At 44.4% G+C, this 1148914-nt stretch overlaps 12 protein-coding genes, 1 non-coding gene and 2 pseudogenes across 29 annotated transcripts; 7 read left to right on the top strand and 8 right to left on the bottom strand.

Moving 5' to 3' along the window:
- Positions 1–189427: 189427 nt before the first annotated feature.
- LOC101525657 (cytochrome P450 26B1) lies at positions 189428–205551 on the bottom strand. Of its 5 annotated transcripts, XM_058667957.1 has the most exons (8): positions 205471–205551; positions 205013–205093; positions 203620–204719; positions 199932–200156; positions 192002–192277; positions 191692–191847; positions 190401–190685; positions 189428–190105 (listed from the first exon to the last, which is right to left on the bottom strand). In XM_058667957.1, exons 3-8 carry the CDS (start codon positions 203821–203823, stop codon positions 189713–189715), a joined length of 1539 nt encoding a protein of 512 aa, XP_058523940.1. In that variant the 5' UTR covers positions 203824–204719; positions 205013–205093; positions 205471–205551; the 3' UTR covers positions 189428–189712. The 5 variants fall into 5 exon arrangements, with proteins under 5 accessions (XP_058523940.1, XP_058523941.1, XP_058523945.1 ...); XM_058667958.1 differs by lacking the exon at positions 205471–205551 and having other exon boundaries at positions 205013–205243; XM_058667962.1 differs by lacking the exons at positions 203620–204719; positions 205013–205093; positions 205471–205551 and adding an exon at positions 203263–203500.
- Positions 205552–227833: 22282 nt separating this feature from the next.
- On the bottom strand, positions 227834–812642 carry EXOC6B (exocyst complex component 6B). Of its 6 annotated transcripts, none has more exons than XM_058667964.1 (22): positions 812474–812642; positions 702421–702586; positions 699080–699127; positions 697487–697577; positions 697333–697378; positions 681639–681843; positions 558724–558900; positions 544371–544439; positions 499028–499111; positions 498655–498701; positions 496942–497062; positions 488700–488771; positions 487652–487749; positions 485631–485736; positions 484594–484703; positions 480554–480665; positions 470306–470440; positions 465455–465634; positions 421779–421920; positions 382382–382455; positions 232675–232787; positions 227834–229438 (listed from the first exon to the last, which is right to left on the bottom strand). In XM_058667964.1, exons 2-22 carry the CDS (start codon positions 702550–702552, stop codon positions 229312–229314), a joined length of 2289 nt encoding a protein of 762 aa, XP_058523947.1. In that variant the 5' UTR covers positions 702553–702586; positions 812474–812642; the 3' UTR covers positions 227834–229311. The 6 variants fall into 6 exon arrangements, with proteins under 6 accessions (XP_058523947.1, XP_058523948.1, XP_004582862.1 ...); XM_058667965.1 differs by lacking the exon at positions 812474–812642 and adding an exon at positions 779668–779760; XM_004582805.4 differs by lacking the exon at positions 812474–812642 and adding an exon at positions 776640–776860.
- On the top strand, positions 390834–392804 carry LOC105941678 (calcyclin-binding protein-like; annotated as a pseudogene).
- Positions 812643–813111: 469 nt separating the features above from the next.
- Positions 813112–816779, top strand: SPR (sepiapterin reductase). Its single transcript, XM_004582912.4, has 3 exons — positions 813112–813494; positions 813957–814247; positions 816045–816779. The coding sequence occupies exons 1-3, from the start codon at positions 813179–813181 to the stop codon at positions 816233–816235; spliced, it is 798 nt and encodes a 265-aa protein (XP_004582969.2). The 5' UTR covers positions 813112–813178; the 3' UTR covers positions 816236–816779.
- A 21480-nt stretch (positions 816780–838259) lies between these two features.
- EMX1 (empty spiracles homeobox 1) lies at positions 838260–854186 on the top strand. Of its 2 annotated transcripts, XM_004582803.3 has the most exons (3): positions 838260–839106; positions 844366–844550; positions 853494–854186. In XM_004582803.3, exons 1-3 carry the CDS (start codon positions 838599–838601, stop codon positions 853659–853661), a joined length of 861 nt encoding a protein of 286 aa, XP_004582860.2. In that variant the 5' UTR covers positions 838260–838598; the 3' UTR covers positions 853662–854186. The 2 variants fall into 2 exon arrangements, 1 of the variants encoding a protein (XP_004582860.2); XR_009245895.1 differs by lacking the exons at positions 838260–839106; positions 844366–844550 and adding an exon at positions 853043–853336 and having other exon boundaries at positions 853494–853603.
- Positions 854187–862518: 8332 nt separating this feature from the next.
- SFXN5 (sideroflexin 5) lies at positions 862519–957950 on the bottom strand. 3 transcript variants are annotated; one of them, XM_004582802.2, is made up of 14 exons: positions 957721–957950; positions 942449–942517; positions 940581–940658; positions 923277–923303; positions 922700–922754; positions 921775–921800; positions 908932–908985; positions 907968–908024; positions 906628–906693; positions 897072–897162; positions 884819–884934; positions 883363–883448; positions 877039–877156; positions 862519–862878 (listed from the first exon to the last, which is right to left on the bottom strand). In XM_004582802.2, exons 1-14 carry the CDS (start codon positions 957823–957825, stop codon positions 862801–862803), a joined length of 1026 nt encoding a protein of 341 aa, XP_004582859.2. In that variant the 5' UTR covers positions 957826–957950; the 3' UTR covers positions 862519–862800. The 3 variants fall into 3 exon arrangements, with proteins under 3 accessions (XP_004582859.2, XP_036352582.2, XP_058523952.1); XM_036496689.2 differs by lacking the exons at positions 877039–877156; positions 884819–884934 and having other exon boundaries at positions 957721–957876; XM_058667969.1 differs by lacking the exons at positions 921775–921800; positions 922700–922754 and having other exon boundaries at positions 957721–957872.
- A 1861-nt stretch (positions 957951–959811) lies between these two features.
- Positions 959812–988880, bottom strand: RAB11FIP5 (RAB11 family interacting protein 5). Of its 3 annotated transcripts, none has more exons than XM_036497787.2 (6): positions 987993–988880; positions 972456–972892; positions 971658–972354; positions 965161–967107; positions 962193–962382; positions 959812–961989 (listed from the first exon to the last, which is right to left on the bottom strand). In XM_036497787.2, the coding sequence occupies exons 1-6, from the start codon at positions 988421–988423 to the stop codon at positions 961786–961788; spliced, it is 3906 nt and encodes a 1301-aa protein (XP_036353680.2). In that variant the 5' UTR covers positions 988424–988880; the 3' UTR covers positions 959812–961785. The 3 variants fall into 3 exon arrangements, with proteins under 3 accessions (XP_036353680.2, XP_058523953.1, XP_004582858.2); XM_058667970.1 differs by having other exon boundaries at positions 965161–966798; positions 987993–988879; XM_004582801.2 differs by lacking the exon at positions 965161–967107 and having other exon boundaries at positions 987993–988870.
- Positions 988422–1051163, top strand: NOTO (notochord homeobox). The gene is made up of 3 exons (XM_058667356.1): positions 988422–989091; positions 1048926–1049098; positions 1051020–1051163. The coding sequence occupies exons 1-3, from the start codon at positions 988422–988424 to the stop codon at positions 1051161–1051163; spliced, it is 987 nt and encodes a 328-aa protein (XP_058523339.1).
- Positions 1051164–1053019: 1856 nt separating this feature from the next.
- Positions 1053020–1065958, top strand: SMYD5 (SMYD family member 5). 2 transcript variants are annotated; one of them, XM_058667973.1, is made up of 13 exons: positions 1053020–1053378; positions 1057542–1057650; positions 1059314–1059501; positions 1059931–1060052; positions 1061509–1061578; positions 1062124–1062228; positions 1063019–1063081; positions 1063257–1063327; positions 1063615–1063721; positions 1064119–1064175; positions 1064765–1064859; positions 1065463–1065533; positions 1065631–1065958. In XM_058667973.1, the coding sequence occupies exons 1-13, from the start codon at positions 1053283–1053285 to the stop codon at positions 1065782–1065784; spliced, it is 1308 nt and encodes a 435-aa protein (XP_058523956.1). In that variant the 5' UTR covers positions 1053020–1053282; the 3' UTR covers positions 1065785–1065958. The 2 variants fall into 2 exon arrangements, with proteins under 2 accessions (XP_058523956.1, XP_004582857.2); XM_004582800.3 differs by having other exon boundaries at positions 1053028–1053378; positions 1059362–1059501.
- Positions 1064551–1064742, top strand: LOC118760800 (U2 spliceosomal RNA). Its single transcript, XR_004996997.1, has one exon. It is a non-coding gene; the product is annotated as a U2 spliceosomal RNA (small nuclear RNA).
- Positions 1065959–1067391: 1433 nt separating the features above from the next.
- Positions 1067392–1071973, bottom strand: PRADC1 (protease associated domain containing 1). Its single transcript, XM_004582798.2, has 5 exons — positions 1071572–1071973; positions 1069121–1069221; positions 1068557–1068666; positions 1068171–1068338; positions 1067392–1067950 (listed from the first exon to the last, which is right to left on the bottom strand). Exons 1-5 carry the CDS (start codon positions 1071876–1071878, stop codon positions 1067830–1067832), a joined length of 807 nt encoding a protein of 268 aa, XP_004582855.2. The 5' UTR covers positions 1071879–1071973; the 3' UTR covers positions 1067392–1067829.
- Positions 1071974–1072042: 69 nt separating this feature from the next.
- On the top strand, positions 1072043–1094821 carry CCT7 (chaperonin containing TCP1 subunit 7). Its single transcript, XM_058667972.1, has 12 exons — positions 1072043–1072667; positions 1081812–1081965; positions 1082516–1082622; positions 1086194–1086319; positions 1087433–1087485; positions 1087835–1088006; positions 1091498–1091662; positions 1092202–1092390; positions 1092907–1093004; positions 1093321–1093453; positions 1093853–1094059; positions 1094473–1094821. The coding sequence occupies exons 1-12, from the start codon at positions 1072662–1072664 to the stop codon at positions 1094686–1094688; spliced, it is 1626 nt and encodes a 541-aa protein (XP_058523955.1). The 5' UTR covers positions 1072043–1072661; the 3' UTR covers positions 1094689–1094821.
- Positions 1079466–1080118, bottom strand: LOC131481040 (large ribosomal subunit protein eL42-like; annotated as a pseudogene).
- Positions 1094822–1099568: 4747 nt separating the features above from the next.
- On the bottom strand, positions 1099569–1120915 carry FBXO41 (F-box protein 41). Its single transcript, XM_004582793.2, has 13 exons — positions 1120711–1120915; positions 1107492–1108555; positions 1105456–1105669; positions 1104917–1104990; positions 1104315–1104685; positions 1102847–1103088; positions 1102561–1102676; positions 1102285–1102437; positions 1102017–1102112; positions 1101218–1101336; positions 1100876–1101034; positions 1099965–1100080; positions 1099569–1099869 (listed from the first exon to the last, which is right to left on the bottom strand). Exons 2-13 carry the CDS (start codon positions 1108397–1108399, stop codon positions 1099807–1099809), a joined length of 2631 nt encoding a protein of 876 aa, XP_004582850.1. The 5' UTR covers positions 1108400–1108555; positions 1120711–1120915; the 3' UTR covers positions 1099569–1099806.
- A 10817-nt stretch (positions 1120916–1131732) lies between these two features.
- EGR4 (early growth response 4) lies at positions 1131733–1134546 on the bottom strand. 2 transcript variants are annotated; one of them, XM_004582792.2, is made up of 2 exons: positions 1134001–1134546; positions 1131733–1133619 (listed from the first exon to the last, which is right to left on the bottom strand). In XM_004582792.2, the coding sequence occupies exons 1-2, from the start codon at positions 1134443–1134445 to the stop codon at positions 1132301–1132303; spliced, it is 1764 nt and encodes a 587-aa protein (XP_004582849.2). In that variant the 5' UTR covers positions 1134446–1134546; the 3' UTR covers positions 1131733–1132300. The 2 variants fall into 2 exon arrangements, with proteins under 2 accessions (XP_004582849.2, XP_004582848.2); XM_004582791.2 differs by having other exon boundaries at positions 1131733–1133622.
- Positions 1134547–1148914: the final 14368 nt, after the last annotated feature.

Genomic DNA, 1148914 nt, shown 5'->3' on the forward strand with positions numbered 1-1148914 from the left:
CACAAGCAGGGAGCTGGATGGGAAGTGGAGCTGCCGGGATTAGAACCGGTGCCCATATGGGATCCCGGGGCGTTCAGGGCGAGAACTTTAGCCGCTAGGCCATGCCACCGGGCCCGCGTCTTATTTCAATACCAGTTTCTTCATTTGCTACCCAGAAGGAAGCCAATTGGAAACTGAAACCTTCTTTTAAGGGTTTCCTACTTACACATTGATCTTGATTTAGATTTTGAGGGGTGATGGTGTAATTATGCTTTTGAATCTCAAGCATCCTCTAGGATAAACAATATTAACCCCTTTTGTCACATATGTGGCAAATATTTTTCATTATGCCATTGTAATCCATAGAAAATTCTGTAATGCATGTCTATATTCTAACGAATGGCCTGGCCTTACAAAATAAAAAAACTTGATTTGTCTTAGATTTTTTTTTAATGCATCAGATGTTTCTATTATAACTGATGTCTTTTCTGTTCTTCTCCATAAATTCAATCTGCTTTCTTTATCTCAAAATCTAATTCACTAGCCTATTTTTGGTACATGATTCTCATACATGTTTAATAGCACCACTAACATGTGCGTCCATGAGTGATATAAATGGTAATGTTTTGCATGCTTTCCGCTTTGGAACTTCTCATAAATGGAATTGTACTGTAAGTGTCTTTCTTTAATTTACTTTTGCTCAGACTTATGTTTTCAAAAGATAAAGCCATTAAAATATAAAACAGTTAATCACTTTTATTCTTTCAAACATTTCTTTATTTTTAATTGAAAGGCAGATTTATGGAGAGAAGGAAAGACAGAGGGAGAGAAAGAGAGAGAGATGCCATTCACTGGTTTACTGCCCAAATGGCTGTAGTGGCTGGAGCTGAGCTGATCTGAAGCCAGGAATCAGGAGCTTCTTGTGGGTCACCCATGTGGATGCAGACTCCCAAGGACCTGGGCTGTCCTCTGCTGCCTTCCCAGGCCATAAGCAGAGAGTTGGATGGAAAGTGGAGCAGCCAGGACATGAACTGATTCCCATATGGGATGCTGGTGCTTGCAGATGGAGGATTAGCCCATTGAGCCATGTTGCCGGTCCAAGTTATTCACTTTTTAAAAGATTTGCTTTATAAGGACCTGGGAAAGCAGCAGAATATAGCTCAAGTGTTTGGACCCCTGCTACATGTATGAGAGACCCAGATGAACCTCCTGGCTTCAACTTGGCCTATGCCTGGCCAATGCAGCCTTTTGAGAAGTGGACCCATAGATGGAGGATTTGTCTTTCTGTTTCTCTCCATCTCTCTGTCACTCTTTCAGATAAATTAAAAATCTGTTCTTAAAAAGTATTTATATATTTATTTATTTGAAAGAATGGCACAGAGGGAGGGAGAAAGAGACAGAGAGCACGTCTTTCATTTGCTGTTTACCCCCTAAAAAGTGGCAATGGCCAGGGCATAGCCACACAGAAGCCAGGAACTGAGGATACACGTTCCCAAGCACATTAGCAAGGAGCTGAACCAAAAGCGTGGCAGCCGGGACATAAATCAGGCATTGAAATATAGTATGCCAGCACCACAAATGCTGGGTTGATTTACTGTGCTGTGATGCCAGCACCTCGTTATTCATTGGTTTTAATTAGGGGATATTATTCTATTTTATAATGCACCACTCTATCCAGTTCCTTGTGGTTGGTCACTGAAGGTTTTTTCTTCTGGATTTTATTACCAGAACAATGTTGTGATGAACATTGACATCCAGGACTCTCCCTGTGTGCTTCTGCAGGTATGTGCTGGGATGTAAGACTGGGAAAACAGGTGCCTGTTTCCACACTTACAGATTGTGTCAAAGCCTTCTTCAGAGCGGTTGGAGCACTGCACCCCCTCTTGGGTACCACTTCTCTCCTCTGAGTCAAGGTGTCTCACCATTTACTTTTTTGCATTTCTCTCCTTCCAAATTACTTTGGTTGCTTGCTCATACACTTTGTGGCCATTGGAGTTCCCACTCCTGTAAATCTGTACATGCTTTGTCCATTCTTTCTTTGTCTTTCCATTGAGATCTCAAATTCTTTTGTGCTGTGTTTTGAAAGTCAAATGGACTCTCCCCTGACAAAGACCTCTGTGTAAAAGGATGGGTTCCCCAGGGTGGCTGTGTTGGGAGGTGGTAGGACTTTGGGGCCTACTGGAAGGTCCATCGGTCACTAGTGCATGTCCTCAAGAGGGCATTCTTTTTTTTTTAATATATATTTTTATTATACTATTTATGTATCTGAGGTGAAGGGGGATATTGAGGGAGAATCCCCACCCAGTCTCCCACCCGCCCAAAGTCCCGGATGTGGGGCATGCTCTGAGATACTTGCTCAAGTGGTCTTAATAGTCCTCCAGTTATGGATCGCTGCCAGTCACATCACTCCCAGCTCGATTAGGTCATTGAAGAATCCACTGATTGTCACAGTCCATCACAGAGTCTTCATTTGCCCAGTATTTCGCTGCCCAACGTTTAGCTGAGGTGGTTGATTGACCTGTTCCATCCTCCATCCTCTCCTAGCCAGGGCTCTGAGTCCAGCAGTTCGATTGGGGAGATCACCAAAGAAACTTTGAGGTATTCCCAGATCAGATTCCCGCATGTTCCAGCAAGCACTGGGCCCGGCACAGTCCATCGCCACGATCAGTTGGTGGTTGCAATCGCTGGGCTGGCTCCGCTCTCAGTCCCGACTTGCACTGGAACCAAGGGTGTTGCAGTCCAGCCTGGTTCTGCCCAGCACGCATTCGACTCTTTCATCAACCAGTGGGGGCTGCAGCCCAGTCGGGGCGACCCACAATAACCCCCACCAGGCCCACCCCCCACCCTGGCCTGCCAGTATGCATAGCAGACTAGTCCAGTCTGTCCCGCTTCCCATTTGGCTCCAGTACCTGTCAATGGGCATTGAAGCTTAGTTCCCTCAAGAGGGCATTCTTGAGTTGGGACCTGGGTGGTCTCTGTGTGCTGGCTCACCTTCTGGGCCTTCCTTCACCTGCTCTCCACCACGGACTGAGAGGCCTTCACCAGTGTCTTCATCACACTGCTCAGACTTCTGATTTCCAAAACTATGAGCTAAACAGACCTCTCTTTTCTTTAAGAAGTGATGATGCCTTAGATAGTCATTATAGTAACAATATGCTGACCAGAACAGTGTTGTCAATTGTTCTACAACCTGGTTTGATTTACTTCAGTGTATTCTCACTCCGTTTTTCTTTTCAGTGTGTGGGCTGTGTGTTTGTGTTTTCAAAATGTCTTCCCATACCCAAAGATCATACCTTCTTTTCTACTGCAAGTTAAAATATTTGCTTTTCTTATTTAGCTCTTTCACACTTAGATTTATTTTTTTTTACGTGATATAAACAGCAAATTTTGTTTTTCCTCTTGCATGAGTAACTTGCCATCCCTGCGCCATTCATTAAGTAGTTCACTAAGTAGTTCATCCTTTGGCTACTGCTTTTGTCTCACCCTTTGTATCCTTTCTATTTTATGTGGGTGAAGGAGTCTGCCCTGTACCCTCTGCCATGTTCTGTGATCTACAACCCTTGTACCAACAAGACATTGTCATTCAGCCCTGTCTTGATACATAACCAACAAAATTCCTGTAGCAAGTTTTTTCAAAGTTGTGTTTTTAAATGTAATCAGCGATAACTACCCATACCCTATATTTCCACTTAGTTTTCAGTTTGGAAACATACATCCTTACCATGATAACATAAATGTCAGAGTGGTAATGTCTAGTTGATAGCTTCCCAACCCTCTTCCATGCCAAAGGACATGCTACACTTGTGTGCTTAGACTACTGTTTTTTTTTTTAAGTGTTTGAATCATTGCTGGAAAGAGCTGAAAAATCAGGAGATAGAAGAGAGACAGGACACTTTGGCGTAGGAAAGAGAAATGACTCTTGTCACATAAAGCGGTATATAGGAAAAAAAGGAATGGGGTGAGGTTGAATTGTGAATTCTTTGCTTCAGAATCAGTTTTGGTTGGAAGAATGAAACATGGACAGAATTCTGAACTAGCCTGCTCTCATGTCTGTGGAGGTGTGGAGAATGGCAAGGATGGGGAGAACTTTTGAAATATTTCTGAGTTGAGAGGGTACTGTTCTTATACATGCATGCACTGATAGCTCATAGGTGCTTATTGAAGTGAAGATTTAAACTTTCGTCCGTTATATTTTCCAATATCAGTTCTGCTCCACTGTTTCTTCAAGTTAAGATTGGTCCATCGAGCTGTTTGTATTTTACTTAGAGACATAAATATTCACCTGCCTGTTTTCTAGTTATTCAGTAATTCAATTTGCAATTTGCTTTAATAGGCAACATGTGTGCATGGTACAAAACAGATGATGTTCCTGGTCTCTGATTTATCTTCTTCAGAGGCGAATGGTATGACCAGTTTCGTAGGTAACCTCCAAGGGACACTTGGGGCATAAATCATACACAGACATCATGTTCTCCCCACCTCTTTTAGTTGTATAGAGTCACACCACATCGTATAAAGAGTTCTTCGTTTTTGTTCCCACTGAGCGCTTTATTTGGAGAGTACTCCATATTAGGGCATAAAGATCTTCCTTATTATTTTTAACTACAGCATAATCTTTTATTGTGTGGACCCAACCACACATTTATTCAGTCCTTTTCAGTGGCCCTTGAGAATTTTCCAGTACTTTACTGCCATCACCGGCATGTTGAACAACACACAGCTCTTGAGATCATCAAATCAGAACTTTATTGTTTTCTTCCATCAAGTTTTTTTTAACAAGTCTTTCTTTAGGATAACACTTTCTGCCTTTGTTTGAAAACAATGTTTATTCTAGTATGTTTTCCTTTATGGTGAAACAGATGCACAATCTTCACAATCTTGAATGCAGAAGTTGTCATTACTATTCCTTTGTAATAAATGCAAATGTTGAACTTGGAGTCCTATTTTCTTCCTTGCTCTAGCAAGACACTTGTGATGCGAAAGGGCCCAAGTGCCTGCCCAGTGTCTCCTTCCCTGCCCTGGTGTCTCCCATTAGTGGCTATTTCATGGCCCCTGGGAGTCTGGGAGTGGAGAGTGTGAACTGATCAAGGGCTGTGATGGTCAAGAGCTGTTAGCATTTGCTGGGGGGATTTGGAGTTCTCTGCGCCTGGCTGATGGCTGATCCTGCTTCTTCCTCTAGGGGAGCTTTGTGGGATTTGGGGGGAATTGCCTAGAGAGACACTCCTCCATGCAGTTCTCCTGACCGGTTCTGATGGTCCCTTGGCATGAATGTGAGGAGGGATTGCTAGGGTGTCCTACCAGTTTCATCTTGACACTCTGAGAAAATCTGCTGAGCCAGACTAGAGGAAATGCAGACAGGTCCTTTCTATCAGGCACATGGCCCTTGTCTGTCCTGGAACCTACTCATGCCTGCCTTATCCTAACGACCCAGGACTATAGGGTCCTCAGGGTAACCCTGCTCTGTCTCCTGGATCTCACAGGAGAGTCAGCCTCCCTATACCCATGCCAGCTCAGCACCAGCAGGCCTGGGGCAAGCACCCTTCTTCTGCATCTGTTGCTGCTGGGAATGCCCCTCAACCTTTTCTGAGAGGTTCCTTGAAACCCCTTTTTCAGTTCCCGTAGCAGCTTCTCCTACCACTCCCCTGACGGAGAGGTGAGAACGCAGCAAGGCAGCAGCCCTCCCCAAATAGCCCAGCCCTGCCATCTCTGACCTCCTTTTCCTCCTTGATCTAATCCAAGAAATTACTGAACAGATTCGAGGCCAAATTCCTTTGTGAGTTTGCGGCGAGGGAGGGGTCTATGGCACATTCGCTTTGCTATCCTGAGCCAAGCAGAGTTCTTTTCTAATATTTTGTTATGTTGTCATAAATAATGTTGCCATGAATATCCTTGTCCAAGGATATTTATTTGTGCACATGGACCAGTATAGCCACATGAATTACCAGAGGAATTAACACAAGAAAAATTGTGGAGCCAAGTGTATGGGCACCCTTTTATTTGAACAGATAGTGCCAAATTTTCCTCCAGGGTTAGACAAATTTGCTCCTCACAAAAAAATATATGCTTCATTCCCACCCCCCTCATTGGCTTCATAGTTTGCATTTATAGGGATTTATTCTGATATAAGTCTTGTTTAATTCCTCATGTATCCCATACTCCCAAATAGATTAGAAGTCAATTCAACTTTACTTACTGAATAAATTCATCCTTTCCTCACTGATCTGAAGTGCCATTTCATCCTGTAATATATTCTTGAATATATTTGGACTTTTCCTGGGTTTGTCTTTTGTTCCAATTGATCTGTTTTGTCTATTTTTACCCTAGCTCCATACGATGATTACTGTAACTTTATTATGCATTTTAATATCTGGTAGGGAAACCCCATTACATTATTGTCTTTTTTCAAAAATGTCCTGGATCTTATCAAACTTTATTCTTTCAGTGATTATTTGTTAGTATGTTTTCCTAGTTCTAAAAAACCCCACATCAATTTTGATGAGGATTAGAAATAATTTATAGTTAGTTTGTAGGAAATGGACAAGTTCCCAGTATTAAATGTTCTCAAATGGGAACATAATATTCTTACCAGTTGTCTTGAAAACCCTGTCCTTTAAGTAAACTTTGTAACTTTACTCATATATTTTTGTGAATTGCCATTAACCTAGATAAATAAATATATGACATTGCATATATTTCTTGTCATTATATTGAAGATAGTTTCTCATTATAGTTTAGTTTGGTATATACAGATCTCCTTTTCGAAAAACATGATTATTTCCAGCCGTTTTTTGCTTTGTTTCTTGGGATTTCTAAACAGATGGCAGTAGCATCTGTAAGTGTTGATAGCAACACTAACTCCATTTCAAGATGTATCCTTCTTATTTTAATTTTGTTCAATTCCCAATGCTTCAACATTCACCATAAACTTAAATGAGTAAAACCTCTATCTGTGAGCATCATCAACTATGAGCAAAAGCTGTGATGACACTGGGCCACATATTAACGGTGATACTTTTCTTGCTATGACATACTTATTTTGAGTGTTTATAGTAAACATCATAAAATCAGCAAAACTGATTTCCATAGCTTCTTTGAGTCTATGAGTATCAATTGTTACCAAACCAATAATTTAAAAAAGAGTATGTACTACTCTGCTTGTAGTAATGATGGGGTTTATCCTCCAACCTTCAATAATCAGACATTAGAAGAAAATGACCAAATAGTTGTCAGGTACTACACGATAAGCAGATCAGCATTGTGATCTTGGAGAAAAGGAAGATGATTGAGGACACGCTGTGACAGCTCTGGGCGTGGGGGTGACCTGTGGACTACAGAGCAGGGAGTGGGGAACCCATGAGTGCCCAGCAGTCTCTGAGCTGAGAAAATGAAATTGAGGTCCCCAGGGCTGCTGGTAGAATGTGGAGTTGACTCTTTATCCAGAGATCTGGAAAGATAGCTCTAAGAGTCCTTTGGTGTCTTTGATGAATACCAAGGTATTAAAAGGATGAGTGGATCTCCTTGCGACTGGGAAAGAATCATCAGTGAGCTATACACTGAACGATTCTGAGACTAAACAGGACTGGGAGAGTCCATTTTGAATATGCAGAGAATTTCACAGGCATGCTAGAAGAATCACACCTTAGTAGCAGGATTACTTTACCCGTCTAATACTGGCCTGCCAGAAGAATGCTTAAAATAACCTGAAGAGGAGAAAACGAAACCACTAATAACTTAACATTCTAGAATAACAAACCCCAGTGCTATTGAAAGGAAACAACAAAATCCAAACAGCGTATCACTGACACTATCCCACCTCTCAAATCCAAAAATTCTGGGCATGTTAAGAGGTCAGTTGACTCATGAGCAGAAAATAAATCACTCAGTAGAAAGGCATTTGCATGATATAAGTGAGGGACTCATCAAAGCATGTTGAAACAGCAATTTTGAGTAAGAATTTAAAGGAGACATGATGCATATAGTGGAGAAACAGAAGTTGCACACATCTGTAGTAGTGAAAATGTAGTGAACAGGAATAGTCACATACCATAAAAGAAAGCCGGAGCACATGCGGATACACGAGTAACACTGGAGGCTGTACAGGTGGAGCATAGAAAGAAACAAGGGATTAGAGAGAAAAAGCATATTGCAAGATTTTACATAATACAAACACAATTCAGAAGGTATGACGAGTGGGATTATAAGATTATTTTAGTACAATTCTTTCACAATACTTGCATGTCATTATAATTTCCATCTTATGAAAGCTCAAGCTGTTATTTTAATTCCAGTTTCCATAAAAGTTTGAAGTGTCTTTGTGCCTGAAACAGTATAATACTATTTGAAGTAATTTTGATTAATTAGGAGACACATAATAAATACTAGAGCAATCTCCAAAACTAAGGAAAGATAGGTAATTTGCCAGTACTGAAGACACACTGGAATCATTTAAAATATAAATGATTAATTCAAAAGAAGATAAAATAGGGACTTTATAAATGGAACAGAAACTAAATAGTAAGATGATAGACTTACTTATAGCCATATTTATGAAAGTACATTCATAATAACATTTCAGCAGATGATGGACCTTACACATCGTGGTGGTCCTGCAAGGTTACAAATGAGCTGTAAAATTCCCATCACTTTGTATGTTTACTGTACTGTTTCAGTATCTAAAAATGTGGACATGCACATACTTGTAATTATGCTGCAATTACTTGTCGTATTCAGTGTAATAGCATGCTGTCCAGGTGTAGCTTGGAAGCAATAGGTTGCAGAACTTAACCTAAATGTATGGCAGCCTTTACCATGTAGATTTGTGCAAGTACATTCAGTGATTTCACACGACTAACTTTCCTAACAGGGCACTTCTTGTAAAGCATCTCTGTCACTACAGGACACATACTGTATATCACATTTGCTGTAACTGGTCTCAAGCTAGCAAACTTTTCCTGTAAAGGCACAGATAGTAAATACTTTAGGATTTGCAGGCAATATATCCTTTGTCAGAGCTACTCAGCCCCTATACAAAGTCAGGCTTGATATTGCATAAGTGAATGGTGTGGCCATATTTTTTTCTGTAGGATATATGTGGCTTGCTGGCTCTTGGTCTAAATACTTCAAGTAAAAGGCAAAGATTGTCAGTCTAGGTGAAAAGCAAATCCAAACTATGTGCTGTGAGTCACTTGGAAAGGAAAGAATGGAAAAAGGTAAATGCTGTGACAACACGAACTATAAGAAAGTTGGAAGAGTGATTTTTAATATCGAAGTTAACTGAAGAACACGTGGAATCAGACATGAAGAAGGGCATTTCATGGTGACAAAAGGGAAAATTTATCAATAAGACAGAACAATCCTAAATGTGCCTGCACCCAGCAACATAACTTCAAAATACTTGCAGATAACACAAAAACTGACAGAAAAACTGAAAACTTTGTGACTACAATTACAATTTGTAATACACCTTTCTCAGAAATTAAGAGAACAAGGAGACAGAATTTGTCTAAGTTTGTAGGAAACTTGAATGACAACAACAAACAATGTGACTGTCATGGACCAAATGCTTGGGTCACCCGTCCCAATTCCTGTGTTGAAGCCTTAACCTCCAATGTGATGGTATTTGAAGGAGGTGGTCTTTGGAAAAGGCTCAGGCTTAGATGTGGTGGAACCTTCACAACAGAGTGGGTGTCCTTCATGAAAAGCAAATGGCTGTGGCTACCTAATGAGGATGCAGCAAGGCCATAAGTGGGAGCAGACCTCGGTAGCAGCTGCCTGCAATGGTTGCTCCTTCATCAGGGGCTTCTCAGCCTCCAGAACGAGGAGAAAGCAGTGTGTTGTTTATGCCACCCCATCTGTGGCATTTGATACAGGCACCCAAGCTGACTAAGAGAATGAGCTCAAGGGAGTTATTAGAATACGTGCACCTTATCAAAATATAGATAAGTGTGTTTTGTATGTCAGAATATACATGTGTATATACATATAGATTGTAATATCAAAGTTAACTCAAGAACACGTGGAATCAGACATAAAGAAGGGCATTTCATGATGACAAAAAGGCAAATTTATCAAAAAGTTAGAACAATCCTAAATGTGCCTGCACTCAGTAACATAGCTTCAAAATACTTGCAAATGATGCAAAATACTTGCAGATGATGTATACACATATACACATACATATTCTGACATATACAACAGGGACCAGATAGATCATAGGCTGAGCAATTTTTTAAAAATATAAGTGAATTGGGGAAAAGATAAACTCTTTTAGAATATCATATCTGAAAGCAATTAAACCAGAAACCAGTAAAAAAAGAAATTTAGAAGACACAAAAATGAAAATTAAACAAGACATTTCTAAATGACCAAGTGATTAAAGCACATGAAATTAAAAAATGTTTTGAGATGAATGAAAATAAGAATGCTTTGTCAACACTAATCAAATTCATGACCACAACTAAAGCAGTCCTTACAGATAAAATTCAAATTTGTCAATTTAATACTAAAATTAATAACACTTAGCCAATCTAAAAAGTTGCAAAAAATAGAATCAGATTAGGCCCAAAGGAAGTACAGAAAGAAAAATTAATAAAGATATCTGACATTAATTATTGAAAAAGGAAACAGAAGAATAAGGGAAAAATCAAATGAGATCAAAAACTAGATATTTGAGAGAAATTTTTGGAATCACAAATCTCCAGCTAGAATTATCAAGTAAAAGAAAGGAAAGATTAGCACCAGAAGGAATGAAAGAGGGGAAGCTAACTCAGCTGTTATAATCTATTAAGCAGTAATAAAATAATACTAGGATTTCATTTGTGAAAATGAATTTAACAAGCTAGAGGAAATTCATTTCTTCAAATAATTACAAAATAAATTGCCTTTAAAATCCAATTTGTGGGCTGGTGCTGTGGCATAGTGGGTAAAGCCACTGACTCTGAGGTCAGAAACCCACACGGGAGCTGGTTTGAGTCCCAGCTACTCCGTTTCTGACCCAGTTGTCCTGCTAATGACTTGGGAAAGCAACAGAAGCTGCCCAAATACTTGGGCCCCTACCACCTACATGGGAGACTCAGAAGAAGCTTCTGGCTTTGGCCTAGCCTTGCTCCAAGTGATTGTTGTAGCAGCTAGGAAGTGAACCAGTTAATGAAAGCTCTCTCTCTTCTCTCCATCTCTCTCTATAACACTTTCAATTTAATCTTTCAAAAATTGAATTTGTAACTGAAAGTTACCATCCCACAAATAAAACACCATGCTCAAAAAGCTTGTACTATCAAATATTTGAGAAGAGTGTTATCAGTTTGATGAAAATTCTTTCATCAAAGTGGAGGAGGCCATAATCACCTTGATACCAAATGAGATGTAGATGCTGCAAAAAGAGAAAGCAAAGCATCAGGCCCAAATCTCCCAGGAACATGAACACAAAACTCCTTAACAAGTCACACAATCTTGACCAAACAAGGTTTTATTTTTCCCAGGATTGCAAGGTCAGTTTAATATTGACAAGCTATTCAATATATTTCAGCATATTTTAAATAAAAGTGCAAAATAATATGATCATTTGGAATTTTCAAAAAGTATTTCTTATTTTAAAAATTTTAACATACATAAAAACTGTACCTGTTTGTTGGGTACGACACGATGATTTGTAAGATACACACTTATGTCATGTACAATCAGGGTACATGTATTTATCTGTTCAAATATTTAACATTTCTTTATAGTGAAAACATACAAAAATCCTATCTCCTAGGTTTTTTTTTAATAGAGAAATACACAGCACTGTCTTACTTTTACCTCACTGTGCAACCCTAGAACTTGAAATAACCTAGTAACTGTCGATCAACATTTCCCAATGCCTCCCTCTCCACTCCCCTGCTCAGCCTCCAGGAGCAACAATTATATTTTTAACTTCCATGAGATCACTTACTTGTGATATTTGCCTTCCTGTGCTTGGCTTATTTGACTTAACATAACAACCTCCAAGGCCATCCACGCTGTTGCAAATGCAAGATTGTGTCCTTTTTAAAACTGTTCACTGTATCTTGACAATAGGATGCTGGACTCTCTGCTACTGTCCATGCCCACAGTGATGGACCTAAGACTGTGTATGAAGAACTATATTATAGTAATGATATAGGGAACTCAGTGAGGGGGGAGGGAATTGGGGAAGGGATAAGGGAAATCCCAGGGCCTATAGAACTATATCATAAAATGATGAAGATGATGATGATGATGATGATAAAGCTCGTGGGAAAAATTAATTTTTAAATTTATTACAAAGGTGAGGGGATTACAGACCCGTGTGAGTCCCGAATTGGGGTAGCATGAATTGGGGTGGGGTGAGGAGAAAAGGGGGTGAGAGAAGCTTCTGACTTTCCTACTGTGTGTGCAGGGTGTAAGATGGAGGGGACTGGCACATCACTTCCTGTCGCACTGCACCTGTGCCAGGAAACGGGAATAGTCCCATGATGCCTCCTCCAGGACCCCAGTGTGGGGGGAGAATTTCCTGAGGTGTTGTATGAGTGAGACTGACATAGGACCCAGGAGGTGTGACTTCCGACCCCAACCCTGTGTAGTAGTCCTCATTCTATTTCTCATCTTGCTAGCTGGAGACTTTCCATTCAGTGGCTGTCATGTGTCCCCTGCATCATCTTGATTGCTCTGAGAAGTTGCTGATTTCACTGGATGAGAGACTCCATCTGTTCCACACTGGCTCTCCATTGTTCTCTCTGTATGAGTTCTAGGGCCTATTGTGTGTCTCTGGCTCCCTACAAGTGTTCGGAGACCCGGGTGCCTGCTGCAGAACTTGGCCTGAAAAGTTGTTGAACTTGCTTATCTCTCCATCCTTGGAAGAGGTACTTGAAGTCTTCTGCTAGATCACAGGAACAGCCTGTCTTCTCTCATGTCCACCTGTTCTTTGCCCTTGGAAGGAGTCAGCAATGGAGGTGGCCCAATTGTGCTGCATGGTCTCTGAGTTCAGACCACACATCTATGGATTCCATTCCCCAAGGCCAGAGATCCTGTCTGTCTGAGGTCTTTAAGAGATTCAGGCGGCCCACTCCTGGCCAGGCCCCACCCATGCACATTGTCCCCAAACTCTGGCTCATGCTTTTTCCGGTGGGTGCAGTGGCCTGGCCCAGGAAGATCAGCTTCCTCTTTCTTATGACTGAGCAATACGCCACCGTGTCTATGTACCACACTTTCTTTACGCATTCATCACCTGTTGGGCTGTTAGGTTGTCTCCACTTTCTGGCTATTGTGAATAATGCTTTAAGGAGCATGACAGTGGAGATGTCAGAAGTAAAAGTGAAAAATAGTTTAATTTTGATTTATCAAGAAACACACTTCGTGTAAGTTGACTTCTGTTTTATGATAAAATAAAAAGTCTCAACAAACTAGAAATCAAAAGTAACTTGTCAGCCAAATAAAAACATATCTATGAAAAACACATATCTCATATAATTATAACATCAAACAATATTTCCTCCAAGTGGGAGACAGGCAAAATACCTCCTCTCAGCTCTCACTCAGAATTTTACTGAGTAATTTTACTGACAATATTAGCAACTACAATAAAGCAGGAAAAATAAGCAAAATAAATGCAGTTAGGTAATTACTGGCAAAACTCTCTATTTAGAAATAACATGATCAGTTATATAAACAACATCATAAGGAGGGGCCCAGTATTATAGAGTAGTGGGTAAAACCAACACCTGTAACATCAGCATCCCACGTGGAAGCCATTCATGCCCCAAGTGCCCCAAGTGCTCCACTTCCAATTCAGCTCCCTGCTAATTAGGGATAGCTAAAACAGTTTTTAAAGCAACAAGGTTAGGAGTCAGAGTAATACTTGACTTTAACGGTTACTATATTATACTGAACAAAGAAGCTAGATACACAAAAACAGTGCACGCCAAACAATTCCACTTACATTAAACTCTGGGAAACCTAATCTAGAGAGATAGAAAACAAATGTACAGCTTCCTGAGGTCAGAGGTGAGAGTGGAGGGCAGAGGCTAAGGGCCATTTAAATGTTCCATATCTTGATTTCAGTGACAGCTACCTGATTGATATATTTGTCAAATCTCATTAGCCCACACGCTCCAAATGTGTGCATTTTAGTACAGCAAATAATACCCCCCCAAAAAACAAATTTAAATAAATTGTCTGCTGGTGCATCCCTATAAAAAATAAAAGAACTGATATATGCTTCTGTCAAACTTCCCTCAAATTCCTCCTCTCAATTTTTGTCAAAGTGATTGAATTTTCTGGCCCCTGATATATCTTGGTCAGTCATTCTAGCTTCTCCATCATTATCTTTTTTTAAAAGATTTATTTTTATTGGACAGCAGATATACAAAGAGGAGGAGAGAAAGAGAGGAAGATCTTCCGTCTGATGATTCACTCCCCAAGCAGCCGCAGCAGCTGGAGCTGAGCCAATCTGAAGCCAGGAGCTTCTTCCGGGTCTCCCACTCGGGTGCAGGATCCCAAAGCTTTGGGTTGTCCTTGACTGCTTTCCTAGGCCACAAGCAGGGAGCTCGATGGGAAACAGGGCTGCTGGGATTAGAACCAGTGCCCATATGGGATCCCAGTGCATGCAAGACAGGGACTTTAGCTGCTAGGCTACCGCGTCAGGCCCCATCATTATCTTTTAAGAACAAGGTTAAGAAAGAAGGCTACTTTAAAAAAAAATTAGGGTGACAATATTTCATGCTTAGCTCTGTAATTAAGTTCCTTCGATAATCATGAGTTTCTATTACACCAACAGCCTCCACATTGGTGCATTCTGTTTTACCTCCTAGCTGGCTGAATTGTAGTGTAAATAAAGAAAATATGTTTCTCCTGAATATATATTTCCCTGAATATATATATGTACCTAAGGACTCTTTTATATTGTCCTAATACACAAAACGGCATCTCAGCTGGCATGTGAAACTTTCCCTTTCACAATTCGAAAGGTTTCTTGTTTCCCCTGTTATCTATGGTTGCAGAGATGGTATCCCATTTTGGTTACTTTCAGTCTTGCAAAATCTCTCTTTCTTGGGTCGTCTTTGCTCCCACAGCCTCCTGATTTCCTCCCATATCTCCGAATGTTCCTCTTCCTGTTCCTATGACATTTCGGCCTGTGCTCTCCGATGCTGACTCACCTTGAGGTGCTATCTCAGAGCTCTTTTCTTCTCATGCTATGCCAAGGAACGCAAACTCAGCCAAGTCGAAAACTGTTTTTTTAAAATGTAACTTGCCACAGTGAATTTAAGAAGGCTGGAAGGAACTGAGAAGTTTGGTACAGAACAACTTCCAGAAATGGTACAACAATTGATTTACCAATCAAATGTTCATGGAATTGAGGTTCACAATTAGAGAACACAGTTGGTTTTGCAAGCCTTGATTAATCATGATGCAGACCCCCAGAGCTGTATGTTACAAAATAAAATACAACCATTTACTAATGCTAAAAACTGAAATCCAGGACTAGAGTAAAAGAATAATACAACACAGGGCACTAGGCACTAATATAAAAGAAAAACATATTGTAAATAAGGCTTCACCAGAAAATCATTAATATAGTTCATTATCTCTTAGGTCAGAGGAGAAAACCGTCTATAACCATTTAGGTAGGTGTGCAAAAGAAAAAAAAGTCTCTTTCTGAATATGGAAAAATCATAAGGGGATAGTGTTTCCTCCTATAGTCTTGCTAAAAAGTGCAGATAAATACGAAATTATAACTTCCTGAGCCATCAGGGGACTGATCCCACAGAGCTGTGAGATAAACCGGGTTTCAAAAACTGAAAAGTTCCTTTGAGGAGAGATGATACGCAGTGTTTTCTTTTGACAAGGCCTAGAACAAAGAGGTGACTGTGTAAGGTGACAGCAGCCACCTGCTGCTTTAGAATTTGCTGGTTGTGGTACAGTGAAGACAACTGAGCAAAACTAGAAATCAAACCATTCAGCAGTTAGGTTAATCTCCCTGTCCCTCACCCACACACCACACTAGTGGCCTCACAGAAATAAGAAGTATAGTCATTTCAAGGTTAAGGTGCAATACATCTCTGTCTCTGCTGTTTATGAACACATCATGTCCGGTAACAAATAGGAAATGATAATATCTTTAAGAAATTTTTTCATTGGAATGGAATAGTAAATAGAAATAGATCTGGAGATGACCTAAATGTTGGAAGGATTAAATAGGTGCATAAAATAACTGGGATCAACATGTAAAGGGCTCCAATGGAAAAAGTAGGCAACGTGCTTAATGATGGAGAATTCCAGCATGGAGATAGCAATTATCAAATAGTCAATTGCAGGGGCTGAAGTCATAGCACAACTAATTAGAACACTGCTTGTGTTGCCAACTTCTCAGATCAGAGCACTGGTTCCTGTTATAGCTGCTTGGCTTCCAACCCAGTTCCTGGCTAATGCACCTCAGAAAGTAGCTAAAGATGACCAAAGTACTTGGGTCCTAGCCACTTTCATGGGAGACCCAAATGGAGTTCTGGACTCCTTGTTTAGGCCTGGACCAGCCCAGCATTGCAACCACTTGGGGAGTGAACCAACAGATGGAGGATTTCTATGCATCTCTCTCTCCTTCACTCCTTGTCTCTCATTTATGAAGAAGAGAAAGAAGAAGAAGAAGAAGAAGAAGAAGAAGAAGAAGAAGAAAACTAGCCAAATGAATAATTATTTGCGTTCTTCTTTTGTAACTTGGGCTTTGCAGCATGGCTCCTACAAAGAAAACTGATCAGAATAACGACCAACCTGTCTTCAAGGAAGTGGTGGCGCAAGAGTCCACCATCAACAGTCACAAGTGCATCCATGGGGTGGGCTTCAAAATGAACATCACCTGGGCTCTCAAAGACATCTGGATGCTTGCTGTGAAGGAAATAGAGTTACAGATGTGTTCGCTGACAAGAGGCTCAACAAAGGCATCAGGACCAAAAGAGTAAGAAATGTCCCATGCTGCATCCTAGTGTGAGATTTCCAGAAGATGGAATGAGGATGGAATGAAGATGCATCAAGCAGTCTCCACACTTGGGTTACCCATGCAGCTGTCACCACTTCTGAAAATCTACAGGTAGTCAATGTAAGTGAGAACTAACTGCTGATTTAAGTTTTAAAGCACACATGCACAAAAAGGCCAAGTGGAAATGCTGGGGGAAAAACATGATGTCAGAGAAGAGAATTCCTTGGACAAGTTCAATGAGCAAATGTGACGCAAAAAGAATCATGGAACTTGAAGATGAAATTAATAGACATTTTCCAAACTAAAGGACAGAGAGAAAAACATGCTTTAAGTTCAAGCAGCTGCAAAAAGATGATATTAAGTTGGGGTCCCGGGGAAAGAGAGGAAAAACTTAGAAAAAAAATTAAAGAGAGATTGGCTGAAAACATCTCCAAAATGACTGAAGGGTGACAAATCATAGGTCCAGAAAACTTAGAGAAAAAAGAAACAGAATGAAAGCTAGACCTATGAAACAGCTAAGACCACCAAGATTCTCCCACATAATCCAGTAGTTTCGATAAAATCTCAACAAAAATCCAGTGGCTTTTGTAGGATAAAATATGACATACTAATGCCCAAATGTAGGTGAAAAAGCAAAGGAAGGCTAATAACCCAAATAAAGCAAAGTTGCAAGACACACACTACCTGGTTTTAACACTTGTTATAGAGCTACAGTAATCAAGACTATGAACTGTTGAAAAGATAGCTATTGCACTTAAATAAATGGAGCAGAATGGAGTTCAAAAATAGATTCTCACACATTTAATTTAATTAATTTTTAACAATATATCAAAGATAATTTGTTAGAAAAAGAATGACCTTTTCAGCAAATAAGGCTGAAACAATTGGGCATCAACTTGTGAAAAATGAACTTTAATGTATCCTTTGTATGCTATAAAAACTAACTCAGAATATACCATTACTTAAATATAAATTCTAAAACTGTAAAACCTACAGGAAAATAGCTTGGAGAAAATGTTTTTGACTTCATGTTCGGCAATTTCCTTTTTAGCTGTAATTCAACCAGCACAATCTATAAAAACTTATTAAGTTAGAGAATTCATCAAAATTTAATGAACTTAGATCCTTGCCAAATACAGAATCAACTCGGGATTATTCAAAGACCTACATTTAAGACCCAAAACTGTGAGGTTGCTAGAAGATAATACGAGATGGGGCTGGAGTTTGGAGGGACGGCGCGCAATGTCTCAGTGGTTAAGTACTAGCCTTGCATGCACTGGGATCACATATGAACATCAGTTCCTGTCCCACCTGCTCCATTTCCCACCCAGCTCCCTGTTTGTGGCCTGGGAAAGCAGTAGAGGATGGCCGAGGGCCTTGGTACTCTGCACCTGCGTGGGAGACCCAAAAAAAGCTCCTTGCTCCTGGCTTTGGATCGGATCAGCTCAACTCTGGCCATTGTGGCCACTTGGGGAATGAAGCAGCAGGCAGAGGGTTTTTCTCTCTGTCTCTCCTTCTCTCCGTAAATCTGCCTTTCCAATAGAAATAAATAAATCTTTTTTTAAAAAGAAGAAAATGTAGGGGAAACATTTCAAGACAGTAGTGTAGGTTATGACTTCTTGGATAAAATCTCCAAAGCACAGGCAACAAAAGCAAAAGTGGACACGTATTAAATCAAACTCAGACACATTTTTACATCAGAGGATGCAATGGAATGGGAAAAGTATTTGCAAGCTTTGACAAAGGATTAATATTCAGAATACATCAACAACTCAAATATCTCAACAACTAAACAACCAATCCAATCAAGAAACGGGCAAAGGACATCCACAGGCAGTCCTCAAATGTAGAAATATAAACTGCCAGCACAAATATGAAAAAATGCCCAATGTTATTAGCCATCAGAGAAGTGCAAGTCAAAACCACAATGAGATATCACCTCACCCCTATCAGAAAGGCTACTCTGTAAAAGAGGTGCTGGCGAGGACTGGCGGAAAAGGAACTTCTAGACACAGTTGAAGGGAACGTGAACTAGGGAAACCACTGTGGACAGTGTGTGGTGCTTTCTTTAAAAAAAAAAAAAACTAGAAATAAAGTTGCCATATGAATGCATCATATCAGACATAGCTGCATCCCCATGTTTGTAGCTGCACTGTTCACTGAAATCAAAATGTACAATTACTTAAGGTATCTATTATCAGATGAATGGATAATTCTGTTGTTCTAAAGACACAGTAAAGAAAATGAATAGACAAGACATGGTTGAGAGGAAATATTTATACAGTACAGGCAATTAAAAAGTTATATCCAGAATGTGCAAGAAACTCTTCAGACTCATTACAAGGCAATTAACCCAGTTTAGAAATATACAACTAATCCAAACATTTAGTGAAAGAAGATATATGGATAGCAAATGACACAGGAAAGGATGCTTAGCATCACTAATCATTAGGAAAATATCAATTGAAACCACAAGATGATATCACTACACCCTATTAAAATGCCCAAAGATTGAGGTTACTGTGGTGCAGGTCAGGCTAATCCTCTTCTCTGTAGCGCGGGCATTTCATATAGTTGATGTCCAAACTGCCCTACTTCCCATCCAGCTCCCTGTTTATGGCCTGGGAAAGCAGCAGAGGATGGCCCTGTACCCATGTGGGAAACCCAGAGGGAGCTCTTGGCTCCTGGATCAGCTCTGGTTGTAACCATTTAGGGAGTAAACCAATGGGTGGAAGATGTTCTCTCTATCTTTCCTTCTGTCTTTTTTGTAAACAAACAAAAAACTGCTTTTCAAATAAAAATAATTTTTTAAAAAAAATAGAGAAGAGATACAAAAAGATCTTCCGTCCATTGGTTCACCCCCCAAGTAGCCACAATGGCCAAAACTGAGCCAATCTGAAGCTAAGAGCCTCTTCAGGGTCTCCCACATGGGTACAGGATCCCCAGGCTTTGGGCCATCCTTGACTGTTTTCCCAATCCATAAGCAGGGAACTGCATGAGAAGTGGAGCAGCCGGGACACAAATTGGTACCCATTTGGGATCCTGGCACATTCAAGGTGAGGGTTTAGCCACTAGGCTATTACACCGGGTCCCAAAATCTTTCAAGGCAAAACAATGTGGTCAGGGAGGAAATAATTTTCTCTCTTAAAAAAAAAAAAAGTTGATAAAAACAGAAACCTTGATAATTCTAAATTCTACTGAGGAATGAAATTATTTGAAATTTTCAAATCCTGAAAGTGCTAAACAGGAGAGCCACTTAGGAAAGTAGTTTGGCAGTTTCTCACAGAGTGAAACATCTACAGCCCTGTGTCTTTTTACAGTGGGGATTCATTCTGAGAAATGCGTCACCAGGAAATCTCATTGTCGTGTGAACTGAATGAACCTCAATGACTGACTTCCATAAAGCTTGTCGGTGCAGGTCAGTGGATGTGACCTGTTGATGCAATCGAGAGATGTAAACACAGGCTGAGTGCAGTCACTGATGGTGTAACATGCCAGACTGTTTTACGGTAAACTTCTATATGTGGAATGTGGGCATTTTCTAAAACAGTTCATGGAAACTGTAGTTACTTACAGTCACCAATTTCCCCACGTGCGTGCACCATTCAGCTTTATAATTATATGTGTTATACTTTAATAAGGCTGGCAGTGCAGTGGGTTAGTTTACACTAGGGTTAACATGCATTGCCCTGTGGACATTTATCTCTGCTGCAAAGGCACTAGGCAATAGGAACATTCGAGATCTCTGATAATCTTACAGGCTGTCATTCATTTGGTCATCCAGTGCTGACCGAAGCGCTGCTGTGTGCATCTTGCTGTATTTACTATCTATTCATGGTTTGGTAATCCCACTCCTGGGAATTCACCCAAGAAAAACATCTGTCCACCCAATGACCAGTATACAAACTTTTAGGAGTTTTATTCCTAAATTAGAAATAACTCAAAAAATGTATCAACTAGTAAAATGATAAGCAAATTATAAGATATTCATGTGATAGACTACCACAGCAACCAAAAGGAATGCACTTTTGATACCTGCAACAATATGGTTAAATCTTCGAAGCATTATACAGAATGGAAGGGCCGGACATGAAATGCTACATACTTTTTGAATTCATATATTTGGCATTCTGAAGAAGGCATTGCAGTAGTGATAGAATTCCCTTCATCCTCTCCTGAGTGCGTAGGCATACCTCTTCTCCAAGTTGATTCTCTCCATGCAAACTTGCCCAAAAACAAATGTGTGTGGGGAAAAAATATCAAGACTCAGACTTGCGTTGCATTTCCGTACCACAATGTTAGTTACAATAGGTATTTAAGGTAAAGGGTGAGATGAATAAGCTGTGATAAGCAAGCAGCCACTCACTCATGTTTTAGAGAATATTCATGGTATAAGGAGATGTTTACATTATATATAACATCTTTATTCATATGGGAAAGACAGGATATGAAATGGAAACATGAATGACACTCTACTAAATGCTTAATATGTGTGATCTGATTCAATCCTGGAATTATAGTATTACCCTGATTCTGAGATGAAGGACTTGGGTTCGAGACATTGATGTGACTGTCAGCAAGTGCTGAAGTCGGGCTTGAAATCACACTGTCTCAATCTTACGTGACTTTAAATCTGTAGTTTTGGGAATTTAAAAAAAAAAGATTTGTTTATTGGGGAAGTAGAATGACAGGGATTAGATGGTAGACAGAGAGAAAGAGATCTTCCATCTGCTGTTTCACTCTCCAGATGCCTGCATCAGTCTGTAGATTCTGAGCCAGGCTGGAGGCAAGGACCAGGATCTCCATTGAGTCTCCCACATGGGTGGTGGGGACTCATGTACTTGAGCCAATGTCTGCTGACTTCCTAAGCACATTAGCAGGAAGCTGGATCAGAAGAAAAGAAGCCAGAACTTAAGCCAGGCACTCTGTTGTGGTTTGTGGATATCCTGAGCAATGGCGTAATCTATGTCACAATGCCCATCCCAGAATCTCTATTTAACACACACACACACACACACACACACACACACCCCATTAGCCTGCATGCAACTTACCACAATGCTAACAAAGTTAACTCTGGGTGGAATTTATAGGTAGTTTTAATTTTATACTATTTCTCTGTACTTTTAAGATTTGTCCAAGAGAGAAAAAGAGCATGGTGTTTATAATGAATAAAGCAATGCATGTCTCTTGAAGAGTGGGACATGGGGTGCTTGTCTGAAAGGTGGCTCCCACTGGAGACCCTGTGCTGTAAGACCAGAGTCTAGTGTGTTGCCCCCAGAGGGGGCCTGGCACCATCCCTGACCACACCTCCTCCTCCCGTGTGCCCCAACCTCAGAGGTCTAAGATGAACAGAGGCACTGTCTCCAGAGAGAATCCTCCTAGCTGCTTCTGCCAGGCATCCTGGACAGCAGCCGAACGGAGTCTAGCAGCGTCCAGCTCCCCCTGAGTCTGACGCCACCAGGCCTGGCCCTGGGTTCTCAGCTTGATACAGACGACAATGACAAGACCCAGATCTCCCAGCCTCAGGGATGGGAGTGAAGGGATGTGATGGGGAGGGGGCTCTGGGGCGGTGGTGGCCAAGTTACCAGGAAAGGAGAGGACCTGTTTGAGCCACGTCTTGCCTTCCCAGAGTCCGTCTTTTCTCCCTGGGCTGTATTCAAACCCCACTGCATTTGGAGGGAAATCCAACCCATGTGTTTCTGATTCATTTACACTTAACTCATCAAAATCCTGTTTTGAAAGAAGCCATTGGATGGTCTACAAAGTCTGAGCACAGCTGCCCGCCGCCGCGGGCTGGTTGTGCTCTAACCAAACAGAGCCTGTAGTCCATAGGGCCTGCGGGGAAGGCTCCGGCTCCACACCATGGTGCAGGCAGACTGGAAGGCTGTGCTTACCTCCCACCCCGCAGAGCCCTTCCCCAACGCCACCCGCCTCTTTGGGAGCTCCCAGGATGCCTGCTAGGCAACCCACATAACCCCCACAGGAGAGCACCAAGGCTGCCACACTTCCCTGGGACAGGTTAGGTTTCCCATGAGCTTGGTGAGAGGCTAAACACAGGAAAGCAAGCTACAATACAGGAGACCTCAGGCATGTGGGTGGGCAAGTACTTTGGGGCCAAGAGGCCTGTGGGCCCTCATCCAAGTGGGGGACTATGCTCCACTCTGGAATAAGTGATGGGATGGACATATCACACAACTTGTAGCACAAGCTGATGGCTCCCCACCTGTCCTCCACCTCACCACCATACCCAGGCTCTGTATCTGGACCATTTCTCAGCCTCAAACCTTCTTGGACTGGATTTGAACCAAGCACTAGTCTTCCATCAGCTAGAACAGAGCCCTAGTTCCCATGTGGGGTCCCACAGGCTATTATGGGTCAGGGTGGGCTGGTGGTTTGTGTCAGCTACTGGTCTCAAGTCAGGGAGACATTTGGAAGTCATTAAGTAAAAGTACAGTTGACTCAGATGCAAAGCACACCAGGACCAGAAAAGCCCTTCAAGAACCTCATGGCCCAAGCCCCACATTCACAGACCTGGCCCGGCTCCACAAGAGCCTCTCCAGAAGCATTTGGGGTTGGCCAGAACCTCCCCTTCCCCCAATGTACTGCTTTGGGAGGCAGGATAGGGATCCCTGCGGGCAAGGCAAGATGAAACACGTGGATGCAAGGACGGATTGAGAACACGAGGGTCTGACCCTTTGAATGACTTTTGCAAAAACACCCTTTACTACAGTGTTCCCACTTCCTCTCAGTGCTCCCACGGAGGTGACAGGTTATTCCATCCCTGCCAAGAGAGTGCGCACACAGTGCCCTGTGGGGCACCAGAAGCTGACTGAGACAAGGCCAAGGGATGACAAATAGGAACAGGACCCTTCAGTTGCGATGCTCAGAGAGATATGGCAACTCACCCCTTGTCACACAGCTACTGAATGTTGACACCAGAGTCCAAAATCGCATTTTCCTGGCCTTAAAATCCTAGCAACCCAAGGAATTGTTGAGTGCATAGAAGATGGAAGGACAAAGGGTAAAGGGTAGCGATGCCTCACTGGTGTTCAGGGTTGACGCTCAAGAAAATAAATGTACACAGAGTCAAAAATGAGAGGCGCACCAGGGCCTGTTGTGGAGGGTAGCGTGGTCCAAATGGTGTGACCTGGTGAAAGCCAGGAGGGACCCAACTGCCCTGGGTACTAATAGAATGTGGTGCTTACACCTGAAATCTACCAGCAGGTGGCAGTATTTCAGAACAAGAGGAAACTCAAGTAGGCTAGGACAAGGACGGAAGAGATACTGAGCTTTTATGGGCTAGACATTGCTGTTACATTTTATACCTTGAAAATACTGAGCCTTCAAAACAACCCCGTGAGATAGGCACAGTGACTGGTTTCACTCAATACATGAGAAGGCCTTAGTGACTCACTCAAGGCCACAGACAGGAATTGCAGGAACCACGACTTTTACCTGGCAGCCTATTCCAGACCCAGACTCTCTGTTGATGTAAACTCATAACTCAACCGTAAACATACGCTGAATTCCCACCAAGTGTCAAACATCAGGTTGGCTGCTATACACCCAACAGCGGCGTCAACAAGCTCAGCTGGCTGATTGGGTTGTCCACATGATTGATGCTAATGCTCTATAATGGTGGCAGTAGGGACACACAGGACAGCAGGCAGCAGGGCTGAGCGCTGACCATAGTCCTCAGACCCAGGCTCCAGTCCTGGCTGCCAGACCCACTGGCTGGGTGGCCTTGGGGATGTTAACTGAGGTCTCTAGGATTCAGTTTTTTTTTTCATCCGTCTATAATTGGTTCTAATATCGACCTCATGAGGATGCAATGAAAGAACACATGTAGAGAATTAGACATGGAGTTAGTCCTGTGCTCTGCTGAAATGACAGCAAATGCCACATTCAAAAGGCAATGGGAACCCAGAGGCATGGTAGTAGGAGTTTCCAGGGCTGAACAGCCTGACTGCCAGAGGGGGCTGAGGATTCCAGGATGGGAGAGAAACACGGACGAGGCAAGGACACTTGACAGCCCAGGACACTCAAGAAGTCATGAGTGGCAGAGCACAAGGGCTCAGCAAGCACCCTGTGATACAGGAGAAGCAGGGCTCTGCCTGCCAGGGAGCAGGATTTGAGCAAGAAAGTGTAAGACTTGGAGCACTCCAATCAGTGTTCCGTCCTTCGCCACGCAGCCGTGGGCCTACTGAGTGCTGAGCCCTAATCTTGGCTTTGCTTCCTGCCACGCTGGAGGAGGTGGCCTTGCAGCTGCTAAGACCAATCTTGCCTTTGACCCCAACCCTACAGGGTCACCTCCCAGCTCTACTCAAGCATGTGGTGCAGCTGTGGGGTAGCTTCCTCCTGATGCATTCTACCTGGGATGCCACCACAGGTACACCCTGGGAGAAGAAGGGCCATTCCATCAGGGCAGGAGTTGGCAAGCAGTCTCTGCCCACTGGCATGCTGCAGTCATTCAGAAAGGATGCCTGTCTGCCCTGGTGCATTGTGAGGGCCAAGGGAGAGCACCTCTATCTGGGGGTCCACCCAGAATACTTGGAGCTGGAAACGATGGAGAGGTGCAGGGACCCCTGTCTCCTCCCCTCCATCTTTACCTCCTCTCGTCCACCTCTTCCAAAGCAGCAGCTAAGACATCCTCCCACTCCACTCCAACAGCCCCATCCTGTGCTGCTGCAGGCCTCCCCCACCGCTGGCCTTCCTTCTCCAGATATGACAGGAACAAAGGCCTGTGGCTCCCTGGGGTGGCTGGGGGAGGATGGGAGGTGCGTCTGGTGCTGGTGCTATCTGCACAGAGGTGCATTCCTTCCCTCCACACCTCCGAAACAGCATCATCATTATTCCATCACGCGCACAGCTGGGGCCTGGGGGAGGCCATGACAGGTGGGCCAGCAGGGGAGGCAGGGATGAGGCAGTGAGGTCTTCACCGCACCCCATCCCCCAAACAAGACAGATATGTCCCCTCTGAACATGCTGGGGGAGATTATTTTAACAAGCACTTTTGTACCAGGAAATCAGTGTGTTTAACCTAACAAGCAAAGAACAGCCCAGCGGGACCCATAAATCTAGTTCCCACCTATTAATTTTACGGCCTACATAAAGCAGTGTTGAAGTCCAAAGTATATGTGACCTAAAAAGGCATTGCTCATTCTGACACATATACGACGTGGCCAGGACTCGAACCCTGACCCTGACCCTCACTCCAGGGAGCTGGTTCCCAAGCCTCACAGGGTGCAGAAACTGGCCCAGCCTCCTTCCGGAAGAACGGGACAGCTGGGGGATGTGGGCCTTGCTGAGGCTGGGTCAGCGAGGACTCCTGCCCAGTGACCCCAACTGTCCCCAGGGCTGCTGTGTGGAGATGTTGCAGGTTGGGCACTGATCAAACACTGGCATCCAGCCTGTCCTTTACTTGCCATACATGTCCCCCTGCCCACTGCGGAAGGGGGAGATAGCTTCAAAAAGAATCCACACAAAGATACTATATGGGCTGACAATAGCACTTGCAGATTCCTTGGATAAATCCTGACCCCTGCTCTGACTGCTTTGAATGTGGATCCCCAAATGCAGTGACCCACGATGCCCACCCACCACCAAGGAAATCTGTTATAACTGCTACCGGCCACCATCACCCACATGCTGATCCCTCTATTTCCAAGTATGTTCACTGTCTCATCCATCATGCGGGGACAGTAACCAGGTCCCCCAGGGCCAGCCTCATGGGCAACCACATGTTGATATCCATGCAGTCTGCAAGACAGGGACCACCCCAGTACATCAGAGCCCTGCTGCTAGGTCACTTCAGACTCCACACTCATAGAGCCAAGGAACCTAAATCCCATGAGAACACCTGTCGCACCCCTGGCCACGTGCCTGCCACCCAGGCCCCAGTGCACTGCTTACCACTGTGCCATAGCCTCCTGATGCCTGCTCCACCCTGTCTGAGCCCCACACACTGCCCTCCAGGGACTGCCCCATGTCTTTCCCACTCTCTGACTTCCATCTGGGATTCCTAAATTCATGCACGGAGGGAGGGCCTCCCATCCCTCTGCCAGCAGCACACGGTCTCAAGGCAGGTTTGTGCTTTATCTGGAGAAGTCCTGAGGAATTCCTGCCCCATAATATATCTTTGTTAGCTTTATTATAAAAATGTTTCTCTTAGGTGGGGCTCCCCAGAAGCAGACCCGAGACAAGGATGTGAGGCCAAGTCCGTTTACTTGGGCCGCGATCCCAGGAAGCACCATAGGGGAGTGGAAATCTGAGACTAGAGTGGAGAAGAGAAGGAAGCCCACACGGTGGCTATGCATGAGCAAGAGGCAACTGTGGCAAAGGGCTCAGTCCTGCTAAGGACCCCAAGCTGGGCAAGTCATCCACTCTGCCCATCCTGAGGATTGGGCTGACTCTGGGGACACTTAACCCTAGGTTTCACTGGCCTGCTCCTGCAGCCAGACAGCACGCTCCAACAGGGCAGATGTGGCCCTAGAAGATGACCCTCAGATGTGTATAAGGAGCTGTGAATACCGAAGCAGCATTTGTCATGGTGATTTTGTCCAAATATTCAAGTAAGCTTGACCCCCAAATCCCTCCCTGGCTTCTGCCTCATCTAAGAAGCACAGTTTGGGAAGTCTGCACTCAGAGCTCTGCACACCGAACAAGACTCCCCAAATACTCCCTTTGCTCCAGCTCCTACACCCTGTCCTGCCCCTCATGACCACACATGTATCTCTCAATCCCACAGAACATGAAAACCATTGTCCAAGTGGCCAGCTGACCCTGGCTCAGCCTCCAGATATCTGGTTCTGAAGCTCTCTTCCTGGGGAGCCTTCTCTGAGAGGTGGCTCATTTACTCTCACTCCCAACTTCATTCATACCCTGATTCCAATTGACTCATTGGCACACACACATTGACTACCCTAAATCTGGCTCTCAAGCTTAGCACAATAAGCAGGCACCCACACGTTATAAGCCCAACTGTAGTTTGACTCCTCTTGCATGGGTGACCCCAAATCACACTGCTCCCTACTTCTAACCACACATGGTTGCTTCAGTTGCCCACTGACCCAAAACACAATCATACTGTAATGTTTAGCTCAGTAATGTGTTTATCTCTGAACTCAGTCACACATGGCGATGCCCCAGCGCCTAGCTTATACCAGCTCCCCAGTTCCAAGCAGCACACATGCTAACCCCCTTGACTCAACCAGATACTGATCCAGCATACCCCACAGAGTATCCGCTGCCAGCTTTCCAACCACATACCGAGTCCAATCCCCATCACCGTCTGTCATTCCCAACTCAAGGCTCCGACTCTCATAACCCAATTAGAGCCCCTGGCATGGACAGCCTGAGCTAAACACTCACTGACTCCATGAACCTCAACCAAACCATGACCTCAATCCCAAATACCCAAGACAGTTACTCTGAGCCCTGAACAAGCCTACCCTTTTAACCCCACAACTTCACCTTGCCATCTGCTCTACCTAGTCAAAGGCTGACCAGCCAACTTGACTGAAAGTGACCCTGTCTCAAAGTATACACTGATCTGCAAATCTTAGCTACCCTTATACAGCCCAAGTCTATCCAACAAAGACATGCTGACCAGAGGGCCAAATGCCACATTAATGCCCACCATGGCTATGAGCTGAAATACCCCAGGCCAACCCTCACTGTCCCTGCACTTAGAGACAGGACACAGATGGCAGCCCCAAGCTCATTCAACTGCTCATGGATTCCTCTAACCACATGGAACCTTCATCTACCCTAGACCTTCAAACCCTGTATACATACCAATCCACCACAAAGCATTCCCATCCCAACCACCCTCTGCCCCCTTCAACCTCACCCACACCTGAAGGGACAGACAATCCTGTTCTCACAGAAACCACCCAAGATCAATGGCACCCTTATTCCCTTCCTCAACCTCACCCATCCCAGGAGCCTGGTCACTCATGCAAGCCTGCACACACAAGTATAGTATTTAGTGGAGAAAGCCTTAGTCTCAGGTACGCAGCAGAGCCTACCCCTGGGTCCTGACACCCTCCTGAGTCCTATATCCACACTCAGGCAGAGGCTCCAGGAGCCCTTACCCAGCAACATGGGACCATCCAGTGAAGCTCTTCCTTTTGTTTGTAACTCTGTCTTGATTATCCAGTTCCCCTCTAACATACAGACCTCTTCCACAGGATGTACTTCCCATATGCCAAGTTCAGGTCTCCAGGAAATCCTGCTACTGGTCACACTGATTTGGGCCATACCAGTCTGTACAGCCTACACGCCAGTGGCCTTTACCATGTCCTGCTCAGAGGTTTGCAGGCTGCATGCTTTGGCTGGGTGCTTTGACACTCTGGGATTCACCTGATTCTATGCACAACCTGTTTCAGTAAGCTGCAGGTCCAACCTGGCCATGTTTCCTCATTTCCTTACTGCCTAGGGCTGTCCCTATGCTATAGTGGCAGAGGTGAGCGAGCTGTTCTGAAAGAAAATGCCCAAAACTGAAAAAAGTCCCTAGCTAGCCTTTACAGAGAAAGCTGGCCTGTCTCTTCTGTGCCCCCTATCTTCTGCTCAGAGTGATCCGCCACATCTGGAGGCTATGCAGACGCAGATACTCCATACTGGTGTCTCCCTCCCTTCCTCGGGCTTCTCCAAGTAGATACTCCTTAATGATGTGTTGACTGCTCATCACAATGATAATGAAACCTGTAGTTGCCTGCTCCCCCAGCCCGTGGAGGAAGGGCTGAAGGAAGATCCCAAGGCCAAAGACAAGGCCTGAGGGCTCAGGGAGCAACACTGGGACTCCCCAGTCTGTTTATTGTGCAGGCTCTGCCAACGTTATTGCTTTTGTTTATTGAAATCCAACCCCCATGGCGCTCACCATCCTTGGCCATGAGCCCAGGCCTGCCCAGGCCTCCTCAGCCTGCCAGTCTCAGCCAAGAAGAAAGGAGGGGGTGGAGAGAGCACCGGCCAGGCCCCACGCCAGAGTCCGGCTTGCCTACAGCCTAAGGCAGCCCCCGCCCTCCCCTTCTTAACGTCTTGCTTACAAGACAGCATTTGGAGACAATTTCTCATCAGACCTTCTTGTAAACATCCTCCTGGATGAAGCGCGCCCCAAGGAGCCCTTATTAGAAACACCTGTGCCAGACGGCCGGCCTGGTGAGTGACAGCTTGCAGAGCCACGGCTGGTTGCCTTGCCAGTCCTGGGGCTGGTGCATGGGTGAGAGAGCAGATAGGATGAGAGCCTGGGTGGGGATCTGTCCCCCACCCTCCTCCCAGAGCCTGCACAGGGCCCTCTCCATTGTAACATGGGGCACTCCAGGATATCAGGAAGGCCTTGTGCACAATGACTGTTAGGATGCCCCAGAGTCCCTCCACCAGCCACCTCTTGGAGTTAGACCTACCCTGTTCTAGTTCTGTAAATAAAGTTCTGGATGCTCTTCCTCTTTCTTACAGAGACACTCGTGAGAGTGTCAAGATAAAGAAGTTTCTTCCCATTTTCATAGAATAAATATTGCAGGCTTTCAATGCTGCCCCACATACAGGGCCACTCTTGGAGAGGGACAGACTTAAGACTCCCTATCTGGAATGTTCAGGCTGGGAGTAACCTTGACATGCCAACAAAGTCAGAGGAAAGCTTAGCCACAGGCTCCAAAGGCCACATCTTCCCCACAAAGAGCACCCCAAACTCTCTACCCTCCCCCTGCCAAACACTGAAGCTAGAGCCCTGCCAAACCCCCATTTTCTGAGAGCAAGCAATGCTAGGAATGGATCAAGAGTTAAGCAGAAACCTGGAATCCTAGGACATCCATCTTATACCATGCCCTCTGAGCCACTGGTCTTTGATGGAAAACTTCTAGAACTCTCTGCATTCCTTCCATGCCCACTTGGAACTCCAGGCTCAAGCACTGGAATTCCTTCCTGCAACCCTGTTTACAGCATCTTCCTGCTGGCTTGTCCCAGGGCCAGGCCCAGCTCTGGGTCACCCTGTGTCCCTCCCTGGTTTGGAGGGAAGAGGAGGTACAGTGAGGTGGTTCTAGCAAGGGACGCCTCCTGGTTCTGATGCTCGGCCTCCTCTTCAGGGTCTTTCCTAGGATGGACTGGGCAGCAGTGTAGGGAACAGAAGCAGAGCTCAGGTCTCTTAGGGCTGGACAGTGACAAGTTCTGTTCACTCCCCAACCTCCTCGCAGGGCATGTGGGCCCAAGTGGAACCAAGAGGGGTGAGGGGGACCCATAGAAGGAATCTCATCTTTCCTGTGTTGGGCAAAAAGAGGAGGCACAAGCCTCTATGAAATAAATTAGTGAAATCTCAATTCCAATAAATCCAGTTTCTTTAAAAAAAAAAAGAAAGAAAAAGAAAGAAAGAAAACAAGCAAGCAAGCAACTGGTAGAGAAAGAAAATGTAATTTATGCCCATTGAAAGGAGGCCAGGTTTAAATTGATGAAGTCTCCTGTTTATGTAATAAATCCATTTCCATTCATGTCACCAATATATTTATCCACACATCCTGGTCCAAGTCAAATCTTCATTATTTTATTATTCAACAGGGGGCAGAGGGGAGAGCAGGAGAGCAGAGTTCTGTGTCGAATTAATAAAGTCTCACTCTCTCCCCCAGATCCCTCCTCACACAGGGACAATTTATTCCTAAGAAAGAGGCAGAAGAACTGGATGCAATTTATGTGCTTTGAAAGAGACCCAAACGTAATTAGGCAAAGTCTCAAGTTCACCGAGAAATAAATCCCAGAGAAAGTAGCCGGGGGTGAAATTTACGTTCCCTGAAAGTCTGAAAGCCTCCCTCCCACCAGTTCCACCCCTCCCCCAGGCCACCATGCTTGGTTGCTGAGCCTGCTGAAGCTGGGGGCTCTCTCCAGCACCCCTACCTCCAAGGTCCCCAGGAGTCTGTGTGGCACTCCTGCCTACAGGTGCCCTGGGACCGGCATGTGGCGGGGGATATTGGCCCTGCCTCTCCATTTCACTCCTGTACACCCCCCACAGTGCATGAGCGCGCGCACACACACACACACACACACACACACAAACCAAGTGCTGAAGAGGAGATCTGGCTGCTCCACAGATTCACAGGAGCTGAGAGCAGTGGCTCAGCTACAGGACTTCTGATCACACAGGACACGTGGTTGCCCAGAGCACTGTGGCCCATCTAACCTGCCACAGGGTTTGCCTGAGCATGGCAGTTTTCCCAAGATAAACCAGCTTCTCCATGAGGCTGTTTTCCCATATAGGAGTACCTGGGTTCAAGGTCTCAATTCCAGCTTCCTGCTAAGGAGCATCCTAGGAGGCATTTGTGATGGCTGAAGTAAGTGCTCGGGGTCCCTGCCACTCTTGTGGGAGACCCAGTTTGAGTTCCTGGCTCCTGGATTGGCCTGGCCTGGTACTGGCCATTGTGTGTTTAGGGAGTGAAGTAGTAGATGGAAGGCTTCTCTCTGTCTTGGTGTCTCTCTCTTTCAAATAACCCTAAGTACAAGGGAGCTGTGCCCTGAGCACCCCTGAAGTGGCGGCAGGGCAGTGCTTCCTGGTCCTCCCTGCAGGGAAGCACATGGCTCACCAGCTCTGAGCACTGACCAGACAAGAGCCTCAGAAGGTAGCCATGGAGCTGAAGGGACCATGGAGTGTGTTTGCTGGAGGCTTCTCAGCACAGCACACACAGCAGGCATTGCGTGAGTGAAGGGTCACCACCCTCAAGACCACTGGGGTTTGCCATGCTTTGGGCCACTCTGTCCCTCAGCGAGCAGGCACCTGCTCCCACCCAAGCAGGAGCCAAAGCACTCCCGAAGTGCCTGCATAGAATGATGAGGGCCTGGCTCCAGAGAGAAAGGGCAGACATGAACAGTGGCACATAGGACCTGGTATGGGGAAAGAGTGGAAATGAGGATGCATCTGAGGGACCACATGGCCATGGGATATATTGGGCAGTGTTGGGTGGTCCAGGAGCCAGGTGAGGTCCGAAGATAGGAGAAGCTTGGAGGAGCAGTAGGGGTCGGACAGGTTCAGTGGTGGGCAAGGGAACCACACTCAGAGAAGGGGTCCAGGGAGGACACGACTGGTGCTCCAAGAGAGCGTGGTGCCTACGGGTTGTTGGTGCAGGAATGGAGCCTCTGCCAGGCCGTGGAGTGGATGTCCAGAACATGTGCAATGAAGAGAGGGGACTAAGTCTAGCCAAGAGCACAGCCAGGGGTGCAAGGAACAGCAAAAAAGGAAGAACCCAACAACAGCATCCAGGGCTACCAGAGGACAGTCACTGAGGACAGAAAGGGAGTTCATGGAGAGCCCTCCTGGTGGAGTGAGGGGACAGAGCAGAGGCCCCAGTCACAGGAGGAGGCTCCCAGGAAGGCAAGGGCAACTGCAGTGAAGACCAACAGAAAGCAGGGCTTTGAGCCTGGGAAAGATTCTGGAGCATATTTGCAGGTTCAGGAGTCACTGGCATGGAGGGAAGCATGCTATGGCGGGCCAGGGCCTTGGAGAGGCCCTGAAGGCTGACCAGAGCCACTGTGGAAAACAGGTGAAGAAGCCCCAGTCAGGAGAGGGAGGAGCGTGGTGAGCTGGGGCAGCACAGGGAAGGAGGGCTACAGCACTCTGAGAATGTGGGGGAGCTGCAAGTGGTGACCCAGGCCCCCTGCCTGTCCCCACACTGCTTGTTTGTAAGGCACTAGATGTGGGACTATTGCTGGCTGCTGGCTGACCAGGTGTTGTGTCAGAAGCTGCAGGGAAGGGCAGCCTGCTAAGTGCCCCGGGCAGGACTCCATTTAGGGTCTCTGTTCCTTTGCCATGGCTGAAAGAGGCTCCCCTGGGCAGACTCCCTGCTAGGGAGCCTTCTAAGCTTCCTGATTCCTGCCTGGCCCCGGGCATTGTCCAGATCCAGAGTGCCATCCATTGGCATGCTGTCCTTGGAGGAAGGCTTCCCACGGCCAGGTCATGGTGACTGTAGGGGACCACATCCCATTTTCCTTGCTCCTTGTCACCCAGTGGCAGCCCAAAGCATGCACTGCATGTGCAGTGGGACTTGCAGCTCAGCCAGAGGACCAATATTTTTGATGACACACCAATTGCCAATGTGGACCATCTAAGGGGTTGCTGAAGGGTGTCCTTCTGCTCCCCCCACCTCTTCTGTGAATGAGCAGCTAGGGCTGACTGGGTGCCCTGGTGCAGGCTGGCCCAATGAATTGTGGGGAAGAGAGGGGAAGGGGTGAGGACTACTTCCTCTGGCCTGGGGGTGGATGCAGTGTGGTTGTCACTGCCTCTCCAGGGGTGCTTCCCCTGTGGTCATTCAGCAACTCAGGGCCCGCTCTCAGTCTGACTTCCCTGATGTGGGTGGCAGAGACTGGCTATAAAATGTTTGTTTTATGAGGTTCCTTGGGAAACCAACGCTGCCCTGGCAGACTGATGGGGGCAAGCTGTGGAGGAAGCACTTTTGCCAGCAAGTGCTATATCTCAATGCATCGGCAAGCAACTCAGTTTTCAGAAGCCCAAGCACCTGGTTGGCTGACACAGTCATCAGAGTTGGTCCCTGACTCCCTCTCCAAGGGCCAACGGTGAATAGAAACCCTAGAAGCCTACTGCCCAGCCCCAGCCAAAGTGAGAGGAGTGTGTGGGGTGGGTGCAATTTGGGTGCAAGCCCAGATTTTCTCCTCCTCCTCCCTGCTGCATCAGCCTCCAGAAAGCACCTTAAGTGGATCTGTCATCTCTTGGGACCATGAGGAGAGGACTTAGGAGCCAGTGGTTCATCAGAGAAATGCTCCCTGAAGAGGCCTGTAGAGTGAGGGAGGAGGAAGCCAAGGCTGTGCCAAGTGATAGCTCAGCCTCTGGCCCCCCAGGAAGCTCTGCAATACCCTACCAGGAGGATAGACGTTATCGGTGCCACCAGGTCTCTGCCAACAGCCTGGGGGAAATGCTTCAGAACCACGAACAGCCTGCTAAATGGCAGACTCTCCTGGGCAGGGTGCTCAAGCCTGGTGGACAGTGTCCAGGTGGAGCCCAGTAGCATCCTTTACACCCTGGGATGTCATTTGCTAAAGATGGCCTCCTATAGCAGAGAGAAGTTACTGGGGTTGAGGGAAGGGGAGGGACTTGGCCCCAAGAACTGTGAAACTTCTACTGTAAGTGGTAGGCCAGGACCCCTGCAAACTGATAGGTGGTCCTGGGTGGGTCCTTGCAGGTTGGGCCCAAAGTACAGCCTCTGGTGCCCCCAAAAGAAGTACTTCTCCTGTTCTACAAGCATTGGGCACACGAGCCTGCCACTGTCATGTCCACAAGAAGTGGCAGCTTCCTGTTCTTTGCACTTTAAATCTGGGATGACACTGATGCCTTAGTGGTCCCTGTCACATGACACCACTCTATAGAGGCAGCTGCCCAAACCATCCACCTGTCCTCTTCCCAGTAGGGACCTCATAGTTCTGGCCTGTGTTTCCCAGGAAGGAAGCTACTCTGGGCCAGTTGTGTGACATCAGTGTGATTCAGCTATGTGCTGGGAACCTGGATGATCACTCACATCACTGTGGATGTCACATCCCACAAAGTCACTTTTGAGTATGGGATAGAGGAGGGCTGCTTTCCAGTCTCTTCCTACTTCCTAGCAACTTGAAGCATTTGGTTTAGCCATGTGGCTTTTGTCGGGACCTCAGAAGAAGTGTTCACTCCTAACATCAGTCATGAACCACCCAGCTGTGCCAAATCTGAACCTTTCAGAACTAAAGTCAGTGAACTCTGATCTTGAACCTGAACTCTCATAGCTAAGTGGGGTAAGAGAGAAGTCCATATGATCATTGGCCATGTTCCTTTTGGTTGCAAGGAAGTGCCTATGAGTATGTGATTAGAAGGTAGCCATGCCTTGCATCTGTGTGCATTTCTTGCCATAATTTCCCCTAGTTTACTCTCTTGACACACCCGAGATTAGTGTGCCATCTAGGCAGACACTGATCCTGTTGAGGAAGGCTTTGTTCCTGTGGAAAATCAGCAGCTCTCTTGCGGATGAAATCAGTGGAACTCAGGCCATGCCTTAAATCAACAGCAGAGGATATTTTCACTCCAGTTGCTTGCCTAGTGTTGTAACCTGAACTCCCTTCTCCTCAGTTCTCTTCAAAAACTTTGTAGAAATAATCGTCACGGGGAGCAGCGGGCGGGGTGGGGGGAATGTCCCCGGGTGATATTAAAAATCTTATCCCTGAATCAATTCAGACCATCCGAAGTCATTAGAGAGATCTTATTTGGACCACATGGCTTTGAGCTCTCCCGTAATTGCTGTTACTCAAGTGCCTCTTGGTCTTCAGCTTGCGTTTCATCCCTATAATCAATAGGAAGCTTTGTCTAACTGTATCTGTGGTTTGGAACATAGCAAGTTGTATGACATTTGCTATTTATGGTAGACATATTGCCCAAGATTCATGTCTATTAAAGCACTGTTTGCTCCAGAGAATCATCCACAGGAAGAAAAATCCACTCTGACCTTATGGCCAAAAAAACCAGAGCCAGTTGTCTACCTGTTAATTGTGTGAGTGTTGGAATCCTGGCAAGACTCATCTGCTTTCTTTGCTACAGCAGCCAGGAAGTTCATGGTCAAATCAGCACCTCATCTCTAGTAGTTGTGTCCTAAAGAAAAACTGGCTGGAGGGAATGCTTCCATTGCAGTAGATGTTATGAAAATTGGTGCCCAAGGAGTTTGTAGAAATTTATACTTCTATCCAGTGATCTTCATGTTATCAAAAAGGCTAGATATCATCACAACTAGTGTTGGCTATGCTAAGGGACTAAAGCTGGCAATCTCGTTGTTTCTTAGCTAATTTCCTTAATTGCTCAGGGATATTTTCTCACTCACTGATTGGCCTTAAAGTTAACTACCCAGAGCCTTTGTCCCTCTTTTTCAACTGCAGTGCTATTCTTTCTCCTGTTGATTTCTGGGTGATTTATAACACCTCTTGTCTACTTCAAATTACCCTGATTCCATCTTACCTCCTGTTTTGTCCAATCTTGATTTCTTCCACCATTCATTTTTATAGTCTTGCTCTGGGCATCTGCATAAACTGGAGCTCCTGGGATTATAAGAATCAAACAGGCTAGCTGTGGGGATCAACAGCCACCACAATGGAATGGCTTCACACAGGTAAAAATTTCTTTTGCTATCTAATAGCATTCGAAGGCAGGTATTGCTGACAGGACATCTCTCTTCCTGGCATGGTTCTGTGTTCCAGCATCTGTGATTCCAGCAACTTAGCAAGTTCCTACTCTATATAAGTTTGTACTCACTTTTCAATAAGTGGACATCCCCACCAGTTTGTCCCCACTGGTTCTTGCGGCGGAAGAACACTTGCCTCACCGCTTGGTGTCCTCAGGGCTTGCTGGCAGGAAATACCCCTGAGACTCCTCCTCCTCAGCACCTTTGCTTTGATGTGGCTTACCAGTGGTTTTCTGTCTGTTTGGGAACCAACAGAGAGGCCAAGGCTCTAAGATAGACCCATTTGAGCAGAGGAAGAGGCACTTCTTTCTAACAGGCTCAAAGGTGTTGTGAGAGCCAGTGGAAACCTCATTCTACCATGGATCAAGGACAGGACTAGGCAAGGGCTCAATCTTCCTTGCTGAACAACGCATGAGGGACAGGGCAAGCATTTTCTGTCTGTCTTCCCTCCTGGGCTCTTTACGCGGCTCCTCATTCACTCAGAGTTAGGAGAGGTACACCTGTTGAACACAGAACTATAGAAAGGTCTCCTGTGTTCCTCTTTCAGGGACTGTTGCACACTCATGCCCAAACTCCAGGGAACTTCTAAGAAGGAGTTTGCCAAGAGAAGCTAGATGCCTGGTTGCAGTCCCCTCTGTAGCCACCAGGCCATGCTACTCCCCTGGGCTGGACCTGGCTACACTGCTTCCTGTAGGGGGTTGAACAGAATGCCAAGCTCGCCTCTATGGAAGGAGAGGAAAAGAAGGGAAGGGGAAGTGAGGAGGAAGAGGAGAGGGAGGCTGCAGAAAGCAACGAGCTATGTGAGCCCCAGGGACCCTGGCCAGTGGAGCAGATGTGGATTGAATGAAGATATGCTGCCAGGGATGATTGGAAATTGAAAGCTATCATTCTCTGAGATGTGTTTGCTGCTAAGGAGTGGGCCCCAGAAAAAGCAGGCATGGCGAAAAGGAAAAGCAAGAGCAATCTTCCCTGGATTCCACCTCAAGAAGTCATCATTTTCTGCTCTCCCTCCACCTGTTGCTGCTGTGACCTGGGTGGAGAGAAGGCATTCTTCCTGGCAGCAAGAGCCACCAGTCCCTCAAGAGCCCAGCCTCTGCCCCCTCCATGTCCACCCAACCTCTGCTGGCAGGGCTTAGCTGGCTACTCCTGGAGCCGGAGGAGTGTCTATCGGGACCCTGGTCTCCATCAGGAACCTGGCTCTACCATCTGAGGCTGCGAGGGATGAGCAAGACAGTTCAGGCCCCCTGTACCATTAGCCTTTCAGAGCTCACACATCCTCTGGCCGGTGCCCTAGGCAGAAAATGGCCATGGCCAGTAACGTGGCCCACTTCAAGGCCAGGGCACTCTTTAGGTGAGTACAAGGCAACTCCAACACGGCAGGCACCTACAGTCCTTGGGTCCAGCCTCCTCATTTTTTTGAAGGGACCATGGAAGCCCAGCAGCATACTTCCAGGCCAAGAGGCCCAGTGATGCCTGTGGAGGAAACCCAGGTCCTCTGCTCTGGAGGAAGATGAGATGGAGTAGGTTGAATGCTCTTTGTCATCCAATCCATTTGAAAACCATGACTGGAGCTGAGGGCTGCTTCAGAGAAGGCAGAGGAAAGCCAGTCATGGATTAGTTTCAACCAAATAAACTTTTATGTGCCTTACACATATGAAGTCACCCTGGACAGCCATTAACAAAGCCTGGTCAAGGGAAGGAACTGGCTGCTTCAGGGATGAGGTCAGAGTTCACTGGCAATTGTCACACTAACTGCTCCCGTGTGCCTGGGTGTGGCTCAAGGGCTCTGCAACACTCCCTCTGCCATCTGGAAGGCAGCGCGTGCCCAGAGGCTGGTAGCTCCTGTTATTATTATCTTGTTCCCACTAGGAGTTTGTTCTGTATATGTTCTCATCAGCAGAGTCCAATTCCTCTCTGGCCTTGTAAAAGCATCACAAATTCTAAATTAGAGGTGTCGGAGCTAACCAGAGCCTCTGCCTCCGCGTCTTAAGTTTCTTCCATTGTGTGCTTCGCATCCGCCCTCCCCACCCCACCTCTCCCAGCAAAACCTTAATTCTGAGGAAATGGGGACCATGACTTCTGTTTCATCCATTCAGGCAGTAGCAATAGACTATCTGCTATGGGTTGTGCCAGGTGCTGTTGGGGAATATAAAGCAGGGAAAGCCACAATCAGTGACAGCTCTGCTAGCTCAGCGCCACCTGACTCTGTGTAGCCATTAGTATTTTTTAAGGCATTCTAGCCACTGCTTCCTTTGATAGCCACAGTGGTCCAAAGAGGAAGGAAGACCTAGTATTTTTTCCATTTCCTGGATGAGTAAACTGAGGCCCATTTGATCTCCCCCAGAGCCACACAGTCTGTTGGTAATAGAGCTTGAGCTGGCAGCCCTGGCTCTGTTTCTGCAGACAGTGGGCACATGCTCTCACACACACACACAGCCGCCTCTTCCAGCTTGCCCACAGGGGTAGCTTGCCCCTTCTCTCTGCTCCTGCCCCCCATAACACCACACATCCCATCTTTATCCCAGCCTGTATGGGGCTCAGCAAACCCAGCCTCATGCAAGGAGAGTCTGCACTGGCTCTTGGGAATGAAAACAAGAAGATGATATAAGCAATGAAAAACAAAACAAAACAAAATAAAAACACCTTGTCACTTAGCCAAATGCTGGAAGGAGGGGTGGGGCCTGACAGGCAGGAGGCAACCCCAGCCCACTCAGAGCCTCCCACAGGGTTCTGCCAAGCACTCTGTGAGGTGGGTAGTCACTCAATGGGCGGATCTCGCTTACAGCTTTAAAGAAAACAGACGCTTGGCTATAAGGTTGTCCTATGAGCTCCCTGGGGGCAATTAAGTGGTTCCCTCCCAGGAAGTGCCAACAGACACCTGGTTTTCTATGTAAAGCACATACCAGCTTTTACCTGTCAACAAAAGGCACCAAATGGGAACATGTCCACGGCTGGGTATAAGGGATCCTGGAGCATAAATGGAAGCCAAAGGAGCCAAACTGGGGCGGCGGGGGTGGGGGGACCTTCCCACCCATTCTTTTGCCTAAAGCCAGCCTAGTGTTCTCCATCAACAAATCTGGGTCCCCTGAGAACAGACTAAGCTGAGGGTGGGATGGGAGGCAAGAGGAGGCAGATGCTGCCACCTGGGCCCCGGGGGAAGTGGGCAATAAACTTAGAGAGCCCAAGAGTCCATCTGGGCGGAAATGCTTTCTGAGGAGGAGGCAGGGTTAGGGCCTGGGGGGTGGGGGGCACCTAGGATCTGCCTCCCAAGGAAGCAGCAATAAAGAAATATGTCGTGGTCTCTCAGGTCTTTGAACTTGAGTGTGTACCAGAATCCCCCGGAGAAATTTTGAAAGCAGATGTCAGGGCTTCATCCCCTGAGTGTTTGATTCAGAGATTCTGGACTCAGGCCCAAGAATGTGCATTTGTATCACATTTCTAAATGCTGCTGGTGTTGGCCTGGGGTCCATCCCTCAGAAAAGACCACTGGGGTTTTCCAGAAAGACAAGTTCACCTGCTGTATGGGGAGATTCAGAAGAGGCCGGCTTCAGAGGCTTGACTCTCTGATGCTGGGCTGACTGACTAGGCGACATGAAATTCTGCACCTGGTGAGACATAGAGCCCAGGTAAGGGGGTTGGGAGTGATGCAGTGGGGCCCCAGGAAGCCTGTGAAGGGAGAGGGCGAGCTGGCCTCTCCTTGCGTGAGTGCATTAGAACTGCTGGCAGTCCTCCAGGTCCCTCAAGTTGACCTCAAGTAAATGTCCACAGCTTTCCAACACACTGTTCTCAAAGTCATTTCCCAGGGATTCTTCTCCCTCACTTTTCCACTCAGCTCATATCCACGCCAAGCCAAGGCCCCTCCCCGCCTCCCCTCACCCCACCCAAACTCCAGCACGTCTTTCCTGATTGCTGACACCCTTTTCTGCCTGCTGGCTCCCCTGACTCTTCTGGAGCTCCCCAAATACCATCTCCTGCTGAGTCCATGGTGGTCTTCACGTGGCTGGGCCATGGTAGGAGCTGAGGGAAGGAGATAGAGCTGAGTTTGATTTAGAGCAGAGCTGAGTGAACCAAGAGTGGGAGGCGAGGGAAGGCGAGGCCACAGGCTCCCAACTGCTGAGCTAAAAGCAGCAAGCATGATCACAGCCACGGAGGCTTGGCCTTCTTCCTTCTCTCACCATCTGCTCTGCAAAGAAGGGAGCAGAGAGAGGCCACGGCACACTCTTCACTTGCTGACATCCTGGGTTGAGTAACATAGACTACAGTTGGGGGGCAGGATGGTTAGGCAAGGAGGCTGGCCTTCCTGTCTCACTAAATGTCACCTCCAGACACCAAGCCTATCCTGGCCCCAAGGGAGGAATTCTCAACCCCGGACCTGTTGTGATCACCCCTCCTGAAACGACCCTCTAAGGTGAGCTCACTGCAGCTCTTTCCAGCCAGAGCAATGTTTCAGATGGATCAACTAGGTCCTCAATTACTCAGAGAACGGAGCCCAGACTCCTTGCCACACCCTTCCAGAGCTTTCCTGAGCTGGCTCCTGCTCCTGCCTCCATTTCCCAGCTCTGTGGCTACCTACCTTCTGCCCCTGGTGAATTTTGGAACTCTGCCTCTCTGGCCTTTCTTCTATCAGGAAGACACAAAATGGCTGGGACACCTGCCAGCCCAGCCTGCTCTCCAAGGCATCAGCCTCCACCATCAGACCCAATGACATTGATCCAGAGAGGATGAGAGAGGAAGAACTCCCAGCCCCATGATTGGCCAGAGGTGGGCAGACCCCTCTTAGGAGGCACAGGCCCTTCTTCTGTGGTGCCCTGCGGCCAATGTGGGCACTGGGAAATGTTGGGGGCCACTGCTCTACCTGCAGTCACAGTGCAGAGATGATGATCCCCCGTGTGGTGCCATGTGCAGTCTCTGCAGCCCCGTGTAGCACCCAGGGAAGACACCACTTGTTTATTTCTCAGGAGGAGTAGGTCTGGGAAAGAGAGGACTGGTGCCTTTTCCTGAGGTGAAGCAGCTGTGGACAAGCTGCTGCTGGAGGAATGACAGGCAAGGCTCAGGGTAAGAGAAAGACCACTGGCCTTCAGCATCCCAAGACACCTGCCAGGCCCTTAAAGTTCAGCTTCATCTCCTGCTCAGGCTGCTGCAAGGGTGTCCGGTTGCGATGCAAACTCCTGAACAGCCCTAAGAGGCATTGTGATGGTTTCAGACGCCAGTTTGTCCTGCCCCACCTCCTTCCCTGAGTGCATCCTGTCCTAGGAAAGCAGAGTGGCAGACCAAGTCCTCTGTTAGTGCTGGTCACAAGCCCTAATGATGGTGCAGGGACAAGAGTGGGGGTTTTGGAACAATGAAGACTTCCTGGCACCCCCTAAAGAGAAGGACTTGGAAGACAAGTCAGAAAAAGGAAACATGAGTCTGATTTGGAGCCAACTCAGCAGGGTGAGTGGAGCTGACCTTTTAGCCTGGGGCGGGGGCACTGGCAACCCGCAAGGGCAACGGTTCATGTCTAGGCTGTTCCACTTCTGCCTCTGTTTCTCCGCTGTGCACAGAAGGGCTGCAGGGAGAGCACCCCAGGCCATCTCCCGCCCAACGCTGCACAGTCTGGGATTCTATTTAAGAGCCAAGACCCATCTGGTTCCCATTGAGGAGGCTGCGTTTTCTCAAGTGCCGCCTCCCCTCCCCCGCAGCCCACAGATTCCCACCACGTGACCATGCCTCCTCCCAGTGGCGCTCTGTTTGACGGCTCGTTGTTCTGTGTGCGTGATCTGAGTTTGGGGACTTTTTCTATCCCCTGTGCGCTGATTCCCCTGCTTCTTTCAGCAAACGTGCAGCCTGAACTTTCAGCAGCCTGTTGCTCCAGGTGGGGGATTATGATGGGGCAGAGGGCAGGTGGGGTTGGATATCTCTCCACGGCTAGAAATTTGGCGTCTTGTCAGTCTGAAGAACTGGTCTTGATGCCCTTCACATGAATCAGTGAGAGCCCAGGGTAGAGAGGAGACTGGGCAGAAAGAATAGGTCAGGTTCAGTAGTTCAGCCAGCTGTTTACTGGGCCACCCGCGCCTGTGAGTGCTGGAGGGGCAGAGAGGAGATGCTGCGCTCAGGGCGGAAGGAGGCCATGCAGCGATGGAGACAGGCTCAGATGCACTCTGACGCATTGAGGCCAGCTCTGGCTGAGCGTTCGCCTTGGGGGAACCGGGAGCACCATAGCAGAGAAGACTCAAGAAGGCTTGTTGGAAGTTGTCAGCCAGTTGTTTTGTTCATTCAGTTCATCCCCAGTGGTGAAATAGGCCCTTGTACATCCCAGACCCTGCACTCACCGCAGGCTTACATTCTGGAAGAAGAGGAAAACATCAAACAAGTGATAGCAGCCCCACCACCATATACATACACATTGATGGTTGTAGTTACAACCTGTGAAAATGCTAGGAGCCATGCTAAGAAGGTGTCAGTACATTAAGCAATCCTCCAGAAAGTGACACGAGAGTAAGGGTGAAAGAAAGAGTAGGAGTCAGGAGAGAAAGAGTGTGCCTTGTGGAATTGGGGAAGGGGACTTCATGCAGGGTACTGGTGCCTCAGAACGCCTGACGCCTCCATCACTTGAATGAAAGGCAAGGCAAAGGGACCGAACCGAAGGGTGACAGGGAGAGGAGGCTGGGTGACATGTAAGCAGCCAGGAGAGAGAGGTATGAGCCAGACCATAGGCCCTCGATGAGCCCCACAGTCAGCCTGAAGACAAAATCAAGGATCATTCGGAGGCCAACTTTAGGAGTTGATCTGAAGTTGGGCTCGATGCTTGGGCCAAAGTGAGAGGCTGAGTTCAGGCTGCAGCCAGGGCTAAACCTATGATGCCAGAATCAGGGCTTGGCCTGTGGCCAGGGTCAGAGTCATTCTGAGAGCAAGCTTAAGGGTCAGCCTGAGGACAGGGCTAGGATCAGTCAGTCATTATCTATTCATTGAGTGTATCCCTGGCTGACTCCCCAGGAAGACAATGACAGTCCTTGGCAGCATCCTTGGCCTCCCCAGAACCCTAGAGCTGAATAAGAAAGATAATCCTTAAACAAGGGATTCATGAGTAGTCCATCTCCTACCCTGGTGGTGCCTGTCATGGAGAAAGCAGCAGGTGCTGTGACAGTTTGCAGTGAAGTGACTGGCTGCATAGCCAATGGCCCCACACAGGGAAAGCTTACAGCAGTCGTCTGCTCTGCTTCCAGGCTTCACAATGCTGAGAGCTGAGAGTTGCTTAAGACAAGACAGGACTGGCTTCTCCAAGCCATCCATTGCTTCAGCTAAAGGGACCCTGAAACTGCAGCTGGTGGTGGGGTCGTCTGAAGGCTCTTCTACCAAACCTGGCTCCTGGGACCAAGATCAGTGACTTCTCTATGTGCCTTGGTTCCCTGGAAGTCTGGCAATCACAAGACAGCTGAAACCTTGAAATCAGAAGAGGGGGAGTAGACTCCACTCTGCTGAAGGGAGCATGTCATAGTCACACTGTTGAAGGATCTGTGGAAACCTTTGGAGACATCGTCTTCCATGGATGCCAATTATAGGGCAAGCCTGTTTGGGCTTTGGTAAGGGGGGCATCCTGGAAGAGGGAGAGTTTGCTTCTGTCATGGACTCTGGCCCCTTGCACAATGGAGCGAATCCCTGAGCAGGGTGTGCTGAAGCACAGAACTTGTTACGGGGAAGGTTGGGAGTATTCAGGCCTGAAGAGGCTCTGGGCTGATTCTGTTCCCCATGCTTCTGGCTCTGGGCACTGCAAAGAGTTGACAACTTCAGTATCAGTTTTTCCATTATAAAAAAGGAAGCTAAATTCTCCCAGATGGGAGGCTGATGGAATACAAATGGATTTGGGGTTTCTTACTTCTTGAGAGACCAATAGGCAGACCTAACTTTGTGAGTGGGCACCACATTTTTAAAACCCTTTGATGGCTTACAAAATGGTAGTTACTAGCATGATTTTATAGAGGAAAATAGGAAGTTTTGGAAACCACATTACCATGAAACACCAGGGATCTATTTGTCTTCTTGAAATCATATTGTGAAGTCTTTTCTACAATGAAGAAGAGTTAGAGAAGTTAAGATCTCCTTCTGCTTGGGGGCAGACACTGTGGCATGGTGAGCTAATCTTCCATCCATGGCACTGGCAACTTGTACGTGCAACAGTTCATGTCCAGGCTGTTCCACTTCTGATCCAGCTCCTTGATTATGGCCTAGGAAAGCAACAGAGGATGACCCAAAGCCTTGGGAACCTGTATCCATGTGGGAGACCCAGAAGAATCTCTTGGATCAACTAAGCTCTGGTTGCTGGTGGCCATTTGGGGAGTGAACCAGCAGATAGATTCTCTCTCTCTCTCTTTCTTCTTCTTCTTCTTCTTCTTCTCCTTCTTCTCTTCTTCTTGTGTCTGTAACTCTGATTTTCAAATAAAAATAAAATAATAATAATAAAAGATATCCTGCTGCTCTTGGCTTTCTGGAACTGGAGTGTGTGTTGAATTGCCTTGCGGCAGGTAGAAATTCCTCTCCGGGCTTCAGGCTCAAATAACACCTTTCCTTTGACTACATTGATGGATTTCTCTCTACTACCTGGAGCTTTATCTTCCTATGGGAGATTGGGTATGTAGGCTGGGGAGACAAGGGAGGGGGAAGAGGGAATGAAAGGGAAAGAAATGGGTTGTAGCACCAGCAGGGAATTGATCAGAAGTGCACAGAACCTGAGTAGTGTGGGTCCCTAGGGAAATTAACACTCATGAGACCAGGTACCAGCTGGGAGAACTGTGAGGATAGCTGGGGCAATGCTAGCTCAGGAATCCCTTTGGGTTGGAAACAGAAAGAACCTTGGACTGAGGTGTTGGCCCAGCTCTCTCAGGGACCTCTCTCTGTGCCTTGTTTTCCTTCCTTATTCAGCCACCTCTGGGTCCACTCCATGGATCCTGACCCCCAAAACACCCTCATCTACCTCCACCTTCTGGATGGCAGCTGGAGTTCTGCAGCATCCCAGGGCATGACCCTTTCCCACTGGCCCCAGGAAAATCCCTGAGCTTGGCCCCAGGGTCAGGGTCAGGGTCAGGCAGGAAGTATGGCCTAGATGACTTCATGCTGGGTTCTTGCCCTACCATTCATCCTTCAGCAGCTGGTGACTCATGAGGGGGCAGAGCCAAGGCCATTTGCAAACTGAAAGTCCATGGGGTCCTTCCCTTCCAAGGGCTCCAGCTTTGGCAGCTCTTAGCTCTTCCCTTTCCAGGGACCCAGAATGAAAGCCTGCATATTGTCAATTAGGGTCAGATTCACCCTGAGGCACAGGTGGGACAGCTTCTCTTTCTCATGTTACCTCTCAGAGCCAGAATCTCAGGACTCTAGACCCTGCCTGGCTGGGTGGTAGTGCCAAGGCTACTTGGCTTCTCAAACCTTAGCATGTCTCAGTTCTGCTCTCTGGGCTATCTCGGTCTGGCCACATCCTCCTCTCCAGCAAAACATCTCATGTGCCACCCCCACCATCCCAGAATCTTTTGCATCTTCACCTTTGGAGGGTTTGGCTGCTTTAGAAGGGTTCCATGCCAAAGCATTCCTTGTTCTTTGAGTCTTCAGGGTCACCCCCTGTGTGGATTTGTGAGCCAGTTCTGATTAATGATGAATTTTGGCTGAGCAGAGAAAAGCAAGCAAGAATTCCCCTTGCCCTGCGTTCTCTTGACACCTGGGAGAACTCATATTACAGATCTGAAGTGGCAGCAGACACCCATATGCGACAATTTAAATCAATTAAAAATAAATGTAGGGAGGAGTGGGGTGATTCCCAGTCCCAACGAAACTGTATCACATAATACAATGTAATCAATGAATAAAAAAAAAATAAATGTAGTTTAAAATCTCTTTGCTTAGTCACATCAGCCATATTTCAACTTCCCAAGAGCTTTGTGTGACTAATAATGCTCATGGAGCACAATATATACTTAGAACATTTCCTTCCTTGCAGCCCTGCTCTGGATGGCAGAGCTACAAGATACTGGGTCACTATCAGCCTGAGTCCTCAAGCAGGTGTAGAGAGCAGAGCCAGCTGTGTACCTGCAGGGGCTACAGAGCTTGAGCAAAACATTAACTTATACTGTGTCAAACCACTGGGCTTTCAGAGTGGAGTCACTTTTCTGCAGAGCCCAGCTTATCCTGATTAAAATAGTCTACCTGCACAAAATAAACAGAACAACAAAAGCAAGCAGAAAGGGGCAACCATCAAATGCGATCCAAACAGTCAGTGCCAAGGCTGGCCTTGTGGGGAAACTGATTGAAACATACTCACAGGAGAGCTCCTGGAAGAGCTGATTCTAGACTGGGCAATGGGTAGGGTTCACATAGACACATGGTTTTCAACTTGCAATCATTTTTAGCCGCCTGCTTGGGGATGCCGAGACGGGCCAAGGAGAAAGGTAGGCCTTCAGCAGGTGTGAACAAGATGAGCAAAACACATGAGCTAAGTGTTGGTGAGAATAGAAGAGAACTGGGCCATAGAATTATCTTTCAGGAAAGCTGAGGAGGTATGTTAGATGGATGCTGAGAGGAGTAGCTCCGTATGTTTACACTTAGGGTTGGCCAAGAGTAGGGAGTAGAGTGTATAGAATAAAAGATGAACTAAGATTTTCACTGATAGTCAAGAAAGGGATTGAACTCAGGAATTTCTTAATCACTGGGATTGTAGAGTTTAACTTGAAAGTGAAGGAATCCATAGGCAGTGTTTTGCTACACGATGATTAGTAAATTGGTGGTTAATTCATACCACAAGCTAGTTAACCTCAAAGTTCTTTCCTTCTCCTCACTGTCCTCCTCGTCCTCTGAGAGGTGGACCTGGCTTAGTACACTCGGCCCAGAGCGCTGCTCTTCCTCCTCCTCATTGTCTTCCTCCTCTGATACCTCATACCCACCGATGCTGCTGAAGCTTGTGTCTTGGGTGTTCGACTTGGGGTCAGGCTCTTCATAGCTCCCATAACTGATGTTGCTATCCTCCAAACCATGGGAAGCCTCCCCACCGTCTCCCTCATAGGACATCATGCTTTCTTCATTTTCCACGCCCATTCTTGTGTTCTCCTGAAGCACACGGGGCTGTTTAGGTCTTACACCACCAGATCCCACATCAGAGTCACTTCCACTCTCACTCAGCTGGATAGCAGGGAAAGGATTATCTCCTTCCTCATCACTTCCAGCATCTTCCTCATCATCTTCTCCTTCAGACATAAGCAAATCCTCATATAGGACACTGGCTTGAAGTATATTATCAAGAGTTTTGTAATTGATGCTTGAATATGAATTTTATATAATGGAAAACGAACCCAAGAGGACTGATAATCAGATTTGTTGTGAATTTTCTGTATATTGAATGAATGAAGATAAAAATTGAAGATTAATATGTACATTTACATGATTTCATCTTTGTAAAAGGCAAAAGTGCATTTATGTGTGTTTATATATACTTGTATATACAAAGGAAAATGTTTCAAAGGATATACTTTAACTTGTTCACAGTGATAACCTCTGGGGAATGGGATTAGAGGGAAGGGGATTTATGTGGCTGTCTGTATACTGGGTGGGATATTGTGCTTTTATTTCTGTATTTGAATTTTTAATAAATATGTATTATTTATTAAAAAAAAAGTTCCTTCCTTCTGATTTCTAGGCTCAACCTTTCAACATTCTACTTGGCTTCTGAGCTGAGTGAACTCTCAATACTTCAGCTTCAGCCATTCAAAGTGAGCTCTACATCAAACCCTTCCTTTATAGCCTGGCAATCCAAGCACATGGTCATGGCCTTAGAATCTTCTGAACTCACCTCCTCCCCCACCCCCACCCACACAAACAGTAAGTTGTGCTAGGGCTTCTTCCAGCAATGTCCCACCCGCCTCTTGCCCCAGCCTCTCTTTGGCATCCCCACAATCACACCTGACTTCCTCCCAGTTCCCAGCAGCCTCTGGACTGCTGGTGCTACCTGCACCATAGCCACTCCCTCCAGCCCTTTCTGCATTTTAGCACCAAGCAAGATTCCCAGTGTTTGCCTGGGTCATGCTTCTGCTCCACAGCTTTCAGGGGATCTCCAGAGAAATCAAATGTTCTCCGTCAGGCCTTCCAAATCTGCCTGCTCATTCCAACACGTGATCAAACTGACCACTCCCTTGCAAAAAAAAAAAAAAAAAATCCCACTTCTTCCAAATGAATTTACTTGTTGCTACCTCCATCCCCTCATCCTGTCAGACTTCTGATGCTCCCTCATGCCCTCTTGGATGGCTTTTTTTATCATGTTGTCCCACCTTTCTTAGAGCGTCACTGTGAAGAATGGTCAGATTTGGGGCCAGAAGCCTGGAGCCAGCTTCTTCACTTTCTGGCTGTGTGTTCTTACAGGAGTCGTGTAGTCACTCTCAATCCCCATTTAGCCTCTTGAGTGTGGACAGTATGCACATCATAGAATAGCTAAAGTGGAAAATCACTTTGTGAACCTTCAAAGGAATACACAGATGGCAGGAGTCACGATTCATTTCTGGTCCTCATGTTTTTAAACTGTCTTTAGAGATGTTTAACCCACCCCAAAACAAGAGAAAAGCACAGAAATTTCTTCTTTTCCAATCTTTACACTCTTTACTTCCCTTTCTTATTACGTTAGTTAGGACATCTAGTACAGTATTGAAGAGTAGTGATGAGAGGTTCCTTCTTATTTGTTCCTGGCGTTAGTGAGAGGGCTTTAAGTTCTTCACCATTAAGTGGCTTGCAAATATTCTTTATAAAATAGAGGAAGTGCTCCTCAATTTCTGTTTTGGGTTTATTGAAAGATTTTATCATGAAAAGATGTTGAATCATTCAAAGCTTTCTGAATATATTAATAGAATTATATGACTCCTCTTTTCTGGCCCATTAGTATAATGGTTGGTACTAATTGTCTTTCCTTTTTAAGTTTTTAATGTTAGCTCCTACATGGAAGTCAGACAACATGGTGTTTGCTTTGAGTATCTGGCTTATCCCACTTAACCTGATGTCTTCCTTTTCCATCTATTTTGCGATGAATTGCAGGATTTTTTTTCATAGCTGAATAGTAATCCATCATTCATACACACCCCATTTTCTTTACATAGTTATCTAATATTGGACATCTTGGTTGATTTCATGCTTTGGTTATTCTAAACAGTGCTACTATGAATTTTGTGGAGCAGGCATCTCTTTGATACAGCAAATGCATATCTATTTTGTATCTTTTGGGTGTATGCAGTTCTGGGATTATTGACTCAAATGGCAGTTCTACTACTAGTCTTACAGAAATCTCCATACAGTTGTCCACAGTGGCTGCACTAATTGGTATTTTCACCAATGGGCTTTCCTTTTCTCCACATGCTTTCGGCATTTGTTGCTTCTGTCTTTTGCGTAATAACCATTCTGATAGGGAAAGAAGTGATATCTCATTATGTTTTTTCATTTGCATTTCCCTGATGAGTAGTGATATTGAACATTTTTTATTTGTTGGACATCTGTATTTCCTCTTTTGAGACCATATATTGAGGTCCTTTGCTTATTTCTTACCTGGATTGGTTGTTGTTTTTTAAGTTACTGATATATTCTGGATATTAATCAACTTTTGGTTTACCAAATATAGCCTTTAAAATTTTGAGGTATATTTCCTTCTGCATTAATTTAGTGAAGGTTTAATAATGAAAGGAGATATTGTCTGCATCAAATGAAATAACCATATGACTTTTACTCTTCATTTTGTTGATATGATTTGTGATGTTTATTGATTTTTTTTTAATGTTCCACACTTGCATCTCTAGGATAAATCCGACCTGATCATGATGTACGACCTTTTTGATGTAGTTTATACTCAGTCTATTAATGTTTTTGCTGAGAATATTTGCATCAGGATATTGGGGTTCATCAGCATATTGGGGTCTTGTCTTTTTGTGTTATGTCTTTGGTTGGTTTCATTATCAGAGTGATGCTGACCTCGTAAAAAGAGTTTGACAGAATTCCATTTAGAATATCTTGGAATAGTTTGAAAAGTACTGGAATTAATTTCTTTTAGAATGCTTTGAAGAATTCAGTAGCAAAGCTGCGAAATCCTGGACTTTTCTTTCATGGGAGACTTTGCAATCTCGTTGCTTTTTATGTGTCTGTTTGGCTTTAAGTGCCTGTTTAGCTTCTTCTAGGTCTCCCACATGAGTACAGTGGCTCTAGCACCTGGTCCATCTTCCACTGCTTTTCCAGTTACATTATCCAGGGGCTGGATTGGAAGTGGAGCAGCCAGGAATTGAACCACCACATATGGATGCTGGTGTCAAAGGCAGCGGCTTAGGTGCCCATCAGTTTAGATTTTCTGTCTTCTTGATTTAATCTTTTATGTGTGTTTAAATGTCTAGGAATTTATTCATTTCTTCAATGTCTTACAATTTATAACATGGATAGTTATTCATAATAGATTTTTTTAAACTGATCCTTTATACTTCTGTAGTATTGGTTGTAATGTTTCCTTCTCTGATTTTATTTGATTTTCTCCTTTGTTTTATTAGTCTGGCTAAATGTTTGTCAAAATTGTTAATGTTCTCAAACCGCCAACATTTTGTTTTGTTGAGCTTCTGTACTTTTTCCACTTCTTTTCTTTCCTGACACTTATCATTTCTCAGTTTCTTTTTTTGTTTTGTTTTTTGTTTCTTGAGGTTTGATTTACTCTTGGATTTCTAGGTCCTTGAGATGCATCACTTGATTGATTATCTGAGATGTTTCTATTTTTTTTAATGCAAACATTTATCACCTAAATTTCTCTCTTAATTTATTTTGTTGTTGTTGTGTCCACAGGTTTTGATACAGATTGTTTTCATTTTCATTTGTTTCAAGAAAGGGTTTTTTAATTTCTTCAATAATCCATTTGTCATCTCGGAGCTTGTTGTTTAGTAACATATTTGTAAATTGTATAAATTTCATGAATTATTTACATTTTATATTGTTATTATTATTGATTTTAAGTTTTATTCTTTTGTGGTCTGATAAGATACATGGAATGATTGCAATATTTTTTAATTTACTGAGACTTGCTTTGTCTAGTACATAGTCTTTTCTAGAAACTATTCCATGTGCTGGTAAGAATATGTATATGTACCTGTTACGGGAAATTATCTGTAAATGTCTATTAGGTCCGTTTGCTTAATAATATGCTCATAGTACAATTCAACTCTGACACATCTTGGTTGATTGAAGAATGTGTCCAGTGACGACAGTGGGATGTTGAAGTCTGTCACTATTGCTGTATTGGAGCCTACCTTTCCATTTAGCTTTTATAATATTTGTTGAATGTCAGTGTTGGGTGTATATATGTTTATGATTATAATATTTTCTTGTTGAATGGATCATTTCATCAGTATATAATATCCTTCTTTGTTTCATGTTATCCAAACTACATGTTTTGACTGGGTCATTTAATATGCTTGCATTCAAGGTAAATATTAAAAAGTAGAAACTAATTCCTGTCACTTTTTGATTGGTTACTTACTGTATCTGCTCTTTTAGTAAATTTGGTACTGTCAAGTGTGTTCATAATATTTTCTTCTGATATAGGGTTCACTTCTGAATTTCTTGTAAGACTGGTCTGGTGGCAACTAATTCTTTCAGTTGTTTCTTGTCTTGGAAACTTTATTTCTCCTAAGTTCTAAAAGGTAATTTTTCTGGATACAATTTTTTTTTTCTTTTGAGACTTTGAAGATATCTCTCTACTCTCTTCTGGGCTGTAGGACTTCTGCTACGTCTGCTGTTAGTAAGTTGACATTTTCCTCTGACTGCCTTCAGGATTCTCTCCTTGTCTTTAACTTTTAACATATCATGATAATACACATCAAAAATATCTTTGTTGGTTGAGTCTAGTTGGATTCCTTTGAGTTTCTTGTATCTGGATATCCGTGTCTTCTCAAGATTTTGGAATAATTTCCAACTATTATTTCATTCAGTAGTGCCTTTTTCTTTCTCTTTCCATGCAGGCATCCTATAAAACAAATAGTTGTTTCTTTACTAATATCTCTTACGTCACATAGGATTTCTTCATTCGCTTAAGTTTTTTGGTCGCTTTTTGTCTGGGCTATTTAAAAAGTCTCATCCTGCAAACCAGAAATTATTTGCCCTGATTTGGTGTAGTCTGTTGCTGAGGCTCTCGGGTACACTTTGTATTTCATTGATGGAAGTTTTCAGCTCCAAGTTTTGTTTTGTTATTTTAATGATTTATTTTATTTATATAAAGGACAGCATGACACAAAAAGACAGGGAGAGAGAGAGAGAGAGAGAGAGAGAGAGAGAGAGAATCTTCTATGCACTGATTCACTTCCTAAACGGTAACAATACCTGGAGTTGGGACTAAAGCTGGGAGCCAGAAGCTACATCCATGTGTACCATGTATGTAGTACTTGGGTCATCTTCTGATGATTTCCCAGATGTATTAGCAAGGATGTGAACTTGAAGGGGAGAAGGTGGAACCTGAAGAGCAGCATCAATGCAGGATTCTAGAATTACAAGTGGTAGCTTAACTTGTCACACCACAACACTGCCATCTGGTTCCTTTTTAATAATTTCTACTTCTTTATTGTTATTGTATTCATGCCATTTGTAGTTTCAAGTTTTATTTATTTTTATTTGAAATATACAGTTTCAGCAAGAAGGAGAAACAGGAGAGAGAGAGAGAGATTTCTCCACTACTAATTCATTCCCTAGATGACTACAATGGCTAGAGCTAAGCTAATGCAAAACCAGGAACCAGGAGCTTCTTTTGAGGTCTTCCACATGGGTGCAGGGTCCCAAGGGCTTGAGCTATTCTCTGCTGCTTTCCCAGGCCACAGAGAGCTGGATTTGAAGTGAAGCAGCTGGGACATGAACCAACACCCGTAGGGATACCAGTGCAGCATGTAGAGGATTAGCCTATTATGCCACAACATTGGCCCCTGTCATATATTGTTTTCCTTGCTTCTTTAAACGCTCTCTCTCTCTCTGTATTTCCTTGTATGTCATTGAATTTCTTTAGTGTCATAATTTTGCATTCTTTTCAATGCATTTCATTCTGGAGAACTATTCTGTTCTTTTGAAGGTGTCACATTTCCTCACTTCTTCATGTTTCCTGAATTGCTACATTGATGTTTATACATCTGGCATAATAGTTCCTTTTCATTTTCATGGAGTATGTTTCATTGGAAAAACTGGCTGTTTAACTTAGATAACAGAATGATGGACTTGTGACTGTTACTGAAAGACTATACTATTGTAATAAAATGAGGGAAAACAGTGGGGAAGAAGGAGGTAAGTGGAAGGGGAAATCCCTGAGCCTATGGAACTGTATCGTGAAAAATTTTAAAAAATTAAAAATGTGGCTGTTTTAGACAGAGTGTGTCATATCATTTGGCATATCAATTTGGCATTAATTCTAGGTAAGCCCAGAAACGTACAGTGAGTGATTTCCTCGTTGTCAGCAGTGTCTGGAAAGGCCATAGTTGTCTAGTCTGCAGCAGTTGTTGGTGGAAGCATGGCTTTAAAGTGGATCTCAGTTTCCAAAGGTCTATGCCTTTGATCCAAGAAGTGAGTGTTAACACGAGGGCTTATGATGGCTGCAGCCATGTTCCTAGTGCTGGGGAACACAAAGGGGTGGTCCCCTCATACTGCTGTGCAAGCTTAAGCAGTGCTGAAGCTCCTGACAACAAAAACTAAGGCTCTCAAATGCAGCTAACACCCCCGCCCTCCCCCCAGGTTCTGCTGTGTGAATGTGCCTAATGCTGAGACTTTTAGCATCAGCAGCTCACCAAAGTCCTAGCACCTGAGACATTAAGGATCTTGTCCTAGTCCCTCCAGAGTATGTTCTACTGTCTCTATTCATGGCAAGGTGTCACCAGCAGGGAATTTGGGGAAGCATAGTAATTGTTTTTCAAATATTGAACCAATCTTACATACCTGGTATAAATCACAGTTGACCATGGTATACACATACTTCTATATATTGTGGAATTTTTTGCTAATCTTTTTTTTTCCTGGTGGATTTCTTCTTTTGCTCTACAGTGTTCTCTTGTAATGTCTTGGTGTTATTGATATCAGGACACCTTGCTATTAGGATCAGTCCTTGAGGTAGGAAGTAATACTCTATTTCTACCTTCTGAAAGAGATTGCCGAGATTTGGCATAATGTCATCTCACATGTTATGTGAAAGTCACCAGCAAACTCATGTGTGTCTGGTGTATTCTGTTTTGGAAAGTTACTAATTATTCATTATCTTTAATTAGTGATTGTCTTTTCAGATTGCCTATTTTGTGTGAGTTTTAATAGACTGTATTTCAAGGAATTGGTCTGGGGCAGGCATTTGGCACAGCAGTTAAGATGCTGTTTGGGATGGCTCACATCCCATATCATAGTGCCTGGATTTGAGTTCCAGTTCTGTTCCAAACCCAGATTCCTACTAATGCACACCCTGGGAGCATTGAGTGATGGCCCAATTACTCGAGTCTCTGAAACTTTCATGGGAGACCTGGGTTGGGTTTTAAACTTTTGATTTTGGCCTGGTAAAGATCCAATTGTTACAAGTGTGTGGGCGTGAACTAACAGATAAAAGATCTGGTTCTTACATCTCTTCATGAAAATAAATAGCAAGATGATAGATAAATAAATAAGCAGTGATATTTTTAAAAAGGAACAGATCCCGGGTCAGTGTTATTGTAAAACAGATTGTGCTTCTGCCTGTAATGCTAGGATCTCTAATGCGCCCTTGGTCCTGTTTAGCTACACCACTTCTGATCCCTGCCAATGGAAAACAGTAGGAGATGACTCAAGTGTTTAGGCTCCTGCTACCTACATGAGAAACTTGGATGAAGCTCCTGACTCCTGGTCTTGGGCTGGTCCAGCGTAAGCCATTAAAACTATCTGGAAGGTGAACCAGTGGGTAAATCTCTCTCTCCCCCCAACCCCCTCTTTTTTTGCTCTCTCTCTCTCTCTCTGTAACTCTTTCAAAATAAATTAGTAAATATGTTTTAAAAATAGAAACTGAATATATTTCATCTAGATTATTAAATTAGCTGGCATAGAATTATTAATACTATTGTTATAGTATCATTTGGCTGTTTCTGAGATCTGTAGTGATGTCTCCTTTGCCAATTTAATTTTAATCCTCTATTTTTTTTCTTAGCCTGACTAGAGACTGATCAATTTTCTTTGAGTTTTCAAAAAACTCTCTTAATTTCTTGTTTTCAAATTCACTGATGTCTTCTATAATTTTTATTGTTTCTCTTCTTTTGCATACCCTGGATTTAATTTGCTCTTTTATTTATGATTTCAAAAGGTGAAAATTTATGTAGTTAAATATAGAACTTTCCCAATTTCTAATATTTCCTCCAATGCTATAAATTTTTCTGTAGCATTACTTTTGCATTTCTAATGATCATTTAAAGTATTTTAACATTTCTTCTGAGACTTTTTTTTCAATGTTCTACTTAAAAATAAGCTGATATTCTCCAAGTGTTAGGGGATTTTCCAGTTATCTGTCATTGATTGCTAGCTTAACTCCATTGTGTATGAGAGTAAATATGCATGATTTCTGTTCCCTTAAATGTATTAGTATGTGTCTTATGGCCTATAATATAATCTGTTGCTGTTGTTTTTGAACAAGCTTAATTATGCATATGTCAATTAAAAGAAAAATAAATGCTTCTATTTTACTTGTACTATTTTCCTTTTCTCTAAAGAACTTCTTCCAACATGTCTTGTAAGGGAGAAAATTCTCCAAATCTTTGTTTCAGAAGGTCTTTACTTTGCCTACTGTTTGAAGGATAATTTTGGGGGGTACAGGATTATTCTGGGTATTAGAGTCTTCCCTCAGGACACTAAGCCACAGCATCTAAGGGGCCAGGACAAGTGAGGGGCTCTGTCAAGCTGAGTCAGAGCAACCACTGGCCTGCATGTGATCTAAGGCTGGGAATAGGCCCAGTAGGGGAGCTAAGGGGACACCCTAGCTGGGTTAAGTTTCCTGCCAAGGAGTGTGTGGGCTGGAATTGGGGCTGCATTCTGATCAGGATACAATTATAATCTCACTTGGCACAAGTGCGGACTGGGACTGGAACTGGAAGCACCAAGCCAGGCCAAACTCCAACACCATTTGGTGCTCTGGAGGACCAGGGTAGATGTGTGGCAGACTAGGCTAGTTCTCAGCCCTTACTGAACCGTGTGTGAGCTGTATGGGGGTATGGAAGAGCCGAGGCTGGGTTGAAACATCCAACAGTAAGAACCACATTGGGTTGAAGGCCAGTCAGGAAAAGCCACTGTTCCTGTTAGGACAGGAGGTGAACTGAGTAGGGCTGGCTCATGGACCCACTGGTACGCGTGAAATCTGGCACTGGGAGAGTTTCTATGGAGGAACCTGGACAACTTCTCTGGCAGGACACAGTCCCTGCAGGTAAGTGCAAGAAGCACAACAGGAAACAGCCCAGAACAGGCAATGGAAATTATCCCACTGGCATACACATGGCATGGGCTGGGGGCAGACCAGGCTAAACCTGTTCACATCAACCGCTGGCGAATCCGAGCACCAGAACAGAGTGTGGGTCGAGCCAGGTTTGGTTGCGACACATACCAGTACACATTACGGAATGCCAAGGTGAGATGAGCCGTACCAGATGTGGTTGCAGCGCCCTAACAGCACATGTGATAATCAGGGGGAGGAGGCAAAGCCGGCAGGGGAATGTGGGCTCCCCTGATGGACAACTACTTCCATTGGAAAGCCAGAGTCGGGATGGGGGCAGATCAGACTAGGCAGGGCTATAACACCTGTGGGCCTCATGTGAGCTAGATAAGGGAAGGGCCACTGTGGGCTGACTGTTCCGACTGGTGCAAGCAAAAATTAGAGTGGGTGAGGGTTGGTTGAGCTTTGCTGTAGCAGTATTAGCTGGCAGTGGCTGGCACTGGGAGCTAATTCTGTCAAGTCAAATGCCAGAACCACCTGGAGAGTGCACAATCTGGGAGTGGGTGTGGCCTAGAAGGGAAATAGTGGGCACCTCCCTCTTGGGTTACCACGCTCACTGGACAGCACGAAAACCAGGACGGGGCATTGACATGTGCGAGAGCTAAATGGGATGTGGGACAGACTGGACAAGCCTGGAGCACATACTGGCAAGCATGGGAACCAGGGTAGGGGGCAGAACTGGTAGGGGTTATGGGGAGTCGCCCCAACTAGGCTGCAGCTCCAACTGGTTTGCGTGAGGACCGAGTATAAAGTGGGTAGGATTGAGCTGGACTATAACACCCATTGGTTCACGAGGCAGACAGGGCTGGAAACAGAACAGACCCAGCAATCGCAACGACCAGCATGTGCATAAGCTGATTGGTGTGACGGATGGTGTTGGACTCTGTACTAGCAAACTCATGCAAGTTTGTTTTCCAGTTGAGCCACTGGAAGTAAAACTCCCAGAAGTATGGCATCCCCTTCATGACAGGGTCCCCTTGGAGTTTTTAATTCTGCCCCTTCCTCTCCCCTCATTCCCCACGCAATCAACCTGGGACAGTTAGAGTTTCCTGTGCCACTGACCCTCCACTTGTGTTATTTTAGCTAGGCACGAAGAAGCTCCACTTCCTGAGCACCCGGGCTATCTCTTTGCTCTTGGGGCTGTGCTGTGTTCCGGGGTTCTCCCTCTTATCTATGAAGAGCTGTTGAAGCTTCAGCCTATTCAGCCATTTCCTTTTTATTCAAAGTGGTCACTTTCGGGCTCTTTATAGGTGGACCTTACGGCCAGAAGTCCTGATTTTCTTTTGTATACACATTTTGCCAACTTTTTTCTCCCGGCACCTACTTCACAGCAAGGACTCATCAGAGATGTTGGGATATAGGAGGTGTAGGAGGAAGGAAGTGGGAGGATGGTCTGCATTTGAAGCTTCTGGCATCCAGAATGTTCTGTGGGAGCTGAGGCACTGGTGTCTCCTTCCCTCCTCAGCCTGTATGTCTGTAAAACAGGAGGATTGGACCAGGAGGTGTGTGAGAAGCCTTCCCTTCTAATGACCACAACGGTGAGCTCTGGGCAGTGAGTGTGCCAAGGTTGCCGGGAAACCAACAGCAAGAAGGAAAAAGGGCTTCCATCCTGATTTTAGCTGTTTCTGGGGAAGGGTTCCTAAGCAGAGGGCAATCCAGTAGCCAGGAGGTTAAGAGTGGGCCACTGAATGACTGTCTCCATCTTCTGGAGGACGCAGGAGGTGTACCATGGCCAGGAGGTCACCTCACTCAAGAGAGCCCTGGGCTTCCTGTTTGCACCAAAACCCAAACTGGTTCCTGCCACAAAAAGACCCTTGTGAGATGGCCCTGCCCAGTAGCCCGCCCCTGACTCCATCCCACCTTTGCTGTCTAGTTGTGTCTCTCCTGGTCTCCTCCTCCCAGCCTCCTCTCCTCACACGAAGAGACCTTCCCTATGCTATTCCCTCAGATTGGAAACCTTCCCACCCAGGTCCCAGCTCACAGGAGGCATCCCCAGGACCCAGCAACCACCGCACCCCACCCCAGTGCCAGAGCTCTGGGTCTCAGAGTTCACTGAGCCTTCCCTCTTTGGGTCTCTCAGTCAATAATTACACCTCAGCTCACTTAGTTGCTTTAGTTCTGTTTCCTCTGTCTGAAGGCAAGGTCCACAGACTGTGGCCATGGCTCTATCCCTCACTATTTACTCCCAGCAATAAGTCTAGGATATAGCAGGTGTTCAATAAAGATTTGGAAATGGGTGCATGCGCAGCTGAGTGGAAATGCCAGGTCAAGGCTTAATTTGGTAGAAGAGCCTTAGCATCCCTGAGCTGGTCTCCCTGCAGGTTCATCTCCCCATAATCACCTCTACACCCCTATCCCCACCACCCCCTATCCTCTGCCCACATCCTGCTTGGTGTAAAGAGGCATGAGGGATCAGCCAGGACACATGGCTTCTGCTAGCCTGGACCTTACTGGAGGCCTATGGGGAGTAAATGTTCCTAACCCAGGCAAGCCCTGCTTCGTTCCAGAGTTGGTCTGAGGCACAGACTTCCATGGATCAGGTTGCCCCAGACCTCAGCTTCTCCCGGAGCTGTTGGCTCTCTTCCACTGGAGCCTCTGGACAGGAGCCAGAACTCTGCCACCCTCGGGGTCTTTCACCTCCCACGGTTCCCAGCCTCCCCCCACCCCAGCTCATAATCTGTCCTCCAAGATGTAAAAATATGTTTCAAGGCACTGACTAGGGAGGTCATTACTTCAAAGACCCTCTTGGCAAATTCCTTTATTGGCCCCAGTTTAAAAAGCCAAGGTCTTCTTATAAAAAGGGCTTCTTAAAGCAGGGCCCACCTGTGCAAATACTACCCTCTTTAGGGATTGAGCCGGGCAGGGAAGGGCAGGCTCCAGGCCCCCTCAGCTGCTCCCCCAGGGAAGAGTAGGGAGGGGCTTCTGAAGAGCTTAAGAACCCCATCTGTTCCTAAAGAGAGGGGAACTCCTCCTGGTGGAACGCTCCAGAAGGGAATTAACACTTTCAGGGCCTCCTGGAGACAGGAAGAGGAATTTCACAGGCTGGGACTGGCATGGTTATGCCTCCACTGTGCAGCCCACTGAGCAGATGGCCTCATGCTTCCCCGGGCGGGCAGTGACTGTTGAGGAACAACCCTGAATCCACTGCCCCCATGCTCAAGCTCCCTAGGCCTCACCCATCCAGACCTCAGACCCTGGCCTCTGGTTGACAAGGGTGAGGGAGAAGGAACGGTCCCCTGGGCACCTCCTCCTCAGGGATGCCCTGCTTGTACCCAGCTCCCCTGCCCCAGTCACAGTCTCTTTGCTTGCTCTTCCCATCAGCACTGCTGGCAGCCCTAGTTGGCTTCTCCCACTCACAGCCAACTGCTTGTAAATATTCACACTGTTGGGGTGGCCTTCCACACATCTTTCCTCTTAGTGGAGCTGCTGTGCCCTTGGCTTTCTTGAAATGCTCTTTCCATGGACCTCAAGGACCCCTCCTTAGTGCTAAGTTCAATTTCAGAAGCACAGGGACCCACTGTCCACCTTACCCTCCTCAGCACAGCACACCCAGCCGCACCCTCTAGCTTCGTGGTCTCCCTCTCAGGTATGGACCTTCTTTGGAATTCTCTGGAATTCTCCTCCTCTTTTCCTAATTGCTCTGAATTTCCCCAAGTGGGCTCACCTGTTTCCATGGCATCCGTGACTCCATCTGCAGCCCACATCTCCCTTCTGAGCTTCTTAAGCTCTGCCTTCATTCCCTCACTCACCATATTGCACACTTATCAACCATGCATTGCCCTCAGGGACCAAATACACCACATATTTACTCTTGGGAGTTGAATAATGTAGTGAAGGAGCCAGCACCATGGTGCTGTGGATGAAGCAGCTGTTTGCAGCGCCACTTGCTCAGTTTCCTATCTATCTCCCTGATCATGCACTGGGGAAGGTCACGGATTGTGGCTTAAGTATTTGGGCCCCTTCCATTCCACATGGAAGACCCGGATAGAATTGCCGGATCCTGGCTTCAGCTTGGCCCAGCCCAGGCTATTGCAGTCATTTGAGCAAAAAACAATTGAGACAGACTTCAGAAAAAAACGAGGATCATTCCATGTAGGAGAAGAGCAGCAGGGTGCTGGGCCAGTGTGAGTGGGGACCATGGAGGCTACACCAGTCAACGACATCAGAGGGCAGAGACGGATGAGTATTAAGAATGAAGGAATATGTGGCAGGAACAAGAAGTCTCACAGTGGAGGGGGCAGAGGGGTAAACCTCAATGGGAGAGTGAGGGGAATCAGAGGAAAAACACCAACCAGCTCCACTGGAGCCAGATATGCCTGCCTGGAAGGTGACCCAAGGAGAGTCCTCAAGGCTGCATCCTACCCACTCCAGTCAGTCCCCTGCAGTGCAACCTGGGCCTTCTTCTAACTGGATCTAACTATGTTGCTCCCTTTCCACTCCTACTGGCTTTGCTCTGCACCAGGTCTGGGTGCCACCCTGACTTCCCTCTTACTTCATTTTTTCTCAGTGCCAGCCCCAGCCCATGTCATCCCTCCAGATCCGCCTTGCATTTTTCCAGCCAGACACAAGCGACTCTGTTTCCCTTGCTTTCTGCTGCTGGCCAACTCTTACACTGGAGCAGGCCTGCTCTCTGCCTCAGCACAAATTTTCCAGGACACATCTGTGACACCTGCCCCCCACACAACTGGGCCTTCCTTGCACATGATCCTCACACTGCAAACCTCCCCTTCCTGTTTCTTATGAGAGAGAGAGAGAGAGAGAGAGAGAGAGAGAGAGAGAGAATTAGAGAGAATTTATTGGAAAGGCAGAGAGATTTACAGAGAGACAAAAAGATATTCCATCTGTTGGTTCACTCCCCAAATGGCCACAGCTGGATCTAAGCTGATCCAAAACCAGGAGCTTCTTCCAGGTCTCCCACGTGGGTACAGGGTCCCAAGGCTTTGGGCCATCCTCCACTGATTTCATAGGCCACAGGCAGGGAGCTGGATGGGAAGTGGAGTAGCCAGGATTTGCACTGATGCCCACATGCAATCCTGGTGCTTGCAACATGAGGATTAAGCCAGTGAGCCATTGTGCTGGGCCCTCCTATCCCAGGCAAGGTAAGGAGCTCATGCCTGAGGTAATGCAGGTGCCAGGTAAGTTATTGTTGAATTAACAACAGCTTGCAAGAGCTGTGCAATAAATACAAACATGATTTTTCTGTAATGTCCATGGAAAACTGAGAATGCAAAGTTTTGTTGAATAAGACTGTGATTTATAAATAAATAAATGTATACACAGTAAATAAGAGAGGGTTGAAGCACTTGATCTAATTGTTAGTAAAGTTTATACCCGGTTTCTGGAACTGTATGTAACTTTTCTTCTTTCTACATTTCAATTGTTCTTTAAAGTTAAATTCATCATTCATCATTTTGCAGAAGCAGTAAATTGCTCTCTTACCACCCAATCCTATTTTTACATCTCCATTCCTCCCTAACCACATTTGTTTTATCTTCCAAGAATGAAGATCTCTTAGAGAAAGCCACATTTTCCTTTTCAGTGGGAGTTGAGTGACCTGTCTTCTCTCTGTCATCTGTCCTCAGATACCATCTGTCAGAAAATGTGTTCCCATTCCTTGCTTCCTCTTCTTTCTTTGGATAACAAAAAGTAATGGATGAGGGGAGGAGGTTTGAGTTCTAGCATAACGGCATCCTTCATGGATATTTACAGATATAAATGGTGCAGCAGTGTGCTCCCAAATCATGCTTTCACAAGACCAATCTGTCCCAGACTTCTCCAAGAACAAAAGACAAAGTAAGTCCAAGGACTCCCTGCTTCCCAGCTGTGGGACTTTGCCCCAAACCCCAGAGTAGCATGGAACCAGGTCTCCCTTTGCCCAGCTGGGCGACCTTCACTGTTTGGATTGAGCCCTGGAGTGTTTGCTGTGTGAGGAAGGGTAGTTCCAAGTACCCCAGGGAAGAAGAGAAGGGTACACAGTCAAGAAAGTACTACTCTTAAAGCCCAGAGCTATTGTGAACTCAGAGGCCATGCTGGAAATGGCAACACTGCTATGAGATTCAGCTCACCTGCCAGTGCACTGGGAGTGAATCAGCACCTGGAGGTTGGGAATAGCAGGAAATAGACTTCACCTTTAGCACCAGGGAGCAAGCTGGGCCTGAGCATCTTCAGAATGGGAGGAGGAAGGGGAGAGGAAAGAACAAGACAGGAGCCTTGGGCCCGGCGGCGTGGTCTAGCGGCTAAAGTCCTCGCCTTGAAAGCCCCGGGATCCCATATGGGCGCCGGTTCTAATCCCGGCAGCTCCACTTCCCATCCAGCTCCCTGCTTGTGGCCTGGGAAAGCAGTCGAGGACAGCCCAATGCTTTGGGACACTGCACCCGCGTGGGAGACCCGGAAGAGGTTCCAGGTTCCCGCATCGGATTGGCACAGCACCGGCCCGTTGCGGCTCACTTGGGGAGTGAATCATCGGACGGAAGATCTTCCTCTCTGTCTCTCCTCCTCTCTGTATATCTGGCTGTAATAAAATGAATAAAATCTTAAAAAAAAAAAAAAAAAAAGACAGGAGCCTTGTCCACCCACTAGAAACCAATTCTTATTTTGGCTTTTTGCATTTTTTCTGAGCCTGAGTTCATTCTAAAGCAAGGTTTTCTTTACATGCTCCATTTTCTCTTCTCATGTCTTTGGATCTTTACTCATTAGATTCGCTTGGAAGCCTTCTATGTGGCTGTTTGGAATAACTTCTGAACACCTCCTACCCCTCTTAGAATGCCTTCCTTTTATCACTTTTATTGCTTTAGGACATGTTAAGACATTTGTGTTTTCTTAAGCCTATTTGTTTTTATTTATTTGAAAGGGAGAGTAACAGAGAGACAGAGATATCTTCCATCTGTTGGTTCACTCCCCAAATGCCCACAACAGCTGGGGCTGGTCTAGGTCGAAGCCAGGAGCCAGGAACTCCATCTGGCTTCTCACACATGGCTGGCAAGGACCCAAGTACTTGAAACATTACTTGCTGCTTTGCAGGGTGCACATGAGAAGGAAGTTGGAATTGGGATTGAAGCCAGGCCTCACCCAGTTGTCTTAACCAACACGTAAACCACTAAACCAAACTCCCTTCCACCAACCTCTCATGTTTTAAATTAGTCTGAAATGAATTTCTATTACAGCAAACCAAATGCTGTAATCATTTCAGACCTCTCAGAGGCATCATGATTTAATGTCACAATAGTCCTTTATACTCAACTCTGCTTATCCATCTGCATGTTGTTTCATGGCCACTTCTTTGCAAGGGACACAAATTCAGGGCTAGGACTTGAGAGACTTGAGTGTTACAGCTGGTTCTGCTGGCCAAGGCTGTGTAAAGCCAAGAAGAGCCTTAAGCTGTCTGTGTCTCCATTTACTCATCTTTGAAAGGGAGTATTGGATTAGATGGGGTCAGAAATTCCTTCCAGCTTTAACATAAATTTGGCTTTGTGACTCCAAATTCTACACCCAGGCTGATTTTGCTAGAGTTCTCATCCTGTATCTCCTTGCTTAGAATTTCCACTTATACATAAAATTGATGTAAGCAAGGGTCACTACCATGTCCCTGCAGCTCCACCTGCAAAGCCCACCGACCCCTGTGCTCCATGCCAACAGGAAACCATCACTTAGAACCAGCACTGACCAAAACCAGCTAGCACAGCTATCAACTGCATCTGCCTTCCCTGATGACCTTTTAATAATCATTATGATAAAACTGCTATATCTGACATTACTACTTCCTTTATGTACCTGATACCATGACACTTCCAAGATTGCCAAAAAAGGGAAAGGAAATGCAAGACTAGTCCAGCCCTATCATAAATTTCTCTCCTTAGGCATATTCAGTTAAACCCCATATAATAAGCCTCCAAAGCATATGGAAGACTAGTCCTGCGCCTTGTTGAGTGTAGCCTACTCTCAAACGTGCTAGCACTCCCTGTTGAGTGTGTGATTTGCTTTGCATGCAAATAAATCTTACTTCTCTGCTTGCTCACATCTCATCCCAAGATTATTGTTATTAAAGATTTATTTTTTTTAGTGCTTGCTTCGGCAGCACATATACTAAGATTTATTTATTTTTATTGGAAAAGTAGATACACAGAGAGAAGGAAATGCAAAAAGAAAGATCCTCCATCCACTTGCCCAAGTGGCCGCAATGGCTGAGCTGTGGTTCAATCCAAAGCCAGGAGCCCCTCCCTCTGGGTCTCCCACAGGGGTCCAGGGTCCCAAGGCCTCAGGCTGTCTTCCACTGCCTTCCCAGACCACAGGCAGGGAGCTGGACAGGAGGTGAAGTAGCCAGGACATGAGCTGGCTCCCACATGGGATCCTGGCATATGTAAGGCGAGGACTTTACCCACTAAGCTACCTACTTCACTGGACCCTGATGATGATGATGGGGATGTTTACATCAGAGACAAGAATTGGACACAACCACTCCGTAATACAGGCATGATCTCAAACTCAGCAACTCTGAAAGCAGTTGCTCTGAAAGCATCTCCCCAGAGCCTAATCTTCTGTGCTTCTATCAATGGGAATTTTGTTCTTCCAGATACCAATAATCAAATATTTGAGCTTGTTAACACCTTGCCTGCTTTTTTCACATCTACTTAAGTGGTCACCAATTACTATTATTTGCCTTTTGAAAAAATTATAGTAGTCATCCTAGTTTGGGATTTTTTTTATTATTTGAGGTACATCTAAATATCTCTCTCTCTCTCTCTCTCTCTCTCTCTCTCTCTCTCTCTCTCTCTCACACACACACACACACACACACACATATCATGTAAACATAAGAATGTCTTCAAAAAGTTCCCAGCTCCCAATTTCAGCTGGCCAAGCCCAGGCCACTGGGTATTTGGGTGAGTCAAGCAGCAGATGGAACTACTCTGTCTCTCTCCCGCAAATAAATCAATTAATAATTTTTAGATACATTAAAGGGGAAATCCATTGACTAATGCAATCAACTGGGGCTGATCTCGGGGTCAGCTAGATCAAGGAAACAAATCCCATCTGGGCTATTTTCTTCATGCATCTGTCTTAGCTTATGTGAGCTTGGCTGCCTCAAACTGGCTTCACACATGACAGGAGACGCTCTTCTTCTAGGCCAGCCGGTGAAGGACTTTATGTGGCCTGCTGGCATTGTATCTTAATACCTGACCAATCCTTTTATCCAAAAGACATCTCACGCCTGTGACCAAGCAATCATTTCTTTCTGACAGTGAGCAGGTGTTGGGCAGAAAGTAACAAGAGCCATTCTAATGCACCCAATGAAAACTCTGAACCCAGACCAAAAGACCTAAACATCAAGGGCCAGCAATGTGAGAGCTGAAGAAGGGAAGCTCAGGGCACAAGTGAAGCGATTTTTAAGGAAAGAAATTTTCTAATTGCAGAAGATGACCAGGAAGAGAGGACTACAATCAAGAAAGGATTAGATGAGCAGACTTGGAGATAAATCGGACAATCAACACATCAGGTACCATGTGAATCACAGTTCATGCTAAATCCAGGAGCTATGCCTACAGAAGAACAAGAAGGATTTACTGTTCCCCAAAGGATAGGACAATAAGGACAGGGGACCGCGCCTGGCTAGATGGCTAGTCAGAAATTCTGGGTAAGCCAGAAAGGAGACCTCCTTGGATTCACTTCTCTAGGGAATAGCATTCATCATGCTGCCACCTTGCTCCTGAACTTCTCGGCTTCTAGCACTGTGAGTGGACAAGTTTCTGGTTTTTAAAATTCCCAGGCTCTCTGCTACAGCAGTACACAATGGACTCAGAGACACTAGGCTAGTAATTAGGAGCATGAAGAGAAATATGAAAGTGCAAAAGAAAAACATGCATTTTTTTTGCAAAATTTGAATCCTTTTAAGCATGTTCTTTTATAATTTGCCCTTTGATTTAACAAAGTATTTAAACATCTGTTCATTCCAGTGCTTATATTTCTACAACAATATTTTTGTTGTTCATGCATAGTTTTATTGTATGCATGTATCATCATTTATTTAAGCAATCCCATTTGGGGGCCTTTTGGGAAATATCAATTTCTTGTCACTTTCTATAGCTAAGTTTTTGTACATAACCCTTAACTTAGGACTTCAAAAAAAATTCCTTCACACGCAATTTCTTGGCAAGAATGAACTTCAAAAAGATTGTAAAATTGGAATTAAAATGCATTGTGTCTATTTCTGTGTTCATTTGCTAGCAGTATTCCTTCCTCTCCAGCTACTCCTGTTGAAAAAAAAACAGTATGTTGCCTGGTATAGGGAGTATGTCATAAGGGATCCTTTTCAAATATTTGTGCACCAGATGAGGAGTAAAAGAGAAAGTATAGTTTTATTGGGTTCTCTCTTTTTATTCTTTGTAGGGTTTTATTGGGTTCCTTTTTTTTTTTTTTCTCATCAATGGGTTCTAAGACGTCTTTCCATATCCTGGTTGCAAGTCCTTTGTCAAATACATGTACTGCAAATATTTTCCCTCCAGGCATTGCAGGCAATACCATATTTTAGTGGTATTTTTAGAAGAACAGAAGTTTTTCATTTTGATGTTTAATTTTTTTCAATTTTGTCTGTATGATTCATGCTTTTTGTATCCAAACTAAGAAATGTTTGCTTACCCCAAAGTCATGAAAATTATCTCCTGTGATTTCTTCCAGAAGTTTTACAGTGTTAACTTGTGCAGTGAGGTTCTGGACTGATTTTGAGTCATGGTTTTTGTGTAGTGTGAAAGCAGGGTTGAGGTCCATTTGTCTTTCTCATGGATAGCCAGTTGATCCAGCACCAATTGCTGAGAAGACTGCATTATATTACCCTCCTGTGTTGTAAATCAGTGGCTTGTATGTATGGGTCTTTTACAGACTTCTTTATTCTCTCCCTGGATCTGTAAATCTACCCATATGCCAATTACCACAGTATCTTAATTACTATTACTTTATAATAAGTGTTAAAATCACCACCTGTGCATCTTTTACCTTATGAGCTAATATCTTTAAATTTTTCCTTGCTTATCAGCAAAAGGATTTAGGAATCCAGATTTGCATCTGCTTAGAGCTTTTGAGGCATCTCTGTGGTACAGGATGAACTTACACTATCAGACATTAAAACATACTTTAAAATTAAGATGATTCAGCTTACATTAATGTCAGAAAAAGATATCTTAGTATTACCAACAAAATTAGGAAACAATAGAAGAAACGTAATGACAGAATAATGACTGTGATAAAGTTCTACCACCTGCTGCATCGCCTCTCAGGCATTCCTGAGGATCTGAGGCATGCTCCCATAAACCTGTTACACACAGTGACCTCTACTGCATGGCACCCTGTGGTCCCACCAGGTGACCCCAGGGTGCAGCAACAAGACATAATGCTCAACTGCTCACTATTGCTCCAAGCTTCCCTCTCTGTGGTCCCAGCAGTTCCCTGGAGCTTTCCAACCCTCCTCTTACTGTCTTCACTTTCCCTACATGCTTTACCTGACTATCTCTTTGGCAACTAACATGCTCAGCCCAAACTGTACTGAGGTAGCTAGCTACCTTTCCAGTGTGAGAAGAATGCCATCTTTTAAGACAACCATGGTCCCATGAAATACGTTTCATCTGCTTCCATTTTCCTGGCACACAGTCCCTGGAACCCTCAGGATCTCCAGGTGGTGAGAGCAGCTGTGGAATGCTGAGGAGCTGGCTCACAGTCACACACCATCCCCAGAGCTTCCGAGTGGCATCTGGTCACCAGAAAGATGGGGTATGAGGCTTGAGACATTCAGCCCCAGTCCCCAGTTTCTGGGGAGGAGAAAGAAAGGCTGAAGGTTGAGCCATAGTCAATGATGTTATACATCACACCTGGGTAAGGAAGATTGGCCCCCTACCTGCTCCCCGCCCCGCCACCGCAACCTCCAAAACATAAAAGGCTAGGATTTAGACAGCTTCTGAACAGCCACAGAGTTAGAGGGAGCTCCTGCAGGAGACAGCAAAGAGAGGACAGAGAGCCCTCAGCCACTCCCGCACACATGCCCTGGGCATCTTTTCCACTTGACATTTCGCTTGTTTCCTTCCTAATATCCTTTGTAATAAATGGGTAAGTGAAAGTTGAGTAGGTCTCTGTGTTTTGTGAGCTACTCTAGTCAATGAACCCAACTCAAGAAGCAGCCATGGAACCCTTTTTGCAGTAGGTGAGTTAGACACAGCAGCCGAGTTAGATTCAGCAGCCACTCCCTGGGACTTAGGACTGGCAACTGATGTGGGAGCAACCTTGTGGGACTGAGTCCTCAGATTATGGAGTCTGATGATATCCCTGGGTAGCCAAGGTTAGAATTTGAATGAGAGAACACCTATCCGGTGTCTGGTATGGGGAGAAAGGTCACATGTCTGGTGTCAAGAGTGTTGTCTTGAATGATAAAGAGAAAAATTGATTTGCTTTGGATTTTTATTTTCTTTCAAAATGGTGCACTGGTATGGAGGATTGGAGAGCGGAAAGGGTAATGTCTCGGGGTCTTGAACCACCTCACAGCTCAGCAAAAATAACTTCCTTCTTAGGTAGTTTGAGACTTTCTGAATTTGCTATAAAAGTGATATAAAAGAATGTACTCAGTATAGAACATTCTGAACACTCAGAAAAGTAGAGACAAAAGTACCTGCCATTTCATTATACATATGAACACAATTAATATTGTTCTATTTACATCTTTACTTAAATTTAAATTCAACTTTTCCTAACATCTTGTATTCTGTTATGAAAACCTAATATTATTTGTTATGTTAACCTAGTATTATTTAAAGAATTTGTCTCATTTCATTTTTTTATCTCTCTATATAAAAATGTAATCGTATTTATTATACATTCAACTTTATGTAAACATGTTACATTCATACTTTTACACTGTAATGTCATATTGATACAAAAGAATAACGATCTCTAACATTTCCAGTTGACTAAAAATCTTCAGTTCGATCTATTTGTTACCTCAACCATCCAAATTAGTGCCTGGCCAATGTCAAAAAAGAGGCAATCATACAATGACTTGCACGATCAGTATCATTCGCCCTTTCTAAAATTGCACTAGATTTTCATGAAATGCTTTATTTTCTTTTTTTTAATTATTTATTATTTAACTTCATTAATTACATTGTATTATGTGACACAGTTACATAGGTACTTGGGTTCTCCCCACCCCTCCCCAAACCCTCCCACCATGGTGGATTCCTCCATCTTGTTGCATAACCACAGCTCAAGTTCAGTTGAGATTCCCCCATTGCAAGCGTATACCAAACCTAGAGTCCAGCATCTTATTGTCCAGTCAAGTTCAATGGCTTCTTAGGTATACCCTCTCTGATCTGAAGACAGAGCCAGCAGAGTATCATCCCAGTCAGTTGAAAGCTCCAACATACCATCAGCAAAAATTTACATCATCATTTCATTTTTTAAAAAACCTTACATTGATGTATGTGCATTTTCATTGATATGCCATGGTAGTTGTAACCATCAACTACTAATGATTATCTAGGCTTTTCCCCTTTATTATTATAAGTAGTATGTAGTGAAGCTGATGTTGTACAGTGAATCAAACCGTTGCCTATGCTGCTGGCATCCCATATGGCATCCGGACATGTCCTGGTTGCTTCACTTTTGATCCAACTTGCTGCTAATGTGCCTGGGAAAGCAGCAGAAGATGGCCTGGGCCTTTAGGCCCCTACAACCATATGGGAGATCCAGATGAACCCTCTGGCTCCTGGGTTCAGCCTGGACCAGCCCCAGCCTAGGCAGCCATTTGTGGAGTGGATCTATGGATGGAAGATTCTCTCTCTCTTTCTTTGTTTCTCCCTTTCTCTGTAGTTTTGTCTCCCAAATAATATCAATGATTGTTTTAATAAATAACTTGTACTAGTCATTCATAAACATATTATATTATTTACAATTTATTTATAATAAATCTCTAGAAGTAGAATTACCAGTTATCAAGAGTAGAAATTTTTAGAAGATTCTTGGTATATAGAGGACAAATTTCTTTCCAGAAATTTTTGTCAGTTCATATTCTCATCAGCCATGATATTACACATATATTTTGTGATGTCACAGAACATTCTTGCAAGAACTATTTTTAAATATTAATTTAATTCATTTACCTGAAAGGTGAAACAGCAGTAGCAGAGGGAGAGAGAGAAGTTGATTGTCTATCATCTTGTTTACTCCTCAAAAGGCTGTAATTGTCAGGGGCTGGGCCATGCTGAACCCAGGAGCAGGAGTTCCTTCTGGGACTTCTACTTGGGTGACAGGGGCTCAAGTACTTGGGCCATCCTCTGCTGCCTTCCCAGGCGCATTAGCAGAAAATCATATTGGAAGCAAAGTAGCCAGACTTGCACTCCAATATGCAATACTGGTGATTTCATCTGTTGTGCTACAATACTGGCCCCAAGAATTATTTTTTTTCAATGTAGATTCTTTATTAATTCCACCAATGTATTAGTAGATCTGGAAATAATAAATGGTACCTTCACATTCTCTTAACGAAAAATATACCAAATATTTACACTCAGTAAAAATAGAAAAATTAGGACGTGGCGTGATAGCCCAGTGGCTAAATCCTCACTTTACATGTGTCAGGATCCCATATGGGCACTGGTTCTAATCCCGGCAGCCCCGCTTCCCATCCAGCTCCCTGCTTGTGGCCTGGGAAAGCAGTTGAGGATGACCCAAAGCCTTGGGACCCTACACCCCTGTGGGAGACCTGGAAGAGGCTCCTGGCTCTTGGCTTCAGATTGGCTCAGCTGTGGCTGTTGCAACCAGTGGATGGAAGATCTTTCTCTCTCTCTCTCTCTCTCTCTCTCTCTCTCTCTCTCTCTCTCTCTCCTTCTGTCTGTGAATCTGTCTTTCCAATAAAATAAATAAAAACTTAAAAAAATACAAAGAGCACACAGAGGCACTGTCTCTCTAAAAGATATAACTTTGAGAGGTATCAAAGATAGGAGACAATATTGTGTGTTACAAGATGACTTACGATCATTGAATTGTGCAGTAGAGTTGTTTCTTGAATATTACAACTGTGAAATTTTGTGTTTTAATCGTTCTTCAGTGCTGGGTAAATAAAATAACTTATTATTGCACTAATTTACATATTTTACATTATACCAGATGCAAACATTTCTAAGTGTCTTGTTTTCTATAGAATTCTCTGATAATTTTGACTCACTTTGCATGTGCCGGGATCCTATGTGGATGCTGATTTGTGTCCTTGATGCTCTGTTCCCCTTCCAGCTCCCTGCTTGTGGCCTGGGAAGGCAGTAGAGGATGGTCCAAAACCTTGGGACCCTGTACCCATGTGGGAGACACAGGGGAAGCTCTGGGCTCCTAGCTTCGGATCTGCTTGGCTCCACCCATTGTGGCCACTTGGTGAAGGGTTTTTCTCTCTGCCTCTCTTTCTCTTTGTAAATCTGAATTTCCAATAAAAATAAATAAATCATTTTTAAAATCTCAAGAGATTTTGTTTTTACAAATCCCTTCCTAGATGGCTGATGAGTCATTCTCTGTGCTGTCTGATGCTATGGATTTGGTAGCACTAAGCATTTGTTGGACCTTGTGAGGAAATAACCTAAATCTATATTAACCACATTCCACAAATTTTTAGATTGTAGTTTCATGTTTTAATTTCAAAATAATTTTTAATATCCCTTGAGACTTTTTGACTCATGTATTATTTACTGGTGTGTTGTTCATAAGCAACATTTGGAAATTTTTCTAGTTAACTTGATATTGCCAGAAATGTATTTTGTATGATTTCAACTCTTTAAATTTTTAAAGATTTATTATATGACCAAGGCTAGATCTTCTACCATAGTCCGTGGTCCATGAGTACTAGAAAAGAATATGATTTCTACTGCCACAGGAGGAAGCATTCTGTTGATATTACTTAAATGCAGTCAGTTAATAGAGCTCTTCAGTTCTCCCTGGTTTTCCAGCAAATAGTTCTATAAATAATTTTTGTTTCACCTACCTTGATTCACTGTTGTTAAGTGTAAATACATATAGGATTGGCATTATTTCCTTATTAATTCACCATTTACTCATTATATAATAGCACTCTTAATCCCTGATAACTTTCTTTGTTTTATTTCTAGTCTACTTATTCAGATACTACTAAAGCCATTTCAGCTATCTTTTGGTGGGTGTTTGAATGATAGATCTCATTTTATCTTAATACTTTAACACAGCTATATTATTATATTTGAAGTGAATATTTTAGAGAGCAAATAATTTTAAACCAATTTTATAACCATTGTGTTTTCATGGATAAGTTTAGACCACTTACATTTAATGTAATTATGGATGTATTGGAATTTAACATCTTTTTTGTTTTATCATATTTTTCTTCTTCAGATTTCCTTTTCTACTTTTTTTAAAGTACATGAACTTTTAAAACTATTCTACTCTAATGTTCCCATTGTGCTTTGGATATACTTTTGGTGATGTTTCTTTAGCGGTTATTATAGAGTTACAATAAACATGCTTAACATTTTACAGTGTTCTTAAAATCAACACTTTACCATGTCAGTTCAATACAGAAACATTACTGTCACATAGGTCTCTTTAACCTTCTCCTTCATATTTTAGTTATCTTATTACATCTATATGCATTTAAAATCCTGCTAAATGGTAAAACTCAATAGCTATGTTTACAAGTAGATTGAGCCAAGCTGAAAAGAGGATTAGTATGCTGAAAGATATATGAACTAAAAAATCTGGATTAAATCATAGAGAAAAAAGAGGATAGAAATTACTAAAAAGAACACAGAGTACATATGGAACCCAGTGAGAAGATAGAGCAAATGTGTAATTCAAGATCCAAAAGGAGAAGACAAAGAGATGGAGCAGAAGCAGTATTTGAAGAAAATGGATGAAAGAAAGAACCAAGAATCACTATGAATTCCAAGAATGGTAACTACAAAGAAAAAATATGTTCATGCAGTTCATCATAAAACTGCTAAAAATGAAAGTCAAAGAAAAAAATCTTCAAAGCTCCAGAGTAGAAAGATACATTACCTTCAAGAAAGATGATCTGGAGGCTAATCCATGTGAATATTCACTGCATATAACAATGGCAGTAAAGTTTTGAGGGTATAAAACATATGTGAAATTAAAGCACCTGGGAACAATAAGACAATGCCAGAAGCAGAAGTCTTTAGAGCACTTACATTGCTGAAATACATCAATAATATACATGGTTATCTCTGGTGCTAATGCAATGCGATCATTTGTATATCTTTGCTGATTCCATATTAAAAGAATAGTAAAGGAGTGTATATGAAATAAGCCAATAAAGAAGAAATAGAATTAAAAACATTTCTCTATCGCAAAAGAAGGAAATTAAGTTGAGTAAATAAGAGGAAAGCAGGGCTCAGCACAGTGGCCTAGTGGCTAAAGTCCTCACCTTGAACACCCTGGGATCCCATATGGGCACCGGTTCTAATCCCGGCAGCTTCACTTCCCATCCAGCTCCCTGCCTGTGGCCTAGGAAAGCAGTTGAAGACGACCCAAAGCTTTGGGACCCTGCACCCACATGAGACCCCAAAGAAGCTCCTGGCTCCTGGCTTCAGATCAGCTCAGCTCTGGCTGCTGCAGCTGCAGGTGCTTGCGGAGTGAATCATTCGACAGAAGATCTTCCTCTCTGTCTCTCCTCTCCTCCCCTCTGTACATTTGACTTTGCAATAAAAATAAATAAGTCTTTAAGAATAAATAGTCTTTTAAAAATAAATAAAATAGAATAAATAAGTTTTTTTAAAAATAGTAACATCTTCATACAATACCCTACTATAGTAATTAGATTAAATGGAGATAAACTAAAACCTTCATCAAAAGTTGAAGATTGTGAAAGTACTACAAAAAGTTGTGAAAATGTGGAGGAAAAGCTTATTTTGTCACAAAAATTTAAAATTGATACATCCATTCATTTTTTGAACATTTTGAAGACTTCTCGCATAAATGAGTTTTGAAACTTTTGAAAAAGAATCAATAGTATCTGCATTTCAGGCCTCCACTGCGAGTTCCGGAATGCCCCCCGTTGATAAGTGGAGGCCACTGTACCAGACAGGGGGCCCTGGTTCAGCCATCCTGCCCTCCCGTCAAACTCTGCTTAGAAAACATGGCCGAGCTTCTTTATCTTGCCAGCCTTCTCACAAACATTCTCAACAGAAGGGATATTTCCCCCAGCAGGAGATAACAAATCATGTTCCTGTTTTGCACAAATCCAAAATACACATATGGTACGTAAACAGGTGTACAGTGTGCACCAATAGGCAGCATTAAAAGTTTCATAGAAAATAAGAGGGGAAGGGGGGGAATCCCAGAGCCTATGAAACTGTCACGTAATGCAAAATAATTATTTAAAAAAAAATGAAAAAAAAAAAAAAAAGAAAAGAAGAGGGGAAGTGTTAGGGAAAAAAAGTCACCCGAGTCGCCTTTAGAAGTGATAGTTCAGGCATCTGTTGCTGCACAGCAGTATTACTGACACGCTTGGCAGTTTAAAGCAATAGTTCTGCTATGTCACCATTTCCCTGGAACAGGAACTTGGCTGGGTGTCAACCAGGGCCAGGTCATGTGAAAAGTTGATTACGGAAGGAGCCACTTGGAAGGGCACATGATTATTGGCATCACCCAGATACTTGCAGACTCTGAAACTGAGAGCTTCAATTTCTTGCTATCAACCCTGGTTCCTTCCACAGGGAAGCGCATCCTATGGGCCGCTGCTATTTCAGAACAGAAACAAGCATGATGACAACTACAATCTTAGGTAATATTATGATGGAAGTGACAGTCCATCACCCTTGCTGCATTCTGTAGGTGGAAGCAAGCCCAAGGTCCTTCCCACGTTCAAGGGGAAAGAGATGAAGATAAGGGGGCCACCTTAGAGTCTGTCCATTGCAGGTGATAATGAACAAAAAAGGACTCAGAGGCATTGTTCTAGAGGAAGCCCAAGAGACTATATTCGTGACTTTAAGGAAGGCCAAGATTTCCTAAACAATACACCAGAAACACTTAAGCACAAGGAAGAAAAGTGACTCAGACTACATGAACAATAAGAATATCTATTCATCAAAAGAAAAACATCATCGAGAGGAAGAAAAGACAAGTCATAAAGTGAGAGAAACATGAAAGCCACACGTATTTGACAGAAGGTAAGGAAAAGCCTGAAGCCATACTGTAAATAGAACTGTCATAAATCATGAAACGATGGCTGGCCCATGAGAGAAGCAGGCAAGAGACTTGGATAAGCACATCATAGACAGGGCTTCTAAAAGGCCAGTAAACATCACAGAGGAGCTCCTTATCAGCAGCCATTAGGGAAACACAAATTCAGGACCTACCCGACAGGGTCACTAAAACCATTAAAACAAACGAACAACAACAAAAAAAAAAAAAGAAAAAAAAAACATGCAGAGCCACTGGGACTCTAACTTGTGGTTAGAGTCACACAAACAGGTAAACTTCACTGTGGGCAGTTGCTTCTGGATGGCTTCACCGAAAACGAATACATAAACACCCTGTGAGCCAGTGACCTCACCGCTACATGAATACTCAATAGAACATTGACCAGAATGCTCAGAGCAGCGCTGTTCTGGAGTCAAAATTTGAAACGAACCCAATGCTCATCAGCAGTTGAACACAAATTACCAATCTGTACAGCAAAGAACAGAAAAGGCTGACGAATCCACAGAATAATACTGAGTGAAAGGTTACAGAATTTGTCATTTTACTTACATAAAATTCAAAAGTAGGCAAAACTAACCTAGATAGAAAATACTGGTTCTCTTGGTGGGGATTGGAGATAGTGGCTGTTGGGGTCATGTAAAGACTTCTGGGACCTGTGGACTCGTGTTCTTTGCTTCTTGCCCGTTGTAGTTCTATAAGAACTTTAAAATTATATCCATGGAGTTACTAAAAATTCAAAATCACGATCTAAATCATGAGTAGCCAGAGCAATACAGATTAAAGTAATAGTAAAACGTCCCTTCATTCAAAAACACCTACCCCTAGAGGAGACATGAAGGAAAATAATTCTAACAAATTATTAGTGCCAAGTGTGAATGTGCAAATACTCATAGAATTATTATATAAATACAAATATGCATAAGCCAATAATTTCACTGCAGAGGATCTGGCTATGACACTAAGAATATTGGTACCTGAGGATATATATTCAAGAACATTCATTACAGCATTGTTATTCTCGGGGAAAAAAATGCCCTGAAAATCAAATGCATGCCTATAAATATTGGGCTTGCCGAATAAAATACAGTTGTGCCACACCAAGGAATATTATGCAGCTATTTTTGAAAAATAGGACCAAAAAATGCACTGTTTTGTTCTAGAGGTATTTGCATGAGGTTTTGTTGAGCAAGATGCATGAAGGAGTAAATAATGAGAGAATACATGTACATGTCATGTAAGGTTCACATAGGCATGGAGAAAAACATGGATTACACACTAGTTCACCAACATGGGTTGAGGGGCTGTTAGAAGCAAAGGGCGCAAAAATGCCAAACAAAACAGGAACACAAAAACAACACTTATGTAAACTGAGCTGTGTGTTCATAAAGACATTGAAAGCTTTAGAAGCTGAAAACCAAATGCACACTTGTAGTCATTTTATGAAATAATTTAGCTCTCTAGCCACTTCCATCTTTCTGACTACTTAAAATATCTCAAAATTTTAACCCAATACTTTAAATCCAATTATTTGCTTCTAGAACGATAATTGAGCTGTTTCCTTCTTTTTTTCTTTTAATCCAATAATTACAGCATTTTTACTCAACATTTATCTCTTGTAAACGTCTGTAAAAGCCTTGGAGCACTAATTCAGGCTTGCCCTCCCCTCCCCTGCTGTATTTTGTTCCTAACACACTCTGCCAAGTGCAGTCGTACCATCTGTGCCTTTACCTCCTGTCCGCGCCACGGGGGCGCGCATGCGCTGAGGCAGTCACACCCCGGGATGTTGTTTACCACTGTGTTTCAGGTGCTTGGAGAGGTGTTTGGCAGACAGTAGGTGCTCTGTCAATACCTTTCCTACGCGGACTTGTCTGCACTTGGGGTCTTTTCGCCTGTTTATGTGATTATTTAACACATGTTCAGAGAATACTTGCTAGAATGAATAGCTAGAAAGAGAAATAAACGAAGGAGACAAAGTCTACCCTCCCAAACCAGACCAGGAAGTTGGTGCTGATGGAGAGCAGGATGATCCAGGAAGCATCACGTATAAATGGAGCACTCAGGAGAGGTGTTTGACCTCTAACCCAATGTCTCTAAGGGTCAGCAGTAGCCCTACCTGGAAAGCCACCAAAGGTGCCCAGGGAGTGGCTGTGGAGCAGTGAACAGAGCTGCGCGGCCAGAGTCAGGGTGCCCAGCAAATCTTATCAACAGCCTGAGGAGAAGGAGCCGAAACGGGGCAAGTGAGGAAGAGCTGGGATACACTTCCAGGTGAACATGGCAACAAGGCACCAGGCACAAACTTCTGTTGTTTCTGAAGAACGGGCCGAGAGCCCCTGGCACGGACTCTGTGGTAGCCAGGGCTGAAGAAGTCTGCCGGCTTAGTCCTTTAGCTTGAACCATTGTTGGGCCTCTGTGCAAAGATTCTGCCAAGCACCATGGCTCTGCTCAAAGCAAGGGAGACATCAGGCCTCGGGCTGCTGGTGCGGGACTTGGTTCTGAGGGTTTGCGGAGGAAGAGGCCGTCTGAGAGATTCCAGTGGGGTTGTTTTCTCATCTCTGAGTCAGTGATGAGCTAAGAACCCCCTCTTCTTTATCCATCAGCCCCATCTATGCACCTTGTGTGAATTGTCCCTGCAATTAGTGGTAAGGGTTTTTGCGTAGTGCACTAATTCCCCTTTCCCAGCACTCCTCGGATTAGTAATGATAATATCAACAGTCGCTCTGTATAAGGTTATTACCATGGCTCATTTAGGCTTCCCAAGAGTCCTGTGAGTTACTCCCTATTTTTATCCCCTTTTCCCAGATGGAGAAACTGAGACTTTGGAGGAAATGTTTCTGGCAGGCAAGAAGGTGACAATTACGCACTCCACCATCCCAAACTGGACCGGCTTAGGAGCCTTCACTTGCCTTTAATCCCTGGATCCCAGAAGCCGGGCTCCTGTCCCTTGCCAGCTCTGCCTAGACTTCCTGGGGATCCTGGCATGGTCACCAAATGCCTCTAGCTTTCTTCCCACCCAGGGATGCCATCTGGCTCTGGGCTGCACTTGCTTCGCTCAGTATCGTCTTAGCTCTTCCCACTCTCCCTGTATCAGCTCTTCCCTGAGTGAGGGACTGCTGGGATGCAGAACCTGACACAAGCTGCAAACTGGCTGAACGTAGGCTGCAACAAGCCGGTCGACACACCACGGGGTTTACCCTGAGCATCACTGATGGCTGTCCTCAGGACCCACAAGCCCAGCCTCTTCATAAGGACTCACTTTTGCCCACCTCTTCCTGGACCTAGCTTCCGTGTCTTGCTCCAGTCTGCTAATTGTCACTTAGGTCCACCCCCAAAGGAAGTGTTCTTGAGTGTGACAGCCCAGTGCAGGAGACAACTGAGTCATATCCCAAGGCCTAAAAGCAGGAAGCTGCTCAAACTGACATAATTCTACAACCTCCTGTTCAAGTCCTTATTTTCCAGGCCTGTGAGTAACTTTTCGCAAGCATGACTGACAACACAAAAATTAGCTTCCCTTAAGAAAACCCCAGCCTCTCCCACAGGAACAGTCTTGCCCTTCAGCTCTTAGAAGATATCTGAGCCCAAAGAGACAATCAGGACTCCAACTTATATCACTGTGAAAAAAATGTCACTTGTGACCTATGGACAGTACAGTTCAAGCCAAAGCCATTCCCATTTCATTTTTCCTCCAAGAAGCTGTTGAGCCGATCTGCCAGCTGGGGGACATTTTCTGTCATCCCCAGGGTATCCTGCAGGGTCTATTACCAAATGCTTAAAGAATAACACAGAACAGCTCCCAATAAGCAGCACTGTTAAGCCAAGAAGGAAGGCCCAGTGCAATAGTTGTGAAAGCAGTGTTTTGTTCAGAGGAAGTAAGTGTTTCTGTCCAGATGGCTCTGTATTCCCTCCTTACCTGTGTCAGTCACTCAAGACAACCTGTTAGCATCATTTGTTGATGTGACTTAGCACTTGGGAAATCCATTGTCCTTGCTTTGTTTGATTAAAAGGGCTATTGAGCAAGAATGAATCCAAAACCCTACCTTCAGCAACAGAAGAAATCATTTGAAGCTTGATATCACAGTTTTCTCCCAGCTTCAGCCTTCCTCATCAGGGTGATAGAAACCCCAGGACCAACGTTTGGTTTTAGAGCCAGGCTCAAAATGCTGATCTTATTTTCCATCCACATCCCTAGACAGGTTGTTCCCAAAGCTGGTAGCTCAGGAGATACAGTAGCCAATAATGTATTAAACACCCATTCCATCTTGTTTTCCAACAGGGAGAGCAAAACTCAGAGAAATAAGTGGTTTTTCACCAAGGTTCCAAAGCTAGTAACTTGGAGAGCCATTGGTGAACCCAATCAGTGTGGCTCCATTCCTCTTAAACATGGCCTACTTTGATTTCCAGGCAGTGGGAGTGACCTACAGAAGATCATGGGGACTGTGACATTCTCTGTGCACACTAGGGAGTCAATGTCCCTGCCTTGTGCACACAGGAGGCAGTTTGTGTATAGATTGGGATGAGATTCAAACTTGATCAGCCTCAACCTATGAAAACCCTCCCCAGCCTTTATTTCAACTTGATATGAGAATGCAGCTCTGTGACGTGGTCCCTTTCTCTCTACCATCAAGAAGAACCATCAGTGTGGTTTGCTCCACCCTCTTGACATTATGATTTCTGCTAGTGCCAGCTCCTCTCCAGAGCTGCCACCTACATCATGTGCTCATTTCTGATAACTCCATGGCTGGGTTGCAATAGTAGGCCACTTACCTGTGATTCTGTATCAACAAAGTCTCCCTGAGCAGAGGGTGGAGGAGTAGATTAGGAGAATGCAGTGGTCAGAGGAGAGAAAACAATGGAACAAGACCCCAAGTCAGTGGAGGTTTCTAATGTAACTTGTTTCATTCAACGTATTTTTTTCTCAATAGAGTCCCTTTTTGTGCTCATGGGGTTCTCCAAGGATTCTCTTTCTCCCTTAGTTTCCCAAGCATTCTGGCTGTTTGTTTTGGAGGCAGAGGTAGAGCTGACAACCCTTCATGCTATTTCCTAATTCAACCCCATCAGCACTCCTTTGCATCTCTGGTATTTTGTTGAGCAAGTACTGACATAGACCTCTGTTTAGATTCTTACACAAGTGGCTTTAAATGAACTTGGATTGATTACTTGGTAGAACCTGCACACCTTTATAAATATGGTTACAGAACCGTTATTGACAATATTTGGGATGTTACAGAGAACTAGAAATGAGCCACAAAACAGATCAACAAATGATGCATGTTTTTCACATAGGTCAGCTAAATGGCACATAGAAATGGAGGAACATGTCTTACCCACAAGACCCTGGAGTGGACTAGCAGACAGTTCCTGCATTGAAAGTCACCACACAAAAACATGGGCTCTCAAGGAATGGCTCACACTGCAGGATCCTATATGTTGTCAGTTGGGTGGTTGATTGATGGATCAGGAAACTCTATGGGCGGTGCCTCATGGTTGTAGTGAAACATCTGACAAAACTACTCCTGAAGTCTTAGTAGATAAGCACTTGTAACTGGCTGAACAACTATACCTAAAGGATGTTGACACACTATTTTTAAATTAGCATCTGAGATGAAAGTGTTTATGGCATTCTTATCAGATTTATAAATGATGCCAAACTACCAGGGATAACTAATCATTTGTATGACAAAATTGGGATTCCAAAGTTTGTGATAGAGAACTGGCTCAAACTAATAATGATAAAGAGAATTAAAATAGCATGTGTCGCTGTCCCGCAGCGATGGACTTGGTGCACGGAGCCGATAGTAACACACGTGGACCCTGACTGTTGGTCAAAAGCCGTAGTTTATTAGTGGCATCAAACTTTATACACTGAGGGTCATACAGGATTAGGGTAGAGATACTTAGTTCATCAACAAAACCATCAACTGTTTCTATGCCTTTGTTTGGAAGTCCTTTTCTCTTGCATATTACTTTCCACTCAACTGTTCTTATACAAATGATATCTCATCAGGTATACAAAAGGTAGCCATTTGGTTATTCCCCTCTAAATATCCAAACAACTATAATCCTGTGCTCACTGACCTTCTAGGGTCACAATGTCCTCCTACAAGCATGAATATTTCAACCAAATATTTTTTTCTTAAAAAAACGGAATAGCATGGGCATGGGGAAGCTAGATGTAAATTAGTAGTGATTCTTGGCATTAAATGAAAATTGTTTTGGTGGCAAGTAACAAAAATGTCTGATTCAAGATGGGTAAGGCCGTTTATCAACTTCTATAGCCAGAAACAGAGGGAAAGCAGTTGCAGGGATGAGAGCTTCACTTTGCTGGGGTATTCCAGGCTGCTGTTTCTCATCAGGGGCAATTGTGTCCTCATGATATCTGGCAATGTCTGAGAACAGTGGTGGTTGTCACAACTGGTGAAATATGGGGCTTTTACAATTGAGGTAGATGGGGTAGGGAGAGGCCAGGAATGCTGCTAAAAATCCTACACTTTGTGAATAGCGTCTACAAAAAAGAATGAAATAGCCCCATATGTCAATAGTTTGATATTGAGAAACTGAACAAGAGCAATCCATCCAGATCTCCTCCAGGAAGAGTAAAGGATTGCCTTCCTCAAGGTCACAGGTGGCCATCAAGCAATCTTTGGATTTGTTAGGAAAAAAGAAGACTAGGAAGCATACAGAAAATCCACCTTAACTGTAGTACATTCATATTGGAATTGTCTACTGCTTGTGATGACTTTAAGCCAAGGTCACCCTAGCCCATACGTCTTGCATGAATTAAAAAAGTCACCCCCTTCTTCAGACATCTTACTGCCATCTGCTGGAGCACTGTTGAAAGAGATATATAAGTTTACACCATGTAAACAGAGCCCCCTAGAGTTGTGCGACACATAAGCTCACACCTTACTCCATCCCTTCTGTGAATTGACTAAGATCCAGCTATGTAAAGTGGTTTTCAAAGAAGTAGCTTAGGAGGCAGGCATCTGGTTTAGTGATCAAGATGCTGCTTGGGATGACTAAATCCTGTACTGGAGTGTTTGGGTTTCACTTCCAGCTCTAGTTCCAATTTCGTCTTCCTGTTAATGTATACCCTGGGAGGCAGCAGGTAATAGCTCAAGGTGTTGGGTCTCTCCACCCATGTGAGAGACCTGGATTGACTCCCCAGTTCCTGGCTTTGGCCTGGCCCAGCCTTAGCTGTTAAGAGCATTTGGGGTGTGAGCCAGTGGATGTAAGCTTTCCCTGTCTCTCTGCCTGTGTGTATAGGGGGGCAGGGGGGTATGTGCGTGTGTGTTTGCCTTTCAAATAAAGCAAATAAACATTTTTAAAGTAGCTTTGAAGTTTACAAGCAAGAACCATATATTCTACATTATTCAAATCACAGATGGAATTCTTGGCTCCATAGTTTAAGATAGAAATAAAAAAAAGCAACACAATAACAGCAACAGCAAAAACCTGATGAAGGTGGCCTCCAAAAGAAGCATCAAGAAGCTGTAATATAGGAAAGAAGGAGACGCTATCAGTGAGCAGAAAGTTCTCCCTAAATGGCTCATGGGTGTAAAGAGAGAAGTAAGACTCAATCTGTGTTTGTCCAAAGGAAATAGGTGGACCCAATGAGTAGATTGTGGGATCTGTTCTTGCAAGTGACTCTGGGGAGCCATCATTCATTCCTTCTGCAGTACTTCCCAGTAGTCAGCCAGTCAGTGCACCTGTGAAGAGAAAGTCCCATCCATCTTCAAATGACCCTGGAGTGTTTTACATTATCCTGAACTCTGTCTCCTCTTTCATCCCTCTTCCCCACCTCTGGTTGCTTTCTTAAGAGGAGTCGGTTTCGGAGTCAGGTTTGCTCTACCTAAGAAGAAAGATTTGCAACTAAGGCTTTCTACTGAAGGACTTCAAGCAGAAGATGGACAGTCTTTGGTCGAGAATGAAAGCCCTGAGGCTCTCCAGTTTCTATCCTGCTGTCCAGTGAAATATGACCCCTGGGCTGTAAACCGAGGAGCGTGCTATTGCTGCCAGGATTTTCCTTTTAGTTCTTCACTTGTACACATTTGCACAATTGAGTGCTTGGAATTGCCATAATTAATCAATCCTCAATTCACAAACAACAACGAAAAAGATTGCTTACATTCTGTCACTATTACAAGCCATGATGCAATAAACATGCTCACATATCACTTGGAATTAACTGAATGTTCCTATAGGTGAAAGGGGATCCTTCTTAGTGGTTTGCATCAATTCATACTTGCATGTGTACCAATACTGAATAATTGTGTTCTTATTTGTGTCAAATTGATAGATTTGCATCTGGATTTACATTTCTTTCATTAATACTGCTTGTTCATTTCTGAGTTGCTTCTCATAATTTTGCCCATTTTTTATTAGTAATTATTAGTTTGTAAAAACTCTTTATATGTTATAGATATTATGTCTCACTCACTTGTACTTACATATGTATTGCCTCCAGTTCTTCATCCATCTTTTCAGATCTTAGGGTTTTTAATAAACAAAAGCCATTAATAAAATACTGTCTCATAAGATCTCACAATGTTATATTTATCAGTTTTATATCTTCAGTTGTTTGGGAAAGCTGGCTATAATAGAATTGTGATTTACGTATTCTCCAATACTTTCACGGTAAGCTATTTAATGTTTAATTATTTAGTCTGGAACACTTTTGTATGTGATGTCAGGTATTTATTTATTTTTTTTAAAGATTTATTCATTTTATTACAGCCAGATATACAGAGAGGAGGAGAGACAGAGAGGAAGATCTTCCGTCCGATGATTCACTCCCCAAGTGAGCACAACGGCCGGTGCTGTGCCGATCCGAAGCCGGGAACCAGGAACTTCTTTCTGAGTTTCCCACACATGGGTGCAGGGTCCCAAAGCTTTGGGCCGTCCTCAACTGCTTTCCCAGGCCTCAAGCAGGGAGCTGGATGGGAAGTGGAGCTGCCGGGATTAGAACCGGCGCCCATATGGGATCCTGGGGCTTTCAAGGCGAGGACTTTAGCCGCTAGGCCACTGTGCCGGGCCCGATGTCAGGTATTTATATACACTATTTTTTAAAAAGATTTATTTATTTTTATTGCAAAGTCAAACATATAGAGAGGAGGAAAGACAGAGAGGAAGATCTTCCATCCGATGATTCACTTCCCAAGTGTCCATAATGGCTGGAGCTGAGCCGATCTGAAGTCAGGAGCCCAGACCCTCTTCTGGGTCTTCCACGCATGTGTAGGATCCCATGGCTTTGGGCTGTCCTTGACTGCTTTCCCAGGCCACAAGCAGAGAGCTGGATGGGAAGTGGGACCTCTAGGATTAGAACCAGAACCCATAAGGGATCTTGGCACATTCAAGACAAGAACCTTAGCTGCTAGGTTACCACACTTAGCCCTATATGCACTATTTTCAAAGTTTATATAGACACTTTTTAAAGTAAATGTCAAAGTCTTATGACCTCATTTATTTAAAAAAAGAAAATCTTCTCTATAAATATGATTTCACTTTTTATGTACTTGGTTTCTCTATGTATGTATGTACACCCATTTTCATACTCCATTGTTCCTTATTAATGAACATTTTTTGTTATCATATAAGCTTCATTATTATAGATTTATAGCACATTTTGATAGCTGATAGAACAAATTCCTTCTCTATTGTTCTTAGATGATTATTTATACTATTCTTACAAGATTAGAGTTGATTTTCTGTGTTCAACTGTTAAGATCCCATTGGGCTTTTTATTGGCATGAAATGATTTCATAGAGCAATTTGGAAAGAACTATACAATTAAACCTACCTATTTGAATATTGTTGTGTCTCTCCATTTATTAATCCAAACATTATTATTATGTAATCTTTAAGGAAATCATATAACTTTTACACATGCATTAAACATTCCTTACTAAGTTCGTTACTAGTTATTTTATAGTTGAGCATGTTTTTGAGTGACTCTACGAAATGTTCTGCTATCAGATTATTGTTGGTATGCAGTCTGCAGATTCACTGGGGAGGTGAATTTTATGTAAATTCAATCTGGCTGCTTCCCAGAGCTCACTTGTTTATAGTCTTGGTGGTTGATTCTCTTAGACGCTTCAGTTACGAACATCATCCACAATAATGACAATTTCACCCTTTTTATTCATTCTATGTCATTTTTTATCTGGTTTTCTCATTGTCTCAACCAGAACCTTCAGAACAGTGACAAATAACGGAGTGATGGGAGTATCTTGGTACTGTCCTTGATGTTAAGTGCTGTTTTCTAGTGTTTCAGCATTAGGGATGATGGTTCAGTTGTTTTGTGATAAATAATTTTACCAAGTTAATAAACTCTGCTTATTTTTGGCTTGGTTGGGCTTTTTGTCAAGGACAGAGCTTGAATTTTGCCAAATAGTATTTTGGCACCTGTTGAGATGATTTGTCTTTTTTCTGTTAACCTATTACTATAAACTCATGAATCTTAATGTTCAATTGGTCTTGAACTCCTGGAATCTTTAGTTATGGTATTTTTTAAATCTTTTATTGCATTACTACAGGAATATTTCCATCTATTTAGGCTTTTTACATTTCCACAGATTAATTTGTATTTTGATGTTATCTTTGTTAGACGTCAATATCAAAGCTAAATGGGTCTCATAAAATTATTCAGAAGGGACTTTATCTCTAAGTATAGATAAGAAGTATTTGCCCTTTGGAGATATGATAGACCTCACTTATAAAGTCATCTAGCCTGAGGTCTTTGGGGTGTTAAGTATTTTATTACTTTTGCCTTTTCTTCCGTGGTTATTGATCTATGCAGGTCTTCTGTCTGCCCTTGATCCATTTATATTTACCCTAAAAGGGGCATTTTCCATCTATAACTTCAAATGTACCCACAAAAATCTATACAGAAGATCAAAATTTTAAAAAAATGCCCCTCTAATTCAGAATACTTCAAAAAGTTCATGGAAACAGAAGTAAAAGATAAATTTACTTGGGTGAAAAAAATCTTTTTTCAGAACATGCATTTGTATGGACTTTTTATCTTTTTTGTTTATTATTATTATTATCATTTTATGATACAGTTCCATAGGCTCCTGGCATTTCCCTTATCCCCTCCTCAATTCTACCCCCACCGAAATTCCCTATATCATTACTAAAGTATAGTTCTTCATATACAGTCCATCATAGCAGGCATGGACAATGGCAGAGAGTCCAGCATCCTATTGTCAAGATAGAGTAAACAGTTTATTGGGAGTCCATCTTTGTCTGGAAGTGGAGATGCATACTACATTGTATCCTCACCTCTGGATATGTTAGTCTCCATTTCACAGTTACTGTACATCCCCTTAAATGAAAAGTCACAATACAAAATCAACAATAAGAAGAAAAATAGAAATTTACAATGCCTTAAAGTTAAATAACATGTTACTAGATTTGACAGTCTCCATTACATAGCTACTATACATCCCCTTAAATGAAAAGCCACAAAACAAAATCAACAATGGGAAGAAAAAAGAAATTAACAACACCATGAACTTAAATAGCATGCTACTGAATGACTAATGTGTCACTGAAAAAATGAAAAAAATCAAGAACCTTCTTGAAAAAAATGATGCCACTGTATGATTTATGAGTCATTGGATAATCAGAAGAAACTGTTTTGTGTTTTTTTAATATATATGTATTTTTTATTAATTACATTGCATTATGTAACACAGTTTCATAGGCTCTGGGGTTCCCCCAACCCCTCCCATACCCCCCCATGGTGGATTCCTCCACCTTGTTGCTGTACTACATTTCAAATTCAGTCAATATTCTTTCATTGCAGGAGTATACCAAGCACAGAGTCCAGCATCTTATTGTCCAGGTAAATTCAACAGTTAGAAGAATCTGTTTTGAAGAGATGAAACTGACAAAAACGAAAGCGTCAAAATCCATGAGATACAGTTTCTGCTGATTTTTGTTGGTGAATTGTGTCTCTTCTAGACAACAAATAGATGGATTTTGTTTTATAATTTTAATGAGTTTTGTTTTTTAAAAGACTCTGTCAAATGTAATTCCAAAATGTTTTGCACTAAAATAAATGTAATCTTTAATTCTATTTTCCACAAATTTAAAAATACCCCCATAATAAATATATCTTTCTTATTTACAAATTGTTGTGTTCTTTTGTTTCTTGCCAGTCTGAAGAGGTGTGCAGGTGCAAGGATGCCAGCTCTTCTGTTTGGCTCTGCATCCTTCACGATTTTTTGCAGTAGCTGGACACGGAGTAGGCACAGTCACTATTGAAGGGGCAAATGTTAGCACCTTCTTTGGATTTTCTGCACTAATTCTATGTTTTTCTTTCTGAAGCTTTAATGTTTTTCTCTTGCTTTCTTTTGGTGCTTTATTGATTTTTTTCCAGTCTGAAATAACACTGGCAGCATATTTTTTTCAATGTGAACTTTGCTCTGAATGCAGCTTTGGTTTCGCCCCTTAAGCTTTAATATATTCTGTCTTATTTGTTATTAATCTTTAGGTAAATCTTTAAAATAGTTTCCAAGCAAATGGATGTTGTGGCACATCAGGCTAAGTTGCTACTTTCAATGCTGATATACCAGACTGTAGTGCTGGGTGAATCCCAGCCATTCCACTTGTTTCTGAACCTGGAAAGCAGCAAACTGATGGCTTGGGTATTTCAGTCCCTGCCACCCAAGTGGGAAACCTGGATGGAGCTTCTGGCTTCTGGCGTTGGCTTGACTTAGCCCTGACTACTGCACGCATTTGGAAAGTAAAACAGCTAATGAACAATCTGTGTGTGTGTGTGTGTGTGTGTGTGTGTGTGTGTGTGAGAGAGAGAGAGAGAGAGAGAGAGAGAGAGAGAGAGAACTCCCTTGCAAATAAACAAATAAGTACATAAATAAATAAATATGTTTTAAACTGTTGAGTTTCGTGCTGTAGCACAGTGGATTAGGCCAGTGGCCTATGATGACAGTATCCCATATTGGAGTCCCAGTTTGAGTCTGCTTCAATGTCCAACCCAGCCTCCTGCTAGTGTACCTAGGAAAGCAGCAGAAAATGACCCAAATCTTTGGACCCCTGCCACCCACATGGAAGTCCCAGATGGGCTTCCTGATTCCTGGCTTCTCCCTGGTCTAGCTCCAAAGTGGAGGCCATTTGAAGCATGAACCAACAGATGAAAGATCTCTTTCTCTGACTCTTACTTGTGGGATGCCACCTAGCTTTCAAATAAAATAAATCTTCAAAAAATGTTAAAGATTGTTTCTAAATGATTTCATTCTAGATGATTTACTCTTCCAGTGTTATTGCACTGTGGTAAGACCAGGAAATTTGAAGAAAAACCATACTTGTGCCCAGTTTCTCTAAAAAACTCACAGGTTTTTGAAAAGACCCTGCTGCTTTGTATTGGATATGAAGTCCTATCTATACATTAAATCATGTTTAATCAGTGTGTCAGCTAAATCCTTTTGAGAATCCAGTTCTGAGGCAGATATGTTTAAAAAAAATCCCACTATTATCATGGTTTCAGTAAGTTTTTGCATTTGTGACCATTTCTACTTTTCCATGCATTGTTTAATTAGCACTAGGTATTTGTTATAACATTTATAAAAATAAATTATTCCATTGGAATCTGATTTTACCTTGTGTTCTACTAATTTGGAAAGCACTGTTGCCTTTCCTGCTTCAGTTTTGCCCTCACTCTCTTCATCACCATCTGTTTCATGTTTGCATTTCCCAATACTCATTCTCATTGTCCAAATCACTGTTTTCCAGTTTGACGTGGGTGTTTTGTTATACACAGTACAACACTGGATTTGACCTTTCTGTGTAGTCTCAGATACTTTCACTTCCAAAAGAGAAGTTAATTTAGTCCCACTTGTTTCTGTGAGACCTTCTCCCTGATATTTTGTACTCTTGCATTTTTTTAAGATTCTCTATTTTCCCTTTCTTAGTTCCCTCCTCTGTCTCTCCAAATTTTTACACTTATTTTTTTTTCTTTGTTATAACCCTTCCACAATGCTTGCATCCAATTCCAGACTGTCATTTTAAAACATGTACTGGGATTGAATGACTCCTTATGTCTTGGCTCTTCCCTCAAAGTGGGTTGATTTGTCTGGTTAGCATCTTTCTGAGTCCTCAATAGTCCCTTTCAGAAAGAGGGTACAGGTGCTGTGACTTCTGTGTTCTAAAAGTGTCCCCTTGATCTCCTATTTGAGCACCAGTTGGGCAGGGTCGATTTCTAAGGAAGCTAAGGAATGACTTGCCAAGCCAAAAAGTGGGATCAATCTGGGACACGGACCAGACTGGAACACTGCGGGTGCTTCCTTTCAGGGCGGGGAGGCTGGACAGAGCTCTTACCAGAAGGTGGTTGGGCAGGCTGGTGGCCATGTCCTCGGCTGCTGAGGGCCCGGGGTTTCACCACGTAGAGATTCTTTCCATTCACCACATCTGAGGGGCTCTCAGCATTAGCTGGGGCACCACCCCAGTCACTAGATTCTTTAATCCATGCTAAGATTGTACAAGGAACACACACTAAACAAATCCTCCACCCTCACAGGTTCCAGTTTCCATTTCTTCCATTTGCTGAGAAGATCCCACCACACACTCTCCTTAACCTATGCTACTGCTGTCAGCATTGGGTTCTTTGAGATTGTGTAGGAAAGGCCCCTGGCTTTGTCTTCAAGAAAATTCTCATTTGCATGGTATGCTCACTCATGTACTCATCAGCTGTCTCTTCACCCAGACCCTATCCACTTCACTCCTTCTAGAAAGTTCTATACCCCTTCTTTGTTTATGACTGCCTCCTCTCCCTGCCAGTGCCCCTAGTGAGCCTTTCCTAGCACTGTTGCTCTCCATCATTTTGGTGGGTCCTGGAGAGGTGGAAGAGTCTGGCCTCTTGAGATTGCACATGAAGACCCAGAAGGGAAACTAGGGGGTGGGCATGTGACTGCGAGATCAGAGGCTAGTGCTTGGAAGATGCGTGGCCTATTGGGGCACAGACAGGATAGAGAGACACTCAGTAGACAGGGACCCCATTGTGAAGAATCAGTAGGCAAAGACATAGAGTTTGAACTTTGTTCTGCTTCATCAGGGAGTCATAGAAACAGGAGTGAAGTAACAGGGCTTTGTGCTTTAGAAATTTCACTGTGTTGACAGGGTGGGGGAGCAAGCATCAGGGCTGGAAAAACAGAGGTGGGAGTGGACCCTTGCATCAGAGGAAGTAGGAGCTCAAAGCCCCTGAATTCAGACAGCAGCCTGGAGATTCCAGAGATAACAGGGAGTTACAGTCCCTTGTACCTGGGGACCTATTAGATACAGAGGGGTAAGGCAGAAGGAACAGTCAGGGATGACTCAGAGGTTTCTGGTTTGGGCAATACAGAGGATTAGGTTGCTGTTAGTCAAGATAGGGAATGCAGGAGGAGGAGCAGGTTTGGGGGAAGATAATGAGTCCAGTCTTGAACTTTCAAGTTGCCTGTAAGAAGGACACCAAGTGGTGATGTTAGCAGGTTGGTCCAACCATTGGACCTGGGATTCACAGAAGGTGCACCTGGGTATCAACTGCATGTGTGGCCCATATAGTCCCTAAGTCAAGGTGGCTGATGTTGTCCTGGGAGCACATAGAGTGGGCAAGTCTCCCTAGCCACATGACCACACAGGGCCCCATGTTTAGTTTCATGTTTTGCCATGGTCACCTTGAGTCTCTCCATAGTTTTGAACTGGAGGGACTACACCTGTGCCTTGCACTGGCCCTGGAAATTACCTAATGGTCTGTGAGCATGAGGACGTGACAGATCAGAGGCACCAAGCCACAGTGGGCAGGCAGCTCAAGAGAAGCCTGGTAAGATCTTTATGCCAAGTGAAAAGAGACGCTGGAGAAAGAGATGAAGGACCCATGAGCACCGGGTTGTGCAGAGGAGTTCTGACAACCCGGAAGAGACGAGGGTAGCAGCCAAGAGGCACCATTTGAGCTGTGAGAAGGATAGGGATGTGATGATAAGCACAAACAAAATAGACTTCTGTGTGGGTGCTCCAGAAAGATCCACATTCCAACCACGACTTTCCCCTGCTGTTGCCACCTTTGCAGCGTGGACCCTGCCCCGTGCTTGCCTGCATGGTGGCAGTGCCCCCAGCTCCCTGCTTCATCCTTGCCACCTGGTGGGCACCATGGCTGTGAGGAAACTGAAGACAGCGTATGTTGCCCATTTTACCCGAAGTCCAGGAAAGCCTTTGCATTCCAGAAATGCAAAGTTACTGTAGCCTAAGAGGCCCCAGTCTGTCCGATTGCTTCTTCACTCCCTCAGCTGCAGCTATCCCAGGCTTTCCCAGCTCTTCCCTGGCTCAGCTCCCTTCCAAGATGCTCTTCTACCTCAGGGCCTCCCCCCCCCCCACTCCCTCCTCGTTTCCTTGGGTTCTGCTCAGCCACCTTCTCCCTGAGCTCCTCCCAGGCCATACTGGCTAAGCCTCCTCTTCCATACTCTGTTCCCCTTTCATCACAGCCCTTCACACCACCTGAACTATTTTGTTTGCTTTTTGTCTTCCCACCCCTTGGCGAGTAGACTCTTGGCTTTGTCCACAGTTTATCTGTTTGGTTGGTCTTGTAGAACAGCAGCCCTGGGGGGACATCAGGAGCAGCACGGACCTTCCTTCCCAAACCAAAATACAATGATGTGCTGTCTGGTAATGAGACAGAATATTCATTTGTTTGATTGTCTGTTTGCATATACACCTCTTTGTTTCAAAAAAGGATTTAAGGCAGCTTACGAAGATGCTTTAAATTCAGCAAGATGACATAAATTAGAAGCAGGTGAGAAAGGAAAGAAAGACACAAAAGCAAGGGGAAAGTCATAAAATGGAGCCAAGGATGGGACTAACACAAAATAAACATATTGTAAACTTTGATCCGTGTGCTGGGGCAGGCCACAAATTTGGCTCCAATGTTTCTCACAGCCTGAGCCAATATGAAACGTGATCAGCTACACAAATCCCAGGAGCTGGGAGGTTGAAGCCATCTGCTGGCTCTGGGGACACACAAGCCTTTCTGGTCACCCAGGGAAGAGAAACGCAAGTCTCCCCTAACCCTCCCCAGAACAGTGGATCACACAAGGCGCTATGTGCACAGAGGCATTGTGCCACCGGCACAGCCATTAACCCTTGTTTCCCACGCTTCACAACCAGATTGATGGGCATCCCTCAATCATGAGACTTGGGGATGTGCAGGGTGAGCAACAAGCCCAGCTCCACAAAATGTTGGAGCCAAGGCAGGAGGGCATAACTTGCAGAACCCTCCAAGGCTGTTTTCTAAGAAGAGCTTGTCCAGGCCGGGCTATATGCAGATGTCGGGAGACCCCTTCACCAGGCAAATGAGAGCTATTCTAGGTGACAGCACATATGTGTGAGGTCCAGTGAGCTGCCAACCAGCTCACTGGGCGAAGGCTGCACAGCCTTTTGCCAGCCATCAGAGTCTATCAGAAGGTTGTCCCCTATGTCAAGTTGACCAGACGCCCAAGTTTCCTCCCACAAAACAGTGATGGACCCAGAGAGGCAGAGGGTGAAGGACTTGAGTCTGAGAACACTAGCAGATTCAGTTCAACACCTACCCATTCTTTTTTTTTTTTTCAAGTGTTAGTAAAGTCTCTTTCCTGTTGTGCCTTCCAAGATAAACCATTTGTTGAAATGTACGCCAAGTGAACAGTGAGGAGACATGTGTGGGATGATTAACTGTCGTTAAAAGCCCAGCGACAGCTCCCAAAAAGAATGACTTTGCTGATAGAGTATTTGATCTGAAGTCTCTCTCTCTCTCTCTTTCTCTCTCTCTGGCAATAATTAGCTGTGTCCTGTGACTGAAGCTTCAGATCCAGTTGCCCCAGAAAATCCAGACTTCAGGCCAGGGGGACACAGAGCACGGCCCCTCCCCAGCCCTGTCCCCACCCCTGATAAGAATCCCAGCCGCCTCCCACCTCCCTGCGGTGTTGAAAGTCTCCAAGATAACAAAGTGCCCCTCCTCTGAGCTCCTGGGAAGGAAGGTGCAAGACAAATAGAAAACAGAGTCTGGGCAAAGAACACCTGGATGATCTGCATGGCAAGACCGCTTGAGACCCTGGCTGCTCTTCTGCCACCCCCAGGGCCCTGGCTCCTGAACGGAGCATCTCAGATGTGTGAAAGTCCAAGAAATGGGTTGGTAACCCTTCTCAGCATCCTCCATAAATTCCTCTTCACACAGATCAGAACCTTCTGTCAAATCCACAAACACTGAGCCCATCAGCCACCAAGGACAGGACTTCTGAGCCCCCTAAGCCCACACCTGCCTCCCTTCTCGTGGCCTCGAGGCTGCATTGCCCTGCACAGCCACCTCTTGACCTCCTGGTGCCCTGTGCCGGAGCTGGGTCCCACCCCTGTCTGTGACGTTCCCCCAGCCTTTTCAGTTCTCACCCTCTGCTTCTTCTTTGGGGTTAGTCATAATAACCCCTCACTGTTAGCAGTAACAGCAGATCACCTAAGATCTGACCCACAACCACAAGGAGGTGGGTGGCTGGAGGCTAATTATTATCTCACCTGGAAAAATGAGGAAACAGGCTCAGAATGGTCACCTGGTTTCCCAGAACCATGAGATAGCAAGTGTCCACAAGGAGCCTGGAACCTACCACTCCAACCCCCATTCCCAGATCAGTCCCTGGATCCAGAGGAAGCCCTCCTGCCCAAAGGTCAATCGAAGGGCCCAGCATGCAGGAGAGAGGAGTGTGTGAGGGAGGCTCAAGGTGGGAGGGCATGGGATGAGGGGAAATGGAGCATAGGGCTCTGCAACATTGTCACCTCCATGTTGCTGGCTTCATCAATCTGGGCAGCCTGAGTTTCCTCATGGTAAAGCTGAACTTTCCGTAAGAGGAAATCGCAACCCCACTCCATGGTTGGAGGTGAACATCTCGCATTGGTCAGGTTCCTACTGAGGCACACATGTCCTTAACATATCTCCCCTTGTGCAAGTCGTGGCCACAAAATCTTCCAGAGAGAACATGGATTGGGCACCAGCAACTCTTCCGTGCTGCCCCCAGCCGGCAGCTGACTATCTGGGGGACCTTGGGCCTGCCTTTCAACCTTGGAAGACTTTACCACAAAGAGGTTGCCTGAAAGAGCTGCTAGGTCTTTCTGGTCTCATTATTCACTGTAGGATCCTAGGACTTCCCTCATGAACCCAATACTCCTTTCAAGAGGGAAACCATGGTTAGGCCAGGGCAGCAGGGACGATGGGCAGAACTGTTGGGCTGAGGGTTGGATTGCGGTTGGAGGTAGAAGCAGGAAAGCTTCCTTGGAGAAGGTGGGAGGAGGCAAGGCCCAGAGGAGAAGGAGGAAGAGCTGGTAGCCCCAAGCCAGGGAGAAGGCCCTAAGCAGGCTGAAGCCCACTCGTGGATACAGCAGGCTGCAGCTCAGCCCAGAGCCCTGGAGTCCTAGAATGTCTAATCCTGTTTTCTTCCAGAGGCAAAAACCAAAACCTCCCTGTGCCACCTTGACCTTGAATCAATCTTGAATGCCTACTGTTGGACCACCCTAAGGACCTCGCTGCTCCTCTAGGACCTCCCTGTGCCATCAGGATTGATATGCCCATTTTTCAGACAGGAAAGCTGCAACATGACAAGTGAGATCCAGGCAGAACTGTGGTAGAAGCCGCACATGGATTGTGAGACCTGGACCAGTGCTTCCTCCCCTGGGAAGCCCTTGTTCCCACACACCACTCATGTCCACCACATACTGTATCTCGGAGTAGATGAACACGGATACTTAGGAACCCAAGACTGCCCTGGGCAGGGAGTCGGAAGCTTCCTGTCCCAAACACCACCACGTTGATTTCACTAACAAGCTTGCAAATCATACTCCTTCCACTCAAACACTTACACTGAGTTCTTTTGGTCTGCCAAGGCATGGTGCCACGCCAGAGTTTACAATGTTTTTAGGGTTCAGGAGGAAACATGTTCTGGCATGTTATTACTATGATGCACTTGAGCATTGCTGACTGTTTTGGGGGGCGTTCTCTATCCCAACCCCTAAAGCCCTCTGGAAGAGTCATATCTTCTCCCTAGCTCTGGTTGAGGAATGGGGACTGTGGGAGTCGAGGAGGAGGAAGGAGAGAGAGAGAGAGAGAGCTGTAAAAGCGAGGAGGTAATCGTTGGAGAAGTGCCGCTCCATCATTAAAGAGGATCTTAATTAAGGTCCCCGAAATAGACATTCAAAACAAGCAGCCGCTGTGGGAACCAGATCTGGCGGGGATAGCACTGCCGCCCAGAGGTGCTGGGTGTTCGCTGGCCGGCTCCTCACCTGTCATTAGGGAGTGGGAAATCGCTCCACATCAAAGGCAGCCAGGAAGGAATGTGACAAATGCCATTCACCTTTAGAACAGTGATGAAAATAAATGCCAAAGTCTGCCAACCATTGTGTGCGAAAACTCCTGGGGCAGAAGGACAATCCCCAGAGAGGCAAGGTGTGTCTGTTCAGGAAGCAGAGGCAAGGTGCCTGCATCTGGGAACCAGTCCATCCTCCACCTCCGCCATGGCCTTGGGGACCTGGACACGCCCCTCCTGACCTTTGACCCCTAGCTTCTTAAGACTGAGGCCCCTCCATTGCTTTCCATCAGGCAGATCACTTTTTGATCCTCTGTCCTACCAGCCAGGCCCTGTTCCCTGACTTGGGGCCCGACACTCCCCAAGGCCTGGGTGAGTCAGAGCTGTGGTGACAGGGAGGGGGTCCCAGGACACACACAGGGGTCTCTGCTGCCCTAAAGAAGAGCTCAGCCTTTCCCTGTCTCATGATGCTCCCCTCCTGGGAGACAATTATTTTCTATCTTGGTGACATAGATAATCCCAAGCCAAGCCTCACCAGGTGTTGGGGTGCTTGCTTATAGCACAACCCAGACTGTGGGCAAACAGTAGCGAACAGTAACAAGTTGTCCACTCAAGGTCAGTTTATAGATGACATTGACCACAGCTGGCTAGTGATGACCTCCTGGAAGACAAAAACTGAAAGTCGAGTGAGCAACTTGTCACCTTAGCCTTGTGTTGACATGGCCTTGCCCTAGTCATGGAGCCAAGGCAACAGACCTCTCTTCCATGGTAGTCCCTGCCCACTGTGCCTGCAGTAGGAAGACTGCTCAGCTGGCCCTTTGGCAGTCTTCCTTCAGTAAAAAGCAGAGGAATAGTGTGATGTAGAGACCAAAGACACAAACAAGGGCCAAGAGATTCAAAAGGAGTTGGGAGACAATCTGCAGAGTAGTCTTCAGTGAAGCACTAGTGTCTCCCCGTGATTTCTCTTGGCACTTGACCTCCAAATCTACCACTTAGAGAGGGCAACCTATCTTCTCTTGTCCCAGCCTATAACTTTGAAGCTGTGCGCCTTCGTGGCAAGCTCCATGAGTCTTCCCATCTGGCCAGAAGCAGATATGATCAAGTCTCCATCCCAGGGGAGACCTTCAACTTACAAAGAGCAGCGATGCAGGTCTTTGCTCAGCATTTGAGGAGTCTTCAAAGCACATAATCTCTACACCCTGGCCAGAGTTCAGCCATCCTGGAGGAGCAGACCCTCCTCCACCTGCAGCCTACTTTGTTTTCACAAAATGGACCAAGGGGATTCAGAGTGTGTAGGTCAAAGGGGTTGGAGAAGATTTCCAGGAGGTGATAGGCAGGAGACAACAGGGCAACAAGGAGCCCTTTTACAGTGGCTCAAGCGGGGGCCGTGGGCTGACAGTGGAGGTGCCGAGCTTGAATGTCCCAACCAAAACTTATGTTGAAATTTAATCCCCATTGTCAAGCATCGAAAGGTGGGACCAGGTGGAGCCCTGGAGAGGTGATTAGGTCATGTGGGATCTGCCCTAAAGAATGGATTATCCCTTCACGGATGAGTGGGTTAAGGGGTTATCTTGAGAATGGGTCTGTTACAAATACCAGTTTGGCTATATCTCTGGGGTGTACTCCTCTTACTGTGTGAAGCATAGTACATTTCTCCCTAGGCACCGTGCAGGTACCCTAGTCTTGGGCCTCCATTATTTATCAGTATTTCATTAGAGCAACAGAAAATGAGCCAAGATACGCATACATAGAGTCCTTAAGTAATAAGTGATAGGGTGAACACCAAATCAGAGAAATATCTGAGTGGTCCTTGATGTCTCAGACTGCCCTGGGCTGGGACAGATACAGTGAAGATTCTGGGCACTCTAATCAGGCTTTGACAGGTTATCAGATCCTAGAAACCCAACTTTGGGGCTGTAAGACAGGCATGCCCAGAGTCTGCCCTGGCAATGCCCCCAATCTTCTGAACTCTAGTCAGTAGGACACTTTGTAGCCTGGAGAACCAGGCCATCCTCCTCCAATAAAGCATCAGGGTGGCATGGAGATGCGATTTGGGCTTACAGCATGTAAGCTAGAAATCTAACACAAGGAAGAACTTTCTAGCAGGGAAAGTTTGCAGCACTCATGAAAGTTCCGAATGGTCTTAGAACCCACTGCTCCGAAGGCTTTTAACTGGATCCTTGTCTGCTGGGATGTGGCTTCCAGGGAACCTGAACCTGCTGCTTTCATGACAAAAAAACATGGAGGTCATTACTGCAGCAGCTACATTCCAGGCACTCTTTGGTGGCTCATTTCATTCTCACACAATCTCTATGAGTCCTATTGTCCCCACTCTACTGGTGAAAAACCCATGAAGCAAAGGCAAATAACTTGCGCCAAATCCCACAGCAAGGCCTTGGTAGGGACAGCCACCTTCCTAGGCTGCCCACATTCTCTCCCGGGTTCAGATGTCCTATGGCTTCAGCAACATTCCCTGGGGGCTCTTTCAGTGTCAAGGCTACAGTGACCTCCCAAACATCTGAGGTGCTACAAGGCATCCATGCACATAACCAAGTTTGTCATGGAATAAAATCAAGGGACCATTTTCTGCATCCTAAATCTGGGTTCAATGTCTGATGTAGAGTTGAACATTGAACACTAAGATTTCTAGGAAAGTGGAGGCCATGTGGTTCTTATCAGGCTCCTATGGAAGAACACAGGGGCTCACCAAGGGCAATGACCTCAGAACTATTCCAGAAATGCCATTGTGGAAAAAGATGAGGAGGGGGCTTGGTAGGCCTGAGGACTAGGAAGATCCTAAATGGAAGCCAGTAGAATCAAGCAAGGGTGACAGCAGGAACAAGGCAGGGGCAATCACAATTGCCCAACATTCAAGAGGTCCTGAATGCGGCCACCACCTCTGTGCAAGAATCAACTAGGCAAGGGGGCAGAGTGCTGGGATGCACTATGGGACCACAACCTCTATTGTCACAACAGCCCGTGTTGTTGTGACCATGCTATCTCAGGTGGCATACAAGCAAGGCATGATCTGGACAACACCTGCAAAGCTGCTGTTGGCACCCTGATCTTCAGCCTACCCTTGGGCTACTGGCCTTGTTAGGTAAATCAGAGGTGTGTCCATCTTGTCACCCCAAACACTGTCAACTAGTCAAATGTAAACACCGTTGAAGAGTAAGATAAATCAGCCATGCATTTTTGTGGTCACTCATGCAGCAAATGAAGCATTAGCAATACTTCATACTCTATATCTGTGTGTGTGTGTGTGTGTGTGTGTGTGTGTGTGTGCGTGTGTGTGGCGGGGCAGGGGGAGGGGCAGAGTGGAAACTGAGCCCATGCACCAGGGCAGGCATCTTGGCTGAAGATTCCCAAACCAACCTGACAAGTGGCATTTCCATTCCCCTCCTGGGAGAATGGCACACAGAGGTGTGATTAGCTCACCTGTTTTAACAATCCTACATTTCCCCAGCCCAGAAATCACAGCTGGGCAGATCCCCAGCTGGGTGAGTGTGGGCCAGAGGCTGCTTGTGGTGGGTGGAGGCCCCATCCTTTCTCTGGTGGAGAAAACCATTTATGACCTCACGGGATGAAAGGACCAACCCAGGCATGCTGAGCTGTTATTATGACAATTATCAGGACCTATCACCTCCCTTTGGGAAATGTTCCCTTTCAAGTTGCAGTGCCCTGGTGTACCCTGGCTCACAGTGGCACACGATCATTACCAAGTGCCCAGGGCAGCTGATTAATGCTTACTTTCCATAGTAGAAGGATGGGATCCTGTCGAAGGGCTGTAGTTGGGTGAGGGGTTTGCTGACATCACCACAAGGTGGGGGCAAGGTGGCCGGTGTACCTGGGTGTGAGTGCTCTCATGGCTGCACCCTTACCCCCAGGCTGCCCGTGTGATGGAAGCTGCCCATGTCAGAAGGGGTGGATGGTCTTGCTTCTGCTCAACTTCTCAGCACACAATCTGGAGGACAAAGGGAATGCTTTTTGTTGTGGGGCGTCCCTTGGGCTGGGGGCTCCAGGGAATGTACAGACCCTATTTCCTCCCAGAAGCTGGTTGAAGACCACAGTTCTTTCATCTGGGCCTCCAGCAGTAGTAGTCTCTCCTTCCCCGACCACAGCCACTGCTTCTGTCCCCATGTCTGCAGGCCTGTGGGGAAACACAGCAGCAGTGGATTCCAGAACAAGCAAGGCCAAAGTTGCAGGAAGCTTAGAGATGATTACAGCATCTTCAAGTTCTTGGCTCTAGGAAGGGGTTGCTAAGGTTCAGTCGAGCAGCTGCCTGACCCAAGGGCACACAGCCAGCTAGAGCAGAATCCAGCCCACTCAGCACACCATCCCAATGCTCCAGATGACACTCGCAGCCCATGCAGCATCTTAGGAGGTCTCATGTACTTCCTCTAGAAATGTGCCTGAAATGGGACACCTTTTAGAATGTCCTAATGTAAAACAAATTTTATTGATTTGTCTTTTATCTGAAAGGCAGAGAGATAAGACTCAGGGACTCCTTGTGTCATCTGGTTCACTCTCAAATGTCCAGGCCTGCAGGCTGGGCCAGACCAAAGCCAAGAGTCAGGACCTCCATCCATGCCTCTCATGTGGGTGGCAGGGACCCTCCCAGAGTATGCTTTGGCAGGAAACCGAATCTGAGTGGAGGAACTAGGAATTAAATTTGCCCCTCTGCTATGGGATATGGATGGCCCAAGTGGTAACTCAACCACTGTGCCACACAACTGTCCCACAGGTAGATCATGTGTATTCCAATTTCAAAGTGTCCATGGGAGGCTGAAGTGATTAAGTCTCAAGGGACTCAGATCTTTGCTTTAAAACAGGACATTTCTGGGAGTATAGTATTGGCACAGAGATGAAATGGCTGCTTAGTATGTTGCAGACATTTGGGGAGTGAACCAGGAGATGCAAGCCCTCTCTCTTGCTCCATTTCACAGTAAATGATAATAAATAAATTAAAATTAGTAAATTACCCCCATTTTAAAAAATAAGAAAGTCAAGCCCCAGAGAGTCATGTTTACCCAGTTGCACAGCTAAAAACTGGTAGAGCTAGAACCCAAACTCAGGAAGTCAAGGCCCTCTCCTACACTTGACACTCAGCTCCCAATTCTTTATTTCAGGGCCCCTTTTCTGCCTCAACTTGTGCACTCTAGCTCATTCACACACCATCTAGACCCAATGACCTTGGGCTTTTTTTGAAAGGTCAGTTCTATCCTTCAAGAATGGAAGGAAAGGAGATTAATCATTTGACCCTCTAGTGCTCTAACCACTCACCCACCTGGCTTGGGGCCTCGGCTTCCAACATGTGGAGTCTGGTAGCTTCTGTGTTCTCCCTGCATCCTGTCCATGAGCTCAGGTGCAGCACAGGAACATGTGGTGGGGGAGAGAAAGAGAGGGAGGAAGAGCAGGATGCAAGGTGTGCACACCAGTACTTCGGCTGGCAGCAGAATGGAAGAGGGGAGAGGAGGAAAGATGCCAGGGAGAGAACACGGGATAAGGAAGCCCATGAAGTCCCCTGGACGAGGTGATGTACAAGGAGGCCACTGGCTTGATGACCCCTGGCACTATCAGTTATCCTCGCAGCTGCCTCTGAGCCAGGCCACTGACATGGAGATGGGGAAGTGACCCTCATGGTGAGTTAGCCATGGGGGCATAGGAGAAGCATGGAGAGGCCTCCTTCTGGGCTTGGTTCTGGGAAGCCTGCATTTCCCCAGCCTGACCACACCTCCCTCCAGCATCAGGCTGGAACCTCAGGGAGTCCCTGGTGGACACAGACTCTCCTGTCACCACCCAGGAGGGAGAGACAGAGGGAGGGGGGGTGTGTGCAAGGCGCCAAGCAAGCCTAGCACCCTGCTCCCATGGCAGTGCTGCCCCAGCAACTTCCTGGGAGTGGGGGTGGGGCGCCTTGATTGTCTAAGTGCCCTTGGCAAAAGAGAGAGGCAAGGATTCTTGCACCCATGTTACAGATGAGAGCACTGAGACTCCAGAGGCTAGTCTCATGGGTGACAGTGGCAAAGCAAGGCCAGGGCATGCAGCCAGGGCTCAGGAAATGCGAACTCTGGTTGTTAGTTCCTGCTGGGGCACCTCTGCCTCATTGGCACCACTCCCAAAGAGTGCTGCCTCCATACATCCCTGGACCTAGGATCTGGCTTGGAAATGGTGCCCAAGACAACCTTCCCCCACCATGGAACTAGACTGGCCAGGTAGACAGCAACATGCTTAGGCACAGCCTGCTCCTATGGGCTCTCATGCCAGGCTTCATAGGGTCTGTCTGAACTTGGGTGAGTGACTTAACTTATCTTAGTCTTAGTTTGACCATCTGTAAAATGGAAGCGATTGAGGAGAAAACTGCATTGCAACACCAGATACTGTGTTCATTCAACAAACATTACTTCCTTCCACATCCCAGGGGCCTTCCTTTGACCAGTTGTGCCCGTGTCAGTGGTATCTTGAGAGACTGAGTCTAGAGCCAGCCAACATGCAGGATGCCCAACAAGCACTGTAGTACCACATGGCACTGCTACTAGCCATAAGGTTGACTTTGGCCTGGTCCATGGTGTCAACCAGGCACAAGGACATTGGCCATCAAGTCCACCAGGTAACCCAAAGAGTGGGATATGGGTGAGGGCTCAACAGAGCTGTCTGTTTCCCCTCTGTCCCCATCACCTGGCATAAGCTGGAGCCAAGGAGGTCATCATAGAAATCCCATGGGTTAGGGTGGATGTGCAGGAGTCTAAGCACAGGCCTCCCTTGAAACGCAAGTTGTGAAACACCAACACAATTATGAAAATGCTAACACGGGAATATTTGTTTATGGGAACTAATGGTTTTTAATGAAGGTAATCAACTTAGTTAAATTATTAACTTTGACAATAGATGTGTAAACAGCAACTTAATGAGTTTCTTGATTGCTCTGACCTGCTCAAAAGACATTGCAGTTGTCAGTCTAGCTGCATACACACACATATGGACTCCCCTCCTCTGGCTGAGCACCACCGCCACTGCTGCCCACCACACACACACACACACACACACATATATATTAGGAGGCCTCCCCCACCAAGGCATAGAAGGTATCACCCCCATCAGCTCAAACCATCCCAGAGGGCGGGGCTCTTTTTTCACTTGCTGTGTTTTTGTCTTTTCTTCTAATCCATTCTATCTCAGGCTGCTGTCCAGGAGACCAACATTGGGGAAGACCAGACAGGGCACAGAGGTCATGAAAAAGAAGAAAGAAGCCTAAGAGGCTGGTCTGCTCTGTCCCAGCAGGCTGGCACGCGTGCCCTCATTGAATGTGACAAGGCCACTCCGTACAATTATTCCCATTTCACAGCTTAGTACTGTAGTGGCACAGTGGTCGTGACAGTTTACACAATTAATGGTAAAGGTCAAGCCAGCCGACAGTCAACTCGTGAGTCTGGTGCCACTTTCCCTACTTCTCTCTCTCTCTTTCTCTCTCTAAGATGTAGTTATTTTTATTTGAAAGACAGAATTCCAGAGAGAGAAGGAGAGATGGAAAGATCTTCCATCCACTGGCTCACTCCAAATGACCACAACAGCCAGAATGGGGCCAATCTGAAGCCAGAAGCCAGGAGCTTCTTCTGGATTTTCTACATGAGTGCAAGTGCCCAATGCCTCAGGCCATCCTCTACTGCTTTCCTGTGCCGCAGGCAGGGAGCTAGATTGGAACTGGAGCAGCTGAGACATGAACCAGCACCCATATGGTACTGCTGGTACTGCAGGCAGAACTTTAGCTTGCTATGTCATCAAACCAGCCCTGCTGCTGTTCTCTTGTCATAGGAAAGACCTGGAGGGGGGAAGAGGCCCTTGTCACCTGGAGAGGGAGAAGCAAAATCACCTAGATTTCAGAGGTAGAAGTCTTTAGAGCAGAATAAGGTGCAGTGGGAAGGTCAGGAGTGAGGAACCAGACCGGGAGGCCCATCACCTGGGTTGTTACTGAGCCATAATGGAACCAGCACTCCCTCTCTGGAGATATCCCACCAGAGGAGTGTCCTCCAGACTTCCATTTAGGAGCCTGTTGGAGGAACCCTGTGAGTCAGGGCTGTGGGGGTGGCGTGCCGCTGCCTGCGACACCAGTGGTCCCTGGGAGCACCGGTTCCAGTCCTTGCTGATTTGTTTCTGAGCCAGTCCCCTGCTAATACATTCAGGAATCCTTGGGCCTCTTCCACCCATATAGGAGGTCAGGATGGAGTTCCAGGCTCCTAGTTTGAGCCCGACCCAGCCCCAGCTGTTGCAGCCTTTTGGGAAGTGAGCAAGCAGATGGAAGATCTCTTTGTCTCTCTCTCTGCCTCTCTTTAGCACTCTGCCTTTCAAATATATGAAAACAAAAGAGTGAGCACTGAGAGGGACCCTCCCCACAACACTGAAACATGCTCGCTCGCTCTCTCTCTCTCTCTCTCACACACACACACACACACACACATACACACATCACACACATCACACACAGTTGGACAGATGTCTGCCACAGTGTTGGGAGAGGGGTGCTGGCCTCATGGTCCCATGAACCATATGATGAGCCCAGACAAGGGCTGGGGTGGGGGCTGAGGTAAACAACAGGCAGACACTCCTGGGAGACAGCTCACCCACACCTGAGATACCATCAGGCAGTTACACCGCAAGTCGTTGGTCCGGGCAGCAGCGGCAGCCACTGTTGGCTCAGCCCTGGGGCTTGCCTGTGGAATACTAGTCAGACAGACAGGGGCTGAGAGAGAGTGCTGAATCACCTGGGGCCAAAGTAGGTCTTCAGGCAAACAGGCCAGCATGAGAGGATCTCTGGACTTCTGCTCCAGAGGGTCAGGCCTTGGGAGATGCCACCATAGTCATCCCCACCATGGAGCAGCTTGGCAGAGCCTGGTCTTCTGAGGTCTTCTGCGCTCTGACTCTTGCAGCTTATCAGGTAGAGGGGCAGAATATTCCCCGATAGGCCATCTGACATTGACAGCCATTTCTAAGAGATATATACCAAAGGCCAAGAGGTGAGATGGGGGAGTGGGTCTGGCATAGGAAGGAACAAAAGGGGCTACTGGCACCTATCCCTAGGGAATAGCAATGACTTCAATCTGGGCACAATTGTGTTGTGTCCCTGTGTCCTGTCAACCCAAGAAGATCAGGTGCCTGCAACTTCAACCTCTGTGTCTCCCCAAGGCATTCTTCATATGGAAGAGAGCTATCTCCAGAAAACTTGTCCATGATCGCAGGGTGCCATAAGGGGTGGTGATGCAATTTAGTAACTCCAGAATTTCTTCCCAGACTGAACAGTTGTCTTCTCAAGTTTGAACTTGGTGACGTACAAAGAAGAACCTGAGTGCCTGGCCTTCCCCTGTACGCAACTGTAAGATAGTGGTTGCCATGATGGTGGATGAGTTAGAAACGGGGAAGAAAGAGAGGAGCCTGCTTTCCAGTCTCTGGGTGAAACCATAAATGGCTCCACCCTCTGCAGAATTCTCATCACATAGTGTACATTCCTCTGTTAGCACAGCATGGAGTAATTAAATGTGAACCTCCTGCACTAGATAATATGCTGCTCTGGTGTGGGACTGGTATGTGCCTGACTCAGAGTTGGGTGGTCACTATTTGTTGTGGTGATGGACAAATGAACATGTGAATAAGCAGATGGATAGATAAGGGTGGATGAGTGGATGAATCCCACATCCACCAGCATCACTAGTGGCCATCATGTGATTTCCCTTCTTGCACTGGCATTTTACCATAGTCTTTCTCTATTTTAGTTCCATGCAATTGCTCCAACAGTTCACACAGGTCTTCTTATCCGGCATGACTTTCTAAGACTTCCTTCTGAGAAGTGACCTGGAGGTCACGGTCACTTCCTTATCTTCTAAAACTCCCTCCAGAGTTGTCGTGGCATCAGAGAGTTCCCACAGCTCTACCTACAGAGTCTGAACCAGTGGGAGAATGAAAAAGTTCCCAAAGGAATGGGGGCAGAGCCATGGCTTTTGTTCATCCCCAGCCTGGTGTCCAGGAAGAGAGTGAGGTGAGTCTATCCCCAGGAAGGGTAGTCCTAGTCCTTGCACCCCCAGAGCCCTTCCTGTCCATCATAGCGCAAAGGCTCTGGTAGTGCACGGAGTTCTGAACTGGAATTGCCCTTACCCTGCACTTAACCCAGGTCCCAATTCTTGGCCTAACCTCAGTCACATTGGACTGGCAAACACATGGCAATTATCATATGTCAGGCACTGGGCCACTTTTTGCTTATACCAACTGATTTAAACCTCACAAGAACCCTTTGAAGCAAGGATTCTTATTATTTCCTTTCACAAGTGAGGAAAATAAGACAGAGAGGAATTGCATAACTTTTTTAAGGTCAACAGCTAGTTAGTAGAAGTTTGATTTGAACCTAGCAGTCCTGCATCCCAAGTCTTCCTTATGTGTTATGGATTATTCTGCCAAATGCAGCCAGTTCTTTCCCTGAATTCAACCCCATGCAATGCAACTCTAATTCCATCCTCCACTCTCAGCATCCCTCAATTAATCTGCTGTACCTTGATCTCACCAGCAATAGAATCTTCAAACGTTAAGTTCCAATGCCAGAAAATACACAGAATAAAGTAAATATTAGATGGATGGAAAAAGTCAAATCCAGAAGGTAAGGCATTATACAGGGCACATGCCCTGGTTTCTTCAACGCTATTAATTAGTGTAAAAAAATTAAAAGGGGAGAAAGAATAGCTGTAGATTAAACAGCTTAAAGAGCTGGTACATTGGCTTAAGTGGCTTAATCCTTTACCTCCAAACACAGCATACAATATAGATGCTGGTTCATGTCCTGACTGCTCCACTCCCCTTCAAGCTTCCTGCTTATGGCCTGAGAAGGCAATAGAGAATGGCTCAAAGCCTTGGAACCTGAAGAAGTTTCTGGCTTTTGGCTTTGGATAAGTTCAACTCCAGCCATTGCAGCCATTTGGGGGAGAAAACCTGCCTATAAATCTGCCTTTTCAATAAAATAAAAAAAAATCTTTTAAAAGATAAATGTAAAATCAAAATAACTAAATATGAATGATGGCTCTTGTTGGACACCAGCCTGGTATGAATAAAATAGTATCTAAAAGACCAGAGATTGGACAGTTTTGAGAGTATGCCTAGTATTAGATGATACCAAGGAATTAGTGTTGCTTTATTTATTTATTTTTAAAGAGTTACTCTATTTCTATTGGAAAGGCAAATTTACAAAGAGAAGGAGAAACAGAGAAAAAGATCTTCCATCTACTGGTTTACTCTCCAAGCAACTGTACAGCCAGAGCTAAGCCAATATGATGCCAGGAACCCAAGGACCACGCAGATGCATAGTGCAAGGCTTTGGGCCATCCTTCACTGCTCTCCCAGGCCAGTAGGGAGCTGGATGGAAAGTGGAGCAGCCCAGACATGAACCAGCACCCATACATGATCCCTGAGTATGCAATGTAAGGATTTAGCCATTGAGCCACTGTGCCAGGCCCCCATGAGTGTTACTTTATAAGGCATGAAAAAAGGCATGGTGGTCCCATTGGGAAGTGTGTTTAGCACTGAAGTTTGGGCGTTTCTTGCCATTTGCAGTAGCCACAGGACACAGATTTATTAAAACACTATATTGATGAATACTCAGTCATTTTTCCCAGGGTAAACACAATCAGTATATAAGGTTGGCTTCATGTATTTCTGCTCAAGGACACACTTATTTTTTAAAGGATATATTAATTTATTTAAAAGGCAGCATTAGAGAGAGAAAAAAAGAGAGATCTTCTATTTTATAGTTCACTCCCCAAAGCCGGAGTTGGTCCAGGCCAAAGCTGGGAGCCGGAAACCCCATCTGGGTTTCCCGTGTGGGTGCAGGGGTCCAAGAATTGGGATCATGTTTCTCTGTTTTCCCAGGTGCATTAGCAAGGAACTGCATTGGAAGTGGAACAGCTGGAATTCCAACAGGCACTTATATGGGATGCACATTTCCCAGGCGGTGGCTTCAGCCACTGTGTCATAATGCCAGTCCTAAAGGGTACCATCTTTCATGAATGTTGTTGATTTATTAGCCTTGAGTCCACAGGCAGCAACAGTGAGGGAAGCTTTTCTAATTTGCATCTGTCCATGCAGGCCACATTGCTGCCCTCCTGCATTTAGGAGCACAGGATAGCGTTTGGGGGCATTTGGCCTAACACCAGCAAAAAGGACAGCAACATGGGAAATGTGGCTCTCCCCAGGCCATGAAAGGACACTTGTTTCAGAGTGAAAGCTGAGACAAGAAGGCAGGACACCACCTTGTTTAACCTCTACCGGAGTCTGTATACCCGGAGACTCAAAATTTCATCATTCTGCACATGTCCGTGAATGGCTGAGAAAGCACTGTATGTTGGTTTTGGCATTCCAAATAAATTTTAAAAGCAGGCAAATTTGCAAATATGGAATCCATGAATAATGAGGATCAACAAGTCTTTAAGAATATAATAGTACCGGTGTCTGGAATTGAAGTTATTTCAGTGGTGAAAGGTTTTTAAAAGGGGGGTGGGAGATGTGAAACTAAGGAGATGTCGGAAAATCTTACTAATTGTTCACTGTGGATAACAGGTCCACGGGATATGGAGTCTGTGAGTCCAGGTCCTCTAAGAAGCAGGCACCAAGACAGGATTAAAGGTTTTATTTTATTAGGGGAAATGCCTGTGAGAAAGGAAATAGAGAAGGTGCCAGAAAGAGTGAGAGAGCCAGCTCTCATTCTGTAAGTTTGACCCTGAGACAAGGAGAGTGGGGATGGCTGGGCTGCAGGGAAGTGCGGAGAATCTCAGGACAGCTGGGCAGGGCACGGGCATCCTGCAGCTGGAGTGGCCAGCAGAGGGTCCCACCTGTGTGTCCCTGCCACCCTGACCCTAGGGAGGTGTGGCCTAGCACCATCAGGGGAGGAGTCCTCTCCCAGCAGGGCCGAACCCACAGGAGAACAGCAGAGGGTGCCTCCTAGCCTCTGGGTCTCTGCATGGAGACTTGTTAAACTCTTCTGTTACTGAAAGTGTTTGAGATATTTCCCAATGAAGACTGAACAGAGAAAGCAGCCTAGTGAGAGCCTGCCGAAAAAGCAGTTGGAACTGAGAGACCAGAGTAACGGCTGTGGGGACATAGCAGACTGGAGCAGAGCAGGCAGCTGGAGCACCATCCATCTAGCATGAACACTGCAAGTCTAACTCAAAGTGCCACTATTGCCACGTCACTTCCACTCCCCCACCTCTGAATCCTCGCTCTTATGTTAAGAGCTTTGGGCAAATGGATGCCTCTCTCTGAGCACCCAGGCCTCCCTGGGACTGCGAGAGTTGTCCAAGGTCACTCAGTGGAACAGGGGGCAGCACCAGTTGGGCACCAGGTCTCCAGAAGGCACTGCCCAAGTCTCCCTCTCCAGACACTAAGACTCAGCTCCCTGCTGCCCACCTGGCTGTGCCCAGTCTCCTTTGGGAAAAACAAGCCTGTTTGATAGGCTAATGCATAGGGTCAAAGGTCAGTGTGGGGCAGGACTTAGAGCTGTGCGGGAGATCAGGGTCAAGGATGAGTTTGAGACTAGAGCAAGATCATCCTGAGGTCACAATAGAGTAGGGAGCCCCAGTCCCACAGCGCAGCACTGGCCGTGGAGAGCAGGGGCAAGCCTTCCATGTGGCCCAGCCTGTACCACCTCTTCAACCCTCTGTGCCCGTAGTCAGGAGGGTGGCCACATCCCCCGCCACACCCCTCACAGAGGTGTCCTGCATTTGTCCTTGCAGTCCAATTTGCATCTGGCCCAGCGCTCCTTTTCTCAGGAACATTTTGCAATCTGCAGGCCTAGGCTGAAGCTCATTGACAGTAAGAACCACTTTGGGGACAAGATCTGTCCGATACCCCACCCATTGCTACAGACTTAATTACAGAGCCCTGGCCACAGCAAGTGGCCACCTTCCACACCCACAAGGGACAGAGAAGGGGGCCGGGGTGCTCCCCAGCAGGTATCAGCAAGAGGAATCAATGGGTGTTTCCCAAGAGCACAGCCTGGGAGTGAGAGCCATCTCTGGACGAAACTGCCCAGCTGCTACACTCAGGTCTGCCTTTGCTTCTACTCCTGCCCCAGTTCCCAGCCTAGCCTGCCATCCTGTCACTCCAAAAGGAGAGATCTGAAGAGGGTATGAGAGGGGGAAGCCCCACAGTGGCAGCAAAGGTAGAGACCGATCTGCCCAAGCGTCTTCTTGGTGTCCTGCAGAATCCAAGCTCAGCGTCTGTGGGCTGCCCCAAGGCATCCCAGTGCCCCCTGCCTCCCTCAGTCCATCAAGCTGTCTAATGAAAATGAGTGCCTAGGGCACTACAGACTTAGGAGTCCTGACAGTGATTTGGGGGACAGGGGGCAGAAGGGCAGTTCATGGCCACCTCCCCATGCCACCTCCAGGCGCAGCCCCTAGCCCACACCTAACTGCTGGTTCAGAAGAGCCCACCCTGTCTGAACACCCTGGCCCTCATCATTCTCCTGGACCACAGCACCGACTTTCTGCCTCTTCTCCACGGCCCAAGTGACTCAGGGGTGTTTCTGGAACTTGCCCCACACAGCTCTGCCCTAGGACAGCCAAGGACCAAATAGCCTGGGAGAGGCCTACAGGCCGAGCCCAGCCTTTATCTAAGGTTTTAGCAGCAGGTGCATGTCTGCATAGGGAGTCACAGTAGGGACCTTCAACATGCAACCCCATTTCAGGAAATCACACCCCTCCAGAATCCCTGTGTGCATGTTAGGAGACCTATACTACCTTTAAAAACTCGTTCACCATTATCGCTCTATCTTAGATTTTATAACCATAGCATGTTTTCTCTCTTGTGTTGGAAGTGTTCATCTCATCCTCCTGGTTTTCAACGTCTGAAATGCTCATTATTTGACCATTTACCAGGAAAGTCTGTGGCCCGACCTAAATCCTCCACTGAGCATGCAGGTCTCTTTAAGGGGCAGCATTCTTTCCTGCTTCGACCCCCCAGCCAAATTCAACCAGATTCTAGGGTTCACATCCACGCCCTTGACATTTTATATGGTTGGTGCCTCAGGTTTCCCTATCTGAAATGGGATCAGGGTAGAAGACCAAGCTAGTACGCCATCGTGAGGATGGGAGAGTGCATATTGGTGAAGCCCTGAGGGCAAAGTCTAAGTCTACAAGCACCAAATGAAACGTCTCCCAGTCCAGGGCAGCCTGAGCATACCTCAGAAAGTCCAGCTCTCTCCCCTTTTCACTGGATTCCTATCAGAGGGTCTCATCTCTGGCGCAGGACTCCTGTTTCGTTCCTGGGATCCCCACCAGCTCCTGGAGAATAGCAGCACTGTTGCCTTATTTCCCAGGGGGCCGCAAAGCAGAGTGGGAAATGAAGATGCACACAAAGCCCAGAGAATTGAGGCTCAGCAACTAGAGCAGGGGAGAGCTGTCACAGCTTAAAAGTGAATGGTACAGTTGTGAAGGGAACTATTTTCAATTCCATTGCTTAGAATTTAAGTTTTGTATATGTTGAAAAAAAGGAAAAATAGGGCCCAGCGTGATGGCTCAGTGGCTACAGCTCGCTTTGCAAACATCAGGATCCCATATGGGCACCAGTTTGTGTCCCAGCTGTTCCACTTCCCTTCCAGCTCCCTGCTTGTGATCTGGGAAAGTAGTAGAAAATGACCCAAAGCATCGGGACCCTGTACCCATGTGGGAGACCTGGAAGAAGCTCCTGGTTCCTAGCTTCAGATCGGCTTAGCTCTGGTTGTGTGGACACATGGAAAAGGAACCAGTGGGCAGCAGATCTTTCTTTCTGCATCTTCTTCACTCTGTAAATTTGCCTTTCCAATAAAAATAAATAAATCCTTTTTAAAGTAAATGATAATAATAATTAATAATAATAATAATAATAAAAGCAATGGGCTGGCATGGTGGAATATCGAACTAGTCCTCTGCCTGCAGTGATGGCATCCCTACGGGTGCCAATTTGTGTCCTGGCTGCTCCACTTCTGATCCAGCTCATTACTGATATGCTTAGGGAAGCCATGTAAGATGGCTCCAGTGCTGAGGCCCCTGCACCCATGTGGGATACTGAAAAGAAAGAAGCTCTGGGCTCCTGGCTTCAGATCAGCCAATCTCCAGTCATTGTGACCATTCACGGAGTGAATCAGCAGATGGAAGTTTCTCTCTCTCTTCTCTCTTTTTCTTCTCTTCTCTGCCCTCTCACTTGCTGTCTCTTCTTTCTCTAAAATGTTGCCTTTCAAATAAAAATGTATAAATCATTGTTTAAAAAAATAATTTAAGAGTCTTGAAGGAAGACTTTATGTTTTTAAAAATATTTAAAACCAAACAGGAACCATAGAAACAATGGCCAATAGAAGGAGAATTAGCACCCTTAAAATGCGAAGAGTTCTTACAAATCAGTATGAAGAAATCCTAAGGCCAAAATGGACAGCAAAAGGCTGAAATGTAAAAAGTAGAAATACAAATGGCTAAGAAACTGGTAATTATTAATCTGTAAATCCAAATGAAAAGAGCAATAAAAGAAGCAATAAAGAGTTTAAAAATAAGAGTGTCTAGGCTTGACAAGAGAACAAGAAAATGAGCATGGCTGGTGGCAATATGAATTGATCATTTCCGTGAATTTGGTGATTTGAATCAAAAACAGTTTTAAAAAAAGTTTTACCCTTTGACCCAGCATTGTGGCTTCTGGGAATTCAATCCAAACAAATCATTTGATAGGTGTATAAGGACTTTTTGCATAACATTGTAAAGACAACGAATACAGCTTACACCTCCAATCATAGGGGATTGGCTTCATAAATTATGATCCGCCCACATGACAATGAATTATGCAATGATTTAAAATGCTGCTTACAGCGAGTGCTTCACGGCATGAAATACAAAATCGTCCTGTTCAATTGCAAGAACAGTTTTGTAGGTGCTTGGAAATAGCAGAAGGAAATGCCGGTTACACTCCTCCTTCCTGGATGGGCTGGGAGCTGAGCCTCCATTGGAGAATGCTGCATGCCTGAGACAGGTCATGTACGTCTCTACTCGCCGCTGTGCCTTGATCCAGTGTACTCTGTGCTTTGTCCTAGACATTGTCTTCATTTGTGAATGTGAGTGTGGAAGCGCCTCACATTCACTAAGAGCAGGATATCCTCTGAGATGCCTTACACACAAGTACTTCTGTTTCAGCAAGTAGTCTGCCTACCTTGATCTTAAGGGTGCCAGTAACTGAGGCCCCCATAAAAAAAAGTGCCCAGAACATTCAGTCCCCAACTGGCCCTTGTCAAGGGCACTGACCCAATGCTTGCTGGGAGACAGGAAAACATTAGGGGATCATGACTAGAGTAGCTTGGAACCTGCCAGGCCTGAATGCAGGTGGATTTAGAAATCTCTATGGACTTGCTGGAGGCTGCAATGGCTTTTCGTGGCCCTGCAAAGTCAAACTCTGTGGGCCAAGGACTGACTCTTGATTAACCCTGACCTTGTCTAAGCACTGCCCACATGTGGGCCTCTCAGATGGCTGAGCTGCTTTGACCCCTCCCAGCCTGATGCAGCCTTTGGCACTCATCCTTCTGATCCTTGCTCTTCTACCCCAGGAAGGGGCTGTGCACTGTGGTGATTTTCCACTAAGGAGTGTCTCTATGATTGCCATCTCCCCAGAGCCAAGCTAGCCCCACCTACTGTCCTGGTTGGTGATAAAGTGGGCCCCACCTGCTGCCCCCGCCCCAGAACAGGTGGCATCAGGCTGCTGGGGGTGTGTCAGGATCCTATCTGAAGCACCCAGCCCAGAATAAGGGGTGTGGGATTCCCCAAACACCCTAGCACCTCTTCTAGCACCATCTGATCAGGAACTGAACCCTGACATCCCACATCTTGCCTGTCTCCTGCTCTTAGAGCCCAGCCTCTTCCAGTCAGGTCAATTTGTCCATCCCTCTACCTCCAAGTTTGGCTGATACTCAACCGATGCATGCTTGTTGAGCACCCACTTGGTCTCCTGGGAGCTAGGCACAAGGCCTTATGTCACCAACAGCCCTGCTGCAAGATGATTGAACCAGTTAGTGGGGAAATCCCACAAAACCCAGATGTGGCTTGCAAACCCTCCTGAGGTGGGAGGTAAGTGGAAGGCATGGGAGGCTGCAGGTGTTTGGAGAGAGTCCTCACATTCCATCAGCAGCAACTGCTGCATCTGCTGCTAGCCATTGGGCACTGATACCATACTTGCATCCTGGAAGCTTACGGTCTAAGCAAAGAAAGGTGATACTTAAAGAAGCGCAAACATGCACCTTCAACCAAAGTATCATTGTATCCTAGGAGCCACTCTGGTAGTGTCCGCTCTGCAACACATAGGGAGGGAATCTGCTTCTTTCCCCACCACAGCACTGGGTCAGTGACACCCCAGGTCCTCCAAAGGTCTGAGATCAGCATGAGCCTGGAGCAAGGGTCCCCCTGGGAACAGGGTGTGCACCAGACTCCCACCACAGCACAAGCCCCTTCACAGCAGCACCCAGCACAGTGAACAATGGCATTCATGTTCTAGTGGGCCATCTTTGAGCCCCTAAATCCCAGAGCTGGACCTGTCCTGCATCCCCCAACTAAGAGCAGGGACAGTTTCTGGAGAAAGTCCTGTCTGCATGAGAACTGAGGGTTTACAGAGCCAAGCAGGGAACATCTCTGGCACAGGAATGGCAAGAGGACAAGCATCTAGCACAAACCAGGAAGAACAAGTGACAAAGTTGGTGTTGAGGGGACCAGGGGAAGATGAAGTTGGCAAGGAAACAGCTAAATCAGCCATTGGGGGCCCAAATCTGCCTCTTATTCCTAACTTAGAACAATGAGCAGCCATTGAAAGATTTGCAGCAGAGGATGACATAATGACCTTGATGTGTTCATGTCCCTCTGGATATGTAGTCACTGGATATGTAGTCAGCCAGAAGCTGACAGAGTGGAAAGTAGGGGGCAGGACACAAGCAAGACAGGGCACTATCAAGGGGTCTGAGAGATAGGCACCCCCATCTTCCCCTTGGGCAGTTCAGCCTCTGTACCTCATATACCAGGAATCTGCTCTGGGGCTAGGCTAACCATGGAGCCTCCAAGGCCACCTGAGCTGGGCTTCACCCCTTGAACACCCATAGAATGTAGAGGGTTTGGGAATTGAATGACACCCTTATTTTCACTAACCACTAACCATTTCCCTTGAATTACCCATGCCTGTGACACGCTACCACAATTCAGAGAGATCAGACCTCTTCATGTCACTTCATCTAGAATGATATCTTGAAACATCAGAAATGCTTATCAGCAGAAATCACAGTAATTATGAGACCTGCGGCCAGCTCTTGTGGCTGGAAGCACAAAGAAGCATCCTGTGATGTCACCCAGCCTTGGAGCTGTATCTTTCCCACCCCACAGCCTTTATTGTCCCTCTGAGTGGCCACTGCCCACCAGCCACTCCCATCAGGGAAGAACAGGGAACTGGTCACTCCAGGACTCTAGGAGCCTGGGGGTTCCTGGAAACCATTAGGATCATTCTGTTCTGGAGCTGATGCTGTGGCACAGTACGTGAAGCGATGTCATATGACGCCAGCAGCCCACATGAACACTGATTCTAGTCCCAGCTGCTCTACTTCCAATCCAGCTCCCTGCTAATGCATCTGGAAAAGCAGAGGAAGATGGCCCACATGGGAGACCCAGATGGAATTCCAGGCCCCTGTCTTTGACCTGGGCCACCCTTGGTCATTATGGACATTTGGGGAGTGAACCAGCAGATGGAAGACTTCTCTGTCTTATTTCTTCTCTTTCATCATCAGTTTGCCTTTCAAGTAAATAGAAAAATCTTTCAAAAATATTATTCTGCTAGCTTTTATTGAAACTAAATTTTATTGAGATTTATTGAACAGAATAGAAATGAAGAAAAGCAGAGTTTCAAATAAAATAAATCCACATACTTTTAAATGTTCAGAATAAGGAGGCAACCACTGGTAATAAATGTAATACATTTTGCTTTACTAAACTAATCTTCATAATGTCTCCATTTGTTGTTGGCGATCATTTTTAGCCATGCGTTCCATCCTACACACATGCAGTTACCAAGGTTCATTTACAATATGTTAAAGCTTTCTTATATGTAAAGCTATATTCACAAATTAAAGTTATTTTATTCTAGTTCATGGTTCCCTGCTTCTTACTTCTTAGAGAGACATCGAAGACATCAAACTTTATGTCGCACAACCAATCACTCTTCCCTAGTCGGCAGCGCCACGAACATGGGGCTTTGTTTGTTGGCAACATTTCAGGTGATTGCAGCCTTGACTCGATGCCAGGCGAGAGGCGTGGCAAGTGATCGTGCCAGCAGTGTGTGCATGCTCACGGCAGGCACATGCAATTGAGCTAGGCTCGTGCTGTCTAGAGAGCGGGCGCTGTGTGTTTCAGTGCAATGGAACCAACTGCCATTTTCTCAGTGATGGGTGGGGTCAAGCGTGGAGGCGTGGGAGAGGTAGTATCCTATTTCCAGCTGGAATCTTCCATTCCCTCCACAGACTGGTTATCTAGCAGCCATCAGATTGGCGTTCCCTGAATTAGGGCCTTTCTGCTAATGGAAACTGGCACCCGAGACCTCCCATTCATGATCTCCCCTCTAAACCGGCCCCAGGCAGCTCAGTACCCACCAGGAGGTTCAGTGTGAAGAAGGCAGGTTTGATTTGGTTGTTGGGGTCTGGGTAAAATGTGAGGAGGGATGACTGTGAAGGCCTCAAGTTCACACAGCACCTCCTATGGGCAGGGTAGCCTACTCTCTCCTCTCAGGCCACCTCCCCTCTCCTGCCCCCTCCCCTGGGGAAGAAAGTCTTGGATGATGGCATTGGCAGTGATGGGTGCAGTGATACTGCTCCCCAGAAAACCTATGGCAAGGACCGGTGCCCCAGTTGGAACATCTGAGTCACCTTGGCTGGCTTCCAGGTGCTTCGGCCTCCAGGCAGGGACTTGGTGGAGGAAAGACGCCTGCACAGCCCACCTGCCTGTGGGGGCAGCCCTGCTCCTGAGCACTCACCTTCCTTGGGTAAACCTCTGGGCTCCCTGGCATTCCCCCAACCTCCATCTGCTGAGCAGACATGCTGGGAGCACCCTAGGCAACAAGGCATGACCCAGGATGTCCTCCAAGTTCATTCTGAAGCATAAGCTGCACCAGGGGAGGGGAGTTGGCCAGGGCTGAGGGGCCAGAGGATGTGCCTTGGAAGGTTGCCCAGGAGAAGAAACAGCAGCTTGTCCCTGGAACATGCTTCAGATCTTCAGGTACTTCTGCAAACCCTGTTCCCCTGCCATCTACACACCCTGAGTTCCGAGCCTCACACCTTGCTTCTCTCATATTCCTTGGAAGGCTTCCATGGAGCTGAAGCCGAGGACTGACTACCTGAGATTCCTCCAGCATCTGCTGCCATCATCCACAAAAGATATTCCCCCTGTCCCCTGTCTCCGCTCCTGCCTTTGCCCAGGTGGCCAGAGGAATGGAATCCCCTCCAAGCTCACAGCTGCCTTCCCTGGAGCACAAAATGAAAGCACAAAGCACTGGGAGATGGCAGCAGGGCGTAAGGACAGTGCTGACCACAGGTGGGAGAGCTGGCATCATACAAGCCTGAGGCTGCATCCCAAACCCTCGGTTTTCCCTTCTGCAGAACAGGACTGTTGGAAAGTGGCGTGTAAATTGCACCGCCCACGGGAAGATGGCTCCTGAGTAATTGCTCAGAGGATGGGTGGACTGACAAGTGAGTGGACTCAAGGACAGGGCAGGGATTTGGGGCAGGTGTGGGTGGCTGCCTGCCTCACCTGTGCCCAGGACCTGCCCTGGGCAGGAGCTTCTCTATTCCTTCTCACAGAATCCCAGGATTTGCCAATATCAGCAACTCTCACCTGGAAAGAAAGTGACTCAGGCTCCAGGAGAGGAGGAATGAATCAGGAAGGCAGGGACAAACTGTAGGGCTCCCACCCAGGGACCTGGTACTCTCCCAGCAGGAAGCACAGGAACCTGCCCCAGCCATAAGAGACCAACCCCGTCAGAACGTGCCCCTGGCCAGCTGGCCGGCTGGTGGGGCCCAGCAGGCATTCCCACCTCACTGGCACATCCCAGACCGGTCAGGGCACTTCCCCAGTGTTGTGAATGTTCCCTGAGCCCCAAGCCAGGAGCAGGGTTCTGGTTGGGGGAACTTGTCCTCCACAGTGGACTTTGTAGGCCTTCGCTCCGTGGCTGTGGTGGAAGCAGCGGGTGCTGGTGAAAGGACCACCCGGGGCTCCAGGTCAGGCCTGCCCTTTCCCGGCTGTGTGGCCAGACCTAGCCTTTCCCATGGCAGTTGGGACCCTGGAGTTGAGCTGTCAGCCAGGGTCTGCAGACCACACATCCCCATAGGCGGCCACAACAGGAGTTCAGAGGATCATTCAAAGCCTGCAAGGGCCTGCTCCACCCCATGCCCCGGGGAACGGGCCCCCAGGCCGTCTAGGAGCTCAGGTCATATACTTTCCCTCTCCCTGCCTGCTCTCCAACCCAGTAAATGCTCTGGCACTGCCTCCAAGACGTTTCTGGATCCACGTCTCTCCCAGACTTCTCCTCCCTGACTGGCCAGCACACTCACCCCCAGACTACCAGAGGAACCTCCCCATGGGTCCCTGGGCCCTGTGCTAACTTGGTGCCTAAAGCTCTGCCGAGGCTGCCTTGAGCCAGGGTGAAAGCCAAACCACAATGGGGCAGTAGCCTTTATTACAGTACAACCAGCTCAGTTTTAGAGAAAATTCCAAAAGCCTGACAATGACCTACACCACCCTACATTGTCTGTCCTCCCCTCTGCTCCAGCCCTACTCACCCCTGCTGCATTTGGCCAGGCCAGGCTCACTGCTTCTCCCAGACAGACACTTGGTCCCTCCCTCCCTTTCCTTGGCCGCCCCAAATAAACCGCAACACCCTCCCCCACATCACACACCAACACACAGCATCCCTGATCCACTTCACTTTGCTTTGCTTCCTGTGCCTTCTACACATCCTCCAAATGACTGCCTCTCCTTCAAGGTAGGATCCTGATGATCTGGCATGGAGTCTGCGCTCAGCTAGTGCTCGAGGAATGAAGGGTGTCAGAATAAGGAATGAAGTGTGTCTACAGGGTGTCAGGATAAGGAGGACTTGGACAACCTGACATTTCCTCACTGCAGAACCTAACTGCTTTGGGTCTCCATTTCTTGGTTCACTGAGGCCAATGGTGGCATCTGCTTTGTGGGGGTTGTTGTGTAGGATGTGAGGCACTCAGCCCAGGTAAAAGTGTCATCTCCAGGAGACATGGATGCGGATCATCCCCCTGCACCTGACATCTGGAAGATCCTGGAGGGATGGTTGAAACTGACAGAAACAGACAGCTGCCTCTGTCTCCCACAGGGCAGTGCCTGGGTTCATGGCCTGCTTCAACCAAGTGACCTGCGCACAGCCCCAGAAAACTATGCTCTGGTTTCCTCTGTCTCTGCACAGAGGTCAAGCCCAGGGCATACCCTGGGACACTTGCACTTGCTCTTCTCTCTCCTTGGCAGTGATCTGTGGACAGGGACCCTCTCACGCCCACAGGAAGTGTGCCCCCAGCTTATGGCTGGCTTTGGCACCTGTTCTGTGCCCTTAATAAGGCCACACTCAGGAGAAAGCATCAAGCGGTCAGGTGTAGTGATTCAAGGGGACTTGGTTGGTTTAACTCACTGAAAAGAGCAGAAAAGCAGCCAAGTCCTGCTGAAAGCTGTTTGGGCACAGATTCAGGTCATGAGTGTTGGGGAGAAATGCATGGCGGCCTCTGGGTTAGCGGTTAAGTCCCAGCCCACCCCCAGGGTTTGGGGCAGAGATCAGGCTCAGCCCGGGATCCCCAGCATCCAGGGATCATGGGCGGGCCCCCACAGCAGAGGCTCAGCTCTGGCTTTGGTGCCAATCTTACAGAGCCAGGCCCTAGCCAACAGATGTCAGCTCAGCACAGAATGCCTCCTAGCGGGAGGTGGACTGGGTCAGGCAACCAGGGAAGGATGGGTGCGTGCGGAGAGGAAGGTGCAGGGCGTGGAGGCTGAGCCCCACCCTGCAGGCGCAGAGACCTGAAGAAGACATCTGGCTCCTTTCCAAGGAGAACAGCCTTATGCTCCCCACAGTATCCCTGATAGCTGGGCTTCCATGACCCGGGGTCTCTGCCAAGCACAGCTGAGGGCTAGACACACTGTCCTCAGGACTTCTCCTGGCGCTATCCCCTTAATTCTTACCTTTCTGTGAGGTACATGATGCCCTAGGACCCATTTAGCAGAGGAGAAAATGGAGTTCAAAGAGGTTAGGAGAGAGTCAAGCAGGAAGGCAAGGCATGAATCCATGCTTGCTCAACCCCAGCATGCCAACTGCTCTCATGTGCCCTGAAGACCCTTCCAGGTGGCAGAGACACAGGGAACCCCACTCCATTCTATTCTTAGGACACCTTCCCCACTGGGGAGCTCTGGGGTTCCTCTGAGGAGGCTCCCAGGCTAAGGGTTATGGGTGGGGTATGGATTGGCCCCTTCTGTTAGTGAGCTACAGCAAGATTGGGCAGCGGATGGGTGCTGCTTGGGGAGCAACACAGGGACACTGGCCCAAGGGCTGAAGCCAGCAGAATCTATTGGCCTTATCTCTAAGGCCATGCCCCTCTCTGTGTGGCCCACTCTGACCAAGACAGACCAGGTAGGTGGAACACTCCAACCTGGCGCAGGAGGAGGTGATGGGAAGGAGAGATGGGGTGCAGAGAAGGGCACCAGCTTGGAGACTCCTGTGAGATGGGTCCATCCACAGTAAGGCTGGAGCTCAGTTCAAGGTCAGAGCGAGGGCTCTCTGAACCAGAGTTAGTCCATGGCCATATGAGTCAAAGGTCAGGGTGACATGTCAGTCAGAGCCAGCCTGCAGGGGAAGTCAGGATGCAGCTGAGATGGAGGCTTGGCTCGACGTGTGAGCAGTGGGCTGCAGAAAGGGGAGTCCACCAGAAGTCAGCTGAGTGACCCCTGGAACCCTGTGGGTCACCTACCAGGGAGCGGGTGCGAGGCAGGGCCGGGAAGGCCTCAGGGGTAAGCAGGGGCCTGCACCCAGCCCTGTAGCTTCCGCGCCCCTCATTCCTCCCAGCTGAGGTCATTCCCTGGGCCCAGCCACCCCAGGCCTGGGAGAGGAGGCAGGCATTCCAAGGCGGCTCCCCCAGAGTGTCCATGAGTCATGATGCCAGGACTGCAGCTACAGGGCCCAGTAGAACATGGGGTGTCCCCGACACGCGCTTCCAGCTCCAGAGCCTCACCCATCAGCAGCAAGGAACCAGCAAGAGGCTAAAGACACTGAATCTCAGCTTCCTGCCAGTCATGGTTCTAAGGCTTTAGATACACTATTCCTATTAACCCATTTTATAGAATAGAAAACTGAGATACATAGTGGCTCAACATACAACTCTGACACCTAAATCCAAGCCCAATTTGAAGCCCAGGAGAAGGGCCTCTTTCTTGACCATTATCCAAGAGTTAGGCTGAGATAAGTCTCACTAACAGCCCACCCATGCAGGCTTGGCATTGCCAAAGGCATGCCCACTTGCCCATCTCCTCCTCCTTCCTGGAAGCAACTTAGAGCCAGAGATCCAAATTCCTGGAGAGGAGAGCCCAGGCTGCTCTTCAAAGTAGGGTGGGCTACGAGATCCAACATTCCCTCTGCTTTCCTCGGTCCCTGGCATCCCCTGTCATCTGCCTGGGCTTCTTTGCCATTGGACTTCAGGTGGTGATTTACCTGGAAGCCGCAGGGAACAATAAAACACACTGGACAGTGTGGTAAGAAATATCACAGTTTGGGATTTGGGGTATCTTGGTAACTGCATTTCTGTTTGATGTTATCAGCGATCCTGAACACAGGCGAAATACAGGATGGTCTGGGTGTGGTCTCTGGGGTAGAAACAGGGATATGTAAAGACAGTCCTGGGGACATGGCACTGGGTCAGGAATCTGCCCATTCCAGGCACTTTCACGGTTGCTTTCAATGGAGTCCCGCAAGGAAAGAGGTGCCCAAAGCTGAGAGTATCAACCTATTTCACGGATGAGCAAACAGAAGCCGCGATGGGCCAAGTGAAGCGGTGGTGGCTCCCTGAAGACATGTGCTCCACTCCCTTCTCTACTGTTAAGTTCATCATGCCAGGGATGTACTCTACCAGCAGACGTCAACAACTCTCGACCCTTCCTCTACACTTAACCTGAAAATGAAATCCACAGGTAATGAGCGTTAAGGAAAAAACATTCCGCCACACCTCAATATGAAGGAGGAACACAAGAACCCCATCTAATGAGACAGATGCATTTTCAGATAGATAGTCAAGGGGAGCCATGCCAAAGGCTGCACTGCTACGGTGGCAGGGACACCCTGCCTGCTAGGTAGCTCAAGCCCCAGGAGTTCCATTGCCGAGGTATCACCACTGTCAGAAGCTCCAGGGAAAACCACAGGAGGATTTTCCCTCAATTTACCTGGTCAGTCTCGGGCGAGAACTCATCTATAAAACCAAGTCAGGCTTGGATAATAAAAAGCAGGTTTTCCACCTCTGAGTGACTGGCTTGATGCTAGACATCACGGAGGAGACAAATCATTTCGTACCCTATAGGATACTCAAACTCCTTCCTCCTAGCCACCTCCAGGAGCCTGTCCCCTACCATCACCAGGACAACTCTAGCATGCCCAAGGATTTCTCTCTGACAGCCCAAGGGGTAAGCAGAAAAGAATTTCCTACCTCTGGCTTGAGCCGGTCTGAGAGCCTTGGCTGCTGGAGTCTGAGCAGAGCGGAAGATGGCCTCATAGTCGAGGCCAGGGAACTGCCTCTCTGCCCCCAAGATGGCCTAAGTTTTGTCTTCACTGTGAGGAAGACATTGCCCATGTATGGCTGTCTTGGGCACAAGAAGGATGGAGGGCCATGCCTTTGGAGGACAAGGGTTGCTGGCACTCTTATTGAGCAAGGCAATAAGCCTCTAGCTGCCTGCATTGGGGCAAGCACTTGTCCACACCTCTCAGTCCCTCTGGAAATGGGAGCCCAGGTCCCCTAACTTCTGAGGGCTGGGAGACAGAGACCACCAGGTAAGGTCACTGCTCCCGGGAACTCCCCAGATGTGAAGTTCTGCTATCTCTCTGAGGGCAGAGACCCCACCCCCGACGCCCAGGCCAATCTCCTGGGACTGGTCCAGGAGCTCCAGGGAACAGGGGACTGCCCCCTCCCGAGAGCTCCTCTTCTGACTCAGGAGACACTGGGATTAGCAACTGCATTCCTCACCAGTGTCATCCTTTATGCAGCTAAGTGCTTTACAGGCACCAATTAGCTGCCAAGCGCCCCACCCCAAGGTGTCTGCCCATCAACTGTGGGGGTCAAACGACCACACCTCATCCACAGTGGCCATGGAAGGCCTTCCTGGGGAGGTGCCTTACCCTCCACGAGTGGGCCACTGTGGGCTGCATGACAGCATGTGGCAAAGACCCTGGAGTAGGGTCAGCTGTTCAGGCCTTGCAGACCTGAATGCACGGTCTAAGTTCTATCTCAGGCACAGGAGGCATGGCTGAAGGGCTTAGGGACAGGCTGACAGTGTACTTCATCTGTGAAGGTCTCCCCACCGCAGCCAGACACTGTGGTCTTGAGTTTGGCCCTGAGTAGAAGCCGAATCACACAGTTGCCCTTGTGGACATGGGACTTTCCCTGCCCAATGTTGGGGAAGAGGTCCCCGGTGGCTTCCTGATACATCATGTGCAATTCACTGCTCCCAAGCTCAGAAGGCTACCTTGGCTCCCAAGTGCCAGGTAGCTCAAGTCCAGGTCCACTGCCTGCATTCAGATGGCCCCCTTTGTTCACAAGCACCAGCACCACACCCAGCAGCCCAGCCTGCTGAGTCCTGGATGGCCCAACCTCCACATCTGCCACACCATTGCCCGTTAGTTCCCCAGCCATCAGGAAGGCCACCCCACTCCCAGAGGCATCCACTTTCTACAAACCCCACCCATCTCTCAACAGCTGACTCTCTACTCACAGGCTCTCTCTCAACTCTGAATGACTCCTTAGACCTCAACACAGCAGGGGAGATTGGGCTACACATCCCCTTGATCTCCAGCCATCACTTTGGCTGATCTTGTCATTCATCTTGTCAGCATTTGCATTCTAGTTTCCCTTTCCAACCTCAACACTCATGTGTGTGCATACACACAAAGACCTATCTTCTCACACCTACCTCGCAGAAGCTCAAAGAATGTTCTGTGGGTTTATGAACTGCCTTAGCTCCCAAGAGTGACTCAATGATGAAATGTCTCATTTGGGGTAATGGAGTAGAGGGAGTTGGAGGAAAGGGTCCCCATCTCAGATGATTGTTGTCACCAACAGGGATCTGTTGCATGTCTCCAACATGAAATAATTGGCTGGTAAGGAGATGTGATGATGGAGACATCTTTGCAAGTAAGAGATGCAAACCAAAAAAGAGAAGCAACCAGACAGGATAGAGGTGGGGCAGAGATATGGTGAGGGAGTGGGATACTGATGGAGACAGGAAGAGACAAAGAGGGACAGGAGCAAGGGAGGCAGGCAGGCACTCAGCTAGATGAGCAGAGGACAGGCAAAAAAAAAGCTGAGGGAGGCAGGAGGACACATGTGGAGCAGGCTCCTCCCTCCCCGGCTGCCTCGGAGCCAAGCTGAGCTCTGTATTCTCCAAGCCGCTCCTGAAACTCCTGCATGCCATAACATGAAGGACAGCAGGAAAGCAACCAATCTGGAAGGCAGCCGAGGGCCAGCTGCTGGGGAAGCATTTGTCCAGAAAGAGAGCACTGGAGAGGCTCCCCTGGTCCACTGCTCCCCTCCATCGGTCACATGTACGCAAGCTGACCTAGCCATGGGGTGGCTCCTGCAGACAGCTGGCCAAGGAGGACTGGATGAGCAGTCCTTCTCCAAGGCTTGACTCAGGTGCCTGCTGGGAACAGGGAAAGGGTGTGGCCCAACTGAGACCATAGCAGCTGGGGGGGAATCAGGAACGAAAGGAAAGCTGGGATTAAAGTTTCAGTAACCTGCCTCGAAAGTGCCCAGGCTTTGTGTAGGCCAGCATTTCTGGATGCTGAGTCAGGCACACATCCTAACTTGGATGAGGAGAGCAAAATCAATGGCCACTGGGATGAGGGAGGCTTGTGGGGGACCATGACTTACTTATCCCGTCCTCCTACCATGCTGCCCTCTCCTCATTGCCCAGCCAGGCATCCAGCACCTGAGGGCTCAGACGCAACCTATTAAGAATGGAATGAGGACATTCATTGGGACTTAGGGAAGGCTGGGCCTGGGTAGGTCAGGGAAGGAGCCCAGTGTGCATGGTGTGGGAAGATTGGGAGAAGACGCTAAGAAAGCTAAAGGGCTTTGGAGACTAGTTGACCAACCTATGCTATTCCTTCCTGTACTTGAGCAACATTTATTGACCCAGAAATGAAGTGCAATCCAATCAGAAATCAAACAAACCCTAGCCCTGATCGCAGACTGAACCTAAACCTGGCCTCAGACTGAACCTTAACCTTAGCCATAGACTCACTGCTAAACCTGTCTTTAGACCCACCCCTAATCTCAACTACTCCAGCCAAGGTGAGCCTAATCTTGGCCATTGGCCATCTTAAAGCAGTGTGTTTCTTTCTCCAAAAGTACAGGAAAAGACCATGTAGATGCTTTTGGAAAGCCCCACAGCCATGGCCACAATGCACACAGCTGACAGACTTGGTAGAATGGGGACATTTTACCTGGACACAGGAAATGCTGGTGAAGCCATAGAAAGCCCTTGCTTTCTTCAGCATAGCCGTAAGGCCCCACCACCCTTCTGCCTGCCTGCCAGGCAAATCTGCTCACCCTTGCCCCACTCCAGCCTCCTTCCCCTTTTCAGGGCCTTTCCAGACTCTCAGCTTCAGAGCCCAGGGCTGAGCAGCCAAGCCAAGCGTTTCCTTCTTCCCTAGCCAAACTCAATCAGAGCTTCTGTGTGCCCTCTGAACTCCTGCAGCAATGTGAGTTAACAATCCCTTTGGCCACTACCCCATGAACATTCCATTATCTTAAACTGTTATTTTCATTTACAGAATGACTGCATGTACAATATACACTCAAATTACCTCCCTAAGCAGATGGTGGTTTTCCCACTGTCATAAGTCATGCTGCAGTAGACATCCTTACAATGTATCTTCATGTCCTTGTATACATTGACAGCATTCCTTCAACATGAAAACACTCTAAATATAGTAAAAAAAAAAAAATCAAAAACTCATGATGCTAACCAGCAGTGCCCAGCTCCCTTGTCCTGCTCCTCCAGACCCTGGCAAGTTCTAGAATGACTTTCCTGGTGCTTTACAGCATGTATCTTATTTATATTCTGCTTTCTGGAGTCATTAGATTTAAACAGCTTCTCTTGACTTCCTACTAAGGGAGGTACAAAGGGAGTGTTCTTATCCTGCTACGGATACCTTTCCCCTCCGTCTTGAATTCTCATTGAGTTGAATCACAACAGTTTCCAGCCTGAGCCAGGTAGGACACTATGCTTGCATTTCCTTTCCTGGATAACTTTTACTTCTTCCTGAAGTTAGCAACTGCCTTGTTTTTTTATTTACCCAAGTTCCTCAATACTTACTGATAGTTCTTCCCAATTCCCAATATTATCATAGTGATATAAAAGCAAAGAAATAAATCCAAAAACTCAACTTAAAAAAAAAAACAGAAATAAGGAGATAAAGGAAAACATGGGTTTCAACCATCAATAATAACCAGAGTGACACAGACTAAATGCACTTTATGTATGAGGGACAGGGTCAGATGAGACAGCCTCAGTCTGTGTGCTATTGTAAAATGACACATGTAAGTGAAGACAGAGAATCATTAAGAGTGAAAGGATGAGTGAAAATATCATAACCAAATACTTCGGAAGAAAAAGACAGCTGGAAAGCCACATCAATGCAAGAGACAACAAGCCCAAAGATGTCAGAAGCACTATTAAGAATGAAAAGTCACTACATAATGACAAAATGCTTCATGAGCTGGGAAGATACAGTAAGTACAAGCTTGTCTGCAGCTATTAGATGATAGATTCCAGGGGAGATAGACAAGTCCACGTTCCTAGTCAACAATTTTCAACACAACCTACTTAACGACTTATGCCCAGAAGAAAATAGAAGTCAATAAAGATGAAAAAGATTTGAGCAACACACAGAAGAAGCCTGATTTAGCATTCATTTCCAGAGCTCAGCACTTGACAATCAGAAAATTCAAACATTTCTTAGACATATGTGAATGATTTACAAAAACTGACTCCATACCAGAACACAGAGTAAGCCGTAACACAATTCAAAGGAGTTCTACCGTTTCAAACTGCAGTCTGTAATCATAACATGGTTAGAATTCAGTAGGGAAAAAAAGATTATTATAGAAACACATTTCTAAATAATGGTTCAAAAAAAGAAATCATACTAGAAACTTTAAAATGACGAGAGCAGAATTCAGCTTCTAACAACATAAAGGAGCAATCACAAGATTTATCTTTGCACAATTTAAAAACCAGAGAAACAGATAAAACAATGCTCTTCAGACATTGGATAATAAGTAGCCCAAGAGTTTAATAACCTAGAGGAGGAAAACAAATAAAATGAGTGCTACTGTTTTACCAGCTTGCCGGCTTCTGGTCTGAAGCTTTATAAGACAGAAGGGTTGGGCCAGGCATTTGGTGCAGCGGTTAAGTTGTGCTGGGAACACCTATATCCTGTGTCAGGGTGCCTGCTAGGAGTCTCGGCTCCTCCCTTCTCATCCTGCTTCCTGCCAGCACACACCTTAGGGGCAGGTGATGATGGGTCAAGGATTTGGGTCCCTGCCACTCACATGGGAGACCTGAATGGAACTCCAGGCTCCTGGCTGTTGTGAGCAGAAGGTGAATCAGCAAATCTCTTTCTTTCTTTCTGCTTTTCAATAAAATGAAAACAAACCTAAATCCTAGTTTGTTAAAAGATGGTAACAAAGGAGAAATTATACTAAATGAACAACAACAACAACAAAAATCCATTGGCTTAGAATTTTTGAACCAAACAAAATAGTTCTTTTTCAAAATTCAAAATAAAGAAGGTTTTTAGATCAAAGTTGAGACACTTCATGGCCAGCAGATCTATGCTGTAAGAAAATAAAGGAAGATTATAAGACACATAGACATGGTATCGAGGGCCCAGAGCAATAGCCTAGTGGCTAGATCCTTGCCCTACTTATGCCAGATCCCATATGAGTGTTGATTCGCATCCAAGTTGCCCCACTTCCCTTCCAGCTCTTTGCTTGTGGCCTGGGAAGGCAGTAGAGGATGGCCCAGAGCCTTGGGACCTTGCACCTGCATGGGAAACTCAGAGGAAGCTCCTGGATGCTAACTTCAGAGAAGCTCAGCTCCGCACATTTGCAGCCACTTGGGGAGTGAGCCAAAACAGAGGATCTTTCTCTCTGTATCTCTTTTATCTGTATATTTGCCTTTTCCATAAAAATAAATAAATCTTTAAGAAAAATAGTATCTAGTAAGAAAATGGCATTTTGGATCAGCTGATTAAGATGTCACCTGTAACAATGGCATTCCTTACAAATAACTGCCTCCCAAATAAATAAAGGCTTTTTAAAATGCAAATTAAACCTAAAAGAATGTAAAGAAAACAGTAAAGAGCAGAAATCAATTTTAAAAAGAAAACAAAAAATTGGCCACTGGCATGTACCAGCTCCAGGGGAAGGCAGCAAGGGGCCTGAGGATACTGGCTTGGGTTGGGGGAATGTTAGGGGCATAACACCAGTGGGCATGTGGGGACCTGGGAGCTCACCTCTAGGCAGGTGGTGCAAACCTGGGGATTTCCTCATGTGCTTGGTCCCGGGTGAGGTGAGGAGAGCAGAGGGGAGAGCCCCAGGTCAGCACACTGCTCTGGTATGCTGGTGGACCAGGTCTGGAGACTTCAGTGGGCTTGGATCTTGGATGTGTAGAGGGGTAAGGCACCAGGCCAGCACATGTGCCAGGAGCTTAGGACCCTGGTGGGTGGCAGAACACCTGACCAGCACACTACCCACTGGGCTTCTGAAGGCTGGGCTGGGCACCAGGATTGTGGATTGATTAGGGAAAGGGGCAAGGGGATATGAGGTAGGGAGACCATCCTGGGAGTATCTTGCAGGTAAGGAACAACTCTTGAGGGACTCCCAACAACAAGACCACTGTACTTGCAGGTAAGTGAGGGGACTGAGACCTAGTGGTTTGGAGGGAAGAGACAGAAGACTTTTATGGGTCAGACCAACACCCTAGCCCACATGGGAGACCAGAGCTGGGCTTGTTAGCATGGAACATTGCTGACCACCACACACCAGCCCACACATAAACTAGGGCTGGGGGCCTGTCTGGCCAGCCATATCCCAGCACCTGTCAGTGAGTGTCAGATCAAGAGATAGGTCACATTAGGCTGGACCATGACACTAACCAGCATGCAAGAGAACCATGTCCAGGATAGATTCTGTGGGGGATATATGGGCCCAACCCTATGGAATTACAATTCCCACTGGTTAGCTTAACAATTGGGATGGTAATGGGCTGAGCTAGGCATGACCATGGAACTCATCGACGCTCACGGGCACTGGGGCTGGGAACAAGAGGGGCAGGTCCAGGCTGCAGCAGCCACATGACCACCCTAAAACAGAGTGTGGGATGGCCTGGGCTGCAACATCCACCAGTTCATACCAAGGCCAGGATGGATGGGCAGGCCATGCTGGGAAAGGGCCTAGCACTCACTGGCATGTGTGAGATCTGGGTCTGGGAGGGGCTGGAGTGTGGGAACTTGGGAAACTCCCCTAGTGGGTCATAGCTCCCACTGGTGAGCATGCGGTCCAGGCCAGGGTATTGGGCAGGCTGGGCAAGATAGCTCCAGTTGTTGGCAAGTGTGTGAGTTGATTTTGGAAAGGGGGGGAATGGGCAGAGCCAGACAAACCACAGCCCACTGGCAAGTGCAGAAAATAGGATGGAGTGAGGTCATGCTGGGCTAGGCTGTCACACCTACTGGTTTGCATGAGCCATGGATGGGAGCAGACTGAACAGGGCCAGGTTGCAGCACCCTCCAACATTAGTTAGGACTAGGGGTCAGCTGGTCTAGGCCATGCTGCAGTATCCAAAGGCAAAGGCCAAGACAGGCAAGGGGCTATGCCAAGCTGGGTCAGAGCAACCGCTGGCACACGTGAGAACTATAGCTGGAAACAGGCCTAGTTGGGGAAACAAGGGGATGCCCTGGCTGGGTTGTGAGTTCAGGGGCCAGAGTGGGGCCTGCAGTCTGATCTGGACATGGCTACATGGCACAAGAGTAGACTGGGTCTGGGATGTGCCAGACTGGGATAGACTCCAGTACCCAATAGTACTCATGAGAACCAGTGTGGGTATAGGATGGGCTGGGCTAGGTCTCTGCCCCTGCTGAGCCATGTGTGAGCTGTGCCTGGGTATGAATTAGGCTTGGGCTGTAGCACCCAACAGTAAGAACCAGAATGGGTGAGGGCCAGTCAGGTAAGGCTACCGTTCCTACTAGGACAGGAGGTGAACTAAGTAGGGCTGGCCCATGGACCCACCGGTGTGCACAAGATCTGGCATTGGGAGAGGTTCTGATGAAGGAGCTTGGGGAACTCCCCTGTTTGGACACAGTCCCTTCAGGTGAATGCCAGAAACAAGAAAGGGAGCAGCCCAGACTAGGCCAGGTTTTGATATCCACAGGCTTACCTTTGGCTCAGGTTGGAGGCAAACCAGGCTGGGCCCAGTTCCTATCACCCACTGGCAAATCTGAGAACCAGAATGGAGTGTGGATCATGCCAGGTTGGACCACAATACCAGCCAGTTCACATTAGGGCTGGGACTGTGGGTTAGCTGGGCTGACTAGGCTGTAGTCCCCACCAGCATTAGTTGGAACTGGGGATGAGCCAGGCCAGACCAGGCTACAGCACCCACTGGAAAATGCTGAGGTGAGGTGAGTCACACCAGACTGAGCCACAGCACCCAAAAAGCACACATGAGACCCGGGGGAGAGCAGGCGAACCTGGAGGGGGGCACTATTCCCACAGGTGAGTGTGGGAACTAGGATTGGGGGCAGACCAGGCCAGGCAGGGCTACAACATCTGTTGGCCTGCATGTAAGCTGGAACAGGAGAAAGTCAGGCTGTGAAGACTGTACCTGCTGGTATATACATAGGCCAGAGTGGGTGTGGTTTGGTTGGGCTTTGCCACAGCATCAAGTAGTAGATACTGGTATGGGGAGCAAACTCTGTCAAGCTTAACTGCAGTACCACCTAGGGAGTGCAAAATCCTGGAGTGCGAGTGAGCCCATTAGGGAAATAGTGGGCATCTCTCTGATGGGCTGCAACTTCCACTGGTGATCATGGAAACCAGGACTAGGGGCAGGCATGGCTACACAGAGAGTGGAATCCACTGGCACTAGCATGTATTGGATAGTGAGGTTGGTTGGGTTGAACTTGGCGTCAAAGCCCATTGACATGTATGAGAGTGGAATGAGATGTGGGAAGGTCTGCTGTTCATGCTGGCAAGCACACAAACCAGGGCAGGGGGCAGGCCTGGTGGGGATTATTGCAGGTTTCTCTAACTAGGCTGCAGCTCCCACTGATTTGTGTGAGGGCCAAGTGTGTGGTGGGCAGGATCAGACTGGACTCCAGCACCCATTAGTTTGCATAAAAGACAGGGCTAGAGACAGAACTGACCCAGCAATTGCAACTACCCATCTATGCGTAGGCTGATTTGGGTGATAGTCTGTGCTGGACCCTATACTGGCACGCGCACAGAAGAATCAGGTCTGGGATCACCTCAGATGAGGTTCCTTTGGGAATCCCCCCAGTTGAACCCCTGTACTCAGAACTCCAAACATGGAGAGAATTGCAGATTCCATGGTCTGACCATGGAGTGCATGTGTTAGAGCTGTATGGAGTGACTTAGATGGAGCAGTGGACAGCATCTCCAGATGCATATGGAGGATATTTCTGTACACTGGAGCTTGTAGAAGATACCTAGTACCGTAATAGTGGATGGAGAACAGAACAAATTGATCAGCTACCGAAGTCAGGAGTTGGCAATGAATAAATACCTGGGCAAACGGAGACTCTAAAGTGGACTATGTCAGCCAGTGGATTCTGGAGAGATTTCATCGTGATTGGAGTGGTGAGATTGGCAGCAACACAGAACTTCTGAACTATCATGACATTAGATCTAGACTGTCCCACATCTCATCATCAGCAATTTGCAATTTGACAGCTGAGATGTGGGACAGTCTAGGTTGCAGCTCCCACTGGTTTGTTACTGTACGATGCTTGTCCAGGAGCTGTCAACAAAGGTTCAGCTGGGGTTTCAGACATCAGCCTGGACCATCACAAGGGTGGGCAAAGAGCTGTCCCAATACAGTTAGGTTGGAGTCTTAGTTACCTATCTTCCCGTAACACTTGTGGTAACATAGGATTATTACCCACAGAATCTAGTTTAACCCACTTATATCAAAATCCGTAATTTAATCTCACCTGCAAGGATTCTTTTTCTAGGAAATTCACGTAAATTTATAAGTTCCAAGGATAAAAGTATGAATATCTTTTTGGGGTTTCATTTTGTAGCCTTACTTTAATTCTGCTGCAGTAACAGAACTTGGCAGTTAGCCTACCATATATACTAAACTAATTTAGTTGATATCAAGCAAATCTTACATCCCTGTGATAAAATCAATTTGATTATGCTCATTACCATTTTTTATTACATTCATTATACTAATTAAAACAATTTTTCGATCTAATGTCATGAATATCACGAAGAACATGGAGACATTGTTTTGAAATCTGCTTTGGTTATGTCAGTTTTTCATGTATTTTGAAAAAATAGTTTTTGGTTTCATTGATTTTCTCTCTTATTTTTTTTTGTTTTCTTTTTACTTCATTTTTACACAATTTTTACACATTTGATTAGGGTACTAAGGGTCAAGGGCTAGAGGAAAGTGGGTGAGACCATTGTTTTCACATTCTCTCTCTCTCTCTCTTTTTTTTTTCCTGTATCTGGGGGGAGAGGAGAGATAAGGGCAGAAGCCACATCCAGCCACCTGATGCCATCTTCTGGGTCCCCGATGTAGGGCATGCTCTGAGGGTCCTGCTCAAGTGGTTTTGATAGTTCAACAGTTCTGTATTGCAAGTCCTCAATGGCCAAGAGTGTTTGGCAACTGCTAGGATAAGGGAGAGACAGACACTGAAAGCATAGATTGGGAAAAAGGGCTTAGAGGTCTATTCTCTTAGAAGCAATCCTTTCAATGTTAAACATACGTTCTTTCCCTTACCTCCTTGTAGGGGTACAGGAGTCTTCAGAAGATGGGTTCTCAGATTGAGATTCAGATTCAACAAACTGTCACTCATCTGTTAGCTTTCCAGCTTACAGAACGATGTTGCTGCTTTTTCTTCTCCCATTCTCCGCACCTTTGTGAGTTCAGACCTTTAAAATGATCTCTTTACAGCAGCTGTGGTGGGATTTTGGAATAAAGCAAAATTAAATGCATGTGTTCACTGTGCCATTCTCTGCTCTCACACTCGTTCTTCAGCTTCCTAAACTGTGTTGACAACTCTATTCCATCATCATCTTCTTGTTCCTTGACACATCTCATCTGTTGTATGCCAGTCTGGCAGAGTTTGAGAGGGTGGAGAGAAATCCAAGCAGCCTATCCACCCCATTTAACTCAGACCTTTCCAGTTATTTGCACTGCATGCATCCCTTCCTGAAAGAGAAATTCTTGGGTCAAAGAACTTACACCATTTTGAGACTTTTAATCAAAATGGGCCAAAATCTCTTTAAGGGGATAGAGCCAATTGATTCCCCATTTCTCTATACCTCACCAAGCTTGCCCATAGTATTTATTTTCATCTTTGCCAACTGTTTTAGAGGAGAAAAATACCCCATTTTGGCCACTTAGTATCATTCTATTCAATACATTTTTTGGATTTTAGTTTTATGAATTCCGTTTGTAATCTGCCATTTTTTTCAATCAGGCTATTTAGTTTCTTTCTGATATTTTTAGAGGATTTTATATACAGAATATTGACTCATTTTATTCTTTACTGCAAAAACCTCCTAGTTTGACATCTTTCTCTTTCAATTTTTCTTTATCACCATGAATCTCATATTATGAATTCATATTTTTTATATAGTTAAGTCTGTCAGCAATTCATTTTGTTGCTTCTGTTGCAGTGTCAAGGATAACATACCCAGCAAAGATTTCCTTTGTCTTTGAAAATGAAATAAAATTCTTCCACAGTAAAGGAAAGTTAAAAGAATATGCCTCATCCAAACCTGTCCTACAAATGATATTTCAAGATGTTCTCTTGTTAGAGAAAAGGAATAGTACCTACCAAAACCAAAGGCAAATGTGAAGAACATCCCAGTAAAATGACAACAGAAGACTAAATCAATGAACAACCCATTCCTAAAATGACAGGACCAAATCACGACCCATTCATATCAACCCTGAATGTAAATGGCTTACACTCATCAATAAAACATCGTAGATTAGTAGACTGGATTTAAAAAACTAAATCCATCTATTTGTTGCCTACAGCAGATATATCTCACCCACAAAGATCAGCAGAAACTGTATCACATGGATTTTGATTTTTTTTTTAGTTTCATCTCTTCAAAACTTTCTCATTAAATTCTTCACTGACTCATAGATCATACAGTAGCATCATTTTCTTTAAGAAGGTTCTTGGTTGTCTTTTTCATTTCTTAAGCAATACATTAGTCATTCAGTAGCATGTCATTTAACTTTGAGGCATTGTGAATTTCTGCTTCTCTTCCTGTTGTTGATTTTGTATTGTGACTTTTCATTTTTAAGAGAGACTATCATATCCAGACGTGAGGATACAATGCAGTGTGCATCTCTACTTCCAGATCAAAGATGGACTCCCAATGAAACTGTTAAATATATCTTGACAATAGAATGCTGGGCTCTGCCATTGTCCATGCCCGCAATGATGGACATATGACTGTGTATGAAGAACTATACTATAGTAATAACACAGGGGAACTCAGTGAGGTGGGGAGGGGACTTAAGAAAAAGGGTAATGGAAATCCCAGGGCCTATGAAACTGTATCATAGAATGATAATAGTAAGAAGAAGAAGAAAAAAATGACTCCCTGAGCTGAGACAGTAAAAATAATAGTCTATGTCCTCTTTTATGTCTTGATAACTTAATTTTTATAATTTAAATAACAAAATTTTAGTAATTCTGATAGCCTAATTTTCCATTTAAATATAGAATCAATATGATAATTTTATAAGTAATAAACAATCTAATCATATATTTTTCTTAGAAAGAGTTCTTTTATACAAATACCATTTCTTAGCTTACCCATTACCTACTAATATAAAGATGTCATGTTTATACTAAGTCCTAATAAACAGTGTTTGGACTTCCCATTGCTTTTCTTTTTCTTTTACATTTGTGTATTCTGATGATGATATTGTACTATTTTCATTTATTATAGTTTTATAACATGTTGTTATTTGGTGGAACATCTCATTACTACTCTTTTACATGATTTAACTGACGGTCCTTTCACAATGAAATCTTACAAGAAATTCAGAAGAATTCTACAGGTTGAAAAAAATTTGAATGTGGAAGAAGTTATATTCAATCAATAGATTAATCTAGATGAACAATTTATTTTTAATACAGCTTTCCCATGTAGAAATTAAATATGCTTTTTAAAAAAGAAATTAGATATGCCAACACAATAGCTCAAATGACTAATCCTCCACCTGCAAGCACCAGAATCCAATATGGGTGCCTGTTCGTGTCCCAGCTTTTCCACTTCTCATCCAGCTCTCTGCTTGTGGCCTGGGAAAGCAGTAGAGGATGGTCCAAAGTTTTTAAGACTTTGCATCTGTGTGGGGCACCCAGAAGAAAATTCTGGCTCCTGGCTTCGGATTTGCTCAGGTCTGGCTGATGCAGCCATTTGGGAACTGAATCAGTGGGTGAAACAGTAAAAGTTTTGTGTCTTGCTTAAGAAATCATTTTCTATTGTAAGTTTCAAATTTGGAATATTAATGCTTTTTCCATCTTGGCTTGTTTTTTATATTTGGTACAAAAGTGACAGTCTAGATTTATCTTCTTTCATACAGGTAACAGATTAACACTATCTGCAATCTCACAATTATTGGTGACAAAAATCACCCCAAAATCTACTTATTTGATCAAAGTTCCAATTGTAATTTACTTTTGTTAGCCATCGTCATCATGTTCAACATTCGAATTCTAGACATGATTATCTTACAAATGCTGTAATCTACTCATATCTTCATTGTGGATGATGTTTGTTCAAGCCAAATGCATGTGCAGATCTTTTTAAGCACTGTTGGATTCTGTTGGACACTGACTAACATGTTCTTATTTATGATCTTGCATCCACACCCTTGGATGAAAAGGGCCTGTAGCCTTTCTTGACTTCCTTCTTCTTTTTCTTTCCTTTTTCCTTTCTTCCCAAAGATTTTTTTTACTGGAATTGATAATAGGATAGTACAGATTGCATTACATCCCCTTTCCCCTCTTTTCCTGTTTTTGAAGGAATTTTATAAAATGAGATAAGAGTAGCCATTTGACCCAGCACTTGGGGCAACAGTTGCGACTCACATTCCATACTGGAGTACCAAGGTTCAGGTCCCTGCTCTATTCTCTGTTTCAGCTGCTTGCTGATATGCTCCCTGGAAGGCAGCAGGTGATTGCTGAAGTACCTGGGGCCTTGCCAACCACACAAGAGACCTCCATTAAGTCCCTTAGCTCCTGGCTTCAGCCCAGCTTGGTCATTGGGGACCAGTGGATAGGCGCTCTCTCTGTCTTTCACTCTGACTGTTCCCCTCTGCCTCTTAAATTAATAAATAAATCGCCTAAATGAGATGATGAGGCCTTTGAGACTGCTACAGATATCTGCTGTGCCAAGTGGCTGGGCCTGAACTTTGTTTATGTGAAGATTTGGAGCCACTGTTTGAATTCTTCCTGGGGCAGTGCTTGCAGTCTTCCAGGCAGCGGCCTGTTCATGTTCACATTTTCAAAATTATTGGCACTTTGTCGCTGATAGCGCTGTCTATCATCAAATCTCCACGTAAGGCCACTCCCACTTTCCATTCACATGTGCCTCTGCTCATCTGGGCTTCTTCTGTTTAGTCTTAGCAGAGTTTGGCTTATTCAAAGAACCAACTTTGAGTTTTGTTGATATTCTCTAGTGTGTCTTTTCATCCTATCTCATGATGTTCGTTTTGAATCAGCATCTGTTTTCTTTTTGCTGTTGTGATTCCATTTTTCTTTTCCTGCCTTCTCAAGCTACACTCAGCTCATTAACTTGGATGCTGTGTTAGTTTCTCATTCACTTATTTTTATTACTTTTGTGGAAGTATATTTAGTGCTTTTGTTACCATTTAGATCTAGGTTGTTTGGTTTGTTTATTTTGAGAGACAGAGAAGTGGATTTATGCACAAATTAGCTGTATGTTTTTGAAGTTTCCAAATACACTAGATTTCTTATTTATCAACTTTAGTTAACATGGTCTGTGTTATATCTCATTTGAAACTATAGGGCCTGGTACAGTGGCTCAATGGCTATATCCTCACCTTGCAAGCGCCAGGATCCCATATGAGTACAAGTTCATGCCCCAGTTACTGCACTTCCCATCCAGCTCCATCCCTGCTTATGGCCTGGAAAAGTAGTAGTGGGTGGTTCAAAGCCTTGGGACCCTGCATGTGCATGAAAGACCCAGAAGAATCTCCTGGCTCCTGACTCCTGGCTTTGGTTCAGCTCAGCTCTGACCCTTGCTGAACCAGTGAATGGAAGAACTTTCTGTCTCTCCTTCTTGCCATAAATCTGATCTGCCTTTCCAACACAGCTAAATAAATCTTGAAACTGTAAATATGGCTGGTATATTGATTAAGATATATGCTAGTGTTTGAGTATAAAACTTTGTACATGCCCACTAAATAAAATTTGTACTTTGTGCTATTCAGATCTTTTGCATGCTTGCTGATGTGATTGAGAAAGATGGGAACATCACTGCAAGGGTGGATTATTTCATCCAAGCTAGCCATGTCTGCTTTTTATATTTCAGGGTTCTCTTATTAGATTCACACATGTTTACCTCCACAGTAAAATAAGCCTTTCATCATGATATGATGTAATGCCTTATCCATCCCTAGTCATGCCCTTTGCCTTCATATAAATTTCATTTGATAGTAATACATTCATTATTATTTGTGTCTTGGTTAATATTTCTAATATATAATTTTTTCTTCCTTTCACCTTTTTTTTTTTACTTGAAAGGCAAAGCTACAAAGAAAGAAGAGGAGAAACAGAAAAAGAGATTTTTTTCCACCTGATGGTTCACTCCCAAAATGGCCCCAACAACAAAGGCTGGGCCAGGTCGAAGCCAGGAGCCAGGATTCAAATGGCTGTCCCATGAGGGTTCAGGGGCTCAAGGAGCTGGACCAGGCACATTGGTAGGGGTTGGATCAGAAGTGGAGCATACAGGACTCAAATCAGTGCCCTTGTGGGATGCCAGAGCTGAAGGCAGAGATCTGTCAGTGCCACAGTGCTGGCTCTTTTCCTTTTATTTTTAATATACACTTGTATATCATGTTAAGTAAGTCTTGTAAATAACATACATTTAGGCTTCTATATCTAACCAATCTATCATTGCTGTTTACATTGTGAGGTAAGTATGATCAGCTTAATTATGTGTGCATACACATTCACACACACACATAAGTATATATAGAGAGAATGACTAGCTTCTACTTGTTAATTTTTCAAAGGCCCAGCTTTTTTTTAATGTTTCTTTTTTTATCATTTCCCCCTAGTTTGACAGGAATTATAGCACACTCCCACGTTCTGGTAATCTTCTCCCCATTCCAGTCCAGTCATGCTATACTGCCGATACCACAACTATTGAGACTCTCATGAAGCATCCAGGGTACTTGTTGAAAGGCACGATACTTGGTCCCGGGTAGCCTAGTGGCTAAATCCTTGCCGTATATCTGCCAGGATCCCATATGGGTGCCTGTTATTGTCCCAGCAGCTCCACTTCCCATCTAGCTCCCTACTTGTGGCCTGGGAAAGCAGTTGAAGACAGCCCAAAGCCTTGGGACCCTGCATCCATGTGGGAGACCTGGAGGAAGCTCCTGGCTCCTGACTTTGGGGTGGCTCACCTCTGGCTATTATGGCCACTTTGTGAGAGAACCAACAGGTAGATCTTTCTCTCTCTCTCTCTCTCTGTAAATCTGCCTTCCTAATAAAAATAAATAAATCTTAAAAAAAGAAAAGGTGGATACTGTGGGCCAGCATGGTGGCATTACAGACTGATCTTTCACCTCAGAGCTGGCATCCCATATGCCCACTGGTTTGAGTCCTGAAAGCTGTAGTTCCAATCCAACTCCTTGCTAATAGCATGGGAAAGCAGTGGAGCATGATCCAAGCCCTTGGGCCCCTGCACCTTTGTGGGAGATACAGAAAACGATCCTGACTTTGAAGGGGCCAGCTCCAGCCATTGTGGCCATTTGAGGAGTGAACCAGAGGATGGAAAATCTCTTTCTCTCTCTCTCTGTAACTCTGTCAAGCAAAAATAAATATATATTATAAATAAATAAATAAATAAATAAATAAACAAACAAAGCAGATACTGGTGTTGCAAGTTTAGGGTGGGGCCTGAGATGTTGTGTTTCTAGCAAGCCCCTGGGGATTGGAGGTATTTGTGCTCATTCAAACACTGCAACTTGAGCTTGATCACAAAGGATTCAAACTTAAACACACTAGGCCATGTTGAACTTGCATCATTTCTTCCTCTCATTCCTCACCCAAAACAGCTTTCTGTGTAGATCTTGTGTCATACCTTCTGAAGTTTTCAGAATACTTTGTCATGCCCTAACAGTTAAACAATATTATGTCTAGATATGAAATTCTAGAGTCTGTTCCTTTCAACATTTTGAAATTTTTTCTGGTTCATCCCCAAATGCCCACAGTAGCTGGATCTGGACCTAGCTGAAGCCAGGAACACAGAGCTCCATCTTGACCTCCTACACTGGTGACATGGGTCCAAGCACTTGGCTCATCTTCTGCTACTTTCCCAGGAGCGTTAGCAGGGAGCTGAGCCTGAAGCAGAGCAGCAAAGACTGGAACTGAACTTGAATTGGCACTCCAATATGCGATGCCTGTATTGCAGGCAATGGCCTGACCCATTGAGGCACAGCACTGGCCCCCTTAGACCTCTGACTATCTGATATTAGCACTTCAACTTTTATCTTTGAGTCTTGGCTTTTCCTTTCGTATTTTCTATTTGTTTGTCCTTTTCTTTCTGCAAGGGAACTGTCTCAACCTGATTTTCATAATCACCAACATCCCTGCTCTTTATTCCAACTATTCTATTCCTTATTTTAACAACTTTAATTTTCAGATCTAATAGTTTTACTTAATCTTTATGGAGTTTTTGTTGTTGTTGTTCTAACACAAAAAATAATGTTAATATCGTCTCATTACATTTAGCTTATGACTCTAATTTAAAATCGTTGGTTAATATTTCCCCTTTAGAAGGAATCTGTCTCCTGATTGCAGGTTGTTCTTTGTTTGAAAGAGTTCAGATTCTAAACTTCCTTATTTGGGCTAGAACTAATTTTTCCGTGGGGATATTGTCTTCTCTGTGAGTTGGTGCAACTGGGAGAAGGTCAGACTTCTGTCTGTGTGAGTCCCAGGAAGCTGAGCAGATGAGGGAGGAGGAGTCTAAGGGTGGAGAAGCTAGGAGGAGAAACCATTACTCACCCACAAAACACCTCTGAGGGACCGGGCTTCATTCATCCTTTGTACCCAGGAAGAAGCAGCACCATGAGGAGACACACACATATACACATACACACCCAATATAACTCACCTGCCCTGGGGACTTGAGAAGGGAGGGGTGGTGAAGCACATAGCCAAAGCTGTCCAGTCTTTACCTGCTGTTCTGAGCTCCTCCAATTCATTTTGTGTCTCTGGGATGAGCCCTATTGGAGAGGACACATACTGATGCACTTGCTAATGTTTTACTGATGGTTTGTTCATAAGAACACAACTCAGTAGATTTCCGTTTGGAGGTGTTTCATCAAATTTTGTTGTGGTTGTTTTAAATAATTTAATTAAATAAAATGCAAACCTTTCCTTCTTTATGCATTAAAACAGTTTAAGCTGTCTAGAAATTTTCTCAAGCTTAAATCACATGCAAACTGATCTATTTTCTGTTCTGGGACATAAGTTTAGAGACGATGGGGAATGCTTACACTTCCCAAATGTCTGCATGTGTTCTGAATTTGTTGCTTGGTTCAGACTTTCTATTTCTTTCTGGCTCTACTGTTGTTCCATTTCTTTTAAAAACAATCAATTCACCTTGATTTTCAAATGTCTTGACTTCCCAGGTTTTCCTTTTTAAGTCCAGTTTTACTGAAATACAATTATGATCAAGAATTCTTCTATTTTATGTGTTCAGTTCAATGGATTTTGATCATTTATCGCCTTCCTGTAATCTTAACCGCCCCCCCCAAAAGACTATTTTTTGCTATTTAGAATCATGTCAGGAAGAGCTCTTGTGCCCCACACCTTTACCTCTGCCCCCAGGAAACAACTGGTTTGCCTTCTTTCACTTTGGTTGTGGCGCTCCTTAAATTCTGTAAGGGAAAAGGCATTTATCCCAGTGGTTGGTACAGCCAAAGCCTGTAGTAGATGTAGTTCCTGATTCCAGATCCCTGCTACATCACACATTTGAGAGGCAGTAGTTGACAGCTCAAATAGCTGGGTCCCTCATATTCATGTGGGATCCTGGATTGCCTTCCTAGTTTCTGGTTTAGCCTCAGCCACTACAAGCAGCTGGGAAGTAAAACAAAAAAATTGGAGCGCTCTCTCCTCCCCTTGTTCCTCTCTGCTTCTGAAATAAATAATGATAATAATAATAATAATAATAATAATAAAGTGAAATCCTGTGTGACTGGAATGAGATAGAATTTATCTTTTGTATTTGGAATCTTCTGTATAACGTATTATGTTTAACATTCATTCTTGCAAGTACCAGTAGCTGTTTCTGTTACTTAGTGGTAGCTATTGTTTGTACTATATTATATTTGTTTATTGACTCATTCATTGATTGATGAACATTTTAATTATTTCTAGTTTGAGACTACGGTAGCCTAGAAAACTGCTACCAACATTACCTCCTGCTAATTCCTGGAACCTATAAATATTATTTTATATAGAAAAGCACCATCACAGACATAATTAAATCAAAGGTCTCTAAATGGGGAGATTATGCAAGACTGTCAGAGCAGGCCCTGACAATAATTATGGAGTCTTAGTAGGACAAAGGCAGAGGGAGAGTGGCAACCCTGCGGAGAAGATCAAACAGACAGAAATTTGAAGGTGCTGTAGTGACGCAGCCTCAAACCAAAGAAAGCCAGCCACAAGGAAGCTGCTGTTTTCCGGAGCTTCCCAAAGGAGCGCAGCCCTTCCCATACCTGGATGGCAGCCTACTTTGCCAGTTTGGGACTTTGGGCCTCCACAATGTGAAAGAGTAAATCTGTTGTTCTAAGCTAGCAAATCTGTGGTCATTTGTTACAGGAGCCTCAGAAACTAAAACAGAAGCCATTGCAAATAAAACTACTATTAACACCCTGTATACAAGGCTACACGTGGACATATTGTTCATTTATCTTAGATAAATAGTAATATAATTGCTGCTATATATGCTTAAAGTGTGAAGAACTTGGTTTCTAAAATAAGTACAACATTTTACATTTCTATCAGCAATGTATAAGATCTGCAGTTGTTCCATATTCTTTGTAATAATTGATAAGATTGGTCTTTTGTTAACCATTCTACTATGTGCATAGTAATATCTCATTATGACTTTAATTTGCATATTCCTAGTGCCTAATGATGTTGAACACCAAGGCTCGCCTTTTTGTATATGGATGTTTAATTGTTACAGTTCTATGTGTTGAAAAGAGAATTTAATTACGCCATTGAGTTATATTGACACCTTTATGAGAAGTCAACTCACCACATATGAATATATTCCATTGATCTGTGTGTCCATACTCTCATCAGAAGCACAAGTAATGTCTTGATTATAGCTTTACAATTATAAAATCAAATATTTTCAGTCCTCTCACTTCAACCTTTTTTCTTTTCTTTTTACAAAACTGTTTTGGGCATTCTGGGTCCTTTGTTGTAAATTTTAGAATCAGTTTGACAATTTCCACCTCATCCTTCCCTCTCGGAAGGAGGGAAGGAAGGAAAGAAGAAAGGAAGGAAAGAAGGAAGGAAGGAAAGAAGGAAGGAAGGAAAGAAGGAAGGAAGGAAGGAAGGAAGGAAGGAAGGAAGGAAGGAAGGAGGGAAGGAAGAAAAAAAGGGAGAGTCTCTGCTGGGATTTAAGTTTGAATTTTTTTGAACCAATAGATTATTTGGAAGACAGTTAAAATCATGAATTCATGAACATGGTATATCTTTCTTTTTATTCCAGTTGTATTTAACTTCTCTCACCAGTATTTTCTAATTTTCAGTGTGCATGTCTGGTGTATAATTTGTTATACTTTTAATTATTTTAAGATTGTTATACCCATGAAATTAATGTTTTTAATTTAGATTTTCAATTTTTAATGGTCTTTTTCTTTAGAAATCTCTCTGGAGCCAACATTGTGGCACAGCCTCTTAGTGATTGGCATCCCATATAGGGGCCATTTTGAATCCTGTCTACTCTACTTCTAATTCAGCTCCCAGCTAATGCACCGGGGAAAGCAGAAGAAGATAGTTCAAGTCCTTGGGCCCTGTGTGGGAGACACAGGGCTTTGCATCTGTGTGGGAGACCCAGAAGAAGTTCCCGGCTCCTGGCTTCAGCCTGAACCAGCTCTAGCTTTTGGAGCCACTTGGAGAATGAACCAATGGATAGAAGATTCTTTCTTTCTCTCCCCTCCTCTCTTTGTAACTCTGACTTTCAAGTAAATCTTAAAAAGAAAGAAGAAAGAAAGAAAGAGAGAGAGAGAAAGAAAGAAAGGAAAAGAAAGAAAAAGAAAGAAAGAAAGAAAGAAAGAAAGAAAGAAAGAAAGAAAGAAAGAAAGAAAGAAAGAAAGAAAGAAAGAAATCTGTCCAGGATTTTATACTATTTCTCATTCATAGTATTTTGCTGTCTTATGTTTTTATTAATGTTGCTAAGGTTTATTTATTATGTTAGCCTTTATACTAGTAATATTTTAATTTCTTTAGCACATTTATCAAGTTCATTTCCTTATTCATAAGTTTTTACTTTTGTCTTTAATACTATTTTTCCATTTACTTTCATTCAGTTTGCTGTATTACTCTTCCCTAATTTTTTTAGTTAATTGTTGAATTAACTTTCTTTCATTCCCTCTTATTTAATTATTGTGATGGCCTTGTACTATAACCACTTTGTTAAACTGGAAGAACTTTGGTTCCACAGAGTTCCCTTCCTTATAATGGTTATGGGATAGAATTTGCCCCAAGAGACATTTACATAGGATTTGGAAGACAAGAGTAAAGGAACAGTCACTTGTTTAAACCAAAGGTCAGCACTGGGCCAGGTGAGATTGTAGCGACAAGCTGTCTAGCACAGACTGGATGACTTGATTCTCCTCCTGCTTCTCAGAATTCTGGGCTGTTGCATGTGAAGCTAGTGCCAGCTCACTAATGGCAGTGAGAAGAATGTGTCTTCCCCTCGATTCAGGAGGGGTCCCAGTTCTTCTTACTCTCCCCTACTTCACATCCTGTTCTCTTCCTGATTTGACCTAACCTGATCATTTTCCCTGCAATAGCCTTTGAGTTATTAGTACTTTAAAAAAAAAAAAAGAAAGAAACTTTGGTCTAGGGATTCAACTTCACATGACTGCAGCCATTCCGTATGTAACTACCATCTTGCCCTCTAGGTAACCCTAGAGGTCATCCCAAGCCTTATGGTGGGGTAAGTGGAGTCATTAAGATAACCTGCTGGGCTTATCTTGCAGGCTGGACCCTGGAATGTCCCTTATCTAACCCATGGAATGTTAATGTTTCTGGAGAAAGTCCAGGTGCACTTAGGTTAACCCAGGCCACCTTTGTGTAGCTTAACATATCAACCCCTTACTATTGACTGGGTGTGCTGAGAACCATTGTCTGGCAGCCAAAACAAGACAGTAAACTCCCCCAATAAATTATTCCTTGGGTAATCCTGAATTTGCCCTCCTCCTTCTTTGGTCTCTTAGCCCTTTCTGGCTTTGGCAGGTGAGTCTCATCTACTTGGTTTTTCTGAAATGTTTCATTTTCTAATGAATTTGTTCTCTCCTTTTACTAGACTTCTGTGTTATGTAGCAACAATAATCATATGTATACTACACATTTTATTGTTTTCTTTCCTGTCATTGTTTCTTTTATAGTGTACTTTCCATATTGGGATTCTTGATTCTTGATTTGATTTGATTTGATTTGACCTACTTTCTAAATCCTGACATACGTAAGAATGTTTCTGTGTTGCCTTCCACATGAATAACAACTGTTTTGGACAAATGCAGTTTTCTGTTATTGGGTTATGCTTTATTTTGTTTGCTGGCCCAGCATCCATCTCTTCCTATTAGGAACTACCCTAATCTCAATCTCTACTCACATGAGCCACCTGGAGATGATAGCTTCCCCAGAACCCAAGAGTAGACAGATATGTGGCAATGAATGCCTGGCCATCTCTTGGCATGTGACTCAGTGAAGGGCATTGACCAATGCCAGGCTAATGAAACTAACTTTTGCTGAACTACTAGAAAAGGAAAATTATGGAGCACTTAAAAGCCAACTGGTCATCCTATGGGCACCTCACTCAAAGTAATTCAACCAACTCTAACACAGAGCTGAGAGCTCACAGAAGAAAAAGAAAACCTGTTTACTCATGATTTTAAAATCCCAACACTTAGATTCAGTTGCTCCTGGAACCTTATTTCAGATTATTTCTCCTTCATCTCACTGGAAGGATGAAAGTAAGAACAGTTTTTCTTAAAATTAGATTTAAAGGAGAAAATATGTTTCCTAGGAGGGATATAGTTTTCCTCTGAGTAGGGCCCTTGTTTGGAGCTTCTGAATTAATCTGTGTCTGGTGACTTTGAATTTCCCATGTTAAGGATGTGCATATTTCTCCAGGAACAATATTGATAATACTCTGTCCATAATCACTGCTGTGTTGGCTCCTACTTGAGCAGGTTAGTCCCAGATAAAATAGGCATTTTATATGCTTTTTTCTAGATTTGAATGGAGGATGGCTTCCAGATGCCCAGAGGCTGAGATGGGCTAAAGTCAAGAGATCTATGCTGATATTTCTAGGTCTATGGTTGTGTTGCGAGGTGTGAGTGAGATCACACCAGACAAGTCCAGGGTGTATTGAGGAGTCTTTATTAACCAAGCTTGCTGATAACAGGGTCCACTAGAAATAGAAAATCACAAGTTCATGTAATAAAAACCCCAAGGGAAACAAATGGTCATTATCCTGAAGTCCATCCGTTAAACTGAAGACCTATGTCCCAGCTTCCCCAGCAATATAAGTTATCCTAAGAGATATACAGTAAACAACCTGGGTACACTTACGAAACCGCAGACATTCACCTTTCCCTAGGTTCTCTGCCCACATTTCATTTCTGTTAGGCCTCAACTCTCCTTGAACTTTTGAAAGTACATACATTAGAAATACAAAGCATCTTAGCATTAACATCTTTACTGTTGCACCCAAGCATTGAACAGATGGTGAGAAATACAGACAAACAGGGGCCATGGTCAGAGGCTACCTGTCCTTGGTGGGGCAATGACAGCGAAAGGACTGCTCAGTATTCTTGAATTCATGCCACATAAAAAGTAAAATTCAACAGGATCTTTTTGACTGAGATGTGCAGATGATGGAGTGAAAACTTGCAAGGGCAGAGGTATTGAGAAACATACTCTAGCTCTATTCAGTAGTCCCCTGGTTGACTAATGGCTTCTTCCCCATGTTTTAACGCTGCTTTATAATGGGTGAGTGATGGATGGATGAACACAAGTCTTCTGGAGAAAAAAAGTATTTCAATAATACAAGTATGGTTTGAGCTACCTTGCTGGCAAGGGTAGCACTCCATTAGAAAGATAATTTCCGGGCCCAGCGGCATGGCCTAGCGGCTAAAGTCCTCACCTTGAACGCCCCGGGATCCCATATGGGCGTCAGTTCTAATACCGGCAGCCCCACTTCCCATCCAGCTCCCTGCTTGTGGCCTGGGAAAGCAGTCGAGGACGGCCCAATGCTTTGGGACCCTGCACCCGTGTGGGAGACCCGGAAGAGGTTCCTGGTTCCCGGCTTCGGATTGGCACAGCACCGGCCGTTGCGGCTCACTTGGGGAGTGAATCATTGGACGGAAGATGTTCCTCTCTGTCTCTCCTCCTCTCTGTATATCTGACTTTGTAATAAACTAAATAAATCTTTAAAAAAAAAGATAATTTCCATGCTGGGTTAATAATATCTTGACGGTTGTAGCAGAAACCATTAGCTGGCCACCAAAACATCATTCCCCTTTCCTCCATATGGTTAGCTCTATCTGGGATGCAGCCAGCATGAATCAGCAGTCTGAGTCAGTCCTTCTCAGATTCTTCTACCCAAGGCAGCGCTGTGTAACCCATCTCACAACACAAGGCGAGCAGCAGTGATGTGAACTCCTATCTGACTGCCCGAGGCCCCTGTCCAGTCACCCTCTCCTTCCCTCCAGCTAACAGAGATGACGAGGGAGAACAGGAACAAGTGGTAGAACTTCCATCAGCCTGATTTCCTGACTGGCTGTAGTCAAGTGCCTCACTAACTTCCTCTCTAAGAGATAAATTGTTTTCATGTACATGACTTTGAAGTCTTGTTTTCTCCAAAAGTTTACCCTAATGCAATGGGAAACTCGGCGAGTCAAAAGCAATTATTCCATTCCTATCTTCTTAACTATTTCCATGGTATGGGGAGAGCGGAGAAAAAAGAGCTCTGCAACACACACACCATTACCACCAACAACAGCAAGTGCCTGTGAGAGAAACTTTGGGTTTTCACAAGCAGCTCTGAAGATGGAGAATGAGACCACCCCGAACGTGGAGAGGTGACCAGAGCTTAGATTCCCAGTGGTGGGACTGAGTATCAAAATATCTCATGTTCAGTGTGAAGTAGCTTATAATCTGTCACATCCTTGAATCTTCCGGAAATCCTGCTGCAGAAAGCTATCAGCAATGTTTGTTGGGGGAATAACTGCAGTGTGAAACAAACAAATGTATTGAAGAACAGCACAAGATTCAGAACCGGACCTGGGTCCAGTTCCTTTCACTGAAGTGTCTCTGCAGAGCTCACACCCTGAAACCTTCGGTGTCCTTGTCATGAAAGGACTGAATCATTTCCCTTGGAATTTCCAGTTAAATATGGCTAATTAAGCCACTGCCCCAGAGGTGCCACCAAAGTAAAAGAGAGTGACTTTTTTTCTTTTAAGGCATAAACCACAAGGGCAAAGAGAATAGAGTACACAGGAACAGTCGCAAAACATCAGAAACTGCAAAGGGGTAAGCAGACAGTGAGGTGTCACCTAAGAGCACAGGGAAAAGCTGAACCTAGCAAGGGGTGTTGGGGAAGAACAAACACAGGTAAACTGAGCTTCACAGACCCAGAAATAGTAGGAAATAGAAGTACCAGGTGTCTCCTGAAAGCAAGCATGCAAGCAGGTCTGAAAACAGGAGGACCTCTAGTGCCTTCTCCCACCCTGGTGAAAGCCTAGAATTTCCTCTTTGAAGAGATGGAAACATACCCTTGGAATTCAGCAGCACTGGGAGCAACCAAGCAAGACTTCTAGACCACAAAAACTAGGTGAATGGAGAATGCAGTTCCTTCTTCCAGTTCAGCTCCCATATTCCTGAAATAAGATTTAGGCACCTTCTCCACCTCTCGGTAGTATATTGTTAATCTTATTCTAATCAAACCAATCAGCTCCAAGAGAAAAGATCTGCAGTTTCTGACATTCAGTAGCAGCCCAGAAAATCCAAGGAGATTGCACTCTAATGTCACTCACAGCCAGCAAGCTTCACCAGCAAAGATAATTTCCATACAATTTTCAGTGCCTCTTGCTTAAATATGCACAGACAAGCAGATTGCCAACATATGATGAAGAATGTTGACAAGAATAAAGTGGAGTTGATAGATTGTCAAGATTAATTGCAATGTATTTGAACATGTTAAGTGGAGTTTTCACTTCCTTTAGTGAGTTAGCAGATTAACTAGCTAATGAGTTAACTAGTGAGTTAGAGAAAACTGAAAGTGGACAATTACTAACTCCAGGGAGGAAGGTGGACATTGCGCAAAGATAAACTATGAGATAATATTACGCTACATGGCTCCACCGCCAAAACCGGATCATACAGTCAGATACCAAGACCAACCATATGTCTAACCAGAAAAGATGACACAATTCAATTGGAAGGATTGAAGGGGGGTAAGTGCAGCCATCATGCTGGGGGAGGGTTGGTGGCAAAAATTTTTCCGTAGTGAAAAACAAACAATAAGGTCTAAGTCTACCAATGAAAGGCTGCATCAGCATGAGGTTGCAAAATATTTGTAAAATATGAAGGCTAACATCACAGAAAGATTTCCAAGTGGCTGTCTTTGGGAAGTGGGACTCAGAAGTGGGTTGAGGAGTAGGAACTCTAAGCAGTTTTAATCACGCCAGATTAAATACATGTGGAATAAAGTACTTAAGTGTGCAAAGAAGGCCTTTTGTAAACTGACTTGGACTCCACTCACGCGAGTTGTCATGAGGTCTTTGTACATTTCATTGGTGTATCTCTCTGCAGCTATTCATCTTATAGAACATTTTCTTTTTTCCTTTTCTTTCCCTCCTTTTTCTCCTGGCTTGGATCTAGTGGCTGGGGACAATACTGACAGTGATGACAGGTGCCAATCTTCATTATCTTATCTAATCCTTCTATGGCATGATGGGATAGGTGCTACTTTCTGTTCTGATTTAAACCACTTGCCTTTCAGGCCAATTCTGCAGCTCATGCAGGTTGCACAACATTTAAGTGCAGCGTCAAGAGGCTGACCATGGGAACTGGGACCCGAGAGCCTGAACATGGACACTTCTACGAAAGGAGCTGAGAGATGAGAAGTTGTAGCCTGATTGTTTTGCTGACTTCAAACCTGGAGCAGGCAAAGGTCATGAATCAGTACCACCACCATAGCCAAAATGGCCTGCATCTTGGCCACTCTGACCCTGTGCTGTGACCTTACCTGCCTGGGCCCCACATCCCTAACCCCTGGCAAGACCTCTGACCCTGGGGTTGGATCTGGTGTCTTGAGAGCAGCTTGCAGATATCCTGGGCCAAGGGCACATCTGGGTTGAGGGGAGAGGCTGTGTTGCATTCAGAGCTCTCAGCTCTCCCAGGACACCCAGGAGGACACAAAATCAAGCTTTCAGACAGACAGGAACCTGGCCAGGGCCACAAGGTTCATGAATGAAGCTGGGACCCCAGGGCTCTTGGATTCCCACTGCGGCTCCCCTCCCCTCCCCTAGTGGCACCTGAGTGGCCACCTCTCAGGAGGTGGGGTGTGTGCACATGCCCACTCAAAACTGGCTTTCACTCAGGGTCATGCCCACTATTTTCCATCTTCACAACGTAACCCACTTATCACCTCACACCAGCACACCACACTTTACACACAGAGGTGTGAGGTTGAAAGGTGGTGCCAATCACATGACATCTTCCTCTCTGGGAGAAATATAACATCTGTAGAACTTTCCAGAAACATGCAGGCATCAAGATACCACCAATGGGACTCTACATACAAATCTCTGTTCTGCATTCACAAACAATGCTGACAAAGCACAGAAAGGAAGAAGCGTGGGATCAATTCATGCCGGCTACCTCCCCCATAGCATCCACTAGTGCATGGGTCCTGCACACAATGGGGATGTAACAAAGGATATCTAGCTCTATCCCTTCACCCCAGAGAGGGCATGACTCTCAGACCGTGGGCACGGGCACACTAGCGCCCACAAGGCAGCGCATGGCCTCCTGCCCTCTGAACTTTGTGGGGTTTTTTCCTCTCCTGAAAACCCAAGTGACTCAGAGTTGTGGGGTTTCCAGATCCTCTTCCCTGGAGCTCAGATGACAGCTGAGTAATCAGAGGGGTTGCAAGTGTCACAACACCCATTTCCCAACCCTTGGGCCACTCTCTGGAGCACAGTAGAGAGCCTGGTCCTAACGGTCACTTGTCCTCTGAGCTCCAAGGTCACCAAGCCCAACTCAGGCCCCATAGGAAGCACCCCAGGTCTACCCCTCCAATCCTCTCAGTCTCCATCTTGGCCAGCTGGCCCCCATCACCATGACCCCCTCCCGTTAGAATTCTGGGAAAGGCAAGGAGAGGAATGGAACAATGGCCTAAAATTAGAACCCACAACAGAAGCATGGAACTCTGACTCATGCATTGTTCTTTCTCTGCTGCTCCAAATGCTGCCGGCAACCGTGCTGGTTCTGACCTTGATGAGTGCTGACAACAGGATCTGAGCGTGCCAGGCCACTGGATAGAGGGCCTGAAACAGTGGGAGCCCATGAGACCTGAACTCTCAGAGGTTAGAAGTTGACAGGAGGCCAGAAAGTCAGTCCTGGGGAGACAAGAGACCATGCAGGGCACCTCTACCTGTTATGCCTTCAACCTGTCTTACAACCAGCAGCCTCCCTTTAGCACCTCTGGGTAGCATGCAAATGTGACTGTGCAACATTACTCATTCACAGAACGAATCAACCCAGTCATGATTACTCCAGGAATCACTGGGGGGCTGGGGCCTTCCGCTGAAGTCACACACTGTTGCCTTCTCAGAAAATAAATGATTCATGGGTGTGCCCTCCAGTTTGCAGCTCTCTGGAAGGGGACCGTGCCCTTTTCCCATGGGATTCTTCCCTTGGCAAGGGTGGCACCCGCCTGCACAGGAGCTCTCCCCCCAAACTTCTGTCCATCTTCTCACCACCCTATAGACTTCACGATGGAAGCAAATCAGCATTTTGAGATTCCCTGCAGCCCCTGGGAAGGGAGCACGGTACTTTGTTGAAGAAGTGAATCTGGGGGGGAACAGTCACACACACACACACACACACACACACACACACAAGCTCCTCTGTATACCCCCAGCACTTTTCGAAAACCTGCAAACAAGAATCATCTGCAAACATCCAGTTACAGATCCAAATCCCCTTTCTGGGAGGATCTGAGGCTCTGCTTTTCTCTGCAGCTGGTAGTAGAGAAGCCACATCCAGCCCATAGGCTGTGGCCTGCACATCAGCAGCCCAGCTCCAGCATAGAACACACAGGGGCCACTAGAGGATGCACACTGCCTTAGGCAGGGTGGTGGGACACCAGCCACTGGAAATAGAAGTCAAAATTACAAAGAGTATGAAGTCCTTTGAATACTGCCACAGGACCCAGTTTTTCCTCCTGGGAATGTGGAAACGGGCTTGTGGTGAGAGCTCCCACGGGAGCAGAGGGAGGGGAGTAATGAAGGAAGGCTGGGAAGCAGAAAAGAAGCTCTGGGGCATGGGCACTGGTCCAAATGTTCCTCGGGTACAGGACCACGACTCCACTGTCCATGTATGCCCAGGTCCTGCCTGCATCTCAGGGGCATCCCACAGAGGCAGGCAAACCAAAGGGACCCGTGGACTAGAAGGCTCCGAGCAACCCCACAGAGGCCAGAAGCAAGGGAGGAAGGGCAATAATGGGGCAGCACAGCATGTAAGGGCAGGGTGGTGAGGCCATGGATATGGAGGTAAGCAGAGGTGACACACAGGCTGGCCTGGCCACAGCCGCAGGGCAAAGGCCGGAGACATACATAGGAGCCTGAGCCAGGTAGGGAAGAAGTGAAAGTGAGAGTATTGCTTGTCTGGGGTGACCTCTGGCCCCAAGACCGACCCAGGGAGCAAAAGCAGGGTGGGGTGTGGGCACCCTTACCCTCACTGTGGAGTTACACACACACACACACACACACACACACACACACACACACACACGTGCATGGTCCATTCACCCTCGGCCCCAAGGCTCTCACACCCAACTCACAGACACATGAGTTTCCAATTTGGTGGGGGGGTGCATGACTGCTAAGCCTGGCTCTCCCAAGGGCCAAGGCACACACTGTCTGCCCTCACAGCCAGTTGGCTGTGGCAAAGGAAGCCAGTCACTGGCAGCTGGAGAGTGCCCGGCACGTGGCCGGGCTGTGAGAGAGGGAGCTGCAGTCTCCCTCCAGCATTCGAGCGTGGAGAGGAGTCACATCTGGGGGTGGGGGCTGGGGCAGGGGTCTGTTTAGATTCATCAGAAACCCAGAGTTTCAGTTCCAGCTCAGACAGGCTCACTGGTTTGTTCTCTTTTTTAAGACGCTGTCTTTGTTTATAAAGAGTATTTGTATTTGTTTCCATTTGGGATTCGGCAGATGAGTGAATTCCAGGGTCGGCTTCACGGATCAACTCTGCCTGAACACAGGCACATTCCACCAGCAGCCTGGGGGGAGTCCAGGGTTGTGCTGTCTCCTGTCCGTCTGCTCCCCAGAAAGCCCCCAAAAGGGAGGGTGCCCCCAAACACCCCCATCTCCACCCACCCGCTACATCCTCCAGGATGCTCTCATTCAAACCTTTCTAATAAACACATGCAGTGAGTAGTATTGTTATCCCTGCTTTGCAGATAGAAGCAGACCCTTAGAGAGTCTTAAACGCACACCTATGCTCGCCCTGCTACCACATCTGCCCAGACCACCAGACCACCCAGACCAGGTAGTATTCTCTCTGCATCAGGGACTACCACCTCCATGAACGGTGTGCTCCCAAGGCTTTCCTCCCCATGCGCCCACCATATTCTAAGAGAATGTGGGTGAGAGAGACAGAGGGGGCTTACAACCCCAGAACTAACTGGAGATGGTTGGCCCTAGGGGTTGTCCCATAAGGCTGTCTCCAGGCAAAGAGAGGGAGTGCGTTCCAGAGAGGATGGAACATTTGGGGGTCTGGAAAATCATGCTCTTGCCTCCCAGAGCAGGCCAGCTGCAAAAACCTGGGGCTCAGCCAAACCTTGGGCTGAAGAAATAGAAATCAGGACTGAGTGCCCACCGTGCTAGAAGCTCATCTCATCTGCCGACAGACCCCTTCTGGAGACCTCACTCTCACCATCAGAAGTCTTAAAGTAGAAGTCATATTTCCTCCTCGTTTGTCTCTTTTGATTACAGAGGATTGATTGATTGACCGATCAATTGATTGACTGATTAATTTACTGGATATTCTAAGCTGCAAAGGAGGCTAGCAAAGGCTGACCCCCAGGATTCTCAAAAACTTCCCTCAGGATAAAGGCACAGTCCTTGGAGAGGCATGTAACACATTGCACTATGTGAGCACAACTTCCCTTCTTGCCATTACCTAATCTCCATCCAGCTCAATCACCCTACTGTCCCCTTAAACTAGGGTGTCCCCTCCTCCATTCCTGCTCAAGAGGTTTGACAAAACTAGACTTCTACTGATTCCTCCAGACACAAGATTCCCTAAAAGATAGTTTTTGGCTTTTCCATCCTCTTGCTAGGCCAGATACCTGTCATGGTGCCAGACCACAGGTGTCAGCTAAGTATTTGATGAAGGGAAGGAGTGAGAGAGGACAGTTCAGGAAGGGAGGCTTGGAATGACTGTTTGGACACCATCTTCTCCCATTCTTCCCATGGAAAACCCCACGCACTGCTAGAGGAGCCCTGTGGTCCCATACTATTGATGAAAGCTGAACTGGAACATATATCCTCATCATTACAGGATTCAAGCACAGTCATAGTAACAACGGGCCACATCCACAAGGGTGGTCGCATACACTAACACTGCCTGATCCCAGCCTAGCCACCTCCATCTGTGTAAGTGCACTTTGTGGTGTCTGCCTAGTGAAATCGCTCAGAACACACTCCCACAGCAAGGTGATGCTCCGCTGTGTTTTGGCCTTTTCCCTTTGAAGCAACTCCTTTGCCCTTATGGGCTATTTTTCTGTGTTGATGAAGACAAACTAAGTACTATCCCATTGAATTCCGCTCCTCTGTCTAGTCCCATGAGGCTTCTTTGACCTTGTATCCTAATATCCAATCACTGCCCATCTCGGGGATAGGTCCCACCCTCATTGGATAAACCTGTCCTGATTCTTTGTCTCCTAGCAACTAGAACCAGTAAACAGATTCTAAAGAAATCCCCTGTCTTTGACCTCACTCTACCCGCATCAACACCCTCTGGATGTGGCCCTCTACCCCTGGGGAGCTAGCTGGATAGAAAAATCCTGCCCCAGCAGGGGCTCAGCCAGGCCTGTGAGAGAGGAAGGGGGGGCCAGGCTGACACCCAGAAAGGCCCCACAGGGCTAAAAGCTGTGTCTCCCCCCATCTCAGTAGTCCCCTCTCCTGTCCCTTCATCTGCCTCACTTTTCACTTTTCCCTGTTATCACACCTCTAAACTTTCCCAAGGCAGAAGATCCATTTGGGCCAGCAGGTCACCATCCAACATGTAGCACACCCATTGGGCAAAGTCCTACCATCCGGGTACCCCCAAAGCAGCTCCTCCCCCAGCTTACTTCCTTGGACACAAGGCCTGACTCCTGGGCCAACAAAGGTGGCCAGAGGAGCAGGGTCCAGAACCCAGCATTCATTTGAAAGAACTTCCAAAACTACTTCCTGCAGAATGGGGGTGGAGAGAGTGATAGGACCATGGAGTCCCTCACAGATGTCTTTCCCTCACCCAGGCTATGGGATCAGGAGCACCAGGCTTATGGGCTGTGAGGGGTGGGGGTGATCTGGGACCAGATGTGACTGTAGCACAGCTGCTTGCTAGGAAGCATGGTGAGCTGTTGCTCTGGCCAAGAAGTGTAATTGGACCTGAAGAAAGACAAAATGGCAGTAGTAACTACCTAAGCAGGCCTGGTGGTCAGGCACAGCCCAGTGCAGCAGGGAGTTGATTGATGGCATTGAGTCGGGAAGAACACGGAACAGACTAACACTTGTATGGACTGGAGTTCCTCAAAAGACCCTGACAAAGATACAGGCCCAGAAACAGGACAAGACACCATGTTAGACTGAGTTCAAGGCTAGTCCCTGTTTCCAGGCCTGATACTAGGTCACAAGAAAGCTATGAACAAGAGCTCCCATCACTGACCTATCTAATTACAGAACAAGCTTCTTATATCTCCCAATGTCAGGTTGGGATTTAGTCTCAATCAACCTTCAGGATAGATGGATATCACCTCCATCCCTGCCTCAGCTACAGAAGGGTCAGAGAGATGGGGTTTGCCCCCTAATTCAGAGCCCACTGAAAAGACCCAGGAAGGAACTTCACAGAGCCTTTCTGTGCCTGGTGGCAACCATCTTCCCTTCTGTAGGCTCATAAGCTGTTATTTCTGTCTGCCCCGTTAAGGAGCTAGTTGGGTTGAGACTTTCTGTCATCACCCATGACTTCCATAGTGTAGAATTCAGAAGGCCATTGGCCCAGAGTATCTGAGACTCCCCTGGTCTCCAGCATGGCTGGTGTTGTGTAGTCCCTTAGGTCTCTGTGGTATTTGCCGATGGGATATCAGAGCAGTAATTGATTACCCTGGAGCAGTGGCTGAGTACTGTCTGAGTAATCAGGTTCAAAAGGGCAGAGATGGAGTTCAACATCCGCATGGTTCTGGGTCATGCAGCCAACGGGAGGGAAAATTCAGGCCAGGGGCAGCTGGATGAGCCTGGTTGGCCTTGTCCAAGAGGAAGGGTTCCTGGGGGTGGCTGGCGGATGAGCCAGCTCCTGGCTCATTCTGTGAGATCAAGTCCAAACTCTTCTGCCTCCTCTGAGGAAATGACTCGCCACTGCAGGCAGCCTCATCTGAGCATACTGCCACTGTGTGTTTTGAAACACAAGCCTGCAATGGGAATGATAAGGTACCATACAAGCATTTCACATGAAAGGTGAGAGGAGGCCTTGGGCATCGGAGTGGCTGCTGACATTCATGGGAAAGGGCTTGCTCACTAGCTGGTCTCGGCAACTTTTTCCCTGTCAACGTGCTAGAAAGTGCAGGTGCCCCGAAGCTGGAACCCTTATTGATGCTAGGGGGACTGGGAGCTGACAACCAGACACCTCATTCTCCCGGTCCTGTAGCTTCTTCCATCCACTAACCCTTAGCCTCAGTGGGAAAGATCCAACTGTCTCAATAAAGCAAAGTGACCTGACCAATAAGGAAACGGTTAAATATATGGGAAGACGGTTCACGAATGTTCAATTTACACTTATTTAATATATTACTAAATTGGAGCCAGAGCTGCAGCTCAACAAGTTATCCTCAAGTGACTACATCCCATTTGGGTGCTGGCTGCTCCACTTCCCATCCAGCTCCCTGTTTATGGCCTGGGACAGCAGTGAAGGATGGCCCAAAGCCTTAGGACCTTGTACCCACTGTGGGAGACGCTGAAGAAGAAGTTCCTGAGTCCTAGCTTCAGATTGGCTCAGCTGAAGCCATGATGGTCATATGGGGAGTGAACCAGCAGATGGAAGATTTTTCTCTCTGTCTCTCCTTCTCTCTGTAAATCTGCCTTTCCAATAAAAAGAAATAAATACTTTAAAATATGTATTACCTTTGGTGTCAAACAGTATGATTCTTATCATACTATTAAAATCAAATTTTTTTAAGATTTATTTATTTTAGTACAGTCAGATATACAGAGAGGAGGAGAGACAGAGAGGAAGATCTTCCATCCGATGATTCACTCCCCAAGTGAGCCGCCATGGCCGGTGCGCGCCGATCCAAAGCAGGGAAGCTGGAACCTCCTCCGGGTCTCCCGTGCGGGTGCAGGGTCCCAGTGCTCTGGGCCGTCCTCGACTGCTTTCCCAGGCCACAAGTAGGGAGCTGGATGGGAAGTGGAGCTGCCAGGATTAGAACTGACGCCCATATGGGATCCCGGGGTGTTCAAGGTGAGGACTTTAGCCGCTAGGCCACGCCACCGGGCCCTGAAATCAAATTCTTAAGTGCTTAAAGTAAAAAAGTGTCAACAATACCAAACAAAAGCCAAGAATTTGGGTCTTAAAATATTCTGTTTTTTTTTTTTTAAAGATTTGTTTATTTGAAAGAGTGATAGAAACTGGGAGCAAGGAGAGAATAAAGGAAAGAGAGAAAAACAGACTCACTTTCTATATGTTGGTTCACTCCCTAAATGACCATAATAGCTGGGCTGTGGCGAGGCTGAAGCCAGGAACATGCAGTTGTACCCAAGCCTTGTAAGTTGGTGTCAGATATGCATTTACTCAGGCCCCCTGCTACTTTCCCAGGTACATTAGCAGGGAGCTGGATTGGAAGCAGAGCAGCAGGGACTGCAACCAGCTGCCAGATACAGAATGTGGGTGGGCTAATTTAGGATTTTAAATGTTTATATTAACCTGCATTATTTTGTTAAGCATTCAGTGATGGTCCTTTATTGTCTCATTGCCTCGTTCATTGTTCACTTTTCTGGTTGTTTGGTTTTAGTTTTAACAGAAGTAGCTATCAGGTTTCCCTGAATCTTTCTTCTTTCCCTTCCCCTCCTCTGGTCACCCTCACTCACCCCCACTCTGCATCCCAGCCGAGCCTCTCCTGGAGGAGTCTGGACCTTCTGGTTCTATCTGCCCCACTCCCACGCCCTCCCCAGGGTTTTGCAATCTGACTTCCGCCCTATCTGTCCAGGGAAACAGTCCTCCAAGGTCGTCAGCAGCCTGCAGGTGCTAAATTCAATAGACGTCTTTCAGGGCTCCTCCAGGGGCCTCCTGGCAGTGTCTGACACTCAGCAGCTCCCAGCTTCACTCCCACATTTCCACATCTCCGGTTTTCCTCCCAGCACCTCCTACCCCTACCCGGCATGTGCCAGTCAGTCTTCCCTGGTCTTGCCCTGGGAGCTTGGTGTATTTGCCAGCTTGTCTCACTTTAGGGAGGGAAGCTTCTTGGGAAGGAAAAAGGCTGATTTCTGCTTACAATTCAGAGGCTCAGGGATGAAGAAATACAGCTCCCAGAGTTGCGATATTCGGGCACCCCCGGTCAGCCGGGATGCATGGAGAGAAGCTGGGCATAACAAAGCATAAATGACCAAGCTTTTGAGCACCATCATCCCCCATTTCCCATCAGGCCCACCTTGCGTCCCCACGACTAGAGCAAGTCCCTATCTGATCCACCAGCCACTGGCATGAATCCATCAGCTGTTGTTCCTGGAAAGCTTTGTGGGGCAGGGGAGGGTATCAGCAACTGCATGAGTGTGGGGAGCCAAGTGCTACTTCATGTCTAACAGCTACTTATCTCCCTAGTGCCCTTGTCTTTGCTGCTACACACAGCCTCTGCACCCTCATCTTCATTTCCATTTGTTAGAAGATGATTTCCTTGAACTCCACCAGCCCCTCAATCCCAACAGCTCAAAGCACAGCTTTCCCCACAAGTTCCCCCAGTCACCTGCCCTGCCATAAGTCATCTCTGCTGCTCACTGCACTGTCCAACCAGCCATGTGCTCCGAATGGCGGGAGCTACTCTTGGCCCTTGCTTTCCCTGCCCTCCCTCAGCTAAATTATCCTCGAGTCTTGTAGCTACCACCCCTGAAGGGCTCTCCAGCTCACACCTTCCTCTCCACCTCCTTCTTAGCCTCCAGTGTCTTCTCACCTCTGCAGGACACTGCGTGGCCTTCTCGCAGTCCCATTGACCACCCCCATCCCCTGCCCACTCCTGTCTCCACCCTCATTCCAATGGATCCTTCACACAAGGTTGATGTGTATAAAGTGCTGATCTGCTGCTGTCACTCCTCGTCTAAAACATTTTCCAGGGATCCTATTCCATTGGAAGAAAGCACGAGGCAGGCCTGTCTGCAAGTGGCAACTTCCAAAGCTGCCTATTTCTGCACCTGCTGCCTGAGCCTCATCTCACCCCCAGTCAGTCCTCCTCCCATCCTCCAATTTTCCATAGTCACACCACTGCCCAATGCATGTCAGCCCCTCCAGGCAGAGGTGACACAACATGATGTCGTAACAATAGTCTCAGTTACTTTATGTCCTGCAACAATTTGAAAACTGATAGTCTCTTCTCTCAGTATTTCCCAAAGAGTGTCTCACTGACATCCACCTCCAAGTCCAAATGTGGTCTGCTGGGTCCTTGTCCAGGACAGTGTCACCGTCCCACTTTACCCTGGCCTCTTGCGCAGCATCCAGAGCAACTGGCTGTCATGAGCAAGTTTCTCAACCACAACACCCTTGTCCTTTCGGACCAGATGGAGGTGAGGCTGTCCTGTACGCTGTGTGATGCTTAACAACTTCACTGACCTTTATCCATAGATGCCTGTCACACTCCTACGTGCTGGTGACAAAACCTCTCCATACATTGCCACACACCACTGGGGAGGAAATTGCCCCTGGCTAAGAGCCATTGTCCTAGGCCAACTTTCTAATACCACCACCTTCTCCAGTCACTGCAGGCTGGAATAGATGACCCAAAGTGGTCAGGGTCAAATGAGGTGAGAGTTGTGTTCAGTGTTGTGGTTTTGCCTGCTTGGTGTGGCAACCTGGGACTGGAGGCAGCTGCCTTGCAAGCAGAGAGGAAGCCAGGTGGAGGCTGACACCATGGAAACAAAACAAAGAGAATAAAAGAAATCAGGGCTTGAGTGACTTCCTTGGGCCTATGGATCAAACTGCCTTAAGCTCTTGGCATGGCCGGACCTTTCTATAGACTAAGCCTATCGATTCTTCCCATTGTTGCTATTGCTTCCAGTCTTGCTACTTACAACTGAAACCATCATTGCTACATCCTTGGTTTGGGCTGGCTCCACAGCCTCGCACAGGCCTCGGCACGACCACTGATGACTACCACAGCTTCCCTCTGAGTTACCATTTCTGCCCTGAGGAGCCCTGGAGAGGCTATCACAGTTCGTTGCTATGATCACACATTACTCATATTTCCAATGAAATGGATATTGTATATTATCTCTGTCTCCCCCAAGGAACAAAATATGCATTCATGGACACGACCAAGGACATCTTCACATAGTAGATATCCTCCCCCTTGAATCAGACTTTCTCAGATTCTCCCAGACCAACAGAGCACACATCTCAGGTTGCACTCTTTCCAGGGGCCACCTTGGTCCCTCCCCAGGCAGTCTCATGTATTAGACCCATATTGATGCATCAATCACTTTGGGCTAGTCGAGGCTGCTGAGACAAGCAACTCCACAATCTTACAACCCCAAAGCTTCTTCCATTGTCATTACCATATTTCTAATACAAAAGTGATGGTTCTAGATACAAATTGATTCCAAGTATATCCCCTTTGACATAATGGTTTCTCCATTTCAGAACTCCTTATTTAGAATCACCTCTTGATTAATTGGATTCTGTCACCAGGTCATTTTTAAAGAAATTCCTATGGGTGCAGCAGTCACGACATACTTTCCTATTTATGAATGACTTAGCTTTATGCTTGAGTGACAGTTTGGCTGGGAGAAAGCTTGTTGGGTCACACTTCTGTCAGAAGTCTGCAGACAGCTCTCCTCGACTTGCTGCTGCTCAGGGTGAATGGGGCCGTGCCTCAGGCCAGCTAATACTGTTTTTTCCCTTGTGAGTGACTTGTTTTTGGCCCGGATGCCCTCATGAGTCTTTAACTTTGCACTGAATTATTTCACAGGGATATATTCTTTCTGGAACATAATGCACCCTTTCAAATTGTACATTCAAGTCTTTATAGGAAGAGCTTTATTTTTAATTTTTCTCTATTGCATTTATTCTGTCTTCTATTAGAACAAAAAATTGCATTTATGCTAGATTTCTTTTGTCTTGAACATCTCCCTATTCTCCCATCTTTGTTCTCCATTTCATTTGATGAGATTTCTGTCAGATTCGACCTCTATGCATCTGACTTGGCTTTCAAAAATCGCTTCCATTTTTTTCCTGTGATTGCTGCTAAGTTTTTTTTTTTTTTTTTTTTTGTCTTCCTAATACATTTATTATTATCTCACATTTTCCATGGTTTGAACTTTGTCAGCTCACTTTTCATTTCTACCCATTTTCCCACTGTTGTTTCTCTAAGCTGTTATATGAGAGAACCACAAAAAGTTTATGGAAAATGTATCAAAAGATAAGGTTTTTGGTACAAATTAGTTTGAAATCCAGGCATAACTTTTTCATAATACATATTTTCAGATCTCTTCTCTGAGTTTTTCCTCGCCCCCCTCCTGTCCCCAGGGGTTCATGTCCCCATGATTTCTTTACAAGGATGCACAGGGTGTTTTTCTGAAATGTTCCTCTGTTCCCTGAAGTAGTTCTTTGCTGTGCTTTCTTCATTTGCTTTGTGCCTGCTGGGTGTCTATTCTCCTCTCTCTGTTGCAATGGTTTTTCTGATGGATCCTTGCTTTATATTACTCAGCTTTGCCTGAGGAAAGCCTGTCAAGGATAGCATTTTCTCCTAAGAATCGTATTGGGAGCACCTGGAGAATGGCCAGAGCAGCCGAGGACATCCATGGAGATGCCGCATGAAGACCCTGCCTTTTCTGTTTGGGATACAATGACTGCCCGGCGTCGGGTGAGCCCCCCCATATCTTGGATTTGGGGGATGAGCAAGACATTTCTTTAGACTTTTTGTTTGTTTGAACATCCTTCCTGTTACAAATACTATTAAACTTTGCTTTCCTTCACTTAAAAATGCAGCTTTATTGAAGTATAGTTTGTACACACTAAGATGGACTCATTTTAAGTGTGGGGTGTGGTGTGAAGTTTAGCAATGTGTACGGTAACAAGATCACTCTCACAATCCGGACTTTACCAGCATTCCCAGCCCTGTGCCCCCTCTTGCTGTCACCAAGTTCACCTTTTCTAGAATTTCATATAAATGGAATCACATCATATATAACCCTTTATGTTTTGTGTCTTTCAATTAACATATTGCATATAAGATCCATGCATACTTCTTTATGTATCAATATTTTTGTTTCTCTTACAGAGTAACTTTGCGTGGATATCTACCATTGCTTATTTATGTGCAGTTAATGGGCATTTGGGCTGATTCCTGTTTGGGCCATTTATGAATAAAGCTGCTACAATTCAACTATAAATATCTGAGTGAGCTAATGTTTTCTTTCCTTGGGTGGTATTGCTGGGTCTGCCATGTAGGGGCCGGAGCCCAAGAACCTGGGTCATCTTCTGATGCTTTCCCAGAAACATTCAGCAGGGAACTGGATTCAAAGTGAAGCAGTCAGGTCTCAAATGAGAACCTATATGGGATGCTGGCATCACAGGCTGCAGCTTTATCCTCTATGCTACGACACTTGCCCCTAAATAAAGATTTTTAAGAAGATATATGTTTATTAAAAGACATCTGAAGTACACTATTGGCAGAAACCCAAAATGAAAACAACCCAAATTTATATCCACGATGAACGGACCAAGAAAACGTGAAATATTACTCAGTCATAAAAATGGTTGAAATCTTGCAATGACAGAAATGCAACAAGAGGTCAGTATGTTAAGTGAAATAAGCCAGGCACAGAAAGACAAATAACACATAAAACTGTACATATAGGGTTTCTTTTAATAGGTGATCTCCTAGAAGTTAAAAATGCAATTCATACTTGTTGCCAGAGACTGGGGAGGACAATACAGAGGGTAGGATGAGAAAGGTTAATGGATGGGCACTAGATTTGAAGTATAAATTTCTGGGGTTCTATTGCAAAGACTATGGGCAATGTATTGTTTATTTCTCTATTCTTTTTTTAAAAGATTTATCTTATTTTTATTGGAAAGTCATATATACAGAGAGGAGGAGAGACTTCCTGTATCTGATCACACAGGCAGCTCTGATGAGATTGTTTGTCAGGGGTAAGAACAGAAGCAAGAACTCTACCCATAAAGCAAACCAAAGTCCAAATGGGATGTCCTGGAGTGGTGACAGTGGGGACAATGAGAAGCTTTGGAAAACGGAAGTTTTTTTTAATTGTGAAGCTGACAGAATTGGCTATGGATCAATAATGGCATGTAATTTAAACGAAAAAAAAAAGAAAAAAGAAAACTCAAGGACTACTCCAGAAGGAACTGTTGGCCTGAGCAATTGGAAGGATAGACTGACTAGTCATAGAACAGCAAGCTGGGAAGGGAGAAGACGTGCAAAGGTGCACTGTGAGCATCCAAGTGGAGCTACTAGGGGGCAGCTGAACACGGGACTCCACAACAAAGATCCAGGCTGGAGGGTAGAGCCCCTGCTTCTGATGTTGGCATCCCCTATGGGCAATATGAGTGCCAGTTTGAGTCCCAGCTGCTCCACTTCCAATCCAGCTCCATAACAATGTACCTGGGAAAGTAATGAAAGATGGCCCAAGCGCCCATGGGCCCCTGCACCGATTTGGGAGACCCAGAAGAAGTTCCTGGTTCTTGGCTTCCACCTGACTCAGCTGGGGAAGAAACTAGCAGATTCTCTCTCTCTCTCTTTCTCTCAACTCTGCCTTTCAAATAACTAATTTTAAATTATAAATTTATCAATAAAAATAAATTTTTTAAAGTTATTTTAAGGGCAATTTCAGAGAGGGAGAAAAAGAGAGAGAGAGATCTTCCATCCACTGTTTTGCTCCCCAAATGGCCACAACAGCCAGAGCTGGGCTGATCCAAAGCTGAGACCCAGGAACTTCTTCCAGGTCTCCCACGTGGGTGCATGGACCCAAAGGCCTGAGCCAAACTTGACTGCTTTCTCAGGCCATAAGCAGGGTGCTGGACTGGAAGTTGAGCAGCGAGGGCACCAACTGGTACCCACTTGGGATCCTGGTGCTAGCAGTCAGAGGATGTGTGCCACATCACTGTGCCAGGAGCAAAATAAATAAACAAAGCTTTAAAAAGAAGAAAGAAAAGGCCCGGCGGCATGACCTAGCGGCTAAAGTCCTCACCTTGAAAGCCCCGGGATCCCATATGGGCGCCTGTTCTTATCCCGGCGGTTCCACTTCCCATCCAGCTCCCTGCTTGTGGCCTGGGAAAGCAGTCGAGGACGGCCCAGAGCACTGAGACCCTGCACCCGTGTGGGAGACCCAGAAGAGGTTCCAGCTTCCCTGCTTTGGATCGGCGCGCACCGGCCATGGCGGCTCACTTGGGGAGTGAATCATTGGATGGAGGATCTTCCTCTCTGTCTCTCCTCCTCTCTGTATATCTGACTGCAATAAAATAAATAAATCTTTAAAAAAGAAAAAAAGAAAGAAAACAGAAAATAACCATGTATACCTCCTAAGTGCATTTATACTCATGATTAATTTATGCAAAAATGGGTGACAGGCTATTCACACAGCCCCCTACAGATACTGCATTAAGCACAAAAGCATTAGGAGCAATTTCCCAACAGAGAGGACTGGCTTAGCTGAATAATGGGAGGTAACATCACTAGGATTTCTCCTGTGCCCTTGAAGTGGTGCACCAAGGACACGGCACAGCTTACTCCAAATTCCTGTGCAAATGCAGCACCTGATTCTAATTATAAAGAAATATAGACAAACACCAGTTGAAAGAGATTCTTCAAAACAACTGACCTGTATGTTTTACAAATGTCAGTGACAAGGGAGACAAAGATTGCAGAAGCATTCCATAAAGGGAACTAAAGACAGGATGGCCTGGGCAGGCATCTGGCCAAACGGTACATCCCCTATGGGAAAGCCTGTGTTCCAGCCGCAGCTTGAGCCTCATCCTGCCTTGCCACTGCTGCATATGTGGGAGGCAGCAGGGGAAGGCTCAGGTAGTTGGGTCTCTCACCCACATGGAAGACTTGGATGGAGTTCTCATATCTGGCATTGACCTGGTATCAGTGTTGCAGACATTTGAAGAATGGCCCAGTGAATAGATCTCTCTCCACCTCTCTCTGCCTTTAAAATAAACAGAAGACACAATGAAGGATCCTAGAATGGATCCCAGATTAGAGAGGGGAGAGGCTTTCACTTCATGGCCTAGTAAATTTCTATTTTTCTTTCTGTTGTTGATTTTGTATTGTGACTTTTCATTTAAGGGGATGTATAGTAACTATGTCATGGAGAATATCTAATCCAGATGTGAGGGTACAATACAGTATGCATCTCTACTTCCAGACAAAGATGGACTCCCAATGAAACTGTTTACTGTATCTTGATAATAGGATGCTGGACTCTGCCATTGTCCATGCCCGCAATGATGGACATATGACTGTTTATGAGGAACTACACTACAGTAATAATATAGGGGAACTCAGTGGTGGGAGAAAGGGACTTGGGAAGGGAGTGAGGGAAATCCCAGGGCCTATGGAACTGTGTCATAAAATGATAATAGCAATAATAATAATTTTAAAAGGTAGTTGGAAAAAGAAAAGAAAAAAAGATACTTTGGAAGAGTTGGTGCTGTAGCACACTGTGTAAAGCCCCTGCCTGTAGTGCCAACATCCCGCACGAGAGTCCCTGAGGAAGCTCCTGGCTCCTGTCATTGGGCCAGCTCAGCTCTGGCCTTTGCGGCTACTTGGGGAGTGAGCCAGCAGGTGCAAGATCTTTCTGTATGCTCTTCTCTTTGTATAATTGCCTTACTTTAAACATAATAATAATAAAAAAAAAACCCTCACTGAAATGTTCATTTGAATGTGGTCTTTATGGATGAGTTGGGACCCTGGACTGTTACATTCTTGACGCTGCCCAGAAAAGACCCCTTGCTGCTCCTTCTGACTGTGTCTCATTCTGGGTTTCTGTATAAAAATGTTTTAATTTTGTTGCATAAATATTGCACATTTCTTGCACACTGAAGTCCCATGAATTTCATCATGGTAGTAAATGCAATATATTTTCATGCTGTGTTCTCACGGCCTGATAATTATCATTGGGAAGATCGGGGCTTGTACAGCTCTATTGCTATATTTTGTGACTGCTACATCACTACTATTTGACATTTTCAGTTGGTTTTTTTGAGATGTTCAAACAATAAAACCACATCCTCTGAAAATGATGGCAGATAATTTTTGTCCTTGGGAATATTAATGACCTTTGTGTTATCTCCTGTAATGCCTTTGCTAGAACTTTGAGACTGTGAATAAGTAATGTTGTGAAGATGCAGGCAACCTTATCTTGTTCCTAAACTTACTTGACATGTCACTAATGCTTTCCCAATCAAGGATGATGCTGCTTTGGTTTAAGAAGGATTGTCTTTGAAATGTGAAGGAAATGTTCTTAGTTCTTTTATTTACAAAAACAACACTGGGAATGGATGACAATGTCTTCAAGTTGTTCAAACACTTCCATTCACTAAATTGTGATTCTGTGGCCAGCTCTGTACAAAGAATTTGTACATTCATTGCCGTATCTGCTGATACAGAGTATTTTAGACATTATTTTCCAAATTTTAGGATTAGAAAACTGACCAAGGATTCACAAATGGGAAGCAAAGACAAGATTTATATTTAGGATCTCTGATTTCAAAACCAAAGCTTTTAGACCTCTGTGACAATGATCAAGTAACCTATGAATAGAATTGATCACATTAAGACAGTCCCTGATACTGAACGACATTTGTGTGGCTAAAGTTAGCCCTGTTTGTGCATAGTGTGTTGTTATCTGAAGCATATGGTTATATTCAGTTGTCTAATATTTTGAGTCTGTGTTTGTGAGATTGGGCTACAGTTTCTCTTGGCCCATCTGGCTGGTTGAATTTTATGTCTGGGCAATGGCTTTAGTGAAATGATGCGGGAAGCTGCCTGTCTCATTGTAAGCATTCACTGAACCAACAGCCCAAAAATGACCCCCGTTCCTTAAAGGGTTGCAAAAACTGGTCTCTGAAATGCTTCGGCTTTAATATTTTAGGAAAACAGCCTTCTCAGTTTTGTTTGGGATTATTATTCAGGCTTTCTAGCATTTCTTCAGTAAAAAAAAAAAAAAGAAAACAGAAAAACAACAGCTACCCACCTCATTGAGATTTTCAAGTTTATTAGCGTCAAGTGATAAAACCTATTTCTTGGACTTTTTCATTTGCTGTGTATCATTTCTCATTTCCACGCTCCTATTTTCTCTTTTCTTGCGATAGGGCTTGCCGATAGTTTCTCAAATTCATTGGTCTTTTGAAAAAGCCAGTCCGTGGGTTTATTTATCCATTTACGCTTTCCATTTTCTAATCCATTAATTTCTGGGTTTTTGTTACTAGCAGCTCCTTGCTTCCTTCAGCTGCACTGGTGGTGGTGACAGCTCTCTTTCTCTGTCCTGGCATCTGGAAACGGCTGGTTGGCTCATTTGCTTCCCTGTCCTGTCGCTATTATCATTACATGCTGTACAGCCTGCCACTGACATCTGTATTCCCTCTCAAACCCCAGAGTTGTGTAGAAGAGTGGTTGTTAATTTCCCCAGTGTGTCAGCGTGTTTGGTCTTGGGTTGTCCCTTGGTTTTCATTTTAGTTTCCTCGCTTTCTGATCAGAAGATGTGACCTGTACAACTTGCACATTTTGGAGATTACTGATTACTGTTGCATGACGCAGGATAAACCTAGCTCTCAACAGTGAGTGGAAGAATGAGTCCCTAGCGGTAGAGCTCTCTCAGTGACCCGTGAGCAGGTGGAGAGACGAACAGCATCTTTAAGCCTGGCTCTCTCAACAGCAGGGAGAGGAAGGCAAAGAGGCTGACGCATAGGGTTCCTGGACATAAGAAGCCCTTGGAGAACTAAGCAGGCTGAGGTGCAGTCCTTCTGCCCTGTCTTAAGATAGGACCGAGGTGGCCTGGAAGGTCTCCCTCCCACTGGAGACCATGCTAGGGCCCCTCTGGGGGCATCACTTGATGGTTCAGGGTCCCGATTCTGGCTGCCCAATGAACAGGAAAAGGCAGGGGAAATGCACAAACGAGCAGCCAAGGGCTGCTGGGATCATCCAGTGTCGGGATGCTCATGATGTACTCCTGGCAGTCAATAAAGAATGCTCAGGGAACACAGGTGACCTGGATCCAGGGTGAGCTAGCAGAGAAGACCTCATCACGAAGAGTCATGGAAGGTCCCTTGGAGGAGGAATACAAAGATGAGGTGAACACGGGGCAAGAGCGGAGGGAAGATCGTTTCAAGAGGAGGAAGGGCTGGTGCAATAGCCCTGAGGGAGAGTGTCTGGGCTCTAGGCTGAGGACATACTCTACACTCCCTTCTGCATTATTATTATGACATGTTTTCATTGCATCATTTCTTTCGAACAGCAAAAAAAAATAAAGCTCTCTTATTTGCATAGTTCCTTGAATTCCACTTTATACAACTAATGTTGTAGTATATGTAACAATGCTTTCTTTTCACTGACATTTTTAATTGTAATATTTTCTGATCTCCTTATTTTCACATTTGTACTTTATCATATATTTCTAGAAAACAGTATATATTTTGGTATTTTTGTAAATTCATGTTACCTGAAAGTCCGAGTTACAGAGAGGCGGGGGAGAGACGCAGAATAAGAGAGCAACCCTCCATCTGCTAGTGCCCCCAGCCCCCTAACAATGGCCCAGAACAGAGCTGGGATTATCTGCAGCTGGGAGGGAGGAGCCTCTTCTGGGTTTCTCACATGGGTGCAGGTGCTCAAGGCCTTAGCCATCCTCTGCTGCTCTTCCAGGCCGTTAGCAGGGAGCTGGATCAGGAGTCAAACAGCCAGGTCTCCAACCTGCACGCATAAGGGATGCCAGTAGATGAGGTGGAGGGCTAGCCTGATACGCCATTGTGCTGGCCCTATTTTGGTATTTCTTACACAGTCTGAAAACTTTCGCCTTTTCAGAATAGAATTTTCTATGTTTATATTTGCTATAAAACTTGTAGGGTTGCTATTTTTTCTTTAATATTTGTATTTGCTTTGACTTATGTTTTAATGGTTTTTTTCTGGATTTAATTGGTCCATTTTTTTCTTGGTGCCCTTTTCTATAATAATTGTAAAGGCATACACCTGTTGAATAAAAAAATACTTAAAGAGAAAAGTATTCTACCACAATTTATTAATATCTATAAATATGCTAAAGTAAGATAAGAAGCTTTTTGAAGATTTATTTATTTTACTTGAAAGAATTACAGGGAGAGAGGGAGAGAAAGAGAGGAAGAGATCTATTCACTGGTTGATTCCCCAAATGACCACAATAGCTAAAGCTGGGCTGATCCGAAGCTGAGGACCAAGGATTTAGACCATCCTCTGCTGCTTTCCCAGACCATAAGCAAGGAGCTAGATCAGAAGTGGAGCATCCAGAACATGAGCAGGTGCTCAGACAGGATTCCAGTGCTGCGGAAGGAGGATTAGTGTACTATGCCACCACTTCAGCTCCAAGATAAGAAATTTAGGACATTTTTATTTCTTTCTTCACTGTTCCTTTACCGTAAATTTTTGTTAGGGTGAGTACGGACTCGTGTTCTGGCAAACAAGCTGAATCACTGCTTGGGACACCCATATTGTATCAGACTGCTTATTCAAGGGCCAGCTACTCTACTTCAAATCCAGCTTCCTGTTCATGCACCTGGGAGGCAGCAGATAATGGCCCAAGTGCCTGGGTCCCTCCAGCCATCTGGGAGACCAGGATGGACACCCTAGCTCCTTGGATTCAGCATGGACCAACCCTAGGTATTGTGGGCATTTGCAGATGGAAGAATTTTCTTGTCCATTAGTCTCGCTCTGTCATTTTGCCTTTCAAATAACTACATAAATGAATCTTTACAACTTTTCTTTTGGTTGCAGATGAACAGTGTGACATATGTATTGAACCACCACCTGGGTGCCCACATCCCATATTGGAATGTCTTGGGACTTGCATTCTGCTCTCACTTATGTCCCAACTTCCTGATAATGGACCTGGCAGGCAGCAGGTGATGGTTGAAGCACTTGGGTTCTTGCCACCCATGCAGGAGACCCAGATGAAGTTACTGGCTTCTAGTTTCAATCTCTCTCTCTCTCTCTCTCTCTCTCTCTCTCTCTGAACCATTCTCTCTCCATCACTCTGTCTTTCACACAAATAAACAAATCTCTTAAAAATAGTCAAAATAATTATATGTTTGGGATTTCCATTTCTTTTCCTTCAAGAATTATTTATGATGTTTGCATTTGGTTTCACAGGCATGTTCCAAACAATGATTTAGACATTAACTATTCTTTATGGGCTTAATTACTCATGGTTGTTTCTTTTGAGCCGTGTCTTCCATTCTTGGATCCTTGGTTTTGACTCATTTCTTGGTTGACTGGTAGACCTTTGAGGTCATTGTTTTCCATGCAGATTACATAAATCCTTACATGTCTGAGAATGTCCCTGTCTTGACCTATATGTGAATGATATCATAGCTATGTAGAGAATATTCCAGAATCCTGTTGACCCTCAAAACTCCATAGACATTGCTTCACTATCTTCTCTAATTTAGACATGCATAAATGAAATCTGGGACAAACTGATTGCTGCCCTATCTTGTTACTGAAAAGTTTTTGGGTTGGTTTTTTTTTTTTTTTTTGCTTTATTCTTGAAACATGAGATTTTTTTTAAGTTTTTTTTTTTTTTTTTTTAAATCAGATTCACAAGACAGACCTTACTTCTAATGCCTCACTCCCCGAGTGGCCGCAATGGCCAGACCTGAGCTGATCCAAAGCCAGGAGCTTCTTCTGGGTCTCCGTGTGGGTGCAGAGTCCCAATGCTTTGGGCCATCTTCTGCTGCTTTCCCAGGTCACAGGCAGGGAGCTCGAAGGGAAGTGGGGCAGCAGGGATTAGAATCGGCCCCCATATGGGATCCTGGGGATGCTTGCAAGGCATCTAGGCTACTGTGCTGTGTCCATAAATGTTCTTTAAATCCTTTGATACAAGAAAGTGTTTTTTTTTTTAATGATTATCTGGGACTGGCATCATGGCATATTAGGCTAAGCCTTTTATCTGGGGCACCAGTATGCCATATGGCTACCAACTGAAGTCCCAGTGGCTCCACTTCGGATCCAACTCCCTGCTAATGACCTGGGAAGATAAGAGAGGATGATTTGGGCCCCCACACCCACGTCGGAGACCTAGAGGAAGTTCTTGGTTTTGGATCAGCAAAGCTCCAACCATTGCAGCCACTAGCAAATGGGCGATCTCTGTCTCTCCTTTTCTCTCTAGTTCTACCTTTCAAATAAAAATATATAAATCCTATAAAAGTGAACTAAAGATTTCAAGTAGAAACTTGAAGCGAGTAGATAAAAGCTACATTAGTGGTTAGCTGATAATAAGGGCAATAAAGACTTGGATGCTATAATACAGTGGCACCCCGATCCCTATCTGAGTCCCAGTTTGAGTCTTAACTTCTGTACCTCTGACCAGCTGCTTGCTAACGCTCTCCCAGGGAAAGTAGCTAGGCTGGCCCAGGTACTTTGATTCCTGTGCCTGTGTGGGAGATGCGGATGGAGTTCCTGACTCCTGACTGTTGTGACTATTGAGGGAACAAACCAGTGGATGGGAGATGCCTTGTGCTCTCTCTCTCCCTGTCACCCAGGTTTTCAAATAAATAAAATTTTTTTAGAAGTAAGGTCAGTAAACATTTTATGAATGACAGGAAGGCAAATCCCCCCCCACACACACCCTTTCCTTTGTTCTCTTCATCCACATCCACCCATGGTCTTTTTGTTTTCCCTCATCACTTCCACCTTCTCCTCTGCACCTCTTAAAATCATTCAGGTTAGTCTTCTGATTTCATCTGGTTTTGTGCTGCTCATGGCTTACATTTTTTAAACCTTACAATAGGGGGTTTTCCTATAAAAGGAATCTTTGTCTTTTTGATGGTTTCTGCTTGTTTTTAAAGATTTATTTATTTTAATTGGAAAGGCGGATATACAGAGAGGAGGAGAGACAGAGAGGAAAATCTTCCATCCGATGATTCACTTCCCAAGTGGCCACAACAGCTGGAGCTGAGCCAATCCGAAGGCCATATGGGATCCCGGGCGTGCGAGGCAAGGACTTTAATCACTATGCTATAGCGCCAGGCCCGATGATTTCTGCTGGTAAGCACAATGAATCTCATAGAAGCTACAGAGATATAAATGTTTTTTTCATTTTGTTTTGTCATCTCTCATTTCTGGCAGTCCCTTGTTCCCACATGGCTCCATTTCCTTGCATCAGTTCCTACTGTCGCCAGCCTCTGCCATCCCTGCCTGTGGGGGCTGACCTTGTCATGATGCACTAGTTACTGCGCCAGGGTTCCGGAGCTTGGCTGAAACTTGAAGAGGATGGTAACTTCCTCCTTGGGGTCCTCAATATTTGGCCCCAACGGAAGTCTTTGTCAGGTGGACAAGAGAACACTCAACAGCCCCATGGGAGAATCCACTTTGGGAGGAAATAGTCCCCTGGCCTGGCCACACCCACCTAACTGTGTGTGGGAGCCTGCAGAAGGGGCATGCTGGACCTATCGCCCCAGTGATGGCTAGAAGACAGCAGCCTCACCCCATCCATCCTCCGCCCAAGGTCCTGACACACCAGAACTGTGAGTGACCGCGGTGTTTACTGCTGTTTTCGGCCACCACATTTTGAGGTCCTGTGAGTCAGCCACAGTCACTCACCCCATCTTCCTCTTGCAAAGAGTAACTTTCACTGGACCTGGACATATTGCAGGTCCTGAACCTTTCTCTGCAGCTCTCAGTCCTAAGGGGAGGGAGAAGGGTTCCAGCTGCAAGTGGCCACTGGCCTGTCCAGGTGTCTACTGCGGGTGAGCAGAAGCTTGTGCGGAAGGGTTCCCCTGAGGTGGGGTCATGTGAAGGGCGGCAGGGGTCCAGGAGCCTGTTCCTGCTCCTGTCCAGAGGTCAGCAGGCTCCTCTGCCCTGTCTCTGCCAGCCTCCAGGCCGCAGTGTTGAGCTTTTCTTTTAGCCACAGGTCTTGCTGGAACAGACATCGAATTTCTTAGGTGCTGTCGCTGGCTCCATCCTTTTACTGTTTCTGGGTATGTAAGAGTTAGACTCACTCTTTTTCAACCATCAGTCTTATCAATTGGGCTCTCCAGCCAGTTTAGGTGACACCTTTAAGTGAAGTGTCAGGAGCTCTCACAGAGGAACAAACTATAGGAAATGGTTTGACACCATCGTGTGTAGTCAAAGGCTCAGGCTCACAGATCCTTCAGCTGATTTCCTAAGAAGGTCTCAACATGTTCTTTGAAAGACCAAAAGAAACAAAAATAAGCAAACAAACAAAAAACCTCACAGCAGCGCTGTTAATGGTAGGAAACAACTGGAAACCATCAAGTCCATCAACCATGGAATGGATAAATAGCCACGTGTTTATTATATAGAGAGGATCATTACACAGTAGTGAAAAAAAATAAACCACAGCCCCACACATCAACACAGAGAGCCTCAAAATTCATCCTGTGGGATGAAGGAAGAATGATCCCATCTTTGAGCTGCAGGCAATGGGTAGAAGGCACTTGTTTGGGCCACATTCCCTCATGGGATGCCACTGCGACAAGTTTTGCAGGAATGGGTGCAAGGCCTGGGAGAGTTCATTTCTCATCCCGACTCATGGCCCTACAAATTTACTTGACTGTTATCCTCTAACCTGTACGCATACTTTTGAGATACAATTTGATCTGCAAGGGAAGAAAATATCACAGCGTAGTGAATCACAAAGGAAAGCTTCCAGCTAGCTTCAGGACTCTTCACAACCAAAGTGTCCTTTGACCTGATGTGGGTTCTGCCTCTCCAGGCTCCGACTCGCCATGCAGCCCTCTCCCACTCAGGAAACCCCACAGAATGGATCCTCCCAGGATTGCCAATCTCCAGAAACCCTGCATCTGGGGTGGATCCAGACTGACATCTCCGCCAGGTCCTCCCTGGACCACCTTGAACATGACGCGGCAGCTTCTTCCTGTGCATATAACAGTGTGAGTGCGACTAGAAGTCCCTCATCACACACAGGGTCCTGTGTGTTGAATGCTGCTGCTCCGAAGACACAGGGCCCATTCTGGTGCACCTGGGAGGGTGTAAGGGTTTTATTGATGTCCTTCAAGCATCTGGTTTCAGAGTAAGGCATATTGGCTGTTTCAGGGTTTGGAGTGGCATGAGCCCATGGACAGAAACCTGCTTCAAGTCCTACAATAAGTTCTGGTTCCCACCAGCAGCTTCCAGCTAAAATGGTGACAATGGTGTCTTTTTTTAATGCTGCTTTTTTTAAAAAAAATTTTTGTTTGAAAGGCAGAGACAAGGAGAGACAAAGAGAGAATGAGATCTTCCATCCACTGGTTCACTCTCCAAACGGCTCCAGTGACCACAGGTGGGCCAGTCAATGGCCAGGAGCTTCTTCTGTGTCTGCCACACAGGTTCAGGGGCCCAAGGCCTTGTTTTCAGGCCCTTGGCTGAAAGACAGATCAAAAGTAGAGCAACCAGGATTTGAACCATAGCCCATATGGGGTTCTGGGGCTGCAAGTGGAGGCTTAACTTGCTATGCTAGGACACCGCCCCTGGTGAAAATCACTTTTGTTCCTTGGGGCACAGCTGCTGCTTCTGTTCAGTTGAAAGTTTGGAGCAAACAAAGCACAGGCTTCCTGGTCCCTAGTTTCCAATGACATTAAAGTGTGAAGTCACGCAGAGTGTGAAGAGGTGTGGGCTGCTTGAGAACACAGGACACAGACAGCACAGGATCAGAAAACCTCACAAGGGGCTCCATTCGCACACCTGATAGGCTCCCTGCGCAAACACAGTGTGTACAGGCACTGAGAAAAAGTCCCCCAGGGAGGCTGGACTTGAGAGCAGGAATGGATTGGACTGCGGAGTAGGAGCCACGTAGTCCTGTAAGCTCAAAGAAGTCTTTCCTGGCCCATATGTCCCATCTGCCTGGAAGACCCATCTGGAAGCCAGGGTGAGTGGAGGGAGGGGAAATTCAGGAGTTCAGGCACGGAGCAGCATGTGCAGACTGGGTCCAACAGAGTTGAGGATGCTGAGTAGCTTGGAGGCAGAGGGGTTTGAGATGCATGCCTGCTTTCTATAGGTGGGAAGAGGGCACCATACCCATTCCCCAGTGCAAGGTCTATCTACTGGATATAGGATTAAGCGTCACCCTCAGGCCTTCCTCAGGCAGTTGGATGCCCCATCTGTGGAGCAAGCTCAGAACAACACTAGCCTCCCCTCCCTGCAGCACCGTTGTTGGATTTAATCCCAGTCGGGGGCTGAATGGGGTCCTGCACAGGGAGCCCTGACCAATATGTGCCATCTGCTCCTCTCCCCACTCACAACTGGAGAGGAGGTGGCCAAATGGTTGGTGCAGGATTGGGTAGTTTGTGGCTGAGCCCACGGAGGAGGTGGGAGGAAGGGGCTGGCTCATTCAAAACAGAGCCCCTGTTGACCTTCTGCAAGATTCCCCCAAACTATCCTTAGCCCAGGACAGGTTCAGAGAGATAATTGGGATGTGGGGAGGAAGAGAGAGCCGTGGCTGAGCACAAAGAACATTTCATGACCAGCCTCGGGAGGAGGGAGCTGATCAGGTGCTACGGGTAGCCAGGGAGCCTTGTCCACCCCCTATTCCCTTTGCCATCATTTTCGCTGCTTCCTGTCTATCCATCAGCAAGGCTGAGGCAGATAGGTCCTGGCACTGGGGCTGCCTGCCAGAGGCTTGACTCATGGAGAGCCGTGGCTGACGGGCCTCGCCGCGGCTCTTGCCATGACACGCAGTGGGGCCCAGGGCTGCAGCAGCGCTCGGGCAGTGCGCCAAGCTGGCCCCTCCCAGAGCGAAGGCCCCTGGGCTTCTGTCCTGGACAGGCAACCACACTGTTCCTGGGGCCTAAACCTCAACGGGACACTGCTCTGTGGACATCCCAACCTATATGCACTGTGGACATGGTTGGCCCCCGGGTGAGGACTGCGGTCTCGTTCTTTCCACAAGGTTGGAGACGTGATATAAATCTTCCCAGCCAAAGAGGCATTCTCTTTTTCTCTATTTGCGTATTTCCATTTTATTCAAAAGGGAGGATGAGAGACAGAGACATCTTCCATGGGCTGGTTCAATTCCCAAGGCTGGACCACAGCAAAGTCAGGAGCCAGGAGCCAGAGCTTTGTGCTTGTCTCCCACATGAGTGGCAGGGACCTCAGGCCTTGAACCATCACCCACAGCCTCCCAGCAGCAGCTTAAGAGCTAAATTTCATATGGGATACAGGCGCCCCAGGTGGGGATTTAACTGCCGTGCAAGCTGCCTGCCCTCAAAGAGGCATTTTCTAACTCACAGTCTGTGGGCTGTTGTGATCCAACTCTCACTCAAGCAAGGGATAACAGCAACTTCCCAAACCTGGGGCTAACAGGAGCTAACAGGAGCTAAGGCCTGGATCTGATGGTCAGAAGGACCAGCCCCGCCCCCACCCCACCTCACTGTTGGGTGAGCCTCCACCCCCAACCCCACCAAACTGTGGGGTGAGCCTTCCCGGTGAGGGTGGGGTCAATGTTGCGGAAAGTTCCTTTCCTGGCCTCCCACCCTCCCACACTGTGTCTCGAGCCCCACCCCACTGCCCATCCTTTCCAAGCACAGCTCTCAGCCCTGACCCCCAGGTCATTTTCTTAGGCTTTGTGTGCCTCATCAGCTTCCCCCACCCTATATGATGCTGCTGGGTTGGCCCCTGGGGACACACCTCACACTGTTTTCTCCAGTCTGAGCCCACACATGCCCTGACTCTCCTCTCTGCTCACCTTGCTCCACCCAGCCTTCCGGGCACAGGTCCCAACCTGGCACTGCCAGGAAGCCCCCTCCCCATTCCAGGCTCACTCCCAGCCATAGGACTTCCTGAAAGCCAAGAGAAGGGGCTGCTGTGCTGCCTTCAGCCGGTGCAGAGCCGGAAGGGACCTGCTTGTCCTCCAGTCAGCTCCTTCTCTGTCTACCCTAAGGGAGAGAAATGAGGAAGCCTCGTCTGACCGCTTCCAACCCAGCCTGGAGCTGCTGCACGGGTGCCCTGGGCAGCCGTCCAGCTCCAGCCTCCGCTGTGTGCGTGAGGAGCCAGGAGAGGCCTAGGCCTTGCTGCGAGCCTTAGGCTGACCCCTTCCCAGCTCCTCCATGCCTGGCAGAGAACCCCTTTGTGGCTGGGGGACATCAGCCAAGTTACTCAGCCCTCACAGCCTCAGTTTCCATGTCTAGAAAGGGAGACTCAGGCCTGGAGCTTAGCAGGAAGGATGAGAAACAAGCTAGCACTCATTGTTTAGTCATTGATCTAGATGTGGAGCACTGGTTCTTGACCTCTGTGGAACTCCAGATACTTCTGGAACCTATGAACTCTCACCTCCAAGAATGCAGGGATACAAGGCCTTCAAGCACAGTGCTGAAACATAAAGGCCCATTCAAGACAGCCATGGATCCCATGTTAAAACTTGCTCTTCCTGGAGGCAGGTTCTGTGGCACAGCAGGTAAGCTCTCCTCAGGATGCCAAATCCCATATTGGAGGGTGTGGGATCAAGCCCTCTCTCCATGTCCTATCCACCTGTCTGCTTGTGCACACTTTGGGAAATACTGATGATGGTTCAAGTGCTTGGATCCCTGTCACCCACATGGGAGACCCAGATGGAGTTCCTGTCTTCTGGCTTCAGCTTGGTCCAGCTCTGGCTGATCCAGGGTATTGAAGGAAAGAGCCCACAGATAGAAAATCTGTGTGTGTGTGTGTGAGAGAGAGAGAGAGAGAGAGAGAGAGAGAGAGAGAGAGAGAGAGAGAGAGTTTTTCCTTTCTACTCAAAGCAAAAGGTTTATTCTACAAATGAAGTCAAGGGGTTAGGCTCAGGGCCCAAGACTGAGTCGAAAACCTGCTTTCATGGTCACACTTGGCCTGCTATGTTTCTGTTCCACTATTTGCTCCATGGTTTGTACCAGGGATGGAGCGTTCATATCCCACAAGGCTTTGGTCTTAATACTAATGAAGGCTCAGATCACAGAAGCTCCTGGCAAAGCTAAGGATCTTTGGGGCATGTGCTGTTCCCCTTCCCCAACTCTCACAGTCCAGCGTCTCCTCCAGGTCTCCTGCGGGCCCCAGCATGCTGCGTGGACGTCCTCAGAGGGACATGGCCTGCACTTTGCTCCCTATTTCCCTTACAAGTCATCCCTGAGACAAATCCCTGTCCTTTTTCCTTTTGCAAGCTGAGTGGGTATGAAATACAACAGACCTATGAATATCCAGCATGAAAACATTGACAGAGAGTCTTAACAGTAAGTTGAGACACAACACAATTTTAACAATTTTGTTTCTGCAAACAACAATTCATGAATCATCACGAGCAGCAGCAACAAATCAGAAATGATTCTTGAGTTCCACCAAGGGAATAAATGAGGAGGTTTTTGTTTTTGTTTTTGTTTTGTTTGTTTGTTTTTTTAGAAAGGACACAGGAGTAGAGTGAGGCAAACAGTGGATTGGTTACAAACACACACCCCTTATTTAATTTACCCCTTTGAAAAGCACCAAGTCTTTTCATTATAAATTTGTTGGCTGTATTTGATGAGTTGAGCTTCGGTTTTATTTTTCTTTTCCACAGGCTTCTACAAGAAATTGTTCAAATTAAGTTTTACTTCTACTTGCACATCCAGCAAACTTTAAGTTACTAATGAGGCCTACCTGCTTTTGTCTGTTCAGGAATTCTGCAAATCTGGTCTCTGCTTGAATTACTTTAAATTTTTTTCAATGTATTTATGAGAGACAAAGATATATGTAGAGATCTTCCCACTTCACTTCCCAAAACCTACAAGTTCTGGAGCTGGGCAGTTGGAGAACTCAGTGCAGGTCTTTCACGTGAGTGGCAAGGGCCCAGTTCCTTGAGTCCTCATCTCTGCCTCCCAGGGTCTGCATAAGCAGAGAGCTGGAGTCAGGAACTGGAGCTGGGAATGGAGCCCACTCTGATGTGTGACATGGGCAACCTAGTGGGCATCTTCGCAGCTGTGCCAGGCACCTGTCCCATCACTTTAATGGGGCAAACAGGAGGGTAATCACCCTCCAGCATCATCAGGATCACTCTGAGGAGCCACATGGGAAGTGTGGTATTGCTTGTTTTGCACACCTGTGTGTGCATGTGTATATCACTATCTATCTATCTGCGTTTGAATTTTATCTGACTTCTTGGGTCAAACTTTTACTGTGAGATTCGTACACTCTATGGAGCTTGCAGTTTATTCATCAGCATTGCTATGTGGTGGTATAGAGAATTCTAAACTGGCCCAAAAGATTCCTAGTACCTAGAATGTTCACTCCAGATAGACCACCCCTTGGGTATGAATGGGACCCATGAATATCATGATTGAACTCTTTGTCATCTGGCAAAAGTTGTGGAATTCTGTATCTGCAACTAGGCTTCCTGAGCAATTGACTTTAAGTTCATCAGAGGGAGATGATCCTGGGTGGGCTTGACTTTATCAGAAGTTGGAAGGTCTGAGAAGCAGCACAGATACCTCCTATTGGTTGAGGAAGCAAATTGCTACAAGATTGCAAGGCCATGCAGCAGGAGCAGCAGGTGGCTTGTTGGAGCCAAGGCTCTGCTCTGCACCCAAAGGGATCTGCTGAGCTTGGACGAACACCCAAGCTCTTTATGAAGACATAGACCAGTGAGACCCTGGGTAGAAAACCCAGCTAAGTCACGCCCAGGCCCCTGATCAATGCCCGTGACCCATGTAATCTGTAAAAGAATAAGTGAATGAAATAAAAATAAAATAAAATAAAAAATCTTTAAAAAAACAGAGTAAATGAATGTTTCTTTAAGACACTCAGTTTTTAAGCATGAGTTATGCAGTAAGGGGGGAAAACCTATTCAGTGGCATTCCACTGAAGGAACTAGCCACAACTTCTAAATCCATTTTCTGTGAATGGCTGTCTGTGCTCTTCCAGTTTGGGCCCCTGTGAGTAGTCTTATACCTGTCTCCAGAGTACATCAAAACCCCAACATCTTTTATTTTCTTTCGCAGAAATAAGACAAATCTACGTTAAAGTACCCATGACAATCCAAGGACTGTAAACAGCCAAAGCAATCTTGAGAGAAAAATGAAGTTGGAGGTCTCACATTTTCTGATTTCAAGCATTACTGCAAAGCTACAGTAGTCAAAACAGTGTGATACTCACACACAGACATATACACCAACAAAATAAACAGACAGTCTGGAAATAAACCAACATATATAGCCCCATGATTCTCTACAAGGTGACTATGACCATTCAGTAGAGAAAGAATTGTCCTTTCAGTAAATCAAAATTGATGTCCACATCCAACAGAATGAAATTGGACCCACATTCTATATCATATAAAAGTCAACCCAAACTAGAGGGCCCAAACTCCCAGACAGGTGATGTTTTGAGTCCTGGCTGCCCCATTTCTAATCCAGATCCTTGATAATGTACCTGGGGAAGTAGCAAAAGATGACCCAAATGCTTAAGCCCCTGCATCGATGTGGATCACCCAGAAGAAGCTTCTGGCTCTTGGCTTCAGATCGGCTCAGCCTCAGCCTTTGTGTTTACTTGGGGAGTAAATCAATGGATAGAAGATCTCTCTCTCTCTCTCTCTCTCTCTCTCTCTCTCTCTCTCTTCCTTCTCTCTCTCTTTGTAACTCTGCCTTTCACACAAATAAAACTTCAAAGAAATTAAGTCTATTATTTATTTATTTGAAAAATAGACAGTGAAATACAGGAATGTTCCATCACAAATTGATTTTCCAAAAGTGTCACAACTGGGACTGGGTCAAGAACTCAATCAAATTTTCCACATGGGTGGTAGGGTCCCAAAGACTTAGGCCTTGATGCTTTCCTAGGTCATACACAGAGAGCTGGTCAGAAGTAAAATAGCCAGGACATGAACAAATGCCCATATGGGATGCTGGTGTCATGGGGTAGAAGGTTAGCCTATTGAGCCATGATGCTACCCCACCCCGCACAAGTGGCTTAACTGCTAGGCCAAATGCTACCCCAAAGTCTATTGATTAAACACACATACACACATGCAACATTTACAATTACCCCATAGGATGTAAAATATTCAGTATATATTTAACAGAACATGCAAAAGATCTGTACGTTGAAAACTGCAAAAAGCTAAATAACTGGAGAAATACCATATACATGGATTGAAAGATGCAAAATAGTAAAAGTATTGGTAGCTTTTTGGTTGATTTAAAGGTTTGATAAAATTCCTATAAAATTCTGGTAAAGTTTTTATCAACATAGACAAATTTATTCTAAAATATGTAAAAAGACATAGACCCTAGACCAGCTGTGTCACAGACTCATCTGTGAAACATAAAATTATAACACTTGTAGAAAAGAATAGGAGAATATCTTGGGACCTAGAACAGGCATGGTTCTTACACTTGACATCAAAAACGTCATTAAAAGGAAAAAATGATTAAAACTACGAACTTGTGCTCTGTGAAATTTGCAAATCACACAGCAACAATGGACTGGTTTCTAGAATAAAGAACTTGCAGAGTTCAATAATTTTTTAAAACTTCAATAAGAAAATGAGCCTAAATGCTTTAATCATTTAAGAGGATTTACAGATAACTCAGGTGATGTTCAACATGACTATCCAGGAGAGAAACGCACATTAAAACCACAATAAGATGTGACGATGAACATTGCAGAGGAGCTAAATTTAAAACAGTGGCAATACCAAATGCTGCTGGTGTGAATGGGAAAGGCGACAGGCATTCTGAAAAACAATTTGACAGTTTCTTATAAAACTAAACATATAACTACCATATTGCACTCCTAGACATGTTCCCCAAAGAAATAAAAACATATCCAAAAACCTGTACACAAATGTCTATAACAGCTCTATTTATAACAACCCAAAGCTAGAAACAATCCAGACATTCCTCGATGCGTGAATGGTTGCGCAAACTATAGCCCATCCATGCCATGGAATCCCACCGAGTAGTGATTTATGGATAAAGTCAACCTCAAATCATGAATAATATTATCAACACATGGCCTTCTTCAAATCATGAAACTGTGTCTATGAAGAGCAGATTAGTGATTGCCAAGGGATAGGGAGAGGGCAGGGATAGGGGAAAGGGGAATGAGATATAAAGAGGTAGCAGGAACGAGGTCTTTGCGGAGCTGGACCAGCTCTGCCTCTTGACTGTGGTGACTCCATGCATCTGCAGGTGCGATAAAAGATGGCATCCAGATGTGCATACGAGTTGTATCGAAATCAGTTTCATCGTTTAGACTTTGTACTCTATGTAGGAAATCTAATTATTTCACAACAGGAAATTAACTATTTCACAATAAAAGTACAGAGAGAGACTCACAGTCAGGCAGAGCCCTTGGAAGCTTGGCCAACTTTGTTTTGATGGAGAAGTGGATGGCACTGAGAAGCAGCAGGAGCATCCATGGGGAGCTTCTCCACTCTCCTTTCTGCACCTGCCGCTCAGACCTCAGCAGCCTTGGTCTCCTCCACCCCAGCTGTACTCTGACGCACCTTCCAGTTCCACCCTCTCCACCTACACTGCCGTCCCATATCTACCTTGAATTGTCAATCATGTACCACCTTCCAACCCTACTTAAGTCAATCAATCAAAGGAAGCCATTCTGGCCACAGATTAACTTGGGACTTAAGTTAGACCAATCAGAGTCCTTGCGGGGAGTTGCTGTGGGGCCCCTGCTCAGGGCGAGGCCTTGGAAGCTTGCTGGTGGGAAGGGAAGGGCACTGCTTGCCAGGCGTCCTGTGTAACAGGCTTAGAGGTTGTCTGAGCCCAAATGGGACAACAAATCAAAGGTCACCTCGGTCCCCTGCGCAGTGGGTGCAGACCAGCTAGGAACTGGACCACAGCTAATGTGTGTATACTGCTCAAGCACAGCTGCTTCCAAGTCACCCACATTCCCTTCCAGAGTCATATGGTCAGGGACACTCTGGGTGGGGCCAAGGCTGAAGCGGCTGGAACAAGGGCCTCCTGGCAAGCCAGACACACATTCTCTCTCTCTCTCTCTCTCCTCTCTTGTCTCTCTCTGTGTCTTCCTTCTCCTCTCTCCTCCTCTTTCTCCTCTTTCCTTCTCACGTTCTCTCTCCACCTTCTCCTCTCTGTCTCTTCTCCAGGACAAATCAACCATAACAGAACTGGCAGAGTGCTGACTCTGTCCTCCCCACCTCACCCCCGACCGGTCACTTCGTCCTACTGGCCCCCAGGCCCTTCTCTTGCCTTCCCTGTCCCCTGGCTCCCAGCCCCCTGACACCCTGGGCAGTCAGGCTGTTTTGGAAAAATGCTGGGAGGTGGCAGAATGTGCGGTCTCTGAGTTCCCTCCAAGCTGGCGCCCGGATCCCTAGACAAACAGCAGCCGTGTTTGCCCATCACAGTGGCTTGTGTTAGCCTTCCAGGCTGGGAGATCCCAGGGACCGCCAGGCACTCAGGCGTCACTGAGCAGTTCTGCCCCTGGGTTGGAGAAACAGAGCTGTCCCTTGCCCCTCTGTGCCTGCCCACTGGCCCAGGACTGGGTGGTCAGCCCAGGGCAGCCTGGGACCATACTTCCTTCAACTCTGCTGCCACACAGGACATGCCACCAGGAGAGATGGAATTTGTACTCTGAAAAGCTAGTACCTCCCCTGGCCTGCTTCCCAGCGGGCGCTGGGACCTCTGTGAAGCAGAGGGGAGGCAGGGTAGATCCACTGGGGACCATTTGTGGGGTGGAGCCGATCACACATAGTGCTGCCGCATGCTTCTGTAGGGCCTTGGGAGACCCAGTCCCTCTGCGACCCTGCTAGTCTACAGAAATCTCCCTGCTCTGCCTCCAACCCCTGGGCAGGCAATAGAGGGATGGTGGTTAAAATTTAGGAGCAATGGGGTGGAGGGAAGCAAAAAGAGGAAGCCAGTGGGAAGGCAGTCCAGATGGTCTGACACCCTGTGACCCACACAGTGCCAGGCCCTGTGTTCACACTGGGTGCCTGGGCCAGGGTGCTCCGAGACCAAGCTGGGCATCATTGACTGTATGGAAAAGAAACACTAAGGGACCAGCATTCTGGCATAGCGTGTAAAACTGTCTGTATCAGCAACAGCCCATATGTGTGCTGGTTCAAGTCTCTGCTGCTCCACTTCCAATCTAGCTCCCTGCTAACATGCTTAGGAAAGCAGTGGAAGATGGTTCAAGTGCTTGGGTCCCTGCACCCACATGGAAGACATGGATGAAATTCCTGGCCCCTGGCTTTAGACCAGCCCAGCTCCAGTTGTTGCAGCCATTTGAGGAGCAAACTAGCAGATGGATGATCTTGCTCTCTAACTCTGATTTTCAAATTAAAAATGAATCTTTAAAACAAAGAAAAAGAAACACTGCAGACACAGAACAGCTAGCTAGGAGTGGGGACATAGCCAGGCTATGGGGCAGACACCCCGGGCACAGCACAGGCCAGACCCTGCCCACGGACACTGAGCCACTGTAGCCTGGGCCCCAGTTTGAGGGGCCTCACCTAGGTCCTCATCTTTGACAAGCCAGCTCTGTGTGGGCTGTTCCCAGAATGTGATCAGCTCCTCCCTGGATATCCGCCCTTCCTGCGTCATCACCAGCCTCCGAGTGGCTGCACCTATTCTCCCTCCCCTGTGTGCCCCTCAGGCTACACATCCTGGGGCGTCCTGCCGCACAACAACCTGGCTGAACTTGTGGAACCATTTCCCAGCCTTATTAGATCACAGAATCAATTGGCTCCAGCTAGAGGTATGAGTCAGGTGTTGGGAAGCGCTGGCATGGGGCACTGCAAAGCCGGAAGCCTGCTCCCCCTGGCTGAGGGCTATGCGCATCAACAGCCCCCCAGAGCTACAGGCCGCTCTGTCCAGGGCTGGGACACTGGGCACAGCCAGTGGGTTATGGCCAGGCCAGGAGCGGTAGCCACTCCCCAGGGGCACCGACTGCTCCTTCTCCCGACCCTGGGCTTTGCCATGACCTCTCTGTGCCTTCACACATCTGGGCTGGCTTCCCAGGCAGTCACTTTAGGGAAGAACTTCCTGACAGGTTGGGTGGAGCAGGCAAAGGGAGCAGAGAAGCAAGCAAGACAAGGGTGAGTCCCCACGGTTTATTATGGAAGCCTATAAAAGAGCCACATCAAATATTTCCAAAATCACAAAATGCACAACATTCATTTTTTTTAATATGCAACATGGAATATTATATACAGATTAAAACCACACGACAGCAAACACACTCACACGGCACCAGTCTCGTATCAAAACAAAACACACAAGTGCTTTTTCAATATTAAAACAACTGTGATAAAAACATATTAATATTTTGAACCATGTTTACAATAGAGAAAAATTCATATTTACTAAATAACAAATATTTAACAGCAAAAACTTTATACTAAATATCTATTTTGAATTATAACAAAAATAGTACTTATAATAGTTTATAAAGACAGACACAAAATTATAACATTTATGAAAAAAAAAAGTTTTGTGTATAAAATAACATTATAGCGATCTGGGCAGGGTTGTGGGGGTGGTGCCCAGGACACAAAACGCCAGCGCCCAACATCGAAAGTGCTTTAATCTGCAAGCCCATGGCAGGAAGGGGTGTGTGGGGTTTTGTCTTTTTAATGTCAAGTTACAATAGTTAGGAATGGTAAGTGAGAAAACATCACCCATCTAATGCTACGTCTATAGAACACACACTGGACACAAGGACAGGGACATCCCACAATGTAGCCACAGGGAGAGAGGGAGGGAAGGAGGGGCCAAAACCACTGATCCTGCCGCAGCTTCCTCCAGCCCTCCCCTGCTGCCTTTGAGACCCAGCGAGGCAAATCATTCTCCTGTCCTCCCTCACGGGGATCCCCCCCAGCTTTTTCTTCTCTGCTGCCTTCCAGCCTGGCCACCCCAAGGATGGCCACGGAGACCTCCCAGAGCCCCTCAAGGCCTCTGGCCTCACCAGAGCAAGACCCAGGATGGGTTTCCTGTCTGAAGCTTCGCTTACTGCGCTCCCAGCCAGTCAGTCCAGAACCATTTGTTTGAGGCAAGCGGGATCAGCCCAAAGGTAAAAGGACCTTTCAAAAACTGGGCTTTCTCCAAAGAAAAGTCTTTACAATATTTTTTCCCCAGAAATGGAACAAGATTGAGGAGAAATATCGTTTTTAAAAAATTTAGAAACACCTTTGCCAATAATGTCTGTCCTGTGCAGCTTTTGAAGCCATGAGAGAGTAGGAAGTGTGGGAGCCGGAGGACGCCAGTCCTGCACGGTGTCCCACAGAGCGAGGGCCGATGGGAGAGGGGCCTGTGAGTGGCTCGGGGCCACTGGACATGCAGGAGGGGCCCCAGGGCAGTCAGAGGCTCATCACTTGCCTCCTCCCCACTCTGCATTCTCTTATCAAGAAAACTCATCACTGTTACCACACCAAAGCCTAGTAAGCATGGAAAGCCAAGGATACTCTGAAAACAGGCAAAACAGCTTTGACCCTCACCAAAGGTCCCCGAGCCACCCCGGGAGGCATACTACAAGCAGAGCTGCTCCTCTCCCCAGCTTGTCCAATCACTTCCCACAAGTCACACGTACCCGCCCTCCTTGGCCCCTGCTGTGGCCACCACCGCTGGCTCAGCACCCAGGGAGGACTCTCTATGACACCTCCTGGCCTTCACCTTAGCCTGCAACCTTAAGCTGACAGTGGCCAGAGGCAAGAGGAACCTTCAGGACACCAGGCCCAGGGCCACATGCAAAGGATGAGGGTAATGGGAAGGTAGAGGAAGAACAAACCCGTATCCTTCCCTAGATGCACTGATGGGGTGGGGATACTGGGTGAATGGTGGCAGCCTCCAACCTCCAACTTTACATGATGAAGCTGAAGGCCACAGGGTTATTGGCCATCTCCACCAGGGGACACCAGGCAGAGGGGATGGGTTTTGGCCAGGCTCTGACATTAAACCCACAGAAGGTCTGGAGCCTGGGAGGCTGATCAACTCTCAGCCAGGCCAGCTGGGATCTGACCAGAGCCCCTTTCTAGTTAACCGTAGAAGTTGTGCCAGCCAGACTCAATGTCCCCAAGATGCTCTCTCAGGGATAACTACTGTGTGTGTGGTGCTATGGGGTAGGGGTGGCCAGCCTGTGAGCCAAGGGCCCCTGCCGTGAAGCAAAGCTGTGTCTGTGAGGAGTGGGGATGTCAGTGTACCTGTCCCAGGGCTGTAGGGGGAGGGTGCTGGAGGGGGGCAGGGCCCCAGAGTCAGAGGAGGGAGAAAGTAGCAGCAACAGGTAATATGGAATGTCCAAGCCAGCAGGAGGTGGGACAGGGGTGCCTTCATTGCCCTGGGTGCTGTGGGGTGGGAGAGGAGCAGGTGCTGAGGTGGGGGTCAGGGGGCAGACCTCCAACTGAAAGGAGACGGGAGGGCAGGTCACAAACACACACGGCAGCGCGAGTGGACAACATGGAACACTGTCACAGGCATGCAGAGAGCGGGCCCGGCCCTTCCGGGAGCTGAGCCGGGAGGAAGTGGGGAGACACTGGAGAGAAGCGGGAGGCAGGAGGGGGACTCGGGCCCTCCCACCACAGCCCCTCCCCCACACAGGTTTCAACCTCCCTTTACTACCCACCCTCCAGACCCACAGCAAGGCTGGGCTGGGCTCGGGGTAGTGGGCAAGGTGGCATGGTTAGACCGTGGCGCTCAGCATGGCCTCCGTCTCAGGCAAGATCTTGTTCTGGTTGGAGTCCAAGCCAAAGAACTTGACACTGAGGCCGTCCACGGGGTGCAGGACAGGCACCAGGGTGATGCGGGGGAAGGTCCGCGTGGCCAGCTCAAAGCGGCTGGTGCTGGCCAGCTCCACAGCCAGCACCTTCAGGAACAGCTTGGCCAGGTGCTTGCCCAGGCAGGTCCGGACGCCGCCGCCGAATGGGAGGTAATGGAAGCGGCCATCCTTGTCCTCGCTGCGGGCCTGGCTGAAGCGGTCTGGGTCGAACACGTTCACGTCTTTGAACACAGGTGCTGTGTCGTGGGTGTCACGGATGCTGTACATGACGCTCCAGCCTTTGGGAATCTGGAAACCCTGGACAGAGGGGGAGAAGGGAGGCAGGGTGGTGAGGACAGGGAAAGCCAGCAGCGGGTGTGGGGGGGTCCTTGCCCTGTCCCACCCGATGCCTGGGGAACCACAGGCCTCGCTCGCCTCCCTGCTCAGTCATGACTATCCCCACCAAAGCAGGCACTGACTCCCCAGCAATCTGTGGTACCCAAGGGGGAGGTTGGCCTTTCCTACCAATCAGGAGGCACTCACCTCACCCCATCCCATGGCACAGCCCCCTGTGAGCACCCACACCCCCTGCCACCCCATAGCCTGGCCTCACATCAAGCTCAAAGGTCTGCAGCACGGTGCGGTAGCCGCCAGAGATGGGAGTGAAGAGGCGCATGACTTCCTTGATGACGCAGTCCAGGTAGCGCAGGCCGCTGAGAGTGTCAAGGCGCAGGGTGCCCTCGCAAGGGCAGCCGCCACTGTGCAGGATGCCCTGGGCTCGCAGTTCCTCCCGTAGCTTCTCCAGCACGGCTGGGTGCTTCAGCAGCTGCATGATGAGCGAAGTGCTGGCGCTGGCTGTGGTGGCGTAGGCTGCAAAGATCAGCTCCAGGGTCCCGTCCTGCAGAAAGCGGCACATGGAGCAGGGGCATGGGTACTCTGTGGCTCCACACCCTGCCTGTTCCCTCTAAGTCCCATGTCGCCTGGGTGTTCAAAGATCATGAAGCCGGGGCCCTGGCTGGACAAAAGACATGGCTGGTGCTAGTCAGGGCATGGCACTTTGCAGGGCCAGTCACTCTCTGTGGGTTTCCTGGCTCAGTCCCACAGCAGACCCACAGGATGCCATTAGGCCCTCAGAAGAGAAAGAAGAAAAAAAAAAAAACCAGGGATCCAGGCACTGTGGGGATGAGCATAAATAGGGAGGGACATGGGATCTAAATTTCTACTCTTCCCGCCCCTATCTCCTCACCCCTAGCCCCAGGGGAGGGGCACTGGACCAGGCATCAAGTGAACTGACAGGGTCTGGAGGCAGCCACAACAGGGGAACCTGGGTTGAGGACGCTGTGGTGTAACAGCTGTGGGGTGGTGGCCTATCCAGGGTTCTCAGGAGCCATGAGTGGTAAGGGCGGGACAACACTTTGGAAAGGGAAAGTCCTTCTGGCCTCTTGCTGGCTGTCCCAGTGCAAGAACAAGAGCTAACACAGGAATAGGTGCAGATTGTGGGCCAAGGTGTCTCTGGTGAGTGTCTGTGGGCACCAGGCAAGAAGGTGGGTGGCTGAACATCCACTCACACTGGTGGTCAGGAAGCCCTGTTCCAGACCCAGGGTGGGCCTGGCTGGTGCTGGGCAGATGGGGGAGAGTGGCAAGTACTACCAGCTAGAAACAGCGGGTTAAGGGGAACTTAGCGGGGGACAAGAGGGGTGAGCTGTGTCTGCCTCTCCTCTCCAGGAGGTTCGGCTTGGAGACTCAAGCAAGCAGGAATTCCACCTCTTCTGACTGAAGCCCCTGTGGGGTCAGGTGCAGTGACTGCCCCCACCACCAAGCAGAAAGCACGGTCAAAGCCAGACAGAGATGAGCGGAAATGGCCCGGCCCCTGTCCCAGCCCGGGGACGGGGGGTGGGGCTCACCTTCAGCTCCTGCATGGTCATCTCCTTGCCGTGCTCCTTGCTGCTCTCAATGAGGATGTCCAGGGCATCCGAGTAGTCTTTGCCCTGGGTACACTGCAGCTTCTCCCGGATTGCCTTCTCCAGCCCCTTCTGCAGGATCTGCCGAGCCTGAATGCCCTGAGGGAGGCGAGATAGGGTCTCAGCCAGTAGCCCCATAAAGGGCTCCCCCCAGAGCGAGCTTCAAGACCCTAGGAAGAGGCTCCAGCCTGCGCACCTGCCCTCTGTCCTGGTACCCAATACCTGTGTCAGTCGGGACACCCTGGGCACTCACCCGCCGGTAGCCGCTGAAGGGCAGGTCCACAGGTAGGGAGAAGACATTCTCCACGAACTGCTGGTAGACTTCGAACAGGTGCCCCAGGTCCTCCTCGGGGATGCTGAAGCCAAGCAGCACCCGGATGGCCATCCGGAAGGTAAGCTTCTGTGCCTCCTGGTACACATTGATGGCCTCGGGGTGGCTACTCCAGGCACGCAGCGTGTCCTGGATCACCAGCTGTATCTTGGGCAGGTAGCTCTCCAGGGCCTCGTGGCTGAAGATCTTGGAAAAGATCTGGAAGGCACAGAGCAGGCCAGGTCAGCACAGCCCACCAGGAGGACAGGAGAAGGGCCAGTAAGGCCCCTGTTTTGCCGCAGGCAAGCCACACCCCGCAACTACAGCCAGAGACAACTTCAGTCCCCACTTCCTCTGGCAAGGGCTCTAGCCAGAGGGTAGACCTGGGCGGTGGCGGAGTCTCTATTCTGAACCCCCTCCCTACATCCTGGAGGGGAGGCAGGGAATGACAGGATTAAACCCAGTCCACAAGCATTCAGGGTTCACAGTGGGGACCATCCCTGGAGCTGTGACCCCACTGTTGAGCCACAGAAGGGTGTGCGTCCCCACCAGAGTTAAGCCTTGGGAACCTAGCAGAGCAGCCCGATCTAGAGTGGGAGGAATTGTCCCTGCTGTGGGGAGCAACCAAGAGGGAGAACAGGCCTGGAGTCAAAAGGCTGCCTGCTTGGCCACAGCAGGGTCCACCCCCAGTCCCAGCACACAGAATGCATGCAGGACACGGAAGAGCTTGCTACCCAAGGAAGGAGCAGGAGAGCAGCAGGTGGGTCAAGGTTAGACTGCCAGTAGGACTTCCTGGGAAGCAAACCTGTTCTCACTCCCTGCAAAATACCTACTGGGTGAAGCTTGGTAACAGCTTTGTTAAGTATGTGCCTTTTGGTGTTCCCAGGCCTGCAGGCAGGGGTGATGGATGGGACCAATGGCTTCAACCCCCAGGAGACCACAAACAGAAACCCTTTTGACCCTCTGCATCCTCCAGGACCATCTTGCAGAGCCAAGGAGTGGTCATGTCCACCTCCCCTGGCATGTACTCTCTGGAATGGCTCAGTCAGGCCACTGGCCCCTCCTCACTCAGATGCCTCTGCGCGTGTTTCTCATGCTGCTGCCCACGGTGTGTGGCAGAAGGGAGGATGTAAGTTTATTTACTGACAGCTTGTGGCTCTCACCACCCCCTAGAAACCGTGGCAGAAGGCGGGCACCCTGCACCGGCACCACCAGAAAGATCAGCCTGGAAAGTGAAGGGGGAGGGGCCTGCAGAAGAAGGAGCCCTCCCCTCCCCCTGCTTTGTGCAAACCACACACACGCGCCTGCCCTCCCCCTCCGCCCCCCAAACACAACCACCACACAAACTGTAAATGTGAGAATTTCCCCTGTAGTCAGCTCCAGGAGGAAAAGGTAACATTTTCCTGGCCTGGGCCCTGCATGGCTAATGGGAGGGCTGGTTTGTAGAAATAACAGTGCTGGCCCTTCAGTGGCCCAGCCAGGCGCTCACAATAGCACTTTCATTCCGAAATTCCCGGGGCACGAAGCAAGGGAGGGAGGGAGTGAGAGGGGTCCAGGGAGGGCTGCACCAGCTGCAAAGGGCCAACTGGAAGGTGGCAGGGTGGTGGGAGGTGGCCTAGGTCAGCCCTGGCCTGCACAGGTCATCTGTACCTGGCCAGTTTCTAGGATCCCCAGAGAAGCTACAGGGGGACTTGTGCTGCCAGCTTTTGGCAAAGGATCACGGATGAAGGTAATACTATCTACCTCTGCCCTGCCCTGCCCCCAACCTTGGGAGTTCTTAGGATTCCTCCTTCAACCCCTGATCCAAGTGTCTTTAAGGAGCAGGGCGGCAACCCTTCCCCCAGAACCCAATACCCGGCCCATCCAGAACATAGTAGGGACCAGCTCAGAACAAACCACAGTGCTGGAGCTGAGCAGGTACCAGCCAGGGAGGCAATTCAGTGACTGCCAGGCCTCCACAGCAAGGCTGGACCCAGTGTGACAGGGAGCAGGCCACCACACTGGCTCAGGGCCAGCTGGCCTGGGGCTGCCTAGGAACACTGTCATGAAGAGACAGGGTAGGAGGCGGCCAGGGTCCGTAGCACACAGGAGACCTGGACCCAAAGATGAGCCCCTAGAGAGTGACAGTGTGGATGGAGACCACAGCCATTGGGAGCAGCCAAAGTGAGAGCTAGCTGGGCTGGAAGGGTGATAGGAGAAAACAACTGGGCACCCAGACACCCTGAGTTTTAGCCACAGATCATCCTGAATTGGCTGTTGAGACCAAGGTCAAGTCACTCCCCACTTCGGGGCCTCTGGGCTATTTCAGGGCTCCCCTCCAGTCCACCATAACGTGACAGGCACCAGCCCCCTAGCAGATGCCAACATCTCCAAGCAGCCCAGGACTTGACTGACAATTCTGGAATCACCAGAGGACTCCCTGCTGAGTACCCACTCACAAGGGGCACGCAGGCTAGAGTAGCACCAAGGGGGACGTCCAGGGCTTCCCAACACACCCCAGAGAGTGACCAGACAAATCCCACTGAGGAACCCTGCTTGCCCCATAGATTACATTCCCTGCGCCCTCTAGCGCTGGCCTACTGAATTGCTCCTTTTCAGCTCTTGGGGACCCAGGAGGGCAGGTACCAAGGGGTCCTCCGGGGAAGAGGGTCCACCCCTGCTTCAAGACGGGAAGGGGTCCTGAACCAGACTGGCAGCTGCAATGAGCTCCCCAGAAATCCTACTCCCTGCTGCCCCAGCAACTGCAGAACATAAAAAGAGAACTAAGCCATGCCCAGGGCTCTTGTGTGGACCAGCTTTTGCCCTGCCTACTCTAGCAGGCAGATTGCTGCCTCCTGAGGCCCAGATGGATGTCCTGAGTCCCTCTGTACCTGGCTGTCCCACCACCGTCCTCAGAGCCTGAGCTGCAGCCCTCCCCCACCAACCGCAGGGGAGAAACTATCCTTATGAGCAGCCAAGGCAGGGGGCAGCACTCCAACCCCAAGGGACTCACTTCAGAGGCCATCAGGCGCACGCCCCTGTCCCCTGGCCAGCTGCTCCCAAGTCATTAGGGCCTCCCAGGCACTGGGAAGACTCCAGGGCCGTGTCCCTGGGTCCATGCCCGGGGTTAAAAAACGCGGGCACTTCCTGAAGCCAGGGCAGCCCAGAAACCACGGCCCACCGCAAAGGACAGGCGGAGGTGGAGATGCCGGCCAGGGCAGAAGGAGGCCCGGGCCACGTCTGGGCGGGCTGGGTGTGAGGCAGCCGCCTGCTGGGGTCAGGACCCGGACACAGGGGAAGGTGCCCAGTGGGGAGTGGCACTTTGAAGACAGGAGGGTTCCCGGCCCCAGCCCTGAGAGCCTGCTGCCCTGACCACAGCCATCATGGGGGCCAGGCTGCTGGGTTGTCCTCTGGGGCTTTCCCTGGAATCCCCAAAAACCAGCCAAGAACGCAAGACAAAGGTCAGCAAGAAGCAGTCCAGGCGCAGGCAGGGCCCTGCACAGGGAGCGAGTGGCAGGTGCCTACTTCCCATGGGGGTCGTGCCGCTGTGGGGTGGGACAGAGGTTCCAGGGAGCACTGAGCCTGTGAGAGCCACAAACCAGGAAGCCCTGAGCTCAGGAGCCTGTACCCCTGCTCCTCTCCTTACCTCCAGAATGACAGCACATTCTCTGGGGTCTGGGCCTCACCCCGGCTGAGGGTGGGGTTGTTAAGGTTCAAATTCCCCATCCTGGTTCCCACGTTCGCCTCTGTCCCAGCCAGGCTGCCTGCAGCCCTCCCACCTCCCTCCAGTGTTCCTGGGCAGGGGGGACTCTCTTGGAATCACCAGGGCCTCCCATGCTAAGTCAGATAACCTCCCTGTGGTTTGTGGTGGCTGAGGACCGATGGCCAAGCCGAAGGGCAGCCGCGAGAGCGGGAAGAGACAGAGAGGGGGAACCCTCCGCTGGGCCAGTGACTCAGCCCAGGAGGAATGGAAGCGGCTTCCCAGGAGGGGTGGGCCCCCCCGCCGGCAGGCCACTGGGCCAAGCCACCGGAGCCGAGGCCTGCGGAGTGGAAAGAATAACAGGCCAGGCAGCCGTTGTGGCAGCCGTGCGCACAGCGCTGACGCCAAGGTGTGTACTTCAAGCTCAGAGAAGGGGGCGGGCGGAGGAGGGGGAGAGGAGAGGACGTCATCTTCCCAACTGCCTGGCATTTCCACAGGCCTGGGCTTCACTGCGAGCATGTCCTATTGAGCTCCCCCTTGCTGGGTGGGGCTGGCCCAGAGCACCCTGACCTGCCTGTCTCCCAGATGGCTCTAGCCCTAAGCAAAGCAAATGTAGGGACAGGAAGGAAGCACTTGGCAAAAACCTGCTGAGACAGGGCATCTGAAAAGGGATGCCCACCTGCTAAGTCCTCCTCCCCCCGCCCACCCCCTGTCACCACAGCTCACCGTGAAAGGCACAGTGGGCCATGTTTCCTACTGCTTCCCACCATTCTTCTTCCATGGCCCAAGTTTAATGGTCAGCTAACTGTCCTGGCTGCCTTGCCCTCAGGAGCTCCATCCCTGAGGTCTGGGGAATCCAGGACGGATGCAGAGGCTGGGCCTGGGAGTTCAGAGCCAGAGCAGACCCCAGCCAAGCCTCCCTCCTCCTGGCCAAGGTCATATGTTCGCCTTCCAAGGTTGGAAGAGCAAGCAAAGACAGCAATGCAGCCTTGGACCCCTCCCCGCCCTTTGGACACAAAAAGGAGGGAAGTAGGGACCTAGTGGCTCCCACACCCTGCCCACCCAACTGCCTGTTGCCCAGCACAAGGGCATGCAGGGGGAGGTGCCTACTCCCAGGCACCCTGGAGGCTACCCACAGGCCTCCCCACCCCCACCCCCCACCCGGCTGGCCTTCACAGAGATCTGTTCATGCCACCCACCCACTGACACTACAGTAACTTTTGTGTGAATGGACTTCTGGCAGAACAAAGGCTCTGTCCTATGCCAGGGCACTGGGGCAGAGCGCCCAGTAGCAGGGCTGCCTGGCTGGGCCATGTGTGCTCTCATCCACTCAGGTGGCAGCTTGTGCCCGCAGAATCCCTGTGGATTCCAAGGTCTCACCGAGCCAGGCAGGGACTGGCTGTACTCAGGATCCTGCACCTGTTGAAGCATCTGGCCCTGCCCTCCTCACCTCTCTATCCCAACAAAAAGCCCAGGACACCACGGGCTTTCTGAGAGGCACCTGGTGACCATGACCCTCATCCAACATTGGAAACCCTCAATCCTGTTGCTTGGGGTTACGTAGCAGAAGCTTCCAGAACTCCAACCCCCAACTCTTCATGCCTCTGACAACACTCCAATCCCCACTCTGCCATCTACCCTTCTAGAAGGGCCATACCCCAGCCTTTCTATGCAAGAAAATGGATGGGGTTCCTCTCCCATTGACACTCAGTGCCCCCCCCAGGCTGAGCAAAATCTGCTGTTAGCCCCCTGCCCCTGACACCGGACCACCAGTGTGGCCAGGACAAGCACATGGAGCACGGCAGTGGTAACGAGCAGCCCTTCCTTGCACATCTGGTCAGATTTCCCACAGAAGGGGGAGACCACCAGCCTACATGGAAACAGCGAAGCTTCTAGCTCCTGGCCAGCAGGGCCCCAGCACACCTGCACAGGGTGTGTGGGGGGGGCATCCAAACCTGTGTCCCTAGGCTCTGTGTAGCAGTCCCCTCTGGAAGCCAGGCCTGTGGCCCTCCAGCCATGGCCTCAGCATGCCGGCATGCTGGAAAAGGCTGTGTGAAGGCACCCTGTCACACCTAGCCCACTGGGCCTTGGGTGCAGCAGATTGGCAGACAACTCCCCCACGACAACACAGATGTTCAGCCAGTGCTCCCCAGTATGTACCTCCTAATTCTGGAACAAGACTACTTCTGGCGGGCAAAGATCAAGTTCACCACTTCCAGGTAGCCAACCTTAGGCCTTCTTGGTCACTCTGTAAGGTTACAGTCATGAACACCAACAGGGAGATTTGGAGAAAGGTTTCTGCAGCACAGCTGACCACCTGCTGACCAGGGAACCGCCACATATACCAGGAGCACAAAGAGAGGGCCCCTGCATTTGACCTTGGTTTTGGTCCAAATCAACTGGCTTCTGGCTGCCTACTCCCAGACAGCTTAGAATCAGCGGCTCCAAAGAGGAAGCCCATGACTTCTTTGGTCCTAGCTGCCCGTAAGGGACCACGCAGCACCAAACCTTAGGACCTTCCAGGATGCCTCCCCCTTACCTGGAGGACCACGGGTATAAATGGCTGGAACCCCAAAGAGCAGCCTCACCCACAGCCCTCTGCATACTGCTGCTCTGGTCCTGGCCATGGCATCTCACAGCTGACCGTCCTCTTCCCACCCAGCTTTGGGCAGCCCCATAGGGCAGAATTCCTCTTGGTGACCCAGAAATCACACTTCCCACGCACTCTATCCCGCCTTTGCTTGCCCACCTGCTTTGGGTCTCCTCCAAGGGCACAAGAATAGGTTTCTAAGCAAAAGCTCTATGGAGATGAGGAAGCAGCCTGGGGCGAAGTCTCCCAGACCAGGAATTATCTCCTAGCCCTTGGGGAAACCTTCATTCTTACGCCAGAGGGCAGGAGGGAAGCCTGTAAAGGTCCTTAACTGGTCCCGGAATTCAAAGCTGCAACTCGGGGTTCCAGGAGGATAAGCACTCCCCGAACTTCCCTCCACTGGCTGGCTTTACTTCTTTCGGAGAATCGCCCTCCCCAGGCAGTTTCTAGGGAACACCAAGTCAGGCTGGGTGCCTGGTGGCAGGGTCGCTCAAGTCCGTGCATCCTCGGAGACCTCAGCACGCCAGGCCTGCCAGTGGAGGAGGCGGCCAGAGTCGTGCCTGCGCCCCCCAGTCCATCCCCCACCACCCGCCTCCACTGCTTCCCTCCAGGTTTCAAACCTGGGGGAATCCTCTCTGACTCAGTGGAAAATGCGGAGTGGGGGGAGGTCGGTCGTGTAGTTTTCTCCCCTGCGGCCGCAGGCCCGAGCCCCGCCCGCGGGCTCAGCTTTCGGGTTACTGCAGTTCAAACAGCACGTGCCGCCCGTGCTCCGCGGCGCGCCCGGGGAGGGGGCGGGGAGGCCCGCGGCGTGCGCGCCGGCTCCAGTCGCTCGGGAAATCCACGGGATAAACACCCACTTTCCCTTCCTCTTCCAGGGGGTGTGTGTGAGCTTTGATCCCCCGCCGGCGCCTCGGCTTCTCCTACGCTCGCTCTTACTCTACTGTCTAGGCCGCTGAGAGGGGAGGTGTAAAGTTCACCATACCAGACCAGGTCCTGGCACCTTCACCCCATCAGGTGCTCCTTGGCACTGGCGTCCGCCCGCGTCATCCTCAAAGCTATTTGTGGTGGGGGCCGCGGCGAGGTGTGTGCGCGCGTGTGGTGTGTGTTTGTGTGTGTGTGTGAGTGTCAAGGGAGATGAAGGTTTGATTGTAAAGGTGCCTGTCTCGGGATTCCTAGGGAGAAATGTGGCAAAAAGAGGAGTGCTAGCTAACGGCCCCGCCTCCTTCCTTTTCAGTTCTAGGGAGTACAGCCAGGACCCGCGTCGCTTCAGAGACATTGGTCCCCTGCAACGTTCCAGCTCTGTCCATCCCACCCCCAAACAGCCCCCTCCCAACCCCAACCCCACCCCGCCTGGAGCTGGAGGCTGGAGGGACCCCACGGGGCAGTTAGCCAGCAGGAGGTGCACCGGGAGAAGCGTCTGTCTGCAGGCCCTGAAGTCGTCTAGACAGGGAACAGCGGGGTCCTCAGGGTGAAGAGGGGAAGGCATCCCGTCCCACCCTTCTCCCCCACCATTCCTGAAGTTGCGAACTTCCTACCCTGAGGCGGGGGTACGATGAGGTGGGGTAGGATGGAAGGTGCACTGAGAAGGGTGTCAGGGCTCTAACCTTGCGCTTGTTGCGGTGGATGTCGCCGATGGAGTTGGCCACGGTGTTAGGGCCCAGCAGCATGCGCGTGCTGCGCGGCCACTCGGTGCTCACGAGGTGGTGCTCTCCCATGAGGATCTTGCGCACGTTCTCCGCGCCCGTCACGCGGATCAGCGGGCGCCCCAGCAAGTGCGTCTTGAACACGTTGCCATACTTCTCCCTCCTCGAAGACTGGAAGCCGGAACCCTAGGGGAACCATGCAATAGAGACCTCTCTCAGGGTGCACAGAGAGCCCGAGAGGGAGGAGCGGCGGACCCCACACGCACACACACACACACTCCGCAACATCAGCCACCTGCCCTCCCCCAACACGCACATACACACACACACACACACACACACACACACACACGAGCGCCCGTGCAGGTTTTATTTTTCATAGCGTGCACAAGAACTGGGATGTAAGGCCCAGAGGCTCATAAATAACGCCGAGAGGCAGGAGGCCTAGGAGCACCCCCGGCAGGCCGTTTTGTAGCAACGACTTTCGGGAGGAAAAAAGTATCTGACGGCTGGACCTGAAGCTCCAGCCGCCGACCCCCACCCAGCGCTCGGCAGCCTCTCGGAATAAATATTTCCAGGCTCCCGGCCTCGGGCTGGCAGACCCCGCGGGGTGGCTGCAGGCCAAAGATTATTTATAGCGGCCAGCGGTTCGTGCCCCAGGCAGTCACTAGGGATGGGGGTTGAAAGTTTCTCCGGTCTCCGGAGTGGCCGGTGCACAAACGCGGCGGTCCTCCGAGGACAGTGCCCGGCGGGGCCGCGGGCTGCGATTCTTCTAAAGCATTTTGCCCTGGAAATAACTAAGACGGACTTTTGCCGCCGCCGTTGCCCTGGAGTTTGGAACCCGAGCGCGACAGAAGGCGCTTCCCGCCGGGCGGGGGTGGGACCGCACCGGGTGGGGAGACCCGCGCAGGTAACCGGATCCCCGGCGGCTGCGACGCGAGCCGAGGATGGTGGGGCCCCGGCCCGAGCTAACGCTCCGGTGAGCCCGGGGAGCCGGCCCGGCGCGGGTACCGGAAACCGAGGGGACCTCGGAGGGGCGGGGGCAGGGGCGTCTCGCTCACCTTTGACGTCGCTACTTAGCCACCCCACCCCACGTTAACCCTTCTCCTGCCGGGCCGGAGCCGGCTGAGCCCGGGGATGGGATAGGGAGGGCACCCACCTGTGCCCGGGGACGCACAGACGGCCTCGGGCTGGCGCAGCCTCCGGGGTCATGCAGCCCGGAGCACAAAGCTCGCTGCCACCTCTAGACCCCCCGCCCCATTCCCAGGGTTGGTCCCCCTCTCCTCCGCCCAAAGCTGTTCTCCAGCTAGATGTGTGCACACCCCCAGCGTGGCCGAAAAGTGACTCTGCAGAACCCGGTCCCTAATCACTTTTCCACATGCGCCTCCAGCCCCGGCGCGCGACAGGGAGCGAGCCGAGAGCTCCCGCGCTGCCAAGAGGGGGCCGGGCCGCAGGGACGCCGTCTCTCTCCGGGGCTGGAGGTGTGTCTACGCCTTTAAGAAAAGCGGAGGCGGAGGTGGGGTGCGAGCGCGCCGAGGAGCGGGGTTCCCTCCCTCCGTCTGCTGCGCTGGGCTCCCTCGCTCCGTCTGACTCCATCTCTCCTCTTCTCCTTTTCCTCTGTTTTTCTTTTCTTTCGACACAAAAGTTGGGTTGTGAATTTTCCGAGGTCGCCGCCGCCTCACCCCTACACCCCCGCCTCTGATCTGCCTAACTATAATTAAAGTGCGTTTTTTGTGGCATTAATAAAGAGTTATTTGTCCGCCGTTTCCACGGCCCTCACAAAGAGGACTTTCATCGGGGCGGCTGCTCGGGCCGCGAGTCCAATTTATACAAAAATGTTGTATTTTTAGCCCTGGGCTCTGTTTAGATGGCGCTCGGTGGAAACGGAGAGCCCTCGGAGGTCCCCCGTAAAATCTGATAAATGACTCCGAAAAAATAACGCCAGGCCTGGTAGGGCTCGCGTTAACCCCTTCCGCGCGCCTCGGCGCGTACCCCTACTTCTCTACAGCAGCTGCGCGCCAGGGCGAGGCGCGAGTCCCCACCGCTCCAACTTCTGCGGGAGTTGTGCCGCGTCCCCCTACCGCCCCCAGAGGTCCTTGTGGGACTCCGAGAGAACGTGGTGGGGGGGGGGACACGAAGGGCAAGGAGAGGTCAGGACACGGGTGTGGGAGCGAGCCGTGGCGTGCGCGGGCGGTGACAGACCGCGGATTCCGCAGATGGGCTCTGGCTAAGGCGGGAGCCGTGACCCATGTGAGTAATTTTCTAAATTCTCGGCCAAACGCCTAGACCACCGCCGCAGATTAACCATTTTAGTATGATGGAAAGGCAGCGGCTTTGGGGGAACTTCTTTGCGGGAGGGGGCGGCTTGATACAGCGAATCCCACTCCTTGACAACCCCCCAGGAGAGACGTGGTGGACTTCGGGACCTGCAAAGACTGCCGGGTAGAGGAACCTGGCACCCCGTTGGCTCGTTCCCACACCCCCGCCAGCCCCCTCCACGCTCTCTCCACTGTCACTGGGCCCTAGCGCGCAAATTGCACGCGTCTGTTAATTTCAAGCCAAGCTTCTGCGCTCCAAGCCGTCCGGTCCCAGCGCTCACCTCTAGCTTCACCTCTCCCGTACCTGCCAGGGTTGCGTGTCTCAGGTCATCCAAGTCGCTGCTCATCCGCAAGAGCACGCACCGCGCAGATACAGGCACACACAAACACACCTCTCACGGTTACCCCAGGGGCGCCCCCCCCAAAAGCCTGGTGTGTATCAAGTTGCAAAAGCGATTGTCTAGCGTTTGACGAGGTTAACTCCAGGTTAATCTCTCCATTACCTACCTGGGTCTGGTCCCCAGCGCGCCCCACCCCCAATATCACTAGCACTGCCAGGTCGTGCGGCGTCCTACAGCAAACACGGGCACGTTCTGTTTTCTCTTTCTATGGATTTCTCTCTCTCTCTCTCTCTCTCTCTCACACACACACACACACATCCCTCCCAAGTTTTCCTCTCCTGTAAACTTTCCCCACCCAGTAGGCAAATAGACCCTTTTCCCCGAAAGCTCGGGTCTCCGACTTCTCATTTCCCGTGGGTTACCGTTTTCCTCGCCTACCCACAAAACACACACATTTGCGCACACCGCGGGCCACGGCAGCTGTACCTGGCGCAGCCGATCGCGCGGCGGGAATACCCTTCGGGTCTTAAAGCGGCCATTCATGCCACTCCCCGGCTGCCCCTGCCTCCTGCCACCCGCCACGACCAAAGCCCGAGCGTGGCGGCGCGCTGGGGAGGCGAAATCGGCTCAGACCTCGGACTCTCCCTCGGACTCTGGCCGTGCGGTGAGTCCCCCGGGGCTCTCCACACGCCGCTATTGGGTTACCCGCGACCGCGGCCAAGTCAGTCTGGGGAGTCCTGCCGGGCCCGGGAGCTCCCTCCTCGCAGTCTCCCTCTGAGCCAGCGCGCGCGCAGCGCGGGAGTCTCGGGACCTCGCCGCCGGCGGGCAGGGGAAGCCCGGGCGGCGCGGGCTGAGGGCAGGGCAGGGGCGGGGCGGGGACCAGTGCCTCCAGGCTCCCGGCGCCCCCTGGCCGGCGGGCGCGCGGCCCGCTCGGCCCTGCGCTCAGCAGTTAGCGGGCCCCGGAGAGCAGCGGAGCGAGCGCGCCCTTACCTGCAGCAGCCAGTGGCCGGTCTCTCCGATGAGCGGGAAGCCCATGGAGCCCTTGGGGATGGGCAGCTTGCAGCTCTTGTCGCGGGTGGCAGCCCAGCGCAGCTGCCACAACTGCTGCGACACGGCCAGCAGCAGCGTCACGGACACCAGGCACGCGGCGAGGGTGGCCAGCGCCGACACCAGCTCCAAGCCCTCAAAGAGCATGTTGGCGGCCGCTCGGGGGATTGGCTGTGCCGGCCGCGGCGGGGGGAGGGGAGGGCCGGACCCAAGTGGCGGCGGGGGAGGGGAGGCTGTGGCCGAGGGTCCTGGCACCTCCAGCTGCCGCAGGGGAAGAAGGGTCCGAGGGAAGGGGAGTGGAGGCTGCGAGGGGAGAAGAGAGAGGGGTGGGAGAAAATTGCCTGGAAGAAGAGAGAGAGGAAACTCAAGGAGACTCCAGGTGTAACTTTGTTTGCTTGTTTGTTTGTTTGTTCCTTTTTGGCGGGCTCGGGGCTGCTCTAGGGGTGGTGAGATGAAGCCCTGAATCTAACTGGTGGACTCGGAAAACTTTGCAAAACTTTGTCCAGCAAGAGCCTGCCTCTTTCTCTTCTCCCCCCTTACCCTGCTTTTAAAAGAGAGAGACAGGAGAGCCAGGGGAGAGAAAGTGCAATCGATTTGTCAAAAGTAATCCCCCCAAATTCCTAGGTGGGGGAGAGAGGGGGAAATGCTGAACCCAAAATTCCAACGAACCCAGAAACTTTGGGGGCGAGGGAGGATGCTCCCCAGCGGAGGCGAGTGGTGAGGCCCGAGCCCAGCGTCCCTAGGCTGCCCCGGAGCCGCCGTGAAACCCCGCGGCGGGCAAGGCGGCGAGGTTGGCGCGGCGCGGCCGAAGCACGAGTGCGGAGCCGGCGGGCCGCGGCCGGGACGGGACGCAGCCGGCGACAGAGCCCCGGGCGGGCGCTTGGGGAGGCGACAGCAGCAGCGACGGCGGCAGCGGCGGCGGCGGGCGGGAGGGGTGAGGCGGGGTGGGGTTGGGGGAGGAGGTGGAGAACCCGAGCTGGGCTATTGTATCAATTAAAAGGCGGTCCGTCCCGGGACGCGGTCTCTCTGCTCTGGAGTTGCTGCTGGGAGAAGAAAGGAGGGAAAAAGAAAGGCTAGCGAGAGGAATGAAAGAAGGGAAAGCAGGAGGCAGGATTTCAGGGCTGATGGTTTTAAAAGCGTCTCTCAATGTGAATTCAAGTCAATGCGAGCCGATGCGTGTGTTTATATAGAGGCGGGAGGCTGCGCCGTGGACGCGCACAAAGCGGGAGGCGTGGTGAGAGGCCGGGCCCGCGGCCGGAGCGTGTGAGCGCGGCCGCCCCCCGCCCCGCCCCGCCCGCCGCAGCCGCCCGCCGCCGCCGCCGCGCCCGGGACCCACTTGTGGCCACTGCAGGATCAAACTCAGTTCACCTCTTGCCTCCTCCGCTTCTTCTCTCCGGCGGCTCGCTGGACCCGACACCTGGAGAAGGACGAGATGAGACACACGCGCGCGCACACAAACGCGGTGCGCCCTTGCCGGGTGCCCGCTTGGCGGCTGGGCTCCTTTCCTCTGTCTTCTGCTCCCTCTCGGGTCCCCGGCCAGCTGCGGGCAGTCTCTCTGGGGTCGCAACCGCCGGCCACGCAGGTCAAAGCCAGACAGCCCGATTGATTCCGGGGCGCCCAACGCCCCTGAAACTCGGTGTAGGACCTTGAGCTCCCATCTTGCGGGACCCACCGCCTCCTGCCTCCTGGGGCTGCTCATTTACTGCTCTCAGTCTCACTCATCCTGGTTCCCCATCCTCTGTCCCTTCATCACCAAGCCTCGAATGTTAAGTGCCACCCCCCCATGTCATTTACCCTCCAGGACCCCGAGGTCACTTTATCCAGTTCGCATCCCCGGGGCTGCCCACACGGCAGCCCCTTCTCTGATACTTCGGGATAGTCCCCCTTCCCGTGTTGTGGTCCCCGTAGGCGCTTGGTGCCGCTGAGCGTCCCGCGCCGGGAACAAATTCGTCGGTGGTCCCCGGAGACGGCAGGAGTCGGGCACAGACGTTCTTTGATACAAATGAGTAAATAAACAAGCCTGCGAGCGAGGCCACCTTCTCTGAGCCCGGCCGCAGAGGGCACTGCGCGTGCCTGTGCGCGCTGTGTGTGTGGCCCGGGGCCGCACCTGTGTGCGTGCGCGCATATGTCCTGCGGCGGCCCGACGCCCGAGGAGCGAAGTGGGGCGTGTGCAGCTGTGTAGGTCTGTGCGTCGGTGCATCTGTCTGTCACCTGTGTTGACGTGGAGCTGGGCGCACCCATGCCGACATCTGGTTAGCCAAAGGCTGGCGCGCTCTCTCTGTGCGCCGTGATTTTCTCCACACACCCCAGTGCTCTGCCGTTCACTCGCTCACTCCCGCGGCAGGACTAGCTGACCTCGTCTTCAGCTTGGGATGGGGTGTGTGTGTGTGTGCGCGCGCGCGGGGGGGGGGGTGCGCAAAAGAAACCTGACTCCCCATTGAATGCCTCGCCTGCAGCCAGTACGAGTTCCGCTTTGAAAGTCACTAGCGGAAAATGTGCCTGAATGTCTAGGATGTGCGCCCCAGAGTGGTCCCTTCCTGTGGGAGCGCTTCGGAGGTTGAGGTGGACTGCGGAGATCTCCAAGCCAGACTTCCTCTGGGCGCCTGGTCTCTTTGGCCCTCACTCTCTGCCCTGGAACTCCACCTGGTGGACAGTTAAAGCACTACAGGCTCTGGAGACGCGAGTCCCTTGACCTCTTTCCCCAGGCGCCTGGACTCCTGGGGATGGCTCCAAGGGGCCTGCTCTGGGCTCCCGGCTCCGTGCCCTTTACTCTTCCACCCAGACCAGTCGCTCCGGAGGTCCCTATCAGAACCCCAGAAATAGAGAGCTGGGTGGGGGAGCAGCTGGGAGATTAACAAAATAATCTGAATTGAACGTCCCCCATCCCCTTCCCCAGTGGTAAGGCCAGTACCACCGCACTCCCCAACTGACGGTGAAGCTGGCGTAAATGAGGGGTCTGATGGGGAAGTTACTGGAGAGCCCCGAGCATTTAGCCTTCCTGCCCCCAACACATGTAGCAGGGGTGATTAAAAGGTTTGGTCTTGGGGGTGAAACTCTTCTGTGAGGTGATGCCCCCTCCCATAAAGAATGGCGGCATACACCTCAGGGAGGCGCCAGCAGAGGAATCCACTGGACACATGCGCAGGGCACCAACACCTGCCTCCCGGCCACTGTCCACAGTGGGCATGGCTGCTCCGGAAGCACCCCTGCACCCCCGCTGCCTTTTCCCCAGGCCTCCCTCGTTTGTCCCTCTCCCTGCTTTTCTGAGCTTCTATCCCTCCATGCTCAGCGCTGCCCTCTGCTGCTCAGGTGTACAGTGGGGATTCCAGGTAAGGAAGGAGATGCGCTAGAGAAGAAATTCCAAGTCCTTCCTTTTGCCCAACTGCCAGTTGTGGGGACGGGTCTAGACTGTGGTCACAAGGACTGCCCGGAGTTGCTGGTTTGCCCAGTTGGAGTCCCACAGAGTACTGGAGGTGGGAGATGGGAAGAAAAGCCATGGTACTGCACTTCTGCCAGCCTCCCCAGGGCGTGTTGTGGAGAGGAGGAGCGGGTGCTGGGGCTGCCGGGAGCCCGGCGTGGAGAAAGGTCTGCCCAATCCAGACATCAGTCACATTCAAATCCTACACCTGAACCTCACATGGCAGGTTGACCCCCAATCCTGGCCACGGGCCTGTGACCCCAGGGCTGAATTCCAGTACCACCTGGCATCACCCAGCCCCATCTCTGTCCTCTGGCCTTAGAGCCAGGCAGAGTGCTAAAACCGTATGCTTTTTTCTCATTTTGTTTTTGGATCTGCCACTACACCCTGCCCCAGGGCTTCAGCTCTGGCCTGCGACGCTGTGAAGCCTTGGTGTCCGGCTTGCTCTCCTGTCCCTGTGGTTCTCTGGCACTTTGCAGTCAGCCAGAGAAGACTCGGAGATCACCCCGAAGTCCTGGTTCCAGGCAGGCTCGGCCTGGACACCGCCGCAGTGTTTAGCAGAAGGGGCTGGTCAAGCCTGGGATCGCCAGCAAGGCCTGGCAGCTGCTCAGAAGTTATTCGTGCACCTGGGCAGGTTCCCTTAAGTCCTGCTGCTGACCAGGGCCCAAGACTGCCCAGGGGCACCATCAGTCCTAGCTTTTCTGGACCCAAAGGAAGGAAGACCCTGCCCCTCCTGAGTCGCTTGCAAGCATGCAGCAATGCTGGGAGTCCACAGCCATCCTCCATAGCTATCATGGCATTTCAGCTGCCCAACAGCACCATGCGATAGCACAGTTTTAAATATTAGGTGGACACTGATGAAAAGGCTGAATCCCAGAGTTCCCACCCTACCTCTTCATGCTGTGTTGTCCTGTTTTGTCCCCCACCAAAGCAGCAACCCCCTCCCCAACTCGCCCCATCCAGGAGACCCTGCCCCACATGGCTACAGCCCCTTTGTTCCCTGTGCCTGCTTCTAACAACTAAAGCCGACAACAGAGGGACTTGTCAATTTTACACTATGGTTTGTGAGGCTTTGAGTGCTTTCAATGGATACATCCTTACTTTCGTTTTTCTGAAACCCAGCTCTGATGCCTCCAAGGCAGAGGCACAGAAAGAATCAGGGGAAGGCTGGGATAAAGAGAAGGTGACCCCCTTGACCTCAGTGACCAGAGCATAGCGAGACCCCGAGGCCATGGAGGCCTGGGGGTGGGGAGGTGGAGTAGTTCCCGATCTGCTCTGAGCCCTGTCCTGCAGTCACTGGCAAACACAGCTCTAGTCGCAAGCGTGGAATTGCCAGGCCTGTAGGGGAAGAGACCCACCGAGGGCCACCACTGGCTGAGCCTGTTTCTCTGTAGACACTGCCACCCCAGTGGGGCACCACCCATGCTCCGCTGGCCCTGATGCTCCCCTTCCCCAGCGCTGTGTCCTCCCTTTAGCATAGGCATCCTCAAGGACAGTTTAGAGGTCACCCCCCTGACAGTGCCCTGGCTGTACCCAGGGGCGCCAGGCCCCCTGCCGTCCTGGTGGGCTTTGGCAGGTGGGGGTTGCAGCTCAGCTTTGGAGTTAGCACACACACAGGGCCGGGCTTCTGCCCATGTGGAGCAGGTAGGGGCTGCACCCTCTTCTCCCAAGCCCTGCGGCTTCAGGGGTCCTGGGACTGTTTGGAGAATTTGCTAACGCCTTCCAGGAGCTGGCTACCTGCCTGCTGTGCAGGAAGCCACAGGAGCAGAGGGTGCTTTCACTCTTCAGAGACTTTCCCCGCCTCCTCCTTTGTCCCTTAGGGTGACTTCTGCCCGCTGCACGCAGGGGGTGTCCTCACATGATTTTAGCAGACAGGGACCCTATCTACCCATCTCTAGCTGGCAGCGCCAGGGGCAGGCACAGCCTGGTCCTCACCACAGGCTCTCAGAAAAGACCCACACTAGGCGACAGCCCCCACAGCCCTTGCAGCCCAACCTCTGAGGAGTGGCCCAAGCCTCACCCACCCCTCATCTCAGCAATCCCAGCTTCCCTCATGTCCCCCCACACTTGCTTCCAAGGCAGTTTTTTTTTTTTCAAGAAGTGGTGAGGCCCCTCTGTTAGATGCAGTCCGTCCGCATCTGCCCCACACCCAACCCAGCCCCCAAAACAATCCAAAAAGGGACTTGCCAATGGGAGAACAAGTGGGTACGAGGAACGTGGCTGGCAGCCGTGTCGGAATCAGCACTGCCTGGAGAAGAGTAGACTGTCGGTGGTGGTGAGACACCAGCAGGACCCCACGCTGGCCGTAGCTGGCAGGGATACTGCAGAGATGGCGTCCCCTCAGGCCTGGGGAGCCAAGAGCCCTTTATAGCCTGAACCTGCCCTGGCACCGCCCACTGGGAGGCTGCAACCAGGGCCTGTGACTAGTCGCTAGGCGCTGGGAGGGCATCCGTCCCGGGCCCCCAGGGCCAGGCCCCCCAGGCCCAGGAATCCAGGCTTGGGTGCCCTCCTACTGCAGGCCAGCCCACGTCCATGCTGGGGTGTGCAGGAGATGTGTGTGTGTGTGTGTGTGTGTGTGTATTCGTGTTTCCAGGTCCATTCAGAGCCCTCAGACCCCTGGCCCTCATCCCCTTTCTCTGGCAGTAACAGTTTTTGAAAGCATGGGGAGAGCAGTGTGTTTCTGCTCAGTTTATCAAATTACACTCTGTGACAAAGGACTGAAGTGCATTTTCTTGAAGGCTTGACAATCGGGATCCAGGAAGAAGAAAGCGAGGCGTGACAGCGAGCCCGGAGCTTTTGTAGCAGGTAAAACACCACTATGAAAGGCAGGCGACTGGACTGGGCGGCTCTCAGCGATTTCACCTACGTGTGGCTTGGCGTTCAAAACTGCTTCCCCACCCTGCACCCGAGCTACACAAATCCCAAAGTCTGCCCAAACAGCGAGATGGTGAATGCCTCAGGGAAATGGTTTGTTTTTGCCCAGGCTTTACTGGACAGAGCTAGAACATGGCTCCTCCCTCCCGGATTCCTGGAGCTTCAGGCCCCATCCCCAGGCCACTGTGCCAGGGGAGACCCTGGGCAAGACCACCCCCATCCCGTCTCTGCCTGTCCCTCCTACTTGGGATGGAATTGGGCTAAGCTTCCCCCTGCCAATCAAAGTTTCATCTTTCACCTATACTCCATGGCCCGCTGGATGGAGAAGGATGAGTGGCAGGGTTTAGGTCTGAGGAAGTGGGTCCCTGGGGGTCACTGGAAGGTTCTGGTCTTCATGGGCAGAAGGCACGGGGGCAACTCAGTCCCTAGCCTCAGCTGCAGAGACACAAGGCCGCTCTGCCATCCCAGCCCCCACTGGCTCCTGTGGGAGTCCTCTAGCGGGTGAGCTGACTTCAGCTTCAGAGAGCAGAGCTGACCTGAACACCCGGTGGTGGTTGAACTGCCACCCCCAAGTCCAGATCCTTACCAAGTCACTTTCTCTTGCCCGAGACAGTGAGTTCTGCTGAGGCTGCTCAAAAGGAGGGCCCAGCACAGTAGCTTAGTGGCTTAAGTTCTCCCCCTGCAAGCTGCGGGATCTCATATGGGTACCCATTCGTGTCCTGGGTGCCCCACTTCCCATCCAGCTCCCTGCTTGTGGCCTGGGAAAGCAGTTGAGGATGGCCCAAAGCCTTGGGATCCTGCACCCATGTGGGAGACACAGAAGAAACTCCAGGCTCCTGGCTTCAGATTGGCTCAGCTCTGGCTGTTGCAGCCATGTGGGGAGTGAACCAGCAGAATGAAGATCTTTCTCTCTCTCTCCTCTCTGTATGTCTGACTTCCCAATAAAAACAAGTCTCAGAGAAAAAAAAGGAGACGGGGCAAGGTCAGGAGGCCATATGGTTGCCCTTCAACCCCACACACACATACACTCCTGCCTAAGCTCTAGCTTATCTGCTCCCCAATCCTGCAGCTTAGTTTCTCCCAGACACCAAGGATCATGGCCATACACAAAAGGAACAAGGGTCCTCAGTGAAACCCTCCAGTGCCCCCAGCTGCTCTCCTGGCTGACATCCTTCTGGCACATGCCTTCTGGATTCCCACTAGAATTCGCCCCAGTTTCTACTGCCTGGGCCTGACCACTCTGCAGAAGTGCTGCCCCTGCTCTGGAATCTCCCCAAGTCACGCTACCTCTTTCCCCCATCACCATCCCCACCAAAACTTCAGATTCTGCTTTGGACCAGTTGCCGTGCCAATGCCCTGCTGCTCCACCTCTGAAATTCATGGTGTAGGGAAACTCGGGAGCAACTCTGTCTGAAGCATCCCTCCGCCGCCTCCATGCTTTCCTCATTGTCCCCTCCCCCCGTTTCACTTCTTATTTGCAGTCGGGTAACACAGCTGTCTGTGACAGCAAAGGCCCTGCGGCCCAGGGGGCCCTGGAAATCTGGTAGTTGAGAGATTCCCAGTTTGTTTTGCTGTTAACTGCGCCACCTGTCTGACCTCAGGAGCTTCTCTCTGGTGTAAAAATGGATGAGGAGACAGAGAAAGTTATGAGTGGCAACCCGACTGATGGCAACAGCGATCGCACAAACACAGCCATGCTGGCTAACGCTTGCACCTCACCTGCCTGTGTGCCAGACATGGGATCCTGCACTTCCCATGTGGTATTTCATCTGGATGCCCCCAGCAACCCCGGGAGGCAGGTACTGCTTTCCAAGGTGCCAAGCTGTTAACACTTTACCCAAATGAACCAACTGCACATTCAGACTTGAACTTGCTCTCCTCTAGAATTCAAACCCCAGGGATCTGGATTAGACTTCAGCACACGGGAGACTAAGCCCAGACGGTCGCAGTGTGGATGAAGAAATGTGTGCAAATCTTACAAGTATTCACTACAGTTAGGCTTCAAAGACTTACAGTGGTGTGAGGGGGAGCCAGGTATTGTTCCAGGATGGAGCCCTGGGTGTTTGGAGATGATGGGTACTGAGCCAGGGAACCCAAATCCAGGAGGAGGCTTACTGGACAAGATGTGAATTTGGTATGGGCCCTGGTGAGTTGCTGGAGTGAGAGGAGTATTCTAACAGCCATGCAGTGGCTGTTGGAGTATGGAAGACAGCTCTGGGCTGGAGAGGGAGAGAGGGAGAGAAAGAGAGAGAATTTGGCATCATCTATGTTCAGATGGTAATCAAGGACTCAGAGCATCAGAAGTCTATCCAGAAAGAGAAGTGGGCTTCTCACTGACTCTTGGAATGCCAACATTTCAGTTAAACCGGAGGGAGAGGGGTCTGGATAAGGGGCACGTCTTTCCTTTGCTCCAAATACACATCCTCGTGAACCTCATTTGGGCATTTTTTTTCCTCTTCTGTTTGTTTCCCCTTTGTATTTAGGACTCAAGTGTATCCTGGAGCTTAGAAGTTGGTGTTTTCAGCCCCTATCCAACCTGCAGCACCCTACACACATGCTCACACATCATGTATGTGCATGCAGACAGCAATCAGATGCTTTGTCCAAATGCCTTCCTCGGGGTTCCCTCCAACATCCCATCTTTGTGCTTAAAAATGTGTGTGTCTCTGAGGCTTCCGCTGGGTCGTGCAGTGGCACAAGCACGTTGAGAGGCAGCTCCTCTGGGGCTCATCGGCTCCTGGAATCCAGGCAGCATTTCTCCCATCAGGGAGGAGTTTTCCCACTGGGCTGCGTCACCCAGCAGCCCCCTGCCCAATGCTCAGTGCCCCCAGGAGTGTGTCTCTGGGGGCGTTGGGAGTGTGGGGAGCTAGGGAGGTCAAAAGGAAGACCAGAATCTAACAGATGGAGCCACCACCCACAAACTTCCCATGGCCCTGGGAATGGAGAAAGCCAGGAGAGGAAAGCAGAGGGCAGCAGAGCGCCCCTCCCAGCACACCCACTCCGCAAGAGCCCCTGATCTGGGGAGAGTAGGTTAGATGCAGGGGACTCATTTACCTGGAGGGGTGCACGTGTGGAGGAGAGCAGAGAGATAAGGCAGGAGAAGATGAGAGAGGAGGAAGAGGAAGGGGAGGAAGATGAAGGCACTCAGCAAGAGGTCTGAATGACAAGGCCAGTTACAAAACTTCAGCTCAGATAGTCCCAGGGCTGCTCGCTGACAAAGCAGTGCTGTCTGGGCAAGTTCCAGCCATGGGGACGAGACCTGGGAGAGCGCAGGGGAAGTCTGTGCTGGTCTCTCCACCCGGTGGAGGCAAACGTGCTAGTGCTGGCAATGACTCGCACACCTGCTTGCAGGGATGCGCTTACTCTGTGTCCATACCCAGCATCCCGCCCCAACCCCTGTCCTCCACCAGCTGGCTCTGGCTGAGCTTTGCCCTGCAGGAAGAGAAGCCTCCCCGCCTTGCTGGCCCCTGATGAGCAGCGACTGGCTCGGCTGCAGTGTGAGCAAGGAGACTGGGAGGGCTGCTCGGGTTGGGGTGGCACAGGGATTCCCAAGAAGTCTCCATTTCCATGGGGGACCCTGCCTGGCCCCCAGCTGTTGGCTTCCTCCTCTACCCCAGATCTGAGCTCCTTCCTGGACCCAGGTCAGAGGAGGCCAGGGGCAATTTGTGGGAGGCCAGATGAAGACAGAGATCCCTTATGCAAAAGCTTGTAGAAAATGGAATTTAAAGAGTGCATTTTTGGTGCACACATGTTTTGAATGCCACATGGAGTTTTTCCTAGCACACATCTTTCTTGAACATTTTGAAGAAACCTCATGGTGTGGGGCAAGGTAGCCCCAGGCTTGACGCCCCCACTGCTGCCCTCTGTGGCTCCATGTGACCAAGGTTTCTTCCATCCTGTCTGTCCCTGAGGGTGGCCGCAGTGCTGGCTCTAGAGCAATGGAGGATAGAGAGAAGATTCGCTGCCCACAATCTAAGGCCATCTGGAGAGGAGACATGTTTGAAACAGAACCAGGCAACTTAGGCTAAGGAGTGCAGGCCAGGGACTCAGGTGCACTCAGTTCCAATCCTGCTGTGTTCGCACCGTTAGCTGAATGATCTTGGCCAAACCTTTTGATTTTCATGAGGTTTAATTTCCTTATTTAAAAACAATGTGGAGACTTAGCTTTTCTCCACTGGGTTTTGAATAAGATACTGCATATATAGCACGCAGTGCCATGTCAGGCACGCAGCAGGGGCAGTGGCTTAGGGAAGCCCAGGAGGTCCAGGCTCCAGGGCCCCTCACTGGCCTGGGAGGAGCCCCTGAAACTCAGAAGTTCCCACTGAAAAGAGGGGCCTTTAGATCATGCAAGCTTGGGGTTCCACAAATCCTGGGACCTAAAAGGTGGTGCTTTCTGTCCCAGGGAAGTCTCACCCATGCTCAGGCCCCTCTGAGTCTCTTGCAGACTTGTCCAGCCTGGTCAGATAGCGCTGAGTCTCCCATCCCAAGGCTTCTGCCCCAGTGCAGGGCCTGGGTGAAGCCATCCTCCCAGGGAAAGTTACCTTAGGACTGTCCTCCCTCCCCACCGCCTTGCCACGCACTGCTCCCAGCCCAGCCCAGCCATGAACCCAACCCCGGAGCCGATTACACAGAAGCTGGGACATGGTGGCTGACTGAACATGGTATCCAGATCCTGGCAGGGGCTTGGGTTCTGCAGCTGTGCCAGGTACCCAGGGGGGCTCAGGAAGAAGCCTCTTTGAGAACAAAGGCAGCTGGGCAGGCTTCTCCAGGAGCCCTTGGAGGGAGTGGGGACACAGGGCTCCCTCCTCAGTGTCTGGGAGATGGATGGGGCTGATTTTGTCCACGATTCCTCCCCATAAATCTGATTTGGCCCCTCATCTGTCTAGGCCCGTCGCCATGGAGGTGTGTGGCGGTGATGAATGGGCTGCCTGACTAATGTGACGGGGGTGGCAGGGACCTGGGGAGGGGCTCCTCTCTGATGGATGGTCCTCATGAGGGCTGATTGCATTAGACACCCATAATGCAATCAGCACGGCCATTACCATACCAATTTGTTGCTCCTCCTCTCCGGGGGTGGGAGGGGGGAGTGCAGCAGGAAGATGAAGGAGGGTGTCAGGACTTTTGAGCACTTGGGGGGCTTAGGGAAGGGCAATATTTTCCTGTTGGGGGGCCATGACTAGGGAAATGTAGTAAGATGGAGTAAAGAAAAAAAAAGTACAAGGTAGCAAGGCAAGAAAGAGAAAAGTGAGGTCCTCTGGAGAAGGTGTGACTTGTCCAAGGTCACCTCTGGAACCAGAGCTGAACTGGAGTAAGAACTTGAGTGTCTTGTTTTCTGGGCCCACAAAGCCCAGGGTGGAAAGAGAGGGCAGGGTGAGGATGGAGAGAACTCTGTGGTGGCCTCCATGTCACGGAGGCCTTCACAGTCCCCCAGAGATGCCATGCGACGGGCTGTGTAAGTGATGGCATCTATTCCACGCTGGCCTTCGGTGGCACCTGTTCTGGTGCTCCCGCGCTCTCTAGCAATGTCAAAGTTTTCTGATTTCTCTTGCAATGTTAAAGTTGCCTGAACCCCACACTGTGCCAGTCTTTCCTTATTCTGCAGTTTAGCAGAGAGACATCTTTGATGACAGAGTTCTTTCCTGCTTGGAAGCCAGTAGTAGTGCCTCAGAATCAGAGATAGCGCTGTAGGTTGACACTCTGTACACAGCATCTCCTAGCCTCAGCTCCTCAGCTTCTGGAGTTCACATGGTTGCTTCTGTAGGGCAATCATTCACTTTGGGCTTCTAGGTTATTTATCTAGAGCTCAGGGGCAGGAAAGCTATCATCACACTCCTATCATGGTGATGTCAGTACCAATAGGCTCCTCTCTGCCCCAGGCCCTGCACTCCATGTGCAGGTGCAAATGTTCTGGTCCGGGCACGGATCTCAGGGAAGTGTGCTACCTCCTGCAGGCATACCTGTGTAGCTTACATACAGCCATCTTGCTCTTCACAACTCATTGTTTGGTTTTTTAAAAAGGCAAACACTTGACACTTTTTGCAATCTGTTCAGACACTTCTCTAGTCTGCAACTTCCGAATGCTACAAACACGGGCCTACCACATTTTACCCTGGTAACCGACTCTAAGATTGCCTCCAACTCCCTGAGGTGTCAGGGTGCTAGGAGGGTGTTTCTGGGGGTAGTATCTGCTGAGCAACTCTCAAGGCACTTCACTAAGTCCATGCACATCAGCACTGGGCAAGCGTGCCAGCTCCTTCACGCTCAGCCTGTGTTATTCTGCATTCTGCTGCTCAGACAGGTACCATGGTCTCAAGTATCTCTCTTTTTAGCGTTCTCTTTGCTATCCTCCTGCTGCAGGCCTCTGTCTGGGAAGCTTCCCATAGCCTTCAAGCTCTAATTCCATGATCATATTCTTTGTGATGTCTTTCTATTTGTCATTCCTTGATGCTCTAGAGTATTTTGCACAGACCATCCTGCTACTTTCATTGCTGCAATCCTTTCTTTGTCTCTCATTCCAATGCCTCTATCTGCCTTGGCAGAGGAAGGCTTCCTTCTTCCTGGCACAAAGCAGGAGAGGGAGGGAGCAGGTGAGGAAGGAAGGGGTGAGCCGTGCAGCTGAGAGCTGGCACATCAGGCAATTTGGGATTGTCTCTATATATTTGAACATATATATACATACATATTCAATTTTGGTTATACATGCTTAAATAAATATATACATACACATACATTTCCGCCCTGGAAACAGCATCGTTTTTTCTTTGGGTTTATTGACTTATTTCCAAAAGTTATGAAGTATCCTCAACATTGCTTATATGTAAGTGTTTCCCAGGTTCTGTCTACTCCGCCCCTCCAATCCAGCCACCTTCCTGCTCATCTGCTTAGGAGGCAGCGGATGGCTCAAGCATTTAGGCCTCTGCTTCTTCCACAGAAGATGCAGACTTCCTGGTTGCAGGCTCAGCCTGGTCAAGCCCAGCTGGTGCTGTCATCTGGGGGATGAACTGGGAATGGAAGCTCTCTCTGTGTATCTCCTTCTCTCCCTGTCATTTCCATTTTCTGCTAATACTGCTTCAGAATCTGACATGTTTGTGCTTTGTTTTTCCTTGTTAGGTTTGCTTCGTAGCTTGTCTGTTTCATCCTCTTACCAAGCACCACCTCTTTGATTTAGAGGAATGGGAAGTTGTTAGCTTCAGCTGTTAGAACTGTCTACAATAGAATTTTCCAGTGAATCATCTGAAAACTTATTAGATGCAATAGATACATAGCGGTGGTTTGCACACATGACAAACTTAATCAATAGCTTTCTTATATGTTGCAATAATAAATTTGAAAATGTGATTTAAATATATAATTAACAATGTGAATATTCATGCAAATTCTTGTGAGTCATGAATAATATGAGTTCATGAATAATGCAAGACTTGTGGGAAGAAAACATAAAACTTTATGAAAGACATAAAAGAAGACCTAGACTTGCCACAGTGGGATGTCCATTTCTTTCAAATTGAATAAATTCAATGTAATTCCAATCAAAATCCCTAAGGGATTTTAAAAATGAAACTTCAGGAGTTAATTTTAAAGCTCCTTTGCGAGACTAAACAAGCAAAGAGAGCCAAGAAATTCTTGAAAAAAGATCAATGCTGGGACACTCTCCCTACAACATGTCAGAATACATTTAAAAATTTTAAAGATTTATTTATTTTACTTGGATAGTCACAGAGAGAGGGAGATATAGAGGTCTTCTATCCACTGGTTCACTCCCCAAGTGGCTGCAACAGAGCTGGGCCGGTCTGAAACTGGGAACCTGGACTTTCATCTGGGTCTCCCAGGTGGATGCAGGGGTCCAAGGACTTAGACCTTCTTCCATCATTTTCCCAGGCCATAAACAGGGAGCTTGGGATCTGAAAGTGGAGCAGGTAGTACATGAACTGGCACTCATATGGGATGTTGGCATTGTCAGCGGAGGATCAGCCTATCACATCACTGTGCTGGCCTCATCAGAACACATTTTAAGATTATTTAAAAAATGGTTTCAGGGACAGCACTGTGGCTTAACGTATTAAGCCACTGCCTGTCTTGCTGGCATCTAGTGTAGGTGCCAGTTACTGCTCCTGCGACTCCATTCCTGATCCAGCTTCCTGCTAACAGCCTAGGAAAAGCAGCAGAAGATGGCCGTTAGTACTGGGGCCTTGTCATCCATGTAGGAGACCCAGATGAAGTTTCTAGCTTCAGCCTGGTGCAACCCAGTGTTTGCAGGCATCTGGGGAATTAGCCAGTAGATGGAAGATCTCTTTCTCTCTGTCTTTCCCTCTCTCTTTCTGATAGATAAATAAATATTAAATTGAATAATTTTGAGAATATATGATTTTAAGAAAGCAAATTTGTTAACATAAAGACAGCAATCATGAGCTTCCAGAAAGGGATAGATTCAGCCTGAACTGCCCTGTCTTTCTTTGCTTTTCCTTCCACCTTATGTCTGGAAAATGGATGCAATGTCTAGCAGCAAAGCAACTGTCGCAGACCTATGAAATGGTCAGTGTGCTGTGGATGACAGACAAGAAGCACAGCATTGCCTGGCTCCTTGCTGCTCTGCCGTTCCAGCTGAGTGCTACTGCCTGTGCTTAAGTCTGCAGAGTTCTTCTTACATCAACAAACAAAAAAGTTCCCAAACCCCAAACTTAAGAACAACCTGAAAACCCATATTCTATTCTTTAATACACTCATAATCCATTTTTAATTATTTGTAGCCAAACACATGCTGTTATCTATCATTCTTCAACTTCCTAAAATTCTCTGACTTCTTTAAGATTGAGTCATGTTGACACATGTAGCTGCAGCTCTTTCCGAGCTGCTAAATAGTATTCTATTAGATAATCTATCCTGAGCTACCTTTTCCCCCATGGATGGGCATGTGGGTACTTTATAATGTTTCAACCTTTAAGCAATGTTCTAAGAAGCCTTCTCATACCAGCTGGCTTCTGCCCAGGTGAAGAGAGGTCTCCAGGGCCTCTTAGGGGGTGGATCTCAGGACATGCCTCTGTTTCCCTTAACCAGGTTTAGCTCCACAACATGTTGTTCAAAACCCCTGGGACCCGATGTGTTTCACAGTGAAAATTTTTGGGATTTTGTAAGGGGAACCCTTCAGGTATATGCCCTATATAAAACCCTCAGGAGACTTGGGAAAACGCTTACAAAAAGTTGCATCATTTTTTCTGTGCTAAAACATATAAAATCCATATTAAGTGGGATAAATAAAGATAATGAATAGCTTCAATCTGGTCAGGCATTGTCACCAAAATGACTTTCAGAGATTTCTGGAATTTTGCACCCTCAAACTGTTCTCTCCCATAGCTGTACTACATACTGTCTTCCCGTCGACATGAGTCCTGTTTGCTCACAGCCTCACCAGTAACTGGTAACACAAGACTTGAAGAGTTCGGTCCATCTGTACATAGTATTTTTTCAATTAAAACAAAAAAGAAAACGTTAGGCATGGAAAACTCTTGGGTATCAGTAATTTAAAAAACAGAATGTTCACTATTGTACTAAATAAGTGTAACAAACATACATGCAGATAATATGAACTATCCGAGGAATATGACTGGGATGCACGGATGAACAGGACTTTCTCATCACTGCATAGGTTGGTTGCATGTTGCAAAGATAACATTTACCTGCCAAGTGTTTTATATGCTCAACACAACTCCACACAAATTCACAACACAACTTTTAAACTTGGGAACAAACTGTAAAATCACTCTGGAAGAAGAAATATCCAAATATCCAGAAACATCCGGAAGGGGATAAGTATGAGGTAGGAAGGGACTACTAGATATTAAAACAAATTAGATAGTCATTAAAGCATGCACAGGAGCAGCTGAAATCCGAGTAAGCAGGGGTCGTGAACAAAGTCCAGAAACAGATCCACGGATCTATGACAATTAAATATACGGTGAGGATGCTATTTTAAAATGATTCCATGAGTGTGTGAGCCAACTGTTTAGCAACTCAAAGCAGCAAGAGAGCTGGGTCCTCGTCACACTCTTCACCCCAAAGTAAATTTCCAACTAATAAAAAGTTAAAATATTGAAAGTGAAGCATCAGAAGACCCTATGGGCCAAATACATTTATAATTTAGAAGTGAGGAGACCTGAGTATGACATGAAATCTAAACTTCACCAAGGAAGAGTCTGATCAACTGATATAAACCCTTCCAGATGGCAGGAAACACCACACAGGGCAGAACGTGGTCATATTCTCAACACCCCTTCCGCCCGTGCGTGGCAGCCATGCAGCTTGCATGGGGGGTGGCATCGGCACCTCCTTCCTCCAGATGGCAGGGGCAAGACCTGATTGTTTAACATACCGAGGTAATCTTGTTGCCTTCGCCACAGTGATTGGTTCAGGTAAGCCTGGTCAAAGCAGTAAACCCTTGCTATGCTCTCAATCAAAAAGAAGGACATGTAATCCAATTTAGGGCTTTAAATATTGGAGGCTTATGTGGCAGACAGTCCCTTGCTTTGCTGGGGGGGGCATTGGAAGGCTGTTGCTAGAGTGAGGATGTGAATTCTGGACTGACAGCAGCCAGTTGGCTCCTGCAGGGAAGTGAGACCTAGGTTGCCTCTTAACCAGGAAAAGGCCCCACAGAGCCAAGAAAAGAAAACAGGACCTTGAAGATTTAATTAATTAGTAATAATTAATTACTTTTAGAAACTGAATCAAACCTTGAAATATCCTCGGACTTGCAGTCAATATGTCTTTACTGAGTTGGATTCTTTATAATTGATACGAACCATGAACAAGCTCAAAGATAAACTGGAAGAATATTCATAATGCAATTAATGAAGAATTAAAATCCCTAAATAAATTGCTACACACCCATTGAAAAGAAAATTACATATTTTTCCCAAGGTAGAATATCAGGATAATCAGCTCACAGGAGAGGGACTATGAATGATCAAAATCCAATTCAGGGTCTGCCACAATGGCTTAATTGGCTAATCCTTACCCTTCAAGCACCAGGATCCCATATGGACATTAGTTCATGTCCTGGCTGCTCCAGTTCTGATCCAGCTCCTTGCTTATGACCTGGGAAAGCAGTAGAGGACGGCCCAAGGCCTTGGGACCCTGCCCACACATGGTAGACTCAGAGGAAGCTCCTGGCTTTGGATCAGATCAGCTCTGGTCATTGCAGCTACTGGGGGAGAGAACCAGTGGATGAAAGGTCTTTCTGTTTCTCCTTTTTTTCTGTAAATTTGCCTTTCCAATAAAAATAAATCTTTAAAAAAATCCAATACAAGCAGATGCTTAAATTGATTACAAATTACAGAAATAATTATGAGAGGGAAATTATTTTTTTCACTTTTAAGATGGGCAAGAATAAAAACATTGATATGACTTAGGGCTGAAGATACATAAACACTTTTTCTTATCCCGTTAGAAAGTAGAAGTTGGTAGTTGTCACCAAAAATTCCTAACACTAAATATGTGTGTAACTTTTAACCAACCAACCAATTGAATTCTTGAAATTGATTCTGTAGACACAACTATGCAAGTGGGTAAAGGCATCTATAAGGAGCCTGAAATACTATTTATAGCAATGAAATACTGAAGGCATTCCAAGTGTTCATTAATTATAAGTTGGTTAATAAACCCCTGGTACGTGCAATGGGAATGGTTTGCAGACTTCATAAAGGATCAAGAAATTCCCTATGTTATTGTGGAAGATACTTAAGATATATCAAGTGAAAAATTAAAACTGTGATTGCAATTTCTTCTGAGAGAGTGGATAAAAAATTATCTGAAAGATGATCACCTTGTAGTTAACAGGGATGAGACACGGAAAATGGGGAAGGCATAAATGCATACAGACCACACACACACACACACTTGCACTAATGCTTTCACAACCACCACAGAACTAAATCTACTCGCCAGGTACTAAACTGCTACTATGGGTTCTTCTGTGTCTGGTTTCCAACCTGTTGCCTTCAGGCTGGGAAAATGAGTAGGCTGACACATGCATCCACAGAAAACAGAGGACAGTTGGTTTGCTTTTGATTTACCATCATAATGCCAGTGCCAACCTATCCCACCCAGAAGTGCTGCTCCCTTTGGCCTCTTTACTTGGTATATTGCCGTCCTTGCTCTAGAGGTGACTCAGGTGTGGGGCTGGGTGCTGCAGCAGGTTCACACAGCAGGAGGACATGGTACCTGCCTTGGCCAAGCTTGCCCTGCAGCAGAAGCATCAGACAAGGCCCCGGTAACCAGAAATCGCCAGACCTTCAGGGGCTTACCTGCGTGCCCAACCTCCAGTGTCAGTCTCTTGCCTGGCTACCCTTGTATAGGTCCTGTTCTCCTCCCTCTGACATGCTTTGTGACTGAAGCCTGTTTCTTTTCAGCTTGCTTAAAAAGTAAAAATTCAGGGCCTGGCACAGTAGCCTAGTGGCTAAAGATCTTGCCTAGAAAGTGCTGGGATCCCATATGGGCACCGGTTCTAATCCCAGCAGCTGCACCACTTCCCATCCAGCTCCCTGCTTGTGGCCTGGGAAACCAGTCAAGAATGGCCCAAAGCCTTGGGACCCTGCACCTGTGTGGGAGACCAAGAAGAGGCTCCAGGCTCCTGGCTTTGGATTGGCTCAGCTCCGGCCATTGTGACCACTTGGAGAGTGAACCATCAGACAGAAGATCTTTGTCTCTCCTTTCTGTATATCTGACGTTGCAATACAAGTAAATAAATCTTTTTTAAAAAAGTAAAAATTCAAATAAGTGGCTTTTTGATCTGAGTCTTTCCCATTTCCTTCTTTGCATCGCTGCATTTCCAGTGTCTACATCCCACATAACTGTCCACTCTGTTCCTGGGAGTGTTGTCTGAAACTCTTTTCCCTGAACATTGGAGAATTACCCGAGAGGAGGAAGAAGTGAGTTGGTGGCTTGGGAGGGCTGGTGAAGTCCCGAGCCCTTTCAACACCGCGGAAGTGGTGTGGCCCAGCAGGGCCCCCCTGGAGAAGGGGCCCACCAGGGAGGGCAGGCTCGTTCTCCATCAGCTTTAAAAAGCGCCCTGTGGAATAGAAAGAAAGAAAAGCATCCACCCAGCTTAACCTGAGCCTTGTAACAGAGAGGGGAGTGTGTGGGGAGAACAAGAGGGAGACCCAATTAATTACTCTTAGAAGCAAAGGTAAAAGTTGAAGATTAAGAGACCCATTTACAGGAGGAAATAGACCCATCATTGAGCCTAGAGAATGGGAGGATTGTTTGGGGCCAGAAAAGCGTCTCAATGTTCAGATTCCATTCCTTTTCTGGAGCGTTGGAGAGAGGAAGGGCATAACTCGGGCTGGGAAGGGACACTCCGCAGTGGGTTGAGGTTGGGAGCTGGGTGGGGGGAGCCGTTGTCTTGGGTCCAATTCTAGCCCCCCACCCTGAGGGACACACAGATGCATCCAGCTCCTGTGGGAACTGGTGTGTGCTGGCCAAGGAAGGGGTGCCCCCTGTGAGAGAGCCCTGTCTATTACCATCACAAGGGCTGATGTCACAGACCCCACAAAGCAGCTGAGGCCCCGAATGCAGGGTAACCCTAGCCCCCTCAGCGATGGAAACAGATAGAGGGGCAGCTCTCCCACACAATGGCCGGCCCTCACTTCTCTCCTGCTCCTGCTTCATGCACTTCCTCAACAGCCTTTGTATTGTGGTCCCCTGGGCTGGAGGCTCTCTCATTCCCTGCAAATGCTGCCCATTAAATTCAAAAGAGGCCTCTGGGGGACTGGGTCTGGCTCCCCTCCCTCTCTCCCTCCTCTTATCTCCCAGGGCTCTTCCCCACCCTCATCTGCCCTGGGAGCAGAGAAGAAGCCCAGCTGTGAGAACAGGAACAGGCTGGGGGCTGCTTTCCAGCCTCCTTCTGCCCCCTCACCCTGCTCCCAAGAACACTCCACAAGGGCTGCTGGCCCCTCTCTGGATGGAGCAAGTAGTTTCGGGCCAGGCAGGAGAATGTGACCACCAGGGAATGTGGGGAATGTTCTGGGTGGGCTAGGTCCACTTTAGCTGAAGTGGCTCCGATGGCCTCTGTGTTGAGCCTTTGTGTTCTTTCCCAGCATCTGGAGGCTTCCATATTCTCAACTCAAGAGTCCTCCTGTTCCCCTCGCAGCATCCCAACCTGGGGTGGGGAAGACTGGGAGCAGAGGCTCCGATGGCCTCTGGCTTGTAACCCTGGGCTCAGGTGGGGGGTGCCTGGACAAGGCCGATTGGCAGGTCTTGAACTACCTGTCACAGCTCTGTAGGAGCAGGGAGAAGAGGGATCTGCTCAGAGCTTCCTGCTTCCCCTCATGGGAACAGCCACATTCCCAAAGGGATTGGCTATTATTACTCGGTGTTCTAACCATAAATCTTTCTTTAAGCAGAGGCTATTATGTATCAGGTTTAGGTTTGAGTCATGCTTAGGAAACCTGTGATTTAGCCACTTAACAGAGTAGTATGAACTACTTTATTATTTTTTAAAAGATTTTAATTTATTTTTATTGGAAAGTCAGACACAGAGAGGAGGAGAGACAGAGAGGAAGATCTTCCATCCGATGGTTCACTCCCCAAGCAGCCGCAATGGCTGCAGCTGCCCTAATCCGAAGCCAGGAGCCCGGGGCCTTCTCTGCATCCACCATGTGGGTGCAGGGTCCCAAGGCTTTGGACCATTCTCGACTGCTTTCAGAGGTCACAAGCAGGGAGCTGAATGGGAAGCAGGGCCACTGGGATTAGAACTGGCACCCATATGGGATCCCGGCACGTTCAAGGCAAGGTCTTTAGCCACTAGGCTACTATGCTGGGCCCCTTAAATCTTTCTAAAACCTCAATGAACCATGAACCTTCTTTCCAGAAAGAAAGTAGGTGGATTCAAGCCTGTATGCTTGTTTGTCTCTGTCTATTGGATCCCTGGTTAAGAACTGGACGTAGCTATAAGCTTTGGATCCAGTGAAGGCCAGAAGAAATTCCAGGTGGTGTTGGGTGGCAGATTTTATCGGAAGAATTGGGTCTTTGAGCCGGGTGGCCAGCTGGCTAATTCGAAAGGCTGTCTATTTTTCCTTCTCCAACAGGTGCTTGAGGAGCACTGCTGCCAAGAAGCCTGCACTGGATTTGGGGACAGGAGGCCAGGGGGCAGAGCAGCTCCAGACACTTTTATTCCATGCCCCATTAGGACATGTGTAGTGGAGGGTGAGGCCAGGGAGAGAGGGATTTTGAATGGTGTGTGAGCTGTGGTCCTACTGGTAGGTCTTCTGGCCCTCCATAGCCCATTTACACTATACAGCAACCCTCCAAGTAAGGGATTACCACCCTGCTCTTGCCCATAAGGATGAGGAGATGCAAGGAGTTAGTTACGTCAGTTGAAGGCAACGGAGGCCCAGATCTTGCCAGCAGCAAAGCCCCACTGCCCATCATCAAGCTAGTGATGGTGAGTGTGGCATTTTCTTGGTTTCTGTGCTGGCCAGAGGGGCAAGCAGGCTGGGTGCTGCCACACTGACAGTTCTGGTCTTACTGAGCATGGTTCCTCCATATGTGTTCCTCAGGTCCTTCACTATTCCACCAGCATACACCTGGCTCGAGCCAACTTTGCCCTCTGACGCAGCATGCACCTCAGCTACTGCTATGGCATCACAGTCTAAACGGAGCTGCTTCAAGGACCAGACCTTTCCTACATAGGTTGCCTGTAATTCCCAGACTGGGCTCTCACACAGGCTCCCTCTCTACATCTCCCCTAGATGATCCCCCCACACTTCAACTGGACTGGGAGCCTGCCCTCACAGCGGGGCTGGTGTTCAAAAGCCATTGAGCCCTAAGTCACCTAGCTCAGACCTATACCTAGAGCAGGTAATCGCCCCTCTTGATGCTGCCCCCTTAGAGTTAGTTGCATAGGCAAGAAAATCTAACCCCAATGTCAGGAGCATGTCCAAGGCCACAACATAGCTCCATGTTCTTTGTAACAAGCAGCAACTCCCGTTCCCCATCCCTGGCTCTTCCCTCCTCTTGTCCTCCGGTGAGTTGAGCGCCACCCAGCTCTCCAACCCCAGCTGTGCTGTGCGAAAAGGCACAGAAGAACAAAAGACCAGTGAGACAACACCATGGCTTTTGAACAGGTATGTAGGCGCTCTTGTTTAATAGCAGGTAAAAGAAGAAATGTACAAGAGGAATAGACATGCTCTTCCCATGGAGGAACTGTCCCCTACTCAAGCGGCCCGCCCGCATCAGCAGCTTTCCTAGTGAGCTGCAGGGAAAAACGTTCCCTTTCAAAATGGGCTTCACTAAACTTTCCCGATCCATGTACGACTATGTGTATAAAAATTAAAAGGCCGCTTCCAACACATTAGTGAAAAGTAATTGTGAATGCAGGCACCAAAAACCAAAATGTGTGTGTGTGTGTGTGTGTGTGTGTGTGTTGCAATGGAAGGAGTCTTAAGCGCTGGAAGAAGGGAGCATAAGGGTATGGCCTCCTGCAGGCCTGGAGCTTGAGGCCTGAGGGGGAAGGTCACGGTCAACACCAAGCTTGCAGGATAAAGGGTCACCTGTCACTGTGCAATGAAGCTGAGACCACAAGCCTTGGTACGCAATGAAAACACAGCACGCATACCCTGGAAAACGGACACTCCTTTTGTCAACAGGGCTTCTCAGCTGGTTCTAATTTCCAGGCCCCACTTCTCCCACCTGCAATAGCTTCACATACAGCCTGGTTCTCCCATCATCATTACAGTTCTGCAGACATGTAGGGTCACAGTTCCACTAGCCTGTCCCTCCAGAACGTGGACTTGGCTTCTCCAAGATCTTGACCAAAAGTTCACAGTGACCAGAGGGCAGATGGGGCATACGAGTCTGCATTTGCCCTTTTGCCGAGGCCCTCCAAGGCATGTTAATATCTGTAGGCACATGTGGCCAGAGCTGAGGAGCAGGGGGGCTGTCAGGCACACATGTTTTGCACAGGTCCTCTCCAGGGATGGTCCAACTCTACATCTACAGACAGAGTGAAAATCAGATCAAATAATCATCCCACTTCACCACTTTAAGCAGCTGTGATGTTGCTGCTCCTGGTTTTGCCCTTCCGGGACCCACTCAGAGTCCATCTCCATGTCCAACTCGGGAGTGCTGCATTGCCTTTTGTTAAGGAGGAGTGGAGACAGGCTGAGAGGGGAGCGGAGACACATCCAGGGCCAGCCATGTGAGATGTGAGCTGGCACAAGCTTTCCCTTTAGGGGCATCCCATGCTGCAGGGGCAAAGTCACTCCTCAGGCTCCACCCTCTTCGCCTTTTTCTCGGCTTGCAATCAGACCAGTAACGGTGATCCCTTCAAAGTGAAAGCACTGCTACCTGTTCCAGTTGCTCTCCATTGCACTTCAGACTCCCAGAACTCCTCGAAGCAGGGATCCTGCTGCAAACTGAGTATGAGGAATGAGGAATGAGGGTGTCCAGGCCCATCTCTAGGACCAGATCTTCACGTTCCCATCCTCTGGCTCGTTCTGCTCAGCAAGCCCAGTACTTGTAGATGCTGTCCTGGGTTTCCTTTCTATGGGCTCCTACTCTCCCTCAGTTTGTCAAGTTCTGGGAAACAGTGTTATCCTTTACCTTCATCCATAAAACCCTGGTCAAATGCCAGAACTTCTGGGGGAGCCTCCGCAAGTGCCTGCTCTCTCCATCTTGGAGGAAGGATCCACCAACGTGTGCACGACCTCTTGCCCAGGGTTTCTAAACTGTGAGATGATGTGGTGAGGGTGAGGAGTGAGCAATGAAAAAGGAAATACGGCTCTCTCTAGAAGCAACTCAGTAGCTGAGAAAAGCTGAGAAAGCTGTGCGGTGAGTCTCTCCTCCAGACAATCCAACCTAGAAATGCCTGTGTGACTTATTTGTCATTGTTTGTTGATGCACAATTATACTCTTGCCAACAGCCATTGGTACCATCGTTCTGGAGTGTCATAAAGTGCAGGTTCTGCTGATTGGCCTCAATGCAAAATTCTTACTTATATTAAGTCTTAGAACAATGTTTGGAACAATGGACACAGCTCCTAAGCTAAGCTGGTTCAGGCCCCAGTTTCTAGGGGACGTATTTAAAGGCAATCTTTCTCAGGATAGGCCAAAAGATAGCCAGGAGGGGCTCAAAAGAGGACAAAAGCCTTGGGCTTGAGCAAGACGAGCTTCCTATGTAACATAACTAGGCAGGGGTCAGCTGCATTAGAGGCAAAAAGCCAAGAGCCATGGTTTGGCCTGTTACTTCATGGTGACAGTGGCTCTGGCTCTAGAAGTATCTAGTCTGACCATAGCTGTCACCACAGTGCATTGCTGATGACAGATTTTTGAAAGACAGTGACCAGAAAACTGGATTTAAAGCACAGAGGAACAATCTCAAGTAATCCTCAGGTTTCATCTGAAGATAAAGGAGGAGTATTTGCAGGCCCCTGAGAGCTGACCCTGCTCAGTGGCACTTCTCTCAGTGGCTGCAGGAGGTCAAGTCTGGGGCTCTCAGTGCACACATGCAGGTCCCACTGCTGAGCTCTGCCCTGGGCCCTGCACTCTGGCTGTGAAAGACAGGGATGAGATGAATGGGAAAGGAGACTGGGGCTCTGATTCCATTCAAATTGGCTTTCAAGATATAGGAAAACTCCCAGGGCTGAGGCCCAGCATTCCAGTAACCATGAAACTCACCCCTGATGCTGGCCCATTCAACTTCACCCAGAAGAATAACAGCCTTGAGACAGATCTACTAAAACTGCCCTCCCCGGGTGGTAGTGGATCCTCTGGCCTAGTGGAGTGAAGCTGTGTTCTGGCTACAAGCTGTGCTCGCTCCCTGGCCCAGGGAAGTCAGCAGACTTGGGAGATGAACCTCTAGCACGGTGTGCTGGCCTTCAGTGTGTGACACAGTAATCTGTGAGGCCCGTTGTGGAGTCAGGCAGCAGCAGCTTTATCTGTGTGGTACACGGGGTGCCCACAGGTGAACAGGACACACTTTCCTCTCCTTGGCTTACTGACTTTACCTCTCAGTGCCAAGCACCCAGTTTGCATAGTTCCTGAGCCCAGATCTAAGCATTACGGGTAACAGGCAGTTCAGCACCCAGGGATTAATGACCCTGCCCCATCTCCAGAATAATAATACAGAGAGCACAGTAATAATTTCCCCTGAGTCCCAGTCTAGCACATGTCTCACGTACTTGCTTATTCTTGTGCCTCTTACTATAGGGAAAGGTTATGTGAATACTGTACAGGAGTTAATAAAAAAATACATATGCTCTCTTTGAGGAAGAATGCACAAATGCAGGTCAGCCAGGCTGAAGCCCAGACTGTGGGGCTGCAGCAAGCGGCCCGGGCAGGCTCCAGGCCGGCCTTCACGAGTGGTGGCTGCTAATGAGTCCTCGGAGCTGCTTGGCCACGGTGTCGATCAGTTTCTGCTTGTCACGCTCATTTTTTCGAAACTGTGCAAACATGTTGTTCTTGCGACTGGTATCCTTCATCCTAAATAGGGAAAGAAAAGGCAAAGTGTTGGAGAAGGCAGCGTAGGAGAAGGTGCAGGAGGGAGGATGGCAACGATGTGTTTTAACCACTACCCAGATAGAACCTGGGGTATTGTGCTAACGGGTTCCTGTGGACCTACTGCTCAGGAAGCAGCTGTCCTTCTGAGTCCCAGGCTCTGCCCAGCCTCTGTCACCCTTGGGAAGTAGTCCCAAGCCAATTTGGAAGGGCCGACTCCTCAACACGTAGACTCCTAGGCCACGACTGGAGTCTGAGAGAATTCAGACTCCCTGGGGGAGGGGCAGGCTGCCTTCACCACCCTGGGAGCTGGGCCAGCACCAAGGCAGGAGAGAAGAAGGTAAGAAAGGGACCTGGCCCCAGGACATAAATTACCCTATACACTCCCCAGGGGCCTCCGGCCAATCCTGGATCTTTGTTTATTCCTGCAGGAGGCCCTTTGCTGAGGGCTAGATTAGAGACCAGCAAGTCAAAAGGCCAGCTATCCCACAAGGGCACTTAAATATAGTACACTTGAGAAGAAAATACATATCCCCCAAGGGCACCCTCTGGGGTGAGGCTGACAGTGACAGTTACAAGGGAACAGGGACATTCCTTCCTGCTCTAAGCCCAGGGACCTTCAGCTGGGTTTACCCAACAGGCAAATTCAGAACATGGAATGTTCTGAGGTACAGCAACCCACACGTGGGGCAAGGAGCAGTGAGGGCTTGACAAGGAAGAAAGCCCCGGGGTAGTCTCAGCCCTGAGGGCTACTGCATCTGGCCGCTTTCACACAAGGGAGTTGTGTGTGTGTGTGTGTGTGTGTGTGTGTGTACCTGGCCTGGTGTTCGAGTATCAGGGAGGATTTCCTTCCCTCTGTGGAGGATCACTCTAAAGCCACAATCCAAAACAGACAAAAAGGAAAAGAAACGAATGAAAATGAATTCTTCCTATATTCACAGGATAGGAGTTTAACAGCCTTATGTAACCACTGACTGCGTGACTGTCCGAAGCAGCCCACACACGCGGCAGAACGGGAAAGAGAGGGCAGTCTCAGAGCCCTAGATGTTTGGGCTTCCTGGCTGTGAACGCCTGGCGATGGGAATAGGCTGGTTTACATCCAGGGACACTCTAAAACCAGAAGAGTGTCTCTCCCATCTCCCATTCCATTTTATAGGCCAGGGATCCTGATCTACCCCAGCTTTGGCCTCCTCTCAGGGACACAGGGGGGACTCATCTTTCTTCCCCAAATGTCTTCAGAAGGTCTTTGGGTCTCTCCATGTTCCCCGCAAGGGCCTGGTTAAAAAGGACACATCGTCAAGCTCTTGTGGTACAGCTGGTTGTGGGGAAGCAGGATTGGATCAGGTAAAGGGATTGGTTCCTATGAGGCTGGAAGATGTGGACTTTAGGGAGCTAGGGCTGTGAGGGGACTTTGCCTGACTGTGCTTGGAAGGCAGCTTTTAAACCCTAGGTGATTGCTAGAACTAAGCAGCAAGTTTTGTAACCCGAGAGGCCTCTAGAGTAGCAGAGAGGCTGATTATCTTAGCCTATTTTTGATCCACAGGAATTGGTGGAGCCCATTCCTCCTGGATCCAGAGTCTCACGGACAGAGCAGTGAAGGGCTGCTGAGAGTTACTGATCCAGAGTAACTTTGGATATATACACAGTACACACAACCATTGAAGCAACAATTCAGAGGTCATCCTTTCATCCCATTTCAGCTGGGTTCTGAGAACTCTGGGATCAGACTTTGATTTAACTGAAGAACCCTTCCCGGGAGGCACAGGTTCCAGTTCTTAAAGCTATGGAGTCTTACCACCAGGACCTAGAGGGACCTGCTGAGGAGCCCCCTTCTGTCAGGACTGCATTTCAGGCCCTGGACTTGCATGACTTCCTGAGTGCAGTAGGAAAGTGAGGAGTCACCTTTCACCTGACACCAACGGGGGAAAAATCCCTGCTGCCACTCCCAGCCCCAAAGGAACTGGTCAGCCAAGGGTCCCCCTGAGGATCCAGGCTAGAGGAGGCGGCCAGCCAGTTGGCCCAGGCTGGTTTAGTAGATTAGTATTGTCAGGGTGGGGACAACTCACAGGGTAGGCATTTAGTATAGTCATTAGTGTCAATGAGGAAACCAGCAGGACTTGCCTCAAAATGAAGGAAAGAGCCCAAGTGAATATATACTTACTCTCTAGATATCCTAGGGAGGAAGGTCATTGGGAGAGAGAACCATGGGAAACAAAGTTAAAATGGTTACATCAATCCCTGACATGGTCAGGAGAAAACTGTTGAGTGTTCTGTCTCTCAGTTCTAAACACATGCCCCTGCAACAGACTGTTACCTGCCCTCCGCGTCTTCCCTTTCTCTTGTCATATTCCACAGAAGGAAACATACAACCTGGCTTATCCTTTGCCCGGCTTCTCTGACCTCTCATGCTCTAGGACCTGAGTCATATGTGATTCCTCATCTTATACACAGACTTTCTACTGTGCCTGAATACACAGCATCCCTGACCTGCTGTTCTGACTGCAGGAATAAGCTGCCATTTTGAATAGGTCTGGGTCTCTGGCCTGCCAGCTCTCAACTAGGTTAGCAATTGCCAGGCTGCAGTCTATGGCAGACCCCAGCTTCTGAGTGACATGTGGTTAGTCCTGCAATGTTCTGGAGCTGCCCAACTCAAAGGCAGCACCTCTGCTGTGGAGGGGCCAACTGCTCTGCAGTAGGGCAGACTTGGCTGGCTAGTGATGGTGAGGCTCAGACACCTTCTTGGGGCAGTTACCCCAGGGAAGTTTAGGCTGGCAGGGGTGGGAGTTGGAGGTAGCTGAAAATTGCACTAATTCCTGGGGTTTGTCTGCTGGGAATAAGAGAATCCATCTATTCCATGGGGCTTCTCTATCCATCATCACAGCTCAGATGACTGGGGTCACACTCACTGGTCATCAGACTTGTTGGAGCCCCAAACTAGGCCATCTTTCTTTCTTCTCTAGTCATACATGGCTAAAAACACTTTACCCCATTACACTATAGGCAATATCAAAGTCCAGTTCTGTCTGATAGCTGCTTGTTGGGCTCAGGAATTCAGCCATAAGAGAAAGACTGGCCTGCCAAGGCAAATGGCTGAGACCACTGTTAGCAACTAAGGCAAGGATGTCATTCATGGGAAGATTATCTTTCATACTAACCCTTTCAGCCCTCATTCTTACCGCCCCCACCCCACTGTAACACAGACCACTGGACTAAGTACTCACTTCTCAAGCAGTGTTAGAGCGGTCACTGGGTTTACCCGGAGGTATTTGCAGTTGGGTTGACCATAGTCTGCAAGATAGGTTGACCAATCCCACTGGATGAACAGATCCAGAAGCTGTAAAACATCCAAACCCCACACAGGGATTAATCAGACAGACAGGAGGCGTACCAGGATCCCAGAAACCCCATCATCCTTCACAACCAGCTAACTGATTGGAAAAACAGAAATAAAAATTAAAAAAGCAGTGAAAGAATGGCTACAGATTATATTGCAGCTAAGAATATAAATCGATCAGTATTAGGAGTCATATCTGCCATAAGTATAGCAACAGCGCTGATTCTGGCAGGGGCCAAGCCTGCAAAGGAACAAATGCTGGACTGAATCAGAGCACAAGACTATTGTAATAATCACAATAAGTACTCATCAAATGCCTTTCATGTGCCAACCACCATTCTAGAAGTTAACTAGTCAACAGTGAATAAAGGTGGACATAGTCCACAGTCACACATATAACTGGATGAACTTTGAGGTTAAAAGGTCAGAGTTCATGTACAGTTTCATGGCTTACTGTATTGACTTTGTCCCAGTTACTAAGTTAACACAGACATGCAGACACATGCCTAGATATAATTAGGATACAAAGGCACAGAGAAAGGTTTAGAAAAGGCATAATGAATCTTGTAGCATTTATACATGGCAATACACATTGCAACTATGTGGACACAGTGTGAAGAGATGGAACCTAAGCCCATGTTAAGTCAGGACTGAGAAAAAGATTCAGTTCTTAATTGAGGATATAGTTTACAATAGAGAGTATGAGTGTTACAGAGACTGGATGCACTGAGCAAGGCTGAGTTCTGGAGATTTTGACATGGAGAAACCAAATTATGTTTGGTCAGGGTCTCCCCATCCAGCCAATTTTAGTTTCAGGCATCATTCTTGCAAATATTTCAAAACTATACTGAGTAAACCACCTCACATAAAAAGAGGGTTAATAAACCCTCCCTTTTCCTCTAGAAGCTTTTAGGGGAGGCACAGTCCCAGCCTCATATCTCAACATGGAAGGAGAGCCCTCTTATTCCTGTAATTCCTAACTCAACACATATCCCTGCTTCTCCCTTCCCAAGAGATACTAGATGCGGAGACAAGAAGAGAACCACCTCTCTGTAGAACACCTTCCTCCCCTGTCTGTCTTCACTATACAGCTGGGAAAACAGGCAGTGTGGACCTCACCCCACTTGGCCAAGCCTCCAGTTCCATCCATTCTCTTAGAATCTAACGGTAAGGGGCCTGCTGTGATAGCCTAGTGGCTAAATCCCTGCCTTGCACGTGCCAAGATCCCATATGGGTGTCAGTTTGTGTCCTGACTGTTCCACTTCCCATCCAGCTCCCTGCTTGTGGCCTGGAAAAGTAACAAAGGATGGCTCAAAGTCTTGGGACCCTGCATCTGTATAGGAGGCCCAGAAGCTTCTAGCTCCTGGCTTTGGATTGGTTCAGCTCCGGCCGTTGTGACCATTTGGGGAGTGAATAAGTGGATGGAAGAGCTTTCTGTCTGTCCTTTTTCCTGTAAATTTGCCTTTACAATAACAATAAATCTTTATGTTTTTAAAGAACCCAATTGTAGGTAACTCTGTAAGCTGGAGAGAAGTAAGCAAAAGTCCCAAACCTAAAGCTGAGAAAGGTTTCTACACCTCAGCCAAGAAAAGGATGTTCAAGATGACAGGAGGAGGAAAGCGATTATTGGAAAGGCTGGTTGGTCTGGGCCAGCAAGCTCCAAGGGGCTGTCTCAGGCCTCATTTAGCTCATTGTCCATTTTAGTTGGTGAGTGAGATAGTGTCCATCATTTCTTCTACCAATTCAAAGTCCAGAGAATTCTCCTTTTCCTTTAAAATTTATTTTAGGTAGAGTTATGTAGGAGAAGGGAGGCAGGGAGAGAGATCTTCCAGCCACTGGTTCATTCTTCAGAGAGTTACAGTGGCGAGTGCTGAGTCAGGTGGAATGACAAGTTACCTAATTTATTTTATTCTAGGAAGCTGTACAACTTTCCACAATTGTACAACAATTCTGGGTCTGCATTACTTTCTATAGTCTTTCAGGGTGGCCTAAAGCCAGATCTCATGGCCTCCTCTGAGAGAGAGAGAGGGACATGGGGTGGAGGGGAACTTAACTAAGCTTAACTGCAGGGAAGTTTTATTGGATTCCACAGAACAGTGTGAGAATAAGGGACCAAGAAAACCCAGCAGGCCAATTTATCAGTATGATACTTTGATTTTCAGACTGATTTTCCAGACTGGGTCAGTTCTCCTGGTCTGATTCTCCACACACAAAAAACTTGTTAAATCTTCATAGATGCTCTCCCAAGGTCATCACTGGTCATGACTGATAATGCTTTATCTTTTAACCTTTCATTTGGAAGTAATTTCAGACCTACCAAAAAGTTGCAAGAATAAGCGCAGTATAAAGGACACACACAGTATTCTTTGTATCAGAACTATCCATAGCTCATAAGCTCCATCATGTGTATGTATTCCATTGTCCCTCCCTCTCTCATTCAGACACATGCTATTTCTTTTCTGAGCTACCTGAGAGTAAACTCATATTTCATAGCTCTTCATCCCCAAACACTTCAGTGTTTCTAAGAATCATGGATATGATTTTGAATAATGACATTACAAATTTCAATTGCAGTTTGATATTGTTATATATATTCCAATTTTATAAATCAACCCACGTGATGCTCTTTGCAGCCTGTTTGTTATTGTGTCCCTATCCGATGCAGTTTAGGATTAGGTATTGCATTTGGTTGTCTTGTCTATTTAACCTCCTTTACCATGAATTTTATCCACAGCCTTTCTTTTTCTTACATGACATTGACATTATTGAACATCTCAGATGGTCTGCCTTCTCCCTCCCAAATTTGGTTTTCTCTTTTTTTTTTTGCTTGCTTTCTATAAATAAATATTTCATTTATTTATTTGAAAGGTACAGTTACAGAGAGTAAGAGAAGGAGAGACTAAGAAAAAGATCTTTCATCTACTGGTTCACTTCCCAAAGGGTCACAAAAGCTGGGGGTCTGCCAGCTCAAAGCCAGGAGCATGGTTTTCTGGGTATTCCACAGGGGTGTAGGAGCCCAAGAACATGGGCATCTTCTTCTGCTTTTCCAGGTGCATTAGTAAGGTGCTCAATTGGAAGTGGAGCAGCTGGGACTAAAACCTGTGACTATATGGGGATGCCAGCACTACAGGCAGCAGCTTAATCCACTGAGCACAGCAACTCCTGTCTGAAGCTTTCTTATATGGTTTAAGACATGCATGCATTCCTAAAAAAAAATACTATGCTATCTGATCTAGAGACACACAATATTTATTTATCCCTCACTGGTGAAATCAATTTTGAATACTTGGTTGGGTTTTCTGATTTTCCTGTGGTTTAGCTACTATATCTTCCTTTGTAACCATTAAGCCACTGGGGAGCAAATATATTGTTCTTGATTAAATCCCTCCCTCTTATGTTTCACATCCACATATATTTTCACATTTGAAAAATATTTATTTATTTATTTGAAAGGAATAGTGTGAGAGGGAGACAGAAAAATCTCCTACCAATCTAGTTTACTTCTGAAATGGCCACAAGCCAGAAGTCTGGAACATCATCTGGGTTCCCCATGTGGATGATGGGGGTCCAAGTACTTGGCCTATCTTGCACTGGGTTCTCAGCACCATTAGCAAGGAGCTGGATAGACACAGGGCAGCCAGGAATCAAACCAGCACTCCAATACGGGATACTGGAGTTGCAGCTGGTAGCTTAACCAATGGGGATGCTTGTTTCATCCTACTTTTCTTAGGATGGTTGCCAACTGATAACATTTTACCATCATCCCTTCCTCTAGTTATCAGTTATTATACAGTCTACTGTAGGTAAATACTCTTCCTGTTTCTGCAATTAATATATCCGTCAATTTGTTATTGTCATGGATTCATGGGTTCCCATTTGTCAGTGGCTTATACTTATCACTAGGCTTACTGTTTTGGCACTTGAGTTGTTCCACTCAGAAGTGAGAACCCCTTCAGGCTGGAACTGTGTCATTGTAACCTATCACCATCAATTTTTTGAGCACTACCTACTTTCTGGTATAATAAGATATGGGGAACTTGACTTGTAGCTACTCTGCCCCAACTCTTCAGATGTTTCTTTCACTAGGAAAGTTCCTGGAGATGAAGATTTGAGGGTGATGTGTGCTCACTGCTGCTGGAGCGTCTACATTGACGGCTACCAGGAAGAAGTCTTTAGTGGGCTGAGCCCTTTTGGCAGATGGAGCTGGGAATAACTTTCGAATGATATGCACATGCATATTTCAGACATCACGAGTCCACACCAGTACCCACAATTCTAATTCATACTCACAGGGTTCTTTTTTGCCTTCCCCAGTGAGAACCTTGGCTCTCAACGTTATAATCAAATTCCTGAACCCTATAATACATTTAAAATGGTTTCAAAATTGTCTGTGTATATCACTAAAACACAAAAGGCAAGGTTACTAAAAAAAGAGTTAAAGATTTGTTTGTAATTCTCCCTCTCAACCAGACTGTTTAGAAATACTGTGTTGACAAGTCACTTGGATTCGTTATTTTTTCCACTTCAGTGTAGTTATGTAGTTATTCAGCTAAATGCAATTGGTTTCTGCCCCCTGCCCCTGACATTTGCCCTTAGTCCTAGGTTCTTTTCTCTCATCTTCGTTAATTTAATTTTTGATTATATAGGACATTAATATGGTTGTAAAAGTTAAAACTGTACAAAAAAGATTAACCTGAGGAGAATCAAGATGGCGGAATAGGGTAAGGACATGTTCAAACGGACGGAGAAACATTTAATCAGGATGAAGCTGACAGGACACATTCCAGGAAATAGGAGAGGACAGAACAACAGTAGAGGGGTACCTGGAGACTGACAGACACAGAAAAGCAACAAAAACAATGGTGTGGTGTTGCAGCGGCTGATAATCCCGCGAATTCAGCTAATGGTGATCTGAACTCCACCAGCAGCCAGAACTCCAATAGCAACCAGGTGGGAAGGGACTTTCACTGGGAACTTAGGAGGTGAACCCAGACAAAAAACTGTCCATCCTGCTGGTCTGTTTCATTTGACCAGGAGCAGAGACAGAGCAGTCACAACTAAGTTAGCCCCCTAGAGCCAAATTGGGCACCATTTTGCCTAAGGTGGCAAAGGCAAGGGAGAAGACTGAGCATGTGCTGAGCTGGGAGTGAACTCATTTCTGACTCAGTGAACTGCACCAATGGAATATTCTACAGGTTCCACCCAAGACAGGACTGGGTAGCCCTCAGACCTAACGGACAGCAGATCAAGAACTTTAGTAGAGGCACGTCAGGCACCATTTTGTACACTGCGGCAATAGCTTTAGGACTGCAGAGGACAACAGTGAACTGCGCATGTGCTGAGCTCACTAGAATTCACTGAGTTCAGTGAATTGCACTGGTCCCACAGGAAAATAATACCAACTATGGCATCATACAGGTAAAAATAGGTCCGTGTGGCACCCAGACCTAACGTCCAACAAGTTCAGGCAAGATTAGCACCATCAACAATCCAGCTATATAGGCAACCTGGTGTCTCCCTAATCCTGGCATCTGCTCCAACCGGAAGTGGAAAAAAGGTTGTACAGACAACGGTGCAACCTCAGCACAGTGTCACAGGAGGTGGAGAGTGGTGCAACCATAGTGGAAATCTAACACAAGAACCCAGCCCTGGAACTCGCTGGAGGGAGTGGCACAATTGGCTGCAAGTAAAGAGCCGTGTACCAAAATCGAACTGTAGACCTGTGGGTGGCACAGCTTAGAAAACTGCCCCAAGGAGAAGAATATGACAACCTGAAGTACAATGATCAAGAGCAAAAGAAGACACAAAGGCAAAATGAATCTTACTGAAGACTCCCCTGCAAAGGAGCAAAACCCTATGCCAACCTCAGAGTTTACTGAGGAAGACATTGAGAAAATGGGGGATACAGCATTCAGAAAACTCATTATAAAGCTTCTTATCAACAATGAGAAGCACATACAAGAGTTCAAAGAATTTAAGGAGCATTTTACACAAGCAATAGCAGCAACAAAGCACATCAAGGCTGATATATCAGAAATTAAGAACACAGCTGAGCAAATTAAAAATACAGTGGAAAGTCTCCAAAATAGAATGAAGGAGGCAGAAGAAAGAATCTCAAAATTAGAAGATATTTCCTGTCACCAGGGGGAAGCAAACAAAAAGCTGGAAGCAGAGCTGGATCAGGTCAAAAAAAGTATTCAAGAATTGAAAGACACTATCAAAAGACCAAATATAAGAGTTATGGGTGTCCCAGAAGGTGCAGAAAGAGAAACTGGGTTTATAAAGGTATTTAATGAAGTAATAAGAGAAAATTTCCCTAATCTAGAGAAAGAATTGGGAAACAAGATCCAGGAGGGGCACAGAACTCCCAACAGGCTTGACCAAAAGCAATCATCACCATGACACATGATCATCAAGCTCTCTTCAATCGAACATAAGGAAAAGATCCTTAAATGTGCGCATGAAAAAAATCAACTGACATATAAAGAAATACCAATTAAACTCACAGGAGACCTCTCACAGGAAACTCTACAGGCCAGAAGAGAATGGAATGACATATTCCAGATTCTAAAAGAAAAAAATTGTTGGTCCAGGATAACGTAACCAGCAAAGCTTTCTTTTGTCTTTGAAAATGAAATAAAATTCTTTCACAGTAAAGAAAAGTTACAAGAATTTGCCTCTTCCAAACCTGCCCTACACATGATACTTCAAGATGGTCTCTTGACAGAGAAGAGGAATAGCACCCACCAAAACCAAAGGTAAATGTGAAGCACATCCCAGTAAAATGACAACAGAAGACTAAATCAATGAACAAGCCATTCCTAAAATGACAGGACCAAATTACCACCCATTCATATTAACCCTGAAAGTAATCGGCTTAAGCTCAAACGTCACAGATTAGTAGACTGGATTTAAAAACAAAACCCATCTATTTGTTGTCTAGAAGAGACATATTTCACCAACAAAAATCAGCGGAAACTATATGTCATGGATTTTGATTTATTTTTGTTAGTTTCACCTCTTTAAAACACTTTCTTCTGATTAAATTCTTCACTGACTCATAGATCATACAGTAGCATCATTTTCTTCAAGAAGGTTCTTGATTTTTTTCATTTTTTCAGCGACATTTGACTTCATAGTGTGGTTAATTTCTTTTTCCTTCCTTTTGTTGACATTGTTTGTGGTTTTTCATTTAAGGGGATGTATAATAGCTGTGTAATGGAGACTGTCATATCTGGTCATGTTATTCAACTTTATGGCATTGTAAATTTCTATTTTTATTCCTATTGTTGATTTTGTACTGTGACTTTTCATTTAAGGGGAAGTACACTAACTGTGAAATGGAGACTAACATATCCAGATGTGAGGTTACAATGTAGTATGCATCTCTATTTCCAGACAAAGATGGACTTAAATGAAACTGTTTACTATATCTTGACAATAGGATGCTGGACTCTCTGCCATTGTCCATGCCTGCAATGATGAACATATGACTTTTTTTTATTATTATTATTAATTACGTTGCATTATGTGACACAGTTACATAGGCTCTGGGATTCCCCCAACCCCTCCCCGTGCCAACTTGTTGCAGTATTACAGTTCAAATTAAGTCAAGATTCTTTCATTGCAAACATATACCAAGCATAGAGTCCAGCATCTTATTGTCCAGATAAGTGCAACAGTTTCTTGGGGAGACCATCTCTGGTCTGAAGGTAGCTGGCAGAATATCACCCCGATCAATTAGAAGGCCCAGCACAACATCAACAACAATTTACAACATGATGGAATTAATTGACGCGGTATTGAGTAATCAATACGTTAAAACAATGCAAGTTCTTAACCACATCCTATGACTACTTCATTGACACTTCAATTTTTGTTTGTACATAGAACCGGCTGCTATACACCTTAAAGTGGCTATAGGGCACAAACATATGACTTTGTATGAAAAACTATACTTGAGTAATGATATAGGGGAACTCGGGGGGTTGGGGGAGGGGATAAGGGAAATCTCAGGAGGCTATGGAACTGTATCATAAAATAACAATAAAATACTTTTTAAAAAGAAAAAAAGATTAACCTGAGAAGTGTCACTCCTTTGTTATATTTCTTTTGCCCAAATTCCTCTTATGTTTTATGTGTAACCAACCACCATTGATTTCTCTTTCCTGTGTTTCTATTTGTAAAGATAAAACATATGTAAGTGTGTTTTCTCCTGTTTGTTTTACAGAGTGTAGTACAGTGTATCTGTACTCCAAATCATCTTAGTTTTTGAAATGATCTGTAAGAGTGGATGCAGAAGAAAGGTACAGAGTTGGCAGACTGTACAAAGATCACTATTTCCTCAACTTCATTATTTGCGCATCCCCTTTACAAATTTTACCACACTTTCATGTTATGTGTATTAAATTAATATTTTTTTTATATTGACTCCTGTTTTGGTTGTAAGACAATTTAGAAAAGTTTATATCAGTTTAGTGAATGGAAAACCACTATTACTTGTTATAAAACAGAAGATAACTCAAGCACTAGTACCACAACAAAAATTTTTCCTTGTTGTCAACATTACAATGGAATAGCCTCTTTGCAACATGATTTGGTGTCGGTGCATCTGGGTACTGCAGAAACCTGTTTTGTGGCTTTCTGCAGCTTCTATATTCCATTCAACCCATGTTTTAGGATTAGTTTGTGACTTCAACTGAGAATTGAGGGATGTCTGTGTGCATGGGATAGAATTAAGTGATTTATGTGAACAAAAATAATTTAGAATAGAAGTTCTAGTCACGTATCAGCCTTATGAGAGGAAACAGGTGCACACATGGGTCCTCTGTTCCTGGGCTATACAGGAAGCTCTATAGCCAAGGGTCTGGCTTGGTCAGTGAGCCTGAGCAGGTCATACAACTTGCTAGCACAGTCCCAAGTATAGTTCATCAAAGGAAAACTAACTGGTCTATATCCTCGTTTTCCCCATTCCTAGTAGTTAGTTTCCCTTGAACTTGACTTTTGATGAGGTCTTACTGCTATTATTTTTGGTGCTGCATGTGATGACTTCTGACAGAATTTATACAATCATATTATATGTCTGTAATATGTTCCTCTTATTTGTATTTGTTAAGTTTCATTAAATTGAACCTGGATTTCTTTTTTGTAAGATTTATTTTTATTGGAAACTTAGATACACGGAAAGGAGGAGAGACAGAGGAAGATCTTCCGCCCATTGATTCACTTCCCAAGTGGCTACAACAGCCAGAGCTGTGCCGATCCAAAATCAGGAGTCCAGAGCCTCTTCTGGGTCTTCTACACAGGTGCAGGGTCCCAAGGCTTTGGGTCGTCCTCGACTGCCTTCCCAGGTCACAAACAGAGAGCTAGATGGGAAGCGGGGTCTCCGGGATTAGATGCCCATATGGGATCCTGGCGCTTGCAAGGCAAGGACTTTAGCTGCTAGGCTACCGTGCAGGGCCCAGGTTTTACGTTTACAAAAATGTTGAAATAGCAAGTCTAAATTGTGGTGCACACAGTCTTAGTGGACTTGAAATATGTTCTGGTTATCAGATAATGGTTTAAAGATGATGGCAATCATCTCAGAAATACTGAACATACCTAACATGCTTGTGCCTTTGGATTTCAATATAAAGTTCTGCCTGCCTTTTATTAATATCAGTAGTAGATTTTACTTTCCTAAACATTTTTCTTCATTTTGAAATAATTTAAACTTACAAAAAAGCTGCAACAAGATTTTACATGGTTTCTCTATACACTCTGCTCAGCTTTTTAAATGTTCACATCTTATATCACCATGATACTTATGCCGGACCAGGAAATTACCACTGTACATCACTATTAACTAAACTGAAACTTAATCCCAGTTTTACCAGATCTTCCACCAATGTCTTGCTTCTGGTCTCAGGATTCAACCACTGCTTCACACTGCGGTGGTCCTCATGCATCTGCAGTCTCTTTCAACCAGTTACAGTTCTTGGGTTTTATCTTTCAAGACCTTGACATTTATAAAGAATTTATTGGGGGTCATTTATCTAGTATATTATCCCTCAGTTTGTCTCATGATTCAATTGGAGCAAGAGTTCTCAAACAGGGAGATTCTTTGTCCCTTGGGGGAACATTTAGCAATATTTGCAAGGTGATGATGGTACTATTGATATCTGATGGGTAGAGAACAGCAATTTTGTAAAACAGCTTATCATGCTAAGGAAAGCCTCCAAGATAAAGAACTAGCCAGTCCAAATTACCAAAAGGGCCAAAGCTAAGAGTTCCTGGCCTGAGGCTCTGCAATTTTTCCTTTTATTGTAAAAATACAAAAAAAGTAATTATGAATTATGTCAGGGGGTGAGTAGATGTCTATTACTGGTGAGTATTAATCCTTATTGATTACTTAAGGTAGTGGGTAATGGTAGTTATTTTTCTCCTTGTAAGTAATACCTTTCTTGGTGGAGATATTGAGACTGCAAATATCCTGTTTCCCATCAAATCTTCCGCCATTTTTAGTGTCTGCTGTGGACCCTGCCTACAACATAGTTACTCATGGAAATCTTCTGTTTCCCTCACTCCTCTGTATTTATTAATTCAAATTCTTCTATAAGAGAACAAATGTTCCTACTCTTCCATACATTTATTTACCTAGTTATTTATATCAGTATAACTTTGCACATATTTATTTTATTTTATGGGTTATAATCCAATGCAATCATTATTCCAGCTGGTCCAGATTTGGTCTTTAAGAACTCCTTAAGATGGGCTCTCCTTTGCATTTCTGACCCGGCCATATACCTTATTAATACTTCCTTACTTTGTGGCATTATAAAATGCTTCAAGCTCATCTTGTATCTTTCCTTGCCCCAAGCTCAATCATTTCTTCAAGGAATCCTGATTCCTTTTATTGAGGAATGGTATTTAGATACCAAGTTTTGAGTCCTTTACATGCTAATTTCTCCTAAGGCTTTAATGTAGCTAAGCCCTCTAGCATGTACATACTAACGTGTACACACATCTCTATTTAGTCCTATATATATATATATATAGTTTGAAATCATGGTATTTCATTGGTAGACTGGCATAATAGGAAAGTGTTGACAGTTATGGGACAGAACACACTGATAAATGCCACAGATAATCTTGTCAAAGCAAACTCAATCATTAATGATGCTTTGATCTGAAACAATTATTTGTTGATGGTATGATCAGAAATAGAAATTAAAGTACTATAACAGCTGATATGACACTTCATAAACTTCACATGTTACTTATAACCATAAATTGTGTTATTATTTTGTTATTAAAAACAAATATGTACAAGGAGGAATGCGTACCACAAGGGAGGACGTTTTGAATAAAGTTATGCTAAGCAAGTTACTACATAAAATATTCTTTCTGGTCTCTGTATGACTCTCATTGACATGATTTTTTGCTAGAACTTTGGCAAACTTCCAAAGCTGCTTCTGCCATATTTATTACATCAGAACATACTTGGGGTTTGCATTGTGGTGTAATGGCTAAAGCCTCTACCAGCAATACCAACATCACTTATGAATACAGACCCAGGCCTCATCATTGCAACCATTTTGGAAATGAACAAGTAAATGGAAGATTTCTCTGTCTCTCCCCATCTCTCTGTAACTCTCATTCGCAAACAAACAAATAAATCTTAGAAGAGTGGGAAGATCTAGAATGGCTGAGCAACTTGCAGAAAATCACCAGGTAGACGGATGGTAGAGATGGCTCATTTGTTTATAGTCTCTCAGATGCCATGGCTGCTTGGTTTTAAACTCTTTACTGATTCTGTCTCTGAATTAGGTTAGGCCAAACCTTTAAACACTTTCTTTTTAGCAACAGTTGCTGAAAAAGACTAGAAAAATCCAAAAGAGTCAGAGTGATAACTAGTACAAGGCCACACAATGAGCTGACCAGTCAGGGAACAGACAATATATTATTAGCAGAACACATGCAAAGTTTCAGAAAAGACCTTTGAAATGAGATATTAGTAAGATGAGGTGGAACTCTGGTGTTTCTTGATAGTGCATATCAATATACACACATCTCCGGAAGAAAATAATTCAGATGGACTAGTTGCTCATAGCTAGAGGAAGAGGAAACCTTCAAGTAAAATATATAGGTTACTATTCAAGCAAGTACCCTGTGGGTGACCCTGAAATTCCTTAGGCAAAAAGGAGTACTGAAAGAGTACTACTGGACAGCATGCCTATTCACATGTGACAAGAATTGCTACACATTTTCTGCCTGATGGCTAATTCTTGGGAGGAAAGCCTCTCTCTTTTCCACAGTTGACTGGGAGCTCCCTTGGATGGGAATTAAGTTTCCTCCTTATGATTCCTCTGTAACATGGATTCGCATAGATTTCTAGCTCAGAGTGAGTAAAGACAACGTAAATGGAATTTAAGCAAGCAAATTGACAGTTTGTAACAACAATACTAGCTAGATGATGGGACATAATCACGATTTGATTTCTTACAACAAATTTTCCAAAAATAAAGTTTTTCTGACCAGCACTAGAAGACACACTTGTAGATGAAGAAGGAAGCATTGAACCTATAGTAGGTGAGTAGGGCCTTGGTAGATGTTTGCTGGCTTTGAGGGGACAACTTGGAGCCTACCTCATGTTAGGGAAAGCCTCCTCTTCACAGAATGCCTGAAACAATTCCATGGGGAGAGCACAGAATCATGGGAGCTTAAGGCACACAGACAGATATGGATGTAAGAACACACTGACAGCAGCCACATTCCACTTTCCCTAAAGATGACTTTCTTTTTGCGTTTTCTCCTGAGCAGAAACAATGAGTCCTGTAGAGAACTGTGCTCCCCCAAAACAGGTGTGTCCTTAAAATAAACCTGACAGAGGAAAATCTGTTTATTTTGTTATACATACATTCCAGAAGATTTCTTCACATTAAACAGGATAGACTAGAAAATGACTTCAAATAACATACCTCTTTAGGTCACTTAACATACAATCCAACAAAAATCCTAAACACGCTATTTCTTCAGACTGGAGAAAGTACAGTGTACTTAAGAGAATAGCAACAGAGTGCTAAGGCAAGAGAATTGTCTTCAGTCCAATTCCTGCTTTCAATGGGAAGAAAGAAATCATGCCACTGTACACCATTTCTTATAACCACAGATCCATCTATTTTAGGAGGCCGCAGAGCACAGCCAATAGGTCTGCAGGCTCAGAGTCCTTTGACAGTGTGTCAGTTACATTGCTTCATCTGTTTTTTCAGTTCAAATAAGGGACTGCAACAGCTCTCACCAGCAGTTGGAGGCAGAATAAGAATGATTACAAATCAAATATAGACTACCAATGAAACTGTTGAATGTATCTTGACAATAGGATGCTGTACTCTCTACCATTGTCCATACCTACAATGTCAGGATACACTTAAATAGCAGAGTGCTAGACTTATGACTGATTGAGGACTATACTATTGTAATGACATGGGGGAAATTAGTGCGGGGGCGGGGTGGATTTGGTGAGGGACAAGGGAAATCCTGTAGTCTGTGGAATAATAAAATGAATAAATCTTTTAAAACCACCATTGTGATGTCATAAGTTGATATTATGATGTCATAAGCCTATTTTTGTAAAGTCGAGAATGAGTTATTTTGTTGTCACAATTCATTGTGATATGAGGAAACACCATTGCGATTTCATAATCAGTTATAAGAACATAAACACAACTGGGATAGCATCAGCAACCTTTATCACAGCATAATCAGTCATGAACTGATAAAGCTATTGTGATGTCAAATCAATTTTGATGCCATAAAAACAAAACGAAACAAAAAATAATGATTACAAAAAATCCACTAAAAGGAATAAAATTTAGTGATAATCCTTTGTGCTTATTTCCCAAGATTTTCCCCACCTATTCATCGCTGTGCTGGGTTGCTATAGTTCAAAGCAGGGCATTTACCTGCCTCCTGCATATCCTCAGAAATCTGGGTCAATGCAAGTCTGGGGATTAACAACATGTCTTGCACTCCTGTAGGCACTGCGTGTGATGTTAAGAGAGTTTCTCCAAGCTTGAAAAACTGGGTCTGGTAAATAGACAGATGATGTGACCACTCTCAGAGGCACTCTAGCAGAGACGAAGAAAGTTCAAAAGAAGGGCAAGCTTATTTGAGCCAGGTGGGTGGGGATTGGCAGCGGTGCACTGGAAGTGGCAGGCAAGGAATCCAACATGGCTGGATCTCTCAGGAGTACTTTGGGAATAACTAGAACAAATGAGGCAAGTGATAAATGGCCTCATATGCAAAGCCAAGAGACTAAATTTTACCTAAGGGCTCGCTGCTTGCTTCCAATGAGGCTGCTACCTGCTTGTGTCTAGATCACAGGACAGAAAACTACAGTTAGCACTGATTTCTCTAAGTAAACTTTCTTTGGGACACAGTCATTTTCATCAAATGGCATGTTACCTAGAGCTGCTTCTGTGCTAAAATACTTGAGGTAAGTAGTTGCTTCAGAGCCCACAAAGTTTTTGGAAGTCCTCAGAGTCACTAGTCAGCCTTACTTAGTAGAAAAAGTATGCTTCTAGATGCAGGGCAGGGGAGGCAGTGTGCTCTGAAATTCTCTCTGATGCAAAATGTCTAATAGCTCTTAAGAAAGGAAGAGGAAACATGACTTTGGGGAGACCTATCTAATTGTAATCAGATGGGAAAAAAGCCCCCATGATTTTAATAGTTGGCATCTGAATTCCTCTAGGGGAGAGAAATGTGCTTGGGAAAGCTCTTGCTTGGCAAACACCCCTAGGTTCCCATTATTATGTAGGACAGGGGGAAAGGATTTCTTTTCTTTTTTATTTTCAAGATTTATTTATTTTTATTGGAAAGTCAGATATATACAGAGAGGAGAGACAGAGAAAAATATCTTCTGTCCAATGATTCACTTCCCAAGTGACCACAACTGCCGGTGCTGTGCCGATCCTAAGCCAGCCCAGATCCTCTTCTGGGTCTCCCACGCCGGTGCAGGGTCCCAAGGCTTTGGGCCATCCTCCACTGCTTTCCCAGGCCACAAGCAGGGAGCTGGATGGGAAGCGGGGCTGCTGGGTTTAGAACCGGTGCCCATATGGGATCCCGGTGTATTCAAGGCGAGGACTTTAGCTGCTAGGCCATGGCACCAGGCCCGGGAAAGGATTTCTTACCCTGGTTCTTGACAGGCAGAATGTGAAGAGAGGCAATTTAACATGTGTGTAAGGAAGGCTGAAAAGGAAACTTTTTTTCCCTAAAAAAAGATTTATTTCTTGTTTATTGGAAGATTTATTTATTTATTTATTTATTTTTTTTTTTTTTGAAAGACAGACTTACAGAGAGGAGAAACAGAAAGATTTTCCATTCACTGAGCTCATTGGAAGCCAGGAGCTTCCTCCAGGTTCTCTCACATGGGCACAGGGTCCCAAGGCTTTATGTCATCCTCCACTGCTTTCCCAGGGCACAAACAGGGAAATTGGATGGGAAATGGAACAGCCAGGACATGAACCAGCATCCACATGGGATTCCAGTGCATTTAGGGTGAGGATTTTAACCACGAGGCTATTGTGCCGGGCCCAGAAAAGTAAAGCTTTAAAGTTATTATAGCTCTAGACACAATTGGAGACTGGGGGTATCTAAGGAGTAACTTTGGCAAGGTTGCTTGTTCTGCAGTATGTGATGTAATTTCCCCTAAAATTCTACCCATCCCCAATTTCAACGTTAAACAAATACATTTTGCTTCCAATATCTTGGGCACATGATCCATGAGTGTATGTTTTTATGTGTGCAGATGTCTGTGTGTGTGTGTGTGTGTGTGTGTTGTGTGCATATACATGTAGCTCAGAGAAAATAGCTTCACACCTAGAATGCTGCTAAACTGCCCTGTGGAAATTGGAGCCCAGGGAGCAAGAAGGCTTGGGGTATTTGGGGATTCAAGGGAACTCTGGAGGAGGCCCTTGGATGTTCTGCAGGCTGCAAGCCTGGAGTAGGAAGAGGTTCCAAGTCTCTCTGGATCTCTATGAGTTAGAAGAATCTAGCTTATGCCTGGCTTTGCAGCATAGACAGCCACTGCACAGGCTGTACCTCCCAAGAAGCTCTTTCCCCTGGTTGGATGAAGGCAGAGAAGAGGTCAGGGAAGAGTCAGGTAGTGGCTGCACGCTCCCTGCTTTCCCTACAGCCCAATTCCTGGAGAGCGGAAGCTTCAATTCACTCTTTCAGTGACCAACTACACATCAGCAGCTTCCTTTGAAAGGGAATATCTCTAAAAAATGGCATTTGCCTCATAAATGTGGGATAACAAGTTTCCTTTTCACCCCTAAGACTGCCTTACTAAAGAGAAAAAGACAAAAAGACATCTCTCCCACTGTCACCAGCTGGTTCCTAGGGGAAGGGGTCCAAATGAAAACCTGCTTTTGAGTTAGACTGTCTTACGAAGCCATTTCTCACTGAGGGCAGCATCTATCCTGCTGCAGGAGGAAGAAGGAAGACCTATCATCACTCTAGCTGACAATAACCATACTCTACATTCATGTGTATTCAAGAGGAGGATGCAAGAGCCTTACCTTGGACTGAATGAAGTGTCCCTTGTTGGGGTGGAGTGGGAAGATACCAGTTCTGGGTGGAACTGCTACCATGGATGTGGTAGGAGAAGGAGGAAGGAGCCCACAGTTCAATTTTTATTTTAGTATAACATGATGTATTAACAATTCCTTAGTGAGTAGATTAGGGACTAGATTACTGAGTTAACTAAACTACTCCCATCCTTCACCCAAAACGATTGACTTAAAAACATTCCTTCAACAAGCCTCTGGATTAAAGAGAATAAAGTGTAAGTATAGGCAAATATCAAGAAGATGGCAGAGCTCAAAAATCTACTAATGGTTCTTCATCATTCACATTATAAAGTAAGAACAGTGACAAGGCAAACTAATCAGATTTGATAAGTCAGTCCTCCAAATTTGAAACAATTAAAAAAAAGCTGTCTAAAATATGCTTTACATTTCACTATGGTGAATAATGAACTTGATTTACCATAAGTAAACATTGTACACGTAAGTTAACCTTCAAAGGAACCACTACGTTCTATCACAATGCAGTGGGGAGGAGAGAATATGTGCGAATATCCTCAGAATTCTAATATTAAAGCTGGAAACTAAACCAAAACAAATAGACTGAAAAATTGTTAGATATTAAGTGGATATTAAGGGACTCTTTTTGTGTATTTTCCTCCATAAACTCTAAATTTTAAAAGGGTTCTGCCACCGAAAGGTTATGTTATGCAAACATCAGTTTCCTAGGAAGGCTATAGTCGGTCCCATTGGAATCGACTGATTTACCTCTTCCTTATCCATTACATTCCTTTCTTCCTTTCAATTCTGTTTTACATATCACTTTTTATTTCTTATTTTTCATTTTACAATTTTGCAGGTATAAACCTCCCTCCCCTACTTTCCCCCTCATTCCTTCCACCCTTTTCTTCCTTCCCATTGTCCCCTATATTTTACAACAATATAGTCCTTTAGCTATAGTCTTGACTTTGTTAGAGAGTCTAGTATTTTGTTGTCAAAGTGCTTTTAACAGTTTTATTCTAACAGTTTTTACTCCCTACTTTCATTAGGGAGTAAAGATACATACTGCAGTTCTTTGATTCCTAGTACTCCTGTCACCATTACATCATATATTTATGAGATTACAAGTATATGCTTGTCTATATACAGGTGGCAAGTTGTCTTACATCAGCAGGAACATATGATATTTGTCCTTTCTGGATTGGTTTATTTCACTAACCATTTATACATCATTTTTAATGAGTCATGAAAAGCCCTTTGTGGAAAACTTAAAACAAATTTGATAAGAAGTGCTAACGAGCATAGCATTTGCCCTTGAGAGTGAAAGGAGGATTCCAGCAATGAATACAGTGTTCACAGTAAGAAAAAATTGGAGAGGCCTGAAAGATGGATATAATTTAGATGATCAGAGAGGAAAGCTTAAGCAAAAGAGACTAGTGGAGGCCAAGGAGCAGAAATAGGAGTAGCTGAAACAAGGATGGAAGGAATAGGACAATTCTTTTTTCTTTTTACATTTATTTTATTTTTATTGGAATGTCAGATATACAGAGAGGAGCAGAGAGAGAGATGAAGATCTTCCAATGGCCGGAGCTGCGCTGATCTGAAACCAGAGGCCTGGAGCCTGTCCCAGGTCTCCCACGCAGGTGCAAGGTCCCAAGGCTTTGTGCCATCCTCGACTGCTTTCCCAGGCCACAAGCAGGGAGCTGGATGGGAAGCGGGGCGGCCATTAGGATTAGAAACGGTGCCCATATGGGATCCTGGTGCTAGCAAGTTGAGGACTTTAGGCACTGAATTGGGTCCTTTTGTTCTATTTTTACGTATTGTTTTGAAAGGAAGGGGGGGGGGGAGGAGAGAGAGAGAGAGAGAGAGAGAGAATATCTTCTATCTTCTTGTTCATTCCCCAGATGATCAAAATGGCTGGGGCTGGGCCAGGCTGCAGCCAAGATCTGGAATTCCATCTGGGTCTCCCACATGAGTGTGAGGGACTCCAGTACTGGGGTCATCTTTCAACTGCTTTTCCAGATGCATCATCAGGGAGATGAAATGGAAATGCAGAAACTAGAACCCAAACTAGTACCCATATGGGAGGCTGGCATCACAGGGGGCCACTTACTCAGCTGTGCAAAACACTGGCCCCAAGAGGACAGTTCTTGAATCCTTACGGTAAGACAGATCTTGGAGCAGGTGTTTGGGCCACCTATTTCATCTAATCCTTAAGAAAATCAACACTGTGGAAGCTCCATTATGTGGATGAAGAAATGGACTCAGGTATCTCCATTTTGCAAGAGAAATGATCAAAAGAAAAGGTCAAAAGGAGTGTCTGTTGAGCAACAGTGTCAGGACTTGACCCAGGGAAGCCTGACGCCAAGCCTGGGGCTCTGTTCAATCGGGATGTCTGCAGAGATGGCACACAAAGAAAGTCGTGGAAGGACTGAAGAGCAAACTGCTAGGATTTTCAGCTCCAAGTTTTTGTTTTGTTTTGTATTTCACTTATATTCTATGGGGAGACGTAGCATTTCATTTGGAATTTATTTAGCAAGGTCAATTGGGCGGGTAGCATACAAAACAGACTTGGAAAATATTTTCAGGCAAGAAGAACTGAGGTAATGAGGATGCAGACAAGTGTGGTGGCAATGGAATGGTAAAGGAACGGGTGCTTCCCGAAGCACCTGAAGGCTGCTGAGTGTTGGCAAAGGACAGGAACAGCTACCAAGTGAGCACAGGGCAGGATTTTCAGACCCAGTTGGATACAGAGACCAGGAAAACAATAGAAAAAAATGAACCAGGTAAGCGCAAAACAGTGAATGATGGGGGCCATGAAAACTAGGGGCACATAATCAGTCTAAAGATATTTTAAAAATCCAGATTTAAAAAAAAAACTTGTTTCAATCATTTCTTAGGGCCACCCATCTGAAATTTCTGTATAGGATTTTGAAACTATATGGGATACAGGGCAGACTAAGGAGGATGACGAGTGTTGCCAGGTGATCTATCAATGCTCTCATATCCTATTTCCTTCTCCTTCTTGAATGACATAGCATGCTAATTAGGACCATTAAGAGTCTTCCCTTCGATCCACCAACTGAGTCTGTCCACAAAAAATAAGGTCCATGTGCAAAGTATCCAAAGTTCAACCAGTATTGTTAAGGCTGTTAACACCACCACACTCTGATATGAGCTTAATCAGTGGCCTTCAGAAGAACAGATTCAAAACAAGCTATTGTCTCCAAGAAAAGTCAACACAAATTGAAGGCCTACTTTCCCATGGAGCAGAGCTGCTTCCTCTCCTATCTTATTCCCTTCATCTGCTAACTAGGCTCACTTTGAAAATGACTTCTCAGATTTGGTCAGAGGGGGAACGAAGATCACAAATACTTATGAAAAGTCTACCAAGTATTAGTTCAGTGTATATGATTTATATAATTTTATTTGACCATTCATACAATTGTGTGAGATATGTCACTCGAATCTTGAGTCACTATTCTCCCATTTTTATAGCTGTGAAGAAAAAAGTTGCTAAACAATAGAACCTGGGTTTTATTCTAAGTCTCCTTAACTCAAAAGCAGCGACTTTTGAACTATGCCAAGTTACAATTGTTATCTATAACTATTCTTGTTTCAGATACAAATAAATGAGTCAATATGTCTCTGAGTTTTTCCTGTCTTTTTCTTAAGATATGTCTAGTACTCAGAAACTTCAATAAGAAGCAACACCAAAATCATATTACTACAAATCTGCAAAATTTGAGCCAGGAAAGTCCAAACTGGAGACCATATTTAAAATCTGGTATGAGGCAACTATGATAATGTGACAGGGGCTAGATAAATCACTGTCTGACTTTCCTAGCCTTTATTCATGAGCAAGAATTTTAAAGCTAGAAATAGCCACCAAGAAGGGCAGAAGGGAAACCTAATGTGATCCCAGGAAGCAACAGATTCACTAAGAAATCCATATGAAAAAAGTGGTGCTACAAATGTACCACACAGAGCTGACAGGGAGGCTTGGTGATTCAGTGATTTCTGATGCTAACTAAGCAGCAATGCTGAACCACCCCTTCCCCTGGGAGATGGGACACCCAACCTAGATTTTGAAGATGATTTGATTGGACAACTGACACAGAGGATGAGAACTTCTCACACCTTTGCTCGACATCACACACAGTTTTAAGATGCTCAAAAGTAATGCAAACAAGCAAGCAAAATAGGTGAGGGTTTGACAAAAGCCTTGGCCACATCTATGTGATACAATTTGATGAAGGGAACTCAGAAATGTACGCCTATCTGGGAGACTGGGGGAGGTGTCTTTGCTCAATGAATTTTCATAGGCAAAAAGTAAGGCTGGTTACAGGCTTGTGGCAAATTTCAATGACCAAAGGCAATCAAGATTCAAAGAAACTGCCTTAGGAATTATCCAGACACTAGGACAATAGTCTCCCTTCTATCCCTGTGCCCCATCACCATGAATAGTCTTCCCTTTGTATCAGAATCTCTGAAACTGTCATCATGCCAGGAACTGTCATAATATTACTTCTCAGAAGTCTCCTTTTTTTTTTTAAAGGAGTAAAACATTACAAATAATGTCCCCTTCATCTTCCTGAAGAATGCAATGATGGCTTGGTTATGTATCTTCCATGTTTTAATACTATTTAACAGATAAAATATTAATGGTGACTGTGTCTACATGTGTGTATAAAATAGCACTGTATATAACATTCTGTAATTTGCTTTTTTCATTAAAACATGTTATTATTTCAAGATCTATGCACACTGACACATCTAAATCTAATTCATTCATTTAAACTACCAAGTAGTCAATTTCTCTGTTTAAGTTATTTAGATAACCTACAATAATATTTATTGGTTCACTTATGCTGGGAGCTTGTACAATAGTGTTTCTGGCTAAAAGGAAATGGGATTGGGGTTGGGGGCAACTGCAGTTCCCTGCAGTGTGGCGGTTGTGGGGGGTGCCCCTGCTGGTCGGAAATGCTGGGGACAAACGGCAAGACACGGCTGGAAGGCAGTGAACGAGTCCTCGGCCTCCCCCAGGACCCAAGAGAGCTCTTCCCTCAGGGTAAGTTCTCATGAGGGAACTTGGGAACTGGGTTAAAATTTGCCTCCTGGCCATCCGGCAGTGAACTCTGGGGTTTTTAAGATATCCAGTTGCTGCTTGGGGTCACCCATGACTAAGGCCAGTTTTAGTCTAGGTGAGTAATGAATTTTGGGTGATTCCCAGTGACAGGGTCATGAAAGCTTCAGGCATGCATGGGGACTGAGACCCGGTGGTTTGGAGGGAAGAATCCAGAAGATAATTTGGGTTAGACAGATTCATCAGCCCAATTAAGAATCCAGAGATGGGCTGGTAGCATAGAACATCCCTGATCGCTACACACCAGCCCACACCAAAGCTATGAATGGGGGCCTCTTTGGCAGTGTTGGGTACCATTACTCGACTGGGTGGCGGAGTGGTCACATTTGGCAGGGTCAAGACACTATCCAGCACGTGAGAGAACTTGGTTTGGGGGTAGACTCTGTGGGGTTGTGTGGGCCCAACCCTGTGGAAATACAAATCCCCCTGGTTAGCTCGCAAGCTGGGTTTGCGATGGACTAAGCTAGGTGTGACCATGCCATCTGCCATCACTCACAGGTAAGGGAACCCACAACAGTCAAGGCAGGTCAAGGCAGCAGCACCTGAATGTGCATCCTAAAACAGGCTGTGGAGTGGGCCGGGCTGCCACTGGAAGGGGACAGAATGGGCAGGGCCGAACAAACCTTAACTCACAAGAAACAACAGAAATCAGGTTGGAGCATAGGTAATGCCAAGTAGGTCCTTGCACCTACTGATCTGCCTGAGACAGGGACGCTAAGCCACAGCAACTAAGGGGCCAGGACAAGTGAGGGGCTCTGTCAAGCTGAGTCAGAGCAACCACTGGCCTGCATGTGATCTAAGGCTGGGAATAGGCCCAGTAGGGGAGCTAAGGGGACACCCTAGCTGGGTTGAGTTTCCCACCAAGGAGCGCATGGGCTGGAATGGGGGCTGCGTTCTGATCAGGATACGATTATAATCTCACTTGGCAAAAATGTGGACTGGAACTGGAAGCACCAAGCCAGGTCAGACTCCAACACCATCTGGTGCTCTAGAGGACCAGGGGAGATGTGTGACAGACTAGGCTAGGTCTCAGCCCTTACTGAACCGTGTGTGAGCTGTATGGGGGTATGGAAGAGCCGAAGCTGGGTTGAAACATCCAACAGTAAGAACCACATTGGGTTGAAGGCCAGTCAGGAAAAGCCACTGTTCCTGTTAGGACAGGAGGTGAACTGAGTAGGGCTGGCTCATGGACCCACTGGTACGTGTGAAATCTGGCACTGGGAGAGTTTCTGATGGAGGAGCCTGGACAACTTCTCTGGCAGGACACAGTCCCTGCAGGTAAGTGCAAGAAGCACAATAGGAAACAGCCCAGAACAGGCAATGGAAATTATCCCACTGGCATACACATGGCATGGGCTGGGGGCAGACCAGGCTGAACCTGTTCACATCAACCGCTGGCAAATTCGAGCACCAGAACAGAGTGTGGGTTGAGCCAGGTTCAGTTGCGACACATACCGGTACACATTATGGAATGCCAAGGTGAGATGAGCCGTACCAGATGTGGTTGCAGTGCCCTAACAGCACATGTGATAATCAGGGGGAGGAGGCAAAGCCGGCAGGGGAATGTGGGCTCCCCTGATGGACAACTACTTCCATTGGAAAGCCAGAGTCGGGATGGGGGCAGATCAGACTAGGCAGGGCTATAACACCTGTGTGCCTCATGTGAGCTAGATAAGGGAAGGGCCATGATGGCTGACTGTTCCGACTGGTGCAAGCAAAAATTAGAGTGGGTGAGGGTTGGTTGGGCTTTGCTATAGCAGTATTAGCTGGCAGAGGCTGGCACTGGGAGCTAATTCTGTCAAGTCAAATGCCAGAACCACCTGGAGAGTGCACAATCTGGGAGTGGGTGTGGTCTAGAAGGGAAATAGTGGGCACCTCCCTCTTGGGTTACCACGCTCACTGGATAGCACAAAAACCAGGACAGGGGCAGGGGTGGCTAGACAGAAAGGCACCTGCCAGTAGGTGTATGGGCTGGATAGTAGGTTGGTTGGGTTGAACTAGGCTTCAATGCCCATTGACATGTGCGAGAGCTAAATGGGATGTGGGACAGACTGGACAAGCCTGCGGCACATACTGGCAAGCATGGGAACCAGGGTAGGGGGCAGAACTGGTAGGGGTTATGGGGAGTCGCCCCAACTAGGCTGCAGCTCCAACTGGTTTGCCTGAGGACTGAGTATGAAGTGGGCAGGATCGAGCTGGACTACAACACCCATTGGTTCACGAGGAAGACCGGGCTGGAAACAGAACGGACCCAGCAATCGCAAGGACCAGCATGTGTATAAGCTCATTGGTGTGATGGACGGTGTTGGAGTCTGTACTAGCAAACTCACGCAAGAACCAGGTCTGGTATCATCTCAGGTGAAGTTTGTTTGGAGATCTCTGCAACTGAACTGCTAATCTTAGAACCCCAACCATCAAGAGACTGTCAGCCAGTGGACTCTGAATAGGTTTCATTGCAATTGGAACAGCGAGATTGGCAGCAATCCAGAACTGATGAACTATCAAAACTGTTAGAGCAGGACCCTCGGAGCGCGCCTTCCATTGGGGATTTGGGATGGGTGGGAGGTTGGGTGGGGCTTTTCCCTTTGTTACTCCCTTAAACCCAACATACAGGGAAAAATGATAATATTAGTGTGGAAACAGTGGTATTACCCACTTTCACCCTGTAGCCCTTGACCCTTTGTACCCTAATCAACTAAGTAAGATGATTAAAAAAAATTTAAAAAAAAAGGAAATGGGATGTTTGTTTGTACCCAGGGACAGGGACTACACAATGTGAATAGTAAGATTGGTGAGAAGGGATGGCTTTACCACCATACATATGGAATGACATAAAAACCTTTGGTCCCTTGTTAGGCCAATGTAACATTCTCTGAATCTGATCCCATAGCAAGTAGCACAGAGAAAACTCAAGATGAGCAATCCAGATCAAAATTTTTCACAGGATAATTGAAGGAAACCCATCTTTCCTTGGAAGAAATATACAGAGGAATCAAGAGAGAAGCACAGGAAACCCAAGGTCACTAAAAGCTTACCCTTACCAGAATTAAGAAAAACACAAAATACTTCTCTAAGTTACATTCCATTTCTGAGTCTTTGGGAATGAATCATTCTCTACAGAATTTTCCAAGGTGTTTGAGATTGGTCTGGGATGGCAGAGAGATGCAAACTCTACTTTCCATCACTACTATCTTTGATCTTCAGTTTAGAAGAATGTCCATTATCTAGTGGCTGAGTTGGGTGGGAATTAGAAATCAGAGGGAGAATAAAGCTTCGTGTGGGAGCTTTTGTGTCACTTATTCTAGGAGATGCTAGGATGGGAAGATTTCTTCCTTCTTTCGGCAAGACAAGTTTAACCTTCTAATTTCTTCTGTGACCAGAGCAATATGCTCTTCAGGCTTTGATGGCATGGGAGCCTTCATTCCTCATTAGATTCTTGTGTTTGCTATCTCTGAATAATAGAATGGCTTGTTGTGAGGTCTCAAATAAATCATTGTAGGCTTCTAACTCAGTTTCTCAGCTAGGTGAATTTGTTAAAATCTACTTGAATTTGTTGAGACTAAGGATATGAAAAAAGATACAGTAAGTGAAAGCACTTGAAAATTTCACATTGTTATTACAGTTAATAACATTACCACAGGGTATCATTATTATTCAAGGATATTTTTAAAAAGCAACTAGACACTGCCCTTTGTGAACTGTAACGCAACAGTTGTTCTAACTTTTGCTTCAATGTAATGTAGACCGGAGCCCCTGGCTGTCATCCAAGGCACAACTCCCTTCTCTCAATTCCAAAGCTATCGTGTCCATTTTCTCTGTGAGTGTGGGCCAGATGGACACGCTCCAGATTAGCATTTGTCCATGTAGTTTGTTCTCTGGGAGTTGAGCTCCTTCAAGGACCTTAACAAGGGCCAGATCCCAAGCAGAGGGTTTTTTGTTGTTTTGTTTTGTTTTGTCTTTTGAAGGGACCACCCACTGTTTAAATACCATGAACAAGTTGTGAAACAATCTATCGTTTCACGTGAGATCTCTCCCAAGGTCCAGGAAAATCAACCAAAAGTGGATATCAAGATGACAGTGGCAAATTATTTTGAGTTAGCTAGTCCCCTTGACCAGTCCTTCTCCCCTGGTGACAAGTCATATTCCTGACTTGCAGACATTGCCTTTGGCAGCTAAGATTTCCCATATTCTTATCTCTTGTTCCCTTTATGGAACTCATAAACAAACATTTTACAACATCCAGTAGGTGTGGGGTGGTGGTGGTTAGAGTCATAAGCAGAAGTGGTACTGAGGCAAATTCAAGTCATTCTGCTTAGGGGGTGCAGTCAGTTCAGGACTTTCATTCTTTCTCACCTGGGTGGACTTGGGCAAGTTACCAATGTATCTTTAAAGTGGAAATAACACCGCTGTGGTTTGAATTTCTGTCCCCAAAGTCTTATGTTAATGGTCCTAACAGAAGGGGAAGTTAATCTAGTTGTATTACTAGGGGCACAACCTTTGGGAAGTGCTCCTATTGGATTAGGTCATTAGTGTGGAGTCTCTATGACTGAATGGTGCTGGTTTATAAGGAGAGAGAAAGAAACCACCTAGACATAGACAGAGAGGGACATGCCCTGTCATGACTGGATGTAGCCCGGGGGACTTCGCCAAAACCTGTGTCATGCTTCTGAACTTCCATAACTATGAGTCAATATAAACCTCTTTCATTTATAAAGCAGCCTGCCTGAGGCATTTTGTTATAATAAAAAAAAAGCTGAATAATACTCAGCATAGTTCATGTTACTTGGTGAATGCTCAGCAAATATTAGCAGTGACGATAAAGATAATGACAATGAAAATTTTAAAAACAGGTTTTTTTTCATACCTTTGCTCCTTCGCTCTTACAGACTCTGTTTAGAAATACCTCTCCTTTTCTCTTTGTTCCATATGGAACTCTGTCATTCCGGAAGACTCTTAAGAAGCTCTCTTCAGTCAATTTCAGGTAAAATATTCTGCTTAGTAGTATTTTAGCAAATTACAAATTATTCCTTTAGTCTTGGTTTATCAGGGAGATTTAAAAAAATCAATTAACAAATTTACCTTTTTAATTTTTTTGGCAGGGAGAGATAGAGAAAGAGAGAGAGCAAGTGAGAAAGAAAACTATTTCATCTGTTGATTTACTCTCCAAATGCCTACATTTGCTGGGCCAGGTTAAAGCCAGGCACTGGGAACTCAATCCAGGTCTCCCACATGTGGGCAGAAGTTAACCATCTAAGTCCGCAAGAGCGAGCACTGACAGATAGAATCGGTAGCAGAGCTGGGACTCTAATATGGGATGTGTCTTAAACACAAAGCCAAATGTAAGCTCTCCTCACAGGAGCAGATGAACTCCTCACGGGCAGGATTTTTTTCTTCACTCTGTCATCACAGATGAGGGTCCATAGTAGCTATGAAATACTTAGCATCAAGAATAGTAATGGACGGGCCTTTAAAGGCAGACTAATCTTCCACCTGTGGTGCCGGTATCCCATATGATTGCGTTATAATTCTGACTGCTTCACTTCTGGTCCAGTTCCCTGATTATGACCTTTCCAGGAGCAGCCCTTGTACCCATGTGGGAGACCCAGAAGATGTTCCTGATTCCCAGCTTCATACTGACATCAGCTCCAGCTGTTGTAGCCATTTGGAGAGTGAACCAGCAGATGGAACTTCTCTCTCTCTAATTCTTTTAAGTAAAAATACATAAATCCCCCCCAAAATAAGAACAGTCATAGAGATTTCTATTTGCTGCATACACAGTGGTACCAAGCACAGTACAAAGGATTTAGGGCTCAAGATTTGTGTTTTCTTGGCTGTTCAATAACTAGATTTCTTTTACTGACTCACAACTAAAATAGTCCTCTATGTATTGGTCAAAGAGGTATAAATTCTATACTCCCTGTATATTCCTCAGTGAAAAAGGAGCTAGTTTTACATTTAATTCTTGCCATCGACATTCATTGAGTCATTCTTTTTGCTCCAGATATTGGAGCACTGATCGTCCAATATTCCCACGAGAGCTGCTGAAGTGTAGCAAAGATATATGCCCCGTACATGTGTGGACTCACCCAGCAGCTCTTGTCTGTCAAAGTACTGGGCTTACAGCAAATGAAACTGGGTCAAAAATCAAGTAGCCATTGTTCTGTATATAGCCGATGCTCAGGCTGTGGGTTCCCTCTAGAAGCTTCTGGAATTCCCTGGCCTGGCTCTATCTTTGCAAATGACTAGCAACTATAGCACAGTCAGGAAAGGAGGGTACCTCTGACAGGGCCCTGTCCAGATACTAACTTCAACTTTCTCAGGATACCATCAAAACACTTCTTTCATCCTCACAGCCCTAAGGCCAGATCACAGGCACTCTCAACTTGCAGCCTGTAAGCATGGTAAAGCCTTGCCCATCTTTGTCTTCTTGTTGTTGAGCACTGTGTGATGGGGCAGAGAAGGACTTACTAAATGCTCACCAACTGATGAGTGTGAAAGAGTACTGTAAGGCTCTATGTTATCACATTCAAACTAGGCTTAAGGTCTCCGCTTCTGACAAGATCAGACACATCCAGGGTGGTATGGCCGTAGACTAAGGTCTTCACTTACTGTCTTCCCCCATTCCTCCTCTCCAACTCCTCATGGCTTTCCGGGGTACCAGGGTCCAGCTGCACAAGGTGCTTGTCTCTGCTTTCTGCTGGTGTTTCTTCATGCTCTCCAAAAGGCAAAGCATGGGTGGAAAGGCTCAGCCACAGGATATTGGACTGTTTACAGTTGTCCAGGCCAAGATTAGCGTGAGCACAACATATGCCAAGTTCATTGGAAGTTACATTTTCCCTTTGTTTACACATTAAAGGGGAGAAGACCAGAAGGAAAAAAAAAAGCAGGTGACCTCCTGTTAACCTCACCCGTCTGCAAGAGGCTGCTGCCCTCACCTCTGAATGAACTTTCAGATTATCTCAGACAAGATTCACCTTGCGCTGAACTTGTACGCCTGCTCTGAAGCCCCCAGTCACGTAGCTGTGATTAAACATTACAGAGTGGCCATAAATTTACAGAAGTATTATTGTGGCTGCTTTCCTTTCTCTTCTTTGGGAGAGGAAGAGAGCAATGGGTTTGGGGTGGGGGGAGTTAAAAAAAGGGAAATCCATAGTCAAACAAACAGTTCCTTTTCACAGCTCTGAACAAAAGAGGAAACATTGCAAAAAGGTATCCCAGAAAGAAGGGGCAAGATATTTGGCCATGTGAGGGAAATTAAAGTTCCAGAAGACTGCAAAAGTCCCAGACTCAGCAGAGTAGCTGAAGTAACCCTGGCCCCATTTCTATGCAATCATCAAATCTGCAGGTGAAACCCCAAGTTGTTCTCTTGCTCCTGGCTTGTCCTGAAGGATCTCCCTGAAGTAATACCTCTGCCTGGGACAGGGAAAGAAACTTTCCCATGGTCCTGTAACTGACAGGCTAGGGGCAAGGGAAAGATGCCTGCAAGAAAACACAGCTTGTTTTGTTCTCAGAGATGCTGTGAGAGATGAGCAAGGCCCAACATCTGGGACATTTAAACAGAGACTGGACTAAGACAGGACCATGTTCTAAAGGAAACACCCTGTAGCTGTGCCCAGGAGACTGACCAGATGACCTAAGAACATTTATTTCTATGATTCACTGTTTTATGCTTAAAGTTGGAAAAAAAAAATGGATATTCCACTGAAGCAAAGTTTGCTAAATTCTCTAGGATTCCAAAGCCAAGATACGCCTGCAAAAGGCCTATGCTGACCATGAAACAATGAGACCTCTATAACCAGAAAAGGCCAGGGAGTGCTCTATTTAATCCAAAAGAATTGTAAAACGTGGTCAGGAAGCCCAGACGGAGGTGATAGATGCTGGCCAGCAAAGTCACCTTTGGAAAGGAGTCATTCTGTCTCTGGTTACCCCATGGCAGTGACAGGGGTGCTAAAGAGGCTCATTGTTTCTACAGTTGGCAAGGTCTGGTTCATAAAAGCAGCAAAGCCCAGGGTCCATCCACATGAGGAAGGCAGCCTGATGGCTGAGCTCAGTGGCGTCTCTCAGCAAGATCTCTCACGGCTTATAAGAATCAGCCAGGAGTCAGAAAACAAGCCCTTGGAAACACTCAGACATGGTCTCTGAGCCAGGAAATGAAATGGCTGCAGTGTCAGGGCATGACTGGGCAGGGACATTTTTAAGTCAACCTCTGGTTCCAAGGGCCACCTGTGTTCAAAACTCCTCTGTGGATTTGGAGAAGAGGATCCTCCATTTCAATGTGAGTTCGGGGTTTGGTACTGAGGTCAGGTGTCTGAACACATGGGAAGACTGAAAGGGCAAGCTGGGGCCACACTGAGGCTGATAGTTTGAAACCACACCACACATAGGAATCAAGTGAGGGCAATGAGACAGACTCAACAGGACAGCTAGCAAACAGGAAGACATATATGAGAGAGGAAGGCAAGTCAGAGATCAAGACACAGAAAAGGAGATGAGATGCTGAATGGAAACATGAGGAGAAATGCATAATAAAATTTGAGATCCCCAAATGGGCCAGGTACTATATCAAGTGCTTTCTTGCTACAGTTTTAATATAATTTAAAAAAAAGATTTATTTATTTTAATTGGAAAGGCAGAGATACAGAGAGAAGGAGAGACAAAGAGAAAAGATCTGTCTGCTGGTTCACTCTGCAAGTGGCTGCAATGGCTGGAGCTGAGCCAATCTGAAGTCAGGAGCCACGAGCTTCTTCCAAGTCTCATACTCAGGTGCAGGGTCCCAAGGGCTTGGGTCATCCTCCACTGTCCTCCCAGGCCACAAGCAGGTCACTGGATGGGAAGTGGAGCAGCCAGGACACAAACCGGCGCCCATATGGGATCCTGGTGCATACAAGGTAAGGTGTTAGCCCCTGGGCCATTGCGCAGGGCCCAGTTTAATGTAACGCTAAGAGAAAAATATTAGTATCATGTCTTTTTCACTCATAAGGTAACTGAAGCACACAACAGTAAAGAAATGATCAAAATCACATTATTGATAAGCAGCAAATTCAGAATCTGAACCCAGATTCATCTGACCCAATGTACCTTTAAATATGCAAGTAGACTCTTAGAAATGGAGAACTACGGGAACTTTCAAAGTTTGCTGCACCATACCGAACAAAGGCCCTCTTCCCTTTCCTATGGCTTCAAGACAATAGCCCCCATCTCCACTAGGAAATCTGGACTCCTACTATCAGCTTCTTAGGTTTATCCTTTCCCTGAACTCCATTTGTACACACTGCTTATGGTGTACAGGAAACACTGCAGCACATATTTTTCTATTCTTTCAACTGTTTGTCCCTTACCACCAGACAGTTGATTATATTAGTAAACCAGATGTTGATACAGAAAGAAACTTAAGTGTTTTGTGTTTGTATCTCCTAGAATGGGATATCAATTCTTGAGCACAAAGATCCACAGTGCTCAGGGCAGCAAGTAACAGACAGAGGAACCTAAATATGCCATGGCTAAGTTTCTTGGAAACTAGTGAAAAGTTCTTAATGCATAAAACAAGGAGAAACTATAAAAAGAATTATTCAATAGCAGAATGTACTAGAGCAGAGAGAGGGATATGTACGGGAGTATGTGAGTTCTACTTTTGAGGATCATTAATTCTCAGAATGATGTAACTTCATTGTGTATTTTTTCATAAAACAATAAAAGGGTACTTTATGAATTTCAAGGAAAATGGAATTAATAAAGTAAGTTCATTTTAGTGCAAAAGAATTTTGAAATCCATGCATAATTCTTTTATTATGCCTATTTTCCATTGGCTTTTAGGATATCTAGTTTGCATGAATTTCAAACTTTCCATGAACTTTTGGAAGAACTCTTGTATATGCTCTATGAAAAACAACATAAGCAACTGGGAAAAAATACCTATTCAATTCAAAGAAGTGTTATAAAAAATTATCACCCATAATCTCATCTCCTAGAGAGACAATATCATCATTAATTCACATCTAATCTTTGTGATGCTACTTGCCAAAAAAAAAAAATAGGGCAAATTTTAGTGTCAAAAGAGGAATTTTCCTAGTAATGCAACAGATTTCTTTTACATGTAAATAATACATATAGTTGAACTTCAATACTTTTAAAGACTGTATAGTATCTGATTTTAATTGCTATATAGCAAACTAATTTGAACATCTTTTTTTATCCTGCCCAATGCTTTGGTGAAAATACTTGAGTATACTGTGCCTCTCTGTTCATTTGTTCAAGTATTTCCTTATGAAATGGTGTGAGGAGCATTATCTAGCACAAGGATTGAACATGTGAACTCTGGAGAGGGGGCATTTAACCAAGTAGTTAAGACACCAGTTAAGACATCTGCAGCCCATATCAGAGTATGCAGGTTCAATCCCCATCTCTAGCTCCTGCCTTTCTTCTTTGCCAAAGCAGATGCTAGAAGCAGCAGATGATGGCTCAAACTGCTGGGCTACTGCCACCATTGGAAAAACCTGCTTGCATTCTCAGCTCCCAGCTTTGGCCCCAGCCATGGTAGACATTTGGGGAATGGATGAGAGTACATTTTCTCTCTCTCTTAAACAAAAATAAGTACACATATTTTAAAATGTGGGCTCTGGATCTAGACAGTATGAGTTAAATTCCTGGACTTTCCATCTGCCAGCTTTGTAACTTTGGGCAAATTAATTTTCCTAAAATACAATTTCACCATCTATATAACGTACAGATTGAACAGGTTAAATTATGCAGAGAACCTTGAACTGCACCTTCCTAACAAATATTGGCAACAACGATGACAATGATAAATTTTTGAAGAAGTATTGCATGTCAACTTCTTTTATATCCATTTATAAATTACCCTCTGGACTGGTTTATCAATTACACTCCCATGAACAGATTATCAAAGTGCTTTAAAACAGAAATATCTATCTAAACCAAGCACAGATTAACAGCTATCAAAAATACCAGAGGGCTATCTATGATCTGAACAATTCCTTTCTACCAAAAAAAAAAAAAAAAAAAAACCCATGTTTCCTTGTATTATTCCTAGGTCATACAAATGTAGCAACAATTGTAAGAACATACTGCAAACACTTGGAAAAAGTGCCAATGTGCAGTTTAGACAGTGCTTTATAGTTTGCCAAATATTTTCCAGTATATTCTCATTTTGGGGGTCTGACCACCACCTAATTTCTTGTCTACGTACATTTATTCTTTGTAGCAGCAGGCGAGGGGTGATCAGGTTTTACAAAATCACCAGAGCAGGGTGGGTGTTTGACCTAGTGGTTAAGATACTGTTTGAGGCATCCATATCTTATATCAGAGCACTTGCATTGCAGTACTGACTCCACGCCTGATTCCAGGTTCTTGTTAATGTGCACCCCCAATGAGAGGCAGCAGGTGATGGCTCAAGTATTTGGATCTCTCCTGCTCAGGCAGAAAAACTGTTGAGTCCACAGTTAGGTTCTGTTATGGTCCAGCCCTGGTTGCTGCAGCCATTTGAGGCTTGGGTAGGAACTCTCTATCTTCGTCTCTATTTCTCAAGTAAATAAACAAATAAATAATTCTAAAAGCGACATTGAGGATTGATTGTGTGCAGGAAACAACCACCAAAAGGAAGCCAGACTCATCTGAACTCTTTTTCTAGGTCCTATGATGCAGCCCTGTGCTTGGCGTGCCTGTATGCTCATGTCACCATCCTCAGATGAGAGGCGCTCTAGGGCTTTATACCAGTAATCTTCCATTGTCATTAATGAAACATTAAGAAGCTTCTTTTCTATGTAGTATATAAACTAAAATTGAACTGTGAATGGGGGCCACAGAAAGTGGTTAAGAAATCGCATTTATTTTTAACATGTTGACTGCTCAATACCATGTCAATTAATTCCATAACAATGTTAATTGTTGCAGATGGTATATTAGTGCTTTTATTTGACCAGGATGATACTCTGCTGTCTCTGCCCTCAGACCAGAGAGGGTCTACCAAATAAGTAGTTGGACTTGACTGGACTATAAGATGTTGGACTCTATGCTTGGCATATACTTGCAAAGAGGGAATTTCAACTGAACTTGAACTATGGTTATGCAACAAGGTGGAGGAACCCACCATGAGGGGAGGGTGGGGGGAGAATCCCAGATTCTATGTAATTACAACACAATGTAATTAATGAATAAATTTAATAAAAAAAAAAAGAAGAAGCTTCTTTTCTTGGGATTTCCACCTAGCAATCACAGTCTTTCTTCTTCTTCTTCTTCAGAAACTCTTTTCATCAAATGAACACATTGGCAAGGAGTTAGATACACTCTGGTTACCTAAACATCTTGCAATATTTTAGCTTACTGAGTGGTTTCTCTTTTCATCAACTGTGAGCATATCCAAGAATTTAACAAGCAAACTTCCTAGGCATTTCCATTCTGTTTCTTTTATGCTAAGAAAATCTTTTTTTCTTATGTTTTCATGTTCTGAAAGAAGCAAGACTCAGTATGGTACTTGTAGGACTTCCCTACACGTCTGTTTTAGCACCCCCTTTCAGCTTACAGGAATGCCAGGGTTCCCATTCTAGAAACAAGATGTGCTTTAGCCAAAGACCAACACAGATCTGATACTCATAGAAGAACATAGCAAATGGCTCAGTGGAAACAACTCAAGTTACATTCCTGATCACTGTAGCATCTGCTGAAGTAAAGGATGACTCTGTGTCACAAAATTAGTACTGTACTCTGTGCTCTGATTGGTAAAATCCAGGCTATGACATAGGAAACACAACAGTGGATATCTGAACACAAGCTAACTTGCCTAGAGCCATTATCAAAGCAGTCCCCTCTTGTCTGAAATAATTGGTATTTAATTTAGGTCCTCAGTAATAACATTTTTTAGGTTGCTGTTCTTCACATTCAAGTATGAAACACCTAATGATGCTGTATGCATTATACAGGCACAAAAAGTTTTCAGGAACTATGCACGGTGAGATAATCTTTTGGTGGGTACCTGACATGTGCACATTAGCTGCTGCTTTGGGTCCTAAACTGTTTCTAGCTCTCAACCTTCTCCCTAGTCCTCCATGGTTTACCTTCAGTAGTATTTTTAGGCCTCCATTCAATCAACCTTTACTATATATTTTCTATGACATTTACCATTGTGTAAAAAGCTAGAAGAACTACTAAGAAGAAGCTATGACTTCCACCCTCAACGAGTCTATAATTTAGTTGAGGAAGAAGACTCATATTTTCAAGTCAATCAGAACACTATTTTTATGGATGTCATATTGTTAACTTTCTATTAATGCTAAATTCAGTGAACACATCAGTGTGAAGGAAGGTAGGGGTCATTGCAGAAGGTTAAGAAAGAAGATGAAGACAATGATAACATTTAATTTATCCTAATTAACCATTTCCCAGCACAGTGCCTGCCACAATAGACACCCAATAAATATTTATGGAATGAATTCTCTTCTCCCTTGATCTGCCAACTATTTCAAAGCTAAGGGACCAGGTGTTTTCCAGGATACCTACCTTCCCCAAAGGACCCTTGAGCCATTACAATTTCCATAAGGTTGTGCAGTTTTCTGGCAGCCATCCCAGAGGGGGCTATGCCTCATCTAACAAGTCAGTGTGTGCTGCTTCTCTAGGGACAGTGCCCATGGGAGCCTGGTTTGTACTTCTAATGAGATTTTTTGGGGGGAGGGGGCGGGAGGAGGGTGGTGGGAAGCAGTGAGGTAGAAATGCACGTCTTCAGTGGTGAGGCGAAACTCTTGGAATCTGTGTCCTAACTTCCTCCAAAAAGCATGCACACATCCTGCAAGGGCATCCAGCTGCGGGATCTTGAGTATTAAAGCTGACTTACAAGGCAGCAACACTTGTTTACAGAGGCACTTCCTCAAAATGTTTTCGCTTAGCACTCACTTGAAGGTGCTGATTAGACTGAGTTCAGGTAAAAAAACAAAAAAACAAAAACCACTGTCTCCTGCCCTCTACAGGCCACCAGGGCTTCCTCTTCCCACAGCTGATACTGGCAGGTTATTAGTAGTTTTGCTGCCCTCCCCCTCCACTTGAAATGTATCCTGTTTGCATCAACTACTTGGGCACCTGTGACCTCTAACAGCCATTCCTCAGGGGACCAGTTTACACAACCCTTGCAAAGACTCAATCACAGACGTCCTGACAGGTGACCCTCAAAAAACCATAATATTCCTGGACTCAATTTCCCTAGTAAAAACCAAGGTTTGGGGCCTAATTGATTTCTAAGGGCCCTTTTCTAGCTCTGAAACTTAATCTATAAACATGTTGTATTCTCCAATGAGAGGCCAGAGAGGAGAATGAGTTCTACCCTTCTGCTAGAGCTGCACTGTCTGGGAAAGGAAAGCCTTTAGAGATGTAGGGTGTACAGGCCAACGACTGTTATTTCTGTACACACACTCATTGATTTACTCACCACTTGATGAATTCTTACTGAGTGACTCCCCCCAAACAGTGCAGAGCCAAATTAGAAACAAAAACTTGGCGCTTACTTTAGCTGGAACAGAATATCATACCCACCACAGGCTAGATCTTAGAGACTTTGCATGAAGTGCTGTGCAGTGACGTCACTAGGAGGTGGTATGCAGGTTTAGGAGTGATTTTTATCAGACAGCTCCTCACTTCTCACTGTGAGTTTGCTATGTGGTCAGGTAGCACAATCTTGTATTACTACAAGGTGGTTGGGGATAAAAGTTCACTTTATCTTGCTTTTTTCAATCTTAGAAGCTGTGTGAAAGATTTAGGAGGCAGCAGATCAGTATGGTTTACCAGTTGGTTTTCTTTGGCTTTCTTGGTTGCCAGTGCCACCTTACCCTGCTTAAAGTCTAATCCCAGGGACCCTCAGTGGTGGACTTTTCCAAAACCACACAACCCTCCCCCTGATTCACTGCCCTAATGAGCCATCAGCCTCTGATACTGACTGGAGTGTATGGAATCCCTCAGGTGTGTTGAGGTGGAAAAACCAAGCAAACAAAAAAGGCCCTTTAGCTTATGCTGAGGGCGTTTCTCCCTTTGACCCAGGAATGGTGTGTCAAAATGAGAGCTCTTTCAAAGATGGTTACCAGGCTGCCCTAGGCCTCGCTGGTACTTATCTCTGTAGGAAGGTGTCCTGTTTGTGGGGAGTAAAAGTACTGTTTCCTAAGGGTGTAAGGGTACCTAGCAGCCACGGAGTTTTTTGAGCTTTGCCTGATGCAGCACTTGGTCCCCTCCAGTTTCAGCTCCTTGGGGCAGGGCAGGCTGTTTTATAACTTCTTGCAGAGATTTGTTTTAATTACTAACATATCATAGAGATAAACCTGACTTTTCAGCACACAGGAACAGAATAGCCCTAGAAAGTAACAGCCCTATAAAAGAGGACTTGGACTTGCCAGCACAGAGAAGGGAAAAAAAGAATAGAGCAATAAAATAAAAAAGTTGAATGTCAGTAACCGAGCATAGTAACTGAAGTGAAGATCCCTGAGTGGATAATAAAACACCTTTGACTTAATAACAATAAAAGTGCAGTTGACATAGGTAACAATGTGGAAAATGAGCTGACAATTTGCATCTTGTCTCCTTCCAGATTTTTCCTTATAACTTCCAATCTTAATTTAAGAGAAGTAGAGGACAAATCTATCGTACAATACAGACTTTCAGGTGTACACGGAGGGCGGGGACTCCTATGCTCCATCTCTACTATAAACTGAACAATGAGACATAAATTCCAGGGCTTGCATTATGGCACATCCTATATCAGGGCTAGTGCCTCTACAATATACCTTGTTAGGACTTCTAGATGGGACTTCCTGATAGGAAGGTCTACTATGGTTTGAATTTTTTCATTTCCTTAAGATTCATATGTTGAAATTCTAGCCTTCAGTGTTAACTGTATTGGGGGCAGCACTTTGGGAAGTGATTGGTTCATGGGGGCAGAGCTCTCACAGATTGAATTGGTGTCTTTTATAAAAGATCTGCGAGCATCTTCTCTTTCATCATGCGAGGACAGAGCAAGAAGGCAACCGTGAACCAAAAAATGGATCCTCAACAGACACCAATTTTGTCTTCCTCTGGATCTTGTCCAGCTACCACAAGTGTGAGAAACAAATTTTTTCTGTTTTTAAGCTGCCCTGTTTATGATATTTTGATACAGGAGCCCAAGTAGCCTAAGAGATAGTCGGGTTTTCCCTGTAGGATGGTCATGCTTGAAACAGAAATCCTGTTCTTGTTCAAGAATGGACTACAATCGTGCCTTTTTATCCATGAACTCCCAAGATCCCCTTCCTCTGTGGAAAACTGAAGTCAAGAATGAGTCATTTCTGTTCACTTTGTCATCTGACATTATTGTGAATTGTTACTGCTGCCGAGGGGCATGGGATGTGCTCCTTAGTATCCTCCCTTACGACTATTTGACTATTTGTTACATTATACAACTATGGTAACCCACGCTGCTTTCCAGTGTCTCTTTTGTAAACTACTGTGATTCCCTGGACAACCTACCATGCTTCCATGGAATCATCTCTTCTAATTCCTTCCCAATACCCATCCTTTCCACTCATCATCTGACCTACATTTAGAACGCATCAGGCAGATGGAGAGATGGTCACTTGCAGGCTTCCTCATTTAAGGTCACATCAATGTCATTAATGGGAGAGTCCTACCTACCATTAAGGGATTAAATTCATGTCATGAACAGAAGCACAGGCTGAGAGCTCAGAGGACGCTTTCCCAAAAGGTTTGGTTGATGCTGTGTTTTTGTATGTGAAAATTTTGCTTTGGGGTTGTGAACTCTTTAAAACAAACAGCTGAGGTCATTGTTAATGGGAGACAGGATGACTCGCATAGCTTCTGTCAAGACTGACTGCTTTTAGGGAGGAAATGCAGCAAACAGGGTTGGGCCTTTTCACAATGATCCATCTTTCAAAAGCACAAGTGAATGCCCTCTCTCATTAATCATCAGAATCTGGCTTACATTGGACATGAAGAGCAAGAGCTACTTACGAGGCCAACACATCTCTCCTTTTGCTGAATACTGCAGTGAGAGGGCCAACTAATCTCATCTTCTTGCCACTGCCTACTAAGCAACACCTCTCTGAACAGGATAAATATGGAGAAGAGCAGAAAGAAATCATTATCTCCAAAGTAACAACCAGGGAAACTTTAAGCAAGGCAGGCACCTTCCAGCAGAAGTGGGACATGAGCACTTGTTTACCAGTGTAGATGTTGGTGTCAGATGAGCTGATAAGCAGCTAAAACATTGTTTAAAATATTCCTAAAGACTGAATGTGGCCTAATCTGAGAGTACAGACCCTTTGGAAGCAACACATTTGCGACATCTGCACTCACTGGGATACTCTTCCTCATGGACATCACTATTCGTGAGACTGGGAAAAAGGTAGGAGACTAGAGAGGGCACCTCCTTGGTGTAGGTGCAGGGGACATAATGGTAGACACTCCAGATACCTGCTCTAGGTGTTTCTACTCTTCTTCCACTGAAAAACAAAATCTATTTATACTACTGAGGAAAGAGAGAGCAGCAAATTCCATTGCCTTCAGGGCATAGAGAAAGGAACAGAAAACAAAGAACCAAAGAAACACTATGCATCCTCAGGGTGGAGATAGAAAAAGGAGTGGGTTCTAAATCATAAGAGCTGCTCTACTGCTGAGGGAGGGATACGATCACTAAGAATGGAAAATCCAAACACCTCTAGCCTTTGTCACCAAAGTAGCAAGCAAGGAATAAGCAATGTCAACAGGAAGATGCTGGGGAAGGACAGCCTGAGAAGATGTATAAGAGAAAGGACACACTAAAGCACAATGTCCTTTAAAAAAAAGATTTATTTCTTTTTATTGGAAAGATAGATTAGATTCATGGAGAAACAAACATCTTCCATCTGCCTGTTCGCTCCCCAAAGTGGCTGCAACAGCTGGAGCTGAGCTGATCCAAAGCCAGGAGCTTCTTACAGGTCTCCCACATTGGTGCAGGGTCCCAAGGCTTTGGGCCATCCTCCGCTGCTTTTCCAGGCCACAAGAAAGGAGCTGGATGGGAAATAGAGCACCCAGGACATGAACTGGCACTCATTTGGGAACTCAGCATAAGAAGGGGGAGGATTAGCCAATCAAGCCGTTGCACCAGGCCCACCGATTTCTTCTTATACTAGTTTCCTTCAACTGTGCAGTAAAGACAGTATAATAAGAGAAAGAAATAAAAGGCTCTCAGGTTAGAAAGGAAGAAATAGCACTACTCATATAATAAGATCCTGGATGTAGAAAATCTTACAAAAATCTCAAAAAAGCTACTGGCACTAATAAGTCAGTAAGATCCTATGAAGAAGGATCACTAAGCCAAAAATCAGTCATAATGAATACACTAACAATAACCCTTTGGAGACTGAACTGATTTTTTAAAAGCACTATCTACATAGCACTAAAAATCATGAAACACTTAGGCACCAGGTCTGTGTGCTGGACACTATAAAATGACATAAAATAAGATCTAAACAAATGGGGAGATATACTAGATTCATCAATCACATGACTCAAAGTATTAAAATGTCAAATTTCCCAAACTGCTGTATAGGTGCAATACATTCCAATTAAAGTTTCAGTAAGATTTTCTTTTTGGTAAAAAATTGACAAGCTCATTCTAAAATTGAGGAAAAAAAAGGAAATTAGAAAAGCCAAAATAATTTCAAAAAGGCAAAAACAAAATTGGAGGGTTCACATAACCTATTTTCAAAATGTTATTCTCCTGTGATGTCTAACAAATTGCTACAAAATGAGTGTCTTAAAAATGACACAGATGTAATCCTCCTCCAGTTCTGGAGACTGCCAGTCTAACGTCAGGGTGTTGGGTAGGGCTGCATTCTCTGCAAAGGCTCTTGAGGGAGAAGCTGCCTCTTGTGGCTTTTAGTGGCTCCAGGTATTTCCTGAATTGGGAGTAGAGTACTTCCAATGTTTGCAGCTGTGATCACACTGGCTGGCTCCTATTCTGTGCTCAAAAACCCCTCTACCTGTCTTTCATTAGTGTACCCGTAAGTACAGTTAGATCCTACCTAAATAATACAGAATCAATTCCTCTCAATTCCTCTAACCCAATCATACCCTTTGTCATATAAAGTAATATTTATAGGGCTGAGGGATAAGAATGTGAACATATATTTATGGGGCTCACCACTCAGCCCACCAGCAACACACACACACACACACACTTAAATGCAGTTGTAATCTACATATTATACCATGAATAAAAGGGAATTCAAAATAGATCATATGCCTAAAATTAAAACCAACAGCTATAAACCTTCTAGGAAAAAAAACAAAAGGAAATCTTTGTGAGTCTGGAATGAGTAAACATTTCTTAGCTTTAACATAAAATGAATAATCCATAAACTAATTCATAAAATTAGATTTCATCAAAATTAAACCCATTCTATTTAGAGGATCATGAAAAGACAGCCAAAGATTGGAAGGAAATATTTTCAAATCACATATATGATAAAATATTTGTATACATGAAAAGAATTTTGAAAACTTGATAATAATAATTTTGAAAACTTGAAAACCACCTAACCTTAAAAGTGCGGAAAATACTTTAGAAACCTTTTCTAAGAAGACATGGATGATAAACAAGCATATGAAAAGATACCTGCCATTAACGGGCACTTGAGAAATACAAATTAAAGCCACATAATAAGATATCAATACACCTTATTAGAAATGCTCCAATTAAAACAAGATAGTATATACATTTTGGGAAACAGTTTGGCAGTTTCTTGGAAAGATGTGCCATATTTATGAAATCTAAATAAAAATGTATAGACACAGAAAAAGACCCCATGTGTGATGCTTAAAATGACTCGATTAATTACAAAAAGCTGGGAATAACTCAAGTTCCTTTAGTTAGTGAATGGGAAAATAAAGAATAGTGGAATACTATTCAACAGTAAAAATGAATGAAGTAGGATACATACTACAACATGGATGAATATTAAAAACATTAAGCAAAGTGAAAGAAGACAAATTCATTTATGTAACATTATAAAAAAGGCACAAACACTGGGACAGAAAATAGTGATTTCTAGAGGCTGGGAGTTTTGACTACAAAGGAGATGAAGAAATGTTAGTGCGAATGAATTTTCTATCAGTTGGTTAGTGATGAACAAGAAGAGTGGGTTTTGATGTATGTAAATTACACATCACCCAAGGTATATTCCACAATGGACATCTTCCTTGCTCTTCACAGACTCTTGCCATCTCAGGTCAATCCATACCTTTGCAGACTGCTCACTATTAATTTTACTTTTTGAAGATGGTAGCCACTTTTTCCCCTGGCTTATTCATGGTTTTGCTTTTCTGTGGTTTCAGTTTATCTGAGATCAACTAAACTCTGAAAATAGTGCATGAAAAAATCTCAAAAATAAATAGTTCACAAATTTTAAACTGTGTACCATTCTGAATAATATGAGAAAATTTTACCCACTCCTACTCTGAAATACCAGCGACATGAATCATCGCTTTGTCCAGGGTATCCACACTGTATATGCTACCTGCCTCTTACTCATTTCGTAGCCAGCTATCTTATCACATTAACTGTTCAAACTTATCAGTGCTTGTGTTCAAGTAAGTCTTAATTCACTTTATTTATTATACTTTCAAAACACAAAAGCAGGGATGCTGGCAATTCAGTTAGACCGAAGAAAAGCTTTAAAGTTCTCCCTTTTAAGTGCGAAGGTGTACAGTAAGACTTACTGAGAGACAGGAATCAAGTTCATATTACTTTTATTACAGTATGTTGTTATAATTATCCTAATTTCAATTGTTATTGTTAAAATTTCTGTGCCTAATTTACCTTTTGATGATTTATTGATTTTTATTGGAAACGTCCATCAGATTTATGGGGAGAAGGTGAGATACAAAAAGATCAATCTTCCATTTGCTGGTTCACTCCTCAAATGGCCACAACGGCTGAAATTGAGCCAATCCAAAGCCAGGAACCAGGAACTTCTTCCAGGTCTCCACATGGGTGCAGGGTCCCAAGGCTTTGGACCATCCTCTACTACTTTTCCAGGCCACAAGCAGGATGGGAAGTAGAGCAGCTAAGACACGAACCAGTGCACATATGGAATCCTGGCACTTGCAAGGTGAAGATTTACCCATTGAGCCATTATTCCAAGGGCAATCTGTCTAATTTAGAAATTACTTATCATAGATATGGATCTACAGGAAGACTATATATATATGCAGGAGAATCAAGATGGCAGACTAGAGTAAGAACATGTTTAATCAGAGGGAGAAATATTAGCCAGTGTCAACAAGACAGGGCACATTCCAGGAAATAGAGGAGGACAGGACAACAGCAGAGGGGTATCTGCAGACTGACAGACACAGGAAAGAGGCAGACACAACAGTGTGGTTTGGCAGTGACTTCTACTCCAGCGGTATTCAGTGAGTGGCCATCTGAATTGCACCGGCAGCTGGAACTACACCAGCAACCAGGAGTTCAGTAGGTGCACCCAGACAAAGGACTGCCCATCCTGTTGGTCTGTTTGATTTGAGCAGAAGCAGAGAGAAAGCAGTGAGGGAACAGGATGGATTTCACAACCAAGTTTGCCCCCTAGAGCTATACTAGGCACCAGTTTGTTTAAGGAGGCAAGGATTATGGACAGTACTGCACATGCACTGAGCTGGGAGGGAATTCACTTCTGGCTCAGTGAACTGCACCAATGTGGCATCCTACAGGTTCCACCCAATATAGGTCTGAATAGCCCTCAGACGTGACAGCCAGCAGATCAAGAACTCTAGTAGTGGCATATCAGGCACCACTTCATACAGTGTGACTAAGAATTTAAGACTGCAGAGGACAACAGTGAGTTGCGCATGTGCTGAGCTCAGCAAGAACTCGCTGAGCTCAGTGTATTGCACTGGTCCCACAGGAAAATAATACCAACTATGGCATCATACAGGTAAAAATAGGTCCGTGTGGCGCCCAGACCTAACGTCCAACAGGTTCTGGCATGATCAGCACCACCAACAACCTAGCTATATAGGACACCCTGATGTCTCCCTAATCCTGCTCCAACCAGAAGTGGGACAAAGGTTGTACAGACAATTGTGTGGCTTCAGCACAGTGTCACAGGAGGTGGAGAGTGGTGAACCAGGAGGTGGGGTTATGGAGACCGTAGTGGAAATCTAACGTAAGAACCTAGACCTGGAACTTGTTGGAGAGAGTGGCACAACTGACTGCAAACAAAGAGCCGTGTACCAACTGCAATAAGTAAAATCAAACTGTAGACCTGTGGGTGACACAGTTTAGAAATCTGCCCCAAGGAGAAGAATATGATAACCGAAAGTACAATGACCAAGAGCAAAAGAAGGGACAGAGGCACAATGAGTATTACTGAAGACTCTCCTGCAAACGAGCAACACCCTTTGCCAACCTCAGAGTTTACTGAGGAAGACATTGAGAAAATGGGGGATATAGAATTCAAAACACTGGTTATAAAACTTCTTATCAACAATGAGAAGCACATAAAGTAGGCATTCAAGAAATTCAAGGAATATGTCACACTGGAAATGAAGCAAATGAAAGCTGACATACCAGAAATGAAGAACACAGTGGAGAAAATTAAAAGTACAATGGAGAGTCTCCAAAACAGAATGAAGGAGGCAGAAGAAAGAATCTCAAAATTAGAAGATATTTCCTGTCACCAGGGGGAAGCAAACAAAAAGCTGGAAGCAGAGCTGGATCAGGTCAAAAAAAGTATTCAAGAATTGAAAGACACTATCAAGAGACCAAATATAAGAGTTATGGGTGTCCCAGAAGGTGCAGATAGAGAAGCTGGGTTTACAAATGTATTTAATGAAGTAATAAGAGAAAATTTCCCTAATCTAGAGAAAGAATTGGGAAACAAGATCCAGGAGGGGCACAGAACTCCCAACAGAATTGACTAAAAGCAATCATCATCATGACACATGATCATCAAGCTCTCTTCAATCGAACATAAGGAAAAGATCCTTAAATGTGCACATGAAAAAAATCAACTGATATATAAAGGAATGCCAATTAAACTCATAGGAGATCTCTCACAGGAAACTCTACAGGCCAGAAGAGAATGGAGTGACATATTCCAGATTCTAAAAGAAAAAAATTGTCGGCCCAAGATAACGTAACCAGCAAAACTTTCCTTCGTCTTTGAAAATGAAATAAAATTCTTTCACAGTAAAGAAAAGTTCCAAGAATTTGCCTCTTCCAAACCTGCCCTACACATGATACTTCAAGATGTTCTCTTGACAGAAAAGGGGAATAGCACCCACCAAAACCAAAGGTAAATGTGAAGCACATCCCAGTAAAATGACAACAGAAGACTAAATCAATGAACAAGCCATTCCTAAAATGACAGGACCAAATTACCACCCATTCATATCAACCCCGAATGTAAATGGCTTAAACTTATCAAACACCATAGATTAGTAGACTAGATTAAAAAACAAAACCCATCTATTTGTTGCCTACAGGAAACACATTTCACCAATATAGATCAGCCAAAACTACATCTCATGGATTTTGATTTATTTTTGTTAGTTTCACCTCTTTAAAACACTTTCTTCTCTGGGCCCGGCGCCGTGGTCTAGCGGCTAAAGTCCTCCCTTGAATGCCTCGCGATACCATATGGGCGTCGGTTCTAATCCCGGCAGCTCCACTTCCCATCCAGCTCCCTGCTTGTGGCCTGGGAGAGCAGTCGAGGACGGCCAAATGCATTGGGACACTGCACCCGCATGGGAGACCTGGAAGAGGTTCCTGGTTCCCGGCTTCAGATCGGCACGCACCGGCCCGTTGCGGCTCACTTGGGGAGTGAAAAATCAGATGGAAGATCTTCCTCTCTGTCTCTCCTCCTCTGTGTATATCTGGCTGTAATAAAATGAATAAATCTTAAAAACAAAAACACTTTCTTCTCATTAAATTCTTCAATGACTCATGGATCATACAGTAGCATCATTTTCTTCAAGAAGATTTTTTATTTTCCTTTTCATTTCTTCAGCGACACATTAGTTATTCAGTAGCATGTTATTTAACTTCATGGTGTTGTTAAATTCTTTTTTTTCTTCCTGTTGTTGTGTTTGCTGTGTGGCTTTTCATTTAAGGGGATGTATAGTAACCATGTCATGAAGACTGTAATATTCAAATGTGAGGATACAATGTAGTATGCATCTCTACTTCCAGGCAAAGACTGACTCCTAATGAAACTGTTTACTATATCTTGACAATAGGATGCTGGAATCTCTGCCATTGTCCAAGCCCGCAATGATGGACATATGACTGTGTATGAAGAATTATACTATAGTAATGATATAGGGGAACTCAGTGTGGGGGGGGGAACTGGGGAGGGGATAAGGTAAATCCCAGGGCCTATGAAACTGTATCAAGAAATGATGATAATAAGAAGAAGTACAATTAATAAAAAAAACTGTATGTATGCGTGTGTGTGTGTGTGTGTAGTGTGTGTGGGGAGGGGGAGGGGGATTTCTTAGAATATAGCTTCCTCAGATGAGGGTGAAATATTCTATATTAAGCACCAAAGACTACTAGAAACGGACAGTTATGGGATCTTAGCGTTGACCAAATGTTGCTTCAATTAAAAAAAAAAAAGAAAATATATGTTTCAAACTAAAAAAATACATCTTGATACTGATATTCTTTAACATGGTAATTGTATTTCTGATGGTTTGTCTGACACCCTGAAAAAAACCTCACATACCAAAATAATCACTAGAGATTTAATGGTAATAACCTAAAATTGGTAACACTCAAAAATGGGAAGCTACTAATGCAATTTATAGTATATCAGCCATGGTAATTTTATTAAATTTATAAAAAATATAGGGTCAAATTTTCTTAAAGTAGCCAATCTTTAAAAATCAGCATCTGAAGTTGAATATAAAGTATGAGTCCAACTATGCAAGAATATTTATTCAGTGGTGAAAGGAGACACACCAAAGTACTTACTGTAATTATCTGAGTGGTATGCCTGGGCAATATTTTTCCAATTGAATTGTCTACTCATATTTTCTAAATTAATGTAATGAGCATATATTACCCTTCAAAATAAAGAAATATTTAAAATATATATACAATAATAACATTAGTTACCATCTATTTTCGTAGTACTGTAAGGAGAATAAACTTAAGGATGGATCTTGCTTTCAATGAGTTAATACTGTAACAGCTACTCATACCCATGACTAAAGAGTGAGTGATTTTATGGAGAACTCATCACGTTTGAATCAAGCATAGAACCTCAAGAATCACGAGAAAGAACTTGGTCATCTGACTAACAGCAGCATTGGAAGCAGCAGTAAAAACAGCAGCTGTAATACCAAGTAAAGGCCAGATGATGTTTGTATTTCTTTAATCTATATGAGAGCTCTGCAGGACTCTACTGTTTTTTCCTTTTTAAAAAAAAATAGTGATTTATTTATTTTTATTGGAAAGGCAGATTTGCAGAGAGAAGGAAAGACAGAAAGAAAGATCTTCATTCTGTTGATTCACTCCTCAAGTGGCTACAATGGCCTGAGCCAAGCCGGTCCAAAGCCAGGAGCTTCTTTTGGATCTCCCATGTGGGTACATAGTCCTATGACTTTGGGCCATTCTCCACTGCCCTCCCAGGCCACAAGCATGGAGCTGGATGGAAAATGAAGCAGCTGGGACATGAACTAGTGCAGTACCCATTTGGGATGCAGGTGTCGCAGGGCGGAGTATTAGCTTGCTAGGCCACTGCACCAGCCCCAGCTGACATTATTATTTTTTTAAAACAAGTGAGGAAACTGAAGCACTGATGGGTTAGCTTACATAGACTTAGACAACTAGCATGTGGCCAAGCTGAGATTTGGATATAGGCCAGTGAATCTATATAGGAGTTTAGACTGGGCTGTTTATAAGGGAATAAACTGGTGATAAACAAGGTGAAAAACTACAGTACAGTGAGCTTGTTTCCTTCTACTCTGGTAAAGACATGATATGAACATATGATTCTGAACACAAGGCAGAAGGCAGTAAGTGTCATTAAAGCGGGTAGTGGTTATAGGAGCTTGGAGAGATGACTTCTGTCTGACAGCAACAATGGAGCAGGATGCGGCAGACGCTAACACTGCAGCAGGGAGCCCATGAGGCTGAGTGGTGATCAGGGCAATCAGGGCAGCCTGCCCCAGAGTGCTTCCTTCTCTTCCTACCGGCCTTGTTCTGTTGATAAAGGCTTATACTGTGTATTTCCTTTAGAATCCCCCTATTCATGTTTTATTTTCTCACTGCAGACTCACTTTGGAGAATAACAATATTTTTAGATCAGGAAGAGCTGGGGATAAGAAAAAAATGCAATTCTGAAACTGAAGCCTTACAATTCCTCCTTTTTAGGTAGTTCAGATTAGGATGGAGAATACACACAGAGGGATATGAAAAAACAGGATTTTCTAAGATGGTGCAGCACAGCTGACCAGTTGACTTCTACATGTTCATTGTCATAGTAGGAGCACTGACCAACCCTGCTCCCTCGTCCCTCGGCTACGCAAAGGAGCGGGTTGAAAAGGAGAGAGGGCATTTAGAGAACTCTCTGCACATGAGACTTGCCATGTGCTAAGTCTTGCTAGAAGAGTTGGACAAATTCTCCCTAGCAAAGAGTTTCTGATTTAGTCTTTGCTTCTGAGCTTCCAGTCTCCTGGAATAGAGGCAATCCTTACTCAAGGTAGGACAGAAGAACAGGGTCAGACATAAGAATGCTGGTCTGGGGAAAAGCCACTAAGATGACGAAGTGTGAACATGGATAACAGCGTGTTTTACTGGATTCGGGTCTGCTTCAAGGTACTGCTATCTTTGGCACTTTTACTTAGAAATCCCAAGAATTGAAATGATGGTGAGTTTCTTGAATGCTTCTTGATTATGCACTTTGTGCGTGCATGACTCAACTTGAACAGGACCTCACACAAAACTTATCAGTAACAATGTTTATAGCATTGCTGTGTGTCAGACACCATGCTGAACACTTTTCGTGTATGACTTTAACTGTTCTAGGAAGCAGGGTTTATTAATATGCCAATTTTTGAGATGAAGAGAATGAGCTTGAGAGGTCCAATACCTTTTTCCAAATCACTGAAGGCCTCTTTGGAAAAAAAATGAGAAGGCATGCTTTTGCGAAAGAAAAAAATGGTTTTACCAAGGTATAATATGCATTCAGAAGGAAAAGTTTACCTTTTGTCAATGGAGACTATTTCATAAATGTGTTTCATGTGGATATACACAATAAGGTCAGTAAAGTGGCTCCTTAATGTTTAACTTACCCCCAAGGTGGATTTTTTGGCATTGTTTATGGCTCTCATATCTACAGAATTTTAATCCTGGACATAAGGTCATTTTAAGTTTCGCATTTGCATATTCATTCATTTTTTGATGTTGCCTTTATTTTTAGGGACTCAAGTTAGAACAGAAAGACTCCATTTAAGGGTACACAAACAGTGAATGCATATAAGCATGCATATTTCTAGATCTACTAAGGCACTTCAAAATGTTTGTGGGAAAATTAAGATATTTATTTTAGTGCAAAAAGTTTTGAAAGGTAAGCATTTGAGAGCTCTTCAACAGGTTAATGCAGGTTTAAAAGATTTTTGCACCAAATGAGCATCCTTGGATTCAATTTCCATGAACTTTTGAAGTACCCTACATACCTCTATGTTTCTGTCTATAACAATGACTAATCACTACTGAGTAATAACTCTTTTTTTCCACTGTCTTCTGATATTGTTCCTTACTAAATTTTCACTTGTCCCAGGATCTTTCTTTTACTCCTTACAGTTTGCTTGTTCCAATTTTTATATTTCCTCACCCTTCAATTCTTCTTTAAATGCTCACTTTAGATAACAAAATAATAATAATAATAATAATAAAAACCCTGGAGAGAATAAAAAGCATGAGTGTTATGGCATCCTGACTGTAGCTGTATTGGGGGCAGTGTTTTCTACAGGCAACAGAGGCCGTGGCATTGGGCAGGGATGAGACTCAAAGAAAGGGCTGCTCTGAGGCTCAGAGAAGGAAAGACTGAGGCAGTAGCAGCTGCAGTTCTCACGTGGCCAGCCAGTGCGAGGTCACTGGCGAACAAGTTATGGGTCTCACTTTCTAAAGAGTGGTCCAGGAGGTGGCCAGAGCAAACCAGAGGGTTGAGGAAAGGTACAGAACTATGAGATCTTGAAGGATGATTATCTGATCTGGGACAGATACCAATATATCGCACAGCAGACCCACTACTAAAGCATCCTCTGCTCTTGAATTGTAAATCACTTTCTCCATGCCACAACATTGCTTGAGTTCATACAGTGATTCTCACACTACAGTTAGTAGTTTACAATCCTGCTGTACTAAGACCGAGGACTCCAACTTTCATCACTTTCATTTTTCTCTGCCTAGTATTTTCTAAGTCTTACAGTTTTTTAAAGATTTATTTTATTTTAATTAGAAAGTCAGATATACAAGAGGGAGAGGCAGAAAGGAAGATCTTCTGTCCAATGATTCACTCCCCAAGTGACTGTAACAGCTGGAGCTAAGCCATCTGAAGCCAGGAGCCAGGAGCCTCTTCTGGGTCTCCCACGTGGGTGCAGGGTCCCAAGGCTTTGGGCAGTCCTCGACTGCTTTCCCAGACAACAAAGCAGGGAGTTGGATGGGAAGTGGGGCTGCGGGGATTAGAACCAGCATCCACATGGGATCCCAGTGTGCAAGGCGAGGACTTTAGCCACTAAGCTACCACACCAGGCCCAAGTCTTACAATTTTTTAAAAAATTATTCATTTATTTCAAAGCAATGGACAGGGAGGGAGAGAGCAAAGAATAAAGAGAGGGAGAGAGATATGTTCCATCTGCTGTACACTCCCTAAATGCCTATGACTATTCAAATGGGGTCATGCATAAGTTAGAAGCCAAGAATTCCAACTGGGTCTCCCACATGAGTGGCAGGAATCCAAGTACCTGGACTATCATCTGCTGCCTCCTATGCACATTAGCAGTAATCTGGATCACAAGTGGAAGTGGGGTTTGGTCTCAGACACTCCAATATGGTCTACGGGCATCCCAAACAGCTGGTTTTTTTTTTTTTAAAGATTTATTATTATTGGAAAGCCGGATATACAGAGAGGAGGAGAGACAGAGAGGAAGATCTTCCATCTGATTTTTCACTCCCCAAGTGAGCCGCAACGGGCCGATGCGCGCCAGTCCGATGCCGGGAACCAGGAACCTCTTCCAGGTCTCCCATGCGGGTGCAGGGTCCCAAAGCTTTGGGCTGTCCTCGACTGCTTTCCCAGGCCACAAGCAGGGAGCTGGATGGGAAGTGGAGCTGCCGGGATTAGAACTGGCACCCATATGGGATCCAGGGTGCGGTCAAGGCGAGGACTTTAGCCACTAGGCCACGCCGCTGGGCCCCCCAAACAGCTGTTTAACGCACTGCACCACAACATACGTCCCCTCATTGTTCTAATCTTTAGTTTATTAGTTCTTGCTTTCATTTTCTTCCCTACTCAAATCTACGCTGAGTCAAACAGAGGGTGGAGTCTTCGCTTTTTTATACTCTGGTCCAAACTAGTAGCAATTCTTAGATAAAAAATAATGAGGCAGTGGCATCCTTCTGCCTTAATCCATCACCTAATTATAATTAGCACTACAGCACTTTCAGCTGGCCTCATTTCGCTTTCACAATCATGCCTTGGATAATAGCCACCAGTATTCCATGTTTCTATGAGAAAATGAAGACCCGGATAGGTGAAGTGATTTGTGCTGGTGGAAGCACAGTTGAATTCTGGTTCACGAACAGTGCAGTTACTAAGGGACTGACTCACTGTATAGCCTCAGGTAAGTCACTTAACCTATTTGTGCCTAATCTCTAAAATGGGGATAAAAGTACCAACTTGTTTCCCAGGGAAGCTGCAGAGATTAACTAGCCAATAAATAATTATAAAAGGATTTGGAAATTCCAAGTGTTACATAAATGTTTTAATAAGCTTTTAATGTTAAGGTTCCATTAGGTACCCATATATACAAGCTGGGTGAATTTATCTGTCAGCATGTTGTTTTCCAGGGTCTGGAGAGTACATACACTGGATTGAGCTGGTTTAGGGAATGAACTCGGCTATCTAAACTGCTTCTAGGTGCTGGTCCCATCACTTGCAAGTTCTATTACTGGGGCCCTCCCTCACTTGAACCCAACTAGAAGAGATGCTCTCTACCCAACCAACGCAATTAGCAAATGCAGGAAGGATAGCTGGCTCCCTACACCCCCTGCGGGCAGCAGGAGTGAACACTTGCAGGCTCTTCCTGTCAACCCTTGGAGCCCTTCTAGACAGGCACTCAGATCTCAAAGAAAATTCTATTAAGTTTCAGGGCATTTAAAATTTTGCAGTGTGATACAGGCCATCAAAAAAAAAAAAAAAAAAAAAAAAGACATGGACTTATCTCTAAGGTCTCCAGGATGTATTTTCCACTCTGCACTGAAATTCACCCAAATTACTTGATCACAAGCTTATTATGCTGCATAACACAATTGGGTGCAATTCAACACTACATCAGAGAAATACCTGAAAGGTCTTTTTTTTTTCTTTTTCTGACAGAGAGAAAGAGTAAGCTCCTATCTATGGGTTCACTACCCAAAAGCCCCTGGCTGCAGTCAGAGCAGAAAGCCCAGAACTCAACCAGATCTTCCACATGGGTGGCAGAGAGCCCACTGTTTGAGACACCCCTGTTGCCTTTTAGGATCTGCTTTAGCAGGAAGCTGGAATCAGGAGCTGGAGCTGCAAATTGAATGCAGGCCCTCTGATAAAGGAAGCCACAGTCCACTCACCCCTGAAATGATACAGTAAGAAAGTAAATCTCTGAGGCCCAAGAAGACGAGCTGACCATGACAGACTACAGCAGTGTTCATGTAAAACACTGTGCCCTGGGTGGTGTTATTCAGTTTTATGATTCTAAGGAAGTTAGAATCCTTTCTGTGTCTCACCTTTCTTAATCTGTGAAACCAAAGGCAATGGTTTTTTTCTAAAATTTGAACTGCGTCAAGATAGGTGCTTATCATAGGAATTAAGATCTGCCTGAGTTCAAGTCCTGCTCTGCTCTTGGTTACAGTTTCTGGCTGATGCACACCCTGGGAGGCAGTAGGCAATGAGTCGAGTATCTGGGTCCCAGGCAGCCACATAGAACTCCTGCAACACATGTAAGAGGCCCAAAATGAGTTCCAAGCTCCCAGCTTTGGCCTGGTCTAGTTCCCGGCGGCTGCCAGCATTTGGAGAGTCAAGAGATGGAAGAGCTCTTTCTGTTTGTTTGCATCACTTTCCATCTCTTTGTCATTCACATAAAATTTTTAGAAATTAAATTAACATCTTCCTCAGCTGAAAGTCATCTTAAGCCAGGGCTGATATTCAGCTGATTCATCCAGTTTCTTCAGCTGAAAGTTAGGAGTATGTTAACCCATATCAAATTAGTAAGTGTAAAAATGTCTATAAATTTTCAATGATGCATCATGCTCTCCCACCACCTAGAATGCTACTCCTCTGAGACATATGCTTGACAAGGCATGGCTCACATCTCACCCCAATGAGGCCTCTGTGCTGTCATATTTAATGTACATAATCTGTTCCCCCCAATCCTCCACTCTCAAATCTTCTTTCCTTGTTCTACTTTCTTATTCCTTCCAAACTATTTGTCATCTACCTACCACTACTGAATTTATTAATTATGCACATTAGTCATCATTTCTCTAGTCTTCTGCCCTAAACTGAAGCTCTAAGAGGTGAGGAAGCTCAGCTGTTTTTGTTCAGAAAAATAACCCTTAAAAATAATTTTGCTTATTTATTTGAAAGGCAGAGTCAAACAGAGAGGGAAAGACACAAAGAGAGATTGCCCTTCTGCTGGTTCACTCCCAAAGTGGCTGCAGTGACCAGAGCTGGGCCAGGCTGAAGCCCGGAGCCAGGAGCTTCATCCAGATCTTCCATGTGAGTGCAGGTGATTAAATGTTTAGGCCATATTCTGCTGCTTTTTCAGGTATATTAGCAGGAAGTTGCATTAGGAGTGGGACAGCTGGAACTTGTATTGTGGCCATATGGAAAGCTGGTGTGGCAGGCGGCTTAACCTACCACATCACAATGTTGGCCTTGAAAAATAACAAATTGCCTGAGAGAGGGAGCTATCTTATTTTAAATGGTTATGATAATTAGCTCAGAGCTTGGGTCAAAAAGAGATTTTAAAACCCGTTTTATCTGATTGACAGATGTATCTGAAAACCATAGATACTCTGTTTCTAAACTCTCAGATCTGTTTTCTCTTTGTTTTGGGACAAGGCTAGTGAATGGGCCAGCTATTTAAGAAAGCCAAGCTAGGGAAAGGCAAGGGACAGGAAGCAAAAGATAAAAGATGCCTGAGCAGAGATCTGGAATGAACAGAATAGCCAGGACAGTCACAATGACAACACGAGTCAAAGTCAATGAGGGCTTCAAGGAACCTGAGACCTTCACTAATGGAATAGTTGGAGAAGTTGGAGACTTTGATCAGGTTGAATTTCTGCCCTTTGCTGGCTGGATTCAACCATCTGGTGTGTTCTAGTCACTTAAATAGTGAATCCTATAAGATATAGGATCTACTATGCCTGCTGATGAGAAACAAAATTGGATCTAAACAGAGTCAACTGATACAATAAGCTAATAAATATGCCCTGCTGTAAGTAAAGGAAATATATGGAAAAACCCAAAAAGAATTTCCAGAGAAAAGGTGAGTCTTCAGTATGGAAGGGGATATTTTTGTGTAGACATAAGAACAAGTATGTAATAATTGTATTTATATAGGTAGAACTGAAGGCAGTAGACAATCCATTAAAGAGCTTCTTAATCATTTTGTAACATGAAAGCTTTATTATATATTTTAATGTCAGTATCTTGGTTATATATGATGCCAAAAAATGAGCAAAAACTCTGGGCTAGAAGCTAAGTTTATCAGCTGGAGAGAACACACAGCCTTTATTCTGGTAATGCAGCCAGTGTTTCTTAATTGGGTCCTTATGAGGGGCACCAGTACCTTGATGCTGGCCTGTGCTGGAGACAGGTCATGCAGATGTCTGTGCTGTATAGGTCATTTTTCTGGAAAATGCTATTACGGTACAGTGAGCTGTTTATAGCATTTACCATATCCCCAACACTTCAACTAACTCATCACAAGCTGCTCTGAACCCTAAGTGGGCAGAGGGGACTCCCAAGTGGGATATCTCCTCATATATTAATTATTCCTTTGTAACTGCAGCTACAAGGTGAGGCTGGTGGCTAAGACAGTAAGGGGAGCTAAGGAGACTCTTCCTTGCCTGTGTGGGCTTGCAGTACACTTACTCTGCCTTCGGAGACCAGCGGCACTGGACATGTGTGAGACACCAGCAGTGAACATGTGCAGCAGCGCCAGTATCTGAATCTAGTGTGATTCCAGGGTCCATTCTTTCTGCTCCATTACTCTCCCAACTCCCTCCCCACAAACACAGCTGTCTGGTTTTTAGTCACTAGGTTCCACTCTAATTTGGTAGGAGGGTACAAAGAACCCTGAAGGCGGATGAAATTATGAAGGTTAACTGATCTCAACAGCTAAGAGTCATTGAGAGACCACTATTCGGAAAATGCAGTGGAGAAAAAGAAAACAAAACAAAAAGACTCCTTTGGCTTGTTTTAAATCACTGGACCAAACACACTTAGACTTCAGGAAAGTGAGTAAAGCACCAAGTTATGAGTGCAGTTTATAAAAGATAAAGATCTGAGTCATCCCTTTGTGGTTACAGATTATGAAACTATTTCAGGCTTTGCCTAGACATTATTCCTATGAATGTTAGATTACAAACAGAGCAAGCCAAAGGGGTTAGCGTCTCTGATTACTACCCCTGTTAAGGTTTTCTCCTAAGCATCTTTGTGTAGTTTACAATTTAATTTTTTTGCCTTTGTAATCTGTAGCCCTTGTGTATATATCATCTAATGAAAAGGCCTTTTTTGAATTAACATGGTATTTGGAAAAAGAACATGTGTTTCTGTTTTATTATTAAATACATTTATAAAAGAGTAAATGTTCTCAGATCTGGTGGAATCCTGGTTTTTGTTTGTTTTGTTTATTTTTTTTAAAGCAAGAATCCTGTAATACTTCAGAAGGGTAAAATCCTTAATGCAAACATTCAGATGGACTGGGGCACAGTAAGTTTTTGAGTAGAAAGTGATTGTGGAGTTCAGGAATTCAGATTTGCCTTGTCTGACCACCGTGGGGGTAAACACATGGCTCTGTCTTCCCCCAGCTAGCTGGTGAGCTGGGCATCCACTAAGCAGGACTTTCTGGAATACAGACCATTCCAATTACCACAATAGTTTTGTGTTGCAAGATGCTGTTTATAAACACAGCCACTTTCTAGTTCAATTCCTCTCCTTTTCCTTTTTCTTTTTAAGATTTATTTTATTTTTATTGGAGAGCAAAAGAGACAGAGAGGAAAATCTTCCATTCACTGATTCACTCCCTATGCAGTTATATCAGCCAGAACTGCACCAGTCTGAAGCCAGGAGCCCAGAACCTCTTTTGGGACTCCCACGCAGATGCAAGGTCCCAAGGTTTTGGATTGCCCTTGACTGCTTTTCTAGGCCACAAGCAGGGAGCTGGATGGGAACTGGAGCTGCTGGGATTAAAAATGAAAAAGAAAAAGAAATGAAAAAGAAAACAGGACCAATCCTCTGCCTACAGCATTCCGTATGGGTACCGGTGTGAGTCCTGGCTGCTCCACTTCTGATCCAGCTCCCTGCTAATGTGTCTGGGAAAGCCACAGAGGATGACCTAAGTCATCGGGCCCCTGCATCTATGTAGGAGACCAGGAAGAAGCTCCTGGCTTCCAGCTTCAGAATGGCTCAGTTCTGGCCATAGTGGTCATTGAGGAAGAGAACCAGTAGATGAAAATTTTCTCTCTTTTTTCTCTCTCTCTAATTCATAATTTCAAGTAAAATAAGGCAATCTTTAAAAAACTAAACCCTAAATAATAAACTAAATAGTGGACTTCAAGCAAGGTACATATTCAATTTTTTTAGAGATTCATTTTATTTTTATCTTTACTGGAAAGTCAAACATACAGAGAGGAGGAGAGACAGAGAGGAAGATCTTCTGTCTGATGATCACTCCCAAAGTGGCTATATAGGCCGGAGCTGCGCTGATCTAAAGCCAGGAGCTTCTAGCAGGTCTCCCACATGGATGCAGGGTCCAAAGGCTTTGCGCCATCCTCGACTGCTTTCCCAGGCCACAAGCAGGGAGCTGGATGGGAAGCAGGGACTCCGGGATTAGAACCAGCATCCAGATAGGATCCCAATGCTTGCAAGGCAAGGACTTCAGTGTTAGGCTACTGCGCTGGATCCAATACATATTCAATTTTTTGGGAGAGGTAAGTATATCAGAATTGCCTCACTGGGGAGAGAAGGAGAGGAAACTTTAAACATATTTTCAGGTTGCAAAATCACATTGAGAAGTATCATTGGTTTTATTTTCCTTTACATGTAAAATTGCTTTATTTTATAATTTTAAATAATGCTAAATATGATGCCTTATGCTTATTTAAAAAGTTATATAAAAAGGAGTTTGAGAGACGGCAATCTAAATAGCAGCAATTCTTAGCAGACTGAAAAGGAAAACAGAACAACTCAGTAATGACAACAGTTAACCTTTATCAAGTATTTTGTGTATCAGATACTGGCTCAGTCTTAGACATTACTGCTTACTTTTAAATTTTAGGTGACAAGACCTGTTGTGCTATTTTACATCTACTAAGAAAAAAAATCATTGTCAGAACCAGACAGTAATATGGCAAATTCTCTTGGTTGTGGGAGAGGGCATGCATTAGAACTAAGAATCCTACATAAAGGAGAGACTCTTTAAGATTCAACCCTTGGCTGAAGGGTAGATAGACAACAAATCTATAGGGCTTGCATTGTGGTTCCTCAGGTTAAGCAGCTGCTGTAGTACTAGTCTTGCATATAAGCTGTGGCTGCTCCACTTCCTACCCAGCTCCCTGTTAACGCATCTGGGAAGGCAGCTTGGGTCCCTGGTACCCTGTGCAAGATTTGAATTGCTCCAGGATCCTGGCTTTAGTCTGGCCAAGCCACAGCCATTGTGGCTGCTTGGACAGTGAACCTGCATATGGAAGATACTCTGTTTTTCTCTCTCTATTTCATTGTAACTCTGCCTTTCAGATACGTAAACTTCATATAAATAAAGCTTCAAAAAACCAAATTGACCCCTTATTACAGTGAGAGAATAAAAAGAAGCCTGTTTATCTTGTATATTTTGCTTCTTGTCACCCCTTAATATATTGGGAATCACTGCATATTCATATCTAAAACTTCTTAATAAATATTCTATTGAATAATTATAATAATGATTCCATAAATAAACTGGCATATGAATACAAGTATTTAAATGTAGAAATTCAGTCCTTGGAGGGGAACTGCTGTATTAAAAGACAGTGTACGTTACATTCCCTTTATACTACCACTACAGCAACAGCAATGCATGTTTCTACATCCTAGGAAACAGCATGTTGGTAACTTCCAAAAGAACAGGAACAGAATGTAAAACCACCAATGGGAAAGAGAAAAAATGATCAACACATAATAAAGTCAAATGGAAAGCAAAGAGCCTAAGGAGATGAGATGACTAAATGCAAGGTGGTATCGTGAATTGAATCATGAAAGCAAAGAGGACATTAGTGCAAAAACTAGTGAAATCAAATAGAGGAGACCATCCAAGCAGGACAGAAGGGAAGCAGAGCAAAGACATGGGGGCAGGGAATCATGCTACCCCCATGGGCACTTCGGTGGTGTTGAAGAGTAAGGTGGCATTTCAAGGTATGAAACATTTACTTCTTTTTTGTCCTGTTGTCTGTTCTTTTTTAAAAATCTTTATAGAGGTTTTAAGGTTGTCATGTCTTTTTTTTTTTAAGATTTATTTATTTTTTATTGGAAAGGCAGATGTACAGAGAGGAGGAGACAGAGAGGAAGATCTTCTGTCTGATGGTTCATTCCCCAAGCGGCCGCAACGGCTGGAGCTGAGCCGATCTGAAGCCAGGAGCCAGGAACTCTTCTGGGTCTCCAAGCGGGTGCAGGGTCCCAAGGCTTCGGGCTGTCCTCAGCTGCTTTCCCAGGCCACAAGCAAGGAGCTGGATGGGAAGCAGGGCTGCTGGGATTAGAACTGGCGCCCATATGGGATCCCGGGCATGCAAAGCAAGGACTTTAACCACTACGCTATCGCGCCAGGCCAGTAGGTTGTCATGTTTTAAAGACAAAATGTGAAATGAGGTTTTATGCTCAATGTGATTAGGACGTAACACTACCAAGAAAGTACTGCCATTCTGGGAGCACCTACAAAGGGAATAACTTCACCCAGCAAATCAGCAGACTTGGCACATAAGTGAATAGGCTGTCAAGGATGTGAACGGCCATGTGGTAGTGATGGTTTATGCTCTGACATTTCTCCCAGTCAATTAACTGACAGCAAAAGCACAAACAAGTGCTTTGGAGATTAGGGATAATATGTTTTCTCTTCCCTAAACCAGAAGCACATTTCTACATTTGTCAGGTAAGTAGGAAGCAATGGAATTCACACTTCACTGAAATCAAAATAATTGAAAGAAAGATAATAAAATTCTCGACATGCATGTCAAAGATTAAAAGCAATTTCACATGTAAAACATCATGAAATAAATCTACACTATGTACATTGACATTTGCAATGCAAACCTTTAGCACCAAAATGTAAAATATGAAAAAAGAGAACGCAGGAAAAGATAAAAATAAGGAATAGAAGCAAATACATGCACAAGAAAACAGCAAATAAGTAGCATAAATGAAATTTTAGAAACAAATATACAGTCACAATGGTTAGTCTAACAATTAAAATGGCAGGTTCTCAGAGTGTTTTAAGTATGTAATTTCAACTATACTGCTATACAGCATGAGGACACAGAAAGTTCAAAAGCGAACAATGGCAAAGGACACACTGAGCAAATGCTAAAAGAAAGCAAATAATGGACTATACAAGCCAAGATGTATAAGAAAAAGGGTCTCCAATTTATTTGCATATTGCCATTTGTGGTAATTCCTGATGATTCATTTTGTTTCCATGGTATTGATTGTAACATCTCCCTTTTCATCTTATTTTATTAATTTGGGTCTTCTCAAATTACAGTTTTTCAAACCACCCTTCATTTCACTAACTTTGAGTTTGGCTTGTTCTTGTTTTCCTAGGTCTTTGAGATGAATCAGTAGATGATTTATTTGATCCCTTACCAATTTCTTGCTGTTGCCATTAACTGCTATAAACTTTCCTTTTAATATTGTTTTTGCTGTATTCTATATGTTTTGATATGCTATGTTGTCATATTGTTTCCAGGAATTTTGTGATTTGCAGTTTGATTTCTTCTATGACCCACTGTACAATCAGGAACATACTGTTCAGTTTCCATGTATGTGCATATTTTCCAGGATTTTTTTATGCTGTATATTTTCAGCTTCAGTTCATTGTGGTCAGAAGAAATACTGTATGGTTTTATTATTTTTTTTAATTTCTTGAGATTTGTTTTCTAGTCTACCATATTGTTTATTCTAAGGAAAGTTCCATGCACTGATGAAAAAAAACCGTATTCCGTAGCTGTGGCACAAAATGTATATCAATTAGAACTATTTGCTTGCTAGCGTTAACTCTGTTGTTTCTTTTTCTTTTCTTTTGGCTAGTTGATCTGTTTGTTAATGAAAATGGGGTATTTTCAACTCCCATTATTATTGCAGCATATGTTTCCCTATAGATCCATTCCATATGCCAACAAATTGGAGAATACCAAAATTAAGACATAAAGATATAGAAAAAATAGACCAATAACTAAGATGGAGACTGTCATCAGTGGCAATGATGGTTTATAAGAAAGAAAAACCCTGTCAGAATTTTAGAGGGAAACTAATCTCAATTTTCCTTAAATGAACCAAAAACAATTGAAAAAGGGAATTATACTCTTTTCTATGAAGTCAGCATCACCTTAATTCCAACCTCCCCCAACCAAAAAAATACAACAAAGAAAGAGAACTACAGACCAATATCCCTGAAGTACACAGAAGCAAAAATCCTCACCAAAATACCAGCTAATCAAATCCAATGACAAATTGAAAAGATCATCCACCTGGATCAAGTCGAATTTATTCCAGGGATAGAGGAATGGTTCAACACATACAACTCAATAAACATTATACATCACAGCAACAAATTAAATAATAAAAGTCATATGATTGTCTCAATAGATGCAGAGAAAGCATAGACAAAATACAATATCCTTTCAAAATAACCTTAAGCAAATCAGGTTTAGAACGGATATACCCCCACACAATCAAGGCCATACATGAGATACCCATAGCTAATATCATATTGAATGGGGGAAAACCTGAAAGCATTTCCACTAAGATCTGGTTCCTGGCTTTGGATTGGGTAAACTCTGGTTGTTGTAGCCACTTGGGGGAATGAACCAGGCAGTGGAAGATCTTTCTCTGTCCCTCCTTGTTTCCGTAAATGTGCCTTTCCAATAAAAATAAATAAATGAAATAGGTCTTTCAACACACACACACACACACTATGAGGTTTCACCTCACCAATTAGATTGGCTTTCATCCAGTAATAAAAAAAAATAACAAATATTAGCAAGGCAATGGAGTAAAAGGTAAACTAATACATGGTTGGTGGGAATGTAAACTACAATGACCATTATGGAAGACAGTATAAATATTCCTCAGAAATTTGAAAATAGATTTGTCAAATGACCCAGCCATCCTACTCCTAGGAATTTATCCAAAGCAAATGGAATTAGCACATGGAAGAGTTAGGTGTAATTCCATGTTTATGGCACCTCCGTTCACAATTGCTAAGATATGGAATCAGCCCAGATGTCCATTAACGGAAGACTAGAGAATGAAATCCTGTAAACCAGTCCAAAAAGACAAGAATCATATATTTTTTTTCTGACTTGTGGTAGTTAATATGTACAGAGTACAAAGAAGGAATGTGTGTGAGTGAAACTGACATTTTGGGATTTAATTATTGTTTACTGCCTGGTCAATGTTTTTCAGAACAGTGATCTCTCTACTTTCCATTTGTTATATTCTTTATTTAGTGGACAGTTAAGCCAATGATCATAGGGCAAATTTAAAGTATGTTATCACAAAAATTAAAAGAAAAGGAAAGAGAAGGGAGGAAAATAAAGTTATGGTTTTAGAATTGTATCTATAACATGCATGAAATCTCTTATCTTTGTACCAAGAAGAAATAAAAATTTAAAAAATACTGATAAACGAGGGTCCTACATATTGATAAAAGAACAATTCACTAAGATGGTGTAAGATTTCCAAACTTTGCATTCTCAATAATAAAATCTTAACAAATGCATTTACACAAAGCAAAATCTGCTATAATTAAAGAATAAATCAACATGTCACAATGATATAAGGAGATTTTTTTCATACTCTTCTCTCAGCACACGATAGAGACTATTTTTTAAAATGTAATAGACACAGAAGCTTTGAACAGCACAGTCATTATGGCTGAGCCTCTGGTATACAACTTTACATTCATTTGCTATAAAGTCATTTACTAGAGAATCTTTGACTCGCTGGTGGGGCATTTATAAAATTGGCCACAAGGACAGTATAAATCAAACCCCTACATATATCACTACATTTAAATCACCACAATAAAATAATAAATACATAAATTTTCATGTCTTTTATAACAAGGTAAGTCTTTCACTAGGAAACTCATAAGTTCAATCAACTTAGCAAAAAATTTTATGAAGTAAAAGGGCTAAAGAGGTGATGGCCTCATTTTAGTGCTGCATAATTACTGTGGCTTGCAAATGTTACTCTAGACCCAGAACACAAATACTGGTGGAGGAATACCACGTGAAGGCAAAAAAATATGACAGAGCAGGGCAGCTGGGGAAAGACATGACAGAAGCATAGGATGAGAGGGGGAAAGGAGGTAAGAGGCTATTGATGTAGACTGCAGTCAGGAGGTTTGGATTTCATCTGAAAAGTAGTTGGCTTTTATCATTCAGGCCAAAGGAAAGGATCAAAGTGTCCAAGTGCGGGGCTGATGAGAGACAGTAAGGACATGGAGTTTATGTCATTTGATAATTTGCCCTCTGTGCAGGCACATGAAGTTAGAAGAATGAGAGAAAAATGTAAAGTTTCTTAGTTTGGGGTGGCTGGTTGGTGACGCCTTTAAAAGGGAAAAAAGAACACAGAAAAATGGAAATGCAGTTATGAAAGCAGAAAAAGTAAATTGAGATCAGAACATACTCATTATGAAGTATTGATGAGACATTCTTAAGAAGACCTAGATCTGACAACGATGGGAGTTTAGAAGAAGCATCAGGAAGCAAGGGGAAGCAGGTGGATATTAGGAGTTAGAAATCCATGAGTTGGCTGAAGTTGAACAAATCTGGATCCTGTTATAATTTGTTTTAAAACTATCATCTTTATGATAGTAGGACAAGTTTAGGTCCATAATTTATGATTATAGCAATAAGCAAGCCCTCCCATCTAGACGCTAGAAGTCAGCCCTCCCATCTAGAAGTCAGGTGTTATTTAGGAGGGCTGACTTCTGAAGTTATAGAATTGTGTTTTTTCCATTGAAATTCCTTCTTGCATCAAGAGGGACAAAATCTATCAATTCTGTTTCACAATACCTTAAACTAGCTGCAAGAGATGCTGGCAATGAAGAACAAAATAAAAACAGATCCCTGTATCTTATCATTTTAACTGAAGAGCTCAGAGCTCAGCCACATAAGGTTTTCAAAAAACCCTTATTTCTAGGTAGTAAGGAAAAAAGTAATAGTTTCTGTTAGAAATTTACAATGCATTATAAAATAAGATTTAGATAAAATGAACTAAAGTATGACAATTGACTATCAGTGCTAGTGGAATTCAGAGAATATTAAAAGTAGATGGGGTAATTAGAATTTGATTTGAATACTGAAGTACAGCTGGGAGCTGATTAGATACAGGGCATCTCAGAGAAAAACAGTGAAAGTGAAAAGAAATACAATCATATTCTTAAGACTGAAGAAAGGGTGTGTGTGTGTGTGTGTGTGTGTGTGTGTGTTGAATAACAATGGTTAAAAACTCGATAAAGAAACAGCAAAGTGCTTTTCCTATCAATGAAGATAACCACAGATAAAGGATAAGGCAATTGACATTAACTTGATATAATCAACTAATTGAGAATGTCTGACTTTCCAGTTTTATATCAAAACAGACCTTATTTTTGGTTTAACATAGTGGAATATTTTCTCACCTTGGGCAAATTTCTGTCACACACACACGCTCTCAAATACACACATGCTATGCACACATGCACTTTGAACACTATCCCTGTGAATTAAAAAGACCCGATTGCTAAATCTGGGGACACGAATTAGTCAACAGTGCTGGGAAAATTAACTGGATTAAACAAAAACAAAATAAAGCTCATGTTAGACCTTTCTCCAAATAAATTCTAGATGCATTTGCAATATAAATATTTAAAATGGGACAATAAAGAAAAAACTGGGCTGGCAGTACATCTTATTTTTTACTATGGAAGAATTTTTGAACAGTAAAAGCTGTAAGAGAAATCACAAAGCAAAGTTAGGGATGTGACAACACAAATTTTAAAGTTAGGCGTGTTAAAAAGCAAAAATAAAAGGCAAATAAATCATGGAAAATGTCTTTTGTAAATAAGCAAAGGAATGCGACTCTATCATATGAAGAGCTACAACTGATAGGAATTTAATACTCTTATGACGCATGGATCAAAGATAACAGCCATTATGAGGCACTTAGACAAAGAAGCATGTATGTGTCTAATATATGTTCAGCCCCAGGAGCAACCTGGAGAATGCAATGCAAAGTAAAACCATGAGATACCTTTGCCTACCCAATCAGCAAAGCTTTTCTAAAAATGCAATATTTAATGCTGATCACGGTGAGACCGAAATGGGCCCTGTCATACATTATCTATGGGAGTAAATTAGTAAAACTTTCCTTAAAATAATTTGTTAATATATATCAAGAGTCACAAAATGTTCACATAGTTTAAACTTGTAATCCTACCTCTTGGAATCAATCCTAAGGAACTAATGAGCAAATCTAGGCAAAGATACACAAACAGGACGTTCATCACAGTCTTTTTTAAACTATGGCAAAAACAGAAATAATCCAAATGTCTAACGACAGAAAAACAGTTACAAATTATATTCCATGTTTATGTAGCTTTTAATAATATGAAGTTATGCAGGACCTGCACTGTGGCCTAGTAAATAAAGCAGCTGCCTATGGTGGTTGCATCCCCTATAAGCTCTGGTTCAAGCCCCGGCTGCTATACTTCTAATACACTCCTTGCAAATGTACCTGGAAAGGCAGTAGAAGATGGCCCAAGTATTTGGGCCCCTTGGAACCCACATTGGAGACTCAAATGAAGTTCCTGGCTCTTGGGTTTGGCTCAGCCCAGCACCAGCTGTTGCAGACTTTTAGGGAGTAAATCAGCAGATGGAAGATCTCTTTTTCTGTTTCTCCTTCTCTCTTTCTGAAACTCTGACTTTTAAATAAATAAAGTTTAAAAATAAGAAGCTATGCTCATAAGAAAATATTAAATGAAAATACAAGATAAAGCTGTATATGTTAAATATTGCTTCAAATGTATAATTCTAATTTTCCACATACTTTTCAAATAATTTTCAAAATATACATTATTTGTTTTATAATCAAATGGAAAAATCCTATTAAATATGATACCTTTTAAGAAAACTAACAATGGGGATCAAGAATCTCAAAAGATCATAAAACCACGAAACCAAATTCTCTTAATTAAATTAAATGCCTAGGAAATTCAGGCAGATCCAACAAATATTGCTTCTAAATAGTTCTAATGACTGAGTGAAATGAAGGACTAATCCTTCATGGATATACCAGACTGGTGACTGCCTTTATTGGAGCCCTCTCGCCTAGCCAAGGTTCTTTGGCCATGCTGTGTGACACATACATGGTGTGCTCCGTGTCTTCCCTTTGCTGCAAGGAAGGTTAAGGCCCTTGGTCTTGCCAGGCACACCTTCCACATCATTACAGTCTCTGCTTTCAGCTCTTCTCACTGTACCACCTATTTGCCCTTTATCACACACCACTTTGCATTGTATCTCATCTTATTATCAATATATTTTGCTTTTCTTCAAGGTGACTGTACATCCTTGGCAGCCAACATAGGCACACAAAAGCACATAACAGATGTCAGTTGATGACAGAGCTTAAAACATCAAACAAATGTTATATTAATCATTCTGAGTAATCCTGAGAAAAAAGGAGTCCTACTCACATTTTATGGAAATAAAAACTGACATTTAAAGGAGTTAATCTACTTCCCTTGGATTCCCAAGGTGAACCAAAATGGTTCACTTCTCTCCTGACTAGAGCAGGCAGTGTCTTGCCAAGTGAAGGATCACAACCTTTTTAGTAACACTGGTTGCTTACCAGACTGTTTGGTTTGGGTTGATGCTGCAGGCACAAGGCAGCTAGGGAATAGGGCTGCAACATCAGGCTACTAAATACACAGGAAGAGATTTATAAATACTTTGACATATTCCAAGTTCTGATTTTCTCGGAAATTCAAAAACGAATCTTCTGGACACTCTGCTATAAGGGTGAGGGAAGCAAAATCACATCCTGCTGCTGCCTTGTCAGTACTATCTTGAATCTAGATTTCCCAAATCACTGACTACTTAGCTTTCAAACACAATGTAATGATAAACTTTCCTGCAAGTTATCTGCCAATAAACATTGTTAAGTTCTGCAGAATCCCCTAGGAACTTCATACCAGGAATGTCCTTGTCTCAGTATTGTTTTGACGTGTTTGGCTCAGGTGACTTGATCAATTAGTGATGCTATTCCACAGGCAAGGTGGCTGGGGTTTCTGTGACTCAGCAGAAGGGCCTTGAAAGACATGGTTTTTTTCCTGGAAACTCTAACTGAACTGGCATCTAGTCAGATCTAGCGCAAATAGAGAGGGACAAGCACAGAAGGACTTCAAAAGTCGGGCTTGTTCAGGTTTCTGAATCTCCCCTACAAAGCCTCAGGTATTTCCACTGTTCTCCGGCAAAGGCTATACTCCCTTCATCACTACCATCAGCAGACGATCGGGCTCACATTTAAACACAACAGAGCAGTCACTGTTCTCTCTCTCCTAGAATGATTTGCTACTTGCTATATGGAAAGATGACATGGAACATAAACTACACATGGTCAATACTTCTGAGACTTCAAGGCAGAAATGCAGTGAGGAAAAAGAAAAAGGTACAGTGGCCCATGGAGAACGGAGGAGTGGAAACTTTGGTATTAGAGGCTTTGCACCAGTTCATTGATTGATTCATTCATAAATATTTTTGACACCCACAAGCAGTTATGGGTGTGTCATATAAGGTTGTGGGAATGAAAAATGTCAAATTCCTGAAGTTCAATGTATTGCTAAGCCTGGAATTCATGCAAGGTAGGAAGTTATATGTGTTGGGTGTGTTGGGATGCCACCTGCTTTATCTCTTGTCATTGATTTTTAAGATTGACCAAATACATTTTTTCCTTTCTGAGAATATAATCAGAAACTTGACAACATACATATAAAGATTCCAATTCACATTATGTTTCATAGTGTAAGACCGCAAATATTTAAGGGAGACGAGGTTGTGAAAAAGCAAGTTACCCAGCAAAGAACACCCAAATGTGTTCCAGAGTCAGCTCTGTCCTTCTCACCCTCGCCTCCTGCCTGACCCTGAATCTCTAGGTAACTGCCAGTATGTGTCGGCCTTCACATTACCATGACTTTCTGACTTCTGCACTGTGTAATATATTTCTAAGGCGTCTGACATTGTGGCAGCACAGGCTGTATGTAAACTGAGTGCTCCTTGGAGGCCGCTGACTTGAAGTGTGAGTGGAGAAGAGGCAGGAGAGCCAAGGGTCGGGAAAGAAGGCAGCAAAAACAGCTCCCACTTTAGGATCTGAGGAGAAATTTCTTTTTTTTCTTCCTTCCTTCCTTCCTTCCTTGCTTCCTTCCTTCCTCTCTCTCATCCTTCCTTTGTTCCTTCCTTTTTAACGAACAGCTTAGTTAAAATGTAATCTACATACCACATAATTAATTCATCTAGAGAATATAACTCAGTGGTCTTTAGAATGTGCACAGAATTGTGTAACCAACAATCACTGGAGAACATTTTTTTTTTCACTCAAAAAAAAGAACCCTGTATCACTTTTCAGTTATTGCTCATGCACTCCCACCCCCTAGCCTCTGATAACCACTATGCTATTTTGTATCTTTATTCTGGACATTTATAAGAATCGTACAAAATGTGGTATTTTGTGCCTTGTGTTTTTCTTTTAACATACTGTTATCCAAGTTTATCCCTGTTGGCATATATCACTACTTTATTCCCTTTTATTGCTGAGTAATATTCCACTGTACAGTTTATTTTAATTTTTTGCAACAATGAGTAATGCTCAATGAGCATTCATGAATAATTTTTTTTGTGTGGACAAATGTTTTCTTTACTCTTGGATATATTCCTAGGAGTGGAACTGCTGGGACACATGGTAATCTCTTGTTTAACTTTCTGAGGAATTTCCAGACTGCGTCCCAAAGTGGCTGCATCATTTTATACTCATCCCAACAATGTGCAAAAACTCTTGATTGCCAACATGCTCAACAACGTTTGTTTTTGCCTTTTATTATTATTATATCTATTCTATTGGGTATGTAATGTTATTTCTTAGGGTTTTTATTTTAATTTCCCCAATGAGTAATGATATTATGAAAATTAGTCATTTGTATATTTTCCTTACATAAATGCCTATTCAAATATTTTCTTTTCCTTTGTTCTTAAAAAGCTTTTTACTGTTGAGTTGTAAGGATTCTTTATGTATCCTGATAAAGGTTCGTTATCTTATATATATGACTTGCCAGTGTTTCCTCCCATTTGCTGTGCTGTCTTTTCACTTTTCCCCCTTTCACTCTCCCCCGAGCCACTCTTTTCCCTAATTTAAATTTGAATAAACTTTTTTTCACTTGTATTCCTTAAATCATATCTAAGATGGTGCTGTCTAACCAAAATTCAAGTGATTCACTCCAATGTTAGTTTCCAAGAATTAGTTTTAGTCCTTACATTGAGGCCTTTCATACATTTGGAGCTCGTTTTTGTGCACAGTATCAAAGGGTCCAACTTAGTCCGCTTCTCTATGGAAGTTGTCACAGATCCATTTGATAAAAAGATTATTCTTTCCCCTGCTGAAATATCTTTGCACACTTGTCAGAAAGTAATAGCTATAAATAACAATTGACTATAAATGCAAAGGTTCTTTGGAGCTTGCAGTTGTGCTCTTGTGTATCTACATGTCTGTGTCTGTCCTTAATACTAGTATCATAAGATCTTGTTACTTGTAGCCTTGTAGTAATTTTTGAACTGGAGATGTATGAATACTGTAATTTTTTTTCTTTTTCAAGGCTATACTGACTGTTCTGACTCATCTGCAGTTTCATATTAATTTTGGGATTAGCTTATCAATTTCTGCAAAGAGGACAACTTATTTTTGACAGGGATGGAATGATGAATCTATACATCAATTTCAGAAACACTGTCATTTTAATAATACTGTATGTTTTTTTTAAAGATTTATTTTTATTACAAAGTCAGATATACACAGAGGAGGAGAGACAGAGAGGAAGATCCTCCGTCCAATGATTCACCCCCCAAGTGAGCCGCAACGGGCTGGTGGACGCCGATCCGATGCCGGGAACCAGGAACCTCTTCCGGGTCTCCCACGCGGGTGCAGGGTCCCAAAGCTTTGGGCCATCCTCAACTGCTTTCCCAGGCCACAAGCAGGGAACTAGATGGGAAGCAGGTCGGCCAGGATTAGAACCGGTGCCCATATGGGATCCCGGGGCGTTCAAGGCGAGGACTTTAGCCGCTAGGCCATGCCGCCGGGCCCAATACTGTATGTTTTAATCCATGAATCACATTCATGCATTTTGGCTTTCTTTAATTTCTTTCCAAAATGCTTTGTAGTTCTAGTACATAAGTTCTGTTCTATGTTTGCTAAATTTATCACTATGTGTTTTATTTTTTGATGCCTTTTGATGTCATAAATGGATCTGTTTCCTTAACTCCATCTTTGGTGTAGTCACTGCTACAATACAGAAGTAAAACATTTTTGTGTACACTGTGTATAGCATACAAAGTTGAAAGTACAGCATTGCATTCTGCAACATGGATGAACTTGCTTACTAGGTCTAACTTTTTTTAGTGGATTAGTTGGGATTGTCAGTATAAAAGATCATGTTAGGTCTGGTGCCATGACTCAATAGCTAAATCCTCACCTTGAAAGTGTTAGGATCCCATGTGGACCCCTGTTTATGTCCCGGTTACTCTGCTTCCCATCCCGCTCCCTGCTCATGGCCTGGGGAAGCAGCAGAGGATGGGCAAAGGCTTTGGGACCCTGCACACTCATGGGAGACCTCAAAGGAGTCTCTGTCTTCTGGCTTTGTATTGGCTCAACTCCAGCCACTGTGGTCATTTCAGGGAAATTGAACCAGTGGATGGAGGATGTTTCTGTCATTCCTTCTCTCCATAAATCTGATCTACCTTTCCAATAACAATAAATAAATGTTTTAAAAATGATGTCATCTGTATATTAAGTTAGTACCAACTATGTCTTTATAACCTCAGCGCTTTTTATTTCATACTCTTTCCTAACTGTTTTACTTAGCAACTCCAACAGAACGCTGAGTAGAAATGGGATAGCAGACATTCTTATCTTGTTCACGATAGTAGGTTTTTACTTTCTAAAATAGTTTTCAAGCAGTTTGATGATTTCTTCAAGGGGAGAAAACCAGTAACAACTCGGTATATCCACAGGGAAAATGAAATTGGACTCTTACTCTCCAGATGTCTAAAGCCTAAAACAGAATAACCCAAATTTAACACTTACTGAAAAAAATAATGTGGGAGATTCCTGGCTTAGGCCTGGTTTAGTTCTGCTTGTTGGGATTACTTGGAAAGTGAACCAGTGGATGGAAGATTGTTCTCTCTCTCCCTCTATTTCTTTAAGTCTGCCTTTCAAATAAATTTTAAAAAGTATTTTCTTTTTAAGAAAACATTGTCACCATAGTCTTGAAAAAATACTGAATAAGCTGAAAATCAACAGCTTTTTAAAGATACATGGGAGATTTGAATCACAGGGCAAAACACTGCTTCAAAATTTTGAGAGATAGGTGGTTATGAATCATACTGCTGATATGAGTGGAAGGGCAGGAACAGAAATCATTTCTGCAGCCAATAACAAAGCAGGAAAACCCAAACTCTGTTGAATTGCTGGAATTGCTAAGGACAAGCTTGAGACCACAAACTCCAGGACTCCCATATTTGAGTGCCTTTTTACGTCCAGGAGCTTGACCAGATTCTACCAGTACAGATGGGAGGAAAATTTCCTTACATTTCTGGCATGAGGATGAAAGAATTAGTCATTTTGAAATATACCCAGAGCATTCTACACCTATTAGTAAGGCTTTCCCACAGGGGAAATTCTGGCTGGACCCTTTGACAGGGATTGACTAAACAACCTGGGAAAGGAAAATATTTCATTCCAGCCTGTTCCGATCTTCTACATAAGGCAAGGGAAACACTCAAGTCCAGTGTCCTCTAGTATTCATCTGTTACCTAACAGGGGAGTTGAGGAACAACTGAGAGGCAATTCTGAGTGTCAGATCCTGGGGGTGAGGGGTGAGGAGGAACATAAGTCTGAGAACCAACCTAAGAATATAGAATACTGCTTCTCTTCCCCACTCATACCTTAATTGGACTTTTAATTGGAGCTCCTATATAATAGCAAGAGTATACAATAAGAAAAAAAAGGACTGCATAGACAACAGAGAGACAGAAACAAACACATCAGAGAAAATGTTAGCTTCTAACACAATAAACGGCTTAATTCTTAATCTATCAGCTTCTTTCATACTTGGGGTACAACATACCTGGTTTTTTTTTTTTTTTGGCCAAAAATTACAACCCATACTAAAAAGAAGAGAGCACAGTCTGAAAAGACAGAATGAGTGGCAGAAATAGTCTTATAGCAGAGAAGAAGAAACTATGAGAATGAGAACTTTACAATATATTTATTTGCTTGTTTGAAATGCAGACAGTAGGTGGGAAAAGACATCAGTATTCCATCTGATAGTTCATTCTTTCAAATGCCTGCAACAGCCAGGTGTCCAGAACTCACTCTGGGTCTTCCATGACTAAGGCAGTGACTTACATACATTATCATCTGCTAACTCTAGAGGAATGTATCAGTAGGAAGCTGGTTTACAGGCAGAGGAGCTAGAACTTTGAACAGGCTCTGCAATATGGGATGTGGGTATACCAGATGACATCCTAACTGCTGTGCTAAATGCCAATCTCCAGACTGGGAACTTAAAATAACTGTTATGACTATGATAAAAAAGCTGTAATGGAAAAAGTAGACAGCATGCAATACCAGATGGCTAATGTAAATACAAATGCAGATACACTCGGAGCATTCTGTTCTTCATAGCAAGGCTTTCCCACACAGGATACTCTAGGAAATAATCAAAAGGAAATACTAGAAGTACAAAGTGCAACAGAAATGGGAACTATTTGTGATGGACTTATCAACAGCTGACACACAGCCAAGGAAATCATCAGTGAGCTTGAAGAAATGTTAATAAGAACTCCCAAAAACTGAAAAAACAAGGAAAAAAAAAAAGGAAAATATTTCCAAGGTTTATGAGAAAAATACAGAGATACAATTTGTTTGTAATAGGAGTGTCAATATGGGGTAGGAGATTTAAATACAAGTATTTGAAGACAGTAATCGAGAATTTTTCTCAAAGACAGATACCAAACAAGAGACACAGGAAATTAAGAGAACACAAGGCACCATAAATAGTCAAAGTCGAAACAGTCAAAGTCATCAATTGTCATACTCATACTTCAGAACAATTAAAAGCCCAGAAAAAAATCTGAGGGAAAAAAAAGGGAAAAAAATATGACTTCACTTTAGCTATCACGAAAGGAAGATGACAAAAAAGAGAAATATTTAAAATGCTGGAAGAAAAAAAAAATCCACCAACTGAAAATTTTATACCCAACAAAATTGTCCTTGAAAAGTGAAGGAGAAACAAAGACTGTTGCCATCAAAAATATATTAAGGAAATTTGTGCTAGCTTAATTTATGCAAGACAATTTAGAAGAAGTCCATCAGAAAGAAAATTATATAGGTTTGAAAATGAGAACTAAATCAAGAAGGAATAGGGCCTGGTGCGATTTGTGTATGGTTAAGGTCCTCGCCTTGAACGCGCTGGGATCCCATATGGATGGTGGTTTTAATCCCAGCAGCCCTGCTTCCCATCCAGCTCCCTGCCTGTGGTTGGGAATGTAATCAAGGATGGCCCAAGATTTTGGGACCCTGCACGCACGTGGGAGACCCGGAAGAGGCTCCTGGCTTTGGATTGGCTCAGCTATAGCCATTGAGATCACTTGGGGAGTGAACCATTGGATGGAAGATCTTCTCTGTCTCTCCTCCTCTCTGTATATCTGACTTTGTAATAAAAGTAAATAAATCTTAAAAAAAAAAAATCTTCAAAAAAATCAAGAAGGAATCAATGAAGGTGATAGGAATTATTATTTTCCTTAGTCTTAATTAATCTAACAGTTAACAGTCTTAAAAAAACAAAATAGCAACAATATATTCAGCAATTATAGCTATGAATAAGTTATATAAATAAATGATGCTATTATAATGGTTACAAGGCAGAAATTAAAAATACTGTTCTAATGTATATACTATACATGAATTAGTCATCCTATTTGTAAGTGGATGTATTATTTACAAATTCATGTTACAAGCTTTAGGGCAACCACTAGAAAAATTAGAAAAAAGAATTATAGTTGATATGCTAAGGGGAATGAAAAATAAATCATCAAAATATACTTTTAGTTAACATAAAGGCAGAAAAAGCGTATAAGGCAATATAAAAAACTTAGCAAAAATTAAAAAGTAAGTATAGTAGATATTAATTCAACTGTATCAACCATTGTTTCAAATGTAAGTGGCTTAAATATCAATTAAAGAGCAGATATGGGCAGACTGGATAAAGTAACAAGGTATATATTCTGTACAGGAAGCATAAAGACACAAAATAGATAAAGTAGAGAAGAATGTTCTATGCTAGGATAAATCAAAAGAAAGCAGGAGTTGCTACTTCGTTTTTAGATAGAACATATTTCGGAATAAAGAGGTAAAGATGGGACACTATATAATGATAAAGAGGTTAAATATCCAAAAAAGATAAATAATCCTTAATCTTTATGTGTCTAGTAACAGAATATAAAAATACTTTTGGCAAAAATGGATAGAACTTGTGGGAAAAATAGGTGAATTCTCTCTCATAGTTATAAATTCAACACATTTTTATTAGTAATTGACAGAAGCTGTGAGCAGAAAATCACTAGGGAAAGAGCTGAACTGAACACCACCATCAATTCAGTGGATCTAATTGACATTTACAGAATGTCTCATCCAATAACAGCAGAATATACATTCTTCACAAGGTTATATAGAACACTCAATAAGACTGATTATATTGTGGATCACACAACATATTTTTAAGAATTTGAAACACTATGAATTATGCAAAGATTATAACTGGAATTGACAAGACATCAAAAATAGAAAGCAGAAAAGTCTCAAACTAAGACATTAAGCAACGCATTTCTAAATAACACATGAGTTAAAAGAAACTTTCTCAGGAGAAAAAATATTTTGAATTAAATAAAAATGAAAATTCAACTTGTCAAAATCTGTGATGCAGCAAAAGTTGTTTTCAGAGGGAAATTAATAGCACTGAATGTATTTTTTAACAAAGAAGATCTGAAATTGATACAGTAATACTCCACCAAAGGAAACCTGAAAAGTAGTATCAGACTAAAACCAAAGTAACCAGAAGGAAAGAAACAATAATAAGACAGAATCTAGTAAAACTAAAATGGGAAAATCAATAAAGAGAATCAACAAAACTTGGTTCTTTGAAAAAAATTAGCAAAAATGGGATTCTTCTAGCCAAGATACTAAGAAACAAAATATCAAAGACATAACTTACTAATATCAGACACGAAGGAGGGGGGTTATTATTATGAATAGTGCCGAGATTAAAATAATAATACAGTAATTAATAAACAATGACAGTAAAGGTAGAAGATAGAGGGTTGATATACCAAAGTCAATTGTCACTTTACACACTAGAAATTAAAAACAGGGATCTGAAATTAAAAACCCAGAATACTTTACACTTGTGGTCCACATAATGATGTATAACTCTGAATCTAATAAAACATATATAAAATTTGTATGAGGAAATTACAAAAATATAGCAACAGAATTCAAAGAAGATCAAAATAGTAAGAGTAAGATTTGATGTTTATGGATACAAAGAGAATATTGTCAAGATATCAGTTCTCTTCAACTGGACTTATAGATTCTATGCAACCCTAACCAAAATTCAATTGTTATTTTGTGGAAATAACAAAGTGATTTTAACGTTCATACAGAAAATCACAGACCTAGAATAGCCAACAGAGTACTGGAAAAGAGATTATATATGTTGAAGATTCATACAGAGCTATAGTAATCAAGACAGCACAGCGATGGAACATAATACACAACCTGGAGAGAAACGTATACAAGCACTATCAACTCATCTTTAACAATGCAGCAAAGACAACTTAACAAAAAAGCAGAATCTTTAATGCATGGCTCTTGAATAACTGGGTATCCATATACACAAATAAACAACAAGAATCTAGGCACAGATCTTACATCATTCAAAATTTACCTCAAATGGATCAGAGACTTAAATATAAAATTTAAAACATATGTTTGATAACCTAGGAGAAAAACTAAGAGATTCTGAGTTTGGCACTCACCTTTTTAGATACGATATCAAAAGCACATCTGGTAAGTTGGATTTTATTAAGCCTTGCAATCTCTGCTCTGTGACAGATACTTTCAAAAGAATGAAGAAGAAAGCCACAAATTGGGAGAAATACTTGTCAAATTCATACCCTAATAAAGTGCTTATGTCCAAAACATACAAACTATTCTTGAACAATAAAAAGCAAGAAGTCTATTTAACAAATCCTAAAAAGATCTCTACACCTCAAAAATACAATACACAGTATTACACAAGCATATGAAAAGACATGCAGCCTCATCATATATCTTCAGGAAATTGCAAATTAAAACACTGATGAGTCACCACAACACACTTTATATATGACATAATGGCTAAAATGCAAAATAACACTAAGAGTTTTTGAGGATGTGGAGCAATAAGAGCTCTTTACTTCATGATTAGAATGTGAAGCAGTACTTCTACTGAGAAGAAAGTTTTTCAGTTTCTTAAAAATTTATAGTTGTAGCATATAATTCAGCAATTGTGCTTCTTTGTGTTTGCCTGAATAAGATGAAATTTATATCCATACATAAACATGTTTATAGCAGTTGATCAATTGGAAGCAAGCACAATGTCTTTCAAGAGGTGAATGGATAAACAAACTGATAGACTCATACAAGGGACTCTTACTCATGATTTAAAAAATTGAGAAGTGAGCTATCAAGCCATGATAGGACATGGAGCAAACATAAAATAATATTACTAACTGAACAATGTAAATTACAAAAACTAATACGTGGTATGATTCCAATAATACGCATAATAAAAGATTAGCAGCTGTCAGGAGCATAGGGGTAGTCTCAGAAGGGTAATAAATCTAAGAAGGGAAGAACAGGTGCTATACAGGGGATTTGCAGGGCAGTGATATTATTCTGTACGATCCGTAATGGTAGATATATCTCATTATATATTTTCCAAAACCCACAGAATGAGCAGTATCAAAATAAAGCTCTTATGTAAGTTATGGAATTCAGAATATTACTTCAATAGCCATTTGTCAGTTTTAACAAGTGCATCACATTAATATGAGGTTGAACAATACAGTAATGCAGCAGGCATGTGGAGACTCTCTACTCTCAGATCAATTTTTCTGTAAATCTAAAACTCCTCTAAAACAAATTACTTTACATAAAATGTGAAGTACATCTGCTTTATATCTACCATAGCGGTTCTTAAATAATTATAGTCAAGTAAGTGCTAAACCATGCTCACATTCTCATTAAATCTTTCCCCCATTTTCTGTTGCATATCTGAACAATAATACCACCATCACCCCCCAAATCTAGGTATTTGTGTGTTTATGTGTTCATTAATTCACTCCAAAATTATTTAAATGTTGCATATGTTGTAGACACTAAGATACTACACAGAAAAACACACAGAGCCATCGCAGAATTCAGTTTATACACTCTGTTAGCATCCTTGATTCTTTCTTTCCACTTCTCTCTGTCTTTCTGTCTACCTACTTTTCTTTATCCCTGATGTAAGTATGGTAGTTCAAGTCACCATTATTTTCTTTTTACATTTGAACTATGCAAAAAACCTCCCATCTGTAGATAAAATTATAAAAATCTTTCTATGCCAGTATCTCACTTAAACTAAGTTGGTGGCCACTTCTTTTTCATTCTAAATTTTTTTAAAATTAAACATTAAGATGACTCACAGAGCCATGTTCTGTCTGCTGTCATGCCCCCATCAATTTTTTTTCATATTTGTAAGCTCTAAAGACACTGATTTCTTCTAGATCCTCAAACGCAACAAGCTTCACCAGTTCTAATCTTCAAGTCTCAATTTAGATGTTAGTTTTTCACAAATGAATCCTGGTCTCCATAAATTGTTCCCATAACACTTCCTATTTCCTCTTTTATGGAAGCCATCATACTTATTAAAGTTCTTGTTTTGTTTTCTAGAATTTTGACCACACGAGGGAAGGGACTGCGCTTCACTAGTGTGTCTGCAAGGCATTGGGTAAGTGTTCAAAATTAGGTGAGACTGACCAGCTGACTGACTGACTTACTGACATTCAGGAATACATATATTTATGAGACAATTGTTACCCTGTCCAAGGAGATGAAGCTAAACACATCTCTAGAATTCAGGTAAGAGATTGGAGCACATTTTAAAAAAATATTTTATCTTCTTTTGAAAGGCAGAATAATAGGGAGAGGGAAAGACCGAGAGAGAAGAGAAAGATGGAGAGAGAGCTTCCTTCCACTGGCTCACACCCCAAATAGTCGCAACAAGTCTCTCCCACTGGGACCCAAGGACTTGATCCATTCTGAGCTGCTTTCACAGGCCGCTACCAGGGAACTGGAATAGAAGCGGGATGTCCAGAACAGAACCAGGTGTCCTGGCAGAGGCTTATTCTACTATGCCACAACTCTACCCCTAGAGCACACTTTGATGAGATAATTTTCCATTTTAAATCATTGAAGGCAAGGAGCTGAAACAGTTGTCCTTCTTCAGAACCCATTTTGATGAGATTTTAAGTTTTCAAAATGGAATTTCCCATGATGTGACACATACTTAGCCAACTTAACATCTATTGGCACAAGAAGCAAAGTGGCCCACATGGTACAAAGCATATGTTTCTATGAGAAGTTGACAAAAACTGCTACCAAGAAATGCAGAGGTAGGATTTTGTGCTGTTTGACAAGCATGTTTTGTTATCAACGGTATGGAAAAAAGGGCCAGTATTATGGTGCAGTGGCATAGCCTGTTGTGTCAGATTTGCATATCAGAGTGCTGAGTGCTGTTCTGCTATTCATCTATCTCCCTGTAATGTGCATGGAAAAGCAACAAAGGATGACCACCCCCCACCCCAAGTGCTTGAGAGACTTAAATGAAAATCCTGGCTTCTGGCTTCAGCCTAGCCCAGCCTGGAATGTTGCAGTCATTAAGAGAGGGTAGACGGAAGAATCTTTCTCTGTTGCTCTGTTTTTTTAAGAGGGACCTTGCACGATGGTGTAGCAGCTAAATCCTTGTGTTACACGCATCCCAAATGGGTGCTGGTTCATGTCCTGGCTGCTTCATTTCCCATCCAGCCCCCGCTTGTGGCCTGGAAAGGCAGAAGATGACCCAAAGCCTTGGGACCCTGCACTCTGAGGAAGACCTATAAGAATCTCCTGGCTGCTGGCTTCAGATTGTCTCAATTCCAGCTGCTGTGGCCCCTTGGGAAGTGAACCAGTAGACAGAAGATCTTTCTCTTTGTCTTTTCTTTTTTCTATAAATTAGTCTTTCCATGAAAAATAAATGCATTTTAATATATATATGTATGCATACATATACACATATACACATACATACATATATATCTTTGAAGAAATCTTTAAAGATTGCCAAGAAATGCTTTTTACTTATTAAGCACAAATTCTGTTTTGTGGGGACTAATTATTTGGTCTATCCCAGGAATGAAGAGGTGAAATATAAGATTTGGGCAGACCTTGGGAGCTGTACTGTTGACATCATCTTCCATACTACATCATTCCTCATGTGAGAGGATCTCTAAATCTTTGAGAGAAAGCATTCAGCAACTGCTTCAACGAAATGATTCTGGAGTTGCTGCTACTATCATGCAGTGTTTCCTTAGGACTTATAAAAGTTTCTTAATCTTCTTCTATCTGTTTCCCGCCCCACCCCCTCCAACCAGGGTTGTCCAAGGATAATATACTGTGATGACCTGATGGTGTGTCTCTGGCCTTTCTAGCTTCATCCAGATGTCAGAAGTCCTCCCTTTTAGATCTGCTATGAAATTAAGACACTATTTGGCAGGCTGAAGTTTGTGACTGTAACTACTCATGTAAACTCCCAGCTGCCTTGGAAAGCAAACATGGGAAAATTGCAAATTTATAAGACTATGATGATGGGCCCACACATACGTTTTGGGGGGAGGATAGTGGGGAGGGGCAGTTGTTTTTTCAAAGTGAATACTTTAAGTCTTTTCATGTTCATTTTGATTCATCTTATGTGGCTTAAGATTCTATGATCTTGAACTTGGATCTCTTCTAAGAATCTCGGAGGGTTAGAAAGGCTTTTCATTGATCTTTTATGCTGTAGGTGGAGGGTGCCTAAAGAATGAGGGAGACGGACGTAGGGTCCCTGATGAACCCTTCAGCAATGATTCTGTTAAAATATACAATCAAATTTCAGAATGATTCTATCAGTGGTTATTCTAGCCAACAGTCCTGATATACTGGCTTGTTATCTAGTCCTTTAGAAAAAGTTCATGTGATCCAAATTCCTTTGCCAGAATGTTGGATAACTCCAAAATAGAAAACTAATAATGTCAAAAAATTTTTAAAGATTATTTTTTTCACTATTGTGATCCAATATTCCATGATGGGTGTATGGACCTGTACTGTATAAGTCAGTTCCTTCAATCTTCATATTTGAATTTGTAATTTTTTTTTTAATTTAGAACGACACTGAAGGTCTCTGAAAGTAGGACCTATGCTTGACAAATCATCATTTTATCACTTAGTGGAGACTTTCATAAATATTAGTTTTATCTGAATGAGTAGAATTTTGTAGTCAAGAGTACTTTTTGAAATATTCTACTCATTATAAAGGAGGAGTAACAGAGAGAGAAAGGGAAGGAGAAAAAGGCAGAGAGAAATCTACTGATTCACAACCCAAACAGCTGTAATGGCTGAGGCTGGCCAGTCTGAATCCAGGAGTCTAGGAATTCAGCTGTGTCTGCCATGTGGGTGTCAGACACACAAGGACCTGGGCCACCTTATTCTGCTTTCCTAGAACATTTACAGGGAGCAGAATCACAAGTGGAACATCCAGGACTTATGCTGACCCACCTTAATATGGATGCAAGTGTCGGCTTCCCCTTTTGTGCCACAATCTCGCCAAGGCAGAGAATTTTAGCTTAAATTTATCCCAGCTTCATATTACATCATGCAAAGTACTGGCTCATTCAAAGATCTGTACATAAACCCGATTTTTTTTCTAAACACCTAAGAATTTTCCAACAAAACACTGAGTTCTAATTTTCACATGTAAGTGGCTTGCATGTTGCTCGTCTTTACTCATTGTTTTATCTCTTTTGTGCCCATTATAGCAAATGCTTAATAAGTATTTGGAAAATAAACAAAAAGTATTTTACATTAACATGTAATTACATTGTTATTCATACTTTTTCCCACTACACCAAAAGGGATATAAGGTGGTTTGCAATATCAAAACACAAAAAATAAGACTAAATAGAAAAAAACAGGTGCTTTCTTTTTAGAGGAAAAGAGGAAGAGGAATGTGGGAGAATTCATCACTGAAATGGAACACTAAATGCAATTTTGCTGACTTTCTAGGAGAAATAAAAATAAAAATATACCAAATTTCTAGTTTTGGTAGATTCATCTGAAACAAAAGCAATTTCTGGCACTGCGTTCCAGGAGAGATCTCTTTGCATGGGTCTTACAGAGAGGAGGAGAGACAGAGAGGAAGATCTCCCGTCTGATGATTCACTCCCCAAGTGAGCCGCAACGGGCCGGTGCTGTGCCGATCCAGAGCCAGGAGCCAGGAACCTCTTCCAGGTCTCCCACGTGGGTGCAGGGTCCCAGTACTCTGGGCTGTCCTCAACTGCTTTCCCAGGACACAAGCAGGGAACTAGATGGGAAGCAGGTCGGCCAGGATTTGAACCGGCACCCATATGGGATCCCCGGGGCATTCAAGGCGAGGACTTTAGCCGCTAGGCCACGCTGCCGTACCCCAAAGCTGTATTTCTAATATTAGCATTTACAAAATTTAAGGGTGTATGGATATGCTCAGCATAAAGGTTATGATGACATGGTAATTCACTATTTATTTGTATTGTCTTTTGTTTACTAATTCTATGGCTTATAAAGAGACTGGGAACCTGTCTTGTTTAACATTGTATCCCCAACTCAGAAGAGAATACAGAAAGAAGGTGCTCAATAAATAGTTGCTTAAGAAACATATGTTGAGGACAAACCTCTAGCCAGTGGTTTTTCTTCATTCTTTTAATCATTCTGATTCATGAAATAAAACTATGCCAATAGTGGACAAAGATACTAATCTTTTTTTGATAAGAATTCACCTAGTTAACAGCTGACTGAACTGCATGAAATGCTTTTTTGTTGAACAGTGGATAGTTTCATGTTGCTCAATCCATTATGACAGCTTTCATACAAGTTAAACATCAGGGTGAATAAACTCCATATTGATTACATTATTTAGAATTTCCCTTTAAATGTAAGTTTACTGAAAGTAGTGACTTGGCCTGTATTGCTAACTGATGAATCCTTACTTGTCATGGCCATGACTTAATTGATTTTTTTGATAAATGGATGCTTTTCTCCTTAAATCATTTCAAGAAGATCTATCATCCAGAAAGTAGCACAAAGTCTGAAAGATACTATAAAGAAACCAAGACTAAGTTTCAATTGTTTTTATCAACTTCTTGATAACAGTTTTCAAATTCTCATAAACCATGACACAAAGCAAAGTTATAATGTGTTGCCTAGTTACAGTCTCCATTATATTGGACCAGCTGGTCAGTACCTTTCTGATTCTGACAACACTGTCTAGACATGATCATACTTGGCAAAAGCCAGATTTCTGTAAGCTAATAAATTTACTGGGTTTGAAATCTATTATGATGTTTTTAAAAATTTACATTTTTTTCTTCTCATCACTTGTCAGAAACTCAATTTGAAGTTTTTTCCTGAAAATAAAAGAAGCACAAGTCTTCATGATTTAATTTGCTTGCTCTCTATTTCACACTGACGGTGTCTTCAGAGTTCTGACTTATTTTACTCTTTCAGTATGTTTGTTCCAGATCTTGTATTTTGATGAACTTTCCCCACTTGGATTGTAAAATTTTCATCATAAACCCACCACTTAGACTAGATTTCCTAGATGTCTATGTGTTAAAGTATAGGAATTTATGCTTAGGTAACAATTTGTTTTCCATCAGACTCTAGGAATCTGAAGAAGAAATTTATTTAAACGTCTTAATTTGGAAAAAGTGGGTATTTGGATACATCTGGTGTCATATGCATATTGGCTGGGTTAGTTTTCCAGTACTAGGAATAGATGTGAATGAAATATATTCCTATTTGAGACTAAAAACATGCAAGACAGAAATGCTAAGAGATTAGTTAGCTGGATACATGTATGAACTCAAACATAGTATCTTATTTTTTACTTTTCTGAGTAGGAAAAATGCCATGATGAAGTTTGAAACCATAACTTCTGTATCTCTTGAGATAAATGGAATTCAGACAAATATAAAATTGCCATCTGTTGATTCTTCTTAAATGTATTGGTAATTGGGTGTAACAACATTTGATTTAGTATTTCTTTGTTTTACTCTTGTGCAAATATGCAACAAAAATTAAATTTAAGAGACTTCTCATATAACTTGTAAGTGTAAAGGTTAAATAAATTCAAACAAGATCAATACCAGATAACTGTTTTTGTGATTTTTATCACCATAGAATTGACCAACATCTTTATATTTGTTCTGTGTCTTTCCTCTTTTTCTGTTAAAATAAATGAACTATCCTTGTTCCTTCACTCATATTCTTAACTCCAGTTCTTCCAGCAATCTCAAACCTTGAGGATTTTCTTCACTTATTTCTTCGTAGCATCTCCAACTTCTTTGCCAGATCATTCCATTTCCATCACCACATCATGGTTGCTTTTTCTTCCTAAACAACAACTCATAACATTAAGAAACAGGCAAAAGAAGATGATTTTTGAAGACAAAGAAAAGAATACAGGTACACTTAGGAAGTATACAATTTTATTTAACCATATTTGTATAAATAGTGGTGAAATGTCTGCTATTCTTGCCCACGCAAACCTGTGTGTGTGTGTGTGTGTGTGTGTGTGTGTGTTGGGAGTTGATGTCTACTATCATGAGAGTTAAATGCTTCTTCACACTCCTCTATTCTGAGTAAATCATCTGAAGGCAATATACTGTAAAGGGTAAAAGCTTCACTTCTGTCATTTGACATGTTTGGGTTCTTACAAAGGTTATGCCATATACTTTGTGATACTGAAGAAATCATTTCACAGTCCCAAGCATCTGTTTCTCAAACTATATAAAAGCAATGAAACTTCTGTGCATTAAAAACATAAATGATATATAAAGTACACTGACACTTAGAATTAATACTACTAATAGTTTCATTATTGAAAGGACACAGAGAAAAATCACAGATCACAGTATTTGGCAACTGCAGTGGTCTAAATGGTGACCCTCAAAAAATACACATCCAAGTTCAAAGCTCATTTTTTATGGTTGGACTTTATTCAGGAAAAGAGTCTTCCTAAACAAAATGGGCATATCTTAAATTCAATGAGAGATATTATTATAAGAATGAGAAGAGGCAAAGTCATGGCGAAGGTCAGGCAGATTCTAGAGTTGTGCAAGCCTCAAGCCCAGTGCCCAGAGCCCAGAGCCCAGAGCCACTGGAAGCCAGAAGAGCTAAGAAGCAATTATCCCTTTGAGGCTTCAGAGGAAGCACAACTCTGCCAACACCCTGATTTTGTATTCATGGCCTCCAGAACTATGAGAGAATATATTTCTATTGGTTATACAATGAAAATTACAGAGTAAATCTGATACAATACCCTAAGATACCTGGAAGATGAGTGCTGCTGTGACAAGTATATAAAAATGTAGCAGTAGACTGTGTGGAGTTGAACAATAGGCAGAGGCTGGGAAATTTTGAGGTAAGTAACAGAAAAAGCTTAGTTTGTCTTGAAGGGACTGCTGGCAGCAATATGAATGTTAAAGGCACAATACAGTGAGGGGATCAGATATCAGTGAGCAGTATGACAGAGAAAACCTGTATCACTTTGGAAAATGCATGCGCCATCTTAAACAGAATGGTTTAAGGCTGCTTCTCATGGGATATCAGGGGGAAATGAGCAACACAGTACTGAAAACTGTAAGAAGGATGATTGGTTCTTACATAGTGGCAGAAACTGGCTGAATAGTGTTCTATACTTTTGTGTACAGTAGAACCTGTAAGCAATGAATTTACCCATTTAGCTGAGAAAATGTCCAAGTAGAATGTTGAAGTTGCAGCTTACTTTCTCATTTTTATGGGAAAATGTAAGAGAAAAGAACTAAATTGTGGAAGGAACTGTTAAGCATAAAGAAAGCAGTGCTTGATGATTCGGGAGAATGTTGGCTGATTCAGAATGCAAAGGATGTCAAATTAGTAAATTTACTTGTACAAAAATATGCTCTAGAGCAAAAGTCAAGGGTGTGAATGGACAAACTTTGGCTGAAGAAATTCAGCAGGTGATTCACTAATATGCCCAAACCACAGCACAGAAGCAACCAAGATTACATACATGATTATACAGGAGAATCTAAGGAGGATCCTTTTTTCTTATGGTATGGTTTCTTATGACATGTGCAAGAAGCCTACAACATTTTCATGAATAGTCAATCAGAGAAAACCCAGACAGCTTCTACTGAAATGGCAGAAACAGGATGAAGTAGAGTTTTTGAACTTTGAAAATTCTACAACCAAGAAATGGCCTAATAGAGCTGCTTATCAGCAAATATGTACCACCTTTCAAGAGGAGGAAACAATAACTCAAATAGCAGAGCCCTAGTTACATAAGCAGAGGCTGATGGAGCAGCCATGGGTATGGAGGACAAATCTGTGGGTCCAGAAAGCAGAGCCAAGAGCCACAAAGGTTTAGTTCCAGGCACTGAAACTTAATGGAATTTTCTTGCTAGATTCAGACTCTGGGATCCCTTTATTCCTTCAGTCTCCTTTCGAAAGGGAAATGTCTATTCTATCCCTATCACATCATTGTATTTTGGAATCACATGTTTGGTTCATTGGGTTTACAGATGGGAAAATTTGTTCCCAGATGAATAATATCAAGTCTTAGACACTTCTTCTTCTTCTTTTTTAAAAAAGATTTATTTATTTACTTGGAAAGCAGGGGGAGAAAGACAGAAAGACAGATATACAGAGATCTCATTTCTCAATCTTCCATTCATTGGTTCACCCCCAAAATGGATGCAGAGGCCAAAGCACTTGGGTCATCCTTTGTTGCTTTTCCAATGCACTGGGAGGGAGCTGTATCAGCCAGAACACAAACCTGATATGCCACAATACTGACCCAAACCTCACCTATCTCTGATGTAGATGGTTTAGATGATGAAATTTGTCACTTCTGACTTGATGATATTTAGATGAGATTTTTAGACTTAGAGTTAATGCTTCAGTAAGTTTACGTCTTTGGAAATATTGGGAAAAGGTAAATATGTTTTACATAAGGGATAACTGCGAAGTTTTGAGATTCAGAGTTTAAATTTTGATGGATTGATTGGGAACTCAAAAAGGTTATGTCCAGGTCCCAACCTATGTTTACCTGTGAATGTGACATTTAGAAAAAATATTTTTTACAGTTATAAGTATTCAAGGATCTCATGATGATATCATTTTGAATGAACTGGGTAAGACTGAAATCTATTGAAACATGTGCTCATACACAGGGATTTGGGGAGAGAAAGGGAAATCCTTGAGCCTATGGAACTGTATCATAGAATAATAAAATTAACTATTTCTTTAAAAAGATACCAAAGCGAAGGAAGGTATAGTGGTACAGCAGGCTTAACCACAATTTGCAACATTGGCATCTCACATCAGAGTGCAGGTTCAAGTTCTACCTGCTCTGTTTCAACCCAAAAATCCTGCTTAGGAATGTGAACAAACAGCAGAAGTTGGCCCAATTCTTGGGCTCCTGTGGCAGACACAAATGGAGTTCTGACTCCTGGCTTCTGCCTGGTTCACATGTTATTGTTGTAGCCATTTGGAGAGATGCAAGATTTCTCTCCATTTTTCTGCCTTTTGATTAAATCCATTTTTGTTTAAGAGAAGGGATAAAACAAAGAAAAGTGAATACCATGTAAAGACAATAGGCAGTGACTAGAGTGATGGAGCCACAAGTCAGGACTGTCTGAAGCCAGCAGAAGCTCAAAGGGTCAAGGAAGCTTTCTCTCTTAGAGTTTTTGGAGACAGCATGCCACATCTTGATTTTGCTCCAGAACTGTTACAGAAAACATTTCTGTTGTCTTAAGACACCACATTTATGGTAATTTGTTACGGCAGCCACAGGAACCTAATACATCAACTAAGATATTATCAAATTAGTTTGCAGACGAGGTAACTAGAGTTTAGAGAATTTAAGTGATTTCAGTTCAGACAAAAACTATGAAGTAGTTGGTCTCTGTGGTTGTTCCTTTAGGGTGAAATGAAAAGGACATTAGCAGACAAGCTATTCTTCCAGCTAAAGCTGAGATCCCATGCTGTGATCCTATGCTAACCATGTCCTCATTGGGTATTAGCAGTCAAGTTGGTAAAACTGAGTAGGAGGAGTGAGTACAGTTGAGCATAGTTCAAAGTCAACTGATCACGGGAATCACATAGGAAGTTGATATGAAACAACAGATTCCCAGCCCTTAGCATGTTGCCCCCAACCCACCCTACTAAATAGAACTGCTGTGGGTCTGAAGTTTATTTTCAAAAAGCTCCCAGGTAATTTAAGATGAACTAACTTTATGTTTGGGATTTGAGACATAGTCACATTGTTTTCAGCACTGAAGTACTGGCATTGTACTTTGCATGTATCTATAAACACAAGGAGGTTGAATGTAAAAGCAAGTATCTGGAACCTATTTATTCTAGCTTCCAGGGGCATGGAATTTAAGGTCTACAGTAACCCTTAACATCCTTTGTTCTGCATAAAGAGTCACTGTCCCTAAGATGACTCCCTCCTGCCCATCTCACCACATTCTGGAAATAAAATGACTGTGCAAAGTGTTTTCTCTGCACAAAGGGAAAGCACATATGTGACATGACATGGGCCAGGTGAAACAGGTATTGTTCAAAGTGTCTGCATATGAACCAGTCCTGCCAGCATTGATTTGCCACATCTGAGAATAATATTCTCAAAATCTTTTCCATCTTTCAGAATAATTTACACAACTTAAAAAAATAAATAAATAAAATGAATATTCTTTCTTCAAAAAGGTTTAGTGTGACCAAACAAGTTGTTGTTTTCCTTTAAATTTAGGTGTGGATTTCCTTCTTGCCTATCGTTTTGTTTTTCTGGATTTAATCTCTGACAGTAGTAGGGTTGGATAAACCTGCATTTGTTTTAGAGTATAAATTTAATCACTAAAATTAGTTGACCTTAGGTAAACTCAGACTTAGCAGATGAAAAACCATCATCAGTCTTTGATTAGTAAGTCAGCACTGAAGGCAATGCATTATTCTGATGTTTACCATGAGCTGAATACAGTGTGTTAACAAGGGTTGTTAACACATGAAGCTTGAATTGCATGTCTGTCAGCTACCTGAAGATCCTTATGGAGACAGGATTTGTGAATTCTGCAGAATTAAGACAATTTAGATCAATGAAATAGAGCTCCCCTGCCCCAGCTATCTTGAGGAAGAACAAAGCAGAACATTTTTTTTTTCCACTCACTTCAAATCACCCAATTTTCCAGGGCTGGGCTCTTCACCATAACTGGCTTGACCACAGGACAGAGTGGAAGGCTAATAAGAAGGGTTCACATGGTCCCGTTTTCTGATTCTCACAACTCCAGTCCTTCTGAAGAGCAGGAGTTAAATGGACACAGGTAGGTATACTACAATCAGGCTGCAGGGAGTCACTCCATGATTTTGTGTTAGGACCAATGGGAATATCTACCCTGAGATTTTTCAGGAGGAGATTGACTTACTTACTGAAGTTCACAGAGTCTGTATGTAATTTAAAGCTAACAGCCTACATATGATCGTTTCTTACACATTCTTTAAACCTAAGTAGCTTAGAAATCTCTCAATTTTTTTTTTAAATTTTCAGACTACTAAGACAAAGCCTGCATGAAATACAGGATTTTCCTTAGCAGAAATGCAGCTTAAACACCATGAAAGTGCCTTCCCATTCGACTGTTACCTCCTTAAGGACAAGGTTAAGGATTCTTTTATCTTGACACAGTCCTGACACAGCATACATACTTTAAGAATCCTTATTGAATAAACGAGTGAAGAATGATAATAATGAAAGGATTAGAAGGTTCCAATATATAAGCCCAGACAGTAGTTACTGAATGAGAATTTTTTACTTGGCTTTTTTTTTCCCATAGCTGTTATCATTTTCCAACTAATCCCAACCAATATTTTAAGAAATTTTTCAAAATAAGCGGAAGTTGAAACAATCTGACAATACCTCAATATAAATATCATTGAAATTCTATAATTTACATTTTACTTTGTTTTATTAGTTGTTTAATCTTCATCAATGATTCCTTGTATGTGTTTCAGTCAGTAACAATTTGAACACACATATAATTCTTTAGAGTCCAATATCTGTTGATAGTTCTTTTTATTTTAAAGTAAGATTTACAGATAATTAAATGCACAATTTTTTTTAAGATTTATTTTATTTTCATTACAAAGTCAGATATACTGAGAGGAGGAGAGATAGAGAGGAAATGGAGCTGCCGGGATTAGAACCAGCGGCCATATGGGATCAAGGCGAGGACCTTAGCCACTAGGCCACACTGCCGAGCCCAAATGCACAAATCTTAACCATATATTTTATAAAAGTTCTGATGGATCATACACCTAACCTTCTATTAGGGCAGAATACTTCTATTATCTCTGCTTACCTCTGAGGTAACCACTGTGTGTGTGTGTGTGTGTGTGTGTGTATGTTTTTAATACCTAAATCAGCTTTGCTTGATTCATGAATATTATAAGTTAGTTAAAATTTTATGCCATAGTGCACAATACATTCTCTTCTGCATAAAATGTTTTTCATTCAGTATGTTTTTGGAGATGCAGCCATGTTGTGTGAGTCAGTAGCTAGTCCATTTTAAATGACTATGTCAATATCTATTCTTCAGTATGTTACCTCTTGAGCTATTTCAGTCCTTTACAGTTTTGAATACAGTTGCTAATTTATTACAAGGTCTCTTGTTGTGGACATGTTTTCATTTTTGTATAAACATCTAGGATTGCTGAGTTACAAGGTAAGTGTATGTTTACTTTCACAAGAAACTGCCAACCATTTTCGTTAGTGGTTATACCATACACAAGAGCTTTGGTTGCTCTAAGTACTACATTTTCTTGCCTGATAATTGAGCTTCAGCTGAATATCATTGTAGCATACCATTCTGGTTGCTTTTGCTTTGAAAGAATAGCAGTGATTAAGCTTCACCTCCTATTTTATATGTAATACAGATTGTGTATAACAATATAACAGTCACTTTGCACATTAGAAATGAAGATTTATGAAGGAAAAGTGAATTGTTATACATATGCAAGGGAATGCTATGGCCTGTTGGAGACAGTTAGACTTTTATTGATATTACAGATGAGGTGAGTTGATTAGGGCATTAAGAAAGAACAGTAATCCGTTTTTCAAAAATCATGCTTTGGAGCTAGCCTGTAAGAAAACAAAATCATACCTACTTTGATTGTTTGAGGCAACAATTATGAACAGAGGGGTCATGAAGCACAATCTCTGTGAAGTTGGGAGAGATTGCTTTAAAACATGTCACCACACAGATCAAGTTCAAAGATTGTCTTCTCCTGCCCCATGGCCAATAAGCCAGACAGGATTTCAAACACCCTCAAAGTGTAATGGAAAAGAATCTCTTATAAAATGTAGGCTCCAGTAGATTTCAGCAAGGGGAATGGGAGAAGTTAAAAAGAGCTATCCAGATCATTTGATAAGAGAACAGACGATGTTGGCAATTTCCTTGTAATAGCTGCAATTCTTGGTAACTTAATCCTGGGGGGTGGGGAGGGGAGGGAGGGATGGTGAAGTGAAGATATTCCCACATGCAAGGCATATTCCAACAGATTTCCTATTAGAGAGACTGTCCAACATAACTGAGGTCTTATTTTCTGCTTACAGACAGGAATTCTACAGATTTGGAGCACTTCTTTTCTGTAAATCACTGGCTCAGAAATTTAAAAGGTACTAAATTTATCCAGTTTAGAGACCAGAATAATTTTACATGACTGTTTCTGCTCCATGACATCTGTGATATCATGAAACTCCTGTCTGTTCTTCAGAGAGATGGGAAGATGAATAGAGTTTATGTTGACAAGGACTATAAACTAAGCAGCTCCAAACACACTCCCCCAGGCTTCCAGAATACAAAGAAAAAGTAATCATTCCAAATGACCCCCAACTATTTAGAATTTCATACCATCAAGTTAGATGAACCAAAATTGCTACCACCTGTAAAGATTCAAAGAAATGCAAAAATCACTAAGAAAACGAAGAAAAGGAGGAGGGGGCAGATGTGCTTGGAGGGAAGGAGGGAGAACAGGCAGAATATCCTTGGAACAGTCCCTCCAGGGAATCTGACACTATATCAGAGGCTGAAAAAGTTTGGAAAGTGATAAAATAATACGCTTTATCCATCGTCCTCATATTTAGGATTTCAAGAAAAGTTTGTTAAAACTTACAGATCTTTTAGAATCACAGAACTAAAAACTGGAAGGAGTTTATCAACTTGAGAAATCATAGACTTTGGCCTTTGAAGGGGATCTTGGGAATCAGTATAATTTGTTACCCAATAAAAAACACCTCTTATAAATCTTAGTCTGTTCTCTACTTACATACTTCAATTATAGGAGTGTATTCTGCTCTAGTTTTTGAGAGCTCTAGCTATTGACATTTTTGTCTTATATTAAGGCAATCTGCTCCCTTTTCGCTTCCAATCATAAATCCTTGTCAGCAACACAGAAGTAAGTATATTCATAATTCTCTACAAGTTAGGTTTGCACATATTTGAAACTGGATATCATGAATCTTCTTTTCTAGGAAGTATCCGTAGTTACTTTAATAAGGTTTCCATAACATGCTAATCTTCTTAACTTTTTCTTCTAAATGGACTTTGTCAATATCATCCTCAAAATGTGGTGCTGCAAATGAAATGCAATGCCTTAGAGATGGGCTTATTATAAATAGCTAACTGCCTCCAATTACAGTTGATGAAAGAGATGCCCAGAAAGGTTAGATTAGTTGCTCACACACATACAAGCAGATAGTAGCAGAGACAGAAATAGGATCTGGATTTCCTGACTGTCAGGTCAAGATTCTTTCCCTATTTCACACTGAAAATAACCTGCTGGTTAGAAAAAAAATATCAGATCATGTGTCTTCACATGTATCACTGAGTTTCTGTGATGACAAAAGGAATGAGTGGAAAAGAAAGAATCTCTAGAGCAAGAGTTTCTTCCTGTGGGCAATTTAATTCCCTTCCATGGGACTGCACTGCTGCTCACAAGGGAAAATAGGATGTACTCTCAGGCAACCTCTCTGGGTAACAGTCTTAAAGGATCTAGTAAGCAGAGGATCAAAGCATAAGAGCAGCCACTGTCTTTGTTTAAGAGGTCCAGTGAGGTCTAGACAGGATCTCTGCATCTCTCGGCAGAAACTCTAACACTTACTTAGTCAGGTAGTAGTATCCCCTGACATTAAAGGCAGCTTACAAATAAAAAAAGAATTTCAAAGGACTTAAATATGGGTCAAGGCAGGGTGAGGGAGGGAGTAAGGAAAGGCTTGACTTATAAGCTATACACACCTTTAATCAGAATTTTAAATACAAAAATGTTAATAGCAAAGGTGCAGAATGAAATGATATATACTAATTGGGGCAGTAGTCAAAATTAAGTTTGAGATTACTGGACAAACCAGCATTCCGGTTGCACACTGGTTGATACTTGCTGTAGTACTTTCATTGTATATATTTTCTATCCTCTGTAAGTTCTGAATCCATCGCTCAGAATACATATGGAACCAATTCAACATATATTTACTGCAAATCAACAAGACAAATGCATGGAGAATTGAAATTCACAAAAAAGAGAACAAGGCCTGCCTTAAAGGGATTCAGCAACTAATGTTAATAAAACAAGCATGCAGATACTAAGCACGCCACACTAATATCACAGAAAATGGAGGCACGGAACATAAATCTACCTAAGACTGAAGCTTTTCCTCTGAAAGATCCAAGGTAGAATTGGGTCTAATTTGCATTTGATGTGGATTAAAAATTCCAGGAAAGCCTCACAGCAGAAAAGACTCAGGAATTCCTTTTCTGTCAGTGAACTAAACTTGCCTGATGAAATTAACTGGCTCCTACGATGAGAGAACAGCATGTAACAAAAGCATAGTAACTAGTGCCAGACCGCGCCTGCCTGCCCCCATATGGTCAGTTGCTTAGTACGTTGACTCTGATGTGCTTGAACTTTCTGTGACTGGAGATGTGCTACAGGGAAGAGATTATGCTCCATGGCCAAGAGAGAAATTCAATTCTTATTTGGGACTGGGGCACTATGTTTGGAGTTGAATGTGACAAGAACAACTGAGACACAGCCAAGGGAAGCCACATTATCCTTCCCTTATTGCCACGGGTGGACAAGCAGAAAACTATTATGCTAGGCACAAGCCAATCTTATCCCCCAAACTGTGGATTTTACAAGCCAAATAACAAATAGAAACCAAGCCTAGGAATGTTGAATTCACTGAAAAATCCAAAAGAAAAATATCAATTGTCAATTCCTTCCCAAAGGGTTTGGAAAGAGAGGTTGAATAAAACAGTTCTACAAAAATGCAATCCAAAATCCTTCATTGTTTACAGCACACTAAATCATAATGACAGGAGTGGTCTTATCCTGTTACGCTAGAAAGTGGCTTAAAAGATAAAAGTCATAGCCACAGATGCCAAATAAGGTAAATAAATGCTTCATACACATAGCAGAAAGACCACAATGCAGTCTCATGGTTCTCACTCTTGTAAAGAGAAAGTCTCATTCAGGATTTGCCACAGGCATATAAGTAATGCATTCTGATCAACAAATAGAATGCTATGACAATTTCGAAAATTGTTTGCTTAGAATATCATAGAGTTAGTTGATAGCTGAATTCTCGGACTGGACATTTTTTTTTTTTTTTTTTTTTTGTGAATTAAGGCATAGGTCCAACTTTGCCTGTGGAGCTACAGGTTGTTGTTGTGTCTGTTCAATGAGAATACAGTTACAGTCAGCTTTCACTACTCAGCCAGAATAAAGAATGAAAAGTCTTTTGCAACTAAATGGCTGCAACTGGAAATAGTTTCTACATTTAGACAATGTATATTGACAATATTCCTATCATTCTTTTCTTACCACAAATGTAGCTATAGTCTCTCGCCTGGCTCATCTCACCACTTACAAAAAATTAATATACATCAGTATAAAACAATTCAAATGAGACAGTCTTTCTAGGAATACTTATATGCTAATAAAAAAAAGAAAACACTCAGATGAATGAACAAGGAAACAAGTGTAAAAATGCTTCATAAAACTCAAGAGCAGCAACCAAAATGGAAACAACTAAAATTATCTTAGGAAAATAAAATATGGCATATTATTATACTGGAAGACTATGCAACAGTTAAAAGGAAAAAAATCAGATCTCAGTACTGAAAATACAGGAACCTTAAAAATACTATTGAATGAAAAGAAATCTCAGGATGATACATGTGTGCTGCATGTACATAAATTTGGAAAAAACACAAAGCAACATCACACATCATTCACAAATACTCACATATGGTTTCCAAAGCATTAGCAAAAACTTGGAATTACAAATATCACACTCATGGCAGCAATGGACTTGCCTGGGCTTGGGAATGAAACAGGATGTGATAAATGCTGCAATATGTTGCTTCTTTTATTTCTTTTTCTTTAACTGATTTCTGAACCCTTCTAGCTAACTATGTAGATTGAAAAAAATAAGATGAAATAAAAATAATTTTTAAGCATGGACATAGAAAGGTATTCAAAATACTCAGATAAGCAGAAAAATGAGATATGGATCCCAATATTTTTGTACCAAACTAAACTTATTAAAATAAACTTATATTGTGATTCCATCCTTCATAAACCTTCTGAAATTTCCTCATATAATGTCTGCTACTTAATTCAATTTAAAAAATACTACATTCCAATGGTATCAGCCACTTGATTTTATTTATTTTAGAATATGGAAAAATATACTTATTTGATGTAAGGTATTTTAAACAGAAGTAACGGCTTAGTACTATTTGATGTTTCCTTTAATATTTCTGATACTTCTGAACAAACTTTGCTCTTTCAGACGTAAGTTAGCAATTCAGTTATACTAGTTTTAGGTAAAGCCACTGGAGAGAGTAGACATGATAGCATAACAATTATGCGTCTTTATCACTAGAAGATGAGTTCAAACTCCAATTCAGCCACTTAATGTGACTTTGGATATGCTTCTTAACCTCTCTGAGCTTCAGTTTCTCCACATACAGAAAATGAAAGTAATCATTACCTCACATAATCTCTGGGAGATTACCTGTGATAACATGTAAATACACTACATAGCTTTTGCTTAGTCTGTAGTAAAGCTTCAAAGATTAGTAAAGGGAAAAGGAAAGGAATGACAGAGTATTCAGCAAGATATTTTTGGAATGAATCAATATTTTCTTAGTATAACATATATAAGGAATACGGCATGTTTAATATGGGGAACTTGAAACGGTAAACAAACATAGAATGAGAGGTGGTGACCAGGGACAGGGATCCTCCAAGATAGCCCCAACCCACATGCCTTCTATCATCACAGTTGTAATCTAGCGGAACCAAGGCCTGGTTAGTGTACACTCATAGAACTGCTCATAGAGGTGTAGCTGGAGGCAACTCTGAACCACTGGCTCTCCCAAAGTCTAGGTTCCAGACGTTACAGTAATATGTGACTTCCAGTTAACAACAACTAAAACCTTGGGGTGGACAAAATCCTGAATCATCAAAGGGTGGCTTTTGCCTAGCTTTCATCCTAAGCATCCAAAAATCACAGTGGTATGCATGGTCTCAGGAATTCCACCCTGAATTGGGGGAGAGGATCCTAAAAAAACGGTGCTTAAACACCAATCCATTTAAAGTCTTACTTCTCTCCTGCATAGACAAAATACTGTGTCACATACCTTTAGGTGTCAGTAAGGCTAGGAACAGAAGAACAAAACACTTCAACTTTTCAGACATGCCTAAATCAGACTTCGAATATATTATTTTTCTTAGCTATTTACTTATCATTGGCATTACCTATCAACTATTTCAAACTTTCACCAAAAGGCATAGTACTCGCTATTTACTTTCCTGGTTATTAATCTTCAACAATCTCAATGATCAGAAAATGAAGAGCATGGATGTTATTTTGTATTAGGCCTCAAGTGAATGGTTCCTTGCCCCAGACAAATGGGTGGTGGAACATTTCTAAACTAATCTTTGATTTCTTGCTGACGTTTAAACCTTTGATGTCTTAATCTTCTTTGTGTGTTAAGGATAATTTAGATGGAAGAAATCAGCACTCCAGCAATGTTGTTAGCCATTCTCTAGAACACAACTGCTTAATACTCTCTCTACATTTTTCTCTCAGACTGGAGTTAGTGTCTATCATATGAGCAACCAGGTGCTTTGATGTATTTCCTATTATGTTGAGAAAATGAGGGAACATATGTAGGAGGGGTTAAGTGACATAATTGAGACAAAGGACAAGAATTTTTGAATGCTTTCTGTTCTGTTTGTTGGGATGTGTTCTTTCTACCTACCAGAGTGGATTTTATAACTACTTGGGAGTAACAGTTAAGAATCCCAGCTGCATGGATATCTTGCCTATGATTGAATCTTTGAGTTGGTCTTCCAACTATAAACGGTATCTTTTGACAGGGATGTCTTGAAAGTCAGAGTAGGTCCATCAAATGGGGCATTTCACAAGAGAGAAGGATATGTAACGGAAGGAGGAAAGGGAGGAAGGGAGGAGTGAGAGAAGGACAGAGATGGATTAAAAGGGAGAGGGAAAGGAGAAAAGGGAGAAATTGAGAGAGAAGGAGAGAGGCACGGAAGCAAGGATGGAGTTAGAGAGACTGGAGAGGGAGAAAGAGTGCTACAGCAGGAAGGAAAGAATTTATGCTGCTTTTAGGGCTAAGTACTTTAGAATTAGATGGTATTAGTGCTAACATTATGCAAAGTGCATATATAAGGAAAAGCCGCATTTTTCATCTTGATAAATACTTCTGGGGTTGTACATAGATCACAACAATCAGGGTCCAAAATCAAAACTGCACCTGCATTTTGCACTGACCTATATTTTGCCCCAGTCCCCAAAAGTTGCTCTGTAGCAAAGCCAAATCAAAACAATGCTCAGAAAAAAAGGGCTGGAAGTTCCTGGCAATTTCTCTTCGACTCTACATGCTGCCAAGGTCACCTAGAGGTGAAGCTGAACTCTCCATTTGGCCTTTTTTTTTTTTTCCTTTTTCCTCCCCTCTTCTCCTCCCTCCACTTGCGTACATACTGATATGGTTTATAGCCTGAACTTCAATAGTATTATCACCCTGGATTTTTATCAGACCTAGGGGCAAAGGAAGCAGGAAAGGAGATTGGATGTGAGTCTGGGTGTGGTAAGGTCTTGCTGCTTTATCAGGGAGGTAAGAAAGTGAATCCACCTGGTATGCTCTGACTATGAAGTGCAGTAAGGTGAGCCAAGGTGTCGGGGGTCACTAGGAGTTCACCTTGGATATGTGCCCAATGTGTCCTGGACCTAGCTCATCAACTTTTCTAATTTGTAAAGCTATGTTTCCTCTTGAGTTTCTTTCTCCTTGCCATCTAGGCCAAAAAAAAAAAAAAAAAAAATCCAGTATACAATCTGTTTGGTGTATACAGGAAATATTCCCTTCCTGAATTTAATCCAATTATGGTAATTCATTCAGAAAATTCTTGGGATCGCTGGCACAAGCTGAACTCACAGGGTGGAGGAGCTGGGTATTGAGCCAAGGAGACTGCCACGGAGACTTGAGTGCTTTCCTTACTACTGCACTATCTGTGCTTCAACTGCCCAGCATCATCTTATAGGCTGCTTAATCTGGGCATGTCTACTTTCCACTCCTGGTAGATGGCAGTCTTCACTACATATTCCTGAATTCCATTTCTTACCTGTTAAGAGGGCCTAGGAAAGTAGAACAACTAAGTCTCAGTGATTAAGACAAGAAGCATCAGATTAAATTACCAGAATTACACATCTGGATTTTAGGGCTGAGGGCTAGCAATTCTACGGCTGGTTCTGAAGAACATGTTAGTGGTATTGTTCTTTTATACTAATGTTTGATACAAGTGGTCATCACTTGGGTCCAAGTAAATAATGATTTGAAGTACAAAGCAGATGAAAATTCTGATCAGTTCCTCCTAGTAAGGTCCTGACAATAATATTGCAGAATACTAAAGAAAAGTGTTCATCTTCTGAAACTTCCATGGGATTAAAAAGAAAGTAAAAGACAAGACTGAAAGATCTACTCTACTGGTTAAAATCAAACTGCCTTTACATCTCTACGATAGACTTCGGAATCTGGGTCTGATCAACCACAATAGCAACAATCATTCTCCCTCAAACTACAGTTTCTCAAATCAGGGTATTCATGCTCAACACACATTTCTCTGCTGAAATACACAAAGAATATACCTAGGGCCCTTAGCAGGTAGGTTACAAGACAGGACATATACCAACATGAAACACTTCAATTTCTAGAATACCCTGCCAACACATATCTGGCTTTCTTTTAATTCCATTTAAAAGGGTTCTTGTTCATTTATTTGTTCATTCATTTATTCACTTGATGTACATTTATTAAACAGCTGTTGTGTGTTGGGAACTGAGACAAGGATACAAAAATGAGTAAGATGACAATCAGGTTCTATCCTAGGCTTATGAGAGGAGACACAGAGGAAAACAAATGTAGTGCAGCATGATATGCTCTAACATAACTTTTTGCAAAATGTTAAAGGTACACTGAGCGGGGGTGGGGGGCAGTTCCTGCATAAGAGAGTCAAAAAAGGCTCCCAGAGGGAAGCATTGAAATTTTCATTTTTAATATTGATTTTTTTACTTGAAAATCAGAATTATAGAGGGTGGGGAAAGACAGAAAGACAGAGAGTGAAAGAGAGAGAGAGAGAGAGAGAGAGAGAGAGAGAGATCTTCCTTCCACTAGTTCAGTCCCCAATGGCTGCCACAGCCTGGAGCCTTCTCTGGGTCTCACATGTGGGTGTAGGGGCACAAGTACTTGGACCATCCTTCACCACATTCCCAGGCTAGGCCATCAACAGAGAACTGGATCCTAAATGGGGCAGCTGGGACACAAATCAGTGGCCATATGGGATGCCAGTGCCACAGGTGGGTATTAGCCTGCTAAACCCTTGACTTGAGTTTTAAGGGTAGAGTAAATGTTTTCCAAGGGACTAAGTGCTTAACTAAAGATAAGATACTTTGTTATGTCATGTTAATGAAATGGTAGAAAATACAACTTGGAGAGGCAGGCAGTGTGGCCTGAGAAGTTATTGCATTCAAGGGCTTGGGACCTTCTCTGGAGGTGATGGGCAGAGCTTAAATCTTTAAGCATTAGAACCATTAAGCAAGTTTGTGTTTTAGACAAGTAACTTTGGTAGCACTAGGTAGGGATATTATGCAAAAAGCGGTAGGGACACTCAGAAATGCAAAATGATTATGATAAAGTTTACGGTAAGTGCTTTTATTAATATTACCTATGTATGTTCTGTCAGATATCCTTTCATCATTACGAGTGCTACAGATAATTCCTATCATGACATTTCAGACTTTTGGAATGGAATGATGAGAAGGCCTCACAGAGAAGGCAGGAATCAACTGCAGCTAGGGCAGGGAGATTATCCTGAGGTGTAGAACTGGCACAAATGAAGTGTGAAGTTTCTAACTGCATGAATTAGTGTTTAGGGTGAAGATTATCTATCGGGTTAAGGAATAATAAAGGCAAATAAAATTATTTAAGGCCCTACATATACAGGCAAATATTTTAAGCAAAGAAGACAATACAATACAACAATACCATACAAATGCCCACTGAACTCTAAATAGGACCCCAAAGTGGGTTTGGACAGTCACTGTCTGTCACTGCTGAACTGACATAATAACTGTCTACAACATCTACTGCTATATAGGGTCCAGACCATGTCTATCTCATTTGGTACCTACAAAAAGACAGATTCCTCTAGCCTATCAGCAATACAGAATCTTATCATTGACCCCACGAAGTGACAATGACTTGAAAAAGGAGCCTAGGTGCTACTTAGCACCCTGCGAAGTTTCCTTCTGATTTGAGTGTTCTGTGGAAAATACAAGAATACACAAAATGACATAGACTGCTCCCTAACACAGGAGTTGGGGACTGCAGTTTTCTTATGTGACCTAATTGAAACTCCTTTTGAAAGAGGACAACTTCTTCAATGCCACTTACACATACACATGCATTGCTTGAACTAGTAAGAGATGGAAGCAATTAAAGTATCCCAACCGTAACAGCAGAATAACTTCACCTATAATAAAACCCATTTTCTAGCGTTATTCTTTGTTTATTAAATTTACAGAAGCATTCATTCCAGTCAGCTTGTCAAAAGCACAAAGCAAAATTGCATAGTTTAGTCTCATAATGGATGTTCTCAGTAAAAGCAAGGGGAGACTGCACATTTTTGTTTTTATGAATATGACTTTACCATGAAATGATATTACATAATCAGAGCGAAGAGAAGTGACCTTAGAGGCAACAAAATTATGCAGAGTTCCTTTATGCAGTGTGACAAGGGACGAGATGGGTTTGTTTCACTCCCTTGCCAGTCTAAAACAGTGACAAGATGTCATGAATGTTGCCTTCACCTGGTAGTACCCACTTGATAACTGTGGCACCATTACTCAACTTTATATAACACAGTAAGTTGTCTACTTTCTTTAAAATAAAGTTTTGTGTACAAAACAGAGTTAATCTGAGATCCATTTGTTCTACAGCACAAATACCCTTTCCACACCTCCTAGTTGTTCACAACAATAAGTTAATGCTGTACAGTTTTATCTGCTTCATTTTGAATAGTTCCATAAAGCTGTCCAACCTGCATGTCAACAGACTACTCGGAGTTCAGGCAACCCTTCATAGCCCTCAGCTGGTAATTACAGGGTTTTCCTAAACACACAGATGCTATAGGATTTCCAAATTACCATCGTCTTCCTAGGTCGCTATCAAGCCTAGTAACCTCTCATTTCTCCTGCAATCAATTCATAAAGTGGGCAAGTAAAGTCATTTTACTCAGCAGTTGTAACAAATGTTATGATTCGCATAGACATGAATGGTCAAAACTCATTTCATTTTCTGATTAGTGCTGTTGAATTAATCTTCAACTCACTTACAATTGGCACTAGAAAAGATATAATCTTCCTTCTAAAAGTACAATTGGCCCAGGACATATCCTGATTTCACCTGTTCAGGTCTCTGGGTATTCAATAAGCCAAGTTCAGCCGCTGTGCCAAGAGGCCACATAGAGTTCAAGGTAACACCTCACAGCCATCAGCAGGTTAATTATAATTTCATTTTCAAACACACCGACTGCATGCTTGTTTCAACTCCAAATGACCTTACCTGCTTAATTTTTTTTGGAGGGGGGGAGGCGTCTACATGGAGTAAATTTCTGTCAGCAAAGCTGAAAGGCCACTTGGAGTTCATGGTAACAATTCATATTTTTAACAGGTCGCCCAGACCGAAATCCTCACCTTAAAACATTCCAGAGAAAGCACTTGGTGGCTAGGAAGAAAGTAGGGAGTCAGGGATGGGAGGAAGAAGGATTCAAGGTGGAAAAAGGAAGTAGAGATATAACTCCTGACTGCTAGGGCCTTCAAGGATTCTGTGTCATGGCCACCTTGACAAGAGGACACTGGTTTGTGAGTGAAAAGGCCTGCACTCATGGGGTCAAGTTTTACAGGAGTTTCTAAACACTTGATGATTGAATCACAGCTGAAACAAAACTGGCTCAAGAGCAGCCTGTGTCACACTGTGAAGGATCACAATTGTGGAAGCTTGATTCTGCATTGCATCTAAGCCTACTGTGATGAGAGCTTATTTTCTGCTGGAACAGTAAGTAGAATTAGAGTAGTCACCTCAGATGTGATTTCTCTCACCCCCTGCTGGCTCTACTGAATCACACTGTTACAATGGTACATATTGTGGGAATGTTTTCTAGCACCAACTGACCCATTTTCTGACTTACAATCCCAAACCACAAAGAAGGAATCCCAAAGTTTTATTTCAGGAATGCTTTTTATATAACTCACCTCTTCTGAGGAGAAACTTCATTTTCCATCCCACAGAGCTGAGCTGATTTTTAATTCTTTATTTTTTAATTCTTGTATTTAATCCCACTTGATACAACCAATTCTGCTTCTCATAGCATTCAACTGTTCACTTTTTAAGGGGACTTAAAGAGGCCAAAAGTAAGTAGAGGTCCCACTAGCATCTTTCAGTGATGGAAATCTATTTCTCTTGAAACAATTAGTAGCACAGGCCCTCCCTCAGGAGTCTTCACTGGCACTTAGATTATTAGCTGGATGGGTTGCACCCACATTCCTACAGCCTGATGTGCTTTGTCAATCCTTTTTGACAAAATGACAATTTCTATAATGTTCAGTCATTTCTTCTCCAGAGGATCCTTTTCTTGGTAAGTAAGTGGGTGGTGGTAACTGTTTTTCACTCTCACATCTCAAGACTGTTTTTTTTCATATCACAGAGGTTGTTTCTGGTTGCTGCAAGACCACAGAGGATTTAGTTGAGAAAGCCCCATCATAAAAAAAAAAAAAAATGCCTGAATATTTTGCTATTGTTGCATAATCAAGCGATTTGAAATATTTTAGTTGAGAAGTCTGTTCCCCTCCCCCAACTGAATTTTATGAAGTGCATGATGTGAAACATAGTATCAAAGCTGCTTATGGAAATTTAGGATAAATTTTCTAGAGATCTATCAGCACAGTCCTACTTTTCCCTATTCCCACAACCTTCACCACCACAGCACAGACCATGCTTCAGGGAATCAACAGAATCATTAGTTCCTATACAACACAACCACAAAGGCAGTAAGAAATGGTGATAATCAGAAAGTATGTATTTATGAGTATTAAATAATTTTTCCAAACTAAGTCAGACGTCAGTGACAATGTCAGGACATTTTTCTCATTAAATTATCATCTCTAGCAGGATTATTTCTATTATTTTCTCCAAGATACCTACATTACCTTTTGTGTTTGAGAAATGTCTGTTACATTAAATACAATACATATACTGCCTTTCTCTGATTCTGAGGAAATATTTTCAGTGTATAATTTGTTGCTATAAGGAGGTAGGAACGAAACATCCATCTCTTCCTTATTCCATATTCATCCAGAGATCCTTACTCATCACAGGGATCACATGAGACTAGTTACCACATCATACTTGACCCATCACAGAAAACACTCCATCTGACCTTCAGCAAGGTGACAACCTCCATGCATCTCACCTTTCCTTAATGAGAGATGCAGAATGACAATTGAAAGTTGAGGACTTCAATCAAGCTTACTTGATCTCAACTTTCCCTCTTATAAATGGTAACAAACTAATCATTTCTCTTGTCTCGTATTCAAAAGGGGACAGTGAGTGTCAAACCAAATGAAAGCACTGTTTTAATATCTGCCATTCTGGGGAAATTTCTTCTCCACAATCACAATCATCTAAGTAATTACAGATGTCATCCAGGGTCATAAGGATAACACTGAACTGGAAGTCAGAACTCCTGGGCTGAAATTTAGGATTTGCTATTTCCTAGCTGTATAACATTGCCTGAACAAACCTTGAGTATCTGTCGTCTCACTTGCATAAGTAGAATAATAGCTGCTACCTTACCAGACCATTTTTCAGATAAAAATATTTATGAAAACATTTGGATCCTTTACTGTTCCTGATTTATATTTATTTAAAGCCCTGTGTAAGATTCCAGTTATATAAAGGGTCAAAGGAGAAATACAAAAGAAATGTACTGATAACAACTGCAAATTATTTGCCATAATTGGAATATCCCAGCAATTTCTATTTTGATGTCCATAGTGCTCGAAGTGTCATAGCACCACTTCAGGGGATTAAAGTTGCGGGATGAGTTTGAAATATATCCAGAAGTCTTGGGTTAGTTTCACGGTAAGCCTCAGGATATATTAAATGAAACTAGATTCAGACTATAACTAGGGACATAACCAGAATTACATCCAATTTGTAGAGCAAGCAATTGCTCTATTACACCAAAAGATGGTCTTTCCAGATCCTTCCCTTCACCATCTCTCCCCTACTCCTTACTTTTTTTCTCTTACTTTATTGTACTTGAATGAAGTCTAGACTGGAGCTAGAACAGCATGGAGATTTTCTTGGAAATGAAGACTCTAGAGCTCAAAGGCCATTTCCCAGGACTACACTTTACTCCTTTATTCTCTTGCCAGGCTTTCTAGAGTTACAAAATTACACTTTAGTTTCTCCTTAGGAATAACCTGATTCAGTCCTTAGGATCACAACAAGAGTCAGAGATGTGTCACAGGGGCTAAATTGCCACTGGGGATGCCTGTCTTCCATGTTGCAATGTCTAGGGGGAAGGAATTTGAAAGTTTGGGCCTTAATTCACAGAAAAATTATATGAGGGTTAAAAAGTTAAAGTATGTGATAAAATATGATTATGAACTACAGACAATATGCCTCTAAAAACTAAAATGACAAGGAAACTTTTTGCAAAATTTACCGTTCCCCTTTGGACCAACATCAGTGAAATAGCAAAGTAGGTCTAAATAACTTTTCTAAAGCCACCGAGTCATTTAGAAATGGTCGCATGTTTGAGGAACAACATCATCAATAACAATGATGACAGTTAATATCTGTTTTACCGAAACTAAGAAATGCTTCCTAAGGATACATTTTTCATCTGTCTCACAGCAAGCATTTATGAGGGGGCTTAAAAAGTTCACGGGAAAGTGAAATGACAGGCTAAGTTCACTTTGGCGTAAAAATTTTTAAGCTATGAGTAGTTTTTTTCTTAATAAAGATTTTCACAAATATTTCTGAAGACCTCCTAAAATTAGTCTAGATAGGGCCTTCAATCTCCAGTTTTCATTAATCTTTTGTCATTCTAGTTTTACCTTGCCATTTTTCCCAATTTTATTTGTATTTCCCTGTTAGATTCTTATACTCTTTTTGGAAGTCTCTTCATTACTCTGTATTGACTTCGCTTGCTTCAAAATTAATCTAAATATATTTCAAACATGGTAACTTTTTCTATTTTCCTTATTTTGAAAAACCCTTTTTAAAAACATGAAATAAAGTTTATTAAAATTAAATTTTTTAAAAATGACCACTTTCCATGATCCAATATGGCTATAAAGGTCATGGTGTTAATATGAAAGAATAATTGGAAGTTAAATTTAAGTACAACTTTAATGATTTAGTTTAAACATGGCTAGGAGCCCCTGAGGCTTCAAAGTTTATTAGATGGTAATGGCATCAGGAGGTTTTCGGTACGACAGAGTAACCTGCAGCAGATCAACAATACCAGAAACAATCAGAAAAGTCAATAATAAAAAAAATTTTTTTAAGTAAAAACAAATAAGCTGCCTGAAATAACAGAGAACTGCTGAAGCATCCAGGGCTCAAGGAAACCAAATCAGGGGCAGAAGTGAAAGCTCATTTAAATGAATCCAAACTTCTGGATACTACATATTTTGATACTTTGAAGAGAAGCAGAGAAGCCAGGAGAACTTTTGAAAAAAACACAGGGTTTGAGAAATTAAAATTAGAACATGGCAATACCAAGGCAGGCATTGAGCTAACCCAGAGTACAGATGAAACAGAGGGATGGAGCACAGCCTACTGACATGGGCCAATGTTCAGTTGTAGAGGGCAGGGGATGAGAACTCAAGCAGAAAATGAATAATAATAATAAAAAAAACCACACAAAGTTCTCGCAATCTCTGTGTTAGGGAGACAAAAATTAAAACCTAAATGTTATTTAGGAAGTTTCGTTGCAATTTCTTGGACTCTCAAACAAGTACCCGCTTGAGAGTGTATCATCAGTGGTAGGTATGAACAAAGTAGGTTCAATCCACAAAAAGTTCACTGTAGCCACAAATCTGGAAAATTCCTGAATGACTATCACCTTACTCTTGATGCCCATTAAGACAGAATGAATCTCTGGAGAATACTATCATCAAAAACCACTATATATTTATATTTAAATTTTTACTGTAGAATGTTAAAAATTCGTTGAAAAATAATCAGGAACAATAGGAGCAAAGTAAGAGAAAAACAGAAAGTAGATTCAATCTCACAGCCGAACAAATAGATTAGATCTCAAAATAATTCTGAGTAACATATTCAATAAAAAAGAACAAAATGCAGAATTTCACCATGCATTTGGAATATTTAAAAAATTAAAAGAAATTTTATCTCTGAAAAATATAACAGCTAAGACTAAGCAGATGGATTTAAGAGCATACTGGATATAGGTGAAGACAGGATTAATGAACTGGAAAACTGGTCAGACTAACAGATATTGACTGAAGCAAATACCCAGATTGAAACAAAAAGAGCAGATTGGACATAGCATAAAGAACCAACATATTTGTATTTGTGGTCTAAAGGAAGAGTTAGAAAATGAGGCAAAGTGAGCATTTAGAAAGTAAATCAATGGATGGAAGATTTTGCTCTTCCTGCCTTTTAAATAAAGTGAAAATAAATTAAATTTAAAATGTTATTTAAAAAAGAATATTTGCAAAGTAATTTTTTTTAAAATAAGGAACAAGGAGGGTTGGTAGGGAACATGCACTGGAGGCAAGATCAGGTGAGAAATATCACTAAATCCCTAAAAACTGTACTGTGAAATACGTGATTTCTACATGATAGCCATTCTAACTAGATTGAAGTAAAATCTCATTGTGGTATTTATTTGCATTTAGCTGATGGCAAGTGAACTGAGTAGTTTATTTCATTCTTTGTAAAATGCCTGTTCATGTTCTTTGCCCATTTCTTAACAGGGTTGTTTGTTGTGGTGCTGTTGATTTTCCTGGGCTCTTTCTAGACCCTGCATATTAATTTTCTACTAGTTGTATTGTTTGCAAATATACTCTCCTATTCTGCTGGCTCCTTCTTCATTTCGTTGAAGATTTCCATTGCAAGACAGAGACGTCTTAGTTTGATATAATCCCATTTGTCCATCTTCAATTGTCTGTGCTTTTGAGGTTTTTTCCAAGTAGTGTTTGCCTATGCCTACGTCTTGTAGATGTCCCCAGTGTTTTCCCCTAGTAATCTGATGGCAGCTGGTCATAGATTTTTGATCCTTGATCTATTTAGAGTTGATTTTTCTATAAGATGAAAGGTAAGGGTTCTTGCTTCGTACTTCTGCACATGCAGATCCAGTTTTCTCAGCACCACGTGTTGAAGAAACTGTCCTTTCTTCCTGGACAGGTTTTGGTTCAAAAGTTAGTTATCTAAGGATATTTGGGTTCATTTCTGGGATTTGTGTTCTGTTCCACTGATCTTCATGCTTGTTTTTGTGCCAGTACTACAACTTCCCTGTAGTATATCTTAGGGTTTGGTATCATGATAAACCACCAGTTTCATTTTTGTTGTTTAAGATTGCTTTAGTTATTTGGGTATTTGTAGTTATTTTGATTAGGATCGAATTGGTGTGGGCATTTTGATGATATTAGTTCTAACAATCCACAAACATGGAAGCTCTTTTCCATGTTTTGAGATATTCTTTTATATCCTTCTTCAATGCGTTTTTTTGTTTGTTTTCTTGGGTTTTTTTTTGTTTTTGTAATTTTAATCATAGAGCTTCCTTACATCCTTTGGACAGTTTATTCCAAGGTATTTAAAAGGGAGTGATCTTACAAGTTTTTTTTTTCTCAGCTGGAATTATGTATGCAAATGCCATTGATATTTGTGTTGACGTTATATGCTACATCTTTATCTCATTTTCTTATGAGTTCTTACAGGCTGTTACTGGTCTGGGTCCCATTATTACAGAGAACCACATCATCTTCAAACAAGGATAGCTAGACTTCATCCTTTTCCATTTGTATCCCTTTGATCTTTTTTTCTTGGCTAATGGCTCTGGCTAGGACTTTGAGGACTGTATTGAATAGCAGTGGTGAGAATGGTCATCCTTGTCAGATTCTTGATCCTTGTGGAAATGCCTTCAACTATTCTTCATTCAATAGGATGCTGTCTGTTTATTGGCTGGTTGGTTTTTTGGTAATATATTGCCTTGGTTGTATTTAGAAATGGTTCTTGTATACCCAATTTGCTTAAGGGTTTTACCATTGAAGAATGTTGTATTTTATCAAATGCTTTCTATGACTCTATGGAGATAAAATCAGCTTATTGATGTGGAGTGTCACATTTACTCATTTGTGTATGTTGAACAAACCCTGCATATCAGGGATAAATCCCACTTGGTCTGGGTGAATGACATTTCAGACGTGTCACTAAATTCAAATACCTAGTATTTTGTAGAAGATTTTTGCATCTACGTTCACCAGAATAATGGTCTTTAGTTTTCTTTTTTCTTTTTTTTTTTAAACATTTTCCTGGTTTTAGGTGATGCTGGCCTCATAGGAGTTTGGGAGGATTTCCTCCCTTTAAATATTTTTTGGATAGTTTGAGAAGAATTGGATTGAGTTATTAAAGAGTTTTGTAGTATTGTGAAGTAAAAATGAATGATGCAAATATTAAAACAAAGACTAGAATAAATTGACTTACAGTAATATAAACTCCTAACATTTTTTGGGGGGACATATTGAAGTCCATTAGGATAACCAATGTGGAGTTTAGGATAATCCACCATTAAAAGGACAAAAGATTACTAAGTAAAAATACAAGTGCAAAGTGAGTAATAAAATATAATTACTAAAAAAGATAAAGATGGAAAAATAGAAAACAAAGTTTGCAAATCTCAATAAACCAAAAACTAATTTAAACGGAAATTAATGAAGTACTCCAGGTACAAAATAGCACTTACCACAAAAGACAAAGGAAACAATACAAGCACATTGTATGCTGCTTCTTAGAACATTATTGTAACTCAAGAATCTTGAAAGGTCTAAAAATAATGGTGGAAAAAAGCACCATGCAAATACCAGCCCTTGGCTGGGCTGTAACATCCAGTCCAGACTGTAAGTACCAGATTAGGTTGAAGGCCAGTCAGGAAAAGCCACTGTTCCTGCTAGGACAGTCATGGACCCACTGGTATGCGTGGAATCTGGCATTGGGAGAGGTTCTGACAGAGGAGCCTGGGCAACTCCTCTGGCAGGACACAGTCCCTGCAGGTAAGCGCAATAAGCATGATAGGAAACAGCCTAGAAAAGGCCATGGAAAGTTTTCCACTGGCATACATTTAGCATGGGTCGGGGGCAGACCAGGCTGAACCAATTCATCACCCACCAGCAAATCCGAGCACCAGAACAGGTTTTGGTCACGACAAAAACCAGTGCACATTACGGAATGCCAAGATGAGGTGACCTGTAGTGGATGTGACCGCAGCACCAACCAGCACATGTGAGAACTAGGGAGGGAGGGGGCGGAGCCAGCAGGGGAAATGGCCGGGGGAAGGGGGCTCCCCTGCTGGACAGCTACTCCCACTGGACAGCGTGAGCTGGGATGAGGGCAGACCAGACTAGGCAGGGCTACAACACCTATGGGCCTCATGTGGCCTAGATCAGGGAAAAGCCAGACTGGGCTGATTGTTCCTACTGGTGTAAACAAAAATTAGAGTGGGTGAGGGTTGGTTGGGCTTAGCCACAGCATTAGCTGGCAGAAGCTGCCACTGAGGGCTAATTCTGTCAAGTTACACTGCAGAACCACCTGGAGAATGCATAATCCAGGAAAGGGAGTGGCCTAGAAGGGAAATAGCGGGCTCCTCCCTCTTGGGTTACCACTCCCACTGGAGGGCATGAAAACCAGGACAGGGGCTGGGGTGGCTAGACAGAAAGATACCTGTCAGTAAGTGTATGGGCTGGATAGTCGGGCTGGTTGGTTGAGCTAGGGTTCAATGCCCATTGACATGTAGGAGAGCTGAACGGGATGTGGTACAGACTGGACTAGTCTATTGCACATACTGGCAATCACGGGAACCATGGTAGGGGGCAGGTCTGGTGGGGGTTATTGCGGGTCACTCTGACTAGGCTGCAGCTCCCACTGGTTTATGTGAGGGCCGAGTGTGTGCTGGGCAGAATCAGGCTGGACTGCAACACCTATTGGTTCCAGTGGAAGACAGAGCTGGAAACAGAACCGACCCAGCAATTGCAACCACCAGCTGATTGGGGCGATGGACTGTGCCGGGCCCTTTACCGGCAAGTACACACAAGAATCTGGTCTGGGAACACCTCAGACAAAGTTTCTTTGGGGATCTCCCCAAGTGAACTGCCGGACTCAGAACCCTAACCATGAAAAGACAGAGGACAGAACAAGTCAGTCAACTACCTCAGCCATATGTTGACAGTGAAAAACTGGGCAAATGGAGACTCTAAGATAGACTATGTCAATCAGTGGATTCTTCAGCAACCTCATCGTGCTTGGAATGGCAAGATTGTCAGCAATTCATAACTGTTGAACTATTAAAACCACTTGAGCAAGACCCTCGGAGCATGCCCCACAACAGGGACCTGGGATGGGTGGGGAACTGGGTGGGGCTTCTCCCTTTATCTCCCCCTTTACCCCAGATACATGAAAAAATTGTGGAAATAATAGTCTTACCCACTTTCCTGTAGCCCTTGAAACCTTTTGCCCTAATTAACTACGTAAAGATCATCAAAAATAAAGAAAAAATACAAAAAAAGAAAGGTGCAGCACTAATATTACGCAAAGTAGATTTTCAGGGAAGACGAACTGAAGGGGAAACACTTCATAATATTAAAAAAGATGCAATAATCCTCAATTTATATACAGAGTAATGTAGCTTCAATATAAGATGGCAGTACTACTAGAGAAATAAACAAATCCACAATTATGATTGAAGAATTGAATGTCTCTCTATCTAATGGAACAATTAAAATCAGTAGAGATACAAACTATTTGATTTGATAACTCTAGAACATTATATCAAATAACCACAAAAACATTTTGTCAAAAATGACTATAAGCAGGGCCTGGTGCTGTAGTCCAGCAGCTAAAATCCAAGTTGTGAATGGGTGCTGGTTCTGACTGCACGGCCCCGCTTTCCATCCAGTTCCCTGCTTATGGCCTGGGAAAGCAGTTGAGGATGGCCCAAAGCCTTGGGACCCTGCACCTGAGTGGAAGATCTGGAAGACTCTCCTGGCTCCTGGCTTTCGATTGGTGCAGGTCTGGCTGTTGTGGCCATTTGGGGAGTGAATCATTGGACGGGGATTCTCAACAAACTTTACAGGACTAGAAATCAATCTATTACATTTTCATCATGATAAAAATCAAGGTAAGCAATCAATTAAAAATAAAGCTATAGGGGCTTGCTTCCAACATGTAAGAAGCTTGCTCTTCTAACAATTTTTTTAAAGGCTTGGAATACCCATTCTATTATAACAAGTGAAGGCTAAACAAAGTGAAGAATCAATAATTCTTAGGTCATGAGGAGAAGTGAAATCACAGTGTAAACCTTTTAACAGTTCCCTGAACTGTAGAGACAGACAAGTGGATTGAGGGATTCACTACAGACTAGGGTAGAAACTTCCACAGGAGACAATGTTGATGTGGGAAAATAAAAAGTGTAAATCAAGGTTAGGCATGGACACAATAAAGAGTTAAAAACACCCATTCATGGTGAGGAGAGCTTACTTTCACCAGTTTTAATGACTGGAGCTCAACCAGTTTCTCACAGTAGAAAGCAGAGAAAAATTTATCTAGCAGAGGGAGATGTAGAGGAACTACCTTAAGAGCACTGAATATTTAAAAATGGCCTGCCTTTGGGAGAACTAGCTATAGAAAGTCTAGCCTCCAGGGATTTTATCACAGCCTGACTGACCAAGAAGAAGAGAAATAGGCAATTTTAGTAAACTTGAGGAGCTCATGTGAAAAGAATATTATAAATACCTCTATGCTCACAAATATGGTAAGCAAGATAGATGGACTACCTGTTCATAACATACAACTTGCCAAAGCTCACACATTAACAAATGGACAATCTGCAAAGAGCTACACTTAAATTGTAATTATCTATCTATCTATCTATCTATCTATCTATCTATCTATCTATCTATCTATCTGTCTGTCTATCTGCCTTTCAACTGAGTGACAGAAGGTGGGGAGGGAAATTTCTCTCACCTGCTGATTCATTCCTCAAAGGGTTGCAATGACTTGGGCTCAGCTAGGTCAAAATCAGGAGCCAAGAACTCTATCCTGGTCTTCCACATTGGTAGTAGGAGCAGGTCATGGTAACACTGCAAACAGTGGCTTAACTTGTTATGCCACAACTCCAGTCCCAATATATAAATATCTGTTATAGAAACTGAGGCATTATAATCTCCCAAACCAAAAGCATCAGACCTAACAGGCTTAGTGGTAACTTTACCCAACATTTAAGGAAGAAATTATAGAAATTTTCTGCAATCTCTCAAAACAGAGAGGTAGAAAGAATACTTCCTAACCTGTTTTATGAGGCTAGTAGTATTACTCAACATTTTAAAGCTAGACAAAGATATTATGGAAAAATGACAGATCAGTATCTCTCATGAGCATAATGTGCAAACATTCAAAACAAAATATTATCATACATAACCAACAACACATGTGGGGTGGATATTGTGCCACCATGGGCTAAGCCAGTGGTTGAGATGTTCAATTCCATACTGAGTGTCTGATTCAAATTCCAGCTGTTAAACTTTTGATCCAGTTTTCATCTACTGCACATGCTGGGAGGCAGCATATCATGGCTCAAGTTCAGAGTTCCTGCCACCCATGTTTCTACTGGTAAGATGAATTTTAGGCTGCTGACCTTGGGTTGGCCCAGCCCCAGCTGTTGTGGTTATTTGGGTTTTGAACCAACACATGACAGATTTGCCTCAGGAACAAGGCAAGGATACATGCTCTTACCACTTTTTCAACATTTTACTGGAAATTCTAGCTAAGGCAATAAGACACAAAAGGAAAGGTATACAGATTAGAAATATAGAAATAAACTGTCTTTCACAAACAACAAAGCTTTCTAAGCAGAAATGTGAAAGAATTAACAAAATAGTTGTTTGAACTAATAAGTGTTTATAGTGAGGTCTCAGGACACAAGATAAATATACAGTTATTTATTTTCCTATATATCAGCAATGCAAAAGTGGAATTTTGAAATTAATAACACAACATTTATATAAGCACTCCTCACAATGAAGCAATGTGTATAAATCTAACAAAATATGTACAAAGTCCACATAAGGAATACTATATAATTCCTGTAAAGGAAACCAGGACCAGCAGCAGTGTAGAGGGCTACATCTGTGGAGTCAAGCACCAGTTTAAAATCGGATGCTCCCCTTCTGATGGAGCTCCCTGCCAATGGCCTGGGAGGCCAGTGGAGGAAGGCCCAGGTCCTACGGCCCTTACACCTACATGCGAGAATCAGAAGATGCTCCTGCCTCTGGCTTCACATTGGCCCAGCTCTGGCTGGCCACTGGGGTCATATGGGGAATGAGTCAGTGGATGGAAGATCTCTCTTTCTCTGTGTATCTTTCTCTCTCTCTAACTCTGCCTTTCAAATAAAAATGGATAAATATTTTAAAAATTATTATAAAAGAAAGAAAGAATAAATGGGGAGCTATTCCACATTCATGTCTAGAAGACTCAACACCGTTGAGTTGTCAATTCTTACCAATTTGACACATAGATTCAGACAGCTGTTTTGTGGATATTGATAAACTGATTCTAAAATGTACAAGGAGAGGCAAAAGACCTGGAGAAGTCATAATAATAGAGAAGAATAACATCAGAGGTCTGACACTATCTGCTTTCAGATCTACTATAAACTACAGTAAAGAAAACAGTGAAAATGACAAACAGATCAATGGAATAAATATCCCCCAATAGACTTACATAAATATAGTATACTGATCTTTGACAAAGGAACAAAGACAAAACAATGGAGCAAAGATTACTGGAGGGTTAGCACGTAGTTACAAAGCAAATTGCAAGTATCACAAAAATTAAAAGAAAAACAAAGGGAGGAGAAGGAAGGGTGGCAGTGAAGGAGGATACGGTGGAAAATGCCAGTGAGTTCTCAAAATTGTACAGTTGAAGTACATGAAATTTGTTCCTTACATATAAATATAAATAGTTTAAAATGGAAAAAAGATGATAATTTCAACAAATGTAATGGAATAAATCAATACCCACACAAAATACAGCCATAAATTTGTACTCATTATTAAGTGAATTAAAAATGCGTCATAGATTTAAATGCAACTTTTTAAAAAGATTTTATTTATTCAATAAGATGCTGGACTTTATGTTTGGTATACGCTTGCAATGGGGGATTCTCAACTGAACTTGAGCTGTGGTTATGCAACAAGGTGGAGGAATCCACCATGGTGGGAGGGTTTGGGGAGGGGTGGGGAGAACCCAAGTACCTATGTAACTGTGTCACATAATACAATGTAATTAATGAAGCAAAAATAATAAATAATAAAAAAATTAGAATAAAAAAACAGATTTTATTTATTTTATTACAAAGTCAGATATACAGAGAGGAAGATCTTCCATCCGATGATTCACTCCCCAAGTGAGCCGCAACGGACGGTGCTGCGCCGATCCGAAGCCGAGAACCTGGAACCTCTTCCGGGTCTCCCACACAGGTGCAGGGTCCCAAAGTTTTGGGCCGTCCTCAACTGCTTTCCCAGGCCACAAGCAGGGAGCTGGATGGGAAGTGGAGCTGCCGGGATTAGAACCAGCACCCATATTGGATCCTGGGGCGTTCAAGGCAAGGACTTTTAGCCACTAGGCCACTGTGCCGGGCCCCTAAATGCAAAATTTTTAAAGTTCCAGAATACAAGATGGAAGAATACCTAGAAGAACTTGGGTTTGGCAATGACTTTTCAGGTCCAACTACAAAGCCACTCCTCTGAAGGGAAGAATGATAAGCTAGATTTTACCCAAATTAAAATTTATACTTGGGCCTGGTGTGAGAGTGTAGCAGCTAAAGTCCAAGTTGTGAATGCGCTGGGATTCTATATAGGTGCCAGTTCTGATCTCCATGGCCCCACTTTCCATCCAGTTCCCTGCTTATGGCCTGGGAAAGCAGTTGAGGATCGCCCAAAGTCTTGGGACCCTGCATCTGTGTGGGAGACCCAGAAGAAGCTCCTGGCTCCTGGCTTCAGATTGGCTCAGCTCCAGCCATTGTGACCACTAGGGGAGTAAATAAATGGATGAAAGATCTTCCTCTCTGTCTTTCCTCCTCTCTGTATATTAGATTTTCCAATAAAAATAAATAAATCTTTAAAAAATTTATACTCAATGAAAGACTCTCAAAAGAATGAAAAGACAAGTTACAGAGGAGAAAATATTTGCAAAAGACATATCTGATAAAAGGCTGCTATTTAAAATATACAAAGAATTCTTAGACCAACATAAAAGAAACAATCCAATTTTTAAAAATGAGACAAAGACCTTAACTGACCTGAACTTCAACAAGATATGTAGGTATCAAATAAGCAAATGAAAAGATGCTACATATCACATGTTATCAGAAAAATGCAAATTAAAACAATTAGATACTATTATACCCCTGTTAGAATGGCCAAAATCCAGAACTCTGACAAACACCAAATGCCCATGAGGATGTGCAGCAATAGGTATTTATGGGTGGGAATGTGAAATGGTATAGATGCTTTGGAAGACATAGCATTCAGAGTTTCTTGCAAAACTAAACATAATCTTACTGTATGATTCAGCAACTATGCTCTTGGTATGTACGCAAAGGAGCTGAAAACTTACGTTCACAGAAAAAATCTAGACACGGATGTTTTTAGCAACTGTATTTTTAATTGCTAAACGTGGAAACAACTGAAATGTCCTTCGGTAGGTGCAAGGAAAATAAACTTCATATATCCAAACAAAGCCAATTTAAAAGGACTACACAACTACGATTCAAACTATGTGAAATTCTGAATAAGCAGAAAGGTCGTATTTGCTAGAGGTTAGCAGGGAGAAATTTAAAAGATGCTCACTGACACACACATCACATGACACTACAACGGCAGATAACTGTCATTAGACACATGTCCAGACCCATAGAATGAACATCACCAGGCGTAAACTTCTCAGTGTAGAGTTATCATTTGCAATGGATGTCCCACTATACTGGGGGATGCTGATTACGAGGGAGGCTAAGTATGTTGGGTGGTAGGGAGAATAAAGGCTACTTTGACATTTTCCTTAGAATTCTGTGAAACTACACCTGCAAAAACATAAAGTCATTTCAAAAAATTTCAGAAAATTAAAAAAAACCACAAAATAATACCTTATGAAATTACACATGGTTCAAAGAAAAAACCAGAAGAGGGAGTAAGAAAATGTCTTAGGTGAAAGCTACCGAAAGAGGAAGCAAGATTTGTAAGACAAGTGAAAACTGGGTCTCAAGGAAACACAGTTGCATACAATAAAAAGGAAGACCGATTAGGGAAGAACCATCTGAAAAAATTAAAGAGCAGCAAACTGCTGCTGCTGCTACTACTGTTATTGCTAACAGCAGAAATCAGAAAAGCAGAAAAACAAATGTAAAGTGAAATCAACAAAACCAAAAAGAATGGTTCATTTAGGAGACTAGTAAGAATGACACACCTCTACAAACAATGACAAAGCAAGGAAGCAAGCAAGCCACAGTCAAAATTAACAATACCTGCAATGAAAACGTACACAGAATTACAGACCCTGCAGATACCAAGATTATAAGTATATTGGGACACTATTCCTATTATGAATGAGTGTATGTCAACAGATCATAGGAGATTTAAATAATCAAATTCCTAAAAACATACAAAGTGCTACTGAAGAAATGAGCATCCAGTTAGCTATTTATGTACTGAAGAAGTTGGGTTAATAATCAGTTTTTTGCCTATATGTTTTTCTCGGAAAAATCTTTAAAGAGAGAGAGAGAGGCATTGTGGTATGGCTGGTTAAGCTGCAGCTTAAAACCCATACATCCACTATCTGAGTGCTGGTTTGAAGCACAGCTGTTCTTCCAATTCAGCTTTCTGCTAATGTGCTTGGGAAACAGCAGATAATGGCTCAAATACCTGAGTCCTTGCCAGCCACATGGGAGACCCACACATATTTCCTGGCTCCTGGCTTAGGCCTGCCATAGCCCTGGTTGCTGCAGACATTTGGGGAATGAAGCAGCAGACAGATCTCTCTCTCTCTCTCTCTCCCCTTCTTTCATCCTGCCTTTCATCTAAACAGATCAGTAAGTCTTAAAAAATCGCAAGAAACAAAGAAATGCTACTCAAATTCTTTAAGACAAAGAAATCCTTCTCAACTTATTACTAACAGGTTGGCATAACCTTAATACCAAAACCTGAAAGAAGGCAATTATAAGAAAAGAGTTCCTGGGCAAAAGATCTGAAAAGACACTTCACTAAAAAATGTATCAAAATGTCTAACATTTGAAAAGATCGATCAACATCATTAGCAAAGAGAAACAGAAAATAAACTCACAATGAGATATTAACCATATATAACCACCAGAATGGCTAAGATGGAAGTTAACAATATGAAGTGACTAGAATATATTATTACTCTAGGTATAAACTTGTTCAACCAACTATCCATGTGTATGAAGGGGTGGCATACATAAATAGATTCAGTATCCCTTAACTACAATGCTTTGGACTGGAAGTGTTTCTGATTTCAGAAGTTTCTGAATTTCAGAATATGTAAAATATTCCAATATAATGAAATATTCTGGGGATGGGACCCAAGACTAAACACTAAATTTATGTTTTCTATATACCTTATATACATAACCTAAATTCAATTTTATATAATATTTTTAATGAACAAAACATCATGGAATCATGTCAATGCTCATAAAGTTTGGATTTTGGGACATTTCAGACTTCAGATTAGTGATGTTCACCCTGTATTCTATAATCAGGAATTTCAATCTTAGATATAAATCCAACAGAAATGGGTGTACCAAATGATACACACAAAACTATTCAAAGAGCAGTCATATTTGTTAAAATCCCAACCTGGAAATAAACCTAATGTCCATAAACAGGCAAACGGAAATAAACAAATTATGGCATATTCACATAATAGAATACTTTAAAGCAATGAGGATGAATAAATTAATGTAGCCATACAATTCTGATGAACTCATAAACATGTCTAATAATAAAAGCCAGCCAGAAAGTCAATAACAGGTCAACTTATCAATGCTGATGGAAATATGTGTAATGATGACTTGTAGGTGTGAGGAACTGGGACTGAAGCAGATGAAAGCTTTTGGGGGCTGCTGGTAATATTCTATTGTAAGTTTTATGAATGTATTTTTTGAAAATGCTTCAAGCTATATAATTACTATTTGTAGGTTTTTTCTGTTCTACAATACTATGTTTACTTTAAATGCAAATTAATATTTATAGAATATCCCTTTTTCTCCCTCAAAACTATGTTGCTTAAGACCTCTGAGTATGAAGTAATAAGTAGCAGCCATTGGAATTCAGGAGACTGTGCATGGTTGGTATTCCACTCAGCTGAAGACAAGTAGGTGCTGTGTGTGTGTGTGTGTGTGTGTGTGTGTGTGTGTGTATTTTTCAGCCACTGAAACTTGACAATGTTTTACAGTTGTATTCCTTTTGATGATTAATTTAATGTATCATGCTGAACGGGCCACAGGGCAGCCAGACATTTGGTTAGACAAATCATTTTGGGGATATCTGTTAGGATGCTTTTCAATAAGATGAAAATTGTAATCAGTGGATTGTGTAAAGCAGACTGTTCTCTCTAATGCAGATGGTCCTTATACAATCAGTGGAAGATCTGAGACAACAGAAGACAGACCTTACAGTGAGAAACTGTCCCTGCCTGACTTGTCTGCCTTTGGGCTGAGACATCAGTTTTTACTTGCTTTAAGATTTGAAGTGAAACATCAGCTATTCTAGGGACTGGAGATTGCTAACACCTAAGATTGGAACTATTTGCTTTCTGGTTTTTAGCTCTCGGGACTTGATTAGAATTACACTACTAACTTTCCTGGGTCTCCATCTTGCCAGCTGAGTATCTTGGGACCCCTCAGCTTCCACAGTCATGTGAGCCTATCGTTTGTAAATGTCTCTGTGGGTATGGGTGTGCACATACATATACATGCACGTATATGAGGGAATTTTTACATAGTCAAGTATATCACACATTCTATGCAATTATTGGTTCTGTTTCTGTGGAGAACTACTATACAACCACTTATTTGTCCATATTACATTATTTACAAAATTGCTATTTTTTTGCTCATAATATCTGTTAAATTATATCAAAAGTAAAAAAATACATAAATTTTCAAATAAGTCTAAGAGATGATTTCCAACACACTTTGAATTACATTCATTTGGTAGATACCTTACAATGTTCAAAAAAGATTCCTGAGTCTTCAATTGAAACTTAAAAATATGGGAGAGGGTGACTAGCCTGGTGGTTAACATGCCCATGTCTCACACTGGGTTGCCTTGGGTTTTATTCCGGGCTTTTGTCTCTAGCTCCTTGCTAATACAGACCCAAGAGGCAGAAGTGATAGCTCAAAGAACTGGGTTGCTGCCACCCACAGGGAAAACTCAGATTAGGTTCCTGGCTACAGCCTGGGCCAACCCTGGCCTTTGAAGGGTGATCAGCGGATGGAACCTCCGTCTGTCTCTCCCCTCCCACCTTTGACATTTAAAGAAATAGTAAGTAAGAAAACCCACAATATATACTTGTATTCAATAGGACTTTTTATTTGTTAGAATTTAAGGTTACTTATTTTGACAGTTATACTTTCACTAACCAGAATAATTATTTTATTTGGAAACAAAATTTACAAATTAGATTTTAATATTCACGATTAAAAACCTTAAAGAATGATCCATACTTGGAGCTGGTTCTTTGCATCTAAATTTAATATACATTTTATTTCAGAACATCTCTTTTTAAAAGTTTTTTTTTCTTAATAATTTCTTCAGTGACCCAGGTCACACAGCAGCATTGGTTTCTTTCTTTCTTTCTTTCTTTTTTTAGATTTATTTATTTTATTACAAAGCCAGATATACAGAGAGGAGGAGAGACAGAGAGGAAGATCTTCTGTCCAATGATTCACTCCCCAAGTGAGAACAACGGCTGGTGCTGCGCCGATCCGAAGCCAGGAACCTGGAACCTCTTCCGGGTCTCCCACGCTGGTGCAGGGTCCCAAGGCTTTGGGCCGTCCTTGACTGCTTTCCCAGGCCACAATCAGGGAGCTGGATGGGAAGTGGAGCTGTTGGGATTAGAACCGGTGCCCATATGGGATCCCAGTGGCGTTCAAGGTGAGGACTTAAGCCACTAGGCCACACTGCTGGGCCCATTGGTTTCTTCAAGAAGGCCATTTTCCTTCCTTTCTTTTAAAGAAAAACTCTTTTATTTTTAATTTTAGTCAGATTTACAAAGTAAGAAGAGACAGAGAGAAAAATATCCCATCTGGTGGTTCACTCCAAGTGGCCACAATGGCCGGATCTGAACCAATCTGAAGCCAGGAGCCAGGAGCTTCTTTGGGTCTCTCACATAGGTGCAAGGTCCCAAAGCTTTGCACCACCCTCTTCTGCTTTCCAAGGAGATAAACAGGGAACTTCAGGAGAAGTGAAGCAGCTGGGATATAAACCAGTGCCCATATGGAATCCTGTCATATGTGAGGACGTTAGTCACTAGGCTACCATGCCAGGCCCTGCAGAACATCTCTTTAAAATATTGCAGTTTGATTAGTCAATAAATATTTTTTACCTTATTTAATTAAAACAAAGTAATGTTACACATAAATTTTATTCAAGATAACATAAAGCATATTTAGCTGATATGTTTAAGATTGCATTAAAATTAAATATATTTTTAAACAATACACAAAATTTCTCTCATTTGATTATTGACAATATTCTACAAAAAGTGGTATTTTTAAATTTGGGGGGTGGTCATACATTATGTTTATTGTAAGTTCCACAACTCACAAGTGTTAGGAAGTATTAATTTAATCAACCGTGTCTCCTGAAAGAAGCAGATGCCCAACACAATTAGACTGTTTAATAAGGGACTATCCTCAGTTTGTGGCAGTGTTATCATAAAAATTCAAAATTTCTGTGTCCAGTGTTCTTTGCACCACAGCATTAGATTTCTATTTCTTCTGGTAGCTGCACAACTGATTTTTACATGCACAGAACAAATCAGGTCAATTGCAGCTATTAAAATATTGCCACGTATGAGAAATTCATAAATATAAAGGCTCTTTACATTCTCCTCTCCCTTCAATAAATTTGGCTTTCACCAGCTAATGTCTGAAAACATCTTTGGATAATTTTCAGCAGAGAAACAATAAATCAGAGATGTCAGAGGCTAAGAGGGGAGAGCTTTTCCAATTTTCATAAACAAAAAACTTCAGTGACAGGCATTTTCAGGTTTTGGATGTAATTTTCCTAACTGATGTCTTCACTGTGGTGTGCCTTGGCTGTCTTCCACTTACTAGCCAATCTTGAGGGAAACATGATTTATGTTGATACCACATCAATGTTAAAAACTGATCAAGTGAAGTAAAACTCTGGCAGTCTTGCAAAGGAAAGCTGAAATTAAGGCACCATTCCCTACATGAAGAAGGTATAGAAAGGGTTCATCTCTAAGAGTCTGCTGCTTTGTTTTTAAAGTGGAAACTGATTAGTAGCTAATGACACAATCTGAAGAAACTTCCCACTGAAATAGTTACAACCTCCCCCCCCCCCAGCAGAAAAAGAAGGAAGGAAAGAAGTTAGTTAATTAGTTAGTTAGTTAGTTAGTTAGTTAGTTAGAAGGGAAGGAAGAAAGAATCCAAGGCAGGGAAGCCTCTTAAAAATGTTAATAAGTAGCAAAAATTCTGAAGAACTTTCCCACTAACAAGACTGAAGCAGAAGTGAAGATTACAATTAAGGGCTTAGAGTGGACGTAAGTGTTTTTTTCTCAATTCCTCTCTGCAAGTTCTGTAACAGTGTTTCCCAACCTTGAGCAATGCTCTGAAAAATAAGGCTTTCTTGGCTTCATATTGGAGACTGTGGTTCAATATTCTTTGATGGTAGTATATACATGAAGTATATTTGTATTTGATAAAACCTATTAAGTGAATCTAATGATCTGTCTGTCAGGTTTGAGAACTACTTGTCTGTATTGTTATGGGGTGCAGCCAGTGATAGCCAGCACCCATTGACAGTGAGCAAATGAAATTTGGCTGTGTTCTCTATGTTCTCTGCCCTCTGTCCTGAAGGTGGGTCCTAACAGCAGTGGAATGTTAATTCCATCCTCAACCACCCCCCCATCCTAAATTAGCCAGGATATTGGAAGTCCAATTAGTCTAGGTGTTTTTAGCTACAAGCCCAGTTCCTGTTCCTGCCCATCCCAAGGAGCACTAATCAACTCCTTAGCCCACAACACTTAGGTATTTGCTCCTGCCCACCTGTGACTCACCTATCAACTGAGAGGGGACGGTGTTGTGTTGTGTGTAACCACTCCCCTCACAAGCCCCTTTAAAAGGCCTCTGAAGCAGGGGCTCACTCTCTTTCTGGCCAGGTGCTTCTATTACTCTGGCACCTCAACTCTTGGCTGACCTAGGACAGGTAATCCCCTGAACATGGTCCCTGTGTACTGCGTAGATGGGACAATGGATATAATAATGTTGTTTCTGGTTTGTGTGCTGTCAGGAGTTCCAGGAGAGGTGAGGACTAGCAGTAGTGGAATGTGGGCGGAGAAGTCGGGGAAAGGTGAATATCTACAGCTTTGTAAGTGTGTCCAAGTTAGGATAACTTACATTGTTGGGCAAGCTGGGACATAGGTCTTCAGCTTAATGGATGGACTTAAGGATAATGACCATTTGTTCCTTTTGGGTATTATGATTGGTTGGATTATGATTGTTGGATTATGCTTGGTTGGATTACCGTATGGACTTGTGATTTGCTATTTCTAGTGTGCTCTATTATCACCAAGCTTGATTAATAGACTCCTTAATAAACCTTAGACATGTCTGGTGTGATCTTGCTCATAGTTCGCAACACTATCAACCCCCAATGGGGAAATGCATCTCCACTGAATAGTTGCATTATTAAATATAATTTAAAATCTTTAAAAACATTTCTTTATCTACTGGTTTTTTAAAAAGAGAGTATCACAGAGAGAGGGAGTGAGTCAAAGTGAGAATCTTCCCATCCAGTGTTTCATTCCCCAAATGCCTGCAATACCTTGGGTTGGGCCAAGGTCCTCCCACAAGAATAGTAGAACCCAAGTACTAAAGACATCATATCCTGCATCCTAGGCACATTAAAAAGAAGTTAGATCAGAAGTGGAAGTGCAACTCAATCCCAGAAATGCTGATATGTAAGGGTCAAAAGTGGCAGCTTATCCTACCGTGCCACACTGCCCTCCCTTGAAGCTTTTTATTTTAAAATAGATCAGAATTTGTAAAAATAATTTTAAGAGTTTCTATGTACTCTTTAATCAGATTTCCCCAAATATAATATCTTATATAATCAACGATATATAATTTATGTCAGTTCAACACTTTGAATTCAGGTACAGGTCCAATTTTTATTTCACTGGTTTTTATACATATTCTGTGTGTTGAACATACTTCTATAAAGTTTTTGTTATATGTGTAGATTTGTTCATTCATCACTAAATCAAAATTTAGAACTTCAATTACCATAAAAAAAGGTCTTTTGTTTTACTTCTTATTAGGGACAAGTCCCTTTTCCTCCTCCTTAATGTTGACAACCACATATCTATTCTCTTCAGCTGTAGTTGTACTTGGAGGAGGTTATATGAATGGAATCCTACAACCTCTGAGTCTGAGATTGGCTTTTTCCCCACCCAGCATAACTCTTTTAAGAGTCATTCAATTTTTGTATGTATATGAACAGTATGATCTTTTTTATTGCTGAGTAGTATTAAACTATTAGAGGGACCATGGATCACTTAAATGTACATGGATCATGTACATTTGGATTGTTCCCAGCATTTGGCTATTAAAAACACGGCTGTTCATGTGCAAAATTTTTATAGCTATAAGTCCTAATTTGTCTAGGCTAAATGTCAAAGAGTGTGAAAGACAGTTTGCACATACATGCACATGCATATATATGATATATATCTTTGAAGAAATTGTAAAGCTGTTTTCCTGAGTTGTAGTGACATATTTCCATCAGCACTGTATAATGAGAATTCTGTAGTTCTGCATCAAGACCAACAATTGGCTTCTAAGTTGCTGTTTTTTTTGAGGTGTACAATACTGGACATTGTTTTTTTTCCTCGGCCCCTACCTAAAAATTATTCATATGTAATGTGGTACAAGGGAATAGGATGGAGACACCATATGGACACAGACGAGAAAACACAGAGATGAGGACATGCTGGAAGCAACAGTGCTTTCATTGATCCTTCTGGTTAATATCAGACAAAGGGAGAGTCAGTTTATGACAGTCAACCACAAATGCTGCATTAAGTGAGAATGCGCTGATTAGGAGCTACTTGGATAGGAACCTTGCCGATCAGTGTGTTCTCAAGGTATAGTTTTTAAACCTGAAAGTCTGGTATTGGAGCTTTTGGCCTAGCAATAAACACATGCTGAGATGTGAATCATGAATAAACAAACTTGCTCATTATCCAGGCTTATAGCAGGCAATACTGTACTAACTTCTTACTTGGATAAGAGAGCACACAATTAATTTTTTGGTATTTTTAAGGGGCATAGTATGGCAAAGAAACTCAAGAAGCCAAAACCATGGTGAACCACACTTTCCATCTGCGGAAAAATATAATGCATTTGAATATTCCATCTATGACAAATAATCAAGGGGGAAACTGGAAAATACTCTAGAATTAAAGTAAGGAACCACCATCCTTCCGAGTTCAGATGAAAAACATATTTTTGTAAAAGACTTGATATAAAAATCAGTAGGAAGTTTAAAAAACAAAAACTGCTTTGAATTCTCAACAGGATGCAAAAAGCTGAAGTCTGACATGACAATAGTCCCAATAAGGGAGATAGCAGTAGCACTGGGAATTTCAAACAGCAATAGCAGAATTTCAGTAAGCATTAAAGTTAGCAATGGTAATGTCTTCGCAACTCAAACAATGATATAAAACACAAGCCTGGATACCTTTCTTAAGAGCTCTCAGAAAAGAAAGAGAGAGAGAGAGAGAGAGAGAAATAGAAAAGATGATTCATATGAGGACACAGGGCATAAAGAACTGAATATGATTATTGTTTATCCTCTAAAGTTAACATTTATTATGGCAAATAGTCTTTCCAACAATTTGACTCTTCAAAACACAAGCAGATCAGAAAGAATCAGAAACAAATGATTAATGCTAAAAATCTGATCCTTATGTCACAATCAGGAAGGCATATGCCAAGCAGAGGTGACAACTGCCTACATATGTCGTGTTTCCTCAGAAACTTGAGTACATTCTGCTGATCGCAACCAGATATTGAAATTAAGACTACAACTTTCAGAGGACACTTACGAGTTTTTTATAATGATGGGACTAATGATTTTGTTTGACTAATTACTGGATAATACAATGTTCAATGAAGTTAAATGGAATTGTATTTCAGTCTCAATCAAAAATCAACATACTAATTACTAACATGTCCCTAGGTGGAATATCACTGTCCCTACTACACTTTAAATGGTTTTTTGCTTCAGCATATTTGTCATTTGTCTTTTGAAATTGCAGAGTCAAGCTTGACATACAGATTTTTCTTTTTAAAAAAGCCATCCTGAACATATTAGTAGAAACACTAGGTCTATTTACATTTATTTTTTAAAATGTATTTGTTCTTGTGTTATCTAGCTTTTTGTTTTTTCCTGTTTCATGCTCAGCTTTATTTTCTTTGCTTTCTGACATTTGCTATACTGATTCTTAAAGTTTTTGTTTTTCCTAATGATTTAAAATATAGATATAAGGGTTCTTGAAAAGCTCATGGGAAAAATGTATACTAAAAAAAGCTACGCATAGGTTCAAATTTGCACCAAAATAAACATGTTTTAATTCAATTTCCCATAAATTCTTTAAAAAAGATTTATAGTATTTATTTGAAAGGCAGAGTGGCGGAGAAAGAGGGGAAGAGAGAAAGAGAGCAAGTGAAAAATAATCTTCTAGCTGTTGGTTCATGCTACAAGAGCTGGGATTGGCCACCCTGAAGCCAGGAATTCCATCCTGGACCTGTTGCCTTCCAAGGTGAGTCAGCAGGAAGCTGGATGGGAAGCAGAGCAGCTTACACTCAAATGGAAGCTCTGATGTGACATGGAAGAAGGGTCCTGCAGAGTTTTAAATACTCAATCAGAAGACCAGCTCTGAAAGCATCATGCTTGTCTAAGGCTGATCTGGGCACAAAAACATTGGTATCCATGGAATAGCAAGTTTGTTCTGCCTTAAGTTTTTTCAGTCAGATCTGTGAAAGCTAAACCAACTAAGATGATTATGATATTGACTATTATTTCTGTTGTAAACTGTTGGTCCTTTTCAGCGAGGGCATGAATCAAATGAATTTTTTGCTTGCAAACTGATGTGGATGGGACACTATTGCAGGTTTCATCTTCAGTTCTTCTCATCCCATCTGAAAATGTTTTCCAGCTGTACACTGCTGGTATATTTGGGACACTGGTCCCATAAGCATTCTGTGAAGTATAAATGATCTTTCCATTATTTCACCAAATGTTCACCATAAATGTGATGTTTGTTCTTGCTTCAATTTTAGCAGAATTCATGTTGCTCTAATAGTGGCTATTTTCAAACTATTTATTTTATCTTACTGCATCAACCTAGACACTTTTCAGATACAAGATATTAAGAGTTTATTCAGGTGCAAAAAATTCTGAAATCCAAGCATTTTTAAAACATTATACATTTCCCATGAACTTTCTGAAGATCACTTGTAAAAATATAAGACACTTTTGTTTACCAGAGAAAGTTTTAAAAACATAAGAAGTCAAATAGTAAAAGAGAGAAATCAAGCAACACAGCAAGAATGTATAAAATAAAAAAGTTATTGTGTCCATCCCTTCCACTGCAGAGAAGACAGAAAAGTTATAGTCACTCCTTTATTCAGGAAGTTTTCTCATTGGTTCACATTCATAACAGAGTATTTGGCAGGGCAGAGGAGGGTTGGATTTTAGAGTAATATTTGGGGAGATGTTTATGAAAAAAACCTGAAGTGGGAAGAAGTTCAGTTGCAGAAAAACTGATTCTCTATCTCCAAGCTAAAGATTTCTACATTAAAGTTAACATACCTACATTAAAGATAACATACCTATTCTGACCACTAAGATAGTTTTAACTCATTTTTTCAAGGACAAGGAGTATATTTCATTTCCAAATGTGTTCCAGCACTTTTTGAATTCTAGACTACAGCTTGCTAGAGCACAGATGAGACAAACTGAGCTTTATGAAACTAGAACAAATTAGGAAACTTTCCATGTTTTCATATTATGCAAAACATAAAAATTTGCAATTTCTGTGTTCATTGATGATCCCTGTGTCCCCTGCTGCCCTTCTCTTCCTGGTCTATCACTATGCAGGGATCTTTAGTCATTTGAAACTACACAGACTTTGGAGTACAATTCAGAGTCAACTTGACAAGCATTCCTAACACATTTTGTGACAAAAAAAAAAGTAGCTTTGCCTGCTGCAGAATCTCCAATTTGATTGTGCTAGTTCTATTATTAATCTCCCTTGCCAAAAATGGGAAATTTCTGTTTAGAGACCTGATGGATTTGAACTTTCATAGACGACTAGACACTGTGCAGCAAATTCAGCAAGACTATAGATGGGAAATTTGGACCAAATCAGGCAGTTAAGATTGAGAACAAGGTTTCTTGAGAAATTTAGGAGGAGAGAAATTCTTGCTACTGAGACAGGGTGGAGATGCATTACATATTATTGTTCATCATAATAAAGAGAGAATATGTCTAAAGGATAAAATAATTCCCAAGTATTTCACAAGCAGAATAATAAGTCAAAACACTTATTGAGTATATACCAAATGAAAAGTAGATCATTAAGCACTTTGCATGGATTTGCTTATTAATCTTGACACTATACACATGCCGTTGCTACTTCTACTTGTATTTTGTAATTCAAGAAATTGATGCCAAAAATAACTGTGAGCTTGTTTAGAGTCATACGGCTTAAGTTCCTATACGTGAATGCCAGATTGACCTTGGCTCTGAGGCTAGTATGGAAACTTTTGTGAGAATCTTTGGACAATTAGGTTGAAAAGAATAAATATACGGTGAGTATGAATGTGACATGTTTTCTGTTGCTCTCCAAGGTTTGACCAACCAAATGCTATGTTATTGTCCCTTTTGAGTTATATCAAGAAAAGGTCAGGGTTTTCTCTCCTTGCAAAGATAACTAACTGATACTTGGCATGCTGGTATCCTATACGGGAGTTCCAGCACTTCCATTTAGATGTATTTTGTGGGAGCCAACAGGTGATGGTACGTGAGTCCCTGACACCCGTATAGGAGATTTCCACATATACTCTCAGGCTCTAGGCTTTGGCCTAGCCTGTCTCTGGCTGTTGTGGGTGTTTGGGAAATGTGTCTGTCTCTCTGCCTTTCAAGTAAATAAAATACATAAAAATAAGGATAACAAAATACAACTGTGAACAAAGAGGCAGTGAAACAAAAGGGTTATAATCCTAGGGATCAAAATTTCTGCTCCTGTTTGTAACTAGACGCTCTGGTCTTATACCCTTTTCCAAAAGGAAGAACAAGCACAATAGCCTCAGTGTCATAAGTCACTTGAACACTTCTGTTGGGGAAAGCAATGGAGTTGAGGGAAAGGCAGCCTTCCTACACTGAATAGGCTGGTTCACATTAAGGCATCCTTGGATATATTTATATTGTACCTTGAAACATATTAATGAAAATGCAATAAATAAGTCAAAGATCAGAATTAAAGTAAGAATAATACCTGAATTATACATAGACAAGTCTTATTTTGCAATCGATAAAACTGAGTCTAAGACACACGGATGACTTCACCCTAAATAACCCCTTAAACACTGTACTTTTTCTTTAACCTTAAAAAATAAATCTTATGTAACCATGTCATTATTGATATCCTATTTGCTAGTCTTTCATGAACATTGTTTGTGCTTTAGTGCCCTTATGTGTTTTAATTTGGGTCACAGATTAGCCATTTAATGGCAATATTCAATTTTAACTAGTACATGATAAACCTCAGCTATTATGTACTTGTACTGTTTCTTGTATGAATTGCAACGCTGGTCCCTCAGAGTGGCTGGTGCTGGGTCAGATGGAAGCCAGGAGCCAGGAACTCGGTCATTATTTCCCAAGTGAGTGCCAGGGATCCGGGCACCTGTACTATTATCTTTTGCCGACCAGGTACATTGAGCAGAAGCTGCATCAGAAGCAAGAAGTGGCTAGGACTTAATCCGGCACTTCAGTATGAAATGTTGCTTAAACTTCTGTACACAATGCCCACCCCCACGACAGCCTCTTAAACACTTAGTATCATTACATCCCTTTCCTAAAATCTGCAATGGTTACCAGATTTTTATGGTAGAGTTCAAAATCTTGCTTGGTATGTATGGTTCTTGACTGCTGGGCATCAATATCTTATACTGTTCCTGCTTTAGGGTCTTCGAATGCACTTACCATAGAACTTTCACTTCCTTTCTCAGGTTTATTTTAGTGAATCAGCAATTAATGTCATTAACATCTTTTATTAGGTTAAACTCTCCCATAATGTGGTTTACCTTATTCAAAACTACATATTCAATGTTTGCCCTCATTAGTAAGCCATAAAAATGCTAGTTTGTAAAACAAGGACTTTTTCTTTAAGACCACTGAAAAGCAGGCATTTTTTAGGAGTTTAAGAACTCAATATCATATAATGCTATTATATAAACTGACTCCCTATAGACTACAAGTTGAGATGAAGGACCAGACTTACATTATTCTTCCATTCAAAGTTCGGTGTAATCTTGTACTCAGTAAAAGTTCAGTGGCACAAAATGAACAGCTCTTTAAAAACTAAAAATAGATATATCATATGATCAGCAATTCCTCTACTTAGTATATAACCAAAAGAAATGAAATAATCACATCAGAGAGATACCTGCACTACCATTTTTATTGCAGCACTCTTCACAATAGACAAGATACGGAATCCATCAAAATAGAAGGCTGAAAAATGGATGAATAGATAAAGAAAGGGTGAGATATAAATATTGTGCATCCCAGCCAATACAGAAATGTACCTCAAAATTCAAAATAAAAATATTAAAAAAAAGAACAATGAAATTCTCTGCAGCAAAGTGGATAAAACTAAAAGGCATTATGTAAGTGAAATAAGCCAGACAGAAGTCAAGCATCACATGCTCTCTGTCCTATGTGGAATCTGAAAATATCAGAACTGAACATAGAGAAGTGGTTATTAGAGGCTAGAAAGGGAGAAAGGATGGAGGGAGATTGGATAATTGGAAGAAATGCATACAGGAAATAAGTTTCTAGTATTGTGTTAACGGAATGCCTATAGCTCATATTAATGTCACATATTTTATGAAAAAAAAGAGTATTTGAAAGACTCTAGTCATAAAGTGATGACAAGGAGAAGAAAACATTAAATATTCTGATCTGATTTGGAGATGGTGTATATATTCATTGGAATATTAATTGAAGACCTGATGTGGTAGCTTAGCAGCTGAAGTCCTTGCGTTAAATACAGCAGGATCCCACATGGGTGCCGGTTCTAATCCCAGCAGCCCCACTTCCCATCCAGTTCCCTACTTGTGGCCTGGGAAGCCAGTAAAGGACAGCCCAAAGCCTTGGGAACCTGCACCCACATGGTAGACCCGAAAGAGGCTCTGGACACTTGCCTTTAGATTAGCTCAGCTTAGCTATTGCAACCACTTGGGGAGTAAATCAATGGATGGAAGATCTTCCTCTCTGTCTCTCCTCCTTTCTGTGTATCTGACATTGCAATAAAAATTTTAAAAATCTTTAAAAAATAAATATCAATTGATAGTCTATTTTGTACAACTATTAAATGTATATGACATTTTTAAAAGTTCAAGGAAATAGAAATGCTAATTAACCCAAATGGGTCTTTACACATTGAGTTCATCTGTTGACTTATCATACTGCACTCCACAGATATGGGCAACTGAAATAATAACAAAATACATTTTAAGGATCCATTAATTTAAATCAACATATACTCTAAAGGAGTAATATAAAGCTAAGCTGAGTCTAGCTGTCTTTTTAAAAGTTGCATGTGTGAAATACATGAAATATGCTTGCTTTATATTGATATAAAAAAGTTTGTATGTGGAAAGTATTCCTTATGGATTTGTAGTTTTTAAAACTAAACAGAAGATGATAAATCAAAGACACAGCTCTACCTACTTTCAGAGTCTATTGATGCAGTTCATCAGAACAGCTGTACTAAAATATCGGGTTCATCAGAAAGTTTTATATGATACAATGGGCAAAGTCATTTTATTGTCTCAATGAAATAAAGATATCTCTTCCACAGAAACTTCCAAGAAGGAATGCTGAGCAAAGACCACAATACCTCAGTTGCTTCTGCTTTTCCCACTTACTTTATTAGATCCAAATAATCCTGGTTTCTGGCAAACATCCATGTGTTCACTGCAGGTGCCCAACCAGTACCATCAGCTCCACACACTGCTTCTTTCCAGGAGCATTGATCAACCTTTAAACACTCAGCCCAGTATTCTCCAGGTTTATGGCAGTATTAACCTTTAAAATCAACTCTGTGCATTACAGAAATATTCAAAGCCCAAGGTAAGAGACCCAGCAAGGTAGAAGAGGGATAGGTATAGAATTAATAACAGAATGGCTATGGCATGGATAAGAAGGAGAGAGGGAGAGATAGAGATCTTACACCGCTTCACTCTCCAGATGGCAATAATTGCCCTTGCTGGGCCAGGGTGAAGCGAGCAGCCAGGAACAGGAGCTTTACCTGGTTCCTCCATGTGGGTGGGGGGGGTGGGGGGGCCCAAACACTTGGGTTATCTTACACTTCTCTTCCCAGGCCAGTAGCAGGGAGCTGGTTGGGAAGCGGAGAAGCTGAACAAGTGGCGATCCTAGCATGACTGGTGGCACCTTTACCCACTATGCCATGCCAGCCCTACTTGTTTTTCATTAAGAGAAAAAGAAAGGTTTTTTATATAATTGAAATGAAAATTATAGCTATAAATGTGTGGGGGAAGTATTTAAACCCAAACTATTTTTATCATTATAAGAAATTAATTTCTACTAACAAACCAAAAGGGGAAATATGCTAGAAATGAGGCTAAGTTAGAACCTTAGGAAGTAAATTGTCTGAGGCAAAATTATGAGGAGAGCCTGAGAACGAGTAATCTGAGAGGTAAACTTGGACTAAATCTAAAGGAATATTGATCTTGAAGTGTCTTAGGCTTTGCCTGTTTGTAACTTACTGATTTCCTGCTTTAACTTAAGAGATAACTTCCTCAAGGGTTTTTGCCCAGTCCTTTTCTTCCTGGTTCAGCTATCTTAAATATTGTTGATTTCTGGGCAGCGAATGCACTCATTTTAATGTTGTAACATGGCATCCTGAAGTATTTCAGAACACCCAGCCAAGGAATTGCTAAATTGGCCAAACACTCAGAGACCTCTTTTCCAGGAACATCTTGCTCTAGGCACTTGCATAAGGGATCATTGCTAGAACTCCTTAAAGCACAGTAGCTGGGGAAATCCTCCAATACCTACATGGCAGATTTCTTTTCAGACACGCAAGCTCCTTATTTCAAGTTTTCAACAGGAGAATACAAATAGACCATGTCCTATTTTCCATATTCTTATTTTTCCAATGAAGTCAAGTAAGTTTTAGGAGGCAGAGATTTGTGAATTGAGAAGTACTAACATCATTAACAGTTAGATAAGTTCTGTTTATAAAGTGAGGATCTACCAGTAATAGGAGGGCTTTTAATAAATGACATCTAAAACCTCCAATAAAGAAATTCTTCGCAAGAATTTATTCAAAGTTTAGAGAGAAACCACCTTCAAGGAAGACAAATCTAGAGCTAGTAAAGTCACAGAACATCATAGAACTGTGGGGATTACCAAGCAATAGGCTTGTTTTAATAAATTATATTTTATATAATTATAAATAAATAAAAATAAATAATTTCAAATAAATATATATTTAAATTTGTTTTTAAATTTTACATTGGGGAAATCAAACTGTAAAGGAAAGAGATTTTCCCAAGATCATCTGATGCTGACAACATTACAGGCACCCCAATTTTCTCCTCAATGTCCCACACCTTGGAAGTTCCACAGAAGCTGCCTCTATTCCCATTGCTAAGTCATTTTTAATCTCTCAGCCATTTAGTTTTGGAGTCTCAATGAGGGCGATGAAAATGCAAGTGAAACCATGCCAGGCATCACCAGTGTAAAAACCGGAGCTCAACTTACACCTTAGTAAAGAACATTTTTTTTTAATAGCAGAGAATAATCCATGAAAAGCCTTAGGCTCTGTTTCTTCTCCAGGGACCAGTATGACCAAAAGATCATGGACTGTCCACAACTCAAAGCTAACAGGCTCTGCATAAGAGATTTTAAACATGGGTGTGTACGTAAAGTACTACTGGATTCTGAGGAAATAAAATAGGAAAGAGAAAGTAGGAAAGTTAATGGTTCCATTTCTGCCACATTTGACTTTTTGCCAAAACATTTGAAACTACTACCTCATAAAATGTAGGAGCCAAAATAAATCGCTGTAACCTATGCTGCCCAATACATAATGGAATACAACTAACATAAAACCACAGTTATTTTATTCTGTTCCAGACTGTAAAAAGTACTTTAAAAAAAAAGGAGAGAGAGCATTTCAGTGAATTTGTTGGCCCATTTGTGTCTCCCAGCCTTAGCATCTTTCTACACAATTAGCCAGGCATAGATTAAGCAATTAAATACTCTTATCATTGTCCAGGCATTTTTCTCCCTAAGAACAGACCACTGTTGCCAGCAGCCCTTTGCAAATAGGCTAGAGCTACCAGATCACCTTCCTCTTTCTGGATGTCTGTGTAAAACTACAGACCTCCAGGATACTGACTATCCTGAAGAATGAAATGAAGAAAAGAACATAAGAAACTCAACAAGATGCCTAAGTAGACCTGGGGAGCTAGTTTTAGATTTCTCTGTCAATTGCTAGGATGGGATACTTAATTTGTATGTTCACATTTCAGGGGAGAGAAAGATAGATATGAGCTGAGAGAAGGAACACATAGATCATCATAGAGCTGTGTGTTTCACTTAGAGTAAATCAGGAAGACTTACCATGAAAACCTATTCCTCTAGTTCTTTCCATTTCGGATAATGGAAATTCAGTGCTTCTAGGAACAGAAACCTTGCAGCCATCTTTGAATCCTTTCTGTTTCTCTCATCTACATCCAACCTGTTGTAAATTCTGTCTTCTCTTTATGATATATCCAGAAACCAATTACTTTGAGCTACCATCCCTTCTCCTGGAACAAGCAGCCACTATCTCTCCTTGTATTTTTAAAATCACTTTTCTCTGGGTCTCCATGATTCTGCCTTTGTGTCTCTACAGAACATGCTGTATAGGGCAAGAAGCATGAAATAGTTAAAATAAAATCTGAACTTCCATTATCCGAGATGGAAAGAACTAGGGGAATAGGTTTTCATGGCAAGTGTGCGGGTAATGGGGAAAATCAGGAACTTAACGTTTTAAGCTATAATATATCAAAATATATCACACTAAGTGTTTTACTATCATGTATGATGAAGATAGGTGTTTCTGATCAAGAGAATAAGGTTATTCATATTTTCAACACATCAAAAAACTTGTTACTACTTCAGCAGGAATTACTTTTAAAGATTCTAGACCTCATTCTTAGATTTCTATATCCTGAATTGGTGGTAAGAGTTTGGGGTCATGTTCTAGCCTAATTATGGAGCTAAACAGGCCATACAACACCTCAGAGGGAGGAGAGCAAAGGTCAAAGTCCAGATAAATTTCAAGAGTACATCTGTATTGAGAAAGTAGCCGTCCCACTGGTGACGAGGAATACAAAGGCAATCCCTAACACTTTGAGCCAGTGTTCAACAGGATTGGAAGTATGATTTAGTGTCCCATTTCAACATTCATCTTCTGTCAAAACAGTTAAGAATGATTTATCTGGTGAGAAGCTATTTGCCTTTCCAACATGAGCCATCTAGTAGCATGGCATTCTTCCTTGGCAGCCCTCCCTCTCAGATCTCCTGAGAAAGGTCTCATATGCTTGGTGCTAGGGACTACCAACTAAGTCCTCTTTTCCCACACCTAGTCTTGTCTTCCCCAGTGCTGTGGTATCTGCACTCCATTGAACAAGATTAAAGCAAGAATTACAGAGTGGGAGGAAAATGATAAATCTATTTATTTATGAGGATTTGAGTATAAATATTATTCGAAAATTCAATCTAGTCCTATTTACTTCTGAAATGTCACAAAACAATATTAAATCAATGCATTCTAGCAAGCAATTATGAAAGCATGCTATCCAATAGGAACTGTTACTCACAAAGGGAGAATGGGGATTCAAGGATAAACACAACAGGGCTCCTGCCTTGCCAAATTCAGAAACTAATGGTGATGATTAAACAAGTAATTATAAGGGCATTTGTAATGAAGGGGCATAAAAAATGTCAGGGACCAGAGGGGGAAAAATTTAATTTGCCTGAAGAAGTTGGGAAGAATTTATAAAGGAGATGACATTTGAGCCATGCTCTGAAAGAAGGGAAACAATTTGTCATTTTACCAAGAGATAGGCAGAGGGGCCAGTTAGAGGATCAGAGGGGTGTAAAGAGCAGGCAGCAGGTACAAGGGCAAGAGTGACAGGAATAGGAGACTAGAAAGACAAAATGGAATCACTCTGCTTTGCTAAGAGTCTGTCCTTTGTTCTTTGGCCAACAGAACACCCACAGGCTTTCTACACAGGTAAATGACCTGATCACGATTGTGTTTTCTAAACAAAACAGGTGGCAAAATGTTAGAAAAGACATTTAACAGCACAGGGATAAAACAGTAAGAGAATTATAAGTAAAACAGTTCCATACTTCACAGAGAAATTCAGGAGCCTGTCTACTTCGATGCTCCTTCATCCCCAAACCTGTCGTTATCTCCCATCAACTAAACTGTCTGCTTTCATTATGATTTCATCAAGCAGGCAGTAACAGAAGAGATGCCCACACAGATAGATGGATGTGGATGGTGTTCTAGAGAAAACATGTGAGAAACCAACATCCCATTAACTATTTATCCCTGAGGTTATAAGAAAAGAAAAAATTCAGAGCACTTGTATGGAACTGTAACCACTCTTGGATTTAGAATACCAGTAAACATGCATGGGGGGGTGTCTTTAAAAAGTTCATGGAAAATACATTCTATGAAACAACTGCACATGGATTTCAAAGTTTTTTTGCCACAAATAAATTTTTAGATTCTATTTTTAAAAAGTTTAGATTCTATATTTTGAAGGACTCTTATATGGACACACCCATACACATACACAAATACACACACCTTTTATTGTTAAATGGTTAGCAGTTGTGAACACCAAAAAGAATTACTACATCTACGTGAATTCATAATACAAATTCACTTTCAACAATGCTGTCCCATTAGTCTTGGTATACCAGTTGCTTTTGAGAACCACTTTAGTTCTACCATTGTTCTGAGTCTGTTGTCCTATGGCATTTAATATTACCAGCTGTGTCTATGACAGCTTATGAGAGGGCTACAACCTTTCCACAGAAAAGCTGCAGCTGGTCTTGACAAGAGATCTTGGAAGAATTTGTGAGAAACCTTTCTCCAATGTTTGGCGTCAGTGAATACTTCATTCTTTCACTTGGGTCTCTAGAACCAATTTTTAAACACAGTACAGAAAATACTGAAGCAAGGCCTTTTCAATCACAGAGTAATCTGCTCTTTCTTGTCATAATACAGGAGTAAAACAACAGTTTGAACTTTTTTTCTTTTATCATCACAATAGGATTAATTTCCCTAGATGATCAGAGTTTTCCAATGTTCTACGAAGAGTGACTCTTAAATGTTTTGGTCACAGACATATTTATAAGAACTATACAAACAAATCAGCACGAACAAAATGAGGTCCTATCAAGCCACTGAGAAAGGAGTACAAAAAATGTAAGAATTACGATTTCTACTGACACAGGATTATTTCCTTCCTATAGAGCATAATTACTTGTTGCTATCTAGTGGCAGATTACCTTTTAAAAGCATTAGTCCTGACTTTGTGATCTGATTATAATAAGCTAAGGTTAAATCAAAGATGATCAAATCAGAGAGTGAAATACCTTTTCTCATAAGACAAGGTATTAGGAATTAAAAATAGGGACACTAGCAAATTTATACCTTTACTAATATTTGTAACACTGTCAATGTATTTTGAAGTGTAGAAAAAAACACAGATGAAAAATAAGAGTACTTTTTTCCCCTATAACTATGAATTTAACTAAAAAGTTAAAAACATTAAGACATTACATTGGTGTATATCCTTTAAAAACTAACGCAGGAATACACCTCTAGAAGTACTTTAATTATAATGCTTTGTTAGGAAGCAGTATTACAGTTAAGAGCCATAAAAAAATGTTCTAACTCTTACAAAAATAGCTTACCTTTAGGAATAATTCAGATAACAAGAGACTTTAGGTATGAATACACATTATAATTTAAGCAAAAAACCAAAAACACTACCAAGTAATAACTTTAAAATAACAATGATTAATTAAACAGTGGGGTAAAAAACTGATGGACCATTCAGAATAAAAAAAAAAAAGCTAAGTAAATTAAGAATAAAAAAAATACCTTATCTTACAAGGGCATATAAAAATGTTTATCTATCATTATATTTATTGATGAGAGACTGAATATTTTTCACTAAAATCAGAAATTAGGCAAGAATATTTGCTCTTGACTCTTATTTAAAATTGTTCGGGAGGTCTTAATGCAACAAGCTACAAAACAAAAAACATTTAGATTATAAAGAAATTATTAAAACTATCATTATTAGCAGATGCCACAATGTTCACTAGAAAATTCCAAGGAATTTTATAATCCTAGAATTGTATGTATTAACTACATGGAATCTCTTCTTTGTATTAATATCACATTAAAATAAGAATGGGAAAAATAAAGGCAAACTTAGTGGTTTGTTAAAAGGTTTGTAGAAAAATATGCATCGCTTTCATTTGAATATGGTCTCATTCTTCAATAGGTCTCCACCATGTTGCACTGGATATAGAGGTAGGCTTTCTAAATATGAAGCAGGAAGCTATACCTTAGAGAGATAAAAGAGCTAATTATCAGAATTAGTAACTTATGTCTGCCCAGTTCCAAATTTCATAACCATCACAAATACCCTGCCAACCAGTACAGAGCTCATGGGATTTGTGGTTACAGGAGGCTCACTAGCCTGGTGCTTGAGGGGCTGAAGCAGACACTAGAAGTTGAACAGGTGAAGGAATTTATTTCTTCTCTATGCTTAGGGAGTTTGGAATTCTACTGAGCATTCAGTTTTTAAGAGAGACTCCAAACACAGTCCTCTGCTATCCACTCCTAGACTGACTGGGATCTTGTCTATATAACTCATTCCCAGAGCCTGTTTCATTTCCATTGGTCATTAGAAAGTGTTGTAGTAAAAAAAATATATATATATATATATTTATAAAAATATATGTGTGTATGAACAATAGCTATGTTCATATATGTATATATATGTATAAACAACGAATATCAGAAGCTATCTTCAGAAAGTGACATGTCTTTTCGGATACTATCCAGAAGGGCTTTATGGTCAAGCTTAATTTTATTTCTTTTTTAAAAACATATTAATATTTATTAAAAAATCTAAGAATTAGAGCACCTGAACAATGATTCATAATCATAAAATAAATATATAGTAAACAAAATGACTTATATTATAAAAATGTACTTCTCGATATAGAAATTCCATTCTAGATCAAAACATAATTTTAGATAGTTCATTTTTATATTAAACTTACAAAATCTATGAAGTTCATAATATCCACTTAGATTTTTAAAAAATTTTATTTCAAGTATAAGAATCGCTTAAAGACATCTTAGAGTGTCCTATCACCTTCCCTCTCTGTCCATATCCTCAGTAAGCTATTTTACCCTGGAAATCAGCAGACCAAGAAAAAATGATCCTGACTAATCAAGGAGGAAATAGCATGAGTGGCTGTTTGGTTATTTCTGAAATCACTTCATTTGTGGATCCCTCCTTGCTGCTATGCATCCTATCAAAGACTACTTCCTGGGTACCACTGCCTTAGGGAATCCATCTCTTCTGACTATTCCCCTTAGACTCTCCAACTTACTGTGTGGCCTCCCAATGTGGTTCTTTCATTTTTGATCCTGTTCTTCATCTTTGCTGGACTACTTGAGATCTGACACTTAACACTTATCTTTTTGGTTTTCCACCTTCACTGATGCTGTCTAGTTCCTGCTTTCCCGTTTTACCTATGTGTCAACCCATTCCTACTGTGCAGAGCATGCCAAAAGGAAGCATTTTAACCTTCAAATTAGGGTACTGGATTCTTCTTTTGCTCTTAGTTCCCCCATGAGTCTGCGCTTGTAAATGTTGCTTCCATGGTAGCTAATCATCTTATGGCTAAGTGGGTTTTCTTCTTGGCAAACTAAAATATGCCCTTAGATCCCCACATCTGGACCCCTGTTGTCACTCTCTGCTGCTCTCAAGCGGCTATCTTTATTATGCTGTAGTGAGAAAGTAGTTCCAAAGCCTTGCTGGGCTCCCCTTTCCTTTGCCTGTGAGTGTTCTCTGGAAGGATACTAGGCAGGGTAGATAAAGGAGTTGAGATTAATGTATAGAACCTAGCAGGCTTTAATTCAGCCAGCACTCCCACAACAACCTCTGCTACTTCCAGCGAGGTTAATTGATGATGATTCTACTCTCAAAGATATGGCTGTCTCAGAAACTTCTCTAAGTTGCAGTGAGTGTGCAACTTAATACTGTGTGCTGGAAGACAGAAACCTGCTATTTTTCAAGATTTCACTTTCTAGAAGAAGCAGAGAGTAGTGCAACACCTCGGGCCAACCAGGCACAAGGTTGTTTTATATATTATCTAGTCTCTTTAGTCATAGCATTAGAGGACCCATGATACTGTCTGTGGGCTACAGTAGAAATTGCCAGGTGACTATTATGCTTGTTAGCTCTTCACACAAAGCTAAAATGAATAAGGCACTGTCCTCTGAACTGAATGAATTTATTCTGAGGTTATCAGGAGTGATGCTGGTACCATGCCCACATTAAAAATTACAGTCATCACTCCACTGGATAGGTAAAGAGATGGAAGCTTATCACAAATTAGACTTGCAATTCTAAAAATGTTCCTACTAACACTGACTACAGAATGTTCTTTAGTTGTTGGAGTTTAAGTGGTAGGTTCCTGCTACAGATTGGTGTATAAGTGCCGGACAACCATGATTTAGGCAAAATAGCCGTCTACCAGCATAATTTTAAAAAGTTCACAGATCGGGTCTAGTGGCTAAAGTCCTCGCCTTGAACACGCTGGGAACCCATATGGGCACCAGTTCTAATCCCAGCAGCTCCACTTCCCATCCAGCTCCCTGCTTGTGACCTGGGAAAGCAGTCGAGGACGGCCCAAAGCTTTGGGACCCTGCACCCGCATGGGAGACCTGGAAACAAGTTCCTGGTACCCGGCTTCGGGTCGGTGCAGCACTGGCTGTTGTGCTCACTTGGGCAGTGAATCATCGGGCAGATCTTCCTCTCTGTCTCTTCTCCTCTCTGTATGTCTGACTTTGTAATAAGAATAAAATAAATCTTTAAAAAAAAAGTTCACAGAAAGTGGAATTAAAAAGTAACTTTTGAGCAGGTGACAGGTCTAATGGTGAGGATATCTCTTAGGATACCATGCCTGATATTGGAATGCTGGATTCAATTTCCGAAGCCATGCTTGACTCTAGCTTCTTGCTAATGCTGACACTGGGAGATAGTATTAATTACTCAAATGACTGGGTTCCTACTGCTTACATGGGAATACTGGATGGTGTTTCTCAATCCTGGTATTGGCCCTATTTAGAGCCTTTGCAGATATTTAGGGGGAGAACCACAGGATGGACTGGCTGGCTTACATACACTCACTCTCTCTCCATCTCTTTCAAAAAAAAATTGAATACTTTTAACGATTTATTTTTTATTGGAAAGGCACAACAGATTTATGGAGAGAAGATACAGAGAAAAAGATCTTGTGCCTGCTGGTTCACTCCATGATTGGCAACAATGGCTGGAGCTGAGTTGATCTGAAGCCAGCAGCCAGGAGTTTCCTCTGGGTCTCCTACATGGGTGCAGGATCCCAAGGTTTTAGGCAATCCTCTACTATTTTCCCAGGCCACAGAGGGCTAAATGGGAAGTGGAGCAGCTGGGATATGAATTGGCACCCATATGGGATCCTGGCACTTGCAAGGTGGGGATTTAGCCATTGAGCCATCACATCAGGCCCAAAATTCAAATAAATTAAAAAAATTTATTTATTACACAAATTTGAATCCAGGCACAGTTTTAAATAACATACACTTTCCATAACACTTTGTTAAAGACTCCTCATAAATTAAGATTATGTCAAAGTGAGTGAACAATAGTAACTGATAATGTAAACTTGGGAAGAACATGGATCAGAAGACAAGCCCAGTGCATTTCTTGGGAAGAAATGTCAAAAGATTGGCATTTTATCTTATGCTACCTGGACAGTTGTCCACAACTGCTTCTAACTGAAGCACTTTCACCCACTGCTTGTCTTTATGGGTGTCATTTATACAGCATAAGGACTTCAACAGGGTACACAGTATCCATCATTCATGAGCCAGCATTTTCAGATATATAAGCTGTGTATAGGGAAGGGTTCTCAAGACTCCCAGACGTTACTTCTTTAATGAGGACTATGAGGACTATGCAAAAAAACAAATATTTGAGGTCTATACTGCTAGTAAGTAGGTATGATTGCTCTCTGCCTTCTGCCTTCTTTACAAGGTTCCCTTCTCTATTAAAAAAAAAAGTCTACCAGGTAGGCATTGTGGTTCAGTAGATTAAGCTGCAGATTGGGATACCCACAAACCATATTGTAGTGCCTTGGTTCGTGTCCCAGCTACTCTTTTGATCTGCCCTGGGAAGCAACAGATGATGACTCAACTACTTGGGTCCTTGCCACCTACATGGGACACCTGGATGAAGTTCTAGGTTCATGGCTTCAGGCTGGCCTACCCCAGGTTTTTACAAGAATTTGGGGGTGAACCAGAAGTTAGAAATTCCCTATTTCTCTAATGCCTGTCATTCAAACAACCCAGGTTTTTTAAAAGGACTAAAAGTACAAAAAAGAGGATCCATATTTTATAAATCATGGTCTCAATGTTGGTCCAGCTAGTACTAATATTCCCTACTCTGTTTCCTAAACTCCTGAAACAATCACATTAGCAATTTAAGAAATAAGACCTCTGAGGTGCTACAGTGATTTTTGTAATGAGAACAAAATAAATAGAAAATGTTCTTCTAAACATGCTACAGTTCCAGTTTGTCCATTTTCACCTGGGTCTTATACTGGCACTTAGAAGATACAGTAATTTTCTATACCAAAGACATAAGCTCTACCTATTATGACATAAGATCCTGATTTATAAAAAGTAGGTTTTGCGTTAAATCCAAAAAGGCCCTGACATGGCATTTCTGAGCTCACTTCCTCCCAGTCAGGAAGCTGCTATGAAGATAGGCAAAATGTCCGCAGTTCTAGAGGAGACTCGTGTCCAACTAATCCCTAACATTCAGAAATTCAGAGAATTTAAACTGATGATTCCTTCCATGTGTTCTCCCTGACAACTTTCATTACTAAATGTCCCAGGCAAGGCTAGTGGCTGAAGCATATCAATACTGTATATTACTGATATTTGCCTATCTTTACAAATGCCCATTCAGTTTTAACTCAGATAAGGGGGCCTCAAAAACTGCCTGAAAAAAAAAATAGAGTTAAAAAGTGGGAGAAATTTTTCATGAACTTTATAAAGCTTCTTCAATTAAAATATAAAATTATTACTAACATCTCTTCTAACCACCAAATCTTATGTCTGATTTGCCCTCCCCATATGTCCATGCTACCACATTAATGGTACAGACCATCTTTTCCAAATTTATGTGACTTAAGGGTTAAACTTCCTTCCAATCCCACCACCTACACAAGTAAGAGTAATGACAGGTTCTGATTCTCTGAGTAATCATGCTGTTTTATTTCTAACTCTGGTTCAGAGTACTCCCATTTTTATAGACTATTCCAGACCATACTGATTCTGAAGGTCAATACAATGCTTCTTTCAACTAAGCATTTGGAGGATCTAGGTTTCCTTCACTGTCTTTATATCTTCCTCTACCTCTATCTATGTCATAAAATATTTCCCCTACCATGTACTGTCACACTTTTTTCTTCTCTATCAAGAATTCTTGGTAACTGCTCAGCAAACACTTAGGAAAGCTACAGGCCACTTACTCCAAAACCAAGTTATATTCTAGCAGGTTCAGGACCAATATTAAGAAGTAATGTGGGAGATAATTTCCTGTTAACAGCTTAATGGTTCTGATGAAAAACAAATCAATATTTCAGGCCTTTGGAGAAATGGGACTGCTTCACTCCCACTCTTGTCCCCTATAAAGTTTCCAAATTAGGGGATAGTTTAGACTGGTGAAACAAAATCCTATAGACTATGTATCATTTTGGTATGTCGTATATGGATGAAATCAGCTTTTGATTGAATGGGTTTTCCACTGAAGCTACAATACATAAAATTAACATGGAACGTTAAGATTTTCCCGTGTCAGCCAAGTTGAGGAGGATCAATATAATTGCTAGATTCCTGCATTTGGATTTCAAAACTAAAATCTTATTGAGTGGGATCAAAACAGGATAGGAAACAGGAGAGCAGGGGTGTCTACACTGTAAATTAAGCTCTTGCATCTCTAACTGGTGTTAACTAAATGAAAAGAACTGGTTTTATTCTATTACTCTAATAGGAATAGTACCAGAATTTGTGCACAATCCCTCCAAAAAGATACAGTTATTCCTCTCAGGTCTTATGATTGTTTTTAAGGCAAGGTTTGTGCTTGCAATGGAAATGCATGCTGTTTACTTTAGACTGTAGGTTAGAAACTGGGGACTAACTGGCCTAGAGGGAATTAGCAACTGCTCAGTCTAAAAAAAGCATTAGATATCTTGGGATGGCTTGCTGTGTGAGAGTTGTTGCCAACAGGTTCCATTCAGGAGATCTGATGCAATGGTATATCGGAAGTAAATAGCTTGGGGCCAAGGAACAGAAAATAAGGTGATGTTGCAAAGGAAAAAGAAAAAACACTCTGAAACCTTTTCTTTTCAGTTAGATATGCAAAACTGGCTGCCATAAATTAAACCAATAATTAAAATCATTATTTTGTGAAGGTAAGAATGCCCTTATGATAAGTGTGAATCACCTACATATGAAGGGTTTTAAGTTGGCCTGAAACAGTTGTATTTGGTAAGGAGAGAGAGAAGGACATCAGAAAAGAGGTCCAAGTTGAAAGGCTCATTGCAAGAAAGCAAAAGAAGTTGGGAAATAGGAATTCAAAAGATTAACCTAATACTTACAGAAGGAATGAGAGTACACAGAGCACACACTCCTGTTAAAACAATATATATACATCACAAAGTTTTCAAACAAAACTTAAATATGCTTTCTTCTGTGCCCGAAATATTTTCTTTCTTCATTAATGCTGCCCTTCTTTCAGCTTAACCATCCATTTTATTAAGTGAGATTTTTTTTTAATTGGAAAGTCAGATTTATAGAGAAGAAACAGAGAGAAAGAACTTCCATCTGCTGATTCACTCCCCAAGTGGTCACAATGGCCAGAGCTGAGCCAATCCGAAGCCAGCAACCAGGAGATTTCTTCTAGATCTCCCATGTGAGTGCAGGGTTCCAAGCCTTTGAGCTGTTCTCTACTGCTTTCCCAGACCACAAGTAGGAAGTTAGATGAGAAGTAGAACAGCCAGGATACGAACCATTGCCCATATGGCATCCCAACATGTGCAAGGAAAGGACTTTAGTCACTAAGCTACCATGCCAGTCCCTCAGTGAAACATTTTGTCACTACTCAGGCCACTAGGGTGTCTAAACTTCATGGCTTCTTTTAAAACTTACAGATCCAATTTTGCTCCTGATTTACATTGTTTATCTAAGTCTTGGACTTCAACTGGATTGTAAGTTGGGAGTTCTCCATTTCTTGGGCTGGTCTTATGACTAACTCTAGCCAAGGTGGCAGTGATGATTTGCTAGTTCCAAGCATATACCTCAGGGAATTCGCACATTTCATCTGGTTCTCTTGGAACTTTGCCAAGACGCCTTGTGAATAAGCCTGGGACAGGCTACTTGTGAATGAGAGTCTACACAAAACAGAGAAAGTGTCAGCCTAGCTAAAGCTTCCTAGACCAGCCAGTCCCTAGCCAGTTTAACCTCAAAGTATGAGTAAAACTAGCTGAATCAATCATAAATTGCCCATCTGCAAACATTTGTGTAATAAATGATTCTCATATATCAAGCCAGTATACTATGGCATGATTTATTTGCAGCAAAAGCAATGAAAATAATTGAAAGATAAACAATGGCTTTATCCCTCTAATGTAATATTTATCAGCGTGTGCCCAATATTAGAACCTAGTATTTGATGATTATGCATTTGCTTCTAGAGGGCAAGGGTTGTGTTAGTCATTTATGTATTACCATAACCCATTAGTTGTACTTTGTTTAGAATAGGTACTCAATTTGGTAAAGTAAACTGATATGAAAATCGAATTCTAGTATTCACTAGCATTGATCTACCCACTGTTCAACCATAGGAGCAAAAAATATAAATTAAAGTATTTTTAAAGAATCAAGGAACTGTGAAGAATTTACTATTAACCCTGCATTGTAACTCTCTGCTGTCACTAATGGCCAGCAGGTATTAGTCCATGCATCACTCTTCAAGACAGTTGATTATAGGAGTCCATGTACTTCTCAGGATTTAACATTAGTTCAAATTTAGATTTTGGTACAAATATGTGCATGTATTTGATATTTATGTGTGAAGTTGTAATGCAATCCTATTTTAATGAAGTTATAAAAACAGTAAGTATAAAATGTTAAGGAAGGGGATTCTGACTTGCACTATCTCACATTATTAAAAGCAGGTTTTCTAAAACCAGAAAACTGACAACTGAGATGTGTATGTAAGTGTACTTTAACTCTGAAGTTCAGTACAAATGCAAAACATCATGAAAGCTTGTATATTCATAATGTCATTCACTCTTGTCCTTAAGAAGGAAGAAAGACAGAATAGACAATACAGGTGAAAAAGGATGGATAATTTTGCTATCCTCATCTAAGCTGCTTCCTAATGAAATTAGCATTCCATTATTACAGTCTATACAGGGATGATTTCAACACATTTTACATGTTTTGAATATTTTGTTACGTTGTCATTCAATTGATAGTGTCTGAAAACCTCTAAAGCAAGAGAACATGAAAGCATGATCAACATGAATATGCTTATATACTGGTGAGGCAGTTTTATTCAGTGACAGCAAAATCTCCATGTTTCACTGCATTGGGGGCAGAGCATCTTTATGCATGTGTGTGTATACCCTACAATTTGCTTTAACTTTAATCTCTTCCCTTAACTTCTGCCATTTTTGCTTAATATTTTTCTCCTTGATATATATATGTTATAATGATTGTATCAGCTGGAAAGTCAGATATCTTAATTAGGATCTAAAAATGTTTAGACAGACCACTGAAGGGTGGTGGTAGAATCCATGTTACCAATAACTGATGGAAGAATGTAGGCCAATGAGAGTAAAGTCTTCAATTCTGGTCCATATAAGGACTAGATAACAATGAATCATGTGGAGGAGACTTGATTGTAGCAAGTAGGAAGTTCAATAAATCAGGAATAGAAAGACATTCCTCTCACTTTGGGATGTATTAATACCAGAATGAGTTAAGAAATCATTGTTAAATGAGATAGATTTTAATTCCACTTGAGAAACACTTTTTTTCCTGGTAATCATTACTATCCTAGTGTAGAACCTGCTGTTCTAGGGGCAGTGAGCTTTCCTGCAAAACAATATTCAAACCTAGGGTGGGTGCTACACAGGCATTTACGTACCAAGCACAAGATCTTACTATGGGTTTTTAAGATCAGCCTCATCTCCCTAGGTTCAGAAAATTCTATTTCAGGATTCTCAAGAATACATGCAAAAGGACACTTAATCATGTCTCATTTGATGTTAGGATTTCTCCTCTGGAAACACACTCTTATTTATAGTCCAGAAATCTTTCTAAAAGATGCCCACTTTAAGTTCTGGAAATGACTAAGAACTTCAAGGAGACAAATATTTTCAATACAGAAGATAGAATGGTCATTTTTCTCACCATGATTCAATCTATATGAGGCTTGCTAATAATGAGCTACATCAGCCAACAACTGTGGGAAGTTTTAAAAAATGATCTCAGTTAGACAAATTATCCCTTTAGGCTTCTTAAAGGCAGACGGAGGTTGGTAGAAAGTAGGTGATAGATTCAACAGAAGTTATTCTTTTTCTTTATTAGCAAAATCTTGGAGTTCGGGTTTCTACGACTAAAACATAAGAAACTTTGGAACCAGAAATACAATAGTAACAATAATAAACAGGCACTTAAGTGCTAATGGAGAGTTCATGAGTACTGGAGCATTCACCCCAGCGCAGACCCACCTTCTTTTGGCTGTGCTTTCTAACTTACTCTCTTAGTTAACATTTTCTGTGAATGCTAGTTGCTTTCCATAGGGACCAAAACCTCAAAACTAGACAGAATGACTACACTTCCTTTTCATGAGTAGCAAGAATGGAAAATTTTTCCCTTTGATGTTTTTCTCCAGTGAAATTATACTTTTACTTTCCAAGAACTACCAATTGGCTTGGGAATTTCTGAGAAGCAATAGTGGGGGTGGGGTGGGGTAGATCCTATCCAATAGATACAACCTCAGAAAATCCTAAAGCAAAATCCCAATCTTTCAATCTCATCATGTGTCACAGGGTTAAAACTTGCACATGTTAATCGAGTTTTCAAATTCACAGGTGGAAAGTCTCAAGTGTGGGAAGGCATACTCGGTTCTATTTGAGACCATGCTGGGAAAGCCTTTATGTAAAGAGAACACCCACCTCGGTCCCCAAATATTAAGTTGACACACGTTTCTGGGACACAGCCTGAATCCTCAAGCTTTGGTAGGTCTGGAGACACACAATTTTCTGTTTTCTGTTTAACAGGGCTTTCCAGAATTGTCATCAGATGACAGATTGCACCGCCCATATACAAGGATTCAGGGGTAGCTCAAGCCATCCATTATGGATTAAAAGCTGTTGCAGCATGAATCAAGTCACAGGGGTAGGGGAACTACCGATACAAGGGGTCCTACAGCTTTAAGAAATACCCTGGGTATCTACAAGTTTTCAGAATGCAAACTATGTCAGCTCTGAAAACAAGAGGCACTGCATCATTATGGCAGGAGAAACAAAGCCAGCCCCCTTTTTAAAACAGACAAAAAAAAAAGATTGTTTTAATAGGAGAGCAGCATCAGTCATTGATTCTTACTTCATTCACACTTTCTATCCAACCCCATCCATCTTCAGAGTGAAGAGATGACAGAGCCCAGTTAACTCTCTCCTTTTTTGGGCCCCCGCCCATCCAACCCCACTATATCCAAACCACCAAGCTCTACCAATCTACTGATTTCAATCTGCAAAAAAACAGTCCTACAGAATGGCTCTTTCTAACTAATGGGCTTCCCAATGTTCAGGTATGCCAAAATACCAGCTTAGATCACATTACTTTAATAGGCAGCACATCAGTTTAGCATGACGGGTCAGGGTCTTTGCCAGCCATCTTCAAAAACAACCACTCAGTTGCTAAAGGCTGACCACATTCTCCGAAGGAAGGGATTGGAAGACTTAAGGCAGCAGGGGAAAACCAACAAACCAAACCAACAATCTGGAACATAAAATGTTTCTTTGTTGTTTGTTTGTTTTCTCAAATGCTGCTGGCCATATTATCTGCAAACAAAAGTTCTCCAAGCAGTCAGTCTCTGCATCAGTGCACCTGCTTAGCATTGGTTTGCTGAGTTATCTTTTTGCTGTGTCTGCAGAAGCCAACCACAACACAATGGGTCACATCACTTGAGGGTCACTTGAGTCCCTCTTCTCTCTTGGTCCCTCCTCCCACCCCCTGCCTTCCCTGCTACCCACAAAACCTTTAACTCCACCATAGCTAAGGATCCCAGATAGCTAAATAAAAGAGGTGGCCTCAAACACAGGGAAAAACCCTTAGGTCTCCAGTGTGAATCGCCAATGCCAATCCCGCTCCCCCTCCCCTTTTCCTTAAGACCTGATGGTCTTCAGTCACACATCTTAAAAGAAAAACAAAAAACAAAAACACAAAGACTTACTTGTCTCAAGTCGATGAAGGCCAACTGCAGCGTGTCCTCCTGGAACCCAGGCACCGGGCCGGATCTGGCAAACTCTGTGGGAAAGAAAAGAGGATAAAAAGCGCCTTTAACTAACCATGGACAGGGAGATTGGCAGACGGATGACAGGGAAGACAAGAGAGGCTGGGGGAGAGGAGGACCAAGCTTCTAAGGAGTCATGTCTCTCTCCCTTCAGCTTCTTTGTTTGCCCTTCAAAATTCGTGTCATCAAAACACCATTAATTCCAGCATCCTGACAGCAAGGAAACTGTACTAATTCGACCTGAAATTTATTCCCATGAGCTGCGCTGGGCTTTAGAGTATTTGTTTTGTGAACAGACAAACAACTTGCAAAGGAGGAGGGAATGGGGGAAAGAAAAAAGTTTTTCCTCTCAACACAATAAAATCTTCGGCTGTGAAACTCTTTTCAGTTCCAAAAGCTATTTATATTTTAGATTGCCGAAGGAATTTTCTAATTTCATGCTTGTCACCTCATTCCCTGAGCATTTATCAAAAAATATTCCTTGCCACATCATTAATTATTCCCTCACTGATTATTTGTATTATCTCATGAGTGCATTATTGCCAGGATCCCCCCGATGCCGCCCAACACACACCCAGCAGCAGAGGCTGTCCAATCAGTTGTGTGGTTTTTGAGTGAAGGCATCTGTACAGATATGAAAAAGCCCATCTGAAAAAAAATCTTATTCTAAAACTGGGGCGACATTTGCTCATGTTTGTCCTTCCTGTGTATTCTTTGCCCTTGACTTTTGTTTTCATGCAACTCTCAAAAATTCTTCCTTCTCTTCCTTCTGTTCCAATTTAGTCCTAGGTCAAAGAGCCCACATGAATATTATTTGCAATTTACAATCGCACCTTGGGTACAAGCACAGTTTATGACTCTGGCTTCTGTATTGTTAAGAAGAAGGTAGGCACACAAGGCTATAGGGACAAATCCTAGTAACAGTTAAGAATGTCAAGTTTTATTGTTCCCGAGCCCTGCATACTGTGAAATCAAAAGATCTTAAGCCCCCTTCCCAACACACATGCACACAAACACATAGGCACACACATACATGGCAAATTCAAAACATGAACATTATTATGCCTTTATTTTTGTTTAAGAGACTGATATGAAGCCAATGTAATGAACGTTTAATAACAATCAACTACTTATCTCAAAAACAACTCAGGTGTCTGTTCAAATATGAAAGGCAGTTATTTTTTCCTTCAATAGTATTTTTCTTCATGATCAAATTTAAGAAACTGCAGGGAGTTGATATCTTATTTTGAAATTAAATAAAATCCATCAAGATGCTTCTATGTTTCCAAAAAATTATTTCCAAACTAGGTAAAGCCAAATGATCATTATGAACAATGATAAAAAATTTAAAATTATTTTCTGGAATTACTTCAACATACAAGTTTCCATAAAATTTAATCTCATGTTAAAAAACAATATTAACAATTTATGTTGTAGATATTACAACATTATGTCAAATGAAATTTGCAACAATTTGTTAATTAAAATACAACACAAGTGGCTTTATAGCTACATACAAAATACTATTATTATACATATTTCAACTAAAAATGACTCATGAATGTACTAAGACAAACTATATAGCATGATTAGCAGTATAAAATTTTCTATTTGCTTTGAGAAGACAATTCAAAAGCCATTTAAAAATTCTATCATAATTAATGTATGAAATAAAAATTTTAAGAGTAAATTTTAAAAACTGTACAATTATGAGATGAAGGATATGTTAATAAGAAGCTTGGCAGAATCCACCATTCACACTAACAGCTATTATCTTCGATGGCCTCGTATACAGTAACTGTTGAAATCAAATGTAACAATTTTCCCACACTAAAATCCTGCTGAAAAGAATTCTTTGGGCCACAAGCACTGTTTTTGACAGCCCCGATTATTGAATAAGCAGCTAAAATAAGCTTTTCCAGGCTTGATGGTTTCTCCCAAAATTGATTATCAGTCTTGATGCTGCATGACTCAAATCTGGGACCCTCATCTAAAGTTCTGTCAGTAAGAACTTCGCTTGAGTCAAAATACATCAAGGATTGAGATACTCTACTGTCCTATATATGTTCAACTTGATAGACTTGCTCTGTAAATGCCTACGAGCTGGCTACACATTCTGGACTCTCCGTGCTGAGCACGCTCCCTGGGGCTAATAGATGCAGCTGATGAAAACACTCAGGAATCTGGATGTGATGCATTTTTAGTTCTCAAAGTTCATTTTATAGGCTTCATTTTTATGACATACTGAATCGTCCAGGTTCCCGAAGGATATGGTAGCCTTTTAAGATTTGGGTTTCCTATTTAGAAATCAAGGAATCAGAGACCGTCCCTCTGACATGACAAAGTGAAAACGTTAATCTTCATATACAGTTTGTGAAAATGCCTAATTACTTTATATTTAACTGAATATTTATATTTCTTTTCCTGATTATTTTAGGTGCATAATTCTTGTCTTCCCATGTAGAGATAGTAAATTCCTTAGGGAAAAAGGTCACAATTCAAAATTAACAAGTATTTAAAACACGCAATGATCAACACACACTGGATTTAATTAAATAAGTTATACAAATAGAAAGCTTGGTGAACCACATACACTCCTCACAGCCAGCAAAACTTCTGAACTGCAGTATGTAAGGGGCCTTTCATCTCAGTACCAGTAAGCATGCTGTAAGAAAATTTAGGAGTTCCTTAAAATCACAAGCATATGATTAGGGGCTGGGCTGTGGGGTAATAAATCACAAGTCGAAACCCGGCTTCCCACTTACTGGCTAGATGGACTTGCACAAATCACTTAATCTCTTTAAGCTTCGATACCTTTATCTCAAAAAGGAGGGTAATAACAGAGCCACTGTGAAATAAACCAAATTGGCAGAATGCCTGGTGTATCATAATTGATTATCATTATAATTGGGCTTTTCATGTGAATATGCATTTCTCTGCAAAGATCCAAAGCTTTAATTTTATTCTCAGAGAACTGGTGGCCCAAGAAAGGTTAATACTGCTCTATATCTAGGATAAAAACTGTGGAGAAATTTAGCTGCCACTCAGTGCTGAGTGAGTGCGTTGGCATTGCAAACTTCATTTATACACAAATATTTGCTTCATTAAAAGGAAGTTGTTGTGACTAATTATCGCTGCATTTGCCACAGCGCAGAAATTTTCATTTGCATTATTCTTTAAAAATTTATTACATACAGAAAACAGACCTCCAGTAATTTTGTGACTTGATATACTCATAGAACGTGATTTTCTTTAGAATCAAGGTTTTAAAACATGCAAAGTGTTAATAGTGTAAGAATATCAGTATTTTAAAAAGAAAAATTAGAATTTATAGATGGTCCTGTTTTAACAAACTATAATATGCATAGAAAAAATGATACTGAGCACTCACTCCTAATGCTAACCAAGGCTACAACGGAAAAGGAGGTGAAGAAAAGGTCTTTTCTTCTTTTTAAATTTTATTAACTTTTAAAATCAGTATGCATAATTTTATAATCTGAGAAAAGGAAACAGAAGAACACACACATTTGAGAGTTCATACACACACGAACACATTATGTAGTGGTGTTAATGTACCAGCACTTTCTCTAATGACAAGATATAATTTGTTCAAGACTTAGCTTTCTATGCAGCTTAGTCTGTACCCCCAATTTCCAGATATTGACTGACAGACATGAGAAAAACTTCACATGGGGAGGGACTCTCATTCTGCTGTCAGAAGATGGAACATGCATCCTCTTGGGAAAGATGTTCGGGTCAGTATATCTTGTGACCAGCAACAACTTCCTCCCAAGTGTTTGACCCTCACTTTCACCCTTGTCTGATCCCTGATAGGCACTCACAGAATCTAAGCTGGTATTAGTGCCTGACTGCAAAATCCAATTTGTAAATGAGCAAAGTTTTTCAATGAGGGAATTGCCGACACATAAAAGTTTACGAAGGATATATTTTCACTTTGAAAAATTTAGAGAAGATGTGCAACAATATAGGAAAGAAAGTCTGTTTTCAGCAAAGATGCAAGAGGAAAAACAAAAGTCACATAAAAACTTTGCTTATTACAGATCCAACAACACTTCATACTCTCATACATGTATAAATCTATATGATATGGTAATATTATGTTAATTGTTCAAAAATCTTATAAATGTATATTTCTAATAATCTTCACATTATAATTCACTAAAATTATAAGGTTAAAAAGGGGGAGGAGAGAGGTAGTTAATTCCAGTAATTCCAAAATGCTTACTGGATTTCCTGAAAGCTAATCTTAAAAATTAAGAGCCTCTGTTACTTAGAAGAAGAAAAACAAATTCTTTCAATTTTAATTATCTAACATGATCATGCTTGGTCTAGGGGGAAAAAAGACACCAAAGAGCACAGAATACCGAATTAGAATAAAACGGTAGTTTTAGAGTCTAAATGGGCTTTGCAGAGTCAAAATGGTTGCATTAGGCTATAATCTGGATGTTAACATAGGACATTTCAAGATCCAAGTTCTGAAAAAAAAGTAACATGGATTGAATCTCTGCAAATTGTCATCTGGAGGTGAATAGTATTTTTAAAAGGAAGACAAGCAAAAAGGAAAAGTATATTTCAGGAAAGCAAAACTATACAATGTCTGGCAAATAGATAAAACAAAAATTGTGGGACAAAAACAAAATGTGTTCCAATCAGAGGAAAGTGAAAAGACAAACTAGACCCCAGAGGTCCCCTGATAACATCAGTGTATTATTGTTCCCAGTGAACTTCCAGTCCAGACAATGGACAAGATAGCATCACTGGCTCTTGGTGAATGGATTAGGCATTTGGTTTTGGTCAAAATACCAGATACATAAGAAAATTCAGTACTTTAGAGCCAAAAGCATACTGGGTACTTGTTTATATCTTAAGATCATGTCAGGTCACATGTGTTTTTTGTGAGATTGAAAAAAATAAGGGCTGTTGTTGCTTTATTAACATAATGGTTTCCTGGTATCTAGCTCCCTGGAGCAAGAGAAAGGGGTGCACTAGACTACAAAGTGTGGCTCTGGGGAAACTGAAGCCTTCTTGCATCACTTCACAGTGGCTCCACTAAGCTAATTACAGAGAGAAGCTGATGGACCCCACAGGGAATCCATTCCCGGTCCTGCTGGTCAGAGAAAGGTCGCCCAGAACCTAAGGAAGAACCAAGGAGAATAAAGTCAAGGAAACAGAAAAAAGAGGAAGACGCAGTGGTCAGAACAGCTCCTTGGAGCTTGTATGGATGGACATATAAGCCTAAAAATTAATATCAGGATGAGATTATGTGATGTAAAACATTATGTGGTTTTTATTTATTTTAAAATTACATTTGCGGGCCCGGCGGCATGGCCTAGCGGCTAAAGTCCTCGCCTTGAAAGCCCCGGGATCCCATATGGGCGCCGGTTCTTATCCCGGCAGCTCCACTTCCCATCCAGCTCCCTCCCTGCTTGTGGCCTGGGAGAGCAGTTGAGGACGGCCCAATGCTTTGGGACCCTGCGCCCGCGTGGGAGACCCGGAGGAGGTTCCTGGTTCCCGGCTTCGGATCGGCGCGCATCGGCCAGTAGCGGCTCACTTGGGGAGTGAATCATCGGACGGAAGATCTTCCTCTCTGTCTCTCCTCTACTCTGTATATCTGGCTTTCCAATAATAATAAAATCTTTTTTAAAAAAATTACATTTGCACTGATTAATATATGGAGAATACATCTCATGAAATTAATAGCTACAATTCCAAGAACACAATGACACCTTACTCTCTTCTTCCTTTTTCTTTTTCTTCTTCTTTTTTGTTTATTTTAGTGTTTTGAGATAACATACTTTGAATTTACTTAATAATCTTGGGCTCCATGCTCTTCTAAACAACTAGCTCTACAAGCAAAAAGCCAAAAACCACTATTCCACAGGAATATAGACAAGGGTCACAAAGAATAATCAAATTACAACATGTCATTTTCACTGATATACATTTTGTTTTTTGTATTTTATGTATTAGTTACCACAAATCAGAGAAACATATGGGGTTTCTTTGGCTTATTTCACTGGGTCTGGCTTATTTCACTAAGCATAATGGTCTCCAGCTGCAACTATTTTGCAAAATATATTGGTAAACTATATAACTGATAAAGGATTAAAATCCATGATTTATAAGGCGATCAAGAAATTCAATAACAAAACAAAAACTCCAGTTGAAAAATGGGCAGAGGCCAACATTATGGTATAGTGGGTTAGGCCTACAATTGTAATATTAGCATCCCTTATGGACACTGGTTCAAGTCCCAATTGCTCCACTGCTGATCCAGATCTCTACTGATATGTCTGGAAAGCAACAGAGTATGACTCAAGTGCTTGGGCTCTGTACCCTTGTGGGAGAATCAGATAAAGTTCCCAGCTCCTGGCTTCAATCTAACTCAGCTCCAGTCACTGAGGACACTGAGAGAGTAAACTAGAAGATGGGAGATTTAGACTAGAGTGAAATTCTACCTCACTCAAATTAGAATCATTATCATCCAAAAACCAAACAATAACAAACAACAACAAATGCTGGTAAGAATATGGAGAAATAGGTATATTAATACATTGTTGGTGGGAATCTATACTAGGATAACCATTAAAGAAGAGAGTCTGGAGACTACCCAGAAATCTGAATTGCTCATTAATAGATCCGTGATGCATAAAAAGATGCAAACTGTTACATCAATGGGAAAAGCAGAGAAGGTGAATATATTATAGAGTATTTGTATGATGCTGAAGATAAGTTGTTACCATATTGATGGAATATTATGATTTCAAAATTTCTTTTGTGTCAGGATAACCTCAAGAAACCAAAAACATTGACAGATGCACAAAAGACAAAGATAGAAGAATCAAATAATATAAATAAATTCAACAAATTACCAAGAAAGAAAGCAAAACTGGAAGGAATAAAGAAACTGCAAAGTAGTAAAAATAGTAAAAGCAAGTGCTTACATTATTAACTTTAAAAAGATGTAATTCTCCAATCAAATACTGAGTTCTGAATGCATTAGGAAAAAAAGATTCAACAATATGTTGCCCATAGAGATTCACTGTAGTATTAAGAGCATACAAATTCATAGGTTGAAAGTGGATAGAAAAAGCCATAGCAAGGATGGCTTTAGATACATCAGACAAAATGGCTTTTCAGCAAAAATCTGCCACAAGAGACAATAAAGATCAATTCACCTAAATGACATGACAGATATTATGTATGTACCCAATACCAGACATTAAATACAAAAACAAATATTAACATAGCTGAAAGCAGACAAGGACATGAATACAATAAAAAACTAGGGACTCGATCCCATATTTTCAACAACAGATGATCTGTTCAGAAAAATGGTAAGGAAATAGTATCAATACTTTAGAATAAGTGTACTAGATATATACAGTACAAACTATACATTTTCATGAGCACATGGAAAATGCTTTGCAGATCACATGTTAGGGCATACTACAAGTCTTAACAGACTAAGATGATGGCAATTAAGTATATTTGCTGATTATAATTGTAAATAAAATTAGAAATTTAAAGAGAAGAGAAATGGAGCAGACGGGATACAAACTGGCACTCATATGGGATCCTGGCACATGCAAAGCCAGGATTTTAGCCACTAGGTTAACGTGCTGGGCCACATTGCATTTTTGTATACTCTGCTTGTTAGTTACCAGAAATCAGGGAAACATGATGATATTTGTCTTTTTGAGACTAGCTTATTCCACTAAGCATAACTGTCTTCAAATGCATTCATTTTTGTTGTAAAGACAGGATTTCAATCTCTTCATAACTGACCAGTATTCCATCATGTATGTATACCACAATTTCTTCATCCAGTCATTAGTTGATGGGTATCTGAGCTGATTCCACATTTTAGTTAATGAGTTGAACTGTGATAATTTGGGGGCATATGCTGATTCCATACCCTTTTGGGTAAACCTCAGCGAAGAATGGCTTGGTCATATAGTTGATCTAGCATGATTTCTGAGGAATCTGCAGACTGTCTTCCATAATGGTTCTACTGGTTTATATTCCCACCAACACTGTTCCAGGTTGCCTTTTTGCCTACATCCCGGTCAGAATTTTTTTTTTCTTTGATTTTTGCACGACAGCCATTCCAACATGGAGGGATGAAACCTCACTGTGTTTTTGTTTCCCTGATGACTAGTTATCCTGACACCTTTGCATGTCTGTTGGTCATTTATATTTCACTCGGAAAAAAATGCCAGTCCATAAACCTAACTAATGTTTTATTTAATTTTTTAATGTTCATTACAAAGTAGGGGTTTTTCAGACCAACATGGGCCTCCAGTTGGGATGGAGATAGTCGGGTTGGGATAATAGAGGGAGGTGAGAGAAAGTTGTCTGGGGTGTGGGGATGGGGGAAAGAGGGTATGTTGCTTCCTGTTAGACTGCATTAGTACCAGGGGATGGAGGTGGTCTCTTGATGTTACCTCAGGAGCCTCAGTGAGGGGAAGAACATTCTGGGGGTGTTATCTGAGTGGTAGATGGGTAAGAGTGTGGGAGGTGTGACCTCTGGCCTGTGACACAAAGCTTGTTGCAGAATTGTTCTGATTCTGATCATCTAATGGATCCTTCTTGCTAACCGGAAGCTTTCCCTTCAGTGACTACAGCTGAGTCCCTGTAGTCACTAAAAGAGTGCAGTAGCCCGGCCCAGCCTTCCCCAACACCTGACTCTCCCACTCACTGGAGGGTGCCTTGGCCTGGTCAAGACAACCCTCCAGAACCCCTGCCAGGCTATCATCCAGATTAGGCTCTTAAACACACCACAAATGCAGGCTGCAGTCTGGCCTGGCCCAACCCCAGGCCAGCTCTCATGTTTGTCAGCAGCCCTAACTGGATTGCCAGCATCTTAAAGTATCTCCTTTATGTTTTTCTGTAGCAATTTGATGGTTTCAGGTCCCAGATTTAGAGCCCTGATCTGTTGTGAGCTGATTTCTTCAAAAATGAATTTTATTTCATACTTTTTCAGATGAAGATCCAATTCTCATACCATTTTTAAGAGACTATTCTTTTTCTAGGATGTGATTTTAGCTTGTTTGTAAAAAAAATTAATTGGTTATAAATGTGTGGATTAATTTCTGGCATTTCTAAGCTGTTCCATTGGTCCAAATTTCTATTCTTCTGGCAATACCATACTATTTTGATGCCAATTACCTGGCAATCTATCTTGAAATTTAGCATTGTTATGCTTCAATTTCATTTCTATTACTTAGGATTGCTTTAGCAATTTGGTGTTTCTAGTGATTCCATATAAATTTTAGGGCCATTTTCCCATGATTTCAGAAGAATTGCTGGTATTTTGGTTGGAATCGCATTTGAACGTAGAAGTTGCTTTGGGTAGTATGGGCATTTGAGTGATATTAATTCTTCTGGTCCTTGAACATAAAGATTATCCCATTTTGTTATGTCTGCATTCTATTACTTTCTTTAATGTTTAGTCCTTTCCTTTGCAGAGATTTGTCACAGCCTTGCTTAAATTTATCCCAAACTATTTAGATTTTTGTGTAATTATTATGAATAGAACTCATAAGTTCTTTATCAGCCATGACAACAAATAGTGTTTTAAAAAGTATTGAAATTAGCTATTTCTGGGGCTGAGATATGGTGGCTGTTTCAAGCTGTGACTGCACAGACATGGAAAACTGGGTTAAAGCATAATAAGCACCATTATCCAGTGGGGGAGGAAGAGATGCTACTCCCAGATTACAGCTACACAATGATCTAAAAGAGACAAAGGTATTGATGGAAAAGGTTACTTGGAAAACAGCACATGGTACCCTTACAGCAGAAAAATCCAAGATTGAGGTAGAAAATAAAAAATAAGACATAACATGAATCACAGAAAAAAGCAGAACTTCTTGACAATGAAAAGCCAGCTCTTGTGGTTGCTCCCATTACAATAGGATATACACTGAAAATCAGTAATTATGAGTGGGATCAGTCAGATAAGTTTGTGAAAATCTACACTACTCTAATCGGAGTTCACCAAGTTCCCACAAAGAATGTACAAGCGCATTTCACAGAGAGCTCCTTTGATCCTTTGGTGAAAAATCCAAATAGCAAGTGTTACTTTATGATTGTGAGCAATCTGTTGAAGTCTATCTCTGTGGAAGTCAGTTCAAATGAAGTCAAGATGGATGAAATTCATATCTTACGTAGAAAAAAAGCAGAAAACACAAACGAACTCTCATTGAAAATTGACTCTCATTGAAACAGAATGCAAAGAGAAAGAAAAGGCCTCATATTATACACAAGCAGATCTCAGGGAAGGGTTAACGAATGTTCTAAAAAAAATTTACAAAATGGAGATGATAATATGCACTGAGCTATTAATAAGGGTGCACATTTCCTTTTCCCTCTCCAAAGGAAGGTATCTATGAGGTGCTGTCCAGGCTGGGGAGAGGGCAACATGGCAATGAGGAACTGTGCTCTCTACCCTCTTCAATATTTTCTTCCCTGTGATACTCAAGGTAATGTTTAGCCTTTTACATAATTCCTTAGCTGCTTTGAAGGTATTTACACTTGTATATAGTTGTTTAAACTGAGGTTCCTGTGAGCGAACCATCGCCACAAAACCCGATTTTGCCATCTTGGCTGGCTTCTACTTTTAATTAGTACTTACCTAAAAAATAGTAATGTTGAGCATATTTTCATGTGTTTACAGGACAGTTCTAAATCATTTTTTGGGAAAAACAATTCAAGGCTGTTTTTTGATAGCATTGCTCATTTATCTAGTATTGATCTTTAGGAGTTCAATATATATTCTGGATATTACTTTTTTATTCAAGTATATGATTTGCTAACATTTTCTCCCATTCCATGAATTCCTCCACACTACTGATTTTGTCTTTTCAAGCCTCCAATTTTTAAAATTTCAAGAAGATTAATTTGTCTAGTTTTTCTTGTTTCCTGTACCTTTGGTTTTATAACTAAGAAATCATTGAAAAATCCAATACTCTGAAGCTTCTGACCTTAGTTTTTGTCTATGAGTTTTACAGTTTTAAGTCTTTACATGATTGATCTATTTTGTGTTAGTTTTGTTTATGAGATGGGTTAAAATTCCAATTTTCATTTTGTTATATGAGAATATCCTATTCCTCCAGTACCATTTGTTGAAAACAACTGTCTTTTCTCTATTGAATGGTGTTGGTACTCTTATAAAAAAAACACTTGTCAAAATATACAAAGTTTATTTCTGGTCTCTATTCTATTCCATTGCTGTTTATGTCTGTCTGTATTCCAATATTAAACCGCTTAGATTACCGTAAGCTTATAGCACCTTTTAAAAGCAGGACAAGTAAATCATCCTGCTTTGTTGTTCTTCTTCACGATTTTTCAAAGGCCTAATTAGTGACCCCTAAGATTCCATTTGAATTTAGGAAGGACTTCTCTATTTCTATGAAAAAAAAATCCATGAAAATTTCACTGTGATTGAATACAATGTGCAGATTATTTTGAGTAGTGCTACATCTTTAAAGTATTTCAACAAGTTTATTATTTGTGTATTTGAAAGGTAAAGTGATAGGGAAAGAGACAGAGACAGATCTTCCATCCAAATAGTTCACACCCAAATAGCCATGGACTGGACACATTGAAACCAGGAGCCAGGAATCCCAACCAGATCTCCCAGGTAAGATGGTTAGGACTCAACTACTTGGACCTTATTCAGCTGCTTCCCAGGTGTTTTAGCAGCATGCTGGAGTAGCTGTGACTCCAACTAGCACTCTGATATGGTAAGCAGACTTCTAATGTCTGCATCCACCTCTTGAAAATACTAACTTTGGGATGATTACCTGACCTAGTAGTTAAGATGTCAGTTAAAACATCTGTAGCAATCAGAGTGCCAGGATTGTTACTTACTTCTGGCTCTTAGCTTCGGTTTCCTGTTAAGGCAGACATTGAGAAATAAGGTGACGACTAAAATCATTGGGCTTCTGCCACCCATAAGTGAGAAATGGATTAAGTTTCTGGCTGTCAGCTTTGGCCAGGTCCAGTGAACTAACAGATGAAGCTCTCTCATTTTATGTTTCTTCCTATTTCTCAAAAAAAAATCTGCATTCCAGTTCACAAACAAGGTATGTCTTCATTCATGCATTTTCTTTCAATAGTGCTTTATAATTTTCAAGGTACAATCATCCCCATGGGAAATTCTCAAATATTTTATTCTTCTCAAAGCTAGTGTAAATGGCATTGCTATTACAATTTCTTTTTTGTATTGTTCACTCCAGGAATAGAAATGCAAGTAATTTTTGTAGATAGTTTTTATATTTGGCTACTTTGTTGAATTTATTAGTTTTAACATGGTTCGTGGAATTTTAGCTTTTTATATATAGGATCACAACATCAGTGAACAGAGATATTACATGATTACATTTTCACATGTTGAAATTTCCTTGCATTCTAGAAATAAAACCCACCTGATTGTGGCATATGAGCCTTTAAACAGGAAGCTTGATTAGAAGTGCTGTAGCTAGGGCTGAAATCAGCATTCTAATATGAGATGCCAACATCACAGGCTGCACCTCACTTAACAGTGTCATAATACCAGCCCCAGTCATATCTTTCTAATATCTCCAGTTGTGCAATTAAAAAAACATTCTAGTAGTCAATATTTGGATTATAAAGGAGAAAAATGAAAGCAAGAAAAAGTATGTTCCAATCCCTTAGACCTCCTAGAAATTGTTTCACAGAAAAGGGGAGGGGTTTCCAGCAACAGATGCCCATCTATTTATCTGAATCTCTGTGACCAGAAACAGAATTTTTCTCATGCTGGTTCCAGTAAGTCATGTGCAAGCTGTTCTGGAAACAAGTTTATAGCTACCTGTCACTGGGATAGGGACTGGGGTTGAGTGATTATTACTGTTCTATAAAATTAAAAAGATGAAAATTAATCAGGGCACAGCACAATGGCTCAATGGCTCACTCTGCAAGTGCAGAATCCCTGTTCCTGTTCTGATTGCTCCACCTCCCATCCAGTTCTCTGCTTGTGGTCTGGAAAAGAAGTAGAGGATGACCCAAAGCATTGGGACCCTGTACCCCATATGAGAAATCTAGAAGAGACTCCTGGCTCCTGGCTTCAGATTTGGCCAGCTCCAGCTGTTGCAGTCATTTGGGGAGTCAACCAGTGGATAGAAGATCTTTCTGTCTACCTCTCCTCATCTCTGTAAATCTCACCTGCCTTTCCAATAAAAACAAATAAATCTTTAAAAAAAGGGAGAGAGAGAGAAAATACAATCACACTCTAAGGTTCAAATATTTAACTAAAATTTTTTAATTGTCAAGACTCAAGATTTTCAAATTTTATCGTAGGCAAATTGTGCCAGAATAACTGTTTCCTAGTTTGAAAGATAATTTTATGGTGTTTTCCCCTACCTATATTTACCTTTGTCACATGACCTAACAATGGCCTTGTGTAGTATTTGGTGAAATAGACTGAAAATGTATGTCACATGAAAGCCAAGAGGCAGATAGAGCAACGGTATTCATAATTGCTAGATTTTGGCAACAGTCAATATTCCTTCATTAGGAAAACACATAAATAAACTGGTAATACACACAATGGAATACTATTTAGTGCAGAAACAAAATGAGCCACACTACCAAGCCACAAAAAAACACGGAGGAACACTGGGAGGCTCAGGTAGACAAGGAGGATTTTCAAGTCAATGAAACTACTCTTTGTTAGGTTATAATGATGTATACATTTGTTCAAACCTATAGAAGGTTCAACAGCAAGAGTGAAGTTTTGTGAAGTATAGATTTTAAATGATAAGGATATGTTGTTGTAGGTTCATTAGTTATGACCACTGTGCCACTCTGGTGCAAAATATTTATAATGGAGAAGGCTGTGTGTGTCATATGGCAGAGTACACTGGAAATCACTGAACTTGCCAATCAATGTTAATGCTAACTTAAAAATTTTAAAAGATCCACGAATTTTTTTTGAAAAATAAAGATGACAATAAAGTGAAAAAAACTACAACTTGCTTTCAGAGTCCTTTGTAGGAAATGTAATTGAAACTAAAACAGTCTAACAGCAAATGCCAAGCAGTAGCCCAAATGGTTTTTAAAATTGTTTCTGGAGTTCAATTCTCTCATAGTCTTTTACTCTGAAAGACTAAAAAACAGCTTGTTTACCAAAGTGACTTTGTACTGTATGACTCCGCATAAAAGAAAAAAAGATTAAGAAAAGCAAAGACCATAGTGGCAGAAACAATGCTAAAGTATTGAATTTTCTCTTAATATTCCACAAATGATGGTGAAGGATATCAAACACGTGATAGTACTTGAACTTTAAAGATGAAAGAAACATTTGTAATATCTGAGGACTTGAACACCAAACAATAAGGCCCAAAAGAGTCAAGTACAGTCTAACCCCTGAAAGTCTCCGAGGTACTTCCCATCCTAGAATGTCTAAAAACAAATATTCACCTCACATGTTACTTATACAATTATTAGATATTTTCCCATTTATATAGAAAATAATTCATAAAAGCAGCTACATGCATAAAATCATTTTTTCTGAAGTTCCAGAAGCTTTGATATTTTCTATAACAACAATTTTACCATAAGTCTTTTTAGAGTACTGTGAAAAGAAGGCTCTCTCAATTAAGAATGAGCAGTACTCCTTTGTATAATCTCTAGGAAAGTTGAAGATATACCATGAAAGAGGTGAGCTTCCCAAGAGAAGAGAAAGACTAGGAGTCCAAAGTGTAATCTTATATCGTTGATATATTTTTACTGTGCTTTTAAGGACTTAATTTTATCCATGTGTTTGCTTAACACTGATTATGCTGCTATATTAATACTTACCCAAAGCAACAGCCACGTGAAATTCTACAATGAAAAGAAATTCAGTATGACATTTGATAAAGCCATACCGATCAGTTCTCTAAAAGTGCAAACTGTTTGAATAATTTTAGAATTTTTAGTAGATATATTAAGTGAAAATTCATTTTAAAATAAAAAATATATCTTTTCTAACCTAATGTATGTAAGATACAACCTCAATATCAAATCAGTATTTTCAAAAATCATTGAAATAGTTTATACATTTTTCAGAATTTTTATGTATTTTTATGTATTCAATATTTACAGCATATTGTCATTTCAAATGCATTAAAACCATTTGTGGTTGGTAGCTACATAATGGACAACACAGCTCTAGGTGATATGCTGGGAGGAAAATAGACCCAGATTCAGACATGGGAGTCCTGTGTCCTCTTCAAACCAGTCCTGACCAGACACTTTCCATTTATTTGACTGTTTCTAAGTTACAAAGCTTCCAATAAGCTTTATGAGTTGTTCTAGTACATTATTGAACAATAGGGAATTGCAGGTGGTGGGAAGCTAGGCAGAAGTGGGGCACGCTGGTGTTGGAAGTGCTGCTGTCTGAGACTGATCCCTCAGTTTGTGAGATCTGTGCAAACTCTGGGCAGTCAGTGCTGGAATCAGATTGAATTGTGGGACCCCTAGCTGGTATCAGAGAATTGCAGTTAGAACACAAAGTCCAATCCAGATTAAATACAATATAATCTGATATTGGGTCCATTTTAATATCTGGGATATAGCTATTCATGTCCTAGCAGAAGTAATATAAACACTGCATCTAGATATAGTAGAAAAAAATATGCATTTTCCCTACATGGTTATATCGTCACAGAATAAAAATGTAAAGGTACCTTATCAGAGAACATTAACTTGCCAAGACAAGCTCCATTTAGGAGCTTGCTATCCCTCTTTCTCTTTTCTTCCTAAAACAACAACAAAATGAAAGACAGAGAATCTCTACCAATGGAATCAGGGATTTTCAACTGGATTAACTAAGGGGTAGTCAAGGAACTGACTTTGGATACAACAGGAGCTCTAGCAGCAGTAGGAATCTGAACACTAAGTACTAGCTACAGGAGAGTGCGTTTGGCATTTAAAGTGAAATTAGGTTTGAGGAAAAAGGAAATGAACTTATTCTTAAAGTACATAAGCAACCTTTTTTCCATGACAGATGGTTGTGTTTAAAAGAATATCTTAAGTGCCAGGAGTATAGGAGATAAATGAGTATTTCAAGTATTAAAAGCACTCTAGTCCTTAAAATGGTCTCAAGTTGAAAAAACCCTCAAAAATGCTTTTTTGTAGAGAAGAGAACCTCACCCTTTTCTCTGGTTAATTGCCTGAGTAGGGGATTATGCTACACCTTGTTTCCATCCATTGACAGGCAGAATGCTGACAAAGAGACTCCAGTGAGTCAGAAGGGAAGGGCAGGCCTAAAGCAGTCCAACTGCTGGAAGCTGGTAAAATGCTGAAGAGACCTGAAGTTCTCCAGAAAGCCACATCATTCAGAAAGAACAGAAAAAAGACAGAAAGAAATGAAGGATTATTAGATAAATGTTACTGACGCTTATAAAGAAAATAAAAACATTTTTCTTCTTGGTTATATTAGATAAAATGTTTGGTATTCTTTACAACTAAATAGACAAGAGTCATTAGGCTTAACAACGGCAACACAAGAAAAATAACTGTTGAAATGTTAAGCAGCAGTAAAGTAAACCCCTCTTTTCATCTCTTTCAAGCTGAGAGAGTGGTTGACCTGATTCACCATTTTCATCCTCCATTCATTTTTCGATTCTATTCAATCTGGTTTTTACTATCTGACTTCTATGAAAAGTACTCTTCCTCAAGTCTGTTTATTCTTCCTTCTGACTATAGCAAAACTTTGGTCAGTTCTTAGACAAATTCCTGCACCCTGCAACAGCTGGGTCATCTTTACATTTCTTTAAGCATCACTAACTCAAAAACATGAATATCTGAAATGTCCCCAAATCCAAAACTTGAGTGCTAATATGAGGTCATTAGTGGGAAATTCCACACCTGGCATCATCTGATTGGCTGTAGTCAAAGCAATTATTCATGGGAGAGGCAAGACTGCAGCATAGAGTGCAGAGTTCAGGATGGGGCACAGGTCATGCAGAAAGCTAGGCTCTTACACCAACTTCTCTGCACGAGCTAGGGATACTAGGCCACAGCATAGAAAGCAAAGGCTGAGACGTGAGGGCTAAGTCAATAGGGTCAGAGCAACCTCTGGCACGCATGTAATCTAAGGCTGGGTATAGGCCCGGTTGGGGATCTATGAGAGTACACCCTTGCTGGGTTGGGGTTCCCACTGGTGAGGGCATGGGGCCGGAGTGGGGGCTGCGTTCTGGTCTCGATATGGCTGCAGTATCCTTTGAGACAAGTGTGAACTGGGACTGTTGACACCTAGCCGGGATAGACTCCAGCACTATCTGATACTCTGGAGAAATCAGGGTAGATAAAGGATGGACTATGGTAGGTCTCTGTCCCTACTGTGTGAGCAGTGTCTGGGTATGAACGAGCCTTGGCTGGGCTGTAACGTCTAACAGTAAGAACCAGAATGGGTTGAAGGCTAGTCAGGAAATGCCACTGTTACTGCCAGGACAGGAGGTGGACTAAGTGGGGGTGGCCCATGGACCCACAGGTATGCGTGAGAATTGCCATAGGGAGAGATACTAATGGAGGAGCTTGGGAAACTCCTCTGTCAGGACACAGCAGTCCCTGCGGGTGAGCTCAAGAACCACGATAGGGAGCAACCCAGACCAGGCCAGAGAAAGACACCCTCCTGTATACGTTTGGCATAGGTCAGGGGCAGACCAGATAGAATCAGTTCACATTACCTGCTGGCAAATCCAAGCACCAGAACGGAGTGTGGGTCGGGCATGAAAACCCATCCGTAGAACAAGTCCGTGGTACATACTGGCAAGCACGGGAACCAGGGTAGAGCGCAGGCCTGGTGCGGGTTATGGGGAGTCGCCTTGACTAGGCTACAGCTCCCATCAGGTTGCGTGAGGGCAAAGTATGAAGTTGGCAGGATCGGGCTGGACTGCAACAACCATTGGTTCACGTGGAAGACAAGGCTGGAAACAGAAATGATCCAGCAATTGCAACCACCAGCATATGCATAAGCCAGTTGGGGCGACAGACAGTGCTGGACCCTGTACTCACAAGCACACACAGGAATCAGGTCTGGGATCACCTCAGACAAAGTTTGTTTGGAGATCCCTCAATTGAACTGCTGATCTCAGAACCCCAACCATGAAGAAACTATGTCAGCCAGTGGATTCTGAAGAGAGTTCATCGCATTGGAGCGGTGAGATTGGCAGCAATTCAGAACTGATGAACTATTAAAACTGCATGAGCTGGACCCTAGGAGCACACATCAGGGACCTGGGGTGGGTTGGGAGGCTGGGTGGGTTTTTTCCTTTTATCTCTTCTTCCCTTACCCCGGATACAGAAAAAAAATATTAATGTGAAAACAATGGTCTTGCCCAATTTCCTATAGCCTTTGACCCTTTGTGCCCTAATCAATTATGTAAACATTAAAATAAAAGGATTTAAAAATTGTAAAAAAAAAAAAAAAAGAAATTAATGTAGAAAAAAGCTCATTTCTTTTATTTCACTAATATGAATGGGATAATTAGGCCATATGGTAGATCAATTTTCAGATTTTTGAGCAATCTACATAATGTCTTCCATTATAGTTGTAGCAGTTGACTTTTCTACCACAAGTGCATGAGTGTATTTTTCTCCACTTCTTAGCCAGCATGTTATTTTTTGTATATTTGCATGATTGGCAAAACTAAAACCATGGTGATATGAAAACTCAAAGTGATTTTTATTTGCATTTCCCTGAGAGCTAGTGATCTTGAGCATTTTTTCATGTGTCTGACTGTAGATCATTTTTATTATTTCCTTTGAAAAATGTTTGTGCCTATCCTTTGCTCATTTCTTCACTAGAATATTTATTTTGCTGTGATTGCTTTTCCTGAACTCCTTATACATTTTACATATTAATTCTTTATCAAACAAATAGTTTGCAACGATCTTCTCCCATTCTGTCGGTTGCTTCTTCGCTTTACTGAGTGCTTGCTGTGCAGAAGTTTGTTAACTCTATGTAAATAACATTTGTTCAATTTTGTTTTGCCTGTGCTACTGTGTCTTATTTAAGAAACCTTGGCTTATGCCAATGTCATACAGTGTTCCTCCTGTATTTTCCTCTAATAATTTCATGGTTTCATGTCTTAGGTTGAGATCATAAGTCCATTGTGAGCTGATTTTTGTTATGTTGGGTGTAAGGCAGAGATCTTGTTTCATGCTTCTAATTGCACAGATCCAATTTTCACAACATCATTTGTTCAAGATACTGTCCTTTCTCCAGACAGTATTTTTAGTTCATTTGTCAAAGATTTAGTTGGTTGTAGATTCGTGGTTTAATTTCTGGGATTTCTAGTCAGTTCTGGTGGTTTACAGTTCTCTTTGTCTTACATTTTTTTAGTTTTGAAATTAAGGTGATGCTGTCCACATAATAGCAGAAATTCAGGAAGATTCATTTTCTTTCAATTGTTTTGAACAGTTTTAAGTAGTATTGGTATTAGTTTTTACATAAAAAGTTGGTAGGACTTGCCTGGTCCTGGATTTTTCCTTGTTAGAAGGGGCTTTGCTACATAACAAATCTTTTTCTTTGTTATTTAGGTTTTCTAGGTTGACTTTCCTCAATTTTAGTAAATTATAATTGTGCAGATATCTACCCAGTTGTTATCTACCCATTTTCCAATTTCCTGGCTTAGAGCCATTTGTAGTAATTCCTAATCATTCTAGTTATTTCTACGTATCTGTTGTAACACTTTCTAGTTCATTTATGATCTTATTGGTTTAGACATTCTCCCCTCCCTTTTTATTGGCTTACCCAGTATTTCATCAATTTTATCAAATTTTATCAATTTCTTTCAAAAAACCAGCTCTTCATTTCACTGATCTTTACATGTTTTGTTTGTTTCAATTCTGATTATGTATTCTCTAATTTTTGCTGTCTTTTTCTCCTAATTTTGGGTTTGGCTTGTTCTTATTTTTCTAGGTACCATGTTACATTGTTTGATCATTTATTTGATGACTTTCAAATTTGTTGGAGTTGGCCCTGATTGCTATAGATGATATTCTTTTTTTTTAAAGATTTATTTTATTTTTATAGTAAAGTCATATATACAAAAAGGAGGAAAGACAGAGAGGAAGATTTTCTATTGAATGATTCACTCCCCAAGTGACCGCAACGGCTGGCATTGTGCCGATCTGAAGCCAGGAACCAGGAACCTCTTCAGGTCTCCCACGTGGGTGTAGGGTCCCAAGGCTTTAGGCCGTTCTTGACTGCTTCCCCAGGTAACAAACAGGGAGCTGGATGGGAAGTGAGGCTGCCGGGATTAGAACCGGCACCCATATGGGATCCTGGTGCTTTCAAGGCAAGAACTTCAGCCACTAGGCCACCGTGCCAGGCCCCTTTAGATAATATTCTGAACACTGCTTTTGCTGTATCCCACAAGTTTTGGTAGTTTGTGCTGTAATCTTCACTTGTTTCCAGGGATTTTCTGATTTTCTGATTTCCTGGTTTATACTATTAAATTATGGCCAAATACAAATGAAGAGTTTACTGGCATTAGCCTTAACAACAAGAATTAAGTGTCAAAAAATGTAATACGTGGGCTCGGCAGCGTGGCCTGGTGGCTAAGGTCCTCGCCTTGATCCCATATGGCCGCTGGTTCTGATCCCAGCGGCTCCACTTCCTCTCTGTCTCTCCTCCTCTCAGTATATCTGACTTTGTAATAAAAATAAAATAAAATCTTAAAATATAAAAAAATTTTAAAAAAAGGTAATACGTACAATGTATCAGCATAAACATTTAGATACAAACAAGAGAAGTGAATGCATAAGAAACTCTTGGGGAAATCAGGGTTACTACAAATATTAAGGCTTTGACTTGTGTGAGTGAGAAATGGAAAGCACAACTGATTTGATGGAAGGAGATAGCTGTGGTAAAGAAACAGAATCATATTTATTTGAAATGATGTTTGGAGTTGATTGACAGAGCAGAAAGTGATGGACATACACTGTTCTGGGGCTAAGAATAAGGTCCTCTGGTTAAAATTAAGATGAATTGCTAATTCTAATGTCTTATTTATCCTTAAAAATTCTTATGAATATTTTCAATCAAATAAACTATATTCAAGATATTTTTAAAGTAATGTATTTTTAAAGTTTCCTATAAGAAAACCAGTAAAAAACACTTTAGAGATTAAAAAGTTATTATGATGTGGGCCCAGGATGGTAGCCTAGGGACTAAAGTTCTCTCCTCACACGTGTTGGGGTTCCATATGGGCACTGGTTCTAATCCTGGCAGTTCTGCTTCCCATCTTGCTCCCTGCTGGAGGCCTGGGAAAGGAGTCAAAGACGGCCGAAAGTCTTGGAACCCTGGAAGCATGTGGGAGACCCTGAGGAAGCTCCTGGCTCCTGTCTTCAGATTGGCTCAGCTCCAGCTGTTGTGGCTGCTTGGGGAGTGAACAGATCTTCCTCTCTGTCTCTCTGCCTTCCAATTAAAAAATAATAAATAGATCTTTTTAAAAAGTTATTATGATGTACTCCTGTAACAGTAACAAGACATGTCTTACCAAGTATGGAATATGGTCAAGGGATATGCAATTAGCAATATATTTTACTTATTCATATTTGAAATGGCATTTTCTAATCTTTGTGGTACTAGAAATGGTATAATCAGCAAGAAAAATCTAAACAATTGAAATAGGAACTAGTCACCTCAGAGATGAGACAAAGATCACATTTAGAATTCACAGAGAACTTGTTAGAGTTGGGAGTTTGCTAGAGGCAAAGAAACTTAACTGGAATGATCCTTTATGTAATAGATTCTTTGTATTGCCTCATCAGTTAATACTTCCCAGGAATCATCCAAAGTAATATTTGCTACCAGAAAGATACTTTGTGTTGGACAGTCTGTGGAAGCCAGTAGCACAGTCTGACAGTGATGTATGATAATGTTAGAGAGGCATGATCCATCTCCATTTTCTTGACAGAGATGGCATCTCAGTTCATGGTGAGGAGGAACAGGTTGCCTGCTCGAATGGCTCAGGCTGGCAGCATCTACTATCAAATGTCTGCATGTCTGGCAACTGGGCTCAGAGAAACACTGAGCACCTTATCTCTTGGAATTTAAGGAACTTCAGCCCCCAAACCAAAACAGTTGTTGAGTGGGCACTACTCACTGACCCATGTCTGATACAAGGCCTACCACAGGGTATAGGAACTGTCATCCATAGCCAAGAAAGTAACATTACTGTTTTAACATCAAATAGGTCATTTGGGCTCTCCATAGCTGGGAAGGACCTATCATGAAAGCATAACATCTGGCATAATGATATTTGTAGGAATGGAAGGCAGTAAACAAAGTGAGTTTTTTGTACTGCTTTCTAATTATTTTTTCACTTTTCAAGATTTTATTTAACACAAAGAAAATGTGCAGCTACACTGTCTATTCATTTGCTTTGCTATGTAGCCTGGTTTTGGAATAATGATCTATTTTTTATGGAGGTAAGGCATTTATACTTTGTGCTCTTCCCATACCATTTTATATCTTAGCTAAAATCAGAGCTTAAAAAAACTGGTGAGGATGGGGGAATCTCAACTGAACTTGAGCTGTGGTTATGCAACAAGGTGGAGGAATCCACCATGGTGGGAGGGTTTGGGGAGGGGTGGGAGAACCCAAGTATCTATGTAACTGTGTCACATAATACAATGTAATTAATGTAGTTAAATAATAAAAAAAAAAAACTGGTGAGGAGCTGGGAAATGGAAAGAAGATAAAGCCACACAGTTTTTAAGTTTCCAAATTGCAGGTGTTGATTATTAAGAGTTGTGCACTTAAGAAAATGATACCACAATATCATCTCTATTTTTAGCTTATAAATCCCCATACTTGAGCTTTAAATTTGATCGCTTACATAAGATATCTGTTATGTCAAGTCCTACACAGACTATAAAGAACATAAATCATGAATGAATTGTTCATTATTTTGTGTATGTATTTCTATAATTGCTAACTTACTGATTCTCCTTTACAAATCTGCAAGTTTGACGGTAAATATTAAAGTGAAATGCTAATTAGAAACCAAACTACAGAAAAAGCTGAGAAAAGTAGACAACACTAGGTAAAATTAATAAAGAAGAGCATGTTCCTGGCACTATGGCTCAATTAGCTTATCTTCCCCCTGCAAGGCCAGGATCCCATAAGGGTGCTGGCTTGTGTCCTGGTTATTTCACTTCCTATCCAGTTTTCTGCTTATTTCCAGGGAAAGCAGGAGAGGATGACCTGAACCCACACGGGAGACACAGAAGCAGCTCCTGGCTTTGGATCGGCTCATCTCCAGCCATCATGGTCACTTGGGGAGTGAACTAGCAGATGGAAGATCTTTGTCTCTGAAAATCTGCCTTTCCAATAAAAATAAACCTTAAAAAAAAGACTAGCTACTCAAATCCATCTATCTATCTATATATAATATGTACATATATGTATATACACATATGAGGATGAAAGCATTATTACAAAAAGTAATAAAATATTTTTCTGATTTCATTAACTAGTCAGTCAAAAGCCAAAACTCATTTTTTTAATGGAACAAGTAATTGTCTTCCTCGCATCAAGGCAGTAACAACTAATTGTCCTTTGATTTTTACTTGTGAAGAAGACCTTAAATTATATGAATCAAATTTCTTTTTCTGCATATGAACATGACTTCCATCATCAAACTGCTGACCTTAATGTTTCTCTGATGGACAGGGCAAAAAGGTAAAGGTTGTTTTGAAATTGTAATTTAAGAGAATGGGGCTGAGGATAGCTGCTAAGAAATCTGAAATTAAGAACACTAGAACACCCAAATGTCTTTCAGTTGCCTAACCACAGGACATCTTTTAGTAACGGAGGCACTTATTCTTTTTCCTTTAATCTAGTTATAACAGACAATAAATTTTTTAGTTGGCTAAAACTTCCTCCAGTTTGTTTCTTCGAAACCTATCATTCTTGAAAAGAATCCTTTGGATAAAGCACAAAAAATATATATACCAATTAGAAAGGTAAAAAATTTCAACATTTTTCAATGACAATTCCTTAGCAGGAAATGGTGCTGTTTTCTACAATGTTGGAAGATTTCCAAGATTCATTTAAAATCACAGACAGCCAGCTTTTCTTTTAGAAATCCATATCGGGGGCTGCTGCTATAGCACATCAGGTTAAGCCACAGCCTAGGTTGCCAGCATCCTATGTGGGCATCTGCTCCACTCTATCCAACTGTCAGTATTCTGGGGAAGCAGCAGAGGACGGACCAGGTCACTGGGCTTTTGCACCCAATGTGGGAGACTAAAAGAAGCCCCTGGCTCTTGCCTTTGGACTGGCCCAGCACTAGTCAATCTGGCCATCTGAAGCATGAACCAGCAGAGAGAACATCCCTCTCTTAGTCTCTCCTTCCCTCTACATAACTGTATCTTTCAAAAAAATAAATAAAAATATTTTTTAAAAGAAAATTCATATCTACCAGAATTTAGGTCCAGATAATCAGGTTTCACACACAAAAGAAGTCTTCAGATTATTTAACCTCCTCTGATGTGTGTAACTGCTCAGCTACCATCCTTTGATGGTAATATTGCCTGAATCCACAGGTAATGACCAGTTAGAACTTCTTCTTACACCAAAATTATAGAAAAGGTAATAGCACAAAGCTAACTTAAGACAATCCTGCCTTGCGGAATTACGTCTAAGTTCTTTCAGGAGTAAAAATGACTTTATTTCAATGATCACTGAATTTATAAGAGCCGTTAACAGCATATCACAGATGGAAGCCATAATAAATATCTTCAATTTTTTTCAGAGTTTACAAATACTTATATACTAGGATCTATAAAGCATCTCACATGATTATCCTGTTTAACCCTGTTACCAAGTATTCAAAAACAACACTCTTGCAGTTTCTAAACTTTTATGAAAGACTGCAGTATCTTGGAATTAAATCAACATTAGGAATCCTCTTTTTTAAGTTTCTCTTATTACACAAATGAGGAACTTAAGGCTCAAGAATGTTTAATGAATATCTAAGACCACATAATTAGTTTGTGGCAAACTGAAGGTTTCCAATCTGGTACTCTTTCCAATGAGGATGACAGTAGTTGTGTGGCTAATCAGTATTTATAATAGTGATTACTCAAATATTTCAACAAACTATGAGCTAGGTGTAACTGTACATTCATTTTAGAAATGAGATTTGGAGGAGAACTTCAACATGTACAAATTATTAAACTGAAGATTCAGGTCTCAAAGGACAATCTGTTCTCATCACCTAAGATTTAAAAATTACATAACATAGTAACCACCATCTGTGTAGGCCAGCTAACAGCTTAAAGTCCAAAGAAGTTGGTGGCATAAGACAAGTATTAAAATCATTACATATTGATTCTTCTGTTGTACCTTTCTTTAAAATTTTCTCTATTTTCATTTCATTTGAATGGTAGCAACAGAGAGAGTGATGCAGAGAGAGAGCATGTATCTACCAGTTCACTTCCCAATGATCACAATAGCCAGAGCTGAGTCAGACTGGAGCCAGCAGTCTAAAACCCCATCCAATGAGCCACCACCTACTGCCTCCCAAGTTTCAAAATATAGGAAACTGGATTGGAAGCAGTATATATCAGGTACTCTAACATAGGATGCAGGCTTTCCAAGCAGTAACATAACCTGCAATGCATACCCATCCATGCACACAACTTTCTAAGAGAATAGTCCTCAGTATTCCAACCATATCCCAAAGTTCATCTCATTAACCATGTTGCATAACATTGAGTCTGAGCTAATATCTACCTCTACTCCCATTCTCAGAGCGGACTAAAGAAACTCAAAAAGCTGTTAATGTGTCATTTTAATAACTGGACAAATACTTAGCTAGGCACTAAGAGGATAAGAGTAACAAGGCATACATAATTCTGATGGTCACTAATACACTATTTACCTTTTTCTTGGACTTAAATTGCACTTAAAATAAGTTTCCCTTTATATATGAGTTTATTTGAATACATTTTTACTCCTTGCTACTATGGCTGAAATGTCTGTCTCTCCTTGATATTCCTATGGAGTCTTGATTTTTAATGCAATAGCATTAAGGAGGACTCTAGGAGGTAATTAGGTCACAAGGGCTCTGTGCTTACAAACAGGATGAATAATCTTAAAGAAAGATTGAAGGCAAGCAGTGAGGCCTCATTTGACAATTGGCCATGAAAGGACACAATATTCTAGTAGCCACCTGGAAAACACAGTCCAGGCCCTCAATAGATGACAATGAATTTTTCAGCATCTTGACTTAGAAATTTCCAGCCTCCAGAATGGTGAGAAATAAATTTCTGTTGCATCTAAGTTACCCCATATCAGGTATTTTCTTAAAGCAATATCATAAGACCAAGAAGCTTCCTAATAAACATATTTTAAGACAGATGACTATTAGAGAAAAAAATTACCAAGTAAAATAAAATGGAGAATATTTTTAATTGATCAGCAGGTGATGATAGCGAAATGAGCATCAAGATTTTCTCTTCACTTCCCAGAATGCAGACCCAATGGCTTACGGAATTGTTCCTAATTATAAGGTGCTTGAGTGGATGAAACTCTGGAGGACTAGGTTTTGCTTCCATTTATCAATCAGAAGAGATTAAGAGGGGCTGGTGCCATGGCGCAGTAGATGAAGCTTATGCCTGTGGCACCAGCATCCCATAGGGGCACCGGTTTGTGTTCTGACTGCTCCACTTTGATTCAGCTCCATGCTCATTGGCATAGAAAAACAGCTAAGTATGGACCAAGTCCTTGGGTTCCTGCTCCTATTTATGGGAGACCTAGAAGCTCCAGCTGTCACAGCCATTTAGGGAGTGAACCAGTGAATACAAGAGCTCTCTCGGTTTCTTATCTCTGTGTGTCTCTTGTCTTTCAAATAAAAATAAATGCTTAAACAAAGAGACTGAGGAGGAGCAGTACAATGGCTCAGCTGACTTCACCTCCAAGCCTGGCATCCTAATAGGCACTTGTTGGTGTCCCAGCTGCTCCACTTCCCATCCAGCTCCTTGCTTGTGGCCTGGGAAAGCAGCAGAGGTTGGAGCAAGACCTTCGGAGCCTATACCCATGTGGGAGGCCTGAAGGAGGCTCCTGGCTTCATATTGACTTAGCTCTGGTCATTGTGGCCATTTGGGGAGTGAATTGGCTGGAATATTTTGTCTCTGTCTCTTCCTCTTTGTATAAATCTGCCTTTCCAGTGAAAATATATCTTGGAAAAAAAAAAAGACTGAGAAACCCGAGCTATATGGTCCCTTTTAACAACACTGAGTAACTTAAAATAAAAATGAAAAATTCTAGTTTCTCCTACCATGTTTAAACCAAGAATCTCAGAAAATCCAACACTGCAAAGAAGATCTATTGTAGGAATCCCCTCTGCTAAAGCTGGATAGCTGGATAGCTACAAATAAAGTGCATTAATTGATCTTTTTGTAGTTGTGTTCATGGCCTCACCCATGGGTTCTGAGACAGACAGTGGAACTGTGAACTTTCGAATGCTCCCAGAATGTTTTCCATTGTATCAGCCTTGCATCCACTGCAGAGTGCTGCTTTGCAATGTTCTGTCACTTATTTCATCTTTTCCTGTGTCTAGAAACTAAACACAACATATGCTCAAAGCTGAAAAATAAAACAAGAGTGGAAAGAGAGGAAATTGTATCTGGAAGGAAACATAAGAATTTTGGATTAAAAAACAGGAAAAGCTGTGGGTATGTACTCTGCATTACTTCCTTATTATTATTTTTTTAATATTTATTTTCCATGATACTGTTCCATAAAAACAGCTAAACATAATCATGACTAACAACCTTCTTGTTACAGAGTACCTCACTGGATAGAGACTGGATTGAAAGAATTAGCTGGTCATTACTTTAAAAGCTTACTTGCTTTGCTCATGAAGATTTGGGTTCAGTCTTGGCTTAGTTTTTTTTTTTTTTTTTTTTTTTTTTTAAGGTTAGAACTCTATTTGCATAATATAAATGTCAAAAGCTTCAAAATGGGAGAGTTTTGGATCTGACACATATGCTTTTTTTGTTTTTCACACTTTCTCCTATTCCTCTCTCTCACTGGAGGAAGACATCAATATAGGAATGGCTAAAATCCTAAGAGAAGCTCACCTGGGGGGTGTTCTCTGCCTTTGAAGAAGGTTGAATCACACACAGGGAGGGGTCTTGTAAGGATATGATTGTAATATACTGATATTGACAATGCATTTGTAATGACATTCATGTTAATGCCAATTGGAGGACTTGGCAACTGATTAAGTCATATTCCTTACAATTTGCTTTTTGTGACAATTAAAATTCCATATTATGTAGAACCACCATTTTGTCTTTGAAACCACTGTCTGATATGGAAATTTTATATAGTTAAATTTCTCTGCATCTCTGTTGATGAGGATCATATCCTTTAGAATTAATTAGTACAATTAACCACATGGATAATTACCCATATGACAATAAAAGGGCAACGGTAGTTGGGCTCAAACAGTAAAGAAAATAAAAGGAAGTAGGCATAGTTCTTCCAGGTGGTGGTTATTTGATCCTGGTATCTAGAGTTCTGAGTGATCTCTTTATATTCTTTGGTTCAGAAGTCCAGCAGCAAAATAGCAAAATAGCAAGGAAGCTTGTTAAGTTTTACCTGATTAATATTCACTGACATGTCTCATATCTTAGAGAAAAAACAGTTGAGCCATAGTTATTTCGTTTATGGACTATATTCCAAAAGATGGGAACTACGGATATTGACTTGGAGTTAAAACTCTCTCTCTAGGAATGCAGAAAAAATGTGACTTTGTGGTTAAAGTGGGAGGCTAAGCGACAAATGATGTCCTGCTATTATTTTATATCACAGAAGCTCAGGAAGATCATTAATTTATCTCCAAATCCCTAATTTAAGCAGAATCTCCAGATTTGTACATGAGAGTTATCAGAGTGTCATTTTCCAATAATAAAGCAAAGTCCAGATTAACCAACATTCACAGAACCACAGAGACTTTGGCAAAACTGACTCCATTCCTTTCCTGCTCAAGGAACCAATATATTCTGTTCAAAAGATTCATTTGTCTTGGGAAATAATGGATTATGTTAAATTTACAATTACTGCTGCATTTCCTTGTAACTAAATGTGTCCTACATAGGCTTCTATTGGTTGTATTTCTAAAATACCAATATTTTGAATAACTTAAGAAATTGAGAAGGAAAAATGGAAAATATGAAACATTATAAACCATAAAACACAAAAAACAAGAACATACTGAGAAACATTCACAAAGATACATGCTGAAGTTTCTGATCAGATCTAACATAGTGTGCTGCAACAACATTTTGAGGCTCACTGATCACTCAATTTTCTCTGAAAGTAAATGTAACAAACTATTATCCTTCTTAAATGTCTACAATTTTCAATTTTTAGTTCCAGCACCTAGCATTGTACCAAGTAAGGGCATAGAGTTCTGAGACTGCTTTACTTTGAATATACAAAAAGCAAGCTTAAAAAATTTCAAGTCAAACCCAGATTGAACATCCCAGTACAGGAAAGATACAACAGTCTGAGTTTGATCAAGGAAGTAAATAGTAAAATCAAAATTTGCTAGTGTTTAAAACTCAGTTTTTTTTCTGACAAAATATACCAGTAGCCAAACAGCTGCAAAACAAGCCTATGGGAACGTTAAGATGAAGTCCACACAAAGCAGAAGTCAGTGTCAGTTTTTAAAGCAAGGGGGAAATTTTCTTAAATTACTCCCACCAAAGGTACATGGGTTTGGTAGCCTGTCAAAAAGAATTAGCTAACAACAACACTCTTGTCAGATAATGGCACCCTAAGCTGTAGTCACCATCTCTATAAAACATAAGTTAACTGACTGATGTCTTACAAAAGCATCAGGCTGAAATTAGAAAATCATCAGTTCTGAATTATACCTTTCAGGATAACTGTGAAAGTTTCACAGACAACTACCAAGAAGTGAAAGTTAATTTTTATACTAAATTAAAGGACTTTGCAAATCTTCAGGTTTACAAACTTCAGAACAGGTCCAGGCGGTTTGCAAAAATCTGAGAATTGCTGGATATGTGCTAACAGCGGCTACTGCTGCTATTAACAGTCTAGGAGTAGCTACCAATATCTGCATTTTGAATGCTTTATTAGTGCATGAATAAACCCTTATATGAATTCTTTCACTTATTCCTGACCTTATCTCTTTAAGATACTATTATTATTTGTATTTAATCATTGGGCTGTTAAGGGTTGAATAATTTACCCATGAACCAACCTACGGTAAGCAATTATTTGAATTTACTGTGTCAAGTTCTCTAACGTTCCATGACATAGTTACATAGGCTCCAGGATTTCCCTTTCCCCCTCCTCAGTTCTCCACCTCCCCACTAATTTTTCCCCATGTCATTAATGACTGCACTATACATGCTGGATACCTCAGGTGGGTGGTAGTGTGGGTAATTCTATACATTTGGTATCTAACAAAATGAGAGCCCAGGTCACGGAGTCAAACATGTAAGGTACATTGACTATCTTGTCCAGAGTTTTATTTCCTTCATGACTTATATACTTCTTCTGAGGACTCAGAAAAAATAAAGAAGGAAAATATCTCACATACGCAGACACACACATACACACATACATACACCACTGAGTAGAACAATGTAAGTGTTAATTATCTTGTCAATGGGGGCTGCTTTTATACGCCTCTGTACAGTTACTTGAATTTCATGTATCATTTCTTAAAGATTTTTTTTATAGATCATTGAGCATATAAAGAAAAAAATGGGGGGGTGGTATAGGAAAAGACACAGAATAGAGTTCTTTCTTCTAAAATAAAATAAATGCCCATGGAAAGTTTCTTGACAGACAAATTATTGCCAATCAGAAAAGAAAAATTAACTTCTAAGTCAATGAACTTTGGTGTTTCTACAATACAGAAATTGTTTTTTCCAAAGCTGATATTACTGTTAGTGGTAAAGTCATCTTCAAATGTTAGCTTTGAATTGATCTTAAATCTGAAAGGCGAGTATAAAAGCTGAATGTTTTTTTACTGATCACATTAGCTTTCTGGAATCCCTTTTATATGATCAACATATTATGTTTAGCACATAATTAATATAGTATTATGCTGCCGCTTTTTCACTAAGTGATCTCGCCATCTCTTTGTCTCAACTGAGAGCTGGCTGACCACTAAGCAGGCTGATTCCCCCATGGACCTCCCAGGCAGAAACTGTTCTTCCATCTAACTACATGAATTTTGGAATCAGGCCATAATTTCGACCTTTATTCTAATTTTCATTATACTTCCAGAAAACACTCCTCCTCAAGGTGCCTGTATTTCAGTTTTGTTTTTTTTTTTTAAAGATTTTATTCATTTTTATTACAGCCAGATATACACAGAGGAGGAGAGACAGAGAGGAAGATCTTCCGTCTGATGATTCACTCCCCAAGTGAGCCGCAACGGGCCGATGCGCGCCGATCAGAGGCCGGGAACCTGGAACCTCTTCCGGGTCTCCCACGCGGGTACAGGGTCCCAATGCATTGGGCCGTCCTCGACTGCTTTCCCAGGCCACAAGCAGGGAGCTGGATGGGAAGTAGAGCTGCCGGGATTAGAACCGGCGCCCATATGGGATCCCGGGGCTTTCAAGGCGAGGACTTTAGCCGCTAGGCCACGCCGCCGGGCCCATGTATTTCAGTTTTATCTCCCATTCCCTATTTATCTGTTAGTTCTTTGTCAAAAACGTAGTAATAGTCATTACCAATCATTCAACGGCTGATTACTTAATCAGTGATCTTGGTTGCTTGCCTATCTCAGATCCATTTTCTTTTCTTTCTTTTTTATTTCTGCTCTTTTAAAAGGAAGGAGTTGGGACTAGCATTGTAGTACAGTGAATTAAGCAACTGGTTGCAGTGCTGGCATCCCTTACCAGGGTTTGAGTGCTGACTACTCTGCTTCTGATTTAACTCCATGTTAATATGCCTGGAAAGCTAGTAGCAGGGGCTCCCGGGTGCTGGAGCCCCTGCCATTCATGAGGGAGACCTGAATGAAGCTCCAGACTCCATTCTTTGGCTGAGAACTGCAAGAGCTATGATGACCATCTGAGCAATGAAGCAGTCGATGGATGATCTCATTTTCTCTCCGTTGCTCTCTCTCACACTCAGCTTTTTCAAATATACAATCTTAGACGAAGGAAGGAAAGAAGGAAGGAAGGAAGGAAGGAGAAAAGGAATGTAGAGAAAGACAGTAAGACAAAAATTTTCCTACTGATTCATTCATAAAATAACTACAGTAACCAACCCTGTCCCAGTCTGTAACCAGGAACCTGGAACTCTATCCACGCCTCCCATGTGTTGGCAAGAATCCAGGAACTTAGGTCATCTTCTGCTGCCTTCCCAGGTGCATTAACAAGAAGCTGGATCAGAAACACAGCAGCAGGATTTGAACCAGCATTCTTTTATCAGGGTTCTAAGTTGTGCTTAATATACTGCCAACACAAAGTGGGTCCCTTTCCTTTCCTTTATTAAAAAAAAAAAAGGCAAAGGCCACAGCTAAAAAGACAAACACTATGTTTTTTCTCTGATTTGTGGTATTTTTTAATATAGAACAGAAAAAAGTATATGATGTATATATGAGTGAAACTGACATCTTGAGATTTGTTTACTATCTGTAATCTCTCTGTATTTCTGTGGAACAGTAATTTTACCTCTTCCCGTTTTCTGAGTTCTTTATTTAGTGGAGGATTAATGTTGTAATTATAAAGTAAATTGAAATAATGTTCTCACAAAAATTAACAGGGAAAATAAAGGAAGGAAACATTAAAAGGAAAATAAAGCAATACATGAAATCTGTTCCCTTTGTTAAAAAAAAAAAAAACCAGGCAGGGGAAGAACTGAAACACAGCATATTGATCCACCTGAGATGACAGCACAGAGACTAGAATCCAGGAGGCTAAGGCAACTAGTGGTTGTAGGGCTGAGTAGCAGTTGGAGGAAGCTACAAAACCATTACTCAGGAAAACTACGTAAAGGTTCCAGTGATGTGATCTATAAAAGTATGGGAAGAAATTACTCAAGGCTGAGTAGAAAGTCAACAGAAATTCATGCACCTAGTTTAGAGAGCTATACCAAGCAAGGATTATCAAATGGAAATATTTCACCCATGTGCAGTAAATTTCAAAGTAATCAAAGACCATTGAAATGACAGTAATAAAACATTCCTTATCATCTTTTAATGAGGTAGCATCAAGGCTAAAGAAAAAGATGTGGTAAAGGAAATGTTATAGGTAACTTTGAAAAATGGGTCTGGTCTGATATATATTATTTCCCTCTTATGTGAAAATATACCTGTTGATGATACTCTGCTGGCTCTGTCTTCAGACCAGAGAGGGTATACCTAAGAAGCCGTTGAACTTGACTGGACAATAAGATGCTGGACTCTGTGTTTGGTATATGCTTGCAATGGGGCAATCTCAACTGAACTTGAACTGTGGTTATGCAACAAGGTGGAGGAATCCACCATGGTGGGAGGGTTTGGGGAGGGGTGGGGAGAATCCAAGTACCCATGAAACTGTGTTACATAATACAATGTAATTAATGAATTAAAAATAATAAATAATAAAAAAAGAAAATATACCTGTTATATTTGTCATGGTTCAGATCTTTCAATGTCATCTGATTATTTGGAAATATTTTTATTTTACTTTAATTTTGAAGACTATTTTCACAAGATATAATCTTATTTAGGTTGACAGTTTTTGCTTTATTTTCTTTTTTTCCTGTACTTCAGCAATGTTTCACTGGCTTATGTTTGTGCTATTTCTGATAAGAAATTAGCAATAACAAATCATGTGGCAATAGGCCTTTTTTTCCTTTGGCTGATTTATCATTCTCTTTATCTTTTTTGTTATCATTGTTTATTTAGCAATCTGAGCATAATATGTCTTGGTATAGCTTTCTTTTTAAGGTCCTTTGAGGTTTTTGAATCAGTGGGTTAAAAATTTTTCAGCCAAAGGTATGCATATGTTCATGTTACAAAAATTTTTAAAGAATTTTATTATTTATTTGAGAGAAACAGAGAGAGAGAGAGAGAGAGAGAGAGAGAGAAATAGGGAGGGAGGGAAGGAAGGAGAGAGACAGTCAGACAGTCAGCCAGCCAGAGAAAAGGAGAGAGATCTTCCATCAGTTGATTCATGTCCTAAGTAGCTGCAACAATAGGGGCTGGGCCAGGCTGTAGATGGGAACCAGGAACTCACTCCATCTTGGGGCCTCCCTCTTGGGTGCCAAAGACTCAAGTACTTAAATCATCACCCACTGCTTCCCAAGTGATTCCCTGGATCAAGGATATAGCACAGCCAATACTTGCACCAGTGCACCAATGCAGAATGTGGGCCCTCACGTGACAGCTTAACTTGTTGTGAGATTACACCCAGGCCAACATATCTTTTCAATAACTGAATACATTACATAAGAATTTTAAAGTCCTTGATTGCAATTTTGAACATCTGTGCTATCAGTGAGTGCTTCTTTATACAGCTTATCCAATTTTGCATTCTTTATGGGAAAAGGGTGTTTTATACGTTTTATTCCATGACGGCTAGAATTGGAAATAACCAGTAATACTTCTTTAAGTTAACAAGCACTAGCCAACAAAAATTTAATTGTTCAGATAGGGTAAGTCACCCAAAAAGTAAAAGATGTGAAACAGAAGCAGAGAATAAGGGTGCTTCAGTGGTCACCTCCCCATGAAACAGCAAGTTGCTCTGCTGTTCACATTCCAGGGTAATTTCACAACAGGTAAAGAAGGCAGTTGCTAGACAATAGTACCTGCATTTAGAATAATTAGAAAAGATACACTGAAAAACCAGCAAGGAAGTAGTTGCTTGTATCACTCCTCTCCCAGATTCAACCAGCAAAGTATGGAGAAACACGTCTTCCCCTTTTGGACAGAAGGTAGGAATCAAAGCCAGACCTTAGATTTGAAATCCAACAACAGGCCTGCTATAGGAAAACCCAACTCTGACCGGGCCCCACAACAGCTCCTGTTTGCCAGACAAGCACCTGCAGAGTAGGCCTTCAAATCCTCCTTATCCTAGTGGTCAGGAAACTGCAATTACCGTCCCCCTCAATCTCTGGCAGACAGTGGAGCAATATACTCCATCCTCTGGGAGGTGGGGTGGAAATCTTAATCCAATACTGCTTTGATGCACAGTGTTGGACTTGCCTCAATGAGACTTGGTACCAAAAGAAGTCCAAAGGTTTCTATCCACAGGCCAATGCTAGTAGACAGAGCCTGTATACCACTGCATCAGGTGGAGACCTGTACCTTGGAAGAGTGGAGTAGTTCTGGTCAGTAACACCATGCATATTATTTACCCTAAGACTACATAAGGCCCAATGATTACGAGACACAAGTACAATCCAGCTTAGTGTCAGTGTGAGCAACCAAGGAACTGCATCCATGACCACTGCCCCAATTTCAGGTAGACAGTGAGAAGTAAGATTTCAACTACAGGGTAACAGGGCAGGAAAGTAAGCTGAGTGGCGAGACCCAGTGCTAAACAGGGAAGAATCCACTACTTCAGGTCAATTTTCCAGATCTGATCTTGTATCGGATGAAAGCTTCTGTCATGGCAGGGTTTATTCTAATGCTCATGCAGGCTTGGTGGGCATCTCTAAGACAATCAAGCTTAGTGTCAGCCCAGGAGTCAAGGAACTACTTTCATCATCTTTCTTAAACTATGGGCAAAGAGCAAGAAGCAAGAAACCAGCCACTGGGGAACAGGGCCCCAAAATTATTTCAGGACTATATCTTAGCACTTAAATAAAGCCATCAAAGAACAGATACTAATGGTCCTGATTTCCAGGCTACACTAAACCTGTCAGAAACTCATGGTGCCAATTGGACTTACACCATGGCTACCGTCATCTGTGGCTTACTGCAGTGGACTTGGGCAAGAAGTCTACTGCAGCACCACACAATCAATGGCAAAGTGAGCCTTGGCTTCACCTAATGCTATGTCAGGCTCCTGTGTGTGTGCTAATATTATGGTGGTGGTGGTCACAAGACTGCTTACTCCACTCCTTCCCCAATCCCAGGTAATGCAACATGAAGACAATCAATTGTATGTTGTATGGGTAGAAAGTGGGCTTCTGAGTACCAAGACACTGCACAGAAATCTGGGGCTGACACCATAAGCACCTGGGTGTACCTGTTAGACTTTGGAACCTTTACATTGGCTATGCCCCTGCCAACACTGGTACTTGGGCATCCACTCTGGCAATGCAGGTCAGTGCTCCCATATCCAAAGTCATCACTACTGCTATTGCTACCAATTCCCATAAGACTACACTATAGTATCCAATAAAAAAGAAATCCTAAAAGGCCTACCAAGCCATCACCTGAAGACATAGCTTCATAAAAGTTTTATCTCTTTACTGTAAGATACTCACTAAAAGTGTTAGAAACAATCTACCACATACACAAATATCAATGTTGAAACTGAGAAATATGAAAAATGCAAAGCAATATGATGCCCCCAATGGAACAGGGTCCAAAGAACAAAAGAATGATGAAATAGCTGATAGACAAATTGGAAGAATGAGTATGGATGTTTACTGACTTACATGATAATACAGATAACCTAATGAAATGAGGAAAACAATGCATTACATGAATGAAAATTCAGAAAAGAGATACAGATCTTCAAAAAAGGATCAAATATACACATTCAAAATGATAAAATCAAACAAAAAATACAGTTAATGCAACAAATGGCGAGAACAAATAGAAAACACAACTTCTCTTCTTTTAATATTTATTTTTTTTATTGCTAAGTCAGATATTCAGAGAAGAGGAATACAAGGAGGAAGATCTTCTGTTCGCTGGTTCACTCCCCAACTGGCTACAATGGCCAGAGCTGGGCCAACCAAAAGCCAGGAGCCAGGAGCCTCTTCCAAGCCTCCCATGTGGGTGCAGGGTCCCAAGGCTTTGGGCCATTCTTAGCTGCTTTCCCAGGCCACAAGCAGGGAGTTGGATGGGAAGTAGGGCCACGGGGACATGAACCAGCGCCTATATGGGATCTTGGCACATGCAAGACGGGGACTTCAGCCACTAGACTATCATGCTGGGTCCAAAAGTACATTTTCATACACTGAAGACAAGCCTTCTAAAATTTTATAGTAAGAAAAAAAAGAAAGGAAAAATGATTAAACAGATATCTTATGAGCCCAGTGCGATAGCATAGTGGTTAAAATCCTTGCCTTGCACGTGCCAGAATCCATATGGGTGCCGGTTCTAATCCCAACAGCTCCACTTTCCATCCAGCTCCCTGCTTGTGACCTGGGAAAGCAGTCAAGGACGGCCCAAAGCCTTGGGACCCTGCATCTGTATGGGAGACCTGGAAGAGCTCCTGGCTCCTGGCTTCAGATCAGTTCAGCTCCAGCCATTCCTGTAACTTGGGGAGTGAATCATCGGACAGAAGATCATCCTCTCTGTCTCTCCTCCTCTCTCTATATATCTGACTTTGCAATAAAAATGAGTAAATCTTTTAAAAAAAGACAAAACATAATAAATGCTTCTGAGGATGTGGACAATAGAGAAGCCTGATTCACTGTCAGTATGAAAGCAAATTACAACAGTCATTAAAGAAAGCAGTATGGAGATTCCTTAAGAAACTGAAAACAGGTCTACACTATGACCTAGCTATCTCATTTCTGGATACATACCTAAAAGAAATGAAATTAGCATATGAAAAAGACACCTGCACTTCCTTATTTACTGCAGCACTATCATAGTAAGGAAGATAAGGAATCAAGCTATGGTGTCCCGTCAGTGGGTGAATAAAGACAATGTGCTATATACACAATAACGTATTATGTAGTTAGAAAAATGAGCATCATCCTGCCATTTGTTAAAATATTTATGAAACTGGGAATCATTGTGTTAATTGAAATAAAACATACACAGAAAAAACAAACATTATTCTCTCTTCATATCCTGAAATTTTACAAAGCAGCCCAGAACTTAAATTAGTGGTTATAAGAGGATGGGAAAGGTTGAGGGAGGTTGACAGCACAGTGGGGGTGACAGTGGTTCACAATCTAGTATATCCTGCATGGAGAACCCTAAGAGAAGAATTGGTAGGCTTCACACATACACAGAAGAGGAACTGAAACACAAATTGTCCAGTCAATTTATGCTGTATACATGAGCTGAAATATTATACGGTGTTACATACAAATTTGCACCAATATTATGGGGACAATATGTAACTAATGAATTATAAAAATGGGGCAACACTGTTACAAGACTTATGAAATTTCTACTATTTTAATTTTACTGGAATTTTAAAATATTCCAGGAGTTTTATCAGTTTTCGCTCTTTTTATTTGTCACTGAGAGCACAGCGAGCAGCACAGCATTTCTTCATAAACAGCTTAAATTGTTTTAGACTTAAACTGATCATTCATAATGAAGCAACTATGACAGTAATTTTGTTTATTTCTTTTACTTTACAGGATACTAAATCTCACAGCCTTCCTTAGAATAGAAGTGACTATCCGGCATGTGATCAATGAGACGGACAAGGAAGCAAACTAGGGATCGCTGGAAAAGTTTTAATTTTCTTAATGAATGGAATAAGCAAGGCAGCCCTTTTTCTCATCTTAAATGTGAATCTTACATGACTACAATTTATGTGAGCAGGAAAAGTGCACATACAGCAAAGAAAAGAAACAAAAGGCGGTGAGCCCACAACGACATCACTGAGTAACCAAGGCGATGCAGCAACTAACTGCCTCTGAGAAAAATAAAGTTTATCTGTGTAAAGCACTTCAACTAGATATTTCTGTTTCCCATGATAGAAAACAACACTGAGAAATGCACACACCACTTGTTCTTTAAACCAAGGAGAGTTTGCAGATAATATATAGCTTGTCTTAAAAAAGATTTTTAAAAGAAGCGGACGACAACTGCATTTTCTTGACGTCTTTGGATTAATCAGCTTTACTTTGATGTCCATTAAATGCATGTCTGCCTTACATCCTCTCTGATTGCAAACTTCTTTGTGGCCAGAGGTCTCCTCTGTTCTAAATTCGGGTGTAAGCACTATTAGGTCCTCAAATTAGCTTACTGACAGCCTCTATTTTTAAATGTCATATAAGTTATCTCTGTCATCTAGGTGTCCTTTGTCTCCATCATAATAAGAACCTTAGACCTTAAACTATTTCTTTTTTCAAAGTAGTTCAGTATGGAGGTAAGACAAAAAAAAAAAAAAAAAAAAAAAAAAAGAAAAGCAAGAGATGCATTCGCTGCCTTACGTTCACATTCTCTGACATCCAAGCTGAACTGCTGCAACGCTCCCAAAGTGAGCTGCCTGACTTCGGCTTCCAGCAAAAGTTGCATCAAGGATGTGGCTAAATGCTTGCAAGCGGACATACATGCTGTTTGAGCCACCTTGCCCTGAAATAAAGAGTATATACCACAACGTTAGTGGATTAAAATGAAATTCCAACAAAATAAAAACCACTTGAGAGTAATTTTACTGAGCATATTTGATTGAAAAATAACAAGGCCTAAAAAAGACAAATAGCATACATATGCTTTCCCTGGTTTATCGCAGGCAACATATAGAGTTTTTTTTTTTAAAGATTTTATTATTATTATTGGAAAGCCGGATATACAGAGAGGAGAGACAGAGAGGAAGATCTTCCATCCAATGTTTTCACTCCCTAAGTGAGCCGCAATGGGCCGGTGCTGCGCTTATCTGATGCCGGGAACCTGGAACCTCTTCCGGGTCTCCCACGCGGGTGCAGGGTCCCAAAGGTTTGGGCCGTCCTCAACTGCTTTCCCAGGCCACAAGCAGGGAGCTGGATGGGAAGTGGAGCTGCCGGGATTAGAACCGGCACCCATATGGGATCCCGGGGCTTTCAAGGTGAGGACTTTAACCGCTAGGCCACTGTGCCGGGCCCAACATATAGAGTTTAAAAAGCAGTAATGTGTAGGACTGAAATTGACATTTTGATGTCTGCTTATTCATTAAATCTCCTGTCTGTACTCCTGGGGAAAGAGGATTTTTCTGCATTTTACTTCTGGAATTCTATTTGTTTGAGGATTAAGTCAGTGATTAAAGTAAATTGAAAATACATTATTATAAAAATTAAAAAGAAAATTGAAGAGAGAAAGGAAGGCAGGCAGGCAGATATCATGTGCTTAAAATTGTATATATGAAATACATAAAAGATTTCCTCTTTATATCAATAATTTTTTTAATAGTAAAGAATTTTTCCAGGCTCCTCCGTCTTGACATCCTCCCGTTTAAATAATCTTGGAATTTGAGCGCCTGATGACAATCATCTCCAATATCAGATGTTCCACCTTGGTCATAGCAAGTCACAACTCTAAGTTAACATTCACAAAGCACAGCTACTTGGATAAGAGCACAATATTAACAACCTTAAATAAAATGAATAAGAAAATTGAGAAAAACATTCCATAGAGAAAAAAGTTTACAAAGGTTTTTAATGTAAACTTAATTCTCAAAAAGGAATCACAAACAATAATCCAATTTATTTAGAAAGCAGTGTTTGCTGCTTTGCATTTGACATGCATAAGATGAAAAGAATCACTTAAGAAGGCAACTTAAAATATAAGAATTCATGTAGTTTTATTTAAAGATGCTGAGATTAATATAAACTCTCAGCTAATTTTAAAAACATCAGTTTTAAATTAATATTTTACTATTTTCTTTGAAGTATTTAAAATCCTTTAAAGTTACAAAACTAAATTTTAGCCCCAGTCTAAGTTACACGTTATACTTTTATCCTGATATATATTACTTTTATTTCTATGTTGCTTATCATCTATTCTGATACTATTAGAAATACATATTTTTTTAAGCCTATGTACTCAAGTCAGCCAGTGAATACATCTATTTTGCATGGTGGAATATCTCAGTCCTAGGAAAGACAAATGGAATGAACATGTAGCTATCCTCTAAAGCTTGTAAACACAGTTTTAGGGTGTCATGTGACACGCTTCATCATTTTCCTCTTTTCTCAGAGATGGACATTAAGGGTATTAGGGTATCCCTTTATACTTTACAACTATATTATGACAGACATGCACACAACCAGAAGTAATATTAGACATTATTCTACACATTCTATAATGTCAAACGGAATGTTCTTCAGTAACTTGCATTATGAGTTCAATGTTACAAATATGAGTATCTTTCATTGTACAGTGGTCTGAAAGGAAATTAAAAGGAAAATTGTAAAACTTCCTGCAAATAAATGAAGATTTCAATGCGACATATCAAAACTTAGGGGATACAGCAAAAGCAGTGCTAAGAGGGAAGCTCATTGTAATTAATGTATATATTGAGGAATCAGAAAGGCATCAAACAAATGAGCTATCAACGCATATGAAGGATTCAAACACACACACACACACACACACAAAGTGAAACCCAAAATGGAACACAATAGAAACATTCAGAAAGGAAACCACACATCTCTAGCCAATTAATTTTTGACAAGTGAACCGAAACCAACTCAAGGAGAAAGAACAGTCCTCTCAACAAATGGTGATCAGAAAACTAGATATATGTTTGAGTAAGTAAGAAATAAGACTCTTACCTCATACCTTATATGAATTTCAATTCTAAATGGATCAAGAACCTAAACCTATGACATGACACCAAAAATTACTTGAGGAAAATACCATAACACTGCAAGACATGGGCATAGGCAAATATTCTTAGAAAAGATCCCAAAAGCAGAGACAAATATTAAGGCAAAATAAACAAACGTGATTATATTAAGCTAAGAAGCTTCTGTACTGCAAGAGAAATGGCCAATGAAGTGAAGAGGCAGCCAAAAGAATGGAAGAAAATATTTGCAAACTACACAACAGATACAGGACAAAATCCAGAATTTACAAAGAATTCTAGAAATGCAACAACACCAAACAATCCAGTTAAGAAATGGATAAAGGACAGAAACAATAATTTTTCAAAAGATGAAATTCAAAGGGCTAAGAGACACATAAAAAAATATGCTCAGGTTCTCTGGCTAGCAGAGAAATGCAAATATGCACCATGATGAGGTTGTAACTAACCCCAGAAAGAATGGCCAACAGACATAAATCAACAATCACTGCAGGTGAGAATGTAGGGAAGAAGATACCCTAATCTACTGGTTGTGGGAATGTAAATTAATGCACAGACTTTGGAAACCAATTTAAAAATTCTTTTTAAACAGATCAACATAGATTTATTTTATGACCCAGCCATCCCATTCCTGGGAATATATCCAGATGAAATGCAATGTGCCTATGAGAGAGATACCTGCAGCATCATGTTTGTGTCAGTGCAATCAACAAAAGCTATGACATGGAACAAGCCCAGATGCCAATCAACAAGGTGAATGGATAAAGAAAATGTGGTACATCGGACTCTGTGTAATTGCTCAATGGCTAAGTTCTCAGCTTGCAAGTGCCAGGATTCCGTATGGGCACTGGCTGTGGCTCAGCCGCTCTCCTTTTCATCCAACTCCCTGCTTGAGACATGGGAAAAGAGTCAAAGATGGCCCAAAGCCTTGGCATCCTATGACTGTGTGGGAGACCTAAAAGAAGCTCCTGGCTTCAGATTGGAATTGGTTCAGCTCTGGCCATTGTGGCAATTTGTGGAGTGAACCAGCAGATGAAACATCTGGCTTCCCAATACAAATAAATAAAATCTTTAACAACAACAACAACAACAACAAAAAAAAAATGAAAGAATACATGGTATATTTACTACATGGAATACTATTGAGCCCTGAAAAAGAACAAAATTTTACCATTAGCAAAGCAAAATCAGCTGAACTTCATAATGCATAACGGGAAAAAGTCAGTCACAAAAAGAAAAACATCATAATTGCTTTGACGCATGGTGACTAGTACACGGAACACAAAAAGTATTAAACTCCATGAGGGAGATAACATATCGGAAAATAATGGAGATGTATACAGCAAGGGGTCTGTAATTCAGAGTAACAGAATTCCCAGTTTTATTTTTGATTATACTTTTATATTACATAACTTTATTTTCTTCCTTTTCCTATATTTGATATGTCATGACACATTTATGTAAAAGGTTAAGTATGTAACAATGAAATAAATGACTATGCTAATGTAACAATTTGGGGATAAATAATAAGAGGATAAGGGGATTAATAATAATAATAATAATAATAATAATAATAATATGTAGTGGGAGGAGGAGAAGAAGAGACCTCTCTGCTTCTAAATCTATATCATGAAAAATAAGAAATCTACTCAGGGTACATGAATTTAAAAAATAAAATTAAAAAACCTTTTAAAGGAATATGAGCATCTTTCATTGTAATGGATATAGACATTTAATCCTTCCGATATTCCACAGTACTCTTTTGGGGAGTATATTACAATTCATCTGGTCTTTTTCTGTTTTTAGATATTTAAGCTTCTTCTTTCTATATTTATGGTTTTATTTAAAAAATTTTTTTAAAGTTCTCTTAAAATTTATTTTTACTGGAAAGGCAGATATACAGAGAGGAGAGGCAGAGAGGAAGATCTTCTGTCCGATCATTCACTCCCCAAGTAGCCTCAACGGCCAGTTAATCTGAAACTAGCAGCAAAGAGCCTCTTCTGAGTATCTCTCATGGTGCAGGGTCCCAAGGCTTTGGGCCATCCTCAACTGCTTTCCCATGTCACAACCTGGGAGCTGGATGGGAAGCAGGGCTGCCAGGAGTAGAACCATTGCCCATATGGGATTGCAGCGCATGCAATGTGAGGACTTCAGCTTCTAGACTACAGCATGGGGCTCCTTATATACATATTTTAAAGATTATACATACACTAAATTAAACAGAACCAGCAGTAGCTCATGACCATGTCAGAATCTGACTCCAGTGTGCCTTCTACACATTCTTACAGGTTTCATTAGTTGAAGACCTTCCTCAATAGCAGCTGACTTTAAACAAAGAAGGAAAGAAAATAGTCAATTCCTAAATTTGCATCTTTTGAATAATTCTTACAGGATTCTTTTTAGAACCAACTAGGATGAGGGGTATCAACGTAGTGTTTCACAATATATATGCCTATCTATGATGAGGAACATACACAGAAACCTTCCTCTCAAACATCTGATGATGAATATCTAAGTTAGATTCCAATTATTTTTGATATTTCTAACAGTATCACTTTGTTATGCTATTACTAACACTGAGAACTAATAAAAAATTGTGTGCTAATTCAATAAAATATGCTTTTGTCTGAATAGTTTGTACAACTATTTCAAAATTTATATTTCATTAAAATCAAAGTTTTATAGCATAAAAGAAAAAGAACAAATAATGATCAATTCTGGTGTAAATACTGAAAATGTTACTAAGATAGACTATTTATCTACTTATTTATTTTTTGAAAGACAGAATGACACAGGGAGAAAGAGAATATCTCCATCCATTGATGTAGTCTTCAAATGCCTACAAGAGTGGGCCAGAACTAAGCCAGAAGCTAGAAACTCCATCTGAGTCTCCCACAAGTGCGGTAGGTATCCACTTTAAACAACTGGTCCATCATCTGCTGCCTTCCTAAGCAAATTACTAGGAAGTTGGATTGGACACAGAGCATCTGGGACCTGAAACAGCGCTCTGATATGGAATGCTAGTGTTACAAGCAGTTGATTACCACATTATTCACTGAAAGTGTTTTTTATGCAAATAAGAACATCTGACATGTATATAAAAACATCTGTCCGTTTTCTGATGATCCACATTCTAGATAATTCAATACAACAAACACAAATAAATCAGGAAATAATTTAGAAAACAAGTGGAAAAGAGGCAATGGACACATAAAAATCCTAATTACAAGAGTTCCATTGTAAGAGATGTTCACATTAAAAGCCTTCCTTTCAATTAAACCTACTGTGTCCTAACACAGGTGCCTCGAAGAAGTAAGGTTCAACACAGTAGTCAGGCTAAATTTAATGCAAAATCTGAGAAAAGGTAGATAAAAGGTGAAGTATGAGACTCTCAATGGCTTTTCAACAATGAGAGTGGAAATGGAGTGAAGGAACAGGCAAGACTAAAGCAGATGTCAAAAGATATCAAAATAGGTTAGATAACAACGAATAAGAAAGGAACTCTCATCTCTTATTCCTTATTATAGTCAATACATACTACACTAAAACACCTGATATCTTACGTCACATCATTTTATCCTCATAATCACACTCACAAAGTTGTGTTACTTTTTTCAGAGATATTAAAAGCCGAATGAGCTATGAAATTTAGACAAATTCACTGTTACCCAGAATTCTGACATTATTTCAAATTTGTCTTTCCACTAAATCATTATTCAAAAGATGTGCATTATCAGCATGTTCTGTTATAGTTGGGCAAAACCAGTTTCAGTGAATAATAGCAGATTATTAGGTTATCCAAGGGGTAAGGGAAGTCCAACTAGGTAAGGTTGTGGTTATTCAGGTATAAAAGCTTAAAATCCTAGATGCAGGGAGTGGCGTTGTGATGCAGCAGGTACTGGAGTATTTAAGCTGGAGAACACCTCATTCTTTTACATAAATCCAAGCTTCAGTTTACATAATTTTTGCCTAAAAGATTTGTTTTAGCATTTCATGATATTAAGAATTAAAATATTATGCCAATATATTCCCTCAGCTTTTGATTGTCTAAAAAGTCCTTGTTCACTTCCACTGTTTGCTACATAAAAAATTCCTTAGTGACAGTTATTTTCATATGGTCAAATCACATTGTTTAATTTCATCACTGCAGGCCTACTTGGTCACTGATATATATCTAGCTATTTTATCTTTTGTTTCTTTGATTAATTTATGAATTTTTTCTTTTCCATTTTTCATGCCTTGGAGTGTGTGTGTGTGTGTGTGTGTGTGTGTGCTGCGTGTTGTGTCGATAAACTCCACTTTTATCATATTTGAATGTTTCCAGGAACTGATTTTATTCCTTATATGGATCACAACTTTCAATTTGGTAAATCAAGTAATTCTTTTTTTTAAAGATTTATTAATTTTTATTACAAAGTCAGATATACAGAGAGCAGAGACAGAGAGGAAGATCTTCCGTCCGATGATTCACTCCCCAAGTGAGCGCTTTAATAATATAAGTGTCTGCTTTAATAATATATATATTTGATAATATATTCAAACCATAAGAAAACTATAAAAGTCATTAAATAATTTCTTCCTGGTCAATAATCTTGTGTGTCCTAGTTTTGACTTCCATTACTACCTTAGTAAATGCTTTGCTTTATAAAAATGTTACATATATGTGGTTTGAATTTATATTTACAATAAAAGATAGAGTCAGCCATTAATCAGCGCATACCCAATTTCAAAGCAGTAACATAAAAAATATGCTCTGACTGACATGGGCCAATAATAGTTCCAGAGAAAAAGCAAAGAAAAACATATACAAAGTAAAAATAGAGAGATTGCGGATGTGTAGATTAATGAAAATCAACATACTCTTTAAATATAATGCTGTAGAACACTGACTTTAACCTTGGTTCTAGTTACATCATCTGATAAGTAGGACTATTGTAAAAGTTAAATAAACAAATCCTATGGCGGATTTACCACAATACCATGGCTTATATTAAATACTCAGGAAGTGTCTCATGATTATTATATTTTTATAATGATAATCCTGAATATGGGAAACTATTAAAAAAGATATTGAGTATATTTGCTTAGAATGTATTTTATGAATACATAAAATTTTACCATTTGTGCTCAATTTTTATAGACTTAAAGACTTCTCTGGTTTTCAACCAAATAATTTCACGTAGGCAAAAAAAGTTAAATGTTTACTTCCTGTTCTGAAGGAAATCAAGAAGAACAGGCAATTAAGTGTTATATTGAGCAGAATAAACTCTAAGCCCTCCATGAATTTAGAAAAAAGGTTACGAGGCCAACACTGTTGGAAAGCTTCAACAAAGCAATGAGATATGCCAATTGATCTTCACTACATCTTAACATCACAGAAACTTAAAAAAGAAATCTTAAACTTTCAAATGGAGTTGATACAAAATATTCTACAAATAATAACAGTTACTAGCATACAAACCTGTATGCAATGAAATGTCCTCCTAAGTAAAAATAAAAATTCTCCCTTTCTGCTTTACTCAACCCCTGTTCAGGTTACATTCAGGTCAACTTCATCAAGCCATCTCATTAACACAGAAATGTCTTTGAAGGGATTCAGGCTTTGCCAGGCTTGACATTTCACCAGACTACAACCAAGATGCCAAAGAATCAGATTCAAATATTAATGAGCAAAAGGTCAGGAATAGGTAATCTCCAAAGCTCTATTAGTTCCTGCTTTCTGACCCTATCCAATTCCCCCTGCCCTTTCTCCAGTCCTCTCTCACTACATACATTTACAATCACTGGCTGAGCTTCAAGACACACCCTCTAAACTGTAATTTCACTTGAAGTACATTTTAAGTGGAGGCCTCCCAGATGCCAGATTCCCCAATCTAGAGGTAATCTGTAGGAACAGAAAGGTAAAATAAAAAGGAAGGGGATCAACACGAAACAAAATTCGGTTTTGAATTTTAACTAATAGAACTAGCAGGGGGAAAAAGAAGAAAAATGAAAATGAAAAGGACGAAAAGGGGGAAAATAAAAAGGAAACCTCTTTCAAACTTTCCAATAAGATATTTAATAATGTGACAAAGCAGAGTGTATTAAAATATTAACCAAAGCTTCCAGGAAAACCTGTATAATATCAATTGTTTATTCAAGACCTTTACAAACCTCATAAAAAATTAAGTGAGCTTGGAAAAAACACACCACAGCCATAGGAGAAAGTTTACAAAACACAATGGTACAGACGCCTGACTGTCTGCCAGCCAGTCCCTTTTAACTTCCACATACAACATATTACTCAGCTCCTAACAGGTCAATACCCTAAATAAGAGCATTTCTCCTCCCAAACACCTCATTAGCTTGAGTCTCTTTTTGGCTCTTTTGAGCTAATGTATCCTGTAGGTGCTTTGGTTCATTATTTTCTGCCAATAATACTTCACTTCAGAATATTCAAAACCTTAGGCTTCTCTTAGGGAAATCATTTAAGATCTTCTTCACAAACAATAACTAGTTCTTTAATTAATCTCACTATGGGAGAACAGTACATGAACCATCTTGTCCATTTTAATGGATGTGGTAGCAAAAATAAGATACAACTGGAGAGGAAGTGGCACATAGAGAAACACCAAAGATTTTGGTCCATTAACTTCAGCCCTTTCACTTACCTGACAGTTATTTAATCCTTATTAAATTCAGCTTTCTCATCAATAAAATGCAGACAATGACACAAAAGTCACCAAGATCATGTACAATAAAAGAAATACTAAAAGTCCAGTGCAGTGTGTGCCACATAGTAAGAGTTCAATGAACAGCAACTATTATTAAAAATATTGTCGATAGCTTAGGGGATATCTAAACCGAACTTCTATATATGTATTTACCAGGCAGAATTAAATGGAAAATAGTTATAAGAAACTTCAACAAAACATTCTAACATGAGAAACACATAATCAACTTGCACACATGTGGAAAATTAACCTTGTTATTCAATTTGTAGGAACTAGAACATGAGACATGAATCTATCATTGAGTTTGAGAAATACTCTCAGATCACTTGTATCATAAGAAGAATGCTATATATTCTCCAATTCCTTTATTTGGTCCTTCTCTGTGGCCTTAAAGGAGCTGTAAAAAGGAAACTTTTCATCACAGTCTATCTGTGTAAAAGCACCAAAATATGTTAACAATTAGAGCAGGGGAAATCTGAAAGCCTGCCTTGTTAATAAAGGGACTTCCTATCAATGAACTCATTAAAAGGTAATGAAACCAAGTGGCTATTAAAATAAATACCGACTGGCTAACAGTTCCTCAGTATAGTTTTTTCAAATACTCTCAACAGTAAAGATTGTAAGAGATGAAAAGCAAAACGTACTAAAACAAAAGTTGACAAAATGAGGATTTTAAGTACAAGGGAAAGCTGCATTCAGAAAGCTGTATCCAGATTTCAGAATATGGAAAATAAAAAAAAACTTGTAAAGTTCTCTAACCTTTTATGCAATGTTCTCAAAAGCCAAAAACAATGAGGCACAATAATAAGTGGCTTTTACATAATACACACTTTAAAACATCAAGTAGGAAAAATTATAATAGTAAATGGGATCTGAAAACTTAATGATATGGGCCCAGTGTGATAGCGTCGTGGTTAAAGTCTTCGGCTTGCACGCACCGGGATCCCATATGGGTGCCAGTTCTGATCCTGGTGGCCCTGCTTCCCATCCAGCTCCCTGCTTGTGACCTGGGAAAGCAGTGGAGGATGGCCCAAAGCCTTGGGACCCTGCACCTGCATGGGAGACCCAGAAGAGCTCCTGGCTCCTGGCTTCTGATTGGCTCAGCTGCAGCCATTGCAATCACTTGGGGAGTGAACCATCGGATGGAAGATCTTCCTCTCTGTTTCTCCTCCTCTCTGCATATCCGCCTTTCCAATAAAAATAAATAACTCTTTTAAAAAGGTGATATAAATTAAGACAATATGTGTTAAAGTTTGCACATAGTTAGGGTGTATGTCTTCTTAACAGTAAGTAGGGTAATATAAAATAAATCCTAGAGTATTCCCCTAAGTCCGTGTTTAAAAAAAAATCCAAATAGCTAAACATGATATTCAGTTCTTTGGTTATATCATACAAAAGGAAATATATAAATAGATAATAGATGTAAATACAAAGGAGCACAGTAAATTTTTTCCAGAAAAATTTTAAAGTCTCTGTCTTGGAGTAGATACATATTTTTTAAATAGGACAAAAATATTCCAGACATTAATGAAAATTAAAAATTGAGTATTTGTATTGAGCTCATTAGAATAACAATTACGATATTCAAAAGACGTTGCTAAGAAAATGAAAAGGCAAGAAACTGAATAGAAGAAAGAACAAGCATAGGCATGTTAGGTTAACAATGCTAGCTCTGCTTCGGATTCCAGATTCCTGCTAATGCACACCTTGGAAAGCAAAACAATATTTGGTTCCCTGCAGCCAATATGAGAGATCAAGGCTAATTCCTGGCTCTGGCCTGGTCCAGACACAGATGTTGCAGACATTTGGGGATTGAACAAGCACATGAAGGTCAATCTCTCTCCCTTTCTCTCTTTTAAATAAAATGAAAACAAAGATGATTCTTTTTTAAAAATGACACACAGTTCATATAGTTGAACAATTGCTTCTATCTACAATATATACATAACTATAAAACCTCAACAATAAGAAAAATCAATTTCAAATAAAGGATAATGATATGTATATACATCATTATATATACACATACATACATGCATACATATATCATGTATGCATACACACATATGTATGTGTATATATTAAAGGTCAATATGCACCTGAAAAAGAGTTCAACATTACTGGGTATTAGAACAATGAACGCTAAAGACATGAGAAAATGTTTGCATACACTCATTACAATAACTAACATAAAAAAAATGACAAAAAATTTTGATAGGGCTTATTTTGGAACCAGAAATCTCACAAATTAGTTTTTAGAAAATTAAAGCTTCTTTTAAAAAACCATGCATGTTTCTTAAATAGCTAAATACATACATGTATTATCACACATAAAATGAAAATTAAACTAAAATGGAATACATAGATTAATATTAGAATGACAATAAGAAGAAAACTAAATGTAATGATAAATACATCTATCTGTTTAAAGAAAATACAAAGGGCAAAAGAACATTCTAAAAGAAGCAAAGAGATGTCTGTAAAATAGGAAATTCAGTAACACAAAAGAATGTGTCATCACAAATAAATACAAAAATGTTTAAACAACAAAAGAGGCTGTCTACAAATACTAATGACCTAAGAGATTATTACACTTCTACCAATAACAATACAACTTATATGAAACTAAAACACCCATATATAAAACTTATAAAACAACAGAAACAAAAGTAAATAAAAGAGACCACTTTTTCAAAGCATCAAATAAACAAAATTTATAAGGAACAACAGGCAGATACTTAACACTGAGGAGATCATTCTTCTGCTCACAAAATTTGCTCATTCCTTTCACACAGAAGTTGGACAAACAGCAGCCTCTTACTAATTCATGGTTTTTTAAAATATAATGGAGTTAATTACCCCCTATTCCTATTACATGTCAACATAAAAAAGATAGTCAAAAGTTACAGAATAAGGTAACTGTTAAGAAAAGCATATTTACCATCTTAACAATGTTTTCTTTTTTTTTAATCCTTAAATAGGGAGAGGACATGAAATAGGATTATCAGTCTGGAGGTACCTGCCAGGATTTGAGAAACTGAAACAGAGATCATATAGTCTGAGTTGAAAAAAACTAGAGGTCAAAGTCTACCAAAGAAGAAGAACCCAGGAAAAATGTAACCCAGGAAATTCAGGAAGGATGTAAATCATCTTTGACAACAATGTGAAAAGAACAAATGCCAGAAGAATCCTTTACTTTACAGGGAGATTTCTTAATGCAGAGCTCTAAAAAGTTTCTTTTGTAGTTAATATCTAGCATTCTACAGGAAAATTATTACAGGTAGCAAGAGAAACTGATACAGTACATAATGAGGTCTTAGCCAATGATGATGTGGTATATACAGTATGGGCTATGCTATCTAGTTTACCACTTCGGAATCTATCCACACTCTGATAGTCACACAGCAATGAAATCATCCAACAATGAGTTTCTCAGGTTTTCACATTATCAAGTAATTCATTATCTTGTGTGTGTGTATATATACACATGTATACATATGTGTGTGAGAGAGAATATATAGATATATATAATTAGTATACAGAGATAATAAGATGATTAAGAGACTGCAACTACCACAAAAAAGTTCAAGATTACATTACCAAGCTTGGAAAGAGAGGTAACATAGATTTCACTACAGACTTGATATCTATATATATCTATAAATCTATGTCTATATCTATTTATCAAATTAAATTTGAAATGAAAACAAAAATTGCTAAACTGAAAACCAAAATTCTGAATTTAAGAAGTGAAAATGTGTTTTTAATGTCCTATAAGACATAGCTAAAGAGAGGATCAATAAACTGGAGGTATAAGGAAAATATCCAGACTTGTGAAAAATAATGTAAAAGACAAGAAATACTGTAGGAAACACTCTTTTCATATTGGTTCTCTGTTGGAGCACTTTATCGCTTACACAGGCTTGCACCGAACCTGCAGGTTTACCTGAGGGGCCTCTTAAACCTTTCCTGAGCATATTACCCTGAGCATAACCATGGCTTTCTTTCATTATTTTTTATGACTTACTTACATATTTATTTGAAAGAGTAACAGAAAGAGAAATAGAAACTCTCGCATGTTTTTTAACAGGACCAAGCTGAAGCCAGGAGCAAGCACATCCCTTTCTGAGTCTTGCATGTGGACAGCAGCCACCATCCTTCCCAGGTACATTATCAGGAAGCTGAGTCAGAAGTTGAGTAGCCACGACTCAAAGCAGAATCCCACAACGTGCTTTAACCTGTTGTACAACAATACCTATCCCATACTCACAGCTTCTTAAATTTTTGTTATAAAGGATTTTTTTCTTAAATGAAGCTTTTCAAAAAAAAAATAATTCTGCTACTTCTTGCAATGAGGGAATCTCAACTGAACTTGAACTGTGGTTATGCAACAAGGTGGAGGAATCCACCATGGGGGGAGGGTTTGCGGAGGGGCGGGGAGAATCCCAGTACCTATGAAACTGTGTCACATAATACAATGTAATTAATGAATAAATTTAAAAAATAATTCTGCTTCTAAAATGTAAACTTCTTTGTCTACATGTGCTTTATAACATTCTAATTTCCAAAAGGACCTACTCCATCTTTTACTGTTAAGCATTATTTTTTGTGATATATATAAATATATATATAAATATAGGTAAATATTTTATATATCTGCACCACATTTCTTTTTCTCTAGGCATTGTGGGGTAATGTTCATCACTTTCTGATCTGATACTGAAGTTTCACAAATTAAGATAAACATCTTCCATAAGGTAGCTTTACGTGGCTTAGCACAGACATACATGATAATTTACATATAAGACATACTGTACTATACTCTCTCTGGAACGTACAAGCAGGCTCTCACACAAGCTCTCATGACTTCAAGACTGCCATCATACCAGGGGTGAAGAGGGAAAGGTAAGGAATTCCACACAGCATTCCAATCACTTTCAGGTTGCCTATAACCTGATTCAACATGCAATTTATTACTGTAAATCTTTCGAATTTTTCCAGAGTACTAACAAAGTTTTTACAGTTTTACTTATTTTTCAATATTTTTCTAAGGGGAAAAGAATACTTGGTGCTGCCTACACTGTCAAATGAATACATGATTCAACTCCCAGACGTTCTTAATTCCAGTAGTCATGTCACAAATACATTTTGTCTTAAGTCTTCATGGATTCTTTTCCCATGGATTCACCCAACTGCAGACTGAAACTGTTTGAAAAAAAATATGTGCATATTAAAAATATACAGTGCAGATATTTTTCATTATTTTCTTTAATAGTATAATATTCAGGGCCCAGCACCGTGGCCTAGCAGCTAAAGTCCTCGCCTTGAAAGCCCTGGGATCACATATGGGTGCCGGTTCTAATCCCGGCAGCTCCACTTCCCATCCAGCTCCCTGCTTGTGGCCTGGGAAAGCAGTTGAGGATGGCCCAATGCATTGGGACACTGCACCCGCGTGGGAGACCCGGAGGAGGTTCCTGGTTCCCGGCTTCGGATCGGCATGCACCGGCCCGATGCGGCTCACTTGGGGAGTGAATCATCGGACGGAAGATCTTCCTCTCTGTCTCTCCTCCTCTGTGTGTATCTGGCTGTAATAAAATGAATAAATCTTTAAAAAATAGTATAATATTCATATCATATTATGTGTTATAAATAATAAACAAATGACAAGGCATACAGAGATTGTGTAAACTTAAAATGGAAACACTTCATAATTTAATCTAAAAGAGTTGAACGTTTTGGTTCTTCAGTTGGCCAAGAAACCAATCTCCCACATATAGTAAGGTATCCATCTCATTTATCATAGGTTAGGAATTATCAGATTTATTTCAACAGACGGGTTCTATAGTTCTTAATTTGGGTAAAATTTGTAAAATATTTTATTTTTCTGTGACCATCTAAAGACACAAATTAGTGTGGTGTTCTTCGCCCAAATGCTTATGCTTATAACAAAACTATTAACATAAGTTCAGAACCACAAAAACACATTTGTGATTACAATTAGGTTGGCTCTAGGAACAGATATTTTGCCACAAGCAAAGGGTGCATATCCAATGTACTACATACTGACATTCACACAACTGTATTAAGTGAAAGCCAAATTTGTTTAATAAAATAGTACAGAGAAAAGTCTCAAAATAGGTTTTTAAAAATGACACGAAAGGAAGGAGTACTTTTTAAAAATCATGTTTCAAATGCTGTACTCATAAGGGTGCAGCAATTTAACCTGAACAACCAACAATGCTCATGCTAAATTAATATTGTTCATTTTAATTTTATTGACTGTATATTTTTATACTTAAGCTATGAACTTGTTTTAGGTTGCATTAGAATTAAATAATAATGAATGTATGCCCACTTTCTATTTACTCTGATACAGGTTATTTAAATTAGAAAAGCTAGGTACAGTTAAGAACCCAGGGAGTTGTAGATCTAGCAATATGGTAGCTTGAGCTGAGATAGAATGTAGAAATCACAAGCTGAATATAATGATATGCTTAGCTATATATCTAAGCCTGAAAAAAAGGAAATCTCTATATAGGATTTATGAACTAAAAGTAAACTAAAACCCAGAAAAGCATGCTCCTAAGCTAACTCCTAGGCTCTGGAACAAATGTGATCAGAATCACCACCACTTAGCTGTGTACCTGATTTTCCTATCTTTAAAGGGTTAGGCTTGGATTCAGGAGCAGAAATGACGACAGTGACAGACCCCTGCACACAGTGAGCACACTAGAAAGGCACTACCCCACTCAAGCTTTGTTTCCTCTGTGCATTTGGTGGTGAAGGAAAAACATAGTCCTTCCGGATAAATCAAATTCCAACTGTAGGGTTGGTCTCAGCAGTTAAATATCAGTGAATTAAAGCACAAGCACATATCAGTGAAACCCCTGAGAACTCCAGAGAAAAGCTCAACAAGAACAATTTAATAATCTAAGAAACATGAATATTAATGGAAAATCCTGTAAATATAAGTTCCCAATTAAATGAATGATAGCTCATAAGGTAGAATCCAAAGAAAAACAGGCAGAATAAAAAGCACAAAGACCCAAGAGGAAGTAACATTTTGAAAGACATAGTGAAGTAAAATCTATAAGCTTTTAAACAAAAAGGGATTTAAATAATTACAAATTAACAGAAGTATATGAGGCAAATATAAAAAACGAACCGAAAACAAGTCTAGAAAAACACTGTCACTGAAATCTAAAAATTAACATATAGTCTAAACAATATATTGTACTAAAGAGAGCTTTGATGAATTATCCTTGATGTTAGTGAGAGGAGTGAAAAAGATAAAAATCTTAAAAATAACAAGAAGGAAAAGATACATTGCTCAAAAGTGAACAAAAAACAGGGGACAGGAAAAAGCTCATGAAAATACATATTATAGAGACCGAGGTCCAACCTATTAGCTAAAGTCCTCACCTTGCATGCACTGGGATCCCATATGGGTGCTGGTTCATATCCCCACTGTTCTACTTCCTACTCAGCCCCCTTGAGGTCTGGGAAAGCAGTAGAGGATGGCCCAAAGCCTTGGGATCCTGCACCCACATGGGAGACTCAAAAGAAGCTCCTGGCTCCTGGCTTTGGGTATGCTCAACTCCCTTCATTGCGGCCACTTGGGGAATGACCCAGTGGACAGAAGATCCTTCCTTCTGTCTCTTTTTCTCTCTGTAAATCTGATTTTCCAATTTAAAAAACACATAAACAAAAAATATATATTATGAAAAAGCGATTTAAAAACCTTTTTGCATCAAAAAGTTTACATTTTTTCATGGATTTTCAGCATTCTTGTAAAACTAAACAGTAACAAGAGGGTAGAAGACAATCAAACCATAACATTAACAAGCAGATAATAAAATTTAACTTGGATTTCTAATTCCAGCTAGAAAGGAACAGAGAATAAATGAAAACATGTTCACATATGATAGATTCATATATCCCTCCAAAAATACTACCCTATAAAAACCAGAAGCTCACTGAGATTATGCTTGCTCATTGCAAGTCATATTTATGCACTCTGAGTGTTAGAAAAAGTTTAAGGGGTGACCATTTGATTCAAGCGACTACATGAATGACCACAACACTGCCAATAAGTGATGTTTAGAACAGAACATAAATGCCTGTAGAGAGGTGAAGTTCAGTAGGTCACAGAAACAGTAAAGAGCACTTTATTCAGAAATCCTATCACTTAGTTCTACTTTGTAGAGGGAGGATAACATTTTGATGTTGAAGGCAACTGTGATATGTCTTACATCCTCTGAATTGTCATGTTTTCTGCTCTGAAAAAAAATCAATTTAGCTGCTAGTCACTTCTGTACTATTTTTTTTCAAAAGTCCTCTAGTTTGTCAGCACTTAAAAAAAAATACAGAAGAGTATAAAATAAAAGCAAAATAACTGATCCACACATGTTCTAACCAGTATGAAGTAGAACAAAACTTTTCTTTGTTTTTAAACATCATCAGTTCTTAAACTTTAACATACAACAGATTTACCTGGAGGACTTATAAAAACACAGATTTCTGGGCCAAAGCCCAAACTGCTGATTCAGTTGTCTAGTTTGATGACTAAGATTTTGCGTTTTGATCGGGTTCTCTGGTGATATTGACTCTGTAGTTCCAGAGACCACACTCTGAAAACTGTTAGGCAATATTCTTCTACAGCAACTGAAAATCAATTTAGTTGTTTGTCAGACTTATGATTTTATTGACTTAACCCAAACTTGTGGTCAGTTAAAATGGCTCTCATTTTTGTAGACACAAACTGATTTCAATCATCTACATAATATATTGATTTCTTGTTCTAACACATGGAAAAAGTGATGAGCATATACAAGTGATAGATCCTTAAGTATAAAATCATATCTGAATAAATACATTATTCTGTTGAATAAATAAGCTGGCTGCCCTTGGGGAGGGGCACTCAACAGCAGCCTTCAAGACGCCCTGCCTGGAGGCTTTTTCAACCCAGCACAGGTATGTACAGCTGAGCACACTGGCTTCCTAGGGGTAGGGAAGCTCAGCCGGCCACCCGGACCACACCATCCTACAGGTTAGGTATTTTTGACCTGTACAGGTGCCTGTAACTGAGCTGTGTGGCCCTCCCTGGAAGGGCTTGGGCACCAAAGGTGCTGGCAAAGCCCCCCAGGTTACCTGGTGACACACCCTCATGGATAGAGGGTATTATTTTACAATGGGAAGATGGGATCACAGAGGTGGTAGTGAGAAATGACCTGTGGTTTTTGTGCACATGTTAGGAATTACAGTTGAGGGACTTCCATAGATAAGTCCATGACATGTGTATGTAAGTAGCAGAGTGGCACCAAATTGGTTTGGGGGGGAGAACAAGAGTGAGAGAAATGGGTCTGATAGCAAAATATGTAAGGGCAATGTGGGCTCACCCTGTGGAACTGCAATCTCTGCTGGCTCACCCAAGAACTGTGGATCAGGACTTGCTGGAGAGCTAAGGGGACACCCCAGCTGGGCTGGGCTTCCCACTGGTGAGAACGGGAGTAGGATTGAGGGCAGCAGGCGTGGCTGCATATGGCTACAGACTGCACTGGCACGGGTGCACACTGGAACTGTGGAGTGACAGATTGGGCTCAACTCCAGCCCCTACTGGTACTCGTGAGAGCCAGTTTGGGTGTAGAACAGGGCAGACTAGGTCTTGACTCCCGCTGATCTATGTGAAACCTGTGTCTAGGTGTGGACTAGGTTACGATGGGCTGCAACACCCAACAAGAATCAGAATGGGAGTGGTCGGCTGGGCAAGGCCACTGTTCTTGTCAGGACAGGAGGTGGACAAAGTCAACCTGGGCCAATGACCCACCGGTGTGCATGAGAACTGCCACTGGGAGGAGACTCGCATGAAGAGCCTGGGAAACTCCTTCACTGGGATGCAGTCCCTGCAGGTGAGCCCAAGAAGCAAGGTAAGGAGCAACCCAGACCACGCCAGGTTATAGTACCCACCAGCATACATGTGGGTCAGGTCTGGGGACAGACCAGTCTGGACCAGAACATAACACTCACTGGCAGATCTGAGAACGAGGACAAGGAGCAGGAGTCAGATCAGGCCGCAACACCAGCCAGTTCACATTAGGACTGGGACAGCAATCAGGCTGGGCTGGAATAGGCTGCAGCACCCACCAGTAGGAGCAGGAACAGACTAGACTAGGCCAGGCTGCGCAATAAGACTACAAACTCTGAGGTGAGGCAAGTTATGCCAGTCTGTGTCCAGCAGGGGCCAGGTAAATGAGTTGCAGGTACGGAGGGTCTGACAAGGCTCGGGTAACTTGGTTCAGGTCCTGGAGCCCACCTGTGTGATGGGGGCTGGGTTCCTGAGCCCTGGGGATGGGGGCAACAAGTCGGGTTTGGATCATCTGGCCCAGATCCTGGGGCCCATCTCCTAGGTGGGTGTAGGGTTTATAAGCCCCAAGGTGGGGGATTTAGTGTGGCTCAGTTGCCTGGCCTGGGGCCCATCTACTATGTGGATGTTGGGTTTGTGAGCCCCAGCTGTGGGGGATCCATCAGGGCTTGGGTTGACTGGCCCAGGTCTTGGAGCCTGCGTAGTAAGTGGGTGATGAGTTTGTGAACTCGAAGGGAGGGGGCTCCGGCGATGCTTGGGACACCTGGCCTGGGTACTTAGACTCACCTGCAAGAACATATCCTACTTAATGAAAAATGTGGTGCAGTGGACATCGCCCCTATTGTAAAAAGAAAATATGGCAGCAAATCTGCTGTTGTGGCAGAACAAGAACAGAACAATCTGGACAACTATATCAAACAAACAACGAGAGCAAAAAATCTCGATGAATGAAGCCAATGGACATTGGGAGGGTGATATCATTCTTGGATCAATGAAATCGGCAGCACTTCAGAATTATTCAAACCACTTGTTCAGAACCCTTGAATATGTACACATTGAGACCTGGGTTGATATGAGGTGGCGGTTCCTCATCCCTGGGTACTGGGACATGTGGAAAGTCTTGAGTGGTTTCCTCCTTTGTCTTTCCTCTTCCCCCAGGAACAAGAAGAAGAAATAGCAAATTTGGAAGCAGTAAGTTCACCCAATTTTCCCTTAACCTTAATCCTTCTCACCCTGATCAACCATGGAGTCATTATTAAAAAATAAAATTAAAAATAAATAAATAAGCTAAAAGGAGCCCGAGACTTCTGTCATTTCTAATTTACAATTCAGCCAGCTTTTGAGATGTACTAGTGTTCTTTCCTCAACATTAGCAGAACTATACAGCTTTGTACTGAGTATTCCACAAATTATTTTTTTAACAGCCCATAATAACAGTGGGATTGCTAAGGATGATTTTAAAAAATAAATCAATATATAATGTTTTCCAGAAACCTCTGAAAAGTAACCAGTGGCGCCTTCCCAACTATATGAACAGTTTATTTAATTGTTCAGATACTAGATTCCAAGAAAACAGTTTTATGAATACTTATCTGTAACTGAAAAAGAAGTAGCTTTAAGTTTGAGTGCTTGGTTCCAGTTAACTAATGTGACAAGAAGAGCCCTATCATTTTCACATAACTTGTACAAGGCTCTCTGTGCAGATTTATTAACATATTCAGAGAAAGCCTTTCAAGGAACAGATATATCATTATCAACCAGCTAAACTACAGTAATTAATGACTTTTACTTGCTTTAGTAATTTTTAGCACCACATTTTTGAGTACCAAAAATCTAACAGCTTGACAGAGTTAAGATATTTCACAAGAAAACAATCTGCAATTCTACATAATTTACCTGATCATGATACATGCCCGGCTCCTTCATACTTACAACTGAAGACTCTTCAGTTAGCAAACAAAACAGCTAGACAGTTACTGGGCAACAATATAACTTATTTGTCTCCTTATGTAATCTAATGATTTATGCTCATTATGGATAACTAAGTTGATAATTACTACTTTTCTATGACTAATTGGGTAAACATTCTTATACCAAATGAAATAAATATGCCATGTTTGTATACATTTTTCTTTTAACAAATATAATCACAGTTGGAAAGCAGAATGGCAGAATGGTGAGGATTGGTTAAAATCGATAGAGAAGGATTAGCCAAGGAGAAGCAGAGAGGGCACAAATGTGGGAAATAAGAGGACAGGTTGATGATAGAGGGACACATAGAGATCTGTAGACATGGGAAAGCAGCAGAAACAGTGGAGCAGTGCTGTAGTGAACAGGTCAGAACTTTGCCCATGACCAGGTGGGAAGGGGAGATCACCAGGAACTCTGGAGGTGAACTCAGTCACAGAACTACAGTTCATTTATAATCCAATCACCAGGAGAATCAAAGTGGCAGAGACCTAGCAGATGAATGTGAGAACAGGGTGGATTTTACAACCCAAAGCTCCACCAATGTTACATTGAATGTCATTCTGACTTCTGTGGCAAAGGCTCTGGGGGAATAAAAATGATTTGCACATGGAGTAAGCCAGAGGGATATGATACCAATTGCCATCCCACAGATACCATCCAAATAGGTCCAGGCTGAACCCAGATCTAACTGCCAGCAGGTTCCAGCAAGAAGAGGAAAGAAAAACAAAAGAAAAACAAACAAAAAATGTACAATGAGTAAAACTGACAGCCACGGGATCTAGGTTAAAGTCACAGCTGGTGTCTCCCTATTCCTTGGTACTGCTGGAAATGACAGTGGGAGAAAGACTGAGCACACAACAGTGTGCGCACAGCACAGGATCACAGGGACAGAGAGGTGACCTTGAGCTGGGGCTGCAGAGGTACAGCATGAGAAACCAAGACTGAAACTCACCGGTTGGAGTGGCACAAGTGACAGCAAACTGAGACCCAAGCACTGAATGGAAACAGCAAATTCCACATGCAGACTTGTGGAGACACAGTTTAAAAATCAGCCCCAAGGAGAAGAAATTGCTAATCAGAGTTGCAATTGCCAAAAGTAACAGAAGAGGCCAACGTACAATGACTGACATTACTGATGCCTCCCCTGCAAAAGAGCAAAAGACTAGGTAAACCTCAAAGTTACTAAGGAAGACATTGAGGAACTTCCAGAGAAAGAATTTCAAAAATTTGTTATAAATCTCCCTAAAAACAACAAGAAACACATTCAAGAGTGCAAGGAACATGTTACATAGGAAATAGCAACACTGAAACAAAATTGAACTGAATGACTGGAAATGAAGAATACAATATATCAAATTAAAAATTCAGGAGAAAACCTCAACAATAAAATGAGGCAGAAAAAAGAATCTCAGAATTAGAAGATATCTCCTGCAATAAAGCTGAAACAGTCAAGAAGTGGAACTGAGTAAAGATAACAAACCATCCAAAAATTAAGGGACTCCATTAGAAGGCCAAAACTAAGAGTTATGGGAGTTCCTGAAGGTGTAGAAAGAGAAGCTGAATTAAAAGATGTGTTCAAAGAAGTAAAAATTGAGAACTTCTCTATCAAAGAGAAAGAATTGGGAAAGAAAATATAAGAGGGGCACAAAACTCAGAGTCAACCAAAAGTGATCCTCACCACAACACATCATAATCAAGCTCTCTTTGGTTGAACATAAAGAAAATATACTTAAATATGCACATGAGAAAAGTCAATTAACTTATAGAGGAATACCAATCAGACTCACAGCTGACCACTACAGGCCATAAGAAAAGAAATGACATACTGAAATCCTAAAAGAAAACACTTACAGCCCAGCATAACATATCCAGCAAAGCTTTCCTTATATTTGAAAGCAAAATAAACAAGCCAACAAAGGTAGAAAAACTTTGTCTATACAAGATTTTCCCTACAAACGTTAATTCAAAATGTGTTACAGAAAGAGAAAAAGAATATCACTTATCAAATCCAAAAGCAAACATGAAGAATGTTCTGATAAAACAGCAAAAGAAATCTAAATCAAAAAATGAGAAACTCTTTGCTAAAATGACAGGACCAAATCACCACCTGTCAGTTTTAACCCTGAATGTATATGGTTTAAAATCATCGACCAACTGACAGATTAGCGTATTACATGAAAAAACAGAACTCATCTACCTGTTGCCTACAGAAGACACATGTCACTAACAAAGATATGTAGAAACTAAAATTGAAAGAATAGAAAAGGGTATTACAGACTATGGAAAGGAAAAATAAGATGGTACAATCATTCATATACTTCACATGATATATACTTCAACATAAAAAGCATTAAAAGAGTTTAAGAAGGATACCATGTAATGATCAAGAGATCTATTCAGCAAAAAGAAATCACCATAATAAATATATACACACTCAGTGCCAGGGCATGTAGCTTCATGCAACAAATATTAATAGATTTAAAATACAATCCAATACAGCAATAGTGGGGGAACCTAACACCTCACTAAACTCAACAGACAGATCAACAAGACAGAAACAGATAAAAAAAAAAACAACCAAACCAACAGAGCTAACAGACAGTAGAACAACTGAACTTAATTGACATTTACAGAATTGTCTATCCTATAGATGCAAAATACACTTTTTTTTCATTAGTACCAATCCCATTATAGGCCACAAAACAAGAGTCAACAAGTTTTAAAAAGTCAAAATCATACCATGCATCTTACCAGATCATCATGCAGTGAAACCAGAGACCAACAGGCATAACACCCCAGAAGATAAGTATCTTCCGTTAAATGTTGCTAAGTGAATAATAGGTTACAGAAGAAATAAAAGAAGAAACTGTAAATGAAGAAATAAATGAAGGCATAAGAACAACATATCAAAGCTTTGGGAACACAATTAAGGCAATGTTAAGAGGAAAGTTCATTTCAATTAATGCTTCTGTAAAGAAATGATAAATGCACCAGTAAATGGGCAAACCATACACCCGGAGGTGCTAGAAAAATAGCAAAATAATTCCAAGATTAGCTAAAAAAATAAATAAACAAAAATAAGGGAGGAAATAAATCAAATACACACCAAAATAACAATACATGAGATCAATGAATCAAAGAGCTCGTTCTTTGAGAAAATGGACAGTTAATCAAAAAAAGGAGGGAGAAGATATAAATAGAATCAGAGACAAAAAAGAAAATATGCCCTATCCATTACAAACTATTCAAAACAATAGAAACGGAGACCTGCTTTCCAAACCCTTACTATGAGGCCAACTCTACCTCAACGCCAAAGCAGGACACGGACACAACAGAGAAAGAGAACTATAGACCAATATCCCTGATGAACACAGAAGCAAAAATCTTCAACAAAATACTAGCTAACAGAATCCAACAGTACATCAGACAGACCATTCACCTGTACCTAGTGGGATTCATCCCCAGCATGCAGGGATGGTTTAACTTATGTAAATCAATAAATGTGATATATTTCATCCACATGTTAAAGAATAAACAACATATATTATCTAAATAGATGCAGAAAAAACATTTGATAAAATCCAACACCACTTCATGCTAAAAACCTTAAGTAAGACAGGAATAGAAGAAACATTTTACAATCAAAGCAATATATGAAACTCAATGCCAGCATCATACAGAATAGTGAAAAGCTAAAAGGTTTTCCACTAAGGTATGGAACAAGACAAAGATATCCACATTCACCATTGTTGTTCAACATAGTACTGGAAGTCCTTGCTAGAGCTATTAGGAAATAAAAAGAAATTAAAGTAATTTAACTCAGAAATGAAGAATTAAAATTACCCCTGTTTTGCAGATGGCATGTTTCACTACATGGGAGAACAAAAAGACTCAATCAAGAGATTACTGGTACTCATAAAAGAATTTGGCAGGGTAGAATATACAAAATTAATTAATACAAATTGATGGCCCTCGTATACACAAATAACTCCATGACTGAGAAGGTAAATGTAGTATAGAGGAACCTTATACCTTAGGATTAACCAAAGACGTGAAAGACCTATGTTATGAAAAGTACAAAACATTGAAAACAGAATAAGACATTAGAAGATGGAGACATTTACCATGTTCCTAGATCAGTAGAATCAACATAATCAAAATGTTCATATTACTAAAAGTAAAATACAGATTCAATGAAATCTCAACCAAAAGCCCAACAACATTATTCTCAGAAATATAAAAGATGATACAAAAATACATCTGCAAACACAAGAGATCATGAATAGCCAACCTATCCAAAAGAACAAAAATAAAGCTGGGGGAATCACAATTTCAAATCTCGAGTCATATTACAGGGTAGTGATAATCAAAACAGTCTGTTACTGGTACAGAAACAGAGAAGATCAATGGAACAAAACAGAAACCTCAGAAGTAAGCCCATACATGTAAAATCAACTAATTTTTGACAAGGGAACTGAAAATAATCCATGGGAAAAAGTTTGGTATTCTCAACAAACGCTGTTGGGACAAGTGGGTACCAGACTGCACAAATAAGAAGCAAGATCTCCACCTTATACAAAAATCAGCTCTAAATGGATCAAGGACCTCACTCTTCCAAACTTAACTATGAAGTCCTGAAAGCTTACTGATTTTTTACAAAGGAAACGGTACTAAGCCTAAAGATCTCTAACAAATAAACAAAAAAACAGTGCACCTAACACACAAGAAAAGAAGATGAAATAAACAAGTTCTTTTTAGGTGAGAACAACAACAACAAAAATTTAACTATAATTAAAAAACACCTGGAAAAGTTGGTGATGTCTAAGAAACTTCTGGAGATTTACCTTCTTCAGGATTCTAGACATGAGCACAAAATTTTTTAGCAATACTGACTTATCAGACAGATTAAAAGTCTGTGCTGCAGTGACTAACAATCTTGAATCTTTGTGACTTACAAGTACATTCTTACAAATGTAACATTTCAAGTTCAGTTCAGGTTGAAAAAGCAGATACATGGCCATCAAAAAAAGAGGTGAGGCAGTCACAGGAGAACAAGGTAATGTTTCTCAAGGATTTTACTTAAGTGACACCTGCTCCTTCTGTTTCTACTTCCTTGTACAAAAGGGGTCACACACCATAACCAGAGGGCTTATTAGGTGGAGAATTAAAATATTTTCACAGGGAAAACTGTTAATTTGAAAACTAAATACTATAATTTACTTACTGCTCACATTTCTTTCTTCCTTCTGTACAAAAAATAAACACACCCTGTTCCCCAAGGGAAAGAACCCTAACTGCTATCCAATTATGGTGATGGTCAAAGTCCCAGAATCTTGTGATAGCCTCCATTTTATATCTGGACATTGTATATTTTACTCTAGAGAAGTATGACACAATGACAAGTTAGTTCCCATAAAACATGAAACATAGAATTGCAGAATGGGAATCATTCGAACTGGAATAAATGTCCAAATTGGAAAACAGACCAATGGGAACCATGCAACATTCACCAAACCATTTGAATTCTCACGTTCTGCTCAGCAAAAGCTATGCAGGCTTCTACTTGATGACAGTGAAGGATTTTCCTTATTTGAATCCTTGCTCTCAGTTAATTGATGTATTGCTGGATCTACTGCCTTAGATCATTCTTAGATCCATAAAACAAGGGATGATGAAGATGTCTTCCCCCATCAATACACACACACACACACTCAGCACTTTTTGTGGCACATCAGATTTCTACTACAGCTTCCCATTTATAAAAATTCAAAGGTATCCAAGTCATGAACAATCACAGATTCTTTTACTTAAACCTTATAAGTCTCTTGGTTGTACAACTCTGAAAAGTTTAGTGGGGCTTTTACTTACTTAATTGCAGTTACCTTCTTATGCCAACAGCCACACCCACAAATCTTTTAGAGGTGTGATGTTGTCTCTCTGGTTTGTGTAGGAGAGTTACATTCAGGTTTTTATCTTCATGGGCTATTTCCTTTAAATGGAGTGATTTACTGGGTACACACTTCACCTGATTGAGGTTTTAAACTGAAGTGTGCTGTTTTATAGCCTTGATGTGGTCTTTTTGATGGGATATTGAAATGTAATAGGATTCTTCTGTGTTTTCAAATAATTTTTCCATGATATATTTTAATACCTTGAAACTAATAAATCACTCATATTTTTAATCTTTAAGTACTGGAATTCTTGGGTTCTCTATTTGCTTTCTCTCTCTAGCCAGCAATCTGGTCAGTTCTTCTTTAAAACTCTGAATCCAACTGCAATGCAGATTTGTTAGGTTTCCTCTCTAGTTCTATTCAATTTCTCTCCAGTATTTGTTTTTAAATTTTATTTGATTTGATTGAAAGGCAGAGAAAGAGAAAGATCAAGATCTTCCATCTCCAGGCTCACTCCCTAGATTATCGTAATAGAAACCAGGACAAAGACCTCAATCCAAGTCTCCATTGTGGGCGGCAGACACAAAACTATTTCAGCAATCATCATTGCTTATAGGGTGTTCATTAACAGGACACTGGATTCGGGAATAGAGCTGGGATTTGAACTCAGCTACACTAACACAGAAATTATGTGTGTCAAAAACCATCTTTTCTTCCTTAAGCTTGAAAAAAACATATTAGCAACATTGCTGATACCCAAGGGCAATTTTTAATCACTTTTTCATTTCAGCTCCTATACATAAGGGAGACTATGTGGTACCTGTCTTCCGTGTCCAGGTTATTCCACTGAACATGGTTTTTCTCAGTTGAATCCACTTTTATAGCTAAATGTTTCATTTTATATGATGCACATATCTGCATACATATATAATTATGTAGTCTAAATACATAAAATCATATAAAATTGTAATTATATAATTTCAATAACATTTAAAATTATAAAAATGCATGACATGTAAGATATGTAATATTCCATTGTATATATTTTTTTAATATTATATCACCACATATATGTATAAATACATATATGCTTATATCACACTTTGTTCTTTCAGTTAGCTGGAGATGGACACTTTGGTTGATTTAATATTTGGCTATTGTGAACAGTGCTGCTATAAACATAGTGGTGCAGCTATTCTTCTGAGACAATGTCAATGAACTCATTTTAATGACAGCTAAACATCACATCTATTTGCTTTTTTTTCTTTAAAGATTTATTTAATTTTTACTGGAAAGTCAGATATACAGAGAGGAGGAGAAAGAGGAAAGATCTTCCATCCACTGATTCACTCCTCAAGCAGCTGCAACATCCGGAGCTGCGCCAATCCAAAGCTAGGAGCAAGGAGCCTTTTCCAGGTCTCCCACGCGCATGCAGGGTCCCAAAGCCTTGGTCTGTCCTCAGTTGCTTTCCTAGGCCACAAGCAGGGAGCTGGATGGGAAGCAGGGCTGCCGGGATACAAACAAAAGCCCATATAGGTTACCATGCCAGGCTCATCACATCTATTTTTATATGAGAATAGAGGCAGTCTTCCTTTCATTTGAAAGCAGAGATGCAAACTGCAATGTATCTTCAATTTCCAAATATGCTAGTCAAGGACGGTCCAAAACCTTGGGAACCTGCATCCACATGGGAGACCTGGAGGAGGCTCCTAGTTCCTGGATTCGAATCAGCACAGCTCAACCTGTTGTGGCCACTTGAGGAGTGAAGCAACGAATGGGAGATCTTCCTTTCTGTCTTCCTCTCTGTATGTCTAACTTTCTAATAAAAATAAAATAAATCTTTTTAAAAATAAAAACATATTTGTCCATCTTCGCCTACAGAGGAACACTACTCATGTTCAATTCAGTGAAGTAAATAATGTTCAAGTAATGTAATTAGACAACTGTTTATCAAATGAATTCAAGCTGGTATTGGTAATAGAGTATATAGAGACAAGCAATGTATAGCACTCTGCTTTTATTGACATTATGTATTTTTCCATGACCCCCAGGGATATCAAAACCATGTGGATGGTACAAAAATTTAAGTGTATACATATATTCCCCCTACCTATGTATATCTGTGATAAAGTTTGATATATAAATTATGCACAAAAAGAGATTAAAAGCAATAAGACTGATAAACCATGACAAAGATTTTGTAAGTGGGTTCTCTGTCTTTCCAAACAGCCTACTGTACTGTACTCAATCTTTATTCTATAATATGAGATGACTACATGATGAGATAAAATGAAGTAAATTATATTGGAGCCAGCAAAATGGCATAGCAAGTTAATGTCTGGACTGCAGCACTGGCATCCTATATGGGCACCAGCTTGAGTCCCGGCTACTGCACTTTTAATCCAGCTCCTTGCTATGAGTTAAAATATGCCAGAAGAAATTTCATAGTGCTAGACTGTGAAATAAGGTGAACACAAATGACTGCAAATCCATTGCTTTAATAATAGTTAAACTGAAAAGGGACATATATCCAATTCGTAACAATTTTGGTAGTGTTAATACAAGAGCAAACTAAAAATTGGTTTAAATATTTGACCATTGGAGTTTATTGTCTTCATTTCATTTTTTTCCTTATTGCCTTTGCTGTTGCTTTTTACTAAGAGATAAAATTACGTTACAGCTTTGCAAGTGATTCTCCAGGCAAACTTGAAAAGCTGTGTGGGATCCACATGTTCTAATGAATAATTCTTTTTTAATTCAAAAAACACAAGTCAAAAATTCCTCAAATTCAGGCTTTGATTAAAAATGTACTTACTATCACTAAAATTTCTAATACACTTTAATTACTGTGCTGGGGGAATTCTAATGAATACCATATTAAACAGTTGAGCTAATTCTCAAATGTAGTTCCCATATCGAGGTAGAAACCCAGGAATCTCAAGGTTGGGAGACCTAAGATTGCAGTCTGTTACTCTATCCTAGGCATGGATTGTCTTTGGAGAGCCTCATTAAAAAATCACTTCTGCATTATAATGGTACCATCATTTCACTGCATCACGCTCCCTTAAATTAACCCTCTTTACCTTATACTTGTATGATCTATTCATAACAGGCAGATTTACCACCTTTGCCAACATGTAACTTTCCTATTTCAAGAATAGGAGATGAGGAGTCATTGAGTATTTAATTTTCATTTTAAATAAAAGATAGTGAATTGATGCTAAGAGTTAGAAACAATACTGGGATATGAAAGCTATAAGGTTTTCTCTATATAAAATAGTTTAATATTCTATGCTTTGGAAAAAAAAACAAAACTTAAAATCAGTAATCCAGAACACTGTGGTAGGTTCCAGCAATATTCCCACAGCCTGTTAATGCAGAGAGGATAAAATGGCCTAAAAGAGAGCTGAAAGAGAGAGGAAAAACTCTGGTATGTGGATAAGATCAATTTCTCAGAGTGCCTCCCAGGCTTTTGAAGAAAAGGCACTTAGCCAAATATCTTCTCAGGCTCCACAGTATCAGAAACAGTCTGGTGACTTTACCAGAGGGACCTGAAGGGTAGGGGTCAGATACCGTAAAAGGGGAAGACATATTACAAGTAGGTTAAATGACTTTCACACTACTGGAAATAAAATAAAAGGAATTAGACAGAGGGGTTACACATTAAGTCATGGCAAGACACAGTCAAAGTTAAAACAAATTCATAAAGATACTATGTTTTGTAGTTTTGTTTTACATAATTTGCAACTGACCAGGGTCCTTAGCTATCCTCAGGCATGCTGAAACTAGAGTATTAGGCACTACCATAAAAGCTACAATGCTCATGCTCATTAGATCCACTCCCCAGCCTACACTGGGGAGTCAAGTTCCACCAGGAACATAAAGTGATAAACAAAAAACACAGGAAGGATCCCCATGGACCACTGTTAAAAGAAAGGGAAACCCTAAAAGTTCACAATTAAACATTCCCTCAGAAACTGACACTTCACATTTTCTTTACAGTCTACAGTGTAGCATATCAACATTATTCGCTTAATAACTTAAAAGTAATTAATAGGTCCTATATTTTATAAAAAGATTTGACTTTTAATTGATCATTAAATCGTCACATGATGGAGTATCATATGATGTTCCAGCACACAGTGAACATATACTTCTTCAAATATCTATCATTTCTTTCTTGTAAAAACATTCAAATATTTTAATTTTAGTTATTTGTAACATAACACATATTTTTGTTATCTGTAGTCATCCTACTGTGCAATGAAATACCAGAATCTCTTTCTCCTGTTTCATTACACTGTAGAAATTACTGAGCAACCTTTACCTATGCACTTAATATTACTGTATTACCCTCCTGCTACATCACTACTCCCATTGGTGAGCATAAGAACTGGGATTGGGGTAGACCAGGCTGGGCAGGGATACAACACCAGTTGGCCTCATGTGAGCTGAATCAGGGGAAAGCCAGGCTGGGTTGATTGTTCCTATTGGTGCATGCATAAGCCAGAGTGGGTATTGGTTGGCTGGGCTTTGCCACAGCATCAGCTGGCAGATGCTGGGATGGGGGGCAAATTCTGTCAAGTTCAACTGTAGAACCACTTAAAGAGTGCAAGATCCAGGAGTGGGAATGTGCCCATTAGGGAAACAGTGGGCACCTCCCTCATGGGTTACCACTCTGACTGATGAGCAAGAGTACCAGGACTGGGGCAGGCATGGCTAGACAAAGAGTGGCACCTGCTGGCAAGTGTATGGGCTGGATAGCAGGGCTAGTTGGGTTGAACTAGGCTTCAATGCCCACTAATGCACACGAGAACTGAATGGGATGTGAGGCAGACTGCTGTACTTATCAGTAAGCATGTGGACCAGGGCACGGGGTGGGCCTTGTCGGGGTTATTGTAGGTTGCCCCAACTAGGCTGCAGCTCCCACTGGTTTACATGGCCAAGTGTGTGCTGGGTGGGACCAGGCTGGGCTGCAACATCCATTGGTTTGTGTAAAAACTGGGATGGAGACAGAACTGACCCAGAAATTGCAACCACCAGTGTATGAGCAAGCTGACTGGGGAGACAGACTGTGCCGGATCCTGTACTGGCAGGCACATACAATCAGGTCTGGGATCACCTCAAGTGAGGTTTCTTTGGTTATTCCCCAGTGAACTGCTGGATTCAGAACTCCAACCATGGAGAGAATTGCAGGGTCCATGGTACAACTGTGGAGTGCTTGTGTCAGAGCTGGGTCTCCTCAGTGGCTTAAACAAAATAGACAGCACAGCCAGTTGCACATGGAGGATATGACAGTACATCAGAACATGTAGAGGATACCTACCTAGTACCATAACAGAGAACTGAGGACAGAAAAAATTGATCAACTATCCCAGCCAAGTGTTGGCAGTGAAAATCTAGGCAAAAGGAGACTCTAGTGTGGACTGTGTCAGCAGTTGAGCCTGGAGAGATTTTATCGTGCTGGAGTGGCGAGACTGGCAGCAATTCAGAACTGTTGAACTATCAAAACCATTTGGGCAGTGCCCTTGGAGTATGCCCCACATCAGGGACCCTGTGATGGTTGGGAGGCTGGGTGTGGCTTCTCTCTTTATCTCCCTCTTTCCCCCAGATACAGGAAGGAAAAAAGAGAATGTGGAAACAATGGTCTTACTCACTTTCCTCCAGCCCTTAACCCTTTATGTCCTAATCAACAATGTAAAGATCATCAAAAAAATAAATAAAAATACTGTGTTACACAAAGTTTGATATCTATTACAAACATTATAGATAACATTAAATGTTTACACCGCATTAGTGTTATATCTTAGCCCATAAAAAGGTTTTTTTTTGGGGGGGGGAGATTCAGAATAATCTTGAATATCCACTCCTTGAAATAAAATTCTTGCAGGTCTATGGGCATATAACTTTACATAACCATTACTGACTTATCTTCATAAGCTTTCCCTTCTGCTCTCCAAACTACCAATTAGCATATGTCAATTAAACTATACTGTTTAAAACAAAAATTGTGCGGGAAACATCTTGAATACACAACATTAAAGAATGCAGAAATGTAAGAAATAGAAATTACACAGCACTGTAAAAGGACATCTCCATAGTAATAGAGAAGAAAACAGAAGGACTTGGAAACAGAGAAGTAGCAGAGTAAAGTGGAAGACAGATAATAGAGCCAACTGGCTGAGACAGATTGCTTAGAAAGGAAGAGCTCATTTTTCAAAACATCACTAGAAAATGAACTCTTAGTTCTAACATGGCAACATTATCATCAAATGGTACCATTAGCAGAGTTAAAAGGTGAACCAGAAACTAGGAGATTATGTTTGCAATAATGAGTCTCATAAAGAACTCAACCATAACAGTAGTCCTCACAGTATGATGTGTAGACAGTGGAGGACCCTACAGACACCTTCAGAAGGTCCATAGATCAAAATAATTTTCAAAATAGTACCAATATATTATTTTACCCAAGTTATTTTAATTGTGCTGTAATTCACATGCGCTGCACTATCCACTGCCCTTGCCTCCTTAAGCAAAATGGTGCCTGATATGGCTCTAGGGGGCTGATTGGGTTGTGAAATCCATGCTGATCCCGCACTGCCGTTCTGTCTCTGCTTATGGTCAAATCAAACAGACCAGCAGGATGGGTAGTTTTTTGTCAGGATTCACCTGCTGAGCTTCTGCTGAAAGTCCCTTCCCACCTGTTTGATGATGTAGTTCCAGCTGCTGGTATGAATCGGATCTCCGCTGTCTGAATGCTGCTGAGGTAATGGTCGCTGCAACACCATACCATTGTTTTCGTTGCTTTCCTGTGTCTGTTAGTTTCCAAGGACCCCTCTGCTGTTGTTTTGTCCTCTCCTATTTCCTGGATTGTGCCCTCTCAGTTCACATTGGTTAATAATTATCCGTCTGTTTAAACATGTCCTTACCCTATCCACCATCTTGATTCTCCCTTTTAAAACACTTTCTTCTCATCAAATTCTTCAATGACTCATAGATCATAGAGTAGCATCATTTTCGTCAAGAAAATTCTTGATTTTCATTTCTTCAGCAATACATTAGTCATTCAGTAGCATGTTTTTTTTTTAACTCCATGGTGTTAATGTCTTTTTTTTTTTTTCTTCCTGTTGCTGATTTAGTTTTGTGGCTTTTCATTTATGGGGATGTATAGTAACTTTGTAATGTAGACTATCATCGCTGACATGACTTCATGGCATTGTAAATTTCTATTTTTCTTCCTGTTGCTGATTTTGCATTGTGGCTTTTCATTTAAGGAGATGTATTGTAACTGTGTAATGGAGACTATTATATCCAGATGTGAGGAAACAATGCAGTATACATCTCTACTTCCAGACAAAGATAGATTCCCAATGAAACTGTTTACTGTATCTTGACAATAAGATGCTGGACTCTGCCATTGTCCATGCCCGCACTGATGGACATATGACTGTGTATGAAGAACTATATTATAGTAATGATACAGGATATCTCTGAGTGGGGGAGGAAATTGGGGAGGGGACAAGGGAAATCCCTGGGCCAATGGAACTGTATGACAAAATGATAATAACAAAAAATAAATACGAAAATAAAAATAAATTCCTGCAAAGCTAAAAGTGTAAAAAAAAAAAAAAGAAATACAGACAACGATTACCCTCATAAATAAAGGTAAGGACTTTGAAGTAGGAAAAGGTAGGGAACAATTACTGGTATGTGTATGTGTATGTGTATAGGTACAGAAAGGGAGCCACAGAGGGAGAGAATGCACAGTAGTGCCTTGACTATGGCCCAGGGAAGGGAGAGAAGGGCAGTCCAAAATCAAGAATTTTGCTTCTCTCATTTTGGTGCAGGAGCCTAGCATTTGGGCCATCTTACATTGCTTCCTCCATGCACATTATCACAGGAACCTACTGATATGTAAACAAGCCAGGTCTTGAACCTATATCCATGTGGGATGTCAGTATCACATATAGCAGCTTAATCCACAATTCCACAACACCAGCACACTACATACTATTCTTAATTACACACACGATCCTAGGCAGTACTGCACTTATTATCAAAATAAGTAAACACCAAAATTTACTGTGTTCCATTCCATGCAGCATGCTACACTGAACAGGAAACAAGGTACATGGTTGACAATTCAATAGGTAGTATGGCACAATGGAAGAGCTTCCAGACAAAGAAGTCTCTTTAAATTCTTATCCTATCACTTTTAAAAGGTACATCCCTTTAAAAGTACATATCCTCCTTTTTTCATATTGTTCTGAACAAAATACAGTAGCACTATTAATCTGATCAGGTTACATCAAGTCTTCACTCTTTCAGATGACTTATAACACATGTAAAAATATCTGGAACACAGTAGACATTTGCTAACTACTCACCTCCCTTTCCTGGAAAAAAAAAAAAACCCACAACTGAATGACCCATACTAGCCAACAGAGAATTAGGTTAGGAAAAATAAAAGAAAGAAACAGCATAAAGGAAAAAAGATACTTAGCAGGAAACAGAGATGGTGTTACAAAGGATACAGTATTTAAGATGAAGGTTAAAGGGTTGGAAAGACTTCAATAACTGTAGTTAAAGAGCAGAAGGAATAAAAACAGATAAAAAGAAAGGAAGATGAATGGTAGAAAACAGATATACTTGACAATGATAGTACTTTACTTTAGATGAAGTACCATCAGTTGGAGAGAGAGAAAAAGGTGATGCAAGTTTCCATAAAGTAAGGTCTTGCAAGTCGCAGAGAAGATTCTGTCTATATGGGAGACACTGACAGTTTCTTATGTAACAAAATCATTTGCTAAGTCCAGAGACTGCAGCAGATCACAGAATCAACTGAAGATAAGAGAAACTTCAGGTTCAAGAGTTTTTCTATGGGAAGGGCTGCAGAATCTTGTATGTTGGGGCACCACCATCCATCCATGTGGAAGACCCTGATGAAGTTTTTGGCTCTAGCTTTTGGGCTGCCCTAGCCCTGGTTTTTGTGGACTTTTTGGGAAGTGAACCAGAGGATGGTAGTTCTCTCCCTTTGTCTCTTTCCCTCAAATTGTCATCCTGCCTTTCAAATAAATTAATTAATTTTTAAAAAAGAAAATAAGGAAACTCCTTTAGAAATGGCCTTCCATTGTCCAGGAAGTGAGACCAACAATATATCATTGTACTCCCAGAAAGAGAAACCTAGAGAATTTCCAAACACAACTCAGAAACCAGAATGGATTACCAGAGATCTTACCCAAGGCCATATAAATTAACATGAACAGCAGACAGAGAAAACAAATTCAGGATTCCCTCCTCTAGGTCTGTTACTTGAGACAGCATTTCCTCTCTCTCAAGCCTTTCTGAAAGATATTTTTCGAGATAACATGGATAAATTCTCAAAAATCTGCTCTTATGCTGAGCATGCAAAATGGGTAACTGGGCATGTAATTGTAAATTATTCAACTGGACCTGAAAAAGATGCCTATGTACTTTCCTCATCTATTAACTCCTAGGGCACACAACATTTCAGAATTCTAAGGGCAGACAACTTCATTGTTATAGTCATATCTGGGTGTCCCATGAAAACATGTAGGTTGCCTTGATGACCAAAAATTCAGTAATTTCACCCCCTTACTATTCATTGGCTAGCCATTAGTGTAATTTAGGACACCTTCCGATACCAAACCCTTGTTCATACTATTACTACATTCCCTCAGATTCTCACATACACACAGGCTATGCTGCTATTGTGATGTGATGATAAAATATCCCTGATAACTTAATGGAACAAAGATTTTCACAAATTGGAATAGAAACAAAGACAGTCTTTGCCCATTTCTTTTAGTTCTCTCCACAAACATATTTCCTATCACTCAATTTCTCTCAGAGTCACCACAGCCAAGGAATTTCAAATATGAAAAGAAAAAAATCATCTTAAGTAAAAGATAAATCCTTTGGGTTCTTTCAACTTCCCCTTCCAATTTTCTCTAAAAATGCACAAGAGAAAATCTTGAACACAGTTCTGTTTTGCCATTAATAATAATAATTTCTTCCATGAAGAAATTATCAAGAATTCTGAAAGGGAAGTTTTAGGAGAAATACATATGGACTTGGTGCTATGGCCTAGTGGCTAAATCCTTGCTTTGCATGCCTGGGATCCCTTATGGGCATCAGTATGTGTCCTGGCTATTCCATTTTCCATCCAGCTTTCAGATTATGGCCTGGGAAAGCATTAGAGAATGATCTAAAGCCTTGGGACCCTGTATTCATATGAGAGGCCTGGAAGAAGCTCCTGGCTCCTAGTTTCAGATCGGCTCAGCTCCAAATTCTGCAGCCACTTGGGGAGTGAACCAGTGGATGGAGATCTTTCTCTCTGTCTCTCCTTCTCTCTGTAATTCTGACTATGCAAAAAAAGAAAAAAAAAAAGATACATCTTTTTTTTAAAAAATTACGCTTATTTACTTCTGGGGATAAAATAACTGGTGAATTCAATGAATTATTTGAAATGTGCAGCTTTGGGAAGTTCTTTTCTTTCAATTTTTGTCTATTTGAAAGACAGAGAGATATAAAGAGATACAAATTGAGCATAACAATTTGCAATCTGTTTTTCCAAGTAAGAAATACTAAACAATGTTTTCATGTATATATATTACACACACACACACGTATGTGCATGAACCATATCACATTATATAAACATACAGGAATTTAGATAGCTAACAAATCTTCTTAATAGTTTTTTAATTTACACCAACACTCTACATACAAAACACAATACGATGTTGAACATAATTATTTCTGATTTTCTATATTCCAATAACTTCTAAAATAGCAGCAGATTACATAGCTTATTAAAAACAGAAATTTATTTCTCGCATTTGTGGCGGCTGGACAGTTCAATAGCAAGGATCAAGAAGACTGAGCATCATTTGAAGATGCACATCCTGGCTCACAAGAAGGCTTGTTTTTTTATTTTTAACTATATTTTCAAAATATGGAAGAAAGAAGACGACTATCTGGAGCTTTTATCTTTCTTTTTGTTATCACTAATTTCATTCATTAGAGTTCCATATTCAAAATATATCACCTTGCAAGGCTCTGCCTGCCAACATCATTATATTTATAATTAAGTGCAATACATGAATTTGGGGGCCAATGCTTTGGTAAAGCTGGTAAAGCTGCCATCTGTGGTGCCAGCATCCTTTATGGGTACCATTTGAGTCCCAGCTGCTCTACCTCTGATTCAGCTCCTTGCTAACATGCTTTGGAAAGGAACGGAGGAATGCTCATTGCACTTTCATGAACCCACACGGGAAACCTGAATGGAGCTACTGGCTCCTGGCCTTGGGCGTGCCCAGCTTTGACTGCTGTAGCCACTAGGGGGGTAAAGTAAGAGGTAGAAAATTCTGTGTCTATCTCTTTTTTTCTCTTTCTCCTTCTCTCCATAACTCTGTCTTTAAAACAACTATAGTTATACTTAAAATATGTAATTTGGACATATATAAGCAAGTGTAGAAGGAGCTAAAATTTCTTTAGAAAGAGGAGTAAATCTACATTTACATTTTCCAACTGTTAGTAATTGCTAACTTTTTTAACTTCTTAGACTCCTCCAAACATTTGCTATTTTCTAAAACTGAACAAGACAGAAGGTAGAATATATAAGATTTCTCTGAAAAGCAGACAACATATCAATAGAATTCTTTGGTGCTGAAAAGGTAACAATATGCTATTAATAAAACCTCTGTAGAACCATATCCTAGCAACAGGAACAAAACAGACATATACACTACAACTTCAATCCAAACTTGACCCAAATCAGTCCATGATGAGATTAAGGCAATCAGCATCTATTCACAAACTACCTGAGGATCCTACAAAGTTTGTAAAGGAAAGGATAAAAATCATTGCTGATAGAAGGCAGTATTACCTTGAATCTTTATACATTGTACTCACAATGTATGACATCAATCAAAAAAATTCTAAGACACAGGATCATTTGAACAAAAATGGGAAAAATCAGAAACACATTCGTCATTATGAAGGTAAACTATAGTTAAAGAGTTAGTAAGCAGTGACTAATGATTATGACCATTACATGCTAAAAATAAAGATAAAATAGGGAGTCCCAGACTGAACCCTACATTCCCATGTATTTTGCAGCAGTGCACAGGGACCTGACATGGAAAGAATTTTGGAGGCTGGGGAGTTCAAAGCCAAGGAGCTGCCATATCCAGCCTCTGGTGAGGGCTCCTTCCTTGTTCACAGACAGCCATATTGTATCGTCACAAGGGAAGTTTAGGTTCAGGACAAGGTGGCCAATCAGGGTAGGAAGGTGTAGCTGAGAGACAAAATCAGGGGGAATACAAAACAAGAGAAGGAAAATCACCATATGGGGTAAGCAAAGCTCCCCAGAAACCACAGATGCCACGACAGGGAAGCAGGAGCTATGCAGACAAAGAACATCTGCTGAAAATGACCGAGACTGCAACCAGTAGCCTAAGAGGAAGGTGAGTGCAGGAGAGCTACAGAAAGATACACCAAATCACAGACAAAAGCCTAGTATGTCTGGATCTAGCACAAAAGGAACAGGAACAGGCAGACTCCCAGCTGGAGCTCCCTTAGAGAGATAGTATAAGGCAAAAAGCCATAGGACAAAACACTAGTGAAGGGATGTAAAGCTGAGTGGACATCGATAGCCTCCCACTCAAAAGCCACCCAGATTGGGGTACCCACACCACTGGGAAGTGAGCCATTGGGAAGTGAACCTCTGGAGAGTGAAACAGCCAAGGGAAGGACTCAGGGGAAAAAAAAAAGCAAAATTTATGCCACACCCAGAGGGTTCACATCCTAAACCCCTGGAGAGCTACCAGAACCAATCCAGAGGGAGACACTGGATCCCTGGGGGGCAGAAACTGGATTGGGATAAGCTGCTCGAATCCCAGAGTAAACCACAACAAAACTCCAGGCGCATTCACATCAGCTAGCACTAAAACCTAGAAGTTGAGTTGCCAACACTAGAACAAAATAAGACATTAGGGTGAACAGCACACATCTGCGGCAAGAAGGACCTGGTGGCATGCACGAGCAGCCCCAGTAATCGGGGAAACTTGAGCAGACCAGACAGCAAGCTAAGATTGGGAGCTGCCTCAGCAGAGGAATCTGCAGTAAAACTACAGGCTTGCTGTGTTTCACAGCTCCACAGACTAGGCAGGGCAAGATAGGAGGAACAACATCCAAATGGCTAAGGGAAATAGCCAGGACAACACTATCTGCAGAGACTGAGGCTGGAGCCTCCCTAACCACAAATTTGGAAGCAAAAAATACAACTTAAAGACAAAATTGGCTTGAAAGAAAGCCCACAAGGCTGAAAGGCCATGGGGGAAGGGGAATAGAAAAATAGAAAACAACATAAATGAGGAAACCAATGCTTTCTTCAACAGTGAGCAAAAGATCATCTCCATCTTAGAATTACAGGATGAAGACATTGAGGATCTCACAGACAAGAAATACAAAAAAAAATCATTATAAAAGTCTTCAGAGACATTGGGAAACAAAGGCAAGAAATTCAAGGAATTTAAGGCATATATCACAACAGAGATACAAACTATAGAACAGAACCAAACTGAAATACTTGAACTAAAGAATACAATAGAGCAAAATAAAAAGGCAACAGAAAATCTCAGCAATAGAATGAATGAGGCAGAAGAAAAAATATCAAAATTAAAAGATGACCTATTCAAGGACACACAATTAATCAGACATATGGAAGAATATCTGAATAAAGCCCAAACAAACAAACAAACACTATTCAAGGACTGAATGACACCTTAAAAAATAAAATATCAGAATTATAGGAATTCCTGAATGCATGGAGAAACAAGACTGTAGGAAATATTCAATTAAATTATAAAAGAGAACTACCCAAACACTGGGAACATAAGGGGAAGCCAAATACAGGAAGGGCAGAGAATTCCAAACAGATTCAAATAAAAAAATCATTGACAGCACATCGTTGTCAAGTTGCCATCAACTGAACATAAAGAAAGAATACTGAAACAAAGGAAAAACCAATCAGATTCACTGTTGACTTCTCAGAAGAGACCCTTCAAGCAAGAGAACAGACTGACATTTTCCCAGATCCTGAAACAGGAAAACTGTCATCCCAGAATAAAATATCCAGCAAAGCTCTCATTTGTGTTTGAAAATGAAATATTTTCACAGTAAAAAGAAGTTAGAAAACTTGGCCAACACTAAGCAAGCCCTAGACAGGCTAACCAAAAACATGCTGAAGACAGAAAGAAAGGAAGTTAGCCACATTCAGCGATAGCAAAGGAGAGTATCTTCCCATTGACGCCTACAAGAACCCAAAGTTAAACAGATTTCCAACACAAAAATGACCAGACCAAATCACAATCTATCAATATTAACTGTGAACACAAATAGCTCAAACTTACCCATCAAAAGACATAGATTAAAGAATGGATCAAAAAGCAGGACCCAACTATCTGTTGCTTACAAGGGACTTATTTACTCGACAAAGATACGCAGAAGTTGATAATGAAAGGATGGAAAACAACATTTCAGGCTAACGGTAAGGGAAAAAAGAGTCAGTATAGCCATCAGATAATATCGATTTCACCATGGAAAACATTAAGAGAGATGAATAGGGACACTACATAGTGATAAAGGGATCCATCCAGCAAGAAGAAATAACAATAATAAATGTATACACACCGAATACAAGGGCACCTAGTTACATCAATTATTGAAAGACCTAAGGGGAAATATAGATGCCAATATGATAATATTGGGGGACATTAACACCACATTAATATCAATGGACAGATCAATGAGACAGAAATTCAGCAAGGAAGCAACATATCTCACACAGATAATAAAACAAATGCTTTAATTTATATTTACATAACTTTTCATCCCCCAGACACTGAAAATACATTTTTCCAGCTGTACATGGAACCTTCTCCAGTATTTATCTTACTATAAGTTATAAACAAACCTCAGTAATCTTAAAAAAAAATTTGAAATCATCCTATGCATTTTCTCAGACCACCACAGAGTGCAACTAGATGCCAGTAAATCAAAATCCCCCCAAAATGTATAAACTCCTGGATGTTGAAAAACTAAAGGAACAATAGATTAAAGAAGAAATCAAAGAAGAAATCTAAAAATTCCTAGAAACTAGTGAAGACTCAAACATAACATACCAAAGCCTTTAGGACACTGCAAAGGCAATGTTATGAGGCAAATTTATTGCAATTACTGCCTGTATTAGGAAGCAAGAAAGACCCCAGGTAAATGAGCTAAGTATAAACCTGAAGGAGCTAGAAAATCAACAGCAAAATAATCCCAAGATGTATGGGAAAAAATCAAAATAACTGAAAAAATGGTACAAAACTTCATCTGGAAATAAAAAGACAACAAAGAACCAAAACTAACTTGAAGAATAAGAATTTAGCTAAAAGCATCACATTTTCAGACCTAGGACATATTATAGGGCAGCAGTAATCAAAACAGCCTGGTACTGGTACAAAAGCAGGGAAGTAGATCAATGTAGCAGAGTAGAAACACCAGAAGTAAGCCTGCACATGTACAGATGTACAGCCATGTAATCTTTCACAAAAGAACAGAAAACAACCCAGGGAAAAAGGTTGGTCTCTTCAACAAAAGCTGTTGTGACAATTGGATAGCATCCTGCAGAAGTAAGAGACAAGACCCTCACTTTTCACCAAACACAAAAATTACGTCTAAATGAATAAAGAATCTAAATCTATACACAGAAACAATCAAACTTTTAGAAGAAAATATAGGAAATACTCTAAAAGATATATGCATACGAAAAGGCGTCTCAAAAATCATCAAAAGACACTAAAAATCAAAATAAACAAATGGGACTACACCAAACTAAGAAGCTTCTGCATAGCAAAGGAAACAATCAGAAAAATAAAGCAACCAACTCAGTGGGAGAAAATGTTTGCACACTATACAACAGATAGGGGGCTAATATCAAGGATATACAAAGAACACCAGGAACACAATATCAACAAAACAAACCAACCAGTTAAGAAATGGGTGAAGGAAATGAGCAGACATTTTTCAAAGAAACAAATCCAATCTTCATCGAAAATATAAAACAAACAAAAAAAGGTAAATAAACACACACTTATAATCTTACAAAGAATATAATGGAGACCAGAGTACCAGGAATCAAAGAAAATTGATAGAATGCATCTCTGCAACTGAATAAAAGTAGGTTCTCAACCTAGACAACAGAATGTTAAACTTTCTAGCATTGCCTATACCAACAGTGTCATGACCCATGTAAAGAGCAGAAAGTTGGAATCAAGACTACACTTGATGGACTATTTTATCACAAAATACAGGAGACAAATTGGGGGAGAAAAGGTACTGGGTGGAGAGAGGGAGAAGTAGGAAGCCCTATGCCTGCAAAACTGTAAAATGGAAAATAAGAATTCAGAAACAGATAAGACACAAATTTAGTAAAATGTTGTCATCACAATTAAAGTTTATGAAAAATACTAAACTAATAAAACAAAATATACAAACTTGAATTTCTAACTTCTAAGTTTCATTTCCACCAAAATTTCTTATTACATCTTTGCACTATTTGCCTTGAAAATTAGGAGGAGAATAAATGAGGAGATACTAGCAATCATTATCAGAATAAACAATATCCATATCAATGAAAACAATACAGAAGAAGACTTAAGTATCACTAAGGGCTGAAAATTGTGGTATAAATTTGATACTTTCACAAGTTTTCTATTTAGTTACAGCATAAACTCACCTCTTCCGACAAACTAGATTTTAAAAGAAATTTTTTTTTTCTTACAAGAAAGGAAATGTAAGAACAAATGTCACTTACAGGAAGGTGTGTAAATACAGCAAAGGTGCTACGCAGAAAGGCAATGAGGTCTACCAGGTAATCACTAGCTTTGTTGCCTAAATCTCCTGTCATCCAGTCGTAGTCTGCCAATTGTAAGAACTGGTCAATTTTCTGGTTTAAGTTGGTATAAATCTCTTCTTCAGCTGCATGTCTAGCATCCTGTTAAACACAGAACAGGAAAATCAGTCACGTTTACAATATGTAAAGGGTGACAATTTATATGACTTCAAGCCATATCACACACTTCTCTATTAAGTAACATGATTGGGAATATTAAGGCACAAGAGTACAAATTGACTTTTTGTTACTCAAAAACTCAGTATGGCATTTTCCAGGTTTTTGTCTGCAAAAAAAGCTATTATCTTCCTTTACTATATTTGGGGAAATCCCTTCACTGTTCTTTCCTTTATCATCTCTGGTCACAACTAAACTCGGTCTCAGGATTATATTCCCTTCAACTTATTTTGTTATTCCAAAACGTTTCCTTCATATAACACTACCTCTTCATATCTTCAAGTTTCTTCACGCTGCTTATAAATGTTCCTAAATTTCAACTAAATGTTATGTGTTCTTCCTAGTTATGATCATATACCTCTAACTCCTTCATAGTCAAATTTCATTTTTAAAGATTTATTTGATTTTATTTTTGAAGAGCAAAGTGAGAGACAGAGAGAGATATTTCATCAGCTTGTTCACTTTCCAAATGGCAACCTGAAATTCTATTCTGTTTTCCTACATAGGTGGGCAGGGACCCTCGTACTTGGACCATTTTCAACTGCTTTCCAAAGCACATCAGTAAGGACCTGGATCTGAAGAACAGCAATTAGGACTCAAACCAGCTCTGTGAGTAGGCCGTAGCTTAAGCTGCTGATCCACAATACCACTATATTATCAAATTTACCTCACGGAGATGCTTCCTAAAACACATTCTAAATAGCAACCATCCTAGATAATGCTAAAACAATAGCAAAAAGTTCCTACACAGTGTATGTTTGAGACAATCTGTAGAAAGCATTCACGGTATATACTAACATATTAAAGACTTTAAGAAATTTCAGAGGACTAATAGTCTTAGAAACATATTTTTAGCACAAACTAGTAATGTATTACTCCAGTACAATCAGAACTGCAAATATAATTTTTAGACAAGTTCATGATAACCCATGAACTAATTCTACCACTATCTGATAAAATATTCAAATTTTAAAGTTTTCTCTTAAACATCTTAATTTTAAATTTTTGTGTACTAATTAGCAATAGAAAAGGTGGGAGGCAGGGGAAATAAAGGAAAACAAGGGAGAGAGACAGAACAAGCTTCTGTCAACCAGTTGACTCCTCCAATGCTTGCAACAGTCAGGACTAGGCCAGGTCCGTCAGGAGCCTGGAATTCAATTCAGATCTGCCCCCACCATGGATGCAGGAACCAAACTAATTACATCATCACTACTTCCTCCAAGGGCCTTAGAAAGCTGTGACATGTATTGTACTCAGTTCCTTCCATATGGAACATAGGATCCCTAGCTACCACTATAAACATCACTCCTTCATTCATTTGGTTTGCTTAACATCTATCAATTCACAAGAACATAAGCTCTATTTACTCCTATAACATTGCTTGGTATACAGTAGATGCTTTATAACTACTGGTTGAATTCTCAAAGGATTGAATAGACTCAGTGCATTAGTACTTTATGTATAGTTCTTAATAGATTTAATAGTATCTGTATTCCCTATTGATCCTGTGGTTCCAGGACCTCTAAATCCAGGTACAAAGAATATTATTTTTCATTGTCCCCCAAAATCTGTGAGATTGTCACATAGTACATACAAAAGTAATACTTGGAATAAATTAACAAAAAACTTTATTCTCTTTTGAAGGGGAGTGAGGAAAATTTTTAAAAAATTATTTACAGTTCATTGACAAGGCAGATTCACAGACAGAAAAAGAGCCAGAAAAATCTTTCATCTGCTGATTCAATCCCCAAATGGTTGCAATGGCCAGAGCTGAAGCAAGGAGCCAGGAGCTAACTCCAGGTTTCCCAGAAAGGTGCAGGGTCCGAAGGCCTTAGGCCATTCTCCCCGTAAGCAGGGAGCTGGATGGGAAATGGAACAGTTGGGACATGCACTGGTACCCATATAGGCTCCTGTTGCTTGCTAGGTGAGCATTTAGCCACTGAGCCATCACTCCAGGGCCATGAGGAAATCTTATACAAGGAAAGCTAACAAACCCAGCTTGCTTATATCACATATGGTAGAAACAACAGAGAACTCTGAAAGGAATACCCTGAATGCCTTCTGATTCATACTGCCACAATTGTAACATAACAGTTTCCATGTGTAAGACAAAATTTTCTGGAAACAGTAGCTTAGGAAAATACACAACATATAGCTGTTATAATTGCCATGTTTATACTGAGATCAGAGTTAGCTAGTCTGAAAGAGAACTGGTAAAAACAAACTTTCAGTGTGTTTTAGGTAATTAGTGTTGCCAATAAGGACTGTCAATATGACGTTGGTGATCTGCAGAATGTAGCCTCACTAAGCACTAAATTTGCTGTTTAGCCCCTATGGCTTCACAGTCCCTTGGCATTTGTCATGTGCACCAACGACAAAATATACATTCATCCTCTGGGAGAATTTCCAAACGAAATTGGAAAAGATATCAAAATAAAATAATTGAGACAGATTGAAAGAATGAGTATCACTAGATTCTACATTTTCCCCATATGATAAATAAGTTATTAATGAAATTCGTGTTTTAATTACCTAATCTTATTCTTTACCTAAAACTGAACTAAAGTGTTTCTTGATTTTCTTTTTCCTGGAGAGTGGCTTTCATAGAACAGCAAACAGAAATACATTTGATTGTGTTCTCACCTATTCTTCCTAATAATACAATATTGAACAGTAATTCTATTTTCCACAACTACCTGAGGTCATTGTGGATTTCTTGAAGCAGTTGTCACATTTGCATGCTTTCTGCACCTCTGTACTAGCACTGCAGCAGAGTAGGTTAAGCCTCTGTCTATGATGCTGCTATGGCATATTGCTACTTGTTCAAGTTCTGGCTGCTCGGCTTCTGATCCAGATCCCTGCTAATGTTTGGGAAAACAACATAACATGGTCAGGTGTGTGGGCTCTTGTGCCCATGTGAGAGAGCCAGAAGATGCTCCTTCCAGCTTTGTGGCCCAGCTCCAACCAATACAACCATCTAGAAAATGAATTAGCATGTAGAAGACATCCCTCTGTCTCTCCTTCTTGCCCTGTAATGCTGTCTTTTAATTAAAAATTTTAAAATGTCTTTAAAAACAGGTAATTTTCCTTCATTAAAAAAGCATCAATCTTAATAAACTATTACCTATAATATTCATAGGTTTTTTATCTGTGGATTCACTCAATTGCTAATTGTTCTTTTCATTATTACCTAAATAAAATGATTCAACAACTATTCACACACTTTGAACTTTGTATTGGATGGAATGTATAATATGGAGATGGTGTGAAGTACATGGGAAATACATACATGTTATAAACAAATGCTGTATGATTTTCCATGAGCAACTTGAGCATCTTCAGGTTTTAGTAACCACATGAGGTCCTAGGACCGCAGATACCACCAGATACTAAGACATGAGTATATTTAGACTTTATTTAAAATTTTTTGGAAATAATGATAAACATAATATGACTTATAGCAAATTTTAAGTAGTTTTATTCGTAACAGGAAAGAAATACTCCATGATCAACCAATGAAAACATGACTCTGTCCAGCAATGAACCTAATCACATGGATAAAAATGAGTATTTTCTGACAGCATATTTTTTCCTAACAAACACATTATGTTATATTTACTATTTTTACACATTATGTACTAGGATAATCACATTTGATTTCTTTAGCCTAGTCTCAATAAGATGCATTAGTGAAAACAAGAACAGGATAAAAGAGTAGAAAAAAGTAGACAATGCAGGGTTAAATCACAGATTTAATACTGTAACCATATATAGTATTAACATAAATTTCCAGATTTCAAAATAGATTGTTTTTCAAAACCAAAACAAATCACAACAACAATTACAAAACTTAGTGTATGAAAGTTAGATATGTCAACAGATCTTTTTAATGATTGAGATGATGTCCTCTTTTTTCCTGCCATATTCTTATTGTAAGTTAACATAACAATATATAGGAATGTATTAAAACTTCTAAGTAGGGAATTTACCCTCCAAAAACTATCACTAATTCTTCTTTTGCTCAACTATCTTCTAATTTCCCCAATTAGTTCAATATGAGATCAAAATTAGTGTTGGCCTTAAAAAATGGCTATACAATCACTAACTACAATAGCAAGATACAGAAATTCCTAACTAATAAGGAAGTTTAAAAGTTGGTTAGAGAACACAAGAGAGGACAGCTAAGCAGAAAATTTTAATTATTATTCCTGTCATAACTATGATTACCTAAAATATAATGGAAAGCGCTGCCTGCCTGTGGTGAAAAATAAACCTAAAAATTATTCATGATATATGTGTATATATGTAGATACATATATACATACATACATACATATATGTACATATATACATACACACATATATGTACATATATAATATATAAAGAAGCACACAGAATTTTTGTCTTTTCAGTCTAATATCCTCAGAACTACTACTGGCATTTATTTTCTAAAAGAAATACAGAAGCAAAAACCCTTCAAATTTTTGATTCTCAAAAGGATGCTATAAATTATCCAGAAGAAACAAAGCCAAATTAGGTAGAATGACCCAAACCACACACCAGAAGCAGTGCCACAGTGCTATGGAGCATCTCACCTTGAAAGTTGTCGTGCCATAGAGTTTGGTGGTGTGGACTGTCTCTGGAAGCACATTAGTGATATTGGTGATGAATTCTTCCAAATACTTACAGGATTTCTCCAAGTGTGTTGTGTTGATAATAATCTGGACAAGCTAGAAAACAAGCGGATATTAACATCATTTGACAATTCACACCATGATGAAAGGCTCAGTATGAATCAGCTCTATGAAGGAAATGAAGGCCTGATGGAAAATACCACCTACACACTCCAAAAGATAGGTTAAGACAGGAGCTTTCACTCTACTCTCTACAAGAAGTCTTCCGTGACCTCTTCAGACATCTTTTATTTTCCCCTATTTTGGAAACAGTTGCCAATTTATTTTAGATAAATTTTCTTCTTTTAAACAAAGTCTAAGAACAAATATTATTACTATTTAGCATAGTACCTGTCAATAAATCATTCTCACTAAAAGAACAAGAATAACTGACACAGTAACAGTTTCAAAGTTAGCCATCATCAGCAGAGAGATGTTAGAATAGACAGAAGTATATTAACAAAGGACATAAGCATATGGGAGAAAAAAAAACAGATGTGAAAGTCAGAAAAAGCAGAGGATTGATGATTTACAAGTTACTGCTTTAAAAAGTTCCTTCACCCCTGTAGGTGTGTTTCCTTATCTGAAAAAATGTCAATATGGGGCCAGGATAGACGCATAGAGCTTCTATGGCTCCAGCATCACAAGTGGGCCCTGGTTCATGTACCAGATGCTCCACTTCTGATCCAGTTCACTGCGTATGGTTTGGAAAAGCAATGGAGGATGGCCCAAATCCTGGGATTCCTGCATCCAATGTAGCGGATCCAAAAGCAGCTTCTGGTTCCAGGCTTTCAAGTGGTTCACCTCTATACATTGAACTGTGGAATAATTTGTGGAACAAACCAGTAGATGGAAAACCTCTGTCACTTTCTATGACATATGAGAAAAATTTTTAAAAATTATTTTAAACATTAAACATTTCTCACAGAGTGATTGCAAGGATTAAACACTCTGTTGTTAATACCATTTATCTTTTCTCAAAGAAGATAATCAATCATACAGGTAAGATTAAATATTCATTGGGCCCAGTGTTAAATCCTTGGCTTGCAAAATCTGGGATCCCATATGGCTGCTAGTTAGGGTCCCAGCTGCTCCACTTTCCATCCCGCTCCCTGCTTGTGGCCTGGGAAAGCAGTGGAGAATGACCCAAACCCTTGGCACCCTGCACCCACGTGGGAGACCCAAAGAAGCTACTGCCTCCTGGCTTTTGTTTGGCTTAGCTCTGACTGTTGTGGCCACTTGGGGAGCGAACCAGCAGATGAAAGATTTTTCTCTCTGTCTCTCCTCTCTATATATATCTGCTTTTTAATAAATAAATAAATCTTTAAAAAAAAGCTTTAAAAGTCCATTGCTTTAAATTAACTGATATTTCAAAGTTGTCTGAAGGTTGTACTCACACTTTAATAAGAATCATTATATCATGCCACATAATAAAAATGAGTAAGAGTATAAGCAGAAGATACATTCTTACTTCCTCTATAACAGAAAACACAGGACTACAAAACACAATTCACTCTCAAAAACATTTATCAACTCATAATGACAAGCTTTGATGACAGCTTTTACTAATGAAAAAGCTACCTTCTTCTCTAGTAAATACCAGCCTGAAGATCTTAAGGAAAAGTCACATTTTAAACAAAAAGTCAAAGAACAAAAACTAGAAATATAGTTTCAACAAATTCTCTTCGATGAAAAGCTGAGACACACTAGAAGTAGAATTCAGTCATAGTACTGCCCATGACTCATCAGCCAAGGTCAGATACATCAGCAGCCCTTTTTCTAATCACTCCGGTTTGAATCTGAAGACTTAGTTCTGGACACAAGACTTTTCTCACTTACAAAACAACATACCACAGTCTTTTCTGTTCAACACCAAAAATAAGCAATTCCTTATATCACCCCCTGCTATTTTTTTTAAATCATGTTTCTTCTATAGAGGAAAACTAAAATCATATTAAATCACTCTTTTTCCTGAGTACAAAGGTGGCTACTGGCAAGGCTGTCTGAATGTGGAAATTAGAGAAGTATGAGAGTTAATTTGGAAAACTAAAGAATTTCTATTTTAAAATGAGTACTACTGATAGGAAACACATTCTGTCTATCAAAAGAAATCCTAATAATAAGGAGGAATCATGTCATGTTATTGAAATAAAAAACAGTGGCAGTCAAAGAGAAAATTGTCCTGTTTTGCAGGATATTGGCAGTTAAAAGGGGTGGGGGGGGAGAAGAGGCTTCATTGGGTACAGTAGTAATTTCCCATGACTTTTTAAAGATCTGTCAACACAAAAGATCACCATGAATTGCATCAATTGGCTGTCAGTCACTTTTGAAATGTTTCATTGCTGTGCATAGAATAGACGATTAAAACACTCTAGGATTACAGTAGATACCATGTCATTTTCAGAGGGAATATTGTCTGATAATGAGTTCTCTAAATGATCTCTACTCTTGAATGACAGCCACTAAAATCCTTACAAGGGCATTTGCGAATGCAAAGCCAGATGCACTGCGGCTAATTTTGAAGTTAGGGATAAATGAAGCAATTTCAGTTATCGACTTCCATGAGAGTTTGAGCTCTTCTGACAATATTTTTAACCCATACTTCTCAGTCTCTTATAAACTGTATCATTGTAGCAATACAAGCCAGCCTGAACAACATTTCAATCACATGGAACAACCACCACCACAATGATGGAATACATACTGGCCATCTCCAATGCAAGAAAACTTAGTGAGAAGCTTCCAAGATAAGAAAATCTCATAAAGCAAATTGCCACTTTGCACTACTAAATTATGTCAGTTCATTTTAAAGTAATTAGTATTATATTTTTCTGTCTTCCACCTACAATATCAGGCAGAATGGAATGAGGAACGCAGAGATGACATTGTGGGACTCATTATACCCCTTCACCAGTGGAACCTGTATCATGAGGACAGAGTCTATTTTTGAAAAACTTCAGAAAAGAAAATGCCCTCATCCTCTAGAATAGTTCAAACGTATGCTCTAAATTCCAAGCACAGGTTTTGCTTCCAAACTAAGAATTACTTTGAGAGTATAACTATCAACTTATCTTAGGAGTGCTATTAGAAAATCTACCATATTACAACTGCTTCAAGCTTCTTTCCAAAAGCAGGGAGTTTCCAAAAACAAGAGGACTAACCCAAAGCCAGAAACAGAGAAGTTAACTCCTCTTCACACCACCAATACCTCCCAATTTAGATGAGCATGGAAACAAGGCTAAGCAGCATCATTCATTCTTATGAGGAAATGAACTAAACCTAAGACTTTAACAGACTTTCACTGCATTTCACCGAAGCCAGTTAAAAGACGTCAACAATGCACTTTATACCATATCACATCTAAAAATACTAAAACACATAAAACTATGGTTGCCAAATTCCTACATGTAATACCAAGTGTATATTTATCAGGACATAGATATAAAATCTTTTAACATAATGTGACCAATATCATGCCTATTAAAAACAGGGTTATGTGGGAGATAAGAGGCTCGAGAAAGCCACGTGGTATTAGATGTAGCAATACTTAAGTAATGACTTAAGGGTGCCTATAACTGTCTTAATTTATTATTTGTACAATACTTTTTATAAATCTGCTTTCCAAACATTTCTATTAATATATTCTATTGACTAATATTACTATTAATACATTTCTCCAAAAATTGATTTCCTTTTCTTATTTATGTTTTTTCTCCTAATTTGCAAGGCAGGGAGATGGAGCTGACAGAAAGAGGGAGAGAGACAGAGATCATCCATTAGCTGGCCACAGCCTGCAACAGCTAGGGCTGGGGCAGTGCAAAGCCAGGCCCATATCCTAATCTTAAAATTCCAGAGAAAAGAGATAACAAATTCTAAAAACAATCAAATATAAACAATGAAATATCAAGTATAACATATATCAAATTCCTTAGAACTGTTCTTGGTGTTGAGTACTTCACTGTATCTTCCCATTAAATGTGTATTCTAGGATAAGAAGTCTTTATATTAATATAAAAAGGATATATTTTATATATTTCATAGATATAATTGTAAGACTCTAATGGTACTACCCTGTCTCATTCCTCTTTTCTTTAAATTTTTGTGATTTTAACATATTTCAATTTGCTTTATAATCATACGCTTAATCCTCCACTAAATAAAGTTCAAGTAAAAAGTAGAAATAACATTATTGCTTTAATTCATGTTCACATAAAAGTATGTACTTAGTGCCTCCAAATATTCACATTAGTTGGTATGAATCAATTATGTTTTCTATCACCCCTAGAGAATTGTGTCACACTTTGATTTCCCTTCCAACACCCTCTTTCTCTGTCCCCATTCTTACTTCTCACCATCACTTCTAGTTGAAGACCTTGCTTTCACTGGGGAAATCAAGAATGGAGACTGATACTGTAACTTATACCCAGCCTCTGCCATCTGCATCCACCTTACTGACCGTCACCTGTAATCACAGGTGCATTTTATACTGCCTAAAACTAACCTCTTAAATAAGACATTAGATCCTAATGTCTTCTGCTCAAGCACAGAGCTCCAAGGATTCCTTCTTTCTCCTACCTTATTAACTTTTTCAAGTTCTCCCATACCACCCTCATCATAGCAATTTAAAACTTATATTAAAAACTTTTTTTCTTAATGTACTTCCTTGCCAGCTATCACACTTTTTTCTTTTGCAATCATATTATTTTTGCTGGCTCCAATTTGTTTCTATTACAAAACATTTTTTAAATTTAAATAAGCTTTAAAATTTTAAATTCATATATGGTGTACAAATTTCACACACTGCATATGTATAGCTTTAGGAACATAGTGTGACTTCCCTTAACTTAGGATAACTTTACCATTTACGCAAAATATACCCCTCACCCAGGTGCATGTCTTGCTAACATCTCACATTAATATGGTACATTTGTCACAACAAAGGAATCAACCCGGGCTTAGTTCTGCCAACTGAGCGCTACACTGTACTAAGATGTGATTATTTTCCTTAATATTCTTCACTGGTTTCACAATCCCATCATCACTTGGTATCCTTCTCTGAACTGTGACTGTGTCCTAGGTTATCCTTCCTTAGGGTGACACTGATCGTTGACCCAAACTGTCAAGATATGTTATTGAATGTCTTTCAATTTGGAGTTGTTTCATCGTTTTCTCATGGGTAGCCAGGGATTATGAGCTTTGAGGTGAAGTGCTCTTTCATCACATCCTACCAAAGGTGTGTGCTATCAATGTAACTTATCACTAAGGATGTGTGCTCTCATCACTTGCCTGAGGCAGTGTTTACTGTGCTGCTTCACTGCTGCATCCCTCCTCCCACACTCAACATTTTAGGGGTAAGTCACAGGTATAGCCCTTGTGCCCTCGAGATACCCAAATTATTTGAAAATCATGTATTCAGAAATATCCCCTCTTAAACCTGCTCTATCAGACATTGCCCATCACCTTTGTGTTAAAGATGCTCTTATCAAAAAGTCACCAACAAATTTCACCCTACAGAGTCCTATGGCAATTATTCATCTTATCTATGAGAAGTATTTATCATAGCCAGTCTCCTCCTTCATCATATACAGTTGGATCACGTGCCTGGGTTCCACATCCTCATATCAATCAACTGTAGTTCAAGAAGATTTGGGGAGAAAACCATATCTGTACTGCATTTGTATGTCTTCTTCTTGTCACTGCTCTCTGTAACAACTGCTTACATGTTTGCATTGCATTAGATTAAGCAATCAACAGCATGTTGATAGGTTTTTACGCAAACACAATACCATTTTGTGTAAGACACTCTAGTATCAACAGATGTAATATGTATAAAAATGAATTTACAATATTCCTTATACCAAATTTAGCATTACCGGAAGTTTTTTCCATCATAAGCCATGGTACATTGAGCCTATTGGCTCAAAACCAAAAAACAATTTTGCTCATATTTAAAATCAATTTTAATAGTTTTATAAAATATGCAGATTTCATGTGTTTCACAACACAGACCTAGAAGCACAGAGGCTCCTCTCACCACACTCACCTTCCTCCTTCCCCATCTGCCCCTCGATTTCCCCCCATAATTACGACAATCGCATATTTTCCTTTCATTTCAGAATCGGAAGCCAAATACTCCAATAGGTAAAGATACCAAGACATAGCGAGTAGAGAGGGAAAAAATGGAAGTTATCTTCATGTCCTCTCTCTCTCTCTTCCTTTGCATCCCAATACTGGGAAGCATGCTGGCACTCCACTTAAAATCCTGTCCTTGTTTCTCCCTAATTCTTAGGCTTCCAACAAATTTCACTCAATCATTGCTATTCCCATAAGTGATCTTCCATACTCCAGGTTATTTTCAAAACTGTTGTCATGCTGAGTGAAATAAGGTGGAACAAAAGCTAAATATTCTATGTTATTCATTATATGTGGGAGTTAAAATTTGAAAAATCAAACAAACAAAAAATAAAACAGAAAGAAATGCCTGTGTATATCAGACTGCTGCAAATGTAGTTTTGTATGTTACTATAGTTTCAATGCTCTAAAACTTACTGAAAGCAGGTGAAATGGTAATTTTTCCATTCAATTATTATTTATAGTCATAGTCTTAGTCCCACAAAAGCTGAAGTCTTTTTGACTCATTAAATTTATTCTGCAGTGTTAAGCCTTTTTACTATAACACAAATTTAAACATTAGCTCAAAAAAATCAGAAAAAAAGATGGAGAGATAAAGAGAACAGCATTATCTTCTTAGACTTGCATATACAACTATAGTGGGTCCATTAAAACAAAATTAAAATTAAATACAAAAAATTAAAATATAAGACATGTCAATCTGATGATTTGGAAACATAAGTCAGATCATGATGCCTATTACAGTTCTGTAGTGGCTTCCCGTTTCTTGAATTTTCTTCACAGAGCATTCACCACCTTTTATATTGCTATATGATTTGTTTATTACTTATTATCTGTTTTATCTTTTTTTTTTAAAGATTTCTTCATTTTATTACAGCCAGATATACACAGAGGAGGAGAGACAGAGAGGAAGATCTTCTGTCCAATGATTCACTTCCCAAGTGAGCCGCATCGGGCCGGTGCATGCCAATCCGAAGCCAGGAACCTGGAACCTCCTCCGGGTCTCCCACGCGGGTGCAGGGTCCCAATGCATTGGGCCGTCCTCGACTGCTTTCCCAGGCCACAAGCAGGGAGCTAGATGGGAAGTGGAGCTGCCGGGTTTAGAACCGGCGTCCATATGGGACCCCAGCATGTTCAAGGCGAGGACTTTAGCTGCTAGGCCACGCCGCTGGGCCCTGTTTTATCTTAGTAACATATAATTAAGGACTATGGTGTTACTGCTGTTGTTTGTTAACTTAAAGGTTTAGTTGGGAGAACAGCAGAGAATAAGCACTCAATAAACAATATAAAATTAAGAAACGGCCCACTGCGATGGCCTAGCAGCTAAATCCTCGCCCTGCATATGCTGGGATCCCATGTGGGCGCCAGTTCAGTTCCTGGCTGCAACACTTCCCATGCAGATATCTGCTTGTGACCTGGGAAAGCAGTAGAAGATAGTCCAAAGCCTTGGGACCATGCACCCACATGAGAAACTGAGAAGCTCCTGGCTCCTGGCTTCAGATTGGCTCAGCTCTTGAAATTGCAGCCACTTGAGGAGTGAACCAGCAGATAGAAGATCTTTTCTCTCTGTGTCTCTTTCTTTCTGTATATCTATCTTTCCAGTAAAAATAATAAAATAAATATTTTAAAAATTAATAAATTATCTTAATAAGGTATCTTGCTACAATTGCTCAACTTTTCCATTAAAAAACTGTATTTCAAGGGCAGGTGTTTGGCATAATGGCCAAGACATGGTTTAGGATGCTTAAAGTGCCCAATTCTTTAGCCAGATTCTGCTGTAAATTCAAGTTTCCTGCTAATGTGTACCCTAGGAGGCAGCTGTCTTGTTAATATCTCACAGTAAGGGCTCAAGTGGCAGAATCTTTCCCTGTCAACTCATGTTGGAAACTTAGACTGAGCTCTCAGCTCCTGGCTTTGGTCTGGGACAATACAGGCTGAGTAGTGCAGTTGTTCAAATATTATATTTGGTAACAAAATAATTATGTAGATATATCTATGCCTATGAGCACTATTAAAAGAGCTAAAATAAATACATGCATGCATGCCATATTTCATTCATATGCAATGATATTGAGTATGAAAATAAAGTTGCTCCTAATTATACAGTGATTATTCACGGGAATAAGATAGCATCTAATGAAACAGTACCATAGGTTACAATTCAAATTCATTAGCTTCCACCGGTTCTTTCTTTCTTTTACTGATCTGCAAAGAATTCTTGTAAAGAATAACAGGTATCAGAAAAGCCAAAGCTGGAAGCTAGTTATTTCTCTTACATGCTAGCACAAAACCAATGGCACAGCCACAACTTTCTCAAGAGCCAACGCTTTTTATTAGTAGACAGTGTTCCAACTACCTCACTTGTTTTAAAATGGCTTTTGAGATACTGCTAAATAATATGGCATTAAAAAGTTATATCTAGAGTAACAATGAAGACACTATTCACAAAATAAACTTCCTGACATAATTGAGATTCAGAAGAGAACAGTACAATCTAACAGCAGCATGAGAATTTCATAAGTATTAACAACTTTCCTTTTCATAGCTTCCAAACTGCAAAAACATAAAAAATGAACTTTTTTTTTCAGAAAGAAAAGGCAATAACTAACATTTCCAGATAAGATAAAAGAAAGAAAATCTGGACAAGTAAGAAGACTATTTTAAACTATGCCCAAGATAAAATTCAATTAGGAAAAGTTTATTCAGTAAATTCAACTACTTCCCACATTGCAATTTATAATATAATGATTTTAATCTTACACCAAAAAAAAAACCCTGAAAAATCACTCCAAAATCAAAGTATATGCCCACCTGGCTTCCACTCTCTATCTATTGGTCAGTACCATTTAAACATTTGCTGAATTTTCCCATAATTCGTGACAGTATATATTTGAAAATGTCAATTTTTCCCCTAAAAGAAGTAATTTTTCTTTTTTTTAAGAAGTAATTTTTCAAACTACACTATACTCATAGATAAAACAGAAGGTCAACAATCTTTCCATCTCCTTGTGAAATATCCTATGGCACTATACTAGTGAATGACACATTGAGGATACCATGTAATCATCAATTATCAGGAGAAAGGCAATTTCATATCTTTTTAAATTTTAGGACTACACACCAATGGGCAAAATCTTCAAACTGCCAAGACACCATTTTCAACTTATATTAAATATTTCTTCTCCCCTTATGAATGCATAAGCTCCCTTAGAAATGTGACCGCTGCCTTTTCTTTTAAAAAAAAAATTATCTATTTGAAAGGTGGAGTTATAGAAACAGGTGGAGAGAGACACCATCCATGTACCAGTTCACTCCCTAAATGGCTGCTAAGTTCTAGGCTAAGCCAAGCCGAAGCCAGGGGCCCATATACAAGGGTTGTATCTTCAGTTGCTCTCTCTGAGAGATGAATTGGAAATGAAGCAGCTGGGACTAGAAATGGCACTCACATGGAATTAATCTGCAGCACCACAACGCTGACCCAACTTTTGCTTTTCACCTAAATTTTCTTACTCCTAAGTCTAAAGTGCTTATGCTAAATAGATTACATGCTGATAAAAAAAATTACAAATCAAATACGAGGTATCTAAAAAACAAAAGCTGAAAGTGATACTAAGCAAGGACAGAATGCCAATCTTATTGATATCAACAAATGATGAAGACAAAGTAAGACTTAATATTACTATGTTGTATATGTTACCACTCATATGCATAGAAACCTGATGTTGACTATTTTTTCCAAGCCTCCCCAAATCCTTTTCTTCAAAACTTATAACACAAAATACATCAGCATGTTTAAAAAAAAGAAAATTAATGAAAACAATGAAAGAAAAATGTGACTTAAGAAATAATGGATTTCTCAAAAGTAGCAAAAGAAAAGAAAAAGAAATTTCATTTTTTGCTTTCCACAGTAGGAGGTTATGAGGAAGAATATTTTTAGATCATATAGAAAATTATTGTTAATTAATTACTCTTATTTCAAACATAAGGCTCAGAGTTTAGGACTACTGGTTTGGTCATGCACATTAACAGCATCTTTACCTCAGTAAGGCCAATATTCTTCCTTTTAATCACATTCTGCAGAGAGTTGCTCAGAGTTCTGGTGAGCAACAGGTTTGTAGATTTACGAATCATGTCATCAATTTCTGTTGAACTGGAAAAAAGTGTCAAAAGTCAGTCATATCATGTAGAAACATTTTTGCAAGCAAACAAGGTGTCACTGGTGCTTGTACAGAAATAACAGGAATAACAGCAGATAATGTGGTGTTAACAGAAACTATTCTAGGTACTTTTACAAATTCTTTCAACTTTGCTCCAGGCAAAAAAAAATTTGGCTTCATTTAAAAACAGTATTTTTTTCTGCCTGTAGAATTGTGGCTTGATATTCTCTTTTTTCTCTGAGTACTTCACAAAAGTGCCTGCATTGTCTTTGGCTTGCGCAGTAGTTTCAGACAAGAAGTCAGCTATAGTTCCTAGTGTGAATCTGCATGTAATGTTTGCCTGTTTTTCTGAATGCCGGGCAAACCTTCTCTTCACCTGGCATTTATCTTGTTTGAACACAATGCCCCTCAGTATTCTTTGTTGCTGTTGTTGCTGCTGATGTTAGAGTTTATGAAGTCTGAGATTCTCAAAAGCTTTAATTTCTGGTGCGATGGCTTTCCATATTTTTAAAGTATTCTGAATCATTGCCTCTTTACATCTTCTTTCTTGTTTCTACAGTCTTCTTCGATCTGTTTCAAAGTGCTCCATAGATTGGGCACTTAATTCTAATTATTTCACTTTTCATTTCTGCTTTTTAATTTGTGCAACTTCTATTGACCTGTCTTCCAAATTGATGATTATTTTCATGGCAATGTCAAGTCTACTGATGAATTCTTCAAAAGAATTCTGTTTCTCATTTCAAACTTTTCCATTGGGCTATTTCCTATAATTTCCATCTCCTTGCTAAAAATCCCTCTAAGTAGATGCACATAAACTTTTGAGTCCCTAATACTTCTGATCATGTAGGCATCTGAGTGCATTTCTGTTCATTTCATTGCTCCCTCACACAGCTATTTTAACTGGCTTTTTAGGACATCTTACATTTTTGACATTTTTGAAAGTTGGATATCTTACATAAAACAGCAGGGGTGGCTGTAAATAGTGTTTGTGCTTGGGAATGAGTCTGTCTGTCTTCCTGTTGGGTCATTAATATGGGAGTTGAGCTGTTGGGTCTTGTTATTTCTGTGGTTACCTTCAATACATCACACATTTCAAACCCCTCTAAAGGTTGACTGGAGCCTGAGTTCCAGAGTTTTACACAATGTTTCTCGAATATCCACAATTTTTTTTACTCCCTACACAAAAAAGGCTGTGGTTCTCTACATTTGTGGACAACACGTAGTGTTAGCTCTCTCCCTTTTGTTACTCAGTTCTTCCGAAGTTATTTCCAGCACTCAAACGGCATTCTCTTTCATCCTGGCCAGCTTCACTCTTAGGTATTCCCTGTATCACGGGTGAGAAACCTTTGCTTCCACTGGGAAAAGGACAATCTGGATATTTATAACATCATTTCTGAAGAATTAAAAATTATAATTTAAAAATTACCCCCTGCTATATTTATTGAACTTTGAGTCTCATCTAGAATTGCTATGGCAGGGAAAGATTAAATGATTTCATGGGCTATAGACAGCCAACAGGCCAGACATCTTTTGTGTGCCAATCATTCCCGAAATGTCTCAAATAGCCATGTTTGGGGCGGGCCAAAGCCAAGAGCCCAAAACTCCATGTCTCCGATTTGGGTGGCAGGGGTGCAGGCACTTGAGCCACAATCCCCTGCCATCTTAGATGCGCAAACAAGAAGTTAAACTGGAAGCAGAGTAGCCAGGACACAAATCAGCACTCCAGTTCAAGATACAAGTTTCACAAGTAGTGGCTGAACCTGTTGCACCACAACATCTGCTAAAAAAATGTTTAAGCGTGCTTGAAAGGTACATGTATTAACAAGGAAGGAAGACTAAAAGAAAAAAAAAATAAAAACTTTTCATGTTTAGAGGGTATTGAGATGTGATAGTTTGGAAACTTAAATTTTTCTTCTTTACATTATTCTATAATTTCCAAATAATTCTGAATTATTTAATTTTTATTATATTAAAAATGTATATATATTTATTTTTAAGTCAAGGATTAATACTAGATTATTAATTTACCCCATATTGGTTTTTTAATTAAAACAAAACTGTATAAAACAGAAAGACTAAGCACTCAGTATTTATGCAATTACATTTTCTGCATCTTTGGGCTAAGCAAAATAGAAAATACCTTCAAAGGAAAAAAATGAAAAATTTATGCAAGAGAATAATTAGCCTTAGAGCTACATGAAAATCTCAACCCAGCATTTTTCTTGTTTTGTTGGCTTGTGTTTAAGATACAAATTTGCTTTGGCACCTGTGGTAAAACATATAATAATCTCCATTATAAGATAGCTGTAACTGACATAGTGACCCCTGTCACTCAACGTCTTAGGTAAATTTATTTTGGGACACCAGATAATTTTGTAATAAGCTACCTACACTTCATGATACTGTAAATTTTTTAACTTCGTACCTGTTGTTGACTTTATTTCGTGCCTTTGCATTTATAGTGACAGCATAAAAGAGACTATCATATTCAGATGTGAAGATACAATGCAGTATGTATCTCTATTCCCAAACCAAAGATGGACTTCCAGTGAAACTGTTGGACATATCTAGACAATGGGATGGTGGACTGTCTGACACTGTGTGCACCAGCATTGTCAGGGCACAATTAAATGATGGACTGATGGACTTTTGATTACTTATGAAGGACTGTACTATTGTAATGATATGGAGAAAGACAGTCGGGGGGTAGGAACTTGGGGAGGGGATAGGGAAATCTCAGACCCTATGGAATTATACCATAAAATTTAAAAACAAAATTAAAAAATCTACCTACAACAACATACTTAAGAATATGTTATAGAATATTCTCTAGTATGAGGTAATCTTGTCAATAGGATATGAATTTGAGAGCCATGAGCGAAGGGATCCAAATTCTAGGATGAAAAACAAAGTTCTGGTTTAAAACTTCTAAAGAACCATTTTATTTTCTAAAAACTGTTCCTGTGAAATCGACCTCAAGTTCACAATAAAATAATAGAAGTATTGAACAAAACTAATCATTTTTTTCTTGGTAAGAATAGGTATAAAGCAGGTGAGTCAAATTATTTTCCAATTATATTTACTTTTAAAGTGGCCTAGCATACTACACTTTTCACTGCTGATAACTTATTAATAAAGGTATTGAGTTGGGTACAAGGAATATGGTATAAACAGGAGAATCTTCCTAACATTCCGAATTATGCTATACTTGGCTACTATGTTGTCCCTGTACAGCCTCAGCACTCATTACTAACTGTATATTCCTCAAATACACTGGATACCCCTGGGAGGCAGGAACCAAATTTTCAGCATCTTAATGTTTTTAACATTTTCATTACCAAGGAGCAACTGACAAACAACAAATTAATCAGTATGGCGGATATATAAGCCCACTAACTGAACAAAGGAAAAAGATACCTGTAGTCTAGCACATACCAATACAAACAGCAATAATAATGTTTCCAAAGGATTTTATCACTTATTCCTCTTCTAGTCTTCAAGTTTCATCAAGTATAATGGTAAAATTAGCATATTATACTACAATTTTCTAGTGAATTCTCATTAATAACAAGGATTAAACTGCAAACTGGTGAATAAAATAGATGTTTTTTTTAATTATTTAAATGATACCATCCTTCCCTATCATCACCACTGAGTCCCTATGCAGTGAGAAGCTAATATTAATTTGTTGAAAATCAAAGCTGAAGGTAACAGAAAAACTTTTCAGCTACTGAAGGACTACACTATCGTAATAATACAGGGGGGAAAGGCAGCGTGGGTAGAGGAAATGGGGAGGGTAGAAGGGAGCCTATGGAACTGTTTCATGATTTTTTTAAAAAAAAGAACAAACTTTTCAGAATATTTATATAGAAAAAGTCACAATGTTAACATCAGTTTCATTGCCACTGTTTCATTTTATACCTTAGGTGAAGATCTTCTGAAAACTTCAGGCAAGCATAGATAAATTCTTTAATTTGGTTGTAAACTTTTGGCACAAATTCAGAGAAAGGAAACTTTTTTGGAAATGGTTGCTGTAAACACAAGAATTAATAAAGGTAAGTCACAAATGAACATACATTAAAAATATTTATATATTTTAAAATATAAAAGAACTTTTCTTCCACATTGCAAACTCAGCTTAACAATCTCAAATTTATGAAAATTTCCCCCAAGAGTTTTCCAGAAGAATAACACAAAATTTCCAATAAAATAATACTGCAAATGTTCTTTAACACGTGAAAGGATAGAAAAAAACACAATACACACCCAACGACAAGAATGAAGTGTTAACACATGTAACAACATGGACAAATACTAAAAACACTTTGCTTAGTGAAAAAAAAATCAGTCTCAAAAGTTACAGATTACATGATTCCATCAACCTGACACTCTGGAAGAAAAAAAAAAAAACCAGTAGGTAAGTAAGGACAAGGGTGGTGAATTCCAGGGGACTATGTTTAGGAATGGTTGATTGTGAAGGGGCAGCATCTCTTCACTTGTTACTGGTATGGGACTATAGTTGTCAGAATCAAGTATGTTTCTAGAGAAACAATAATGGGAAAGAATGGGAACTATTTGGAAGGCATAACTGCTCTCTGCCATAATAGGGTAAGGAATACACAATTTAATGAATTGCCAGACCAACAGATTTACATGGTATAAAGGGCAAATTTCACTGTATGTTTTTGGGAGGAAATATCAATGATTCCAAAAAAAACAAGTATTTTGAATTATGATATAAATTGGAATGCCCCCAGTAATCCTCCAAACACTTTAGACATGATAGGACTCCAAAGCCATCTACAGATTCCAAAATCAGAAAACATGGCTTTTCTAAGCCTGCAAAAAGAGTACTTGGAGTCTGTTAGAATTCAACCCATTAACTTGAAGGTGATTATCTCAGTGAAATCGCTCCAACGAAAAGAGAGAAAGAGAGACTTCTCTTAATCATTCCTTACCTTTTCCAGTTCTTTGTCTTGGAATGGGAACTGTCCTACCACCTTCTTGTACATCTCTTCACTTGTTACTGGTATGGGACTATAGTTGTCAGAATCAAGTATGTTTCTAGAGAAACAATAATGGGAAAGAATGCAAAAAAGAAAGGAGGGAGGTAAAGGATAGATGGGGGCAGGGGGAGACAAGAAGGAAGAACAGTGAGTTAGTCACAAATAATTTAATGAATTCCACTGGTTGTTTATTACCTTCCTCTGCAACATGCCATCTCATATCGGGTAAGCTTATACTTCAATGACGGCAGACAAAACTATACTCTGAAGTAAATGGAACACAATTACAAACATGATCTATTGGTACTTGAGATTTACGAACTTCAGGGTAAATGGGAAGACCTGAGCCACACTGAAGCCAAGAGCCAGGAGCATCATCATGTTCTCCCACATACTGGCAGTGGCCCAAGAACTTGGGGGATCTTTCACTGCTTTCTCAGGTGCAGCAGCATGGAGCTGGATTGTAACTGGAACAGATAGAACATGAACTGGTACCCACAGAGATGCCAATGTCACAGCTTGCACTTTAACTGTTGCACCAACATGCTGTCACCATAATTTTCCAACTTTTTAAATTGGCAGATTGGCATGGTAACTTCTACAATAATCATAAACTATGTTTAATTATTTCACCAACTGTTCTCCTATTAGTAATTTTTTTTCATCAATACATTCTCCATGCTTTACTGGACTGATGGTTCTCTAGTAGCAAAAATCACAGTACCAAAGTCAAAACAGACACCCACTGAAGGTATCAGATCTTTATCTTAGATAAAGTATAATTTTCAAATTCCTGTACACTTAAACCTCTGCTGAGTATAGTTTTAATATTAGCTAAATCTAGGTTTTAGAAATAAGTAAATGCATTAACATTCAGAAGAGCTGCTGTAAAAATGATCAGGAATAAATTCATAAACTATTAAGATTAAAATACCAGGGTGTAGTGCTATGGCTTAGTAGGTTAAGCCTCTCCACCAGACCGCACATCACTGGCATCCCATATGGGTGCCTGTTCGAGTTCAAACCTCTCGAATTCCCATCCAGTATCTGGCTAATGCATCTAGGAAAGCAGTGCAGGATGGCCTCTTGGACATTTGCACCCACATGGGAAACCCAAATGAAGCTTCTGCCTCCTGCCTCCTGCCTGGCCCACACCCTGGCTGTAGTGGCCATCTGGAGAGTGAACCAGAGATGGAAGAGCTCTCTTTCTCATTCTCTCAGCTTCTCCCTATGTCTTTGCAACTCTGCCTTTCATAAAAATGAGTAAATCTTCTTTAAAAACTATATTAAAAAGACTAAAGCAACAATAAAAGCTTTAAAAGCTTAAAGTTAAGAATTTGAAAATAGGCTACGCTTATTGGTAAAAATCACCTTTCAATAGTCAGGAAAATCACTTACAGTAAGTAAAGAACTAGAAGTTTAAAAAGAAAAGGAACTCAAATCAACTGACATGAAGTATATGTCAAGAAAATCATCCACAGAGGTATTTCTGAGTGGGAAAGGTAAAACAGAAATTTACTAATATATGCATGCTGTTTCAAGGAAGATGACTAGTCCTCAACAAAAGTGTCCCAGAACACAAATGAGTCATAAACACTCAAATGTATCACTTCATGACCCCAAGGAAAAAACAGTCACACACACACACCCCACAAACAAAAACAGAAGACACAAGAGGAATATGGTTTGAACAAAGGAATTCATTCATGCATCCAAGAAAATAAAAGTGACAAAAAGCAGTTGAGGCATTTCTCAGTACTGTAGACAGTAATACAGTGAGATAAGACAGCTTGAGAATATCATTTTAAACATCATTACAATTAACTTGAACTCTAGATTAAAACTCAGGGAAGTCAGAGAAATAACAGCTACATATTTTTTGGTGTTTATCACATTGGAAAATCTTGCCTATAACCGCATGTATACAAACACATGCTATACATAGACGCATATGACCATAAGTAATTCCTCACCTGAAAATGCCAGCCCACTTCTTCAACAGGGTTTCACTATACTGATCTCTGATTTCTAGCAGCATATCAAAAAGCTGATTTACAGGAAAACCATACACCTGAAACAAAATAAGAAAACAGCTTTATTTTCTAAGGTGATTTTTTTTAACAACATGAGAAATTTTGCTCTTTGGGCCAAAATTTAAATGAAAACATTATTAGAGATTGTTTCATTCCCAACTAGCACCTAGTGTTCTTCTCTTGACAGGGATGGGCATTTGGCCTAGCAGTCAAGACACTTACTGGCACGACCACACCCCATACTGGATGCCTGAGTTTCCAGCTCCATTTCTGATTTCAGCTTCCTGATAAATTTGTATGTTGGGAGGCAAGAAATGATGGCTCCAATACTTGTTTCTCTGGCTCTTAGCATCAGTCCTTTACATACTACCCCATGTGAGACTTTTGGGACTGAATAAGCTTGAGCTACCTCTGTCTTTGTCTCTCAAATACATTGGGAGAAAAGTAATTTAAAAAGAATTAAAAGATACATATCAATTTACCTAAGCCAGATTCTAACAAAAGAAATAAATTACAATCTAAACATACAGTAGGGAGACTGTCAGGTAAGTTCTCCCTACAACTCCTCCTTGTAATTCTAACTACCTGTAGCAACCATCAGAGTAGGGAGAGAAGCAGTGACAGAAAAAAATCCAATCCATTTCTAAGGCTATTTCACTGCATATAACAAGTGGTTCACCTCAATCATCATTACTTATGCTTGTAGATAAGCAAACTACAACATCACCCAGCACCATATCTAAATTAAGAACATTTTGAGAAACGTCAGGTCTGAGTGGCTCAATTAGTCAATGTGATGTGAGAGGAAAAATGGTTGAGAATTATTTATGAAAACATGAAGGGTCAGAGTAAACTCTATGTAATAAAAAGAAGATGGTGAGAAAAGAATATGGCTCTAGGAAAACAATGAACACAACCACAAGCTGAAACGCACTTATCCAAGATTATGTAGATGAGAAAAAAGCACTTGGTACTAAGACTTCCATACCTGAAGTGTATCGGCAAAAAGCACAATGAGGTTCTTCAAGTCTAAGACAAGGTTTGGATCAGAGCAGTAAGACTAAAGGAAACACAAGAAAGGGGGAAAACAATTTTAAAAGATATAACTCAATTTTCATTTATTTAATTACTTAACACTTCACCAGTGGAGGCTATTCCAGAAAAAGTAGAACTCTTTCTTGGGATAAAGTAACATCAGATTCAGCCACAAAAGAACCACAGAGAGGGCCCGGCGGCGTGGCCTAGCAGCTAAAGTCCTCGCCTTGAAAGCCCCGGGATCCCATATGGGCGCCGGTTCTAATCCCGGCAGCTCCACTTCCCATCCAGCTCCCTGCTTGTGGCCTGGGAAAGCAGTGGAGGACGGCCCAAAGCTTTGGGACCCTGCACCCACGTGGGAGGCCCGGAGGAGGTTCCTGGTTCCCGGCTTCGGATAGGCGCACACGGGCCCGTTGCAGCTCACTTGGGGAGTGAAACATCGGATAGAAGATCTTCCTCTCTGTCTTTCCTCCTCTCTGTGTATCCGGCTTTCCAATAATAATAAATCTTTAAAAAAATAAAAAAAAAAAAGAACCACAGAGAAAAACTTCAGGAACCGGGCCCGGCAGCGTGGCCTAGCGGCTAAAAGTCCTCCCCTTGAACACACCAGAATCCCATATGGGCGCCGGTTCTAATCCTGGCAGCTCCACTTCCAATCCAGCTCCCTGCTTGTGGCCTGGGAAGAGGTTCCAGCCATTGCGCTCACTTGGGGAGTGAATCATTGGATGGAAGATCTTCCTCTCTGTCTCTCCTCCTCTCTGTATAACTGACTTTGTAATAAAAATAAATAAATCTTAAAAAAAAGGAAAAACTTCAGGAACCATGATGTACATTTTTAACATCTGGAAATTCAAAAACACACTTCTAAATAACATTTAAGTTAAAGAAAAAACCAAAATTACTGCAAAAGTTTTTTTAATTAACAGCAATACTTATCGGAAACCTATGGAATATGGTTAACACCTTTTAAAACATATATATACCTTATAAGCGCAAAAAAACCACAAAATATTGAAAATAAAGAATCATTGCACTTATAAAACTAGGAAAGGAAAGTCAAATTACAAATAAGAAAATAAAATAGATAAAATTAAAGCCTGAAATCAATGCATGGAAAAGATATGAAATATTTTATTAACTAAGATAAAACCCTAAGTTAAAAATACGATCAATAACAAAGACAAGTCTTAGGTAAGAAAAACAACAAACATAAGACGGCACTGAACAACACAAAATGTAAAAGAAAAATATGCAGAAAAAGAATATAAAAAATATAAACTGGGCCCAGTGCGACAGCATAGTGGTTAAAGTCCTCGCCTTGCATGCACCGGGATCCCATATGGGCGCCGGTTCTAATCCCAGCAGCCCTGCTTCCCATCCAGTTCCCTTTTTGTGATCTGGGAAAGCAGTTGAGGACGGCCCAAAGCCTTGGGACCCTGCACCTGCATGGGAGACCCAGAAGAGCTCCTGGCTCTTGGCTTTGTGATTAGCTCAGCTCCAGCCATTGAGGCCGCTTGAGGAATGAACCATCAGATGGAAGATCTTCCTCTCTGTCTCTCCTCCTCTCTGTATATCTGCCTTTCCAATAAAAATAAATGACTCTTTAAAAAAAAGTATAAACTAATACAAGTAAATTAAAAATTAGCTGACAAGGAAGAGAGTTTCTGTAGACATGATAAAAATGTGTATGTCACTATTTTAACACTTAATTTATATTGAGGTCAAATTCTCTCAAATATTATTTCCTTACTTGATCTCGCAATCCCAGAAAGGAATAACTAATAAACAATGATGTAGTCCAATTATTTATTTTTATTATTATCAGTTTTTATCTCATACACAAATCTCCCTTATGAAAGGGCAACTATCTTTCCAGCAGGTGAAAACTACCATTAACACAAAATATCGACCTGCTTCCCTAATTTTAGCATTTAAAATACAATTGTGTTTCTCTTGTAGAATAATGTCATTTCTTTTCTTCTTTGATTTTAATGTTTTGGATACATATCAATCTTAATTCATAAATCTTACTTTAATTACTTTTGCTTTATTGATAGCTCCTAATAATCATAATATAAAACAGTTATTCACCCATTCAATCATTTATTTAATTAGTTGTTAGGTAGGAAGAGGGAGTGGAAAAGCAGAGATGGGAGAGAAAAAAACAACTTGTAAAATCAAGACAGATGTGACCAAAAAAATCACTGTTTTCTTTTTTATCTATTCAAGCTATCCTAAGTTTTCTCTATATAATGTTTCACTTTTCATGCACTCTTTTTAGTTGGATCAGAACCTTTTAGTTAGCTAATAACTGTTAACTAGTCATACCCTTTCCACTCAATGTTTACATGAAATAATCTGGAGTCATCATTAAAAAAAAAACTTTATGAACAGTTTGCTCACCTTTTGTAGGAATTATTAACACCTTTAAACATATGCAGTTAATTCATGTGTTTTATTCATTTTTTTCACATAGTTTAGACATATGATAATATCTCCTAAAAGATTCATGGTGCAGGTATTCACATTGTGACAAGTTTATTAACAGAGCCTTAAGTTTTTGGTCTATGCTTTTTCTCATACTGATAGTCAATTATGTGTTAAATACACACACACACACAAATTCAACATGACTAATATAGCCTCCTATACTTCTACATTTAGAACTAATCATTATTTTGTAAATTTTCTTCCTAGACACCAAATTACTCATATTTGCTAAAGAATAGCTATTCAAATAGCTTCTTATTATCTTTTTATATAATTGATTCTCTTCAAATATTTTATGACTAGTGGCTGTTCATATTTTAGAATGAAGGAAGGGGTTGATTAGCATAATTAGCATGAGTTTCCTCTCCTACAGTTTTCAGTATGTTCCCCAAAAAATCTGACTACATGCTCTGTGAGCACGGTTGGAACAGATTAGCCATGTTGTTTCAATAGCAATAGTAGAAATCTAGTTAGTCCAGGATTTTTGAAAGTAGACATTGAAGCAATTTTCTAATGATATCCTTCAAACTTGATCCTTGTTCGCTGTATTTTTTTTTTTTTACTGCAAATTCAGAACTTCGTAGGTGCTGTTTGGAAAATGTCTCCTGTAAAACCTTCCTCTGTCAATACCATATTTAATTTAATTTTTTTGCTTAATTTCTTTTGCAAGTCCAAATAAATCTTGTTATAATTTTATGGCCAATAGAAGACAATTTACATAGCTTCCAGTTTCAGTTTGATTTCTCCCATTTTTATCTGATCAGAATTCAATTAAGTTATGTGAAAACACATGTATTCAGTATATCTTTCTGCTTCTGTTATTTATATCATTAACAACCATAATGGCACACTTGCAATATTTTGAATAAGTTCATTTATTTGAAAGTTAGACTAAGTGAGCGAGCAAGAGCAAGAACAGAAGCAAGGAGGAGAATCATTTGTCAGTTCACTGATCAGAAGGCCATAATAGCTAGGACTGGAGCTAGGAACTCCAACCGGGTCTCTGACACTCATCATCTGCTGCTTTCCAGGCACATTACCTGGACGGGGAATCAAAAGCTGAGCAACGCCCAGCTGTCTGCAATTCACCAAGAGCTCTCAAAGAATCCACCAGGATGGCTCCCTATGCTCTGATACTCATGCTCTGAAACTGGGAAAACATACATTTCAGTTGTTTTGTGTCACCCAGTCTACAGTTCTTGCTACAGCAGCCCAAGCTAAGAAACAGATTTACAATAATGTAGAAAGTAATGTGCTGTTTTCAAAATAGGCAAAGTTAGAGTCCAATTTCATGTCCCTTACTAAAAGGCAATATTTATACTTGTGAATTTTTAGAAAAAAATAATAAAATCAAATATAACAAAAATGTATTATTCTTTTGAATACTGAAGTCATAAATATAAAGATCAACCAACACGATTATACAGAAAATTTTGAATTTCTATAAAACTAAAGGGAGAAAAAGCAAAATTAAGAAAATTCAGAAAATAAAAACATATTTATCAGACTAGAGGTTAAAATTCAGATTAAACCCTAATAGATATGTTTTATTAATAAACAAGAAAATTTAAATTATTAAAATATGAAATAAAAACAATGAAAAGAGGAATGTACATAAAGGTATGTAAATAAAACCATGTGGAGAAATTTTCAATACCAACATTGAAAGAAAAGCATAGCAAAATAAGACAAAATAAGACAAAATAAGACAAATTTTTTCAAAATTTAATTTTTTTTCCTCTGTCAAAAAAATTTTTGAGCAGTGACCAGAGAAAGTTCCTACCCATTGGTTCATTTTTCAAATGTACATGATGGCCAAGGGTCAAACATGAAAGCCAAGAATACAATTCAGTTCTCCCATGTGGATGGCAGGCACCAACTATGTGAGCCATCATTTCCTCAGCAGCAGAAAGCTGCTATTAGGAACCAAATGCAGATACAAAACCCAGGTACTCTGATACGGGGCACAGGAAACTTAACTCAGCACCAGCCACAATTTCAAACATACAAATTTATGTTTTTTGTTTATTTATAAATATAACCTTTTATGGAATAAAATAAGAAAATAGACCTTCAAACAAATGCTGTTCTGAGTGCTAAAATAGTTCAATAATTTCATACTGGAATTAGCAATATGCAAAGCACAAGAAATACAAAGATCATTTAACTCACTAATTTCACTTCTTAAAATTATTCCTAAGTATGATTAAGTGAAAAATATTTATAAAAAATATCCACTGGTTTTAATAGATAAAAAACAAGAGCATAGGAGATTGACATCTTGATTGTTTACAGTCTTTGTCTACACTCGTCAGAAATGACATTTTATTCTACTTGCTAGTTGTTGAATTCTTTACCTAACAGAGTATTAAGACTGTAATTGCAAAGTGAAATGAAGTACTCTATTGTAAAAAATTCTTAGAAATGAAGGACAAGGTGGGTGGATGGGGAACTCAGGCAGAAGTTGGGGGAAGGAGGGGCCAGGAAGCATCACTATGCTTCTAAATCTGTGAAAATTGTTCAATCATATAAATAAAATAAAATACAATAAAGAACAATTTTAAGGTCTGAAAGTAGCATACTTAAAATATTTCTGTAGTAAAATATTATGCAAGTATATATTAAAATAAAAACTAACTTATCAGATGTTAAATTAAAACATACCATCAGTATTAGGAAGTACTGGGGAAAAAGCCATTAAATTTACATCTAAGAAAGCTAAGAATAAACATGCCAGGGATCAATAACCAAAATTTTCTCTTAGGGTAAACATTTTCCTTGTATTCATATATCAGAACATACATTCAAGGGAGGGAAGTAAGGTATTCAGAAAACGGACAATGGATATATTCTTCAAAAATTATAAAGTCATTAATCATACCACACAAGAAAGTAAATTTCAGGTGGCTATAAATATATAAAAGCATAAAATCCTGGCCATAAAGTAGTTCAGTGGCCTGGGTTCATGCCCTATCTCTTCTGATTCCAGCTTTCTGCTACTGTGCACTCAAGACAGAGCTAACAAGCAATGGCTCAGCTAGTTGGGTCTTTTGTCACACCCACCAAGGGAGACCTGCTCAGAGTGCCTGCCCCTTGGCTCCAGGTAGTCAGGCCATGGAGGACATTTGCCAAGTGAAGCAGTGAATGAAGAACTCCCTGGCTCTGTATCCCTCTCCAATAACAAATTTTTAAAAATTAAAACAAAAGATTTGTTTTAATTTCATTTGCGTCTAGAGCCTTTGCATTGAGAGCTATCTGAAAACGGCTGTGGCGCTGAAGTTGCCTGTGAATGTGGAGTTGGTGGCATGTGAAACCCGCATGTGGAGCAAAGAGGCAGAAATTTTAAAAAATACATTTTCAAATTTCTCCCAATTTTTTACATCAATAAAATAAAATGGAGAAGTTGAAGTGCACTCAAATATACACAATGTAAGAAATTCATAATAAGATGAATATAATCAGATAAACATTTCTTGCCTCCAGCTCTTGACAACAGTTTCCTGCAAAGGTAGGCCCTGGGAGGCAGGACTGACAGTTCCAGTGGCTGGATTCCCACCACTAATAGGCAAATACTAAACTGGATTTTGAGCTCCTATCTTTAGCCCTGGCCTAGTCATTACAGGCATTTGGAGAGCAAGCCAGCACATGGTGGTAGCATTCTCTCTCTCTCTCTCTCTCTCTCTCTCCTATTCTCAAAGCAACAAAAAGCAGATAAATATGTATAACACAATTAATATTCACATATTCTCTTTGCTTCAAACCTACATATTAATCAATCTCTAGGCTTTGCTATTTAAATGGCACAGAGGCATTTCAAAGTAATCATTTTCAAAGAAAACAATCTCCACACTTAAAATACCAAACCACTATCATGCAAGGAATAAACTCATAAACCTAGGCCTTCTCTTAATACTTCTTCCTCTCTCAACTTTTATATCTAATCCCTAAGAAAGTTCAGTTAAGTCTAAGTTCCTAAAAATCATGACCTCATCAACAACTCTCCATACCTACTACTGCTATTACTATTATCAGCAAATAATCAAGGTATCAACTCTTACTCGACAGGCCAGATCATCCATTAACTACTCAAGAATCCATTCTTACTTACCAGCCACTGTCTATATCATAGCAAGAAAAATTTTCTCTGAGCATAATTGCCTTGTAGCAAGTTGCCACTTTGAGACTCCAACATCCTATATGAATGTCAATTTGAGTCCTGGCTGTTCCTCTGTCAATGACCACAAAAAGCTGATTAAGCAGCAAAGGATGGCCAAAGTACATGGGCCCTTGTGACAATGTGAGAAACTCAAAGGAATCTCCTGGCTCCTGGCTGCTGGGTTCAGCGTAGCCCAGCCATGGTAATTATGGCTATTTAAGGAGCGAACCAGCAGATGGAAGATCTCTCTTTCTCTCTCTCTGTAACTGCCTTTCAAATAAATAAATAGAGCTTAAAAAATCTCAAAATGTAAATCTGATCGTTCCACTTTAATTTACCCCACAGCCACATCAAATACTCATATGTACACACATAAACACATTCAGCCCACTGCTAAAAGAGTCTAACAGGCTCTAAACAATATTCTCTGTTCTCACTTCCTACCTTACATAGCTTTCTATGAGTTATGGTCTTTCTATTCTAGACTTCCTCGAATCCAGCCTTTTCAAGCTGGGCTACCTTCAGTTATAGATATTGCATACAGTATTTACTATCTGAAACAGGTGACTAGTCATGGAAAACTTGAAGTCTCTAGTGAGCACAACTAGATAGACAACAGAGCTATTTAGTAAATTTTAAGATGGTCATAGCTTATCAATCCTTCATCATTATTTGTAAATCACTTTAGACATAGAAGTCTTTGAACCATTATTTCTCGTGCCTAAAATGCTCATTTAGTTGTCTTTGAAAAATGACGACTTTGATATTCAGACCTCAACAGGTTAGTTCTTCCAAACAAATTTGAAAAGCAAATATCTATCGTCCTAACCTATCATTTTATTTTAGCTGTTCGAATTATATTGCCATTGTCTCACATTCTTATTTGTTTGGGTATCGCCTCCAATTAAAATACAACCCTCTGACAGCAAACACTACTGAATTGCGTGACTTAATATTTGGATTTTTTTTTCAAAAAGTAAAATTGCGAACTCAAAAGTTTACATCAAAAGGTATTACAGAAGGCAATATAAAGCAGTGGGAAAGAAAAAGGACTATCTGGAGCTGAATCTTGGTTCCACCTCAAACTCTGTGTTATTAGACTATTAATTTAAACCCTCTGTGGTTCTACTCCATACAGTGTAAAATAAGGAAACAAAAATATTTATATGAATGGGATTATACAGATTAAAGGAGACAGCTTATGAAGTACATAGAAGAATGGCTAACACGGTGCAGTCAACAGATGCTAGCTGCTATTTTCTGATTGCAATAAGCATTCCACAAATAAGATTAGTGTTAGAAATATCAGAAAAGTCAGGGCTTTACTCCCATACCATTGAAGAATGTAGATACATAGAAAGATAGATAAATATGTAGATATAAGATAATGATAACCACATATTTATGTACACATCCAAACATATATACACATACATCTACACGAGACATTTCGAAGATCATATTTATGTTGATTGTGTACCAGTGAGATCTAATACAGTATATAGAGAGTGAGCTTTTCTTGTGAACTTCCCCTGGGTTTCATACATACCGAGTGTGTACGAAGTGCTGCGATGGTTTTTGAAAGTGCCATTTCCCACAATTCATCAATGTAGGCTCTATTTACTAAGCCTTGGGTTGTATGTAAAATATGATCTTCAACCACAAAAAAACTAAGGTTGAGAAGAAAAGAAAGTACAGCTGTCAGAAATTACAGTGTGATAACTATCTCTAAGGTTGGACAGACATTAAGAATTGCCATCAAATTCAAAGAGTTAACATTATTTTTTCCTTAAAAATTTTTTCAGTATCATGAATGAAATCATACTTATTTAACTACAAATTATATCTGTGTTCATGTCTTCTTAACCAATTCTACATGGAACAGATAATTTAAAATGGAAGAGGGGCCAGCACAGCGACTTAGTACACTAATCCTCTGATTGCAGTGCTAGCGTACCTCATGGGCACTAGTTCAAGTCCTGGGTGTTCCACTTGTGATCTAGATCCCTCCCCATGGCCTGGAAAAGCAATGAAGGATGGCTTAAGTCCTTTGGTCGCTGAGTCCACATGGAAGAAGCTCCTGGCTATTGGTTTTGGATTAGCTCAGCTTTGGCCATTGCCACCAACTGGGAAGTGAACCAGCAAATGGGGGATTCTCTCTCTGTCTCTGTCTTGCTCTCTCTCTATATATATAGATCGATAGATAGATAGATGTGCATATGTATACGTATATGTATATATACACACACACACATATATATGTATCTCCTTCTCTCTGTAAATCTGCCTCTCAAATAAAAATGAATCAATCTTTAATAGGCAATGAAAATTAAAGTAGTTAAATTGCTTTTTAACAAAGTAAATAGATTCTAAAGCGATAATAAAAGCTGAAATATACATGTAACCAATATACAAATCAACAAAATAATCTCCCTTACGTGGACTCAAAGTAAAATGTTGCAAAAATATTTTATAAGGTTAATCTAATGCAGACTAACCTAATAACCATACCATCCTTGTTGTGGCTTTTTATTATCATTCATTTAACATGCACCTTCAGCCTTTTTGCCTAAATGTTCATTTTAATTAAAATAATTTTTAATTAAGGAGTGCTATGACTATTTTAATAAAACTATTAATTACATGGAAATAGCCTAAATCTGGCAAACAGAAAGGCAAAAACATAATAATCTATTATTTCTCCTTATTTCATTCAGTATTGTACAACTAGACAAGCTGGCTATATTTGGGATGTTTGGAAGCTGCAATTCCATGCCACTACATACGAGCTAGATGAGAGCAACAAACTGTGCAGCCCAGAGGACAAACTGGGTTCTGCCTTTTTATAAGACTGTTTCATTAGAATACAATTTTGTGTACTCATTTATGTAATATTATAGCTGTTTTTGTACCAGAACAACAATCTAAAGAGTTGGAAAAGAATCTGTATGGTCTGTGATGTCTCAAATACTTTACTGCTTGGCCGTTGTAGAAAATGTTTGTCAACCTTTGCTGGTGATTTGGTTCTACCTTACCAAGAATGGAAAGGTCAAACATCAAGTATAACAAGATTATAAGTTAGTGTTTTTCTCCCTTTATCCACCTTTATCCCACTATATATCACCAGAAAATCAAAAAGGAACCTTAGTCTTGAGGATTTAAGAAGGAAGAAAAACAGAATTTGCCAAGGAAAATAAGATCTACTTTTCCAAATAACACAAATCCATCTATGAATTTAAAGTATATCAATTTAAATACATACCCTACAATTTGATTAAAATACTTCCGGTAGCCATCTAAAGTTTCATGCTGAAACAAACCAAAGAAAAAAGTTTCAGTTTCGCTACATCAAAACAAAGTTAATATCAGTGTTGAATCTCTTAAGGTTCAGTTCTCTAGACTAAGTGGTAAGTGTGAAAATAGTACTTATCGTGTAGAACAAGAATGGAAAGCACGTATCTAGTACTCAGTGCATCTGCCATACGACAATCAACACATGGTAACTGCTGTCCTTACTGCTAGTCACATGCATGAAATCTGGACTTAGAATAATTGTTAATGCACAAACGCACACATACATCAACAAATATCAGAAAAGAGAAGTAGAAACATAACAGTGAAGGTGAAAATCCTACCATGTTAGATGGAGGCTGGAGTACCAGACGAGCTTGTTTTCGCCTCTGTTTTCGGTAGTAGTTTTCAAATGTTTCCCGTGCACCCTAGAAAAGACACAAGAAGAAATGAATTGATTCAATTGGACCAATAACTCTTGGAATTTCAGGGGAGAGAGAATAATCCAGGTTTGGAATGTGAAGCATTGTCAAACATCTTAAAATCACAGCAAATGAAAGTAACCAATATTGAACATTACTTACAAATTTCTTATGGTTGGATACAAAAGATCCTTATAAGAACAGTTCCAGAACTCAGTCACTAGTACACAGTGAGCTGGCTTCTGAGTCAACCATCACAAATTCACAGAAATGAAGACAAACCCATTTTGTTTCATGTTATAATTAGAGAGAAATTTCTCTTTTAAAATCATAGAATGTTCAAGAAGAAAATGTTCAGAAAAAAATAAAAGCAGGCTCCAAAGATATGAGCAGAGGCACAATAGGAAGTGGGGAAATGGCAAAAAGTAAGACTAGTCATTGGAAAATGCACAGTAGTAAATCAGATAGAATGCAAAGTAGCACAGGATTAAACCAAAGAAGTACAAGAAAGAGGAGGAGAAAGATAGATCTGAAAATGTGCACCATACAGGTTCTGCTTTTCATTTAAGGGTTTCTGTATGTAAAAAGAGGAGGGAGTACTCTAGCAATCAGTATCTAGCCCATCAGCTCTGCACTGGATTGAGCGGTGTCCCTCAGAGTTCGCGCCCTCTGAAGAGGATCAGAACAGGGCTTCATTTGGAAATAGGGCCATTGCAGAAACGGCAAGTTAAACTAAGACACAGTCACACAAGTGAGTAGGGTGATTGGTATCCTTAGAAGGAGAGGATAAAAGACACACACAAGAAGAATATCCCAGTAATGGGGTCAGAGGTTGAAAGGATGAACCCACCAACCAGGTGACACCAAGGATTCTGATCAGCAGCATAAGCTGAAGAGGCAAGGCAGAGTAACCAGAGCTTCACATGGATCCTACCTTTCACTTTCTTTGTTTTTAACTTCTGGCCTCTAAAACTGAGATCATGGTACTTTAGCATAGAAGCTCTAAATAACCAATAAGAAAAGCAGTTATAAAAACACTATGCCCAGTGTATTTTAAATACTCATCTTTTAAAGATTTATTTATTTTTATATGAAAGGAATTGTTATAGTGAGAGAAGTAGAGACAGAGAAAAGAGACAACAGATATATTCTATCTGCTGGTTCACTCTCCAAAAGACTGCAAAGGCCCAGCCAAAGCCAGGGGCCAGGAGATTCTTCTGAATCTCCCACATGGGGGCAATGACACAAGAAATTGGACTGTCTTCTGCTTCTTTTTCCAGGCCATTAGCAGGATCTTCTGCTGTCTTTTGCAGGTCCTTAGCATGGAGCTGGAACTGAAGTGGAGCAACTGGAACATAAATCCCATTTGGGATGCCAGTGCTGCAAGCTGAGGCTTAATCTGATATGCCCCAGTGCTAGCCCCTCCTCTTCTTTTTAAAAATTATTATTTATTTATTTTAATGGAAGAGTGACAGAGACGAGGAAAGACAGAGGTCTTTCATGTGCTGGTTCACTTCCCAGATAATTGCAAAAGCCAAAGGTACACTAAACTGAAGCCAGGAGCCAAGAATTCAACCCACAGCTTCTCCCATGGGTGGCAGCAATTCAACAATTCAGCCACAATTTGCTCTTTCCCAAGTACATTATCAGAGAGCTGGATGGGATGGGGTGGGGGGAAGTAACCATGACGTGAATTGGGATGGGAGGTAGATGTCTCAGGCAGCACCCTCTTATTCCTAATCAAGGCTTTTAGAAGCAGGCACAGAAAAAGTCAGTATTTGACAGGGGTACAGATTACTGACTTGGGAAGCAATTGAGTATATTCAAGCCATGACTCTGTCCCTTATTAACTATATACCTCCTATAAACAGCTGCACAACTGCCATTCCACTAACCGACCATTTAACCTTCACCTTACAGTGTGCTATCGTTTTCTCATTTATAGAAGCTGTGAAGCTCATATTGCTGCTATAGGAATTTAGACAAGTATAAAGCTGTCAGAATCATAACTGATGATGATATACCTTTGTACAAATGCAAAAAAGTAAGTAAAGGGTAGGAATTTCACCTAGCAGTTAATACAGCAGTTAGGATGCTCACAGCCCATACACAAGCGCTTAGGTTTGATCACCAGTTCCCTTGGTGACTAGCTCTCTAATGCAGACCCTTAATGTAGCAATAATGGCGAAATGACTGTGCACCTGCCATCCATGTGGCTGCCCAAAATTTAGTTTCTAGTTCCTGGATTCATCTGCAGGTGGGAGCCATTGTAACATTTTGAAGTGAGCCAAAAGATGGCCAAGACTTCTCTGTTTCTCTCTGTAACTGTCTGTTATACTGATTCCATGCAATAATTAGTTGGCTTTTCTCTAATTTATTGAAAGTGAGAACAATTATATTCTAAGCAATTTCTCTGCTGAATTCCTAAATCCACATTAGTGTAACTCAAAGGTCAGCAAGCACTTTCCATGAAGGACAGAGCAATAAAGGCTTTTTAAAGATATATTTTTGGGGCCCGGTGGCATGGCCTAGCAGCTAAAGTCCTCGCCTTGAACGCCCTGGGATCCCATATGGGTGCCGGTTCTAATCCCAGCAGCTCCACTTCCCATCCAGCTCCCTGCCTGTGGCCTGGGAAAGCAGTCAAGGACAGCCCAATGCTTAGGGATCTTGCACCCATGTGGGAGACCTGGAGGAAGTTCCTGGCTCCTGGCTTCGGATCAGCACAGCACCAGCCATTGCACTCACTTGGGGAGTGAATCATTGGATGGAAGATCTTCCTCTCTATCTCTCCTCCTCTCTTTACATCTGACTTTGTAATAAAAATAAATAAATGTTTTAAAAAGATTTATTTTTGCTTGAAAGACAGAGAAAAACAGACACACACACATGCATGTGCTTGTGCGTTCACACACACACACACACACACACACACACAGAGACAAAGACAGAGAGAGATTTATCCACTAGTTCACTCCTCAAATAGCAACGGCCAGAATTGGGCTTTTCTGAAGTCAGGTACTAAGAACCTTTTCCAGATCTCCCTCGTGGGTGCATGGGCCTGAGGACTTGAGCCATTTTCTCCTGCGTTCCTAGAACACAAGCTGGAGAAACAGGTGCCTACACAGGATACAGGAACTATAGGTGCAGGCTTAGTCTACTTCGCCATGGATTTGGCCCAAGAACAGTGAAGAGTCCACGCGTGGTGGGAAACCATTCAACTGTGTTGTCACAGTGCAACGGTAGCCATAGATAACAAATGACTGTCCTGGGGTCCAATAAAACCTTGCTTAGAGAAACGGAAATCACAGTTTCATAAAATTTCCAACTGTCATAGAATTTTTCTGGTTTGAATTTTAAAAATATAAAATCATTTTCAGTTCACAGCTTAAACAGAAACAAGCAGCAAGTTGGATATGATCAGTAAGTCACAGCATGTTAGGCAATGCTGTAGCCTAAAAACCAAGGCAATATAATAATTAAATGAATAAAACTATACACACATCATCTAAGTTTTCTGCCTATTAAAGAAAATAAAATACCAGCACAGCTGTTTCAAGGTTTTCTTAGTTCACAAGTTAATGATGAAGCAAATAATTGCATTTAAGAAACGAGAAGCAGAAATTACAAATTGGTTTGTTATTGCTCACTTGTCACCATTTCACAGCACAGTGGTATTGTGAAACACCAACTACATTCTGTACACACTGAGGGGCTTTTCATTTTGAGGTCTGCAGTCCTAAAGGCCGTTTATTATCTTAGTGTAACATGACATGTTCAGGGTGTTCTGAAGCTAGGATACACCTACCTGAAAATTTAGGGAAAGCTTTCTTTCTAATTAGACCACAATAAACTAATGTGATTTTTTTGTAAATGATAGGAAATACATAAGATGAAGCTCTCTGTGAGAACCAAAAACATAAGCTTAATTCTAAACCGAATACAATTTTGCCTCTCAAGCATTCCATCAAAAATAGACCAAAAACAAATTACTAATTTATTGAATAGATCTGGCTTCCTCATTTACAAAACTGAATTGGATTTTCCTCTATAACTGTTAAATAAATTCACCTTTGATTTTTCTATTGCCTCTGCCAATTCTGCTGGTTTAATACTTGGCTGTGGAACTTCAGAAATAGATATTTGACCAATACAATTGAGTAAATGGTGAAATGTATGTCTATTCACAACTGGTCACTACAGGAATTACAGAGGTTTCACTTCAGCTTCAAACACTTTTTGTCCCAAACATTAAATAAATAGAAACAAAGAAAAATTGAAAACTTTTAAGATATAAGCAAATAAAAAAAAAACCGATTACTAGGCAAGGAAAAGGTTGGTTCTCCCTCCCTGCATTTTATGGTATCAGTAATTCACTGCTACAAAGTTTCATGTTAATTAACATACACAACATGACAGAAAAACTGGTCACTTACTGTATTGAGCACTCATTAAGCGAGACACCAGGATCGGTCCTTACTGAATTTTTAGTGTATGATGGAACACTAACAAACAAATTACAATGAAGTACAAAATCCCATGAATTGGAGTGGTGAGTGTGTGTGTGTGAGAGCGAGAGATGAAAGCCAAAAAAAAAAAAAAAAAGAAAGAAAGAAAGAAAGAAAAAGAAAAGAAAAAGAAAGAGAAAGGGAAGGAGGATGAACACCGGAAAGGTGAAGTGTCAGACAAGAAAGAGGAGAAAGAGGAAAAAGGTGAATTATCAGAGAAGGCTTCTCAGACGAAAATGACACTTAGAATCCTAATCGTAAACAGAGGTTAAATCAGGTAAGGAGCAAGGAAAATAACATTCCAACAAGTGACAAAGATGTTCAAAGAGAAAAAAAAAATTACACTATGAATCTGAAAGATGTTCTCCATGACAGGACTAAGATACGCACACACACAATTCTGATGAGTGATCAAAGTAAATCAGGATATGGAAGCACAAAAATCCTGAAGCGCATGAAGAGTTTTATTTATTTATTTATTTATTTTTTTTTTAAAGATTTATTTTATTACAAAGTCAGATATACAGAGAGGAGGAGAGACAGAGAAGAAACTCTTCCATCCGATGTTTCACTCCCCAAGTGAGCCGCAACGGCCGGTGCGTGCCGATCTGAAGCTGGGAACCAGGAACCTCTTCCAGGTCTCCCACGCGGGTGCAGGGTCCCAATGCATTGGGCCGTCCTCGACTGCTTTCCCAGGCCACATGCAGGGAGCTGGATGGGAAGTGGAGCTGCCGGGATTAGAACTGGCACTCATATGGGATCCCAGGGCATTCAAGGCGAGGGCTTTAGCCGTAGGCCATGCAGCCGGGCCCAAGTAGACTTCCTTTTGAGTTCTGTTTTTTTCCCCACATGTTTGGAAGTGTCGTCTTTTTTTTTTTTTAATTAAATTTATTCATTAATTACATTGTGTTGTAATTACATAGAATCTGGGATTCTCCTCCCACCCTCCCCCCATGGTGGGTTCCTCCACCTTGTTGCATAACCATAGTTCAAGTTCAGTTGAAATTCCCTCTTGGCAAGTATATGCCAAGCATAGAGTCCAACATCTTATAGTCCAGTCAAGTGAAACAAAACGTGGAGACTCTGCACTACCTAATTTCAAAAGACACTAAACAGAAAGAAAAATGTCATTTATTTTCTCCAATCTGAGATAGCTAATACACAGAGTACAAAAAAAATGTGAACAATCTGAGCAAAACTGACATTATTTGATTACTGTTTACAGCTTTTGCCTATACTCTTAAGGAATAGTAGCTTTTTGGTTTTCTTTTTTTTTTTTTCTTTTCTGTTTTTAATTTTCTACTTGCTATGTGCTGATATCTTTAACTCATGGAGTCGCAAGCCTGTGATTGTCAAGTGAATTGAAATATGCCATCGTGAAAACTAGGTGGGGGGAAGAATTAGGAAGCAGGAGGGTGAGTGGGGTGCAACAGGAGGAAGGACAGGATGGGAGGTATCACTAGGCTCCCAAATCTGTATTGTGAAACTTGTTCACTTCATATTAATAAACTTAAGGAGAAAGACAAGAAAATAATATTTCCAGAATAGTCTTAAGGTTTTTTTCTTCTGGATGAAATCTAGTGTTTACATCATTAATAGCAATGGTTTTTACAGTATTTGACCATATGTGTCTTTCCTGAAGTTTATTAAAATATGGGGACAATACTAAAATTTTGAATTAGTTGTGTTTAGTAAATAAATTGGAATGTGGTGAATTGAACAAGAAGCTAACAGAGCTCAGTACATAAATCTGTTTTATTTGGCATAGAATAAACTGGAATATGTACTGTGATTACTTAGCTGTTACATAGCTTTTCTTGAACTGAATTAGAAGTGCATACAGATGTTACTATGTAGATAAAATTCCTTATGAATAAATTTGTAAATTGCTAAAATTTTCCTTGGCCTCAAAGGCTTTCCTTCTTAATCTTTCAAATACTTCAGATGTGTGAAAGTCTCAACACTGACTTCTCCAGTGAGTATTTTATCATCTTTGTCAAAGATCTATTGTCTGCAGATTCGTGTACCTCATTTTGGAGCTTTCTATTCTGTAAAACTGGAATATGTTTGTATTTTTATGTCAATACCATACTGTTTTCAGCATTATATCTTTATAGTACATTTTAAGTTGTTTATTATATAAAGCAAGTTTCACAGATTTCCCTATACAAATTTAGGAGCACTATTGCAAATGTAGCCTAATTTAGATGTAATGACTTAGTAGTATTCGATAAAGTACATACACCACATTTTTCTTACTAAGTCTTTTCTTGATGTATTTCTAGATTGATTTCTGTATCTTACCTTTTATGAATTGAGCTGCTATAAATGTATGGATGATTTCAGGAAATAATTTCTGGTTGTGTTTTCTATATTATTTTTCTATCTTTAAATTATCAATAGCAGAATTTTAAACTACCATATATAGAAAAATTAAACATAAATTGGACAAAGGAAAAATAAAGATGATTTATAACCCTACTACATGGAGATAACTACTAATTTTTTTCTTATTCTCCTTTATAGACATTTTCCAATTCTATAGACATTTTCCTATTCCTATTGTAAAGATAAAGAAAGTCACACTGTATATAATCTTTTCATTGAGCTCTGCATACACAGATTTTTTTCTCTAACACCGTAATTCAGTATCATTAACTTTTACTCCACAACACAGTTGCAATTCCCTTTTTTCAAACATATCCTACAAATCACCATCATAAAACACTGCAATAATATTACCTTTGAATAAATGTTCAAAAGTAAAAGTAAAAACACAATGACAGCCTACATTTCTTCTCCACATGTCCACATAGAATAAATATAGGAATATATACGTATATCTGGACACAAACATGGAAACACACACAACATTGCCACTCCCCACGAGCATGTGATTAAAGCCTGCTTTGTCTGTAAATGTGGTAAAATTTACTACTAACAAGGTTCAAGGTCAAATTTTAGCTGCAATAGTTTACAAGCGTGCACTATTAATCAAATAATTCAAGATTATGTTATTCTAGACTTGGTAGGAAGAGACAATTCTAAGGGTTTCTTTTTCATATAAAAAGAGGACAACATACAACATGTACAGTTGACTCCGCAGCCAGGAGCTCCACAATCATAGACACACCCAGCCCCAACTGAGGAAAAAAGCATCTGCACTGAACATGTTAGAGGTTTAGGTTTTTCGGTTTTCTTGGTTTTGTTTTGTTTTGTCACTATTCCCAGACAACACAGGATTAACAACCATTTACACAGTATTTGCATTGTGTTGGGTACCATAAGTAATGGTAACGGTAAGATGACTTAACCTATCCTCTACTCCTAAGCATTAGTGGCATCCACATGTCTGGTTTTGCAGAGAGAAAAAATTTACACTGGGACAAGATTTCCCCAAATGGGCAATATGTCTCTGCATGGCAAGCAAAAAGGGACAGATGTTGTATCTTCTTTATTAAGTATTTACTGCGCCATTCACCACTCTTTGGTTAAAAACTTTTTCATCTAATGGATTTTTCCTGGCAGAACTGGGGTGAGGCCTATTGGAGACTGGGCAGAATTCTCATCCGACACAATAACAGAAAATTAACTCGTGAGTTGAGAAACAGCTAAGGGCAACTATGCAAAGAACAAGGGTGTGGAATGGAAGAAGGGAAGCTCACACCATTGTTCTTCCGGCTTTGCCTACAGGAAGCAATATTTCCATTTGCTCTTGGGAAAAGCCTGTAATTTCACCGCCCTGACTGCAGCTGGAACTCCCTTTTAATTGTCACAGCGTCCAAGTGAAGACAGGTTTATTCAAAGTTGTATTTTTTTTTAAATAAAGAAAACCTGAAAGAACCATTTTAATTTGCTTCCATGTGAAAAGGGGAGCACTTTTCATAGGGCCTCATAATGATGTTCAGCGGGATATTACACTTCACCGTATGGCTAATTTGCACAGCAGGCCTAGAGCAGGATTTTCTTTCATTAGAACTGCCCTAAAGATCAGACTACAGAAACATGTGTAAAGAACAAACCCAAGATGCCCCCTATTGCTTAAATCTTGAAACATTCGATTCCCAGATGTAAAAACCCATTCAAAGAGTTCTTATGACAAGGTCATTCAAGAATCATAAAGGTATTTGTCACGGCTCCACTTACCTGTAGTAGGGCTATGAAAAATGCATAAAATCAAGAGCTACAATATTGTCAAAACACCTCAGAAAAGAAATTACGAATGGGGGAAAGATAACGGCTATTATAGCTATTTTATCTTTAAAATACTATTGCTTCCAAATGTAGCGACTCTCTCAAACTACAAAATCAACCTACCTAAATTTCAGATTGTTTTTGAAAAAAGCATGAGCAGTCTGATGTTCTAACAGGGTCCTATTTTTTTTTTAACATGGCCTTTGCAACCTTTGTCTCAGCATTTATCCTGTTATGGGCAAGCAGGAGCCATGCAGAAGCATCTCCTCCAAAAACTGTGTAGGTGGAAGAGAAAAACAGAAAGAGAAAAATCTGATGTCTAAGGATTATGAATCAGTTGAGTCTGTGCTTCTGAAGAAAGTAAACATAATGATTAACAATCTTGGTCTTTGTAATCCCCCCGTACAAAAAAAGAGTGTTAATTTATTAAATATTTTAACAAAGAGTCTTTTATCAGATTCAATTTGGCTGGCTCCTTTCATAGCATTACCAATTACAACCAATAAAGCTTTAATTGATGACTACTTTTTATAACCTTTGACCCAAGATGATAAACAGTTGTACTTTAGAAGCAAAAGGGTAAACCTCAAAGGGAACAGTGTTGTAATCATCTGTAGTGAACCAAACTACCTAAAATTACAACTTAACCTGCCTGGTTAAAACAAAAGCGCAGACTTCCTTTTTGATTAAGATAAATGATCTAGAAAGATGTGAATTTCATTTTTAAGAAGTAAGGAGACCCTAACTTGAATATTCTGCATATAATTGTGCTTTAATGTGCTAATTATTCAAACTGTATGATTGAATCAATTTGTAGGTAAGATTAAAATATGCCTTAGTTTTTCATATAAAACAACTAAAAAGCAGCTTATTCTGAAATGCATGATACTTTTTAAGAAAGTATTATTATTCACAACATATCTCCTTCCCAACACAATCACTTTATCCAGTATGATAGGGGCTACTAAGGGCATGTGAGTGAGAAAAAAGCCAGATAACAGGAAGCGAAAAAAATTTTAAAAGATATTCTGTAAATGACAAGCAAAGGAAGTAATTCTTTCAATCACAGCTAAGCAAATGGAATTATTTTATGTTTTCTCCAAAGAACTATGAACAAAGTACTTTTCCAAAGCTGATAACCAAACGCCCAATTTCACATATGCCAAATTTCAAGCAAAGTCCCTTCTAACCTAATTCACACCTGTCAATCTTCTAAATTGCTAGGGTGCTTTACAATTTGGAAGCTAAAAAAACTCCCAGATAAATCAATTTGTTTATATTGTCAAAATGAATAAGGACTCCATACAACTTATAAGAAACTAACAGGAAAATATGAGCTTAAAAATGCAAATAAAAATAACACCATCGGAGCAGGCATTTGGTTTAGTGGTGATGCTGGATTCCTAGACTGAATTCCTGGATTCTGATTTCAGTTTCTTGCCAACACAGACCTGAGAGGCAGTGGTGACAGTTCAAGTAATTGGTTCCCTGACCAAAAAAAAAAAAAAAAAGCAAACATTTTGGGAGATAATTAGCAGTGTCTATCTGTTACTCTCTTTCTCATATCTCCCCCTTTCTAATGTAATACAAAGAAAAGTACACCATATTGAAAACAATGAGACTGACTTATATAAAAGGTACAGACACCCCCCTACACACACACACACACACACACAAAAACTAGGTAGACAGACTCTAAGTGACTATACATACATAATAAGGAAGTGAATGCTAGGAAAAGAACAAAATCTAAGACTCAAAGAGCTTTATAAACCTAAAGAGCTATATACATTATTTTTATGACATATAAATGTATGCAATGGCTGTTTTATTAAAGACACATGGTTGCTCCATGAATTTCAAAATTACATTTTCAGCATCCTCAAAAGCAGCCCTGCATGTACACCTAAATAAAAATTGCAGAAATTTTATATAAACACATTTATTCTTTTTCACCCATTAATAAAACCATTTTTTTAAAGAAGACAAACTTTGAATTCAAGAATAGGTAAAATTATTAAGCTGTATTTTATAGACAGTAACAACAGCAACTCAGTTTTAACACCTTTAATATGGAGGAATCCAACATGGGGGGAGGGCATGGGGGAAGGGTTGGGGGAATCCCAGAGCCTATGAAACTGTGTCATAAAACAAAATTTAACTAAAAAAGGAAAAAAGAAAAAAAAAGGTAAAATTGTCACAGGGAACCTCAGATGTTCATAAAAATAGGCAAAATGTTTGTAAAGTGGAAAATTACAAGTTACATGAAATTTTGTTACTTTTAGTTAACTTTCTGATAAGACAAGATTTACATAGAGTTGTACATATAGGTTGTAGCATAAATCAAAGGTTCTTTCCAGGGATTTCCTTGTGGCGTAGCAAGTAAGACTCTACTACCTGTGGCACTAGCTTCCCATATGGATGCTGGATCCTGTGGTAGCTGTTCTACCCCCAATTCAGCTCCCTGCTAATGGCCTGGGAAAAGCAGGGGACAATGGCACAAGAACCTGGGTCCTAACCACTCATGTAAGATACCCAGATAAACCTGGCTCCTGGCTTGCGTGTGACCCAACCTCAACCAATGATGGAAGCTCTCTCTTTTCTGTATATTCCTCTCTCTGAATCTCTGATTTTCAGATAAATAAATACATTAACCTTACTTAAAAAGTTATTTCCTTTACACTGCTGAGTGTTAGTACATGACATGATGTACCACAATGTGACTATTCACCTATTAAAGAACATTTATATCATTTACAACATTGACCATGAACATGAAATATCTTTTTTTTAAAAGATTTATTTATTTTATTACAAAGTCAGATATACAGAGAGGAGGAGAGACAGAGAGGAAGATCCTCCTTCCGATGATCCACTCCCCAAGTGAGCCGCAACGGCCGGCTTGCGCCAGTCTGAAGCCGGGAACCTGGACCCTCCTCCGGGTCTCCCATGCGGGTGCAGGGTCCCAATGCATTGGGCCTTCCTCGACTGCTTTCCCAGGCCACAAGCAGGGAGCTGGATGGGAAGTGGAGCTGCCGGGATTAGAACCGGCGTCCATATGGGATCCCGGGGCGTTCAAGGCGAGGACTTCAGCCGCTAGGCCACGCCGCCGGGCCCTGAACATGAAATATCTTTACTTTTATGTACCCATTAGATGATTTTTACCCATCAGTGTTTTGTAGTTTTAATCATATGAATTCTGTGGATCGTTTTAATATTTATACTTAAGAATTTCTTTTTACATTTTATTTGTTTGAAAGAGACAGATGGAGGGACAAAGAGAGGTTTTCCTCTCCAAATGTCATCAACTGAAAATTCATGTGATGTCTCTCCTCCGGATGGTCAGAATACACTTACATGAGCTCTCCCCACTTCCTCCCGGAGTGTACACTGGTAGGAAGCTAGAGTCAGAAGCCTGGCTAAGTATGAAATACAAACACTGCAAACAAGATATGAAAACATCTTAACCAGCACCTTAACAACAAGGACAAATGTCCACCTCAACTATTTTTACTTTTATTTGAAAGGCAGATTTACAGAGATTGAAAATAGAGAAGGAAAGATCTTTCATCTACTGGTTCACCTGCCAAATGGTAGCAAGGACTTGAGGACAGCCAATTTGAAAGCAGCAACCAGGAATTTCTTTGAGGTCTCCCACACAGGTGCAGGGTTCCAAGGACATGGTCAGCAACCATTGCTTTCCCAGGCCATAAACAGAAGAGCTGCATCAAAAGCAGGGCAGCCAGGATGTGAACCAGCACCCATCGGGGATGCCGACACTTACAGGTGAAGGATTAGCCTGTTGAGCCACGATACTGGCCTCAATCTTTTCACTAAAGAATCATAAGTAGTATATTTTTACTTTTGGTATGTACAAGTTCACTGCTAGAAGAGAGAAATGCAATTTATTTTGGTATCCTACCACTCTGCTGTACTTATTTGTTCATATTTAGTGATTTGACGTGAATTCTTTGGAATTTTCAACAAAGACAATCTTATTGTTTCCAAATGGGGACAATTATGTCTTTCAAAAAGATTTGTTTTGGATTTTTGGTTTTATTTTGTTGTGGTTTGTTTTTTTGAAAGGTAGAGTATGAGAGAGAGAGAGAGAATTTCATCTGCTGGTTCACTCCTCAAATGGTTGCAATGGCTTGGACTGGGTCAGACCAAAGTCAAGGCTCAGCATCGTCTAACTCTCCCACATTGGTGCAGAGCCCCTACATTATTTTGCTTTCCCAGATGCTTCAGCAGGTACTTGGCTAAGAAGTGGAGCAAATGGGACTTGAACAAGTGCCTATATGAGATGCTGGCATTGCAGATTATAGTTTTGCCCTCTATGTCAAAACACTGGCCCCAGTTATATGTCTTGTTTTGAAACATTTATGCCCTTTATCTCCTCTTCTTGTCTTACTGCACAGTGTGCACCTTTTCAGAATTATGTTGAATATGAGCAATGAGAACAAATACTGCTGTTTTGTTCCTGGTCTTAGGAAGGAAACATGATGTATCACCTTCAGTAAAAACCTAATATTAGGTGTTTCACATTTGCCCTTTAGCATTGTGAGGATGTATTGCTTCAGAAATCATAAACGAGTTTAACATTTATCAAATAACTTTTCTGTGATTCTAATAAGTTGCAGATTTAATAACATAACTTTTGTTTTTGGTCATATATGTCATTTATAAACTGCTCAAGTCCACACAATATTTTGAAAGAAATATTGTACAAAAATTCATGAGAGTGTTCATCTATAGTTTTCTTGTTTATGCTAGTTTTTCTATCAGGCTACTATGAGCTTTTGAATCAGAAAGTGCTTCCTCCACTCCCATTTCTCTAACACACTTATATTGGTGTGATACTAATTCTTCTATAAATGTTAAGTAGAATGCGCTAATAAAATCATCTAAGTCTAGAACTTTTATGGAGGAGCTTATAATTCGTCAATTCAGTTTCTTTCATAGTCACTGGTTTATTTAAATTAAACAATTCATTGGGCCAACTGTGATTGTTAATAAGCTGATTAACAATTTATAAGTTGTCCAATTTTCTCCAGAGATTTTTCACAATTTGGTATCTGTGGAGTCTATAGTGACTCCTCCATTTTATTCCTAGTATAGGTAATTTATTTACTTTGTTGTTGTTATTACTCAGCTAGAGATTTAACTATTTTATGTCTTTCAAGGATAGAAAATCTTTGAGTTTTTCTGCATTTCCATATCTTCAGTTATACTGACTTCTGCTCTTGCAATTTTTTTCTTTCATTCTGATTGGTTTGGGATTATCTGGCTTTCTTTTTCAAGGTTTTTGAGGTAAAGCTTATTTTGAAACTTTTTCTTAATGTAAAAACTTTACAATTAACACTATGTCCCCCATTTTTAAAACTTCTATTCAATGTAAAATATAATTTTACTTTCTTTGAAACTTCCTTTTCAACATACATATCTTTGAGTGTGGCATAAAGGCTCCCATCCTGTAACCAAGAAGAAAACCTGAGAGCAAAATATGAAACAAGATTCCATAGGATTATAAAAGATTTCAGGAGCAATTCACATGAAGATCTAGACTTGAACAGCAGATGATCCAGGCAGCTCAACAAAGCTTGTTTATACCAACAGTTAATACAGGAAGTCAGTATTGTGGTGTAGCAAGTCCAGCCACTGAGAAACTTGTACCTCATCTGAACACAAGCGTCCTGGATGTTTTGCTTCTCCCTGCAAATGGGCCTGGGAGAGAAGTGGAACCCCAGCCACCCACACAGGAAGCTCCTGGCTTCAGGACTGACCTGGTCCAATCTTGGCCATTGTGGCTGTTTGAAGAGTGAACCAGGCAGTGGACACTACAATCTCTCCTCTCTCTTCATCTCTCTCTTTGTCCCCTTCCCTTTTCTTCTCTCTGTAACTGTCTTTTAAATCAATAAATATTTTTAAAAATGGAAGAAGAGGCAAGGCTTTACACATTTATAAACGAGGAGGAATCTGGAGGTTGGAAAATGTAAGGAGTTGGCCACTTACACATCTTGCTATGCTTTCTTAAATTTTATTGCTTCAGAGTGTTACCAGTTAGGCTGACAGGTAGTCAGTTTCCTAAAAGGAAATTGAAGTGGGTTGGGGGTGAAAGACTGAAGATGCAATACTATGGTGTGCTGTTACACAAGTATAAAGAGATGTGTTACTCAGTTTCAAAGTATTTCTAGATTTTCCACTGCTATTTCTGCTGTGGATGCCTAGGTTACTGAGGTATGTTGGGATTCCAAACCTCTTAAGGTCTTTTTTATAACTTAGTAAACATTTTGTGGCTACTTGGAATAATATGCACAAATCTGGCTGCTGTATACAGTCCTGTATAAATGTCAATTTGCCATTGTTGCTTGATGCTGTTGTTGAGTTATTTTATATTCTTGTGGATTCCCTCCCTAGTTGTTCAATCAACTGTTAGAAGTTCTTAGGTCTTCAAATTAATAGTGAATTTATAGTTTCTTCTTCCCGTTTAGTCAATTTTTGCAGCTATCATTTGGGACATATTCAATTTGCATTCAATATCTTTTTGATGAGTTGATCCCCTCATTATTTTATAATATGCCAGTTACCACCAATCACCTTCTCTGTTTTAGTATCTACTTCATTTGAAACAAATGTAGACAATTCTCCTTTTCCGTGATCAATGCTGACATAACATATTTTTGCCCATCCTTTACTTCCAAACTGCTTATATCATCAATTTGAAGTGATTTTCTGATGGATAATATACAATTGTGTCATGTTTTTTAAACCATTATTCTTAGAACTTGGTTAAAAAAAAGGCACTCACATTCTTTTCTGTAAGTAGTTATTACTTTTCTGAGGAGTCTGTATTCCCAATGAACTAGGGTCTCTACTTTTTAATTGTTAAATTTCTTATTCAGTGAAGTACTGATTTTTACTGTACTGTAAGTCTAGAGTATATTAACTAAACAGATTTTTAAAAAAAGATACGGGGCAAAACAACAGGATAGGAAGATGGAAAATGAGGCTGGAGTGGAATGTCACTGGGTTCTTTGAATTGTATCTAATCTGTTAAATATTGATTAAAAATTAAGAGAAAATTTAAAAAAAACATAAGTTAGGAAGAAATATGTGAAATCTAAACAACTGAAAGAACTTGGGGGGCCCAGTGTGATAGCATAGTGGTTAAAGTCCTCACCTTGAACGCACCAGGATCCCATATGGGAGCCGATTCTAATCCCAGCCACCCCACTTTCCATTCAGCTCCCTGCCTGTGGCCTGGGAAAGCAGTCGAGGACAGCCCAATGCATTGGGATCCTGTACCCATATGGGAGACCCGGAAAAGGCTCCTGGCTTCGGATTGGCTCCGCTTCAGCCATTGCGGCTGCTTGGGGAGTGAAGTATTGGACGAAAGATCTTCCTCTCTGTCTCTTCTCCTCTCTGTATATCTGCCTTTCCAATAAAAATAAATAAATAATGAAAAACTTGGGTTCAGATTCTACTAAAATCTGTAATGCCTCAATAACCTCATCTGCAAAATGCACTTATCCGTATATACTTGTTGTTATGAAGTTTAAATAAGACGGTGTATGCCAGTCACATCGTATGGTACCTAGTGTGTAGTAAAATAGTATTCACTGTCATTGTCATTATCATGAATTCCAACCTTATAATATTAAGTAATCAATACTTAATACATGGACACAAAAACACTAAATGGTGAGTCTATTGACATGAACAGGTATTTATGATATGGTGTATTAAAGGAGAAAGACAAGTTATAAAGAAATATATTATAAATAACCTGATATCTTCATGTTTTTCTATTTCATCTTAAAACAATGAACACTGGCATTCAGCAAATATATAAAGTACTTTCTCTAAGTTCCTTTTTCTTAAACAAAAAGCTAACAAAAGCATCTATATCAAAGGTATTACAGTATCTACTGACCAATCTTAAATTACAAAGAGCTGCAAGCAGACAATAATGAAATGATTGGTATAGAAACTGGCAGTTGCCAAGATAAATAAGACAAGACCAGAAAAAATGCTTTCTTGGAAGCAGAAAAGCAGGAATAAAGATGGTTTCTATACAATGTTTAGAGTTAACAAGCTAGAGTGGAGAGGGCTGCTACTCACTGTTCTGGTATAACTAAGATGATCGAATACTTTGCTGACCCTATCACTCACTACTGTGGTGATTTCTCCTATAAATAAATATCAAGCATGAAATCCTAGGATCACTGGAAAGGATAACTTCAGACATCAGAAACCACGCTGCATAGCGAAAACCTTCAACAAAAGCTCATTTTGAAAGAGCTAAACAAGTAACTTATATTTTCCCCTTAAGAGAGTAGCAAAGCTGTGCTGGAAAGAGGGGAATTTTTTGCTCTTTTCTGAATGGGAGGGCCCAAATTTAGCCTGATCCTGGAACAAACTGCAGAATAACCTGGCATTAAGTAGGGCTATTTGGCAACTCTAGGAAGGATGATCTACTCTAAGACTAGTCCAGAATGAGTTTGGCTCTGCCTAACTTCAGGCTGGCAAAGATCCTTTTAAAACAGCAGCATTAGCACCTGCCCCACCCTCCTGATTTTCCCAACCCAGGTCTAGAATGAAGAGCAGACAGCTTAGGGTAATTTCTAGTTAAAAATAAACCCTTAGGATGATCTTTCGAGAACTAACCCAGCAAGGCTGAAATTTTACATGGCAGTTGCAGAACCCTGACAGGCTCAAGAGACTTGTATGACGACACTAACACATTATTAGAGTTCCTCATAAGGCAATACTCAAAAACTTAAGAGCAAACTATTAAAAACACTGCAATCATCTTCTCTCTCTACCCAGTCATTTATCTAAGCCAAAACCAATGTACATTACGTGCCTACTTTCTCCACGTTCACACATCTGATTTCCAAGTCTTCCCAGTATTAAAAACCAGCACATAATGTGTGGTTTTTCTAGAAACTAACAAAAGTGGTATTTTAATTACAATTTTATAAACATCTCTTTCTCTGTGAATCTCAGACATAATTGATGTAAGACAACACAAATATATCTTAGTTTTACTAATGCCTTCAGTTTAAAAAAAAAAAAAAAAACCTTTTTGTTAACTATAAAGCATCTGCGCCTGTAACTGAAGCACCAATGATACAATAAAGTAAGAGGAAGTTTCAAATATAAGTCAGAAGATCAAGCTTGGATCAAGCTTGGATTCTTGCCATTCATTGACTCTGTGACTCACTGAGTAAGATGATACATTTTTACTATACAGTTGGCAAAGCAAAGTTTGCTTTAAAACCCTGATGAAAATTAAGATGTAGGGATTGGGCAGTGATTGCTACATTCTAGGAAGCAAGAAAAGAGGAGAAAGACGGAGGTTGAATAAAGGATGCCAAAACACAGTCAGCAAGAAGTACTAGGTTGTACTATCAATTACTTCTGTCTATACCCTCCGTGTTGTGATATACATAAATAGAAGAATGACGATGTGTGACTGTTGCTGAAGGACTATGTTATTGTTATAATTTAGGGGGAACCAATGATGGAGCGGCAGATTAGGGAGGGGCAGTAGGAGAGGAAGTTTAAAGGGGAAATTCCTAAGTCTAAGGAACTTAAAAATGATACATTTTTTTAATTAAAAAGTAATAGGTTTTAGGATTCCAAAGTACAGTGCAACTATGATAATTCACAATAATGTATTTTACATATTAATGAAATACTAAGGAAGAATAGCTGGAAGGCTCCAAACTCGGAAGAATTTGCAAAGATGGAGGTACAGATATTTGATTTGAACAAATGTAGCAGATACGTACTGGAAAACCTACTTGGCCAAAAGAGTGTATCAGACTTATATACTGAGCCTGGTGCAGTAGCCTAAACACTAAAGTCCTTGTCTTGCATGTGCCAGGATCCCATATGAGCGCCAGTTCATATCCCAACTGCTCCAACTTCCTATCCAGCCCCATGCTTGTGGCCTGGGAAAGCAGTTGAGGATGACCCAAAGCCTTGCGACCCTGCACCAACGTGAGAGACCAGGAAGAAGCTCCTGGCTTCTGGTTTCAGACCAGCTCAGCTCAGGCCACTGTGCTACTTAGGGAGAGAACAAGAGGATGGAAGATCTTTTTCTCTGTGTCATGCTGTGTAAACCTGACTTTCCACTAAAAAAGTAAATAAATAAATCCTTTAAAAAGTTATATATTAATCAAAGATTAAAATTTACTTTTAAAAAGAAAGAAAGTCAATCTAAAAAAACCATATACCATATAATTTTACCTGTATGACAACTTTGAAAAAGGCAAAATTCTGGAGATAATTAAAAGATCAGTTGCATAAAAGTAAGACCCCATTTTCAAACACATAAACATACCAATATAGCATGATACTAGATTTTCTACTGTTATCTATACCTACTACATCATGATACATTTAAATGGCAGAAAGCTAATCTTGTACCTCTTACCAAGAGACTATGCTACCGTAATTATTTGAGGAATAACAGAGGGAAGGAGGAATAAGGAGGGTAGGAAGGGAGAGAAAAGGAAGGACCTACAAACTGCATTATATTATATAATAAATATATTTTTAAAATAATAATAAATATTTATTTTTAAAAAGATCACACAAAAACATGGATTAGAGTAAGAGATGAAATAGAGGAAATCAAAGGATTTTAAGGATAGTGAAACCATCTTACCTAATACATAATGGAGGAAACATGTTATTAATTTTTTTTCAGAATTCAGAATGTATTAACATCAAGAGGAAATGAATGTCAACTATAAACGTCAAGTGAATGAAGTTCATCACTTGTCACATATACTTAGTGAAAACAGCCAGTCTCAGAAAGACGAATATCATATGCTTTCCCTGAGGTAACTAACATACAGTGCAGAAGAAAAGTAACATATATGAGCAAAGCTAACCTTTGGAGATTTGATTATTGTCTATAGATCTTGTCTGTACTCTTCATCAACAGTGGTTTTTCTACTTACATCTGCTGAATTATCTGTCTAATGGAGGTTTCAGGCTGTGACAATAAAATAAGCTGAAAGAATGTCATTACAAAAATTAGCAAAAAAAAATAAAGAATGGAATGAAGGAAGAAAAGAAACAAGAAAGGAAGGAAGAAATAAGGGCAGTGGGAGCATGGGCAGCAAAGGGAGAGGGTAGGAAATATAATTATGCTCTTACATCTGCATATGTATATCACTTTAAACCAATAAAGAAGTTTTTATGGAAAATGTATAGTAGGAAAAACATTACACCTGAGTTTCAATTTTTTTGAACCAAAACAGACTTACAATAAAAAGATGTAGTGGTGGGGTCTACAAGTTGAGTATTTTTTTTTTAAAGATTTATTCATTTTATTACAGCCAGATATACAGAGAGGAGGAGAGACAGAGAGGAAGATCTTTCATCCGATGATTCACTCCCCAAGTGAGCCGCAACGGCCGGTGCACCGATCCAAAGCCGGGAACCTGGAACCTCTTCCGGGTCTCCCACGCGGGTGCAGGGTCCCAATGCATTGGGCTGTCCTCAACTGCTTTCCCAGGCCACAAGCAGGGAGCTGGATGGGAAGTGGAGCTGCCGGGATTAGAACCAGCGCCCATATGTGATCCCGGGGCTTTCAAGACGAGGACTTTAGCCACTAGGCCACGCCGCCGGGGCCCAAATTGAGTATTTTAAGAAGCAACATAAAACGTACTTACGAAGAAACCTTAATTTAAATATTTAAATTAGAAAGTCTAATTTAAAATTTAATATAAAAGGAGCTGGTATTGGGGCAAAGCATGGAAAGCTGCTGCCTGTGATGCCAACATCACACATGGGTACTGGTTTGTGTTCCGTTGCTCCACTTCTAATTCAGCTCCCTGCTAATGACCTGAGAAAGGCAGCAAAAGAGGGTCTAAGTGCTTGGGATGATCCACGTGGGAGACCTGGAATAAGCTTCTAGCTCTTAGTTCCAACCTGGTCCAGCCCTGGCCATTCAGACATCTGGGGAATGAATTAGCAGATGAAACATCTCTTTCTCGCTCCGTCTCATTTTCTCATTCTTTCTTTGCCTATCTCTGTCACTTTCATATAAATGAATCTTTACCAGCAAATGAACATATATGGAGTAACCCTTATGCCTACTATGTGCTACATTTACATGGACAGAAATAGGGACTTCATTTAAGTGATTCCTTTACCTCATTTATTCATCTCTGCAACTCTCAACTCTTTAAAATGGATCTTCTTACCTTGGAAAAGAAACTGAAAACCAAGGTTACAAGACCAGAGTTAGCAATAAAATTGCCCTGCTGCTAGCTTGTGTCATTTCCATCATGCCACTTTTTCTATGCGTTTGTTCTATTGACTCTGCATCCAGCTACCTGGCAGGCATAGCTTTTGATTTTTTTCTTCCCTAAAATGGCTGAAAGTATCCATCTGAAACCCTCCATCCCTTCAAATTACCAATTGACAGAGGAGATGAATAGGCTGAAAGAGGTTTCAGGAAATCTCCACCCAAATTCTTTCAACAAAGGAATGTGCTTCACAAAATAACGAGATAAACAGCATGAAATACAAACATTAAATCTGGTTATCATATTATTTAAATATCCTTCCTAATTTGAATATACAAGCTCTTTAACAACTACTTCCTCAATGTGATTCATGTTTATAAGAATTCTTAGTGCTTTCGTTTTAACAGTGACACCAGTTTAGAATTAAATAACATATGTAAAATATCCATATGTAGGGCCGGGCGCAATAGCATAGTGGTTAAAGTCCTCGTCTTGAACATGCCAGGATCCCATATAGGCGCCGGTTCTAAGCCAGGCCACCCTGCTTCCCATTCAGCTCCCTGCCTGTGGCCAGGAAAGGCAGTCAAGCATGGCCCAGAGAACCGGGACCTTGCACCTGCATGGGAGACCCGGAAGAGCTCCTGGCTCCTGGCTCCTGGCTTTGGATTGGCTCAGCTCCAGTTGTTGCAGTCACTTGGAGAGTGAATCATCGGACGGAAGATCTTCCCCTTCCTGTCTCTTCTCCTCTCTGTATATCTGCCTTTCCAATAAAAATAAATAAACCTGTAAAAAATTTTAAAAATATCCATGTCAAATAAAAAGTATAATTCAATAAAAACGTTAATTACTATTTTTTGACATGGCTGTTGCTTTCCTTGGGTGGAGTGACTGTCAAATAACCTACAGCGATTACAAATTCATATAAGAGATATCAGAAAATACAAACTTCTTGCTGGTTTTCTAAATTAGGTAAGAGAAATTACTTTATGTAGCCTGACAAAGATATCAATGACTTTAGAAAGAACTACTAGTTTTCAAATCACACAGAAGTAATAATATGCAGAAGAGAAATACATAAATCTTCCAACTGTATTCTGCAGAGATCAATCAAAATTTTCATGACAGGGGTTATTGTGCTGGTCTAGCAAGCTAATCCTCCACCCTGTGGTACCAGTATGCCATATGGTTGTTGTCTTGGCTGCTTCCTTGCTATGGCCTGGGAAAGCAGCAGCAGATAGCCAAGTCCTTGGGACCCTACACCCATGTGGGAGACCCAGAGGAAGCTCCTGGCCGCTAGTATTGAATCAGCTCAGATCCGGCCACTGCAGTCTTTTGTGGAATCAAGTAACAGATGGAACACCTTCTGTTCCATGTGAAAATCTGCCTGTTGGCTGCCCAGTTCGAAACCCTAATGGCTAAATTCTCACCTTGCTTGCACTGGCATTCCATATGGGAGCCGGTTCCTGTCCTGTTCTCCACTTCACACCCAGCTACCTGCTTGTGGCCTGGGAGAGTAGTACAGGATGGTCCACAACCTTGGGACCTTACACCCTTGTGGGAGATTCAGAGGAGGCTCCTGATTCCTGGAGATGCATCAACTCAGCTACAGCTATTGTGGCCATTTGGGGAGTGAACCAGCTGACAAAGATCTCTCTTTCTCTCTGTATGTCTATCTTTCCAATAAAAATAAACAGAAATCTGCCTTTCAAGCAAAATAAATCTTAAAAAGTTTTTTTAGGGTAAAGGTTGTACTAGAAAATTCCAGCAGTCTTTTGGCCACTCTTAACGAGATTACACTGATAATTTCACATTTAAGCAATAACAGACTAGAGCATTTTATTACCTTTTTATTAGGAATTGCATGCAAAGAATTAATTTTGTATTATTATTATGATGAATTCTGAACATTCAAGACACAATGTAGAAACAAGCAGTATTACATATTTCTTTTTTCTTTTTCATGCCTCAAGTGCAATTCCACTTTCCTCAATAACACAGGTACTTTACTTCATGTAAGAAATATTAAAAATCAGCATGTGAAATTGACCTGTTTACAATGCTTCTGAATGAAAAATATTTTATGATTTATAGAAAGAACTTTAAAAAGTTTATCAAAATTTTATCTACTTCATATATAAGGCCCACCAATTATGTCCATTTTGCTGCAAATGATAGGATCATTAGTTTTTACAGCTGAATAATAGTCTACTGTATTTCTCACACACTGCAATTACTTTAGCCATTCATTTGGTGATAGAAACCTTGCTTGATTCTCAAGTTTAATTTTTTTTGAGCAAGGCTGCTATAAACATAGTGGTGCAGTTATCTCTTTAATTCAATGTGTTCAAGTATTTGTGGTTTATATCCAGCAGTGGAATTGTTGCATCATAGGGAAAGTTCATTTCTAGTTTTAAAAGAAATCTCTATGCTGTTTTCCATAGTAGCTCTTCTGATTTACATGCTCAAAACTGTGCATAAGCATTCTACTTTATCCATACCATCACCAGCATTTGTTACTCTCTCTGTTTCGGAGTTCAGCTATTCATTCATCTCATTTTTTATTTACATCAATTTTTCTTGAATGTAAACTTATGTACTAAACTCCCTTATCTCTGCTCAATGCATAAGAAGACACAGTAAAGACTCCGTATTATGAAAGTTTCCAGACTGGTCTTTGTCCCAGCAAGACCATGGCAAAACCATGTCAGAGCTGGATAGCAAAAAAGAATTAGAGAAAGAAGGATGGTATTTCCCATGCTGGATTCCTGTTAAGGAGCTATTCACGTCTGCATGTATATAATTCTACCAGTTGCTCAAACAATTCTATTCCAAGAGTCTGTTTTTTCCCTGTCTTAAAACTCCCAACAACTGGGGCAAGCATGTGGCACAGTAGGTTGAGCGGCCACTTGGCATGCCCATATCACATATTTGAGTTCCTAGCATTGGATTCTACATCCACTTCTGATCCAGCTCATGCTGGTGTGCCTCAGAGGCAGAAAATAAAGACCCAAATGCTTAGGATCCTACCGCCAACATGGCAAATACCGGAATAGAATTATTGGCTCCCGGCTTCAGCTGGGCCCAGCCCTGGCCATTGTGGGCATCTAGAATGATCCAGTAGATGAAAGATTCTCTGTTACTCTCTTTCTTTCACTTCACCTTACAGAGACAGATGATTGATTAGATAGACAGACAGACAGACAAAGGGAAGTACATTCCAATATTTCCTCTTGTTCTTCATTACGATTGTTCACTGATAGAGCATCATCAAGTTATATAAGCCCTATTATACTGCAAAGTATCAATATCATGGCTGAGACTTAGATTAAAAAATGTTCCTAAATTTATACACAAACTGTTTGTAGACATTTGGTACTGCAGTTTAAATACTACCTAGGAAGCCCACATCCAACATCAGAGTATCTGGGTTCAAATCATGCCTCCACTTCTGATTCAGCTTTCTGCTAATGAATACCCTAGCAAATAGTAGTTGATGACTCAAGGACTTGGGTGCCAGCCATTCATATGGGAGACTCTGAGGGACTTTCTAGCTCCTAGTTTCAGCTTTCAAGCAATCTTATATGATTGCTAGTTCAAGCCCTGGATGCTCCACTTTTGATCCAGCTTCCTGCTAATGGTCTGAGAAGGTACCAGAGGGTAGTCCTTGACTTGGGGGCCTTGCACTCACATGGAAAACCTAGAAGAATCTCCTGTCTCTTAGCTTCAAACTGGCCCAGCTTAGTCTTAGTAGCCATTTGGGGAGTTTACCAGCAGATGAAAGATCTCTTGTTCTATCTCTGCCCTCTTCTCTATAATTCTGAGTTCCAAGTAGAAAAATAAATCTTAAAAATAATATCAATTTGCAGAGGTTTAATATTATTTTATATACACTGTAACATGTACAATGATTTAGCTTCAAGCTTCTACAAAATAAAGCCAATTGCAATATTTACATCTTGATAACTTTTTAATTCAATAAGAACCAACATTTCCAAAACGCACAGTGAAGGCACCTAAACAAATTTCGCCAATTCATTCATCCCACAGTATTACACAATTTTAAAATTACAAATAAGTACAAAATATACACTAAATCATTTTGTATTCAAAGCTGTTTTTAGATGACTAAATGTCCAAGAATAAAGATGAATTTCTATCTTATCAATGCTTCACAACCCATTATTTTGTGTAACTATCCTGACCACATCCCTGTAGCTAAACTAGTTATAAGAACAACAAAACAAAAGCAATGGAGATTTCTCTTAAGGTTTTAATAGCTTTTATAAAAATTCTAGCAGAATTGGTGACAATATCACCATGATTTCTGGGTGACATCTTCATCACTTTTACAAATGTCAGCTTGTCATTAATGAATCTGGTTACCCAGAAAAATTTCCCCAGTTTCTAAATTTACTCAAAACTGGTATTCCAGGGAGACAAGAATTGATATGTTTGAGACAAGCTACCACCATCAAAACTGAAAAAAAAAAAGAGGATCCAGTCATTAGTTGATTTTCTTTATGAAAATGGTAAATGTACTAACACACACACACACAAAAATCAGAAGATTCCATCACCAAAGAAAATGGATCAGCGGGGGGGGGGGGGGGGGCGCGGTTGTCAGGGGAGCATTATGGCATAGCAAGTTAAGCCACTGCCTGCCAGTTAAGATTCCTGACTCCATGGGCCTGGCATGGTAACCTAGCGGCAAAAGTCATCACCTTGCACACAACAGGATTCCATTTGGGCACCAATTCTAATCCCAGTTGCCCCACTTCCCATCCAGCTCCATGCTTGTGGCCTGAGGAAGTAATTCAGGATGACCCAAAGCCTTGGGACCCTGCACCCATGTGGAAGACACAGAAGAAGCTCCTGGCTTCAGAGCGGCACAGCTCTGGCTGCTGTGCCGCTTGGGGAGTGAGTCAATGCACAGAAGATCTTCCTCTCTGTCTCTCCGACTTTCCGATAACAAAAAATAAATCTTAAAAAAAAAAAATAAGAGTACTGGCTTTAACTTCAGTTCTTTGCTGATGCACTTGAGAAAGCAGCAAAGGACTGTCCAAGTACTCGGGGCCCTGCACCAGTGTAAGAGATCCAACTGAGGCTAATGGCTTTACCCTGGCCATCGTGGCCATTTAGAAAGTGAACCATCTTTAGGACAATTTCTCTCTCTCTCTCTCTCTCTCTTCCTTTCAAACAAATAAAATAACTCAAAGAAAAAAGTGGGGAGATTGCTCAGGGAATTATATACACTAATACAGATCTGTGAGCACCTGCGTTAAACAAATACAATGATAACCACAAACATGAACCACAATACAATTTTAAATGTTCTAATCATCTTGGGAAACAAAAGAGCTAAAAGTGTTATTAAATTTAATCACATAATTTATTTAACCAATACATCAAAATTATTGTCAATATGCAATAAATATGAAAAATACTGAAATATTTTACATTGTGTTTTGGTGCACAGCCTTTGAACTCTGTTGTCTCTTATAGCACATCTCAATTTACTCTGATAAGATTCAGGTGCTCAAAAATGGCATGTGGCTAGTGGCTGCCGTATTGGACAGTATGAGTTGAAATCACCCATAATAGATTTCCTGTCCAAGGGCAGAAGGATGTAACATGTGCTCTGCACATTGTAAGAATGCAATAAATACTGAATAGATGAATAAACCAAGTGAATCAGGTAAAATAAAATTCTGAAGCGACAAAAACAGTATAAGCTGGGACCTGGCACCATAGCCTAGTGGCTAAATCCTGCCTTGCATGCACTGGGATCCCATGTGGGTGCCATTTCATGTCCTGGCTGCTCCACTTCCCATCCAGCTCCCTGGTTGTGGTCAGGGAAAGCAGTCCAGGATGGCCCAAAGCCTTGGGACCCTGCCCACATGGAAGACCCGGAAGAGGCTGCTGGCTCCCAGCTTAATATTACTCAGCTCCATCGATTGCAGCTATTTGGGGAGTGAACCAGCAGATGAAAGACCTTTCTCTCTGTTATCTCCTTCTCTCTGTGTATCTGCCTTGACAATAAAAATAAATATTTTTTTAAAATTACAAGCCATCAAAGAGAATTTGCATGTGGAATTCTCTGCAATAAATACCTGTTGCTGGCTATTGATTGCTGTAATTCTTAACTTATAAGAACAAAACTCCACATTTGAACCTCTGCAGGGGGAATAGGCATCAAATGAAATAATGACTCTAGGTCATGGCCAGAGGAGCCAGTGAAATATATCAATGCCTCACTAACCTCAAGTATCATTTTTCTATCAATGGGATAAGCTAAAAAAAAAAATCTAAATCACCAGAACACATGACTATCCACAAAACTGAAGCAAAATGCTGCCCTCAAGCCCAGAGTCGTGCTAGACCTCCAGCTGACAAAACAGCCTGCCCAGCACTGCTGGATTGGCTAGGAGAGCAAAGAAAAAGAAAAAAAGTAAGGGGGAGGGGAGCATGTAGCATACTTCTTCTGCCCTGTTATTTCTACTCCCCACGATGACAAGACCTTTGTGAGCAGGCAAGGGAGTTAAGAAGAGAGAACTCAATCTCTGCAGTCCAGGCTGCTTCACATTTTTCAGAAATTACTGCATGTTGAAACAATGGGATATTTGTCAAAGTACAACTTGATCACCAGAATTCATCTGTTTTTCATAACCACATTTGACCTAAACTGTGCTGACTAAACAAGGTGGCTTGTGTTTCATAGTCTGGAAAATGTGGCTCCCAACATCGTTTTTAGACTGCACTAAAACCTCTGGTCCCTGGACTACAGCTTCTTGGGAACTAAGTGCATTCAGATTAGGCCAAGGATGATGACTGCTGGCTTCCAATCACGGACTTTCACTTTCAACTCATTCTTGGGTAGATTTCTCACTTTTTAGAGGTATTTATCAGGAGAGAGTGAGGAAACTACAAATTATATTCTTTCCTTTTTGTGGGCTATATGCATACATAAAAGTTTGCATCAATGGAGACACATAATTGTTAACTTCTTATTTAGAAACATATCATTGATATATTTATATATATAGGTACTTTTCACCCAACTGTTCTTAATATTTTACTCCTTATAACTTGCTCTGCTACAAAATAATTTTCTGTATAAAGTTGTCCTTAAGTATTCAAAGATAAGATTCCAGAACCCTTTGTATATATTGAAATTCAAAGACATTCCGGTTCCTTACATAAATTCATGTAGTATTTGTATGTAGCTTATATATTGTTTTCCTATATACTTAAAGTCATCTCTTGATTACTAATAATAAGTAATACAATATAAATGTAAGGAAACCAGCTTCTTTGGTGTATTCTACAAAGAATAAAAACAATAAAGTCTGAATATAATCAATGCAGACAAATTTCACTTCTAGCATTATTCAGTCCACTGAGCAGACACAGTTGAATTTATGGATGCAGAACTCAGATATACAGGGTTGGCTGTGTATATTATTTTCTTTATTACCTAAAAGTGTGAGATATATGTCAGATCTTAGTCCTGAAAGTATTACTATGCATTTTCTGAGAATAAGAGTAATGTCATATAACCACAAGACAGCCAATTTAGAACATTCAAAATTTGTACAAACTATTACCCATAATAATACTGTCAGTCACCCCAAAAATGTAGCTTACAGCATCCTCAAGTGGAGGTTTTAATCTAGAACAGGAACTGGCAAAGCCAGTTTTATTAGAATATAGTCACATTCATGTTGTTCTTGGGTGCTTTTGACATTTAATGGTAAAGTTGAGTGGTAGATACAGAGACTCGATGAGCCTGAAAAGCCTAAAATATTTACTATCAGGACCTTTACAGGAAAACCTTTATTATGAATTCAGAGAAAGACAATGCAATTACCTTTAGCTGTCAATTCTTGTTAGCTTCCTTTAATCTGAAAAAATGTTTCCACATTTATTTTAATTTTTTATGACCGATACTCCTAAAAGATATACTTCTTTCTTTTTTACTAGAATGTTCTCCATTTGCAGTGATGATTCCCTATTAATTACATTCAGGTGATGCACTCCAGAAGGGAAGAGTACTACCCTAAATACTGTGTAGAATTCAAGGCATCTCATTTAGAGGACACAAGGTCATCACAGGCTCAATTATGATTTTGATCACCTTAATTTTGATCACCACCTGAAGGTTGTGTCCATGTTTTCATAACGCCTTAGTTTTTTTTTTAAAGAACAGTTTTAGGTTCATAAAAATTGTTATAGGAGGCTATAAAGATTTTTCAAATATCCTCTGCCTTAATATATGCCAGCCTCCTGCATTGCCAACATCACCCACCAATCACTATTTTTCTTTTTTTTATTAATAAGAAATCTTGGGAAGGCACTTTAAGGCTACACTAATAAGGGTGAGCATTATAGCAAAACCACTAATTACAGTGCTAGAATCCCATTTTAAGGAATTGGTCAATGTTCTGGTAACTCCACTTCCAATCCAGCTCCTTGAAAATGAGGAAGGCAGTGGAGAATGATTCAAGTACTTGGGTCCCTGCCACTCACATAGGAGACCAGATGCAGTTGCAGGTTCCTGGCTCTGACCCGTTCCAGCTCCAGCAATTGAGGCTATTTGGAAGTGAATTAACAGAAAGATCGATCCCTCTTTTTTATTCTTTCTCTCCCCCTCCTTCATCCCCTTGCCTCCTCCTGACACTGCTTTTCAAATAAGAAAAATAAATCTTATAGTTAAAAAAACAAATATTTTTATTCATATATTCTAAAATATTCTAATATTCTAAAACATTCAAATGTTCTAAAAGATACTCTCTGTGGAATTGCTATTTATTTAATGACTCTTGTCCAATAAATCCTTATTGGAAAAATTATAAAATAAAGAACCATGAAGGGTTGACAGTTTACCCACTTGCAAACCAACAAATTAGCATGCTAGCTTTATGAATACTAGCAAAAAGGACAAGGCTCCTAGATCACAAGTCAAAAAATCTATCACATCATGACAACAGAGTGTCTGCATTTCACCGCACCACTTCCCAGAGTCCCAAATTTCCAGATGACAATGGGCACGTGTACAGTTGATACCTGTACATACTGACTTGCAATGTAGGTGAGGAAACCTATCCACAGGAAATCCAAAATCCTAATCCACAGAAAACATGATCTGGCTCCTTCTTCCAGGGCTGGACACCTATCTGCTCTGTTTTGCTTTGTTCTGTTTCCTTTGTTTTTTGTCTGATGAGAGACATTATCCCCACCTTCCAAAGCTGCAGGACTGGAACACAGTTAAGCTTCTACAGGCAAGACATACAGACATGAAGAACTGTGGAGAACCGCCTGGCAATACTCTCCTCTATTTATATGTACATGTACTCTTTTATATATCTCTTTCATTAATAGTAAGTATTGAAAATAATAAGCTTATAAACTCTTCTGCTTTTTTAAACCCACCTACTTTATTATTTCATGAAAGAAATTATAAATCTGAACAACGCAGAAAATGTAGAAAGACAATAGATCAAATGCAATTACAATTAAGGAAAACGGCTTCAATGCCTTTGGGGGAAGAAAAAAAAGAAACTTGAGTAATTATTTTTAAAAACTCACAAGCAGACCTTTGATACCACATATGCCTACAACCAAGTCCAACTAAGCATGACCTGCTTTGAGCCATTCTCTCTCAATGACATGACTTGAAGTCAAAAGAGGAAAAAAAATAAACCCGGCAAACAGATAAGCTTGTTTTTCATAAAAGGAAAGAAACGGATCTTGCTGTTTAGGAAAGCAAACCCTATCCTTTTCCCTACAATATCTACAGTCACCAGGCCTCCTCACAGACAACCAGGGCAAAACTGGACAAAGCTGCCACATCAAAAAATGAGAGTATTGAATTGCTAATGTATGCACCAAAAGCAACTCTGAAAGAGAAGAAGACTTTCCAGAATTGATCTAAAATTAGGTAGACGGGTTTGCCACCCCCAAGTCCTAACCCCAATAGTTGTCAAAAGAAATCAGGCCCAATTCCTGACTAGAAGAAGAAAAGCCAAGGCTGACTAGGTTTATAAAAGCTGTGTATCTAGTATGAACTATATTGTGCTGCAATATAAAATACTGACTAAATTAATTAACACTTATGAAATGCTCAGAATATGTCACATATGGTGCAATAAATCTTGATGCTTTGATGATGTAGACAACTGCTGGAGGAAAAAGGACAGAAAATTTATAACCAGTTTTTGGTTCTGATCCACTCTCAGACTTTAGGTGAATAGTCTAAGCATTCTGGTTCTCTTTTGTAAAAACAGATGGCTAAACAAAAGGAGGTACAGGGTGCCATAGCGGCATAGTGCAGTAAGCGGCTATGGACATTGCCTGCATCCCACATGGAAACTGATTCAATATCATTATACAGCACTTCAGATCCAGTCTACAGCTAATGTGCCTGGGAGAAGCAGCAGAGGGGGGCCCAGTACCCATATAGCAGAACTGGAAGAAGGTCCCGCCTCCTGGCTTTGGCCTGACCCAGCCGCAGACATTGCAATCATCAGGGGAGTGAAGTAATGGATGTAAGACCCTCTCTCCATTTCACCTTCCGTCTATAACTCTGCCTTTCAAATAAATAAAAATACTCAACTTGGGCCCCGGCGGCGTGGTCTAGCGGCTAAAGTCCTCGCCTTGAAAGCCCCGGGATCCCATATAGGCGCCGGTTCTAATCCCGGCAGCTCCACTTCCCATCCAGCTCCCTGCTTGTGGCCTGGGAAAGCAGTTGAGGACAGCCCAATGCATTGGGACACTGCACCCACATGGGAGACCCGGAGGAGGTTCCAGGTTCCCGGCTTCGGATAGGCGCGCATCGGCCCGTTGCGGCTCACTTGGGGAGTGAAACATTGGATGGAAGATCTTCCTCTCTGTCTCTCCTCCTCTCTGTATATCTGGCTGTAATAAAATGAATAAATCTTTAAAAAAAAAAATTAATCCTTAAAAAGGGAAGGACGGGGCCCAGCACAGTGGCCTAGCGGCTAAAGTCCTCACCTTGAACACCGCCCCGGGATCCCATATGGACGCCAGTTCTAATCCCGGCAGCTCCACTTCCCATCCAGCTCCCTGCTTGTGGCCTGGGAAAGCATAGAGGACGGCCCAAAGCACTGGGGCCCTGTACCCGCGTGGGAGACCTGGAAGAGGTTCCAGGTTCCCGGCTTCGGATCGGTGCGCATCAGCCGTTGAGCTCACTCGGGGAGTGAATCATCGGATGGAAGATCTTCCTCTCTATATCTCCTCCTCTCTGTATATCTGACTTTGTAATAAAAATAAATAAATCTTTTAAAAATAAAGGGAAGGATGAGCAAAAATTCCGCTCCCCTAACAATTCAAAAATAACATCGACTGAGGGTGTGAGTAAGTCTATTTGGCAGAATTGCTTCTTTGAGCTATGTGTGTGCATAAATTTTATAATCATAGATAAAAAGTGAGATGAAAACTACAATGTTCCCTTTTCAAATGAGAATCTTGAGGTCAGGATTTGGTTTATCTGATTTCTGCTTAATCTTTTAAAACAAAATACTGTGATGGTAAGCTTGTATATAATTTAGTTTTTTTATTTTAACTGTTTTCAAAATTGTAAAATAATTTTGCATGTTTCCTACTTCTTCCTCAATCAACAGATATATGTTCACCTGGACATAGCTTTTTGTACTTTGGCCCCCCAAAACTTTTTGTCTGAAATATGTATCTTGTGTTCATCGTACAGAACTAAAAACAAAAGCTACATGCAAAAGGCAGAGGTCTAGAAGAATCCAGCCTTGGATGACAGTATAAAGGCAACATACCAACACTAAGCTACTTACATTTAGAAATGCTGTCATATTATTTAAAAAAAAGAACTCTATATTTGTTTAGGTCATTACAGTGGGTTCTGATTATAAGTTATAATGTTATTGCAAAAGTCACTACCAAACATCATAAATGACCTCCAGCTATGCCTGCCACTCACTTCTAGTGAGAACATTTTGGCATACGTAGCTTATGTAACTGTCTGAATGGCCTAACTCCCTTGAGAAAATAGGAAATTCCTTTTAACCCCTATATGACCTCTTGTTGTTTAAGTCACCAGACTCTGACTACAGTTATTAACGTGATACTCAAAAACTAACAATGTATTAAGCTACGTATCCAGAATATAAATCATTTAAGGTAAGCAAAAGAAAGATAGAAAATTTAAATCTAAACAAGCTTGGCTATTACAAACGGGGTTGTAGAAATAGCAGAAACAAAAAGTACCAGAGATCTGCTGGATCTGTATGAATGACAGGAGGCTAGAATCCCAAGATCTTCCAAATGGAAGAAATCCAGTGTAATAGAGGAGCGTTAGAAAAAAGAAAGCAGATTAGAAAGATGCTTGAGGAAGGAGAGCTGCCCATGCACTGGCATCATCATCATGAGGGTTCAAAGGGGTGCAGGCACAGCCCAGGCAGGGGGCAGGAAAGAGCTGAGAGGCTGTGCCAAGGACAAAATATGGAGGGCAACATGACCACATTCAGAAATTTACTGAATTCTGAGAATAATGAGAAACCAACCAAAATATGTTATGCACAAAATTCATAAAATCAAAACTACGTACAATGACTTGGTACTATTTGGAAAATCATTTCTTGTTTATCAGAGCTGTAAAAAAATCCTATTATCATGGTATCTAAAGTTATTTACGTGAGATATTAGTGTTAAATAAAATAAGCATACTTGGGAAGTTTAATCACCCCAAAACAATCATTTTGAAAAATGCATGCAAACATGTCTAGAAAACTTAAAAAAAAAAAAAAAAGACTGCATTCTTTTCCTCCTCTTGTTTTATGCAAGGCCAAATGATACGTATGTATGTCCAGGGGTAATAAGGTCACTAGGTTAAAAGAGCAATATGACAATTATAAGAAGTTAGATTACAGCTACTACAAACCAGGGCCCATTAGCCCATACTGCAGGAAAAGTTATCACTATAAATGGCTTTTCCTGTGTCCTTATCAATGCAGCGCACAAAGTATCTCACCCTCAGCGTTTTTCTATGATCTATGCAGTGTTTCTGCCTATCTAACCCGACCAGGCACCAGTGAGTCAGTGAAACTAAAAGGCAGTGAGATATGGCAAGAGAGTGATGAGACAACCTGTTAAGTATCAGAAATTAACTAGAAGCTACCAAATATTTCAGGGCAAAACTTTCCACACTGAAAAAGAATCTCTAAAGAAAATATTTAAGATGCTTTTATTGCCCACCAGTACTCAAGCTCACCATGGAAACGAACCAGAAAGCTTCCAAATTTCTCAATGGTACTCATCTTTAGCTGGCTGCCCAAAGATACAATTAGCACTCATCTCAGATAGTCTAAGAAATGAAATGAATGTCTTCACAGGGAAAATAAATTCTACTTAAAACACAAATTCTAAAACTCATCAAGACCAATGTGAGAAATATTAGTCACCTGAAGTTCTTAACAAACAAATTTCAAGTACATAAACATCTCAATTCTTCTCTAAAACTAATGCTAAAGACTTGAAAATAGGACCTACTTACTTCAAATTATTATTGGCAGGAAAAAATTTTTCCATTAAATTTCAATGCTCTTTTCCTGCTTCCCAAAGAAAACTTATAAAAGAATGACAGATATTTTTTTTAAAAAAAAGTCCTTTCAGGTCTCTTAAAAGCAGCTTTTTTTTAGACCCAATAAATTATGAACTTCTTGAGAGCAAAGTGTACTGATCATCTTCATATCCCTTAGTGCATTAGGACATGGTGGCTTAAATAAAAATCAAAAACTTTTGGTTGTGGTTTACTTTATTTGTAAATTTCCTTAATATACTAAAGAGAACTTGAAAAGCCCCAGAGGACAACACAGAATACAGACCTTAAAGACAACTGAAACAAGAAATCCCATCGTTTATATGTTTACTTTTCAAGTGATGAGACAATGTGCCCTAGAAATAAAGCTCCAGGAGCAAGGTGAAGATGATGTGGATCATTAAACTCTGAATCTCCTGCAGTGCTGGAATTCTACAGGCAAGGTTTCTAATTGCTCTTCAGACAAAATAAGTGCTGTTTCCCTCAATTCACAACAAACAAGAAATATCAAATAACAATTTACTCACAAAAGGTAAGCACCTAGAATTGCGCATAAAGGCATAGGCCCTTTGCTTTGATTTCTAGCACAGACATAGTAAATGATCTCACGTTTACTCTGAAATCAGTATTTAAATATTCATTCAACTACCAGTGAAAAATTCAGAGTTTGAACAATTAATTCTTCCTGCAATTATCAACAGTTCCAACTGTCAGGACAGCTCTCATAAAACACAGGAGACTATGGGAAACATGTGAATTCTAAAGAAATTTAAAAGCTCGTCACAGCGCTTTTTGTTTATTAAAATGCATGCCTAGATCAATGGTTAGTGAGAAGTAGTAGCAAATAACTGATACGGATCATCGTTGGGTAGGTTTTTTTTTTCCCATTTGCCAATCTACATCTTAAGATCAATACACAACATAACTGCTACATTACTTATCGTTTAAAAAATTATTTTCTTGAAAACAAACTACCACAATAAACATAAACAAAAATTCTCCATATTTACTTTACACCTGTGTACTAATTCTTGCTAGTAAAGTTATCTGGTTATTGGATAGTACTAATGATCCTTCTGAGTAAAATGCAATCATAAATTCTGAAGAGTCTTCATTCTGATGACAAGAAAGCAGCTATTTCACAGCATGATTCAGAGCACCCAGGGAAACACATTCTCCTACCTAATATGTAATTAAGTTACCCATTAATACAGTCACATTTGTAAATCACTATGATATTGCACTGTTAGATGAAACCCAAGATGATATTATTACAAATATATATAAACAACAGCTATTCAAATTACACTATTCAATAGGATCATAAGGTCTAACCTTGAACATGCTACATGTAATTCTTTTTCTCTCTTTAATTGAAAGGTTCAACAATATCTGAGACTACTTGTTGTCTCCTTTCCAAGTGCATTAATACAATAACCAAATGCCATTAAAGCTCTTTATTTTCATTAAGATGCTGCCTTAACACTTCAGAAAACCCACCACTTAGAACATGTATCTGTTCCTGTTCCCATTCTCTAAACCCTTTCCTTACTATTATCTATAGCTACATGACTGTGGTTTCTGTAGCTTCTCTTAGTACAGACATGCCAGCAGAAATCCTCAGATTAAGAGTGGAAGAAACATGTTCCAGGAAGATTACTGCCCACCCTACTCTATTCCATCCTCTGCTCCCTGCAGCAGCCCCTGTTACCAGACTGTTGGAAAATAACAGCTCCACTGCTGATTCACTTCTCCCAAAGACAGCCATGTCCTTAAAAAGAAATATTGGCAAGAACAAGCAAGTGTATTCAATATTCGGAAATCAAAAACAACTACTTTTGTTAAAGCGGTCTATTACTAACAAACATTTTTCATAATTATTTCTAAATCTTTGTTCTGGATCATTCTAACTAGAAAAACCCCAGAGATATGTCTATCTATTACCTATCTATTTAGCTGCTAAAACTAATTTATTCCTAAAGGGAGCAGGGTGGTAGGGGAGACATAATCTTAGGGAAAAAAAAAACAGGTCACAGCTTGCCATGCATAATGGCTATTCACAGATTAGATTTATGACTCTGAAATAGGGTCACTTAGAAATATGCTTTTAAATTAAGATTTGGGCAAGACTTTCAAATCTAAGAGAAAGAAAAGGTGGTACAGAGTTCTGGGTAGATTTATAAAAGAAGGTACCCAAATGAAACTAGCGTAAGCTATTCTGGGGCATAGGTTTGCAGTTATCAGCTACCTAAAACCTGACTTAACCTATACTTGTGTTTAAAAGAGGGATTCTTTATGTGACTTAGGACAAGTTCAGGAAACTGGGGAAGCCTCTAAAATTCTATGCAAAATATCACATTCAGGTACATGAACGCATTTGTTTTCTGGGGAAAGAGGTCAAAGCTTTCAAATTCTCAGAGGTCCCTTGCACAAGAAAACATAAGAGAAATACTACACTAGATAAGGTCTTAGTAATGATGACAACATCCTATTAGATCCTGGGCTGCTTCACAGCGTTGGATACAATTGAGATTATCATACATTTCATGTAATATTGAGGACTCAGAGTTTACTAAAAATTCATAAAGAAGAAGTCTTCAAAAAGTTCATGGAAATACATTTTTGAAAAATTATGTGTGCGTTTCAAAAATGTTTAGGCCTAAATAAATATCTTTTAAGACAACTTTTCCATGAATTTTCTAAAGTATCCTCATATTACTAGCATCATTACCCCTAAATCAAAGATGTTGGAAATCTGTAAATTTATATTATAGTGTTACACACATGTGCAAAAGTACATAATTCAGAGGTGTGTACTTACATAAACATTATATTGATCTAGAAATTGAAATTACTATTGAACAAATACTGCAAATCACTGGAGACAAAGATACTAAGAAGACACAGTCAAAAATGAGACCCCCGAACTACAGTTATGATTATATTTACTGGTTAGCTCTTGTAGTCTCTAAAACTGACGCCAAGGCTGCTCGCTTTGGAGAACACACAGACCCTACCAGTGATAGAAGACTGGGTAAGCAATGAACTTGGAGAAGATTCAGAAAATTGTCTCAGTGTATAAAGAAGCTTAAAGTACATACAAATTTCTGTCCATATAGATGGCAGACAATATTGCATCAATAACATTTTTAAGAATCTGCAAGGCAAACTAGTTTATTAGATAGTCCATCTGCCTTTTCACCAACCATTACAGTATGTAAAAAAATTCAGATATTATTATTCACATTTACTTAATAATAGATGTTTTAGTTTATGCTTTTCCTTATTTCTTATTCCTTCTTTAATGGCCACACTACCTACTTCATTTCTTCTCTTTAACTTACTCATCTCTAAACTGTATGTGAAGATTCAAACCACTAAGGATTATTTCAACCAATTCTAGAAAATATACCTACAGTTGTCCCATACACTTCCACTGCATTGTTATATCAAGAAACAAAGACTCAATTAACCACTATCTGACCCTTGTTCACTTTCTTTCCTCCCCTCCCCCTGCCAAAGTTTGCCCTTCCTGCCAAAGTTCAGCACTTCCTAGAAAAGTCTCACTGCCTGTTTGATATTGTACTTCACTTTAGTCACCAAAGGAAGAATTTACAGGTGCTTGGCCCCATCTATAAGACCATGACCGAAATCTGACCTCCTGTTACAATACGTGAACTCCTGCCCTACTGATAAGGCTGGCAGATATAAGTAGGATTTTTCAAATAATCCTTTGGGAATTTATAAGCAGCACAGTCATAAAAAGGGGGTGAATGGAAGGTCGGTTTCACTAAAAATAATAAATATTGCCATGTTTATTCAAAGTGTGCCTTGTTATCCTCCAGGCCAAAAGTTCAGATAAACACTATTGTAAATGACAAAATATTAGAACTTTTTGTTACTTATGTTATGATCCTTCCGTTGGACATCAATAGAATTGTTTTCCCTTGTGTAAGTACCAGCCCTGATATTGTACAACACTGCCTGAGACTAGAATACTGGATTCATTTGCAGGTCAAAAGGAGGCTAGTTATCTTTCAAAATCAAAAACAAACATTTATTGGGTATTAAATACTACTAATACTAAGTGCTAGGGATTATATTAAAAAATAGATAAATGTGATACCTGCCCTAAAAGAGCTTACAATCTATTGAGGAAAAAGAATACATCTGGAATATGATGATGTAATATAGTAAGCATTAATATGATATACATTGGATTCTATAAAAGTGTGAAAGAGTTCTCTGAGCTCAACCTGGAATAACAGGAAAATTTATGGAAGAAATATGTAATAATATATATTGGAATATCAGGCAGAAGGGCTAACATGAAGAAAGAATGAGAAGCATAAAACAGCATGGCACATTCAAAGACCTAGATGATTTCACTGTATTAAAACAAGGTGGCAAGTAGCAAAAAATACAGCTGGCAGGACATGCAAAATACTCTATATTTTTACATAATATGCAGTCTTCCATACCTGTACATTTTTCTATAGATAACCAATTGGAGAATTCAAGTAAAAACAAGTACATATATTTTAGACTACCATAAATACAGAAAGGGGTGAATTAAAGGTTTAACATATTAAAGTAGAAATATCAGACAGACTGTTCCTAGTGATTCTGATGAAAATGTGAATGAGGGTAAATGTAGAAGAAGGGACAATAACATGGAGTAAAAATCAATTTAAAAGGCAAAGTTTAGCGATCTCCATATTGGGTTGTAAAAAATTTCAGTTTTTGGATGGTGATTACAGAGATGATAATTACCCAAAATGACTAAAAATTCAGAAGAAGAAAATTGAATAGGGAGAAAGCAAAAGACAATGGATTCGTTTTAAGATATCCAACAAAACAGCTGATATCATCTATGGAATATCTAAAGTTTAGGGCATACAGATAATCACATACACTAAATTTAAACCTCCAGGAAAAGCTTGGAATGAAGAAACAGATTTGGAAGCCATTAGCACTTCCAAAGGAAGCATAGAGGCTATCATTTAAGAAAGGCAAAAAAACAAATATTATAAGCAGGACAGCTGCAGAGTCCTGGACACTGAGGGATTCAAGCAGCAGCAAAGTGCACAAACTATGCAGAAGTACATACTGTAAAACAAGACAAATGGAACTGTAAACAAGTTAAAGGTCAAGTAAGATTCAGATTCAAGGCTGTAACATGAAGAATATATGGGGTTGATGACGAGTGAGAGTGAAAAAGAGAAAAGCATTGCAATGAGAGAGAACATATGACTTACTTTCTCCTTGATCCTCAGTATCCCTTTCCCCAAACCTCTGCCCTTAAGTCCTAACATTATTAAGTATATTAAATAACGACATCATTTTGATAATAAAAATAAAACTTCAATTATAAATATTTGCATGAAGTCATCTATTTCAAATTAGTGTCCTGAAAATAAGGAAACACGAACGTGACAAATTATAAGCCTTCCACCCCTCAAAAACTCTGAAGAGTCACCACTATAAGATATACATGCTCTGACACTTACGGTAGCAAAGTAGATATGTGAGCAATTATTCAAAATCCTTAAACATAAACATATATTTCATAGGACAGAATGAGCTTCTACCAGTAGCTGTACCATTTCAAAAGTAGGAAACACTGAATGAAAGAGAAACCTGTTTCTTCCATATAAACAATGCTCAACAAACAAACTGTTTATGAAAAGATTTATGAAGATCAACTATTTCACCATCATGGAACAACACTAAGTAGAATTTATTTTTAAATGAGAAATTTAAGGTCTCTTGTTTTTCTAGAGCCTTATGATCTCTAATTACCAACGTATTCTATATTCCACACAATTTAGCAGGACTATGAAGTCTTTCTACCTTCAGAATGTATGTTATTCAAATGTAAAATTAGTATGTCTATGACAGAACAGAATCCCTACATACATTTATACTTTACTTCATACACTTTTTAAAACATCAATACTGTGTCTATCCATCAGCATTAGATACATGTTGGACAATGGTCATTTATTAAATGGCAATGATGTGTCAGACACTCAGGCATTCTTCATTCAATATGTATAACTACTCTCAGCAGGTAATTATTGTACCATTTTATCTATGGCTGGCTTACACTTTGTAAATATGCAATTAAATTATTTCAACACACTTATGGATGGCTTACTAGAGTTCCCATGTCAAGTTAATTTGTGATATTTTCACATAACGAAATCTAAATACAGCTTATAAAAACTAAAATAGGTCCCGGCGGCGTGGCCTAGAGGCTAAAGTCCTCACCTTGAAAGCCCCGGGATCCCATATGGGCGCCGGTTCTAATCCCGGCAGCTCCACTTCCCATCCAGCTCCCTGCTTGTGGCCTGGGAAAGCAGTTGAGGACGGCCCAATGCAGTGGGACACTGCACCCGCGTGGGAGACCCGGAAGCGGTTCCAGGTTCCCAGCTTTGGATCGGCGTGCATCGGCCCATTGCAGCTCACTTGGGGAGTGAACCATTGGACGGAAGATCTTCCTCTCTGTCTCTCCTCCTCTCTGTATATCTGGCTGTAATAAAATGAATAAATCTTTAAAAAAAACTAAAATAAATACAGTGACATAATACATCACTGTCATAATCATTTAAAGAATATAAATCCCCTTGTGGCATAGTGTTATCTTAAAGCATAAGTTTTTGACTTCTGTACGTATCCTTTCTTCTTCAAAAGTAATTCATACAGAAGTGAAATCAAAGAACTGTTCATTGATAAAGTAACTGAAAAATAAGAATTAAATCAACATATGTTCAAGCAGAAATACAACTTTCTTAGCTTTTATTTATTTCTCTAGTCATTCATTTATTTATTTGCTGAGTAGCCACAATACACAAAGTACTGCTGGCACAGACAATATAACTTGAAACAAACAAAAAAATTATTTGCTTCCATAGGTTTTATTTGATTTTTCTATTTTGATTATAAAGTTTTCCTTGAAGCAATGTGAATAAATATGAGTTTTTCTCTAAGCATCAAACTGATGTATAATTGTGAGATTCTACATCCATACATACTACTGAAGAGACTAAACAAAATTATAAAGCACAGAAGAAAAAAAAGAAGACAGAAAAATTCCCATAAATATTCAACTTTCAAAGGGACAAATAAGTTCTATCTTATATAAGTCACTTCAAAAGAGAGAAAAAAGGAATAGATGCTCAATTCTTTAGAATGAGGCTAAAGCAACATTTAACTTTAAAGTCTTATAAGAGCAACACACAAAAAAGACACAGGCTTGTGTTAATTATGACCACATAAGGAAATATCAAAAAATATATAAAGCAACAATTAGAAGGTTTTAAATTTCACAGAATGATACAAATGTAGCAATGCATATTCATTAAGTGAATCTGAAGAATGATTTAATGTCAGAAAATAGAGCAATTAAATTTGCCACGTTTTCAATTGAAGGATAAATTCACAGGACAATATTAATATATGTGTACAACCAATAAAACTCAACAATCATTTGCATGTTTTAAGTATCAAAAATCTAGTAATAGCCAGACTTTAAACTTGGCAAAACCTACTATAAACATAAGCATTAGGCAACTAAAGCACTTCCTATAAATCCTTTTCAAAATCAGACTTGAAAACCTACTATTACCTTCATGAGCAACAGAATAAAACTGATCGTGGTTGATACAGTAAGATAGTAAAAGAACACTGTGATATATGGATAAAAAGAAAAAACACAATGTATCATACAATATGGCTGACTATATAGCCTATCCTAAATCAAAAAACACTGCTATAACTAAGAGGAGATGAGCAAGATTACCAGATTTAAAACCAACTTACACATACAACAGTTTTTCTTAATATTAGTAATAACTAACTTGAAAATAAAATAGAAATTGTCACGAAAACTGTCGCCATGACGGTAGCAAAGAATGCGTAAGATTGCTAACATTGGGTCTTAACTGGTTCCACTAGATCATTTCAAAGACCTTATCCAAGGCAAGCATTTGGCGCAATGGCTAAGATGTTGCTTAGGACACAGCATCACCATCAGAGTGCATGGATTTGAGCTCTGGCACTGCACCTCTGAAGACAGCAGGTGACAGCTCAGCTAGTTGTGCCCCTAGCACCAACATGTGAGACTTTCATTAAATTCTGAGCTTCTGGCTTCAACTTGACCAACTGTTGCAGGTGTTTGAAGAAAAATTCTTACAGTCTCAGTATCTCTGCCTTTCAAACAAAATGAAAATAAACAAATAAACCTAAAAACAAATAAACAAAAAATAAAACCAAAAAATAACAAAGTCTTCAAGGGAAAAATGATATTATTTTTTCATGACTAGGATGACTCAGCTTTATTAAGGAGCTATTTTTCCCAAAACTTGTCTGTAATTCAGTAACATTTTTTATTTGTAAACTTAAGCTGAATCAAAAGTTTACGGTATGGAAATGGTCTATGAACAATTAAGGCAATTTAGGAGAAGAGAAATAAAATAGGAACTACTTTTATCATATATTGAGAAACATTAAAAAAGCAAATATAAAAGAAAACAGAGCTATGAAAAAGTCATCATAGAAACAGAAATGTAGTCAATGACAAAGGTAATAGCAGAATTAATGGGTGATATAAGATTATGACATAGCTGACAAAATTGGTAAAGCTGGGGCCTGGCACAGTGGCCTAGCAGGTAAAGGCCTCACCTTAAATGCATCAGGATCCGATATGGGTGCCGGTTCTAATCCCGGCAGCCCCACATTCCAGCCAGGTCTTTGCTTGCGGCCTGAGAGGGCCGTCAAAGACAGCCCAAAGCCTTGGGACCCTGCACCCATGTGGGAGACCTAGAAAGAAGCTCCTATCTCCTGCTGTGGATCGGCTCAGTTCCAGCAATTGCAGTCACTTGGGGAGTGAATCATTTGATGGAAGATCTTCCTCTCTGTCTCTCCTCCTCTCTATGTCTGACTTTGCAATAAAAATAAATAAATTTTTAAGGAAAAAAAAAAGAAATTGGTAAAGTTGAACACATCACAAGGAAAAACTACAGCTATATCTGTGCCTCATACTACATACAACAGTGTGTCTAAAACAAATGAAGAGAAAAATGCCAATCATAATGGCCCTGAGATCGAGAGCAATATTTTTAAAACATGTCTCTAAAAGTATGAGCTATAAGGCTAACAGTGGTAGACTGGATTATATAACAAGGATTTTTGTTTCCTGAAAAAAATCATACAATTTAAAATCTGGTGAAATTTTGAGGGAAAAAAGATAGTGAGATCATACAGTCAATATGTATAATTTATGGAAATTCTAAAACATCTATTTCCAGTTTAGAGGATAAAGAAAACAACAAAAAAAACCCTAATACAAATCCTTGGCAAAGATTAAAAACAGGCATTTTATGCAAGTAAACTCTGAATGATTAGTAAGTCTATGAAGAGAGACAGAATTGTAACCAGTAAAGCAACACAAACTAAAATAAAGAAATGCCATTCAATATCACTAGCTAAAATTATAAATTAATCTACCTAAAAATTAAGTGCTTCAGAACTGTATCTTATGATCCAATAATTCTACTCCTGGTTATGAAAAATTATACATACAGCCATTAGCGAATAACACTTGTTATAGGGGAATGCTAGAGGTACTTTAAGTGTTGATGATTAAAATGATTATTAAAATGAGCAAATAAAAACCACCAATTATCATGCAGTAGTCGGGGAAGAAAATGATACCAAAATATAGACACTAACAGGACAATGCTAAATAAAAGTATAAGAAGAATAGCCAGAGACACCACAGAATACCAAATGACCACCATCCTTCCACGGGCAGACATATCCAGAACCACATATTAAACATATCAAAACTAGTGTCCATGGAGCTGTGGGAAAAGTGGGTTCATGTGTAACAATAAATGGAAAAAAAGATATCGAAGTAAAATGAAATACAGCCTTGGTGAAATAAGAGAATGTCACAACCTAAGGTGTAAATGATTTATTACATTCACAATGTCTAAGATTGGAATAGAATTGTCTACCTATTTATGCATCTTGACTCAACTGACATTTGCACTCACCTTTGTATAAAAAGGCACATCTTTTGGAGAGGGAGGGAGAAGAAAGGAGAAAGAGAAAAGGAGGAAGAGAATCTGAATACAAAGTGGGAGGATGAAAGAGAAAAAAGGAATTTTTTTTCTAAAACTAATGGACATTACCACAAAATTTTTCTGATCATAACATCCACAGACCATGTCCTAAAGTGTCTAGAGGAACAACAAAGTACAACTATGTTAAATATGTAAAGAAACAAAATGAGCAAAAATGTGCAGACATACGTTAACACTCATAGATACTTCCTTTTTCCATGTGTGTTCTATGACAAAAGAATCATTATCAGGGATAATACAGTAAATAGCTTCCACAAATATTATTTTAATGTGTAAAGTTAAGATTTTTATTTAAATAAAACTTTTTTGAATTTAAAAGAGAAATCTGAATAATTGTGAATATTTACACTTAAAATTTGTGATTTGGTGATGACTGATACATACATAACCATGCACAGCATGTTACACAGCAAACAAAAGACAAAAATTATCACAAGAACTAATTATCTTTTATAATTACCTCTCATCTTTCTTAATAACAAATTTTAAAAGCTACTAAAATGAGAAAGTGGAATTTTGAATTCAATATCCATGTTTACTGGAACCAGGAAGACTCACCAGGACAGTATATATATGTAGACATCGATAAACAGGAGAGAAATCCACCAAATCTTGGGCCCCAGGTACCTGCAAATGTAAAATCAACGGAACAGACTTCAGAAAAAGATATTTCAGAGCAACTAAATTCATTCAATACTACTCAAATATTTAAAAAAACAGCTGCAGCTTCTAAATAGTAAATATTTTATTGTTTTACTCTAGGAGTAATAAATTGTGAGCATACACACCAAGGCTGGGACAAATCCCACAAGAGTGGATAGGAGAAAAAAAAGAAGCAGGTAATATGCCCTTGCATCTGCCTTCAGAGAAACACCTTGCTTCTTGTGCCTCTAAAGGGAAAACAACGTATGGGAATGTGACTTTGAAGCTTTTCTTCTAAAATACTTGATAACTTACATTGAAATTTAAATCTCATACATAAAAAAAGTTCAAGAACAAAATTTGTCACTCAAGGAATTAAACATCTTGCCAACCAACATCTGAAAGGTTCAAGAATTAGGGAATAAGATAGCATGCAATCAACATACAGAAGGAAAAGAAGGAAGGAAAGAAAGACTATTTAAAAAAAGAAAAAAGATCACAAAAAGAAAAGCCAAACCTAGAAGTAATCAGCAGATTATAAAGTTGATAATATATTTAATGAAATCTAGATGTCAAAACAGAAAATAAAAGAAAAAAATCCCTCAAGGAAGGACTGGAGTCTAGACTAGTGTTTCAACTGATTTGCCATCTGATTTGATCATGAGTAAGCCACAGTTCACTATGGTCTAGATTTTCTCGACTTACAAACAGAAGGATATCAGTTGACATAGACAAGGAAAAAAGGAGACAGCTAGAGCATGTGGTTAGCCTAGCGGCTAAAACCTGGTTCCCACATAAGACAGTTTCTTCCTGCTCCAGCTCTGGACTCTACCTTTCTGATAATGTAGACCCTCAAATAATTAGGTTACTGTTTCCCTGGAGGGAGATCTAGTTTGTATTCCCAACACCCAGATCTGGATCCAACACAAACCCAGCCTTGAACGGCTTGGGAAGAGTGAATCTCAAATATGAAAATGCTATCTCTGACTCTCAAATAGATTTCTAGTATTTTAAATTTGTATAAAGACAAAAAGTGTTGGTTCACATGTATTGACTCTTCTGTTCATATGCTTCACACTCAAAAGGGCAAAGAATAATAAGTCTCTATATATCTAAGTACATCACTGTGTCGTACACTCTGTAAGCATACAAAACAGAACTTTATGTTAATCTAAAGATTGGTGATAAAGCGCTCAAGATCCTACACCATGACCCAAGAATAATTTTACTTCCAAAAATGAAAAAAAGAGTTAACAAGCACAAGCATTGCAAATTACTGATGAAAATATTTTATGGACAGATGGGCACCATGCTGTGAAAGAAGGAGTAAGTTTAAAAATCATATAAAAACTGTAACTTTAGACACTCATCTTCATTTTAATAAAAAAGTGATCACTAAGCTTTCTTGTCTGAAATGACCACATCATTAAAGCATCTTTGCAGCTTCCCTCTGTGATTGCAAAAGTGGCGATACGAAGAAAATTTATCTTGCCAGAAAACCAGAACCTATTTTGTCTTGCCAAAAAACAGAAATTTCTTTTATCTTGCCACAAAACCAGACTATACCACTAAGCAGAACACAATCCCAAAAGCAGAACAAAAAAAGTTTAAAAATTGTATTTATGATAATATTAACCAACACACAAAACTGCCCTGAATTAAAAATTTTAAAGTTTGATCTGTACAGGAAATGAAATTTTTAAATCAGAATTTATATTGTAAATTCATTCTTATAAATCTATAATTATAAAAATATCCAGAAATTTTCTTACTCAATTTGGAATATAAACTTGAATCATAAGTATTTATAATGTTCTTCATCAGATGATTGGCTTTGCTTGTTCTCAGAGCTATGATTTCACTCAAAAAGAAACTGTAGCCATGGTCAGACAGAGCTGTGGCCCTTTCACATGTCAGGTCCATGCTTATAAAATGTTAATTTCCCTGGAAATCTTCAGAGACTAAGCTAACAGGGGCACTCACAGAAAGATATGTGGTTACTAATCAGTTTAAGACCGAGCAAACTAAAAAAGCAGATATAGTTTCTGAGGTGGCAAAGGCCTTTTTTCTGCCATCTTCAACAAATATTTATGACCCAACCTATTCTTTGTGAGGCTGCTGTGGCATCACTCTATCAGCTTCCAGAGGTTTATGGGGTCCTGGCCTGTAAGCTGGACTGCTTCTTAGCCTCTGGAAACATCATCCTGTTAAGTCTCCCTAAGCCCTTGACTGCCTGCTGCACTGAAATCTAGACAAATGATTAAAGAGCAAGAAGGGCCTTCAGCTCCTGGTCTTTACCTTCACCCCCAACACAACAAACTGAGCAGTCGATTTTCCTCCACGCTCCCCTCTGTGAGGAACATTAGGAATGGACACCGAGAGAAACCCAGAGGAGTGCTGTGAGGATAGAGGTATGTAAAGTATGCACTGACTCATGCTGCTCTGAGCAGGCTGTGTTTTCTCTGCCGCACTAATGAAAAAGAATCACATTGGTGGAAAGGCAAAAACAGAAGAGCAACATACACTGTACGTGAAGGAATGCTACACGTTGGGAAGGACAAGAAATGAGCTTTCAAAAAAATTTAAATAAATGGGAGCGGGAAAGGGACCCAGAACAAAGGGCAGCTTTTCCCGACTCACAGAAATAGGTTTGTTTAAGGTCCACATTTTGCTCCCCATTTAAAATACTTACTCTCTGTCAAATCTGTCTTCATACTTCTTCCCTCCTTTACCCCTCCTTCCCCTCAAGTTGCAAAGAATGATTCAAACAGGTTTAGGTTTCAGCTGGGGCAAAGGGAGGGGTCCAAGGACACTTTCCTAAGCTAACAATGACTGTCCCTAATGGTTTCTGTCTCCTAACAAAAGCCATGACTCCTTCTTTATCAGCTTCATCTAATTTTTCCTTTCCAAAGTAAATAACACAGCCCTTGCATTTTACACATGTCCAATTTGACAAATCATTATCGACTGAGACTATAACTGATAAGAGATAACTTTGTGGTAGGACGTTGTCATTTCCTCTCATAAGGGCTTTCTTACTGAGATACAGAAACATGATTAAAATAGTTAAACATTTCCTCTGCCTGGCAGTCAGGAACTCAAGACATTAAGATACTGGAGTCAGTATTTTTTCTAGAAGTTCAAATAGATCTATGAAGATACGAACAATAGCCAACAAACAGTACATAGAAGATTATTTGGCCTTTTAAACTAATTGTTTTCCTTAAGAATTCACATGAAATAATTTCATCACCAAGGACAGCAGCTGCCTAATTCCCTATATAGTCTCAGAATGGATAGCGTTAAAGCTTTATGCCAGCTCAGACTTTGCTGCTTTTGTGGAGGATTACATATTAAGTAAGATTTAAGATGTATTAAGTAAGAAAACAGTTCCTCAGGATATTTGCCTAAATAATCGATAACTTGAAAACACTTTTCAGGAGTGGATACTAGTAAACTAGCAGCAGAATTGTGGAGTGGCATGCTGCAACATGCAGAGATGAATTGCACCAAGCTAACTGCTCTGTAATTGCACACACATACTCATAAGAGATCATGTATCCACTGAATGTCAACACATATGATTAATCTGTTTATTATAATATGACTGAGAATCTAGATGACAAACATCAACAACATTAATCAAAATAATACTTCCTAATGTTTGTCTGTGGAGTATTTGTTGTTAAATGGCATTCACAGACAATATAAAAATGCCAGCTCATGTAAGAAGTTCAAGTATAGAAGACTGAAAAAGGACTCTGAAGACAAGGGAAGTTACAAAGTAAGGACAAATTTATAAACAGAATTGAGTAAATGCACACCAAAAAGTAGTTTTATGAGCCTCTGAAATCATATTTATTGGAAAATATTAATGACTCAAAGTAGATATGGGAATATTAGACAACCAGGAAAAGAAAAATGAATATTTCTGATTATGACATTTTTAAAAAGCTAGAATCAACTTTTCATGCTTTTTAAATACATTTCCATACAATTCAAATGGTGTCTCTCAAAGTGGAAAAGAAATGGTTAATTTCTCTTATAAAGTATAAGAAAAATGTTTTCACAAATCGAAGACAAAATTTTTGATGTCAAAATACATTATGTCACTCAAATTTTAACATTTTTCTAATTCTTTTCACCAAAAAAAGAAATCTAAGGTGGCAATTGTTGATACTAATTAACTTTAAAAGACTTACAAGTGAAAGAAGTGGGGGGGGAATAATATATGCAGGTTAGGACCTGATAATTAAATCTGCTTTACTGCTGGGTAAGTATAACCTTAGAAAAAGGGAAATAAATACAATAGAGGAGATCTTTACTTCTCCACCAAGCAGAGAGGTTACTATGATAGATTTATCCATGCTGCTGATAAAGACAGCACATGAGAAGAAATGCATTAATTCACTCTAGCCCTGATGCTCACATATCTGCAGGACAAGACCCTTCCACATACACAAACTCTCTCTCACACACACACACATACACACACACATTCACACACATACTTTCCACTCACTATTCATTTTCCTCTTACTTAGCCTTTCAAACAGATGGATCATCCAAAATGAGGATGATGATAGAGGTTTGTGAGGAATTTAGATCTGTTTTACACTAATTACTTGAGCCATTTCTCCACCTTGAAAATACTTCTGACTACCACTTTACCCAAAACAATTTCTCAGTATTATTAAATGAATGCAAGGACTTAGTGCCCATTTCTGAACATTAGTTGGATCTCAAACTCATTAAAATGTACCAGGCATTTTTCTGAAAACAGCAAACAACAAATGATTAGCTGAAGGGGCAGGCAATATCATTGAATTTAGAGGGTCAATTGCGACAGCCCATATTATGGCTGGAAGCCAGGAAATACCTGGCAAACATTTTTCACCACTGTCCTTTCCCAAACTATTTTGCTTCCAAAATTTCAGAAAAAAAAGAAGAGCAAAATCCATTTGTACATAAGCTTTTTATGGAACTAGACTAAACACCCACAGACACACCAACAAACTAGAGGACCTAAGTGAATAGAATTGGCAAAATAAATTTTCTTAAGAATATCCTATATAGAAACCTATCCTAAAAGGACCGAATCTTGCTAGACAATCTCACAAATTATTAAAGTTCCCTTTAACAAATTCCTCAACAGATCAGCATATATTTAAAGTAATTGCAGTAAGCAGAAGAAAATTATGAGACACTGGGGGTGGGGTGGAGGAAAAAATTAACCTAGGGCCAAAATCAAAGGGTAGTCTACAGTCACTTAAGAATTTTCTGTTTGGGGCCCGGCATGATGGCGTAGTGGTTAAGGTCCTCGCCTTGCACGCCCCGGGATCCCATATGGGCGCCGGTTCTAAGCCCGGCAGCTCCACTTCCCATCCAGCTCCCTGCTTGCGGCCTGGGGAAGCAGTCGAGGACAGCCCAAAGCCTTGGGACCCTGCACCCGCATGGGAGTCCTGGAAGAGGCTCTTGGCTTCGGATTGGCACAGCTCCAGCCATTGCGGCTGCTTGGGGAGTGAATAATCGGATGGAAGATCTTCCTCTCTGTCTCTCCTCTCTGTATTTCTGCCTTCCAATAAAAATAAAATAAATCTTGAAAAAAAAAAAGAATTTTCTGTTTGGGCTGCCCTTGTTGGGCAGTGGGTTAAGCCACGGCCTACAGAACTAGCATCACATCTAAGCACAGGTTTGAGCTCCAGATGCTCCACTGTTGAAACAAAATCTCAACTAGACATTATTGCTTTCTTTCTATTATAAGCTTTATTTATTTATTTGGAAAGTAAAGGCATAGGGGCAGGCAATGGGATAACAGAGAAAGAGAAAAGATCTTGCTTCCACTGATTCATTCCCCAAATAACTGCAGCAGCCAAAGGGCAAGACCAAGTGGTAGCCAGGAGCCTGGAACTCCATCTGGGTCTCCCACAGAGTGGTAGGAGCTCAAGATTCCAGGTTATCCACTGTCTTTACAGGCAGATTTGTAGGGAGCTGGGATCAAAATAGCAGTTGGCTCCAAAATAGTGCTCATATGGGATGCAGCATCACAGGTGGTGGTCCTGCCAGCCACGTCATAATGCCAGCCCTTAGCTGGCCATTAACTACCAATGGACTTGCCAGATGCTAACACACTGTAAAGTCTTGGGCAGCAAAGTCAATTTACACTAAATACAGCATGAAAAACAAAAGGTGGGGGAAGAGGATCATCTTCAAGTGATTAAAAGTAGACAGAAGAAAGTGTCACCATAATATAAAGAATTTGCATCTTGGGCCCGGCGGCGTGGCCTAGCGGCTAAAGAACCTCAATCTCTGCTACCTAAAGAACTTGTACAATCTGCAGAAGAAAATAAAATCACTGGAAAAGATCGGCAAAAGTCATGAGTGGATAGCTTAGTGGAAAAGGGATATACAGTGGTACTAAAACTCATAAGAGATTCCACTTTATCTATAATAAAAAGAATGCAAGTTAAATTTATAGAGATATCACTGTTCATCTGGTAAAAATTCAAAAACATCTAAAACTTCATTTACAGAAAGCTATAAGGAAACAGGCATCCCATACAGCCCTGAGGTTGGGGAGAGATATATTAGATAGTGATCCCCCAATGGAGAATTTGATGTTATCCCACAAAAATATACATGAATTTATCCCTTCTTTCAAGAGTCCTGCTCCTTGAAATCTAGCTCTGATTATACGAGAAAAAAACAACTCTCAAATTTGTTCAGGTTTTTGGTTATTTTTTTAAACTTTATTTGTTCTATGTGCAGTAAAATTCACTATTTCTATGGACCAATTGTTTTACATTCTGACAAGTATGTACAAAATACCACCAAAATCAAAATAAAAAGAAACATTTTACTAACACAAAGAAGATTCCCTCAGGCTTCTTCATAGTTAAATTGTTCATCTGGCAAATACTGATCTATTCTCCATCCCTACAGATTTGTTTTCCCAGGAGTCTCCTATAAATAGGCCCCAAAAATAAGTAGCTTATGAATTCGGCCTCGTTTATGTAGTATAATGCTGCTGAGATTGCGATTGATCTATGTGGTTTCTTCTATTTGTAGTTCATCTTTCCATATCAGTGTGTCATTCTAATCATGAATTCTAATCATGAATGATGGCAACATCATCCACTGAAAAACATTTTGGTTGTTCTAGCAATGGCAATATGTCAACAGGTTCGGGTTTTTGAGTGAACATACTTTTGGAATACCAGAGAGTGGGATTTCTAGGTCATATGACAAGTTTATGGTCAACCTTATAACAAACTGTCAAACTGCCTTCCCAAGACACTATATCATGTCACATTTTCACATCAATAAAGAAGAGTTCCAACGCTCTTCCATCCTTGTCAAGATATCTTCAAAACTTAATATATTTTTAGCTATTCTAATAGCTGTGCAGTTAAAAACCTATTTTTATGCTCAGGCAACAAACTGCTGAATAGAAAACTACTGCTAAGGCAATAAATGATTAAATAAATTATGATCCAAACTGGAATACAATTAAAAGATTTCTATTAACAGATATGGAATGATTTTCAGATATGTTTTAAGGTATAAACACATATATATATATATATATATTCTTACTCATTTTAGAAAATCACTGCTGTCTAGGCACGATAGAACACATGATTCAGAAAGCAATCAAGGACTTCTACAATCACTAGGTAACAAATTGTAAGGGAATACGACAGTGGCATGATCCAAAAGTATCACTCTACAAATCAATTATAAAATGAGGACCTTACCTTCTTACATTAAAAGAATCTAACAGACATAGCCTTAACTAATTACATACTTCCTGGTAAGATGTAATAAAAATAGTGTAACATTGCCTTTGTAATATTGCTGGCAAAAATGAGTAACTTTAATCTAATCTAGTCATATGGTGACATAACAAGAAGTGCCTAAACAGAGAAGTATTAATAAGACTGAACAAATCTCAAAATTCAATACAATATATGATAATTGTCCAGATGTGTCTAGAGGAAGAAAAAGAAATGGTTGCTGTAAATGACAATATTGGAACAATATTATATATAACATTGGGATAATACAATATACAACATTGTATATGAATTGTACATATAAAGTAGAAAGTTGATGACTATTTTTTCATGTGGGCCAAGAAGTTCAAAAGCTGTTTCTGGTTCACAGGTTGCCAATCTGCAACATCTAGTTTCTGGAAGATAAAATTCTAATGACATTCACTTTACTTTAGCTTCCTAAGAAATAATCAATATCTGCTACCTTTCTGTCAACATAGAAAGTCTAGCAATAAACATTTTGAAATCTGAGGCAAATCTTGTAACAATTATTCTACAAACAATCTGGCAATAATTCTTGTCATTCTTTTATGATGAGAAAATGGATGCTTAGAAAAGTTACATGATTTGTCACAATAGCACAAAGGCAGCAGAATTTGTGACTTGTTAACAAAAGTCGTATTTGTGTACTTTCCATTCACCCTGTGATACAGAATAAATTGCATCTCCCAGAATTCATATATTGAAATCCTAATCCACATTGCAACTGTACTTAAGGTTACATGAGGTCATAAAGGTAGGGCACTAATCCTAAAGAATCAGGGTGGTTCTTCTAAGAAACAGAAGAAAGACATTAAGGAAATGTGCACAAAGACAAAAGATCAAGTGAGGATACAGTCACTAGACAGTCACCTGCAAGTCCACGAGAGTGGCTCAGGAGAAACAACCCCTGCTGAACTTCTTCTTCAGAATTATGAGAACATAAACTTCTGCTGGTGAAGTCATTCATTATATATTATGTTCTTATGACAGCAACTAAATATCTCTTGTCACCTCAAAATCACTACTACATCACAGTCACAGACATCAAGACACCCTACAAGGCTTCTTATTACATGGTATTTCTATGTAAATTACTAATTTCCTCCTGTTAGGACCACATTTCAAAAGAGGCACTAAAATCTGGAGAGCTAAACCTAACATGAATCATTTGGTCAACACATATCTGATCAGTGTTGTGGAGGACACTACTATTAAGAAAATTACAAACTTCCAGTTTGTAATGTTTGTCACATGTATGTCACCAGTAAAGGATTCTAAGAATGCAAACGTGTAAAGAAGTCTATCAGCAAAAAAAAGACAGACCTATTTTCTCAAACTTTTCTTAGTATTGCTTGATTTCAACAGTTCTTTTTTAATATGCATTACATGGCAGTCATTAATCCACATAAATATACATTACCAAAACCTACACCAGCATGTATTTCCCCTTTATGCAAAAACAAAAGCACATAATGTCATGCTAGTAACTGTCATAGCGTGATAACATGGACTGTATCAAGTACTCAAAAAAGCGCATGATATGTAATAAATCATATTTTAATTCTCACGATCATCCTACCCTCATCAGATGTCATTGTTCCACTCTCACAAGTCATGTAGAATCTTGAGGGACTCTTTTTGTCTTTTTTATTTTACCTTTATCTTAAATATCTCAAAAATTACATTTCTGATCAACCTATGATATAAATGCATTCTCAACCTAAAATTTCACTACTTCAAAAGCAGTAAGCTCTATCCAGACACAAACACTTGCACACAGTACAGGGTGATAGAAAATTCAAACCAAATTCCCTAAATCATACTGAAAATCACCTGAACTAAGCTGTTGCCCAAAAATGATTAAATATCTATATCTTTATATAATCCAGTCTTAACATATAATTTGGGGGGGGGAAGACCTTACTTTAATGTGACTCCTTCACTAACTTAGCCAAACATAGAAATATAGAGACAGTTTTACTACAGAATACTTTCTTTGCAACACTCCTCAACAATCACTAGGAGGGTGACTCTGGAGGAGAGGGGGAGCCCTCATTCCATGAGCTGCTTCAACTATGTAAGCTGGCTTTTTAGCCAGGATAACAACTGACTACTGGGACATAACTGTCACTTCCTTAAACTGTTAAGTTTTTCCCATTTCTAAAAGAAATGTCATTTTAGTTTAATAATGTGTTAACTATCTGCGTACAATGTGCAAAGGCTGTGTTCCCCTATGTACCCATTTCAATATCCTAATGAAGTATAGCATAGTAAATAGCTTAACAATATCATTTACTCAAAGATTGCATTACATATTCTTGCATAGGACAAGTTCTCACTTAGAAGAATAACAGAATGCTCAAACTAAACATTTCACTGAAAAACTAGTAACTCTTATAAGCAAGAGATTTTAGAAAGTAAACTATATCTTTCTCTTCAAATATTACACTTATTTCCAGAAAAAAAATTAGATCATTCTAATGGCAAATCAATAGGCGTCCCAATCATTCCTGGGATTATTTATTTTTGCACTAAAAAAAAGATCCCTCAAGATCTTCTAAAACCTTGCAACTCCTATGGTGTCATCTTCATCTAGGATTTTGTTAAAAATGCAGCCTCTCAGATTCATCTGCAGCCTGTAGAATGGAAATCTGCATTTTAATATGATTCCCACCTAATTCCTATGCATATTAAAATTCATGAAGAACTGCTCTATATATGGGTTCTCTGGCTAGGTCCTGGGGTGACAAAGATTTCATGAATGCCTTAAAACTTCACACAACATGTATGTACATCTTACTGGAAAAGACTCCATATAATTTTCATCAAACTCTTATATATTACCACAAACAGATGAATAATCACTGTCCTATAGTATTGTATGCTAGAGCTAGCATACTCACAGATTCAAAGTCATAGTATTCCAAAAACTATGTTGTTCTCAAAGAGGTTTGTTGAAGAATGACAAGAATGAAGGTCAGAACGTCACAGTGGGTCACGAAAGACCTTATCTGAAGAATTTATTCACACCATGCAAGAACTATGCCAAGAAACCAGTTTGGAGACATCTAAATAAATAATTCTCTACATGAGGTTTGAGATTAAGAATGTGCACTTGAAGAAGATTCAAACTGAGAAGTAAATAAACATAAGGTAGCATTTTTTAAGATAGCATGCCATTACATGACAGGGAAGTGATGAATTCTTGTTGTAAGAGTCCAATCAGCATAACTCTAGCATGAATTGTTTGATCTGAGATATGGGATTTTAGTTATGGGATATGGGAAGATAGTTAAAAATACTAACTTCCAAATACATTTTTACAATATTTTATCTATTAGGAAACCCCAACACACTTAACAAGTCTCATTTTTTATTATCTTCTCTGAACCTCACAGGACAAAGCAAAGAAGCATGGCACAAAACTTTAAGACATTAAGGTTTTCAGTGAGCTAGTGATAAACATGGTTCCTACTCATTTGGTTCTCAATGCTATATAAGACCTGTATACACAATTCATTCCTTGATCACATCATCAAATATATACTCTTCAAAGTCTTTTTTTTCTCTAGAAGATTCTCAATGAAATATAAGAACTGCTTATGCATTTATCCCTTGATCTTATCATCCTACACACAATTTTCAGGGTATGTATAATTCAGAGGAAAAAATTAAATATAGTTTCTTTTTCCATAAGTGACAGTGCTTGATAATTTTCACTTTCTTGATGGCTACTCAAATTATAAATGAAAGAAATCAGTCTTTCTTCAGATTGAAGTTTTCCTGTGTTACCGCTGTAACCAGTTGTTTGTGATGAGAATAACACCTGACAGTCTCTTCTGTAGGGTGGATCCATGTCCTAACATACCAATCATTCCAGGAAGGAAGGGAGAATGCTAGAAAATATTCAGGGGGATCAAATCCTCTCTGCCCTTGCTGTCACCAACAGTGACCAGGCCACTGGTTGGATCTTATGTTCCAAAATGGTGCATCAGACAACACTTGAAAGACTTTTCTTGGCTCTAATGATTATTAAGAGTTCTCATTATCCAAGGACAATTTAGATTAGGAAGAAACTCTCAAGTGCTGTTAACTATTACTGTGCCCCTTCTGTATAATAAATACAGCCTATTAAAGTACATACTTTAGCTCAAAATGATAAGCATAATCATTCACTTTGATTGCAGAAATGTGTCCCCTCAACAATGATAAACTATTTTACAGGATATAATACACTTTCTACATGTTAATAGATTCTCAGACATTTAACTAAGATGCTAATACTGAGATATATAATCAATTTGTTTGCTTTTCAGTCTAAGACTTTAAACTGAACTAACTCAATTTGCTTTTTGATTAAAAAAATGATAATTGGGAGAGGCACAAGGACAGTAGAGATACATAATAGAAGTCAGCAAGGAAAAAAATCATAAAAAAAAGAACAAAAATTAGCATTCTTGATCATCTTTTGCAGAGAGGGCATGTTTGCAATCCTACAGAGCATAATCTACTATTCTACCAGCTAAAAATATTAGGTTCTAGATAACAGTGCTAAGAGAAAATAAGCTATTTATGGTGTAAATATAACACCTCTTCAGTTATACTGGGTACCAAAATAATAAAATGCATTTTTATTTACCCATTTTAATGAGATCATTAATAAGATAAGATCCCTGTTACTGATACCAGTAGTCACATTTCTCCAACTGAAAATCAAAGCTCTGTTTCTCTAGTGATAATTTTTAGCTTCTTGGAGATGGGAATGGATTTTAAATTATCTTTGCAGGAAAGTAGTTTAGAAACTATCTTATACTGACATGATAATCATCTTCATGATAAGAGCATTCCGTGCAAAGACTTAGGATAGTACAGGGAATATAATATATTGCACTGAAGATTCATTTGACTACCAAGACATATGCTTAACAAATATTGATAATTTTTTCAGTATATTCAATTAAAATGAAGGCAGTATTTCTTTGGAATATATGTCATAAACTAATATCTTTTAAGTTTGCTCTGATTGCATTCATTTTTTTAAGTGGACAGTCAAAGTATTAGTAAAAAAAAAAAAAAGGTAAAACAGGAAAAAAAAAAAAGATACTAGCTTCAACACATTAAACAATTTACCTAAGATTGCAAAGTTAGTGACCAGTTTGGGGGCACAGTTTTGGGGGACAGAGAAGAACAACGGTAGTAAAGATACAAGGAACAGCAACAGAGGAGATCCAGTAAACTCAGTTTTAACTAAAGAAAGGAAACCAAAAAAAGGAGACAAGTACAGGTTACTGAGTAAAACAGAACACTAACTACAACACAGTACTGAACACAGGAGCAAATGATTCTGCATGCATGTCAGGGGCCATTTTAAACAAATGACATGACTATTAATACTTTTTGAATAAAATGGCAGAGCCAAGATTTTAATAGCAGCTGTGTGATGTCAAATCTCTTCTTCCTATACACTACACTCAAAAAAAAAAAAAAAGAAACTAATGAAAAAATAACTAATTCAGTGTAGGTATACACTATGTATTCAGGAAAGGAACATTTTAATGGAAAATATCAGATATCATACAATTTTACTTTCAAAACTATATTTAATATGCTTCCAACAACAAAGAAGTATTTTTTAAAAATATACTAGTTAAGCTACTTTACCTTGTCATTGCCTGATATAAACACACAATCTAGGAGGGAATATATATGTCACAAAATTTCCAGATATTGTATAATCACTGATACACTTACATCCTCAGGAAATAGACAGTCCCCTTTCTGGGATATTTTAATTTTTTTCAATCTGAACCTCTACTAAAGGTGATGAAAACTGCTTCTTCACTCCTTACATATTTCAAAAATATTTTTCACTTCATGTCTTTAGGTCAGATAAACTATATACTTTCCTAAGATATGTCCAGGTCTTATAGAATTAAAAAAATGCTGTATTTTCATGAAGTGAAAATATATTTTTAAAACTCTCAATTTTGGACAGGTATTAACCATGCAGTCTAGATGCGGTTAGGATGCCCACATTCAATTCTAGAATAGCTCAGCTAGATAGCCAACTCTGGCTCCTGACTTCAGCTTTCTGATAATGTAGACTCTAGAAGGCTGCAGTGATGTGTTAAAGAAAATGGATTTTTACCATTCATATGAGATTGGACTGAGTTCCTGGCTTCCAGCTTCAGCCCAACCCAATCTCAGCCCGTGTGGAAATGTGCATTCCTACCTCTCAAAACAAAAATAAAAATTCTCCTAAAGAACCAGAATTTGAGTTATCTTGGTGCATCTTTAGTTTCCTTATATTAGAGCCCATCTGTGTTTGAAATGATATTTAATATCCAGGAAATCAAACAAACTATATTACATGGATAACTCATTTATCACATCTCAAACATATCAGCTTAAAGCTCAGAAACAGACAAGGCTTCCCATTTCAAACATGTTACCTCTTCATCATCTTCTTCATCTTCAACATCCAGAATTCCTGAATCCTGTTCAGACTTGGGGCTGGTGCTTTCTATCTCTGTATCAAAGATTGTATATGCATCTTTCTTAGATTTTCTCTTGCTACCTATTCTGGGTTGTTGCAAGATAATGTTATCCAGGTTTCTTTGTTGTTGGGCCTAGGATAAGAAAATGAGAGAAAGAGAGATAGGAAAAAAATTAAGTAAGCTTTCAATAAATTTAAACTGTTGAACAAATTGCTATATTAAATCACTATGATAAAATCACTAAATACATACATAAATATAAATTTTAATCCTAGAAATGGTTAAACATATTATTTTAAACCTGGAGGTAACCTATTTAGCTCCTTCTGCAAGTTATCACAGAAGAAAAGATAGTATCATCATAATACTTTTCTGTTATAGCCACTAAATCATCACAAAATGAAATATACAATTTTTGCTAAAGTAGGCAGTCAGCACAACGGACTCAAACCACAGTGGTTAAGGGAGAAAAGAATGGGAGTCCATAATTCATTTTATTTCATTGGAAATAACACATCAGTAAAATGTATCCAGGAAGATGAACTATTTTCAGAGTGCGGCTTGCACTAACAGTGTTCTACTATCATACTCTATGAAAAAGAGTTTTTCAAAAGGGTTTCTAGGGCTGGCATCATGGTGCTGCAGTTTAAGCTACAGTTTGGGATGTCCAAGCTGCAGTTTGGGATGTCAGCATCCTATTTTGGAGTCCTAGTTCTACCAATTGCTCCTGGCTGCTCCACTTCCAATCCAACTCCCTGCTAATGCAGTTGGGAAATCAGTTGAAAGTTGCCCAAGTACTTGGATCCCTGCCACCCATGTGGGAGACAAGATTGGAGATCCTGGCTCATGGCTTTCTCCTGGCTAAGACCTGGCATTGCAGTCATGTGAAAAGCTAACCAGCTGATATCTCTTCTTCTCTCTCTGATCCTCAGCCTTTGAAATAAATTAATACATCTTTTTTCAAAAATGATTTTTTCTTCTGAACTTTTGCAGAAAGATATGTATAAGCCCCTTGGTCAAATAAAATAAGATGATTTGACTATGTGGTTTCAGTAAACACAAAACAAGGCAATGTATGAATATTCAGAGTATACAATGGAAGCATTAAACTACACAACATTAGAACTCCAAGCAAACTGAGCCTTCACTCACGAAACCAAGGCTAGAAGAAAAAGGATCTGTTTGAGGTTAAAAGGTTGGTGAATGAGAAATCAGAAACCCAAAGTATGACCCCCTAAATTCTGGATCAGTGCCACAAAGCATGAGAAAAACGATTTCCCACATAAAAATTCTGAGGTCCTGTCAGGGAGAAACCCTGACTGCCATGCAGCATTCCTGCACACATGCAATGCACATTCACAGAAAGAAAGCTGCAAGTAGTCTTTATTTTTAAAGACACTGGTCCCACTTGTTTTAATCCAGCATATTCCAGATACATTTCCCAAAGGATCATTCCTTTTTCATTTACATGAAATTCTCAGTGTGGTAGGTTATCCCGGGGCACTTAACTGGAAAAGGTGCAAGGGTACAAATACTCCCAGGTCTGCCTTGTAAGGCAAATTTCCTAATTGAGAGAGTTCAATGGATCACAAGAAAGCTCACTGTGACCATAAAGAGACAGCCATGACAAAACGACTCCTCAGATTATAGTCCATGTTGCAGCTGCCAGCTCCAGCTCTCCTGTCTGCATGCTGCTTTCTTGCAGTTTGTTCAATAAATCTAATTCTGCTCACTCACTCCAGCTGCTCTAGTGAATCCTTTCGCTACCTGTGATAGCTTCAATTGGCTGCCTCCTTAACATCTTGCCAACATAAAGGTTGAGCTTGTAGCCTCTCAAAATATATCATATTTTTCTCCTCAGAAATAAGAAATTAGTTTAGGAGGAAAAAGCAAGTGTTTTCAAAGCTTCTGAATAAGATTAAGAACTTCAAGATTAACATTAAACATGAGAAGTTAGTTCAAGCACTGATCAAGTAAGACAACTATAATAGGACAGAGAAAAACTTGAGCTGTGTTAGCTAGTTTCTGCCAAGAAAATGAAGAGAATCTACATTCCAGAGATTTGAATCAATGGACAAACTTGTTTCTCTGCATATTACCCACTGATATTTTGATTTTACTTACAGAAAAAACATGGCTTCAATAACAAAGGGAGACACAGAAGGAACCCAAAACATTTAATTTACATTTTTATATAAGGCACACATATCTTTCCAGCATTTAAGGCTCCATGTCAAACAAAATCTCTTTTCTATTCCTCTCAAAAATACTAGGTTATGACCCCCTTCAAGTGCAAACAACACACAGGTATCAAGGACTCTGAGAAAACACAAAGTAAAGGAGACCAACTTAAAGTTTTCATATTTATCAAAACAAGTCCTCAATCTGAAAGCTGATCACTCATTCCCTTAACACTTGCAAGTAAGTCTTATTTTGATGAATCCTAAGTTAATTATTTTTTTTCCCAATCAATAAGATGGTTACCAAAGCAACCAATAGGAGCCATATTAAGAACTGTTATTTAACCTTGAAATGACCTAAGTCTAAAGGGAAGCTTACAGAAGTGGTTTTAGATTTTCTATGATTTGATTTTTTTTTAAGCTGGCACCTGGTTTTTCTTCCAGCTTACACAAGAATACAAGGTAGCTTGTACCAAGTCCAAAAACCAAAACAGAAAATCCCATGCTAGAAACCAAAATGGCTAAGTTGAGTTCCACAGCATTAAGTTTTCACCAGACGCTAAAGACACACTCACAATAAACCTACCAAGCAGGAATTGGCCAAAGTTGAAAACACCAAACTACAGACAGAATGATAAAATAAATGCTAAGATATTTCTACTACAGATACAAACTGAAATTACTGTGCATTCAAAATACGTGGTGGGAAGTGGTAAAGATGAAATACAAAGATAGAAATATTTACATATAATATATATATAAAGATAAAAGTCCATATATATATATATACACATTCATGTTTTTCAAATGACAGATTGAATGGGTAATTATTCAAACTACATGAGAAAGGCCCACATGTGAAAAAAACAACATCCATCCAGAGAGTAATAGTAATTTTGTGTAATTATAGCAAAGGTTATAAACGATTGAAAAGAGAAAAATGCCATATAACGCAGTCTCAAAGGTAGTTAGCGAGCAATGGTGGAAAAAAATTTTTTTTAAAGTAAGTTAGAATAACAGGATCAACTTTATAACAGAACAATCCTCTGGGGGCAGAATAGTGGCCACTTAGGAGACAGTAATGATTAGAAGCGGGCAAACCAACAGAGATCAGAGCAGTTCAAAGAACAACTATCAGAAGCTGAGTTAAGGTGGTAGGTAGCAGGTGTACGAGAAGCAAAAGCGGAGAAATCATTGGGCTGAATGCAGAAAGAAAAAACTCCAGAAAGAATTCTGATCTTGATGACTAGTTTCTGGTGTCTTTCTTAGTGAGGGAAAATAATAAGTGGACTGTAAGACACAGATGAATCAAGCAAACCTATTGGATATTGAGGTGAAAATGACATCAAAGCACCTCAGGATACAACTCTTCTCTTTCAGTATTTTAAAAAAGACACACTTTACAATTATTATAATTTTCCAAGTCCAGACATAATGATATAAACATAGCAACATCTGATAAATGTTTACTATGTACGGGCCATAGATAACAGAATGAATTAATTTTAAAGCGACCTCTAAAAGATATGGATTGTGTGCTCGCCCATCTATTAAAAGGCAGTAGAGAAAAAAACACAAAATATCGCACAACCTGGACAGTTGACTCAAGGAGTCACTATTAACATTAACTCGCAAAGTGTATCTACAATACATTGCGGAATGCAACTTCTAGGTTATCTAGCGGTTAAGACAGAGTTAAAGCAATGAAAATCTGGAGCAAGTGTTTGGCACAGTGTTTAAAATGCTGCTTTGGGATGTATCCCTATGGCTACTGGAGTGCCTGGCTTAAATCCCAGCCCCACTTCCAAATCCAGCTTCCTGTTAATGTACACCTTGAGAGGCAGTGCATGATGGCTCCAACACTTGAATCCTGGCTACCCTCGTGAGAGCCCAGGATTGAGTTCTAAACTCAATCAGATTGTCCCTAGTTGCTGTAGACATTTGGGAATGGATGATCACTGTCTCTCTGGCTGCCTTTGTAGTACTCCAGTACTACTGCTACTACTAGCTACTACTGGTGAGAGTATGAAAGGAGACTCAAAAGGCAAAGGATCAGTGTTCATCAGCCCAATAGTGACCTCTAGTGGAACAGGGGAATACATACAAATGACCTCTAATGAAGCTAGTTGAAAAGTTAAAGCTTTCAGTTTGGGGGTCTAACATAATTATTGTACAGGGGTTTCAATAATATAGTTCCATAGTAGGAGAAATATTTTTTTAGAGTAATGTGGCATTTAAATATAAATTCTGCAACCTATTCTAGAATCTTTGGCAGGTTTATTTTTCTATAAAACACATTTATAATAAAATAAGATTAATACAATGTACTTCAGTGCTGATATAATGATCACATGGGATGACGCACGTAATGTTTTATAATTAAATCAAAAAGAAAACCACTAAAAACTATAAATTGCCCCTGTCCTGCCTCTGAAAAGGATGTGGGAATCTTGTTTCATTGCTACCTCCTAAGAAGCTTCTTGAACCCTCAGCAATGTGTAGATACACAGCCAATAAAGGCCTCTAGCATTGCTACACATTATGATTCATATTTTGCATTTGTTTGCATGTCCAGTATTGGATGTCTGTCCAGGAAACCACTAGTCCTTCATGCAAATCCTGTTAGCCTCACCTCTTACTTCAGCTGCATCAGAAACCAGTTCCAAATGAGCTTAGAAGTATCACTTGATGTAACCTAACACAGCTCAAAGGAGTACATCTCGTGTCTATTTTCATTTTTATATTTAGCAGTTTATAGTATTGAAGCATGATTTTTACTGAAATTGGCGAATTTTAGGATAGTCCAAACAGGCTTATAACTCTAACAAGGCATATGTTAACAATTGAGGAGCAAAACAGTTTTAGAAGGGGTGTGCAGAGAAATCTTCAATACCTTGGTGAGGAGTAACTAATCTTTTGTGTCCTACGTAGTAAGGTATATGTGAGTCCAAGCTGACACGAGACAGCTGAATAGCCCTATAGCCATTTTAATGTGTATAGCAGCCAGTTATGTATAAACTAAAATTGAAATGTCAATGAAGTAGTCACAGGATGTGGTTAAGAACTTGTATTTTCTAACATATTGGTCACTAATACCATGTCAATTAACACCATAGTGTTGTAAATTGCTGTTGATGTTATGTTGTGACTTTTCATTGGATGGGATGTTATTCTGCCAGCTCTACTTTCAGACCAGGGATGGTCTCCCAAGGAAACTGTTCAATTTATCTGGACAGTAAGAGGCTGGACTCTATGCATGGTACATGCTCACAATGAAGAAATCATGACTGGATATGAACTGTACTACAGCAACAATGTGGAGGAATCCAACATGAGGGGAGGGCATAGGGAAGGGTGGAGGAATCCCAGAGCCTATGAATCTGTGTCATAAAATGAAATTTTAAAAAATATATTGAAATGAATCTTACAGTCAGACTGAAATATATACATGTATAATATTCTAAGAATTATCACTGTATAGCTGACGCACTGCTACTTTTGTTATGTGCTCTCTCCTACTCATGTGGCATCTGTATGAACATTCAGAGGTTATCTTACCTAACATTGCACTCTATTTCTGTATAATGATTTCTTGTGCATATTTGACTTCAACAAAGGAAATGCTAATATATCAATATATTACCAGTCATATTTTATAGAATAATTACTAATACTTAGAGGAAATAATGCATTGTATATTTTGTTGATAAAAATTAACTATTAGTATGATTCTCAAATATAATTATCTTAATTGATGTGGGTTGTGTTAGCAAAAAAGGATATTTGTTGTTTGTAGTTTAGTGATTACACATGACATAAAAGTATGTAATCTAAAGTGCATTAGCAAGGACATAGATTAAGATTTTAAGACACATGCTATTTCACAGGAGGATATCTCAACACATTCTCAAATAAGAATAGAAATGAATGTCTTCAACTGAAAAAAAAAAAAAAAAAAAAAAAAAAGGAGTACATCTCTAAAGCCCTGGCCATGAGGTCTTCCCGACACTCCTACTAGATAGCATTCATGAGGCAAACTCTAAAGGTGAAGCAACCCTTGAAAAGGAGCTGCCATAAATGCACTTCCCCATTTTATTCATCTGGGTCCTGGTTTCAAATCAACTCAGCTCTGGCCATTGTGGCTATTCAGGGATTGAGCCGGTGGCTGGAAGATCTTTCTGTCTCTCCTCTCTATATATCTACCTTTCCAGTAAAAATAAACATATTTTAATTTTTAAAAATAAATAAGTAAATAAATTTTCATCAAAAACCAACCCATCAGAATTTTCAATATGGACTATTTACAAATGTGATTTTTATATACCTTATCTTCATACCAAACATGCTACAAATGTTTTAAAAAGAAAAGCAAACTCTGCAGCTCTTTTGTAATGGCTGACTATTAAGCGAGTTTATAACAGCTAATATTCTTTGTGCTTCTAATTGCTGCATATTTTCTGTTTTGTGAGTTCTTGTAATGAACCAAGTCTCACAAGTTTATTTATAAAATCTTCCGAAATGAAGAAATATACTCAAAATATTACAAGAAAAAAAGAACACAGATAATAAAAAATGACATAAAATCTGTCTCAAGACCAGGCATCCATTTGAAACATACAATCTTGCTAAGATCAGACGGACATGTGTTCTCTTATTGCTATGTGTAAAACTAGACACTTACACAAGCTTCTGTTTCCAGTTTTAACTTTAAAGTCAGGTGTTAAGATACTAAAGGTTTCTATCCATTCTCCTAGTAAAATCAACTTTGTTACCACAGCAGGTATCTAGTTCAATAAGAATAATCAAGTTTACAATCATAATGTGTAAAGCAAAGGGTCTGTAAATAATTTTAAAAGTAGAAATGTCAAAATGTAGCAAATAAAAAGGAATCCAAATGCCTACTAATAGGGAGTTGGATTGGGGGAAAAACAGGGAATTTAACAAATATGAGGAAACGTTCAGTTTTAAAAATCAAGTCATTTAGCTTCAGGAAGAACTGTCCTCGTTAAATTTTTGAAAGGCAAGATATAATTTACATATACAAAATAAACAAAATCTTATAAAAGCAGACATGATTATAGACAATTATAACAAATACTTTTGGAAAAATGGAACTAGATGATTTAGACACAACAAAATGAATGAAATGTAAAACTAGCTCTCTTAAACGAGTCACGGAGCTAATAAATTAGAACTTTTATCAAAGATCTAAGAAATAGAAGTGACATGGCAATTTATCCATTTCTCCTTTGAGGACATTTGCCAATACCAGAGTGGTGAAGATGGAACGGATCACACTTTTGTCAATGCTAAATGATTATAAAATAGAAATAAAAGTCAAGATCCATCAGGGGATGAATGTTCTAGGTATATCCATCATTTTGAATTGGAACCCTGAACAGCTGCATTCTATTACAAGAGTACATAAGGATTACACTGGTCCCTGAAGAAACTCATGTTGATCATGAAACTGGATTAAGGACAGCTTAAAAAGTACTAATGGCCCCAGCTCCTTAGAATAATACTATTCAGTGGTACCAAATAAAAGCAAACACCACACCTCTCTCCAGCAAAGATACCATTATACTAGACTTTGCAACGGTTTCGACAAACTATTTTGAAATGAAAGTCCTAGTAAGGGCCCTGTCTACTGCCCAGGAAAGCTCTGTGAAGCTGATCCTTTGACAAAAGAAAGGTTTTATTGCAATTTTTAAAAAGAAAGCAAGAAACAGGATTCAAACTCCTTCCATGATTGAGTGTAGATGAAAGTTTAATAGATCCAATAAGAGAAACCTGGGATGCAGAATGTCTAGCAACCCAGTTCCTGATGGGAGCCACATGTGGCCCAGCCTAAGCATGTGCAGGGCAGGGAATATGCTACATGTGGCTCCCTACTCTGAGTTCCCTTTGCACAACTGTGGCCACATATTTCTAAAAAAGCAAGGACTGTCAAAATATGATCAGGTCCATTGCTAAGCAGAGAAACTTTCAGGAAAAGAATGAAGAAGCATGGCAGGTTTCTATGTTTGGGATGTCAAGAAGAAGCCCACCAAAGGGGCACTCCAATATCAGTGCTATGCTATCATTCTATAATAATACACATTTGGTCTTCATCTCTATTGCCTGGCACAGTTCTAGACCAGTAACTTTACTGACAGAGGTAATAAAATTATCTTGTTACAATTTTGACCTTTATTCCAGTTCCTAGCATGAAATGCCTTAAAATCCTTACATTTTGAGGGATAGGGGTTAACAAGCCCCTTTCAACCTCAGTAGGACTGTGCTAATAAGGTGACTACTGGAAGCTGGGGACTGCTTACCCAAGGAATCAACCATGGGAATAGAGGACCAAATTGTCAGCACTGGGAATCCATCTTTGATTTGGAAGCAGAGATGCATACTGCATTGTATTTTCATATCTGGACATTATAATGATACAGAGGAATCAGTTGGGGAGGGTTGGGAAAGGAGGAAGGGAAATCTCAGAGCCTATGGAACTGGACTATAAAATAAAAAAATAAATACATTTAATTTTTTTAAATTGTAAACACTACCCCACAAATTGAGGCCAATCAACACGCAAAGACTTAATGAATCATACCCATGTTTAGATAACAATCTAAACAAACAGAGTTTGGTGAACACAACAAGATGCTAAGATGGCGATACTGTCTTGCCCTACAAGAATCTTACACTTAACTGCTCCCGGGCTGTACTGATAAACTCTTACTAGTAAGTATTTTCCTGAGTTTGGCACATAATTATAGCAAATTAACAACCCTGATGAGTGGTCACAAAGGCCCTTGGTTTGTATAAAAGTGCACACAAATGTATACACCCAAGAGACTTATTCTGTGTTAACTACAGAAGCCAGATCTCCAGAACCATGAACTACATTAATTTATTTATAAACTATCCAGCCTCAAGTGTTCTGTTCTAGCAACAGAAAATAGACTACAATAACGATTTAACGCATTATGTTAATAGGCTAAATATGAAAACTGAATCACCTCAATACACTTTGAGAAAGCAACTGATAAAATTCAAAGCCACGGAAGGCATCTGTAGACTTAACCAGCAGATGACAGCTTTCTCTGAGCGCTTATCTGTCTGTCTCCCCATCTCTCAAAAATTTTTTTTAACTTTTAAAAACATAAAGCCAACTACAAAGGAAATTTCCTCAAACTAATAAAGGGCTTCTTCTTAAATAGCTCACAACACCTTTAATGAAAAGAGAGAGAGAGAAGAAAGAAAGAAAGAAAGAAAGAAAGAAAGAAAGAAAGAAAGAAAGAAAGAAAGAAAGAAAGAAAGAAAGAAAGAAAGAAAAAGACAAGACAAGACACCTAAATGTGTGTCTTTGGCGTAGAAAAAAAGCAAAGACAGCTTTTCATATCAGTCATATTCATTACTATATTGAATGCTACACACAGAATGAAAATGCAAAAGTAGATCAAGCATGGGCCCGGCACAGTGGCCTAGAGGCTAAAGTCCTCGCCTTGAACGCCCCGGGATCCCATAATGGGCGCCGGTTCTAATCCCGGCAGCTCCACTTCCCATCCAGCTCCCTGCTTGTGGCCTGGGAGGGCAGTTGGGGATGGCCCAATGCATTGGGACCCTGCACCCGCGTGGGAGACCTGGAAGAGGTTCCAGGTTCCCAGCTTCGGATCGGAGCGCATCAGCCTGTTGCGGTTCACGTGGGGAGTGAATCATCGGACAGAAGATCTTCCTCTCTTCCTCTCTGTCTCTCCTCCTCTCTGTATATCTGGCTGTAATAAAATGAATAAATCTTTTTAAAAAAAGTAGATCAAGCATCTGATGCAGTGATCAATATGCCACTTTGGAATGTATACATCACATATTGCAATATCTGGGCTACAATGTGGGCTATATTCCTTATTTTGGTTTCTAACTAATGCACATCATGGGACACAGAAAGTGCAGACTCAAGTGGATGGACCCCTACCACCCATGTAACTTGGACTGAGTTCCTAGATCCTGGTTTCACCCTGCCAGTTCTGACTGCTAAGGGCATTTGTGGAATAAACAGTGACCCAGATTTATTTATTTGTTTGTTTGTTAGTTTATTTATTTATTTCCTTCTTTCTCTCTCTCTCTCTCTCTCCTTCCCCTAACCGCCCCATCAGACTTTCCAATAAAACAAACAGATAACCATCCTTAAAAGCAAAAATCCAAAAGTCATCTACTGACAGGGAGGTGCAGAGACTTTCTTTGCAGACAACATAATTATTTGTCCAGAAAAATCATACAGAATTGGAGAAAAGAATTACAAGAAATGCTAACTGCCAAGAACTGTTGAAAGAAATCAATGACTAAAACATGAGGAAATATATGATTACGATAGATGAGAAAGTTTCTTACTCCTAAGATTTTAATTTCACAAATTTGACCTATAGATGCAATAAATTCTCAATAAAAGCCCAAGTGCAGTGTTCTTTTTTGCAGAAATTGATATGCTGTTTTTTAAATTCATTAAAATGTAAATAATACAGAATGCCAAAATACTACTACAGCAAAATGACACGGGAGATGTTTTATGACTTGATATCATAATTTATTCTAAAACTACTAAGATTGACTGCTACATACTCCTGAAAAGACAGACACACAGAAAAATGGAACAAAAAAAGAATACAAAAACAAGCCAACCAAAATGCAAGAGCAATTGTCACTCAGTAATTAGGTAGGAAGAGAAAAACAGTAACTGTTCCCAGAACATTGTCAGATACCATGTTAACCTGGTGATCAAGGTTAGTAACATTTATTAATATGACACATCAAGGATAGACCATTTCTGTAGTACCCATTCTTAATAGTGCATAGTCCCTGATTATAAGAAAAACCTCAAACACAAACAAGTGTATTCTACAAAATATTAGTACTCAAGGTCATGAAGGAAAGTAAAGAGAATAGTCATACGTCAAAGAAGTTGAAGGAGATATGATAACAACTAAAAACAACATGCAACACTTAGATCCTGAAGAGAGAGAGAGAGAGAATGATTAGAGGCACCCCAACTGTAGGTAACTGGCTAGGTTGCATTGTACCTAGGCAAGTGTTACACTGCGGGGAGAAGAGTAGTCAGTAAATGGTAGGCCTGGTTAAGGCCAAATTTTTGTTAACTATACCAGTATGCCAGCATAGTTGCTTAATCTTTTTCCTTCTTTCTTTCTCTTCCTTTTTGTTTTAAAAAGATAAGTGAGGAAGGCAGGGAACTCCATCCCTACACCCAGGCCAGGATTTGGGATTATGGTGAGGTGTTACAAATTTCCCAGAGAAGGAGGTTTGAGGATACATTGCAGTGGGAGCATCTGAGGGCATGTTTGACGGGGAAGAAATGACTTCTGGGTTCTTCCACAGACCACTGCACTCACAAATAGGCAAGGGAGCTGAGATGGAGTGATTCAGTGTTGGGAAACTGGAGGGCATGTCTGGGCCAGGCCAAGGAACCCGCCCAATGGGAGACCTGGGTTGGGCTAAATAGCATCCTCTGCCGCCCACTGGAGCAGCAAAAGTTGGAGCTGGGGGCATGCCTGGCTGGGTTAGGCTGCAGTCCCACCAATGAGTGTTAGAGCAGTGGTGGGCCATGTTAGGCTGGATTGAAGCATCTACCAGAATGCAAGAGAACTGGATTTGCAGGCAGAGTCTACAGGGGAAATGTGAACTCATCCCTGCGGGACTGCATCACCCACAGATTTATGTGGAGAGTGAAGTGGCAGTGAAGGGCCAAACCAGTCAGGACCACAGAACTCATCTGACAGGAACCCACCTGACACTTGGGGAAACAGGGGCTGGGAGGAGGCCAGATGAGGCCAGGCTTTAGCACCTGCCTGTATATGCAAAGGCTGGGACTGAGAGCAGACCATGTCAAACAGTGCCACTAACCCCACTCATGTGAGATCTAGGGCTAGGAGCAGACATGGTAGGGGAACTTGGGAAACTCCCCTACTATGCCACAGCTCCCAATGGGGAACACAAGAGCCAGAGCTGGGGGTGGGCCAGGCCAGACAAGGCTGCAGCACTCAGCATTTGTGTGCACCGGGTCTGGGGACAGGCTGGGCTGGGCCAGGCCTCAGCACCCACTGCATGCAAAAAAGCCAGGACAGAGTGTGGATAGCACCTGGTTGGGCTAGTCTGCAACATCTGCCAGCAAGAGCTGAGACTGCAGGTGGGCCATGCCAGGCTTGTCAAAGCACCTGCCAGCACATGCAGTACCTGGAGCTGGGAGCGGCCCATGTGGGGAACTCTGGGCTGCAGCTCCTACTGATTAGTGCAAGAGATGGGTCTGTGGGTGGGCCAGGCTGGGCAAGGCTACAGCACTCATTGGCATGTAAGTAGGCTGGGTCAGGGGGTGGGCCAAACTGGGTTGGGTCCCAGCACCCACTGACAAACACAAGAGCTAGAATTAGTGTCAGACAGACCATGTTAGACCATGACACCAGCCAGGTCACAAGAGAGCCAGGTCTGGGGATAGGTCAGGATGGGCTAAGCTGCAGCAGCCATTGGTGAGAGCCAGAATGGGTGCGGGTCAATCATGCTAGGACACAGTATCCAGAATGCCAGAACTGGGGGCTGGTCATGTCAGTCTGGGCTGCAGCACCCAATGGCCTGGTAGGGGAACTTGCGGAAATCCCTGCTAGACAAAGCCTCTGCTTGAGTGTGAAAGGAGCTAAGAGCAGGCTAGATCAGACTAGGCTGTAGCACCCTTTGGTACACGTGTTTGCTGGATCTGGGGACAGGCTGTGAAGGGTCCACAACTCATACTGGCATGAGTGAGAGCAAGATCAAGTTGTACCAGGCTGGGTTGGACCACAATACCTGCTGGTTCACATGAAGGTTGCAGGTAGGCCCACCTGGACTAGACTGTTATACCCACAGGCAAGAGTGGGGGATTGGGGGCTGGCCGCGCTAAGCCACACTGTAGCACCTGGTGGCACATGCTGAAATGGGGCAGCCATCTTAGACTGGACCACAGCATCTGCTGGCAGACGCAGGGGTCTGGGCAGGGAGTAAGCCTGATAGAGGAACCTCAGGGACTCCCTTGCTGGACTACTGCTTCTACTGGTGAGCATGAGAGCTGGAACTCAAGGTGAACCCATCTGGAAGTGGGCCAGACTGAGCTAGGCTGCTGCATTCACTGGTGTTAGCAAAAGTCAGAATGGGTAAGAACCCAGCCAAGCTAATCATGTCAGGCTCAATCACAGTATCCCCTAGCAGGTGCAAGATCCAGGGCTGGGAGCATGCCTAGCAGGGGAACTGTGGGCACTGCCCTGCGAGGCTGTATCTATTGCTGGTGAGCACAAGAACCAGGGCTGGAGGCTAACCTGGTGGGATATTGGGGGTCACCCTAACTAGACCGCAGCACTGACTGGTATACATGAGGACTGGGACTGTGGTGGACTCGCTGGGCTGCAGCACCGATCAGTTCACATGAGATGAGGCAGGGGAACTGACCATGCAGCTGCATCTACCAGCATGTTGCACTGACTGGTACAGGTGACAGACTGAACCTGACCCTGCATTAGCTGGCGCATGCAACAGTCAAGTCTAAAGTCAGCCCAGGCAAGATTTCTTGAGACATCTCCCCAACTAGACCACTGGGCTCAGACTCTGACCACAGAGAAATCAAATATGTGGTCCAACATTGGATTGTATGTATCAGGACTGGGCCTCTTCAGTTACTAATGCTACGGCGTGGGCAGCATGGGGAACATGACAGCCAGCTAACGTAGGCCAGAACAGGATATCAACTGCCTCATCAGAGTATGGAAAGCAAAACAGGATGGACCACTCTCCTGGCTGAACTGCAACATGTTTCCAGGACTGTGAAAGCACTCATGTAGACTTTGTCAACCAAGAGACCTTAGTAAGACTTTCTCAACCCTGGAGCAACAAAACCAATAGCTTCTCAGAATATCAAGATCACGCAAGTAAAACCCTGGGAATACTCTTGCCCACAATGGAGTCTCTAAGGCATCATCAAATGACCATCCCCCATTCCCAGGTACTGATGTAGCTTAACAGCAAGGAGCAGCCCAACCTCCTCCTCACCCACAGACACAGGAGAAAAAAAAAAATGCCTGAAACATTTGTTGCACCCTTTCTGCACACCTGAACTGTGCCACACTAATCAGAGGCCCACATGGGCATGTAACCCTCTCAACTGCATAAACAGTATGAAAAACAAAATTTAAAAATTTGAAAAAGATTAGCAGCAAAACTGGTGTCACATAAATTCTACACATTGATTAACTGAACTGCATCCAGGTAAGTTCGTCAATTTAAATAAACATTAAGGTTCAGTGTTATTAAAAAAAACTTAACATAAGAGAAAGATATCAAATATCTAGTCTATTTTTATAACTCTTACATAATCCTAAAATCATCTCAAATCCTTTCAAAAAGGAAACAGAACACAGCAACAGAAAAGAATGACAACATGACAATGCCAAGAGAAACAGAGTAAACGAAACTCTTACACATCACTGGTAATATTACAAAACGGGATACTTAAAACAACTTAAAAACTCAAGCATATAGCTTACCATATGACCCAACAATTCCAGTTTTAAGTATTTACTAAACAGAAACAAACCATGAATCTACAATTTACACATGAGTATTAATGATTGCTTTATATATAATAAGCCCTGATACATAGCCTTGATACAAAATTCTTTCACAGATATGACAAAAAATAGTTCATCTCATGCTCATAGATGAAGAAATTCTCAATAAAATATTAACAGATCAAATCCAGAAATATGTTAAAAGTAAAATGCATCAGGACCTGAGGCTGGCACAGTGGGACAACAGAATAACCTGGTGCACCAACATCCCTTATGGGTGTCAGTTCAAGTCCTGGCTGCTCCACTTCTGATCCAGTTTCCTGCCTCAAGCCTGGAAAAGCAACAGAAGATGGTCCAAGGCCTGCACCCACAAGGGTGACCCAGAGGAGACTCCATGCCTCAAATCAGCCAAACTCTATCCACTGTACCAGGAGTGAACCAGTATATAGAAGCTCTCTCTCTCTCTCTCCTTCCCTCTCTCTCTCTCTCTCGCTCCCAAACTCTGACTTCCCAGTAAAATAAATAAATCTTTTTAAAAAATGCATTATAACCTACACAGACTTATACCAGGAATATAATGTAACAGAATGTTTAAAACTCAAATCTATATAAAATGCTATATTGCAAGGGAAAGGGAGGGGAAGAGGGCCAGGATGAAGGTGGAAAAATCATATGATCATTTTCATGTACTGAAAAGGGTATTTGATAAAACTAAACAATCTTCACTATAAAACTTTTAAACTTTTTACTTAATGGAAAAAGGCTAAAAAATCTCACTGTGATATTCGGAAAGAAACAAAAATGCTGCTATTATCACTTTGACAGTATAATACAATCCTAGTGAATAAAATAAACTAGGAAAATAAAATCTATAAGAAATGGAAAGTGCTAGCATTGTGGCAGAGTAGGTTAAGCTACCTCCTGTGATTCCAGCATCCCATATGGGCAGAGAGGCTCCAGTCCTGGCTGCTCCATTTCTGATCTATCTCCCTGCTAATGTGCCTGGCAAAAGGCAGAAGATGGGTCCAAGTTCCTGAACCCAGTACCCATATAAAACACCAAGAATCTCCTGGTCCTTGTCTTCAGCCTTCCCCAGCTCTGGCCACCAAGTCCTTTGGCCAGTGAACCAGTAAATGCAAGATCTTTCTCTAAATCTGTAAAGCAGTTCAACAGTGATAGGCATTAGAAAGGATGCAATGCCTAATACATAAGAGAAGACTGATTAAGGTATGATGACCAACTTAACATGCCCAGCAAGCAATTACAAATTTGGGTTTAGGGCGAGAAATGTGTCTGAGAAATCAAAATTTGACAGTTGCTACATGAGAGTAAGTATTTTAAAAATATGACTACATTTAATTTTTTTTAAAGATTTTATTTTTATTACAAAGTCAGATATACAGAGGAGGAGAGACAGAGAGGAAGATACTCCATCCAATGATTCACTCCCCAAGTGAGCTGCAACGGGCTGGTGCGCGCCGATCTGATGCTGGGAACCAGGAACCTCTTCTGGGTCTCCCACGCGGGTGCCGGGTCCCAAATCTTTGGGCCATCCTCGACTGCTTTCCCAGGCCACAAGCAGGGAGTTGGATGGGAAGTGGAGCTGCCGGGATTAGAATCGGCACCCATATGGGATCCCGGGGCGTTCAAGGCGAGGACTTTAGCCGCTAGGCCACCGTGCCGGGCCCTAAAAATATGACTACATTTAATCTTCCAGGAAAGAGTAGGAAAGAGAACAGAGGGAAAATTCACAATTCCACATGACAGTCAGGCTTTTTCTTAAAAATCAAACCAGTCCAACTTCTATATGTAAAAGCAGAATTCATTTTCCAGAAGAGATATAAAGCACAAATCTGTTTTCCACTTGAGTTGACAAAAAATAAGGATCACGTTAAGTGCAAAAAATAGCCTAATCCTGGAATCTGTCTCTAACAGATTCCAGCAAGAATGACAGGTCAAAATAATATATTTTCATTATGCCCCAATTTCCTAATCAGAACAGAAGGATGGGAAAAGAACCAAGGCAGAATACAGAAGAAGAGGTAATCTGGGATCCAGCTAAAGACCAGAGTTGGCCTAGCAGAGATAAACAAACAAACTGCACAAACAAAATGGAAAGTGAGCACTGCACTTCAAATGATTCATCTGAAGTCAAACAAAAATGCTTGAAGACCCAGAAATAACAGTGCCTAGGCACCTATTAAATAAGATTTAACTCCAAAAGAAGATATCTTTATAGATATAGAGATATATACAGAGAGAGTACTTTAACACACATTAACTCATGCTCTGTTTGCTGTCCTCTCAACAATGAAAAGAAATTTATTAATCATGACAATGTATGCTCCATGAGGACAAAGATATTTACTTAGTTAACTGACACATGTGTGTACAACATCTGTCATTTTAGAAGAGTCAATACCAGCTGGTTAAAATAATAAATGAATGTAAACACAGATTTGCAACCAAAATTTTCCAGCTCTGTAGTTCAATTTCAAAAGGGCAATTTAAGTGGCATTCAATTAAATTTAAAAAAGCCAAAGAAAATCTATATACAGTATTGCTTAGAAAATGTGGGTCCAGAAATAAAGGTAAGTGAGACGTGGATGAAATGCAGCACGAAAAAAGGTAAAACAAATGTTAAATACACATAATTAAAAGATGAGCTAGTAATAGGACTTTGGAAAAACTGCATCAAAATTTTTAGAAAAATAATGAAGTTAAAAATAATAACAGTATTATGTATAATACCAAGGAAATTAACAGAATATAAGAACTACAGAGGAAAAAAAGACCTTAAAAGAGATACAATAGGCTAATCAAAAGTAAAAATTTTTACAGAATTTTGTTAAAGGAGTGATTAGAGTTAATGGAAAAAGCTGAGGGAAACAACTAATAGCACTGTCGAACTGAAAGCATATTAGGAGCCAGCAGCAATGCCAAGTTAGAGTGATGGAGGAGATAAATGGCACCATGTCTGGTGGGGAGAGACGGGAATGGAAATCATCTGCTTAATGGGTTCAGGATTCCTTTAGGGGATGATGGAAATGTTGCACAAGTAGCTAGAAGAGTAGTACAAAACTGAATGTACAGAAAGCCACGAAATCGTCTCACTTCAAAGAAGTTAATTTTATCTTAGATAAATTTTACCCTCACTTTTTTGTTGTTTTTAAAAATAATAGTAGTGTGTTAGATTATTATAGTTTATGAAAAAGGGCAATAAATGACAATAATGCTATAGGAAAACCAGAGGAGGAACTGGAAATTTTCTGTTATAAGGCATCTGCCCTATACAGGAATCATGAGAGTGATATTTGAACATGAATTTATATATTAATCATAAACGTATATGGTTAACGCTAGAACTAGAATAACAAGTAAAAAATTAAAGGGCAATTATTTGATGAAAGCAGAGAGAAAACAGAATCATAGAAAATATTCAATTAAAATCACCACACACACATATACATACAAAGAGAAAGAGAGGCTGCTTTTGGGCCCAGCACGATGGCTCAATTGGTTAATCCTCCAGCTCCAAGTGCTAGGAGCCCTCCCATATGGAAACTGGTTCATATTCCAGCTGCTCCACTTCCCATCCAGCTCCCTGTCTGTGGCCTGGGAAAGCAATAGAGGATGGCTCAAAGTCTTGGATCCCTGAACTCATGTGGGAAGCCTGGGAGAATCTCCTGGGTTCTGGCTTCAAATTAGCTCCGCTCTGGCCATTGCAGCCATTTGGAGAGTAAGCCAGCAGACAAAATAATCACCTTTCTCTATATATCTCCTTCTTTCTGTAAATCTGCCTTTCCAATAAGAATAAATAAATCTTTAAAAAGAGAGAGAGAGAAGTCTGCTTTAAAAGAAAAAAATTTTAAAAGGCCAACATTGCGGTTCAATGGGTTAAGCATTCTGCAACCACAATGCCATATGGGTACCAGTTTTGTTCTGGATGTTCCACTTCTGATCCATCTCCCTACCATTCAACTGAAAGAACCATATGGAGTCCCTGACTCTTGGCTCCTGGCTTACAACTGGCCCAGCACAGACTGCTACAGCCATTTGAGGGGTAAGCAATATATGATAGCACCAAAATAATGTGATATAAATCTAAACAATATGTTCAAAACTTATAGGAGGAAAATTACAAAACTCTGGTGTAAGAAATCAAAGAATATCTAAATAAATGTGGGGTTAGTTAATGTTTCCTGGCCAAAAGATTAAATGTTATTAAGATACCAGTTTTCCCCAACTTGATTTGTAGATTTAGTAAAATCCAAATAAAAATTTTTGAGGATAATGACAAACTAATTGTAAAGTTTTATAGAAAGGCAAAAGACACAGTCAAGTCAATATAACACTAAAGAAGAAGGGCCTCAGAAGGATGATCAATTTACAATTCAGCTCCCTCCTAACGGCCTAGAAAAAGCAGCAGATGATGGTCCAAGTGCTTGGGCTCCTGTCATCCACACAGAAGACCTGAAAGAACCTCCTGCTTCCTGGCTTCAGCCTGGTCCAACCCAGCTTTCCATCCAACTTGGGAGTGATCCCACTGATGGAAAATCTCAATCAATATCAATCAATCACTCTCTCTCTCTCTCCCCCCCCCAACTGTGACTTCCAAAGAAAGAAAGAAATTTAATACAGAAATAAATTAACATTCTCTCTGCAAAAGATACTGGTGAGAGAATGGAAAGATACCCACAGACTATTACATAATACAGTGAGAACAAAAACAGCCCTATTGAAAAACTGACAAAAGACTTCACTAAACATTTCAAAGAAGATATGCAGAAAGCAAGTAAGAACAAGAAAAGATGCTTAGTATCATCCAGCATTAGAGAACTATTAATTAAAACAAGAGATATCATTACCAACTCATTATGGCTATAGTCCAAAAATAAATGACATTAGCAAAACATTAACGGGGATGTGGAGCAATAGAAAAGCTCATTCATTGCTGGTGGAAATGTAAAATAGTATAGCCACTTTAGAAGACAGTTTGACAGCTTTCTAAAAAACTAAATATGGTATTATCATATGATCCAGTAGTTCACACTCCTAATTACTCACCCAAGTTAGCTGAAGATTTATGTCCACACAAATGTTTGTAGCAGTTGAATTCACATTTGCTGACATTTAAAGGCAACTAAGATGCCACTCAATAGATGAATAAACAAAGTGTGCTACATCCATACAATCAATTATTATTCAGAAACAGAAAAGAAATATGCCATGAAAGGCAAAGAAAAAAATTATAAACATGCTCAAAGTGACAGAAAGTACGTTTGAAAGGACTGTATGATTCTAATTACATGACAACCTGGAAAAAGCAAATTACATAGACAAAAGATCATTGGTTGACAGGGGCTTAGAGAAGAGAGCGCAGAGTAAAATAGGCATGAATAGATGAATCATACAGGATCTTTAGTGTAGTGAAATAGCTATGTAGGCTCAAGCAATAACGGATATATGGCATTATGCTGTAACTCAAATTCAAAGGACTCCATAATAGAAAGTATAATAAGACAAGCTATGAATTTTGGCAATAATATATCTAAACTGGTTCACCAAGTTTTTAAAATTATTTTTGCTTATTTTTGAAAGGCATAGTGCCTAGAGATGGGGGAGAGTAATATCTTTTTTTTCTGGGTTAACTCCCCCAAAAACCATAATGGCAGGGTAGGTCTAGGCTGAGGCAAAGAGCCCCAAATTGCATCTCAGTCTCCAATAGTTGTGGCAAGAGTCCCAGATACTCGGCTTATTCTCCACTGTCCTCTTGAGAGCAGTAACAGGGAGCTTGAAAAGAAGTGCAGCAACTGAACTCTTATCAGCACTCCAATATGAAATGCTGGCATTTATATACTTAATATACTTAATATTCTGAGCCACAATGCCAGCCCCAGTTCATCAGTTCTGACAAATATGTTCTACTAATGCAAGATATTAACAGAGGAAATTGTGACTAGCAGGGAAAGAAGATTAGGAAATTATCTTTCTTGAGTCAAGAAGGTTTTTAAAATGTTAAAAAAAAAAGTCAACCACACAAATCACTTTTTTGGGGGTGAGGGGAAGGTAAATCCCTGGGGGGGGGGGAATGCATTTAATGAACCCCCCCTGAAAAAAATTACATATAAAGCAAGAAATGTAGCTAATCAGACTCAAAATAAAGCACTTGTGACTAAGGAAGGTAGCTATGAAACACTAAGAAGCATCAATTATTTTAAAGTTAAACTAGATATAAATAGCTTATCACATATTGATAACATGAAACTACATAAATTACTAAAAGCTTTATATTATTTTAAGTGGTGTTATATATTTTTAAGACTCCATATTAACTAAAAGAAACAGTTAAATTTTAATAAAATGCACCTATTTCCCCCTCCCCAAAATGGAAAGAACAGAAAAGAGAAGATGGATATAGTATAAGATAATTAACTTCTTTCTCCTTTCTGGGACATCATCAAATATCCATCAATGAGAGATAAGAGAGCTGCCAGGTGGAGGGTACACTGTGAATGCCAGGGTAAACTCAAAGCACTGAAGGTTTTTCTCTATTAAAGCATTTGTCTTAGGATGTTTGAGCTGTTATAACAACATACTACAGAAAGGTAGCTCATGAGCAACAATTATTTCTTCAGTTTTGGAAAACAAATTGCTAAACTTCTGCCTATAAAACGCAAGGTCAAAGATTTGGGGTGTCAGAGTCCCTGGCTGGTGAGCTGCTTTCTGATTCATCAAAAGTAGCCCCTCTCTGTGTCCTCACATGGTGGATGGGCCTCTTTTTTAAGTATGCTATTCATGATGGCTCTACCCCATTCACTGGCTGCCTGCTGGCATGAATACAACACTCATGTGACATTTAAACTTTGAGGACTTATCATTGATAGTTAATTCACTAAAAGTAGAAATTTGATCAGATGATGGGATCTGAGAGGTAGAGCCACAGGGAGGTCTTGGGGTCATTGGGTGCATGCCCTCAGCAGGCATCTGAATTCTAGATCAGTCTAAGTGCTCTTTCCTTCTTGATTCACCATGTGATTATACCTCGTACCTGTTTAGGCTGCTTCCATCAGATGCTGGACAATGGGGCCACCAGTCCTGTAAACTGAAATGAACCTTTTCGTTCCCAAAGCAACTCCTCTCAGGTATCTTAAAATAACACAAAACAGACCTCCCAAAAGCCAACCACTCCAAATATATCACATTGAAGGTTGGGATTTCAACCAATGAATGAAGAGACAAGGAGAGGTAAACGGACCACAAACATTCAGATCAAACCAATGTCAATCATTTGATATTATAAGTTGACCTAATATTCAGCAGACTACAGCACACATAAAAGTCAAAAAGCAGAGACCACAACTATTCACTTTGTGCTAAATATATAGAGAATCTAAGTAATACTGAACTGAATTAGAAAACATCAATGGTATGACAGGCAATGCAACAGAAAGACTATAAAGCTATTTCATTTAAGAAAGAAGTATAATCTCAAACAATAGCTTTTGTTTGTTATTTCATTTTCTTATTATTTACAAGAATAAATTGATGGAAAGAAAAGAGCCAAAGGATAAAACATAGAGACCAATGATTTCTAGTGAATCAAGGTTGTAGAAAATTCTGGAATGAGCTCAATCAACTTAAACTATTAGCTCCATTAAGAGGAGGCCTGGCTGCTACCACTGGAATAGGAAAGAGAGGGTGATGACCCTTAGCAAATTACATACAAAAAAAGAAACTTGAGAAAGTTCATCTAAATGACCTGGATTGCTTACAAACCTTTCCTTAATGATCTCCTTTTTCTAGGTAAATGATCAATTGGCTGAAATGTAGAGTAAAGGTAAATTTGGGAGACTTCAGTAACATGAGAAAAATGAGAACTGCATGAGAGAAACTAATCCGAACTGAAGGAACGAGTGAGTCTTGGTGAGTTCAGGAAGCCTGATTAGAGTAGATACAACTGAGATGATTCCATCACTTTTTGCAGGAATAAATACAAGGGGACATTTTAAAAATCATAGAAAATGAAATTAAAGGTAAGTTTATTGTAGTGCAGAAACATTTTGAAATGAAATTCAAGTACATTTTTTTTCATGAATTCTCTGTGAACTTTTAAAAATACTCAGTATAGGTCCCACCACAGTAGCCTAATGGCTGAAGTCCTCGCCACTGCCATAGTCCCAAAAGGGACTTACATAGATATTTAAATACTCGAGTATAGTACTCAGAAGCAGTAACATTTTATCTTGTGGATTTCACAATTAACACCTCATTTGTTCAATAAACCTACCCAATTTCATGTGAAAGAGACAACAACATTTTTACAGAAGTTAATGGAGACTAGATGTAAGATTCTCTCACCGACAGAACAGACCATGTTGACAGCTTCATACTCACATGCCTATCAATTAATTAAAATCTTATCAAGTACTCGACTGTTACTTCAGAACCCATTTGCTCTAACAGTCTGCTTATAGAGTGCAGAAATCTGACAAGAACTTTAATTCCCAGTAACACTTCATAAATTCATGCCAGAATATGCTTTTGATTATAAATACTACACACAATTCTTGTTGCATAAAGCATCCATTTACCCCACAGATTATTAACGTCTGCTACACAGCCAAGATGTTCTGAGAGAAAGGAAGCTTGGATTCAAAGGCAGCAGATTGTTGAGACTGAACAACATCCTTAGATCAAAATTAAGCATTCTTCCTCCCCAGTTGATAAACTTAGAGCCCTACATATATAAAAATGACAAATCCTGTTGGCTGGATCAAGGGCCTATTTTAAACCTGAGAGAGAGAATGAATAAAAGGAGGAGGAGGAGAATGGGGGGAAGGGAGAAACAGGGTTAACTTGTGTATGGACAGATGGAATTTTTTTTAAAGCACTTTCTTTTCCACCAGGGAGTATCAATAGCCTTTTAAGCAGTCTCGCATTTAAATGTGTGTTCTGACAGTCATGTCAGAGCCTGGGTAAAAGCCTTTTCATGGAAATCATTAAAACGAAAAGATCCAGACAAGAGGCCTGTTTTTTTCCAGGGAGTGAGGGTGGAATGAAATAATGTCAGTTTTAAAAGATGGCAGTACCTTAAACACTGATGGGTGGATGAAACACCTTGCTTCCCCTCCCCCACCCCTTCAAAAGTTTTACCTGCCGATATCTGGAATACTCCATTACAAACACTAAAAGGAACATTTGGGGGGCGGGGGAGGTAGGCTTAGGAGTGAGGAGAAAAAGACAAAGTCTACTACTAACGGCACATCAGCTTGTGATTCAAACAAAGCAGGAAGGAACAGAGCAATCCCTGAAGTATTCCAACAGAGCCGACCCTCCTGGGTCCTGTGCTCCCCATGTGTAACTCACAGTCTCACAGCTCTCAACCTTAAACTGCTGAATCATTTCAACAAGTGGTGTGTACTTATCTGCTGGCGAGAAATAACAATCATTCCTTGCTTCAACCATCATTTCCTTACTTCCCACTGGTAAGCACTCTACTGCCCACTGTCAGGTATTGAAGCAATGTGGACTGAATCTCCCCAGGAAAACTGGAGGTTGAGCCAGCCAGCCATGAAGGTCACTTTATATCTTGGCTCAAACACCAGGCTCTCTGCAAAAGATGTTTTTTGTTCCTGAAAGACCACAGAGACACTGGTATTTCCCTTGCCCAAGTTAACAGCTTTTCAAGGACTCCTCCCACCCACCACATTTTCCCCTTCTGGTACCTTTTTTCCCTTAGTGTCAAGAGTGGAGTCTTGATCTGCTACAATGTTTTTTCATTTATATGTTCCATGAACATCACTTCTGAACAATTACTAACTGTGCCAAAAAAAGAAAAAAGCATCTGAAGATTTATGGCTCCCTGATGCTGATGGAAGTTTCTGTCACATGGATCTTCAAGATTCCCCCAATGATTTAGTGGCTCCAACCACCTTAGGAAGAAGTATAATGCAAAACCCAATGTCAGTGTTATTGAAATAAATTTCATAGATGCCTGGAGATTTCCTCCTGAGAGAGTGTTATTCATAGTCTTAAATCCATTAAAAAAAAAAAAAAGCTGTGAATAAACGCAACTTTCAGGTTCCAGACAAGCACTTTGAAATTTTCACTGCTTCCCTTGAAATAAGAGAAATCCTAAAATCTTTTTGTAGTATAAACAAATATTACAAAAAGAAATCCTAAAATAGTATTAATAATGCTTGTGAGTAGTCTGTGCAGTAGGCAAGAGACCAAGTGCATAATCTGAGCTGCTTTATTTAAACTTCAAACAAATTTATAAAGGAGATATGTTGGTTATTAGGGAAGAAGAACCTTCAGTTAACGACATGTTTTAAGTGATCACAGGTTGCAAATATCAAAGAGGAAGAGCCAACATTTGAAGGAAAACTGATGAAAGTGACTGCACTTTTAATGATTACAATTATATTCCCATTGTATAATAATTTTATTTGACTAACTGATCATATCCAGACATTATGAGTCTGGCCTAAGTTATAACAAAGAGTGAGAGAATTCATTAAAACATTCCTAGGAATGGAGGAAAATTCCTACTTAATAACATTCCCTATAAAGACTGGCTTTTATACAAATTATTTCTTCAGAAACATTTAGTCACTCACTTTGGCTATTACTGACAATTAAACACATTAAACAAATAGTGATGATTTAGTTATTCACTCTTATGAATTATAAAAATACAAGCAACTCTTTGCATTAAAGATTCTATGAAATCTGAAAGCATAGCACAAAGTAAAGAAGTTTCAATTAAGGATATTCAAATTATAGAGAGGAATGCTTCACGACCGCCCACCCTACCTGTTAGTCTTTTCCGAGTCTTACCTTGGTTATGGAACTGGTCTCTTAATTCACAGGAACAGCATTTTATGCTACGACTATTATTATACTGACTTGTTTCCAAAACAAAAGGAATTAAAGCATTTTCTTGGCATTTTAGGTTCACAAAAGGTCAAAAATATAAATATAAATCTTTTTTGCTTGCTTATTCAGTGGGAGAGGATGCAGCCACATTTGAAAGGCTCATCATTATCTAATTTATTTCAGAGAAACAATTCACAGAAAGGGTTATTTATAACTCCTCAAAATCCCTGTAAGCCTATTTTCTTCCTTTAGTCCTCAGAAGAGATGAAGATAGTTGCAGGCATTTGGGCAATGAAACAATAAATGGAAAAGCTCTCCCCCATCCCCTTCTTTAAAATAAATAAATATTTTAAGTACTCTTTAAAGATTTATTTATTTTCATTGAAAGATTGATTTACACAGAACAGCAGAGAAAGATAACCCATAAATAACTTAGGAGGAAAGAAGTCATTATAATTGAATCAATTTTAGTTTTGTGTCTATTTTTACAAAAGCAAATATCATTGAGGATAACAATTATTATATTTGTTAATTATCACAAAACATGGGAATAAATCAGCACCTATTTCACCTTAAATGACTAATGACTTCATATAGAAATTGAAAACACAAAGCTATATTTATCAAACATGTAGTGCCCTCTACAGGCCATTAGTGGAATGAAACCAAAGAAACAAGATTTCTCGAACTCTGTTAGGATGCTTAATTCAATTTATTTTCTACATAGCTCAATACTAACTACCTCATTTTTAACATAGATAAAATTTGGGCTCGGTGCGGTAGCCTAGTGGCTAAAGTTCTCGCCTTGCACATGTCAGGGTCCCATATGAGTGCCGTGTCTAATCCCAGCAGCTCACTTTCCATTTCAGCTCCCTGTTTGTGGCCTGAGAAAGCAATTGAGGACAGCCAAAAGCCTTGGGACCCTGCACCTGCGTGGGAGACCTGGAAGAGACTTCAGGCTCCAGGCTCCTGGCTTCAGATCAGCACAGTTCCAGCTGTGTGGCCACCTTGGGGAGTGAGTCAACAAACAGAAGGTCTTCCTCTGTCTCTCCTCCTCTCTGTACATCTAATTTTCCAATAAAAATTTTAAAATTAGGCTTAGAAAATTTTGTGAAAATACAACTATATTCTATAGTAGTGCACATTTCTACTCATTTCCATTCCAAAAGAATCCGAGTACAAGCGATAATCCTAACATAAAGGTTAGAGGATTATCCTTCTTCAGAAACATAACTATAGCACACTCCCATTCTTGAACAGGATGATATCAAGTTCTAATATGTCATATATGACATGTGTCCAACTTCACAAAACCGCTCTCACGATTAATACACCAACACCACAATGAAACAAGAAATCCACCTTGCTGAAATTTTCTCTGTATTAAACACAACATTGTAAACATACTGTCTTTCTCAGATCAGCACTTGTTAAGATTCACTACAGGAATACAGTAGTCACAGTAACAGGAGAGATGAACAGAGGGGAAACAGGTTAAATATCAAAAATCCATTTTCCAAATAGGGTGAGATTTGAATTAAATCTAATTCCATGTTTCAGGTTATTTCCCAATACTGTTAGGACAGACTTTGTTTCCTAGTTTATTAAACCCAGAATCATTTATACACCAGTTTTTAAAAGTATCTAAATTTTAGAAAACCTCGTTATCTCAAGAAATACATTTTTTATAAATACTCTGTATTACTTAATTACAGTCTATAGGTGACTGCGTAGATCCCAGGGTTTAGTCCAGAGGAGAGTCAGACATTCCCTGAGCCATACTCAGAAACAACCTGTCCTCCTTATTAATGTGCTTTCAATGGTAGCAATACAATGAGTAACATGACAATTCATCCAAATTCAGAAAACTGCATATACAAACAAGTTTTCTTAGATCCTATTTTTAAAAAAGTCAATTAAATGCCCATGTTTAAAAATAGGAGTATGAATTAAAAAAAAAAAAAAACAGGAGGTCTACATCTGAATTCAAGTATATAATTCAATGTAACAATCTAAGAAAATACAGCTACAGGTCCATCATTACCAAACACCTGACTTATTAACTGACAAGTCATACACATAATTCATCCAAGATTCACAGACACTAGAAAGGACTTTAGTAAGATTTCTGCTGGGTGGTCAGAATCTTAGGCCTAAAGTTTAGGCCTATGCAGTTTTAAAAGGAAGTAAGAAAGTGATGTTAAATTGAAAAAAAAAAAGAATCTTAATTCATTGTGAACAAAAGCAATTATCAGAAATATATGGAATTTTATTTGCAATAGGATGTTTGATGTAAATTAGGCCAATATAAAATATGGTAATCAAAAGTAACAAACTCAAATGAACCAAGCAACAATATTTACACCTGAATCTACAGTGCTAATAAGTGAATAAAAACAGCATGTAAGATTCTAGCAACTCTCTTTAAATTCTTAAGCTTTATGGATCTCAGAATGGAGAATTAATGTTTAGTACACAAAAACCCAAAGCTTTAGGGAAGTTGAAAATACTGTAAAAAGTTATAAGGTATCCTACACTGTTGCAAAGAAAATATTAAAGAGAGGTAAATTTAAAAAGCAGAGAATAAACACCAAGCAAGTGACCCAAGTACTAAAGATAGGTAAGTTCCAGAATGGCCTTTATTGCAAGCAGTGAGAAACCACCTTTCTTAGAATAATTTAGAAAAGTTAATAAATTGAAAAACTCACTGCATTTCTTTTTTAAAATCATTTTTATTATTTCCTATGACACAGTTTCGTAGGTATACAAATTCCCACCCATCCACCCCATTTCCCGCCCCATTTTCCCTGATATAATTACAGTAGTTTAGTCCTTTAGTAGCAGTTTAACATTCTGCTATTTAAATGCATCAAAGTGTTGTAGGTGTACACAAAGGTAGAAAATCCAGTATTATATCATCAAGGAATATGTAACTGTTTCACTGGCAGTCCTTCTATTTGGGAGTAGAGATGCCTACTGCAACATATTGGCATTTCCTGGTATGCTACTTTCCATAATACAGTTCATCTATGAGAATATATAACATATGACAGTTGTCCTTTTGAGATTGGCTTATTTCACTGAGCATAATGATCTTCAGTTGGGACCATTTTGTTGCAAACAGTATAATTTTATTCTTTTTAGTCTTTTTATATTCTAACTTATTTTTCTTCCTGTTAAAAACAACCTTACTTCCCTCCAAAAGTGGCGTGCATACACAAACATTACTAAACCAGATTCTTTATAATTGCTTTATTGTTTACACACAGAGATGCCATGAGATTTACGGTTCTTATTTAAAATTTTCCCTAATTTGAACATCTATGTCCCCTGTGGGTCTGCTACTACTGCTGTTTGTTCTTAGAATGAGTTGCTGAGTTCAGCCTTTTGCTGTGTCAAATATTTTGATTGCTCTTCCCATGGTGCTTCATAATCTAAGCACTTAGAAGCTCTAGCTCTCCCTGTGTCTCCCAACGCCATCCTCATCTTCCCACATGTTGCTCAGTGATGAACCTATGGGTGGTGGTGGTGGTAAGCAAGGCAGGTATTGGAAGCTGAGAATCTGCTTTTGCTTGGTACTCCTTTAGTAGACAGTTTCAGCAGAAAATTGAAAACTTGAAACAAACAGAAAGTCTAGTATTGAAAAATATAGTATATGAAATGAAATCTTTATAACTAAAAGCAGACTGAACAAACAAGAAAGAAGCATTAATGAATTCAAACAAGCCACTGAAGTTCAAAGAAAGAGATCAGAGACCGACCAGTGGATATTTAACAGTATCAGAGAAGCACATTTGGATCCCCAGCAGGAAAACAGACAAAAGAAAGGCCAGGAGAAAATACTTGAGAAGATACTGGTCAGGAAGTTTCCCAAACTGATGAAGGATTTCAAGTCAAATTTCCACAAAGCTCTATAAACCTTAAGAAGGACAAAAATGAGGTTGGTTGAGCTGATGCTTGCAATGCTGGCATCCTAAATGGAATTGCCAGTTCAAGTCCCAGGTGCTCTTGCTTACTGGGAAAACAGCAAATGATAACCCACATTCCAGGACCCCCCACACCCATAGAGGAGACCAAGACGGAGGTCCAGAGTTCTGACTTCAGCCAAGCTTCCCAGTTGCCTCTTAGAACTAAACCAGTGGATGGAAAATCTTTAGAATAAATAAATCCTTAACAACAGCAGCAGCAGCAGCAGCAAAAAGACCAAAACAAACACACATGTGTGAAGAAATGCCTCATCCAGTCAATTCTGCATAAACTCTATAAGATAAAATGTTAGAAAAAAACAGATATATCAGACTCAGGGGAAAACAATTAGGACATGACCAAATTAGAAATAGCAGGCATAGACAACACAATATCATGTTTAAAGTACTGAAGAAAGCATAAATGAATCTATAAGTTTGTACCTAGGAAAAATATACATTAAAAATGAAAATAGGGGTGGACATTTGGCCCAGCAGCTAAGCTGCCACTTGGGATGGATACCAGCATCCCATTTGGGAGTACCTGGTTCAAATCCTTACTACCATGTGCGCTCTCTCTCTCTCTCTCTCTCTCTCTCTCTCTCTCTCTGTTTCCACTCCCTGTGCATGTATGTGTGTGTGTGCCTCAAATAAATAAAGTTTTTAAAATCAGAGAGGAAGAAATGAATACATAAAACATGATAAAAAAATTTTTAAGAGATTAAAGATTTAAATGTAACCATGTAGAGGTTTATGGCAACTGTAAGAGAACTGAAAACTTCATTTAATAAAGACGGATACTATTAATCCAAGTGGTGAAGATTCCTATCTCTGGTGATATCATATGGATGAGCTTCCTGAAAGGATGTGGTAATGAGAGCATTTCATTTTTGAAGTATCCTTTCCAAAAATTTACATAGTAACCTATTCAAGAAGATCATCAGACAAATCCAAACTGAAGTTCACTGTCCCAGTAAAAAGAGACTGAAGAAATATGATGACTAAACAGTATAATACCCTGGACTGGACATGGAAGAGAAAGAGGACATTAATAGGAAAAGTAGAGAAATATCAATAAACTCTGGGGTTTGGCTAATAATAATATGCCTATATTGATTTCTTAATATTGACAAATGGAAGATGTTAACAGGGGGAATTGAATGAGGAGTATACAAAACTGTATTATTTCTCCAGGTTTTCAGTAAACTTGAAATAGCTTCCCCAAAATTGTAATTACATGAACAAAAAATGCTCAAACTAGCTACTTAACATTAGGAGTACTGGTAAGCAAACCACAGTACATCTACATCATGGGACACTATGTAAAGCCACCAAGAGTATAGGAATGGAATTTTAATAACATAAAAGTTGAATATATAATGAAATTTAAAGTACGAAACTTAGGATCAAAAAATTGCACAGTCTGAATCTTGTAAAACGTGCATGCATACACACACACACACAACAACAACAACAACTACACATATACTGGCAATAACATGCAGAATGAGGAAAGTAAATTCAACCAGCTGTAAATTTTTCACATACTGGCTTTAAAAAGTTCTGATCACGAAGCATCAAGTATAATGAGTACCACTGTGCCTTAGAGGCAAAAATTTCATGTCGGTGAGGTTCTTATAAAAGTAGCATCCTAAAACAGGCAGATGCTTTCTGCACCTACCAATGTCCGTTCTCTCCCTTTACACACTGATGGATGGTCAACCTCATTACAGTGACAATGTGCCTAGTTTTATTTAAAAAAACAAACAATAAAAAAACTACATTTGGAGATACATACAAAATTCATTAAGTGAGGTTTCTAGTAATGTTCTTTCAGAAGGAAAGATTTAGTTTTGCTTAAACATAAATACCCGTTTGCCTCTTGTACTTTATTTTCTTGGTGTAATGATATAAGAATTGTAATCTTAAAATCCTAAGATAAGCCATGGGACTAAAAGCTGTGTTTTGGTTTGTACTTCTAAACATAAAAATAAAAGAAACCTGGGACCCAATTAGTATCAAACAACTGTTTCGCTAATGCCGAGCTGCCTACCTCCCTGCTTTATAAGAGGGAAAATAAATCAATAACATGTATTTGTTTAAGCCTCACTATTTCATACACTTTTCACTTGTAAGCACACAGTGCACATGTTACAAAACTGATATCTATATTCAAAAATTTTGTAGGTAAGTGTCTTAAAAAATAACAGTTTATTTTTAAGACACTTAATAGTATTTGGTATTTTTCAAGCTACAACAAATGTCAATTTCAGTTTTCCATAATGGATAAGAAAGTAATCATTCTATCACTGAGCATGGGATAAAGTCTAATAACAAATAATTCAAGAAGCTGGAATGATAACAAAATCAGAGCTTAAAGTCTCAATATAATTTCTGGCTGAACTATTAGTGTTCATATAGCAAAACATTATTGAATGAGATTTGCTTCGCAGGAATTTAGCGCAGAAAAAGTAATATGATATGACCCTATCTTCAAGATCATAATCCTACCATTAAATGTTCATAAGCTATTTTAACCAAATGATTCAAGAAAGGAAACAAAAGTACTTTCACATTGTTTCAAGTTTGGGTTTTTGTTGTTGCTGCTGTTGTTTTTCCCTCCGCCCCCTCCAAACACAGAGCAACAAACAGCAACAAACCTCCAGCCTGTTGGCTCACTCCCCAGATACCTGCACCAGGATAGCTGGGCCAAGGCCAAATGAGCAGCCTAGAATTTAGTCAGGATCTCCCCCATGAGTGGCAGAAACCCATATGCTTGAGCCAACACAACTGCTTCCTAGGGTGTGTAGAACCTCTGGAAGCAAGAGGCTGCATAGAAAGCAGGGACTCAAGCCCAAGCACTATAAGAGATACAGGTGTTTCAAGAAAACATTGACCAAACTCCAATTTCTACCTTTTTAAAGTGAGTATAATCAGTTAAGCAAAAAACAACAAAACTAGCAGGTGGAACCTAATGCACAAATAAGGATGTCAACTGAGTAAATAAATAATATTCTATATCCAGCAAAGTACAAAGTATAAGCCAAGAAATATCTTCTCACTTTTTCTTACTATTTCCATATATTTTACTTAATGCCACACAAAAAGCTATTTATGAAACTGCAAACACACACCTTGAAATCTTCCCATTGCAAGACAGCTAAAATACTGGGTAAAATAGAAAACAACTTTTAAATTTCATGTATAAACTTACACATAGGTGAAAATGAAATCTAAAGACCGAGAAGTTGAATCAGCAGAAGAGAAAAACCCCTCAGTGCCTACAGCTCGAGATCAGAAAACAACAGGCCCACAAGCTAATTCTGGCCTCTAGCTTGCAAGCCAATATGACACTTTAAATCTTCTAAATGGCTAAAAAGAAACAAAAAGCAGTCTTGAGTAAACAAATTCCATGGTATTTAGATTTCAATGTCCATACATGAAAGTTTGTTGGTAGCACAAACTGCATACATTCTTTTATATTCTCTGCAGTTCCTTTCACACCACAAAAGCCAAGTTATCACCTGAAAGTTTAACATTTCTCTCTGATCCTTTACAGGAAACTGCCACCCCTTATCCTAGACATTCATCCCTGCTAAATACACTAGGAGAACATCAAACAGAGTCTCTGGAACTTGCAAAACAAGGGACAGAATTGGAGATACTACTGGGAATAGTGCTGCTAACAACACAAAGCAAAACATTTAAGTAAAAAAAAAAAGATATATTCCACAAAATTATATTTCCTGGATTTCTCTGAAGCCACAGTGATTCTTAATGGAACACAGGTAGAAGAAGGAGACGAGAGGATACCAACAAGAACTTTCCTGAGTATTTGTGACTAATGGACAGTCTGTATTTGAAGAGTAAATAAGCAAACAGAAAATATCTTCTTTCTCTCCCTGTCACTCTGCCTCTGTTTGTCCAGTAGATGAAAATAATAAATATTTTTGAAAGAACTAATCAACCATGTGAAGATAAATTGAATTAAGGTATTCCAAGGACTTTGTGCAGGAAGCATAAAAGATTTATTAACATTAGATCTTCACAAGCTAAAGGTGCATATTCTAATTTGTAAGAAACACTAAAAATACAGAAAGTATGCATAGCTCTCAAAAGTGGGCAAAGGGGGGCCCCCAGAGGCGTGGCCTAGCGGCTAAAGTCCTCGCCTTGAACACACCGGGATCCCATATGGGCGCCAGTTCTAATCCCGGCAGCTCCACTTCCCATCCAGCTCCCTGCCTGTGGCCTGGGAAAGCAGTGGAGGACAGCCCAAAGATTTGGGACACTGCATCCTCGTAGACCTGGAAGTTCCTGGTTCCCAGCTTCGGATCGGCACAGCACCGGCCGTTGCGCTCACTTGGGGACATAATGAGACACAAACACCTAATAAAGCTCTAATATAAAATAAAAGTGATAGTATAAGATAATATGCATGCACATAACCATATAATTATAATTTATATGCAAAACCAACCTATTCCACCTTCAAGTCTTCAACTTTGTATTACTCTCCTATGTGCAGGTCTACCTTGAAATGTCCATCTTCAGATAAACAGATAAAAACAACATGATACACCCCCAAAGCAATGAAGTTGACAATGCATGAGCTACCAAAACAGATGATTTACAGCAATAAAATGTTTAGTGGCATACGCAGGTCCCATATGTTACCTCTCAGTGTAATATCAAAATTGAAGAAAACTAAGCAAGATGCTCCGACAGACACACAGACAGTCACAAACTACAAAAACAAAAGCAAATGAAGTACACAAACTGCTGCTGCCGGGTTATCTGAGTGGAGGAGCAATAGAGACCTGAGGAAATGGAGCAAATCCAGGGAACTTCAAAGATGACAATAGTGTGCTACCTTCAGCCAGGCATCTATTAAGATATTTGTGTTATCTTTAATGCTATAATGTCTATATGTGTTATAATACATATTGCATATTTGAAATGTAGTATTGCATAACAAATCAAACCGCACTATGTCTAAAAATTCCTTTGTTAAATGCCCATGTTTTTAAGAAATAAAGATGCTTTAAACACCTTTTAAGAAACAATCAAATCTATTAAAGTGCTAGTAATCTCTTTGAGTGATACATTTTCTTCATATACCCATTATTATTTCCCAAATCTATAGAGTGAATATGCATTATTTTTGCAATTGGGGGTGGCCAGTTAGTTTCCATAAAATTGAAAATAGAAAAAACTCATGGCAAATGTTTAGCAAAACTTCTGACCTTATTTTTTGCAATTGATTTTAACTTAAAAATATGGTTGCAATTTTAAAACTAACAACAACACTTTCATGTTCTACATAAAGAAAGTCCTAATGGCATAGCCTTTGGGGCACTTTGGAAAAACTGTAGAATCCTGAAATGGTCACAGAGTTCTTTGGCCAAAAATCCCATCAAAAACCAAAAGATGTGGGTAACAAACTATTCAAAATATCCACAAATGAAACTTGATGTAGAAAAATACATTTTAAACTTTTACTTCTGATGGTCAAATAACCAAAATCAAGAACCAAAATTAATAGTGTGAACTGATAACTGACTGACTGTAGATGCTACACAGCACATACTATCTCCTTGCACAGAAAACAAAATGTCAGCAAACACGGAGGTGACCTGAAGAGCTAAATTACTCTCAAGAGACAAAAGGTTATTCAGAGACTGGTTAATTGACATGAGATTCTTTTAGTGGTATCCTGTCTTTCTTCTCTTTAACTCTTGGTTATTTTTTTTTTATTCTTAAAAGTGGGCAAAGGGGGGCCCGGCGGCGTGGCCTAGCGGCTAAAGTCCTCGCCTTGAAAGCCCCGGGGATCCCATATGGGCGCCGGTTCTAATCCCGGCAGCTCCACTTCCCATCCAGCTCCCTGCTTGTGGCCTGGGAAAGCAGTGGAGGACGGCCCAATGCATTGGGACACTGCACCCGCGTGGGAGACCCGGAAGAGGTTCCAGGTTCCTTGCATCGGATCGGCGCGAGCCGGCCGTTGCGGCTCACTTGGGGAGTGAATCATCGGACGGAAGATCTTCCTCTCTGTCTCTCCTCCTCTGTGTATATCTGGCTGTAATAAACTGAATAATAAATCTTTAAAAAAATAATAATGTAAAGGAATGAAATCACAGAGGCAATCATTTTGGTGTGTGCCATTTAAAGAAAAGCAAGTTCTCACACTTTCAAAATATCTAACAAGCATTCCTTTTGAAAAATGTTCTCAAGGGCCTGGCACTTGAGATACTCACAAAGCATGTTGGAGTACCAGAGGTGGAGTTCTGCCTGTGCTCCTGGTTTCAGCTTTCTGCTAGTGCACACTCCAGGAGGCAACAGGTAATGCCTCTAGTACTTTATTTGCTCCTACCCTTGTGGGAGACCCACTTTGAGTGACTGGATCCTGTAATTTCATTACATTAGCACTGTATCACTTCATATCATCATCCAAAGGAGAAGAGGTTAGCATAAGATATTGACAGACTGGCAGGTAATACTATTAGCTAGTATTTGAATGGACCACATTCATGTAAGGCTTTATTTTTTTTATTTTTTTTTTTATAATCCATTTTATTGTATTGTTGTTGACAATCTTTACATAGTTAACTATAGTTGAAGGAAAATCAAGAAAGAGAAGAAAAAAAAAAGGTTCAGGGGGATAGGGAGGTGGGCACATGTAAGGTTTTATTACAAAATATGAACAGTTTTGAAAGTTCGGGGAAAAAAGTAAGCTGAAATATAAATTAATTATACTGCAAAAAAGTTTGGAAGCCATGCCAAGTATTTACAAAAAACATATTTTTGCATGAGCTTTCTGAAGACAGCTTCTTCTAAAATCCTTTAACCAAATTTAGAGTTAGAAAACAAAATTTGATGAAACTTACTAGGCATGTTATTAGATTACATGGAATGATAAATCCTAATACGATGACAGAGAATAACTGACAGAAGACAAATAAAAAAGCAATGAGAAAAATTAACCCTGCTTAGAAAATTTAAAAGAATTACCAGGAAGCACCTTTTAAATAATTTCAAAAAGGCCTTTTAAAAAATTCAGTGACAGGGTCCAGTGTGACAGCTTCATTGGCTCTTCTGCCACCTTGTAAGCACCAGGATCCCATAGAGGTATCAGTTAGTGTCCTGGCTGCTCCACTTCCCATCCAGCTCCCGGTTTACATCCTAGCAAAGTGGCAGAGGATGGCCCAAAGCCTTGGGACCCTACACACATGTGGAAGGCCCAGAAGGAACTCCTGGATCCTGGCTTCAGATCACCTTACCTCTAGCCATCAGGGCCATTTGGGGAGTGAACTGGCAGATGAAAAAAAACTTTCTCTTTGTCTCACCTCTTTATAAATCTGCCTTTCCAATAAAATAAATAAACCTTTTTTTTTTTAAATGCAGTGATATAAGTTTGGGAGAATACATAGACAAAAGGTAAGCATTTACAAAAGAAGTATGGTAGCCTAGCAAATCCCAATCAAAGTTTTTACATCAGTCTGTGAAGGCTATCAGAATTAACTGACAACATTTTCAGGTAAGGAAATCAGAATTCAAAGCCCATGATCACTCATGAAAGCAATACCAAGACAAGCATCACCACTTGCAATGTATCATGCTTCCAGTGAAATACTACAAAAAGCATTTTAGGAGCTGGCCTTTGTCACAGTGATTAAACCATCATTTGAGACAGAAATACCCACAACCTACAACAGAGTGCCTGAGTTTCAGTATTGGCTCTACTTTCCAGTCCAACTTCCTTTCTCTCCCCTTTCCCTCAACCCCTCCAAATAAGTAACCAAATATTTTTAAATGCAGATGATAACATAAATAGCTATATAACTTTTTCTGTAAACAATAAGTGAATTGATATCTATAAAAACACTTGGCCATATGACAACAAATCACTTAAAATGTTTTCAAATAAGGGAAAGGGCATTAGGCACAGTAGTGAAGGTGCTAGTTAGGATGCTGCACTGTATACTAAAATGCCTAGACTGGAATCCCACTTTCAGTTCCCAATTTGAGCTTTTTGTGACTCCAGATCCAGGATAGCAGCAATGACTCAAGTAACTAGCTTCCTACCATCCACTTGGGAAACTTGGATTGAGACTTCAATACATGCACTGATCCAGTCCCAGTGTGCATTTGGGAATGAAATGGTGATTGGGAGCTAGCTCGGTAACATATTTAAAGATTAAAAAATACAAATACACACAGAGTGTATAATTTCCCAGTTATTTTTAAATTGTTGGGAAAAAAACAATGGCATGAGAAGCCATCACTGGGTAATAAAATTATATGTTATATTTTCCCAAATGTTCCACAACAGGACACCTTCTCTTTAAAATAAATACTAATCTATATGAACAATCAAGAGTACAACTGGCTATGTAACAGGAAAAAAAAGTGAACTCAAACAGCTTTTACCAAATAGGGAAGGAAAAAGAGGAAGTGGAAGGAGAGGAGTATGGGAGACAGAGAAATTCACAATGAGGAAAGCAAGGGAAAAAGAGGATCAAACTAAGAATCAAGACTTTACTAAAGGAACAAGAACAATCATCATTAACAAACAATTATTCAGAGTCTACCATGCCCCAGGTGTGAAAGTGAATCAGACTGATCAAAAAAAAAAAAAATTACACAAGCGATACACAGAAAAAGTCATTATTTTATAATCACAACCTAGCATGCACGCTTTCCCTTGAAATCCTTGTATATTTGTGAAGTATTTTTACTCAGCTAGAACAATTGCAAAAAACAAGTTTCAATTTGGAAATTTGTTAGCAGCAATTTATTGTACTGTAATATTTTAAAGCAAGAACTTAAAGAATGGTCATCTTTCCTTTTCAATTCTTTCCCTTAAAATAATAAGTCATTTAGTGAAAAGTTAAAAGTTTTTGTCAGGTTAATAAATAAAAAGAGTAAAACAGGAGTTACTATGGAACCAAAAGTATGCTTGATTTTGATCTGGCTGTTGGTCATATGGGTGTGTTCAATTTGAGGAAATTCATTAAGATGTACACTTATGTCTAATTTTTATAGATGTATGTATTTTTGTCTTTTCAAATTTGAAAAAAATGTGAAATTTATCCCATTCATCACACTCTTCTCATTTTATAGGATTATTCTTTTTTCTTTTTTAATTATTGTTTTTCATAACACAGTTGCATAGGCATGGAGATTCCTCTCTCTACTCTCCTCTTCTCCCCTACACCCAATGTTTTACCCTATATTATTGTAGTAGTACAATCCTTCAGCAACAATCACAAGTCCAACATTTTGCTACTTAATTGTATCATTGTAGGTTTAGACAATGGTAGGTGTTCTAGTATCTACATGATGTTCTTATCCAAGTCCATGTCATCAACTACTCTACCTACAATCTACAGATTCATCTATCTATACCATTAGCTTAAAACTCTTATAAGAAGGCCGGGCTGAGACAAGTTAGAAAAATTAAGATTGGCACCTGTTTAAGCAGACAGTCCTTAATTATTTGCTCACCATTTATTCAGACACAAAGCCAAATGCCAAATGGCAGAGAGCAGAAAGGACCACAGTGACACAATGCAGTGTGTTTTCCATCATCACCGTTACATTTAGATTCCGAATTTGAAAAACGAAACAAAAATACACAAGGCCCTTCAGTTAACCAATCTACATCCCCCTTAAAGAGAAGTCCCAATGTCCTTTTTAATTTGAACATGTCCTTTATGATATTCATCTCCCCTGCTAAATCAACTGGTTTACCTAAGTGTGCCTACTCAGATCTTTTCAGTTCCCCGTGAACCGCCCAGCTGACCAGCAACTTAGGTTGAACTTCTAAATTATTCATCGGTTAGCTAAACTCACACAACATACCTCCAACTTCAAATACTCAAAACGTATGATTCTTACTGCCTTTACCTTTCTACATCTGCCAAAACAACATTATCTTGAAGGAAAGTACAGGCTGAGTATTTAAAATGCTTCAGATCATAAGTACTTCTAATTTTGGATTGTTCTGAATTATAAAGTATTTGCAGATACACAATGAGGTATCATAGGAATGGAACCCAGGTGTAACATGTAGTTGAGTTATATTTTTATATACACATAAACTGTGTAGCACTATGTCAGTGTTCAAAATGTTTCAGATTTTTGAGCACTTTTGATCTCAAAATTTTTGGGGGGGCTAGGAATGCTCAATTTGTACTGTTATTCCTAATCTTACAATCATTTTCCTACAATCTCCTTAATGAATGAGCAATTCTCCTAGCCCATTCCAACCAAACACAAAGGAGTCAACCTTGCCCTCAGAGTGTGAACCAGTGCTCATAATAGGAGACTCCACTTACACTTCTGTGCCCAATAATCACAAATAAAGTTGTAAAGAACATTTGAATCAAATTACTGTTTTCAGTTTTCAGAAATAAAACTAAAATGAAGAATGAAGATATTAAGAACTCTATGTGAACCACACAATTGTAATATATTTGATGTTAAAAGTACATCTACAATACCTACCAGTTACCATGCATCACTCAAAACACTTTATAATGCTACTTCACTGAATTTTCCTATCAATCCTATGAAAGGAGAAATAGATACCATTAGGTTATGTGTCTTGTGTTACAATTTGTCAGTGACAGAGCGGGAATTTGAAACAGATTGTCTGGCAACCAAATCTATTCAATACTAACCACCACACTTTTCTAGCTCCTAACCAGTGACAACAGCCTAATGATCTGTCTTTCCATACAGTATCCTAGATTCAAGGACAGAATTTTCCCTTTATACAAAAAGAAGTATTAAAAAAAAAACCACTTCAATACTATTTAACATTTATTCATTCTTAAAATGCCACACAGCACTCAAAAAGTCTTTCCATATTTGCCTATAAAGACAGACAGATCCAGAACCCTTAAAGCAAGTCCTCTGATAGGTTTGCTACCTTCAGTTGCCTTTCACCAAGGGGAAAAAAAAGGTCATCAAACAGTGGTAAGAGACTGGCTCCTTCTCCAGGGCATCAGGGGAGCAAGGAAATGCCAGTTTCTTGTTTCCCCCACTGTCCTCAGTCAGCAGCTCAGGAGAAGCACTCCCATGTAACAATCCAAAAAGGGAACACTTTTTCACCCAAATTTACTAACACAGGCCAGTACTCCAGACTACACCAGTTGTCTCTAAATTCCAATACTCTTGCTCTAGATCCCAAATGTCATACAGAAACTTAAGGCTCTTAGTCTACTGAACTGTACAAGTATTTGTGGATATTCCTATCCTCTGACTATTGCTACAAGACCACCACAGCCCATGGCTTACAAACCTATCTTCAGGAAGATGTCTATCTTCAATTCAAACCTTGCCATCATTTATATGAAACAACGGTTTTCAACCGAATTACCACTGTTTCCACAAAACAAGAACTTTTCCATGACTCCAAAGAAACTAACCTTATACGTTCAGACTACACTTCTAAGCTTCTACTCTTCCAAATCCCTTCTAAATTCATCTTCATTCAATATTTCACATAGCCTTGCCTTTTCCATATCAGGTTAACTGCATTAAGCAAATAATTTGAAACTGTGGTTTTCTTAATCTTCCAGAAAACTTCAATAAATCTGAAAAAATTTTAATATATCAAAATACACTTTTCATATACAAGAATAAGAAACAATGGAACACTCATAAAACCATCCTAAATTCTTAAATCCCCACAACAATAAAAATGAATGATAACAATACCACAGACACCTAACAGTATTTAAAATTCATCTACAGATAACACAAAGGTCACATGATTGTTTCCAAATCTAAATTAAAGAATATTTTATTATTTTAGCCTTGTCCAAGAATTCTGAACTTTAAAGACATCTCTGTAAACTAGTCAATCCTCAAGTGGATTATTAAAAAAAAAAAAACAAGATGATTTTGGAGTCTTCAAACCACGAGACACTGTGAATTCCCTTTTCTCAGCCAATTTACAAACAGTGATCTGTCCATTCTGGTCACCTTCAGTACTTTATTTCCTATTTATACATTACTATGTTAATTTGGTCTGTGAATAATAGCTTTATCCTCCCAAATAGACTATGATAACAAAGATAAAGTACAATCTTTCCATGCCCTTTGTTTATTTTTCATGTCCAATTGGCATATTTTACAAATATTACAAAACACTGCCAAAAATGGGAGGAAAAATTTTTTCCTTCCCCTGTACCATATAATCTATTTTAAATGGGAGAAAAATCTTTTTTACTTTATATTATGCTTAAACAGGCTTATGAACCATTTTCTATGTAATAAATATTTTGCTATGAGCTAAATTCGATGCCTGATTTGGAATGACCTTAACTAAAATAATTCTGGTCTATGCCTTATTAGACGGATTTTAGTATTCAGAAGTAATCTGAACTTCTACTGAATGGAACAGATTCAATATTTCGATTGCAGACAATGGCTGACAAGTTACAGAAGAGAACAATACCAGATGAATATCTTATTTTGTGTTAAGGAACAAGAGACTGCTTTCTGGGCTACTACAAAAAAATAAAGGACAGGGACAGAACCCATGTACCAGCATTTAGTAAAAAAACAAAGTAGAAAATCAATGTCTCACTGTTTTTCTTTAGCTGATTTGACTGATGTTCTGCATAGAGAATTGTTCATCTATCCATCTCTGCTTCTCATGTTACTGAAAGTCAAGTCAAACTGCAAAGCAAATTCCTTCCTCTAACTGAGTCTAAGATCCTGCAAATGTACATATTGAAAACATTCCTCATCCTAGCAGTGCTCCCTCCAGTGGAGCCACGCCACAGATCAGTGGATAGCTGCGCAGTAACTTACCACTAAGAAAGCAGAATCTTGGTCATTTCAGCAAATTATTTTGTTACAGACTCTTGGAACCAATGTTCCCATCCTTAAAAATTATCCTGAGAGTGAAAAGCTTTCTGGATAGAGTCAGTTTCAAGAAAAATATACTATATTTTTCAAATAAAAAGGGAAAGAATCTCTAAAGTTACTTTAAAAGTTGTTATATGGCATGTTAATGAAAAGTGTTAACTGTTTCTGCTTATCTTCATTGCCTTGCATAGTTTGAGTGCTCTGAAGGCATTATCTTGTGCATGTGATCTCTCCTTCTGGAGAGATGACATGTGTCCTTGGTCCCTTACGTCCTCATATTTAGAAATCGCAATGCTAGAAAATTCCCATAAAAAAACACAAAGATGCAACATTCGTTTTTTGTGTGTGCATTGCCTTTGTCATCTATGAGTTCTTGTAGATATACTTGGTATTTTTAGTTAGTATATCCTCTGACTATAGAAGCCATCTGAAGTAGAGGATTCGTTTTCTAAATTCTTCTTCTATGATTCAGAAAAACTCCAAGCTTCCTCAAATATAACGTTCAATGCCCTGTATGATAGTTTCTTCTTGTCTTCACTACTCATCAGATTGCAAGTATTGGAAATCACCATTAGCCACAGATAGCTTTACATCAGACTACATCTTAAGGAGCCTCCAAATCCAGAATGGAATATTCAGCATGAGAGCAAGAGATCTTGTTACCACCTGCGATCATCTTACAGGTTTTAGGGACCAATTCCATAATTTCCCACGTCTATTTACCTAAGTGACTGAAAGTCTAAACACTAATCACACTCTACCCTCCAGACTATCATCCACACACTCACTATTTCTCCTCTAAGTGTAAAGTAACATACACATAAAAATCCAATTTTCCAATATTGCTAGAAAAAAACAACAAAAAATAAAGTTTGACAATGTTATGCCCATAGAGTCACATAGGTAAAATCAACTTGAGCTGAACAATAGCCCCTTTAGATCTACACAGTTACCACTATACTCATTTATACACCTATATAATTCCTATAGTTAAAAGAATATGCAAGACACATCCTAATTTAACCCATTCTTTTCAGTGGCCACAACTTCAGCCACCAGGCTTTTTACTATAACCTGTGGATTCTAATTCAGAAGTCATTAAACTTCTGTATACTCTTTAGTAATGCAAAATATACAACTTTTTCCATTTTTAAAGCAACAAACTTGCCAGAAGTTAAGAAATACATGATTACTACTCAAGTTAAATAAAACAGAAAAGAATTCCAAAGCTAACTAATCAAATAATTACAGTAGGAAAAATAACATCCTAGAGCATGTTAACTGTATTTTTCCCCGGAGGGAAAATAAAATCTAATGCAAAGTGAAATGTCAGGAGAAGGAAGCAATACAAATAATAACAGTAGAAGACTACAGCAGTGAACCCTGAAGGAGAAACAATGGCACCATGTCCAGTCACATAACTGAACGAAACAACCCTCAAGTAAAGTTGTAACATAGTAAGTTACATTACAGCACATTCATCAATGGCTCTGCATTACCAACTAATTAGAATATCCCATAAAAGTCAAATTACACTTTAAAAGGATGATACATGATAATACAGGCAATAATATATATGAACAAGCAATATGACACACTCATGCTCTTTAATAGTTCTGAAGACCAGAAGCATGTGTGTTTGCAGATGGTATTTATATGCATGTATATATTTATCCTTGTGTGTAGGCAAAACAATATAACATTTAAATGAATCAAAGATTAATTATCCACCTTCTCAGGTCATTGTTATACAGGACTCCTACTGTGCATTTTACAGCCCATTCAATCATAATGTTTAACTGACAAAAGATTAGTAAAAGAAAATGTACAATCAGCATATGTACATGCCAAGAACCATGAATTCATACGTGAGTACAAAGATTACCTAGTACACACTGATGCCATCATGGACAGAAATTCAATCACAACCATAGGAACAAAAAAATCGCTATGATAAAAATTTCCTGCTTTATAGGAGTGAATGCAATTGATTTTTTTTTCAGAGAGAGAAACTAGGTAGCAATGTATTGATATATTAATAAATTAATTAAAGTAAAAAAACAGATTAAGAAGAAAAACACAGTACATAAAAGAGAAATATACCTAATGAATAAATACACATCAAAATGTTTCATCTGGAGGCAGGTATTAGGCACAGCATTTTCATTCACCACTTAGAATGCCCACGTTCCTTATTGTAGTGCCTGGTTCAAGTCCCAGTTACTCTGCATCTGGTGAATTTTCTGCGAGTGTGTATCCTGCCAGGCAGCAGGTGATGGCTCAAGTACTTATATCTCTGCCCCCTTCCACTAACATGTTATATCTGGACACAGTTTCAGGTTTCCAGTTTTGGTCTGAAGCAGCCCAGCTGTTGTGGATAACTGGAGAGTGAAGCATCAGATAAAGCTTTCATCCTCTCCCCCTTGCTTTCTCACTTTCACTCTGGCTTTTAAATAAAGAAGATTAAATAAACTTCCTAAAAACAAGTGTAGTCTTATAAGGATTACAGAATTGCAAAATAAGAGCAATTCCTATGAGGTTTCCAATTTAAAATATCATCATCATCATTATAATGCTGGACAGAATTCAAGTAATGGAAATTCTCTTAAAGTACCAATTAAAAAAAGCAAATGTGAAAAGTCAACTTGAAAACAATTTTCAAATACGTAGGGAGAATCTTAGGTATGTTCATATTTCTTTTTTTAGATTTTTTATTTATTTGAAAGCCAGAGTTAGAGGATAAAGAAAAAGATTGAGAGTAATCTTGTAACTGTTGATTCATCCCCACCAAATGACTACAATCTGGGCTAGCCCAGGACATGTCGGGAGCCAGAAATTCCATCCAGCCCTCCAATATGGTTGGCAGAGACTCACGCACTTGGAAATTTCAGTAGGAAGCTTGAATGGAAGCAGAATAGCCACAACTCAACCTCATGTTCAGAAATGGGATGTTGGCATTATAAATAGTGGCTTAAACCAATGCACCACGAGGCCAGGCCCTATTTATATTCTTTAACCTGACAATTTAGTATCTCAAAATCTGTGCTATAGAAAAAATCTTATTTATGGAAGCAATGATAGTCACATAGATTGTGTCATAATATTTTGAGACATTTATTTAAAGAATAAAGGAGAAAAAGAAAGAGAAAGAGCTTCCATCCACTGGTTCACTCCCCACATGGCTACATCGGTCAGAGTTGAGCCAGTGCAAAGTCAGGAGCCAGAAGTTTCCTCCAAGTCTTCCATGTGGGTGCAGGAGCCCAAGACTTTAGTTAATCGTCTGCTGCTTCCACAGGCCATACTCAGAGAGCTGAATAGAGAGTGGAGCAGCCAGGACACAAACCAAAGCCCATATGGAATGCCGGTGCTTGCAGGTAGAGGATTAGCCAAATGAGCCATCGTGTCAGCCCCGTTTTACTTTTAGGGTTTTAAAAAAATTAATCTAAATTTCAATCATTTCATAAAAAGAATCGACAAATGTATAGAATAATGACTATAAATTAATAAAAGCCTATTCATTAAAAGTGATGCTTACACGGAACACATAATAACATGAGAAGTTCTTATGAGTAAATGAGTAAAATACAAAGCAAAACTATATGTATGTATGTTTTTAAAAGCATAGTCATGAAAACAAGAAGAGCATAGAAAAATAAGTTAACAACTTAAGAATACTAGCCATTACAATCTTCTTTTCTTCTACTTTGTACCCAATATTATACCTAGTAGGAGACTGCAGTAACTGCTTCCCAGAGGAAAAAAAAAAATCTCAGAAACCACTCTCTTAATCTCTAACCTGGATCTATGTGAAAGGTGCCAGGATTTGGAAAAAAATTAATTTTCCCAGCTGAAATGAACTGTACTCTCGTAACTATATCTATTGATATTTTGTTAGTTTTCCTTTTTTAAATTTATATCATAGCATTATTTGATTCTGCCTTATTTAATGGATCATGACAAATCAAAAACTTTATCTCTCTACATATTAAGCCCATAAACAAGAAGTGCTCTGTTAGCCAGCAGTGATTCTAAGCAAGAATACACTGTTGTGTCCGCCCTCACATCCCCAAGATTACTCCAGCAAACTGGAAAAGGAACTGTTCACACCATACAGTGTGTGTTTTTCTCTTGGTTACTGTTGTTGTCACAACATTTCTCAATTCCTTAACTCTAAAAATTCTGAGGCCCACAAAATTTTGGTGTCATGAAAACAAAAATGAATTTGGATTCAGATCATTTTTTGACACTGGACCTTTCAACAATCCACCCTTAAACAAATTACTTCAGCTCTTTGAGCTTTAACATCCTCACCTGCAAAAAAGAATAACAACAATTACCTTAGATATTTAAATGAATACTAAGCAAGCACAGGAACATAATTATAGGTAAAACATCTAGAATGGTATCAGAGATGACTCAAGTGAAGGTTGACATCTCCCTAATCAAACCCCTGAGGTGTCAACTACAACATTACATGGTGAAATTTTGTTCTAGGACAGTTTAACTGGGGAAATAATACAGGAATGCTCCACTAAAGAAGTTTTGGCTTAGTGAAAATAAAAAACAAACCTCAAATAATAAGACTAATCATTTTAAATTAAGACAGTGTGATGCGTACTATGAAGGGAACGTTAACAGTTGTATGAAGTAAAAGAGAATAGATAACCAAGGGAAAATAAAAATCTTTGAAATATGAAATTTAAAGCTAAAATCTAAAGAACAAATAGGAGATATCTAGGAGGAAAACACAGATGAAGACAAAGCCTATGTGAAGGTCCAAAGACAGAAGAGTCTGATGGTCACTACACTGAGCAACCTAGGAGACTCAATGTAAAACTAAGGGGGGTGGAGGGGTGGGCAGGAGTTGTTGCACAGTGAATTAGAAGATCATCAGTGCTATCACCACCCCATATTCGCAGTAGCTGTTCAGATCCCAGCTGCTCTGCTTTGGGTCCAGCTTCCTGCTAACGCACTGGGAAAGCAAATGATAACAGTTACTTGAATTCCTGCCATCCCACAAGTGACACATATGGAATTCCTGATGCCTGGCTTTGCCAGGAATAAAAAGAGAGATATTACCACAGACTGAAAAGATATGAACAGAATAAGTATGCAAAACTACAAACAACTCTACAGACACAAATCCTACAAAGTAAATGAAGTACATAATTCCTCAAAAACTTCCAACCGGGCCTGGCACAGTGGCCTAGAGGCTAAAGTCCTCGCCTTGAATACACCAGGATCCCATATGGGCACAGGATCTATTCCCAGCAGCCCCGCTTCCCATCCAGCTCCCTGCTTGTGGTCTGGGAAAGCAGTCGAGGACAGCCCAAGGACTTGATACCCTGTACCCGTGTAGGAGATGCACAAGAAGCTCCTGGCTTCTGGCTTCAGATTAGCTCAGTTCTGGCTGTTGCAGCTACTTGGGGAATGAATCATCAGACAGAAGACCTTCCTTTCTGTCTCTCCTCCTCTCTGTATATCTGACTTTGCCATAAAATAGAAAAATAAATAAATCTTTTTAAAAAGTATTTACTATCTCTGTTTTTTCCTCTGGAACTATACTCAAAAAAATTGCCAACAACTGATGTGAAACATTCGCAGAAAGGGTAGATAATGACAAAAATAAAGGTGGGAAGTAATTTAGGAGATGTTTTCATCTGTCCTAAGAATGTTTTTTGTACACTAGGCAATAAAGTAATGAATCCATCAGTTTCAGAATTAATGCTACCCAAATATTAAATTATGTCAGTATTCACTGAAAAAATAGAAGTAATGTTTGAAGTAACTTATTTTATTACATAATTGATAAAACAGCAATGTATATTATGTTACTTCAACCATCTATTTATGTTGTCTGGGAATATGTGGTTATAGTTCTGTGAGAGAAATAATGTGTCAGTGTTCGCCATCTCATAAAAACCTACAGTATGGCTTAAACACCTGAATAAATGAAATGAATTTAGAAAGAAAAAAAAAGTGGAAGAGTCAACCAGTGACTAAGTACATTAAGAGTAGTAAAATCAACAGCCAATTTCAATTGAGTGGTCCTATGAGCCAGGAATGATATTATGTACTAGCTATGTTAATCTGTAGTTTTTCAACTACCCTTTTAGTTTATATTCTTACCTTAAACTGTGGATTATGTGAGTTAAATTCAGCACTCAGAGATTTACTGTTAGGAAATGGAAGAGCCAGGACTAAACATGAAGGCAATCCAACCACAAAGCCTGCAGTCTCAATCCAAGATATACTACTGCCTCCACTAAGCTATTCCCCTCACTTATCAGTGCTGGGACAACCAAATAAAACACAGGCAATTAGATTACAGGCTGAGGTGAGCTGATCAGAACTAAACTGATATTAATGTAGCTGACCTTTGAAAAAGCACTTGGAAGGTAAAGCTCTGAAAACACAATTGCTTTAAGCATAATTAATTGGGTAGTGTAAGATGCTGAAGTAATTTATTTTGTGAGCATTAAATAATTCTGTGGTTGGGATGTTCACAGCTAGTGAGCTTAAAAAGATCTATGTATCCATTCCACTTTACAAGAAAATACAAAGATGACAAAAATACGCAGAGATATAGCAGTAATCTGGCCTACCTTTGGCAGGCTATGAATTAAATATCTATTAAATGTGTCTTCCTAAATATTTCACAATCTCTAGTTGGAAATTTAATAATTTTATAAATGATTCAGCACACATAGCCAGGTAGCAGTGTTAAATACATATAATTATATGCATATATATATAGTATGTAACATGTTGCACTAAAATTTTTCCATCCCCAAACAGAGTAATTATAAATAATAAGAACAGTAGCGGAAAAGTCAACTTTTAAAGAAGGAGGTCAGAATTTTTTTAAAGTGTAACCATCTGGCAACCATACAATATTTGAGAAAATGTTAGTGTTCTAATTGAGATCTAATTGAGTTTGATTTTCTTGTCAAGATAATTGCTTCAGTATTAATTAAATATGTCTCTTGCAGCTGCAAAGAAAGCTAAACCTTACATTTTGCTGATTATATAGGATACACATCACTCATTCAAGTCAACATTGCTAGGCTCAAGTTACTCCAAAAATAGTTCTCCATATATTGATTATTAACATCTCAGATTTTGACATTAGTAATTTCTCCACAGATTAAGAAAAACATTACTTACATCTTGGGAGGAAACCTGTAAAGCCACCTAGAATTTAGTCAGAAAACTATACACCATCAAGAATATTCAATCCTGAGCAGTTCTTTTAGAGGAAGAAAAAAGTGTTAAATCCTCAGAGTACCAAAGGGACTTTAATTTTCTGTATTTTAGTGTCTGACAAAATAAACAATGGAAATTATCTTTTTCTTCTTGTTTCTTATGTTTCTCTACTTCCTTTGTTCCAAAACAAAAATCAGTACCTCTTAACACCCATTTAGTAAATAATTCAAGGATTACTGCAAGTCATCCCACATACATTCAATACAAATTCTACAGAACAACAAACTGACTCCAATTTACTAACGAAATGATAGACAGCAACTGAACAATTATCTTTAAAAATTAATTGGGCATGCATTTATTTAATGATAAACTATGGATCACACTGCTAACTTTCATGTTACTCATAATTCTCTCACTTCCTTTTTTTATATCGATTCTGCTTTCTTGTTCTTTAATCATCAGCATAAGTCTCTTTTGAATTTGTTCCAAGTTTAACTCAGTAGAACAAAGAAGTGAGGGTCAAGCCAGTCGAACCAAAGAACGCTACATGGATTATGACCTACATGAGTTATACCTAAGGTCACACAATGCTGTCTCTACGTTACATCTACATGCCTCCTTCTCTGTTCACTCGTTCAGCTACAACTATTTCTTTAGCTCCCACTCTTCACCAGGCTCTGATCTTACAACGTGAGGGTTTAATGTTCAATGGATATTAAAACAAGAGACAATAAGATAAAAATTTGAATAGCTTATGATGTACAGAAGGTCATGTAGGTACACAGAAAGGATGCTTAAACAGAAATTGGGAAGTAATGGGGGGAAATACCTTAGAAAATGACATCTTCAAAAGAAATGCTTACACTGAAGTCATCAGGAGTTAGTTGGGAAAAGGGGGAAAGAGAAGGATAAGCCCTACATACCATGTAAAGCAAAGTATTCAGATATGAATGGTGATACAAGATACAACTAACACAAGCTAAAATAAACAGAGATCAGAAAGTATGGAAAAGAGAAGGCATGTCAAGAATCATTAAACACAAGCAAGGTATGGGTCTGGATTTCATCCTGGAAGAGATGTAATTTTAAGCAATTTTTTCTGTTTCAAACTGGAATTTTATGAATATTGTCCTGGCTGCTATGTAGCGACTTAATTAGAAGACAGGAATACTAGAAGGAAAAGAAGCCAAAGTAAGAATCTTTTCCAGAAACCTAACAATGAGATTGTAACAGACTAAAGTCAAGCAATGACAAAGAAATAGCAAGCAGATGGAAGAATATGGTGGGGCATATCTTTCAACTGTTTTTGACAAACTGTTTGCTATTTACTTCATTTATATATTTTTAAAAAGTCGTTTCACAATCTGCGTTCTTTCCCAAAATATTTCCATATAATAGCAGCTCTCAAATTGTGGCATTTAGATGAACAGTATCAACATCCCTATGAACTTATTAGACATGCAGATTCTTAACCCAAAACCCACAATTTCTGAAGACAGAAGCACAGACGACTCTGATGCACAAGTGCTGGAAAACCACTGTTCTACATAGCACAGGTGAACGACAGGACATTTCTCTGTGTCATATATAATCATTTATTTAACCATTCCTCAATCAATTTAGTCATTTAGGTTTCCCATGCTTCATCATGTAATTATATGACCTTATAACTACATCTTCACATCCTTGATGATCTTAACTAAAATGATCCATCAAACCTGAAATTCTAGTCAAAAATATTAAAGCATGGAGGTACATTTCCAAATTTTATTTCATTCTTCGATACTCATACCAGAAGTACATGAGAAAGTGTTTCTCTACACTGTCACTCAGAGTATGTTATCACTTTTAAAAATTTGCTTTTCATGCATAGTATATTGAGTTCTGAAATGTATTGATATTACTTCTATTTGTCTTTGTAAATAACTGTGTTCTTTGCCAATTACTATGAGACCTCATCTAAAGAATTTTCTAAAATACCTTGGGACAGGCATTTAGACTACTGAAGATCCATCCCATGTGAAACATCTACCGACTCCAGCTTCCACCTGACATATACCTGGGAAGCAATAGATGATAGCTTGATTATCTATGTCCCTGTCCATCCATGTAGAGGATTAGGATGGAGTTCTGAGTTCCTTGCTTCAGCCTGACCCAGTCCTGGCTGTTGAAAGCCTCTGGGAAGTGAATCCAGGAAAAGAAGATCTCTGTAAATGCGTCCCTCTCCCTCTCCATCAGATAGATAGATAGATAGATAGATAGATAGATAGATAGATAGATAGATAGATATTCAAGTAAATAAAACAACAATTCTATTCTTTATTATTTTTGTTCTTTCATTACCTTGAATTAAATTCTATTATCTGTTGAGAAGTAATAATGACAGAGAACACACTGCATTATCACAAAACTTCGGAACAAACCCTATTTTGTCACAATGAAAACTTTTTTCAAAAAAAACCATTGGTCTACATCTCACTTTATTACTGAAATTTAGCCTATACACACCGTTTTCCTTTAAATCTTGCTATGTTTGCATCTGGCTTTCTTTCAAGTTTGCTGACTTTATATAAAATCTAAATACGTCAGCCCAGTGATGGATGTCTCAACTGCTTCGATGTGATATATTTACAGTTATCCAGGGCAGGAAAAAAATTGCTCAATAACAGCAAGAACATCACCAACTCCCCAAATAATTCACTTTTTCAAGTCAATAACAGAGATGAACAATTCCTAAAGAAAAAAAAATCCTTCCTATTCCTATCATTTTTCCTAAAAGTCCAGTGAAAGGGCAAAACTAAAAAAAAAAGCTAGTGATACAAATTTTATCTCGTGCTACAAAACTAGTTAAAGAAGCTATGTCAATTCACATATTACATTACAAATCTAATGTAATTTATTGCAAAATTTTAAAGTCCCTTTGAAAATAAAGCAATAGATGATGAAAAACATACTGGAGATCATTATGCTAAGTAAAATAAACCAGTTTCCGAAAAGGTAAATATCATATTTTCCCTCATTTGTGGTAGTTAATACACAGAATACAAAACAGCACTGTATATAAGCAAAACTGACATGTTGAGATTTGTTTATTGCTTATACTTCTTGTCTATACAAGCGTATACTACTCAGGAGGAAAAGTGACTTTTCTTCTTATCACTTGTTGAATTCTTTATTTGGTGGAAGGTTAAGCTTGTTATTATAAGGAAAACTAAATGTATGTACTTGTAAAAATTTAAGTAAGAATAGAAGGAAGGGGAACAGAAGGGAGAAAGGGAGGGAAGGTATGGCGGAAATTATTATTACACAGAGTAGTTATACATGAAATACCAAAAAAAAAGTTTTTTGCAAAAATTAAAGAAAAGCACCCAGTACATTGGCCTAGTGGCTAAAGTCCTTGCCTTGCATGCACCAGGATTCCATATGGTTCATGACCTGGCTGCTCCACTTCCCTTCCAGCTGTCTGCTTGTGTGCTGGGAAGGCAATCAAGGATGGCCCAAGGCCTTGGGACCCTGCTCCTGAGAGACCCAGTGGAGGTTCCTGGCTCCTGGCTTCAGATTGGCTTATCGCTGGTCACTGCAGCCACTTGTGGAGTGAACTGGCAGACAAAAGATCTTTCTCTCTGTCTCTACTTCTGTCTATAAATCTGACTTTCCAATAAAAATAAGTAAATATCCAAAAAAATAAAGAAACAAGAAAATAATGGTTCTATAAGGCAGGGAGGAAGAAAGGCAAGTGTGTTATCTTAAAATTGTATTTACTAGAATTTTTTATATTAATAAAATTTATGAAAAAGCTTAAAATGTAAAATGAAAAAGTCTAAGAGCAGAGCAATATACAGTCGTATTCTTCAGTTGTAACTTCTCCCAAAGAATTACACTGAATAGAAAAGCATCTTCAGAGCACTAATGAAGATATGCCCTTGACCTAAGAGAGAGAAATCTATTCTGGATTACCTGGAATAAAAGGAAAGAGCAGGCAACAGGTAAAAAATAGAGATAAACACACATACACAGAGTAAATGCAGGACAATTTTCCTTTAAAAATATTTAATTATTTAGTTAAATGATAGTGACAGAGGAAGGGGAAGAGAGAGAGAGATTTTCTGTCTACCAGTTGACTTCATAATTGGCCCCCCTCAAAAGCCAGGTCTGGGCCTGGAGGAAGCCCTGAGCCTTGAATTCTATCCTGTTCTCACAATTAAGTAGCAAGGAAGTAGAGTAAGTACTTAAGCCCTTTTCTTATGCTAACCAGGCCCTTTTAATAGGGTGCTGGACCCCAAGAATGGAGTACTGATTCATAACTCAAACTGTAAACAGTGGCTTAATCCACAACACCACACAACTCCAGACCCAAAATCCAATTTTAATGAAACCCCAAAATCAGCTTAACAATGTAAAAGTCATGTAAGTTCAATAATCTAGAAAGTCTGAAAAGTAATTTCTTCATGAGAAGTGTACCGAATGTTTTTTTATCAAAATAATTTGTAATTTTTACTTTTATGGCTGACCTCTCTTGCGTTTTTCAAATATTATAATGGATCCAAGGAAGGGCTACGACTCCATTCCAGCTCAATGTTTCCTTCTTCCAAGTGCCTTTCCCCATTATTCAGTTCTGCCGTAATTCCTGAAACTGTGGTACTGAAGTAAATAGAGTCTCCATTTTCCATTCCTATACAACTATTTGATATAATGCCATTTCAGTGTGAGCTTTTGGTCTTTATTTCCTCTTCCCTTTAGTTAATCTCCAAGCTACCATAATTTCATTACAATAATATTATTCCTCTAGCCCCAATATATGTAGACCTATTTTGTTCTCAGAAAGATCCTTCAATTATTTTTGGAATAAGGTAGTATCATATAATAAATTAATAAAATAGATAATGCTCAACAAGAAAACAATGCCATCTTTTAACATAAGACAAAAATGTGATATCACCCTCTTGCAAAAAAAATCATAAAGGCTATATGAAGCAAATCTCTTTCCAAGTGATCTCTACCATTAAATCAAGTAATTATGAATCACTTATCTATGGTATAATAACAAGCAAAACCCTTGATACCCAACCATATTTAACTTTGCATTGAATTCCTATCATTTTTACTCCAATTTTTAAACATTTCATCAAAAAAGATTGAATGTGTTCACAGCTACATTCTGTTTCCCCTAAAGGCTACAAAAGGGTTCTTTATATAGATTTCAACAGCCAACAGAAATCCATAAGGTTTTATCAAGGTTTTGCCCTTCCAAAATTTCTCTATTGCAGTGACCATAGTGCTGGCAAATGGCTCCTGAGCTGGAAGCAGAACAAGATTTCAAATAATTTATAAATAATCATTTCAAGAACACATCTTTTCTTCTTTTACCCTACAAAGGACAGAATTCTCTTCAGGACACACAAGCTGTCAACTTTTCAGCATACTCAAAACCCCACTTAGCTCTCTATTGTAAACAGTGTAGTATTTCACTACCACATCAATAAATACAATTCTTGAAAGAATTATTTTTGTGTTTGATTCACATTTGTTCTGCATATGCCAACGAACCTGAGGTATTTGTAATGTTAAACTCTTAAAAGCTTTAGCTTACCAAAAGGTCAGGCAATCTGAAAACAGAAGAAGGTCTATCCTATGTAGATGGGTCTGGACAAAATCCAAAATAAGGAATCACAGTATAAACCAGTATGATAGACTCTCACTAATCCCTTCTACCCTCTCCCGTTATTAAGCTTCTATTTCAGACTAAGGGTAAAGGGCATTAAGCTGTAGTCTACAGTAAGTAAAGGTATTAACATGCAGTCGACAGATAGGTAGCATGACCTTAATTTTCAAAATAACATAATGATCATAGAGTAAAATACAATGAAGCCTGGAGTTAATAATTCTCTTAAGTATGATGAACAATAAAAACTACTGCATTTATTCCCAGTGGCATTTGCAGTCTAGTATTTAGAATATTTATTCTCATTTTTGCAAATATCAGTCCTTTTAAATTTAATTGTTAAAAACACCACAGATTTGATTTTTCTAAGGGTACAGATAAAGAAAAATGTGTGCCATCCTTGAACTACACTGAGGAGCAGAGTACAAATGCTATGCTGACTCAGTGCTTCAGAACAAAATCTTAGTCTCCACCAATGCATTTGCCTGTAGTTGCTCTATCATAGAATGCTTTCAATTAAAACCTTGATGATATTACCAGTTCATTCATTCTGCGATTACTCAGTGTACACATAAGAGACAGTGCTTTAGTTCTATCCCAACAAGTTTTCATTGATGGAGGCCCAATTTCAGATAAAATGAAAAAAAAAATACACTCAAGCTTACAAACTGTCAGCAGGAGGCATGGAACAGACCTTGAGGTCTCTAAAGAAGTAAATAATAACAGGCTGGTTGAAGGGAAAAAAAACTAGAATTTGAAGCACCACAATACTTGGCAATAAATTAATGTTTCTTTTTCTCCTCTGTAGTATCACTCACACTGAAATCAATCCACCAGAGACCAGCCTGCAAGTAGATAATCAAGCTCCAATATCATCCTTCTAGTTATGACTCATGGAGTAAGAAAGAGGCTTCCACTGTTTCGAGAGAAAAAGAATGGGAATTTACTATCATTTTTCTCTTTCTTTTCTCCATCGCACAACTACCCAGAAGCAACCTCCATGTAATTCTGGCACTGACCAATAACAGGAGCCCACAAGAGTTAAAATTCTAGGGAAAGAAAAACTTTGCCCTGATTCAAACAGATCTCTGATTTTAAGAAGATGGGGCAAAACCTCAATTCTTTATTCCTTCTCTGTGTCTTCTCTGGGGTTGGCCTGATGAGAGGGTAAACAGGAAAGTCCATACCTGAACAGAACAACAAAAGCCCTAGTTTTGTAGCCAGAGAATGAAAGAGAAAAATCTCAGAGAACTGAGGTACCTAGCTAACACAATAAGGCAAGAAAGAATCTCCATTAAACAGCTCTTCCAGATGACTATATGTACATGCATGGTTACCTATATAACTATTAAACTTAAATTTTGCATGAAGCTTGCCTTGCATCAGAGAGAAAATGATTATTTGTCCTTTGGGGAATGACTTATTTTGACGATCCTAACCATGAAGTATGCATCTCTAATTCCAAACCAAAGATGGACTACCAATGAAACTGCTTCTTGACAATAGGATGCTGGACTCTGCCGTTGTCCATACCTACAATGCTATGATACACTTGAATATACTGAATAATGTAGGGGAAATCAGTGGAGGGATAGGAGACTTGGGAAAGGAGGGAGGCAAAAACCTAGAGATTATGGACCTGTACCATAAAATGAATTAATTAAGTGAAAGGAAGGAAGGAGAGAGAGAGAGAGGAAAGGAAAGGAAAAGGAAAAGGAAAGGAAAAGGGAAAGGGAAAGAGAAAGAGAAAGAGAAAAAGAAAAAGAAAAAGTGAAAGAAAAGAAGGCAGGCAGGCAGGCATGATGGCTCAACTGGCTAATCCTCCATCTGTAAGTGCCAGGATCCCATGTGGACACTGATTCATGCCATGGACACTCCATATCCCATCCAGCTCCCTGTCTGTGACCTAGAAAAGCAGTGGAGAATGGCCCAAAGCCTTGAAACCTTGTACTTGCACGGGAGATCTAACAGAAGCTCCTGGTTCCTGACTTCGGATTAGCTCAGCACTGGCCATTTGGGAAGTGATCTCACTGTCTCTCCTCTATGTAAATCTACCTTTCAAACCAATAATACATAAATCTTAAAAAAAAAAAAAAAGAAAGATAAATAAAAAGCGGCATATAGATCAAAAAGAAAAAGTTAAATTGTCCCTATGACAAGATTGTCTACAAATACCAAATACATTAAATACATTAAGCCTCTATAAACAGCCATAAATAGTATTAAAAGTTTGGTTTCACATTATTTATAAGAAAGAATTCATTTAAACCAACAAAACACACACACGTATATTTAAAACCAGAATAAATGTATATATAAAACATACAAAATACTAACAAAAGAAATCAAAACAGACCTAAATAAATGAAGGAACTTATGCTGCTCACGGTTTGCAAGATTCAAATCAATAAAGATGTCAATTCTGTCCAAACTGAGCTACGTACAGTCCTGGCCTAACATTGTAAAGACACACACAGGATCCGGCACAACGGCTAAATTAGCTAATCTTTCACCTCCAAGCACAGGGATCCCATATGGGTACTGGTTTATGTTCCGACTGTTCCACTTCCCATCCAGTTCCTTGCTTGTGGCCTGGGAAAGCAGTGGAAAATGGCCCAAAACCTTGGGACCTTGAACCTCGTGGGAGACCCAGAAGAAGCTCATTGCTCCTGGCTTCAGATCGAATCAGCTCATGCCATTGAGGCCATTTGGGGAGTGAATCAGCAAATGAAGATCTTTCAGTCCCTCTTTCTCTTTGTAAATCTGTCTTTCCAATAAAAATAGATAAATCATGGCATGTGTGTTCTTTTTATTTATTTATTCATTTTTTAATTTTTTGCCCAACCCCTGCCTGTACCCTCCCCCTTCGGTGGACCGCCCCACCCCATTGCCATATTACATTTTTGGTTTTTTGTTTTTGTTTTTATTTTTTTGATTACATTGCATTATGTGTCATGGTTCTATAGGCCCTGAGATTCTCCCCCACCACCACCATAATGTATTCCTCAACCTTGTTGCACCACCACGGACCAAATTCAGCTGGGATTCCCCCACTGCGCGCATCCACCAGGCAAGAAGACCTGCATCCCATTGTCCAAAAATGTCCATCAGTTTATTGGGGAGACCAACTCTGGTTCAAAGGCAGAGCCGGCAAAGTGGTTTTGATAGTTCTACAGAACTGTATTGTTGCCAGTCTCACCACTTTAGGCGGCATGTGTGTTCTTTAAGAAGACATAAGCAACCTAGTTCTAAAATTTATATGGAAAAGTAACATAACCAGACTATTCAGCACATTTACAAAAAATGAGAAGAATCACACTATCTGAATATTTTATTATTCAAAAATGCTTACATTATCCAATGTTAAGACATACTTTTAAAGACAGTAATCAGGAAGTATATTATTAGCAAAGGGGCAGACACCAATAATAACCACCAGTAGACCACAATGAACATTCAAGAAACAGATTCGAGCAAATACAGTCTTTTTAAAATAAAAAGTGTAAAAATAAATCAATGGAGAAAGAATAATCTTTTTTCATTAAATGGAAGAACAAGAAAGGGAAATAAGAAGACAAGTTGAATAATCCCAGAACTTTCACAAAAATCTATTGAAAATAGATCATAAAACATTCTTCCATAAAATATTTAGGAAAAAGTCTTCATGACCAAGTGTAAAACAAAGACTTCTGAGACATGACACAAAAACCACGACTCATTTTTATACTAAAGCCTTTTACTCTACCAAAGATACTCTTTAAAAAGAAGCTAAGATACAAAGTTACAGATCGGAAAAGACACCTGAAAATAACATATCTGATAAAGGAACTGCATCCAGAAAATATAAACAACCCCCAAGATTGAAACATAAGAAAACCAAACCCCAGTTAAAAATGGGCAAAATATTTTAGCAGACACTTCATCAATGAGAAATAATAGGTGGAAAATAGACACATGAAAAGTTGTTGAAGATCATTAGCCACTATGGAAATGAAAATTAAGACCACAATAGCATGCAAGGTTACTTTTAAAAGTTCTGAGAACTTTTAAAGAGAATGAAAAAGGAATGAAATATTATGTAAGCCTAGAACAATTGGAGGCCATCTTTGCTAACCTGTAACAAAAAGTCTCCTTAACAACAAATGTATCAGCAATAAATGTGGATATTATTAGTCTTCTGGAGCCACCTGTACTTGAAAGTAGATCTAGTCTGGAACTTTCAGTTATGTACACCAGTAAAATCCATGTGTGTGTGCGTGCGTGGTTTAACTCAGATAATTTTAGTTCAGTTCCCTTTTTGCTTGTATTGATTTTAATTATTTATTTATTTATTTATTTATTTATTTATTTATTTATTTAAGGCAGCACATCAGAGAGGAATGTACAAATTGAAAGAAGGGAAAGAGGGAGGCAGGGGAAAACAGCGAGATCTTCCTTCTGCTGGCTTATCACTTACATGGCTGCAACAGCCAAGACTGAGCATGCTGAAATCAGCAGCAGGAACAGAATCCTGGTCCCTCACAGGGATGTCAAAGACCCCAGGGCTTAGGCCATAATCTGCTGCATTCTCAAGTACATTAGCAGAAAACTTGATTGGAAATAAAGCATCGCCAGAATTTAAATCAGGGCTACAATCTGATATGGGATGTCTGCATCACAAAAAAAAAAAAAAAAAAAAAAAAAAAAAAAAAAAAAAATACTATACCCATTGCGCCACAATGCTGACATTGGGAAGAAATCAAATGTTATCAAAACTGTAAGGATGTACACTCAACCCTCTACAACCTCAGGTTCTACAATATGAGTTCCTCAACTGCATACCAATAATATAGTTGGGTCTATGATGGTTCTATCTTTAATGAACAAGTACTGACTTTTTTCTTGTCATTATGCCCTGTACAATAAAATAACTATTTATATAACATTTACATTGCAGCAGTTATTCTAATTAGAGATGAGTTTAAAACTGTAGCTCCAGCATTAAAAATACAGTGTCTAAAGCAAATGCTGAAATAATGCTTGACTGACCCAGCAAGGGTTTTCTTTTGTTTTGTTTTGTTGTTGCTGCTGCTGCTGTTGTTGTTGTTAATATTTAAGATTTTTGACCATTTAGAAGCATCACTACATAAGGTTTTTGCCCTGGTAGGAACAATTGTATGATAAAAGGGAAAAAAAAAAACTACTGACTGGCAAGAATGTAAAGAAAGGGTAATCCTTTTACTGTGCTGGTGGGAAATACAGTCACTAAGGAAAACAGTATGTAAGTTCCTCAGAAAACTAAATACTAAATGAAAAAGACAAATACAGAAAAGCATATCTCTCTATTTTTCTCATATATTAAAGTTTATATATACAAAAAAATATTAATTCAATCCCAACTTAAAATAACATACTAGGATCTAGGAAGGGTAATACAGAGAGGCCAGAAAGTGAATATTAAAGTACAAACAAAAGTAACAGGTTATAGCATTCTACTGCTTGGCACAGGGTATGGATTATAATTTATAGAAACGTTTTATGTATTTTACGAAGAGAAGACAAGAGATAGCAGGCTTCAAACATATATAAAAGACAAGGAAGTATAAAGGCAGGTTGTTCGGTTTGTCAGTTTATGCTACTGTGTATGTGTCAAAATATTGCACTGCATCCCATAAAACTATGCAAGTATTACACGTTAATCAAAAAATTAATATATGTGTGCATATCTGTATATATAGATATGTGCACCCTAGGAGGCAGCAGGTGATGACTCGAATGGTCAGCTTACTGATGTTCATGGGGGAGACCTGACTAACTTCCCAACTCTAAGGCATCTAAAAAATGGATAAGCAGATGGAAGCTTATTTGCTCTGTCTATGTGACAGCCTATTTCAGTCTCTCTCACTCATTCTCTGTCTCTCAAATAATTTAACAGACTTTTAAAACATAAAATGATGAACAAGACCTTTTGTAGCTGAAAGACAAAACATTTTATTAGTCTGATGTCATTCGACAGAATACTCTGGAAGATCTACCATTAAAAGCTTAGATGTTTTTTTAAGACTTTTTTGTAAACTGGACCAATTACTTAATTTTATAGTTTTCTCATGGATTCTTTGTGGCTCATAGAATTTCCTGAGGCAGTTTCAAGCAGCCAAGTGCCTTGGATTTGTATGTCAAACATTAGGATCAGAAAAAACAATACACAAAGTACAAATATTTCTAAGCCTACTCTAATGCCAGTTCAATATACTTACCTGATGGTTTCCTCCATGTTCTGTAAACATATCCCCTGCACCTGAATGAAGTTATAGCTTCATCTGTAGAATTTCTTTTTACAAACACAAATAACACAAACAAGAGACAAAACACACATAAACAATACACTCTGCATGGCTTTTTTTTTTCAAAAGTTGCCATTGATGCTGGATCTGGAAAACAGTACTTCTGAAGAGACATGGCATGAACAAAACCCTGAATCAATATGTGTGCATCTTAGCCTAGTTAAACATGAAGCAAGCTTTCAACTTGAGGAGAAAAAAATTAGCTTTGCTTATGATAAGTCTTCAGAGAAAGCCCTGGCCATTTTCTGTCTTTCAACTCAAAAGTTCAACTTTTCAAATGATTTTTTAAAAAGGTTCAAACGCTACAAAGCATCTGACTTAGTGAAAAGCACTTTAAATACTTCTCCAAGTACTCCCTACTGGATCAAAATGTCATAGAAATGTTGTAAACACTATCAGTCATGTTCCAGAGAACAATTTAAACAAACATTGTTTTGCTCTTTTGTCTGGAAAAGTCATTTCTGAAGTGAAGAGTTCAAAACTTTTAGCCCTACATACTATGCACTCACAAGAAAAAATACATCTTTTAAGCATCAGAAGCAGAGTACACAATAGGCTTTGTCTTGTTAAACAAAAGAACATGCTTTTCTTTTCAATCATTTCCAGCTGTATGATCTGGCCTTCATGGAATAAGAAATTAACAGCATATGGCATCTGGCTACCTGCACAGACTGCATATAAAATCTGAAGTCTTCAATAAGATTAACGGGTCTAGTGGCTGCAAGTGGAGAGGGAATGACCAAATATCATTTCTTATTCAGAGGCAATAACCCTAGCTAAAGAAGGCAAAAAATAAATAAATAAATAAATACATATATACATACCACAAACCCTACTCAATCAGATTTCAATTGTATTTTTGTGATAAAATTCAGATCACAGGATCATCCAGCTTCCTAGATAACTGCAGAAAATATCATCACTGACTACATCACTATTTTAGTTCTCAAACAGGGGTGAAAAAAAACACCCAAAAATAAGTTTTGGGTCAGCCCACCTTATGAAATATCACTGTAATGCTTAGGACACAAATAAGCCAGAAACAGAAGAAATTCAACTGACTTACCACTATTACGGTATGTTCTACTAAGTATTGGTGCTGAAATGCTAAAACCACACAACACTGTGTCTTAAAGGATCTTCTAAAATAAAAATATTTCATTCAAAAAATTAATTTCCCTTTCTCATTAACATTAGTGGATCAAAAAGTCTGATAGCTCTTGAAATAGAGTTCAATGTTTCAGAATCTAAACTGCCCTAAAATTTGCTTCTTGGTTGGTATTACATAAGCCTAAGATCTTCCTATAGTTCTATAGATGAAGGTGCAGCGAATGAATAAATGGCAGTAAAGACATTTGCTGCCAAACTATGAAGAAAGAGCTACTTCAGTATCTTCATGTCCTTTCCCAGTACTTCCCAGAACAGCTTCAGCCAATACCTTCAATTCTGGACTAACACTTATCACCTGAACCCTCTCCAAAATACCTGAGTTTCGGAGATCCTGAAAGTCAAACAATTCTAAATCCGTTCACACTTAGCTTCATAACCTCTAGAGATTTTTTTTAATGCACTTTCTTAACAATTATTAACAGACACATAGTTAAATAATCTCTTCAATTAATTCATTCATCAATTCTGCCCTCAAACATTTGGATCTTATAAGAGTACCCAAACCATGCCTTAAGTGAAGCCAGAGGAGGAAACCCAACAAACACACTCAAAATCAGAATTAAACTCTCAAAGATATATAAATCAGAGGAGAAAAAAAAAGGAATCCACCAAGAAGCTGACTATTTTAATGTTCTTGGTCATACAAGGTCTAAAAATAATCAACCACTGGAATTCCTAAATCAAGAGATCTTTCAGTTACCATGCACATTACTGTTTTTCAGAATGACTACCCAGATTTTAAAGAGAAAAAACTAAGAGCAAACATTAAAAAATAATAAGACTGTTTTCATCTCTTAGATTCTCCCTCTCCACACAGCTCTCATCAGAACCCTGACAGCCTGACGACATTAATATATAGCACACCCTGAGGCACTAGGTCAAAGAGAGGAATCAATCTATCACAGCTGCTAATGTTTTATCTTCACTTGAAACTTCAGAAATGCAAATGCCATGCACCAACAGCTGTTCACACTTTTTTTCCTTTTTTTTTTTTTTTTTTGCAAAGCTGGTCATGAAATGTGGCTTGCTGAACATTTGTAACAATTATCAATCTCTGTTTCAGTGCCTATAAATATTGTTGCCACCAGGATATAATCTCATTTCACTGTCCAGTAGTGAAACAACGTTCCTGGCCTGGCATTCATTCCCTACAAGAGGTCACAAAAAGAGAGGAGATAGAGCTGCTTATTAAGGAACTAGAGCAGATTGATAGCTAAAATACCCAAAACAGCAGTCTGTTTAAATGAGGAACAGATCACTAACATGTGTGCATGCACACATAACTGGTGTGCAATGTAGATTCTCAGGAACTGCATTTTGCTAAAATTTGAGAGTAACTACTACTCTGTTGCATATTAAGATTTCACGAGACCTACCAAAAAAAAAAAAAAAAACCTCAAGATGTCATCTCCATCCTTTAAAGGTAACACAAAATAAGAAAAAAAAGTCTTAAAACTGCTCTCGGTCATCAACAACTTTGGAACCCACATGGAAGTTATAGACTCTCCCAAAATCCATGCAAATCCATCCAGCACTGTGTATAATCCCAGAGGGATGATGGACCTGTAGTTTACAGATCCTAGAATCAGAACTCCAGTTCCAAAAGATACCTTTTAAGGTAAACAAAAGAAATATGGGTTTCGTAGCTGTAGTCTGTCAAGATAATGTTTTTGAGAAGTGCTTTTTCCATGAGAATGAGAGAAGAAAAATTGGCAGAAAGGCAACATTTCTGTTTCTAAAATTTGTAGTTCCATGGGACTTTACTGATGGCATCAAAGTTGTCAAATGAATTGAGAAGAGATGACAGAAAAAGTGAAGCACTGATAATTGGAAAAAAATATTCTACAGACAAGAATAAAATGAAACTATAACAATATGAAGTCACTGAAGCTGACAGAAATGGCAACTTATTTTTTCAAAAAAGAAACAATATATTCAATGCTAAGGTCCAGATGGCGGGCAGCTCTGGGAGTACTCGCCAGTGGAAAGGCTGTCCACATGAGACTCTGGACACAGGTTGTGAACAAGAGATCCTGGGATGAACCCCAAACCACGCAATTTTTTTTCTTTTCTAATAATATTTGAATAATGTTTGGAGACTAGACAAAAGCATTATATGATTATTAATTTCCTAATTTTGACAAAGTGATTATGTAAGATACAAATTTTTCTAGAAAGAAGTCATTTATATAAAGAAGTCATTATAAAACTATTTATAAAACCTCTTCAAAAAACATATATATTATTCTTTCCCCATTGCATCTACCATTTGCTGTCTTAGATCATGCCAATTCAAAAACAAATAAATAAGTAAATAAATAAATAGAGGTAAGAAAATAATGAAAAATGTCATATTTCCTCATCGTTAGCTCTAGAAGGGTTGACCCTCAGCATGGAGGAGAGGAAGTGGAGGCACAGGGAAGAAGAGGTTCCTGCCTCCCAACTTTCCTCAATCTACTCTCTGATCTTTCTCAGGGGAACGTTTGATCTTCATACACACAATATTGTACACACACATCTCTGACAAGTCAATGCCTTCCCTAATATACCCAACATTTTCTTTAGGAATCAAACCCCACTCCCATTGATGCAGAATATGAAGCTCATCACTATCCACTTGCAGCATTACTCTGTTTTTATCTTTCAATATACTTCCTCAAACATATCCTTTACTCAGGTCTCAATGAACCACTTAGAATTCTTGAACACAAAGTTCCATTTTCCCAAAACAGCATATTCCCTTTACTTTATATAGAATTTTACCCATATTAATTCAGCCAATCCATCTTCATTCTCAAAACTTTTCTCAGTCTTTTGTAGATATCACTACGAGCACACATCCGGCAAGCTATCATATCACAGCCACTGATTAGGCTGTCAGGTTTATGAGGTTCTGACTCCTAAAAGTGAGTCTTATATGTCCTTAAACTTTACAAATACCAAATACAAACCTTAATCATAATACAGACTTTCAATTAGGAGTAACTGAATCTCCTGAAACAACACAATAAACACTAGCCCTTATCCATATCCTGATGTACCCCTCAAATTCTAGCAGTTTGGGGCTCACAGGATAACTTATTGAATAAAAACATGAAAGCATTTGTTAATTTTGGAGAGTTAACACTTAAGTCAACTCTATCCTTTTATGCAATGGTATAAAATGTTGGTCACATACACTTCAATAACAAAATAAAAACTAACTCCATGCCTCAAAAGGTCAGAGAAAGTAAATAGCAATGTAATTAATAAAAAAGAGAATTCTCTGAATGGATTTCCTAAATTCTTCTAGTGTCCTAAAGGACACTAGCAGGAGCCAAACAGTTACCAAAAATATTTCTGGTGCCACAAGCATGCACCCATTCATAAAACTACAATCCTTCCAAATCCCTTATCTCCACTGATCATGAAATAGAGGAAGATCCAATTTCAGCTCAGTTATTTCTTCGAGCCCGAGTATCTTGAAAAAAAAAAATTCTAAGAAGGTTTTTGATCTTGCTAGAAACAATGGCTGGTTAAATCTTAGAACCAAAATCAGTGTTCTCTATCCCACCACGAGCTGGATAAAACACATGGTCAAATTAAAAAGGGTGCTAGAAAAGGGACCTTGAGCCTTTACAACACAGAAGAAATAACATCTGAAAAGAGTATCTTTCCCAGCTATAAGAAACACAATGGCCCCAACCATATGCTCATTTTCCTTAAGATTCCTTTTTCACATTGGGATAGAGTGACTTATTATTTATCTTGTTCAAAAAACAAAACCAAAGGAGGTGCAGAACACGATATAAACCAGAAAAAAATATGAGACAACCATAAGTAAAAAGCACGCGAATTCTCAGACATATCTTGTCACTTTTTTATATTATATTCCCTTTTTCCTCTTTTTAACTTTCTTAACTATTACCCCTTCCATTAAAAAAAAAAACTTGTACTAAGCTTTTAAGCTTCATATGTTAAATGAATTAAGAAAGGAGAGATTACAGGTTTGTATTAGCATCAGGGTGACCCTAAGTAATAGCAGAAAATACCAGAGAAAAACAATTGTTTCTTCTGCAATTAATTATAAATAATTCGAGTAATCTGGAGATAAGTTACTGAGTGTTAGCATCAGAAGTGATTTGCTTCAGTCTGACTTCATAAACATGATGGAAAAGAAAACTAGACAGAAATCTATCTTGATTGCACATACACAGCGGGAAGGTTATAAAATTATTCCATGATGCTGTTTTATATAATAGGCCTCCATGTCCTACTGCAAGATTCCATTATCTACATGTATTCTTTCTTTCAACAAAACCCTATAAAGTTCTCACACAATTCTAACGTTCTGTGGATTGACTTCTGAAAACAAAAGGTATGGTCTACTATTTAATAATGGTAACTTATTAATGATACTTCTTTGAATACTAAATGGCATCAAAATTGGGTAATCTTACTACTCAATTGACAAAGGACTAATCAGCAATAGAGACATATTAAGTCTGACTTAAGAATTTCTGCAAAAACCACCGCACAATCCCTGAACAGACTACTAAGAAAAAGACCGACTTTGGCATCTGACTTAGTTTCACGGAATAAATGAGTTCCTAGAAGGCAGAACTGTATCATTTTCATGTTGGGTTCTCCACCTTCCTCAACTCTGCCCACCCAGAGATTTTACACATAGCACATGTTACAAATACGTACGCCTTAAAAGTCAGAAATAATCCAGTGTTCTATAATTACACAGAAGAGTATGTAATTTATGACATATACAATATAAAATTTTAAGATAGTTTTTATATTTTTATACTATAGAAATTAAACATATCCAAGATATAAATGAAAACGCTATAATTTATTTGTATGGCTCAAGCCCATTTTTGCAACTATGTATAGCCTAATATGTATATATAAAAGCAATGATTTTCATTAGCCTTTAAATTAAAAAATTATCACTTTCATCAAAATGTTAACAGAAATGTATGAATCACACAAAATCCCAGTTCCTACTGCTTCACATTTTACAATTCAGGCTTTTATCTATCGGTTAATGAAAATCATTTATTTATATATAATTACATACTAGTATATACACTTCAATTATACTCTTGGGTTACTTATACCTTCATACATATACAAAAATTTTTCATAATAAATACTGGGGTAAGAATTTAGCCTGGAGGCTAGGAGACCAGTCCAGATGCTTTCATGTTACATCAGTATCTGGGTTCAGTTCCTGGCTCCAGCTCCTGATTCCAGCTTCCTGCTGATGAGCAGTCTGGGAGGCAGTGGTGATGGTTCAAGCAATTGGTCACTGCCAGTTGAATTCCCAGCTCACTCAGCCACTAGGGACATTTGGGGAATAAATAATCAGAATGGGCAGGGAGGGAAACGAAATTCAGTCCTCCTCTCTCCCATTAATTAATACCGATGCTTTCATAATTACTACTTTCAAGTCAGTAATTCTTCTTTCCAAACCCCTGCAATGACTCGGTCTCACAATCCCTCTGAGCAATTGCTATTGATTTACTAGCTTTGTCACTCCTCCTCTTTTGTTTTGTTTTGTTTGTTGCATTTTATTTTCCTACCCACTGTTTTACCTATGTTCCATAACAGGGCAGAAAATTCACTATCTTAACCACTGCAATTTGGAGATTCCTTCTATCTCTTATTCTTCATTTCCCACATGAAAACAAAGTAAATGCTGACCACAATGAGACAGCATCTCATACTCACCAAAAGAAAATATAAAAGACTGACAACAAGGAGGCAGAGAAACTGAAACTTTTCATAATTAATTGAAGAGGCAAAAAGGTAGATGTATTTTCTAAAAAGATCTGGCATTATCTCATAAAATTTGGACATTAGATTTCACTGCTCAGCTCATTTACTCAAGAGAAATCAAATGATGTTCATAAACAGGTCTGTATAAGGTTGTCCACAGTAGCTTTATTCTCTAGACATATCTCTAGACATGCTGTCCATCAATAGGAAAATGAATAAACAAACAGTTAAATTCAGACACATAAATACTACTTACGAATGAAAATGAGTAAGGGGAGAGAACTGGGTGGACAAGGACATGAGCAAACTCTCGAGAGATGGTAATGTTCTCGGTCTTAGTGTTTAGTATACACATTTGTTAAAAAGTTAGTTCAAAACAGTACATTTTGCAGTATCTAAAGTTTACCTCAAAAGAAAATAAATAGATAGTGGTGTTTAACTAATGTTACACATGCTAGTATTGAGAGATAAGTGTACCATTTTCTCAACTTATGATGAAATGGCAACAATGGCAGGGAAGGCCTTTAGCCTAGCAGTTAAGATGCCCACATCTCACATCATATACCTGGGTTGAACAACTGGTTCAAGTTTATGACTACAACTTCCTGTTTATAAAAACCTTAGGATGCAGCAGTGATGGCTCAAGAACTGGACTCCTGTCACCCTTGAGAGAGAACTGGACTGACTTAGCAGCTTACTGCTCAACCCAGCCTAGTTCAGGTCATTTCAGGGATTTATAGAATGAGCCAATGGTTGGAAAGCTCTCTATCTCTCAAATAAAAATTATAAAAAGAAAATGGTCTGAAGGGTTGATGGGCAAGAGATGACTAGAAATATAATAAGCATCATTAGATACTAGAAGGTAGATAAATACGGATAGTAACTACAATTCTTCCAATTTCCCTGTGTGTTCAGAAGTTTTCAAAATAAAATGTAAAAAGAAAATAGTAAATTTGATCTCCAATGCAAATTACTTTTCACTTGGTCTACAAAGCAAAAAGTGGCAAGCAAAGATGACTTCCTTCCTCAGACCACCAGACAGGCACTCTGTGTGCTACTTAGCAGTGGTCAGAAATGGTGCATTAGTAGAAAGAAGACTGGTCCCAAAGGATGAGCCAAACAGGAAATTCACTGGTGCAAAGCAATCAAAGAGTGACTACACTACTACTGACTGTAAAAGCACCTTTGATAACTATTTTCTTAAGCCAAAAAACCAACAGCACTTTCAACCAGTACTAAGTCCCCTTTAGGGGAGCTGGGCACCACCACCCAAATACTCACTAACATTCTTAGGCAGCATTTCTAGTCTAAGTACAACCAGAAGTACCTTCTAACAAAAACACATACAGCTTTGAATTGCAGTATGGGACAGATTTATGGAATATGGAAGACATTAAAGTATTCGCTTTCCCTCTGAAAATAAAGAGTGCAGACTCATAAACAATGCCTGAAAGGCATTTCAGCAGCTTAATCCACGCAGGACATGTTTTGCTTTTTGAGACAATCAGGAACTATTGGGTACAGGAAGCCATAAACAACAAGTATTTGGCTTACAAATGAGAACAGAATAACAGAATAAATGTTTTTTATGGAAATCACTTAACATTTTTGAATGGGTTTATTTATATGTGACAAGGCCTACAAGACACAACTTGTACATAAGCAGCAGCTCTTAACAATACAGTTAATACTGACTGACTTCTCACGACAGTGGCACCAAGCAGGATCCGTCTGTCAGCATTTCCATCAACAACTACATTTGCTGGGCTTAATAATTCCCTTTTCCCTATTTTCTCCAGACAGAGAAAACCACTTAGCTGGTTCTCAGGCATTTAGGCTCAGCCAAGAATTTTTCTTTTAAGTTCCATCGTAGATGAATTCTGGAGTTGGGGAAAATGGATTTCCTAAGGAAGGTTCAGTCTTTTGAGTATGAGGAATGAAAGAAAAACCACTCACAGAATTTTGTAACTTAATAAACTTGCTACACGCAAAATTCACCGTGCTAGTAAGTTTAAGACATAATAAAAACAGTCAATAGTTTAGAGTGGAAAAAGAGAGATACTCTCTTAGAGGAAAAGTATTAATAAATAGAATGTACACTTAGATCTACAAAAGAACTTATGAATTAAAGTTTTGTTCCAGAGAGTATCTGATAAAATCTGTCTCAGAGAGAAAAGATCAGTATTTTGTTTTGAGATCATTGCGTATACCTAAGAAAGATTCTGAATTCTGTATTTACTCCATCAGTAAAATTAACCAAACTTTCTAAGTTACTTATGTTTAAAACCTTCAACTTCTCAAATAAATAGGAAGCATTGTTTTCATACTCCCATTCCTCCTAAATACAAAAAGGTGGCTGTGTATAACATACAAATGACACTTATACTCCAAATGATGCCATTTGACACAACATATCCAACACAGAGCAAGTACATTCCATATACAGCAAAGTTGTAAAATCTTTAATTTTCTAACTTCCACTTTTGTGTTTTTGTCTTACTTGGTAATATCATATTGATAATCTGGAAAGAAACACTTGACATGTTTTTCCTCAGATGTTCAGAAACATAAATTATTAAGCATTAGGGTAAGTTACTGCCACCTAAGGCTTTATTCAATATAGCAAGGTGCTTACCCTTATTTTATTCAATTTTCTCTGGAGAACAGCAATTTATACTTGGTACACTTCCTCAAAAAGTCCACTAAAACAAAATTATACAACCTTTTCCTAAAAAGCAAAATCCCACCAAATAAAAGTACAAGAGAAGAAACACAAGATACAAAATTTTGGAAGCTGGTTTAGCTGGTAGCCAGACAAAGCAAGTAGAGAAGAAATGTCAAGAGGGAGTCTGACTTATATTACATTGGAAGTACACGGGACCTCAGGAAGGAAAGACATAAAATGGAATGTGCAAGAGTATGATTAAAGTCTACTTAACAACGAGCTAGATCCTGAGTCCACTTTTCCAACTTTACAGCCAAGCAGCTGTTCCTCCCTCACCACAAGCAAGGACTAAGTCGGTATTCTTCAGGGAAGCTAAAACAGAAAACCACCGTACTTCTTTGACAGTAGAAGCTAAATGGATATGTAGTAAGTTTTGTCTTGGATCCACTAGAAATACAAGTTTTCTCTTATTCCTGAGTACATGTAGGAATAGGATCTAAACTTTTCACTGTTATTAAAAGCTATGTTATTGTAGGTTGCCCCCATAGTAGGACCTAAAACAAGGATTTGGATCCAACAAATTTATTTGGGAAAGGAACCCTTGCAAAAACTAGTAGGGACATGAAAAAAGAGAAATGGGCAGAAGGAATCCAAAACAGGTATGTTTTTAGTCAACTTAGGTCAAATACAAATTGCATGGGAAACTCAGAAACAACACAAAATACCTGTTTCAAAGGTATTCTATACCATCCTCCTACCTGATGACTAGGGAGCTAAAGTATTTACACACTACATTCCATGAGATATTGATTGAGAGTTTCTGAAGCAGGAGGCAGGAGCGGAGAAGTGGCATTAATTCTCCCTTTCTGGCTTCTACAGCAAGTTGGAGGCAGGGATGCCAGTGCTGGCCACCTGGAGATGTAGTCTGCATGCACTCAGGTTAAGAGGTAAAGGGATGAGACCGGAAAAAATGGCCAACCATGGAGGGTTGATGTAAGGGGGAAGGCAGAGAGAGAGGGCCAAAAATTGCCAGAAGAAGGAGCAAGTATAGTTAAAAATGGTATAAGCCGGTGTACGAACCTCCCAGGACACTGCAGAATCAACAAGATCCACGCAGTCTGGAGAATCAACCAAAAATAACAACAAAAAAACCAAGGCAGCGCTCAGCGGTCAGCTTAGCAGCACAACGGCTCGAAAAGGGTGAGTTAAGAACCCAGCAGGGGAAAGGCCGGCAGGAATTTTAACCGGAGGATACATAGGCAACTTTAGGAAATTGTTGCACAAAGCCCCTCCAGTGGTGGCTAGAAACTGCAGGAGTGCTGAAACCTCTAGCACTGGTGGTGATATTAATAGCCTTGGCGGGACCCAGGCAAAGACGGGGACGGCTACCTGACACACACTTCCCCATAACGAAACGCCACGGTACCAGGAGGGCGCTAGGACCCTGAAGTGCAGTAGCCGGCAGCTGCGGCAGCGAGGGTGAAATCCCCAGGATCACAGCTAATCTAAATTCTGGGCCAACCCAGTCCAGGGGAAAGAGGCGGTGGAGCAGGGTCCGCCAGATCATGTGCCTCAGACAAAAAAACAAAAAACACCCAAGAGACAAGACCTGGGCGCCTAGGCGCTGAATCCTGAGGCCCTGAAACCTGAAACCCAGAAGGGAAACAAAAAAACAAAAACTCCCTGGTCCAGAAGGAAAACAAAAACCTAGGCCAGCAAGACCGCAGGCCACCCACTAGGTGGCAACAGAGGTCAAGGGTGAGAATCCAGCAACACCTTGGGCCACAAGTATGAGACACAATAAGAGAGTTAGTGAAGTAGAAACAGCTAGTGCCACCCCAAAAAGCCACCATAAAGCCTGGTCAATCGCAGAGATTACAGATGAAGAAATTGAAGACGTCTCTGATAACGAGTTCAGAAAAATAATTATAAAACTCTTCAGAGACAATGAAAAACGATGGGACGAGCTCAAAGATTTCAAAAACCACATAATCACAGAAACAAAATTACTCAAAAACGAGATCCTAGACTTGAAGAACAAAGTTAAGAACTTAGCCAACAGAATTACAGCAGCAGAAGACAGGATATCCGATTGGAAGATTCCCAGAATGAAAGCAGGCAGATTATTAACCAACTAGAGTCACAACTACACAAGGCGACAAAGACGATCCAGGAGATGAACGACAACATCAAGAAGTCAAATATCAGAATCATGGGGCTCCCAGAAGGAGTGGAAAGAGAGACAGGCATACAACCAGTACTTGAGGAAATTATGCAGGAGAACTTCCAAAATACCTGGAACATGAACCCAATCCAAATTCAGGAAGGCCAGAGGACTCCCCACAGGGTTGACCCAAAACGATCTTCCCCAAGACACGTGGTAATTAAGTTACCCTCCATTGAATACAAAGAAAGAATCCTAAGGTTAGCACGAACCAAAGATAAGCTTACATTTAGGGGCAGGACCATCAGAATCACTGCCGACTTCTCAGAACAGACGCTCCAGGCAAGAAGGGAGAGGAACAAAATCTTTCAAGTACTGAAAGAGAACAACTGTCAACCAAGAATACTCTACCCAGCAAAGATTTCATTTGTATACGAGAACGAAACTAGATACTTCCACAGCAAAGAGAAATTAGGAGAATATGCCAACACAAAACCAACTCTACAAAATCTCCTTAGAAAAGCGCTACTCCCAGAGAAAAAGGAAGCAAGCCATAAACAAGGATGGCAATCTGGGAGATCTCAATAAAGTCCATCCACAGAAACGACAATCAATTACCAACAACCTCAAAAACACAGGCATATGGCACGGCAAAATTATAATTTCTCAATATTAACCCTCAACACAAAACGGCTTAAATTCATCACTCAAAAGGCACCGATTAGCAGACTGGGTTAAAAATCAGGACCCAACTATATGCTGCTTGCAAGAAACACATCTAACCAGAAGAAACTCCAAGAAACTAAAAGTGAAAGCGTGGAAACAAATATTCCATGCCAATGGATGAGAAAAAAGGCTGGTGTGGCAGTCCTATTCTCAGATGATATGGACTTCAAAGTAACGAACGTCAAAAAGGACAGGGAAGGGCGGTACATTTTCTTGAAAGGGAGGATCCAACAAGAACCAATCGCCATTCTTAACATTTATGCTCCTAGCCCGGATGCACCCAGCTACGTGAAACAACTACTTTTGGACTTAAAGGGAGACATAGATGAACATATGATAATTCTGGGAGATCTGAATACCCCACTAACACCAACAGATAGATCAACGCAGCAAAAGCTCAACAGAGAAGCCACAGAACTCACACAAACAATGGAACAACTGGACCTAGTAGGCATCTAGAGAATATTTCATCCTAAGGCCACAGACTACACCTTCTTCTCAGCAGTACATGGCACCTTCTCCAGGATAGACCACATAATAGGACACAAAACAAGTTTAACTAACTACAAAAATATCAGAATCATACCATGTACCTTCTCAGACCATCACAGAGTGAAACTGGAAATCAACAACTCAAAATGTCCCAGGAAACACATAAACTCCTGGAGGCTGAACAATATGCTATTAAACGAACGATGGGTCAGAGAAGAAATTAAAGACGAGATCAAAAAATTTATGGAAACCAACGAAAACCTAGATACAAAAGTCCAAAACTTATGGGACACTGCCAAAGCAGTGTTACGTGGTAAGTTTATTGCAATTAGCGTGCACGTCAAAGCCCAAGAAAGGCAACAAATGCAGGAATTAAGTACACACCTCCAGGAACTGGAAAAGCAACAGCAGAAGGACCCCACAAACAAGAAGAAACAAGAAATTGTCAAAACAAGACAAGAATTAAATCAGAAAGAAATTTAAAAAACCATTCAGAAAATAAATGAATCAAAAAGCTGGTTCTTTGAGAGGATAAACAAAATAGATACCCCACTGGCCCAATTGACAAAGAAAAAATAAGACAAAGCAAGAATTAGCAGCATCAAAGATGAAAAAGGCAACATAACAACAGACACTACTACCATTAAGGATAATTAGAAATTATTACAAAGAACTATACACCAACAAATCCAATAACCACCTGGAAATGGAAAGATTCCTAGACTCCCACCACTTACCAAAACTCACTCCAGAAGCAACAGAAGACCTGAATAAACCCATTACCGAATCAGAGATAGAATCAGTGATTAAAGAGCTCCAAACAAAGAAAAGCCTAGAACCAGATGGTTTTACCGCAGAATTCTACAAAACATTCCAACCAGAGCTAACCCCAATCCTCTACAAGCTCTTCAAAACAATAGAAAAGGAAGCAACTCTTCCAAACTCATTCTATGAAGCCAATATCACCTTAATCCCCAAACCGAACAGAGAATTAACAGAGAAGGAAAACTACAGACCGATCTCCCTGATGAACGTTGACGCTAAGACTCTCAACAAAATCCTAGCCAATAGAATACAAAAAAACATCAGACAGATCATCCATCCAGACCAAGTAGGTTTCATCCAGGGAATGCAGGGATGGTTCAACATAAGGAAATCCATAAATGTGATACATCACATCCAAAAACTGAAAAACAAAAACCATATAATAGTATCAATAGATGCAGAAAAAGCCTTCGACAAAATTCAACACTACTTCATGTTAAAAACCCTAACCAGGGTGGGGATAGAAGGAACAATCCACAATATAATCAAAGCAATATATGAAAAACCCAATGCCAGCATCATACTAAATGGAGAAAAACTGGATCCCTTCCCACTGAGATCTGGAACGAGACAAGGCTGCCCACTATCACCACTGCTATTCAATATAGTCCTAGAGGTACTTGCAGAAGCCGTAAGACAAGATAAAGAAATCAAAGGAATCCATATTGGAAATGAAGAAGTCAAGCTTTCACTATTCCCAGACGACATGATTCTTTACATAGAAGAACCAAAAAAGTCAATACAAGGACCTGGCGGTGTGGCCTAGCGGCTAAAGTCCTCGCCTTGAAAGCCCCAGGATCACATATGGGCGCCGGTTCTAATCCCGGCAGCTCCACTTCCCATCCAGCTCCCTGCTTGTGGCCTGGGAAAGCAGTCAAGGACAGCCCAAAGCTTTGGGACCCTGCACCCACGTGGGAGACCCGGAAGAGGTTCCAGGTTCCCGGCATCGGACTGGCACGTACCGGCCTGTTGCAGCTCACTTGGGGAGTGAAACATCGGATGGAAGATCTTCCTCTCTGTCTCTCCTCCTCTCTGTATATCCAGCTTTCCAATAATAATAAAATCTTTAAAAAAAAAAACTCAATACAAAGACTCCTAGAACTCATATGAGAATTTGGCAGAGTGGCAGGATACAAGATAAATGAACAAATATCAACAGCCAAGTGTATGCAAACGCCCGCAAGATGGAAGAAGATCTAACCAACAAGCTACCATTCAAAATAACAGAGAAAAGCATGAAATATCTGGGAATAAATTTAACCAAAAGCGTAGAAGACCTTTATGAAGAAAATTACGGAACACTCAAAAAACAAATAGGACAAGACCTCAAAACATGGAACAACATCCCATGCTCCTGGATAGGCAAAATTAATATCATCAAAATGTCTATACTACCAAAAGCAATACATACATTCAATGCAATCCCAATCAAATTACCCACAGCGTTCTTCATTGAACTGGAAAAAGTGATACACAGATTCATCTGGAAACACAAAAAACCACGAATAGCCAGAACCACTCTGAAGAACAGGAACTTAACAGGGGGAATCACAGTACCGGATCTATGGACATACTATAGGGCAGTGGTTATCAAAACAGCCTGGTACTGGCACAAAGATAGAGAGGAAGATCAGTGGAACAGAATAGAAACAACAGATGGAAACCCACACAGATACAGTCAATTAATCTTTGACAAAAAGACAGACAACAATCCAAGCAAATGGGAAGGTCTGTTCAATAAATGCTGTTGGGACAACTGGTTGATAGCCTGCAGAAACAAAAAGATAGACCCACATCTCTCACCATACACTAAGATCAAATCTAAATGGATAAAAGACCTAAACCTACATCCAGAAACCTTCAAACTTTTGGAAGAAAATGTTGGAAACACACTGCAACACTTAGGAGTAGGCCCTGCCTTCCTAAAAAAGACTCCAAAAGCAGTAGAACTCAAAACCAAAATAAACAATTGGGACCTCATCAAACTAAGAAGCTTCTGTACAGCTAGGGAAACAATCAACAAAGTAAAAAAACAACCTACAGAATGGGAGAAGATCTTTGCACACTACATAGGAGATAGAGGGCTGATCTCCAGAATATACAAAGATCTCCAGAGAAACCAAAACACCAGAACAAACAAACTGCTCAAGAAATGGGCACAGGAAATGGGCAGACATTTCACAAAAGAACAAACCCAAATGGCAAACAAGCATATGAAAAAATGCTCAAGTTCCCTGGCAATAAGGGAAATCCAAATGAAGACAACAATGAGGTACCACCTAACTCCAGTAAGGATGGCACACATACATAATACCACCAACACTTGCTGGCAAGGATGTCGGGAAAAGGGAACCCTTCTCCACTGCTGGTGGGACTGCAGACTTGTACAGCCTCTATGGGAATCAGTTTGGCGAATACTTAAACAACTGAAAATCAGCATACCATATGATCCAGCAATAGCACTCCTAGGGATATATCCAAAACATCTCCTACACAAGAAACCAACATGCACGCCTATGTTCATAGCAGCACAATCTACAATCGCAAAAACCTGGAAGCAACCAAAATGCCCATCAATAGAAGACTGGATAAGAAAGCTATGGTTCATCTACTCTATGGAATACTACTCAGCTATTAAAAAAAACGAAATGCAGTTCTTTGTGGCCAAATGGGCCCGACTGGAATCCATCATGCTAAGAGAAATGAACCAATCCCAAAAGGTTAAATACCACATGTTTGCCTTAATCTGAGATGAAAAGATGACAACTTGGAAGATAGTACCTGTATATTGTAATATTAGTGCAATCTCTAACAACCTGTATCCAATGCAATAATACGATACAATCTATAAACCAACAATTAATGTCAGAATACTTAAGATCTACATCGAAAAACTGTAAAACCTACTATACCCTCAATATGCTATGTTAATCCGTAATGGGGAGGAAGTGCAGGGAAGTCTTTCAGGACCATAAAAAGAGTGAGGAAAAAGTACAATATAGCCTATCAAGATCAAATCTGGTAATTCATACACAACAGACTCAAAGTGGCACTAAACAACAGAAAAACTACTATACCAATGCATGAGGGGGGAACCGGCTGCGATCCTGACAACCTCTTAACAGGAGGTCATGTGCGTGGAGCAGGGGGGCACTCCAAGCAGGAAGCTTGGATCCCAACAATGAAGACTCCCAGACCTTCACTACAAACTATTAATACGAGCAACAAGGACTATATCCCAACTGCCAAGGAGGCCACAGGGAATTGGATGCCCTCAGAGGCCGAGTACTCTGAGGTCACCCATCCCCAACCGGAGCTTCCGCAGGGGATGGAAGAAGTCCAAACACTACCGTGCAGAAACCAACGTTATCGGAAAGACAACCAGAAGCCCTGAGCGGTCCGCAGAAACAGAAGAACAATAAACATCCTTCGGGACCAGGGAGGAGAGCTTTCTCTGGTCCGAGCCTGGCTGCAACTCTGGACCCCCACCCTCCCTCGCAATGACCATCGGGATCACTCCGAAAACCCCTCATAGCAACCAATCATACAAACTAAAAAAACCTAAAATAAATAGACAAACAACAAGAAGTAGAGCTTTGAATCTGACAGGAAAGAGCTGGCGTAGATTGGCTCATGCCTCACTGGGTGGGACACAAAGATTAGTCACTCCTCACCATGGTGTTGGGGATTTTCCTGCACACCCCCCTCCAAAAAAAATGTTCTGCACCTTAATTGTCGACAAATGTCTTGTTAGAGTTACAAGCTAGTCTAGATTATCCTAAAATCTGCGAAGAACAGCAAAATTGTACTTCAACACAACAAATGACTAAATACTAAAATGAACTAGACACGAGACAGCTGAATGGTACCCTATAGCCATTTTAAGGTATATAGCAGCTGGTCCTGTATATAAACTAAAATTGAAATGTCAATGAGCTAATCATAGGTTGCGGTTAAGAACTTGCTTTTTTTTTTTTTTAACATACTGGTTACTCAAAACCATGTCAATTCCATAATGTTGCAAATTGCTGTTGATGTTATATTGGGACTCTTAATTGACTGGGATGATATTCTACCAGCTCTAACTTCGGACCAGAAATGGTCTCCCCAAGAAACTGTTCAACCCATCTGGACAATAAGTAGCTGGACTCTATGCTTGGTATACGTTTGCAAGGAAAGAATCTTGATTGAATTTGAACTGTAATACTGCATCAAGGTGGAGGAATCCACGAGGGGGGAGGGGCTTGGGGAGGGGTTTGGGGAGGGGTGGGGGATTCCCAGAGCCTATGAAACTGCCACATAATGCAAAATAATTAATAAAAAAAGAGGTAAAGGGATATGAACAGGCATTACATCCAATATGTACATAGTGCTATATCCAACATGACAAATTTGTTATTTAGTGAAACAGGCACACTCTGGAGTCCTTTTCCTGCCTTTCTTTAGGAAAGCTAGTAACAAACAGCAAAGAATAGAGAAGCCCGATATTATTAAGCACTTATACAAAATGATGTAGCCTTAGCTGTCCATCGTTTATTTAATGGGATCAGCCTCATCACTCTACACTACAGATAAAGATTAACCATATTTATGTTATCAATAAGAAAAAGTTTAGTTAAACGCATGGTACCCATTTTTAAACCTTCAAAAGATGCTGTTAATTAACTTTCACAGTCACATTCATTGTGCCAATTCCCAATTCTAAGAATTTTAGCACAGGGTAACTGGACAGAAATCTGTATGTTACATAATTTCATAATTAGAAAGTCAGAACTAAAAATTATACCCGCATCATTAAGTCTCTGAAAAACATGCGCAATCTGAAGGTTCCCTTGGCCCATCAACCTGAGAGCATTCCAGAAAGTTACTCCAAAAGTTTTATGTCCATAAAGCTTCATTTAAAAGTGACTAAACCTCAGTTTTCACTCATATTCTATATCACAGCCCACTTCCTTATTTCTATAGGGCTCTCTGTCTTCCATACATGAAAGTCTTCCTTTTTAATAGCCAATTTGTTTTAACATGGATACACTACAGCAAAAGAACTGGAATTCCTAATCACATCATTTCTCAGCTCCCTACTTTAGATCACAACTATTTGACTGTAAAGTGAGAAAACTGTCAGAAGAGCCAGATCAATGCTCCTTTCTGATATCCAGGCCTGATGGCAAGGTCTGACTCACTCTTTAGGATTCCACCTGTTCTTCCTTAGAAATCTACTGTCTCTGTTTGCAATCTGATTGTTTTTACTCCAGTTTAAGAGTACACAATTATCAATAAAATTTGATCCTACATGGTCTATAATGCTTCAGACAAGGAGGAGACATGGCTAGGTGCATGCGTTAGTGATTCTAAGGCCACTACCCACCTAAAGCATCCATGGAAAATCCCCTGGGGTATGGCTTAACTTTTCATTCCAGCTCAGCCAAGATAACCTGTTATATAAGTATGAATTTGTCACTACTAAAGGACAGAGACAGCTTATTAAAGATCAGGAATTAAATCTTTAGTTGAAATCAGTTTACTGGCAACCTTCTGTAGCTGGTTGCCCAAACCAGTTTTTTCTCAGAAAACTTTCTTTTCTTGCCTCTAAAGAAAGGGCAGGGGGATGAGGGGGAGGTGATGACAGGACCTACTACCAAAATGTCATCAATAACTACAAAATCTCTATACTGATGTTTCTTATCACCAATAATATTTTTTTCATCATTTGAGCACCATCTTAGCTTTATGATAATGAAGGATAAATGTATTATAATTAACAAATACCCATATCTCTCCCCAGAGATCATGAAAATAGCTCGTGGCCTTTTCTCAGATTTCCATTTATCCTATACAATCATTTTTCATTTCCCAGGAGCAAAATGCAAAAAAAAAAAAGAGAGAGAGAGAGAGAAACAGAGAAAGAGAGAAAACTATCTTCAAAGTAAATGGGATATCTTACTTTCTAAATGAAACTACCCTAAAGACTGTTTCGTTGCCCAAGGTCACGCAATAGTTAAAATATCAGTTGGTCATGTCAATTCAGAGGTGATTATTTGATACAGGAGCTTAAATTACTGCTTAGGATGCCTGTACCCCATATCAGAGTATCAGGTCCCCAGCTACCTACTTCCCATCCAGTTCCCTGCTAATGAACAACCTAGGAAAAAGCAGATGATAGCTCGGGTATGAGAATCCTTCTTACCCATGTGAGAGACCCAGATGGAGTTTCAGATGGGTTTCTGGCTGGCCCAGTCCTGAAAATTGCTAGTTGTGGACATTTGAGGAGTGAACCAGAAGATAGAAAATCTCTGCCTCTCTTTTCTCTCTTCTGTCTCTTTCTCTTTTTCTCTCCCTCTCCAAGTCTATCTCTATCTCTGCCTTTCAAATACAATGGAATTAAATTTTTATTAAATATTAACTTTAAAAATTCAATATTTTCACTTAAAATAACAGTAAACATGTTATTTTGTCTCTCCTAAAAAGCTTTTCAAAAGGTTTTATTCATTGAATATCCTGACACCTGAGACAACTCCATGAATTTAATGACCATATTAAAATGTCACTAACCACTCTTTAATTATCAGCTGCAGTTTGGCACCATTGTAGAAAACAAAAACTAGTTTTCTTTTACCTTGTGCATTAGTCTTTCTAAACAACTTGAAAACTCTATATATAGTATCAGTCCGAGCACCTGAATATTGAGCCTGCTATACCTGTTTAACTCGCTTTTCATGAAGTAGACACATATGCTTAAGATTTTGGGGGTACTTGGAACTGGAGTGCCTTTGGAGGCCGAGAACTCTGAGGTCATCCTACATGGGATCTACTACATGGGATAGAAGAAGCCCAAATCCTTCCTCACAGGACCCAAGGTCTTCGGAACAACAGCTAGGAGCCCTGAGCGGTCCGTAGACACAGAAGAACAGCAAACTTTCTTCGGGTCTCAGGAGAAGAGCTTTCTCTGGTCCTTACTTAGTTCTGACTTTGGATCCCCATCCTCTCTGGCAATGACCATTAGGGTCGCTCCAGAGCCCCCTCCCCAAAAACAAACAAACAAACAAACAAACACAATTAGAATAGACAGAGAACATTAAGGAAGGCTTAGAACCAGACAAGAAACAGCGTGGATCCCTATATACCTTACTAGGTAGGACACAGAGATTAGATACTCCTCACTGGGGAATGGAGGAATTCTCTGCACACCCCTTCTAAAACAGTTCTACACCTCAACTGCTGACCTATGCCTTGCTAGAGTTATAACCCAGTTTAGACTATCCTAAAATCAGCCAGGTTCAGCAGAATTATGCCTCAACGCTATGGACTGCTAAATACTAAAATGAAAATAGACATGAGACAGCAGAATAGTACCCTATAGCCATTTTAAGGTGTATAGAAGCCAGTAGTATATAAACTAAAATCAAAATGTCAATGAAGTGGTAACAGGATGTGGTTGAGAACTTGCATATTGTAACATACTGGTTACTCAATACCATGACAATTAATTCCATAATGTTGTAAATTGTCCTTGATGTTAAGTTGGGGCTTTTTATTAATCAGGATAATATTCTGCTAGATCTACCTTCAGACCAGAGATAATCTCCCCAAGAAATCATTGAATGTATCTGGACAATAAGATGCTGGACCCTATGCTTGGTATATGCTTGCAATGAAAGACTCTCAACTGAATTTGATTTGTAATACTGCAACAAGGTGGAGGAATCCACCATGGGGGGAGAGTATGGGAATCCCAGAGCCTATGAAACTGTGTCACATAATACAATGTATTAATTTTAAAAAATTTTAAAATAAGTAAATAAAAAAGATTTTGGGGTGTTTAGACATTGCTTCCATATTTTTTGTGTGGTACAAAAATATAACACAGCTTTTAAAAAGCCTAAAGAAAGGCATATATGGTATTCTGTCAACTTAAATTCCAGTGCAATAGTATAAACTATCTCCCTCAAAAGTGATATATCAAAACCCTAATTTCCAATATCTATGAAAGTGAGTTTATTAGGATTAGGGTCTTTGTGGATATAATCAAGTTAAGATGAAGTCATCAGGCTTGGCATTAATTCAATACAACTGGTATCATTATAAGAAATGGACTGAGAGTCAGGATGAGGCTCAGGCCAGGTTGCGTTGGACCACAACACGCACTAGTTCACAGGAGGGCTGGTGGAAGGCCAGCCTGGGCTAGGCTATTGCACCTGCGAGCAAAAACTGGGAATACAGGCAGTAGGCTGAACAAGGCAGTGAAATCTGCCAGTAAATGCCAAGACAGGGGCAGGATATTTCTGACTGGACTACAGCATCCACTGGCATGTGCAAGACCAAGAACTGGGAGTGGACCTGGTAGAACTTCAGAACTCCCTTGATGTGCAACTGTTTCCACTATAAGCATTAGAGCTGGGATAGGTGGGGTAAGCTGGTCTCAGGGCAAATTAGACCAAGTTGGGCTGCCATACCTGCTGGCAAGTACCAGGACTAGGTACAAGTCATGTCAGGTTGGACTACAGTGCCCCCAGACAAATCCAAGATCTGGGGCTAGAAGCTGGCCTGGTAGAGAAACTGTGGCCACTCCTCTGCTGGGCTGCAGTTCCCTCTGATAAGCACAAAAGCCAGAGCTGGCGGCAGACTAGACTACGCAAGGCAGGAGAACCTGTCAGAATGTGTGTGGGGCCAAGTCTGAGGGAAGTCAAGCTAAGCTGAGCTGCAGCAACCATAGGTTTGTGCAAGAGCTGGATGGGACACAGGACAGACATGGTTGTGGCATATACCAGCACACCCAAAAGCTGGGTCTGCGGATGGGCTTGCAGAGGATTATTGGAGGTCCAACCAACTAGGCCTTGGCATTTGCTGGTATGCATGAAAAATGGGCCTGAACAAGGCTGGACTGGGCTAGGCTGCAACATTAATCAGTTCATGTGAGAAATGCGGCTGGAGTGGAACTGACCAGTCAGCTGTGCCCACTGTATGTACACTGGTATGTACATTGGCTGGTGTAAATGATAGATCAAAACTGCACTGGCTGGCTCACACGAGAGTCAAGTCTGAGGTCATCCCAAGTGAGGTTTCTTGGGGGACTTCCCAACTAAGCCACTGGACTCAAGACCACGCCACAGGGAACATCACAAGATATGTGGTCTGATCTTAGAATGCATTTACTGGGACTGGGCCTCCTCAATTACTGATCCCTGTGCAATGGACAGCATGCCCAGATGTATAAGGTAGACACAACAGCCAGCTCATCTAGGTCAGTAGATGACATCGAGTGCCTCATCAAAGAATGGAAAGTAGAACAGGTTGGACCACTCTCCTGGGCCTGTGCATACACTAAGGTGGACTTGGTCAGCCAACAGACTTTGGAAAGGTTTCTCAATCCTGGTGCCATGAAGCCAATGGCATCTCAAAACTGCCAAAATCACTCAAGTAACAGCCTTGGAACACTCTTCCCTGCATCAGAGTCTCCAAGGCATTATCAAATGATTGTTTCCCATTCCCGGGTGCTGAAGTAGTTTGGTAGCAAGAAGCAGCAGACACAGAAGAAAAAAAAGGACTGAAACATATATTCCACTCAGCTTCCTCTACACCTGGACCCTCCACACCCTAACTGGTGACCCACACGGGCATGCATCAAACTCAACTATGATTCTATTGTAAAATTATGTTTCAACTATGTTTACAATGTTGAAAATAAAATTTAAAGACAGAAAATGAGAGAAGAAACGCACACAAAGAAAGAATACCATGTAAACTAAGAAGGCAGAGATTAGAGTAATGCTGTCATAAGTTAAGGAATACCAAGGATTTCTGGCAAAAGTCAGGCAGCTATGGACAGACTACCTTTTTGCCCAGAAGAAGGAATAAACTACTGGATTATTTTTTTCTTACTGCAGTTGTTCAAACTCCTAGTTTTAGTAAACTTTATTATGGTAGTACTAGTAAGCTAATACATCCAAATGTATTAACAAATGTTAACAAATGTAACCATAAGCTGAGAAATCAAAATTTAAAGGAAAAAATACCAACAGATGTAGTAAAGTTTATAGGAAAACCAATGATGTATATACAGTTGAACAGGTGATCAATATTTCATATAAAAATTTATACTTTTGTTCCATTTCTAGTCAGTAACCCAGAAAAGACATACATAAAGAAGGACAAAATTTTAACAGAAATGCCTATCATAAGAAAACAAATTAGCAAGGTATTTTTGGGATAAATACAATAATCTAGAAATTTCTGAGAAGTGTTTCTAGGTACCATTCTCCAGGATTTAACAATTTCTTAGTTCCTGCAGTACAAGATCAGCAAACTTGCTCATAAATGGTCAGACAGCAAATACTTTCAGCTCCGTGGGACAGAGAGTTATTACTATAGTATACAACTCAGTCTTGGTAACACAAAAGTGGGCAACATGAAAACAAGTGAGAATAACTGTGTACCAATGAAATTTCATTTTTTTAAGACTCATTCACTTGAGAGGCAGATTTCAAAAACAAAAAGAAATGGAGAGAGAAAGGTCATCCATCAGGTGTTTCACTCCCGAAATGGCCACACTAGTCATAGCTCATTGATCCAAAACTGGGAACCAGGAATTTCTTCCAGATCCCCCACATGGACATAGTGCTCCAAGGACTTTTAGTCATGCTCCACTGCCCCATAAGAGCCACTCTTTTTGGGCCCAGCAAGGTATCCTAGTGGCTAAATCTTCGTCTTGCCATACTGGGATCCCATATGGGTGCCAGTTCATATCCCGCCTGCCCCATTTTCGCATCCAGCTCCCTACTTGTGGCCTTGGAAGGCAGTAAAGGATAGCCCAAAGCCTTGGGACGCTGCACCTGTGTGGGAGACCCATAAAAAGCTCCTGGCTCCCGGCTCCTGGCTTTGGATTGGCTCAGCTCTGGCCCTTACAACCACTTGGGAAATGAACCAGTGGATGGATAATCTTTATGTCTCTTTTCTGTAAATCTGACTTTCCAATAAAAACAAATAAATCTTAAAAAAAGAGAAAAACATTCTTGTGTATGATTTAAAAAGTAAAATGAAGCAACATTCATTTCTTAGTTTATGCCTAATGCATTTATCTGCTGATTAAATTTGTTGTCAAGGGGCAGCAGCCATACTTGAAGTCACATAACTTCCCCTTGCAATTACCCTAACTTCCCATGGATTTTCCTTCTGCTTCTCCTGTGTTAAATGCATTTTAGCTCCATGATGAAAGGTACCAGCTTCTTCTGTAGCACACCTACTTCATCAAGATTAGAGTCAAAAAAAAGTTTATATGGCTCCAACCCATATTCCTAGGTTCTACCTCATGCAAATGGGTTGCAGCCTGTCATAATTTTTACCTATCCTATATCCATTTCCCATGCCCAATCACTATCCTACAGACTTCAAATTCCAGCACAAAATACAGACAACAGAGACTTGACTCCTGCAACTTGGGAAGTGAAGCACACTGATTACACTTTGAATGCTGTATAGTTCACTTAGAGAGGTTATCAAAGCTAAACCAAGATAATGCACATACACATAAGGAAAAATATTGAAACTACTTACCGGGATCCACCAAATCTCTCAAAACCCCCCCATAAAAACAAACAATTCAAAGCTCCAAGTGTCTACCAAAGGCCTAGTTTGAAACTTTCCAAGCCCGAAATTAAAGGAAACATAAATTTGTCTACCCCTAATAATGGAGTAATATTCAGAAGCTCACTGCATGGGGCCAACATTACTTTACCAGCTGGTAAAGTAACCACCTACAATGTCCCATACAGGCACTAGTTTGAATTCCAGGCATTCCATTTTCGATCCAGCTCCCTGCTAATGTGTCTGGGAAATTAATGGAGCATGGCCCACTTGGGCCCCTGCACCCACATGGGATAGTTGGATGAGACTCATGGCTCCAGGCTTCAGACAGGCCAAGCTCCAGCCACTGAGGCCAATTGAGGGGTAGACCAGCAGAGGAAGATTTCTCTGTCTATCCCTCTGTATCTGTAACTCTTTTACATAAATAAACAAATCTCCTTTTCTAAAAATCATTTTTTTTAAAGAAAGACCATTAAAAGAAAGACAGGAAAAGTACCAAATCTCACTTTGGCTTAATACATATATTTTTTTATACACAAACTTCTTCAATTGAGAAGTTCCAAGTGCTTCTCCTTTAACAAAAGATAACCTGCTGCCACATTTAGCTTCAGACTAGCCAAAGATACTGTGAAGAATACCAACAGCAAATACAATTTTCTTAACTATATGACTTATTTATTTCCACAATACAGATTTATAAGCATAGAGGACCATCCCTTCTCTTCCCACTTCTCCCTCCATATATTTCCCTCCTATTATTTGTCCCCAGGTTATTATAACAACAGACATTCATTTCAAGATTAATGTACACTTGATTGTAAATAGTTATTTGTAGTCAAAATCTGATCTATCAAGAGGCAAAGCAACAAAAAATAAAAGCTAATATTCCAGCAAAATCAGGAGTTTCAAATATTTAGGGAAAACGAATCATAAAAAAGTCAATATTTTAAGTTTTAAGTGTCTATTAAAACACTAAAGGACTGACTACCTTATTGAACTCTAACTAATACAACCTTTCCCCTCTATTATTTTATTTTCTCCACAGCAAATACCACCATCTGATGTACCAAATACTCATGTATTTTACTATATGCTAATATATTTAGTATCTTTTACATTATATAAATGATCTTATACTATATGGATTATATTTATAATTATAGTATTTTATGATTTATAATGCTATATTTATTAGAATATTAAACATATGCTGATATACTTAATATTATATTAAAATATAATTTGTTGATTGAAAGAGTAGGTGGAGTGTAAACCATCAAGATAACTAATTAAACTTGGTATCTCTTAAAAATATACAAAAATCAACAGCCTTTGTGTACACAAAAATTCCATTATTGAGAAAAGACTTGTAAGATAAGTACCATTCACAATAACTAGGAAAAAAAAAAACCTTGGAATAAATTTAACCAAGAATGGCAGGTATCTCTAAAATGAAAATTAGAAAACATTAAAGAAAGAAAGAACACACAAAAAATTGAAAAATCTTGCATAATTGTGGATTGGTAGAATTAACACAAAAATATCCACATTACTGAAGGTATTTAACAGATTCAATGTTATTACCTACATAATACCATCCAAATACCTACAGCATTGCTCTGAGACCCAGAAAAATTTTGATGCTAAAACTGAAATGCAGGGCCTGGTGCAGTAGCCTAGAGGCTAAAGTCCTTGCCTTGCACATGCTAGGATCCCATTTGGGCACCAGTTTTATCCCAGCTGCCCCACTTGCCTTCCAGCTCCCTGCCTGTGGGCTGGGAAAACAGAAGAGGACAGCCCAAAGCCTTGGGACCCTGTATCCATGTGGGAGACCCAGAAGAGGCTCTGGGCTCCCGGCTTTGGATCGGCTCATTTCTGGCCGTTGCAGCCACACAGGGAGTGAATCAGATGATGGAAGATCTTCCTCTCTGTCTCTCTATCTCTCCATAAAACTGACTTTCCAATAAAAATGAAATAATATTTTTAAAAAACTGAAATAGGAACATAAAAAACTCTTAATAGCTAACACAATTTTTAACAAAACAAACAAAGCTGGGGCCTGGCGAGTAGGCCTAGCGGCTTGAGTCCTCGCCTTGAACGCTCCAGGATCCCATATGGTCACCGGTTCTAATCCCGGCAGCCCCGCTTCCCATCCAGTTCCCTGCTTGTGGCCTGGGAAAGCAGTCGAGGCTAGCCCAAAGACTTGGGACCCTACATCCACGTGGGAGACCTGGAAGAGCTCCTGGCAATAAAAATAAATAATAAGTAAATAATAAAAATAAATAATAAATCTTTTAAAAACAAAGCTGAAGGCATCACAAAATATCAGACTTCAAGACTTACTACAGGGCAGTTATACTCAAAACTACCTAATAGTGGAACAAAAGTTAGACATACATATCAATGGAACAGAACAGAAATCTCAGGGGCCGGTACCACACATTAGGCTAAGCCTCTGCATGGAGTACTGGCAACCCATATGGGCACAGTTTCATTTCCCATCTGCTCCACTTCCAATCCAGTTCTCTGCTAATGGCCTGGGAAAGCAGTAGAGGACGGTTCAAGACCTTGGGCCCCTACACCTACATGGGAGACCCAGAGAGGTTCCGGCTCTGGATTGGCTCAGCTCTTGCCATTGTTGTGGCCATTTGAGGAGTGAACCAACAAACGGAAGCGCTCTCTCTCTCTCTCATAAACTTGTCCTTCAAATAAAAATAAATAAACCCTTTAAAAAAAATCCTGGAAACTAACCTATACATCTGCAGCAATTTTTTACAACCAAACTGAAATCAATTCAGGAAAAAATGACAGTCTCTTCAAGAAATGGTGCTAGGAAAATTAGACATACCACTGCAAAACTATGAAACAACATCCCTACCCTATACCTGTACAAAAGTCATCTCAAAATGAATGAAGGATCTAAATTTAGGACCTGATATCATCAAATTACCAGAAGAAAACATTGGGAAAACTCTGCAAGACACATTTATAAGCAAAGGCTTCTTGGAAAAGACACCAAAAGCAAAAGGAATTAAAGCAAACATAAACAAATGGACAGGCTAAGTAGCGTTCGCACTCCAAAGGAAATCATCAACAAAGTGAAGAGTCAACCAACATAACTGGAGAATATATTTGCCAACTACAAAACTGATGATTAATATTCAATATATATGCAAAGAGTTCAAAAAACATAACAATAAAACCAATCCAATTTTAAAAATGGGCAAAGATGCAGCATCAGCTGACAGATGCTGGCACTAGAGGCTAATCCTGTCAACTTAAACTGCAGAACCACCTGGAGAGTGCATGATGTGGGAGTGATCCAGGAGGGAAATAGCGGGCACTTCCCTCTTGGGTTGCCACTCCCATTGGAGAGCATGAAAACAAGGACTGGGGTAGTGGTGGCTAGACAGAACTGCACCCAGCATGCATGCTGGCTGGATAATGGGGGAGCTGGTTGAGTTGAACTAGGCTTCAACACCCATTGACAAGTGTAAGAGCTGAACGAGATATGTGAGACAGACTGGACTAGTCTGCGTACATACTGGCAAGCATAGGAACCAGCACAGGGGGTGGGCCTGCTGGGAATCATTGTGGGTTGCTCTGACTAGGCTGCAGCTCCCATCGGTTTGTGTGAGGGCTGAGTGTGTGCTGGGCAGAATCAGGCTGGACTGCAACACCCATTGGTTCGTGTGGAAGACAGATCTGGAAACAGAACTGACTCAGCAATTACAACCACCAGCATGTACAAAAGCTGACTGGGGCGAAAGACTGTGCCGGACCCTGTATTGGCAAGCACACACAATAATCAGGTCTGGGATCACCTCAGACAAAGGTTCTTTGGGGATCCCTCAAACTGAACTGCTGATCTCAGAAGCCCAACCACGAAGAGAAGTGCAGGTTCCATGTGTCAAAGCTGAGCCTCTTCAGAGGCTCAGACAGAGCAGTGAACAACGTATCCAGGTACACATGGAGGATATGGCAGTACACTGGAGCCTGCAGAGGACACCTGGTACCACAACAGGATGGAGGGCAGAACAAACTGATCAACTAGCCCAGTCATGTGTTGGCAGTGAAAATCTGGGCAAACGGAGACTCTAAGGTGGACTATGTCAGCCAGTGGAGTCTGGAGAGATTTCATCATGCTTGGAATGGCAAGATTGACAGCAATTTAGAACTGTTGAACTATCAAAACCATTTGCACAGGATCCTTGGTGCATGCCCCACATTGGGAACCTGGGATGGGTTCTTCTCCCTTTATCTCTCCCTTTACCCCAGATACAGGAATAAATAACAACAACAATGTGGAAACAATGGTCTTACCCACTTTCCTGTAGCACTTGACCCTTTATGCCCTAATCAACCCTGTAAAGATCATTAAAATAAAATAATTACAGAAAAAAAAAAGGTCAAAGAACATAAGTATGCATTTTTCAAAGAGCAAAACTTAAATGGCTAACAGACAAATGAAAAAATCTCCAGGATTGATACCCATCAGGGAAATACAAACAAAAACCACAATGAGAAACACCTTATCCCAGTTAGAACGACTATCATCCAAAAAAATCAAAAAACAAAAAAATGCTGGCGACAATGGGGTGGGGGAAGTTACTCAATATAATTCATTATTGGCGTTAATATAAACTAGTGCAGCTATTATGGAAGACAATATGGAGATTCCTCAGATATCTGAAAATAGATCTAACACTCCTGAGCCCCCACTCCTGTAAGTTTGCCCAAATGCAATGAAATCAGTGTACTAAAGTGTTATTATATGCCCATGTTTATTGCAGCTCAATTCACAATAGCTAAAATATAAAATAAATCTAGACAAATGTTCATCAACTGATTAGACACAGAAAATGTGGTATCTACTATGAAATACTACTCACCCTTTAAAACGGAAATCCTGTCTTACATCAACATGGATGCATCTGGAAATCACTGCTTAGTGGGGGTAGTGGAACACAGTACAAAAAAGAAAAATATAGTTTTACCTGATCTGTGGTAACTAATAGAGCACAGAAATGCAATCTGCATGAGAGAAATTCATATTTTGAGATCTGATTATGGCTTACAGTATTTCTCTATACTCTTGAGAAACAGTGGGGTTTTTTTCCTACTTGCTATTTAGTGACTTCTTTAACTAAGGAAGTGGCAAGCCTGTTATTGTTAAATGAACTGATAGTACACCATTGTAAAAAAAATTTTTTAAAGCAAAGAAGTGAAAGACAACAGGTGAGGAATGTAGGCAGAGGGGAGGGCAAGGTGGGAAGTATTACTATGCTCCTGAATTTAGGTGGTAAGACACATGAAGCTTGTTCATTTATACAAATAAAATATTTTTTTTAATGGACTACATTCAAACTCAAAGATTTCTAAACCAGGACAATTCTGACACAGATGTGTTATATAAGATTATTGACAAGTTCCAAATTCCTTTCCTATTATTCCTGCTTCTCTCTTAGAACTTTAAAACTTTCTCTACGGAGAGGTGTACAATCTTCCTCTTCCATTTTCATAGTATTCTATATGAATTAAGACTTCTTCACATCCAAAGAAGCTTCCATTTAGTAACTGACTTATTTGGAACTCCAAGGTGATCCTTAAGAAATGGCATTCAGTAGGATGTAGTGGCTGACTGCATTCCAACTGCATTTTTCTCTCTGTGCAAAATAGCCTTAAAGCCCAGGAGAGGAAACTAAGTGGAATCTTAGGTTTCAAACTTCTTTTACATGAAGTCAATACTAACATCCTTGAGGCAAATACTATTTAACCCAACCAGGACTCCAGAAAGAAAAACAGATTATCAACTCTCCCAATTCTAAAGTATCCTTTTAAAAAGCTTAGGTCAAAAATATGCTTTAGATGTAAGTACCTTAATCACAGGGGCATTAAGCTTTAATACCAGAGGAAAATAAAAAAAATTGCGTGAAATTTAATAATAGCAAGCATTTTGTCTCTCAGTTCCCTGATATTACCTATCCCCGTTTCAAAAAACCAAAAAAAGAAGAGGAGAATAAGGTGGACAAGCAGTAAGGGAAAATAAGGTGGCAAGGAATAGCAGCAATCCGAGTTAACCAAAGAAACAGGATACATCACTGAGAACAAAAGCACAACAGACTCAGACAGTCTCACCTGGAAAACTGGAATGTATCCCTATGTACAAAACTTGCAAATTTTAAGCAACGAAATGCATTTGCCTTCCCAATCTAGGATCTATTTATACTTGTACTTTGCTTTGCCTGTCAAGTTATTCAAGTTCTGCCTCCTCACCTCTGGTTTAGCCTAGATGGTAACAAAGTCCTACACTAAGTTCCACAAAGACATTTTATGAGCCTTTCTGGAAAATAAGAGAGCAATGCACAGGATCAAGCAATTCCTACATCTCTGGAAAAAGAGATCCTAGAATCGAGAATGTGATGAAATGCATCAGAGTTTTGTGGGGTTATTTAAGTGCCTAAGTCAATAAAAATGTGGCTGCTTCGTATGACTATTTAGAATTCACTCTCCATTCTGTAAACACTAATCTTACATCTCTCTCCATTCACCCACAAATTCCACATCCAGCTTACATCTCTTTCCACCAATTTCTTCAACTTTGGTTTGTTTGTGTTTTGCTTTTGATAGCACTCATTCCTCACAATCCTACATTCCTTATTCTCCCTGCTTACCTAAAAAATACCTGCATCACTTTTAGACTTGAAGGTTTTTTCCTAAACCAATTATAAAAGTGAGCAATATTTCCAAGGAAATGTGACCTAAGATACTAATGTTGTTTTTAGAACGTGTTGATCTAAAAAAAAAAAAAGTGTTGATCTATACCATGTTATAAATGTATGAGTATACATTTCTTTCTAAAATCACATGCTAAAGAAAGCTCAATTCTGAAACTTCTAGAAATAAACATCTGTTTTATAAAAAAGTTTGCTTCCATTAAGAATAAACTTCACAGATCTCATCTTAAAGACCCAAAATTTATCCCCCATATCTTCATCCAACTTTTAAACAAGTATTCATTGGGAATGGAGACCTGTAGAGCATGATGATGCAAAGTATTATTCACACTTAAATTTTGTTGTTGTTGTTATTGCTTAATGGAAAATAAAAATGAAAAGGAAAGTGTCACTGAAACAAAGGAATTGCTAACAAATCCTAGATGCTCCCAGGCTGTGCAAACACACATGGCCAGAGTCAACTTCCCTTTTGTGGGCTTGCATATTGCTAGATAGACAGATTTCAGCCCTTCCGTTTGTAGCAAGACATTTCTCTGTATGTCATTTGGCAGATGCAGTGGTGGGGCTCTGCCAATTCACCCTGGAGCCCTCCATTTTAATCAGTATCACATAAAGTTTAACACATGCTTTGAAATATGCACCAGATCCAAAGCTTTGCCTGGGGGCGGGGGTGGAGATGCTTGCTAGAAAAACACATACCATCCCAGAGCTACTCCACAAGCAATTATCTTTCACCTTTGGCTGAACTAAGGGAACTGTCAACACCAGCACACTGCCAACCAGGGGAGAGGTTAAGGGGTTAAAACAGGAAAGAAGGCAAGATGCTTTGGGGTTCAATTTGGCCATCTGTTAATCCTGCTGGCTGCATGGAAGAAGCATTCTCTTTAGTCACCAGGACACAGAAAAACATAACTACAACAGTGGCAGCTATGAGAACAACAAAGTTTAGTAAGGTTTTCCAAGTAGTAAACTTAGAATACTCTAGAATACATGAAAACTCTATCTCTTCAACAGATAAAATTCATCATCTATAACCAGAATAATAACACATTCTATCTCGTACATTTATGATCTGTGTGAAGGCTGGTCTAGATCACTACATTGAAAAGGATTTTCCTGCATGATTCATCACAATACGAAGAGGCAAATAGAGTCAAGCCGAATCCTATTTGTCAAGAGAGGATGCGAGCCGCCCTGGCAGTACACACAGATTCATGGTATTTAACTATCCTAAATTAATTGGATCAACAGTCTCCAAAATAAGGCATATCTCCACCTCAACATTACGCAAAGAAAAAAAACCTGCTTCTATTTATATTTGTATTTATTTCCATCCGAAACCAGAAGAAGAAACTAGGATTTAGGAATAGCTCAGTTTTTCAATGACACAAATAATTTTACTCTTTGTGCGTCAGAGTCATTTATCATATATACAGAATTCAAAATACACTACACTAAGGAAAGACAATGCAGAATCATTGATAGTAATATTCTCATTAGTTAATTTTCTTTTCATTTCTTGTGATGTACTATTGATTATATGTGCTCCACACAATAAGATTATGTCAACCAATGTGAATTAAATTTTTGTACACATTTTAATTAGATTTATACAAAATGGACAAATGATCTTAATAATATCCATGTAGTTGGAAAATAATACTAATAATACTGGATCATGCAAATAAGAGAACAATAGGGTTAATACTTACCCTCCTCCTGGAGTGATAACACCATTAGAAGCATCCACTAGGGGATGAGTCAGGTCTTTCTGTGACTTTTGCAATGTGATATTGCTACATCTACTATCAAAAGGTAGAGACCATTTTTTCATCCTCTTAATTCTGTACTAGCCTTGTGACCTGTTTTGACTAACAGAATGTAACTGACAGGGTCTTCTGGAAGTTAGGTCTGAAGAGACCCAGTGGCTTGGATTCTGTCCCTCTATTGACCCACAAGACCAAACACACAATTATGCAATAATTCCACCATCCTCTGAAAAATGCAATACATGTCACTTATTCTCTATCTCTATCTAAATGCAGCTACTCAGAAAAGTGGATTTCTCTGCACACCCCTTCTAAAACTGTTCTGCACCTCAATTGTTTACATATACCTTGCTAGAGTTATAACCCAGTTTAGACTATCCTAAAATCTGCCAAGTTCAGCAGAATTATGCTTCAACACTATAAACTGCTAAATACTAAAATGAAAATAGACACGAGGGCCCGGCGCTTTGGCCTAGCGGCTAAAGTCCTCGCCTTGAATGCCCCAGGATCCCATATGGGCGCCGGTTCTAATCCTGGCTGCTCCATTTCCCATCCAGCTCCCTGCTTGTGGCCTGGGAAAGCAGTCGAGGACGGCCCAATGCATTGGGACACTGCACCCGCGTGGGAGACCCGGAAGAGGTTCCAGGTTCCCGGCATCGGACTGGCGTGTACTGGCCTGTTGCAGCTCACTTGGGGAGTGAAACATCGGATGGAGTATCTTCCTCTCTGTCTCTCCTCCTCTCTGTATATCTGGCTGTAATAAAATGAATAAATCTTTAAAAAAAAAAAGAAAGAAAATAGACACGAGACAGCTGAATAATACCCTATAGCCATTTTAAGGTGTATAGAAGCCGGTAGTATACAAATTAAAATTCAAATGTCAATGAAGTAGTCACAGGATGTGGTTGAGAACTTGCATCTTGTAACATATTGGTTAGTCAATACCATGAAAATTAATTCCATAATGTTGTAAATTGTCGTTGATGTTACGTTGTGGCTTTTAATTGATCGGGATGATATGCTGCCAGCTCTGCCTTCAGACCAGAGATGGTCTCCCCAAGAAATCGATGAATTTAACTGGACAATAAGATGCTGGACCCTATGCTTGGCATATGCTTGCAATGAAAGAATCTTGACTGAATCTGAATTGTAATACAGCAACAAGGTGGAGGAATCCACCATGGGGGGAGGGTACGCGGAGGGGATGGGGGAATCCCAGAGCCTATGAAACTGTGTCACATAATGCAATGTAATTAATAAAAAATATATGTATTAAAAAACAAAAAACAAAACAAAACAAAAACAGTACACACATAAGGACTTGCCAGGCCAACCTCTCCCTTCTCCCCAAAAACGATGACACTGGGTTACTGTATCCTATACGCTCACCCCTCTTTCCACTGTCAGTGCTACCAGAGAATCTAGTGCCAGTGCAACTCATTCGTTCAAGTGTCATGTAAACAAGAAGATCATGTAATATGCTGTCTTATTAATACAGTTGATTTCATTAAAAACAAAAAAAGAAAAAAGAAAAAGTGGATCTATATTTTAAGCTTATTTATCAATGTATTAATGAAGATAATATCGTTTTTCATTAAGAATGAAATTAAACGCTGATGTGGTTAAAACCTTATCAACTTACTCTGCTATGTGTTTTTCATGAATCATGAAGACACTGGAGAAGAGGAAACCCAGAACACACTGTTGAGCTTGATTCTGGACCTTAACAATGCCGATACACATACACAAGGTTTATATAATTGGATATATATTTGAAAGGACTTGAATCCCCTGCAAAGTTATGAAAAATTAATGATAATTTTCCTACAAAGAAGAGGCTCAAGAGTTTCACTAGATTCTTAAAAGGCTTATATCTCTAAAATGTTTATGAACTACTGCTATAGAAAGCTTCCTTCTCCACTGTTAAGAGATCAAATTCTGAATATCTACCAAGAACATCAAACAGCACATATGCCCAGTTAGGCCACAGCCTTCTTCATCAGGGCAGCTGCAATATCCATATGTTTAGCAGACTAGGAAGGAGTGAAGTCATTATGGTAAGAAGCAAGCTGTACTATTTTTTGGCATTTGCTTATTTTCTTATACAGTTTATTGAGACGTAAGGGAAAGGTACAAATTAATAACAGACTTTAACTTAGAACAAATATGTTATAGTAATGAAAAAGAGACATTCCTTATCCACAAATAATCTGGCACCAGGGTAAAATTACCATATTCAAGGGCAATATAGCCCTCAAAAATAGACTAAGACCACCACAGTTCAAGCCAGCTTTTAACCTTTAATGCCTTTAACCAGACTTTACACAAAATCTAAGCTAAAAATATATCCTTTTATATATCTTGCTAGATGCTATAACTATAGTAACATGCTTGTATGTACACACAATCACCCATATTAACCACCAGACTGGAAAGATTTTGAGAAAGGACTACTCCTAACTTTTTATGCCAAATAAATTTCTCAAGGAAATTGAAGAGCAAAAAAATCTATCTATAAAATTAGACATAATAGATTTCTTATTAGATTAAAAGCTGGGGCAAGTATTGTGGCAAAGCAGATTGTTGCCACTTGGAACCCCCACATCCTGTATCAGAATGCTGACTGAAGCCTTAGTTATTCACACTTCAATTCAACTTTCAGCTCACATGTCTACTAGGTAGAAGATGACAGACTAACTGTTTGGGCCCCTGCCACGATATGGGAAACCCAGATGGAATTTTAGGAAACTTGTTGATACAGATATTCAGGGAGTAAAAACAATAAAACAAAGGACCAAAGATTCTCTCTCTCTCTCTTGCTCTCTCACCTTCCCTGTTATTCTGTCTGTCAAGTAGACAAAACACTTTTTTTAAAAAACCGTTGTGTGAATTCCAGTTTTGTTCTTTATCTCCTTCCTCCTTCTGTGGAAAGATCGAAATAAGCTCTTTAACATGTGTATAAAATATTCCATTTGATCAATTAGTAATGGGGCACAAATTATGAACTTTCAACTCACCGTAAGTTATTTCAAAGAGGCCTTGTAGGGCTATGAAACTAAGAACTCTAAACTGTATTCCCAAAGACTAAAGTTCTCCACAATAACCTATGCTCACTCAATATGGTTATTTTCTTGCGAAGATATATGATTTAGCCTCTCATAATCATGACATAAACTGTGACTGGTGATATGGAAAAAATACAAATATCTTAAAATCTAAAGAAAAAAAATCCCTAATGGTTGCATATTTTTGGTTTGAGAAAATGAAAATGTTCTTGGGATGGATATTGGTAATGGTAAAATAATGTAAATGTACGTTAATGTCAGCATTGTGCATTTAAAAATGATTAAGATAGTAAGTTTCATATCATACATATTTTATTACACTGAGAATACCCATATCAAGCACGGTTTACTGAAAGAAACTAAGATAAGTTTATATCAAGAGAAAATTCCCTTCAAAATTTTAAAGATAAATTATATCTTCAGATATTAAAACTGAACGTAATAGCCAAGTTTCATCAAAAAATTAATCAAAGAGGGAAAACATGAAAATAATAAAATTCTTACAATATCCATGGAGATTCTCTATCTTCAGATACACACATGCTTAAAGAAAAAAACAAAAAGCCACAGGGGGACTATGTATGTGCAACAAAAATTTCCTCAATTCCTAGACTGCAGAGAGCAATGCTCTAGGTTCTGTGGGGACAAAAGATGAAAGTAGTTCAGTCATGTCCTGAAGAAGCTGCCAGGTAATGCTGATCACCTATACTTCCACTTCCTGGAGTTTATCCTGGCCATAGTTCTCCCTCCTCTAAACACCTGCATCAAATCCCCTTGATCACCTGGTATTCTGCCAGTGGGTGTCCTGGGACTCAAAATCCACTTTCTTCAACACACATGCCACAGCACAGAACTCATTTAGCTATAGCACTGTAACAGTGCCTTTAAAACAAGGACTTTCAAATTCCCTACTTCCCTCCCAATCTCATTAATATTGCACTAGTATGGAGGGTAATTAACTCTCATGACAGAACATTCTACTTTTCAAAACAATTTTCTCTCAACTTTGAAAAATTGCCAAATATTCAAAAAAGTAATATAAATACCCCTTATTGCTGTTCTATTTTAGTAGCTAACCACACTCAGAAACCTTAATGGTTGGGTGACTTCTGAATTGAAGCAGACACAAACACACATGTAATAAATGAAAACTGTTCTAAATTTTCTATAGATGTACACTTTAAGAAGTGTCCCAGCAAGGTGAAATAGCCTGGGCTTATCAACAGAACAACATCCTTGCAAGTTTTCAGAACAAGGCCTACTCAGTTGAAAGTTTAAAACTCACAATATAAAATCTGTCATGACATTGCCACATTTACCACTGTCTCATTAAAAAAAAAAGTATCTATGAATGAGAAATTTAATTTTAATGCCTAATTCGGAACCCTAGCCATCTTGATTCAGTCACTGATCCATTCAATGCCTAATGAAGAAACAAAGAATCCATTACAATCACCTAGTCTAAAAAGCATTTAAAGCATAAAATAGCATATTTATACAATGGGAAATTTTAAGTGACTACCTATTACTGTTTAAATGCAAAAATGTAATATTTTGGGTTTCTTCTTTGTTCAAATATTAAATAAAGGAATAAGAAAAATTACACCTCCATTCAGCTAACAGCCTACCAATAACTGGTTCACATGTCTTGTAGTCCCCACACCCACTGAAGGTGCATCCCCCAGCCTATATTTCTCTTACCGTTCATGGGCAATGATCAGAGAAAAGGAAAAGCCAAACTCCAATAAGCAAGAAGGATAAAACTTATCAGTTATCCAAAAATACACCACATATTTATGATTTGGGGTTTTTTTTATTTTTATTTGAAAGGCAGAATTAAAAAGAGAATGAGAGACAGAGAATCTTTCATCCACTGGATATATGAAAACATAGCAAGACAGCTTTAAAATTATTTGACACCCCCCCCTTTCAGAGACGGCTGTCTATGTCCTCTTCTCTTAGCTATTGCAGGCTTCGAACCACCTTAACCAATAAAACATTGAATTCTATGGCTAGGTCAAATAACGTGCAGCAGCTTAAACATTGTGCCTAGAAAGCAAAGGCTGTTCAACAACATGGAAACATTCATATGTGAGGAAAGGCCACATATAAGCACTAGAGTCAGAACTTGTCTTCAAGTCATCCCAAGAAGGTGCCAGCCTGATGACTGATGATTCTGGCCTAGTCCCTAAGCCATCGGCAGCCTCAAAAGCATCCCTGCGCAGGTCCCAAAGACAAGCCACTCTCACTGCACCAGACCAAACTCCTGATCCACAGATTTTATAAACACAATAAAATGTTTGCTGCTTTCAGCTGCTAAGATTTGGGATAGAATGTTATCAAACATTTGTAACTTGAATACCTGTATTCAAACTTGATTCAAACTCCACCTTATCATTAAGCTTAAGAGAATCTCATACAACTGAAGGGCTTTCTCAATTCTCTACACTTCTAATATTTTCTCTTTTTGCATGGCATTTATTTTCTCCCACGGATTTTTATTATTTGTATGTATTTTTCATTTCTCACTGGAGGATAAGCCTCATTTACAACAAGGTCTTTGGCACTGAATACCATAATGTTTGCCATTATACTTTACACATCTTAAACTCTCAATACGTATCTCATCAATGAACAAGTTAATCAAAATCCACTGAGAAATAGATTTAAGTTGAGGTAAGAAAAGAAGCATACAGCAGATAAGAAAAGGAAAAGAGCTCTTTCTAGTCAGGTGTTTTCATTACTCTGGCACCTCAACTCTTGGCTGACAGCTCGTCGGACACGCTCTTCAACTCTCCCAAGTCGCTCTTCCTCGGAAAAGTTATCGAAGGTGGAATTGTGAGGCTACAAAACCAGTGCGGACCTTCGCCTGACCCGCGGACCTTCGTCTGACTCCTGGACCTCCTCCTGACCCCCGGGCCTTCACCAGACCCTCGGACCTTCTCCCGACCCCCGGACCTTCGCCGTGCCCACGTTGCCAGCTCTGCTGCCCGCGACAGAAGCTCATGCCACCCTTATCTTATTTGTGGGTTGCTACAACAAAACATCTTAGACTGATAACATAAAGAATGGAATTCTAAGACTCGGAGTCCCTGCGCTGGGCAGTGGTAGCAGGCGAACACCTGGCTTTCCTGGCACAAAGAGCTCTCGTGACTGACCTTGTGGCCGGCTGGGGACTCGCCAGCCTTCGGGGCCGTGGGCTCTGGTGGTCTGGACTCCAGCGATTCATTTCCAGTGCCGGCTGGACATCCGCCGTGGCCTCCGCATGGACGTTGTGACTGCCAGGTTGGAGCCTGGGTCTGTGTGCGGGGTTGGGAGGGAGAGTGTGGTCCGGGACCTGACAGTTTGAACTTGGTGATTGGGAACAGCTGCACGTGGAGGGAGTCGGGGACTCGGGGGGCCGCCTTGTGTGGAGAGGCGCAGGGCGGAGTTGACAGAACGGCACACGGGCCCCTTTCTGACTGTTTGTGCGGATCTGGTCTGGGGGTGGAGGGGAGCACTGGCTCTGTTTCCTGTGGGGTCGGTGTGGTCCCTGGAGCTGAAAGCTAGCAGCTGCGGTTCTCCACCTGGAGCCATATCGGGTGGCAGGATAGCAGGTGTGAACCCTGAGTGGAGATCCAGAGTGGGTGTGTTGTTGGTTGATTGCGCAGAGCTGAGCCCACGGCAATAGTCTTGCAGCCTGGGGGGTCTGTGTAGTCCCTGGAGCTGACTGCGACAGCCCCCTGATCTTTCTGGCCACCAAGTTTGCCCAGGATGACCTCAGGAGGTACTTAGATGTGTTGGCTAGCAGGGGGTAATAAGCTCAGTCCTGCCTATAAAATCAGTGCCACGTAAAGCAATTATTTAGGACAGTTGTGTTTCCTAAACCCAGGGTACTGATTGAGCATTAAAGTTAATTTATACACCTGAGGTAACAGACCAGAGAGATGTCGTCAAACAGATTGACAATTTCAAAAGGAAAAAGACAAGAAAAAAACACTATGAATGTTACTAAAGTCTCTCCAACAAAGGAGCAAAAGCTTCGCCCATTCTCAGAGTTAACTGAGGAAGACATTGAGAAAATGGAGGACAGGGAACTCAGAAAACTCATTGCAAAGCTCCTGGTCAACAATGAGAAGTACAAACAAGAGTTCAAAAAAGAAATAGCAGTAATACATCAAATTAAGGCTGATATATCAGAAATGAAGGACACAGTAGAGCAAATTAAAACTACAGTGGAGAGTCTCAAAAACAGAATGAATGAGGCAGAAGAAAGAATTTCAGAATTAGAAGATATTTTCTGCCATCACGAAGAAACAAACAAAAAGCTGGAAGCAGAACTAGGTCAAGCTAAAAATAATATCCAAAAATTAAAAGATATGATTAAAAGGTCTAACATAAGAGTTATGGGTGTTCCAGGAGGTGCAGAAAGAGAAGCTGGGATTAGAGGTGTATTCAATGAAATAATACAGGAAAACTTCCCTAAACTGAGCAAAGAATTAGAAAATAATATACAGGAGGGCTACAGAATTCCCAACAGAGTTGATCAAAAACGAACTTCATCACGACACATGATAATCAAGCTCTCCTCAGCTGAACAAAAAGAAAAAATCCTTAAATGTGCACGAGAAAAAAAATCAAGTGTCATATAGGGGAACCCCAATTAAACTTACAGCTGACTTTTCAGAGGAAACGTTACAGGCCAGAAGAGACTGGAGTGACATATTCCAGATTCTAAAAGAGAAAAATTTTCAGCCCAGAATAACTTACCCTGCAAAGCTCTCTTTTTTCTTTGAAAATGAAATAAAATTCTTCCACAATAAAGAAAAACTTCAAGATTTTGTCTCATCTAAACCTGCCCTACAAATGATATTCAAGGAAGTTCCTATGAAAGAAAAAAGAAATAGTAACCATCAGAAACAAAGGCAAATGTGGAGAACATCCAACTAAAATGCTAACACAAGACCTAATTTAGAACAACACATCGCCAAAATGACAGGACCAAATTGTCCTTTATCTATAATGTAAATGGCTTAAACTCATCAATTAAATGCCATAAATTGGAGGATTGGATCAAAAAACAAAATCCATCTATCTGCTGCTTACAGGAGATGCATCTCACCAATAAAGATCAGAAAAAATTGAAAGTAAAACGATGGAAAAAGATATTTCAAGCAAATGGTAAGGTAAGACAAGCAGGAGTAGCCATTCTTATATCAGATGACATAGACTTTGATGTGAAAAGCATCAAAAGAGATAAAGAAGGATACCATATAATGATCAAAGGATGCATCCAGCAAGAAGAGATCAGCATAATAAATGTTTATGCTCCAAATGCCAAAGCATCTAGTTACGTGAAACAAATATTAACGGGATTAAAGGGAGAAATAGACTCCAATACGATCATAGTGGGGGACCTTAATACCCCATTAACACAAATGGACAGATCAAAAAACCAGAAACTCAGCAAAGAAACAATAGAACTCATTCAAACTCTAGAGCAAATGGACTTAGTTGACATCTATCGAACCTTTCATCCTACTGACAGAGAATACACGTTTTTTTCATCAGCACATGGAACTTTCTCCAGAATTGATCATATCATAGGCCATAAATCAAGCCTTAGCAAATTTTAAAAAAGTGGAAATCATATCATGCACGTTCTCAGACCACCAAGGAGTGAAGCTTGAGACCAAGAATTCGAAACACCAAGGAAGGCCTACAAACATATGGAGGCTGAACAATATATTACTAAATGAGCAATGGGTTAGAGAGGAAATCAAAGGGGAAATTAAAGAATTGCTTGAAACAAATGAAGGCATCAGCACAACTTATCAGAACTTATGGGATACAATCAAGGCGGTGCTGAGAGGAAAGTTTATTTCAATTAATGCTTATCTCAAGAAACAAGAAAAGCACCAAGTAAATCAGCTAATCTTACAGTTGAAGGAACTAGAAAAACAACAACAAAGCAACCCTAAGACTAGTAGGAAAAAAGAAATCATCAAAATAAGGGAGGAAATAAACCAAATAGAGACCAAGAGGACTATACACAAGATTAATCAATCAAAGAGTTGGTTCTTTGAGAAAATCAACAAAATAGACTCCCCACTAGCTCGACTAATTAAAAAAAGGAGAGAGAAAATACACATTAATAGTATCAGAAATGAGAATGGAGATGTAACAACAGATACCTTAGAAATACAAAGAATCATCAGGAACTACTATAAGCAACTATATGCGAACAAATTAGAAAACCTAGAGGAAATGGACAGATTTTTGAACTTATACAATCCACCAAAATTGAATCAAGAAGCAATTAACAATCTAAATAGCCCAATAACATGCACTGAGATTGAATCAACAATTAAAGCCCTCCCAACCAAGAAAAGCCCGGGACCAGATGGCTTCACTGCTGAATTCTACCAAACGTTTAAGGAAGAACTAACCCCAATCTTACACAAGCTTTTTCAAACAATAGAAAAAGAAGCAATTCTTCCAAACTCGTTCTATGAAGCTAATATCACTTTAATACCAAAGCCAGAGAGAGAAACAACAGAAAAAGAGAACTACAGACCAATATCCTTGATGAACATAGATGCAAAGATCTTCAATAAAATATTAGCCAACAGGATCCAACAATACATTAGGCAGATTATTCACCCGGACCAGGTGGGATTCATCCCAGGTATGCAAGGATGGTTCAACATTCGCAAAACAATAAATGTGATACATCACATCAACAAGTTGACTCATAAAAACCATATGATCCTCTCAATAGATGCAGAGAAGGCATTTGATAAAATCCAACACCACTTCATGTTAAAAACCCTAAATAAGATAGGCATAGAAGGAACATTCTACAACATAATCAAAGCAATTTATGATAAACCCAATGCCAATATCATACTAAATGGGGAAAGACTAGAAGCCTTCCCATTAAAATCTGGAACTAGACAGGGATGTCCACTCTCACCGCTACTCTTCAATATAGTTTTGGAAGTTCTTGCCAGAGCTATTAGACAAGAAAAAGCAATTAAAGGAATACAAGTTGGAAATGAAGAATTAAAATTATCGCTATTCGCAGATGACATGATTCTCTATGTATGAGAATCAGTCAAAAGACTATTGGAACTCATAAGAGACTTTGGCAAAGTAGCAGGATACAAAATTAATGAACACAAATCAATGGCATTCGTGTATACAAATAATTCCGCCACTGAGGAAGAAATTGTAAGTACAGTTCCCTTTAAAATAGAGGAAAGGAATCTTAAATACCTAGGAATCAAGTTAACTAAAGATGTGAAAGACCTCTACGATGAAAACTATAAATCATTTAAAAAAGAAATAGAAGATCTTGAAAAATGGAGAAACTTACCATGTTCTTGGATTGGCAGGACCAACATCATCAAAATGGCCATATTACCGAAAGCAATATATAGATTCAACGCAATCCCAATCAAACTCCCAGCAATATTCTTCTCAGAAATAGAAAAGATGATACAGAAGTTCATCTGGAACCATAAAAGACCACGAATAGCTAAAGCTGTCTTGAAAAATAGAAATCAAACCGGAGGAATCACAATTCCAGACCTCAAGACATACTATAGAGCAGTGGTTATCAAAACAGTCTGGTACTGGTACAGAAACAGAGAAGAAGATCAGTGGAACAGAATAGAAACACCAGAAGGGGATCCACACATGTATAGTCAACTAATCTTTGACAAGAAAACAGAAAACAATCCAGGTAAAAAACCTGGTCTATTCAATAAAAGCTGTTGGGACAACTGGATAACAGCTTGCAGAATAAAGAAGCAGGACCCGTACCTGTCGCACTATACAAAAATCAGCTCTAATTGGTTCAAGGACTTAAATCTACACCCAGAAACCATTAAACTACTAAAGGAAAACATAGGAAGCACACTCCAAGATATAGGAACAGGGAAAGACTTTTTAGAAGACGCCTAAAGCAACGGCGATCAAATCCAAAATGAACAAATGGGACTATATCAAACTAAAAAGTTTCTGTACAGCAAAAGAAACAATTAAAAAAGTGAAGAAACAACCTACAGAATGGGAAAAAATTTTTGCATTCTACACAAGTGACAGGGGACTAATATCTAGGATCTATAAAGAGCTTCAGAAACCCAAGGATAGTGAAAAAATAAACCCTGTAGCAAAATGGGCAAAGGAAATGAACAGACGTTTCTCAAAAGAACAGATACAAATAGCTAATAAATATATGAAAAGATGCTCAGGCTCTCTAGCCATCAGAGAGATACAAATGAAAACCACCTTGAGGCACCACCTAACTCATGTGAGACTGGCCTACATTCAGAATTCGAAAAACAACACATGCTGGCGTGGATGTGGGGAAAAAGGTACCCTCCTTCACTGCTGGTGGGAGTGTAGGCTTGTACAATCATTGTGGAAATCCATATGGAGAGTGCTTGGAAAATTGCAAATAAACCTGCCATATGACCCAGCAATCCCACTCTTAGGAATATACCCAACAGAAGTGAAATCTGCATACGAGAAGGGGATCTGTAATCCTATATTCACAGCAGCACAATCCACAATAGCAATGTCATGGAAACAAACCAGATGTGCGTCTAAGGAAGAATGGTTAAAAAAATTGTGGTACATCTATTCAATGGAATATTATTCAGCTGTCAAGAAGAACGATATTATTCTATTCAAAACCAGGTGGTCCCAACTAGAAACTATTATGCTCAGCGAAATGAGTCAATCACAAAAGAATAAATACCATATATTCTCTCTCATATAAGAAAGCCAACATGGAAAGGTAGAGTTCATCAAGTGCCCACGGAGTTCTGATCTAAATATAGATTGCTGCAAGTCAGGTCCCACGGCAAGAGATGGTGAAAATTCTCTGTTCTAGGCATGTTGGCATTTCATGGATGAAGTAACAGCAGAGTATATTTAGCATGTTGTGAACATGAATATGGCAAATTGGCAGTTTCCGTCAGTTGCTGGCAATAGAGTGATGACAAATATTATTTTGATTTTTTTGTGTGTTATTTAGTTATGAGGAAAGTGTATGGTAAGCAGTCCATTTGATGGTTTACTAATTTCCTTGTTGTTGAGAAGTCCGAGTTGATTATGTATTTAATATGATAACCATTTGTGTGCTGTGAATTGCATTAAGAGTTATGTAGGGCAGAGATGATGCTTACTAAATGTACAAAATGGATTGATGAGATTAGCCAGTTAAATCTTTTCACCAGTAAGGCACTCAACAGCCCATGAGATATTTAGTAAAAATGTCAAGTAAATCCTCTTATTTTTGTATCATAGTGTCGAACAGCAGTAAAATAAACATGTTAAGATCCTTAATCTACTGCTATGTTTCACTGTAAAATTTACCTTTGTTAAAATTTGCTTCTGTTCAAATTTGTTGAGACCGCACGTAAAAGTATCCTAATATTACTTTGGCTGGTATTTTCTAATTACTGTATAATATTTTGGGAATGCAAATTTTATTTGAATGTCAACTACAGTTAAGCATGTGCCGTTTGTTTTTCTTGCTCAGTTTTGTAATTTGATGGAATGTTTTTATTATAGTTTAATAAATGTTTGCTTTATTAAAAAAAAAGAAAAGGAAAAGATAGAATAAAAGTTACTGAAATTTTTTTTAAAATCATGTGTCTGTGTTTCTCTAAGAAATAGGTGAAAAATTTATAATGGATCAACATATATGACTTTTAAAAATTTTAAATTTCTGATGAAAACTAAACTTAAATAAATAACACCCTAGACTTAGAGGCCACTTTGGCTTAAAAGGCAAAGCTGGAAAGACCCATTTAATTCTTACTAATTTCCAAGGCTTAAATTTATTGTTTTACTATGAAATGTTTGGCTTTGATTTCTCACTATTATTAAAGTCTCTGCTGTAAACACACCTTTTAAAGAAAGAAAAATATAACACCATATTTCTTAACACTAAAGCCTGAAAATAGTAAGAAAAAAAAAAAGGAGGTGGGGACGGGTTTCATCAAAGAAATCTCTTCCAAAACCTCATACTCTTCAAATCATCTTGTTCTAAAATACTCATGGAAAAATATAATTCTAACTCTAAAATGATGGAGAAGTGAACAAACATATGATTAGACTATCAATACCTAAGTTATCCAAAGTAAAGACTTCAACTGCCTGATAAACCACAGTCAGGATGAGACTGATGAAATGTCTCAAAGACAATTCAAAAGAATAAATGTGCTAAGCCAATCAGCCTACTTGCAGCTCAGAGCCAGACAGAGCCTCTTGGCCCTGGCCTGAGCTCCCAGGTGGCAAGGCTCAGGCCAGGTAGCCCAGGCCTCTCAGCCCGCCACAGGCTGGAGCGAGGGGGTTCAGATTGCCCTCCCTGGTGTGGCTTGGGTTTGGAGAGAGACCTAAGTCCATAGGCTCACCGTGTGCTCGGAGCCAGGTCAATCAGTTACCCCAAGGGTGGGGCTAGAGTCTGGAGGGAGGCCTCAGCTGGGCTTCACCCAGCACCTTTGGCGTCCGGGCTATCCAGTGATGGGACCTTGAATGGAGATCCCTTGGACTTTTAATATCAGATCGACATAGCAGCCCCAGAGGAATAGCAGAGCTGAGGTAATTAGTAATTACCAATGCCGAATACCATTCACTGGGACACACTATTGCTAGGGCTGGGGGCCTACGTGACAGGGCTAGATCACAGTACTCACCAATGAGAGTCAAAACAGGGGACAAGTAATGCTAGGTTGGGCAATGGCATTAAGCAAGCAAGAGAAAAAGGTCTTGAGGCAGATTCTAAAGGGGATGTGTGGACCCACCCCTTTGATATACAATTTCAGCCAGTTTGCTTGGAGCTGGAGGTGGTGAACAGGTTGAGCTAGGCATGACCGTGAAACCACCAACACTCATGGATACTGGGGTTGGGCAGTCCTGGCTGCAGCACCCACAGACACACCCAAGAATATGGTGTGGAGTAGGCTGGGTCACAGTATTTACCATTCATACATACGCAGGGCAGAGAGGGTAGCCTATGACCAGTAAGGCCTAGCACATACTGGCATGGGGGGGCTATACGACTGGGAGTGAGTCTGATGAGGGAACTAGGGCAACTGCTCCTGCTCATGAGCATGTGACACAGGCCTAGGTGTTGGTCAGACCAGGCATGGTAGCTCCAACTGTGCACATGCATGTGGGGTGGTTTTAGAAGGCGGTGGAAAAGGCAGGGACAGGCCAATCTTAGCTTACTGACAAGTGCAGGAGCCAGGCTGGAAAGCAGGGCCTGCCAGACTAAGCTATCACACCTGCTCGTTTGCATGAGTCATGGATGGGAGCAAACTGAGTCATGGCCAGGTTGTAGCACTCACCAGCAAAACTTGGGACTGGAGGTGGGCCAGGACCAGGTTGCAGCATCTTATGGCAAAGGTCCAGACAGGGGACAGGCTATGCAGAGTTGGGTCAGAGCCACCACTGGTGTGTTCGAGATCTAGGCCTGGGAACAGGCCTAGTTGGGGAGCTTAGGGTACATCCTGGCTATGTTGTGGTTCCCATAAGTGAACGTGAAAGCCAGAATGATGATAGTCTGGGCTAGACATAGCTGCCGTGTCCCTTGGCATGGGAGTGGACAGGTTCTGGGGAGTGACAGACTGGGCTAGACTCCAGCATCCACTGGTGCTCGTGAGAGCCAGAGTGGGTAAAGGACATGTTGGCCTAGGTTCCTACTCCTACTGGGCCGCATGAGAGCTACAACAGGGCATCGACTAGATGTGGCTGGGCTGTAACACCCAACAATAAGAACCAGATTGGGTATGTGTCAGTAGTGTAAGGCTACTGTTCCTGCCAGGACAGAAAGTGGACTAAGTCAGTCTGGACCAAGGACCCACCAGTGTGCGCAAGATCTGCCACTAAGAAGAGATCCAACAGGGGAGCTTGGGGAACTCCTGTGTCAGGGCACAGTCCTTGCAAGTGAGTGCAAGAACCAAAGCAAGCAGCATCCCAGAGCAGACCAGGTTACAGACCTGCCGGCATACATGTGGCTCAGGTACGGAGGCGGGCCAGGCTGGGCCAGTTCATAATATCCAGTGGCAGATCTGAGAACCAGGATGGGATGCAGGACAGGCTGGGTCTGGCTGTATCACCAGCCAGTTCACATTAGGATTGGACTGGGGATTGACTGTGCTGGGTTGGGTGGCAGCTCCAACCAGCATAAGCTGGAACAGGAGCAAACGGGACTAGGCCAGACTATAGCACCTACCAGCAAATGCTGAGGTGACATGAGCTACACTAAACTGAGCCACAGCACCCACCAATACATGTGGGACTGGGATGGGGGCAGGGCGAGTCTGGTAGTAGAGCAGTGGGGACTCCAATGCTGGACCACCACTCATGCTGGTGAGCATGAGAACTGGAACTGGTGGCAGACCAGGATAGGCAGGGCTACAACACCTATTGTCCAACATGTGAACTTGATTAGGGGAAGAGCCAGGTAGCTGATTGTGTCCACTGGATCCACTGGTACAAGAATGAGCTAGAATAAAGGCAGGTGGGTTGAGCTTTGCTGCAGGATCATGTGGCAAGTGTAGGAAGTGGAGGCAAGTCCTGTCAAGCTAGACCACAAAACCACTTGGAGAATGCAAGATCCAGGGCAGCGAGTGGATCCAGTGAAGGGGTTGTGGGCAGCTCTCTGATGGGCTGCAACTCCCACTGGTGAGCATGAGAACCAGGAATGGCAGCAGGCCCAGCTGGACAGGCAGTGGCACCTGCTAGCATGAGTATGTGCTGCAGGGTGGAGTCAGTTGGTTGAGTTAGGCTTCAATGCCCAGTGATGTACATGAGATCCCAATGGGATGTGGGGAAGACTGGACCAGTCCACTCCACATCTGGCAGGTGAAGGAACCAGAGCTAGAGGACCAGTCCAGTGGGAGTTATTAGGGGTCGCTCTGACTGGGTTTACAGCTTCCCCTGTGGTACATGAGGGCCAAGTGTTGTTGGGCAGGGCTGAGCTAGGCAGCAGCACCCAATGATTTGTTGAGGATAGAGGGCAAAACAAATTGATCAACTATACCAGTGAAACTTAACAACAAATTTCTGGGCCAATGGAGACTCAGAGGTGGACTATGAAAGCCAATCAGCCCCGGAAGGATTTCCTCATCCGTGGAGCGGCAATATCAGCAACATCTCAGAACTACCAAAAACACATGAACAGAACCCTCAGAAAATGCTCCACAATGGGAAACTTGGGATGACAATGGGTGGCAGTTTCCCAATACCTGGGGTTATGAGGCAGTTGGGAAGCAGGGCATGGTTATTCCTCTTGTATTCACCCCCTCCCCCATATATAGGAAGAAGAAGAAAATGTGTAAACAAGGGTCTCACCCACTACTCCCTGATCCTCTACCCTTCCCACCCTGATCAACCATGTAAATATCATCTAATAAAATAAAAAATATATAAAAAAGAATGACTAAGATTACTCAAGAATATAGAGAAGCAATTACATGAATTAAATAAATTTGCACATACCAAGGTTGAAAAAATTCTGCAGGGAGATGCAAGCATGAAATACTAATCAGATAGCAATATAAAAAATGAAGGCGGGGTGGAGAACAAAAAAATAAAGGCTTCGTTGTATCAAATAAAAAAAGTACGGTGGAAAGCCTTAACAATAGACTGCATGAGATAGAAGAAAGGTATTAAAACTAGAAGACAAATTTTTGGAAGCATCTCACACAGTGAAGCAAGAAGAGGAGAAGAAAAACCATTAAGAATAAATCTTTAAAATATATATATATATGTATATATATATATACAATGTTTATAGTCAATGGGATAACATTAAACGATCAAATATATATATATGTCTTAGAAATTTCTTTAGAATGGAAAAAGAGGGCCCGGCGGCATGGCCTAGTGGCTAAAATCCTCACCTTGAATGCACAGAGATCCCATACGGGCGCCTGGTCTATTCCCAGCAGCCCTGCTTCCCATCCAGCTCCCTGCTTGTGGCCTGGGAAAGCAGTTGAGGACGGCCCAAGCACTTGGGACCCTGCACCCGCGTGGGAGACCTGGAAAAGCTCCTGGCTCCTGGCTTCGAATCAGTGCAGTACCAGCCATCGCACTCACTTGGGGAGTGAATCAGCGGATGGAATATCTTCCTCTCTGTCTCTCCTCCTCTCTGTATATCTGACTTTGCAATAAGAATAAATAAATCTTTTTAAAAAAAAGAATGGAAAAAATAAAGTTAGTTTAGAAAACTTGCTCAGTGAGCTAACAGCAGAAATTTTCTATAATTTGAAAGATATAGACATCCAAGAACAGTAAACACAAAGAACACCAAATAGATACAATCTAAGATGTTCACCACTACACATTACATTTAAATTTTCAAACATAAAATATTGAAGTTGTTAAATGTGCAAGAAATGCCAGATGACTTTTAAATGGTATCAAATTAGATGGACAACAGATTTCTCACCAGAAAGACAAGAAACTAGAAAATATCTAACCAAATAGAGATTGGACAACATGATCCTGAATGAACAGTAGATCAAAGAGAATAAATCAGCAAATAGTCCAAGGAAAAATGAATATTACAACACAACATATCAAAACTTGTTGGATACAGAAAAAGCACTGGTAAGAAGAAAGTTTATATCAATTAGTAGCTACTTCAAGAAACTGGAAAAGCATGAAATAAATGTTCTAACAATGTACTTTGTGAGCCTAGAAAAGCAAGAACAAATCAAACCCAAAATAATAAGTAGATACGATTAAACAGAATTGAAACAAGAGTTAATGAAGAACTGTTTAAAAACATTAAACAAAATCAATAAACCATTGGCCAAATTAACCAAAAAAAGAAGACAAGGCCCAAATTATGACAATCAGAGAAGAAAAAGGAGGCATCCTAACTGTTATCACAGAGATACAATGAAACATCAAGAATTATTAGAAACAGCCACATGCCAAAAAACTCTGCAAGAAATGGATAAATTTCTGGACACACACAGTTTACCAAACTTGAGGCATGAAGACAGAGAAAACCTGAATACACCAATAATCAAGAAATATTGAATCAGTAATTAAAAAAACACTCAACGGCTTCACTGCTGAATTTTACCAAACACTTAAAGAAAAAAAAAAAAAACTGTTCAAAATCATTAAAAGGGAATTCTCCCAAACTCCTTCTATGAGGCCACCATCACCTTAAGGCCAAAACAAGAAAAAAACACAATCAGGAAGAAAGAACTATAGAACAATATCCCCAATGAACACAGATGCAAAAATCTTCAAATACGAACTGATTATCCAACAACACATAAAAAAGATCATCCACTTGGATCAGGTGGAATTTCTCTCAGGAATGCAGGGACTGTTCAACCTGTGCAAACCAATAAATGTGATGCATTATGTTAGCAAACTGAAGAATAAACACCATATAATGATCTCAATAAATGCAGAGAAAACATCTGATAAAATACAACAACCTTCCTTGTTTAAAAAAATCTTACGCAAATTGGGTACAGAAGGAACACTCAAACAAACTCGACGCACTAAATGACAAACCCACAGTCAGCATCATATTGCATACGGAAAAGCCAGAATCATTTCCATCAAGATCCAGAACCAGACAAAAATGTCCGCTCTCACCAATACTATTCAATGCAGTTCTTGGTCCAGTCCTAGTCATTACGGCCATTTGTGGAGAAAATCAGCGCGTAGAAGATATTGCACTGCTCACTCACTCTCTCTCACTCTATGTATGTGTATGAAGGCAGTAGAAAGTAATAGAGGTTTTTAAAATAATTTTTTATCCTGTATTTCATTCACACAGCTATTATGCCTGACTTGAGAAAATGTCATCTATATTCAAGTAGTTTAAGGCTGTAACTTTATAAATATTACGCAATACTTTTTCAGACTTGTAATAAGCACGTTGCCCGCTACTGAACATAAGCTTTAATAATTCATTCCTATAATTGTAAAATACATGCTGTTTCTATATGTCATTTAGAAAAGCAGACATATTTTGCCTTACAAATGTAGATTTTTTTTTATAATAACTTGTTCTTGTTCCCTTACGTACTGCTATGTAACAGCACTTAGGTATATATTTACATGCTATACTTAAGACATTACTTTGAATAATCATTTCATATTCTTGTATATGAGATTAAACTACATGCTAAAAACAAGTAGATAGATCTTATGTTAGCAAGATTCATTTCAATGTTATAACTTAAATCTACACTTGATCTTAGCCAAAAGGCCAAGGAAGTGATTGTACAACTTAAATCTAAAGTTGAAGCCTGATGTTCTCAGGTCAAAGTCAGAAGTGAGTCAAGGAACTGAATTTCACTTCCATATTCATGATACTTGAGGCAATAGAAAACTCCAAAGTTTTATAATGGAATAAAGTTCAGTTCTTATACAAATCACTCAAGGAAAATATCATGTAGGTGATGTTCCTTTAGCATAAGTTTAAAAAAAATTAAGTTTCCCAATGAAACAATAAAGAGAACCCTGGCTATCCCACAAGATGGTAAGGCCAAGTCGATCACATGAAGACCAACCAACAGCACCATCATCCTTCAGTGTTCTAATTGGCTTTTTGCCTCCAGCAGCGGCACCAGGGCCATGCATTCATTCACCAGAACATGTACCCAGAGAGAAAATGAGCGTGTGGGCCTCCAGCAGTAGCATGGATACAGCAGCATGATATTTATTTTACAACCAAAAGAGAGTGCTGAAAGACATATACCCTCTTCTGAACATGAGTAATATTTAATTTATAAGAATCCAAGGCCAAGAAAAGAGATCATTCTGATTATCACAAATTTTCAACTTTTATCATCACCTTCAAGATTTTTTTCAACATTTCTTTATTACAAAGAATAACATTTACTTTGCTTCTTCTTATATCAATATTTATTTTTCTCCGATAATGTAAAAGAATTAACTGAACCCTAATTTAATTTGTATCTTATACATTATCGCAACCCCATCTTGCTACAAAAAGGAATTTGAAAACCATCATTCAATTACAACCACATAAAGCAGAAAAGAAAATAATACTACAGACAAGTATAAATAATCCCTTAAATAAAGGGAAATTTTCCTTTGCACCATGAGGGTTGAATTTTTCCTGCTTCATGGACAATCCATCAACAAAATATTCCAAACAAAGCTGTTTGAAATGTTTTATCTAAATTATAGATGCAAAGCTATGCATAGTGCAGTTACTTATAGTCCAACATGTTTTATCATGTTTTACTATGAGAAACGATTTCCTCCATCACCTTTCACCTCAAAACCTATTCACCAGAGCCAGTCATTCTTTTGATGTGTACCTATCTCCCTACAAAATGTTATGTGTTGCTGCTTGTCTTTGTAGTTTTATTATTGTTGCAAAATGCAGGACATTAGATTTACCACTTGCGTCATTAAGTGTATGTTTCTGTGGCATTAAGCACATTCACATTGTTGTACAACTATTATTACCACCATACATCTCTATAACCGTTTCATCTCTAGTTAAAATTCTTCACCATCCCCCAGAAAACATCACCCTACTTTGCATCTCTGAATTTGTCAATTTTGTGCTAACGATACCAGTGTGCCGGCACAGTTGCCTATTCTAATATTTTTAAAAGTATGTAGGGAAGGCAAGAACGCCATGCCAGGACATGCCACCAGGCCCCCAGGTGGGGGAAGGAGGGTCTATAAACCGCCCAGGGAAAAGAGTCTGGGACTGTGTTGGAGTGGGAGTAGCTGAGGGCCTATTGGATTTCGGAGGACTGATTTCTGGGGTCTTCCATTGTCTGAGCCACTGCACTCACAGGTAGGTGATGGAGCTAAGACCAGGTGGTTTAGATGCGGGAAACACGAGGATCTGTCTGGGTCAGAATAAGCTACCCGCCCCACATGGGAGCCTTAGGCTGGCTAAACAGCATTACCCAGTACCCACTGGTATATGCAAAACTGGGGTGGGGGACATGCATGGCTGGGCTGGGTTGCAATGCCTACTTACAAGTGTTGAAGCAGGGGGAAGGTCACACCAGGTTGGGCCACAGCATCCACCAGAATGCACGAGAGAACCAGATCTGGGGGCAAATTCCATAGGGGACATGTGGGACATGTGAGGTTACCTCTATGGGACTGCTGCACCTGCCGGTTTGCACATAAAGTTAAGAGTGATGAAAGGTAGAGTCAGGCTGGACCATGGTGCTCACCTGACACTTGTGAGAGCTGTGGCTAGCAGGAAGCCAGGCGTGGCCAGGCTGCAGCATCCACTGGCACATGCAAAGGCCTGGACAGAGGGCAAACCATGATGGCAAGCAGGGCTGTGGCACATGACAGCTTGCTTGAGATCCAGGGTTAGGAATGGGCCTAGTAAGAAAACTTAGGGAACTCCCCTGTTAGGCCATACCTCCTGCTGGAGAGCACAACAGCCAAGGCTGGGAGCCAACCAGGCCACAATATTGCATTTGTGCAAGCTATGTCTGCGGGCAGGCCACCTGGGCCAGGCCACAGCACCCACTGGCACACACAAGAGCCAGAACAGGGTGTGGGCTGCTCCTGGCTGGGTTAAGCTGCAACATTACCTGTGAGAGCCGAGACTGCAGCTGGGGCACGTCAGGCTTTGGAGCACCTAACAGTATGCTCAAGTTGTGGGTCTGGTAGGGGAACTCTGCGGACTCCTATACTAAGCTGCAGCTCCCACCGGTGAGTGCAAGAATCAGGGTTTTGGGTGGACCGGGTGGAACAAGGCTGCTGCACCTGTGAGCATGCATGTAGGCTTGGTTTATGGGTAGGGTGGACTAGGCTACAATACCTACTAGCACTCATGAGAGCCAGAATGGATGTGGGACAGGCTGGACTAGGCTGTAGCACCTACCAGTTCACATGAGAGCCAGGCCTGGGCCAGGGTGAGTTAGGCTCTAGCACACCATTGGTTGGTAAGAGCCAAAATAGGTGCAGGCCAGTCAGGCTAGGCTGCAGTAATCACCAGTGAGTGCCAGGGCCAGGAGATAGCCATGTCAAGTTAAGCCACAGCACTCACTGGTACACACAAGATCAAGGGCTAGGAACAAGCCTGTTAGGGAAACCTGGGGAACTCACCTGTTAGGCTATAGCTTGCATTGGTGAGTACAAGAGCTAGGGCTGGGGGCAAGCTAGACCATGCTGAGCTACAGCACTCATTGGCATATGTGTGTAAGCAGGATCTGGGAGGCAGGCCAGGCTGAGCTAATCCACAGTACACAACAATACAAGCAAGTCCAGGCCAGGTCAGACCACAATATCTGTCAGCTCACTTGAGGGCTGGGGGTGAACCAGCTTGAGCTTAGCTGCTGCATCCACAGGAAAGAATTTTAACTGGGGGCAGGCTGGGTTGAGCCAGGTTGTAGCACCTGTTGGTGAATGCCAAGACTGGGGGCAAGTCATCTCAGACTGGGCCATAGCACTCACTGGCACATGCAGGACCAATGCTGTAAGTGAGCCTGGTCTGGGAACTTCGGGCTCTACCTAGACCAGGCAGTTTTAAGGGGGAAAACCAGAGGGTATGTCTGCTGCTCCACTGGTGAGCATGGGAGTGGGGGTGGGCCAGTCTGGGAGTGAGCCAGGCTGATCAAGGAGGCAGCACCCAATGGCATATAAATGGGTCAGATCTGGGGGCAAATCAGTCTGAGCTAAGCTGCAGCACCGGTGGGTGTGCACAAGAGTCAGAAGGAATGCAAGACAGACTGGGCTACACTGCAACACATGTTGGCATATGAAAAACCAGGGTTTGGGGCAGTCCAGGTGGGGGTTACTGGGAGGCATCCTGACTAAGCCAAGGTATCCACTAGTGTGCATTAAGACCAAGTCAAAGGTAAGATAGGTTGGGACAGATCATAGCACCCATCAGTTCATGTGAGAAACGGGGCTTGGGGCAGGACTAGGTAGCTGCACCCACTGGTATGTGCATTGTCTCATGCAGGTAACGGACTGAAGCTGACTTAGCACTGATTGGCTCATGCAAGAGTCAAGCCTGGAGTCACTCAAGCAAAGTTTCTTGGAGTCAAGCCCCAGCAACAGAGAAAATCACAAGAAATGTAGTCTGATCTTGGGGTATATGTATCAGGACTGAGTCTCCAATTGCTGATACCTACGCATAGTCAGCATGCCCAGACGCACAAGATGGACATGACACCTTGTTCATCCAGACCAGTAGAAGACATTGAGTGCCTCGTCAAAGGATGGAAAGAACAGGTTGGACCACTCTCCTAGCCAAGCTTTGTAACATGCTCCTGGGCCTTTAAGGTGGTCTTGGTCAGTCAACATATCTTAGATTTTCTCAACCTTGGTGCCATGAAGTCGATATCATCTCAGAACTACCAAAATCACTCAGGTAACATCCTTAGAACATTCTTTCCCACATTGGGGTCTCTAAAACATCATCAAATGCCCATATCCCATCCCTGGGTACTGATGTACTATAGTAGCAAGGAGCGGCCCTTTCCCCTTCCCTTCCTGCAGACACAGGAGAAAAAAAAAGGTGTGAAACAGGTGTCCCATCCACCTTCCTCTATGTCTGGACCCTCAGCACCCTAACTGGTGAACCAATTGGGCATGCTTCTCTCTCAACTATGTAAACAAAATTAAACATTAAATAAATTTTAAAATAATAATTTCTTTTTTCAATTTGGGGTGTCAGCATGATGGTGTATAGGTTGATCATCTGCCTGTGGCAACAGTTCATGTTCCAGTTGTTCCACTTACGATCCAGCTCTCTGCTTGTGGGCTGAGAAAGCAATGAATGACAACCTAAGTCCTTGGAACTGAGGAATCACATGGGAGACCCAGAAGAAACTCCTGGCTCCTAGCTTTGGATCAGCTCAGCTCCAGCTATTTGAGGAGTAAACCAGTGGATTAAAGGCCTTTTCTCTCTCTCCTTCTTTCTTAAAAAGAAAAAAAGGAAAAAAAGAAAAGAAAAGAAAAAAAAAACTGTCTGTTGAATGAAAGTATGTAAGTTTTTATAAAAACCGATAAAAATTTTTAGAGCTGTTGCATTGACAAAGTTATTATGTCTGGAAATTTACTCACTGTTACACAGCACATGGCTAAGCAGAAATCTAATACACACTCCAAAGTCTATTTTGTTAACTAACCCACATATTACTTAAAAATAAACTAATATTAAATCCCTACTATCTTTTTTGGATTCTTTCCTGAAATTTTATTATTGACAATCAGCTATTCTGATTCTTGACTACATCAATACTCTATTAAAAGCCTTCATGCTCTCCCATTTCACCCTACGCCATCCGTATATACCAATGAGCAAGGATCAAAAGAGAGTTCATTTATGTACCAAAATCCAGAGGAAAAGACAAAAAGATTTCCAGGAATACCAGACCAACTGCTTGGACTCCAAAGGCCGCATTCTGTGGATGCTTTGCATAGTATCCACCACAGGAGAGGTTTCAACAGCAATTCTCTTTGACAGAGAAGCCACTACGCCCCTGCGTGAACTCAATTGGAAGTACCAGGTCAGATCTCAGTCAACGATGTTCTACCAAATCAATATAAGTATATTTTGCTCTAGCCAAGACCAAAGAAAGTTCAGGTTTAAAAGAATCATGATGATAAATATGCTTATTTGAGTATCAATTTATTTAAAATCCGTTACTAAGGAAGAGTGACATTGCTCTTACATACAGCCAGTTCCTTTCCTTAAAGCAGTTATTTAATCCATATTGCTTGACAAAGGCAAGCTCTAAATTTAAAAGCAAATAAGTTTCACCCTTTGTAAAAGGGAATCACACAGAAAACACATTACAACTGGTTTATAGTCCTAAAAAGCCTATGGCAAATTAAGGAATATTAGAAATAAAGAAGTTCCCTCCTGCACAAACCATTTCCACAACAAATAAATGGCAGAAATCTGTTTTAAAAGAAATGTGAAAAGAAAAGCAATTAGCAAAAATCAAAACAAACAAAAAAAAGTCACAAAAATCCTTCACATACACTTTTTTAAAACATTCTTCAACCTACAGTGATTGGTAACTACCAAATGAAATGTACAGTATTTTGGAACCACACAGGAAGACTGACATATCAAACAGCAGGATGATCAAATGGAGGTTTTTTACCTGCTTTAAACAGGGTTCTGTTTATTATGGCAAAATCTGAATGTGAGTCCATTAAGTTCTTTCAATCCAATATTACATTACAGTCAACAAAAATTCAATGAGAACATGAGTTTTTAAAATATATATATATATATTTTTCACTTAAAATATACAGGGAATTGGGCAATTTTAAAGACCCTCCTAAGACTATGCCAAATCATTTATCTTCTCTATCTTAGTTTTTACACTTGCACATTTTTCTTTCTACAGCTTCCAAGACATATTGAAAGAAAGATTACCAAGTAGAGCCCTTCTGCTGATTTGCTTTGGCTCCTGGAATTCACACTACCAAGGATACAGGTCTTCTATGGATGAATGCAGCAACTTGGGATTTATAGTATATTTAAGAAAGGAAACAAGGCTCCTCACCAAGAAGCAGCAGCATGAATTTATGTAATTCCTAAGAGTCCCAATCAAATATCGATAATAAATAAGACCGTCAGTTTTCTCAATATGATTTTGAAGAAGCAAGTTAGAAATGTTTTTAGAGGCAGACATTTAGTCTAGCAGCTAGGATTCCCACGTCTGGGGCAAGTATTTGGTCCAGTGGTTAAGACTTCTTGAGAAAGCTGCATCCTATGTTAGTGATTCCTTGGGAGATCTGGATTGGGTTCCTGGCTCTCCTTCCAGAGAAGCAATATCTTAGCAAAGAAAGTTCACTGACTACCACTCAGAAGGACTTTCCACTACCTGAGACTTAGAAAGAGGCACCTTTAAAAGGTGGCTTCCGTAGAATTTTGTATTACACTCGTTGGTATTCTTAATGTTTTGTTGAAATTAATCAGCCATAATAAAGATTTGTCTTGCAAAATCCCTTCATGTCTATACTCACAACATATATTCACCACTTCAAAGATGTTTTCATAGCTAAATATGTTTCCTTACCATATTTTAAAATGACACAATAAGAATCTTTCTTTCAGATCAATTAGTTTTAAACTCCGTGCTTTGTAAATCATAACACTGACAAAATTTCAAAGGCAGAGATGATACTCCCTTGAAAAGGAATAATTGATAAATCTCCTTTACAAGATCAAAGGGATATCTGAACTAAAATTAAAAAGGTTAATTGAGTCCCTAAAATATTATTCAAAATATAATCTATTTCCTCACTTTCCACAGAATGATAAGAGCTATCACTGGTTATAATGATCTACCCTACAACGCTTTTGCTTATGATGAACAACTGAATTTTCTATTCACTATTGCAAGTTACATTACCAAGTATATTGAGAATTTTAAAAAATCAATATAACTTAATTTCAGGATGACCAAACAGGGAGCAGTGAAGTCACCAGTGTCCCCAAGAGGTGCTCAATGGCTTATATCACAGTTTCTTCACTTCTGATTCAGTTTCCTGCTAACACTCACTCTAAGCAGCAGCAGGTGATGGCCCAAGTACTCAGGTCTCTGCAATGCACATAAGTTCCTGACTGCTGGCTCCAGAACAACCCAGTCATGGTTAACACAGGCATTTGGGAGGTGAAACAGCAGGCGGAAGATGACTGTCTTCTTTGCTCCTTTAAATCTCTTTCCAATAAAATTAAAATAAACTTATAAAATTCCAAAATAAAAAGCATTATTGCTTTATGAACTATATGATCACTCTACGTGATCATGATTCACAGTACCTTCTAATACCATTTTGGAATGACACATGCTAATATCAGAAATATCTGGAAGTAATAAAGCATCTTGCCTACATTATGATCAAAGACATGTATGCAACACATCTTAAGTCATTTACTATATGTGGAAGACCAAAATGTCTGTGGTCTTCAAAATCATGTAATAGCATAGGGACGGACACACACACACACACAAAATCTTAAAATCAAACTTCATCGCTACTTAACTAAACATCCACAGAGCAAAGCAATACACTAGTCAACAGTTTATTACTCTGTTAATGCAATAAAACTTTTTAAGCATGTGTCCCCATAAACACGAAGGGCTTCCATAAAATGTCAAAAACAAACAAAAAAATGAAGACATTTAACAAAGAGGACACCATGTGTAACTGAGAACCTGCAAGAACAGGTGCCATGTCTGCCACAGCCTCGGGACCTACCTGCTTCATGGCTGTCTCTCCAATTTTGTCTGAATGTTTACGGATGCTCTCCAGAAAATCTTTGAGATCAGACATGGAAACATCCTTGATTTCTTCTCGAAGCTTGGGGATATTGTCCACCATCACTTTGCAGAACCGATAGTGGCTTACTTGAGGCAAATAGGTATGTTCCAGATGCTCCAGGGTTTTAAGTGCAGGATAATGCCTACAAAAGGGATTGATCACATATTCACCTCAAGTTCACCTCGAGACTTTTGCAGGTAATATTCATATATCTCAAACAAAAATGTATAGTCAAAATCAGTTCTACCATACCTTAGGACAAACCAAGAACTAACGAAAATTTTTAATTAAAAAAACAAACAATTAAAAAGTAATATAAGCTCTAAGAAAAACTATAATCTATTAAAATAAAAATAAAAATGAATTTTATCCAAAGAATACATAAAAATTTGAATATCAGTGAAATTAATTTCAAAGAGAATAAAATTAAAGAAGTTCTTGTCATATTAGAAAATTCATCCATGGCTAGATTTCTTTTTTTGTTAAGCTTTATTTATATTTATTGCAAAGGCACATTTTACAGAGAAGGAGAAAGCAAAAGATCTTCCATCCACTGGCTCACTCTCCAAGCAGCTGCAATAGCCGGAATTGAGCTAATCCAAAGTCAGGAGCCAGGAGCTTCCTCTGAGTCTCCCACATGCATGCAGGATCCCAAGGCTTTGGGCCACCCTCTATTGCCTTTCTAGGCTACAAGCAGGGAGCTGGGTGGGAAGTGGAGCATGTGGGACAAGAACCGGCCCCATATGGGATCCCGGCAGATGCAAGGTGAGGATTTAGCCATTAGGCTATCATACCGGGCCCTCAAGGCTAGATTTCTACAACGGCAAATGAAAGAGCCTGACATATCTTCTACCTAAAAAGGAATTCTTGCCAAGACTCAACCTGCCTAAAACAGCCATTTCAGGGCTCTGGAAATTGACAAAAGGGTGGGGGGGAAGACAAGCATTTATGCATGACAACAGTTCAACTGTGAGACTCTGATATTCTTAAATGAGGCTACTCCCATCAACTACCCCTTAATGCTCTGCCTTTGGTCACTACCTACCTACAACTGGTCAGAAAAAAAAAGCAAAACAAGATAAACCCAGAAAACAGTGGGGAGGAACGGGGACTAGACAGGTGGAAGAGGAACTGTATCATCAAAAAAAGAGACAAATTTCACAGTAAGATCACAGAAATAAGACAAAAGAGAAGGGCTTAAACTCTGCATATCCCGAACTTCCTAAGAGGGGACACCTAAAAGGGCAAAACGCACTCACACCTCTGACTGACCAGGAAGCCACCAGACACAATATGGCCTCAAGGAAAGGTCTAAAAAGGCCTCAAGAAAAAATAATGTTAATACATTGTAATTTTCTCTATATTAAAAAAAAACCTGAAAGAATTTAGATGCTTTTATCATAAACAAATGTTCAGTGTTTGAGGAGACAGATCAATTTATTATCATTGGATAGCTTACCACATGTATATACGAACTGCAAAACTCCATGAATATGAATAGTTTCACATTAAAAATTAGACATAATTTTGTCACTCAAATAGCCAAATATTTCTTAAAAGATGATGTTTACTACTATTAAAGTTTTAAAAATAAGAATTCAAAAAATACTGGCAGAAAAAGAAAATGTAATTAACGATAAAAATCTGCAGTGAAAAATTTCAGCAAAATTCCCCCCAAAACTGCATTTTCAAAGAAAATTAGTTTTACAAGAATATTTATAAGCCTCTTTTACAGAGTTTTGAGTTTTTATTTGAGCAAATTTTTAAAAACTGACAAATCTATCAACAAGGAAACGGTTACAGATATTAGGATTTATCCATAAAGTGAAAGACCAATGAAATAGCAAAATGTTTACAAGAGCACTGAATGAAAATCATTTCAACAGACAGATTGATCATTCTTAGGCCTTTAGGTTAAGATCAAGTGTAGTGTGTGCTCCTACCAGTCGAACCTCTGATACACACTCTATCAAAGGACAAATTGCTGAACGGATTACTGAAACAGGGAATGGGAACTTGCTTAATTCACTCCTTCTCCAAATGGCAATGACAGCATCTCCAAGGACTGGTACGAAAGTTAAAAACAAATACATTGTACAAGCATGATCGTAACACCCTTCAAAAGTTAAAATATGTAGACATGTACAAATTATGAATATACATGCCTATATGAAGACATCACTGAGTAAATACACACACCAAACTGCAGAGAAAAATGACCAGCAAAGTGTATACAAAAGGTTAGCAAATCATGTTTTTTTTTCCTTTGAACAGCAGTATTCTAAATGAACATTTTCTTTTTTATGCTTTTAATTTCTTAAATTCTATACTTCTGATTATATATTTCTTAGGAAGCTCAGTTCATCTCTATAGAATAACAAGGCATACAACTGTCCTTGGGTCTTACAGAACAATCATCCTAGCAGACACCTACGCTCTACCTGCACTCAGAACCGCAGACAGTAACGACACACACTGCTTTCACTTCTTTTCGTCGTCGCTCTCATGTGCTCCAAAGATCAAAATTTTAGTCCAAACAAATGAGAAAAGATTTACTCCCCCTAAATTCAGAAATATATATATAAATATAATTAAATCTGAAATAGTTATTTTTATTAAAATGTTACAGACTCAAAAAACAGAACAATTCACATGGTTTAGTATAAACAGAATGGTGTTTATAGTACAATTAGGTGGGAAGAGCTATGTGTAATAAAACAATTCCTCTAGAGAGAAACTTTAGAATGGATAGAAAAGCCAGAAATTAAGCCAAAAAGATAAACATACTTTGGGGTTTAGTTATATTTTAGAACATTGTTTATAGATGAGAAAAATCCAACAATGTTGCCTGCAGACACAAGGCACATTCACTGATGAGACACACGGCTCATGCTGAAAACATCTGGTTTGTCAAATAGCTCCACATTTTTCAAGGCTAATTAGCACAAAACCCAGAGATTCCTGGCAACAGGGAAAAAATGTCACCTTATTTCTTCACTGTCCTTTCTCTGGCATATTCATATTTCAACTACAACAACATATTAATAAATGCATTCAGATTTCTCCTACATTTCAATATCCGTGACAGGTTAAGAATGAGAGTCAAATGGGTGCAAGCAGGCACCCAAAAGAAAAATCATATCTTCACTGGCCACATAAATCCAAAATGTTGACTTCTGACAATCTCCAAACATGAAAATGCAGATCACTCAGTTGCCTTCCGTGTGTGCTCACACTGCCTTCACTCCTCAGGCAGGCTTCATTACTAACAGAGATGTAAGCAGAAACAAAGTAACAGAAATCAAAGCAGAGGGGGAAAAAGGAGACAGAACGCAGCAACAAAGTGTAAGCAATCCTACAAAATGGACAGCCAAGGTGGGACTAACAGACCCGCCTGGATTGTCCGGGGAAGAGGAATGTTCTACACAAAGAAAATTCTGGGACTTTTAAGCCATGAAACTCTTACACAACGATGGTGTTAGGAATTCTGGCAAGTGAGTCTTCTAACTAAATCATACCGACCTGTAAGAATCTTTAAAAAAAATCCAGAGTATAATACAATGTGGAACAAATGCTTTCAACACAGAAAAATGTTACTTTCTTTTCAAATCACAGGTAAAACATCACTGAAAAAACCTGTGCTAGTAGGCCCGGCATGGTAGCCTAGTAGCCAAAGCCCTCATCTTGCATGTGCTGCGATCCTATATATGAGCATCGGTTCATGTCTTGGAGGTCTTGTTTGCCATCCAGCTATCTGCTTGTGGCCTGGGAAAGTAGTTGAGAAAGGCCCAAAGTCTTGGGACCCTGCACCCAAGTAGAAGACCTGGAAGAAACTCTCGGCTCCTGGCTTGAAATAGGCACAGTTCCAAGCTGTTGGGGTCACTTGGGCAGCGAATCAGTGGATAAAAGATCTTCCTCTCTGTCTCTCCTTCTCTCTGTATATCTGACTTTCCAATAAAAATAAATAAATCTTTTTTAAAAAGCTGTGCTAGCATTAAAATGATAGCCAGACAGCTTCCAAGGGGAGCAACAATCCAGGAGTGTGATCAGTATTTATAGCTTAAAAAAATAAATAGGCTTCTAGCCACGAAGGCATAACAAGTAACAGACATGTCATTTCACTTAGAAAACAAGGAGAATATTGGCTACAGTAGAAAAATAACTATTTTCAAATACTGAATATCACTGGGGGACAAAAGAGAAACCAACAAGGCAAGAATAATAACCTTCTGGGTTCCCCACCCAATCATGGAAAACTCAGAGCCTAGCAGCCTTCCTAACTTCGGGAGTAAGAGACGGTAATTCAGGAAAGCTCGGGCAGCTTCAAGTTCTATAGCCAAGTTCAGTTCAAAAGGCAGCAATGGAGAACTTCAGAAACTGACGCACAGTCCTTCCTAAGTGTCTGCTGAGTACTGGACTAGTCATGGGGAAAGCGAGAGTGCTCGTGGACAGGCAAAACAAAGCAAGGGAGATCAGCTGACACACAGGCCCTGAATACGCCAGAGCCTCACAAAGGCGAAGAAAGATTTGACCTCTGGAGAGACAACGTGACCACTGAACTATGCAACGTGAACTACTGAAGGTACAAACCTTACCTAAGGGAACTGACCCAGAAACGAAGAGGGGGCCAACAGAGCTTAAGAAAAGCCCAACAACTCACTAAGAAAAAAAAAAAAAAGCCCTCCCGGCATCTAGACTCTCACCAACATAACTTACTACCCACCCAAAAATAACTACTGAGAGTACTGCAGTGGTCATTTCCCCACAGAAACCCACACTGGGACATTCACAGACTAAACCATATTCACAAGAGCTAATGAAACCAGGTGAGAGACCTCAGAACCCATGTTACATAACAGCAGAAAACACAAAGAGGCACCTTATCACTCCTCCCCCAGCTCAAAGCAACACACTTGAGGAGAAACCCCTCCTACTTGGGGAAAGAAGAAAGATGCCAGGTACCCAGGATCAGGCAGAGAGCCATGACCCAAGTCTCCAGGCCACTGCTTAGCCAAGCAGCCAAGGCAGCACTTCCATCTCCCTCCTCCACCTCTGGGCAGCACAGCACAGAGGAAGACACCACCCAACGCGGAACACACACAGGACTTTGAGAGGAAACCAGTTTTGGGGCCAACAAGGTGAAATCCCGCATGAGACAGAACCCAAAAGCCCTTATCCCAAGGCCAACGGCCAATGCTTGAAGACAGAGCATCTAGACTTGTCCCAGTTCCAGGTGAAGACTTCATTCCCAGTAGAATAGCTTGTATTCCATCCCATGTAACGTGATGCTAGTAGCAGGTATTTCAGGTCAGGGGTACATCACAGCAGCAAACGGCCCACAGCAATGCAGACCTTGATCCTACATACATCTCCACACCTATGGGCTGGGCTCCAGGCATGATGTAGCATTGTGGCAAAGGCAGCCACAGGATTACCAACCCCAACCCTGCCCCCAATCCCACGTATCATATAACTGTCCACCTGGGATAAGAAAAGGGAAGTATGTTCCAACTCACTGCATAGAAGCCTGGGGCTAATATTTCCACAGTGATGCTCAAAGCCAGGCAGAACCCCTCTGTGCCTGATCACAGGCTGGTAACTGGACAAGAGAGCTGGGCTCACCTGGGACCTGGCCAAAGCACACACAGCTTTTAGGTACTCTCTTAGCTTAGTTGGTTCTGAACACACCAAGTGCAGATTTGGGACAACTATGGGCTCAGGGTGCCCTCTAGTGGGCACACAGTGACAATGCACTAGCATTGGATTTCAAGTCAGGTTCAAACTGGGGAACTTAAAGAACGGAGGTGTCCACAAAGAAATTGAGTGGTCTGTTTGGAATCCTGGAAGGTCACATGCACATGAACTTATACAACTGGCAGTCAAATAATCTTGATCATGCAGACATCACATGCCAACAGGCATCAACTCTCAGGGAGAAACAGACTCACCTAACAGAAAAAACAAATGACCATATGCGACTGATCACAAAGCAACTCAAAGGGGCCAGCATGGTGGCATAGTGAGTTAAACATCCTCCTGTGGTGGCAGAATCCCATATGGGCAATAATTCTAGTCCTCGTTACTTCTCTTCCCATTCTGTTCCCTGTTAAAGGCTTGGAAGCCATCAGAGGATGGCCGACGGTGCAAGGCCTGGACCCTTGCACTCATACGAGAGACCCTGGGGAAGCTTCTGGTTTCCAGCATCAAACCAGCACAGCTATGATCATTATGGCCATTTGAGGAGTGAGCCAGTGGATGGAAGATCTCTCTCTTCTCTCCCTCTTTTTCTCTTTCCCTCTCTCTATATATAACTCTGAAAATAACTGAAATGACTGATTTAAGGAAACAGGAGCTTTGAGAAAACTCAAAACATTTCAGCACTGTATCAGACAAACTTTAACAGTGACACTTTTTTTCAAAAAGTCAAAGTGCTGAGCTGACAAGAACACTAAAGAAAACTTAAACTACAACTCCAGCTATAGGTAACCTAAGTTGCCTGGTAGCTAGGCAAGTGTTACACTCCTGGGAGAAAAGCAGCCAAGAGCTGGCAGGCATTCTGGGCCTGGTTCAAACTATATGTACCAGCACAGTTCCCTATTCTTCAATGTTCAACCCACAGGTTGCGGTAAGTGGACCACTCCAACCCAGTGGCCAGGAGGCTCCATCAGCTGGGGTGGGAACCACTGAGGGTTTTTGACGTGAGCAAAGCTGTACCACAGGCCTCCCCAGGCAAGTCCACTGTACCCGCCAGTGTGTGCAAGAGCTGGGCAAGGGACAGCATGGTTGGGGGACCTAGAAACCAGTGCTGCAGGCCACCTAACCCACCTGTGCACAAAGAGCTGGTGCTGGAGGTGAGCCCAGCAAAGGAGCCTAGAGAGTCAGCGCCACAGGCCACACAAGCAGGCTACTACACTGTATGTGCAAGAACCAGAGTTGGGCACAGACCAGGCCAGGGGCCTACACAGCCGGCACACCAGGGCTTCCAGCACAGAGCACCACTGAAAGGGAGGCCCACCAAAGGCTTCCGGCATCTTGAAGCAGCACATCCTTTCCTCTCATGATGGCCTCAGACGAGTCAGGATCTCTGATTTCAGGGACTAGAAGCTATGGGTGTATGGTCTGGCCTTGGCACACACCACATATCAGACCACCTACACTGCTGAATCGTTCAAATAAGCCAATAGCATCTCAGAATAATGATCACGATGTGGGGTACACAGCCGCAGGCAGAGTGGAAGTTCAACTAATTAAGGGGCGAGTCATTAGATCAGATACAGAGTTCTCAAACCCAGGATAAGCAAGCCCCACACCCATGATTCTGCACCCTTCAGAAACCCTTTAAGAGTCAAAAATCTGAGGGCAAAATGAAATGGGACAAATAAGTATCTACCTTAGGAAGCCACACTTCCAAAATCTCACTGCTTATCAATCAACGACCTCCCCAGGGTATTTCAACTCATGGGAGGTCAGAGGCGGTGTCAGGAAATCACTCCCACTCCCAAAATACAGGTCAGTCTCTTCCCACAGATGCAGAATGGAAGGCTAAAACATCTCCCCACTCCCACCTTTTCCCTCTCAATCCTCCCCACCTCCTCACCTTTTAAATAAGCTCAACGTTTTACTACTAAAATGCTATTTAAAAAAAGGATCACAATGACAATGGAGAGAGAATCAGTGAGCTGAGGACAGAGGCCAGTGTAACGAATGGCTGTGCCTCCCCCTCCAATTGCAGCATCCCACATGGGCGCCAGTTCACATCCCGGCTGCTCTGCTCCCCACTCCTTGCTTGTGGCCTGGGTAAGCAGCAGAGGATGGCCCAAGTCCTTGGGACCCCACACCTGGGTCAAAGATCCAAAAGAAACTCCCAGCACCTGGCTTCAGATTGGCTCAGCCATTTGGAAAGTGAAGCAGCAGGTAGATCTTTCTCTCTGCCTCTCCTTCCTTCTCTGTAAATCTACTTTTCCAATAAAAATAGACCTTTTTCTGTTTTTAAATGCAGTCAGAAAACAAAAACCAAAGAGGAATGGATAAAGTTTACAGGAACTTTAGTAGCATTAAAACAACAACTATCTTAATTATTGGGATTCAAAAGGAACTTGAGAGCCTGGAGTAGTATTCGCTGAAGCCCGGCTGAAGTATTCGCCTTGCACGCACCAGGATCCCATATAGGTGCAGATTCTAATCTTGGCAGTCCTGCTTCCCTTCCAGCTCCCTGCTTGCAGCCTGGGAAAGCAGTCGAGGATGGCACAAAGCCTTGGGACCCTGCACCCACTTGGGAGACCCAAAAGAGGCTCCAGGCTCCTGGCTTCGGATCAGTGCAGCTCCAGCCACTGTGGCTGCTTGGGGAGTGAATCACCAGATGAAAGATTTTTCTCTCTCTCTCCTCCTCTCTGTATATCTGACTTTGAAATGAAAATAAATAAATCTTTAAAAAAAAAAAAGACCTGAGAACGACCAAAGGTAAGAAAGATTATTCAAAAAGATAACAGAAAAATCCCCAACCCCAGAGGATATAAACATTGAGGTACACCAGGTTCCATTCAAAAAAGTCTACTTCAAGACATTTTACATAACTAAGTTCTCAACAGTTAAAGACAAAAGCAAGGATTCTCAAAGCAGCCAAAGAAAGGAAGTAACACATCACAGTGTTACAGTTCACTTCAGCTGGCTTCTCCAAAGAAACCCTACAGGCCAGTATGAGCAGGTTGCGATCTTCATAGCACTGAAGGAACAAATGGGCCAATCTAAGAAAACTACACACAGCAAAGATATCCTCTCTATGTGAAGGACAGATAGAAACATTATCAAATAAACGTTGAAAAAATTTACCACCACCATCTCTCTCCTGCAAGAAATGATTAAAGGAGCCTTTGAAACTCTAAAAGAGATGCTAGTGAGTCAAAAAAAACCACAAAATAGAAAACTCACTGGTAAGAGCAACTATGCAAATCAAAGATGGCAGAATAGGAAAAAGACACACTGATTTCAACCCCAGGAAGGTAACAGAAGCAAGAATAGGAACTACACTCCCAGAGGAGAGCTGGAGAGCAGTTTTCAGTACAAATTCTACAAAGGAGCATTGGGAACAATTGAATCACGCAGCAGCAAACAGAATACCATCCAGCAACTCCCACAATCAGTGGCTAGTTGGGACACCAACTTCTTGGAGTGAGGTCCCCACCAGCGTGAGCTGAAACCGAGGGCAGACTAGGCCTAGCCAGGCTACAGGACCCACTGGCAAATGCCGAGGTGAGGTGGGCCATACCAGACTGTTATGCAGCATCCAACCAGCACATGTGAGACCAGAAGGAGAGTGGGCAAAACTTGTAGGGGGGCTGCAGGGAGATCCCCAGTTGGGCCACCCTTCCCACTGGTGAGCAGGAGGGCTGGGATTGGGGGCAGACCAGGCCGGGCAGAGCTACAAAACCTGGTGACCTGCAGGTAAGCTGACAAGCCAGGCTGGGAAGACTGTACCTACTGGTACATGCATAAGGCAGAGGGGGTGAGGGTTGGCTGGGCTTTGCCACACCACCAGCAATCAAATGCTGGTACGGGGGGGGGGGGGGTGGGAACTGTTGAGCTAAACTACAGAACCACCTGCAGAGTGCAAGATCCGGGAGTGAGAGTGGACCCAGTAGAGAACAGTGGGCACCTCCCTCTTGGGTTGCCACTCTGATTGGTGAGAATGAGAACCAGAACTGGGACAGGCATGGCTAGATAGAGAGTGGCACTTGCCAGCACATGTGTGGTCTGGATAGTGGGGTTGGTTGAGCTGAACTAGGCTTCAAAGCCCATTGACACGTATGAGAGCTGAATGGGATGTAAGACAGATTGGACCAGTCTGCTGTACATAGTGGCAAGCACGTGAACCAGCCCAGGAGGCAGGCCTGGTGTGGGTTACTGCGGGACACACCAATTAGCCTACAACTCCCTCTGGTGTGGATGGGGGCTGAGTGTGCAGAGGGCAAGATCAGGCTGGACTGCAACACTCATTAGTTTGCATAGAAGACAGGGCTGGAGACAACTGACCCAGCAATTGCAACTAACAATGTGCACGTAAGCCGATGTGGGCGATGGACTGTGCCAGACCCTGTATTGGCATGCACACGCAAGAATCAGGTCTGGGATCACCTCAGATGAAGTTTCTTTGGGAATCCTCCCAACTGAACCACAGGATTCAGAACTCTAACTATGGAGGAAATTGCAGGTTCCATGGTCTGACGTGAAATGCATATGTCAGAGCTGGGCCTCCTCAGTGGCTTAGATGGAGGAGTGGACAGCATATCCAGATGCACATGGAGGACATGGCAGTACACTGGAGCCTGCAGAGGACACCTGGTACCATAACAGGGACAGAGGACAGAACAAATCCATCAACCACCACAGCCAAGAGTTGGCAGTGAGTATCTGGGCAAAAGGAAACTCTAAAGTGGACTATGTCAGCCAGTGGAGTCTGGAGAGATTTCATCATGATTGGAACGGCAAAACTGGCAGCAATTCAGAACTGTTGAACTATCAAAACCACTTGAGCAGGACCCTCGGTGCATGCCCCACATTGCGGACCATGGGATGGCTGAGAGGCTGGGTGTGGCTCATCCTCTTCTCTTTCCTCTCCCCACAGATACAGGAAGGAAAAAAGAGAATGTGGAAACAATGGTCTCACCCACTTTCCTAAAGCCCTTGTTCCTTAGTACCCTAATCAAATATGTAAGAAGTACTAAAAATAAAATCTACACGATAAAAAAAGAAAACACTCAACAAAATAAAGAAGCAATCAATGGAATGTTTCCAATAGCTCCCATTGTTGACTGCCTCTTTTCTTTGTTAAAAGTTTCTTTTTAAGATTGTGAAGTGAAATGGAAAATCTTTTATTATAAAATTAAAGAAAAAGTAGTGAGGGTAAATAAGGAGGTGAAGTAGCATGAGAGGTGTCACTAGGCTTCTAAATCCTTATCACGGAATACATGAGATTTATTCACTTTACAAAAATTAATAAAATTATCTTTTAAAATAAGGATTAAATCCATATGGTCAACAGACACATGAAGAAATGCTCAGGATCGGTGCACATCAGAGAAAAGGAAAAAACAAAACATTACGAAATTTCACCTCACCTCTTCCAAAAACTAAAAAATAACAAATAGACTGAATCACAAAAGGCTAAAAATCCGTAGTAAGACTGCATCAGTAATAATTCGTAAATGTTATGGTATAGGCATAGTAACTCAATTTTTTTTAATGAAGGTAAATATAGATTTTTTTCAGAAATCTTCGATTTCTGAGAGAATTCATAGTCAATAGACCGGTACAACAAGAAATGCTGACGGATATTCTTCAAGCAGAAGGGAAAAGTTAATACCAGATGAAAACTTGGATCTACATAAAAGAATAAAATGTACCAACAGTGGTAAACTATGTATGTAGATGAAAAGTTTTTTTTGTTTTATTTTCAAATTTACATAAAATGTAAAAAATTATGTACACCAAAGTATAAATGTACTTTGGGCACTATACTATATTTAAAAGTAAGATCAACGACAATAATAACACAAAGGAGGGGAAAGTAAAATGGAAGCATTTCGGCTCTCCTTAATTTGTCGATGGCACATGATAATTGTACATATTTACACAGCGTTATAATTTCACACATAGATACAATGTGTAATTATCAAATAAGAATCAGCATTTACATCCAGTGCAAATACATTGCCACTAGAATCTTGCCATGTATGCAATTTGGTGTGATTTTATATAAAGATCTACTATATGTTAAAGATAAACATTATAAATCTTCAAAAATCTTGAAGCAACCACTTAAAAAGATAATCCATTACTGAAGATAAAATATAAACCTAATACATCATGTGATTGTAAGAAGGCAGGAGGCCCAGTGCAATAGCCTAGTGGCTAAATCCTCGCCTTGTATGCACTGGGATCCCATGTGGGAGCCAAGGGAAATGGAAGACAAATTAGAAGATAATATATTTAAACATTATATTGATAACTGCTCTAAATACAAAAGATCTAAACAGTCCGATTAAAAAGGGATTGAGGCAGGTATTTGGCCCATTAAGACGCTCATAACTCATATTTTAGTGCCTAGATTTGAACCCATCCCTGGGTCCAATTCCCACTTCCTGCTAATGCAGACCATGGGAGGCAGTAGCCACAGCTCAAGAAATCAGATTCCTTCCATCCATGCAAGAAATCCGATTTGTGTTCTCAGCTCCTGACTGCGGTCCCAGCTCAGCCCTGTACTGGCTGTTGTGAATATATACAGCACAAGCCAACAGTCTGAAGCTTTCTAGTCTTGTCGCTTTTTCTCATAAATAAAATTAACCAATTAAATTAAGAAGTAAATAAAATTGTCACATGAGATCTTCCTTAAAAGGCAAACAGCATTACAAAGTAAGTCCTAAAATGTTCAAAAGCAACAACATCATGAAAGTCAAGAACACACTAAAAAATTCCAGTTTGAACTATGACTAAATAAACAGAACAACCGAAACAAGCCTATGATTTGAAGTGGACTCATGCTATACAGAACATATTGGAGACAACAGGCAAAATGTGAAGTGGGAATAAGGATTAGATGCTAGTCATGTATCAAGCTAGTTTGCACTCTGTTACTTTATGGTTGCACAGAATAATGTCACTGAAGTATTTGGAGATGATGGCACATCAGGCTAGCAGCTTAATTTCAACTAGTTCAGGAAAGAAATGCAATTACTTACACTAAATTTTCTAAATCCAAAAGCAAATTTGGTTACATCAAAAATAAAACAATTATACAACCAAAAATACAAATGGTACAAAATAGATAAGCCAGGCATTGGAAGAATGCATTGCAGAATATAACAAGAAACACCATCCAAAGGACATGATCAATTTCCATTACTATAAAGGAAAACAGATCCCCTTCTCATATGCAGACTTCACTTCTATTGGGTATATTCCTAGGAGCAGGATAGCTGGGTCATATGGCAGGTTTATTTGCAATTTTCCAAGCACTCTGCATACTGATTTCCACAGTGGTTGTACTAGCCTACACTCCCACAGCAGTGAAGGAGGGTGCCTTTCTCCCCACATCCACACCAGATGCTGTTAGCTGAGTGCTGAATGTAGGCCAGTCTCACTGGAGTTAGGTGGTTCAACATGGTTTTCATTTGTATCTCTCTTATGGCTAGGCAGCCTGAGCATCTTTTCATATGTCTGTTAGCCATTTGAATCCGTTCTTTTGAAAAATGTCTGTTCATTTCTGTTGCCCATTTTGTTACAGGGTTGGTGGTTTTTTTTTGTTTTGTTTTGTTTTTGTTTGTTTTTTGGTTTTTTTTTTTTTTTTTTTTTTTTTTTTGCTGTCCCTGGGTTTCTGAAGCTCTTTGTAAATCCTGGATATTAGTCCCCAATCACTTGTGCAGTGTGCAAAAATTTTATCCCATTCTGTTGGTTGCTTCTTCACTTTGTTAATTGTTTCCTTTGCTGTACAGAAGCTTTTTAGTTTGATGTAGTCCCACTTGTTCATTTTGGATTTGATTGCCTTTGCTTTTGGCATCTTCTCTAAGTCCTTCCCTGTTCCTATATCTTGGAGTGTGCTTCCTATGTTTTCCTTTAATAGTTTGATGGTTTCTGGGTGTAGATTTAGGTCCTTGATCCATTTAGAGCTAATTTTATTATGTGATGGGTGTGGGTCTTGCTTCTTAATTTACAACCAGGTGGTCAGAGACCATTATGCACAGTGAAATGAGTCAATCACAAAAGAACAAATACCATATGTTCTCTCTTACATAAGGAAATCAGTATGGAAAGTGTAACTTCAATAATCCAATCTATAGTGTTTTTTGTTTGTTTGCTTGCTTTTTTAGCTGTATCCCATGTGTTTTGATGTTCTTTTTATTTCAGATTGGTTTATTCCAAATAATTTCTTTTCTCTTGTCGAATTCATCACAGACTCATAGATTACATGATAGCACCATTTTTCCCAAGACTTTTGTGTTTCCTTTTTGTCACTCATGTGTTGGTTACTCAGTGGCACATTTTTTTCATGGTGCTGTAATTTGTTGATGTTGTTGTTGTGGGTGTTTTAACTCGTACCAGTTGTTGACCTTATTTCATGGCTTCCCACTTACGGAAATGTATAGTGATTGAGTACTGGGGTCTATCATGTACAGACGTGGTGATACAATGGAACATGCATTCAGACAAAAGATGGATCCCAATGAAATTGTTGGACATGTGTAGACAATGAGATGCTGGACTGTCTGTACCAACAATGTCAGGGTACATTTAAATAAGACTGACAGAAGTATGATTCCTTATGAAGGACTACACTATTGTAACAAAATGGGAATAATCTGATGTGGGTGGTAGTTTAGGGGGGAATCCCAGCCTATACGAAACTGTATCACACAATTCAAAATTCAAAAATGTAAAGGAAAACAACAGATATTCTAAAGAAAAATGCAGGGGTTATGTTGAAGAAAACTCAAATACCTAAAATCTACTCTTACTAACAATCTAATGAAAAGAAATACAAAGTCACAACAGTGATCTATCATTTCATAATCATCAGATTGTTAAAAAAAGAAAAAAGAAATTTAACAGTAGAGATATTACCAAGAAGTGAAGTAACATGATCTCCCATAAAATGCTGATGGTAGTGTTAACTGGGTAAACAACCTGGAGAATACTGACTAAGGTTCAAGACATCCAGGTCCTTCCTATGAAAACAGCTGATCTCCTAGATATAAGCCCCAGATTGGCCCAATTGGAATGACTGGGAGGAATGGTAGAAAATAGAGAACCAGGAAAGACACCAGTCCCAATCAGAAACTACATTATCAAATTCTCATGTGATCCATGCACATGGCCACTCCTGAAGAGCACCACGCTGCAAAAGTTTTTCATGTGAGTTCAAATAAACAAAGATATGTACTGAACTATTGTGTGCTTTACCAAACAACTGAAAACATGCCAAAGCCCCAAAAGTATCAGGATAGTTACCTGTCAAGGACACTCTCCACATCTCAGTAACTCAAAGATTTAAAGCCTACTCAGTTTATACTAATTATAAAATGAATATCAAGAGAAGCTCTGCTCATTGAAGTCACTTAGGGACTCGATATCTTGAAAGTTATTTTTCTCACATTCAAGAGAAATTAAGAACTTTGAGGTAATTTAATCTGGCATTAAATGATAAGCCCCAAACTAACAATATTGTTTCTGTTCACATTTTATAAACCAGAAACAGTCACATGACCCAACCATAAACAATAAGTCTGAAAGACTGAGCTAGAAACACTGGTGAACAGCACTTAGATCAATACTGGAACTGGAAGGGGACATGTGGATTATCCATACAATGAATTACAATGTCTAGAATGAATATAAAGAAAATAAGCTCTCCACTAGTAGATATCCATAAAGAAATACATTGTTTTTGCTTTGGTCAAGATCCGCTAACAAACTGTATTATCATTCATGAAACATAATACACGACCAATAGTATATGTAAATAAATCTACGATGAATCAATAGATGTACATCAAAAAGTTAAACTAAATATGGACTTCAAAAGCATTCTAACAATAGAAATATTTAGATAATAAAAGTTTATGGCATAAAAATATCTTACCTTTTGGTTTTCATCTGGTCCCTCAGTTTACTGTACATCTCTAGGACTTGAAAGAGAAAAAAATAGCACACAAATATTATTTAGAGAAAGTGAAAGAATTGATTAAAGCTAAATGAACTGTATCAAAAATCCTACTCCATTTCTAGTTTCTTACCTGGAAGACACAGCATTAATTTATCAACAGTGGCAGAAATATTTCTCTGTTGTAGCCGACACTGCTTCAGCTCTTCCATTGCTATTACCAGCTTGGCAGGAGGGAAAAGAAACTGAATTATGCCAACAGCTGTAAATAAAAAGCTTTCAGTCACATTTTTCCACACCGTGTTCAATTCATCAGAAAATCCCAGACAGTTTCATAGTAAGACCTGCCAAGTGAACTAAGGAACTGCCTTTTCCAACCAGTAAAACATTCCTACAGTTTCCTACTTTCTCCCCAAGAAACATACTGTGCTCGAAATGGCTAGGTAAGATGGAATCCTAAAATACAGAGGCTATCCAGGAGAAAATAAAAAAATTTTACATATTTTCTCCAAACTCTACTCAGACTTTGATTTATGATCTCATCAATCCTCTGAGATCCTGTATTTCTTTCATTTGTGCTAAACTAGAGGAAAATAGTCCTTCTTCAACTTCATCTAAGTCTTGAAAATTATCATCAATTAAGATTCAATTTCAACAAATAAACCACATACTTTGAAGTGTGACTTTTAACAGTTCAGGATAAGTCATTTCACAAAATAACTAAAACTATATTCTCTGTAGATTATATAATGTGTGAAACAAATTTTTTAAAAATCACTTATCTACATATCCACTTGAAAGATTCATTCTGTACACATATCAAATAATGTCATCTGCTCAGATATCATGTCAGAAAGGAGAATGATCCTGATCAAGTCTCTGATAAGTCAGAGGGTGGTATTAAAAGACTATTTAAGGGGCTTGATACAGGGAAAAGTTACAGACTACGATTTAGGAAACTGGTTTTAGTGTCAGCCTTGTCAGTGACTATGGAAACTTCAACAAATCATCTGTTCTGGTTTCCTCATCCATGAATTAGCAGTAATATCTGTCCTTGACTTTTCAAACAGTTAGCCAGAGTTCAAGCGATGAGTAAATGTAAAATAACATAGCAAATTGTGAAGGCTTAAAGGGTGAGTCAATAAAGGAATCAATGGTTTATTTTTTAAGCAAATATTCATTGAGCACCCATCCCATACCAGTCATTGTTTAGGAAGGTGAAGAAGATAAAGCAATAAATTAAACCAAAATTTATGATCTCATGGAGCTTCATTTCTAATGAAAATAAACTGGAAAACAGATATGTAGAAGTACAAATATAAAATATCAGGGTATGATAGGTTCAGTGGAGGAAACGAGAAACAGTAACAATGCAGGTGATGAGGATGAGACGGTGACTAAACAAGACGATTATGAAAGCTCATTAAAAAAATACCATCTAACCAAGATTTGAAGCAGGAGAACCCTGGGGAAAGGGCACTCCAGCTAGAGGGAACAGCACTGGCAATAGTGCAGCTACACAATGATCGTCAAGCACAGCGAAGGAACACTGCATCCTCTCACATCACGCATCCAGTGGTTTTAGTCGTGCACTTCAAATAAACATGAGGAGCAACCATAATCTCCAAATTCTTTCAACATACTGCTTAATCTTACAAGTCACTAAATAAAGAACACAGACATCAAAAGAAACAAAAAGATTTTTCAAAACGTAAATTGGCCTTACTTCCTTTCCCTCATGTTGAAGTTTTCTATTAGTATCCGTCACTTGATTCTGTAGAGGGAAGAAAATTTAAACTCATTAAAAAAATCATATGTTTAGACAACAGTTAAATAAGATCAAAATGGAAACTGAAGATAGTAGGATTAGCTATTTTTAGAATCCCACCACATACTGGCCCAATGGAACTTAAGTCCTATCAACTTCACGAGTGCTAGAATGAGTAACCTTTCGAAAACTGAAAAGAAACAATTCTAAAAGGCATATTTGGTTTGGGACATGCCCAACTAATAACACTAAAACAACTAAAGATTACATGTTTTCTTTTGAGAGAAAAAGGGGTTAGGCCTGGCACGATAGCATAGTGGTTAAAGTCCTCGCCTTGCACGCCCGGGATCCCAAATTGTTGACGGTTCTAATCCCAGCAGCCCTGCTTCCCACCCTGCTTGTGGCCTGGGAAAGCAGTCGAGGACGGCCCAAAGCCTTAGGACCCTGCACCCACGTGGGAGACCCTGAAGAGCTCCTGGCTTCGGACTGGCACAGCTCCAGCCATTGAAGTCACTTGGGGAGTGAACCATCGGACGGAAGATCTTCCTCTCTGTCTCTCCTCCTCTTTGTATATCTGTCTTTCCAATAAAAATAAATAAATCTTTAAAAAAATAAGAAAAAGGGTTAAGCAAAAAATATTAAATCAGTGGAGGAAAAACAATGCACAGGGAGTCTTCTTCACAGAGTCTAGAAAGAACAAATTCATCAGGGAGTTCTTACTTCATAAATTATTCCTGCAAAAGCTGGGTGTAAGTTTAACTTCTTAACTCAAAAAGTTTCCGTGTGTCCTAATTTAGGAAATGTTATATGTTAATTCTTCTTAGAGCATTACTTCTTAACAGTTCTTAATATTCCCAATTTCTAACCTAGTCTTTCCAACAGAGAGCCAAAAATATGTGAACAAGCTTTAAAATGATCCACAGTTCATCACTAAAATGAACAAGAACATAGCTTTTTCCTGCACCCATTTTTTGATGCTTCCATTGATGAAAAATGAGTGCACAGAATAATTTCCTCCTCTCAGATATCAAAAAATAAGCAACATTAACTTCCAAAACATTGACACTTTCTAGCCTTCTACTGCATCTGACCCTCCTTATACTTTCAATACATCCCTTATCCCAGTATTTCTTATGATGTTGCTTGGAATATGAAGAAACGTTATGGAATGTTAGTAACAGGAACACACACAGACTCATACACAATATGACACACAAAGCAATGCTCAAAACAGGGATATCATACAAAATACATTCCAGACTTAGTTAATGTAAGGTTTTATTAGAGATCATCCCAAGAAACTAGGTTTCCAGAAAATACACTTTTTAAAAGTCCTGTATGTTGAGCCCAGCACAGTAGCCTAGTGGCTAAAGTCCTGGGATCCCATATGGGTGCCAGTTCATGACCTGGCTGTTCCACTTCCCATCCAGCTCCCTGCTTGTGGCCTGGGGAAGCAGCGGAGGACAGCCCAAAGCCTTGGACCCTACACCCACTTGGGAGACCCCAAAAAAGGCTCCAGGCTCCTGGCTTCGGATTGGCACAGCTCCAGCCATTATGGTCACTTGGGGAGTGAATCAGTGGACAGAAGATCTCTCTCTGTCTCTCTTCCTCTCTGTATATCTGACTTTCAGATAAAGATAAATAAATCTTTTTTTAAAAGTGCTGTATGTTGTACCTGCACTATCATAACTACATGTATTCCTGTTTTCAAAGACAAAAAGAAATCCAACCGTTTCCATAAAACCTTTATGAAGAATCAGAAAGGTAAGAAACTCTCAATTTCCCTCTTTATTGTTTACCTAATACTTACCCTTAATTTAGCATTTGCTTTCAATTTTTGATTTGTAGAAATGGTTTTCTCATTTTAATCTATCACAGCTATCCATTTTTTCCTTTCTAGCTTAGAAATCTATATACAAATATAATCACCTCTCCTAAAATCATATATTCACCTAGATCTTTTGTAATTCTATGCTTTGCTTTAAATTATTAACTTCTTCTGATATTAAGGTTGGAATGTTGAATGAAGAGGGGACCCTACTTTAACTCTTAAAAGTTAAACATGAAGTAACTTGAACAGCAAATCAAATTGTTATATTTATAGTAGAGGAGGCGAATAAAGGCACAGAAGAAAGCCGTCACCATGCTGGTAATACTGACTCCTAAAGGTGCTCATGCACAATTGTACAGCTCCTTAAGTCCTTGAAATCCCGGGACACAGTGCGCCTTGGCCTTCAACATTTTGGAGATTTTATGACGATAATGAAGTGAAGATTATGTGTTACATAACACATCCCCCAATGAGAACTAGGACAACATCCCACACCACAACCAAATATGATAGTATTGCTGTAGCAAAACATAAAAATTAATATTAGATAAAAATGTTTAAATTAAATAAAAATAATAAATCAAATTATTATATTAGTTAAAATAAGACATTTTCATCATTTCATGTCCAGTTAGGTCATGTTTTACAATCAAATGAGTTTTTAAACTAATGTAGTTTTAAAATATAACTTAACACCATATAATCCACTACAACCCTCAATAAAACCACACCTTCACTCTTCCATGAGTTTTATACTATCAAGTTAACTCTATGCCCCAGGAAAATAAAACAAAAAATCAAAAGCACAAAAACAGGAAGAGAGTAAAACTGTTATTACTTACAGATCATTTAAGAAATATTTACACAGAAAACTCAAAAAAATCTACATATAAATTATTAGAAATAGGCGAGTTTAGTGAAGTAATTCCATTTAAGATTAATAAGCAAAATAACTTGTCAAAGATTCAATGAATCTTTGCCAGGGACCAGATCAATGTGACTGACAAGCGTCCATCCAAGCTGAATGTAACGGTCAGCACCTTTCTGCATTAGTAGAAGACACCCTACTACCCTTGACTATTTGTTTGGTTTAGTTTTTTCTTTTCCTACGTGCCTACACTGTGAAGAGCTTACAGCAATGTCCTGGAATTCTACTATCTTATAATGCCATATTTTATCCAGCAAGGAAGCAAATTACATGAAGAGTCCAACTGAATTCCTGTGTGACAGAGACAATTACTAATCACTGACTCTGATCCACATCTAAATATCCTACTTGAAATCTAACTGAGGTGGGTGATTTTGCTTTTTAACTAAAATGCCATAATCTCAATTATCTAGGTTTCAATATAAATTTCTTTCTTATTACACAAAAATCTTTACTACAATACATAACCAGCAATGTGATCCCTATTTCTTTCCTGCTAATCAAAACCCCAGTATGGAACAAGGGAAATGCGTCTCTTACTTTGAGTTTCTGGGCTTCTCCTCTCACTTTGAGGAGTTCAGTTATAGAGTCCACAAAGCCCTGGTAATGAAAGTTGCACATCTTCTCAATTTCTCGGTCATGATTGCGGATGCGAGTCTCCAACTTCTCCATGAATCGTCCATGTTCCTCACCATCATAGACAGACCTTAAAAAAAAAAAGGCAAAAAGATCACACCACATTTCCTTCTAAAAATAACAAGATTTACAAACACAGAAGCAAATATTTTTGGCAATCAAAATATATCGGGTATGTGAACCACAAAGTAATCCAATTTTCTCTGTCTCATTATCTAGATTTCAATACATATAGTATATACATATCAATACACACATACTACATATATTCCTTTTAAGATTCATTTGTTCATTTATTTGAAAGGAAGAGCAACAGAGAAAGATTTTCCTTCATCTAGTTCACTACCCCAAATACCCACAACAGTCAGGACTGGGGCAGACCAAAGCCAGGAGCCAAGAACTCCATCTGAGATTCCAACACGGGTGAAGGGGCCCAAGTACCATTATCCACTACTTTTCAGGCACATTAGCAAGGTGCTGAATTGGTAGTAGAGTTCCAGCAATCCCATATGGGATACCAGTATCACAAGTGGGGATTTAACGTGCTGTGCCACAATAAGGGCTTCAGGTACTCAGTACCATTTCAACCACAGGTTGAGTATCCCTTACATGAAATGTTTGGGACTTTATGCTTTTCAGGATTATGGAATGTATGTATACACAAAATGAGCATTTTGATAATGTGAACTAATCATGAAATTCACTTAAACCTCACATATACACATTCATACATGTAACCTGACAGCAGTTTATTTAATGCTTTTAGTGTTTCTGCATCTGACTATAATCTATGTCATAAAAGGTCAGATGTGGAATTTTCCACCTGCAGAACCATATCAACATTCAAAGAGATTCTGATTTGGGACCATTTTGGATTCTTGAATCAGGGATCCCAACTAAATAATAATAATAACAACCTTGTGTTCTCCAAAATACCTAAATGTGAAAGCTTACTTTCTCCTTCAAAATGTTTACTGCTACCTCATTTCAAGCTGAAGCAGACACAGAGATATCTCCACTCCCCTTTCTAAAATCACCCGAATTACTAAATCTGATATCTGTTGCTTCTACTCTGAAGATGTGCTCCAAGTTCCGATACGTTGCCACTCTAGAACACTACAGCACAAGGAGAGGCAATCAGCAAAACATCCACTGAGAGAGAAAGACACTGTCTCTAAGACCCCCTGGCAATCTTTTCATGTCTCAGAGCATCACTACTGTGCTATTCACTTAACTCTCCTTTGCATGATGTATTTTTCTCTCCATCAGATCTTTCTATGCATGTGCAAACATGAGTCCTCAAAACCTGTCTTTAACTGTGCTTCAGTGTCCAGCAACCACATCATTTCTCTGCTCCCCTTCCCAGCAAAAACTCCTTTCAGCTTTCTGATCTCTTCATTTCCTTTGATTGGCAGAGTAAGTATTCATCTTACTCCACCTAACAACTACATTTTCTATGGCTTGATATCCTCGCCTTCTTTAAACTCTCTTACCTGAGGACTTCAACAATTCCACACTAACTTAGTTCTTAACCTTGCACTAGTATGTCTTCTCTATCTCCTTCCTCAGCTGCTCCTCTACTACATTTTTTTTAATATTCTTTGAACTTCTTTATCTGTGCTCTGTTACCAAGTGATATCATCTAAATTCATGGCTTTAAAATATCACCCACAATCAATGAACTTCTGGGAACACCAGATTCAAATGTCTATTCAACAACACCAACCGGATTCTTAAAAAGCCATCTAAAATTTAACAAAGGAAAAAATCATTTATTATCAACTTATGTTTATTCCCAAACCTGTTCCTGTCCAAATTTCCCAAACACCCATCAATCCCACCATAGTTTATGGGACTATTCAGCCAAAAATTCAGAAATTAATTCAGAAACTAATTCTAATCTTTCTCTTCTGTTCATAAACCTGAACCAAATAATTACTGACATTTCAACCCTCCAAAACCTGCTTTAAAATTAACCACACTCCGGGCCCGGCGGCATGGCCTAGCGGCTAAAGTCCTCGCCTTGAACGCGCTGGGATCCCATATGGGCGCCAGTTATAATCCCGGAAGCTCCACTTCCCATCCAGCTCCCTGCTTGTGGTCTGGGAAAGCAGTCGAGGACGATCCAAAAGCTTTGGGACCCTGCACCCACGTGGGAGACCCGGGTCGGCACGCACTGGCCCATTGCGGCTCACTTGGGGAATGAATCATCGGACAGAATATCTTCCTCTCTGTCTCTCCTCCTCTGTATATATCTGACTTTGTAATAAAAATAAATCTAAAAAAAAAAATTAACCACACTCCATCTTTTTCACTAAAATCCTAGTCTAAATCTTAGCATCACCACTGCAACAGCCTCCCAGGTCTCCTTTCTGCATTTCCCATCTCCTTCATCCTCTACCCCAATTCAGACACTCAACACAGCAACTAAAATAATCTTTTTATAGCAATAATGCAAATGTTACACTCCAGCTTACACCTCGTAAGACTTCATTTAACAAAAAACATTAAAATCTTGACTCTTGGGGAAGAGGGAAAAGATGGCCGACCGCAGAAAACTGGTGTAGCTGAGTCTGCAGAGGGATAGGGACAAGATTCAGTGGAGCAGAGAGCAAGAACAAGAGAATCGCTGGGAAAAGTGTCCAAAACTCCCTGGAGACAGCAGGACCAAGGCAGGTCCCACACAGGCAAGGGAAAGCTACTGTAAAACCCTCAAGTCTGTAATCTGCAGCCTGAGTAGGTTAAGGCAGACACCATTCAGGACAAACAGGGGCCTTGGTCAAAGGCTGGTGAGTCATGAATTGACACAGGGAGAACCCCGGCGGGAGTCGTTGCCTGCCCATAGGAGACAGAGGGAGGCAGAAGGACCCTTAGGACAGGACATCGGTGACAGGCAGCCCCTGCCGGAGGAGGGGACACCAATGGGGAAAGGGTAACCAGGGAATAATTCATACAAGTTGGAGGCACGCAGGGCAAGGTCTGAACCCCTCCACGTCCGAAGGCTCTGAAGCCTGAGCCCCACAAAGGGACACCAGAATCACCTGAAACAGAAATGTAGAGTTCATCGGGGGCAGAGGCTTCACTCGATCGCCAAGCGGCACGGGTACAGATGCCGAGAGAACAGAGCAGAGGCCACAGGGGAGCCCAAGGGCAGGAGTGCAAATACCAGGAGCTAACAGGGGAATACACTCCAGCCAGCACTTGCCCATCAAGGGCAAGGGAAGGCACGTCGTCATCAGAGCTGGAAAGTGTGCCTGCTGGTAATGCACTGTACAACAGCAGCTGGACACACTTGCACTGGGTGCCCATTTAGCCAGTGGAGGCTGCAAAGGTGCCAAACATTGAAGGTGCTTGCACACAGAACAGCAGCGGGAACGTACTCACCCTGAGTAACAATCCTGCAGTCAGAGGTTGTATGAAACTCCAAGACTTAGTTGCCAACTTGCTGGACACACATCCGCCTGAGAGCAGCACGTCAGAGAAACCTCTCCCCCACCCCCAAGCAGGGACACAGTGAGCTTCCTTGTCAATCACCAGCCTTACAGAATACAGACAGGCGTATCAGGAAAAGCCAGCAAACCACCAGAGATAGAAGGCGTGCAATTTGACAGCCATAAGAAAGCCCATAGAGATCATGGAAAAAAAGTGGAAAACTAGGGAAGATTTCAGATGAGGGGGCCAGTGCTTCCCTCAAAAATGAACAAAAGGTTATTTCAATCCTAGAGCTACAGAGCAAAGATACTGAGGAGCTCCCAGACAGGGAATACAAAAAATATCATCATGAAACTATTCAGAGACAATGAAAAGCATTCGGAAAAACTTAAGGAATTCAAGAATAACATCATCACAGAGACAAAACAGGCTCAACAGCCATAGTGGATGCAAAATGCTCCAAGGCTGAAAAACAACTAAGCAGTATGGTACCCTTCAAAATAGCAGAGAAGAAAATGAAATACCTGGGAATAAACCCAACAAAAGATATGGAAGATCTCTATGAGGAAAACTACAAAACACTAAGAAAAGAAATAGAAGAATGCTTCAAAAAGTTGAGAAACATACCATGTTCCTGGATGGGCAGAGTAAATATTATCAAAATGTCCATATTACCAAAATTAATATATACATGCGATTCCAACCAAAATACCAAGAATATTCTTCACAAAGCTGGAAAAAAAATGATACAAAGGTTCATCTGGAAACACAAAAAACTACGAATAGCCAGAACCATCCTAGAATAAAAACCTAGCAGGAGGGATCACAATCCCAGACCTTCACACATATAATAAGGTGGTAGTTATCAAAACAGCCTGGTACTGGCAGGGAAACAGAGAAGACCAACGGAGTAGAATAGAAACACCATAACGGAACCCATACATGCACAGTCATCTAATGTACTGTAAGAAAACAGAAACAATCAAGGTAAAAAGGAAGGTTTCTTCAATAAATGTTGTTGGAATAATTGGTTAACAACCTGCAGAAATAAGAAGCAAGACCTGAACCTTTCATCATACACAAAGATCAAATCTAAAAGGATGAAAGATCTAAACCTACACCCAGAAACCATCAAATTTTGGAAGCAAAAGTTGGAAATACCCTGCAAGATATAGATGTGTGCACAGTCTTCCTAGAAAAATTGTCAAAAGCAAAGGAAATCAAGACCAAAGTAAACAAATGGGGCTGCATTAAGCTAAAAAGCTTCTGCACAGCAAACAATCAACAAAGTAAAAAAGCAACCAATAGAATGGGAGAAGATCTTTGCACACTACACAGGAGACAAGGGACCAATTTCCAGAGTATACAAAGAATTAAAGAACAACCATAACAACAAATAAACCAGTCAAGAAATGGGACAAGGGAGATGGGCAAACACTTTTCAAAGGAACCAATTCAAATGGCTAACAAGCATATGAAAAAATGCTCAAACTCCCTGGCAATAAGGGAAATTCAAAGGAAGACAATACTGAGTTTGAGGTTCCACTTGACTCCATTAAGAATGGCCCACAGGGCCCGGCAGCGTGGCCTAGCGGCTAAAGTCCTCGCCTTGAATGCCCCGGGATCCCATATGGGCGCCGGTTCTAATCCCAGCAGCTCCACTTCCCATCCAGCTCCCTGCTTGTGGCCTGGGAAGGCAGTTGAGGACGGCCCAATGCATTGGGACCCTGCACCCGTGTGGGAGACCCGGAAGAGGTTCCAGGTTCCCGGCTTCGGATCGGTGCGCACCGGCCGTTGCGGCTCACTTGGGGAGTGAATCATCGGACGGAAGATCTTCCTGTCTCTCCTTCTCTGTGTATATCTGGCTGTAATAAAATGAATAGATCTTAAAAAAAAAAAAAAAAAAAAAAGAATGGCCCACAAACAGAAAACTACCAACAACACATGCTGTCAAGTTTGCGGGGGAAAAGGAACACTACAACACTGCTGGTGGGATTGGAAGCTGGTGCAACCACTATGGAAGTCAATATGGAGAATACTTAGGCAACTGAAAGTCTACCTACCATATGACCCAGCAATACCACTTCCAGGAACATATCCAAAAGACTTTTTACATGAAAAAGCAGTATGTACCCCTATGTTCATTGAAACACAATCAATAACCACAAAAACATGGAAGCGACCTAAATGCCTGTCAACAGAGGACTGAATAAAGAAACTGTGGTTTATCTACTCCATGGAATACTACTAACCTAATTAAAAACCTGAAATACAATTGTGTGTAGCCAAATGGGCCAAACTGGAGACCATTATGCTAAGAGAAATGAGCCAAGGGATACTGTCAAACCAATTATAAACAAGCTCTGCTTTGATAGGTGGGACAGCTGCAGAATAAGCATTTGTCTGAGAAATCTATTTAGAATACAAAAAGCAGAACATACCACTGACATTGAGAATGGGGGATAAAAGGTTTCCAAGCTAATCATATTCCTTGCCACTTGCAGAATGGAATGAATCACTGAATACTTTTCCAACCTAAATAACACAGCCATATTATCAAATACTCCACAAACTCTTGGTTTGAAACTTAGGACATCTTGACTCAGCCAACACGTACTTGCAAGCATATTTCATTTCATTAGATAAGACTTCATATTTTTCCTCCAAAAATCCACAGTACTACCACAAAAGATAACCTAAGAAAAAAGAAAATCATAATGCAATAAGGTGCAGGAATCTAGCGGGGGGGGGGGGTTGGGGAGGGGGGGGAAATCCCAGTGCCTATAAAACTGTCACATAATGCAATGTAATCAATAAAAATAAATAAATTTTAAAAAAAAGAAAATATTAAAGGCAAAAAATTTAGAGCTTATTTTAATCATGCCTCCCCTAAACCACCTGAAGTTTCACTTAAAAATAAATTAGGATGACTGGAGGGGAGAAGAAAGGGGAAGGAGGGGACTTCTGGGAGGGGGAAGGAAGAGCCCAGCACCAACTAAATTGTATCAAAAACAATTTTTAAAAATGTAAAAGAAAAAAACAGAAATTAGGATAGCATTTGGCCTCCTGATTAAGGTGTGGGTTAGGGAAACGTATGTTCCATCTTTCACTCCATGTCAGAGTGCTTGGTTCCAATTTCTCTTCCAGATTCCTACTAACACAAACCCTGGGAGGCAGCAGTGATGACTCAAGCAGCCGGGTAGGAAAACTGGGCTCAATTCAGAAATCCCAGCTTCAGCTGCAGAACCAATTCAGCCATTATGGCCATTTGGGGAGCAACCAGTGGATGGGAGCATATCATGTCTCTCTCCCTCTGCCTCTCAAATAAAAATAGGAGGAAGAAAAGGAGGAGAAGAAAGCAAAGGGCCAATATTATGGTGCAGCAAGTTAAGCCTCTGCCTGAAACATCTCACATCAGATGTCAGTTCAAGTACCAGCTGCTCTACTTCCATTCCAGTTCTGCTAACATGCCTGGGAAAGCAGAGAAAGATGGTGCAAGTACTTGGACCCCTGCACCCATGGAGGAAATCTGTATGGAACGCCTGGCTTCTGGCTTTGGCCTGGCCCAGCCCTGACTCTCATGGTCATTTAGCAAGTAAATCAATGGACAGAACCCTTACTCTGACTCTCCCTCTCTTCCAATTCTGCCTTTCAAGTAAATAACAAACTTCGTTTAACACAAAAAGTGAAAAAACATGAATTTTAGTTGCCTGTTTAGTTTTGGTCCTAGCACTGAAAATGAACTAGCTATGCGTCATTAACCAATTCAGTTATTGATCCACACCTTTTTATGTGAAAACCTGGAAGAAATCAATCAAAATGTTCTAAAGAGCTGAGCTTTAAACTTACACAATTCACCTCCAGTTCTAAATTCAGTCAAGAATGTAAAGATCACATTTTCATGTAGATAGGAAGTTAATGAATTTTCTACCCCCTTACTGTTATTTCCCAGCTTATATATTTTTTTCATTTGACAGAATTACAGAGAGCAGAAGAGACAGAGAGCTCTTCCATGTGCTGATTCACTTGTCAAATGGCTGCAATAGCCAGGGCTGAGCCAGGCCAAAGGCAGCAGCCAGAAGTTCCTTCCAGGTCTCCCACATGAGTGCAGGGGCCCAAGGACTTGGGCCTTTTTCCACTGCTTTCCCAGGCACCTTAGGAGGCAGCTAGATGGAAGCGACAGAAGCAGGACTGAAGCCCATGTGGGATACCAAGCCCACAACATTAATTGCTCTACTGCAACAACCCCGCCACCTTTGCAATCCCATTATTCTCTTATAAAATGTTGAATTACACAAAAGGTTTACAGTATGTCCCTAGAATCTTTGGGGAAATTAAAATCAAGACAATACATAAAACACACTTATTTAAAACAAAGAAAATGGATTCACATACCATAGGTCTACTTCAAGAAATCCATGATCCCCAGGCTCTATATGGATTTTATAAATATAGGGGGGGCACACACATGTACTTTTAAGGCAAAAGGATATATAGTTTTCAAATATAAAGTTCTGTTTAAGATGCCTGCCATGGGAAAACATAAGGTTGAACTGAACACCACCTAACAGTGCATCCTGAATCCTCATTTCTAGTGTATCAGTTATCATCTATCAGTTATTAAAGGCAAAAAAGAAACAAGTCTTAAATTTTTTAAGGATTAGAAATCCACTAGATCCAGTCAATATTAGCAGTCAGCATTGAATTTGAACAAAGCAGTTTTTTCCCTCTTCTGAACAAATGGGAGAATGTGGAAAATGGAGAAAGACTGCCATCTACTGATGGCCCGTTTCTAACTCAGTATGGCCAAGTAGATGCAGATATTTAAAAATGTCAAACTACATTTGTAAAACATCTGATGTCTAAAACTTACACCAAATTATGAAATCATATTCAGAATATTCTAATATTTACATTTCAAGTTCTATTACAATATACTATCTTTAGAACCAAGTCATATGCTTTGGACATGCCCCAGTGTGTCACAAAGACTATATAATAAACTGCATCACTGACTTAATTAGCGATAATGTCAAGAAAGACAAATAAGAAAATGCTTGAATAGTAACTTCATAGCCTAAATTTTAACTGGTTTCAAAAACATAAAAATAAACATATATCTTTGAGGAAAAAAATGTATCCTAATGTCTATATCTGAGACATACTTTCAAATATCACAACTGTTTCATATTCCTTTCCCACCAAGATTTCATGTGCACATTGAGAGAATATTGCATATCAAGTGTAAGAAACCTACAGAAGAGCACTGGAGGAACTGCACTCAGCAAATGCTCACCACTTCCCTCACTGAAACCATTAAAGGAATATACCACTTGCTTACAACCTACATCAGCTTTTTTTTTATTAATTATTATGCATTATGTGACAGTTTCATAGGCTCTGGGAATCCCCCCACCCCTCCCCACACCCCTCCCCCCTGGTGGATTCCTCCACCTTGGTGCAGTATTACAGTTCAAATTCAATCAAGATTCTTTCCTTGCAAACATATACCAAACATAGAGTCCAGCCACTTATTGTCCAGATGGGTTGAACAGTTTCTTGGCAACCTATATCAGCTTTGAATCTGCTTTTCAAAACAGGAGGTGCAAATAATGTTATGAGAAATTATTTTATTTGCTTTAAGTTTTGTGCACTTTAAAAAAAAAATCAGACATTATTTCTACTTTCTTAATGAGGAACCTAGACCCTAAGAAGATAAAGTAACTTTCCAAATTCACAGAGTGAGAAAATACTATTTCTAGTATATCAGTATGTCTCATGGTAAGGCAAAGTAAAACACACACCAGCTGAAAGAAGTCAGAGTCAGAGGGTCCCGGCGGCGTGGCCTAGCGGCTAAAGTCCTCGCCTTGAATCCCCCCAGGATCCCATTATGAGCGCCAGTTCTGGTCCCGGCGGCTCCTCTTCCCATCCAGCTCCCTGCCTGTGGCCTGGGAAAGCAGCTGAGGACGGCCCAATGCATTGGGACCCTGCACCCGCGTGGGAGACCCGGAGGAGGTTCCTGGTTCCCTGCATCGGATCGGTGCGCATCGGCCCGTTGCAGCTCACTTGGGGAGTGAGTCGTCGGACGGAAGATCTTCCTCTCTGTCTCTCCTCCTCTCTCTGTATATCTGACTTTGTAATAAAGATAAATCTTTAAAAAAAAAAAAAGAAAAAAAAAAAAAGAAGTCAGAGTCAGAATACAAAGTTCCCATTTTACACTTGAGGAAAGGAGGCCAGAAAAAATTAAATGACTTCATCAAAACTGTATTTCTTGTTACTGATACAACTGGACTTGACTTCCAAAAATAAAAGTAGAAAAGGTTAGTGCAATATGAAGCCTGACACAAAGCTAGATGAGAGGCAGAGAAAATGAGTCAGTCAACTACTAATAATGCCTACATAAAAGATATTCCCTTCTTCCTGTTGGCAGAGCCACAATTTGTTCTAGTATTTCATCTTCATATCCCATCTCAGGAGCAGGTACTACCTAATACATAACACCAGTGATGATCATGCCACTACCCCAGTGCCAGCAAATGTAAGGTACTTGACAATCCTCATCAATAAGAAGTAAAGGAAAATCTGGCAGTGAGGACCTAAGGAAAGGTCGACTTGCCTGAAGAATGCAGGAAAGACATTTCTTTTTATTCTTTCATCAGTATGATGCTCAAGGATACAGTGACCACTATGAGATCAGAGAAGACACTATCAATAATCAGAATGACAAATACGAGAGCTGCAAAACACCTGGATCCTTGATGGCACAGAAACCCTGAAACGGCCCTAACTTTAGACCACATCACGTGATCAAATTTTTTATTGCTTAAGCCACTGTGTTTCTGCTACTAACCAAGGAAACTTTCCCAGAAGCCTCAGCACTGTTTAGTCTTCCAAAGCAGCAGGCAAAGCAAGTAACAGTGAGAGCCTACACACAGCTAAGGACTCGTGTTTCTTGGACTAAGACTAGTCTTCTTTCTTCTAGCCTAATGAAGAGTAACTCCCATGCAGGCTTCCATTCTGACCTTGCACCTTACTTCTGGGAAGCCTCCCCAGATCTCAAGGACTCTGTTGTGCCTCCCTCCAGTGTGGTGATCACCATCAGAACATGTACTAAAAGCCTCAATGCTTGCCCCTCCACATGTCAGTCTCTCCACACTAGAACACTGATCTATTGGGCAGAGACTGTGTCTTGTCCATTTTATCTCCACTTCCTAGCACAGAGCCTGGCGGGGGGGGGGGGGTCCTCCAGGTACGCCGAAGGATAAAGAACAGGAAGGTAGGAACACAACAGATGTGAACTTGCCATCATTACAAAGGCAGATGCAAAAATGGATCACATCATGGAAAGCCTATCTGTGGAGATGCTTTCCGAACCAGTGAAAACTTCAGGACACAAAGGATGGGGTATTTTGTTTCTTGTTTTTGACTAATCCAAGAAAAAAAATGCCTGAACTTATTCCAGTCTTCTCTTTTATATATATGGGTTTTTTTTCTTTTAATTTATGTCATGGCTTTAGTCCTCAGACATTTTCTTCTCATTAAGTTCCATAAAGGCATCATTAGTGTTTTTGTTTATTCCAAAAGTTAAAAATAAAGTGGAAAAATAGATTTAAACATGATGTTGAAAGAGAAACTGCAGCAGGTCAAAAAGAGTTTAACATCGCTTCTCCTTACTACAGATCTGTCTATAACTTAATTCAGACTTTAATATTGTAATTTGGAACCTCTGGGTGCATAAAGATGAGGTAGATTGTGCATAAAGATGTCGTTCACATCAACAGGGAAACCATATGCCAGTTAATAAATTCTAAGCCGAACACCAAACCCAAATATTATTACTGACACAGGAGAGCAAATCCTTTTTCTACACTTGTAGATACCAAGAAAGCCAACTGGCTTCCTCAAGATGGTCCATTTAACCAAAATAGTGCTGTGTTGAAGGTCTCCCTCAAGGCAGAAGGGGAACCCCACAGGTGGTTACATTCAGGCAGAAGAAACAGGGTACAGCAGTTTAAACCAAAACCTCGCCAAAGGTCCCACTAAAAACCTGGTTTTGGTTTGACACCACAGCAAAGTGGAGAAGAGGAATTTGTCACAAAACAACAGTCAAATCAACAACAGACTATTGGAAAACAAACTAATGAAAGCAAGGCAGCCCTACATTACGGCTGCAGAGGCTGCCATAACCATTACCATGAGTGTCACGATGTCAGAACAATTCATCTCCATCAGAAGATACAAAGGCATGGCCGGATATGTTGGTGGCTTCATTATGTTCTTTGAATCAAATTGTGTAAGAATAGAAAGATTTATCCCACTGCATCTTTCAGTGGTAGTCATATCTGGAAGCTAAAATCTGAATCATGAATGTTGCTGCCAATTAAAAAATAAGAAACAAAAGAATACTTCTAAAGCCTGGTGACAGTCAATGACTGACCTGGGGAACTGTCAAAAAGCCAGTAGTAACATGGTTGGTCTGGCAGGTTATAACACACATTCATTTTCACTGTATGTAATTCAGTGTATCAGGCTTCAACATTTAAACATCTAGTGCTGAGCTAAGAAAACTACCAATATACTTCATACCTAGCTTCGCCATAATGATTCTGAATCGAGGGTATTCCCTTCAAGAATTTATACAAAAGATATTAAGTATTTAAGTAAATAATTTCTCTAGAAATAAGTATTGAGAATGCATATTAATTAATGAAACATTACAGTCTTCCCCACTTACAACTATTGTAAATGAGGGCAAACATTTGGCCTAGAGGTTCAAACATATGCATCTCATTGAAATCCCTGGGTTTAATATCCAGCTCTGCCCCTGACTCCAGACTAAAATGAATCCTGGCAGCCAGCCTCAGTGATGGTTCACTGATTGGAGTTTCTGCCACCCAAATAGGAGACTTGGATTGAGTCCAAGCTCCAGGCTTCAGTACCCAGTATAACCTGGCCCAAAGCCACTGTAAGTATTTGGGAGGTGAACCAGTGGATAGAGGGTGAATCAATCTCTCTCTCATATGTTATTTAAATATATCTGTTATAATGATTCCTATGAAAGAGATCACAAAGCTACTAAAAGAGAAAAAACAACAATAACTCTGGTATGGTGAAACACTAAGATAAATAGTCATAGATTACTAAGATATGCAGATTTAACATGGCCTTAAACTAGAACAGCCAAGTTTCCCTATCACTGAATCAAATTCTAATAAATCTGACATTACTGTAGATGTGTATGCTTTATATACATATGTATGTACATATATGTATGTAAGTACAGATGTGCTCATGCATAGAGATATGATGTTATTACACAGCATTTGCAATACATGTATATTTGTGGGGCACATATCTCACACACGTGCACATCCACATTATTCCAATTTTCTGAGAAAGAATTAGGCCTAGTAACATCAACTCTTGGTCCATAACTCATGGCCAAATGTAACTACAATCTAAAACTCTTTAAATCTATAAACAATGGAGATGCAGGAGGAAAATGGATCATTCAGAATAGTACATTCAAATCCTAAAAAAGTAACAGTAACAAAGCAAACAAAATAAAATATAAGCAAAATGGAAGACTGGACAAGACTTTGAAAAGCCTTTCTACTATCAAAACTCCTCAAAATGCAGTATTAAGTTTCAGTGCATGGCTAAACAAAGGAAAATAAATACAGGAGAGAAATTATGATTTTGGCTAATCATTCACAATCTCATGCTGCTATTTCACACTCAAAGAACAAGAGACACAGTCTATGGTCCACACAAACTGGGGAGCCAAATCACAGGTCCCCTAATAAATAAATCCAATATATCCAAGGGTTGTGACCTCAGGGAATGAAAGGTTTTAAAAATCCCCAAATAGGGAGACTTCAAGGAAACCTGGTTTGTCTAGTACTGGCTCTGGCTAGAAGAATGAGGGGACAGAAGGAACTCCACAATGGCTTGAAATCACACACTGGCCTTCTCACAGAAGGGAGGCTCATATTTATCGTATTCACATCACCCGTGAGAGCTGCACAATCTCAGAGAATTTACCTTAAGGAGTGGGTGCCGCAACGCAACGCAGTTAAGCCAGCACAGGATGGAGGTTCAAGTCCTGCCTCTGCTTTGAATCCACCTTCCAAGAAATAAGCACCCTAGCTGGCAGCAGGTAATGACTCATTCTTGGGTTTTTGCCACTAAGTAGCAGATCTAGACTGATCTAGAATTCTGATCTAGAATCTGGCTTCAATCTGACCCAGTTCTGGCTATTACAGGCATAAGGGAGTGAACCAACAGAAGAAAGTGTGTCTTTCACTTTATCTCCCTCTCTTAAGATGAAAATCTCTCAATCTCTCTTTCTCCCTCCCTTTCAAATAAATAAAAATGGATAATTTTTAAATAATATCTTTCAAAAGTAATCCCAGTCAGGTTGTTAGTGCCCCCATTACTGACCACAGCAAAGGTAAATATTCTCACGGAACACACTTCAACCCACCTAAAACTGAAACGTATCAAGAATCATACAGCACAGAGGAAACAATGCTTATCATCAAGAGAAACACAAACAGCAGAATCAGACTTTAAAAATGCTTGAAAAGTATTATGTACTACATGTAGCATATGCCTAAAGAAATAAAAATATTACCAAATTTTCAAGGGAAAACTTATCTTTAAAAAAACTATCAAAATGAACAATTGGTAGCTGCAATTTCATCATTTACCCTTGGCCCCTCCTGTGTCACTGCAGAATTGTGAATTGGACTTGAACCTATGAAATTATGTACAGGTTGAGGTAAACTTCACAAGCAAGACTATCATCCTGTTTATTCCTTCAAGTTCTCAAACAAATGCCTAATATTACCTTGAAGTTACATTAGGGTAAGAGCCTAAAATGAACTGGCACCACAGCTCATGGCATTCCCTAGCAGAAGGCAAAACGGATACACTTTCACTTCAGGATGTTTATTTGCTCATACCTTTGAAAGGGCATTCCACTGAACACGCCATACAGTAACACAACTTATTTACATTGCCTATTACTCCCACAGAACCATGCGTTCCTTGAGACTTTACACCTGGAACAATGCCTGTATTCCACAGAGAAAACATTATAAAGTGACAGGAAGTCTAAAGCAGTGCTCCAAAATGTTTCAACATTTCAACCTCCCCCAAAGACAAGTGTTAGGGTTAATAATAAACATTCCTACTAAAAAGTAAATTCAAGTTCCTTTAGTGCAAATAATTGGTACTTCAGCTAAAGTGCTAATAGGAAAAGAAGGAATCAGAAGAAGAAGGAATTTGGAAGGTTCAAGGAAGTCCACCGGAGGAGGATATTAGTATCTGGGAATAATTTATTTGTTGAGCTCTCCTCTAACCTTCTCTGGAAGCTGGGACAAGGAAGATGATTAAACTGCAGCAAGACCTGACTCTGAAGGAAGCTGGTGTTTCTGGCCCTTGATGCCAACAGCAGGGGGAGGGTGGCAGCAGTCCCTAAGGGCTCTCAGGAAAAATTGCTTCCAGGTGGAATTTTTTAATGGTACCACGCAGCCTGGAGCCATTTTTTGCTTTCCTTCTTAACTGCTTAATATTAAACCATGGACAACCAGACTACAACAATGGAAACAGAGAAGCCCCAAATATCATGGTTATATGCTCCAAATTACCAAGTTAACTCTCAAAAGAGAAAGAAAAATTGTTTGCAATGTCTTTTTTGTCTGCAGGAGGAGGGAAGGGTGAAGTGTACTTAAGATCTATATTTAGTAGAACATAAAAGCACCCAAGAATTCTGTATCATGATAAACATTAGCCCATTCCAAGCCTAAACACTGTAATGTATAGTCACAAAGAGATGAACAAAAGGCAATGTTAAATGCCCAGTTATTTAGCAATCTTTCATTATTTTATTTTGACCTGGATAAAAGTCCTATGAAATGGTTATCATAGAAATATGTAGGGAAATTCTACTATACATTATGTGGGAAAGTTGAGACAATTTACATCTGATTATGATTTTTAAAAAAAAGCACAAACGGACAAAAAATGCTGAACTGTACATTTGAGTTTGCAATGACAGTTCAACAGCATGAGCAGAGGCAGAGACAGGACCAGTGTCTGATCCACCCAGCAAGTTAGCCTAGGCAATCTTCAGATCACTGAAGGATAAAACCAGCTCAACTGTTAGTCATCATGAAAGCAAGTGCCTTGAAACGTGCCAAGCCCTGTTAAACATGTTACGTACACCAACTCATCTAACTCCTCAAAAATAAGCCTAATGGAGTATATGTGATTACCATCACCTTCATGCATGAAATAATTCTTCTGGTATGACCACTACAGAAAAACATTCACCTCTCCCAGGTTACCAGAAAGAGAAAGAATGAGGAGGAAGAAAAGGAAAATGGAAATGAACAAGAGGCAAGACATTCTGTAAAAACAATAGAAAATGATATACATATTCAAAATGAAGCTAAATATGTCCTACTAGCAGACCAGCAAATGGAAGATATTTCTTCTTTCTCTCAATCTGTTTTCCCCCACTCCCCACCTTACACATAAATAAAAATAAACACTAAAAAATCAAAATAATGCAAAGCTAAAGTTTGAATGGTACAATTTTGATTTCTTTCTTTACTTTTCTGTATATTTTATTTAAACAACCATACTGCTTTTATAATTGAAAAAAAGGCATTTAGAAGTCTAAAATAGTACCTAGTTTGTAATAAACACTTTATAAAATACTGATTGAACTAAAAATAAACAGCAACATATTCTTCAGGGTAACTCAAGGTGTTTTTTTGACTAACAATTTTTACAAAACTGAGAATTTCCTCTTATGGTCTATCCCCTACAAGCCTACACAGCAATTGCCACAGATCAGAACTTTAAAATTTCAGTGTCTTTTTCATAGTTTTACCTCTTCCTGGTAATGATCACAATCTCAAAATGCCGTTAAAACATACATGTAAATCTTGATTTGAAATCTAATGCAGCAATTTCCTACATCTCCTCCAATCCAAGTATGAAATTCACGATTAACATCCTTTCCTTGGGGCCTGCACTGTAGTACACTGAGTTAAGCTACTGTTCGCAATGTTGACACCCCACACCAGAGTGCCAGTTCAAGTCATGGCTGCTTCCAATACAGCTCCCTGCTAATGTGTTAATATGCAGTACATAATGGCCCAAGTACATGGGGCCCTTCCACTCACTTGAGAGGCATCAAGAGGGACTTCTGAGTTCCTGGGTGCAGCTTGCTCCAGGCCCACCCGTTTTAGCCTTCTAGGAAATGAACCAGTGGATGGGAAGATTTCTTTTTGTCTTGCCTTTCTCTCTATTGCTTTACCTTTCAAATAAATAACCAAAAAATAATTCGAAAACTCTTAAAAAAGAAAATCTTTCCTCAATCCTCAAATGGGAGGAGAGAGAGAGAAACCCCAACAGTCATAATTGTGGAACCTCTGATCTATTACTATGTAAGGTCACTTTCATTTTGCTTCCTACTTCATTAACATGACACAGAAAGAACTCCCTGTCAACATTCTAATGCTATTTATTATAAAACATATTTTAGGCAAAAATCAGTCTTAACTCCATCTCTTCACACCAAAGATACCATGGCTGCATTAGAAATTAATAAGGTATCCTTTTCCCTTGAAGCACTGGTTGAGGATGGTACCAACTAGCCCAATTTAATGATCTCTCTTTAACACAGAAATGCACAGAGAAAAGCGCCTTCAGAAATGACCTAATACAGGTTCACAGACATGACCAGTTTCTCAGTTACCTCCACCAACTACAAGCTCAAACTCTGCTGAAACATCTCTAAAGGGAAGCTCACTACTAGGCAGTCAATCCCATTTCCACAGCTATACAAAGTTCTTACATAAAACTACAACTGGCCTTTCTATAATTCTCATAATTAATCTGATTTTTGTTCTCAAAAGACCACAGAGAACCAATCCTTGATGCCACTGTTTTTCTCCAGACTAAAAATCCTCAAAGTATCCAACTCTTCCATATAAACACACTTTGAGTTCAAGTTTGGATCCTCTGGACATGTCAATAGCCTCCAATTAAAAGGGACAATAACACAGGCAGTGCAGCACAGTGGGCAAAGCCGAAGCTTCCTGTATTCAAGTCATAGCTCTGTTGCTTATTAACCAAGTGACCTTGGGCAAGTTACTACACTTCTCTATACTTCATTTCCCACATCAGCAAAATATAGTTAATAACAGCAACTGTTTCATACAGCTGTGTGACTTAAATGGGATAATGTAAGTGAAGCATTCAGAACAGTGCCTGGTGCATGGAAAGCATTCTATAAATATTGGCAATTCTTGAATCAAACACAGTCAAACAAGCAAAATAAGGCCCATCTCCTTCAACCCTTTTACTTGGCTTCTGTTAAAACAGTCTAAAAATACTATTTATGAAGTTTTGGCAGTCATACTCTGCTGCATATTAAGCTTAGTCACATACAATATTCAAATAAATTGCTATACCCATTCAGTTGACATTTTGTATTCTCAATTCACTGTCCACTACAAGCATAGCCCACTTTTCCAGTCTCTTGAGACCTTTTAGGATAATTTCATCATCCAACCTCCCATTCTCAAACTTTCCTTTGCTAATCGGGTACAGGAAGATTTTCACAAACCAAAGTCACTATGTGGAAGGGCAAAACCTAAGTTTTTTTTAGGATCTAAGACAGGAGAATTCTGGAAAGCATGAACATATAAAACTTGGATTTTCTGATTTTGATTTTTAGTGGGGGAGGAGGGACTGTTAATCATGTAAGGTCAAATTGACAGACAGTTGAAAAGTTACTGTTCCATCTTTTTTTTAAGTCCAGGAAATAGAAGAAGTCACCAATCTCACTTCTTCAAGCCAATACTCAAGATTCCCAACCGCATCCAACTTGCAGAGAACTTGCCATGAGTCAAAGCTTTTTAATGTCCCTCTCTTTTGCAGGCACAGTGGAAGCGATTCCCCGGAACAAAGCAGTTGCGTCAGTGAACTCTCGGCTCTTTTAAGCTGGAAGGACAGTTGATTCACACCATGTGTCAGAGAGAAACACCAGTTAAAACCAAGTGAGATCAATTTTAGGCCTACAGAGCTGTTTAATGTTAACCGTCATAAATCATCTTTACAGCAAATTATAAACAAAATATCTTGTTTACCCTCCCTCTCCTTCCCTTGAAAAGAAACTTTAAGACAATTCATAATCCCAAGGTCACAGATGCTCCACCAGGAAATCATTTTCAAATGTTAGCGTCCAGATTAGACTCCTAACAGATTGCCCTGACATCACAGTCAGCCTCATTATGCACAGCCTTTCTAGATTCCAGGGTGGATGAGCTCAGTGACAGTCACCACCATGGATGAAGACCTCACTTCTGTCATTAATCGTCTCAACAAGGAGTCCCTTTGTAATCAACTCACTTAAAAATATTACTTTTTCAAAAACGTATGTATTTATTTGAAAGGTAGAGTTAAAAGAGACAGCCAGGAAAAAAGAAAAAGAGATGTTCCATATTCTGGTTCACTCCCCAGACGGCTATCCCCATCCAGGCTGGGTCAAGCCAAACCAAAGCCAGAATGCAGGAACTGCATCTGATTCTTCTACATGTGGGAGGCAGAGGCACGAGTACTTTGTCTATCATCTGCTATATCCCAAGCACATTAGCAGGAAAACTGATCGGAAGCAGACCAGTCAGGACACAAAACAGCACTCTTAAGGAATGTTGGCATTACAACACAATGCTGGCCCCAATTATTTCACTTTTTATCTGAACCAAAAATTCAAGTATATGTTTAACTATTCAGATGACACCAAATTGATTTTCCTCTCAGTACTCTAGAGGATGGGGGCAGGGAGGGGGAAATCTGATTTATTTGAAAAATAAAAATGGTCCTAAACCAAAATAAAATGTAACACTTTGAGTGGTAATAAAACTCAAGCCTTAGAATACAGGAATATAAGTTAAGAAAAGACAATTTTAATAATGTCAACATTTTATACTAAAGCTTTTCAATAGAAAGGGATCGCTAAAATTGCAGTTAGGGACCTGGTGCGGTGGCCTAGTGTCTAAAGTCCTTGCCTTGAACACGCCGGGATCCCATATGGGCGCCTGTTCTAATTCCAGCAGCCCTGTTTCCCATCCAGCTCCCTGCCTGTGGCCTGGGGAAGCAGTTAAGGACAGCCCAAAGCCTCAAGACCCTGCACCCGAGTGGGAGACCTGGAGGAAGTTCCTGGCTCCTGGCTTCGGATTGGCAGATCTCTGGCCATTGCAGTTATTAGGGGAGTGAACTATCAGATGGAAGATCTTCCTCTCTGTCTCTCCTCCTCTATATGTCTGATTTTGCAATAAAAAAATAAAGTAAAACTAAAAAACTGCAGTTAGTAATTAAGAAGCTACCATGGATAACTGTAGAAAGGCAGACAGTAAATTACACGTCTTTTAAAAATGATCTATAATTAACATTTGCTAAATAATTTCTGTCTAGCACATATTTTCATAACTCATCTATTATCAGTAGGCAAATCCGGTTTGAGTCACAAAGGCTCTTTGAAGGGTATTATATCTCACTCAAAGGCAACTCTATATTCAACAAAATATAGATCTAGTATACTAATCACTATTGAAGAAACAAAGATACTTAACAACAAATTACTTTTCCAAAGTGTTCCTCTCCCAAAGTTCAGAACTATCACCATCACATCCTCATTCTCCAGTCTATGAGGTCACTTGATAATCTATTTAATGAGGGAAAGCAGAATCAACTTTTTAAAATGTTAAAATGTACCAAATTAGAAGAAATAATTTTAAAGGCAGAAGAAATTTGACAGTTGAATAATAAAAGTTTTTAAAAAAATAAAATAAATGGTCTCAGCAAACTACACAGAAAATGGTTTCTCAGAAATTTAACCATATTGGCTACTTTATGTGGCTCGGGTCTTTTCTCACCATTGGCTCATTCAATAACTTTCTACTAAGAATTTACTAAAATGAAAAAGACAAATATGTTTCCATTTGAAGGATACCATACTATAATCAGTAAGGAAATAAGAATCAAGTTTAAAAGTCACTACATACCTGTATAGAAATTATCAAATGCTTAAATATTGGCACCTAGGTGATAAAGCAATGCAAAATACAACAATGTTAAGCTTGAAAATGGAGTAAGCATAAAAGTCTACTTGGAGTTACTGAGAAATGGTCCTAAAAAAATGAAATCTCAAGAGCATTAGTAGGAGGTCAGTGGTGTGGTATAGCAGAGTAAGCCATCCACTTAGGATGCCCACATCCCACATCCAAGTGCTGGCTCAAGTTACTCCACTTCTAATCCAGTCCCTGCACACACACAGGGGATGCAGGAGACAGGGCCACAAACAGGGGAGTCCTGGATCAAGTTTCTGGCTCCTAGATTCAACGTGGCTCAGTCTGTCCTTGTTGCTTCTGTTATTTGGAGAGTCAATCAGTAACTAGATGGAAGTTTCTCTCTCTCTCTCTCTCTCTCTCTCTCTCTAATAGATAATCTTTTCTTTAAATAAAGTAAAATCAAAAATTAGCAGGGGACAGGAGCAAAACACAAAGAAACAAAGAATGACTACAAATTTCTCAAAAGATTTCACAAGAAGACAACAAAAATGCGTTTAATACTGAAGGAAAAACTGTAAACCTAGAATTCTATACCCAGCAAATACATAATCTAAAACCTAAAGAAAAACACAGATCATTTTTAAACAAACAAAATCTTAAGAGAATCTGTTGTCAACAGACCTGAGTTATAAAAAATATCAAGTAAAATTCTTTAATTTTCAAAATTAGCATTTGCACAAATAAAGCACACAGAAAGTGATAAACAGAACACTTTATTATTTTCAAATTTTTAAATAACTATTTAAAGCAAAAATAATAATAAAGTACAGGTTTCCTAACATACAAAGAAGTAAAATGTTAGTAATAAAATTAATGAGGAAAGCAAAGTACACTGTTGTAAGGTTCTTATAGTACATATGAAAAGTATGAGATCATCTGAGGGTAAACTGTTATAACTTAAGATGCATAGTGTCAATCCGAGAACAAGTACCTCTACACCAAAACAACAAAATATTCCTAACAAGCCAATACTGGAATAGCACAGAATCCTTGAAAATAGTCCATCATTCTTTTTTAAAAAATGGAAAAGCAGAGTTATACAGAGAGAAAAACACATATATACACATACATATACAGAGAGAGAGGAAAAAAAGAGAGATCTTCCATCCTCTGGTTTTACTCCCCAAGTAGCCACAATAGCCAGAGCTGAGCTGATCCAAAACCAAGAGCCAGAAGTTTCTTTGGGATCTCCTACATGGGTGTAAGGTGCCAAGTACTTGGGCCATCCTTTGTGGCTCTCCCAAGCCACTGCAAGGTGTTAGACTAGAAGTAGAGCAGCAACGACTTCAACAAATGCCCATATGGAACGTCAGTGCCACATGCAGAGTCCTAACTTGCTACACCATCATGCCAGCTCCCAAAATAGTCAGTTACTCTAATTCAATTAAGTAAATAAACAGAAATAAAGAACAAAGACAAGATGGAGCAAATAACAAACAAGATAATAGATTTTAACACAGTTGTGTAGTTAATCATAATAATGCAAATTACTTTCGCTTTTCTTTTTTTCTTTCCAGTTGACTAAATATATTTTCATTTCCTGTTTCCATATTTGGAACTAGGGCTGTCATTCTTTGTATAGCGCCTAGGTGCAGAGTTTCTGCCTCAGTTTATTCTACTTGAGGATCTTTGAGTCTGAATTTCCATTATAATCTTCCAGAAAACCAAATTGAACTTCTAAATTTCTATCTTGAGATAATACCATAATACCATTTTATTTTCATCAACTTAACAGAGCTCCTACCTTCTGCTACAAACAATTAAGACTTGCTTCATCACTGAGGTCTGTGCCAGCCTGCAGTGTCAGTATACCATATGGGCACCAGTTTGAGTCCCGGCTGTTCCTCTTCCAATGAAGCAGCTGAAGATGGCCCAATGCCTTCAGGATCTCCCATGTGGGTTCAGAGGCCAAGAACTTGGGCCATCTTTTGCTCCGGGCTTCTGACTAGCTCATCTCCATCCCTTTTGAACATTTGGGGATTAAACAACAAATAGAGTATTTCTGTGTTTCTCCTCTCTGTAAATCTTCCTTTCAAATAAAAATAAATAAATATTTTTGAAAGGACTTACTTCATCATAGCATATTGTTTTGCTACCTCTCTTCTCAATATATCACTGTTTACAAAAGATGACTTTTGAAATTTAAATAATATATTTATGATTTCTTTTCATTTATTATAAGCAACACACAATCCCCTTACTATTTATTACTTTTTTTCTTCTCTACCTAAGAAACGAATTTTACTTTGACAGGGCTGAAAATATAATCTGTTCTATAACCATAACTATTTTTCAAGGATTACATAAACTTTACATTTTAAAGCCAGTAAACATGAACTGGCACTGTGGCTCAGCTGGTTAAGTCACCACCTACAACCCAAGTTAGGGTACCAGTTTTAGTCTCAGCTGCTTTGCTTCCAGTCCAGCTCGCTGCTAATGTACCTGGGAAAGCAGTGGGAAATGATCCAAGTGCTTGGATCCCTGCTACCCACATGCAAGACCGAGTTCCAGGCTCCTGTCTTTAGCCTGACCAAATCCCAGCCATTATGGCCATTTGGGAAGCCAATCAGCAAATGGAAGAGATCTTTAGGAAAAACAACAAAAAAAAAGAAGTAAACAATATTTGCAGTATTGTAACTAAGTACTCTTCACTTTCACCCAATAGTGTATGTATGTATATATATATATGTATATATATACATATGTATATATATACATATATATATATATAGCGAGAGAGAGAGACAGACAGACAGATAGACAGAGACTGACTCAGCCACTGCAACCATTTGGGGAGTAAACCAGTGGATGGAATGTTTCTCTCCGTCTCTCCTTCTCTCTGTAAATATGCCTTCAAGTAAAAATTAATAAATGTTAACAAACAACAACAACAACAAAACACCAGGGACCCAGCACGATAGCCTAGTGTCTAAAGTCCTCATCTTGCACACGCCAGGATTCCATATGGGTGCTGGTTCTAATCCCAGCAGCTCCACTTCCCATCCAGCCCCCTATTTGTGGCCTGGGAAAGCAGTCAAGGATGGCCCAAAGCCTTGGGACCCTGCACCCCACATGGCAGACCTGGGAGGCTCCTGGCTCCTAGCTTCTGATTGACTCAGCTCTGACCATTGAGGTCACCTGGGAAGTGAATCAATGGAGGGAAGATCTTCCTTTCTGTCTCTCCTCCTCCCTGTGTATCTCACTTTTCAATAAAATAAACAACACACCAGATAAGAGGACAAAAAAAGATCACTAATCAATATTCTTTAATCACTTTGTTTCCCATCAAGTTATCTGCCAAAGCCACACATAGGAGGATAAAGTTCCCAATAAAGGGATCAAGCAAAAGACCATGACTAAGAGGTAGCAAACTTTTGACAGTCTGTGGAACTCAAGTAACTTAGAGACTTAATGGGCTAGGCTATTGGAGAGAAAATATGGGAAGAAAGCACAATATTTTTTGGTTTTTTCCTCAGCACATTGGCTGAATCCTTCAGCAACATGAAGCAAGAGGGGGAAAAAACTGACAAGAAAAATAACAGAATCAATCCTGTAGAACAGAGCACAAAAAGAATAACACCCTCGAGATGCACTGAGGGAAGTGGCCCTAAGCATCACCCCCGGCTCACTGGAATGCCTGGAAGACCACATCATAACACAGTAATGAACTAGAGACAGTCCCAAGCTTGTAAGCCAAACCCCAGATGTGACCGGCTCAGTCCCTGACTGCATTAAGGAGATCTTTTCCATAATATCTGCCTTGTTTTAATAACAACAAAAAGTAAAGTTCTCTTAAGAAAATGCTACCCAGAACTTGCACAATTTTACATGCCCATTTGGTTCAAAATTACACATGCCAAGATAGAGAATCACATGACTAAAAATCAAGATTTGCAGATGCTCTAGTTCTAGACAAGAATTTTTAAATGGTATGACTAATTTGACAACAAATAGGAAAAGATTGCTAAACAGAGAAATACAGATTTCACCACAATTTTAGAAATTGGGGGGCCTTTGCACTTTGAGGCAGACAGGCGGGATTGCAAGGAGCCAGGAGAATGACACCCGTAGGGGTGTCCGGGGGACCTCAGACCTCACGTCCAGGCAGGTGGAGCAAACCTGGGGATTTCCCCACATCCTTGTTTCAGGGCAGGGTGGAGGGAGAGGATAGGTGAATCCAAGGTTATTATGCTCACCAGGTGTGCTGGTGGACTGGGCTTGGGGAACTTTGAATAAGCCTAGATCTTTGGTGTACAGAGGGGTAGGGCTGCAGGTCAGCACATGTGCCAAGAGCTTTGGACCCAACCTAATGGATGGGCAGAACTCCAGGCCAGCACTTTACCCCACCAAAGATTGGGCTTAGGAATGCTGGGCTGGGGAACCCATGTGCTCCTGGGCGTAGGGAATGTGGATTGATCGGGGAAGGTGGAAAGGAGATGGGTGGGAGGGAGGACCACTGAGGTGGTATGTTGTAGGTGAGGAACTTCCATCTGAGGAATTTTCACTGACAAGGGCACTGTACTTGTGGGTAAGCTAGGGGGCTGAGACTGAGCAATTTAGAGGCGGGAAGCTGGAAGACCTTTATGGATCAAACTGATGCACGAGCCCACGTGGGAGACCTGAGCTGGTCTTAGTGTGGATCACTGCCAACTACCACTCACTGATGTACACTATTGCTAAGGCCAGGGGCCCACCTAGCTGGGCTAGATCACAGTACCTACCAACAAGAGTCGGAACAGAGAATAGGTAATGTTAGGCCGGGCCATGACATTAACCAGCATGCGAGAGAACCAGGTCTGGGGCAGATTTCTGTGAGGGATATGTGGGCCTACCTCTATGGAACTGCAATCTGCTGATTTGCTTAAGAGCTGGGGGTGGTGACAGGCTAAGCTAGGCATGACCATGAAACCCAACACTCATGGGTACTAGAATTGGGAAAAGGCCAGAATGGTCCAGGCTGCAGCACCCACAGGTGCAATCAAGAATAGGGTGTAGGGCAAGCCAGGCCAGGCCACAACATCCAGCACAAAGGCAGGGATGAAGGGGACAGACTATGCCAGGTAAAGACTTAGCACCCACAGGAACATGTGAGATTTGGGTCTGGAAGTAGTCTGGTGGGGGAGCTTGGAAAATTCCCCTGGTAGGATGGAGCTCCTTCGTGGTGAGCACGTGATTCAGGCCTGAGTGTTGGTCAGGTATGGCAAGATAGCTCCATCTGTCAGCACGTGTGTGGGTTGGTTCGGCAGGAGGGTGTACAAGGCAGGGCCAGACCAACCTTAGCCCTCTGGCATATGTAGCAGCCAGGCTGGAGTGCAGGTCATGCCAGGCTAGACTATCATGCCTAATGGTTTGCATGAGCCAGGGATGGGAGCAGACTGGGCAGGCCTAGACTGCAGCACCTACCAGCAAGAGTTGGGACTGGGGGCAGAGTTGGGACTGGGGGCAGGACAGGACAGACCACGATCAGACAAGGGATGGGCTACACAGAGCTGGGTCAGAGCAACCACTGGCATGCACAAGATCTGTGACTGGCAATAGGCCTAGATGGAGCACTAAGAACATATATGGGCTGGACTGTGGTTCCCACTGATGACCACAAGAGCCTGAATGGGAGCAGCAACCTGGGCTGGTCGTGGCTGCAGTGTCACTCAGCATGGATATGGACTGGGTCTCAGATATGCCTGACTTGTTTAGACCTCAGCACCCACTGGTGCTCATGCTCACGAGAGCCAGGGTGGGTGTAGGACGTGGTGGGCTAGGTCTCTGCTCCCACTGAACCACATGAGAGCTATGTCTGGGCATGAACCAGGTGTGGCTGGGCTGTAGCACCCAACAGTAAGAACCAGAATGGCTGTGGGCCAACTGGGAAAGGCTACTGTTCCTGCAAGGACAGAAGGTAGACTAACTCAGTCTGGGCCAAGGACCCACCAGTGTGCATGAAATCTGCCACTGGGAGATAACCTGATAGAGGCACTTGGGGAACTCTTTTTCTGGGATGCAGCCCCTGCAAGTGAGGGCAAGAAACAAGGCTGGGATCAGCCTAACCATGTCAGGTTACGTTATATACTGGCCTATGTGTGGCTCAGGGCTAGAAGTGGGCCAGGCTGGGCCAGTTCATAACACCTACTGGAAGATCTGAGAATCAGCACGGGGTGCAGGATAGGCCAGGTCAGACCACAACACTAGATAGTTAACATTAAGACCATGACTGGAGGCTGGCTGGGCTGGACTAGGCTGCAGTATCCATCAGTCTGAGCTGGAACTGAGGGCCGATAAAGCCAGGCCAGGCTACAGTACCCACCACCAAATGCCAAGGTGAGGCAGGTCATGCAAGACTGGACCACAGCATCCACCAGCACACATGAGACCTAGGGGTCGGGGTGGCACAAGCCCAGCAAGAGAGTTTCAGGGGGCTCTCCTGCTGGGCCACTGGTCTGGATGGTAAGTGTGAGAACTGGAACTGGGGGCAGACCAGGCCAGGCAGGACTACAATCCCTGTTGGCCTGCATGTGAACTGGGTTAAGAGGAGAGTCAGGTTGAGCTGACTGTATCCGCTGGTGCATGCATGAATCAAAGTAAGTGTAAGCTGATTGGGCTTTGCCACAGCATCAGCTGGCAAGTGCTGGGACTGAGGCAAGCCCTATCAAGCTGGACTGCAGAACCACCTGGAAAGTGCAAGATCCCAGACTGGGAGTAGGCCTAGTAGGGAAACTGTAGGTACCTCTCTGATGTGGGGGGAGAGCAACTCCCACTGGTGAACATGAGAATCAGGGCTGGGGGTGAGCCTGGCTAGATAGGCAGTGGCACCAGTCAGCATGAGTGTGGTTCAATAGTAGGGTCAGTTAGGTTGAGCTAGCTTCCAGTGTCCATTGATATGTATGAAAGCTGAATGGGATGTGAGACAGACTGGACGAATCTACGGCATATAGTGGCAAGCACAGGAACCAGGGCTGGGAGCAAGTCAGTGGGGGTTATTGGACATCCCTAACTAGGCTGCAGTTCCTGATGATGTATTTGAGGGCTGAGTATGTGGTGGGCAGAACTGGGCTGAGCTGTAGCATCCACTGGTTTATGTAAGAGACGGGGCTATAGTCAGAGCTAATCCACCAATTACAACTACCAGTGTGTGCATAGGCTGATTTGGAGAATGTACTTAGCAGGACCCCATAACAGCAAGCCCACGTAAGAATCAGGTCTGAGTTCACCTCAGAAGAGGTTTCTTTGGGGATCCCCCAACTGAACTGCTGAACTCACAACTCCAATCATGGGGAGAATCACTGAATCTGTGGTCTAACCGTGGAGTGCATATATCAGAACTGGGCCTCCTCAGTGGCTAAAATGGAGCAGTGGACGGCATACCTAGATGCACAAGAATACTGCAGTCCGTTGGAGTCCACAGAAGACCTCTGGAACCATGGCAGAGGAAGGAGGGCAGAACAAATTGGTCAACTACCCCGTCCAAGTGTTGACAGCAACTTTCTGGGCAAATGGAGACTAAGGTGAACTATGTCAGCCAATGGACCTTGGAAGGATTTTCTCATCCTTGAATTGGTGAGATTGACAGCATTTCAGAACTAATGAAACCACCTGAGTGGAACCCTCAGAACATGTTTCACATGGGAGATCCTAGGATGACACTGAGTGACCATTCCCCAACCCAGGGTACTGAGGTGGCTGGGAGGCTGGGTGTGGCTTCAACCCTTATCTCCTCCCATACGCCAGATACAGGAAGAGGAAAAAGAAAACGCAGAAACAATATCTTCACCCACTTCCCCCTAATCTTCAACCCTTCCCACCCTAATCATCTATGTAAACAACACCAAAGACAAAATGTTAAATTTTTTTAAAAGTTAGGGAGAAAATACAGAATTGAAAAATATTTTAAAATTGTCTTACCGTAAGAACTCCATTAGGTGGTTTATTAGCAGGAAATAATTGGTGAGTTTAAGTCAATAGAAAATACAAGAAAAAAATTAGGCAGACTGAGTCATAAAGAGAGGGGAAAAGAATAGAAAATACAGAAGAACATGACACACAGAAACACACAGGACATAATTATAAGGTCTAACAAAACAGTTCCCAAACCTTTTGGCCTGAGGGATTCAAAATGTAAGAATACATAGGCATAAACTACATTTCCCACTGTAACAACAGAGCCTTCAGTGCCACCTAGCCTCTGGGAAACCCCACTATATTCTTCCATGAGAATGAAGTAAAAAGGGCAAATAATCTCCTGCTGTTGTTACAAAAGTATTTTCAACTGAGACTCTCCTGAGAAGGATTTAATCTTTGCGTAAAGGGGCAAAAGTTTTATTTAAAGATATAATAACCAAATATTTTACAAACAAATGAAATCTATTACTCCACAGTCTCAAGTTCTAAGATTTGAAGTAATACAGAGGTAAAGAAAAATAGAAGTATGTACATAATAAAATTTCTGAAAACAAAGACCTGGTGCTATCAGCAGATTAAACTGCCACCTGGGAAACCCACATCTCATACTAGACCACAGGTTCAAGCCCTGGCTCCTCTGCTCCCACCAGGCCACCCTCACACTCATGCACCCCAGAGGCAGCAGGTGACAGCTCAAGGTCTCAGGCTCCTGTAACCTTCCTGGGCACCTACCTTGAGTTTCAGGGTCTGGATTCAACTTGGCCCAGCTATTGAGTGGTGGGCCAGTGTGTGAATGACCAATCTCCCAGTGTTGGCCTCTCTCTCACTCTGCCTTTCAAACATATAAAATGAAATAAATACACTGCTGTTTTTAAAACTGCCGAATGCAAAAAAAAAAAAAAGGGGGGGGGTAAAAAAATCTTATAATCTGCTTCAGGAAAAAAAACCACACTACTTTCAGAAAAAGATACAACAATAAAACAAAGAGAATGACTTTTAAAACAGAAAATATTTCAAAAGACAACTGAATGATATTTTAAGGTACTGAAAAATATGAATTTTCAGTTAGCATTAAAACACTAATCAAAAATGTCCACACCCTTTAAAAGTTAAGGCAGATTATGCAAAATATGGTATAGCTGCTAGTGAAAACAGTATGACTCCTCAAAGAATTAAAAATAATTATACAAGCCAACAATTCCGAGTCTACAGCCAGAAGAATTAAAAGCTGAGGCTTGAGATGTTTAAACAACCATGTTCATAGCACTTCATAACAAGAGCTAAAAAGAGCAAGCAGCAAAATATCTGTCAAAAGACAAACGGAAAAACACAATATGGTAACAGACACACAGGAGAGTACTATTCAGCCTCAAGAAAGGAAGCTCTGGGCAGAAGGGGCGTCATGCAGGAGGAACCTGTGGCAGCCTGTGCCTCTGGCGGTACTGCCCAGGCAGGCTCTGCTGGTCCCCACAGACTTCCAGTCCAGCCGAAGCACGAGGTGACAATAGGGCACACAGCAAATCCCATGGTAGAGCACACTGCATTCCTCCCAACCCCTCAACAGAGGCACCTGCGACCAGCAGAGGAAGACACACCATCTTAAAGTCAGCAGAGACCGCTGAGGCCCACACACACTTGGGGCGGTGGGGAGGGGGGAGGGCATATTAGTGGCGTGAATCACTGTCCCCACAGACTGAGTCTGGCCCGCACGGGTGGTGGGCGGGGAGGAACAGAGGCATCCAGTTCAGACCATGAAGCACCGCCCTGCCCTCACTCTCTCAAGGCGCCTGGACTGCACAGGTGGAGCAGGAGCCACCTCCCATCAGGCAGCAGCTGTCTCTCTCCACCTGGGGGGGAGGCACAGTGCGGGTGGATCCCCTGCTCCTTGTAACTGAGGGAATTGTGACACTGTGCAATAGGGCACGCGGTGTGACTGGGTCTTCGGGCCATCACAGCAGCTCAGCATATCCCGAGTGCCCGGTGTGCCACCTGAGAGGACTCCACACCCCCACTGAGGAGCGCACCAATCCGGGCTCCCTGTGTGGGTAGGAGGCATAGGCAATGTGGACTTAACATGCCAGTGGTTCTGCCTTAGCACGGAGGCGCTGAGCAAGTGACCACAATAGCCAACGTAATCCCCAGAGGGCATCTACCAGGCCCAAACTGGGCGTCGCTCTGGACTCTTGCCCCACTGCCCGGTGCCAGCAGGCACAGCCCCTGGAGAGCTGCGGAAGGAACGTGTGTGCACTAAGCCAGAGAGGCAGTGCAGGAGAAAACCAACATGTGTTGTCACAAACGCCTAAAAATAAACACAGAAATGGAAGAAATATAAACAAAAAAGGGAACAATGGGTTTTCTTGCATTTCCTTTTTGTTGAATTCTTTAGTGTAGGGTTAAGTTTGTAATTGTAAAGTGAATTGAAAGCGCATCATTGTAAAATTTTAAAAATAAGGAAAGGAGAAGGAGACTGGGATTGAGGGAGAGGGAAGGTAGGGTGGGAAGTCTCATTCTGCTCTCAAACAGTTATCTAAGACATATATGGAATTTGTTCCCTTTCTACAACTTTAAAAAATGAAAATAAAACAGAAACAAAGGAAGTTCTAACAACATACTGTGACAAAGAACACTGAAGACATATGCTAGGGGAGACAAGTCACTCAGAAAAGGATCAATTCCATGACTCCACAGACAAGAATTTCCTATCAGAGACATAAATTACAACAGTGATAGCTTGCTAGAGGCTGTGGGACAAGGAAACGAGGAGTTATTGCTTAATGGGTGAGAAACTCAGTTTGGGAACATCAGAAAAATTCTGTAGCTGGATGATGGTGACAGTTCCACAGGAATGTCAATACACTAAAGACACTGAGCTCAACAGTTACAAACAGCTGAAATGGTAACTCATGTGTTACATATGTTTACCATAACTTTTTGTCTACCATAATTTTTAAACAATTAAGGTGAAACAAATATTTTTCATACAAATAAAACAAATTAGATATCAAACAGCAATAGACCTCTACTAATAGACATGCTAAAGGGACTCATACAAAAAGAGAATGATATCAGAACAAAGCACAGAAATACAGCAGGACATGAAATATCAAACAACAGACTAACCATGAATGAATGATAAGGATAATACCTTGTGGGAACTAAACCACATGTAAGGTTAAAATGTCTGGTAGCAACCACAAGAGCCAGGAGAGGGAGAAGAAAACACTACCACCAGTAGATGGTCCTAGCAGGGCCAAAGCATCAGTCTGCATTAGGCTCTACTCAAGTACAGGCTTTGCTGAAAGCCTGAGAGTAACTTCTAATGAATAATTAAAATATGAATCACTGACAGCCAAGAAAAGAATAAGCACTTATAAAAAACCTGCTGTTGGGCCCGGCGGCGTGGCCTAGCAGCTAAAGTCCTCACCTTGAATGCGCCGGGATCCCATATGGGCGCCTGTTCTAATCCCGGCAGCCCTGCTTCCCATCCAGCTCCCTGCTTGTGGCCTGGGAAAGCAGTCGAGCCAAAGCTTTGGGACCCTGCACCCACGTGGGAGACCCGGAAGAAGTTCCTGGCTCCTGGCTTCGGATTGGCGCAGCACCGGCCGTTGTGGCTCACTTGGGGAGTGAATCATCAGACGGAAGATCTTTCTCTCTGTCTCTCCTCCTCTCTGTATATCTGACTTTGTAATAAAAATAAATAAATCTTTAAAAAAAAAAAAATCTGTTGAGCATAAAAGACACTAGGGGGCAGCAAAGCACAAAAAATATACTTGGAAAAGTATCCTCAAAAGTAATAAACTCCAATCTTCAAACAGCTCAAAAACATTTCAGTCATTCACAATACAATAAAACACCAACAAACTAATATACAAAATTTGATTCTAAGACACTTATTACTTTGTATTTTTGAAATTTTATTTTGAATTTCACATTGCAGAGACCTGCATAATCCTTATGCAGAATTTGGCAATTTATGCTTGCTATATTATTCCACATATATATATGCAAATGTTCATTTTTTTAAACTTTCTTAAGCAAATTTCAAATCCTAAAAATTGCAATGTATACATCTTGTCTCATAAAATAACCCTAATTCAAAAAAGTGTTATTGGCACAATTACAGTCTTAACCACAATTATTGTCCTAACCTCAATCCATACCCCCATGCTGTCACGTGCCCAATAATGTTCTTATGTGCATTTATCACAAGGAATCCAAGACCATGAACTACAATTTGTTACCATGCCTGCTCACTTCGCACTCATCTCAAGTACCAGTTTTCAAACACTGGACATAGGGCCACTTCCACACTATTTAAAATTGCTGAGGATCCATGGAACTTTTTGCTTACATTGATTATATACCATATGTAATATCTTTGAAATTAAAACAGGAATGGCAGCAGCAAGAGGGTGGAAAAAGATTTTCCAACGCTCCTCCCGTCACAGAAACACCAGTTCACAAATACCTAAGAAATCCAGATGACGGAATATAGCCCCTGAGGAGCACAGGCATATGAAAAGATGCACTACAGGGGTTACTGAGGCCAGGGTCACCTTACTGGAATCCTCTTCCCCCTTCGCACAGGGAAAGGAGAGTGAAGTGACTGCCTGACTCTGCTGGGTCGGCAGCACCAGGCCCACCCTGCCGACCGACCCTCTGTGCCAGGCCAGCTCCTTGAGCTCTGGCAGCAGATCCAGTCCCACATCAAGATAAGCCTGGTGCCCACAGCTCCAAGCCTTTCCCTCCAGATTCAGACTCCAGGCCAAGCTCCACAGAACCAGAGTTCAGGCTAGCAGACTCAGGCTCCCAGCCCACACTCCTGTCAAGTTTAACCCTAGACCAGACAGCTCCAGGCACCCAGAGCAAAAGTCAAGGCAAGGCCACAGGGCCACACCCACAGGCTCAGGCTCCAGGCCACTCACAGCCACCATGGGCTCAGGCACAAAGCCCACATGTCATCGTTTATGGACCCAAGTTCCATATCCAACACAGCAGATCATGGCACAAGTTGAACTCCCACAAATGGAGGCCCACACCACAGACTCACACCAAGATTGATCCTACAGACCAAGGCACCAGGCACATCCAACTGCTGGCCCATAGCCAGGCCAGCTCACCAGCATGCCCAGCCACACACCCATCGCCAGTCTACTTAGAAACTCTAGGCAGGCTCAACAGCCACTGCTTCGCTGCAGAAGGAGAGCTGCAGAGACTGGAAGAGGTGCCAACTCCTCAAACAGGTAATGAGGCAAAGCCACAGGGATCACCAACAGAAAAGCCAAAGAAAAAAAAAATGAGGCACCCCTAACCTACCATTGAAAAACAGATAACTACGAACTGCATGGCCAAGATTTCAAAATAAGCATCCTAAAGAAACTGGCAGCTACAAATGTCAACAATATTACATTGTCTAGTTTCCCTAAGGCAGTGGACTTTATTTTTAGACATAGAGACAGACATCTATCTGCTGGTTCGCTTGCCAAATGCCTGCTACAGTCAGATCTGGGCAGGTCAAAGCCAGGAGTCAGGAGCTCTGCTGAGGTCTCCCGTGTAGATGACAGGGACCCAGCTGCTTGGATCATCACTGCCATTTCCTAGAGTTTGCATTAACAGCAATCGGTTTCGGAACAGAGTCAGGCCTCAAATCCAGGCACTCCCGCACCAGGTCAAGCACCAGGTTCCACAAGAGGACCTTATCAGTTTACTCCACAAAACAATAAGTATAATAATAATAATAGCAAGCATGTGAATTGACAGATATGTTCAAGAGCTTGATTGTAGTAATCATTTCATAATGTATGCACTCATAGAAGCATCCTACTATATATACTGAAAATACGTAAGTTTTATTTGCCAACTATCTATAAAGCTAGGGGTAAAAGAAATCAAGACTGAGAAATTTGAAATTATTATCTAAAACTAACAATAAACCCATTATAGGTTAAATGACATATTTCATAAAAAGTAACTACACATTCTGTAACATAAATAATGTAGAAGAGTTCGTTTCACATTTGTGCAAGCCTCTTTAATGCCTACTTTCACAGAAGACAGCTGAATTCTGTACCTGCTTCTGTGTTCAATCAAGGACAATCTGGTTTGGTTAAAGACCATAAACAAAACCTAGTCTTACACAAATGCACTCGGAAAAGCAGAAAGCTTTTTCAAAGCCTTCACAGATAACATTGTGTATGTTTGCTTTGATACAATCTCAAAACTTGACAGGTGGTACAGTATTTGTATTTATTTATTTTCATTTTCCTTGAAACGCAGAGACAGAGATGAATGGAGAGACATCTTCTTTCACATGGCCAGCCAAAGCCAGGATCTCAGAGCTCAATGCTGATGCCCCACAGCAGTGGCTGGAACCCAAGTCCCTGAGCCACCATCTGCCGCCTTGCACATTAGCAGGAAACTGGATCAGAAGCAGCGGAGCTGGGACTTGAACCAGGCACTCCCTGCCACTGACACAGCCACTGTGCCTGCCCAGGTGGGGTTTACCTAAAGGTAAGTTACAGTCTAAAACAGAAAACCACACCAATTCCCCTTTTAGTACTCCATTAGACTGAAAGTCGTTAGTTTGTCTTACACCGTAAAAATGATCTTAAATGATTTTGTAACATCTGTCTTCGGTCAATTTAAAAAAAAAAAGTAAATTACTGGATTATACAGATTCTTCAAGTATTGATATATTTTATTATATAGTATCAAATCACACTCCGTATAGTAAGTAAATAATCACAATCTTTAGGATGGCAACAGACCACACTACAAAAATATAAAAAGTGAAACACAGTAAAACAGAGATTTAAAAAGAAAACTGGCGATTCTGTAGAACACAATGGTATATATAAGACAGACTTCAAATCTAATCATAATGAATACTATTACTATGTCACCATGTGTCACAACAGCTAAAATAAAATGGCAGTGACAACACCAAACTGCTGGTGAAGAGAGATCACTCATACATTAGTGACTGGAATACAAACCAATACAGCCACATGGAAAAACAATTCTTAATTTCTTAATATATACATAATCTAAGACACAACACATATTACCATGCAATTCAGTAATGGTACTTTTGGGCATTCAGCCCATAGAAATGACACAACATGTTAGAAAAGATACATTAAAATCTGAGGCTAGTGCAATGGCTCAACAGGCTAATCCTCCTTCTGCAAAGTGCTGGCAACCCACAGGGGCTCCAGTTCACATCCCAGATCAAGCTACTGCACTTCCCATCCAACTCTAGGCTTATGGCCTAGAAAAGTAATAGAGGACGGCCCAAAGACATGGGACCATGTCCCCACGTGGGAGACCCAAAAGAAACTCCTGGCTCCTGGCTTGCCTAGCTGTTGTAGCTAGGAGAGTATAGTTGGGTAGTGAATCAACAGAGGAAAGATCTTTCTCCGTCTCTCTTTCTCTGTCTAAATCCACCCTTCTGATAAAAATAAATAAATCTTTTCTAAAAATGACATGTTAAAACCTGAACATAAGTGTTCATAGCAGCGGCTTTATTTGTAACAACCAGTGACAGGTTCTTCCTTCTTCTGAAACCAAACCTGTGCTGTCTTTTCCAACAGGTCCCCAACACCTACCGGTGTCTCTCAATGCAATTCAATTCTGACATGTTCATAACTCCAAGGCCAAGCGTCCCACAAGACTGCCTCCACTTCGGATGCCAACCATATTGAGGACTTTAATCATAACCCCATGACAACCACTAAAAAACTAAGGTTTAAATACTCAGTAAAAGAAAGGAGGGATTCAGAATGGTACACTAGAAAATAACTATCCCTTGATCCTATTGGATCAAGATTTACATGTTTATATATATATAAAATATAAAAAAATCTATAAAAATATGAAAAACAGAATGATAAAGTTCCTTATCAATAATTACATAACAAATGAAAATTAACTAGTCTCTCATAAAAAGGCAGGGATTGAAAGAAATGTTTTTAAAAGATCACAATATTTTCAACTACATACCATCTGTAAAAGATTCCTTTAAACCCAAGGATACAAACAGATCAAAACTCAACAGAGAGATATTCCATGCAAATAATGACCACAAGATTAAGCAGATGTGGAGCAGACACTGCAGTGCAGTTGGTTGGGCCTCTTGGATACACATGTTCCCCGTCAGAGTGCCTGGGACTGAAACTACCTCTGCTTCCGATCCAGCTTCCTGCCAACGCGCACCCCAAGAACCAGCAGACGGCAGCTCAGGTGCTTAGGTCCCTGCCACCTACACAGGAGACCTCAATGGAGTTCCTAGCTTCTGGCTTCAGCCCAGCTCAGCCCAGCCCCAGTGTTGTAAGAATATGAATGAACCAGCAGAACAAAAATACCCCTCCCTCGTCCTCCATATCCCTCTCTTTCTCTGACTCACATAAATAACAAACTATAAAAAAAAAAACAAAACTGGACAATCCAAAAGAAAAGCTAGATAAGCTTAAAGACAAAACCAGGTGTCAAAGGACATTACATAATAATAGTATGATGAATACATCAAGAAGGCATTATGAAAGATAAACAAGATGGTGGTATAGCTGTCAGCCCCATCTCATAGGTTTCTAAGACCCAGTGTCAAACTCTTATTTCTTCTGGAATAATGTACTGCCAACAACAGGAACAGAATCAATGCTGTAGTACCTTAACATACATAAATTAACAAGCCTAGCACTAGTTTCAAAAAAAGAAAAAAATGCTATTTTTTATAGGCTCTGTAAATCGTTAGCTTATCCATGCCAGTCACCCTTTTAATTCAGGAAAGGGATATACTAATCTCATTCACTCATGCAGGCCAACAACTGTAAATCGGACTAGCGCTCGCTGTTAGCCATGCTGCATACCTTAACAAATCACACCTGGGGTTAAGGTAATCACACTCGTAAGATTTTTCACCATGTCTCAGAAAAAAAGTTAAGATTACCAATGAACACCCAAAAAATTTTAAAACAAATATTAGTTCTCTAAAAAGTGTTAAAGTTCAAAACTATAATATAGCAAAGAAACTGATTAATAAAGCATGTGTACCTAAGTGTCACATTGTCAACTAAACAAGTACAATATGCATAAACATAAATCTTAACAAAATAAAAGCTTATAATAGAGGCTGAGTGGTGGCAGAACAAACTGATCCTATCCTGATGCTAGCATCCCACATGTTTCCTCTTGGGGTTGCTTCAATTCCAATCCAGCTCTCTGCTTGTGATCTGGGAAAGATAGCCCAAGTCCTTGGACCCCTCCACCCATGTAGAGATCCAGGATCCAGGAGAAGCTCCAGGCTCCCAGCTTTGGATCAGCTCAGCTCTGGCTACTGCAGTCATCTGGGAGTGAACCAGCAGATAAAGACCTTTTCTCTATCTTTCCTTCTCTCTCTGTAAAATCTGCCTTTCCAATAAAAATAATCTGTAAAAAAAAAAGAAAAGCTTATAATATTTATTCTATGCTAATAAGCATAGGTGTGAAGGATTGCACCCAAACACTCATTATGTTTAATCTTGCTTAATCTCAAAAACATCTTCAAGATACAGGGTGGTAATACTATCTTCACTTCACATACAAAAAAATGAGTCACAGATAAGATAAACTATTTGTTCAAGTAGAAAGTCAATGTATAGAGCAGTGATTAGGTGTCAGTATAGCAAAAATTCCATCTTCATCTTTTTCTCTGTGACTCTAAATTATAACATGTGCACATAGTATATGTTATACAAATGTGTATATTAAAACTTTCCATCCCATACAAGATACACATTATATAAATCATAAGTTATATGCTATAATTCTGAAAAATGGTATATATTCATGTATGTTTTCTAAATACACAGATATGCTAGGGGGCCAGTCTCTGGTACTGCAGGTTAAGCTGCTCTTAATGCCAGCATCTCCTTTGAGCACTGATTTGAGCCCCAACTGCCTTACTTACAACTAGCTCCCTGCAAACACCTGGGAAAGCACTAGGAAATGACCCAAATGCATGGGCCCCTGCTAATCCTACTGAAGACCAGATGGAGTTACAAGCTCCTGCCTTTGGCCTACCCAGTCTTGATCATTGTGGCCATTTGGGGAGTCAACTGACAGATGGAAAAGCATGCACTCTCACTGTCTCTGTATCTCAATCTCTCCCTCTCTCTGTAACTCCGCCTTTCAAACAAACAAATCTTTATACCTGGTCCTATCCAAAAGCCAGAAGCAATTAAATAAACCTTTTAAAGAAAAGATATTGTTGAAAAGAAAAAGACATTTCCGAGGAAATACATCAAAATATTAACGACTAATAAATAACAAAATGCAAATGACTAATGAATTCAGGAACAGAGTTTCGTTCAAGTTGAGGTTTCTTTTACAAAATAGTTTCTAAGTACTTCCTTACTTTCATCAATAAACTTTCCATTGGTAACTATTTTGATCAGAACAACCCTTAAGGCCAACCCTCTGGCAACATTTGACCACCTACCACCATTAATAAAAATAAACAATGGACCAGGTGTGAACCATTATAATATTTCACAACCCTGAGCACACAGGAATTAGATCAAATGTAACAGGTGAGAAATGAGATCCCTTCCCCAGGATTTTAATAACTGAAGTTGACAAAAAACAAATAAACACGTGCTTTTCTTCTTTGGTCTCAGACATAATAATGAAAGTCTGGATTGCTTATGTTACATTCTGCTGCATAAAACCTGTCTATTACAGGACAGGATCAAGACAACCCAGAAGATACCACACAAGAGGTGGAAGGAAAAAGGAAAAGCTGGGAAAGAGAAGAAACTTCTGGTCAACATCACTTCTTCGTTGAAGTCTGACCTAACACCAGCTTCACCCTTTGCTTCGAAGATGCTTAATATTAGTTAATAAATTGTTTAAAGTTTATCCACACTGAGTTTGTTACTTGCAACCAGACTCAACAACTACAAACACATATTATTTTTGCAATCAGAAAAAAGATCAAAAACTGTTTTTCTTGCTGATATCATCTTAAAATGATGTGTACACAACAAGGTGTGCCGTGGCTCCCACTCTACCATAAGACTTTATTCAGGTATCAAAAGTGCATAGATCTGAAAAGGTGGGCCCAGGAAAAAGCCCTTATGTCGCAAAGTATTACTCCCAAGAAGGCTGCTTACACAGCAAGCTGTGCCCAGCCACCCTCTCCAGGCATTCTAGTCACGAGATGACCCCTCACACACATTCAACCAATGACATCTTCCTCAGCCTCACCAGGGGCCTGAACATTCTTGGCAAACGAGCCTCCAAACTGAGAGAAAAAAAAGAAACACACTCCTTTCTTCCTCTCCAAGCGAAGGGAACCCTTTAACTCCTATAAACAGAGAATAAATGGTCAATATGACAAAAGGTCAGCAGTTTCCACAAGATGTAGTCAATGGCCAGAGTAAATATTTCCAGGTAGAAAGCCAGAGATTTGGTGCCAACATACAAAAATCAGGTCGAAATATCGATCCATCCTGGTTCCTGTAACTTCAACCTAAGCTGATTTAAGGTTCTTCAGATGGAACCTGAAGTCAGAGATAAGATGAAGAGATAAAAAAGATTTCAGCAGTTATCCATATTGGCTCAACCTGACAAAAATCAACATCAGCTAACAGCACAAAATGCCTTCGAAGTTATGGACAAAGCTTACAATTTGGATCAATACAAAAGAAGACAGCCATGCATGTAATTCAAACAAACAGCATGTGGACTACACTGCAAAAAGAGAAAAAAAAAAAAAAAAACAGTGAAAGAAGAAAGAAAAACCTATAAATGTATTGGAGGAAGATACTAAGCTGCCCAAACAAGAAGTATAGCAACAAACCACGAAACTCTGCTGAGCTGGAAACTCAAAGCAAAGCAAAGAGAAGTCAAAGAGATGAAGGAAAGAGACCCAGGGAAAAACAGATGAAGACTCAAAAAAACAGCCAAAGAGGGGAGGGCAGGAAAGCTTTGAACAAAGCCAGGCGATCACAGGGACAGACAGAAAACTTCCAAGCAAATACCAAGCAAAACAAAGAAGAAAATCAGACCTCCCTGTAACCACCCAAGTGAAAACTGAGCAGCGCGCTGTACTGCCTGCAGTCAAAGCCTCAGAAACTCCTCCCAGCTGCCTCTCCTCCCACTCTGAAAGACTTAGCGTTCCCGCCCACTCCCACCCCACCCCAACACAGTGTAATAGGCTTTTTTTTCTTTTGAGTTTATTTTGTTTTCAATATAATTTAGCATCAATCAGACTCATTCTTTTGTACACTGAAATGTGGGGTTCAGTTTTTTAAAAGACCTTCTCCCTAACTCCCTAATGCTGTCTGTGGCAGAACAATGGACAAATCACAACCTCATCCTTTGCTTTAGTTTCTTCCTTAGATCTTCATGTCAGCTTTTTCAGGATACAAGGACGAGTCCTAACCTCCTGCTTGATGTGCTGACGTAGGTTCTCTCGTAGATTGTGCCGGCACGTGTGTGGTGCCACATTTGGCCCTTTCTCTTCTAGAAACTCTGACGTGGTGAAAATCAGACGTATTTCGGCTGGTTCACCCTGTAATTTCCTCCTGCTTATTAGAATCAGCAAATGCACAGAACATAACGACAAGTTTTATGCTGATTAGTAATACAAAGGTCTCTAAAATTCCTGAAGACCTAATGCCTTTGTCAACTATTTTTTTCCTCCTTAAATTTTATTTATTTGAAATACACAGTGACACAAAGGAGAAACCACAAAGATACATTCCATAAGTTGGTTCATTCCCCAAACAGATGCCATGGTGAGTTGGACCAGGCAAAAGCCAGGAGCCTGGGACTCCATCTGAGTCTCTCACTTGGGCCATCTTCCAGTGTTTTGCATGGTGCATGAGTAAGGAACTGCATCAGAAGTGGAGCAGCTGGGACACATGCCAGTGCTCCAATATGGGATGCCAGCTTTGCAGGCAATAGCTTAACCTGTTGCACTACGATGCCAGCCCCCCATCAACTATTGTTCTAAAAAGTAGTATTGATAAGTCCCACTCAGATTGCAAATCGTGTAATACTGAAACAATTTATCCAGTTAGAAAATGTTAAAAGCATAATTTCACTGTCCTTCTCAATCTTTTTACCCATTTTTCCCTTCTCTTACTCTTTTTGTAGTTTTTTTTAAGTTTTTTAAAAAAAAAACAAATGTGAAAATCAGATAAATTGGTAACTCTAAATTTGATAATCTCTCCCCAGAGAGGAGGAAATGTGTAACGACAAAACAAATGTAGCAAAATGTTAATAAATTATTTCATCTAACTGACTGCTTTTTCAATTTTTTCTTAATAAAAAGTTGGGGCAGACGATGAAGAGAGAACTTGACACAGTCATACACCACCACTTCCAGAGCAAAGGACAGCTCCACCGACAGCATGCCCAGGCACAGAGCACCTCCACTCCAAGGGAACAGAGGACACCTCTACTGATCATCCAAGATTTTTTAACATCCAAGAAGGAAAACACTGAATAAAATCCCATATGCCTAACAACAATAAAACAGTAAGGCAGAACCAGTAAGCTAAATGGCAAAGCAAAGTTTGTTTGTCAGCTTGCTTCACCTAAAGTAAAAGCAGGAAAGAACTCTGCATTTTGTATCCCATAAGCACTTTAACTGCATGAGGACTGTTCCAATTATGATCTCCTTTGGAAACTATTTTTTTTTTATTCAAGATAACATAAGAATGGAGACTTTTTAAAAGTAGCTTATGCCAGACTTTAAATTTTAAAGCTAAAAATAGTAAACAAAAGTTCATACATCCTTTCTAAGGAAAATAGGAAACAAGACAAAAAGTAGTACCTTTTACCAGAGAGGGTATACCTAAGAAGCCGTTGAACTTGACTGGACAACAAGATGCCGGACTCTATGTTTGGTATATGCTTGCAATGGGGGAATCTCAACTGAACTTGAACTGTGGTTATGCAACAAGGTGGAGGAATCCACCATGGTGGGAGGGTTTGGGGAGGGGTGGGGAGAATCCAAGTACCTATCAAACTGTGTCACATAATACAATGTAATTAATGAATTAAAAATAATAAATAAATAAATTTTTAAAAATAGTTGTAAAAAAAAAAAGTAGTACCTTTTAACACAGAATTGTTCGGTAGAAAACAAAGAGCCTTGAAAATTAGATTGAGGATTAATATTAGCACTATCTTGGAATATGACTTTCAATATCACTGCAATCTCTCCTGCTAGTTTTTACAAATCACCTAACTTAATCTGCATGCTAAAGTTTAAAATAACACTGATAACACAGTCTGAAAAACTGACTTAAAAATAAATTTAAAACCAAGCGCTACCTACATGTCTTAACAGCTAAGAATGACATGAGAACAGCTGTGAATGAACCAACACCCAAAGAAAGCCCTCTTCCCTAGTAAGCAAGCAATCTTTGATGGTCTTTTGCATTGTTCAAGTCATACCTGACTTCACAACAATAATGAATAGAGAACAGAAAATAAGCAACGTAAACATCAGATGTAGTTCAGCAGTCAATATTTGACATTGTTTCCTATAATAATGAATTCAGTGAAGTTTAGATTCTATGCAATTTCCCAACATCTTAGTCTGATTCTAAGTTAAAATTAGTCCTGGAGGCCTAAAGCTGGGTTAGCTCAAGATTCTGCTGTATAGCACAGGAGATAGAGCACCTTCCTAGAATCTAATCTAATGCTCTCCAGTAGAAATTTCTAAGGATATGTCTCACTTATATATCTCTGAGAGCATTGCATGGACTGAAAACAAACTACTTCCTCACTAATTTTAAGTCAAATTTAATCATTAATAATAGCACAGTGAAACAATCTTGTTTCAGATCCCAATTCAACCTGTGGAACCCTGGAAATTCAAATCTTGTGTCAGAGTTATTCTGAATATTAAATGAAACAATATGCTCAACTAGCATGCACGATAAAGTAGCATTAACATACAAATCACTATTCCCAGTTTTAATTCGTGTTTCAATTTACTCTCCCTTTAGTTTTTTATATTTAACTTTTTACTCCCTTCAGAAAGCCCAAAGCATCTGCTTCAATTCATAGTGAATTATAGTAAACTATTGTTCCTTCTTAGGCCAAACATTAAGTTAAGTGCTTTATATAGCTTATCTCACTTCTTACAAGTTATATTAATGCAGTTATATTATTCCAGCTTACACTTAAAAAACTGAGGCTAGGAGGTTAGATAATTTCCCCCAAGTAGCTTGGTAATCATCTCTACTTTTTACCTCTAAGCATCTCTCCGCAGTTATTACACAGTTCCTTCTCCTTCTGGTAACCATTATCCTGAATAACAGTAATCCTTACCTTGTTCTCTGTATTTCAACTCATATCCAAATATTTGTTAAAAATATTGGGGGGCTGGCATCAGCGCAGTGCCAGCATCCCATATGGGTACCTGTTTGAGTCTCACTTGTTCCACTTCCTATCCAGCTCCCTGCTTATGACCTTCAGTGGAGGATGGCTCAAGTTCTTGGGTCACTGCACCCATTTGGGAGAGCCAAAAGGAACTCCTGTCTTCAGGGTCAGCCCAGATCTGACCATTGAAAGATTTTCATCCGAAACCAGTGGATGGAAGATCTCTATTTCTCCCTCTCTATCATTCTGCCTTTTAAATACATAAAGAAAAAAATGTTTTTAAATATTGGTTAGTTTTACCTATTCTTGAATACTAAACAAGGAGAGTTACATAACCATATACTTTTGCCTCCTGTTTCTTTTTATATGCCATAAAAGCTCAATCTATGTTGTTCTTCCTTACCCATGTGTTCATCAGTTTCACTGCCATACATACTATATCAACATATAATAATTTATGAAAACTATTGGTTTTGACATCTAACCTGTTTCTATGATTTAGCTGTTATATGTAATTTTGGTCCTGTGGGCATTTTTTTGTCCATGTAACAAATTCTTTAAGACAGTGGTCTCTAAACAGACACAGACTTACATAAAGGGCATACAAAGATACATAAAGAACACATTAGACTTTCTTAAGTGTTAAGTAAGCATACAGCTTCTCAAGAATCCAATTCCAGGACCCGGCATGATGGCTCAGTGGCTACATCCTCTCCTTGCATGCACTGGGACCCCATATGGGCACCGATTCCTGTCCTGGATGCTTCACTTCTCATTCAGATTCCTGCTTATGGTCTGGGCAGTGGAATATGGCCCAAGTCCTTGGGACCCTGCACTGGTGTAGGAAACGTACAGGAAGCTCTAATTTCCTGGCTTCTGATCAGCCCATTGTGGCCATTTGGGGAGTGAACCAGCAGATGGAAGATCTTTTCTCTCTCTCTCCTTCTCCCTGTAAATCTGCCTTTCCAATAAAAATAAGCAAATCTTTTTTTAAAAAGTCAAAGGCACTCCTCCCACTGGTTTAGGTGAGGGACGAGAGTGTGATGGGCAGAGCCGGGGAGAGATGCGATACTCATTGGTTCCAATAGAGGTCGGGGCTCAGAAGAGAACCAATCCAGGGGTTAAAACCATCAGCTGATCGGAGTGATGGACGGTGGCGGGCACTGTGCTTACTAGTAGTACATGTAGGAGCCTGGACTGGGAATGCCTCAAAGTTTTTTAGGGGGATTCCCCTGAACAAAATGGAGGAATCAAAGCATTAATCAAAAAAAGATGGAAAATGGAGTAGATGAATCAACCACCTCAGCTTTATGCTTGCAGCGGAAAACTGGACAAGGGGAAACCCTAAGACGGACTATGTCAATCAGTGGACTCTGCACCAGCCTCATCATACCTGGACTGTTGCTGATGATATGTTGGAGCTTCTAATTGATCGAGGTGACGCTCTGCTGGCTCTGCCTACAAACCTGAGAGGGCCTCCCTAAGAGGCCGTTGAACTTGAACTGGACAAGTGGGATGCTGGACTCTGTATGGTGTAAACTTTTAATTAGGGAATCTCAACGGAACTTGAACTGTGGTTATGCATCAAGGTGAAGGAATTCATGATGGGGGAAGGGTTTGGGGTGAAGGGGGGGGAATCCCAGTACCTATGAAATTGTGTCATGTAATGCAATGTAATTAATGGATAAATGAATATTAAAGAAAAAAAAAGAAAAAAAAGTCAAAGGCAGAAAGAGATGACATCTGAAGTGAGCCTTGGAAGAGAAAGTATAGTCATCAGGTGGAAAATAGTAGAGTGGACACTCCTTGCAAACAGGTGAGGAGGAGAGATGTAAAAGGAAATTGTTAGGTATTGCTCAGGAAAAACTATTAAAAGGTGATAATAGCTAAAATATTTTTTGCCTATGGGAAGATACTAGGTTGAGCTACAAAAAAGCTATATAAGAGGTCAGAACATTAGAGTAGCAAGAATGATAAAAGCAAAAAGTTGACAGTATTCAGAGATATCTTTTTTTTTTTTTCTTTTTGGTTACTTCACAATATCTTATTGCATGAGATACAGGCTGTTTGGGGTTGAAATAATATTACTATTTTTCGCATTGACATCATTTCATAACAGCCACATCAATCACAACAACAACAACAGCAACAACATCAACAACAAATTATAGCACCCTGCTAAAATAATGTGCCACTGAGTAAGCAACACATGCTTAACTAAAAGGAAACACAGAAGTCTTTTGGGAAATGTGATGCCATCGTATACTTCATGAGCACTTGATGAATTCTACTAGAGAAAAGAAATTATTTAGAAGCAAGCAAACTGACATAAAAACATCAAAACATATGAGATACAGCCAAAAGAGCAAACAGACAATCACAAAAATAAATAAATAGGGCCCGGCGGCGTGGCCTAGCAGCTAAAGTCCTTGCCTTGAAAGCCACGGGATCCCATATGGGCGCCGGTTCTAACCCCGGCAGCTCCACTTCCCATCCAGCTCCCTGATTGTGGCCTGGGAAAGCAGTCGAGGATGGCCCAAAGATTTGGGACCCTGCACCCACGTGGGAGACCCGGAAGAGGTTCCTGGTTCCCGGCTTCGGATCGGCACAGCACCGGCCGTTGTGGCTCACTTGGGGAGTGAATCATCGGACGGAAGATCTTTCTCTCTGTCTCTCCTCCTCTCTGTATATCTGACTTTGTAATAAAATAAATCTTTAAAAATAAATAAATAAATAAAAGAAAAAAAAACAGTATAGATTGGACTGTTGGAGTTACACTTTCCATGCTGGCTTCCTTATATGAGACAGAATATATGGTATTTGTTCTTTTGTGATTGACTCATTTCACTGAGCATAATGGCTTCTAGTTGGGACCACCTGGTTTTAAATAGAATACTATCATTCTTCTTAATAGCTGAATAATATTCCATAGAATAGATGTACCACAGTTTCTTTAACCACTCTTCCTTGGACGCACATCTGTTTTGTTTCCATGACTTTGCTATTGTAGATTGTGCTGCTGTGAATATAGGATTACAGATCCCCTTCTCATATGCAGATTTCACTCCTTTTGGGTATATTCCTAAGAGTGGGATTGCTGGGTCATATGGCAGGTTTATTTGCAATTTTCCAAGCACTCTCCATACTGATTTCCACAGTGGTTGTACTAGCCCACATTCCCACCAGCAGTGAAGGAGGGTGCCTTTCTCCCCACATCCACGCCAGCAGGTGTTGTTTTTTTGAGTTCAGAGATATCTTAATAAAAACGAAGAGAACGCTAGGGGATTAAAATTCAGTCCAAATTTTTCCACTGAAACCATAATGAGTCAACAGAAGATACACCAAATCTCATGCCAGCAGTGAGGCATTCACTGTTAAAACACTGTTATTTGTTACTGAGGGATGACAGATAAATACAAATTTATCCGACAATTACTCTCATGTTACACAGTGCACTTAAAGAACCCATCATATAAAGAAATCCTTAGCACATGATACAGTTGTCCTTGTTTGAAGCAGCTCAATTTGAATCGAATATAGGTAACATGCCAATTAATCTTCTATTTGGAGTTTATACTTGAAACACTGTAGGTCTGTAGCGTCTTAAATATCTATGGTATAACTCTCCCAACTGGCAGTCCCAAAACCTCAAGGTATGATCAACTGTTCTGGAATGGTGTCAGCTTTATTTTAAGATGGCCCTCCCTCCAAACCTCACCAAAGTAAATGACATGTAACCTCTACTTGAAGTCAAATAAAACTAAATATAATCCTGAAATTCAGTGAACATTACCCAGGTATTTTGAGATGCAGCAAGCAACAAGAGAAATTGAGTTAGTACGAAATCAAAAATAATCATAAAAGGCTTCATCAATATATACCAATTTATAAATTTCTATTTCCTTTGTTTACTCCTGGAGAAGGTGCTGATAAATTATGAGCTACTAAAAGAGGAATACATTCAGTGACTGTTGTTTGATAAATGATCATATAAAAAACTGAGTGCCAATTATGACACATTCACATATCAGGTACTGTAAGAAGTAGGTATTATAAACATGTCCTGTGACTACTTCATTAACATTTCAATTATAGTTTGTATACAACTGGCCTCTATCTTAAATTGGCTATAGGATACTATTCACCTGTCTCATGTCTATTTTCATTTTAGTATTTAGCAGTTTATTGTGTTTAAGCATAATCATTACTCAACTTGGCAGATTTTAGGACAGTCTAAACTGGCTTATACCTTTAGCAAGGCATGTGACACCCGTTAAGGCATAGAACACTGTTGGGAGGGGTGTGCAGAGAAATCCTCCATACCCTAGTTAGGAGTAGTTTATTTTCATGTCCTACCTAGTAAGGTATGTGTGAGTCCCCACTGATCGTTTCCTGTCTAGTTCTAAGCTGCCCTTGTCGTTCTCTCTCTGTTCTAATTTTTTGTTGTTGTTTGTTGGTTTTGTTTTGTTGGGGGGGGGGCTCCAGGGCGACCCTGAAATTCGTTGGACCCGGCACGATAACCTAGTGACCAAATCCTTGCCTTGCATGCACTGGGATCCCATATGAACTCCAGTTTGAATCCCAACTGCACCACTTCTATCCAGCTCCCTATCTGAGACCTGGAAAAGCAGTAGAGGATGGCCCAAAGCCTTGGAACCCTGCACCTGCATGGGAGACCCAGAGGAAGCTCCCAGTTCCTGGCTTTAGATCAGTTCAGCTCCAGCCACTGCAGCCACTTGAGGAGTGAACCAGTGGATGGAAGATCTTTCTGTCTCACTTTCTCTCTGTAAATCTGACTTTCCAATAAAAACAAATCTTTTTTAAAAAATGAAGAAATTCATAGCTGCTTCAGGAAACAAATGTAATTAAGTATATATAACAAATAAGTTACCAGAACAGACATGTTTTAAAAATGTAAATAGAATATAAGTTAACAGAGAAATTAACAGGAATTAAATCAGGAAAACATTGAAGAAGAGATATCATCTCATCTAGACCTTGAAAGAATTGTTAGGAATTTATCTAGGTAAAGGGGAAAGGATGAAAGGAGAGAGATGAAACACAAAGCAAATACAACTGTACTGCCAAGACAAAAGCACTTAAGCAGATGAACACTTAAATTTTTCTAAGAATATTAATTATTCCAATATGACTGCATGAGAGGTTCTCAAGTCTGGCCAGAAAGAGCAGAAGCCTTGGGCATGTAATTTTTTATCATTTCACAGATATTTCTGAGGTTTAGCCAGGTCTCAGAAGCATGGACTAGAAATTTATAATATTTCTCTCCCTCCCTCTCTCTCTACCCCCTTTCTCTGTAGCTTTGCCTCTCAAATAAAACATTCTTTAAAAAAAAAAAAAAAACTAATACACTTCCTTACTTATCTAAAAACAAGTGGATTTCAATATGTCATTCACCATCAAAAACACCTCAAGTTCAAAGAATTAGTTACAGGCCAGCACTGTAGTGTAGCAGGGCAAATCGACACCTGTGACACCAGTATCCCACATGGGCCCACGTTCCAGGCCTGACTGGATGGGTCTTATGAGTGCACTGTGCAGCATGACAGTATTAATCTATCATCCCTCAGTAACAAGTAACAGTGTTCTACCGTGAATGCCTCACTGCTGGCATGAGGTTCAGTGTAGCTCCTGTTAACTCCTCCTAGCTCCCCAGCTTCCAGTCAGTGTGCCTGGGAAAGCAGAGGTACATGGCCCATGTTCTTGGTGACGCAGAAGATCCTATTTCCTCCCTGTGGTCTGGCCTAGTCCTGCCAGCATGGCCATTTGGGGAGTGAACCAGCAAATGGGTGATCTCTCTCTCTCTGTCTCTCCTTCTGTTAACTCCATCTCTCAAATAAATAACATAAATCTTAAAAAAAAAAAAGTCACTATTTCATCTTTTCTCCTTTATAAATACATAGACTCATACACTGTAATTTGATGTTTATATAATGCAGTCTATAAGAACAAGACCCAAGTTTTATCCAACTTTATATGCTGAGCACATAGTAGATAATGTCTACATTAAGTTAAAAGAAAATGCTGGGCCCATCGCCACAGCCTAGTGGCCAAAGTCCTCACCTTGCATGTGATGGGATCCCATATGGGCACTGGTTCGTGTCCCAGCGGCCCCATTTCTCATCCAGCTCCTGACTTGTGGCCTGGGAAAGCAATTGAGGACGGCCCAAAGCCTCAAGACCCTGCACCCATGTGGGAGACCAGGAAGAAGCTCCTGACTCCTGGCTTTGGATCGGCATAGCTCCAGCCATTGTGGTCATTTGGGGAGTGAATCAGAGTACAGAAGATCTTCCTCTCTGTCTCTCCTCTCTGTATATCTGTCTTTCCAATAAATCTTTTTTTTTTTAATGCTAACAAATAAATTTTTTTCCTTCCACTTTCATGTGCCCCAGCACTTGTTCAGAATCCTTGCTCACCAAAGAATCTTGGCACACTGCCAGTACACACAGGCTCTCTACACACCCAAACACACCTTTAAATCCCCTCTTTGCAATCAAGATGTGGGGCAAGAGCGCTCTCAGACATTCCCACTGCTCTCCACTGCCAGAGGAAACAACCAGCTCCACCTGCAACCACAGCCCACATCATTTGGACCACAAGAGAGCACCATAAAAAGATGATTTATCAAGAGGGAGTAAAGTTATATTACAAAGTAAACTTCACGAAGGGGCAGTTAATACAGTACAAGTACACTGCAGGTTAAAGTTCTTCTCCAGAGGGAAGGTACTGAGTAAACCAAGCACAGGAGAGAAACTTCAGTCGAGGAAGGAGACTTCAGATCAAGGGAGTTTGCAGGTACCACCTTTCCTTCATCCTCCAGTCACCAAGTAAGCTGCGAGAGAGTGGCCCTCATCCTCAGCAAAGATGGCTTTCTCAAGAGATCAGGCAAGAGCTGTTCAACAAACATCTCTCAGTTCCTTGCTACACCTCTTCCTGGTCCCTAACAAAAAGGTCCCTTGTTTTCTCATCTGCCCAGAAAAAGGAAGTTACTCTAACAGACAGAAAGAATTACCCAGTTTTCTTTTAAGTTTAATGTGAGAAAGGACACAATGAAAACATTTTTTTAATTTAAAGGCAGAAAAAACACAAAATGATCCAGAATTGTATATTTTATAGTAGGATGGAAAAGATTATCTAAAAAGAAAAAAACAAATTTGAAGACTTCCTGAAGAATCATTTCAATATAGGAAAATTTTAAACTCAAAGCCACACAAAATATAACCAAAATAATATACTATGACAACAACCAAAGAAGAGGTACCAGATTCAACTTAGAGCATCTAACTAAAATACAAACTTTTGCAATGCCAAATTATATAGAAGAAATTTACCACAACTTAAATCTATTATATTTTCTGGAAATCTTAAACTTAGTCAAACTATTGCCCAAAATAATATTTCATTTGACTCAAGTTCTAGGTTAGCTCAATCTCCCACTGTGTGCCAATTACGTTTCAGTAATTATCAGCTTACAGAGACTTTTGTTTTACCCCTACACACACCCAACAGAAAAAAAAAAACCAACCATGTTAAAAAGCATGATACAACTAATTTCACTTCCTATATCTTTAGTTATGAACAGTTGTTTTCCTTGGGAAAAAAAAATACTTGATGTTACAGGAAAATTACTTGAAAATGACTTTTTAATTTAAAAATTTGAGTGTACTGTCAAATATTCCCTTAATTTTGTCCCTACATTCATTAGCACTGAGTAATTGACACCACACATACGTAAGCAATGTTGACAAACAAATCAATGAAGAGTAAAAGTAAGCATATACTCTTCTTAGATGAAAAGTAAAAGTAAAAGTAAGCATTCATTTTTCATCTCAAAATTTATATTAAATAAAACCTAAGAACATAGAAAATAACTAATTTTGCATAATTCCACATAACAAAGAAAATAATCAAATTTTTATAATTTTTAAAATTTGCTTATTACAAACTCAATTTCCCTCGCCAAAATTCAAATTTAAAAAAAATTTTTTCAAAAAGTTAAACTTGATCTGTAATATATTGACTTAAAATGGCAACATGCCAGATATTTAATAACTAATCAAAATACTACTTGGAGACCAAACTGCTAAATACTACCAATTTATGCAGATTTTAAGACTCTAAAAGAATAACATATATATATACATATATATATATATACAGGCTTTTTTCATTTTGTCATTTTCTTTTTTAATATTTATTTATATCTCATTTAAATTGCAGATTTACAGAGACAAGAAGAAACATGGAAAGTGTCTTCCATCCACTGGTTTACTCTGCAAATGGCCTCAACCACCTGATCTGAGATGAGCTGATCCAAAGCCAGGAGATTAGAGCTTCTTCTAGTCTCATGTGGGTTCAGGGTTCCAAGGACTTGGGTCATCCTCCACTGCTTTCCCAGGTCACCAACAGGGAGCTGGATTGGAAGTGGGGCATTGGGACATGAACTAGTACCCACATGGGTGCCAATGCTGACGGTAGGGGCTTAGCCTGACCCACCACAGCACCAGCCCCTCATTTTTCCATTTCAAGGATCTGGTCTTATGCTGAAACATCCCAGTACTTTAGCAAATAATTACCAAGTATTTCATATTACACATATTTTTAAGGTTTTAAATACTGAGCCACAAAAGATGGGAAACAAAGGCCAAGGCAACATAGCAATTACTCTAGTTCAGCAACATAAAAGCTTGTGCAACCAGATAACTTGGAAAAATTAAGAGTAATGAGATAACAGCAATGAATTTCTTCCCAGGTATTACTACATGTGGTCAATTGGCCTTAAGTCCAATATTGCTTGAAGTTTGGTTCTTTTGTTCTAAATTAAAGTTAATGCATTTTTTTATATTATTTACAAATTGCAAGTAAAAACTAATCATAACAAACATTTAATAAAAGCACTAGCCAAAAGGACAGGCATCATTTTTTACAACAGCCTCATAAGATGAATGCTCTTGTTATTCCATTGTGCAGATAAGAAAAATGAGGCACAACAAGGTAAAGTAATGACCCACGATCACACAACGAGTAAGTGGCACAGCCAGAAACTGAACCCAAGTAATCCAACGTCAAGAATGTGGCTCCGGTTCTTCAGTACACTAGAACTTAGGGATGATAAAGAGAATGACAGAAGGTGATTTTCATGATACCTTTCATAAACCACAATTCCTAATAAAACTGCATCCGAAATCAAGAGAATGTGTATTCCATCAAAGGTACTAGATAATACAGTTTCTCTTTCTACCTAAAAGAACAAATAAGTTCTACAAACTCATCCTCCACTGTGCTGATTAAAACTGGCTTCAGTTTTTTCAGAAGTTGCTAAAAAAAAGAAAAAAAAGAAAAGAAAAAGTGAATTATTGGGCCACAGAGCAAACAATGAAAATCTTGGCTGTGAAAAGTAAACAAACTCAGTTCAAATACATGCCTCAAAACAGGAAGCACCTTGTTCTCTGTGGAAAATGGTGACTGTCTCTGCGAGAACCCAGGAGTTAGGTCCCTTCTACTCAAAATGAGAGACTGAGATTACGAGATCCTCACTTCTGCTTGGTCCAATTGTATCTGTTGTGGAGATCTGGAAACTGAACCAGCAGATGGAAGAACTCTTTTTCTCTCCCTTTAAAATAAATTTTAAAATTAAAATAAACTAGAAAGTTCCTTTGCTGTGCAGCATCTTTCTTTTTGTTATAATCCCATCTATCTGGACCAATTTCTTGGTCTGCCTGTGTGGTGGGTGCCAGGTCCATGGGCTCCAAGGGTTGGGGGTCCATAGAGGCCTGGGTCACATGGCACAGGTCCTAGGGCCCACCTGTGTGGTGGGAACTGATGTGTGAGCCCCAGAGGTGTGGAGTCCATAGGGGCCTTGGTCTCCTGACGCAGGTCCCTGGGCCCACTTGCATGGTGGGTGTCAGCTCCGTGAGCCCCAACGGATGGTGGGTCTGGCAGGTCCTAGTCTGCATGGCACGGGGCCTTGGGCCCACCTGCACAGTGGGTGCTGGGTCCGAGAGCCCCAGGGATAGAGGGCCTGGTCAGGTTTGGGTCACCTGGCCCAGGTTCTTGGGCCCACCTGCAGGGTGGGGGGTACCATGTGCGTGACTCCCAGGGGTGGAGGTCTAGCTTGGCCCAGATCACCTAGGCCTGGTCCTCCTCAGTGTAAAGGATGGATTGGGGGATGACAGACCATGGTGCACATAGAGGACATGGTAGCTCATTAGGGCCTGTAGAAGACATCTGGTATCACAACACAGAATGGAGAACAGAACATATGGACAACTACCCCAGCCAAACAATGACAGCAAATATCTAGGCAAATATCTGGAAACTCTGAGGTTGACTCTGTCAGCCAATGGACATTGGAAGGGATTCCTCAACCATAGATCAGCGAGATTGACAGCATTTCAAAATTATTGTATCCACATGGGCAGAACCTTCAAAACGTGCACCACATTGTGACCCTGGGTTGATACTGGGTGACTTTTCCCCATCCTCAGATACTGGGATGGGGCAGGGGAGGCTGGATATGGCCTATCTCCTTATCTCCTCCCTTCCCCCCAAAAATAAGAAGAAACAAAGTTTCTCCCTAACCCTAGATCCTTCCCAACCTGATCAACCATGTAAACATCAACTGAAATAATTTTTAAAAAGGTCAACAAATTTATACATGAGCAATTATATATATAACTTACGTATTTTTTTAAAAAGTGGTTTAACTTATCTTGAAGGGTTTCTCTTAAAAAAAAAAAGAGCTACATCGTTTTATTATATTTATTTGACAAGCAGAGATTCAGATTTCCTGCCCCCCCATTACAAACACCTGCAACAACTGATTTTGTGCCAGGCTGAAGACAGGTGTCAAGAACTCAATTCAGATTTGCCACAAAACGGGGACCCAACTGTGTAAGCAAACATCTGCTGCTCCCTATGATGCCTGTGAGTAGGAACCTGGGATCAGGGGCAGAACCAGAAATCAAATCCCAATACTTCAAAATGGTACACAGTCATTCCAAGCTGTGTCAAATGCAACAGCATACTCCCATTAACAATTTTCTTTTACATCCTAAAGTTTCAGAATACTTTCAGTGTTAGGTGAAATTAGCCACAGAAAGATACATTATGTATTATCTGCTTCATTTGTGCAAAAAACAGTTTACCTAAGCTCAGTATGTCACAAGGTGATTCCTCAAGCACTAGGCTTGGCTGTCTCTACTCTACAATAAAGACCCTTCTGGGAAACTTTCAACAAAATATGTGAAAGATAAGATACCTAAAAATACATTACCTAAATGTATAGGAAAATATCTGAAATGACATTACCAGAATGGTTACTGTATTAATAAGGGGACCTTATTAATTCTTACTTTTACCTTTAAGGTTTTCTCATGATTGGATCTTTTATTATACATATACACTATGGTCAATATCAGAAAAAAGAAAAGAAAATTCTAAGATTTTAATAGTTTTCTCAAACCTAAACTATCTTCTCTTCATGCTGAATATATACATATTTAAGACATTTTGATATAATTTTATCTGACAGTAGTGGCTCTTGAAGTGTCCCACCCAAACCAGTCTCATCAGCATCCCATCAGAGTAGATACAAATGTACCATCTCAGGTCCCAGACCAGATCAACTTGTTCAGAAACAGGGTGCAGCCCAGCAGTCTGGACTAACAAGCCTCTCAAGTGACTCCAATACACTCAAATTTGAGAATACTTTGATTTTTTTTTCATCTATTTAAAAGAACGACAAACAAAAAATCAGAAATAGATATCTTCCATCTGCTGGTTCACTCCCCCAAATAAACCCCAAGCTGATAGGACTGTGCCAGGCCAAAGCCAAAAGCCCAGAATCCCATCCAATTTCCCAAATGGGTGGCAAGGGTCCAAATACTTGAGCCACCATCCACTTCCCAGGAAGCCAAAAAAGAGAGTAGCCAGTCCTGGAACTAGCACTCCAATTTAAGCATCAGTTCAACTCACTGCACCATAATATCTGCCTCAAAATATGCTTTAAAAAGTTTTCAGGACCCAGCGCAGCAGCCTAGCGGCTACAGTCCTCACCTTGAACACACCAGGATCCCATATGGATGCTGGTTCTAATCCTGGCAGCTCCAATTCCCATCCAGCTCCCTGCTTGTGACCTGGACAGTCAAGGACAGCCCAAAGCCTTAGGACTCTGCACCCACGGGGGAGACCTGTAGGAAGTTCCTGGCTCCTGGCTTTGGATCAGAGCAGCACCGGTCATTGCAGTCACTTGGGGAGTGAATCAATGGATGCAAGATCTTCCTCTCTCTTTCCTCCTCTCTGTATATTTGACTTTCCAATAAAAATAAGTAAATCTTAAAAAAGATTTCAAAACTTGGTCACCCAATAGGTCAATTTCAAACTCCTTCTGGTATGGTCAGAATGACAAAAATGAGATCCAAATAAATTTAAGCAAGCTTCCAGAATCTCCAGGGAGATTCTGTACACTGAACAACTTTAGGGGAGCAAAACAACAAGAATCCTCAAAATTTAAGAAATGAAACAGCAACCCCACCTGCACTGTGACTAATCTTGATGCAAAAAGAAAAATAAAATTTCCAAACCCAACTATAGCAACAGTAATCTCCAGACAGGGAATGATATCAAAAGCCTGGTACTAGCCAGGACAACCTTCTAGAAACTCTGAGGAATAACAAATGAAGCCAGCTGACACACACTGATAGAATCACAAGTGAGTAATACTCAACCCTGGTAAAATGTGAGTTTTATTCGACATACAATGGGGCTATTAACTGAATCTAAGCATTGTCATCGCTGCATAGCAAGGTCATCCACACTAAGGCTTCAGAGTTGCTCAATTGTGAATGAATTAAATATACCAAACTAGAAGTCCAAAACACTTTTATGATAAATTCACTTAAGAGCTCACTTCTCCAGGGCAAGAAGGAAAAAACAAAGCTGTCAGAATTAAAATATGGAAAATATGTGAAGAAAAATAGAGCCAGGAAAGAGGATAAATATACCAACAGTGCTCCCAAAATTATTGCATCTACAAATGACTCTTCTGAAAGAGTTCTCATTTATAGTTTTGCAAGAAACTCTTAAATATTTAAGGGTCTGCATCTTACCCACAAGAACCTCTCTCCACTTAAAGACACTTGACTGCCATCTGCTGGACAGCTGTCACAACGAATATGTAGATCTACACTATCTTAGCTACAAATGACTACAACCTGCCCAACGCTACAAAGCAGCCACAATGAATTAAAAATCTTCAAGGTGTCTGACGCTAGGGGCCAGCACTTTTACAGTACCACCTGCAATACGAGCAGCCCATATCAAAGCACTGGTTAGAATCCCAGCTCCTCCACTTTCAATCCAGCTTCCTGCTAACACTCCCAGGAAGGCAAAAGATGGCCCAAATACTTGTGTTCCTGTCACCATTTGAGAGATCAGGATGGAATCCCGGCTTCTGGCTTCCATCTGATCCAGAACTGGCTGTTGCAGTCATTTAGGGAATGAATCAGCAGATGGAAGAGTATCTCCATATCTCTCTCTCTCATCAGCATATGGAAGAGTGTCTCTCAATTTCTCTCTCTCTCTCTCTCTCTCTCTCTCTCTGCCTTTTAAATAAATAAATCTTTAAAAAGAGATGTCTATATGGTTTACAGAGGTTAGGCTGACAGGAGCCTCCCAGTTACACACACAACCTATAATCCCATCTTTATAATTAACTAATGATAAAACAATACAACCCTAAAGCTCCCACTTCAAGCACAGAACACATTGTTCTCTGACCCTTGGTTTTCCGTCAGAGTGATGTCACTTTGACAACTGATTCTAATACAAAAGAAAGCAAAATCAGGAATTTTCCTGTATATTCTTCTTCATATGATTCTGAATGGATCTCATTCTTAATTACTTATTTATGTAATAGGGCTGGCTGCCAGCACTGTATATTATGTCTCTAAGAACACCATAATAAATAAGGATCTGATGTAGACACTCCTAGTTGGTGACAACAACCAAGCAGTGATTTGCAAAGAAAATGCTCTAAAATTTTTATTTGATCAAATAAATCTAATAGTACAAAAAACAGTATCACAAGAAATAATTTTCAGAGAATGCTCACATTTCTACTCAGATATACAGCAGTCTGCATTTTGCAGCTACTCTTCACTTCTAGGCCATTTTCAAGTTAAAAAAAAAAAAAAAACTAGTCCAGTTCACAATCTGGTCTAATCCATGAAGACTGATCTTATCCTAGCAAGTTGAGGAAAACAATGAAATGAAGGAATCTCAAAGTCTTTCAAACAACTCTGTAGCCAAGAAATACAAATCTTCTAGAGAGAACTCTTAAAAAGTTGAGAAACTTCTCTCCTGAACCATCAATGTTACCTGTTGTAACTTAAAATCAATTTCAAGTAACATGGGATTCATTCTCTCAGTGCCTGGCCTGTCAAGATTGTCCAGTAGCAAAAACAAAATTACTGACCAACCTTATATGGTGACGTGAGAAATAGAAATGAAAAAAAAATGACAACTAAGATTTTTTTTCTTTTGGAGAATTAACCTGTAAAATAAACTTCTGACTTATTTTAATAAGTCTGAAAACAAGGGCAAATTCTGGATTATATAGTCCAAAACACAAATTTGACAACTTAGAGTTTAAATCTTGAAGACTTAGTGTTCCCAGCTATATGGGAACTGCAGGAATCTGAATGGAGGCCACTTCCTACATTTTAAATACTAACAATACATAATGTTATATAATCATTTCAGTTATTTATTTGTTTCTTTTTTATTTAACAAGGTAAACGGAGGAAGGAAGAGACAGTGATCTTTCATCCACTGGTTCACCCACCTCAAGGCCACAACAGCCAAAACTGGGTCAGGCTGAATTCAGGAGCCCAGAACTCCATCCAGGTTTCTCATGTGGGCTGCAAGGGCCCAGGTACTTCAGCCATCACACGTTTCACTGCTAATCTGGCATCCTGCTAACAACTTCACGCTGGGAAGTAGCAGATGACAGCCCAAGTAACTGGGGTCCCTGCCACCCATGCTGAAGGTTCAAATGGAGTCCTGAAATATCTGCCTTCCGGTTTCAGCCTGGTCCAACTCTGGCTGCTGGAGGCACTTGAGGAGTGAACCAGCAGAAGAAAGTTTGCTCTTGCTCTCTCACCCTCACTCCCTCTCTTTCCCCGACTCTGCCTTCCAAATGAATGTCTTTATTGTAAGTAAGGCTAAAATATTTGGATTATAAAAACACTTGAGCTATTTATATATTAGTAAATAGAACAAAATAGATAATAATCAAATGCACAGTGATTCCCATTTTAAAAAAATTATACGGCACTTGTTTGGCACAGAAGTTAAGATGCCTAAGGGACTGGTATCGTAGTATAGTGGATTAAGCATCTGATTTCAACATCAGCATCTGGTATGGATGCCAGCTTAAGACTCAGCTGCTCTACATTCAATCCAGCTCTCTGCTAATGTAACTGGAAAAAGCAGCATGATTCAAATGCTAGAATCCCTGCACTATTGTGGGAGACCCAGATGAAGCTCTGGACTTCGGCTTCAACATGGTCTCACTCTGTTAGCAGACATTAGGGAAGTGAAACTGTAGATGAAAGATCCATCTCTGTTTTCCTATCTCCCTCTAAACCAGCAGATGGAAGAGGTATCTTACCCCCTCCGCAACTTCCCCTCAAATCTCCTTCCTCCTTCTAACTCTGCCTTTCAAATTAAAAAAAAAAAAATCATTATTCTCAGGGATGGGCTCAATGAGGCAGAGGTGACAGAAGAAACAGCCAGCGACCTGAGAGAACTAACCAGTGCCTTAGGGAGTACTGGACTGTTCCAAGCAACCCAGCGGCTCAGGTGACGAAGAACACAGCAAGAAAGTATACAAATAAAGGCTAAGATCATTCTCCTTACAGATGCAAACAACCTGAGCAAACCTTAACCAGATGAAATTCAAAGCAATTTATGCCAAAATGCATCATAATTAAACTCCCGAAACTAAGAACAAAAAATTCAAAAGCAATCAGGAAAAACTGAGACATTTTCAATCAAGGAAAACATAACCTGACTGACAGAAAATATCCCATCAGAAACCATGGAGGCCAGAAGGAAATGGCACAGCATTTTTCAAGTGCTCAAAAAGAAGTACTAGCACACCAGAATCCTACCCGACCAAAATATACTTCATGAGTAAAGAGGAAATGAAGACATTCTCAAATGAGCGAAAATTAAGCTGTTCTACTGTAACAAGAAGCTCATTGCAGCAAGGCTACTTTAAAAAGAATGGCTATAGGAAGCTCTACAAACAGGAAGGAAATGGTTTTTTTTTTAAAGGAAGGCTCTTGAAACATCAGGAAGATAACAAAAACAAACAAAAAAAATGGATAAAAATAATAGCCATTACTTGTCCTGAGTTTTCCAAACGAAGAATGCTTACAGCAAAAAAATTGTCTAATTTGATTCTAAATGTTGCTATAGAAAACAATTAAGATGATTATAAAAAGGCAATCGTACAAAGACAGAAAAACAGAAAAGGGTTTCACTCCAACTGGGCAAAAGATGCACTAGTAGACTAGTTCATATAAGTCACAAAACATCTAGAGAAACTGCTTTTTAAAACTATTCAAAAGGGGGCCCAGGACAGTACCCTAACAGCTAAAGTCCCCGCCTTGCATGTGCCGGGATTCCATATGGAGAACGGTTCATATCCCAGCAACTCCACCTCTCTTCCAGCTCCCTGCTTGTGGCCTGGCAAAGCAATAGAGGATGGCCCAAAGCCTTGAAAACCTGCAACTGCATGGAAGCTCCAGAAGAAGCTCCTGGTTCCCAGCTTCATATCAGCTCAGTTCTGACCATTGCAGTCACTTGGGGAGTGAACCAGAGGATGGAAGATCTTTCTCCCTGTCTTTCCTTCTCTCTGTAAATCTGCCTTTCAAAGGAAAAGAAATAAGTCTTTAAAAAAAACTATCCAAAATGTATCCTCTAAAATACTATAAATAAACAAAAATGGAATTCTATTAAAAAGTTTAAGTAACCCAATGGAGGGCAGGAAAAAGAAAACAAACCAAAAACAGGAAAGAATAAGCAAAAATCAAAATAAAACATCAGGCTTAAGCATTAGGATGTCAAGATTTATATTAAATATAAATGGTCTAAATACACTAATTAAAAGATTGACAAAGTAAATTTTAAAACACAACTATAGTCTATTGACAAACTCACTTCAAATATAATGAGAGTCAGCTTAAAACAAAGGGATAATGATTCTACATGCACATATTAAACAAAGGAAAATTAATATATTCAATGCAAGCAGAATTTTATTATAGAATGAAGTGATCAATCTACCAAGAAGTAAAATTTTAAATGTGTATATACCAAATAACAGGACTGCTAAAAACGTGAAGCAAAAGCCAACTGATCTGAAACAAGAAATAGAAAAATCTTCCATTACATACAAAGGTTTTAATACCTCAGATAGGAAACAAGTAGGAATACAGAAAAAGATTACCCGCAACCAATAATAGCTAATCAACATTTATAAAATTCTCTACCAAGTATAGCAGAAAGCACAGTATTTTAATACACCCACAGAGCACATACCATTAAAGACTTTCCTGAGCCATAACACTAATCTTAATAAATTTGAAAGACCTTAAGCTGTTTGCAGTATGTTTTACAACCACAATGAAATCAAATTAGAAATCAGTAATAGGGTCTGACGGCGTGGCCTAGCGACTAAAGTCCTCGCCTTGAATGCACCAGGATCCAATATGTGCGCTAGTTCTAATCCCGGCAGCTCCACTTCCCATCCAGCTCCCTGCTTGTGGCCTGGGAAAGCAGTTGAGGACGGCCCAAAGCCTTGGGACCCTGCACCCGCATGGGAGACCCGGAAGAGGTTCCAGGTTCCTGGCTTTGGATCGGCACAGCACTGGCCGTTGCGCTCACTTGGGGAGTGAATCATCACACGGAAGATGTTCCTCTCTGTCTCTCCTCTCTGTATATCTGACTTTGTAATAAAAATAAATAAATCTTTTAAAAAAAAGAAATCAGTAATAGAAACATAAAATGTTCAAACACTTAGAATGTTAACAACATATTTCCAAATAATATGCAGATCCAACAGGAAAAATTTAAAACATATATTTTTATATATTTATATACATATTATATATACCGAAGTAAATAATAAAAACACATCACAACTTGTGGGACACAAGGAAAGCAGCACAGAAAGGAAAATTATTACCATACTAAATGCATAGTGAGAAAAGAGGAAAGATTTAGAAGCAAGAACCTAAACTTTTACACATTAACAACCTGGGCAGGGAGAGCAAAAATAAATGCAAAGCAAAAATAAACACATCTATTATTAAATCAAATGTTGTGCCAGAAATGTTTTGTGGCATAAATTCAATCAAGCCCAATGACTGCTGTTTTTCTTCATTTATAAAACTATTGATAACATCAATTCATAACAGGGTCATTGCCATTGTACTCCTTATTAACACCAGAACTTCCCAGGAAGTAAGGAATTGGGTACACTGTGATGGTTCCTTCTTGCTTAGTCATTTCACTGAACAATGTGTGCCTTCTAAACTACAGGAAGTGAAAGGGAAATACAAAGGAAAGAAAAAAAGGGGAAAGAAACACAGGCTTAATTTGCAAAGAAGAAAGAGAAGTGAGCTTCCAAAGTAAAGATACTAAAAACAAAGAAAGAGACTTGGCTGGGATGTGCAAGTTGTCCATCAGTGGCTCCACTTCGAATATCCTAGTACTAAAAGAGATGTGCTTGGGTCAAACAACATTTCATGTTCCATCTCTATGACAAAACAAGGTAAAAATTGAAAAGCTATGTTTCTTCAAGCATTTTAAGCAGAAACTCTAAAGACAGACAGACTATATCTGAATTAAAATCATCATTTTCAGTAAACAGATTCACCAATTATCTACCATTTACTAGAACATTCAGAGTTCTAGTCACTGGAAGGATCTACACACTCAAATGACAGAAATGGTCTCAGAGCTTGTTACTGTCATTTTGGATTTTATCTAATGATCAATCTGATTATCAAACCACAGAAATAACTAAAGATAAATTAACTACAACTCAAGGTACATACTAATGGGATGATCTTCAACCCACTGAATGACAGGCAGGTGTTGAAATAGGCCTTATGAATCATCATGAATCACATGAAGGTAATCTAGTTGGTTGCATCATAATAATTGTTGTATGTTTAGAGGTTACACTTGGTAATGTCTATCAGAAAGCTCTAAATTGCAGCTACACAAGCATTAAGTATATGTCATATGCTTGAAGTTCTTTTATCAATCATTGTGCTACTAAGAATTAACATACCTAATTTTTTTTTTATTTTAAGTCTAGAATATGGTGGATTCCAAGCACTCACAGTAAATATCGCACTTAAGAAAGCACATATTTTCCAGTCACTTTACTTTCCAAATTATACAGCCCCAAGCAAATTATCTGACTACTTTACTTTTTGGCAATGCTTCAAATGGTCAAAGAAAGTTTTTTTTTTTTTTAAGAAAAAAAAAATATCAAACTTAACAGTGAGCCAAATAGAATTATTGTAGCATTAATGCCCTTTATTTCTGTCTAAAACTAATCTCAAATTACACTGAGGGAAGAATCCTGGCCCTATTCATTGTGTAATCTGCCTCATCTCTCTTCTTTTGGAGCAAAAGGTAGCTTATATAAATTTTTCAGCTTTCATAAAATATGTTCATCCTATCCTCAGCTGCTTTACTTTTAGGGTATGTGCTATATACTGAACCAAAAGCTCAACAACGGTATGTTCAGATACAGTCAAAAAAAAGGTTCAAAAATTTGTAATCTTGACCCACACTTCACATAAAGCTTGACTACTCAAAAGCTGTGCTTAGGATGAATCCACTAATATAACAGTGTATATTATGCTCCTGATGAAAAACTGCAGAGATTGGACACATAAGCATTTTACCATCTTTTTCTAAGTGTTTCAGTGGTCAGGGATCTCAAAGGGGATGGTTAAGGCACTTCCAGCTTCAACTTAAAGTATCACAAAATCCATGCTTTGAGTAAGCCAAGAACAGCAGAGAAATGCATTCTTGGACCACTTTACTTCGGCTTCTAGCAGAACAGTTTTTACTAAACTGTACGCTGGTGATGCCATATGCCTTCACTAAAGGACAATAGCAGAAACAGGATGTCACATATTGCCACATTTACTGTGTGGAAATACAGTGAGATCAAAATGGACCTTCTTTGTTAGAACACATGGGAAAAACCAAACCAAAAATAGTGCTTCTTCTAAGTAACTAATTTTTTTTTTATTTTCTATCACCAAATTCAAATAATTCTTTTTGCACTAGCTGCTGGAAACTAGCCAACCTCATAGTGGCCCTCAGATGTGATTCCCCTATCTGCCATCAATCTACACTTTGTAGTCTCCTTCCCGACTTTACTTTGCCTTTGTCCTTATTTCCTCACCACTGATATATCTAAGGGTATATCTTTTTAATCATATAGATTTTAAAAGCTATCTCATTTATTTCTAAAATAAGACATTATCAAAGAATGACCAACTGCAAGATAACCAGAATAAGACAAGAAAGCAGCTGAGACTAACTTAGAGATGGAATTAACTGCCTCCAAAAGCAGTCAAAATAGAGTATAAAATATTCATGCTAAGTCATGTGTAAACAATGTTTATCATTCTGCAGATGTCCAGAAATGTAAATAATTTATGACATATGACATCACAAAATACATTTTTAACAGAACATTACAATATCACATTATTATTAGCTATCTCTTTTTAAAGGTTTATTTATTCTTCTTGAAAAGGCAGATGTACAAAGAGAAGGAAGTACAAAGAGAAAGATACTCTATACACTGGTTCACTCTCCTAAGCAGCCACAATGGCCAGAGCTGAACCGATCTGAAGCAAGGAGCCAGAAGCTTCTTCCAGGTCTCCCACATAGGGTCCCAAGGCACAAGGCCATCCTCTACCACTTTTCCAGGCCACAGAGAGCTGGATGGGAAGTGGAGCAGCAGGGACAGAAACCAGCGCCCATATGGGATCCCAAAGCGTGCAAGATGAGGATTTAGCCAACGGACCATCATGCCGAGCCCCTATTGGCTATTTCTCAGTTGAATTCTCCTTAATTGAAATATTGGAGGGCAGGCATCTAGGACTGCAGTGAAGACATTGCTTCGGACAGCTGTATCAGACGTCAGAGCGCCAACGTTTAAGCTCCAGCTCTGCTTCTGATTCAGGTTTTGTAGTAATACACACCAGGGAGGCAGCAGGTGAAGGGCTAGGTCCTGGGATCCCTGCCACCCACATGGGAGGCCCAGACTAAGTTTCAGGCATATGGCTTCAACAATGACCCAAGCCTGGTTGTTGTGAGAATTTGTGGAATGAACAAAAGAGTAACTTGCTCTCTTTCAAATAATTTTTTCAAGTTAATTTAAAAATACACAGATACTAAAACAAAGACTATTAAATATTAGTTTGTCTTGCAGCAATGTCTTCCTTGCTATATAATGATTTCACTCACAAAACATGGTTTTTCTTTTCTTTCTCACAGCGTGGAGGAACACTCTGATAGATAACCCATCATCACCTTGGGTCTCAAGTGCTTCAGTTCAATTCAGTTTGTACCAACAACTCCATTTCAAACCAAAAAAATTAAATGTTATCACTGCTCAACATCTCAATTCTGACACATTACACAAAACGATGCAATAATTTTATCACTTTGTTTATGGAAGATGGCTTCATTTCAGTGTAGGATTAACTCAATCATTACATCATTAGCAACTTTAAGAATGTAAAACCAAAATAGTTTTATTAATGATCCTGTATTGTAATGATAATGTGATTACTGTATTGGGAGGTGGCATTTGAGTCGAAAAGAAGGTAAAAAACATCCAGCTGAAAACTGTGCACCCTCTTCCCTAAATAAAGGGGACGAGGCTGAACTGCAACAACAAACGAACTCAATGATAGGGTTATGAATGTCAAATTTCACCAAAAAACAATTGGAATTTCATGCTAAGATCAAAGAAATGGCACTTAATAAATGGTGCCAGAACAAATGGATGGCCAGCTACATGCTCAGGAACGAAACTGGACAGCCTTTCTTACATCACACATTAAAAATTAACTCAGGCTGAATAACCAACCTAAAAGTAAAAAATAAAGTTACAAAAAGATCATTAAAGAAAATTGTGGGTGCCAGTTCGTGTCGCAGTGGCCCCGCTTCACATCCTGTTCTCTGCATGTGGCCTAGAAAAGCAGTTGAGGACAGCCCAAAGCCACACCCACGTGGGCTACCGGCAAAAGGCTCCTAGCTCCTAGCTTCAGATTGGCTCAGCTCTGGCTGTTGCAGCCACTTGGGGAGTGACTCAGTGGATAAAAGAGCTTTCTCTGTCTCTCTTCCTCTCTGTATATCTGACTTTCCAATAAAAATAAAATAAATATTTTAAAAAACTATAATGACATACAACTTCACAGTCACTAGAATGGCTAAAATCAAAAAATACTAGGTGTTGACAAACCTCACGCTTTATGGTACAAACAAAGTGGTAGAGACTCCTTGAAAAACATTTGGCAACACCTTAAAATGTTAAACAGAGTTATTGTGGCCTAGAAATTTAACTCTACTTTCATATATACCCAAGGAAAATGAAAACACATACTTACACAAAAACAAATACACAAATGGTCACAGCAGCATTGTTCCTAATAGGCCCACAATGAAACAACCCAAATGTCCATCAACCAATGGAAAGATAAATGTAGTACATTCATATCCACACAATTAAGTATTATTCAGCAATAAAAGGAATTATTAATACATGCTACTATATGGATGAACCTTGAAATCATTATGCTAAATTATACATATGGCACATTATATAATTCCATTTATACAAAATGCCCAAGTGTCCAGAATAAAAAAACCCATGTCTGGGGAGCAGCAGAACAGAATGAAGAATCACTGCTAATGGGTACAGGATTTCTTTCGAAATGATGAATAATGCTCTAGAACTAGACTGCAGGGGGTGGGCAGAGAGGGCAGGCATGTGACCTAGATGTGCAGATGTTGGCTAAGATACCGGCATCCCATTTGAAAGTACCTGTATTGGCTCCACTAGGGCTTCCTGCTACAGCACCCTGGGAGGCAAACGTGGTGACTCACGCACTTGAGCTCCTGACACCTATCTGGAAGGCCTGGATAGAGTTCCTGACTCCAGCCTCAGGCCCGTAGCCATTGTGGGCATTTGGGAAGTGAACCAATGGATATGATCTCCTCTCTACATCTCAAACAAAAAGGATAAACAAAATCAAATAAGATTGTGGTGAATGTTGTGTAACATTAAATATAGTAAACAAAATACTTCACTGCATACTTTAAATGGTTGATTGCATGATACATAAAATATTGCTCAACAAAACTACATTTTAAACAGTAACATGTTTTTTTAAAGATTTGTTTATTTTTATTGGAAAGTCAGATATACAGAGAGGAGGAGAGACAGAAAAATCTTCCATCCACTGATTCACTCCCCAAGTGACTGCAACGGCCAGAGCTGAGCCAATCTGAAGCTAGGAGCCAGGAGCCTTTTGCCGGTCTCCCACGCGGGTCCTTGGGCAGTCCTCGACTGCTTTCCCAGGCCACAAGCAGGAAGCTGGATGGGAAGCGGGGCTGCCAGGATTAGAACTGGCGCCCATATGGGATCCCAGTGCATGGAAGGTGAGAACTTTAGCCACAAGGCTATCACACCAGGCCCAAGCAGCAATATATTTTAATGTTTATTAACTGCTATTACCCAAAAGCAAAGTCAGACATCTAAGTTTACTAGTAGGAAATAAACACACTAAAAACATGGAACTATTGTATATGAGTGATTTGCAACCAACAGTTTAGTGTTTTTATTGCAAATCAAAAATCAAGGCTATTTTAAAAACAAGATAGATCCGAATACCTTATATCTTGAGTCCAAAATTAAACCTATGACTAATAAAATAACTTTTTAAAAGATGTAGAAGGCTGGCTATAGGCAACTGCCTAGGTTACCTTGTATCTAGGCGACTGTTATACTACTGGGAGAACAGCCAGTTGTGGTAGGCATTCTGGGCCTGATTAATGCCAAATTTATATTAACTTTAACCAGTATACCAGTATGGTTGCTTGTTCTTGCTCGCTCGCTCTCTCGCTCTCTCTTTCTCTCTCTCCTTTAACGCAAGTGAGGAAGGCAAGGAACTCCAGGTGGGATACACAACACGCATCCTCAGGAGAGAAGGAGAGGGAGTCTGCGTGCATATTGCCCAGAGAAGAGGTCTGGGATCATATGAGAGTTGCTAGGACACATTTGACAGGGAAGCAATGACTTCTGGGGTCTTCGGCAGACCATGCTACTGCACTCACAGGTAGGCAAAGTAGCTGACATGGAGTGGTTTCCAGGACAGAACTGGAGGGCATCTCTGAATCAGGCCAATGCATCCACCCAAATGGGCTGGACTAAACATGACCACCTACCTCCTGCTGGGCTTTGCAGGGGCTGGGCCTGGAGGGCATGCCTGACTGGGCTGGACCACAGTACCCATCCATGAGTATTTGAGCAGCGGGTGGGCCACAGCAGGCTGGGCCACAGCACCCACCAGAATAGAACGCAAGATCTGGGAACAATAGGGGAATTGTGGGTTCACCTCTGAGGACTGCAGCACTCTCCAGTTTACATGGAGAGCTTGGGGCAGTGATAGGCCAAGCCAGGTAGGACCACAGAACTCACCTGACAGGATACTGTCTGACATTCATGGAAGCTGGGATTAGGAGGATGGGTAGGGCCAGACTGCAGCACCTGTTGGCACAAGGGCCAGAACCAAGGGCAGATCATGCCAAGCAGGGCCACAGCCCCCAATGGCACACATGAGATCCAGAAATAGGGCAAGTCTGGCAGGAAAACTTGGAGAACTTCCCTTCTAGAACACAGCTCCCGTGGGAAGCATAGCAGCCAGGGTTGGAAGCAGGCCAGGCCAGGCAAATCTGCACCACTCATCATTTGTGTGGGTCAGGTCTGAGGACAGGCCTGGCTAGGCCAGGCCTCAGCATCCATTGGCACACATTAAAGCTAGGAGAGCATACAGGCCATGCCCAGCTAGCAGGAGCTAAGACTGTGGGTGAACCAAGCCACTTCTGCAAGCACATATAAGTCCCTGGGCTGGGAACAGGCCTATTAGGGCAACTCTGAAGATTGCCCTGCTGGGCTACAGCTCCCACTAGTGAATATGATACTAGGGCCATGGGTGAATCAGACTGGGCAAGGCTGTAGTACCCATCAGCATGCATGTGGGCTGAGCCTAGGGGGGGAACAAACTGGACAATCGCAAATGCCAGAACAGATGTGGGCAGGCCAGGATGAGCCACAGAACCTCCTGGGTCACATGAGAGCCGGGTCTGGGGGTGAACTAGGCTGGACTAGGCTACAGCACCCATCAGTGGGCCAGAACGGGTGATAGCCAGTTAGGCTAGGCCACAGTACCCACCAGTGAGTGTCAAGACTGGGGACCAGCTTTGTCAGTCTATAGCAGCACCCACTGGCACACGAGAGAGCTATTGCTAGGGACAAGCCTGTGAGAACTTAGGGAACTGCCCTGCTAGACATAGCTCCTGCTGGTGAGCATAACAGCCAAGACTGGGAGCAGCTTAGACCAGGCTGGGCTACAGCACCCATTGGCATTTGTGTAAGCCAGGTTTGGGGACAGGCCAGGCAGAGTCAGTCCACAGCACACATTGGCACTAGTTGAAAGCTAGGACAGGGTGCAAGCTAGGATGTGTAAGATGAGAACACCTGCCAGTTCACATGAGAATGGGGACTGGATCAGGCTGGACTAGGCTGTTGCATCTACTGGTGAGAGCTGGGATTGGGGGCAGGCAGGGCTGAGCCAAGCTATAGCAAGCATATGCCGGTAAATGCCAAGACTGGGCAGGGTGATCTCAGACTGGGATATACAACCTACTGGCACACGCAATTCTGCAGATGGAAGCAAGCCTGGTAGGGGAATTCTGAGCACTCCCTTGCTGAACTACTGCTTCTACTGGTAAGCAAGAGAGCTGGCATTGGAGGTGGGCCAGACTGGGCAAGACTGCCATACCTACTGGCTACACACAAGAGCAAGAATGGTACAGGCCAACTGGGCTAAGTCACAGTACTAACTGGCAAGTGCCAATTCTAGGTATGAGTCATATCAGGCATGACTGAAGTATGCCCTGGCAGATGAATAATCCAGTGCTGGGAATATGCCTGAAAGGGAAACTGGGCACTCCCCTGCTAGTCTGTACCTCGCTGATGAGCACAAAAACTAGGGCTGGAGCTGGCCAGTCTGGACAAAATGGCAGCACCTGTCAGTGTATGTGAGGCCAGGTATGGGGTCTGCTAAGGACCAGTCCATATCCCAACTGGCTGTCATGCATATCTGTGGGTGCTATGACCTAGCAAAAAGAACAGGGCTGAGGTTAGGCATAGTGGGGGTTGTTGAGGATCACCCTAACTAGGCCAATGCACCCACTGGTGTGTGTAGGGACTGGGTCTGTGGCGGGACTGGGTCTGTGGCAAGCTGGCAAGGCTGGACCACAGCACCCATCGGTTCACGTCTGGCTGATTCCCCATCTGACTGGGACAGAACTGACCAGGCAGCTGCATCCACCAGCAGACAGACCACACCTGACTTGCACTGGCTGACATACACAAGAGCCAAGTTTGAGGTCACCCTAGATGAAGGGGAGCCTCGAACTAGACTGCTGGACTCAGACTCCGGCCACAGGGTAAAACTCAGGATGTGTGGTTCGACCTTGGAGTGTCTATATTGGGACTGGAACTCCTCAGTTGCTGATGCCTGTACAGTAGATAGCATCTCCAGATGCACATGTGGGACGTGACAGACAGCTCATTTAGGACAACAGGAGATGTTAACTGCCTCATCAGAGGATGGAAAACAGGGCAGGTTGAACAATTCTCCTGGCCAAGCTTTGTAGCATGTTGCTGGGTCTGTGGATACACTAAGGTAGACTTTCCCAACCAATAGAACTTGGAAAGGTTTCCTCAACCCTGGAGCAACAAAACCAACTACTTCTTAGAACTATCAAAACCACTCAAGTAACACCCTTGGAACCATCTTCCCTACAACGGGGTCTCTACGGTGTCATCAAGTGACCATTCCCCATTCCCAAGTGTTGGTGTAATTTGACAGCAAGGAGTGGTCCCCTCCCTCTCCTCTGCAGACACAGGAGAGGGAAAAAAAAAAAGACTGAAACATATTTCCCACCACTCCATAACTAACGTCCAAATGGACATGCATCCCTCTCAGCTATGTAAACAATATTAAAATTTTTTTAAAATATTTTTAAATAAAAGATAAAGAAAAGGGCCCATTCCACAGTGCAGTAGGCCTATCCTCCACCTGTAGCACCAGCAACCCATATAGGTTGTAGTTTGCATCCCAGTTGCTCCATTTGCAATCCAGCTGCCTGCTTATGGTCTGGGAAAGCAGTAGAGAATGGCTCAAAGTCTTCAGACCCTGTACCCACAAGGGAGACCTGGAAGAAGTTCCTGGGTCCAGACTTAGGTCAGCTACAGATCAGCTCAGCTCTAGCCATCGCAGCCATTTGGGGAATGAACCAATCGATGGATGAAGATCTTTCTGTCTCTTTTTCTCTTTAAGTCTGCCTTTCAAATGAAAACAAATTTTTTTTTTAAAGATGAAGAAGAAAAAGATGGCTTTTTCCCCAAAAGAACATGCAAAGCAACAAATTCTATATGTAAAGATGGCCTGGCCTTTCACAATTACAATAAAAACATCACGCCCTTATTACACATGTGAATCTACCAATAGTGTAAGTACAGTTTAAGACTAAAATAAGAAAGGAACATGATAATTAAGATGTCAACTACTGTGCCTCCTCAAACAAAAAGAGACAAGACTGGAAGAATAATCGGGTACCACAGGAAGAGCGAATACAAGCAACAATGTGTAAATCATAGCAATGAGAAGACACATAGTTCAGTCTATTTTTTTTTTCCAAAAACAGGAACTTCAGGTACAAGTATATTAATCTTATATCTGCTATCAATTTAATGTTAATCCAAGATCTTTAATTCTTCAATTAAAAAACCTATCTCAAGAACAACTAAGAATCTGATGCTATAAAAATGCTATCTCAAAAAGATGTTAATAGAAAAGATACAGCATGAGGAAGGGTAAAAGAGTTTGAGACTTACGATTGAGACAGTCTATGGCCTAAATCAAACCTGTTTGGTGATTATCATGGAAAAATAGATGATAATGATGATGGAGGTGCACCCAGGGTAAGGCTGGGGATCAGAAACATCAAGTCTATGCAAGCTGTGGCCTCTGACAAGGGTAAGAAAACTAGTTGAGATCATCACCATGAACATGAGCAGGGACAAGCTGACTTGAAGACAAAGACAGCAGATGCTACCCATACTAGATTCATAATCATTCAAATGCTTGAGCCTCAGGTATGACTGCAAGATTTAGAGCTACCTGACAAAGACAAGACACAGCAAAAACAAAAAGGTCCTAACAATAATATAGACAGTGAATAAAAGCAACTGTTAGGATATTGTAAAGGTTCTAAAGCTTCTTTATTCAAAATTCCCTTAGAGCAACAACTCCACTAACATCTTATGGGGAAAAAATGGATAACTGTTAATAATATACTTATGAATAAGTATCCCTGACTGTTCATAGTATACTTGTAATGAGAATCACTGATCCTTCAGAGCTAAGATAATAAGACAGGAGAGGTGCATGGTGGTCCAAATGCTAGCACAATGAGAGTAGGGGTGGAGAGAATCTGTGTGGCAACTGTGTGGAAGAACTGGTCCAAAATGGGGGCTAAAAGTCACTCCAGAAGGATACAGGGCAACCTGCTGAGGACAGTTATGTCCAGGGATGGCCCTGGTGAACAGCGCCAACAGTGTGCCCTGAAGAGGATGTGCAGGTGGGGATGAAGAGTTAAGTCTCCAGCCGGCCCTGCCTTGATCGGTCTCCCAAGAGGTGGCTTTTCCCATGAAACAGCAGGCAGTGAGTAATAACTCTCCAGGGGAGGGGCAGTGACTCAAGACTACCAGGAAGGCAAGAATTCTTCTGTCTATTGGCTGCACGGAGGTCAGAATGCGCCACAGGAACGGAGGAGGATGAGTTAACTCTAGGGCACTGGTAAACTAAAGAGCAAGGGAAAGTGGTTCAAAAACTCCGCTTGATAAGTGATCACCACCAGAAAGCACAGCAGTGGGGGCTGAGCCTGGACTCAGATTGCCTGCGCAGGAATCCCGAGCCCCCACACCCCGCACTTTATGACCTTACACAAGTCCCATAACCTCTCCTTGCCTCCTTTATAAAATGAAAGTAATAACAGTACCTGCCTAATAAGATGGTTTTGTGGCTTAAATAAGTTACATGTGTAAATCACGTCATACCATGTGTCACACGGTGCATAACAAGTGCTACTTAAATTTGTTTAAGTGAGGTGGTCCGGGGTTCATTTTGACATCTCCAGCTAAAATTGGAAGGGAGGGGATGTACATGCCCATAACTGGGGGACCAGGATGTGGTAAGGTGTTCCCTCTGCGAGGCTGCATCTGAAAGAGGGGCCAGCCTTCCACAGGGGTTAAAGGAGCATCAGCCCTCGGGAGAGGGGTGCGGGGGTCCAGGGAAACTTCCTTATTCCTTAGGTGGCCTAGGATTTTTTCAGATAGCCGTTTGAGATGCGGCTGTGATTGCGGGACAGCAGTTTAATTCCGAGCAACACGCTGTGCAGTAAAAACTGTTTGATCTACAGAGCAGACTTGTGTCTGGGGCGGGACGAGGTCTGAGGGAGCCGGGTGATGTTCCCAGGGGGAAGAGCTGCTAGGAGCCACCATCTGCCGGGGCGCTGGGCTAGCCTGGGAGGGAGCCTGAAGGCTGCCCGGCCGTGAGGCAGACGGGAGGCGCCTCCCGAGTCGCGGACGATCGATCGATCCAAGGGGAAGGGACCCTTCCAGCATACAGGACGCTTCACCACCATACAGGTCACTAGCGGGTCCCTCCAAGAGGAGGGGCAGCGCCGGCCCTACAGGCGGCCGGCACTGGACCCAAAGGAACCTGCCGCCCCGTCCCGCCCGCGCCCGCCCGTCGGTGGCGCCGGTACCGGGGGTACCTGAGCGTGGGCCCGATGCAGGCCGTGTCGGTGCTCTCGATCTCCCGCAGGATCCTCTCGTGCTCTGCCGCTGTTTCCAGGCTCTCCGCCTCCGCCATCTTACCCCGCTCCATAGACTGGGGGCGTCCCGCAGCGCGTCCCCTCCTTCGGCTCGGCTCACCTTTAGCTCCCTCACTCCCTCACCGCAGGCTCCCGGCCGCCCCAGCCTCCAGCTACCCGCAGGACGACCCCTCCCTCGGAGTGACCACGCCCCCTTACCTCACCGCGCCCAGCGGCGTTCCGCGCGGTGTCCACTGGGACTTGTAGTTCTCGGGACAACACTAGGCTGGGTTTTGTTCATTTACCCAGTGAAAGCCCAACACAAGCCAGCAACAGTCAATGACATTGCACATACAATGACAATGAAGTCAGAGGATGTCGCTAACCCCACAAATTCTTATAGAACATCTTTGTCACAAAGACCCAGCAAGCATGAATAGCAGGAAAGGACAAACAATATGCCTGCTGATCGCTCCTCCTGTGATCTCGGGATCAAGAGCTGGAGAATCCAAACCTTTAACACAAGAGCAGAACGTGGACGCAAGATGGTTTGGAAAACTGAGGCCAGGGATCACTTCCGGTTGTGAAGGTTTAGAAGCTTAAAAGGTGTAACTAACTGGAAGGTGTGGCAACAAGATGCCATTTGCACGGACTTATAAAAACGCAGTATTAAGAGACAGGGATGGAAAGGTAGCCTGCAGAGAAATCCTGAGGAGTCTCAAGGATTAGGCTAAGAAAGTTATAGTTTATACTAATGTTTCCACAGATCCAACAACCAACTGCAGCAGCTGAAACTTTAAATACAGACTAAAATGGCAGATGTTTGGCACTGCAAGTAAGACTCCACTTGCATCCCATATCAGAGTACCTGGGTTTGAGGCGCAGCTCCAGCTCCTGAATCCAGCTTCCCCTAAGGCAGCCCCTGAGAGGCAGCAGCGATGGCCCGAGTGAAGGTATTCCTGCCACATACATAGGAGACCTCTTTTCCTCTCATCCTCCTTCCCGCCCATAAGCAAGTATCGGCTTAGAGGTCCTAAACCTAGGGATTCTTATCCAAGCATCTGCCTTTCATAAACTCCTTAGGTTACAATTTTTAAATCAGACTTATTCATGGATGCTTGAGTTTTTGTGTAATGCTGTGAATGGGAAACTGCTGAAGGCTTCTGACATAATCAGAATAAAAATTTGACCAACAGCATGTGTGCAAGAAATGCATCAGTGGAGAACTTTTCTAATAGAAAGACACTGTAAGAGATGAAAAGGCCTAAACCAGGAACTGGTGATGAGAATGAAAAAAAGAAAAAAAAACAGACAAAGGAGACTTTGGAAGAATTTACTATTTAAAAGAAGGCTAGGTATTACTCCAAGATTTGGAGCCAGAGCAACCAGTAATGTTGCACCAAAGGAAGACAGATACACTGAGGCCATGGTAAATCCACATGTTCCACCACCACCTGCAATATCTGCAGCCCATATGGGCACCCATTCAAGTCCCAGCTGCTCCACTACAATTCAGATCCCTGCTAATTCATCTGGGAAAGCAGCAGAATATGTGCCAGGTGCTTGGATCCCTGCCACCCACATGGGAGACCTTCTGGCTTCCAACCCTGGCCATTGCAGCCATTTGAAGTAAACCGGTAGATGGAAGAAATGTCTCTCCCTCTGTCTTTTCTCTGTGTGGCTACTTCAAACAAATAAATCTTTCTGTTTTAAAAAAAAAATCATATCAGGGGACCAATGTGGTAGTCTAAATCCTCACCTTGCACATGCTGGGATCCCATATGGGCACTGGTTCAGTCCCAGCTGCCCCACTTCCCATCCAGCTCCCTGCTTGTGGCCTGGAAAAGCAGTAGAGGATGGGCCAAAGCCTTGGGACCTTGCACCCATGTGGAAGACCTGGAAGAGGCTCCTAGTTCCTAGCTTCAAACGGGCTCAACTCTGGCCGTTGCGGTCACTTGGGGAATGAACCAGCAGATGCAAGACCTTTCTCTTTGTCTTTCCTTCTCTCTCTAAATCTGCCTTTCCAATAAAATAAATCTGTAAAAGGGGGATAAAAAGCAAAACCAAAAGATTATATTCAAATTTTAAAAACTCCAAATTGTAGTGCTGAATGGAAACAAAGCAAGGCATGAAACAAGATAGACTACGTTCCTATTTCCTTTTGTAAAAGAATGCTCTTTATGTGTATTATGTGTACAGAAAATATTAAACAGATAGAATTATGTCTGGGAGAATACTCCAAAACTTAACCAAGAGAAGGTCTGTAAGGACACAGCCTGAAGTAGAAGGAAAGTAGTTTGTAACTACGCATCATTCACACTTTGGAAATTATTTGCCTCTTTTTGTATGGCTTTTTCTATAAAAATAGTAGCTATTGAAGCAAACAGCACAAGAGTTAAGACATTGCTTGGGATGTCTACATTACATGTTGGAGTATCTGAGTTTGAATCTCAGCTCTGCTTTCTGCTAATGTAGAGCACTGGAGGCTGCAGGTAATGGCTTAAGAACATGCATCCTTGAACTCAGGTGAGAGACTAGGACTGAATTCCCAGCTTCTGGCTTGAGACTGTTACAGGGTGCGAGTGAGATCACACCAGACATGTCTAAGGCTTTATTAAGGAGCCTTTATTAACCAAGCTTGGTAATAGAACATACTAGAAATAGCAGTTCACAAGTCCATACGGCAATCCAACCAATCAAAATCCAAAGGGGAACAAATGGTCATTATCCTTAAGTCCATCCGTTAAGCTGAAGACTTATGTCCCAGCTTCCCCAGCAATATAAGTTATCCTAAGAGACATGCAATGAATAACCTGGACACACTTACAAAGTTGCAGACATTCACCTTTCCTTGGCTTCTCTGCCCACATTCTACTACTGCTAGGCCTCACCTCTCCTGGAACTCCTGACAGCACACAAACCAGAAACAACAATATTATATCCATTGTCCCATCTAAGCAGTACACAGGGACCATGCTCAGGGGATTACCTGTCCTGGGTCAGCCAAGAGTCGAGGTGCCAGAGTAATAGAAACACCTGACCAGAAAGAGAGTGAGCCCCGCTTCATGGGCCTTTTAAAGGGGCTTGTGAGGGGCGTGGTTACGCAATAATGCAATACCATCCCCTCTTAGTTGATAAGTGAGTAACAGATGGGCAGGAGAGAAAACCTAAGTGTTGTGAGTTAAGGAGTTAATTGGTGCTCTTTGGGATGGGCCAAAACAGAAACTGGGCTTGTAGCTAAAAAGACTAATTGGACTCATCTGTATCCAACATGAATTAGGAGAATTAGGACGTGGATGGAAGAGTATACAAGGAGAGGTGAAGCAGCAATCACTGGCTGCACTCCGTAACAAGTCTGGCCCAACCAGACTTGCTTATATTTCAGGAGTGAACCTACAAATGAAATATTTCTCTCTCTCTCAAATTAATGAAATATTTTACTTTAAATGTTCTATTAAAGATAAGGTTAAAATAGTAGTTGTGAACTACTATTAAAAACAAACCTATAGCAAGGAGAATACATTGCAAGTCCTGGTCTCGAGGAAGCAAGTTGTTAAACCTGTATGTTTCCACAGATTCTCTTGCTGTTCTCATTTTATTTCATTACTCATGCTGAAATAATGCCAGGCACATGTAGGAGGAGCACAGGGAGTTTGGAGCCTTTTATATTTCTAGAGATCTCTTGCAATACCGAATAGAGGGCCCCTTCAGGCACCCTTTGTAGCATCTCCCTTAGATTTCCAGCCATCAGAGGAAGCAGACTGGTGTGTGCTGACCAGATATGTACGGTCATGGTTAAACTAACCTCTTTCTAATGTCAGCTGTTTTCTTGAGATTCCCTCACCCCCAGAACCAGGAGCTAATCAACAAAGCTATCTGAGCAGAGCTCAAATGAAGAAAGCCTGATATCAACACTCTCCATGCTTTTTTCTGTCATCTCTTCTTTATCTTATTTCTTTTTTTTTTAAGATGCATTCGCTTTTTTAAAAAAAGATTTATTTATTTTATTACAAAGTCAGATATATAGAGAGGAGAGACAGAGAGAAAGATCTTCCGTCCGATGATTCACTCCCCAAGTGAGCTGCAATGGCCGGTGCTGCGCCGATCCGAAGCCGGGAACCAGGAACCTCTTCCAGGTCTCCCACGCGGGTTCAGGGTCCCAATGCATTGGGCCGTCCTCGACTGCTTTCCCAGGCCACAAGCAGGGAGCTGGATGGGAAGTGGGGCTGCTGGGATTAGAACCGGTGCCCATATGGGATTCCGGGGCGCTCAAGGCGAGGACTTTAGCCACTAGGCCACGCCGCCGGGCCCAAGATGCATTCGCTTTTATTGAAAAGTGAGATATACAGAGAGGAGGAGAAAGGTCCTCCATCTGCTGCTTCACTCCCCAAGTGGCCACAATAGCCAGAGCTGAGCCGATCCAAAGGCAGGAGCCAGAAGCTTCCTCCAGGTCTTCCACAGGGGTGCAGGGTCTCAAGGCTTTGGGCCATCTTCGACTGTTTTCCCAGGCCACAAGCAGGGAGCTGGATGGGAAGTGAAGCAGCTGGGGGCACAAACCAGCGCCCAAATGAGATCCCGGCACATGCAAGGCAAGAACTTACCCACTAGGTTATCGCACCGGGCACACCTTTAGGCAGTTTTAATAATTAGACTTGATATCAGGAACTTAGCACAATGCTTGGAGGAATAAATGTTTAACGTATATTTCCATGAGCCATCAGTTGGACAAAACCTTCTCTAAATCTCTCGCTCCCCTTAACATCTTGGTCTTTCACCTTCTCACACCATCGATCTCCCACACTGCTATTACCATGAGGGGAAGAGTATAACTAACAGCACCACAACATATTTGTGTTTCTCCATATTATTTGGCCCCTCAGGCCCACTTGGTGTTCCAACTTCTATACTTGTTCACAGCACCCATTCGTCATCCTTTCCTCTCAAGTGAAAGTGGTGCGTAGCTCTGCTCCTCATTCTTTCATTCTTCGAATGAACACACCTGCCTTCCGCTTCACCGACAGTCACCATCCACTAAGTCCTCACCTTCCTTCTCCTTCACCATCTTTGCATTCAACTCGTGCTCATTTATGGTGTAAGAAGAATGGGGTTCCCAACCATTTTCCCAAAGCCATCTTCTCCTCGGGGAGAAACTGTTTCAAATATCCCTGTGCTAGTTCTTGCAATTATCTCTTTCCCTTCCTAGCTTCAGCCTTCCCTTCTCTGTTTTACTTTAGTTGTTGAACACATGCTTGAATCTTTCCAACTAAAACTGTCCCTCTCCTCTGTGCTATACATGAGCTATACAAGTTCCTCCATTCTCCTCACTGCTTGCAAATACATTTTACATTCCTTCGCTTCACTTTCTGTTTAATCCTTAACATCCTAATTCAAATCACTACAGGGAAACAACCTGTCAAATGTTATTCTAAACTTTCCAAATGCCAAATTCAAGGCATTTCTCCAGCTTTTGTCCTAGGGGATCTCTACTCTGTATTTGACAGCATTGACCCCAGTTCCAACTGGAGCAAAGAATCACAAGAAAAAGGGAGTATGCCTCCTCTCATACTTTTAACCAACATCTTTGCAACATTTCAGGGCATAGGCCTAGTTGAAAAGCCTAGATGTAGTTTATTGCATTAATATTTCTAGTTTATTCTTCCATGTGGCTTTTCAGTGTCTTATACTTTTGATGGAGTTTGCCTCCCCGACCCTTTCTTGGGGTTCAGCCATATGACTTGCTTTGGCCAACGGGACAGAGAAGTAGGAAGCAGAAGGCTGAATTGTATTTACATAGTTGCATTTCCTCTCTCACTTCTCTGGAGTCACCCTAAGAAAAATATGCCTAGTACAGCCTCCTGACTCAGGCAGAATAAGACATGTTGGGCAGACCTACCCAGCCAACCCACAAGCTGAAGCCTGAAGCAGAGCTACCCTAGTCAAACAAATACTTAAAAATTCAAGAAGTAAGTACAAGAATTGGCACTGAAAAACAGAAAAATACTGTTGAAAGAAATTATAAACACTTAAATAAATGGCAATATATTCCATGATCATTTATTACAAAAGGTATTATTGGTCTTGACTCTAACGTTCTGTTGGCATAGGCAATGGCAGAAAGTTTAACATTCTGTTCTCTAAATATATTTAGAAATTTCATTGGGGGTCTACTTTATTCAATAGTAGAGATGCATTCTATCGATTTTCTTTGATTCCTGGTAGTCTGGTCTCCATTACCATCATTCATTTGTGAGATTACAAGTGTATGTTTGTTTACCTTAGCTTTTGTTTTGCAATTTCTATGGAGGTTACCTTATTATTTAGTGAACATATATTTGTCCTTTTGGGACTGGCTCATTTCACTGAGCATAATCGTCTCCAATTTACTGCTTGTTTTTAATTCAGTTTGCTCCTATTTTTTCCAGTTTCTCTTGGTGGAAGTTTAAGTCATGGATTTGAGAAATTTCTTGCTTTTCAACATAGGCATTTATATAAATTTCCCTCTTGGTTCTATTTTAGCTGCATTCCTTATATTTTAGTATGTTGTGTTTTCATTCTCATTCACCTAAAAATATTTTCTAACTTCCCTTATGATTTTGTTTTCAATGCACTGGTTATTAATTTTTATTTCCACATATTTGTGATTTCCCAAATCTCCCATTACTAATTTCTAACTTAATTCCACTATGATTCAGAAAATGCACATTGCTTAATTTCTATCATTTTAAACGTATTGATACAGTCTGCCATGGTGTTCTCCATGTGCCCCTGAAGTTTTCTACTATCTTATTTCTATTTTTCTATCCAACATTGAAAGTGAGGCAATGAAATCCACAACTATTTTGTTGACTCTATAGCTACTTATAAACCTGTTCCTGGTGTTTTAAATTCAATGTAATAAAAAGTAGTTGATTTTACGCTCTCTCTCTCTCTCTCCTCTCAATAATAACAGGAAACAGAACTCATTCTAGATCCTTCTTTTCCCTCATCCCCTACGTCTAGCAGACAGTCAAGTCTTGCTAATTTTACTCCTCTGTTTAGTCTTGCGTATCTCCTCCATCTCCTGCCTTACCTAGTTCAGCTTCTTGCATACCACACAGATCTACTACAACCAGCCCACTTGCCTCCATTCTTCATATTATTTTGCTAATGTGGTCTATTTCATTCACCTATAATGGTACACTTGTTCTTACCACTTAACTCCAAACTCAACTGCTCCTCTAGGGAGTCTGTACCGTGTGATCTCATTCGCCCACTTGGGCTCCCAGCCTCTTGTGTATGCCTCTGTCCCAGGAGTTATTATACAATTTTACCACTCTCTTAATCTCTTCTGTCTCTTACAGCAGAGTTAGGAGCACAGACTTTGCTATCAGGAAATATAAATTAAAACCCTGACTCTCTGGTTTCTACCTGTATGACTGGGCAAGTTAATAACCTCTTTATGCTCAGTTTCCTCATCTATCATGTTAGAGTATTAATAATACCTGCCTCCTAGGGTTAAAATGAATTAAAAAATAAACAGCATTTAGTAATAATAATAATAATAATAATGTTAATATAAGTACACTTATAAAATAAGTGTTACTATTATGAGTGTTATTTGCTTCTGTAGCCCCAGCATTTTATTAAAAGGTTGGGAGGGGGAAACCCTAGTTCATGCAGCTTAAGCTGAAACAGGATGGATTTAACAAGGTGTTCTTCTTGGGTTTTGTTTCACCATTCTATTTGTTCTATATGAACAAATGGAAAGTTTAATATTCTGTTGTCTGCTGCCTGCACCTTGCTTTCCTGGTGAATTCATTCTTCAAGTGTGTAACTTTTTTTTTTTAAAGATTTATTTTTTTATTTTTATTACAAAGTCAGATATACTGAGAGGAGGAGAGATAGAGAGGAAGTGGAGCTGCCGGGATTAGAACCAGCGGCCATATGGGATCAAGGCGAGGACCTTAGCCACTAGGCCACGCTGCTGAGCCCAGTGTGTAACTTTTGTCTGGGGAGAGGTCTTCCTTTCCTATCAAATGCAATAAATCACTGTGCATTGCCCCTGTCGTGCTGTGTGATTTTGAGAAGTGGTGATAATAACAGCAGTCACTCATTAAGTATCTGTTGGGTACTAGAAACATAATGTGATTTCTCATTTCATCTTCACAATCATCCCACCATGAAATAAGAATTATTGTCTCCATGTTTTTTGAGGCACTGTGTGGTTCAATAACTTGCTCGAGGTCAGGTGGCTAATAATCCAGAGACAGACTGAAGTTAGTAACTACACCTAACCCCTAAATTCATGCATTTTCTTTCATCACTGTTACTAGTCTCCAAGCCTATCTCTCAACCTATGTCCCACTGTCTGATAGGTGACTCCCTAAGAGGTAGAAATGTGTCTCCCCAGAAAGACCTAGCATTTTCTGAGTATCCTTCCTTTATCTCTCCACAGTGCCGTAGTTGGGTTCCTTACTGGTAGAAGGAAAAACAGAAGGAACCATAACTGAAGAGTGGTGAAAGCAGCCCAGCCCCCTGGGCCCGCCTGGCTGTGTTTGTTGCTCCAGCACCACTAGGGGCTGTGCAGAGGCCTCCCTGGAGTCAGAGCTCGCTGGATCCCCAGGGCAGTGATGTCAGCCTCCTGCTCTGCTGGGCCTGGGAGGCCACAATCACACTGACATCACCCCTGTTTCCATGGTTTTAGTAAAGAACACAGACCTCATCCATATGTCCCTGCCTGAAACAACTTCTGAAATCGTGACTGTGGGAGTTCCTTTGCCTGAAGATCTCTTTCCTTGTGTGGACGACTATGCTCCCTGCCCCTCACCCTAACTTTTGTGCTCCCTAAACTTACAAGCTTCACTTAGCCCTTTGCTTAACTTATAAACTGCCTGGAATCTCTGACACACCACTCTAAATTGGGAAACACAGGGGATTACAAAAAAAAAAAAAAAATGCTCTCCAGTGATTTCTGTCAGACTAGAAAAGGGAAAAGCTGAACAGAAAGAAATTAGGACAATTTGTCAACTTTTCCAAGATCTGACCTTCACAAGATTGCCCCACATTAAAGTAACTGGAAACAAGAGGGCTGTAAGCTTTAACTTTTGGGTTAACTTGCTAGTCTCTGTTAACCATAAACCAGGTGTCTCTATAGACAGCATCTCTCCCACTACTCAACCAAATAGACAGTCATGAGAGGCATATATTTTAAAACAAAAAAAATAAACAGAAATTCCTCTATTTGAAGTCCTTACATGAGTCCCACCTCACTTAGAACAAAACCCAAACTCTACGAGCCCGTGCCTACCCCCTGTGTACCTCCAGCTTCACTGTGCACCACTCTTTCCATGTCCAATCTGTCACCTTCTAGTCATTCAAACATACCAAGATTATAACCACTTCAGGCTTTTGAAATTTATATTTATGTTGACACATGTTGAATGGTCTTAGGTTAGTCATCTCCCAAGACAGTAACAGACCTGAGAATATGAATGTGGCATTTGAAGTATTAAAACTCAACTGTGAAAAGATGTGGAAGCTTTAGCCCTTTCAGGAAGCAGCACGGACCCAAGACCGAGGCAGAGATGCTGCTCCCAGAGACCCAGAGAGGAACAGAGGCATGGGTCACATTAGGACAAGTTCTTTCACCAGGACAGTGCTGGCTTTGGGGCAGCTCTGGAGTCACACATACTCTGACACCAAAATGAGGATCCCATTCTTTTCCTTCACATCACTCACCATAACTTGTAATTATATAGTATTTGGTGGCTGCCTTTTCCTCACCAGAGTATAAAGCCAAGGGAGGTACAATCCCTGGTTGAATGTCTGTTAGTTCTTAAATCAGTACCCACCAATACTGTGTGCTTAGTATTTGTTGGTCAAATGAATGATAATAAATTATGTCTACAACAAAGAGGTGATAGAATATACCTGAGGAAGCTCATATAGCACACATAAAACAGATATATAGCATCTCACAGAGAATGGGAGAGAGGAAGTAGATATCATTATATCCCTAGAATTGTAGCTATCAATTACATTGAATCTGTTTCTTTATTAATTGTATATTAACATAAAAAATAAAGTATCAGGTGATTTTAAAAAACCAATTGAGTATGCAAGAAATGAGGCATTATTTTAATGTCACTCAATCAAATCAAATCTACCTCCAATGCTCATTTGGTTCTGCTGGTGGGAAATTCATTGCCAACAGAGGAAAGGCGCAGGGAGGCTTTCCTAAGGTCAGCTATTCAGAGGGGGTGTCCTTCAGCTGAGGTGCCTCTGTCTCGGCCCTGGCCCAAATCACTGTTCCCTTTAGAAAGCAATGTGGGGTGGGAGTCTTGGTATCCACAGTGCACTGGGTAGCCATTCCTCCCAGCCATCTCATCTCTCCAGCATGTCCCAGGAGGAGTTTACTTCCTTAAGAACCTTCTCCTTTGCTCTGCGCTTTCTACTTCCGCCTCAGCCCATCAGATGCTAGTGTGTTCCCTATGCCTCATCAGCCCACCAATGAATTTAGACTTCCTTCTACTTCCTATATTTCCTGACTCATCAACCAAGTGGTTCTTCCAAGGATGTAAATCCAAACCCCAACTGCCTCCTAGGAATGAGAGAAGGAAAGCAGAAGAATGAAGGATAAAATTAAAAGTTCGATACATTATCCCACACTACACCAAATACAAAGATAGACCGTAAGGATGTACTACGTTGAAGGATATCCAAGTACCACATGCATGTGACCATCAGGAGTATTTAGGGTTAATTTTTCCTCACTTCCCAAGTACAGGAAATCTGCAAGTCTGTCTCTAAGCCCTCTCTTACAACCTAAGCGATCATCCTGGACCATCTAATTTTTCATACATGCTAGAGGAACACTAAAACATACATATTAACACCATAAAACCTTGTCAATTATTCTATTTACTCAGTGGCTTGTACCCTGCATTCTTTGTCTGCCACTACCAAATCTCAAAGTGTAACATCTTTGTCCGGCTTTCTGTAACAGCCAACCAATTCATTTTCCTAAAACCTTCCTTTGGGCCCGGCATGATAGCATAGAGGTTAAAGTCCTCGCCTTGGACACGCCAGGATCCCATATGGGCACCGGTTCTAATCCCAGTGAGTTCACTTCCCATTCAGCTCCCTGCTTGTGGCTTCAAAGCAATCGAGGATGTCCCAGGGCTTTGGGACCCTGCACCCGCGTGGGAGACCTGGAAGAGGCTCCTGGCTTCGGATTGGCTCAGCTCCAGCTGTTGCGGCCACTTGGGTACTGAACCATCAGACGGAGGATCTTCCTCTCTGTCTCTCCTCTCTCTCTGTATATCTGCCTTTCCAATAAAAACAAATAAATCTTAAAAAACAAAACACTTTCTTCCCCACTAAGTGTATCTTTGCTGTTCTACTCACGAAATATTTTTTGCACTATAGTGACATTGTGTGACCTTGGGCAAGTTGCTTACATTCCTCACGCTTCAATTTTCCTATCTGAAAAAACAAGATAATAATAATATCCTTCATGTAGCATTGCTATGAGACAATGTCTGGCATATAACAAATGCTGGACAAATACTGGCTATCATTTAAATAGAGTGATAGGCTACTCACACCAATTATGATTTCTGTTATTAAAAAAAAAAAAACAAGAGAAACAAAGAGCAGTAGGTCATGACATTGATCCGAAGAATCTGGAATGTTTCTGTATTTTTGGTGGAGATATAAAATGATAGTGTCTCTATGAAAACTGCTATAGTGAATTCTTAAACAAATTAAATATTGACCTTCCCTGTGACTCAGAAACTTGACTTCAGAGTCTGTACTCAAAAGAATCAGAAAGCCATATTGATACAAATGCTTGTACATCCATGTCCATAGCAGTATTCTTCATAATAGACAAAAATAAAAGATGGAAATCACTCATGTGCCAGTCAAAAGAAAGAAAAATGGCATACTCTGGTACATAAAATGCAGTATTACTGACCTTTAAAAAGAGACAGAATTCTTTTTCTGTATCTTTACAATGCAAATCATCTACTTTAAAATTTTTATTTAAAGCATGAGGGGGGCCCGGCGGCGTGGCCTAGCGGCTAAAGTCCTCTCCTTGAAAGCCCCGGGATCCCATATGGACGCCGGTTCTAATCCCGGCAGCTCCACTTCCCATCCAGCTCCCTGCTTGTGGCCTGGGAAAGCAGTCGAGGACGGCTCAAAGCTTTGGGACCCCGCACCTGTGTGGGAGACCCGGAAGAGGTTCCTGGTTCCCGGCTTCGGATTGGCGCGCACCGGCCCGTTGCGGCTCACTTGGGGAGTGAAACATCGGATGGAAGATTTTCCTCTCTGTCTCTCCTCCTCTCTGTATATCCGGCTTTCCAATAATAATAAATCTTTAAAAAAAAAAAGCATGAGGGGATTGCAGATCTACATGGGCCACGTTCAGGCGCGGAGTAGGGTAGGGTGGGATAGGAAAGGTAGCAGACAGAAATGCTCTGCCTTCCAGTCTATGTCCACAGGAAGACAGAGAGAGAAGGAAATGGACCACTAGTGTAAACTTTGGGTGAGAGTGGATAAAAACACAATCCTCTGGTGCTGCATCTAACACTGGGACTGGATATCATTTTCTTTTCTTTTCTTTTTTTAAATTTAAGGTGAGTAAGGCCAAATTAATGCATTTACAGGGGTAGCATATTCCCCCCTCTGCTTTTTTTTTGTTTAAGATTTATTTATTTTATTACAAAGTCAGATATACAGAGAGAAGGAGAGACAGAGAGGAAGATCTTCTGTCCGATGTTTCACTCCCCAAGTGAGCTGCAACGGCCGGTGCGCGCCAATCCGATGCCGGGAACCAGGAACGTCTCCCGGGTCTCCCACATGGGTGCAGGGTCCCAATGCATTGGGCTGTCCTCGACTGCTTTCCCAGGCCACAAGCAGGGAGCTGGATGGGAAGTGGAGCTGCCGGGATTAGAACCGGCGCCCATATGGGATCCCGGGGCTTTCAAGGCGAGGACTTTAGCCGCTAGGCCACGCCACCGGGCCCTGGATATCATTTTCTATTCTCGGGTCAAACAGCAAAGAGGTCAAATGGAAATAACTGAATGTCCCAGGAAATACCTGCCCCTGGGAGGAGGTGTACCCCTCACTTCAAGAACATCCCCTTGGAGTGACCATCAATCTCAAACTCTCGGAAACTACCCAATCCTAACTGGTTTTCCACCTTCTAAGACCCACTTTCAGATCACTCAGCCCAGATCAAAGGACCTAAAAGCCTATAAATATCCTGTCCTAATTTGCTCAAACTAAGACGCAAGTAAAATTAGACGATGCTTTCTCTTACTATGGTGACTATGGCAAACTACATAAAGAGATTTCTCTGATTTTTGATGAACTGACAGTTAACATTAGCTTTGGTTAGTGCAGACATGATCATCTATTGTAACCAGGAGAATATACATGCAATTCTTTGGAGGTTTAGGTTTTGAAGATGTGACAGTGTCCTTTTTCTACATTAAACTTACATGCCAGGCCTGGTGCAGTGGCTTAGTGGCTAAATCCTTGCCTTGCTAAGCGCAGGGATCCCATATGGGCGCTGGTTTCTGTCCCAGCTGCTCCTCTTCCCATCAAAATCTCTGCTTGTGGCCTATAAAAGCAGATGAGGCTGGCCCAAAGCCTTGGAATCCTGCACCCTGTGGGAGACCAGAGGAAGCTCCTGGCTTCTGGTTTTGGATCAGCTCAGGTCTGGCTGTTGTGGCCTTTTGAGGAATGAACCAGAGGATGGATGATCTTTCTCTCTGCCTCTTCTTCTCTCTGTAAATTTGCCTTTCCAATATAAATAAAGAAATAAATACTTAAAACAAAAAAAAAAAACCTTACATGCCAATATCATGCATTAGCTTCCTATTGCTGAATGCTACAAACAGAATGGCTCGAAGCAACACAGGTATATTATCTCACAGTTCTGCAGGTGAGAAGTCTGAACTGAGTCCTATGGGATTAATCAAAATACCCACAGAGCAGCAAACCTCTTGGAGACTCTAGAGAGAATCTACCTCCTCTGTCTTTCCAGGCTCCATGGGCTGACTGCATTCCTTGGTTCGCAAAGTCCTCCAATGTTCTAACACAGCAACCCCATCACTATGACCTCTGCTTTTGCTATATCGTCTCCTTCTTAGTTTGCAGATATATTTTGAAAGTAGAGCCTATAAGTTTTGCTGATGAGTTAGACTTACAAAAGAAAGAAGAGTGATTCCAAGGATTTTGACCTAAGCAACTGACAGAATAGGGACGTCCATTTTCTGAGACACAGAAGCCTTGAGAAAGATCAAAGTGCAGAGGGGGCAATGAATCAGGATTATGAACTTAAATATATTTGTTGTGACTTGTTTCTCTTCCATTCTAACTGTACAGTAAAATAGGGAGTTGACTATATGAGTTTACCTGAGTTCATGTGAGGTTAGGGTTAGAGATGCAGATTTGGGAGTCATAAAGTATAAATGGTATGGCGAGAAACAATTTCATATGTTCACGTAAAAGAGGGACTGAGACTCAGGGAGTAAAGCAAAGTCAAGACTTGATTAACTGTCTTGTGATATCAGTTGCCTAGTGGGCCAACTCACCCAGGATGGTTTATGGCAAGCTATTTATTTCCTAGCATATAGGTCCCTCCTCTGGTTCCTTATTGGCTGAGTAACCACAAGGTTACAATCTTCCCAAATATCCCATATGCGTCTCAATCTGTTTTAGTTTTGCTACATCAATACCTTGTTTTCTTTGGGACTTGTCCAGGTGCACATACTTTGCAGCAACCTGTTAGGCTAGCTAGCTACTTATATGCTGGCTGGCTGTTAGTAATGTTCTATTCACAATTGAACACCTTATTTAAAAATGAGAACCAATGGCCTTCTATGAAACTGAAAGGGATTCTAGAGGGAGTGCACAAAAATGGAAGAAGAAATCCAAGGACTGAGACTCATTATTGCAATATTTAGAGACTTTTAAAACCCGAACTGTATCCCCCTGTCACTTCTTCCACTATTCCTCTAACATGAAATGTCTTTCTTTAACCTTACCACTATCTTTCAAAGTTATCTTCAGGTAAGAGTCAAGTTCCGGGAACAGAGACTACAGGACTGGCTTGGCTTCTTGTCCTGGAGCAAATAACGCAGACATTCCTCTTCTTTCTTGCTAAAACCACTTGGGTTTAGTTCAGGCAGAACATTGGGGCCCCAGGCATTTTTAAAAACGCTGACGTTGTGTTATTCTTAATCTCCAAACACATCACAATCACCTAAGCAGATTAAAAATGGAGACTATATTGGCAGCAGCATGGCCTATCCTCTCAAAGAGATTAAGAAACCTATCCAGGGACTGGAAGTGGGTGCAGAACCACTTGACCTGGAAATAGTGCAGTCCTGGGCTCCTGTCCCAGGGTTGGGACATCAGGCACAGGTTCTAGGTGAACACATCCCCTTGACCCCACAGACATCTCAGTGCCCAAGAAAGACCAGCCTAGTGGCAGGCCAAGACCTTCTCTAACACACAAGGCTCAGCCAGGGGTTCCTTTTGGCTCATGCCTGTAGGATCTTTCAGGAAGCAGAGCCCATCTGGCTTCCACAATGCTTACTTAACCCTCAGGAAAGTCAGGCAGTTGAGTACAATCAAGGCTGCTTTGCTCTTCCTCCTTATCTCACCTCACCCTCAAACCTCCACCCTTGCCAGTTCCCTCCCTCCCTCCCTGCTTAGACAGGCAAAGGTAAGATCAAGAAGTACACTACTAAGTGGACATGTTCAGGAAACAAAACACTGCTCTGCTCAGATACCACCCACACCCGCCCTATGTCTGTGGATTTTCCTCTGGGAGTCCCAGTTTCTCTTGGCTTGTGGGGCAAGGAACCAGGAGCATAAGACCAATCACTCCGGCTTCCCCTCCCCTGCTCACAGCAGGTGTGGATTACTGCCAATGGTAGGTCAGCTTCACAGTTCATGGAAGAAGGGTCTGAGTTAACATCTTGGCTACTTTCCTAAGAAATATAGGGATACTCAGCATATTTGTTTATTTGTTTTTCATTTGTTTTTGTCCTGGGCTTTGGGCCTTAGCTGTCATTTCCAGGAAACAGGAAGAGCTACACTCAGCATCCTGCTCCAGTTTAAGGGTCCAGGCACTGGACAGATTTCTGCGGACACCAGGGCACAGAGTCTCGGGCAGGAGGAGATGGCAGGCTCCCAGGGCAACTACCAGAGCTGCCCTGTGTGCCCCAAATTGCAGCAGCCAAGAATCACTGTATAGAAACCAAGACAACAAGCGTATTACCATTCTCTACATTCAAATTTGCTGAGGTGCTAGGAATTTTATGACTGGAAACTATGAAGGTCTTTATTGTATTGTTAATACTTTATTTTTTCTACAAAAAAAAAAAAAAACCTGCTAAGACATAAAAGGAAAAGGCATATAAAGAAACACCTTAGGAAGATGTAAAAAGATGCTTGGTTCCATATAGAGTAAGGAAAATTCAAATCAAAACTAAGACCCAAAAATCATTCTTCACCTGACAGGCTGTCAAAAATAATTTTCAAGTTTAATGGTATTGGAAGAATGCAGGGAAGGGGGCATTTCCTACAGTGATGGTGGAAAAAACTGGTTCATCTAGGAATTTATGCTGCAGATATTCTCACACATGTACAAATGGGTACCATTCACATCTTTTTTTTTTTTTTTTTTTTTGTAATAGGGAAAATGCCTAACAGTAAAGGACTCAGTTGAATTCTAGTAAATCCACACAATGGAGTAATTTGCATAAGTAACAAATGAGGAAGTTCTCTACTTCCTCAATAACTTCCCAGATCTGTATTTTTAAAGATTGACTTATTCTTATTTGAAAGGCAGAGTTACAGAAAAGCAGAGATAGAGAGTGAGAGATCTTCCATCCACTGGTTCACTCCCTAAATGGCCACAATGACCAGAGCTAAGCTGATCCAAAGTTAACAGCCTTCTCTGGGTCTTCTACCTGGGTGCAGTAACCCAAGGACCTGAACATTCCTCCACCACTTTCCCAGGCCATAAGCAGAGATGGATCTTAACTGGAACAGCTAGGACTCAAACGGCACCCAGATGAGATGCCAGTGGGTACTGCAGTCTAGCCTGACAGGACTTGCCCCCAGTCCCAGCACCTGTTAGCCAATGCTACAGCAAAGTCCAAACAGCCCGCACTTACTCTGACTCATGTATGCACTAGTGTATATGGTCGCTTAGCCCAGCCTGGCTCTCCTGCTAACTCAGTTCTTACATGCAACCCAATGGGCTTTATAGCCCTGCCCATCCTGGTCCCTCCCAGCTCCTAGTTCTCACACTCAGCAGCAGCAGCAGTGGCCCAGCGTATGGATACTCCGTATGGAGTCCTCCTGCTGGGCTCTCCCTCCAACCCCATCCCAGGTTTTACATGTGCTGGTGGAGCTACAGCCCAGACTGGCATGGCTCACCTCACCTCCACATTCATCAGTGGATGCTATAGCTTGACTCATCCCAATCTGCCCACAGTCCCAGCTCATGCTGGCAGATGCTGCAGCCTAGCCCAGCCCAGCCAGCACCCAGTCCCATCCCTAATGTAAACTGGCTGGTGTTGTGGCTCAACCTGGCCTGTACTGCACCCTGTCCTGATTCCTTGATTTGCCAATGGGTCCTATGAACTGGCCCCTCCTGGTCCATCCCCAGACCTGAACCACACACATGTCATCGGGTACTGTAACCTGGCCTGGTCTGGGCTGCTCCCAGCCTTGGTTTTTGTACTCACCTGCCAGGATTTCATCCTGACAGAGGAGTTCCACAAGCTCCTCTATCAGCTCATCTCTCAATTGCAGATCTCATGCACACCAGTGGGTTCTTGGCCCAGCTTGACTTGTCCCACCTCTTATCCTGATAGGAACAGCAAATTGCCCAACCAACCCACACCCATCCTGGCTCTTACTGTTGGGTACTACAGCCCAGCAATGCCTCCCACCCCCAGACCCTAGCCCAGCCTATCCTACATCCACAGTGGCTCTTAAAAGCACCAGTAGGTGCTGGAGCCTAGCCAAGTCTGGCATACCCTAGACCCAGTCCACACCCATGCTGAGGGAAACGGCAGCCATGTCCAGTCCAGTCCACTGCCTCCATTCAGTTCTCATGCTAACCACTGGGAACTGCAGCCCAGCAGGGGTATTCTTTTAGCTTCCCAACCAGGCCCGTTTCCAGTCACAGATCTTGTACATGCCGGTGGTTGCTCCAACCCAGCCTGGCATAACTCATCATCCAACTTGGCTTTTGCCATCAGATGTTGCAGCCTGGCCTGGCCTGCCCGTAGTCCCAACTCTCACTGGTGGGTGCTGCAGCCTAGTCCTACCATCCTGTCCCCATCCCTGATTTTCACGCAAATAGTAGGTAGTAGCCTAGCCTGGCATGGCCTGCACCCCATGCTAGTTCCTGTGCATGCCAGTGTGCTATGGTTTGGCATGGCCCTGCCCAGTCTTCCCCCTCAGAGCCAGCTCACACCTGCTGACAAGTGAAGCAGCTCTGCCCAGCCTGACCAACACCTAGTGGGAGCAATGGCCTACCAGGGGAGTTCCCCAAGCTCCTCTACCAGGGCCACTCCCAAACCCAGATCTCACATGTGCCAATGAGTGTTAGAACCTTACCTGGCACCACCTGTCCCCCCGTCTCAGCCTTTGTGTGTGCCTTGTCAGCCCAGTCCACTGCATATTCAATTCTTCATTTCTTTTTTAAAAGATTTATTTTATTTTTATCGCAAAGTCAGATATACAGAGAGAAGGAGAGACAAAGAGGAAGATCTTCCATCCAATGATTCACTCCCCAATTGACCACAACGGTCAGTCCTGCACCGATCCAAAGCCAGGAACTTCTTCCAGGTCTCCCACACGGGTGCAGGAACCCAAGGCTTTGGGCCAATCTCGACTGCTTTCCCAGGCCACAAGCAGGGAGCTGGATGGGAAGAGGGGCTGCCGGGATTAGAACCAGCACCCATATGGGATCCCGGCGCGTTCAAGCCAAGGACTTTAGCCGCTAGGACACCACGCCAAGCCTCACATGTACAATTCTTAAGTGTGCCTGTGAGTGTTGCAGCCTGGACCAGCCTGGGCTGTTCACCAGCCATCAGTGTTGGTGAGTTCCATAATCATGCCTAGCTCAGCCTATTATCTCCCCCAACCCTTGATCAAACCAGCTAGTACAGCAGTCCTACAGGAGTGGGTCCATGATCCCCCACGGAATCTTCTCCCAGACCCAGTTCTCTCATGTGCTGGTTAGTGTCATGGCCCAACCTAACATCATCCCCACCCTGTTCTAACACACACTGGTGGGTACTGTGGTCAAGCGCTGCCAGGCAGGCCCCCCAGCCATGGCTTTCAAGTGTGCTGGTAGATGTAGTTGATACCAACCGGCCCAGCTCAGGTCTCCCAAATGGGCCAGTGTATTGGTTTGATCCCAAAAGGTCCTCCAGTTTCTCTCCTCTAAACCACCCAGTCTCGTCCCCCTCATTTGCCTCAATGTGCATTAGGCTGGTCGGTGGAAGTCCCCCCAAAGTCACTCCTCACCTGTCACAGTCTCCCTTAGCAGTCCTCCCTCCAACACATTTCCAGACCCACCCCCCTAAGCAATCCATAGTCCCCATGTATTTTGTCATCATGCCTTTTAGTCTTACCTAAACAGTTTTTTGAGCTATCCTTGTTTTTTTTTTTTTTTTCACAACACTGCTGGTGTGAGACAGTCCTGATCAGATATTTTGTTGACTGTCCCTCAATTTGGGTTTGGCTTATACTCCTTTCAGGACTGACTTGGGTCTCTGTCTTTGGAAAGAATGCCACAGAGGTGTGTGGTGTCTTCTCATGACCTCACAGCAGGCACATAAATAAAGACTGGGCTATCACTCTTTATCTCACCTCCTGCATGTTTACCTCCTTACTGAGGCATCACCTCTGAATTCTCCCCCCACAATAAATGGCAGAGAAAACTTCACCTCCAAGGATGGACAGAACAACAGGGAAGCAGGCATCGCTTGGCTTCCACTCATCTCTGCATGTCACAAAGCCTTGAAGGCACAGAGGAAGGTGCAGCATCACGGAAGATGACGGGGTGTGGCCAGGCCAAAACTGCCTCATCCCTGTATCAGGGCATCTTCTTCCAACCCTAACTCCAGGTCTTAACAGGTCCTCTCTCCACTGCATCACACTTGTGCCATCATTACCTTTCACCTAAACCACAACTTTATTCCCCTAACATATTTATCCTGCTCTAGATCATTGTAATTGTATTATGTGCCCTACAAAGGATACTTAAAGATGTTCTCTTGACAGAGACAAGGAATAGCACCCACCAAAACCAAAACCAAATCCAAATATGAAAAACATCCCAGTAAAATAACAGAAGACTAAATCAACCCGTTGCTGAAATGACAGGACCAAATTACCACCCATTCATATTAACCCTGAATGTAAATGGCTTAAACTCATCAATCAAACATCATAGATTAGTAGACTGGATTTAAAAAAAAAAATCTGTTACCTACAGGAGACACATTTAATCAACAAAGATCAGCCGAAAGTATATCTCATGGATTTTGATTTTTTATTTAGTTTCATCTCTTCAAAATACTTTCTCATTAAATTCTTCAATGACTCACAGATCATACAGTAGCATCATTTTAAAACAAGTAGCACCATTTTCTTCAGGAAGGTTCTTGACTTTTATTTCTTCAGCAACACATTAGTCATTCAGTAGCATATTATTTAGCTTCATGGTGTGGTTAATTTCTTCCTGTTGTTGATTCTATTTTGTGTCTTTTCATTTAGGAGGATGTACAGTATCTGTGCAACGGAGACTATCATATCCAGTAGCATGTTATTTAACTTCATTGCATTCTAAATTTATATTTTTCTTCCTGTTGTTGATTTTGTATTGTGGCTTTTCATTTAAGGGGATGTATAGTAACTGCAATAGAGACTATCATATCCAGATGTGAGGATACAATGCAGTATGCATCTCTACTTCCAGACAAAGATGGACTCCCAATGAAACTGTTCACTATATATTGACAATAGAATGCTGGACTCTCTGCCACTATCCATGCCTGCAATGATGGGCATATGACTGTGTATGAAGAACTATACTAATGGGCCCGGCGGCTAAAGTCCTCGCCTTGAGCACGCCGGGATCCCATATGGGCGCCGGTTCTAATCCCGGCAGCTCCACTTCCCATCCAGCTCCCTGCTTGTGGCCTGGGAAAGCAGTCGAGGACAGCCCAAGGATTTGGGACCCTGCACCCGCGTGGGAGACCCGGAAGAGGTTCCAGGTTCCTGGCTTTGGATCAGTGCAGCACTGGCCATTGCGCTCACTTGGGGAGTGAATCATCAGACGGAAGATCTTCCTCTCTGTCTCTCCTCCTCTCTGTATATCTGACTTTGTAATAAAAATAAATAAATCTTTAAAAAAAAACTATACTAAAGTAATAATATAGGGGAACTCAGTGTGAGGGGAAGGGGACTTGAGGAAGAAATCACAGGTCATATGGAGCTGTATCATAAAATGATAATAATGATAAAAAAAGAAGCAAAAAAGAAATAAAAAATTAATACGCTTTATTTTAAAAAGAAGCAGCAGCTACTGGGACTCTCAGATAAACACCCACACTCTCCTGGCCAGGGCCTGCAGGCCTAAGACTGAGGAAGCACACACACTTGGTGAAGACTACCTCCATGCCAAGAGGCAGATCACCAAACACAGCAAACTCAAGCCAAACCCCGAGGGAACAGATGACGACTGTGGATAGAGCTAGGCCTACTCAGTGCCATTAACACCACTTCAGGAATTTTAGTGTTCTCACTCCTGGTACTGGTCTCCCAACATTCATAGTTAGTTATAAGTATTCAGAATGGATTTTCACTATATTTTTGCTTAAGACTAGAGGTCTTAATTAGAGGTCTTAAGCTCAAGTGTTCAGGCTGCTGCTATCCACGTGGGAAACCTGGATGAAGTTCCTGGCTCCAACTTGGCCCAATCCCAGACACAGCAGCCACCTGGAGTGAACCAGTGATTGAAAGATCTCTCTGAATCTCTGCTTTTGTTTCTCTCTCTCTTTCTAACTTTCAAATAAATAAATAAATCTTTAAAAGGAATAAAGTCAAAAATTTCATGGCAAATGACAAAGAAGCAACTCAAGGAAACTCAAAATGCTTTGTGAAACAAAATGAGTGAGTGTCAACGATGCTCTGTAGGTAGAGAAGCTGATTTATAGGACTTTTATGGAGTACAAGTCCAGTGGAGGAAACTCCCCGTGTTAGCTGCAGTGGTGTTGGCCGCCAAGCCAGGGTCAGGATGCTCATTTGTGTAAGGCAGGCCAGCAGAGTGGGGAAGAGCTGATGCAAGCCAAATTAGAGACCAGAGGACCCTGAGGACACTGAGGTTCCCCCTACCTGTGCAGATTCATGACTGGCCAAGAGGAGGCTGGATCCCAAGCTGTGAAAAAGCTGCAGGTTCTGCTGCCACCTGGTGGTGACTGTAATGCACCACTACATCCCAAATTGCAATATCATAGCAGGTCACAATTATAGGGCCAAAAATGCATTTTATATGCATTTAACAAGAATGGAAGGAAAATAATTTTTAAAGAATGCTGATTATAGCATAATCCTAAGTGTCTCTGGAGCTATGCAAACCTCATTTATACTCCTGACTCAGCAAGTCACCCTAACCCCTCTGTTAGCCCCAACTATTCAACAGCAACAATAACAGTACCAGTCTAGTGTGAGGGGTTAAATGAGATGAGGTCTATTTGACATTGTGCTCAGTTCATAGCAGATGATTGATACACAGGACAAGGGAATCAAGTTAGCTCCATTCTAGGAGGCTTTTTCTTTCACATTTGAGGGACACCATTTGAATCCATCAAAATCTTTGGCTTATAATGCATGTCTGTCACTGGTTACGGGAGACATGACATATGTACTTCTGTGTTGACACTGGAGACTTGGAAGTTATCAGATTCAACAATCTGGTGTCATTTCAGGACTTGGAAGAACACAATGCCCACACCTACAGGCACACATGTGCACAGGAGTGGGCAGGCTTTCCAGCCATCATCTTGTCCTGCTGCCACCCTCAAGGTTGGTCCTTGGTTCTCCTGAGCTGTGCAGCTGAGCAATCATCAAAATATCAGATGTGCCTTTGCCTCCAGCAGGAGTGAGTGCTTACAAGGAGGAAGTGTGTGTAGAACTTTAGGAAGGCTTTCCGCCAACAGCTGCTCCAGGGCTGGTGGAAAGACACTGTGAGAAGTGGGGAGTGTATGTTTTCTCTTGGTCCAATTTGCCTACTAGATTTTTAACAATTGTTATTGGGATCCAGCGCAGTAGTCTGAAGGCTAAAGTCCTCATCTTGCATGTGCCGGGATCCCATATGGTCGCCGGTTCGAATCCCGGCTGCTCCACTTCCCTTCCAGCTCCCTGCTTGTGGCTTGGGAAAGCAGTCAAGGACAGCTCAAGGCCTTGGGACCCTGCACCCACATGGGAGAGCCAAAAGAAGCTCTTAACTCCTGGCTTTGAATCAACTCAGCTCCAGCCGTTGCGCTCACTTGGGGAGTGAATCAGTGGGTAAAAGGTCTTTCTCTCTGTCTCTCCTTCTGTCTGTAAATTTGACTTACCAATAAAAAATAAATAAATCTTAAAAATAAATGTTATTCTCCTAATTTATTTCCACAACTATATAGACTTCTGAATGGACCACTCACTTCTATTTGTACCAGCTTATAGAAACCTTTAAAGCTCTGAATTTATGTCTGAAAAGACTTAAATGACGTGCTTCCATATTCACTCTTCCTTTAAAGACTCTGATATGGTGATCTGGATTTCTATATGATGCTAAAGCCAATGGAAAATTGTCCCTGTTTTAAATGTTTCAAGTGACACAGTTCTCTTGTTTTGTTTGGATAGAGCCATTGGTTACAAGGCAGCTAAGGCATGGGATCCACATGATTTCTGCTTTAGGGAACCTATCATGGTTTCTTACAGGCAATCAGTTCTTATGAATTTTTTAAAGATATACCTACTTCTATTTGAAAGGCAGGGTTACAGAAAGACTGAGAAAGAGAGAAAGAGTGTTTTTCCACCTGCTGGCTCACCCCCACAAAATGGCCTCAACAGCCAGAGCTGGACTGGTACAAAGCCAAGAACCAGGAGCTTCTTCCAGGTCCCACATGGGTGCAGGGGCCCAAACCTGGGTCGGCCTCTGCTGCCTTCAAAGGTCAAAAGCTCTCTGTTATACACTTATTCTCTATTTTGAGTACTTGCTACTTCTAATGTCCATTAAAAAAAAAAATCTCTCTCTCTCTCTCTCTCTTTTACACACACACACACACACACACACAACTGGTCACTTCAAGGTAAACTTAAAAACTATCTTCTTCTGGGCCCGGCGCCGTGGCCTAGCAGCTAAAGTCCTCGCCTTGAAAGCCACGGGATCCCATATGGGCGCCGGTTCTAATCCCGGCAGCTCCACTTCCCATCCAGCTCCCTGATTGTGGCCTGGGAAAGCAGTCGAGGACAGCCCAATGCATTGGGACACTGCACCCGCGTGAGAGACCCGGAAGAGGTTCCTGGTTCCCGGCATCGGATCTGCGAGCACCGGCCCACTGCGGCTCACTTGGGGAGTGAAACATTGGACAGAAGATCTTCCTCTCTGTCTCTCCTCCTCTCTGTATATCTGACTTTGTAATAAACTGAATAAATCTTTAAAAAAAAAAAAGAACTATCTTCCAGAATTTTCCCAATAGAGGTTTTCCCCTTCCCAGCTTCTCCCAGGGGGTGCATCTCACTCATAGGTCACTGGTAGTATGGAGAGTCACCTTCACGCTTCAAGATCATCACCTGCCTGTGTTGGTGCAAACTGAGATGAACATCACCATTCCCTCCCAAGCCTGTCATCTGCCACAGGTTTCAGAGCCCAGAGTTTAGGGGCTGGGTTCCCAGCTCTCCTTGCTCGAGGGCACATGCACTTCTGGACCAGACCTAAAGACTAGTTCCCCTCTCCCAGCCACCTCTGGGATCCCATGGGGCAAAAGGAAACATTTGCATGGCTTCCTGTGATGCTCTGGGACCTGAGAAGATCCTCACCCATGTGGCTGCTGGGAGGGTGCAGTGGCCCAGCCCGGAAAAAATCAGTTCGGTACAACACAGAGAGACAGGGGCCAGAGGGGCAAAGAAGCAGAAATGAGCTACTGCTCTACTTCTCACATCTTTGTTGCATTTATTTCAGGTTTTAGGAATATACAGAAATAAAATGCTATTTTAAAAATGTCTTTATTATCAAAGCTGGAGTTGCAAGAGACACAGGGAGAGACAGAGAAGTCTTCCACCCATTGTGTCACTCCCCAGAGGGCAATAACAGCCAGCAGCAGGTGAGGCTGAAGCAGGATCCAGGAGCTTCCTTCCGCTACATGGCTGGCAGGTACCAAGCGACAACCACATTCCATCCTCTGCTGCCTTACCAGGCCATTGGCAGGAAGCTGGATAGGAAGTAGAATAACCAGGACACCAGCCAATGCCTATACGGGATTCCAGAATCACACTTGGAAGCCTTATCCATTATGTCATAGAGCTGGACCCAGAAATAAAGCTCAATTTTAATTCGTTTAATTTTAAGCTTAACTTAATTCATATATTCTATATAGATTTATCCTAGTTTTCCATAATGAGATTTTCAGGTTTTTTTAAAGATTTTTGTTATTTTTATTCATTAGGTGGATATACAGATAGGAGGAAAGACAGAAAGGAAGATCTTCCATCCGATGGTTTACTGCCCAAGTGACCACAAAGGCTGGAGCTGAGCCAATTCGAAGCCAGGAGCCAGGAGCTCTTCCGGGTCTCCCATTCGGGTGCAGGGTTCCAAGGATTTGGGCTGTCCTCGACTGCCTTCCCAGGCCACAAGCAGGGAGCTGGATGGGAAGTGGAGCTGCTGGGATTAGAACCGGCGCCCATATGGAATCCCGGGGCTTTCAAGGCGAGGACTTCAGCCACCAGGCCACGCCGCCGGGCCCTTGAATTAAAATTTAAAGCCGAAAATCTCTGGCCTGGCGCGATAGCATATTGGTTAAAGTTCTCGCCTTGCACGTGCCAGGATCCCATATGCTTGCTGGTTCTAATTCCGGCAGCCCTGCTTCCCATCCAGCTCCCTGCTTGTGGCCTGGGAAAGCAGTCGAGGACGGCCCAAAGCTTTGGGACCCTGCACCCGTGTGGGAGACCTGGAAGAGGTTCCTGGTTCCCGGCTTCGGATCGCCGCGCACCAGCCGTTGCGTCTCACTTGGGGAGTGAATCATCGGATGGAAGATCTTCCTCTCTGTCTCTCCTCCTCTCTGTATATCTGACTTTGTAATAAAATAAATAAATCTTTAAAAAAACAAAAAAACAAAAAACAAAAAAAAAATTTAATTCAAAACAAAATCTTGTGAGTGCATTGCAGACTCTTAAATGCACTGTGTATTATTTAATCATTCAGTTAATATTGAGCTCTCATTAAGTTTTTCATGCTATAAGTAAGTAATGTAGAAAGATCCACTCTTCTAAAGACAATTGTTGTTTTGCCTCCTCAAAACATTGCTTCTTCTTCTAACACCTCTCCAATTTTTCTTGGGAACTAACACTGCCACACTGGACAATGCTGTGTGAGATTGTCCACAAAAGGACCGCCAAACATTTCTCTTTTTAAAAATAAACATGAAACCTGTCCAAGGCAAACTCGGTGCTCTCTCCCTGGTAAATGAATATTAAACAAAGTGATGAGCCCCCCCAAAAGCTGTAGCTTACCCATCTGATAGGCTGACTCATCCTTTGGTAACCCATTTCCTTGGAGCCAGTGTGGTTCTAGCTCTCCAGGGCCTGATTTTTCAGCTTTTTCTACTAGCTCTTGGAGTTCAGCCATTTATTTCATCTCTTATTTTGTGTGCGCTTAATTCTGCTTTCACAAATACAAAATCTAAACTATAAGGGAAAATACTTAATTCATTTTATTTTGGCTTTTTTTCTAATAAAAAAAACATTTAGTCACATAGGTTTCCCTCTGAGAACAGTTTTGTATACAATGATGTTCTGACTCATCATTTTCCAAGTAGAATTTTCTTTCCTTGATCTGCTTATTGGAAAAGTGATTAGAATTCCAAGGGATTTTGCTGACAATCTACTGATTTTTTTCCTTAACTTTATTACACTGTGTTAAGAGAATTCGGAGAATTATATAGATCTTTCTATACATGATGCTTGTTGGAGAAACAAAAAAGCAAGTATTTATTTGTAGATATGAAATTCTACATGTATATACAAATACATATCATTTATATGCTACATATTATATACATATACAGCCATATATCTCTTTTATCAGACTTTGAGCTGCCTTTTTTCCCTAACCATTAATTACCCTGCTACTTAAGCTAAATACAGACATTACAAAAAAAAAAAAAAAACCCTACAAATCAATACTGCTTATGAATACAGATGCAAACATCCTCAATAAGATATAGGTAAACTGGGCCTGGCAGCGTGCTCTCGTGGCTAAAGTCCTCACCTTGAACGCGCCGGGATCCCATATGGGCACTGGTTCTGATCCCAACAGCCCTGCTTCCCATCCAGCTCCTTGCTTGTGGCCTGGTAAGGCAGTCGAGGACGACCCTGGGTTCCTGTGGGAGACCTGGAGGAACTTCCTGGTTCCAGGTTCCTGGCTCTGGTTTGGCACAGCACCGGCCGTTGCGCTCACTTGGGGAGTGAATCAGCACATGGAAGATCTTCCTCTCTGTCTCTCCTCCTCTCTGTCCATCTGACTTTGTAATAAAAATAAATAAATCTTAAAAAAAAAAAAAAAACTGGGACGCAAGCTGGGAACTCTACTCAGGTCTGCCACAAGCCCTGGAACCATTCATTACTGCCCCCCAGTTACACATTAGCAAGAATCTCAAACTGTGAGCAGAGCTGGGATTCGAACGGAGACACCCTGATGCAGAATACGAGTGTGCCCGTGACACCCTAAACGCTAGGCCAAACATACCCACCCTGGCTATAGACTTTCACATTTAGAACTCTTGGCTCAATTCCCAGTCTGGTAATCTTTTCCACTTCATCTTTTGTTTCTTTAAACATGTCACATACAGTCATCTATATTCCGAGAAGCCTGACTGAAGACTTTTTATCCCATAGACAATCTCCATTTGTGGCTGTGGGTAACCAAGGACACTCACAGTCTGTTGCCACTGTAATTGACTTCCTCAGCCTGGAGTTTCCCAACCCCACAGAAGTGTGAATTTGAATTCCAGTTCCAAATGTTAACTGACCTGTGGTTAGAAAATCTCAGAAAAAAAGGAAAGCAAAGAAACCAAACATCTAGTGATCAAAGTGTGAAATCAGTATTAGCCTAAACTCAGGGCCAAAACCACATGTCATCATCACAGAACTAACTCCTGGGATAGACAGAATTGAAGTTTTATAAAAATATTTTTTAAGATTTATTTATTCACAGGTCTAGCACAGTGGTGTATAAGGTAAGCCTCTACCTGTGGAGCTGACTTCCATACAGAGATCAGTTCGAGTCATGGCTACTCCACTTCCAATTCAGCTCCCTGCTACGGCACCCAGAAAAGCAGCAAGAACTAGCCCAAGTCCTTGGGCCCCTGGACCCATGTTGGAGACCCAGAAGAAGCTCCTGACTCCTGGCTTCAGCTCTGGCGCTGTGGGAGAGCTGGGTAAGTTAGGCCTCATCAACAACTGGCTGTTGCAGCCATTAGGGGAATGAAGAAGATGGGTCTCTCTCCTCATCTTTCTCCTCTTCCTCTTCCTCTCCCTCCTGTCTTTTGTCTGTCTCTACCATTCTGATTTTTTGAGGAAATACGTCTTTTTTAAAAAGATGCTTATTTTTATTTGAAAGGTAAAGTTACACAGAGGAAAGGACAGATAGATCTTCCATCTTCTGGTTCACCACGTGAATGGCAGGTGCCCAAGCACGTGGGCCATTATCTGATGCCTTTCCAGGCCCATAATCAAAGAGCTGCCTCAGTAGCAGACCAAGCAAGACTCAAACCCACACCCCAATATGGGATGCCAGTCTCTGGTTGAACCTGGTATGGCACAAGATTGTTCCCAAATTTTACCAAAATATGAACTGATTCTAATTTTTAGAACAGTCCTAATGGTCATATTTTAACAATTTGATGTTACTGGAACAAGGTAATTCATTGTTGCTTTGATCCTGTGTTCATTTTACTGATATTTGTGGCAGCAAACACCCATTTTCAACTGAGTTCAGCAAAAGAGCAAACATTTCTTGGTCTGCTCTGCCTTCCAGCCCCTCTGATGCTGCTGTTGCTGCTTTATTGTCTTTCTCCTCAGTAGCAGCTCAAAGTGGAGACATCCTCTTCTCAACTGCCGGATGAAGGATTCAAGCTGATGGGGACAGCACATTTTGCTGTGGCAATTTTACAAACTGAAGCCTTGTGTAACGGTAAAATCAAATGTTCTGAACATTTTCAAAATCAGATTTAAGACAACTGACCCTACATGTAATTTTATTTGTATTTCTCCATGCACTTGCTACTGAACACAATCACTTAAAAAAAAAATCTTTTTACACATTGAATCTGAGGGAAGGTGTTGTGGTACCACCTGGGATGCCCACACGCCGTATCGAGGGCCTGGGATCAAGTCCCGCACCTGTTTCCAATCCAGCTTCCAGCTAATGAGCAGCAGGTGACGGCTCAAGTCACTGGGTCCCTGCCACCCACACGGGAGACCCGGATGAAGTTCCTGGTTCAGGGTGTGGGCTCGGCCCAGCCTCACCTGCTGGAGGCACTTAGAAAGTGAACCAGTGAGCGGAATCTCAATCTCTCTCTTGCTACTGCTCTGCCTTTCAAATGAATAAACAGATATATAAACTTGTTTTTAACAACAACAAAAAACCTTGAATCTCGAAACAGAATATAACAAGAGTATGATTTAAACTCTTTGCAATTTTAAAAAAATTTTATTTGAAAGGCAAAACAATAGGTCTTCCATACACTGGTTTTATTCCCCAAGTGTTGACAACAGCTGGGGCTAGGACAGGCTGAAGCCAGAACCAGGAGCCCTATCTGGGTCTCCCAAATGAGTGACAGTAGACCAACTACCTGAGCCACCACCTGTTGCCTTCCAAGTGTTCATTAGTAGGAACCTGGATTGGAAGCAGAGCCGGCTTCAGTCCCAGCAGCTTTGATATGAGATGTGCTGTGCTCAATGCCTGCCCCTAAATTCTGAATTTACATCTCTATCAGGCAGTGCCAAGACTATCTTGATGATCTCACAGCTTGTTTTGGCTGAAGAAGAATATGGGGAAGGTTTACCCTATTTCAGATCACTGCAACTGATCCATGGTGCTATCTTATTTTTAAGAAGGCTTCTGGCTGTTCCTGCATGTCCAGGAGTCTGATGCTGTGTACAGAAGTAGCACCGTTAAGATAGCATTAACACACCAGACTTCAACTCTAGAAACTGATTTTAGTAACATATTTTATAGAATGAATTTTAGCCACATCAAATGTCAAAAATCTTTCATCTTCCACCACTAAAAATAGTTGGCCATCTCGAGCAATATTTTTGTCAATCTTGCTGCTTAAATTTTTGCATGGATGCAAAACTTAAGAGAACTATCTTCCTGAGACATTTTTAAAAGTCTGATACTGTGGGGCCCGGCGGGGTGACCTAGCCGCTAAAGTCCTCGCCTTGAACGCACCGGGATCCCATATGGGCGCCGGTTCTAATCCCGGCAGCCCCACTTCCCATCCAGCTCCCTGCTTGTGGCCTAGGAAAGCAGTTGAGGACGGCCCAAAGATTTGGGACCCTGCACCCGCGTGAGAGACCTGGAAGAGGTTCCTGGTTCCCAGCTTCGGATTGGCGCAGCACCAACTGTTGCAGTCACTTGGGGAGTGAATCATCGGACGGAAGATCTTCCTCTCTGTCTCTCCTCCTTTCTGTATATCCACCTTTCCAATAAAAATAAATAAAAATCTTTATTTTAAAAAAAGTACACAATTTAAGTATCCAAGATGGCTGAATAAGGAAAAGACACACTGATTTGTCTGTTTTTTAATTTTGTATTTTTCGGTTTTTATTTTTGATGTTGTTTAAATAGTTGACAAGGATGCACACCCATGAGGACCAGTGATTAGGGTGCAGTTGGTTGAAGCATGGGGGAAGGTGGGCGGGAGAAATGCTTCCAATTTTCCTTTTCTTTCCTTTTCTACTATATCCAGTGGCAGAGGAGAGGAGGTGTTCCCAGCCAGCAAACCACATCAGTACCCACGGCTGGGGAATACCACTTGATGTCATCTTAGAAACCCCAATGAGGAGAACAATGTTGCAAGAGTATTGTCTGAGTAGTTTTGATAGTTTTGAGACACTGTTGGTTTCATTGCTCCAAGGTTGAGAAAATCCTTCCAAGGTCCACTGGTGACAGAGTCCACCCCTATACAGCCACTCACCCAGATACTTGTTGCCAAAGCCAGCTAGCAAAGTTGTCCAACCCACTCTCTTCTCCATCTTCTGACATGGCACTTACCACCCTCTGCAGGTCCAAATGAGCTGGCCATCTTGTCCCCCATATACATCTGGGTTGTTATCCACTGCACAGGCATCAGCAATCGAGGAGGCCTCATGCCAACACACGCAAGTAATTCAAGGTCAAACTATGATCCTCCCTGTGGCTGGAGTTTTGAGTTCACTGGTCTAGTTTGGAGGTCTCCCAAGAAACTTCACCCCAGACCTGATTCTCGCATACTCCAGCGAGGACAGGGTCCAGTTTAATCTATCACCTGCATCAGACTACACACACACTGGTTGCTTGGTCAATTCCTTTCCCAACCCCTTTTCTATGCAAACTGACAGGTGCTGTAACCCAGCCCAACCCAGCCTGCCACAGACCTGGTCCTTAAGCACACCAGTGGGAACTGCAGCCAAGATAGGGCGACCCCCAATAATTTCCACCAGGCCCACCCCAGCCCCAATTCCTACATGTGCCAATATGTACAGTAGACTAGTCTGATCTGTACCACATCCAAACCAGGCTCTCCTACACCTATGGGTGTTGCAACTTAGCTCAGCCCACACCCCCCCCAACGATTGAGTCCACATGTGTGCTGATGGATGCTGCTGCCTTGTCCAGCCTGGTCCACCCCCATCCCTGACCCTCAGACACGCTGACCTGGACCATGAGAAGATACAAGAAGAGCAGGAGAGGGATCATATTCCCAGAACAAAGTTAGAGAAAATCTTTCAGCAGAGTGTGCAGAAGAGAGACTATGAAAACTAGCAAATGTGTTCACAAATGCAGCAGCTGGAAGGTGACCCCAGCAACATCCATGGTCAACAGGCAGAAAAGAGATGTCAGCTTACCAGGGGATAAGACTCACAATCCAGGGAGAGGACCTTTGCATCCTATGGGAATCCTGTGACTGTGTGAATTCCATGTAGGCTAGAAAGGCGAGAAGGGCGTGGAGTGTGGCTGGGTCTTTGGGTAACCAGCCAGTCCAATTCCAGCAGCTCAGATCCTGAATGCTTGAGAGGGACCTCATGGAGGAGTCAGCACTCACACTATGGAGTGCATAGATATGGTGGGAGGTTCACACACCTAAGCGACTGCAGCACACAGGCACCATGAGCTCATCTTGGGCAACTGGCTCACCTTGGCTCAGAGAATGGCTGAAGCTGAACATGCCAGCAAAACAACCATCCTCTCCCCTTACTGAGGACAGAGGAGGTTCACCACACTCAACTTGGGTGTCACTCTGGATTCTTATCCCACCCACAAATGTTGGCCAGAGTCCTCTCTTCCCAACCAGCACACACTGAATGAATATTCACTGTAAACTTCAGACATTCCACTAAGCCATAGAGGTACATTCCCAAGAATAAAGCCTTCAGAGGAAATACCGACAAGTGTTTCCCCATACACATAAAAAACGAATGTAGAAACACAAGAGACATGAAGACAAGATGACTCCCCAAAAGGAATACTTCAATAGTTGACTGTGGTAATTTCAAAAGAACAACTGTAGGATTACTCTCAAAAACATGGAAAAGCAATTCCAAGAATGAAGGGAATCCACATATGACATGGTTGAAAAATTCTTCAGGAAGCTAGACATAAAGAATTAAATGCTTCAAATAATCAATACAGTGGGAAGCCTCAGCAACAGACTCAGGAGGCAGAAGGAGAAACAGAACCACGGACAGCTCTTCTGAAATGTGTCAGACCAAAAGTAAATACATAAAGAAAAACTTGAAACAAACAAACAAAAAAGGGTTTAGTACCTATAGGACACTATCACATGATCAAACATGCATGTCTTAGGCACACTGCTGAAGGAAAAGCATAGTGACTTAGAAGACATATTCAGTGAAATAATAGGAGACACGTTATGGCGGTTGATCAAAAACTTAGTTACATACTATCTGGCCCTATCTATCGGCTTTGAGTAGTATAAAAGTTTTCATATTAATGTTTCCAAACCATGAACATGGAAGACTTTTTCATTTTTGTTTTCTATTTCTTTCCTTTATGTTTTCTAATTTTCACTGTGGAGATCTTTCACATCCTTGGCTACATTTATCCCAAGTATTGTGGCAGGGTAGGCTACTTCAGGGTCACAAGCTTGGAAACCCCCCCCCACCACCACCTAGGTGTTCCCTCCTGCCCACCTGTGATGCTCACCTACATCACCTGGAACCTGAGAGGGGGCAGCACTGCATTGTGCAACCACTCCCCTCGCAAGCCCCTATAAAAGCCCATGAAAGGAAGGGGCTCCCTCTCTTGGTCCTGTGCTTCTGTTGTTCTGGCACTCTGTTGGCCAGGACAGACTCTGGGGACAGGTATCCCATGAGCATGGCCCCTGTGTGTCTGTATTCCTCACCCTCTGTCCTCTGCTTAGGTGGGACGGTGAAGATGCTAATGCTAAGATGCTTTGTATTTCTAATGTGTGTGCTTTCAGAGTTCCAGGAGATGTGAGGCCTAGCAGTAATGGAATGTGGGCAGAGAAGACAATGAAAGGTGAATGTCTGCAGCTTTGTAAGTGTGCCCAGATTGTTCACCATATATCTCTTAGGATAACTTATATTGTTGGGGAAACTGGGACATAGGTCTTTAGCTTAACTGATAGACTTCAGGGTAATGACCATTTGTTCCTCTTGGGGTTTCAATTGACTGGATTGCTATATGGACTTGGGATTTGCTATTTCTAGTGGGCCCTGTTATCACCAAGCTTGGTTAATAAAGACTCCTTAATAAACCTTATACTTGCCTGGCGTGATCTTGCTTGCACCCCACAGTAGTATGTGAATTTGGGGGTAGCTATTATGATTAGTACTGATCTTACAAATTCTTTCTCAGCCACGGCATTTGCATGCAAATGCTATTGACTGGACCAGGCATGATAGCTCAACTCATTAATCCCAACCCTGCAAGTGCTGGAATCCCATATGGGCACGGGTTCCTGTCCCAGGTACTCCACTTCCCATCCAGCTCCCTGCTTGTGGCCTGAGAAAGCAACAGAGGATGGTCCAAAGCCCAAGGAACCTGCACCCATGTAGGTGGCATCTCCAAGTGAAGTCTTAATCACCATGTCAAAGCCTGCCCCTTCATAGTGGTTTTGATTGCCACTCCCCTAGTGCCGACTGATGCGAAGCATCTTTTTGTTGAGTCTTTATTAATCATGTGTGTATTTTCTTGGGAGAAATGCCTATTCGCCCACTTTTGAACTGCACTGTCTTTTTATCACTGACTCATAGATATTGTTCATTAAAAAAAACTCTTACTTATAAATAATTTCAGACTTTTAAAAACTACTTACATATTTGTTTGAGGGGTGGGGATGGAGGGAGGACTGAAGGCAAGAGGGAGAGTACTCCCACTTACCTACTCACTGACCAAATGTCTTCAATAGCTTTACCTGGGGTGTTGGGGGGGTGGGGGCGGAGCCCAGAGCCAAGAACTCGATCCAGATCACCCTTGGAAAGGGCAGGAGCTCAATGACCTGAACCTCCCAGGGAGTGCAGCCAGCAGACTGCTGGAGGTGGAAGGAGGAGCCAGGAGACCAGGTACAGTCTTAACTGCCAGATCAAAGTACACCTTCATTTTACAGTTTAAGAAACCTTGAAGAGTCTGGTGCCGTAGTCTACTGGATAAAGTCCTCCCCTTGCATGCACTGGGATGCCCGTATGGGCAACAGTTAGTGCCCCACTGCCCCACTGCCCTTTCGGTTCCCTGCTTGGGGCCTGGGAAAGCAGTAGAGGATGGCCCAAAGCCTGGGGCCCTACACCTGCATGGGATACCGGGAAAAAGCTCCTGGGTTCCAATCGGCTCAGCTCCGGCTGCTGGGCCAGTTAAGGAGTAAACCAGCGATGGAAGATCTTTCTGTCTCTCCTTCCCTCTGTAAGTCTGACTTTGCAATAAAAAATAATTAAACCTTAAAAAAAAAAGAATTCTTGAAAAGCAGTCTGTGTATCTCTCATGCATATTTCCTAAGTGTTAACACTTCACAACTCTTGCTCTAGCCATTCAATTTCGTCCCTAAAACTTCTGAGAATAAGCTGCAAAGATGCCCCTTTTCTTCTAAATACGTCTCTACTTCCAAAAACACAAGACCTTGTTTTACTTAAACAGTTTGCCGTTAAAACCAGGAGACAACACCAGCAGCTAACGCAGAGATCTGGTTCAAATTCCATGGATCACTCTACTAACGTCCTTTATCCAATCTAGGCTTTTCAGGCCGCGTTGACCTATTTCTTACCTTCTCAGGGTACGGCAGGGACTCCCAGACTCGTGTGCATGGGAAGACCACCTGGGCAGCTGTTACAGCTTCCTAAACCAGGTTATGGACGATGTTCTTGGGAGCCCCCAGTGGCAACTGCGAAAGGAATTCCACCTGCCGCTTTTCCCCTCTGGAATGTTCCCTGTAGGACCAGCAGGCAGGGGTGGCAAGCGTCTGCCAGGCTCCCTCCCTCACTAAGCGAACCAACAGGCTCTCCTTGCTCCAGGACACTCTGCCCAGGAGGCCGTCGGATTCAGAGGAGGCGAGTTCTCCCCTCATGGTTCCCTTTTTTCCTTCAAGGCCTGGCACACGTTAGGAACGGAGCCAGCGTGTGACTGGACTTTCAGCCACTCATGCTCGGACGCCTGTAGGCACTGAGGCACGAAGCGCCTCGCCGTCTGAAGCACACAGCACGGCAGCGACCCCAGGGCCTGGGCGTGCCGGGCCTGCCGCCTTCCTCGGGCCTTCCGCCCGCCCCTCAGGGCGCCCCAAGTCGGGGAGCAACTCGGGCCACGTGTTCCGGCGGGGCCTGCGCGTGCGCGAGGCGCTAGTCCGCGGCCCCGGCCGGCCTTCCCGCGGCGGCCCGGCCTCCCGCGCTGACCCGCGGCGCCGCCCCCTGACCCCCGCCGCTCCTCCCACCGCGGCCGCCCGCTCCGGCAGCTCGTGGGGCGCCCATTCGGCGGCATGGAGGACGGGCGGCCGAGCGGCCTGGGGCGCGCCTTGTGCGTGCTGACCGGGGCCTCCCGCGGCTTCGGCCGCGCGCTGGCCCCGCTCTTGGCCCCGCTCCTGGCGCCGGGCTCCCTGCTGGTCTTAAACGCCCGCAGCGACGAGGCGCTGCGGCAGCTGGAGGCCGAACTGGGCGCGGGGCAGCCCGGCCTGCGCGTGGTGCGAGTGCCCGCCGACCTGGGCGCCGAGGCCGGCCTGCAGCAGCTGCTCGCCGCCCTCCGCGAGCTCCCCAGGCCCGAGGGGCTGCGGCGGCTGCTGCTTATCAACAACACGGGTAAAACATGCGGGGACGTGGAGCGCGGTCTCGGGGACGCGGGGGGCGGCGCCCAGGGAGTCCAGGCAGACGCAGTCCTAGAGCTGCGGAAGGAAGGCCCGTGCCGTCGGGGCGACCCCTGCCCCGGACGGTTTAATCAGCGGTTTTTCCAAGTCACCATAGAATCTTCCGGCCTGTCTGCACAGCGCCCTCTGGCGGAGGCCTGCGTCGGCGTGTGCGGTTCTCCAAGCGGGAGTGAATCCACACGGCCTCCCCAAAGCACGTGGGGAACCTCCACAGCCTGCTGCTTGGCATGGGTGGGTTCCCCTGGTCTAGGACAGGGGGTTCGAGAAAAGTGCCCACAGAAGCTCTGGGCAGATTTTTCCTGTAGGCCTAGCTGACATCAGGGGAGTATCTGGAGAAATTTTAAAGCATCAGAAGCCACCACCTGCCCTGGGTTATTCCCAAATTGTGCTTTTTCAGGCACTCTTGGGGATGTGTCTAAAAGCTTCGTGAACCTGAATGATCCAGCTGAAGTGAACAGCTACTGGGCCCTGAACTTGACCTCCACGCTGTGCCTGACCACCTGCATCCTGAAGGCGTTTCCGGCCAGTCCCAACCTCAGCAGGACGGTGGTGAACATCTCATCGCTGTGTGCCCTGCAGCCCTTCAAGGGCTGGGCCCTGTACTGTGCCGGGAAGGCTGCCCGGGACATGATGTTCCAGGTGCTGGCTGCCGAGGAGCCCAGTGTCCGGGTGCTGAGCTACGCCCCAGGTAGGTGGCAAGTTCCACCATTCCTGATCCTCACACCTGCCCCAGGGGCTCAGTCTGCCCTGAATATGTTGTCTCCTTAGAAGACAGACTCACTCCATGGACACTGGTAAAGAACAGCCAGGCCTTGCCAAATGCAGATCTCCCAGACTGAGCTGTGTTGGGACACAAGGGGGGATGCTGGGCCATGACCTAGTGACTGAATCCTTGCCTTGGATGCACTGGGATCCCATTTGGGCACCGGTTTGTGTCCCAGCTGCTCCACTTCGTTCAACTCCCTGCTTGTGGCCTGGGAAAGCAGAGGAGGATGGTCCGAAGCCTTAGGACCCTGCACCTGCATGGGAGACCCAGACGAGGTTCCTGGCTTCTAACTTAAGATTGGTTTAGCTCCAGTCATTGCAGCCACTTGGGAAGTATAGCAGTGGATGGAGGCTCTTTCTCTATATATCTCTTCTCTTTGTATATCTGCCTTTCCAATAAAAAATGAATCTTTTAAGAGGGAGGCAGGCAAGGAAGTCCTGTGACACCTGCTCTGGTTACCTGGCTGCTGCCCACCTTACCGTGACCCCGCGGGGCCCCACCCCTAACAGTGAGGCTTCTGTTGTAGGCTCAAGGCTACTGCAGTGGGAAGGTGGCTGCCTAGGGTGCCTGAGTTTCTTGGAGGTCCAGTGCTCTGTACCTGTTGGGAATGGGGGCAGAATCCCAGAGACATCCCAGAGACATCCAGGTGCAGTGGCCAGCCTGAAGTCCAGATGCAACAGACCCCAGATCCCACCAGGTTTCCAAGCTCTTGTTCAGTGCTGGGTCCACTGCCTCATGTTTTCTAGGCCTCGGTGCCTCACAATACACACACACACACACACACTACACCAGCATGCACTTGTTACCCCCCACACACACCCCCTGCAAGCTCAGCCAGAACTCAGACAACAGTGACTAAATGTCAGCCACAGCCAGGGAGAAGAACAGATTCTGGAATGCCCCAGAGGCTAGGTGAGATCTTGGGAGGCTGCCTTGGAGCGGGATGGAGGAGCTGAGATTGTGGCCAGGGAGCCCTAGTGCTCAAAGGCACTGAAATGTCTGGTCTTGGCCTGGGGAAGAATGCTTTAACAGGTGTCCCAGCCTAGGATGGGCTGTTGGAAAGGTGGCAAGAGCCCTGTTTTCAGGCTGCACTGGGGTTGAAGGTGATTCTCCTTCCATGAGGTTCTATGATTTTCTGCCCCCAGGGACCACGCACTCCAAATTCTGGGAGGATGTCATTCCTAGACAGAGATTACACAGTACATGTTAGAGCTTGGGAAGGAGGGATTGCCCTTGGGTGGGAGTAGCTGCACCCCCTTGGGTGAGTTGTAGCCCTTGAGGGCTGCTTGGAGGCTAGCAGGTAGAAGGCACTCCCCATAAATGCAGGTCATGGTAGGTAAGCTGTTCAGGGAGCATCAAGCCTTTCCGTTTGCCTAGAGGCTAGGAGCTAGGGGGAACCCTGAGTAGGTGGTCAGGAGGTGAAACAGTTGGTCGAAGGGTCTGGTCTTCCAAGCCGGAGGGCCCTCCCTGGTGCCTGGTTGGCAGAGGGGGTGGGGAGGGGCATGGCACAGGTTTTGAGAACTTCTGTGATCTGGAGGGACATGCTCACTGGAATTTGGAATTTTATCCTGAAAGTCGGCAGCAACAGAATGGAGACCTTTGTGACCATGACCACACATGCCACTTAACCCCCAGCCTCACCCCTGACAAACATACACGCCCACTCTGGGAACCATGCCTCGGTAAGCCCCCACCTCCACCTGTGTTTCCTCCCCATAGGTCCCCTGGACACAGACATGCAGCAGTTGGCACGGGAAACCTCCGTGGACCCAGACTTACGCAAGAGGCTGCAGGAGCTGAAGGCCAGAGGGGAGCTCGTGGACTGCAAGGAATCAGCCCAGAGGCTGCTGAGCCTGCTGCAGAAGGATACGTTCAAGTCTGGAGCCCACGTGGACTTCTACGACAAATGAATCCATGTCCTGAGCCTCCCTGGGTTTGGGCACACCCACAGGCCTCGTGGCTCCCCCTGTCCTGCCACACTGCCCTGCACCCCTGCCTTGCCAGAGGAGCTCTCATGCCTCCCGTCCTGCACCCAGAGACAGTAGTCTAAGAGAGCCCTGGCATGGCTGGCGTCACCAGCTGTCAGGAGTCTGCACAGGAAGCTCCTGCAGGAGTCTTCAGAGAGCAGTCACACATGTTGGTGTCCCCTGTCCCCAGGAACAGACTTTTAGGGAAAGAAGCTGAGACACTACACCAAGGAGGTTGGGACAACTGCCCATGGTCAGTTCCTGGGGAGCCATCTGAAGTCACATGGGGGTCCAAGTCAGTGCACAGATGGCACAGGTGCCAGCTCTCGTGGATGCCCGCTGCTCAGGGCAGTAGGACCAGGACCTCCTCTTGAATGTCACGTGCTTGTTCTGGTGCCTCCTCCCTCCGGAATAGACCAGCCCTTGCCCAGGTTGAGAGTCTGTATCTCCAACTAAGGCAGATGGAAATAAAATACAGATCACCCTCCCTGCCGCCTGCTTACTCCTCTGACATAGGACCGGGACTGACCCCCCTGAGGCAGTGAACCCCAACCCTTCCTTCCCAGGCAGTTCTCCCCATGCTGTCTGCCTCTCTCTCACACACACACCCAGCACAAGGCTAGACAGCAACCTGAAACGGGCTGACCCAGATGCCCATTCCCTCACCCTTGTGTGCCCACTGTGCTCCCACTAGTGGCTGCCCTTTCCTCGCCTTGACCTGTTTGAAGGGCGCTCATCCTTCTCACCTTTGGAACCTGGGGCCTTTCTATAGTTCTTGCATTCCCAGTTCTACACTTACACAGCAGTGCCTGGGCAGATTCCAGCTCCTATTGAGGGCCTTTGGGGCATTGTTTTTAGCCCAAGGCCCTCATCCTCAGTGGGGTGGGTTTGGGACCTGCCTGCCTTTGGTGGAGGTGGGAAAGGTGCAGAAAGAAGGCCCTGAGAGATGGAGTACAGCCACTACTGATGCTTGGGTCAGTCTGTCTGCCTGGGAATGCTGGGAGCTACATGGTGCGCAACCAGCCACTGGCCCCTTGTGTAGCAGGAGGGAGCAGGTCTCCCGCCTGTTGCCCTCAGTGAGCAGCAGAGGGCGCACTGAGGCCGTACCTCTGAAAACCCTTAGGTTGCCCAAGCTGCAGAGCGGGCAGGGACTCGCCCTGCCCAGAGCCAGAGGCGCTGACCAGCTGCTGCTCTGAGCCTACTTCCTTCTCTAAAACCAAGAATGATAAAGCCCCCTCCCTCGAAGGGCCAATGTTAGCTTTGAGCGACCTGAGTTTTGCACGTTCCCAGCCCCATGCCGGTGTGGGATGTGCCCCCCACCCTTGCCCCAGGTGCTAAAAGCATCCACTGGCTCTCAATGGCCAGCCTCCTAGCTTCCTGGGACCCTGTCTGCCAGCCTGCCCTTGTCCTGGCAGCCCAGATACTGGCCATTTGCTGGACTGGAGCAGGAATTTCCCTCTGCGTTGTGGGAGTTCCAGGCCATCTCGGCGGCACTTGGATTTACAGTCAGCAGTGTCAAGCTTCGGAGTCAGGAGCCCTAGGTCGCACTTGGGTATCTGTGACCAGAGGGTCTGGGGCAGAGCTCCGCTATGCACGCCGGCACATACACACACACACACACACACACACAAACACACGGCTTCTGTTTGCTCAGCGCAAATGAATTTAAGCTCTTTTCCTGAAAACCTTCCTCTAAGCTGTTCTAGATGTGATCAAGGTGCGTGGACTAGCCAGGGCTCCTGGCTCCCGGTGCTAGCCCGGCGCCTGGCGGACAATCCCACCAGTGGTTCTGTCCTCCAAACCAGTGGTGGTCAGGCCTTAGAAAGGAGTACCACTTGTGCCCACAAGGGGGCGAGGCCCTCCCACGCCTGACACCTGTCTTCTGCACCAGGATTAAAGAACCTTGGAAGTGCCCTGTTAGGCCTGTCTCCCCTGCAGTTCAGGATTCTGGACTCAGGCACTCCTTGGGAACTGGATGGGGGTCCAAAAGGACAGCCCTCCCCCCAAGACTCCTCAGTGACCCACCATCTCCCCCACAAGGATTTCCCAGGTTCTGCTCCAGCCCTTGACTCAGCCTGCCAAAGTCCCCCCATCAGCCTGGCAGGTGCACCCCCAGGTGGGGCACACTGGGAATATGGAGGGTGATGCCCATGGTCTTGGCCACCACACGTGAACACACGTGGGCACACATGAATACACAGATGCCTGCACATGCCCAGAGCCCAGCTGCCAGACAAGCAGAACCACAAATAAGCCAAAAGGCAAACAGGGCTTCCCTTTGTCTTGGGTGTGAAACAGCAGGGCATTTTCTGGGTCTGTGTTTGACACCTCTGAGAGCTGGGGGCCAGCAGCTGGCCTGTAACGAGCAAGGCAGTGAAAGGACTCTTCGAGGCCCACCCCCAGGGAGCTGCACCAGCCCTGTCTGTCCATGAGCATGAGCAGCTGGGACTGGGCTGCCCAGGAGCTCCTCCACCCCCAGTCCTTTGCTTGGCTGTCCCACAGACACACACGCATGCTCCAGCTGAGTCCATTGTTGACCAAACCTAGAGGTGGCAGCAGCCTCCTCCCAGGCCCCAGGCCATGCTCCTTTCCAGCACCTGCTGGTGAGTCACAGAGGGAGGTCCTTCCCACAGAGCATGGTCTCACAGGCCGACACACACAGAACAAGTATGCCTGGTCTGCATGCATATGTCCTCTCACCCCCAGGGCTGCCACATGGTAACCAAGTGAGCTACAAGCTCCTCTACTTGCCCCAGGGCTGAAGCCTCCTGGGTCCTCCAGAGCAGGAGGGAAGTGCTCTAGAAACCCCTGCCAGGATGTTAGCTGAGGCCACTGCAGGCCCACTGGGGGCAGGCTGGAGAGAGCCGAGAGCCGTCCTGGTGCCAGCTGCCCAGCCCCAGGGGAACAACTGCTGCTTGCCAGCAAGGCTGCCTCTCGCCCCTGGGTCTCACCTCAGCTCTGCTGAGACCAGCAATGGTGGCTAACTTACCCTCCCCAAGCTCCAGCTGGGTTCCAAGGATCTAAGGCTGTGTGTATTTCACAGCCTGCCGCCAGGCCCAGCTGCAGAGAGTTGGATGAACCAGTGAATGGGATGGCTCTGGGGGAATATTTGAAAAATTCCAGGAGACAGGCCTCTGTACCTGGCCCTGCCCAGCCCTGTCATCACTTGGGGAGTTTAAAGACATCACTTTCGTTGCCCCTGCTTCACTTCCAATGTAGTGGGTCTAGGAGTGTCCCCACGTGGAACAGGGCATCTGGAAGTGAATTATGAGCCTTGAGTTCCTGGCCAGGACTGGCAGAAACCAAAGGAAGCAGCCCCTCTGGGAAGAGCAAGTTCATGAATAGGGATTGGGATCACACTGAAGTCAGAATAAAGGATCAAAATGTGGCCAGGGCCAAGGTCACTGCAAGCTTGCATCTGGGGTCAGCCCACGGCCACAATATTCCACACACAAAAAACCTGGGGAGGCAGAAGAGGTCTCTTGCTTTGAAAATGCTAATTTACCCACAAATGAACGCTCCACTAAGCCAGCCCACTGGGGGAAGAAGGTGACCAAGGCTCTGCCTGATTTCTCTTTTCCCTTTTTCTTTAAAGGTTTATTTATTTACTTACTTTTTATTCAAAAGGCAGAGTTACAGAGAGAGCAGGAGAGACAGAGAGAGAGCTTCCATTTGCTGGTTCATTCCCCACATGGCTGCAATGACCTGGCAGCCAAAGCCCAGGAACCAGGAGCTTCTTCCAGGTTCCCCCATGGGTGCAGAGGTCCAACTACCTGGGCTGTCTTGTGATGCTTTTCCCAGACCATCAGCAAGCAGCCGGATCAGACGTGGAGCATCCGAGTCACAAACTGATGTCCAATGTGGCAGACCGGCTTTACGTGCTACGCTACCGCACCAGCCCCATGCATCATTTTCATCCAGAAAATGGGCCTTCTCTGACAGCTCTCACAGTCTTTGAGGAGGGGAGTGCGAGACAAACAGGAAAGACCCCAAGAGCAAAGCAGGGGATCTGAAGGAGGCAAGTCGCACCGCTCTCCTGGAGCATCCAGTAAACTGAAACGGACATGGCAGGGGTCAAAGACAGGTGGGGCAGGGCCATAAGAGAAGAAGATAGAGACAAGGAGAGACACAGGAAGGAAGGAAGGAAGGAAGGAAGGAAGGAAGGAAGGAAGGAAGGAAGGAAGGAAGGAAGGAAGGAAGGAAGGAAGGAAGGAAGGATATGTAGTAGGATGGGTTTAGAGGGAAGGAGAGAAGGTGAGAGAAGCCACACAGCCTCACAAGCTCACACACACTCATACCCCTTTCTCTCTCCCTCTCTCTCTCTCTCTCTCACACACACACACACACGGCTTGTGCTCACGCAGCCGCCCAGAGCCTTGCTGGAAATCATCCCATTCGCGATGCCGGCCTCAGCTGCACAGGCAGTGCCGAGCTGTTACCTTCCACATCTGTCAGCTCCAAATGTGGAAGCTGCCACTGGGCGGTGCATGTGTGGGAGTGGGGGAGCCTGCGTGTGTGCCTCTTCCTCCAGCAAGTTCTGAGGCCGTGGTCAGCACAGGGAGATCCCCAAGGACCCTGAGGCTCTCTTCAAAGTTCAGGCCACAGCATCTGCGCAGGCCAGGTCCTAAGGGTCACCCAGGTTCAGGAGCTGGCCCACTAGCCTTGACTGCCATGACCTGACTTGGTTACTTCGAGCCAGGGGATCCTAGGCAGTTGTATCTCTCTGGAGTAGCTGGTTCTCCTCTCTGGTCAGGTGGGAGGGCAGATATCATTGCCACTAACATCCAAGATTCAGAGTGGCAAACACCAATTCTGATGTGGCTTTGTTACTTCTGGGATGCTGGGATTCTTTTCATCCTATTTAGCATTGCTGGAATGTCCTCCCTGTGTCCAACTGCAACTTCCAAGGATACAGCAGATTCCAGAGCACTCTGGGGGCCTGGAGACATTGGCCTCCTCCAACCTGAGCATGAGCATTGGGCCCCAAGTCCGGTCCACACAAGGCCAGGAGCTGCAAGGGTTAAGGAGGCTGGCACAAAGCCTGGGGCAAATGACAGCACTTCACTCTTCTTAGAAGGGTCCCCAGATGGAACAGACTAGGGAGGATGGCTCCCTGCTGACCCTCTCTGGTTTCAGCCCACCCCCGACTCCCCAGATGTCAGCCTGGACCTTCTCTTTTGGGGTTTGCCTTCCCTCCTGCTGTGACCCACTCTGGGCACCGAGGGGCTTTTTAGCAGTGAGGAGGAAACCCTGGAGACACCAGGTAAGGAGGGAGCTGTTCACCCCAAAGAAGGCAGGAGAAGGGCCCTGGCCAAAGGGGTGGAGCCCCTGTGTCATGCTCCTCCCAGGCCCGTCCAGAGTGAGCGTCCCCAACCCCCAGGTTCTGTCAAGAAATGGGCACAGGTGCCTTCCATCCACAACACAGGCCAGCATCCTCAGCCCCTACCTGGCCTTGGCAGAGCCCCCTGCACCCCAGGTGCTCTCATTTCCCAACCCTGTAGCCCCAAAGTGGAGACAAGCAGGCTTCGGAGGCTCCTGGTGCCACAGACCAGACGCCATCCATGTTGTGTGTGTGCACACAGATGTGTGTGAACCACAGGAACCAGGTTCGGCCCCAGCTCTGTGTGTGTGTGTGTGTGTGACTTTGTCACCTTAATATTATCTAATGGGGAGGTGGGGAATGGTGCCATGCTATAGTAGGCTAAGCCTCCGCCTGTAGCACCAAAATCCCACATGAGTGATGGTTCTTGTCCTGGTTGTTCCACTTCCTTTCCAGTTCCCTGCTTATGGCCTGAGAAACCAGTGGAGGATGGCTCAAGTCCTTGGACCCCTGCATCCACTTATAAGACCCAGAAAAAGCTCCTGGCTCCTGGCTTTGGATTGGCTCAGCTCCAGCAGTTGCAGCCATTTGGGAAGTGAACCAGTAAATTGAAGATCTTTCTCTCTCTGACTTTCAAATAAAAATAAAATAATCTTTGTAAAAATATTATCACGTGGGGGCTCCAACATTTAGCTTTGCTTGTGCCTGGGGGAGTGTAATTGTGTGTGTACCTGTGTATACATGATCTGACATAAAACTTGCCAGACAGCAGTATATGTATGTGTGTGCAAGTGTAGGTGTGCAACTGCTAAACCCATATCCAGCAGTCTGCTGTGTGAATGTGCATGTAACTTTGAAAATGACTGTGAAGACATGTCAGCATGTGTGTTTCAGTAATACTGGGTTTGTGTTCAAATTCCCAGTCCATACAACATTGCACAGGTATGTGTGAGTGCGTATAATCCCAGGCCATTTCTGGGGGGGTCATACTTGGATCATAGCGCATCGCGCATTGTGCACATGGAACAGGGCACTCCCTTGCAAAAGAGGGCTTGAGGTTTAACCTGTGTGTGTGTACACGTGTACACACATGTGTCAGTGTGCTTCTGACACAGGGCAGTGTTCCTGGAAAAGTGATTATGTTCAGGCCTACAACTGCCGCCACCTTTAAGGCATGTCCAGTGAGAGGGAAATGGTGAGGTGTGTCTGTTAAACATGGAACAGAACAGCAACAAAATGCCAGGCCCCGCAGTGGCAGCAGCAGATCACACAAGTTCCTCTCTCTCTCCCTCCTTCCTCCCGCTCTCTCTCCTCGCTCCCTTTGCAGCAGCGTCTCAGCCCCTCTCTGGCGTTGTTCCCTCACACCTAAGCCCAATGGTGTTTTGCAGGCTTTCAGCTGTTACCTCAGTCCCTCCTCGCCTCATTCCCGATTCACTCCGTTGCTATAGGTATGTTTGAAACCCCAGCGTGGTAGATTTTAATTAGTCTTCCTACAGATGGCCAATTAACATTCATTACTTTTGCCTTGAGCGATTAATTATGAGTTTGGATAGAAAAGGAGAGAAGAGGAGAGGAAGATGGGCAGGTGAATGAAAGGAGAAAAGAGAAGAGGGTTTGATTGGAAGTTTGGAATTTTTTAGAGTGGGCTGTGGGGGGAGAGGGTGGGAAAGAGGCAGTTGAATCCCCTGGTTGCCAGCGGCCCCCCTCGGCCTGCAGCTGCTGGGGCCCCTAATCGGCTTGGCTGGCCCAGCCTTGTAGGAAAACAGAGCTCACATCCTCATGTGGGAGTGGGCAGGCCCTCGGTGTTCCCTGACCCTGGCCCTTTCATGATGCCGGCTTCTTATTTCTTGTGCCAGGGATGGGGGGTGGGGAACTGCGCCAGGACCCGCCCCCGATGCCACAAATAACCCAGAGACAGAGCTGCTGGCTGGAAGGGGGGTAGCTTGTTGACCAGGTGAGGAAACTGAGGCCCAGGCTGTCCCTGCCCCCTTTCTGCCCCAGTAAAGGTGGGGGCAACCCCATTTGCAACCTTCCATCAGTGTGCCCCTAATGGCCTCATGCTCATGTAATTCTCTTGCACCATGCACTGAGGAGTTGCAACCCAGTTTGCTAACCCTAAGTTCCTCCTGGACATGGAGGATAGAGGTCAAAATGCAAACTGTTGTTATTATTATTATTATATTTGAAAGGCAGAGAAAGAGAAGCACAGAGATTTTCCAGGCACTGATTCACTCCTCGACGTGTCCACAACAACCAGGGCTGGGCCAGGCTGAAGTCAAAAACCTAGAACTCAACCTGGGTCTCCCCACACAGGTAGCAGCGACCCCGAGAACTTGAGCCACCACCTGCTGCCTTGTAAGGTGCACATTAGCAGGAAGCTGGAATTGGGAACAGAGCCAGGGACTTCCACTCAGGTACTCTGACACAGGCATCATCTCAAGAGACAGTGTAACCCCTCGGTGCTCATGGTAACATCACAAAGGATGTTCATCTTGCCCTCTATAATTATTTGTGTATTCTACGTTCTCTAGCATGAATGTATTACTTCGTCAACATATAGCATAAACATATGACTAGGTATTACTTTACATCTTGCCAAAATATATTTTGGAAAAATGACAGCTTATGATGCCCATCCCATCGGGTCAAGAGTTTGCACTATTGGAGATCAGTGTCTTCAGAATTTAAAAAGAAAACCCTCAATGAATGTTAGCTATTATTAATAAAAGTACCATTTTCAAATAATGGTATCTGGGTGGTGGGATTTTTCCAGGGGTTATATTTAACGTTTTTTCTTGCTGTATCTTTTGCATAGTGATTGTGCATTACCTTGGTAATAAGATAGTGGAATGTGAGAGAGAGAGAGAAGAAGGAAAGAGGGAGGAAAGGCAGCTGTTACAACTGTGCGGTCTGTGTCCTGGCTGTGCAGGATGGAGGTCCTTCTTTGGCAGATCACTCTTCTCCAGGAGCTTCCCCAACCCCTCTCTTGGTTGCCTTCATCTTCCTCAGGCCTCACACCCTCAGCTCCTTCCTAGGCCCATCATACTTCTCACTTAGCTTATGGGGTTTCTTGTGTTCTGCTCAAGTAGTTTTCTGTCTGGATGCATGGGGAGTAGGGACTGGAGTCCAAGCCCACTCCCAGGGCAGGCCAGGGAAGCTCATAGTCATGTCTCCACTAGCCAGCTTCCCTGCCCCCTCCTCTGCTCCCAGGCACATTCACTTGCTTGCACTTCAGCTTGGTTCCTGAACTTTCCATGAGCATACAGAAGGCCTAGGCCCACATTTGGCTGCACCTTCCCTGCATGTCTCAGTTCACATTTGCTCAGAGTGAGACTCTGACAAGCCAGGGCCTCTCTCTCTGAATCCCCGTAACTGTCCCTTACCATGGATGGGCCCCAGTGGAAAATGTGTCCATTCTTGGTCTGATAAACTTTGGAGGGGTGGGTGGAAGACAACTGTTTCAAGTGAGTCAGACTTGCCTCTCAGGAGGGTCTGCGTGGGTGGAGAAGTGACAAGTAACTCTGATATTGTGCACCTGCCACTGACCCTGAAAACAACCCCTGTCACCCACTCTACACCATTCATCCTATCCTTCCCATGTCCACTTGATTGTTGCATTCCAGCCAACATGTGAGAAGCTAAACTCTGTGAGAAAGGCCACCCACTCTTACCTCAGCACGAGGTCTGACGCTCAGCGCATACTAGGTTCTTGGTATGTGTCTAATGAATGTTGGAGGAGCATGTCCCATCATCACTCCATGCTGTGTATTTAGGAAGGACTTTTGGAGATGCAAAAAGTGAACAAGTTTTGTGGAATCACTTATGAACTCCAGGCTTATCTAGTGACAATCAGAGAGGATCCAAGTGAGTTAAAACTGTCATAGAAGATTTCCCAAAGGAAGAGTCCATGGAGCTCAAGAAGGAGAGCTGAGGCTCTCACTGCAGCAAAACAAAGCTGGGCTTAGCAGCTCCTAGCAACCCCAGGCCAGGATGGAGGATGCTGTGTCCAGGACCTGCATGTGGTATAGCAGAGGGAGCTGCAAGTGGCAGCAGGGTGGGAAGGGCAGGGCAGAGGCAGCGAAACAGAGTTGGGGACAAGATCTGCTGTCAAACCCTAGAGAGCTCGAGACAGAGGAAGGGAGAGAGAGAGAGAGAGAGATAGAGATCTCCAGGTGAGCTACCAGCCAGCTTGTTAAAACATGAGGCAGCTGCCCAGTCTCCAGAACTCCTGGGCTCACCACACCTGAACACGGATGCGCTCATTAAAGGATGCTGGGTACAAAGTTGCTGGGGTTGGGAGCCTGGACTGATGCTGCAGGCAGGGGCAGACACAGGGTTGTCCCCAGGACTGGAGAGGGCTAAGAGAATGGGCACAGAGGAGGCACTGGAAACCCAGACACAATGTGGGAGAAAGGACCCCCTTCTGTGGAGTGAGGTAGAGAGGAGGTAAGGTGGGCCAGAACTGCAGGCATGGGAACAAAGGACAGTGGCTGTCCTGTTCTTTGTGCATCCTGGTCTTGAGGAATTGTTTCCTGAGAGACACAGATGCAGCTGCGCTTGGTGGTCTGAAGACTCCAGCAAGGGTGCTGCCTGGAAGCAGAGACTTGTAAAGGTCTTGAAAATTGAGCTGCGTTGGCATTGGCAAGGAGAAGGCAGATCAGCTGGTGAGCAGGAGCACTGAGTAGGCAATGGCTATGGTGTGGGCACTGGGAGGCCGGCCAGCCAGGTGGTTCCTGGTCTGTTAGGGACAGATGCTAAAGATCCCTGAAGCACAGGGGCCTGGGGAAACTCCATGGAGGCTCCTGCTCAGAGCTACCCTCCGGGGGTGTTGAGGATGCACACTCAGCACCAGATTCTTTCTCACAGTCTCCTGTAGCCACTGGTGGTTGCCATGCTGGTGGCAGACTCAGCCCAAGCAGTCCATAACTCCTCCTCCAGCAGCGTCTTCCACCATCAGCTCAGGCCCACAGGCCACATTGCCTCATTTTCCTCTTATCCCAATCTACTTGCTGGCATGTGGGGAGAACATCAACCGTGGGGGACGTGACAGAACAAGGCAGAAGACCTGCGCTTAGAGTCCTAGGAGCTGCCAGACAGACGTGAGAAGAGCAGCTCCCTGGTCCTGGCTTACAGGACCTTGGTGATGGATGACTGGGAACTGAAGCCAGGATGGCCTCTCTTCAGGGCCTCCTATCCCTAGGCTCACAGTGAGATTCAGCTCTCAGGGGCTCTGGGCATTGTCCCACCTCCCTGATTGGTCACACTTGCTCTCTGGTCCTCTACCCATTATCAAATGTCTCTTTCCTCTGGGTCACTTGGTTCAAATGCCTGAGAAAGAACCTCATGGCTTGAGCCGGGCCCTGAATCAAGTTCACCAGTGAACTGCAGTGGACCACTCCAATGCCATCAGCTATGGTAAGAAGGAAGGTCATGCATTCAACAGGACCATTAGGGGATGTGTAGAGGTACCAGCTGAGCAGACGAACTCAAAGGATTTGCATGCATCTAGTTCTTTCTTCATTTAGCACAAGGTTCCAAGAAAAAAATGCTTCTGAAATTCTTTTCATTGTGCTGATCCTAGTTTTTGAGAAAACCAAGCTCAGTAACTCCACTATGCACTGGAAATAAACATGTATTCTAAATTGTTTTCCTAATAAAGTAGAGGGAAAATGTACCACCTGAGTTACTGTACATGGGGTTTTCTTCAGAAAAGAAATTTTTTTCACTTTGAAGCCTTTGGAGATTACTTATTGGCATAATTTCTCTCTTCTGTCCCAAATGACTTTACATATATATAAATAAAATGCTATATATATATATAAAATGCTTCTCTCAGATGGCATACTAGGAGATAGTATTCAATCTTTGATGACAAAAAGAAAAATGTCTGTAGTTTCAAAGGAGAAGCTCTTTAGGAAACAAAAAATGCCTGCAATGCTTAACCCATTGTTGAAAATGCGTGAAAATGTATAAACACAAGGTGAATATAATTTCAGACACCCGGTCAGCCAAGACCCTCCTGCACCAGCCACCTGTGCACTTGGAGAATCGCTTGATGCAGCTTCCCCTGTCGGAGTGTACCGCAGAGCCCCTCAGTGACAACCACTAATCCAACATGTTTCCAACAACCCCAAAGCGTCCTGTGCGTTATGCCTTCGCTCTGCTTACAAACGTTTTGAAAATTTGCCAGCTTTTCAGAGATGCATGAATAGTGTCATACAAAGAATTGACAGTACTGAGAGCACTCCAGAGTTCTTTCATATACCGACAAACCCCAACACCATTCAATCCCTGAGATGTGCATGACAATGTGTGTATAAAGCTCCTGGCTCGTCCTCCCTAAACTTTATAGCAGCACCGTGAAATCTTCCCGTGGTGTCAGCAGCTCCAGTGTAGACAGAACCATGCATTTGATTAAATCAGCTTCCAGGGGGCATCAGGTGCGAGAGCTCCCCCCTCCCATCCTGTCCTTACTCCCACACCCTTAAGCCCCTGTTTAGTGAAGCCAGGCTTAGATAGTCTCAGACCTTACAGGGGTTGACAGCCAGGTTACATGGCTTCGTGTTACACACCTTTGTGTATCTCAGGAGCAATCCAAAGAAATAATGCTCATCTTTATGTTATCAAAAAAGTTAAATGTTTGCCATGTGCCAAGCACTGTCCTAAGTGCATTGCATGGTAGATTCTAATTTATTTAGTTTTCATTCAGATTGATTTATTTATTTCAGGTAAGTAACTTGACTGGAAGAGGAGCCAATTGCCTGAGTTTCGCAGCACGTTTGCATGATGCATAGAGACCAACTGAAAGCTCCTGGGAGTTCTCCACATTTCCCTTTGATTTCCAACCTGAAGTATTTTTTGCCTTGGTTCACTTGCCTAGATTCCCAAACGTGTGATCAACACAGCTTCCCCAGAAATAAAATATGGTCACCTGTAGATATATTCTGCTTTCATCCGTTGTTTAGATAATCATTAGAAAATGCATATACACTCCAAAACTACACCAATTACAAGTGCATTTCTTATCTTCTCTAGAGTTCTGAAATTTCCAGGAATTTTTCCAAATGATGCTTGCAGCTTCATTTCCTAATTGCCTTAGGAGAACAACTAGAATGAGAAGCATGATCGCATATTGGTTATAATGTTCCCCTCCCATTCATGAAGAATGTAATTACTAAGATTTATTTTTTTCCCTCACTGGTCTTGAACTTTTTACACTTTGAAGGTAATTTGGGACCAATAAAGCCCACTGCTTCCTTTCAAATTTCATACCATGTGCAGAATCTTGTTTTGAAATGTGTTACTCTCTGCACACACCCTCATGTCAAGCCTAATTTACTCCTGATGATGAAATGCTTGATGACTCCTCACTGCTACTCTTGGCATCATCATTTGATGATAAACTCGTGGAAATTTTTGTGAAAAATATAAACTCAAACTTTTGTTTTGACATCACTTTTTAGATTCTATGATTTAAGTATTTACTTAGAATTGCTCAGTGATTATGTTCCATCTCCAAGAAGAGAATGCCAATGACAGATTTTCTAACACTTCTTGTTAAGATGCTTTCCATGTTTTCTCAGTTATTTTCTAACCAGATTAATGTCCCAAAGCAGGGCTCTCAGCCTAGTGTCACATTCCTGCTATCACTCAGAAGCCATGCATTTGCGCTTTTCCCACTGCCTATCGTTTTTATTAAGAAACAATTGTTGGGGCCAGCGCATTGGTTCAACTGCCTAATCTTCTACCTCCAAGCACCAGGATCCCATATGGGCACTGGTTTGTGTTCTGGCTGCTCCAATCCCACCCAGCTCCCTGCTGGTGGCTGGGGAAGCACCAAGGGATGGTCTAAGTGCTTGTACCTCTCTGCATCTGGAAGAAACTCCTGGCTCCAAGCTTCAGATCAGCTTAGCTCTGGCCATTTTGGCCGTTTGGGGAATGAAGCTGCAGACAGAAGATCTTTCTCTCTGTCTCTCCTTTCTGTAAATTTGCCTTTCTTGGGAAAAAAGAAACAGTTGTTATTTCATTTCCTTTCATCTTAGTTTTGCCAATTCTGTTTTTTTCCTTTTAATAATTTGCAAGGAATACCCCATTATTGTTCTTTTGATGGCTTCCCTGTCCATTTTATGGGTACATTTCACTGAAGAGGTAAAACATAGTTAATCAACATCTTTATTTACTTTCCACCAGAAAAAAAAAGTGTGTGCTTTAACTTTGATTGTCATTCACTCCAACCTATATGCAACCATTATTCAATATTCAGTTCTAGATTTTTCATTCTACAGATTGTGCAAGACCAATATGTTCCTCTGCTAACGTTCCTCACCTTTCATCTCAGAGGTCTACAGTGATTTTTCTTCTGCCAGAAATCCCTTTGGCAAGAGTTTGTTGGTAGAAACTTTATTTTTGATTTGCCTGAAAATGTCTTCATCTCACTCTCACCTGAGCAGCAATTCTTGCTAGAAATACAATGCCAGAGGTTGTGAATCGTTTACTCTCTGCTTCAAAGATGTATCCCATTCTGTCCCAGCATCTACTGAGAAAATCGATTCTCAGCTCATGTGTCATCACTTCCCAATTACCCATTTTTTTCTGACTCCTATCAAGATGTCTTTATCTTAAGTGTTCTGTCATCACACTGTTTATGTGTAGATTTATTTACATTGGAATTCACTGGGATTTCCTTCAGCTTGAGATGCTCACATCCTATAGTGGTGTACCTGAGTTTGAGTCCCGGCTCTGCTTCTGATTCTTTCAGGGAAACAGGTGATGACTTGAATGCTTTGGACCTTGCTACCCACAAAGGAGACCCCAAATGACTTCTGGGCTCCTGGCTTCAGCCTGGGCCAGCCCAGCTCAACGTTGGAAGCATTGAGAGAGTGAATCAGTAGGTAGAAGATCTCTCTCTCTCTCTCTCTCTCTCTCTCACTCACTCATTCACTCTATCCCGTCTTTCAGGTAAAATAAAAATGAATAAGTAGAAATTATTCAAAAATTATTTAAAATAAAAATTGATTAGGGCTGGCAGTGTGTGCTGAGTAATGCAAAGGATTTTGGATCAAGGTTTGCACACACACACAAAAAAACTGGTGTGAATGGGCAGCTGGGGAGCACAGCATAACTCCCAGGCAGACAGGAACTGGTCTAGTGTCTTGACACTGACTTGTACCAAAGGGCACTTCTGCGTTATGTGACCCAGATGTCTGCTGGGTGACAGTTCTATCCACGTAATAGCAAGAGCCCGCTAATTTCCTTTCACAGGTGCAAGCCCCTCCAGACTAACTCCTGGCTCCAGCCCAAACCTTCCATGTTCTTGATGTCCTCCCTTCCAGCCCTTTCTCTCACCTCACAGGGTGCAAGAGAGTCAGCATTCGCTGGATGCCTCCAGGGCCAATCCACCTACGTGAACATCTGACTTCCGGAAGCCTGGGAATTTCTGCAAGACTGAAACTCTAAACTGCAAGCACACTCCCACAAAGCAGTCCTGATTTCCAGGGACACAGCAGCCTAGACCCACATATGCTGAACACAGGCACTTCCCTAAATTAAGTTAATCTGCAAAGATAACATCCTGTCATATTGTTAAACGCAGAACACTTCAGCCCAGGATCTCCAATTGCTCCATTTAAGAAAAAAAAAGTCTTTTGTGCATCTTTGCAGAAATAGGGCATCCCTTAAAGTGGTTTATCTTTGGATTTACAAGGCTCCTACTAAATGCTGTTTGCGCCAAGGTGGCACATATTATAATGTAGAGATACACTGGAAGGGGAATACATACCCTTTCCTACCATTTTCGCCTGTTCCTGGGTAGGCTCCAAGTTTAAAGGTCTGAGTTTTCTTTCTCAACCATCAGAGACTGCAGGAAGGAATCTTCCTCCAAAATGAGTCCTCAAATAGCAAGCCCAGCATTAGGCAAGAATTCCCTCTTCCTCCATGGCAAGCTGCACAGGGCAAGAACGTCTCTTCTTTATACTTTTCAGTGGTGAGAACTTGCATCCTCACACTCTCAAAAGAAGCATAACCTTGAATTATGTTTCTCAAATTAACATGTTCAGTCAGGAAAAAAATCTTTAATAAGCATATATTATATGCCAGGCAACTGTGTTTAGTGTTAGAAATATAGCAGTAAACAAAAGATGGGGTTCTCATGAAATTGGCATTCTAGATGGTGCAATTCTAAATTGCACGTTTGAAAATTTTCCTCCTCTCAGAAGTTAGACTGACACATGTTCTGGTGTAATGTTTTTGAACAAGGCTTGGAAGGGAAATGCATAAGACATGTAGAGCAAGCAAGGAGTCCCTGGATGAATGCCCTGCTGGTAGTGGTCTTACTGCAACACAGGTTACTCACAAGGGAGCAGAGGATGAGAGGCTAGAAAGGGAAGGACTCAGGGAGGCTGTCAAATGCCAAAGCTAAGGCATTGGAACTCAACTGGAAACAATGACACAGGCTGGTGCTGTTTGTTGAGCATTTACTAGGTGCTAAGAGCTATACAGGACTCATCTCAATCTAATCCTCTCAACAACTAATAAGTAGGTACTATTACCTCCATTTGCAGATGGAAAACTGAGTTAGAGAGATGGCAAAGAAACCACATCAAGTCTCATAGTTGTGTGACAAAACCAAAGTAGAATTGTGGCGTAGGAAAATCTGATGGTCATGCGTCAGGTGGATTGTAGACAAGAGCAATCACAACTTGTTATCACAGGGGATTCATCGGATACAAGGGAACAGGAGCCTGAGGTAGGCCAGGTCAGAAATCGATGCAAACACTGAGGGGAGGAGCAAGGGCTGCATGTGAGAAAGGAGCTATCCAGCACCAGCTTTGCAGAAGTGGAAGACCAGGAGAGACACGGCCCTGAGTGATGCGGAGCTCAGATTAGGGTATAATGTCAACAGAGGCTGCAAGACCCCAGGAAGGCACCTCCTAATGTTTAAAAGGTTCTGGGGGGAAACAGCACTGACTTGATAAATCCACCAAAATTCTGCTGGCAGAATTGGTGAAAGAAACTCTGGGAGATTATGACAGAGAGAGAGAGAGAGAGAGAGAGAGAGAGAAGGAAATGAGAAGAAGGCCCAGTACAACGAAACGTTTAGCAGAAATCCACTGTCAAAAGAGAAAATGCCCCCAACCCTCCACGAAGGGGCAATACCCAGAGGTCATGGGTCCAGGCAAATACTTTGTTTAGAAAATGAAGAGTTTCCTAAAAGAAAGGGACTTAAAAATTCTCAAACACTGAAGAGCCCACAGGTAATGGTGCCCCAAAAAGATGCAGATGTGGAAATAAGGAATCCTGAGGATGCAGGGAAACTCTCTGACTTGGGGGGGGGGGTGTGGAGAGAGGAGCTCATAACAGACACCATTCCAGAGGCCAAACTAATGCTGTGAGTATTAAAGAACTAAAAGTTACAGTACTAGAAATACACAAAGGAAATATTCACAGACACGCAGTAAGGTACAGCTATGAGACTGTCAAAATGTTGTTCAACCATATGAACAACATACGAAACATATAAACAACATATGAACCACATACATACCCTAGAGAATATTTAATGAGAGGCAAAAATATTTATGATTTGATTGTAAATGAGCTAATTGCAAAACTATATATAGGATAATCCCTTTTTTCAAAAAAAGAGATGTACATAAAAAAAGGATTTGGAAGGATACACTTTGAGAATTTCATGATGGTTGTTTCTGAGTAGTTGGATGTGATAATCACAATGTCCCTGCCTTTCCCTCCGCCCCCTTTGCAGTCTCTATTAACTCTAATAACTCTATTAGAAATACAATGGGAGACACATATGTAGGCTCGAATGTTCTACTAGCTACAGGCAAAAACAAACAAACAAACAAAACAAAACAAAACAAAAAAAATGAAAAATAAGGCAAACATTTGACCTAGCAGTCAAGACACCAGTTAAAATGCCCTTGTCCCACACAGGAGTACCTGGGTTCCATCCCCAGGTGCCATACCCGGCTCCTGATCTAGCTTCCTGAAAATGGGACACTGGGAGGTAGTATGACAGTTCAAGTGGCTGGGTCCCTGTCACCCATGCCATGGAAGACATCTAGATTGAGTTCCTGGTTCCCAGTTTTGAACAGGGCTGTTGTAGGCATTTTGGCAGTGAAGCAATGAGTGGAAGCCTGTGTTCTCTCCTCTCTGCCTTTCAAATAAAAATATCTTTTAAGAGAAAAAGAGGGCCTGGAGTGGTAACCTAGTGGCTAAAGTCCTTGTCTTACCAGGATCCCATATGGGCGTCGATTCACATCCTGGCTGTTTCACTTCTCATCCAGCTCTCTGCTTGTAGCTTGGAAAAATAGTAGAAGACAACCAAAGCCTTGGGTCCCTGCACACAGGTAGAAGCTCCTGGTTTCTGTCTTTGGATCAGCTCAGCTCCGGCCATTGCAACCACTTGGGGAATGAACCAGTGAATGCAAGATCTTTCTGTCTCTCTGTAATAAAGAATAAAAAATTATTTTTTATTATTTTGCAATAAAAATAAAAATATCTTGTAAAAAGAGAGAAAAAGAAATGGGTTAAAATGAATCTTAATTATATAAATCACAATATGCAGTCAACATAGAAAATGCTATATTTTACTAACTTTAATCAAAACAATAGTCTGGGGCTGGTAATGTGGCATAGCATGTAAAGCTGACGACTGCAATGTCAGCATTTCTTATGGGCACCTATTCAAGTCCCAGTTGCTCCACTTTTGGTCCAGCTCTCTGCTAATGGCCTGGGAAGGCAGAGGAAAATGGCCCACATGCTTGGGTCCCTGCAACCCATGTGGGAAACCCAAACGAAGCTCCTGGCTCCCGGTTTGACCTGGTCTAGCCCCAGCTGCTATAACCAACTGAGGAGTAAACCAGTAGATGAAGAACAAACACACACACTCTCTCTCTCTCCTCTCTTTATATAACTCAGACTTTCAAATAAATAAATACTTAAAAGAAACTCATCAAGCCCACTTTACACTAAGTGTGGTGTGTATTTACATCCATAGAATATCTCCATGTGTGCCACCTACCTTCAGGTGCCCCCAGGTGGCTAGTGGCTTCTATACTGGGCCATGTAGCTTTAAAAGATAATGATCACAACTAACATTCGTCAAAGGCTTCTGATGTGCTGCACACTGCTTGAAGCTCATCATGTGGGAATTAGTACTTGTTCAATCTCCCTATAACTGGAGCAGACTGCTGTGCTCATGTGAGCATCATAGCACAGGCAACTCCTATTGTACACTGTAAGCAAAGTTTTGGAACCTTTGTAAACCCTTTTCCTAACATGACAGGCTACAAGTCTGCTTCAAAGGTTTATTTTGTTGAGAGAAGCGAGTTAGAGAGAGATCACAAATTACTCAAGAAATTTGATGGCAGGAAAAAACTAACAAATGGAGGGAAACATAAGGACAAAAATTTTTTTGTAGGGCAGGGAGTTATGAGGGTGAAAATAGGGCAAAGAGGAAAGGAAGATGAAGTTGTGCCAAGAACTCCAAAGATGGGGTGTATTCAATATACAGTATCTCGTTTATTCCTCACGGACAGATGTGCAAGTTAAGTAAGACAAGATCCTCTCACCAACCCCAGGTCTCACCAGCAGTAAATGGATGAGTCAGGATTTGAGCCCAGGTCATTCCAGGGAAGAAAGAAGGAGGAAGAGTGGATGTGGAGCCCAAACCAGGACGGGTGATGCAGGCTGTGAGCAGCGTGCACCTGTACAGAAATTGAAGCAAGCACTGGACTGTGCAGGTGGGGCAGGGGGTGGGGCTGTGCTGGACAGGAGTGGCATCAGGGTCAGCAAGCTGCAAACAGGTGGGTACTCCAGAGGGAAAAAGACCTGCTCAGGCTCCAGTCCTTGGCAGAACTCAGAGGCAGTCAGTGACGGGAGGAGAGAGGTAAAGGGGAAGAAGGTGGGGGGAGGGGCAGCAGGGTTTTGGCCAGCTTGGGCAGCTGAGCCAGTTAAAGACAGGAGGGTTTTGGTTAAGATCAGCAGTGGGGAGGGGGATAGGAGAGGTGTGCTAGAGGGAGAGGTGTGACAGCCTGGGAGAAATAGAGAAGAAAGAGATGAAAACAGGTGGAGCCCAGAACACCAGCAGAATTTCTCCTTCGGGGGACAACTCTCAACCTTGTGCAGGGAGCAGGCACTAGAGACCCTCTGGGGAGCAGGGACAGAGGAGATCAGACAGGGGCTAGGTATCTGCAAAACGAGGGCAGAGAAAGAAGGAAATGAGGTAATTACAGAGAGAAGGCAGCTGCGGAACAGCCCGCCTTGTGTGGAGGCAGGGAAGGCTGCTGTCTGTGATGCCAGCATCCCACATCAGAGAGCCAGTGGGGTGCTGGTGCAGCTCCCTGCTCCTGGCCCTAGCCAATGACGCATAAACGTTTAAAAATGGGCTGGGGAGAGGTCCTGAGTCTACCTCCCGGCACTCAGAGAACCCCAGGATCCCATGAGCTGTGGTGAGAGGGTGGAACGGGAGTGCGTGAACGCAGGACCCCTGAGCTGTCCCTGCTCACTTCAGAATCTGACGGATCCTTTGTTTCCACATCTGTAAAATGGGGCTAATGAGACATATGGGTGTGCACGTGTTTGGAAAGCACCACAGAGAGGGTGTTATCACAAAACTCAATCGATCTGCATACGGTCACACGCACCCAGATCCATATGTAGGAACTGGACGTAGCCAGGGCAGACCAAAATCTAAGAATGGCCGGTGGATGCCTAGCTCATCTGCTTGTCCAGTTCAGTTGGTTAGCGGCCCAGCGCAGCTACCTTGGTACTGGGAGGAGGCACGGATTACTACTGGGAAAATGTGGGACCAGTTCAACTGCTGAGGGCCTCTGCATCCTGGCCGCAGTCCCCAGCACAGGCCCGGTCCCTGCTTATCCACCTCGAACTCCAGTGTCAGCTGGGATCTTGCGCACAAAATCGCTTCACCTCCCAGGCTCTCCGTTTTGCGACTTGCTCCTTTAGTGGTGCGGAGTGGGAGGGGGATTGTACTCCCGGCGCGTCCTCTCTTCGAAGACTGAGAGGTGGGCAAAGAGGAGGGGGAATAAATAAGGGAATGAAGAGGGAAGCAGGGAGGCAAAGCGGGGCGGGATGAGGGGACATAGAGAGTCTAAGACAAAATCAAGAGAAGAGACGAAAGCAACCGGAATGATCTGGAAAGGCGCGGGTGCTCCCCACGGACTGGGTAAAAATTCCTTTCTGAGGCGTTGCTGGCGGCGCCTCGGTGATGCCCAGCCTCAGGTTGTCCCGGATGCGAAGGGCTGCAGGGTGTGGACCGCCGGTTGTCCCTTCCACTAGCCACCCCCTTCCACCTCGCCCAAGGGGGCTGGAACGGCGGCGTCGATGCAGGGAGGCTTTTCGGAGCAGTCGAGTGGAAAATAGACTTTAACCCGCTTTGTGGCTGCAAGGGCGCCGGGAGCGCTCTCCCGGACCAAGTCTCCCGGCGACCCGGCTGGCCGCTGCCAAGACCTGGCCTGGAGTCCCCGCAGAGTTGCGCGGCTCTCGGACCTCCTGGCACTGGAGCATCCGGAGGCCCAGCCCGGACCTCGTGCCCGGGCAGTGCTTTGGCCCCTCCGGTTGACCTCGGTAGCAACAGCGGAACTCAATAAGTCCCCCTCTCCAGGCTGCCCTGGCCAAAGTCCGAGGCCCAACTTGCCACCACCGGCCAGCACCTCTCTAGGCCTAGTGGCGAGGTGTTATCCTGCAGCGTGGAAGGTCCAGGTGGAAAAGTTTGCAGCGTTGCTGTTCTTGCCGTCTGCCTCCCCTTTCCTCCTCTGGGAATCGGTGGAGACGGCAAAGGTCGGGGAGGCCAGACGGCTGCCGCGGTTTCGGGACCCCTGGAGCACCGGCTCGGTGCTCTGCCAGCTTCAAATTAAGGCACAAGGTCTCCGAGACCCCAGGCCGGTCCGACCGGCGATCGCTGGAGTGCCTCGGCCAGAGGAGGCGAGGAGACAGAAGCGCAAGCGCTGAGGCCAGTATCCAGGACCAAGCGCGCGTCGTGGATGGAGGGCTGGCGGGCGACCGCCAGGACGCTGCTCCCCGCCTGCGCGCTCGGAGGAGGCGAGCGCCCTCCCTTCTGGAGCTGTCACCAAGACATCCAGGAGAGCAAGAAACCTCAGGAGCAGGGTCACAGCTTCGTGGCGTGTGAGGCTCGGGACAGCGAGGTTCGTGAACGGGAGGGGCCGGAGCTCAGGGAGCAGGGAGCGGAGTCTCGGGAGGAGCTTTTTGTTGGACCCCACACACCCACCGGACGCTCAAAGCCAAATTCTCTGAAACCGCATCTCGGGTTGATCGGGATGAGGCTTAACTCAGTTACACCCCAGGGGTGGGGGGAGGTTGGAGTGTCACCCGCAAGCCCGGGCCCTTTGGCCTCTTCCGTGACTCCGTCGCCACCGAGGGGGTCTCCAGAAGCCTAGAGAGGGGCTGGGAGGGTGTATGTGTGTCGGGGGAGGAGGAGGGGGAAGCGGCGGCTGGATTGCCCCGCCGAGGCTCCAGTCCGGTTTTTGCCTCCGACTGCCGGCTTCATCCCCACCCGCGGTCCCTCGCCCCGCCCAGCCCCGCCCCCCACCTTGGGGCAGGTGAGCGGCGGCCAATGGGCGAGTGTGGGGCAGGTGCCGGCTAACTCGCGCCTCGCAGCGCGGCGGCCGAGGCCGGGCTGGGCAGTACCGGAAGGACCCAGGGCGGGGGTCGGTCCTGGCGCGTTTTGGAAGGCAGAGAGCAGCGCCGAACCCTCCGGTCTTAGACGCAGCTCGAGGCTTCGGAGCGAGCCCGCGCCAGTACCGACGCTGGGAGCTGCCCGCACGGCCTCAGGGGCCGACGCTCCGGGCTGTGCGCGGTGGCCCCACTCGGCGCTCGCTCTCTCGCTCGCTCGCCAGCACACCCCTGGCCGCTCCGCGCCCGATTCGCAGGCGGGGGCCGAGCGCGGGCGGGCGAGCGGGCGGGGGAGGTGACTGGTGCGGGTGTGTGTGCATGTGCCTGGCTGGGTGCACACCCCGCACGGCGGCAGCGCCAGGACGCGGAGCGCTCCCTGGAGCCCGGCCGCCTAGCACGGCTCCGGCGCCCGCGACCATGTTCCAGCCCGCGGCCAAACGAGGCTTTACTATAGAGTCCTTGGTGGCCAAGGACGGCGGCACCGGCGGCGGGGGCACGGGTTCCCATCCCCTGGCGGCTGCCTCCTCGGAGGAACCGCTTCGGCCCACGGCGCTCAACTACCCTCACCCCGGTGCGGCCGAGGCGGCCTTCGTGAGCGGCTTCCCTGCCGCAGCTGCCGCGGGTGCCGGCCGCTCGCTCTACGGAGGGCCGGAGCTCGTGTTCCCCGAGGCCATGAACCACCCCGCGCTGACCGTGCACCCTGCTCACCAGCTGGGTGCCTCCCCGCTGCAGCCCCCACACTCCTTCTTCGGCGCCCAGCACCGGGACCCTCTCCACTTCTATCCCTGGGTCCTGCGGAACCGCTTCTTCGGCCACCGCTTCCAGGGTGAGTGCCCACGCTGTTCCCGCCGTGGTGGCTGGCCAGCTCCCTTGCCGCGGGGACGAGGAGGGGGAAGGTTCAGGGGCACGCGAGGCTATTCTGAAGTTGTTGCGGAGAAGGTAGCGGGTCCGCCAAAATCGATTCCCAAAACCGAGAGAAACGCCCCAGCCGATCTGCCTGCGCGCGCTTCTGCCTCGTTGGCCCGGGGCGGAGCGCCAGGTGGGGACCCCTAGGCTTCCCCCACGAAAGAGGCCAGCGTGGACGCCAAGCCTAGGCGCGTCCTCGGAACCCCTCCGGCCCCCCTCCCCCGCGTCCTGCTTTCCCTTCCCCTCTTCGGAATGAGATTGTCCTGGCCCTGAGAGCGCAGCGCCCGCTGCTTTTCCTCCGTTCTGGCTTGAGCCGGGACCGTACTTCGCTCGCACGTCCGCCACCAACTCGCAGGCATCGGACCTCGCTTAGCGCGTCAGAGCAGGGGAAAGTCCACCCGCGTGCCCTGGCTCGGTGAGGCTTCAGGGGCAGTGGGGAGGGCAAGCTGGAGAGTTAATGTTCCGTGTGGCATGCTCTGTCCAGGATGTTGGCCCGACTCCTCCGGATCCCACGTGCCTCTGAAACCCAGGGTGCAGAAGGTTTGCAGCGAGCGGGGCGGCTTCCTGCGCTGCCTTGGGGAGCCCACTGGGCTGCGGGGAGCAGCGGGGAGGAGGGGTTCCGACCAGAGTCCTCTCGGGCAGGGGGCGGGGGGGGGGGGGCGAGGGCTTTTAAGGTCCTAGCCAGTCTTGGTGCCCTCAGTCTGTACCGGCCATCGGCTTACTAATTAAGATCCCCCACTGGCCTAACCCACACAACACCCCAATTATCTGAGTTTCCCAAAGAAAAGACAGTTGGATTTGTTGGAGTTCGTTTTCTTTCCTGATTTTGTTGAAGTTTGTTTTTCTTTCTTTCTTTCTGAAGACTAGCCTTGATCTTGCAGTAATTGCTTTAGTTCCCAGTTTTATTTTGTCAGTGTGGACTGGAGCCTGAGAGTGTTCATGGCTCAGAACGGGCTAATCCTGCTTTTAGTGAAACAAATGAGAAAAAGAGGAGATTGAGCTTCAGCTCCTACAACTGATCTGAGCAAGCCAGGTCGGCACAGCCTAAGTAAATTAGATGCAGGGTGCAATTATTTAGGTAGTAATAAGAAAAATTGCCTCTGGAGTTCTGGCTATACAGTTGCCTGTTTCACAGAAATCCGGTGTCTATCCTGATTTGTCAGATTCTCCCAGTCCCACCTGGCTAGGAACTGAGCCTATGAAACCAAAGGTGACAAGAATTTTTCTCCTTTAGAAAACTCGAAGATTTGCCCAAACCCAAACTGAAAACAACCACAAACCCTAACATGTGTCAACCGCTTTGAGCAAGAGTTCCTGTCTCTCACAATCGCTGTTTGCTGATAAAATGAGAGTTGGTTCAAAACTGTGCTGACCACCCTGTTCGGGCGGGAGCCCCCATCTCAGCCTGGGGTCTGACAAATTGGAGCTCACTGGTGTATTTCCCACTTTGCAGTCTGCGAGGGCTGTGGGCCTGCAGGTAGGCAATGAGTGGGGCACCAGAGGCCCAGAGAGCCAGGCCAGGCAGATTCTGGGCCCCCCCCCCCCAGGCTTCCATCCAAAGGCGCACTCGCCTCCCGGGAGGCGGCCTCGGCCTTGGAACCAAACAGAACCCTTCCTGACACGCTGCCCGTGGCGCCTGCAGCCTCTCCTGCTAAGGCTCAAGGGCACAAGGTCTGGGGGCGCCTGATGAGGGGTCCCGCTTGGGCTCCGAGCATCCCGAGCTAGACGAGGCTGCGTCAACTCTCCACTAGAACCCTCCCACAAACTGCTGCCGCTCCCGGAGCCATTAGTTCCCGCGAGTACGTATTTTGAGCTGCACAAATGGTTGGATTTCTTCTCGAGAACCAAGAGCTGCGTCTGGACTCTGAGCCACGTGTGGCGGCATTTTCGCACCCGGAAAACCGTTGGAAACTACAGGACGCTTTCGGTACTCAGATGCCGCAGACACTCTGGCGCCCGGGCAGCGTCTGCACGACTTCATTCCCCGCTCTCAGCCTCATGGTTGGTAGCAGAGCAGTCCTGGGCCCTCCGGCGCCGTGTTTTCTAGAGAACCGGGTCTCTGTGATGCTCATTTTAGCCCGGTTTTAATGCAAGAAACGAAACCCTACAGGAACGAAACGGAACATGTCAGCTCGGTGCGCGGCGCGCAGTCCAGCGCGCTCGGGGAAGCGGCTTCTTTGCCGCGCCAGGCTCTGGAGGAGGAAAAATGGAGAGCGGAATGGCCAAGACTCCAGGTTGCTTGGGGGACCTGCATTTTGGTGCTATTTCCTGGAGATCGGAAACCTTCGGGACAAGGGAGCAGCCTCCAGTGGGGTCCGTGGGAAACCAGCTCTCTGAGATACTTGTGAGAAAAACCATCGGGTACTTCAAAGGGGGCTTTTGTTCCAGGGAATGGTTATCTCTACTGACTAGCCAGACTTTCCCTGTCCTAGCCCCAGGGCCCTACAGCTCTGAGCTCCTGGCCTGGCCTGGCAAAGGCCTCGGCAGCTCAAGCCCTAAGCACTTTGGAACCCAGACTCCCATCTCCAGCCGTCTAGTTCCTGGAAGCTTCCATCCATCCATCGCTGATTACCAGCTGCTGTGTCGAAGTTACCCCAAAGAGATTCTTCAAGAAAACTTGAGTGAGGGGTCAGTCCCCAGCTTCAGGGAAGGCTATGTCAGTTCTGTTTTGCTTGTTAATCTGAGCTAGTCCATGGCCCACAGCTCCTTCTCACAGCCTACAAATAGTGCATTCAAACAGGCTGTACCCAAGGCTTAAGTGTGTCCTAACCGGTGGTCCCATTCAGGGAGGCATAATACAAGAGGGTTCCAGAAACCCAGCCCCCTGAGGCACCATCCTTGTCCTCACTGAGCACTGATTCAGGCTGGGCGGTTTTGTAGGAAATGGCCCCCTTTTCCTACAGAGGAAAGCGCTGCCTCTTTTTGGAATCAAATATTCTGTCAGTGTCGCAGCATCTCGAATAGTTTTTCATCCTTCTGCTACTTCTTCGAGCTTGGGCTAGGAGGGACCCTGTTTCTGCACATGAATGCTTAGTGTGGGACACATGCTACCTGCTCTAACAGGACATTAGTTACAGTAACCTGAGGCCAGCCTCAGTTAGGGTAGGTTCCAAGCAGCCTGACTTTCTCCTCAACTTGCCAGCCTGGATCTTTAAACACAGAACACCCAGCTCTACCATACTGGTTACTGCCAGAGTCCCCCCACCCCTGGAGTCACTTGGTGGCCACTCGAGAGACAAGAGACACACACAAGAGGCCCTGCACGCCTCTGCATGTTACTCACACCTGGGGGCCTTCTGCCCCATAGCCTGGATTCAGGCCACAGGAGCAGTGGCGGCTGAACCCGGGGAATGCTGGGACTGGGCGTTCTCTCACCCTCTCTGGTCTGTGCAGAGACCACTGATGGGACTTGACCTGGGTGCAGTGGAAGGCACCTGATGAAGCAGTTCACTGCAATACCCACCAGGAGCATGGCTTCTGACTCTCCTCCTCCACCTCTCCCCAGCCTGTTAGCACAGTGTTCCCCACCCCAGGGACATTCCTCCCCCTCCTCCTCTTCGTTTGGCATTTCCTGCCTCTTAACCTCTCTCCCGGAACACCTTCTCTCGCCTTCTGTCCTCTCCACCACCCTAAGGTTAACTTCTCTTTCCTGGCTCAGGCCGGGCCTGCTCCCACCTTGCAAGGCCCAGTGGTGTCCCCCCTCCACCTCCCTGTGAGTTGGTCCCATCCCCCTTGCCGGCAGCACAGGTCCAGCCACTTTGAATGGGTGAGGTGGCTGCAGAGAGGGTAGCTCTCACCTCTTCAGGGTGGGCAGAGATTCCCAGTAATGCAATTGGCCTGCTTGGGCATCCCAGGCCTTGGGAGCTTGGAGAAGGCCAAGTCTAGGCAACTCCCTCCAGGAGAGGGACAGGAACAGTTAACCTGAAGAGTTTTCACAGCGGCATCTCAATCTTCAATCTGGTACCTCTGCTTTACTTACCTCAAAGTTTCCAGGGATAGGAAATCATGTCTAAATTAACCAGATACTTGTCTTCAGAGCCAAACAACAAGTCAGACTGAGTCAAATCAGTGGCCATCACGGAATGACTGAATTGGATCAGTCTCACCTGTAGAAATACCCTACTAGGACTCTGTTGTGGACGGGTCGAGGACCAAAGACCATTAGGTGCCACCTCATGAGACACAATGGGTGATGCTCTCTGGGCCTGTACGACTCTGAGCCCAAGCCACCAAGCTGGAGAATGTACAATGACCAGGTTGTGGGGACTGTCTTTCCTAACCCCTAGCCCCAACCCCAAACACCCCAGTGTTAGTCCCTCCACCGGGGCCTGGGAGTTGGGTTCTCATGATAGGCAACATTGGTCAAGGGACAGTGACACTAAAATCGCAGGACACATGCCCTGCAGAAACCAGTGCCTCTGCACTCATCAGGGAGAATGATGGCATCTAGATGTTCCTGCACCCCCATTCAGGGAGGTAGCAAGCCCCACCAGCAGCAGCAAGTCACCAGGAGCTGCTGGTTATCCCTGAGTGGGTCTCCAGATAGCCTAAAGCCTAGGGTGGTGGGTGATGGAGAGAGAAGCGAGGGCTCCCAGAGCTGCCTGTTCAGTTGACCTCAGGCTCGCAACAGGGAGCCTGGGCTATGAGCAGGGATTTCCAAGGGGCCAGGAGCTTGAGTATTTAGGCAGGTTAAGTTGAAGTGGGTGTGCCAGGAAAGCTCCTGGAGACCATCCAAGCTTCAGGGTCTGTGTTTGGCCTGAGATCGCTTTATAGCCTCCTCATCACCTCTTCCCCTATCACCTTCCTGCCACTCAGCCCTTTCTCTACCCCGGGTTCAGAGGGGGGATGCTTGGGGCTGAAACCGAATGGTTGAGGCTGGGGGTGGAGGCAGCGCTGCTGGGAATGGGACCACAAGAAAACCAAGAGCCACTTGCCAGCGCATATTGGCCTCTTCTGATCCTCTGCGTCGGAAAGAGTGCCTGCCCTGCAGACCCCGCAATTCCCGTGGCCTGCCGTGGGGAATGCCAGAAGGCCCCAGGGAAAGGGGACCAGTCAGGGTGGGGAGGGCTTGTCAGGGGTTGAAGCGGTGGAGGAGCGCTCACTTGCGGGGGCCGGAGGCGGCCAGGCCAGCGCCCCGGCGGCTCACGCGTCGCTTCTCTCTGTCTGTACGCGGCCGCAGCAAGCGATGTGCCCCAGGACGGGCTGCTGCTACACGGCCCCTTCGCGCGCAAACCCAAGCGGATCCGGACGGCCTTCTCGCCCTCGCAGCTGCTGCGGCTGGAGCGTGCCTTCGAGAAGAATCACTACGTGGTAGGCGCCGAGAGGAAGCAGCTAGCCGGCAGCCTCAGCCTCTCGGAAACGCAGGTAAACTCTTATTTCTTAGCCCTGCCCGGCAGGGGCACCCAGCCTAAGCCGCTCCTTCCCGCTGCTAGCCAAAGCTTGCACTTAGAGCCCCTTCGCTCCTACGGGGAGGACTCTAAAGGAGGCAGAGTAAATACACAGCCCACCTGGGTCGGGCTCCCAACCCCCAAGCCACTATCACCACCCCCAGCCCAGAAGCTCCAAATTACCAGGGGGTAGCAGTCCCAACCTGGGATTCTTGCCGCCCTTCCCCCGCCCTGGCTCTGGAGCCTTCGCCCGGCCTTCCCCACGCTGCCTTCCCAGTCTGCCCAACTGCCACAGCGTGCAGTTGGTGGGCAGAAAGCCCGGGTGTCCCAAGCTGTCCGCATCCGAAGCAGAGGTACTGGGCTAGGGAGGTTCACCCCTGCTGTTCCAGGGTGCCCTGACCCCTGCGTGCAGGCGGGCTGCTAGGTTGCAAGGGCACCAGGGTTTGGCAGGGCAGTGTGTGTGTTGGGGGGGGGCGGGGGAGCTCTGGATCTCCGGGCACTGCTCCCAGTCGCCATGAAGATCGGGAAGGATGTCGGAGTGATTTGAACCGGGAGGAATGACAGTCACTGTGCAGAATTTTTGTCATTGATCATTGAAGGGAAAATATTTCAAAAATATCTTGATATAATTAGATGAAAGCAAGGCAGTTTTTGGTTTGCCTGTTGGTTCGGACTGTGGTTCACAGATCAGAGCGCTGCCAGCACCAGCTGGACTCCTGGTCCACCCGGAGCTGCAGCGGCCGCAGGTCCAGCCACTGCGCCGGAAGCGGGAGGCAGCTTGGGGAGTCAGGGTGGGCCTTGCCGGTCTTGGCCACCTCCAACCCCGCTGGCATCTCACTTTGTGTAGTCCTTTCCTCTTTTCGCCTGGCCCCTTCCACCACCTTCCCAACAGCGCCTAGGCCCTCCTCTTAGCTGCTAGGACAGAGAGGGTCTTCACGGAAGAGCCCAGAGCCCCAGTCCCTGGAGGTCAGAGATTCCCGCCTCAGATCTGGGGTGACCTTTGGGCATTTTCTGTCACTGGGTGTTTGATGCCCCAAGTAGCAATCAGCTCATGGCTCCCAGCTGGGCAGCAGGATGCCTGTCATTTAGGGCTGATCTCATGGCCAGCCCGGGGACCAGCAATGCAGAACACAAGAGAGTTAATTTTAAAAACGTTGAAAGAAAAGCGTGTTAAAATTAAGTTAATAAGATAACACCCTCATCTCCTTCCCAGCCAACAGTGTTTTTAAAAAATTATTGTTTAAAGCAAGGTGTCAACTTAGAGTGGTGTTTATAATTAACTTCGTTTAAGAAGTAATATTTATTAAATTTTAATTACAGGAGTGAAAGAAAACAAAGCAATTTGTAATCCCACCACCCACAGATGAGATCTTGTTGAAATAATGTCATTGTTTTTAAACTTTCATTTTTTTTATCTCAGGGAGAGCATTTTTAATTAACTTTCTTCCAAACTGAATCGAACTGCTTCTCAATATTTGCCCCTTAAAATGCCAGTTAGGAAATGAAGTGATCAGTTTAGTTTTTTGTTCCTTTTTGGATAGATGTTTCAAACATAAATTTAAATGCTATCCTGAGTCCAGCTTTCCCAGCTGTCAAAACCTGGGACTAATCTTGCCTGTCTGGAAATGAGCTGCATTTCCCTGTGCAGCAACAGCAAACATTAGAAGGATGAGTCTGAGGGTGCCGCTTGTGGTGCCAAGTGGGGGGGCGGTACTTGCCCGGGATTGTCCCCCTGCCTGGAGACCCTGGGTTACTGAGTTACTCAGCCTCTCCCAGTTCTGGTTGCCTCCTCATCCAGAAACAAGGTTGTTGAAGGATTAAAGGCACCTTACATCAACTTAAATATTCATTCCTGTCCCCAGACCCTCTTCCCTTTATCTCAAGGAATAAAGTTAGTGATGTGTCTTGGTACAGTGCTCCTTCTGCTACATCCAGTCCCCACTGTCAGCTGCTTCTGTAGCCCCCTTAACTTGTTATTTGGACCTACATGATAGAATTAACTAATGACTTCTGGCTTTCTCTTGGAGTTTACCATATGAGCTGCTTGTCACTTCCAGGCATCAGCTGATTGTCAAGTGTCCATTCCCTGCACCAGGTCTCCGCTATGCATGTCTCCCATCTGGATCTATTTGTTGCTCAGAGCTCTCTAATCTGTCCTTCACAGGTAGCTGGTTTAGATCTATGCCTCTACTCCTGTCTTGTATTAAACCACTCCCCCACACTAGTTAATTTATATTTCCTATTTGCTACATGCTGTTCTTCCTAGCAGTAACTTCCATCTACCCATCTGTTGATCATCCCTTTATCCACTATTGTTTTTTAATTGTTTGCATGTCCACCATGTATCTGGAACTTGCAGCTCTGTAAGGCTGTTTTACACCTGCTGTGGAATGTTCTTGTATCCTCTGCTTGTGGTCCTCTGCCCTCTCACTAGCTCCAGGTCTTGTCATTGTATCTGTGAAACTGAACAAAATGGATTGCAGGGTTTTCTTCCAACCCAGACTTTCTGTGGCTCATCTATATTCTACTCCCCTGTGTTTCTGTATAATCCCTCCTCCATGTTCTCAGAGCTCACGATGTGCTCCCCACCCATCCACAATATGCAGTGAACTCAACTGGCATCGTGCAAACCGGCTGCAAGGTCTAAACGCCAGTCGTGTTCATCTAGTAAGATGATCTTAAAATACGGATTCACAGGCCTCCTTGAGAGATTCTCATGGGATATGTAGGAAGGGGCCCAAGAGAAAGTTTCTGAAACAGTTCTCTGAGTGATTCTGCCGGACAGACACTGAACACCATAGCTGGAGAAGCTGGTCTATCCTTGCAGGCCCTGCTCAGTGCTCAGCAGTAGATGCTCAATAAACCTGCGGTGAATGAATGAGCATGTGCCTCTTGGTTCCACACACATGTTGAATGCTGGCTTCCTCTGCCATTTCCCTTGCTTTCTGTCATCACAGTCCCCTCCCTGTCCTCATTCTACTTTTTCTTGTACTCCCACAGCTGGCTCTTGATTAAAATCCTGCAGGCACCAGTCTGTAGATAAAACTCCTGGGAAGGTTAAGAAGCTCCGTGTGTGGCTGAGTTGTTAATCCACAGGAGTGCTGGGAGGTGGACCACCTTGGCACCTTTAATAGTGTCTGGCTTACATTTAGTGGGCAGTGGACCATCCAGGAGGAGGAGAGTTGAACTTTGGGCATCCTATCCTCACTTCTGGTTCTGATTGGTTGTTACTCACCAGGTAATGGGGCTGTGATACAGCCCTGGAGTCTGATCAGGAAAACACCCACTAAGCACTCACACTAAAGGCTGGTTGGGGAGACTCAGGCCTGGGTCAGAGCCTCCAATGCAGTAAGTGTATGTGTTTTTTACCTGTGTAACACATGAATGCCCATCCTGTGGGGCACATACAGGTTTGTGTGATTGATTGATGGCCAAGGGTCAGGTGGTATCATAGATTCCCACAGGCAGTCCCTTGCCCTGGAGTGCCCTTGGCTTGTGTGCATGTGTGTGTGTGTGTGTGTGTGTGTGATGGAGGCACATTAATTTCAGGGGGAGCAAGAGAAAGCATTTAATTGGTCAGTGTTTCCAGCTCTCAATGGACCAGCAGGCCTTTCTTGACTTTGTGAGTTCAACTGAGCCGTGAGGGAAAACGGTGCAGAAATGTGGCCATCAGCCTTGAAGCTTCCTCAGTGGTGGAGGCTAAATGCCGATCCTGCACACTTGTGGGACACATGCAAGAGGAGCAATGGAGAGCCCTTGAGGGACAGGGCAGACCTGCAGGAATAGGCCTTGAAGGCTTGTGGCCATGCAGAGGATTCTAAGTTGGAGGTCAGAATGGCGAGGATTCGTCGAGGGAAAATTAAGACAGAGTTGTCTGGAGCCTGGCCTCAAGAAGGGAGGTCTTGGGAGGCAGTAGGCAGGGGCTGGTCACTAGTGACATGCATAGTACATGCTCTGTACTGCTCTACCATTTGGGGATGACCAGGAGCTACCTGAGGGACTCGAATCTTAGGGAAAAGTCAAGAGACCTGTGCTGTTGGCTCACTATATTCTCAAGTTTTGGTTCTTCTCCAAAACCTTTGTATCTCTCATGTCCTGAGAGTCTCTTGTGGTGGGGAGAAGAGGAGATGGGGAGAAAGGAGTGCTGAATTCTGTGATGTCTCCTTCAGAGTAAGGGTGATGCCCCAGGCCTGGCACAGAGGAGAGCAGACAGGCAAGCTTAGCTTAGGGTTGTGATTGTGTTAGAGAGGCAGAGGTGACCTCTGGTTAGGTGGAGTGATGGTTGAGCTCAGCATAACATTGGGCTTGATCTTGAGAGTGGGGAATAACATGTCAGATGATGGAGAAGAATGGGCTGGGGGGTGACTTGATGGGTCTCTCCAAGCTATCTATTCTGAAGACTTTCTCTGTGTCTTTGAAGCAAGAGCTAACAGGAAGATGTGGGGAGAAACTTCTCTGTTAGAGTAAGCAGACCTTGATAGGGATAAGTGAATTCCCTGAGAGTGGGTCAGACTCCTCTGGAAGGATGCTGGGGCTGAGCTAAGGTGGCGGGAGTGTGGGGCTAGGGGAATCTGGATCTCCTTTCCGAAACACCAGATTATTTAGAAAATAAAATCTGGTTAGCTATGAAACACTGACTGAGGATTTAGTTTGCTTGTTAGTTCATTTGTCTGTGCATTCCTGTAGTAACACACACACACACACACACACACACACTTTCATTCTTTAGTTGCACACATTGTTCTGCACTCTAGTAAGTTGATGCACTCATTCATTCATGAAAATTGCAGCTTTTAAAAACAAGTTTTCTTTATTTTTTTACTTATTTGAAAGGCAAATATAGATTTTTTTCCCCCTGCCGGGCCACTCCTCAAATGCTGGCCACATACAGGGTTGGTCCAGGCCAAAGCTAAGAACCAGGAATTCAATCCACATCTCCTGCATGGGTGGCAGGGACCCAATTGCTTGAGCTATCACCTGCTGCCTCCCAGGGTGAGCCTTAGCAATAGCTGAAATCAGAAGTGGAGTGGGTACTCCAACCAGGTACTCTGATATGGGACACAGGCAGCCCAAGCTACAGATTCAGTGCTGTACCACACATATGTCCCGTGAAACCTTCATCCTGAATCAAGCCCATCCTTGCTTAACCCCAACAGCAGGGCTCCCTGCCCACTCCCCAGACAAGTGGTTAAGCCAGTCTACCACATGCAGAATGAAGAACTGACCCTCTTTGAAAAAATGCCCAATAAATTAAGTCAAAACAAAGACCGCATCTTTCTAGCACTTCGCACTTTGCAGTCCCTTTTCTGATGAGGCTTGGGCCTCTGTTCTGTTGGCTTGCTCCTATTTTCTAGGTCTTGTGGAGGCATCTATCGCCCAAGGCTGTATCGCTTCACCTCTGCCCAGCAGAATAATCCTGCGGAGAACAGGTCCTCTGGGCTGGGCATCGAGAGTCCAAAGCCAGCTAGCACAGGCTGCTTTGGTTCTCCAGATTCTTGTAGTCTGTTGAGGAGACACAGATATGACCCAATAAATGAGGGTACACCTGGGGCCACTGCACCTGAGATAAAATACTCAGGAAGCCCAGATGGCCACAAGGCAGGTCCCCCAGGCGACAGCCGAGCAGGATCTGGAAGGCTGTGAGAGTGTTCCATGCAGACAGGGTAAACACAGCCCCAAGCGGGGAGTCTTGGACGGATTTAGATGATCTCCAAAACAGATACTCAGAGAGGTGGGGTCCTGGGAGACCACAAGGATCCTTTCCCTAAACCCAGAGGAGTTGGAGTTGGGAAAGGGGATTCTCCAGCCAATATTCCCAGTGTACTTTGGGGGCTGAGAGAAGTGAGTGGGCTGTTGGGGGTTGCCAGTCAGGAGCACAGCCTCCTTAGGCTGCCGCTGTGCCACTGCAGGCCACACCATGTGATCTGCTTCTTATCTAAGACCTCTGGCTTCCAGAAGGCGGCTCTGGGATGACCCCAGAGTTACCCAGCCGAGTTAGGGCGGTCATGGGGTGTCACTCTCATCTCCTGTGACATGCAAACACAAGTTACTTTATCCAAAATGTAAAGTCATTATTATCAGCATTCAGGAACATTCAGATAAATAGAAACAAGTCATCTCTACTTTCGGTATATTTCCTTCTAGTCTTTTTCCCCCATGCATAGGTTTTGTTTTTCTGCAGTTGTGATCACACTGTGCCAACACTGTGTGTGCTGACTTCTCCACTAATATTAAGTCATAAGCATCCCCCCACCCCCACCTTGTTATTACAGTCCTTGTAAACAGCATCTGGACACTTAGCCCGTGGCTGTTCCCCCAGAAGATAGCCAGGCTGCCTTGGAAGGGGGTTCTAGGTTCCTTTTAATTTTTTTCTTTAGTATTTATTTGAAAGGCAGAGTGACAAAGAAACGAAGACAGTTGCTTTCTATCAGTTGATTCACTCCCCAAATGGCAACATAATGGCCAGGTCAAAGCCAGGAGTCCAGAGTTCTGAGTCTCCCACACGTGTAGCAGGGTCCCAAACACTTGGACCATCTTCCACTACTTTCCCAGGTGCATTAGCAGGAAGCTGGATTGGAAGTGGAATAGCCAGGACTCAAACCAGAACTCCAATAAGGTATATCAGTGCCTTAATCTAATGTATCACAGTGCTGGCCCTGACTGGAGTATTGCTCAAGGAAAAAACATTGAAAACCACCTTTCACTTGGGGCTGCCAGAAAGCTGCACTGGTCTGAAGATCCAGCATGGATGTCTTCCTTCCCTGGCCCTTTGTGCCAGTGCAGCATGCGGGCTCCATCCCAAGGGGCTATAGTCTCCTTCCTGAAGGGAGACCTGAAAGGCTGTATGGGAGGGAGAAAGGGGTGGAAAGGGGCTCTCTGACCATGGTGCTGCCCACTCACTACCTGGTGACTACCCTCTGCCTGCCCAGTTTGACATCTCAAGATGTCAGCCCCACAAGCCAGCCCTAAGTCACGCACAGGAGGCAGGGTGAGCTCACCCACCCACTGGCTGGCATAGTCAAGCAGTCTTGGTATTGAGGGGCAGGGACCAGGCTGGCTACCAAGTGGTTGTGCTGAAAACCACCATCCTGTGTCCAAGCATAGGTGCGTGTAGAGTTCAGGAGCCTTGTATCCACAGCATCTGCCTCTCTCAGGTGAGACATACAGGCCAAAGGTTTGAACCCAGTTCTGCAAATGAGGGGGAAAGGTCTTCACCCCATCCATCCAGGCTGAGCACCCGCTTCCTGGGACAAACTTCCTGTCCCCTGCAGGCTGATGTCTGAGCACCCAGCACTGGCTACCCCATCCTCACCATGGTGTTCTCAAGTCAAGGGTAGGCCAGATGGCCCAGTGGGAACCCTGGCCAGGCAGTTGTGAGGGAAAGAGCCTGGCATGTGTGTGGGCTCCATGGAACAGGGACATGAAGGAGGTGGCACATCCTAGGCATGAGTCCCAGGGCCTGGATGCCGCACCTGCTAAGGCTGCCATGGCATAGTTTTAAGACCTCCGCTGGACTTGTCCTACAGTTTCAGGGAGTAGGGATTGGACTGAAGGGTCTTCCTGAGAACTGCCCTCAGTCCTGGCCAGGGTTCGCAGATCTCCCCTCAACCATCACTGCTGCAACCAATCCAAGGTGCTTGCCTGCCCCGCTGCAGGCACAGACCCTGCCGCCCACAGGACACGGCTGCAGCTGGTGGCAGCTTTGAACAGAGTGAGCAGGCATTTCCAGAAACTGCACATCCTCTCCCCCTGCCCCCGCCACATCCCTCAGAGCAAGTGTCCTCAGATTGTTGTTCCTAAGGATGAGAGTCTTAATGCCCAGAGTGGGTGAGACTTGGCTACAGTCGGTGCCCAGGCTTCTTCCTGCCTTGCCCGCTCTGCAAGGGCCATAAAGAAGCCTGAGGCCATGTGGGGAACTGGGGTGACCCTTCGAGCTCATGCACAAGAGGATGGTGAAGGTTGTGCCCTGAAAGAGGAAGGGCAAGGGCGGGATGATGAGGGATGGGCACGAGGGAGGCTTCCTGCAGGAGCTGGGTTTAGCATCCTAAAGCTTCCTCCCCTCCCTTTCATGCATCCCACATCACAGAGGGGGCTTGCTCTGTCTCTTAGCCCCACCTGTCCCCTTGTGAGCTCTCACTACCTGAGGCAGGAGGATGGGTGTCCATTGTGTTCTGTGTCCTGGCATTCCTCATATCTGCTTTTTGTGGGACCTGCTCCCAGACCTGGTTGGGCTGCAGGGGTGGGTAGCAGTTGTCCCTCCTTCCAGCCTGTGTGTTAGAGGAGGGTGAGGCCCAGTTTACTGGTGGGTTCCAGATGGAGCTAGTGCCCAAAGGATGAAGATTTCCCCTGCCAAGTTCCTCATCTCCTATGGGGAACTATATGCATGCGGGTGCCAAGCAAGGGTCCCTAATAAGGGGTGGACAGAGAGCACATTTGCCCCCTACAGGTGCTGCTCCTTGTGTGGGTATCACACCCCTGGCCACGAGGCCAAGTCCCCTCTACCTTGTGGCTCCTCTTGTGCTGCCTGGGCCCATGCAACAGATTCTCACGTCTTGTCTCACTACCCATTCTTGCCTTCAGCTGTGAGCAAGCCAGCATTCCATCTCCCCTAGAAATGAGGGGAGGCCCAAACTGCTGGATTCTGAGCCTGTGCTCCTTGCCTCCTGCCTTGCTTGGCCGCTCCAAGACCCCTTCTCTCCACTAAGTGCGACCCAGCAGCCACCTTGCTCTCTGTCTCTGTCATCCCTTCTGATTCTGCCTCTGGTACGCCAGTCAGCCAGAGGACAGGACCCTGGCATGGGAGGCCTGGCCCTGTGTAGCCTGTTTCCCCTTACTGACTCCTGGCTGCAGTGCTGAGAGCCCTGGTGGGAGGCCCCTCCCACCCGATGTTCTCACCTGTGCCCCTCCCTCCCCGGCCCAGGTGAAGGTGTGGTTCCAGAACCGGAGGACAAAGTACAAACGGCAGAAGCTGGAGGAGGAAGGGCCCGAGTCGGAGCAGAAGAAGAAGGGCTCTCACCACATCAACCGGTGGCGCATTGCCACGAAGCAGGCCAACGGAGAGGACATCGATGTCACCTCTAATGACTAGGGGGCCACCATGAACCCATGAAAGCAGGGTGCTGCTTGCTGCTGGCCAGGCCCCTGGGGGGGCCCAAGCTGGCCACTCCCTGGCCAGGCTGCCCTCGCGTCTCGGCCCCACAAGGCTTGGAACCTGGGGCTACCACTGACAGTGGGACAAGTAGTGGGCTGGCTGAAGCCTGGGAGCCTTTGGCCCTCTGGGTGCAGAGAGCCTGCCTGCCGTCTCCCTGGGCGGGCCGCCCTCACCACAGCCTCCCAGCGGCTCTCCATTCCACTCACCTCCTTTTTGTTTCTATGCGCTTCTGTTTAATTTATTTTCCAGGCCCGTTGTAGTTCCTAGTGGTTCTCCTGTACCTCCCTTCCCTATGGGAATAATAAAATCTCTCTTGGTGCCACGGGCATTCACTCCAACCCTCCAGCCTGTGACTCCACAGTGATGGTTTCCCATTCTGGACCTCCCACTCTGGGGTGGGGGGTCTGCTGGTAGAGCAAGCAGGTTCAGGGCTTAGAGTCTGGGGGAGGTTCTGGGTGGGACTGGAATTCTAGATTAATTTGTTGTGTCCTCTCTACATTGCGGATAGACCCTGGTGTCTAGCTCCAGCTCCCCAGCAAGGGGAACAGACAGCAGACCTAGGGAAAGCCACCAGATCAGGTCTTTGCAGACTGCCTGAGAGGTGGGAATCAGGCCAGTGGTTCAGAGAGAAAGGGAGAGAGCTTCAGGAACCATACAGAACCACACTTAGAGATTCTGTGGCCTCTGCAATTGAGAATTCAGAGGAAGAGAGTTTTGGGGTTGCCCCCCAGGATGCTCGCTTGTGTTCAGAGAAGCCCTAGGCAGGTTACAGCTTCAGAGATGGGATTCCCCCAGCCCAGAAAAGAATGGCACACCAGGTCTCACCTAGCCGTCTGCTCACCTCCCTTGGGTTTGTCCATTTGTTTTGCCTGCTCATCATATCAAGGATTCCTTCCTCCTGGAAAAGCCAAACCTGTGTTCCCTTGTGGCGTCCTGATCTATGTCTCTGCCCAACCTCTGCTGACCTGCAGACCTGCTGAGTTTTCACCGGAGGCCCCCTAAGACACCTGCAGCTGCACTCTGCACCTGCACTCTGCACCGTTCTGCCCTAGGTTTATTCACCTGGGCCAACAGCATCAGCCATGCACGCTGTATCCCAAGACTTCTCTCCAAGCCCATCCATTCCTGTCTAGACAGGTTTCCCAGCCACACCAGTGCAGCAGCCTCAGCTCTCCCAGCCCTGGCCCAGCCTGGAGCCCCCTTTGGAGGGATTGGTAGCAAAATGAGGCTTCTGGGAAGGTCAAGGGTGAAGATCATTTCTTTCTTCCCCACACTCATGGTCTCTCCTTTTATCCCTTCCCTGTCCCTGAGTGTCCCCAGGCTTTCCCTGCATGGAGCCTTTGCTTGTGCTGTCCTTCCCAGCTAGAATCTCGGGTGGGCACGTGGTGGGTGCTACATTGATGCTGCGCTCATTGGAAAGGTGTCAGAGGCCCAGTGTGCTGTCAGGTGTCCAAGCACATGCAGGATCCTCCTGCTAAGTACACAGACCCTGGTCCCATGGGAAACATAAGCATCTCTCCCCACTCTCTACCTGCCCCATCCTTGTCCAGTCAGTGCTACAAACCAAAGGGCTGTGTTTCTCTTCCCCCTCCCATCCCTCCAGCCTTCACCTAGGAATTCAACCAGCACATCTTAAAGTCCTAACCAGGATGAGTCCAGGTTAAAACCTCCCGGAGACTTGCACTCTGGGGAGCAAGAGCACACAAGTGGCTCGGCTGAGAAGAGACATTCTTTGACAGGAAAAGCATGAGCAGGCCCTCTCAAGGTGCTGCCTCTTTGGTGAGAGAGGGGGCCAACTCTGCCATCCGGAGGAAATTGCTGTAAGGGACCCAAGGGAACCTGCCAATCTTCCTGGCCCAGGCCTGCTAGGGGTAGGCCGGGGAGTCCCTGCGTCAGTCCCATCCATCCCCCATGTTGTGCCTCTCCCCGCAGACGGTAAATATTGGTGTTGTGACTTCATTAATAAAGGCTTCTGTGAGCCTGAAAAACATGGAATCAGGATGAACTATTTTCTGAGCGGCGGGCTTGCCAGGTTTGCTAATTTGGGAGTTTTTGGGCCCTCTCCAGGGAACAAACCAAAGTCTCTCTCGAAGAGACGCAGATGTAGCCGAGAAGGGGAGAAGACGACAAGGACTGCGGCTCCCTTCCCTCCCTGGCGGCTCCTCCCACCTGCAGAGCAGTGTCCTGCCCAAGGCCAGCAGGGTGGACACTGCCTACTTGTGAGATGGCCTCAGTGGGAGTGGCATCTATGCCCCAGACTGTCCAGCCCCAGCTGCCATGAGCCATGCTCAGCTAATTTGCCCCACAGCTGGGCTGTGGCCTGCCCTACAGACTCACAGGGACTGTGCCATTGTGAGTACCTGCAAGATTCACCAGTTCCTGGTAGCTGTAACGCAGGCAGCACAGGGAGCCCTGATTTCCCACAGCCGTATCACCAGCCTTCCCTTCAGGGCCCAATCTTCACATACCCTTTCATCCACAGAACTTTCTGGGCTTTTGGTTCTCATAGCAGTGGTGTGGCTGGTACTATTAGCATACCTGCTTCTTGGTGCCACCTTCTCCTCACAGGTGGTGTGATTGCATCCCAGGAGGTATGAATGACAGGTGAACTGGGCTTTGCCCAGGCAGGAGTCCACAGGGCCCCACAGGCTTCTTCTGGAGGAGCTCTGCCCTGGGGTAACCATGCAGGCGGAGGAGAGGGGCGGGGAGGCCAGCAGGCTGCACGGTACAGGCCCGCCAGCTTTCCTGTCAGCCGAAGCTGCCAAGGCAGAGCCAGACATGGGGAACAGGTCTAACCAATTACCCGAGCTCCCCATCTGCCGTCTGGGGCGTGTGTGAGGGTGTAGGGAGTGCCTGGGAGGGCTGTGGGTGGGTGCGTGACCGCAGGGGGCGGCTGTGAGGGTGCCCAAGTGTGGTGAACACATGCAGTGTGTGGCTGGAGGCTCATACAGGCCCTGCAGTTGTCAAGACTATTCCTACAAGCTGTGTTCTTCCTGCACCTCCAAGATCTTGGGGTCTGTGTGGGAAGCCCACCCCATGCTCCATCCTCTCATCCTCAAACTGCCCACCCTCAGGGCTTGCCAGGGCAGAAGTGGCCCTTTCCTCCACAGCAGATTCTCACATTCTTTCTTACTGGGCTGCAAATGCTCTCTCCTGGCACTGCTCCCCCTGCCCATGCCCCACCCCAGCTCATTCCGTCAGCATGAGATCCTCTGCACCTGCTGGCAGCAACACAAGCCTGCTTCAACCTGCTACCTTCTCCTCTAGGAGTTGAGTTCATGCATGCATCAGGCAAGCATGTGGGTTGGTGCCCTTCATGTCCAGCCTTACGCCTCACAGGAGAGATCTCAGAAAAACACCCTCCCCACTTCCAAACCTCTTCCCACCGCCATTTTCAGCTAAATTCTTGACTCACATTTGTCCACGCCTCCAGGTTCCTGCTGGCGCACCCAGTGGTAGAAACCAGACAACAGCCTCTGGGCCAAGAGCAAGGACATGGTGCAGGGGACACAGGGAGCAACTGTGCCCAACCCATCCTCCCCACTTGACTTTCTCTCCTGGCTCAGCAGCATCCCCAGAGCTGGAGTTTCACCTGTCCCAGAGCTCACAGGCTCACACCCTTCCCCCCAACCCCCGTAACTCCATCCAGGTCTGCCACGGAAGCCCAAGAGCATTAGCAGGGTTCCGGATCAGAAGTGGAGCAGCCAGGACTGATTCAGTGCTATGATATGAGATGCTGGCGTAGTGAGTTCACCTGCTGCACTGCAACACCCTCGTATTAATCACCTCTTTAAAGGACCTGGCTCCAAATGCAGTCACACTCAGACCCTGGGGATTGTGACTTCAGCTTTGGGAAAACACAGCCCAGCGCATGGCAACCTCTGCTGGGGCCAGCTGAGCTTCCTTAGCCGCCTCGTGTCCACACAGACTTCAGAGGTGGGGCCCAGCATGGGCCTGCTTCAGGTCTGGTTACCCACACGCTGTCCCCAAGCATAGACCACCAGGCTATCTCTGCATGTGGATGGCACGCAGGTGGACACAATCCAGTGTCTGCCTGCCTGCAAGCAAGCCCAGCCTAACAACTGCCCACACCTTGCCACTACCTTACTTGTAAAGCGAATGAATCACCTTCCAGCAGATCCGTGCTCCAGCTGGGGTCCTGGGGTCATCGCGGAGGCTGCTCTACCACACTCTCCACACTGGATCACAGAGAGCTTTGTAGTCCTGAGCTTCCTTCCTTCTCCCTTTTCCCCTCTCTCCATCTTTTCCACCATGACTGTGGCCTACACCTCTCACCTGAGTCCACTCTGTAGCAGATGAATTCTATTTGCTGCCACAGGGGGCGCCAGCTGTCCGCAGCCTGAATCAGTTGACACCTTCACTCGCCAGGGTCCTGCTGGCCGCTGTCACTGAGCTGCTCTCGACTTGCCCAGGGTCTCACAGCTTCATCCCCTGCCTTACCTACACAGGAGGAGAAGCAGCAAGACCAAGTGTCCCCTCACTTCCTCCCAGGACTTTCCTGGTGTCATTCTGCCCACCTCTTCCTTTCCTCTTCCATACTCTTCTTTCCCACCTGTCACTCTCCTTAAGGACCTTGGAACTGCAGTGCAACCTCAGTCTTTTTTCAAAAAAATTTTTAATTAATTAATTTGAAAAGGGGAGAGATATCTTCCATCTATTGGTTCACTCCCCAAATGTCTGCAACAGCTAGGGTTGGACCAGGTCAAAACCAGGAGCCTGGAACTCATCCCAGGGCTCCCCCATGGGTGGTAGGGCCTTCAAGTGCTTGGGCCATCATGAGCCACCTCCATGGGAGGCTAATAGTAGGAGGCTGGTTCAGAAGCAGTGTAGTTAGGACTCAAACCAGGTACTCTGATACGGGATATGGGTGCCCTGAAGCAGAAGTTAACTGCTAGACCATGTCCCAACTCCAAGTCCCTAGTTTTTACTGTGGTTGAGGTATCCTTGTCAGTGAGCAGAATGGGGGGAGGCAGGCTTTGGCTTTAGACAAGGCTGCCAACAGGTGCCTTGTTGAGGGGGATGGAGCACGGACACCTTCTAGCCCCTGCCTGGAGAGATAACTGGTCCTTCAGGAAAGAGTAGGCCTAGGGGGAAATGGCTGTGATATTCCTGTCTCAAGGAGGACTCATTAGTCGCTGGGGGGTGGGTGAGATGGCTGGAGCTGCAGCAGCTGCCAGGCAGTGGATGGGGCTAGATCCCCGGGCCTGGGCAAGAGTCACTCAGTGCTGCTGTCCTCCAAGAGCCTCCTGGCACTGTCCCTGATGAGGAGAAGGGAGGCCCCAAGGGACAGGTGGTGGGGCTAGGGGGCAGGGGAGGCCACATTCCTAAAGCGTTAATGATCTCTGGGCTGGGTAGGAGCTGAGCCCCCAAACCGGCTAAAAACAACAAACAGCTCCCAGGAGGGATTTGTGTCTGTCCTGAGAATCAAGGATTTCCGCCCGGATGGGGGCTGTGGGTTGTGGGGCTCTCAAGCAAAGACATTCCCCGGAGACCAGAAGCCCTAAGATGAGAGCAGACCCCTCCCCCACCCCACCCCCTGCTCCCCCACCCTCCCGGGGCAGTCCTCCACACACCTCCCCCCTCCACACATGCACACCTGGGAGGAGAGAGAAAGGACCTGGGTACCGTCCCCATCCCTGGAACAGGCCAGTGAGGACGCTGTGGTTGATATTCTGCAGGGAAGGACACTGGGGCTCAGCTAGCAAAGTACCTGGTATGGGGCAGTTGCTCAGCAAACATCAGTGAGCAGGTGTACAAAGGGCCTGGCTGAGCCCAACCCAACCATGGTGGCTATTCCCTGCTAGATGAGCTTCCACAGGGATGGAAGATGCTCAGAGGGGCCAGAGAAAAGACCATAGCTACCTCCTTCCCTCCAGAACTCTACTGCCTACTGAAAAGAGAAGCAGCCAGGGCAATCAAGAGTTGGCTAGGTCCAGGGACTGTAGGGGCCATGAAGGATCTGGAATGCAACAGCATTCCCAGGGCTGATACCACCCATGCTGCAGACAACACCTTTTTGCCTCATGCAAATTCTCCCTGTACACCAAGGCCTGAGCAGGCAGTCAGCAATAGCCCCTCCTACTGTTTAGACCCAGAGGAAATAAACCACATGGGAACCTGCCACAATTCCTGATTCACAAAAAGTTTCCTATGAGCACTCATGGCTACTCAGGAAAGTGGACCTCCCTCTGTCCAGCTTCCTGCCGCTCACAAGGTCTCATCTGCCTTGCTCCTCCTTCCTCTGGCTAGACCCAACCCGCACCTGCTTTTCCCACCAAGCCCTCAAACAGCCCTATGTAGCCTCCCACTCCCAAGAGACAAATCCACACTTGGTGCTTTCAATCCATCATTTATTGTCCACAGTTCATTAGTAGTACATAGATCACATTGATGGAGAGATTTTCTGAGAAGGTTAAAAAGTCACAAGTCCCCATCTGTGGCTGAGGTCTGTGCACTGGGGCCTCACTTCCACCCACCAGACCCAGGTTGCAGGACCACTATGGCTCTGTCCATTGGCCCTTCTCCTCTGGGTCCTCTCCCTGCTCCCAGGCCAGAAGAGCTCAGGAAACAAGCTGTCTCCCAACCAGCAACTTGGGAAGTAGAAAGAGGCTGGTGACCACCTGGACATCATGAGTTTCCGGTCCTGCACCTCTGATGGCCTTATAGGAGTTGGGGCAAGGCATCTGGAGGCTAAGGGAATGTTTCCAGTGTCCAGAGGATGCTCAGGCAGGGACTCCAAAGCTGGAGGGAGAACAAGCTATAGGAGTATCCTGGACTCTGGCCCAGCTAGACCAGCATCCCCGGACTGTGGGTCCAGACCCTGCTCTCTTCCCATGAGCCAATCTGTCCCTAGACCTCTCTCCTCTGGCCTACAAAGAGCTGGCTTGGAGGTTGGCAAAAAATTCCCCTTCATGAGATCTTCCAAAGCCAAGAGTCCCTGTGTCACTACCACCCCAGAGCTATCATGACTGCATGCCATTGCATCCCCCGACTGTCCCATAGAGCTGCCCCCTTAGCTCAACTGGAATTGCATTTGGGAACCTGAAGAAAGGTGACTAGAACCAAAGCAAATAGATTATGAGATGCTGTGGCCACACGGGTGGGGCAGGGGTGGGCCTGGGGCCGGAGCAGCCAGCAAAGAAGGAGAGCTAGACAGGCCCCATCTCTGCCAGGCCTCTCGGTGAGGCAGGGTAGTAACATAGAAAGTTTTGGTCCCAAGATAAAGTGCACAAGAACAAGATCCTATGACAGGTGAGGGCAGGGTGAGCCTGAAGCAAGCTTTGCCATGGGGGACTCAGACCCATCTGGAGGGATACATAGTCCTGCAGTCATGGGCACACCATGGTATGGCGAGACTGGCTCAAAATGAGCTGGCCCACCTATGCCACAGCCCCCAACCCTGCTGCTTTGTCCTCCATGCCAGTCAATGCTCCCTCCCCTTTTCACTGAGTGGGAGCCTTGCAGACTAACACACTGCAGGGCCCACTGGTAGGCACAGGGGCTGGCTGAGAGACAAAGGTCCCAGGGCTCCAGCAGGTACACAATGCCAATACCACTGCCAACCCACTTTACAACTCCCTCCGGCCTTGAGGTGCTGACAGGAGCCATGGCCATGCCCTCCCACCCAGCACAGGCTCACCTCCAGCTCATGTTCTCCTCACAAGGGAGTCATAAGGTGGGGAGGCCCAGGGCCTGTACTCCGAAGGCTACATGATCCAGCTGAAGTCAGGCAGGGGGTGCACTGAAGCCAATGCCTCCCCTTCATTTGTGTCTTTTAGATGAGGCTCGCCCTGCTTACCACCCCCACCCTAACCCTGCGGCCCTGCTTCCCTCCTTTCTGACCTGTAGCAGAGGCCTCTGGACCTGCAGGGGTGACAGGCAGCATGCAGGTGTGGCCCAGGCCACCTTCGCTTCCAGACGGTAGTGTTTGGTGAAAGTCAAATTCTCATGGGATGTGAGGGTCATACAAGGTTTAGGGGGTCTTTCCTTTTCCCAGTCCAATGTCCATCCTGAAGGCATGCTGGGATGGCTAGTGTTCAGGCAGGACAGGGCAAGGCGAGGTCCAGCTGCAGGAGCTGTCAGGAACCCCCTGATCCAGGCCTCTGGTTTCAGACAGGGTGGAAGATCCAAGGAGGAGTGGACTCGTCCGAGGCCATACAGTCTGCTAGATGGGTTCCCAGGGGTCCAGCTTTGCACTGTCTAGCCTGAGACCTTCTTTCTTAGGAAGGGGTGGAATGTGGCAGGCAGCCTCAGCCCCAAGGCCCAGACTCCATCAGCCAGGTGCCTAGAAGGCTTTTCCTACAGAAGCTAGTGTAGGTCCTCAGGTCATCCCAAGCACCATTCCTTCCTGGGAGCACCCTCTCAGGGGGTCTTTCCAAGCTCTCTAAGAAGGGTGAACCCAGCCAGTCCCACTGTCATCAGGCTTCACCCAAAGGAACTTGTTGTGCAGTAGTGGCAGGCGTGGGGGCTGGCCATGTGCAGTGTCAACTGCCCATGGAATCTTCCAGAAGCCTCCAATGCTCCTTGGTTCCCTGGACCACATCCTGAGGACCTTAGCTATGGTTAGTCCCTCCTGTGTGGGGTGCAGACCACCTCATTTCTCTGCCCACTCCCCCTTAGAGAGCTACCTGGCCTAGTCATTGTCATATCCTCATCTACCAGACCACTCCAGCAAACCAACCCAGCTACTAGGTCCCACCACCTGCCACTTCTGGTCAGCTGCAACTGAGGCTCAGACTTGAGTCTGATACAAAAGAAAAATAAAAAGAGAAGCCAAGGTGTAAAAGGATCCTAATCCTATCCTATGGCACAAAACCGTTTCTCAACTTCACAGATAATTGTGTTGAGTGGAGTTTTCACAACCCCACATAAGGCCCAGAAATGCACTTGATTCTCTATACAGAATTCCCTTCCCCTAAGTTAGTATGTGAATGGATTAGTCTTCTTACCGTTAACACATTAGTTGCACCCCCAGGAGCCCAGGGCCCTCCCTGTAGTTGTGGTGCCCACCTCCCCAGCCTAGATGGCACTGGGTTCCCAGGCCGGCAGGCAGCCCTCACAGCCCCTTGTTGTACACCACCGTCTGGCTGCTCGTGGCGCGGGCAATCTCGGGCTCTAGTTGGGATGTCTCAATCTGAGGAGAGAGAACAGACAGAAGTGGTGGGAAATGGCAAGAGGTCAAGTGAAGGCTGGGAACAGCAGCTGGGACTGCTCTAGGGCCCATAACTCCACCTTGCCCCCTGCCCCACTAGACTTCCCATCTTAGGGCTCATGCACACCTTCTTGTTCACGACAGTGTGTTCCTGTGGCTGACCATCCCACATGCTGGCCTCCAGAAATCCCTCTTCTCCTAGCACCTTATCCCCTGCTCTGTAGACACCCTTACCCTGGGTCACTCCCTGGGCCTGCACACCATCCAGACCCCTTGCATCCACGCCACCTTGGATTCTGCAGTGCCCTAAGCTTCCAGCATCCCACCCACTCTTGCTCCTGTTTGCCTCAGGACCTCTCAGACTGGAGGCCCCAGATTCCAGACCTCCCCCTCCAACCCAGCCTCCAGGAACTGTCACTTCAGCCACACCCAGCCCAAGGGTTCCTCTACTATGGACAGTGGGAGCATCTCCACACCTGAATCTGACCACCCTTGGACACCAAATTATCTACCCCTCACTTCGACCCCTCCCCGCAGCCAGCTCCCTCATGCTGTTTAGTCACCTGACAATCTTCCAGGCTTCCCTCAGCCACCCCACTCACCCTCAGCCAGGATGAAAGCATCAGAGGGGTTCCCACTCCTCCAACCTATAACAGACCTGCATCTGCCTGCCCAGCAGCAGTTACTCTCCCCTCTAGAGGCAGATACCCACCTGACCCTGGTCCCCTGTGCCCCCTCAGGAGCCCATGTGGGCATGGCCTCTCTCCTTCACAGCACAGTCCTACACGTGTGAGAAAGCCTCAGTGTTCCTCTACACCTGTCACGCGCTTTCCTCCCCAGGCCCATGTTCCTTTACAGAACCATCGGCCTCCTCACCTCCCACTGCAGCAAATCTGGCTTCTGCTCTCACCATACACGCCACCAAGGAACTGTCTATGATCTTGGCCACCCCCACCCCACAGCATCCCCTGGATGCCTCTGAGATTCCCTGGGGCTCAGTGTGACCAGGTCCCCATGGGTGACTCCTTAGTCTGAAGCAAGTCCAGCCACCTTTCTCTCTTAAGCCTCCGATCACTGCTGATGACCTGCTAGGATTATCTGTAACTGCTTATCTAGCCCTTGGACTCAACCCATCTGAAAATGGAACCAAATCCCTCATCTCCCCAGGCCTTCCAGGAATGACCCTCCTTTAGGTACTGCTCTGGCCTGAGACCCTGGGGCCTCTCTGTCTCCTGCTGCCCACCCTCCCCCACCTCACAGGCTCTCATCCCCATAGTCAGTCTGTCCAGCCAGTGCCGGGCCCCTCACCCATGAGCCTGTCCACACCCCTCCATTACATGCATGGTTCAGGGCTTCCCACTGCCAATAGAGACCAAGTCCAGCTTGGAACCCCCAGTCCCTGACTATCCCTTCTGCTGCAAGCAGGGGACACCCCTGACTAGTGTCCTTGGGCTCACTTGGCTGCTCTTCTGGACCCTCTGAAGTCTTCCTGAGATGTCTCCTTTACTAGAGACACCCTCCCGTTTCCATTTGCACCCCTACGCGGCTGTCTTCAGCTCAGCTTTCATGTCTGCCTGGAGGCTAGGCGTCGCCCCAGCTGGCCACTGCAGGTTCAGGCCACAGTTCCTTTGTCCTCCATCTTTCCATATTAGATCACAGCCCTTGGAGGCAGCAAACACACAGAGCATGCTCCCTGCATCCCCAGAACCTGGTACAGTGCTGGTCCACAGTAGGCACTCCCTAAGTGCTGAAAAATTGGGTGGGAAAAAAGGTGTCAGGCATAAGGCCAGGGTCCCTACCCTGAGCCCTGGAGATGTCCCAGTGGCTGAAGTGATGGCTTTTGGATGTGGGGAACAAGCCCTCAGGGATGCCTGAGCACCCACTGAAGGGGACAGTTGGAGGAGCCCATCAGAGAGAAAGCCTGACATGCAGAGTCCCCAAAACCTTTGTTATTTAGCTCAGTTGAACTTGGTCTTGGGCACCTGCCATATGCCAAGACATAGCCACTCTTGGGAAGTGGGCAGAAGGTGGCACAGACAGGCCTGGCCTTTGCAGAGCTCAGTCAAGATGGGGCTGTGAGTGTTGGAGTTTAGACAGCATGCTGCTTGCTGGGGACTGGAGCTGGTGGGCTTGGTGGGGTTCTTGGAAAAAGGGAATTCTCCCCACATAGCGTCTTGTTCTGAAGTCTTGAGATAGCTAAACAGACAAGAGAGGCCCGGGGCCCAGGTCTCTTCCCCACCCCTTCCCCTCAAACCACCTCCTCACTCTCTAGCCCTCCCAGCCCCCAAGTCCCCTGTACCCTGAGTCCCCTGCACCCCGCCAGCTCCCCGAGTCCCCATGCTCCCCCTGACACAATGCACAGCGCCCACGCTTAAAAATCTAAATGCTTTTGAAAATGTTTAACCTAGTTAGACAAATTAGCAAAAATTTGTGCAAAACAATTTAGGTATTTAAAATATTCAATGTTTTTAAAAAACTGGAAAACTGTTCTTAGCTTTCAGCTGCAAAAACCAACAAAATATAACATCCCAGCAATCTTACCATGAGGTGTAACATAACCCTTCGGGAAAGCTGTTAAACAGCTACTGAGGCATCCTGGGAAATAGCACTTCATTTATTCAAATGCACATATGTCAGGCTTTTGCACCATATGTCATTCCAAGCTATTTACAGTAATAATTAAATCTTAATCAACGTTTAACCTCTGTAAAATGTTTGAAGAATCCTAATCACCCTTCAGACTGCACTAATGAAGGAGAAATATATAAACATAAAAGGAAAATGATGCATAGATATCACACTGGAAAGAACAGTAATTGCAAAATTGTATTTCTTTTAAATATAATCAGTAAATGATGTAAAGTAAGCCAAGGAGTATTTTAAGTTAAGACATCTTGGATGTCAGAGGTGTGAGCAGCTAATTTTGTTCTGCTACCCATAACAGATGTAGCATATTTTATTTTAGTGCCATTATTAGCAACTTCCCATGCCGGCTTTCACTGAAGCACTAAGACCCGCATGGAAATCGGAGCTGCTGCTCTGCACGGTGGTGGAGGACATGGCCCAGGGCCGCGGCCCGCTGGGCCTGCTCCCTGGGGAGCGCTGGCCCCTCCAGGCCCCCTGGGCTTCCCACCACTGAGCCCAGGGCAGCAGGTAGGAGAGGCAGCCTGGGGGGAGGGGGAGAAGCTGGCAGCAGGAAGGCGCCCTGGGGAGGCAGTGGAGGTGCTCCGGAGCATGGGCTTGGGGACAGTGGTGCCATAGGCTGGATCTCTCTCACTTCATCCCATCTGCCCTCTCGCCTACAGATGTGTCTGGCTGCCAACTCTGTAGACCCAGGCTGGCACACAGAGGTGGTCAAAGACCAGCCTGTGCCCTTGAAACACACTCGACAGCTAGGGGAGGAGACACACAGTTACAGGCAGACGGATTCCAGCAAGATTCCATGGAAACTGGGGAGGCGCTGGAACAGGGAAGGAGGACTGCTCAGAGGAGGTGCTCCAGGAAAACAATGGAACATCCTGCTCAAAGAGGGCAGGCCGGACTCGCATGGTGAAAGGGAAGGCAACGGATGCAAGGTTGGAACAGACAGGGTGTTGTGGGCCATGGAGAGGAGTCGGTAGTTTCTCCAGGGTCCTTGGGAGCCATTGAAGGGCCAATGAGCTAGGGTGGGCCATCACCCCAGGCTGTTTCAGAAAGGTCTTGGTGGCGACAGTGGGTGTGGAGGATGGACTAGGGGGTGGTAAGAGAAAGGATAGAGAAGGCTGGTGGGGCACAGCTGTCACAGTCAAAGATGCTGCCAGTGGGGGCAGGTGGGAGGGTACACCATTGATTCTTTCTGCGGGTGAGATCCATAGGAGATGATGACCAATCCCTGGCAGGGGGTGAGAGGGAGGTGTGGAGGATGACTGTGCGTTGGGTGACTCCTAATTCTAGCTCAGCAGCAGGAGGCTGCTGCTGCCATTCTCAGAGGCAGGGGTGGGGGTGGGGGTGGGCATGGGGCAGCCCACAAGTTGAACCTGGGTGCCCATGGGGTCCCCTGGTGGAGAGGCCCAGGAGGCAGATGGGCCCAGGGTTCTGGAGCTCCGGGTGAGAGAGAGAGACCGAGATGTGTGCACACGGCCCCAGCTCCAGATTGGGGGAGCTTGCCCAGGAGAGCAGATGGAGGGGAGGATGCCAAGGCCTGGGGAACAGGCACGTTTGAGGGGTGGGTGAAGGGAACAAGCCTACAACAGTGGCCTCATGGGACCAGTCCAAGAAGCAGTAAGCATCACCTCTGACACGGAGCCCCCATGGATACCAGGGAGTGGTGCCACTTGAGGGCTCAGGGGCTTAGGTCCTGGCAACTGGATTTCAGCCTGGATTCCTCACTGCCACCCATGCTGACATGGGGTCACTGCCCCCATTTCAGCCCAAGTCAACTGGCCACTGACGAAGACATTCTTGAGCCTGCCACCATGGCGGGGTATTGAGCCAATGACCTCCCCACCACCTTGGCATGGGACCAGGGGCTCCTCACCAGTACTCTCAGCAGTAGGAGATAGGAGCCGGGACCCCTGGGCTGTGTGCCTGACCATTCCTGCCATTTCCTGCCCCCCACCCCGATGAGCAAGCATCCTCACTGAATATCACCTCTTGGGAGTGAGGCGGGGGAGGTGTTAGGGGTTGAATCTTGGGTAGTAGCTTTGGCAGGCTCCTCTCCAGCCTGAGAGCTGCTCAGGCAGGAGTCGGAGCTGGAGGGCGACTGTGTGGGGATCGTGAGGGAACAGGAAATCCCAGAACTGGAGGGTGCTGGGAGCACACCTGCCCTGTGACACACAACCAGCAGAGAATCCTGCTAGGACACCCCAGCTGCTGGAGCTCCAGTGGAAGGCACCCCTCACCCTACCACACTTCCAGCTGGGACCCTGCTGTCCTTCCCAGGAGATGTCCCCTGCATCCCTTGAGCACCTCAGACTCCCAGATCAGCCCAACACCTTTCTTTCATAGTGGAGGGGGAAGGGTTAACCTTGAGCTATTTCCCTCTGTCTCCCAGGTTCTGGCAGGTGGGGGGGGGCAAGAGTCAGGAATGCATTGGGGGGCCAAGGGGGCTACCTTGGGCCTCTACGGCCCTGCGAAAGCACGCACACACCTGCAGTGGCGGCCAGCGGATAGTTTACATATTTGAACCTGGAGCTAAGGTGCAGAGACATAAACAGGAAACTGGATCCCCTGGCCTGTGCCCCTCTCACGGGGGCTTTTACCCACTACAAAGAACTTCCTCCTCCCAGCCTTTCTTCTGTGGCTTTTCTGCCTCCTTTACAAAGGTGTGGGGCTGGGGGGTGGGGGTGTTTGGTGTGACCCTGTGACACAGCTCAAAGCCATCTTCTCGCTGGGGCAGGGGACGGGCGGGGGGGGGGAGTGGGACTTGGAAAGGCCCGCAGGCAGTGGCAACATGGACACCAGGTCCAAAGCACCTGGCTGACCCTGGGTGCCTGAGGACTCTGCCAGCCTTGGAACCTGCATGCCTGCCCTGGGGCCTCACCAGGGCTGGACAGGCTCAGACACACTCCACGCCTCCACTTTGGGGAAGGGCTTCCTGCATGTCCCTGGAGGCCAGGAGTGTTCTGAGGACCAGTAGAAGCATGAGCCTGTGTCAGCCCTCCAGGGCTGGCCGTGGGCCTCCCCTGCCTTCTTGGTGAAGGTCAGACTCCTGACCTACACACTGAAAGTCTTGCTAAACTTTCTTTGGGTTTCTCACATACCCGCTGCTCTCGTCTCTTAAACATTGCATGCATGGGCTTTGAGGTCCCAATCCAGGCCACTCCTCTAAGGCTGCCTCTTCCAGGAGGCCTTCTGTGATTGCAAACCAACACACTGCTGCTACTCCTGGCTCCCCTCTATCACACCCCCAGCCATGGGCTTACATGGGGGCCCCCTCCCTATTCTGTCACGGCAGTTTGGTACCCCTGAACTTTGTATACAGTTGTTCCTGAATACCAGCAGGACAAAATGAACCTAAAGGGTGTCAAGTACAGGAGCCTGTCTCACACTGTGCCCCTCCCCTGTGCTGGGGGTACCCAGCAAATGCTGAGACACTCGCCCCCCATACTTCCTGGAGCTCTGCACTGTGCCTGAGTGCCCTCTGGTGGACCAACCTCAGAACTGTTCTCTGTCCTCTGAGCTCTCAGTTTCCAGGGCTCAGTTTCCCCATAGGGGCAGTGGGAAGATTTTTCTCCCTTTGGGACTGGGATGGGGATAGTATCAGGAAGTGGGCAGGAGAATTCCATGGGGTCCTAGAAAGCCCCCGTGGTGCTGAGTAAGGCTGGCTGACCCCAGGGACCTCTCTGAGTCCAGGCCTGCCCTGCTCGCCTATATCCTGTTCACTCATCTTACTTAGCTGAGCCACACAAGTTCTCCATATTTAGCACTCATTGATGCTTTCAACACTCCCCACAGACGCCTGCACAAGCAAGCCCCTCTCCCTGTCCCAATCTCAGTGAGGTGTTCTGGAAGGTCCCAGGAGGGGGACCTGGGGAAGGGACAGGCTGGAGGTGGCCCTGCTGTGAGGCCTGTCATCAGGCCTGTATGCATGTTTGTGTGTGTGTGGGCTTGTGTGCACGTGCGGACTTTGGGTGGGGGTGTGGGGAACAGGCAACATGACAGGTGGCGTTGGCGTTCCTGGGCTCCGAGTGGCTTTGCCATTCCTATCTGTCCCTCCTGGGGGGTCCTATGGGCGAACTCCAAGAAAGCAGCGGGCGGGGAGGCGGCAGATTTCTGATGGCAAAAATAGCCCGCTTTGGAGTTCAGTAGGACTGATGAAACCGGTAAATGAGAAAAACCCCAAACAAACATCTCTGAACAAAGTGGGAGATGGATCTGAGACGGGAGGGGGGGAAGCCCCTGCTCTGGCGGCAGTGACTGCTGCTATGGACTCAGGAGGGACACGAGGTCACCCTGGACATTGTCTCTGACCTCACAGCAGCCCTGGCAAAATGAAAAGCGGGAACCTACACAGTCCAGGTAATGAGCCACGTCCTGTACTCTGGTAGCTAAAAGATGTTGTGTGTGGAGTCCAGCACAATGGCTCAACTTGCTAATCCTCTACTTACAAGTGCCAGGATCCCACATGGGCACTGGTTCATGACCCAGCTGTTCCACTTCACATCCAGCTCCCTGCTTATGGCCTGGGAAAGCAGAGGAGGACAGTCCGAAGCCTTGGGACCTTGTGCTCATGTGGGAGGCCTAGAAAAAGCTCCTAGCTCCTGGCTTCAGATTGGCTCAGCTCTCTGGCTGTTGCAGCTAAATATTTAGGGAGTGGACCAGCAGACTGAAAATCTGTCCGTCTCTCCTCTCTGTAAATCTGCCTGAATAATAATAATAATATGTTGTGTGTGAAAGGATGGAGAAAGGACTATTGTCCAGTCCAGGCAGGGAAGGGACTGCCTGGAGAAGGAGTCATTTCTAGAACAACTTGAATATGGCCTGAGCTTACTCCCACTCTTCCACACTTCCAATTAGGAGTTCCAATAATCTCTGAGAGAACGGGTGATGGCTGGGGTGGGGGCACCTCTTTCCTTAGGGTAAAGAGATACAGCATAGGTTCTGGGAGCTTCTGGAGATTCCTCCCCCTCCCCATTTCTTTGCCATCCAGGGAGAGTGTGCCTTTTGGTTAACTCTGAGCACCATAAAAGGGGTAAGGAGGGAGCAGGCGGCAGCTGCACTTGACTCTCAACCAGCTCTTCCATGGCTGAGAGGGCCTCTAGGAGCCCCACTCCAGAGTCAGGGCCGGATGAAGCTGATGCATGCCTAGAACATGGGGCCTGACAGCAGGAGCTCTCCAGAGCTGAGGGAGGGGCTGGCTGGAGCAAGATGTGCCCCCCTCCCGGGGGGAAGGTGACTCAGAAGGTGAGGGCAAGGTCAAAGGCCGGGGCAAACAGGCCAATCAGGAAACAAGCCCAGGAACAGGAGGGGGAACCTGGCTTGGCAGCTGCGGCAAGAGGGCCTCCAACCCCACTCAGGACACATAGCTGGAGCTGGCTGCCATGGGAGGATGGGAGGTGCCTCAGGGGCAGGCGAAGACACCATTCACTAGCTAGGCCTGGCCCCAGCCCAAGGGTTGCCTCTGCCTTGACTGCAGGACCAGGGCACCAGCGTGTGTCTGCACTTCCAGAATCCTACTGGGCAGAGCCAGGTGGAGACCTGATTCCAGTTGCGGGCCAGGCAGCTGCGGAAGATGAGGGCTTTGAGGTGAAGCCCCCAGGTTGTATAGAGAGCTGAGGCTGAGCAAGGCCAGCCAGAGGGGCCGACAGCAGGCCTAGGGGACACAGGACAGTCCCCCAGCCCTGACGCCACCCAGGGGCAGGGCCAAGTTCCTGCTGCCCCCATGCCCCACGCCTCCCTCCCACGTCCCCAGCCAAGCCCCACCTTCTTCTGTGGACACATTTCAGCCTCACCAAATCAGCTAATTATTGACAGTTGGTGAAGAGGAGATTTCACTTTTTCCTCCTGTTAAACTGCTCCTAATTAGTTCCCTGTCACCACGCTGGCTCGCCCGCCCGCCGCCGCCCGTTCACAGTGCCTCATTAACCTTTTGCTCCTCTCCTGCCGCCTGCCAAAGAGACTAAGACAAAAACAGATTGCTGAACAATGGCTCCGGCTTGTGTGTGCAGCCCCGGCCCCCAGCCCTGGGGCTCCTGCGGGGAAATGGTAGGGGAGAGACAGAGAACCGGTTAGGGGGGCAGCCCATGAGGAATCCAGGGAAAGACAGGCACAAAGAAAGATAGGAACAGGGGCCCAACGCAGCAGCCTAGTGGCTAAAGTCCTCACCTTGCATGCACAGAGATCACATATGGGCGCTGGTTCGTATCCTGGCGGCCCCACTTCCCATCCAGCTCCCTGTTTGTGGTCTGGGAAAGAAGTCAAGCATGGCCCAAAGCCTTGGGACCCTGCACCTGTGTGGGAGACCCGGAAGAAAGACAAGGACAGGGACGAGGTAGGGCAGGGAGAGGCGCACTGTTTCTTGCTCCATTGGTGGGGTCGGGGTACATCTACCCTCGCCTGGTCTGGCCTCCTGTGGCAGCCAAGCCTGTTGGCTTTGACAGGGGACTCTGGACCTTGCCCTGGGGCACGCAAGGTACCAACATGTGCATGTCTGTGCGTTTATGACAGAGGTGTCCACATTCGCGTGGAAGCCAGAGACTCCCAGACACTAGGCCCCCTGTAAGCACAGGGAGCCTTCACAGCCTACAGGACCTAACGTGGCCCCTGGCCAGCGCTTGCACAGCCCTCTCCTGACTTGCATCCCACCGCCCACTTTTACGTGACACCTGTTCAGGAGTTTCCGTCTGCCCCACCCAGAGCTGTCACCCAGTCATCCCAGATCCCAGAAGGGGACAGCACACCAGCCTCTGGGTGCTAATGGCCTGTCCATGCCTGGGGATAACCAGGTTGAGCAGGCTTTGACCATGGGGTCCTTCTACCGATTTAACTTCTGGATCAGGGCAGATCCCAATACTCCCTGCATGAACAACGGTATTGGGGTCCAGAACAGAGGCCAGACCCTGCCCCAAGTTTGGTCTCCAGCCTCACTTGTTGACCCACCAGACCCCTCCACTCTGGGTTAGAAAACAAACACAGACACTGTCTGCAGAGGTCCCTGTGACGGTGGGTACTGGAATGCTCTGATCCAGGGGCCTGGGGGCATGGCTGAGGGTGATGAGTGGGTGGGATGGGGAGTTCTACAAGATCCTTCTGTCTGGGTACAAAGCTCACTCTATCAGGACAACGCTGGACCTTGGGCTAGGTGCTTGACCGTGATGTTCCCCAGCATCCTCATTTATCAGCAAGGAACCCTACCTTGTAGGATTGTCATATTGTCCCTACTTCCCTGCCACAGTCACCTGGCCCCTCCCTGCTCAGGAGGCCATTCCTCCCCAGCTCCTGGGCTGGGGGCCTTCGTTCATGACCACTGCCCTCTCCAGGACACCAGTGAATGAAGTGCTCTCTGCCATCCTCCCATAGCCTCCCATCCCGGAGCTCCCTTCTCTGAGACAAAAGCTGCCAATTATTCTGCCTCCTAGCCATCCATGCCTGGTGACCGGAGGCAGCCACCAAGTCTCACCTCCCCCCCAGGTCCCTCTGCAGTCACTCCCTGTGCAGGGAGCCCCTTCCTCCTCAAAATGTCCTGGTCCTTGGCTTGCATGAAGCCAGACACTGTCTAGGCCCGCTCCCCACCCCTGGATGGCAACTCTTCCTCCCACCAGGGATAAAACCCCTGCCTGCGCTTCAGGTCCCTCCCCTCACCAAAGCGTCTGTAACCAGAATCTCCCCCTAGAGCCATGGAGGCACACATCTGTACATAACTCCCCTCGGCACCCAGTGACACCGAAGGGCATCAGAAGGACTTACCTCAGCAAAGCAGGCAGAATTCCCAGCCTAGTAGAATTCCCAGCCTATCACTGGGATCCTTGGCAATGTGGCCCTTGCCACCATCTTAACAGGCAGGAATACTGACTTGCAAACTCTCTCATGGGATTTGCAGGGAGTCCTGAAGATCTTCCCTCAACCTCTGGGGTTGGTGAGCTGGAAGCCCCACACCAAACACTCCAGCTCAACCGTTCTCAAACCAGTTCCTAAACTCCATCTCCACTAATTAATTAATTAGTGTTCCAGCGATTACTTGTGTTGACAGCCTTGGTGGCTTTTGGCAAGGCTGGGTCAGCCCAAGCAAGCCCAGACTTATTGTAGCAAATCCCACCGGCAGTGGGGATGGAAGACAGATCCCTGTACGGCATAAGCATCACCTCGTTAAGGAGAATTAATTGGGAGGATTCATGAAGTTCCCCCTGCCCCGAGCCAATTGGTGGATGGCCTCAGTACCCTGGGTCGTGGATGGGCTTCAAAATACCCCGTAATGCCCAGGCAAGCCCTCATCCTGCAGGGGTGGACACAGCTGAGGAAGCAGTTCTCAAAATTACACCACCTCCTCCCTTCTCAGAGGGCAAAGATTTATGCAGTGATCATACACCTCCCAATCTAAAGAGGTTTGAGTTGCAAGAAGAGGGACTTTGGTTAGGGATGCAGAATTAACCTGTGTGTCTATTTGAGGTAGACATGGAGAGGCAGAGGCCTGGAAGTTGCTGCGGAGCCTCTGTGAGGTCAGGGCAGCTCACTCTGGGTCACCTCCCTGCACCAGAGCTGGAGGCTGGTGTGGATGGGTGGCAGCCACCTCTCCATCACTGCCCTCCCCCCACACCTGCCACACAGTGTACCTGGCACCTCCCCCACTGCAGTGTGGCTCTGGGTCTCTCCTTTCTCTGCTACACCCCACAGCCCCTGCCAGAACAGCTGCCGTGGTTTGTTCTCATAGGGTCACATGCTGGAGGTTTGGTCCCCAGTGTGGACAGGGTTGAGATAGAGGACCCTTTGAGAGGTGTGGCCTGGTGCAAGGCAGTTGTTCTGGGAGCTCTGCCCTCAGATGGAACCAATGCTGTTGGCAGGCCAAAGTGGAACTGGCGAGAGCTGGCTGTGCTACAGAGAGACCTCACACACAAACCTCATTCTTCCACTGTGGTCAGTCTGAATTTCTGCTTCTTGGCCATGCCAGAACAGAGCCAAGAATCCCCATCCAGGATGCCAGCATCATCTGATTGGACCACGAGTCAAATGCACCTCTTTCTTGATACAGTGCCCAGCCTTGGGCATTTTGTTACAGCAACAGAATAGGACTAGGACTTAGGTAAGTGCTTGGGAGTGGACAGAAATCCAGCCCCAGATAACCACTGGGGGCAGCACTCCCTTGCAGCTCTGCAGAGGGAAGTGTGGACCTCTGGGCCTTCCTCTCACAACAGCCCCATGTGGGGCTGGTCCCATGGCTGTCCTGGGCCTCCACTTCCACAGGGTGGTAAACTGGGAGGCCCTAGGAGTCTGGCCTGGGCTGGTTTCTGACTCTGCTTTGGGTTTTCTCTATTGTGGGCAGCCCTGAGCTGTCAGGTGAAGCTGTGAGAGCAACAGGAGGCTCAGCGCACAAGGTACCTACAGCACACAGGTGACTAGGACCCTTTCCTAGAGCCTGGATCCAGGCTGACATCACAGAGACAGATGGTAGCTTCAAGGAGTGCCGGCTCAGCCCCTTGAGGATGGGGATCCAGGGTCTGCTGGGGGAATGCTATCCCTCACATCTGCGGAATTGCTAGACTGGCCTGGGTTTCTCAGCACCACTGGGCCTTCCCAGGCTGAGGCTGTGACAGCATCCCTGTCCTAGCCCTGGGCTGGGCCCATGAAGTAGATGCTGACACAGATAACACCCCAGGAATCCTCCTGCACGGTGGTGCTAAGATAGCCTCCCAGCCCCGCCAGGCTCTGGGACCTGGGAAGTTAAGCGAATCCAGTGCTCATCCTCCAAGGACCTTGAGTCCTGAAAGCTGTGTCCCCACCTTCTCCTCCAAGTCTGTGACTCTCCAGTCCTCACAATCCTGGCCCAGCACCACCTTCCCTGACTTCTTTCTCCAGGGGCCCCACCTGCAGCAGGGCTGGTTCTGACATTGCAATTGCCCTCTTGGGCTCACTCTGGGTAGGAGCTCGCTTACTCCACACACCACCCACTGTTTGGCCCTGTATGAGTCTTGCCCATCTTCACTCCCAATCCCAATTAGAGGCCAAGTCCAGCACTTCCTTACCAGATGCCCTGCCCACCTTGCCGGGAAAAATGGGGCTAGCAAGGGTGATGAGAGTGGGTGCCCTACAGTTTATCCCCCAGCCATCCTAGCCCCATCCCACCCTACCACCTCTCCTGGCACCACCCACCAGGCTTCTCTGCTGCCTCCTACTCCCCCAACACCCGTCAGCTGTTTCCCACATGGTCCCCTCTGGGTGCCTCAAATCTCTTCATTCTCTGTCATAGTACACAGAAACCCCCAGAACAATGTCCTCAACTTCCCCAGCCTGACTGTACCTGCCCCCCACTCCCCTGCAGCACACTTGAGTCGGAGGGGCTTGGCCCCAGCCGAGGTCATGCATCAGGACCTGTGCTGTCCCAACCCTATCCCTCCAGCGCTCCTACCTTCACAGTCTTGTCTGCCCAGCCTCCACCTTCACAGTCACACAGTTGCAGTCCCTCCCAGGTAACACATAGAAACAACCCCGTGAGGTTCCACACGTGGGCTGGCTTCTTTTATTTCCCTACTGAGCCTCACCTGGGCCCTGGCACCCAGGGACACAGGATCAGCCTTCACGGGCAGTGACCACCTCTTAGGGTGCTGACCTGTGGGCAGCCACCTACCATTGGCCCTGCAGCCCATGTCCCTCAGGGACTCCAGAGCAGAGCAGCTTCCCAGGGGCACACCCACAGGCTCATTCCTAGGCTCCTTGCCCCCACCCACAGAGCCATCCAGCTCCAACCTGCAGCCTGCCCTGCTCCTCTCTATCATGTGACATGGTCTCCACATCTGCCTGGTGGGGGAAAGTCAGAAATCCAGGGGCGCGTGCCGCCAGCTCCCTCTCCCTCCCACATGCAATCAATCCCTCCTCAAACCATGAGGAAGCAGCCTTCTCACATTCCCTTCAAGGACCCCCTTCTTTCTCATGCCCGCTGCCAAACAGCCTGGACCAAGCCCACTGGCTCCAGCTGGATGCATGCCACAGCCTCCTGCTGGAGAGGCTCTGCAGAGCTCCAACCCCCACCCTCTGCCTCAAGATGCAACTGCAGGAAACACCACAATCGGAATGACATCAACCTTTGGCTTTGACGTATGTCCAAGCTCCCAACACCACCCGGACCCAACCCACCTTACAGGCCATGCCGGACAGGCTAAATGGTGTCTCATCCCAGAACTTTCCCCCAGCTCTCCCTTAATCCCTTCTCACCAGGCCCCAGGGCACTGCCACCTCCTTGCAGGCTTGGTGGGATTTGCTGTCCCCTCTCCTAGGTGCAACTGAACTTCCCCTGTCTCGACCATCTTCACATTCTGTGTGCTATTCCCCAGGCAATCCTGTGCTTATTGCTTGACCTTCAACTCTCAGCAGTCACCACCTAGGCCAGGCTCACTCACAGTTCTAACTCAGTGCCTAGCAGGAGCTCAGGACTCAGCACCGAAAAGGTACTTGCTGTCCAGTGACCGAATTGTCCTGGGCTTACCTCCCCCTCTTCCACTCATCCCCACTGACCTCTGACATCTGTGGGAAGAGGCTGATGGCTAGTGGCAGGGCCAGGCCGAAGGCTGCCAGGCACACGAGGCTTTGCACTGGGAGGAGCAGCCGGGGGCGTGCCTGCAGGAGAGCTGTCCTATAGGGGAGAGAGAGGAGGAGTCCCATGAGGTCTGAAGATTGGGTAGGCTGCTGTGAGCCCCCACACTGGGGCTGGGTCCCCTGTGGGGTCCCAGGGTGCAGGACTGGGCATTAGCTATGTAGATGTAACTGAATTCTGTCTTCAAGGTTTACCACCATCCACACCCCTAGCCCTAGGCCCTGCCTTGAGGCACATGGCTGGTCGCGTGTGTTTAGCCAGTGTCAGTAAGGCCCCATGAGGGGGATGACAGAAGATGTCAGCTCCTGCTCCTGGGGAGACACACAAGGCAGTGAGAGAGTCAGAAGCAGCACACGGGGAACCAGCAAACAAATGCCAAGTTCAGAGAGGAGACAAAACATGTGCATACACACACGAACATGCAAACACACATGTACATGTATGTGCACACACATGCAAACACATGCTGGTGCAGGCATACCTAAGCAACACAAGCACAGGTGCACACACACGCACATACATGTGCACGTACACACAACCTCAGGAGGCGATCTCCTCTTGGGGCAGAACAGAAGACACTCCACTGGCCTCCTTAGCAATTCCACCCAAAAGCCACAGAGCTGGGGAGGGACTTTTTTTTCCAAGGCCAAAAGTATAGCAGGCAGGCGGACATGAACTCCTGACTCCTTGGAAAAGTCATTGCCTCAAGCTGCTCCTGGCTCCCTTTCTGCAGGCCCCTTTGCCAGCTCTGTCTCCAGCCCACTCCAGCTGAGACCCATGAGGAACTGGTATTCCGGGGCCAGGGAGGAATATGAAAAATCTCCCTCCAGGACCCAAGGGTCTTCTAGCTCCAGGACAAAACAAGCTCCACAGATAAAGACTGGGAGTCACACCAGCAACCTTAAACACCTTCACCATGTTCACCACAGCTGTCCACTCTGCACAACCTAGCAGCTGCCTCTTGAAGCCCAGACCACAAGCATCCACCTGGGGATCCCCTGGGAGTGCCAGCGGGATGGACAACTGGACTACGTGCAAGGGGGCAATTACGGACACTCAAATTGGAGACAGAGAGAGAAACAAAGCCCCCTGAGGGAGTGTCTATTATCTCAAGGTCTGTTGGATTCAGCTCTGGCTCCCTGTGCTTTAAAGGTAAACAGGCTCCCTGCCTGCACCAGGCTGATACTGGGGGCCAAGGCTAAGCTAGACGGACTCTATAACATCATATACTCACTGTGATGCTTTAGCATACTAACCAACACGTTATCAGTTGCCTAAATAGGGAACACCAGACCATGTAAGGAGCAAAAACAGGTAGTAAATTCCAGAAATTGCCACTTACCTGCTAGGCAAGCCAAGACTGTTTTGCCCTAGTAGAAGAAGCCCCCTGCCCTCCTTTCGTTGACCTGCCCATATAACACAGAACATGGCCCCCACTTCGCATGTTTTCTCAAGAAAACACTTGCTGTTCACTATTCCTGTGCTCTGACTCACTCCTGAATTCTCTCTTAAGGTGAAGTCCAGGACCTAGGTAGCCAGTAGCCCTCACTGTCTGCCTGGTACTATCCTGGCCTCTGTAACTGCTTCCATGTGACCATCCCCTGGTGCCAAAAGGGTTCAGGTCAGTTTCTTGCCCCTCCCCCAGGAGAGTGGGGCCACCCCATGGCCACACGTGGGCTACACAGAGGCAGTGTGACCATCCTCACCTCTTAAGGCAAGAATCCCAAGAGTACTTGGCCCTAACCAGGCAGCAGCAGTTCTCAAACCCAAGTGTGTCCCAGGGTAGCCTGTATAGCTGGGTAAGAACTCACACTTTCAAGAGCCCTCCACCCCCCACCCTGGGCTCAGCTGGCATCAGACATGGTGTCTGCATGCTCATGGTTGCACAGTAATGCAATCAATGCTAGGTGATTGTGTGATTGTTGTGGTTTCCTCCTGTGCGGACCACCCAGCCTGCCCAGCTGATGAGTGAAGCTTGGATGAAACCACATGACAAGAGTAAGAGATAGGAGTACCTGGTTCAGGCTCACACCCATGCTCTTCCAAGCTAGGCTCCACATGCCCCACTCCCTGCCTGGGCTCAACCCAAGGTATCCTTAGGTGCCTGGAGGGACTGGTGTAAGCCTGAAGCCAACCAGCTGGCTTTCAACTGCAGGTCAAGTTCTGCAGCAGGACAAGCACACTGGGGCCTACAGCAGTGGCAGGAGGAGGCATGGTGTCCCTGGAGGCACCGTCCTAGGGGTCACTTAGGGTAAGGATAGGTGACTGGGAGAAGAGTAAAGCTCTTTCCAGGCAGAAGAGGGGCAGACCTGGACTCAATCCTCAAAGCTTTCTGCTAGGCACACCGGACAGCTCCCCTTCCATAAAGGGTGGTGCCTTGGTGCCTATTTCTAGTGTGATTGGCTGAAGTCCCCACTGGGAAGACAGGCCAGGAAACCCCAGCTCAGTCTTAGCCGAGGGAGACCCGAGACTACTGCTAAGCAGGAAGCCTTGAGTCCCAGCCCAGAGCAAGCAGGCGGGAGAGTGAACACAGCAGGCTGGGGGAGGGGAGGAAGAGAGGGAAATGGCAGGAAGGGATTGGAAAGGCAGCTGGGGGAGTTAAAATATGCAGATGGAGAGATGTGCAAATGCCTGAGAGAGAGGAAAGACCCGGATCCAGAGAGAGATGGAGGCTGTGGGAGCGGACTCGGGGACCTACAACCAGGATGTGGTCTGCACCCTGACCCAGGTTAGACGCCGCCTGGTGCCTCTGAAGTCCTCTCACATTGCAAGGCCAGGGATGCAGGGCTGAGTGAGCAAGCCACAGCCTCCTTGGTCCAGCACAGAACTCTGCCTCTGAGCAGAAGGTAAGTGAGTAGGGATAGAGGAGGCTGATCCCAGCTCTGGTTCTGAATCCAGCTTCCTCCTTGGCCTGGCTGCTAAGCTCTTGCCGCAGGAAGGCAGGGCAAGCAGCAGGGGCCAGAGGGGTTGTTCCCTGCACCTGCCTGTGGACCTCCCAGAGAAGGCAGCCTAGCTTTGGGCCGTGAGTCCTGGCTTCCTAGTTTTCATTCCAGGCTGAGCCCCTGCTCTCTCCTCCCAACAGGAAACCCAGGGGCCTGGAAAGGAGGAACTGAGATCAGAGGCGGAGCCAGCCTGGTCCCAGCCCCTGGACTGCCACACAACAGCTGGTCCCCCCCCTTCCACTGCTGTGCATTCCTTCAGCACCGGCAGCACAGTGAGTTTGCACTCCATTAATTTGCAAGGAGGCTGCTTTGTAAGTGTTCTTTTGTCTTTTTTTTTTTCTTTTGCCAGGCTATCTGGACTCTCAGACCCACCTGGTACTCCCTGGGGGATGGGGATGGGGAAGTACCTCCCCCATCAGCCTTTCAGCACAGGCCCTGAACCATCACCCCAGGTGCCCAAAGGCCACTTGTTATAGCCTCTGCCAAGGGCCTTAGGGGCTGTCGATGGCAAAGGCCCAGTGAGCCAGTTGAGGAAAGGGCAGTGTCCACAGATTCTAGGTGGGAAACGGAGGCTTGGGGAAGCTCCCTGACTACAGCAGATGGGTAGAAGTGAGGAAGCAGGAACCCAGATTTTATTTTCCTACCAGTAATCTCTGCTCACTTTGCCAGGCAGCTCTGCCTGTCCCACCACCTCACTGTGCAGTGAGCAACTTTGAGACCCTCATTCATCCGGATATTCCTGGTACAACTTGGGCTGGACTCTTTTCTTCTTTCCAATGCCTCAAAAGTTCCAGGCAGGAACCAAGCATACACATGGCTGCCAGGAGCCCCGGAGGTTAATCTGGACTACATGGGACTTGAGCTCAGACACCTAGACAGGAGGCAGATCCTAGGCAATGGAGATTCAGAATTAGAATAACCTGAACCCCCTGTGACACACAAAGCCAAGATTAAGCCATCAATTCAACAAGACACCAGCCATTATTGTACCTTCTGCTAAAGCAACTCAGAGCTGAGTGAGAAGGGGCCACAACTCATGGTTCTCCTGGATGGCATGGGCTGACCCAGCTTTCCCGGCTCCTCCTGCTCATAGTTTGCAGGGGTAAAGGGCAGAACATACCAGAAAGGCAACATCCAGAGGCAGAGGAGGCTCCACACTGGTCCTGCCCTTCCTCAGTGAGATGACTGGCTGCACGTTAGCCCAGTGATCCCAGGAGGCCTAGGGTGGAGTGCAGGGCCAGTGGACGGGACAGATGAGGCTCCTTGCCTGTGGCTGGAAATCTCTCATCCATGGGTTCACTTCCTGAGCCAGGAGGGCCAGGCTCCCACCAAGTCCTGGGCTTCTGTGGCCCCTGATACCCTTCTGTGATGAGTGCAGCTGCTTCACACAACTTGTCACAGGAGGGCTGTGTCTCAGCATATCACAAAAGTGACACAGTCATGAGCACACGGGAAGCTGTGTCCCAGAGCCAGGGCTCTGGATGCTGTGGTCTGGAGGATGGAGGCTCCAGCCTTGTGTGTGCTTACTGGTGTGTGGTACACAAGGGGACCGTGGCTTCCAAGGATCAGGGGTACAAAGTCTGGCAGTTCCACTGCAGGTTTGTTTTTTCCTGAAATCCCAATTCTCAAAGTACCATGTCCTTGCCTTGAGACCTCCTCTTCTTAAGAACCTGAGGGGCTACCGCCTGAATCGGTTCCCCCCGTCCTTCGGCCCTTACTGCCATGAACAAGCTTTGCTTTGGTGTCCATGCAACAGGTGTCTACCTGGCCCAACAGAGGCATCACTCCTACAGAACTCCACTCTGCTCTCAGAGCCATCCAGTGCTGCTCCCTCCAGACTGGCTGTGGCTTCAGGGCCCATGTGCCACCTCCTGTCAAGGTCACCTTGGCCCTGGTACATACCGGTCCTAGTCTCCCCCTGTAGCTGACCCAGGCAGGGCTCTTACCCAACTCGCCCATAAAGACACAGGCTCCCTACAGCCAGGCCTTTCCCAGTTCCAGGCTTGGCAAAACCCAACCACATGCCAATCAGACCTGAAGCCCTCAGAGGCAGTGTGGCAGGGGGAGCCCAGGCTGTTAGCACCTCCAGGGTACCTGCACCCAGGGGTCCTTCCACAACCCATGCCATTCTCTTAGGTCTACTCTAATCCTCAGGGACTGCCCGACCCACACAGGGTCTGTCCTGGTGCCTCTCTCCCTGCTCTGTGGCTCAACCTCATACCAGTAAAGAATAAAATCACTGTATTCTTGGTGCTATTATGTCTCCTTCATTATTGCTCAGAATCTGGCGTATTTATTTACTTGAAAGCAAAGTGACAGAGAGGGAGGGATTCTCCATGTACTGGTTCATTCCCCCCAAAAGCTGCAATGGCTGGGGCTGGCCCAGGGCAAACCCAGAAGCAAGGGATTCCATCTGGGTCTCTCCTAAATCCTTGGGTTATCTCCCACTGCCTTCCCAAGTGCAATATCAGGAAGCTCGATTGGAAGCAGAACAGAAGATACTAGAACCAGCACTTATACAGGATGCCAGCACTGCAAGTGCTCGCTTAACTTGCTGCATCACAATCGAATTTTTTAAAGCCAGGACAAATCTGGGAAGGATTGGGAGTTTAACCCAGTATGTGGCAAACTCAAGTACCACAGCATAGCCCCCAGGTCCAGTACCCCGTTCTAGCTCCTAACTCTAGCTTCCTGCCAATACAGACCCTGGCAAAAAGCAGTGATGATGACTTCAGCAATTGGATTCCTGCCATCCACCTGGGAGACCTAGATTGAGTTCCCATCTCCTAGCCCTGGCCCTAGCCCAGACCCAGCCATTGTGGGCATTTGAGGAGTGAATCAATAGATGGGAGTTCTCTGTGTCTCTGCCTTTCAAGTAAAAAATATGAAAGAGACATTTCTGGGGGAGGCAGAAGAGTTATGACAATTTGCATTTTACAGGGGAGAAAGTGTGGCTCCGTGAGGCGGTGACTCACTTTGTGGTAGGCACCGGCCCCAAACCAAGTCTTCTCTCCAAAGACATCTTCAAAAATGGTCCTGCACTATTTGCTAAGAATGTGTGTGTATACACACACACACACACACACACACACACACACAGGCACACCCACACACATATACACACATGCACCCAGAATGACCAGCTCTTCAGGGCAGTGCAGGGCAGGGTAGCAGTGTCCAGTAGAAGCTGACAACAGAGCAGGACACTTCCCAGCCCCTGCAGCAGCCTGGGCTAGGCTGCCCACAATTTCTTGTGCCTTACTCCTAGCTGGCCTCCCCTCTGTCCCGGCTGCCCCCACTCACTTCTCCAGCATGGACATGACAATCGGGGGGAGCACCAGGATGGGCATGGGCAGGACCACCCGTGTCAGCGCCGTCTCCAGCAGGGCCTAGGGGAGGGGGAGGCAAGCAGAAGCTGTGGTGAAAAGGGTCCGGTGTGGCTATCACCCTCCCGGCTTTGATCCCTAGCCTAGAGGTGTGTGCCAGTATTGAGTGCATCTGGCTGGGCAGGATTATTCGGAATGACAGGACACTGCCAGCTCCATCTTGTCACCACACACATCCAAGAAGAACAGATTCTAGGCCCTGCTGCATGTTGGGGAGGGGGTAGGCCTGGATGCAGGGGCCAGCATCCCCGAAGCATACGGGTGACCTAAGACAGCATAAGGAGAGCCAGCACAGCCAGCTGCAGCTGCAAGCCTTAGGGACTGCGACCCTGGGGTGTCCGCTTTCCTTTGGACATGGGTTCAAGGCAAAGGCTCTGGAGTCACCTCTGCAAGGGACCAGCAGCATTTCCATGCTGTGTGCCCGAGGCCTGCTCCATGGGCTCCCCCAAGGGTCCCAGGGAGTTTTGTGCTGGCCACTGTGGAAATTATACTCTTACAGGTTCCCAGGTGCCATGTTTAGCCTCAGGGAGGCCTGGAAGAGCTCACTCAGTCTCCTGAATGGGTGTGGGCATGCTATGGGGACCTTGAGCCTCCATCACAGGCATAGGGTGGCACCCAACCTCTTGCCCTCCCAAGCCCATCCTGAGACTGGTGGGGAGGGAAGGTCAGGACTCATGAGGGGCTTCTTCCTGAATGGCTGTCATGCAGGGGGATGCTCAGTCTCCCGGGGGCTGCCCCCACACACCAGTCCCAGCACTCAGGGCGGCAGGATGAGCCACTTGTGTCATCAGTAAGGTGGCTGGGAGAGCACCAGCACATGTACAAATGGACTGGATGATCTGCTTTGCAATTTCAAGTGCCAGAGTAGGTCAGGCCAGTGAAGCCAGAGGTGAGAGAGGGGCTTTCTGCTCTACACCAATGCTGCTGGGCCCTGAAAACTTTAATGCTTCATGCTCCCACCCCCACCGAGGAGCACTTACAGAGGCGCCTGGCAACACAGACCACAAACTACTCACACCTCCATGCCTTCTCCTTACCCAGGAGCCCAGAAAGGCCCAGCACAGTGGGGCCCTGGGACCTGGGAACAGAGAAGGAGGCTCTGGGGAAAGTCACCTCCACCCTCACCAATTAGCACCTGCTCTGGGTGAGGTGACCCCAGGAACAGCCTGGTCCTGGGAGCCTGGAGTAAGAGATGGGAGAGTTTCACAGTAGGAATAGGGGGGAGAGGGTGGGGAGAAGCAAGGCTACAACCATGGAGCGGGGAGCGAATGTGCTGAGAGGAAGTTACGCCCCTCCCTGCTGCTGATCTCCACCACGGCCTCCCTCCCTCCCTCCCCACCCCCGGCCCCACTCTAAGCCCCTAGGCAACCCACATGTCTGGCTGCGATCTTGGAGGAGCCCACGAGGTTGCCGTCAGCATCCAGGACGTCAATGCCTTCCTCCAGCTCCCCATAGCGCATCAGGACCACGTTGCAGATGTTGGCACTGGCTGGAGACAGAGGGGCACGGGGGCAGGAGTCAGAGGGTCTCCAGGTTCTGGACAAAGAGCAGATGCAGCAGGCAAGGTGGGGAAGGTCCACCTGCCCGTTGGCCTGGGGAGAGGTCTGGGGGCACCTGGTGAGCTGGGGTGGAGAACGAAGGAGCAGCCCCAGTCAGTGGCTTCCCTCCCTTCTGGGGTGTAACATTGCTAGTGCAAGCCTCCCTGGCCTGAAGACAGCCCCTGGGGCTGGAAGTTTCACTGTCAGCACCTCCAGCCTCTCTGGCCTCGGAGGATGTCAGCATTCACACACGATCCTTTGCGCCTCACAATGAATCAACTTGCCAGAGATTCACTTCCCTGACAGCAGGTTCCAGAGCAGACAGGAACCTCTGTGCTCACCCAGCACCGCCCCCTCATCATATGGATGGAAAACTGAGGCTCAGAGAGGGGGAGGGATGGATCTGAGGTCACACAGTCAAGCGGGACAAGGTGGAAAGGCAAAGAAACTGAAACCTCTGAGCAACCAGCAGCTGGGAGATGTGGAGGAGGCAGACAAGTCAAGGTCAGACTTGCCCCTGTGTCAGGAGCCTTCCCTTGGTTGTCCTTGTGCCTTGTCTCAGCGGAGACCTTGAGGACCTAAGCTGAAATGAAAGGAGGGCTCCTGGCTCCTTAGTTAAGCACTGGGTGCAGCGTCCAGGGTTCACCCATCAGCTGGCAGCTTCCCCTCACCTGAGATGCATGGTGGGGTGTGGGTGCTGACCTCACCTGAACTCCTCCACTCCTGTTTCAGAATGAAACTAGGGGGACACGGGGGTAGTGGGTGGGTGGGGAGTGGGGGTGACAAACGCAGAGCCCGGCTGCTTCATTCTCCCCCCAAAGCGCCTTGCTGTGTTTAAAGTTTTAATTTTTGCTAATTAATGTCAATTAATTTTGTATAATGAGTGTTTAATTTTGGGGAGTGTGTGAGCCTGGGAGCGACTGCAGTTCTGGGCTGTGAACACTGATTAGCATCAACACCTGCTGCTTCCCCCTCCCTCCAGTTGGGGGAGGCACCAGGGTTTGGGGAGCTGGAGGGCGGTGGGGCCTGGTGGGCAGGCGCAGTGGGAGGCAGCACAGATGCTGTCAGGGCCCGAGCCAATGACTGGGAGCCCAGTGGTCCAGGGTCCGAGCAGCTGGAGATGGGGCTCTGCAGGTGAGGGGGGCCTGGGACCCAGAGGGCTCTGAGCTTCCACCTTCTGTTTCAGTCATGTGGGATGCAGGAGGGACACACAGGGAGGGGGAGACCGTGAGGCTGTGCATAGTTTGGGAGACCAAATGCGCTTCTAAATGTGTTCAGAGCAAACGTGCCATCTCCGAGCCTCTCCCACTGCACATGACTCTGTGGTGAGGACCAAGGCAGCACTCTATGGCTGGGCCTCAGCCTCGCGTCCTTCCTGTCCTCACAGCAGGTGCACGCACCCGACATCAACAGTGCCTTCATCTTGTCAGACACTTGGCCACGTCTGAAATCTGTTGTGAAGATCAGGATCTGGGGCGGGGGTGGGGTGCACTGGCAACTGGGGGTGGCCCCGGGGGAAGCTGCCTACCACTGTACAATGCTCACAACGGACTACTCCAGATCAGGCAGACCCTCCAACCAAGGGTTCCGTACCCCCAAATGTCAGCAGGACTGACTAGGAGAGATTCTTATCTCGATCACAGCTAGACACTGAGGGTTGAGGGTAAGGAAATTTGGAGTAGCCAGGGAATGTCCTAGAGGAGGGGCCAGGAGGCTGGGTTGAGAGCCATCAGGGTTAGAGTCCATAGTCGACTGTCCTTTCTTGTTCACTCCCAAAGGTGAGCCCCCAGAACAGCCTTGCGAAGACAGCACAAGTCTCTGTTAGCAAACTGCCCTCTAGTGGCAGTAGGAGTGCTCTGCACACCGCTCCACCACCCCCACCCCGGCCCCACCCACCAGGTTGGGATGGCCGCAGGACCTCAGTTCCCAGAAGACCCAAGGGAACTGCTGGACGGAGGGGACAGTGGGCTTCTCTGCCTTCTGAGAAGCCATTGCATTACACTAGCTCAACCCCCGTGCCAGCAAGGGCCATGTTACAGGAGCACAGCCATGGTTTTCACATCCCCTTAAAGCCAGCTTGACTAGACAACTGAAGGAGCTGGGTGAACAGCTGCCACCCAGCTCCTTCAGCTTGGAGTCCCTGGCTGGGATCGGCAGGACAGCGTTTAGGTCCCCACTGCCCCCTGGGAGCTGGCTGAGCTCACATGCAAGTCAGTCCCTGTGCCGGACCCTGGCAGTCAGGGGGAGCAGCAATGTGTGTGTCTGCGGAGGAGATAGTTAAGAGTGTAGAGTCAAAGGCAGACCAGGAATTTCTCACTGTGAAACATGGCTAGCTGATGCAGGCCCAGACTCAGGGTCAAACACAAGACCACTCGAGAAAAAAGGTAGATGGAACATGAAAGTGAGTGAAGACTCAGCTTCTATCATCCAACAGCTTTTGGGGGTGATGATGCTCCCCTCTCATCTAAGCTTCCTGGGTGAAAAAAAGATAGAAGAGCCTACAGTCCCCTCTGAATGCCAGCGACCCAGGTCCTCCCACGGAGCGGGATACTTCAGGCCACACGTGCCCCTCTGTTCACTGCCCAGGTCGTGTTCACTCTTGAATACCTGTTGTACACATGGGCAAGTGGGCATGTCTGCCTCAGAGCAGTGAGAATGCCAGTGGTTGCAGTCGTTTCCTGGCTGTGGTATCATCCAGAACCTTTGATTCTGCTATATGCCCTTCAAGCCTTCCCTAGCCATTCCTCCCCCCCACTCTTGGCAAATCCAGCTCCCAAGGTTAACGACACAGCCTAAACAGATGGTAACGGAAGCCTTGCACCACCGTGGCTGTGGCTCTGCTTCCTAACACACCGACAATGACTGGTACTATCCATTTTACATTTCGTTTCTTTTCATCTCTGAAAGGCAGAGCCAGAAGACAGACTGGTCTTTTTGCTGGTTCCTCCTCCAAGTGGTACCAATAGCCAGGGCTGAGCTAAGCTGAAGGCGGAAGCTAGGAACTCCATCCTGGTCTTCTGTAGGGCAGGCAGGGACCCAAGCACTTGAACCATCATCCTCTGCCTCCCAGAATGAATTAATAGGGAGCTGGATTGGAAGCAAGGTAGCCAAGGCTTGAATCCAGGCACTGACATGGATGCTGGCATTCCAATCAGGAGCTTAACCTGCTGTGCCACAATGCCCACCCCAAGATCTATTAGTGACAGTATCATCAGGTTAATTAAATAGTCTGTTGGTGATATTGTTAAGAAAGTTGGCATATTTTCAACTCAGATTGACACTATTCAAGACTCAGGCACAAGCGATGCTGGAGCAATGCTGGGAGATGTCCACCGAACGAGAGAGACAAAGAGGCAAAGAGGGAGAGGGATAGGAAGAGGGAGAGGAGGAGAGGGCGAGAGAGCACTACATGCTGATTGCAAGCTTAGTGTCAAGTCCTGAGAAAAATATGTTCTTGACTGCTGCAGATGTTCTCACATCCAACCCATTGCGATGCAAAATCATGCAGATTGTGAACAGCTAATGAAGCAGCCCGCGTGAGAGGGACTGCGTGGGCAAGAAGGAGCCATGGAGAGGACAGACGTGCAAGCAAGTTCTCGAAAAGGAGACCACAGGGGAGCGAGTCCCGGAACAGACACACGGAACAACACTGGGTCCTGGGCCAGCTGCACAAACCCAGCAATGGGAGGGGATGAACTGGTGGGAAGGCAGTGGCAGCAAATCCCAAAGGGAAAGAGCAGGCCGACACGGAGACGGGGCACAGACTACTGATGCAGGCAGAATCATACCCCACAGCTCCTCAGTTTTAAGACATATTTTCCTATATTTTCATGAAGTAAGAACTCATGGTGTGCTCTCCACGGACACAGGGGTGGCTGAGGCGGGTGGGGAACCTTGCCTGCTGCTGAACTCAGCTGCCAGTCACATCTGACTTAGCCTTGCATGCAGATAGCTCCTCGCTGAGAGTCACCTTAGCTGACCACACCAATCCACACAGACTTTGAACTTAAACTTAGATTCCTAATTGTTGCCTAAAACATCTTTTTCAAACTTACACTATAATGGTGTATGGACATGAAAAGTTATTGTACATGCAGAAGATCGTCTGCCAGATACCAGGCAATGCAATTAAAGGCAGTAGAAATTGCCAAACCATAGATAGCTCCCCTAAAGAAATGCTTGCCCATATGCACAAAGAGACATTTACAAGGATGGTAATTATAGCGCTGTTTGTAAGAGCAAATAATTAGAAACAACCTAAATGTCCACCATTAGGCAGCTCACACAGGAGGATCTCCAAAACAAACTGCTAAGTGAGAAAAACTACTGACTATGTCCGTGCTGGTTTGCCGCGGGGAAGGCCTGCAGCTAACAGACACGCATATACATGTGCCCCAATGCACAGGTCAGGCGTGACAGCCTCGGGCCTCCTTCTGTGGGTCCCTCGGGCAGGGGAAAGTGGAAAGGCTGTCACCTTCTTTTCTCCACACTCAATCCCTCTAGGTTATTTGCGCTCTCACCAGGAGAATGCAATTATGTTTTACTTACCTAAAAAGTTCAAAGAAATGCCAAACTTCTTGAAGATCGTAAAAAATGTTAAAGCCAGCAGGGGTTGGCGCACGTCCCATACTTAGGTATCTATACTCGTATGTTACGCACTTCCTAAAGAAGCTGATTAACTTCGGGATTTTTTTTTTTCCTTCAAGCAAAGAAAAAAATGGAACCACAAGTGAAACCACATAGGAAATACAGAAAAGTCCCAATATTCTTGAACATGCTTTGGCATGACACTGTCAGTCTTAAAAGGGTTAAAAGGATCAAGATTAAAAGCAAAGATTACAAAAAGCAGAGTTCCAAGATGGAATTAGAAAAGGTGGGGCAGTCCAGCAGAGGAAGAACGCTCATGCTCACGCACTCTCTCTCTCTCTCTGACTTCAAGTAAGTCTTTTTTTTTAAGGCAGCGGGGAGGATGAGGGAGGCTTTGGACCCCGACCCTGTGCTAGAGAGTGACCTGTGTTGAATGCTTGTTTACTCCTGCCAAGGTCCAGTAATTACACTTTGATCCTCTTCAGCAAGCCTATTACATTAACACATCTTATAAGCGAGCCATCTGAGAAATACGGCATTCAGGACTTACTGATAATAAAGCGTTACTATGAGAAACGGGAAACTGGGAAAGACAGAGTGATGACAGATAATAGACTCAGGGTCACTGATACTAGTCTGTGTGCAGGGTCATGGTGATCGACTCCCAACAGGTACCGCGCCCCCAAAAGATTAGTCCCAACCAATAGCACTGTTCCTCTTTTTGCCAGTGATTGGTCTATGATGCTCCATGTGTCTCCTCCCAACCGAGAAGGGGTAACGCAAAGTCGGTCTTCATCCTGTCACTCCGATGTTCACAATCGCATACTCCATCTCACAACTGTGGAAGGAGCAGCACCCTTGGCAGGGCAGGGAGAGGGACGCAGGTACTATGAACTGTCATCCCATATGCTGGAAGCTGGTTCTCAGAATGGTGCTACCGGGAGAGGATGTGGAACCTTTAAAAGGAGGCACCGGGACCAGAGATTCAGGTAGTTGCCATGGGATTGGGGAAGCACCAGTTCTGAAGTTCCCTTTGGCTTCCTGTGTGGAGAAGGGGCCTGCTTCTTCCCACAGTAGGTCTCATTAACAATGGCTCTGAGTCCTTCACTAGAGCTGGGATGATTCCAGCCCTACATCTCTGAACCTCCGAAACTGAGCTAAGCAAGCCTCTTTTCTCCATAAAAGGAGCCTGCCTTGGCCATTTTGTTATAACGACAAAGTGCTGGATGCCTCCCTCTGCCAAGACTTGCTCTTAGTAAAGTCATAAATGTTTATTATTGAGCCAGTTTGACCCACGGGTTTTGGCCCATTTCAGCCCCTGCGATCCATCAAAATTTTTTTAATATTGAAAAAGCTTTTTAAGGCATTGAGAAAAAGATATGATTGTCAAAATCAAGTAAGGGGTTGGTGTGTGGCACAGCACATTAGACCACCACTTGTGATGTCAGTATCCCATATGAGCATCAGTTGGAGTCCCTACTGATCCACTTCTAATACAGCTCTTTGCTAACGCACCTGGAAAGGCAGTAGAAAATGGCCAGAGTGCTTGGGCCCCTGCCAGCCAAGTATGTGACACAGATGGAGTTCCAGGCTCCAGACTAGGTTCTGCATCAGTCACAGGCTCTGAGGCCATTTGGGGAGTAAACCAGCAGATGGAAAACTTCTCTGTCACTCCTCACTCTTTCTTTAACTCTGCCTTTCAATTAAAAAAGAAATATATATATATATTTACATAATATATATATATATATATATATATTTGTTTGTTTTGTTTTAAGGTATCCTCCCTCTAACCTGGCCACCCCACTCTAGGCTCCCCAGTGGGTAGGCCTGCCCAGGAGAAACTTCCTTGTGTGCGTGTGAGCATGGGTGTCAGGGCAGAGTGCTGCACTTTGTATATAAAATGGAGACAATGGAAACAACCTAAGTATCTCCCATTAATCAACTGTGGACATACACAATCCCTGAGACAAACATGGGACTGGGCATTCCTGTAGATACGTCTGAAGACCATAATGAGGCTTCCAAAGGACATGCATGGCATGATAGCGACTGCACACTTTGAAGGCAGGTAAAAGTAAAGTGGACTGCTGATGGTGCAAACATCGATGATAAAACACAAAACCTACGTGGAGATTTATGGATCCCCAGGTCAGTGGCCTTCCCAGAGGAAAGAAAACCAGAAGCAAGAAGGTGGAAGGCATAAAGAACTTTGAAAGTATCTAAGATTTTCTCACTCTATTTCCTCCATGTTCTATGTGCTTGAATTGTTTCATAACCAAAAAAGAAATTCGTGGCATAAGCTACTGTGGCTGCTAAAAAGGGTAAGTTAGAATTTTACAACTGCCACAGAAAGTTGCCTAAAATTCACAGGGAAGTTAATAAGGCAATTTACAGAGCAGCATACACATGTGACCGCCTCCACGTGACCTCACACCTGTGTAGGCCTGGCTCCACTGCACATAGACACAACACAGGGCAGAGACCAATGCCATTGCAGGCATGCAGCTAAACTGCCAAGGCTGTACTAGACTGGTTCTGGGGCATAGACCTAGGGTTGTTTAACCCATTACCACAATTATGTCCTATGAGGGAAAAAAGGGCCATTTTCATTCAACAAGAAAAGCCCTCTATGGAAGCTACCAGAAGAACTGAGTTCCCAATCTGGACCCAGATTGATGTTGGACAAATGTTCCTCGATTCCACTTCCTTCTTTTCAAAGGCAAAGGTACTGTTGTTCTCCCCTCCTCTCTCTTCTTTCTCCTCCTTCCCTCTCTCTTCTTCCTTCTTTTCTCCCTGCATTTTGCAGGTAGCATGAGTACTTGCTAAACAGTTTAAATCACATCAAAGTGTCAGCAACAAAGCGGAAGCCCACTTCCAGCCTTAGCCCTTAGCTTCGTGCCCTCCTTCGGCACAGCCACCTTGGGCAGGCTCTACTGCTCTGCCAGGGAGGGCTGCATATTTACAGTGTTCCTGTCCAACCTTTACATACACCATCTCACACAGGAGGTGCAGAACCCAACCCCTTTCCATTAAAAAAGAGATGATCATCAAGCACGAGTGGGTAGCCTAGCACTTTCCACCCAAGAGGCAGTGCGGGCTAGTGCAGTTTCTTTTAAATAGCTAGAGAGTTTGGGCGTGTTTCACAACCCATATAGAAGTGTCATCAACTCAGGACTGGGCATTTCTGAATTGCAAAGTCAGCTGCCAGGAACAGATCACTCAAGAAGGCTCCTGACAAGTGAAAACAATCCAGACTAAATGTCCAGAGTGCTGGAGAATCTTAGAATTTAGTCACCCTCCTCCCACAGCCGACTCCATTCTAGGAGGTGGGCCCCATACACAGCCTTCCAGAGAAGTCTTGGGAGAGGAACGATGGGCATGTCACCAGCCAGAGGAGGGCCAGGTGTGTGTCTCCAAGCGGGCACTAGCCAGAGAGACACATCTATTAGGAATGGTGGGGTGGGGGCTTCAGCCAGGGGGAAATCATGGTGTCACTGGGCCAACACATTGAGTGTGTCTGCTTGTGGTGGGGGTGCTGGGCCTGGGTGGAGGGGGGCCGTCATCCGAGGCCTCCTCTCCTGACCTTTAATTACACTGTTTGCCCAGCTTCCCACACCATTAACTTCCGCCCCGCAGCCACACGGCAGTTAATGGAGGGCCTGCTCCGAGCCCGAGCTCCTGAACACAATTAAGCGTGACAGTCCACAAATAAGAAAGAACTGGAGAATTAATTAAGGTCTAAACAAATTAATTACCAGTCCCCAATCGATTCTGATGCCAGCACACATGCGCCCGGGCTCAGTGTCTTTGCTGACATCGTGGGGTAGAAATAGAAACGGAGATTTCCCACGTGGTTGCTGCTCCAGACGGGGGTGCGGCAAGCTGTGGCCAGCATGCCAAGGCTCAGGCACACTCAGGAGCGCACACATCAGGTACACACACACCTGAGCACATGAATGCATGTCCCCACCTGAAAACCCAGGGAACACCTGGAGACAGCGCTTGGGCCCATGCCCCTCTATTCCCCAGCTCCAGGGAGACTAGGGGTCACTCAGGTAGGCCTGAAAAAGGCCCTGGGCTACTCTAGCCAGCTCCATGTCACTTTCAACAAGACTCAATTTGTTTATTCTCCTGTAAAATGGGACATGGCAGCCCTGCCTGTTGGTCTTCCCAGCACAGAGCAAGGCACACTGAGCGAAGAGAGGCCTGCTGGGGTCATTTGCAGAGCTGCGCAGCCCCTGGGAGTGTGGGACTCTGCAAACCCAGGCGAGGTCCAAGGTGGCTGGCCAGGAGGCCCCATTGGGGAGGAAAGAAAGGTTCCATTCCTGGAGGAAGAGATATGGGAAAGAGGTGCAGGAACCAGGCATTCTGCTCTCGCAGGCCTCAGGCTGGGCAGGAGCACCAGGGGTGGAAAAGCCACAGATTCCCAGGAGCCTCCTGTTCTCCCAGAGCTTGAGTGCCAGTTGCCTGTGAAGATGGGCATCACAGGGGACAGCAGGCTGCTTAGGAACCCTGCCACACACACACACACACACACACACACCCCTCCCAGCACTATAGCTTTGTTCTTCCACTTCCACTCCCATGCAAGTACTTCACTATACCCAAGTGGTCCTGCCTCTCCATGGTGCCAGCGATCTGCAGAGCAAAGTGCCTTCTACAAGGGAAAGCACCTCCCGAGCCAGTATCTCAGTAGCTGTCAATGCTGGCCAGGCTCCGGTCCAGCCTGCATCAAAAGGCAGGAGCACTGCATAGGCTCCATCAGCATGTCATGTGCTTCAGACATCCTGGGTCCTGGCCAGGGTGCTGGGGGTATGGTGCAGAGTGGTCAAGGGCAGGGGTTGGACAGCCTGAGGTCTGAGACCAGACGGTCATTGAGTCCCTGACAGGGAGGGCACGCCCACTCATCTCACACAGTAGTAACTGGATCAGTCAGCAACCGACCCTTGGGCAGCTGGGATTGGGATGGGCTGGGGAAACTAGAAGCATGGAAGCCTGGAAGCCTGGAAGCCTGGAAGCCTGGAAGCCTGGAAGCCTGGAAGCCTGCATGGGGGAGAGGAGAGAGAGAGGTTGAGGGTGGCAAGCAGGCCGGCACACAGCCAAGACCTGGACAGCTGGGCCTGAGGAGGTGAGCAGCAAGGGCCTAATTCTCCCAGAATCCTGATGAGCCATGGTTGTCAGGGCTGCAAAGCATGCTGCGGGAAACCTGTGCAGCTGGCCGGGGGTACCCAGGGTGCTCTGATGCCTGCCAGTGGCTGGACCTGTATGGGCAGCCTGAAAGTGCCTTCCTAGTGAGAAGATGGGAGGGCAGTGCAGCTGGAGCCCAGAGACCAAAGGGTCTAAGACTTCTCCTAAATGGGTCCCAGAGAGGTTACACACACCCCAAGGTCACACAGCAAGATGGCAGCTGGGAAGGGCTGGAATGGGCCCCTGGCAAAGTTCTTATCTTCAGCTTGGCCTGAGACAGATTACATCTACCCTGAGCCTCGGATCCAGTCCAGTGCAGCCGGAGGCTGCCCCCTGCCCAGGCTGCTTCTGACCCCCAGCCCGACACCAGTTGGGCAGCCACGTTTGCTCAATTAGGCCCCTTAACAAAGTCACATCTAAAGAGTTATTCCATTAATGGCCCGCGACAGAAATAGCTGAGAGTTCATTAAAAGTGTGGAGTTGCTATAGCAATTATCTGGGTTGGCAGAGTCTCAGGCGGGGGTAGGTTCTGGAGTTCATTAGCCTCTGGGGCACAGAAAAGGTGGGGCTGTACAGGAACCACCTCCCCCTCCTCCAGGAGCAGTCTGTGGCTCAGAGCACTTTCCCTGCATGCCACCTGGTCCACAGCCTCATGAGCTCCTCTGGGACCTCAGGGTCACCTGAGGCCCGAGCCCAAGCTTGGGTACCAGGCCCAGGCCCTGTAGGTCAAGGACGGGACCAGCACCTGGGCCTGGGTCTATCTCCCAACTTCAGACTGGGAACCTGACACTGGGAGGTAACAGGACCTAAGGCCCCATGCTGGGCCAGTCCCGTCTTTGTCCTGTGGAACTAGCTGGGAACTCTACCATGGTGGTTCCAGTACCTCCTTCTGAGGGGATTTCAAAGATTATTGGGAAGATGGAACTGAAGACGAGCTTATCTTGATGCAAAAAGTTTTATTTTCTAATATTCATTTTCCATGAACATTTTAAAGACCCTGGATATGCCTGAATGTCCATTTTTGGTTTGCATCAAAGGAAGCTTATCTTTTCATTCCATTTGCTACTAGTTTTTAAAGTGTCCCTGTACTTCTCCAGTGACAACAGACTGAACTGCCTCATGTTGCTCTCAATGTTATGTATTTCAGTTTTGAGAGAACTGCACAGGAAAGCATAGGTTTCTAAAAGAACCAGGCCTGTCTTTGTGGCATCGCCAGGATCTGGGACCAGAGCACCTGTTGTTGGCTCATAGATCCAGTCCAACTGAGACTTGGCTGAAAGCCAGAGGAACCGCTGTACACACAGAATATGTACCCCACAACCACTTGAGAATGAGGCAAGGGCTCCCGGACTCTGAGGTTTGAAACCTGTGCACCCCCCCAGTAACAATGTTTCTGAGGGCATAGAACCAAATGCAGAGGATTACGAGATCATAGTCAACAGGATCATCAGAAAATGTTAATGATTTGGTAATAGATGTACTTTTTACATTTATGTACTTCCTGGTGAATGAGATAACAAGGTCTACCAAAGTATCCAATATGTTAAGTTTGATGAGACCAACATTGTGGAGCAGGAACTAAGCTGCTACCCATCTCGCTGGCACCCCATATGCGAGAGCCCGTTCACCTCATAGTGCTCCATTTCCAGTCCACTCCCTGTTGATAAACTGAAAAAGCAGCAAAAGATGGTTCCATTATGAGGGCTTCTGTACCCACATGGGAGACCCAGATGGAATTGCAGGCTTCTGGCTTCAACTTGGCCCAGTCCTGTCTATTGTAGTGATTTTGGAAGTGGACAGAACTCTCTCTCTTTCTCTCTCTCCTCTTACACTGCCATATATATATATATGTTATATATATATATATAAATCTTTAAAAAATAACTTTGAATGAGCGATGAGCACAGATGCCATCTTAAGGTCTTCTTCACAGCAGTAACATGAGCTGGTAACATGTGTGGTTTCTACTGGGGACAGAGGCACAGGGACTGCTTCCCACCATGCTTGGCTGCCTACATTCCCCATGCAAGGAAATGTTAGACTTCTGTTAGAGGTTAGAGACAGTGCTTTTCCCACTCGAGTTCACGTTCTGTCTGTTGATCCCAGGTTACGAATTCCTGCACTGAAAGCAGAATGGAGAGCTGGTCATGGGGTTATCATCTTTTCTTCTATACGTGCATGTTTTACTGCAGTTCCTCCAGCCTGCAGCCCGCTGGAGGGTTGTAGAAGGGCAGCTGGCCCTCTGGTAGCCCCTCCCAGTACTTCCCCCTATGCATGACACACACATATCTGCACACGGTGCAGGTCTTACCTACAGCAGGGAATGGCACGAATCTCTGGACCAGAAGGCGGGTAGCTGGGGTGAACTTGTTGGCTTTCTGAACCAGGACATTAAGGCCCACCTTGGAGAGGAAGAACAACAGAAAAAAGTGCATGGTGTTGCAGTGGCCTGTGCGAGCAGGAGCAGAGTGTGAGGGGGCTCTGTACCCCAGATTGCCAGATCCTCAGCATCTGACAATGCATCATATCTCCTCAACGTTCTGTGTGCCATAGCAGGATTCAGTTCCTGCCTCTGGCTCCTGACTGCAGCTTCCTCCCAGCTCGGACCTTGAGAGGTGGCACTCAAGGGCTCAAGTGACTGGATTGAGTTTCTCGCTCCCAGCTTTAGACCTGGGTCCTTGCCCAGCCTGAATCATCGCCAAATTTGGGGGAGTGAACCAGCAAATGCTTTCTCTCTCCTTCTCCTCCTCCCTCGCTCCCTCTCTCCCTCTCTTCTCTGTGTGCTTCTCAAAACAAAATTGTTTTTAAAGATAGGACACCACTGCCCAGCTTTCTTGTTCACCAGCCTGTGGATGGAGGAAGAGCATAAATAAACGTGCGTGCACACAGCAGAGGAGGTGAAGGGCTGTTGCTGTTAGGGGGTACACAGTCTGCAAACAAAGTGAGTTAGGAAGCCCACAGTCCCCCTCAACCTCTAAACCCTATAAGGGACCCCATACCTTTGAGGTAAAGGAAAGGCAAGCTGCTCAGAGCAGGCTGAGGGGGTAGGGGATGCCCTGGCCTCCCACCCTGCCTTCTCCCGGACCCCAGCTCCTTCCCTGACCCAGGCCACCAGGCTCTGTTTGCTTGGGTCCAGCCCTAGGCCAACCCTCCCAGACCTGCAGAAGGAGGTGTTACCTCCTTCACACAATAGCCTCACCCTCTGGAACCTGCACCCCACCCCATCCTGTACTCCCAGCACCCCACCCCCTCAGCGCCAGTGTTTTCTATGGGCCTCTGGCCACGGGGCCTTCAACGCTGGTGCCTGGGCAGGGGACGCAGCCCTCCTGCACTCCACAGCCCTGTCTTCTGAGTTCCATGGCAGCATCTTAGCCCTGCCATGTCAAGCTCTCTCTGGTTTGGTCTCTTTGTTGGTGCGAAGGGATAGTGAGAGCTGCAGTGCCCCAGGGCTGCTGTTAGAATGCACATCCAGCCACTGGGCACCACTATAGCACACAGGAGGATTCAATTCAATGAGCCAAGTAAGAATGACATCAGCCCTCCCAGGCAGTGCCACTCCCCTCCCCCATGGCCAATGCCTCCATCACAGCCCACAGTCCCCTCTGAGCTCAGGAGGCTGATGGCACTGGGAAAGGGTTATGATGCCTCATTCATCTTTGTTTGGCATTTAAAGCTGCAATGAAGGGAACACAGTACATATTCTAGAGTGGTGAATGAGGACTGAACGTGGGAACCAACAATCAAGGAAGTGTATGGAGAGATTACACAAGGCTGGTAAGGAGGTTAGGCCTGGCAGAGGGGGAGAACTATCTGGGGTAGGAAAGACCATGAACATTGGCATGGACACAGAAAAGACAAAATGTAGGCACCATCCAAGTCAGGAGATGGAGTAGAGGCCCCGGCTTCCCCACACAGGGGCCAGTGCTTTCCCGAGCAGAGGGGACAGCAGGGCTATGGCAGGACTCCCAGCCTGATGCATGCCTGGCATGTGATGCCTTCTACCCTGGCAGCTCAGCCCACAGGTCCCTCTGCACCCTCAGGACTAACTCTGGTCTCAAGCTGGGTTGTAGTTGTTGCCTCAGGATGACCTCTAGGGAACCTGGGGACTGACAGTGGTCAAGGTGGAGTACAGCATTGGATGAAAGGCTCAGGCTGCAGGAAGATGAGCCAGTACCAGCCTACCAGGCTCCTATGGTATCCAGGGGATTGCCTAACTAACCCAGCCTGGCTCCCGAGTGCCTTGCTGCCACTCTGTCTCCAAAATAACTCTCAGGAACCAGTCGACACGCTCCCTGCTGACTCAAGGATAGGCTGGGGGTGGGAGATGTGCCATAGCTCAGACACCTGGCCTTGGTACAGCAGCGCAGGTTGTGGAGGTGCCAGCTACACAGGGCCCAGCTGCCCCTGCCATGTGGACGCATTCATCAAGCCCAAGTCGCCCAGCTTTCAACAGCAAGGGACTCAGAAGTGACTCTCTGTCCCCAAGAGAAGGGCAGACAAGGAGGCCAGAGAACAGGTGTGCAAGTTGAAGAGGAGGAGGAGGAAGGGTACTCAGCACACTGGCAAGTGGAACCCCTTAGTGGAAGCCCCTCTACCAGGCTGTTGGCTAGCCTGTTACCCCTTTCCCCAGTTAAGAGCCAGGTTCCAAAAGCCAGGTGTCTTTGGCCAAGGAAGGCAGCTATGATGGCCCAGAAAAGGCTAGGATTTGAACCTACAACCTGCTAGTTGCAAAGCTGCTACTGAGAGGATACAGCCCTTGAGCCATTCCTGCCCCAGTAGCTTGTAAGTTCAAAACCCAGCACACTCATTTGGGAAGAGGCAAGAAGTGCTGGCGGAGGTGGAGAGAACGCAGCAGATGGGCAGGACTGAGCAGACAGTGGGGCTTAGAGGGAGGGCCTCAGAGGGAGGGGTGTGTGGACAGGGCTGGAGGCAGCAGGAAGCATGGCCACTCATTGCGCTCAGCCCTGCCTCACCTTTCCTGGAGCCAGCTCCTCCCTGGCCAGCCATTATTCCCCTGAGTTGGGACTGGCGGTCCTGTCTGGAGTAAATGACTCTCCTTGTCTCACCTTCCCCAACCCCAGGGAAGAAGGAAGAGGGAGAATAGGGGTCAATATGGTCCAGCATGCAAAGCCACCACCCGCAAGGCTGGCATCTCATATAAGCATCACTATGAGTCCCAGCTGCTCCATCACCAATCCAGTTTCCCAATAATGTGGAAAAGTGGGAGAAAATAACCCCAGGTAAGTGGGTCCCTGCCACCCACATGAGAGATCAGGAAGGAATACCTGGATCCCGAGTTTGGCCTCATCCAGCCCTAGCTTTTGTGGTCATCTGAAGAGTGAACCAGAGAGTAGGAGACTTCTCTCTCTGCCTCTGTGTGTCTGTCTCTCTGCAACTCTGCCTTTCAAGTAGACACTTCTTTGAAGGATGAGGAGAGGAAGAAGAGAGAAACCAATGCACTGGTCCCAGGTCTCTTCTGCTTTCCTCTTTCTGGGCTCCACTGGGGCTTCTCAGCATGGACAGGCTGGGATTTATGAATATAGGGGAAGCACACAGCCACTGCCGCTGGTCCTCTGCAGCCTGCAGTCCTGGCCCACTGGCCCCAGCACCCAGGACCTAGCCTGGAAGGAGCCCAGGGTGGGCTGCAGGCCCGTCTGCTCTTGTTCCTTGGAGACCCTTTGGCCTGGAACATTTGGTGGAGCCCATTAAAATTAAAAGCCAAGTGACTGGGGGCTTGGAATGCCAGCTCGCTTTCCCTGGCATGGTAGGTCCTGTTTAAGGGAACCAGCTGGCATTAATGGCACACAACCCATCACAAACAGCAGCTAGCGATCAGAAAATCAGAGCTAATGATCGGGCTGGGGGAAGATAATGAGACGCAGAACAATTGCCATGGATCATCCCCCCGGGTCTGCTGGAACAGCCTCCCAAGCAAACCACAAAACAGAAATTAACCAAACAAGGCCCCTACTTTGGTGGTGGTGGGGAGACAAACAGGGCACCGTTGTTGCCTGAGTGGCACTGGGATAGCTGGCAGTGGGGGGGAGGTCTTGGGGGATGCAGGATCCGAGGAAGTTCAGAGTTGGCCTGAGACTAGAGAATGAACGTCTCATACCACTTCCGTCTGAGCTCTGGCCACCTGACTGGTGAACTGGTTATAGGCGGCTGTCAGGAGGCCAGTGGGAGAGGAGGGTAGACTGGCTAGGCAGCAGCTTCCACAGGTAGGGAGGAAGCTATGCGGCACCAAGGACCATGGCCAGGTGGACCTGTAGAGTTGTGAGCCATGTAGCTGGCACTGACAGCCTCTGGGCTCCTGAAGCCTCATCTCTGTCAGTCTGCATCACACACACCCCATCCTCTGGCCCAGTCCCGGCTCTTTTGCTCAAGCCATAAGCCCTGGAGTCTTCTCAGACGGGACAGGAGCCCCTCCTGGGCACCTCCCTAGGTGGGAGCTCCCTGTTCTGTGTCTTGGGGGGGGGGGGCAGCCACACTGTTCATTCCTGACTCCCACCATTCAGCATGCGTCCATTCTTCCCAGAAGATGACCTGCCCTTCACGGGGTTCCTTGCCTCCATTCTTGTCCCTCCATCTGGTGACAACAGCCAAGGTGGTCTCAGGTTGGACAGCAACTACCAAGATGGCTTCAGACTGGATGATCGGCTTCTCAGGACCCTTAAGGAACCACTCAACCCCGCATGGCCACCCCTGCTGGTTTACAAGGTGCCACCCTCCCCAACCCTGCTGGAGCCCTAAAGTCCCACTGCTCCATGGCCCCCTCGCTTCCTGCTCAAATGCAGCTACCCCCATCACCATCATTCAGTGCTCTCCTCTGACAGTCTCTCAAAGACACTGGAACTTCCTTGTGTGCCTGTCACACTCACTAAGTCTCTCTTTTTTTCAGCCTCCCCAAAACTGTTGAGTTGAAGGAAGACCTGCCTCTGATTCAAAAACATAGCAGGAAGACTTTGACCTATCCCAACCAACTCTGAGCACCAGGCACAGGACTCGCGGCTCTTTCCCCTCACTGAATTCCTGGTGAAACAAGTGGGTGTTTCATAAATGTTTCTAGTGGGGCCAGTGCCATGGCACAGTAACTGAAGCCACTGCCTATAGTACCGGCATCCCATAGGGTCCCAGTTCGAGTCCTGGCTGCTCCACTTCCAATCCAGCTCCCTGCTAATGCACCTGGGAAAGCAGTAGAGGATGGAAGTGTTTGGGCCTCCACAACCACGTGGGAGACCCAGAAGAAGCTTTGGATCAGCCCAGCTCTGGCTTTATGGCCATTTGGGGAGTGAATCAGCAGATGGAAATGTCCAGCAGAGGGCACACTTTGTAGCGGAAGCCCGGTAACCAGGTAGACCCTGGCTCTTGTGGAGGTCAGCTGTCCACCCTAGCCAGGCTGCCACTAGGCAATGAGCTTGGGAGCAGAGCTGCGTACCAGCTGAAATGCCAGTCAGCTGCTCCAGCCGCACCCTCCTGGCTCCTGGCTTGTCTGCCAGCAGCAGTAATCAACCCTGACCCCTGACCCAATGCCCTCAGGGACCAGTGGGCCACCCATAGGGAAGCTGATTCCATCAGTCCCTTCCCCATAGGAAGGGACAGCCACCTATCCTCACCAGAACAGATGCAAAGCTGCATTGCAGTATGACTCACCACAACCAGTGCCACCATCTGCTATGAGCCTCATGTAATGGGCACCCCAAACCCCAAGCCACTTGGGGTGAGAGCTGTGTGACAATGTTCTGGTCCCGGATTCACAGGTGCACTCTCCCTGCTGCCTCCTGTGAGCCCCGAGAGAAGCACAGGGTCTGGGTGCTGCCCCACCAGAGCCAGCTTGTCCTATGGGAGGCAGTGGACATGGTGAATGAGGGACAGGTATATGCTACTGAATCTACTACAGCTGGAAAGGCAAGAACCACCTGTAAAGGCGGGCCAGGTGTTAGAAGAGCCTCCTCAAAAATGCCTTCCAAGGCAGGCAACCTGCATCCTATATTGGAGTGTAGATCTAGATTCCTGCTAACGCAACCCCAGGAGGCAGCAGATGTTGGCTCAAGCGGTTAGGTCCCTTCCACTCGCACAGCTTTCCAGGTTCCTGGTTCTGATCTGGCCCAGCCCTGGCTATTGAGGGCATTTGGGAGTGAGTCAGTTGGTGGAAGATGTCTTTTTCTCTCTCCTTTTTTCCTTTCATAACTGAATAAACTTTAGAAATGATTCTTTGCAGCCTACAGTGCTTTGTCTGGCAGGGGTATGATCACAGTCTACACACAGAAAGCTCAGAAGGCCACTTTGGCTTTTCTCACCTTCTCATCTGCCACAGCAGAGGAGTGGGAGAAAAACAGGATCTGTGTGTTAGCACAAGCGTGTGCGGCTTAGCCCGAGTGAGCTCCGTCTTCACCCCTTGTCTCAGTTTCCTCCTCTGCAAGGTGGGAATGAATAACTCAACTGCACGTGTCCCACTGCAGGCACTAAGTTTCACTCAGTGTCATTATTTACTCCTTGACCATCAAGGAGGCCTGGGGCTCATCCTAGGGGGCCCACAGGACCCCCCATTTGTGCAGCACTGTCTGGTAGTGAAGGGTAACGGATACGTACTGCATCCTACAGAGGAAGGACCTCCCAGGACCCAGCACTTTGGGAGTAAGCTCCAGGGCAATAGGGGAAGGATGAGCAGGAAACATCTTAGCCCCCAACTGGCCATGCAGGACTGCGGCCCACAGCCTCCCTCTCCAGCCCCAAGTCCACTCTCAGACTTGTGCCCATGCCAATGGCCTGTGTGCTGGGGCTGCCAGCCATCCAAGACTCCTCCTGTTCACTTCTGCCCGCAGCCCCAGTGCCATGCAGGTTCCTGGCTGCTTTTGTACTGCAGAGCAAGCCACTGGGCTATTGCTGCTCCACTTGAGTCAGTAATACCTCCCACCCTCACATGACCCCCACGGTGGCCACACTCTGGCTCTCAGTTTCTGCAGTCTCTCCTTCTTTCTGCATGCTGTGCCCTCTCTGGACACCTGCCTGCCTGCATGGGGTCTCCTGGGTGGGTCTGTCCTTGTAGGAGATGGCCTTGCATGAGTGGTGGCCTTTCTCCTGGTCCCACGACACCCTCAGACCATCTTCACGTGACTTGGACAGGGCCACAGTGCGGGCTCAGTTCCCCCTTTCAGCCCAGTGAAGGCCATGCCAGTCTCTTCAGCTGCCACACACCATGCCCCCTAAAGGGGTCAGGGTCTCATGCCCTGTGCAGCCGGAGCCCAGCCAGGCCTGACCACAGGAGCACTCAACACAAACTCCAGGATGGACCAAGCATGGCAAGGATGAAGAGAGGCTTCCTTTGTTAAAAGACAGCAAACTGTTAGATTTCAAAAATAACTTCAGGCGGAATTTCTTTTGGACTCTCAAGCAAGCAGCCAAAGTCTGCCAAGTCTATTTAGAAGGTTCAGAGGGTGGTTGTGAGCCCCGCCCCAGGGGTCCCGCACCTGCCACAGTCTTCACCTGCACATGCCTCACTCCTGGTGGGGCATGAGGGGCAGTGGCAGCTGGTCAGAGTCAGGGGCCCCACAGAGGTGGGGAGAGAGCTCTCCAGGCTCCACAGAGGGAGCCAGCCTCTACTCTAGCTATTGTCCCAGGGACCTGCTCTCGGCCTGTCAGCTCTCTCCTCCCCCCATTCGGCGCTGCCTGCTTGTAGGGACTCGTTTTAATTAATGCCAGAGCAGGGCCAACCACTGGGGCCGTGACACTTGTTTGCAGGTCATCTCCCCCTAACAGGCTCACCCTGGGAGGGGATTTGTCACTAATTGAAGTGGAGATCAGTTAATGAGGCCGTGGGGGCCTGGGGTTCTGAAGAACAAGGGCCAGGAAAAGAAAATAAAGGCTTCTTCTCCGGAGGTTTTGGGATTTACACACACACAAAAGAAAAGCAAGCAAGCTGCCGATTTTCCAAGTCAGAAACTCCACTCCATCTGCCAGAGTCAGTCCCTCACTGTGTGAAGACGCCAGGCAGGAGAACGCTGCAGCCACGGTTCAGATGCACGGATGGATGGACTGGACGAATGGGAGTGGCGAGGGGCCACGGGGCCGGTGATCAATTGGCAGCGTAATTAATCAGTATGGACAGGGCAGTCCCTCGTGCTGCCCTCTGCAGGGGGCAAGGCATGGTGCCTATGCCTGTCTGGCTGGCTTGCCAACCAGCTGGGGATAATATGTAAGCTGCAGAGCAATGAGAGGATGGTGACAGGGGCCACCTTGGAGAGTGTGGGGTGCACCAAATTTTTCAGGATGTGCAGGGGGAGTGGTGCATGGGCTGTGGTGATAAAGGAGGGCCTCCTGCAGGTGGCCCTGGAGCTGGGCGGGGAGGAGGACAGAGTGGCACCTGTGTGGACATAGCCCAGAGTGGTGGTCCCCTAGTCCCTGCCAGATGAGATCCCAGCTCTGGGATCCCTGGAGGGCCCCCAAGTTTCCAAACCTGGGCCAGGCCTGGGCTTCAGGGCTCTACCACCTGAATCTGGGCAAGCTTGAGTCCTGGGTAGCAGAATGGCAAGTGGTCCTTTGTGGGAGACGCAAGAGAGCGTCCTTCAGAGAAGCTGGGCGCTATTCCAGGACTCCCCCTCACACAGCCTTGCAGGGGAAAGAAGTCCCCTGGGACAGTGGCCGCCACCAGGTCACCACCTTTCCCACCCCTGCCCGCTTCTTCAGGGAGGAAGGGGCATTTTCAAGCTGATGAGCTGGGCCTTCATGGGCTGCTCTTATCATATGGTAACTAATCTTTTCCCCCTGTTGGAAGAGCTCCTAGCCTCAGCCCAGCAAATCCCCGATCTTTCCGACTTACAAAAAAAAGTCTGCTGGTCTGTAGGACAACCAGGGTGTGGATGGCAGGCTTTTGGCACATGTCCAAACAGACCCGCAATGCTTGGGTCCTTTGTGTGGAGACAAAGAGAATTAGGGAAGGAACGAGATGATGAACATAGGATGGGATGCCCCACTTCACAGTGATTCGGCAATAACAGTCCACGTGGGAGTGACACAAATGAGGCCATTTCAGGACAACCTCAAGCCTTTAATGGCGAAAGTGAACCACAGAGTATGAATCATGGGATACCGCATCACTGGGAACAATGCTTTTGTTTATTTAATGATACTGGAAACACGCTGCAAGTGGATTTTACCAAAAGATGGTTATTTGAGACTTCTCTCACTGTGCAGTTATGGTTTTTGATTCACATCATCTAATCATGGTTTTTCTTACCAATCCCATATGCTAACTGCACAAAGAGTAGATGGCAGAGTAACAAAGACAGCTTTCACCCTCCTGGAACTGGGTATGGAGGCCACCCAGAGGGGACCTAGAGAGTTCCAGATGTCAGCACGGGGGTGGGCTCACTGGGAGGGAAAATGTGGATGTGGTCCTGGGAGCATGACCTTCTGCTCTAGTCAGGGCCCACGCCCTCACCTGTGCCACTGACCTTGCCCGTGTCTGGCAAGCAAAGACCAACCACCCATCATTCCTTCGGTCTGCAAACCTCTAGCGAATGGCTGTTGTCCTCCAAGTCCTGAGAGACCGATGCTTCTGTTTCCTGTAGCTTTCAGGACCTTCACATGCCCAGGCCTTCAGAACTTGGCATCACTGGGATAAGTTGTGGGATGAACACGGGCCCTCCAAGGACATTGTGCTGCCCTGTGCCTGCAGGCTCCCCTCCTTGAAAGCCACTCTCCTAGCACCTGTTTGTGTGCTCTTGCTATCAATCAGAGTCCCTCCTAGAGCAGCTGCCTGGAAAGCCTCTGTGCCTCACCTCTGCGCCTAGCCTTGTTCAGCCTGGCCTTCACACTGGGGTTCACCTGGGATGCTGGGAGAGTGAGGGGTGGGGGTAGTTACTCACAGCAATGGAGACGGCACTGATGACAGCTCCCAGGTAGCCCTGGATGAACTTGGAGGCAGGAGAAGGCTGGAAAACAGAGGCAGAATTCCAGGTCCATTGGGTGCTCCAAGCCCCGACATCCCACACTTGTCAATAGCCCCAGCCAGCAAGAAGCACTCGTGCCCGGCAGCCTTGGAGGGCGGACTAAGGAGAGGGACTCTCAGGAAGCCCAAGGGGTCCAGGCCTCCCTGAGTCCATCACCTGACCCAGAAATACTAGGTGGCAGTATCCTGGGAGATGCCAAGGGCCCGCTCCACTTCTGCCCCGCACCAGAGAGCTCCCTGGTAGACACTGCCAGCTGGAGGTGAGTGTCTGCGGCTGTGGCAAACAGTGCTGATATCTCAAATGGCTGAAGGTGGCCAAACATCATCGGGTGGAAGGGGGCACCTGGGGCTCTGCTGAGGTGATGAGCTGCTGGGCACTCCTGGGTCTTAGGCCCTGGGCTCCTGAGGCACCAGATGATGGCTACCCAGTGCTTGTATGGAAAAATCCACCACCACCACCAACACTACCACCCTTGCCAAGTTCCAACCTAGAATATCAAGAGAAAGCTCAGGAGCATGTCCTTTGCTACAATCTTAACATGGGAGATGCCTGGCTTAAGGTCCCTGGAATCAGCTAAACAGAGGGAGGCAGCATGAGTGGCAGGCTCTGCCCAGGTCAGCTTCCGATCCCCCTCATCTTTCCCGAGACAATGTTGAGACCTCCCTTACCCCCAACTAACAGCCTCCACAGGGAACCTTAGTCCTTCCCCTCCCTCTGCCTTTGCGGGGAGGTGGGACAGAACTGACCAGAGGGGTGTGACAGCCCTTCCTGAGCAACAGAAGGCAGAACAAGCCTTCACCCTGTGTTCATCCCAGAAGTTCGGGGGGCGGGGGGGGTCCCAGGGAATAGGTCCTCTCAGAAGCAGCCTTAGCTTGCTAGCCAGCAGTCTAGGAGCTGGGGATACCAAGACAGCATCTAGGCACCCTGGGTGGAGACTCTGAGGGAATTTAGGTCCCAGGTGTGTGACATCCTTCCGGTTCAAGACCTGTGTGGGAGAACTCTGAAGCCAGCAGAATTCATCCCCTGACCTGCACCCACCACACTCCTCTTTTAAGTATCTTAGTCACTTCCTGGAAGCTGCTCCTCCCGAGAGGGGTCCCTGCTCCCACACTCTGCTGGCTACAGCCAAGGATGGGCTGTGTCTACTGCCCCCTGCTGGAGGGCTAGCCATTTATACAAGGGGACTAGGGCAGGCAGTGTGGGTCCAGGCCCAGGGAGGATGACCCAGCCCCTGGGCGGCAAGTGGTCCCGCTCACCTTGGTAGCATTGCGGTTGGCGTAGTTGACACAGGCGTTATGGCTCTGGTTTAGCCACTACAAGGCAAAGGGAGAGAAGTCAGGGTGGTCACCTCCCCCATTCTGAAAGCCAGGTCCCTGGCCCTGACATGGGAGGACCTGACATGATGCCAGGGAGGCCACGACACGGTGTCCAGCCTCACAGACAGCTCCATCTTTCCCACAGATGACTGACTGTCTCCTTTTCCTGGAGACCATGCTGGCTTTAGCACCTGCAGTCACAAGTCTGGAATGGATGTGGTGATGCCCATCCCTGCCATCCACCCTGCCCCAGTGGCTCTGCTGCCCCTGCCACGTCAGCCTTGTATTACCTGTTGTACAGGAGCGTGATTTGAGGTTCCTGTAGCAACAGGCAGCCCTGCACCTTGTAGGAACCCATCCCACCCAGCCCCCAGCTCAGGGTCCTGCACCACCTCCAGCAAAGACACAAACGCCCTTAGTTTTACTCAGGAAGATCTTGACCTCTTCTCCTGGGACAGACCAACCTTCCTTCCTGCCCCTTCTCTGCACAGAGAGACACTGTACAAATCTTGGGAGCCATGATCCATGCTGTTCCCAGGAATGGGATCGTCCCCAGCTCTGGTATGCACAACTCAGCCTACAGATTTATATGTGACTGACAGCAACATGAGGGTCCCTGGACAAGGCATGAGGGCAGAGCAGACTGGCAGGCCATGACATGGTGCCCACCAAGCTATTCGCCCACCCCAAACCCCCGTTCCTCTGTCCAGAGGTTACAGTGACACAAAACAGCCTGAGATATGTTGGGCTGCTGGGGACCCATGTTCAGTGGGGCCAAAGTCCTGGCCTGAGCTCCAGGGTTTCCTGGGCCAGGGCAGGGCAGGAGCCCCTAGGGAAGAGAGTTCTGGACCAGCACTCAGTAGGGTGCTTCCTTCAAGAGCCCTCTGTTTGCTGGAGATCTCACCTGCCAGAAGACAGTGGATGCCAGCGTCTGGTTGGGCAGGAGAAGACCGACCACCTGTGAGGGAGACAGAGGGAAGGCAGGCTGAAGGCGGCAGGAAGGGGCATTCCACACTTCCGCAAGGTAAAACTGCGCAGCCACAAGCAGGATGAACTGGGTCAGCACAAAGCGATGTGCTTTGCTGTGTGCACACGACCTGAAGCCCGGGCTGCCATGGGGTTGGGAGATGAAAATCTTATGGCACAACCCGCTTCTGCAGGGACAGAAATCCCTGCTCTCTGAAGCCACACACACACACACACACACACACACACACACACACACCCTTTTAGGCACCCATGAATCTGCAGTACAGTGTGACTATTAGCTCTGTCACAGGGGAGAGGGGATCAGGTTCCAGTATTTCCATGGAGAAGGAGACAATGCAAACACACAGACAAGAGGACACGGGGCCCTCTTTGGGTAACCCAGCACCTCATACCCTGCACATCCTTCCTATGAGCATTTTAAGAAACGCCAAAAGGTTTCTAAACAGAACTTGGGAGAAACTGTATCTGTTATGTCAGACTCTCCAAGAAAGAAAAACCTACACCAAGTAGAAGCCATAGACAGAAACATGAAGGTCTAATAGGCATCTGTTAAATGAGTAAGTGAATGGATGATGGAACAGCAAACACATAACACACATGGTTAAGCATGGTTACCTCATGTAGCTAAGTATGAATCCATGATTTCCTGAGTCCAAATATCACCCACAGCCTAGACACACTCCTTTGTCTTGCATCAAATAAAGAATGACTCTCAGACTCCCCACTGGCCCAGCCTGGGACATTACACTCCATGTGTGTGTCTCCCATACACCTTCTGAGTGTTTGTGTGCAAAGTCAAGTTTCCTAAGAACGGTTGCATATGGGGAAAATATGCACAATCATCCACATATTGACTTATTTATTATTCCTGTACATAAAATGGCTCTTTGGCAAGAGTTTCTGTAAGGAACAAGTATAAACATTCAATACTATGCAGTAAATCAAATCCGAGACATCCTCAGCAGCATTAGTAAATCATGTTTTAAACATTAAAATGTTTTAAAACACCGCACACACACACACACACACACACACACACTTATATTTATTGGCCCATATCAGTTTGAATAAAATTATACAATGAAAAAGGGCTGTTGCAGCTCTGATGAGGAATTACCTTAGGAGGTTTTTCTACCAGAGTGAAGTCTCGATGGGGTTTTTTCTTTGTGGTGGCAGTTTAGGGGACTAAAGTAAGCATCAGGAGGCCTCCAACCTCAGCTCCGTCCCAGAGGGGTCTCTGATAGAAGAGGCCCCCTTCCAGGTTTTCACTTTCTCACAACGTAAAGACAAGACCTCTGGAGGTCCTACCATGGTTTACCACCCAGCTCCAAGTAGTATACATGGCATGGGTGCACCTCAGGGCCTCCCAGACAGGAGCGAGGTAGAACGAGGAAGCTCAGCCTATTAGAGGAGTGGGGAGACAGAGCAGGGGAAGCACGCATTCCCATTGCATTATCTCCCCAAACCTGAAACAGCTCAGGCTGTTTCCTGTTTGGAACTCGGCACCCCATTTCCCTAAATCCAGGGCTTCTATCACAGGGTGTGCTACAGACCACCTCATCTCCTCCCACCACACTTTCCCTCCCTGGCAAGGTTCCCAGACAGCCAGGGAGCAGTCAGACAGCCCCACAGGGCTCACTGCACCAGGGGATGGCCATTCTCCATAACGCAGCTCACACTACCACAGGTTTCCATGACAAACACACCAGGTGACATTTCGTTTTCAGTGTGCTTCTCTGGACCATGGCTGTTAAGAAACATGGCCGGCGGTCTACGGCCACACGTGCCAATACACAGACCCACTCTGTCTGCATCCTGTACCTGAACCTCAGTCCTTCCCTTCTTCTACCCTGCCCTTCCTCGTCCAGGTCCCTTCCATCTTCATGGGTTCAATTTTTGCACATTTTAAAAAGTGGTTTCAGCCTGTTTCTGGAACATCTCTGAGTTCTAAGCTAAATGAGGACCCAGACTCACTTACTCTTTCTCTCTTTCTCTCTCTCTCTCTCTCGTTATGTATACTCTGTGACCTACAGGACAGTCCCCTCCTCCTGCCTGTCCACCCAGCCAGTTGTCCATGCCAGAATCCCTGAATGCTGTAATACACACTGTACTTTTTAAAAGACTTGTCACTCACCATAATCCTCACAGCAACTCCAGGGACCAAACGAAATCAGAGACTATCTCCTGTGTCCTGCAAACGGGGAGACTTAGAGAAATCCAGTGATCTGGCCTTTGTGCTTCTTCCTGGGGCACAAAGGAAGAAGGGATCCAGTCTCATCTCCTGCCTGTGTAGGGAGCACCAGCTGTGCTCCCCCTATGTTGCCCACAACCCACTTGGGGAGAGGAGGATGTGGTTCTGAACCCATAAACACAATGACAAAAACAAGATGCTGAATGAGGCACTGGGTATGTATGAGCTCAGGTTATGCGCAAAGGGAGAAGTCGGAGGGAGCAGAGGGGTGTGCATGTGTGTGCGTGCATGTGTGTGAACATATGTATGTGTGCATAGGAACAAGGACAGCTGAGGAACTGGCCTGACCAGGGAGGAGGTTTGGAAAACCAGCAGAAGCACGCTGGAGAGGCGAGTAGGAGAACTCCAGGCTGCACTGGCCACCCAGGGCCTTGGAGAGTCTTTAGGGCTGGGTGGGGCAGGCAGGGACGCTGCCCCCCAGGTCTTCGCAGGGAGGCAGGGACGCAGCACGCGATGCCAGCCCCCTTCCCTATTAGGCAAAGCGCAGCACCATCTGCGCAGTCCCAGGAGCAGGAGCAGATATTTTATAACTTCCTTTTTTTCTTTTTAAGTCGAAATTAAAAATAAATGTTCCCTTCAGCTCTCAGATGTAAATCTCTGGTGCAACCTGCCCACATTCCCTCCCGCTGCCCTTTCCAGAACACGGCAGGGAAAGGAAGAACGAGATGGGAGAGAGAAAAAGAGCGAGTGAGCCAGTCCACCCGGCTTCCACGCCAGTGGGCTGCATCTCTTCCAAGAGGGAGACGCGGCAGGCGTGGCCGCGCAGACGGCTGCAGAGCGCCCAGAAAGCACTGCTACTCAGCAGAGGGGAAAGAGAGCGAAGCAGGAGCCAGCAGCGAGGATTTCTAGCCCAGCCTCCCCCTCGCCTGTTGCAGGACCTTGGCCAAGTGGCTCAGCCGATCTTTGCTCCCATTTATAGCCTGCAGCATGGCGAGAGGCCTCGGTGTGGCTCCTGCCCCACCTCTCTCCATTTCTTGGCTGTCCCCTTCCTCTCCAGTGTTCTGCCAGACCCTGGGGACTAAAATGTATGCCCTGATTGTCAAATGCTGCAGCCCGCATTAATCAGCTATGGGAACATCAGGTGAGTTCCCGAGCTCTTTGTGCCTTCACATCTTCATCAGTCACATGGGGATAATCTCAGGACAGCCAACAGAGGACAGAAAACATCTGGGTGCAGTGTCTGGAGTAGAGCCAGTGCTGCTCCATGCCAGAAACACTGTCCGTATGCTCCTGGTGCCCAGCTCTTCCCCAGCCTTGGCTGTGCTCTGTGCTCCCAGTCACAGATCCTGCATTCCTCACCAACCAACCAAGCATCTTCTTGGATCATGAGCCTTACAGCCCCAGGACAGAGCTCCTGGAAGCTGAAGCGGGTGTCTTCAGCACCAAGAGGGGAGAACAGCGTTCTCTCAGCAGAAGTAACTTGAAACAATTCTTGGCCACAGAAAGACCTCTGCTGGCCGGGGTAGGACCACACCACCATTGGCCTGCAAGCAGAATCAGGCCTTTCCCTCAGGCCGCTCTGTTCAGTTTGTGCAGGGATGATTCTGTCTGGGAGACAGGCACCCCTGAGAGCCCTGATGTGTTTGGCCAGGGAGGGTGGGGCACAGCTAAAGGCGAGGGCCAGCGGAGCAGCCCTGAGCACCTCCATAATTTTGTGTGCCACCTGTCCTAGGCCACCTCTCAGACAAAACTGACAAAAGCAATGGATTAAAGGTCAAGTGTAGAAAATCTAGAGAGGCTAGAGGGAATGCATTACTACCGGGTGGTGAAACTTGGGCTAGAATGCAGCAACCTCTTGCTTGTTGTGATAATGACAGAAACCACTGTCCCTCTCTCCCTCCACTCTCTCTCTTGGCTAGCACCTGCCTCCTCACCCTTCAGGGCTCAGCCGAGCTGCCACCTCCTCCAGGGAGCTTCTCCGACCCGTGCATGGTTCATCCCCACAGTAGGTGTTCTCACAAGGTAAGTCCCCGTGACAGCCACCCTTGACCTTGTCCCCCACACCCTCCCCCTGCCTCAACACCAACATGCTCCTCCTCACCAGTGGGCCTGCCATGGGTCCCTGCTAACTGATGCTTTTTCCTTCTTCGTCTCCACCTTATGCCTGATGAGGCTAACTGAGCAGTGTCAGAGAGGCGTGGCTGCTTAAAGGGTGCCAGTAGGGTCAACAAAATACCCTTGGTCCAAGAATGGTGGTCCCTGCTGGCCAGATCCAGCAGGCCAGGCCAGGCAGGAAATCAGGATTGGGATTGGGCAGAGGGTGACCAGCAGACTCTGGGCCATGGGGCTTGGTCCAGGCCACCTCTCCCCTGTACACCCCAGAGATGGAGGGACCCACACTGCCCCCTGTAACACTCAGGGTTTCTAAGTCCACAGATCACCTAGGATGTTAACATGAGACAGAGTATCCTGGATGGACTCGGATTTGGACTTAACCCAAGGCCACCAGACTTATCAAGCAGATGCTTCCAGTCCCTTCTTATGTCCCCATCCTGCCCCTCTGCTGGACATGGGCACTTACTGCCTGCAAGTGGAGAGCTCCAGACATGGCAGGAGTACAGCAGCCCAGGAGACACACAGGACCAGGGAAGGAAGCCCGCTCCTGGCATTGAGGCACAACAGTGACCAGGGGTGCAGGCCTGAGCAGCAGGTGGACAAATGGAGAGGGGAAGGGTCAGATATGGCTAGAGTCTCCCAGGTCACCCCCAAACCTGGAAGGACCAGGGCTACATGTCTTGGCGATGCCTGGGTATGAAACAGCGACTGCGCTGGGGTGGGTAGTGGGGAACAAGAGCTGAGGCGGCCCCCAGAGCAGCCTCAGCACCCTGGCTTCGCCGCCATGCGTGTGTATAAATTGGGACCGCTCTGCCACACACCAAAGGGAGAAAAGTTCCCATCTTGAAATGTTAAGTTTAAAATAAGCCACTCCATGGGTGCCAGTGGATCTGTGAAATCTGCTGACTAAACTGGCAGCAGCCTCTGGGAGGAAACTAGCTCATTCCGCCTGAGCCCTGCGGGCTGAGTGGCTGGGGGCAGAGGTCCTCTCCGCTGGGGGAGTGGGAGAGCCAGCATAGGCACACTGGTCCGAGGCAGCTTGGGGGCTGCTTCCAGAAGCTTCTGAGCTGAGGCATCTGCCAGCCTCATTGCCCCTTCCATTCATCTCTCAGGGCCTCTCTTCCCAGCACATTTGCTGGCACCCCCGTTTCTATTTCAGTAAGCATTTTCAGTGGTTTCTGCATGCAGAAATTTCTTACCCACTGCAGCAGGCCAGGAACCTCCCTAAGGTGTGGACTGGAATCGGCCTTCCCCTTCAGACCTGGCATTTACCAAGAGGCTCAGTGCCACCAGGCAACAGCAGGGCCTTAGAGTGGCAGAGGTGGCTAGTGAGTGGCAGAGGTGGCTAGTGGGTGCCAGGCTTTGGGTAAATGCTGGGACAGCCACCAAGCTCCCACCACACCAGGGAAGGCAGTGGCAGGGAGGTGACAGGAAGAGGCAGCAGGACTGATGAGTGGTCACGGTGAGTGGTGTCCACAGCCAAGCGCCAAGGTGGAAGGACACAGTACTCCAGGGCTCCAGGCTCTTCTGGGACCCCACCACTGGCCTGGCTAAATTGAACCTGGGAGTGTGGCTCCTCCTGGCTAAGAAGCTACAGCAGGTTCTGGCTGCCTTGTAGGCCTGCTCACACTCCTGCAGGATCTCAGCTGCCACAATGGCTGTTCTCACCCCACATACACTCACTTACAAAAGCACAGCTGCCCTTGGCCACAATAGCACCAGTCCCAATGGGACCATCACAGCTCTGCTTCAGCAACGAACAAAAGCTGGTATGGGAAAGGATGGTACCCACATTCCCAGGAGGCCCAGGGGACCCCAACAACCCTGCAGTGATGGGCTTGTCTTGGGGAGGATGAGAAGAGAGCAGAAAGCATGAGGGGAGCCTGAGTGAGAGCCGGCCTTTGAATGACAAACTCAGCTTCTATTGGCCTAGCCAGGTCACTCCAGGTGAAGGCGCTAACTTAGAGCCCACCAGCCTCTCAGAAGTGAGTCCCATGTTGGATGTTTGCCGGTTCAAACATGGTCTGGCAAAGATGTGATGCTTCAAAATGTCTTTCTTGCCTGAGTGTTGATAGGATATTTATAACAATTGGGCCAGCGCTATAGTGCAACAGGTTAAACTGCCATCTGCAATAGTGAGATCTGATATCACATCACTGGTTCAAGGCCTGGCTGTTCTGCTTCTGATCCAGCTCTCTTTTAGTGCATCTGGGAAAGCAGCAGAAGATGGCCCAAGTATTTGGGGCCCTGCCACTTACGTGGGAAGCCGGGATACGGTCCAGGCCTCAGCTTTGGCCCAGCCCAGCCCCAGTTGTTGCAGCCATTTGGGGGTTGGGCCAATGGGTGGATCTGTCTTTCTCTTTTCTCTCAGTGAATAAAAATCTCTATTAAAATTATTACAACATGATCGGGGTGATGGACTGTGCCGGGCCCTGTGCTTGCTAGATCATACAAGAAACTAATCTGGGAATACCTCAAAGTATCTTTGGAGATCTCCCCAATCGAACTGCTGGACTCAGAACTCTAACCAAGGAAAGACAGAAGACAGAACGGGACAGTCATTCATCTCAGCTATATGTTGGCAGCAAATTATGGGGCAAACGGAGACTTTATGATGGACCATATCAATCAGTGGACGACCTCATCGAGCGAAACGGGCAGCGATTCATAACTAGAGAACTATTAACACCACTTGGGCACATATCTCAGAGCATGCCCCACATCCGGGACTTGGGGTGGGCGGGAAACTGGGTGGGGCTTCTCCCCCAATATCCCCCTTTACCTCAGATACATGATGGAAACAATGTTGACATAATAGCATTACCTACTTCCCTATCCCCCTGAACCTTTTTTTTTCCTTTTTTTCTTCTTTTTCCTTTAACTGTAATTAACTATGTAAAGATTGACAACAATACAATAAAATAGATTTAAAAAATTGTTACAACAGACTCTTATTTTTTGGCCAACTTATTAGCCATTCATCCCTTCTTACTAATAAAATCCCTATATAATGGGGAACAATCATATACCAAGCTACATAAAATGTCAAAAAAATTTCTGTCTGAAACTTCCAAAAAGCCCCCTTGGGGAGACCCCACTCAGCTGGAGAATGTGCCCCCTTTACTCCTGTCTTCCTTACCCTCTTTGCAGTGTGAATGCAATGGCTGGCACTCTAGCAATCACTCTGGGCTCTAAGATGATTTTTCCAACAAAGGTTAGCACTGAGAATGGTAATGTATAAAATGGAAGTTTGTTTTCCTGTGACACTGTAGAGCTCAGCTTATCTCCAAAATCTTTGACATGAAAGAAGCTGTTATTTTGGGTTTTAGATGACATACAGATTATGCTAATCACAACTGATATAAAACCATAATAAGTCTCAAACCATAGACTTGCAGAGTTTACTCTGAAAATAAGATAACAAAAGCACACAGTTACAAAAAAAAGCGTTCTTGTGACTACTTGGGTAAAGATGAAGCAAAACTATAATGCCAAACTCATTTAGAAAATAGCAGCATAGGATCACTAAGACATTAAGCTTTAAGCATATATTAAATTCAGGGGCAAAGTCACAGCCCTAAACATGTTAATAACAAGGAAAGAATCAGAACAAATAGGAGCCTGTGTGATGGCTCATCCTCCACCTGCAAGCACAAGCATCCCATATGGGCATTGGTTTATGTTTTAGCTGCTTCATTTCCCATCCAGTTCCCAGCTTGTGGCCTCGGGACCCTGCACCTGTGTGGAGACACGGAAGAAACATTTGGCTTCTGGCTTCAGATTGGCTTAGTTCTGGCCATTGTGGTCACTTAGGTAGTGAACCAGTGGATGGAAAATGTTTCCCTCTGTCTCTCCTTCTCTCTGTAAATCTGCCTTTCCAATAAAAATAAATAAATCTTTTCTTAAAAAATGAGAACAAATAAGCTAAACTGTCAAAGTGAAAAGTAAGCAACCAACCACAGACAAAGGGGAGAAAAATGGTATCACAAAAAGAAAAGCAGAAATGAGTAAGCTAGAAGTCTGATAAACACATCTAAGGGCGCATTTCTCGACTTTCATAAACCCACGCACTTGAGCAAGGAGATGGGTGGGAGAACGGCACTGGATTCACCACACAGGGAATGAGGGATGACTGGGTTTAAGCCCATCAGGGGCAGGAGGTCCAGCCATCAGTTGGAATGACTGCAACCAAATGGGATTGCCTGGGCCACCAGATAGCTCTGTTTCCAACTCTAGCTTCATTCTAATATGCCCCTAGCATTCCCAACCTCCAGCTTTGGCCTGACCCAGGCTCAATTGTTGTAGGCATTATAGGGTAAACCAGCAGAAGAGAGAACTGTCTGAAAACACAGGGGAGAGAGAGAAGAGAGGGACCATAAGGAAAAGGATGATAACTGCTGGAGGATAAACAGCTGCAGTGAATATAATCCACAGGGCTACTTTTTCAAATACATAAACAGCCCCTTCAGATCAGTTGGAAAGTTGCAGCCCACACAAAAAGGCACAAAGGGCCTGACAGGTGAGTCACAGAAGAGGAAGTAAAAACTGTCCACAGTAGATGGAAAGCAGCACCATCACTTGTGTGCAGCGAAAGCAAAGTTCCAGCCCTCCTGAGAAGCTACCTACACCCTCACTCTTGAAGGCCGCATCACCATTAGGAAGGCGTGGGGAACCTCAGCTGCACTGCTCACACTCAGAAATGCGTGCAGAATTCCACCATCTGGAATGTGCCCTTGAGTAGCCATCACACTTGTGCAACAAGGGCTGGTCAAGGCTCTCCACAAAGCTTTGCTTCTAATAGCAAATAACCAGAATCCACCTGAACCCCACGCAGCGAGAAAGCAGCGTTCAGCAGAAAAAGCAAGCTGGTGAGCCATGAGCAAAGCCCGCCCTCACGTAGGCAAACTGCTAAGCGTAGCAGCTAATTGTGCTAAATAAGGCTCCTGTTCTATGTTTAATTTCAATTTATAATATATATATGCATGTAAATATATAATGAAAAAAAAAGCCAGGAGGCTCACACCACATTTCTATCAGAGGCCCCTTCTGGGCAAGGATCTGGGTGCATCAGAAGGACCCACACTTCTGCTGAGGCTGAATCCAGAGCGGACAGAACCTGCATCCAGTACTTGCTCAGCTTCTAAAATATTCTTTATAAAAAAATTCGTGATGGTATTTTTGAATCCCCAAGAATACACTCATATATTACTTGTATCATTTTATAAAATACACAGAGAGAAACGTCTTTTAATCCTAGGAATATTACTGAACTCCAAAAATAAAGAGGAAAAAAAAACCTATATGATTTTAGGGGAAGAGAGGATGTTTACCTAGGAAGGAAGAGAGGAGGAGGCCACATATTGTTCACAGACAAAGAGGGGCGGGCAGATCATCTTCAGAAATACGCAAGGATTCACAGAACGTGTCGCCCACAGATGGGCAGCCTGGATATTAGTCAAAGAAATTCTACACACACACACACACACAGCTTAAATAACCATGAAGCTTAATATGGGTATTAAGAAAAGTTACATAAATCTGACAAGATTCCAGATGATGATGATGATGATGATGGTATCTCTCACACCAGGCAAACAGACAGAGGTAAATGGTGCTGTCAGTACAACAAAATGTCCCATGCCTCTTCCTACGTGGGCAGGGTGGGCAAATGCACGTGTGTGACAATTCTTTAATAAAATGTATATTGTTATTTATTTAAAAGGCAGAGTTAGACACACACACAGGGAGTGAGAGAAAAAAAGAGTGGATGAAAGACAGAGAGAATATCTTCCTTCCATTGGCTCACTCTCCAAATGGCTGCCATGGCCAGGGCTGGCATAGACTGAAATCAGGAACCAGCAGCTCAAACCCTGGTCTCACAAATTCATGGCAGAAACCCAAGCACCACGGCCATCTTCTGGTGCTTTCCCAGCCAATGTTAGCAAGGAACAGGTCAGAAGTGAAGCAACTGAAACTGGAACTAATACCTATATGGGATGTTGGTACTGCAGGTAGTAACTTAACCCATAGCATTACAACACAGGAACCTGTGACCTGATTGCTGGTATGTAATGTTACATTTGTTATTGTGAATCATTACAGATGACTGGTAACTAATGAGAATTTAGACATCCCCATCTAAATTCACACAACATAAGAAACAAGAAGAATCGATGAAAATTGCCTCTATTGCAATCCTACCTGATGGCCGGGCTGTGGTCAGACTAGTCAGAGGCACAGCAAATATGAATGAGTTCCATTTAAATTAAAGACAAGGAGCCAGTGCCATGGCTCAACTGGCTAATCTTCCACCTTTAAGCACCGACATCCCATCTGGGTGACACTTTGTGTCCTAGCTGCTTCATTTCCTATTCAGCTCCCTGCTTATGGCCTACGAAAGCCATGGAGGATGAACCAAGTCCTTGGGACCCTGCACCCACAAGGGAAACCTGAAAGAAACTCCTGGCTTCAGACTGGCTCAGCTCCAGCCATTGCAGCCATTTGGGGAATGAACTAGAGGATGGAAAATCTTCCTGTTTCTCCTCTCCGTAAATTTACCTTTCCGACAGAAATAAATTTTTTAAATAAATAAATAAACGAAATTAAGGACAGCATCTCTTAGATGGGGCTAACAAGTAAAATCAAGCTACTACATTTTGTCTAGAATTGACATATAAACAAAAATAATAAAAATGTACCAACTGACAGAAAAACAGATAGGCAATGATGTACAAGGCAAACATTACACAAAACAGGAACAGAAATACTAATATGATCAGCAGAATTCAAGGCAAAACTAACCAATAAAAGGAAGATGTGTGTGTGTGTGTGTGAGAGAGAGAGAGAGAGAATAACATCAAGACAATAAAACTGTTGTGAGCACCCCAAACACCATTGCTCCGAAATATATACAACTAGAAATGCAGAAAACGCACACACACAGTCACGGTGGGTGAGAGTTACAGTTCTTTTCTCAGCATAGTTTAGAACAACAGTGGCTTCAGAGAAACTTCCTAAAGATGGGGGTGTGTGCACCTGTGTGTGTGTGTGTGTGTGTGTTTGAAGGAATTACGTCTAACGTTAGAAGGAGGCATTAGTTCTAGACCCTGTGAGCACATGAAGATGACGGGAGGTCACAGCACCTTGTTATATCCTCTATAAAGAATGAGACAGAGGGAGCTAGAAGCTTCCCAACGTGAAGGTATGACAAATGTCTCAGGAGCTAAAAAATGCCAATTCTCTCGATAGGATCATTTATACAAATCAAGTTATCACATCATACCCCAGAAAGTTATACAATTACATTTTTTGATTGAAAAACACATAATCTTGGAGGAAAGAAATGACTTTAAAATAAGGATCAAATGTATAAAATAATGAAATGTTTCAAGCACAGAGAACAATAAGTGTATGCTCACATGCTGTCAAACATTGCCAGTCTATCAAATGTTGGTGAAGATTTTGTAGAAATGAAGCACAAGAGAACAGACGAGATGCGCCTTTCCCTCCCTACTCCACTGCTTCCTGTGCCTCCCCAGTGACCAACAGATTCAGGTACCTGCAGCTTATCACACCCATGCATATTCTTTTGGATGTATAAAACACACACCAGTAAACTAGACTATTGTGGCTCTGCACATTTTTAAATAGGAACCAAATGACTTCAGAGAGTATCAGTCCTCTGGGATTATCTTTTCACCCAAAATTGTTTCAAAGCAGGTAAAAAACCACGGAATACTGAATGCAGGAGGGAACTTCCCATGGCCTGCAGGCTGGCACGCCATTGGCCAGGAGAGTGCCGGGCACTTGGTCTGGCAGTTGAAATGTCAGTCCAAACATTCTTATGTCCTGCAGGGCAGTGTCCAGGGTTGATGTGTGTCTCCACTTCTGACTCCAGCTTTCTGTCAGCACAGCGCCTGGGGAGTCAGGTCCTGGCCACACCCAGGGGAGGCATGGATGGAGTGTGCAGCTCCCGATTTCCTGCCTGACCCAATATCAGCTATTGTGGACATGGGAGGAGTGAATCGGCAGATGAGAATGGTCTCTTTTTGGTTTTGTGTCTGTCTCATTGCCTCTAAAAAGAAATCTATATCACCTCTTTAAAAAAAGTTTGTTTTTTTTTTTTTCATTTGAAAGGCAGAGGAACACAGAAAGAGAAAGAGATCTGCCATCTGCCATCTCCACTACTTTCCCAAGCACATTAGAGGGGAGCTGGACCAGGAGCAGAGCAGACAGCACGTAAAGCAATGTTCATATGGGATACCGACATTGCAGGCAGTGACTTAACCCGAACACAAACCCCTAGAAATGTGTATCATTTCATCCAATAGCTCCTCTCTAGGAATTTATCCTAAATCAATCACTCAGTCAAGTATCTACGAATGATGATATAAAAGTATATATTCAATTTTGGTTTTCAGGAAATGGAAATTCTTTGAAGGTAGCACTTACAATTGGTGTCCCAAAAGGAATGTAACCTGTGAACAGAGAGATAAAAAAGTCAGATCTGACAACATACCTACCTCTTAACCAAGACATCCTGGTGCCTTCCGGACTTGGTCTCCACAGTGGCCCTGGTGAAGGGGCTGCGGTCCCTCCAGTCCCTCAGCCCTGTGTGTCCCTAGCCTCCATGTCCCCCTTTCATTAGGCAAGACCCACTACCCCCTAGGACCCAGAGCCCCATTCCTCCTGGCAAGGATGCCAATGCCAAAGGTGCCCCCAGTGGCCCCTGGGATTTCTGCCATGGATTCACCATGCTCCTGCCTACACTCGTGACGCAAGATGGGACCTTTCCCAAGGACCATGCAACATCCCCTTGTTCTCGGCTTATCTTTCTGGTACAGGCTTTCGCCTCCACTGCTTTCTGGCTATTTCTGAAAGAGAAACCCCTCCCTGCCTGCAGGGCACATGTACACATGTGGCTGAGCCTTCGCAGTCTCCAGCGTCCAGGTGAGACATCTCAGTAGAGTGGTACAAACCTGCTCTCTGTGAACGCAATCTCTGGGAAGCAGCAGAGATGGCCCTAGTAGTTGAGTTCCTGCTACCCATGTGGGAGATACAGAGTTCCTGGCTCCCAGCTTCAGCCTGGCCCAATCTTGGGTGCTGTAGGCCATTGGAGAGTGAATCATCAGGTGGAAGATAATTCTCTCTCTCTTTCTGTAACTCTTTGAAATCAGTGTAAAATATTTAAAAAGGAAAAGGTAGGAATGTTTCATAGCGGTCTGGAGACCTCGCCAGGGTCTTGTAGAGCTGAGCCAAGGTGAACATGCAGGGGTGTGCGTGACAGGCTCCTCCCCCTCCTCCAATTCCACATTGGAATGCCTCTGGAGCCACGGGCTTGGTAAGCGTCCCAGGCAGGGTAGATCTCAGGGCTTACCTGACATTCTAAAGGGCATGAAGATCTTCTCATTGGTGTCCGGGTGCAGAATAGCCTGCCAGGAGCCCAGGGTCCAGGCGAGGGAGCAGGAGGGGGATAAGTAGAGACATTAGGGAAGTGGGGTGGGGAAGGACAGCCTCCTGAGGGAACAGGCTGGGTACTGCCTTCTGGCCAGTGAGTCCTCTTGCAAGGCAACAGAAGTCCAGAACAAGGCCATAAACATCTGCCCCTTTTCCTGAGCAACCCTCATAGCCGAATGCAGGCGAGACCAGATGCCTGTGTCTAGGATGCACTGCCCCTCTCCCAGGTCCTGGTACACATCAGGCTCTCAGGAATGCAGCCCTGTTCCTTCCAGAGCTCTGCAGCCTGCATGGAGCACCAGGCTTCCCCATACTCACACCCATTGGTGCTCAGGTAGGGGGAAGAGGAGAGGCGGCCAGGGGCCAACAGAAGGGGTGAGGCTGGGCACGCAACAGCCATGGGAAGGAGGGCTTCACCCTGATCTCAGGGCCAGGGCAGGACAGTGTCAAGGAGAGCTCAGAGCAGGGAAGAAAGTGAATGCCAAACTGGATTTTACCTGCTTGATTTTCTGTGCACTCCAGAGCTGGAAGGAAGAGAAAGGGAAAGAAGCAAAGAAGAATAGTTAAACGCACAAACAAGGTGAAAATCTCACAGGCTTATTTCCCAACCAAGGGACCTCACTTCACGAGAGGCTCAGCCATCCTGATCACCCCAGCTGGGCCACCATCCCAGCGGTGGCATCAGAGACCCCACACTTTCATGGGTAGAGGATCTCACAAAAACAACTTAAACCAGGGTCCATGACTCTGACTGCACTCTAGGATTCCTTGGACAATTCTGCATTTTGCAGAAGCTCTACATGATTCTAAGCCCTAGTCAGGCAAGAACCCCTGAGTAGAACGATGATACTTCAACTGTCTCCCAGAATCACCAGTGGCGATCTAGAATGACCTTTTGGATTCTACTGCTGCCTATTAGCCTTCCCATCCAAGAAATGGGGGTGACAGTCATGGTATCGGTGAAGAGGTACTGGAAAAGTTCTTAGAGAAGGAACAAGCACATAGTAGATACTTTACACATGCTTGCTACTATTGATGTCATCATTCCTATTATTGGGAGAAGGTGATGGGAAAAAAAAGTTACTTCCCAACATGACACAGGGCTGGAGAAACCAGACATGTGCCCAGCTGTTCTGAGTGACAACAGAACTATCTTCATTGGCTCAAAGACATCACTGCTGCTGAACTGTGCGATCGCATGCCATGTGAGGAAGAAACACCACGGAGCTGGCATTCAGCCTAACAGGTAAGACGCTTGTTTCCCACACCCGAGTACTGGGCTCGCCTTCCAACTCCAGATCCTGACTCTAGCTTCCTGCTACTGCAGGTCCTAGGAGATGCAGTGATGGCTCAAGTCACTGGGTGCCTGCCACCCACGCAAGACTCCTGGACTGAGTGCCCAGCATCTGGCCCCTGCGCTGGCTGGTGTGAGCATTTGAGCAGTGAGCCAGTAGGTGGGAGCTCTTCTTGTGTGTCTCTTCCTCTTTCTTTCACAAAAAGAAAGAAAAAAAATAAACTAATGCTAAGACCCCCTACCAACATTTTAGATATAATAAAATGGAATAAAAATCAGCCTTTTTAAACCAAGAAAAAAATGTGAAATTAAAAAAAATACATTCTGGGCAAACCAAAGGTCAGTGTATTTTTTTTCATGAAGAACGAAGGACATGTGGTTAGAAGTGAGACATGGCCAGCAGCTGAGGTTTCAAGCGTTGTAACAGAATAGATGTGTCATTTGTATGACAATCAATGTTGGTTATCAGGAATAGAAATTAAGCTGCAGGAGCTAGGGAGGCTACTGGGCAGTAAAAATAGAAGTCATAAAATTGATACATTAAAGTTTATGCATTTACTCACAGCTGAGTCCTTCAAACCTTGACTCACAGCCTAATTAACTTCTATTTTAGATGCATTTCAAACATACTTGATTGTCTGCTATTCTAGGTCTGGGGAGATTAGAAGCCTTTTTTTTAATTTTTAAATAATAACTGAGCAACAGAGAAGGCTGTCAAAAGAAAAACCAAATACAGAATCACCTTGAACACAAAGTTAAGTGAGAAAATAACAGTAATGAGATTAAAAAAAAAAAAAATGAAAAGCTTTCTCTCTCCATTAGCAAGCATTTCTTGGATTGTGCCGCCAACTTCAGATTCCACCCCAGGTGCAGCCCCTGACCCCGTGGTAGACCCCTGACTCCTTAAGTCACAGTCCTCCCTGTACAGGCCCTCTCTCCTCTGCAGTCACATTCCAGTCTTCCAGAGCAGCATCTTACCCTTCATCACCATCTCCGAGCACCTGTCTCAATAAATGCTTAGTGAAGGAACATCATCTTTCAAAACAGAAGTCCGCTCACTGCTGTCCACCCAAGACACATCTAACTTCCAGTTAGGCATAGTGAACCAAATTCAAAGATTTAGCTCCCTTCCCACCCAAAGCTTTAATAAAAGAGCAACCAGGGACCAGCATTCCACATGCAGCACCAGCATCCAATATGAGTGTTGGTTCAAGTCCTGGTAGCTCCACTTCCAATCCAGCTTCCTGGCAATGGCCTGGGAAGGCAGTGGAAGATGGCCCAAGTCCTTGAGCCTCTGCACCTACATGAGAGACACAGAAAAAGCTCCTAGCTCTTGGCTTTGGAGCAGCTCAGCTCCAGCTGTTTTGTGCATTTGGGGAGTGAACCAGTGGATGAAAAATCTCTCTCCTCTTTCTCTGTAACTCTGCCTTTTAGGTAAAAAATAAATCTTACCTCCACCCCCCCCACACACAAGACAAGGCAACAAGCCAGGGCCAGCAATGTGACACATTAGGTTAAGTCACCACTTACAACATCAACATCCCATATGAGTACCAATTCCAGTCCTGACTGTTCCACTTCTGATCCAGCTGCCTGCTAATATGCCTAGAAAAACAGTGCAAGATGGCCCAAGCAACTGGGTGTCTGTCCCCCACATGGGGGACCTGAATGGAGTTCTAGGCTCCTGGCTTCATTCTGGACTAACTCAACCATTGCAGCCATTTGGGGGAGTGAACCAGCAGATGGACAATCAACATCTATGCATCTGTTTCTCCCTCTTTCTATAATTTTTGCCTTTCAAGTAAATAACAAAATGTTTACAAGAAAAAAAGCAGAAAAAGCAGTTAGAAGCCCCTGGTGAGGAAAGGGACACCCCAACAAGCAGGAGATATGGCTTTGTTGCAGATGGAAGCCCCAAAGAAATGATCCACAGCGCTACAGAGGGTGAGTGCACCCCACCTGCCTGCAGACGGGGCACCCTGAGGAACAGACGGCTCAGCTGGAGCCTGGGAGACGCCCCAGGCACCATGCAGCCATAGTGGATGGAACCAGAGATCAGGGAAAGAGGTTGAAAATGTTTCTGAGCATGCAACAGGTGCATCTGAAGGCCCTGCCCAGGAGACGCAGGCTTATTCTGCAAGAGAAGCCAGAGTGAGGCAGCCCAGATGTGGGGTCACAGGCACAAGGACACAAGGCCATGGTTTGAGTACTGAATAATGTCTCTAGGGAGCCTGTCCTTGTCCAGCCTCAGGCTGCGGCCGACAGGACAAGGGCATCTCCAGCAGTCAGAACTGACACTCAAGGAAGGCTGCCTTCAGGGACAAGCCACTGGGCAGGGCTAGAAGGAGGCTAGTACTGTGTGGCTGCTGTCTTGACTTTCTCAGTAACTTCACTGAGAATCTGTGTGTTGTAAATAAAGTGGAAGGGGTATGGAGCACATGCTATGGGCTTACAGTCTCCATCCCCCGACTCCTGCCATGGTACTGGTCACCTGCTCCCAGGAGAGAGCTGGGTCCAGGGAAGGTCAGGCTAGGAAGTGCAGGTGCTACATGACATGATGTGGGGCAGGGTCTCAGGTCCCTGTGGGGGATCTGCCCTTGCTTGGTGGGTGATCCCTGTAGCTGAAGGAGGCAGATGCTAATTAGCAAATCATTGGATCAGAGAGAGAGAGAAGCTTTCCTGTGCATTTGAACCAAAGTCTTATGTTATCACTTTGCCTGGAGCCCCACGAATGACAAAGCTAGCTCTGTCTCTGAAGCCTGAGAAAGACCACTGCTGCGGCATCACACACACACACAGAGGAGGAAGGCAGAATTTGGAGGCAATGAGACCTTCCAGCAACTAAAGACAACTTTAAAAATATTGCAGATATGAATGAGGAACAAGAGCAATGGAAAGCAGGGCAGACTGTGTGCACCAATCCTGGCTGAGCCACTTACTGGATGCACAACCCTGGGCAAATCACTTGGTGGCTGGGCCTCAGTTTCCTCATCAGGAGAATGGGTTGTTTCCAAACAGCAAGGTAGGAACGGATGCCTGGTGCCCCCCTAGTGGGTTGGTTTCCCCTCTGGGCACATAGCAAAGCCTCATTCTTACCTCCCTGCAGTCAGGGGGCTCTGGTGGGCTGAAATGACGCTTGTCATTCCCTATAGAGGATCCCTTTTAGAAGACAGCCAAGCCATGAGCCACATGGAGTTTCATCCCTGTCCTCGGCACATGGCCACCCCCGCCCCCCAAGGCTGTGTTGAGTTCAGATCTGAGTCAGAAATAGACCTCCCAGTGCTAAGCAGGTCCCTGCCATCTGGGAGTGGCTTGGTTCAGCACTTGGCTTCAGCTGACCGAGACAGAGGGCTCAATGAGGTATGCCTACATAAAATAGTTGACTCACAGAACATGCTCAATATGGTTGCCTAAAACAAGCAACTCAAATGAGCAGCATTTTTTTAAGGATTTAATCATCTTGCAAAGTAGCTTCCTCTCTGTTGTCCTAATCCTCCAGTGTGCTTGTGAGATGGGGAGATCCTTTTTCAGATGTCTCACCTCAGAGAGACTAGCCTACTTGACCAGGGCCCCTGGGGGCCTGCTGGCAGGATGGAGACAGGCTCTGAGACCCACGACCCCCAGGCCGGGTCCTCCTTGCAAAGCAGGGGCCTTGAGGAGCTAACCCATGTAGGAGTGCAGATGAGGTGACCATCAGACCCGAAGCACAAGAGTGGCCGCCATCATTCTGGGGTCCCCTGGCAGCAGGTGCACTTCCAGTCCCTTGTTCTTCCTCTCCTCCAAAACCCAGATGAACCATACTGCATGGACAGCTCTGGTTGCAGGTGCTCCTCAGACTCCAGGGCTGCTGCCTCCATCCATACCCAGGGCCTCGGTGAGAGCATCAGGCAGGTGCTGGCTCCTCAGCCAAGGGAGGGGGACAGCAGGGATGGCAGCGAGAGGGCCCTCAGGAAGGCCAGAAGCCCAGAGTCAGTGAGCCTACCCCTCACCCTTCAAGTGATACCACTCAGATGCCACATGTGGCCCAGAAAGGCGAGTGGCCAAGGCAAATGGCCTCCTGCGACACTTCCCTGCTTTCCCTTCCACTGGCTCTGATTCTCACACACAGAAATCTGCTTCCATCAGACAGATGAAGTCAAAGCTTGCAACTGTGCCTAAGGTCTCTGAGATGCAGCTGGACTCAGGATCCTGACACAGATCCATGAGGGTGCACCTGCCACGTGTCAGACACTCTTCTGAGGGCTTTGTTCTTATCACCTCGTTTCACCCGCCCCAACAACCCCAAGATGTAGGGACTAATACATCATCCATTTTACAGATATGGAAAGTAAGGTAGACAGGGAGGTTGAAGGACTCAGCCAAAGCCCCAGATGGACAAAATGTGGCTATATAGTCATCACTTATGAAAAACAGCTTATTTTATTTATTTGAAAAAGTTACAGAAATGGAGAGAGAGTAAGAGAGAAAGGGAGTGAGAAAGAGAAATAGAGAAGAATAAGAGAAAGAGTGAGAGAGAGAAAGAATAAGAGAGTAAGAGAGAGAGAGGAGAGAGACCTTCCACTCATTGATTTGCTCCCCATTTGGCAGCAACAAGCTGGTGCTGGGCCAGGCTGAAGCCAGGAGACAGGGGTTTCATCCAGGTCTCCCAGTGTGGATGCAGAAGCCCAAATACTTGAGCCATCCACTGCTGCTCTCCCAAGCCACCACCAAGGATCTGAAGTGGCGCATCTAGGTCTCAAATCGGTACCCATGTGGGATACTGATGCCATAGGCAGCAACTTTCTCTGCTATGTCACAGCACCGGCCCGAGTCTGCACTGCTAAGCACGGCTTCTCACATGTCTAATGCCAGCACCCCTCCCGGCAGGAATGGCATTTAATTTGGAACTCTTCTCCCACCAGGGCACAAGGAGCCACCTCCTTCTCCCTAATGCAGCCCTTGAGTGAGTACAGTGTTAACCCTCCCCACGGCTGTACTTTTAGACCATTTCTCGTCTTTTTTTAATAGTGGTGAAATATTCACAACAAAGTTTGGCACCTTAACCATGTTCATGTGCACGGTTCAGCGGCTGCAGTCCATTCTCAGTACCGTGCAGCCACGGCCCTCAGTCTTCTCCAGATTTTTCCATCTTCCCCGACGGAGACTGCTTGTCCATCAAACAGTGGCACACAGTCCTTCCTCTCCAGCTCCTGGCAATCAGCATTCTACTCTTGCTCTCCCTGAATGTGACTGCACCGGGTATGTAGGTCAGGTGCATGGAATCACATGACATTTGTCCGATGTGACTGTGGTATCTGGTCAGAGCAATAACATACTATGCTCCAGCAAGTTCCCACAGACGTATCACTAATTCAGGAGATAGAGAAAAGGATGCATTGTGGGCCCAGCGCAATAGCCTAGTGGCTAAAGTCCTCACCTTGCACGCACTGGGATTCCACATAGGCCCCGATTCATGTCCTGGTGGGCCTGCTTCCCTTCCAGCTCCCTGCTTGTGGCCTGGGAAAGTAGTCGAGGATGACCCAAAGCCTTGGGATCCTGCACCTGCGTGGGAAAGTCAGAAAAGGCTCCTGGCTTTGGATTGGCTCGGCTTTGACCGTTACAGCCACTTGGGGAGTTAATCATCGAATGAAAGATCTTCCTCTCTCTCTCTCCTCCTCTCTGTATATCTGATTCTCCAATAAAAATTAAAAAAAAAAAAGGGAGACATCGTACATATAGCTGAGGATGACAGGGAAAAAACCAGCGGCTCCTCTAGGGATGGAAAACAGGTAAATGCAGAACAGGAAAGGGAGACTTCTTTTTTATTCTCTTGCCTTCTGAGACATCTGGAATTCCCGACCTTGGGCACAGGCCAGGGGGCCTCAGAGTGTTCCTGGAGCATTATAGTCAACACCACTGCAATTCAAAGGACCACAAGAAACTACTACAAGCAACAATCTACCAACAAATCAAAAAACCTCAAGGAAACAGACAAATCCCTAGATACATATAACCTACCAAGATTTAACCAAGGCAACAGAAACTCTTAACAGGCCCATAATAAGTAATGGAACTGAAACAGTAATGATCATTAGGAAAACTTTCCAGTCAAGGTTAAAAGAAAATGCCCACTTTGCACAACTGTTCTGAAGCTCCATCCTATCTTTACACAGAACTTGTTTCAGAACCTGTGTTGAGGTGTAGCAAGCTAATCCTCCACCTGCAGCACCAGCACCCTGTAAGGGCACTGATTCACTGCCTAACTGCTCTACTTCCCATCCAGCTCCCTGGTAATAGCCTGGAAAAGCAACAGAGGATGGCTCAAGTCCTGCACCCACATGGGAGACGAGGAAGACGTTGCTGGCTTCTGGCTTTGGATCAGCTCAGTCTAGCCTTTGCAGCCATTTGGAGGTGAGGAAGGATCAGTGAACCAGCAGATAGAAGAGTGTTCTCTCACTCTCTGTAAATCTGCCTTTCAAAGAAAAAAAAATAAGTCTGTTAAAAAATTGTTTAAAAAGGGAAAGGGCAGCCATTAGAAGACAGAGACAGACTTGACTAACCCCTCTACCCTCCAGCGACCCGGATGGTTCAGAGCAGTAACTCTTCAGCAGGATCCCTGGTTGCTTCTGGCACACTCACTGACCAGGAGCTGGCAGGCTGTTGCCCTGCCACATGACGCTTCCCAGGGGAAGGGAGGTGAGCCTTTTCCAGGCCAGCAATTCCTCTCCTTGCCTTGCGTTCTCATTCCCTTCCCAGCCTAGGCCACAAAGATAGATGGAAGGGAAGGTGATGGGGAACCTGGGTCCCTGAAGGGGCCTGTGGGATGGGGTCCCCTGCCTGGGCTATTGCATGGGAAAGAGATCTTTCTGTCATCTTTCTGTGATGACACTCAAGAATATAATTCATCTGAGGCTGTAGAAACTGCCTTCCCTGGTATGGGGGAGGGAGGAGGGGCTGGGGTCTGGGATGGGACTTGAGACTCTTCTTGCAGCACCTCACAGCGTCCCAGCCACAGGAGCTTTGGGGGCGAGGTGTGAGAATCATCTCCATTTTCAACCTAGACACCTGGCTGTGACCTAAACTGGCCTGTGGCTTGCTCCCTCGCCAGGCTGTGGTGACCACAGTTGGGGGTCAGGCATTCTGTGTTGGCTCAGGCACACACAGGCATGCCCCTTCTGTGCAAGTGTCCTTATATTTTACACTCATTTTGAAAATCAGGCAGAAGAAGGGGCAGGAAGTGGAACCGAGTTTCTGTAAGTCTCACCCCTACCCAGTGGTGAGTGATGTGTGGCCCAGGACAAGGACAGATTGACGCGTTGGGACTGGGATTTGCCCCTGGAGCATTCCTACTTGGAACTACAATGCCTACCTGGGGAAGGAATTTCATCTGGCCTTGGCGTAGCTCTGTCTAAGCCCTTGGGTGAACATGAAAATGTTCAGTCCTTGGGCAGAGCGCTGCAGCATAGCATGTTAAACTGCTGATTGGAATACACACATCCAATATAAGAGTGCCTGGGTTCGAGTCCCAGCCCTTCATTGCTCCTGATTCAGCTTCCCACTAATGCATCTGGGAGGGAATAGATGAAGACCCACATACTTGGGTTCCTGACTCCTGCATGATAGCCCAGGGCTGTTGTAGCCATTTGGATGGAAGATCTCTCTCTCTCTCTCTCTCTCTCTCTCCCCCCTTCTCATTCCCTCCATCCCTCCCTTGTCATTCCCACCCTGCCTCCCTCCCAGTACTGCTCTCACCATCCTTTCAAATAAAATCTTAAAAGAAAAGAAAGAAAGAGGGAGAGAGAGGAGAGAGAGAGAGAGAGAAAGAAAGAACCCTAACAGCAACAAAGCAGTGCAAATGTGAGCCTCTGGACTTGGCTTGGATGCCACACCTAGTGAATGAGCACAGAGCGGAGGCGGAGAAGTAGCCTGGTTGAGAGGTGGCTAGATGACAAGTTCACTGATTTTGGAAATGGTCAGAGCTGCCACTTGAACCTAAGGCAGAATTTCGAACAGTGTGTTGGAAAATGTAATCAAAACATAAGCTGATTTTCACGTGGAAATTTGTTTTCATCAGATGTATAAAATGTGTACTATGAAAAAGCTATGTGGGGCCACAGCTGTGACATACTGGGTAAAGCTACCGCCTGCTAGCATCCCATACGGGTACTAGTTTGAATCCCAGCTGCTTTACTTCCAATCCAGCTCCCTGCTAATGTGTATCAAAAAATAGCTGAAGATGGTCCAACTGCTTGGACCCCTGCAGCCACATGCGACCTGAAGAAGCTCCTGGCTCCTGGCTTTGGACCACCTCAGTTCCAGCCATTGTAGCCATTTGGGGGGTGAAGGAGGATGTCTCTCCTTCTTTCTCTCTGCAACTCTGCCTTTCAAATAAATGAATAAATCCTTAAAAAGACAAAAAAAAACCACTATGCATGTATTTCAAAATAATTTTTGCACCAAACTAAACTCATATTTTTAATTCCTCTTCCCCATGAACTGTTTGAAGCATCCTCATATCTGAACTGTTAGAAACCAAGGCAGGGCTAGTAGGGTGTAGGGAGTTGCGGGCTTTGGGGGACTCCCAATGTGTTTGAAGGAAAGGGTCAGATAGACCCAGGGGCCCTGGGTTCTGGGCAGTGGGGCACACCCTAGCAACCAGGGGGCAGAGCTACTGTCCAGGCCCTGCCCCCAGCAACCAAGAGGTGGAGCCACTGCAAGACTCCACTCCTAGTCTGGCTCCCTCTCCTCTCCCTCTGCCTCTCCTTCCAAGCTGCTTTGCCAAACCTCCAAAGGCAGCAAAGACAGAGCCTATTTAAAACAACCTCCAGAAGGTAATTAAACAGTCTGAAGGGGAGCCTTCTGTAAGGCAAAGGATGCCTCCATAAAACAAACAAAAGAAACTTCCTAATGTATCAGCTGGGCCAATTGCATCACACCACCATTATTTTTTGTTGCCATGGTTACTCACAGGTACCAAGCACCTATGCAAATCGGGAATGTGAGGCAATGTTTTCCCCCAGTTCCTGCAGGTCCCCAGCAGAAGAAGGAAGCCCTCCTGCTGTCACCAGAGCAGCTGTCAGCACCTCCCAGACAGCTGCTCTCTGCCCAAGGCCACACTCAGGGTTGAAGTCCGGGGCTCTAGCTCTCTCCAGCCCCACAATCTGAGGTTACTGGACTTGTCTCTCTACGACTGCATATCCTTGTGTGTAATACAAGGATATGAATGCTCCCTCACAAGAGCCTTATGAAAACCAATCATTTATTTAACACATACTAAATAAGCATCCACTACGTGTTGGGCACTGCTGTGAGAATGATATTAGTGGAAAAACAAAGATGAAGTCCTCTGCCTTTAGGGTGCCAGGCTGGCGGGGAAGGATGGATGAGAAGCCACGAGAGTAATGAACAGGGGTGGGCACTGTGGCACAGCAAGCTAAGCCTCTGTTTGAGACACCTACTTCAGAGTGCTGGCTGGAGTTCTGGCTACTCTACTTCCAATCCACCTTCCTGCTAAGGCATGGGTGATAGCCCAGGTGCTTGGGCCCCTGCCACCTGCCTGGGGGACCTGGATGGAGCTTCCAATTCCTGGCTTTGACCTGGCCCAGCACTGGCTGTTGCAGCCATTTGTAGAGTGGACCAGTGGATAGATCTCTCTCTCTCTCTTCCCCCTCTTTCCTTCTCTCCCTCTGCTCTCCAACTCCTCATTGTTCTTTCAAGTAAATAAATTATATGAATTTTTGTCAAAAAAAAAAATACTAACATCTGAGGCCAGCTCAGTAGTTTAGTAGGTTAATCCCCTACCCTATGGTGCAGATATCCCATATGGGTGCCAGTTTATGTCCTGGCTGTTCCACTTCCAATCCAGCTCCCCGCTCATGGTCTGGCAAAGTAGCTGAGACTGGCCCAAGTCCTTGGGACCCTGTACCCATGTGGGAAACCTGGAAGAAGCTCCTAGCTCCTGTTTTTGGATCAGCTCAGCTCTGAGACAGCCACTGCTGGAGTGAAGCAGTGGATGGAAGACCTGTCTTTCTCTTGCTGGAAAATCCACTTTTCAAATAAAAACTAAGTAAATAAATCTTTAAATAAGAATGTTTAAAAAGTGCTAATATTAGTACAGAATGAACGTTCTGATATGTTGGGAAGATAGTGCTTCAGGGAAAGTAGCTCAGGTCAGTGGACAGGAAGTGGGTGCAGGTAGTGGCGGAGGTTACAGAAGGAAGGTGGTCAGGGTGGCTCTCCCAGAGGTGACCCTGGAGGAAATGCTCAAAGGAGGGAGGGAGGGAACTGTGAAGATAGGAGATTGTTCTGGCAGCCAAAACAGTCTGTGCAAAGGCACTGGGGAAGCCAGGAGCTCTGTCTAGCTCGTCAGAAGGACAGCAAGAAAGCCACTGTGATGCAGTGAATGGGATAAGGGGAGCCAAGGAGGAGACAAGGTCAGAGGGGAGTGAGGGCTTCACAGGATGTGTTAAAAATAGTGACCTCCATTCTCAGTGGGGAAAGAGGATAACACGGTTTTTACCGGAGCAGCCGTTCTTGGAGGGTAACTTTGAACCTGGGGGATATAAGGCAACCTATGAAGGTGTTGTTGATCGTGACTGGTAGGGGAACTACTGACATGTACCTGACAGAGCCAGGGGTGCTTTGAGCCATCCCACAGTGCACAGGGCAGCCCAGCACAAAGCCAACAGCGTTGGGGCCGAGAAACCCTAGGCCAAGAGGCAGTGTAGGCTGTGTTTCCAAGGATTTCTCTGACTGCTGTATAGGAACCAGGAAGAATGCATCCTGGAGCCCATCATAGTGGCCCGGTACTGAGCTGCATGCACAGTGCTTAGCCCAGCACCAAGCACATCATACAAATGCCTCTGCTCATACTGACCACCTGCTGCTGTGTGCCAGGGGAACAGTTCAGTCAGGGCTACTGCGAGGACCACTGCAGCCAGAGGCTGAGAGCCGGATGAGACTAAGCCTCAGCCACACCTTTCCTTCAGCCCGCTTCTGACAAGCTGACTTCTACCCACCCAAGAAGACTAGGGGTGCAAGGGCCCTTATACCCCGGCACTCGCTCCATGATCTTTAGCATCGCCCAAGCACAGCTGATCCTGTGTCCTCACTGCCAGAAGATGAGGCCTACAGGGTCTCTCACATCCTCGCTGTCTTTTCCCCTGGGCAGGTCCCATCCTTCCCTCCCAACCTCCCTCTTTGCATTGGTCTCTCCATTCCACTTGGCTTTTGCATGAGTCCCAGGGACTATTCATCCAGCAGGAATATAGAACAGGCCTAGTGTCAGAACCTCTTCCCAGCACATTCTGGCTACAGGATCCTGGGCAAGCAAAATAATCTTTCTGAATCTCAGTGTCTTTGCCTAGGAAATGGGTTGATATGGGTGCCCACTAAATAGACAATACACACAACGCACTGGTACTGCTGTGCCCGCAGGGGACTGGTTCCAAGACCCCTGGCGTGGACAGCAAGCTCCTCAGATGCTCACGTCCCTGGTAATAACAAGGGGGCAGTATTTGCCTGTAACTGTGTGAAGTCACCTCTACATCACTCACAACACACAACACGAGGTAACTCCTATGTCAGTGGCTGTTGTGCCAGATTGCTCAGGGGATCATGACAGGGACAAGTCTGCCTGCTCAGCATGGACACACTCACATCTTCAGACATTTGCAGTCCAGGGTGGGTTTAATCCACACAAGCACAGTCCACAGCGGTGGAGGACCAGCTGCATTTGGTGAGTGCCCAGTACTTGAAAAGCCTACAATGAATGGTGGCTCACCATGGTGAGGCAGGGTGAGAGGGAGTTCCTTAATATTTAACTCCACCTACTTCCACCTACGCCCTGGCATATGCAAGTGCACAGATCACAGTCAACATCAAGAAACATCATGGGCTGCGTCTATGAGCACATGTTTGTGCAGCTACAGCTCTGTGGCTTAACTGACAGCTGTGGCTTTTATGCCAGGTCCTAGTGTATTGTATTTCTACCTACCAAGACAAAAGGATAGACGGCACTTATTTTATCCTCAGATAAATGGGCTCTGGAGGAGAAGTAAGCTGCCCACCAAAGCTACCAGGAGTGAACAAACAACAAACACACTTGTGCACACCCAGGGCCAAGGGCCGTGATGGAGGGTAGGGTGCTGATGTGCTGCATAAAGACAAGGCACGAGATACTCAATACCACCCCCAAGGCAGGACAGGCCCACGGGCACAGGGACCTGGCAGTGAGCAGCTGACCCACATGCCCACAGGAGGATATCAGCATGAGCACAGCCTAGCTGAGGGTGAAGCCCCTTCCAGACTGGGACTAAGAGCCAGCCTGGGCCTCATCAGCTGGCACAGATCCAGCCCCAGAGCAGGGCCAACTGAGGCCAACAAGTGGAACTAGCTTCAATTCCAGATTGTTGAGGCTTCCCTGAGCCTGAGCCGCTGTGCCATCACTGTCCTGTCTTCCCAGGTCTGTGGTGTGGAAGCCGTGGCTGTGCAGATTTGCTGATGGAGGCCGGGGAGGACGCATGCAGGGGAGGCACTGGCAGCCGGGAAGCTGGGCGAGGGAGGGAGAGGGCGGATCTACATTCAGAGGGCTGTGGCAGCCGGCTCGTTCCTAGCCCGCTGTGCTGCCCGGCCACCAGATGGACACCACAGGCCTCACCCATGCCAGCCAGAACTGGGACACCCAGCTGATGCCAGCTTTGTGTGTATTGTCTATTTGGTGGGTACCCCCTATTTCCCTCCTCCCTGCAGGCACCGGGGGCTTTCAGAATGGAAAACAAAGGCGGCCCGGGAAACAGGACAAGTGCTAGAAGCTACTGAAAGGGAAAAGAAAGTAGAAATGTGGCCTCATTGCCCAAACTCTGGGAGTTGGCAAAGAACCCCAGAGGCCAATCTCAGCGAGAGTGGGACAGCAGGAAGTGGGGCTGGGGGCAGGCACAGGTAGGATCAGAGAGGGCCTAGGTGGGGACAGGGTGGCCTTGAGGGGTGGGGACAGGGTATCAGTCATACCTTCCAGCTCTGGGCTGGCCAGGAGCAGGCAGAAGCAGGCGGCTCAGGAGGCAGGAGAAGGCCGCTGCTCTCTGTGCAGGTGCTGCTGGGCCCAGCACTGCTTCCCACCCCCTCACTCATCACCAGCCCATTCTCACCCTTCAAATCTCTGGGGAAACATCTCTCTCTTCCAGACACCACATGACCAGGCTGTTGCACCTTTGCACTATTCTCCTACCGTGTCCAGTGTTCCCAAGGCCATTGCCCAGCTTGTCTGTGAGGCAAGAGCCTCCTCCTGCTTCTCCATGCCGCCACCCTGCAGCCCCTGGCCCTAGAGCCACCTGTGGCCTGCAGGGATGGGATAGAAGAGAAAAGATCACAAAATTGGAGTGTATCAGCCTCAGAAGGCCAATACTAGACGAAGAGGAGTGAGAAGAAATTATTAGTAGAAATAAACAGTAGTAAAAAAGCTTGAAAGAACTGAAAAGACGGGCATCTTCAAACTGAAAGAAGTCACTAAGAGTGCAAAACAGTGATTTTTGGAGGAGATAGCATGACAGAATCTCAGAAATAAATTTGCATCCTGGTTCTTGGCTTCAGCTTGACCCAGCCCTGACAACTGTGGCCATTTTGGGGAGTGAACCAGTAGATGGAAGATTCTTTCTCTCTCTCTTCTCTCCGTGTGTAATTCTGTCTTTTAAATACAACTTTTTACAAAGAAATCCTCTAGCCAAAAAAAGCTGCTAAGCACTTCCAAAAACAACAACAAAGAGGTCACTTGCAAAGAATTAATAATGTAAAGGGATCAGATTACTCAGTGGGTGTATTGGAAGCCACACCAATAGAGCAGGGGCCTTCAAAAACACCAAAGCAAGATGATTGTCAGTCTCAGATCACCTCTTCAGTCAACCTGCCAGGCGAGGTTGAGTGCAGAACTACAATTCCTCAAACGTGAAAAACAATAACAACAAAAGCACAAGTTTCACCTAAACTGTAGTATACAAACCAAGCAAAAGCAAGACCTGGAGCTGGTGGGAGCTGGGTCCCAGAAAGAAAAACTAGAATGGAAAGAGTAGACAGGAGTCTTCATATTGAAAGGGGACACTGTTGAAGGGTGTAACAAGTTAGACCTGGTACAAAGGAAACTGCCAAAATGAGGCAACCAATAACCCCAGCTAAAACAGAAAGTTAAAAAAAAAAAGGAACATAATCACAATATAGCCAACTTGACTGCACAGTAAATGTCATTTATACATTTTTAATAACACAAATATTGAATATGTATAGGCCCCTAAACTTTAACTATTTTTGGAGAAGATGCAGATGGGAAAGGGTTTATAGGGGTAGATAATAAAACACCTGAATCCTCAACCACCATAGTAGACAATGCCAAAGAAAACTTATTGAGAGTGGTGGGCTTTTGGTACAGCAGTTTCTGCCACTTGGGAACTCCTGCATCCCATATGGGAGCCCTTGGTTTGAGTTCCAGCTACCCTATTTCCAATCCAGCTTCTACTGAACACACAAGAAAAGCAAACCAACAGATGTAATTCTTTCTCTCTCTCCTTCCTTACTTACTCTCTCATCTCCCTCTTTCCCTCTCGCCTTACCTCCCTCCCACCTTCTTTTTTTTTTTTTAAAGATTTATTCATTTTATTACAGCCAGATGTACACAGAGAGGAGAGACAGAGAGGAAGATCTTCTGTCCGATGATTCACTCCCCAAGTGAGCCACAACGGGCCGATGCGCGCCGATCCGAAGCCGGGAACCTGGAACCTCTTCCGGGTCTCCCACGCGGGTGCAGGGTCCCAATGCATTGGGCCGTCCTCAACTGCTTTCCCAGGCCACAAGCAGGGAGCTGGATGGGAAGTGGAGCTGCCAAGATTAGAACCAGCGCCCATATGGGATCCCGGGGCTTTCAAGGCGAGGACTTTAGCGGCTAGGCCATGCCGCCGGGCCCCCTCCCACGTTCTTTGACCCTCTCCTTCTCCCTTCTTTCCTTTCTTCCAAATAAAAAAATGACAATAAAATCTATTTTTACCAAGCACTAAGTGGGAAATCGCAGTGTAGATAAGCCTGTGTATTGTAAATACAGTGCTGGGCCCAGCAGCGTGGCCTAGCCGCTAAAGTCCTCGCCTTGAACGTGCCTGGATCCCATTTGGGCGCCGGTTCGAATCCTAGCAGCTTCACTTCCCATCCAGCTCCCTGCTTGTGGCCTGGGAAGGCAGTTGAGGACGGCCCAAAGATTTGGGACCCTGCACCCACGTGGAAGACCTGGAGGAGGTTCCTGGCTCCTGGCTTTGGATCGGCACAGCACCAACCGTTGTGCTCGCTTGGGGAGTGGATCATCGGACGGAAGATCTTCCTCTCTGTCTCTTCTCCTCTCTGTATATCTGACTTTGTAATAAAATAAATAATAAAAAAGAGTGTAAATACAGTGCTGAAGAGCAGCTAAGAGTAGCTGCTGCTGGGAACAGGAGAATGGGCAGCACTCTAATCTTCCCAACTTGTACTTTAGTGCTATCTGACTTTTTTAACCATGCAAACATACTATTTTCGAAAACATGAAATCAACCATTCAATTTTTTTCAAAAAGATTTATTTTCATTTGAAAGGCAGACTTAGAGAAGGAGAGACAGAGACAGAAAGAGATCTTCCATCTGTTGGTTCACTCTCCACATGGCTATAACAGCTGAGGCTGGGCCAATCCAAAGTCAGGAGCCAAGAGCTTCTTCCAGGTCTCCCATGTGGGTTCAGGGTTCCAAGGACCTGAGCCATCCTCCACTGCTTTATCAGGCCATACGCAGGGAGCTGGATGGGAAGTGGGGCAGCCCAGGACACGAACAAGCACCTATGTGAGATAATAGCACTAACAGGTGGAGGATTGGCCTCTTGAGCCACAGAATAGCCTCCATTTAAAAAAAAAGTTTTTAATTGAAATTTAGGAGCAAAGGAAAAACTGTGGTGCACTAACCAACAGATTCCAGAATTGGTTACAATATTGTATCCTGCTACCTTGCCCCCAAACCAAACACATCCATGAGCAATTCAGGTGACTCTAATTCAAGTCCCTCTGTTACATAAAAATATGAAATGATAGTACCCTAACCTAGTCTTCCTCTTCCTTCATACTCTCAACCTGAATGCTCGGGGGCAGGGATATGCTGGTGAATGTTTGATAACTAGCTTCTGGGAGAAAAAAGCCCTGGTTTATGGTCTTTGCCAATTTCTGTGGTGTAAATGGGAACCATCATAGCTGGTTTCAAGCTGCCACTGTGATGTCACTGAATGTGGAACTGAGCCATGATGCACCATTCCTCTCTGCAAACCAGTGCAAGCCACTCCAACTAAGTACAGCCCCTCTGGCCTTAGCAGCCTCTATGCCTCCCGCCCACAAGGGACACCTGAGCATCCTCTTCTAACAGCCAGTGGTAGATGCAGATGCTGAAAGGATAAACAGTGACTCTGCTTGCAGGAAAGGCATGTGAATTCACCTACTTCTCTCTCCTCCCCACACTTTAGCCCCACTGCCAACAGTTACCTGCTCATTGGTGACCCCCGGGCGCAGGGTCCCGTGCTTGTAGTCCTCCAGCAACTGCACAGCCTCCCTGAGACGTCTCTGCAGAGGAAGGAAGAGACAGTGAGGGGTGCAGATGTAAGGCTCCTGCAAGTCGTGCCCTTACAGGACTGCACCTGTCGTCAATCAAGGAGAGGCCACTGAGTACATGAATACACATGCAACAGACCAGAAGATTACATATCCTCCTGCAGGGCAACATATGAGCAAGGATGGCATCAGAACACCAGGGAACATTGCCCAGCAGTTCAAAAATCTTCAAAGCTGAAGAAGGAGCAGGCATTTAGCTTAGCATAAAATGCCAACCCCACCCACTAGAATACCAAGGTTTGATTCCCAGCTCCAGTTCCTGAGTTCAGCTTCCTGCCAATGCAAACTCAGGGAGGCAGCAGGTGATGGCTCAAATCATTGGATTCCTGCCAACCACATGGGACACCTGGATTGAGTTCCTGGCTCTGGTCCAGCCCAGTCCTGACCATGGCAGACATTTAGGGGAGCGAACCAATTAGATGAGACCTCATACTTGCTTACTCTCTCTTTCTCAAACTCTCTCTCTATATATAAAATATTATTATATATTCATTATAAACATGCCACCAAGACAACTTTGTGAATGAGAGAATGATTCTTTCTCACCTTAACACATTAGTTTTTCAACAAAATTGGGTCACAAAGTGGAAGTGGGAAACATGGCGTCTGAACCTGGTGTCTAGCTGGACCTTGCTCTGCAATTCCCCAGGGCTGCCTGGTGCTGCCGCAGGCTACCTCACCCTATGCTGCTTCCTGCCGCTGCCTGGGCCTCTGCAGCCCGGACAATGGATGCTCTACTTCCCAGCACTGAGTGGTGAAAGGCCCCATGTCCTCATTATTTCTCCCACTCCAGGGATTCTCCTGAGTTCCTATAACAACCTGGCCAGATTCCATCCCATTTGACACAGCCATTAAAGGAGCCCTTGCAGCAAAAGAATGAGTCCCAGAGAGCCTTGATCTTGGCAAAGGGCACAGGGTGGGGGAGATGTAAATCCCCAAGCTCCTAAAGACAAGGGGAAGAACCCAGCACTGAAGGCAGCCAAACGAGCTTCTCTGGTCCTGGTGCCCCAGGCTGGCTGCCCTTGGCCTCACAAAACTCCTGTGAAGGCTGAGGAGTGTGTTCCAGGCTCTGGAGCACAGGCTCCCTGCCCGGTCAGGTCCCTGCAGCCTGGCTGTGTGGGGGATGCTCTCCCACTGCAGAGAAGTGCTCTGACCCTGCATGAATACATGGGGGGACAGGAGGAGGGGCTCCTTGCTTGCCACCCTCCGCTTGCATTGCTGTGCTGTGAGGCTTGGCAGAATGGATCAGGCATGCCAGGGGTACGGAAAGCTGGGAGGTGGGCAGCCGGGTGGGCCTGGCAGGAAGTGTTTTCAACTGGAATAAAGCAGCAGCCAAGCTCTGGTTGCATGACTGAAGCCTCAGCCAGCAGCAGGATGACAAAGCAGCCCTACCCACATCACCTGCCTACCTGCCTCTAGCCAATCAGCCGTGAGAGCCTCTCCCTCTTCAGGGATCAGCCAGGCCTTCCACTCTCTGGGAAAACTGAAAAGGAAGGGTACTTCCATGCCCAAGGTCACAGGGTGGGTGGTGGCGCTTACAAGCCTCAAGCCTCCTGAGGCCAGGAGCGAAACAATGGGGAAACTGCACTAAGGCACAGCATATGTACCACGGATAGACTGATCAACATATATTGCCTCCCTTCCACCTTCCCTATCCTAGTCACTGCCCCAGGCCCTCCAGTGACTCCCACACTCAGAAGCAACCAGGTCCAGAGGCCAGGAGTGACACCTCAACAACTCACCTCGGTGACAAAGAGTGTGCGCGGGTCAATGATATCCAGGAAATGCCTGAAGCGGCCGTAGAAGGACGTCTGCAGGAGAGGGCAGGAGAGGAGAAAAGAGAGGAAGTCAGTTTCTGACCCAGCCTCTGGTTGCCAGGATCCTCACTTACAGCTTGCCCTTGGGAGTGGGGACCCCCCCGGCCCAGGTCTCCCCTTGTGGGGGATGAATGCCGACAAGGTCCAGCTCTCCCAGGTTTGGGGGCTTAGAAGAGTCAAGGACCGTCCCAACTTCCCACCCAGGGGCCCTCCCAACTCCCCAAACATGGGTCCTTCAGAAGCTCCCGACATCACCACACTTACAAGGCCTGGGCCCTAACACCTCCCAGCCTTTCCTCCTTGTTTGAGTGACAGAAGGTGCTTCCCAACATCCTGGGGTCCCTCTCCAACATCCAGCACTGCCATATGGGGGTGAGGGTAAGTTCCCCACAGGCAAGGCTCAAGTCCCACAGCGGCAATAGCACCCAGTTTAGGGTCCTCCAGCCCACATGCACAGCCCCCCAACCTGGAGTCACTATGAGGTGCAAGATGAGGGGCCAACTACTCCCCGCCTTGCCCCAGAGCAGGGGCCTTGGGAAAGCAGGGCTCTGTGCTAAGCAGGCCAGGGACACCGGAGCACAATAAAAGGAAACCCAGCAACGGTTGCTGCTGGGCCTTCTGCCCTGGGGACACAGCCAGCCAAGCTGAGCTCGGAGGCAGCACAGAGGTGCCAAGCTCAGGATGCACGGTGCAGTTGCAAATGCTGGGAACTGGTGCCTCACGACACACCAGGCTTGGCCCCAAATCCATCCCTGGGACCCCATACCTCTCCCAGCAGCCCCTGTACTTTCCTTTCCCACAGTCCCTCCCCTGCTCACTGGGATACCAGACGTGGCAATGAACCATTGTACCTTCCCCTTCCCCTTCCCAATCAAGATCCCACCCCAGGTCACCTCAAAGCCCCCACCTACACACACACCAGGCGTCATCGCACCTCCATCTCTGCTTCCTGTCATGACCCTGCTTGGAGTGACCATGACATATGACATATGACTCGTCCACCTCTCCCTACACGGGTACTGTCTTCCACAGCCCACATGAAGCTTCAGCATCCGCTTACCCAAAACAGGTTGGTAGGGCTTTGCTGCAGGTGTTTCTCTGACCTCTTATAACTCAGATGACCAGAACCATTTCCCCCAGTTAAGACCCTGTCCATCCAGCAGCCACCCACTGTTTTCCTGGCCAGAGTTTGCCTCTAAGAATGTAGCTGAAGGAAAGAACCAGAGATGCTCAGAGCTGTAGCTAGAGACAGGTGCCAAGGATGGCCTTGGCTGCATTTCTGATGCAGAGAGGTGGTTAAGCACAGTCATAGAATGAGTATGCTACAGTCACTTAAAATAATGTTTTCAGACAATATCTGTACATGGAGAAAAGCAGTTAACCAACAAGGGAGATAAACAGAGCTGGCTGGACCCTACATGAAGGGCCAAAAAATAAAGTGACACCAGATCCTGGTTCGTCAGCGAAGAAGCTGCCTGCACAGCTAGGGCGGGGTGGGTCCAGGGGAAGCTGGCATGTTGAGCTGTGCCTAGATGGAACAAGACTCCTCACACAGATTGAAGATTGCATAATGCATGTTTTTCAGGTTTTATGGTGGATCGAGACCAGAGTTGTAGAGTACCAGGTAAAGTCGCCGCCTGCAATGCTGGCATTCCATATAGGAGCTCCTTGTTATTGGCCTGGGAAGGCAGCAAAGGATAGCTAAATGCTTGGCCCCTGCCACCTTTGTGAGTGACCCAAATGAAGCTCCTGGCTTTGGCCTGGCCCAGCACTAGCCGTGGAGACATTCTAGAGAGTGAATCACCAAGTGGAAAATTTCTCTCTCACTCTCTCTCATTCTCTCTATAACTTTTATTTTCAAATAAATACATCTTTAAAAACAGCAGTTCTAGGCAAAGGGTATATGGGGGTTCTTATTCTTGCAATTTTTCTCTAAGACTCAACATGCTTCAAGCAGACAGTTAAAATACATTTCAAAAAGCTAAATGAAAACACATTAAAATGTTAATACAGATTGTCACTGTATAATAGGATTACAGGTTATTTTTATTTCTGTAGCTTTTAAATTGCTTTTAAAATGAAAAAATATTATGTATAACATGTAGAAATAACGCTATATTATTTAAACATCTATTTAAATTAGAAAAGCTGGCATTTTAAATAACAGATGTGATGACAGAAACTAAAAGCCGTGGGTCAACACTGTGGAGCAGAGTGGGTGGGTGCAGGGTGCCAAGGCTTTGGGCCATCCTCCTCTGCTTTCCCAGGCCCTAAGCAGGGAGCTGGATGAGGAGTACATCAGCTGAGACACAAACCAGAGTCCATATGGGGCTTATCAAGAAAGACAAGTAGGAGCCTGGCACAATGGCTCAATTGGCTAATCCTCCACCTCCAAACGTTGGGAACCCATATGCATGCCAGTTCATGTTGCTGCTGTTCCACTTCCCATCCAGCTCACTGCCTGTGGCCTGAGTAGACAGTGGAGGATGGCATAAACAAAGCCTTGGGACCACTGAGGAATATGTTGCAGGTGAGGAATGACTTCTAAGGGACTCTCATCAACAAGGTCACTGTACTTGCAGGTAAGTGAGGGAGCTGACACTGAGTGGTTTGGAGGGGGGAAACTGCAGGCCTTTTATGGATCAGACAGATACACTAGCCCACATGGGAGATCTCATATGGGCTAGTTAGCATGGATCACACCACTTACCTCTGTATAATACAGCTAGGGCTGGGGGCCTGCATGGCAGGGCTAGATCACCAGTGAGTAGGAACAGGTGATGGGTAATGTTAGGCAGGGCCATGACACTAATTAGCATGTGAGAAAACCAGATCTGGGGGAAATTTCTGCGGGAGATATGTTCGGCCACCCCTGTGGAACTCCAATTTTTGCTAGTTTGTTTAAGCACTGGAGGTACTGACAGGCTGAGCTAGGCATGACCATGGAACCCTCTGACAATCATGCTTCCTGGAGTTGGGAACAGGCCAGGCAGGTACAGGCTGCAGAACCCATAAGTACAAAGAATAGGGTGTGGGGTGAGCTGGGCTGCAACATCCACCAGCTCATACAAAGGCCAGGATGGAGGTGGAAGAGGGGCCCAATACCTGCTGGCACATGTGAGATTTGGGTGTGGAAGTAGGCCTGGTGGGAGAACTCTCCTGGTGGGCCATAGCTCCTGCTGATGAGCATGTGATTCAGGCCTAGGTGTTGGTTGGGCAAGGCAAGGTAGTTCCACTCATTGGCAAGTATGTGGGTTGGTTCTGAAAAGGGACGGACTGGGCATGTCAGGTCAACTTTAGCCCACTGACATGTACAGGAGCCAGAATGGAGTGCAAATTATGCTGGGCTAGGCTATCACACCTGCTGGTTTGCATAAACCAGGGATGGGAGCAGTCTGGGCAGGGCTAGGGTGCAGCACCTACAATTGAGAGTTGGGACTGGATACAAGCTAGGAGAGGTCAGGTTGCAGCATCCAAAGGCAAAGGTCAAGACAGATGAGGGTCTAGGCCAAGCTGGGTCAGAACAATCACTGGCACGTGCATGATCTGTGGTTGGAAATAGGCCTGACTGGGAGTTAAGGGGATACCCCTGCTGGACTGTGGTTCCCATCTGGGTCCAACAGCCAGAATGGGGACGGCATTCTAGGCAGAACATGACTGTAGTATCCCTTGGCATGGGTGTGGACTGTGTCTAGGGTGTACTACACTGAGCTAGACTCCAGCACCCACTGGTGCTTGGAAGAGCCAAAGTTGGTGTAGGACGGGCTGGGCTAGGTCTTGGCACTTGTTAAACCATGTGAGAGCTGTATCTGGGTGTGAACCAGGTGTGGCTGGGCCATAACACCCAACAGTTATAATCAGAATGGATATGGGCCAGTTGGCAAGGCCACTGTTTCTGCCAGGACAGGAGATGGACTAAGTTAGTCAGGGCCAAGGACCCACTGGTGTGTGTGAGATCTACCACTGGGAGGAAGCCTGATAGAGGAGCTTGGGGAACTCCTTTGTCATGACACAGTCCCTTCAGGTAAGCGCAAGAACCAAGGCTGGGAGCAGCCCAGATCATGCCAGGTGATATTTCCTGCCAGCATACATGTGGGTCAGGTAAATGGTCAGGCAAGCTGGGCTAGTTCATAACACCTACTCACAGATTTGAGAACCAGGACAGGGTGCAGGATAAGCTGAGTTAGGTGCAACATCAGCCAGTCCACATTAGGGCAAGTACTAAGGGCTGGATGGGCTGGGCTAGGCTGCAGCACCCACCAGCATGAGCTAGAACTGGGGGCAGGCTGGGCCAATCCAGGCTACAGCATTTATTGGCAAATATCAACGTGAGGTAGGCCATGCCAGACTGGTCCACAGCACCCACCAGCACATGTGAGACCCAGGGTTGGGGGGAGAGTAGTGCAAGGCCAGTAGGGTGGGTACTAGCGGCTATTCTGCTGGGTCACTGCTCCCACTAGTGAGTGTGGGTACTGGAATAAGGCGCAGACCAAGTCAGAGAGGGCTATAACACTTGTTGGCTTGCATGTGATCTGGGTTAGGCGGAGAGCCAGACTGGGCTAAGTGACCATATCCTCTGGGGCAGGCATGAGCCACAGTAAATGCAGGTTGGTAGGGCTTTGGTGCAGTATCAGCTGGCAAATGCTGGGACTAACGGCAGGTTCTGTCAGGAAAGACTGAAGTACCACCCGACAAGTGCAAGATCCAGGGCTAGGAGTGTTCCTGTTAGGGGAACTGTGGGCAGCTCTCTGATGGGCTGCAACTCCCACCGGTGAGCATGAGAACCATGGCTGAGGGCTGGCCTGGTTAGACAGGCGGTGACACCCACCACATGAGTGTGGGCTAGATAGTGGAGTCGATTGGGTTGAACTAGGTTTGAACACCCATTGAGCTGAATGGGATGCAGGACAGATTGAATCCATCTGCTGCATATACTGGCAAGTACAGGAACCGGGGATGGGAGTGGATTTGGTAGGAGTTAATGGGGGGTTGCCCCAACTAGGTTGCAGTTTCTGCTGGCAAACATGAGGGCCGAATGTGCGGTGGGCAGCATTGGGCTGGGCCACAGCATCCATCTTGGTTTATATAAGAAATGGGTTGGAGACAGAACTGACCCAGCAATTCCAACTACCACAGTGTGTGTAGGTTGACATGGGTGACAGACTAAACCAGACCCCATGCTGGCAATCACACACAAGAGTCAGGTCTGGGATCACCTCAGATGAGGTCTCTGTGGGAATCTCCTCGACTGAATAGATGGACTCAGAACTCCAACCATGGGGAGAATCATAGGATCTGTGATCTGACCATAAGTACATGTGTCAGAACTTGACCGCCTTAGTGGCCAAGATGGAGCAGTGGAAAGCATGCCCAGATATGGCAGTCCATTGGGGATTGCAGAGGATATCTTGTACCACAGTAGAGGAAAGAGAGCAGAACAAATTGTTCAACTGCCCCAGCCAAGCGTTGACAGCAAATCTCTGGGTGAATGGAGACTCTGGGGTGGACTGGGTCAGCAGATGGAAAGTAACTACTTAAGTGGAACCCTTGGAGCATGCTCCACACTGGGGACCCTGGGATGGTACAAGGTGGCCAGTCCCCATTCCCAGGTATTAGGGCAGTTGAGAGGCTGGGTATGGCTTCTCTACTATTTCTCCATTTCCCCCAGATACAGGAGGAAGAGGGGGAAGATTTGGAAATAATGGTCTCACCCACTTTCCCCTAGTCCTCGACCCTTCCTACCCTAGTCAACTATGTAAACATCATCAAATATAAAAAATAAAATTTAGCACCTGGTGCAGTAGTCTAGTGGCTAAAGTCACCACCTTGCATGCGCTGGGATCCCATATAGGCACTGGTTTGTATCCTGGTGGCTCCATTTCATATCCAGCTCCCTGCTTGTGGCCTGGAAAGCAGTAGAAGATGGTCCAAAGCCTTAAGGCCCTGCACCCATGTAGGAGCTCCTGGCTCCTGGCTTCGGAGATCAGCTCAACTCTGGTCATTTCAGCCACTTGGGGAGTCAATCAGTGGATGAAATATCTCCCCCTCTGTCTCTCCCCCTCTTTGTATATATGACTTTCAATAAACGTAAATAATATAATAAAATTTTTTTTAAAAAAGAAAGAAAAGCCAGCAGCAGACTCACTCAGAGGAAAGGACAACCATCTGTATTGGTCATGAACATGGAAATTTTTTTTTAAAAAAAGATTTATTTATTTTTGTTTGAAAGGCAGAAGCACAGAGAGAGGGAGAGAGGACAGAGATCATCCATCTGCTGGTTCACTCCCTAAATGGCTACAATGGTTAAATTTTAGCCAATCCAAAACCAGGAGCTTCTTCCAGGTCTCCCATGTGAGTGTAGGGGCCCAAGGATCTGAGCCATCTTCCTCTGCCCTCCCATGCTATAAGCAGGGAGCTGCGTCAGAAGTGGAGCAGTTGGGACACAAACTGGCACCCATATGGGATGTCGGTGCCATAGGCAGAAGCTTAGCTCTCTATGTCTGGCTCACTATGTGCTGGCCCTGAGAGATTTTAATACTTGGAAATAGAGGCCTGTGGTTCACAAGAGGGCTCTGAGATAGAAATGCAATGGGTGATGACAGGGGCCTCATTCAATTAGCACAAACTCAGATTCCTCCTTGCAAGGAAGGCCACACAGCAGGGAACTTCATGATACTACATGGGATGGAATTTGGAGAGCGGAGGGAGTAAAATCTACATGAAGCAAGGTTCCAGTGGGCCTCAAACAGAGACAGGCTGTGGGCAGACAACAGAACTCTGGGTCTGGCCTCCTTGGAATAAACAAAGTTCAGGGCATGGCACAATGGTTTAATAGCTAAATCCTCACTGCATGCACCGGGATCCCATATGGGCACTAGTTCTAATCCTGGCTGATCCACTTCCCATCCAGCTCCCTGATCGTGGCCTGGAAAAGCAGTGGAGGATGGTCCAAAGCCTTGGAACCCTGCACCTGCATGGGAGACCTGGAATAAGTTCCTGGCTCCTGGGTCTTGGCTTCAGATCAGCTCAGCTCTGTCCATTGCAGCCACTTGGGGAGTGAACCAGTGGACAGAAGTTCTTTCTGTTTCTCCTTCTGTATATAAATCTGCCTTTCCAATAAACAAATCTTAAAAAAGCAAAAAAGAATGCATAAAGTTAAGATTCATGTGCATTGTCAGGGCCAGAGACACTTGACTTGAAGCTAAGCAGGTGCATGGGATTTCTGGCCAAGCAGTAACAGCCAGTCCAGAGGAAGACAGTTCATTCCTCCTTACACAGCCAAGTCTCTGGTAGTGCTAAGCTCAGCAATGGGTCATGGAGCCATCCAGAGGGAGGTTCCAGAACATACCACGCAGCTGCAGGCAGTGCTGATGAGATACTAGGCTTCCTGCAGCTGCTGCCCCAGCTCTGCACTCCCTGTACCCCAAGGCAGGTACTTTCTCAGTGAGTTCCCTGTTTTAATTTCTTCAGCAGTTAAAGATGCACACCTTTTCCCACCCCCAACATCCACCGCCCATCTCTCTGCAACCACAGCCAGTGGATAAAGAGTGAGTCAGCCAAATGATTCCTTCCCTTCCCCTTCACAAGAAAGATGAGTCAGCTATTCTCACTATGGATGCTTTGCTTCCCATGCACAGGGCCCAAGGGAAGAGCACAGGCCTTGCTTGAAGCAGCCCCCAGCCTAGGCCTCTCAACGGCTGCTCTTCCACATCAGGAATGAAATCCCCAAGGCAGAAAGCCTAGGGCAGCCAAGTGGTGCCCAGTAGTGCCCAGTCACACAACACACAGACCCACCTGGGCACACATTCAGGGATTCTGCCTTTCTCATTTTGGGGTGGGTTCCAGGAGATGCAGTCCCTCTCCACTTGCCTGCCAGCTCCAGGAGCAACTTAGAAATGCAGCCACGCTCAGGTGCATGCAGTGGGAAGGATAGGACGAAACAGAACACCCTGCAAAACACTGTGGGATGGGAACATTGCTTCTGGCAAACTGTATGAGAGGTTCCCCCTGTACCCATGCAGACCCCTCAGCCAGGACTCAAGGATGGCCTCTTACCCTGTCCCTAAAGACTTCAGTCCTGCTGGGACACCAACACACTCTTATCCTGTTCCTCTGATGAGAGAAGTGAAACCTCTGAAGAGGTCAAGGAAAGTAATAAAAACAGCACCTACTCTGAATCCACTAGAAGACCAGTGGAAAGAGGCTCATGGGCTAGTTTTCTGTCCCGGAAAGCAAGCCCAGGAGAGGAAGCGGTGGAAGAGGAGGAAAGGGAATAGGGCAGGTCTCAGAGGCCCCCCACCCCACTGTCGCCATCTTGCTTGGTGAGGTGTTTAGGAGAGTGGTTCAAAGCACAAACTCTGAGTGCATAGGCAAACGAGGGGGACAGAGGAACTGGCTAAGCAACGCCATGGAGATGCACAACCAGAACTGAGGAAGAATGGGGCAGTCTCCAGGATGAACGACTATTTCTTCAACAAACACTGGGGGTTGGGAGGGGGGAGGGAAAGAGATTAGCAGATAAAAGATACACATAAGAACCAAATGTAGTATGTGAGGCTTAGGATTCTGATGCAAATAAACCAACAATAAAAACTAATGGACAGAGCCAGCAGTACGGCACAACACGTTAAATTATCACTTGTGACAATGATCCCATATGAGGGCCAGTTCAAGTCTTGGCTGCTCTGCTTCTGATCCAGCTCCCTGATAAAGCCTTGGAAAGCAATGGAGAATGGCCCAAGTAAGGTCTTGGGCTCCTGCACTCCCATGGGAGACCCCAGTAAAGCTCCTGACTTTAGACTGGCTCAGAGTTAGTTGTTGCAACCATTTAGGGTGTAACCCATATTTATCTCTCCTTCACTCTAATAAACAGGTCTTTAAAAATAGTAATAATAAACAATCAAGGAAATGTGAATAATGACTGGTTGTTTGAGGATATTAAGAAATAATTAGGTATATTGGGTCCAGCGCAGTGGCCTACAGCTAAAGTCCTCGCCTTGAACACACCGGGATCCCATATGGGCATTGGTTCTAATCCCAGCAGCTCCACTTCCCATCCAGCTCCCTGTTTGTGGCCTGGGAAAGCAGTCGAGGACGGCCCAAAGCCTTGGGACCCTACCCCCATGTGGGAGACCTGGAGGAAGTTCCTGGCTCCTGGCTTTGGATCGGATCAGCACCAGCCATTGCGTTCACTTGGCGAGTATGTCAGCAGACGGAAGAGCTTCCTCTTAGTCTCTCCTCCTCTCTGTATATCTAACTTTGCAGTAAAAAATAAATAAAATCTTTTTTTTAAAAAAAGAAATAATCAGGTATATTAAGAGTGCTGTGCTTGTTAAAAATTAGTCCCAAATAATCCTGTGATATGATATTCTTCTCCTAAAAAGGTACTTTCAAAACATCAGGCAAACCCAGACGGAGAGATGTCCTACGAAATATTCTAGCAGGACTTCCCAAAAACATGAAGGTCATCAGAAACAAGAAAAGTCAAAACCTAACAGAGAGCAGTGTTGACTAAGACATGACAACTAAATGTCATAAGGGAACCTGGGTAGGATTTTGTAACAGAAAGTAACATTAGTGTAAAAAAAAGTTGAACTCAGATTAAGTCAGGAGTATAGTACTGTAACACAACAATGTTGCTTCTTAGTATCAATTAGTTGCTTCTTAGTGGCCAAATGTATCACAGGGATATTGGCTGAGGGCTATGTAAGAATCCTTTGCTTTGCTTCTTAGTAGCCAACTGTATCATGGGGATACTGGCTGAGGGCTATGTAGGAATCCTTTGCTTTCCTTTTGATTTTTGTAAATCTAAAAAATCCCAAACGTCGGCTTCGCAGACTGGAGTGTTTGGGATCAAGTGTGGCTCTGATTCTAACTTCCCGTGATGTGCAACAAGGAAGGCAACAGGTGAAGTCTCACATACTTGGGTCCCTACCACCCTAAAAAAGATTGACAATAAACAAATAAAAGTGAACTCTGGAACCAGGCAGCCTAACAAGTGACTCAACCTGTTGTGAGCTGCAGTCTCCTCACCTACAGACAGGACACCACTGCACCTGCCACACAGGGCTGTGAAAATCAAGTAAGTCACTATGCACAAAGGTGGTGACCATTCTCAATATCACCATCACCTGCTTTTTAAAAAATATTTATTTTATTTATTTGAAAGGCAGAGAAAGAGACAGAGAGATCTTCCATCTGCTGGTTCATTTTCCAATGGCTGCAACACCCAGGACTAGGTCAAGTACAAAGCAGGAGCCTAGAATACCATCTGAGTCTCTAATATGAAGGGCAGGGGCCAACTTTTACTGCTTTCCCAGGTACAACAGCAAGAAGCTGGACTGGAGGTAGAGCAGCTGGGACTTGAACCAGTGCCCATATGGGATGCTGGCACCACATGCAGCAAGTTTAGCTCACTGCACAACCACAACCCCTATCATCATCATCTTATGGAAAGAAACATGGGCACAGGCCAAAGTCACCACCCTTTCACCAGCATCTGATGTTGCTCAGTGCTCCTTCCTCCCCATCCTCCTGCCCAAGAAGACCTTGACAGAGGAAAGGAGGTGAGAGGAGCTCCTGGGGGGTGACTCCAGAGAAAGGCCTTGATTCCAAGTTCCACGGGAAGCAGTGGGGCCACTTGGACAGTGACAGTGACAGCCCTAGTGTCAAGGGGTGTTAGGAAACGCCCCTTGCACTCTGAAGCACCCTGAGGCAGGCTTTTTGTCCAGCCAGCACAGGGCAAGCAGCACCCTCGGGATTCCTACTGTGTGCTGAGCATGGAAGGCAGGGGCCAGAGATGAGGGTTGAGCCCTGAGGTAGCTCACCAACCCAGCACACATGGGACAGATTGTGTGTTTTTTAGGCTCACTTCCTTAGAGCCCCCTGCACCCAAGCCCCTCTTGACTGAAGATTCTTATTCCACCAAACATGCCGCCACCTCACTGAAATCCTATACAATCCCTAAGGAACAATTCAGAGAAAAGGCAGCCCAGCTGCCCAGCTACAACCTTGTATGATGATTTAGCTGAAGCCCACAAAGAGCCACTGCAGCAATGCATTTAGTCAGCAAATCTTACTAAGCACATCTTGGGTGCCAGGCACTGTGCCGTCAGCAGGGGTCCAGCCAAGCACAATCTTTGAATTCATGGGGCCTGAACCCCCCAGAAGGAGGAGACAAGGGTAGACATGTTGCCTAGAAGTTAAGATGCCAGTGAGGGAACGGGCATTTGCCCCAGTGTTTAAGACACTGGGTGTTGGTAGCCTGGGCCTTCCAGCTTTGACCAGAGGCTCCTGCTGCAAAGATGCTCTGCCAAGTGCTCGGCCAGGCCAAGCAGCACCCCAGCTTGATTCCCCTCTTCATATTGATTGGAGCAGGAGGGACTGGAGCTGCACTGTATGTCATGCATCTTGCTTTGTTCAATCCAGATGTCAGTTGGGACAGAAAGAATAACCTAGAACCCTGGAACAAACTGGGTCCCAATGATCAATACAAGTAGGCTATGGTAAACTGAAGAAGGTCCAGACTTCTAAGTGACATGTGTCACTATAAAGCTGCTTAGAATGAATGTCTTCTAGAAGCTATTCACACAATTTTCCACTTAACCAGGAAATACTTCTCCAAATGCATGTGATCAGGTTGATTTACTACAGCTTATTGCACTGAATAATAAATACATGAAACTTGAAAAAAAAAAAGATTCTGGGTGTTGTGAATTCTTTGCAGTTCAACATGCTTAGGCTTAGGAATTAAGCAGACAGTGGCAGGCGGGGATCCGGTCTGAGGCTTCTCTCTGTCTTCTCAAAGTTAGATACTCTTCTGTTCCAGGGTTACCTTCAACAACTTTATGGGATGCATGGGAACTCGCAAGCTCAGAATGGCCCACTGCCTGAGAAAGGTGATGATAAAGTAAGGACTACCTGCATTTTGGTCAGGGTGTCACGAAAGCCTTTGTTGTTGATTGAGTCAACCACCTGCAACCTAACCATTAGTATAAACAATAAGACTTTGTTCATATGTTACTAGGTTTCTGCGATCCTTCCTTTTCCTTTTCTTTTACAAGACCATCAGATCTTTGTAGTAACAGATTAAAAGAAACTTAATAAAGCCGCTGGCATGCAACAACTGGGTCACCCACATCCCATATTAGAATGCCTGCATTCAGGTCCTGGCTTAGCTGTCTACTCTAGCTTTCTGCAAATGTACAGCCTGGGAGATGGCAGGTGACAGCTCAAGTAGTTGGGTCTCTGCTACACACACAGGATATTTGCACTGAGTTCCAAGCTCCTGCCTTTGGCCTGGTTCAGTCCAGGTTGCTACTGGTATGTGGAGAATAAACCAGCCAATGGAAAATGTAGGTCTCTCTGCTTTTCAAAAAGAAAAAGAAAACCTTAAAAAGAATGCCAAGTTCAGTAACTGACTCCAAATCCTCAGTCCAGTTTCTGCTTATGCACGCCCGGGAGGCAATAGGTAAGGGCTTAAGTCATTGGGTTCCTTCCACCCATCTTGGAGACCTGGATCAAGTTCCCAGATCTCAGCTTCAGCCCCATGCAGGAGTCACTGCAGACACGTGGGGACTGACCCAGGAGATGGGAGCTGTCTCTATCTCTCTCCCCTTCAAATAAATATATATTTTAATGTCAAATAGGGAAGACAGAGAATAGTGTAATAGCTATCCCAAATCAATGTTTGTACTGAGCTGGGGGCTCTGCAGAAAGGGAGTGTAGTCAAGACTCAACCAGACATGGGATGGTGCTGCGTAGACATGCTAGGAACCAGGAGGAATGGGGCAGGAGCTGAGGCTGGGGAAGAGGCACCGTTCCAGCAGACAACCCAGTGGGGGGAAGGAAGAGTAGGCTGAAAGGTTGAAAGGCAGCCAATATGGTGGGAGGCAGGATGGTCAGAGGGGTGGATCTTGCAGACCCTTGGGGCATCCACATCACGAATGAGTACTGGCTCAAGTCCCAGCTGCTCCACTTTCTGCATAACTGCCTGCTAATGCCCCTGGGAAAGCAGCAACACATGGCCCAAGTGCTAGGGCTCCTGCAGCCACATGGATGAAGTTCCTTACTGGTCACTGTTGAGTAGATGGTAGATGGAAAATCTCTTTCTCCTTCCCTTTCTCTATTCTTCTCTCTGTAACTCTACCTTTCAAATAAATAAATCTCTTAAAGGGGAAGGGTTTCTTAGTCTCAGAAGAAGGGCGCTAAGGGTGTAGCAAAAGGGGAGATCACCTGATCAGACATGCATTGCTGGGACTCTGCTGTGCAGAAGGGGGAGGGATTGGAAGACAGACGCCATGAAAGCAGGGAGACCTCTAACTGTGGCCCAGGAAACTGACTGGGTTAAAATGCAGGTGGTAAACCATGACCTGAAACCTGTAACCCAGATGAGATCCCTGGTCTGCTGAGGGAGAGGAAGGGGTGTTGTGAGGTGATCCCAGGCTCCCCACTCCAACATTGGGTGGCAAGCCTGGTTGCTGGCAGAGCCGGCAACTGAGTGGGAGAAACAGGCTTGGAGGGAGGAGGAGACATTCTGAACATGGATGAATCACAACCTGTGATTCCAGCAGGTCACTGGTTTGGAGGAAGGGAGCTCCAGACAGCACCTGCATTCCCTACCTTCCACAGCAGTCACTCAAAGCATCCATCCACTGCCCCAGCACAGACTGCAGCGAAGGGCTCTCATAGGTACTCCACACAGGCAACAGAACATCCCCAAGTGCCACACTAACAAGTGCCACAGGACAAAAGTCCACCCCAGGAATCTTTGCCCATGTCTCAGGGTAAGAAGGAGCAGAGCAAGGTCAGCCCTTTCTTTGCACCAGGCTTGGAGTACATCCAGGGCCCGAGGGACCAACTGCAGGAAGAGGGTGAGCTGTGAGGACCCCACAAAGGGGGCCAGAGGTCACAGTAGACAGGATCACCAGGGGGACCCATTAGTAAAAAGAAGGCACTCCCTGGTCCCCAGCGGTTGTAGGCCTGGACGAAGGACGCACAGTGGGGCGCAGCAGGACCAATCTAGCCCTGGCAGGGGATTCCCCCACCCTCACCCTGCAGTCTGGCCCTGCTTTCCCTCAGTCACCCACAGGTCGACACTGCCTGTCTTTAAAAGGCTCTCAAGTCTTGATTAGAAGCTCTGGGGACATTTTCCCTGAAGGCACAAGAGCACAGCTCTCCCCCTAATTATATCAGCAAAACCTAGCAGTCAATCAGCAGCTCCCCACACCCAGCTGCCGCCGCTGCCTGTGCCACCACCTCCGCCACCCTCTGGCCTTTGAATCCTCCTCTTCCTGCCCCAAAACTTTCTGATCCCCTCAGCCGCCACCCCACCTCCCGAAAGACGTGTCCCAGCGTCCAATCTCTCCGCCTAGTACACAGCAGAGCCCCGCCGGAAGCCACGGGGCCAGGGTCTGCAGCACTGAACAGCCCCTGTCACCCGACGCCAGTCCCGGAGAAAAGGGATCACACTCATCGCTCCCCCGAAGAACTCAACCGGTCTGCCCCGCGCGGCAGCGCCGGGTCCAGGTGCGCGACGGCTCCTAGGACAGGCAGCAGCCTTGAGGATGACACAGCGTTTCCCGCGCCCCGGCTCCATCCCTTGGTGCACCCGCCTGCCAGCCCGCGGCGACAGCGAAACCTCACCGCGCGCGGACCGGGCTTGGGGTCGCGGACCCGGAGCGCAGCCGCCGGGCGCGCGTGCGCTCAGCGAGAAACGGGGCGGCCAGCAGCTGAGAGGCAGCGTCAGTCTCACCACCCGGGGGGAAAAAAAAAGTTAGGAAGCATCCCGGACACGCCAACTTTGCCTCCCGGGGTCGGCGCTCGAATTTGACGCCCGCAGGAGGCCACTGCACAGCCCAGCAGAGACCCTGAGGGAGCTGTTGGAGCCTGGGTGCCCGGGACTCCCGGGCCGCGGCCGGCGGCGGCCAATCACAGAGCCCCTCTGGCGGGGAAGGCTGGAGGGCGCGGGTAACCGGGGAGCGACGGCGCCAAAGGCCAATGGAGAGGCAGCGTGGAGAGTCCTTACCCGCCCCCCTGACCAATGGGAAGGGACAGCCGTGGCCGAGGTCCCCGAGGCACCAGCTGCAAGCTCTGGTAGCCGCGAGTGGGAGACCCTCGGACGGAAGGGGACTTTGAAGGGGAGTTTGCGCGCCCTCCCGGTGCCACCGCTGACCTGCAGCCCGCAGCCCGATCCTCACCTGCTGGAAGCGGGGTTTGCCCAGCTGGAAGGGAGGCGCATCGGTCGAGGTGTTGCCGGCACTGGCCGCCGCCGCCGCCGATGCTGTAGTCGCTGTATCCGCCATGGCCACTGACACCCGCAATCCCCGGCCCTTTTAAAATGTCCCTCTTCGGCCCCCGCCAGGGCGGCCTTTCCCGATTGGCCACAGGCAACCGCAGCGAGCCGGATGCGCAGAGGGTTGTGGGGAGTGTAGTCTCTCGCGTCACGCTGCACGGTAACCCGGGACTGCAAGAGCGATATAGGGGTGCTGCGGTGCACAACTCGGGGCTCCGGACCTGCGGGCCGCGAAGGGCTCACGCGCACGGACGGCCTGCGGGGCGCCGCTTCGCTGCTGATCTGCAACCTGCAGTTGGAGCAGCTCAGGCCACCGGAGACCACACAGGCAAGGACTGCAGGCCGAGTGGGTTTCATCTAGGAAAGCCTTTTAACAAGCAGTGGCACTGCGGGGAGTTCCACGCAGTTCTCGTTCGCCCGCCGCCCCTCCTCCTGTCCCTAACACCCACCCGCGATCCCAAAGACATTCATTCTGCGCCCAGAAGAGTAACTTTGATATTCTCACACTGCCTCTCTCTGACCCTAGCCTGAAATTTGCATTTCCCTATCCATCAAACACCTGACTTTCCCCAGTTATGCCACGGTTTGGCATGTGTAACTATTTCTGGTTTTCGGTACCTGCCTTTCCTCTATAAGGTCTGTGGAGTAGGGGCTGTTACTTACAACTTTAAAACTGAGTTGCCTATTTTGATTTGAAAGGCAGAGCGCTAGCAGGGTCATTGCCCCACATGCTTCCTACAGCCAGGACTTTGCTAGGCTGAAGTCAGGAGCCCAGCCCTCAGGGACCCAACTGCTGAAGCCATCACCTGCCGCCTACCAGGAAGAGCAGATTGGAACCCAGACACTGTGATCCAGGAAGCGGTGTCCCAGACGCTGTGCCACCTGCCTGCCTCCAGGCTGTGGCTTTCTGATTCCTGTTCAGTCTTCAGAGCCAGGCACAGGCGACTCACAGCAAGGGACTCAAGTAACCTATGGGCTTGAGTTCACCAGGAAGCCTTAAACATCCCAGCAGCCTCTGCCTCCACCTCCTTTGGTAAACTCCGGAAGGCCACTCCCACCTAAAGCCTGCAGGGAGCAGTGCTTATCAAGTACCAGCAAGCAGAACGTTCATTAAAAAAATTTTTTTTTTTTTTTTAATCTGAGAGGCAGATTTACAGAGAGGAAAGACAGAGAATCTTCCATGCGCTGGTTTACCCTCCAAATGGCCACAAGGGCTACAATCTAAGCCAATATGAAGCCAGAATCCAGGAGTCTCTTCCAGGTCTCCCACGCAGATGCAGGGTCCCAAGGCTTTGGGCTGTCCTCTACTGCCCTCCCAGGCCACAAGCAGGAAGCTGAATGGGAAGTGGAGCAGGCAGGACTAGAACCGGCGCCCTTATGAGATGCTAGTGCTGCAGGCAGAGGATTAGCTTGTTACACTACCTTGCAGCCCCCAAGAAGAACTTTCAATACAAGGGGATCCTGCAGTAGAGCAAGCTGTTGCACAGACAGCACACTCCTGGGGAATGGGTCAGTTCAAGACTCCCAGCTGGATTACCTGCCCAGTTTACTAAACGGGGATGCCGGTGTCACCATGAGGATGGCAGGATTATTTGGTCTCAGCTATGGGGAAGCCCACTTTGGTCTAACTGGATACTGCCTGGGCTTCTCTTTCACGAATAACCTGGAGAAACTCTAATCTCCCAAAAGATGCAGGGATTCCAGCTGATCCTGAAGGACAATTTGTACTTTGGATTTGTGTCTTATCTCTCTCTACCAGCCTGAGAACAGAAATCAGTTCTATGGGCCTCCATGTTCCCCCATGGTACCCATGGATGAACCCACAGTGCTCACCCAGGCCTATCTTGGGAGTGAGAAGAGACAGTCCAGACCCTTTGCCCACACTGTGCTGCCCCCTGATGGCAAGGCAGGGCAAGTGTTCCCCCAGCACCGAGACTGGCTGTGAGGCTTTCACCTCCACACACTCGCTCCAACACAGGAACACAACAGACACCTGCAGTAGGTGAACATTTTATTCTTCATAAAGTGCTCAAAACATGGAAGAACAAGCTCTTTATAAACAGGAGTTAGAACTAGGAAGACAAACAGCAAAGCAGAGCTTGAACTGCTACTCCCTGCCCAGACCACCTGCAGCTCTCCTCCAATTTGTAGCCAGGAGCAAAAATGATCTAGCAAGAACCATGGGGCGCATGCCTGCCCTGGACTCCAGGCGAGACCTGGAATTAACGGTGAGTGGGTGACTGGAGCTCGGATGGGACCAGGGAACACCTGGTGGGGGACTGGCCTCCTCCCTCAGAAAAGCTACCTCCCCGGCCCCCACATCCTCACTCCCTAACACGTGACTCAAGTCCCAGGGACCTGGCACCTGTGGTCTCTCGGCACTCATAAGGGGACTTCAAGGTGTTTAGCTCTATTGGAGCTTTCCCTGTGTGTGCAGGAGATGTGTGGGGATTCCTCTGCTCCACCCTGGCAAGGGGATACACAGGAACACATGTCCTCCCGAGAGACCCCACAGGCACTCTGATAAAGAGATGGTCCCACAGGAGCTGGCTCCTCCACCCCAGGCCAGAGGTGTGCTCCTGCAGCACTCCTGTCCCCTCCAGCTTTCATTAACACAGGCTGTCCCCAGACACCAAAGGTTCCTTGCAGAAGCTGGGATGGGAGGAGGCCTGCTGTGTTCTCCACAAGAAAATGAGGGGCTGGGGGCCAAAGGACAGACCCTTCCTTTCAGAGGATACTGTGATCCAGGCCAGGCAAGTCCATGGGGGCAGACGGGACAGTCAGGGATGGCACAGTGGGACCTCCCACTTTCAGAACTGAGGCCAGACTGTGTCAGACGGTGGGGCAGCCCCAGGCCCCCTGCCATCCAGTACAATCTATCCTCAGATCCTCCACCTGGAGGGAGGAGGCAATGGCAGGAAAGATGGAGGGAACTTGGCCAGACCCTCAACAGATTCACTGTAGCAGTGGGGAAGGACGGGGCTGCTCTGCCTTCCACACACATTCCCCCAGGCCCTGGCAGAGCTGTCTCCATGTGCTCAGACAGGAGGGGGGACATCCAGCACAAAGGAGTGGGGGAGGTCTACGTCCAGAGGTGCTAGACCCCACTCACAAAAGGCACATTTTAATCGGTTTCTGGAAGTTCAAACCCTTCAGCAGCAGGGTGTTGGCATCTGGACAGGGAGCCAGAAGAGACATGGAGGTTTGATCCCCAAAATCTAAGCATCTCAGAGGCCCGACCTAGAAGGGCGCACATGAGGGAGGGGAGCCAAGAGGAGCCCCCTGCCCACCTGGCCCCACCTGCCACACATTCCCAGCAAAAAGGTCACATGTGGGGATACAAAGAATCTTGGAGAACCCATGTCACCCATCTTCCCCTCAACACACTCTGCCAGCAGCTGAGATGGACAGAGACTCAGGACACAGCGGAAACCAAGCTGGAGCACAGCAGCTTCTGGCTCCCAGGGCAATGGGCATGAGACTGAAGAGTAGGTGTCCTGCTTGTGCATAACCTACAGATGGGCAGCTTGGTCCCTGTCCCCATCCCAGGAACACTAGTAGCCCCTGGAGGGGCTGCAAGATGAGGGTTTGGCGGTGGGGAAAAAAAAAGGCTGACCATCTGTAGGGGAGCAGGGGCATTGGGGGCAGGCATAAGAATCTGGGCGCAAACCACCCCACACATCAAACCACAGTGCACCCCTAGCTTTGTCTTGAGGGCCAACTTCCTTATTCCAGTTCACTGAAGCCCCTGAAGCTAAAGGAGATGAAAAAGTGCAGGTAGGGAAGACCCAAGGTTCCCAGACACACAAAATGCACCTAGAACCTGATGTGTTCCTTCCAGCTGCCTAATAAAGGCAGGAGGGAGAGGGGAGCAAGGAGTGACCAGACTATGGTCTCCCCAGGGAAGTGTTCAGCAGGAGGGCTGGCAGGCACTCAGCCAAGCCTCCCAAGGGGGCAGGGGCTTGGAGAGCTACTTGGGGGTGCCAGGAGGGATCTGCAGCAGTGTGGGTGAGGTCTCCATGATGCGCACTAGCAGCCGGTCGATGTAGCTCTCCAGCTCCTGCACGTGCTCATTCCGCTGGCTCAGCTCCCGCTCCCGCTGCAGGAGCAGGCAGATGAGTTCATCATGTGTCAGGTGGTAATACTTGGCCGACTGGTCTGGCATGGCTGAGTCCTGAGGCCAAGGATAAACAATGAGCTGGGCAGCTCCGGGCCTGCCTGCCCACCCATTCCAGGCTCACCCCTGGACCTCCTCCCCGGGCCCTTGGAGCAGCTGCCTCTGCCTTCCTAGCCACCTCCTGTCCCAGCTGACTTTGGGATTGTTGTGCACCCTCCCCAGCACCCTGCTCCATCACCCCCAGTCAGGTGCCCCCTCACCTTCAGCCTCTTGGTGTCCGTGCTCTGGCCAGGCTGGGGTGCAGGAGCCACCGGCTGAATGCTGCCCGACGTGACTGTCTTGAGTCTCTCCAGGCCGCTGCTCAGGGCAGTGCTCAAGCTGGTGCGGGACTGCTTCCTGTCGGGGCTGCCCTCCACAGGGACAGCGCTGAGGGGCTTCACGGGGTGAGGGCTGTGAAGACAGACACAGGACAGGTGATGGGGAGAGAAGAGCCTGGAACAAAGTAGAGGCCACCTTCCTGGTTGCAGCCTGCAGCCTGTAACCTGTTGGGCGGTCAAGGTCTCCAGGCAGCAGTGCCTAATGCTGTTGCATCCTTGTACTGCTCAAGGACCTGGCCTCTCTGCAAGGACAGCAGAGGCCATCCCACACACTCTACGCCTGGACCAGTTCCCTTAACCTTTCTCGAGGGATGCAGCCAAGTCTCCTGGCATCCCAGGATGGTGAGACCTCACCCTCTCAACCAACTCTCACTCCTGGCTGCTCCCCAGCCCTATTAAGATAGGCAGAACCCTCCCCAGCTTTGCAGGTGCTCCAGACAGGCACCTTGTGTCACTGGCCTTCCACTCCAGGGCACAAAAGCCATGGCCTAACTCTTTACTTCCTGCTGGCTCCTCAACCCATTCCATGGGACACTGGCCCCATGGGCCCACCCCGTGCTGGAGGTGCCAACACCATTGGTTCTCACCTCTGTGGGCTCCATGGAGCCCACACCTGGACCACCCTTGTCCTTTAGGCCGCTCTCCTTCTCTCTCTTTCCCTCCTAAGACCTCCACCTGGTTTTCTGACCTGACAGTCCCTCCCCAGGCTTTGCTGATACTGTGCCACAGGTCCCTGCCTCCCCTTTTGCTCCTGCCACCCGTGGAACCCCTGCCTCTGTGGGCTGGACCTTGCTGGTACCATGCTCCCCTCTACCCCACCCTCTGCTCTGAGCATGTGGTGCTCAAGTCACAGCTGGGGCAGAGCTGCTGTGCTTCAGACAGCGTCAATCTAGTCCCACCACCTGCCTGTCTCTCTCCAACCAATCGGCCTATGCTAGCAAACCGTCCTCCCAGCCCCGGTCTCTCCATCAGCTACTTTTCTATAGATAACCCACCCTCCCTCCTGCTGCAGGATATTGGCCCTGCTACCAAAGCCTTCCACAGCTCCTGTCATGGTAAGAAAACAAACACAGTCTCTAACACAATCTGGTTCCTGCCCCTTTCCTCACCACCAACGCTCAGCTAGCCACAGCCTCTTACACAAAAGTTATTCCTCCGTAGGCACACTGCCCCTGCCTTCCATCAGCCTGCTGATTCCTACATGTTTCCAAGCTCTGTGAAATCTTAATCACTCCCAGGCTGATTCAGGACCCTCCTCTGGGATCCCCCAGTTACACAGCCCCTGAGCATTATGCTCACAAACCAACCAACCTGCCCCTGGGGGACCTGCTTACAAAGTCAGGTTCACTGCATTGAGTTGTAGACTGCCCAAATGTCACAAATGGAACAGCTTAGTCCCAGGCCTAGGAAAGCTCACCCAGGGAAAGCAGCTATGGTTCTGCAGTAGGATCAAGGGTTCCATGAGCATGGCAGAGCACCTAGGCTCAGGGCAGAACCTATCTGGGTACTCTGCTGCAGTGTGCTGGGAGCGTGCACTGGGCTAGAGCTGGGCAGCAGCTCTAAGCCACCCCATGGGCTGAGCAGGGATGGGAAGGTTGACCAGCGCAACCCCAGGGCACCTACATGAAGGGCTGTGACATGGGCTCCAGTAGAGGGACTCTGGGGACCACAGCTCTCACGGAAATCAGTCTCTCACGTGAGAAATGGCGACAGCTGTATGTAGCCCATCCACCTCAAGAAGCTGAGCACGTGCCAGGCATGGGGTTGGAGCCTATCTCCTCTGGAAAGAACCCAGAGGAGATACTTTCCCCGAAGTGGCAGTGCTGGGGACAGCAGGAGCAGTGAGGACACTACAAACAGTGGCTACCAGCTTGCCTGTACTTCCTCTCATCTCAGGGAGTGGTCTCCACACATGGTGCTGGGGAGGAAGGGCGGGACAGTGCAAATCCCTCCTACCCACTGGCCACACGGTAGCCCTGGCCAGCCAGGGACCCCCTTGGGTGCACTTGCATCCCCTGCTGGATTGCAGCTCCTGGACATGAACTTTACATGCCCTCTCTGACATACAGAGCTGGTCCAGTAAACTGGGATGAAGCAAAATACACAGCAGTGAATGCCTGAACATGGAGGCCAGTGCTGGTGCCTGGCCTGCTCCTCAAACTCCAGCCCTGCTCTGCCCCCTTCACTCAGGCAAAGTCACAACCAGCAGCCATCACCCCCTGCCCCCCCAACCATCTCCACCTTCTGAAATCTTGGGCTCAGTTCTCTCCAACAGGCCAAAGATGTGGCGGGCTCAGCTGCACGGGTGGCTGCAAAGGCCGTGCTCAGGGGGACACAAAGGTATCAAGAGTTTCAATTCACCTCTTTCCTCTGCAAGTGTCCCCAGCATACCTGAGGCTTGGCCCCTCCTCTGGCTTCCTGCTTCCCTCCTCACCCTATCTCCAGTCTGGACAGGAAATTGCTGTGGTCCCTTTCCTGGTCAATGGGAGAATGGATTTCCCCGGGGATGAGTGCACGAGCTTCAGAAGGGTCCGTGACTCAGCTCCTGTGTCCCCTACCCATACTAGCTTGTGCTGGCTTATTCACTTTCCTGCTCCCCCCAGCACCCCACAAGCATGGCTCCCCAGTCCTTGGCTTATGAAGGAATGCTGTCAGTCCCTGAAGTCATCTCTGACGTCACAGCATCAGAGCTGGTGGCATGGCTGGGGTCTTGAGTCTCCTCTGTCCTAACTAACCCCCCGCGACACGCACACACACACACACGCACACTAGGGCAGAGCTCTCATCTAGCTGCTTGGTAACCCATCCACCCTCTTCCTCTTGCAAAGCACCTCTGGGAGTGGCCACTCACCTGGTGCTGGGCTGTGGCTCCTCAGCTGGTCGTGTCTCCAAGGGCAGAAGCACAAGCGGGGAGGCTGGGGTGGCTGCAGCGTGGTCCTCCCCAAGCAGGGCAGGGGCGCCCCCAGGGTGGAAGGCTGACTCTCGGAGGGGTGGGGAAGAGGAGGTGAGGGACCACACTCCGGGCACGGGAGAGCACAGAGGGTCAGGCCCTCCGTGGCGGTGGCTGGCCCAGGGTGGGAGAGGGGGTGGGAAGGCAGGCTCTGGGGGTGTGGGCAGCTCTTCTGGGCCAGAGTGGACGGAAGATTCCCTGGATCCTGGCGGGGACGTGAATGGGAGGCTAGGTGGATCTCGGCTCTCCTGAGACAAGAAGGGCTCCAGGGTGTCATCCTCAGCCCACAGATCAGGCTGCTGGGAGGTCACCGACAGGGGCTCAAGCCCTACCTCTTCTACTGGTCCCTGGCTCTGAGTCTCTGGAGCCCCCCAGATCTGCTGACTCAAGCTTGCTGAGTGCTGAGACCTGGGGGTAGGATCCTCAGAGCAGCTGGTGGACACAGGCGGGCAGGGCCCAGATGCAGGGGCGGGGCTGGCATCCTCCTCTGCTACATCCTCCAGGTCTGGCTCTCCCAGCTGAACTCCTGAAGAACCGCTCCCAGCCTCCTCGGACTTCGGCTTCTCCCCCTCCTCCAGGCTGTCCTGGCGCCCCACAGCCAGCACACTGGAGGTGGTATCTTCTCCCCCTGTCCCTGCCCCCGTGGGCCTCAGTCCCTCCAAGGCGTTCTCTTGCTCCTGTGCCTCCTCTTGGGCCAGAGAATGGGAAGGTGTGAAGAGGCGCGGTGGCTTGGGAGGTGGCGAGCCGGGCTGCAGTCCCTTGTCCGATACCTGCTTGGGTACAGCTTGTGGATCCAGTTCCAGGCAGGCTGGCCCCTCACTCCCCCTGGGGACCCCAGTTTCCGGCAGTTCTGGCTGTACCTGGGGAAGTGGCTGCACATCAGACTCTCCCTGGACAGGCGAGGCCGTCTCGGCAGCAGGAGACACGGTGACCACGTCCCAAGGCCAGGAATCGTCCACTGTATCGAGCTCGTGGAAAAGCTGGCTTTCAGCCTGGGAGGTCTCCTCATCCTGGGCCTCAGGGGCATTGTCCTCAGGGCCAGGGAGCCTCTCCCACACACTGATCACTTCTGGGGAGCTGAACAAAGACGTCCCACTGCCTGCTGAACTCTGTCCTGCTTCCCCATCTGGGGCTGGCGGCTCACTGTCCACATCTGAGGCCGAAGATCTTGCATGCAGCTGAGCTGATAAGGCAGGTGGGCTGGCCCCGGCAGGCCCGTGCAGTCCCAAGGTGGCCTCACTCACACTCTGCTGGTCCAGTCCCAAGTCCAAAGGGACGCTGGGCCCTGGCCACAAGTTGCTCCCACCTCTTCCTCCTCCTCCCCCAGGGCCTCCCAGGGGCTCTGCTGCCTTCACTGTCACAGCCCTGGGGCCCAGGTCTTGTGGCCCAGCCACCTCCAGCCCCACTCCTGTAGGGACCTGGACCTCGCTCCTGGCCTCTGGACGCAGCCTGCCCACGGCAAAGAAGTTGAAGGTGTCGTCCCACTCAGGCAGGGCTTTCCCAGGGGAGGCCAGGGGGGCGGGGTCGGCCCTCGAGGCCCTGGGGAGAGAGGGAGCAGGTGAAGGAGAATTTAGTGCTACGAGCTCCTCGAAGAAGGGGTTGCTTTGCAGGGAGGTGAGGAACGGGTTGGTGACCCCCGAGAATCCAGATGGGGTGGCTTCGGGGGCGGCGGCACTGGCGGCGGCACTGGTGGCGGCAGCAGCGGGGGAGGCGGCTACAAAAAGGTTAGTGCTTAGCAGGGGCGCAGCGGTGGGAGCAGGAGTGGGGGGGGCGGCGGCCCAGGGGGAGCAGGGGAGGTGGTGAGGAGGAGCAGCTGGGTCAGGTTCTACCTGAGGAGACACGTCCAGGCTGTGGAGGGAGACAAAACCGTGAGCCTCCTGGTTAATGCCAAGACCCGAACACCCTGCTGAGCACCACACCCCATTCCTGCCACCAGCCACTCAGGCAAGGGGGCAGAGCAAGACGGTGGTGATACCATCAGGTGTCACCTGAGGAGGAGGAGGACGCCGGGCAGAGTGAGCTCAGGTCCCTTCCCACAGGCCAATCCCAACCTGAACCCAGCATTCTTCCTGCTCTGCCCAGGCCTGACCACTGAACAGCAACAGTGGTGACAGAACCCAGCACCTGGAACTGGGACTCCTAAATGGGCTTATTTCTACTGATGCCTGGCAGAAGCAGGAGATGAAGACGGGGCTGTCGTCAGCTGTGCCAAGACGCCAGTCAGAGACAGCCCACTCCTCTCATGCACCCTAACTGGTCAGGAAGGATGAAATACTGGGTGAGAACATCGCCCGAGTCAGGTGTGCCCACACAGCCCCTGCACCTGGCAGACGGTGCCCATGAGGACTGGTCTCAGAGGATGAAGGTGGGGGAACATGGCTGCTGTGACTGTCACCCGGGGGTCCTACACAGAGATTTCCCAGCATCCCTAGGATTTCTAGGCCTCATGGGCCTCCCTCCCCCTCTGCCAACTCCCACTTCCCCTCACCCCGCCCCCCCCCAGCAGTGTCCCAGACCCTTGTCTGCCCATGGAGACACCCTGGGGAAAGGCAATACAATCTTCTCCTAAAGCAGTGCCTTCTGCAGGGAATGAGGGGCTGGACAGAGCTGACTCTAACAGCCACGGTGTCAGGGATACAGGCAATGAGCCTCACGCGTAGGACACTCCCAGGTCCCAAACCCATGGCTATGGGCTAAAAATGCAGTTTCCAGACATTCTTGTGGCCTTGTGCATCCCTATAACAAATCCCCATCCAAGGGAGGGGCTCCAGTCTTATCTCACCACAGAAAGAGGAGGAAGGTAAGCAATCCTGTTCTTCCCATGACAGCCCCAGCAGCAGCTACATCCCCAGCAGGCCCCAGGGCCAAGGCACCACCACCATGGGAGTCAGGCCCCTGCCCCCTGCCCGCACCAGGAACAGGGCTGGGGCACTCTGAGCTGCCAGGAACTCCATTGGTGACCAGTGGCCACAATGGTCTGAGGGCAAGAAGTCCCATTGACACAGAAAAGCAGTAAGCTCATCCCACAGTTCCACTCACCCCCGAAGGCTCGAGCTAGCTGGCTGGTGTGTGTGTGTGGGGGGCGGGAACTGCAGGGAGAGGAGTGCCAGGGGTGCAGACAGGGAGCCTCAGTCCAGGTTCAGCAGCAGTCTGGTCCCTTGCCCAAACACACACACTCCCCAGAGGCACACAGGCTCCCACTGGTAGGGAGACAGCTAAGGGCTCTCCCTGGAGAGTGGGACTCTAGGCACCAAGCCAGGAGGTTTCCTAGAGCAGGTGGTGTCCACACAGTCTCCCATGCACGTCCCCTCTACCTGCTGCACACCAAGCACATGTCCTCTCGCTGCTGTCCCACTGGGCCCACACCTGAGACCGCTCCAGCTGCTCTTAGACATGGCTGCCTCTGCAAACAGCCACATCTGCACAGGGAACAGAGGTGGGGGCACTCCTGCATCTGGGAGTCTGTCAGGCAGGCCTGGCCACTCTCTGGGACCCCGGCAGTAGGGCCACTGGTCCTGTTGCTTTTCTCTTTCAGGACTAAATGTTGGGGGAAGCTATCCCATGTCCAACTTCAGGGTCTGTGGGGACACCTCAGGATGACTGGCTGAACCTGCCCCTTAACGCATCCACCATATGCTCATTTGGACACATCAGTCCTACAACAGGGAGCCACCTGCAGCTAGAGGCCAGGTTTCAGCAGCAGACACATCCTGGCCAGGAGTGCCCTGCTTACCCAACCCTCAGTCCTGGGGGATAGGGGTGCATCTGGGTCTGCAAAGGCCCCCCGCCCAGGCAGTCCCACAAACAGCCAGAGGGAGCATGTGAGGCAGGCCCAGCCCTGCTCTGTGCCCTCAGGTCTTCTCCCCCTGCCTACTGGGATCCCCAACCACTTGGCCTCCTCCAGAGCTATGCCTGGACACATCCCCTCACATCACTGGGGCACAGTGAAGTGACCCAGGGGGCCTCATCAGCTACCAGGAAGGCAATCACAGAATCTGCCTCTCAGACCACAACACCTAACACAGCAACAGCAGAGCAGGTGCACCCACACTGGTACTAAGTCACCAGGCATACGTGATGGCTACTCACTTACACCATTGGGTTTCTCAGCTGCCACAGTACATTCCAGGCTTCCTGAGACTCCCTTATGCCCATGCCATGCAGGATGGAGGAACTTTGTGTGCAGGGAGTGCTTGAGGCTAAAGTTACTGTGTTTTTTCCATCAGAAAATCAGGCCTTTCACCTCTGAGCCCCTAGTGTGCACACGGTGCTCTGGCTGGTGCCAAGAAGCACAGGGGTGAGCGGGAACAGGCACCACTCTTGCAGCAGGTGGCCCACACCACAGCTCAATGGGAACGGCCAGCAGCAGGGCTAGTGAGTGTGGCCAAGTCCTCCGCAGCCTCCCTCCTTCCCCTACGGGACATACACAAGTGGGGCCAGGGGAGGAGGGATGGAAGGGTCATCTTTGGGAGGGCCTGTGTCCTGGGGCCCTGCTGCTCTGTCCTCTGCCTTTGGCAGCCTCTGGGTACCAGCTTGGGCTTCTTCTAGCAGGCATCAGTGCCACAAGGGGGCACTAGAGGGCGCAGCTGGCCTTGCCAGTGAGGAATACCCGGAGATCTGCAATGGCAGAGGGGAGCTGCAGGGCAGAAGCACCAACCCCCAGGGCCTCTGAACAAGGCTGTCTGGATCCACCCTTCAGAGTCTAGGCTCCAGCTCCCCTCTGGGTAAGCTATCCTCTTGTGCAAACCAGCTTCCCTGGCCACAAGGCACACAGAGCCTGTTCAGCTAGCTCACTCCCCAGGTCACCTGACCCAAAGAACAGCCCTTCTCTGTCCTGCCTGAGTGTACTTTGACCCCAGAGCCTGCCCCTGCAGCTGCCACCTGTGAATGGGCCCCAAGGGGAGGACGGGCATGTCTCAGGTGCCCATCAGCCTCTTGAGACTGAGCACAAGGCTCAGAATCCAAGTGTGGGCAGGAGAGAAACCCTGGCTTCCTGTGTTCTTCAATGAGCCACGTGGTCCAGACTTGTAAAGGCCATGAGGAGCGAGGGGAAGGAATTCAGGGTTGTCAGCATCCCAGGAACAACCAGCACACCAGCCTTACGGGGTGGTCGGCAGGTGCCTAGGCTAGCCTGAGTGCTCACATGCGAACAACCTCACCCAGGTGTTCACACACCCCACCCCACCTCCATCCCCGTACCAGGAAGGCCCATGGCACCGAGTGCCAAACCCCCAGCTTCTCCTGGGTCTCCCATCACCTGCAAATCCCTTTGGGTGCTGCAGTGGCACCAGGCTCAGTCTAGACTTCTGACAAGGAGGGGTCCATCATCCCTTCCTGCCAGTCCTGCTCTCAGCTGCAGATGGTCAGCAGCTCCCCTGGGCTCCAGGGCACGAGGCTGGGCAGGAAGGACCAAAGCTGCCGTATCAAGCAGGTGGGGGAGGGTGGTACCTCCCTGAGCCTCCTCAACCCCACACCCAGCATCCCAAGGCTCGGGTTAGGGCACAGACCCAGAAAGACCTGTGCTTCTCTTCCCACCTCTCAGCACCCAGAATTTTCCAGGGAAAGAGAAAAACTGGGGCTGCAGGATCCAGAGGCCTCCCCCCGCCTTGGCTCCTTCCCACCCCACTTACTGCCTCCGAACCCATGGGGGGTGCTGGGTGTGGCTCCGGCAGGGGAACAAAAATAGCTGGCTAGGGTTGCCACACACGCTGCCAACCTGTACAGCCTGGGGACAGGCAGGGGCACATGTGCCTCACCTAGAGCCCCTACTCTGGCTCAGAGTTAGGCGGCAGTGCAGGGGTGAGGGTTAGGGCTCAAGATGGGGGACTCAGCAGGGTCACTGGCAGAGCAGGGGTCACCAGTGCTGCACCCCCAAGCAAGAGACACCCAAGAGGGTCAAAGGCCCCAAATGTCTCCAAGGACAAAGCCTGGCTTATGCACTTAGAGATTTTTTTCAGGCTCCTGCCAGAGTGGGAAGCAACTTAAGGAGAAGGGAGTGAGAGCCAGGCAAGGGCACAGCTGTCAGAGGAAGGAGCTCAGAGAAGGGATGAGGCCAGCCACAGAGCCAGGGCAGGGGGAGGTCTGGTCCTCGCTGGCCGCCTTTCTACATGCCAGGGATCCCTCACCTTGAAGCCAGAGGGCACCTTGAAGCCAGAGGGCTCTGGGAAGCCTCTCGCCGCCTTTTCTCCTGGTCATCCTTCTCTCAGGGGTGGGCATGCAACTCAAACAGCAAGTCCCCTAGGCTGAGGAGCTGGGCTCTCCGGGAGCTCTGCCTTCGTGACTCACTTGGGTCTTACATCAGCCTGGGCTTTGACAGACAGGGACCCCGGGGCTCCCATGCAAAGCCAGCACCCGGCAGCCTCTCCCCAGAAGCGAAGCCGGCCATGCCTAGGACCTACCTGGGTTTCTGGGTTGGTTCCTTGGCTTCTCTCAGCCCAAACCAGCTGCTCTTGGTCTTTTCCTCTGAGCTGGACGAATGGTGGGGGGAAGCCCCCAGCGCAGGGCCTGCCTTCTCTCCCACTGAGCTGCGGCGCCCCAGCTCGCTCCGACTCAGCCCAGGGGGGTGGTGGTGGAAGAGACCCAATCGGGGCTTGCGCTCGTCCTTCCGGACTCCTTCCTTCTCCACCGCTGCTTCTGAGGAGGCCACAATGGGTGTGGCCACCTGCACAGGCTTCCCCTCCGGTGGCCGGGCCCCCTCCTCCTCTCCAGAGCGACTGGCCGCAGCCTGCACTTTGGACTGAGCGCTCCGCTCCTCCGCTCCGGCTGCCTCTGAGCCGCTCGCACTATGACCACCTCGGCCCCAAGAGTCATCTGCGGGGCGAGAGCCCTCCTCCGAGGACCGATGAGAGACACTGTGCAGGGAGCTGGAGAGCGGCAGGGGACCCGAGATGGAGCTGCGGTGTCGCGGCAGGGGGCCCTGGGGCTCCTCATTGTAAATGTGGCTCCCGTTGACGCAGAGGGAAGAGCGAGAGGCAGCGTCCGAATAGCCCTGGAGGTCCAGGAGGGCACGGGGTGGGGCAGCGCGCATCTTGCTGGCCTCGTCGCTGTAGGTCCTCTTGTGGGTGAGCAGCTTGGGAGACGGGGCGGGGTCCCTGCCTGCAAAAGTGAAACGTACACATGGAGTCAGCACACCCCCTCCCCTCCCACCCTGTGCCTGCCCCACCGCCCATGGCAGAATGGATCCACCCCCCACTCACCGCCTTCCGTGGACAGCCAGCTGCTGCGGCTGGGGGAGCGTGTGAGGAGCTCAGCCCCAGGGCCCTGGTAGGCCAGGCTGCCGCTGGCCGAGGACAGGGTACTGTCGGAGCCCAGGGAGGTGTTGGACTGGGTCAGTGATGACTTGCGCAGCTTGTGGCGAAGGAAGAAGCCCTTGGCTTTGCCCATCTTGCTCAGGCTGCCCAGCTCAGGGTCCTCCAGGGCGCTGCTGGGGAGGATGGCAGAGGCCGACTCCAGGTCGAACTTCTTCTTGCCCTTCATCTTGTCCTTGATCTTGCTGAAGGGGGACCGCGGCTTGTCCTTCATGGACAGGTCAAACATGCTGGCGCTCAAGTTGTTGCGCGTGAACTGGATGCTGACTTGGATCTCTCCTCGTTCCTTCTCTGTCTTGCCAGGCTTAGAGTGCAGCTTGTACCACCTGCAAGGACACAGGAAAGTGGGCTGGGCTCCCAGCACAGACACCCCGATCCTGGGTTCCCACCCGTGACCACCAAGAGCCTCTCCCCAGCAGCTCCTACTCCGACACACTGGCCAGCACGTTCCCATCAACAGCACAGCTAAGGTGGCTTTGGACTTGCCCATGATGAAAGAAACCACATCCTGAGAGGCAGAAGCTCCTCCTGGACCACCATGCCATGCTCCTCACCCACCCTCGAGCTCAGACACCCCCTCCCTGCCTCACTTCCTCCTTACACCCACATCCCTAGGCCCATGGCACCAGCAGACCCTCCCACATTTTTCTCTGTTTACATCTACTTCCCTGGACTGGTCCCAGGCAAAGCTCTGCCCTGCACCACCAGTGAGCCCTGTAAAAGAACACAGAGGCCCAGGGCCAGGAAAGCTAGTGCACTCACACACACACTGACTCGGGTTCCCTGTGAGCTGAAGGGACAGGTGTGATAAGAGGAGGCTGTAAGCAAGAGGCCCAGGAAAGGCAATGCACGAGCACTCACGTCCACTGAGCGGCTACTGTGTCACAACCTGTAAGAGACCCTATGCCCGCTTTACAGATGAGGAGGCTGAGGCACAAAAGCAAAGTAAACTCATCTAAGAACCAGCAGCTAGTGAAGGAGAGGAGACTCAGGACCAGGCTTTCATCACAGCAAAGCCCGTGGGATTACATCACACAAGACACCCCTGGTGGCAGGGACCCCAACATGTTGGGGAGGAGTATCCGTGTGCACAGGATGGCAACTTCAGCTCTGCTCGTTACAGCATCTGAGATGTCGTCCTTCTGCCGGGGAAATGGCTTGGCAAACTGTGGTTGGTGCTTCCAGGCAATGAGATATCACACAGCAGCCAAAAGACGCGAACTCCCAAGCTGTGAGAAGATGGGGAGGGACTTCAGTGTCCCAGCCAAAGAAGCCAGCCTTGTGACACAGTAGGTCAAGGCTGCCATCTTCGAGGGGGACACACAGGGGCTCTCAGTGGACAGTCCTTATGACAACCCAAATACCCAGAACTGAGCCATTGTGAGCGTTTGAGACCAGTTTGTCTTTGTATGTTGAAGAGGTGTGCTAAAAGGTTTCCTGCCTCCCAACTGTACACCCCTTTGGGACAGTCATTGTGACTCAGCTCTTGCACGGTAATTGGGCTAAGAGCCAGCCCTGGGACCTACTTGGAGTCCTGAGTGGAGGGACCCCAGGCTGTAGTCTTCCTCTCAGATCTGGAAGACAACGCCCCAGGAAGGCATGCTTGGGATGCATGCTGGCACACACAGGGACGGCTCAGGGCCAGATTCGGAGACCCTGCCTGACTCCAATGAGTATGGGTAGGGGTGCTGAGAGAGGGAGAGGGGGTCACTGGGGACCCCAGGAGAGGCTCAGTAGACAGGCCAGCCAGTCAGCACCAATATTCTTAGGCCACTCGCCCACCCTGGGCCTGACTCTATAACTCACCACTTTTTCAACACTCTCCCCTAACCTGGACAAGGCCCCAGCCATAGGACACAGGAAAAATTGATGAACTGCAGCCCCAGGCCAGCCACGGCCCAACTGAGATACCAGAATCCACCAATCCGGGCATTCCCCACAGGGCCAAGAGGTCAAAGGCCAAGGGCCCCACTAGTCACATTCCACATGCATGGCCAGCCCTAACCAGGCTTATCTCTAGGTAAGAGTAGTGGTGGGATGCCATCACTGCCCACATGGTGTGTGCTTGTCCTGTCTGAAATGCAATGGAGAGAACACAGTCTACAAATCTAGAGTGCTAGAAGCGAATCCCCCAAGCAGGAGGGAGGGTGCAGAGTCTGCTCGCTACAGTCCCCTGTACCCAGCAGCTTCCTCATGTACCTGCACGTCCTTCCTACAGGTGGCAGACTGCCCCACCTGCCTGCCACCCGCCTCCTGAGCTCTCCAAGCCCCAGGTACCACATGCTCAGGACACAAGGGTTCAATAGGGATGAGGATGCCTTGGCACTCCTGCAGCCTGGGTGGGACAGAACGGTCCTTGCACCTGAACACACAATGGACCCTGCTTTGGGAGACATACACAACTGCACTTCTCAAACTGCCAGGGGTGAAAGAGTCACAGGGGCTTTTGAACATGCAAGTTCAAAGGGGTTTGGTGCAGCATCTAACATGCTGCTTGGGAAAACACATTCCCCTATCATGTTGGAGTGCCTAAGTTCTGGTCCCCAGCTCCGCTTCCAAATCCAGCTACCTGCTCATGTACACCCTGGAAGGCAGCAAGTGTCAGCTCAAGCTGTGGAGACCTGGATTGAATTCTAGGTCCCTGACTTTAGCCTGGCCCAGTCCTGACTACAGCAACAGGCATCAGAGCAGAGAACCAGTAGAGAGAAGCTTACTCTTGCTCGTTTACTTTTCCTTTCCAATAAATAATTTTTTACAGAGATTTATTTATTTGGGGGGCTGTGGCAGAGGATCATGTGGCTAATCCTTCACTTGCAAGCACCAGCATCTCATAGGGGTGCTGGTTCATGTCCCAGCTGCTCCACTTCCCATCCAGCTCCCTGCTTGTGGTCTAGGAAAGCAAGTAGCAGATGGCCTACATTTTTATTCAAAAGGCAGATTTACAGAGAGAAAGAGGGAGGGAGAGAGATCCTCCATCCTTGGTTGCCTCCCTGAACAGCTGCAATAGCTAGGGCTGAGCTGATCCAAAGCCAGGAGCCAGAAGCTTCCTTCAAGTTTTCTACATGGGTGCAGGGTCCCAAGGTTTTGGGCAATCCTCAGCAGCCCAAACTCAGAGCTGAGTTCCTGGGCAGCTGACCTGGAGAAAATGGTTACAGGCCACTGCAATACCTTTCCCAAGGTTCTCGGCAGGTCTGGCGTGGACTTGGGACTCAGCCCCAGCCTCCTATTCCTCCCACCCCTACTCCAGGAGCAGAGGACAAAAATGGAACGGAAGCAGCAAGGAAGAGTCATGAAGTGTCTACTGCTCAGATGAGGGTCCCAGTTGTTCAGCTCATGGAGCTCCCAGCCCCTCGCCACTGAGTCCCTGCCACCAGCTTCCCAGGAACATGAATGGACTAACAGCTATCACAATATCATCAAGGAAGCCTGGCCCCTAGGGAAAGCCGACCAGGAACCAAGGTCCAACAGACCCCCTGCAGGTGTTGAAGAGGCTGCTGGAAGCTGGGAGCAGCTGCAAGTCCATACACACCTTACTCACCCCCAAGTCTTTTTAGTCCAAGATTCAGAGCCCAGGAACCCTGCCCCTAGCTGGGACTCCTCCTACCCACCATTCACTCCAGACCCAGGGACCAGTGTGGTCTCGTTCTCTGCCCCTTTCACCTGAAATCAAAGCTCTGTTAGCTCTGCCTTCAAATGACTGCCAGCAATCCAGTCTTCTAGCCACACTCAGCCTGCAGTCCAGAGTGTGGGCATAGCCATTCCTGTTCCTCGCAGTGAGTATGGAAACTCTCTCTGTCTCCTGACTTTTCTGGGTCTCAGGCCCTAGGACTCTGCATCTCTGGCCCCCTCAGGAGGCTGGTTCCCTCAAGGCCATTGCACCTGCTGTTCCCTCTGCCTGAGACCCAGGACTTTACCTTCTAGCTGCGATTCACTCATCCAGGGTGGGCACTCTAGGCTTACCCAGGTACCAAAGGAACCTGTTGGGGAGGGACAAGGAAGGGGCTTGGAGTGGGGAGGGGTTCCACAGGAGGGCACCCAGGGCAGTGCAGAGCACCAAGAACAGTAAGACATTGGCTGGAGGCTCTGAGTCCCCAGTGTCATACCTCGACATCCTGCCTGCTGAGCAAGGTAACTCCAGAAAAGCACAAGACAGTGCTGTGCCCCTGTGAGCTGGGGAATAGGCAGTGCTGGGGGCTTGTCTGGATCTGGCCCCCATTCCAGTCTCCTGCTCCCCTGGCAACTTTTCACCTGAGCCTCACTCCCCCAGGTCTGTATGTCCTGAAGCATGAAAAGTCAAGATGCAATGTATTGGCTGGAGGAATCTTTCAGAAGGGAAGAGAAGGTAAGGGAAGGTGCCAGCAAGATGGACAAGAAATACGGATCCAGTTCTCCCACCCTAGCCTCCATCTCCGCACCTGGCTTCACCCTCTGTACAAACAAGAGCCAGCAGAACTCTACGGGGGACAAGACAGGTGACTCAAACAAATGCTGGGAAAAGAGCAAGGCATCTGCTGCTGACCTGGCCGGCCCCAGAGTTCCACTCGGGGCTGACGGCAGCCACTTCAAGTGAGGCTCTACTTTTGTACATCCAACTTTGTGCTCATCAAAGGCTGCAACCTTCATTGACTCTCATCGCAAATGCTACTGTGGAGGCACAGAGGGCTCTTCATTTGAAGGTCATCACCAGACTGGGAACTAAGGATCCAGGACCACTGTGGCTGCAGGCGGTCCAGGGGGACTCACTCACGCTCTCCTGGGCCTGTTTGGAACTGACTGTGGGTTTACATCACACCTCTGCAGAGGTCAGGCTTTGCGCCCTGGTCCTAGCATGGAACACCCCCTTGCCCCAACACTCCCCCACCTCTGTTCCTGATCATGCTTTAGGCCCTTAGCCTCATTCTCGGCTCAACATCCTAACACGGGGGCCAGATCCTGGGACCCTGCAGCCCATCCCGCCTCCCTGACCCACCATGACCACACATACCCACTCTGGGGGACACAGGGAATGAGCCAGCAAGATCGTACCCAATTAGCAAAGGCCTCATTCAGACCCCTGCTCACGTGTTCCTCAGTGTTTGCCAAGATACCAGGGGGTTTCCTCGAGGAGTGTCCCTATTTCTTGGCAGAGAAATGAGGCAGCCAGATAAAGCAAGGAAGATGATCATGCTACAAAAACATACAAATGCATGCACAGGAGTTGAAGGGGAATGATGAGATGATTGTGGGGGATACACAGGGAGACTTTTTAAAGATTTATTTTATTTATTCGGAAAGCAAGTTTATATAGAGAGTGTCTTCCATCCACTGGTTCATTTTCCAAATGACATCAGCCAGGGTGGGTCATGTTGAAACCAGAAACATCAGTTTTCCTACATGGGGACAGGGACCCTAAGCAACTTGCAGCAGGAAGTAGAGCAGCCAGAACTTGAAGTGGCACCCATAAAGGATGCTAGTATCGTAGGCAAACTGGATCTATTATGGCATAATGCTGTATAGGTTTGGGGGATTTTTCGGTTTGTTTTTAAAAAGGGACTTGCTGTGGCAGGCATTGTGGTGCAAGGGGTTAATTAGCTTCAGTTGTCTCCCACATCTGCATGCCTGAATCCCCAATCAACTTTTTTTTCCAACGATTTTTAAAAATTTTTATCGGAGAGGCAGGATTTACAGAGAAGAGAGACAGAAAGATCTTCCATCTGCTGGTTTACTCCCCAAGCAGCTGTAACGACAGGAGTTGAGCTACTCTGAAGCCAGGAGCCACAAGCCTCTTCTGGGTCTCCCACAAGGGTGCAGGATTCCAAGGCTTTAGGCCATACTTGACTGCTTTCCCAGGCCACAAGCAGGGAGCTGGATGGGAAGTGGAGCAGCCAGGACATGAACCGGTGCCCATGTAGGATCCCAGTGCATGCAAGGCAAGGACTTTAGCCACTATGTTACTGCACTGGGCCTGACCAGCTTCTTAATGTGCACCCTGGGAGGCAGGAGATGATGGTTCAAGTACTTGAGTCTCTGCCATCCAATAGGAGACCTAGATGGAGCTTCAGACTCCAGGCTCCAGCCCAGCCCAACACTAACTGCCGCAGGCATTTAGGGAAGTGAACCAGCAAATGCGTGATTCATTGTCTCTGTCACTCTACCTTTTATTACACTGGTTCACTTCCCAAATGCCTGAAAAAAAGCCAGGGCTGGACCAAGCCGAAGCCAGGAGCCAGTAATACTATCCAGGTCTCCCATGTGGGTGACAGGGGTCCCAGAAATTGCCTCATCTTCTGCTGCCTCCCACATGTTCGCAAAAAGCTGTATCATAAGCACAGAGTAATTAAGACTCAAATCAAGAGCTCCAACATGGGAGGCAGATGTCCCAGGCAGCTGTTTAACCTTCTGCACTACAAGAACGGTACATTTAGAGAACCTTGAGCAGTGGGTAAGGAGGGGGGCAGGAGGGGGCAGGAGGGGGCGGGAGTGGGGTAGGAAGACACATCAGCTGCAAGGGACAGAGTAGGCAGAAGCAAAGGCCAGCAGCAGGAAGATCCCTCAGGGCACACCAAGGACTTAGGACTTCATTCTAGGTCCTCAAGTGCACTGCAGAACTCGACTTAACAACCAGGCATGGCAGACCCTATGCTGTAGAGAGAGGGATAGCTAGGAAAGGGCAAGTGGCACAGTAAGACCCAGCAGGAAGCCAGCATGGCTCAGGACAGATCCTGGCTAGGCTGACCCAAGCAACTCTTCATGCCCTGATAGTCATTCCTCATCATAAACTGGCACTGTGGTTTCTATGAAGGAGGAGAAGGAAAGAAGGAAAGACAGGGGAGGGGGATGTAGGGAGGGGGATGTAGGGGATGTAGGACAATGAGGAGAAATGCCAAGGCCATGCCACCCTGGACTCTCACAGCTGTTGGCAGTGAAAATTGTCACCTCTGACACCTGGTAGATCAGTGAGAAGGAATCAGCACGGTTTTAGCCTTGGAAATAAGCTGAATAAAAGAAACCTATCATAAGGGCATTGTGGGAAACTCCCAGCAGCCTGGGAGACAGGAGGCCTGGTTCTGGTACCGGCTCAGAGTCACTGCACTCGGTAAAAAGGCTCAAATCAGCCAGTCGAGGACAGGGAGAAGGGCCAACTTACAGAGGCCAGACCGTCGGCACTCTGCAGAACCCTCAGAGAAGTCCGTGCCTGCTGGGATCATGTACAGTTTTTTTCTTGCCATGATTCCCTGAGCAATGTATAACCACAGGCCCAACATGGCATACGGCATTATGAGTAAGCTAGAGACTACGTACAGTGTACGGGAGGATGGGCGTGGGTTAAGTACAAACACTTCACCACTCCCCGTAAGGAATTTGAGCACCTGCAGAATGGTTATCCATGTTCTGCACCCAATCCCTGTGGATCCTATGGGATGGCTGCCTTCAGGGTTTGAGGAGACAATGGGGAAATCCTCTCCCCCCCTCCCACACTCCAGCAGCCTCCTCCCTCCGGAAGGCCGCCTCGCTCCACTCCAAATGGCCCGCCCAGGCAGTGTCTTGCATGCCAGCAGAGGAGGTGTGTGGGCCTCAGGCCAACCCTTCTGTCTGGCGACACCCACAAGCCAAGTGGGCCTTTGATGTGCTATCTACAGTGCGAGGCACGCCAGACCCAATTGCGGGCGGGACACGGCTTCTTAGCAGGCCAGACAGAAGGTGGCTCTTATCACCTCCACTGGCACAGCACCAGGCCTGCCACAGGCTGTCACTCACAAGGTGCCCCATCTCAATGGGCACGGCTCCCCTCAGACACCAGCCAGGCTCAGCCCCCCACCCCAGGCACAAGCACTTTTGTCTGATCCTCGGGCTGCTCCTGCAGGCTGCAAAGATCTGTCACTGTCAGCCTGCCTAGGGACCCTCACACTTGCCTGGCATGACAACAGCTGTGGAAATGCCTGGGGCCCAGGCAAAGTAGCAAAGCTTGCAGGGCAGGCAGCACCATGCAGAGCAAAGAGACCTGGGCTGGCTATTGCCCATGAGCCCCAGGAACCTGAGTGGGTCACTCTACCTCCTGAGACCCCTGCCTGAACGTGTATAAAAATGAAGGTCACCCTGCTGCCCATGGGGAGGTAGGAAATGAAGCAACACTAGGACAGCACTTGGCAAAGTAGGCCAAGCCACATGGATGACCCGGGGCTCACTGTCTATCAAAGGCCTCTTACAGGCTGTCATCAGACCCAGGGAACCCTGCCCGGAAGGAAGGAGAGGACCAATAAAACTTTGGCATCTCCCAGGGGATCCACAGTGCCAGGGGAATGAGAAATTCTGCTTCCCTGCATGCTCCTAACCCCACAGGCCGGGGCTCACAGAGAACAGACTAAGAAGTGGCTAGCAGGTGGAGAGCAGCAATAAACAACCCTGCATGGGGAGGAACGGAATGTGTACTGCGAATGTCGTGTCTGAGCAGACACAAGGAGGAGGCAGGCGCTGGGCCCGGGAGCTAAGTGGCAACCTGGGAAACCAGCAGGGCCTCAGCTCAAGCCCCAGTTCCATTCAAACCCAGGCTCTGCCCCTGACCCTAGCATTAGCTTCCTGCCGTGCGCACCCTGGGAGGAAGCAGGTGACAGCTCATACAGCAGCGTCTCTGCCACCCACATGAGACCTGGAATGAGTTCTGGGCTCCTGACTTCGGCCTGGCTATTGCAGGCATTTGGAGAATGAACCAGTAGTTAGAAAGGTCTCTGTCCATCTGCTTCTCTCTCCCTTTCAAATAAAACAAGTAAACAAGGGAGAAGAAAACATATTAGCTGTTTGCTTGTAATCACATGACAGGGAGGTAGCACGAGAGCTGGTGCTACTCATGGCCTGTCAAGAGGCAGTGGGCCACTCACAGCTGGGACAGGCGGGCACCCCACTGTACTCACACAACTCTGACCCAAGTGAGCTACTCAGGAACAAAGCAGAAAGCCTGACCGTCCTGCCGATGGGCATGGAGGAGACTCACTCCTTGGCCCAGGCCCACCACACTCGCCTCCAATTTGCCCAACCCGCAGCAGGCCCTGTCTCCCCAAAAGAGCCCACCCTGCTCATGTCAACCCTGGCAAGCTACCCCCACCTCTTTGCCTCCTCCTCTGGAATCCCATGGGCTACCTCATAGGGTGAAGGCCTGCCTGTGTGTGTCTGGGCTCAGACATGTTTCTGCCCTTTTGCAGGAAGGTCTGCTTTTCTCCCAGTTTCCTGCCTAGCACTGTCCTAGGTCCAGTGGCCACAGTGGCTTTTTGGATGTTGAACAGAAGAGGAAAAGGCAGCAGATGGCTGCACGGCAGTGGAAGGAGGAACTGAGTGGCCTGGAATGTTGTTCTGAGCATGGCAAGGCAGGCATGTGATATCTTGGGACAGGGCAGGAAGTCTTATGCAGCAGAAGTTCCCAGGTCCTGGGCTGGGATGTCCCAGGCCAAGACAAGGCTTCCCAGGTCTCACTACACTCCCGAGAGGCACCTGCCGGCTCTGACATTCTCCCTCCCCAAGGGCCAGGCAACACCCCCAGACTCTGGGACAGACATTGCCAGGCTGGAGCCCCCGTGCTCACTCCCGATGTGTTGAGCGCTAGCCAGGAAAAGCAGGTCTCGATTCCAGGGGCAGGATGGCAGTCAAGAGCACAGGTTCTGGTTTCTGTTTTTCCTCCACCACTGTGGTGGGTGCACCTCATGCCTCCTAGCCATGTCTTCTCATGACACTTTCAAGGACTGAGAGGTTCCTGGCAAAGTTAAACGCCCAGTCATCCCACTCCTTAACTGATTTGGATGAAAAGTGGGAATACAGTCAGCTATAGCTCTGAGAGGAGACATGGGAAAGGAACACAGTTGGGTCGATGAGGACCTGCGCCTGAGATGGCCCACACAGTTATGCTCTATCAAGGTCATCAACATCCTAACCATGCCAAAGGTAAGATGTCACCATCATTCGGACACACATAATGGGGGAGGAGGGTGTGACTCATGGATGGCTCAGTAATAACACATGGAATGTTTGGGGCAGTGGGGGGGGAGGGTGGAGAGAACAGGCTCTTAAGCCAGATTGCCTGGGTTCATGTCTTGACTGCCACGTGCTGTGTGCCTTTGGAAAAGTCACTTCACCTCTCAGTGCTGTTTCCTCAGCTGCGGAACACAGTAACAGGCACCAGTGAGCTGATGGGAACTCTCAGGACAGCGCCAGCCTCTAAAAGGGGGACTCAGTAAATGACATGGCTAAAGCAACAATCCACCGAAACAAATCATGGGGTGCTGCAGGTACAAACATCCGGCGATGGGCTGGCAAGACAGTGGCCAACTGGGCAGGTAGGAGCAGGTGTCTGTTCCCAACTTGAGTAACAGTTCATTCTACTGGCTATGTCTGCTGTGCCTGTTGCTGGGCTATCTTGGCCCGAAGACACAGCACTTGACATTAGCATGTCTCCCAGCGTGTGTGCAAGCGTGAGTGCATGCCCTCCCCTCCTGCAATCCTTCCCCACAATGGACTTCTCCCAGTGTGTATGTGCATGTGCAAATGGCCCACTCCTGTCCCTTGCTCAGCTGCCCCTGTCTCAGCAGCTGGCAACAGAAACCTCAGAGTGCAAGTGGCTCCGAAGGCTGCTGCAGTTTCACAGAAACCACCCAGAACCACCCTTTTCCACCAACTGAGAGCCTGGGCCCAGCCAGAGCTTCCGTTTCCAGGCATCCCAGCCATCTTCCAGTTCTGAGGCTGGATTCACTGACTCAGGGCTGTGCTACCCCTCCCATCCCCCAAGGGAGCAGCAGGTCAAGAAGGACCAAACAGCACCACCCACCTCACAGCCTCTCTGAGTGCTGCCCTGGAGCTCTGCCTGGGGAGCTCCTTCTTACAGGGGCTGGGGCCTCCTCCCCCCCCACCTCTGTCGTTCCTGGGAGAGGAAATAAGCTAAAGCGCTCAGCCCTGGTCAAGCCTGTCCAGGTGCAGAGGACCCACGCACATGGACGTGGCTGAGAGGAAGGGCAAGGCTGCCTCTTGGCTACACCACCTGCAGGGGGAGGCAGGGCTGAGAGAGGTGATTTCCACAGAACAAGGACTCCCATCACAGCTAAATCATATGTCCTGGGGGCATGGGAAACATCTGGATGAGGCAGTGAGGATGGTGTCACCACACCAGCAGGACCACGTGCTCTTGAGGGAAGGGCAGCCCTCAAGGGCACCCAGGATGCCAGCTCTGCTGAACTGGGCTTTGGCCCCAACTGCTCCCAGGGTGGGGATGGGCAGGGCTTAGAGGGGGCTGACCACAGGCCCCCAGTAACCTCCAGTGCCCAGGCGTGGGGCAGACGGGAAGGAAGGGAGGAGATGCTGCTGTGCCAGCAGGGAGGAGCCGCCCGAGGAGGCACACTTCCTACCCTGGCCTACTCTGCAGACGCTGCTGCTCAAGCAACCCTAAAAAAGAAAAACAACTGCCAAGAGTCTTCACATCTTAATGACTGCCTGCTCACTGCAGCCATGCCCTGCCAGCCAGCCCCATAAGCAAGGTCACACACCTGGGGCGGGAGGATAATGGTGGGAGGACTGTGGCGTCATGTCTGAAGGCCCAGGGATGGAGGGCAGTCACCATGGGCCATCCCAACCTCAGGCCAATGAATAAGATGCATCCACCCTGATGTGGCCTCATCCCATCCACCACCCCGCCCCGCCCCACAGTGACCAGCCAGGCACAAGGCTCTGACCCACGTCCTCCACGGATGCAGGCCTCCCTGAATGCTCTGCTTCCTCCAAGACCAATGACACAGCCAGCACAGGGCCTGCCAGGGTCCCCCCAACCCCCACATCCCAACAGTCTTTATGATGGAAAGAGAGAAGCTGGTCCCAACCTCAATCAAACCCACAGCCAAGGGCCAGGAGGTTCTGCTCTCCACACTCCAGGCCTGACACCAGGGACTGGGCCACTTCAAATTAAGATGGGAGAGTGGGTGCAGAGCAACCCAGCACCCCAGAGGGCTGTTCCCAGAGGGCAAAGACCAGGTGTCTCCAACTAAGACGGCCTAAGGGCAGGGTCCAAACTCCCAACTCCAAACCCTGCAGCTTCTTCCTCAGCACTCTCCTATCCATTCTGATTGTACAATCCCCCATCTAGGATGTAACCCACAATAATGGCACAAGGCCAGTGGGGGTCAAGTGAACCATGACTGACTGGGGGAGCCAGGGAGCCAAGTCTCCAGCTTGCAGGGAGCACTAGGAAGGGTGCTGCTGTCAACACCAGAGTGGAAGGGGCAAGGAGGTAGCTCCCAGGATTTCCAGGCCCTGGGGAACCCTGAGGCCCCATAAGGTTACCATCTGTGCACTAGCTGAGGGTTAATTTGGGGAATCTACTTTCAAATGATGTGCAAGCTTGCAGCCAAATCTTTCACCTCCCTACTGACAAAGGGCCTTTGGGGGCGACTTGGGTGCCTAGAACTTCAGTCACCCCACACAGAACCTGGCCCTGGAGTGATCCCAACAGGGATGCTATGAAAGCTTCCACACCTCAGAATCAGACAGTATGCCGTCTTCTCCAGAAAACACTACATACATCACCCTAACCTGGTTGGAAATGAGGAAACGAGCTAAGGAATCTGCCAACTGGTGCATCACAGGACCAAGTGCAAAACGCCAGCCTCCGGTGAGATCAACAGCATTTCAGAACTATCGAAACCACTTGAGTGGAACCCTCAGGGCATGCTCCATTTCAGGGGACCCTGGGATGACATCAGGTAGCCATTCCCCGTCCTGGGTACAGGGGAGATTGAAAGGCTGGGTGTGGCTTCTCCCCTAATCTCCCCCTTCCTCCAAATACAGGAGGAAGAAAGGAAAAATGTGGAAACAATGGTCTCACCCACTTTCCCTAGTCCTTGACTTTTCCCACCCTGGTCAATTATGTAAACATTATAAAAAAAAAAAAACCCACACGTGGTACTGTCCTGCCTTCCCACTGGGCAGGGGCAGCTCCGGCCAAGGCTGCCAGGGAGGACAGCTGCCCTGTGACCCACCCCAGGCCTCAGGGTGGTCTCGCCAACCAGCCCTAGCTCTGAAGCTGCCAGCAACAAAGAGAATGGCAAAGGGCCTCAAAGGGTCAGCTACAGACACCGGGATGTTCACACACAGTGTACACCCTGCCACTCACAGGGCCTTAGGCTCTCCCAGGCTCTGAAGTCTGGACCATCAAAACACAAGTTCTTCCAGGGCAAAGGTCAGAGGTGCTGGCAGACATGGTGAACAAAAATTTCCTCCCCACCACTGCCACTCACTGACCACCTACTAGGCCCAAGCACTATACTGGGAGCTTCACTTCAATTCTTTCTTCATCCTCGCATTAGCACCAAAAAGATGTAACGTATTCCCATTTCACAGATGGAAAACCAAGGACCAAATGGCAGAATCAAAACTGGGATTGGTTAAGTGCAACTCTATAGCCCTTCCTCAGTATCATGAACCCCCGTGAGGTTGTGGGAGCAACACAGGCTACCATCCACCCTCCCTGAGCCCTCCCCGAGATCTCCCCAGCTGGCTCATTGGGTTAAAGAGCAGACTGTGCTTGCAACCATTTTGCAAAGCAGAGGGCTTTTCCCTGCCCTGCCCTCTTGCTGCTGGGCAATGCACAGGCCCGCTCAGCAGCTCCAGGAACCAGCACCACGAGTGGCCAGGAGTTGGAGGAAGGGACATAAGAGGAGGCAGCACCCTCACCCTCCCATCGGTCATGCTGCTTGGTCCAGGGAACCAATTTCACAGGCTCTTCCTGCCCCCACGCTGCACGCCTGACTCCTGCCCTGTCCAAGCTCTGTTAATAGTCCAGCTCAATGCACCAGAGACAAGAGGCGGCCGGACGCACACGGACAGATCCTGCAGGAAGAGATGACTCCTATAACAGAGCAGACAGCTGCCGCTCAGAGAGGTGGCGAGTCACATTCTCCAGGACAAGCTGTCCTTGGCCCCAAACAGGCCCACCTGGACATGCAGGCTTGGCCGGCTGGGCAGCCAGGGAAGAGCCCAAGGCCAAGAGGAAGGCAAGGGCAGGAACTGGCGGGGGAGGGGGGCAATCCAAGCAGCAACTCCTTGAGGGCCTGGAGACTTGGGTCTGTTCCCAGCACCATCACCGCCACCACCACTCCCATGCACACCAGACAGGGCATCTACCAATCTGATCCATGAGGGGTGGGTGAGGGTCAGGCTGGGGGGTGCGGGAGCACCTCTCCTGCAAAAGCAAGGGCTAGCAACCACCCCACACCCAGGAGCCAGGAAGGAGGGAGAGGACAGTGAGCAGGAGGAGGAGGAAAAAAAAACAAACCAAGGGCCAAGCTATACCACATGATCTACGCCCAGCAACCAAACGGCCAGTGGTAAGGGAAGGAGAGGAGAAGGCCACAGCCCTGACCCAGCCAGGAAGGCCCTTCCCTACCCGTGTGGTTAAAAATGTTCAAGGTCAGATTCTTTTCCACCCAAATCCTGCTTTCACTTGGGTCTGTGCCTGGCTCACAGCTCATCTGCCACCTCCAGGGAGCTCTCCTAGATTAACTCCGGGGATGCTATCCCACTGAGGCCAACTTTTCCAGCACCCCTCCCCACCTAGAGCACACCTCAGGCCCCCCACACTGCACTCCTCTGTGGCCCCAAGTTAAACCACTGGAGGGTTCCACTGCCCTGGGACTGGTTTCCAGATTTCTTCCCCCAGCCCAAAACAGGAACTGGGCTCCAGGTTTGAAGCCTTGATCTTAACCCAAGGAAGGTGAAATCGCTGCCAAAATAAATGATTAAACACATCAGCCTCCTCTTCCAGGTGGAAGTGACTGAGAGACCATCGTGACTGGGAGACCATCGCCTGTTGTGCATTAACCACAGGGCAGCTGCCTGCACCTGGGGCAGATCAGGCAAGTCCTTGAGGGCTAACTCAAAGTGTCTCCATCCCTTACCCAGGAGACCTCCAGTATGCAGACCAGGGACACAGAGAGACAGGGCACAGGGCATCCCTAAACAGCAGCAAGAACAGACCAGATGCAGATGCCCTGGGGAACCTCTAGTGCTGGGTCACATGGCTCAATCTCTCTCTGTCCTTTCCCAGCCTGCCTGCTGGGCATCCAGAGGGGAGCTGGTCCTTCCAAGAAAGGGAGTCAGCCCCCCAGGCCCCAGATCACCCCCTTGAGGTTTCCACAGCCCCATCCTGCTGCTGATCCCCACTCCTAACATACCTCCCGCTTGGCCCCACCTTAGCGCCCAGCGGCACCCAGCACCTGTTAGGGCGAGGGAGCCAGTAAGGAACCCCAAAGTGGGAATAATCAACTTGTCTGTCAGTTTATGAACGTGTCAGTTGGTGAGCGTGAGGAAAGGGGTTCACCAGCTCCAGCTACGGGTCCGAAGTCCTGTGCCCTCTTCACTACCCCTCCCCGTTAGGCCTTTAACCGTCTCTGAACACATTCCCTCCACCCCCCTACTCACTGAGTGTGCTGGGCGCGGCCGGCGGCGAAGACCTCATCCAGCGCCACGGTGGCCTGGCCCAGGAACTTGTCCACACCGATGAGTGAGCGGTGCATGGTGGTGAGCACCAGCTCGCAAGCGGCAGACGAACCCGCGGCCCAGGGCGCCGGCCCCGCATCTGCCTCTTGCGCCCGCAGCAGGCCATCCAGGGCGCCGGGAGGCAGCTCGAAGGAGCACTCCTCGCGCCACTCAGGGCAGCCGGGTGTCTTCTCCACCACCGACGTGCTGTACTTCTCGCGGCCCACCTGGATCACCGTGTACGCGTCGCTGGTGCTGCCCGCGCCCGAGCTCTTGCCCCGCAGCCCCCGGGCCCGCAGCACCGTCACCTGGACGTGCGTCGGCAGCCATCGGGAGGGCCCCGTCGCCGGTTCGGCGTCCGGTTCCAGGGCCATGGCGGGGACTGGCGAGCCGGGGACGCGGGCGACAAACTCGGCAGCGGCAGAAGACGGTCAGGAGCCAGCTCAGCACGCCGCCACCCGCACAGCCGGCCGCCGCAGCTGCGGGCTGGGCTGGGCCGAGAGGCTGCCGCCGCTTCCCCACCTCCCGGGCCGCCGGCCGCGCCGCAACGTCAGCGCCGGGCCCCGGCCCCGCCCCGCGGCCCCGACCCGCGCGGTGGTGCGGCAGAGGCGCGGGGGCCGCCGGTGCCGCTCCGCCCCGGCCCGCGCACACCCGCGCACACCCGCGCACACCCGCGGGGAGCGCGCGCGCGGCCTCTGCAGAGGGCTGGGCGGGACTCCCGCACGACCCCGCCTCGTTGGCCTTGGGGGGAGCGCCACGCCCTCGGCCGCGTCCGAAATCCCCGCTCGGTGCCCGCGGGCCAATCCCCAAGGGTGCTCCTGCTTAGATACTTCGGCTCCGGCAACCCCCACCCCCGAAATGCCCCGCTCCAGCCAATGCCCAAGTGCAATCCTGGCGGCGGGTCCTGCCCCGCTGCCCCGCCACGTGATGGCCCCCGCATGGGCGACCTGGAAGCTGCTGCTGAGCCGCCCTCGGCACCGCCCACTGCCTCACCCCGGCGCGGGAGGGGACCCGGCTGCAGCCACGGCGAGGCGAGGGCGAGGTCGGAGAGCTGGGTGATGAATAAATGAGTGACCACATCAATATTTAAGTGTCCATTCGGAGCCTGCAGCCCGTGCGTCAGGGGTTAGGGAGAATTCCAGGCTCTGGTGGGGGGTTTCCAACCATGCCCTCCACCCTTTCTGAAGCGCCTACTGTATGCCGGGCCCCGGGTGGTATCCCATCACACACCTTGTGTGTTAATACTGATGGTAATGCCCTGTCCCTCGCTGGCATGAACTCATTTTATCCTTAGAGCAACCCCAGTGGCCTGAGTGTGGTTCCAGCTCTTGTTTTCCAGAAGGATGAAGAGCAATTTAGGTGAAATCTGCCCAAGAACCCTTATTGGCAGACGTGGCATTTAAAACCCCAGGGATGCCCTGAAGACGTCCACCGTGCGCCCCATCTGCACGGATGCAGCCTCAGTATTTTATAATGCTTACTCATTTTCAGGGCCCGGCCTTTTTTTTTTTTTTTTTTAAGATTTTTCAAAAATCATTATTGGAAAGTCAGAATTGCAAAGAGAAAGAGACAGAAAGATCTTCCATCCACTAGTTCACTCCCCAAGTGGCCACAACGGCCAGAGCTGAGCCAATCTGAATCCAGGAGCCAGGAGCCTCTTCCGAGTCTCCCACACTTGTGCAGGGTCCCAAGGCTTTGGGCCGACCTTGACTGCTCTCTCAGGCTACAAGCAGGGAGCTGGAAGAGAAGGGGAGTATCCAGGATATGAACCCAGTGCCCATATGGGATCACAGCTCATTCTTTTACAATAATTTTTCAATCAAATGTAATGCCCACATCTTCAAAAGAATCCGTGGGCAGTGACACCCCCAGGAGCAGCCCACATCCAGTCTGTTCCAGACCAATACAGCTGTGTAACTTGCTTGTATATTTGAGTCTGTCCCACCAGGACTGGCCATGGTCCATAGATAGTGGGTTGATGCCCTCACACCCACTCCTCCCATGGATGTAGGTATCCTGCTGCGTGCCCTTGATTTTCCAGCCAGGCCTGTGAGTGAGGCACACCCGCTCTTGGACCAAAAGTCCCAAGCATCCAGCATCCCTGTGGATAGCACCCAGCTTTGAAGATAGCCAGATCTGCCTGCCAGCCACTTAGTGGCCAGAGGGCTCTCCAACTCCTCAGCCTCATTACCTCGTCTGAGACATGGGGACATTGATTCCTACACCAAAATAGTTGCTGGGGTGACTCTGAAACACAGATTTTCATGAAGATCATCACACAGGATGCCAAAGTAGCTTATTATGCAACAGTCTTTTCCCCCATCATGGAGTAATTTAGATAAACATAAAAACAACCAAAATTCCACCTTTCAGAAATAACCACTGTTGGGCCACCAATATGGTGTAGCACGTAAAGCAGCCAGTGCCACGCCAGCATCCCATACAGACACTGGTTCATGTCCCGGCTGCTCCACTTCCTGTCCAACTCTGTGCTTGTGGCCTGGGAAAGCGGAAGAGGACAGCTCATAGCCTCGGGTCCCTACACCTGCATGGAAGACCCGAAAGAAGCTCCCTGCTCCTGGCATCAGGCCAGCCCAGTTCTGACCCTTGCAGCTGTTTAGGGAGTGAACCAAGAGATGCAAGGTTCTATCTCTTCCTCTCCTCTCCTTCTCTTTCCTTTCTCTCTGTAACTCAGATTTTCAAATTAATAAATAAAAAGAGAAATAAACACTATTATAAATTTTCTGAATTTCTTCCCAGTCTCTGTTGTTGTTTTATATGCATCATGATTTTGAGTGTAAAAGTTAAACCTAGGGGATTTGAAGACCTGGTCCTACCATTTACTGCGTATGTATTTTTTTGCATGTACTCCTGAAGACAAGTGGTGCTGTTGCTGCCTTCAGTTTCATTGATGAGGAAACTCAGAGAAAGCTTAGGCAATTTTTCTCCTCAAGTCTCCAACTTGGAAGTTGCAGAGAATGGACTTGAGCTCAACTCTGAATGACTTTTCTGCTCCAACACGCACTTGTGGGTCAACTAAGCACTATATCCTTTCAATGCTGATCAATCAGAAAGTGCTTTTATGCCCATTTTACAGATGAGGAAACTGAGATATAAAAAAGGGTAAGAGGGGCTGGTGCAGTGCCATAACAGGTAAAACTGCTACCAGCAGTACTGGCATCCCATGTGGGAGTCAGTTCCAGTCTCAGCTGCTCTATTTCTGGTTCAGCTCCCTGCTAATACACCTGGGAAAGTGGTGAAGGATGGCCCAAGTGCTTGGACCTCTGCAACCTTGTAGGAGACATGAAACAAGCTCCTGGCTCCTAGCTTCAGCCTGACCCAGCCCCAGCCACTGCAACAATTTGACGAGTGAACCAGCAGCAAATGGAAGACCTCTATCTTTCCCTCACTCATTCTCTCCACCCCTCCCCCAATTCTCTCTCTTCATGTGTGTGTCTCCTTTTCTTCTCTATAACTTTGCCTTTCAAATACACAAAATCCTGGGGCTGATGCAATAGCTCAACTGGCTAATCTTCTGCCTTACAGTGTGGTCAATTCATATGGGTGCTGGTTCATATCCCAGTTGTTCCACTTCCTATCCAGTTCCTTGTTTATGGGCTGGGGACGCAGTGGAGGATGTCCCAAAGCCATGTGGGAGACCCAAAAGCAGCCCCTGGCTCCTGGCTTCAGATTGGCTCAGTTCTACCTGTTGTTGCCATTTAGAGAGTGAATCACCAGATGGAAGGCCTTTCTATCTGTCCTTTTCTCTGCAAACCTGTCTTTCCGATTAAAAATAAATCTTGCGGGAAAAAAAAGGAGTGGCTTTGCCAAGCTGCCTGCAAATAAAGCTACTTCTTACAAACTCAGCCTGCAGCAGCCACTCCTTCAGTGGTTCTGTTTCCTGTTTGCCAGCTCTGCAGAGTGCTGCACCCCCACCCTGCCCTCTTGGGGCAGCAGCGCTCCAGGAAGGGGTGACCAGGCCCTCAGATGGGCTCTTCCATCTCATGCTCTCCTTCCTCTCACCCTGGCTCTGCAGTGTGGCAACCGACAGCTTCCTGTGGGCACAGGGTTGTTGCTGTCGGAGGGGCGTGGAGCCAGACTAACCTCTCCTGACACCAGGCACTGGGCCTTCGAAGGAAAGGGCAGCGCTGCCAGCCATCTGCAGTGGAGAGCAGCACAGACAGTCGAAAGACATCAAGAGGACCAGCCATAGGCATCTGCATAAGTTGCACTATAACTAGGCAAGAGTTACACTGCTGGGACCAAAGCAGCTAATAGCTGGTGGACATTTGGGGCCTGGCTAATGCTAAATTTGTGTTAACTATGCCAGTATGCTAACATAGTTGCCTATTCTATTTTTTAAAGGTATGTAGGGGTGGGGCAGACACTGGCATGCCAGTAAACAGGGTCTGGGAACCATTGTGCTAGTGTGCTGGGCCCTGGGTAGGCAAGCAGGGCCTCTGGCTGGCATGGCACACTATCGGAAGACCAGTTAGCAGATCTGAGCATACATAGGCATGTGGACCTGGTCTGGAGTTGTGTGGGAGGGAGGACTGCTGAGGGAGAACATGACAGGAAAGGAGTGGCTTCTGGGGAACTTCCACCAGCCAGGCTGCTGCACTACAGGTAGAAGAGGGGGCTGAGACTGGGTGATTTAGAGGAGGGAAACCAGAGGACCTTTTGGACCAGACCAATACACCTGTCCACATGGGAGACCTGAGCTGGGCTTGTGGGTATCAACCACCACCTGCCTACCAGTGCACATGAAAGCCATGGCTGGGGGACTTGCCTGGCTCTACCACAGTTCCCACCAGTGAGTGTTGCGGCACGGGGTGGGCCAAACTGTGCTGGGCTATGGCACTAACCAGCAAGTGAGAGAATTGGGTCTGGGAACACATTCTGCAGGGATCCTGGGCTTATCCCTGTGGGACTGACATAGCAACTCAAGAGCTGGGGGAGGTAATAAACTGAGTTATGCTTGACCATGGAACTCACCCACACTCATGGATGCTGGGGCTGGAAACAGGCCAGGCTGGTCCAGGACATAGCACTCACATGAGTACACAAGAATTGGGTATGGGTGGGCCAGACCACAACATCCACCAGCACACAAAGGCCAAGCCTGGGAGGCAGTGGGTGCCAGGTAAGGGCCTAGTACCTGCTGGCATGCATGAGATCTGGGTCTGGGAGTGGGCCTGGTGTGGAAATCTGGGGAATTCCCCTGGTGGGCAGTCATTCCTGCAGGCCAGCATGTGTGGTCAGGCCAGGCAGGGCCACTTCACTTGTTGGCAGGTGTGTGGGTTGGCCTAGAGATGGCGGTGGGGCAGGGAGGAGGCAGACCAGCCAGGGCCAGATCAAACCATGACACACTGACATGTGCGGGAGCCAGGATGGGGTGAGGGCCATGCCAGATTAGGCTAGACCATCAAACCTTCCAATCTATATGAAAGGTAGGAATGGGGCAGGCTGGCCAGAGCTAGGCTACAACACCCATCAGTGAAGAGTTGGGACTGAGGGAGGACCAGGCCGGGCCAAGCTCAGCATCTGATGGCAAAGGCCAACCTGTGTGGTGGGTTATGCGGGCTGAGTTCAGAGGAACCCACCAGCATGTGCAGGATCTGTGTCTAGGAGTGAGCCTGCTCGGAGAGCTATGGGATGGCCCTGCTGTGCTGTGGTTTCCACTGGTGAGAGGCAGCACACTGTGCTGGACATGTCTGCAGTATCCCTCAGCATGGGTATGGACTAGGTCTGAGCTGTGCCAGACTGGGCTAGGCTCCAGTATACGCTGGTGCTCACAAGGGCCAGAGTGGGTGTAGGATGGGATGAGCTATGTCTCTGTACCCACTGAATGGAGCAATAGCTGGATCTGAGGGTGGACCAGGGAGGGCTAGACTGTAACATCCAATAGTAAAAGTCAGAATGGGTATGGGCTGGTCAGGCAAGGTTGCTATTTCTGCCTGGACAGGAGGTGGGATAAGTCAGACTAGGCAAAGAACCCACTGGGTTTATGTCAGTTCTGTGACTAGGAGGTAAACTGATAGAAGAGCTCGGGGAATTCCTCTCTCAGGATGTAGTCCCTGCAGGTGAGTGTAAGAAACAAGACTGGGAGCAGCCCAGACCAAGCCAGGTTACAGCACCTAATGACATATGTGTGGATCAGGTCTGGGTGTGGGCCAGACTGGGCCAGCCCATAGCACCCACTGGCAGATATGAGAACCAGGACAGGGTGTAGGACAGGACAGGCCAGGCTGCACCACAACACCAGCCAGTTTACATTAGGGGTGGGTCCTGGGGCAATCCAGGCTGGTCTGGGCTAGGCCACAGCATCTGCCAGCATGAGATGAGTAGAGCCATCAAACCTACAAATGCTGAAGCTGGCAAGCCATGCCAGTTTGGACCACAGCACTCACCAGCACATGGAATATCCAGGATGGGTTTGAGCCCAATCGCGGAGCTGTGAGGAATCCCCTGTTGGGCCACTGCTCCTGCTGGTGAGAATGAGCACTGGGACAGGGGGTAGACAAGGCTGGGAAGGGCTACAAAGCTCATTGGCCTGCATGTGAGCTGGACAAATGTGAGAGTCAGGCTGGACTAAGCAACCATATCCACTGGTGCATGCATGAGCCAAAGTACAGACTGGCTGGGCTTTCCTGAAGCATCATCTAGCATGTGCTAGGACTGAGGGCAAGTCTTGTCAGGTTAGACTGTAGAACTACCTGAAAAGTACAAGATCCAGGATAGTAGTGGACCTAGGAGGGAAATTGTGGGTACCCCTCTGATATGCTGCAGCTTCCACCAGTGAGCATGAGAACCAGGGCTGGAATGGGCCTGGCTGAACAGGTGGCACTGCCAGCATGAGTGTGGGCTGGATAGTGGGGTTAGTTGGGCTGAGCTAGATTCCAACACCCGTTGATGTATATGAGAGCTGAATGGGATGTGGATCAGACTGGACCAATCTGCTGTACTGGATCCCGGGATGGGACTGGGCCTGCTGGGGCTATTGAAGGTTGCTCCGACTAGCCTAAGTTCCCGCTGGTGTGTGTGAGGGCCGAGTGTGTGGTAGGCAGGGTTAGGCTGAGCCACAGCCTCCATTGGTTTGCATATGAGGTGGGGCTGGGGACAGAACTGACCAGGTGACTATAACCTTCAATATGTTTGTAAGCTAATGTGGACAATAGACTAAGCCAGACCCCACACAGGCTGGCACACACAGAGTCAGTTTAGGGTCACCCCTGGTAAGGTTTTATGACCTCCCAAACTGGATCACTGGACTCAGAATCTCATTGAAAAGCACAGGATATGTGGTCTGACCAGGGAGTACATGTGTCAGAACTGGGTCTCCACAATTGCTGAGGCCTGTGCAGTGGACAGCATGCCAAATATTCATGGGGGATGTGTCAGCCAGTTCATTGAGGCATGCAGAGGGCATCTAGCACCATGGAGGGCAGAACAAATTGGACAGCTCTCCCAGCCAGGCTTTGACAGTAAGAATCTGGGTGAATGGAGACTCTATGGTGGACTATGTCAGCCAATGGATCCTTGATGGATTTCCTCAACCTTGGAGCAATGAAATCAATAGAATAGCAATGAGATCTTAGAACTATCAAAATCACTTAAGTATCCTCAGAACATGCTCCACATAGGGGACCATGGGATGACATTGGGTGGCCATCCCTCATTCCCACGTACTGACGCAGTTGGCTTTCTGGGAGTGGCCCTCCTCCCTTCTCTCCCCACTTCCCCAGACACAGAATAAAAAAGAAGATTGGAGACAGTTGTCTCATCCACTTTCTCCCATTCCTCAACTCTCCCTATCCTAATCAGCGATCCACGTGGATGTGTATCCTTGCTAACTATGTGAACATCATCAAAATTAAAATGAATTTTTAAAATGTTTTAAAAAGATTCTCTGGGCCCTTTCCTACAGACAGGAATAATAGAAAGAAGGCCTGGGGCCGCACTGTGGTGCAGTAAGTTAAGCCTCCATCTGCAATGCTGGCATTCCTTGTGGGTACTGGTTGAAGTCCCAACTGCTCCAGTTTCAATCCAGCTAGCAGCTATTTCCCTGGGAAAGTAGGGAGGGTTGCTCAATGCTTTGGGCTCCTGCACCCATGTGGAAGACCCAGAAATAGCTCCTAACTTCGGACCAGCCCAGCTCTGACTGTTGTGACCATTTGGGAGTGAGTCAGCAGATGGAGGATCTCTGTCTCTTCTCTCTGTGTAACTCAAGTAAAGATAAAATAATTTTAAACACACACACACACCCCTAGAGGTGCCTCACCCTCTCCCGAAGGTGTAGTCCCTGAAGTCCAAGTGAGGACACTAAATGTGTCAGCACCCCCTTCCTACCCACTGCCCTCCTGGGTCCCTAAGTCAGTCAGGGACAGTTCTTGGCTGCACAGTTGGCCTTGGTGAAATCCCCACTCAGCTGCCCCTCTGCAATGCCATCTAAGCTAGTGTTCTCTCCCCAAGCAGGCATTTCAGACACAGCTGTCTAACTCATCAAGCTACATTCCCGCTTGGGTCTTCACCTCCAACTATTTCCAAGGCTCCTCTCAGTAGTAGAGCAGCCCAGCCCAGGTCCATCCAATCCTGCTGCCACGAGGTGGAAGCTGTGTAAGCCCAAACAGGTTATAGCGCCCTGCTGCATCTCAGTTTTCTATATCTGGGAAGAGCATCTAACAGTAGGAAATTATTTCGCAGCATGATTGATGGCTATCTCAGTGACCCTAAGTGATAGTGACTATTATTATCTTATCTTAGCTGAGAGCAAAAGGTTATGCCCCCTTGTTTCATTTGCATTTACTTGACTGCCAGTAAGGTTGATCATTTCTCCCAACAGTTCTTAGCATTTCTTCCTTTAATAGATTCGCTATTTTCTAAATTGTTTATTTACTATATCTATTTTTTTCTCAGAAGACATGTGTTCTTATTAATTCATATTAACCCTTTCTATATTAAGAATAGAAAAGTTGGGGGCTGGTGTCGTAGGATAGCAGGTTAAGCTGCCAGCCTTGACATAAGCATCCCATATGGGTTCCGGTTTGAGTCTGTCCCAGTTGCTCTACTTCCATTCCAGCTCGTTAATGTCCTGGGAAAGCAGCTGAAGATGGTCCAAACTCTTGGGCCACTGCACTTACCCTGCAAGGTAGCAGGTGATGACTCAGAAACTTGGATTCCATATTCCTGGTTTTACTCTTTCAGCTGCTTTGGGTGTGAAATGAAGAACTTTCTCTGTCCATCTCTGTATATGTCTTTCAAATTACAAAACAAAACTTTTAAGGGCCCGGCAGCGTGGCCTAGTGGCTTAAGTCCTCTCCTTGAAAGCCCCGGGATCCCATATGGGCGCCGGTTCTAATCCCAGCAGCTCCACTTCCCATCCAGCTCCCTGCTTGTGGCCTGGGAAAGCAGTCGAGGACAGCCCAAAGCTTTGGGACACTGCACCCGCGTGGGAGACCTGGAAGAAGCTCCTGGTTCCCGGCATCAGATTGGCGCGCACCAGCCCGCTGCGGCTCACTTGGGGAGTGAAACATCGGATGGAAGATCTTCCTCTCTGTCTCTCCTCCTCTCTGTATATCTGGCTTTCCAATAATAATAAAATCTTTAAAAAAAAAATTTTAAAAGCATATTTTATGTAAAAAAATGTGAGATTTGTATAACAGAAAACACAAAACACTTCTGAAAGAAATGAATGAAATAAATGAAGGACAGCCATGTTCATAGATGAGGAGGCTTGTTCAGATGGCAGTATTGCCAAAACTGAGCTGAAGATCCAACAGGTTTCTTATCAAAATGACAACTGCTATTTTGCCAAGATTCACAAGTTGCTCCTGAAAACCACATGGAAATAGACGAGAGGCTCAGAAGAACCAAACTGAACTCAAAAAAGAATAAAGTTGGGCACGGCGCAGTAGCCTAGCAGCTAAAGTCCTCGCCTTGCACACACTAGGATCCCATGTACACACAGATTCGTGTTCCAGCGGCCTTGTTTTTCATCCAGCTCTCTGCTTGTGGCCAGATCTTTAGGTTATATCTCTCACTTCCCCATGCCCACACCAGACTTGCTGCCACAATTTCTCTGCTTAAAATTGTGGGCTACTAACGCCCTTCTCCAGGCATCATTCATGAACCCCTCGCTGTGGCATTTGGCAGTTCATCCTCTCCAAACTCCCTCAAACCTGTCCTTGGCATCTGACACTTCATGTTTTCATGCTGTCACCCCAGCCAAGCATCAGAACTTCAGGGATTTCTTCCATAATTTCAGCACTGGTTTATTTCTCAGCCACCTTGCCATTGTACTTGTGGGACTCTCCCTGGAGATTTCTAGACTTATCCACCCTGTGTACGTCCCTCCATTCACATCTCTCAGCTTCAGCTCTGTGCTCCTTACCAAGATCATGAAACATCCTCTACACATCCCCAATTAAACAGGCTTGTATTAGTTGATTTGGACCATCCTAATGGAAGGCCACAGAAAGCAAGTGAGTATTGCAGCATATTAGGTTACGCTGTGGCTTGGGAGACCTACATCCACAGCAGAAATATTGGTTTAAATCCTGGGTACTTCACTTCTGCCCCAGCCTACTGTAAATGCATCCCAGGAGGCAGTGATAATGGTGTGAATGCTTGGGCCCCGGCCATCCATGTGGGAGATCTGCATAGAGATTTTGGGCTTCTGCTTTGGCCTGTCCCAACCCTGGCTATGGTGAGCTTTTGGGGAGTGAACCCAGCTTATGAAAGGTAGCATATTCTCTCTCTCTCTCTCTGTCTCTCTCTCTCTTTCTGACTTTCAAATAAATGAAAGTAAATTTTTTTAAAGATAGTAAAATATTTTCTTGCAGTTTTGGAGACTAGAAGTTCCATGCCAGGGTGCTGGCAGGCTTAGTTTCCTCCTCTGCTTGTCTCACAGGAAGTCATCTTCCCACTGCGTCTTTCACATGGTTGTTCCTAGGACTGTGTTTTCTGTGTCCTAATCTCTTCTTATAAAGACACTGGTCACAGTGGATTGGGTCCCACCCGAAGGACCTCACGGACCCCAGTCACCTCCCTAAAGGACCTGTCACCAAGAACAGTCACACCGAGGATCGGGACTCTGTGATATAATCATCCCACAGCATGGCGGAAGCCTGAATTCAGCCTGAACACCAAGGTACTGTGTTAAACCACCCCTTGGGACACTCACAGTCCGCACCAGAGTGCCTAGCACTGAGTTCTGCCTCCGCTTCCAATCTAGCTTCCTGCAACCACACACCCTGAAAGGCAGCAGATGATGGTTCCAGTACTTGGGTTCCTGTCCCCCGCTTGGAAGACTTGCCCTGAGTACTTGGATTCTTGCCTCCCACATGGGAGACCTGGATGGAGGTTTGATTCCTGCCTGCAGGAGTGACTTAGCCCTAGCTGCTGTGGGCATTTGGGGAGAGAACCAGCAGACCTGAGCGCTCTCTTTCTCTCTATCTCTCATCTTTCAATGAACCAAATAAACAAATTTTAAAAAATTGAACTCATTTTCCACACCTCCATTTCTGCTTTATTTCCTGCCTTGGTGAATCCCTCAGGGCCCTAACCAGAAACCAAGAAGGTACAGTATTTTCCACTTCAAGGATATCGTATCCGTGAATTATAGTGAATCTGTTAGAGACGAATTCAAAATTTAAAAAAATAAAGAAAATAAAATAGGGGTTGGTGCTGTGATGTTTTCAGGCTAAACCTCTGCTTGCACTGCTGGCATTCCTTATGAACATTGGCTTGAGTCCCGGACACTCCACTTCCAATTCAGCTCCTTGTTTATGGCCTGGTAAAGTGGAGAAGAATGACCCTGCATTTACATGGAGGGTCTGGAGGAAACTCCTGGTTCCAAGCTTTGGATCCATTCAGCTCTGGCCCTTACAACCACTTTTGGAAGTAAATCAGCAGATGGAAGATTTTCTTTCTTTATCTCTCTTTTTTTTTTTTTTTTTACTGGAAAGGCGGATACACAGAGACGAGGAGGGACAGAGAAAAAAAAGATCTTCTGCATGATGATTCACTCCCCAAGGAGCCAGGAGCCAGGAACCTCCTCCAGGTCTTCCACACAGGTTCAGGGTCCCAAGGCTTTGGGCTGTCCTCAACTGCTTTCCCAGGCCATAAGCAGGGAGCTGGATGGGAAGTGGAGCTGCAGGGATTAGAACTGGCGCCCAAATGGGATCCCGGCACGTTCAAGGGGAGGACTTTAGCCTCTAGGCCACCATGCCGACCCTCTCTTTCAAATAAAAAGAAATCTTTCTGAAAAGAGAAAGAAAATGAAGAAGCAAAGGATGATCCTGGATGGAAGCACTGCCACCTAGAGGCTACAGAACACACTGCCTCTTACCACCTTCCCAGGCACCATATTGCAAAAAAGCCACCAAAGGCACTACAATTGTATCAAGAGCACTAAGCTAACGCAAAATGTTTCTAGCTACCAGAGGTATAACATTAAGCTTTAATTAGGATAATAAGCTAGCAGGTTGGCATCTATTTTATATATTTAAATCCATGATTTCTTTTTTTTTTTTTTTTATTGGAAAGCTGGATATACAGAGAGGAGGAGAGACAGAGAGGAAGATCTTCCATCCGATGTTTCACTCCCCAAGTGAGCCGCAACGGGCCGGTATGTGCCGATCTGAGGCCGGGACCAGGAACCTCTTCCGGGTCTCCCACGCGGGTGCAGTGTCCCAAAGCTTTGGGATGTCCTCAACTGCTTTCCCAGGCCACAAGCAGGGAGCTGGATGGGAAGCAGGGCTGCCGGGATCAGAACCGGCGCCCATATGGGATCCCGGGGCTTTCAAGGCGAGGACTTTAGCTGCTAGGCCACGTCGCCGGGCCCTTAAATCCATTATTTCATAGACATTTAAAAATTAAATTTGTGCTAATTGAAAAATGCTTAAGGAATTATCACTTTGTTTTGAAAACTATTGTATACAGAGAAAGAACTCCGGACATGGAAAAGTTTCTTTTAAGGAATTGTTACAGCCAATGAAGGAGGAAGGATTGATTACATTAAAAGATCACCATCTTGAGTATCCCTCACCCACCCATGCGGTGAATGTGATCACCAATGGCTGGTGATGTCACTCAAAAAAGGGGAAAAGCAGGAACTATGTGCCTCCTACAAGAATATAGCACAACTTATGAGGTCGTAGAATCCTACCAGAAAACCCCACCAAATGTGCTCAGGCTTCTAGACCCAGCTACAAAGTTACAGTTAATACACGGGACAGAGGAGAATGCTAAATTAATGACATGGAAATGCAGAGGCAAAGTCCAGACAATGGGAAAATACAGGACAAACAACTCAATCTTTGCAACAAATAAATAGCCTAAGAACAAAAAGAGCTAGGAAAAGAACCTAAAAATGAATCATTGCTGAAAGGTCGGAAGGAAGCCCCGCAGAGAGGAGACACACAGAGTCCCAGTCAAGACAGGTTCATTCATAGTCCACCCTGAGAGCTGCGGAGAGAGAGGGCCTTCTCATACAACTGGTGACTCAAAGAACATAACATAGTTGGGAGGGCCTGGACCAAGGTTGAGCTACTATCATCAGGAGAACTTGGGCAGCAACTGATCCCTCAAGAAGGCGGTGTGGCTCAGGAAGGTTTGGACTAAGGATGAACTGTAGTGGTAACAGCCAGTCTCTTAAGAGAGTGGAGTAGCCAATAATTCAGGTAGGGCAGGGCTGAGTAGGCTAAGGAAGAGTACAGGGAATCAGGGGCAAGGCAGGCAGGTAATAGGCCAAAATAGATCTACAGCTTTTGTCCTTGCACCACCGACTGTACCAGTAGGAATGAGCACAACCAGTGCCCAGATCATGGTTTCCAATCGCCACTTGATAAAAACAACCAGATTCCTTGGAGAAATGGCAAGAAAAACATGAGATGCATCTAGATGATTATATTTATATTGCCAGAAAGTAAGAAAGTCCTTGGGAGAAAAACAAATTTGGGCAGATAGGGAAGGTGGGTCAACACGGCACAACCCAGGAGTCAACCAAGAAGGGTTCCCAATGGCCAGAGCTGGATCATTTTGACACTTAGAATCAACCACAATTGTGTTATATGACAATCCATAAAATAAAATAAATATCCATGAGTCTATTATGATAGCAATATATGAGTGAATGGATAGATTAGGTAAATGAGGGAGAAGACTCTTCTACATGGAATTGTAAATAACATGTATAGGTGCTGCTGCCTCCAACTACATCCCCACTTTATGAGGGCTGGACCCCAAGGCTGCTTTTCAAGGAATGAAGCATGGCAGCTGGAGTTGTGGCATAGAGGGTTGAGCCCCTGCTTGTGAAGCAGCATCCCTTATCCAAATTCAAGTCTGATTTCTATTCAGTTTCCTGGTAATGCACCTGGGAAGGCAGCAAGTGACAGCCCAAGTACATGGGCCCCTGCTACCCATGTGAGAGAACAGGATAGAGAGAGAGGTTATCCATCCACTAGTTCACTATAAAAATGGCCATAACAGCCAGAGCTGAGCTGACCTGAAGCCAAGAACCAGGAGTTTCATCTGGGTCTCCCACATGGGTACAGAGGCCCAAGGACTTGAACCATCCTCCACTGCTCTCTCAGGCCGCAAACAGGGAGCAGAATCAGAAGTAGAGCAATGGAGACACAAACTGGTGCTCATATGGGATGCCAGCACCACAACGGAGAATTAGCCTGGCATGCCACCATGCAGGCCCACAGAAACTAATTTTCAAAACATTTTAAACTATGTCTGTTCTTTTTTTGTTAGATTTATTTATTTTTATTGCAAAGTCAGATATACAGAGGAGGAGAGACAGAGAGGAAGATCTTCTGTCCGATGATTCACTCCCCAAGTGACCACAACGGCCGGTGCTGTGCCAATCCAAAGTCAGGAGCCAGGAGCTCTTCCGGGTCTCCCACATGGGTACAAGGTTCCAATGCTTTGAGCCGTCCTCAACTGCTTTCCCAGGCCACAAACAGGGAGCTGGATGGGAAGACGAGCTGCTGGGATTAGAATCGGTGCCCATATGGGATCCCAGTGCATTCAAGGTGAGGATTTCAGCTGCTAGGCTACCGCTCCAGGTCCAAACTATGTCTGTTCTGAATATTCAGTCCTGTTTGTCATTAGCCCCTGAACAGTACAAGTACAACAAATGTTCACACAGTTAGTACATTATATTATGTCTTATGGATGACCTAGAGATAATTCAATACAGAAGAATGTATAGGTTTATGTATAAATATGTTACTTTATATGAGGGGCTTGAGCACCTACAGGCTGGAGGGAGGAGGATGCGTGTCAACACTGGATGAAGACTGCCATTGTCACTGCAAATTTGATAGCTACCACCTTTAGTCAGTGATCCAGACTGATAGGAGCGATGACACATTATGTTGACAGCATGGACCCCCTTAAGATGCAATAGAAGGGTGCCCCAGCCCCATGCCTCCCCAGAAACCAATGGCTGTTTTCCAATCAAAAAAACAACAGACAATGCAAGTGGAGGACCAGCCCTCAGGATGCCTCAGGACCCTTCAAAACTGCCAAGATCATGATCTACAAGGAAGGACCTGAGAAACCATCCGAGAAGGAGGGACCCTGGGACACATGTGCATCCCTGGGGAGCTCTCAGCAGTGCACATTCCTGTCAACACTTCTCCCAGGTACAATCCATACACTACCGTTTAGCCTTACATGTTTATGTATTTATTTGAGAAGCAGAGTTACAAAGAGAGGAGGGAGAGACAGAGAGTTCCTCTACCAGGTGGTTCACTCCCCAGATGCCATAATGACTGGATCTGGACCAGGATGAATCAGGAGCCAGGTGCTTCTTTTGTGTTTCCCACATGAGTGTTAGGGGTCCAAACACTTGGGTCATCTGCTGCTCTCCCATGTGCGTAAGTGGGGAGCTGGATTATCAGCGGAGCAGCCAGGGACTTGAAGAGATCAACTCAACCTGCTATGCCACATCAATGCCCCCTACTTGTTTTGTTACAGAAAGACTAAATTACTTATTCTGCCTTCACAAAATGTTATGTAAAGAAATCATCAGCTACCCCCAACCCAGCGCCGCCACCAAATCGGGAAGAATATTACAGAAGTATGCAAACCAGCCAATTTGTTTTGTTTTTTTTTTTTTAAACGTAACTTCCTGGATTTGAAGTTGCTTTTGGTATTTGTCAGCTGAAAATTTGAGAAACAATTTTAGATTCACAGAAAACTACAAAGATAGTGTAGAAGTCCCACTTGTCCCTCATTCAGCTTTCTTTCATGTCAACCTTTCACTGGAACATTATACCTTTCCAACTGCCAAAGTAAAAAACATTTGGTACAATACCATCAGCTAGACTGCAGACTTTGAATATTTCACCAGTCTTTCCATTGAATTTTATTTTTCTTCTAACATCCAACCCACAATCGACATCACACTCAGTCATCCTCTCCATCTTGCTGTGAAGTTTCTTTATAGTCATTAATTAAGTGATACATTAGCTTTATAGGATATTCTAAATATGAGCTGTATTTAACAATAACAAACTTAAAAACCGGAAACTCTTCTTTGTCACTGCTGTTGAAATTAGGACAGCCAGCCCAACCTGGCCAGAGTGACAGGCCCACCTACCGCCCTGTCTCTGTCTCCAGAGAACTTGCCGCCCTTGGCTCCTTCCTGCCACAGGGCCTTTGCACCTGTTCTTCCCCCATCCTTCCTCTTTGCTACTGTCACTCCTACCCGCCTGTTGACGTCTTCCCAGTATGCATCCACCTCCCCCTCTCCCTTGGCCTCTTTGAGTGCTGACAAGGATTCCTTGTTGACCCAACTTCAGTGAGATTCTTGAACCTTCACCTAGGCCCACCTGTACCAGTCCTTGTAAATCTAGTTTCAGTAAGAATCTTGCTAAGTCAGTTTAATGAGGATACTCCCAACCTATGCAGCTGATCATCTTAGATATGTTTGGTTTCTTGTGCTCCGCCAACACCCAGGTGGTGTCGCATCAACTTGGCCTGTCTTCATCAGGAATCCTGTGAGGTTGGTTTGGCCTGAGTGCCTCCTTACCTCAATATTTCCAGCTAGGTTCCATCCATTGGCAGCTGCCACTCCACCCCCACTCTGCCCTCTACACTGCATTCGGTGTTGAACCTGATCTCTCTCCCCCACTTCAGTGGTCCTTATATCTATTCCCATGACATCCTTACTCTTCACTCTTTTAACAAGTAGCACCGATTAGCTTTGCTTCTTTTTCTTTCTTTTTTTTTGGATTTATTATTTATTTTTATAGTAAAGTCAGATATACAGAAGAGGAGAGACAGAGAGGAAAATCTTCATCTGATGATTCACTCCCCAGGTGACCGCAATAGCCGGTGCTGCGCCAATCCAGAGCCAGGAGCCAGGAACTTCCTCCAGGTCTCCCACACGGGTGCAGGATCCCAAAGCATCGGGCTGTGCTTGACTGCTTTCCCAGGCCACAAACAGGGAGCTGGATGGGAAGAGCAGCTGCGGGGATTAGAACCGGCACCCAAACGGGATCCTAGTGCATTCAAGGTGAGGACTTTAGCCACTAGGCCACCGCGCCAGGCCCTTTCTTTTTCTAGTTTAAGAACCATTTACTTTCACTGGAAAGTCAGATCGACAGAGAGAAGGAGAGACAGAGAGAAGATTTTCCATCTGCTGTTTCACTCCCTAAGTAGCCACAACTGCCAGAGCTGCACTGCTCCAAAGCCAGGAGCCAGGGGATCCTTCCAGGTCTCCCATGCGAGTGGAGAGTCCCAAGTCCTTTAGCTGTCCACTAGTGCCCTCCCAGACCACAAGCAGGGAGCTGGATGGAAAGTGGAGCAGCTGGGACATGAACTGGCACCCACATGGGATCCTGGCTCATGCAAGGGGAGGACCCCAGCCATTAGGCTACCACGCTGGGCCCAAATAGCTTTGTTTCTTTACAAGTAGATTCTCCTAAGGAGACTCTCTCAGCTGTCCACAGGGGCAGTGCAACACCTGCTAGCATGGCTGGTCGGATTTGTGTCTCTCACTGGGAGACCATAAACTCCTTTACAGCAGGAACCACAGCTGCTTGGTCTATCCCTAGATCCTCGGCTTCCACCACGGTGCCTGACACATAACAGGTGTGTGTTTGCTCAAGAAAAAGAGAACCCTGAAGAGATACCTGAGGGAGGAAATGGTTAGTGGTTTTAGCTGATTAATTTCTTGTAGATGGGTTCATAGATGCTATCAATGAAGTTACTGTGAAAACTTTTGGTGGCCGGACTGGGTAAATGAGAGGACACTTGTGTTTCTGCAGGGCACGGAGATGAGTGTGGGAGGAGGAGAGTTGGTCTGGGAGCAGAATTTGAGACCAGAAGCTGGAGACCCTGCCATGCTATTCATGGTGGGATCCCAAAGCTGCCTGGCAGCCCAGGAGGCAGGGATAGTGGGATAGCATGGCTGACTCAGGAGGATTGCAGGAGACCTGAGATTTTCAGATTTCCTTTTAATACTATCTAATTTTAGTACATTCTGGTCAGATAATTCTGAGACATTTATTACAGGTCTTTTTATAGCCAGCATCAATAATCCTCTGTCACTTCAAAGGAATGTGGGGGCAGGTGCTTGGCTTGGCATTAAAGGTGCCCATGATTCACATGAGAGTGTCTGGGGTCAAGCCCCAGCTACAGCACCCAATGCCAGTGTCCAGACAATGTTAGGCCCTTGGGAGTCAGTTCAAGTATGTTTTTTAATAATAAACTATGCATTTTATTTTTTATGATGCTTACATGGTGGAGAGTGATGCATGCCCATGTGGACCACTGACGAGGTGGGGAGGGTTGAGGAATGGGGAAGAGTGAATGAGACAACTGTCTCCAATCTCCTTTTTTCTACCTGCATCTGGAGAGTGTGTGTGTGTGTGGGGGGGAGAGGTCCATTCCCAGCAGCCTAAATGTGTCAGTATCTGGGAATGAAGGACAGCCACCCGATGTCATCTCAGAGTCCCTGATGTGGAGCATGTTCCAAGAGAACTGCTTAAGTGGTTTTGATAGTTCTGAGATGCTGATCAATTCCTCTGATTATGTCCTCTGCAGGCCTCAATGAATTGGTTGTCACATCCCTCATGAACATTTGGCATGCTGTCCACTGCAAAGGCCTCAGCAATTGTGGAGACCCAGTTCTGACACATGTACTCTCTGATCAGACCACATATCCTGTGCTTTTCAATGAGACTGTAGTTCTGAGTCCAGTGATCCAGCTTAGGGGGTCCCCAAAGAAACCCTACTAGGGGTGACCCCAAACTGTCTCCTATGTGTGCCAACCAATGCAGGGTCTTGCTCAGTCTATCACCCACATCATCCTACGCACACATTGAAGGTTGTAGTCACCTGGTCAGTTCTGTCCCCAGCCCCACCTCATATGCAAATCAATGGGGGCTATGGCCCAGTCTAACCCAACCCACCAAACACTAAGCCTTCACGCACACCAGTGGGAATGTAACCTAGTCAGAGAAACTCTCAATAACACCCACCAAGTCCATCCCCAGCCCTGGTTCCTGTGCATGCCAGTATGTGCAGCAGACTGGTCCAATCTGTCCCACATCCCATTCAGCTCTTATACACATCAATGGGTGTTGGAATCTAGCTCAACATAAAGGACCCCACTATGCAGCCCACACTCATGCTAGTAGGTATCACCACTTGTCCAGCCAGGCCCACCAAAGCCCTGGTTCTCATGCTCACTGGTGGAAGCTGCAGCATATCAGAAGGGTATCCACAAACCCTCCCAGGCCCACTCCTAGCCCTGGATCTTGTACTTTTTTTTTTTTTTTTAAGATTTTATTATCATTGAAAAGCCGGTTATACAGAGAGGAGGAGAGACAGAGAGGAAGATCTTCCGTCCGATGTTTCACTCCCCAAGTGAGCCGCAACGGACCGATGTGCGCCGATCAAATGCCAGGAACCTGGAACCTCTTCCGGGTCTCCCACGCGGGTGCAGGGTCCCAATGCATTGGGCCGTCCTCAACTGCTTTCCCAGGCCACAAGCAGGGAGCTGGATGGGAAGTGGAGCTGCCGGGATTAGAACCGGCGCCCATATGGGATCCCGGGGCTTTCAAGGCGAGGACTTTAGCCGCTAGGCCACGCCGCCGGGCCCTGGATCTTGTACTTTTAAGGTAGTTCCAGAGTCTAGCCTAGCCCAGCCTGGACTGCCCCAGGACCCACCCCTAATGTAAACTGGCTGGTGTTGTGGTGCAGCCTGGCCTGTCCTGTCCTACACCCTGTCCTGGTTCTCACATCTGCCAGTGGGTGCTATGAGCTGGCCCAGTCTGGCCCACACCCAGACCTGATCCACATATATGTTATCAGGTACTGTAACCTGGCTTGGTCTGGGCTGCTCCCAGTCTTGTTTCTTACACTCACCTGCAGGGACTACATCCTGAGAGAGGAATTCCCCGAGCTCTTCTATCAGTTTACCTCCTAGTCACAGAACTGACACAAACCCAGTGGGTTCTTTGCCTAGTCTGACTTGTCCCACCTCCTGTCCAGGCAGAAATAGCAGCCTTGCCTGACCAGCCCATACCCATTCTGACTTTTACTATTGGATGTTACAGTCTAGCCCTCCCTGGTCCACCCTCAGACCCAGCTATTGCTCCATTCAGTGGGTACAGAGACATAGCTCATCCCATCCTACACCCACTCTGGCCCTTGTGAGCACCAGCGTATACTGGAGCCTAGCCCAGTCTGGCACAGCTCAGACCTAGTCCATACCCATGCTGACGGATACTGCAGACATGTCCAGCACAGTGTGCTGCCTCTCACCAGTGGAAACCACAGCACAGCAGGGCCATCCCATAGCTCTCCGAGCAGGCTCACTCCTAGACACAGATCCTGCACATGCTGGTGGGTTCCTCTGAACTCAGCCCGCATAACCCACCACACAGGTTGGCCTTTGCCATCAGATGCTGAGCTTGGCCCGGCCTGGTCCTCCCTCAGTCCCAACTCTTCACTGATGGGTGTTGTAGCCTAGCTCTGGCCAGCCTGCCCCATTCCTACCTTTCATATAGATTGGAAGGTTTGATGGTCTAGCCTAATCTGGCATGGCCCTCACCCCATCCTGGCTCCCGCACATGTCAGTGTGTCATGGTTTGATCTGGCCCTGACTGGTCTGCCTCCTCCCTGCCCCACCGCCATCTCTAGGCCAACCCACACACCTGCCAACAAGTGAAGTGGCCCTGCCTGGCCTGACCACACATGCTGGCCTGCAGGAATGACTGCCCACCAGGGGAATTCCCCAGATTTCCACACCAGGCCCACTCCCAGACCCAGATCTCATGCATGCCAGCAGGTACTAGGCCCTTACCTGGCACCCACTGCCTCCCAGGCTTGGCCTTTGTGTGCTGGTGGATGTTGTGGTCTGGCCCACCCATACCCAATTCTTGTGTACTCATGTGAGTGCTATGTCCTGGACCAGCCTGGCCTGTTTCCAGCCCCAGCATCCATGAGTGTGGGTGAGTTCCATGGTCAAGCATAACTCAGTTTGTTACCTCCCCCAGCTCTTGAGTTGCTATGTCAGTCCCACAGGGATAAGCCCAGGATCCCCACAGAATGTGTTCCCAGACCCAATTCTCTCACTTGCTGGTTAGTGCCATAGCTCAGCACAGTTTGGCCCACCCCGTGCCGCAACACTCACTGGTGGGAACTGTGGTAGAGCCAGGCAAGTCCCCCAGCCATGGCTTTCATGTGCACTGGTAGGCAGGTGGTGGTTGATACCCACAAGCCCAGCTCAGGTCTCCCATGTGGACAGGTGCATTGGTCTGGTCCAAAAGGTCCTCTGGTTTCCCTCCTATAAATCACCCAGTCTCAGCCCCCTCTTCTACCTGTAGTGCAGCAGCCTGGCTGGTGGAAGTTCCCCAGAAGCCACTCCTTTCCTGTCATGTTCTCCCTCAGCAGTCCTCCCTCCCACACAACTCCAGACCAGCGTCCCTGAACAGCTAGACACCGCCCCCCACCCCATGGCCATGTGCATGTAGATCCACAAATCGGTCCTCTGGCAGTGTTCCGTGCCAGCCTGGGGTCCTGCCTATCTACCCAGGGCCCATGCATTTTAGCACGAGACTCTCTAGATCCTCTTTGCTGGCATGCCAGCGTCTGTGTCTCCTCCACCTCATACCTTTAAAAAAAAAATAGAATAGGCAACTATGCTATCATAACGGTATAGTTAACACAAATTTGGCATTAGCCAGGCCCAGAATGCCCACCAGTTCTTAACACTTGCTTAAGTACTGTGCAACTTATGTAGCTGCCTACAGCTGTCTACGTGCTGCTGCCACGCCTGGGACAGAGCCAGGTTGAGGTCCCTCAGCCACCTTAGAGTCCTCCTATTCCCAGGGTCATTGTGGGCAGCAGGAGAGTGACCGCAAGTACTGCTATTGTGCTTGGAATAGCATAAAATTACATTTAATAGATCAAATGTATTTGCTGCATTGGTTGTATCTTCCATATTTTTGGTCTGCTTTCTTAAAGATCTTATTTACCTGTTTGTTTGTTGGAAAGGCAGATTTACAGAGAAGGAAAGATGGAAAGAAAGATCTCCCCAATTGGCCACAACAGCTGGAGCTGAACTGATCCAACCTGGGAGCCTCTTCCAAGTCTCCCACTGGTGCAGGGTCCTAAGGCCTTGCGCCATCCTCCACTGCTTTCTCAGGCCAAAAGCAGGGAGCTGTATGGGAAGTGGAACAGCTGGGACACAAAGCAGTGCTCATATGTGACCCCAGCGATTGCAAGATGAGGATTTAGCCACTAGACCATTGCACCAGGCCTGGTCCGCTTCCTTAATTTCTTAGAGGAGCAAGCTGGGTTTAATGGGTTCATTTAAAAGTGAAAAAGCAAAGAATAATTTTAAAATAATCTTGTTTATTTTTCAAATCAATGCGTGTAGGGACAACTAGAAAACAGAGAGAAGGCAAATGATGGAAAGCAGCAAAAATATTAATTGAAAAAAAGATGACCAAAATGATGGAATTGAAAAAGATGTCAAGACTAAGTCTATCTGTATAATAATAAGCGAATGCATGTAAGACCAATGAAAAGAAAAGTGTGGTTAAAAGCTAAATGCAAACGTAATCAATGCCAATAAAAGACTTGCCTAAAATACAATTAATTGCTTGAGGGATTTGAAAGTAAAAGAAAAAATTAAAATCTCAAAAGATTTTTAAATAACTTTATAAATTGGTTCCTGGCTACAATTCAGGAATAAATTTGGAGAATAACAAATACTTGTTGAGTGCCTGGTGTGGCAGGACATGCTTTCTAAAGTTGTAGTAATTGAAACAATGTGGGGTGGAACCAGAAACGGAGTAGAGTCAACAGAAACAGAATAAAAAGTTGAAAATAGTTTTACATGTGCATAAGAATTTAATCCATGATTAAAACGGCATTTCAAACATGTAGGAAAAAGACAACTCTGTTTTTCATCCCCCAAAAAAGTGTGGTAACAATAAAATACAAAGTCAATTTCTAGATCATAAAAAATATGTCACATAAAATATAACCGTAAACAAAAACCTCATTAAAGAAAGAGAATAGGGCATGGTGCAGTAGCTTAGTGGCTAAAATCCTCCCCTTGCATGTGCTGGGATCCCTCATGGGCGTTGCTTCATATTCCAGTCGCCCTACTTCCCATCCAGCTCCCTACTTGTGGCCTGGGAAAGCAGTCAAAGGTGGCCGAAAGCCTTGGGACCCTGCACCCGCGTGGGAGACCTGGAGGAAGTTCCTGGCTCCTGACTTCGGACTGGCACAGCACTGGCCATTGAGGTCACTTGGGGAGTGATCAGCAGACAAATGATCTTCTTCTCTGTATAACTGGCTTTCCAATATAAATAAATAAAATTTTTAAAAAGCCACTAACGGGCATTTCAGTCAAATCAACAATCAATGCCTGTTACTCTTGGAGGGATAAAAGCCCAAGTCAGGAAGAAAGGGAGTTAACTTTTCTCTCAACTGGCCTATGCCTTTCTTGGAACATACTGCATAAACTTTTCCTTAAAATCCTTACTTCCAGGGTCAGATGGAACAGCTCAGTTGGTCGATCCTCCCTCTTCAAGGGCCTGGATCACATATGGGTGCCAGTTCTTGTCCTTGTTACTCCACTTCCCATCCAGCTCCCTGCATGTGGTCTGGGAAAGCAGTGGAGAATGGCCCAAAGCATTGGAACCCATGTAGGAGAGTGGGAGAGAACTCCTGGCTTTAGATCATCTCAGCTCTGCCTATTACAGCCATTTGGGGAGTGAACCAGCAGATGGAAGACCTTTCTGTCTCTCCTCTCTATAAAATCTGCCTTTCCAGTGAAAATAAGATAAATCTTTATATATATGTAGATAAATCATACATATATATATATGTATATATATATACGTATATATATAGGCTTGCAACAGATTCGCCTGTTATAAATCGGACTTGCTTGGGGTTGTACACTCTTCCTGCGCTGGAGGGCAGGCTTTCGAAATCGATTTCGGTAGTACTCAAGTCAAGGTGCCCTCCTTCAAAAAGCTCTGGGGAGAGTCAGTTTCCCTGCCCTTCCTGGCGTTTGGCACTCACTTGCATTCCTTGGTTCATGAGCCTTTTCCCCAGCCTGGGGCTTCCCTCCTACCAGGACCTTTGTAGTCTCCTTGAAGTCCCATTCACCTGAAAGGTCCTGAGCTATCACCCCCTCTCAGAAATCCCTCCTTGACTCACGCTCACCTCGGCCTTTTTGCTGTCTTAGATTATATCCCTTTCCATTTGAGAGTTAGGAGCTGTGTATCTTGGGCAGTGAGCGTGAGTCAGCTGCCCCAGGCGTGGAGTGAATCCAGGTATTGGAGCTGGCTCTGACAGCAAAGTTAGTGATGGCAGAGTCTGCATGAAATCCTTGGCTAAAACACGGACAGTTAGAAAACACTAAAAAAAAAAATGATCAGGAACATGTTTGGGATAGGAACATACAAGTCTTCACACAAGTGGAATAGTAAAATATCTCCCATAGGCCCTGAGCCCATGATCTTTTGTTTGTTTGTTTTGACCTGTTTATCGTAGTACAAAATTCACCTATTCGTGAGTTTACACTTCAATTACTTTTAGTAAACGTATCAAGTGGTGGAATTATCACAGTCCAAATTTAGAAAGCTCCATTCCCATCATCTTACAGCGTCCCTTTATGTTGGTTTACAGTGGACGTTCAGCCAGGATCCAGCCCAGGCACCCACCAATCTCCTTTCCCTCCATAAAGACTGCATGTCAGTGGGATTCTACAGCAGACAGTCCTGTGTATCTACGGTTTCCACTTAGTACATGCTTCTGAGGGTCATCTGTCATAGCAGGCGTTAGTAATCACTCCTTCCTGAGCAGCAGTGCTCCAGGATGAGTATATACTATACTTGACTTATCCATTAACCTGCTGATGGTCATCTCCATGGATTTCTTTCTGGGACTGCTGTGAACAACGTTGCTATGAATATTCATGTACACGTCTTTGTGTGGACATATGTTTTCATTTCTCTTGGGCAGCCACCTAGGAATGCAATTGCTGAGTCAAATGGTGATGTTTATTTTTGATTTTTTAAGAAACTGCCAAACTGTTTTCAAAGGAGTTGCACAGTTTACATTCACCCCAGGATTGTAGAAGGGATATAGTTTCTGTGCAGCACTGCCAACCCTGTATTAGACATCTCTTTTCGCAGTGAATTTCCCTGCAATCTTCCCAACAGTAAATTTACCTTACGTGTGAGAATTCATTTCTGAACTCCCAGTTCTATTGATTTGATCTATTTGTCTACCTTGGCCTACATGTCTGTCCTTAGACTAGTACCACGTGGTCTCGACTACCACAGCTTTGTAATAACGTTTTTATTTTGGAAAGACTTATTGCATTTAATTGAAATGTAGAGTTGTGTGAGAGAGAGAGAGACATGGAGAGAGAGAGAGCGCTCTTCTATCTGCTGGTTCACTTTACAAACAGCCAAAACATCTGGAACTGGGCCACGCCAAAGCTAGGAGCCAGGAGATACTTCCATGTCTCCCATGTGAGTACAGGGACCCAAGTGTTTGGGCTGTCCTCTGCTGCTTTCCCAGTCCACAAGCAGGGAGCTGGATGGGAAGTGAAGCAACTAGGACATGAAATAATGCCCATATGAGATGCTGGCATTGTAGGCAATGAATTCATCTGTGGCACCACAACGCTGGCCCTATTGCAATAAATTTTGAAACTATGAGTCCTCCAGTTTTATTATTTTCTGAGATTGTTCTGGCTATTTTGGATCCTTCGCATTTCCATATCAATATCAGAATAGGCTTGTCAATTTCTGCAAAAAGGACACCCAGGATTTTGATAGGGATTTAAACGAAAAAACCAACTGCCTTTCTCTACTCAAAACATTTATGACACCAAATGGATGGAGTTGTTTTCTCCATATCAAGCAATTCTCTAGTGAAGTTGACCATGTCAGCCCACAGACATTGGGAGGGTTGCATCATCCTTGGATCGACGAAATCAGTAGCATTTGAGAACTATCGAAACCACTTGGCCAGACCTCTTGGAACAAGAACACACCAGGACCCTGGGTGGATATAGGTTAGCGATTCCCTATCGCTGGGCACTGGGACATTTGGGAAGCCAGGTGTGGCTTCCACCTTTATCTCTCCTCTTCCCCCAGAAATAAGAAGAAATAGCAAATTTGAAAAGAATAATTTCACCCATTTATCCCTAACCCTCAATCCTTCCCACCCTGATCAACTATGAAAAACATTTTTTGAATAAACAAATGAGAGGTTTCCCAAACCTCCTTCTCAGGTTTCATCGCTGGCTGTGATGGCTCACAAAATTAAGGAAACTCCTGGGCCTGGCATTGTGGTGTTGTAGCAAGTTAAACCACCACTTGCAACACCTGAATTCCATATGAGCTCTGGTTTAAGTCTTGGCTGCTCTACTCCTGATTCAGTTTAATGGGAAAGCAGAGGAAAATGGATCATGCACTTGAGCTCTTGCTACCATGTAGGACCCTGTGTGGAGTTCTGGAATCCTGGCTTGGGCCCGGCCTTGTCCTGGTTGTTGTGGCCATTTGAGGAATGAAGCAGCAGATGGATGTGCTCTATCTCTCAACCCCATTTTTCCAACTCTCCATAGCTCTGTCTTTCAAATAAAAACAAATGAATCTTCTAAGTAAATACATAAATATTTTTTTAAATATTTATTTGTGGGCCCGACGGCATGGCCTAGCGGCTAAAGTCCTCGCCTTGAAAGCCCTGGGATCCCATATGGGCACCGGTTCTAATCCCGGCAGCTCCACTTCCCATCCAGCTCCCTGCTTGTGGCCTGGGAAAGCAGTTGAGGACGGCCCAATGCGTTGGGACACTGCACCCGCGTGGGAGACCTGGAAGAGGTTCCTGGCTCCTGGCATCGGCGCACATCGGCCCATTGTGGCTCACTTGGGGAGTGAATCATCGGACGGAAGATCTTCCTCTCTGTCTCTCCTCCTCTCTCTGTATATCTGACTTTGCAATAAAAATAAATCTTTTTTAAAAATATATTTATTTGTATTAATTTGAAAGGCATAGTTAGAGAGAGAGATCTTACATCTGCTGCTTCACTCCCCCACTGACCAGAGCTGAGCCAAGCCCAAGCCAGGCAGTTCTTCCAGGTCTCCCATATTGGTGTAGTGGCCCAAGCACCTGGATCATTTCATGCTGCATTCCAGGTGCTTTAGCAGAAAGTTGGATTGGAAGTGGAGCACAGGACAAAAATCCATATGGGATATGAAAGTACAGGCAGTAGCTTAACTGGTTGTATAACAATACAGTCCCAATAAATAGAAAGAGAGAGTAAAGGAAGGAAGGAATGAAGAAAGGAAGGAAGAAGTGCTGGATATGGGATGCTGGTGTCACAAACAGCAGTCGAACATTTTGTGTCACATGTCAGCTGTTAGTCTCACTGGTGAATGTCTCCCTATTTTGAGTTGTGAGTCCATATTTCCAAGGGGGTTGGCCTTGCTGCCATGCAATGCCCTCTGGGGAAAACAGACTCCTCAGTGTCTGCCAGCTAATTTCAAGGAAAAGATAGGAACACAAATGTATTTAAATTTTATATTACATATTTATTTGAGAGGCAGAAAGTGTGCATCTGCTGACTCAGTTTCCAAATGCACACGATGGTTGAAGTAGGACCAGCCGGAAATCCAGAGCTAAGAGCTTAACCCAGGTCTCCCACACGGCTGGCGAGGACTCAATTTCTTGTTCATTGATGTCATTAGTTCCTGGTTTTCATGTTTCCTTCTATAGTTTATTGCATATTTGACTTGGGAAATTATCCAATAGTCTGAGAAAATTCCCATCCTGGAGTGTGGGACCAGTAGGACTAGGCTGTAGAACATACCAACAAATGCAAAAATCGGGGCCGGGGCAGGTCTGGTAGGGGTCCCCTGGACTAGGCCATGACACCTGCTGGTGTGCATAAAGACCAGGTCTGTGGTAGGCTAGGTTGGGTTAGGCCACAGCACCTGAAACTTCACATGAAAGAAGGGGCTAGGTGCGGAATTGACCAGGCATCTGCATCCACTGATATGGGCATTGGCTGGTGTGGCTGATGAACCGAACCTGATCCTGCACTGGCTGATGCACACCAGAGTCAAGTCTGAGGACACCCCAGACAAGGTTTATTGGGGGACTCCCCAACTAGATTGCTAGACTGAAGGGAAAAATCACCAGATATGTGGTCTAACCTTGGAGCGCATGTATCAGAACTGGGCCTCCTCAGTTGCCAAGAGGAGAGTGATTAGCCACAAAAGGTAAGCTCCTGTGGATGAAATGGGTAAACAAATAGACAGAACGGCAGAAGATAGCAAGAAAGAGGAGACCCGCCCAGGCAGAGAAAAACAGAACTTCCAGGATGGGACAACGAAATTAAGCTAAGAAGAGCTGATGGGCAGGGAATAACTGCACACAGTATGCGTCTTGAGGGGCTGCAGTATGGACAAGTGGTTTAGCCACAGAAGAGCACATGTTTTGGAGCCTTCAGAGCTGGGTGCTGGTTCACAGAGATACAGGGGAAAGATACACAGGTCAAATGACACACAGCTGGAAGACAAACGCAGCAATCAGGGCATTCACAAATAGCCTATCCACAGTCTTCCACATGTAATTGTCACAAGGAACAAAAAAGAGGGATAGCTAAATTAAGACACATAATTACCAGAAGCAATATGTGGGTCTTAATGCCCACAGACCATCTATTAAAAGATCTAAAAAGTTCATTGGGGAAATTTGAGTATGACCTAGTTTTACAGAATATCAAGGAATTGGTAATTTTGTTAAATGTGATAAGGCCATTTTGTCTCTGTAAGAAAAATCTAAGAGAAGTAGTAGTTCCAGAATTTCTTTCAAAATACTGCAGCAACAACAAAAGCAACACACAGAAGAGGAAAAGAGGAGTCAAGTTTGAGAAAATGTTGGTAGTTGTTTAACCTGGGTAACAGGTATGTGGCAATTCAGTGAACTTCCACATTTTAGCTACCTTTGAAAATTTTCATAGTGAATTAATTTTAAAATATCTATTTATTTTTATTGCTAAAGTAGAGTTACAGAGAGAGAAGGAGAGATAAAGATCTTTCATCTGCTGGTTTACTCCCCAGATGACCACAATGGCTAGAGCTGATCCAACCCGAAGCTGGGAGCCAGGAGCTCCCTCCTGTACATGGCTACAGGGTCCCAGGACTTTGGGTCATCCTGCTGTGCTTTCCCAGGCAATAAGCAGAAAGTTAGATTAGTAATGAAGCAACCAGGACTCAAATCCATGCCTATATGGGATGCCAGTACTACAGGCGGAAGCTTAGCTTACAACATCACCACACTGCTCCAGTAAATTTTTCTTTAAACTAATTTCTTTCTTTATTTTGTTTGAAAGGAAGTGGAAACGAGAGACAACAAGACTGAGACAGGGAAGGATCTTCCATCCTGTGGTGCATGTCCCAAAGTTCTACAACAGTCAGGGCTAGGCCCAGCCAAAGCCAAGCATCAGGAACTTAATCTAGGCTTTCCATGTGGGTGGTGTGGACCCACATACTTGAGCCATCACCTGCTGCCTCCATAGGTTCATGTTAACGCAAAGTGCTAATCAAGAGTGGAGCCAGAACCCAAACCAGGCACTCTGCCCTTGTGGGATACAACTGTCCTACATGTCAAGTTCACTGCTACACCAAACACCCACTCCGATCTTTTTAGAATTATTTTTAATTCATTTATTATGTTTTTATTTATTTAGAAGGCAGATATACAGAGAGAAAGATCTATCCACTGATTCACTCCCCAATTGGCTCCAACAGCCAGAGCTGAATCTATCCAAAGCCAGGAGCTTCTTCCCGGTCTCCCACGTGGGTGCAGGGTCCCAAGGCTTTGGGCCATCCTCTACTGCTTTCCCAGGCACAAACAGGGAGCTGGATGAGAAGTGGAGCAACCAGAACATGAACCTGTACCCATATGGGATTCTGGCATGTGCAAGGCAAGGACCATTAGGCTATCGTGCTGAACCTTCTTCTCATTTATTTAAAGAGGCAGAGAAACTGGGTCCAGGTCTCCCACCAGCAGCCAGTGGTGGTGCCTCCCAGGGTTGGCTTCAGCATAAAATTGGAGTCAGAAGCAGATCTGGGAACCAGCACTAAACTCAAGCCCTCTGACATGTGATGAACACCTCCTAAAGATTATGCCCAATACCAACCCTACTTACTAAATCTCTAGAGAAGAATGGTACACTACATTTTGCTAACATTTGTAGATTCTGCAAAGCTTTACAAGCTTACTGCTAGAAAATACTTTAAAAAGTGTATCTGAATAATTTTACAGTTAGTCTTTCCTATTCATTTCTACAAGTCTCATTTCTGAAAACCATGTTGTGTTGCCAATTCTCCAAATTTGCTAGGAGTTGAATTCTTTCTGCAGAAGTAAGAACTGGCCCCTGTACAAAGTTTACACTTTAAAAAAAAAAGTTTTACTGAAAAGTCAGATTTACAGAGAGCGGAGATAGAAAGGTCTTCCACTTGCTAGTTCACTCCCCAAGTGACCACAATTGCTGGAGCTGAGCTAATCCAAAGTCAGGAGTCAGGAGCTTCTTCCGGGTCTCCCACTCGGGTGCAGGATCCCAAGGTGCTGGGCCATCCTCCACTGCTTTTCCAGGCCACAAGCAAAGAACTGGATGGGAAATGGAGCACAGTGCCCATATGGGATAGTGGCTTTACTCACTACTTCACCATGCTGGATCCTACAAAGTTTTTATGACATGAAACATAGAAGAAGGGGGAAAAGTTACATTTTAATCAAAATGCCCAGAGGTATACTATCACTGTAACAGATTTTCTTTCATGTTAAAAATATATATGGTCTTACTAAATATTGAGCTGACACAAAAGAATATTCATTGTATTATGGTAAATGTAAGGAATAAAACAAACCAATCATGGTGAATGCACCACCCAGTTAGTAAACCATAGCTGCTTGCTTCCTGCCACCCGGCCTGGATCTCAGTATCTGCATCTCCAGAGTCATCAATTCACTGGTGTGTTTTGAATTCCATACTTTAGTTTATTTTTCTTTATAATTTTAGCACAATTGTAGCATGCAATTTCATAGAATTCAAGTTGTTATTCATATCTAAACATTATAACTTTTTAATTTCTAAATATCTTTTTATTTTTATTCATTGGAAAGGCAGAGATAGAAAAAGAGAGACATCTTCCATCTGCTAGCTCATTCCTCAAATGCTTCTCTCAGCCAAAGCTGCCCCAGTCCCAAGTGAGACACATAGGTCTCCCATGTCAGTTGCAGGGACCTCAATACATGAGCCATCGTCTGCTGCTTCCCAGGGTACAGTCGTAGAGTGGGAAGCTGAAATTTGGATTAGATCGGAGACACAAACCCAGGCACTCCAGGGGCCAGTATTACAACACAGTGGATTGAATCATCACATGTGACTCTCATATCCCTACAGGCACCAGTTCAAGTCCAGGCTGTTCCCTGATGATATACTAGCAAGACAGTGGAGGATGGACCAAGTGCTTGGGCCCCTGCCTCCACATGCAGCACACAGAAGAAGCTCCTGGCCCCTGGCTTCGGCCTGGCCCAGCTCAGGGAATAAACCAGCAGAAGAAAGGTCTCTCTGTAACTTTGTCTTTCAAACAACTAAATAAATCTAAAACAAAACAAAAAACCCAGGCACTGTAACACATGATGCGTGTGCTCAGACAGTGCCTTATCTGCTATGTCAAATGCACACCCTTGGGCTTGGCAGAGTGGCCTGGTGGCTAAGGTCCTCGCCTTGATCCCATATGGCCGCTGGTTCTGGTCCCGGCAGCTCCACTTCCTCTCTATCTCTCCTCCTCTCAGTATATCTGACTTTGTAATAAAGGTGAAATAAATCTTAAAAAAAAAAAATGCACACCCTTGTTCAGTTCTGATGTTTCCCTAAGCCATACTGCATACATATTTCTGCAGTTTTCTTTTCCAAGATCATGACATTTATTCATATTGATTTGTGTAGTCGTATTGGATTCGTTTTGCACTGAAACATCATGTTTCATAGACCGCAGTCTTAGCTATTTTTCTTACCTAGTTTAACATGCCATACTTTCATTTCTCTGCAAACTTTATTTTTAGTTGAGATTAAAGTATGGATATAATTGATATTTTGACTTTTCCACCTAAGATTACTTAACACAGTTCCATAAATTGTTTCTAAAGCTTCATAAAATGCTATGTAAATGAATTCATAATAGTGCACCTGTAAGCATTCAAGTATTGAAGAAATTAAATTTTCCTCTGGTTTTTAATCAATGAACAATTTTGTTTGGCAGATTGAACTTCAGATTAGACACACTGAAAAGAGAAATAATGAAGAAAGAGGGGGAAAAGCTGCTTAACACGTAGCCAAAAGGAGTGGACCCTGTGTCACAGTAGTTAAGCCTTCTGCCATATTGCAGTGCCTGGCTGACTTTGAGCTACTCCACTTCCCATCCAGCTTCCTGCTAACCTGAGACCCTGAAGGTAGCAAAGGATGACTCAAGTGGCTGATTCCCTGCCACCACATGGGTGGCCTGAATGAAGATCCATCCTGGTGCCTGCTTTGGTCTAGACCAGCACCAGAAGTGATGGGCATTTAGGGAGTGAACCAGTGGATGGAAAGTGGCCCCAAGGCTTTGGGCCATCCTCTACTGCTTTCCCAAGTCACAAGCAGAGAGCTGGAAGGGAAGCAGAGCATCCAGAACATGAACCAATGCCTATATGGATTCCCGGGTGCATGCGAGGTGAGGACTTATGCCACTAAGCTACAGTGCCAGGACCAATAGTGCATTTCAAAAGATTCTAGCCCTCAAGGAAGAATGATGCTACTTGGGTGCCTGGGGCATGTGTGGCTGCCTACTAATCTCACAGAGGCCTGGGAATCTCAAGACATTTACTAAATAATAAAAGAGCTACTGAGGTTTCTCGGCCCTGCCTTAAACAGTTTTGGGGCCTGATGATAGCAGGCTTACTGACCTGGTCAGTGCGGCAGCCTCAGTGACTGTGGCAGTCTCTGAGTTAAACCTCTGGTTTTGGGCCCGGCGGCGTGGCCTAGAGGCTAAAGTCCTCGCCTTGAAAGCCCCGGGATCCCATATGGGCGCCGGTTCTAATCCCGGCAGCTCCACTTCCCATCCAGCTCCCTGCTTGTGGCCTGGGAAAGCAGTTGAGGATGGCCCAATGCATTGGGACACTGCACCCGCGTGGGAGACCCGGAAGAGGTTCCAGGTTCCCGGCTTCGGATCGGCGCGCATCGGCCCGTTGTGGCTCACTTGGGGAGTGAATCATCGGATGGAAGATCTTCCTCTCTGTCTCTCCTCTGTGTATATCTGGCTGTAATAAAATGAATAAATCTTTAAAAAAAAAAAAAAAAACCTCTGGTTTTGCAAGTCACCTGCAACTTATGTCACCAAAGCTTTAAATGATCAACAGAGAACTGATGAAAATTTTGATGTGAAATTGCAAGCTTTGAAAGATACAGCTAGGGTCTGTCACAATGGCTCAATGGTTAAATCCTCACCTTGCAAGCACCAGGTTTGTGTCCCAGTTGTTCCATTTCCCATCCAGCTCCCTGCTTACAGCCTAGGAAAGCAGAAAAGGATGGCACAAAACCTTGCGAGAGGCTATGGTTCCTGGCTTTGGATCAGCTCAGCTCTAGCCGTTGTGGCCATTTGGGGAGCAAGCCAGTACACAGACGATCTTTCTTTCTGTCTCTCCTCTCTGTAAAATATGATCTGCCTTTCCAAAAAAAAAAAAAAAAAAAGTGAACATTTTTTAAAAGGTTTAAAAACGAAGAATACAGCTATGTAGTTGGGAGATTACCTTAGATCTTAAAAATGCAACTGCTGGGCCCAGCGTGATAGCGGTTAAGGTCCTTGCCTTGAATGCACCAGGATCCCATATGGGCACCGGTTCTGATCCCGGCAGATCCATTTCCCAACCAGGTTCCCTGCTTGTGGCCTGGGAAAGCAGTTGAGGACGGCCCAAAGCCTTGGGATCCTGCACCCGTGTGGGAGACCCGGAAGAAGTTCCTGGCTCCTGGCTTCGGATGGGTGCAGCGCCGGCCGTTGCAGCCACTTGGGGAGTGAATCATCGGACGGAAGATCTTCCTCTCTGTCTGTTCTCCTCTCTGTACATCTGCCTTTCCAATGAAAATAAATAAATCTTTTTTTAAAAATGCAACTGTTTTGTCATTATGCTTTTTCTACTGTTTGTGTTACTAACGTTTTACGTAATTCAGCTGACTCCTGGGAGCAAATTAATAAATTAAGGCTTGCCCGGAAGCGGTGTGGCATTCCCATAAGGCTTCCCTTGAAGTAGTCAACTTTCCAAAAGAATTTTTTTAAGGATTTATTTATTTCCATCTGAAAGGCAGAGTTACAGACAGGAAAGATCTCCCATCAGCTGCCTCACTCTCTCCAAATGGCCTCAAAAGCCAAAGCTGACTTGATCCAGAGCGAGCAGCCAAGAGCTTCATTTGAGTCTCCCACGCAGGTGCAGGGTCCCAAGACTTTGGGCCGTCCTCCACTGCTTCCCCAGGCCACAGCAGGGAACTGGATGGGAAGTGGATCAACCAGGACACAAACAGATGCTTGTATAGGATGCTGGCGCCGAGAGTGGAGCTTTGCTTACCTATGACACCACAGGGCCAGCCCCCAAATTTTATAACTTCAAATGCTCATTGAGATCTTTTTCGGCTGTGGAAATACAACATGGTGTCAAGCACACTTTGTCTTTGCTAATCCTTTAAGCTGGTTTAATATTCACTTTCTTATGACTCAAGGTATTTATTGCTTTTCTCCTTGTAGTTGGCCAACCAGGATGAATAACAATACAAGCAGCTTATCAGTCAAAGCAGCAACTTTTCTTCCTTAGCGTTCTAGAAAAACAGAAAGCAGGAGAGGCTGGAGACCGTCCAGGGTAGACATGGACAGTCTGCAGAGAAAGGAGACAGTGACTGAGGACAGACTCCACTGCGGTATGGAAAACAGCAGTCCTCCAAAGCCCGAAGCCATGGCGCACAGGCGCCAAGTGTGGCTCTCAGATAAGGAGCCCCCAGGGCTGGCGTGCTCAATGAGGAATCCTGCCCTCCTCCTGCCTCTGTTGGTGGTCATTTCCCAACAGCGCTCTCACGGGTCAGCAGTGGGAATGGGGAAGTGGCTTGAGACTATTGCCTCATCAGCAGAGAGATCTGATACCCTAAGAAAATAGCAACTGACTGGAAGAGCCTGTAGGGTTCCTCTCGCTTTTACAGAAGGGAAACCTCTGGCCCCCTGCTTTTTAAAATATTTTGTATTGTTTCATTTTTATTTGAATGGCAGATTTATGGAGAGAAGAGGAAGCAAAGAGAAAGATCTTCCCTCCACTGGCTCACTCCAAAATGGCAGCAGCTAAGCTGATCCAAAGCCACAGGTGTTTCTTCCAGGTGTCCCATATCAGTGCAGGGTCCAAGTACTTGGGTCATCCTCCATTGCTTTTTCCAGGCCATTAACAGAGAGCTGGATGGGAAGTGGAGCAGATGGGACATGAACCGGCTTCCGTAAAGGATGTTGGTATTTGAAGGTAGAGGATAGCCTATTAAATCATCATGTGAACCCCTCCTTTTTCTTTTGTTTGAAAGAGTTACTTTATTTATTTGAAAGGCAGAAAGAGACAGAGCTCCTCCAACAGCTGGTTAACTCCAAAAATGCCTACAATACCTGGGGGGCCCAGGCCATGCCAAAGCAAGAAGTCCAGAGTAGCCTATTGTGTGGATAACAAGAGCCCAGGGACTTGTGCAGGCGCCTGCAGGGTATACATTAGCAGGAAGCTGCATCAAAACAAGAATAAAGGGCCCAGCATGGTAGCCTAGCAGCTAAAGTCCTCACCTTGCATGCGCCAGGATGCCATATGTGCACTGTTTCTAATCTCGGTGATCTTGCTTCCTATCCAGCTCCCTGCTTGTGGCCTGGGAAAGCAGTAGAGGATGGCCCAAAGCCTTGAGACCCTGCACACATGTGGGAGACCGGGAAGAAGCCCCTGGCTCCTGGCTTCTGATTGGAGTTTAGCTTCAGCTGTTGTAGTCACTTGGGGAGTGAATCAGTGGACAGAAGACCTCTCTCTCCTCTTCTCTGTATATCTGACTTTCCAATAAAAATAAATAAATCTTTTTAAAACTAAAAATACAAAGGCAAAAGTCACTGAGGTTTTTGAAGGAGATCAAACATGGGGGAAGAGATTTGCTGTTTATCTTTAGGTCATTTACTCTGTGGCCTAACAGTCATATTCTTCTCTATTTATCCAAGAGAAATAAAAACTTAGGTTCCTGCCACAACACATACAGCAGCTTTATTTATAACAGCCTCAAACTGGAAATTCCCCAAACATCAGTCATGTGGTGATGGTGAAATAAGCTGCAGTATGTCCACGCACAGTGGGAGGAGCGTCAGCAATAAGGAGCAGGTGGCTGACACACAGTGCGAGTGACTTGCAGGTGCACTTGGCAGGACAAAAGATGTCAGACTCAGAAAGCAACACACTGTATCGCTCACTGTACAACACATTTAGACAAGAACAGAGAAATAGAATTGCTGAGGATGGCAGGGAGGACAAGTCACCTAAACCAGGACTGATGGGGGAGTTGGAAGCCCATGGAACTGCTCCAGGCCTTTTTGTTAAGATTTATTGAAAAGCAAAGTTACAGAGAGAGGAGCGACAGAGAAATCACCCATCAGCTGGTTTACTCCCCAGATGGCAAGAGTGGCCGGAGCTGGGCCAAGCTGATGAAGCCAGGAGCTTCTTCTGGGTCTCCCATGTGAGTACAGGGGCCCAAGCCATCTTCCATTGATTTCTCAAGCCATTACTAGGGATTGGGATTAGAAGTGAACCAGCCAGGGCTTGGCAGAGTGGCCTAGTGGCTAAGGTCCTTGCCTTGATCCCATATGGCCGCTGGTTCTAATCCCGGCAGCTCCACTTCCTCTCTATCTCTCCTCCTCTTAGTATATCTGACTTTGTAATGAAAATAAAATAAATCTTTAAAAAAAAAAAAAAAAGAAGTGAACCAGCCGGGATTTTGGTGTTCCCATGGGATACCAAAGTCACAGGCGGCAGTTTAACCCTCTATGCCACAGTGCCAGCCCTTCTAGAGCTTAATTTTGGTGGCGGTTACAGCCATCTGTATTTGTCAGAACTCAGAAACCAGTTACAAAAAGAAGCGGCTCTGACTGGCTTCAAATATCAATGCTGGGTCTAGTTGTCTATTCTTGTTTCGCGCCCTCCCTAATGTCCTTTGAGGCAATCCCATAAGAAGAAACCCAGCTCTTCCTATGGTGTAGTTAACAGTTTGGGAAGCTGTTTTCAGGTTTTCTAAACATTATGCCCTACTACTCAGAGGATGAAGCTCTGACAACTGGGCCTTGGGGTCCAGGTGGTGCTGACAGGCTGGCTCTGGGGTGTGTGGTGATGGACTTGGGGAGGCATAGAGCTTTTGGATCCAGTGCATGAAGGCTGCTTTTCAGCTCAAACACAGAAAAGAGGGGGCTTGGAAGCACCCGGGAGCAGGGGCTGACCAGGCCTAGAGGACCCTACTTAGGCAGCAGCCATGCACCTGCTAACAGCGTGGAGGGAGGGAAGTGACAGGAGCTGCCCCCACTTCCAGGGGAGGTTAGGTGGGTGTAAAGAGGGTGGCATAGGCCATCCCCAAGAGCTGCAAAGTGTGTGTGTGTGTATGGTCTGGGAGGGTGTATGAGGGTGGGGGGGGCAAGGCGAGAGGCCATGGCCAGGCCCAGGACTCAGCCTTAGGCAGGGGAATCATGGCTTATCAGCCCCATCTGCAATGCCTCCTTCCACCTCCCCTCACCCAGTGCGGGGGCTCACTGCTCTGCCTGGAAGAGAGGGGGGAGTGGGCTGTTCCAGGTTCCATTCAGTTCTTTTTTTTTTTTTAAAGATTTATTGTTTTTGGAAAGCTGGATATACAGAGAGGAGGAGAGACAGAGAGGAAGATCTTCCATCCGATGTTTCACTCCCCAAGTGAGCCGCAACGGGCCGGTGCGCGCCAATCCGATGCCAGGAACCTGGAACCTCTTCCAGGTCTCCCACACGGGTGCAGTGTCCCAAAGCTTTGGGCCGTCCTCGACTGCTTTCCCAGGCCACAAGCAGGGAGCTGGACGGGAAGTGGAGCTGCCAGGATTAGAACCGGCGCCCATATGGGATCCCGGGGCTTTCAAGGCGAGGACTTTAGCCGCTAGGCCATGCCGCCGGGCCCCAGGCTCCATTCATTTCTATGGCTGGATGCCCTCCAAAGCCCTTCCCTCTGCCTGCTTCACCCTCTGGGTGGGCGGAATCAGAGGCAAGGCAGGACAATAGGTAACAGAATTTTTATTTTATTTTATTTTATTATTTGAAAGTCAGATATACAGAGAGAAGAGACAGGAAGATCTTCCATCCATTGATTCACTCCCCAAGTGGTCACAATGGCCAGAGCTGAGAGAATCCGAAGCCAGAAGCCAGGAGCCTCTTCCGGGTCTCCCACACAGGTGCAGGACCCAAGGCTTTGGGCCATCCTCAACTACTTTCCCAGGCCACAAGCAGAGAGTTGGATGGAAAGCGGAGCAACTGGGATTAGAATCAGTGCCCATATGGGATCCCAGTGCGTGCAAGGCAAGGACTTCAGCCACTACACTACGATGCCAGGCCCAGTAACAGATTCTTATTGCTGCCTGCCCTCCCTGCTCCTGGGACTCTGTGGGTGACAGCTCATACTTTACAACTCCCTGAGGGAAGAAGGCATCTCTACACCCATTTCACAGATGAAGAAAATAGACATGGTGAGGATAAAGGAATGTGCCCAAGGCCACATACATAGTACTGAGAGCTTGGATTTTTAACCTTGGTGGGCTTTGGGCCTCTATCCTTTTTTTAAATGCATTTTTAAAAGATTTATTTTATTTTTATTTGAAAGTCAGTTACACAGAGAAATAACTTCCATCTGCTGGTTCACTAACCAAATGGTCACAGTGGCCAGAGCTGGGCCGATCCAAAGCCAGAAGCCAAGAAGGAGCTCCTTCCCAGTCTCTCGTGCAGCTGCAGGGGTCCAAGGGCTTGAGGCATCTTTCGCCACTTTCCCAGGCCAAAAGCAGAGGGCTGGATTGGTAGCAGAACAGCCAGGATGCAAGTTGGCGCCTATCTGAGATGCTGGTGCTGCAGGTGGAGGCTGGCCCCAAAGTGCCCTTCTTAAGATGGAGTTACATTTTGAGAACGCCTTTCGTGACACCTACACCCTTTGGCAGAGCACCTGAATTTACATTCCAGCTCCCCTCTCCATCCCAGTTTCCTAATAACACACATCTTGGGAGGCAGGGGACATGGCTCAAATACTTGATCCCTGCCACTCCTGGTGTACACCTGGATGGAGTTATTGGTTCTTGGCTGGCTTCACTCAGCTTCATCCAGCACAAGTGGGTCCGGCCCAGACAGTTTTGGGCATTGAAGGAGTGAACCAGCAGATGGGAGCTCGCTCACTCTGCCTTTCTCTGGGTCCCTTCCACAGAAGCTCTGGCTTCATTCCTTCTTACATGGGCTCCCAATGGGCAGCGGGGGCTGGGGAGGAGGCAGGCAGAGACTCTTCCGGTTCCTAAATCTTTTTTTTTTTTTTTTCTGTTGCAAACAGATAAGTTTATTTGTGAAGGGACCAGGTGAGCAGGGAAGGGAGAGGAAGGGGAAAGCACCTCCGAAGAGCCGGGAGGTGGGGTGCCTCTGGAAAGAGGAGGGAGAGAGAGACACCAAAGGGGTCTTTGGAAGTGTCTCAGAATTTTAAGCCTTCCTTGACCCCTCCTTGTTGGGCGGGGACCTACAGGTAAGATATTCCCCATTGGCAGTCTCTTAATTAATTAGAAAATGGGTGGGCAATGCTGGTGCCGCCCACCTGAGGTGTGGCCAAGACCTCAGAAGACCTGGATGGTCTCAGACCCCCTCTTGAAATCCCACATCCTACTTCTGTAGGGGAAAAGGGCAACAATATCTTCTGGCTGCTTCCTGCTGAACTGGGACATCGTTTGGGTAAGGGACCCCAAGAGGTGGGGGATTCACAGAGAGATGGTCTGGGTCATCCAAGCATGCAAACTTCTATGACGACCAACCTCAGCCACAGCAGCTTGGATGATCCTAAATCTTTTAAAGCCTTTATCGGGAATCTGCATCGGCCGTCAGTGCAGCCAGCGCTGCCACCCAGTGGCCATGGCCTGAAGACCAGCTCTCCTACTACTGCAAGGACAGAAAGCTGAAACACTGCCCCATTCTGTGTGTCCCTAACAGCCTGAAGGCCAAGGCTCCCCACAGAGCATCCTTCAGCTGAGGCCCATCTAGATCACAGTGAGTATTCTCAAAGACAACATTTGGAAGAGGAGAAGATACCAAGGCTCACAGTTGCAAACATGGCTTTTAGGAATATCTATCTCAAATTCATGAATTCAATACACATGTGCTTATTGGGATCTGCTGAAAAGCTATTTCTTACTGTGACTTAAGGGCAAAATGATAAGAAAAAAAGCCCAGAGTCTAAGGGTCAAGGATCAGTGTTGTGGCACAGAAGGTTAAGTCATTGCCTGCAATGCTGGCACCCCATGTGGGATATCTACATATATAGACATACAATATGTTCAAGTGCAGATTGCTCCACATCCAATCCAACTCGTCAATGCTCCTAGGAGAACAAAGGAAGAAACCCTAAGTCTTGGGCCCCTACCACCCACACAGGAAACCTGGATGGAATTCCTGACTCCCAGTTTTTATCTGGCTTAGCCCTGACTAGTGTGGTTATTGGGAGTGTGCACCAGCAGATGTAAGATCTCCAACTCTGCCTTTCAAATAAATAAATAATTATTAGGGGAAAAAATATCCAGGGACTGGTGTAGTGGCACAGTGAATTAAGCCGCCAGCTGTGATGCCACAGTGTGAGGGCTGCTTTGAGCCCTGGCTGCTCCATTTCTGATTCAGATCTCTGCTAATGCATCTGGAAAGCAGACAGGAGATGGCCCAGGTACTTGAGCCCCTACCACCCACGTGGGAGACCCAGATAGATTCCTTTGGCTTGGCTCAGGCCCTAGCTGTTGGCCACTTAGGGAGTGAAGCAGGTATTTATCTCTCTCTGCCTCTCTCCATCCCTCTCTCTCTGTTATCCACCTTTCAAATAAACAAAACTAATCATAAAAAAAAAGCCTAAATCCATGGTGTCAAGTATCTCTGATTTAACTGTATTACAAAATAATAAAAATAAATAAATTTAATAATAAAAAAGAATCTGGTTTATTCTAACTTGCTCAGGATGGGCCTTGTCTGGGCATCCTTGGACATGGAAAGTATTTTCACTGAAACTTAAGGCACTAGCATCTGCATTTTTTTTAACTTTACATTAACTTAGAGGTTTTTGTAAACAGACCCCTATCTTTTGAAGAGCTGCACAGAGTCCCCTGTATAAACAATCCATGATATACTGAGTAACCTCCATCCCCAGACCATCATAGCTTCCTTATCTGATTGCTTAGAACAGCAGCTCTGCTCAACTCCCTTCCTGAGTCCATGGGCGGTCACATGTTCACAATAAGTCTCCATCTCTTTCCTTCCCTTACTTGAAGTTGGGTGTGGTATGAACCAGGCAAGAGAGAAAGTTGAAGGACTAAACAGAAACACGTTCCAGAAGGTTCTGCCACCTGCTGACGTTAGTGTTCCTTTGTCCATACCCCCTCCTCACCTTCTGCCTCCAGTGCTCCCACCTCCCTTACCCTGCCCCGGAAGCATGCAGCACCCTCCCCACTCCACCCTTCTAGCAGTCTCTTGTGGTGGGGCCCTGGCTGTTGGCAGCAACTAAAGCCTGGCAGGAGGCATCCCGCAAGGCTGGAAGAGAGTAGGCCTAGCAACACTGGTAGCTAATGATTTAATTGGGTGAAACAGCCATTAGGGAGGATTCTCACTTCCCAGACAGTCTGTGAGTAAACATGCCGGAAGAGATGAGTGAGCTGTCAGTGAGCACTATCTCCCCGCTGGCTCCCCCACCCACCCAGCTGGGGACAGTTCCCCCTTTCTCCCTCCAGGATGCTGCCCTCAGGTGTCCACAGGCTGGGCCAGGGCAGACTGGCCAGGCAGGGCCTGAAAGAGGCACACTGTGCTCTGAGGAGGGATGCTGGCCTCAAGGCCCTCCGCCCATCCCCTCCCCAAGGAATCACCCCTCCTTCACCCACCAAGTAAGGGGGATTTAGTTTGAGGGAGTGTTGGGGGAGCTAGGAACCAAACAATGGCAGGAAGCACCTGCTGCCCTGCAGCTAGAGGCAGGGCTGGCAGAGCACAATGCTTAGGCACTGGGCCACCGGCTCACAGCCACAGCTGGCAGCAGAGCCGCTGGCCTGGCCTGACAGAGGCCAGCTCTAGAGAACAGATGCTGCTGGGAGGAGAAAGAGAGGGAGTAAAAGAAGCTTGAATAGGGTTTGAGTGTCTTCCTTGGTGTCTATGTTGAAATGTAAGCCCTAAGCCAGTACAGTAGTTCAATGGCTAAATCCTCACCTTGAAAGTGCTGGGATCCCATACAGGCACCAGTTCATGTCCCAGCTGCTCTACTTCCCATCTAGCTCCTTGCTTGTGGCCTGGAAAGAAGTAAAAGAGGCCAAAAGCCGTGGGACCCTGCACCTGTGTGGGAGACTCCGAAGAAGCTCCCGGCTCCTGGCTTGAGATCAGATCAAACCAGCTCCAGCCATTGCAGCCATTTGGGGAGTGAACTAGCAAATGGAAGATCTTTCTGCTTCTCCTTCTCTCTGTAAAGCTGATCTGCCTTTCCAATAAAAATAAATAAATCTGGAAAGAAATAAAGAGAAAGAGAGAAAGAGAAAGAAAGAAAGAAAGAAAGAAAGAAAGAAAGAAAGAAAGAAAGAAAGAAAGAAAGAAAGAAAGAGAAAGAAAGAAAGAAGTTTCCATTGGGATGGATTTTCAGAAAAACAACTTTGGGGAACAATTACAATTTAGGATTAGGTCAGGTCATAAGGGCAGCACCCCCATCGTAGTGGCTCTATAAGCAGAGGGACACTTAGCCACAGGTGTTCCCTGCCTCGCACATGAGCCCTGGATATTGGGCACTTCACCAGTAAGGCCCTTGCTCCTTAGGCCAGAAGTGTTAGTCACAACAAAGCTCTTTTCTGCATTAAGTCAGCCTGCCTCAGGCCTTGCACTGTAGTCACTCTGTAGGCCATTCTGTCTCCCACCATCTCATCTTCCTCCAGTGGCTTGCACTGGATGAACACGGGACCCAACACTAAGACAGACCCCCCTCACCCCCACACACCTCTGCTTGGTGTCATCTTCTTGAGCCAGTAGCTTCGGAAAAAGTTCTCCTGGGTTTTCATTTGACATTAGGGTCCTTCACACAAAGCAGTCAGCCCTATTGCAGAGGAAGAATAATTGTAAGGGTTTTGTTTTTGTTTGTTTGTTTGTTTTCCTGACTTGCAGAGACAGGTACTCCTCCCGGGCCTTTTGGGGGGGAACAATTGGACTTTGAACAATGGCAAAGGCGTTTCTTCCGGTGTTCGCAAGTTCATGTCCAGCCCCAGCACTGAGCCTCATACAAGCCCCTCATGTTCCCTTCGAAACCTGCACCTAGCTACGCTCTGAGCCAAAAAATTAGGGCCTGGTTCATCCTCTGAGGGCTCTTCAACTCCCCAACCCCATCCAGATACCTCAAGAACCAAGCACACAAGATGGGGGGACTCCATGGGGGCTGCCCACCCCGCCCAGACTGACAGCCGTACCCCTGCCAGCCCTCTTCTGCAGCCTGGGCAGGTGTGGAGAAAAATGAGGCTGGAGACAGAATGCATGTGTGTGTGTGTGTGTGTGTGTGAAGGGGGGGGCACATAAAACAGAAACAAATAGAGAGTTCAAATGTGAAACGATTTAAAAAAAAATAAATGGAAGGGAGTGAGATAAGGCAGGGTGCCTCTGCTCCCTAGTTAACATTCATTGGATTGAATAATCAGCCTTCATTATCTCAAATTGTCTGCATATTTGCCCTCAAAATGCTAATTTACAGTTGGCTGGGAGCAGTCGTGGCCTATTTTGACTAAAATATTATTTCACTTTGTCGAGCATTGTTCCTAGCTGTCGGGCATCTTGGTTTGCAAAGGGAGAGGAGGGGAAGAAGCCGAGGACAGAGCAGAACATTTTCCATCAAAGTCATGCCCGCTGCGGTCTGATTATGGGCTCCCTGTTTTGCGTAGAAATGGCATTTCTAAGCCTCCCAGTAAAATTAGAGTCTTTATCATCTTCTTCTAGGGGATAGACCGTTTATCATTCATCGCAGAAATAGGAAATAAGGAGAAATAATTTTGTTTTGTTTTGTTTTACTGAAGGGGTGGAAAATCTTGCTCATCACAGCCCCTCCCTCCCAGGCAAGACAGCCTGCTCCTCCCTCCGCCTGCTCTCCTGGCTGTGACCTCCACCTGCTGGACTGCTCGGCCTTCAGCCATCTGCTGGCCTCCAAGCGAGGGTCTTAGGCGGCTGGCCACAGCTCTAGAGTCTGGGTGGAAGTGTGTGAACGCCCCCTGAACTGCAGTCCTGAATTAAGAAAGACGCAGCAGCGACAGCTGGGTGTAATAGCCCAGTTCACCTTGGTTCACAAAGGAGTGTGGGCCCCTCGCTGGGCTTTCAGTCCCTGGGCTGCTGGGCTACACGGAGCCCACTCCACGCTCAGCCCCTCCTCGGCCAGCCTTCCCCTAGGGAAGAGGTTAGGTGGTTAAAGGGCCCACCTGGGCCAGGACAAGCTCGTTCTGCCTGTGGGTGGAGTCCAGAGACCAAAAAGAGCCTTCAATTCATCCCATCCCATGGCAAAACCGAGGCCATGGTTAAAGGTGATCAATTGGGTTAGTGAGTTATCGTGGTGATTCCTTTTTTGGGCTTCTTGGTTTGTTTTTGCACATTTATTTATTTCTTGGAAAGGCAGCAGAGAGAGAGACAGCAAAAGACAAAGAGAGATCTTCCACCAGCTGGTTCACTTTCCAAATTTCTACAAGAACTAGAAGTAGGCCAGGCTGAAACCAAGAGCCAGGGACCCCATGCAGGCCTCCCACAGAGGGAGCAGGGGCCCAGCTCCTTGGGCCAGTGTCTATCTGCTGTCTCCCAAACACATTGACAGGATTATGGGTCAAAAGTACAGAGGAGGGGCCCGGCACTGTAGCCTAGTGGCTAAAGTCCACACACTGGGATTCCATGTGAGTGCCAGTTCATGTCCTGGCAGCCCTGCTTCCCATCTAGCTCCTTGCTTGTGGCCTGGGAAAGCAGTAGAGGATGGCCCAAAACCTTGGGACCCTGTACCCACGTGGGAGACCCAGAAGAGGCTCCAGGCTCCTGGCCTTGGGTCAGCTCAGCTCCTGCCATTGGGGCCACTTGGGGAGTGAATCAGTGGACGGAAGATCTTCCTCTCTGTCTCTCCTCTTCTCTGTATATCTGACTTTCCAATAAAAATAAATATTTTTTTAAAAAAGTACAGAAGAGCTGGGCTACGAAACACAACTTTGATATAGGATCCAGATGTGCCAAGTAGGGTTTAACCCACTGTGCCACAATGCCCAAGTGTTAGGTGCTCCTTCCGGACACCCTTCCTCAACCCTCCCTCTGGTGTTTTGTCTTCTCCGTTGCCATCGCTCTCTTGCTGTCAACACATAACTCTTCTGGTCCTCTGTGCAGCAGGAAAATTCTAGGTTGCTGTGAAGGTCAACTCAGAGAGCCAGACACAGGATGCCAGTCAGGAGTTCCCCAGCAGCTATCCTGTTGCCACAGCTAACTCCCCGCCCCCACCACACCCCTGTTCCATGCGGCTCAGCCCTCCAGCCCTCTGCCAGTCCAGAGGAAGCAAATCGCATGGTCCCAGGCCAAAGTCCAGGGTCACCATGTATGACTGTCCACTGCAGAAAAACATCTGGCTGGGGTGGGGGGCACAGGACTGTAATTCAGCTCCTGCTCCCATTGAGTTCCATGTCCACCCTGGCACTGGGCTGCTGCTGCTTCCCAGAAGGGCGCCACTGGGCTAGCCTGGCCCTTTAGAGCTGTCTCCCAGCTCTCCCAGGTTGCCCTAACCCCCTGAGCTGAGCCTTCTCCTGGGGTTCTCCTCCTGACTGTCTTGAAGGCTCAGGATATTTTATCTAGATCAAGATCTGGACTGGGCAAGTCCATCCTCCTCCTCAGCCTGTTCTGTGTGTTGCAGAGAGTGGAGGTTATTGGGGGTGGTGGTGGAGAGCTTGTCTTATCATCTCTGTTTCACAGGCATCAAGGCCTCCAGGCACAACTCTGTGTCCACTGATTGCAGCTGGCACCTGTCTCTATGTGGGCCTTCAAATACTTCTGTCCCCCAACCACCTGATCCCTGAAGACACTGGACTGTCCAGCCCTCCCTGCTTGCGCCTTGGGGCAGCAGTTGCTTCTGGCCAAGCGCAGGACCACTGGTGGGGACACATCACCAGGCCTTTGATAGCACCAGGCTGCAGACTGCAGGCATCCAGCCACCTGCACACATGCACACAGCAGGCATTATACACACACACATCCCAGCCAGCGCTGCGCACACACACCCCACAGACACTACTTTCCCTCACTCTTCAAAAGCACTACACAAACACAGACACAGCCCAGGAGATGCTACCTACACAGCTACACGCAGCAGACACACATAGTCTGCCAACATCCCCTAAACCTGCACCTGCATCCAACAGATTCCATCTGTACCTTCAGGTGACACCACACATAGAGCACTCCCACCTGTTCACATGTGCCCTGTCGCAGTCACTGGCCACGGGAAGAACTGAGAGGCCATCTCTCTACTCCCCTGCTGGCCCACACCCGCCTCCGGGAGACACAGCACATGGGGCCTCCACAATTCGCTTGATGTGCAAACAGGAGAGGCCGTGGCCGAGGCCCACAGAGGTTCAGCTCAGCTCTGCCACTGCAGAGTCACATGATCTGGGTCACCCTCTCCTCCATCTGATATGAAGGATTAGGAGGACTTGTCCAACCAAACCTTCAGGCGGGGGGGTCAGGACTTGTGTGGCCAGCATACTGTACACATTAAGACCCACTGTGGGCTGGTGTTGATGGGAAGCTTAAGGAATTCTGGGCCAGGTTTGGGCCCTCTCCATAGGGAGTTCGGTGTCTGGCTAGAGACAGAAGCAGGGATTAGGATCAGAGGATGTGAAAATGCAAACACACCAGTTGTATCAAGCAAGCAATCTAGCGGTGGCCACTGAGGCTGGCCATGTCTAGAGGGAGGGCAGGCTTGGGGAGAACAGCGTGGGAGGGGCAGGGTAGCCGGTCACTCTCGTGAACTCACTGTCCAGCAGGCTGCTCTTGGCTATGACTCGCGACTGAGGCGCCTGCCACGTGCTGCCCCCCATCTGGGAGATTGTCGGTCCCAGGAAGGTGACATCTGAGGAGCCCGTGAGCATCATGGGGACTGTGAGGCATATGTACAGGGGAATGAGCAGTGCCTGAGCTGTGCCAGCCATGAGGGCAGACCTGGGTCTAGGGTAAGGCAGGTAGGCGTCCAGGCTGTAAGGCTGATTTTCATTTGATTATTTTATTTGAAAGACAGAGTGACAGACATGGATCAGTCTTTGGTATGCCAGTCCACTCCACCATGTGGCCACCCTGGGCTGCACCAGGAGCCTGCAACTCCAACCTGGTTTGCCATGCAAGTGGCTGGGGCCCAGGCACTTGGCCCATCTTCCACTGCTTTCCCAGGTGCACTAGCAGGGAGCTGGTTTGGAAGCGCAGCAGCGGGGACCCCAACCAGCTCTCTAATATGGGATACCGATGTTGCAGGGCAGCAACTCTACACCTCCCTCTGGCCCTACAATATATAAACTTTTTTTTTAAGGATTTTTTTTGGGGGTCTGGCACGATAGTGTAGTGGCTAAAGTACTCGCCACGAATACACCAGGATCCCTTATGGGCACCGGTTCTAATTCCAGCGGCCCCACTTTCCATCCAGCTCCCTGCTTGTGGCCTGGGAAAGCAGTCAAGGATGGCCCAAAGTCTTGGGATCCTGAGACCTGGAAGAAGCTCCTGGCTCCTGGCTTCGGATGGGCTCAGCTCCAGTCATTGCGGCCGCTTGGGGAGTGAGAGAATCATTGGATGGAAGATCTTCCTCTCTCTCTCTCCTCCTCTCTGTATATCTGCCTTTCTGATAAAAATAAGTAAATCTTTAAAAAAATTTTTTTTTAACTTGAAAGGCAGAGTTATGGGGGTGGGTCTTCTATCTACTGGTTTACTCTCCCAATATGGCCACAGTGGCCAGAGTTGGGCCAGTCTGAAGCAAGGAGCTTCTTTCAGGTCTCCCACCTGGGAACAGGGACCGGAGAAGTTGAGCCATCCTCTGCTGCTTTCCCAGGCCATTAGCAGGAACCTGGATCAGAGGTAGAGCAGCCAGGATACAAACCTGTGCTCACAGGGGATGCCAGTGTGCTGCAGGTGGAGGATTAGTGTCGGAGAGGCTGGGAACTGCCCAACTCTGGCTCCTACTGTGAGCGCCCAGTAGTAAGCCCAGCAGCATACTCGGCCTCATTCTCCAAAGATGGCCTGGTCTCTTCAGTCACCTGGCAGGCCCAGGGCCTTGGGCATTCCTGGCCTGGACTCCCTTTGTAAGCAGCTTGCTATGCCCCTGTCCTCGGCTCCCCAACTTTGCCTGGAGATCTCAATATCCTTTTCCAGGGACATTTTCCACTCATGAGTCCGGGTGGACCTGCACTGCAAGAGGAGCGGGAGTCTGACTGCCTCCCAGGAGCCAAGGAGCAGGGTTAGGGCACCCCCAGAGGAAGCTGGGCTGAGCCTGCGGCTCCCGCGCTAATCAATGGGCCGCAGCCGCGGGAGGGTCTCGGCCCCGGATTAGCGGCCCGAGAAGAGCAATGACCGCGGTCGGCCGCGCCCGGCTGTCCTCGGCCCAAATGCCACATTTCAGATGCAGAGCCGCAATCGGCCTGTTTGCTCGGCAGCCGGGGGGCTCGGGGCAGGAAGCCAACTCGCAAGTGTATCGGAGATTAGAGCGGGCGGCAGCTGCCTCAATCCCCCGGCCTTGATTCCGCCCGCGGCCGCGCCTTGCCGTGTGCAGGCGGGTCGGGGAAGAGGAGGCCGCGGTCCCCAACCCGCCAGCACCGGGGTGGGAGAGGGGCGGCTCCGAGCGCAGAGCACGCACGTGGCCAACTATGCCAAAGACCTTGGCGGGAGAGAGGACGGGGGCAAGGGCGCCGCTGCCCTTCGTCCTCACTCCTCCCTCTACTGACCCTGCAAGGCTGTAACCCTGCGCGTCCTAGCTCCCCGCCATCTGCCCGCAGTTCCCAGCTGGGGTTGCACCAGTGAGATGTGCGCTCCCGGCCGGGCCCCCTGCGTGGCGTCCAGGGGGTCGCCACACTGGTTTGCCGCCCCAAGCCCAAGTCGGAGCCTCAGGCCACACGTGTCCGAGCCCTCCAGGCCGTCTGCAGCCCGGGGGGTGGGTAGGTGTCTGTGAACATCTTGAGCATCTGGGAACCCTTGGATGTTTTGTTTGGGTTGGACGGTGTGGCCAAGGATAGGAACTCCTAACCCCTAGGCAGGTGCTGGGTTTACAAAAGGCAGTAGCTGGGGGGAGGGAAACACCTGTGCGCAGGTGTGCCCCTCTCAGGAGTGCCGGTGACTACCCATTCATGCCACTTTGCCCCGCGAATCAGCAGCCACGGCCGCGGGGCGCTGCGCCCCGCCTCCCATTCCCCACAGCCTGGGAAGGATCGTGGGGCAAGACGAACCCCAGTTCCCACACTCCGGCATCAGGTCCAGCCCCCCGCGCTCCGCGCATTGGCGTAGGGCCACCGAGACCGGAGCTCCCTGTTCCCTTCCTGGACGCGCCAAATCGGACACCCGCATCGCGCGGTCTGAGCGTGCCCCCTGCTGCCCACCTCGGGTAACGACGCTCTCCAAGGGCAGGGATTTTCCACCTGTATAGTCTCTGTAGAGACAGCACCCAAGAGGAGCTGGTTCTAAAGACAATGATGTCTCTACTAATGGGTTCAGCACCATCCAACGTTACTGTAGAGGAACGAAAACTACCCTTTGAAGGTGCAGTGATGTTGCTAGTACGCAGATACACAGGAGGTCAGATATGAGTGTATTACATGCAAAGGGACATCGTGAGATATTCTGCAGACCACTCACAGGGCCTGTATTCCCCAGGACCCTGTGTGAGGAGCTCTGTGGAGACAGAAGACCGAGGCCTACCTCCCAGAAGCCTGGGTTCCCCGAGCAAGCATAGACCTGAGTCTGTGCTGGGCCACGCTGACTCCACCCATCCCGGGGCTGGCAAAGCCGACTTCAGCAGCCAGCACTGAATCCAGTAGTGGCCTTGCCTGCAAAGGAGCTACTTGGTGAAACCTCAGAAGCACCCCTGCCCACTATCATGGGTGAACTGGGGCTGTAGAGCCCCTGCAGAAGCAGCAACGAGGTCAAGTCAGAGCCGAAGAAGCCTGGAGTGGCGAGCCCTCTTTCTACAGCTACTTGCCAGCTGTGATCAGGTCCTATCATCCCCTTCCTAAGTTCCGTGTTCCCTGTCTGCAGCGGGATTGCGGTTTTTTCCCTAGGGTGTGGTGAACACTCACTGCCATGATTTTGCCCCATCCAGCACAGAGCAGGTGCTTCAAAATGGTGGTCCCAAAGCCCTTAGAGCTCATGGGGAGTGAGGGACATCTGGCCACAGGCCATAGAAAGCCCATGAAACCATATGATCTGGCCCTGCCAAGGCAGCTGTGAACAAGACTCAAAATTCAATGTATCTGTATAGCAGCCTAATGTTTACGCAGATCATTTTGCGTGGCCCACAAATGGGGTTGTAAATATCCCAGGGGCCCTTGGCAGAACCACAAGGTCCCCCACGCCTGTCAGGATTTTTAGTCTTAAAGGGCCTCAGTCTGCCTCCCTTAGCTTTTTTTTTTTTTTTTTTTTCTGGACATCAATCTCTTACTCAAAACTCCCTAAGGAGAAGGAGAGCTACAGCTGGCCCGAGAGGGTTCCCTGAACCCAGGACACATGAGGTCATTCATCTCCCCCGCAGACGGCTGCGTGCTGTGTGATCTCATCTAAAGGGCCGTCCCAGCAACTCAGGGCAGAGTTCAGCCTCTAGGATTTCTTTCACCCCTAGAGGGAGCTGGCAATCAAGTGATCTTTGCCCAGTTCCTTGTTTTTCCATAAATATCTGAGACTCAAAGGGAAAAAAAAATTCTAGAGAAAAAAGTTCCTCAGTGTTAAAAAAAAATTTTTTTTTGAGGGTCCGGCGCAATATCACAGCAGTTGAAGTCCTCGCCTTGAACGTGCCAGGATCCCATACAGGCACCAGTTCTAATCCCAGTGACCCTGCTTCCCATCCAGCTCCCTGCTTGTGGCCTGGGAAGACAGTCCCGAGGATGGCTCAAAGCCTTGGGTTCCTGCACCTGCAGGGGAGACCTGGAAGAAGCTCTTGACTCCTGCCTTCGGATCAGCTCAGTTCCAGCCGTTGCAGCCACTTGGGGAGTGAATCATTGCACGGAAGATCTTCCTATCTGTCTCTCCTCCTCTTTGTACATATGACTTTGCAATACAGATAAATAAATCTTAAAAAAAAAGTTGAAAGTCACCGCAGTAAATTAAAAACCGTAAAATTTGAAAAGTTGGCCTGTGCTGTGGCATAGTAAGCTAAGCTTCCACCTGTTGGCACCGGCATTCCCTATGGGCACCAATTCAGGCCATGGCTGCTTCAGTTCCGATCCAGCTCCCTACTTGTGGTTTGGGAAAGCAGCGAAAGATGGTTCAAGTCCTTGGGCTCCTGCAGCCACCTGGGAGATGCAGAGGAAGCTCCAGGCTTCAGATCAGCTCAGCTCTGGTGGTTGCCATTTGGGGAGTAAACCAGTGAATGGAAGATTCTCTCTCCTTCTCTCTGTAACTCTGACTTTCAAATAAAAATAAATAAATCTTTAAAACAACAACAACAACATAAGATTTGGAGGGTGAAAAGAATCTACCAGAACTCAAGTTCAGATATTAATTCTTATTTATTATTTGAAAGGGAAAGCGAAAGACCGTCCATCTACTGATTTGCTCACCATATGCCCACAACATTTGGGGCTGAGCCAGACCAGAGCCAGACACCCAGAATTCCATTGGGTTTCCCACGTGGGTGGCAGGGACCTGTTGCTTCACAGGGTACACACACGCAGGAAGCAAGAAAATGAACTGGGACCCAGGGATACCCACATGGGAGGTGGGCATGCCCCTTGGCATCTGAACTGCTAAGGCAAACACCTGTTCCCGGGTGTCTTTTGCCTAGAAAACCTGCAATTTTCAGGTATATGGTGACGGATTTGGGTCAAATCAATACCTGTCTAGAATTCCCTAGCTGGAGGCTGAGTCCTTGCAATCCTAGAGCAGAAACACAGGCTGTGAGTTCACTGACTCTTTGGCCAAAAGGGCAGACCCAAACATGGTGAGCCTCTTCCTGCCTTTCCCGCATTTTCATGACCTGCACCCACATATATGTGCATGAGCCCAGCTCCACAGCAGACCCCGTATCTTCACTCCTTTCATTCATTGGTTTATTCATTGTACAAATATGGGGGCAGGAGGTCCGGGTTCAGGACTCAGCATCAAGAAGAGAAGCAATAAACAAAAAGGATGAAACTCGGTATCCTGGGGAGCTTACTTTTGTACTGGGAAACATAATGAAACAGGAAATAAGACACGTACTGGCTGGTTGGTGATAAACACTTATGGAAGAAATTGAGCAGTACGGGAAGACAGAAAGGTCAACCAGATGAAGAAAGCAAGGTCAGGTCAGGTTACGGGAGGATCCTTTGGATGCTGACATTCAAGCAAAGCCCTAAGGAAGATGAGTGGATGACCTATGCAGACATCTGAAGGACAGATGTTCCAGGTGGAGGGACCTGCAAGTGCAGAGCCCCATGGCAGGAGTACGCCTAGTCAAGGGAAAGCCAGGCCGTGCCCCGTTTCCTCTGAGCAGTGAGGACAACTGGCATGAGGAGTTCAATTTGTTCCTGGGCATGTGTTCTCTGGCCAGGCAGCACGAGCCTCCCCCCACATCCCCACCCCGGCCCAGGAGTGTGTTACAGTGTAGTGTCCAGGAACCAGCATCATGGCACAGCATATTGAGCTGCCACTTGTGATGCTGGCATCCCATATCAGTGTGGGTTCCAGTCCTAGCTGTCCTGCTTCACATCCAGCTCCTTGCCAAGGTTCTGGAAAGGCAGCAGTAGCAGGAACAGAAAAACGTGCCTGCAAGGGAAACCTGGATGGAGTTTCTGGCTCCTGGTGTCAGTCTGGCCCAGGCCTGGTCACTGTAGCCATTAGCAGAGTGCGCTAACAGGTGGAAGACCTCTCTCTCTGTGTCTCCCCCTCTCTCTCTGTAAGTCTGCCTTTCAAATAAATAAATTCATCTTTAAAAAAGAAAGCAAGACCCAACACGGTGGCCTAGCAGCTAAAGTCCTCGTCTTGAACGTGCTGGGAATCCCGTATGAGCAATGGTTCTAATTCAAGCAGCTTCACTTCCTATCCAACCTCCTGCTTGTGGCCTGGGAAAGCAGTAGAGGACGACCCAAAACCTTAGGACCCTACACCCACTTGGGAGACCTGGAGGAAGCTCCTGGCTCCTGGCTTTGGATCGGCACAGTACTGGCTGTTGCGGCCACTTGGGGAGTGAATCAGTGGACGGAAGATCTTCCTCTCTGTCTCTCCTCCCCTCTGTGTATCTGACTTTGCAATAAAAAAATTAAAACAAATTAAAAAAAATATATAAAGCATGTAGATTCCAAGGCACTGAGTCAGGAGCTGCGCCTGCTCTAGCCCCCTAGTGACTTACGTGCTCACTGGGGTCTGAAGAGCAGCCTGCACTGCTGCCTTAGAGAATCCCTAGAAAGCTTCACTGCCCCTGACTCCCCTGTGTCATCCCAGACCACTGGGTCCCAGCCTCAAAGGCAGGACACCTGCATCCAGATAGCCGGTTCCCCAACAGCCAGTGAGGAAGACAAGCTCCAAACCTTCCTTGACTTGCGTTCCCACTGCATGAGCCCTCTGTGTGGCCACTCTCAGAGAAGGAAGCAGTGGGTTGAGCCCCATGCCAGCAGGATCCAGCAGTCCCCTAACCTCTTCAGAAGCCTGAAGATGTTGACTTTCCCAAATGGCTCCTGGACTGTGGGGACTCACATGCCCACTCCTATGTTTGAAGCCAGGCCTGCAAGGGGCAGCCAGCCTTGCAAGTGTGAATAGCAAACAAATCGATTTGCATGCAAACCTCCTAACAGGAACCTGAGCTCTGGGCTGAGCAAACAGGAGTCAGAGCCCCTTTTCCTCTCACAGACCCCCAGCTTCTGCACCTGGCCAGCTGGAGGCCTCCCAGGACCCCTCCCCCACTGTCCCTCCCCGGCCCACCCTCCTCCAAGAGGGCAAAGGCTTGGTGACAGCCTGCTTAGAAGACACTTGAGGAGGTCACACACATCCTAACCCAAGTCTCCCTGTGTCCATTTCAATAATGCCCCTGAGCCTCTGTTCCAGTTCAGCTGGTAAAGAGCTAAGAAAGGAGCTAATGCCCAAGTCAGGAGGTAGCCTCTACAAAGAACTCAGCACCATGGCTCAATGCCTAATTCTCTGCTGAATTTATTTTTATTGCAAAGTAAGATATACAGAGAGGAGGAGAGACAGAGAGGAAGATCTTCTGTCTGCTGGTTCACTCCCCAAGCAGCCGCAACAGTCAGAGCTGAGCCGATTCAAAGCCAGGAGCCAGGAGCTTCTTCTGGATCTCCCACATGGGTGCAGGGTTCCAGACTTTGGGCTGTGTTCAACTGCTTTCCGGTGGGAAATGAAACAGCTAGGATTAGAACTGGCACCCATTAGGGATCCTGGAATGTGCAAAGTGAGAACTTTAGCCTCTAGGCTACTGTGCCAGGCCCAAGATTTATTTATTTTACTTAAAAGTCAGAGTTCTAGAGTGAAAGAGATCTTTCATCTACTGGTCTACTCCCCAAATGGACGTAATTGCCAGAATTGGGCTGGTCCAAAGTCAGAAGCCAGAAGCTTCTTCCGGGTCTCCCAAGACTTTGGGCCATCCTTCTTTTCTGCCTTCCCAGACCAAAAACTGAGCTGGATGGGAAGTGTAGCAGCTAGGACAGAAAATGGCGCCCGTACACTATGTCGGCACTTGCACGTGGAGGAACAGCCTTTGAGTCACCATGTTGGCCTCCTTAACAAGTTTCATGCTGCTACAACTCCATCTCCTACTCATCCTCAAAGGGGAAAAAAAAGTAAACCTCTTTTCCCTCTGAAAGCTGTGGCCAAAGAAAAGGCAAGGATTCAATCAAATTCTATTTCCACCACTTCAGAGAAATCCCTCTGGGTTTTTTCATAGCTGGCTAAGCCACTACCTGTGTGGTGTCAGCATCTCAAATGGGCACCAGTTCAAGTCCTGGCTGCTAAACTTCCTATCCAGCTCCCTGCTAATGTGCCTGGGAAAGCAGCAGAGGATGTCCTAAGTCCTTAGGCCTCTGCACCTTGAGGGAGTCCCTGAAAAAAACTGTAGCCTCCAGGGTTCAGCCTGACCCAGCCCTGGTTGTTGTGGCGATTTGGGGAGTGAATGGATGGATCAAAGATTCTCTGCCTCTTCTCTCTCTGTGGCTCTGCCTTACAATTAAACAAAAAGTAAATCTGAAGGAGGAAGGGGAGCTTAAGTAACAGTGCTTTCAGAACAAGAATAGGGTTGTCACATTGGTGTGAAGGGAGTGAGCTGGGAGTTCAGAGTCCTGGACCCAGTGGGACTCTGCCTTTGGGCTAGGTCACCCCTCACCTAGCCCAGCTTCCCTTACTGTTCATTTTGACTAGATGGTTACTAAGGTCTCTCCCGCTGCTCCCAGCCGTGAGGAGACTAGACTCAAGGCCTAGATGCTCTGGTCCCCATCCTTCCACTCTGGTCACGCCTTCTCCTCTTTGGTCATTCTCATGGGTGGGAGCCTCCCCCTCCCCCCGGGGGTTCCTGCTACAGCCTCTCTCTCTCTGCATGGTCTTGCCTATTCCTGGGCCTTGGCCAACTTCCCTTTCCCTGGAAGCATCTCCTCTAAGGAGTTCCCCAGACTTCCCAAGGGCCAACCCCATCTCTACCACACACACTCCCAGGGGCAAGCATCCCACAATCCCTTTGGCTGGGCAGCTGCACTGGTTGACTGTGGATGTGTTTCTCTCCTCCCACTTCTGGCCCCCCACATCAGGAAACTGAATCCCCACCAGGCCACCAGGCATAAATTCTATCCTTCGCTACTCATTGTACCCTCATAAAACCCAACAACCAGCGCTACCTCAAACACACGTGTGTGGACTTGGGTCTAATTGAAAAGCAGGGGTCTCGTGAGCCACAGGAAGAAGGAAATCCTGGGTGAGTGCTAGGTGCAGTGCGTGTGAGCAACAGTAACGCCCCTCATGGCATTGGTGTCACTGTGCATTCCAGAGGGAGGAACAAACACGGTTGTTTACTCTCGGCCCGCCAGGTACAGGGGATGCAGGAGGGGTGGAGGAGGAGAGGAGCAAGGGTAGACTGGTAGAGACAGCTGGGCAATGGGAGGAGATGTGTGGTTTTCCCTAGATAGCCTGTGCGCCCTCTGACCCTACAAGCTGGGCTGCAATTGTTGCATGATGACCTTGGGCCCCCACCTAGGTCCACAGAACTATATGCTCACCTGCGTTCTGCAAGAAAAAGCCTCCTTGGGCCCAGCATGATAGCGGTTAAAGTCCTCACCTTGAACGCGCCAGGATCCCATATGGGCACCGGTTCTAATCCCAGTGGCCATGCTTCCCATCCAGCTCCCTGCCTGTGGCCTGGGAAAGCAGTCGAGGATGGCCCAAAGCCTTAGGACCCTGCACCAGCGTGGGAGACCCAGAAGAGGCTCCTGGCTTCGGACTGGCTCAGCTACAGCCATTGTGCTCACTTGGGAAGTGATTCACTGGACGGAAGATCTTCCTCTCTGTCTCTCCTCCTCCTCTGTACGTCTGCCTTTCCAATAAAAATAAATAAATCTTTCCAAAAAAAAAAGAAAAAGCCTTCTTTAAGAAACATGGGAAGGAAGGAAGAAAGGAAGGAAAGAAGGAAAGAAAAAGGGAGGGAGGAATTAATATTGTTAAGCTAATAATTACTCATTAATATTCATGGAAACTTCTTATACATATTTTTTCTTATACATATTTTTAAAGATTTATGTATTTATTCATATTTGAAAGGCCCCCAGACTGCAGCCCACGATGCTGCAGGAGTCAGCCCTACCTCACCAGCTAGCCAGCTGCTTCCTCTGCTACACCCTCACACTGGACAATAAGGACAGCTCTGTCTGCTATCTGTTGATGTGAATCTGTTGCAGGCCTCAGCCGCTGCCCCCATCCTGCTGTTCTCCACCCCTCAACCTTTTTTGCCAGGTACGGGGATAATCTCTCCAGAGGCATCTTTGGGCAATGTGGGAACAGATAGTTAACTGGAAAGACCAAGACAAACTGGCCAGTCCACCTGTTGTCTCTAAATCAGGCGAACTAAGCATCCAGGGAGTCCAGCGACCACGGGGTGGGAATTGCCCTGTGTGTGTGGTTGTGTCTGTGTGCGTGTATAAATACAAGGAGTGTGTGTGGGATGTTAGATGAACCTGCTCATGGCTTCTCTGCAGGTCCCACCAGTCTCCACACACTCCCGCTGAGCCTCCAGAGGGCAGCAACAGGAGGCTGCTGGCAGCTTGTAGAGCAAGATCAGGGCGGGAGCCCGGGGGCTGGATAGTGCGCCCTGATCCTTCCGGCCCGCAGGCTCAGGGCGGGCAACTTTAAACACAGAGCAAAGAGGACATTCACTCTTTGGCGCTAAGCCCACCTGGCCTCTCCCAAGGTGGGGCAGAGTGGGGCAGAGCGGGGTTGAGGACCTCCCTGTCCCGGAGTGTAGCCACTGTTCAGGACACGACTGTGTCACTGAGAAAACAGATCGATTGGTCCCCGCCCCTGCCCGCTGGGACCAATATAAGTCGGCAACTCGTCCTGGTATTTCTCGCACTCCTTACAGCAGAGGCATCCCTCTTCCCTCCCCACACCTATCTCTGCTAGAACCACGCCATGCAGGGCTCTTGGCCAAGAAGCCAAGCTCCTTATTGCTACATCTTGATGCCCCAGTTCCTGGTGCCCCTGTACTGCCTCAAGAACCCAGGCTTGCCCTGCACTGCCTCCTCCAGGGAAGCCATCCTGGCGAGGTCTGAGCCCGGCACCAAGATCGCCTTCTGGCCACCAGTCTGCACTTGTCCCACCTGGGGTCTCTGCAGGGCTCCCTCCCACTGTCCCGGCCTGGTGCGGGGTTGCCTGACCCCCTGGCGGCCAGCCTACCAGAACATGGATCTCCTTCCACTGTGGTCTCTGTGTCCAGTGCACACAGCTTCCTTCTGCAACCTCCACAGCCTCTGTGTCACAGGTAGGGCGCAAGGGATGAGAGCGAGTTGGGAAGGGGCGGCTGCGATAAATCAGTGGAGTGGAGAAGTCTCCAGTCTGAGGTCAGCACACGGAAGGGGTCTTAGCTGAGAACTGTTTAACTCATGGTTGAATCCAAGGACTGAGATAAAGGTCTTGCAAAACAAGAGCCTGGTACGAGTCATCCCTACCAGGCTGCAGAGGTGGGAGAAGGGTAGGTATAAGACAGGTGAGCCAAAGACTCTCCTAGGAGACTCTTGGAGCTTCCAGGGGACTCAGCCCTCTTTTGATCTCTGTCCTTGGTCTCTACCACTTTGGGGTCACAGTGTTCAACCAGTGTTCAACACAGTGTTCACACCATCCCCAACCACATTCTGTTCCTGAACCCACCATCCTGTGTTTGCTGAGACAAGAAGGCACTAAGGGTGGTGTTTAACCAAGAGCTGTTAGGAACTGGTGGTTACTCAGTCCCCGCTGCCAGCCCAGCTGCTGGAATCTATGGGAACTAGGGCATACTCTAACAGCCTTGCCCAGCTTCTCTTAGAATGCAACCCAGCAGTATCCTTTCATGAATGTAACTTTCTCCTCTAGCTGGTTCACTCCTCAAGTGGCTGAGCCAATCCGGTTGGAAGCCAGAAGCTTATTTCAGGTCTCCCAAGCAGGTGCAGGGTCCCAAGGTTTTGGACCATCCTATATTGCTTTCCCAAGGCCACACTCAGGGAGCTGGATGGGAAGTGGAGCAGCCAGAACCTGAATTGGCACTTAAAAGTGGAGGATTAGCTAACTGAGCCATTGCGCTGACCACTTAACATATGATGAAATCAAGGCTCACAGAGATGTAGGACTTGACCAGTGTTCTAATACTGGTAACAGGGCAGAGCTAGGATTCTGTCTAGATCTCCAAAGGAATACACAAAACAGTTTAACCTCTTGAAGGGCCATGGCTACTTTAGATTCCAAAACAGGGCAGGGGAGCTGTATACCTGCTGGGCTTTCCTGTCATTTGATCCTACCTCAGGCAGGCATATGGAAGTCTCATGGGTCCCAGTGGTTGGAGCATGGGAGGCCAGGACCCCAGCTCTGCTCTCTGCACTGGGGCTGTCTCTGCCAGCCACTGTCTCCCAGTGTCTCTGCCCAGAGCAGTCTCCTAGTCCAGATGCCCTTTCAAGCCCTGACTCAGGTGCTGCCCCCTCGCTGGTGCATCACCACTGGCCTATGGCTTGTGAATAGCAACTGTTGTGTCTCTTTGAGATGGTGACTCTTCCTCCAGGTGGACATGGCACTTGTCAGGGTCCAAGGAGTATCTTGTAGAGGGGACAGAATTTCAGATCCCACTCCACTCCACCCCCTAGCTGGCTAGCTGATTGTAGTGCATAAGCAGTGTATAGTACTTTCAAGGCAGCCCTAATCAACTGTTCCCACAGTAAGGTGGCTACAACTTCTAAAGATGCAAACCATTCCCCCGCTAAACATTCATCCTGCCCCCCTTCCCTACATTTCTTCTTCCTTACGACTTACTGCAATGTTTTACTTATTTACCTCACTTGCTATCTGTTTCCCCACCTCTAACATGTAAACTATAAAAAAATCTATTAGCTCCTGGGCTGTAGAATGGTGAAAGCTGGATCCTCATAGCATTGTCCCCACCCCCTTTTATTTCCCTCATTTATTTGTTGTCTGTTATAACAGTACTCTTCCTATTTCGCCTTCCTGTCATGTTACTTGGCCAAGAGGACAGCAACGCAATGGAGTAGGGGTGGAGTTGGGCAGGAGGCTGCTGACCAATATCCCTTGCTGCTGGTTGTTCTTTAGGATTGGGGCTGGTTCCCTGTGCAAGATCCTGGGATCCCCTAGAGTGGCCCCCAACTGAGGATGATGACAACACTGTGAGACACCAAAAGAGGTCCCGGACTACGTTTAACTTGGAGCAGGTACAAGAACTGGAGAAAGTGTTTGCAAAACAGCACAGTGTGGTGGGGAAGAAGAGGGCCCAACTGGCAGCCCGGCTCAACCTTACCGAGAACCAGGTGGGTGCAGAGTCTATGGGGTCTGGGCTGCGTCTGGGGACAGTGGAAGTCTCCGTGTCAGGGGAGTGGAAGACATGGGCCTCCTTCCTCTGTGCCAGATTTTTACAGAAGACACTCCCTACCTTTTTCCACATTTTTTTATGCAAAGAGAGAAGTTGCACTTGAAGTCACTATAAGGACAATATGATACTAACTTAATTATTCATCTAGAATAATGAAATATTTCCATGCTAAATAAGGAACTATCAGTAAAATCAAATAGTTCTTTAAGAGGCTAGATATTTCAAAAATAATAACTGTTCCCTTGACCCCTGTAGTCCCTTCCAGCTATTTTCACATTTCTCTGCTCCTTTCATGGGCAAACTTCCCAAGAACTTGCTGTGTTTACTCTCACCCTGGCCTCACTACCCATTCATTCTGTAACTCATTGCCTCTCCTCCCTCCTGCCTTTCCCTGCCCTCTCTGCTGGATCTCATTTGAGTCCCTGCTGCCAAAACCAGCAGGTGCTTTCCCATCTTCCCTGAACTGCAGCATCAAACAGCTTTCTCTTTCTCGTGACTACCAGACTTTCTTGGTTTTCCTCCCAGTTCTCTGGCCACTTCTGTCTCTTTCTCCATCTATGGACCTCAGAATCTCCCAGCTGGTCTCATGCTATTCCTGTGGCCAAAATACCATCTGCAGGCTGATAACTCCCACACAGTTGCCCTCCACTCAACTTACTCTTATGATTGTTACATCTAATGGCCTTCTTGATGTCTCCATTTCCACGTCTCAAGGGGAGAATTTTAAACTTGGCAAGCTTAAACCCCAGCTCTTGGTTTTTTCCCCTCCCTAGATCTATTCCTTTTCTCACAAGTGGGCCCCTGTCCATTAAGTTGTTTAAAAAGATCCCTATTCATGCCAAATTCTTGCTTCTCCTGTACGTCCAGCCATCAGCAAGCCTTTCACTGCTACCTCCAAAATACAGTTGCTATTGCTGCATTTCTCAATGCTCCAGCTTACACCACCCTCTCCCAATGCTTACAGGATCACCTCAGCAGCCCCCCAACTTCTGCCTTCACCCATTCTTTATACAACAGCCAGTTGTACAATCCAGATAAAATGTAAACAGAACTACGTCATGTCCTGTTTATATTTTTAAAGATTTATTTATTTAACTTGACAGGCAGAGAGCAAGAGCACTCTGTCCTTTGGTTTATTTCGCAAATGGCTGCAATGGCTAGGGCTGATCCAGGCTTAGGCCAGGAACATAGACTCCATCCATATTTTTCACAAGGGTAGCAGGAGCCGTCCTCCACTGCTTTGTCACATGCATTAGCAAGGGGCTGCATTGGAACAAGGATAGCTGTAACTTGAACCAGTGGTCCTATAGGGATGCTGGCATGACAAGTGGTGGCTTATCCTGCTGCACCACCATGTTGGGGCTCCTGCCACCCTCTCCCACTTTCCTCCTATTGCTTCCTCCTCTACAAGCTGCACTCTCCTCTTTTACCTCCAACCCTCCCGCCCTGGTTCCACAGCACTGTCCTCCAGGCTGTCCCCACCACCCCAGCCTCTCATCCTTGGAGCCTCAGCTTCAGTGCTGGTTCTTCAGGGAGGCCCCTTTCCGCAGCCTAGCTTGTCCCCATTTGTATCTGTTTATTTGCTCACCAGACTCTCCAGCAGGTGGGAAGCCTGAAGGAGCAGGGACAACACATCTGCCACTTACCACTCTGTCACCATGATCTAGGATGGCATCTAGCACCTAGCAGGAGCTCAGCAATCCTCCCTGGGTGCATGAAGTGACCAGAGTCACAATAAAGGGTATTCTGGAGGAAGAACAGATTTTTTTTTTTTGGCCCAGGCCGCAAGGGGTGAGCCCTCTGAGCAATGGGGAGCATGCTGGCACATTCTGATATTTACCTTCTGCTCTCATTTATAGGTGAGGGTGTGGTTCCAAAACCGCAGGGTCAAGTACTACAAAGAGCTAAAGCTGCAAGCCATCCCCGCCTGCCTGGATGAGCCCTCGAGCAGCTCTGATGCCACTGTGCAGAGTGAAGACATCCAGGCAGGAGTTGACAACTGAGGACAGGACATAGGTGCCTCCCACCCTGGGCCGTCTCTGGGCTCCTTTCTCCCCAGGACGAGCCACACCAGGGCCAAAGAGCATCAGAGGAATCAGGACCGTCAAGCAGGGGCTCCTCTCCTGGATGTAGCACTTTAAAGCACAGACTAGGGCCTTCAGCTGTGTCCTCAGCCAAGTTACTGAAGTGAGCCAAATTTCTGCACCCATGCTACCAGCAGCATTGCTAACATCCCTGCTGCTGACACAATGCCTGGGAAGCACTTGCTGTGTGCCAGGTCTGGCACCAAGGGTGTGGCTGAAGTTAAGGTTGATCGCCCCCACCCCCTGTGTGTAAGTTGCAGCTGCACCAGACCCCTGGCTTCCCAGTGGAGAAGGGCCTTTGCTGGGCCTCTGTCTGGGCACGGAAGGCTGTTCCCCACTGCGTGGTAGAACTGAGCAAAGAGCAATGAAAGGCAGATGGGTTAGTCCATTGTCCAGAGTTCCCCCAAGCTACTTGTTTCATCTCAACTGCTATCACAGCAGAAAGATCGCACCCAGCTGCCACCCTGGGGTGACATGTCCTATCACCAATGACCCACCTGGACCCCCTTCCATCTTTGTGGAGAATAACTAACTGTCTTGGCTAAGGCTGGTGTTTCCTCATCAATTCTATATTTTCACAAGGCAGTTACTTTCTCCCGGTTCCCTTTCCCTTCCCAGGAATCTGCTCAGTTTATCTGAGCTGCCTGCTGCTGGTGGCCAGCTCCTGAGATGCTGGCCACCAGCATTTTCAAAGCTGATTTATGCAACACAGACCATTTAGATTCTAGAGGAGATACTGGGGGGCGGAGGCCACCGCTCCTAGCGGTGGGAGAGACAGCCTCCTGGTGGCTCCCAGAACCCTTTTCTGAGGCGAGCTAAAGAGAAGTGGCCTACAGAAGGGCCTGGAACCAGCCCTACTCTGACCCCAAATCAACAGTAAATGAAAGGAAGCTGGCTGCAGATGGCTTCCAAGAATGGCTCTCTAGGGGAGGGGCACACTGTCCAGCAGTGACTGGGCTCCCTCCAGTCTCCCAACACCATGAGACCACAGCGCATGCTGACACAGCTCTCTTCAAGGAACAAAGAATCAACTGGGGGGGCACAAAAATAAAGCAAGGCATAGAGGTGAGGGCTAGCTGTGGGTCATGCTGCAGGCCAGTGTTTCCTAGTCTTCTGGGGGCTTTTAAAGCAAAGAACTCGCCTCTCTTCCACTTTCTCAATGATGCCTGTCACACTTCTGCACCCACCTTCAGCGTCTCAGACCTGAAATCCACTGTGGACTCTTTTTATTTTTGTAAGATTTACTGATTTAATTGAAAGGATATCTTTCATCCACTAGGTTCATTCACCAGTTGGCAGCAAAGACAGGAGCTGGGATGGTTCAAAGCTAGAAGCCAAGAGCTTCTCCCAGGTCTCCCATGCAGGTGGCAGGGAGGGGACCAAGCTACTTTGGCCAGTTGTTTTGGTCAGTTGTTGCTTTCCCAGGCATTTAGCAGGGAGCTGGCTGGGAAGTGGAGCAGCTAGGACTCAAACTGGCACCAGGCTGCAGTATTAATTCACAATGCCACAGTCCCAGTCCTCAGAGCCCTGAATCTACTGGAGAATCTGATTCTAGGACTCTCTGACCTCAAATTCCCCTGAATGCAGTATGCTTTGATGTCAGGGGGTGGTGTGGATCAGTCCCAGGGTATTAGCTAGTCCATGCTGGCAAGCTGAGGGCTGAAGAAGACAGGCACGAGTCGACCCTCTGCTGTCCCATATCTCGGCTAGGGCCAAAAAAGCTCCTACTCAGTCACACAGCTCTCGGTGCGGCAATGCCAGGGGCAGTCATAGACGCGCGCGCGTACACACACACTGGTACCTTCTCACACACAGGTAGAGGCACACGCCAGCCACAGAGCGCTTCGAGACCTCAGAGGGGGTAAACGCACAAAGGCAGGTCCCGTGACACCCGTTTCACGAACTAAGGGACTTACAAACGCCGACTCGCCAGAGCGCAAAGCCGCACAAACACTAGCGGGCTTCTCCAGCCGGGGGAGGGGCGGGGCCTCCAGGGTCGAGGCGGGGTCAAGGGTCAGAAGGCGGAGGCGCGCCCAAGATGGCGGCCTCCATGTGCGACGTGTTCTCCTTCTGCGTGGGCGTGGCGGGTCGGGCCCGGGTCGCCGTGGAAGTCCGTTTCGTGAGCAGCGCCAAGGTGAGGCCCGGGGTCGACCTCGCTGGGACACCCCCACCGCATCCCGGCTCTGAAGGCCAGCTCCTCGGAGCTCCTGTGCCGCGCGGATGCTGCGGCCCTGTCCCCGCCCGTTAAGGTTCCTAGCTCAGTCCTGCCGTGGATCGGGGCTCCCGGGGTCTCCGTGCTCGCGGGCTTGCAGCGGAACCCGGTCGGGCCGCCAGCGATGCTGCGGCGGCTGCTCGGGGCGGGGTTGGTGGGCCTCGTTGAGCAGGGTCGTGCCTGACAGAGAACCGAGGTAGAAAAAGGCGTGGGTCTTGAGGGAACTTTCCGAGGGAGGTGAGGCCGAGAGTGGAGGAGGAGAGAGGCTGGATCCTGGCAGAGCGGAGGAATTTGGAGCTGAGCCCAAAGGCGGGACGGGGCGGGGGTGGGGTGGGGGTGGCATTTGAAGAGTTTCAAGCAAGAAAATGACATCATTGAGTCGTTTTCAGTGGTCGTGTTTTAAAAGTTCATTGTGGAAAATAAAAATTCAAAGGAGGGAGGAAAAAGTAATCTTTCCCAGTTCTCTTTACTTGTTCTGCAAGAATATGCATATTCAGATGATGAAACAGGCAGAAGTACCTCAGAGGAGCTGAAGGAGGATAGTTTGTAACCTGAGGGCCACCATTCCGTGGAGCAGTCTTTGGGCCCTTCTCATCCTTTTTTGGTCACTACAGGATCAGCTATCTTGTTCAGTTTCTGTACAAACATCCTTTCATCATTATTTTCTTTCCTAGTTATCTTTTCCCTTTGATTTTTTTTGAGGGGAGGGGCGGTTCCTGGTGGGATGGTGTAACTGGCCATGTGTGCTGGCTGAGACAATCTCTGGTGCTTGTCCAGCAATGGTAGGCCTGTGGTGAAACGCACCCTGCTCTCAGCATCTTCACATTGACCCGGTTTCCCAGCCCAGCCTTCCCTCTCTCTCTGGCCTTCCCTGGGAAGCTGCACCCCTGTCCACTTGGTCTCAAGCTTTTGCTCACACAGCTGGTGCTGTTGGGTGGCCCACGCTGTGATAGTCTCAGTTCCACTCAGGCCTGTTCTGGCAGGACTCCTCAGTTTTCCTGTAACGGCCATTTATCAGAATCCCATCTGGTCCCCTTCTGCAGGTGCACATCTGACCTACTGCTGGACAAAACCATACAACTCCCTGGACTTGCAAACAAGTTTTGGATTATTTTCCCCGAGTTTTTTACATCTCTATAGTTATCAAGTCAGATTGATTTGTGATTTTTTTTTTTTTTTGTCTTTGTGCTCGTTCAGGTGAACACATGGACATTCAGCTTATTTTTTGGTAAAATGGAGAAGCTTTCTGCTTTTCTTTCTCTGTAACTCAGTAGTTTAAATAGCATGAAATGACTGATTTTTTTTTAAAGATTTATTTATTTTATTACTAAGTCAGATATACAGAGAGGAAGAGAGAGAGGAAGATCTTCCGTCCGATGATTCACTCCCCATGTGAGCCGCAACGGCCGGTGCTGCGCCGATCCGAAGCCGGGAACCAGGAACCTCTTCCGGGTCTCCCACACACGGGTGCAGGGTCCCAAGGCTTTGGGCCATCCTTGACTGCTGTCCCAGGCCACAAGCAGGGAGCTGGATGGGAAGTGGAGCTGCCGGGATTAGAACCGGTGCCCATATGGGATCCCGGGGCATTCAAGGCGAGGACTTTAGCCACTAGGCCACGCCGCCGGGCCTGAAATGACTGATTTTTTGAAAATTGGAGGGAACTGGCTCAATGAAACTAAATTGACAAAGGGCATCATGGGATATGTTTTGGGTCAGTTTTTATTGCTTTTATGGATATTGGTAGGAATGGTTTTAAAAATTTGCTAATTATGATGCCAGGGATACAACCACCTGACTACGCTTGGTGGATGTCTCCTGGAATGTCCTACTGATTTCATGCGACCCAGATGGCATCACTGCTTATTAGTCTGGGCTTTGTACCTTTTGAATTCAGTCTTGTCCATTTGTATTTTTCCAGAAAATCCCTGTTGAATCAAATTTTGTAGTCTTCCTGTTTTTTTAATGATCTGTTTTTTTTTAAAGACTTATTTTTATTGGAAAGGCAGATTTCCAGAGAGAAGAAGAGACAGAAAAATCTTTTCATCAGTTGGCACACTCTCCAAATGGCCACAACAACTAGAGCTAAGGCCAAATGCAAAGGCAGGAGCCTCTTCAGGTCTCCCACATGAGTGCAGGGTCCCGAGGCTTTGGGCCATCCTCTTTTGCTTTCCTAGACTGTAAACAGGGAGCTAGATGGGAAACGGAACAGCTGGGATATATGGGTACCGGCCATGGCAGGCGGAAGATTAGCCAGTTGAACCATTGCACCAGCCCTTACAGTCTCTTCTTACAAATGGGCCTTTTCGGCCTGGCGGCCTGGTCTAGTGGCTAAAGTCCTCGCCTTGAACGCCCTGGGATCCCATATGGGCGCTAGTTCTAATCCCGGCAGCTCCACTTCCCATCCAGCTCCCTGCTTGTGGCCTGGGACAGCAGTCAAGGATGGCCCAAAGCCTTGGGACCCTGCACCAGCATGAGAGACCTGGAGGAGTTTCTGAGCTTCTGGCTTTGGATTGGCTCAGCTCTGGCCATTGTGGCCACTTGGGGAGTGAATCATCAGACGAAAGATCTTCCTGTGTATCTCTTTTTCTCTCTGTTTATCTGACTTTCCAATAAAAATAAAATAAATCTTAAAAAAATGTCTTTATCTGCCTAGGGGAGAAGTGTCTTCATAAAAGACTAACCCTTGATTCTTTTCCATTGGTTTTGATTACTGCACTGGACCGCTAGAAAAAAAGAAGAGATCTGTATCTACCTGATATTGAGAGCTGAGATTGTCACATTGCTGGAGTTCTTGTTTAGAGGAGGGCCGGGTTTTTACTCCATTGGTGCCAGAGGCTGTAAGGCATGGGGTAGGGCTTTTGGGGAGAGGAAAACAGCTCAGGGTGTGCTGGCTGCCCTGCCGCCTGCTCTTGTTTCACTTCTTCCATTCTGCTGGTAGGGTCAACAACACTCCTGGCTCATGGATTGCTCAGGGCTTGCGCCATCTTGTTCTGAGTTCCATGCTAAAAGGAAGCAGGAAGCAACTTGGGATGCTAAAATGACAGGACATTCTGCTGCTGAACCAAGCTTTTTTTTTTTTTTTTTTTTTTTTAAGTTTCCCTCTGTTGTAGTGGCTCCGTGTTGGCAGGGACACCACCTCTCTTGTCCCAATAAGGTGGTGGGCGTAAGTGCTCAGTGTGCCTGATGACTGCCTGAGTTCTGAAGCCCATCCCCTGAGTCCTCTCACACTTTTGAGAGAAACCAGATCATCCATCCCTTCCCGGAGGTGCCTAGTGTACTAGACCAGGGCTTCTCAAATTTTAATATGCATATGAATTACCCAGGTACCTTGTGGAAATATAGATTCTGATTGAGCTGTCCTGGAGTGAGGCCTGAGGTTCTGTATTTCTGACCTAGGAGCACAGCGACACCCATGTTGTCTGTCCACTTCCTTCACATTGAGTTGTAAGGAGCCAGAGCTCATGAGCTAATTAGCCTGTATTGTATCCTCCCATCCAGGTAGGACTTGCTGAAATACTCCTGGGAAACGGAGGCGAAGAATTAAAGCGAGTGTCTCCAAGGCATACTGCAAGGAACATTAGAACGAGGACTAGAATAACTTGTTTCTTTCAGTGAAACCCCTAAGCACTTGCCAGGCACTGTGCCAGGTGCTGTGGGCCTCAGCTGATCAAGGAAGAAGGCATGTTCTTCCCCAGAGTAGGCCCCCTTTCCCCATGTTCTGCCATTTATCTGCCACACTGCCAGGATCCTGGAGGGACACGTAGCTGACTTAGAGACAGGGGCTTGCTGTTACAGCTCCTGGAGGAGGTAACAGGGGGTCCCAGGCAGCCAGAACGTTGGCTCTTCTCTGCACAGTCTGCTCCTCTGAGCATTCTGTCCTTCACAGGCCTTCCTCTCTAAATGCATGTGACTGAAAGCAGGTCAGAGCTGCCTCTCCCGAGGAGCAGTTGTGAAGAGTGCCGTAGGAGGCAGGGGTCTCTGCTAAGAGGGTGGCACTTAGGGCAAGGCTGACCAGCCCCTAGGGGCTGGTGGAGCCACTCCCTGTGCCCTTGGTTAGGGCTCTGCTGTTCTCACTGTCATTCTAGGGAAAGGGATTATTTGCCACACAGCTGATCCGGAAGGGGGAGACCATCTTTGTTGAACGACCCCTAGTGGCTGCACAATTTCTCTGGAATGCACTTTATCGCTACCGAGGTGAGTACATCTTAACCACCTCTGTGGCTCCGGGGCCAGTCACTTTTGTGCGGAAGACAGCCGTGTGCATCCCTAGCGGCCGATATCTCTAGAACACCAGGTGCTGAGGGAGAAGATGTCTTCCCTCTGAGACCTGTGCCTGAACACCACCCCTCTGTCCACACTCCGTATTGGGGTCTGGGTGGCAGGACTTGGTGTTTGGCCCTGTGGGCTAGTAGATGGGGTGCTAAAGGACATCATGACCTTGTGGGGCCCTCCACCAAGAAGAGACCTGTGTCCCTTGTTCAAAGAGTTGGGGGTCAGTAGCATATAGTGTTGGGTAAGTATTTTGGCACATGGGTTAAGCTGCCACTTGGGATGCCTTCATCCAATGTCAAATGTGCCTGGGATTCTGTCCCATATCCAGTTGTAGTCATCTTCCTTCCAACATTTCTTGTAGGGAGCAGATGGCCCAAGTCCTTGCCACCTATGTGAGATAGTCGGGTTCTTGGCTCCTGGCTTCAGTCTGGCCATCCTTGAGTGTTGCAGGCTTTTAAGGAGTGACTCAGTGGATGGAATAGAATATCTATCCATCTCTCTTTTTTTTTTTTTAAAGATTTATTTTTATTACAAAGTCAGATATACAGAGAGGAGGAGAGACAGAGAGGAAGATCTTCCGTCCGATGATTCACTCCCCATGTGAGCCGCAACGGGCCGGTCCGCGCTGATCTGATGCCGGGAACCAGGAACCTCTTCCAGGTCTCCCACGCGGGTGCAGGGTCCCAATGCATTGGGCCGTCTTCTATGCTTTCCCAGGCCACAAGCAGGGAGTTGGATGGCAAGTGCAGCTTCCGGGATTAGAACCGGCGCCCATATGGGATCCTGGCGCGTTCAAGGCGAGGACTTTAGCCGCTAGGCCACGTCGCCGGGCCCATCTCTTTTTGTTTTTCAGTCACTCTGCCTTTCAAATGAGCAAATCTTTCTTTAAAAAAAAATAAAAAACAGTAGCAGATGGGATGCCCTTAGCTTTGTTGGCTGTATACTCTTTTTACACTTACCACACTAGAGTCTAATGGAGAGGAGGGTCAGTTGGCTGCAGAATGAGGGCTAAGTTCCACGTGGAGGTGTTTGCGGGAGTGCAGACTGAGAAGCATGGAAAGCTGGATAGGAAGGGTTGGACAGTTCCTGAGAGGGAGGAGCAGATCACTCCCTAAAGATGCACTGTGGAATTCATTTGTTCATTCACTTTTTCATTCATTCATGTGGTCCTTTATTTACTCCATATATATATATTTTTGTTTTATTTGTTTTTATTTGAAAGGCAGAGTTACAAAGAGAGAAAGGGAGAGATAGAGAGAAGTCTTCTATTTACCAGTTCACTCCCAAAATGGCTATAATGGTTGAAGTTGGGCGTGTCCAAAATCAGGAGCCTGGAGCTTCTTCCAGGTCTCCTACGTGGGTGCAGGGACCCAAGCACTTTTCCAGTGCTTTCTCAGGAGCATTAGCAGGGAGCTGAGTTGGAAGTAGAACAGCTGGGACTTGAACTACTACCCATATGGGATATCAGCACCACAGGTAAAAGCTTGTTACACCACAGTACTGGCCCCATATTCTCCACATGTTTTATGGAGTGTATGCAGTGTGCCAGGTACCCTTCTAGCCCTGGGAGTGCTGCTTTGAAAAGGAAAGATGTGGCTTTCGACATGTTGTCCTGTCTGGCTCGCACCCTCAGCCTGTGACCACTGCCTTCGAGCACTGGAGAAGGCAGAAGAGAATGCCCAGAGGCTTACTGGGAAGCCAGGCCAAGTGCTGCCTCACCCGGAGCTATGCACTGTGCGCAAGGACCTCCACCAGCACTGTCCCCACTGCCAGGTGAGCATCTGCGGGGGTGTACCTGGAAGGGGGCAGGTGAGGGGGCTTTGGCTGAATTCTTCACCGGGGAGGCCCATCTAACCCTGGCCCATGAGAACCACAGCATTGAGTAAGACACTGAAAAGGCTCAGATAGTGTTCTGGTTTCATCTTCACTGTCCCAGCTCTGCTGTCTAGAGAATAGACCCGGTGAATGCTTGCCTCCTTCCGCTGCCTGAAAAGCTGTCTCCTTCCCATGGGTTCCCAGGCCTGACTCAGGGGCTCCTACCATAGGCCCCAGAGCATCCATGTTTTCTCATCTCCGTAGTACCTTTGAGTTGCAGCTCCAGGCCCTTGTTGCGGACTGCGAGAAGTGAGGACCACATGGGAAGCCTGTGCCTCACTCGCTGCCGCACTTCCTGGGGGTGCTGACCTCCCCCCTGCCCAACAGGTGATGTATTGCAGTGCAGAATGTCGGCTGGCAGCTGCTGAGCAGTACCACCAGGTCCTGTGCCTGGGCCCCTCGCAGGACGACCCCCTGCATCCTCTCAATAAGCTGCAGGAGGCATGGAGGTAGGTCCCCTCCTTTCCCTTATCTTTCCCTCCCTCTCTGCCTGAGGTCGGCAGATGTTGTCGTCTTCCTCATGTTTCTAGCACCCCCAGATTTCTCCTGCACTCTTAGCGGTCACAGTACCTTTAATCTGGGCTGCCGCTCCAGGTAGCCTCAGCAAAAGATCCTTAGACTGAGCTGCACTAAGCCCATAGTGCCGAGTCCTGCCTCGGCTCCTCCCTGAGACTGCCTGTCCTTGAGTATTGATGGTATTGGCACAAAGGTTTCTCTCTTGGTAGCCTTCGGGCTGGGCTTCCCTGAGCTCAGCTACTGTGGAGAGCACTTTATTTTCCTTTCTTGGTTCTTTTTTTCTTTTTTTTTTTTTTTAAGATTTATTCATTTTATTACAGCCAGATATACACAGAGGAGGAGAGACAGAGAGGAAGATCTTCCGTCCAATGATTCACTCCCCATGTGAGCCGCAACGGGCCGGTGCGCGCCGATCCGAAGCCGGGAACCAGGAACCTCTTCCGGGTCTCCCACACACGGGTGCAGGGTCCCAATGCATTGGGCTGTCCTCAACTGCTTTCCCAGGCTACAAGCAGGGAGTTGGATGGGAAGTGGAGCTGCCGGGATTAGAACCGGCGCCCACATGGGATCCCGGGGCGTTCAAGGTGAGGACTTTTAGCCGCTAGGCCACGCCGCTGGGCCCCACCTTTCTTGGTTCTTAATTGGCATACCATTTTGCACATTTCTGGGGTATCCAATGTGTGATCAAATCAGGGTAATTAATGTTTTCCATCTTTTAGCATTTATTATGTCTTTGTGTTGAGGACCTTCAACTTCATCTGTTCTAGTTGTTTATGAAGTGATACAATTGTGAGTTCAAGTCATCCTCCTGTGCTGTAGAATGCTAGTGCTTGCTCCTCCTCTCCAGCTGTAACTTGGTGTCTGCTGTCTGATCTTTTCCAACTCCCCTTCACCCTACCTTCCCAGTTTTTTAGGAATCAATATTCTACATATGAGAGAAATATGGTATTTATTTTTCTGTCTGGCTTGTTTTACCTAATGTAATATTCTCCCAGTCTATTATATGTTGCCATAAATGACACAATTTCATTATTTTTTGTGGCTGAATAATACTCCATTCCCTAAATATTGTGTTTTCTTTATCTGGTCACCCCTCCATAGACACCTCGGTTGATTCTGTATCATGATTATTGTGAATGGCACTGAATTGGATAGGGGAGTTCAGACATTTCTTTAATATGCTGACTTCATTTTCTTTGGAATATGCCCAAAAGTGGGAAAGCTGTATCATATGGTAGACCAGTTTTTAATTTCCTCAGGAACATTTATCCTGTTTTCTGTAGTGGCTGTGCTAATTTTCATTCCCACCAACGACATTATAAAAAGTGTCACACTTTTTTTGCATCCCTAGGGGGAAAATTCTCAGGCAGACTTTCTCTTTTTCCTCAGGAGTGTTCACTATCCCCCCGAGACCGCAAGCATCATGTTGATGGCCCGGATGGTGGCCACGGTGAAGCAGGTGAGCCCACCTGGTCCTCCCCGGGGTAGCTAACTGGCCCCATTTAGTCCTCAGGCTCAGACTCCTCACGTCAAGGTCCTAGCTTAGACATCATGTTCTTTCTGGCTTCCCAAAGTGGAGCTGCTCTCTGTGTGGAATGATACGTAGGAGTAAGCTAAACATAAATCAGGCGTGGGGATGGGGGCGGGGGCCCATGTGGCCGGTAGCTTTTTGCATTTTGGGGAAGATCTTACGTAGCAGCCATCCATGCACTCCGTGTAATATCACTTTTTTTCAGGGCTGTGCCTCTAACATAAAGTGAGAGAAGCCTCTCAGACCCCTGCTAGTATGCCTGTCAGACTCAGCCTCTTTCTCTGCTTTCCCATGTGTGGTTGAATTGGCTAGCTCTGATCCAGCAGGGGAGGAAGCCCTTCCAGCAGAGAAAGGGCTTCTCCAAGCTCCTGCAGGGTGATACTTCCCTCATGACCAGAGCTTTAGAAACATAAGACTGTCCCTCCCTCATGGGCAGCTGGGTGTCACAATGTCAGTCTGTTTGTTCCCTGCAGGCAAAGGACAAGGACCGTTGGCTCAGGCTCTTCTCCCAGTTCTGTAACAAGACAGCCAATGAGGAGGAGGAGATTGTCCACAAACTCCTGGGGGACAAATTCAAGGTCAGTCTCCTCCTATGACATCTCTTCCCTCCCACAAAAGCCCAACATGTCTGTGGCTATGGGTGAGGAGCTCTGCATTTGGTCTTCTCCCAGCTATAGGAAGTGATTAGAACCTGGGCCCTCAAATCCATTCAGAGGCCATACATTCTTGGCACTGTTTAACTTGCAGACCTGATGTGCACCTAAAATTGGGAAGTATGGAAGTGGGATGGTGGCAGAGGAACAAGGGCTCAGATGCCTTGCCATGTGTGTGCTTTACGTGGCATTGCAAGGCAAGTGCCTTGTCAGAGGATGACAGGGGGCAAACCAGGCCCAGTGGAAAATGGAAGGTTGGAGTGTGCAGGGTCCGAGAGCAGTGGGTACTGCTGTACCCCTTGTACCCAATGTACTACCTGCCCATTCCCAGGCAAAGAATGTACATTCGCCCTGGGGACAACAGGCTTCCATCCAGGGTTGGCTGGAGGAGGTCTGCTGTGTGAAAGGAAGGTGGGTGGGCTGGGCCTCCCACACTGAATTCTGAGGAAGGGAGAGCCAAGTCAGGCTGAGGGCCGGGGCCAGGTGGGTCTGAAAGTGGTGCTGAGGACACAGGCTCTGCTGCTACGAGGACCTGGAAATGAGGAGACGTTTGGATTGAGCCCCTGGCTTACAGCAGGCCAGTAGCCTGCCAGAGATCCCGGGAGGGCAGGGGGCGCCATCTGCAGAGCTGGTCCTGTCCCTTTCCCTTGTCTTCTGGGCCCTTCCTGGAAACTTCTGTGGGGACTACTACAGCTCCCTGCTTCCTCTGTCCCAGGGCCAGCTGGAACTCCTGCGAAGACTCTTCACTGAGGCCCTTTATGAGGAAGCGCTCAGCCAGGTGAGTGTGGGAGGGTGGGACCGTGGTTGCCTGTCACTTCTGCTCACCAGGAGCACCTGAGTTTGCATCTGCCCCCAGGACAGCCCAGCCAAAGCCAAGCTGGGTCTTCTGGAGTCAGAAGGACTGCCAGCAGAAAAGCAAGCTGCTGAGCCGTCATCTCCTCTCCCTTCCACAGTGGTTCACTCCAGATGGATTTCGGTCTCTCTTTGCTCTGGTTGGGACCAATGGCCAAGGGATCGGGACCAGGTTAGGAGAGATGTTGAGTGGTGGGATGGGTCCCTTAGCGGGGGGGATTGATTCAGGAAGGTAACCACAGCTCCTTTCAAGAATGGGGTGGAGTAATGTGAATGCCAGAGAGCACTGAACTGGACACAGCAGTGGGCAGTCAGAGTGAGGCAGTGGGGTCTGCCCTGGGTAGCCTTGACTTGCTGGAGAAAGAAATGGGGTGGCAACATGAGACCCCTTTGCCTGGAGTTGGGGAGCTCTGTGACCTGTGATCCTTGCTCTCCATTCACGGCCTGCCTGGCCCCCAGCTCCCTGAGCCAGTGGGTCCATGCTTGTGATGCCCTGGAGCTGAAGCCTCAGGACCGCGAGCACCTGGACGCCTTCATTGACCAGCTGTACAAGGACATCGAGGCAGGTTGGTGAGACAGGGCCTGGGCCGCCCCCAGTCTTGGAGAGCCCCCCCAGTCAGGTGGCCAACACAGTGTCTCCCATGGTGCTCTCAGTGGTGAGGGAAGGGAATTCCCTCTGTACCTGTGGGGAGCCTCGGGTTTGCCCACAGGATACACAGCCAAGAAACGGCTCCAAGCTCCACCCAGAGGCTCCATGCTGGAAAGGGAGTGCTGGACAAATAGGGTGATGTCACAGACAGAAGAGCAGGACTTGTGCCTCAGCAGCAAGCTGAGGTGAAGTGGTAGGGGCTGGGTACCTTAGTGTGGTGGGGAAACAGGAAATGAAGCCAGTAACATCCTTGCAAGCCTAGTTTCCCATGTGTAAAATGGCTAGACTAACATCTGTACATTACCATTTTGCAGCGACTGGCGAATTCCTTAACTGCGAAGGATCCGGCCTTTTTATACTACAGAGCTGCTGTGAGTTCTGGCCCAGAGGGCGGGTGGGCCCAGAGGTCTCTGCCTTTCCTGGTTGGCCTCCTGGCCTCAGGTCACCTTCTCTGCTGGCCCTTTCTAGGCTGATAGGCTTGATGCTGGGAACTGGGTTGTCTTGTCTTTCCCTCTTCCTTTTCCCCTTCCTTCCTTTGTCTTGTACATCAATATGTGCTTATGCATAAGCCTTACAGTGGGTCAGCCTCCATGCTGAGATGGGCACAGAGATGTAACTCTTGGCATCCCTTCAGAGCCCTGACCCTCCATGTGCCAGGCAGTGGGAGTGTGACTGAGCCTGGAGCTGGCTGGTCACGGAAGGTTGCAGTGAGGAGTGATGAGGGAGTGTGCTAGTACCTGTGCTCTATCGCTTCTCGGCCTTTTGGCTAAGATCAAGTGTAGTACCTGTGCTCTGTGGCCTTTGGGAAAAAGCACAGGCTGGGGAATCAAGAAATAGGATTTAGGCCCTGCTCAGCCTGGATCAGGGATCAGAGAGCAAGGAGTTACAGGATCAGTATTCTGTAGCATTAAGGCTATTTTTTAAGCCAGTAAGCCTTATCACCTGTCTGTTGTGATCCAGGCAACCACAGCTGTGTCCCCAATGCAGAAACCTCCTTCCCAGAAAACAACTTCCTCTTGCATGTCACCGCCTTGGAGGATATTAACCCAGGAGAGGTGAGGGGTCAGGGCTGCTGAAAGATTGGGTGGGCAATGGGCCTTGCAGGATCTGCAGTGGTGGTGGCTAAGCCCTGGAGGGCACAGCCTGTTGGGTTCAATTTCTGCATGTCTGTCAGTTCTCATTTCTTGGCTCATGGGTAAGTACTAATCCTACCCCAATTAAAAAAAAAAAAAATTCCAGAAAGTCTGAGCAGTGTTTGAGGGACAGCTGTGTGCTCAAATTCCTGTCTCTGGCACCTTTCAACCAACAGATATGTAACTTTTAGGAAAGCAGAAGGTAACTGTGGCTTTAGTCATAGAGTTCTGCTGTAGGGGTGAGTCCTGGACCCCGAGTACAGTGCACAGAGCCCGACTGAATCTTCTTCCAGAGCACATAGCATCACACAGGATAACCTCTGATCCTAGCCACAGACCTTGGCCGTCGAGGAGCTTTCACCACAGCCTCTTTTCCATCTTAAACACCTGCTGTTGAACTTCATAGTGCCTGCCTGTTAGCTCCTGGGGATGGGGCCATGATTGGAGCTAGGGCAGCTGTTGCAGAGCCTCTTCCCGCTTACAGAGAGCACAGAGCATCAGACCCCATCTCTCTCCTCCCCGCAGGAAATCTGTATCAGCTACTTAGACTGCTGTCAGCGAGAACGCAGCCGCCACAGCCGCCACAAGATCCTCAGGTGCCAGTTGGGGATGGGGTTGGGACACCGGGCTCTGGGGTCCTCCAACCCAGCTTCTGTCTGACTCCCCAATCTCACTATCCCCCTACTCTTTCAGGGAGAACTATCTGTTTGTCTGTTCCTGCCCCAAATGCGTGGCAGAGGCTGACGAGCCCAATGTCACTTCGGAGGAGGAGGAGGAAGATGATGAGGAGGAGGAGGAAGGAGAACCAGAAGATGCAGAGCTTGGGGATGAAATGACTGATGTGTGATGTGGCCCTCTCTGGAAGGAGCTCTGCCAGATAGGGGACCCTTCCTTCGAAGAGGAGACATGGAAGGAATTCCCACTCCTGTTGCCTGCTTTCCCCTTCCAGCTCTCTGTGCCAGAGGGTAGCATGGAGGCTGGACCCCAGGCCTCCCATCCTTACAACAACACACGTCCTGGACACTGCTGCTGAGTTGGCTCAGGACCTGCACTGTCACTGAGGCTTGTGCCCTAGAGTGCGAGGGCCAGGGGCCAGGCTCCAGACCTAACAGCGCTTGTTCCCTGCGGCCCATGCTTGCCATTCATGGGGCTGCTCCCTCGCTCACTTGCTGTTGTAAATCTGAGAAGAGACTAATTTCATCAAAGCAAACAGGGAAGTGGTAAAGCACCCTTCTACTTCACCTCTGCTTGCCATGGCTGTAGCTGGTAAGGCAAACTACCTGACCACTAGCCCAGTGTGGGAGAGGTGGGAAGAACTGGGTCTCCAGATCACCCACCTTTGGGCTCTTTGCTGGGGAAAGCTGGTCCAGGAGGCTTAGCTCCCTCCTTGGGACACTGGGAGGAGTGGAGACTAACCCCTTCCCTAGACTTCAGAATCCCTGTACCTTGTGCCTTGCCTCTTAGGCCCTGGTACAATAGTGGCACCGTCAGGCATGGACGAGGCCTCCGCCTTCTATTGGAGGGGTATGCAGGAGAGCATCACCCTTTCTCATGTTCTCTTCCTCCTGAGGACTTGAGAAGCATGGCTGAGCTTCGGGGATGACAGGCTTCTGCCGTTTCATCTCAGATCTCCAGTCTTCCCTAGAGCCAATTGAGGTGGGTCAGTGAAGGGCTTGCCTGGCCCCAGTCTCTGTTTTCAGGGAAGAACTCTCATATCTTCCAGAAATCTAGAGGAGCCTGGCTGGGTATTTGGAGATCATCTCCCACTGTGTCCTGGTTTGCCCCATGTGAGCACCACATCCTCCCAGTTGGCTGCTGTGGAAACTGCAGCTCTCACTCCTAATTCCTGCCTGCCTGCTTGCCCCATGGGGCTTGCCACATCCCTTTGCTTGAGGGATCAGGGAGGATAGGTATCCACCCATAGGTCTCCAGGATCATGGAGCCCAAGGGAACCCACCTGGCTGGCACCCTACCTGTTGGGTCATTACTCCTTCACAGTCGCCAACACCTTGGCCTCACCTGCCCACTATTCTCAATAAAATGTGAGTGGTGACAGGCTTCTGCAGGAATGCATTGTGGAGAATTGCCCAGGGCATGTAGCAGTCATAGGGGAAGGGAGGGGAGACAGGTGCAGGTTAGAACAAACAGTGGCAGATGGGGGCCCCCAGACCCCCAGAGTGGGCTCATCCTCTTGTCTCATCTGCTTTCTGTCATGCCAGTATACCCGGTGCCCAGAGCAAAGGACCACAAAGATCTGTTTTGGCTACAGAATGACTGCTTCCCAGTGAATTGAACTATAGTTCAGCTCTTGGGCAGGAAGTTATGTTGGGATTTGAGAACAGCAGTTTTAGCTCGGGTCCTCTTGGCCCGTTCCCTTCCTTCAAGATGCTAGTTTGGGTCCAGCCAATCAGTAGGCTTCTCCTACTTCACACGCTTATTGTAAGACACAGTTGTAACCCCAGTGAGGCAGCTTTATTGCTAAAAAGTCAGTGAGGGTTTATTGAGCTTCCAAACACCAGTTCCTTTAAACCACTCCAGCAACTGCTATGAAGGTTATCTGTGAAAAGACCCTGGGCTAGGGGAGGAGTTAGAACCAGGTGGCATGTGACAGGTCACATAGCTGGCTCTCAGCCTGCCAGCCATTAACTCCATTTGGTCCAGATTCCAGCCAGAAGCCTAGGGTCCTGGATCTTGCCACTTCTTGTAACATGAGGCCTCCTTGGCCCTGTGGAAAGGGATGCTAGTGGTTTGGCTTCCCTTAGCCTGGCCAAGGCCATTTTCTTCAAGTTGGTTCCACTATCCCCAAATGGTCTTCCAAAATTGCAAACAGCAGAATTTCAGTTTCCCCTTTCCAGCCCACAGTCTCAGGGCTGAAGTGTGGAAGCAAGTCTTCTACCAGAAGGTCCAGGGTGGCTGCAGCAGCTCAAAGGTGGGGATGCTGGTGACATTGACTGGGATGGAAATGATGGCCCATGGCAACCCATGCTGTTCCAGGGAGCGGCGGATCATGTAGCTGGGAGAGCATGAAGAAAGCTGATGATGGTCACTTTCTCAGCACCCCCAACATGTCCCACTGACCAGTACTGGGAGTTTTAGAAGCTAGAACATTTTTTGGCCTCCAACTGGGGTACCCCAACATGAAGCCTGTAAGAAGGGACTGGTGATTACCCTTGACCTTATTGAGACAAAGCACCTCACAGGTGCTGCTAAAGCTACAGGCAAGGAGCCCTTACCCATCTCGGCCAAGCAGGAAGAGGGCTGGGATGTCAGCTGTGCGCTGGGTGCTGTCCTGGATCATCTCCACGTAGAAGCTGTCATTGTCCACTGCGTTGTCCGAGATTATCACCGCCCGTCCACCGTGCTCCTGCACCACCCGGGTCTTGGAGAGGAAGGAGCAGCCCCTGGAAGAAGTGATGATGAAACCTGGGACAGGTGGCTAACCCCCACCTTAGACCAGCACCCTGGGAGAATGAAAGGGGGACCATGAAGAATCTGTTTGGAAAGCTCCTAAGTAGACAGCTGAAAGCACCCTTGGAAAGGTGAATGATTCGAAAGCTATTTCAAAGTAGCACCACTAATGAGGATCTCAGAGTCTACCCCATGCCAACCCGTTCCTTACCCCCTCTCCACCAAAGCAATCTGATCCTGGATGAAGAAACCGTTGTTGAGTTCCCCACAGGCCTCTGGAGGTTCGGCAGGAACAAGGTGAATCTGCTCATACCTCGTGTGCTGGAAAGTTAGACATTTGGACAGGTGAGCATAGGGAGGCACACCTGCTCACCTGGAGGACTGGGCTGACTGCCCAGGCTTTGTATGCACCTTGCAAAGGGTGGCTTAGTTTCTCACAGAGGTTTGTCTGGTTGTCATACCCCATATAGCCTTTCCATGAGGTAAGGGGAGTTGGTTGTAGACCCCAAGGAGGGCAAACCACTTACACTGAGGCATAATGCAGAGGTAGAACAGGCAGTGAAACCTAGTGCCCTTGTAACAGCTTTACCTCCCACCCCCAAACACCTTGCTTCTGTGAGGTGCCTGGGTCTATATTCGGGGAGTAGTGGGACGTGTGTCCTTTCTGTACTCTGCAGCTCTTGGATTCTGCTCCCTTCCCTGTCCTACCACTCAGGTGGGATGAGAGAAGGCCAGGGGAAGGCTGAGGATAACCTATCTGCCTCTCTGGACTTACAAAGATACCACCAAAGTCCTTGGCAGGCGTAGCTGTGAAGATGTATCGGATGTCCCCAGGGCTCAGCACTTGGAAGTACAAATAGTCATGGACACGTAAGCCTGAAGGATGAAAAGAACAGATGAAGAGCCTCCTGGAAAAAAAGCAGGTGCAGCTTCCCAACATGGGCCCTATGTCTTCCTATGGGCTGGTTATAACCAGCCTGTGTCCCCCTGCCCAGGAGGTGCACTGGGGAGGACAGAGTTGAGATTTATCTTTATCTGTGCTGCTGTCGCTTACTTAGGAGAGCCGGGAGGACAGTCATAGGGTTATTCCATCTTTGGAATGGGCCTGGGAGTTTCAGGGGGAGGTGTGGTTGTTGTGGCAGGCATTTTGCTCAGTGGTTAAGACTCTGGGTAAGACTACAGCCTCCACTTGAATACGTGATTCAAGTCCTGCTGCAGGCTCAGGATTCCGTATCCTTATAGATGCAGACTCTGGAAGGCAGTGGTAATGGCCCAAGCTACCCACATGGGAAACCTGCATTGAGTTCATGGCTCCCAGTTTCAGCCCAGCCCAAGCATTTGTGGAGTGAACCAGCAGATCAGCAGATAGTATCTTTTGTCTGGTTCCAGTGCTGTACCACTAGCTAAGCCACAATCATCTCCTGTCCTGAATATTCCAGATTATTTTTTTTTAATATTCTAGATTCTTTTCTATCTGGCTGCATTCTTGCTCCCTCAGATCTACTGCCCTAACAACCACCAGTGAGCTTACACCATCTTAGCAATTAGCTTTCATATGCTCGGTGACTTTGCATTTAAAACCTAAACTGTTCATTGTGGCCCATAAAACCCTGCTTCCTCTGTCACTGGCCACTGCTCCAGCAGCATCTGTGTTCAAGCCACACCAGTTCAGTTTCTCACTTCAGGTCTTCCCACAAGCCTTTCCCTTTTCCTCGGAAGTTTCCCTGTTGACACTGCCGCTTTACATACTTGGCTCATTCCTACTTACCCTTGGGTCACAGCTTAAATGCCATTTTCTCTTATATATATACATATATGTGTGTGTGTATACATACAGATTATTTGAAAGAGCAAAAAAGGGAGGAGGAGATGGTGGGAGGAGAGAGAGGGGCTTGCATCCACTGTCTATTCCCCAAATTGTTACAACAACCAGGTCTGGGCCAAGCAGAAACCAGGAACTCCGTCCTGGTGACCCACATGGGTGGCAGGGGCCCAAGCACTTCGGTAGTGTTCTGCTACCATCCCAAGCACATTGGCAGGGATAATTGCCATGAGGCTCCCCTGGCATTCAGATAAGGGATGTTAGTGTTGTAAGCAGTGGCTTAATGTGCCGTGCTGCAATACTGGCCCCACCTATTCTCAGAAATCTGTCTGATTGCCCTTCTCTGTCCAACCAACATGTGCTTCCGCCCCCCGCCCCCATTGATACTTTCAACATGATTTACAATACTGTTTACAGGACACGTGATATTTTTATGTTTGCCTCTTCCACTAGAGCGAGAATGGTAAATTTGTAGCCTGAGTTAATGGTTGAATCTCCAGTGCCTCCCTTAGTGGTCAGGCTAGAGGAGGTGTTCCAGCTTGAATAAACAACTCCATCCAGCTCCACTGGCACCCAGCAATAGAATTGCCAGGCCAACCAGACTTTTCTGGGACACAGGAATTTCTCTACAGCCTCCAAATGTCATGTCACACTTAGAGTCCCTGGTTTTCTTAGCCCAGAGGAACTGAAAAATGTTGAAGGCTGGAAGCTGCAACCAGTTAACAAGCTACCAAGGGACTCTGCTATATACCAGGGTTGAAACTGACTGATGTTAGCTGGCCTGGTGTTAACTGGCTAGGCTGCACAGCCTTTCCGTCTGGAAGTGGAGGTCCCCTAGTCAAGACACAGGAAGCCTTTCTAGATTAACCTTAAACACCCGGTCCTCCCCCGACAAACCCTTGCTTGGCCTCTGAGTGTGCTTCTCAGTGTAAACTGTGGGCTCTAGGTGCATACTCACGTGTGTATAGGTGTACACGTTTATGTGATCGTGTCAGTACAGACCGGTTGTGTGGAGGCGTGAGCTTGTGCGTGTGTCCACGTGTAGCACTGTGTGCCGCTGCGCGTGTAGGTGAACGCTCACACACATATGTCTGGCTTGTGGCATCTATCTGTCTTCCCGTACCTACTGGTCGCACCAGAAACCCCCCAGCAGGCGCCAGCTGAGAGATGAGGGAGTTGGGAGGGGGGTCGAGGGGAACTGCTTTGGTATGGGGGAGTGGAAAGCTGCAAGCTCAGCGCCACCTCACTCCAGCTTCTGTCTCCGGATCTGCCCTTTTCTCAACTTGCGGGGGTCCCCAAGGTGACCCGTGCACGCACACACACACCCACCCCAGCGGCCCAGGACGCGCGCCCGCTGGACGGCCAGCCCCACCCCGCTGCACGGCCCCGCCCGTTGCCGCTCACCGTGGGCCGCGAGGCACGCGGGGAGCCACAGCACGAGACAACACCAGCCCGCGGAGCCGGGGACCATCTCCAGGGCCCGGCCGGGCGCCGCGTTTCCTGCCGGGGTCCGGCCGCGCGTCGCTCGTCGGACTTTCGCCTGACAGCGGCGGTGGCCTCCCGCCCACAGACCCGCTCTCTCGGCTGGTTGGCGGACGGAAACGAGGCCCAGGGGTGATTGGCTCGGGTGGCTGTCCATATAGCCATACTCACCGCCACTGCCTCGTAGCCCACTTCTTATTGGTCGAGAGAAGTGGGGCCGAGGGCTCATTGGTCTAGACTCTTAATATCTCCTGCTGGCTTCCACCCTAGACCCGCCCCAGAGTTCCTAGTTTGTAGCCGACCGTACTGGACATCGGCTGCGGGCAGACGGACGTGGGCAGAACCGTGGGCCGGAGGTGGGAATCCCTGCATGACTCGCTCCAGCCGTCGGTCAGCCCCTGACTTGGCCGTGGCCGCCTTAACGAAGATCGGCTGTCTTCCAGGCTGCCCTCTCTTGGAGAGGCTTCCGTCCGATGCCCACTCCGGCCTCCGCTTCACTCCTCCGTGTGTGTGACACCTCGCTCAGCTCCAGTTCCCTTGTCTGTAACACAGGCACCTCAGCAGCACCCGTTGTGAGGGGGAAACGAGATCACTCCCGAGACGTGCTTGTAGCTTAAGCCTGTCCCACAGTCGGCGGCCATTAAACGTGTGGAGAGCATCCCTTGGTCTGGCGTTCGGGGTCGGAGAGGATTAAATCAGACAGTGAGCAGGTGACCCGGGCCGAGCAAGGACTCCACTAAGCCGGACTGAGAAGGAGCCACCCTCCGATTCCTAACGCTGCTCGCTAGAGCGCCCCGCGAGCCCAGGGTGCGGCTGCCCTTCTAGCCACGCCGACTCTGTGGTAGCGAATCAGCGAGTGGCGGAAGCAGCCCGCCCCCTTCCTCCCGGTCCAACGGCCTGGCGAAGCTTCTGGGAAGTTCTCTGACGCGAGGCATTGTGGGCTTGCTGGGCGGCCCGGACGCAGAGGAGAGAGGAGGAGGAGGCGTAGCGGGCTACTGAATAAGCTTCCAAGATGATGGTGAGTGGCTTCTGGCGCATCCGTCGGCATCCGCGGGCATCCGCTGCCATCTGGATGATGACTGGGACGCCTGGCCTAGGACTTGCCCTGTAGGACCCTCTCTTGCCTTCAGCCTCCGTCCACGCCCGGGTTTGTAGCCTATGGGCGACCCCAGCCAGCCTTTCGCGGCCATTCTTCCCGCGGGCACGAAACAGAGCCGTTAGCAAAGGCTGGTGTGTGGCACCAGTCCGTGATCGGGCCGACTTGGAGACTACAAGTCCCAGGGTGCTTTGGGGCCACGAACTCACGTAGGGGACCCCGTTTTCGGCTCCGCGACCGCACAGTCCTGACCCGCGTGCCAGACGAGTGCGGGTGGGGTGTGCGGATTTGGAAACGCGGGACGGAAGGACGTGCGCTTCCTAGAACCTGCAGGGCCGATCCCGGGGTTTCAATGTGGGGTCGCTGTGCCCCTGCGTGACCGCAGCCGCATGCATGGAAGCCAGATTCCCCTGCTCGTACTTCAGTTCATGCACTCAGTCAATAAACGCATGTGTAGTGCTTCCTGAATGTACCTGTGCTTAGCTCGTGGTTGGGCGTGCCGCGTCTCTGCTAAGGCAAAACGTAGGGCTGTAGATGGGTGCAACGCATTAGAGGGGCAAGGACCTGCCTCGGGTGATGTTGGGCTTTTCATAGTTGGCTGCCTAACTCGAGGGCCTGTTTTCTTAGGGGTGTGTGGGTGTTTGTGTGTGTGTGTTGGGGGGTGGGATGGGGGAAGAGGTCAATTCCGGAAGTTCCTCAGAAGGTCCCTTTACGTCTGCAAGGCCCTTCCCCTTTCGCCACTTTTCTCCATCTGGAAGTTGCTGACACCTGTGTGGAGAAGAGCTCTTCCACTGTTTCCCTCCCTAAATGTTTAGCTGGAGCGGGACCGCTTAAACGCCAGACGCTTTCCTCCAGGTCGCACATAGGTGTGGGAGCCCAAGCCATGTGCTGCTGATTTCCCAGGAAGGTCAGTAGGTAGCGGAATGGGATGTGGGGCAGCCAGGAAGCACCGTAGGCAACGGCTTTGCCCGCTGTGCCCCCATCGCGTCTCCAAGCAGCATCTTAACTGCTGCATCAGATGCCTGCCTTTCCCCAATCATTATTTCATTCCTGAATTCCCAGAGACCTGGAACTCAATCCAAGTCTTCCTTGTGGATGACAAGGACCCCGTTAGTTGAGGCATCACTGCATGGTTTTAGGGTCTGCATTAGGGCAAAGTTGTCAGGAGCTGGGTGTCCAGCCCTGGCTCTCCCACTGTAAGCTGACCTGAGGTCCTCCAGCATGGCACAGGCCCCAGAGAGTAGCGGCTCAGAGTAGGCGGTGGAGCCACACTGAATACCCAGCTTCATCGCTGAGCTTTGTGACTTGGCCTCTGACCACCAGTCCCAGGGCGTAGTGAATACAAGCAAAGGATCCGGCCTGCAGGTGCTGCTGCTTGCCGCCTTTGCTCCTGTGCTGTGTCTCCTGCAGCCGGGGCCACCTTACGTGCTTTAGCTGGCATTGGGAGAACTGGCCATCAGAGCAAAGGTTCTCCTGTGCCTGGGTGGGCTCCCACACTGGTGTGTCCCTCAAACAGATCCTTGCACTGTTTGACTCCCTGCTGTGTTTCTCTCATTTTGGGATGTGAATCTTCTGTTGCTAACAATCTGCCTTGCTTTTGCTTAGCACATTGGTCTTTTGTATTCTGGAGCTGTCTGTTGCAAAGACACGTAAAAGAGCCCCTGGAACCTGGTTCCTGTGATTTTGATATACAATGTGCAGTCTTTCGTGGCGCCTAGCCCTGTGTGCTTTGCATATACAAACCTGATCTTATTTTATATGACATCAGTCATAATAGGCTTTATAAAGGTTTTTATTATTATTTATTTATTTTTATTTGAAAGATTTACAGAAAAGGAGACACAGAAAGATCTTCCATCTGTCAAGTCACTCCCCAAATGGTTGCAATGGCTGTAACCGAGCCAGTCCGAAGCCAGAAGCTTCTAGGTTTTGTACATAGGTGCAGGGTCCCAAGGACTTGAGCCATCCTCAGTGCTTTCCCAGACCACAAGTAGAGATTGGATCAGAAGTGGAACAACTTGAACAATACCTACTATGGGTTGCTGGCATTAACAGGCAGAAGATTAACTTTTTGAGCCACTGCACTGAACCCTACTGTGGCACTTACCTGCCAAGTTTTATTTTAAGCTAGGTTGTGGGGGATTGTATTGTAGCACAGATCATGTGATTTTCCCTGTGGTGCTGGAAGCACCAGCATCCCATATGGCCACTGGTTCAAGTCCTGGCTGCTGCTCTTCCAGTCCAGCTCCCTGCTAATGCCCTAGGAAAGCAACTGTGCAGGGCGATTGCTTGGGGGTCTATACCCACGTGAGAGGCCATGGGAATACGCCTGGCTTTGGCCTGGCCCAGTAGTGGCCACTGGGGAATAAACCAGTGGATAGAAGACATGTCTCTTTTTTCCCTCCTGTTTCTCTAATCTTGCTTTCAAATTAAATAAAATTAATCTTAAAAGACTGAGACCGGGACCTGGTGCAGTAGCCTAGTGGCTAAAGTTCTTGTCTTGCATATACTGTGATCCCATATGGGCACTGGTTTTAATCCTGCCTTTTCTTGGAAAGGCAGATATACAGAGAGAAAAGATGGAGAAAGATCTTTGTTGCTGGTTCACTCCTCAAGTGGCCACAATAGCTGGAGCTGAGCCAATCTGAAGCCAGGAGACTGGAGCCTCCTCTAGGTCTCCCACGCGAGTGCAGGGTCCCAAGGCTTTGGGCCATCCTCAAATTCTTTCCCAGGCCACGAGCAGGGAGCCGGATGGGAAGTAGAGCAGCCGGAATGTGAACCAGCACCTGTATGGGATCCTAGCGGTTGGAAGGCGAGGATTTAGCCACTAGGTTATTAGGCTGGGTCAGCACCTGCACTCCCTACTAATGGTCTGCACCCATGTGGTAGATCTGGAAGAAGCTCCTGGCTCCCAGCTCTGAGCGCTACAGCCATTTGGGAAGTGAACCAGAGGGAGGAAGATCTCTGTGTTTCTCCTTCTCTGTTTAATTGTTTAAGATGGGTTATGAGTGAGCAAAGAAGTAAAGAGACAGTTATAGAATCTTCAGTTGAGGATGCCTTTGTTCGTTGCTGTGGAGAAAACTGGGAAAATCTGAGTAGTGATAAGAAAGTGATTTTGTTATAAAATTGAAGGGATTTTTTTTTAAGTTAAAAAAAAAAAAACTACTTTTGATGTTGTTTGCATAGTTGACAAGGATGCAACCCCAACAGGACCACTAATGAGGGTGGGGAAGGTCAAGGTATGGAGGTAGATCGTGAGACAAATGCTTCCAATTTTCCTTTTCTTCCTCTTTTTTCCTGTGTTGAGGGGAGGAGGTGGGAACTGCCCCCAACTTCCAAACTGTATCAATTCTCGGGAATCGGGGGTGTCCACCTGATTTCATATTAGAAACCTCAATGTGGAGAATAATGTTCTGAGAGTATTGCTTGAGTGATTCTGATAGTTCTGGGATGCTGTTGGTTCTGTTGCACCAAGGTTGAGAAAATCCTGAGGTCAACTGGCTGACAGAGTCCACCCCGGTGTGCCCGCTCAACCAGACACTTGCTGCCAAAGTTCAGCCAGAGCTGTCCAGCCCATTCTGTCCTTCATTTTCTGACATGGGACTTGATGTCCTCTGAAGCCCTAAATGAGCTGGCCATCTTGTCGCTCATAAGCACCTGGGCATGCTGTCCACTGCACAGGCATCAGCAATGAGGAAGCCCAGTCCTGACTCGTGGGTGTAATCTGAGCTCAAACCACAGATCATGCGATTTTCCCTGTGGCTGGAGTTTTGAGTCCAGTGGTCTACTTTGCAAGTCCCCCAAGAAACCTCATCTGGGGTGCCAGCCAGGACAGTGTCCAGTTCAGTCCGTCACCTGCATCAGATGTAAGCACTGCTAACTGTAGTTGCCTGATCAGTTCTGCCCCCAGCTCCTTATCCTGTGCAAACGAATGGGTGCTGCAGCCTAGTCCAACCCAGCCTGCCACAAACAAACCTGGCCCTTACACAGGAAAGCGGGAATTGCAGCCTGTTTGGGGGCACCCCTCAAACAGCCCCCCAGTCCTCCAGCCTAGTTCCTGTGTATGCCAATATGTGTAGCAGACTAGTCTGGTCTGTGCCACATCCCAGTCAGACTCTCATACACATCTATGGGTGTTGCAATTTAGCTCAGCCTACCCCACCCCACAATCCAGTCTACACATCAGCCAACGAGTTTTACCGCCTCGTCCAGCCTGGCCCAGCCTCATCCATGGATCTCCTGTATACCAGCGGGAGCTGCAGCCCAGCAGAGGAATGCCCACAGTTTCCTTATTAGCCTACTCCCAATGCCGGATCTTGCACTTTTTCAGGGGATATTGTGGTCCAATCTGACATGCCTTGTACCATGTCCAGTACTTGGCCGCAGATGCTGTGGCAAAGCCCAGCCAATTGGCACTCGTTCGAACCTGGCTCTTGCATGCACCAGTGGATGCATTGACCTCTCCTAGCGTGGTCCTCCCCCCAACCCAGCTCACATGCAGGCTAAAGGATGTTGCAGCTCTGCCCAGCCTGGTCCATCCCAGTCTCAGCTCTTACATTCACCAATGGGAGCAGTGGCCAAACGGGGGAGCCTCCACAGTTGTTCTCGCCCTCCCCCATCACCACTACCAAGTTTGCTCCGGCCTGGGATTTTGCATGTGCAAGTGGGTGCTACAACCCAGTCTGGCATGGCTTGTCTCACCTTGGCATTTACCAGTGGGTGCTCCAACCTGGCTCTGTCTGGTCAGCCCCGTCCCAGACTTGATGTGAGCTGGCAGGTATGGAATCCCAACTTGGCCTGGCCTGCATCCATCCTGACTCTTAACACCTGCCAGTGGATGTTGCAGACTTGCCCAGCCAGGGTACCCCCAAACCTGACTACATGTATGATGACAGCCTGTCCTGTTCGGGACTGTTCCCAGCCTCGTCCTTGGGCTCACCACTTATGTCCTAACAGGGGAGTTCCTCGAGCTCCCCTGTCAGACCAGTTCCCAGTCACTAATCTCACACGGACCAGTAGGTGTTTGGGTCAGCCTGACTTGACCTACCTCTAGTCCCAACATTCACTAGCAGATACTACAGCCTTGCCAGACCAGCCCATACCCATTCTGGCTCTCTCCACTAGATGCTACAGCTCAGCCCTGCCTGGCCCACCCCCAGACCTGGCTGTCATATGAATCAGTGGATGTCATTATCTAGCTCAGCCTCTCTTGCACCCTCTCTGCATAGCCCAGACACTCCCAGACCCAGCACACACACGGTGAGGGATGTTGCAACCATGTTCAGCCCAGTCCACCCTATTCCCAGCCTTCACACTTGGCAGTGGGATCTGCAGCCCAGCATCGGTGTCCCCTTAGCTCGCCTACCAGGCCTGACCCCAACCACAGATTTTGTGCATTTCTGTGGTTGTTCTGACTCAGGCTGTCATGGCTTAACACCTGTCTTACCCCTTCCTATCGGATGTTGCAGACTGGATGGCCTGCCTTCAGACTCCAGTGCTCACAAATTGGAGTTAGAGCCCACTAGGGGAGTTTCCCAAATTCCCCCACTAGGCTCACTCCCAGACCCAAATCTCACACATGCCAACAGGTGCATAGTCTGTCTCCCAGTCTCGACCTTTGTGCATGCTGGTGGATGTTGCAGCCCAGCCCGCCCAACCCCAACCGCAGTTCCCATGAGTGTCATAAGTTCTCTGGTCATGCCTAGATTGGCCCATCACCAGGCCCAGCTCTCAAGCAAATCAGCAGATACATAGTACTACGTGGGTGAGCCCAGCAATCCCCCTGGTTCTCTGACATGCTGGTTAGTGTCATGGCCAAGCCTGATGTGGTCTATCCCCTACCCCAACACTCAGTGGCAGGTACTGTGGACTATCCCTGCCTGGAGGTTTCCCCCCTCTCTAACTCTCGGATTCTCTGGTAGGCAATGGGCAGTGGTTGATACTAACTAGCCCAGCTCAGTCTCCCATATAGGTGGGTACATTGGTTTGACCAGGAAAGGTCCGCCATTTTTCTTCCTGCGAACAACCCAGTTTCAGCCCGCTCTACCTGCAAGTGCAGTGTCCTGGTTGACCACTTTTAAAAAAAAATTTTTTTTTAATTTATTTTTCTTGGAAAGGCAGATCAGATTTACAGAGAAAAGGACAGAGATAATTAGATCTTCCCTCTGCTAGTTCATTCCCCAAATGGCCACAATGGCCAGAGCTGAGCTGATCAAAGGCAGAAGCCAGGGGCTTCTTCCAAGTCTCCCAACCTGTGCAGGGTCCCAAGGCTTTGAGTCATCCTCAGTTGCTTTCTCAGGCCACAAGCAGGGAGCTAGTTAGGAAGTGGAGCATCTAGGACATGAACTGGTATCCGAATGGGATTCCAATGTTTGCAAGGTGAGAACTGAAGCCACTGAGCCTTCACTTTAGGCCCAGGCCACCTTTATAAAAGAAGAAAAGAATAAGTAGCTGTGCTGGCACACTGGTATAGTTAACACAAATTTGGCATTAGCCAGGCTCACTCCCAGCTATTAGATGCTTTTCTTGCAGTAGTGCAACACACTTGCCTAGGTACAGTGCAACTTATGCAGGGTCATTGTGGGCAGCAGGAGAGTGACCGCAGGTATTGATAATGTGTATCATGCAACCTAGGCAGTTGCCTATAGCTGGGGTGTTTAATATATATTTATATGTATTTTTAAGATTTTATTGTCTTCAAAACAAAACAGCAGGTGAAGATTAGAACTGGATCACTTGGCCCTTTCTCTTATCTCCTCCCAATTGGAGTTGTTATCTCTTAATAGTCAACATTCTGCTAGGTCTGCACTTGGGCTCTCAAACCTCAACACACTCTTTGTAGTTCTTGCCCGTTTCTGGAAAATGGGCTTAGTCTGCCCACCATAGCCACTTTGCTTCCTGTGATGACACCATTTATCTAGGCACTGGAAGTCTTTGCGCTTCTTTTACTGTGTTACTCTGTGGGGCTGGTGCTGGTCACACTTCTAACAGAAGGTCCAGCAGGTTTTCAGAACATTAACTCAACGTTTGCAGAGTGCTATCGGCACAAGAAGAAAGGAAATGGCAGGGTTGCTTACTCTTGTACACGTTGGGGGTTAAGATGGGAAATTTGGGTATTAATTAGCCTGTTGAAGGCAGTGGGAAAGGATTGAGACCCAGGTTGGTTTTTTACTTTAATGGTTAAGACTGCAACTAGGGCAGGTGTAGACCCGATGAGATGCTGCTTAAGGAATGATTTAGCAAGATGGGGAAAGCTGGAAACTTTGAGAGGCTAGGTCTTTCTCCTGCTGAAAGGGACTGAGCCGGCTGAGCACCTGAAAGATTGCTAGGAGTAGAGAGAAGCCTTTTCTTGTCATCAGACCTGGGGTGCTCATGGAAAAGGAAGGGGTTTTCCCTCTGGCCAATACCTGACCCCACATAGAAGGGGTTATCTGATAGGCATTCTTTTTGTTATCTATGTATTGAGAAACAGAGAGACAAAGAGGTCTCATCTGCTTTGCTCCCCAAATGCCCACAACGCCTGGGCCGGATTGAAGTCAGGAATACAGTCAGGGCCTAGTAGTACATAGTGAGTCCTGAGAGTTTGGATGTATTTACCCTTGCTACACTGTTTCACACAAATGTGGAAACATGGAGAAGACGTAATGCTGCTCAGGAGCTTGTCTGAAGACTGACGTGCAGGTGTACAGAAGAAACACTCACTTGCTCCCAGGAGCAAAGGCACCTAAGCATGCCTTTTAACACAGGCAGTAGGCCTGCATTCCTAGAGTCTTTTTTTTTTAATTGCAAAGTCAGATATACAGAGAGGAGGAGAGACAGGAAGATCTTCCATCCAATGATTCACACCCAAAGTGGCCTCAATGGCTGGAGCTGAGCTGATCCAAATCTAGGAGCCAGGAACTTCTTCCGGGTTTCCCACCTGGGTCCAGGGTCCCAAGGCTTTGGGCCGTTCTCAATTGCTTTCCCAGGCCATAAGCAGGGAGTTGGATGGGAAGCGGGGCTACTGGTATTAGAACCGATGCCCATATGGAATCCCGGCGTGTTCAAGGTCAGGACTTTAGCTGCTAGACCACCACGCCAGGCCCATTCCTAGAGTTTTAAAAGCAGGGCTGCAGATGAAGCCCCCACAGAGACTACTTGGCTGTTTTAGGGGGCTAGTGGGAAATTCAGACAAATGCTGGGTGGCGTCTGATTAGAAATGAGCTCCCCAGAACCAGCCTGAGAGATGGCTACTGTTGTTGGGTAATTAGAATTTTTTGCGAGGCAGGACAAAGGCATTGTTGGTTTCTCTTCCCGTTTTCCTATATACTCCAACTGAATGTCACTGGCAAAGCTACCCACCTGAGCATCTCCAGGTGACCCCGCAAGCTGTGGACACTGCGATTTGAGTGAGTGCCTGCTGTGCTTCTCAAGATTGAGCTGTAACAGACAAGTGGATGTTCTGGGAGAGCGTGAATACTGAGCACGGATGCTTCCTTCCTTGCTGTGACCTAATTACTTAGTGCAGGGAATAAGGTCAGAAGGTAAAAAGGCTGGGGAACATGATCATCTGTTCTTTTAGTCTGGGTCAGTAGTCCCTAGGCCATTGTCCTGTCTGACATTCTTGCAGGATATGCAGTGCTCTTGGCAGTCTGAAGGTGGAGGCTGCTGGAGAAATAGATGTGGTCACTAATGAGGCATTGTGGGTTTTTAAATTTTTAATTTAAAAGGCAGAGAGGCAGAGGCAAAAATAAGGAGATCTTCCATACTCCCTAAATGCGTGCAGCAAGCCCAGAGTCACACATGGGTGACAGGGACCCCAGCACTTGGTCCATGAGCTGCTGTCTCCCAGAGTGCACATGAACAGGGAGTTGGATCAGAGGCAAGGGAGCAAGAACTCCAACCCGCGGGCAAGGGCATCCCAAGGCGGATGTCTGAACCACTGTGCCTACCAGCTGCTCTAGGAGTGGTGGTTTCAAAAAGGCCTTAGATCATTTTGTTGTGTGGAGGTTGGGGAATTTTTTCTTTGTCCTTTTGCGTTTTATTGTAATGATCATTATTAAGAACTGCTTGTTGTCCTTTCTTCAGCCAACACCAGTTATCCTGTTGAAAGAGGGGACTGATAGCTCTCAAGGCATTCCCCAGCTTGTGAGTAACATCAGTGCCTGCCAGGTGATCGCCGAGGCTGTACGAACCACATTGGGTCCTCGTGGCATGGATAAACTTATTGTGGATGGCCGAGGTAAGCCTACAAGGATCTTAAGCATGTTTGCAGAAGAGTCAGGGGCCATTTGGGAGTAGCAGAAATTGATTTCTAAAATTTCATTGCTTTCAGTGAGGGATTGCTCAGTCTGAAGTCGTGGAATATGGTTTCAGGAGTTGCTTCTTGGGTAAATGTGGCCTAGAGACTTGAAATAAAACCCTTTAGAAAGTTAGAACACTCATTGTATCATGTTTTAAAAATAATGAGAAAAATTATCCTTTATATTTTAGTGTATTACTTGACATGTGAATAAGTAAGCATCAGCTGTGTTAGGTGCTTGGGCATTTCATGTCAAACTTCTGTTTCCAACTGAGCTGTACTCATTGGTGTTCCAAGAAAATCGGGAGTCTGTGATCTTCATAAACAGGATTTTAGGGATACTTTGTGCATAGTATTACCTCCCTAAGAGGTCAGATTGGTCTCGGCCAGCATGATCCCCTTTGCCCATCCTAGTAAAGTGTTCATCAACTCCTAAGTCCAAATAGAAGAACTTAAGGAAGAGACTCTAAATGTTTGTGTTTCGTTTAAGGCAAAGCTACAATTTCCAACGATGGGGCCACAATCCTGAAGCTCCTTGATGTTGTCCATCCTGCAGCTAAAACTTTAGTGGACATTGCAAAATCCCAAGATGCTGAGGTAGGAACAAAGTTGGATGTGTTTGGAGGAGGTTGGGACACAGGCCTGCTTGCAGCTCCTCCAAAAATTTTGTCTAAAATTACAATAATTGTGCAAGTAATACATGCTTATGAGTATTTGGGATTAAAATCTTTAAAATACATTCATATCCATGAAAGCATTGGTGAAGTGCAGTGGTCCCTAATTCCTAGTGGTATCTTTAATGAATTGTTAGGTAAAGAATTTAACTGAAAACTAAGGTTTCCAGTCTGCCTTGCCTTTTCCTTTTCTTTCCTCTTCTTTGTCTCTATATCTCTCCTTTTCTGTAATTCTTTGAAATGAATAAATTTTTTTAAAGATTTATTTATTTATTTTTTATTACAAAGTCAGATATACAGAGAGGAAGAGAGACAGAGAGGAAGATCCTCCGTGCGACGACCCACTCCCCAAGTGAGCTGCAACGGCCAGTGCTGTGCCGATCCGAAGATGGGAACCTCTTCCAGGTCTCCCACGCGGGTGCAGGGTCCCAAAGCTTTGGACTGTCCTCCACTGCTCTCCCAGGGCACAAGCAGGGAGCTGGATGGAAGTGGGGCCACAGGGATTAGAACTGGCAACCATATGTGATCCTGGTGCTTGCAAGGCAAGGACTTTAGCCACTAGGCTAATGCAACGGGACCAGTAAATAAATCTTTAAAAATTATTCATTTCGGGCTCGGCGGCGTGGCCTAGCAGCTGGAGTTCTTGCTTTGAACGCCCCGGGATCCCATATGGGTGCTGGTTCTAATCCCGGCAGCTCCACTTCCATCCAGCTCCCTGCTTTTGGCCTGGGAAAGCAATTGAGAACGGCCCAAAGCCTTGGGACCCTGCACTTCAGATTGGCGCAGCGCTGGCTGTTGCAGTCACTTGGGAAGAGAATCATCAGACAAAAGCTCTTCCTCTCTGTCTACCTTTTCTGTATAAATCTGCCTTTCCAATTTATTTATTTTAAAGGTTTATTTATTTTTTATTGGAAAGGCAGATATACAGAGAGGAGAGACAGAGGAAGATCTTCCATCCGATGGGTCACTCCCCAAGTGACCACAATGGCCGGTGCTGTGCCGACCCAAAACCAGGAGCCTCTTCTGGGTCTCCCCCACGCGGGTGCAGGGTCCCAAAGTCTTGGGCCATTCTCAACTACTTTCCCAGGCCACAGGCAGGGAGCTGGATAGGAACCAGGGCTGCCGGGATTCGAACCGGAGCCCACATGAGATCCTGGCACGTTCAAGGCAAGGACCTTAACTGCTACGCTAGCGTGCCGGGCCCTGCCTTTCCAATTTAAAAAAAAAAAAAAGAAAGAAAAGACTATATATATATTATTTTACATTATTGTAAATATTTAATTTTATTTGAAAGGCAGAGTCAGACTGAGGAGGGGTAGAGAGAAAGAGATCCTCTATTTGCTGGTGCACTCCCCAGATGGTTAAAATGGTCACAGTTTGGAGAACTGGGCCAGTGCAAAGTCAGGGGCCAGATTCCAGATCCCCCTTTCGGTCTTGCACATGGGTGCCAGGCCTTGAACCCCCCTCCCCTGCTTTTCCAGGCCACAGCAGGGAGCTGAATTGAAAGTGGAGCTGTTGGGACTGGAGGTGCTTAAGTGGGATGCTGGCACCACAGATGGAGACTTAACTGCTACACCACAATGCTGGTATCAAAAAAAGGAATTTTTGGGCCCGGCAGTGTGGCCTAGCGGCTAAAGTCCTTGCCTTGAATGCCCCGGGATCCCATATGGGCGCCAGTTCTAATCCCGGCTGCTCCACTTCCCATCCAGCTCCCTGCTTGTGGCCTGGGAAAGCAATTGAGAACGGCCCAATGCATTGGGACCCTGCACCCGCGTGGGAGACCTGGAGGAGGTTCCTGGCTCCTGGAATCGGATCAGCACAGCACTGGCCGTTGCAGCTCACTTGGGGAGTGAATCATCAGACGGAAGATCTTCCTCTCTGTCTCTCCTCCTCTCTGTATATCTGACTTTGTAATAAATAAAATAAATCTTTTTAAAAAAAGGAAATTTTTAAATTATCCTTTTAAACATTTATTTTAACATGTATTTGTATATTTTAACATCAGAGTTACAGAAAGAGATGGAGAGAAATCTTCATCTGTTGATTCACTTTCCATTGTGGCCTCAGTGCCTGGGAATGAGCCAGGCTCGAGCCAAGATCTCTGTCTTCTCCCATGTTGGTGGTAGAAGCCCAAACACTTGGGCCATCCTCTGCTGCTTTCCCAGGCCATTAGCAGGGAGCTGGATCAGAGGCGCAGCAGCTGGGACACAAACTGGCCCCCCTTTTTACCATTTGATGTATACAATTCAATGCTATATTAATGAGTCTTTAAAATTAATTCTAATTCCTGGACTCTTGTAATCAATATTGAGAGAGAAAGGTTGCATTTTTAGAGAATCTCCTGAATAGGTATATGAAGTTTACAAGGACTCAGTAGCTTATGAAGGAGTGTGGCTTATAGTATAGGTAAAGTGAGAAGAACTGATTGGATTTGTCACTGTCTTTATAAAGGAAATATACCTTCTAAAAATCTGGCAGGATTATACCATTTTCCTTTTTTTTTCCCCCCTTGAGAATTTCTTATCCTACACAAAAGTTAAAATAAAAACATAGTTAATGATATATTCTTTTCAAGTGGAAAGTTAGCCAGTATAAAAAAATTGGTTGTTTTCCTCCCTTGCTAAAAATTTTCATCATAGGGCCCGGAATGATAGCGTAGTGGTTAAAGTCCTTGCCCTGCATGCACCGGGATCCCATATGGGCACCGGTTCTTATCCTAGCAGCCACGCTTCCCATCCAGCTCTCTAGTTGTGGCCTGGGAAAGTAGTTGAGGACGGCCCAAAGCCTTGGGACTCTGCACCGACATGGGAGACCTGGAAGGGCTCCTGGCTCCTGACTTTGGATTGGCTCAGCTCCAGCCGTTGCGGCCGCTTAGGGAGTGAACCATTGGATGGAAGATCTTCCTCTCTGTCTTTCCTCCTCTTTGTATATCTGCCTCCTTCCCCCACAAAAAAAATTTCCATCATGGAAAAGCATTACCTGAACTAGATTATCTGCCAGTAATTATTTATTTTGAATAACAAATTTTGTGTAGTCCTGGGAGGTTAAACTGAGTATTCCTGTAGTACTTGGTGCTCCTTAAAGAATATTTATGTCAAACTCTCTGGTGCTGTGGTTATTTGTAACCTATAATCAACATTGCCCTGTGAGCAGAAGAACTTTCATCTCTGTGTCTTGCGCTTAATAAAATCTCAGTTGTGAATGTGAGGTCGTATGATTGTCACTGCTGGCTCTTTTTGGAAAATGGAGCCTTCTGAAGAATTAATTTTGTGGCCTAAGACCCTTTGACAAGAGAGAGCCAACTACCATCACCTTCTTTCTAACTGTTGAAAAAACCTGTGTTTTCGGGGTAGGCGAGGGTGGGAGAGAAAAAAAGAAAGCCTGATTGAAATTATATAATGCTCAGTTATAAGTGAGCTTTTAGTTTGCCTAGAAAATAGAGATTTAGGGCTTTGTCCTTAAACGTCAGCCAACACATAGTTCTTGTCTTCCAGGTTGGCGATGGTACCACCTCAGTGACGCTGCTGGCTGCAGAGTTTCTGAAGCAGGTGAAACCGTATGTGGAGGAAGGTTTGCACCCCCAGATCATCATCCAGGCTTTCCGCACAGCCACCCAGTTGGTATGGGAGTACTCATTAACTTTTCCTTGGGCCTGACACCTTTATATTGCTTGTATGGAGGATAATGCTTTACTGAGGTGTGGGGGACTGGGGCACAGGTGTCCTTGGGCATTTCTGACTTCTAGGAATCTGTTTTACCTACCTTCTGATAGATGTCCAACCAGATGCATTGATTTCTTTCATCCATAAAGGGTCAATCTAATAGAGTGTGATGTGGACATAGAATCTTAGAGCATTATCTTTTTGTTTTTGTTGTTTTTTAATTGAAATAGTTACTTGAAAGGCAGAGAGCAAGAATTGCCATCTGCTGGTTCACTCTTCAAATGCCCACGGTGGAGAGGAAGATATGGGGTGTGAAGCTAGGAGACAGTAACGTAGTGCAGGTCCCCCATGAGGATGGCAAGAAAGAACCCAGCTATTGGGGCCATCAACGTTACCCAGCAGAGTCTGTATTAGTAGGATTTTGGAGTCAGAAGCCATAGGTGAGTGTTGAACCCAGGCAGCTCAACCCGTGGGCCAAGTGCCTCCCTTATGGGAGCTGTTTTTGTTTATCAAGAACCTCAATACACATCCACAGGCATGCCTGTTTTTATCTTCATCTTGTGACATGGAACAAGTCATTTAATCCTTCTGAGTCTTTCTTTTTCTTGTTTTATTATCTCTGTTTCAATTAGTGACATTAAAATGAGATTATATTTGAGGTGTTCTTTAGAAAAGATTAAAACGTTGACTATATATTGGTATGTGTGTTAAATATAATTAATACATGCTAGAAGCTCTCACAGGTGTTTTTAGAGGGCCAGGAGGTTTGATCTGCTCTCATGTCATACCTTGTCTCCCACTCATTTGTTGTAGTGTTTTACCTGTGGGTCCAGAGCTAGTTACGGAAGCACTCTAGGACTCTTGAGAACTGTATCCCTGCTCTACATTTCTAATTGTGGGGGTTTGCTGAACTATTGTAGTTTTGTTTTCTGGGAAGTTATAAGATCCACCTAGTTCTAGCTATAGAATGGAAATGGATGAGTTGACTATCAGGAAGTAGTGAGAGATAGAGTATCGTCTTCACTGTCTGATATTAACCTTAGAGACTCACTCAGTTTCTGTTCTTGACAGGCCATTAACAAGATCAAAGAGATTGCTGTGACTGTGAAGAAGCAAGATAAAGTGTAAGTTCTAGTGAATTTTGCCAGAAACTTGACTTCCTGTAGTCAGTCTGGATACAGCAGCATATTGTAGTCCTTACATGGACCTGGAGCTGTTTGACTCTTGCCAGACTGTTGGCTGTTCTCCAGGTCGCACAGTACAAAAGGGGCTATGGACTGCAATGTAAAAGCTGTCATGTGAGATGTATAGTCCCCATGTGTCACTAGTAATCTGGCCATATAAAAATACAAAAGGTCAAGTTGGAAAGGACTGAATTTAGAGGCTGGAAAGGACCCACCTCCCTGTTATAATAATCAGGTAAGTGGGGCTTGGTTTTCAAAACCTGATGTAGGTTGTGCACCTGTGTTGCAGGGAGCAGAGGAAGCTGCTGGAAAAATGTGCCATGACAGCCCTGAGTTCCAAGCTGATCTCTCAGCAGAAAGCCTTCTTTGCCAAGATGGTAGTTGATGCGGTGATGATGCTTGATGACTTATTGCAGCTTAAAATGATTGGAATCAAGAAGGTCCAAGGTGGAGCCTTAGAGGTGAGCCTGCTGTTGCCTCACGGCACAGCCCCTAGCTTTCACATTAAATGTCACCATTAGACAGCATTGTGGGAGGAGGACAGAGTGCATGGAGAGAGAGAATGCACTGGAAGCCAGACTTGTGCTAAACTTCCCATACTGCCACTATAGGCTGTTACTTACTATGAATATCTTTTGTAACTGCTGTGGGTCTTTGTCAGCAGAATAAAAAGTTGGACTAGTTGATTTTTAAATTCTGAGATTCTCTGTGTTAATGTGTGGGTGCAATGCAGGGGTAGGGCCAGCCGCACTACCCCTACAAGTCTTTTTCAGCCCATAATCAATCTTGTGGGAGATAAGGTCGTGTTGTCCATTTTTAATTTTTGTATCTTAAATAGATACATAGTTTAAACTGCCGTAAAAGCCTAAAATAAAGTGGCCCATTTACCACCCAGCCTTTTGTGCAGTCACTGTTTTTAAACACTAATTAATTTATGTATTTGAGAGGGAGAGGCAGAGAGGGCTATCAATATTTCAGGTACTGGTTCACTCCTCAGATGGCAGCAACAGCTAGGGCCAGGCCAGACCACACCCAGGAACCAGAAACTCCATCCAAGTTTTCCACATGGACCCAACAACGTGGGCTACTTTCCCAGGTTGCATAAGTGGGAAATAACCAGGGAGCGCCCAGGACTCCAACCCTGACACTCTGATGTGGGTGAATGGCATCCCCATATGGGATGCTGGTGTCACAGGTGTTGAACCTGTTGCAACACGATAACCGCCCCTGTTGTAGTCAGTTTTATGAATTTATATGTATTCCTCCAAAATTACTTTGTCCATATACAAGCATGTATGCAGATATTATTTAAATAAATGATCACTAGTAATGCATAATGTTATGCTTTTTAGTGTTCTCAAAAATGTATTTATATTAGCACGAACAGTGTTTTTGTGAGTGTATGTGTTTTGTTTGTGAAGATTCATTTATTCAGGAAACAGAATGACAGAGTCAGAGAAAGAGAGATCTTCCATCTGCTGGTTCACTCCTGAAATGCTGTAACAGGGCTGGGCCAGGCCAAAGCCAGGAGCCAGGAATTCCATCTAGGTTTCAGGGATTCAAGTACTTGGGCTGTCATCTGCTGCCTTCCCAAGCACGTTAGCAATAGACTGAACCAGAAGCAGGATGCAGGCATTTCGAATGGCAACTTAACACACCACGCCACAATGGCTACCCCCACTGTAGCTCTGAACTTAGTGCTGCCCTGTAGCGCCTTTTGGGATGTTAGAAATGTTACCTGGGTGTGCTGTCCAGCATCATAACCCTATGCACATGGGACTACCGAGCCTCTGAAAATGAGTTGATAGCACCTGAGAAAGTGGATATTTACATTGTAATTTAAATGGCAGCATGTGGTTTGTGGCTACAATATGAGGATACCAGCTATAGCACTTTTTTGGACATGGTATTGTATATCTGGAGATGTTCTTTGCTTTGAAATATTGATGTGTCTGGGCCATTTTGGAGCTTTGCTGTGCTTACTCTATTATGCTTCAGTGACCTCAGCCTATAGGGATTTGTGCAGGCAGATACATGCATGAAATGACCGTTCACGTCGGGCTTTCCTTTAGATCAGGTTTGTATCCACTTAACTAGTATCAAAAACAAATAATCGTATCTGGAGAGAAAGGCATTCCAAGACACACTGCCTTTTCCCTAGTCTATCCAAATTCATTAAATGAATATAAAATTCTTAACATAAGCCTGATCCAGAATTCAATAAATGATAATCGTGTTTGCTTGCTTATTATCAGAAGTAACTCCAGAGGACTTTCTGTTGTCTGTAGTCTTCCTTGAGCCGTTTGGTGCTGTATCTTGCTCCGTCTGGCAGAGCCAGTAACATGGACAGGGAGAAGGTCTGGGGATGAAGCACTCAAAGGAGACCAGTGATGGTAGAAGTCTTTATTACTCCTTCACCTTGCCTTGTATACCTTTCCCACAAAGTCCTTTAGCGAAGTAATTGCATGCAGCTGAGCCCAATTCTTCTCAGTCTGGAAAATGAATCCAGGAGAAACCTGTTTTACAGTCAACAGTTCAGCCTGTGCTTCTCCTGTAGCCGCAAGCCCAGTTCTTGTTACTGCTCAGCTTAACAAACGCTGTGAACTCCTTAGCCCCCAACAGTATTTGACTGCTGCAGACCTCACTGTTTTGTGTTCTGTATTCCTTCTCACAGTGGGTATCATTTCTGCCCACCTCCCTTCTCTCTCCCTCTACACCCTCCCTGGCTAGTCCCTGCCCTCTATTTTGTATCTTAGTGACTTTGAATAGCTTTTCATTCTCCAAAACACCACTCCCCACTTCTTGGAACAACTTTTTTTTTAATTTATTCTACACATCCATCATGATTCAGTTGAGGTATTACCCACCTAGGCTCTGAATTTGAGTGATGTTCTGAATTTGAATGATGTAGGAATTGGAGACAAAGGATACAAAGTAAAATAAAACAACTAATCTGCTTTGATGCAAAATATTTTTAAATCCACAAGTTCATGGGATGCATATTATGAAAAAACTAAAAGAATTTCAATGTTGGGTTTGGGTTGTTTTGTTTTTTGTTTTCCCCCAAATAAGCTTAACCTTTTAATTATTTTCCTATGAAATTATCAGTAAGCTGCAGCATTGTAGATTAGCGCTGTAGGTTAGCAGTAATCAAGGACTTAAAAGCCATTGAACGAGTTGTTTTTTGTTTTTGTTTTTTTAAGATTTATTCATTTTTATTAGGCAGATTTCCAGAGAGAGACAGAAAGATCTTCTATCCTCTGTGTCACTCCCCAAATGGCCTCAACAGCTGGAAATGAACCAATCCAAAGCCAGGAGCCAGGTTCCCAAGGCATTGGGCCATCCTCTACTGCTTTCCTAGGCCACTGTAGGGAGCTGGATGGGACTAGAACTAGCGCCCATATGGGGTATGGGCTTGGAGGTGGAGGATTACCCAGTTGAACCAGCATGCCGGCCCAGAATTACCTTTTTTTGTGGAGTTGAGGAATGGTTTGGCCATTTAACAAAGAGAGCTGAGATTTGAATCCAAGACTTAGTGAGTGTAGAATGCTTTCCTTTATATCCTGCTGTTGAATCCCCTTTCTATTGTAGACCTAGTAGAAGCCATGATGGTGACTTTGCTGGGCAGTTCTTGTTCTTACTAGAGTGAGGCAGCATTCAGGCTACAGCAGATTTTGTATGGTGTGCGTGTTAGGGTATGTGAGAATGTGTGTGGGAGGAGACTTGAGTGTGAGAGTTGGGAGATGGAAGGAGATAATCTCGGACAATTTCTGCCTTATTCAAGGTGATTTTCCCTCAAATTTTGAAATGAAAGGTCTTTGGACAGTGAGATAAAAACCTGGTAAGACCTAGTTTATTCTTTCAGGTTCATGGGAATGGGCAAGCACTAGCCCAGACAACTACCAACTTGATTTTTTTTTTCATGCTTTTCAACTTTTTTTTTTTTAAACAGGAGTCTCAGCTGGTGGCTGGTGTTGCATTCAAGAAGACATTCTCTTACGCTGGTTTTGAAATGCAACCCAAAAAATACAATAATCCCATGATTGCCCTTTTAAATGTAGAACTTGAGCTGAAAGCCGAGAAGGATAATGCTGAAATCAGAGTCCACACAGTTGAGGTAGGCCCGACCGGCTGGGGGTGGCATGGAAAGGGCAGCTTTCTGGGTCAGAGCCTTGGGTCTTTGTGGCTGTCTTTGGCACAGCTCTGCCTTTTAGGCACCTGTGGGCCTCTGAACAGTGATGTCTAAATACTACTCTGTATTGTCACTTGAGGGACCTCAGCCTGAGGAAATTGGATTGGGAAACTGTTGAAATACTCCACTCTGGCCCTGGGATCAAGGCTGGAAAGGCCTCTTTAGCCACAGTCTGTCCAGCACTTTGCTTCACCTTGTTTAGGCAAATGTGTGCTGCTCCTCTTCTAGACCAGATCTCAGACTGCACCTGAGCCTCTGTCTTCAGGGCTTCCTGTAGGCTGTCATGTGGGGAAAAATGGCCATCTGGGTGAAGCGGTTTTGTCATTGGGAACTCCATGGGCACAGCAGCCTTAGGAGAGGCTAGAACTCACGCACGCTAAACCGTTTCTTACAACTTGGTAGTGTCGGCTCTGGTGTAGCTACCAGTTCCAAGGTGACTTTCTGCTTCTTCTCTGTCTTTTCAGGATTATCAGGCAATCGTTGATGCGGAGTGGAACATTCTCTATGACAAGTTAGAGAAGATCCATCAATCAGGAGCCAAAGTCATCCTGTCCAAACTCCCCATTGGGGATGTAGCCACCCAGTACTTTGCGGACAGGGACATGTTCTGTGCCGGCCGGGTTCCTGAGGAGGATCTAAAGAGGACGATGATGGTAAACAGATTTTCTCAGCCCACTTGCTGGTCTGCGTGGCGCTGGGGGAATGACTGTTGTGTGAATGCAACCGCATCTCCTTAGCTGTTTTGTTGCTCTTTTTGGTGTTACAAACTGCTTAAAGATAGTCTGACCACAGCAAGTTGGGAGAGAAATCTGGTTTATGAGAACACCTGGCAGAAACACTACCATCAGCTGCTCAAGCTCAAGGCATGATGCCTCCAGCCAAATGTCTTCCTTTCTTGAGCATTTCACAAAAGATAGTTTTCCTGAGTCTAAGGTGCTGCCCTGTGGCTGTTTACTGAGCCCCCCGCAGCACCCTTGTTTGTTTCTATTCTTTCAAAGACAGTTAAGGATTACTTTGAAGATTAGGGAAAGGATGAGCTCTCCAATGCAGTGGGCTCTGGGCATCCCAATCCAGCATGGGAACTGATTCTGAGATCAGTAGGTAGAAAGCTGACTCTGCCTTCGTAGTGAGCCTTTCTGCTGGATGGTCATGCCTTCCCTACTCCCCAGGCCTGCGGAGGCTCCATCCAGACTAGTGTGAATGCTCTGACACCAGACGTGTTGGGCCGCTGCCAAGTGTTCGAAGAAACCCAGATTGGAGGCGAGAGGTAAGTGAGTGGCCTCCTGCCAGTTTTGGGGCATGAGATACAGTGTCTGTGTTCTTTTGAGTTCTCACCTTTTAGAGCATAAACACTCATACATAGAGTATTGCAGGAGGGAAGATGATCTAGTTGAGTCAGAAGTCTGACTCCACAGTTGTTGGTGTCCCAGAGCTTCACAAGTAAATGTCCTTCAGATGGGGTTGGACAGCCTGAGTGCACACTTGAACTGCTAGCACATGTTGGGAGGGCTTGGTGGAGAGAATGGGTGCAGTAAGGCTAGCAGAGCAGGGAATTCACCTGTGTGATTGGATCCTGGGAACAGGTACAATTTCTTCACTGGTTGCCCCAAGGCCAAGACGTGTACCTTCATCCTCCGTGGTGGTGCTGAGCAGTTTATGGAGGAAACAGAGCGGTCCCTACATGACGCCATCATGATTGTCAGGAGGGCCATTAAGGTACTGGCTGATGGCCTCCTTCCTGGCCACCTATTCTACCTCTCTCACTAAACCCTGGGTTTGTGTGATGAGTCCTTTGCTGTCTAATATGCCGTTTCTGGTGGGATGTGGGCCTGGCGTGTTCCATAAATGATAATCTTTCAAACAGGACCTGCTGCCTTAAGGCAGAGTCTTGCCAGTACACTGTGGCGCTGCTGTCGACAGCCACCGCAGGATTGTGCTGGTGTTTACAAGGCACCTTGATGGTCAGAAACCGTAAAGTTCAGCCTATTGAATTTGGGATGGACCAGTAAGGGGCCATGTCTGGGGTTCTGGATTATGGGAGGAATGAGGAGTCACCCTGGGCTGGAGCTTGGACTGTAGACCTGATTGTATCTAAAGGTGTTTTGATCTCTGCAGAACGATTCAGTAGTGGCAGGTGGAGGAGCCATTGAGATGGAGCTTTCCAAGTACCTGCGGGATTACTCAAGGACTATTCCAGGAAAACAGCAGCTGCTGATTGGGGCATATGCCAAGGCCTTGGAGATTATCCCACGCCAGCTGTGTGACAATGCTGGTTTCGATGCCACAAACATCCTCAACAAGTTGCGGGCACGGCATGCCCAGGTGGGTCCTCTTCTTCAAGGTGCAACAATTGGGTTGAATGGGGCTGGATTCTGAATTGTGTTGTGTCCCTTGAGCCTGAATGACGGGCTGGAAGTCAGCCTAGCACCAGCTGGGTGACTGCCTGTGGAGGTAGAGAAAGCCACTGAGCCATGACTGGAAACACAGCAGCTTGCCTGGAAGAGGGCTCAAGTTTTTCTGTGATCAGCATGTGCAGGGTTAGAAGGGAGTAACTGGCAGGAGCAAACATGGGAAGGAGAATCTCTAGGTTGCTGTAGTGAAGCCATGGGGGGGATGCTGAGTCTTGGGGCAAGTTTGTCCAGTTCAGATTTCAAGGGTTCTTAACAGTCTGTCTTTGGAGGTGCCCCTGTAGAGAGAACAGTTCCATATCACTTTCCTTTGTGTTGCTGTTTCAGGGTGGCATGTGGTACGGGGTGGACATCAACAACGAGGATATTGCTGACAACTTTGAGGCCTTTGTGTGGGAGCCAGCTATGGTGCGCATCAATGCCCTGACAGCAGCTTCAGAGGCTGCTTGCCTTATCGTGTCCGTAGACGAAACCATCAAGAATCCCCGCTCGACTGTGGATAATCCCCCAACAGCAGGCCGTGGCCGTGGCCGTCCCCATTGAGAGACACCCTGTCATCTGGCTGGCTACCGGGTACATTTGCTGTCCCTAGCTTGGTTAATTGCTGTGAGAAGGAAGGGATAGTAATTGACCCATCCAGTTCTCACTGGAGGGTATTTAAATAAAACTTAACATTAGAGTTAACTGTAAATTATTTGGGCACAGTAATTTTACTCAAATGTCTGTAACACAAATTGTTGCTTTGCAATCACTTGCCAAATAGGTTAAAAAGAAAAAAATCTTCCGATAATCCTGGGTTGAGCCCTGCAGTGGTGGCTCCCATCTGGAAACTTCACCATAGCTGCATCCTTGACCTTGGAAGTGGCATGATGGGAGTTGGAGCTCTTAACAGGGTCATGCTTGTCCCTGACTTGGTTAGGTAGGGCTCTCTGTCAGAGCAACTTTCTGTGCCTTCTGCCTTCATACTTTGTGTTCTTTTTTTTTTTTTTTTTCTTAATATTTATTTATTTTATTACAAAGTCAGATATACAGAGAGGAGGAGAGACAGAGAGGAAGATCTTCCGTCTGATGATTCACTCCCCAAGTGAGCTGCAATGGCCGGTGCTATGCCAATACAAAGCCGGAAACCAGGAACCTCTTCCGGGTCTCCCACGTGAGTGCAGGGTCCCAAAGCTTTGGGCCGTCCTCTGTGCTTTCCCAGGCCACAAGCAGGGAGCTGGATGGGAAGTGGAGCTGCCGGGATTAGAACTGGCGCCCATATGGGATCCCGGGGCGTTCAAGGTGAGGACTTTAGCCACTAGGCCACGCCACCGGGCCCCATACTTTATGTTCTTACTCAAGATCTTGAGGCTGAGGCCCTTAGGAGAGATGTTGGATATGTCACAGCCTCTCCACTCTGGTGACCCTTCAGAGGAGAAAAGACCACATCTAGCAATGATTGGGGTTGGGGATCCTCCTTTGGCCAGCACTGCTGGACTGGAAACCTCATGGGGTCTAGCAGCCCATTTCTTTGAGCCAGTCCTGATGGCTGACTTGAACTTAGCTGTAGCAAGTAGTTGTTGGCAGCTGGAAAGGAATGGTTACTCCCGTCAACCACTGAAACATTTGCTGCCTGAAGCTAGGACTCAGGACCCTGGTTATCCTGGTTAGTTGGGCTGGAAAGCACAAGGCAGTGGGCAGGTCCAAGCCTTGAAGTCTGGCATCCCTCGTTAGTTGGTGGTTTTAAAAGTAGACCAAGTTTTGGGGCTTAACTGTTCCATTTATTTGCAAAATCCTCATTGTTTGCCTCATGTTTGAAAAGAACCAGCTGAACTCTGCACACCTGATCTTTTTTTCAAATGTTTCAGGACCACAATAAATAAGTCAGTGGGGCAAGCTCTTTCTTTCAAGTCAAGACCAGGCCATCATGGACACTTGAGGTTCCTAGGATAAAACCTGGCTGGCTGTCCAAAGTTCTTTCTTTGAAGCCAAGACCAAGCGATCATGGACACTTGGGGTTCCCTAGGTTAAAGCCTGGCTGGCTGTCCAAAGCTCCAGTGCTGTACTCACTAGACTGTATTTGCCCTTAGATGATCTCTCCCAGCTGAGAGTCAGAAATGGCACATGCCAAGGTCTGTTTGTTTGGATGTGGACATGCAAGGCATGCAGTCCTGAGTCAAGTTTTGGTTCTTCACTGACAGAACTGTCTGTTTCCCACTGTGCACTCAGCTATAGGAAGCTGAGGTGACACGAACAAGCAGAGTTACATACCATTCACCTCTTGGGACAGACAGGCCAATTTCACATCTTTTATTGGATACAGAGCCATAAATTCTCTGGCGCCCACATGAGTCCTTTTAAATACATACACTCGGGTACATTCAGCAAAGGGCATCTGGGTGAAGTGGAGCAAAGTGCTGGGATGGCGATGCCTAGGTTGAGCAGGGAAGTGGGGCCAGGGAAGGCCCCTGGGGGCTGGAGGTACAGGCACCACTTGAGAAACAAAAGAAACAAAAATTGCTCCCCACCCTTCTGCCTGGTGTGCTTGGGGTAGGGGGAAGAAGCTACCTGTCACAGACCAGGCTCGCCATAGCCTGACTGGTGGCAAGGCAGGGTCCAGGGGCTAGTTGATTACCTCTGCCTCTGGACACAAGACTCCTGCTGGGTCCAGCTGAAGTTGGGGGGCCCAGGGCTCAGCCTCCCTGGAGCCATGCTGGCTGAGACCTAAAAAGGCTTGGCCTCATGGTGGGGAGCCTGCCTGATTGTCAGGGCAGTCTTGGGACTGGCTAAGGTCCCAAAGGGTTAGGGGGAAAATTGCCTAATTTAGCCCTGGTATGCTGATCTTCACCCAGATGAGGGCTGCAGATGAACACACTTGTCCAGGAATAAATACACACATTACACAGCAATATATACAGAAATGCAGGGCTTGGTGGTTCAGCATGGCCACCAGGGGCAGAGAGCAGTGCCAGGGCTGAGACTCCACAGGAGTGCACTGGACAGATGCCATTGCCTTCAGAAGCTCCTCTGGGCACTTGGCTGCACACCGCTCACCAGTTCCTGGTTCCCAAGTTTACCAGGAATGTGGTCTTTGGCACCAACAGTCACTTGGGGAAAGTCTCCACTTAGTGCCTTGGAAGGTTTTGGGGGTGCAGGCAGCTCCGGATGTAGAACCTAAAAGATCACGAATCAGGACTGGGGAGCCGCAGGACCCAAAGGCAAAGGATGGCCAGACCTTGCACAGTGGCCTTTCCTGTAGCAATTCCTGAGGGACTGGCTCAAACTGGAGTATCTCTGGACTAAAACTATGAGCAACCTTAACCCTTTAGGCAGCTGCTCCTGACCAGCAGAAAGTGTGGTTCTGGGTATGGATGCACACAGGCATCTTCAGGCTCCATTGCTGCTAAGGGGGAAGCAGCTGGGGACTGGGACCAGACCACAAAGGACAGAGTGGCCACCACTGTCACTGCACAACCCAGGGACCCCTGGAGCAGGGCCTACCATGGTTTGCTATTCCAGATATTCCTCTTGTGTCTTCCTCAAGTAAGATAGTGTAGGCTCCCTGTGAGGATAGTGAGGGCAGCAGGGGGTACTCCTAGGGGTGCCAAGCATCCTACAGGAGAATCTCAGCAAGCAAGAGCTCAAAAGAACAGCATCAGGTTGGGAGAGGGCACCAGGCAGGGGGCTGCAAAGCTGCCAGTTGTCAGGGGTGCACGGAAGCTAGCGTGCTTGGAGGCTGCCCAGTGGTGGCTGTGCAGCAGGAGGCACTGTAACCTGTCACTGCATTGGCAAGCACTGGACTGTGCACTACGTACTCCCACATGTTTTCGCAGAGCAAGAAAATGGGATGAAGGATTCAGTGGGCTTCCTAGGAAAACCCATGGAAGTGGGACTTGTTCACCCTTCAGCTCCTCTTGCTGGTGGTGCACAAATGAATGAATGAGCCTCTGCCATCAGTCCTCTTAGCACCACATTAGCTCACCACTCATGTACCCTGTTTGCCTTTGCCAGGGCTGACACGAGGCATCCCGTGGACACCACCCAGGAAGAAACAGCCCAGAACCTTGTCCTTCAGGGATGGAGGTTCTCAAGGGCAAAGAAAAGTCCTCCCTGCCCACCAGCTCACACCAATCAGAACACCCCTTTGTGCTTTGTCCAGGAGGCAGGGAGGGCAGCACCTCTATAGTCTTGGGGTCACAGGCAGCAGGGGCTCCAGGGACCCAGAATGGGCCTCCACCTTGCTCCCAGACCCCTGGAGGAAAGGAGAGTTGTGCTTCTTCCTACACACAGCCAAGGCCTCATGCATGGCCAATGTGATACTCTTGGTATTTCAGGCCTTCAAACAGCAGGAACAGAAAAAGCCACAGGAGAAAAGGTCAGCAGCAATGAAAGGAGCTGAGCTAGACCTAGGCAGTGGTGTCTGAGGAACAGGGGGCATGGCTAAGCCCCAGCTCCGAGGGCTCAACAGGGTACTCCAGGCTTGGGCCTTCATGTCACAACTAGACTCAGCTCATTGGGTAAGGGAGGAGGGCCAATTCCGTGCAGGAGAGAAGGGAGCCCACAGGAGGGTCTAGGTTAGACACTGGAAAGAACTTCCCAAAGGAGAGCTGGCAGGACCTATAGCCTCTGAGTTGCCGTAGGAGTTCTGATGGGCGGAGCCTTAGGCAAAGGAGAGGGTCTGTTGAGGATGCTCCTCTACCCTGGTCCCCCACCAAGCTCGTGTCTTAAAGCAGCCAACAACAGACACTGAAGCAATGCAGGTGTGGCCCTCGCAGCTTCTTCCAGCCCCTGAATACAGTACAGCCTGGGGACCCAAAAACCATCCTATCCTGCCTGCACTCCTGGGTTAAGGGAAACCCCTCAAGACAGAAAATACTTGCCACGACTGACCAAGCTCCCCAGGGCTGGAATTTCTAGAGTCCTTCTGGAATGAATGGCAGGCTTAGAAACATGCACCTTTCAAGCTCTGAATTCTGCCCTGGTGCAGTAGGGTATGCGGTGGGTCAAAGAGCGATGGGCTTGTCTTTCCCACAGCCACATGTGAGTGTTCTCCACTGGGCCTCCAGCCCCCTGGAGGGATGCTCTCATCCTGAGGACAAGTTGTTGGGTGACTATTTTCCCTTCCCTGGCATCCTCCTATCCTCCCCTCTGGTGCCCCCACTAGCTTTCAGCTGACCACATGCCTAGGCTCCCAGGCCTGTCACTATTGCTCCGAGAAAAGGTGGACTAGGAGCAAGCTGCCTGAAGGGGGAGCCCACAGAGGGCTGGGGAGGGGCTCTAGGTTGGAGCAGAATGCCCCTCCCCTTCCATGTCTGAGCTGCCTGTGGAGTATCCTCTGGCTTGCAGCCTGCCTGGACAGCTGAGGAGCCCCTGGATGGTTATTGCAGGTCCTCCGGGCGATGATCCCAGGTGCTGGTAGGGACAGCTCCTCAAGGACTGTGCCAGAAGGCTGCTCCAGCTGGGGGCAGAGTGGGGGTCGGAGGGCAGCTTCTGTCCAGGCCCCTACCCCAGGTCAGGCCTGTTGCTCCACTGGTCCAGGAGGAGGACAGGAAACAACCCGTCCCTAGAAGCCAGGGTAACGCTAGGCCTCCGAAGGTCCAGTCCAAACCAAGGTTTCTCCAGAGGTTCCAAGAGAACGCTCTGCTGTGGGGCCGGCAGGGGCCCTGCCGCCCCCCACCCGGGTTAGCAGCCACCTTCCACCTTGATGTGCAGGATCTTGGAGAAGCCAGGTCGCCGTCGCAGGGCCTGTGGACCAAACTCTGGATTAGTCACCTCTTGGGCCAGGTCCCACCCCCTGGGGTGGGGGTGGGGCTTGGGTGGCCTCAGAACTGACCCCTCACCTGGAGTTTTGTCACCATGTCCTCAAACAGCTTCTGGGCCTCAGAGCTGCTGGGCTCTTTGAAGTAATCAGCAATCCCTATCTGGACCACAATGGACTTGAGGTTTCGGCAAATGCCTGGGGAAAGATAGGCAAGGTGAAGGCTGAGCAGTAGGTGGGCACAAGGCAGACCCCAGGGCTGAGGGACAGGAGAGACTGCTGCGGTTGGAGCACAGTCCAAAGCCAAGGGACCCTGACTGCTGGCTGAGCAGTCAGTTTTGGAGGTCACAAGACTGAAGAAGGGGAAGATGGCAAGACAGTCAAGGCCAAGGTGTGGGGTCCTCCTGATCAATCTCTCCTGATCAACAGTCCAGGACCATTTGGTCAAGAGCAGCCTGAGCCCAGCATCTAAGGCCCTTAGTGAAGGGCTGGGGGTGGAGAGTGAGCGCAGTGGGTGGCCTGAGGGAGACAGGGGCCAGAGGAATGTGGTTTGGAGCCCAGGGAGACTAGTCTTTACCCCCAAGGAATTGCCCTGAAGCAAGGGGCTTATGCTCCTTGTTTGCTCTTCCCACTTACTGCAGCAAGCTGGGGAGATAGGCACACAGCACTCAGAGTAGTAACTTGCCCAAAATCACACAGTTAATGAGCCTCAGCGGAGACTAGGGCAGTGCCGATCCTAAATCTGTGCTCTTCATCCATTCCACATGTGCTGTGTGCCGAGGCTCATGGAGGGTATTGAACAGGCCATGTCTCCAACATGGGCAGGGCACAGGGCAACACAATTCTGCTGAGCTGAACTGTTTAGACCAGACGCTGGAGGGACCCCAAGCGCCACACCAGCCTCAGCAGGCAATGGTGGCAAAGCGCAGACCAGAGCCCACATCAGGGTGGCCGCAGTACCAGTGCATCCTCCCTCCAGCCCCCAGGGCTCACTGTTGAAATGCAGCAAGGCTTTAGGGGTGACAGGCGTGGCTGTGAGCACCAGCATCTCCAGGCCCTTCAGGCCTTCCCGGCAGACCTCAGCCGCCACCTCCTGGGTGATTTCTGACACGTGGTCCAGCTCCAGGACCTGCAGCCGCATGCAGTTTCTTGCTAGGAAGAGGAACAAGGGAGGACCCGCTGACCAGCTCCTCAGGTCACCCCTTCCCAAGGTCAAGGGGACTCTCACCTATCCCCCGCCCCCAGCACAGGTCCATGTGCCATTTCACAGGACAGTACTGGATCCATGCCCACTTTTTGCCACTCCCCACCGCAGTCCCAAGGCAAAAGACTCACCTAGTGATGCCAGGCCCTGTACCCCACAGCCAGCACCCCCGACCCCCAGGGCCCGGAGGTGTGGCCAACAGCGGCCAATCATCTGCAGGCAGCGGTTACTGAAGCGTGTGGGCTGCTGGCTGGAGAACAAGGAGAGAAAGGCATCAGGGAACTCTGGGTCTCTACCCCATGTATGCCTGCTTTGGGACCCCTCTCGGTCTCAGCCAGGTGCCCCACCACCAACAACCCAGCTGGTCCAGTCAGAAAGCAGGGGTCATCTTTCACTACTCCCCCACGGACCTGCTCCCACACCCTGCAGATTCTGCCTCACAAGCAGCCTGACCATGCCTGCCTCCCTCAACCCCTCATGCCCCTCTTCCCCATGAGCCACCAGTGCAAGGCCCCAAGGGTGCAGTGGGGACAGCACCCTGCCAGCAGGCCCAGTCTGGCCATGACTCCCTCCATAAAATCCTTCGACCAATGGACAGACAGCTGTAGCCCTGGATTCTCACATGATCAGCTTGCCTACACATTGCACCTGCCCTCCCTGAACTGCCCAGCACACCTGGCTATTTTTAACAGTGTGTTCATGAAACACAGACTGCAGGCTCTGCAGGTTTTGTATCTGCTCCCATGGGAGCCAGCCACAGCCCTAAGATGGCCTGTGGGTCCCTGTAATCACCTTCACTTTGCAGTGAGAACTCAAGACATGACTGGGTTCCTCAGAGGGATACCCTCTGTCTGATGTTTAAAGCTCTCCTAAAACCTCCATCTCCCCAGCAGCCCTGGCTCCCTGTCATTCACCCCAGCCAAGGCTCACCAGGGGTGAAGTGGCGCCACCTGGAGGGAGACGATCTCTCTGCAGCCTGCACCCAAGGCCCAGATGACCTCATGGCCCACAGGGTCTGTGGCGCTCCTGCTGAGACAAACAAAGCTGAAACTGCCCACCTGGAAACCTCTGCTACTGCCACGCCCTCCTGCCCTGGAGCCACCCAGCACTTGGGTCCCGCTGCCTGAGACCCCTGGGAGATAGCTGGGCAATGCCCATGGATCCCTTAGGGCCCTTGCTTCCGGGGTAATGTGCCCACCTGTAGGTGACAGCTTGCAGGGCACGGCAGTAACAGCTGGCCAGCCAAAGAGAGCGGTCGGTGAGAATGTTGGGACAGTGGGAAATGCGCAGGATCAGCAGGTTCCCTCCGGCCGCCTTCAGCAGGGACTCCAGCCCCGCTTCCAGGCAGCCCCTGGGGATGACCAAGCGGTGCTTGTGTCCACCTCCTCCTCTGGGAAGCATCCCTGCTTTGTTCCAGGTCGGCGGCAGCCCAGAAGCACCACCTGCCTGCCCGCCTGGGTGCCCTGGGCCTCACCGGGTACTCCGGGCGTACTCCTCCTTGCTCTCCTTCTTGCCTCGCTGCCGGGGCTTCAGGTTCTGCAGCGTCAGCGAGTGGGCCTGGGTGCACCACTGCGCCAGCATCGTCAGGAACTGCGGGCACAGGGGATCTTAACTGGAGGGGGAGCCAGCCCCAGGGAACTGAGGGTGTTGTTTTTTTTCTAAGGGTTGCCAGGAGCAGACCTGGCAATGACAGATTCTGTCGGCCTAGGAGGTGGGGGAACGTGGATGTGCAGCAGCGGGGCGGGGGCAAGGGCAGGCACCTTGGAGCAGACGCGGGCGTTCTCGAGCAGCACCCGGGTCCAGACGGCCGGGTGGCGGGCCACGAAGCGCCAGTCCCGGCAGACCTCGGCGGCGTGCAGCAGCGTGCGCGTGTCCAGGTAGGTGAAGATGCAGAAGAGCGCGGCGCGCATCTTAAGGATCTCCGGGCTGATGACCTCATTGGAGCGCGACGGGCTGCCTCTGTCGCCGCGCCGACCTCGCCCACTGCCTCCCTCTGGGTGGGCTGCGGAACACCAAGGAGTCAAAGGGCAGAGGGCGAATGTGGGTGGGATGCAAGGAAGGCAAGGGCAGGATTTGGGGGGAAAACGGGTACCAAAGACCCAAGTGGAGAGGCAAGTGCCTTGGCATGGGGTGGACAAGGGGTTCCTGCTCGCTCCTCCTCTACAGGAGCCTCATCCCTAATACAGATTAGCAAAGGTGTCCCTTCCTCAGGGAGTCTTCCCTTTTTAACGTATTTATTTTTATTTGAAAATAAAAGAACCGGAGAGAGTTTTCTCTCCACATGTTCACGCCCCAAACATTTACAGGCATTGGGGTTGGGCCAGATTGAGCTCCACCTGGGCCTCCCACCCGGAGTGGGAGGGACTCAAGCACCATCCTTCCCTGCCTCCCAGGGTGTGTATCAGCAGGAAGCTGGATCCAAAGTACAACGTCCGTGGCTCAATACAGGAACTTCATTATAGGATGAGGACATGGCAAGCAGTAGCTTCGGGAGCCGTGCCACATCACCATCTAAATGTTCTTCTCAAGGGTGGCTCTTAGACCCAGCATGATTAGCTAATCCTCCCCTTGCAAACACCAGAAACCCATATGGGCACCAGCTCGTGTCCTGGCTGCTCCACTTTCCATCCAGCTCCCTGTTTATGGCCTGTGAAACCAGTCGAGGATGGCCCAAAGCCTTGGGACCCTGCACCCGTGTCGGAGACCCAGAAGAAGCTCTTGGCTCCTGGCTTTGGATCAACTCAACTCCAGCTGTTGCAGCCATTTGGAGAGTGAACCAGCAGATGGAAAATCTTTCCTTTAGTGTCTCTCCTTCTCTCCTGACTGTAAATCTGCCTTTCTAATAAAAAAAAATTTAAAAAGTGGCTCCTGAACCCAGCCCCTTGACCTGTGCACATCCGGGCACACCTGAGAGCAGATGGAAGGGGCTGTCCCCAAAGCCCCAGGCTGACAGCTGACATCAGGGTCCGCCACTCTCCTGTGCATTAAGTCATTCCACAGTAGCACTGGTCCTTTCTATGTTGTGTCCTTGCATGCCATGACCTGAGCACCTGGACATTACTGTGTCCCTCCCTGGCCACATGCATCCCTGCCCCAGGCTGGTGAAGGGTGCCATATAAGAGAGGTAGGCAAAACTGGGGCAAAGGACCCAGGCAAGTCCCCACCCTAGCCCCGCAGCGGGTCCAGCCCCTTTGGAAAGGCCTCTCTGTGCCCCCTCCCAGGACTTACCTGAGAGCCGGCAGCTGCTCAGTGGCCCTGCCATCGCAGGCCCGGAGCGGGGTGCTTCTGAGGGGCCCTCAGCCTCAGATTCCGTGGTGCGTGAGCCTACGTCTGAGACATCGCCCTCCTCCCCCTCGGTGCTGTGTCGGCGGGGCCTACGCTGCCAGTTCTGGATGGCCTGGCGCCGCAGGCCTGAGCTCCGAGGGGGCTGGGAGCGCTCTGAGCCACCACCACCGCCACTGATAGCAGTTTGGGCACGGGTGCTCAAGCCCCCAGGGCCACCATCCTCAGGGGGCCCCTCCTCTGGCCGGGACAGCTCCAGACTGTCGCTGTCATAGCAGCCTGAGCTCTGGGATGCAGCTGGCACCCGACTGGAGGCCCTGAGGTGGGGTAGACAGGTTGGTGAGGGTCAAGAACCTCCAGGTCTACCCCAACTCTCCATTCCACCCCAATTACCAGCCAAGGGCCAGCCCCCCGCCCTGCTCCCCAAAAGCCCTTGAGTTCAGCAAGGCAGTCACAAGGAACCCGAGGAAGGTGGGCCCAGAGGTGTGGTTGGTTGCGCTGCCCTGGGTGAGGGTGGGCTGCGAGGGGCAGGCTGGGCCAAGGCTTACCCTGTGCTGGGAGAGGAGCCATGCCGTGACACCGCGTACGTGCTTGCCACGGCTGGGCCTGCATGGTGCTCTCGCTGTGGGCCCCCAGGGTGGGAGGGGAAAGAAAGGCAGGTGGAGGAGACAAGGGAGTGAGGAGGAGCAGGAAAATCAGGATGCAACAGGGGGAGAGAAGAGGAAGAGAGAGAGAGAAGGGACAAAGTTGGGAAAGATGGACAAATGGACAGATAGACAGTCCAGAGAGACCAGCTCAGCAGCCCCATCCCTCCACCCAGCCAGCAACCCTTGGCCCCTACTTGTGGCTCCCGGGCACTGGTCTGCAGAGATGGGCAAAGATGGTCACCTGAGGGCCATGGCCACAGGATTGACTCCTTGGTCACAGCCTCGGGCCAGTACTTCCTATCTCGCATCCCTACTCAGGATGCTAGGGGGCAGCCAAGGAAGCGGAGGCATGGAGTACTGGGGAAGTGGGGGGGCAGTCATTAGGTCATGTGGGATGGGGGCTGGTGTGCAGGGGAGGAAGGAGGGCCCTGGGCACTCACCATTCGTCCCGGTCCCCGAGGCCCTGCACCTGCAGCTCCTCGGCCCAGGCTTGCGCTGGGTGTGCTGCCGCAGCTGCTGCTAATGACCTGCAACTGCCTCTCGGCACGGTCCGCCCGCTCCAGCAGCTCCTCGATGAACTGTTGCAGCCGCAACTTGGCACTGGCCTCCCTCGCTGCTGTCTCCTTCAGGAACTGGTCAATCTGCACCACCTCCCTGGGCCCGGAGCAGTCTCTCACTCAGGGCCTGGCCAGGCTGTCCCCAACCCTCTGCAGGAGAGCCAGGCTAGCCTAGCTAGCAGTGCAGGGGGCCACCATGGGTGCAGCCGCCCATGGCACCCTGGAGACCATGCTCGGACCCCAGCCCTGGATCAGGAACACACAGCCCCATACAGCTGCCCCTGGGCACATACCCAGAGCCACATGTCTGCATCTAGCATACTTCACACACATGCCTCATACAACAACTCAGACACACTCAGGTGCTAGTGGCCTCGATCCTCAGCCTCCCAACACAAAGTTCTATCAGGCTCACACAGCCACTGCACACACCCCAACATGTAGGCCCACTCAATCACGCAGGTGCCCTCATAACACATGTTCAGCTTGACATGTGAAGAATCAGGGAGCCACAGTCCGACAGACACACTCCAACACACACAAACGTGACTGCACAAAGAGAAATGGATGTGATGGCTCAGCCTGTGTAGGCCTCCTGGAGTAGCATGAACACATGCACCTGCAGTTACCTGAGCCATGGCTGTACATACACTCCTATAACATTCCTGAGCTTCTTCTAGCACCAGGCACAGAGCCAGGGACAGAGCAGTGGACAAAACATGAGAAAGCCTGGTCTTCAGGGAGTATGGATCATTTCAAAATGTTAATGCAGCTCAATTTATTTGAAAGATCGAAAGAGAATTCTTTCATGGCTTTGATGCTCTCATTCTCTGCCCTGGAGTTTCCATCATTGTGAGGACAGATGAACGACAACAACAAAATCATTCTACACCTGAAGTCCAGAGAAGGGGTAGGCATTCGTACAGCAGCTGATGTGCTGCTTGGGACACCTCAGTGTCCGGGGTTAAGTCTCACCTCCATGCCCAATTCTAATTCCCTGTTTCATGAGTATCCTGGGTCCCTGCCACTCACATAGGAGATCTAGATTGAGATGAAGGCTCCTGGCTTCAGCCTGGCCCAGCCTTGGGTTGTGGCAGGCATTTGGGGGAATGAATCGGCAGCTGGAAGACCTCTATTTCTCTTTCTCTTTCAAATAGAGTGAAAGTAAACAATCTTTTTTTAAAAGCCACAGAAAAGAGAAGACTGAGAATGAACAAAAGAAGCTCCCTAGAGACAGCATCCTGGGAGCCAAGCGGAGGAGCCTCGAAGATGCATTGTGGCACCTGTTGCTGAAGGGCCAAAGGAGACCAGGACACGGTCGTCGCAACACGGACATCACCAGTGACAATGAGAACAATGGCAGAGAAGGAAACAGGACCCAGGCGGGCTCAAGAGGGAACATAATGGGTATAGACAACTTTGTTCAGGAGTTTTTCTGTGAGGAGAGATGGGGCAGTAGCATACGGGAAAGGGTAAGTGGAGTTGGAGCAAATGGGAGAAATGCCATCAGCTTCACCTGCTTTTAGGAATGGTACGCACAGGAGGAGGAGGAGCACAAGGGGAGTGCAGGGCTGGGGCGTGATCTGAAGATGGAAAAGGGAGAAAATTGAGCTGTGTTTACGGTAGTCAGGTGAGAAGAGGATGTGGTGCCATGGTACTTGCTGGGATCATCAGAGGAAAAGAAACACCCAGTCTTAGCAGCCAAATGCCACATAGAGGCCCACAGTCATAACACCCTGACTCCACTATCCACACTCATGGTCCCCATCAGTCCTGCACCAAAAGCAACGGCTATAACCTCAGACACACTCAGACTCGCTGGGGCAACAGTGGAGTCGATGCGTGTGCACGCTCGCGCGCGCACACACACACACAGACACACACTTGCCCACCCTCAGCACCCCTGCAGGCCTACTCACTGCTGCTTTCTGCTCAGCTCCTGCTCCTTGTGTACCAGGTCCTGCTTGAGCGAGGCCAGCAGCTCCACGCTCACGTCCACCTGGCGCGAGAGCTCGGAGGCACGCTCCTCCAGCTCCTCCTTCTCGCGCCCCAGCCGCGCACTCTCCTGCCGCGCCGTCTCCAGCTCGGCCGCCTTGCGCTCCAGCTCGGCCTGCAGCCGGCCCACCTGACCCGCTATCTTCTGCTCCACCTCCTCGCTCAGCCGCTCCAGCCGCCTGTCCACCTCTAGCTTCTCCAGCGCGCGGATCTTGAGGCGCGCCAAACCCTCCTCGTATGCCACATCGGCAGGCGAGGGCGAAGCGGGGGAGGCAGAGGCGGGTCCGGAGCAGGTGCCAGGGCCTGGCCCAGGTGGCGGCGTGGAGCACGCCGAGGATGCCACCGACTTGCGCGCGAACAGCTCGCCCAGCGGGATCTCGATCTCGCGTAACGCGTAGCGAGCAGCGGGCACGAGGCCTGGCTCGGCCAGCTCGTCGCAGGGCAAGCTGGCGGGCACCAGGTCGCCCGGGAAGTGGGCGAGGGGCGCGTGATGGTGGTGGTGGTGGTGTAGCAAGTGTGGCGCCGCGGGCGAAGGCGCGGCTGTCTGCTCCTTGCCCTGGAAGGACGTGCTCTCGAAGACCTCGCGCCGCGCACCGGGCACCGCCAGCAGGGCAGCGGGCTCGGGGGCCAGCGGGAAGCCAGAGGCGGCAGCAGCGGCAGCTGCAGCAGCGGCGGCGGCGGCGCCGTCACAGATGCTATTGGTCTTGGAGAGAATGTAGAGCGTCTCGTAGGTGTGGCTGTACTCCAGGTGCGCGCGCAGCGACGAAAGACTCCGGAAGCGCTTGTGCTCCCCACAGCGCGGGCAGCGGTAGGGCAGGTCCAGCGAGGCCATGGCCCCGCCGCCCCCGCTGCTCAGCGCCGGCTCCACCGCGGCCACCCCGCCCTTCAGCCGGGCGCGCTCATCGGGGGCCGTGGGCAAGGCCCTCTGCGGGGTCGGGAAGGCTCAGGGCGCCGGCAGCCGGCAGCCGTGGCCGGGGAACCAAGGCGGCTGGAACAGAGAAAGTGTGTCTTAGATGGGCAGTATCAACGTTCCCTGCCACCCTCGGCAGCTCCCCCTGTGACCCCGCCCGTCCGGTGGAGGGCCTATCTGCCTTCCCCACCCCCATGAGGGTGGGGCAAAGGAAAAGTAGCATCCTGACCTTCTCCCAGAGGGAGCTGGCTCGGGTACTGTGCAAGAGAGACTGTGACTTCTTCACAGGAAACATTAAAAAGGGGGTTTATTTATAATAGTGGCAAGCTTGCAAACAACTCAAGCCCCCACTAACAGTAGAATGGATAAACTGTGTACATGGACAATGGAATCCTCTCTCTGAAACAGGGCCAGTAACTGCCGGTACTGGCAACTTGCATGCATGTGTTCAGTATCATGTTGCAGCAAAGAAGCCAGACCAAGGGGTGTGTGCTGCAGGATTCCGCAGAACAGATACAATCACCAATGACAGAAGTCACAGTAGAGGTCACCCCTGGGAGGGGTGGTGCACATCTTGATCTGAGTGGTGGTGATGCAGATGCATACATATGTTGATCAGGAAACTGCAAATGCAAGGTGAATGCACCACATGCATTTCATGCACACGTATACATGTGTGTATATAGGTGTGCATATGGTATATGTGTATACGCATATATTTGTAAATATGCACGTGTATATATGTGTGTGTATATCTTAAACGCATGATGTTTAGATGTTTACTTCTCACCATGCAAACCACTGCTATCACACTGCCTTGAATTATTAGGACCATGTTACAGAAACAAAGAGGTTCCTCCCCTAATGATATTTGTGTGTGTGTTGGGAAGTTGTTTGCTCCCATCCCAATACCCGCTGGTCTCTACTCACCCAGGCCCCTAGATCCCGTTCTCAGACTTAGCAATGGTTGCAGTTATGCCTCTGGCCAGGCTGCCTGCCAGCCACTCCTAGGGCTCTATGACCCGTCCTCCCCACCACACCGTTGACTCCTGCTGCCATCTTTCTTCTCTCCCTGTAGGGCATCTTTCCCTGCCCCCCACCCCCTTGCGTTCCTCACTGCCTTCCAGCAGGCTGCACACACCCCCGCTGTGGCCACTGGGCTCCTCAGACACTGCAGCTGTCAGCAGGCCCTTCACTGTCCCCTGACTGATTCCAGAGCCCTGTATCTTCACAGAACACCACAATGTATCTTTTTGGCTTTTCCTCTGGGTTCTGCCATTTCCTTCCCTCGCTGCTTTTCTAAACTTCCTGGTTATTCATGGGGCAGTCTTTGGGTCTGCCTTTGGGCACCCTCTGCCTCTGTCCTCTCCGCCAGTGATCTGGTTCAAATCCACAGATCCCTCTGTTCCTACATGCTGCCCTCGGCCCCTTCTCTTCATCCTGGCCTGCTCCTGCGTCCCATCACCTGTGGCCTTTCCACAAGGACGCATAAGTGGACTTCTGTTCCCTTTGCCCTAGTAGTGGCACGCAGCTACAACCCTAGGGAGACCACCCTCCTCTACCCCTCTTTCTTTGTTCTGTGGTCTGGGTGGTGACAAGTCTGGCCAGTTAGAATCCTGGAACGGGCACTGAGCCCGCTGCCCCCACCAGAACCAGTGCACCCTAGGATGACCCTAGAACTGCTCGAGGGGCATAGTGTGGGCTCTGATTCCCAAGGGACGGCGAGGGCCAGAGCTGCTAGAACTGTCATTGTCCCTTGGAAAACCAGCGCCAACCCAGATGAACTCCCCACATGCTGAGATTCCAGCTTGTTCAATTGTCTAGACCAATCAGTTCCCATTTTTGCTTAAACTCCTTACAGAATCAGAAAGCAGAATCAGAGACAGAATTTTTTTCCCCCAAATAATTGAACCTAAGACAGGCGTTAGCCAAACTAGGGGTGATGGGGAGGGATAAGATGGTGCCACTTCTTCCATTGCCCATTCAGAAACTGGTGTACCTAATACCAAAGAGGCTTGGTAAAATGTCTCTATGTCTCTTGTGGCTCCTGGGGCAGAGGTCAAGGCCGTCCCAAGGCCATGCCCCAGCTGGAGCTTTAAGGAACTCCTGGAAATATGTAGGGTATTGGGGTTGTCGTCTTTCCCTTGGTCTCAATCATGTCAGGTCAGGAGACACACCCAGTGGGGGACAGTGAAAGAAAACACAGACTGCTCTTTTCTGCCTGAGGCCAGAAACGCAAGATGGCTAAGAATGAAATCACTACGAGGTGTTCTCTGCATCAAGCTCCAGTCAGTTTAAGCAAAGACTGGGAGGCTGGGAACCCGGGGAAGCTTGTGTGGGGCCTGCAGCAGCCTTCCTTCCCCACTGGACAGAGATCCTCACTCCCCACCCCACTGAACGCAACGGAACCCTGGGAACCGTGGCTCTGGCAAGGACAGAATCCTCCAATGCCTGTTGCTAAGAGACCACCACTCCCTTCCCTCACCACCACCACCAGGGACTCTGCTTCAGAACTGTGACCTTCAATGAACCTCCAGCTTTGGTTAATGGATCTGGGGATGACTGGGTGAACATTGACTTAAAAGCTTCCTAATAATTCAGGAAAGTCTATGACCAGAGAAAAACCCAGAAACCTGTAAATGCAAAGGCAAGGGTTACTCTGCCTCTAAGGTCACTCTTCACCCTGCCCAAGTACCCCTCAGTTAGTACCTCTCAGCTGTGATCACCAAGCTGGAAGGCAGAAAGAGTAGAATCAGAACCACTGATTGGTGGGTAGACCCTTCAGTCAATGGCCCCAGGACCTATCAGCTATGGGGAGCTGCAGGTGGTTTTCCTCAACTGCTCACCAGCTTGGAGGGGGTGAGGGGGCCAGCAGGGCGGGGGTTGGTTCTTACAGCTTTCCAAGTTTTTCTTCAATATTGCAGTCTAGTGAAAGATGTGAAGGCCAGGAGGGGCTTACTTAGGACCTCATGGGCCAGATAGCCATTGCCAAGCTGCTGCATGGAGGCTAAATGTGGTGACTCAGAGAGGGAGCCTGGAGAAGCTTGCGATGACACCCCCTCCACAGGGACTAAGAGGGAACGACTATTTAAACCATGGCACAGGGGTGGGGAATCTGTGTAGATGCTGGGCAGCCAGCAAGTAGAACACCATGGACACCTATAGCTTTTGCACCTTGGCCCCAGTCCTCCTTCAGGGATTGACCCTCAATTTTGCCTTAGAAAACCATTCCCTCCACTTTGAATGAGTTTGGATAGGGCTGACCCCACCCTCAGCTCCAGGGCAACACAGGTGTCCTTGGTCAGATCCAAGCCAATCATGGACAAGTTTCTGAATCCAAGCCATAGCAGTACCCTAGGACCTGTGCTCGGCTGGCGCTGGCACAGTGTTAGCCCAGAGCTGCTTGGGGTCATTTCTGTCCTCTCTTTGGGGAACAAGGAGGAGGAAACCCCTGATGATGCCCCTGGGGCACACACATCAGGATGTGCCTGGGTTTGTCATCTGTGTGGATGCAGCAGGTGTTTAGAGGCTCTCTCATGGTCTGAGTTGGGTACTAGTCTCCAGCAAGGAGACAAAGAAAAACCCCACTCCCCAGCACCCTGCTTAGATCAGCAGTGCCACTGCCTCCCAGCAAGGCCACCAGCCAGCTTCCTATTTGCTTCAGGATGCTTGCACCCAGCACGGGCATTCTCTTTTGTGGTCACGGCTGTGTCACACCTGTCTACTGGCCCTGCCCTCAGCTGTATAGTAGTTCATGGCCTTCAAAACCCCCGATTCCTCTTTCTGCAGATGACTGTTGCTCAACTCCAGCAGAGGCTCCCCATTGTCTATCAACCAAGCCAAACCCTCAGCTTCACGGTCTGGCCTCGCGATGCTCTTGCCAACTTGGAAGGGAAAAACGGGCCGGCTGTTCCACTTACGTTTCTTTGATTACAATGGTTGGCCGTTTTCCCACACATTTACCAGTCACTTTTTGGTGACTTGCCTATGGCCATTTTGTTCACTTTTATACAGAACACTGGGATTTTCTCATTGATTGGCAAAAGCATTTGATAATATTGATCTTTGTCAGTTATGTGCTGAGAATATTTCTCAAGTATGTTGATTGGCTTTTACTTTTGTTCATGGTCTTTATTGATATTTAAAGTATGCAGAAGTAAATTATAATTTTTTAAGATAATTTGCTTACTTTTTTAGTTGAAAGGCAGGCAGAAAGGGAGGGAGACAAAGAGGTCTGTCATCCACTGGTTCCCTGTTTAGGCAAGGATGGGCCAAAGACAGGAGCCAAATATTTGAGTCTCCCTTGTGGGTGGCAGGGACCCAAATACTGGGGCCATCAGCTGCTGCCTCCCAGCGGGGCATCAGCAGGAAGCTAGTATGGAGGCAGGCTAGAACCCATGCCCTCTGATCTAGGATGTGGCCTTCCTAAGTAGCCAGCTTAATCCCTATGCCAAGAGCCAGTCCCAGTTTCTATGATTTCTGAGCTTGCTGCCACATTTCGGCAGTCTGTCCCTACCTCAAGATTAGAGAAACATGTTTCCCTTTTCAACATATGTGGTTTTAACTTCCAGAATATTATTCTAAAGTTAGGGCTTTACTCATGATATCATAAGCTGACAATGACCGGATAGCATGAAATCTATTCATGATTTCCTTTTACATACACATAACTAGGAATGTTTGGTGTGCAGGGTAAGAAAAGGAGTTTTGAAAACATTTTCATTTTAGAGAAAAACAGAGAAAGTACAGGATTTATTCCTACCCATGATCCAGCTTCAGCAATGTTCAACTCACAGCCAACTTTGTTTCATTTGCCCACTCCTTCCCTGCCTCATACATGCCCCTTTCTCGGCATAGGCGAACTTTTAGCAAATCCTAGCTGTCACATTATTTTATCCACAAACCCCTCAGTAGGTATGGAACTGGCCTTTGCTCTCTCTTTTTTTAAGGAAATATTTAGTCATTGTCCCAACATCACCATCTTTTAGGTAAAATAAAATCCAACAAGTAGTCTTGACAGGTAAATCCCAAGGATGATTGTCTAAAAAGACTAACAAAATAAATAGCCTTCCAGGGAATCTTCAAAGACAAAGAGACAAGGAAACACATACCTAACACTATGAATGAAAACAAAGGGATGTTGCCGCTGGCACAGAGATCTTTTGAAATTCCTAACAGGTGCCACTCTTGGTTTACATTTTTCATCTGGATGAACTGAATGCTGATCTAGGAGCAATATCAATGATAAAACTGACTCAAAAAGAAACAGAAAATCTGAATAGACCGATAGCAATAGACAAAGCTGAAGAAGTTGATAAAGTTACTAGAGATGTTAGAGAATTCAGTTCCCAGCCACTCATACCTGCTCAAGATGAGGCTGTCGTGCAGTGTATGGCTGGCTTAGTAGCAGGACTTTTGAGTGTGCCCACCAGTCCCCACTAAGTGTCGGTGCTTCTGGTAGGGGGCACTTTTCAAGGCCTCCTCCTCCACACTATGCACTCTTGAAGCACCCCTTTTGCTTGCACAGCACCCTGCTAGGCAGGCTCTAAGAACCGCGGAAAGAGAGAAATCTGGGACCCAGGTTTATGGAGGGATGTACCTGTGGAGTGGAGGAGAGATTCCTGGGCCCCAAGTGGCCATCACTTAAGGCTAGCCTGCCCCAGATTTCCTCCATCTGCTGGAGCTTAGGAATGACTATGAATCATTCTTAGAAATATTTTTGTCTAGATCAACACACCTCCTTTGATGAACACAAAGCTTTGCCTGGATGTGAGCAAGAAGAGGAAGGAGGCAGGGAGTTGGGATGGAGAGAAGGAAAAACAACAACAACAACAACAAACAACACAGAAGAGCTGTCTGTTCAAATTCCACCACAGTCCCATGCAATGAACACCAAAACAGGACACTCGGAGTTTCGTCTTCGGATTCTAGTCTGCAGGAGTCAGCAGCTTGTGCAGCCCTGAGACTGGCCTGCTTCTCCAGCTGCCCCCGCTTCTTGCCATACCCAGGCATGGTAGGCTTCTCCCACCTGAAACACCTAGCTTAGGTGTGCTTTCTTTCAAGCTCACCTCAACATTCTGAGATAGAAGAATCCTACCAGCTGAACTAGTCAGAGCTTTTTTCCCCCTTAGGCTTTTAGTTGTATGAGTCTTACCTATTCAGACTAGTGCAACCAACTTCAGAAATGTGCCTGCCCTGGCTCCTGTCTGCAGTCATCTTCTCACTGTTCACTCTGGTGAAACATGGCTCCTTTTGCATTTTCAGTAGCTTTCTCAACCACGTGCTTGCTGACCAATGCTGCAGTAGGAGTCGCCATTTTTATCCATTCAGTACGTCAAATTCCTAACACTTCCTGTGACAGCAACACTGCATCCTTTGGGGAGTAGCCCCGAAATCCATGTGATTCTGGCAGGGCTGTCAATACTAGTAGGGTAGACACATAACCAAGGCCTGGCCAACCTAGAACCCCCCTCTCCTTGGCCACAGCAATTGACTCAGAATTGGGCCCATTCCTCATGTGAAACAGTCACAATTCTTCACTGGGAGTTGATATGAAAGATTAAGGCATCCTGTGGCCTTCTGGGATTACATGCTAGGATGAAGATGTGCTTTGTGTAATCTTCATCACCACACAGAGGAAACTCACTCATGGTGGGGAAGAAAACGTGACAACATCAAATGAAGCTGAGCCAAGAGCTGGGGAGACAGTGCTGTGTACTCTGGCTGGCAGCAAGTGTTGGCTCAATTACTTGGGTCCCTGATACCCATATGAGAGACATGAATCAAGTTCCAGGCAGCTGGCTTTGGACCAGCCCAGCCTCTACTGTTGTAGTCATTTGGGACATGAACCAGTGGATGGAAGATGTCTTGCTGTCTTTCAAATAATAATGTAAAAAAATAATTTAAATGTTAAAAGTGTTAGGCAAGAGACTAGCACAGGATTTGACACTTAACCTAGCATTGAGATCTGGGCAATGTAAGGAAGAAGAGTGAGGCAAGTCTGGAGACAGAATAACTGTGGCAGGTAAAAAAGGAAGGAGTCCGAGGGAGACTCGGGTTTGGGTTTTGAGCAACTGGGTAGATGAAGATGTGGCTTAGTAAGGACAGAAGGCAGACCATGAGTCTGGTTGTGGATTCCTTGAACCTGAGATTCCAGTGAGTCTTGGAAACAGAGATATGGAGTACAAAGTTTGCAATATGGAACCAAAAATAGTTTTGACAGCTTAAGCATAAAAATGGAATTGGACATGCAGGCCCCAGGAGACAGTACAGAGACGTGAGCAAGGGGAAGTGTTGGGTGCTCATAGACACAAGGGAGGTAGAAGAACCAGCAGCAGAAATGGGGACAAGAATGTCAAGGAGAGAAGACATAGTCCACAGTGGAGATAGTGCTGACAGCGTATGGCTGAGCAGGAGGCCGGGTGTGCACTGGGGACTTCAGGAGGGCTGCTTGCTGATGTGTGAGCCTGCCTCATATGGGAGGAAAGACCATGAGTGCACACAAGGAGATCCACTAGGAAGGGCAGCAGACCACATGGGTGAATCAGAGCAATTGCTATGATGAGCAAGACCCAAACATACTCAAAGGATTCTTGGAGATAATGTAATTCCACTCTATACCATTACTTCTGCTGACCTGAGGCAGATAACTCAGCCCCGAAATGGATGGCAATTTGTTTTCTAAAACTGCCTCTTAGAAGCAGCCAGCAGAAAGGTAGAGAATGAAAGGGGCACCACTGGGCCCGGCGGCGTGGTCTAGCGGCTAAAGTCCTCGCCTTGAAAGCCCCGGGATCCCATATGGGCGCCGGTTCTAATCCCGGCAGCTCCACTTCCCATCCAGCTCCCTGCTTGTGGCCTGGGAAAGCAGTTGAGGACGGCCCAATGCTTTGGGACACTGCACCCGCGCGGGAGACCCGGAAGAGGTTCCAGGTTCCCGGCTTCGGATCGGCGCGCATCGGCCCGTTGCGGCTCACTTGGGGAGTGAATCATCGGATGGAAGATCTTCCTCTCTGTCTCTCCTCCTCTGTGTATATCTGGCTGTAATAAAATGAATAAATCTTTAAAAAAAAAAAAAAAAAAGGGCACCACTTCAATGTGGCTGGCACAACACTTAGTATGGCTAATACAGAACTTACAATACCGCAAAATCCACCTTCATGCCTGCTTCTTTTTCCCCATCTTGGTCAACAGCTTCACAATCTACTCAGCACCCTGGACAGCGACTCACCAGCCCCTTCAGAATTCTAAGTGCTCAGGCAACAATGCTTTCTAAACATCTGACTTTCCCCACAGCCACTATCCAGTTCAGGCCTCTACCTGCTTCCTCTGGACCATCGAGACCATATAATACCAGCTAACTTCTCAAGCATTGATTCTTTATGGCCTTCAGGGTTCTCTGCAAATAGGCATTCAGTCATGTCATTTTATCCAGTCTCTGAAGGCTGGCTATCTCCTGAGAGGTAAAGTCCACCCTGCCTTGCCTGCCCTCCAGGTCTGCTAGATTTGACCTGGCTCCCCTCTGCTCCCCTCTCATTTGCATACTAGTGAGGCTTTGCCCCACTGAAAAGTGCCATATGTTGTCCAAATCTAGGCTGTTGCTGGCCTTCTTCCAGGGACTTCCTTCTCCAACGTGAGGCCCTACTTGCTCATAAGACACCTTTTCCATGACTTCCTTCTTTCTCTAACCCCCTCCTCCTGCTCAGTTCACGCCACAGCATGAATCGTTCCTTACCATAGCTTTTCAAGGATGGTAACAGGTATTGCATACTCATAGGGGCACACGTCTGCATGTCAGATCCCTCCTTATGCATGCATGCAAGGCTGGGACAGTGCAAGTGACGCCTCACACACAGTACACATCAATATGTTGTTAGAGAAATCACACTGAGTGCTGGATGACTTAATTGATTCCAGGAAACTAATTTCCACCGCTCACTATCATGGAACTTGATGAACTGTTTCAATTAAATCAAAGCAAGAATCACCTTGAATAACAGGTGTTTCCCTGGCTCTATCAGTCACCCACTGGGAGGTAAGAACTCGCATCTTCATGCTGTCACTCACTCAGGCTGATCTCCCAAACCTCATTCTATCTACCCAGCAAAAGAAGTCAAGCCTAAGGCCCATGCCAGGCACAGGGTATACGACAACAACAAATGAAGACGGTCATGTTGTTAAGCGGCTGACAATCAACACACTGAACATCTGTCTACTGATTATTCCAACCAGACAACATACTACTTCATGCTAGTCCATGCCACAGGGCTGGCGGTACACAAAGTCTTCACAAAGTTCAGACAGAATGCATATTTGTGCAATCAAAGAAAGATTTTTTTAAAAGGTTTATTTTTATTGGAAAGGCAGACTTCCAGAGAGAAGAAAAAGCAGAGAAAGATCTTCCATCTGCTGCTTCACTTCCCAAATGGCCACAGTGGCTGGAGCTGAACCAATCTGAAGCCAGGAGCCAGAAGCTTCTTCTGGATCTTCCACAAGGGTGGAAGGCACTGGGTCATCCCAAGGCCTTGGGTCATCTTCCGCTGACTTTCCAACCACAAGCATTGAGCTGGATGGGAAGTAGAGCAGCCGAGACATGAATTGGCACCTACATGGGATGCTGGCACTTGAAGGTGGAGGATTAGCTATTGCGCCGGTCCCCTAATCAGAGATATTTTAATCCTGCTTTACTACTAGCTTTTTGAAGTGCCTTGGCTATTGTCTCCATATTATGCTGATGAAATGGAGGCTTGGAGGAATTGCGTTGTTTGTCCAACGCCAGTCAGGACTTGAACACATGGTTACTTCGGTAGTCCCTGTGAGCTGTGCTTCCTAACCTGTGCTTCCCTTCTGCACACACTTGGCCATGTGACTTGCTTCAGCCTGTGAGACATTAGCTAGCCTGCAGCAGGAAGAGGTTTGATAAGCAGCCGTACCTTAGGACTTTCTCCTGGAATACTTAATCATGGAGTTTAATTGCCATGCCAGAAACTGGGCTGAAGGGCCAGTGTGGTGGCACAACAGATTGATTCTCCATCTTCAAGAGCTGGTATCCCATATGGGTGTTGGTTTTTGTCCTGGCTGTTCCACTTCCCATTCAGCTCTCTGCTATTGGTCTGGGAAAACAGTAGAGGATGGCCCAAATGTTTGGGACCCTGCTCCCACAGAGAAGACCTGGAAGAAGCTCCTGGTTTTGGATTGGCACAGCTTGAGCTGTTGTGGGCATTTAGGGAGTGAACCAGTGGATGTAAGATCTTTGTCTCTCCTTCTCTCTGTAAATTTGCCTTTCCAATAAAAACAGATAGATATGTTTTTTAAAAAATCTCTAAAGCTGGACCTGGACAATGTAATGACTAGATGCCAGAGGGAGATGGACTCCAAGAATAAGAGGCCCCTTGACAATCCTCTCCTGCCAGCTCCTCAACTTAAGACAGCTGTGTGAGAAAACAAGTGAGACCAGTACAGTGCACAGCCACTGCCAAGCCACAGACTAGGAGAAAATCTTAGTCACCACTGTTCTAGTCCCTCAATGGCAGGGTGGTTTGTTACACACCACGGCCTAGCTGTAACTGTGATGTGGGGAGATTTGAATCCAGCACCACTGACTTCATAATCTCTGGTCTCTGTCTCAACTCTGTCCCCTCTGGTGGGGAGGGGTATCCTCTCCCGTGCTGTAAGGCTCACAGATGTCTGCCTCACTTTCATTGATGAGTGTTTGTTGCATGAGTCACCAAGGCTGTGTTGGGGCATCAGAAGGGTAGGAAGGCAAGATGGCAATCACTTTTCTACAACCATCACCCCCTTCCCACTACAAATACTTTTCACCAAAAACAAGTGAGGCATGCTTGGTGAGTGTGAGACTCACCGAACACTGGAATGCACACGTGTGTATGTGTGTCTTTTTGTCCCTGGTTAATTCATGTCAGGCAAAACCGAGAAGTTACAGCAGGTTTGGTTGATGGCTTGCCCTCTCCTGCCTGCTTCTGGCCCCCTGCCTTAGATGCCTTCCCACGCCCATGGTTACCTCCTCTCCCTCCCACTTGGCCTCCAGGGCCCACCAGCTCTTTCCTCCTGTTTCCACGGCCAATCCACATGCAGGAGCAGGTAGAAATGACAGAGTGAGGGCAGAAGGTTTGGATGTGGACAGATGGAGTTACAAACCAAAGGAAGCTCTGAGATCCGGGCTGCTAGGAGGCATCAGCCAGCAGGTGGAGGTATTCTAAGGATGGGGCTAAGTCTACAGTCCCCTCCCTCCAGTGACACCCCTGTAGGTGGGATGAAAGGAGGGCTCTTGCCTCTCTAAACCCTTCTAGGCCCCTCAGGAAGGCTGGGTGTCTGGCTTCCCACACCTGCAGCTGGGGCCCCACGTCCATCCCTCCCAGAAACGTGAAAAGCCTACGGGTCAGGAAGGCCAGTACCCTGCCTCCAGACAGCCCCATCACTGCCTTTTCTGTTCTAAGATCCTGCTCATGCCTGCTCCAGCACACAAGCTAACACCTCCCAAGGTCACACACACACACACACATAGGCTCCAGCACTTGGATCCCACACCCAGAAAACCATCCAGGCCCCTGCTGCAGACTCGACCTGAGGAAAGAGCAAGTCCCACTCTGTCCTCTCAGGCAACTGGGAACAGCGGGTGCTCCGGCACACAGGCTCACTTGCTCACATGCAAAGCAATGCAGACCCCTCCAGACGCACCCTGGGCACAGTGACAGCGTAGGTACCAGAATGCAAGGAGACAGAAACAGGGTACACACACGTGCACACCGCCACGCAGACCTACACAGGTGCCCAGCCAGGCCTCAGCACCGAGCCCCTCCCCCACCTCAGAGGCAGGTTGGGGGATGGCTGGGGTTTGGGAGTGCTCCCGCTCCTCCCTCCTTCTGCACCCTTCCTCCAAGGGTTCAGAATCCCAGTGGAGTGCTGGAGCCCGACCCGCCCACCCCCCACCCCCCACCTCCCACGTCGGACCTGGCTTGGTGATCACGACTGGCAAAGGGGGGAGGGGAGGGGAAGGCTGGTTTCAAATCGTTCTGATTTTAATTCCTTAAATTAACCCCTTGCTCGTCTCTGGCCTGGCCAGCCCAGAATCCATCCCGGTCGGGTGGACTCGCGGGCCTCTGTCGGGGGAGGGGGCTGTGGGGTAGAAGCAAAGGGAGCAGGAGCCAGCGGCTAAGGTCCTTCCTGCCAGCCCTCTCCCGTAGCAGTCCCGCAGCGCGCCCGCGACTCACCCTTACCTCCGCCACCCCGCGGCGAGGCCAGGCCCCGTGGTCCCGGACTGGGGGTGCCGAGACAGCCCCCGCGTGCCCGGCCCAGAGGCAGGGCCGCCTCGGGGCCTCGGATCTCGTTCCCCTCCGCAGCCTCGGGTGGCCGCCGTGGCCAGCGCCCCCGCCTCCCTCTTGGGGCGGGGGCGGCCGAGCCTCCCAGTCAGTCGCAGCGGGAGGGGCGCACAAACCCGGGTTGGGGTGAGGGGGAAGGATGGAGGAGGGAAGGGAGGAGGGGGCGCGCGGCCGGAGGAGAGCAAGGGAAGGGGGAGGGAGGTGGCGAGGAGGTGGGGCGGAGCCGGTCCCTCCTCCGGGGCGGGCTCTCGGCGAGATGGGGAGCGGCAGCTGCAGGCAGCGGCGGCTGCGCCCGGACCCCACGTTTTCCGCTCGAGGTGGCTCAGGTGGGGGAGGGGCCCGCGGCGCCGCCCTGGGGGCGCAGGGACTGCTCGTGCCGCGCTCCCGATCCCTGTCTTTCCACCTCTAGGCACCACCCAGGGCACAACCCGGCCCCGGCACCACCAGCTGTGGCCTCTGCCGCCCACCTTTAATCTGCTCCTCTCGCCCGATTCCTACCACTCCAGCCTGGGCCTGCTACCACTCGGCGGGCAAACCCTGGGATGCGTGCGCCACAATCCATAAGCGGCCTTGTGGGATGTGCCTCTGGGTCATGCACTTGGCGACCTTGGGTCAGGCGCTTGATCTCCCGGGGTGATCACCTGGGATCATCTCTTCTGGACGTTCCCAGGGGACCACGGAATTGGTGGCTGCAGTCTGGCCCAAGACTCAATCCTGTCCTCAGTTTTAGGGCTGGGAGCAAATCCCATCCCGAACCTGGAGACTGGGGCCCGGTTCTCTATCTAACCCCATTACTTGACTAGCACAGCTTACTGGGAAGGGTGTACCCAACCCCCTATAACACACCTGGTTTAAAGGCTATCTAACTGCTGAGCTGCTGAGCTGTCCCAGGCTTGGAGAAAGTCCACAGAGCTGCCATGGAGCCTGAGAAAGCAGGCAGGGTTCGGGGGCATCAAGACCTAGGCTGGGGCTGGCACTGTGGTATCTGAGGTTAAAGCACTGTTTGAAGTGCTGGCATCCCATATGCACATAGGTTTGTATTCGTGCTGTTCCATTTCTGATCTAGCGCCCTGCTAATGTGCCTGGGAAAGCAGTGGAAAATGGCTCAAGTGCTTGGGACTCTGCCAACCATGTGGGACACCTGGAGGAGGCTCCTGACTTACATTTGGCCAGTACCCCAACTGTTGGGGAGTGAACCAACAGATGAAATATCTCTGCTAAAAAAAAAAAAAAAAAAAAAAAAAAAGACCAAGGCTGAATTGGAGGAGGACAAGGGAAGAAAGCATGCCCAGCTGAGGGTGATGTTTGGGCTGGCCTGAAGGGCACCCTGGCTGCAACAGAGCCCCAACCCACAGCCTCAGGGCTCCATCAGTGTGAGGTTGCCAGGGACTTCCCTTGTTCGTGTCCCACTTTAAAAAAAAATATTTATTTATTTTTATTGGAAAGGCAGATTTACAGAGGGAAAGAGAGACAGAGAACGATCTTTCATCTGCTGGTTCATTCTTGAAATGGCTGCAACAGCCAGAGCTGAGCTGATCTGAAGCCAGAAACCAGGTTTCCCATAGTCAGGTTTCCCAAGGCCCACTGCTGGAAATGGCCATCGCTGCTGCTCTCTGAGACCATTAGCATGGAGCTGGATGGGAAGTGGGGCAGCTGGGACTTCAGGTGGAGGGTTAACCTGTTGAGCCATGGCACTTGTCCCATATCCTAAACACTGGGAGTACTCAGTATCACTCCTAGACTTGTCTGTCAGGTAGCTTTAGAGGAAAGGGGAACTTAATAAGGACTGAAGTTGTACAGGGACCAAAGTCAAGTCCAACTCCCCCCATTCCCCTTCTGCTCTTCCTTCCTATAGCTCCAGAATTTCTTTTCCTCTCTATGAGGTCTTCTTAGGCTGAGTGATTGAGAAATCATTTCTTCCAACATCCAAATGATAACAGCTTTTTTTTTAAAAAAAAGTATATTTATCTTGTTGAAAGGCAGAGTGACACGAATCTATCATCCACTGGTTCATTCCCCAAATAGCTGTATCAGAAGGGGCTAGAATAGGTTGAAGCTAGGAACCAGAAACTCCCACTTGGGTAGCAGGGAACTAGAGCTGGCTCAGAAGCAGAGCAGCTGGGACTCTAATCAGAGCTCTGATACACAATGCTGGTGTTGCAAGTGGTGGCCACTGTGCCACATGGCTGGTCCTGACCATTCCTAGTACTCATGCTTACATCATGCTGATAATTTTACACATATCATGTTGTCTTCCTCATGAGCCCATCAAGTAAGCATTATCACCACTTTGCTCACAGAAAAGCTAAATGTCAAAGTCCAACAAATGGCACATCCAGGAATGGAAGGCAAGCTGCTGAATGCCAAAGTCTGTGCTCAATCGTAGTGCGTTCCTACCACCCCTCTCTTACGTTTAACTCCACGGAGCCTTTTCCTGTAAACATGAAGTTTTCCTAAACCCAACTGCTCCTGCAGGTAGTCAAAAATACCCATAACTGGTTTGTTCCCTCCTTTATCGATATTTGTTCTTATTCTGCATTTCTTGTGCATTTATAAGGATAATCTGGAACATGTTTGTTTAGGCATGGGTGTTTCTGTGCGTGAGGGTATGCGTGTGTGTGTGTCTGCAGGTGTAAACCTGTGCATACAAACATGTGCAAAGCTATAGTGTGCATTTGTGAGTGCATGTGTGTGTGCACGTATTTATGCTTATGGGTGTGTGGGTATATTGTGAGTGCATCTGAATATATCTGCGTGTCTGCACGTGTGCAGGCACATGCGTATGTCAGCAAGTGTAGGTGCGCATGCGTGCCCATGCTACATTTCACAGACAACAGTTCCTGCTTGGTTGTTATGGGAACCACAGTTCTAAAAATGTTAAATCAGTTAAATCCCACTCCATGTAGACCAGATAAACCAAGAGAAAGAGCTCAGTGACAGACACATCTGGGATCCCGGAGCTCAGGTAGCATATTGTGTGTTTGCGAGAACTGAACAGGCCCAAGCAAGGCAGGGATGTGAGAACGTATGGGATCCCAGGGATAGATCAGGGACCCAGTCTTACTGCTTCTTGTCACTGCCCTAGTCTTCCCTCTCTTGCCCAGCTTCATGCATCTCCAGCCACTTTCCTTCACTCCTTCTCTGTTCCTCTTTTGGAGAACGTTTTTGTCAACTCGTCAACACAATAATCAAGCGCAGAAATGTACTGCACAGTAAGCTTGGAGATATGGTGGAGGGGGGTGCAAATGTGGACTGAGCAAGGAATCTGCCCTCCAAGGAGCTCCAGGGGGATCACTTGGGTGTACCGTGGCTGAAAAATGCATTTGCGTTTCATATGGAGAGTTCTACCTGCAGAGTATATGCGTTTTTCATAGGTGGGTAGAATCTTGGCAAGTTTGGGACAAAGCCCTCACCTGGCATGAAGTGTTTGGGACTTTTCATCTGAGCGCCAGGCAATGCAGAATGACAGCAGGGAGAATGAGGGCAGAAAGTCTGCAGAAGGCACGATGGTACAGTGCAGGCCTGCCTCATCAGGACTCAGGGCTGAAGAAAAGGGAACAGCACGTTTTGGGTGGCTTTGCCAAACCCTTCCCCATGTCTCACCTCATGAAGATTCTTAGTACTCATCTCTTTTTCTCCAAGGTGAGAATCAGGACCTGAGTGAGTCTCTGTTCCTGACGGGTGTGTCCAGTTCCTCAGGTGCTAGAAAGAAAAATCCTGGTGACCACTGGCCCAGTAGACTTTCAATGCTGTTGTGCAGTAAATGGATGCATGGACATACAATGGTCTTAGAACTGGAGGATCGCTTGTGTGCCCTCAAGGATACCACCTAAGCCCTGGACCTCATTTTTCTCTTCTATATAAATGAGAGTTTGGAAAGGCTGTTCTTGTAAACTCCTTTCAACTGCAATCTTATGTGATTCTATCTGACTATCATAGGTAAGACATGTGTATGTAGAAAGGCCAGCATAAACCAATGTGCTGGTCACTGTAGAAAGGGGATAAATATGGGAAATTGTTTAAGAATCAGGGCTTGGCACGGTGGCCTGGCGGCTAAGGTCCTCACCTTGAACACACGGGATCCCATATGGGTGCTGGTTCTTTTTTTTTTTTATTTATTTAAAGATTTATTCATTTTATTACAGCCAGATATACACAGAGGAGGAGAGACAGAGGAAGATCTTCCGTCCGATGATTCCTCCCCTTGGAAGCCCCGGGATCCCATATGGGCGCCGGTTCTGGTCCCGGCAGCTGCACTTCCCATCCAGCTCCCTACCTGTACCCTGGGAAAGCAGTCGAGGACAGCCCCAAAGCATTGGGACTCTGCACCCACGGGGGAGGCCTGGAGGAGGTTCCTGGTTCCTGGCATCGGATTGGCGCGCACCGGCCCGTTGTGGCTCACTTGGGGAGTGAAACATTAGAGGGTAGATCTTCCTCTCTGTCTCTCCTCCTCTCTGTATATCCGGCTTTCCAATAACAATAAATCTAAAAACAAAAATGAAAATAAATCTTTAAAAAATAATAATTTAGGGCCCGGCGGCGTGGCCTAGCGGCTAAAGTCCTCGCCTTGAAAGCCCCGGGATCCCATATGGGCGCCGGTTCTAATCCCGGCAGCTCCACTTCCCGTCCAGCTCCCTGCTTGTGGCCTGGGAAAGCAGTCGAGGACGGCCCAATGCATTGGGACACTGCACCCGCGTGGGAGACCCGGAGGAGGTTCCGGGTTCCCGGCTTCGGATCGGCGCGCATCGGCCCGTTGCGGCTCACTTGAGGAGTGAATCATCAGACAGAAGATCTTCCTCTCTGTCTCTCCTCCTTTGTGTATATCTGGCTGTAATAAAACGAATAAATCTTAAAAAAAATAATAATTTAAGAATCAACATTGAGTTTCACATGATTGCTCAACTGGTTAATTCTCTCCCTGCAAGTGCTAGCATTCCCTATGGGTGCTAGTTCTTGTCCCAGCTTCTCTAATTCCCATCCAGCCTTTGCTTGTGGCCTGGGAAAACAGCGGACGATGACTCAAAGTCTTGGGACCCTGCACCCATGTGGGAGACCCAGAAGGAGCTCCTGGGTCCTAGCTTCGAATCGGTTCAGCTCTGGCCACTGCTGCCACTTGGGGAGTGAACCAGCAGACAGAAGATGTTTCTGTCTCTCATCTCCATAAATCTGCCTTTCTAATAAAAATAAATAAATCTTTAAAGAATCATCATCTTCTGGCTTCAGTTTCCAAGACCATGAGGGCTCTTTAAACAGTTTGTGCAGGACCAGCTTTGTGGGCAACTGGCCTAGCCACAACCTGTGATGCCAGCACCCCTTACTGGAGTGCCTATTCAAGTGCCAACTGCTCTAGCTCCTTGTTCATGTTCCTGGGTAAGCAGTATAAGGTGCTCTAAGGACATGGATCCCCATCACATATAAGAAACACCTGGATGGACTCCTGGCTTCAGGCTAGATCAGCCCTGGCTGTTGGGAAAGTTGGAGAGTAAATAAGGGAAAGGAGGTTGGTCTCTCTTTCCTATTCCTCTTTCAAATAAATCAATATTTTGAACAAGTTTGGGTGAAAATAGAATAAGAAGATGACTTCATTTTGGAACAAGACTTTTTTTTGGTGCAAGATTTTTTTTTATAAAACACAGAAAAAATGTGAATTAAAAAGAAGCTGCATAATTTTGAAACTATTCTTGCACCAAAATAAATTCACTTTTTGGGTTCCATTTTTCTATGAATTTTTGAAGTTCTCTTGTGTTGTTGACTAGATAGCTCAAAGACTCCTATAAAATATGAGGAAGGCTCCATAAAACGTAAAAGGCAACCCTTATAATGCTCAGCTGAGCTTGGAAGAAAGGAAAGAAAAAAATCTAGGTGGGTCAAAACAAAGAAATTGAGACTAATGCAGCAAGCATGAAATGTTCTGTGCTTAACCCCAGAAGGGGTGACAAGGGAGGCACATTACTTCTCATTCCTGATCTTGGTAGGTAGGCTAAGTAGGTAGCTAGACTAGGATCACTCAGCCAGAGGGGTCTGAAAGCCACGAGCCTCCACGCGTGTTACAAAACATGCCGACTTGGGCCCAGCACCGTGGCCTAGCGGCTAAAGTCCTTGCCTTGAAAGCCCCGGGATCCCATATGGGCGCCGGTTCTAATCCCGGCAGCTCCACTTCCCGTCCAGCTCCCTGCTTGTGGCCTGGGAAAGCAGTCGAGGACGGCCCAATGCATTGGGACACTGCACCCGCGTGGGAGACCCGGAGGAGGTTCCGGGTTCCCAGCATCGGATCGGCGCGCACCGGCCGTTGCGGCTCACTTGGGGAGTGAATCATCGGATGGAAGATCTTCCTCTCTGTCTCTCCTCCTCTGTGTATATCTGGCTGTAATAAAATGAATAAATCTTTAAAAAAAAAAAACAAAAACAAAACATGCAGACTTGTTCATCAGCACTGCCTCCTTCCCAGAGGATCTCCTTTACCTGGGAACTGAGGGGAGGAGGCACCACCTGAATAGCCATTCCCCTTTCTGATAGGATCAAGGAGGGGCCCTTCTTTTTCCACCACAAGGGAAGGAGGCACTGAGGTGCTGTGTATCTCTCTCCTTCCCCTCTCTCGTTTTTCTGCCCTCCTCCATGCCTCACTATAAACCTCACCACTTTGTGCACTGTATGCACGTCTGCTTAGATTGCTCCCGGATAATTCAACCCCATCTCTCTCACTTCATTTGGAAGAATGGTAATTGCCTTCAAGAAACTATAACTGGTGGAGTTGGAATCTGAAATCCCAACACCTGCATGGAGCAGGAACCCTAAGCCAAGGAATTAACAAGAGATTCATATCCGTCAGGTGCTACTCCTGGAGTGCTTGGCAAAAGCAAAGACAAAACTGGTCAAGATGAGTTTCAGACCTATTGAGTTGAGCTCATAGGCTAAAAAGTATAGAGCATAAATGGAAACAGTGCCTCTAAATGAAGACAGCACCTCCAAAGACTTTTAGTAGGAATTAAAGCTCCAATGTTATCGATGTAGGAGTGATGGCTAAGGCCTAACAATGAATCCATCCACCCCCTCAGGGGGAGGCTGAATTGAAAAGGGGATAAGACTGAATCCAGGTATACACCCACAATTTGAGTTTTAGATAGAAAAGACCAAGTATATGACTGGTGCAGTGGTTCAACTGGCTAATCCTCTGCCTAAAAGTGCCAGCATCCCATATGGTCACTGGTTTGTGTTCGGGCTGCTCTATTTACCATCCAGCTCTCTGTTTATGGCCTGGGAAAGCAGTGGAGAATGGCCCAAGTCCTTGGGACCCTGCATCCACGCTGGAGACCCAGAAGAAACTCCTGGCTTTGGATCTGCTCAGCAAGAGCCACTGCAGTCATTTGGGGAGTCAGTGGATGGAAGATCTTTCTCTCTGCCTTTCCTCTTCTCTGTAAATCTGCCTTTCCAATTAGAAAAAAAAATTTAACACATATATCAAGTAAAAGACTCGCACTGTGGTTGTAATAGGTTAAGCATATGCCTGCAATACTGGCCAACTGGTTCAAGTCCCATTTGCTCCACTCTGGATCCCGCTCCTTGCTAAGGGACCTGAGAAAACAGTGGAAGATGGTTCAAGTTCTTAGACCCCTGCGCACACAAGAAACCCAGATGAAGCTCCTGGCTCCAGGCTTCGGCCTGGCCCAGCCATGGCCTTTGCGGCCACTGTGGAAGTGAACCAGCAGATGGAAGATCTCTAACTCCCTCATTTCTCTGTAATTCTGCCTCTTTACATAAAGAGTTGATCTTCAACAACAATAAAAAGATCAAGCAGGGAAAATAAAACTCTGACAATTTCCAGTTCTGTTTTGGTCCTGGATTTGGGCTGCTTTTCTGATAGTCTTCAAAAAAAAAAAAAAAAAAAAAAAAAAGATTTTTTTTTTTTTAATTGGGAAATCAGATTTACAGAGTGAAGGAGAAACAGAAAGATCCTCCATCAGCTGGCCCATTCCCCAAGTAGCTGCAACTGCTGGAGCTGCGCCATTCTAGAGCCAGAAGCCAGGAGCTTCCTCCAGATCTCCCACATGGGTGCAGTGTCCCAAGGCTTAGGGCCATCTTCGACTGCTTTCCCAGGCCACAAGTAGGGAACCAGATGGGAAGCAGAGCATCCGGAATATGAACCAGTGCCCACATGGGATCCATGGAGTGCAAGGCAAGGACCTCAGCTATTAGGCTATTGTACTGCATCTCTCTGAAAACTCATAACTCTTTCTCTCTGTGGCCTCGTATTTTCTGCCTCCAAAATCCTAGGGGAAGCTCCCCCAAATGGGGGTAATGTCCCTCAGGTGGCAGGAGGGCTGGAAGTTTTGGAACCTGGCAGAGCAGGATTACTAGGGATCACTTCTATAAATAAAATTTTTTAAAAGATTTATTTAGCTTCATTTTATTTTATTTAGATTTATTTAGCTTTATCAGAAAGGCAGATTTACAGAGAGGAGATACACAAAGAAAGATCTTCTGTCCACTGGTTCATTCCCCAAGAGGTGTTATGGGGAGCAAGAGATCACACTGGACCCAAATGCAGGATGTTAGGAGGAGTCTTAATTTCCCAAAGTTTGCAACAGATAACAGCTCCGGCTACACTCCAGGAGCCACTGCACCTAGCTGCCAAAGTCAGGGGTTTTTAAATTCTCATCTTCCAATCAGACGGAGAGCCACACAATACAAAGTTTCCAAATGCAGAAGGCAGGAAGGGAGTTACCAGAGCCCAAAGTTTTCCTGTAGTTACCTTAATCTTGTACACTAGCAGGCAGGAGGGACCAGGTGCACCGAGCCTCTGGAGTAATTTCCCTGCTGTCAGTTGTTTTGAATGGTGTGGAAGGCAGGAGGGGCAGGATGCACTTTTTGAGCCTTCAATTAATCTGAACAGTAAGAAGGGTAAGAAGGGTTGAGTGTGGAAACTCTGTTTCCACCACCTCATCTGCTGTCAATTAAGCTGAAAAGCCAGGAGTCATTAAAGCCTGCACCCCATTACAGTGGCAGCAGCAAGGCCTGAGCTGAGCCAATCTGAAGCCAGGAGTCAGAAGTGTCTTCTGGGTCTCCCACATGAGTGCAGGTTCCTAAGGCTTTGGGCTGTTCGTTCTCCACTGGTTTGCCAGGCCACACAATGGAAGCTGGAAGGAAAGTGGAGCAGCCAGGACATGAACTGGCTGGCGCCTGTGTGGGATCCCAGTGTGTGCAAGGCAAGGCAAAGACTTTAGCCACTAGGCTACTGCACTGGGCCGGGAATTCACTTGAGAGCTCCCTTTCCTCATCAGACGAGATAAGGCGCGTTCAGGGTGGTATGGCCGTAGACTCCTTTCCTCATCAGCAACACAAGGCCTAGCTGGGCATGAGAATGAGGAAGGGACACACCTGAGCAACAGGTGTTTGATGGAATATTGTTAGAGGCTTAAGGAGGAGGAATGGTTTGAGGCCAGTCACTCACAGCCTGTCTTTACTTTCTCATTTATTGAGGTTGTGTGGTTTGGGACCAGCTGTGGGGCTTCATGGCCTTTCTTACCCTCATCTGCAGGCAAAGTGAGGTCAAGGGGGCCTAGTCCCTTGAACAGTAAGATCGCAAGGGTCCCTATTACCATCAGGCACTCGAGCCTCTCTGTAATGTTAAACACTGCCCTCTGCAGGCTGCTCTTGCAAAATGTTTTCCAGAAAAGGTACCTTGGCCACAAACGACTTGATTAGATGTTAACTACTCAGCCATGTGAAAGCACTTAACTCCTGGAGAGAGGAAATGAGGGAATTTTCTGACTTGATCATTTTGTCTCTGGTCAGTTGGATTTGGGGTAAGAGAGGAAAATGAAACAGAGAAGTCAGAGGCTCAGAAGCTGGGGCGAGGGAGGGGAGGGTGTAATTAGCATGTTCCTCCTAATTCCAGAACAGCTCAGTTTAGAAGGGAGAAAAATAAAATTCCCAGACATAGGCCTCCTCCCTTCCTTAGCATAGAGGAGTCGCTGCAAGAGGGCAGCTGCACACCAGCAGGATTTCATGCTCCAAGATCTATCCAAGATGACTGAGTGTAGAAGTTCTGGTCAGCAAGTTGAGTGGGCAAAAGGGAGCAATACCTTCCTCCTCATGGGACCATGCTTTCCTTACCATCCCATAGGGCCTATCCTCAAACTGCCAAGTATTTATCTGGAAGGAAAATGCGGGGAAATGGGGCTGTGGCAAGTGTGTGGGCTGCCACCTCCTGGAGGAGAACCCTGGTGGGATGAGCAGCTAAGGGACAGTGCACTTCTGGCAAGGCTCACTCCTCACTAGACTTGCGCAGTGTCTAGTAGAGTGCTGAAGCTCTTTGCCTTGACAGCACCATGCTTGCACAGGCATAGGCTGGTGCCTCTAGGACACACCACACACTCTGGGTATTGACACATTTCTGCATGGAAAACAGTATGGCCTTCTGCCGCTGCTGCTACCGTTTTGGGGGGCTCCCCCTAGTTGCCGAACACATTTCTCACTTTCTGGCAGGAAACCTTTCCAAACAGAGCAATTTAAACTCAAGTGCCTCCGTTCTGGAAGGGCTGGGAAACCAGCCTTGGTTCAATCTGCTTGACCCTGTCTGTTCCCAGCTGGGCTACCTGGCAAGCTACCTTCACTACTTCACTTCTGAAATTGAGCTTATATCTGCTCCACATGGGACTGTAAAGATTGAGAAGGATCATATTTGCACAATGTTGACCGCCTACTCCTTTCAACCGCTTCCAAGTTCCATAAACACCGCTAGCCCTTGGGTTGGCTATGATTACATTTATTCATTAACTCAATACATACTTATTGAATGCCTACTATGTGTTGCAGTCCTGGATAGGCGTACCTCGCAGGAGGTACCTAACCGGTTCAGGGCCACGAGGGTGATTTTGTTTAGCTTCTGGCACAACACTGTCCTGCGGGAGGGGCCAGAAGCTTATACGACAGATCCAGTAAGCTTTTAGCACAATCATTTTAATTGCAAAAATAAACAGTTTTGTCAACTGCTTCAGTAGCGTCTGCTTTACAAAAATTAACAACAGAAAGGAAAACTACCCCAAAGCAACAACAAAAAAAGTAACACCCAAAGGCTGCTGGAAATGACATTGCTGTACAAAGTCCCGCGCGAGACCAGCTCGGCGCTGCCCCAGCCTGTCCCTGGGGAAGGGGAGGGGTGCAGGAGGCCGCAGGGCGTGCGCCAGTTACAAAGGGCTGCCTTGTGATTCAAGGAAGTACCTTTTCGGTGGCTTGGCATGGAGTACTTTCCCCAAAGCATGGCTGACTGGGGACTACAGCGCCTGGACCTCGGGAGCTGTCCACAGAGCTGGTGCTGAACGGGGCGTGTGCTGTGGGCGCTGGCGTCAAGGGAGCTGGAAGCAGGAGTGGAGACAGGCCCCGAACGTGGAAGACGTCGAGGATGAAGAGCGGGGAGGGAAACCCGGCCGGACCTCGCAGTGAGCGCTGAGTGGCGGCGCCTCCCCCTACAAACCCATTCTCTGCTTGCTCACAGGGTGCCGAAGGAGAGGCCCAGTGGGTAAAAGCCAAGGCCCTTGAGCCGCTCCTCGGCGCGCGCCTTCTGCTTGAGGTGTACCTTGCTGTGCCGTTTCTTCTCGTCGCTGCGCGCGAAGCGCCGGCCGCACACGTCGCAGGCAAATGGCTTCTCGCCCGTGTGGGTGCGCACGTGCGTGGTGAGGTGGTCGCTGCGGCTGAAGTTGCGGAGGCAGATACGGCACTGGAAGGGTTTGTGGCCGGTGTGGATGCGCAGGTGGCGGTTGAGCTCGTCGGAACGCGCAAAGCTGCGCACACAGCTCTCCACCGGGCAAGCGAAGGCCTTGGCGTGCGGCCGTGGGCAGAAGCAGCGTGCGCTGCACTTGCCGCCCCGGCGCCCTTTGCGCCGCGCTTTGGTCGGGGGGTAAGGGACGGGTGGCGGCGGCACGGCAGGCGCAGCTGCACCACTGCTCGCAGGGATGTCGCCCACCAGAGGTTTTGGGAAGTCTGCCGTGGGGGCGCTGCGAAGGCCCAGCGGGGAAAGCTGAGGCTGCGTACCGGCCAGGAACTCCCCGCCGTCGCCGATATTCCCTCCTCCCTCCCCACTAGGAGGGGTGAGCAGCCCCGGGAGGCCCTCGGCTGCTTCCCCCAAGTGACCCAGTGAAAAAGCGTCATAGACTCCGGTGGGGTAGAGTCTGTTGGCTGGGCCGGCCGGCAGCTCCGCGGGGCAGCTGATGGACAGCAAGTCCTCAATTTTGGTCCCTATTGAGGGGAAACGGGCTTCGGGAACGGCCTGGTAGCCTCCTTGTGACCCACAGTTTCCTGGGGCCCCTCCAGAAAGCAGCTCCCAGGGTGCGTAGGGACCCTTGAAGGCCGAGACTGCGTCCAGCGCTGGTGAGGCTGGAGGTGCCCTGAGGCCCGGCTTGACGTCGGGCGGGGAGAGCTGAGGTTCGTACAGGCACTGTGAGGGGGCACCCGTGGAAGGCGAGGCCTCCCAGAACGCCTCGGAGAAGGCGGCCGCGCCCAGATCCGGGGAGTAAAGATCCGGTGGACCCGACAGCAAGGCGTCGGTGCCCGCGGGAAAAGGGGCCTCCACGGGAGACCGAGATGTAGCCTCGGGGCTGGGGAAAGGTGCTAGGCCTAGGATGCCCGACATGAGACTGAAGAGTGCCTCTGGGTCGTGCGGATGTTCGGGTACTGCCTGAATGAAGAAGCTACCGCTGTAGCTTAGCCCAGGAGGGGGCGTGGGCGCAGGGCCCTCCAGGAAGCAGGAGTCGGCTAGGTCCCCCCCGGCGCTGGCGCTGCAGCTGCTCAAGGCCCAGTTCAGGAAGTCGCCTGCTGGGGAGGGGGCACGAATCAGCTCTGTCCCAAAGGGTGCGCCCCCAAAGTCTGCAGCCCCTACCCACGAAGCCCTGGGTGCCTAAGGACACATGCAAAGTGCCATTTGAACATTCTGATCCAGCAGGGGCCGGCATAAGTCCCAAGACGCACACACAAGCATGCACACGCAAAATACACGTGCACAGGCAAAAGGGAGCCCTGTTGCACGCACAGGTTCCAGTGGGGGTGGGATTGGGAGTGCGCAACTCCTAGGACCCCCCACGCCGCCCATAGCCTCCATCCCTACAGTTCCAGCGTCCCAGTCCCGGCCATTTCCAGGCGTCGTGCGCCCCTGGGCCGCGCCGCCGTCTGAGTGCCTCTCGCCGCGCTCCTTACCTCCGGGGTAGCTTGCGGCCGCGGAAGCTTCCCTGGCCGGCAGCCGAGACAGTTCAGCGCTGGGTTCCGAGCTACAGCTTTCGGTGGACTTCAGGAGCGCGTCGGGGCCGGAAAACTCGCTAAGGTGAAGCATGGCGCGGCGGCGGCGGCTGCGGGACGACCGAGGCCTCGCCCGCTGGGCTTGGGGGCGCGCGGTTAGCGGGGAGGCGGGCGGTCGGGACGCCCCACGGCGCGCACTCCCAAGCACCCGGGCTCCTGGCTCTGGGAGCTCACCTCTGGGAAACGGGTCAGGGAGCCGCGGCGCCCTGGCTTCCTGGCACCTGCCTCGGGCGGTGGCTCCTCGGATCTCCAAAGCGCGGTCGGGCTCCCCCAACCCACAGCCCCCCCACTTATATAGCTGCGGCGGCGCTGGCTCCGGGCTTCCGACTCCCCGGGCCACTGCCATTTCGGGAGGCCCCGGCCCTGCCGCCGTGACGTAAATGCCCAAACATGGACACAGGATGTGTGCCGGGGACTCCCGAAAAGGAAAGCTCGGGCTGTGACGTTGCCGTCGCCGCCGGCGGGCCCGCGCCGTGGCGTGCGCGCGCGCTCCCCAAGCGTGGCGGCTTGTGCGCGCCTTCCCGGGGGTGCGCCTGGTTAGGGCGCGGCAGGTGTGGGGTCTGGCGTTGGTCCGTGTTCTTCCCACCTAGAAGTGGGACTTTGTGGGCTTCGAAATAGTGTAGTTAGGGTTTGAATCTACCCTCTGCCACTTAATAGTTTATCATTTAATCCGGCCTGTGAATTTGCTGGGGAGACCGAGTTGAGGCAATACGAAGTTCAAGGCACATTCCGTAAACCACAGAGGTTATAAGCATTTATTCTTGCTTGCTCATTTTCTATGTTCTGAACAGTTTTTTTTGAGTGTTTGCGATGAAGAATAACATACATACATATGTATATTTCATTTAGACAAATGGAGAGATGTGCAGCATTTGATCACAGAATGCTGGCTATTCCCTTCCAAGGCTGGATAACACTCCATTGTAATGGAGGAGCACAAGTTAGTTTGTGCCCTGTGCATGAACATAGAGGTATTTTTCCACCTTTTGCTTTTACTGCCTTTACTAATGTAGTGAAAGCCAACTTTTTTTTTACTGTACAAATGTGAATGTATCTGCAGTGTAAATTCCAGAGTGTAATTTTGGGCCAAAGGGTATTTGGAAAAATATTTACTTGAAAGGCAGAGTTATGGAAAGGGAGGCGGAGGGAGGGAGAGATAAGGAGAAAGAGATATCTTTCATTGTTGCTTCATTGCTCCGTGGTTTCTCCAATGTGTGCAACAGGCAGGGCTGGGCCAGGCTGAAACCAGGGGTCTAGGGCTCCCATGTAGGTGGCAGGGGCCTGAGTACTTGATCGATTCTTTGCTGCTTTCCCAGGTACATTAGCAGAGAGCTGGAGAGGAAGAGAAGCAGCTGGGAGCTGAAGGGCTCCACTATGGCATGCCAGTGCTACATGGGCAGCTTAACCCACTGTACCCAATGTCAGTCCCAGATATAGAAAATCTGGGGCCTTGGTAAACAAGGGGCAAATGGTCCTCCAGCAAAGTCCTCCAACATCGTACTCCCTCCTCTGCACTCACGGACCTGTGTGTTCTCTGTAATGGTCTTCCTGCCCTCACCCAAAGGACTTACCCTGTGGGAATGTTGTTCCTGGCAGCACATGGGACATCCATAAGGAATATTTCCCTGAACTCAGTACCTAGAGTCATTGAGCAGCTTTTGAGAAAGGAGGAGAAATCCCCTAGCTTTGGGAAGGTGGCAACCCCACTACAAAGGTCGAATTGGCTCCGGCTGGGTCCTTCTGCCCCCCCCACCCCACTCCCATATCTCTTCTGCTGTGAGTTCCTTCTGCCTTATATTCTTTTCCTCTTTCAAGGATGTCACTTAATTTTTTAAAAAAAGGATTCATCCATAATTGTTTCTTGTAAAAGATTTATTTTTAAGGGCCTGTCACGCTAGCCTAGTGGCTGAAGTCCTCGCCTTGAACGCCCTGGGATTCCATATTGGCGACAGTTCTAATCCCAGCAGCCCCACTCCCCATCCAGCTCCCTGCTTGTGGCCTGGGAAAGCAGTCGAGGATGGCCCAAAGCCTTGAGACTCTGCACCCGTGTGGGAGACCCGAAGGAGGCTCCGGGCTCCTGACTTCAGATTGGCTCAGCCCCAACCACTATGGCTGCTTGGGGAGTGTCAACAGATGAAAGATCTTCCTCTCTGTCTCTCCTCCTCTCTGTTATCTGACTTTCCAATAAAAATAAATAAATATGCTCTCCCTTCATTTGATTTGGTGTTATGGTTTGCTGAACTCCCTTCTGAAATCAAACTAGGGGTTAAATAAATATGTGGAATAATGGTTTTTGTTTGTTTGCTTGTTTGTTTTTTTTTTTTTCTCATTGAGCATCAGTTCCTGGATCTCTGGATGCTGAAAGGTGAAGAGGGAAGGTCTCAGTTCTCCCTTTATTTTGTTTGAAATAGAAACAAAACTCTTGGGGGCTGCAGTGTGACTGGCAGTTTATCTCCAAGCCTCTCTTCCCCCATCCTCTCCTTTCCAAGATGGAGTTCCCAAGCCCAGCAAGTTTGGAGTCCTTTCACCTAAGTTTATTGTTTACACATCCAATCATTCAGTTTCTCGGTATTCATTCATAACTGCCCCCGCTGCATCATGACCCTCGCTTGAATTCACAGAATATGTCCCATCACAGTCGCCGGCAGAACATGTGCTGACACACTTGTAGGCGTCTTCATGTATACTGCTGGAATCTGGGTCTCACAAAGCCGTGCACTAGCACTCTCTTCCTAAATCACCGCAGATATGCTTCTGTGTTCATGGCGCAGACGTGTGCGGGCAACAAACACAGAAACCCAGCCTTTGTCTGTAAGAAGGAGGCACTAGGAGCACCGTTTCCCTTGTGTTTCAGACCTAGGGTTTGATTCGAATCCAAATGCATCGTCAGGGCCAGGTGAGCCCACACGAGACGCTCAGAGCATGCATGCTTCCAATCCACTCTGGCATCTTGCTGCCCGGGAAGGGCGGGGAGAGGCCAGGTTTGGCTGGGCTGGCATCCAGTGCTCCCCAGGTCGCTCCGTCGGGCCAGATTGGCCAGCCCCAGGTTGCCCATCCCTTCTGCTGTTCTGCCCTCTGCCACAGCATTCCTTCTCCTTAGTCACAGATAATTCCCCTAGTCCTCTGGTGAGTTGCCAGCCCATGGTTGCTTTCTGCCAAGGGCCATTTGGGCTAGGTTTGCTGTAGGACAAGGGCCAGAGTCACCCTCCATTCCTGTTAGAATGTGTGCCTTAGGGTAATGCTGGGGTGGGAGGTAGGACTGCTAGGGAGAGGAGCTAGGAGAGGCAGCTTGTGCTGTGGGTGTGGGCTGCTCCATCCCCCCATCTCTGTGCCTATTTACCTCTAGTGGACACACATACACACTGGGCCTTTGCATCTGGAGGGAAATTTGTGTTTCGCCATTTGATTTCTTGAGGAAGGACCAAAAGCTGAGCATTTAATAGACTTCCCCTAAAGGTTAAACTGTTTACCAAGAGATGCTGGACTAAAATTGAATAAAGATCTTCAGAAGATGAAAGGGAGAGGCACTCAGAGGTATGCGTCTCCTATTAATCACTGCGAATATAAAAACACAACTTACAGAAGAGGAAACAAGGACAGTCTCCTACATTGAGTACTTCAAAAACCATGATGATTTCAGTCATCACGGAGGTGTGGAAGCAGAAAAGCTCAATGACTTGTCCAAGGCCACCTTCTATTGCGTGGTGGAGGCTGAGGGTAGAGCTTAAGTCAGCCTACTCCAAGATGGTTTTCACCAGAGGCTCTTCCTCTAGCTTTTCAGACAGGATACCCTCTGTGAGCTCAGGCTGGCTGCTAACCAGCCCCGCAAGATATCCCCGGAATGTGTGCCACTGGAAGGCCACACCCAGTGCACCCTGATGAGGAGTGCATGTTGTGTGAGTTGTGGTGTGTGTGTGGCCTTGGGAGGAGCAAGAGGGAATTTCCTATTTCCAGGGAAAAGGGAGAGTTTACTTTCTAGATAAGCGGTGAACAAGCACTAGCTGACTGAATTAGTGAATGAGCAAATTCCTTCATCAGATGTTCATTGAGCACAGCCCCATGCCAGGTGCTGTGCCAGCCCCTTAGATGCCAATGCTGTAGTGCCTGAGATGGGAAGCTCTGGGTGTGAGGAGCAAGGTGAGGAGGGGATGAGGAGCTGAAGGGAGACAGGCAGCTGCCTCCCCTCTCTCCCTTCTGGGCAGGGCCCAGCACCAGTTGTAGTGGTCACGGGGCTCCCACCCCACCCATGTCCTACCTTGTTCTCTCTGCTCTAAATATCATTGTGTTCAAATAACGGTTGCCTATATTTTAAACGACTCCAAGAAGACAGCTGCCTGGGAGTATTAATCATGGAGAGACCAGCTCCGTCTCCATGGCGACTCCTGACAGAACCGAGGCACAGTGCCACTTCCCACGACCCATGGAGGGCCGTGGAGGCGCATTCCTCATCCCTCTTTTCCTTCTCTGCCTCTCTCCCTCCCTGTCACTCTCCTTTCTTCTTGTCTCCTACCCTCTCCACTTCTCTGGTTCATTCTCTGTCTTTCTCTTCTTGAAAGATTTACTCAAAAGCAGGGATAGTGGCAGTGTGGAGCCATGAGTGTAACAAGGCACAATTCCAACGAGCTGTTGCAGAGGTGAAGGTAGCTGTCCACGGCAGCTCCTACGATGCCCAACTCCCCTCCCAAGGCTCCTGCAAGGCCCCAAGCCCCAAAGAGAGCAACAACAGTCTAATTTCTGCCCTTCAGACAAGGTTCCCACCATCAGGATCTTTCCTCTGTCCCCTTCTAATTCTCCCTATGCCCAGCCATTGCCTTTACAGTTGGGTCATTATGATGATGATGATGAGGATTTGAAAAACAGCATGGTGATTTTTTTCTTTCTTCTGTAATTTTTTTAAAGATTATATTTCTGTGAAATGCAGAATTATAGAGAAAAGAGAGAAAGAGAGAGAGAGAGAGACAGAGATCTTCCATCTGCTGGTTCACTCCCCAAGTTGCCATAATGGCCAGGGCTAGGCTGGGAAGATCATCTGGATGCATCACATAGTGGCAGGGGCCCAAGTCTTTGATCCATCGTTTGCTGCTTTCCCAGGCACATTAGCAGGAATCTGGATCAGAAGTAGAATAGCCAGCGGTACCCATATGGGATGCCAGCATTGCCAGTAGTGACTTTACATGCTATGTCACAATGCTGGTCCTGTGTACACATTATTTTGAACTCAGTAGATCCCTATTTTTCACATTATAAAGAATCTGGCTCTACGTGTACCCTTTTATATGTATGTGGTGCCCTAAAATGGGCAGTAATATTATCGAATACTTGCTGTCATTTGTATGTCACCTACTATGGGACCTTTGCCACATAGTGAGATTTTTTTTTCTGCTGAGACATATTTTTTTATTATTACACTGGCATTAGGTCTGAGGGCCACACAGACCTATTTTGACCTGTACAGTGCCATAGTTGGTATTATTTTCCTGTGGGACCAGTGTTCTGCACTGAGATCAGTGGGTTCTTACAGAGCCTAGCGCATGCACAGCTCACTGTTGTCCCTGCAGTCTTAAATTCTTTGCCACACTGTACAAAATGCCACCTGATGTGCCACTACTAGAGTTCTTGATCTGCTGGCCTTCAGGTCCGAGGGCTACCCGGACCTGTCTTGAGTGGAACCTGTAGGCTGCCACGATGTTGCAGTTCACTAAGTCAGTAATGAGTTCACTCCCAGCTCAGAGCATGCACAGTCCTTTCCCCATAGCCCTTGCCTCCTTAAACAAAATGGCGCCTAATTCAGCTCTAGGAGGCAGACTGGGCTGTGAAATCCACTCTGTTCCCACACCCTCCGATAGCACTAGGAGCTGGCCCTTGTGTTTCAAGGGCCATTTCCAGAGAAGAGGAAATCCTGCAGCCCAGAAATCATCCTGGCAGGCCTTGGCCCTGGCCTTGGCCTCCAGGGCTGATGGGAGTGGACTCTTGCTTCTCCTCCTGAACAGCAGTATGAACGATCAATGGGTCTCTCTGCCGAAAAATGCCCCTGGAGCAAGTTGCCCACTCCTTCTGTCTGCCAGCTCCAAGGAACACTGCCCAAAATAAAAATCCCTAATTAGCAATTCCTGCAATCCAAAGCAAAACAACCTATTTGTTTCCCAGAATAATCTGGAGCCATATTGGGATTGGCAACCAGGAGGTCCCACACATTCCAGCTATGTGTCACGCAAAGACTCTAGCAGGGAGCTTTTTTCCGTCAAGGCCCAGGGAAGGGAGTGGGGAGGCCTGGGAGTGGGGGTCACATGCCTGGGCAGCAGCAAGCAGAGACTCAGAATGGCACTGGTCTCATCAATGATGGGCAGCAGGTCTTGGTACATGATGCTAGGTGAGACGTAAAAGGAACTTGGACAAGGAGTCTGAATGGCTGTTGGGCACAAAGGCCAAATAAGAGACCCTTAATGTGCTGAGGGTACATGGCCTGTATGGGACATGGGGTCTGACGGTGGAATAAAAACCTCAACCCAGAGTCAGGGGGACCAATTCTAACCCCTTGCTTTGCTCTCTCATTATGTTGTTCTGTGACCTTGAATGACTGCTGACCCTTAGTGTACTTGCGTTTTCTTGCTTGTGGAGTAGGAGTGCATTTTCTGCTCTACCTGCATTTTTAAAAAAAAGATTTATTTATTTTTATTGGAAAGTCATACATACAGAGAGGAGGAGAGACAGGAAGATCTTCCATCCACGGATTCACTCCCCAGGCAGCAGTAACGGTCAGAGCTGAGCCGATCCAAAGCCAGGAGCCAGTAGCTTCTTCCTGGCCTCTCATGTGGGTGCAGGGTCCCAAGGCTTTGGACCATCCTTGACTGCTTTCTTGGGCCACAAGTAGGGAGATAGATAGGAAGCAGGGTCACAGGACATGAACTGGCACCCATATGGGATCACAGTGCATCTAAGGTGAAGACTTTAGCCGCTAGGCTATTGCACTGGACTTACATAGTTTATTATTGTTATTTTTTAAGGATTTATTTATTTATTTGAGAGAAAGAGGGGTGCTGTGGCATAGTAGGCTAAGCATCTGTCTGTAATGCCTGTGTCCCATATGGACACCATTTTGAGACTTGGCTGCTTCACTTCCAATCTAGCTTCCTGCCAATGGCCTTAGAAAGTAGCAGAGGATAGCCAAGTCCTCGGGTCCTGGCATCTGTGTGGGAGACATGGAAGAAGCTCCTGGCTCCTGACTTCGGATGGGCTCAGCTGCAGCCATTGCAGCCACTTGGGAAGTGAATCAGCAGATAGAAGATCTCACTCTCTTTACATAAAAAAAAATTTTTTTTTTAAATCTCTAAAAGAGAGAGAAAGAAATCTTCAATATGCTAGTTTACTGCCTAAATGGCCACAGCAACCAGAGCTGATCCAGGGTGAAGCTAGGAGCCAAGAACTCCATCTTGGTCTCTCCCATGTGTGACAGGGAGCCAAAAATGTGGGCCCCTTCTACTGTCTTCCCAGCTACATCTGCAGGGAGTTGGGTCAGAAGCAGAGCAGTTGGCACAGGAACCAGGGCTTCTACATAGGATGTTGGCATTGCAAGCCAAGGTTTGACATGCTGCACCACAGTGTTGGCCCAGGGAGATCCAATTTTAGCTTGGAAGGAACAGTCTAATAGCCAATGTCCTGTGAGGAAGCTTTCCCAGTGACCCCAGTGAGATTCCGCTCTGAGGCCTGAACCATGTGGCAGGCACACATTCAGAGCCAATTGTCATGTAGCCATGGTGCTGTAATGATGTAAGGGTGATAAGCTACACATAAGGCAGAAGGGTTGGTAGGGAATAAGGGGTGACTTTGGGGCACTTTGGGTTTTGTCAGTGAAACAGGCATTTATTTACAGGGAGAAACAACCAAAGAGACAGAGCCCTGCCTTCTGCATACTGTGATTTGCTTACAAAGCTATAATTTCTGTGCAATAAAAGGAAGAAATCTTAGGTGTACAGTTTAATGCCTTTTTTGCCCAAGGCAAGACCCGGGGGCCCAGCGTGATAGCCTAGTGACTAACATCCCCACCTTGCATGTGCCAGGATCTCATACGGGCACTGGCTCTAATCCTTATTGTCCCATTTCCCATCCAGCTCCCTGCTTGTGGCCTGGGAAAGCAGTCGAGGACGGCCCAAAGCCTTGTGTGGGAGACTTGGAAGAAACACCTGTGTCCTGGCTTTGGATCAGCTCAGCTCTGGCTGTTGTGACTACTTAGGGAATGAAGCAGCAGATCGAAGATCTTTCTTTCCTTCTCTCTGGAAATATGCCTTTCCAATAAAATTAAATAAATCTTAAAAAAAAAAAAAAGATCCGGACTGTTTACAGCCCCCAGAAAGTTCTCGGTGCTGCTTCCCAGTCAGCACTCACCTCTCCTCAGGGGAACTGCTTCTCTCAGGTCTATCATTATAGATTAATTTTCCCTGTTCTGAACTTCACATTTGATAATTCTGTATGTACCATCTTTAAAAATTTTTTCAAGACAGACACAGCTTCTATCTGCTAGTTTACTCCCCAAATGGCTAAAACAGCCCAGGGCTAGATCAGGCGTACGTCAGAATCCAGGATCTCCATCAACGTCTCGCACTGGATGGCAGGGGCTCACACACTTCGGCCATCTTCTGCTGCTTTCCCTGGCACTTCAATGCAGAGCTACATTTGAAGTGGAACTACCCAAACTCAAACTGGTGCTTGGAGACGGGTTGCAGGTTTAACAAGCGGTAGCTTGCCTTGCAGCGCCTGCCCTCACTATGTACCATGTTGGGCTGGCTTCTTTTGTTCAGCATGCCAATAAGGTTTAACCACCCCGTATTTTGTATGTATCAGTAGTTTATTTTTTAAATATTTGTTTATTTTCATTTGAAAGACAAATTTACAGAGAGAAGGAGAAACAGAGAGAAAGATCTTCCATCTGCTGGGTCACTTTCCAAACAGCTGCGATGACCACGGCTATAGCAATCCGAAGCCAGGAGCCAGGAGTTTCTTATGGGTCTGCCACATGAGTGCAGGGTTCCAAGGGTTTGGGCCATCCTCCACTGCTTTTCCAGGCCAAAAGCAGAGAAATGGATGGGAAGTGGAGTAGCCAGGACATGAACTTGCACCCATATGGGATGCCAATATTTGGTGGTAGAGGATTGAGCCAATTGAGCCAACCTGCTGGCCCAGTAGTTTATTTTTTAAAATCACTTGTTGCTATCCTATCGTATGAGTAACTACAGTTTGTTCACTTACTGGTGGAAGTAAGAATTGTTGGTTGCTTGTATGTTTATTTAAATTTTTTATTTTATTTTTTTTGAAAGGCATAGTGACGGGGGGGGGGGTGATATAGTAAGAGACTCAGAGGGTAAGAGAGAGATCTTTCACCAGCTAGATCATTACCCAAATGTTCTCAATGGTCAGCACCATCTTTTGCTGCTTTTCTGGGTGTGTTATAAGGAAGTTAGAACAAGGGTTAGTAGCCCAGACTTGAAGTGGCACTAATATTGGATGCCTGCATCAGAGGCAGCAGCTTAACAGACTGAGACGTAGCACCAGCCCCTGTTTGTGGAAGCTGGTTAGGGCCTGTGTTGTGGTGTAGCACGATAAGCCATCGCCTATGACTGCAGAATCCTATATGGGCACTGGTTCCCTTCCAGGTGTTCCACTTCCAATCCAATTCCCCGTTAATGTGCCTGGAAAAGCAGCAGAAGATGGCCAAAGTGTTTGAGCCTTTGCACCCATGCAGGAGCTCCTAGCTCCTAGCTTCTAGCTTTGGCCTGACCCAGCCCTAGCCACGGTGGCCATTTCGGGCAGTGAACCAGCAGATGGAAGGTCTTTCTCTTTGTCTCTTCTTCCTCTGTAACTCTGACTTTTGAATAAAATAAATATGTATTTTTTAAAAAGCTGATTTAGAAATGAATGAGAACAAGATATAACAGTTATAAATCCTAATACCCTCTACACAGCTTTAAAGTATAAAAATGAAACTGTGAATAAAAATATCTCACTTAATTTAACAACAACACAAACCCTAGCAATAAGAGTGTGCAAGAGGAAAAAGAAGAAAGCTAATTGTCCTGAAGGACACTAAAAAGTAGAATCTGTGGAGAGATGTGCTTTTTTTGGTGGAAAGGCTCCACGCTATGCATATGCCAGCACGTTGGGCTTGATGGAGTTTCTGGAGCAGATGTTGAGCTGGACTGATGGGGTGCAGCAAGGGCTTTATTTAGGGGGAGCCAACGGGAGTGACAAAAGCCAAATGAGAGCCTCAGGTTGCTCAGTGCACCCAGGGGTAAGTTCTAGACCAAAACCTGCCCATAGAAGGCTCTTTCACTGGGAAGGAACGGCTGCTCCCCGGTGCCCTCTCTGTACTCAGTCTTTGGAAAGGACCTGCCTGGAAACAGCACAGCTAGTGCTAACAGCTGGAGGCTCAGCTGCAGCTGCACTGCTTGTGGCTGAACAGCAAGTTCTTTCTTGCAAGGAGATTGTGGTGGCCACACCCCCACAGTTGCCGCAGTCAGTTCTTCCTCAACCAACCTGTGAGTTTCAAGTGGTTTCAACAAAAAAACCGCCAATAGCATGTGAGTTATTTTAGGAATTGGGAGGTAATTTGGCAAATTGAGTCTAAACAATGTTTGGAAGAACGTGAAGGAATAATCAAGAGAATTTTGAAATGACTTGTGTCCTATGAAATGTCAAAATGCATTAAAATAATGTAATGGTAGAAGACCAAATGGACCAGTAGAACAGTTGAGAAACTTACCCCCAAAATATTTGGAACTTGGAATATGGTAAAAAGTAACCTACCACAGTAGTAGGAAACCTTTGTTTATTGACTGAGTAAATGATATTGAGAGAACTGAGTAAATCTGTAGGGGGAAATGTAGAATATGTGAGGTTTTTATAAGATTTATTTTTATTGGAAAGGTGATACGCAGAGAGGAGGAGAGACAGAGAGGAAGATATTCCTTCCACTGATTCACTCCCCAAGTGGCCGCAACAGCTGGAACAGAGTCGATCTGAGTTGATCTGAAGCCAGGAGCCAGGAGCTTCTTTAGGGTCTCCCACGTGGGTTCAGGGTCCCAAGGCCTCTACTGCTTTCTTAGGCCACAAACAGGGACCTAAATGGGGAATGGGACCGCCGGGGTTAGAACCAGCATCAACATGGAATCCCGGTGCATGCAAAGTGAGGACTTTAGCCACTAGGCTTTCGTGCCAGGGCCAGAATATGTGTTTTATGTAACATTCAAAAGTAAATCCCTAGGGTCAGTATTTTGGTGTATCAGGTTAAGTTGTAGCCAGTGATGCTGCTTTTCAACATGGGTACCAGTTTGATTCCTGGCGGCTTCACTTCCAATCCAGCTCTCTACTAACGCACTGGAGAAAGCAGCGGAAGACGGCCCAGGTACTTGGGCCTCTGCACCCATGCGTGACAACTGGATGGAGTTCCTGGCTTCAGTTGGGCCCAGACCTGTCTGCTGTGGCTGCTTGGTGGGTGAACCAGCATATGGAAGATTTCTGTCTCTCTTTCTCTCCCTCTCCTTCTGTAACTCTGCCTTTTAAATAAATAAACAAGCCTTAAAAAATTTTACTTCCTTTTTCCCTCCAACTGAACAGAAGGAAAACAAATAATTTTTAAAAATTCCAGAGATGGGTTGAGTAGTTATGAGGTCTGCTAGGACACCTGTCCCAAAGCAGACTCTCTGGGTTCAGTCTTAGGCTCTGGCTCCTGACTCCACTGGGAATGTAGACCCTGGGAGGTAGCAGTAATGGCTCAAATAACTGAGTCTCTGTCACCCACATCAGAGAACTGGTTTGAGTTCCTGGATCCTGGTTTCTGTCGAGAGCCTGTTTGGGCATTTGGGGAGTGATCCAGCAAATGGGAGCGCTCTTTCTTGCTCGCTCTCTCACTTTATCTCTTTGTTTCCTTCTGCCTTTCAAATAAAATAATGAACTAAAAAAAAAAAATTCCAGATATGTAAAAAGCCAGAATAATAAACCTAAAACTACAAAATAGCCAAAAATATACAAACGATTTTGTAAACATTGGATAAGAAAGATCTTTTCAAGTATCAACTAAAATCCATAAGTCATACTGGAAACTATTGGCAAGTCGGTCTATGTGAAAGTTCTGACTTTGTAATAAAAATAAATAAATCTTAAAAAAAAAAAAAAGAATCTGAGACATGTGAACACTTCTTCCAAGGCCTTTCCAGGGAAGCTTCTCTTGTAACATTGTATCTGGGGCAGGTGACCAGACACTGCATACCTGCAGGAAGGCCCATGTGAGTTTCAAACCCCCTGGAGGTGTTCGAAAACTTGCTGGAGCAGCTCCATCTCCCCTTTCTATCTCCTGGATGCGTTGGAACCAGAAGGATCCTCCTGCTGCTAGACTTTTTTCTTCTTTTATTTTAAAGATTTATTTCTTTTTATCTGAAAAGTAAATTTTTACAGAGAAAGCAGGAAAGACAGATTTTCCTTCTGCTGGTTCATTCCACAAGTGATTGCAATAGTTGGAGCTGAGCCTATCCAAAGCTTGGAGCCTAGAGCTTCTGAGTCTCCCATGCGGGCACAGAGGCCCAAGGACTTGAACCATCTTCCACTGCTTTCCTTGACCATTAACAGGGAACTGGGTTGGAAATGAAGCAGCTAGGAAGAGAACTGGCATCCATATGGGATGTTTGCATCAGAGTCAGAGGATTGGTTTGCTATGCCACCGTGCCAGTTCCCTGCCATTTCTTTTCTATTCCCTGGACACTCTCCTAGTCCTTGTTATGAAAACCCTGGCAAACTGCTACACATGGTGGCCACTTTTTTAAAAAAAAAGATTTATTTATTTTTTATTGCAAAGTCAGATATACAGAGGAGGAGGAGAGATAGAGAGGAAGATCTTCCATCCGATGATTCACTCCCCAAGTGAGCACAACGGCCGGTGCTGCACCTATTTGAAGCCAGGAGCCAGGAACTTCATCTGGGTCTCCCACCCGAGTGCAGGGTACCAAGGCTTTGGGCCGTCCCCGACTGCTTTTCCAGGCCACAAGCAGGGGGCAGAATGGGAAGAGGAGCTGCCAGGATCAGAACCGGCGCCCATATGGGATCCCGGTGTGCTCAAAGCGAGGACTTTAGCAGCTAGGCCACGCCACAGGGCCCATGGTGGCCACTTTTAAATTTAATTTTTATTTTAGATTCTTTTAAATTGAAAAGTCAGAATTACAGAGAGAAGGAGACAGAGAGAAAGATCTTCCATCCCCTGGTTCACTCCTCAAGTGATTGCAATGGCCAGAGCTGAGCCAATCCAAAGCCAGGAGCCTCCTCCAGGTCTCCCATGTGGGTGTAGGGTCCCAAGGTTTTGAGCTGTCCTCAACTGCTTTCCTAGGCCACAAGCAGGGAGCTATGGAAGTGGAGCAGCTGGAACATGAACTGAAAGAAAAAGACAAAAAAGAGAGAGAGAGAGAGAATATCTTCCATCTGTTAGTTCAGTTTCCAAATGGCTAGACCACGCTGGGCCAGGCTAGAGCCAGGAGCTTCATCCGGGTCTCAGACACATTAGCAGAATGCATTAACAGAATCAGAAGTGGGACAACTGGGACACAGAGTGGCAACATGCGGATGGGATGTTAGCATGACAGGCAGTGACATTGAAAACTTTCCGGTCCTTATTACTTGTCACAAGTAGATGAAGCTTCGCTGTGAGCAGTTCCCACCTTGGGGCCTAGTATTTGGCAACGCCCAGAGCCACTTGCAGGTCCACTCAGAGAATCTTGAACTTGGCTGCCTGTGTACACACTACTTCTTGATCCTGTTGACAGTCACCACAACCGGAGCATCACTGCAGTCCCAGGGAGCAGGACCCCCTTAGGTGCTGCTTGTGGGGTTCATACTGTGCCTGTGCAGCCAGAGGCAGAGAGTGGCTTAGGGAAAGGTATGAGCAGGTTGTGGTGAGAACTCGGGGCCAGTGAAACAGTCACAGATGTGTTCTATCCGTGCACGGATCCTGATTTTCTCATCTCATCTGCCACGGCCCTTAGGGTTGTTTTATTTTCATGGCAGTGGTTAAGAGGAGGATTGAGCATCATCCCTGGCACATGATGTTTCCAAATGAGAACTCTGGGCTGGCTCATTCTCCTGCACAGCACTTTTGTGCTATCTCCGTCGACCCTGTTTCCCAATCTTTCCTGAGTTGCTATTATTTTCCTCGCAGGGGTGCGTGACACCACAGAAGACCGACATCTCCAGAGCTGTTTGAGAAGCACAGGTGAGCCAAATTCACCCTGCTGCTGGACACAGTCTGCAGACCCTCCTAAACAGCCTGGCAGAGCAGGTCCTGGGCCAGGGGTGGTGGGGTGAGAGGTGAGCATGCAGGCTTCAGTTCCGTTGCTAAGTTCTGGGTTGCTTGATTTCTGAACGGCTGCTGCTGGCTCACCGTGGAGTCAGTCATTCTCCTGACAGCTCCATAGATAGGCTGGGGGCCACCTGCCGCCAGCACCTCTGTTTCTGTGCTCAGGGCTGCCTGGTGAGAGCCTCCTATCCCTTCCCGGGCATGCGCTGCCTACTCAGAGCAGCAGGAGCAGCTGGACTTTTCCAAGAACTGGCTCTCTGGCCAATGCAAGGTGAGGATTTAGCCACTAGGCTACTGTGTTGGGTCAAAAACATGTTTTTAAGATTTTTTTTTCGGGTTGGTATGTGTGCAGTGTTTGTCACTGTCCGAAGATTCTTCAAGCAATCACTATGTCAACCAATACAGGGCATTTCTCTTTGTTTATGTAATGAAGATCGGGCATCCATGCTTATCGGAAAAGCAAGACACCATTGGTTACCATTGGAA

Source organism: Ochotona princeps, chromosome 8 (genome assembly GCF_030435755.1).
Source record: "Ochotona princeps isolate mOchPri1 chromosome 8, mOchPri1.hap1, whole genome shotgun sequence".
Lineage (NCBI taxonomy): Eukaryota > Metazoa > Chordata > Mammalia > Lagomorpha > Ochotonidae > Ochotona > Ochotona princeps.

What these genes read in the sequence shown, in the direction of transcription:
- LOC101525657 (XM_058667957.1), bottom strand. Translation starts at nt 203,823, where the DNA reads ATGCTCTTTGAGGGCTTGGAGCTGGTGTCGGCGCTGGCCACCCTCGCC. An exon ending in TGACCATGCAGGAGCTGAAG is followed by an intron (nt 190,686 to 191,691) that starts GTGAGCCCCACC and finishes CGCTTTCTGCAG; the next exon opens with GACGGGACCCTGGAGCTGAT. An exon ending in TGCAGACCTTTGAGCTTGAT is followed by an intron (nt 190,106 to 190,400) that starts GTGAGGCCAGGC and finishes CCCTCTGTCCAG; the next exon opens with GGTTTCCAGATTCCCAAAGG.
- EXOC6B (XM_004582805.4), bottom strand. Translation starts at nt 776,752, where the DNA reads ATGGAGCGGGGTAAGATGGCGGAGGCGGAGAGCCTGGAAACAGCGGCA. An exon ending in GAGAAGCCCAGAAACTCAAA is followed by an intron (nt 699,128 to 702,420) that starts GTAAGAGACGCA and finishes TTCCCTCTACAG; the next exon opens with AATCAAGTGACGGATACTAA. An exon ending in AAGACAAAGAACTGGAAAAG is followed by an intron (nt 484,704 to 485,630) that starts GTAAGGAATGAT and finishes TTGTGTTTACAG; the next exon opens with CAACCATTTCCAAAAAAGTT.
- SPR (XM_004582912.4), top strand. Translation starts at nt 813,179, where the DNA reads ATGGAGGACGGGCGGCCGAGCGGCCTGGGGCGCGCCTTGTGCGTGCTG. An exon ending in GCTGCTTATCAACAACACGG is followed by an intron (nt 813,495 to 813,956) that starts GTAAAACATGCG and finishes GTGCTTTTTCAG; the next exon opens with GCACTCTTGGGGATGTGTCT. An exon ending in GGTGCTGAGCTACGCCCCAG is followed by an intron (nt 814,248 to 816,044) that starts GTAGGTGGCAAG and finishes TCCTCCCCATAG; the next exon opens with GTCCCCTGGACACAGACATG.
- EMX1 (XM_004582803.3), top strand. Translation starts at nt 838,599, where the DNA reads ATGTGCCTGGCTGGGTGCACACCCCGCACGGCGGCAGCGCCAGGACGC. An exon ending in CTTCGGCCACCGCTTCCAGG is followed by an intron (nt 839,107 to 844,365) that starts GTGAGTGCCCAC and finishes ACGCGGCCGCAG; the next exon opens with CAAGCGATGTGCCCCAGGAC. An exon ending in TCAGCCTCTCGGAAACGCAG is followed by an intron (nt 844,551 to 853,493) that starts GTAAACTCTTAT and finishes TCCCCGGCCCAG; the next exon opens with GTGAAGGTGTGGTTCCAGAA.
- SFXN5 (XM_004582802.2), bottom strand. Translation starts at nt 957,825, where the DNA reads ATGGCGGATACAGCGACTACAGCATCGGCGGCGGCGGCGGCCAGTGCC. An exon ending in GTGCACAGAAAATCAAGCAG is followed by an intron (nt 922,755 to 923,276) that starts GTAAAATCCAGT and finishes GGCTCCTGGCAG; the next exon opens with GCTATTCTGCACCCGGACAC. An exon ending in CATCCACTGTCTTCTGGCAG is followed by an intron (nt 908,025 to 908,931) that starts GTGAGATCTCCA and finishes TTTGCCTTGTAG; the next exon opens with TGGCTAAACCAGAGCCATAA.
- NOTO (XM_058667356.1), top strand. Translation starts at nt 988,422, where the DNA reads ATGGCGGGGACTGGCGAGCCGGGGACGCGGGCGACAAACTCGGCAGCG. An exon ending in CACGGCGAGGCGAGGGCGAG is followed by an intron (nt 989,092 to 1,048,925) that starts GTCGGAGAGCTG and finishes GGGATCCCCTAG; the next exon opens with AGTGGCCCCCAACTGAGGAT. An exon ending in TCAACCTTACCGAGAACCAG is followed by an intron (nt 1,049,099 to 1,051,019) that starts GTGGGTGCAGAG and finishes TCTCATTTATAG; the next exon opens with GTGAGGGTGTGGTTCCAAAA.
- RAB11FIP5 (XM_036497787.2), bottom strand. Translation starts at nt 988,423, where the DNA reads ATGGCCCTGGAACCGGACGCCGAACCGGCGACGGGGCCCTCCCGATGG. An exon ending in GAGCCACAGCCCAGCACCAG is followed by an intron (nt 962,383 to 965,160) that starts GTGAGTGGCCAC and finishes CTGTCTTCACAG; the next exon opens with CCCTCACCCCGTGAAGCCCC. An exon ending in CGGACACCAAGAGGCTGAAG is followed by an intron (nt 961,990 to 962,192) that starts GTGAGGGGGCAC and finishes CCTTGGCCTCAG; the next exon opens with GACTCAGCCATGCCAGACCA.
- SMYD5 (XM_058667973.1), top strand. Translation starts at nt 1,053,283, where the DNA reads ATGGCGGCCTCCATGTGCGACGTGTTCTCCTTCTGCGTGGGCGTGGCG. An exon ending in AAGCTGCAGGAGGCATGGAG is followed by an intron (nt 1,060,053 to 1,061,508) that starts GTAGGTCCCCTC and finishes CTTTTTCCTCAG; the next exon opens with GAGTGTTCACTATCCCCCCG. An exon ending in ATGAGGAAGCGCTCAGCCAG is followed by an intron (nt 1,063,082 to 1,063,256) that starts GTGAGTGTGGGA and finishes TCCCTTCCACAG; the next exon opens with TGGTTCACTCCAGATGGATT.
- PRADC1 (XM_004582798.2), bottom strand. Translation starts at nt 1,071,878, where the DNA reads ATGAGCCCTCGGCCCCACTTCTCTCGACCAATAAGAAGTGGGCTACGA. An exon ending in CGCGTGCCTCGCGGCCCACG is followed by an intron (nt 1,069,222 to 1,071,571) that starts GTGAGCGGCAAC and finishes TTCATCCTTCAG; the next exon opens with GCTTACGTGTCCATGACTAT. An exon ending in ATTGCTTTGGTGGAGAGGGG is followed by an intron (nt 1,068,339 to 1,068,556) that starts GTAAGGAACGGG and finishes CACTTCTTCCAG; the next exon opens with GGGCTGCTCCTTCCTCTCCA.
- CCT7 (XM_058667972.1), top strand. An exon ending in TCAGAGTCCACACAGTTGAG is followed by an intron (nt 1,091,663 to 1,092,201) that starts GTAGGCCCGACC and finishes CTGTCTTTTCAG; the next exon opens with GATTATCAGGCAATCGTTGA. An exon ending in TGCGGGCACGGCATGCCCAG is followed by an intron (nt 1,094,060 to 1,094,472) that starts GTGGGTCCTCTT and finishes TTGCTGTTTCAG; the next exon opens with GGTGGCATGTGGTACGGGGT.
- FBXO41 (XM_004582793.2), bottom strand. Translation starts at nt 1,108,399, where the DNA reads ATGGCCTCGCTGGACCTGCCCTACCGCTGCCCGCGCTGTGGGGAGCAC. An exon ending in GGCTCCTCTCCCAGCACAGG is followed by an intron (nt 1,104,686 to 1,104,916) that starts GTAAGCCTTGGC and finishes ACCCCACCTCAG; the next exon opens with GGCCTCCAGTCGGGTGCCAG. An exon ending in ACAGGGCCTGGCATCACTAG is followed by an intron (nt 1,101,035 to 1,101,217) that starts GTGAGTCTTTTG and finishes TCCTCTTCCTAG; the next exon opens with CAAGAAACTGCATGCGGCTG.
- EGR4 (XM_004582791.2), bottom strand. Translation starts at nt 1,134,445, where the DNA reads ATGGCAGTGGCCCGGGGAGTCGGAAGCCCGGAGCCAGCGCCGCCGCAG. An exon ending in GGCCGCAAGCTACCCCGGAG is followed by an intron (nt 1,133,623 to 1,134,000) that starts GTAAGGAGCGCG and finishes CCCCCTCCCCAG; the next exon opens with CAGGCGACTTCCTGAACTGG.